Below are 1,153,433 nucleotides of genomic sequence, written 5' to 3'. Positions count from 1 at the left end.
AACCACGACATTGAAGATATATTTTTTAAAGTCTTACGTACCATTAAAAAAATTACAGCTCTGAAAATTTAACTATGTGAAAATTATCTGAATATATGAACTTCAAAGTCCTGACTGATGACTGACTGAATTATATTATTATATCAACGTACCTACAGCCTAAACTGCCGGTCCTATAGACATGAAATTTGGAGGGTGTGCTCTTTGTAAAGAGCAGGCATCCACTAAGAAAGGATTTTTCAAAATTCAACAACTAAGTGGGTTAAATGGGGATTTGAAATTTATGTAATCCACGCGGACGAAGTCGCGAGTATAATCTAGTATTACATATTTTTCGTTTGAATCTTGATTATCGATAATAAGTTGTCTCTATCAATTGATACACCGTTTAAGCCTAGTTGAATACCATTAAAATCATTATGGAAGTTAAACTCAATACATCTTCAAAGGCACTTCTTCATATCGGAGCATCAATAACACTTGACTACCGGCTTAATTGATAATGAAACCTGACTTGACCTAAATAAGCAGCAGAAAAAGAGCTAACGCAGACGATTGATTTTTATCTGAAGGTAGACACATAGTGTTGTCATATATTTGTCGTAGCTATATTTCATGAAGACATGCACATTTTTGTCTGCCCTCTAATAATTTCAAGTTTCAAGACGCAGCGGCTTGAGCTGGACGTTGATATTATGTCAGTCAGTCTATTTTTTGGGTTCCGTACCTCAAAAGGAAAAACGGAACCCTTATAGGATCACTTTGTTTTCTGTCTGTCTGTCAAGATACCTACAGGGTAGGTACTTCCCGTTGACCTAGAATCATGAAATTTGGCAGGTAGGTAGATCTTAAAGCTGACATTTGGGGAAAAATTTGAAAACCGCGAATTTAGGGTTAGATCACACAAAAAAAATTAAATTGTGGTCATGAACTAATAATTAGTATTTTCAACTTTCGAAGTGAGTGACTATATCAAGTGGGGTATCATAATATTATGAAAGGTCTTCACCTGTACATTCTAAAACAGATTTTTATTTATTTTTATGCATCATAGTTTTATAATTATCGTGCAAAATGTCGAAAAAATACGACTGTAGTACGGAACCCTCATTGCGCGAGCCTGACTCGCACTTGGCTGGTTTTTATATATGACTGAATACAGTCATGATAATGCAGACGAAACAGAATCTAAGATATTATCATACTTTCTATTCTTTTTTTTAGAGTTCCGTACCTCACAAGGTAAAAGGAACCCTAAGGATCACTTTGTTGTCTGTCAAGAAACATATAGGGTACTTCCCGTTGACCTAGAATCATGAAATTTGGCAAGTAGGTATGTAGGTCTTATACCACACAGAAGATTTTTATTCATTTTTATGCATAATAGTTTTTCATTTATCGTGCAAAATGTCGAAAAAATACGACTATAGTAGTACGGATCCGTCGGTGTGCGAGTTTGATTGGCACTTGGCAGGGTTTTTACAGTAGTTGAGAGTTAGTCATAAAACACAGACATGGATTTACTTACATGTATGTCACTGGTCATACAAGAACCTTGTACGATCATTATTATGTGAGATACTTGAGTTATAGTATCTCAGATAATAATGATCGCACCTACTGTACTTTTAGAGAACTGATTCCTAACACAGAGCTCATGGGGCAATCGCGTTTTACCGTACCGTACCCGTAAGCGCAATGTGGTACAGCCTCCAGACCTTGAAAAGGTGGTGGGAAGTGGGTGGATGAGGAAGGCCGAGTATATGATAGCGCGCTCTCTAAAAGCCGACAGTGGGCGCAGACAGCAGCAGCAACAGCTTACTATTAGTCTTCAGCTGAATTTGGTCGCATCGATGATTTCGGTTGTCTGCGACAGACATAAGATCTTATCTCCGATATCTTAATTTAAGTAAGTAAATACTCGTTCCTAATGAAGAGGCACTAAACGAGGTCCAAGTGACAGCACAGTTTCATTTGCTCCAAGATAATTGTGTTTGTTCGTGTAACCGAATTTACCTGAGAGAGAAACGGCGGATGAAAACTTGACAAACTTGGCCTGTTTGAGATAATTGAATGGTAGTATAAATATGTTCTACCAAGGACTGTCTAATAGGGGTCAAACGTACTTGGAAGGTGACTAAAGCTTCAACGGATATAATAGAGGGACGAGACATTATTACCTACGCAAACATGGTGAACTATACTCCTCCATCAGAGAGTATCAGTAGAATTTTAGCAACAACTTCTTAATATGAGCATAGGCACTATATTGCTTTCTTCTGTATAAGTTTTTGCTCAGAAACGTCTCTATGTGTTGCTCGTGCTCTGTGTTAAGGTCCTTAGAAATTGATACATGCTGTTTTGTTATGCCAAATACTTACCTACTTGTTTGAGCTTTGGTATTACTCGTGTATTACTTGACTTGAATAAGTATAATGTATAATGGGGAGTGCTCTGAGGAGCTTTTTGACCCCACCCTCTTTTTTCTACAACTGCACCGCGCGCCACCGTAAGGAATTTCACCCTCACCATCTGGGTGTCTGGTGCACTTCGACCGTCCGCTGCGCCAGATCCTTCTTTCCACGCACGTGCAAACTGTGGAACCAACTCCCATCGGCGGTGTTCCCACTAGATTATAACATGGGGTTATTCAAGGGGCGGACCAACAAATTCCTAAAAGGCCGGCAACGCATCGGCGGCTCTTCTGGTGCTGCAAATGTTCATGGGCGGCGGTAATCACTTAACATCAGGTGACACTCCTGCTCGTTTGCTCGCTATATCTATTAAAAAAAAAAAGTAAGTAAAAACTCATTACTACACACAAACAGTACATACATAACATAAAATATTACGGTACCTAATTACAAATTAAGGTGTAAAGGCGGGCCGCCTTTACACCTTGATAGGGCCTATCACTTGGTGATCTTTTCCTGACAACCTATTAGTTCAGTATGGTCTTCAGTTTTGCAAGTAAGTACTCAAGCAACGCGAACGCCATATCCAACGGAATCGTTCAACGTGACTCAACTATTATAATACTAGCTGATGCCCGCGACTTCGTCTGCGTGGAATTAGGTTTTTTAAAAATCCCATGGGAACTCTTTTATTTTCCGGGATAAAAAGTAGCCTATGTCACTCTGCAGGTCTTTATCTATACCCATAAAAAATTACGTCAATCCGTTGCACCGTTGCGACGTGATTGAAGGACAAACCAATAAACCAACAAACAAACACACTTTCGCATTTATAATAAGGGTACTGATTATGAAAGAGTATGAATGCGCCATTTAGACAAGATGCAAGAATAATATTTATCTGTACATAATATTACTCATCTTTTCTCCTTTGTTAGTAGCATTAAATATTTATTAGTGAAATATGCTACCTTATTTAAATTTACTGTGTAATATATTTTAAGCAAGACTATTTAAAAGTCAAAGGCTTGCTAACCTCTAAAAAGAATTTTATATAACAAAATAATTTCCTGAACTACCCAGTCCACAACAATTTTCGAGATGAAAACTTATTTTATGAGTTTTTATAACGCTATTAGTCTCGTCAGCCGAGCTCAAAAGCAAGCACAAACTTCTTTGATTAGAACATTTTAAAGTTAAATTAAACAAAAAATGGAAACTGAAACAAACCATTAAAGAAAGATTAAAACCTTCAGAGAATTCATCAAAGCTTTAAAAGTTGGTTCCTGCTTAACCGTTGCAACTATGAGTAGGAGAGGAAACTTTGAACTCAGAAACTTTAGAGAACCCGTGCGGACTAACGAAAAAAGCGGCTTAATTGAAACTGTAAACTTTTTAATCGCTCTTCAGGTGTTATGCTGCCCGAGAAATGGGTGAAAACTGATTAAAATATAATAAGGTGGCAACCTTCCTCAAAACTTACCTGCCTCAAAAAGCTTTGGTAGTAAATGTGTAATGGTTTTTCTGGTGTTAATTTTACGTACTGCTTTTATTCTGAGATATACTTACCTATATTTATTTCGTTTGTCGAATCTGCCTAATTGGATTTCCCCATTGTGAAAAAACCAAACAACACTCTATTTACCTATCTAGAGAGACTAGCTTATGCTCACTACTTCGTCCGCGTGGACTACACAAAGTTCAAACCCCTGTTTCACCCCCTTAGGAGTTAAATTTTCAAAAAAACCTTTCTTAGCGGATGCCTACGTCATAACAGATATCTGTATGGCAAATTTCAGGCCGATCCAACCAGTAGTTTGAGCTGTACGTTGATAGATCAGTCAGTCAGTCAGTCACCTTTTCCTTTTATATATTAAGATAATAATATACCTACTATAGGTTTGTATACCAATAAAAACGTACACCTAGTTCATTAAACATATTAATTGCCTTAGCGGGATAAAATATTAGGAAAAATTCCGCAGATTTTAGTAATAAAATAAAGAAAATGATTTATAAGAAAGTGAGCTAAACATTCCAAGTATTTTGCTACCCCGAATAATGACAATCCTTCGTAAGGAATGCAAGATATTGGAAAACTGTAGCTAAGCCTTTTTAATAAGGGGTCTAAGCTTCATTCTGACAATCTGATATTTACGTTTGGTAGTCCATACCAATGGATTATATTAAATTTTTGTTCATGCCAACGGTCTGGTAAATTTTCATCATTTCATGTAGATATTATACAAGAGTTGATTTTTTCTATAATGAGGATAGTTCACTTTAATTTTATTGGACATATATGCTGGATAGTCTAATGAATAATGCTTTAAGTCACAGTACAATTTTTTGAGACAGTAAAATTATTGAAACAGCTAATAACATGCCTAATATCTGCTATACGAGTAAATTACAAGCATTAGGTATTTTGAATACAATGCAAATGAAAAGTTTTGTTCGAAAGAAAATTACTTTACGATGTTATTCTTTTAATGGCCTCTGCACGGCCCTTGGGTACAGTTCAAAAGGAAAACATTCCTATTGTAGCTATGGGACATATTAAATTTTCTGAAGCGACAAAGTTCGCGAGCAACATAAGTATGATCTTTTCAAAGCTACTGAATATTCATTTCATTCTTAGAACATAATTTTGAACCTAGATTGTATATACTACTGAGACTGATTTCTTTTGCTTAGATAAGTACATAATGTAATTAATTATCTTTGTCCATTCATTAATCAAAATATCACACGATGGTAAAGGTGGTACGTTTTCAAGTTAAAAAAGTATTTTTTTGCTAGAGATATCTCAATTTGATCACAAGATTTCTCGTCCACCTTACTAAATGATAGAACGCTCATGTCACGTAGGTATATACATATTATACGTGTATACATCTGACTTCACGTTCACACGGACTACGGAGTCTTCCAGGAACCTTTTTTTTTTTTTTTTTAATAGATATAGCGAGCAAACGAGCAGGCGGCCTAACCTGCTAAATACTGATTTAGTATGGACAGACCAACGTCGTGGTTTGTCATCTGACATCTCCACACTTTAACAGAAAAGTGTTACTTCGGTTTCAGTTATGTAAAATTGAAAACATACACTCATGGCTCTGAGTTCCTAAAATATTCGCCTATTTTATATCCAGTACTGAAAACTACATTTCCCGCTATTCTAATTTACTTTCTTGTGTAGAACTCTCATAGCTGCTTATTAAAAGTTGGAGCGCCATTTGCCATTTGAACTATTTTCATCTTGACATAATTCAAACGGGAAAGTTTAGTTGCTGGAGTCAATTTGTAGCTTTTATTAATGTTGGGGTTTGAGTTTAAAATACCATATTGCAGTTTTAGAACTAGGTAAGAGCTTGAGTAGTATGTTAATATTTTTTTTAAAGAATATTAGCCATATTAAATGACTAATATTCCTCTTTCCTCTCCAACTAAGCGTCAGACTTGTGCTAGGAGTAGGTACGACAATAGTGCAACGGGCGGGGTTTGAACCGTCGACCTTTCGGTTTTCAGCCCACTCCTTTACCGGTTGAGCTATTGAAGCTCTATTCTATATATTAATACAGCAGCTTCTTTTCTACGTCGTAATTATTGTTGCTGAGAGTCGCAATCATAATCATGAAGGATGTTCTTGAGATGCAGCAAGTTTACGGATTCTTCCGTATGGGACAGGTTAAATGGATTTCGACTATTTCATAAACGATTATAGTCATCATCATCATCAACCGATAGACGTCCACTGCTGGACATAGGTCTCTTGTGGGGACTTCCACACGCCACGGTCTTGCGCTGCCTGAATCCAGCGCGTCCCTGCGACTCGTCTGATGTCGTCCGTCCACCTACTGAGGGGTCTTCCAACGCTGCGTCTTCCGGTGCGAGGTCATAGTGTGTGACAGTTTTGTGTAAACTGATACTTAACAAAAAACGTTGTCTTATGGGATGGTATGGACTGGTTTATTTTCTCCTTGCCGAGTATAATTAAATATTTTAGAGATATTAATAACCGGGACCCATCGGTCCCAATAACCCTCAGGAATGAGTGGATATAGATGGAAGCCTGAGCTAAAAGCTGTTGAAAAGTAACTATCGCTTAGGCGATAGAAGCCAGTATGTGCCCAGTCGTATATAGTAAATATAGCCATGTAGGTAATAACCACATTTGGAACATCTGTCGCTGAGTTCAATACTAGCGCTGACAAAACCATCTCCCGCTTGCAGTTAAACTGTGAAATTAGTGCATAAATCCAGAATAGAACAGAATATTAAACTGAGATTTGTAGTTATCTAATTTATAGTCTATAGGTATAAGTTTTCATGTTTTAACTTATGCGTATAAATCATTTTGAATTAAAAGTTAGGCGAACAGGAATCAAAAAATATTTATTAGTGAAACTCTGAAAGATTAGTATGGAAATCAAAAATGATTAATAATTCTTTCACCAGTAGAAAGCTGTTTCTAAACTGGTGAAAGAATTTTAAAAATTGATTCAGTATTTCCAGAGATTACTTCGTACCAACAATTTTACAAACTTTACCTCTTCATAATATTAATATAGAAGATAACATTTCATAAACGAGAGTCTTAGTTAGTAAATAATTTATTTGCTCAAAATACTGTCACGAATCAGTTAAATATTAACATCTTTATAAACTCGAATCTGAGTTAGTAAATAATTAATTTGTTTCGATTGAATAATGCTATGCTCAAAATATTATCAGGAATCAATTTAATATTAACAGAGAATCATTTCGAAATAGCAAATACTGTGACCAAACTGTACTACTACCGTATTTTGGATCCCGGAGGTGTCACAAAGTGGACATCCGCTGTCCACGATTCAGTTGCGAACGAGAATAGATGCGATTTCGTGTTTATTTCGGAAAGAGCCTTTAAATTATTTCACGTTGTTGAGTTGTATTTTCGGGGCTTCGTATATTTCACATAAAATCAGCCTATTCATTTTAAATTTGTATTAATTTATCGACCTATCTGGTCAAAAACGTAGTAATGACCGCTGTGGTTTTATAATGGTCCCGGGTTGAATTTTCGTTTGCCATTCGTTTCGTAACTCGAGGCTGCTCAAATGGAGTAGCCTCATGTAAAGCAACATTAACTTGAGGAAAACAGGCTGCTCAAATGGATCAGTCTGCTTAACCACTGGGTTAAGACTGCTTAAATCCCACAAAATGTCATGGCCAGGTCACGTGGCATTTCTCAGGTTGAGGCATGTAGAGACAGCGTATATCCCTAAGCTGGTTGTTTTCAGTTAATATGTACAGACCCGACAGGAAATATTGTATATCGACCTTTAGAACGAGATAGCGGTTTTGTAGGGCGTTGTCTCTGTCGTTGACACCGACAAAACGTCACATAGGTATGAGTGACAGAGACAACGCTTTACAAAGCCCAAATCTCATTCTAATTCGAGCCTCAATAGCTCAACCGGTATAGGAGTTGACTGAAAACCGAAAGGTCGACGGTTCAAATCCCGCCCGTTGCACTATTGTCGTACCTACTCCTAGCACAAGCCTGACGCTTAATTGGAGAGGAAAGGAGAATATTAGTCATTTAATATGGCTAATATTCTTTTAAAAAAAAAAAAGGTCGATGTACAATATTTCTTGCCGGCTACTGTAACTTATGGAATTTACATAGATGCACAACTTACACAACTAAAATTCTAAATTAATAAAGAGTTTTTTCAATCCTCTTAAGAGGAGACAACAAAACGTCTTGTACTTAGATGAAAGTGCTTGCAGTGCTTACTTTGAATTTTCCACATACATTTTCAAAAGCAGGCAATATGGTCCGGTAAACATTCCGTTACACGATGCAGTTTACTGTGCAATATCCTGTGCAGTCGCCGGTTACGGATGTTGCGTTCGTCGCTTTGAACCAACAACTTTCCACTGCCGCAGTCTGACAGTAAGCGATAATAGTAAAGTATTATTCGTACTCAAAAAATACAGACTTTGTCAAACTAGTCATCTGAAATTATATTTAAAACCCCTTTTTTACCACTTCAGGGGTTGTATTTTCAAGAATCTTTTCTTAGCGGATGTCTACGTTATATCTGCATGCCAAACAGCCTGATCCGTCCAGTAGTTTGAGCTATACGTTGATACTCGTAGATCGATCAGTCAGTCAGCTTTTTTATATCACTACCCATATTATAAATGCGAAAGTGTGTTCGTTTGTTCGTTTATTGGTTTGTTGGTTTGTCGTTCAATCACGCCGCAACTGAGCAACAGATTGACTTGATTTTTTGCATGAATATAGCCCAGGACATGGAGAGTGACATAGGTTACTTTTTATCGCGGAAAATTGAAGAGTTCCCATGGGATTTTTGAAAATCTAAATCCGGGCATCAGCTAGTAATATATAGATTTTTTAGTTCTATCTTCATTGTACCATTATCATGCACAGAAATTATAGCAACCACTAGCATCACAACGTGCTGTCGACAACCATCTTTATCAGTGATGCGTGGTTACTATATAACTACCTATGTGCGGACTGCAGTACTGCTCTGACCAACATATTTACGAGGAGGTCGGATAATAATGCCTTGTTTAACTTTTTACCATACCTCGAACTATATTTTACTGTTCTTTTGTAAAGCGTTGGCTATCACCTAACTTTTATTCCAGTAAGTAGGTATTCATAATATTTAATGTTAATGTTACAAAGCAAAATTATATGACAGCCTGTAAGTAACAAAACTAATATACATAGAAAAAGTTAACCTGGAAAATGGGAGTTTTATAAAAAATCAATATTTTTGTATAGATACATTGGATGAGCCCGGGCCTAAAAGTCCCGTGGGAACTATGTATTTTAGTTTTTACCTATGTCCATTTCTTGGGGTGCAAGCTATCAGTCTACGTGAAAAAGTAACAGACAGACATATAGATATTTTCGCATTCGTAACATTAGTATCGATTAGGTAGGTAGGTAGGTATTTATCCTTCAAAAGCCTTAAATGGGAAAAACTAAGAAAATAACGTTCCATTTTAAATTTGATGACCAAAATTTTCTTATTACATTGTAAAGTGTAAACAATTATCTCATTTTCCAATTCACCCTTTGAATTACAAAGTGTCGGCCGGCGTGACGTCACGTGCATCTGATTGGGGCGCCATTAATCATGGGGACAGACGTGTCAACCTGTCAGCCCCTGCCCCTGGATACTATTAGTAACGTAAGGAATTACAATGTAAAGGGTCATAGAGGTACCGGTATAAACTTACTAGAGGTGGTTAATGTTCCACAAAACAGCCTCAATCTGATTGAACAAGACGACCAGTCATCCTTTTTTTTTATTCATGCAGTGTATTGTCAATAATGTCACTATCTTTACCATTAATTATGGCGCAGTTCTTGTAGTATTGCTAAGGTGCATTCGCAAATCACACATTTGCAAAAGAGAGCGCATTGAGTGGCAAGCCGTGATGTGAGCTACCTGTTGACTCATTCCTCTCCGTTTTTGACTTGCAATTGCGCAAGGGCAAGAGTGACATGTCGATTACAATACCGGACTACAAGAGTAAAAAATAATATACGTACCTAATTTAAAATATTTGTATGTGGGGGCGATTATTCTGCGCTTGATGAATAAGATCTGCATCTCTACGATTTATAGCTCAATGTAAAGGGTCATTGTCGGGAGAGGTGACTTTACTTTTTCGCTACGTATTCTTGTCTCCATATTGTGGATGTGACCTAGTTACGGCAAGGTCCAGCACATATAAAATGGGCATCAGGCTTCGTACGTTAAGTACTGTTAGACGGATAAAAACTAGTTGATTGTATTATCTATGGCGTGCTCTGCGAAGTAGCGAATCTATGGAAAACGTCACTCTAAAATGGCGCGTAAATGAGGTGTTTGCTCTTGTGTGGATGTAAATAATAATTACTATGTGAACAGTGAATAAAAGCCTTCTAAAGTATATCAAAGTGGTTTTTCATTTTAATAGTACAAAGGTTAAGTAGGTATATTCTCAACTACCGATTGTTATTTCATGAAGACGAATTTTTAGTTGTTGATAGTAGAGACTTGAAATCAAATTTCGTTGCATAAAGCAAATTAAACTCGTTTTTAGACCTAGTGACCTAGTATCGACCCAAAAACTGTTATATAAAGTGTGCTCGTGTGTACGTAGGGTTAAAATCTTAGGCAGACAATTTAACTTGAAAGTTACCTGAAAACATAATAGCTTAGGGATTTTCAATGGTTGCATGAATTTTCCAACTAAAGGAACATGACATCCGTTTGACCCACAAAATGACCTGACCGATTCCACTGTAAAAGGAAATCTATGACCAATATTTTCCGAATGAATACTCGCAATCGCCAACGGAAAATTCTGACTCAAGTTTATTTTAAAGGAATGTCCTTCGATATTTAAAAGTCCAGGTTATACCTATAAAAATAAAGTTACTGTAGAAAAAGCGACGAAGTTGTTTGATCTGCACCAATCCGTTTTTTTTCAACAGTATCACAGCTGTGTAGCAGTCACAGGTTACACCTATTTTCAATTCATGCAGTTCAGCTATAAGCCAGTTTTCTTCTTCGTGGATGAAATAGAATACATTCTCCAGAAGGATAAATTATCAGGTTAAGGTTATGCTACACCCTAGCGTTACATATTTTGAGAACACATCATTATTAGCCGGATGCTGTAACCCTAAGTAACAGTAGCTGTGTATCGGCTTTCTTGTTATGATCGTTATAAATGCTTTTTGGCACGGGGCGGGGCAAACACGGTGTTAAAAAGAACCGAAGGTGATAATCATATTTAAAAAAGTCATTTCGCGCAGTAGTAGGCGTTCCGGTACGATACTGCTATACCCCTTCCAGGTTAGCCCGCTTCCTTCTTAGACTGCGTCATCACTTACCACCAGGTGAGATTGCAGTCAAGGGCTAACTTATATTTGAATAAAATAAAGAAAGGGTCTCATTGCGGACAAGCGCTAGTTTATAAATTTTAAAAAAGGCATGTTGGCTTCTATAACCTGTCTGTCATTGAGTCTAGTCAAGTCAAGTCAAATGATTTATTCAAAATAGGTAATAAATTACTCTTATTGATTGTCTGGTATAGTGTTAGATTTGTAAGATAATATAGTGGTGATAATTATAACGCAAACTTAAAACTAAAGCTACGAATTGATGTGCAACCAGATTAACATTTAATGAGATTATACTATGATGTCTTCCTTAAAGATGATCTTTGAATCATGAAAGGGTTCACTGAACGAACGCTCAAAGTTAAAGGTTAAATAAGTATATACGAATACTAAAATCGTATTAAAACAGCCGAACGAACAAATTAATTTAGGATTGAAGCAAGTCACGAAAGCGTGCAATAAGTCAATGTTTAATGTTATTTAGTGATGCCATTTATCAGAACATAAATATTCATTTAATAATTTTATTTCTTTATGGAAAATATTACCTATATCCTACCTAGTCATGCGAAATGTTTTTGATTATGAGACTTATTTTAGTATGTTACTTACTTGTTATTCTAGTACTTAAGGTGTGAAGAAACTAAAAACTAATATTCTGAACTCTATTTGTTAATATTTTGATCTGGATTTAAAGCTTTTAAGAAACTGCAAAATTTCATCTGAATTGGTTAAGCGGAAGGGCTGTGAAAAGATAAAAGACAGACAGACTTTTGCATTTGTAATATAAGTATGGATTGAATAATTATAATCATCATAGTACATTAAATAAAATATGGAGTCGATGTCAAAACACGTGTACAGTACAAGAAAGTATAAAAAGGACAAAGCTGAGTAGCTGATATCGGATAAAAGTTCGAAACAATAACAATAACCATTAATATAATTCCAATTAAAGTACGAACGAATCGCAAAAATGAAGAAAGCAAGGGAAAATTGATGCGATACAAATGTTTAACTAGATGGGGCGCTTTCTTGTAACAATTTATGTTCCAACGAACATCGGTGTTGGCACTCCTCTGTATCGTAATCCGCTTTAGTCCGTTTCTACGAACATAGATATTATGCAGATAGAACAGTCTATAGGTATTACAGCTACTGTAATGTAAATGTACTATGTGATAATAATTTCGAGTTATAGCGCAAGTCTAATTTTAGGGTTCCGTATATCCAGACGTGGACACTGACAGTTGGCCTCGTCCACAAACTAAAAGTCGCTCAGCGTGCTATGGAGCGAGCTATGTTGGGTATCACTCTCAGGGATAAAATCCGGAACGAGGAAATTCGCAGAAGAACAAAAGCGACCGACATAGCTCAAAGGATTAGCGCGCTGAAGTGGCAATGGGCAGGCCATGTCTGTCGCAGAACCGATGGCCGATGGGGCAGACGTGTTCTGGAGTGGAGACCGCGTACCGGTAAGCGCAGTGTAGGACGACCCCCCGCCCGCTGGACCGATGACCTGAAGAAGGTGGTGGGGAGCGGTTGGATGAGGAAGGCGGAGGACCGTGTTTGGTGGCGCGCTCTTGGAAAGGCCTATGTCCAGCAGTGGACTCAAACAGGCTGATGGATGGATGGATGGTATATCCAGAGAAAAACGAACCCTTATAGGATCACTTGGGTGTCTATCTGTCAAGACCCGTCAAGGAAATGAAAGCCTATAGGTTACTTCCCGTTGACCTAAAACCGTGATTTGTGGTAATATCACCAAAAAAAATAAGCAAGTGTTATTTTTTACAGAACCCTTCGAGTGCTAGACCGACTCGCACTTGACCGGTTGTTATAATCGAACTGTGTCTAAAGCGAATTACGATTGACAGGAGTGCGGACTGCAGATACTGTAGTTCGTTAGAGCTCGACTCGAGCATATTGATACTATGAACTGCCCCATCTAGTGAGACATTTATACCGGTGGAAAAATGATGAACAAGTCAATTACACGTGATGTCTATCCCTTGGCATTGGGGGATAATTGATTTGCAGACGCTGACGGGACTTTTTTGTAACTGAACGAAGAGAACAGTTAATTTAGTGATTAATGCGAGAACTTCTTTCGATCATGATTTGCGAGCTATTATTGGGCATGCCATTTTATTTACAGACTTTGAGAAGCTTTTTGATCACCGTTGAGACTTTTTTAATAGAAATAAAAATAATTGGTCAAACGTGTGTCAGTCAGAACATGTATATTGTATACCTAAAGCAGGATTCTGCAGCTAAATTAAAGCTAAAGCTCAAAAATTTCGTAAACGGTAACTTTTCTATCCTCATAATGTTTTTGAACTACGTATTCAACAAAATATCATAAGTCGAGGGGGTAAACAATTTTTTTTCGGCTTTTCATGTTCAGACCATGTTTTTTTTTTAAACTTAAATAGGTGGTACTATGTCTGTATATAGGTAACAAACGGGTTTCTATAGTTCTTCAAAGTTTCTATTTTAAGTTCTAATAGCTCTGCTGATGGTTTTTTGTATCATCTTGCGCTTCTTGCTATTGTTACGGATTTTTTAAGGAAAATAGTGCATTGAAATGGGGAAATGACTGGAAGATTTTGCATCAGTTACTGTAGCTAATGAGCCTGACATCCGAAATCACTCTTTGAAGTAAGGACATAAAAATGTATGGAGTCGTTATAGTTATTTTATTATATTTCTACGTTATACCAGTTCCAGGTTTTACTTACTAATAGCTATAGGCTCTACGTCCCAAACCCTGTATTATTTCGATTTAGCTTATGTAAAAAAAACTTTACTCTTCTACGCAATTGTGATGTGACTAGTCAGTCAATCAGTGACGCAATTGTTCTCAAGTCAAAGTAAGTTTTAGTTTTAGATAACACTAGCTTATGCCCGCGACTTCGTCCGCGTGGACTACACAAATTTCAAACCTCTATTTCGACCCCTTAGGGGTTGAATTTTCAAAAATCCTTTCTTAGCGGATGCCTACGTCATAATAGCTATCTGCATACCAAATTTCAGCCCGATCCATCCAGTAGTTTGAGCTGTGCGTTGATAGATCAGTCAGTCAGTCAGTCAGTCAGTCAGTCAGTCACCTTTTCCTTTTATATATTTAGAAGATTTTACTCTAGAGTTGAAATAAAATATCCGACAGAATCCAACGACTCCATACCTCTCTCCCTGAGGGGCCGTTAGAATTAACACAACAGTTTGATAAACGATTGATCCGATGACTTGAAAAAATAACGCCCCAAACGACTATCCCACTATGATAGCGCATTTTGTCTATACGAATGAGAACATCAATGACCGTAGGTACCATGTTTTGATTGCAAAAATGGTTTTCTTAAAGTTTAATTTTCGATTATTCTTGATGGAATATTTTATTCTTGACGTTTCTGCTTTTAGAACTGACGAGTAGAGATATTTTTTTTGCGGATGGAAGGATGCTCGTGTGTACGCGCCCTTATATTTGCATACTAGCCACTAGTGAGCAAAATAATCCGGCAGTCGGCACCCACAGCTGGCCACGTCTCTTTACAGTAAGGAGGCTTAGACCGCGTCGCGTCGTCGTGGCTAATTAGGTACCTACATAGTCTCTATCAAAGCTTTACGACTCAATAACACTAATTAACCTAAATTAATTATTAGGCACATATATATATATATAATTATACTCTGTTTAAAATGTTAACATTTATCATCACAAATTGACGCTATTATTTGAAATTCAAACGATGTCAAAGCAGTAAGTAGGATTTATAAAATAATGTAGAGAATAACCTACTTGAAACAAATTGCATACATACATACATGCATAATAATCATCATTGGTGCTTAGGTACTACTGAGCACCAATCTGTTTTCAGGATCAGAAGGGTTTGACATAGCCTACCTGACCAAGTGTGGACTGGCAGACATAATAATATTACTTCAAAATATCTAGCCTTGAGCACATTATAAAGGAAACCTTCAGCTTTCTAGGTCCAAGGTTTTGGGCTGGGCGTTGATGACTGTGTCAGAAGTCACTGACCTTTTTTTTCTATATAAATAATTGTAAACCGTATATATATATATATATATATACATAGTTGGCGACAGTTCGAGATGACAATCGGGGTATGAGGCGAGGGGACGCCGCGCATACTCGCACGTCACCCGCGCTCCACCGCACCGGGTTAACGCGGTGGCTGTGAGGGTGTGCCGGGCGTCCCCACCCCGATTGCCATCTCGACCTGTCGCGTACTATAGTCTAGACTTGCCTACATGCACAGTAATGCACTAGCGATTACAGCCCCCAGCATCTATCAAATTACGGGATGTCGCGGCCGCGACACCATCTAAATCAATCCTCTTTCGGGAGCATCGGAGGCGGGAAATAAATCACAAGTGAACCCATTCATCAAAATTCATTGATATTTATAGTCCTTAACACTCACCTTTGTGCTACATTAATTTATTAGTTCGGACTATTGTTAAAAATAAGAGGCGATAGCCTAGTGGTTAAGACGTCCGCCTTCTTTTTGGAAGGTCGGGAGTTCGATCCTGGGCCTTTTACTTTTCGGAGTTATGTGTGTTTAGATAAATACGGTGAAGGAAAAAATCGTGAGAAAACCTGCATGCCTCAGAGTTCTCCATAATATTATCAAAGGTGTCTGAAGTCTGCCAATCCGCACTGAGCCAGCATGACAGACTGTGGTCTTCAACTCTTCTCATTCTGAGAGGAGACGCGTACGGCGTACGCAGTAGTGGGCTGATAATATTGTGTTGTTTATGATGATGATGATGATGATGATGATGATGATGATGATGATGATGATTGTTACCGAAACAATTCATGAATGTTGTTTTGCAAGGATTTTCTCCTGGAAAAAATATAAATAAAGTCTATTATTATATTCAGTAGGTACCCTTAGTATTGGTAAGACTTCACATCTCATCAACGTTGATGGTAATTGAGCAACGAAACATTTTAGCGTTCAACTAAATGGATCTTAGGACCCTTATTTTAAAGCTGAAGTCCGTCCATAAATATTTTCCAGTTAGCGATCCGAGTGGAAATCTTTGCAAGGGATTGAAAAAATCAGTCAAGTCCGAGTCGAAATCGCACACGTAAGGTTCCGTTCCATCGTACAAGAAGTAGGTAACACTTTCTAATTGTTTAATTGATTTAAATTTTTACCGCGGCCATTCTGATTATATTTTGTTGTTACAGCGGTAATAGAAGTACATATAATATTTTGCAACTCTACTTACAGACTCAGGCGGATGCACAGCGGAGGCTTAGTAATAGGGCCCCGTTGTTGGCACCCTTCAGTTACGAGACCCTAAAAATGATTTTTTGGGTCCATTTTGCAATGACGTTATAATATGATTCGATTCTCGAAATCTATTAATGTTGGTGAGATATAAGAACTCATACTAGACATATATACTGACCTTCAAACTTTTCGTCTAGTGAGGTGCTACAAGCAATATTTTTTCAATTGATTTATAATCCCCGTATTTTACTACCCGTGAATTTTATTTGCGTCCGAAGTCTTTGTTAATTTGATTAATATTATTTCAACACGAAGAGCCAATAAACATGAGGTATTTGCTTAATTAAAATTACGAAAATTGAACAGTTTCGTTTTAGCTTTATTTTATTTTGCAAGGAATTTTACCAAAGTAGGCCGTACATAGTATTAATTATTTGTATATTACATACATTACAGGCATGCATTCAACATGCACATTACGCAATAAATCTCTACATAACATAATCGTATTATATAAAACAAAGTCGTTTCCCGCCGTCTGTCCCTATGTACGGTTTGATCTTTTAAACTATGTAACGGATTAAGCAAAATGTTTTGGATTTAATATTGTTTTGTGTTAATTAAATAATAATTAATTGTGCAAGATGTCAGAAATCAAGCCGATTGTGAGCTGTCCCATTCTTTTGAACTATAACAAAATAACCACACTGACCACAGACACAACTTATAGTAGATACCTATCTTTATTGTACCCGTGCAAAGCCGGGGCGGGATCGCTAGTTTTTATTAATTCTGTAAAAATATAACGACATACCTAGGTTACCTAGGTACCTACTACCTACCTACTAATCCTACTAAAAGACGAGTCATTCCAAACTAAAAATTTTGCAAGCTGCAATCATATTGCTGTAATTCGTCCTGGCTTAGGTACCTACAACTTAATGTCATAGTAATTTAAACGACTTCATAAAAAATGATTTTTGTTTGAAATGGAAATAACTCTTCCTTAGGTAATAATTTAGAATTTAGTTTAACGACTGAATGTCTAAAATGAGTAGGTAGGTAGGTATAGGTACTATCTTTTATAAAAAAAAATGTAATGGCTCATACTTTGTTGTTCTTTATTATTTTATCGATCAGTGTATAGTATACACGACAGGTCGAGATGGCCATCGGAAATGGAACGCCATGCACACCCGCACTGCCTTATAGGCCCCGATTGGGATCTCGACCTGTCGCGAACTTAATTAAATTATTTATTTTGGTTAAACAATGCAAAATTTATCCCATAGGGCTGGCAATACTTAACACAATTTGTCAATATCGAGACGAAGGAAGAGGTGCAAACGACGAACATCGTTAGTGCAAAGACGATGTTCATTGGATTAATTAGTTCTTCGGGGAAGCACTCCGACACAGTATAGTGAGATACAATAGTCCAACACCTTTAGCTGGAGATTGACTTGTAACATTTTGGTGTATCGAGTTTTTGTAACTCAAACCAAAGACTAACTGGTATAGATAGTTCAATCCCCACTCTTTGTCCCAATCGGTTAGAATGCAAATGTGCTGTGTACTGAGAGTGTGAGTTCTATCGTGAGTCGTAACGCACTGATCAGTGATGTGGGCACACGTGCAAGAAGATAAATTAAGTTTAGATCACTCCCCGCAACCGTGGCTAACCGCGCACGAAAAATAGTGGGGCGCGTCTTCGTGGATTGAACTATCTATAACTATACTTTGTAATGCGAGCACTGCGGCACTCGAGTAGATATCTGTGATCGCTGGTTCCACTCGGCTGCCGGTTTTTTCGCAAATTCCTTTTAAGTGCTACATTACAAGTCACGTGACCGCGAGAGCAAATCTCGAGAGAATCTCGCAAGAGCTCGAATAATACATTACAAACACACGCTCAAATGGTACATTACAAACAAACGTTACAAGTCAATCTCCAGCTTTTGATCACGTGGTAAATCTTCCGGTATTACTATACAGATCCCGGGTCACTTGTTACCGGTTACCGCGCGATTGCTTTGTCTAAACGGCTTCGTTGAACCTCTGGAAGGTACATATTATACTATCCTTACTCTGTGACTCTTACATACTTTCTTAGTAACACTACCAAGTTTAGAAGCTTATCGTTCAGGACGCCCGAGTTTTTGTCTGTATTTAAGTTTGTCGAGTTGCGAAGGCTTAATCTTTATAACTAGGTTAAAAAAGGTGAAGTAAGTAAGGTCATAGTAAACAAAATTTATCGTAATTCGGATTAGGAGTTAGGAGTAGGACCTCTTGTTAAGATGATCGCAAACGGGCAAAAAAGTCTCCAAAGTGGAAAGTGGCGCAGCCAATATATCAATACTGAAAATACTGAGTTATTTCAGCAGCATCGACCGTTTCGTAAAATCGCGAGAGTAGAAGATTACCAGCTATTGTTATCCCTTTTAATTAATTAGTTGTTAAACCTTAGAGTTAAATTGGCACTCTTAGTCAAATCGTATAATTATGGAAGGTCCCGAAAATGCACTACATTACCATAAAAAAAAGCTTTGCCATTATTCGATTGAAAAAAGGGATCACAATGCAATGAGAAACCCTCAGCAATGAGAAATAAGATACATAGAGAAATAGATAATATTGTGAACACTGACTTCTGCTAAAGTCAATAGCATTAGCTATAGAAAAATGCGCTGCATTCACTTTTGTGATTTTTCCGGTCATAGTATAGCTCTAGAACCGGAAAAATCACAGCGCTTTCTGCGATTCGTCTCTTAGTATGCGATCATGACCACAAATCATCGATGTCAGTAAGTAGGTACATATTGTGTGCCTACTGATAAACTATTTTCAATGAACAGCTTTTTATTTTCGCTGAAAGCCCTAATGAAATGAAAAGAAAAGAAAAAGTGTCTATATCAAAACGATGAACCTTAAAATATAATAACCTGTAATCTAAGAAAAAATTATAATCGTAACCAATGCTAATAATGTATGGCAAATTGCGATTATAATGAAGGGCAGACAAAAATCAAATTGCTTCAGCTTAGCCGGTAGCAATTTAGTAGCAGTTAGCAGTAATTAAAGGGACTTTTGTTTTTACACTGTCATAAATGTGTAGCTTTGTCGCAATGTGTTAAGCATTTTGCACGCCATGAGGAGTCCGCCCTTTGTCGGCTTATTTTGGCAACAAAGAATAAAATATGCGAAGCAGATGGTACTTTTAGGTATTTTGTTACAGTTTATTTTACCATTTATAAGCAATGCATAATATATAAACTGCGTTCAAAAATAGTACCTACACTTATTTAAACCAAAAATAAAAATTATAATTCCTGCTTTGATTTTAACAGGTCTTTCACAGTTTAACTCTGCATTCATCTGATTGTAAAAAAAGACGTAAAGGTGCTTTTTTAAAACGAAATTGCCGAACGTTCAACCGACACACGATGGTCAGAAGAGACATAATATACAACATTACAACATAGACATTTAACCGAGAATCACTTTTACAGTATCCATACTAAGTATAAAATATAAGTATATATAAAATATAAATGCGAAAGTAAGTCTGTCTATCAGACACACTATCTGATTTGACGAAATTTTGCACGAGCTTTCTTTGAGATGGAGATAAACGGAATATCGGAGATTACGCAGGATTTAAATAAATTTAAATCTAAGTCACGGGTATCATCTAGTTATTTATGAATGAGATAAATGTATGAAATAGGAATACGCTAAAAATAGCCCTACCCTACCCTAAAAAGAATTAGGTGCATCAATAGTACATAAATGCTCTGAATGTTTTTAATCTTTGCCAAACAAAAAGAAGCTGAAACATGCGCATCAGTCATTTGAGTGACACGGTTGCGTGCGACCGCAAAAATACATTCCTTCAGCCTTGAGCCCTGAGCTTATCTGCAGAAAAACTATGAAAGGCAACCGACGCGATGGTCTGATTAACGCTAACAAAAGGCAATGACGCGAGTGAACAAAACACTTATTGGCTGATTAGTGACTAGCTACATTAGCCCCTTTATGTCCTGACACTTTGATGTATTAATCAGTTTCTGCTGCAAAATGATTGGGTAGGAAACTTTGCTGCCAATTTCAATTCATTAGACTAAGGTTTTACGGACTGTTAGAAGAGAATGCCAGAAATTGGCAATTAGCTCTTGACTGCGATTTCACTGACTGGTAAGTGATGCAGTTTAAGATAGGTAGCTGGTACGAACCGCTAAGGTATGGAATGCTCTTCAAAACAAGAGTGAATAGGCATATTCTAGGCAAGCGCGCTCCAACCTAGACCTCATCATTGCTTTTCTAAGCATGATTGTCGTCAAGCTCAAGCCTATCTTGCAACTTAAAAAAAAGCTGTAGGCTTACCTGTTAGGGATTCGCCTGTCTTGCAAAAAAACAATATGCATTGGAACCGCTTGAGCTAACGTCTTTCTTTAAGGTGACGCAGTACGCTCGACCGAACCTGTTTGCTTTTCACTTGATATTGTATGAGAAAGGTGAGAGGCACGATGATTTTCACCGAAATCAAGGGTTTAGGAAAAGTATTTTTGAGAAAAAACTACTGAGTTTGTGTTTGCAAATTATAGTTATTTCAACTAATGAATAAATAAACTATGTTTGATGTTAAATTTCTTTAGAATTTTCATACCCCCTAATCTTATTTATTTACGCCCAAAGACATAAATTTAGTGTTAAAATAGGAATCTTTTGAGGCTCGTAACTTTAAAATCAATATTTTTTTCAATGTTTCATATATCAATAAACCTAGGTAATGACGAGATTAATCGATATAATACTTAGTTTTGGCGTACAGTGGGGCCGATTCTCTAGTACACAATCTCTAAACTAAACTAAATTAATAGGTCTAAATCTAGTGCTCTCCTTTTTCGCAAGCAACATTATGAAAGGGATAGCAATAGATTTAGACGTGCCATTTTGGTTTAGTTTAGAGATTGTGTACAACGGAATTAGCCACACTATCAAATGTAGTAATTACCCTCCTACGTTTGTATGAAGAAAGCACCGTCCTGAGCCCCCTTAAAGGTCACTTTCTAACCCTTGGCCCACGTTAGGATTTTAAAAATTTATTACGCTTTAAAATATAACCTTAACTATGGTTTTATTACAATATAGGGAATCTTCCATTACCATTAAATATTTTTACCATAATATAAATACCGAGGCCTTGGTATCTGTAGAATATCATAATGGCGAAAGTAATTCATCGGTACATTGTATTCAGTTTGTTATTGTTTGTATAAGATGACATCCGTAAAGTGCAGCAATTAATTTTAAACATGTTTCATTAAAATAAACATCATGAAACCATATTGAAATAACGCCCAGGGCACAATGTTACAATGTAGCCATAAAAACACACTAAAAGTCCTTTTTGTCACCATAACACCATATGGCCGGCGCTGTACAGTGAAGGCTATAAAACAACAGTTAGGGACTGATCCTAGATTACGACACAAATTCTCTCTATAAAAATATTATCTTTAGCATATTTTTACTCGAATGCGGGGCAGGAAAAGTTACTCGAAGTATTTTAATTTTTAATATTCCCAAAAGCTTGCATTTTGAGAGGGCCCTTAGAAAATTTGAATACAATTTAAGGTTAGGTAACTATTTATAAAGATTCTTTAAGACGAGCCAAAATCATAAGCACACCACCGCGATAAAAATATTGCCGATCAAAAAGTCTTGCAAGAACGCCTACTGTAAGCGTAGGTAAGTAATTAGATTCGTATATATTTTGTATAATAATTTATTTGCATTAGCGTTCAATGGTTGCGAACGGCCAATACTGATCACATCGTGGCTTCAACGGAACCACTTTTGACCGACCATACCGTGATCATTCGTAGTAATTGGGGTTGAGCCCACTTGTGGCTAAGGTATGGTTGATGGTGTGGTCCGTCTAAATAGTCACTACTAAAAGAAAACAAATTTTATAACTGAAATTTGGTTTTGGCAAATATTTTTATTAGGAACCAATTTCACAGAAAATTAACAATCACGGTGGTAAATAATTTTCGGAAAAGCAGAACACTTTCAAAGACATTTAAGTGCTTTTATTTCAAAAGGATTGCGACAGCAAAAAGAGATGAAATCGAGAGAAATGTCGAAAAATTTAAATCCAAAGAGTTGATCAAATACCTACCTATATTGCCCTGAGCGGTTTCATCTTTTCAATTTTATTGGACCTCTGGAGCCCTAATCGGAATATTGTGTCCGAAGTTTAAGATTCTTATCAAAACATTCAAAGTTTCCCTCCCAATTAGGGAAATTTATAATTTCCTACGTATAATTATTTTTTGATTGAAAAAGAAATTTAATTTTTTACGCAGATATTTAGATTATTTAAATTTCTAAATGCAAGATAACCTGGAAGGGGTATGACAGTTTATTATACATACATATATACCTACCCCTACTCGATATCTACGTAGCATTGGCGTACCCCAGCAAACCAGGGAAGTGATCAAAAAATTATAATAGGTATTAGTTGCGACAGGTCGAGATCGCAATCGGGGACGGAACGCCCCGCACATCCGCACGTCCACTGGGCTAACCCAGTGCGGGAGAGCGCGGGTGACGTGCGGGTGTGCGCGGCGATCCCCCGCCTCATACACCGATTGCCATCAGGTTCTCATATTATCTGATTCAACCACATAGAGAATCTCTAAACATTCGCGGTAGGATTGTAAAGTATCCTAACATAAGTCGAAATCTCTCTATTCCTGCACATATTTAGGGAATGTTTAATCTATTTACTCCCGTTATGCAAACCTTGAAGGCACAAACCTAATTACGTCTGTAATAAATATTCACTAGCGATAAACTCTGAGAATAATTTACGATAACGTAAACGTTTAATTCCACCGCGGATTCCGAATTCTGTAACCATAGATCTTTCTGACGTCTCGGTATCTGTTTTGGCGTGTCGATGTGATATTGTGATTCACCATTTTGCTATCGAAAGATCGATAAAAATAACATTAATTACCTTTCGGTGAAATACAGGGTGAGAATTTATCTTCTAAATATATAAAACGAAAAGGTGACTGACTGACTGACTGATCTATCAACGCACAGCTCAAACTATTTGACGGATCAGGCTGAAATTTGACATGCAGATAGCTATTATGACGTAGAAATCCGCTAAGAAAGGATTTTTGAAAATTTCAACCCTAAGGGGGTAAAATAGGGGTTCGAAATTTGTGTAGTCCACGCGGACGAAGTCGCAAGCATAAGCTAGATAGGTATATATAAAATTCAAAGTCCTGACTGACTGACTAACTGACTTATATACCTATCAACGCACGGCCTAAGCCACTGGTCCTAGAGACATGAAATTTGGAGGGTGTGTTCTTTGTAGTAGGTATCCACTAAGAAAGAATTATTGAAATTCAACCCCTAAGTAGGTTAAATGGAAAATGGAAATTTGTATGAAAGTCCGTCATTTTTAAAGTTAAATATATGAAAATTGGTATTTAAGCTTTCGGTTAAAAATAAAAAAAGGAATTGTTTCACGATTTCCGAAAATTCTACTCCCACGGGGGCTAAATAGGGGATGACAGTGTGTATGAAAGTCCGTAATTTTTTAAACTATTTCCATGAAAATTGGTATATTGGTTGTCGGTCACAAATGAAGAAATATGTGTTTCAGGATTTTTGGAAATTCAACTCCCACTTCGATTTTCTAAATTCCACCCGAGCGAAGGAGGGGCGGGTCAGCTAGTATGTGTAGGTAATTATGGGTATGTATGGTTTGACGACTAACTGACATAATATAAAGGCATAGCTCAAATCACTGGGTGTAGAAAGTTAGAAACGTGAGATTTTGCATATAGGTCCTACAACGTAGGCCCTGGTGTTTACCGTAGACCCCTACTAAGATTTTAGGATATTGCAATAGGATATTTAAAAAAACAAACCACGCAGAAGCACACTAAAGTGGTGCCCAACACTGGTACACGCAGCTTTTCAACTCCGCACCTAGCAGGCAATAATTCACTACCACATAATTACAACACAGTTAATATCATACCTAACAGCTAACAAAAGTTAACAGCTGGTCTCATGGTTATGTGCACGCATAGTACTTACAGAATCAATACGGCAAACTTACATCGCGTTTATAAACAACAAAGTTGGGTAAACCACTTCATTTCTAGCCTACTATGCCGTAATACCGAAGGAAATGATCCAAGACCATCGCGTTCCACAAACCCCAGAGGTGCTGCGGCTACGTGTACGGAGTGGAAACCATAGAATTCCAACTAAGGTAGGAGAAATGGCAACGGTACGTAACAGTAGGTATTAATACTGGGAAAGTGTCGCCTAATTGGGTATTTGATTCAAATTTTTTTATTACTTTAATTTACTTATTATACTTTAATATAAAAAAGAGATGCACACACTCTAAATAATTTAGTTTAGAGAAAGACAATAGATTGAGCGCCATTATCACTTCTATACCTATTTTAAGTTCAGCGGTGGGAATATAGTGGAAAGTTTGATCAAACTTGGATAATCAGTTGTACGTATAATTAAGCGAGTCGTGTAGAGGCAACCGCGGATGTTACGGTTACGTTGCTGGTAACTAGTGAGGGAGTTGCTAGTACCTACTCGTAATATGGCACGGGGTTGCGTAGTACGTACGAGCAAATTATATTCGCGTATAGTTCTATTACTACCGTGTGGTGGTAGCAGGGCCGTCTTTAGCCGGGGGTTCAAGGGGTGCGGTGCACCCGGGCGCAGAATCCTAGGGGGCGCAAGATGACCTAAACTTACTACACTGAGACCACGCGAGCGGAGCCGTGGGCACAGCCAGTGGTTAATAGGGTGACAAGCCGGGCAAAATGCCACGGGACCAAGAGCCCCATAGCCCTCGAGAGCTCGGGGATGCAGGCTATTTTTCGCACCCCGGCGCCAAATATGCTTAAGCCGGCCCTGGGTGGTAGTGATTTCATGCCAGCATATCAAAAATGCTTTAGGTTCTTTAGTCTTTGCTTCGGCGTTCCCGTGACCCAGTCACCAGACGACGCGCAGGAGTGCCGCTGGGTTTTAGTGGGTATTCCGGTCGCCACTCGGCCGGCGAGTCCCACATACCTTCCCTCCAGTTGGTTGCCTGGCTGGTTAGCTGGCTGGCTTCCAGGAGGGGGGATGCGTAAACGCATTTTGCAGCGTTAAAAAAAAGGTTCCTTAGTTTAAATACTCTTTTTATCCTTAAAAATTTTTGTAAGGAACCTCTATTATGTATTAAAAAAATAAGAGAAAGCAGGACTTTAAGTAAGCTACAGAATAATATAGGTACTAATCTCTGAAAAGTGCCTAACGATCTAAGTATATACTTAATCACCTATTATTGCAATCGCTTGGCCCAGATTTTTTGATAATATTATTATAGTAGCTGTACTTATAATAATCAGCAGGGAGAGTAGGTAAATACGAGTAGGTACCTACTAGAAATATGTAGGAGTACATTTTTTCTAATTAAATAGTAAACATGCAAGTTTTGCTGTATCCATTAACGCGTAGGTACTATCAAAACTCGCTCCAACAACTCGCACCAGAATAAATTTAAATTCAAACACAAACGTAATTCCGAATTCTAAACTTATTCAACTTCTCCGCGGGATACGTGGGAACTTCAAAACACGTCTTTGATATTAAATACAAGTTAAATAAAGACGATTCCACCAAGTATTGTTACCTCACGTGGATCTTATTTGAGAAACAAGTATAATTTTCAACGAGTTCCGAGCGAATTCTTCAGGAAATTAATTTAATAAATTAGTTGCGAAACAACAGTATAAAAGTTTTGCTTTACAACTGAAGCGAAAGAATTCAAGACATTTATTAGCGTAAACTTTTCTTTTCTATCTTCACTGTAATTTTCGAGATCTTATCGACACGCTGTTCCTGTTTGGTATTGTTTATAAAAAAAAGCTTAAAATAACGTAACGAATGATGTTAATTAAATTTTTTATATTGTGTCTGAAAAATGACGCTCGAAGAACGGAATACCAATGTAGGATGTAGGTGCCCAATCATGTAAAGTAGCCGGCAGGAAATATCATTGTACATTGTACATCGACTATAAGAAAGATGTTCCGGCTTCGTAGAGCGTCTCTGTCCCTCATACGTATGTACAGTCCGTTTCCTTTTCCCCTGACGTTATATTTGGCACCATTGCAAATCACACAATAATGAACCCTAAGTTCTAAGGAATAAAGCAAACAAAGCAATGGTGCCAACTTGACGGCAGGGGAAAAGTTATAGTGAACCTTAGTGAACGTTTTGTCGGTCTCAACGTCATACGGCATTGCAACTCCAATCCTCGTAAATGTAGTAAATGAATGAAATGAAAGGTTTGATCACAGGAGCCGCAAAATTAGTAGTTTCTCATTAGATAAATACAGTCCGCGACAGGTCGAGATGGCAATCGGGGTGTAAGGCGGGGGCGCACCCCACGCACCCATGCGTTCGTGCATTGTCCATCCAATTGAGTTGAAACTTCGGACAGTTGTTGTTGGCACTTGCGTCAAAATTTCCAGTTTCCAAAATTCACATTACCTATACCATATTATAGTACGCAACAAGTCGAGATGGCAATCGGGATAAGAGGCAGGGGGACGCCCACACACCCGCACGTCATTCACGGGTACTGTGCGGGTATGCAGGGCGTCCCCACTCCCATTGTCATCTCGACCTGTCGCGTACTGTACGTAATAAGCTGAAAATACCTAATCTTTTGGAACTTCAAACTGTCTCCGTCGATAGCGCTAGCTCTTATCCCGTACATTACAAATGTGTTTTAGATTACATGCCGCTCTTGTCAAACGATAACAGGCCCGGACCACACATTTATCGAGTCCACCGCTAATTAAATCCCTTTATAACTCCAGGGCGGCGAGGTTTAAAGTTTAGAACACACATGTGAAAAAAACTGCAGCGTCTGATCTCGTACCCCCGCAAAAGATCTATTCCCCATTAAATGTATAGGTAGCTAAGTTAGAAGTACGTGGCAGAAAGTAATGTACTCGTACATCGACATTTAGCAGAGATAGCAGATTTGTAGAGCGTTGTCCCTGTCATTGAGAACGACAAAACGTCACGTAGGTATGAGTGACAGAGACAAAACGCTCTACAAAGCCGAAATGTCATTCTAAAGGCCAATGTACCTTACTTCCTGCCGTGTACTGCATGTCTTGGTAAACGTTGTGGTAAACGGTGATTGGTTTATGTAATTTAATAATTAAATATCTACAAACACTTTCTTACTATTATAGCAGATAAAATCACTGTTTTTTTACATGGAGGTACATTGTTTACAACAATGTACCTCCTTGTAAAACAACAGTGATTTGTTTTAAGGTGTCTTTGTGTTATTAACGTATCGGTACGATGCTGCGTGAAATCTAGAAACTTAGCAGGAGTATGGGTTTAATGAAACTGCCATACTCCCTCTAAGTGAGCCCCCTTCCATCTTAGACAGAGATAGAGATACAGATAGCAGTCAAGAGATATCTTGTATCGGAATAAAAAATAATCTAAAATGACTTTGAGCTGCGTTTTTCATTCAGACTGAAACTAAGCTTTAATCGGTAACCGCGAGATAAAGATTAATGCGCTTGCGTCAAATAATTTACGATTCTGATACTGGAACGGAGCGGACCGTTTTGGGTTTGTTTGCGATATGCATTTATTGGTAAGTTATACTTTGTTGCTTGATAATTTGCATGTTGGTTTTATTTATGCAAGGGTTTATTTAATAAACTATATATATCATGCATGCGACATTGTCCGAGATCTAGGGCCTTTAAAAATCCCGTGGCAACTCTTTGATTTTTTGGGATAAAAGCAGCACATTTCTGACTCCAGTTTAAAAACCCATATTCAGAATGTGTCCATATTTTTACAACCCATTATATGTCCGTCTCTGGAATGCAAGCTATTGGCATACCACATTTCCCCAAAATCGGTTTAACGGATAGGCCGTGAAAAGGTAACATACAAACAGACACACTTTCGCATTTATAGTATTAGTATGGATGTATACATGTGAGTCCACACTAGCTAAGCTATATCAGTTTTAGGTATTTTTTTTTTTTTTTTTTAATAGATATAGCGAGCAAGCGAGCAGGCGGGTCACCTGATGTTAAGTGATTACCGCCGCCCATGAACATTTGCAGCACCAGAGGAGCCGCCGATGCGTTGCCGGCCTTTTAGGAATTTGTTGGTATACTGAAGTATACTGAAACCCTTTCCCAAGATTATCAGTTAATTTACCATCTCTCATCCCCCACTTACAGACGTACTCAGAGTCGCTAATCGTTAATTAAGATTGAGTTAAAACCAGACAGATTTATGTGAGAGATATAGCTCTGCCTCGTTTTAACTAAATTTAATTAGCGATTAAGTGACTCTGAGTACGGCTGTTAATCTCTTGCACAACCAACCACAAACCGCAAGGGAAAAGTTTTCATCCGTCCAACAAACACAAGTTTAAAAATCCGAATCGGCGAAGTTGTCCCTGATTAGTCCCCGTTTGTTTTGTCTCAGATCAAACAAGTTCACGAGTAAGACGGCGCCTATACAAACACGCTATCTAATGTGTTTACCCCTAAATCCAAACAAAAGTTGCAAGAACCGTTATACGCTGATATACTGTTCTGTAAGGTAACACACGCGACACGACAAGACAAGACGTCCTCTCTGACATAGTGGTGGGTAATTTGATCTTAAAAGGTACCTATAGGTTCGTTAGGGCAGGGGCAATTTTAGAATTCATAATTTCTACATTATCGTGGTCGTGGTCAGGTCTATTCTGATAGGTGAATTTGGTCCATGCTAGAATACAAAACACATGCACGAGAATAAAAATAAAGTTTCGACGAGTCACTTTTACTGTAAAACTGAGCTCCTACAAATTTTCTTCTAATCCACACCTCTAAAAATCTTTTTATTGGTCGCTACCAGATCACTATATTCATATTAATATGATGATCGGTTTTTTAGACAATCCCACGAATAAGGGAGATTCACTTATCTGTGGACAATCCTCTCGGATAGTTGCGGCACTAAAAGTCTTGACACAAAATGTCTTTAGTGTACTCTTGGACTTATATGCAGATATATATTATGTAATGTTGTCTGTCTTACATTAGTATATTGTGTTCATAGACCCACCGTTAGTTGTTTGTGGATCATTGAGATGTTTATCTTATTTAATTTGAATATCAAGAAAAGATTATTTTTATCACCACTGAACCAAATGATAGAATTTCTTGAAATATCAGTTAGTTGTTTTGCATTCCGATCATTAAATTATCAGTAGCTATAATTTTTTATAGCTACTGATAAGTTAATACGCTACTGTATAATCAAAATATTTTGTAATGTCAATAGAGGTCACGGAGAATTTCTGAGAAGTAACGGAAACCTTTGCCGATTTTGCAATGTTTGAATTTGAGAACCTGCTAAATGTTGCTTATAATACTTACTGTATTTTTCTTTTTCACAACGGAAAATGCGATTTTATCTATTTATAAAATTGTATTTGAAATAACATGTTTCTTTAAAATCATTAGACTGATTCCAATGCAAATAGAAAAGGTTTGAATGAATGTTTTAAGGAGAAAGGCAACAAGTACTTATATTATTGTCGTAGATTTTTATTTAAAGTTTCATCATGAGATGACACAGACGTTTATACTTGCTTACTACTCGGTTTGAGATGACAATGAAAAAATTCAATAATAAAGGATTCCTACAATCTAGGATAAAGGATCAAATAAACAAACATACCTATTCAATTGAGATCAACCTATAGTACGCGACAGGTCGAGATGGCAATCGGGGTGGGGACACCCCGCTTACCCGCACAGCCGCCGTGTTAACCCAGTGCGGGATAGCGCGGGTGACGTGCGGGTGTGACGTGCACCTTATACCTCGCTTGCATGCCATCTCCACTTGTCGCGACATAATATTACGTACGTTCACGTACAACATACGTAGTGTCCCTTTTTAGCGTTAAAAAATCCAACTTGATAAAAGTTTCTTTCAAAAATACTTAAACAATACAATATAATATAACTATAGTATTTTACGTGAACATTAAACTAGTATCAGTATACCTAATGTTAGAATAAATACTGATAAGTTATATGTGAACCGGGTGCTTAGGTACCTACATCAGAATCTCCTAAATCCCTGGCTCTAAAATTTTACATATAGACGCTTAACTCTGGCAAAGTAGGGCGGGATTTAGTAACACAAATTTGTTTAAAGCAGTTACGGGACAACGAAGTAACGTAACGTTACGTTAACGTAAGTAACTTTACTTGGAGTCTTACTATAGGTACAGGCGCGTTTGGAACCCTCGTAGCTTTATTAATTCATTTACTAGCTTATGGTCGTGACTTCGTCCGCGTGGACTACACAAATTTCAAACCCCTATTTCACCCCCTTAGGGGTTGAATTTTCAAACATACTTTCTTAGCGGATGCCTACGTCATAATAGCTATCTGCTGGCCAAATTTCAGCCCAATCCGTTCAGTAGTTTCAGCTGTGCGTAGATAGATCAGTCAATGAGTCAGTCACCTTTTCCTTTTATATATTTAGACTAGCTGATGCCCGCGACTTCGTACGCGTGGATTTAGGTTTTTAAAAATCCCGTGGGCACTCTTTAATTTTCCGGGATAAAAAGTAGCCTATGTCACTCTCCAGGTCTTAAACTATACCAATGCAAAAAATCACGTCAATACGTTGCTCTGTTGCGACGTGATTGAAAGACAAACCAACAAAAAAACACACTTTCTCATTTATAATATGGGTATTTATTTATTTAAACATCTTTATTGCTTAGTAACAACAAATCACAAGGTTCAATGTTAAAGGAAAACATCTTGAGGAATCCTACATGCCTGACAGTTCTCTATAGTTTTCTTAAAAGTACCTATGTGACGTCTGCCAATTCGCATTTGGCCAGGGTGGTATACTATGACCTTTCTCATTCGAAGGAAAGAGACTCGCATGCAGACGAAGTAGCATCATTTAGTACCTTATTCTATTACTTAAGGTACCTAAATTAATGTGCTGACGTTAACATCTTTAAATTATTCTATTCTGTTCTTGTCAATTAAAAAGAACCTTTTTTACTTTAGAGTTTGGCCATAAAAAGGCCGGATCGCGCCTCCCCCAGCAGTCCTTACAAAGAAGTTTGATCAAGTGGGAAGAAACGGAAAGTTTATACATCCCGCAGGAACTGGAATAAATATTCATGAAGCTTTAACTCGAGGAAACTTATTTCCATGTCACTCTGTCTACGATCTGTTGTCTTTTAAGCGTCTATTAGACGATAGATTCTGTATCAGTCATTCCGACAATCGTGAATGATGAATTGATGGAGCAGAAGTGACCGAGATATTCTCGCCAACATTATAGTCATTGTATTAGACGGTAGGTTATTATTCGTCAGTTGCCGCCACAGCAGAATTGAAAGCCCAGTGCTTAAAACGCCGGCCTCCTAGTCTGGAATTCGATCTCTGGCACGTACCTCTAACTTTTCGGAGCTAAGTGCGTTTTGCACACTTTTTACTACTAGGGATATTTGGCTTTAGAGAGTTGCCCTCTATCCTTGGAACCCAACAATATCCATATCTGTGATGGTTACCTTTATTGTGACCCGCCGGTCTATATGCTTGGGTCGAATTTTTTTTCGTCGAAGTCATTGTCATCATCCCGATCCATTGCAGGCCTGCTACTGACCACAGATCTCTTCTCTGAATAAGAAGGATGTAGGCCATAGTCCAGTTAAACTTTGTGATGTAATAACGACATTGTTAGGAGTTAGATGCTTTTGATCTGTGCGGTAATCAGGTACGTAAGTCGGCTAATACCTCCTAAAGCCGTCCGCCCGACTTTTTTAATTAACAACGAATGTTTTTCCGCTTATTTTCGCCGAGCACGTTTTTCCCTAAGGTAATAATATTTTCTATTTGCTAACGTCTTTTTCATTGTTTCAGTTACGTAAATACAGTACGCGGCAGAAAGTAATGTACATCGACCTTTAGAAGGAGATAGCAGATTGTAGAGCATTGTCTCTGTTGTTGAGAGTGACAGTGGCAACGCTCTACAAATCCAAAATGTTATTCCAAAGGCCGATGTATATTACTTTCTGCCGCGTATAATTAATGTAGACATACGAATGAAAGAGTACGTAGTACCTACAGGTACCTATTCAGTTCACACGTACCTCTAGGAATAGGTACAAGTATGCTGGACCTGCGATTGCCGACCTGAATTTGAAACAACATGACATAATGAAAGATCGGATTTGGTATCGGCAAGACTACGAAACGACTCCGACAAGAATACAACACGACTAAGACACGACTTTGACAAGACTACGATAAGACAACGACAAGACTATGACACGACTAACACTAAATTGAGATATAACTACGGCACGACTGCGACAAGATTACGACACGACTAAGACGACTGCATGGAAAACTGGGGTGACTATTTCAGTCCGTGCTAGTCGCAAAAAGTCCATAGGGATTATTTTGTTTCCACGAAGAAATTAAAAAGCATTCAAGTGATGTGTTTGGAAATTACAGAAGATGTGGAACGTATCAGAATTCGGAACTCAAAATTCTAGTCCATCTAACATTGATCGATACTTATCACGAACTAGCTGATGCCCGCGACTTCGTACGCGTGGATTTAGGTTTTTAAAAATCCCATGGGAACGTATCAATTTTCCGGGTTATATCCCGGGGAAGTGTCCTTCCCCGGGATTTAAGCTAACTCTGTACCAAATTTCATCAAAATCGGTTGAACGGTTGGGCCGTGAAAAGCTAACAGACAGACAGACAGACAGACAGACAGACAGCAGTGGCGTGCACAGGGTTTGAAGCCAGGGTAGGCACTAGTTAAGTAAGAGCCTGTTTACTGGCAGGTCATTATGAAAAATATGCATTGAGCTATTCAACTGGGGTAAGCAGTGCATTTATGCCTCTATGACCTGCACGCCACTGACAGACAGACACACTTTCGCATTTATAATATCAGTATGGATTAGTCACGGAATAAAACTCCGAAACCGTTATAAAATATACGCAAGTGGAACAAACCCGGCGGCTTTTCAGTCTTTCACATCATTAGCACCGACCACACGCTTGCGGCGATGCCAGGAAACTCCACTTCAAACTGCGATAAAACACATTTTCTGGGATATTTTCTCACACAACTTTTTAATGCTGTGCCGACGTAAAGGAGTCTTAGTGAGATACGCTCTTTAATGGTTTACTAGAGTGGTCATGGCCTTTCTCGTCTCGAGGCTTTGAGTTAGTGTCTACTAAAAACCTTTAGGAGTATGAAAGGTGATACTTACCTGAAAAGTCGATCCTTGGTAAAATCCTGGATAATACCTACTACTTAGGTTATTGTGCTATATATAACTTGCTGATAAAGTGAACACTTTCATACTATTTTACGGAAATAGTTGGGTAAGAGAATAAACTTCTATAGTCTTCTAAGCTTTATTCTTATACTTCAAAAACTAACTCTAAAGTATTTCATTAAATAATATGTACAGTTTGTTTTTAACTTACAAGTGCATCACATTTTAAAGTGTATTATTTTCATAAAGTTTACTTTTATTTACCAAGCATACCTAATGATTTAACTTTATGTAAAATCCTATGGTTTCTAAACTTATAGATATACGCACCCGAATACGTAATCATCAGTAATATCACCTGTCTTCGTTTTAGCTAGCGTTCTGGTTACACTCTGTATATAATATGTATAGATTTATTTTATTTTAATGTAGGTACATGTAGGTACATTTTACAGTTTCAACAAAAAAATATAAACTCTAAACGTCTGAACGAGGGCGAAGCTAAAAGAAAAGGAACGCGCTGTAATTGCCTTCATGACCCCAAGAAGACTTAGTGGCGTAATGAGCACCGGAAAGATCTTTTAAAATCCCACTTCCGACGTTCCACGTCCCTTTAGTGTCTTACCATTTTAATACGCTTTTTGCGGAATTTCATTTCGTTCAAATCTTCAGCTATAATAGTGGCACAATGGGATATTGGCACTTTGAATTGGACGCCTTCCTTAGGTTATACAATCTGCCAGATTTTTTGCTGGATATATTTTTATATGAGCTTTTTCCAAGTATATTTGGTATTCTAAAAATTCCACAGAAATCGTTTGTTTCCCTGTATAAAGCGTATCCTATGTGAAGTACGCTAGGAGCTGCTAGACACAAGCAGCATGAGATCGCATTAATCTGTACCTAAGGATCCCTTGCAAGAAACCCATGTCCAGCAGTGGACGTCTAACGTCTAACGTCTAGTGACGTTGGAGAATGGACCATGTATAATCAAGATACAGAACTGACTTTATTTCATTGCTCTCTATGAAAATATAAATTAAAAATGTCTAAAATAGAATATATAATAGAATAAACAATTGTATAACACACTGTTAGTTATGATCATACTTCACAGAAGGCAGCATGCTGAAAATGTTAGTGTTTAATATTTTATCATAACGGACACTTTGCAAATGTTAACAAAACACAACACCGCTTGGAAGCGTATGCAACTGTTTCCTGGACAACTAAACTGAAAATTTATCTTCTCAATATAGTTTAGGTACCTCGCGCGGGGAGCGAGAAATATGCACTTTTCAAAGTCAACCGACATAAACTGGCCCTCTTAAACAAACCAGATACTAAAGTTCCTCTGTTGAACGGCTAAAGCGGTAAAGTTTCGAAATTGCGGTCTGGATGATGGTAAGTAGGTATGTACTCCTATTTACAATACAGCAACAATGCAGCTTAATAAGTACTGATGTAAAACTGCGTTTGATTAACTAGCTTATTAATTAAGTATTCTTTGTTTCAGGCTAGGGTACAATATAAACATTGTTACACATCTTCCCTATTACATCAAACCGTGGAATATTTTTGTGGAATACTAGCTTTTTCCCGCGACTTGGTCCACATGATATAATAATAGCATTTAGTACTCGGGAATAATGCAGCTATGAGTGAAAAAAAATCAGAATCAGATCATTGGTTTCGGAGATTACCTACTACCAATTGCAATTTGCATCCAAAGTTACAAACTTTATCTCATTATAATATTAATGTAGACATAACACTTTGGCTGAAAGGACGGTTGTTCTGTATTCTCAGGACGGGGTACTTTTTATACTTTGTTCATAGAACTAAATCATGTGCCTATGACGTCTCAGTGCACGTCAAGGCACAAAACTATTGTCCATTGCCTATCTATAGCAATCCCTAGCCTCTCTAGGACTAACGTTATCTTTTTACTGTATTTTTCATAGGGAAAATGCAATTACGCATCCGAGCATATGGAACTCAGTGGCACTGCCAGGATACCCACTAAAAACCCAATGGCACAGTTCACGTCATGAATGAGGCATCTCAGGATCCCAGGTTTCGGGTGCAACTGAGATGTCCCGATGTTGAACCGGCACAAGTACCCACCTATTTTCTATGGTGGGAGAAGGTAAACATCACAGATTACCATGCGATTAACTTTAAATGCATATACTTAGTCTGAAGTTGCAATCACAGACCTCTTTCTTGTAAAAAAAAACTTGACCCAATTGAAATCTCAAGGGGCAAAAGCTTTGTGTTCGAGAAATTTTCATTTCTAAAATATTTTACCTTCAGTATATTCCACTGCATTTAAATCTTTTAACGCTCACTTACCACTTCATATAGCAAGAGACCTCTTACTTAGAGATTTCCTTTTAGAGTAACTTCAAAGGTTTTTCTTAAACGTATTGAGTTAAAAGAAAAGGTGGAGAGAGCTAAGAAGTGGTTTTCGCTGTCATTACAGTTCATTTCGTTGGGAAGCTTTTATAGAAGTTGTTTAAGGTTTTCCTTCTCAACTATCATTATCTTGGATTCATCTCGAAAATACTTTTTAAGAGTGAAGTACCTGATAGCGGAGCTGCTCTTGTGTGAAAACTTTCGTTTTATGGAAAGTTATTAAGGAAGACTGCACTAGTTATCTGTGAAAACTTTGAGCAGTGCTAATAAAAGTTCTTTTTACTTTCTTAGATCTTAATTGATTTTTGTTATTTTTGAAACTCTTCTTTTTTTAGCGACGATATAGTATCTTAAAGCTTAAGGAATAGTTCGTACTGGAGTGGCAAATAATGGACATGTTATACGCATATACAGCTTTTATAAACTTTAGACGTGGCAGTAGTGTGTAATAATTAATGCCATACATGGTCTGTGGAGAATACTCGTGTCTTCGAAATCTAAGTCACTCGCAATTTATATACAACCTGTACCTACCTTATAGAAACAGACGCGTGTACATAAACATTACGCCAAGACAAAGGTAAACGGGCACTGAAGTTTGGAAACCATACCCACGGCGGACACAAACGAAATTAACAGTATTCAAATACGGCTCTGATCTACACTGACAAAGATCGCGTTTTTTGGGTCATGGGATTCACGAAAAAATTTAAAAACTTACCATGAAAGAATAACTACTGATTCATTCTTTTTTCAATATTATTTTAACAACTTATTTTCCCCATTGATTTTGAATCAAATCTTTGATTAATTTTGGTTCATGTCGGCAACTTTTCATAAAGGCGGGTCCAAAACGCCCGATTATTTACCTTTCTCGTGTGACGTTAATCCCAAGTCCCACTCGTCTGTCACCTTTGTCTTTTGACATTCGACAGTGTTTCAAGGTGATTTCAAGTCCCAGTCATACGTCATACTATATCAATGTATGTCTTTATGTTTACAAAATATAGGTCCTATTGGACAGAAGTGACTGGAAAATTATCATGTCTTGCTTTTATTCCACTTTGTGTACTATGTCCCACTTTGACACTTGGTTGTGGAGATAATGTCGCCCTCTGAAACTATGACAGCGCGCGGGACTTGGTTTAAAGGACCAAGACAGGGTGCTGGCGTCTAGTAGTCCACTAATAAAATGTTGACAAAAAAAATAAGCTTATATAAATACAATGTCATAAAGCATACACTGCAAAGTTCCGCATGAACTAGTAATTTACTTTCGGTGCCATAACATTGGTTCATATAATATACCCAATGTTGGCACAAGTGACAAGACTAAGAATCGGCTTACATAAGTTTATAGTCACACTGGAGACTATTTTGTTAAACAACATTTTGTCTTATCGCATTCCTTAATAAAATTTCACTAATTACAAGAGCTAGGGTATTTTTTTAAACTGAAAAAGAGAGTAGTATAATTGCTCTATCTTATATCAGATTTATCGTAAAAAATAACTTTGAGCACTAATAAAAAGCTTAGTGAGTTGCATAAATCACTATGAATACCCGCATAAAAAAATTAGTCCACTTGTGTAACTTGTGATTGTGTAACTTTTTACTCAAACGGTCAAAGTTTGACTGTAATTGTTAAGGAACTTTAAGCACCTGTCACGTTACCGGACCTAAAATGTCGCTCATTGAAGCATCATCCAAAACTGCGCAATCAAAGGGACTACGAAGCGGGAACGTCAGCCACGCGGCGGTCACCTCCCACGATATTAATGGTGAATGCACACCTACGCGACCTACACGTATAGATTCGCGCCTTATGCGCGCACCCGGCGATCATGACGCGCAGGCGCAGGTGTGGTCGTGCATACACAAAACATATTGGCCAAATTGTCCTGCCGTATGTAACTGACGTTGATTGGTTGCACTGCTATGACTTTTTATAAAATAATGAGGAAGGTATTGCGACTTTTTGTCAATCAACAAAAAGTCTACTGTGATCGTCGTACAGTAATAAGGTCATGCCTGCCTTTGGGCTGGCTTCCAACGTCTTGTATTCGGGAGCACAGGCCTAATTTATATCATCCATCGTAACATAGTTGCAATGATATAGCGACCGACGTACCGCGTGCGCTAAATTGTTCAGAGTATATTATGTAATAGGCTCCAGCTCATTCGAGGCCTACGTAAGCTTCTTGTAGGAAACTATTAGTAGTACCTACCTACAACATAAGTATACTAGAGCTATAATTTTCCAGTCAATTGAATCCTGTCTAATGAGCATAACAGGCCAAATGGATTGTAAGGATCAGCGACTATGAAGTTTGGATCACGGTGGCTTTGGCAGATAAGAGGTAATAAAGGTTTGGCAGATAAAAGGTAAAAGGAGATGTAGACCTTACAATGCACAATTGCAGAGTCAGTTGTAAGGTCTATATCTCCTGAGGATGCTCCGGTATCGGGGCGAAACGTGCGTCAAATGTGTTTTGGGATTTGTGTGGTGCTGCGTATTGCTTGCTTAGTGGCCGGCTTTTCTTGCATGTTCAGCTGTGGGAGGGCGGTCGGTGCATATCACAATGTTGCTTGTTGCACACACCTTGACCGCTAAGTAACTCGCTTGCTGCCAGTGACAAAAGTCGCAAGGCATCGGGCGCGAACCCAGAAAACGTAGGTTCGAATCCTGCCGGTTCCGCAAATTTTTGATATGTATTTAAAATTATTTAAAAATTATTTGTATTTGTAGGTATTTCTATTTCTACATCTTATAATAGTAGCAATAAAAAATCCAACTCGGTTGGGCAGCGTTCAGGAAGCTTTGAGATGTCTTCTTGTCCAAAATTCCTCAGTGCTTGAAGACCAAAGTCTTCGAACAGTGCGTGTTGCCAGTGATGACACATGGATCCGAGACATGGTCACTAACTATGGGCCTCATAAGAAAGCTCAGAGTCACTCAGCGGGCGATGGAGAGAGCTATGCTTGGAGTTTCTCTATGTGATCAAATCAGAAATGAGGAGATCCGTAGGAGAACTAGAGTAACCGACATAGCTCAACGGGTTGCGAAGCTGAAGTGGCAATGGGCAGGGCAAATAGTTCGTACAACCGATAGACGTTGGGGTTCCAAGGTGCTGAAATGCCGACCTCGCACCGGAAGACGCAGCGTTGGAAGACCCCCCAGTAGGTGGACGGACGGCATCAGACGAGTCGCAGGCAGCCGCTGGATCCAGGCGGCGCAAGACCGTGGCGTGTGGAAGTCCCTACAAGAGACCTATGTCCAGCAGTGGACGTCTATTGGTTGATGATGATGATGATGATGATGATAAATAACAAATTGACTATTTCCAAATCGTAAAATCTACAACTGCAATAGATTCCGTACATTAAAAGTTTGATACTCGGAATCCGAGACAGCGACAGGTGTATTTAACGAGCACTCACAAGATTTACAGCGGGAAGATTCGCCATTAATCTCGTTTAGACAGACGTGAATAGAAGTGGCAAAACAAACATTGTGTTATCAAAACAATTCATTGTTTCTTTAATGTAATGTACCAACACTACAGTTTGTATCTCGCCTTGTAAATTCTACAAACTGGTAAGTAAATAGCATGGGTATACCATGCTACTTGCTATCTGCTACTGCATGTCTATTTGTTAACTAAGCTATTATACTCATAAAAAAAAGCTGTGATAGCCTAGTGGTTAGGACGTCTGCCTTCTAATTGGAGGTCGGGGGTTCGATCCCGGGCACGCACCTCTAACTTTTCGGAGTTATGTGCGTTTTAAGTAATTAAATTACTTGTTTTAACGGTGAAGGAAAACATCGTGCGTGCATGCCTGAGAATTCTCCATAATGTTCTCAAAGGTGTGTGAAGTCTACCAATCCGCACATGGATCCGCACTCTGAGAGGAGACCCGTGTTCTGTAGTGAGCCGAAGATGGGTAGATCATGATGATTACACTGATCATACATACTATCATGTAGTAGGTAGAACCTACTATTATTTCTATTCAATTTCAATTTGTCTACTGAAATTCGACCGAGAAAATTCATTTCATACCTACTTACCATTTCATACTTACTTAAGTAAATCTTAAATACAAAGGTCAAATGTTTGCATTCATTTTACACCCGGTCTAACCGTAAAAGTGTAAACTATCCCTTATGTCTGCGATAAAATGTGTTTTTGCGAAATGATTACGAAATCCATATTTCAGCATTATGTCACCAAGTCTTAACTTATCAGTATTTCATATAGCTGACAAAAAGAACTCTTTGCTTTTGTTCCTCGGCTTTTTAAGTGCGTACCTCATTAACACTTCTTCAAAGTTTTTAATGGCGATAAATTGGGAATTCACGTAGGTTTTTTTGTTGTTTTTTCTCACTGAGTTATTCATGCCGTAACACGTTTAACAACTTGCGATGTATGAGTGACATTATGGAATCAGCACATCAGAACACCCGAGAAGAGTGGAATAAGTTTCCTCCATAATTGAATTTCCGAAATCGGCAGACTTACTGGGATGTTCCTGTGAAATCTTTTATTGTATGTGATTTTATCGGCAAAAAGTTAGCGCGTAACCAAGCAGAGAATGTTTGTCCGAACTATTTACTAAAAGCGTTTGTTAACACGAACTCGGATCGTCAGTGATGCGAGCAAAAAGCGCTTAACACCATTCCGTCGGCCGCTTTTGATATAAAAACTACGTAGTTCTCTACCAATGTTCTTAGGACTCCACCTAAGAAGACTTTTACAGCTTGGAGGCTTTCAATACGATTTTTGTTACAAATAAAAATTGAGTTTTTTCAGAGATCGTATCATTTATGGCAAATTTTTCTATACCTATCTACAGTCTACACGACTGAACTGGATAGGTATAACATATAAGTACCTACGCTGGAAGACATGTGCCATACAAAATTGCAGATTACCGAGCGTAATTTGATAATTTGTGACAAATGGTTGATACTATGTTGACAGATGTCTCATCCCTAATATTTAGATCCGAGATCACATGACACTCACTGCGGCTATTAGGGCCAAAATATGGAAAATCAATTTGCTTCAAATACGGATTATAAATTGGAGGTCAAGCGTGTGTTAATAGAGGTCAGTGGTTTACACATTCGTCATCGGTTTCATGGTAGATGATAGAATAGTCTACTGCTGGACAGGAACAAGGATTGTAGTAGGGACTATTGCTCTTTAAGATCTTATGCCAGCGGCACCTTGCGGTTCATTTTGATATTATGTCGTTCATATTTTTGGGTCTTTAAATTACAATACGATTTATAGATACGATTTTGTGAGCTGACATGACAATTATTAACCTAGGCCTTATAGTATGCTTTTATTGATCGTTTACAGTGGCACTACTATAAATTTAAAACTAGTAATCCAAACTAAAAAAAATACTGAAAAAGATATCGCATCGTTAACGTTGCGTCAACTGTTTTCAAGTTTAGGTTCAAGGAGCGATCTATTTTAAAGTCGTTCAAAATAATATAAAACTGTCCTAAGGGAATCTCTTTAAATTTTTGCGCCTGAGACTCTGTCGTTAGCGGTAGGAAAAAACTTCTCCAACAAATAAGAAGAATTTTAATAAAATGCGTCGAAGCGAATCGAAACAATCACACTTCGATTTTCATTGTTAGGGTGACAGGGCGACAATCGTCCCTCGAACAATGGCTACTCTTTCTATATTATGTGCGTACGTTCCGTAAAAGTAAAACTGTAAAATTCAATAATAAAAAGCACATAAAATAAGTGTAAGATTTTTAAATAATGTAATTTCAGTATCTCAGCTGAGTAAGAGTATGTGTATTCTATTGAATAGTTTATAAACTGTTAATATATGTCAATTTAAAGTTTATGTCAATTTTTTTTTTTTAAATAAAATGATATAGGAAAAACAAGAATTAAAAAATAATTTACGCAAGAAGTTAGAACTGCCGGGAACTTTATGAAACCTTACCAAACGGCAAATTAAAATATGAATATCGCATGTAAAATTACGAAGGTAAAAGCCCAGAGAGATGACAATACTAGAGAGTGTTATGCCGCTCAAAATAGTTCCAAGTTGATTGTGGTACCTATACAAGATACCCGTGATTTTTGTCACTTTGTATTATTGTTGCTTTAGCTTTTTTACTCAGTTTGTCAATAGTATCGCATAATTTCACTCCTGTCATAATTTATTATAACACAACTTTTACGGTAAAATAACAAGAGTAAGGGCAAGTTGCATATTAGGTGGTTTAAGTTATTTTAGAGTCACCATTTAACTTGACTGTGACTGTACAAGTCAGTATTCATTACACCATGATTAAGGTCAAAGTATAAAAAATTGGTCTGAACGTTAAGATATTCTAACTTGTGCAACCTATTTAACTTTTTTTGACGTTCAAATTTTAATCGTAATAACATTTTAACCACACAAATGCAACTGGGCTTTGAATAGATAGGTACACATAAAAAATGATAATACCTATAATTATGTTTACTTTTGTATTATATTTATGTATGTTAAATTTATTAGTTCAAAGCTTACATTTTGTTATCTTTTTTGACGCCTGACTTATGTTTGCTCCTCTAGTAAGTACATAGTAATAAAACAATTTTGTATAAAAAACCAAATTACCTAGTCCATAGAGTACTTAATGGCTAGTAGTTACTCTTGGAAAAGTGAATATTAAAGGGTATAAAATTATTCAAAGTTTCATAAAACATTAAAATGTATTGGAGTTTTAAAAGTAAGCGGCTAATTAAAAAATGAAACTAGAACACCCAAGTGAGTACTATTCTTACATAGACTAGTTAATTAATGTGCTCCAAAGTGTAAAGTAGTCGTGAAAAAGTAGCTCAAGTTTTTGATAAAAAGTTTATTAGCGGTGGCTTTACAGTACAAAATAATGAGCACATTATTTACACCAAAAATATAAAAGTTTTTTTTTTTATAAGTCCCAAGAAACCTTCCATGGCAAATATTATGAACTACTTAGATCCGTTAGAATGTTAGATATATTTCTACATTCTATATCATTAAATTTGAATGGTTAATATTCAAATGAAAACCAAACTACGTTTGTATGGAGAGCGCTGGAGAGTGCGCTAGGGATACTTCTCAATTCTATATTATTAAAGATTAAGAGTAAAAAGCAAATCACAGATAAATGTGGATTACGACTTTGTTTTAAACTATTTAAAGAAGACTAACAATATCATATTTCTATTTCGCTGTATTACATCCTCTGTTTCATGTTAAATCAGTTTACCTTTGATATAAAATCTGGAAATTGAGGGCAAGAAAATAAATCACAAATGAGATTCGTGTTTTATCTAGCAGAAAGCATGTCAAAGACGCAGTCTCTAATAAAATTTTAATAGTATGGTTGACGGGGTATATCAGAGAGATGACATATTTCTAGAGGAGGAAACCTGAAATATCAGGTGTCAGGCGTAAAAAGTACCCTAGCTTTTAAAAATAAAAAAGTTATTGTTTATTTTTTAATGTTTTCAGTACTTAGTTAAAAACATGTATTACCATTTACATTTCATTTACTGATCCGCCCCGGCATGACTACACTCTGTTTGTATTTTTGAAATTACTTTCTTAGTGGGGAGATATAGGTAATAATAGTAATTATAATTTAGAAAATTTACTATTGAGCTGTACCATTGTAATATGCAGATTTTTGTTACATTAAGACTCACGAGTTGAGTAACATAATAATGATGGTGAAATTTCTAACTGATGAATAATTATTTGCCTTGTTCTTTTTACTGCACTATTCAGGTAAGTACATACCATTTTGCAGAACAGTAGGTACGGTACGCTCTGGTGGTATAACATAACATCTCTCTGGCGTATATGGGAAAGTATACAAGTAACTACTAACAAGAAAATTCCATAGTCGCATGTTATTTTCTCCGACGTTCTCATAAAACCAAGCAATCTTATCTCTTTCAATGACTTTTGAATAAAATATGCTGTGAATGGAGTATCCAAAACCGTTTCGAATTTCCCTTTCTATCTTGTAAATCTTGTAGAAATATACTTCCCAGATTGAACTAAAATATTGTTCCGGTCGTAAATGAGTAAATCCATAGGTACTACTATTATAAATGCGAAAGTTTGACGGTCTGTCTGTTTGTTACCTTTTAACGGCTTAATATTACCGATATGGATGAAATTTGGTGCAATGGCAACTTTTTATCCCAGAAAATCAAAGAGTTCCCACGGGAATTTTCAGAACCTTATTCAACGCATAACGCATAGGTCACAAGTAGGTACTTATATATAGATATTTATCTAGGTCATATATATCATAAGGTCTAATTTTTGTTGTCATAATTACTCTTTTTGCATCTTATATTTTGCCCAGAGCTTTTTTCAGATTTAATTGAAAATAACCGAAACCTGATGTGTTTCCGATATACAGAAGGATATTAAAGTAACATTCTAAAATCATAGTAAGGTGCAATCGGTGAAGGAAAACATCGTGAGGAAACCTGCATGCCAGAGAGTTCTCCATAATGTTCTCAAAGGTGTGTGAAGTCTGCCAATCTGCACTTGGCCAGCGTGGTAGACTATGGCCAAAACCCTTCTCACTCTGAGAGGAGAATGTACTCAGTAGTGAGCCGGCGATGGGTTGATCATGATGATGATGATGATGATGATGATAGTGCAGTCATCATAATTATGATCAACCCATCGTCGGCTCACTACTGAGTACGTTCTCCTCTCATAATGTATACTATAGCGTAGTGCGCAAAACAAGTACATAGTCTAATCTGCATGTTGCAACATGGTAATAGACTAAGATAATTCTTATAAAACAGTTCTCATTAATAATTTATGTGATCAAACAAAGTTTTCTTGAAACGCGCAATGTTTTATTACACAAGGTCCATTTTCCAACAAAATTTTTTTTTTCTTTTTTCCCAGCAACAAAGCGCAAAGCTCATACAACAATAGTCAAATGGGCACGGATTGAACTTGGGGCCCGTTTTCACAGAACACTTTTAATCAACGAAAAAGAGGTCTCTTGATATTGTTAGAATTTCCCCTTTGATCCGTTTTTACTTTGATAGAAGTGTATTTTTTTTTCGATACATTTATAAGTAAACTATGGATAGTGGGTAAGTATCTATACAGCTATACAGAAAATTCAGTAAATTAAATTAAGGCTATTTTACACCGGAACAAGAACATGCGACAATGCGGCATGCTATAAAATGGAAACACTAGTTTTGCGGCCATAAGCAGCACGCGGCAGTTCATTTTATGCCGATCCAACATCGTGTTGTAGAAAATATGGAATATTACCACAAAATATTTATTAGTATCTTCCAGGAAATAACGGTACGATATTCCGCTGACGATTCTTATATCTATACTACATTATTTTGGCCTTGCGGAATGCCGCAATGTCGCACTGTGTTCCTCTAGCATAAATGAACCTTCAGGCTTTGGTTTAGGATTCTTTCAAAGAACTCAAACTAATGGTTATATTAGAATTGCTTTCGAAAGGGGAATAAAGCTTGACGTCCAAAAAAAAAAGGTGGTCATGTCAAAATATTTTTCCTAAGTCAACGTATGTTTAATCAATAGTCTCTCTTTATTTTGCTTGATATAAAGTATATTGCCACGAATATTAATTATTAGTACCTTCCAGAAAATAACGATACGATTGTCTACCGACGATTCTTACTACATCTTCTATATATAAAAATGAATCGCTAAATGTGTTGCTGATCTCAAATCTCGAGAACAGCTGAACCGATTTCGCTAATTCTTTTTTTTATAATATTCCTTGAAGTACGAGGATGGTTCTTACGGAGAGAAAAATTAAAAAATTAATCGAATGTTAGGCACTGTTGCGGTGCTTTAGCGTACCTAAATGAAGCTTCTCCCTTTTGTATCTCTCAAAGGGCTCAAATAAATGCCCACATTGGTATTGCTTTTGAAAGAGGAATAAAGCCTCACGCCCACTTAAGGCGCGCCAAATTAAGCCAAAACGCGTCGATGTAATTTGGCACGCCTTAGGTGATCATATCAACCTCAATACCTAGTGAAAGTAAAAATATTTTTTCGAAGTTAACGTCTGTTTAATCAATAGTCTATTAATTTTGCTTATCATACTTTAAAAACAGTGTATAGAAATAATTGTTTTTTCTTTGTTTAGCCATTATGGCTTCGATTCTCAGCAAGACTTATAGCAAGATTATTTTTTATAGCCAGTATGTATTTTGTTTACACCTAATACATAAATTCAAATTTAAAACTATATAAGTTGGCAGTGATTGATCTCGGTCTGGCCTTATCTCTGTAATTTTTCTACATTTTATTAGACCTCAGAGGTAGGAGGACCCCTCGAGCGGAAACCAAGAATTCGACAAATGATATCAACCAAAATCTCTGAACTTTATGTCAGTAATATATTACAAACGGCGCTGACAGATGGAACTGCTATAACATTATGGTAGAATTCTTGAATTGCTTTAATTACATGCGATACTGATCGGTATTTTTTATCACGATCCGTACATTTTTGGATTGGGAATAAAAATTTCTAAACTAAAATTAGTCATCATTAAAAAAATCAAGATTCTTAACATTGATATTCTAGTTACCGACTGTTTATGCTGTGAAAGCACATTTTTACTATCACTTAAGTGAAAATATTGATAACGGTCTTTAATATCAGAGTTAGAGACCTGGAAAAACCTAATTTGAACTTTACAATTACTTATTTTTGTTTCTGTTCTCTCAAATTAGATTATTCCAGGTCTGTCATACTAATTTCAAAGCTGCCATACCAATTTCTTAAATATGCCGCGTTTTTCCAGTCCCTTCGTATTCGTTAGCCAGACTCTAAGCTTTAAGGGTGTCTGGCAGGGGATTGCTACGACACTAAGGGTGAAATCTATAGAACGCACTCTGACTTTACTTAGACTTAAGACAGAGTTAAAACGTGACAGATGTATATCTCCCACATAAATCTGTCTCGTTTTAACTCAAACTTAAGTCTGAGCAAAGTCAAAGTGCGCTCTATAAATATCAGCATAAGTGTCTGGCAGTGCATGACGTGATTTCTAATAGGTACTTTCAGAAGAAATATAAAAAATTAGACCTTATACTTTGACGTAAGATTTCTTACACCTTTATTACCTGTTATCACCCAAAGCCACTATGACCCAAAATTCATAGTGGCTGATCGTTCCTCCCTGTGTTGGGGACAACACGCAGATAAACTTTCAGCTTTTATAAAATAACGAAGGTCTGGCACACGCCTCTCTAGTTCATTAATTCCTTAATATTAAATTTTTAGGTATTTAGACCTAAAATTATTTAAGCAAGTAGATGAAAGCTCTAATCGGCAGTATACAAGAACAATAAATCGGATACGCGCACCTTGGCCGTTGGTGGTCACCGTACTCTACCGGAAGTTTTGAGTACTGAAACATTTGTACGCCAAAAGCTATTTCAGTATAGGCAAAAAGGTACAGCGTTCAATTTTTCACTACCGTAGTCGAATGGGCCAGTAAACGGTTATTTATCGCAAGGGTTACGCTCGCTCGTTAGTGCCATTTTTTTATTCCAATGCAGTTCAAAGCACGTGCCGCCACGTCCTTTTGAAGAATTTACCATATATAGCTTTGATACTAGAAATCGCAACACGATATGTTTTTTTTAAATAGCAATTGCTCGCGAGTCGCGACCTCACTATGTACCTTTTTAACCATTGAAAACAGTCCATGCAAGCATTGACGCCTACCTATAGTGCGCGACAGGTCGAAATGTCAATCGGGAGGGACACACACACAGTCATAGACACAGCCCCGGTGCGGGTGAGCGCGGGTGACGTCTAACGTGCAGGTGTGCGGGACGGCCCCCTGCCTCATACCCCGATTGCCATCTCAGCCTGTCGCGTACTATATCTATCTCTATTTTTACGGAGTAATGTGTGTTTTAAGTAAATAAATACCACTTACTTTAACGATAAAGGAAACTATCGTGAGGAAACCTGCATGCTGGAGAAATCTCCATTATCTTCTCAAAGGTGTGTGATATCTGCCAGCACTTGGTTAGCGTAGTGGACTATGGCCTAAATCCTTCTCATTCTGAGAGGAGACTCGTGTTCAGTAGTGAGCCGGCGATGGTTTATGATGATGGTGACATAATAATCATTGAATCTAACAAGATAAGAAAAAGAAAAAATCAACTTGGTTGTGACGCGAGACGAATGAATGAATGTAGAAAAATTCACCATCTGCTTCGCTCTGTTGTAATAATATGTAATCAGCACTAGAGTAAAAAAATTCTCACTTTAAAACAAATACTTACAACATTTAGCCAAGTGACTGTTCCAGCTTTTCATCTAGCACCAGCCATTTTGGTGTTGATAAGTCAGTCATATAAATATATAGAAGGAAAAGGTGACTGACTGACTAACTGACTGACTGACTGACTGACTGATCTATCAAAGCACAGATCAAACTACTGGAGGGATAACTGGGAGGGAAAGGATTTTTAAAAATTCCACCCTTAAGGGGGTGAATTAATAGGGGTTTGAAATTTGAGTAGTCCACGCGGACGATGTCGCGAACATAAGCTAGTTTACTTATATAGATCATTTATGGTAGAACAAAATAATACTAGGCTACGTAGGCAAGCCATCCATAAATTGTATATCCCAACGTTTATAAGAAGCCAATTTTCTCCAAAGAACCGTACAATGTTGGAGTAATTCAAGATAAGCCTTCACGAGACGTTACTCCTATCTTTGTAATATTCTCCTTCCACCCAACGCTTTATAGATGGCCTCAGTCTTCACACAAAACAAGTAACATGTTTGGCCCTTGGCTAAATGGTATAGGGCCTAGTACTCACATGCAAACTGTGGCTGCGGTCTAGCTAACCGCTTAACTTCATGCATCCTGTAGAGTAGAACGTGAAAGTCTCATAAAAACAGGAAAAGGTTTAAAGAATATGGGGTAAGTCCGGGGTCTAAACCATTTGAAAAACTGCCCTAGACACTGAACTTATTTTAAAATGCTGTGCTGTAAGATATGCTAGATACAGGCGACTGTAGTAACGAAGTAACTACCACTTCATTGTATAATTAACTAGCTTATGCTCGCGACTTCGTTCGCGTGGACTACACAAATTTCAAACCCCTATTTCACCCCCTTAGGGATTGAATTTTCAAAAATCCTTTCTTAGCGGATGCCTACGTCATAATAGCTACCTGCATGCCAAATTTCAGCCCGTTCCGTCCAGTAGTTTCCGTCCAGCGTTGATAGATCAGTCAGTCAGTCAGTCAGTCAGTCAGTCAGTCAGTCAGTCAGTCAGTCAGTCAGTCAGTCACCATTTCCTTTTACATATTTAGATTAATGCACCTTACTCAAAACCCTTCTCACTCTGAGAGGAGACCTGTGCTCTGTAGTGAGCCGGCGATGGGTTGATCATGATGATGATGATTGCATATATTGCACTAAGTATATTTGTTCTTGTTCTCATCTTTACTGTATATACCAGGGTGTCTTTCACATGGCGTGTTTTTTGGCGAGAACAAATTTAGATGACGCTCGTTCATTCACGCACCATGTATCGTCACCCTCACAGCCCGCATATGAGCACCAGACTCAAAGAAACACGATTGCGAATTTGAAATCCCTTCTGGCCCACTCAGGCACCTCTGAGGCTTTGATGGCAAGCGTTAAGCATTAAACACACAATTTGCTACGTTTTGAAAGAAATGCCGTGAGCCGCGAGGCATTTCAAATAACATGCCAGCTCGCTACCCACTCATTGCTTGTTCAATCACGCAGCGTGTAACGTCACCTTCACAGACCACATATGAGTACCAGGCTGAAAGAAACACGATTGCGAATTTGAAATCCCTTCTGGCCCACTCAGGCACCTCTGAAGCTTTGATGGCAAGCGTTAAGCATTAAACACACAATTTGCTACGTTTTGAAAGAAATGCCGTGAGCCGCGAGGCATTTCAAACTAGCATGCCAGCTCGCTACCCACTCATTGCTTGTTCAATCACGCAGCGTGTAACGTCACCTTCACAGACCACATATGAGTACCAGGCTCAAAGAAGCACGATTGCGAATTTGAAATCCCTTCTGGTTCACTCAGGCACCTCTGAGGCTTTGATGGCAAGCGTTAAGCATTAAACACACAATTTGCTACGTGTTGAAAGAAACGCCGTGAGCCGCGAGGCATTTCAAACTAGCGTGCCTGCTCGCTACACCACTCATTATCGTGTTAACTTTTACTCCATAGGTACCTACGCTGCACCACTGTTATTATATTCAGGTAAAGCCACAAGAATTGCCTCTTCTTTGATAATAATTACGTGATTATGTTATATATTTTAAATTGATATTATGCATTCGGTATTTTAAGGAATCGAAATATTAGAATGCAAATTGGTCATTCGAGCTATGTGCTTTCGATATAGTACACAATGACTTAATGTCACACGTGGCTAGCATTGGCCGGCTTCCCACTTTTGTGATTTTTCATACAAACATCAAAGCATGTTTCCGTAATGCGGGAACAGCGTATGGACACAATACGCATTGACCGGTACTTGATGAATTGACTAGTACTGTCTCTTCCTTTCTGATTTGATCACGTATCTCAACTGAAGAGAACTATGCTTGGAGTAGGTACTAATCATTCCTCTCTAATTGAGCTTTCTCTCTCAGAGCTTTCTTAAAGGCCTACCTAGTCAACATAACTAGACTCGAGTTCATGTGTTTTAATTTAAGGCTAATTAAATAAAAGGAAGAATTGCCGCATATTTTTTTAACCTTTTCTTACATTATAAAATTTATATTCAACCACTTCTAAATATTAACCCAATACATTTAAATTTTCACAAAGTAATAAAACTGTTCATTTTTATGGTGGAATTCGTTCGTTTTACGTATATTTTAAAAGAGTAGAGACCCCGGTATTTATAAGACGAACCATATATTAGAGAGTTGCTACGGAAGCCCGTTTTCGCATAGCAAACGCAGGCTACTAGTTCATTAAAAAGATATATACGGTCATTACGAAGACATTCGGAATATTAAGGTAATACCGCCTTTATTGTATTTTATTGAAGTAATTTGTTTATCAAGTGCATGGTGAACATTGTGAACTGTGCGAATACTGGAACTGCTAGAGTTGTGTTTCCTTTATTGCTTCATTAAAATGATAAAGAAAATTCATTTAAATACTATAAAACTGATATGTCTGCGGTTCAGTTACAAGCCTTTTTTTTAAAATAGATATAGCGAGCAGGCGGGTCACCTGATGTTAAGTGATTACCGCCGCCCATGAACATTTGCAGCACCAAAGGAACCGCCGATGCGTTGCCGGCCTTTTAGGAATTTATAATAGGAAGCCTGGCCAAGACCTTCTCAAGCTTTAGTAATTTTTTTTTTGCTATAGTCTGAATTTGAACTCAGAACCAGATTAAATATTAGACCACAGCGCACGCCACTGCGCCAGGAAGGTTCTCAAAGTTTTACAACTATGAACTTAAAAGGTCAAAGGGGTAACATTACTTTTGGCAAAACGCCATTTACAAAGAGATTTGGGCATCCAGCCAGGTAATGTAAGGCAGACCTTTTGATGTAGGTAAGCATTATTCGTAAAAATCCTAGCTCCGTGGCACGGCTTTGTTGGTAAGTTGTTCGCTTTTGCATTTATATAAACCGTTCTTAACTTCAATAGAAAATTCTAAAATAGTGGACAAATGTAGCAAGATTTATTGTAGCAGATTTTTTTAGCATCATTTGGATTTATGTCACTACTATCCATACTAATACTAATCTGTATATATAAAATTCTAAGTCCTGACTGACTGACTTATATATCATTGCACAGCCTGAACCACTGGTCCTAGAGACATGAAATTTGGAGGGTATATTCTTTGTAAAGAGTAGGTATCTACTAAGAAAGATTTTGCGAAATTCCACACCTTAGCGGGTTAGATGGGAGTTGGAAGTTTAAATGAAAGTTCTGTTTTTGAAATTAGATATATGAAAATAACGATTTAGATTATTAATTTTAAATAATAAAAACCTAAAGGGTGGTAAATTGGGGATGAAATTTTGTCTAGAAAAGTTTTAATTATTGTTAACTTGAAATTTGGAAGATAGGTTTTATGCGGAAAAATCTGTCCCAACAGGATTTTTAAAAACCTAAATCCACTCGGACGAAAGTGCTGGATAGGAATATCCAATTTTTACCTAAGTAGTATGACACAAGGTACATATTAATTTAATTAGAGTTAGAAAAGGATAATAATTATTTACTTATAGCATGGTAAGATATTGTAGCTGATTAGAGAAATAAAAAAAACTGTATTATAACTGTGTTCATTATAAAATGTTTATTAAGTACTTTGTTATTAGCATGACACAACATTATAAGCTCGAAACTGTAGTTTTAAAATTCATAACATCGCACAGAATCGCAGTAAAAAAACTAAAGGGTATAATATTATTTGCATATAAAAGAGTTCAGCTGCGGTAATACTTCTCTCGTAAAATATCTAAAACATTTTCTCTTTGGTCTAGACAAGCTTGTAATATCCGGGAAATTCTTTAACTACGAAGAATAGCGTGTAAGAGAACGCTGCCACTTGAGCTTTCATACCAAGTTTCTATTATATAGTTAGATTTAAAAAAAAGGTTTCTGAAATTTAAAATGTAAATGTAAGCAAGATTTAAATGTAAAATGTAGTAAATGTTTTATTTTGTTTTAATGTACTTATTATTTAAAAACATTTCCATCTTAACCTAATAGGTTTTTCATAAGTCTTTTGTTTTTGCTTCTATTTTTCAAAAATGCTGGTATAGGCATTTATTATAAAAGAACTCTCTGGAACTAGCCTAGTGCCAAATTCCATACAAACTTACTTTTAACAAAATAACGATCCTGGTGTCTACCCTGATATTTCTCGTTTGGTGTTTCAAGATACCGCAGTGACGCGACCTGGGTGCAACCACCTTGATGCCCTAGTGAGATATTGGCCTTAGATTTCAAATACCATTGCAAAAAATAAAAGAATAAGTACTTATGCTAAAGTAAATATAAAAAAACTTTATAATTTAAAATTGTAAAGGAATACAACATTAAATTTGTAGTTCATCGTAAACAGAGACAAGGCTATCATAATTACACAAGTCACTATCACAGAGCGTCCACCAGTAATTGTACAAAGGTTTGGCCACACAGCCACGCCAAATGTAGCCTTCACTTCTGATAGCTTTTACGCCACAAATTTCATTTTCTGAACACACTTGAATGGGAAGCGTTCCACTAAAATAGAAGAAATATCAGACAAGTAAAAATTTCCGGTTTTAAATGGCACTACCCACAAAGTATCAAAAATTTTTTTGGTACACGTAATTTTGTGGGGCCGGCTTATTACGAAACGCAGAAAATTGCCTCAGGTAGAAGGTCTTATGGACTAGTTGTGACAGCCCATATTATCAATCACTGTTGACCCTGGTCAGTAACTGGATGGTTGTCCCGAATTTGACCGTTTCCTTCGTGCCTGGCTTTCAACATTCACATCATTCACCTCCGCATTATTATCCCAAGAAAACTTCTATCATTATGTTATTATGATAATGGAAAGGAGTCACTACCGTAAGAAATGAGGAATACGATGCAGAGAGAGATTGTACTATTCCTACAAAAAAACAGTTTGTTCGAGACTCTAAAGAAAGTTATACTTACACGTTACCCTCCAAGCAATTAGCATTATCAAGCATGTCACCAGTTTCAGTGGATACATTGACTTCACATCTCAAGCAAGACATTTCTTTCAACACTGATCGCCTGAGTCGTCTCGTTCTAGAGAGTTCTATTACGTTTTCAACCCAGTCTCTTTTCGTAGAGAATAAATAAGGCATTTCAGAAATTGAAATGTAGTTGCAAAGATTACAGGAGCAGACGTATGCGGATAAGTTGTGATTAACGTTGAAGCATCCACGATCGACGATACCAAAGGGAGTATGCTGGGAGTAACATAAATCTTCTTCACGTTCACATAAATTAGATGGGATCCTAATAAATACAAGAGTTTATCAGTCATAATATTTAATTAATACTGAAGTTGGTGGTTCAGGGTTTTGGATTATTTACTTAGTGTTACCAAATTTGGTATAATCTCTGAAAATGTTTTTCTTCACAGGACTACAATGTAACAATTTAGTTTTTTTTTCATAGAATACCCTCCTTTATAAAGGCGAAAGTAAGTCTGCCTGTTTGTTACCTTATCAAGCCTAAGCCGCTCAACCGATTACAACAAAATTATGCGAGGACATAACTTGCATCCACAGGATTTTAAAATATTTAAATCCGTGCAATTAAAGTCGTGAAAATTAATTCTCTGCTTCAACTTGTTTGTACCTATATTTTCGAAAATTACTAAACGATTTTATTTTAATTTTGACCCCTTTTATTAGAATTATACTAGAATCAATAGAATAATTAAACTTACAGTTTATTCTTCGGATCATAGCATTCCATTACGGCAACATTATTACAAAAGATACAGGAACGACGAATTGAACTCTGATCTTTGTCAGGCATTGAATTAAAAAAGTTCAAGGAATCAATTGATTCAGATGCTTGATTTTGTTGTTCTGCTTGCTCTGATTTTTGAAGAATTATTAAATCTTTGGATAAATTTAATAGTTCTGCTTTTTCAATTATATCTCTACACTTTTTAGAAGGTGATATTGTAGAATTTGTGATAAAAGTTAAGTGAGTTTTAAATAGGTTAGTTGTATTGGTTATATTTTCGTTGAGTGTTTTTTCATTAATTACCACCCCAAAACTAAAATCTTTCTCACCAGTTTCTGTATCAAAATTATTTTCATCTATTGCTAAATTAAATTTGTCTTCTTCTTTATTTGATGAATGTGTAGCAATCGTTTTTCTAAGAACTAAAGTAGTCTCATCGCTATTAATAGTGGGTTTTAGGTGCATGGTTGTCTCTTCTAAATCACCAAATAGTTTTCCAACATTCTTTACAAGAAATGAGACAAGATTATCAGTCACATCATCAGTTTTTGTAAGCAATGGTTTTTCAGTTGATATCTCTTCTACTTGCTTTCTAAAATTTGGTAACGTATTTGTACTTTCAATTAAATTTTCTTCATTACTAGCACATATTAATTGAGTGAGAATTATTACAAAGTATAGAATTATTTTAAACATTGTAAATCGGATATTACGAGCATTTTTGTCATGTATCCTCTGTAAGCCACTCGTGACATTGACAAAATATTGAATGAAAATCAAACTAAAATTTTACAGGTTGCTTTTTATCAAAAAAGTTCTTTATATTTGTTAAATAAAAATTTTTTGTAATATTATATACCAAAAGAACAGAATAGTTGTAGAAATCTTGATCTTGATAAACCCATTGGACCGTAAAGCTGGAGATAAAGGTTTTAAAGTTAATTGTTCAATCCAAGGCGTCTTTGGATTTTCGAATGCATTAGAATTGCATAAAGTTTTATTGCAAAATTGATAAAAGCTGTTGTTCGCAGGTCTATCTGTGCATCCTCTTGATACAAAAGACACATCACCGTCAATATTTACATAACATAGTTGATTTTGTCCACAAACCATATAATCAGCACTACAATAATATTAATAGCAAAGTATTTTCAAATGTTTTTAAATTATTTTGATTTACGTTAGTAAATAATAATATGAGTATCATACTTACTTTTTACCAAATTTACAAGATCTATCTGCAGCTACATTAGTTCCTTTTGTCTCACATACTTTACATATAAGATCTATGCCTTCCAGGGGCTTTTTTAAACGTTGATTATCAAATTCCCAATCTTTTACCCTAGCATATTCATAATATGAGTGGTCTTCAGAAGGTTTGTCATTACATAGTGGACATTTGCATACGAATGTTCTGTTTAGTCGGCTTTTAGTTATACAACCACGTCTAATAAATTGTGGACGAAGTTCCAAGTAACATTCTTGACCATACGTACATATTTCTGTGCTAGTTCTTAAACACAAATAAATTTTAAAATATGTAATATAATATAATTGCTCCTTTTAGGACTAAACAATTTAGATTTCGATGAAGTAAGGCATTGGCTGCAATCTCACCTGGTGGTAAGTAAATTAGATGAAAGCAAGCTAGCTTGGAAGGAGTATGACAGTTTTTATTCAAACCCTAATTATTGATTTCTATACTGAATCTTAATTAAAAATAAATCGCCTGGCAGCCGATGCCGCCTACCAAATCTGACCATAGCTTATGTAGAAATAATGAATTTCCATCCAGCTGGAAATTGAATTCAAGACCTAAATATAAGACCACAGTGCTCGCTAATGCACTAGGGAGGTCTTCTTGTTATTATTTGTTCTTTATCTGTATTATTAATATTTTTCTGTGTTCCTTACAGGTATAATTTATGTCAGCACTCAGCAACTTAAAGGCAATAAAATGTATGATTTTTGATTTGATTTAAAAGAAAATAAGGCTAAAAGATTATCTTACGAGACTCCACGGTAACAATTTGCGTCTTTTACGCTGACTCCATCACCAAAACAATGGAGACATACTAAGCCGTCTATTTCTGAGGTCCTATTTGCAGTATTACGTATCTGTCTCTGAAAAAAACTTCGCCTCTTTGTTTCTGCAGGTACATGAGTACCTAATTTTTCCCGAGACTTAAAATTGAGTTTCGTGAGGCTGCTGAGGTTTCCAAGTTCACTGTTAAGAATTTTTTCAGCAGGCATTGTAATCACAGTAGTAATTACGGCCTCAGGAGTTTCCACAGAATTATTTTGGAGCCGGGATTTTGCTGCAATTTGCCTGTGTTTGTCATTATAAGCTGAGTCGACTTTACAGTGGGCTGTAATGCTGTAGGCAAATGAGAATAGTAAAAGAAAATTGAAGGTATTAGAGGAATATAATAATTTTGTATGTTTCATGATGGTTTTATGTTCCAAAATTTTGGTGTCTGTGTCCTAGAAGCTTGTGTACATGCGTCAGAATCAGAATTAGATTTACATTACGTTTACAGCAAAAAGTATGTAAATAATGTAAAATGAGCCACTGACCTCTACTAATACAAGCACACTGGTTCTGCGATTGGCGACCTTTTTTGAAGCAACTCGATTTTCGCCATTTTGGTGCTGGTAACAGCCGTGAAGTGAGTGTGATGTGAACATACTTGAAGGGAAATGTTACTGATGACAATTCTGTCAACAATTGTCAACACGAGGACCATTTCGACATAAAGTATCAATTACTTTAATTCCCTATATGCTTGATGTGGCGCGGGCGCTTCGAATCGGCACAAACAATAACTGTCATTTTGCGTGGACACTTCTTCCAGCGTACTTGTAGAGGTAAATTTCAGTGAGCACTAAGGTAAGCTGATTGGATTAAATGGGATGTTTAAAAAAAATCTAGCTTTGATGAAAAATTAGATTTCTGGATATAAAACACTGATAATCTCCCTAAAGTATACCTATCGGGCCACAGGAAAAGGATTTTTTGAGTAAAACAAAAGTTTACATTGAAACTTTTTGCATAACGAGAATTCTGCAGGATATCAGTTTTAGTTAGAAAAAATAGCAAACCGTCTAGACTAAGCTGATAAAGTACATGGCTTCATTTGTATTTACAGAAACAAGTGTTGCCAAAATGTCCCAATGTAGATTATTCACTGAATTTTAATGTATGCAAAGTTATATTATGACATCTAAGTGTAAAAATTCTAAGAAAAATGTTATTTTTACTAATAAGTCTTTCGTGGTAATCCGCTTTTTTTTAAAGTCTCCATTTTCGTGGCGCAAAAAATTTAAATCCTCTTTTACGCTCGAGGTTTTCGGTACTAAGCCTTTTGTAATGAAGTACCCACTTACTTCCGTCTTTGGTTTTGCCTTGTATAGAGACTAACTTTTGCCTTTAGCTTCGCCCACATGAAGTTCAGGTCACACTGTATGGTTGTGGGACCAGGAAGTATTAATAAAATCTGAAGCAGTATAAATTTTTAGTATCACTTTGAACTGCAAAGACCATCTTAACTTCAGTATATTTTTGCGCAGGATACGTCCACAAACAAACAAAGAGACAATTACCTAAATTAATTAATTTCCTGGCACCATCGAGTCTAGGCGTTCAGGAAGCTCCGAGGTGTCTTCTTGTTCAAAATTGCTCAGTGCTTGAAGACCAAAGTCTTCGAACAGTGCATGTTGCTAGTGATGACATGTGGATTCAAGACATGGTCGCTAACTATGGGGTCGTAAGAAAGTTCAGAGTCACTCAGCGGGCGATGGAGAGAGAGAGAGAGAGTTATGCTTGGAGTTTCTTTGTGTGATCAAATCAGAAAGAATATAGAACTAGAGTAAGTGATACAGCTCAACGGGTTGCGAAGCTGAAGTGACAATCAGCATGGCACATAGTTCGGAAAACCATTAGACGTTGGGGTCCCAAGATGCTGGAATGGCGACCTCGCACCGGAAACCACAGTGTTGGCAGTCCCCCACTAGGTGGACGGACGACATCAGACGAGTCGCAGGGAGCTGCTAGATTCAGGCGGCGCAAGACCGTGGTATGTGGAAGAGACCTATGTCAAGCAGTGGACGTCTATCGGTTGATGATGATCGAGTGTAAGTGCTTAAAAAAAATTACGGAACGGTTCACTGCAATTAATAGTCTCATCTGGTGACAAAGAGTTGGCTTATTTTCATCCTAGCTGTCTAGCGCGGAAATGCAGCCGGTATTCTTGGCACCATGCCACGCGGACGTGATTGGTACAGTTATTACATAAGGCTAGCTTTAAGTATTATTGTAATACTAGCTGATGCCTGCGACTTCGTACGCGTGAATTTAGGTTTTTAGGATATGGGAAGTGATTTTAAACTAAAAAAATTACCTAGATATAGTTGAGATAAAAACGCTTTAAATAAAAGGAAACGCAATAAGAATAAAAGGATGAAACTAAACGATCACTGAACTTGCAGAAGCTTTAGTCATGCATCAAACATTAGAGCATTATTGGCTAAATATTATTGTGGCCGGACAAAAGTCTTCGTGTGAGTCATGTCAGGAAATTTCCAATTCGGTGATCAGTGAATCCCGTTCAAATGGAGATAGCCACTGTGGGCAGCACCGATAGGGTTACTCTTTAAGAATTCCCTCCAATGACGCCATAGAGCTAGGAACAATTTGCGATTTTATTAAATTACTTTTTAAAAAAAACCGCGCACCGAGGGTATTTTTTCGACATTTTGCATGATAAATCAAAAACTATAATGCATAATGCATCTGTTTGTCAGTTTGTTACCTTTTCACGGTCTATTCGCTTAACTGATTTTGACGAAATTTGGTTCAGACATAGCTTGCATCCCGAAGACAGACATACCTAGGCTATACTTTTATACCCAGAAAATCAAAGAGTTTTCACGGGATGGTCAATAACTTAGATTCTAACTCTAGATTCTTATTCATGGTAGATTCTAGGTTTCAATAAAATATTGTCGTAAATAAATATTTTTCTTTGATTTCAACTTTTTTATTTAATTTTACGGCATTATTATAAATATAATAAGTAAATATTATTTGTGTTTATGAGTGCAACAAACAATTTTTTTCTTCTAATTTATTCATATCAGTACCTACCAGATAAGTTATAGTTCTAGTAATTACATTTTATTTGGTACAAATAAAAAAATATCAGTTTGAATTAGCACAAAAGTTTGAAACAACACCATCAATATACCTATTCGTAGGTATAATGAACTGTAAACACATATAATATTGTATACATATCACTAGAGAGCAAGGGGACGAAAATTACCTCTCACTAGAGAGCAACAGCATGAAAGTTTCGCAAATACTGAACTAAGCAATTATTATATCGAAGAAGTTTCGAATGCACAATCTCAGTCCAATTTTCCAAACCAATTCACCTAAATTATTCCAGTCACAGTAATAATCAAATTGAACTACAAGTGGGCAAAGTCACAGCAGTACTAATTTGAGAACTTCAATATTTAGAACCTAATAATATAAGCAATGCCCTTGTAATGACTTTCTGTATCGTATACTTACAAGCTTTTTTCTTCAACGTCGCTCGCTTATTTTTTTTAATATCAGTACCCTTATTATAAATGCGAAGGTGTGCTTGTTTGTTGGTTTGTTGGTTTGTTGGTTTGTTGGTTTGTTGGTTTGTCCTTCAATCACGTCGCAACGGAGCAACGGATTGACGTGATTTTTTGCGTGGCTATATTAATTGAAGACCTGGAAAGTGACATAGGCTACTGTTTTTTTTTTTTTTTTTTTAAAGAATATTAGCCATGTTAAATGACTAATATTCCCCTTTCCTCTCCAACTAAGCGTCAAGCTTGTGCTAGGAGTAGGTACGACAATAGTGCAACGGGCGGGGTTTGAACCGACGACCTTTCGGTTTTCAGTCCACTCCTTAACCCGTTGAGCTATTGAGGCTCTGATTATCTCTGTTGATCCCGGAAAATTAAAGAGTTCCCACGGGATTTTTAAAAACCTAAATCCACGCGGACGAAGTCGCGGGCATCCTCTAGTTTTCAATAAATAAAAAATTCAATACCCTATCTAGATATTCTTTGCTCTGTATTATGATTTTTTTACCGGGCCGTGTAACACAATAGCCTATGGTCAGCCTCTACACTCCATTGCTTCTTAACCCGCTCCACTTGTTTCTCATGCTCTGAGCGTACCTACCCATCAACTCACAGCATACAATGTGCATACTGCATACAAAACTACATAAATATACCTAATATACATGTCCATCTATAATAATATAATTTGTTACGTGTTTGTTACTGTTAAATAATATTATAAGACAAACATTGGGCGAATAATAAGGTTTAAATTAAATTAAAGTGAGAGTCCAATTAAAAACTACCACACCCTTTAAATTCATGTTTGTTTTGACGTCCACCTGTTGAGAAATTCTATGGATTCTATGGAAAGTCTAAGGTGCTGAAATGGCGACCTCACACCGGAAAAGCGTTGGCCAATCCGCTCCTAGGTGAATAGACGACATCAAAAGGGAGTCGCTGAATCCAGATGTCGCGACACGACAAGACTGCGACATGATGAAAGTCCCTGCAAGAGAAATTACCCTTAAAAGTTAACTTGCTTCCAGCGTAGAATGCACCATCACTTTCCACCAAGCATAATCGCAATCAAGGGCTAATTTGTCATCGATATAAAAAAAATCGTAAGCACTTAAGAAAAACATTCAATCGCTGATGTAGCGTACTAGTTACCTACGATCATTTTCTCAAAAATATCAAATTTTCCAGATACGCGAGGTAAACAGAATTCTAACGGGCTAATGAAGAAGAATTCCCTACAGTTTAAGCGGAGGCCACGACCACGCAAGCCGAGTGCGCTCGCTAATTGTGTTTCTGATTGCGCCCCTTCAATTAACCATATTATCGACGCCATTTTAACAATTGCCAATAAGTTAAGCGTTGTATGTGTATGAAGACCAATTCACTACTATTATCATATACTTATATTTAGAACTGATATAGCTTCGCTGGTAGCGCAGCAACAGTCATCACCTCTTCGTATCAGAATAATTATATTCGAAGCAAATCGAGATTTAGGAAAGAAAATGCATAGTATAATTATGCAAATGCATTATCTAAGCATTTTATTTACCAATAGCTGATGTCCAGGACTTCTCGTCCACGTGGATTTAGGTTTTTAAAAATTTTGCGGGAACTTTTAAATTTTCCGGGATAAATACGACATGATTGAAAGGCAGAGGCAATCTAACAAACCTATAGGCTAAGAAACTAACAAATAGATATTACACATTTTCGCTTTAATAATAATATGGGTAGGTTATAATCATAGTTTTTTTCGAACTAAGTAAACTGTATAAATGCTTGCACTGGAAACATTAAGCATCATAAGTGAGACTTACCTACGTTAGTTGACGATGATGCAAATTAAAGGTGCTAGTCAAATATACACCAATGTAGGTATGTTGAAACTCAAAACCCCTCTCATTCTGAGAAGGGCAAAGAATTTGCAAGTACTACTACGTAGGAGAAAGGTTACTCAGTAGTGAACCAGTGACAGGTTGTCATGATGATGAATAAACTAATAAATTTTATAGTGAGTAAGAATAAATGGGAATAAAACAAAAAGTTGGATAAATTGACATCTGTTGCGAGTTCGATTGACACTTCCACACGAGTAATCGGTTTAAGAGACTATTATTTGAGTTCGGCGCATTTCGGATTAATTAATGAATGAAAAGGGGTCAGCGTGGTTACTCATTTCATATAAATTGGATTGCTATGTAATCAATCAGCTCACTTCCGGTGACTTGTTTGCCCCGGCGTCCGTTCTATTGATAGAAATTTGCAAGTTCTCTTCTTGAGCCAATCTGAAATGTTTCAAAGTTGCGGGGTTTAATTTGATTAAAATACAGTATAAACTTTGAGATCTAATAGGTGAGGTCCCGCATTATTCTCAAATATTTGCACACTATTATTTCCAAACTGGTGATATGATTAATTGATGTGAGCCGTGATAGCCCAGTGGTTAGCCCGTCCGCCTCCTATTTGATAGAAATTTGCAAGTTCTCTTCTTCAGCCAATCTAAAATGTTTAAAGTTGCTGGCTTTAATTTGATATAAATAGTGTAAAGTTTGAGGTCTAATAGATCCCGCATTATTCTCAAATGTTTGCACATTATTATTTCCGACCCAGTAATATGAGCCACGATAGCCTGGAAGTCGTCCGTCTCCTGTTCAGGAGTTCACGGATTGAATTCCGGACAGGCGCCTTTAAAGGTGACTGAAAATATTTTGAAAAATCGTTAAAGCAAGTGATAATTGCTTAAAACGCATATAACTTTGCCAAACTAACAAACTACTCCACCTGGAATTATAACAGGCCATAGCCCACTAAACAAACACCATTTCGTTAAGGTGTCACCGACAGTCCTCTGTACAGAGCCTGCATGGAGGTCGGTGAAACACCGACGCATGTGCTCCTAGAGTGCATGGGCGTGACAGAACAAAGCAAACGCCATTTGGGTTCCCCAACCTCACTCCATGAAGCCCTCAGCTATACCTGGGTGTTCTACTCGGCTTCTGGAGTGGCCTTGGATGACTGGAGTGAAGACTTCGGTGGGGAGGGGCAATGCATGCACAACAGACGGACACGTTTAAGTATGGAAACCAGCTCAGAGTGAAGAAAGAAAGAAAGAAAAAAGAGTTAGAGAGTATGCCCGTGATCAAACCCTAGAACCCCCGACTTAGAGGTTAACGCGTTACGCGATGTCTTAACCACTAAACTGTCAGCGCTTATATGTACCTACACATAAGTAAAGTATATTTATAAAACAACAGCTCTTTCAGCATGAAAAATTGATATTTTCAATTTTTCACGTACGCTGTAAGGTAGATGTGAATCGCATCGCCTTTTCTATTACCTGAAAGCCATCTACGCCTTATCACCTCTTTGTATTCCCAACTGGCCTCACGCTCACAGTATGCATGCAGCTATACGGCCAGACGCACACTATAGACTTTTAATAAAAATATAGTAGCTTACTTTTTATTGGTATTTTAGTAATAACTAACATTTAGTGTTAAAATGATAATAGATAGCAGCGCCTGCTCTGCAGGCCTCCTGGTTGCCGCTGTCGGGGCTCCGCGCGCTTATAGACGCTATTGTGTAGTGTTTTAGTGTTTTTATTTTTACGTGTTTCGAAGTATGAACCCCAGTGCTTCTCAAGGTGAATACCTAGAATGCCCCCACTGTAGCGATGGCAGGCAGTTTAAGGGTCGCAAAGGCCTTAATATTCACATCGCACGTTGTCACGGACCGCCTACACGGCCTCTTACTTGCCCAAATTTGATGTGCGATCAAACCCAATCAGGAAGCGATAACCAGGTACCATTTGAAATTTTATTATCCAAATACAGTCAAAATATTCCATTAATAAAACGCATTCCGCGAGGAGCTAGGATATCGTTAGCTAGATCCTTATCACATACAATACAAAATGTGCTATCAAATTCACTTTTAGATTGGCAAAACCTCTTTTTTTTGCATATAGACATTTCTATGTTAATAAGTCAGAAATCGGGTCGCTATGTACAAAATTAAAAAAAAATAGTTTGGCTGATCGCGTTTTTTCCAATCCCTGACTGCTCATTTCGAACACAAAATTACAATTTGAAGAAAATTGTGGAAAACAAGGTTATGGATGGGGATCTTAAAAACGCCGCCCGCATTTTGTTTTCTAGTGATACACTGGCTCCATTCAATGATATAACGCTGGAAGCCTTACGTGACAAGCATCCCTTACCAAATACCGATTCTGTGCTGCCAGATCCACCTTCTAACACTTCTTATTTACAGATAAAGGATGAAGAAACTTACGCTGCGATAATGTCGTTTTCTAGTGGCTCTGCTGGTGGCATGGACGGCATAACGCCACAACATCTTAAGGATCTTGTGGGAGTTACTGCTGGGGACGCCGGCAAGGCGCTACTGAGCGACATTACCAGACTATGTAATTTCATGTTATCTGGCGAGGTAAATTCATCCTTTCTACCATTCCTTTATGGCGCGAGGCTTTGTGCTTTCAATAAGAAAGATGGTGGCATCCGTCCCATCGCTGTTGGCTGTACTTTTCGCCGTTTGGCGTCAAAATTAGCGTGTAGTCACATAGTCTCTACCCTAAAGGATAAATTCCAACCTATTCAAGTTGGATTCGGCAGTAAAGGAGGTTGTGAAGCAGCAGTTCATTCGGCTCGTACTTTCTTAACGAATGGCGAGGTTGAGGTACTGCTGAAAGTAGATGTAAAGAATGCTTTTAATTCTTTGGACAGGGCAACTTTGCTGACAGAAGTCTCAACGCAACTTCCTGAAATTTACCCATATGTTTGGCAATGTTACAGCTCTGCTTCTAAATTATTCTTTGGAGATAGCGATATTAAGTCTTCTGTAGGCGTTCAGCAGGGGGATCCTTTAGGTCCGGCCCTGTTCAGCTTAGGGATCCATAACCATATCTCAAATTTAACATCTAAATTTAACATATGGTATCTTGATGATGGAACCATTGGGGGCAACGTGAATGACGTTCTAAAAGATCTTAATCATATTAAGCAACAGTTTGGGAAAATTGGTTTAGAACTTAATTTTTCGAAATGCGAATTGTTTTTTACAGAAAAACTGTCGCAAGAAAGAATTCTATTGGCCTCTGAATTATTCAATGAAATTTCACCTAATATTAAAATACTTGATAAACGTTCACTTTGCCTTCTCGGTGCTCCTCTTTATAATGAATCCATACAACCACTCTTGGATCAAAAAGTCAGAACATTTTCGGCTAATACCGACAAATTGGGCACTTTAAATTCTCACATTGCATTTTCGATCCTAAAATATTGCCTTTTTGTACCTAAATTAATTTACATTCTCCGCGCGAGCCCAATTTGGAAATTTCATGGACTACTCGATAACATGGATGCCACCCTTAAAAGTACACTAGAACAAATTCTAAATTTAACTTTTGATGAGCACTCCTGGAACCAAGCAACTTTACCGGTCAAGTACGGTGGCATCGGCGTGAGGAAAATTTCCAGTGTAGCTCTTCCGGCTTTTCTGTCCTCTGTGCATAGTATAAAAGAGCTTAGCTCTCAAATTCTCAAATCCAATTCATCATTGACCTATGCCACAGAGGCCCTAGAGAGTTGGAAGGTCAGATGTCCCAATGTCGACATCCCGAAGGAACGTACTACACAAAAACTTTGGGATTTGCCATTGGTTCAACTGACACATACGAATTTGGTTCAAAATCTTACAAGTGACAGAGATCGTGCCAGGCTTCTAGCATTATCCGAAAAGGAATCTGGGTATTGGCTGCATGCCTTGCCATCAAAAAATCTCGGCACACTTTTAGATAACGAAAGTTTTCGTGTGGCTCTAGGTCTCAGATTGGGAACACCACTGTGCCATCAGCACAGATGTCCGTGTGGAAAAGAGGTTGATAAATTTGGAATCCACGGACTCTCTTGCCAAAGGAGCTCCGGTAGGCTGTTTAGGCATGGCTCTCTTAACGATACAATTAAAAGAGCTCTTGCCACCATAATATTCCTGCGCTCATTGAGCCGGCAGGGATTAGTCGGGATGATGGCAAGAGACCTGATGGATTGACGCTGGTTCCCTGGGAACGGGGACGGGCGCTAATGTGGGACGCAACTTGCGTTGACACATTGGCCCCGTGTCATATCAGGAAGACAGCATCAAGACCGGGAGCCGCAGCAGAAACAGCTGAAAACGGCAAGCGGCGCAAGTATGCCTCTCTTATAGAGAGTTACATTTTTGTGCCGTTTGCCGTGGAGACCCTGGGGCCATGGAGTCTTAGTGCTAAAAATTTTTTACGAGACATTTCACCGCGATTAATAGCCTCAACTGGTGACAGAAGGGCTGGCTCATTTTTTGCGCAGCGGATCAGCCTGGCTGTCCAGCGCGGAAATGCAGCCAGTATTCTTGGCACCATTCCACGCGGTCATGATTTATATAGTAATTAGATAAGGCTAGCTTTAAGTTTTATTGTATTAAAAAAAAAGAGTATAAAAAAAAAAAAAAAAAAAAAAAAAAAAAAAAAAAAATAGTGGTGATGATTTTTAAGCGAACTTATTACTAAAGCTACGAGGGTTCCAAACGCGCCCAGGTCACAACAAACTCAGCCTAGGTATTCTTTTTACAAAATCACTTACTTTAATCATTAGTACTTTACAAAAACTTATTAGAACTAGCTGTCAAGCAACTCATTCCCAAGCTTTCTTATTATATAAATAATCCTTTAATTCCATTGTGATTAGATTTTTCAATAAGTTTACGTTTTATGAAAACTTTGAACTTTTTGAGAGACATCTCCAATATGTCTTCTGGAAGCTTTAGATAGATAAGATAAGATGAACTACAAAGAATAGCAGCTGTTATCCTGGAACGTCTTTTTATCCAGTGTGCATACCAGCGGTACTTTCATTAAATGCAAGCTTGAATATCGCCGGCTTAACAGAGCATAATTCCGTGTGTTTGCCTTACAATGTTTCCGCCTACTGCATGCAGACGCGATAATCGTAAAAATTGAGTGTTTTACCTGGTGCGTTTGTGGGAGTTCTAGGCACTTCTAGACAGGGATTTCTGCGCTTAATGAGCATAACACTGTATAAAGACGGCTTAACATGAAATAGACGACGAAAATGGCGTAATAACGTCGTGTAAAATAAGAGTCGGCTGCCTTCAACTTATACCTACTTTATTTAAAGTGTGAACATGATACTTATACTTCGCGACAGGTCGAGATGGAAAACGGGGACGTGCGGGTGTGCGGGGCGTCCCCCGCCTCATACCCTGATTACCATCTCGATCTGTCGCGGACTATACTTACATATTACAATTCTTGCTTCTACGAGTATAGAATTGTATAGGTAAGTTAAGCGATTACGTCTTGCATTAAAAAAAAATCTTACTTATTATTACAATTTTACATGCGATTTATTTTGACAAAAGTACGATTTTGGTCCTTAATTTAAAGGGGAACCATATTTTTGATATGACAGTTGACGCATAGAGCTAAAATGGCGAGTGAGTACCTACTTAAAATTAACAAAAATAATTGAAGTTTATATTCATATTCATTTTGTCATAGCATACTTAATCTGTGAAGTTTTCACCATTACATAGATTTTTTAAGAGAGGGTTATTTATACATGAGAAGAGGGGCCCAACTTTGCATTTCAACTGATACCAACTCATTCGAAATCGCCGTCCGCTTATTAACTGTCCCATCAGGAGCGGATACGTAAAACATAAGAACATTTTGCGCCCTTCCGTTCCCGCACTGCGTGTCCCCTTTCCATGTAACGACTTAACTTAGATGCAAGATATTATGCGCTTGCCGCCACACTAAGCGGCAGTGTTACGTTGTGGCGTTTCAACTGATGTTAACTCATTCAAAATCGCTCTCAGCCTATTAATTGTCCCACCAGGAACGGATACGTAAAACATAAGACCATTTTGCGCCCTTCCGTTCCCGCACTGCGTGTCCCCTTTCCATGTAACGACTTAACTTAGATGCAAGATATTATGTGCTTGCCGCCACACTAAGCGGCAGTGTTACACGAAACTTCGTTTGCTTTGTCGTATATATCGGGAAACTGGAAAGTATTTTAATTTTAATGAAAGAGTTTTATTTTGCTGGTGCGAGGAGTGAGATAGGACTGTAACCTATAGTACGCGATAGGTCGAGATCGCAGTCGGGGTGGGAGGCGGGCAGACGTCCCACACACCCGCACGTCACCAGCGCTATCCCGCACCGGATTAGCGCGGGGGCTATGCGAGTGTGCGGGGCGTCCCCACTCCGATTGCTATCTCGATCTGTCGCGTACTATATTATGTTTGCTATGATGGCCTAGTGGTTAGGACGTCTGCCTCCTAATCGGATCCACAATACAAATTAAAAGTTGGTTGGCACTCTGTCACACTCAGTCTGAACTCTGAAGCCTAATGCAGTTTTGTGTAATTTGGAGCTCACGGGCCAATACAATATTAAAACAATACTATTTTAAGCGATGGTAGTAGGGCCCCAGGGATAGCCACGGCACGCTGCGCAGTGTGCCTTACACTCAACTGCGTACTGGTTGCTGAATGCGCAGAAACTCAAAATATAGAACAATTTGAATGAATGATGTTGAGTGTTGTTTGTTTAACTAGAAAGCAAAACAAAAAGAAAATATTAAATTAAAAGAGATAACCGCTTTTGTCTTGTAACTTAATAACAGCTATCTAACTTATATGCAACAGAATTAGAGGCAACAGAGGGAAGGGATTCACAGGCTGTGTTACTGAGGATACGCGAAACGTTAGAACAAGCTTAGCAGACTTCCCGTTTGTGGCTCTAGCTGTTGACGTTCTTTGAGCAAGCATCCTGACAGACACATAGTTCTGACTGATTTGCTGTGCATTTAGTTAGGCAACCTTATTTTATAGATTTTACTATTCACTTGCGGTAAGTCTTCACTGTTGTCTTATAAGTGGGAGGACCCGGGTTCGATTTAATGGTTTCTAAATTGTCTCTGGTCTGCCCCCCGATTTAAGAATAACGTTTTCATCGTTATCGTAATCGTCAACAAATTTTGACTGGCTGTGAAAAAATGTAAACAGCGAATCAACCAATCAAATGGCAGAATTTGTTGACGATTACGATCGATGAATTCGTTTTCTTACACAATCAGGGGGCTGGCCTGGTGAGATTCTTCTGCCATGGCTACCACCCCACTGACAAAGCCATACCGCCACGTGATTTAGCGTTCCTAGGGTTCAAGTTTTTCAATGAAGTTTGAAAAAGACTATTTCAGCCGATTTTTAGATAATCATCGATAATCCAAATACAAATAATAATTTATAAGTAGGTATAGTAAGCGACAGGTCGAGTTGGCAATCGAGGTATGAAGCGGGGGAACGCCGCGCACATCCGCACAGCCGCCGCGCTAATTCCCACCCCGATTGCTATCTCGACCTGACGCGGACTTATCAGTACCCTTATTATAAATGCGAAAGTGTGTTTGTTTGTTGGTTTGTTGGTTTATTGGTTTGTTGGTTTGTTGGTTTGTCCTTCAATCACGTCGCAACGGTGCAATGGATTGACGTGATTTTTTGCATGGGTAAATAAAGACCTGCAGAGTGACATATGCTACTTTTTATCCTGGAAAATAAAAGAGTTCCCATGGGATTTTTAAAAAACCTTATTCCACGCAGACGAAGTCGCGGGCATCATCTAGTAGTTCATATTTAAATTACTAGTGCCACTTGATCCCTTGGATTTAATTCTTTAAAAATCCTGCTCTTGGATTTTCTGGGATAAAAAATAAACTGTTACTCCAGGTCCTCAACTACATAATATATCCATGCAAACATTACGTCTGTTTTGCAGAGTATATATTTTATTAAGATAGAAGTATACCTAATTTTCTGTATATCACAGCAAAATTCTATTGTGTATAATCACAATACAATTTTGTCGTGGTAGGTACTTAATACATAGAAACTGTATATTTCATACTTAGTGTAGAGATAATAGTTTATTATACCTATTGTAAGCTAGTTTTTATATCTAGTGTAGCTATAGTAGCTCGCACCGGAAGACGTAGCGTTGGACTCGCAGGGAGCCGCTGGATTCAGGCGGCGCAAGACCGTGGCGTTTGGAAGTTCCTACAAGAGACCTATGTCCAGCAGTGGACGTCTATCGGTTGATGATGATGATGATGATGTAAGCTAGTTTAATACAAAACATGCCGTCTAATGGCAAGCATATAATTGCATATTAGTTACACCATCACAAAATTGCCGTGAATTTATGGCTGATATCCTGTCACCCGTGGGTTATAAATCGACTATAAATATGGGTTTCGGATTATCCTGTCCATCAAAGGTATCCGCGTCTAATGCCCCAGGCGCGGCAGGTTTTTGTCGTGATTTGCCTTTTAACACTAGAAACCCTTGTCCACTTATTTGTTAGGTTCTACTTATTTGTAAAATTACTCAGTACTCGAAAATGTTTGGTCTTCAAGCCAAATTTTTCGAGCAGAGTGTATTTATTGCCTGTGATAATTATGGACCCAAGACAAGATCGCTATACTTAGTAAGCGACAGGTCGTGATGGCAATCGGGGAGGGAACGCCCCGCACATTCGCACGTCCCCCACACTAACCCGGTGCGGGTGAGCGCGGGTGACGTGCGGGTGAGCGGGCCCCAGCCTCGTACCCCGATTTCCATCTCGACCTGTCGCGTACTATAACAGCTATTGGCCTAGTAAAAAAGCTTATAGGCCTCGTCTGACTGTACGTATTGTGCTTACTGTACCTACTTGCATATTAGCACATCCAGTTTTCAATCATCATTTCTGAACCATATCTACTCTTACATTGTGTACCTAATTGTTAACAATTCTATTCTTCTAACAAGAATCCAGTAGGGTTTCATTTGTTTCCTTATTTATACACCAATGTTTTTTCGCTAGCTGCTTTCCTCACGTACCTACTACAATGAACCATACAAATTATCGCTTGTACTTGCTCCAACTGCTCTTCAAATTATATGTAAGTATCTAAATACATTTAGTTCAACCCCATCAATATAGATTTTATGAGTAGGAAAATAAAGTATGTTTTTGAATAGGGTAATTTGGAGATGTGGCTGTTTTAATAATGATTAGCAGGTCAGTGTTCGTCGAATAACTTGGTAAGACATGATCATGACTGGTGGGCTTATGCTCCACACCTCGTTATGTGTTAACAGCCACATTCGCTCACGACGCGATGCTTATCCGGCAAACTTCAAAACGCCAGCCAGTTATGTCGAAATGTATAATGAGACCTACGTGATAGGGTACCCATTGATTTTGGTGTTATAATCCTGGGAAGCTCTAGCATGATTATAGTGGCAGAAATGGCGAAAGGCTTTTGAAACATGTACCTACCATCTTACCTATGCATATAGATTATAATAAAGAAGATTCATACGTACCTATCACTTATTGAAACTAGAATAGTTGTAGTAATAAAAACTGTTGTAGTAATAATACTAATATACTTAATACACGAGTCACTAAAGTGCAGTTTAGGACGACCTCCAGATTGCTGGACTAATCACCTGAAAAAGATAGTGGGAAGCGAGTGGATGAAGGAACTGTCCGTGGTAAGGATAAGGATAATTCATACGAATATGTAAGGACTTTGTGAAAGCTTAGATTGACCTAATATAAATTTTCAACGTCCACGAAATATTAAAAGAGCATACAGAAACTAAAAAATTTATTTAGAAAATACGATAGTAGAAGTGAAAAAAGACTAATAATTATCAACTAGATACAAACAAAACTAGATCGCTAGAGAGTTTTTTTACACGCGAAGGAAGTTGCAGTCAGAATCGGACACTCGTAAGAAAAAGTATAAATAAAAATAGCTTCCCAGGAGTTCTAATTCAGTCTGATTGTAAATCATTAGGCAAACTTTGTGATATATTTCCGGCCTTGGTTCTATAACCCCGTTTCGAAGTAGGTTACTTTGATGATATTTCGTTCCTTGATTTTGTTTGACGCTTCCATCGACTCAAGTCATAGATGTCGTAGAAAATTTATTAAGTTCACAGACTATATAAACATACGCTCGTTAATCTTTCATTACGACTGATGTAACATTGAAACGTAGAGCAATAAAAGATAATAAATTTGTAAATGTGGAACCAATTAATTAATGATTAATATTATAACTCAAACTTGTTTGTTTTAAATAAGAATAATTGGTACACTTTACATAAATAATGTGTAGTGCACTAACCGGAAGGCTAGGTATTTACGCGACGCTCTTTAAAACATCAATTCACTTTTTGACAGTTGAAACTGATGGTCAAATTAAAATGTAAAATTTAAATTAGAGATAATGGTATTTAACCAGATATTTTCAATTGAAATAGATAGATTTTTTATTCAGTAAACTTTTACAAGTGCTTTTGAATCGTCAAAAGAATCTACCACTTATTCTGAATGACATTTCTACCGACAAGAACTAGCAACAAAACTTCAGCGGTTGCTCTTTTCAAATGTTAAACTTCTGATAGGTTGCAATGCAGACGTTGATGTGTATTTCTTTCTAAAAAATATTAAGTATTCTCTTGTTTCATTCTTTATTTGAGCACACTTGTCGCTTGCCGATATTAATCAGATAGACGTCCACTGCTGGATATAGTTCTCTTATAGGGACTTCCACACTCCACGGTCTTGCGCCACTTGAATCCAACGCGAGGGGGCCCCTGCGACTCGTTATATTATGTCGTCTGTCCACCTAGTGGAAGAGAGAGGTCTACCAACGCTACATTGTCCTGCTTACGAGGTTCTAGCACCTTGGGACCCCAGCGTCTATCAGTTTTTTGAACTATGTGCCACTTCAGCTTCGCAACCGCTAAGTTATATCGGTTGCTCTGGTTACATCACGGTCTCCTTATTTCTAATTTGATCATGTAGAGTAGAGAGACTCCAAGCGTAACTCTTCATCATCCACTAATAACTCTGAGCTTCCTTATGAGGCCATATCAATTAATATTCTATTCACAATAATGTCATATCCACACTACTTTAATTTCGCGCCATTAGATTGACATATGATCGGCGTGTTCACAAAACATCGTTCCTCGCTAGCTTTTAACCTCATTTACATGTTTGCTATTCCCAATGTTGATACAGTACAACGTGCTGACATTGATGCCATGTTATTGAATTGAAGCGGATATTGGTATTAAATCCGTTTGGTACAAAGCAACCGTTTACATAATTATTAGAACACCTTGTATTTACGTCAGAAGGGAATCGTTGGGAGATTGGGTTGTTGGAAGACTATATTCTGATTTCTGATCTGCCTTGAATAAGAATGACGAGAACTTATTGTTCTGAAGTTGGTTAAAATTACGTTTCAGATTTACGTCGTCGTCGTCTACCGATAGTCTACTGCTGAATATAGGTCTCTTATTAGAGTCGGAATCCAGTGGCTTCCTGCAACTGGTTTGATGTCTTCTGTTCACTAAACGCTGCGTTTTCAGGTATGAGATTGCTATTCTTGGACCTAGCACCTCGTGTCCAAAGAAGTTTTCACTTCAATATGTAGTAGTACCTAACTGCCTAATAGTAGCTGTAGGTAAATACCACTCACAAGTCAAAAACCTTCATGCATTACTTCCAAGTTAACATAATAATAAAGATCGATATGTTGTACGGTGTTGCGCGGCTAAGAAACTTTTTATATGAAAAAAAATCTCATAAAAACCAACGATGTAGGCTCAGAGGATATCAATCTTCAATACATTACACCCTAACTACCTACGAAGTGGATGATAAACGGCCCTTTATGCTGAGACGGGTAATTTTACTGTTCTATAAATGAAGATAAGATTGCAGACTGGAACACCATTTACTCCGTCGACGCCTGTACCGACACTTACTTTTATGCCTTTTTGCATTGCAACTTAACGTAAGATTACTTACACTTGCGATTTTTCCAAAACTTTTTGTTTTTGCTGTCAGTTTTACCAGTCTCTGCTATTACTAATAGATTTCCTATTGTCTAATCTAGTGCAATGAATATAAACTCTTCGACTTTTTCAGACGTTTTGTTCTTGATGTCAGTTTTACCACAGTAGGTATATGCTGTTCAGCATTGCCTATCGTCTAATTTAATGCAATGTTTGCCTGACGAATATATGAAAGTTTAGTCTTTCTTTCTGCTCCATTAGTCATTCATCTATAAGGAAACTAACTCACGCACAACCTACCGTCTGAACTCTAAATGACTAAAATATGTTAACCATTCAGGTCTGATATTCTAACGACATCATACAAAAACTTCATGTTGCTGTCATGAAAAATTCGAACAGAGGACTTCCTTTATGGCGACACTAAAAAAATATTTTAATATTTATACGACAATAGACAAGACAAATAAAATGACACAACTTGTCTGGTCGGATTACGTTACGTTGGTCGTCACTTTGTATTTAGGTTCATATTTTCTCAATATAAAATGAGGTATCAAAACTTTTTGACGTGCGACAAGTCGCTAGTGTAAGCTTATGCTTAAAATGCAGTAACGCATTTTATTCGCCAATCTCTGTACTGATATTCAACTGTATGGTAATGATATTTTAAGCGTTTTTAAAATGCTATTGCAACACTGTTGTGAGAATTTACACTCAGAATTTTAAGGCACGTGACTTTTTACTGTTACATTAAAATTTAATGTTTGCCTGGATAACTTAATTTATTAGTGGGTAGGTATTAATGGGTGACGTAATTATTAGGACCTAACTAATAAACTTATACTTATACTATAATAAATATCACTTGCTTTAACGGTGAAGGGAATTATCGTGAGGAAACCTACATGCCTGAGAGTTCTCCATAATGTTTTCAAAGGTGTGTAAAGTCTACCAATCCGCACATGGCCAGCGTGGAAGACTATGGCCAAAACCTTTCTCACTCTGAGAAGTGTGTTCCCGTGTGAACCCGTGTTCTGTAGTGAGCTGGCGATGGGTTGATCATGATGATGATACAATAGTTCGCAAATGAAAATGTGTTAAAATCGTAAACAAAATGCCTTAATTAATTTGTAGGTCAAAAATAACAAAAATGATACAATATACAGAAGTTACAATCTCTTCAGTGGGATTAGCGTATGTTGATGAGACGTTGAGGTCAGAAACAGTTATATGGCGTACGTGGAACATATGAAATGTCTGTTTGCATAAATCAACTCGGCACCGAGTTTAAGAAATGGTATCATTCATAAACTGACGGCGTTTTTAAGCGAAGCATTGTCGTGTATAAACCGATTCGGCTTTAATTAAAAATTACAATCACTTTTTAAGTTCAACCCATTTTCAGCTTATACGGCATCGTTCCTAACAAGTAAGATATTAAAAAGGTTTACTTGTCATTGATCAATAATAAAAAAAGGTATTTAGCATTTAACCATGATGTCATTTAACTGCCCGGGCGCTCCTAGCCTTACCAATTATTTGGAGACTATATTTTACTAATGTAACCAGAATGCTGGGAAAAACGAAGACAAGTGATAGAACTGATGTACCTACCTATCAGTAGGTATGATAGCCTAAAAAACCGCGAAAAAATAAATAAAAAAAACCTATTATTTTGTAAAAGTTTACGATATACTTATTGCAAATAAAACTGACTGATGCCAGAGGTCAACGAACGTTACGTTCTTAGGTCACTCGGAGTCAATGCTGCGTTGTAACCGGGGCATTGACCCAAGTTTTGCACGCTATACATTGTGGGTTTGAAAAATACCAAATCACTAAAACAACAAAATGAGGCAAATGGTTATTGGTATTGGATTGTGTTTAGGTAGTATAACAATAACGCTAAGTTTTTGCTAGCGTTCTGGTTACACCCTGTATGTATATTAATGAATCTCGCTTCCCATAACTTGGGACAAACAGCTATTTTGCCTCTGGAGCTTGTTATCTATCGTCTTGCGGGGTCCCTCGGCCTTCATTACAATTTTCGTCTAATATTACGTACAGATAATAAACAACCTTCAATGGCCTATGTGGGTTGTCTTTTTAATGAGGACTTCAAAGCAGCGTTATTTCATCGGTTTCGTGTTGCCAATTTGGAGGGAAAACCATCGACTTAAATTATGGGACAGGAACTTAGATTATTTTGATATTAATTTGTTTTTTTGCTTACGATGATACGGGGAATTAGTTGGGTCCACACAAAGTGCGGCAGTCTCAGAAGGCTTTGTTTGGTATGAATGGCACGACATTGTGACCGGTGCAAAAGTCACACGTCTAAGCAGAGACTAAATTCATATAAAGCTGCCGCTCGAATAGTGGACCTTGCTAGTATTGGATAGGTTAACTAGGTACCTATATCATTTTGGTAGTATCAGTGAAAAACCAGTTACTATCTAAGTTATTACCTGAATGCACCAGAACGAAGTAAATTTTTTCATCTTTTTATATTGCATGTTTTTCTGCTATAAAAAGCACCTACGGTATTATAGATACAAGAGGATTTGATGTGTCGTGAGCGCGAGTGTTTCATGACATGACGTCACGCGGTTAGCTGTAAACATAATCCAATTTTAATATGGTCACCTTCAAGTCCAGAGTGAATAGGCATTTTCTAGACAAGCGCGCTCCATAAGGCTGCAACATCACTTGCCAGCAAGTCTGTTTGTAGCCAAGCGCTAGTCTATCATCAAAAACAAATTCACTCCGTGAAGAAAATTTAACCTTTGTATAAATTCTATGACATATTCAAAGTAATTAAAATAAACTGTTGCAGCTCCATATTAAATTCCCCTTACCGTAGAGTGTACAAAACAAAATAATACGAGTTAGTACACAGCAAACACATTATCAGCTACCCAAGTCCAAAGTTTTGAGCTTTCACTTAATATGTTCGAGGAGGAAGTTTGCTAGATTGAAGCGAGGCGAGTTGATGATCACACAACCGTACAATACCTACATTGTACCATGATGTTTATGTGAATACACATTATGTAGCTAGTCTGTTCACTAAATTTCTACAACAAGTCTATTTTAATAGGTTTGCACTTGATTACTTTTTCTTCTAAAAGTGCAAGTATCTATCTATTAGTGTCCTGGTGTGGCGATCACCAAACGAAGCATGCCTGCATGAAATATGTTTTTCATTATTTTTTAAATAGATAGTTTCTAACTTAGTTGTTAGTCTGAAAGGCGCTATAAGTTGTTGTGTGTTGATGTTTTGTATGAGATTTTAATGAAAATAACTATCTAATATACCCACCCACTGCATAGAAAATTTTATATCAAATTGGCTTTATTAATTTTACAGATAAAATTCTTAAAAATTTAAGCCATTGATAATAACATTCATTCAATCATTGCGACTAAATAATCAGTGTAAGTAAACTTTAATTAACAAAGGTAGCGCAAATAAAATAGACCATAAAATCGGCTATTGTATCTAACCTAAGAACTTTTAAATTAAAAATACAGCATTTAACTGAAATTAGTTTTTTTTTGTGTTTAAGGTGTCGCGAGGTGTTTCGATTTTTTTGATGGTAAGTAAGTATATTTCGTCGTATCCATTCTAAGGTGATTGTATGTATTGATGCGATTAACACGATACGGCAAAGGGCGAACGCCGGCAAGATCTGAAACATCACACAACCTGCTGTGAGGAGACTGACACCAGTGCATCAATTGTAACCCTATTTCAGAAAGCGACCGCTTAGAAACCTAGTTCTAAGTGTAGATCTAGAATCTAGTTGGGAACACAAAATAATTCATTCTTAATTTTTAAGCAGGGAATTAAAATGATATCATTATTTTGTAAAAGATATTTTTTTACCAGGCAATTTTTGCTAAGCTGGTAGGTATAACTATTTTTAAGTTCGACATTTCTAGCCTTCATTTAAGTGTCTGGGATTAGAGACTATAGAATAATAGTGTTTTTCATTGTCCTTAAAACTGTAAATACCTAGAATGAAACTTTTGCTGAATTAAAATTTTATAGTGATTTATTAAATTCCTGTTAATTTATGATTTTGAAAAGAATTACCTAAGTGTGCAGTGGTTAAAAACCCTGCAACATAAGCATATTGATTTATTATTTGATTACAAAGAAAACTCAATATACCTAACCTTTTGGATATTGGATAAAATCATCTTAAATCTCAAACCAATTACCTGGCCATAATAAACAACAATAATATGAAAAGCGTTAAAAGCATTAAAGGGCCCAGCCGACTATTTTTATTACGACTACCAGACGAATATGACCAATATGACAGTAGAATTAATGCACGCCATGATTTTAGATAATGATACGAACCGAACCTTAATAGCTTTAATAATATAACATCACATAAAACTTTGGAATTTGACGATCAAGTATAAAGTAGGTAAACCTATCTGGTAGTTATATTTGAATCTATATTTGTAATTAATGAAATCAGTTTCCATTTGGAATCTCGTTTGGATATTGTTTGGATGGTTCGGCGGCTTTGAGTTTGCTTTAAATGTATTTCAAAGTTGATTTGATAATCTCTACGGGAATTGAATGACTGTAGGAGCCTAAAGCAATTGTGATTATTGTGCACGCACTTTCGGAAATATGTGACGTTGCTTATCCCATTGAAGTATTTATATTTCGATGGTTTATCTTAAACTAGCGGCCCAGCCTGGATTCGAACCTGTAGGTAGCTTATTACATTTTTTGTAGATAAAATATAGCTCAGGTTACTCAAGAATACTTTAGCTTTCTACTAGTGAAAGAATTTTCAAAATCGGTTTAGTAGTTCCAGAGATTATCCCCTACAAACAAACTTACAAACTTTACCTCTTTATAATATTAGTATCGATTATAATGACACGTTTGAAACTGAACTACTTATCGCATTGGACGTTATTAGTTACAAAAAACACAGAAAATCATTATTATTTAGGAACGCCTAATCGTGGTTGAGCGGATAATATTTTCAATAAAATAAATACATCAAAGTGAACTATGCTAATTTAGAACCAAGAAACAAAGATTTAAAGCCTCGAAGAGCTCAATCATTACGGAAATAAACAAATTAGACAGATTTTAGCTGTAATACCATTGTAGTAATGATTATGATAATTATCGCAGTTAAGCTGAGTTTACACATGCGAACTATTCAACCGTGTATACAAGCCTCATCAAGTTAATTGCGTATTCAAGTGGCGTCTGTTATAATTGGACAATGATAAACTAATAGCATCCTTTGAATTATCGATTTACCTGAATTAATTAGTACATACTAGTGATTACTGGTTCTACAAGTCAAGTGTTCGGCTGATTTTCCACTAAGGATGTGCGAGGTTACCTCGCCTTATATATTATTAGCTAACAAATAAAATATATGCACTAGCTGATACCCGTGACTTTCTTCTCCGGAAACGGAATCCTAAAATATTCCCATCAATGTAAGTCTACTTAAACTATATTTTTGTTCGACCGTAGAGACCCATGGAGTCTTAGTGCCAAAAAAAATTATGAGACATTTCACCGCGATTAATAATCTCATGTGAAGCGCTGGCTCATTTTTGCGCAACGGATCTGCCTGGCTGCCCAGCGCAGAAATGCAGCCAGTATTTTTGGCACCATTATCTCTGTCGCGGGTATGATTTGTATAGTAATTAGATAAGGCTAGCTTAAGGTTTTATTGTAATACTGCTGTTACTAAGTACTTTACGACAGATTTACTTTGACATTGTTTAAAGGCAGTGCCTGTTTTATTGCAGTTTCTACTGGCTATAACCCATTAAATTTTCATAGTAGGCTCATGTTGCAAGTTGGTAGTAGTATTTTATACCCCTACTGTTTAAATTGGCTGTATGATTTACTATTCTTTGGTTTAATTTTATAAACCTCTGGCGGAAAAAGAGGGGTGTTGTATACGTCGGGGGATCACCAAGTAAATAAAATAAATTGTGAGTTAGTACCTACGCTCTCGTCAAACCACTGAAGGACATAGGTGATAGGCCTCGTAAGATTTTTAGCTAGTATTGAATATGCAACGTAGAAGCCAATAAGAAGTTTGGGTTTGATAACACCAGCAAGCCCGCTTCCATATCACATCATCACTTACAGGTAAGATTGCAGTTAGGTACATGGCTAAGTTGTATCTGAAAAAAAATATATTATGGTGAGAATTTTTTAATAATTTAACAAACCATTTAAACGTCGAAATTTTGTACGAAGTAATTTATTTGTAGAGTCGTATAATTAAATAAATGGATTTCATAATGTCATATCAAACACTTTAAGACATACCTTGCGTCATACTAAGGAAATTACTCATACGTCCCGACTAATACACATCTCGTCCAACCATTCATGCGTATCATGATTCGGTTTTCTAATAAAATGCACATCAATACTTGCGCATGACACGCGTTCAGGTTTAAAATGGGTACCCACTTTCAATTTACCTGCCTCTACATCTGGAAATAAACTCTATGTCATTGAATTTAAGATTGATAATTAGATGGATTAATATTTCCCTATAAATCAGGAGGCATTTTGTCAACTGCTCACAGAAGCAAATACTGTAGGCTTCGAGATGGTATCTCGACCACCGGTAAAATTTAGTGTAAGTCGGCTGGAAACGTAAGACGTCAACTGTTAACTAAAAAGACAGTGTTCATCATGCCACTCATTTTGTAAAACATTTAATAATTGATCAAACTCGATCAAATCAGGATCAAAATCGATAGGTAGTTATGTATGAGTAAGTTACTTTTATTGTTTTTTTAAACCCATTACTAAGGCACAAGGCACATCAGCAGGGCCGAATCGCAGCACCTTTTTAGGGTTCTTTACGTTCGACGAATAAACGGAATCCTTATATTATAGGATCTCTCGTGTATCTGTCTGTCTGTCCGTCTGTCACAGCCAATTTGCTCAGAATCTGGTGTCTGGTGGTCACTTTTGGTAGGAAAATAGAAAATTTAAAAAAGGCATGCAAGCTCTACCAGACATACCTATCAAATAACAAAAGGGCAAATTGTGAGAGTATGTTTGTGAAAGATATATAAGAAAATAGATGATTTTAATGACCATTTCCCCCTCCCTCCTTATTTCCGAAACTACTGAGCCGAAAATTTCAAATTAAATAAAAGTACAGACAATTAGTAGTCCTTTACTTATAGATTATGGAAAAACATATTAAGATGTCTATGATCTTAAAATAACATATTGTAATTCTCGCAATATTGTACTACAAACTTAGATATTCATCGGAGGGAACCCACTTCACGCTAGTTCAACTCGCACTTCTGTGGTTTTTGATAATTCAAACCTGTTCGCATAACGGCGGCAGAGCACGGCAAGATTTGCATTGAATTTACGTGATTTTTGACACCTTAATATTATTAATAACATTTTTTTTAAAAAGAATATTAGCCATGTTAAATGACTAATATTCCCCTTTCCTCTCCAACTAAGCGTCAGGCTTGTGCTAGGAGTAGGTACGACAATAGTGCAACGGGCGGGGTTTGAACCGTCGACCTTTCGGTTTTCAGTCCACTCCTTTACCGGTTGAGCTATTGAGGCTTCAAAACATGTAGTCATGTAGATTGTAACAATATGCTATTATTATAATTTGGGTTTCTACTTTATCAGAATCCAAACAATCAGGTATTTCAATATAAAAAATGGAAATTTAACTCAAATGAATAATGATCAAATAAAAATTCTACAATTAAATAAAAATAAACAAAGATAAAAGATTAAAAAGATTTATTTTTGAATATAGGTATCCTTAAATTTAATTTTACTACACGAGTAAGTATCCTCGGCCCTAAATTCGATCTTGATAAGCCACTAATTAAAGAATCAGTCGATCTCTTCGAAGTAACGTTGATTCTGAGAAGGCGATACGTCGAATTGTAATCGAGAACTCGATTGCGCAAGTAAATGAATCGATTCGGATTACCTTTTTTATAATTAGCTTCCTCAAAATAATGGATGCGTTTTCGTCGGAATTCTTTTATGAAGTCTTTGTTCGATTCCACACTATTGTGTTACATGCCATCAATATCGTTCACTATATAGTTCACTATATTTAGGGAACTTCTAACAAAACGTCGAGGCGTCGACGTCACTGGCGGTCGTCAAATGTTAGTACATTATTGACGCTAGGTAGCCCTAAGGTAGCCCTATTTTTCTTTGATTTCACGTCACCATTGCCATATTATGATTTTGACGACCTCCCTGGCGCAGTGGTTAGCGCTGTGGTATTATTAGTGGGAGGTCCCGGGTTCGATTCCTGGCAGGGATTTGGAATTTTATAATTTCTGAATTTCTGGTCTGGTCTGGGGGGAGGCCTCAGCCGTGGCTAGTTACCACCCTACCGGCAAAAGCCGTGCCGCCAAGCGATTTAGCGTTCCGGTACGATGCCGTGTAGAAACCAAAGGTGTATGGGTTTAATAAAAACTGCCATACTCCTTCCAGGTTAGCCCGCTCCCACCTTAGACTGCATCGTCACTTACCATCAGGTGAGATTGCAGTCAAGGGCTAACTTGTATCTGAATAAAAAAAAATAAAAAAAAATTGATATTTGGCATACCTATCGTAGATTCAGGATCAGAGTTCATCTGCCATAATGTCCTTAAATCTCACGAAACTATAGTGATTAGTGGTAGTAAAATATTTTCCATTAGGTCTTTTCAGTGTATGGTTTTAATTTCCACGCTTTTAACGTTCCGTCGACCGCCCCAAGCTGTCGCCTGACGCCATTATTAAGCGCTTTTCAAGAACAGGTGTTGATAATAACGGCAACGGGGTGAGTTTAATTAATGAACTAGTTTCTTATACATACACCTAAATGTTGCGATAGTGCTGTATACAGCGTGTCCTTTTTATTATAAATAAATTATATCAATTTCATCATCAATAATAATTTATTATTAACAGTACGTAGCGTCTAATGCTGATAGGCGTAGAGCGTACCGCCAATGTTCCCATGCTGCACAGTGCACGTATATATCGGTACACGATCTTCTTCGGATCATCATCATTTATTATCAACCCATCGCTGGCTCACTACAGAGCACGGGTCTCCTCTCAGATTGAGAAGGGTTTTGGCCATAGTCTACCACGCTGGCCAGGTGCGGACTCCACATACCTTTGAGAACATTATGGAGAACTCTCAGGCAAGCAGGCTCACGATGTTTTCGAAAAGTTAGAGGTGCATGCCCGGGATCGAACCCCAACCTCCGATTAGAAGATCGATGCCGAATTTAGGCGCAGCCTCAGCCCGTTTTGTAAAGGGCTGAAATAAGTAATCCAGGCAGGCCAAGACACCTGTGAGGACGCACCCGGGCATGGAGGCTCGGCCTCGAGGCCCGAACCCCGACAGACTTTAGTTTGTCGAGAGGACAGCAAACAGGATCTTCACTAAAGCACAATCAGTCCAATATATCTCTTTTGCGACTTTTAGCTTCGCCGATATAAGGTAAAAAGTAGTGAGAAAGTGTTGTTACACTGGTTCTGTTTGTGCTGAACGCATCTATCTCAGTTTTTTGATGGTATATTAGTTCATATATTATTATGATGGCATATTATGTCACAATATATATATATATATATATTGTGACATATATATATATATATATACATACATATATATATATATATATATATATATGTCGGAGAACAGGAGGATGGCCGATAATTATTATTCATCTTTAGCCGACATCAGAAGGTAGTAATTAATAAGTAGGTACTTTAATCCATGTTCTTTACAAATAGTTCTCAGTAACGTATCGCACATGGAAACCATCAACGTAACACAACCAGATCACCCTAACCTAACCCTACCTATGGTCGCCTCCAACCACCCCTCACAGCGACCCCTCACCTCACTCTAAACTAGCTAACCTAAGCTAAACACTACATCGTGTGATTAGGGCGCAATTGCTATTGCAACCTCTCAATCAAGTCACGACCTACTCCGTTATCTAATCATCTCAAGGTAATCAATCACAACTTCATGAACGCTCTTAAAAGGATCATTGCATCGACTCTCTTACGATCTAAACCAGATCTTATAATTGACTTCTCATTACTAATTCAGAATATCGCAATAGCTCTACCTTCTCCACTCTGTGCACATCTGCATACAGAACACCATAGCATCGTGCGCCACACGCGCCACGACTACTATCCACCCAAATAAGCGATCACATCAGAAACCAGGTAGAATGTAAGCTATTCGATCTCATGGGCAACTCATTGTCTAATCCATTTCAACATTACACGAGAGTCATCAATGATTCTTTACCAACCGGGTTATACGATTCTAAAGCGGGTACCTACTATCAAAGTTAACTTCAAGTTACTATCACACTAAACTATCACTTCAAACTAATCATTATCTCAACTGCCGGTATATCTCCAATTACACTCTAAATCACTAGCGTCTGCAGAAATAACCTTAACGGATGTCATTATAATAACCTATCCACTGAGCTAAACGTTAACTCACGAATTACTCTAATATTCACCAATCATTGATATTCCATATTCGTCAAACAACTACGCGAACATTATTAATAGTGCTTTGCAGACAAAGTCACCGGATGGCACTAGATGTTACGATTTAACACAATGTACATTAGCATCGAACAATTACTGTTCTAACTATATCACAATCACCGAATTAAATATCACGATTAAGAAACTACCTACCTATCTCAAAGAATAATAATTAGCTAAGCTATAATCTGATACTTAATTAATTTAACGCGAGAGAAAATTGTGAACCACAACAAATGCGTGCGTGTCAAAGTCCAACTCTGACAACTAAAATAAAGATGGCTACCTTCCGTAGAGTAAAGCTCATACGTTTCTTTTCACGGTGTCTACAGACAGTAAGAACTCTTTCAATATCGACCCTCCAATACGGCCATTCTGACATGCGACCGTCCTCGGGCGCTAGTATGTATCAAGCACAAACATTTTATAAACGTCAGAACATCCGCTCGTTCATCCTGACAATCAGCACAAGCACACAAACCACATATTCTAAAGCATGCATATCACAACCATTACAAATAAAACAAGCATGACACAACCAAAGCATAGCCCAACTTTATCCATAGTAGCAACTTCTAAAACACACTGCACCATTTGCCATAATAGACTCACCGCTCATAATTATGTCTCATAAAACCCGAACTCCAGCAGTACCCCGCTACTGATCCTATCACCTGTTTCAAATACCCACCACACTATACACCAAGCTAACTCCCCTCAGCTGAAACGGCCACGCCGCCGTCCATCCATTATCGGAACAGCCACCTCGCCGTTTATCATCTAAATGGCCACCTCGCCTTTTAGACAACTCCCTTTTTTTCAAAACAGCCACCTCGCCGTTTATCATCTAAATGGCCACCTCGCCTTTTAGATAACCCCCTTTTTTTTCAAAACAGCCACCTCGCCGTTTATCATCTAAATGGCCACCTCGCCTTTTAGACAACCCCCTTTTTTTTTTCAAAACAGCCACCTCGCCGTTAATCATCTAAATGGCCACCTCGCCGTTTAGACAACCCATTTTTATAAATCAAATATTCTTTAACGTCGCAATAGCACTTTTCCAAAAGCAATTCACTAAGCTCTTCCTTATACACATCCAAACTCATCCTTTTGAGGTCAATTGGCAGCTTATTGTTCATTTTTTTTTTTTTTACGGCCATAGCGCAAACGCTTTTAATGCATGTACCACTGTGACATTCTGAAATGCATAGCTCGTGCGTGCATCCAACCGACCCACTCATCCTTACCTCATAATCTCGTTGGAAATATTTTTGACATCTCCTAATAAATACGCCCATATCCTCTATGCTCATACATCACAGTGGAAGGAGTCCACGCATACACAAATTCGTCCAATTCAGCACACACACCTAATGTGCACCCTCAAATTAGAGTTCTTGTCGCAAATTATTCCCAAAAACTTTAAATCATCAACCCTCTCCATCGTCGCATGATCATGAACTGCATCATTTTAGTTTTATTTAAGCGCACTTCCAAGTCATTATTACTAATTCAATTAATTATCCTCCAAAGCGCCGTTCAATTCCCATTCCTACGTTCCTTCAACATTATTCTATCATCTGCAAACAATACACAACGAACAATGGTCGCTATCGTAATGTCACCAATACAAGTTACAAAAAGAAAACAAATATTCCGGCGAATTTAAAAACCTCCTTCGTTTTTGAAGTCAGTTCAAACGGAAGGATTCTAATACACCACACATACCATACACTCTGAGGTACCCCCCGCTTATCACATTCCAGTGGAGATTCGTACACCCTTTGGTATTATTTTTCATTCTAGCAATCCCAGCGCACATTTTCAGTCCATTCAAATACGACTCTATCCATTCATAAGCTCTTCTTGCAACACCATATCCATCTAATTTATCCAATAATATTTTATGATTCACAAAGTCAAAAGCCTTAGTCACATCCAGAAAAATAATAGCAATAGGCACCCTGTCATTCAGGCTATCATTATCTATTCCACTTAAACAGAAACAATCCTCGACAGTGGAGCTGTCATTGTAAAAACCAAATCGTTCATCCACGAGCACACCATTGGCATTGAATTTTTTTTTGAGACGTTTCACCATTACCTTTCCAATCATTCCCGCTAATATTGGCACCAATGTTATAGGACGGTGCCACATCAATCGCCTTTTTTTTTGAACACGGGCTACAGGAATGGTAACTATAGAAATTTTTAAGTTGCTAGGGAAAACCCCTTATTCAAACGACTGATTCACTATGTCTGCAAATACACTGCATAGGCGAATAGCGCACTCCTCTACAGAGCCAGTCCTCATCTCATCTTAGCCCAGCTTCAGTGTCACTCCGTGACTCTATTATACCAAAAATCCCTTCAGTCAACCATACCGTTTTATTATTACAATTATCCATTTTCACCTTCTTAGAGGGTAAACACAGCGCATAGAAAAGTTATACAACATCATGAAAGGAATCAAATGCCTCGCCGACGCTTTCCGAATATTCGAAAATGTAAGGGACAAGATAAATTTCATGAATAAAATTATTTCGTATTATCCCCGTTGTAGTCCCTCCCACATTAAGACCATGCAGACCTATATCGCACTTTTTTTTCAACCCTTACTGCCAATGCCCAAGTAGCATCATGATCTGAGAGTGCTAGATAGTCAATCTCAGCAGCTGAAAACATCAGACCACTAGCTATTAAATTAGATGACTACCGTGCTGGGACATCACACTCCCAATGCTATAACCATTTAGTAAGGAAACCAAGTAGTTTGGAACCCTCGTAGCCTTAGCTCCAAGCTTACGCAATTCACCATCACCACCATACCACATAACTCCTACAACTGACAGTCAAAATTGTAAATTAACTAAACTTAACTATTTTGAATAAATGATTCGAGTTTGAGTTTAACTCCATTAAATCACGGCCACTTTCACCACTCCTTAGCGCATCTCTACACAAAATAATCCTTTTTTCTTTCTCTTTTTATTCAAAACACACAAAAGTAAATCAAGCTTTTCAAGAAAGACCACGTATGGGTATTAAAATTGAAAACATGTCTTGCACAAATAAATAAAAAAAAAAATCTTGTAACTTTTTTTTTTTTTTAAACAAAGCTAGTGTTGCAATGATTTTCGAAAATGTGGGCATAAATCGTGTATCCCACTTCTGATGTCGGAGAACAGGAGGATGGCCGATAATTATTATTCATCTTTAGCCGACATCAGAAGGTAGTAATTAATAAGTAGGTACTTTAATCCATGTTCTTTACAAATAGTTCTCAGTAACGTATCGCACATGGAAACCATCAACGTAACACAACCAGATCACCCTAACCTAACCCTACCTATGGTCGCCTCCAACCACCCCTCACAGCGACCCCTCACCTCACTCTAAACTAGCTAACCTAAGCTAAACACTACATCGTGTGATTAGGGCGCAATTGCTATTGCAACCTCTCAATCAAGTCACGACCTACTCCGTTATCTAATCATCTCAAGGTAATCAATCACAACTTCATGAACGCTCTTAAAAGGATCATTGCATCGACTCTCTTACGATCTAAACCAGATCTTATAATTGACTTCTCATTACTAATTCAGAATATCGCAATAGCTCTACCTTCTCCACTCTGTGCACATCTGCATACAGAACACCATAGCATCGTGCGCCACACGCGCCACGACTACTATCCACCCAAATAAGCGATCACATCAGAAACCAGGTAGAATGTAAGCTATTCGATCTCATGGGCAACTCATTGTCTAATCCATTTCAACATTACACGAGAGTCATCAATGATTCTTTACCAACCGGGTTATACGATTCTAAAGCGGGTACCTACTATCAAAGTTAACTTCAAGTTACTATCACACTAAACTATCACTTCAAACTAATCATTATCTCAACTGCCGGTATATCTCCAATTACACTCTAAATCACTAGCGTCTGCAGAAATAACCTTAACGGATGTCATTATAATAACCTATCCACTGAGCTAAACGTTAACTCACGAATTACTCTAATATTCACCAATCATTGATATTCCATATTCGTCAAACAACTACGCGAACATTATTAATAGTGCTTTGCAGACAAAGTCACCGGATGGCACTAGATGTTACGATTTAACACAATGTACATTAGCATCGAACAATTACTGTTCTAACTATATCACAATCACCGAATTAAATATCACGATTAAGAAACTACCTACCTATCTCAAAGAATAATAATTAGCTAAGCTATAATCTGATACTTAATTAATTTAACGCGAGAGAAAATTGTGAACCACAACAAATGCGTGCGTGTCAAAGTCCAACTCTGACAACTAAAATAAAGATGGCTACCTTCCGTAGAGTAAAGCTCATACGTTTCTTTTCACGGTGTCTACAGACAGTAAGAACTCTTTCAATATCGACCCTCCAATATATATATATATATATTTTAATATTACAATAAAACTTAAAGCAAGCCTTATCTAATTACTATATAAATCATGACCGCGTGGAATGGTGCCAAGAATACTGGCTGCATTTCCGCGCTGGACAGCCAGGCTGATCCGTTGCGCAAAAAATGAGCCAGCCCTTCTGCTGTCACAATAAGTATTTACTAATGTTCATTTCTATAGTTACATATGATTTTTAAAATAAATTTTATTTTGCAATAAATTGAACATGCTGTATATTGCTGTCTGGGAACCGTCAAAGCGTAGGAGTAAATTTCATATTAGATATTATAGTATAAAGCTTTTCTGCAAACTATGAGAAATCATTTTCGTAATAACGCTTGCAAATAGAAAACTTTTCGAAATGACATTTTACATACCTGTATTCTACATTTTGAACTGCATTTTAGATCTCTTTATAAAACTAGCTGCCTTACAACTAACCTTACGACTCATAACGAGTGAAATGGCAGATTTACATGAGTTTCCAAGAAACGTAATCTGTCGCCTGAATAAGAGCAAGTCACTAGTAATCTTGCACGTAGTGAGTTAGCACCTCGCTTCGTAAATAGGGCCTCCTAACAAGCAAGTACGGTGATCAACACTTCGACTTTAACATTTATACACACATACCAAAAACGCCTGTAAAACAATGACCGAAAGATCAAAATAGGATGCAGGTGATGTGTTTAAATTTGGCAATGTTACTATTAGCGAGTTATTGGCTGTCCATAATGATCAGTCTGTGCAATATCAAGATGTATTTAATTGGGTTTAGCCATAGTATTTGCAGGTGTCCCGCACGAAATATAGATTACTAGATGATGCCCGTAACTTCGTCCGCGTGGATTTAAGTTTTAAAAATCCCGTGGGAACTCTTTAATTTTCCGGGATGAGAAGGAGCCTATGTCCTTTCCCGGGATGCAAGCTATCTCTGTACCAAATTTCGTCAAAATCGGTTGAATGGATAGTCCGTTAAAGGCTAGCAGACAGACAGACAGACAGACACACTTTCGCATTTATAATATTAGTATGGATTTGTGGTTTGTGTAAAATTGTATGAATGTAAAACGAAACTGGATCTATCTGACAATTTTTTTCAAGAGCGCATACCTACATTGGAATAGTGTTAACCTACAAATTAGGTATCGTCGACTTTATAATCTTAATTAATTTGTGTTCGTTTTAAAATATAATAGGTACATTTTATTTTCCACGAATATCAGCCATTTCATTCTCAATTCTTCAAATTTAAATAATTGAATGCCAATTAACTTTGCCGTTCGAATATCTATCGCGCAAAGTCCGTCCATGGAATTTTTAAGGGGAATAAATACTAAAGAAATAAATACCTATCTGAATTTCTGGAATCGTATTAATACCTATCATATTAATTTATCACTTGTTTTGATTTGCTTATAGCCAGCAGACTGAAGACCGGGGTATAAGTCCCGCAAATTGCTATTGCGCTGGAACCATGTCTCATTAACATCGAACGTCATTTTGATGTCATTTGACGTATATATGACGTAAAAATATACCATCAGCTCGAAACTTCAGTCTAGTGCTGACGTCACTTTAATGGCGGCCACGCGCATTATGAATTTGCGGGACTTATACTTAAATTGAGATCTATTATAGCGACATAGAGCGTAGGTGCTTTGACTTTTGCTCAGACTTAGGCTGAGATCTATAACGCGTTCTTAGGGTGAGATCTATAGAGCGCACTCTGACTTAACTTAGTCTTAAGACAGAGTTAAAACGAGACAGACATCTCTCACACGTCTGTCTTGCTTTAACTCAATATTAAGTCTGAGCTAAGTCAAAGTGCGCTCTATAGATCTCAGCCTAAGATTATTTCGACTAACCACGGGAGTATAGCTGGGGGTATCTATTTTAATTAAATTATTATAATGGAAAACACTCACTATAGATTTAACATATTAATGCTTGCCTAATTAGAAATAATGTCTCTTATAAATATTGTCTAATTTTTGTTTTGTCTATAACTAGCTGATGCCCGCGACTTTGTACGCTTGGATTTAGGTTTTTCAAAATCCTATAGGAACACTTTGATTTTCCGGGATAAAAGTAGCCTATATCACTCTGCATGTCTTAAACTATACCCATACAAAAAATCACGTCAATCCGTAGCTCCATTGCGACATGATTGAAGGACAAACCAACAAAACAACAAACCAACAAACCAACAAACAAACACACTTTCGCATTTATAACATGGGTACTGGGTAGTGATATAATATGGGTAGTGATAATATGTGTAGTGATTAAAAGCTAAATATCGGTTGTTAATCCCACCCAAGGCTATTCTAGAGTAACAAAATCTAGGTTGAATCCTAAGCACTAGTTAAATCGCCGCCAAAGATCACGCGACCTGGGAGGCTGGCCCCTAAGCGGTACCGTTCAGCTATTCTTTATAGCACCATTACAGCACTATTAGGGCTATATCGTCTATTCTGTACAGATTTGAGGGCGTCATGTATAATAGATGAGTTTGCAGATCCTCGACGATACCAAATACGGCTATCGTTAACATTAATCAGTCAATTGAGTTTAGTTTAAGGGATTTGTTGCGTGTTAAATATTTATGTAGCTGATAGTTGTTTTTTACCACCACCATCCTACTGATTGATAATGATGATTGATGATCTTCACCACCATCTTCAATCGATGGGCGTCCACGCTGGATATAGATTTCTTGTGAGACTTTCAGACCCCACAGTCTTGCGCCGAGCTGCCTGAATCCAGCAGCTCGCTTTGCGTCGCGATGCCTACGTCATAATAGTTATCTGTATGCTGATCCGAAATTTCAGCTTTGATAGACCTGTCAGTCAGTCTGTCAGTCTGTAAGTCAGTCAGTGTATTATATAGATTACATTTTTTACATATTCGTGTCCCTTTGAGTTGGCTATGTAAAATAGTCTAACACTCCGCACTCAAAGTCGCTAATCGTTACTTAAGATTGAGTTAAAACGAGACAGATTTATGTGAGAGATATAGCTCTGACTCGTTTTAACTAAACTTAAGTAATGATTAAGTGACTCTGAGTGCGGCTGTTAAACTCAATGGTCTACAAAACAAAATGAAATCACCTAAGTATCTACTCGTAGAGGTAAAGTTAAATATAAGAAATATAAAACATACAGAAGCGACATGCACAGACAGTCACTGCTTGCCGAGGACTAGAGACGTGATCCTATTGAAGAATGTAAATAAAATCGATTACATTCAGCAATCCCTCAATAGTTTTAAAGGCAAATAAAACATTACACAGATTTTTAGCAACTGTCTGTATCAAAGAAGTCGTGTCCTGCGGATTCAAAAGTAAAAATGGTCGCATAATATTACCTTATAGGTACGCCTTAAAGACCCCTTGTCAGTTGAGAACGAACTTAAATCAATTGCTTTTGCACCTGTGAGTACGTCGATTATGCAAATCGATACCTTTTAACTAAATACCGCGGCTTCAGTGTTGGTTTTTGCCACTGAATGTCCGATTTGCATAAAAAATCGATTCACATGTCGATACCATCTTCGTGCTTAAGATGTGAAGTAAACGTTGATTTATTTTGTCTCGAATTTAATGTCGTTATCTCGAATAAATTTTTTCAAACTAATGAAGAAGCAGGTAAATTTTAGAAAGATGTTAATTAAATATTGTAGAAATACGTAATTAATTTATTGGTAAATTTCTCTCTAATTCACTAAAATTAGGGAGCTTAATTTTTACAGATGTTTTCAAAATCAAATTAACTAACCAAAATAAAACTCTAACATTAAATAAATACGATTTCCATATCGTAGTAGATAATATGTAATAGTAACGAGATGTAATAGTTGAAATCAAAGATAGAGTATAAAACTATAAACCTATCGGATTTATCTCGTAAAGGATAAAGTATTCTAAACCAGAAGCGCTTAGATATTTCGATAGTACTTTTAATATTCTTATCTGAGATCCTAACAAAACATTCGACCTTCCATTATACGAAGCTTTATAAGACAAAAATATCTACTAACTACGAAAACCGCAGTATTTCGTTTTGTCGGAATTTATTCGCATTAGCCTTACTTGAATTTAAGACAGTCACATAAAATAGAGACAATTTGTAGTAAAATAAACGACGCTTAGCTTCAATTGAATAGAAGAAAGCCTAGGTTACCTGCGAGTCTTTAGCTGTATCTGTCCAATTTAGCGAAAGGATGCCTCCTGTTACTTGATTTAAAGGTATCCCATTTAAATGGTTAAGAACAGATTTGTAGACGTTTTTTTTTCAGTGCGCTTTGAAGCTTATTTACGTTAATTTATAGCTGTATCTTTACCTACTTTCAGACAAGAGTCATTTTTGGTACTAGCTTAGCCCGCGACTTCATCCGCGTGGGCTACACAAGTTTCAAACCCCAATTAGTAAAGAAAGATTTTGGAAAATTGTTTTAAAAATTATTATTAAAAGCAAGTATCTAGTTGTACCAACTATTCAGAAATATATTCCGTTCATATAATTATAATATATTTAAAGAATATTAGCCAAGTTAATCATGCTGACTAATATTCCCCTTTTCCCTCCAACTAAGCGTAAAGCTTGTGCTAGGAGTAGGTACGACAATAGTGCAAGGGGTGGGGTTTGAACCGGCGACCTTTCGGTTTGCAGTCCGCTCCTTTAACCGTTGAGTTATAGAGGCTCTCCAGAGCTCAACGGATCGATAGCTCTCGATAGCTCTCGATAGATCGAGGATATTAGTAGGATAACAGTTGATGGCAGTACGAATTTGTCATCAATTCTCTGGAAAAGACAATCTTGACACTAAAACACGGTGGATCTTTTGTACAGGTTTTACGTAGGCCCATTCCGCCATTGTCCAGGACATGTAGACGCATCCTAATGGCCTTTTTGAATGCAAATTACGTTTAGTGCGTATTTTATGGTGCAATTAATCCCAGAACTACAAACTAATTGCTTGAAGGCGGAATAAATGGATAGTTGGATTTACGATTTATTTGCAGTGACAAAAAGAAATTACAGTTTTGTGTTTTTAATACAAGTTTTAACTATTATGACGAGTAGATAGGTATACCTAGTTTTGTATGAGCCAACTATAATAAACTATCCAATAATTTGCCTGAGCACTAGATGTACTAAATTTTGTCAAAAATGAATAAATGGATGACTACCTAAGGAAGGCTAACATGTCTATGTTGTATATTTAAAAGGGTACCTACCAGGATGGTCTAAATCGAAAATGTGAGAGTAAAAACGTAAGTATTTTATTATATTATTGTGATAATACTCTGCTTATTGTAAACAAGTAGTATGGTCACATAAGTATATAATATTATGTGGTATGGTTTCGAGTTAGGAATTTATATTATGTATTTCCATTTCGTACAACGTATTATACTTACTTTGAATACTTACCGATGTATGACTCGTATGTAATGCTAGCTAAGCTTGAAGCAAATAAGCCCATATTAGTTTCTCGCTTGATTCCAGATTCTATTTAGATTTGGCTCGTACATAAAATTTAAACAAAAGGGATTAGTTTCAATCGCTTCCTAGGCTTTTGTACTCTGTGAAATTTATTATTGGGTAACTTCGGAGTAAGTTAATTGCCAGTATTTATTTTAAAGACTTTTACTTAATTGATACTATGTAAGTATTGCTTTTTATATATAACACAATATTGAATTTAATGTTACGTTTTTTGAGTAATGTCTATATTATTTACTCAACCAATTAGTTACGTAATATTACCTCTTTGGCATTTTGGTTAACAATGGCAACGTTTGAAATAGAAATCTCACTAGATTTAATTTGTATTCACCGTAAAATAGGCTTAAAAACATTATTTTCGACCCAAATGGTTATAATTTCTGAGCAAAAAAAACGAATTGCTTGAAGATAATTCTAATCACATTTAGATACTTGCATTGCATAACATTAATCACAATTAAACAAACAAATTGAAACAGTTGTGTATTTTAAAATCTACCCTTCTAATAAATCCTTGCTATCAATGTGGAATAAATAACGAGTAAATACGAGCAATCCATCAATCAAAGTGTGGATACCTACTTAAAATCACATTAACTACTGTCTTAAAATATTTATGAAATATGTATTTTAGAGATCCGTTTAGATTACATCATCAAATAGATATTATGACAATTCATTAAATTAATAAAGTCAGCTAATCTAAATTAGAATTTAATGAAAATATTTTAGAGAAACTAGGCGTAGTAGACTAATATGTCATTTTTATATGATTTATAACCTTTTAGGGCTGATTTTTCAATCGTCAAAATAACTTCATCTGAGCAATAAATTTGACGTTTTGAGAGATTTCCAATACAAAAACTTTCAAAATCTCAAGTTGATTCCTCAGATAAGATAAGTACTATCTTGATAGATTACCTATATCTGTAAATACCGTAAATTAGTGTGCTTGACTCTTTTTTTTTTATTTACTTTTAACCAACATCAATGCTTTTAACGATTATTTGGCGGCTCCCTTTTTCTGTGATTGCTACTGATTAATTTTATTATAATAAATAGATCAATTTCACAAACTTTTACAATTTCCGTAATAATTTAAAAAACTGAGTATGTTAATTTCTGACGTCGTTTATTATACGGAACCCTGTTACAAGCGTCATCTTAACTCTGCCAACAGGTGCTTTCATTTTCTATACCCGTTCACATTCCCCATAATTATCATTACCGAATCAAGCTACTAACCCACATCGGTATTAAACTGTCATGAAAACATTTAGTTATCATTTGTTACTGTTTACTTATCCCCTATTCCTCATTAAGATAAGGTTGTATCTGAATTTAATTCGCTCTTAATTAGAACCTTGTCTAAATTGAATTGATATCAGACAATTAATAAGAAATGTCGAAATCTGGGGCGGATGTTACTTGACGTGGGCCTGACATAGCGACGCCATAATAATATGTAGTTTGAGAGCTCGTTATCGTACAAAAACGGCATAGGTTATGCTTCGTTGACGGCCCCTGGCGCAAGGCAACGCCTATTTACTATACATATATTATAACTATTGTAGGTTTAGATTCACGCTTAGATGGCGATCAACTTAATCTAAGTTTATCTTGTAAGTTTTTTTAAAATCAACAACTTAAGCTCTAGTAGTACGCAACAGGTCGAGATGACAATCGGGGTATGAGGCGGGGAGACGCCCCGCACACCCGCACGTTACCCGCGCTATCCCGCAACGGGTTACGTTTATCTCTAAAATTTAGTTGTGCTCAGAATCAGTACCAATATTAGGTATCCAAAACTAACTAATTTGTTTTTATCAACTCAAGGAAACCAAAACGAATCCACAATCTAATCTAAAGTAATCTAAAGTAAAGCTGATAATAAAGGAATAGTCAAGACTTTAGAACTTAAATGTTATTTTCAAAGTTTCCTTTGCGGCCTGCCTAATGATGAGTCCTGGACTCAAGGTAGAGAAAATTATTCTCGTTAAGCCGTTCTAAAGGCTGAAACACACAAAATGCGATATCGCGACGCAACCGCAACTTCATAGCATGGTATTATTTGGACTGAAGGGGGAATCACTTGTTGCTAAGAATTCTAAGAAAGGATCGAAGGACTGCAATGGCGGCAGTGCAAGTATGTTTGAGTGGAATAAACAAAAGTAATGGCAGCCGATAGGCTTATTATTAGTGTGAAAGTTTGCGTGACTCTGAGCTGGCTTGTTTAAGTGCTTCGTGGTGGTGTCCAGCGACAACCCATCCGCCCTTTTTTATTTCGTTCATGATGGCATCTCACTCATTATGCACGTAATACACAGAACAAACACTAAGCTCAAGCAGTTAACTGCAGTTGATTTCTCAACTGCTAGAAAGCAGTCGACCGTTAGAAGAAGTCGCTTCTGCTCGAGCTATCTCGCTCGTTGTCGTTATCAACGCAGTCGTAGTTACAAGCATTTAGTCATGACTGTTTCAAGCTGTTCGTGTATAGCTGCTCAAAAGTGTATTAGAGCATTCGTAGACGAGTCGTATAGCTAATACACGTAATCGTTAAACTATTAGCGAAATACAATTACGCTACGACACGTCTGCGAATTCTCTAAGACGTTTTCGTCGCGCCGATATTTTGTTCCAGCCCTAAGCCGTTCATCTAAAAGCAGGTAACTTTTAATTCTCCTAACGAAATTGTCATATTTTCCTTTGAGCACGCCTAATGAAATAAGCGTAAGACGAGGGCCGCGAGCGACGCTGGAATTTTTATAAGCTTTTTACATTCAGTGAAGTTACTTAAGCAATTTTCTAGTGAAATTTGTTTACAATACGACGCGCACGCCTTTGGAGACATCCTAATTATTAACAGAGAGATGTCATAGTATTACTAGAGTTTGCAATGAACTACAAAAAGGTGTCTTCAAGATTGGCTTAAAAAAACCAGTCGTGTCAATCAGTAAATTGACCTACCACGTACACTAAATAAAAATAATTTGCAGTCATTATCTTCATTATCAACCCATCGCCGCCCCACTAGCATAGATCTCCTCTCGGAATCAGAATGATTTCGCTTATAGACTACCACGCTGGTCAAGTGCTGGTTTGAATGTTACATCAGGAGACTTAAACGGCTGTACACCTATCGTTGGTTCTTTACTTATATCACGGTTTCGTTCTTAGTTCGCAGTAAGAACGTCCTATGTGCTCAGTAGTGAGCCAGCGATGGATTGATTATGTATGACGTTTGGACCTCTAGTAATGACATCTCTCTGAATATTAAGACTAATTCAATAACTGCGGATGTCTTTGTAGTAGCTTCGCGCCTAAACAATAGAAAGTCTTTTACGACTGCTTTCGACGACGGCTGGTAATTAACAAGTCTCGGATTTATTACGAAAGGAATTAGCTTTCAACGTTTCATATCATAATCTGAAAGCGTTTTATCGTCCTGGGAATGTTGATATAGAAAACCAAAGATAGCACAGTCCCTCACATTGGCCACGTACCTCTGGAAGTCGCTGGTATTAAATTGCTAGGCTGATTATTATTTGCTATGAAAACCCACAACCGGCATAACATGTGAGAAAAACAACTAATACATATTATATCCTTAAGAGAAATTTATTCGTAGCGTGTTACTTCATTCATTCATTCATAACTCATTTGGCTATTAGTAAGCAATCAAACTCAATGAAATTTGGTAGTCACGTTCTTGTTTATTTGTGATTTTGCAGATTTCTGTAAAAAGTTTGCACGCGGTTACCTAAATATTAATTATTTACCTAAATACAAATCTTCGAGCCCTTGTAATATTGGAACTACGATTTGAAAGCTTATATAATATCTACGCATACATTCCTAAATACAAACTTTAGTTGGAGAGGAAATAGGCATAATGTAAACTGTATTTTAATATTCATTTTAAAATGCCTATTAATTGAAAAAAAATTAAATTTTTCACTTATAATTCTATTATATTGTATAAAACCGGTACATACCACGATTAATTAAGTGATATTTAACTGCCGATGTATGTACCCAATTTATCGCTAAACCACGAAATAAGCTTAAAATTCAATGTTGTTAGTTTATAAGTAATTGTTATTTAGCTTTTAATTAGATAAATGTGTTACGTGTAGATACCTAATGTTAACGGCTTCGGTATACGGAAAAACTCAAGCTTCGAGTTTATGATTAATTGAATACCTGAATTTGTGTAACCTGTAAATATTTTTTCTTAAATAAATATATTTTTTATTTTTATTATTATTATAATTATTAGTTTCACTTATAACTTAACACTAAAAATAGCCACATAATTGGTATTTCTTAATTGATGTATATCAATGGCTAAAATAGAAGTATTCGATGGAGGTAATTAATTACACGTAACACGGTTTAACGACAATTTTGTAGAACCTCCTGAGCGCCTTGTAATAAAGAGGAGAATTAACTAAGTAATTGATTTCCATTTTACTTTTGTGTTTGCCTGTCTGAGAAGTTCTTAAAACGAAACTCGGCGAGCAGTGGATTCCTTCAATTACGAGAAGATTGGCGTTCGCGCGCAAGTTGATTAAGATGAAAAATTAGTGATATAATTTTCTCTTAATTGTTTTGTTTATTTATATGAAACTAGATGATGTCCGCGACTTCACCCGTGTGGATTTAGGGTTTTAAAAAATCTCTTTAATTTTTCGGGATAAAAAGTAGCCTATGTCACTTTCCAGGTCTTTATCCATGCAAAAAATCACGTCAATTCATTGCACCGTTGCGACGTGATTGAAGGACAAACCAACAAACCAATAAACTAACAAACAAACACACTTTCACATTTATAATAGGGGTAGTCATGTCCCGTAGAAACAAAGAAGGGCTTAGCCATTGTTGATCTCATCATGTTGTCTCTAAAGTGTTTTACTTTTAGTAGCTCTATCAGCTCTATTTACATAAATGTAAAGCTACGAGCCGCTGGGTTTATTTCATTTATAAACGGCAAAACGTTAAACAAATAACTGCGGACTTTATTTAAGGTAACGCCAAACGTCCCCTGACAATAATATTATGTCAAAACTGTATAGACAGCACCAGATACTCATAATTATTTTATAGTCAGTACAAAATGACTCCTCACGTGCCATTTTAATTTTATTGGTCGGTCCACTCACAACTGTCATGTCAAAAGTACGGTTCCACCTTTCAAATAAGGACTAAAATCGTAAAAATCTGCTAAATAATAATGTATAAGAAGTATGTACCTACAGCAGCGGCAAATGCATAGTCTGTTCTTTATAATTAAATTCATTGGTACTGTGGCACCTTGCTGGTAATATTGAGAAATACCTAATAGATGTTATGTTGGTTATTATTTTTACTATTGGTAATAATTCATGTCGTCCTAACCACTAGGCTTAGAATAATTCATCTGAGCCACTAGGCTATCACAAACCTAGTGGTTAGGACGTCCGCCTCCTAATCGGAGGTCGGGGGTTCGATCCCCGGCACGCACCTCTAACTTTTCGGAGTTCGGTATGGTCGTTTTAAGTAAAAAACACCGTGAGTAAATCTGCATGCCTGAGAGTTCTCAAAGGTGTGAAGTCTACCAATCCGCACATGGCCAGCGTGGTAGACTATGGCTAAAACCCTTCTCACTCTGAGAGGAGACCCGTGCTCTGTAGTGAGCTGGCGATGGGTTGATCATGATGATGATGAATAATTCATGTAGGTATCAATATTTAAAGCTGAGTGTATTTTGTTCCACTGTGCACACAGTACCCGGTAGGTAATTGTGTCGGTGACAAAACGGTGTACCCAAAAACTCAAGCGAACGAGCTGGCAATAAAAGTCACATACCCCCAGCTTATTACCGCCATAACAATTTAAGGAAGCCGAAAGGCTGGTGCCGAATTTCGACCAAAAGTTTCATTCGCGTTCCCGTCTTTCGAATTGTTTTATAAACAATGTTTACAACAGGAACTTTATGGTCCACTTGTTTTATCTCGGCTCCACACTGCGACACTATTGCCGTTTCGTTTGAACAATTTGTGCTATAAAAGTTATTATGATGAACAAAGATTTCGCTTTTGTTCACAAAGGTTTTGTCCTTCTCTTAAATTATTGTATATGGATACTTTTGCTCTCGGTTACCTTTAACTAACGTTTACGTTTACGTTTACGTTTACGTTTACGTTTAACTTTTGGCCTCATTTTCTCAGAAACAATATTTTTTTATACAAAATGCTTTATGACATCTGAATGTAATATTTAAAAGTGAAACTTGGCTATGACTCAAAGCGTCCTTTGTGAATAAAAGATGTCTGTCATTGTGCTTTGATGTCAACATGAAAACTATCGTTCTTTTTAATAGTATATCTTTGAATGAAGTTGCAAAATATCTGCGCTCTGCCTTAGTTCTGTTATTTGCATTATTGTATCTTCATACACAAGATATAATCCATATGTACTAATATTAAAAATGCGAAAGTGTATCTGTCTGTCTGCAAACTTTTTACGGCTCAATAGATTTTTCGATTTTGATGAAATTTGGTACAAAGTTCCCGGAAAAATAAAGAATTCCTGCGGAATTTTTAAAAACGTAAATCCACGCGGACGAAGTCGCGGGCGTCATCTAGTACATATTAGAGTCCACAATCAGATGTAAAATTTTACTCTATATTCTAACTAGACACGAAATCTAGGGCTCAGGACTCTACTTAAAAGTACCCTTTACTAATAAAAGTTCAGCAATAAATTTAAAAAAATATGCTTGTGCCATGAAATCAACTTGAAAAGAAAGATTTCAAAATAAATACTATCAAAAACTTATAAACGTGGAGGTAATACCAGGAGAGCAGAAGTCGGAAGAGCGCTTCGTGACTGACTTTTGGCCTGAATAATTTACATGGTGTGCCTGGAGGCGCCATAGCATACTATGCTCATGTCTAAAATCGCATACATTGCGACGACTTTGACTAGCACTTGTTATTTTCCACTGGTAAGTGCATACCGTACCGAATTTGTATCACGAATTACTAAGGCATCACAGTTCACTTGCTTGGACTTAGTATTAGGTACAGGAAGCTTTGAGAATTCTCTACTAGAAATCGTATATCTACTCGTGCATGTATTTTATATGCCAAAGGTATATCGTCATGACTTCAAGTGACCAAATCCTTTTGAAATATACGAAATAAATTTTTATAGTTGTTATTTTTTATTAGAAAGATGTGGTTTAAAACCACACATTTTAAAACTACCTACCTACATTTGTTCATAATAGTTACACATACCTACCTAGAATATTAGACTAAGTATTAACTACAGAGGAATGTGCAGTGCTCAGACAAGCCGCCAAGCGCTTACGAGCACGAAGAAACCAATATTGTAAGTGTTTTTTTCTTTTAGTGTGGAAATAAAATAAATAAAACTAGTTGTGCTAGCAGAGTAGTTAAAATGTTGGTGTCCTATTTGGAGAGTCCGAGATTTGATCCCGGGCATGCACCATGCTTATTAAAGTTGTGTGCGTTTTATAGCACTAACTTTAACGGTGAAGAAAAATATCATGAAAAAACCTGCTTATCCATAATGTTCCCTGGGAGTCTGTCAATCCACACTTGGCTAGCGTGGTAGACTATGGCCGAACCCTTCACACGCTGAGAGGAAACCCATAATGATGTGATATAATATTATAAGTAACATTTACAACCACATTATTAATTTGATACAAGTGGATAAAACTACAATTGATATCGAAAGAGTTTAGTGGTTGGTCATGTTATTAATGTGACTTTTAATAAACTCGGACGAAAAAATTGGACTGTATAATTAGAACTAAATTGAGGATCAATAATTTCAAAACATTTTACTTCGTTGGCCCTTCTCAATTTTCGAATTACTGTTATTTCTGACGTTAGGCCCATCTAAGAACCTTGTTAGTACAGTAATCCGCCCAATAAATTATAAATGCGACCTTCTATAGCTTATTAACTGTTATTTTAAATGTGAAAATTGTTATTTTGTAACGTTCGCGGAACAGCTGCTGTAGCAAAGTGGAGGTATTTCGTGTTCCCAAATTATATGATCCCGCCTTGTTAACTTTAGATGGCGTCGGCCGGAAAGCTTCTTGTACGAAGGAAGGCCCGAAAATTTTAAATTTAAAGAGGCCTTTGAGTTTATTTTTATGGACGTAATATTATGAGGCCGGTTTTTGTGCTGAATTTCTTTTACAGAGTATGCTTTTGTATACTTGCACTGGTAGGCATATGTTTTTTGTAAGTACATAACTAGACTACGACTTCTACTTGGGTTTAGATTTAGACTGATTTTTCAAAATAAACAGAGTAGTCTTTAGTTATTCCTATGTCCTTCTTTGCAATACAAGCTATGTCTATGCCTCGTAAATATCTTTAAACGGATGGGTCGCGAAAGGTAAAAGGATAGACAGACACACTTTCACATTAGTTTGAATTACATACCTAGTTACTGCAATATTGGAATCGATTCTCCTGATTTCTAAACAGTAGGTAGGTACCTACCTACTGAATTGATGGTAAGGTTTAATTGTGAATGAATAAACTCACCACTGTGTTTATAGTTGATTCGCTTCTTGGTACCATGTTATGTAAAAATCATGTTATGTACAAGAGTTCTAGGGTTAAATACATACCTTTGTTTGTTTTTGTTATGTAAGGACCGTGGAAGGTGCTATAACAATATATAATGAGTTATGACAATATACAATACACAAAAAAATTACAAATTATGTAAATATCATGAAGATAGCAGCCCTAATAAGCGAGACTACAAAAACCTTGATACTTGGCTTGATACAGTTCGTGGCTGCCCTTGTAAATTAGGGGCCGTTGAGCGTAAAGTGGGGGCCAATTAAGGAATTTATAGCCAGGATACGTTATAAAACAATAAATCCTACAATGCCTTTCCACAGCATGCCCTATTAATTACCCGTTTTAGAAATAATCATGGCCGACGCAATCACGAACCTTTATTGATCGGAGAAAATCAGTTAAATATTTAATACGGATAGTTTGGTGTTATAAAAGGTTTGTTGTTGTATTGTGTAGAACTTTTTGCTTAAAAAAAGTGTTTTTACATGTATCTAGATGATTTTATGTTTATTCAAAACTTAATGATACCCGTGACTTTGTTTGTGTGGGATTTGGTTTTTAAAAATCCCAATCGAATTCTTTGTTTTTCCGGGACAAAAGTAGCGTATATCTGTGTCCTTGAAGTGCAACCAAATTTCGTCAAACTCATAATCAGGTTAAACAGATGGGCCGTGAAAAACTAGCAAAAAGACAGACACTCTTTCGCATTTATAATATTAGGTAGGTAGGTACATAGTATTAACTATTTTCTTGATTACCTAAGTATTTTTTGTCAACTAGGTAGGTATCTACCTACTTTATTTTGTAACGTCTGCATTTATTTTTTTGCCTCAGTTATAAGACGTTCATTTTCATATTTTGAAGTTTTAATAAAATAATCATATTTTTATGATGTTATCTACTTCGCTAATAATACCGTTACTATACCACATCTTTCAATGATAAAAAGTAGACAGATACTATTATAGGGTACGCATAAATCTCTTTAATTTATATCCAAAAGCATAATAAGAGGAAAATGTATTCAAAGCACTATAAGGTGGTGTCCATTCGCCTTGCGACATTATTTATAGCTTAGACTTCTACAGCGTCAAAACTTGGTCGAACCACTATAAAAGTAAATAAAACTCATGAAATAACTATAAATCCGTAACAGTGAAAGGCGATACAGAGTAAGTAAAGGCGTTATTTGGGTGAGGTATGGCTGTATTTAAACGTTTATTACATGTACTATATGGAACGATCGCGCTAAATCTTTTCTCATAAGCGCCCTCAGTGATTTGTGGTAACAGTAAGTTATAAGAAAATTCCTTAGGAAACTATCCTTTTTAAATTGGCTTAGAATATGTAGTCGTATAAAATGGGTTTTAATGCGGATAATGCCAAGTATAGTCCGTACTAAATGACTTCTCACCCGCCAATTTAACTCTATGGGGCTACTACTAGTCACATCAAAAGTACGGTTCACCTTTACGGTGGCTCCAACGGCCATTACCTCTACGACAGGCATGACCTGCCTTCTTTTATCCCGGAAAATAAAAGAGTTCCCATGGGCTTTTGAAAACCTACATCCACGCGGACGAAGTAGTAAAGACTAAAATCATACTTATCACATGAAATAACTGGACCCATAAAGTTAAAATGACGCCTGAAAAGTTTAATTTTACGCGTTATACTTATTCCGCGACTGTATTCAAACTACATCATAACAATATTTTACTTATTAAATAAGATAATATAAGTATTTTAATTTAAAATCAAGCTGAATAGTAGCTTACGTATAACAAATTACTACAAAAACAAAAGAAAAATCTGGGTAAATTTAAGAAAAATTAAAATTACTAAAAGGAGCACCCAAAAATAATATGAGTACTTACATGCAATTACAAAACCAATGAAATTCGACGGCGACAAGTCGTATGAAAACAAAATTATCGGGAATTTTATCGATAAGAGAGCGGACCGATTTCAATAATTACTTAACACTTCCTGACGGTGGAAATCACACCTTTAAGGCTCGAATTAAAAGTCTCGTTTCTTACGATGTGGCTTTGTTGAGTGACTAACAGCCGCTAACAAGACGTCATTATAAGGACGTTCGAATTTATCTGCGTGATATCGATAAAATTAATTCTACTCCTAATAATATCATAAATGTAAAAGTGTGGATGTTTGGATGTTTGTTACTCAATCACGCAAAAACTACAGGACAAATTTGGATGAAATTTGTAATGGAGATTTTTTTTGATTTTTAAATAAATTGAAGTATCTACTTAAAAAAAATTCAAATTTTTAAATTTAACTATTAATATTAGTTTAGTTTTTAGATCTATTGGCACTCTAAGCACTATTAAGATCAGCGTGTCGGTCATGGAAAAAGGCCCTGAAGATTTAACACATCCCCAAAACCGCCCAAGTCGGCTAAAGAAGTTTTCACATCAAAAACAAGTTAGATAAAGCATACCTAGTACCTATCGTAAGAATAAAATGGACCACACATCGTACAAACGTTTCCATTCTCAAAGAACTGAAAATAAATCAAAGGATTTCGTCACTAGTACAATTGGGAATTCTCAAGGTTTTTGGGCATATTACGAGGAAGAGTGGTGCCATCGAACACCTCGTGGTACAGAAGGTTGAGTAGAGGGCACACGTCCACGTGGGCGTTCCTCAACTAGGTGGAAGGACTTATTCCGATCCGCAACAAACACGCCTGTCTCCGTGTGTGCACATAATGCCACCAATAGAAGTCGCTGGAGGGAGATCGTATTAGCAGCAGTAAAAAATACATAGCCACGACCACTCTGTCCAGAGTGAACTATTGAGAAGAAAAAAAAGCATAGTATCGATAAACTCGCATCACTATGGTGTTTGGGCAGGTGGCGAAACGGACAAAGGCGGTATCATTATGTTGTCTTGTTACCGCTCGCGCATCGGCCGAAGCGCGATAATTCAAAGCGTAATTACTGTGAATACTAATACGATATTGCCTTGCAGGTTCCCATCACTAATTTTGAGTTATTCCTTACTTTATAACTTACAATTTTCCTCGAGGATAATTTTAGTTAATGGTTTCATTACTCGAGATATTAATGAAGTAAAGTTTTCATAAATCATGTGATATTATGGTCTAGTATCTAGAGGCAGCTACAATAGGTTGGTCTCAGTGTTGGCCATGGAAGCGATGGCTTAAGTGGAACGATAATATAATTCGCATTCATTTATTATCATCACCCCGCCGGTCCCGCTCCCGCTTCCGCTCCCGCTTCCGCTCCCGCTTCCGCTCCCGCTTCCGCTCCCGCTTCCGCTCCCGCTCCCGCTGCCGCTCCCACCACCGCTCCCGCTGACGCATCCGCAACTGCTCTTGCCGCCGCTCCCGCCGCTGCTCTCGCCATCGTTTCCGCTTCGTCCTCACCGTCGCGTCGTCGAGACCGCGGTCTAGAGATAACCACTGCAACTTCAGTTAGCCTCAAATCGGGAGCCACTTAGTCTGAGTCCACTTAAAGACTGAAAGTGATTAGGTACTCGTATATCAACTTACTTGTAGCATCTTATTTCAGTTTTTTCTACTGCTTACACAGTCTTTATGAGAAAACCAGCTAAACTAAGTAGGTACTATTTTGACGGTCACCTTGAAACCAGCACAGTCCCTTTCTCCTATGAAAGTGCAGGCTGTTTCCCAGCAATGAGAGATTACCAGTCTGTTGCCACGTGTACAGAAACGACCGTGAACCACAGCAATTACCGCTAATTGATCTCAATTACATTGTACGTTAAGACTTGTTACAAAAAAGTCTAATTAATGACCTGGAGGATTCCTCCAATCAGATGAACTCATCAAAAGAACTTTAGACGCTAACAACATTAGTTGATAATTACCTGCCCCAGTCTTGGGCGTACTCAAATTCATCATTTGTGTTTAAGATGCTATTTAATAAAGTTCTGGTCAGACACTACGCGTGACGGTAACGGCAGAGTGACCTAGACTGAGGAAACTCTCGGTCTGATTCTGAATCGATGATAATATGTCGGTGACGTGAAATTTAAGGAAAATAGGCGATTCATAGGCTATTTAGCGTAAAATCGATCGTACAATCTTTTGTTATGTTATGTTACAAAGTCCCGAACTATGGCATCGGTGCGTCGCAACAGCAGCACAGTTACGACAGTTGTTGACGTCAAATGTTACCTACATTTGACGCTAGATAGGCTAGGTAGGAACGCTAGGTAGGAACGCTAGGCAGGAAACGACTAGGTTTCATTTGATTTCCCCTTATTTCACGTCACCCATAGCCTAATAGGTATATGTCATAATCAAACCGAGAGTTTAGTGCCTCACTCTAGTTCACTCTGACACAGAACGAAAAAGATATGTATTATTCTAGGTCCATGATGATTATAACTAATCAGTTGTCATTGCCATGTCCATGTCAATTTCAGCAATATTAAATTAAAAAAGCTTGCAGAAATTAACTTGCTATGTGTTGTTTGTGTAGGTAATCAAAGTGCAAGTGATTACCAAACCTAGCTTCTGCTTGTTTTATTGCTACTAGACAGTGCAACATTCGTTTCTACCATCAATATACAAAATTCTAGATAGTCAGTCTCCAATCGGAATGAACTCATCAAAAGAACATTGAACATTAGCCACATTAGTCGAGTCGGATGATAATTACCTGCCCCGGTCATGGGCGTACTCATATCGATCATTTGTGTTTAAGATGTTATTTTGAATGTTGATATACACAACAATAGATAGACAGATAAATGTGAATTAAAAAAATCTTTGAACGCCTCTGCCAATTGTGGTTATAAGGGTACTCTAGATAGTCTATAGTCCCAGTCCAAGTCCAGCTCTTCATCAACTTATTAGGGCATTAGCTTAAAATTTAAATTAATGGCCCACCTATAAGTAAAACCCGTAAGTTGTGCAAAATCAATATTTATAGGTATTATTGAACAAAAAAATTATTTATTACATACTTTGAAACCATCCTACCGATCTGCCCTAAACCAGTTTTATTAGAGAGGCAATAATGCGAAGATGATTGTAGACCAATCAAAAAAACAAATTGTGTTTCTTTTTTTAGCGTAGTAGCACACGTCGGGTATCCGTTAGTCTCTAAATAAACGTTTTCTTTCTTTCTTTCTTGAAAACATGAGGTTTATATAATATTAGCTTATGCTCGCGACTCCGTCCACGTGGACTAACCCCTATTTTTCAAAAACCCTTTCTTAGTAGATGTCTACGGCATAATAGTATCCAGTAGTTTGAGCTGTGCGTTGATAGATCAGTCAGTCAGCTTTTCCTTTTATAAAATATAGATGTATAGAAGCTGAGCCATGAATATGCTTGACTGTATAGTAGGAGACCTCCTACTGTTCAGTGTGATTGCAGTCAAGTATGCTTATGTCACTTTTACATACTAGATCATTTTCAAAATAAGTAACCGTAATTGTATATCTTAGGTTTTTATATTTATGTCAATGGTCGTGAACTGTTAATTTGAGAGATATTTTATCCAATGTTCGTGAGATTTCTTTTATAGCAGTTCATTTGTACAGCATACTCTGGGCGTCCATAGAAGTTGTTTCACGGCGCATGAATAAAATTGTTACAGCTTTGATAAATGGGTGAAGATTTAAAAAGAAAATCGAGCTAAGGAATGCTTATAGCTTATTCTGTAATATAGGTAGGTAAATTATATTACTATGCTTTATGCTAATGTCGAATAAATTCAGTTATTGGATATATTATGATTACATACTAAAGTTATAAATTGCTACATAAGATTCCTTTCAGACATGAAAATATTATATTTGAGTAAAAAATGAAGAACATAAATAATAATCAATATCATATATACAAACTTACGTAAATATTTATTAACTGAACTGAGACTTTGCTCTCGAATTTGTTTACGTGGATTTGGGTATGAAAATTCCTTTGGAAGCTTTTATTTTTTGAGGACAAAAAGTACCAAATGTCTATCTCCGTGCAATTTAGATTCGTGGCAAAGTTTATTTTTTAATCAAATTTAAAAAAAATTAGTTAAAAAGTTTTAATTTTTTTCACGACTTTTAGGCGTAAAGGAAACAAAGAACAGAAAGGATACAGTTTTCGCATTTGTATTTATATTAGGTAAGGGAGAAACTGACTGTTCAGTCTAGAAACTCGAAATTTAGCATGTAGGTAGGTACCTAGATTTCCTCTAACCCCTATAGGTACTTAATAAGAAGATAATATGACAAATTCTACTCAAGCAATGCCGGGAAATACATGTCCGACCGATTTAACCGATTTAGACGAAATATATATAGCTTGCATCTCCCAAGGACTTACATTGGCTTTTTTATACCGGAAAGTCAAAAAGTTTCTACGAAATTTTCCACGCAGGTAAAGCCGCGGGCAATATTAGTATTATAATATTACTTGATTGACCTGCCAAAGCTGTTAGCAATATCGCATAAGGATTAATTTTAAAAAGTAGGATTCCAAAATTCTACCGTGCCTGACTAAGCAAATCTGGGCAAAGGGCCAAGACCGGCCAGCTCGCTAGCCAATCGGTATGCCAAATTCGTCTTTTATTACTCTCAAGGATTACTTCGAAGTGGACTCGAATGCCCAGAAATCATTTTAATTTGACAGTCGCTATGTTTTATTATGAAACTCATATTAAAGTTTTCATAATGTACCTACCTAATAGTAAGCGACAGGTCGACATTACAATCGGGGAGGGAACGCCCCGCACATCCGCACAGACCGCGCCAACCCGATGCGGGCGAGCGCGGGTGAAGTGCGGGTGTGCGGGGCGTCCCCCAGCCTCATACAACAGTCTGCAAGTCTCTAGTCATCATCATCATCATGATCAACCCATCGCCGGCTCACTACAGAGTCTACAGAGCATGGGTCTCCTCTCAGAATGAGAAGGGCTTCGGCTTTAGTCTACCACGTTGGCCAAGTGGGGAAGTCTCTAGTAGGTACCTACTGAAAAAGAAGCACTCGAGTGTGCTCTACTAAATGCATCGTGGTTGAATTGACATCAATTTAGAACTAACTTGAGACTTAACTTAATCTTTGTATTTGTATCTTAATAACTTAATTTAAATCGTGCAGTATACCTCCATTAGCATAGGCGTATGTGAAAGTGCAATTAAGGAGGCGCCGTAGCTTGTTAGAATTATTATGGTGCAAGTAGGTACTCGTAATATCGTTCTGAGAAATAATATTATATAATAATTTATGTTAAACTTAATAATGTTTGATATTAATTATTAAATCAGACTAATGTTTTCTTTATTTTATTACTAAGTATAATACCGGCAACTTTATAGGCAAGAATTTACTTATGTTTTTAAAAATCATGATATAAAAGGATACAAAGTAGCTTTGGTTTCGGATTGCAAGCTATCTCTGTACCAAATCCACGTGGATTTGTTTTTAAAATTCCGTGGGAACTCTGATTTTCCGGGATAAAAAATATCTTTCGTCTCCAGGATGCATGGTATCCTACCCTACCTACCCCAGTAAATTCGTATTAAAACATTGTCTAAAAATTCGTCAAAGTAAAAATATCGTGATTCGTGAATAGGTATCTACTAAATACATACCTATTCAGTTCAATTAATATCCCTACCTACCAAATAAATATGAATAAATTTTCGGTTAATTATAGCGAAATCAATTTGAATAATCGGAATTCAAATTTCTCGCTTGATAAGAAATTTTATTCGGCTAAGGCAATAAATAAGCTTCTATACTGGCAAAAATAATTATATTAGAATAAACGAATTCGAATTAATTAAAAAAAGTCTATAGTTGACTTTAATGATGTAATAAAATAATAAATTGAACGAATAACGACTATAGTTGAGTCAGTGTTTTGATTTTGGAATAAGTAAGGTCCGTCCGACCGGAGTGAATAGGAGCTGAGACTTTTTGGTAACAACTGAAACTCAGCTTTATTGTCTTTGATATACGGTTGATGTTGGCATTAGGCAATTTTAGTCGCTACGTACTGACAGACGGACGGACAGCGGAGACTTAGTAATAGGACACGGAACCCTAAAAATGCTCTTATTTTTACAATAATGTTATTTTTTATTATCTGCAGGTTTAAAGGTGTAAGCAAATAATATATTATTATGTGATACTGTAATAAAAATTACATTAACATTTCAGCGTCGTATTATTTCAATTGCAGAAAGCGTTGAAATGTCTTTCAGCGTAAATGTTTGCGACTGAGAGAGCCACTTTTAAAAAAGTACGATAAAATGCAGGTCCTTTACTTTTGCTAGGACGTTACTGCATAGGAAAGAATAAGATGGACTTGACCTTTATTTCTACTAAGACAAATAATATTAAGTATATTGGATACTATCCTATTGTGGTGAACATGCAACAGAATGAATTTAAAAAAATTTTGTTCAATTCCATTTTTTTCTTAATATGCTTACGTTATTTACCTACTTACCAAAAAAAAGGAACTTGCTGCTTATAGATTCTCTAAGATGATATTCCATCAAAGCTTGGAATTCAAGTGATCGGTAAATATTTTGTTCTATATTATGTGGTGTTTATCTACAATAAACAAATAATTAATCACGTCCTCTTACTCGCAAAATTCTATTATATCTTATAGTTCTTATTATAGGTACAGTAACTAGGCGATACCCGCGATTATGTCCGCTTGGATATAGGTTTTTAAACCTCCATGGGAACTCTTTGATTTTCCGATAAAAAAGCCTGTGTCACTCTCTAGGTGTTTAACCATATCTATGCAAAAAATCACGTCTATCTGTTGGACCATTGCAGTGTGATTAAAGAATAAAGTAACAAAAAACACACTTCCAAATTTATAACATAACTAGCTTATGCTCGCGACTTCGTCTACGTGGACTACAAACCCCTATTTCACCCCCTTAGAGTTTGAATTTTCAAAAATTCTTTATTATCGGATGCCTATGTTATACTCGTAATAGCTGTCTGCGTGCCAAATTTTACCCCGATCTGTCCAGTAGTTTGAGCTGTGCGTTGATAGATCAGTCAGTCAGTCAGAAAGTCAGTCACTCACCTTTTCCTTTTATATATTTTAGACTAATGAATAAACAAGTCACAAGTTTTGTACAGTTCTAGCAAGTTAGTTCAGTCAGTTAGAAGTTGCATCATTCTATCACAAGAACGATTCCACATGTCCCATTTTCTTTTAGTCTGCATCATAATTATCAAGATCGTAATTAAACGCAAATCTATCATAAACTTTAAAAAAAATTGAATACTTATTATCCATACATTTCCAACATGTAGCAAGTACTAGACGCATAAATAACACGTCGGTCGTTGCACGTCGCATCTCGTGCACGTGAAACTCATAACATTCATAAAATGATTACGTGAGAAGAGCCGGTGCAGGATCTTAGTTGGCTACACTTGCGGTTTTCCAACTAGCGACACTGTGTCTTAATTTGCCTGTTCAGGATACGTGCTTATAACACGGTAGATTATTGTGCATTTAACTAATTTTTAGATCTTTAATGATAATAATAAAATTATATGTAGATAACTAGCTGATCCCGGCGAACTTCGTACCGCCCAACAGTCGATTCTTTAAAAAAAATTTAATACTTACAATTTTTTTAATTTTTCTCTCCGTAAGAACGAACCATCCTTGTACTTCAAGGAATATTATAAAAAAAGAATTAGCGAAATCGGGTCAGCTGTTCTCGAGATTTGCGATCATCAACACATTTAGCGATTCATTTTTATATATAGAGATTATCAATCATGGTTGGTGGAAGTTGGAACCAAAAAATAACAGCAAAATTTATTACCATTTTAATTTAAAGTCAATTTGCCGCTAATTAGTTTATTTTCACCCCGATTTCCTGATGTAAATGAACCTAATCGTTGGAAACAATAGGTAGGTATAGTCCGCGACAAGTCGAAATGGCAATCGGGGTATGAGGCGGGGGGACGGACGCCCCGCACACCGGGTTAGCGCTGGAGCTGTGCGGGTGGTCGGGGCGTTCCCTCACCGGTTGCCATGTCGACCTGTCGCACTATGGCTGAATGCCAAAACGTCTCACATCGCTGGTAAGATAATTTAGTCGTAGATCAGAGAGGATAGCTAGCCAGTGATCTTGGAACCAAGCTTGAGTTTGCAACAACTAAGTCATTTCAAAAAATCACCTCCATGCGGTAAGTAGGTACCTAGATAAGTATAAGCAGTTCTTCCTACTCGGATTTAAACAAGTTTAATTACTTACTTGTAAATGTAATTTTTGCCAAAAAATGCGCAATACTGAACAATATCAGCTGCAAATCGATAATTTGAATTCTATATTCTAGATGTATTTAGTATTCAAATTTGACATTTTCTTTAAGTAGGTAGATAGTTACATACTGATTTTGCCAAGAACAGAATCCAAATATATTAGCCAAGCGTATTAATTGACCGTTGACCGAAAGTTCGTGAAAAATACCCATTAAGTAATTAAATTAAAATGTATCCGAACGGAACCGTCACTGATAATAGCACCTATCTACGATAAGCAAAGGGTAATTACAAAAGAGTTATGTCGTGCCTTTGTTTCCGTTTGATATGTAAATACAAACAAATTCCATTCATTAAGTGGCAATTTATTTTTGACTTCCATTTTATCTTTTCTGGCCCGCCGTTTTGTGGTAAAAACTATTGTGAATTACAACATTAAGGTGAATTATCACACACCGTTTATGTGAACGAAAGCACACACACAGTCAACTGTAAGACTGAAGCCATACGATGTGTTTTCCACCCAATACTCAAATCCACAGCGATGCGGCGCCGCAACGCATCGTATGGGCGAGGTCACAACACTGCAGTGCGACATCGCATCGCAAAAACGATGCCGCATCGCAATGCAATACGTTGACGCAACGCAAAAATTTCATCGCTTACAGCATCGTACGAGAAAACTGAAAACTCTGACCATCAATTTCTAGTGAGCCATGAACCGCACTACACAATATATTATCCTACTTCTACTTGCGTTAAGACGCAAAAAGAAGAACACACGCAGCACAGAATGGCACACAGAGAGGTGTGGACACCGACTGAACGGGAATACGTCGTCGCATTGCAAGTTTTTACGGTGCGGAACCTCATCGGAAATTTGCACAGTCCATTGTACGACGTCGTAGATTTTTACGACCCGACGTCGCATCACAGTGTTGTGGTCTCAGCCTATAACCTCAGTCTATTACCTAACATGCCAGCGAATGTCCAGCTTGTCATTAAGATTCCTTCACCATTATTCTAGGATTGAAAAGACGATGAATGGTGAACAGAAGCTTTTAAAAAAAATGTATGGTTCTTTTTGACGATCATCAATGTAAACTAGCAGTTGCAACTAATATCAAAGTCTAATTCTAATTAATCATCTGAGAAAGCACTCAGTTGTAAACAATGAAAAAAAAAATTAATAATGATTTGTAACTTTAATTAGAATGCCTGCCCGTGTTGTTGTCACTTTCCACGTGATTTTTCAAAAATTCTGCGGTAATTGTTTGAATTTTCGGAAGAAAAGTAGCCTATGTGCTAATTCAAAGTATAAGAGAAGAAACGCTTCAATAATTGAGACGAGAAAGAGTAACAAACGTCCAAACGTTCATATTAATTACCTATTAAGATTGTGTCTAAAAATTTAATACAATATGTGGCTACCTTGCAATAATTCGACTATGTATATATATTATTACTATTATAAATTATAATAAAACTAGCTTATGCTCGCGACTTCGTCCGCGTGGACTCCACAAATTTCAAACCCTTATTTCAACCCCTTAGGGGTTGAATTTTCAAAAACTCTTTCTTAGCGGATGCCTACGTCATAATAGCTATCTGCATGCCAAATCTCAGCCTGATCCGTCCAATAGTTTGAGCTGTGCGTTGATAGATCAGTCAGTCAGTCAGTCAGTCAGTCACCATTTCCTTTTATATATTTAGATTTATTTATTCAAGGTTAATGTCACGTAGAGCACGCAAACAATGCACCTTAAGCTGCACTAATATTATATTTTTATCAAATGTGACTCAACTGTAATGATGTGGTAATGTTCATTTTATGATAATAACGTAATGAAATGGTCTTGTTTGATAATAATATTATAGGGAACGCTAATTAGCTGAATTGGAGGTGAATCACTGGCTGGTAAAGTTAATATCAGATTATTATTTGATTAACATTATACGGATTAAGGAATTATAGTTGTAATAAAAAGCAAATGTCTGTTTTGGTTTGGTTATACATAATTCACACGTTTTTGTTGTGGCTTTATAACAGCATGTTTAATTATGTGGTCAAATAATAGTTATGTAAGTAAGTAAGCTATAGTAGCCTAGTGGTTAGGACGTCCGCCTTCCAATCGGAGGTCGGGGGTTCGATCCCGGGCACGCACCTCTAACTTTCCGGAGTTATGTGCGTTTTTAAGTAATTAAAATATCACTTGCTTTAACGGTGAAGGAAAACATCGTGAGGAAACCTGCATGCCTGAGAGTTCTCCATAATGTTCTCAAAGGTGGGTGAAGTCTACCAATCCACATGGCCAGCGTGGTAGACTATGGCCAAAACCGTTCTCACTCTGAGAGGAGACCCGTGGTCTGTAGTGAGCCGGCGATGGGTTGATCATGATGATGAAGTAAGCAATAATGTCAAATGACATCCTAGACACAGGTTATCTAGTTAAGAGTCAGATCCACCACCCATGCAAATGGCCAAGTTGTAAAGAGTTTTCTGGTTTAGTTATTAAGTTTAGTTTTAAAATATTTGTGCGGGTTTGTCACTTTATGTTCATGTATACTAAAAACTAATCCATGCTAATATTATAAATGCGAAAGTGTGCCTGTCTGTCTGTCTCTCTGTCTGCTAGCTTTTCACGGCTCAACCGTTCAACCGATTTTGACAAAATTTGGTACAGGGATAGCTTGCATCCCGGGGAAGGACATAGGCTACTTTGTATCCCGGAAAATTGAAGAGTTCCCACAGGATTTTTGAAAACCTAAATCCACGCAACGAAGTCGCGGGTATCATCTAGTATTTAATATTTTAATTTAAGTACTTACTCATACTAATTTATGAATTGTTGCATATTGTTGCACATTACTATATCTATCTATATTATAAGGGCTCCGTACCCGAAGGGCGCCAACCGGACCTAATTACCAAGCCTCCGCGGTCCGCCCGTCTGTCTGTCAACGGGCTGTATCTCATGAACCCTAGCAATAGGTAGAAAGTTGAAACTCGGAGTGTGTATTTCTACCACCGCTTTAATAACAATCCATAATAAAATCATTAATGCGAAAGTGTATTTGTCTATCTGCCTGTCTGCTAGCCTTTCAGCCATCCGTTTAACTGATTTTGACAAAACTTGGTAGGTGCAGATATAGCTTGCATCCCGGGGAAGGACATAGGCTACTTTTTAACCCGGAAAATCAAAGAGTTCCCACGGGATTTTTAAAAACCTAAATCCACGCGGATGAAGTTGCGGGCATCACCTAGTTAATAATAAAAAAAAATTTTACAAAAAAAATAAAAACCGACTTCGTTACATAAACACTAAAAATTGAAAAATAATTTAATTTATTACCGAATATATTATGTATACAAGAGTTAATATAGTTCCATAATAATACTTTTTGGTGCCGGTGCCAATTAGCTTTAGCTGCGCGAATCGTCTAGACTTCATATTTTTATGGGACTCCACAATGGCACCTCATTGGCACCGACCCCAAAAAATATTATTATGGAACTATATTAACTCTTGTATACATAATATATTCGGTAATAAATTAAATTATTTTTCAATTTTTAGTGTTTATGTAACGAAGTCGGTTTTTATTTTTTTTGTAAAAATTTTTTATTTCACAATTTTTAGTGGCCCCATGGAATTATGCTATGCCTGGTTAAAAATCTACTGTTTACTAAGCTATTACACTGATCGCGAGCAATTTACTCTTATCCGTTGAGGAGTTCCAGTATCTATCTTCGAAGATGTTCATCAGATCTTCACCAAATTGAAATGGGACCAACTTTGAAGTATACCCTTTCAAACAAAAAAAGAATTTTCAAAATCGGTCCAGGCGTTTTTGAGTAATCGGGGAACATACATAAAAAAAAAAAAAAAAAAAAAAAAAAAAAAAAAAAAAAAAAAAAAAAAAGATTCCGACGAATTGAGAACCTCCTCCTTTTTTTGAAGTCGGTTAAAAATTAAAATGGATGCTAGGCATATACATCGCAAACATGGCATACGCTACAATAGTTAAAATGTAAGTAGGTATACTAATTTCCTTATTAATTACTTTTTTTTATAAAATAATAGCAAAAGATAGAGATTCTTTACATTAACAAAAACGAAACCTTTCTTGCGTAAACGATTGTCAAAAACCATGAAAATAGGAATCAATCAAAACCATAGTAAAATTACGCGGGAATTAACCAAAAGACATTATTACATGCACATGCAAATGCAAAAAGTACGGTATACCTATGTATAGTTTTTTATAAGGGCTAAATACTTTGTACAAACCCGGCGGGCTTCGAGGCACTTCTTTGTTTTAACCCTCACGCCGCTGCATCTACTTCACTAAGCAACAAAAAAAATTAAAGAATATAAAACGGGAATAAAAAAGCAAATTAAAGCCGAGGCAGACGTCCCGGCCATTCAAGCGGGTATAAAAGTATTTAATTAAACTGTTGTTATTGATGGGGTTGCCACTAGATGGCGCTTAATCAACAGCTCGCTCGTTTCGGCTTTTCGTAAGAGCTAATTATAACAGCCTGAGAATGCTTTATGCTCTTCAAAAGTTCAAACGTAATGAGGATATTTTATTGAGCACGTCTTGATTGTCATAACTATGAAACTAGACGTATTTATAATTTTCTAGAATTATTGCTGTAATCTGTAGAGACTAAAAATATTATTAATTCAATTAGTTTTAAGGTTTATTGTAGTATTCATTGTAGTGATATAGTGTCAAAAAAAAGTTTTCTTTCTTTCTTTCAAATAGGGGCCCAGTTAAATGCCAATTTTCTGTGGAGATTAAAAAACAGGGACTCTGTTTTGCTAACCTGTAAATGAATATGTTTACATAAAGAATATGTGTACAAATTTTCAAAAATGTTTAATGAAAATTTACGAAGTTATAAATTTGTTTGAGTCGTTGTCCTTGAAAAACATGGTCACCCCAAGCAAGCGGCTGTGAGTGAACGAAAGGGCGTGGATCGTGCGCGCTCCCGCTTGCGCGATTCGAATCAGCTGACATGCAGGCATTCAACTAGGTGTTCAAACTTGCAGGATTTAAAATTATTTTTTGGTCATAATATAACCCGTAGTAAATATGATTGCAATCGATTCTGTTACTGATTCTAAATAAACTGCTTTCAGGTTTATACGTTATCTCTTAAAAGCACTGTGTTACTACGGTACTGTACGAAAGGTCAACTTCAGAGCAAAAGAACAAAATATTTTCTGCAACTGTCTCGACTAGAATATATCACAATTTTCAGTACCATTTCTAACAAACAAACCGAAAAAGACGGATTCTCATTGCGAATTCCATAAAATGTTAGCAAAGGAGACAGTAGATGTCGCCGATTTGCCGAAAAGGCACCGTTTACGAGAGCCGGGGCTACGTTCCGCAAACTGTAGTTGCACAAGAATGTAATTGAAATGTCAGCATTAATTTGTAACTTTGCTTAAGACAGCGCCTTAAGCCGAGCGTTAGTAAGAATGCGCTTTCATTAATTTAAATTATTTCGCGGGCAATAATTTGTTGCAGATTCTATTAACACCTTTCGGACGCTAAGTAATAAATTAAGTTTAATGTACTAGAAATATGGACTAAGTAATTGCACGGTTTTGAAGCGCGGGGCTTAAATGATAAAGAAATTCAATTTTACTAGATGACACTTGCGACTTCGTCGTTTTTTAATCCTGCGGGATCTCTTTGATTTTCCAGGATAAAAAGTAGTATATGTGCTAAGTTAGGTTTTAGGCATCTTCTTTCCAAATTTCAGCCAAATGTGTCCAGTAGTTTTTGCGTGGAAGAGTCACAAACACACTCACACACACACACAAACTTTTGCCTTGATAATATTAAGTGAATTCAGTTAATTTATTTAAAGGCGTCACTTTTAGATAATATCTACTAATCAAAAACTTTCCTTATCAATCTTCTTAAATGGGTTAATATTTGAATGAAATAAATATATGGAACATCATTTTTATTTGCGGCAAAGCGTATTTCAGGTGTTGTTATAATTTCCACAAACTTTTCAATCATTTCCATACTAAATAATTTTACACTATTTTAGTTACAAGCAACAGCGAAATTTCAAAAAGCCTATACGGGAATATTTCATATCGAAATCCAGAACATAAAATTCATTTATTAAACTTTTTGTATTGGTGTGAGGACAGCCTGGTATTAATGGACTCACACTCATGCAATCGTAAATGGATTCAATTTATTTGAAACAGAAATAAATGAGATACCAATAGGAATGCTCTGTACGAATTGTACTGTGAGTTTAAATTGGGCACTTCGTTATATTTTTGTAAAACGTTGTTTTATAGATGTCAAATTAATTTTGTTCTATGTTAGCTTTTTTTTTTTTGACAAATAAAGCAAATAACATACAGCTACGCGTGTGATTTTTCATACGCGAAACTACCACCAACATTAATTAAAAGTACCTATGCAATTTTTGTTTGAATACGGAGAACTATACTCTATCCATGGAAAGAAGTTATTATAGCGCTCTTTCTTTTACGTAATCTCATACAAATGACAGAGCCAAAAATCTCAGTGGACGTTAACCATTTTGAGTCACCAAAAAATCACAAACGAATCTATGTTTATGAATTGGATTTTGAAAATTTTTTGGAAACATTTTCGAATAAAATCTTGAATATTCTTTGAAAACATTTTTTGTATAAGTCCCGCACATTGCTAATGGGCATGGCCGCCATTTTGGTGCCGTCAGCACTAGACTGAAGTTTCGAGCTGATGGTATATTTTTATTTCAGCTGCCGTCGAAATGACGTCATTTCGATGTTAATGAAACATGGTTCCAGCGCAATAGCAATTTGCGGGACCTATACTTAAGTACTTAGTTGATGGATAATTTGTGTTTGGTAATAAAAACCATGATTGCAAATTGATACAATTGTGATGCATAAAGACCTTTGATGAAGGATGGATTTACAAACAAGTACTCGTAGAGTATAATGTGCAAAAAACTGTAACAATATAGGAAAAGTAGCATAAAGCTTGCACTGATGTCGGTTGCATACGTCGGTCATGCGTACCCACCTAGCTATACTTTATACCTAATAAGTATGTACAGGCAATGCTGTCAGCGTCAAGCATGAACGTAGAGAATACAGACACAATATTGGGTCCAATAAACCAGAATTGCTAACAGCACCAATATCCCGAACCAATTCGTAAAGCGCACACAGTTTTTACTAACCGTGATTTACAATTTGTTCTAACACTAGGGAAAATAACCAAAAAACTCGGTGTCTGACATTTAAAGCTTACTGAAATAAATTGGAAACGACAAACGAATAATACATCTGGTTTAATTGTACTTTTTTTGGAATACAGAACATAGAAAATAAAAAATGTTGTGAAGTATAGTTTTACATGGACGTATTTTCTAAAATCGTTTCAACCCACAATCAAGTTAAAATTGAGATATTATGAAAAAATTATTATAGCTGAGCGATTATGGTAAAATGACATGTCTTCAACGCTTTGATTTCTAGTTTATGTTATTATGCTCGCCTGATTTGAAACATAGGTACATACACGTGTAGAAAAAAGTAATTTTATACTTTGTAGTGTTTTAATAAAAATATCTTGATTATATCCTGGCTATTTCTTCTATACTCAAACTCGACCAGAAAACGCTTACTCCCCGGTCTCGTGCAGTAATGTACTCACTATTTTACGATGTGACGTCATTTTACCTTAATTACCCAGCTGTAATTTAGTAATTTGTAGCCTTGCACCAGAACAGGGAGGTATGACTACAATATTCTAAAAATCCTTGGAATAGACCTATAGACGCCTAAGAGCCGAACACCCCCGATCGCAAAGCTTAGGCAGTTTTTTTTATTTTTTTATTCAGATACAAGTTAGCCCTTGACTGCAATCTCACCTGGTGGTAAGTGATGATGCAGTCTAAGATGATAGCGGGCTAACCTGGAAGGGGTATGGCAGTTTTTATTAAACCCATACCCCTTTGGTTTCTACACGGCATCGTACCGGAACGCTAAATCGCTTGGCGGCACGGCTTTGCCGGTAGGGTGGTAACTAGCCACGGCCGAAGCCTCCCACCAGACCAGACCAGAAATTTAGAAATTATAAAATTCCAAACCCATGCCAGGAATCGAACCCGGGATCTCCCACTATTAAGACCACAGCGCTCACCACTGCGCCAGGGAGGTCGTCAAAGTTGCTTAGCATAAAAGTAGGCCTACGCCCGTTCGGTACCTTCATTCCACACATTGTCTTAATTACATTACTTTGGGGTCCACCAATCACAACAAGGCATTCTTTCCTGTCCCCCGCCAACATTTTACGATTTTGCTTTCATGCAAAACGTATGCGAACTCTTGAGGTTGAATTTTCTATAATGCGATGAGTCATAAAAAGTGATATCAACATTCTGGTCACAAACATTAGGTTACTATTATGTGTAAGTGTATCATGGTAACAATTTAGAAAGGCTCCATTAGCGGATATACAATAGCGCTCATACCTAATAACAGTTCAAAATAACATGCAAATGTTGTGTTTCCCAACACGTATCAGTTTCCTTATTTTACTTACTCTATCACTAGGGTTGGTAAATTTATAATTTTTATAGTGTTTTACTTGCACTTCAAAAAAAATTCTAAGTAATTTTAAATACTCGTATATATCAAAAATTGCTGACCGGGAGGAATTGAACCCGCATCTCCTGGGATCACGCCTTCGCGTTCGCTTGCTGCCTGTGACGAAATTTGTGATATGTATGTTCACTTAGTACTGAAGCGACTGCTAATACCATCTAGTAGCGACACTTTTACTTAATTAAACCGTGGCATGTTTTATCTAAGATTCATAGTCCATAGAAGATGCATAGTCCATAAGTACCTTCATCAAAAATATAGTCAGAATCCGTTTATTTGGTAAACATAATTTTGGATGTAATAATTATTAATATTACTTCAGAATACATGTTATAGATAAAAAATAAACTACTGATAAGTAGAACTAACTAACACAGACTGTATTTTTAATCGACCCTAAATTACTAAGCAAAACATTATGCACTCGTTATGGTACATATTTGATGAAAATTTTGGCAGCCCTACCTATCCCCCACATAAGCTGTTACAGCAAATTAAACCTTATTGACAATGAAAACCTTAATGACTAATAAAGTTTTCTTTAATGGCGGTTTCAAAATGAGATTAAAGTCGTTAGAAAATAATAACTGTTGGTACTTGCTCTCGCGTCGAAATGATTGCCATAATAAACACAAATCATAATATGCCGAATGTGCGGCTCTTTAGGTTATAGAAAAATACAAAGGAAATTAACCATAACCATCTTAAGATTAAAGTTTAAAATAGATTGATGTAAAAACTATTGAACTACATAAGGAATTTGGTACAAACCTGTCGATAATAGTGCTGACCTTTTGCTCTTTTGTATTGTTGAAATTTCACATCTAAGTGTTTAATACCATCTGAGTCGTGTATCAAATAATACGGATGACTTTGACCATGGGAATGAGGTGCTGATCAGTGATCACGTTTTAAATGCATTCTGGAATAGAGAAAAGGAAAAGAAGATAGCTATGACTATAACTTATTTCCTACTAACTAATGCCCGCGACTTCGTACGCGTGGATTTAGGTTTTAAAAAACCCGTGGGAACTCTTTGATTTTCCAGAATAAAAGTAGCCTCTGTCACTCTCAAGCAAAAATTCATGTCAATCTGTTGCTCCGTTGCGACGTGATTGAAGGACAAACCAACAAACCAATAAACCAACAAACAAACACACTTTTGCATTCATAATATGGGTAGTAATTTACGTATGTAAGAACTTTTATTTTCAATTTTTTTTTAAAGTTTTATTAGAAAATGCACTGCAATAAAATTTATAGAATAAAAATAATGTTAATAAATATAAAAACCAGCCAAGTGCGACTCAGGCTCGCACACTGAGGGTTCCGTACTATAGTCGTATTTTTTCGACATTTTGCACGTTAATTCAAAAACTATGATGCATAAAAATAAATAAAAATCTGTTTTCGAATGCACAGGTAAAGCCCTTTCATATGATACCCCACTTGATATAGTTATCTTACTTCGAATATTGAAAATACTAATTATTAGTTCATGACCACAATTTTTTTTTGTGTGATCTAACCCTAAATTGTTTTCAGATGTTTCCCCTAAAGCCAGCTATAAGACCCACCTACCTGCCAAATTTCATGATTCTAGGTCAACGGGAAGTACCCTGTAGGTTTTTTGACAGACAGACAGACAGACGGACAGACAGACAACAAAGTGATCCTATAAGGATTCAGTTGTTCCTTTTGAGGTACGGAACCCTAAAAATAATGTCTGTGATATGAAATATTCCAAATAGCAGTAGGTGAGTTTAATATGGGATGTAATTTTAGGGTGGCAAGTCAAAATCGTACAATTTATACAGTGGTTATAATAATAAAGGAGGTATAAAATAAATGTTGTCAACCTAGTGTGAAACCTAGCTTAGCACTCAGTAGCCCCATAATAAATAACACTAATAGGCCTAGGTTAGATAACCGGCGTAAAGCTTAGTGCACACGTGTACACACTATAGGCGGTGTTACCATAGCGACTATAATTTATTGTCACTAGCACTTGCATTGAAACCGCGCTACAATTTAAGACCTATGCAATAAGGGAGCCAGCATTGTCTGCCAACGTCTCGTGTTACTACCACGGTTTATGCAAGCCTTAATCTAGCTAGTTCCAAGCCTTTAAAATATGTGTATCTACTTATTTCGTTATGAAAATATGTTGGATGACTGCGCGCTTATTTTTAGGGTTCTGTACCAAATATACATACATAAAATGAAAAGGTGACTGACTGACTGATCTATCAACGCACAGCTCAAACTACTGGACGGATTGGGCTGAAATGTGGCATGCAGATAGCTATTACGTAGGAAAGGATTTTTGAAAATTCAACCCCTAAGGGGGTGAAATAGGGGTTCGAAATTTATGCAGTTCACGCGGACAAAGTCGCGAGCATAAGCTAGTAATATATAGGTACGGTGATAGCTTAAGCTAGATAGTTTAAGAAGACGTGAGGTTTGATTTCGAGCAAGCACCTCTAACTCTTCAGCGTTAAATGTGCGTTTTAAGAAATTAAACACTACTTGCTTTATCGGTGAAGTAAATCCTCGTGAGGAAACCTGCATGCCTGAGAGTTCTACATAATGTTCTCAAATGTGTGTCTGCCAATCTGCATTTGGCCAGCGTGGTGGTTTACACCTTTCTCATTCTGAGAGGAGACCCGAAAATAACGACTGTGATTTATGAACCGGATAAAATACTTCGATAATTAATATACTTCGCAAAGTAAAAAGTTAGTTACACCTGAAAAAAATAATAAGGGATACCTTCTTACGATTTCAGCGATATCTTAAATTAAGATATTTTCATTATCTCTTAATTTAAGATTTATTTTAATTTTGCATTTCAAATTGAGAGGGTTTTGTGTTACAAGTTCACGATACCTTGATTAAAATCTGTTTTGATCTGTGCTGAATTCTCGGAGAATCTATTAAATAGGCACTTTATTCATTAAGTGAATAATAATGGCAGATCTAATTGAGAATAAGGTCAAATACAAAATTGACATAAAAGAAAAGACCCTTTAATGTCCTGAATTCATTTTGATAGAAAGTTAAAAATTCACAATAAACATTGGCTTTTGTAAAAAGTGGTGATAGCGTAGTGGTTATGAAGTCGTCCTCCTATTTGGAGGGCCGGGGGTTCGATTCCAGACATGCAACTGTAACTTTTAGAACTTAGAAGTTATGTGTGCTTAAGAGATTAAAAATCTAAGTGAAGGTAAACATCGTGAGGAAACCTGCATGCCTTAGAGTTGCTCCATATAGTTCTCAAAAGTGTGTGAAGTCTGCCAATCCAGTCGTAATTAAAATAAAGTCGGTTAAGAATTAAAAAAACACCACTGCTCTGCCAACAAACAAACTAAAATTAAAAATAAAACATATTTGAAAATGGTGTCAAACAGCCGCCATTTGAATTTGTTTCAAAAAAAAAAATAACCATTGTCACTCAGGATGATATTATAAGAATTCTAACAATACCCCATATCTTTTCAGGGTTTTCAGAAGTTATTGTGAAGTAAAATAACTCACATACCTGCATACATGAACCTTGAAAACATTTCATTTCTATTTTCGGGCATTCGTGTAAAAAATGTAAAGATATTGAGAATTTTCCTGTACAGAGACGATTATTCATTTTTCGAAGCAATAAAAAAAACTATTCGTTGACGTTGAGAGACAAAAGTTGCCGACACTATTGTTTGCTCATGTTATTTATGAGCGTTTTATTGTTCGAAACACAGGCTCATTTATATATGACACGGAACTACTGCCAGTTTAGTGTCAGTCTTGTAATTTTTCCACGGCTCCGGAAATTATGATTGAATCACGCGAATAAGCGTCGCCGTACCTATTCCATAAGTTAGTTAATCTTTTGATAGGATAGGACAATACTTACGTACAACTAAATCTATAAAACGAAAAGGTAACTGATTGACTGAGTGACTGACTGATTGACTGACTGACTGATGACTGATCTTTCAACGCACAGCTCAAACTACTGGACGGATCGGGCTGTTTGGCATGCAGATAGCTATTATGACGTAGACATCCGCTAAGAAAGGATTTGTGAAAATTCAAGCCCTAAGTCAGATTAATATTCATCTATTTAATTGTTAAGAATGCCAATTCGCACTAGGCTAGCGTGGTGAACTATGGCTTAAACCCTTCTCATTCTAAGATATTGATTGTTAAGTTATTAAGTAATTATCTAAATAGTGTTTTAATCCCTTCTTAAATCTTAATATTTTACTTCACATGTTGCATATTAACATATTCACATGTATGTTGCGCGGCTTTAAATCATTCAAAGATTGAAGAACCACTGAGTTTGATGAAATCGCACAGCCAAGCGAACCGTGTAGGGATGCCGCCGTAAAAAACTCATAAAACTTAAAGGAGAATCAAGGGGTTGAAGGCTTCAAGAAGTAAAAAGTTTCCTTATTTAAAATATATCCTGAATTTTGCCTTGCAATATTGATGTGTTTTATACGTGCTTTATGTAGAATCTAGATGAAATCGATTTTAGATGTGACTACCTAAACAATTTGTAAAGTTATGGTATCAAATTTGTGAATCGATGTAACGACTAAACTTGATTTAATTATGTAAATTTTTAAAAAAATTACGACGCATTCCGAATACTCATGGGATTGCCGAGGTATTGCAGTGCTTCTACTATGTTTGCCGAAGCGGGGGTGCCCGACTTCTATTGTATTGTAAGAACTCGCGTAGCATCCTTTTGGGAAAGACTTCGGAGCTCTAACAATGCAATACTCAAGGTCGTTTGTGAAGGGATGCCCAGCCCTATTTTTAGTTATTGGCTATCTGTACACCAGGATAAGAACAAAAAGTAATACCTGTGACCTGTGACATCTGAAATGAGTTTTTTAACCATTTCAGTTAGTCGTAAGGTATGTGTATGTTTTATAGTGTTAATTTTATTTTATTGTAATTTGTAAATGTGTATATGGGTTGTTTTATGCCTGAAAATAAAAAACTATTATTATTATTAAATTTAATATCCAAATCAATACAATATAATAATATCAATAAAATAATAAATCTTGTGGGCTAAATTATTAGGAAACCATCCTTTTCCAATATGCTGTGATAGCCTTAGTGGTTAGGGCGTCCGCCTTCTAATCGGAGGTCGGGGGTTCGATCCCAGGCGCGTACCTCTAACTTTTCGGGGCTATGTGCGTTTTAAGTAATTAAATATCACTTGCGTTAACGGTGAAGGAAAACACCGTGAGGAAACCTGCCTGCCTGAGAGTTTTCCATAATATTCTCATAGGTGTGTGAAATCTACCAAACCGCAAATGGCCAGCGGCTAAAATCCCTCTCACTCTGAGAGGAGACCCGTGCTCTGTAGTGAGCCGGCGGCGATGGGTTGATCATGATGATCATGATCCTTTTCTACATGGTTTAAGTTCTATAATATACAGCAGTAAACAACAAGCCCTTTTTATGGCAAACAGTTGAGTGCAGTAGGAGAGTTTTTGTTTCTTTACCAGAAATCGGGACAATTACAGGCAATCGAGCCAAACGATTAATTAATTAAGGCAATAAAAGATATTCCTACGACTGGTCCAATTAAGAATGTCGGCATCAGCATAGTTAGCATAGCATGTGATACCTACAGTGTGCATGTCGCGTCGTCATGGCCTGCTTTGTTAATAAATGTGCAGTTTATTTTTAAATTTGAAAGGGACGTGCATGTGTGTGGAATTTTCAAAACTACGTTAAAATAGATATACCTATGACTTTTATAAGGACGATATTATTAAACCAGAGGTAGTTATAGAATAGGTACACCTACTCTGATTAAAGCATATTATCAATAACTACACCTAATATTCTTATGGTCACCTAACGACTATTCGACTTTTTAAAGTTCTATTAATTAAGTTTGATGTGTGATAGGTACGTATGTACAACGTAAAGCACTGCTGAGTACTGTACCTACTATAGAAATAATTGCAAAAATACGTCTATAAAATTGTCGTATAAATCGTAGCGAAAAATACGCTTGCCAAAAAAAAAACACTTAGGTAGGTACTGTTAAAAATAATGTACAAGAATTAATCTTAATATTTATGATCTATAAAACAAAATGCATCAAAGTTCAACGAAGTTGTTGTAAAAGCAATATACGAAACAATCCAACAGAAAAATCAATGAGCGTCAAAATAAACAGCCATTGTACACGATCAGTAATAACCACCTTATTTAGATAAACCCGTTCCTCGCTCGGGGTAAAGCGAAAAACTTTTCCGAGATAGTCATTAGGTACCCTCGTAATACGCGATCGTTGGTTCGAACCGCCCTTCAATCTCACCATAACTCTACAGGCTACACGTAAGAGGATTGCCTCTCCATAAGGATATCGCAACAAATTGACTGTAATTTTCATTGCTATAAAAACTAAAGATACACAGTGCCTACGAAATCCAACTCTACCTAATGGCACGATTACACGTCACGATCGTTAGTCCATATTTGGGTACCCAAATGAATTTACCTGTAGGTCAATTTCGTCGCGCACCAGCTGCTCGATTGCGGTAAAATGACAGCTACAATGTCACGAGCGCAATCGCCTCTGATTGGTGGCGCTCGCTCACTATTGGCTACAATGCATTGTTGTAACAAGAATCGCACAAATTCAGCCAATCTGCACAATTGAGATTTTAATAATGATTGATGCAGAATTTACGAAATCAAAACTTGAGCCGACATAGTGCCCGACACGATTTCTTTACAATGGCAACCACTTGTCCAATGTAAAAACATATCAACATTTATAAGTCCTAATTCCAACTCTTCCCTCCCTAAAATCCTTCGAAATGCCACCGGGTAAATGACAAAAATGTAACTAAGACGTATTATTAAAAGGATTTCTGTTTGAACGTGATTTTGAAGATCAAAATAAGTTTTAGTGCTATCATACCAAACCTATCATTTGTCATACTTTACCAAAAATTCAAACATCATGCATCTTTTAAAATAGACTTCGCATTTTTTGGATTTACGTTTTGAAATGGTTAAATCCGCAGCATACAGGCAGACGTCTGTCGTTTCGTCTTGGTTTTCGTATATCTATGGTATTTCTGTTTTTTTTTCTTCTCACGAGCACAAATCTGAATAGATCTCATGCAAACTTTAGGATTCACTCGCGGTTAGCGCTCACGAGTGAGAGAAAATTGGTTATTTGAATCCATTTCGATATACGTATAATACGTACCATATCTCGCACTTAGCTGTTCCATAACCTTTATGATTTCACGCTGTAATAATAGCAAAATTACTGTTCCATGCATCGAATGTAGGCACCTCATATTTACGTATTTAACGGTCTTAATATACCTAATAGTCATACAGATATTTTAACTAATGCTCAAGTTTAATATCTTGCATCTTTTACCAGTGCATGGTCTCCACTCCAGATAGATCATGCGCTAACGTACATTGGTTCTGCGATAGCGTATTAAATGTAGGTATAATGGGATAAGCATTGCGGATGTTATCTTTCAGAAAGACCGACATACAGCATGTAAACGCGTCTCGTCTTAGGCCTCATCGTCACTTTCCATCAGGTGTGATTGTGGTCAAGCGTTTGCCTATAATGAATAATAAAAAAGTTGATTGTAGAGGCACATTTATATACAGGAATTGCTAAGTTTGTGGACATCCACAGCTTATGATAATATGATGGTGATGATTATTTATATTTAGTATAAACATTTCATAATACTGAGCCTATAATTTAATCAAAAGTAGATATACTTATCCTGTTTCCCGGGAATGAAGTAATGAAGAATGTTTTATGCATGAATCAATCTGCAAACAAGACTGCCCAAAATGGACGTTGCTGATAAATGGAATTGTCTGAGCCGAATCTTTTTTTAACACCACCACAGCTGTGTATGTTTGCAATATACCTTGTTTACACTAGATAAATTGGATAAAATATGCGTACAATAAAAACCGTCATATTTTCATTGTATAGTAACATGATACAGTCATTTTCTAGAGTTTCAATTCCCACCCGTTGTACTAATCTCGTTCCTATTCCTAGCACAAGCTTTAAGCTTAACTGGAGGTGAAAGGGGAATATTTGTCAGAATTAACTTGGCTTATATTCTAAAAAAAAAATTGGGGGTCTACCCACATTACGCATCCTGTGTTTTTTTTTCGCTGGTAATAATGCTATTAGGCATGCCGCCCGAGGGCGGGTATGTGGGACTCACTCATCCTGGTATATTTATGTATTAATCTACAATAATTATTATTTATCTATAGGTACATTTTAGGCGTTGTTTGAACGCTGTTCTATCGACTGTGCTACATTTGCCATCTTCCTGAAAGGATTGTTTAGGTTATAGAAGACAAGCTACTAGCATAAAAGAAAATTATTATCAGAGTTGTACCATAATAATTACTTTTTTTATTCAGATACAAGTTTGCCCTTGACTGCAATCTCACCTGGTGGTAAGTGATGATGCAATCTAAGATGGCTAAACTTAAGACTATCTAAAAGCAAAGTGATGTCTGTTGTGCATATCTTCTTCTTCTTCTTCTTCTATATAGATTATAAAAGGAAAAGGTGATTGACTGGCTGACTGACTGACTGATTGACTGATCTATCAACGCAAAGCTCAAACTACTGGACGGATCGGGTTGAAATTTTGCATGCAGATAGCTATTATGACGTAGACATCCGCTAAGAAAGGATTTTTGAAAATTCAACTCCTAAGGGGGTAAAATTAGGGGTTCGAAATTTGTGTAGTCCACGCGGACGAAGTCGCGGGAATAAGCTAGTTATACTTATAAGACTTTGAATGGTCATTGTTCACATCTCTATATATAAAAATGAATCGCTAAATGTGTTGCTGACCGCAAATCTCGAGAACAGCTGAAACGATTTCGCTAATTCTTTTTTATAATATTCCTTGAAGTATGAGGATAGTTCTTACGGAGAGAAAAATTAAAAAAAAATCCTGATAAAGAATCGACTGTTAGGCGGTACGAAGTTCGCCGGAGCAGCTAGTTAATTTTAATTACAGTTAAAAGTAAACATGTGGTAGGCAAAGAATGACAGGGGCTCAACAGAACAGACATGGCTAGCGGCGACTTGAAATAATGGATGCTATCAAATCTGGACCAGCGTAATTACACCAGAAGAATTAGGAGCATATACGAGTGTAATGAGATCACTAGATGATTCGGTAACGTGGTTGTTATAAAGTAATTACTAGCCCGGAAGAACTCTGAAAGAAGTTCTTTTATTTTGTAGATGGTTATATTGTTTGAGCTCATTTTAAATCCAACTTTATTTTTGTACAATCTCTCTCTTTTGCGTTGAACAAAGGAGAGATAATGGTCACAAAAATCCACACTAATATTATAAATGCAACAGTGTGTCTTGTCTGTCTGCGCCTTATGCTTTCAACCGATTTTGACGAAATTCGGTACAGAGATAGTTTGCATCCCAGGGAAAGACATAGGTTCCTTCTCATCCCGGAAAATCATGGAGTTACCACGGGATTATTAATAATCTAAATCTATGTGTAAAGTATAAATAGAACATAGAAGTTGATCCTATGTTCTAATATACTTCATCGTTAAACCATATATTTGAGATTACAATATATGTGGGTAGGAAAGTGATTCATTTGCTAGTACATATAACTACTATTAATGGATAATACCCTACTAGTAACGTCGATAGATGACATTAATCGCATTGCAGGGAGCTGCTGGGTTCAGTTCAGGTGGCGCAAGATCGTGGATTGTGAAAATCCGTACAAGAGACCTATGTCCAGCAGTGGTTGTCTATCGGTTGATGATGACAACAGTGATTAACCTATTAGAAATCATAATTAATAGTACATAGGTATTAATTATAAAAATCCCATTTTACTCAAAGGCAAACAATATTACGTAAAGTGGGAAGCCAAGTAAAAGATCAAGGTCTTACATAAAATTTTTCAAAATCTATATTTTATTTAAATAAAAACGTCAATAAGTATAATATCACTAGCTTATGCTCGCCACTTTGTCCGCGCGTGCTACACAAATTTCAAACCCCTATTTCACCCCCTTAGGGGTTGAGTTTAAAAAAAAAACTAGCCATCTGAATGCCAAATTTCAGCCCGATCCGTCGAGTAGTTTGAGCTGTGCGTTGACAGACCAGTTAGTCAGTCAGTCAGTCACCTTTTCTTTTTATATATTTAGATTTCAAATCTCATTAATTAAAACAAAAGCAGTAAAATTTAACACGATCGACTTTTTAATTCTGTTTCCGTAAAAATAAAGCTTTGTGTAAGTAGAGCGAGCTTTCTCTAACTATAAGTTAATTTTTTTGACTATCCAGTTTAGTTCTTTCTTATCATTTCATCCCGGATATTAAACCAGTTGGTGCTGTAAAAAAGAAAAACTTTATTATAAAAATTGTTATCTCTTTAACCTAGCTTTTAAGAGCTCGTTTTTAGGGTTCCGTACCTCAAAAAGAAAAAAAGGAAACCTTATAGGATCACTTCGTTGTCTGTCTGTCTATCTGTCCGTCTGTCGTGTCTGTCAAGAAAATCCATAGGGTAATTTCCGTTGACCTAGAGTCATGAAATTTTGCGGTAATGTAATCCTAATTCCTAATATATAAAATCCAAAGAGTTTCATCAGAAAGGCAATAATGCGAAGGTGGTATTAGACCATTAATATAATGCATTAGTCACAATCTTTTTTAGCGTAGTAGCACACGCTGGGCAGCCGCTAGTAACTATTAGGATATAAATATTTATTCAAGTGTTAGGTAATCTTAATAAGGGATTCTATTAAATAAACTTTAATCTAAATTAAAAGTTCTTAAAAATATTAAATTAAAACATACAAACTTAAATAAACCTTACCAACTTAAAAATTACAATTAAAATTGGTACCTATCTAAGTTGATTTACACAAACGCGCGAAAGGGTGGTCCAAACATTACATAAAACGCGCGAGTTGCAACATAAACCGCGTATGAACACTCGTAATGTAACCCGAGCTGGAGCTAATCAAAGACGCAAAGCGGAATTTATTGTGTGCACTGTTCCTTGCAAGTTTATTGTACACTCATATTATCCAATCCAATCCAATCCATCAGCCTGTTTGCGTCCACTGCTGGACATAGGCCTTTCCAAGAGCGCGCCAAATTGGCACTGCTCATTAGAAGTAGTGCCCATACTGACCACGCTGGGCAGGCGGGTTGGTCAGCGCAGGGCTGTAGGCTATTTCGCACTAGTGACGCTGCTGCCCGTCTCTGGTCTGTATTATTTAAAGCCAAGCCATATGGAATGGTTATCCCGCCATTCTTCGGTCGTCATATCCTCGTCCGCTGATTCGCAGGGGGCACCACGTGCAGGTGAGGTTGACATTTGGGGTGCTTAGATGTTAGCGCACCCCCTTACCCCCCATATTATGACTCATATTATGACGGTAGCAAATTACTCAGCCCCCATATAAACTCTCTTACCCGTTACTCTTTTTGTACTTACAATAAATTGGCTGGATTTCACATTGTACATTACAAATACGTATGGTGCATTCATTTTGAGATCTCACTCGCCATTTTAGTTCTATGTGTCAATGTCGTGCCAAAAGTACAATTTAGTCCTTATTTTAAGGTGACGCAGGACGCTCGATCGAAATTGGCAGCGCACGTGGGTAACATGTTTGCTTTTCACTTGACATTGTATGAGAAAGGTGAGAGGCACGATGATTTTCACCGAAATCAAGCGCGCGAAAAGGGTTTAGGAAAGGTATTTTTGAGAAAAAACTACTGATTTTATGTTTGCAAAGTAAAGTTATTTCAACCAATGAATAAATAAACTATGTCTAATGATATTTTTTTTTAGAATTTTCATATTCCTAATCTTATTTATTTACGCCCAAAGTTGACATAAATTTAGTGTTAAAATAGGAATCTTTTGAGGCTCGTAACTTTTAAATCAATATTTTTTTCAATGTTTTATATATCAATGAACCTAGATAAAGACGAGGTAAATCGATATAATTCTTAGTTTTGTGCGTACAATATCGAATATTGTTGTATTTTCCCTCCTACGTTTGTATGAAGAAAGCACTGAAGTGAGTCCCCTTAAAGGTGAACCATACTTTTGACATGATAAATGACACACAGTTAAAATGACGAGTAAGTTGGCATTTTGTAAGGACTTATACCTCAGATGATTTACGCAAACGCGCGAAAGGGTGGTCCAAACATTTCATAAAACGCGCGAGTTGCAACATAAACCGCGTATGAACACTCGTAATGTAACCCGAGCTGGAGCTAATCAAAGACGCAAAGCGGAATTTATTGTGTGCACTGTTCCTTGCAAGTTTATTGTACACTCATATGACGGTAGCAATTACTCAGCCCCCATGTAAACTCGCTTACCCTTTACTTCTTTTGTACTTACAATAAATTGGCTAGATTTGAAATTGTACTTTGGACGTTGTATATGTAGATATGTACGAGTACATGATCATTAATTGGTGAATATTATACCGGCTTCAGCACGATCTTCCGTGAAGCCGATAATATGATGGTTTTGGTCTATGGAGAAGAGGTTCAAACGATTTTCCAATCAATTTAATTCAATTTCTTTAAATTCAATTTTAAATTTAAATTCAATTCTTGTTAATCTGGTAGAGAAAGTAAAAAATATTTATTCATATTATTATTATTATTTTTGTAGGCACCTATATATTAAATCATGGAAATAGTAATTATTATAATTTATCGGAATGAATCACGACGCAGATCATACAGGTTTTCCCTATTTAAATAATTGTTTAAAAGTCGGTTGTTATTTTTTTACATTGCAATTTTAACTAAAGTTCAGCTTTATTTTCGCAGAAAACATGAAAATCTCTATCCAGAATTTTTGTAGTTTTATTCTTGTAAAATTAAGGAAAGTAATTGACTAATAATTAATTCATTAGTATGCGTACGTGGACAACAGACTTGTTGGCAACAGACTTGTTGTTGGCGAAAATAGCTTTCGTTAATTGAGTAGCTAAGCACCTGTAAACAAATTTTATTGAGCTTTTAACAAAGATCTATCTCAAAGAGAGAACTCGTACTGGAATACCTACTTGAATTTGAAATATTGAGTGCTTGGTTAATTTTAATTTTTAAGGTAACCTTGGAAATTGGTTTCTCGTTTCATCTTTATTATGGTCAAAATTTAATGTGGCTTTTGAATTATTTTCTTGGTATAGATCGACGAAAAACTTTAATAATTATGCCACATTCGTCTCACTGTTAGACGTCCGTATAATAAATGATCCAAAATATGCCATGATAATTTTGACATTTCTTATTATAAGATTATTATCGATTTGGCAAGCTTCGGTACGTCTATTATTCAAATAACAATTTCTATTTTTCCCACCTCATTCGTAATTAAGTTAATTTGGATTTTAATAGAGTAATTTGGTTTCGTCGTTATGCCTTGTGAGGAATGGAATCGTGAAGATAAGGTTTAAGATTAATAATTTAAAAATCATCATTACATACTTAGTAATAATAATAATATTATAAATGCAAAAGTGTGTTTGTTTGTTGGTTTGTTGATTTCTCACGCTGTAACAGAGCAACGCGTATCGGTGTGATTTTTTGCATGCGTATAGTTAAAGAACTGCAGAGTGACATAGGCTAGCTTTTATCCAGGAAAATCAAAGAGTTCCCACAGGATTCTAAAAACTAAATCCACACAGACGAAGTCGAAGGCGTGCGTCAGCTAGTAATTTCACAAAAATGTTACCGAATTTGTTTTTATATCATCATCAATATCATCATTATCAAGCCATCACCGGCCTATTCGCCCGTTCTCTCAGAATGAAAAGGGTCATAATCCATCACGCTGGCCAAGTGCACATTGGCAGACTTCCAGCAACTTTAAGAATATTGTGTAGAACTGACAGTTATGCAGGTTTACTCCCGATGTTTTCCTTCACCGTTAAAGCAAGTGATATTAATTAATTTCTTAAAATGCACATACCTAACTCCGAAAAGTTAAAGGTGCGTACCCCAGATTGAACCCCTAACCTCCCGAATCGGAGGTGAACTACCACTGTAGTTTTTCAGCCAGTTTTCCTGAGGTATTCATTTATTGGCATATCAAAAGTCATATCATGTGAAATAGTGATTGGATAAAAAATCGTGATAACAACACGAAACAGCCCTCTTAGAAAGGATTCGAGGTCACATCAAAAATTCACGGTGCCTGTCTCAAGGGTTATGATTTGATGAATAACTTATGTAAAAAACTCTCTTCATAACTAGATTTATGCTTAGCATGACAAAATATGCGAGTATTTTTTGTCTAAGAAATTGTCCCTATTATAAATAATATTCTAAGTAATATCTGCCCCTATTATGTAAACTTTGTTAACTAGGTTTTCAGTAAATATTTTAAGTTTGAAGTTTTACTATTATTTATCTATTTATGATGTTCATTTTAATACAGTTTTTTTTATTTTATATTACCAATTTTAAACATGATTTATATTCTTGTAATCGCTGCAACCAAGCCTTACTTTACCATAATAATAGATACATACTACATTGAATAAATAATCTTCTATAATATAAAAATTAATCACTAAATGTGTTGCTCATCGAAAATCTCGAGAACAGCTGAACCAATTTCGCTAATTCTTTTTTTATAATATTCCTTGAATTATGAGGATGGTTCTTCAGAAAGCAAAATTTAAAAAATTTGAATCGACTGTTAGGCGGAACGAAGTTCGCCAGGGCAGCTAGTTTATAATAATGATTTCTCAAAGCACTAATCAAACATCGCGTTTCAATATTCAATCTGTCTGTAATTTGCCGCTATGTTACAACGTTGTTATTTTTCAAAAAAGATCACAAAATTTTTGACTAAGTAACTTATCGACAAATTACAGATAGATTCAATATTGAAGTCAAACAATATAGTGCAATGGATGGGTGGGAATAGTGGAATGCATTAAATCGTTGACCTTTTTGATTTCAGTCCGTTCCTTTTTCTGTAATTATATACCTAATACCCTTATTATATACCTAAGTAGTTTTATTTCACGCGTGTGTGTAGTTTAAGAAACGTTTCAATCATTATGGTAGCGTTTCTTAAGTTGTCTCACTTATTCAAAAGTCCAATCATAACAACACCACGTTGTCCAATTTACTCAACAGATTGCAATATTGTTATTATTTTAGGTCAGTGTACGGGATGCCTTTATTAACTACAACTACAGACGTACCTAATTATGTGTGTAGACATCAGAATGATGCCCAATCTATCAGAACTCCTCAAACTAATGGAGAGGAATGCAAAAAACTATCCCAATTCAAACTTAAAAGTACATTCGTATATAAAAAAGCTGATACAATTCGTCGGTTGTCGGACATTGCTGGATGACACTGCTCTACTGTGATTAATAGTTGCCGCGATTGAAACGGCGGAACCCCCACTGGCAAACGAAATGGGATATTGTGAGCCACCGTACCGAATAGGACCTTTTAATGTCGAACGCCGCGATTGCTACTAATTTATGTATTAACAGTTAGTTCGATTTGAAACATTTCAAAGATGTTGAATAGTTGTGCACAGTACAATTTGATGTCAGTGATGAAATTTTCTCGAGATACCTATTGCAATGAAATAAATAGTTTTGCGAACCAAAACCGTCTGATAAAACCGTTTTATAATAATATGTATTCCGAATCAAATATCATTTCCTTTATCAAATAAAAGTACGTTAGGTATGTCGCGGTAAACGGTAGCGCAATATATTAAAATAATTAATAAGAGAAAGCAAAAAATTTATGTGCGGCCCCCATCACGAAGAACCATCAATAGATAGTACATATATACCTACTTGAACTAAACAACATTTACATAGGTATAACTGGACTTTCCATGAGCCAGGTTAGTGGTTTTAACCAGAAATCAAAGCTGAAAAGTGATTTTATTAGCTGTGTGCTAAATTAATATTAGTTGAGCATTATCCCTAAGATAACATAATGGGCTTATCACAGTTAAAATAATATAACACCTGATGACAATTTTAGTGTTTAACTATAAAATGAGAAAAGGCGGCTTTAAATACAAAGAAGGTGGTGTAATGCAAATTTTACGGTCGCAATTAACAGTAAGTATAAATTATTATCTTCAGTATAAAATAAATGTGCTTCTTTTGTAATCACAATCTTATAACTTGTATGAAGATAAGAATGAAGATTCTGCACTCGGCGAGCGAAGTTTTACGATTTCATGTAAGATTATACTAGAGACTAGACATTTTGTTGTGTCGCCTTCTTGGATGCAGTGGCTGCTGGAATGTTACGAAAGAAATATTTCACAATAAATAAATGAAACAAGGGTAGATGTCACGAAATTTAAGATACCCCCTGGATTATCAGTTATACCAGATAACTTTTTAAACATACCTACATGCCATCTTTAAAATCGGGGCGGTGTTCCCACTAAACTTCCATAATAAGAGGTGCCAATAAATTCCTCAAAATCTCGCAATGCGTTGCTGCAAATGTCATCCTATTATTGACCACCTCCTGAACTTTTTTATTATATAAAAACATTAATAATAATATACAAACTTAAATGATAAAATAAGTTTTTCTATAGAAAATTAAGTCCCTGTCTAACTAACAAGTCGATTGATAAAGGACAACTTTTTGTCGACCGACTTGTTAGTAGTGTGATCTTACGGTTTATTACATCTCTTTAAAGGACGTTCTCTGCCGTATCTTATCAAATAAAAATATTTAATGGCATCTAAAACATCTCGTATCGGCACCATTATATTGTTTATGGTACAGGTGGGCATAAATTAGTTCAGTTAACAGAAACTCGCTCTTTAGGGGTTCTTAACTATCAGGGTTGTCGCCAGTCAAGTTTAATTCACTTATATCAACGTTTGTTGTAGAATGCTCTAGCATTCAAGACTCACATTGTTATCCACTGAAATGCACTTACCTTACATTTTATAGTAAAGGTTAGGTAAACTAATAATTATTTTATTATTTGTTATTAAACTTTCATAATATTTTTTTGGAATCATGGATGTCTGTTGTACAACACAACATTTTGTACATGCATGGAATACTCACAACACGATTAAAAAGAGTGACTTTGGAGTGCTTTGCATACAAAATATGTACGTTAGGTTCTTGAATATTAACTAACCAATCAAACTCAATGTAGGTAGTTTTGTATACATACTCAAGAAACTAATATACAGGGTGTAACCAGAACGCTATTAAAAATAGCGTTATTGTAATACTACCTAAACACAATCCACTAACCATTTGCCTCGTTTTGTACTTTTAGTGATTTAGGATTTTTCAAACCCGCAATGTATAGCTTGCAAAACTCGGGTCAATGCCGCACATAACACGCGGCATTGACTCCGAGTGGCCTACAATAGCAATGTTCGTTGACCTCTAGCGTCAGTCAGATGTTTTATTTGCAATGTATCGTAAACTTTTACAAAATTATAGGATTTTTTTATATTTTTTTCGCGTTTTTATTTGTGGCATCATATCAGTAAACATCAATACTATCACCTGTGTTTGTTTTTCCCAGCGTTCTGGTTACACCCTGTATTATTACCATAATATACTACTAGTATAGTTTCAAAGACAGACAGGCAAAAAAATTTATATACAAGTCTTTGAATCCGTGTACAAAAGATTCAAACTTCGTTCATGTGGCCCTCGGGAGCTTTCGAAGGAGACTCTTCGGAATCTTTTTCTTAGTAAAATAGGATGACTGGAAACCCTATCGTACGTCCTCATCCAGACAAACTGAACCGGTTAATTGGTTTCATTTTTAGTGTTCCGTACCTCAATAGGAAAAAAGGAACCCTTATAAGATTACTTCATTGTCTGTTCGTCGTGTATGTCAAGAAACCTTCGGGTAGGTCCTTCCTGTTGGCCTAGACTCATAAAAGGCAAGTAGTTAGGTCTTATAGCAACGTCACGTCAAAGGAAAATCCGAAAACCGTGAATTTGTGGTTACATCACAAAAAAATGTGTTCACGAAAAATTTATTATAACACAATTAGATGGTGCAATCCGTCATTAACTTGCAGTGTTCTACATAAAAGTATTATGTGGATATACCTTGTACGATGGCGCGGAACCCTTTGTTTGCGAGTCCGACTCGCACTTGACCGGTTTTTTCCTTTATTGTGGCACGGAATGAGTCCAAGAGTCCTTGACTCAACGAGGTGTAACTAAATGGTCAAATTGGTAACGAATCGATGTCCGGCCTATGGCTGCCCGTGGTGGCTACACCTGCCTTATCAACTGAATCTTTAATTAAGTAATTGTTGCTTTTAGGGTTCCGTACATCAAAAGGAAAAAGAAACCTTAATAGGATCACTTATAAACTGTGATAGCCTAGTGGTGAGGACGTCCGTCTCCTCGGAGGTCGAGGTTTCGATCCCGGGCACTCACCTCTAACTTTTCGCAGTTGTGTGCGTTTAAGTAATTAAATATCACTTGCTTTAACGGTGAAGGAAAACATCGTGAGGAAACCTGCATGCCTGAGAGTTTTCCATAATGTTCTCAAAGGTGTGTGAAGTCTGCCGATGTTCACTTGGTCAGCGTGCTATACTATGGCCAAAACCCTTCTCAGTCTGAGAGGAGAACCCTGCTTTGTAGTGAGCCGGCGATGGGTTGCTCATGGTGATGATGATGATAGTATCAATTCGTTATCTGTCTGTCTGTCGTGTCTACCAAATCAAGGAAATTACACCCTGTAGGGTACTTCCTGTTGACCTAGAACTAGAATAGTAAACGACTTCGATTCACGACCAAATAATATTATGTTCACTAAATTTATCAAAGATGGAGCTGTCTGTCATTAACTTGCAGTATTGTACAGCTGTTGGAGCGATTTTTTTTTTAAATATTAGTTTGAGATTTCTTGTACGATGGTACAGAACCCTTCGTGTGCGAATCCGACTCGCACTTAACCGATTTTTATTACACTCTTTAGTGCTTATATCTATTGGAGAACAAAAGGTGCTTCGGTGTTGTAAACAGCATTGTTAGCGGTTGTCTAAACGTGGCCGGAATCATTCCACTGACATCAAGTTCTAAGGTCATAGCTCCGATCAAAATATTTCAACTTTCGTTTCTCACTATACGATGCGTCCGACTAATAGATACGTTTAATAGAAATTTTATTTTAATTACCGCTCACATGGCTTGTACCTGAATAGGGATGTGACTGATGCACGAAACTAATTTGATTTATTGACGACGTAGTTTAATCACGTTGTATTTATTTAAGAGGAATTACGTTTTTTTATAGATCTCGTTGGAATTTCTCAAAACTTTATTACGACTTAGACATCCGCTAAGAAAGCATTTTTAAATATTCGACCCCTAAAGGGATAAAATGGGGTTTTGAAAATCGTGTAGTCCACACAGAAAAGTCGCGGAGCCAATGCTGGGTTTCTTACCGCTTCTCAGAACAATTCGAACCGGCAGTGGGAGTCACAGATACATAATTATTATGGAGCACTAGAGACACTAGTCGTATATGAAAGAAATGAATGAAATTTGAGTTTGGTTTTAAACAGTATGGTTGTTTTCCGTACCGGTTTGTCGGAATTTTTGGTATGGTTGCATCACTATTGATAACCATTTCGGGCGCACCGTTTGGCGCTGCGTGGAGTTATCATATAATCGCCCTTATTGATGGTGTGCCGTCTGAGCATGATTTATAATGGCTTCCGTCTAGGACATCATTCCTCTGCGATGATTTTCAATCACATCCGACGGTTCGTTAGCGCGCGTATCTGAGATCGATGTTATAAGCTTACGATGCCGTAGACCAGGTTTTTGTTGCCTGTTTAATTTAATTAATAGATTTTATAGTATTTTTTTCCAGAATACCCCCTGGTGTTTATAATTCAGGGTCAATTTTTTTTCTGAATCAACCTCGATCTCTAGCCTACGTGCGCTAAAGCGCAGGCACTCGTTCAGGACGTTCGAGCTGCGCTCTAACTGTTTTCCCGGTGTCTGCAGACAGAGCCGGAGCAGAAGTAACTGTCTATACCTACCAGCTAACCTAGTTAAAAATAAATACTACTGAAAAGATTTTTTTTAGATGAAGAATATGAAATTTGGTACAAAGATAGCTTGCATAGAAAAATAGAAACTACTTTTTGTCCCGGAAAATGAAAGAGTTCTTATAAGATTTTTTAAAAACCTAAATCTACACCGAAGAAGTCATGGGTATGATGATAAAATATATGTAGATGTATTTGGTACAGAGATAGCTTTGATGCTGCAGTATACCTACAGGATACTTTGTATTTATTTATTTATTTAAACAACTTTATTGTTAACAAAATTACAGAGAGTAGGTAAGAAAACAGGCTACACTTTCAAAAATCAAAGAGTACACACGTGATATTAATTCAAAAACCGAAGTTTACCTAGTAAAGTTCGGTTTTTTAATTATTATCACGTGTGTACTCTTTGATTTTTGAAAGTGTAGCCTGTTTTCTTACCTACTAAAAAAGAAGATGATATCCACGACTTCGTCTACACGAAGTCGTGGATATCATCTTCTTTTTTAAATACGAATAAATAAATTTAAAAAATAAAAATAAAGAAGTAAGTAAATAGAATTTTAATAATTTGTCTTCTCTATGCCATTATAAGCACACACAAAAACGGTCATCGTATACCGTTGGCAACATCCAACAAGTAGCACAACACATGTAAATAAATTGAGATGAGCGTTCCCGCGGTATCTATCAGTAATTCACGTAACGTTATCAATCAAACGAACTATGATTGATGAAATGTTTTCCTACTCGGTAGCGAGATAGCTTGTCCGCTCAGAGTTAATTAAGACGTACGTCCTTTGCTAGGCTATAGGTGTACAATGTACAGGTTTGCATAAATCATAATATTTACTTTTATACACACCTTCAATATAGTCATGGTGGCCTGGTAGCTAGAAGACTTGGAACCATTAACCAATTTACACACTACGCAGTGTACTTATAGTGGGTGGTGATGTCCTATTATTTAAAACATGATAACTTTGTCTGTGTAGTGTGGCTTTAAACCTGGGGTTGGTCTCGGAAATTTGTCTCTCAATACTAGAACCCGCACTAGATCAGTGAGGACGATTTACCTACCTAATATCTATATTTAACCTAATTTAATTAATCTAAAATTAAAAGAAAGAATACCCGGCTGAGTTTGTTGTGGGCTCTTCTCAGACCTGGGCACGTTTGGAACCCTCCCTCGTAGCTTTAGTTTTAAGTTTACGTAATTAATATCACCACTATAATATCATCCTACAAATCCACTAACTGACCGTCAAAAAAAGTACAATAGTACCTACCTACTTTGAATAAATGATTTTTTTAAATCATGAACCCACAAAGTATGCTTAGCATATTTTTAATGATGCTAGATCGATGAGAGTTGTGACATCTAAAAATTTAGGATATGGATTACGATATTTGTATATCCATATTTAATATTTATATTATACGTTTACGTATGTCTATTTAAAAGACTAAAAAGATCAGAGCTGGAGCTTTAGATAGATAAGTAAGTAGGTATGAACAAATTTTATGGATCTTTTATTTTCTGTACGACAGCAAATATACGCATGTTGGAGATTCCAAGAAAATGGATACCACGTTTTATCGACCTTATCTACGGAGTGAAGTTTAATATCTTGTAAAATAGGAGTATCAGAACCGTTAATTTTATTTGACAATAACAAAGGTATTTGATGTTATCTAGCACTGCAAATTGGCGAAGTTAGAGTGTAAATTATATGATTGTAATCTATGATTCTGTTTTTAATCACATACTTTGAAGACAAAGAAAATAGATCATCTATTTGAAAACTTTTCTCCAAAAAAATAGAAATGTTTTTGCTTTATTCATATAATTTTAAGAAGGTAGTCAATAATCAGTTAATAATAATGATTTATGCAATGCTCTATCGACTACTTCTCTATCGAAAAAAAAAAAACTCTCTTACATTTCTCTCTCTCGATCTCTAGACAAATTTTTAAAGGTTTTCATACTTCTTTAAAAGTTTCTATCAAAACTCTCTCTGGACTATTTCTTACCGACTCCCAAAAAAGAGGTGGTTCTCAATTTGGTTCGTTCTCTAACATCCTAATGATTATGTGTAACACGTTTTTAATCTGCGCGATACCTACACTCATATCATGTGAAAACCAGTTCACTATAAAATTTCTCCTTCACAAAAATCTTCAAACTAAACAAAACATATGAGTAAGATCTCTTTTATGATATTTATTCTCTTGCGAGGTTGTTTATGCAGTTACTTCATCAATGTTAAAACGTAATCAAAAGTACAAAAAGGTTATAAATACTTTATTTCAGTAGTTATACGCTAAAATGTCTATTATATTGCTGTATTTTGTTCACGTCTTATGTGATAATGGTTTCTTTTGTCAGCCTCTTCAAATCTTGCGAAACATGTAAATTGAGTTTTAATTTATGCTTTTGAGAACCGCCATGGTGTGAACCGCTGCCGCTGACTCCATAGAAGCAATAAAACACTGCTTACCGTAACAGATTTTTGGTAACTAATTGTTATGTAATGGTTATGTATTAAAGTCGGTTTTTATTTTTTTGAAAAAAAAATTGTAGTACTCTTTTCAAAAACACTGCACTGGTGAGACTTATTGTGAGAGAAACATGAATCGCCTTTTTTATGTAAAAACGTAACTATATGTAGGTACAGGTATATAAAGTTCATTTAAAATTACTACCTATATAGTACATGTATACTCAAGTTGTCTTGACAACTCTTCGAGTATTCATCCATTTTAACTTTTAAGTATTAGTAGACATAGTTGGTATAGTTTGTATCTACTAGTTGAGACTTTAGATTATTTTATTATATTAAGTATTTTATTGTAAAGCTCAATTTTACAAAGAGAAGTACTTACCTACTCTAAAAATGTTTTTAAATACCTAAAAATAGTAAACTGAAAATGTTATTTAGAATGAATAAAGGTCAATATAATCAAAACAAATTTGAACTAGGCAATCTACGAAGAACTTAAAACGTCTACGAAGTTATAACTTGTACAGCTGAAGTATTATGTTATACAAATGTATACAATGTGGTTCTTAGTAAATAACTAGAAACATTTTATGCTAATTAGGGATTTGATCGTAAAGGTAAACAACGTCAGATTTCGTTGAAGTTATTAAAAGGGCTTACAAATGCTAATTTAAACTTTGTCGGCCTTTGGCTTTCCATTATTTAGGTAGGTATGTGACTAAAATACGAATATCTAACACTTGATGAGCTGGCTAACAAAATTGTACAATGGCGTGAAATTAAATTTTAGAGGAGGAGTAAAATACCGAATGAAAACTGCTTAAACTTTACTGTAATTGTATCAATTTGATCGAAATCAGGACTCTATTTTACTACACGAACTTTGGACTCAATTTTGGCTAGCTTTTTAGGCCTAGTTTAAGGCAATTTTGCTTGAAAACGAGTCCAAGTTTGTATTCAGTGATCGAAATAATGAACTCTGGACTCAGTTTCAGTAGGAACAGTTTTAGGTTGTTTTGCTTGGTAATGAGTTCAAATTTGTATTTAGTGGGCCAAACGATTCCGGATCAAAGAAAAAAAAATCTATCAGAAGTGTAAGCAATAGGCACCGTTTTGTTGGCCAGCTTCTCACTTATGATAAGGTTATTTTTGAAATCTTGACATGTAAAAGTGATGGGCATGGCGCCCACATGAAATAAATATTTTTAAATTTTGATTTTCTCTAACATTTTATAAACTAAAATTAGATGTATAGAACGCGATATATATGTATAGAATGCCATCTTGACCTGTCGCGGATTATAGTAGTCTTCTGGCTCTATCATATTAAGTTCCCACCTATCGTTCATATTTTTAGCACAAAGCGATTCAAAAAATTTAAAAACAGTCTCATAATTGGCACAAAAGATGGCATATCGCAAAAAGGACTAAAATCGAAGCGCTTTATCTTTTTCCAGATTGTTAGTTTTTTATTTTGTCTCGCAGCTTTGCTGTGAGCGGCTTATTTTTTATCTGTTTCATAGTTTCATTCGAAAAATTTGACAAAGACCCATAGAGACGCTTAGTTGTAAAAATATATAGATGGAATATGAATCCCTACCCATGTTACAAATGCGAAAGTGTGTTTGTTTGTTGGTTTGTCCTTCAATTACGTCACAACGGAGCAACAGATCGCCGTGATTGTTTGCATGGGTATAGTTTAAAATCTGGAGAGTGACATAGGCTACTTTTAATCCCGGAAAATCAAAGAGTTCCCACGAGATCTTTAAAAACCTAAATCCACGCGTACGAAGTCGCGGGCATCAGCAAGTGTTTTATAAATTTCCAAGAGCAGGCAATGTCGCACGCCTAATTTCGATATTTAGGTACTTGCTCACATGCTGCGTTGCGTCATCCGTGCGCCACACCGCAGCGCACCGCACTGCATCGCACCACACCGCACCGCACCGTAATGCACCGTACTGCAATGCAACGCATCACAACGCAGCGCACCACAGCGTATAGCAGCGCACCGCACCGTGCCCCACCGCAACTTGCCACATCGTACCGCACCGGACCGTACCGCATTGCACCTCAGTGCAGCGCACCGCATTGCTGCGCACCGCATGGCAGCACAGCGCAGCGCACCACATCGCTCCGAGGCGCTCCGCACCGCAACGCACCGCAATGCACCGCACCGCAGCGCGACGTACCGTATCAGTTCAATAGTACTACTAACTACTACCTACTCAGTGTCGTCGCAAGCCAAACTTTAAAAGTTTAAGGGTGTCTGGCAGTGGTTTGCCACTATATCTACTAAGTGGTTGGCAATGGCAATACATGACATGATTTCTAATACTATTCCAAAGAAAATATAAAAAAACTAGACCTTATAACATTAGCATTATTCGGCGAGGCGAAGTTGCAATTTTTACTGATCCCAAAATTACCCAATGTTCTTAAAGAAGTTTGCACTTCAAAAATTTGCACCTTATATACAGTACGCGGCAGAAAGTAATGTACATCGATCTTTAGAAGGAGATAGCAGATTTGTAGAGCACTGCCTCTGTCGTTGAGACCGACAAAACGTCATATAGGTATGAGTGACAGAGACAACGCTCTACAAAGCCGAAATGTCATTCTAAAGGCCGATGTACATTACATGTACTTAAGGCCGCGTATTGTACTTGCCTTAATTGTAGCCAAATTATACGATGGATTAATAAATGTTTTTTAATAAAATGGTTACTCCATATTTTGTCCTGAAGATTTTTAGTAGACCCTTTTTTAAATTATGAACAACGCCTTGATAGTGATAATGCCTAGCTACCTGAGCGTGGGTGCCTCCAAACATAGCCAGTGAATTATTGCGAGCCAACCCTTGTCACATGGCCATTTTATGAGCGAGATTGGTATAGAACTAAACCTCTAGAGTAAACAAGATGCACAATGTCTGCAGGCTAAGAAAGATTCATTAATTGCTTTGATTGCATTTCAAGGATATTAATTTAGTTCACGCGATCTGTCAAGGTTCATATTTTTTGATTTTATACGCTGTCTAAGTTATATGGAATTCCATATTGGGTGCCGTGTTTACCAAACTGGGGTTTGGGTTATTGTTATGGGAAGAATATTGGTAGCCGTGAATGTCAACACATTAGGTAGGTACATAAAAAAGGTAAGAAGGAAGTGTTTCCATTTCCTAAGCATGTTTCCTTAATCTGTAGGAAGTTTTGATTTTTACGGTAGATTTATGAGCTCTATTCATTGTATTGTATGATTTAATTCGATGAATTATGACATTATCCGATAAAATGTTAGAAACTTTGACTATTTACTTTGGGAATCCATACTACATCCATCATAAATGCGAAGGTATGTCTGTCTATCTCTTCACGGCCCATCCCTAACCAATTTTGATGAAAGGTAGTAAGAACACGGATAGCTTTCACCCCGGGGACGAAAATAAGCTATTTTTTGTCTTGGAATATCAAGAAGTCCCGATGGGATTCTTAAAAATCTAAATCCACGTGGATGAAGTCGCTGGTATCATATTCTAAGTAGGTACATGATATTTGGTACAGACTTGCATCATGGAAACGAACATGGAATACTCTTAATCCCTGAAATCAGAGTTCCCAGAGGATTTTTAAAAACCCAAGTCCACGCGAATGAAGTCGTGGGCATCATCTAGTTTATAATTAAGTCATACTTACCTTACGAATTACGCAGTACGAAGCTTCTGGTTAGAAATATTTGAGTCTGTCAGTTTGTTACAGCCCGCTGTCTTTTTAGGGTTCCGTACCCGTAAGGTGTCAATGGGACTTTCCGCTGTCCGTCTGTCTGTCTGTTAATGGGCTGTATCTCATTAATCGTAATAGGTAGAGAGTAGAAATGTTCACGGTGTGTATTTTTGATGTTGCTATAACAACAAATAATAAAAACTGAAAATTAAAAAATACATAACCTTGTACGCAACCTTTGTGTGTGAGTCTGACTTGCAATTGACTGGTTTTTGTTTTTGTTTTCTAGTAGGTAAAAAGTATGTAGTATTCCTAGGTATACTAAATCCTGTTTAATATTCAATTTTCAATTTTTCAAGATACCTTTATAAAAATTCACATTTTATCCTCCCCCTAAAACATAGGGGACACAAAAACTTGGGGTGAATATTTTACACGTTATGTTTTATGACTATCTATAACTATGTAAATGTATGTGAAGTCTGTCCGTATCTTAAAATCATTTTTGTATAAGGGATCTGTTTTAGTTATAATTTAAGGTTCGTTTTCGATGCCTATGACATGTAAATACAAAATTAAAGTTGAATAATGATAGTAGGTGTTTTGTATGATAATTATATTACTTCTTACTGTATTGTGATATAAGATTGTAAATTACCGTAGATAATGAGATTAGAAAGTAGCATAATTCACAATTAATGAACTAAAATTTACAGTTTTTAAAAGCCTTATGAAACGTATTCATTTTATGAAAACAATTTTAGTAATAATTTTACTCCGTGATAAAATGACATTTATGGTACAGTCAGAACACTCATCATTCAATATCTACATGAGATAAAGTTATCTTTATCTAAGTAAAAGAATTTGAAGCATAGGTATCAACCTTTTGTTACTTCAGGGAACACAAGTGATACGCGCGGTAGCTGTAGTTACATTACGCGGCAGAAAGTAATGTACATCGGCCATTAGAATGACATTTCGGCTTTGTAGAGTGTTGTCTCTGTTACTCGTACCTATATGACGTTTTGTCGGTCTCAACGAGAGAGACAATGCTCTACAAATCTGCTATCTCCTTCTAAAGGTTGATGTACATTACTTTCTGCCGCGTATTGTACACTGCTTTAATGAAAGACGTTAGACGTTAGTCTATGCGATCAGGCACCATCGCACACATACAGATAATCATAGTAGGATACATATTTAAACCGACACCTTTCGATTACTTACTCAACAGTAGTACTTACTCACCCGTAAATATAGTTTTATCTACTATACAGTATCTTTAAACTTTACTCTTTTAGTGTTTCTGTCTCTTTCGTAATGCTAGCGAAAAAAGAAGCACTAGATTTATACTTGTCATTTTAGTTTCGTTCAGAGATTTTGTATAACAGAATTCGCCACAATGTCAACGTTATTTGACAGTATTTTGTGTTCGAGTCGTACCGTGTACGTCTCAATCGAGTCAGACTTTCGTGCGTGACCAAAACTAACCTTAACAAAATTTGGCAGTTCTAGATAAAACATTGAGATAATCTTATACAAATCATCTGCCTCGTTCATCACCTTAACGAATTTATGCTCTGCAAATTCGTAACGTTTCTATGGCCCCGAGCACCAAGAGTTGATTACGATAACTCTAAATAGAATAAGCAAAAAATATTTTAATATTATACGAACATTGTACGTCTCAAAGCGGCTTTTATCTTTGAAAATAGAGAACATCAGTAAATAAACGGATTTTGTTTAAAGCTAAATTTCTAGGAATGAAATGGGATTTGTCTAAATTATTTGAAACGTAATTTATAGGAATCAAAAATCAAAAGGAATCTAATGTAAAGTCTGAAGTACAAAATTAATAACAATACTCAATAAGTATGCAAATATAATATATTTTCATTAAAAATTAAAGAAACAAGATAAAGTTAAACTTAAAGATAGCACTAAAACCGGACTACTACCCGAGAACTATCAATAGATGTGCTTGTTGAATACCCATAGTAAGTAAAATGGTTTTTCTGTCGCTCGGTGTATTTTAGTATTGTACTATATTTATATTTTTGAACTCAGAATTTTCTCCTCTTTCATTTGATATCTCACTCGATACGATAACTAAAAAATTCAGAGACTTCCTACTTTTTTGGATGTAACATCTGTCATATTAATTTTATTCGTATAACTTGTTGCCTATGTCTTCTGGACTATAATAACAAATTGATTGATACCTCAAAATAAGCTCAGTAGTTTGGGCTCTACGGTGGAACACACATAGATACAATTTTTTTTAATGAAATGAAATGAAATGATTTATTTGTTTTAAAAGGTCTTTTTAAAAATTGTGCCTTTTGAAAAACATTCGTACATACATACGTCATATAAACTCATAACCTTTCCTTTTGGCTTTGCCGAAGTGGGGAAAAAAAAGAATGACATTGTGGATTCAACAGGATAATTACATAAATTAATTCTATTAATCTTCAGAACCTGCAAAAATGTTAGCTTATGTAAATAAAAAGCGACACGAATTTTCATGAACTAAATAAAAATAAAAATTCTAAAATTTTAATCACCCCAAAGGGGCTTTGTGATCGAATATTTTGAGTCATTTAAAATTTATGGTCACAAATTGGTCTATTTAGTTTGTTTCGTGCTACGCATTCGCCAATACATAATAGCTATTAGTTCGTAAACATTTTGAAAATTATCGCTAGCAGCTAAAATAAAGTTTTGTCTAAAACGAATATCTACATAATATTATGTAATAGGGATTTTGGTAGGAATAATGTTTAAAACTGAAAAACATCATTATAAATTCTTAACGTGCGCTAGGCTTCACTAGTTAGTATTTACAATCACACATTTTTTAAGTTTCAAGTGTAAATTCTTCAACAGCTGATAGTTAAATATGATGTGTTTTGTGAAACAACAAACTGTAACACGTGTTCTGAAAACATAAATTGAAGCTGTTATTACGTCATCACAGTTTTTGTGTCTTTCTTTAGAATGAATGATGTGTTTCCTAAGACATAAACATGTGTTATGGTAATCAAGCCCCATACCATAATAATATATTATATGTGATTATATGCTATCTAATTTTAATATTAAAATAATATATAACTAAATTTAACGCTGGCATAATAAATTATAACGTATAATGGAAAGAATAGCAATTGGGCAGTAATTTATACGAGTATTATACATTTAACGCTTTTCAAAGCCATTTTTCCAATAACCGTATTGGATATGAAATATATTACTGTTTTTTGTGTTTTTTACTTAGCAGTGTGGTTTGTTACAAATAAATCTTTTTTTTAATATTTACAAGCTGAATCGATAAGATATAAAAATTGAGATGTTCTCTAAAGTTTTACTATATTACTTTTTGTGTATATTTTAATAGGTACCGATTCACATAGTTATATTAAGTGCACTGTGCATCTGAATTTTTCTTCAAACAATCCATCTTATATTACAAATGTGAAAGTGTGTCTGTCTGTGTGCTAGCTTTTCACGGCCCAACAGTCCAACCGATTTTGATGAAATTTGGTACAGAGTTAGCTTACATCCCGGAGAAGGACATAGGCTACTTTTTATCCCGGAGAATTAAAGAGTTCAACATTTAGTTAAGTGAGTTTAATTCAACATTTCATTGACAGAGTTCTTTGAATGAATAATATTATGTCAAAGAAATGTTTGCCTCTCCAGTCTCCAGCACTACCAGTCATCATCATCATCATCAACCGATAGACGTCCACTGCTGGACCTATGTCTCTTGAAAGGACTTCCACACGCCACGGTCTTGAGGCGGCGCAAGACCGTGGCAGTACCAGTGGTAGAAATCAATTCGGAGAATGTGGTAAAGTTATGTTAATTGTTTTTGTGATATTTATGATTTAGATACTTACTCCTTTCATTTTAAAACTAGTTTACCATCTAGTCATTAGATGGTAAGATAGTTAAACTAAAAGCTCAAGATTCTAGAGCGACGAAAACTAAAATTATGAAAAATGCCACTGAGTAAGACTTTGGACTTTTTATATCTTTGAAGCTTGCTAGTCATGACACTGTTTACGCTATTATAGCTAAAAAAACTAAAAAGCAGCAACAAAGTATCTCATTAATCATCCTATTTAACTTTAAAATTAATTCTTTTCCATCAAGAATAACCATCAGCCGGGGTAAAAGAAAAACACCAATGCCGCAAAGACGTCTATCTTTTCATAGTCAACTTAACTAAAAGGATTAAAATGATATCTTCCGTCGTCTGACAACCAGTGTGGTCTGCGAAGCGTGAACAGAACTCTTTTGTTACCTTAAGCTCTTAATACTTTTATACCATAGTTGCTTTTTAATTTCGCCATTCGAATTATAAAAGGGTTGATTTTTAATCTCGTTCTTCGTCAAAGGAGCTCCTTTGTTGCTTCCCCAGATTTACTCACCTGGTGTAAAATTTCTATTTCTACGCATTGTAAGTGAAAGGATTTGAAAGCTTAATTTTTTATCCCGTTAAAATTTTGTCTAAATCCATAAGCGTTTTAGTATTTTCCTAAGTTATGAGTATATCCCATTATTGAGTCGACGTCAGTCAAGCCAGTTTATTCTTTAGTTACTTTTTTTAAGTTTTGGTTGCAATTTTTCCGTATAGAAATTAGCTCATTTCAAAATTTAATACAAGTTAGGTTTTAATTAGGTACATAATCTTCAAAAAATGACTGCAAGAAATAAAATGCATTATTATCTAGCCAGATGTGAAAATAAATGCACGTTTCACACAAAAAATAATTTTTCCTCGGTGTAAAAGTGTAAAAGTGTGGTAAAATTAAGAATTTTACCAAATGTAATAGGTTCATGTCAGTACGTTATTACCTCTAATTAATCCAAAAATTCGTTTCTCTACCTGCAATAAAAATGATTATAAATAGTGACTTAGCAAACTTTGGTGTTATAAAAGTAGGCAAAGATAATAAAATCGGTATGCTCAAATTACAAAACTTTCGTATGGCTTTAAGCATCGTGAGAGCAGAATATTATGCAAAATATTTCCCTTAGAAGGTTTCCCTGCCTTATGATGTAAAATCACATCCGTTTTAAAATTAAATCGGTACTTACCTATAAATAAAACAAACTGTGGAAATTGCTTCGATTAATTATTATTATATTTCAATTTGCAGGTCTAGTTAGTTTCACTTTGCTATAAAAATAAATTCCTACCTAGTCTGTCAATAGGTACCTACCTAGGATGATAATATTACTTTTACAAAGAATGATTATTTTTTCATTTTATGTCCAATATAATTTACTATGTCTGAATTGCAGTAATTAGAAAGCTCTTATAATTATTATAATAGAATACCTATACAATGTAAGATAATAATAAAGATCGTGTTGTTATTTTGGATACCTAAATAATTTCAAGAATTTCAGAAAAGTTCCCTAAGCAGCTGATCGTAGGTACCTACGTTCATTCAAAGTCCGTGGTCGAAATACGCGCAACCGATTTCTTAAAGCTCCGTAAAAAATAATTTATTGTAATAACTCCTCGTGAACATTCGCCACCACTCGGCTCATCTCACCCCGCACCCCACCCCCTCCAGATGAGCGTATATTCTACGCGACTGCAATGCCTCTGCTCTGCTCTACTCACATTTAGTTGACTCTACGCAGCGTCGAGGCACGGGCGCGCCACTCGACGCTTTGCTCGGACGAACGTTACAGTAAAATACGATTATCAATACGCGATCTGAAATGAAGATACCCGATTTCAAACAAAAAAGACTGTGAATTAATTTTATGAATCAAGTTATAAGTTAAATAGCATTCGTTAAAAGTTTTTCTGGACATTTAAAGAAAGTGTGGACAATTGTGACAAATTTTTGTTTACATAATTATTATATAAGGACATAAATGAGATTGTGAATAAAAATACTCTACATCATGTGTGTCGCAATAAATAGGACTATTTGTTGAGCTAATATCGAAATTGGTTCATAAATTGATGGATTCTTTACATCCGGCAAGGGGCCGCAACACGAATGCCGACGGAAAAAACATGACACTGAGCCTCCCGTGCTATGTTTTCCTTCTTCCTTGATATATAATTTCGTTAAATATGGCTCTTCAACATAACTCTACTAGAAACACAATCTTTAACCAGATCATATTTTGGTTTGTCATCGGACTTAATGTTGCCGATCAGAGCTCGTTACCACTGAAATACGAAGCTCCCGATGATTGCCAGTGGTGGCTAAGAGGACCAAATGATGCTCACGAGGTTTCACTCACATGTAAACTTCGCACTATAAACAGTGAATTTGATACTACAAATTTTAGTGTCATTCCATCCGAACACACAACTTCTTTGCGTATAGAGTGCAATGAAGAAATGATGTACAAAAGTTCATTAGACGATCGTAGTTTCGCGCATTTGGTTAAACTACGTGAACTTGTTTTGGATAACTGTAAAATTGGAAGATGGCCGCCTGGAGTTCTATCCGGATTGAGAGACCTCCGAAATTTAACGATCAGAACGAAAAACACCGAGTGGGCCGCTATGAGTTTAGAGATAGCATCGGAAAGCTTTACGGCTGTTCGACAGTTGGAAAAGTTAGACTTGAGTTTTAATAATATTTGGTCGTTCCCTGAAAACTTGTTTTGCCCACTTACTAATTTAGTGTATTTAAATGTGTCCTCGAATAGACTTCAAGATGTTAGTGACCTTGGATTTAGAGAACGAGCTATGCATCAAGCTCTAATCAGTGAACACGACGGGCCTTCTCCATCAGCATCATCTTTGCCACACTCTTCATGTTCCCTGGATATCGAAGTTTTAGATGCTTCCAGTAACCAATTTGTACTGATGCCAGAAAATGGTTTTATGGCTCTCCGAAGACTCAAGGAGCTACACATCCATGATAATGAAATATCTATGGTGGCTGATAAAGGACTGTCAGGATTGAAACAATTACAAATTATAGATCTCTCCAACAATAAAATTGTGGCTCTTCCACAAGATCTATTTAGAGATAGCCGACCAGTTATTAAAGAAATATACTTACAAAATAATTCAATAAGCGTGCTTTCACCGAGTCTTTTTGCAAATTTAGACCAACTGCTAGCTTTGGATTTATCTAATAACCACCTAACGAGTACATGGATCAATGAGAATACATTCACGGGTCTAATAAGAATGGTCCTTCTTAATTTATCCAATAATCGATTGACAAAGCTTGACCCCAGAATATTTAAAGATCTCTATACTCTTCAAATATTAAATGTACAGCATAATCAGTTGGAATCCATTGCAGCTGATACATTCGCACCAATGAACAATTTGCATACGCTGATTTTGTCGTATAATAAAATATCACACATTGACGCATATGCTTTAAATGGTTTATATGTACTATCTCTACTATCTGTAGATAATAACCACCTCGAAGAACTTCATCCCGAAGCATTTCGGAATACTTCCTCTTTGCAAGATTTGAATTTGAATGGAAATCGTTTAAAGAAAGTGCCCATTGCGCTGCGAAATATGCGCTTACTAAGAACACTTGATCTTGGTGAAAACCAGATTACTTCGTTGGAAGAACCAGGCTTTGTTGGGCTACATAATGTATATGGATTACGACTTATTGGCAATAAAATAGAAAATATAAGCAAAGACGTATTTTCCGACCTGCCATCGTTACAAATTTTAAACTTGGCCCGAAATAAATTAAGACACATAGACATGAACGCTTTGGAAACATTATCAAATTTACAAGCCGTAAGATTGGATGCTAACCAGCTCACTGATATTCAGGGCCTCTTTGTAAATATACCCTCTCTGTTGTGGTTAAACGTGTCAGATAACCAAATAGCATGGTTTGATTACGCTGTGATCCCCGCGGGACTTCAATGGCTAGATGTTCACGGCAACAACATCAAAGAATTGAGCAACAACTATCGTTTGGATAAAGAACTTCGTCTACAGACGTTAGACGCAAGTTTCAACAAAATGTTAAAAATAACCACTTTCTCTATACCCAGCAGTATCGAGCTTCTGTTCCTGAATGATAATCAAATTACGCAAGTTGAAGCTCAAACTTTTGTTGGAAAAACCAATTTAACGAGAGTCGATTTGTATGCAAATCAGATAACTAGTATGGATCTCAATGCGCTTCGGTTAACTCCCGTTGATCCAGGCCGGCCGTTACCCGAATTTTATATTGGTGGAAATCCTTTCCAGTGCGACTGTACAATGGAATGGTTACAGCGCATAAACAAACTCGATCATCTAAGACAACACCCTCGAGTAATGGACTTGGAAAGCATATATTGCAAGTTACTCTACAATCGTGAAAGGACTTATATTCCGCTCATTGAAGCGGAATCATCCCAGTTTTTGTGTACATATAAAACGCACTGCTTTACGTTGTGCCATTGTTGTGATTTTGACGCTTGTGATTGTGAAATGACGTGCCCATCGAACTGTACGTGCTATCACGACCAACCGTGGTCGGCGAATATTGTGGACTGTTCTGCTGCTGGTTATTCTGAAATACCCAACACTATTCCTATGGACGCTACTGAACTATATTTAGACGGTAACAATTTTGGTGGTTTAACGAGTCATGCTTTTATTGGACGTAAAAATTTAAAAATATTGTACGCGAATAGCTCAAATATCGATGCATTGTATAATAATACGTTTAGTGGACTAAAACGCTTAACTGTGTTGCACTTAGAAAAGAACAATATCAAGGAGTTGTTAGGTTTCGAATTATCTCCTTTGGAAAATTTGCGTGAATTACATCTGCAAGACAATAAAATACATTATATCGACAATCGAACGTTCATGGAGCTGCGGCATTTAGAAGTACTGCGCTTAGAAGGCAATAACATTTACAGTTTTGCTGTGTGGCAATTCACGATGAATCCATATTTGGTAGAGATAAGCCTCTCTCGCAATCCGTGGTCTTGCGACTGTCAATATATGCACAAATTCCGAAATTGGTTTAGAAATAATGTCGGCAAGGTGGAAGACTCCGATAAAATCACTTGTATATTCGATAATGTTACAAACGCAGTTGGACCCCTAATGGCCGATTTTAACTCAACTATATGTACAAGTCACGTTGGTGGAAGTTCCTCAATAATAGAAAATCAAGTTATCAACGATTATCTTCCATTACTCCTAATATCACTTTTTATATTCGTTGTAAGCTCAGTACTTATCTGTGGTATATTTTACTGGAGACGAGAACTACGAGTTTGGGTTTACTATCATTGCGGATTCAGAATGTGCTATAAAAGCACCGCATTTGACGATGAAGCCGACAAAGATAGGCTATTTGACGCCTACATCAGTTATAGCGTAAAAGACGAGGCATTCGTCGCTCAGATGTTAGCGCCCGGCCTAGAATCAACGGACCCGAGTTTCCGGCTCTGCCTACATTACCGAGACTTTAACGCCTCGGCCTACGTCGCGGATACAATTATAGAGGCCGTAGAATCATCTAAGAGGACCATAATAGTCCTATCTAAAAACTTTATCAACAACGAATGGTGCCGATTTGAATTCAAGACGGCACTCCACGAAGTATTAAAAGAGAGACGAAGAAGACTGATAATAATATTGTTAGGCGACTTGCCGAATAGAGACATCGATCCGGAGTTGAGGTTGTGTTTGAAAGCGAATACGTGTGTCGAGTGGGGTGATAGGCAGTTTTGGCAAAAACTAAGGTTCGCCATGCCGGACTTACGGAAGTGTCAATACCACCGTTCGACAGTGAATATTTACGCGTCAGTGTCGCCGGTGGGTGCCGGGCGGGCGCCGGCGCCGCCCCCTCCGCCTCCGCCCGGCAAGCTGCCGCCCTTGCTGGGCGACGGCCTGGCCGACAGGCTCGGCGTGCCGGCCGGCGTGCACATGCGCGATCAACACCCGCACCGAATGCCGCCGCACGCGCAGCTTTGGGCGTAGCGTATGCTTCAACGCAGGTAATTCTCAATCTGCGACGCTTAAGCGTATTAGTCCAAACACAGTGATAATTATTATGTTAAGTTGTTCCATAATTGTATTTTTTTATAATATGGAACGCCATAAACTTGCATTTACTTATATATGTACATTAGGACGTTAGTTATATAAAAATTAATTTATGGATGCAATTCCTAATTTCTGCGATAGTAATTTATAAATAGATAGGATCTTGATAGGTTGTTGTAAACTATTCAAATACTACCTACATGACAACTTTATTAATTAATCATGAAAATATTATATTATATTTCACCTTAAATTATAATAATGCCAAAGTTATAAACTTATAAACGTGTACAAATTTTAATGCATTTAATAAATCTGTTAATTAAAATTTTATAATAAGAGACTGTATATAATATAATTTGTTTTTGTAAATATTTGTAAATATTGCGAAAGAAAATTCTATCAAAAGAAAACTGAAATATAAACATTTCGAATTTTTATTTGTTTTTGTTTTATTTTTACTTGGCCATTTATCTTAATTTTATTATGTAGGTATTTAATTGAAATACAAACTTATGATAAAGAAAATTAAATATACCATATTATTTATATAAAACGTTAAAAAAACACTGAGAAATATAGTTTAATAGGTCTCAGCAGTTACAAAAATCGGTATAGACTATAGAGGCTATTTCTCTAAAACACACTCCGAATAGATGAGATCATCCTATCAGTATTGGTTCTGTGCTATGATCTTACTCTATGTAGCATAAACTTAATTATTCCATAAGGCCTTTGACACGAAAACGAAACAGTTTTCATGTCAAAGGACTTTGAAACAATTCCAGGCAAATGGCAATCGAAATTGCGTCTATATTCTATCTGCGAATAGTGTTCATAGCAACATCTAGTAGAATATCAAACATGCAATATATACTCGATTAGTTCATTACTGGACTAAGCCATCCAAAGCTCAAGGATGAAAATAAAAATATAATTTATGGTCTTCATCTCACCACGATCTCACCTATTGCACTGTTATGGTAGGTACTAGGTACCTACTTCTAGCACTACCTTAAGTCACTACTCATATTATAAACGCGAAAGAGTGTTGGTTTGTTTGTTTGTCCTTCAATCACGCCACAACGGAGCAACGGCTCGACGTGATTTTTTACGTGGATATAGTTAAAGATCTAGAAAGTACTGCAGTGCTAATTACAAATACGAGAAGATGGAGATATGAAATGTAGTACCTATTAATTATTTATTGTTTCAAGTAGGATTACTTATGCCACTTTGATATTATATGGTATTACTAGCTGATGCCCGCGACTTCGTCCGCGTGGATTTACGTTTTTCAAAATCCCGCGTGAACTCTTTGATTTTCCATGACAAAAAGTAGCCTATGTGTTAATCCAGGGTATAATCGATCTCCATTCCAAATTTCGTCAAAATCCGTTGTGCTATTTTTGCGTAATTGAGTAACAAACATCCAAATATCCAAACATCCAAACATCCAAACACCCAAACATCCACACTTTCACATTTATAATATTATATTATTATAAATTATATTAGGAATATTAGGATATTAGGATTAGGATTTCAACATTCTTCCACTATTTCGGAAAGAAGATTCTACTGATAAGAGCCGAAAAAACTCAGTAGTTGCTGTTCTTATTAAAAAACGAAATATCACAAACATTAGATACACAATTATGTAGGTAGATAAATATAATATGTAGATTGTAGGTATAATACAGAGGTGAGCAATGTAAGTATTAAGTATATTACCTTATAGGATGCTGAATACAATACAGATCGCTGCCATGCAACCTTATCTAACCCTATTTTATGTTAAAAAATTGTCGTTTACGGATTGTGACGTCATTATTCATCTTTCGTACAGTGCAGCGTGACGTTCATGTTAAAAACCGGCCAAGTGCGAGTCAGGCTCGCGCAATGAGGGTTCCGTACTACAGTCGTATTTTTTCGACATTTTGCACGATAATTCAAAAACTATGATGCATAAAAATAAATAAAAATCTGTTTTAGAATGTACAGGTAAAGACCTTTCATATGATACCCTACTTGATATAGTCACTTCGAAAGTTGAAAATACTAATTATTAGTTCATGACCACAATTTAATTTTTTTTGTGTGATCTAACCCTAAATTCACGGTTTTCAGATTTTTCCCCAAATGTCAGCTATAAGATCTACCTACCTTCCAAATTTCATGATTCTAGGTCAACGGGAAGTACCTACCCTGTAGGTTTCTTGACAGACAGACAGACAGACAACAAAGTGTTCCTATAAGGGTTCCGTTTTTCCTTTTGAGGTACGGAACCCTAAAAATAAATAAAAATCTTGATTTTTTTAAAATTATTCTCTTTAATAATAAATTCTAGCCCCATAAACTATCACTTCATTTTATTACTACAGTCCAAGACCCTATTATGGGACTAGAATTATTCATTATTAAAGAGGATAATAAAAAGAAAAACCGCGACTTAACAAGATCGTTATTTAACACAATATGAGTGGAGATATTTTCACATCTAAAATTTTCCATTGTACCTATGCATTTCGCGACTTTGTACAAACTAAAGACTTGTAAAGAAAGTTTACTCGATACAGCAAAGTGGCAATCACGGTGACAAATGTAGTTACTTTAGAGAGACTTACCTACCTACGATCTTTTTAGAGATAGGTTAGCTTAGACTCTTGGAATGGGACTCGAGATACTAATTTTGGCTTAATCAAATAAATTACATGTCTTTTCTTTGCTGATAAAGTAAATTCATTACATTTTATAGGTTCTGTAGTAAAACTAAGAACCCTTATAATATTTTCATCCAGTCCATCTTTCCATCTGTCCGTCTGTATGTGTATCATTGCCATTTAAAAAATAAACTAAGTATAAGGGCTGTAAAATTAAAATTTAGCACTTTTATATAATCCCAACCGCGTTGTTGGGGCATACCTACTTAATAAAATGTTAAAAAAAACAAGTTACTGAACATGCAATATGAAAATCCAAAAAATGTTGGTAGGTATACCTCCTCGAGAAATATTTCGAATTGGTATTTTAAAAATTGGTTGTTTTTTTTAATTATTCTCCCTAATAATGAATTCTAGCCCCATAAACTACCACTATACAAAAAAACCGGCCATGTGCGAGTCAGGCTCGCGCATTGAGGGTTCCGTACTACAGTCGTATTTCTTCGACATTTTGCAAGATAATTCAAAAACTATGATGCATAAAAATAAATAAAAATCTGTTTTAGAATGCACAAGTGAAGACTTTTCATATGATATCCCACTTGATATAGTTACTTACTTCGAAAATTGAAAATACTAATTATTAGTTCATGACCACAATTTTTTTTGTGTGATCTAACCCTAAATTCACGGTTTTCAGATTTTTCCCCAAATGTCAGCTATAAGATCTACCTACCTGCCAAATTTCATGTTTCTAGGTCAACGGGAAGTACCCTGTAGGTTTCTTGACAGACAGACAGACAACAAAGTGATCCTATAAGGGTTCCGTTTTTCCTTTTGAGGTACGGAACCCTAAAAATCACATCATTTTATTACTACAAGACCAAGACTCCAAGACCCTATTAGCCACAGTGTGATTTCAAAAAGGATCATAACATCAGCCAAATACCGTTAGCAGAGAACTGCATACCATTGTTGCTTTGTTGAATTACACGTATTTTGCATTGCACCGTCGCGAATCTTCCTATAGGGACTAACATGGAACTACATAACTTGATTTGCTACTCTCTTTTTATAGATGACAGGTTTGCGATTGACCGCTATCTCACCTGAGCATTGAGTGTAAGTAGGTACAGTACGCGGCAGAAAGTAATGTACATCGACCTTTAGAAGGAGGTAGCAGATTTGTAGAGCATTGTCTCTGTCGTTGAAACCGACAATACGTTGTACTGTAAGTAGGTACTTTTTTGAGTGATAACTTGTTACAATTTAATATTAGCCAGCGACTTCGTCCACGTGGATTTATGTTTTCAAAATCCCATGGGAACTCTTTGATTTTCTAGGTTAAGGAGTAGTCTATGCCCCTTACTTACATCTAAACATTTTTCTTGAAAAACTTTTTCTATTTTTTTTTATCAGCCTGTCTTTATATCCGCCGGTCTGTCTGTTAAAACTAATCTACTAATTAAGTTTATTGAAACTAATTTGTTTTAATAAACAGCTGAACCGATTTTGATAGGACTGACAGGCAGGTAGTAGAGAGGTAGGGCTATACAATGAACTTAGAAAATTAAAGGTTTTATACATATAATGAGATTAATACCCAAACGCAGTTGCGGGCAAACTGAATTACTTGAACCTAGAAAGCTACAGGGGTCACACTTTTAGGTTGGAGGCAGGCAGATTACAATAACTCAACTCAATAACTACATCTCGGAAGGTAGAAACCTACTTTAAGGCAATGAATCTGCTATTATCTCAGTGTGAACAAATCAAAACGAAATCAACATCGGTTATTCCCGACGTCACCCTTATCAAAACGACAGCCGACGGGTCAGCATAGAAATAATGGGAAAACTTGTTTTTACGAGCCCAGCGCGAGTAAGGGACGATGTGTCACGTGATTTTATCTGATAGCTATGTATTTATGCCTCTCGCATGAATAAAGCTAGATATACGGCCGAGATTAGACACAGCTCGCGGTCGATTAAAATTGTTTAGATGTCGTTACCTACTCGTCCTATACTCTATCCGAGGAAAGTAGGTATAGGGCTCTCTATGCTACGTCCTTGAAGCTGTGGTAGCCTAGTGGTTAGGACGTCCGCCTTCCAATCGGAGGTCGGAGGTTCGATCCCGGGCACGCACCTCTAACTTTTCGGAGTTATGTGCGTTTTTAAGTAATTAAAATATCACTTGCTTTAACGGTGAAGGAAAACATCGTGAGGAAACCTGAATGCCTGAGAGTTTTCCATAATGTTCTCAAAGGTGTGTGAAGTCTGCCAATCCGCACTTGGCCAGCGTGGTAGACTATGGCCAAAACCCTTCTCACTCTGAGAGGAGACCCGTGCTCTGTAGTGAGCCGGCGATAAGTTGATCATGATGATGCTACGTCCTTACAAAATATGACGGAGACGAAAATCTCAGTGGGCGTTAACCATTTTGAGTCACCAACCAATAACAAACAAAACTATGTTTTTGAATTGAATTTCGAATGAATTTCGAAAACATTTTCGAATTGAATTTCGAATGGTTTTTTTGAAAATTGACCCATTTGTATGGACCCTGCTATTAACAATTTGTACTAACCTTGTCCTACGATCGTGTATGTTCCCAGTATTTATCAAGGGTGTGCTTGCCTATTATTCTAACTCATATTTTACAAAGACCAATACTACTCGTGTGATATTACGGTACATTTTGACCTCCGGCAACCTGTAAGGCCATCTGCAGACTGCAGCGGAGGTCAAACCAAGTAAGTTACTAAGTTGCAAATTCTAAACACGAATTAAAATACATACCTATATCTATAGTCTATTTATAAAGATGTAAATTTTTTAAGTTTGTTTATAGGAAGTAATCTCTGGAACTATTGAACCGATTTTGTAAATTCTTTCACCAGTAGAAAGCAACATTTTTCCTGAATAACATAGGCTATACTTAATTTTGTTTTTATTAGAGATCCCCACGAAAATTGTAATAAGCGCCCGGTGCAAAGCCAAGGTGGGTCGCTAAAAGTAAGTTAAAAAGAAAAATAAAAATGAATAAAATATAGGTAATAAAAAGGCAAAAAAAATTGTAAGTTTGTATGTTCATGAACAAACAAAATTAACCCTTACCTATTTATTATAAATGCGAAAGTGTGTTCGTTTGTTGGTTTGGTGGTTTGTCCTTCAATCACGTCGCAACGGTGCAACGGGTTGACGTGATTTTTTGCATGGGTATAGAGAAGGATCTGGAGAGTGACATAGGCTACTTTTTATCCCGGAAACTCAAAGAGTTCCCACGGGATTTTTAAAAAACCCAATTCCACGCAGACGCGGGCGTTAGCTAGTATTATTATCTTTCTAAAAGCTTTACCGACTTCAGTCGCTGTTTTCGGCTTTTCAAACTCAAACTCAACTTTATTTAACGTAGGACAACTTGTGACAATAATTATGATACGTCGCATGACTGCCACCGGTTCGGAAAGAAGCTATACTGAGATGAGTCAGTAAGAAACTCGGCAGTTACCTACTTTTATTACACGCAGCCACTTGTATTTATAAAATACATTATCTAAGTAGGTGCAACTAAAAACTTTTTAAAGTCATTTAAGAAAATCATCATCATAACCATCGACAACCCATCACCGGCTCACTACTGAGCTCGTGTCTCCTCTCAGAACGAGAAGGGGTTGGCCATGCATAGTCCACCACGCTGGTTAAGTGCGGATTGACAGACTTCGCACACTTTGAAAGCATTATGGAGAACTCTCAGATATACTCGCGTCAGCTTTTATCATCTTGTTTTTCCTCACCGTCAAAGCAAGTAATATTTACTTGCTTGAAACGATCATAACTGAAAAATTAGACGTGCGTAAACGGGATCGAACCTCGTACCCCACGAATACTAGGCCGACGTCTTAACCACTAGGCTATCAGCGCTATTTCAATCCCCATTTAATAATGGAATGCAACAAAATAATCTAATTTATTAATTAAATTAACTCTAACAATTTCACGAACCATACTTAGTGTAATTTTACTAATGTGTAACTAATAAAATAACATTGTGTGTAAAATTACACACGCAAAGGGATAAAAGCGTTTTATAATTTAAGTTAGTTGTTTGAAAGGGATAACCCAGATAGTATCGGGGATAAAATTTAGTTAAACTTTCGTACGTTTGCGTAGAATTTCCTAAACCGCAAATGTACTTCAAAGTTGTGAAATTTGTAACCAAAAAGGTCAGATGAAGCAGGTTGTATTGTTATGGTGAGTCCAGATTATGTACATAACAAGTTATGTAACACGCCTGTCTTGTATTAGTATGGAAAAAGAAGGAAATTGTAATAGCTTTAAAGCTAATTTATCGAAAAAAAATACTAACCCAAACATGTCTTCACACTCCGACGATTAGTGCTTGATTTATCGTTTTAATCAATACTTATAATAAAACTGTAACAGGTCAAATTCTGTACATTGAAGATATTTTGAAAATTTTTTTTCGAGGGCACTCTATAATCGATACTGAACCCAAAACTGTAATTTTTTTTCATTTTTGTCTGTCTGTCTGTCTATCTGTCTGTCTGTCTGTCTGTCTGTCTGTCTGTCTGTCTGTCTGTCTGTCTGTATCACGGCCGCGCATCACGCTGAAACTACTGAATGGATTCCAATGAAACTTGGTACGATTTGAGGTCATACTATGAGGAAGAATATAGGATACTTTTTATCCCGAAATTCAGCATGGTTCCCGTAGGAGAGGGGATGAAAGTTAAAATGTATACTGAGTTGTAATTCATTAACGCGTAGTCCGATTTCATTCATTCTTTTTTTGTTAGAAAGGGGATATTTTAAAAATTGATCCGTAAATATTTCAAGGTAATCGGTTTTCAACCGACTGTCAAAAAGGAGGTGGTTCTTTTTTCTACATCGATTTTTTCGAGGTTTCTGGACCGATTTGCAATTTTTTTTTTTAAATCAACAAAAAAAGTTTTCGTGGTGGTCACATAAAAAATTCTGGATTCAACTCCTTAATCTTGATGCTGCAGGGTTACTGCCCGCCTGAGTTATCAAGATTCAGGAAGTGTTCATAGTGAATTCATATTGTAGGTACCAAGCAACGACTTTATTCTCAGACTTCAAGTCTCAACTCCTCAACCCTGATGATGTAGGGTACAGCACTCCTAAACTATAATGTTTCAGGAACTGCGGATGATGCAAAATTATTTTAGGTACCAAGCATAGGCTACATCATTGAACTTCGGATCCTAACTCCTCAATCCTGATGCTGCAAAGTACTGAAGTCCTAAATCGTGGGGATTTAAAAAAAAATTAAAAAATTTGAATCGACTGTTAGGCGGAACGAAGTTCGCAGGGTCAGCTAGTTATTTAATATGTACCTACTTACATAAATAATAAGTAAGTAATACTTTAACAGTATAATATTGATAATTATTATAAAAAGCCGGCAAAAAAAATTTAAGATGGCGAGCTAAGGATAAAATGTGATTGCGATCATTAAATAAATTATTGGGTAGGTATCTCTTGATAGACATGCTTAACTAGATAATTTATTTAATTAACAACGGTTAATTATATTGAAACAAAAATACGATACAAAATATGATGCAATAAATTATGATAATTACGGAAAATCCACCCGCCTTTTGTATTAATTAAAATAGGTGTTCCTTTTACACAAGCATAATATTTATGTTTTGCGTTCTAAGATAATGAAAAGAAGTGCTGATGTTTTCCTTAGAAACTAAGCGAGCTTTACTTTCCAAGTTAGCAATATCGAAGAAAATAAAAATGGTTCTTGATTAAGGCATAAAAAAGTTGTAGGTACCTACTTACCTATAGTATTTGCGTTGTGAAAACTACTACGTTTTTCTCATTTATTAAAGTTTTAATTGTTAGATTCCTGTGAAAGCACTTGTAAAAATATTTTATTTACTTTGGCTTTTCCTAAACGTTTTCTCGGATTTTTTCAAGACTTTTTTCAAGACAAGTCTTATTGACTCGATTTTGATTAAATTTGCCAGTTTCAAGTCGGATATGTGTTGATATGCATCTCAGAAACAATTAAACATAAACTTAAAGTTTAATGACAGCTTTTAAAGATTTAATGTAATGTGAATTTTAAAACTGTATTCCAATAGATAGAACCTGTGTTGAGAATGGTGTTCAATAATTCAAAAGATCTTTACATCAAATAAGTAGATAGATACAGGACCTTTAACTCTGAGTCAAAAAATGTAAGCGTACTTGGAGCGTACCTACCTACCTATTGAAATCATGAATTATTCAAAAAAAAAATATGCGCAAGAATGGCGATGAGCTAGTTAATATCTCCTTAAGTAAATTCGAGTTTATTAGTTTACTTACTTAAGTCGGGAGTCCTCACAAAAGAGCCATCTGCTGGAAAATGCCATATGGTACGACAAAGGACTCATGCGCAATTTAATAGCATCCTATTCTCAAAAGCCTCGGATCAAAATGAATACACACATAATATGAAAAAATGCACATTGTCATTCGATAATCCTTTACGTTCCTTACTCCTGTACGAGTAGATGTCACCAAAAGAGATCAGCTTTCGCCTAGGCAACGGTATTGGGTTTGCGTAATTCAATACAACGTTTTATTAAACGTCACACAAAAGCGGACCTTATGGTAAAGTTAATAAGAACCAATTTAATATTCTTTGCGCAAGAATTCCGACCACAGACCGCATAACAAGGACAATTGGGGACAAAAGCGACTCAGATAATGTCCCATCCCTTAATCACATGCACCGTTGCTCTCGAAAAATATTTAGTCGTAATAGAGAATCATTGATACGCGTCTATTTTGTACACAAATCTATTCGGGGCATCGTTTATTTACATATACACTACTGAACAACATTCCGAATTTGATGTTAAAATGTTAAAACTTCGATCTGGAATTAACTTTGAGCCGCGCTACCCAAAATTAAAATAATAAAGCTAGGTTTACATGCTGTATTGTTAGATTTTAATTTTTGTAATAGATTAAGACAGTCAGTCGTGGCATGGCAACCCCCTGCCAAACACCCTTAAATTTTAATATGTCTTGGGTGTCTGGCAGGGGGTTGCCACGATACTAAGTGGCTGGCAATGCATGACGTGATTTCTAATACTATTCCAAAGAACGGACGGATTTTCTTTACCACAGAATATTAGAAAAATTCTTGATCCACTTCACAACAGCCAGCATAGCACAAAAATGTGTGAACGTTGGAAAGGAATGCTGAGTTTGAAATACAACGCTTTTGATGTGAACTCAGCTTAAATATGTGGAGGTACCTACTGGAGAGGTACAGTAGTCCGACGCCTTTGATCTCTTGGTAAATGACGACCAAAACGACTTTGCCATAGGTCCCATAATTACTGGGGCCGTCTTGGGTCGCTCCCTTACCACATGATTGCTCTGTCACATGATGGCTTCGTCGGACCTCTGGCAGGTATTGTGCTACTACTTTCTTTTTATTAGGAAGCGCCTTGAGAGTAGAAAAAAATATTTCGAAGTGCAAGAAGAAAATATCAGATTTTCATAAGGGATGGTATCATATGGGATTTCTTGAGATAATGATGTGGTTAGCTCCCAGATCCTTCCGCACGACTTTCAAGTCTACGCTACAAATTTCAACTATTAGCTTGATGATTATAACATTACCTTACCGTATTGACCTTTTCCTTTTTCTTCGGGAAAGGTAAAGGTCAAAATTAATCTTCGAAGCCTGTTAGCCATTTCGTTATTTACCTACTCGGGTCAACATTTTTTATCAACACTATTATTATTGACAGATTACTCTGAGGCGCTTAAATAGCCAGCGGCATCCACAAGCAAATTAGCAGGTAGGTATAAATTCTAGCTATTTCCAAGCGCCTACTTGATGGAAATGGTCTTGACAGACAAATCTTTTTCCGGACTATCCTGACAAATGTCGGTGCGCATTCCAAACGACCAATGTCGCGATCTAAATTTGAACAAAATGTATAAAGACGTGCTCGGTAGTAATTCAGGATTACAGTCTTAACTTTAATACTTTCGTTAAGTTTTAGTACACCCGGTTCAATTTTAAACCGAAAGGAATTCCAGTAGTGTTGATCATTGGATAACTTAAGCAGAAACTATTTAACACTCGGAACTATTTAACACATGGAACTATTTAACACACGGAACTATGAATGACATAGGGGGAAGAACTGTCTGTTGTCACTAGTTAGGATTTTGCTTGTGAGAAAAATACTTTTGAAATAATTGACAGTATTATACGATAGAACATAGAACGGTGACACAGCCAGTGCTGACCATTTGTCATTTAAATAATTTGAATCTAGTGACACATGATACTCACTAAATAAATTATTTTGACGTAACGTAATGCACTGAACTAGAACTCTGAACTCCAAATTTTAGACCGTTCACTATGGGATCGACGATCGATGCCGGAAGGTCGTAATTATGGCGAGTTCACATTTAGTTTCCGACATTATTGTGATGTCGTTCTACTATCCTCCGATAATAAATCACCCAACTTTTCTACGGTATGCGACGGCTAATAAAGTAAAAATGTTCATAAAATTGTATCGTAAAACTGAACAAAAGTAATAACTTCATCAAGGGGTTATTAAAAACTCCGAACAGTATGTAAGTTACTTTGTATAGGAATTTTATCGACCACAATTTAGCAATTGTTTTTCAGTTTTTGTTAATATTGTGGTAATTTTACTTTTGATTAATTTTACTTTTTTTTTAATTTTAAAGATCTAAAAAATAAATATACATACTAGGTATATCGCGAATGTTAGCATTGGCAGCGAAAGAATCGTGGTCTAAAAAGACTGATGCGATAGCCAGACGGATACAGGTGCAATACCTGCTGATAGCGCTGAAACGTGGACACTGACAGTTGGCCTTGTCCACAAGTTCAATGTCGCTCAGCGGGCTATGGAGCGGGCTATGTTGGGTATCTCTCTGAGGGACAAAATCCGTAACGAGGAAATCCGTAGGAGAACCAGAGTGACCGACATAGCCCAACGAATTAGCCAGCTGAAGTAGCAGTGGGCAAGCCACGTCTGCCGCAGAACCGATGGCCGATGGGGCAGACGTGTTCTCGTGGTGCGCATGTTAGGACATGCGCACCACGAGAAAATTTGTCTACGCATTTACTCGTCTTATTTGTATGAAAAAACACGAGATAATGCGTAGACAAAATTTTCTCGCGGGGCGCATGTTAGGCTAGCTGGAGTGGAGACCGCGTATCAGCAAGCGCAGTGTGGGACGACCTCCAACCCGCTGGACTGACGACCTTAAGAAGATAGCGGGAAGTGGGTGGATGAGGAAGGCGGAGGATCGTGTGTGGTGGCGTGCTCTTGGGAAGGCCTATGTCCAGCAGTGGACGCAAACAGGCTGATTGATTGATTGATTGACCTGCTGATTCCGAAATTTTGATATGTAAGTATTTAATACACTTATCCATAAAATCAGAGCGTGTGTAAGTCTCACGATTAAATCTCAAAATTATTTAATTTAAACTTTAAAGTCTCTCAGCGAGCTGTGGACAGGGCTTGTAACTCTGAAGAGTTATGTGACCGGGATCGCACCCAGGTCCCCTAATAGGAGGCCGAGGTCTTAACCACTAAACTATCATCAGAAACGAATAGTTACAGTTCTTGCAATTCACGAAGACGAGTGAACTTTACTTGTGGTTACGTCGTCGTTTACATGGGCATTGCGTAAGTGTGTCGGACCAATCAGTCGTGAGCAAGCGCTCGCAAACGCACACATTTAGTGTATCTCAATTATACCGATACGACGTAAATACAAGCATGAGCAACTCGTCTTCGTGAAATGCGAAACCAACGATACATACCTAATATAAATTTCAACGACCTTCAAGCACCGGCCATACAAGCCTGCCTCATGAATAGCATATTAGAACCGACGTATCCCGGAGGTTATAGGTATGGCTTAGATAAACCAAAGACAGCAGTTTCCAAGACCGAGTGCCAATAATTGACTATCAAACTTGATATATGGCTTTCTAGAAGGCTTCACGGCGATATGTTTGAATTATAGACGAGGTCCCTTGTGAGAGTTTCAAACCGTTTTGTTAGGCGAAAAACGGTTCATGATTTACCAACTAGATTTAATTTCGATCATTTTTTACGTACTACGTATTTGCCTAATCAAGCATATTATTGATTTTATTTTTAAAGGTCAATAGTCAATTGTTTTTATCGATTATTTAAGAGTAGTCAAGTTTTTATCGATCAGACAAATACGTTAATCCATACTAATCTGTGAAAGTGTATCACATTGTCTGTATGTTTAATAGCTTTTCACTTTTCACGGCCTATCCGTTTAACCGACTTTGACGATATTGGGTAAGTACAGAGACAGACTACAGCGATAGCTTGTATCTTAGGCAAGGACATAGACTACCTTTGTCGCCGGAAAATCAAAGAGCAAACATTGGGATTTTTACTTAAACCTGATCTACTTCTTGGTACAGAGACAGTTTACATCCTGCCTGGAGATGGACATTAAATACTTTTTATCCCAGAAAATCAAAGAGTTCCCTCAGGATTTTTAGACTTAAATCCATGCAGACGATGTCGCGGGCCATCATCTAGTAAGTAATATAATTATTATTTGGTGCCTAGCTGACCAGCCCTGGCTTTGCTCGGGTACACTTTCTGAAAATCCTTACTGTTAAGGTTATAGGTACTTTTGGAAAACATGTACCTACGTTTTAGTAAGTTCCTGTTATTTTATTTTCTGTTGTTTCTGTTACTTTTTTTTGGTGTGTCTGTTGTTTTACTGATTTTTTTAAATATGTGAAAAAAAATTAAAAAAAATCACAAAGATCTTTAATAATAAAAATTTATAGCTAGTTGTAATAATTTCAAGAAAGTCGTTTATTTAATTTAACTTAATTAATCCTTCTTCCCCTCCTACCAATATTAATAACTTCGCATTAGACTTTTCGCCATTATTGCATAATATAACAACAAAAACAACGCGAGGAGCCTTTTTACACTTGTATAACAAAGGCTACGCTCATTAAGTATTAAGGATACAGCCATAATTTACAATGACTTGCCCCGCTTTTAAGCGTGGGGTTATGAAAATTTAATCAAAAATCCCTACCCCTTCGTGAATTGTGAGGGAATCAACTTTACAGCAAAACAAGAATGAGTATAGGTACTTACCTTTACAAAGCTACTACAATCAATTTAAAAAATGAAATAAGAGACTTCTTGAAACAATATAAACGCCCGAAACAATTAAGTTTTAGTAACTTTTTCAAAATATGAATAGGTATCAGTACCCATATTGAAAATGAGAAAGTATGTTCGTTTGTTGGTTTGTCCTTCAATCACGCTGCAACGAAACAACGGATTGACGTAATTTTTATGGAGAGTGGAGACATTCCTAAATGCTAGATAAAAGATTACTTTTTTTTTTAATACAATAAAACTTAAAGCTAGCCTTATCTAATTACTATATAAATCATGACCGCGTGGAATGGTGCCAAGAATACTGGTTGCATTTCCGCGCTGGACAGCCAGGCTGATCCGCTGCGCAAAAAATGAGCCAGCCCTTCTGTCACCAGTTGAGGCTATTAATCGCGGTGAAATGTCTCGTAAAAATTTTTTAGCACTAAGACTCCATGGCCCCAGGGTCTCCACGGCAAACGGCACAAAAATGTAACTCTCTATAAGAGAGGCATACTTGCGCGTTGCATTACTTTTCACCTTGGAAAATCAGAATTCAAACGAGAATTTTAGAAACCTAGATCCACGTGCACGAAGGATATCAGCTATTACAAGTTTCTATGACTGACTAATAAAAAGTTTTTGAATAAAATAGCTTAGTAGTAAGATATCTACAGACGGAAGCATAGACGGATTGGACTAAACATAACAAAGATTCCTTGTTTAGTATATAGAACCCTAAACTCTATAATGATTATGATGAAGTATACGTAGGCGGAGGATCGTGTTTGGTGGCGCGCTCTTGGAAAGGCCTATGTCCAGCAGTGGACGCAAACAAGCTGATGGATTGGATTGGATTGGATACGTAGGTAATATCTACTTTAAAATTAATAAAGTTACGATCAAATCTGTTTCAGCAGATGTTACTGCTATTATTAGTGTTGGAGATTCATTACAATATGGAAAAAATCCATTTCACCGACAAAAGGTCATTAATTTTAGTTTGTCATACACCACTAATTTGTAAAATTTACAGCAACTCACTAATGACACGGCTTCCGGCAATGTATCACCGAAATATTAAATCCTTTTGAGTTTTTTTTTCACTTCGACTGTAAAGACCTAAGTACACGTGACGCAGCAATTTTGCGACTGCATCTCGTTTTCGAAAAACCTGCATCAATCATTATTACAATCACAATTGTTGTGATTGGATGAATTTAATGTACTTATTCTTGTTGCAACAATGCATTGTATCCAATAGTGACCGAGCATCAACCAATCAGAGGTATCGATATAAATGACAAGATATGTTAAAGCGAACAAAATTTTTCACGGTTTAAAAACCAAATAAATCAGCGCCACCTCTTAGATACTAATGAACGACCCGTTTGAAATCCAGACGTCACTGAGGTTGCATAGGTGGATAAGCACCAATGAGTCGGTGCCATTTCGTTTGTTTAATAAATCTGTCCATACGAAGTAATATATAAATCAATGATCAGAGGTGATTGCGATCGTTACATTGTAGCTGTCATTCTACCGCAGTAAACAGCCGACGTCAAACGCGCCGGCGCAAAAGGGCTAGTTTGTATTTAAATTCAAAAAATTTAAAAATCTCTTCAAGCTTTCGGAAAGGGTTTCAATCGCAGAAGATAAAATTATATCTACTTACCTCCCTGTTGGAGTGATGGGCGCTGTGGTCTTATAAGTTAGAGGTTCGATTCCTGGCAGGGTCAGACCTAGTGGGAGATCTGTGTTGTGGCGAATTACAAAGCCGTGCTGCGCGATTTAGCGTTCCGGTATGATGCCGTGTACAAACCGATAAGGGGGTATGGGTTTAATAAAACTGCCATACCTCTGCCAAGTTAGCCCGCTTCCATCTTAGCTTAGACTCCAGCATCACTTACCACCAGGTGAGATCGCAGTCAAAGGCTAACTTGTAGGTACTTATCGAAATAACAATAATCGACTGTGACACAGATGGACGGAGAAAGTCGCACTATAAGGATAATGTTTAACCATTTTGATACGGAACTCTAAAAATATGTGTAAAGTGGCCCTTAGTTGCCTACGACTCTCCTGCGAACATATTTATGTCAGTTAAAAGCAATAATCGTCGAAGGCACTCATCAAAACGGCGTTATATCGTTTATTTTATATTTATAAGACGACGGCGCCCGTGTGGTCGCTTGAATTTTATGAGCTTCATTTTTTTTAAAGCCATAATTAATTAAATTTACTTATTTATAGTAGAGTTAATGAGATCTGGTATATTTAACTGCCCATTTTCTCTCAAAACGCTATTATACTTATTTTATTTTTAAATCTTCCTACCACAGACTTATAAATACGGTGATAGAAATAGTACACGGTATTTTTAATACGGGGATACCGAGTCCCCATATTTTATTAGGTAACTCAAATATGAATAATTCAAATGCCCATAGGTATTGATATCCCCAGTATCTCGCATTTGCCCGCTCTTCTCAAATCGACTCTCAAAACTTATAATTTTGGCAGAGCGGAGGCAACTTACAGCAGTTCATATCTTATTTTCTGTATACTTATTTTTAACTGTATGACTAAGACAATAGAGTTTAATTTGAGTTGTTTCCAAGAAAAGACGCTGCGCCTCGGCTCGCCAATTAACCTGGTTTTTGTGCTGGTCTTATTTAATTAATCGGCATACAGACAAACAAAAGTATTTCGTACCTGCATGACACTTTCTCTAATAAGTAAGTGGCATACCTACTTCCGAAAAAAAAATACAATTGCATTAGTGTCATGGGAATTAGAAAGTGACGCCTTTTATCACAAAACTGAGAAAATAAATACTTAGGTATTTTAATGATTTAGTAAGTTTGTAGGTATTTCTTAAACTTCATCATCATCATCATCATCATTAGCCCATCAATGGCTCACTACAGACCTAAACACTTGTCTCCTATCAGAATGAGAAGACCTTAGCCATTGTCTAACACGCTGGTCAAGTGCGAATTAGCAGACTTTACACACTTTTGAGAACATTATGGAGAACTCTCAGGTGTGCAGGTTTCCTCATATTATGTTTTCCTTCACCGTTAAAGGAAGTGATATTTCAACTGCTTAAAACGCACATAACTCCGAAAAGTTAGAGGTGCGTATCCGGGATCGAACCCTCTGATCCTCCAAATAGGAGACCGAATTATTAACCACTAGGCTATCACCGTTTTTTGAACTTGTTAATACATAATTCACAAAATCAACCCTTGAGCCGCATAAAGGGGTAAAATGGTTACCTAATCAAATTTTCGCCCCCTCATAAAGGTAATGCCTATGGGACAACAACAACGTATTTCATGCGAAAAACCCTAACATTCATTCTCTTCTTACGATCAATGCCTCGGATTTCGTATTACGTGAGTGCCATAATATAAAACGCACTCAAACAATTTTGATCTTAAACATCAAGGCAATAGGAAACAATTTTGCTTAAATCTTGTTGTTGGCAAGGTGATGCTAACGTTGTTCCCCATGCTTTAAGCCTGCATCTTAAACTCTTTAGATAACACTGTGATAATAATTGAATAATCCCTTTTCCTTTCACCACTTTTATGCAGCGTTAACTAAAAATATTTACTGCTTTAACTAAAAAGAAGTCCGTTCAACACCATTGATAATAATATAAAACAACAAAGACCCAAAGTAAAGTTAAATTTTATTTTTTACTGAAAATTCAAAAAAAAAATCTGATCTTCTGGTAAATTCAAAAATTACCGCACTGATCGAAAACGAAAATTGAAAAAAGCCTATAAAATAAAAGACGTGAATTTTAAACGACTATTGGCTGTCCCTTATTTCAGTTCGATAAATAACAAAATAATAATTGCTAATCTTCAATTTTACCATACATTTTGTTTATCTTAGGTTCATACTATATCAATGCAGAACACCTGGTAGTTTAATGTGTCAAGTATATTTCGGCGTGATAATAAATACCTATAGCGTTTCCTCTTACGCCTGGGGTCAAATTTAATTATCATGTAGACGAAGAGTGTGTAGTGTGTACTGTTTCCAAGACATGGTTGATGGTAACCATATTAAGTTCTTGAAGGAGGACAAAAATAGTTCCAGAATTTTTCTAAGACTTGTTTCTCACGGTGCGTGATAGTTCGAGCTGCACGGGCCATTTTTGGGAAGGTTGTTCGTGCTTTCTTGCCAAAAACAAGCTCACTGGGCGCACCACAACCCTCGAGGTTCGAGATATAATCATACTAGGTATATGTGTGTGCCATATCTTCGTGGGATGGCAGCATAATACTAAGCCTTTCGTATGACGAGATAATAAAAGGGTTGAAGTTTGAATAACAGCCCTTTTCCTCTATTTTCGTATTACGTAAACTAAATAAACCACTTTTCCAGTAATCTAACCCGTGGGATGGAAACAGATGACATAACGTTTCATTTCAATAATAATGTCAATTCCAATTCATTCAATCGATGACAGGTTTGCGGTTGACTGCGATCTTAACTTGTGGTATTGATGAGTTATGTGTTTTTACGATGGAAGCATGTTATGCGTGAAGTATGGAATTTTTGTAAATAAACTGTTAAAGTAGTTTCATTAATTTAATAATTAATTAATTATAAATTAAAAATTAATTAGGCTTAATTAACAAAATCCGTAACGAGAAAATGAGTCTGAGAACCAAAGTGACTGGGGCAGACGTTCTGGAGTGGAAACCGCGTATCGGCAAGCGCATTGTGGGACGACTTCCAACCCGCTGGACTGACAACCTAGGTAGCGGGAAGTGGGTGGATGAGGAAGGCAGAGGATCGTGTGTGGTGGCGCGCTCTTGGGAAGGTCCAGCAGTGGACGCAAACAGGCTGATTGAGTAATTAAATTGATTGATTGAGACTTAACAAAAGTAGGTATCGGTTTTTTCTAGTAGATTTTTTAAATATGTAATTTGTTAAATGCACAAATAAAAATACTTATAGGTACTGCTCATGCGGTTTGTTGGCGATATGGTAGGTTATTCTTACATAACCTCATTACTCTTTAGTTTTTTTTCACACTCAGTCATCGGTGTGTAATGTAGGTTTGTTCTAACGTGTTTTAACTATTTTTGAAAAATGGACTTATCCAAAAAACATCGAAACTCATGGGATCTGGTATCAAAAACGCCTACAGTTAAGTATAAATCAGTGATCTATTCGGCTCTGTCAGCTCATATTTTAGGCAGCTTAAACAATAGTTATAATGGTGTCGATGCTCAAAAATAATTATTTGAGATGGTTTCAAATAAATCACTGCACAAAATTAGACTCCACTATTACGAGTGATTTAGATGACGGCTCATTTGTAACAGACAAATAAGAACGTAAATTGGTCGGAATATGAAATGCGTTTAATTAAATGTTTTTGGTCTCGGCATTTTACTTTGTTGGAAATGATATTTGGATCTGTTTTTAAAAATAATAGCATCGTAGCGAATTGCAACTTTCCACGTCAAAATATTAAATTAAACTCTGTAGTTAATTTTTAAAAGTCTGCACAAATAAATTATGAATTCGATTTAGATAACAAAAGTTAATTAATTAAGATACAGTTGAGTTTTATTTTTGGGATGAAATGCATTTATAGACTTTTTCGTATTAGGGACAATCAACTGTAAATAGGGAAGGTCAGAAAGGACAACGATTTTACTATCTACATGGATTGCTGGAAAAACAATTGACATATTTTCTAAGTCTGCAATTTGATATTTTCCTTATTATAAGTAGGTATCTCTGATGTTAAAAGTTAATATCCATACTTAATATTATAAATGCGAAAGTGTCTGTCTGTACGTCTGTCTGTCTGCAAGCCTTATGCGGCCCATCCGTTCAACCTATTTTGACTAAATTTAGTACAACAATAAGCTTGCATCCCGGGGAAGGATATAGGTTACATTTTATTACGGAAAATCAAAGAGTTCCCACGGGATTTTTAGAACCTAAGTCCACGCGGACGAAGTCGCGGGCATCATCTTGTATCATACATAACAGTAAGATAGAACATGTTAGCCTAGAAAATAGTTACTTTTGCTTGTGTCCTATTTTCACTCGAGTGCGGTCTGCTGATTGCTAGCGACAAAAACCTCACTTTGAAGTGAGATTATTTACAGGATCGTTCAACACATTACCGAGTTACTGAGAAAGATAGGCTATTTTCTCTAACCTTCCTCTTTTAGTAGAGCTTGTGAGGAAACTCTCGGTTTTGATCCTATCGACATATTCTGTCAAATATTAGGCTAGGGGTCACGTCGTGAAGTCGAGGATGCTTAGTCGGATCATAGCCTACCTAAGTACCTGTAGTACGCGACAGGTCGAGAAAACAATCGGGGAGGAAACGCCCCGCACACCCGCACACGACCCGCGCTAACCCGGTGCGGGCGAACGTGGATGACTTGCGGGTGTGCGTGGCGTCCCCCCGCCTCATACCCCGATTGCCATCTCAACCAGTCGCGGACTATAGCGACAAATGTATGTTATAAAATATATGTATGTATGTATGTGTAGGTATATATACCTATAACATTTAAAGCCTGTCAGTGTAGGCGAAGCCTCGACGTTTCATTACAAGTTTCCTAACTGTTGTGAACTGTACTTGTAGGCATAATATTATAATACCTACATATATCTGTGTGACCGCGATGATGCAAGCTTTTTACTTTACCTGCATTTACATGACATACGGATCCGAGACATGGTCGCTAACTATGGGCCTCCCCCCCCCCCCCCCCCCTATGTCCTACACCTATGTCCAGCAGTGGACGTCTATCGGTTGATGATGATGACCTGCTCTGCTCCCCTAGATGATAATAAAATAAGCAAGTTCTGGTTACATGCATAAATCAATGTGTGTAGGTCAAAGAAGTTATTTTTAGTAAACAGCTAACTTAATGAAAGGGCTATAAAGGGGGATAAAAGTTCACATTTAATTCAACGCGCTTCCAACGCACAATAAATATAAAAAAGTATCTAACTTCGTTACTTTGTTCCGAAGGCCCACAAAAGAAAGAAACTATTCCACTTCAACTTTTTTATTTAACTGAGCTATGGTAATTAAGAGGAGATGCTATTAGTCCCATCAACGAAGTGACCCCTAAGGCCTAAGCACGCACTGCGACTTAAATCACGTTGCTTGATATCATCTCTATTAATCTATATATATAAAAGGAAAAGTCCTGACTGACTGACTACCAACTGACTGACTGACTGACTGGCTGATATATCAACGCACAGCCTAAACCACTGGTCCTAGATACATGAAATTTGGAGGGTGTGTTCTTTGTAAAGAGTTGGTATCCACTAAGAAAGGATTTTGCGAAATTACACCCCTAAGTGAGTTAAATAGGGGATGAAAGTTTGTATGAAAGTCCTTCATTTTTCAAGTTATTTGCATGAAAATTGGTATTTGGGTTTTCGGTCATAAATGAAGAAAAACGTGTTCCAGGATTTTTGGAAATTCAATACCCGCACCGCCGCGCTTGATTTTCTAAATTCCACCCGAGCGAAGCCGGAGCGGGTCAGCTAGTGCTATGATAAGTAAGAAAAGAATTAGCGTATATAATATACCAACATATTAATAGGAACAATGCTCTACAATTTTTGAGTCAAATAAAGTGCGCGCAAAACAATTAGTTCAACCTGAAGTTCCAACATGCTGGTTTGCGCAGGTCATAATCATAATATTATACTAGCCCGGCTGGCTGATATCTGCTTTTGTAGAATTCGCAACGAACTTACTTAAATACATTATATTTTTCTGTGACCTAAGTAACTGAACATCTGAAAGTTTCTATTTGCGACTGAAAAAAATTTTTAGTATGCTCTTGGCCTAAATGTCCTCAATATTTAAAAGCCTTGAGAGCCTAGTTCCAAGAAAAAGAATTTTAATAGGTCTGTCTAGAATTTTGCCAAAATTGTTCAAGGGCAATGAACTCTATGAGGTTTATATTTTTCAAGCTCCAGCGTATTCGTCACGATTGTGGTCGGTACCATTGATAGTCTAAAAACTAGAGTGATCAGTGATCATTGCTATATTAATTGTCTTTGTCCAAGATACTTAGTTCTCTGTTTTGGCATTTAAACTGTTGCGAGTGATATCTATAAAGGAAAAGCTGACTGACTGAGTCTACTCCATCTACTTATTTGAGTTGTGCGTTGATCTATCAACGCACAACTCAAATAAGTAGATGGCATTTGGCACGACTGAAATTTGGCATGTAGGTAGCTATTATGACGTATGCATCCGCTAAGAAAGGATTTTTGGAAAGTTAACCATAGGGTTAAAACAGGGGTCTGAAATTTGTGTAGTCCACACGGACGAAGTTGCGGGAATAAGCTAGTTCATTATAAATCTACTAGATGATACCCACGACTTCGTCCATATGGATATAGATTTTATAAAAATCCACGGGGACTTTTAAAAGCTTGCTTTGTGTTAATTCAGGGTATAAGCTATCTCCATTCTAAAAATCAAGCAAATCGGTTCAGTCAGTTAGCTAATTTCACCTTCCATGACCCGTCATCGCTCCAGCTTTGTTCTGATTGAATTTCTGAAGATCTTACTGCAAAGTTTCAAATTTCTAGATCGATCGGCTTGCGGTAGCGCAAGCCGACCGATGCATTGATATATCTGCCAATTAGATTTTCGGTACATCATTGTATCTATCTTGGATATATTTCAATTTATTATATCATTGGTCGGCGCCAACATGATGGCCCAGGCCTCGTTAACATTCGTGCTTTTATTGTACAATCGTCTTCAAATTAATACGGCTTTAGTTTTGTGCGTCTATTGTAATAGTTTTAATTAATGATCCAATGTTATGACGGATAAGAAGTCGGAAATAAGAAAATGATTTGACTCACAACTGCCAAGAGTTCGAATTCTTGCCGAAGTAATGGCTATCGATTTATTTTGTCATTATTTTCTGTAACATACTGTTACTGTTTTAATTAATTATTTTAGGGTTTTTAACTCAGCAGGTAATAACTGCAGCTTCATAAAAGTGAGTTACTGTCAAATAACTTCATCAAAAGCAGTGCTGTGAGAAAAAGTTGGCGCATCGTGAGAAACAAAGGGTGACTGCTCAACCAATCGCAGGCTTTCGCGCGGTAGAAATACCCTTGTGTCCCCTTCGGTTCGTCAAAGAGACTAAGGTCTAGTCAAAGCTAAGCAAAGTCAGAGTGCGCTCTATAGATCTCACCCTAAAAATCGATACTGTGCATTTGCTCAAGTTGCCGGTTGCGGCAGCTTTTTTGGTGCAGTTGGAACTGCACTATAGCTGATTTTAAGATATCATGAACTCAAGTGTAGTACTTACTTACGCGAGAGCGGAAACATTGTAAAAAGACGGACCGAATTGGGAACCTCCACCTTTTTTTTGGAAGTTGGTAAAAAAAGTACCTGTACCTAAGTCTATTTTCTCTGACTCTGTTGAAACATTCTATGTTCTAAATCTATCAACGTTGTCGAGTGAACTCGTAATATGGGTAGGTATCGTTGAATTTATTAAGGTCTGGCACTACTAACCTACTCGTACAAAATACAAAGTAGATACAACGGGGGAAACTAAACATCCAAATATTTCACTAACAAGAAACTTCGTAAGCCATAGCAGCATCTAGTTATTTTATATCGCCACTTTGATCCTTTGGGACTTCCAGAGTATAAGGATTAGGAATTTGCTCGGATTTGCTTAAAGGGGAAGATGGGGGAAATCGGAATTGTTTCCTCTACCACACACTGTGTAAAGCCCTCTCATATGAAACGAAATGTTTGCACTCGGAACTCTTAATGAAATTTCGTTTGTACTTACATATTATATCCCTCAGTGATTCTTATATTTTCATGCTAAATTAAAACAGGAAAACAATGTAACGTGTTTTAATAATTATTCTACATTGTTTGTTGAATTTATTAGTACAGGAAGTGTTTTGTTTCTTTTGTACAATTCTTTTCAACTACCCATATTATTATGAATTGAAGCCGATTTTCAGTTTATCTATTTGTATAGGTGCATGTATGCTGATCTATGTGAAATCTGTGATAGCCTAGTGGTTACGACGTCCAACTCCTAATAAGTCGGGGGTTCAATCCCGGGCACGCACCTCTAACTTTTTGGAGTTATGTGCGTTTTAAGTATGTAATTTTACTCTTTAACGGTTAATCACTTGCTTTAACGGTTAAGGAAAACATCGTGAGGAAACCTGCCTGAGAGTTCTCCATAATAATCTCGAAGGTGTGGGAAATCTGCCAATCCGCAATTGGCCAGCATGAAGTTTTACTCACGTTTTCTGGTCAAACCTAATAATAAATAGATTTATTTACGATCAACAAAATCACTGGAAAAGTTACATTTTAAATTCAAACCAGTATAATTTTTACGTGATGCATACCTACCTACGATCATGATCAACTCATTGCCGGCTCACTACTTTCTCCTCTCAGAATGAGAAGGCTTAGGCTATAGTCCACCACACTGGTCAAATGTGGATTGGCAGACTTCACCAACATTTGAGAATATTATGAATATCTCTCAGATAAGCACATTTACTCGCGAAGTTTTCCTTCACCATTAAAGCAAGTGACACCTATCTAATTGCTTAAAACGCACATAACTTCCATAAGCTAGAAATGCGTGACCGGGATCGAATCACCGATTAGGAGGTCGACAGTCAACGTCTTAAGATCCACTGGGCTATCATCGCTATTTAGGTTTCAAATTACATGATTAGAATTTCGAATAACATTTTCCCGTTGTAAATTGTGTTCTCGACCTAAAATCTCGCATTAATTTACGCCATCGTGGTGAAAATCAGATTACATTCTATAGACAACAGGGAGCAACATAAAACTTTTATTGGGACACATACCGAGATGTATCTCTATACTAAAAGCACGGAATTCTAAATGAGGTGATAGAAATGGTAGGTAACTGCAGTCTTTAAAAGCGGGACAGCGCAGCGTGTGACTTTGCCAACCCAGCCTTCATAAAAAAATAAAAGATTGTAATAATATCTCTAGCATCCAAAGCAACGTAAAATAAACCGTAACGAACTAAAAATACTCTGCATTTCAAATGTAGGGACAGTTACCATATTTAAAATGGCTGACTTATAACTAGTAATTTCTTGATTGATCTGTTATATTTTTGTATGGTTCCTTAAAAAAACCATACCGTAATGTACCAACATGATACCAAGCAAATTTTTTTAGTTTAAGTATAAGTGAAACCTGAAACTTACAAGGGTTACGAAATACTTTGCAGATGAAACTTATAGGTGATACATGTTTACAATGACAAGCACAGATGTTTATGCATATTCTGTGCAGCGACAATTTCATGTTCCTTTACCATTTCTATAGTTATTCTGAATTCTGTGACTAAAACCGAACTGTCGGGTTACAGCCGAAACACACTGCTTCTAATCAACTTTGTTTTATTGTATCTTGCTAGGAAGATCAGCCATTACTTGGACTAATGGCATTTATTCGTTGGCCACATTCTTTACACTAGGTTTACATACGACACGAATGTCGTTCGTGTGAACTGGTGTTATGTTTCCAAGCGAGTTATTTGTTTAATACGTTATTAATTTACATATTCATTACAACATTCATTTTCTAATCAACAACATTATAGCTAGAAATACGAGTAGAATTACTCATTATAAAAGTGATTGTAAATTGCAGAGTTGCAAGGCCAACTATAGTGTTGCTAACTTTATGTACAAGACAAGAAATAAAGGGGATTACACAGTATTTTATTTTTTAATGTTTTAAAATATACCCACGTGCCAGTTTCTTAGTTTTTCGCGCAACTTATCAATTTATCGATTTTGCTCACCACATTTAAAACCAATATTAAAATAATGAATGAGGACAAGTAACGTAAAAGTATAGAGCACCACCGACATTTATAATAATATTGTACCTAAGCACCATTTTTGATGAAGATTCAGATTCAGCTTTATTTACTTTAAATGGACTAAGAGCCAGCGCGTGCCAGTCCGTCTGCCAGACGCCTTTATAAGGGTGTCTGGCAGGGGGTTGCCAGACTCCCTCTGCCACCCTTTGCCTTTGGTTTGAAGGCCACCGTGTTTTAAACTTTTTTTTGTTAGCACGGGGGCTGTGCGGGTGGGCAGGATGTTCCCAACCCGATTGCCATTTCAACCTTGCGCCGCAGAATATATAATTGCTATCGCGTATAAACCTACGTTATATTATAGGTTTACCTACGTTGCGTTGTCAAATTAGGTCGTTATGTAAACGTAGCTCAAATTTATGTCTGTAGCGAAATATAGGTAATTTTATTACTTGGAGGGCTCTCAGCTAATGTTTACTGTCATTACGGTAGTGTTTGAATAGTTCGTAAAACTATTTATAAATCGCGATTTGAAAGAGTTCCCACAATTTCTCGAGTGCAACATTTTTATGTCGGTATTCTTTGTGACTCGTCTTCAATGCGCTGTTAAGTTTGTTCCCACTTTTATTATTTAATTTAGATGCTAACTTTGAAAATACCTGAGAATTAAAACTATCTGATTCTGATAGCATCAAAGAAAAATGTTTTTGTAACGGGAAGTTGCAAACGTTTCTTTTTGTTTGACTTTAAACTTGATTTTAAATTTAAATTTTAAATGATAAAAAGGTAACGAATCCATACAAATAGCTTTTCATAGTTTATCCGTTCAACCAATTTTGATTATATGTATTTGGTACAGAGCTAGCTTACATCCCGGGGACGGACATAGGCTACTTTTTGTCCCAGAAAATTAAAGAGTTCCCACGCAATTTCTAAAAAACCTAAATCCACGTAGGTTCAGTCGGGCGGCACCATCTTTTGGTACAGAGATAACTTGCCTCCCGGTTACGAATATAGGCTACTTTATCATGAAAGAATATCAAAGAGTTTCCAAAGATTTTCAAAAAACCTGTATTCATTGCGGACGAAGTCATGGGCATCATCTAGTAGAAACAATTTAATTATTAGAACCAATAAATAAAAAATTTATATTTTTTGGAAAAAGTGGAAAAAGCTAAGAGTATTTTATTAAGGAAAATATGGTTACAAAATAACTCCATTAAATTACGATTTAAAATTAATCAAAACAATTTCTACGAACATAAATTGCTTGTGAAATATTACATTTGCAGATTGTAGGCAGGTACCTACGTAATATTGAACAATAATTATAAAAAATGCAAAAAAGAAACTTTCACTCTTTGGGTCCCGGGCTGAATATTGCGATGGCTTCTGAGAAGGTCTGCGAACAATTTTTCCCAGTTATTTATGACGTTTCTGACAGTAAGCGAAAGGCGAGATTGGACCGATTTGCATACAAGGGATGGAAACAACAGAAAACGAAAGTGCCGAGCACTCATTGTTTAGATTTATGAGAGTCAATTTCGTTTTCAACTTCTCGAAATAAGTTACTCATTTCTTCCTGTTTAGATCAGATGACTCGTAAACAATTCGTTATTATTGTGATATAAGAAATAGCCCTATGTCCAGCTACATATTAACAATAATAATACCTAATATATATTATTATTATTATTATTATTATATAATATAATATAATATAATATAATATAATATAATATAATATAATATAATATAATATAATATAATATAATATAATATAATATAATATAATATAATATAATATAATATAATATAATATAATATAATATAATATAATATAATATAATATAATGTAATATAATATATGTAACTACCCATATTATGAATGCGTAAGTATATCTGCTTTTTGGTTTGCCCTTCAATCACACTGCAATCAGGATTGCAATTTAAAAATAATGCAGAAAGTAAAATATTTTAGCGATCTCCTATGCAAATTACTTATACACAAAGATTTATATTATGCAAAATGGTAATTAATGGATCCCGAGTGTACATTTAATGCATTTTTTTAATTAATTTAGGTACATGGTTTCATTCTTAAACTATACCTTTCTGATAATGTCGTTTGGGGTACAATGATACAGTTACTTAAGCAGTGAAATGTCAATTTGAATTTTTCTATATCAATCTGCCCCACTTCCTTCTACGTAGGTTTAAATGAATACAACAACAGAAAGTTAGACAATCATTATTCCAGAAGTAGGTAGGAGGTCCTCAATTTGGCACGTTTTTTTTTGTTGCTTTACATTCCACGATATTTTCATGACATAATAACAAAAGGTAAATATGAAAATAGCTACTCATTACATGAATTTCCATTGACTACAATTTTCAATGTTTCTGAAAGGATCTATTTGAGTACCTTTTCGATTTTACCCTTGAAGGAAATATAATATAGTATCCAAGGCAACCGACGTCAATTGTCGTTCACTTTTATCGATACAAAGGTTGCTGATCATAAACGAAAGTTTCGTCTCATATTAATATTTATTGCTTTCTATGTATACGAAGGAAACACTTCCCTTACTAAGTTATAAATAGTTTTATGTTGGCCACCCGTTAAATACCATAATATTTGTACAGGGCTGTCACGATTCGTTAAGGTACCGATGGTATAACATAAATATAAAAAAACGAATTTAAATTTTTGTTTTAGTTTGATTGATGCAACTTTACGTAATTGTATTTGGACTTTTTAATGCTTAAAGTAATGATAGGTACTAATTGTTGGTAGAGTTGTGTAGTTTATTAAGTATCACATTCTGATTGTACTTATAAATGGAAACACTGTTTATGGGATACTAAAAATATTTCGGAACACATAGTAACTAAATAAAACCCCTGAAAGTTATTGATAGTCGTTTGTTGAGCTCCTTAAAAATGACTTAGGTACTTACGTAAGCTACAATATAATACCTACTGTAATTTGTAACTATTATTTATGTTAACAATTGTTTCAAAGTCAAAAATTTAATATTGCTTGAAAATTAATTGCTTGGAACGCTGAATAATCGCTGGTAAAGGTCGCTGTCAACCCTATATACAAGAGAGTTTTATGATCCATCGTTTCGATCGTGCTAGGCGCCGATTTTACGTTTTATTATTAGTTGATACAAAGCTTCCATGTACAGCCGTTTAAAATGAATCTGTAATTAGTGATCCGAAGTCGTAAAATTATTTTAATATTTAATAGTAGGTATTTTTGGCTTTAATTGTTTCAGGTTACGACGTTTTTTCATAGCTATGATAAAAATATTAGATGTTATGTATGAAATATTAAAAAACCTGAATATTATGAATCGTAAAGTCTACTAATAAGTGCGACAAGACTGCTACTAAATCAATTTAAAACTTATTTTTATTTTCTAAAGTCTTATTTTACGAGAACATCTTTTTTTAGAATAAAATAAAATTACTGTGTCAGAAACAGAAAGCTAAACATTTTAATAAAACAAAACATGTAAGACATACTCACCCATACCTAGTTTATTCCCGGTTAACATTATGCCAATCAAGTAAACCAACTGGATGTATTGAAGTAACTAACACAGAACTGGTTTGGCCAATGTCTCTAAATTATTCGATGTCGTTACTGGACGTGATGTTACTGGATTCAGGACATCATCACTAACCGATAGATGTCCACTGCTGATCCATAGGTCTTTTGTACTTAGAGACTTACACACGCCACGGTCTTACGCTGCCTGAATCCGCAGCGCCTCCTGCGACTCGTTTGATATCGCCTGCCCACCTACTGTGGGGTCTTCTAACACTGCGCTTTCCGGTGGAGGTCGCCATACTAGCACTTTGGGACCCGAACATCTATCGGTTTTTTTGAAGTATGTGCCCTGCCCATTGCCACTTCAGCTTCGCTTAACTATGCCGCTTACACAACACGCTGAACTATGTTGGTTACTCTGGTTCTCCTACGAACATCTCATCTCTGATTTGATCACGTAAAGAAACTCTAAGCATAGCTCTCTCCATCTCCAAGCATACTCTCTTCATCGCCCGCTGAGTGACTCTGGTCTTTCATGAGGCCTCATAAGAATGCTCGTATACAGTTCACAATACTTCACATTATTCCAGTAGGTAGCAATCCAGCGGTGTATTGGATCATTGGAACGCTGTTGGAATAAGCTGAATCCGCTATTAAGTAGTTAAGGGCCGAATATAGATTACGAAGGATCACCTCAACTAATAACATGGTATTATCAGAAAATCGTTCTCGCATTAAAGAAAAGTTACTGAGTAAATTTTCTCCTAAAATAACTTATCTTTAGGTACAGTTTTACGTGTTTTGCTGCAAAACGTTATCAGTTGGTACCGAAATGGCCTTTAATGTCCTTCTTTATCACCCCGAAGTGTATAAAGTAATTTAGTTTGAATTATGCATGCGGTCACCTATATAAAAGATATATAAAACAATAAAAACTTTTACAATGTGATAATTATTTCAGAGTTTATGAAATTTTGATAAAGCCTCTTATTTCTCAATTTGGTGTAAGTAGCTGTTTATTTTATTTTTAACATAAAAAGTCTATTAGCTTTTTTATTTTGATCTAATTTAAGTGAATAAACAGCATACAAAACAAATCAAAAGAAATAATTTCTATAAAAAGATTTCCTTTTGCTATTTAAAGACTTCCTTCATAAAATATATATATTACTTCCATAATAAAAAAAAAACAGAAAGTATTGTAAATTACAATACTTTCAGAATTTTTTTTATTATGGAAGTACCTAAATACTTTAGAGCTATGGGGCTGAGAGGTACTAGGTCGACAAGATCCTTAAAACTCAGCGGTCAGATGGCACTTGTAAATAACTACAGACGCTATAGCCAACATAGTGAAGAATCTCTATGTATCTACTACCTTTAATATGCAAGCTAAAATTATGCGATATATTTTTGTTAGATGTCATTATAGAGCCCATTGTATGACTGCAATTTTGTGGTCTAAATTTTAAAAAAGCAATTTAAAATTCTGCCTCCAAGGCAAAAGTAAATAGGCATCTTCTAGGCAAGCGCGCTTTTAAAAGATACCTATTTACTTACTCTTAAACCAATAACTTTCAATTTATTTTTAACTCTCGCAAATGCAAGCCTATCTTGTAATAATTTAGAACAGTAAACTAAAAATGTTGTAAACAGTAGTAAAGACTAAAGATAAATTTAAATTCTCAATAAAATGAGTATAATGCCACCACCACACGCGGGTATCGGCACACTCGATCTAAATAAATTACGTTGCGTTCTTCACAAAAATCGTTTAGACAATTTGTTTAAATTACTTTCTTATGCTAATCCGGGCCGTGTTGCGAATATATTCCCTACGAAAAAAGAAGAAATGTTGGTACTTCGAGATCGTGGAACGTTGAAATGATGTATGTTCGAACATAAACCTACAACCAAGTTGGATTTATGCGGCATAACATTGTATAACACTGTTACCCAGAATCAAGATATTAATTTAATTTAATTTGTACCAAAAACATTTACAATAAAGAGAAAATGAATGAATTAATTAATCAATTTTATTCATCCACTAGATGATGCCTAACGATTAGATTTTTAAAAATCCCGTTGGAACTCTTTGATTTTCCAAGATAAAATGCCTGAGTAGTGAATGTTCATCCCTGGGATGCATACTATCTCTGCACTAGATTTCGTCAAAATCGGCTAAATAGATGGGTCGTGAAAATCTAGCAGACAGACAGACGAAACACTTTCGAATTTATAAAATTAAGTAGTATGTATTGAATAGTGATTTGATCGTGTGTGTAAAAATCAGGATTATGTAGGTCAGGTAGGTATCATTACTTACATAACCAATAAATTAAAAACTTATCGCAAGTTCAACAATGGGAACAATAGTTTTCGGTACACTTTTCTTTTCTTAGCTTTTTATATCAACGCATTGTAACCTATCCACGACTCAGCGTCAAGCTGTGCGGTGAGAAATGCGGCGAGTTGAGCGGTGTGTGTGTAACAAAATGTATGAGCGATAGCACCTCGCACGAACAAAAGCGTCGCGAACGATGACAGGCGCAACATGCTTTAATTAAACTTTATTTTCTGCCGCTCGCCGCTACGCTCTAAGTTACCGCTCAAAGTGGGAAGTTATGGGTAGGCCTTCACACAGTATACATCGTAAATAATCGCCTTAGCATAGTAAATAAATAAATGTGTGGTGTTCGTGCGGCATACTATCTGATCTGACTGGACGCAAGCCGGGAAAGCGCAGTTTAAGCGCAGATAGGGTGCACCGTAGGAGGAGCATACGTTTTGCGTTAAAAGATAATGAGTATGGATGAGCTTGCGTCGAGAACATTAATAACTGCCTCGTTTAGCTGTATTATTTTGCATTTTGCGCTTGCGTGGTTTTATTTTATCTATAGGCCTGCGTGAGGCCTTAGATGGGCAAAAAGGTGAAGTGTAAATAAATGGTAGGATAAAATTTCACAGAAGTAAGAAAAATAGTAAAACAGTGATCAATAACGTGTGTATGTGTGTGTGTACCTACGGCTGGTTTTTAAAATATTCATTCGGGATCTTTTAAATTTGAAAGCTATCTACTTTTTAATCTCAGGTAGTGTAAGTGATGATACAGTCCAAGATGGAAGCATACTAACCTGGAAGAGGTATGGCAGTTTTTATTAAACTCATGCCCCTTAATTGGTTTCTACACGGATTCGTACCGGAACGCTAAATCACTTGGCAGCACGGTATTGCCTCACGGCTTTGCCGGTAGGGTGGTATCTAGCCACGGCCGAAGCGTCCCACCAGGCTACTTTGTGTAGAAGAAGTACCTAAGTGAAAAATAATTCGAGAGCTTGTTTAGGCCTGCCAACTATGGGAAGCTAAGTTTATAGAAATAATGTTGATGATAGGTATTATAAGTACAGGCTACTTAAAAAATTGTAAGTACGTACCTATCTACGTAGTCCGATTACTACTTCAATTATATTTTATCTATATTAACAAGATCTGAATCTAGACATTTTGGTTAAATACAACAACAAAATGTAAACTAGTAGGTACAGCTTTTTAAAAATCCATACTTCCATACTAATATTATAAATGCGAAAGTGTGTCTGTCTATCTGTTAGCCTTTTACGGCCCATCCGTTCAACCGATTTTGACGAAATTTTGTACAGAGATAGCTTATATCTCGGGGAAGGACAAAGGATACTTTTTATCCCGGAAAATCTAAGAGTTCCCACGGGATTTTAAAAACCTAATTCCACGCGGACGAAGTCGCAGGCATCCGCTAGTACCAAATATATAAAGAAATTCCATTAAATAAATAAAGTTTTCAAAAAAATAACCGGACATAGCGAACCGCATTTTCCGAAAGAAGACCAAAAATGTTTTATAAAATGGAATCTCACAGCACTTTTCTATTTTGTACACCGCACATCCAAAAAAGTCTGCGCACATTCTGTGTATGGGAACATTATTTTGTTATCGCGACATGCCCGTATAGAGTTAAAACAGGAATGTTAACGCACATAGGAATAACGTTTTAGAATTCGCAATTTATGTACGCCAGGGACGAAGTTTAAACCGAAGATTTATCTCCGCTTACTGTGAAAGATACTGGAGTCAATGGCCCTTTCAAACGTGCCACATTGTGAGGAGGAGATTCGAAGAAAACCCGGATTGGCTGATAAGCTCATAGAGTCGCAAATCTCAAGTGACAGTGAGCGAAATACGTAGTTTGAACACTTGCTAGATGTTGAGGTTCAAAGATGCTTAATGGAGACATCGCACCAGAAAGCGCAGCGTTGGGACACCATCCACTAGTTGGAAGCTGCTGGACACAAGTACAGTAGCCGTCAGGAAATATTGTACTTATATCTCTTTACAATATTTCCTGCAGCTACTATATTGGTTGAGACTGTATTGGTTGGATCATGCGCATGCAAGAAACCATCTAAGCACAATCTACGCAGTGAGTATCAAACTTTGTGGTTGTAATTACGCAACATACAGGCACAGGCAGCTACAGCAAGACCATACAACAGGCAACATTTTTATGGTCTGTGGCCCGTCTAACTAGACTCTTACTGCGAAAGATACCGGTGCTAAGTTGCCAAAGGTCAAACGGAGTTTAGCCGATTATAATGTACTTTGTGATTGAGTTCTGAATGTTTGCCTCTAAACAGAAAGTTGATTTCTTACTCTTTGAAGGTTTTCTTGGAGCCTTTGAAGCCCTTGAAATCCGTATAAAGGAGGATAATACTTTAATTAGTTAATTAATTACTGCGGTAAACTTTGTTATCGCCATTTTGTCAATTACGCGTATGCCATATCCATATTCCATATTAATATTATAAATGCGAAAGTGTGTTTGTTTGTCTGTCTGTCTATCTGCTAGCTTTTCACGGCTCAACCGTTCAACCGATTTTGACGACATTTGGTACATTTATAATATTAGTATGGATTTTTATTCGTCATAGCCGTGAAGCTGGGTGTTTAGTAAAGAAGTGATAGATAATTCCAAATCATCACAGCGTGTTCAAGAACAAGCATACTTTTAAAACAATCCATCAACGTCTCAGATGTGTCATGAAACGTTTTCAATTACAAACAGCGCGCGCTTGTGCCTTCGATCGTGATGCACCGTCTTGTTTTCTATAATGAAAGTATGAGTAGATACTTGCTATATAATAAGTAGGAATATTGATATTTTTTTCATTTGCAAAGGACCATCAGTTAGTAATGAATCTACCAGAGATGATTGTCTCAAAAATATCTTGGCAAGAAACTATATATTAAGTATATTACTATATGATGACCTAGCTATAATATAATATGTACCTAAGCAGATGATGCCCAGGACTTCTTCAGCGTTGATTTTGGTTTTTAAAATCCCGTAGTTCTTTAATTTCCGAATAAAAAGTGGCCTACATCATCTCCAGGTTTTTTTTCACTATAGGTATTCATGAAAAAAATCAAGTCGATCTGTTCATACTTAACGGCGCGATAGAAAGACAAACCAATAAAACACTTGTATTTTATAGTATGGGTGGTGATTTTAATTTATATAACAACTAAACTACATTGCAGTTTGTGTGGTAACAATTAGCAGGGCTTATAGACACTCATTACGGTTGATTGGAAACCAAAGCCAGAATTCCAGTTGCCACTTAGCGTCCAGCATGGATCCGTCGTTAACACAATGGGTCATATCGCGATTGTATCTACAAGCTACTGAACGCTGGCTGGGAATGGCTACTAACAATTCAGGTAGTAGGATATTTCTAGCAATAATGCTTAAGCATTTGAATAAAATGTTATCATATTGATCATCATCACTACTAATAGTACATATTATAGGCGATAGTGTGTGGTTTTGTTGGTTTGTCCTTCTATCACGCCGCATCGGAGCAACGAATTGACCTGATTTTTTGCAGGATATACTAGGCTATCACCGCTATTGAAATTCACACCATTACTAAAGGCACATTTTCGACGACCTCCCTGGCGCAGTGGTGAGCGCTGTGGTCTTAATAGTGGGGGGTCCCGGGTTCGATTCCTGGCAGGGGTTTGGAATTTTATAATTTCTAAATTTCTGGTCTGGTCTGGTGGGAGGCTTCGGCCGTGGCTAGTTACCACCCTACCGGCAAAGCCGTGCCGCCAAGCGATTTAGCGTTCCAGTACGATGCCGTGTAGAAACCAAAGGGGTGTGGGTTTAATAAAAACTGCCATACCCCTTCCAGGTTAGCCCGCTATCATCTTAGACTGCATCATCACTTACCACCAGGTGAGATTGCAGTCAAGGGCTAACTTGTATCTGAATAAAAATAAAAAAAACCTTGATCTGCCCCTTCCATACCATTATACTTTTCTTATAATTTTGTGAATGACATATTTTTGTCAATAATGTTTTAAATTAGTTAAAAAATTATTTAACTGCTCAAGTACAAACAAGACTATTTAAAACTGTCCCACGTGGCTTGCTATCAAATCGGAATTTTAGAGTTTCACTTTTACATATTTTTGTAAATATATTTCTATTTCGATACACGACATACGGGTATTTCGATACTGTTTGTAGAGTTGGCGCTATATTGATTGAATTTGTTGGACGAAAATAAAATAGAAATGGAAAAATTTCGCTTTCACATGTTTTCATTTTTTAATAAATTCTACGTTGAATAATGGAAATTTTAACACTATTTAAGGCACCATGTTGAAATGTTATGCTCTTACAAAAATTTAAAAATACATGTATTTTCATTTAAAATTCAACTTGTTGTTACCAAATTTTTAACCTGATTTGTTTAAGTTAATAAATCTTCTAAATCTATAAATAACTGATCGAGATGGCCATCTGGATCTGAGGCGGGGGGATGCCCCGTACACCCGCACGTCTCCCGTGCTATCCCGCACCGCTTGGCGCGGGGGCTGTGCGGGTGTGCGGGGAAACCCCCCCCCCCCCCCCCCGATTGCTATCTCGACCTGTCGTGTACTATAGGTACTTACATTTTATATATCAAGTATACTTATGATGCTTGCGCTTCATCTAAAAATCCCGAGGGAACTCTTTGATTTTCCGGGATAAAAAGAAGTTTATATCTGTCTTCGGAATGCGGAATACGAGCCATCTCTGTACCGAATAGATGACGCCTGCGACTTCGTCTACATGAATATTTTATGTTTCTGATAAATCCCATAGGAAGATCTTGGTGGATCCCCAGTAAGACCTTCACACGGAGACCTGTTACGCAAACGGAGTCGCAGTTTAAAGCTAGATTAGATGTCCTCCAAACTAATATTATAAATGCGAAAGTGTGTCTGTCTGTCTGTCTATCTGTCTGTCCGTCTGTCCGTCCGTCTATATGTCTGTGTGCTAACTTTTCACGGCCCATCCGTTTAATCGATTTTGACGAAATTTGGTACAGATATAGCTTGCATCCCGGAGAAGGACATAGGCTATTTTTTATCCCGGAAAATCAAAGAGTTCCCGGGGGATTTTAAAAGCCGAAACTCACGCGGACGAAGTCACGGGCATCATCTAGTACTCTATAGTTTTCCTTCTATAAATAGACAACGTTTTCATTAAGGCACTGAATTATTTAGCTTGCAGTTTAATTGTTGACTGTAACTCTCTGAATTACTCGGAACACTGCAATAATAAACTGCTGTGAGTAAAAGTTAAATGGATCGGACATTTCTTAACTAAACTTAATTTCTTCTATTAGCTTTGAAATACGGCTAACAGTATGCTTAGTATGAGATTTTATGTCTCACTAACGTTGATAGTATTCGAGTATCGAATTCGAAACACTTCAGCGTTATAGAAGGTAAACTGGATCCTAAGTCCTAACCTGCCCTGTTTTAAAGCTGAATTTCATCTACACATCTACAGCCAGTGCAGCGCTTCAAGCGAAAACGTTGCAAAATTAAAATCTGTGGTATTGAATTTTTGACTTCAATTCAAGGATTTTACGATGCATTTTACTTTGACGTTATTGTGTTTCGACTCTCAAATACTATCAACGTTGGCGACACGTAAAATCTTATACTAAGCGACAAGATTTAAAAGCTTACAAATGTAGAGCTTAGTCTACACAATTTGACTACATCAAAAATAAATTATTTCTCAGTGTTTATTAAATAAAGGGTCTTCCAAAATACGTAAAATCCACATCCTTTGTTGGTTTTAAGTGTCATAACTAATAACCATTTTAAATTATCGATTAAACTAAAAAAAGCACGTTAAATGATTGTGACGTCACTCACCGGTATTCCATAGAATCTCGCATACTAAGCGCGCGTTCTGACGTTTGATGAAAAGTTACTGATTTGACTAGTTGACAAATACCGTATGTGGCTATATTTGCTGTACAGTACGCGGCAGAAAATAATGTACATCGACCTTTAGAAAGAGATAGCGGTTTGTAGAGAATTGGTTCTGTCGTTGAGACCGAAAAATCGTCACATAGGTACGAGTGACAGAGACAACGCTCTACAAAGCCAAAATCTCATTCTAAAGGTCAATGTACATTATTTTCTGCCGCGTACTGTACAAAATCTAAAGTGACAGTTCTATCCTTTTCCACGGGGAGCATTATAAAAGGGGATAGCAATACATTTAGACTTGCCATTTTAGTTTAGTTTAGTTGTGTACAACAGAATACGCTACAATATATAATTTTAAATACTTAGATAATTGAATCACCTTATATCTGTACTTGTAGTAAGCATTTACTTACCCATAAGATTAGTAAGAACTATAGAGATCGTTGAAATTAGTCAAGGATGCGCCCCGCGCCGCTGCGAATAGTATTTGTTCTAGTATTTTCGTTCCTTGTGCAACTGCCCTAAGAATCCGTACGCTAAAATAGTTTGCGTAGAAAGCTAGCCCGATATAATCTCGGCGTTCGATTGAGCTCGTATGGGGCCAATGGATAACCTGGCTTCCGTTACAACAACGATCTTGATTTCTTTCCTAATGTACCTTACCTCCCACGTGAGCAATGCGTCCAATGCTCGTTCAATACAACGTTTATTTATGAATGTTTCTATTGGTTACATTGTCCAAGATATATTGTACTAGCACGACCCCGGCTTCTCTAAAGTGGATTTTTTGAAAAATATCGCATTGATTTATAATTTATGTATAGCGCCATTTAAATTACCTAGGTACTTTATTTTTCAGATGGTAAAAAATTTAAACAAATAAATAGATTTAAACAAAAAAAAATTACAAAAATCATAGGTATACTGATGTCAATGATCAATATTAACAAGAGCTACGTTAACAACTCAAGAACTAGTTTACATACGCTCAAATTTACTCCAAGGTTCGTGTTTTCATCACGAAGTTTCCGAGTTGCGGCCAACCAATGCTAAAGTTTTCGATTGTCAAGAGGAACTACGGTTAATGGTTACAGTTCTACTCTTCTCTGGCTATAGGACGTCTCTACGAGTAGGTATACTTTTTATTGTGCTATTATAACCTGAAACAACATCATCATCATCATTATCATCAACCCATAGCCGCGCCTGCCCACTGCTGCGTGCAGATCCTCTTTCAGAATGAGAAGGGTATACCACGATAGCCAAGTGCGGATTGGCAGATTACGCACATCTTTGAGCATATTATAAATAAATAAATAAATAAATATGCTTTATTGTTTCATTATTGCTAGATATGAACAATGTTTTTATCTAATATATCTAAACTAAAAACTAACAATAAACAATAGGTTGCAAACTCAGCATAACCGAGCTGCTCACAATGCTCAGCGCTGGTTTACAGTTTGCGCCATAATTTATATTGATTAATAAAAATGCACCGCGCCCGTTGCGTTACCTGTTTATTGATCTATAAAATTAAGTTTAAACTAATTATTATGAAGAACTTTCAGGTAAGTATGCAGGTTTTTTCACGATGTTTTCCTTGACCGTTAAAGTTATGTACTTTAACGGTATCCATACCATTCTTATAAATGCGTGAGTGTGTCTGGCTGTCTGTCTGTCTGCTCACCTTTCACGGCCCATCCGCTCAACCGTTTTTGACGAAATTTGATACAGCGATAGCTTACATCCCCGGGAAGGACATAGGCTACTTTCTATCTCGGAAAATCAAAGAGTTCCCACAGGATTTTCAAAAACCTAAATCCACGCGAACAAAGTCGCGGGCATCATCTAGTATATTATATTGCTTAAACTAGCTACTAAGCTATCACCGCTCTTTTTATGAAACAGTAGGTACGCATCACAAAAAAGATTCAATTCTATGACATAAACGAACTAAATCCTGACCTATATCACCAACACTCAAAAGTTGTCCTTATTCAGTATTTCATTTTAGTTTCCCTGACACACTTTAGGCAGCGTTCCAAAAGCATTATTCTGATAGCATTCAATGAGGATTCATAGAGTTTTTAGGACTTGGTCAAACAAAACGAGCGGTAGCAGCGATGCGCGGCGTCATACCACCAGCAGAATATCTTCCCGCGCGCTTTCATCATCGTCATGATCAACTATCACGAATGATAATATTGCCAACTAGTTATTACTTCGTACCGCCTAACAGTCGATTATTTTTCAGGCAATTTTTTAATTTTTTCTCTCCGTACCATCCGAACCATCCTCGTACTTCAAGGAATGTAACAAAAAAGGAATTAGCGAAACCGGTTCAGCTGTTCTCGAGATTTGCTCTTAGCAACCCATCGTCGGTCCACTACTGAGGACAAGTTTAGAATGAAAAGGGTTTAGAGTTAAGACCATAGCACAGAATATAATATGTGATGTAGTAAACTAATTATGTTAGTATATAGGTATACAAATTCACGGTTTTCGGATACAATTGTGCTATAAGACCTACTTACCTGCCAAATTTCATAATTCTAATTCAACAGAAAGTAACGTTATAGGGTTTTCTTTACAGACACGATAGACAGACACGTCAGACAACGAAATGATACTATAAGGGTTTCTTTTTTTTCCTTTTGAGGTACGGAGCCCTAAAACTTATGCTTGGTCTGCAATCGATTCATTATCTCGCCTGTCGATACCGAAAGGTAGTCTTTTCACAGTTCACACCTATTGAACGGCTACTGGTTATAATTTCTTGCACTTTATTAGCCCTCACTTCTCACACCTATGCGGTTACTCTATTAGAATATGGTAATTGTATTACGATTAAACAGATAGGTACGTATTCTATGCTAATGAGCTAGTTTGTAAATCAATCATGCAAAATAATATTGTAACAGTGGTAGGTCTTAGTAGGGGGAGGTCCCGGGTTCGATTCCCGGCAAGGGTTTGGAATTTTATAATTTCTAAATTTCTGGTCTGGTCTGGTCGGAGGCTTCGGCCGTGTCTAGTTACCACCCTACCGGCAAAACCGTGCGTTTTATTCAATCATGAATGAAAATCTTTTATCAGTCCTTCCCACGGATGCAAGCTATCTCTGTACTATATTGCGTCAAAATCGGTTAAGCAGACGGACCTTTAAAAATATTTTTCCGGGACAAACAGTTATAGCCTATGTCCCGGGAACGCAAACTATCTATATAATTACATTTCGTTAAAATTGGTTAAACGTGCCGCGAATGCCTCGAAAAGCTAGCAGACAGACAGACAGTTATATTTTTGCATTATGATATTTGCGCAACAGATCAGCCTGGCTGTCCAGCGCGGAAATGCAGCCAGTATTCTTGGCACCATTCCACGCGTGCATGATTTGTATTGTAATTAGATAAGGCTATATAGCTTTAAGTTTTATTGTAATATTTTTAATTTAAAAAAAATTTGAATGAATAAATACATATTAATATAGAATAGCTATTTAAAGTGTAAAAGATCTAAAATATTATCATTCACATACAACCACATAACATTCATAAAATTTTATCATAAATCATCATAGTGGAATGTCATTACCAGAAGTGTTGAAAAGATCGTTATAGTAGATAAGATCTCATTTATATTTATGCGAGTAATTTAAGATAGTAACTCTACATTTAAATAACTATTTGAATAGATTTTTTCCTGAATAAATAGTTTAGACTAAGAAAAAGCCATTTTACACCGCGCCGATACGCCTTCCCAAATAAATGAGTGTAATTTTCATACCTTTCAACTCACTTGAGAGGTCGTCGAATATCAAGTACATCCAAAAGTACCTCGTTTACTCGTTTATAGGCTTTCCATATTAACGTTGCCAATGGTTCACTGATCAATGCCAATATTAAGCACGCCATTTGGCAAGAATCGCGGGCGTTCACCGACGCGCAACTAAATATTGGAACTTCTTTTTTCATACAAAAGTATGATGCAGAACCGAAATGGGAAAATAAAATTTTATATGAACGGTAAAAGGGTGGTCGGATTGAATTGAAACGGCTTAGCTTATTTGAGAGTTGTTCGAATTTTGAAATCCCCTTGTTCATTTTTCCTTTAACTTTATAATGCATGGATTTTATGAAGTTTCGGCTTTTTAATAGTGAACGTGTGTGTTTATTTTTTATCCAATCAACACACAGACGTATTTAGTTTCAAATGTGTTTGACATTTTTCTCTGAGCTGTGATGGAAAACATAGATTTTTTAAATATAAATTATTATTCAAAGTAGTTTAAGTAAATTTGGTGTTCAAGATTTACTTAAGTACCTACTTAACAATTTTTCACACTTTTTACACAAGTATTTATTCTGTCGATGCTGTTTTTCCACCTGAAATATATTAGGTACGCATAAAAAAAAGTGTGATGGGATATCAAATCACCGCCACTGCCATAATCCAGTATTCTTAGCACTAATCCACACGGGCATGATTTGTACAGTAATTAGATAAGAGTAGCTTTTTTATTGCTATTTTCAATTAGGTATAAGGCCACGAGTAAACGTTAAAAATACCAGGGGTTACAAACTTACAACACAACCCGTGCAATATCATAATAATAATATATACCAAATACGTAGGTACCTACGCATGATAGGACATATTTAAATTTTTCTCAATTCATCGATGCTGACATGTACTGTAGATAAATGAGCCTACACCGACATTTTGTGACATTAAGCTCCATTGGTTTTCAATGTGCCATACAACCTGCTCTTTTTAAACAGATAAGCAAATGAATTGGAAGACCTTAGCGATACATGTCCTTCAATAGAGTGTTGTGCTAAAGGGATAATGTTCGGGTAGGCTTATACGGGCTTCAAACATAAAAATAGGTATATACAATGTATAAAAATAACCTTTGTATTAGGCTTGAAAATCGTGAAAAATGTGCAAGACTTCGGTGTCGTAAATATTTTACCTATTTAAAACCACCACCACCAAAAATAGGTACGGAAGGTCAATTCACTGGATGGTACTTCCAGTGAATTGACCTTCCGTACCTATTTTTTATCATATTGAATTATTTGTGGTATGATAAAGAATAATATTTAATAACATCAATATAACTTTATTATTTATGAAGGTAAGTATAAGGTATGGTGTTCTATAACAACGAAAAACTATATTAGCCTAGTTTTAAGTTTGATGAAAGGTATCCTTTTGTATCAGAAAAGCACTTTGTCATCATCATCTTCTCTTGTAGGGACTTCTTGTGTGGAGTGGTTCCTTGGAACTCGTCTGATGTATGCCCACCCACTGGAGAGTCTGCCAACGCTGCTCTTTTCGGTGTGAAGTTGCCATTCCAGCACCTTGGGACTCACCCAAAAATAACTTTTTTCTAAATATAGGTATACGTCATAACCAAGTAAAACCTTAGTTCTTATAAGAACATACGCACCAAAAACCACGCAAACGGAAGCTTTTGTGATATGAAAAGCTGCCATAGACATAATTTATGAACGACCCTCTGCACGATCCGCGGTAGGTGGGCAGAATCAGTGTGCTCAGTAGAATTTACATCTCAAAAACATTTAAATTTGAAAGTAAAAATACAATAACGTTTGAATAAAATAGACCAAAAGGTTCTTGATTTAAAGTAAAAAATTCAATACCACTGATTTTAATTATGTAACGTTCCCGCTTGAAGCGTTGGTTATAGATGTATGGGCTAACATGAGCTTTAAAACATCCATGCTAAGATTATTCGATGATTGACCTTTCAACGTTCAACGCTATCGCTTCGGGCGCTGGCTGTTTTATGGACAAACATGAGATTTAAAACAAGGCAGTTAAGGTCCATTTTACTCTACCGCTGAAGTGTTTCGATGCTCGACTTCAACGTTGGTGAGATGTAAAATCTTATACTAAGCCTACGGGACCCCAATTGTTAACATCCCGGAAACGCGACAAAGGAATTACTAAGCAACGGTAAACAATGTCGACAAACACACGTCATCCAATTACGAGTGTCTACAACTAACATAATTAAAATGGATCAACAATCAACATGTTAATTAATCTAGTCTTATTCGCGATCGCTAAGAGATTGTGAAATATATTATTACCTATTAATTATATTTTAGCTATTAACTTCGCAATTGCGATTTGCCAATTGGAATCGTTTTAATATTTTTCGGCTTTTAAGTAATATCCTCGATATTAGATGGGTATAAAGTGTACATATTATTATTTTTACTCGTAAAATTGTATCAAAATTTAAATAATTCATTTCTACTCGTCAAAGTTTGTACTATGTGATAAAATGAATAGGTACCTACGTCAAAATATGAGCTTTTCTTGCAATTGCGCTCATTAATTTGATAATGTAGTCACCAATATAAAAAATCAAAATGATAGATTCTGGACCTTTTTACATAAAATAGCATAAAAATGTAGTTACTGTTAGTAAACATACTATAAAAAGTTTAAAAATCAGAAAAATACAGCTCATCAGAGATGTTTACAAGAATTAAAGCCTATTAATTGATTGTTAATTAAAACTTGTTATTTCATTCCCGATTTACGAATTAAAATTTGCCCCTTAGCAATATCAAAGGAATATGTGAAGTGAAAAATTAATTAAAATTCAAGCTTTTCCAAAGCAAGTCGGCTTTAATTACAGAGTAAAAAGGCATATTCAGTGAACATATAAGATTACATTCGACGTTTTAAAAGTATGTAGGTTCTCCCTCGAGTACGTACTCCGAATACACTCCTCTTAAATATGTTTATAATTAATTTATTGTTCTAATACTTTTTTTAATGAAATAAGAGCACTATCAATGTTTTGCGAAAATATGTTTTTGAAATGATTCTAAGCCTGATTTAGTATCTACTTATATTTAAAGTGACAGTTTTATTCATTGCGTGCTCCAAAATTGTAATTTGCCGGATTTCCGTAAAAATGTGTAGTTTCAAAGTTAAATATTTGAGCCCGTGTAACTTTAAAACTACACATTTTTACAAAAATCTGGAAAACTACAGTCATAGATATTAATTTCTAGAATGTGTCTGCAAAGTTTCATTGACTTTGATTGGTTAATATTTATGAAAGCCAAAGGAAAACTTCTCTTAATAGGCATTTCAAAGGAGCCGACTTTTAACTCAGTCAAGAAAAGGTTTTTCAAACGTTGATTCGAAGTAGATAGAACAAGGTATATTTTTCATATCGCTAAGATATAAATTTTGCTATCTATTAAATGAGCAGAGACTATTAAAATAAAACAACAATGCCGCCTCAGAGAATTCGAAGCGAGTCGCTAGTTTTAAGTAAAACGCTATCTTAATGAGGCTAAAATAAATAAAAAGGAGACATCGCAATTTCTCAGAAAATCAGCCAATTATATCCACAGACCAATAACTTTGCACCCTTGTCTCGAATGCATTCATTTTATCAAAAGAACGGTAATTGCATTGAAATCAAAGATGGCTTCAGATAGAGGGCGGCCATTTTCGCTAATTAAGCCTGGACATGCAACAGGCAACAATTAAGAGGAGCGATTGTTGATAACCGCATAGCTATCAACTCTTCAGTCGAGATGCAACCGAGTTAAGAAGTTTACTTCACACCTTATTAAGGCTAACTTACGCTATCACAGCTTATGCGAAAATCCTTGTTCGCAAAACTCCTTAAGTATTTTAATCAAGTAGATGGTACAGTCGACAAAGAAATTCATATTAAAATATATTATGTTAGATTTTATTGATAACGGCATAGCTATCAACTCTTCTATCTTACGCTATCGCAGCGTATGCGAAAATCCTTGTTCGCAAAACTCATTAAGATAAAGAAATTCAAATTAAAACGTGTCAGGCGAATCAAATTGTTGAAGCATGCCGAAATAAAATTATTAACAAAATATCTGTTTTATCATCATCAATCGATAAACACCCACTGCTAAAATAGATGTCTGGTAGGGATTTCCACAGCCTGCGACTCGTTTGTCATCATTTCATCATGATGAGATGATGACAAAATATGATGAGGATGTCATTTCTGTCGCTACCTGACAGTTTCACTGTACCTGCAATTTTTTCTAGGATATAACATCTAAGTAGTACCTATTAATTTCGTACTTGTCATCATTTATTATTTTTCTGTTGAAGTTAAAAAAAAGAGATTTGAATGCTCAAACCGTATACCGTAATGTGAAAAGTTTCTGAAATATACACATCTGATCCCAACTGTACCCGTCGTTTCTCTCTTGTTAGAATTCATAGTGGTTCAAAAGTCGAACTAAAGTGCAGAATCGATAGATAATGCAAACTTAGAAGGTGCTTCACAGGAACATCGTTTTCAATTTTCATCTACTCTCATGCTACAGTGTTAACCTAGATAAATGGAGTAAAACACTGAATACGGTGCGACAAAGACAGCATGCTTCCATAATGTAGTGTTAGATAAAGTGCGAGAGGGATGAAACGACAGCTCTCTATCGTAAGCCACGCTGCAGCCAATGTCAAACCAATTTTGATCAATTGGAAAATTATGTGCCATATATTCTAATCCTCAGCTACATCTGACTGGGTGCTAGAGTATTCGGATTTGTAAGTGTATGTTATGTTTATGTAAATTGAGTAGGTAGGTACATACATAGATCAACGAACAGTGATCATTCACACAATGTTTCACTCTAGCATTATATCATGCAATTATTTCACGGAAGATTTTATCAATGATTTATGTGGCGGGCTAACTATGTGCTATGGCTCTTGATGATGAGTATCTTAGTGACCATGAAATTCAAAACTAAATTACGTGTGCAAATAATGTATATGAAAGTGGGTTTTTTGGTTCGTTTTGTCCTACAGTCCTCCCGCAACGGAGCAACAACGACCTGACTGATTCTTGCATAGCCAGCATAGCTAATAGCCTAGCTGTCTGGCTGTACAGGTTAACTTTTATTCCGGTAAATCAAAAAATTCCTACGGGATTTTAAAAAATCTTAATCCACAAAATTGCGGGCATCAGCTAGCAAATTATAAAATAGAAATAGAATAATTAATAGGTACCGTATAAAAAACTAATTATTAATGCTTATAAATAGAAACCTACTGTACTACTGTATCTCTTTTAGTTTTTCCTAACAGCTAATCTGATGTCTTTGGCACAACACAGATATTATACTAAGCTAAGTTGTATATATAAACAAGAAAATCTCATTCATTACATCGCACAAACACACGAGCGGAGCACTCAATTAGATCGTACAGCGGGTAATAATAAGAGCTCTCTCTAAGCGGCTCCGTTGATGTACCGCAGACTGGGCTGCCTGCGATAACTTGGAACTTACTACCACCTTTCACAGCGTAAATGCAGTGAAATCTGAGGCAGATTATCCCTAAAGCAAACTAGGCACGTGCCTATAGGGGCGCAAGGTTACATGTAAAGTTCCATTACTTGGCCTACCTAATTATCCCTACTACTAAGTGATATTAGTAAGTAAGTGATACCGGCAACGCATCGGCGGCTCCTCTGGTGCTGCAAATGTTCATGGGCGGCGGTAATCACTTAACATCAGGTGACCCGTCTGCTCGTTTGCTCGCTATATCTATTTAAAAAAAAAAAAAATTGGGGTGACCGAAACCGCCGCTTCTCAAGAAACAACAAAGTGTCATGACGTGTGGTTCTTCACTCGTTCACATAAATAATATGTTGTATACCTCATCACCAACTACCAGCTATGCAATGAGACGATTCCTCGTTCTTTTGAAATTAGTTACAAAAAAATTTAATATGGCTGTTAGAGCCTTCGACATAATATTTTGATCCGCCTCTGAGTGGCATGACGCCCTTGATGTTTACGGATGAGCCAGCTTTACGGCTAGTACGTACATATCCGAATGACTGATCCACGAAGAAATATAATTAGTTTGTCCTGCAAACTTCTGCCGGTCGGTATAATCCCTTCCCCTTCTTGGCCTTGTAACCTCCAAAGATTGCTCTATCAAGACGTTTCCGTTGACCGCCTGTATGAGACGGGGGGCACGTCACCCGCGCTCGCCCGCATCGGGTTTGCGCGAGAGCTGTGCGGGTGTGCGGAGCGTTCAATCCCCAATCGCCATCTCGACCTGTCGCGTACTATACGTATCTCTTTTGCTTTCCTAACTAATCTGATGTCTTTAGCACAACACAGATAGACTGACCTAAGTTGTATATAACATAGCTACGCTAATAGCTATAGCGATACAGCTGTACAGCTATATAGCCTTACAGGTTAGCTTTTATTTCGGTAAATCTAAGAATTCCTACGGGTTTTTTAAAAATCTTAATCCACGAAATTGCGGGCATCAGTTAGCAAATTATAAAATAGAAATAGAATAATAAATGACTACCGTATAAAAAACTAATTATTAATGCTTATAAATAGAAACCTACTGTACTACTGTATCTCTTTTGGTTTTTCCTAACAGCTAATCTGATGTCTTTGGCACAACACAGATAGTCTAAGCTAAGTTGTATATATAAACAAGAGAATCTCATTCATTACATCGCACAAACACGAGCGAAGCACTCAATTAAATCGTAGAGCAGGTAATAATAAGAGCTCTCTCCAAGCAGCTCCGCTGATGTACTGCAAGACTGGGCTGTCTGCGACAACCTCGAACTTAGTACCACAGCGTTAATAAATAAAGTGCGACGAAGTCCTCTCAACATCCCTGTGATCCCGCAGGATTGCTCTGTATAGACGTTTCGTTGACATACTGTATTTTAGGCTGTGACATTGCTAAAGTCTAAGGTAACTGCAATTATTTTGATTTTCAATAGGCACTGAAATTAAAAGTAGCTTAGTTTATTGGAGTTTTTCATTTTTTAACTTAATTTTTCTCTGTCCACTCTTGACAATTTACAATTGACTAAATAAGAATTGGTTCGAGTTGAATTATTATAAGCCATAATCTTGAGTTCCTTATATTTTAAACAAGATGATGCTGGGCAACTTCCGTCTGCGTTGATCTGGGTTTTTAAAAATCCCGTGGGAACTCTTTGATTTTCCAAGATATAAAGTGGCCTAAGTCCTTTCCCAGAATGTAAGCTAACTCTGCACCAAATTTCATAAAATTCAGTTAAACTGTTTAGCCGTGAAAAGTCAGCAGACAGACACACTTTCTCATTTATAACATTAAGTATGGATAAGCAAATTTATTATTTTTCTGAAAGTATGTCCCAAATTCATACTCATCGTTGTTCACTTAATTTGCATCCTAGCAGAGATAGGCTAGGTATTAGTGACGTCAACGTATAAATAGGTATGGATGTGTGCAGCACTTTCAGTGCATACTAAAATACGGATTACGGCAGTGCATTAGGATTTCACATAGTAGGTACTTCCTGGATTAAAAGGTTATAAAGAGCTCGGCAACATTATCGTAAAAGACCTTTATCTATATTACCAAATTGTTTTGTACCTTACTATTTATTAACAATCTAGAAACGAATGTAAAACTTTATACCTTTTATGCCTCGTTGGTCTTGTTGGTCGCCGTGACCTACCTACGTGCTAGAGAGTTCTCCAAAATGTTCTCAGCGGTGTGGGAAGTTTGTAAATGCGTACCTACCTACTTCACTAACAACTATGGCCTAATCCTTTCTATATCTGGGAGGAGACCCGTTCTCATCAGTAGACCGACAATGACGGTTTTGATGACTGCCTCATTGATATCTTATTCAACTGCAGATTATGAGGTCTAAAGTCCCGGGTTGAACCTATAACTCTTTGGGGTTTTCTGCGGAGAACTTCTCAAAAGTAACCTGGAATTACATTATGTGGCTTCAGCTGGAGTACTTTATACAAAAAAAAAATTGAAAAAATATTTTTTAATAGATAAAGTTAAAATAAATTAGGAAGTTGGCAGTATTTGCCTCGGAGGACACGGCCGTTGGTCTTCTGCCTGATCTCTATTGGTCCGATTGTGTCTATCGGCCCGATATAGTATATTCTATCTAACTGTGAGAGTTAAAGCACACGGGTAGATATATTATGTTAAAGACTGAAGAGTACAGCAATGAAATTGTCATTATCACTAGGCAATTTTTTTACAGATTTTATGTTGACTGCGGAATGCATAGATAATCTTAAACTCGATTCTCTAAGATTATTATCTTTAGTAGGGTGGACGACATTTTGGTTAGTGAAAGTAGAAGAAAGGTCTTTGTTTTAAGCTGATGCACATAAGTAAGTATTTAATGTCTGTAGGAAATAATTGTTGATTGTGCATGAGGTATTAATGACGCCTGCTCGGTTCAAATTTATCAACGCTATCGTATTTCTATATCAAAGAGTACTTAATATTGTAGAAAATAGCTTTAATTTTAAGTATTTCCTACGTTGCGTGTGGTATGGTAATAGGATAGTTGACATTGTTTCAGTAAGAAAATACCACAAATACTTACGCTTCAAATTGAGAAGCACCTTCTTGACACTATTGTATGCTCACATAAAAATCAAGGCGTTTAATAGATACCTAGGTACCTACATAACGTTTTATACAAGAAACACGAAACAAAGGGTACGAAATATAAACAAAAATCAGTGTTCAAAAGAAATCTACTCAGTGCCGGTAAAAATAAATTGTTTCCCAGTTGTTTTTATAAGATCTTTATCGCAACGATTTTTCGACCCCGCTCTCTAGGTATTTCAGTAAGGTTTGTGGGTATAACCCTTTTAAGTTCATTCACTTAAAGAGAAGTCGAATAAGAACGAAAAATTAGAATATAACGCGTCCAAAGTAAGAACGGGAACGCCATATTTGCTATATATCTGTCAACTGCAAGGAAAGCATTTTTTGGACATTATTTAATTACTAGCTGACTACTACTGACTTCGGTTTTAGATTTTTCAAAATCCCGTGCGAATTTTTCCGGAATAAAAAGTAGCCTACGTGTTAATCCAGGCTACAATCTATCTCCATTCTAAATTTCAGCCAAATCAGTTCAGTAGTTTTTGCGTGAAAGAGTAACAAACACACACACCCGCACACACATACACATAAACTTTCGCCCGTATAATATTAGTGTGAATATTATATTGCTTAAAACTAACATTATTTAATACTTATATATATATATATATATATATTTCTATAAAAATGCAAAGCACAAGTCAGGGACAATAATTAGCAGAGAAAGATAAATCACGTGAAATGAATCGAGAATAAATACGGGCAAAGTTATTGTAATAAAATTAAAGTTCTCGGCTTCATCTTCAATAACTCCCTGTATTTGAAGTTGAGGGTGAAAAACTTAGTTTTATTATAATCACTAGTAATACAACTTCTAATTTTCTTTCAAATAACAGTTAGTGGTACAACCTCTGATGATGAAGATAATGACTAGGACTCTGGATATAGTTCAGACATCAGTGGAGTTAAAGAACTACATTCGGTTTAAATCATTTTCATTCTAGATTAATTATTTTATAATTCTTTTGTAAATATATATATTTTTTGCTAACTCTAATAGATATAGATACTTCCGACTGTACTCACGTGGTTAGTCGATTTAATATGATAAATTGACAGCTACAACGTCACAATATGGCGGCCACGATTTCCCTTTCTTAGTTTGTACGCGTTATGTAAATGCTATTTAGGTCGGTAATCGCAGTACAAACAATGGTGGAACGAAATGATGTCAAATTCGGGTCGACAAATTACAAGACCCTTTCCAGGCGAGTATTTAAAAACAAAATGTTTTTCGTGGCTTTTCCGCGTCGCTTAAGCGGTTTATTTAGGGGAGTTATTTATGGGCAACTTTTTAATTCAACGTTTTACGTTTTTGTCTTTTTAAGTATTGTTTCGTCGGATTTCAAATGGATAGAAATTTGATGTTTGTATTGTCATCACCATGAGAACTGCTAAAAATGGGTCATTGGATCGCGTAGGTATTCAGTAAATAGGTAAATAATTAATCAACACACAATTTTTATGTCTCTAAGTTATCAATCTAAGCCATCTAGTCAAAAATGGTGGTCATTGTGCCTTTAGATGTGGATCTGGACTTTAGACTTTTACATAAAGTTGTAGATGAATAAAAACAGCGCCTCCTACCTATTCGAATATTAAATTTAAAAAAAGGTGATGCCAGCTTTGTGCGTGTGGATTTAGGTGTTTGAAAACCCCGAACACTCGTCTAACTATTTACTAAATCCATGCAAGAAATCATGACATTCCGTTGCTCCGTTGCAGCGTGATTGAAGAACAAACACACTTTCGCATTAATGATGTGGGTTGTTGTGTCTGTCTGTCTGTTACATTTTCAAGGCCCATCAGCTTAACTGATTTCAATAAAAGGTACATAGACGGATTGCAGATAGAGACGGACATAGACTAGTTTCTATCCCGGAAAATTAAAGAGGTCCTACAAGATTTAAAAAAAACTAAACTTACGTGGTTGAAGTCGCAAGCATTATCTACTTAAATACATAATATTCTTATACTTAACGGTGTTTTTTGTAATTATTTTAGATAGTAGGTAGGTACTTACCTAAATAAATATTATTCGCAATTCTAAGAAAAACAATTAAGACAGCACTCGAAATAATTATTATAAAACTTAAAAATCAACTACCTAACATTTGCAATAGAAAATAGAGTAATAATTACGTTAATTTTTTTTTTTCAAATAAAGAAAACGTTCCCAATTACTTGGCGAAATTCCTAACAAGAGCTTTAAGTAGAGACCTACTTATCTGAAAATAGTTGGTAAGTATTTCTAGAATATACAATGAAACCTTTTAACTTAATTGGAATATAATTACTATAAGTACGCACCTATCTGCCTACATGCGAATTGCTTTTGCGCGAGTACCAATATACAAAATTGAAATAGGTAGATAAAAGTATAGTCCGCGATAGGTTGAGATGGCAATCGGGGTATGAGGCGGGGGGACGCCCCGCACAACCGCACGTTACCCGCGATGAGTTTTGAACCAATCGATTATTTTGATTTCAGTCCGCTATTGAACCTTTGTACTATAAAAACTTAAACAACTAAGCTATTATTATTACACAAATTTTGTACAATAGCGTAAGTTTTATAGGCAATGGAAAATTATTAAGAAAACCCAATTGGAAAGAGCTTATCGTTAAAATACGAGGGTCCGAACCCGTTTTTCAGATATTAATTCGTAACAATCGTAAAACTTATTTTCATGGTGCCCTAAAAAGTTATGATCTGTTTCAAGGGAAAATATACTTTCAGTTGACTTTATCTGGCACCCGTTTTGTGCTCGGAGTTTTGGGTCGGCATAACAATAAAGAAGCTGAAGTATTTTTTTTTAATTTTGTGTAAAATATTGCTGGAGGACTGTTTAATTTTTTTCTTAATCCTTGCCTACTGATCTCAAAGAGGTGGTAGTCACCAGTGGACACGGGTCACAACGTAATGATACCAACATAATATTTTAATCCCCAAGCTCAAATACAAACTATGAAAGACTGGTTGAGAAAGATAAATGAATCAGCGTCTGTTTATGGGTGGAATGAAAAGCAAATCTTTAACACAGTACCTGCCTCATTTGCAGTGGTGTGCACGTGCAGGTCATTTACTTTATAGAGGCATAGCAGCACTGCTTACCCTAGCTAAATAGCTCAATGCATAATATCCATCATAATCTACCAGCGAACAAAATAGTTATTCTTCCCGGTATCAAACTCGGTGCCCGCCACTGTTCCTGGTACACTGGAGTATTGTACCTAACATGCGCAAAAACAAAAACCTCTAGAGATCACCTCCTACTATGGGTGAGCTGAAGCTAATAAAATTAATGATAATATTGAAAACAATATCGTGGTAACGTTTTTATACTAAATTCATAAAATCCAAGTTTTCCTCGACAAGTTCTCAAGGCTAGACGATAGTTGAGATTTTTGCATGATTTTTGGTAAACATCAACTCTTTACTAAGAGACAAAGAAATAGATTTGAGGTGATAATTTTTAAAGTTTATCATAGAATGCCTCTTTTATTATTGTTTACGTAATTATCTATCAAAACTGAACGTTTTACAGCTTTTCTACGAATTCCAATTAATATTAAAGCTAAGTTACGATTAACTATAAAAATCAATTAGGTATCGCATAATACTCATAAAATCTCATTATATTATTACGTCTTCAATCATTAGAGAAGACAAAATTTGATTACCGAAATTCTTGTTACATCCAGAAATGAGCTAATCTATCTAAATCATATAAACAAGACACAGAACATCAACGAATCCCATTCGAATCGCTCGGAGAAATTATCAAAACTTTTTTCCCCATCAAACCACAGTATAGTAACCTTACAGTTTATCAATATTTACAACCTGGCATAGTGACGTCATGCATCGTGCTTGCGTGGGCAACGGTACTAGCAGTGTTACTGGCAATGGTGCTGGTAGATATACTCTTTTGTTTCTGGATAGGCGAAAATGGGCTAGCTGCGGGGAAGCGCATTCCAGCTAGGTGCGCAGATATTTCCAACGAGTTGTACCTACTCGTACTAGCACAGACTAACAGGCGCTTCCTCACGCGACTATTTCCCTTGGAGGTAGGTATTGTTTTTCTCACAATACTTCCAGGGAAGGAGTTGTGGGAAAAAATGTGCCACGCTGGGGACTAAATTCCAAAGCCTGCAGTACGAAACGTGTAAGAAGAGTTTGTTGCCTACTACCTTCATGTTAGTCTAGCCACACCGCCGCAAACGGCAAGTGACGGCGACCTACTCATACCTGAGTACCTAGTTAAGCCAGTCGCAAGTCGCAACACACCTAATTTAATAAGGTAACTTGAAATGTAAATTTTTAACATAAGTTGTCACGAGCTAATAGATACTTTATAATCAAGAATGCTGAATAGTGTTCTGGAATAATTTATGCCGACAGTCTGAACTGTACGATTGCTAAACAGTGACCAAACGATCGCGTGAGGTTTTATAATACGAGTTTGATGACGTCTTTTTACTTTTATACCGTAGTAACACTCATAACAAGTCGACAACGAGCCGAATCGGGACAATAAAGCATCTTCAAGGTTGATGGGATGGGAGTAATGATTATTGCTTACGGTTTGTTGATCCGGCCGCTTCTGGTCGGGTACAACTGTAGTTTGTTTAAACTATTATGAACCTATGGGAATGCATTAGGTATGCAGCGCACTTAACTCCGCCCTTAGCTTTGCTAGAATTTTTATGACCTTCTGTATTGTTCATAGGTTTTAACCAAATCCAACGTCGTAAAGTTCTAATTTCAGCGGTTATTCTGATAACTTAGATTTGTACCAACACAAAAAAACACAAAAGTTAAATAATTAACCAAGTATGTTTTAGATTGGATTATTTGGTAGTTAATTGGTTAAAAGTCTAAAGAAAATCATGCAAGTATCATACCTGTAAAGATAATGTAAAAATTAAAGTAGGTAAACCTATCCATTTTAAAATCTTTATAAGTATTATTTTTGTAATAGCATCATCAATATCAAATTAAAAAATTGGTTAAGGAGTATTATCAGTTTAAAAAACCTTCTCGTGCTTATTGGATGAGCTTCAAATACGGGTTCCGTAGTCGTTATGAAAAATCCATTAACAATTTAAGTTAAAAACTACATACGTAATTATGCTTCATTATTAAAGGAGAGATAAGCAGTGATAGTGGTTACGACGTTCACCTCCTATTCGGGGGGTCGGGGGTTCGATCCCGGGCACACACCTCTAACTTTTCAGAGTTATGCGCGTTTTAAGACATTCACTCGCTTTAACGGTGAAGGAAAACATCGTGAGGAAACCTGCATGCTCTCCATAATGTTCTCAAGTGTGTGTGAAGTGGCGAGAACATAGTCATATACAGCCTTATACTAAGTATTAGATTATCGACTGAAAATTTCATTATTTATTCTTGACAAAATAGGTAGTGAATCACAGATAAAAGATTATATTTTCTAGAAAGAAAATAGACTTCCTTGAGAAGACAAATGTCAGTTTATCTTTATAACCAATATTATTATCGTTACACAAAAAACAGGAAGTTGATGGAGTCTTATTGTCATAACTCGACATAATTTTCTCATACTTTTTTCAGATAAATATGTTTAATAGGGTCTTGGACTGTAGTAATAAAATGATGTGATTTTTTGTATAGTAGCAGTTTATGGTGCTAGAATTAATTATTAAAGAGAATAATTTAAAAAAAGATGATTTTTGTGTATTTTAAAATAATTAATTATTAACGTCACCCTGTACAAAAAGCGATTAATGACGTCACAAGGCATAAACAACACATATTTTTAATTTTTTTTAACATTAAAAATTTTCCTATCGAAGAACGAACTAGACCTAGACCACAATCATGGATAATTAATAGTTCATATAGCGCTTATAGTCAGAAAGCGCTTCTACGGAACCCATAATTAAAAAATTATTTTGACTTGCGTAGTGTTAATTTAAACTGAGTCATGATTGATTGCTCGCGTCGCGTCGTCGCGTCGGTCGTCTGATTTGAGATTTTTGAGACACCTTTGATTTGATGACTCGAAAATTACGTTTTCGCATACTGTAAAAAGACAGCGTGTAAAAAAGCGATGAAGTTCTCTTTTTGCAGTAAAAGCATCAAATCTTCAATTTTTAACTACATTAGCGCTGCATAGAGAGACCCTACTAGGTGGTAGACCTCAAGTCCCTGGTTTCGATGGATACTTACATTCATCACCATCATCATGATCAAACCATCACCATCTCAGAATGATAAGAGCTTAGGCCGTAGTCCACCACACTGGCCAAGCGCAGACTGGTAGATACGAGACTGTCCTGTAATGGAGTTATATCTATTGGTTTAGACAAAGATGACGATTGCATAAACTTAATAATAACTAGCTTATGCTCGCGACTTTGTCCGCGGGGACTACACAAATTTCAAACCCCCATTTCACCCGTTTGAGCTGTGCGTTGACAGATCAGTCAGTCAGTCAGTCACCTTTTTCTTTTATATATTTAGAAGATAAACCCACCAATTTCTGTATTATAACTTACCTACCTATATACCTATAGGAGTGTACCTAATATTCGCGTTGTGTAGAGGCGGCAATGTTAACAGGATAATATTAAAGGTCCGTCCTTTGTAGCCTACCCGGGACGCGAAAAACAAAAGATGAACGGCCCATGTTTATCAGAGGCTGTTTATTTTTTATAACATGGTAGCGGTCTTTCTTAGGAGCTCTTACGTTGAGTACAATTGAGTTTGTATTGGGTGCCTACCTACCTTTAAGAGGATACTTTAAGGAGGCTTATTATTTGTTGCTAAAGAATGTAATTTATGAAGACCTTAATAATTTAACGGGGTATTTTGTTTAATTAATAGGCTATTGTTTTATTGTCTATACAACATAGCTAAAATGTTTCCTCCTTTTTAATCATCTGCACTTACTTTCGTAAATATAAATGATTAGTTTCAGATCAGTAATAAAAATTGGGAAATTAAATAAACCAGAATGGTAATTACCCACCGTCATAGTTTGACACTGGTACTTATTTTATACTAGATGATGCCCGCGAATTCGTCCGCGTGGATTTACGTTTTTAAAAATCCCGTGGGAACTCTTTGATTTTCTACTGAGACTAAGTAGCCCCGGGATGCAAGCTATCGTTGTACCAAATTTCATCAAAATCGGTTGAACGGATGGGCTGTGAAAGGCTAGCAGACAGACAGACAGACGGACAGACAGACAGACAGACACACTCTATAATAATTAGTATGGATTTATAATATTAGTATGGATTCACGCTAATTACATACTTTTTAGTTTTTATATTATCAATCTTATGGAGACATTGACATAGGATAGTCTGTACTGCAAAACTTTTGGCTAGTCTGTAGGTACATAATATAGGTCACAACACTTTCTCTCCCAATACCCTTCTAGTTGTAAGCGTACTTACACGTTTTTCCTCAAACGGGAAGTATGATAAATTACACTATTACCCGCCTGAATGCAAATCTCGAGAATCAGGTCAGCTCTTCTGATATTATTTTTCACGTCACACCACTACTAGTTCTCCAGGGTGATTGATCTCTTATTGTCCCTTGACATTTTTACGATTCGAGGGTGTAATAGAAAATTTTTACTATCGGAATTGTTCAAGTGGCTTGTATTGTGTGGTTAGCATTGTGATATGGCTTTTGCAGATCCGGTCAGAGACGATTAAAACAACTTTTTTGGGCAATATATCATCGAATTGAATGCTCTTAAGAAAAGATTGCTGTGTCAGAATGTTTGAGGATCATCGAGTATGTATAGGTAGATTTTTTGTCTGAAATTTTTGTATTAATCATTGTTCAAATAGTTAGGCATTTGCTTGATATTTTTTAATTTGCTGAAATTAAATTACATAATTTAATGTCATTTTGATTGATGATAAACATAGGTCATATTAACAATGAGTTTAACAAATAGAGGATCTCATACATTAGGATTTAGGCACATAATGCCTTTTTATTGCGTCGTAACAAGAGTCGCTATTTATTCAAAACGCCTTTATGGAGTAAGCCTTCTGTACCTAACTATTAAGTATTCTGTGGTACTTGTAACCAAATTACATTCCATTTTAGGATCAACAGAAAATATAGCAGTGAAAACAATACCAATGAAACTGATCAAATACGCGAAGTTGATATTCAAATAATCGGAATATTTGGGACCGTATTATGCAAATTCAATCAAATGTTTCCACGTTTGGGCCAATTTTATTCATGACTGAATCAAATTTGGCTGTCACGTCATTATTTGTAATTTACATGCTTTAATTTTGAGGGATCGTGCATTTTGACCCTATTCCTCGTGAATATGTAAGGTTTTCAATAAAACGCGTACTTACATATTTTGTTTGTAAAATATTGGTTGATATATATTACGACAGGGTTATTGAACAAACAAAATGGCACCGACTCATTGGTGCTTATGCACCAATGCAACCTCAGTGACGTCTGGAATTCAAACGGGACATTCATTAGTATCTTAAGAGGTGGCGCTGATTTATTTGGTTTCTAAACCGTGAAAAATTTTGTTCGCTTGGCCATATCTTGTCATTAATATCGATGGTTGAGATGCTTTCATTTAAAATAGCACCCTTTTTGTTTGAACATAACCTAATTTTGATTAAAAACTTTTTGTCTTTATGACTATACAATAAACATGGCTTTATTTAAGCTACCCATCCCATTGTGCAAATACTAGGTTATTTTTATTATCAGTTATATAAAACTTGAAAATTATATTATCTACTATACAAGCTTGCAATTTTGTTTTATTTATCTATAAAACAGTAGGTATGCTTTCTCATAAGTACAAAATGAAATACAAAAAAACTTCCATACAAATTATACTTTTTGCGTAAGACTCGAGACCGCATACTTTTATAAAATTCCGTGTAAAGAATTCGATAATGGAGAATATGCCCGGAGGCAAATAAAAACAAAATTGATTTGAGATTGCCTCCCCGGGGCCAAGTAAGATAATAAAGTGACTAATACGGATTAAACTCCTGCATCCTTTGTGACGCTATAAAAACTTTATTTTTAGTAGTTACAGAAGTTAGGATTGAATTATTATTAATAATTTATTTATATCTCTATTCCAAGTTTTCAGAAGTTAAACTTCTAAACATAAATGCAAAATTGTTTTTAATGAATAACTAACACAGATTTTTAATTTAGGTTTTAAAATATTACTTTCATTACAATTTTTTAGTGCGCTCAAACACAATCAGCTCAACACAAATTATTCGCGGATTTTGCCTCGACAGAGCTTTGCAAAAATTGGAGAACACTGCTTCTAGCTGCTGGCGTCTTCTCTAGCATCATCACGGTCTTTGTAAAGATAAACTTTTCAGTCAAGTCTTCCTCGTTTCCTCGAAAATGTTAATCGTATTCCTACTTCTGTTGTACGCACTATCAAAACTGCAATACTTTCAACAGCTTAATTCGGGTGGAAACTGGAAACATACTTTTGAAATATGACACGACCATACGAAACTTCGGAGTCTCTATCAGACTTTGAAGTTATGTTTTCGGATCCTGTGACATTCCTTTATATATAAGTTAGACTAGATAGTCATCAAAAGAAGCACCACAAGATGGGATAAAGACTATAAAGCAGAATGCGCAAACAGATAGTCGTTAACAAAATTCAAGTTGTAACATCAAACACCTTGAATTTGGCAGATAGTATGCAAAGATAAACAAACGACTCATACAGACTGAGATAAATCTCTAAGTAAACGTTAATTAGCAAAACCTGACTGCAGTCTGCACGTATGACAATTGAGATATATATCAGCAACTTAAATAACAAAACTAACAAGTTCCTTAAATCTCACGGTGAACTGCGAAGAGGTTTCATTGTAATAGCATACACTGTTATATCTCATCTAGTCTTAAAATGCAAAGAACTAGCACTTTTTGAGAAGTTTTGAGATAAAATTAAAGGTATAGTATAAGCGTAGTAATTTTACACATTTTTGATGATAACTCACAAACTCAAATATTTTACTATTTTTATTATATTTTACACTCAGGGCTACCTGTCATATTATGATGGTTTAGCCAAGCAAATCATTACGCTTTACAGTAGCGGGGGATTTGACCACTAACTCCTCTACTTCTTTCAAGTTACATTCTATACTAACGTAATTACAAGCTACCTCTACATGGGTAATGTGAGATAATTCTAAACCTAAATTTACTCAATCCCTTCAATTTCAATCATAATAATATTTTCAATACCTATCTTTAGCATAAGGTATAAGTCCGGCAAATTGCTATTGCGGTGGAGCCATGTCTCATTACCGTCTAAATGACGTCATTTGACATTTATTTAAGTAAAAATATACCATCAGCTCGAAACTTCAGTCTAGTATTGACGTCACTAAAATGGCGGCCACGCGCATTAGCAATTTGCGGGACTTATATCTTCAGGCAAGATTTTATAAGCATTTCTGGAACTGTCATTTTTACCAGTTTGCTAGAGAGGATTTCAATAGAAGGTAGAAATATTATTAACACTAGAAAGCTATCAAGTCTCAACTCTCAAACAAATTATCTAGCTGCATACGTCACTCCATACTTGCACGTCTTAGCAATCATGCAGTGCCTAGACTTATCCCCAATTACCGAGTCGTGTTCTGTAAATAAATAAACATTATTGCACGCCGGGCCAACTTTTGCAACTCTCGCGTACGTAGATGGTTACCTAGAAAACAGCAAATGACTTTGCGGGACTCTCGATTTAGCAGATTGATCGAGAAACGAGATTAGGCTAAATTATCTTGTGCTTGTCAACTTTTGCATTTTTCTATCTATTACTTGAATGTCTATTTAGCTTAATCGGTGACTAATTTTCAGTGAATATCTACTGTAAGGTAACATAGAATTATTATTATTATGTAAACAGTCTGGTAGAAAATTACAGAACAGACACATAATACAAATACGAGAGAAGGTTAAATAAGAGTAGGTATTAAAAAGTATAACAATCAAGTTCTGGGTTCAATATTAATGCAGCAAACATAAATATTGATCTTAAAAAAATCGAAGACAAGCATGCTTCGGTAACTCGTAAAGGCATAATGGAATAAAAATCAAAAGAAAGTTATGCCCTCGAGCGTTTAAATATGCAAGGGTAAAATCTTTAATAAACAGAGAACACATTGGCACATTAAGCAAACTCGTCTTATGTCTGACATCAGCAGTATTTTATGTGCAATAGTTAGCACGTGTCTGGTTCATAACTCTAGATCGCTATTGTTTCTTTGTTACCCGACTGTCGGGAGCTATTTGCATTAATCGCCTGCTTTATGATCGTCGTTGACACCAATGAATTTGTCTCGACGTAGCCTTTGTTCTTGTGACTGTAGCAGGCGTTTCTGTCAATTATATTCATCATTGTTTTACATGCCAAGAAATTAGTCTTATCTTATCAAGAAAATGATGTTGAGAATTAGGTACATTCTGTAGAAAATTTTTGCTGAAGCCATTTTAACTGTCCATACCCCATACTACTGAATCTTGGTGGGTTTGAAACACTCTTTCTTTTCAAATTAAGCTTGCACCATTTCACTGTCCAATAAAGTGCAGAGCGTCTGCTAAGTTGAAAATCACCAGACACCTCTTAACACAAAACATCAAAGTCATGGATACTACAGAACATGTACGGCCAACAAATTAATATACAAAAGTAAAGCCCACTAAGCTAAAAATACCAGAATCAAAGGGGCTGGAACGAAGATCATTCTATTTATGTTAATGTCACGGGCGTGAGGAAGCGTTTAAATCCAGTCATTAATTATTGTCATGGTAAGGACTAAATAGATAATACATTCTTTATTTGTAACTCTCTCCGGACAACTTTAAGGGCAGAACGAAAGATATAATAAGGAAACAAGTCGTGGCCACGACGAACAGATTGATGATGGACGTGTGACGAAAAAAGCTGTCCCTAAAATTAAGGATGAATCCTTCGGCCATTTGGCTCCAAATGAGATTAGGAAAACAACGCAACCCTCACGCGTAAAAGAAAGAAGGAACATTAAAAATCAGTTTGTCAACTTCAGTAATTTATGGACTCGTCTTAAAGAGATGAAATATGGCGGTTATTTAGAGATTTTTATGATGCTTTAGATTATTCGTGATGTTGTTTATGCTTCCGTTAAATAAAAATAGATGATCAATATTGTCTAAGCTCATACGAGACAGTGATAGACCATATTTACGACTAAGCTGAGTAGCTTATTAAATTAAGACAACTTTCGTATACCATTTATCAAGCCTTTCAAATGCTGTTTAAACTAGTCATCGATGGTAATTGCGGGAACCAATGTGTGAGTTGCGTTTTCTATCTTAGGTATTATTTGAAGAACATAATATTTGAAAACTATATACAATACAGCACTTGTACAGAAAGTCTAAAGTCTAAACGTTGTTAGTGCAAATGAAATAATAGATGTCGTTTGTCCTAATCATAATGCTATTGGAACTAGTTGCAATGCATAATCTCTAACAGGACTATTTACCTTATAAATCTTATGATTCAGTGAGTTCCTTGATATATCCAGATTCCAGACAAACTTTTTCTTTCTGGTGACCACCTTCGCTAGGAAGAAAAAAATTTATACTCAGAGAACATTATTCGATACTGTGATCACAAATTCAAATTAACTTCTTAATTAAAAAATATATATTGTGCTTAAATAAACTTAAAAATATTGACCATATATTTGAAGACACACAAATACAAGCTCGATGAAAGTTACATCATCGTTACAAATAAAATGACTGATAAAGACCCAGGCAATTAGGTACCTCGCCACAGTCTGAACTCTGAACTAAAAATGTATTGGCTCCATATCTTTCAGTGATTAAGCGCACAAGTTACAAAAAGTCATCAACACTTACCAGCCGACACGGCAAGATTGCAATAAATCTTCCCCTACCAGCCATACAATCACGTACAGTCCCTATAGACAAGTGTTATAATTAAGTTAAATTCTGACATTCTATACAGAATGCTCTAGAAAACGACGAACATGAAAAATAAAACTATTTAATAAAGAAAATTAAACTTTTAATTTCAAACTACAATCTGTAAAATGATAACGATAATGATAATGATATGGCAGTGTTGATTTGTTATTAATTAGATTTTTGTAACTTTTGCCGTTAATATAAATTTTGTGATCTATTTGTGACTAGCTTATGCTCGCGACTTTGTCCGCGTGGACTACACAAATTTCAAACTCCTATTTCCACCCCCTTAGGGGTTGAATTTTCAAAAATCCTTTCTTAGCGGATGCCTACGTCATAATAACTATCTGCATGCCATTCAGCCCGATCCGTCCAGTAGTTTGAGCTGTGCGTTGATAGATCAGTCAGTCAGTCAGTCAGTTAGTCAGTCAGTCAGTTAGTCAGTCAGTCAGTCAGTCACCTTTTCCTTTTATATATTTCGATAAAGGATTGCTTTACCATTTTCAATAAAAATAAATAAAAAAATCAAAACCATATTTTTAGTCAAATTAATTTGATAATAGGTACATTATGTATTTCTTTAGTAAAAAAATTAAAACTGATAATATATGTACACATAGTGAGCTTAGAGCTATTTTAGAAGCTATTTTTCCAGCTCATGTAATAGAACTTCCAAAATTTGATAACAATTATATTCATCATACAACCCTTCCGTATGTATCAGACATCGGACCGTATCCGCGCACAGATGGTGCTCCAGTACGGCCCGTTAGCAAAAGAGAGAAAGAACAAAAACATTACTGAGCTACTAATAATGCAGCTCGTATGTACGGACTCGACCTCGCATCTGTAGTTTTTGTGGACCAGTCCAGAGACTAATTAACTTTAGCTACCACACAATGTGTCGTTAATTGATGCTCCATAGTAATTTGTGAAACTTATGACTTTATGAGAAATCGTTGCCAACGGGATGACGATTCGTCACACGTATATAAACTTAACACATGTTTAGCGTTTGTTATGCTTTTTCTTTTAGGGTTTTCTTGGGTAAATTCTTTAAAAGGTGTAATTTGCTACTTTCCTGGCAACAATTTATGTACATAACTAATTTCAAGATCTAAATTTAAGTAACTAAATTTAAGTAATTAATTTTTAGATGAAGATTTTTGATTTTTATTCCAACGATGCTCTTTCACTATAAGTTGGATGATTTCATTTTGATTTTCATTTACAACGAATCGTTGCAATCGTCCAATAAAATAAAATAAAATAAAAATCTTTTTTATTCAAATAGACTTTTACAAGTACTTTCGAATAGTCGTATGCGTCTATCACTGGTTCGGAATGCCTTTCCTACCGAATGAAGGCACAGAAACTGAATGAATGGCTTAGGTGAGAAAGTCGGAAAGTAATGTATAATGAGGTGTAAACGTGTAAATATGCGACTTTGAAGTTTGAATATTCAAAATGCTCTAATGGTCGTTTCGTTCCTAAGTGGTGCAATGAACCGAACATAGACCGTAGTGCGCTTTGAATAAATTATTTCCTCTCATACTAAGTGGTCAATGCACAATGAGACATAATAGATGACATATGTCTTTGTGTTGAGATGAATGAATCTCTGCTGCTCTATCCAATATTATTATTTCACTAAACCCACACTCACATACTTATGTGACATAAAACATAGCTCCTAATGCCAATGAAATAAAGACTATAACAATCTATACTAAATCTTTATCAGACCTGTCCCCGTTGCTTTGAACTTCAAAGTATCTTCCATCATAATAATCGCACTCGACTCTGATGTCTAAACCAAATTTCTTTGATATTACCAAAGCCATCCATTATTCCCTATACGTTACTTGTTTCGTTTTTGGATTAATAAATTCATCAAAGAGAGTTTCTACTACATTATTTTACTTCATAAAATATTTCTATTATACGTATGTAATTATTTTAGTGATAAATATTAAATAATAACAAGTGAAAACTATGTTGTATAAACATTCTAGATATCTAATCACTGAATTGGTAAAAATGTCATGGCCTTAGATACACATAAGAAACAAACAATAATAAGATCAAAGTTTATCTATCTCAAGTTTAGCAAGAAAAATTGTATTAAAACTACGTTACAGTTATTAACCTTAAAGAATGGGAAACGAAGTAGCTACACACAGTAGACTTATCTTTTTATCTAAAGAAAATAAAATAGTATCTTATCAGCTGTAAGTGTATAAATAATTTGAATTGCGATGCCTATTACAAAAAGTGCAAATTCTATTGACTTTGACCTTTTTCTGACGACCTAAGCTACCACAAATAAAACCTTTATGGAGATACCTACTTTGCACAAACCTCGATGATAAATTGAGCCCTTTTCTTTAGGTATCAACCTTGAACTTTATTTAGATTCACGCAAAACGTTCCTAGCAGTATCAAAACGTAGCCCCGAGCGAACTTCATTCAATATTCCGACCGACGACTTTATAGGACTGAGAACTGAGACTTTATTTTGAAGGTCCTCCCTTTATTTTATTGCAGATGTCATCGAAAACCCGATGATTTATGGCCTGAGATTCCAGAGACAAATGTCTTTGGGGGACCCTTAAACATTTTTTGCGCCTCGTGGTAACTCTGCGTGTATTTAACGCTGATTAAACTGTAAAATTACTGACGCAGCGGCTTTTGACAGATGCGGACCTGAATAATAACATTAGGCATACACGTTGCAAGATTTTGATGGTAGCGGTGTGCGGCAAAGGCCTTTTGTAGAAAGCGAAATCCACTTATAGTATAAAGAATACAATGGAGATCTTTGGCAAATTGTAAAATATACACCTAATTATTTCATTCAAGTGAGGCCAAGCGTAAAGGTTTTTGATCCCGAAGGGTATAGAAGGCGGTACTTGAGGCTTATGAAAACATGTTTCAATGCAATACCCAGTGGCGTTCGTGATATTGTGATAGGTGTCTATAAATTAAGCACGCTATGCGTTCACTTTGTATAATAGGTATATTTAAAAAATAGGTTTTATGAAGAGCCTCTTTATTCCTTAAAAATTAACAGATTTTGAATTTTGTGGATGCAGATAGACTAATGCTGCATAGGTAGGAAATGTTTTTGGGACCAAGAAACGAAATCCGAGGTTTATGAACTAATTTAAGTATAAATAAAAATAAAATGTTTATAGGTAGGTAATGATACTGATTTTGAGCAGAACAAAATTTTAGAGTATTCGCATCCTCTTCTAATAAATGTAATATGAAAAGGACAGATACAGTTTGACAAATTTAATTTAGAGCTTTCAAACCTCATGACTTTAGCTGTCAGTCGCGAGTCTATTGTTTAAATTTGTAGCGTGCACTAAAATTAATTCATGTTCCGTTTTTTTAGGAATATTAAAAAGAATAAAGTGCAGATACTCTAAATTTAGTTTCGAGAAAGATAACAGATAATGATCTGATTATAAATAAAAATATAGTTCAATCTACTAAATTAAAATAATAATAAGTAAATTAAAAATAGCAACTTTTTTATTACGGTGAAAATCTCAATCGCCAAAATAACGAAGGTGGTACAGCAACTCCCAACAAAGAAAAGAATGCAATGTAATCAATTACAAATTTTTATAACACATCCCATTCTTCACAGCCCTAAGTAGTTATTATGAAGTATATTATGAAATATTAGCCGACTATCGGATCGCCGTCGATCAGCGCTTTCATCTTTTTGTATGCGTTTTATTTTTTGGTAGATTTTATAAATTTTTATGAATGGCCTCTCCGCCCCTTCTCACTCGAGAGTCGATTGTTTTGTCAGCGCAACACCTGGACCCAAACAAACGCGTAACGGTTGCTGATGCAAGATGGCGACTTTATGTAATGTATTGTTGTAGTGTATGGAGTAATTATTGAGAGCACTAATGAATCCTACTCCGTTATTGCTATTAATAGAGTGAAATCGCATTGTATTTTATATTCAACTAGCTTATGCTCATGACTTCGTCCGTGTGGACTACACAAATTTCAAACCCCTATTTCACCCCCTTGTAGGGGTTGAATTTTCAATAATCATTTCTTAGCAGATGCCTATGTCATGATAGCTATCTGCATGCAAAATTTCAGCCCGATTCGTCCAGTACGAGTAGTTTGAGTTGTGCGTTGATAGATCAGTCAGTCAGTCACCTTTTCCTTTTATATATTTAGATTCAAAATGTTCATTATTTTGTTGTATATTCATAATTTAGTTAGCTTATATTTTTTTTTAATGATTATGTCATATATGTGCTTCTAGTGCTTCTGTCCATAAAATATTATGAGGTAAGTAGGTATCTTATCATATCAAGTTATGACAGAATCATAAAGCTGCATATTTAACATAAAACATACTAGTGTCGTGTTTGACCAAATCAAAAGAAGCTATCCAATCAAACTTTTTATTTATAATCGTATTCTTCCGATTAAGGAACATTAAAATAAACCGTAAATTAATTCTCAATCTTTATTGTGTTACGTTCATTTAACGTTTCTTCTATAATACCGAATATAATAAGAGTTCGATGGACATCCAAAATTAATAGAAATAGTTGAAGAGCCCATTTACACAAAACCATAACAATTTAATTACCTACACCAATTTTTTTTGTCTTAGGGTCAATTTTTCAATCGCCTCAAAATTTGACATTTTGCTAAATTTTATATACAAAGAAACAGCCAAAATTTGACATTTTGACAGTTTTTTCCTAACTTTCCTAAAGAAGACATTCCTAGATTTGATTGAAAAATCAGTTCCTAGTTGTAATATTATAATTCTTGAGCTTGATAATGTGCCTACAATAAATATAAATCTAATTAATTTTACGTGTAAATATTTCTTCAGAACCGTAGAGGTACCTACGTAGCGATTAACGTAATGGTCAGTGCAATGTAGTAATAAAGTTTAATCATACAACAAAGGACAAGGGGTAATTTTAAACGTATTAGAAGCGTATTTTTTAACGGTGGCCATTTATTAAATTATAACAGTCTCGCTGTATGAGTTGTTAAGATAAAGCACGTAATAATATATTGGAGCAGTAATTTTTGTGTTATACGGGCACGAAATTTAGATTGAGTCGGACATTAAATTCTAACGAGTTTTTTTGACATAAGAAAATACTGTTATTTTCTTACTTGTTGTTACTTATAATATTGGCATTTGCAGTAAAAAAAAAGTTTCAATAACTTTCGTTTTGTGTTCACTTGCTCTTGCATCAAATCCTATGAATAAAACAAAAAAATCGATCTTATTGATAGAGTAATAGGGTGTATAATTATCAAACAAATTAGGTATACATTTCTATTGTAGATGCACCGTGCCTCGTTTTGACCTGAATTATTAATTGTAATCGGGCTGTTTTACATAATTTTGTTATTAGACATGAGTTAAATTATTGGGCTCTGTTTTAGCGGCGTCGTAAATACTCTTGTTATGTTCAGTTAGTATCGGATAATATGTTTTTAATTAATTCTTGGTTCGTTAGAGTCTTTGATGTCAGTAAATTTCTTTTTGGTGATTGCTTCATAAAAAGATAACTGCGTTACTACTGTGTGCTTATACTTACTACATAACTTTACATAATATTTGAAATAATACGTTAGCTAGTGCCCACGATTATTTTCTTATTTATTGTTGTTTTACTAAAATGGCAACTATTAATAATTATTATTGTTATCTACGAGGTAGGTATTGATATAGATAGATAAACGAGGAGTTATGAAACTCCTCTTTTTTTTGGGGATGGATAAGAAGAGGCAATTTTAATTTGGAACAATATTTCAACATGCTACAAGATTGTTCAATAATGTTGATATAAGTAAAGAGTTTGAAATTTCAATCGGATCTTTAAAACACCTAAATGAAGTGACGGGAAAACTAGTTATTATGACAAATCGGAATAAATCGGTATAATGAAACATTTTGAATCAAAATTGATTCAATTAAATTAAAGATACGCGTGATAAACATAAATCAAAAAGAGACGTACATAACTCAGGTGCGTGCTAATGAAGAGCATCTGCTCGTTTATACCTAGCGTTCCAAGTGTCAAATGGTCCAAGATACCAGCATCGCCAGACGTTACTTATTTTCTGAGATACGAAATGTGTGTCATAGAGAAGTGTTAGGCTGAGATCTATAGAGCGCACTTTGACTTTGCTCAGACTTAAGATTGAGTAAAAGCGAGACAGATTTATTTGAGAGATCTCACTCTGTCTCGTTATAACTCTGTCTCAAGTTTAAGCAAAGCACGTAATAATAGCACTAACACTACACAATCCCTCACATTTTGTTTCTCAGAAAATGAGTAAGGTCTGGCAGCACTGGGATCTTGGACCATATCGTCTCAAGTGTCAAGTGATTGTTACTTAAGTCGGATATACAAGTTAACATAATTGGATGAAGATCAATTAGACAGTGCACCTGTTCTTAACTTACGACAACGTTTTGACGGCGCATTTAGCGGAAACAGAAGTTATTTTTTTTATTCCATTGCAAGTTAACCCTAGTCTAAGATGGTAACGGGCTAACTTGGAAGAGGTATGGCAGTTTTTTTGTTACACCCATACCCCTCATTGGTTTCTACACGCCATCGTACCGGAAAACTATACGCTTGGCGGCACAGCTTTGCTGGTGGTGGTAACTAGCCGCGGGCGTAGCTTCCCCCCAGACCAGACTAGAAATTATAAATTCCCAAAATTGCCTCTGCCGGAAATCGAATCAGGGACCTCCCACGGATAAGACCACAGCGCTCAACAATGCACCAATGAGGTCGTTTAGCAGAAATAGAAAGCTATATATGTAGTTACAAAATGATACGGATACAGATGTATGAGAGTAGGTAGGTATAATTAGTAATATTGGCAATCTAACTATCGCGAACAACACTTTGATTAGTTAAGTTGGTATGTTAGTTCTGTTACAATTTGTACAATATTACTACGTAGGTAAATAATATAAGTAGAGTTTTTAGACCGAGATATTGTAGTAAATTTTGAAAAATTATAGTTTGCAGGATGGATTTGTATTTCCTGTGTATAGAAAACTATAGCTGCCAATAGTGAACTTAAAAAAAAAGTAATGTAGAGCGAAAAAAAAATTTCTACTTAAGTTTTAGTTTAGATCTTAATTTTTATATTTACTTAAATATAAAATTTAAGAGGCAAAATGGGACTATTAGGTGGCAGGCGTGTTTTTAAAGTTTATTCTGATTCTTGTATATTTTTTACGACGTACCTATGCTTAATAATAATTATAAGTAAGGTGACACAATTTTTGAATTAAAATGGAACTACCAGGTATATTTTGGCAGTTACATCTAAATTAAAAATTTGCAAATCTACCACGGACCGCAGGTCTAGTTTCAGAACCTTCATAATGACTTTCGGTGTTTATCAAACACGCTCTATCTTACGGACTCTTGGGTTATTAGTTGGGTATTGGTTGTATTATCGAAAATACGTACCACAGTACACCAGTAAATAATATATCCTTGGCCAAACATTTGCTTCCCAACATTTATAGCAGAGTTGCGTAAAGCCTACCCACTTCTCGCCGATAAGGGAGGCTGGTATCGAAATTTACCACAAAATATGGGAAACATTTTATGAAGTGCGCTCTACTGTAATGAGATAGGATACACTCAATTTTGGCCATTGTTAAGGATAAACGGACGTAAAATCCGGTAATATTTATAGCTTCCCCCAGTTTACCGGTTTCCGTAGGTATTATTCTCCGATTCTAGTAGTGTTTTTATATTACGGGGTCCGTCTGTAATATGCCGATAGCGGTTTCGTTTACCGAAAACCCTTTTTTATGTGGGCTGTGATTTTGTTTGTAAATAGGCTTAAAGTGTTTCAACATTATTGGATTTATATTCGTGGCCGCTTATCGTCTTTCTACATAAATATGAATTCGCTATGTTTCGACCAAATATGTATAAAATATTATTATTGGAATTTATCGAAAGCAAAATAACGTAATTAATTTTTGCCAATATCGAGTTCCTATGTTCTGGGTAGAAAAATCATTCTTAACTATTACGTAGTAGATTCATTATTTTGACTGTTAAAAATCTTTTTTTTTTTAATTATTATTTTTGAAATCTGGCATGCAGATAGCTATTATGACGTAGACGTAGTTCCCGCGAGATTTTGAAAAATGTAAATCCACGTGGACGAAGTCGCGGGCATCAGCTAGTATGAATATAAATGGGACTTCAGGGTCGCCAGTTTTACAGAATTTTCATATTCTTTCTTTTAATAAATTACATTTATTGCAGTAAAGTGGTACAAATAAAAATAAATAAATAATATTATGGTATCAACAATTAAAATATATTTAAAGTAATATATTATATTCTACGAACAACGTGGGTACCTATTACTTTATTTCATAATCTGCATGCAAAAACGATGGTGTTGTTCACATCGTCAAACCATGAAATCCAAGGGCAACAGTTTTGTTTGTGTATTTTGTGTTTGCCTATTCTTATGTTTATTTATTGTGTGAGCCTGCCAAGTTGCAGTTTGTTGGCAGGTCTAACTATCTGAATATAAACGACTGCACCAAAATTAAAAAATACAATAATAAGTTCATACACAATTATTTATTCTTCTGTTTCAAAGCTCAAACAAAAATATGTACCTACATACAATTTACCTACCTACAATTTTCCAGCCTAACAATTTCTAAAAACAATTGGTTTTATTTCGTAAAGATATTGAAGGATCATTCATGATTTTTAAACAAAATTAACGACAGTAATTTGGAATCATTGTTACAAAAAACTATGCCTCTTCCCTCGTACTTACGTACCTTTCCATAAACGGGACACAAAAAACAGCTGACAGGATACTAATCTGTTACTAATAATGACACTTCCTTTTTTACTTATTAACACATGTGAAGTTAAGTAGGTAGGTACTTTAACCTCTGTCCCACTAAGCGTCTAATAAATACAAAGTAACGTCATGCATATCCTAATACTGAACCGTTCGGGTAATAAATAAATAAACAAACCTAAACAAACAATGTATAATTTGGCCCAAGTCGGTAACAGGATTGATGACTGACTCTTGAGGTCCTTTTCGAGCACTAACATCTCTAAGAGTCGAAATCTAAGCTCACTGAATTATCATCGCAAGTAAATTCCTACATCACGGACCTCGGTAAACAAGCAATAAGTCGCAGAGAGTTCTAAATTTATTTAATTAAAACCGTTGGAAAATATTCTTGGAACTGCACAAATTAGCTTCAATATCGATAAGGTATTAGTTCGATAACCTCTACAGACTACACCATTCGATACAACTATGAGTACGGGCGAGTATCGGCGACCCTTTCATCTCTAACCAGGGAGTCATTAGATTACCTCAGCATAAAACCGCAGACGCGGTACCTCTTATATTCGTATTTTATAAAATGCCGTCCTCTGGGAGTCAAGGAAAGAGGTCACGAGACTCAATACATGTAAGAGCTGAGTAAAAATGCTGTGTATAATGAAGTTGTATAGTTAAATAGGTTGCATAAACAGTGCAACGTTTTATACTCTTGAGAATAGATGGCCATTTTTAAACTTTTGTTTTTTTTTAAATGTTTTATTAACAGGCTTTTACATTTATGTATGTCAGCCTTATTGTACTCTATCTTATTCTAGAATTCTATTTATATATACAGTTCTAACTTATCCTATTTTAAACTATGTTTCATATTATATTTTGTAGACATAAAGATCGTTGATAGTGTAACACAAAAATATGTAGGTACACCTATGTACAATAATATTATCATTGTGCGAAACGTGTCTCACTTAGTTTTCAGAATTGATTTCTTGAGATGTTACTGTGTAATTTACACACCTATTCTATAGTCCGCGACAGGTCAAGGTAGCGGAGGATGAGGCGGATGGACACTCGCACGTCAACCGCGCTCGCCCGCACTGGGCTAGCGCGGGATGATGTGCGGGTGTGCGGGGCGTTCCCTCTCCAACCTTTCGCGTACTAAAGTTCTATAGTATCTTGTACGTGAGTATTCAGTTATTAAATAAATTCTTCTATCATTCATTATTTGCATAATTTTCATAATATAGGTGTCTCCAGTGTCTCATATTTTGTCATTATTTATCATTATTTTGTGCAACCTTTTCTGAAACATGAAGGATCTTAATATTTTTTATACTCTTTGGCACCGATGATATAACAACGCGCGCGCACGCGATCCACGTGAATTTGTTCCGGACCTCTACAACACCGGTATTTCATACAATAAAAATTGAAAAAACCGAAGAATTCCTGCGACAAATAAACGCATTATAATCGTTCTTTGTGCTTATTAATTCATATTACACGGTCGCTTAGGCCTCTCGATGCAATGACAAAAGATGCTTCTCGAACGACCACAAAAGTCAATGGATCGAAGCGAGCAGAATATAATAAATTACTATGCCTATCTTATAAGATACGTAGGTACTTATACGTGAGGTTTTTGTTCCCTTTTCTTCTCTCTCGACCGCGTTTATTTGTGTACTGGGACAATTTATCTTGCGATACCAGCGAAGCTATGAATGAATAAGGTTACCTTCTGCCTGAATACCTACTCAGTTGTTGCTAAGGCATACATAACTTTTTGTACAGTACGCGGCAGAAAGTAATGTACATCGACCTTTAGAGCGACATTTCGGCTTTATAGGGCGTTGTCTCTGTCACTCATACTTATATGAAGTTTTGTCGGTCTCAACGACAGAGACAATGCTCTACAAATCCGCTGTCTCTTTCTAAAGATAGATGTACTTTACTTTCTGCTTTTTAGCTGTATCAAAAAATACCTATAATATTATGACTAACTTTCTAAAAGTATAAGTAACTCAATAAATAAACTTATTCATAGAACCACTGATCCATTTATATCATTTTCTTATCTCTACGTAGAATTAAATTTAGCTTACCGAGTATTTTATTCGACTTTTATAATATAACGTTAAAAAGTTTCAGAAAAGGTCTGCAGAAAAAATAAAGCTCGCATATCAATCGGTGATAGGATAGGTCCCACTCAAAGTTTCTTCAAAGAAGTCTTACAAAGTAACCTGAAATATTCATACCAAACGATTACTGACAGATGCTATGGTATATAACTACTGAATATTATTACCCGAAATATCTCAAAGTGCCTTCAAGGCGATATCTATCACGGATCAAACTAAGTAGAATTCATCTCACGATTCGCGAATTTCATCTACTTCAATGGAACACATCAAAGTTTCTTTGAGTACCCTCGTCAATTGTCTATTCTGAGCCATATATTATTTCTTTCACCTAGTCATGAAATCTCGATTACTTTACGTAGGAATATTTTATGTACCCTTGAATATTGTATTACATGAAGAAAGTTAACCTGAAAATCTAATTATATTGGATTTTTTGCTATTCGTTGTCGTTGGCTTCTCAAACGAAGATAGTCCATCTACATACCTATTAATACGACAGTTCTATAGTCCGCGACAGGTTGAGATGCCAATCGGGGTAACGTCACCCACGCTCGCAACCACGGGTTACGGGGACTGTGCGGGTGTGCGGGGCGTCCCCCCGCCTCTTACCCCGATAGTCAACTCAATCTGTCACGTACTATACAACCTTAGGTACTGCGCTGTTTATTTCGTTACTAACCCCATTTGCTTTACAAAAGTTTGATTGATAAAAAATGTACTTAGATGATTTATAAAATAAGTAAATATAATAGAAACTCTATTAGCCTAAAAGCTAGACGTTACAGTCCAATCAGTGAATGTTTCCAAAGTCTGTAATCTTTTCATCGCTTCTTTGGCAAGATCTACATTGATTGCTTTACTTCTGATTAAGCTTTAGCCTTGTCGAATTGTGACATTGAATCTATGTCAAAATTTTATTCAAAAGTGTCTTACAACATTTTATTTAACTTGCCGTGTTAGTCAAACCTTGCGCAATTTCAGAACAGTTCCTCCCTACCAATTGGAAACACCATAACTTATGTATCTGTAATATTATGTAACTTGCATATCGCAAACGGCAGATTAAATACCATACAGATTTGGCTGTTTTAGCGGATTATATAGTGAATTATGTTGATCTTGTCCACAAGTTCAAAGTCACTCAGCGTGCTATGGAGCAGGCTATGTTGGGTGTCTCTCTGAGGGACAAAATCCTCAACGATGAAATCCGTCGGAGAACCAAAGTGACTGACATAGCTAGTCAGCTGAAGTGGCAGTGGGCAGGCCGCTGAAGCAGACGAGTTCTGGAGTGGAGACCGCGTATCGGCAAACGCATTGTAAGACGACTGACTAAGAAGGTAGCGGGAAGTGGGTGGATGAGGAAGACAGAGGTTCGTGTGTGGTGGCGCGCTCTTGGGAAGGCCTATGCTCAGCAGTGGACGATTGATTGATTGATTGATAATGAATTAAGGCTTGTGGTTCCTACGTGGTTCTTTGTAATAATAGGTACCAGGTATCCAACCCGCGTGACGACTTTATGAGTTGAAAATATTATGCATAGACAAATATCTTCTGTAACTGCATTGTATACCCACAATGACATACTTAAGTACGCACGTGAACATTTTAAAAACTATGCCTTACTCATAAGCATTGTAATAGGAACAAAACATTTCTGTTCGACGCGACTTGGGCACTGACTATAAGGTGTACTGGTCTGGCTTTGTTTATCCAATTTTCATTCATATTCAAAAGTTATGCGCTCACGTTTGAAAACGACCGTGTACAATGGTTTGAAGGGTACAGACTACAGACATACACACAGCATTATGTTAATGTAACAATTTATTTCTCTACTAACTTTTGCCCACGACTTCATCCGCTTGGAATTAGGTTCTTAAAAATTCCGTGTAGCCTAGATCACTACTTGTATAATAATTCTCTACCTGCGTGTGAAAGTCCCTTTAAATTTTTCCTTTCCTTTTTTAGAATATCCTAAAATCCTGAAATATCCTATTCCTTTGTTTTTAACCCAAACTATAATACTAAGTTTCATGGATATAACCTGAAAGATGACTTTCATACAAATTTTATGCTCTATTTTCCACTCCTTGAAACACGTATCTGAAGGCCAAAATACCAAGTTTCATGAATAGGTTATCTTGTACGACGATAAGGAACCCTTCGTGTGCAAGTCACACGCACTTGACTTTTTTTAATTTTTTTATTTGCAAGGCAGCTGTTTTGAAATTCGCATTATTGGTTTTTATTATATTTTGTTTTTACAGCGGCAAAAGACATACACACTTTGTGAAAATTTCAATAATTACGGTTCATGAGATACAGCGCACTGACAGACAGACTGACAAACGGTCGGACAGACAGCGGAGGCTTAGTAATAGGGCCCCATTGGCACCCTTCGGGTTCGGAAACCTACAAAGCATGTCTAAGTATTTTGATACCATTTCCAGAATCCGTGTTAGTTTATCACTCAGTGACAAGTTCGTTGCGCCAGAAATGACACTCCAACACCATATTTTTGTCGTCGAAACAATAAAAGTGACCTATTTATTGTCAAAGCTGATCTGATAAGCTCAAATTTCAGGTCATTAACACCATTGATATGATGATAACGGATATTTATTCCGTTAGGAAGATATTTTATAGTGGTGTTGTTATTCTTTGATAAAATATATCACGTATGAGGCTAAGCACGTTATTTTTCTTTATAATCTTAACTCGGATCGGACGCCCGTATCTCTTACCCTAGGATGTATGGGATTGGACATTAATCAAAAATTTCGGCTTGAAGATAAGAAGTTACTGGAATTAAGCATTCTTGGCGGTTCTGATACAATGTAATTTATAGAAAAAGAGCTGGTTATCGGAGCCAGATGTTACCTATTATGTGCACATTACACAATTTTCAAACTTCTCTTACAAAAGTTTCTAATTAAAAGAAAAGTTACTATCCGCGCTTGTCTGTGTATTCGCATATTATAATTTTTAAACTATGACTTTAATTATCATAATAATTTACGAGGAAGATCGATATGTACAAAACAATAATTTATTGTAATTTACACAGTCAGCAAGTCAGCCGACTACATATTATTTAAAACGCAACAAGTACCTACTTACTACATAAATTGAATTAATAAAAATAAATAAAATTCACGTGCAAAACTTAAGCAACATGTAGAACATTTCAACGACCCTTTGAATAGTAGCCTAAAACTTTCTTCATTTGGGAATAGTAGATAACCTCAAATCCATTTACTTGTACTAGTCTAGGCTTTCGGATGGTTAGGTAGGTAGGTATATTTTAGGTATATTAGCTCTTTGAAATAACCTGAAAAATAAAAAAATACCTTTTACCTTTAATGATAGTGTAAGCAGATTGGTGTACGAGTATTTTTTTAGTTAACTTCACTTAGATTTGAATTTTTCTCTCTCCCTTTCTATTCTACTTAATATATTTTATCAAGTTTGCGTAAGTGATTATTTTTAGGTATAAGACCACGTTTCTCTGTTTTTTTGTTATTTTTAGTCTGTAGGTACCTATATTGTGTATTCTAATTTGATATTTTTATTACATGCAATAAAGCAATGCAAAATATTTTCTTCTAAGCCGCACAGTAGTAGTATTTGATATCGATGCAATACTATTGGTCTTCTAGTCCAAGCTCTTTGCCTATGCTCGTGTCTAAAAGTGATATATGACGTAACTAGTAGTTACTCATTACCATATACATGACAACTCCATTAACTGGTGGACACATGTAGGGCGTAGGGCAAAGTCATGTATCGTTATTTATGATGTCGATTGCAGGTATTATGGGAATTAGTGTAAGCTTCGTGTCCATATCATCTGTTTTGACTTCAGCAAGCTGAGACTCATCATGGTCAACCCATCACTGGCTCACTACTGAGCACGGGTCTCCTCTCAAATTGAGAAGGAAACTTAGTCTACCCCACGGGCAAGTGTGGATTGGCAGACTTTACGCAACTTTGAGAACTTTATGGAGAACTCTTTGCAAGAATGCATGCAAGTTTCCTCACGATATTTTCCTTCACCGTCAAAACAAGTAATATCTATTTATAATTGATTAAAACGCACGTAGGTACCTAACTCCGAAAATTTAGAAGTGCGTTCCCGGGATTGAACCCCGGATCCCCGATAGAAGGCCAACCTAGCCTTTTTGATACAGCATACAATTTCCACTAGATGGAATAAATGTTAAGATATTGAATTTATATTTCTTTAGAACTCTAGTTATAACCTCATTGAACGTGATAGCAATTAGATTAAAATACTAACACTAAGATAATTAATATTAAAAATAATTCAAAGTCTACTATAAGTCCCGCAAATTGCTAATACGCGTGGCTGACAATTTAGTGACTTCAGCACTAGATTGAAGTTTCGAACTGATGGTATATATTTTTTAATTCGGCTGACGTCAAAATGACGTCATTTCGATTTTAATGAGACATGGTTCCAGTAATTTGTGGGACTTATACTCAATTTACTCAATATTAGAGTCGGTAATTTAATTTCTCTACTTTTTGCCTTAAAGAAATTCCTTTTCGAAAGGGTGGTCTTACCAATTAAATGCTGAATTAGGGTATAGTTTTTCTAAGCTCAAAACAACGCGGGATTTGCTCACAATTACACGCCTAGGCTACTGTTCACGCTTTACCGATACAACAAAGTCATTTCCTTCTTTCAACCTATTGGAAACCATTACTAATTTGTGAATTATAAAATCTGAACTCCTTTACTACATTGTGATATGGTCACATAATATTAATTTAATCCGATTAAAGAGCCGCTCTTTGTGGTTTTTTTTTTTACATCCTTTACTTACCTTATCGATACCCTTTAAGTGTTTTTTAATGAGTAAAGTATCTAGTTTGAATGGTGCGCTTTGAGATGCGGCTAAGATCTTAGAGTATTATATCAAACGATTAAGTTAACTTATGTTAGCTTCTGTCCATACAAGGACAGGTGACTAAACTTCACTTTCAAATAGTAGGTATCTTAACGTAGAAGATATCTAGGTTTATGCTTACAAGGCTTTAAAAGAACTGTTAAAGGCTAACAATCCTATCATCAGTCAAAACGCTAAGCGGACGTATCCCGACGCCGGCTAATTAGGTAGGTAGGTACTAACAATGCAACAACATTGCACTGATGTAATTTTGAATTATACCCTTTATTACCTACATAAACCGTGGAGGATCTCTATTCTCTAGGCCGTATATTATAGCTGGATCGGATCGTAAACGCACGCAGTGCGAAACAGTATATCTCTTGTAAGGTACAAGTTTTTGCCGTTTGTTTTTACGCAATAACCTCGCATAACACGGTATCTTCGCAGCCGGTTTCAAGACCGAGCCACGACTTTACTCATTTATCGTATTATAAATTTAGTGGGAGGAGCTATCGCCCGCGCCACCGACCTTCCCACAACGAGTTGCGTAAACGTTCGCAGGAACAAGACGGCGATACGCGCATCGAACCGTCAAACAAAAAAAAAACGAACAAGCGAGATGGAGTCTACAATTTTCAAGTGCGCTAGGATAGAAAAATAGGGGCCGATTGAAGGCTTCCCCTCATTAATAAGCTATTAGATTACGCCATGTCGACAGGACCGATTGGTAGGCCATAGGGAATCCCAATAAACGCTCTCCCCACTTCCACTTCGATGCCTATACGAGATTCTAAAGAAGCCCTTTTGATCACGCACAAAACAAAACGGGTGCCCGAAAAAGACCCTGCTCTAATTCTCTTTACGATCTCCGATTTCAATTGCTCCTTCAGAAATTTGAATGTAGGGAGGGACAAAGTTTTGTCACGTAGGGTCGCCCGTAAAAGTGTAAGTATACTGAGCACACATAAAATGCGGGCTCGCCTCATAGGTACCCCATTAGCGAGAGTACCCGACAGCCGAGGGCGATATCAAATCGAAAGATCGGACTAACAAAAAGTAAAGAAAAATAGCTGCCATACAACACTGCTAGTTTTACGAGCCGCTCTGTTATTAAACATTATAAATAAATAGTCCGTTTTTTACGGGTTTGATTCAGTCAATAAAGATCTATGGACTGACTCGAAACCCTTTGGTGCACAACACGCACACAAGAAAACACAATGGTTTTTTGTCACCCGTCGAGCGTATACATATTTTCTGGATACCATTTTGTCCCCTTGCTCGTGTTTTTAGTGTTCCGTAACTCAAAAGGAAAAAGGAACCCATATAGGATCACTTTGTTGTCTGTCTGTCAGTCGTGTCTGTCAAGAAAACCTATGGAGTACTTCCCATTGACTTAGAATCATGAAATTTGGTAGATAGGTCTTTTAGCACAAGTAAAGGAGAAAATCCGAAAACCATGAGTTTGTGGTTACATCACAATAAAAATGTGTTTACAAAAAAAAAACATACTAATATTATAAATGCGAAAGTGTGTCTGTCTTTCTGTCTATCTGTCTGTCTGCTAGCTTTTCACGGCTCAACCGTTCAACCGATTTTGATGAAATTTGGTACAGAGATAGCTTGCATCCCGGGCATGGATATGGGCTACTTTTTATCCCGGAAAGTAAAAGAGTTCCCACGGGATTTTTAAAAACCTAAATCCACGCGGACGAATGTGCTCGCGGGCATCAGCTAGTAATTTACTAAAGCACAAATAGCGGCGCAGTCCGTCATTAACTTGCAGCAAATATTCTACATTAGTGGTAGGTAATCTTGTACGATGGTACAGGTCCCTTTTTGTGCGATTGCGACTCGCACTTGGCCGGTTTTTTATTTTGATATGGATCACTTTTTGTGCGGCCATTATTACGAGGTATTGTGCAAAGCTTTATCTCGGATAAGATCTTCGATATGTCACCAAGGTCTCTACTGGATTTTTTTGTTCTTTATTTAAAGGAGTAAGCTTTTTGATGTCGAACAAAGTACGTTGCACGAGTGAAGCTCGAAAAGTTTGTGAGATTTCTAAAATACATTTAAAAATTGGAAATGTCCCAACGAGTGAGTACAACTTTTGTTAGGCATTTTTTTATCAGCTGCAAGGTGGCTTGATTTTATAAAGAGCACCATGAAATAAAATATATGTATGTATTCATTTTGAATTTAAAAGAACCAACCCATACTTTGCTATACCTACACAAAATCACATAATTATCTGTTCATGCCCACATTTTCCTTAAGAAATAGGTACATGCTTAGTACTATAAATGTGAAAATATATCTATCAGTCTGTTTGTCTGTCTGTTAGCTTTTCACGGTTCATCCGTCTAACCGATTTTGACGAAATTTTGTACTTACAGAGATTGTTTGCATTTCGAGGAAGGACATAGGCAAATATTGTCCCGGAAATTCTATGAGTTCCCACGGGATTTTGGAAAACCTAAGCTTGCGCAGACAAAGTCACGGACATCTAGTACTTACGTAATATTTTGATTATGTAAGTGCTTAACTTAACGATAAACAGGGAAAGAGGAAACTATTACTACGTAATTTTCTTTCGAGGGGCACTTCTTTGTTGGTTGAGGCAGCTCCTAAGAAGCATCCAGACAATTTGGATCCGATTACACGTCCGAAGATGGTAGATACTCCTTGATTGTTTGTCGTACCGCCTCTCCACTTGTTTACACACTCGGACAAATGTTTTCCCCTTTAGTGATTTGAGGGGAATCTCGAGTTACTGGTAGCGACATCTTGACAAAGAAATATATCTTTCGAATGTTGAGCATTAGCAAACTCGGCAATCAATCCATTTTGTTGAACTTGCTCTCAAGTTTCTTTACAATCAATTCGTCTTATTGTTCCAAAGATCCTACTCAGCAACTAAGTGCGAACATTTTATACCAACCTATACCTCCTATAGATTTCTCATTTTGACACCAAAACGGTTATTATATTTGGCAGGATGGCTTTACCGGTAGGGTGGATCCAACAGAATCACACCTAAACCATTTAAGAACAGCTCATTTCCTACACTTTCTCATCTGAGTATCTATATTGTTAGTTAGTAGGTACCTATATCTTGCTTTAAAAGAAAATTTTCACTTTTCATCTATTATAAAAAAACTATACCTAAGTTCAACCAAATTTAATTCAAATCCTCATTTCTACAGGTTAGGCAGATGACTCAAAAAAAATCCACCCCATATCTTCTCATTAATATAACCATCATTATTTATGTCTTGAAACGTCTAACAAAATTTTATGTACATTTGGTCCATTAAGATTTATTTAGTAGGTCTTTGTCATAAAACGCGGGTATTTCAATTTTACTCCTCGATAAATTGGTTTTACATTTATTATGGTCATGTCATAACATTCAACTCCTGTTTTGTTTTTTTTTCCGATACCAATATCACACCAAGATTTTATTGAAAAGCCGATGTTATAGGTATAATAAAATTTATATGTCCACAAAGGCTACATAGATAAATAGAGGAACATTCGATCATGAATTTTTAGGTGTAATGAATTTTATGGGCCGATTTTCTGGTTGTAGTGTTTTGATTTATTTTTATACAGGAGACTCACTCTACTTTGGCTACGTTCAATGTTTATATCAATATTATGTCCAATATAACTTGATCTATCAATATTATATACCTTTACAATACGCAAACTGCAAAGTTCAATCTATTTATATATACTAATATTATAAATGATTTGACATATGGTAGGTACAGAGATAGCATCTCAGAGACAGACATACATATGTACAAGTAGGCGAGTAGAAAATCCACGTGGATTGAAGTCGCAGATATCATTTTTTGGCACAGAAATAGCTTGCATCCCGAAAACAGATTTGTCTAGATTACTTTCTATTTCCCAGAAAATCGAAAAGTTTCCATGGGATTTAAAAAAAACTTAAACCCACGCGGGCAGCATCTAGTATATTATAAAGGGTCACACATACAATATAACAACAACAACCTATCAAAGCGCATGGCTGTTACCTAGACTTTATTTCTTTCAAGTTGCAATCAGAAAATTAACGAGGATTAGATTTAGTAAGAAATCTAAAGATACACGCTCGCTTTTAAAGCTCCCGTTGGTATATTTAATTTGTCCCAAAGGATGAATTACAAAAACCTCGTCCGCCTTAATCAAGCGCCCTCCCAATTTAATCTTTATCTTAACAATCTGGGCGTTAAAGTTTATCCAAAACCATTCCTCGAATATCATCGCATCGGTGGCTAAATTTTGGTAACAGCTGCCGATTCTGCCTCTAGATTGCACAAAATTTAATCCTCGTTGCAAAACCATATTGAATTTCTTTTCGCTCGATTTGGTTTTTTCTTTTAATGTCCCAGAATGTCGCCTAAGGTTTACCTTTCTCAAGACTCAAATTACACGGTCGCATCTTTTCACTAGTATCTTTATCCTTCTTACAAATCGGCTTGCTCAATGCAGTATTTTTTTCAATCACTACAGATAAGTAGGTACCATCTATTATGCTATGCATAAGATTAAGGTCATGTATGGACTATGGGCGGATAAAGTCAAGTTTTTGGTGGTTTTAGTTGAAACTAAAAAAAAAAAAATTTTCGTTCGATGGTTTTAAATTTTGTGTCTGCAGATTTAAAAGTAAAATAAAAACTAACTTTTACATTCGTTTTTGCAACACTTTCAAAATTCAACACTTCGTTCAAACAACGTTGTTTCCATTTTCAATATAAAATTTCACCCCGTTATGTTTGCGTTGAACTTCTGACAGTGCAAATACAATCCAAATCAAATGAGCGCCAAATTAAGTTTTCGTTAGCTACCAAAAAACTGGGCAACGCAATGCAGCTGTAGGTAAGACAACTGATGCATCTAAAACCAACATTTGCTTTGCAATATACAATAAAAGACTGTAAATACAGACAGCAATTACTACACCGGTAACATATTTGTTTAGGACTGAGAAATTGAAGTGTTTTCAAGCGTGCCAAGACATTTCGTTCTTAGTATTTCTTCGGCTCCCGTATACGGGTCTCCATTACGTTGTAAGGCGTCATCTAGAAAAGTGAACGAAAAGCGCTCGTATTATATTGTAATATGGTCCAATATGGATTAAGCACGTTTATAACAAAATGGTTATTTGCACTTCGTACGGGTAAGTGCGGGCCCCGTAAGCCCACCATTCGATTGAGTAAATAATATCTACTGGAAGAGACAAGAATGAATCGAACAATCCTTTGGTAGGTATAATGTGTTTGATTTATTAAACGATGCTTGGAAATTCGAGATTTGTATCGCTTAACCGGTTCGAAATTGGCCTGTGATGTATTATTTTTGATATAGAGTGTATCGATTCATTAATGAAAAATTATCAAATGTCATTTGATCAATGAAACGGATAACGCCAAGTCGGTAACTGGATATTATGTCACCGATCGGTGGTATGCATCTAGAAATATTTATAAGGAATTTTATATCTCTATTGTTCTTTATTATCTTTACCAGTCTAAGCGGGTTCAAGCAATGGTTCACAAATAATAGTGATAAGAATCTCCCATAGATATAGTACCTACTATATTCTGGAGTTCTTGAGAATGTGCCGCTAATTCCAATTTTATTTTCCACTAGCTTATGCTCGCGACTCCGTCTGCGTGGACTACATAAATTTCTTGATAAGGGCTTGAATTTTCAAAAATCCTTTCTTAGCGGATGGCTACGTCATAATAGCTATCTGCATGCCAAATTTCAGCCCGATCCTTTCAGTTGTTTGACCTGTGCGTTGATAGATCAGTCAGTCAGTCAGTCAGTCAGTCAGTCAGGACTTTGAATTTTATATATATAGATTATGATTGTGATTGTGGCTTAAGTCAAAATCAAAATCAAAGGCTTTATACAAATTGGGTACCTACCTATTGTATATCTCTGTTTGTCAATTGTTGAATTTGTTTATTCTATTAAGATTTTTTTTGACACTGGCGAAACACTCTGTGCCCAGCTGGCACACCTAAAGGCCAATAATTGGGAATTGAATTGATTGAAGATTTTTTTTGAAAATGGATGCATAAGGACTGATGAAATTAACCAAGTTGGTAACAGTATCCTGACCTTCAAGGTCAACCACGGCATACACCACTGTGTCAGGGAGATCGTCAGGTTCTCGTTCATAGATACAACAATAAGTAATATTATCACAATGTTATTTCTTTTTGATCCATAAAAACATTAAATGACCTGGACGATAATATTCAAAGATTGGTCACTCATCAGTCATCACTCATCACATGTCGTCTCGACGCTAAGTGCCTAAAAATAAACATGAAATTAATTGTCTGTGAATCATCGTCTAAAATAGTAGGTGCATGTCCACTAATGTATCGCGATGACTTATAATCATAGTCTGTCAACATTTTAGTTGCTTTTGATATAATTTACAAAAAAGTGTTGTGTGCTTTTTGATAATTCCATTATTTTTTAAGTAGGTAGGTACTAGGTACATAGATATCATTATTTACTATTTTAACTCTGAAAGTGTGTCTGTTTGTTTGTGTGTTCTTGATCGATTTCAATAAAAGACACTGAGTTAGCTTGGATCCGAAATCAACTTAGGCATAGGCAAAACTTGTTAAATATTAACTTTATAAGCATGTATTATATAAACCCTAACAGACACTGAAATTTTTTCAAGAAATGTTAATAAAATATTTTTGTTCATATCTATGCAAGAAATACAATAAATGTTTTCGCCGAGAAAATTCCACATTCTTCATAAAGCTCATCACATAATGACGCAAGAGCTGAATGACGCGCAAGAGCCGCAAAATTATTTTTCAGTAAGCACTAATATGCAAATGACATCAGTAGCAGCTCCATTAAAGGTCAATTTATTTTGCAAAGTGCACACCCCTACTTACAAAACAAAATACCTACATAATATTTTGTGCCCAGTTGGGGTATGGGTACTTCAGACAATAATTTTATCATAACTAGCTTATGCCCAGGACTTCGTCTGCGTGGACTACACAAATTTCGGACCCCTAGTTTTACCCTTAGGGTTTGAATTTTCAAAAATCCTTTCTTAGCGGATGTCTACGTCATAATAGCTATCTGCATGCCAAATTTCAGCCCGATCCGTCCAGCTGTGTGCAGATGAGCTGTGCATTGATAGATCAGTCAGTCAGTCACTCACCTTTCGTTTTATATATTTATATTCTTTCAACCATGCTCCGTCCCGCCTAATATAAATCATGCCTTATTAAGTGCGTGCGATTCGGTTATCTTATACTGCTAAATCTGAATACTGAAAATTCAAATTAATGACGCCATCATTTTAATTTTCATATAATATACATAGACCTAACTGAAAAATCCGTTGCGTGCGGTTCTTGCGGCTCTTAGCTCTTGCGGCAGTGTGTGAACAACTTTATACATAAGATGTTACAAATGAGAAGCGAAATACATGAAAGAGGGGAAATATTAAAACTTGGTTATTTGATCTCTCTGCGCAATCCTACTGCTAACTTTCTTTAATATTACAATTTCCCAGAAACTTATTTAGTGAGGAACAAGGAAATACATGGAATACTCGCATTTAACATAGACTACAGAGAGTATTTTAGTACATCAATACTTCCTCATAAATGCGAAAGTGTGTATGTTTGTTGGTTTATTGGTTTGTTGTTTTATCCTTCAAGCACGTCGCAACGGAGCAACGGATCAACGTTATTTTGCATACATGGGTATAGTTAAAGACCTGGAAAGTGAAATAGGCTACTTTTTACTTTTTAGGCCCGGAAAATCAAAGAGTTCCCAGGAATTTTAAAAACCTAAATCCACGCGTTTGAAATCGTTTATTTTAGCTTTTATACTAACGTGAATGATTTCGACTATACATGGAGGAGAAACTGGCTTTATTTATTGTTTATTCTTGTCGATTTTCTTTAATTTCTTTGAAAACTTAAACAATAACAAACATTGCTTCTAAGTTGTCTTAGAGTTGCATTTGATCGTTACCTACTCGGTAGGTACACAAATGCAGATTATACTGCAGAAGTTGTTCAACCCTCATTGTACGATCTACGTGAAGCTAATGTGAATTCAAAAGTATTTCTATTACGTATAAAGTTTTCGTGGTTTTCATTTTCGCCTGCGGTGAAATCGGGTTTGTGTCTTTTCATCTCGCAATTCGCATCTGTGTGGAATGGTTCGATCCTACCAACAGGCGAGACAACAGATTGAAGCTACATACTTCCGTTACAGAAATGTCCTAAGCGGCATACAAGTACTACACTTAGCGACAAATAAAATTATACCCTTTCCACATGTTACATAGAGTCTAAATCTATTTGAATCAGAAGCTTATTATAAAATGCAATCTGTGTGATTGTAGCTACAATGATAGTAGGTGTACCAGCTGTTGCGGTTTACGAATTTCGGTGTAACTAAAAGCTCTGCTTGGAGTTAAGGGTTGTCTGGTTAAATATACTAAGTAAATCGTTCATATGTTTAGTATTTTAATGTAAGTACATAGTACATACCTACTTGTTTTATTAGCTCCGACTATGGTAAGGTTGAGTTTAAAATTTAGTTTTACGCAAAGTGACCTCCCTGGCGCGTAAGCGGTAAGCGCTGTGATCTTATTAGTGGAAGGTCCCAGGTACGATTCCTAGCAGGGGTTTGGAATTTTATAATTTTTAAATTTCTGGTCTGGTCTGGTGGGAGACTTAGGCTGTGGCTAGTTACCACCTTACAGGCCAAGCCATGAAGTTTTCATCAACTATTCACACAAGGTATCGAACATACAATGATAAGCTTGTCTCTCTGTGCGTTGTATTCCTCTCTGTACTGAGGGTCGGTGCTGATTCTATTAATCACGTAATGGCATTTATTTAAAGAAACAAAAAACTTTTGTTCGGACTTCGGAATTACCCGTCTATCGCGGTATAGGTATAGAACAGTTTGAATAGAATAGAATATATTTTTATTCAAGTAAACTTTTACAAGAGCTTTTGAATCGTAAATTTGTTTAATTTACCACTGGTTCGGAATGTCATTCCTACCGAGAAGAACCAGCAAGAAACTCGGCGGTTACTCTTTTCAAGTGATCAATTTACAATATTATTATACCATACTTACTATACAAGCATTTGTAGCCCCGTGCATTGCTGGAGAGAGTCAAATCCAAGCTTTTTTATCATTGACTGTCGGACACAGTGAACCCTCTCCAGATTTCCATCCTTAATGGGGATCCGCCCAATGAATAGGATCACAAATGTAATTTGGTGAAACATAAAAAACCTCATGGTCAGAAAAATGAAACAAACAAAATAGCAGTCCATACAAATTCTCGTATATACCACAGTGGGCATCAGTGGCGTGCAGGTCATAGAGGCATAAATGCACTGCTTACCCCAGTTGTAATAGCTCAATGCATATTTTTCATTATGACCTGCCAGTAAACAGGTTTCTACCTAACTAATGCCTACCCTGGCTTCAAACACTGTGCACGCCACTGGTGGGCACAGTAGTGCCTCTATAGAAAATCCTCACCACGCAGAGCTACTGAGTCTGTACTAATGTTACCCTCTTTTAGCTTAATTAACTCTATGTATTTCTTTTACGTCTTTCCCGGATGCGCTGTATGGAAAACAGGTTTAAAAAATACCTGCCAAGTGCGAATCAGACTCGCCCACCGAGGGTTCCGTACTCGGGTATTTTTTTCGACATTTTGTATGATAAATCAAAAACGATTACGCATAAAAATAAATAAAAATCTGTTTTAGAATTCACAATTAGAGTCTTTTCATATATTGAAAATACTAATTATTTGTTCATTAACACAATTTTTTTTTGTGTGATGTAACCACAAATTCACGGTTTTTGGATTTATTTCTTTACTTGTGCTATAAGACCTACCTAGCTATCAAATTTCATGGTTCTAGGTCAACGGGATGTACATACTCTATAGGTTTTCTTGACAGACACAACAGACAGACATGGGACAGACAGACAGAGACAGAAAACGAAGTGATATTATGAGGGTTTATTTTTCCTTTTGAGGTACGGAACCATAAAAATATCTCTCCTCATCTCCCACGTTTCTTTTGAGTGGAAATATTTTTCTTTTCACAGAGCACGTCATTTTTAGCTCCCTTTTTTTCACACAAAGTCGGTTATGTACTACATATCTTATTATTACGGAAATGAGAAAATTGTTATAGCAGTCTTTGAACAATTTATTCTTTGTGCATTCTTGAATAGTTGAAACTCGGCGGTTTTTTTTAAATAAAACTACTAGGTATACTTGAACTTTTAACCGTAAAACATTTATGAGAACATACTTTGTGGTAATGGAAAAACCTTTTTGAGATATTTTTTTTAATCCCAAATGCAATGTCATTCAATTCTCCATCATCTAGTTAGAGACAAATGAACTGAGAAACTGACAATCCCTGCATATTCAAAACTTGAGTGTATATTACTCATCTCTGATCATTATCACCGCAACCCATTTTTCATCGAAATCAACACTATTATAATTATCATTTTTGTTTAAAATAGTAAAAATAGCGATCAGCTTTAACATAAATATAATCGTTCTTACTATTTATACAGTACGGTTAATTTTATTTGACCGTACTAGGTAGGTACTACTGGTACATTATATAATCACAATATAATCAATCAAAGCCTTTTGATCAATCCAAATCCACATTATTTCATTGAGCGAATTACTCCAGTACCGTGCGACCCTTTGTGATTAAACCAACACTATTGTCAACTACAAAACCATATCCAGGTACCCAACCCACCAATTACCGAGTATTGTCCAAAAAAACCGGAGACATTTTTGAACATGTCACTCAAAGTACGATTTCCTGCTTTACAATTTTGAGCCTTATTCCGTTGGGTTAGAGAAAAATAAATGTCATTGTGATGCTCAAAAACCATTGTGCTAGTCCTTTAGATTGTCATATGTCGTCTCCATTGTGATTTTAACTTCAATGCCTCTATTGGTTTTTAGTTCATTTTTTAGTTTCTATACACCTGCCCTGATTCCACATACATTTCATATTTTTATGGGTTATGAACGTATACTTAATGAATATTCCGTATCATATGAAACCTACCACTGTGTTTGTTTAATTTCAAGATTCCCTTGGTATTTAACCAGATGTTCAATATAACATTTACCTCTTTTGCCGCTAAAAACCTTTTAGGTCAGTTTTACATAACGATCTCTAATAATTTACTTCTATGTTAAACTTGCTAACACCAGTAGGGCGATTGTCTAAAACCTGCATCAATCATTATTACAATCTCAATTGTTCTGATTGGTTGAATTTGTGCGATTCTTGTTGCAACAATGCATTGTAGCCAATAGTGAGCGAGCGTTAACCAATCAGAGATGATTGCGACCGTGACATTGTAGCTGTCATTCTCCCGCAATCGCGTAGCAGGAAGGAGTTTAACCAATATTTTTTTTGAAAAAAACCCTTTTTATTCTATTCAGAGAGCGGTAGCGCGCAAAAATGCTCTATTTTTAAATTCTTTCATTTCCCAATTTGATTATTATCATCCACACAAACTGATTCCGCATTTTCTAAATTACATAACACTAAACTACGTGTGGGAATACAAAGTGTAAATATGGTAAATCAAGTTTAGATCAAAGCCTTCTGCCGACAAGCTTTCTACTCCCAAATGATACCTATAACCCCAAAGCTAATATTGTAGTCTGTTTGCACAACCGTTTTCATATCAAGCCCCTATTATAGGCATGGAATATTTATGTACCTAAAACAGATTTTACATCTAATAATAAAGTTCTATTTTCTAGGGTTTCTTTAAGAAAATCATCAAATCCAATCGTCTTCACCGAACTTTAGACAAACTTGTAGCATCTTTAAAAAAATCTTCTAACACGAATTGCTCTATAGAACAACCGCTGTAATATTGATACATACTTCTAAATATATAAAATACCTAGCTTATGCCCGCAACTTCATCCGCGTGGACCAAACATCCATTCGTTAAGCCAAGAGTTTAAGAGTCATTGGCGTGGAGTGGAGTACACATTTCAAGCCCCTTAGGGGTTTAATTTGAAAAAATCCTTTCTTAGCGGATGCCTTAGTCATAATAGCTATGCTATCCGCTATGCTAACTGCATGCCAAATTTCAGTCCGGGTAATTAGGGCTTTAAATAAAAATTATAGAAATTTCAGGTGATTTATAAGTGATTGTTGCCTGGAAAGACTATGCCGACCATCTAATACTATCTACCTACTTAATATTTCGATCCCTTGCTGAAAAAAGGAATCCAAACTACTTATATCCACTTTATATAGCGGGGCTACAAAGATATAATTTTGCGGTCTAATCTACATAAATTAGTTTAGGTAACGTATCATTTATCCGTCTGATGTTCAGTCATATACCGAACCATTAGATATGCTAATCCTGCTTTAATTGTAAAGCCCTCTAGGGTTCTTTCACTTGCTATATAATTGGTTATACCTTTAAGTATAGGAGGATTGTTTTTGGAAACGTGTCTGTTTGTGAATTCGTATGAATAGCGTAAGTACTATTAAAGCGAGAGAATTATTATCAATCGATTGTGCTTGGAAAGCAATCAGTACCCTTATTATAAATGCGAAAGTGTGTTTGTTTGTTGGTTTGTCCTACAATCACATCGCAACGGGTGCAACGGATTGACGTGATTTTTTGCATGGGTATAGATAAAGACTAGGAGAGTGACATAGGCTACTTTTAACCCGGAAAATCAAAGAGTTCCCACGGGATTTTTGAAAAACCTAATTCCACGCGGACGAAGTCGTGTGCATCAGCTAGTGTTAATCTAAATTGATCACTGGAAGGATGACTAAATTAATACAGAGTTCTGAAATCTGAATTTGTCTTTTATCACTCACGAACATCAGATGAACTTTAAACTAAATCTACTCTTAATAAGAATCTGTGTCCCTTATGCATTATTATCCTAAGAAAGCCTTATGGAATTAAGGAAAAGAGGCCACAACTCACAACCTTCAACAGAGATGGTTACGGCAGACAGAGGACACATTAAAACATTGGAGATAAGACTTTAATACAAGTACATAACAGCTCAAAATTTCTATTAGGTAATTTCATCACCATCATCAAGCGATTCACTACCACAAACCGGTCTTCTCTCACGTATTACTTACCTGCCACCTCTCCTTTTATTTTTTTAAGACACATTAGAATAAAGAGAGAACACCTTGAAATCTTTTCTCTGCAATATCGTGCTTGCACTTGAATTATGTCGATTTATATTTTTTTCAAATATAGGAACCTAATATGGGGACGGATCCCAAAACAGGACCCAAATCGAGGAGCGACGAGTTGAGAAATGGACCTACAAATTTCGTATGCTCATTTGAATAGAATAAAGCCCGTCCCTTCCGAATCTTGTTTTATCTTACGTCCTTCTCAATGTCTATGTCGGAAGCCTGATCATTTATAAATGTCGTATTTATTTCTATACACAATGGCCGCTGCCACCTCGGTTCACATGACAGACCCTCACTAATTAAAAAAAGACTGACGAATAAGACCGGCGATTTTTATCGCTCGCCGAATCATATATCCGATGATACCACGTAGGCGTTCTCTATTACACTTCCTTTTCACTCTGTATCGTACAGCAAACAATCTGTCTCCCTCATGCCGTCTACCGTTTACCTTTATTCATTAAATCAGCTCGTAATTGTTTATAATTATAATTCATTTAAATTTGGAAAGAAGCGCTGCCGCATCTACGTTTTGATACTTTAATGGGGCCTGTGAGAACTTGATACTTTATCTCTTTTAATTCAAGCTTTTCTGGCCAGCGTAATGTTGCCATTGATCCTTAAGCATCTCATACAATTTTGAACTTTATTTCAACTACTTTATGGACTATATTACATGGATCTATTTGCACTTAAAAGTACATAAAAAACTTCCGTTGAATGTCGTAAATCGAAATCAAGAAGTTGACGGTGACAGTGTTTTTGTTTGAACCTTACTGGTTTCGTGCCGATAACACTTCACAGTCTTAATTATTGTTATAGCCGTTTTGGAGATTAAACTGGTGATGGCGTGATAATTATCATAATTGTTATTTATTTCGTGGAATCATAGGTCCGCGTGGGACTTTTGATTCCTACCCGCTAGATAATGTGATCCTATCTACGAGCAATAAAGCTGCAATAGTATATTTTATTGCTGCTGCTTAGTTTTTTATACGCATTGCTTAAGTATCCAAGCGTTTGATAAAACATAAACGTTGTATGAAAGATTGTACTTAATAAAAAATGAAACCGGGAATAAATTAGGTAAAACGAAAGCAATTACAAAATGATCAACGTTATATTTTTCATAACATAATCAATACATTAAAGTTTAACATGATAAATCAGTTATTCCAAAATAACAGTGTAGGTACTTATGTCTTTAAAATGAGCCCGTCAAAGTGTTTCATAACTCATACTAAGCGGGAATTTTATTCGATAAATTACCTATAACAACTTGGAGCCCCGGTATCGCCGTCTACATGAATATTTATCGACTAATAACTTATCATGCAGGCTCAGTAGACCAAGGATCACTGTAAAAGGCATATTCAGTGGATAATATACAACCTACTAATAACATGCCAGCTCATTAATATGCATAACGCTAGAATGGTTGTTCGCTATCGGAGGTGGGTAATTTTAGTCAAACTTCAGAACTAATTTAAAATCTCAAGATCGGAATATGGTATTACGTGCTAATTTATACGGTATTCGAGATGTGCGTTAATGTTGTTGCGAGTAATGTTTCCATAATGAAGAGCAAATACGATCTTATAGGTAGTGGTTAGAATATATTACAGGATATTTCATGATCATCCATTTTAGATTAAAGTGTTATTGAACGTTGAAAATGAATCAATTCATTATATTGTTATACATCCATACTAATATTATAAATGCGAAAGTGTGTCTCACTGTCTATCTGTTTATCTGTCTGTCTGCTAGCTTTTCACGGCCCATCCGTTCAACTAATTTTAATAAAATTTTGTACAGAGATGGCTTGCATCCCGGAGAAGGACTTCGTACGCGTGGATTTAAGATTTAAAAATCACGTGGGAACTCTTTGATTTTCCGGGATAAAAAGTAGCCTATGTCACTCTCCAGGTCTTTAACTATGCCCATGCAAAAATCACAACGATCCGTTGCTCCATTGCGACGTGATTGAAGGACAAACCAACAAACCAACAAACAAACACACTTTCGCATTTATAATAAGGGTCCTAATAGTAGGTATATACTGTACACTACATGAAAAAGACCATCGATATTTTTTATTTTAATCCCGAACAAAATCACGCTGTGAACTTGCTAAGAACTGGTCCTGGACGGTCTATATTAACGCTGTGAAACAAACACCGAAAAGCGAACAAATTACTATAATCTGCGAGCACAAATCTTGCGAGCGCAATCCGTAATCTAGAGTCATCGCACACATGATACTTTTACAATGGCATCCACGATTCGCGATTGGATTGCATTTCGGAAGCTCAAAGTCACAGTTCACGACAGCTAGGGAACTTCTTACATCACCATAGCCTAATATTTGACCTATCGTCGATTCAGGTGCGCGATTGCGGTCGAATGACAGCTACAATGTCACGATCACAACAATCTCTGATTGGTTGGTGCTCGCTCACTATTGGCTACAATGTATTGTTGCAACAAGAATCGCACAAATTCAGATCAATTGAGATTGTAATAATGATTGATGCAGGTTTTACGAAATTGACTTACAGGATCAAACTGAAATTCCCTTAGTTTTTTAAATTTGCGATCGTTAGTATCGGAAGCTTTCCAGCGACTGCACGATTCACTTCGCTCATGATGCGAAGTCAGTTAAAGTAGTTCAGCTAGATTGACACTAGAGTATATCTAAGAAAAGCTAGGGCTACTAAATGGTACTCTATATGACCTAGCTGGCTAGGGATTACTATACGGTAAAATTACTGCTACAGTAGCCGGCAAGAAATATTGTACATCGAGCCGAATGAGATTTCGGCTTTGTAGAGCGTTGTCTCTACTCTCTGTCACTCACAGGTATGTGACACACGTTTTGTCGGTCTCAACGAAAGAGACAACGCTCTACAAAACCGCTATCTCTTTCCAAAGGTCGATGTACAATATTTCCTGCCGGGTACTGTACAGTGTGACAACTCTTAGCTAATCCGAGGATACACGACCTATTTTTTAATTTACCGCCACTTTTCACTTCAAACTTTCACTAGCCATACTCTAGCATATTATGTCATTAAGGTACCACGTTCCCACGTTCTAACACAACAAGTCGTCAAGACTTTCCGGTACAATGCCGCGTAGAATGGGATGGATTTAATAAAACTTCCGTACCCTTTCCAGGTTATCCCGCTTCCATCTTATATTCCATCATAACTTAACACCGGGTGAGATGGCAGTCAAGAGTTATCTTGTCAACTATTATAAAAAAACGCGAAGCTTCATCAAAGCAAACGCTTATTTTGATACCAAAAAGTCATCCGTGGTTCAGCATCGATTGATGACAGCAGAAATTAATAATCAATCCCATCTGTAATCTGTCGATAGGTTAGCTACTTAGCAACATTGTTATTTATCAATAATTGTATGTTATTTTTTTACAATTAACAACATCGCTAAAACACATCATCATCATCATCATCGTTAACCGATAGACGTCTACTACTTGACATAGGTCTCTTGTAGGGATTTCCACACGCCACAGTCTTGCGCCGCCTAGTCTGAAGTCCCTGCGACTCGTTTGATGTCTTCTGTCACTCAATTCTTTGCTGTCTCGTAATCTTCGCGGATGCTAAAATTATCGTGTGTGCTTTGACTCCAAACAAGGTTATAATCTTTCGATGCATAATAACGAACACATGCCATATGGCGTCATAACAAACCGAAATCGCCTTCAATCTTATTTGTTCTTCGTCGGAGCTGTTATTAGGTGTCTTGTTAACATTCTCTTTCCTGCTCAGGCTTTAAATTAAAAGGGAATCGGCGCCCAGCTAGCCGTCCGACCGCAACGAACAGTTATTAACAATTCCGGTACAGAAAATATTTTACTTCCACCTTCTTATTAAAACTTGTTTCGGCCTTTCTGTTCTATCTTTACGCATCGCTGCGGTAATAATGTGGATAAGAATTTATACTTGAGTTATTTCTTTGTTGGTTGTTATTTCGGAGTAGATATTATTTTTATTTAAGCACTACCGTACCCACCTATAAATAATGAATGCGAAAGTGCGTTAGTTTGTCAGTTTATTGGTTTGTTTGTTTGTCCTTCTATCATGCCGCAACGGAGCAACGGATCGACGTGATATTTTGCATGGGTATACAGTGACATGGGTTACTTTATAGCTCAGAAAATTAAAGAGTTTCTACAGGATTTTCAGAAACCTAAATCCACACGCGTATGAAGTTGCGGCCATGTAGTTTGATCAAAAACGTGACATAGAGTTTGACCGAAATTCACCCAAGCGTGGTGGCGTGAGGTGCACTGAAAATAGTTTTCAACCTAATAGCTACATAACCAAAGTTAATTATTATTTTAAAAGTCCACGCTGAACAACCAGGATGATTCTATGCACAAAAAATAAACCAGCCTCCTTTAGAGCGGTTTCAGATTAACATTTTTTTGCGCATATTAGCTTTCTGCCGATCCGCGCTTGGCCAGCGTTGTAGACTATGGCCAAACCCTGCTCATTTTGAGAGGAGTACCGTGCTCAGTAGTGAGCCGGCGATGGGCGATACGCGCGTAAAAGCACGCCTTTTGTCACACGTGCATCTTGTAGAGCGTAGACACGCTTAAACCTAAGCTTGTATACGCCCGAGCCAGTTCTTTGTCAGTATCCATAATTGCTACTGATTCCCAGTTCCCACTGGTTCAATTAAACATGCCAAAATGAGTACACTACATACATTCCATTTATTGAAGCGCAAATTGTAGCGTATGCCAAGACGAGTGTTATGTGCGCAGAAAAAAACACTAGTCTGTAGCCGCCCTTAATGGTTCATATTTTCAAAATTAAACAAATTGACCATGTCCACACTGTGGCTAACAACACCAATTTTATTTTTTAGTTCTGTTTAACCCATATTCGTGAAGCATCGTTACCCGAGGCGCGGCGTCGAGGGCGCGCAATTATGTAATTACGTGTTAGGAGATATGTTTTTATCACGTCCACCCTCGTCTATTGGATGATAATTTGTGCCCTTGTTTTGGATGGCAATTTTGCGTCGTTACTTCCATACGTTTTGGACAAAAACGTCTGGGCCATATGTCGTCGTTAGTAGGTATCTACGAACCACGTGAACGTACTTTCTCAAAGTTAGTCTCTATAATAATTTTTACGGTCCATTGTTCCATAATGTTCTCAAAAGTGTATGAATTCTGCACTTGGCCAGCATGGCCACTATGGTCTAAACCTTTTTCATTTTGGTAGTAGACCCGTACTCAGTATTTATTTGGCCGACGTCATACAATGCACTGCGCTTTTCGATGCGGTGCCGCACCGTACCTACAAACTTGCGATGCGACGACGTATTTCCGTTCAGTCGGTGTCCACACCTCTTTGTGTGCCATTCTGTGTTGTGTGTGTTTTTCTTGATGCGTCTTAACGCAAGTAGAAGTAGAATACGTGTAGTGCGGTCCATGGGTTACTAGAAATTGATGGTCAGGGTTTTCTCGTACGATGCCGTAAGCGATGAAATTTTTACGTTGCGTCAACGGATCGCAGTGCTGTGCGGCATCGTATTTGCGATGCGATGTCGCACCGCAGTGTTGTGGCCTTACCTTTACTTTGACACGACCACGATTACAGGATATTATTTTCTTGTAATGTTTGTAGTCATACGTGTGAAATAAGTGCCTATAATTCTACAGGTCAATTGCCGATGGGAAGTATCTTCTACAAATTTCGACGCGTCTTTTTGTTTTAGCCTTGGAGGTAACGAGGTGTGTACAGTCACGCTTCTCCAATTTTAGCCAATAATTTACACGTTTGCCTTTCAACGGTTTCGCACATTGTATTTTGTTTTGGCTGAAGCATGTTCTCGGTAATTTCGTACGCGAGATAATTTCGGCTGTCATATGGCAACTTTTTAATGCAAGATAGGCTTGCGCCTGATGATTATAGTGTCCAATAGAAAACAATGGTGAAGTCTGAATAGGGGACCGTTTACCTATTCACTTCTACTTTATGGGACTCAAGTTATACAGGGTGTAACCAGAACGCTAGCAAAAACTTAGCCTTATTGTTATATTACCTAAACACAATCCAATACTAATAACCATTTCCCTCATTACAAGAGATTTAGTATTTTTGAAATCCACAATGTGCAAAACTCGGGCCAATGGGGCAACGAGTCTACGACGCGGTATTGACTCCGAGTGGCCTACTTACGCAACGTTAGTTGACTTCTAGCATCAGTCAGATATTTTATTTGCAATACGTCTTGAACTTTTACAAAAAATAGGTTATTTGTATATTTTAGGTATTTTATTGTGGTATAATATCAGTAATCATCAGTACTATCACCTGTCTTCGTTTTTGCTAGCGTTCTGGTTCTACCATGTATAGGTGCGTGGCAGGAAGGGCGTTCAACACCGTAGTACGTATCAAAAAAAATTCGGGCAAGTTGATTGAAAACGAACCACATTAGGATACCTTCCACATTCCTCACGCTTCTTGCTGCTCTCTGCTGGAACCGTGTAGGAAGAAAAATGGATTGCGAATAGATGATGGAAGTTTTGCTATATTGTATAAGCATCCAAGCTGTAGCACATTCTTCTGGTTTTACTTATCATCATTATCTCAACACATAGCCAGTCAAGACGTACAGACCTTTTTGGTAAGAAATGGAATGGTCTAACGGTACTAGAATAATTATAAAATGAGTACAAGAATCCTTAAAACTATCATCGCTTTATATAACCAATGTATATAAATAATCTAAAACATTTCGATCGATTAGTTGACCAGTCCGGAGTCTGGCTGGATACTTTTAATAATGAACTTCCTTCTTTAATAAATTTTCAAACAGTAGTTATTAGTTTTTCTCAAATGCCTTCCTTTTCATTAGACATGCCCAACACAGGCGCAATATCGATAATATTGCATCGAGTATTATAAGAAATCTCTTTTATGAGAGATTTCTCATTTCATCTTACTGTGTTTTATTAAAAATCAGGCTTTTGCTCGGGTAAATGGGTATTTATTTAGAACAGAACTTACGAGGCGGTGTGCGAATTTTCATTGTACTTTACCCTTTTTAATCCTTTTAGGAGCAAAATTAAACTCTCTCATTAATATAGGATAGTCAGTCTGAGTATAAAAATAATACATAGTCGGGCTAACGTCGACTAAACACGTGAGTAAAGCCGGGACAGATATTATATATAATACATATTCACTTATTCAGTCATTGCATTTAATAATTAGTTAGTTAGGAGTGCTACTTCAAACATTATTGCTTGCAAGATTGTTTCCTGGATTAATAATAATTTAGTATCAATAATTATGGCTCGTCTATTAGTGACATCAAATATGTTTTTTTAAATGAAAATATTACAATGAAACTTAAAGCTAGTCTTATCTAATTACTATACAAATCATGCCCACGTGGAATGGTGCCAAGAATACTGGCTGCATTTCAGATGTTTTTGATATTTTTCTATATTCCATTTTGTCAAAATTGCTCACAAAAATTTCCTGCAAAAAATACAATGAAATTGTCTAAGGGATTTTTATTCACCTGAGACTTCTGAAAGGCCGGGCAAAATAAAAGAAGACTTCAATATTCATTGGCGAGCACCGCGTAAATTATGCATATTTCCTTTTCCAATATCAGAAACATCGAGTCTTTTGACCGAGAATCCGGTCTAAGGCTGAGGCCACACGTTGCGTTTTCGGTGCATTCCGGCGCCGCACCGGTGTGGATTTGAGTATTCGGTGCCACACGGACACTGCGTTGCCGCTTCGGCAGATGTATGGTGTTTTCTGCAGCACCCCTCCGTGCCTCGTCTCTCTAGCTAGTCTCAAGTCCGTTGTGTACGACGTCTCGTAAAGCATCGTGCAGCATGGTACAGTCATTTCTATGTAGGATGACGCAGCGGTACCGCTCAGGCATCGCATCGCCAACGCAACGCATCGTGTGGCTTCACTCTTACGTAGGTACGAGGAGAGTTTTTATAGCGTCAATTTTTTCATTCTAAAATTACCCTTTTTGTTCCAAGCCAAATCCCAGCAAAATGATGTTATTACGGCCTCCACGAAACCCTTGCAGCGTGAGTTTTGAAAATACTAGAACTGCTGTCTGCTAATTATTTTTTTTTGGTTCCAAAAACTTTAACATTTTAATCTATTAAAGAGGCCAAGTTGTTGTATTGTATCTACTATATTTATATTAATATGAACTTAGAATTTTGTCCTCTTTCATTTGACATTCTGCTTAATACCCATAGCAAAAAAATCAGAGACCTCCACTTTTTAGATATAACATCACAATGATCCCGTTCATACAAAAATTAATCAAGGTCACCAGGACTATAATAACGAATTGAGTGACTCTTAATTCGTCAAAATTGTCTCAGTAGTTTAGGCGAGTTTATGGTTTAAAGACAAAAACACATGCTGAAATCCATCTGAAATCACAACCCTTTTGGCGTTGCTTTAGTCGGGTAAAAACCATATCACCCAATTATTATTTTGTATGAAGTGTGCTATGAGTATACTTACGAATGTAGTTCAACGGGTGAGGTTAGAGTCTATGACTTCTCGGATTTCATTCCGCTCCATAAATTAAAGCTAACCTATTGAGGCTAAATAGCAATTCATTCTCGACAATAACCGAAACACTGATATTATTGTTACTTTTATGTAATATTTAATTATAAATAGCTAATTGGCTATCAGTGCTGGTGCTGAAGCTATGTATTAATTATTATCATTACCATCGTCAACTAGATAGACCCTTTCTATCAGTTTTTCAAACTATGTGCCTATGCACTATAATATGCTTGGAGTTTTTTCTGCGAGGTTAGATCGAAAAATATGAGAAGATCCAGGGGATATAGGGAGAACTAGAGTAATTGACATAGATCAACGGGTCGCACAGCCGAAATGGCAATGGACTATATATCTAATTATCATAAAATTAATTTGTTTAAAATAAAATATTCATAATGCAGATAAACCAACCTATATTCTGACCTACTTACTCAGTCATATCGAATGAAGCAAATATGGCTCAACGAGTAAATAGACTACCCTGCTCGTAATAAATCTTTTTATTTTTAATTCCGTAATAGGTATATCAGCCTAGGTTACATTAATTAACACATGAATGCTTATGGCAACAATGTGAATAGGTATTCTACGTAACAATAATAATAATTATTATGAAGTGAAAAGAACTATTATGACAAAATCTTATATAATATATAAAATTCAAAGTCCTGACTGACTGACTGACTGACTGACTTATATATCAACGCACAAACCTAAAATGCTGGTCCTAGGGATATGAAATTTGCAGGGTGTGTACTTTGTAAAGAGTAGGTATCCACTAAGAAAGGTTGCACCCCTGAGGGCCGGAGCGAAGCCGGGGCGGGTCAGCTAGTTGCAAATATTGTTTGATTCATCATCATCACCATTAAGTATATCAACCGATAGTCGTCCACTGCTGTACATAGGTTTCTTGTAGCGATTTCTACACACCACGGTCCTGCGCCGCCTGAATCCAGCGGATGTCTGCGATTCGTTTGCTTCGGTCCACCTAGTGCTTTCCTCGCGAGAGCCATGGGTTGAAACTAATGATACTTACCTACCAACCTATCGTCGATAGATGCCATAGCTATTAATAATGTGTGTTATTATAATGTCTGGCTGTGTGTGACAAGTTCATGGCTTCCGCTAAACTGATACTCGTTCAATACAAAAATACCATCTTGGAGACGAAGATAAGCTATTTTTTATTCCGGGAGAACAATAAGTCCCTGTACGATATTTAAAAAACCTAAATCCACGTGTAGGTACAAAGTCGCGGCCAAAAAATACTTAGAATGAAATGTAAATATTGATAAATTAAGATAGATTTTCTATAAGACCCTAAATAGTACTAAGCAAAATAAAAGAAACAAACATTTTTCTAAATAAAAGTACACACATTTCATCAAGTCACGGCATGTCCTCTAGAGAATAAACTCTATGAATATTTTTACGTGTACGAATTTTTACCGTGCGAAGTCGCAACTTGCGAAGATTTTTTCTTTTATTTCTCATTTATGTCCGTTGTTCATTATATTTTACTTCAAATAAGTGTGAGATAGTATTTTTCATTTTTAAAAGAAAAGTTGAACTTTTAAGTTTTAACAGAGACAATTTTTACGCACGACCGTGGCAAAATAGAAACGGTATTACATAATGCTTTTAGGGTGGTAATAAGAGATTCTATTTGTATTCTCAGAATCTGTTGAACCGATTTTTATGCGTTTTTACATTATAGTAAGTATTGCGTTTACTTCAAAGTAAATTAGGTTACATAACTACGGTTCAACAGTTTTTCCGATCTGTGATATTTTAACTTAATCACAAAAGTTTTACATATCACAATTTCTTCGGCCGTCTCTAATCAAAACAAGTCGGTAATCTATTATTTCATGATCATAGTTATCAAGTTATCTTTATAAGTCATTTGTGTGGAGTCAACTAGCGTGTCCTTATACTTATTGTTAAAAAATGATTTTTTGATTGAACCCGTTGTGGTTGCAAGAGAACATAATTACATAGAGTTTCATGTTGCTTATAAAAATTCTTGACTATAACGTATAAATAAATAACCTTCTCTAAATAAGCTAAGTTTAACTTGTAGTAAAAAAAAAAACCGGCCAAGTGCGAATCAGACTCGCGCACTGAGGGTTCTACGGAACCCTCAGTGCGGTGTAGGGGAAAGCAGGTAGGATTCGTACACTTTTTACTCTAGGTCATGTAAAAACAAAACTAATAAATATTTCAAAATAATTTCAACGCTGCTGGATTACCTAGTTATCTGGCTTTAATTATAGTGTAGTTCAGTGTTGATGCAAAGTAAGATGACAAAGCTATGATGAATTTCCCAAAAAATGGAAATCGTACGAAAGCACCCCACACGCGAGGTAGCTTCGTACATCGACTAGAGTACATTCGTACATAGTGGGGAGCTTTCGTACACAGGAATTAAAAAGGCTATTTTATATGAAATTAAACATTTATTGATATCAAAATTAACACAGAATCAACCTTAAATATAGTAATAATTAACAATATGGTGTTTACAAACAATTTATTACAATTTAAGTCATTCATTAATCAACATTCTAATTTACCGTTATAGTAACTCGCGTTTCATCTCTTTAGCCTTCTGTTTTCTCTCTTGTTCTCCTTTTTTCATCTTTTTTGCTCTTTCCTTTTCTATCAGTCTATTTTTTTCGGGATTATATGTTATATCCTTAATTTTTATAATACTTTTCCTTTCTTTGTGTCTTTTTAGGTCTTTTTAGGCTAAGGTAAAAGGTTGCATAATTTCTGGCGTCATCATCCCACAGTTGATGTAGATGGTGATGGAGGTGGCAATCTTGATGATAGATCTTGTTGAGTAAGAGCTATTTCTTTGGGAGTTGAATTGGGATAGCGCCTATGTCAAAAATAAACGATTTCTTAGTAATTATTATTAAACAGAGGGTCTTCCAAATTTCGTAAAATCCACGTCCATTGTAAGTTTTAACCATTCAAAACTGATTCTAAAGTTGTTGATTTAAATATAAAGAGTAGGTACGTCAAATGTTTATGACGTCATATCTATGTATATCTTTTATACAAGCTGCCATAGGTACTAAGCCAGCGTTTTGACGTTTGATAAGAAGTTGCTAATTTGACTTATAGCGCAGCTCACGACAGGCATAAAACTTCGAAGAAAGAAAACATCGAGGTTTCACCCACACTGGCAGGCGTCAAATGTCGCCTGTATTTGACGCTTGGTAGGCTATGAAACTACTAGGTATTTTTGATTTAACGACACCCCTAGCCTAATATTTAGCAGATGTCGATTTCAGGATCAAACCGAAAGTTTCTTCACTCTAGTTCTACTCTGCTAGTCTAGGCACCACCACTATTTGTTGCATGTTATCATCTGGGAGTGATTTAGAATTGGAATCCCATAACCCAGTTAGTGCAAAAACGATCTGAACTCACGCGGGGTGCATTCGTAAAGTACGAATCCACCCCACTCCTAACTGCACGAAGGTACCCCAACCAAAAAAATCAAACAATAAATTTAAAATAAAAATAACGGTGAAGGCTATCCCAAAATTAATGTTTACACATGAATCTAAGGCACTTATCCAAAGACTATTATATGTTACTTTAACAATTTGAGCCAAGCTTATTACGAATTAATGTCGTCAAAGATGAGTCGAAAAATTATTTTCGCGGTGTGAAAACACGTTTTGACTTATTCAAAAAAACGGAGTGTTTTACAGCCACTGCACTTAGCTGTGAGCCTATGAATATGAGCGGGCCTCACATATACAAAAACACAAACGCGTCACTATGTTGCATAGTGTAGATATGACTGTTGTACGAATGCTCCCTCTGTACGAATCCTACCTGCTTTCCCCTACTACGGTACAATCGTATTTTATCAACATTTTGCACGATAAATCAAAAACTACTAACTAGATCTCGTTCAAACCAATTTTCGGTGGAAGTTTGCATGGTAATGTACATCATATATTTTTTTAATTTTATCATTCTCTTATTTTAGAAGTTACAGGGGAGGGGACACACATTTTACCACTTTGGAAGTGTCTCTCGCGCAAACTATCCAGTTTACAAAAAAATGATATTAGAAACCTCAATATCATTTCCGAAGACCTATCCATAGATACCCCACACGTATAGGTTTGATGAAAACATTTTTTTTGAGTTTCAGTTCTAAGTATGGGGAACCCCAAAGTTTATTGTTTTTTTTTTTCTATTTTTGTGTAAAAATCTTAATGCGGTTCACAGAATACATCTACTTACCAAGGTTCAACAGTATAGTTTCGGAAAAAAGTGGCTGTGAAATACGGACGGACAGACAGACGGATAGACAGACATGACGAATCTATAAGGGTTCCGTTTTTTGCCATTCGGCTACGGAACCCTAAAAAGACGAAGAAAGAAAGTCTTGGCTTCACTTGTCTCTGTAGGAACACCACCGACACGTGGTGTGATGTGAGGACCGAGTGATGCCAGCGCGGCAGTGCCACTAGCCGTGCTATCAATCTGCGGGTGACGATAAATTGGCGAAGGGCAGTGAGTGTCGCCACAGAATATATAATAGAACTAACGTAGTGTCGCTTCTTTACGTAGTAAACTAGTAATAGGGAGTAATCATCGATATAAACGACAAGATATGCCCAAGCGAACAAAAATTTTCACGGTTTTGGAACCAAATAAATCAGCGCCACTTCTTAGATACTAATGATCGACCCGTTTGAAATCCAGACGTCACTGAGGTTGCATTGGTGCTAAAGTACCAATTAGTCGGTGCCATTTTGTTTGTTCAATGGCCCTGTCCATACGAAGTTATATATACGTCAACGGTAGTAATAGTTAGTATTCTATGCTGCAGGTGTGGGTTGTGCCTAATGTTCGTTTGGAAAGATAAAATGCATGTAATGTCTGCAACGAGAACACTCTGGATTATCATTCCTGGAGACTCTCTAAGCAATTACTCTTCTATAAGCTAACGGTTCGAACGTGCACTGTTAGTATCTGTCGGAGGGCGAACACTTGCGCTTTTCTTAACAAATGACTGCCATAAATTAATAAACTAATACCATCAGCTGTTTATTCCTTTCAAATAAACTATTAAAGATTTCCTTACACGTGCTCATGCATTAAAAATAGTATCGAAGATATCTTTGTCACAATGAAATATATTAATCCTCGTTTTAATAATAATAAAATTATTGGATATTAAAACGATATTAAATTTGAGTAGGTATAATAATAACACACGTGACTTATTATTTTCGAATAAACACAAGGAACCAAAAGCTATCTGTGTGCCGAGTGGGAGTTCCACAAAATTATTCAAATGACTTCACTACTGCGTTAATCGAGCTAACCTCAAACGCATCGAGAATCGCGAGCAAGCGAGTGTGAGTTACCACCGAAGCTAACCAGCCCATACGCGTGTACTCACCGTGAATGGCGTTTATTATTTTTGTTAAGTTGGCGTCGTGATATAAACCAACCAAATTTAGAATGAAATTTCTATGAAGTGATTGTATGGAAGCAGCTGTCTATTAAAATTAAACTGGTTATATCTACTGTCTATGTTTATGTTTTGAAATCATCGTCTTTGTAGGTAAAACCGGTCAAGTGCGAGTCGGACTCGCACACGAAGGCTTTCGCACCATCGTACAAGATATTTTAATAATTTTTTGAGCAAAACTGTAAGTTAATGACAACAGCGTCATCTATATGTGATTTAGAAAACTAATTAGGTATGTTTATGAACACATTTTTAAAATTATTTTAGAGCCTAGAAAAGTAAATTAAAAGTAGTTTTGACTGCACAAGACTTTTTACTGTTCCCCTATAATATTAGTTTAATTAAGTGCCATGGTCACACAAAAGTTAATTGAAAATCATCATCATCATCATCATCAATCCATAGCCGACCCACTACTGAGTACGGTTCTTCTCGCAGAATGCAAATCTGACAAGTACGGGTTTTCCTTCACCGTTAAAGCAAGGGATATAATATTATTATAATTCCTTAAAACGCAAATATAACTCCGAAAAGTAAGAGTTGCATGCGCGGGATTGAACCCCGGACCCACCAACTAGGAGACCATCATCTTCACCCCAAGCTATCACCGCTTAAATGAAAATAAATGTCTTTATTATTAGTTCTCACCCTACTCTCACTGCAAAAATCTATGTGACAACTTATGGATCGCGTTAGCGTCGTGGTTACTCGATTTACTTCGCAAGTTGTCCAAATTTGAAACTCACACTCACCTCATGCTTAAATCGACCAATCACGTGCGCTCACGTTGTCACTTTCGAATGCGAGTCGGTAAACATTAGTCGGTCCCGAGGACGTAAAAAACTTGCATTCACTATTTATGTTTCTCCTACTTGGCACTAGATGGCGCTGTTTCAATTATATACAAATCGTAGTTAACTTTTACGCGATCGAATAGGTAGGAAATCTCCCACTAGGCACACTCTACCCGTAGTATACGATTTTACGTCTCACCAAACGTTGCTAGAATTCGAGAGTCGCAGGTGGTCGCAGGGGAAAGGTGAAGAAACTTCTGTCTCGTAGTAAAATTTTGAATATGTATTTTTCCGTTCAATTCGGAATTTAAAGGTAAATAAATAATAAAAGTTGTACTCATATATTCAGAGTGACCTTCTTTTGATGTTTTGTTTGATGATGAGTTTTTCAATGAGAATTTTAAGCTCAAAGCAGACAAGATGTATCCTATTAATATCCTACTTCCCACTAATCACAACCTATCATAATTACCTGCTATAAACGTGAGTGTTCGTTTGTTGGATTGTTCTTCAATCACGCCGCAACGGAGCAATAGATCGATGTAATTTTTTTATGGACCTGGTTAGGTAAGACCTGGAAACTGACTTATTCGGGAAAATCAAAGAGTTTTAAAACCTAAATCTACGCAGACGAAGTCGCGGCGATAAATTTTATTATGCTTATTTTGTAAATACATAGTACCAGTATGGTACTTAATAGTATAAAAGTACAGGTCTATTTGACTAAGACAATAATTTATTTAACAGCGTTCAACAGTTCAGAAATCACCAAATAACTCCTAGCTGCTAACTAATCCTCCCAATAAATCTTACTGACCGCCTTCGAAAGACATAAAAGTCAAGCTTAATTTACCGCTGCAGATAATGATACAATTGCAAATTACCCAGGATTCAGCATTGGACCGTTGTTTATCTTTAATCACCCTTTTTTTCCCTCTTTCACCCTTTCTGAAGTGGGGATTAGGGGCCTTAATTATAGCCGAACCGCGGGTGAAAACGGGTTTGTAAAATAAAATGTGACACGTTACAACAGGATGTTTGCATAATTAAATTATGTGGACCCACCCGCATGATACCGTATTTACAGTCATCATATCAACGGATTGCGGATCTCCTCTCAGAATAAGAAAGGTTAGGCATAGTTAAGCATAGTCCACGATGCTGGCCAAGTACAGATTGGCAGACTTTACACACCTTTGAGAACATTATGGAGAACACTTAAGCATGAAATTATCCTCACGATGTTTTCCTGCTCCGTTAAAGTGTTTGAAATGCACATAACTCTAAAAAGGCTAACCTTAATGACGTCTTAACCACTAGGCTGTCACTGCTTCTTAGATAAGTTTGGGAAAATATTTTTCAAGCTGTTCAGGTAGTTTTCTCACCCACCTTTAGGTGGACCTGACGTAAAGGGTGGAGGGTCCGATCGGTGGTCGTCGCTAGCTGGGCGCGGTATAAGTGCTTCGGTGTTCTCGTGACCCAGTCATCAGAGCAGCGCAGGAGCGCCGTTGAGTTTAAGTGGGTATTCCGGTGGCTGGCGAGTCTCACATACCTTGCCCGTTCACGGGACGGATACGTAAATGCATTTTCCAACGTTAAAAAAAGTTCCTGACGAAAGCTTTAGTTGAAAAGCAAAATTTACCGCAAAGAATAATTGTAGTAAAATTTTCTCATCGCCTGCGCAAAGTTAAGGTGGTATGTTCCATAATCTTACAGAATTTAAGCGTATTTGCATGTGAAGGTTCGAAGTAAGCCAATATATTCTAGTATAAGCCAATGATATTTGAACCTTGTATTAGTTACAGAGAGGATAAAGTAACCTATAATTCTAAGGGAAATTTTATAAATTTACTTTTTATTGTCTAAAAATAACACTGTTATAGTGCTTATAATATTATGTACATATTATGGTTTTAAAAAGCATGAGATAAAATTGTATTTTTACTGAAATTGTAAAAGTAAAACTAATATATTAGGAAAAGGTAACTGACTGAGTGACTGATTTATCAACGCACGCTCAAACTACTGGACGGATCGGGTTAAAATTTGGCATGCAGATAGCTATTATGACGTAGACATCCGCTAAAAAAGGATTTTTGGAAATTCAATCCCTAAAGAGGTAAAACAGGGGGTGGAAATTTGTGTGGTCCACGCGGACGAAGTCACGGGAATAAGTTAGCTTGCATGCTCGCGTAAAGTGGTGGCCAAATTAAACAATCCAGCCCTTCTGTTACTGCCAGAATTATTTTGCAGTCCTTGGTTCTTCTCTCTAGGAATAAATATTATGTAACTCAATAGTAGGTACCATGATTATTATGTTCATAATAGCTGCTCTACCTTTTACGTAAATCTCTATATAAACGTAGACTCGGGAAACGAAATTATGCGGTGGCACGCGGTTTTCTTTACCCCTTCCAACCCCCGGCCTAACTCATGATTTTGCTTATCTCGGATCGGAAAATTTAAATGCGATTTAGACTCACCCCATCTAGTTCTTGTGTAAACGTGAATTTGTACCCCTTCACCGATATCTTGAGTGGCGAATTGTTTGAGCAAAAGGGATTCTGAACAGGTTTGAGCGAATGCCACTTTGGATTTCCTACATTTTGTTCCTGCTAAGCCTCCGACATTTTCCAAATAAGCTTTTGTTGTAACATAAAGCTTTCGGAGAGCTTGCGCTACATTTCAAACATTCATTTAGGACTGAAATTAATAATTAATATATCTGTAATCCTGTAATTTATTTATTATTTTTTTATTTTATTATATCTGTAATCCATCGATAAGTTGCTTAGAAACGTTGTAATTTGTCAAAAAACCCATGAATTTTTAATTGTCAGTGTAAACTCTCGGTTTTGATCCAGAATCGACGGTATGCCAAATATTAGGCTAAGGGTGACGTGAAATCAAAGAAAAATAGGATATTCATAGGCTACCAAGCGTCAAATGTAGGAACATTTGACGCCTGCCAGTAGGTAATGTCGAAGCCTCGACGTTTTGTTACAAGGTAACTGTCGTGAGCTAAGTACATAACTTATCGACAGATATCCACGCGGACGGAGTCACGGACGTCATCAAGTTTTATTTATCTAATTAGCCAAATGAAATTGGTTTACATTTATAGTTAAGCTAAACCTGTTAAAACCTGGTTTAATCCTAATGCAAATAAGATGATACAAACTTTGAGGTGCTTGTTTAGACTCTATAATTCAAATCTCGAACCATTTCTCCATCTACGTCTAACAACAGAACTATCTAACAACCCATCTCATATTGCATATTATAAACACACTCGCTCACGTAGTTTAATATTCCAAAATAGTTCCATAGGTACGAGTACTTTGTCTAGTTTGCGGCTAAAACAATTAACCGTTAAATGTGTACCTAAATACTTCACTAACATTTGCGGTGTGGGTTATTTCGGAAGTATCAACATTAAAGAGACCCACATGTTTAAACACTTCGACAACAGTAATTGTAGGGGTGTAATAAAATTATAATGAAACCATTGAAATATGCAATCGCTCGGTGGCCATTATTAAATTTTCACCCGTATACCATAAACCACATTTTGGTGAAATACCCTTTGATAACTAGTCTTCATAGAGAGTATATTTTTAGTAGACATGTCATTATGTCATATTTATAATATCACTAGCTGATACCCGCGACTTCATCCGCGTGGAATTAGATTTTTAAAAATCCCGTGGGAACTCTTTAATTTTCCGGGATAAACTATCTACTCTATTAAGAATATTAAAGAACATTAGAATAATAATTAATGTTTAGTATAGATGTAAGCATTTTATAGTTAAAATAATATAAAACAAGTCTGAAGAACAATTTTGAAAGTTTATTATTATTTATCATCAAAGTAATCGTTTATGTAATAGTAGCATTTTTGTACAAGAAATTCCTTAAGTTTGTGCTTCAACATAGTTATACTAAGAGATTTATCTGCGAGTTCTTTTGGTAACTTATTATAGATTTTAGGTAGGAACCGTGATATAATTTATTCTCTTTAGTCTATGCCATGATGCTCATTGCTCAGTGTTCACGTATTCAGTGTGACAGTGAAATCATGCGGTCCGGTGTCTCTTTTGTTGTGGGTATAATTACAATCCACCAACCCCTAATTTATATGCCAGAGGTTGACACGTGTAAAATACATTCTATCTTTGGAAATCGACCCTTATTTGTGTTTGCTGAATTCTCAATGAGTTTCCAATGGGCGGATTAAAGTTAGATTAATATTATTTGCTCTTGAGTGGACACGTTCCTACTTATGTAAAAATAAAGAGGTATCATCATCATCATAATCAACAACAACCTATCGCTAGCTTGCTACTAAGCATTGGTTGACCGGCTAAAGGCGGCTAAAGGCGGATTAGCAGGTTTCATACAACTTGCGGAACATAGTAGAAAACTCTAAGGCATGCATGATGCAGGTCTGCTCACGATGTTTCCCTTTTTCATTAAATTCCGTATTTCAGGAATCTGGTTCACTACATGTATACTACGCGACAGGTCGAAATGGCAGTCGGGGAGGGAATGCCCCGCACACCCGCACAGTTCCCGCGCTAACCCGGTGTGGGCGAGCGTGGGTGACGTGCGAGTGTGCGAGGTGTCCCTCCGCCACATACCCAGATTGCCATCTCGACCTGTTGCGTGCTCTACAGTGTACGTCGATTTGTGGCCAAAGAGAGAAAAAAATCACCCCACTCGAGTGTAACATCGAAACCGTTTCACGTTGCTCCAGCCGACCTGTCGTATTGGTTTCCGACATTTGGGTCGTGTGTATAAACGTCAAAGGACAAAAAAAACAGCCAAGTGCGGGTCAGACTCGCGCACCGAGGGTTCCGTGCTACAGTCGTATTTTTTGATATTTTGAACGACAAATCAAGACATATTACGCATAAAAATAAAATATAAAAATCTGTTTTAGAATATGTGCCCTTTCATATGATACCCCACTAAATATATTTTTACTTTGAATGTTTAAAATTGTAATTATATGTTCATGAACATATTATTTTCGGCTTCGCTCGGGTTAAATTTCTAAAAATACTTTTTAGTCTATGTTATACACAAAATCTACAAAATATTATAAAGTTTCTAGACCTAGTGGTTTGAGCTAGACGGTGATTATGTTGATTGACAGAATCAGGTTCTTCTTTTATAAATACTAGCCTTTACCCTCGACTTTGCCGCGCCGCGCCGGCGCCGGTCTGATAATATAATTTAAAGCCTATACCACTCGGGAACAATATCTATCTATATATCTATCTATCAGTACAAGAATTTTCAGAATCGGTATTTTGCTCTAGGGAACCCTAATAAAAAATCACACAGCAAACCCGCAAACCCATTGGAATCGAAGTATGGCAAATGATACCATTAACCAATAATATGCCGCTGAGATTCACCATAGAGCGCGAAAGGCTAATATGGATTTGTATTAGTGATAGGAAAACTTTACTGACATATTTTATGAAATACATACATAGATATATTATATTTATTTATCAGCGGGCGTGCTTATTGGTTTAGAAATCAGCCTAGTATTGGGGGACGCGGTGTTCGATCCCGTGCAAGCACCTCTAAGTTTTTGAAGTTATCTATGTGTGTTTTAAGTTTTAAGCAATCAGTGAAGGAAATCATCGTTATGAAACCTGCTTGCCTGAGAGTAATAATTTTCTCAAATGTGTGAAAAGTCTGCCGATCTAAAATTGGCTAGCGTAATGAAATATGGACTAAACCCTTCTCATTCTGAGAGGAGAGAAGTGGGCGGGCATTGGTTTGAAATGATGATTATTAGGGACTAGCCTATGCTCGCGACTTCGTTCGCGTGGACTACACAAATTTTAAGCCCCTATTTCACCCTCTTAGGGGTTGAATTTTCAAAAATCCTTTCTTAGCGGATGCAGGGTCATAATAGCATAAATTAAGCCCGATCTGTCCAGTAGTTTGAGCTGTGCGTTGATAGATCAGTCAGTCCGTATACCTTTTCCTCTTACCTATATATTTTGAGATAAACAATTTTTTTTAAGAATATTTCCTCTAAAATCATTTTAACTCCATACGAACCATGCCAATCTTTACCTCCTTCACATTTTTCAAAAAATTCAAAAACGAAACTCGTGCGAAAAACAATCTTTTATCACAAATTGTCAGTTATTTAACTCTTCCTCGACATATCCCCAATATTCTAACACAAAATCACAAAACGCATTATAGAAACATTTGGTAGAGACATAAAATAAAAGCATTAATATGACATGATTAACGCAAAATTATTGTTATGGACGTTATTGAAAATGTGCGTTCGTACATGGATATGCCTTTATTGAGACATTATAATAAATCTTGATATAGGTACTTATTTCGGTTTCTGTGGTATGCATCCCTGTGGAATAAATAGATATCGCGACTCACGAGCACTTTATTTTTATTACTTAAAGTTTTCTGCTGATTACCTATGTACCCAAAAAACTAATGATTTTTATGATCATTTTATGATACCAATGGGGGAAAATATTGTAGTACATATTTTCAAACAAACATCGAAGAATTTGAATTCTGTTAGGTACCTACTCTTATCTGATTAATTTTACAGATCGCTTATTTCAGCAGCTGAACATCTAATTTTTCAAAACAAAACAAGAAAATATAGACTGTATATATACCTTGACGTAAGATTTTGTACACCTTTATTACATACCTGTTATCTCCCAAAGTCACCATGATCCATGGAATAAAACTTTCAGCTTTTATAAAATAACAAAAGTCTGGCAGGCGCTGGCTCTCTATATAGGTAAGCTTTTGACAAAATAGTTTACTCAAAAACAAAAATAATGAAATAATGTTTTTACAGAGAAAGGAAAATTCCCTCAGTAAAAAATATTACTATTAAGTAAAGCTGTTGTTATTTCTCCCACAGTAAACACAGTACAAAATACTCAGCTCAGATTAGCTGACTAAAGGAATAAGATTACTAGCGACGATACAAATCTGTTTACCCGATATAGGGGACGAAATATGAAACAATATTTGCGTCCACATTTCGAAAATAAATAGCCGGTTCTATTATTATTACTAAACTGTAATATTGGTGTAAATAGGGGTCGAAATTAGAGTTCACTTTGTTATAATCTCTACTTTTATGCTGCTTATAAAAGTAAAACTTGTTTGAAAATTGAACATAATCCGCTAATTCAGTGGACAAGGGAGAATATACCTTTACCTCTTAGGGCGTTTGTGCACTCATCCGTATTTGGTTCGTAACCGCGATTCTTCGAAGTGGCCGCCATACAAATACGTACATTCGATTCGATTTTTTTTGACGGATCCGTGAAATCACGGATGAGTGCACAAGCGCCATTACAGTTTGAAATATATTCTCTGTACGTAAGAATTTTGGTAAAACATAGAGCCTGAGCACGGTAATATTAAGAGTTTGGAAGCATTAAGGTCTACAATCAGGAAATATTTTATAACATATTTTATAACATATTTTATAACATATTGTTGATGTAAAAATATTCCAAATTGAAAGTACGTAGGACGTAGGTATCTGTCCGTAAAGAATATAGAGGGTGTAACCAGAACGCTGGCAAAAACGAAGACGAGTGATAGTACTGATGATTACTGATATAATACCACAAATAAAAAACGTGCAAAATATTTTTAAAAATCCTATATTTTGTAAAAGTTCACGATAGTATATTGCATGTCTACCAATCCGCACATGGGCAGCGTGGTAGACTATTGCCAAAAAACTTCTCACTCTGAGAGGAGACCCATGCTCTGTAGTGGGCCGGCGATGGGTTGATCATAATGATGATGATAGTCAGCTAAACCAACTGTTTTAGATATACAAAGTTGAGTGTATAATCTAGAGGCACATTTAAAGCAAGGTACGGTGCTAGTAACAGCTAAGCTTAAGCCGGTTACGTCCCTCCCTATTTTCTGATGGAGATTTATGTCAGGGGATCAAAAGTTTGCAACCCCGCTCGCTATATCAACATTTCGTACAAATAGATCCACTAGCTACTAACTCGCGACTTTACTTTATTTTCTGGGTGACTACAAAATGAATTTTTAAAAACTTGCATCTCCTTTTTGAAACAAACGAACACTCACAGACACATCTCATTGGAAACTCTAATGCTTTCTACGGCCCCAAATAATAACATAATGGTCCTTTTACGGTCAGTATGAAAATTAATAAATAAAGAAGCTGTAATAAGTCCCATTACGGGGACGTAACGTTAGTATATTTTCCTTACCGGTCATAACGCTTCATAACTGCTGGTAATTCATTGTGACATTAAAGATTTAATTTTAACGATACGCCATGTGGTCATGCAGCTTTATGGATCGCAATTTATGGAGGCATCAAGTGTTTTACGTGACTATGAAACGAAAATTACGTTAAAATAAATTTTTAAGATATATTTTCACATACCTACCCTACTTGGTATTTAGCGGATAAGTGTCCTATGACCATGGCCAAAGTCTTTTAATCTCAAATAAAAATGTCGAAAGATTGTCGATGGAAAAGCCGCAAAAAGATTCGTACTAGACTGGAATGGACTGTAATCCAAGCACTATGCTTGGATTGCAGTCTACATTGAATTTGAATGGAAAGCGTCGGTTTTACTATTCCAATAGTTCATAGGTAATTACTTGACTAAGTTATTCACTAGATTCTATGTTCTTAAATCAAAATATTATTAACATCATTCCAGAAGCAATCCAGCACCAGATTAGATAATTGGACTGGAATTCTATTGAAATAATTTAATTGAGCCATAGTTAAAAATCCGCACATGGCCAGCGTGGTAGACCATGGTCAAAACCCTTCTCACTCTGAGAGGAGACCCGTGCTCTGTAGTGAGCCAGCGATGGGTTGATCATGATGATGATGATAGTTAAAAATCCCATATTTTTCTAGCGAAACGGGGAACTCCCTTGTCAACCATGACTATGACTAAAACACCCCTAAGTATTTATTTTTCCTGTATGTATTTATTTATTTAAGCTGGCACTATTTAATGATTGGGGTTGTTTTGGTTCCGAATCAAACTCACCCCCCTTATCTTACCGCATTGACATTATTAGTTGTTTGTGATTTGAGTAATTGGTTTTTGCGAGTCGTACAATATCATTGATAAATTATATCTGTTCTTTGCTCCTCTTTAACAATCTGTCTAGAATTCTAGATAAATATATGACAGTGTGTCAGCCAAGTTCTAAAAAGGACAGAACTATTTGTGTCCTCTTGTAACTTAGAAACTCACAATTGCAATTTTGCATATCTAATAAGGCTCTTTTTGATTTTAGTTTACCTGTGCGCGTGTGAGATTTGATAAAATAAGAAGTTAAGACAGTGGGCTTTAATAGTGATGATAAATTAAATCCAATGATTACTAATGAAAGTTATCATTTATCAATTATTTGTCAGGTAAGGCCAAATAATAAGTAATTAAAAATCAAGCAAAGCATCTGCCGTACTATTTCAAAGTAAGAATCCTAATCATCTAAACAGGCTTCTATAATAATTAGAAGCTAACAACCTAGTGTTTACTTTTATCTCAATGTGTAAAATAAATAGCACAAGAGGGTAGGTGATAAATACAGAAGTAAAACCAACCAAGTCGAATAATAATTGAATTGTATTGTTCAGCATTGATCTATTTATATTAAAATGAATCTACCACCCATTTCGCTAAGGTGTTTAGTCATGGAGAAGAAAGGGCAAAGAAACTCCATAACACACATCTTTTAAAACATTAGAACGTTGAGCAAAGTAGTAGGTACAGATTTGGTACACAGTTACAACAGGTAACCTATAAAAGGCAAATGATTACATTACATTATAATTATAATACAATATAAGAATACTTAACTTCAGTAAGGTCCGCTGTGTTTGCTCTGGGCTGTCGATACAAGACTGTCCCCTCTCTGTCGAGGTAGGGTACTTTTATAACACTGCCATCGCAAACCAGGCGGATGTCGACTATCACATGATCTTAATATTAATCATTATTTATTTTAGGTTTGTTGACAAAAGGTATGTTGACACACCCAATTTACAATAATAAAATCAGTGACATTGATGGTCTACGTATTAATAATTTACAATAATAATAAGCGACTTAAATTGTCAGTTTACACAACATTATTATTTCACATAATAGCTATTGCCAACTGTATGTTGACAATAGCTTAGTATAATGTCACTCTTAGTGCATTGACAGTATTTAATTTACAATGAATAATTAGTTACCAGTATTGACAATTCACATAATATTATTTATCGTATTGTCACATTCCTAAATATTAAATTAAACAACATACAAGAAAAGATACTATTCAAATCATACCCTTTCCGTACATTGACAGTATTTAATTTACAATTTTACAATGAATAATTAGTTACCAGTATTGACAATTCCCATAATATTATTTATCGTATTGTCACATTCCTAAATATTAAATTAAACAACATACAAGAAAAGATACTAATTAAATCATACTCTTTCCGTACATTGATATTGAATCCGGAAACGGAATTACGATTCTGTTTTAAATATCACAACAAACATTTACTTCAGACTCCCAAGTTTATGATTAGATGAATTTTAGCATAATAATTATGTATCCAATTTTATCGTAATATAACACGGCCATACTGACAAGTACTTCGTTCCCGAAGTACATAGGGAAATTAGAAAGAAAAGAAAAAAAATCTAGCTAAGAGCTAAATAAAAAAAATTACTGTAAGCTAAAAAGATCTATAAGCTAAGGAAGATCTATAAGCTAAAATGATCTATAAGCTACAGCTACCTAGTTTAACTGTCCCTAACTGGCTGCGCCCCATAATTTAATGTTTAATTTTTATTTTTTTTGTATAATATGTTTAGTTTTTGTTTTATTTTTATTAGTTTTATAAAGCAAGGGGTCTTGTACTAGACTCTTGCCCAGTAGAGGTCATTACTAGACCTCGCTACTTACTGGCACCGTCCGAACAAGCCGTCTAACATTACCAACCAATATTTTTAAACTTTTTTTTTTTATTGGTACTAGTAATGATTAGTGCCGGCAGCCCTAACTAACTGGCCTAACCGCTGCCCCCCCATAAATGGGTCTTGTACTAGACTCTTGCCCAGTAGAGGTCATTACTACACCTCGCTACTTACTGGCACCGTCCGAACAAGCCGTCTAACATTACTAACCAATATTTTTTAACTCTTTTTTTTTTTTTTTTATTGGTACTAGTAATGATTAGTGCCGGGCAGCCTAACTAACTGGCCTAACCGCTGCCTCCCCATAAATGGGTCTTGTACTAGACTCTTGCCCAGTAGAGGTTATTACTAGACCTCGCTACTTACTGGCACCGTCCGAACAAGCCGTCTAACATTACTAACCAATATTTTTTAACTCTTTTTTTTTTTTTTTTTTTTTTATTGGTACTAGTAATGATTAGTGCCAGGCAGCCTAACTACCTAGCTAACTGTCTGCCGCCCCCATAAATGGGTCTCGTACCAGGACATTACTGAATTATCACCAATAAGATGTATCACACCAATGGTGTAATACCAGCACTGTCAAGTCGAGCCGTCTAACATTACCCGACCAATGAAAAGGGCAATGATTAGTGCCAGGCAGACCTAACTAACCTAACTCCCTTTGTTTTATATGTTTGAATAATAAAAATTGTCCCCTTTGGGAATAATAACATCCGTTTCATACGGGAATAAAAAATTGTCCCCTTTGGGAATAATAACATCCGTTCTGTTACACCCCTTAACTGTACCCAAAAGAGCTGATGACAGACCGACTCTGACTTGACCGCCGGTGGATAAGGTAGCTTTCCCAGTCAGTCCGTGCTAGACCTCTGAAGAGGGTAAACGTCTCTTGACTCTTCCAAATATCCGTGTTCTATTCCTAGTTTATTTTATTTTTCAAGTTTAATTGATTAATTAAAGTGTATTTCTTTTAGTTATTAAATAAATCTTTTTTTAAAAACATTTTCGAAAGAACCCTTATAACATTGGTGGCAGCGTAAAGGGATACAAATTAATATCCCTGGACCCTCTGTGTAAATCAGTGACAAAGTGAACTAATTACTATATCAAAGTGTCAAACGTGAAGTGAAACTATTACAGTGTTAGTAACATATGTGCTACTCTGTGTCCCTCTGTGTCCCTCTGTGTACCTCTGTGCCCTCTGTGTCCTGTCGAGGAATCTACCACTGAGCCATCGGGGCATCCGCAATCCCCGAAATGCAAGCGTCGCTGATCGCCGTTATCGCCGCCCACGTATTAATGTGAGTCGAGCTTGTTATTCAAAGACAATACATTTGAACTCGTCTTATCTCAAACATAAACAAATCCGTCTGGCCTCATATCAAATATGCCTTTCGATGTCAAGAGCCCAGAATCCGCTGAGCAATCTCCGGTCTTACAGAAGATAACAGTGAAACAGTCAAATATCGAGATGGAACTAAATGTGTTATTCAAGTTTGTGAAACCATACGATGGGTGCCGTGAAACTCTCAATTCATTCCTCATAAATTGCGACAATGCTATTTCACTTGCCAGTGATGTACAAAAACCTATTTTGCTTAAGTTCATACTATGTCAGCTAAAAGGGAAGGCGGAAATTGCTTGCTCCATAAAAGATTTCACCTGCTGGTTGCAATTAAAAAATTTCCTTAAGGAACAATTCTGTGAGAGGAAACATTACTCACACCTGCTAGCAGACCTACAGGAGAGCAAGCAAAGCCCGCTCGAGAATGTTAGCCAATTCGCGCTTAAGGTGGAGACTTGCCTGTCACAACTCCTAACGGAGATTTCACTAACTAATGCCGAATCGGTTCAGTTAGCCGGTCGGTCTGCAGCCATGGAGGATCTCGCCCTCCATCATTTCACAATGGGTTTACTCCCTCGCATATCCACGATAGTGAGATGCAGGTCTCCAAGAACCTTGAACGAAGCCATTAATATAGCTGTATCCGAGGAGCGTATTCAACAGACTCTGTATAGGAGGTCCCAGCCCGCTGAAAACAAAGGTAATAAACCTAGAAATTCATTTACGCCCCTTCCAAGGCCGAACTTTGCGCAACGGCCCACTTACTCTCAAACCAATGACATGCCTGCTAAATCCCCGGTAATTTGCCGATACTGCAAAGCCGAAGGTCACATTTTATTGAATTGCAAGAAACGAGAATACAATAATAGCCGTTCTCGCAACTTTCAGGCGCAAGCCCCTGCTCGTAATCCCAACTCATTCTCTAGGCCAGGCCCCAGTCGTGTAAATTTCACGCAAGAAGAGAATATCGAATCTCGTGATGAGGTGGACTCCGGCTCTGAGAACGAGTATTCTCCAAATCATTTAAACGAATAAAGGTCCCGTCTTGGTGCCGTACGGGACACCAAAAATTTAAAATCGATGCCAAACCCTCTGTATCCGTGCCAAAACCATCTGTATCCGTGTCAAAACCCTCCGTGTCTGTGTCACGACCCTCCGTGTCCGTGTCACGACCCTCCGTGTCTGTGTCAAAACCCTCTGTATCCAAATCAGGAACCTCTGTATCCGTGAAGAAAACCTCTGTATCCGACTCGAAACCCTCTGTATCTGTAAATGAAACCTCTGTATCCGAGTCAAGAACCTCTGTATCCGTGAAGAAAACCTCTGTATCCGACTCGAAACCCTCTGTATCTGTGAAAAAAACCTCTGTATCCGAGTCGAAACCCTCTGTATCTGTGAATAAAACCTCTGTATCCGAGTCGAAACCCTCTGTATCTGTGAAAAAAACCTCTGTATCCGAGCCGAAACCCTCTGTATCTGTGAATAAAACCTCTGTATCCGAGTCGAAACTCTCTGTATCTGTGAATAAAACCCCTGTATCCGAGTTAGAACCCTCTGTATCCGTGAAGAAAACTTCCGTATCCGATTCGAAACCCTCCGTGTCCGTGAAGAAATCTTCTGGATCTGTGAACACAACCTCTGCATCCGTGACAAAACCCTCCGTATCCGCCTCGCAAGCGAAAATCCAGTCTGAAGTTCGAAGTGAAGGATTCAGACCTTCCAAATCCGATTCTAAATCCCAGAATTCCAATCCTGTAAAAGATTCAAAGTCAGACGCCGTTAAAGGTAATAAAGTTTTTGAAATTACTGCTAATCCTGCAAAAATATTGCTCCCTCATGTCCTCGTCAAATCCTCTGTTTCAGATATACCTCTTTCATTACTCATTGATTCAGGTTCAGCAATTAGTCTCATTAAATATGACTCCATCCAAACGTATCTCACTCTTATCAGAGAGCCAATTAACCTAAAAGGAATAGATCCTGGTCAAGAGTCAACAAAGACCATGGGCCACTTTAATTTAAAATTACAACTCCTGGACTCCAAACAAAAACCAATCAGCTACAAATTCCATGTCGTAAGAGAAATTGACTTACCTTATGACGGCATAATCGGAACCGATATGCTAAACGCTTTTGGATGTAACATTAATTACACTAAGAACACTCTAAGAATCAATGATGTAAATATAAAATTACTATTCCACGAACCTGTATATAACATCCCTCCAAGATCTGAAATGGTCATCGAATGCTCTGTCTCAAATCCAGAAATAAAAGAAGGTATTATACAAGACCAAAAACTGGTCAAGGATCTCCTGGTAGCCAATTGCCTAGTCAAGGTCAAAAAGAATAATAGAATAAACTTGACTGTAGTTAATACATCAGAATCGTCTATATCCGTAAATTCCAACTTAAATTTTACTCTGAGTCCAGTAGAAGAACTCCAAACATGTCCTGATCAACAACCTCATTTGCATCCCGTTAATAATATCCAATATCAAGATTCTTACCGCCGTACCCAGGAAGTTCTGAACCAACTCAGAACGTCGCATTTAAATTCAGAAGAAGTAAATGCTCTATATAATCTCTGTTCCGAGTACTCCGACATCTTCCACCTTCCAAGTGAGAAGTTAACATACACTAATGCACTAAAGCATTCTATAAAAACCACATCTCAGAATCCAATTCATGCCAAATCCTATCGATTTCCTGAAATCCACAAAGCTGAAGTAAAGAAACAAGTTGACCAAATGCTATCTCAGGGAATAATAGAACCTTCCAACTCTCCATGGTCAGCCCCCATATGGGTGGTCCCTAAAAAGTTAGATTCGTCTGGTCAAAGAAAATGGCGTATTGTCATTGACTATCGTCAACTCAATGACGTGACCATAGGAGATACCTACCCAATACCTCAAATCAATGAAATTCTTGACCAACTTGGTTCCAGTAAATATTTCAGTACTCTAGATCTCGCCTCTGGTTTTCACCAAATCCTTGTAGAAGAAGAAGATAAAGCAAAAACTGCTTTCTCAGTCCCTGAAGGTCACTATCAATTCACTCGTATGCCATTTGGGCTCAAAAACGCCCCTTCCACATTCCAGAGATTAATGAACTCGACTCTATCCGGTCTCCAAGGAACACGATGTTTTGTGTACCTGGATGACATTGTCCTTTACGGTTATGACCTTGATCAAGCCATAAATAACCTACAATGTGTTTTCCAACGTCTAAGAGAATACAACCTTAAGTTGCAACCTGACAAGTGCGAGTTCCTGAGGCGAGAAGTCGCCTACCTTGGCCATATAATTACAGAACAAGGCGTAAAACCTAATCCTGAAAAGATAGAAGCCGTGACCAACTTTCCAAGACCGGAAACCCCGAAACACATAAAATCCTTCCTTGGTCTAGTTTCATACTACCGTAGATTTATTCCAGATTTCTCGAAAATTGCCAAACCACTGACTCATTTACTAAGAAAAGATACTCCCTTTGATTGGCAAAATCAACAACAAGTAGCCTTTGATGAGCTAAAAACTAAACTCACCTCTGCTCCTGTCTTGATTTATCCAGACTTTACAAAGCCATTTATCCTAACATGTGATGCCTCAAATCACGCAATAGGCTCAGTACTCTCCCAAGGTCCCATAGGCAGGGAAAGACCAATTGCCTACGCTTCTAGGACACTAAATAAAAGTGAATGTAATTACAGCACTACGGAGAAGGAACTCCTTGCTATAATATTTGGCTGTAAAACCTTCCGGCCTTATCTATATGGCCGTAAATTCCAGATTGTAACTGACCATCGCCCATTAAAATGGCTTTTTAATCACAAAGATCCATCCAGCAAACTCCAAAGATGGAGACTCAAACTCGAAGAATATGAATATGAGATAGTATACAGAAAAGGTAGACTCAATTCGGCAGCTGATGCCCTGTCTCGATATCCATCTGATTTTCTAAACCCTGTGAATGCAATCAATACTGACGATGCTCGTGGAGAAGATAACTTACCTCCACTAAATATAATTGCTGACCCAATAGAACAGCTGGGTGATGAACAGCTTATTCCGAGTCCATTGAGTGTTGATCTAGGCTCATTATCTCCGATTCCTTTTGAACATATAGATTTCGATCTCCCTGGCACTTCTTCGAATCATGAACCAGAAAGGGATATTGTTAATAACCCTGAAATTGTACTAAACCCGTCTACTTCAAACGACCTGCCCGTTCTAAATCCTTTAGACCTAGATCTCAGCCTTCCAAACTCTCCGTTTAATCCTGAAACCCTACTAAATCCTACTAATCCCAACCGTGGACATTTACCTGTTAATATACCAAATCCTGCTAATACATCCGGTGATTCCTATTCTGATTATCTGAAAGCAATGTCAAATAAAAATTATAAATATAATACCACAATTCACGAATATGCCAATAAATTGCTATCTTCCGATTCCAAAATAATTATTGTTCCTACTTCAATTGACCTAGACGAAACAAATCCAAACGTCGAAGAAATTCTCGCCAACAACAACGACAACAGTGAATTCCTAAATAGGGAAAGATCACTTCATTCATTCATAACTCTGGAGTCAGGCGATAAACACTACTATTTCCTTTTCGCCAAGGTGCACTACTTCGACGATATAACTTATCCTGAGTTATATAAAACTCTACAAAATCTCCGAAATGAATTGCTCTTACAACCTGAGAGTCCTAATGAAATTTCAATATCTGATTTCAAAGACCCTTTCGTAAAATTATCCTATACTAAACTATATAACATCCTGGCCTACCTATTCCATAACACTCACATTACCATCAAAATTTATAGGAATACCCTAATATATCCGACCCCTAGTGAAATCCCCACTATACTTAGGGAAAATCACGATCTACCCATTGCGGGTCATGTGGGTTCTACAAGAATGTTAAACCGAATTAAAGAAAGGTATAGCTGGAAGAACATGAGGTCAGATATAGAGAACTATGTTAGAAAATGTACTCAATGCCAATCCAACAAGGCACTACGCCAGATCAACAGGGCCCCAATGCAAATCACGTCAACATCCACTGCACCCTTCGAAAGAATCAGTCTGGACATTGTGGGTCCACTACCAGAAGCTGGTAGAATCTCCTTGAAGTACATACTCACCTTGCAAGACGATTTGACCAAATTCTCTACAGCTTATCCCATTACTAACATCACTGCAGAAGAATGTCTAGAATGTCTTGTTCATTTCATCTCCCTTTTTGGGTTGCCCAAAATGATCCTAACGGACCAGGGCACTAACTTCACCGCCGAACTCTTTAAAGAAACCTGTAAATTCCTAAAAATCAAACAGATTTGGTCTTCACCTTATCATCCCCAAACTCAAGGCGCTCTTGAGCGGAGCCATTCAACCATTAAGGAATACCTTAAATCCTTCGTAAATGAAAACCAATCAGACTGGCACAAATATATCTATACTGCCATCCTAGCTTACAATACCAATGTCCATTGTACTACCAAGTTCTCTCCACATGAATTATTATTTGGCCAAAAACCCTATTTCCCGAACTCTCTTTTTGAACCCAATCCATCAGGGACCTATCACGAATATATTAAAATGCTTCATCACCGATTAAAACTATCACGTGAAAAAGCCCTGGAATACATCACGAAATCCAAAGAAAGATCCAAGCAGTATTATGACAGACATTCCCGTCCAGTTGAATACAAAGTAGGTGACATGGTTTATGTAAAGAACCACGTACGCCTACGTAAAGCTCTTTCACCAGTATGGAAGGGACCATATAAAGTAATTAAGGTCCACGGTAACCATACACTTTCCGTTTTAATTAACCGGCGTCATGTTAAACAACACTATGACGAAATAAAGTTGGCAACAACTTAATTAGGTTAAGTTCAGTAAATTAAGTTAGTTAAGTTTGTTATATTAAGCCTAGTTTAGTACTTACATATTTTAAATTTAAATTTAAGTAAAATATATACAAAATAGACATATATATATATATATATTTATATTTCCAGTCCAGCGGTATTATGTCAAGGCATAAGACACGATGGCTACATCGAGCAGATTACAAGCAGTCCTGGAATTCATTTCAACCCAATAGGTTCAATTAAATTAGTTAATGATTATTTACATGTAGTTATACCCATAGAGTTAGAATATATAGAACCCCACATTGACAACATCAATAGTGTTCTACATACATCCCAGCATCTTTGCACAAAAAGTAATACATTAACCGGTCTTGAATGTCAGAATATATTCCAACCACTCATTCCCATGCTCGAAGATTTAACACGGGACTACCATTCTTTATCGCATCTGATTTCATCCAGAAGTAAAAGGTCAGCATGGATACCTGGTATCGGTATCATTTTTAAACACATCTTCGGTACCATGGACGAAGATGATGCAATCAAATATGGTAACGCTATACAACAATTAAAAAACAATGATAAAAAATTACTAAATTTAGTTAAAGAAAACATTCTTATCTCCAAGACAGCTATAATTAACTTTAATGAGACCCTAATCGAAATTAACAAGAACGAAAAACGTCTTAATGACGTTGTCGAAAATTTGACGTCACACATTAACAATGTGACTATTATCACGAATTCAATTCTGATCAAGACCACCATGCAAGAAGTGTTTAGTGCGCTCCAAGCAAGTTTATTAAGTTTATCCTATAAACTAGAAGATATTGTAAACTCTATCTTATTCGCAAAAACCAATACATTACATCCGTCCGTTATAACACCGAAGGACCTGTATAATGAATTGGTTGCCAATGTAAAACACCTACCGAAATTCTCGGAATTCCCTGTAAATTTAGAGCTGTATAATATACACATAATAATCAAACTGTCAGAAATAATATCGTGCATTTTAGATAATAAGTTGGTATACACAATTAAGATTCCCCTAGTCCTAATTTCTCCTTTCAACCTGTACAAAGTCATTCCTATCCCTGTAGCACATAACGCTAGGACACCTAACTCATTTGCCCTTATCATACCTTCAGCATCCTACATTGCCATGAGCAGGGACAAATCAGAATATTGTACCTTTAACGATCTAAATAGTAAATGTAAACTTATAGTTAAGAATTCGTATATATGTAATGAAGTTGCTAAATTTAATATTTTGAATGAGCCGATATGTGAAACGGAAATAATCACCAAAGTCATACACTCACTCCCAAACGAATGCAAAATTAATTTTATCTCAGGCACTGTCCATATTTGGCAAGACATTGGAAACAACCAATGGGTTTTTACCCATTCTGAACCAACAAAACTACACATTGACTGCGAAAATGAAAACCTGGATACTATCCTACTTGGCACAGGGATAATAACTCTAAAACCAAGATGCAATGGTTATTGCAAAAACACAAAACTCATTGGTACAACCAACCTTACAATTAAAATAAATAAAATATTTTCAGACTTTAATTTAATTAATGACACTTGCTGCAACCTTACAACATTTAATAAATTGAATCTCACTTCACCCTTAAAACCTCCTTATTCTCAGATCAACTCTGATAATTTTATGAAATTAAATATTAGAGCAAACGACGCTCTAACTCTATTAAAAGAATTAGAATCCCAGACTAACACCGAATCAATACCGACTCATTCTATAATTTCATATGTTTTTATAAGTTTTTGTATAGTATTTGTATTATACTACTTTTGTAACAAGAGATGTTTAACCTTTTACTCAAAATACAGAGTAACCTCTTCCCCTAGCAACACAGACAACCCGGACAGCAACAACGACATCCCTCTTTCTGAACCACGCTTGAGAATTGTTTAAGTTGGTAAACTTCGCCTACAACGCGCAAGTTTACACTTAAGCGGGGGGCTGTTACACCCCTTAACTGTACCCAAAAGAGCTGATGACAGACCGACTCTGACTTGACCGCCGGTGGATAAGGTAGCTTTCCCAGTCAGTCCGTGCTAGACCTCTGAAGAGGGTAAACGTCTCTTGACTCTTCCAAATATCCGTGTTCTATTCCTAGTTTATTTTATTTTTCAAGTTTAATTGATTAATTAAAGTGTATTTCTTTTAGTTATTAAATAAATCTTTTTTTAAAAACATTTTCGAAAGAACCCTTATAACATTTCCATACGGGAATAATAACATTTGTCCCATTCGGGGATAATCATTGGATTTTTTTTTTTTTTTTTTTTTTTTTTGTTGGTTGCTACATTCGGGAGTCTTAACATTTTGTCACATTGTGAGTCTTAACATTTTGTATCCATTGAGCATATTTTTTTTTTTTCTTCCTCTGTTCTGTCATTTAGCATAAATTATTAGTATGTTTTATTACCATTCGGCCATCTTGATAAGTACTTCGTTCCCGAAGTACATAGAAAAATAGAAAAATGCAGCCAGTGAACTTAAATGAACAGCGGCAACAAAAGTACCGACATAACAAAAAAAATAAGATTGCTCCATTCACAAAACGATATTCAATGATTCAATGTCAATGTTACTGTCATAAAAACCAGGATAGCCAGACGTCAGACCGAAATCAGAGTAGAATAGAATATGTTTTCTTTGTTGTTACCAAACAATGTTCCCCAATGTTAATATGTATACGGTTACTACTATTACGGTTAAAGAACTTTATTCTCACTAAGAAATAAATTCACTTACATGAGAAATTTAACAAATAAACAGTAGGTATCTTATCCACACATCCACTGCGATTTTATACAAAATAAAGTGGGTAGAAATAGAATTGGCAAAACACGGATTACTAGAAACGGCTTGGTAGTAGTATAATAGTAATAATATCTGTACCTATGTGTATGTATTACATATGTATTATAGTAAGTATAGGGTTTATAGTATATATAAATGTATACATATATCGCACCGACGACACACTGTCGCAACCCAAAACATGTCAAATTTGAGTGACTGACTAACTGTCGTGATACCCTAACCAATATTGCATCATCTTTAGTTACATCTAAATTCGACGAAGAAGGACGTGACAGTTTACTGTTTAGACCGCATTAATTCAAATTGGAACGATATTGTTGAATCAGGTATGTAAAAGTTCAACTATGAATTCGAGTTAATACAATATAGCTGATTTAAACCTAAATAGATATTTCTAGTGTGTAGGTGTATTTCTAGTTATTACACTATTATCGATTCACAGAAATGAAATTTAAAATAGTATTTTCACTTAAGACACCCTTATTGGTTTAGTAAGTCATTTTAATGTGAGTTAAATTGTGACCAGTGGGGTAGTAATTTTAATGTGAAGCTGGAAACCAAACGTTATTTTTCTGTTGCTTTGACACCAGCATAAACAATTAAACAAAAATATTAAAAGACGAAAGAACTGCTCGACAAAATATGATTCCCAGGACCTATTATGAATCTTACTTGCGAAGTTTGACTGGTTGATTTTAAGTACTTAAATAAAAAATATTGCTGTCATTTTGATGCTAATTATTAGAAACAGACTGATGTAAAACTAGTTTAAGTATACTATTATTATAGAAATACTATTATTTAATTTTGCCTAGCTCCAATTTAGTGACTACGTACAATTACTGTGCAGTAACAACAATAGCTGATTATTTAAGTTAAAAAAAAATATTTTGATTGGCTCTGTTTTTTTTTTGTATTCAAGACAAATTTTGTTTATTGTTTTGGAAGGTTTTTTTTTTGTTGAAAAAGGCAGAAATTGTTGAAATTAAATTATTACTTTTTATAAATAAAAACTGATTATCTGATTGAACTTTCTTGATTATCTGGTTTTATTTATCAATGTCCAAACCTGAATGTGAAAATTATTTTTTTGGAGGGAACTATAAAACTTAAAACTAAATTAAATAATTGTTGTAACTACAAAATTATACTCAAAACCATAAGGAAAAAGTCAAACATTATTTATAGTAACTCAAAAATTTTCAGCAATAACTATACAACTAAAATAATTACTCTTTCTGAAAACTTTTTTTTTTTGAGCAATACAGTCTTAACTCAAAAATTGCGAATTACAGTTACTACCTGTAATTTTGAAATAATTAGTAAATGATAATTGCGTTAATATTATTTATAAACCTTATAAAGTAAGCACTTTATAAAATCTATAACAGGAAGTGAATAATCAGTTTTTCGTCGATTCTGAAAAAGTCATTCTCTGAGTCACGACAGCACTGCATCACTAGTGCGACACGTATATTTAAAAATGTTTATATGTTTGTATTTTATTTTTATTTTTATAGTCATGTATGTGAATTTAGTATGAAAATATATTGTAGTTATATTTATATGTAACTATGTAATGTAGCATATGGTTTTTTTTTGAGGTATTAATTGTAAGTAGGTGTTATATTATTGAAACCATTTATTGAGTAGTATTAAGTCATTTTGTGCATCTGTGATGATTGTGTGTATTGAGTTGCCATAGTAAAATAAACATGTATCATCAGCGTACAACAGTATGTTTCCTTTTAAACCTATTTCATTTATACTATCAATATAGATCAGGAATAACAAAGGCCCTAATATTGATCCCTGAGGAACGCCAAATGTACAAACAGGTTTTGGTTTACTCCTATGATCTCCAGTTTTTTTTTATTACCGCTTGAATAAATATGTTCTTTATTTGATTTGTATGTATATCAAACAAACTCAAAACAGGAATAAATTAATAACACGTTGTAACGTAGGTATTTCCTAAAATAAAATGTAGGACGTATTATTATTTTTAGTAGGATGACCAATAGAAAAAAAAAATAGGTTCCTATTTACTTGATTGGTTTGTCAAAATAATAAGATAAAATAAAATCAGGTTCAACCTAACCTCAAAGTTTATTGCTGATATGTGGGAACAATAAGAATATTTTATTAAATAAGAAAATACTTTTGAAATGAGATATTTCGACAAAAGAAGATTAAAATATAAAACAAACTATATTTAAGGGGAATTATTCTTAAGCGAAGTTATAATAATATTATAGAGTTAAGAATAAAATTAATGTAAGAAATCTCAAAGAATTTGTAGTTATATTATTATTATTATTATTTTGTATGTGGAAACAGTTTGGTAATCTTAATCCTTATTTATTAAAAAAAATGTTAAATGTTATAATAACGTCACTGAGTAGAAAAAAAATACTTGAGTAGGCAATCTGCTTTGCGTTGTTTTAAGAAAAGGAAATTAGTTGAACGACAAAATTGTTCGAATGGATAATCTCTTGTGTTGTTTTAAGAAAAGACAAATAGTTGAATTATTTTAAGAAGCAAAATAAATAAATATAGTTTATGTTTAAGTTTAATTAATCAGAATAAGTTAATTTCTTCAAGTTTTGAGCTGTAAGTACGGTGCGATTTCTTAAAAGCAAACCTTTTTGTTTCGGTATATCATAACGTTCTAAATGATTTCACATCTACATATACTTTATCAAAAACCGTTCGGCCAATCTGACCTCTAACTAGACTTATTCTTATCCAAATAAATTATACCACAACACGTGGTTTATCTAACTAATTAAAATCTTTTATGATTACCCTCACAAAAACTTTTTCATAGAAACAATACCACAAACGTGGTTTTAAGATCACTTTAAAGCAGCACATAATTACACTTCACTTATCTTTCACAATTGGAGCGACGCGACGTTTCGATCAGCGGCGTCACACCAGCACCAAGTGCCGCTGACAACAGCGTTGCCCATCGCTTTGTGATCATCGGGCACCAATACCAAGTGCTGCCGATGACAGGCAGTAGCCTGTTGCTTCGAGGAGAAGCCGCATCCACGATTGCTAAAAGCATTTGAAAAGTATTAGTATTTCGACAAGAAAAGAATTATCGTATCCCACTTCTGATGTGAGATTTGATAAAATAAGAAGTTAAGACAGTGGGCTTTAATAGTGATGATAAATTAAATCCAATGATTACTAATGAAAGTTATCATTTATCAATTATTTGTCAGGTAAGGCCAAATAATAAGTAATTAAAAATCAAGCAAAGCATCTGCCGTACTATTTCAAAGTAAGAATCCTAATCATCTAAACAGGCTTCTATAATAATTAGAAGCTAACAACCTAGTGTTTACTTTTATCTCAATGTGTAAAATAAATAGCACAAGAGGGTAGGTGATAAATACAGAAGTAAAACCAACCAAGTCGAATAATAATTGAATTGTATTGTTCAGCATTGATCTATTTATATTAAAATGAATCTACCACCCATTTCGCTAAGGTGTTTAGTCATGGAGAAGAAAGGGCAAAGAAACTCCATAACACACATCTTTTAAAACATTAGAACGTTGAGCAAAGTAGTAGGTACAGATTTGGTACACAGTTACAACAGGTAACCTATAAAAGGCAAATGATTACATTACATTATAATTATAATACAATATAAGAATACTTAACTTCAGTAAGGTCCGCTGTGTTTGCTCTGGGCTGTCGATACAAGACTGTCCCCTCTCTGTCGAGGTAGGGTACTTTTATAACACTGCCATCGCAAACCAGGCGGATGTCGACTATCACATGATCTTAATATTAATCATTATTTATTTTAGGTTTGTTGACAAAAGGTATGTTGACACACCCAATTTACAATAATAAAATCAGTGACATTGATGGTCTACGTATTAATAATTTACAATAATAATAAGCGACTTAAATTGTCAGTTTACACAACATTATTATTTCACATAATAGCTATTGCCAACTGTATGTTGACAATAGCTTAGTATAATGTCACTCTTAGTGCATTGACAGTATTTAATTTACAATGAATAATTAGTTACCAGTATTGACAATTCACATAATATTATTTATCGTATTGTCACATTCCTAAATATTAAATTAAACAACATACAAGAAAAGATACTATTCAAATCATACCCTTTCCGTACATTGACACTATTTAATTTACAATTTTACAATGAATAATTAGTTACCAGTATTGACAATTCCCATAATATTATTTATCGTATTGTCACATTCCTAAATATTAAATTAAACAACATACAAGAAAAGATACTAATTAAATCATACTCTTTCCGTACATTGATATTGAATCCGGAAACGGAATTACGATTCTGTTTTAAATATCACAACAAACATTTACTTCAGACTCCCAAGTTTATGATTAGATGAATTTTAGCATAATAATTATGTATCCAATTTTATCGTAATATAACACGCGCATTACCGAAAAAGAAACAAAAGTACACAATTAAAGTTAAGCCAAAAAATTAAAGTCAGACTCAATAATTTATTAAACTTTGATCAAATAGATCACCCAAAACCTAAGATTAAGCTTCTCCCCATGTGAGCGTAATCGTGTACATAACTCATAATTATTTTTCTTGTATTAGCTTTGGTTTGATAAAATCACTTTAAAGTAATGAAACAATGGGGCCGATTCTCTTGTACACAATCTCTAAACTAAACTAAATTAACAGGTCTAACTCTAGTGCTATCCTTTTCCGCAAGCAACATTATGAAAGGGATAGCAATAGATTTAGACGTGCCATTTTAGTTTAGTTTAGAGATTGTGTACAACGGAATTAGCCACAATGATTCCAACTCCCTAAATTGATCTAAGATTGTAAATGTGAAAAATGAAACAAAAGAATGAGTCAAACTAATTTGTAAATGTAATTAAAATTGAAAATCAAAACAAACCTCAATTAAATAAAGTTTCCAAATTAGTTTAAACTAACGAAGCTCACATTTCAAACTTGAAAGACTTGGAATTACTTTTACAAAATTAGTTTTTGATGGACAGAGATGTTATTCTTTCAGCTAGTTAGTTGGCCGCCGAAAATAACTGTCGCTGTCAACAGTTTCCAGAAACTTTACACTGCGAAGTTGGTGAGAAGACTGTAACAATTTATTATACGGAAATAGAAAGTATACTGAGCGTGGCCGAGTTTTGAATAACACTTTACGTGTGATTTAAGCATGTCTTATAAGGATCCTTTTGCACATCAAGGAGAATTCTTTCATCACTTTTAAGCGCAAGTCATACACTCAATATATTATTATCACGATACTTGGATTGCTATCCTGGATTGTGATATTATATTTGTATTTGAGTGTATACTTCAGCGTAATGATGCATCCTATTCCTCAATACATCAGAGAACAACTAATATTTCTGTTACATATCTGTAGGTATATGATCTTTAAATCTAACAGTTGAAATCGTTTTTTAGTACAGTTGTTTGCGGAATGATCTGAAAGCTCACCACATTATTATCAGAAGAAAACGTGTCCCATTATGTGATTATTAGAAGTCACAGTCCTCAGCAATGAAAAATATGACGCTGAGAGAAATTGATATATCATTATAGGTACTTATACTCATTTCTATGTTCGTTCCATTTTCTCAATTGTGATCCAAATTTCGTGATAAATAATATTGAGCGTGTAAGTATATATTTTCAAGACTTTGTTGTGAGATGGGGAATGTTTCTCTAAAATATAAAAGGGAAAATACTATCTATATAGACTGGCTATATTTTCTGACAAATTTAATCTTAGTGACATTTCTTTGTGACTGTTAAGATTCCTATTAAATAACTACGTAAAGATGTAACCCGAAAAATTTATATCGTTGTTTTGATATGTTAAGAAATGCCATCTTTTGATGTTTTTTAACAACATCTTGGTTCATTTGAACATTTGAATATTAGTGGGAATATGAAATATCTTCTGAGATTTCACAGTAGCGTAGAAATGACACACGGATGACTATGAAGTCATCCGTGGGCCATTCCCATTTTCTGCGACAACTTTTTTCCAATGGTAAAGAGTGGCTTAACTCTTGTGAATTTTACCGACAAGCATAGAAAAGACTGACAAAAAGGGTGTTGTGTATTTTCCCCGTGTAAAAGGGCCTTTATTAACCTTCATTATTTTTTCCTTATTTGCTATTCCAGGACAGCACGATAACGTATTGTTACGAAGTCCTTTATTATTGTTTACTATGTGAAAGTTTTTTATTAACAGAGGCTTATTACACGGGTTTGGTCGTAAAAGGAAGTTTCCTATTGTGGTTACACACAAGACGTAATATATTATTTCGATACCAAGAACCAGAGTTTTCATGTTTTTCATATACAAGAAAAATGATAACATGTTTGTCCTATTTAGTAGTCCAAATAATACTAGTACGCAACAAGTCGAGATGGCAATCGGAGTGGGGACGCCCCGTACACTCGCACGTCACCCGCGCTATCCCGCGGCGGGCTAGCGCGGGCGCTGTTTGAGTGTGCGGGGCGTCCCCCCGCCTTATACCCCGATTGCTATCTCGACCTGTCGCGTACTATATATGGTACAGTTGTAATATATTTTATTCACAAGATTTTATCCTAATTCCAGTAGTTTGAGTATATTAAAAGTTATACCACTTAATATCGATTGGATATTGAGGTAGGTAGGGATATTACAATATTCAATTGTAACCAGATAATAAAAAATAATATAATTTAACAAGCCAGTAGACAGATAATAGAAACCTGAATTGCTCGTTTAAAAGTCCTATAGCGTCTTACTGCTAACGCATACGGGATGATTTATACCATCACGTGGCGGCCGCGGGCCGTGCATTTACGTATTGGCATACTTCATCCCTAAAGCGTCACTATTCCTTTGCTGGTAAAAAAGTGAGAAAAAATACAAAATAGTGGAAAATTCAAGCATAAACTACGAGCAGAGCCCAATTACTCATTTATTATCACACCCGTTCATAAAGTTCCGAGCGAATGGAAACAGTGAGTTGAAGCGAAGCATAACTCACCAATAGAGCTAGTTATGGCACAATAAATTTATTAGGTCAGTAAACTTGAATTTGTGGTATTACGTGCACTATGACGTAATTGTCTAAGTTTGTAGTGCAGATGAGAATGGACTGGCTCGACCAAATTAATATGAATGTTGTTTCGACGCGGAGTTCCTTGCAAGTTGTGTACTATTTTGTCGAGTAGGATATATTTTGCTGTTTTCAGAAATAAGTTTATATGAATTTGATGCCTGTATTCATGGTGGCTTTTGAAATGATGCTTATTTTACTTTTCGTATTATTTTCTGAAAAATTTTACTAACATTGTCATTTATGCTGCTTCAACATGAAAATTTTAATTAACAAGAATTAATGTCATTTTAATTTATGACACTGTAAAATACTGCTACAGTGTTATAATACATATTAATACATATTACACGTTATAGTACATAACATATTATGCCACTTGTAACTGACCAAAATTGAACGATAACCTATAACGCTTTGAGCACTAAACGTAACTTATTTAGAAACGTTCTAACCGATGGTGAATCAGCACTGGTTGGTTTTTAATGGTTCGTTAAGCCATGTTTAAAAGTTACGTGTGCGTTAAACTATGTTGATGCAACCGGCCTTATGCCTACCATTATTAATGACATCGTAATTAGCAAATGCATACACCTAATTACTAATTAATTAAATGGCATTAATCAATAATCGAGAATTTGATAATTATTAATTTTGTATGCCATGGGATAATGTAAATCGTGACACATGAAATTTTAAAGATTAGATGGTTAACTGTGAGGAGCAAAAAATCGTTTATACCTGTCCAGGTTAAAGAGGTGATTTGCAAAACCTTGGAGATTCAGATATTTGTAATAATCTTATCTCCCTACTACTACTACCTACTACTACTAACCGGCTCGTTGGAAAGCCTGGAGCACCGCAGAGACGTTAGCTCTCTATGCGTGTTCTATCGCCTGTATAATGGGGAGTGCTCTGAAGAGCTTTTTGACCTCATTCCACCCTCTTTTTTCTACAACCGCATCGCGCGCCACCGTAAGGAATTTCACCCTCACCATCTGGGTGTCTGGTGCACTTCGACCGTCCGCTGCGCCAGATCCTTCTTTCCACGCACGTGCAAACTGTGGAACCAACTCCCATCGGCGGTGTTCCCACTAGATTATAACATGGGGTTATTCAAGGGGCGGACCAACAAATTCCTAAAAGGCCGGCAACGCATCGGCGGCTCCTCTGGTGCTGCAAATGTTCATGGGCGGCGGTAATCACTTAACATCAGGTGACCCGCCTGCTCGCTTGCTCGCTATATCTATTAAAAAAAAAAAAAAAAAACTCAAGATTAAATGGATTTCATGATTTTGCAGAATATTTTGAAACGTAGTTAGTTAATGGCTAAAATCCTATTTTGCAAGTAGGTAGGTATACTTATTAAATTCCCTTTTCCATTTAAATTCTATTGTACGATCCTAATTCCTATTTTTTTATTGAAATAAAATAATTATGTAGAGCCATATAGATAGGTACTACAGATAGGTTATTACAAATACATTACAATTCTTATGTTAATATAATATTATGCAGTGATTTGAATTACCTACACTAAAAAGCTAAAAATATTATAATCAAGATTATGCCCGTGACTTTGTCTGCGTAGATTTAGGTTTTCAAAATATAGAAATTTATAAGAAACCTAAATCCACGCGGACGAAGTTACGGGCATCATCTAATCATTAATTTTCCATGCTAATAGCCATCTAATACCGGATCCTTGCGGACTTCCCCTAGAGGTTATCTCTTGCAATATTGTCTCGAGCCCTCCTGAATGCACGCCCTGTCTTCAAAGTACATAATTGTGTTCTGAACTCCCGCCCGGCCGGTAGACTTTGCCCGTATCAGATATAGGTACGATGGTATAGAGAACCTAGGGTTTAACTAAGTCGTATCACTATTGTCGTGTTTTAACTAGCTTTCAGTTATATAGCCGTGATGCGTTATTGGTGGACGTCCGCCTCCTGTTCCGGAGGCCGGGGGTTCGATCCCGGGCACGCACCTCTAACTTTTTGGAGTTGTGTTTGTCTTAAAACCCTTCTCTGTGAGATTACTGTACCAAATGGGGTATCACATGAAAGGGGCTTTACTTGTACATTCTAAAACAGATTTTTCTTTATTTTTAGACATAATAGTTTTTGAATTTTCGTGCGCGAGTTTCGCACTTGGCCGGTTTTTTATTTATATGCATTATAATTTTTTTATTACTGAGTGCTAATGAGGTCGTATAACTATGCACTAACTCAAAAGGTTTAGTCATTTTAAGTCAGGACACTATATTCGATACGTCGAGTAGCAGGATTTAAAAAAATCGATGCAATAAAATTGATATTGTGTTCATTTGACAATTATAAGGAGTTAGGTATACAATAATATAATCATGTTTAATGAGAAAATATACCTATTGGTTTTAGAACTTATGAATTGGAACATAAAAAATAATTCAGATGTGAAAACATCTCTTAGGCATGGTTGCTTCAACAAATTTTAACAGACACGTAACCGTTAAACACGGGTTACCAGAACAAAATGTCAAAGAAAACCATTTTAACGGATGTATGTAACGATAACAGACGATTTCAAACAATCGAGCCTTAGTTTGTTATCATCAACATCAAATGACAATTTTAAACCTAAAGTGGAAATTATTCATCCTAAAGTCTAAACCTGAGCTACCGTTAGTACATAGGTTGTAAAGGTCAGATGAGAATCGCTTTATGCCAAACATGGGCTCATAACAATACGCAGACCCTAGTTAAACTACGTATACATGAAAGGACGAAGATAAATCGACTAAAGGCAGTTCCAATCCAACCATTTTACATTTCACATAACATTTTATAGTATTCGTTAAACCCGTTATAAAAAAGCAAAACCAATTACCCACCTTGTTTACACGCAAACAAACGAGCCAATATCAATAATCGAGTCTCAAACTAGCTAACGTTTACATAGATTAAATCAAAATAATGTCGTTATAGGCAGTCGTTTGCATGAAATAATGCTTTAATTTCAATTCTGTGCACACAAAGTACGTATGTAAACTGGTGGAAGTTTGCCAATAAACTTTAATACACTGCTATAGACCGCGGGGTGCATCAACATCAATGACTTTTGTATTGATTAAATGCTAATTTTATTATCGAATTTTCATTTGCTGTGGTGCTCTTAGAACCTTTTTTTTTGTAGCACATTATTGATGTATAAGTCAACGAAGATAGTAGAATCCACACTTACAATAATTATAAATGCGTAAGTGTGTCGGTCTATCTGTTAGCAGTTCATCGTGGGCATCATCTATTTGATACAGAAATAGATTGCATCAGATCAAAAAGCTCCCACGGAATTTTTTAAATAATTATTTCCACGCGGATAAAGTCGCGGGCATCATCCAGTAGGTAAGCGATAATTTTCTGAGTTTATCTTATTTTGAATTGTGTATATTTGGCATCAATCTTCGTCTTACCTACCTGACTATTCATAAGTGCTTGTAAAAAGTTTACATGAATAAAAAAACATTCTATTCTATTCTATTCTATTCTTAAAAATCTTAATTTTCTTTTTAATATATGAAACACAAAAAGAATGTTTCTACCTGAGTCCGTTATAGACTTGGAATTTGTAAACCATCCAACCGATGTGCCCCAAACTGGTTTGGTTTCATTAGAAAGGCAATAATGCGATGATGGTTTTAGAGTATTTTCATTTTTTCAGCGTCTGGGGTCTGGGTATCCGCTAGTCTTACAACATCAATGGCAGCCACACGCAATATTAACATACTGTATGCCAATAAAACCCGTTCGATTGATTTCGTCCGGCCGTTTGTTGCGGGATCAGTTTGCACATAACAATGTCAACGTGTCGTGTTCTTGATTTAACGGTCGTGTTCGTGTTGGGGAGTAGCGTATTTTGTGTATTATACAAACGCCATCAATGTTTTACAAGTCTATAACACATAGTCTATATACAACGACACAGAGTTTCAAATATTTACGCGTAGCCTATCATCTACATACATAATAATAGGTATATAAAAGGAAAAACTGGCTAAATGACTGACTGACTGATCTATCAACGCGCAGCTCAAACTACTGGACGGATCGAGCTGAAATTTGGCATGAAGATAGCTATTATGACGTCGTCGGCATCTGGTAAGAGAGGATTTTTGAAAATTCAACCCCTAAGGAGGTAAAATAGGGGTTTGAAATTTGTGCAGTCAATGCGGACGAAGTCGCTGGTCCTGAATAGGCGCTTAAATAACTTCAACAAACTTTGAAATAATATTTGGCTAATTTAAATAAAATGTTAGGTAAATATCTACCTGGAAATAGCTTAAAATGTATTTAATAACACTGTAATTGTGAAAATAAACATACCGTGTATAGAACATCGAAAGTAAAACATCGATTCTGACACAAAACAACAGGGAAAGTAGCGAAATTTAGATTTGATGCTGAGTTTCCTGTACGATTCATACCTACCGTAGTAAAATTTACGACCATGTTTACCTTAAGCCGATATAATAGGCACAGAGCTTACTGAAAAGTCAGCCTACGGGATTGTTTAAGATAACACTTGTGTAAGTTTGCTGCACAGATTTTTTCATGCTCGCGACTTCGTCCGCGTGGACTACACAAATTTCAAACCCCTATTTTATCCCCTTAGGGGGTGAGTTTTCAAAAATACTTTCTTAGCAGGTGCCTAGGTTATAATAGCTATCTGCATGCTAAATTTCAGCCCGATCCGTCTAGTAGTTTGAGCTGTGCGTTGATAGATCAGTCAGTCAGTCACCTTTTTCTTTTATATATTTATAGAATACGATAAAGCACATCCTTAATTCGCCATAATTTGCCAAAAGAGACAAATCTATATGGTAATTAATAAGGAAAGCAGGAAAAGCAAGCAAAAGCCAATACACAACATTACACAATCTTCTATAGAACACACTCAACGCACGTTTCCGACATTGGAGCATCCTCAGGGGATGTAGACTCCACAATTCATAGTTGCATAGTGATTCTCTTTGTAATTGTGCATTGTTGAGGTGGCCGCCTTTGGCCAGCTTGGTGAACTATGGCCTAAAGCCTTGTCATTCTGAGAAGAGTCCCGATCTCAGTAGTGGGTTGGTGTAGGATTAAGATGATGATATTTGTGTAGTGATTGTGATAGTTCTAATAAGTTTCAATAATTTTGTAAAGTGGTGATAATAAAAAGAATACCCGGCTGAGTTTGTTGTGGGCTCTTCTCAGACCTGGGCGCGTTTGGAACCCTCGTAGCTTTAGTTTTAAGTTTGCGTAATTATCACCACTATATCTTCGAAATCCGACATCTGACCATCAAAAAGCGTTATTAATTACCTATTTTGAATAAATCCTTTGACTTTGACTTTGACTTTGATGATGACGCAGACATTATGGCTATTATGGCGCTGCGTCAAAAGGCACAAACCGTTGCAGTTGGTATCATAAACGTAGATGAAAAGCGTTTAAAGCGAGACATCGTTTCTGACGTGGACTCTTGGAGTATTAGCTTGTTTATCATATGAAATCGAAGGGGAACAGACTCCCTGGGCCATGCAGGATAATTCTGTTTATAAACCACCGAGCGGTTAAACTTTGACGTGATGTGAAATTTTCTTTGCTCATTATGAGTTAATAACTGTATGCGTCAAAATTTGTTTGTAAATTATGATCATGAATATCGCCAGTTTATTTATTTACTACTGAAAGATAGCTGATACCTGCGACATCAATCATCATAGTTATCATCCATACTTACTAATATTATAAATGCGAAAGTGTGTCTGTCTGTCCGTCTGTCTGTCTGTCTGGGCCTTTCACGGCCCATCCGTTCAACCGATTTTGACGAAATTTGGCACAGCGATAGCTTGCATCCCGGGGAAGGACATAGGCTACTTTTTATCCGGGAATATCAAAGTTCCCCACGGGATTTTCAAAAACTAAATCCACGCGGACGAAGTCGCGAGCATCAGCTAGTAATTTAATAATTTCGTAGGGTCTCTTTGAATTTCCAGGATAAAAATAGCCTATATGACCTCAAGTCTTTATTCACCTTGAAAATTAGCACATTGTGTCATTCTGTTGCTCTGTTATCATAAATGGAAAGACAAATCAACAAACAAACACTTTTGCATAACGGGTAGTCAAAAATCAAAATCAAAATTCAAATAATTTATTCAAATTGGGTATCATTGTACACTTTTTGATTGTCAGATTGTGGAATTTGTAAGATCATAATGTAATGGTGATAATTAATTAGGTAAACTCTAAAGCTACGAGGGTTCCAAACGCACCCAGGTCTGAGAAGAGCCCACAACAAACTACTTACAACTCTATATCATTAGTTTGTAGACCAACCCATTTTAACATTCCACATATTTATTTAAACTTTCCTCTTGTTTCACCGTGTGGATTTATATAAAGTATAAGTATCAAGACACACGGCCAGTGTGTCAAGCCAACTTACAAAAAGTCTACCCAACGTCTCTGTTATAAATGACTCAGTACCTAGTCAATTACATTTTTGTAGGGCCGGAATTCCTCAATTTACCACACCGAATCAAGGACCACGTCGTACCCAGTTATATTCTTATAATCGAAGTTAACGCTCTGATGATGAAGATAAATTCATCCTCAATATCACGGGACTACGTAGATTTTAAACATTGCGTGTAGCCCGCTCCTTAATCTGGGGGCCATTAACGGGCATCATTAATCATAGTTTTAATAACAATTTAACCCCAACTAGATTAATATATCTTCATGTACTCACGTGCTGTGAACGGGCCGAACTTATCAAGCTTTATCATTCAAATTTTATACAAAACCGAGGCCGCAACGAAAGCGTTCTTTTATCGAATCTACGCATCGCATTTATGAATTGCTAGCAACTGTTACAAATGTAAAATTCGGCTTTTGTTGTTTACCCATTGTGTACAATTAAACGTGGCAAGATGTAATAATCTCGAATGTCTCTTTGTGTTTTTCGGGAGACACATGCGGGGTCGTAATAAATAATAAGTCCGCGCTGAACATTTTATGTCCTACAATGAATTGAATCAAATTTAAATGTAGGGTTGTGCACCTATTTAGTTGAGCGTGCACCGATCGGCGAATTCGGGGTGTACCATTATTTATTACAGTATAATATTTTGTAGCGAGCTGCGGGGTTTATTGCGAGCTTTTTACGAATTATATTTTATTAACGGCCAAAACGCATCATTATATCGTATTCATGGGGGTTGGAATTCATTACATTTGTTTATGTTTCTCACGGCCTTGCTTTTATGGTGGAGTATGGAATTTTATTTTGCGATAAATGTAATCTCACTTTTCCGCCTATAATATTATGATTTTATTAATGCTCAAACATGACATATCACGTTACCTACATTTATTCATATTGAGTAGTGTAGTATATTTTCTACAATTTATCTAATCTAAAATTAGAAAATATACATACCTACTCTAATCTAGTCACAGTCTTTGGGAGCTACAAGAAAATTCTATTAGAAACAAGCTGTTCTGGTGTCCATTTCATTTATTACTATGTAATTCTACAACTTTTGATAGATCCATATTACATAATATTGTGCGAAAGTGTGCCTGTCTACCTCCTAGCTTTTTACAGCATATGAATTGAATTGATTTTGGGCGATGCAGAGAATATAGCCTCAAGTATCACGGGGAAGCACATAGGCTACTTTTTATTCTGGAAAATCAAAGAGTTTTCATGAGACTTTGAAAAACCTAAATTCACACGTTCAAAGTCACGAGCATCATATTATATTAAATGATGACTAGCTTATGCTCACGACTTCGTCCGCGTGGACTACACAATTTTCAAATCCCTCTTTCACCCCTTCAGGGCCTGAATTTTCCAAAATCCTTTCTTAGCGGATGCCTACGTCATAATAGCTAGCTGCATGCCAAATTTCAAAAAGTCCAGTAGTTTGAGCTGTGCGTTGACAGATCAGTCAGCCAATCAGTCACCTTTTCCTTTTATATATTTAAATAATAAAAATGTATAAATACAATAAATGCACTCAAGTGAAATAATTAATTTGCGAACGAAGGTACGTACCTATACCTAATCATATTTCGTAACAATAATTTCACACCGTTTCGATCCCAGCTGCCCAATAAAATACATAATTGGCAGGCGAATTATAAATCTAAATACAATTCAAGTGTAAATCACAGCATGGCAATCGATGGAGATTGTTCGTCTCCCGGGGTTAGCCCCAAATTATCGGTTTGGCTCGGGGCGATCTCGCTAAATGTAACTATATTCCTTAATAAGCTCCGTTAACTTTTGTCCAATATAATGGACTAGGAGCCAGTGCAGGCCAGACCTTCATTATTTTGTAAAAGCTAAAAGTTTCGTTCCTAAAAGCGTAGGTATCGCCCCCAAGACCCTTAAAGTTTAAAAGTTAAAGGGTATCTGGCAGGGAGTTGCCACCATACTAAGTGCCTGGCAATGCATGACGCGATTTCTAATACTCTCCGAAGAAAATATAAAAAATTAGACTTTATACTTTGACGTAAGATTTTTTACACTTTTGTTACCTGTTATCTCCCAACGCCACCATAATCCAAACTTCATAGTCGCTGATCGTTCCTCCCTGTGTTGGGGACAACACGCAGGGGAACTTTCAGCTTTTATAAAATTACGAAGGTCTAGCACTCCCTGGCTCTCTCTCTCTCTCTCTCTATAACTATATTCCCTAATAAGCTCCGTTAACCTTTGTCCAATATAATAATTATGCTTTTGAACGTTTTCGCCATATGGTAAGCATGGTGACTATGGTAAGGCATTGACATTTTTATTGTGCCACGCGGTTAAATGGGTCCATACGCCCGCTGGCAGTTTACTGACTTTACTGTTAACGTAATTGCATGGTTGCTAAACTGCGTTTTATTTTTGCTTATATTGTATGGCTATGAGTATGTAGAAACAAAAATAATTTGATGTTTTAATAAAAATAAAAATCCATACTAATAAATCTCGACTCTAGTATCATAAGGTCGGATGTGGATTTTTGCTACTTTTCAGGAGAGCCAAAACAAAAATGCTAGGGAAATCGGGTCATAATTTATAAACTACTAGAGATACAATTTCAATTGTTTTTGTTATATTTAACACTTAACTGTACCTATCATTAACCATTACTAGAAATACTTTATCATTAATAAATAAAATATAAACTCACAATTTCTTCAAAATGGACGATATGCGACTTTATGCTGGTAATATTCGTAACTGTGCTAAAAAATTGTGTACATAAGTTGTAAACCGACTTTATGGCTGCAATTTTTACTATTACAAATTTGAAATAAAAGTCGGATCTATTACTTAATATTTCATAATACTGCTTAACTGATTATACATAAGTAATATTCGGACAAAAGATCACAGTAGTTATCTCACAAAAATCATTTAGGAGTTTTGTGAGATAGCAACAATGTACCTATCTGATTTTTCTGAAACTGATTAGTTAGATCTGAAACATAATAATTGCATTCGCCCGATAGTCTGACCATTGCATCCGTGTAAACCTTGTGACTTCTGAATGAATGAAAATAACATTTACAAATTCACAAATAAAGCCCATTAATTAAAAACAACGGCCAAAAATTGGAAAAAAATATTACAAAGTAATTAGAAACCTACAGTGGGCCAAACATTTTTTGTGGAATTGCATACATGACGGTTACATCAATATAGAAATCTAAAACATGCCAACATAGCCTGATTTTCCTTATAATGATTAGGTACGTAAAGTAAGAATGGAAGTCAGCATGGAACTACTGCAAAAGTTGGTTATATTTTACAGTGGATAATGGTTTCTCATTATGTCGTATATTGGGCGAAAGCGGGGAAGAATTTTAAGTTTATATGTACCTATAACATACTAATGAAATACAAAAAAGTCTTCTTTAAAGTAGTTTTTATAAAATAATATCACCCAGCATTATTGCGTTAGTTGTAGCCAGGTAATATATTCCGAAATCTGAAAATCCCCGCCGTTCTTTTTTTTTTTTGATATAACAAACGGTCCTGATATATTATCACCTTTGTAAAGGGATGTGGTCTTTAAAAATATTTTGTAGTGCCAAATCAAACTTATCAAAAAGTTTTGTTTCCTTCGCATGTTCTTGTCAACTGCGACCAATCTCTTAGTTTAGTAATCTGCATTGTTTTCAGCTGTTCCCTTTTTTTCTATTTGTGCATGGATTACATCTTACTCCACGTAGGTACATGTTACATTTTAGCATAAAGCTTGTGATTTATCACCTTTTAGTGTGGTAATCCTTATAATAATCATAAGTAAGCCATAACGATTATCATGCTCCGATTATGACCGACACAATTATCAGACCACAAAGTCAATTCTTCAACAATTTCGAGAATACTTTGTTTCTTCTCTAGTAGATTAACGAAATAAGACAAGATACTGTTTTATTCCTTCCGCTGCAGCTGATGTGTTCAGACCACATTAAAGTAGCAACACTGCTGGTAGCATCATGAATCGTTTTTAAGGTGCAGAAACTACGCAGGTATAAGGATTTACTGTTAGTCAAATCTGGCATTGCCACTTTTGTAATAAAAAAAATACTTTCTGCTTTCTTGAAAATTCCATTGCTTCTGTTTCGACTGTTCTTTTTAACAGATACTTTTTTGAACTGTTTCTTTCGTGTTTTAGTTAAGTTTTTTATTTTTTTACTTTCACTTTTATTAGTTGTTTAATTAATAAATTAATTTATAATACATTTATATTGAAATTAACATAATCTAAAGCTTCCTATAATTAGGTATGTTTCGTTAGAATCACTATCATCACATATTGTAGGTGCCTTATAATTTCTGCTCTCGATTAATATCAAATTCGGTCGATTATAAGACGGGTAAAGAAGAAGACTCATAAAAAACACCATAAATGCACGGTTTTTGTTTAGTGGGGTATTATTAAAATATATGTTTAGATTTCCATGGTGTGATTTTCGTGGTCCTAAAAGATTTTCTAGTCTACATTTTCAAAATGTCTTCAGCTTTATTCTGGCTCTTTACTTTTTTCCCGCAGTTTAGTCCAAAATTTTGGTGAAATAGGATGGATCTCTTACCTATTAATCACATCAACTTTAATGTAGTCACAAACAAAAAGCTTTATTTCAACTTACTTCCATGAATTTTATTGCAAAATTATTTATATTACAAGGCAAAAAGTCTTAAATGATTCACAGTCCAAATATTAACACAAAAAATTCGAAGCATAACATCTGTTGTGATTTTACCTAACAAAATTATTACATATTTTAGAAGCAGAAGTGTGTAACTGCAGTACCAGCTAGTATTACAAATAAACTTATTTCGTAGCATAATGGTCGAACTCAAAATACATCTATCATTTTTCTCCATTGCTTTGGTGCATACATACGCAAGTCAAAAAATATAATTATGGTTCTCCAAATTTTTAGAATGTGTTAAGATACGACATTATGCATGTATTTATCTTTGCAACGAAAAGAGATAGAAATACTGGTGTCAGCTTGGCAGAAAGAGCCCGAAATGCTCATTACCTTTATGTAAAAAAGTGAGTTTGGTCGGAAGTACACATCCGACCTTATGATACTAGAGTCGAGAAATAATATTATAAATGCGAAAGTGTATCTGGTTGTCAATTAGTCTGTCTGCTAGCTTTTCTCGGCCCGCTCGCTTCAATTTGAAATATTTTCAAATTGAAGCGTATCAATTCAAGGTTTCAATAGTGAGTTTCAATACCTTGATACCCATTAAAATTATTTTAATGCTTGATATTGTTTTTGTTAATTGAGAGCTTGCATCCCGGGGACGGACATAAGCTAGGTATTTTTATACGAAAATCGAAATTTTCCACGAACTCTCACGGTATTTTTAAAGACCCATCCGTTTAACTGATTTGATCCCGGAGACAAACATAATACTTTTATCCCGGAAAATGCATAAGTTCCCACAAGCTTTTTAAAAACTTAAATCCACACGGACCAAGCACTGAAGCACATATAGCGGGCATCTACTAAGGCTATACCGAAATATATCTGTAATACTCAAATGATTATAAACAAAACAAAATAATACCTGTTAGGTACCACCTATTAGAGCTCAGAACATAAATTTTTCTATTAGGTACTTTGATTTACCAACTTAGTAATTTTGAAGAAATAGGAAACATGCAACCGTACCTACCTACTTCAAACACGACGCGACTCAAGCACGTCATTTCCATCCTGAAAAACATTTTTCATTCACACGAAAAGCGAAAATAGGAAACAATAATTTAGTAACACTCAACATGAAAATAAATTGATATTACCCAGCAACAAAAGCTTCGACAAATAAAATGTATAAATCAAAAAACATTAACTGTTAAATTAACGTAGTTTATCTTTATTAATCGCTTCGTATCGTTTCACCACATTCACACATTCGTGCTGTACCTATAGTCCGCCACAGGTCAAGATGGCAATCGGGGTATGAGGCGGGGGGACGCCCCTCACACCCGCACGTCACCCGCGCTCGCCCGCACCCGGTTTGCGCGGGGGCTGTGCAGGTGTACGGGGTGTGCCCTCCCCGATTGTCATCTTGAGCTGTCGCGTACTATACCTACCTATTTACCGGCAGAGTTGCACACTAGCAAATCAATTTGTGTAGGTACTTTTGCACGCAAGTATTACACATCCATACTAATATTACAAATCCAATCGTGTCTTTTCATTTATTTTCCAGCAAGTTTACTTAACGGGTCTATCTCGCAAAGAGTGAAAGCAACATTGGCTGGGTACAAGTGATTGGCTGGGTAGCACATATTATTGTTGCTAAGGATTAGTGAGCGACACAAAGGCACGGTTGCTTCAGATAACCCTTAAACACTGCGTTACAGCACAAAAATGTCAAAGAAAACCATTTTAACGAATGTATGTAACGATAACAAACGATTTGAAACAACCGAGTTAAAGTTTCACTTCTGTCGGGTGTCCTCTCGGCTTTTCGCATCCTAGACACATACACAGAAGACACTTTTTGACCCAAAATAACAAATAATCTATCCTGATTCCTGCGGGGTTTCAAAAATCTTAACCAAAGTAGCAAAGATATAACAACAGGCAAGAACTAGAACTAGATTATATAAATCTGATACTGTCAGTATATTTGTTACTTACTTATTTGAGCCTCAACTATTCAACCGGTTTTCACATTTGGCACAAAATTAAAGACAATCTGGAGAAGGATATAGGATACTTTTTTATCCCAGAAATACAAAGTGTTCTGCGGGATATTCAAAATCTACTTCATGCAGTTAAAGTCGGGGCACAAGCTAGTTTCTGTATAACTATGGGGTGTGGTGTATGTGTGCGTGCTAGTGAGGGCCCACGCAAACGCCCGCTCTCCCTCGCGTTTCATTAAATACATTTCCGCATATCACGCACTATGTCATTTCCTCTGTAGTGATGTGCTTCAAAATAAGAATATCGATGTTTTAAAATTTGGTGAGGAATATTTACTAAATATTTGTAAATATTTAGTAAATTTCACAGAATTATAATGATTTTGAAATTTATATTTACATAAATTCTAAAACACTGTGGCTAACTCCAATGTTCACAAACTCTAAAGTAGACTAAAGTGACACGTCTAAATCAATAGATTTAGACGTGTCACTAACCCTATCATCCTTTCATAATGTTGTTTGCGGAAAATGATAGCACTAGATTTAGACTCGTTAATTTAGTTTAGTTTAGAAATTGTGTACAAGAGAATCAGCCCCATTATGTGTGAATTTAGAATTTGAATCAGTCCATAACCGTGTTATGTGTAGTACTTATAGTTATAGCAAAAATAATACAAAATATAAAAAGTGGCTCAGCTAAATTTAAAAAGAAACTTTCCTAAGAGCAAAATCATCGTAATTGCTTTTTCTTCTACGAGTTTATAGAGTCAAGTTACATTTTAAAACACTTAATTGTAGTTACTTACCTACTTAGTAACTTTACTTAGTAACTACTATTATACTTACCTACTTATTAGTTATTACTTATTAGTATTAAGCGATAGTAAAAGAGTATAAGGTTTTATTTGGCCATCGTGGTACACCATGGTCAAACCCTTCTCATTCTGAGAGGATACCTGTACTCAGAAGTGATTCAGCGATGGGTGACTATGAATCGGTACAAGATAGATATCGATTGGTACACCATGGTCAAACCCTTCTCATTCTGAGAGGAACCTGTACTCAGGAGTGATTCAGCGATGGGTGACTATGAATCGGTACAAGATAGATATCGATATGTCTGAAAAAATATAGGTACACATCACTATTTTGTAACCATGGGAAGCTATTTGCGGATTCAATCAAATCCACAGAATGGTAATATTATCGGCTTAAAAACATTTTGTTTACCGACGAAATAACTCGTTCCCAGTAATAAATCTAGCTTTGATGGATATTAAACGTCGATTACCTACGAGTTAATGGATTTGCAGCGTTGGTACACCAATTTAGGCCAATTTTATTAAAGCAGAGATAATTTATAACAAAACTAGCTTATGCTCGCGACTTCGTCCGCGTGGACTACACAAATTTCAAACCCCTGTTTCACCCCCTTAGGGGTTGAATTTTCAAAAATCCTTTCTTAGCGGATGCCTACGTCATAATAGCTATCTGCATGCCAAATTTCAGCCCGATCCGTCCCGTAGTTTGAGCTGTGCGTTGATAGATCAGTCAGTCAGTCAGTCACCTTTTCTTTTTATATATTTAGATAAATTATCTCTGATAAAGACGTATTATCTTATCATACTTACATTATTGTCTTTATAAACACTTAAACACCTATATATGTATAATTTATTATTTAGTTATATTATAATTTTACGAGTTTTAATAATTAGGTACCTACGCCGATCAATCGATTTATATAGCACAAACTAATACACATACGCCCGCTCATCATTACCCTGCACAAATAAGTACAATCAGGCACGTAAACTCTGTTCACTTGAACTAGAAGCAGTTAAACCTGTTTTAACTTTACTTATTAACTTGATACAGTTCATTGTTATTCAGTTAAAATTAAAGTAATTTTGTTGTGGTTTCCAAACAACTTACTATTAAGTTGTTACCAAGGTGGATGTCTTAACTAAGCAAGTAGGTAATTTCTACAGATAACTTAAATTGAATGTGGAGTAAACAGTAATAGGGTCTCAGTACCGTCTTAGTAAAAAAAATTACGACTTTTTCTTACGCATGAATAATATATTATGATTTTGGCTTGAATCACATCTTATCGAATAGTAAGTTGTGATAGAAGCTATACGTTGTGTGAAAGTATATCATAAATAATATTAATTACTATAATAAGCCTGCGAGGTCACAAGAGAGAGACCGGGGAGATATTATGCAGAAGTAGGCAGAACAATTATTATTACAAAAATATATAGTCGGAAGAATACAGGGTGAAACCTGAACGCTGCAGCTGGCAAAAAAAACAGGTGATAGATGATCACTGGTATGATACCACAAATAAACGCGAAAAATATTTAAAAAAAACTTAATTTTTTAAAATTTCACGATATAGGTACAGGACTGACGCTAGAGGTCAACGAACGTTCCCCACATAGGTCACTCAGAGACAATGCCACATCGTAGGCGAGGCATTGACCCGAGTTGCGGGTGTGAAAAATACTAAATCACTAAAACAACAGTGGTAGATGCATCCGACGATTCGAAAGCACTTGTGAAAGTTTACTTGATTAAAAAAGATTTTTATTTATTTATTAATTTATTTTACAAAATGAGACAAATGGTTATTGATATTGGATTGTAAAATAAGTTTATTAATTGCAAAATTGTATGTATATAGGGTCTTAAAAATATAAAAGTCCAATTACAATCTGCCATCAATGGCGCGCAATTTTACAATAGTGTCAGTTACACATTTAGTTACTATTAACATAGGTACTAAAAAATAAAAAATAAATTTAAAATATGATGTCAGAGAAAACCTAAAATAGTCTTATTTAAGTGCATGTTAATATTAACTTAATAATAAATTACTTACATTGATGAAATTAATTACTTAATCAAATCTCGAAATTAAGCCTTAATATGTCGTACGAAGTCATCCACTGCATAAAAATTGTGTATATTGTATTGTATTGTATTGTAATGTATTTAGGTAGCATAACAATAACGCTAAGTTTTTGCTAGCGTTCTGGTTACACCCTGGTTCGTCGTTGTCGTTCGAGTATGTAATTTAGGTGCTACAAACGTAAAGCAGTCTCGTCTGCAAGCATCAAAGGCATCTTCGCGCTGTATGTATTTACGCTCCACCACACCAGTGGATCACCATTGTACAAGTTACATGTCGTTGCCTTTGTCGCTAAGGTATAGCTAGTTACTAGCTGTTCCAGATATTGTTATTAAAAAAGCAAGGGCTGATCCGACATAAAAATTAATAAGTTCTTTAAAAGTAATCTATAGATGCCTACCTCTATGCTTTCTTTTCAGAAAGCCCCTAGGCTTGCTCTTCAGAAAGCTTGTACTTAATTTAAAAAAAAGCTTTTTGATGATGTTGAGTTTTGTGAAAAGATGTGCAACATTGTGTGGCGATAATAACAAGCATACTTCACAGTTCGCACACACTACATAGACATATTTCAGACTCTCAGATATTTTAGACTTTATCATAAAACTGCATCAAAAAGTCAAATCTCGCATCAAAACAAACTGAGGACATTAGCACGCGACATTGGACTATTGAAGCAATAAATTAATTTTACTTGCTATCCGTACTCGCACATTAAACAGTAACCATAGAGATCAGTTACGCCCAAACAATGATATTATCAACCCTGTATCAGTCTGTGCCACTGACATGGACATATACGAGTACGCTGGAAGAGGTGTGTCATACAAAATTTTCGTGCCGATTTTAAGCGCCCCATCAGATGCGTCTTCGTGGTCTTCGTGTTGACACTATGTTGACAGAGACAACAAACGTCACTTGATTTGACGGTGAAGGAAAACATCGTTAGGAAATCTGCATGCCTGAGAGTTCTTCATAATTAATACTAGCTTATGCTCGCGACTTCGTCCGCGTGGCCTACACAAATTTCAAGCCCCTATTTCACCCCCTTAGGGGTTGAATTTTCAAAAATCCTTTCTTAGCGGATGTCTACGTCATCATAGCTATCTGCATGCCAAATTTCAGCCCGATCGGTCTAGTAGTTTGAGCTGTGCGTTGATAGATCAGTCAGTCAGTCAGTCAGTCAGTCAGTCACCTTTTCGTTTTATATATTCAGATTCTCAAAGGTGGGTGAAGTCTGTCCGGAACTCGGCCATTGTGGCGGATTAGTGCGGATGTGGGGAGCTCTGCAGAGGGCTCGTGATTATGATGACGTTCACTGCTGCTATTAGCGCCAACGTGGTGAAAATCAACTTGTTTTAAATTCAGGTCAGCAATCGCAAGTCCAGCGTACTTATATTAGTAGAGGTCAGTGGTCTGCGCCCATTCTTCCGTATTACGCGAGGGTTGATTGGCCGGCAACGTGGGTTTTACTATGCGTTTATCGTTCAAATTGGTTGTTACACAGATTTCGGGAGTTGTTTAAAGTTTTGTTCCCAGACTATCATTATTGGAGGGAATACTTCCGTACCCTCTATGTGAAAGCGTGATCTATTATTATTTGATGCTTGTTTTACATGTGATGAGGCATTATAAACACGCACGATGTTACCCAGCAAGCATCTACGAGTTAAAATATTATATCATATTATTTAAAGTAGGTCTCTTTAAAGATATTGTATATCACGATGTGTTACACATTTTATAATTGTAGAGATATATTTAAAAAAAACTGGTTTCCAAAAAGACTTTTATCTAATTAATTTGCAGAGTTGGTAAGAAACGGACTTTAAAATTAATGTAATGATAAAACTAAAAGTGCAGATAAAAATTTTTTATCCCATAAAAGCGGCCGAGACCAGTTTTATAGCTATGGCTTTAACATGATACATGTACGTTGAATGATAATTAGAGACCACCGAAGTGGTTTTCGTTTTGTTACAAACTCTTTATTAGCAAAAACGTGTCAAACAACGGAAATCCGGAGTCGTAAGACAAATTAATTTATAAACTATGCGTAGGATGGCTACGACGATTATGAAAATTTGATTTGTGTTTACAACGTGTTGTATTCGAAAAATCACTGTATACTTTGATATACTTTAGAAGCAAATTAAATCCCACAGCTAGTCAAAATCGTATCAAGCTGTCAGTGCTTGGTTTTATAAAATCTACATATGTAATATGTATGCGTACTGCGTAGTTATAATATTTACTCATTTTCTCATTTCTTGCACTGTTTATAACACATGCCCATATTATATTATTCATCTGAGGTAAATAGAATGCCTCTCGCAAGTTTCTTTAAACATATTTATTCAAACCGTGAGAATTCGGGGTATGTCAGCTAGTTAGTTTATAATTTTTACCAGAGAGGCCGACCTCGTCAGGAAATCAACCATATCTTTTCTAATTAACTAGAACTCGAATTAAAATTAAAAACCAACTAATTAAATGAAAGGGCGATGCATGTAAAATATCGAAGGCAATATAGATAAGCGCCGACATCGTAAATTTTATGGACACTTAATGGTTTTATTTATGTACCTTCACCATCCTACATCGAAATCCTACACTCTATGTAGGTAATTATCATTTTGTCATGCACGACCAATTAAATCTTTTACAAAATAATTCGTCTAGTACTATAATAAAATATTTATTATCTTCAAGATATTATATAAGAAATTTTGGAGTAAATTATATTGTATTTACGTCAATTATTGTGATTTAGTTCGTTTTGTAGTAAAGTTAAATAAATCAAATTTAGGCTATCATAGATGGGGTAAGTTAGTGGGGTAAGGTAAGTAATAAATAGATGCGTTAAACGTACATTAAACGTTATGTACTAAAGGATGCCCGCGACTTCATCCGCGTAAGTTTTTAAAAATCCCGTAGGAACTCTTTGATTTTACGATAATTGTCTTAATAGAGTAGAGAATTTTTTTGAGAATAAGAGATTGGGAAACCTCAAAAAATCATTTACCATGAATTTGTAGCTAGCCAAATTTTACCTCTTAAATAACGTCTTTTACGGTGAAATTGTTTTTCTTATTTTCCAAGTAAATTACTTTCTGTGAAGTAATTTGATTTAGGAAAAAATGAATTATTTTTTAAGAAATAAAATACGGTGTTTTTAAAGTTGATCTAGTTTCATGGACTTTCTTAAAAACGTTAATTATAAATCCACGTGCTTATAAATATCTACGGGTAAAAGAAGAGAAAATAATGGTACTGATTCTGAGCACAACCTAATTTTAGAGTATTCGCATCCTTTTCTTACTAATGTAATATGAAAAGGACAGACGCAGTTTGACAGTTTTAAATTTAATTTTTAGTTGGTAAAACCCGTGATTTTAGCCCACTGTTTAAATTTGTAGCGTGCACTAAAATTTAGAGTCTTTAAATAAGCTTTAAATGTAAAGTTCATGTTCTGTCCCTTTTTACCATTGTTAAAAAGAAAAGGATGCAGATACTCTAAATTTAGTTTAGAGAAAGACAACGCAATCGGTGCCATGTGTCTAAAGTATAAAACTAAGTAAACTAGTAAAATTTCAAGTTACAGTTCTTGCGATTCACGAAGGCGAGTGGCTCATGCTTCTGTTTAAGTCGTATGTATAAGTAACGTACACTTAATGTGTGCGTTTGCGAGCGCTTGCTCGCTACTTATTGGTCCGACATGCACGCACACGTACGAAATGCCCGTGTATCCGACGTGACCACAAGTAAAGTCCACTCGCCTTCGTGAATTGCAAGAACTGTAATAAAATGTGACATTGGAATACGTTAATGTGCAAGTAATTCTACTTGCACATGACAAATTACGGAATTTGTCCATCCCATACTATCCTAACGCACAAGGTGCTAGAATGTTGAACTCGCGCTGGAAGGCACAACATTAACCACTACCTCGGAGGACAGATGACATCAAACGTATGGTATAGGGAGCCGCTGGATCTATATGCTGCGCAAAACACGTCCTATGAAAATCCTTGGAAGATATTTTGTTCAGCAATGGAAGTCTATCAGTAGAAGATGACAACGACGACAACGTCTTTAAATAAGCTTTAAATGTAAAGTTCATGTTCTGTCCCTTTTTACCATTGTTAAAAAGAAAAGGATGCAGATACTCTAAATTTAGTTTAGAGAAAGACAACGCAATCGGTGCCATGTGTCTAAAGTATAAAACTAAGTAAACTAGTAAGATTTCAAGTTACAGTTCTTGCGATTCACGAAGGCGAGTGGCTCATGCTTCTGTTTAAGTCGTATGTATAAGTAACGTACACTTAATGTGTGCGTTTGCGAGCGCTTGCTCGCTACTGATTGGTCTGACATGCACGCACACGTACGAAATGCCCGTGTATCCGACGTGACCACAAGTAAAGTCCACTCGCCTTCGTGAATTGCAAGAACTGTAATAAAATGTGACATTGGAATACGTTAATGTGCAAGTAATTCTACTTGCACATGACAAATTACGGAATTTGTCCATCCCATACTATCCTAACGCACAAGGTGCTAGAATGTTGAACTCGCTCTGGAAGGCACAACATTAACCACTACCTCGGAGGACAGATGACATCAAACGTATGGTATAGGGAGCCGCTGGATCTATATGCTGCGCAAAACACGTCCTATGAAAATCCTTAGAAGATATTTTGTTCAGCAATGGAAGTCTATCAGTTGAAGAGGACAACGACGACAACATGATTGTCACGTTAGTTAGCTTGAACAGGTTCCTACTTTGAACCCTCAGTGTTGGCTGACTATGGTTAATGGCCAACTGGCCCGGCTAGAGTCGAATACTCTAGCCGGGCCAGTTGGTGCAGGCAGTGACTTCAAAAGCGAAGACGGATGTTTAGAAAAAAATACTGATATAAAGTTTTCTAATATATGCCTACCATGAGTCATAATCATGGGATGGCTCTATCCCTGGCCGCCTCAATATTTACGGATGAAACAAGTTCCTGTACCGTCAATATTAGGTTTGCCATACAAATGAATACATTCTAACACAAAAGGGCTTCCATTTTGACCGCTGTGTTGTTTGCACAGACAATTCTCGCTGCGCCTGGTAATGCCACCGCAGGAGGCATGCTTACTTTTTACGTTTTATGACCGCCTGGTAGTCTAAGCCTACGATCACACTAACGACCTAGTCGAAAAATCGTACCACTAAGTGACTTATGTTTTATAATCATTCTAAATAAGAACCAAGCATATTTGCATCGACATGTACCGTCCTCTGAATGCACTAAATCGTCAATGTTCTAAAAAATACGGATTGCTTTACCTTCTTTTATGGGTCAATTGGAGTTCTTATGAAAATATCATTAAAACTCTTTGATTTCCACGGATACTATTAAGTAATCTATGTCACTCTCCAGGTCTTTAACTATATCCATGCCATAGAACTATATCCACGATAGTCCGTACATGTCCGAAATGTCACTCGTCATTGTATGTATGTGTCAACTGTCATGTCAAAAGTTCGGTTCACCTTTAAAATAAGGACGAAAATCGTGCTTTTGACATGACATTATCACTAGACTATATAGATCGAGGCTGACTGTTTAGGTGACAAGACAAAATGTTGTGAAACAAAAAGTTCCCCGTGTGATATTCATATACGTCTGATAGTTGCCTGGTGTCTATCCACGTCTAACTAAGTACATCGTTCAGTTATATTACTGACAATCGATTGGTGGGTAAATATGAATTGAGCGTAGGTTGCACTTTATGCTAAGAATACACTTGAATGCATCAGTTTTTGAATGTTTTCTCACAGCACCTATTATTGATTAGGCAAGTGTTTTTTAAACTAGACTAGGCAGCTACTCTAACTGTTGAAGGCAGATTTGTTTTACTAAACGTCACTCCGAAAGGTTAAAGGTGCATGCTGGGAACGAAACCACGATCACCCGACGGCCGTCACCGTTAACTTTTCGGAGTTACTTATATGTGTGTTTTAAGCAATTAATTATTAATATCGCTTGCTTTAACGGTGAAAGCAACATACAGGTTAACACTTTAAAATTGCTTAAAACGCACATTACTCCGACTCCGAAGGTGCGTGCCATCCACAGAGAATTCAACCTCAAGAGTAGGCATATACCTATACAAGGTTTTGCATCAAAACAAAATCGTAAGATGTTGGCAGGGGAAAGGGATGCTTTGTTGTTATTTGTGAACTCAAAAGTCACGTAATCAAGACAATGTGCGGAATGAGGGTACCGAACGGGGGCGTGGGCCGACTTTTATGCTAAGCAACTGCCTAAGCTTTGCGATCGGGGGTGTCCGGCCTTTAGGCGTCTATAGGTAGTGGTCAGTGGTGCCATCGAACCCCGGACCTTAATGGGAGGCCGAAGTCTTAACCACTAGGCTGTTACCGCTCGTAATAGAAAGAAGAGAGAAAGAAAGAAAATGCATTTATTTGTTGTTGGTGTCACTGATAAAAACAAAGTACAAATGTAACATTTTCATCTGTGATACTAATAGTACCCACCTACCTACTCATAAGCATATTATAATACAAAGACACAAGTTCCTGCTAGTGACTAGTCATTCATAATAATCTATACAAGTTAGATATAATATTACTATTATATATCAATAACTAATGTGACGTGATCCTTTCATCTTCAAAGGGAATAATATAACTCAATAATCCCTACCTATAAATGTTCAGAGAGGCGTTAAGATGGCGCTAACTGATCCAGTTTGAAGTTCAAGTATGGCAGATACCATTGAGTTATAGACCATTATAGAGATGTAGACCTTGTGTACTTATATTATCAGGCGTCAAACCGCGGCCCACTTATATCACACTGAATATTATTATACAGGCGACAGCTTGTATGTGTGTTTATTACTCTTTCACACAATAACAACTGGACGGATTTGGCTAAAATTTAGAATAAAGATAGATTATATCCTGGATTAGCACATACGCTACTCCTTATCCCGGAAAATCAAAGAGTTCTCACGGTGGTTTGAAAACACTAAATCTACGCGGATGAAGTCCCTGGCGTCAGCTGTATTAGTCCATACTTAAACATATTATAAATGCGGAAGTGTGTCTGTCTGTCTGTCTGTCAGCAAGCTTTTCACGGCCTAATAATTTAACCGATTTTAATGCAATTTGGTACAAAGGTAGCTTGACAAAGGCAAATTTTTATGCCAGAAAATCAAAGAGTTCTCACGGGATTTAAAAAAAACATAAACTCAGGCGAATGAAGTCGCGGGCATCATCTGGTAATCTGGTAATATATAAAAGACGTAATGGAGTGATTAATTTTCATTTTTTATGTTCATATATTTTTATTAAATTTTTGACTATAGACGCGCAACGCAGACCAAGTAGTTAATAAAAAGGTAACAGATAGAGAGACACTTTTGCATTTCAGTATAATGTTAGTAATCTAGAGATTTATCTTTATACAATACTATAATAGTTTTATCATAATTATGATAAAAATAGCGATATTATTGAAAGGCACAGAGCTGAAGCGCCAATTTAGGTAGGTATGAAAGAATATATTGATTTTGCCTTTTTAAGGTCGCTTTGTGGGACGTCACCGCCTCTAGTAAACGGCACCTCTCTGGCACGTACTACAAATTTGTTTGCATAACCAATGTAGCTGTTTGTCTGTTACACTTTACTTCTAGTTCAAATTGCCAATTAGTTATTGTGAACTAGTTACGGAGTTGTTGTTATGTTAATAATGGTTACGTCTCAATAATAATTCAAGAAAGTACAATATTGGTTTTCTTGTTGTGCATCAAAGATATTTTCTTGCTTGCTCGGGTCTCATCATCTGGATTATAATATTGTACAACTAGCTGATGCCCGCGACTTTTTTCGCGTTTATTTAGGTTTTTAAAATTTCCGTGGGAACTCTTTGATTTTCCGGGATAAAAAGTAGCCTATGTCACTCTCTAGGCCTTTAACTATGCAAAAACCCATGGAAAAAATCACGTCGATCCGTTGATCCGTTGCGACGTGATTGAAAGACAAACCAACAAACTAATAAATTAACAAACATACACACGTTCGCATTTATAATATGGATTAGGATTACCAAATAAATGAGAACCTATTTATACCTACTTACCTATTATTCTTCTATCCTCCGAACGAAGACTGTACCAACTACGCAGAAAATAATAAAACACTAGTGCATAGGTATAGTCCGCGACAGATTGAGATGGCAATCAGGGTATGAGGCGGGGGGAAGCGGACGCTCCGCACACCTGCACGACACCCGCACTCGCCCGCACCGAGTTAGCGCGCAAGGCTGTGCAGGTGTGCGGGGCGTTCCTTTCCCGATTGCTCACTCTCGTAGTCCCATGGCTACGGCGTGGCTACGGCTATAAACTCGGAGGAGAAAAATGCTATAAACTAGTCATTACTAATATCATTAAACCAACGAGGCAGTTAATTATTTCAATTAGCAATGTTATGGCAAGGTTCAGATAGTCAATAGCCGCACTTAGGGGGTACCCTACCTACCAACGCACGGCACGGCAGACTGCATTGTCCGGCAGTGCAGTTTTTTGTTAATTATAAGAAAACAATATTGTCAAAAACTATTGAGCATAAAAATAAATAATAATCTGTTTGAGAATGTATAGATAATGCCCTTTCATATGATATCTCACTTAGTACCTAATCTTACTTTGAAAGTAGAAAATATAACATTAATTATGTACACATTTATTCATGAACCCATTTTAATTTTTTTTGCGATGTTACCTTATATGTGTGCCATAAGACCTAGGTACTTACCTGTCAAATTTCATGATACTAGGTCAACGGTAGGTACTCTATAGGTTTCTTGACAGACAAAACAGACAGACAGACAGACCGACATACAGACAACAAAGTGATCCTATAAGGGTTCTTTTTTTCCTTTTGAGGTACGGAACCTTAAAAATATTTACGCGGATCACATCCTTACCTACCAATATTTTGTTATCAATAATATGATTTCCTGTGAGCTTACATTACTAAGCGAAACCCAGCCTGAGCTTACAAGTCTTTGGAACCCATCCCTAAGTTCCTAATCCTATCCGCCATATTCGATCTCCCGTCTAAAGTATTAAAGACGGTTACACTGAAGTTATTCAATTAATAGCCTGACAACTTGGCAACAATTTTCAACTGAATGTTAATTACACAACTTCTGGAAGCTGAATTACTTAATCCTTAAATTACAGGGCACTGCATAGACATTAACATTTAATTGCTTTCGATAACTTTCCGCGCTGAAATGTATGAGACGTGTATAGCTGAATGTAAGCTGTGAAAGTCTAGTGGTTAGGACGTCCGCCTTCTAATCGGAAGTCAGGGGTTCGATACCGGGCACGCACCTCTAGCTTTTCGGAGTAATGAGTGTTTTAAGTAATTAAATATCACTTGCTTTAATGGTGAAGGAAAACACCGTGAGGAAACCTGCATTCCAGAGAGTTCTCCATAATGTTCTCAAAGGTGTGTGAAGTCTGCCAATCCGCACATGGCTAGCGTGGTAGATTATGGCCAAAACCCTTCTCACTCTGAGAGGAGACCCGTGCTGTGTAGTGAGCCGGCGATGAGTTGATCATGAGGATGAGACGTGTATTACTTATTTACAAGGATTTCCCGTTTTGCTGAAAAAGTAATTAGGTATATTGAACGCTTAAGATCCGATTTCGCCATACTCTGTTGGTTAATTTTACATCCTGTCAATTGGTTTAACAGACTGTTATTGGAAATGAGTGTTCTACCACGCACTGACTAGCGTTTAACTTCCCTAACAAGGCATTATATTAATCACAGGTATAGATGTCCGTAAATTTTTTGAAATGTAGTGTATATGTAACTATAGAAGACGCTAATAACTGACATAATATTTACTTACCTACAGTTCAAACAGACGAAAATTGTAGTAAAGAGCTAACTTCTATCAGAATAAAAAACACTGAAAGTATACAGACAATTAATCGCGAAGGAAAAAGAGCAAAAGAAATAATATTGCACAAGAAACCCTTATTCACGCTCAAGGAAATACCTCAACACGTTCCCAACTTTGAATACACCACTGGTCTGGATTAAAAAGGTTTCCATCGTATGAGCATAATATTATTATTCTCCACGGTCCTTGCGAACTCAGGGCGAGCTATTACTCATCTTTTTCCCGCGTCGTTTTTATTGCTAGACGTGAAAAATACCAGAATTTCATCCGGTCGGTCCAAAGTGGTCGGATTAATTCAGAAGGCACTTATTTCAAATTGGATTTCGACTCGAGTCGCGACTTGGGTGCTGACTGCCGAGTCGCTCTTATTTCCTACTAATAGTGTTGGACTTATTCTCTCTATTTGTCCGCTATCGATGATTCTTGAATGACCACCTGCATTTTTACAGACATAGTATTGCTCGGCTCGGTAAAATCACCCATTTCCTCAACTCAAGCTACGTGCACCCCAGTCAATGGCGGATAAATGCCTGGCTACACTTTTGTACTTAGTAAGCACATTAGATTCGTTTCCTCTTTACGATTAACCAGTACAAGAATTACGGATCATACGTACTCTTTTTTTATTCATCCTTATCATCATTAGCAACCCATCGCCGGCTCAGGTTTCCTCTCAGAATTCGAAGGCGTTGGCCATAGTCTACGAAGCTGGTCAAATGCAGATTGGCTTCACACAGATTTGAGAACATTATGGAGGACTCTAGGCATACAGTATCTTCACGATGTCATCGTTCGCCGTTAAAGTTAAAGCAAGCTTTTAATAGCTTGAACCGCACATAACTCGAAAAGTTGCGTGCGTTTTTTGTGTTGCGAACAGGTGCGTGTCCGGAATCTAACCCCGTATCGTCCGGCAAGGAGACCGTAGTTTTAACCACTACTTCAACAACTAGGCTATCACTGCTTTTCTTTTTCATTCATCATCATGATCAACCCATCGCCGGCTCACTACAGAGCACGGGTCTCCTCTCAGAGTGAGAAGGGTGACGCTGGCCATGTGCGGATTGGTAGACTTTACACACCTTTGAGAACATTATGGAGAACTCTCAGGCATGCAGGTTTCCTTACGATGTTTTCCTTCACCGTTAAAGCAAGTGATATTTAATTACTTAAAACGCACTTAACTCCGAAAAGTTAGAGGTGCGTGCCCGGGAATCGAACCCCCGACCTCCGATTAGAAAGCGGATGTCCTAACCACTAGGCTATCACAGTTTTTCTTTTTCACTACCATCTGATAAATAGATAAGTGGAATGTTCCCGACTCTAATATTTACTGATTCTACGAAACGTAATCTACGAGTAGGTACTACAAAATTATAACAATTATACCAACAAAATAGTTACCGATACCCTTTAAAACTACAAGTTGTTTTCAATTTCTACTAACTACATTTTCCATCCACTCCGAGAAACTCTTAACTATGTCAATATTGTTGACCCCATTGTTAGAGCCTTCTATTACGACTCAAAGCAAAGTTAAATATCCTATGTTTACACAAATGCACGTAGGTGGTATTAAGAGGCACAATGCAATGCTAAGTTACTTACTTATTATTATTTTTTTACCTTCATGCAATATGTTACAACGTGAAGTATTATTAAAAATATGAATGAATTATTGTAAGTATAGTTGAGACTTAAGAAAATTGCTGCTAGTTTTGCCGTGTACTTATTTGTAATAGTTGGACTGTGAACTTTAAGCTTTACTGCTTTTAATGACAGTTCTCGAAGTAGGTAGTAGTTACCTGGCACTGTGGTTATTGTATTGTAGCATGTAGGTCCGTAAATAAAGTAAAGAAACTAGTTAATTTATTATAATGTAAACAATAATATGTACCTATATGTAGTACGGGACAGGTTGAGATGGCAATCGGGGTATAAGGCGGGGGGATATAAAGGGGGAGCGTTCCCTCCCCGATTGCCATCTCGACTTGCCGCGTACTATACCTACGATGTTATTCTATAGGGTAAAATAGAAAACCAAACTTTAGCACTGAAATTCTGTATAACCATGCAAAAATATATAGCATGCTGGGTATGTGTTGCATTGCGACTCGCGTGCCTTCACGCAAATGCCGACAACAACTGTAAGTACAAAATTTCAACTCAATCGGGTATATGACACGCATATCTAAGTAAAGAAGAGACAGACAAATGGAGGGCTAAACAGACAAATACAAAATTTTACCTATAAGTTTAAACACAAATGTTTTCGTATTAATCTTATTTTAGCTACACTATGTAATCCATACTAATATTATAAATGCGAAAGTGTGTCTGTCTGTCTGTCTGTCTGTTTGTTTGTCTGTCTGTCTGCTAGCTTTTCACGGCTCAACCGTTCAACCGATTTTGACGAAATTCGGTACAGAGGTAGCTTGCAATCCGGGGAAAGACATAGGCTACTTTTTATCCCGGAAAATTTAAGAGTTCCCACAGGAACTTTAAAAACCTAAATCCACGCGTACGATAACGCGGGCATCAGCTAGTAATGTAATAAATAAATGCTCCTATAATTGCGATCGTTAGATTATATAGATAGATCGTGACATACTACACAAAACAATGTATCAAAGTTTCTGGTACCTTTATAAGAGAGACATGTTAAACAACAAGTCAAACAGTAACAAACTATAGCAGTTACAAGTTCTTGGTAACTTTAATACATTACAGTGTCACTGCCGAGAAACGCCTTTGTTTTGTCCACAAAACATGTTCCAATTGTAACCGTCTCAATGTTAATGTTCCTGATTACCATTAAAAGCGATGTTACCAAAGCTCAGTTAAGCGCGCTTTATACGCACCGGCCCGGTGAGTAGGAAACATCAGCTTAGAGAGAGGCCACACGATGCGTTACCAGTGTGTTGCTGCGTCGCACCGCTATTGGGTGCTACACGGGCACTGCGTTCCCGCTCCAGCAAAAAGCCTCGTCTCTGTGGTCCCAAGTTCGTTGCGCGTACGGTGCAGCGACGTACGACGTCTAAACGCATCGTGTGGCATGGTACAGCGATTTCTAGATTTCTATGTAAGTAGGATGACAGCGGCCGCACCGTCACGCTACGCATCGTGTAGTTTCATTTTTACAAAGCAGGGCCAATTAGGACGCATAAATTGAGACCCGTGCTCAGACGCTCTAACTAATTTTTCAGTCAACGTTATTTTGTGTGTATATCTGTCATTTAGTTTCTTGGTTAATTTTCAAGAAAACGTCATAATTTGACTTATAATATGTCAATTATAAAAAATGTACTTATACATATTTTTTTTTAAATTCCCGAGTTTAGTACGTATATTTGCATTATTTATTTTGCATATTTTATATCCAAAGTAAAAGTCCTAAATAAAATACTATGTGTAAATCCTGATTTTTTCTAAACCGTTTTCGGTCGCGTACACGTCGTTCAGCCTGACCGGATCGGGGCGTGTGTACACACGACAAGAGATAAATAAAAGCTTAGGTAATATTTGAACAGCGAATATGCTATGATGAACTTTAATTGGATGCGAAACAATGATGTATTATTACGCTCCAAGCCGCCTAGTAACATAAATCTTTCTAGTACTTACCTATCTATTGAGATCCATTAGCAATGCAGAAATCCATACTAATATTATATAAAACTTTAAAATAGCCTTATCTAATTACTATACAAATCATGCCCGCGTGGAATGATGCCAAAAATACTGGCTGCATTTCCGCGCAGGACAGCCAGGCTGATCCGTTGCGCAAAAAATTAGCCTGCCCTTCTGTCACCGATGAGGCTATTAATCGCGGTGAAGGGTCTCTACGGCAAACGGAACAAAAATATAACTCTCGATAAGAGAGGCATACTACTTACGTACGAAAGTGTACATTATTATGCCTGTCTGTTACCTTTTCACGTCCTATCCTTTCTATTAATTTTGACGAAATTTGGTACAGTGATAGCTTGTTTTTCAAGGATCGGAGATAGATTACTTTTACTCCGGAAAATCGAAGACTTTTTACATAATTTTAAAAAATATAAATTCATGTGGACGAATGGAGGTGCATTATCTAGATAATGCACCCCCATTTAGTACTAGTACTAAATAAAATAACTAAATTAGACGAAGCTTATAAAATAATACTGAGCTATTATGGTACAATATTCTATTTCATCTGATAACTTAGGTACCCATATTTACGTTGAATATCTTAGCAATCAAAATAAGACACCTGATCTAGTAGGTCTTATTTTATCCCAAGATTATAGTTAATAACTTAATAACAAGATCATAAATACAACAAGTGGAGACGGCTGCTTAAATTAATTACTTTTAATTATTATAAACTTCATCCAAGGGAACTCGAGATTCAGTACTATCTTACATAATATTATTATTTTGTAAATGTTTCGTAATTTATTTATTATTAATTCAGGTTTATTGCGATGTACACCTTAACATTAGATTTACTAAGATACACAATAAGATTTGCTCCTTTTTCAGACATAGTTTTAAGATTTACTATCATATTCTTCGTTATCATTTCAAAGGCCACATGCATTCACCTCTGAGAACATTAATGGAGAACTCTCAAGTATGCAGGTTATCTCACGATGTTTTCCTCCACCGTTAAAGCAAATAATATTTATTTCATTATATCACTATAGGATCTATAACAAAACTCTTACAATGTACACACAACCTTGTCTATGGTAGAGTTAACAGCTATCCACGACCTCACGACTAACAAGAAGAAAAATTACCCAGACCGTAATTTTATTAAGTGAAAACTTTATTTAGATGTGCTGGGAGTTTTTCCGAAAAAATCACACTCTTTTTTCATAGTTTTAAGTTTTCACTTCTGTCGGCTGTGTCCACTAACTGCCAATAGGTATATTTTTAATTTCAAATGCTCACAATTATATTTTTCTCCTTTCAGTGCATCGTCCGAGCGCACTGCGTACACCTGGCTTCCGGATACCAGGATCGAGTTCAGCTCGCCCTACAGTCGGCGCAAGAGTTCCAACTCTACTGTCTACGAGAGTGACTGATGGTGCGCAGGCTTCGACCAGCTCGAAGAAGCATTACTCTGATCTTTGGACACTTAGTGACTTTGTGAGTGCAGGCTAGAACCCAGAGTCTACTAGCCAGTAAAAAAATTGTGAGTGTAACTCGAACATCGATATTTCACGTTTATTGTCTACTCTTTGTACATAGTTTAGTGCATTTTCTTTACTCGTATCATCTAACTTCAAAATAAGAGTTAAAAACTAGTCTAATATTTTTCTCAATAATTCAACAAATGTTCTTGTTAAGTAAACGTGGTAGTTGTGTCATACGATGCATTTATTAAAAACATAGCAGGTGCTTAGTAAGTACCTACCTACTCATTATTGTTAAGTTATCATCAAAGTTAAACAGGGGAACCTATACAATTAAAACGCCTCTAGAAACGTGACGCATAATATAGTCAAGTCGAATATACTTAAGTACTATAAATATACCAAGTATATTTTCTCTCACAAAAAAAAACATTTTAAACGCCTGAGACGAAGGGATGCATTATTTGAACATCGATCGTAGTGTCCGATCGTGGCGCAAAAGTAGTTATGTTTCGTCTTTTAGGTCTGAATTCTTACCGTTGCCTTACTTTGAGAGGTTCACAGTAGCGTTTTTTTGCACGCATAAAATCGTTTTATCCACGCGCCTTTTTTCAGAGTTCAGACGCATAATGTTATCATCTCGTATGTGCGCGAGCTTTGTTGACTAACCCACTGCCTGATTCGAGATACACGCCAAAATAAGCGTGTGGGCACAAGTTCTATTTATTTTGTTGAAGTGCGAATGGAAAAACGAACGAAAAACACGCAGAAAACCGCTAGTCTGTAACCGCCCTTTATTGCGTTTCTAATCCTACATAATAGTACGCGACATGTCAAGATGGCTACCTGGGTGTGAGGCGGGGAGACGCCTCGCACACCCGGACGTCACCTGCGCTACCCTGAACCGGGTTACCCTGCGCGGGGGCTGTGCGGGTGTGCGGGGTGTCCCCACTCCCATCGCCATCTCGACCTGTTGCGTATCAATAGGTACCTAACCTATATCATCAATCATCATTTTTCTAATTTGTACTTGACTTTTGTTTACACGGCATATAAATTATGCAGTTTGAAAACTTTTACATAACACGATCCCAGTAAATTCTAAAAATATAAGTACCAAATTCATCTTGTCGGTGTTGGAATCTTCAGAACATCTTTTCCCATAAATTCACTAATATTCCCGCATTTACTTCGCCGAGGCGAAGCGTAAAACTTCTTCTTGGTTACCGAAAATGAATATTTATGACGTACAACGAGTAACGCCATTTATGGACAAATTTAGAATGTTTTTAGATGGAGTAGGTACCTTATTCTGACCTTTTTTAATATTATTATAATTCTTTAAAAATTCAATTTTGTTTATATACTTACCTTAACATTTTGTATAATGCGTAAAAAATGAGTTCTCACGCGCCATTATAACTTTATGTGTCAATTAATGTCATGTCAAAAGAACGATTTTAGTCCTTATTTTAAAGGTGAACCGTACTTTTGACATGCCAGTTACCCATAAGTAGAGTTAAAAAATGGCGCGTTATACCTAGTTATTTTGTAAATACATAAGGTACGCCACTCGGCAGGAAAGATTGCATATCGAACTTTAGAAAGAGCTAACGGTTTCGTAGAGCTTTGTCTCTGTCGTTGAAACCGAGAAAATGTCAGGAGTGAGTGACACAGACGACGAAGCAAAAACGAAATACAATTTTTCTTGCCGGGTTGGTACTGCATTTACCAGAATCCATTTATGGTTCCTATACTAAAGTATGAATTATTTAACAATTTTTTGTCATCTTGTATATTTATTAATGTATTAAGTGGTATTAAGTACAAGTGTTATATTCCTACTTCTAAACTAAATGCGAATTTTCATAAAATTGTAACTTAGAAATTAATATTATATTTTTAAGCCAAAGTATTTAGTACCAAAACAGGTACTCTAGAGTATTTCTTATTATTATTATTATCTTGCGCCGCTAAGCATATCATCCATTTAAATTAGAAACCTGAAAGAAAACAATTTACTAATTGGGAAAATTTTCGTTAAAACAGAAAATATTAAAGAGAAAGTTTTGCTTTGGCTCCTAAATAGACATGAAAACCATGTTAGATAACACCGTAGTTTTGTTAGTAATAATATATTTAATTTAACATTCATTATCATCATCGTCAACCAATAGACTTCCACTGCTGGACTTAGGTCACTTGTAGCGATTTCCATAAGCCACGGTCTTGTGCCGCCTGAATCCAGTGGCTCCCTGTAATTGAAATTAATCTTACTTATTAAACTAAATTAAACTTGCTTTATTAATTAAACCTTACTACAAAATACTTTTAAGTATATGTATATTTATAGCTAAGATTGATAAATCTCGCTGTAATCTTTAGTTTAACACCAGTCGTTCAGTCCCTACTAACAAGTCTAAAATCGATTGCAGAAATCTGTTGTAAAAGATCACCCTCATTCCCACAAGCTACTTTCTGACTTTCTTGAGGTGAAGCGCAGGAGTCGCAGGCCTAAGTACAACAGTTTGTATGGATCATAATTATATTGATATAGATCACCAATTTTCTTGTAACTAACAATATTTTGTCTAAGAAATTAATATTATTGCTGTATCTATTGAGAGGCTATTGTAAGAATACAGGTATTCATACTAAGTATTTCTGTAAATTACTCTCGAAGGTAATCGCGTGGTTTTAAATTAAAAATTGTGAATTTTGCTTTTTTGTGATTCCAATATTTGATTCCAATATTTGATGAAATGGTACGGTAGTCTACTTCTTGTGTCGTAATTATTCTTGAAATTTACCTATAATATAATTAACTTAAATGATAAGTGTAATATTATAAATATGTAATTTAAGATTTATTTTTATAATGTAGTTCTCAGGTTTCAAGACACACGATCCCTTATAATATAATTGTACAAAATTCTAATATAATGTAAATATCCTTACTTAATATTTAAGAAAAGCTTTTAAAGATAAATCGTTTATACTAAGGCCTGTTATACGAGTATTTGTCATTGGTGGCAGAGATTTGCTAGTTTGAAATGATATTCTTCTCCGTATGTAAAAGAGCTGGTCAAGTGCGTGTCAAAATTCGCATAAGGCAGGGTTCCGTACCTACTCATGCTAGTTGGCAAAAACTATGACGGTGGGTTATCATTTCGAAAACGACAGTTTTTTAGCAAAAACTGTCAGGGAAACCTCAGACTAATTTTAATAGATACCTTATTATCAAAGAAGTATTACTATTAAGAGTAGAAAGAGTAAACCAAATTTTTCTTTCGGTTCTCAATTTTCATGCTTGAAAAATTTTTTTTTTTTTTAATTTTAAATATGTATCTATGTGCCGATAGCAAGTTTCTGTAACTGTGCTAAGTTTCCAATAAGTACACATTTCTTATTATTTATTTTTAAAATGGCTATGATACAGACAGATAGGTGGACAGACGGCTAGACGGTGAAACTATAAGAGGTGCTTATATTACTACGGAAACCTAAATTTATACTAAAGGAAAATAATACTTATAAGTTGGTACTTCTTTTTAAAAAAAACCGGCCAAGTGCGAGCCAGGCTCGCGCAATGAGGGTTCCGTACTACAGTCTTATTATTTCGACATTTTGCACGATAATTCAAAAACTATGATGCATAAAAATAAATAAATATCTGTTTTAGAATGTACAGGTGAAGACCTTTCATATGATACCCCACTTGATATAGTCACTCACTTCGAAAGTTGAAAATACTAATTATTAGTTCATGACCACATTTTAATTTTTTTTGCGTGATCAAACCCTAAATTCACGGTTTTCAGATTTTTCCCCAAATGTCAGCTATAAGATCTACCTACCTGCCAAATTTCATGATTCTAGGTCAACGGGAAGTACCCTGTAGGTTTCTTGACAGACAGACGGACAGACAGACAGACAGACAGACAGACAGACAGACAGACAACAAAGTGATCCTATAAGGGTTCCGTTTTTCCTTTTGAGGTACGGAACCCTAAAAACCATCCAGCAATCGTTAGTGAGAAGTGTAACATTCCATACTAATTAAACTCTGGAATTGAAATTGTTAGCGACTGTGAAAAGTTTACTATAAGAGTCACCTAAAGTTAGAATATCTGCTTGTTATACATAGTTTTGTAATTTAAAAATATATGTAATTTAAATTATTTTCGTATACTTGTGTAGCTCTATTTATTAACGGACTATACTCTATCCACGGAAAGAAGTTAGGCTCTGGGTTTCTCTCTGTTGCGTAATCCCATACAAATGACAAAGACAAAACTCAGTGGGCGTTAACCATTTTGAACCACCAACTAATCACGAACGAAACTATGTTTTCTGTACGACTCTATTAGAGAAACTATGTTTTCAAAAAACATTCGAAATTCAATTCATAAAAATATAGTTTCGTTTGTGATTGATTGGTGCTCAAAATTGTTAACGCCCACTTAGTTTTTTTGCTTTGTCATTTGTATGGGATTACGTAATAGAGAGAGTCCTATACTAACTTCTTTCCGTGGATAGAGTATAATTCCTATCACCTCTTATAATATTCACTCTGAAAACGGCAAGTGAATATAAAAGGGACGATACCACTTCTAATATTATCCATCTCATAAAGTTTCTAAACTAATAAAACACGACAAATGCTCATTATCTTCGAAGTTATCCATATTATATATAAAATCGTCCACATTTTATAGTTTGTATAATAAATAATAGCATTAAAGTAGGCGTTCATGTATAATTTGAAAGCCAATGAAAAAATAACTTTCTACCTTTTATCATTGTAAAATTATTGAGTCGATATCATAAAGTTTGTCTGTTCAATAGTACGTATACTGTCGTGTTTATATTGTACATCATGTAAATAATGTCGGGGTTATTAATGTATTAACGATTATTATATAAAAAGTTATTTCCACATCTCACATTATCATTTATATTAAATGATTTGGAAAACGCGTTACTCATCAAGTATTTTGTATAATTTTCAATAAAGTCATATTAATAAACGACGAGTTTTTTTTATTTATTCCCTACGGTACCTCAGTTAAGGGCGTTGAGTTCAAACCAATCCATAAGTCCGTATAAAATTATATTGACAACTTCACAATTTTAAAGTTTCCAATCTAACTAGAAAACTTATTTTTTTAATAAGGAAATAGCTGATGCCCACAACAATACGCGTGGATTTAGATTTTTTCAAAGCACGGAACTCTTTGATTTTCCGGGATAAAAAGTAGCCTATGTCACTCTCCAGTGGCCCTACCGCGGTTGTTTGACAGCTACAATGTCACGATCGCAATCATCTCCGATTGGTTAATGCTTGCTCACTATTGGCCACAATGCATTGTTGCAAGAATAATCGCACAAATTCAGCCAATCAGAACAATTGAGATTGTAATAATGATTGGTGCAGGTTTAAGACAATCGCCCTAGGTCTTTAACTATACCCATGCAAAAAATCACGTCCATCCATTACTCTGTTGCGATGTGATTGAAGGACGAACCAACAAACCAATAAACCAACAAACAAACACACTTTCACATTTATAATATGGGTACTGATGTAACAATGAACAAAGAATTCCTAATATACCTCTGAATAAGTAGGAATATTTTGGTTTATGCTATGATAGAGTAAACGCTGCTAATTTCAGTATCTAACTTACGAGTAACAAGTTGTATTTACTTTATAAAACAAGTCTCATTAATCTTTCCCAGTTTAACAAGTTTCGTAAAGGGACGTTTTCCAGCTAAGCAGCACGGTGCCACTTTATTGCGACGTCCCCCGAACTGAGGAGGGCTTTTTGTTGTGTTAAACACAATCTGCCGCGATCCGTCCGTATCACTAATTGGAACACGAAAACTTTTTGTGTGCCGCCATAGAAGGCGCAAGTTTGGAACGAATCGATCTACGTGTCTCGTATTACAGGAGCTTTGATTTGAGCTGATTGGAGGGCTTCATGCAATAACGAGGTTGAGCAAATCGAGTGCAATGGGGTTTGAATACTTTAGTATGGAGCCATTTACTTGTTCGCCATTTCTTTTTTCGAAATAGCGGCCACCCATAAAACTCGTATTAACAAATAGCTGGCATCAATACAAACAACTAATGTATGAGGCAAAATCTTCCAAATGTCAGGCTTCCAAGATAAAAGCTATCAAAGTTGTACTGGCGGCGTCATCAGTACAATAGTCTAGACACCTAAATAACGTTGATAGCTTATATTCCGTAAATGTGATGTCAGGAACTAGGTAGACCAAAATTCTCAAAACTCTTTATTTACCCTAAGTTTTTCCAATTCATTCCATCAGCATGTATGCGTTCATTGCTGGGCATAGGCCTTTCCAAGAGCACACCACCAAACACGGTCCTCCGTCTTCCTCATCCGCCCGCTTCCCGCCACCATCTTCGGGTCATCGGTCCAGCAGTAGTACAAGAAATTACAATCCCTTATTATAATCAAAAAATAATACTTTTCTTAAAAGTTTCTTGGTATCTAGTCATTTTGAAATTCTTGTTATTTTTTTTACAGCAGCAATAGAAATGCATATTATGTGAAAATTTCAACTCCCTACCTACTACCTATTTCGGTTCCCGAGATACAGCCCACTGACAGACAGACGGACGGACGGACAGCGGAGAATAGCGTAAGGAACATTAAAAATAGTATTTGATCGCTATTGCAGAACATTTTCCATTGGTAAACGTCACGGTCACGAAGCGTATTGAAAAGTTGCACCTGAGTTTGAGTTATTCGACTGCAGTCGGAAGTTCGCCGGCGGCATTGATGTTTGACTCGTGTTTGAACAACCGTTTTCCAGGTGTTAATGGTGGAGTGCTATCTAAATAGAGTTTTCAGAAGACTAACAAATTGGAGTTTGCATTTATGTTTGTTGGAGAGAAATGCAACTACTAATTTTAGCACCTTGCTTTTTATTTGACAACTGGGAAGGTAGTGTTTGGCTAAAAATAATATTGTAAACCGAAACGAAATTACATTCGTTTTCAAATTAAATTTTTTCAGCATTAAAAATAATATTTCCAGTGCGAGAAATTTTATAATTTTCTGCGAATAACATTTTAAAAGCGTTAGTAGAAAAGAGATAAAGAGCTAAAATTATTAAATAGAATTTTCAGAGCGGCACAGATTAGCAAATACGAATTTGTTTTCACGTCGAAGGAAAATTTTAGTTGAATTTACGACTGGAATACTTTTTATGCAATTAGAAATATTAAATGGGTTGAAAATTTAAATTGGTTGAATAAATAGTAATAAGTTGGATGAAAAGTTGAAGTTTGTATAAGAAAAAAATCCTATGTTTTAAACTTACTAGCTAATGCCCGCTGTTTTGTCCGCATGCTGCGACTCTTTTATTTTCCTAGATAAAAAAGCCTATGCCACTCTCCACATCCTTAACTAGGTACGAGTAAAAATTACATTAATCAATTGGTCCGTTGCATTGATTGAAGGACAAACTAACAAACACTTTCACATTTTAACATATTTGGGTACTTACAGGTAGTGGGAGTCTACGTTATAGTGAAAATGTAGGTCGGTAAGTATGTATGTATGTATATTCTTTATTGCACCACAAAACACAAATGACAGGTTACAAAATATAAATCTTAAAAAGTAGGTACAAAAACGATCTCTTCGAATAGGTACATACAATAAATTACATACAATATCTCAATTTCTGTACTTCACATACTTACCTTTGAGAACATTACCTACTGAGAACTACTGAGAACTCTCAGACGGTTTTCTCACGATGTTTCCTTCACCTTTAAAGGAACTGTTATTTCATTGCTAAAAAATTCAAATAACTCCGAAAAGGAATCGAACCCTGGACCCCAGAATAGGACGCCTAAGTCTTAAACCACTAGGGTACCATTAAATAGATAGAATTGTTGACTATAAAATACAGGTACCGGTAAGCGCAGTGCGGGGCGACCTCCAGCCCGCTGGACCGATGACCTGAAGAAGGTGGTGGGGTGCAGATGGTTGAGGAAGGCGGAGGACCGTGTTTGGTGGCGCGCTCTTGGAAAGGCCTATGTCCAGCAATGGACGCATACAGGCTGATAGATTGGATTGGATTGGAAAATACAGGTCCAAAAAATAATAAGCTTAGTAAAACATAGGTAAAACACGACTTTATTCAAGCAAAGCTAACATGACGGGAACTTTAAATTCGGGAAGCTCGTTGAATAATCGATAGTTACTTAACATAATCATCCCCAGTTGGGAACTAATTAAAGCACCATGACGTGCCTATTAACTTTACTTCCGTTCTGATAAGAAACCACTTAATAGGCATAGAGTTGTAAGGTGAATAACACACGAACATTTTCTTTTCGTAGTTGGTAGATACCTATAGTCCGCGACAGGACAGGTTGAGATGGCAATCAGGGTATAAGGCGGGACGACAACACCCGCACGTTACCCACGCTGGCCCGCACTGGGTTAGCGCAGGGGCTGTGTGGGTGTGCGCCCGTTCCCTCCCCGATTGGCATCTCGACCTGTCGCGTATTATACTCATCAGTTTCTTGTTTTCTAACCGTGACGTTTCCATGTCAATATAGGTCAATGACCGTACGATACATATTGGGATTCCGAGGCGCTGATGGTGACCTCGCACCGGAAAACGCAGTGTTCGCAGAGTGTCTTGCTTCGGCTCAAACGGTGTGCCTTGCGCCTTATATTATCTTACTCGTGTTATAACTTATAATACCGTGAGAGATTAGTCATTAGGCATAGAGTAAGTACTTTAACAGATAACTACCTAATAATTAAGGATGTACTACTGTAAAATCTGAGTAGCATAAGCACTCACAGATGAATTTAACAGTCGTTAGTCTTCTATTTGATCAATGAGACCTCCTGAGTTACGAACGTTAGAAACCAATTCTCACGCCAAAGTCAATAAGTCCAACATTTTGTAAACAAATCCCAACAATAGACAAGTGGATTTATGTTTCATAAACTGACAGAAATTAACGAATTTCAACTCTATGTGTAACATCAATTTGGTTGATAATTAAAACAAAGTGGAATCGATATTAAAAATTCCTGCTACCGCATCGTATTGACATAGCCTTTGTAAACACTAATAGGAAATTCAAAAATGGGAACCAGTTAGGATGAAACAGTGGATATGCTAATTTCGGTTTAACTTGCACTAAAATTACTGTAAACTACTGTTGCATATCACATCCCAGTCTAGCGATTGGTACTTACCTACCTAGTTAATAGGGGTTTAGACAAAACACACCCTAGTCCCTGAAGCAAATTTTATTTTTGAATTTCTATGGTTTAGATCTATAACAAATACTTTTTAGGGTTCCGTACCTCAAAAGGAAAAACGGAACCCTTATAGGATCACTTTGTTGACTGTCTGTCTGTCTGTCTGTCTGTCTGTCTGTCAAGAAACCTACAGGGTACTTCCCGTTGACCTAGATTTATGAAATTTGGCAGGTAGGTGGGTCTTATAGCTGGCTTTAGGGGAAAAATCTGAAAACCGTGAATTTAGGGTTAGATCACACAAAAAAATTAAATTGTGGTCATGAACTAATAATTAGTATTTTCAATATTCGAAGTAAGATAACTATATCAAGTGGGGTATCATATTATGAAAGGGCTTTACTTGTGCATTCTAAAACAGATTTATATTTATATTTATGCATCATAGTTTTTGAATTATCGTGCAAAATGTCGAAAAAATACGACCCTTGGAACCCTCAGTGTGCGAGCCTGACTCGCACTTGGCCGGTTTTTTTAATCATATATACAAGTTAGCCCTTGACTGCAATCTTACCCGACTAGTAAGTGATGAGGCAGTCTAGATGGCGGGCGGGCTAACCTGGAAGGAGAATGGCAGCGTAGAAATTAATAAGAGGAATGGGTCAGCAAAAATGCCAATGACACACCATGCACTGTCGTAACCATTCCTGCCACCTAAGGCACCTAAGCACCAAAATTGTGATTATCTCCTTGCTATAATCGCAATTGTTAATGATATTATATTTACTGCAACTGTGCATTTTAGACAGTAGTGAAACTTCAAGGCTGAGGCCCCAAGGGTTCGATTATGGTAAAATGATAGACAGTGTAACGATCGTAATTTGATTAGTTGACACTCTCTCGCTATTGGTTAAAATGCATTAATGTTGCATCAAAAATACCTTTTAGCCAATCAAAACAATTGAAATTATTGTGCACAGATTGATGCAGCTTTTCCACAATCGAGCACATGGTTAGCGTTGCTCTCATTTCACATTCACTAGATGAACTCTTAAAAAGTTTGAAAAGCAAACGTGACATCAATGAAATTAATCGATTAGTCATAATCCGTAATCGATACCGAAAAACATCCATAGGGAAATTAAGGCGTAAATATTTAAAACCAACCCAAACGTTTACATTAAAGGTATTTTTGGGACGACTTTATTTATAAACGGATAAAATAACATTAATACTCTTTCCACCGACAGTAAGATACCGCAAATCTTTCTTATGCACTCGGATTACGTCTTATAAAGACGCTAATCCACTTTTTATATCCCGAGAAAATACGCCTACAGATCGTTTGTAGGATATTTTATGAGAATTTAAGTGACTACTGCAGCCCGAGCACAATCAGTGCGACATATCTCTCCCGTGGCTTTTACGACGCCTTGTTGATCAAAAACCACGAAAAAGTTCCAAGAAAGCCCTGATGCTATGACTGTTCTTGCGCTGTTGATTATAACTTATAAGATAGACGGTCGAATGGGCCTCTTTACCGATAATACCATGCAGGTACCTACCTAAGTGAAGCAAATAAATTCCAATTTTACTTACATCGTTAATTTTGTATCTAATAGCATCCGAGTTTTATTGGACAATTTACATAAGTAATTTAAACACTCTATAAACTGAATTGTGCTATTTTTGTGTTTATCGATTTTAGTAGCTCTAAAGCAGATTGTATCTATAAAACGTAAATTAAAATACGATTGGTAGAGACAAATAGAGCGTCAATAAAATTTATTTAATGGGACCAGCAAGATCAATCTAAAGTGAGTATAACACTTTACTTAATGTACGTAGTAGTGTGTGAAGTCTGCCAATCCGCTCTTGGCCAGCGTGGTGGACTATGGCCAAACCTTTCTCAAACTGGCAAAAGGCTTGGCCATCCGTGCTCTGTATTGAGCTGGCTATGTGTTGATCTAAAGGACTGAGGAAGACCTCCTCAGTCTGTATGAATCCCTAAAAGCATCTTATGAATGCAAAGTAAGTCAAACGTAACAATATTACTTAGGTACATTTAGGTATATTAACAAGGTCTAATCCAGACCATGCGTAGTTAACGTTTAGAACGTTTTCAATGAGCAATTAATATACAATACCATCATCGTATACAGAGAAGATATTGTACCACTCGGCTGTATACAATAAACCTTAATCCTTTACCATAAACGGCCGGATTTAGTTCGTTCACTTTACATCCCAACAAATAATGTTAACAAGTCGCTACATGTACAGTCGGTGCGAAAAATAAAATAAAATCATGAGATTGCACAAAACATTCTATCTTGTCGTTTTGCATAAATTCTCTCGACGACATAACCAGTGAAGAAACGTTTAGAAATGGACGATTTAAAAGACAAGGCATTTTGTGATGATTTTAATTTCTTTTTCGAACGTTTTGTCGTATCTATTTCACGTTACCTTCATATTTTTCTATAACACATAAAGCAACCAGCGTTTTGTCAAACGATATATACATATAAGTCGGTGTGTGTCGAATGTAGATGGTGTGATCTTAACATAATAAACACTCGCAAAAACGTGTCGAAGTGCCATTCTGTCGTTTTGAGTTTTATTTTTAACGTGACACAAAAATGTTTAAAGCCATCGAACATCTAGCAAGGACCTTACAGTTTCATGTAAAGCAAAAAGCTCTTCCATTTTCTACATAAGTAAAGTGCATTGAATTAAACTTATTTTTTCGCTCTTGACAAGTTAGCTTTTACGAGAAACCACTATATAGGTATGTCACTTGATGGCAAGTAATAATAGAGAACTGATGCATCAGACTAACTTAGTAGGGGATAAGGGTACGGCAGTTTTAATATTAAACACGTAATTTTACCCCTATTCACAAAAACTGCGAAGACACCGTGAGATATTTTTTCGGCTAAGAGCCGATTTCAGCAACGTACCTAAGTCTTATCCAAGAGTAAATTTGTTACTTGGGCAGGTTTTTAATACAAAAACTGTCATTACGCCCAATTTATTCTTCGGTTAAATCGGCATTTAGTGGTCTTGTACTTTGGCATAAAGCAACGTAACGCAACGTCTAACCGTGTTACTTTTCGCTAGCAAATAACAATAAATAATCACTGCTATAAAACATCATAAATATTAACAAGTCCGCACTAATTACGTATTCAAATGTACTCATTCATTGCCACCTGATACTGATAGCGGCATTGTCGCGTCGCATTCAGAGGCGAAATAATCACGATATAAATCACATCGCATACATATTCGATGCGCAATACGAGACGCCTTGTATATCCTTCTGTAGAATATTGAATTTGTATTGCAAGCGGCTCCGTCTATTGTGTCCCGTGATTACAGCGAAAGATTTATTATTTTGATAACTACTTGTAGTAATAGGTACTTTATAGAGCAGTACCTACTTTAGTAGTTGCGTTTTTACTTTTGAGGTACGGAACCCTAAAAAGAAGGACCAATAACGGAACATTTTGGCAGTTCCTCTGATGCTGCAGATGTTAACGAAAGAAGCAATCATTTAACATGAAACCCGTCAATTTATTTGCTTACTATTTATATTCATAAAAAGAAGTAGAAACATGAAATAAATTCGCAAATAAATAGAACAAAGTTTCAATTAATTCCGTTTATTCTGCAAAGCACTTTTATTGATAAAATTAAAACAGTACCTACATGCAGCTGCTGTGTTTACACGCAATTTGAATTTACCCCGGAGAATACGCATGGATTGAGAAATTTGCATTTTATAATAATATGTTATGCGAATTACAATACAATTAACGTTTCATACAAACGCTACTGGAAAATGTAAGTTATAACAAGTAATTATAAAAGTTTTCAAAAAACCCCGAAAGCGGTTTGCACTGCATCTTTTTCACTCCGCTAATTATTATTATTATGAAACATTTTATGAGCTTTCCATATTTGATTGAATTTTATTTTTCCAGATACGAGTTACCTAACCCTTGACTGCAATCTTACCAGGTGGTAAGTGAAGATGCAGTGTAAAATGGAAGCGGGCTAACCTGGTAGGGGTATGGCAGTTTTTATTAAACCCATACCCCTTTGGTTTCTACACGGCATCGTACGGGAACGCTAAATCGCTTGGCGGCACGGTTTTTCTGGTTGGGTGGTAACTAGCCACGTCAAAGAATCCCACCAGACAAGTGCTTATAAAATGTTTAAAAAAAAACCGGCCACGTGCGAGTCGGATTCGCGCACGAAGGGTTCCGTAGCATTATCTACAAAAACGACAAAAAATCACGTTTGTTGTATGGGAGCCCCCTTAAACATTTATTTTATTCTGTTTTAACCGACTTCAAAAACGGAGAATGTTCTCAATTCATCGAAATCTTTTTTTTAATGTATGTTATCTTTAGTTTCAGGCAGTAAATTATTATTGTATGAAGCATTAGATTATCCTGAAGATATGAAACTGTCAAATAACATGGATAACTTTAACACTCTCCTAAAATATATTTTGTATTCTCAAACGGAATCTATTCACGTCATAGGTCGCTACAAAGTACTATATTTCGTCTTGGGAAATAAATGAAAAGTTATCTTATTCCACGCACGACTGCCAAATTCGTCTTTTATTTCGAGAGAACTTCACAAGCTCCTCAACTTGGCTTATAAATATCGCATCAGTTTCAAATCTGAACCCGTTCAAGGAATAAGAATCAGTGACGATTTTTATTCGCAGACCTCGCATTGCAAGTACGATGTCCGTATTTCGAAATTCGTTTAGGTCAATATAGAAAATTCGAAAAACGATATTGTATTTCAAATTCAGTCAGGTCATAGCTTTAGGACCCTTTAGTGGTGATTATTAACCAATAACCATCTTTACATATAATGTTGAAGGATAGATAGGCTTACTGACTGAAAAACGACAACCTCCCTGGCGCAGTAGTAAGCACTGTGGTCTTATTAGTGGGAGGTCCGGGTTCGATTCCTGGCAGGGGTTTGGAATTAAGCTTGAGCCGAGGCTAGTTACCACCCTACTGGCAAAGCCGTGCCGCCCAGCGATTTAGCGTTCCGTTACAATACCGTATAGAAACCAAAGGGGCATGGGTTTAATAAAAACTGCCATACCCCTTCTAGGTTAGCTCGCTTGCATCTTAGACTGCATCGTCACTTAACTAAGTAAGTTGCAATCAAGGGCCAACTTGTATCTGAAAAAAAAAAACTGTTTAGCCGTTTAGATCTATGGTTTAGAAACTAAACGACTGCCACGCACACTGCTGCACGGCATGAATTTACTTACACGATTATAACAACGTTTTGTGGCAGCGCTCCTAGATAGGTGTAACTCCGTGTAAGTGACTCAAGGAATTCATACTGCGGAGCATCTCGGCAGCAGAATAGTTTCTACGCACGGCTGCACAGTGTGAACTGTGCCTTCATATAGTTCCACGTACAATTTCTTGCGTAGCAGCTACCGTCAGGCGTCGTTTTCATCGTATGTGCCCAAGACTTTACTTCTCTCAAGGCTAATTGGATCTATAAACCAGCTAAACATACGGGTTCTGCTGGTTTACGGACCATTTAGCGATACAACTAGATATACTTAGTAGGTACAATGCCGTATAGAAAAAGTTTAGAAAACGTTCAAATCCCTTATAAGTTAACACATTCCTTCAGCAAGTAAGTAGATGTCTTCAATAGTTCAATACAAAAAAATCATCCAAACCTAGTCAACTCAAGTCACGTCCGAACCAAGTAACACCCACTAGCATTGTATGTAAAAACCGCGTGCATGTTTTAGTCACCTTGTTGTAACCCGATCGCTCTAACATCGATCGGGTTGGGCCGTTTCTGTATCGAATTACATTACATATCGTCTTGAAACGGATTTCGAATAAATGAATTAAATACTAATGTAGTTTCTACCCATATCCTGCAACTGCCCAACCCTAATTGAATAAATAATTCATCTTTCTAGGAAATCATGTGCTACACTCTGGAGAAAGTAATCTTAACTTAAGTAGAAAAGGGTACCTAGTAATTAGGGTATTCCTACTGTAATTTACAAAATAAGTACACTTCAAGATTATTTGCTAGATGAGCAATACCATGCCACACGATGCGTACGACGTCGTGCGGCGCCGCACCCCACGCGCAACGCACTTGGGATCAGAGAGACGAGGCGGGGAAGGGTGGTGCGTTGCAACGCCTTATTGCTGGAGCGGCAACGTAATGCCCGTGTGACACCCAATACTCAAATCCAAATCGGTGCGGCACCGCAATGCACCGGAAACGCATCGTGTGGCCTCAGTCTTAGAATTGGCTTAGCTAAAAACATCGTCGATATTTCCCTCGTAGATCAATGTATACGTGACATTTCAATTTATAAAAGTGCCCTTTTAAGTCAAGTGCCCGTCGAAATAAAATAATTCAACCCACAATAAAATATCGACACAATTTACGGAACAATCATGTCACTGCGAATTTATCGCGACATGAAAAAGGCAGGCCCGATTCCATATAAGTCAAAGTTCAGCTTGTATGCGAATTTACTCGTTTAACCGTTTTGTATATATTTAAATTTACATCTTCACATCATAGACTCTATGCCTACGCTATATTCATATAGTAAAGTTTTAAAAATTGTCGTTTCTGTGGCTATTTCTGTTGAATAAAACCTGTTAATTAAATTGACTTAACTAAGCACTATCCTTTCCGCAGAAAGCATCACGAAAAGGATAGCAATACATTTAGACCTGTAATTTTAATTCAGTTTAGAGATTGTGCACAACACAGTGTCCAGCGTCAAGTCACAAACTTTCCATAAGTTTGTGATTAAACTAAATAAATAGGTCCAAATTCCAAATCTCCTTTTCCGCGCGGAGTTTCATGGAAAGGATAACAATAGGTACATTAATTAAAGTTTAGCTCCTTAAAAAGAATATCTAAGTTTATGTTCAAACCAGTCATTTTATTTTAGAGAATGTGTAAAACAGTCCTAGCATAAATTACAATGTCCTAGGATAAAGCTGACAAGCTTAAAGTAAGCAGGTAAATACTTAAACTTATGTACAAACTATGTGATGTAAGTTGTAAGGGTTTTTTAAGACTCATGCTCGACTTTCATGTCCAATAGAAAGCAATAATAAAGTCTAGGTTGAAACGTGCTTGTCTAGAAGATGCCTATTCATTCTTGCCTTATAAGTGGTAGAAAATGCCGACGCCGAAAGGGCGTTCCACAGCACACCTAAAGGTACCTTAGCGGTTAGTGTAAACGATGAGCAAAAATGTTTCATTCGAGTTGATTGGATGTCAACCACATAAGACTGCTAACGTTCTGTGTTTTTCGCTGTTGTATACAATGAAGGAAAAATCCCAGTCATACTCCAATCAGATAGGTAAGTGTTAAATGTAAAAAAACTTTTTTAAAATTAGATCCAAATAGGACTATCAGGCCATATGTGTTAAATGTGTTAAAAGTATGCTCCTAAAAAAAGCATATTATACAGTCGCAGACTATGTAAACGATTAAAAAGCTTGGATTTGACTCGCTCCAGCAATGCACGGGGCTGCAATGGCTTGTATAGTACGGTATAATAACATTGTAAATTGAAAAATTAAAAAGAGCAACCTCCGAGTTTCTTGCTGGTTCTTCTCGGTAGGAACGGCATTCCGAACCAGTGGTAAATTCAAACTACCTGACTATTCATAAGCACTTGTAAAAAGTTTACATGAATAAAAAAACCATTCTATTCTATTCTATTCTATTCTATTCTATTCTATTCTATTCTATTCTATTCTATTCTATTCTATTCTATTCTATTCTATTCTATTCTATTCTATTCTATTCTATTCTATTCTATTCTATTCTATTCTATTCTATTCTATTCTATTCTATTCTATTCTATTCTATTCTATTCTATTCTATTCTATTCTATTCTATTCTATTCTATTCTATTCTATTCTATTCTATTCTATTCTATTCTATTCTATTCTATTCTATTCTATTCTATTCTATTCTATTCTATTCTATTCTATTCTATTCTATTCTATTCTATTCTATTCTATTCTATTCTATTCTATTCTATTCTATTCTATTCTATTCTATTCTATTCTATTCTATTCTATTCTATTCTATTCTATTCTATTCTATTCTATTCTATTCTATTCTATTCTATTCTATTCTATTCTATTCTATTCTATTCTATTCTATTCTATTCTATTCTATTCTATTCTATTCTATTCTATTCTATTCTATTCTATTCTATTCTATTCTATTCTATTCTATTCTATTCTATTCTATTCTATTCTATTCTATTCTATTCTATTCTATTCTATTCTATTCTATTCTATTCTATTCTATTCTATTCTATTCTATTCTATTCTATTCTATTCTATTCTATTCTATTCTATTCTATTCTATTCTATTCTATTCTATTCTATTCTATTCTATTCTATTCTATTCTATTCTATTCTATTCTATTCTATTCTATTCTATTCTATTCTATTCTATTCTATTCTATTCTATTCTATTCTATTCTATTCTATTCTATTCTATTCTATTCTATTCTATTCTATTCTATTCTATTCTATTCTATTCTATTCTATTCTATTCTATTCTATTCTATTCTATTCTATTCTATTCTATTCTATTCTATTCTATTCTATTCTATTCTATTCTATTCTATTCTATTCTATTCTATTCTATTCTATTCTATTCTATTCTATTCTATTCTATTCTATTCTATTCTATTCTATTCTATTCTATTCTATTCTATTCTATTCTATTCTATTCTATTCTATTCTATTCTATTCTATTCTATTCTATATAATGATATTATTAGGGAGTTCCAGTCCCCCTTTAATTTCCATCATCAAATCATTGTACTTACTTACTTATTTGTTTCAAAGTAGTCGTGAAAACAAGGCAAATTAGTCCAAATTCGATTATATTGTCTTATGCCATCAGAGTTCAATAATGTCCATGTTCCACCTCCATCTACATCTCCATACTATAATAATACGATGATACGATAATAATCATCTATTGTCATCTATATTACGTGTGTCTGGACAACTCAGTCGGATAGTAATTGGAAGTAGCCAAAAAATTAGTGACCAATTACAATGGAATGACAAATCAAAGTAATAAAAAGCAACCGATAAACAGGCAACATGGCATCGGTATTGAAGATGTCTACTTATAGGTATTTCGTTAACTCTCAGTGATTCGTCGTCAATAAACAGCAAGTGTTAAAACAAGTACTTATTTACGGAGAGAGTTTAAAATTTAAATAAGCAGAAAACACGTTGATATACACTAAATCTTTCAACGTCGCGATTCACAGCCGACAAACTCAATCGCACTCAATACAGAGATATTTCACGCTCGACCATTGATTTATATGCAAACGGCTGTTGAACGTGTAACATCCGTGTATTCAGACGTCGTCGGATGTCACCGGCATGGTCGTGAGATAACGTCGGAATGTATAGCAGTGCCTAGAGGCCATATTACTAGATGAGCAAACTTTAACTTCAAACGTCCAAAAAAATGCTCCCACCTTTACTATAACAATGGTACTGATTCTGAGCACAACTAAATTTTAGAGTATTCGCATCCTCTTCTTACTAATGTAACATGTAAAGGACAGATACAGTTTGATAATTTAAAATTAATTTAGAGCTCTCAAACCTCGTGACTTTAGCTGCCAGTCGCAAGCCTATTGTTAAAATTTGTGGCGTGGCGTAAATGTAAAATTGATGTTCCATGATGTGGATACTCTAAATTAAGTTTAGAAAAAGACAACAGAATCAGCGCCAATATCCTCCTGAGCGATATCGGCTACGGCAACTATTCTAGTCTCAACGGTTTCAATCCCCTTTTTTCCCAACTTCATCCACATGGATTTCAATTTTATAAATCCCTCGGGAAGTTATTGATTTTCCGGCATAAAAATACCCTATGCCTCCAAGTTTTTAGCTGTACCATACAAAACATCTCGTTCGTCGTTGAGACGGCAATTCTTCCCGACTTTACGTGCTCACCGAGGTACAGGGATGTAACATCGCCAACTTTCCAAATCTGGGCTGCAGGTACTGAGAATCTCTTAAAAGAAATACGTAATAACTGTTGACCTGGGACTCGTAACCAGAACCTCATGATCCGTTGCCAAGTAATGCCAATACAGAAATCCACTTAATAAATACAAAAAGTAACATAAAACACATCTATCTTCTACTCTCGTTAAGTTACCGTTAAAGTTGGATAAACAACACACGACAATGCGGCATGCTACAAACTTTGCTGGAAAGTTGCACGCTCTAGAAATGATACATCTCTATGGCAGCACCTATATTTCATGAGGCCTATGTGGTTGACCAGTCCAGGTTGATGATAGCGAGCGTGAAAACAAAACTTTTCACAATATTTGTTTTTATATTCGCATTTGATATCCGAAATGACATGGCCATATTTTTCAAAGGCTCGTATCTGTTATCAACTTCTATGCAGAAAAGTTTTGGCGTTACGGCGTTGTTGAATAAACCTTGACGATGTAACATGTGGATGACCACATCAACATCATCATCAACTCCCATGGGTGGGTACTGGGTACTCGATAGGCAGTTTGTATATTTAGCACTATTCACCTCTCAGAATTAGAAGGAACCATAGTCCGCCACGCTGACCCAGTGATTTTCTTTAGTAGATGATATGTACATGATATGCGGAAACCTCGTGCAGGTGAGATAGTGACAAAAGACTAGAAAGACTACGAGTAGGTATGTGTCAAAACTTGCACGTCACGCGTTAATGGATTATTGAATACGCCTCTTCTGAATCCGGCGCGGAATTTTTTGCGGCAAAATGTGTCAAATTGTTCTATATAGTTTCGAAGTGACGCTAATACCTACCAACGCCGACAACCGACAAAATATCGGTCCTAGAAAAAAAGAAAGTAGGTATGTACCTATAGCCGACTGTTGCGAGATAATTTTTTGTCGAAGAGATAGAAAATACTAGGTATGCGTTTTATAAAGCATATCTAACTTGTTCTTGTAGATTTCTACTTACCTATATTTCATAATTCTTATATTTTTATATTTTCTTTAAAAATAAAAACAGTAAGTATTAAGTACATCAAGCAAAAATGTTTCATGTTAAACTTTGATAGCTATAGCACATGAGTAGATCTCAGAAGACCTCAGAGTAGATTATAGTCCGCGACAGGTTGAGATCGCAATCATTGCCATCTCAATCTGTCGCGTACTATAGTTACGCACCTTGAAGACACCTTGCCATCTTTCCGATCTTCTCATTTGTAGTACTTACCTACTTACTCATAGTATGAGTAAAAACGCGATAAAATACACGGTATGACCTGATTTCTGACTCCCTGAGCACATGCATATTGCATAGACCCGAGTTTGCAGTTTGCACCGCTTCTTCATCAGCTTCAAGTCGGCTGCACTTATATAAAAACCTGTCGTCTGCACTAGCCCTAATGCGTGGGTGTGCTTCGTTTAGTCAGTAACGTGATCGATGCCTGAACTAATGTTACGGGCCCGATTGAGGGCGTTTAGCATGCAATCTAACTAGCAAGGCGTGCCTTAAAACGTGCTAGTAGAATAACGGTGTTTGAAATAGAAGGATAGGTATAATTTAACGGTACCTAATAGGCTTGCTTGCTATTTTATATTATGTAAATTCTGGTATTTTTCTATGACACCGAAATAATTTTAATATTCAATTGACCATTCCTATATTCCATTCCATATTATTCCAATATGCTAATATTATATTACAGTTTTTATAAATCTATAATAATATTATATTTGTTTATTTGTTTGCTTGTAATCAACAAAGTACTGAACCGATTTTAATAATTATTTCATAATTACAAAGCTACTTTATACAAAAGTAATAAAGGCTACAAATTGTACATGTACCTACCGTAGAGAAAGTCGCGAGACGTTACATAGGTACGCGTCTAAAGTGAAAACTTAAGACTACCGCCTTTAGATCATTTTCGTTTTCGTAGATAGTGATCTATTCTACTCTCATGCATTTTTAGGGTTCCGTACCTCAAAAGGAAAAGCGGAACCCTTATTGGATCACTTTGTTGTCTGTCTGTCTGTCTGTCTGTCTTTCCATCTGTCTGTCAAGAAACCTACAGGGTACTTCCCGTTGACCTAGAATCATGAAATTTGGCAGGTAGGTAGATCTTATAGCTGACATTTGGGGAAAAATCTGAAAACCGTGAATTTAGGGTTAGATCACACAAAATAATTAAATTGTGGTCATGAACTAATAATTGGTATTTTCAACTTTCGAAGTGAGATAACTATATCAAGTCGGGTATCATGTGAAAGGTCTTCACCTGTACATTCTTAAACAGATTTTTATTTATTTTTATGCATCATAGTTTTTGAATTATCGTGCAAAATGTCGAAAAAATAAGACTGTAGTACGGAACCCTCATTGCGCTAGCCTGACTCGCACTTGGCCGGTTTTTATATCTGTCTTGCCCATTAGCGAGCACGGATTTGCACGCTATATAATGTGAACGTAACATCTATGGTATAATGTACCATTGCATACATTAATCAGAACTTGGAATAAAACTTTTTATACTAACCACAATATGCAAATATACAAGCATATATAGGTATTTATATTATAAACACGCCTTAAAATAAATACAAACTGCCATAATAATATAAAAGATCCTTCTAAAATAGGTATGTACCTACTCTTCTCTGATAAACAAATACTCTGTACCCTGTTCAAAGCACAAGAACATCAAATAGTTAATATTAACATCCCTTTTTGTATGTTTATGTTTTGTTTACTCCACTACGTCCCCTAATAAATTTTAATACGCTCTTTTATATGGGTCTTGAAAATACATCAACAATAACTTGTAATAAAGTTTTCAAACGGTAAGTAAGTTTATTCTGATCATTCTTTCATGATTAAATGGATTATTTGAAGTACTTATGAAGCTTATAAAATAAGTAGATTCTATACCAAACTCCACAAAATACTCCACAAAATAAAATGTCATTCTAGCATTTAGCCATTGTCATCATTAGTAATTTGTCTCCTTCAAGCTACTTGAGACTGGCAAAGTGCATTGTGCTGACATGGCACTGAAAAAAGCCATATATTAAGAGAAGAAGAATGTCATTCTAAAGGCCGATGTACATTAGTTTCTGCCGCGTACTGTACCTACATTATATTTTGCCGCGTATGAAACCTGGTGGAAAACAGGATACTTAGAAGCATTTCATGATATTATGATCTCGCACAAATAAAAATAAAAGGATTTAAAAAGACGAGGTAAAACCTAAATCCACGCGGATGAAGTCACGGGCATCATCTAGTAAACCGTAAGGTAAACTTTAATCTTATCTAACTTTCCATTTTGCAGGGATGTAGGTACTTCAAAGTTCTAAATTTCCCTCAAGATGGAAATTATTTAATGATATACGTACTCTCGGTACGCTACGTGAAATCTCTAAAGTGACTTTCGTCGTCGTTAACTGAAAAGTAACTGGATGACACAATTTTAACTTTAATAAAATATTTTAGTGTAGGTAGGTACATATCTAGTATATTTTTTTACTTACTTACTTTTTACGAGTAACTTTACTTTTACGTCAATCTGAATTAAGTTGTTAGTAAAATTTAACAATGATACAAACTTTTAATTAAGTAAGTTGGTATTATGTTTTTTTTTCCTTGATGTCATCGTCGAGTTTTTTTAATATTTGGTTAAATATTTACCATTAAGTATAACTACGGTGCACTATCCATAGCCTCACTCTCATCACAGTCTTGGCAATCTGAGGCAAATTGGATCAAGCCCAGGACCAACAGCTTTACGTAGTTTACTCTTCAAAGCACGGGGGTGTAGCCCCGCCAGTTTCTCAAATCTAGACTGCTATTGAGCACTCCTTGAGAGAAAAACCAAATTCAAGGGGCGGACCAACAAATTTCTAAAAGGCCGGCAACGCATCGGCGGCTCCTCTGGTGCTGCAAATTTTCATGGGCGGCGGTAATCACTTAACATCAGGTGACCCGCCTGCTCGTTTGCTTGATATATCTATTAAAAAAAAAATGACATCCGGGCCGACCGAATCTCATGATCCGTTACCTTATATGTCCTAATCTAGTGCCTTGACTACAAGGCCCAAATGAAGGTATTTATAAATATAATAGCATTCGCATTAAATACAAAAACGGATTGTAACCAAATTAAGGTTACGCAAAGATCTTGTGGTGAAGAGCAGAATAAAATTACGGTTGGCCGTGATTTGAATTTATTATCCTAAGAGTAATTTTATTTCGGCGGGATCTGGGCTAACGCCGCCATATTGCTAAGACAATATGGCGGATAATAATGATTTAGTCGTATTCAACCTTAAATCTTTGCCTGAGTTTTATCCACAGTCCAAGTAAGTACAATCAGTGTGGCAACGCTTTCTCACGACTTTTACATCGAAGACACGTTGCAAAAGCTGCGGGAGAAATGATAGAATAGAATAGAATATGTTTTTATTCAAGTAGACTTTTTACAAGCGCTTTCGAATAGTCGGGTAATTTTAGTTTACCATTTACCACTGGTTCGGAATGCCGTTCCTACCGAGAAGAACCAGCAAGAAACTCGGCGGTTGCTCTTTCGCGTTCCCGTTCATAGTCCCGTTCATAGTTCCCGGGCTGCTTCTAGCACGTGTAATTGAAAGGTAAAAAAGCTTTTGACATGTATACCTGATAAAGGCTTACTTTCTTTGGTCGATATTTAATCTAAAGCACAATAATTGATAACTATTTCTAAAATGCAAGCCATATTGAAAATCATTTTTATCGCATTCAAAATGCTACAGATTTCTGAAACGAGCTATCGAGAAATAACAAGAACGTATAATATCTTGTAAATATCTGCTGAAAAGAAGACTGATACAGTTTTGAATTTCTACCTAGGATGAGACAAAAAATATATAGAACGGTACAGGATCATCAAATATTCAGAAGTTTGTATGACAAAAGAACAAAGTATAGGATTTGAACCGTCGAACTTCTTCAAGTTCATTTCGCTCCTTGACAACGGTTGAGCTGAATGCTTCAAAGCTTTTTATGAATATAGTTTTTGCCCTCAGCTTCGTCCATGTAATACAATTTTTATACACTGTAGCACTATTTGCAAAATTGGATCATTAGTTCCGGAGATGTAACCTTGCAAACCATCTCCTCCTAATTTTTTTATAGAATACGTACCTACATTATACATAAACATTAGGGCTACCTTCACATTATATAAAACGTTAATACATTGCTACAGATTCGAATGAAACAAAGCGTATCATTCTAACTGTATACGTAGAATTTACATCCACAGGTAATACGGGTCCTTAATAATAAAAAAGCGAGGAAGGGAAAAACTCGGCAGAAAACGGGCACTGTTTATCGAGAAACAAAGCAAGTGAGGCGTGCAATATGCATAATGATTGGTACTAAATTAGGACTACAACAGCCTCTTTATGCTGACTGAAATTGCTTATTGTAAGCCGTTTTGAACTCGTAATATTAAAGGGAAAAGTATTATTGCAGTTCGGTTTGGCCGACGATAAAAGTGTCTAATTCTGTTCCGGAATAACTTTTTTATAGGTGCTTATGTTATTTTTTTTGTCATCCCTATTTCGTTATAGTTTTTAGGAGCTACCCGTAACTTTGGGTTACGTAAACCATAATAGATATTACACTAAAACTTTGGCGAGGTCACTCTAACATTGTATACATATACCAATCTCATACATACTTGTATTATATATGCTACGTTTAACTTTTTTCTATTATGTTTGCTGCATAATAAGTGCGATAACTCTTTTACGCGACTTTTGCAACGCCTTGTTGATGCGAAAACAGTAAGAAACTAGAAAGATGTATCGTACTGATCATGCTGCAGCTTGCAGGCCATACCAAATAACCATAAATACCTTATTTTTTTGTAGCTTCCAGTAGGTAATTAGAATGTTAATAATATATAGGCTAGCGTCTTGTTTGCTTAAATAGGTATAGTTTCTAAGACATGAGGGGCACTGGTCTAGATGCGACAATACATTTCAGTTGATTAAGCAATATGTTGCAGAAGGATATTGACCTTTAGAAAGAGATAGAATTGTCTCTGTCGTTGAGACCGACGAAACGTCACATAATATATGTATGAGTGACAGACACAACGCTCTACGAAGCCGAAATCTCTTTCTAAAGGTCGATGTACAATATTTCCTGCTGGCTTCTGCATGTCATTAATGGAACGGGCTCATGATCAGCAGAGAAAAAGTTCAAAAACACCGTAAAACAGTATGAACTAGGTCTGTGACGTCAATTAGGATACGGCTGGCGGTAAAAATATAACTCCATCGTTTATCACCCACGCATTATTCTGATGAGGTCAAATACTCAGCTGGCTATAATATTTTTAAGGGAGATAAACGACATAATATTATTGATTTGTCAAAACGATCGTGATCAACGAACGTCAGTGATAAAATTAAATTGGCAGTAAATTCCCGCATTTGCAAAAACTTACGATAAAATATCTGTGGCTCAGCGGGGTGTATAAATCAAGACAATAAGTTAGATATAAAATTGATATTTACTGTGAATACATTATTCCGATACAAGCCTATTGATAATTTGATATAGAGGCTAATTTAAGTTAATTGTACATAGTTGGTCAAGTTGGTTAAATAAAAGCAATGATTTATGTTAACTACTTCCATGTTGTTTCGAAAAGTAGATGACCCTGACTCCATCCGCTAATATATTAAGTGACAGACGCGAATCAAAAGTTTTGAAAAAAAAAGGTTAGCCGGAATTAAAATTTTCAAGTTACTTCAACCACGTAGACGATCTCGCTGGCAAATGCTTTTGAAATTATATCGAAAAATACTTATGCATATTAGTATTCTTACATCATCATGATCAACCCATAGCTGGCTCACTAGTCACTACAGAGCACAAATCTCCTCTTAGTATAAGAAGGTTATTCCCTCCTCATAGTATTCTTTACTAATACATATTTTAAGTAAATGTTATCGATCCAAATGTTATTAAATTACTTCTTTAGTTCTTTACGCCCCAACACTCAACCGATTTTCAGGAATTCTCGCAAAGAGACATTGTATTCTGGACAGGGACAAGAACACGCTTCATCCCAAGAAAACAGTACTTACCTATAGTTTCCATTTCACTGGTTTTCTAAAACCTAAATCCACGTAGATAAAGTCGCGGCCTAAGCTAGTGGACCTTACATCGGAATATAGGTATTAATACGGAATACCACAATTAACATAACACAGACACCGTAAAGAACCTAATGTCATTCATCCAACCGTTCACAACATAGTGTGTTTTATGAAAATAAACAGATTGGCCTGCACCGCCACTCTGCTTTGACAAGCGAAGTACAATTTACGAGCATTCACCGGGCGCGATAAAAAACCTTTGTCATATAAGCCAACCCGGTAACACTCTCCCGTTTTACGACCAAATAAATTTCAAACACTATTATGATTCAAATCGGGACCGGACCCACAAAATACAAACACCCTTTTTATCAGCGTTCATTCAAAAGATTCACGAAATATTTTTACAAAAACATGTCCTCTAACATTTGAAAGAACAAAAATTTATATTTCCCCTATTTAATATACTGGACTTTATGTGCAGACACGTTCGGGGCCACCAAATTTGATATATAAATAACAACGACCTTCATTAAATCTTTTTTTAATAAGATTAAGAGCGTTCCTAAGCAGTGAGCTTGAGTGGAGGGCTTTGCATCTCATGTAGGTAAGGGTTGTCAAAATTATAATGCTATAAAACATAGAACGTATTAGATCAAACTTATTTCATCACTGTCATGCCCTCAAAGGTTACTATCCAGTAAACTAGAGATAATCGTATAACAAGAGGTATCCTTCGAGACAGTAGGATGCCCAAGAGTCGCCAGAGCCGTACAACTGCACGCAATGCATTTTCCGCGTGCGTGTGATAGATTCAGCAGCCTCGGACGAATCGAGGAAATACAAATGGTTTCTCTAGAGGTCACGATGAGCTCTCTGTCATCAGTACTATTTTTTTGATACAAATTAACCTTTGACTGCAATCGCACCTGGTGGTAAGTGATGAGGCAGTCTAAGATGGAAGCGGGCTGACCTGGAAGGGGTAAGGCAGTTTTTTATTAAACCTCTTTGGTTTCTACACGGTATCTTACCGGAAGGCTATTCGCTTGGCGGCACGGCTTTGCCGGTAGGGTGGTAACTACGGCGGAAGTCTCCCACCAGAATAGACCCGCTGAAGTCTTCACTCCAGCCATCCAAGCTCGCACCAGAAGCCGAGTAGACCGCCCAGGTTGCCGAGGGGAACCCAGGACCTGCCACTAATAAGAACACATGGTCTTACCACTGCGCCAGGGAGGTAGTCTTTCTGCATTGCGTGCATCTGTTGCAACTCTGTCTTCTGCAGGTTTTGCGCGTTATCTATATAATTGGTTTGTTATGAGTTATGACCAATTAACCACCTTAGCGAAAAGTAGACTATTGTCTAAATACTGAAACATACAGGATGTACCCAGAACTCTAGCAAAAACGAAGGCAGGTGTCAGGTGGTGAAAAAGCCACTGTAAAGTATATAGACCCGTTTTTGGCATACTAAAAGAGAGTAGGTAAGTCAGTGATATGGTAGTTAAGTACATAAAAAGAACAGCGTATGAAATCAAACCATTCGGACTCCAGTCCGCCCTTGACCCAATCAGGAACCAAACCTCAAAGGTAGGTAACCTTTGCTTCAGGAATAACGTCATAACTCATATTAAGTGTAACCAAGTTTCAAATTTCGCTGTCAAAGCTTATTGGTTGTACATCAAGTCACTCTCAAAAGTAAACATCTAAAGGTCGAGCTGAGTGGCGGCCAAGTGTCTAGTCCGTGAACGAGAGCTCTCGACGAATACAGGTGAGGGCTTGGATCAAAGGGCTCCATTGACCCGTTTGTGGCGAGCTAAGAGTTTATGTACTGCTCATGTCAACGGTTTGGGTATTTTAATTCGGAAAATGCCTATAGTACGTGACATATGGAAATGGCCATCGAGGAGGGAACGCCCCGCACTGCCCGCACACAACGCTAATTCCGTGCGAGCGAGCGCGGGTGACGTGTGGGTGTGCGGGCGTCTCCCCGCCTCATACCCTGATTGCCATCTCGACCCGTCGCGGTCATTTTAAAGGTGAACCGTACTTTTGACATGACAATCGACCCATAGAGTTAAAATGGCGCCTGAGGAGTCATTTTGTACGGACTATATAAACCTACCATTATAAGTGCTACGCAAAAAGATTTGATATAAAACTAAACTTTTAGGGCTTGGGCAGATACAACGCGTGACGAATCTTACTCCAATGAGGCTCCTACAAAGAGTTTACACTGCAGAGTGTAAACAAATACTTAGGTACTATACTTAGTCTATTTTGAATCCCAGAGACTAAAATGACAATTAGAAATGTCAAACTTAAGAACAAATCACAGGAACTATCTAATAATTTTTTAATAGTATGTAAAACTCATAAATTGGGAAAGAGTTAATTTTTAAATGAACGATTCAGCACTAACCGGTTACTGGTATCGAGTAAAAATATTGTCAAGGCGAATTGAATCTGAAATCTCGGCGACGCGCGACGTGATATCGGGTAGGGTGGATAAATAGCTTATTAGCCGGCCTTAATATAAACTGTTACAGTTTACTAATAAAAATCATTAAGCAATATTAAAGTAACCTTTTTCCTCCAATTAAACACAATATTTACTTTTTCCATTCATTAAGCGTTGCGCACGAAGGCAGGTGGGGCCGGTTTTCCGAAAGCAAATTCCTTAATAACGATACCCTCACATGCCGAGGCACAGAGTAACACATCAACTTTGGTATGTCCTTCAGCTTTATGCCTGTTGGATAAAAACTATTTTACGGTTGAAACGTGAAATACTCGATGCGCTTTGAAACGAACTTGAACAAGAAAGAATATCGGATTTGTGAGCTATTTTTTAGGGTTCTTTATAAAATTTATACAGTTTCGCCTTGTACGTCCATCCATCCGACTATATAATATATTTCACAGTATGAAATCTCACACCGCAGTCTAAGATCAGGAGAAATACGCAATGTATGTGACATTGCGTACCTATTTCTCCTGATCTTAAAAATTGAAAACGAATAAACATTTCTGCGTGTCTCCACGAGTGAAACCTTTTAACCTTTATTTTGTTTTAACCTCTATAATTATAATATTACCTATTTACTAAGTACTATATAATCCATAAAAGGTTTTGATTTTATTTCATGGTTCATATTTCATTTATTTTTACACCGAATAACTGCTATTTGACCTCTACAACCGATTGTTTACTTAGGTAGGTATACTTAGTAAAAGTTTAGTTTGCAATCATAATATAGGTTATAATAACGTTTGAATATTATTTTAAAATTAAAAAGAAATCAGAGCGTTATTTTTTATAAACATCCTTTCTTATAAAAGTCTACGTTATACAGAAAACTTATATGCAAAATTTTATGTTCCTAGACCCAACCGTATAATCTGTATATTGGTAAATTTCAGTCAGTCATTATACACAAAATATCCTGTAATAATATTTGTCTATCTTTTTCACAATCTGAACTAAAACCCTTCGTTATGGCGGTGTACCGTCAAAGAGCGTCGCCGCATGTCCCGCTCCATCAGGGCTGACACATCGACATCGAATAGCCCTGTCGTGAAAATTAAGCGCCCACAAAAAACATGGCCGCCAACATCCAACGCGCCGATATAATTGGCGCAAAATCAACAGTTAATGGATGACCAACACATTGTTGCGAATGTAATTTATTACCTAGTTTTGGAACTCTATTACTACGGAATCCAAGTTAAGCTTGACTGCGATATCTACAAAATAAAATCTAAATCAATGTGATCTGAAATACCTGTGGAAATTCCACTACTATTTAAAAAAAATGTTAACTCCTAACTGTCAGCAAAATAAGCCATATAATCAAACAAAAAGACTTACTACATAATATTATACCTTCCAACTTTCATCTTTTATCACACCTGCTTACGGGCAAAATAGGAAAAAAATTAATCCTTAATTTAAATTAAACCAAAAAGACTTCTTGCATGAAGGTATCATCAAATGTGCGATTGATGTCATAATGAAGAAGTACAGTAGAAACTCGATTATCCGGCCCTCGGTTATACGGATTCGCGATTATCCGGAAAACCAACCGAAAATTGATCGGCCAAGTGCGAGGTAGACTCGCGCACCGAGGGTTCCATACACGGGTATTTTTTATTTTATTTTTTCCACCACTTTGTACGATAAATCAAAAACTATTATGCATAAAAATAAATAAAAATCTGTTTTAGAATGTACAGGCAAAGCCTTTTCATATGATATCCCACTTGGTATAGTTATTTTACTTTGAAAATTGAAAATACTATTATAGTGAACTATATAATAATATGCACAAAACCCGCTTTTCTTCATACATTCGATTATCCGGATTTTCGATTATCCGAATCCCTTACGACAACAATTAGTCCGGTAAATCGAGTTTCCACTGTACATTTCAAAAAGCTTTTGGACTGCAACAATGGCTATGCAATATTTTTATAGACCCATAGGCCATACACATTTCTATCCTATTCATCTTGACATAGGTATCAGACCAAAATCGCTTATAAGTATTACTAAGACTTCGTCAGTATTTTGATGTATTAAGGCTGAAAATACTACCAGACCCTTTTTTAATCTGTAAGGGGCTTTTACAGATTATCTATATGCCAGCCCTATCGTTACAAATTAAATTAAAATCAAACTATATGTATAGTTAAACCTAAAAATATAACAATTTGAGAGAATCACTAACAAATTCATACACTTTCATGCCTGCCGTACCAGACTTTGTAGGTGACAATCCGGAAAGCTATTAGCTACTATGAGTAACACTTTTATTACTACTACTGAACGTATGAGTATTATATTTCATTATTATCATAATTAAGTCAAATATTTGCATACAAGACAATAGGAGGCAGGAGTGATTTAAAACGTATTTGCTTTACATAATAACTCCCACGTGCTATTCTGTTTGCGCCTGTATCGCCTCTGATATTACTCGTGCCAGATAACATTGGTCTATCTATATCCCTTTTATTCTATGAATAGGATAGACAACTCAAGTCCTGGTCAAACACGACGCGGAACGATAGTATCTCTATAGCGGCTGCCATAATAATTTTTAAGTTGTATTACAATTTACAAGAAACTGTTGTATTGTGTTCACAATACAAACCAGTACCTAGGAAACACTACTGCCATCGCTCTCATGACGTGCTTCTCATAGTTTCTTGTAAAAAAAAGTCTATACAATCTATTGTCAATCTGTTCCGAGTTCTGTGTGACGTCGTTCCGAACTGAGGAGTCACTCGCCACTCCACAATGGGACGCGCTCCATATATAGCTCTTTTTTATTATAAACTACCTGATACCCGTGACTTCATCTGCGTGGATTTAGGTTTTAAAAAATTCCTTGAGAATTCTTTGATGTTTCGGAATAAATATAGCTCATATCACTCTCCAGGTCTTCCACAATACTCTTCAACATACTTCAAATGGGATGATTGAAGGATAAACCAATAATCCAACAAACAAACAAACACACATACGCATATTAAGTAATAATAATATGATTAATGATCTCCAGCCGCTGTTGCCGTCAAACATCGCTGCCGTTCCGCATTTTGTCTGACCAGAGGCTTCGATTTAGTTGAAAATCAGGGACCTACAGTGTTTGGTCGTGTTGACTCCCACGCTCACTCCTTTATTGGTTAGAATTGCTCCTAAACGTTACCAATGAGGCGTTTGTTGGTATATTTACGGTATCCCATAGCCATGACTAGCAAGATGTTCCAATACTATAAAGTATAAGATATACGGGTGATAGAAGCGTCTACAAAACTCGGAAGGACACAAATTAATTTCTCGAAGAATTTTGAATTTAAAAGACTGACATTAACAATTTATGTACCAGTATTTTTAATCGTTAACGATAAAACGAAACTTAAGCTAAAATAAATTAAGTAGGTATCTCTGTAAATGAATGTTATAGTAATTTTCTATTTTTATTTGATTTTACGTCACGATTGTCTAATATTTGACATAATATCGTTGATTCAGGATTAAACCAAAAGTTCCCTCACTTTAGTTCACTCTGATTCAGGTGGTTTTGATTGCGAGTTGCGACAACGCTTTCTATCAGCTTTTCCATGCAAAAAATGTGTCGCATTAATTGTGCTTGTGGTACACACGTAGGTAATAAGCACAAAAGCAAGTAAACAAACAAACTAATACAACAATTTTACAATAAGAGACATTATTAAAAGTATTAGACGCTAACACTAATGTATTATTATGCAAATCTGTGCTTCTAAGGCTGTGTCTGAGATTCGTTCGTCGAGTTACTCTCAGCAGGTGTCGATACGATAACTTGACTCGCCATTAATTTATTTCCCTAACCTAGTGTAATTTATTGTTATTGTATGCTAGAATTTCACAGCAAAAGACATATTTTACAAATTAATATCAATATATTATTAGGAATTTAAATGTTATATTATTTTGGTATAATATTTTCTTTAAAGTGTCATGATCACGCCCGCGTGACCGCAAAGAAAAGTTTGACCCGGGAGTTGATAAAAGTAAAATAAATAAATAAATAAAAATCTTTTTTTTTCGAATAAACTTTTACAAGTACTTTCGAATAGTCGGGTGCATCTACCACTGGTTCTGAATGCCTTTCCTACCGAGAAGAACCAGCAATAAACTCGGCGGTTGCTCTTTTCAAATATTTGATATTGTAGATTATGCCATGTATAAAATAGTATTTGCAGTCTTGTGCGTTGCTGGAACGAGCTGCAGGTCAAATCCACGCTCTTTTATCATTTAGATAATCTTCAATTGTGTAATATGCTTTTTTCAGGAGCATATTTTTAATAGATTTTATAAACTAATATTATTATAAGTATATATTTTTACGAAATAAAAACTGGATTTCTTCATTTGAATGTGAAAAATGTTACATGTTCATATTCCTTAATAATAATAATAATAACTAGCTTATGCTCGCGACTTCGTCCGCGTGGACTACACAAATTTCAAACCCCTATTTCACCCCCATAGGGGTTGAATTTTCCAAAATCCTTTCTTAGCGGACGCCTACGTCATAATAGCTATCTGCATGCCAAATTTCAGCCCGATCCGTCCAGTAGTTTGAGCTGTGCGTTGATAGATCAGTCAGTCAGTCAGTCACCTTTTCCTTTTATATATATAGATTCATGCTGTAGTGATTTCAAGGCTGCAGCACGGTAACTACTTCAATAACAAAAAAAATCGGCATTTATATTCTTAACTAGCTGGACAGCCCCGGCTTCGCTCGGGTGGAGTTGAGAAAATTGAGGGGAGGTTGAATTAATTTTTTCTCTCCGTAAGAACCATTCCCGTACTACAAGGAATATTATAAAAAAAGAATTAGCGAAATCGGTTCAGCTGTTCTCGAGATTTGCGATCAGCAACACATTTAGCGATTCATTTTATATATAGAGATTCTGTGGTTAAAATTTTGAGCAATATACAAAAGGTTTTAGCATTATACATAGGTAGATGTATAAGTATAGTCCGCGGCAGGTTCAGATGGCAATCGGGGTACGAGGGGGTGACGCCTCGCACACCCGCATGTCACCCGCTCCGAGTTAGCACGGGGGCTAAGCGGGGGTGCGGGGCATTCCCTCCCAGCTTATTTTCAACCTGGTGCGTACTATACTTACTTATTTAATTATTTCTGAATTCTGAAGAATTTTCACATGATGCTATTAAAACTTTAATTAAATATAGATAAAGATAGAACACAACGCCTAACTCAAATAATATATTGCGTCGGGTGGAAAATTGGAATTCCAAGCCGCCAGCTAATTTCGGGACTTCTCTCCAGGAAAATTGTTCTTAATAACTCCACAGAGGCGAGGCAAAAAAAATATATCGGTATATACCTAAACCGATTTGAATCATAGTAGGTAATCAGTCACTGCTGTACAGTACGAGCTGTGATAGCCTAGCGGTTAGAACGTCCGCCTTCTAATCGGAGGTCGGGGGTTCGATCCCGGACACGCACCTCTAACTTTTCGGAGTTATGTGCGTTTTTAAGTAATTAAATATCATTTGCTTTAACGGTGAAGGAAAACATCGTGAGGAAACCTGCATGCCTGAGAGTTCTCCATAATGTTCTCAAAGGTGTGTGAAGTCTACCAATCCGCACATGGCCAGCGTGGTAGACTATGGCCAAAACCCTTCTCACTCTGAGAGGAGACCCGTGCTCTGTAGTGAGCCGGCGATGGGTTGATCATGATGATGATGATGATGATGAATCAGTTACTATTTGTATACTGAGTTTATTTTAAATAATTTATTTATCCAAAGAATTAAATGGATGTAAAAATAAAATAAAGGAACTTGGCCATATTGAATAGGTAATAATTTTATGTTTTACCTACATGAAAAGTTATATAGGTACATAAGATAGGATTGCGAAATAACTCTCTTTTACCCCAAAGGCATGACTAGATGGAAATCACAGGGATTAAAAAATATTCGCCTGCGTACCTACAGGAAAAACTGCATTGGACAAAGACAAATGATAAAAGAATTCCCACTCCAAATCGGGATGATATGAAAAAATTAAAAAATCTAAACTATAAATCAAATCTATACTAATATTAAAAATGCGAAAGTGTGTGTATCTGTCTATCTGTCTGCTTTTCACGGCCCATCGGTTCAATTGATTTCGATGAAATTTGGTACAGAGATAGCTTGCATCCCGTGGAAGGACATAAAGCTACTTAGGGATTTTAAAACTCGAAAAAGGACGACGTCGCCGACATCATCTAGTAGGATTATAAATCCCAAAGAGTTTTTTAATTACTTTTATACTTCATATTTGTTAATTAAGCACACGCTTGACCACAATCACACGTGATGGATAGATGATATAAGTAACCTAAGATTGGACGCGTTTACCTCGAAGATGCCTATTCACTTTTGTTTATTTCTCGACACCTAGAATCCATCAAACTAATTATGTAATGTTACAAGGTCATTCGGAAAGCAGGCTCTCATCTAAAAGAGGATTACTTCAACATGGGAGATTTTTTTTTTGTTTTATTACAGGATAGGATTTACGCTTGACGACTACCATGCCTATACAAAGCAATGATGAGGTCTAAGTTGGAGCGCACCTACCCAGAAGATTCCTATTCATATTTGCCTTAAAGTACGAAGTCTTATAGTGTATTAAAGACTAAGTTATAATTAAAGTTTATTTACTTCAATGAGAAAATAATAATAAGTAGGTACACCGAAACATAGTTCGCAAGAAATCCCACATATTCCATTACCGCTAAATACTTTAGTTGTTTGCTCCAATAGTAAATAATTTATAAGGTTTTCCTTATTACCTGACTTAGGTACTGTCGGGACTCGGGCGGGTTTGTTTCTCTTTCTGTTCTTCAAATATATTATTTACTCGTGTTCGCATATAAATTTTAGTGTGGGTAATAAATAGGGTTTACGTAACTATATTATGTTTACGTTTGTATATATGTAGTCCGCGACAGGTCGAGTTGGAAGATCGGGGAGGAAACGCCCCGCACACCCGCACAGCCCGCGTGTTATAACGGTGCGGGCGAGCGCGGGTGACTTGCGAGTGTGCGGAGCGCCTTATACCCCGATTGCCATCTCGAAGATCGTCGAGTGTGGAAAATAGAAATTATTACTAGAGATCTATGACCAGCAATGAAGTCTATAGGGTTCCCTCGGGGAAAAAACGCAAGTCCACGCGAACAAACTCACAAATATCATCTAGTTCGTAATATTGAACCAACTCTTTAAAAATGATTCCAGAAATAACATCAAAACAGGTTTCAACTGAAAGCAATTTAAATTCTTTTCAATGCATCACAGCTTTTATTTCATTCTTTTCTTTTAGAGTTAAGCCTTCTGTTGCAAATTAAACGACAGGCTTGATTAATAAGATCCTTACTATTTAACAAGGGAAGCCCATTGTCTTCATAAAATGGTTCACGCAAAAAAGGAAAATAATAAAATGGAAAGAATTGCCGGATTAAAAACGTCGAGTCATTCATTTTGAGCTTTAATTATTTACTGTTTAAACAAATCGCAATAAAGAGCTACTGAGTGTAGCTCTAGGGAACTGATGAACGGTAAAAGGAAATTCTAAAAAATACCGGAAACCTGATAGCAACGTCAAACAAACTCTAGAATGGTTCTATCCGCTCGTATTGGTAGCGAATTCTTTTTAGAGTCCGGATGCTGCCTTTTTTCAGTAACGGTTTGTTGTTGAAATTAGACCGAATACTATATTACTATGGGAATATTAGAAGAATGGAATTAATATTCATCTCATTTATAACGTTTATTGATTAATCATATTCAATTTATTTGCTTTATACATGTACATTATACATATAATTATAGGTACGTGTGACCATTTTAGGCTATAGCAAAAACATAAATAAATAAAATTCAAAAAGAGTATATCGAAAAAACACCAATTTTTAAAACTTTGAATGACAGGAGTATAAACGTAGACATGATTTATACAATAGTAAGTAGGTAATTATCTTAATTTTGCTTAATGTTTTCTTAGCAATATTGTTAGTAAAAAAATGTACGTGAAAATGATTATGAGACAAAGAATGCAAGCATCCGCAAAATAAAAGTTAGTCACTAAAAACACACTCGAATTTCCCGACAATCATTGTCATGGTACGGAATCCTTACGTATGGATCTCACTCGTACTTGACAATATTTTTACTACGAGTGTAAATAAAATGTAAAGTCAGTTCTGTTTACTTCAGTTCTGTGTCTTATTTGCATAATTATTAGATTCAAATTTGTTTTATATAACAAGTAAGTACTGAGTTCTACATTTTTATTGAAAAAAGTTTTCACACGTACGTACTCGTAGAGAGAGACTCGGATCTAATAGAGAGAAAGAGCCAGCGAGTGCCAGACCTTCGTTCTTTTATAAAAGCTGAAAGTTTATCTGCGTATTGTGTCCAACCGCGCTGGCAGGAATGTTGTGAACGGTGGCAAACCCCTGCCACCGTTCACAGCGTGACTGGGGGTTGCCATGAAACTAAGTGTCTGGTTATGCATGACGTGATTTCTAATACTATTCTGAAGAAAATATAAAAAAATTAAACCTTACACTTTGATGTAAGATTTTTTACACCTGTATTAGCTGTTATCTCCCAAAGCCACCATGGTCCAAACAAACGTTCCTCACAGTGCTTGTTGAGGACAATAGGTACGCATAGAAACTTTCAGCTTTTATAAAATAACGAAGGTATGGCACTTGCCGGCTCTTAGTCCATAACATATTCGTAGCTATTTGAAATTTCAGAGCGAATTTGTAAAGAGGTGAATATAGGTAAAGCTGGTACCACTTTCAGATGGAAATGCCTTTTCAATGGAAGTTGACTCGTTAGTGTGCTGGTATTAACTGCAATATTTTTCCGTTCATTTATAGAGTAGTGCAAGTGCACTTTTGATGATATTAAAGAATTAAACTCAGCTTTATAAACCAGTAATATTTGCTAATAGCGTCTGGTTTTAGCTACAGTATACAGGTTGTAACCAGAACGCTAGCAAAAACGAAGTTAGTGATAGTACTGATGATTACTGATATGATATTACAAAAAAACCTAAAAAAATAATAATAGTACTATATTTTGTAAATGTTCACGATATATTGCAAATAAAACATCTGACTGACGCTACAGATCAACGTACGTTGCGGAAGTAGGCCATTCGCAATAAATGCCCCGTCGTAGGTGGTTCATTGATCCGAGTTTTGCACGCTATACATTGCGGGTTCGAAAAATAATAAATTACTAAAACTACAAAATGATCCAAATGGTTATTGGTATTGGATTGTGCTTAGGTAGTAGAGCAATAACGCTAAGTTTTTGCTAGCGTTCTGGTTACACCCTGTATAAATAACGATTTTCTTTGACCAGCATTTGATGTAACAAAAAGATACCTACTTAAGTACTAGTTTTCTTTACAGAGCCTAAGTCGCCATTTCGTGTAGGTACATGTTATTATATAGCGCAATTCGCAATCAGCGTTTTAAATACATCGGTCAGAACTCCGAATTCATCGGGCTAATGTATACTGTACTAGAGGTATTTTGCTTTCATTCTACTCTTACGTGCGTATACGCCAAACATAGTGCGACATTGCGGCAATCAGTCGCTGTGAATTTTAATTAATGTAGAAAAACTCGGCAGCCTGTCAATTGTCATGCCTTAATATTATTCCAGTTCTAAGCATGATGTTGTTTTGCATAAAATAGAAATCCGTAAGTACTGCAGCATAGTTCCATTAATTGTCGCATGCCGCATTGACGCATATAGTTACTCCGGTGTAAAACAGACAGAAAATAGCCTTGAAATTGAATTTCAAAGCTACACCGCTTGTACCACAAGTCTGAGATGTAATGGCAAATACATCATTAGCCCCTTCTGTATACACCACGCTTTAGGTATGCAATTATGTTTATTGATTCCCCAATCAAAGACACACGTAGGTAGATACTTGTTGAAATTGCACTGTGGTATCCCAGCTAAATGTCGCGCTAGATTAGCTATCAATAATTACACGTCACATTATTGTTATTAATCGTAATTATCGCATGGTATTCCCTCAATACGGACAGCTACTAAAGCATTAATTACTGGGACACCGTCGTCGGTTCAATGGCGGCCAACACAGAGGCCGCGGTACATTGCACACATTCCGATAACCGGCAGTAGATAATCACACAGCTAACAATTAGCGCGTCTGCCCTGTTATCCAGTCGTTGAGCATCACTAATAATAATAATTAATAGACTGTAGGTATACTCGGTGAAATTTTAGTGTTTGTAGAATCGTAGCAAAGTAAATGGTCGTATCCATTTTGAGCATTTATATTGACCCTAGTCTTAAATTAAAAAAAAATTGAATCGAGAAATTATTGTTTGAAAAAATTTCGCTAACCACTAGTAGTACCCCATTCGCGTTGCTCTGTCGACAGTTGAACAGCGCAGTTGTCAAGTGGCGCTCGGATCGCCGCCCACTACTAATGTTTTTCACAGATTCGAGTTTATGTCAAGATAACTTTATTAATCCAAATTTTGGCTAATTTTCCAAAACAAACAAGTGTAATCGATAGTACTGCTTAAGGCAATAAACTCACTTAGCAACGGCTCTAAACACACTAAAATTTCAACTTAACTACACCTATACCTAACATAAATCCAATTAAAATCCGCTTGAAAAAATTATTCCCCACCTGCACCAGAAGGAAGTGGGTAGTGGTAGTGGTAATGTTTTATTTAAGAATAAATTTTTCAAATGCCACTTTAAAAAATTTATTCTACTAACTAAATTACTCAAATTACCAAAAGTAGCTGATCGGGTCGCGAAACTGAAGTGGCACAAGTATAGCTCAACGGGTTGCGAAGCTGAAGTGGCAATGGGCGGGGCACATAGTTCAAAGTACCGATAGACGTTGTGATACCAAGTTGAACACCAAAGAAAATGGCGACCTTGCACCGGAAAGCACAGTGTAGACAAGCCCGTACCTATTAGGTGGACAGATTGCAGGAAGCCGCTGGATTCAGGCGGTACAAGACCGTGACGTGTGAAGTTCCTACAAGAGGCTACATCCAGCAGATCTACCGTTTGATGATGACAACGACCAGAACTCCAGAATACATATCCTTGTATCCACTCTGGAAAAAAAAAATCACCTACCCACTTACAAATAGTTACCTATGTAGGTACAATAACCTGTAACCATTATTAATTTCCTGATATTGGTCTGTTTGTTGAATACAGAGAGAGCCTTTCAGCCTTTGTAAACTGCATCGTACTGACAATGTCCTGGTAATTAAAGCCTTTGTTGCTGGCGTAGAAGATATTACCGTAGTAGCGATCATTTTATACTCCATGACGCACCTTTCCTGACGCGGTGGTAACCGTTATGATCCTGTAAGTGAGAGGGTTCGATTCTTAACAGGGTGAATTTCGGAATTTACAATTTCAAAATCGCCTCAGGTCTGGTCTAGTGGAAGGCACTGGCTGCAGTTACGTACCTCTCTATTGGCAAAACCATGCCGAGCGATTTAGCTTGCCGTGTAAAAACCAATTAGAAATTTGATAAAACTGGCACCTGTAATTCAGTGTCACGCTGTTCAAAAATATGACGAGATTTTGCAGCTTTTATTTTGGATTTATTTGCATAAATTTAAATACTATACACACTTATTAAATCAAGGCTTATACGTCTATGATCAAGGTTATTATACAATTTGTGAATGCCTTAGTGAGCAAGTTGCACGGATGCAAACGGATGAGCTTTCAGTTGCCCACAATATAGTTAGTAAGTTACATAATATGAAATTGATAATACATGAATGAATGAATGAAAGAATATACTTTTACGCAAAATTAGTAGGTACAGAAAAACACATACACAGCAAAACAAAAATATAAACAGGTACAATTTAGCAGCCTTATCGCTACCTAGCGATCTCTTCCAGGCAAAGGTGGTGCAAAGGACATAGCTTTAAAATATTATACATATTGTATATACATATTGTAGCTTTTTATGATTGGGAAAGAGTAACTGCTGAGTTTCTTGCCAGCTTTTCTCAGTAGCATCTGCATTCGGAACCAGTGATATAGTCGCAGACGTAGCATAAGAGACACTAAGTACTTGTCCCACATGAAATAAATTTTGAATTTGAATTTATACAATAATATACCTACTAGCGATCTGACATTATTGTCTGTACCTACATATTCAATTGTAACTTCTGGGGTTTTTCAAATGTGATTTTCTTGTGGTTGTGAAATAAATTCTATTATTATACCATAACTACAATTCTGTGGAAAAGACCCAGCTATAACTGGGTATCACGTAATATGGTACCTAAATAATGGGGTAATAGATTCGTTTAAATAAAATACAAAGCGCCGTGCAGACCGGAAAATTCGGTTATTTAGATTGGATACTGGCATGGCACAAACACGTCGATATGTATATATGTATATGTATGTATATGTATATAAAGACATAGCTACACATTGACCACTTTTGCTGTAAACCGTTCACTGCTGCAAAACTCTTTGTAAGTATACAAACCCAGCAGAATTTTTCGAAAATGTAGGTAATAGTTGTTTCGTTAAAAGCACATTTAAATCGAAATCGCTTTCTCGATGAAAATGCTAAAAAAAAGCGTATGAAGTCGCTTGGATAATGATGAATATTTTTTTATCAATTCCAGCTAGGTATACAAATACCCATTGTATTAATAAAAATATTGAGGTCAGTCAAGGTAAACCAATCAAGAAGAAAATATTCGATGATAAAATATTTTCTTATTTTTCCCAATATCTCATTATTGGTATGCGTATCTAAAACAAAGAAGTAAGCAAGGCTTATCTAAATTCCAGGAACCATCCATTTTTACCGGACGATTAAACAATAGTGGAGCGAAGTATCCTCAAATTAGACAAAGGCGGTATTAATACGGAAGCCATTAAATTGAGATAAGCGCCACAGCAGATTGGGTGGCGCCCTTCGGGGTGGTATTAGCCCGTAAGTCCTGATAAGTAAGAGCTGGGGGTTTGTGGGACGAGATACAGATCAACTATATACACAGACACGGCAATAAGATCAGTGACTATAAATATTGGCTTTTATTGAGGCTGCAATAGAATCATATTTAAAGATTATTTTTTGATTAAGGATTGTGTAAGCTCTTCTGAACGTCAATTTATAAAATTATAAGTTTAAAAATACGATGTAATACTTTACGTTGAAAACTAAATTGAATTGAATCGCCGATAGTTTCAGTAACGGACTTGAAAACTAATAAAATGTCTAAGTATGAAGGATTTAAAAGTTTACTTGGTATAAACGAATTTGATCAATTTTCTAGTTCCATTTTAAAATCATAGTAAAAAAAGCTTATACGCGTACGTCGTCGTCGTCAACCGATAGACGTGCATTACTGGTTGGAGGTCTTTTGTATGAGCTTCCACACGAGATCTTGCACCACGCCGCCTAGATCCTGCGGCTCCCTACCTATTTTCAGTTAATTTAGAGTAATTACTCAGAAATAGTTTTTGTCCTCAGAGAGACGCTCTTAGCATAGGCATTAACTTAGCCAATGCACTGTCTTAGCTACTTTACATAATCAATGCGGTGGGTATCACAGGGTGGTGTCTGTGTCGCTAGTAATTGGAACGCCGGCGGCCGGCCGGTTTGTCGTCCGACAATCAACACGACGTGACGCGAAATCCGATGCGTCCGCTAGATTGCAGTAATCATTACCCCCGGCCAATCATGGGGGTGATTTAAACTACATAATATTGTGCAAGGAAAAATATTCCCAGTATATTGTGGGCGAGCTTTATCGCATACAAATTGTGATTGGTTTTATCTACTAGCAGACAAATTAATTTGATTTCTGAAGGAACCGATGATGATTTCAAACTAGCCTTGTACTGAAAATAATCCGAAATATTACAAAGTACAAAGCAACCCATCATTTATTGTGGGAACTACCAAATTATCATCTCAACTCATCGCCGTACTGGCCAACCACTGAGCAGGGTCTCCTCTCAGAATGAGAAAGGTTTAGGTGATTGTTCTACACGCTGGCTAATTGTAGATCGGCAGATAACTATCAAATGAAACTGAACTCAGAAGAAAACTTTATAATATCAAAGCTTCAAACTTGAATTCGTGCTCTAACCTAGCTGAAGTGCTGGCATTCAGCAGACCAAACAAAATCAACGCGAAAAGCGTGAGAAAACCCACGAAAAAGCGTTGTTGCGCTGATTATGCTTGGACTGCAGGACGTGCTAAGCTATTTGCTTGGAACAAAAATATGTCCGCATTTACCTATTACATCGGTTACACAAAGTACGCCTAAACGCTTTCAAATCCTTTAAAATCCCGTTCCAAAAAACGTGAATTGGTTCATTATTAACCATATTTATTAAGTTTATTAACATAAAATTGATGAATGTTAATTTAATAAACATTTTAAATCATAAAGAATTGAATTAACGCTCCTATGCTAATGAGAATTGGTAATTTGTATTATTTAAATACGTTATGAGTGTCTCACAGGGACGTGGCGCTGCATATGATTACTTTAATGTTAATTTAATGATAATTAATATGTTATTGATAGACTCGATAGATGTTTTAAAATTTTTGATTCCTACCTGTTCGTAAATGTCACTAAAAGAATTGATAATATATTTTAATAGATGGATGTAAAGTCCGTAAAAAATGACTCCTCACCCGCCATCTTAATTCTATGGGTTTACTGTCATGCTAAAATTAGGTACGGTTATATTTCTAACTAAGCTGTGATAGCCTAGTGGTTAGGACGTCCGCTCTCTAATCGGAGGTCGGGGGTTCAATCCTGGGCACGCACCTCTAACTTTTCGGAGTTATGTGCGTTTTAATTAATTAAATATCACTTGCTTTAACGGTGAAGGAAAACATCGTGAGGAAACCTGCAAGCCTGAGAGTTCTCCATAATGTTCTCAAAGGTGTGTGAAGTCTACCAATCCGCACATGGCCAGCGTGGTAGACTATGGCCAAAACCCTTCTCACTCTGAGAGGAGACCCGTGCTCTGTAGTGAGCCGGTGATGGGTTGATCATGATGATGATATTTCTAACTTAGGTATAGAACATGACGTATCACTTGACACGTCGGTCCTAATGGCCATCTGGCTACAAACATGAAGTAGGTTTACTGCTTTACCCAAAATATAATGTCAATTATTTTGGTTTGCTTACAGATTCCCTCGTTGCATATTCATAAAGTAACTGAAAAAAAAACGAAAGTTACTGGTAAGTGCTACTGTTTCTTGCGCCTTATGGATATATTATATCATCCATATACTGCGCACAAATTTACATGTTAAAACATCATAGGTATGTAAATAAACGCTGTATCAACTGAGGCATTTAAAAATTAAGGCTCACACAGCGTTTCGCGTTTCTCTGTTATGAAATTACCCGAGATGATCTCGAGATAAAAGCGAGCGGCTTAGGGGTATAATGATAATATTTTCCATACTTACAACTCAGACTGAAGAAAATTAATAGACAGAGAGAGCCTCAATAGCACAACGGTTCAAGGAGCGAACTGAATTCTGAAAGGTTGCCGGTTCAAATCCCACCCGTTGCCTTATTGTCGTACCTTCTCCTAGCACAAGCTTTACGCTTAGTTGGAGGGGTAAAGGTAATATTAGTCATCAATCATCATGATGAACTTGGCTAATATTTTAGCGTTTAAACTATCGTGAGTGATTTCTAAACTAAACTAACTAACGAAACTAGTTGGGCTAACGTCGACTAAATAAGTGAGTACAGCCGTTGACAGATATTATATATTATATTGGCTAATATTCTTTTTACAAAAAGAAAAAAAAAAGGAGAATTAAATGTACCTGCTCATCAAAGTGAAATCATTTTCTGTCAGTTGCGTGTACTGCATTCATCGCACTGACGGAGTGAACTAGAGTGAGGGAACTCTCGGTTTGATCCTTAGTCGATGATGTCTCAAATATAAAGCCATGGTGGCGTAAAATTAAAGAGGATTCCGTGTTCGGCATCCGCCCCGTGCGGACGTCTGTACATGCGCTCTCCGACTCGAGCCCCCCCGCGCGTGTTCGCCCCTGTGTTTCAAGTGCAAGTGCCCTTGGATCATCAGTGCCATCAGATTGTTCCTGCGTTGTGTATAGTGTAGTGTAGTTCTAGGGTCCAGGTTCCGTGAGTACACTAGTCTAAGCGCAGCATAGGTTCACACCCCCGTCACCCAAGGGCGGGGACTCACATTAGGGCCACACCGTAGGTACCCACCTCCCTGCCTTGGCAGGGAGGACCTCTAGCGCCACCGGGTCCACTATGGGCCCCAACCACCCCGACCAACCCGCTCCTGGGCCCCATCAGGGCCCGGAGTTCCCCCAGACATTTTACAAAGACGTCGACATGAGTGCTCTCATCGCCGACCTCGCGACCCGAGACCCCAACTACCTTAAGAAATTTAAGGTACATGCGAGTCGGACGCCTACGCGCTACGACCGTCCCCCGGCATCTCCTCCCTCGGCCACGGCCATGGAGGACGACACCCCGACCGTGACACCGACCGACACTAAGGAGCCTCACTCCAAAACCCCAGCCGGGCCTTCAGCCCAAAAACCGATCCCGACCAAGGAGCCTCACTCCGAAACGTCCCCAGCCTCCTCTGAAACAGAGGAATTCACGACGGTGCAGACGAAGGCCCAGAAGCGAAAGCTGAAGGCCTCCAAGTCCCACGCAAACCCACCTAAAAAGGTGGGCGTTGCAGCCCCTTCAGGGCCCGGTACTCAACCCACAACCTCCCAGGCAACCCCCGAGGAGGAGTCGGAAGACTCCCCCATGGAGGATTCGCCAAGGGAAAAGGTCCCTCCCCTTTTTATTAGGGAAAAAACTCAGCTGGCAGCGCATCTTGCCACTGTTAGACCAGCGGGGTATCTCGTTCACGAGTGCCCGCTCGACCGCCATTGGAATCAAAGTCCAATGTCCGACTTCAGGCGACCATCGCCTCCTCACCAAGACTCTCCGTCAAGAGAATGTAGGGTTCCACACCTACGCTCTTCCCGACGAACGCGTTCTACGCGTAGTCATTCGCGGCCTTCCGAAGGAGCTCGATACAGAGCTCATCAAGACAGACCTCCTTTCCCAGGAGCTGCCAGTCCTGGAGGTTCACAGGATGTATCATCCTAGAACCAAAGTCCCTTACGAGATGGTGCTCGTAACTTTAGAACTTTCCCCCGCGGGTAAAAAAGTTAATAATATAACCTCAGTGTGTCGCCTTACTGGCCTCAAAATAGAGCCCCCCCGTAACCGCGGCAGGATGGGCCAATGCCATCGCTGCCAGATGTACGGCCATTCCGCAAGGAATTGTTTCGCCCACCCTAGGTGCGTAAAGTGCCTAGGGGACCACGGCACCTCCGACTGCCCCAGGAAGCAACCAACCGAGGAGCCCCCGAGCTGTGTTCTTTGCAGGTCTCAAGGGCATACCGCGAACTATCGCGGATGCCCTAAAGCCCCCAAGGAGCAAAAGCGAAGGGTCAAACCGGCCGGCCGCAAACCTACTGCAGCTCCCCAACCCACCCAAAAATTCGTCCCTGCGCCGGCTCCGGCCACCAACGCATGGGACAAACCCCTTCCCAGGACTAACCCTCCTGCGCCCAAGCCCACCCAGGCACCCCCGGCCAAGCCCGCCCAACCAGCCCCGGCCAAGCCCGCCCAACCAGCCCCGGCCAAGGCTTCCGCGTCTACGCCTAAGCCCCAGCCCCAGCCAGAGCAACCGCTCCATACATCCGCAGCGGCAAACGCTGCGGATAATCTCAAATTAATAGAAACCGTCCTCGCCTCTATTGACATAGTGGAGATGGAAATTTTCGCCCGGACCTTCAGGGAAGATCCCAAAACAGCCATTACCCAACACTTGGGTCTACTCATCTCCATAAACAACCTTAAAAACCTATAATGGATAGTACAACCAAAGGTAGATTAAAACCTCACTCCTTAGTGGTCGCGTTTTACAACGCGAACGGCCTTATCGACCAAATGGACGAAGTCCGCGAGTTTGTATGTGCACATCAAACCGACATTCTCCTAGTGCAAGAGACCTTCTTGAAACCTAGTAGAAGTAATCCCAGAATTGCTAATTTTAATATAGTCAGAAACGACAGGGCCACTGCTAAGGGTGGCACTGCTATATACTACAGAAGGGCTCTTCACTGCACTCCTCTCGATCCTCCACAACTAACCAATATGGAAGCGTCCATATGTCAGGTGAGTATGACTGGCCATCCGTCGGTCATACTAGCATCCGTCTATCTCTCTCCCTCGAAAGATCTGTTAGAAAGTGACATCCGCGCACTTCTCTCATTAGGAGACTCCGTTATCGTGGCCGGAGACCTTAACGCCAAACATCAAAGTTGGAATTGCCGCTCCCCGAACTCACGAGGACGCCAACTCGAAGACTGACGCACCGCCCCGATCTTAACTTCATAGTTATAGCCCCTGACACACCGACTCGTTATCCAATGACCGACAATTCAACAGACAGACCGGACATACTCGATATAGCTCTTCTAAAGAACATCGCCCTTCAGGTGAGTCCTTTGGAGGTGCTGTCCGAGCTAGGTTCAGACCACCGTCCCGTCCTAATGCGGCTAGGACCCCCCGCCCACCGCGGCCCCCCCCGACCAAAACAGTCATTGACTTCAAGAAGCTCTCAGAGCATCTTAAGTCTATAGACTCAGTGCACATCTCTCAAATTCCTGACATTATAGGTAGTCTAGATGAAGCGCATGCAGCCTCACTGCACCTTACTAATCATATCCGCGATGCTCTAAGCGCCTGCTCCCGACAGATGCCGAACGGTTTCACCCGTCGACAGTTGCCGGACGACGCCAGAGAGCTCATCACCATCAAAAACGCTAAACGTAGAGCCCATGACGCATGTCCTAACGCCGACAACCGGAGAGAACTCTGGAGAGCCCAGAGGGAGGTAAAGGCTCGCCTTGCCGAACTCCGCGACGAACAATGGGACAGGAAGCTGAGTGAGCTCAAGCCATCGCATGTAGCCTACTACAGCCTGGCGAGAGCTCTCAAAGCCGACCCTGTCTCGGCCACTCCTCCGCTTTTACGTCCCAATCAACCACCCGCCTTTGAAGATGTCGATAAGGCCGAATGCTTGGCTGATAGCTTAGAAGCCCAATGCTCCCCGAGCACCATCTCTGTAGACAAGTCCCACATAGAACTAGTCGAAAACAAACTAGCATCTATCTTCTCTTCCGCCCCAGATGGCGATCCAATCCTCCCGACGAATAGCGGCGAAGTTCGTCAAATTATTAAAGAATTTCACGCCAAAAAAGCCCCAGGCCCCGACTCTATCAATAATAAAACTCTAAAGTTACTCCCCGACGTATTAATCAACCTCCTGGTTGTCATTTTTAACACCCTCATGGCGGGATGCTCCTTCCCCGACAGGTGGAAAGAAGCTACCGTTATAGGCATCCCCAAGCCAGGGAAACCTAGGAACCTCCCTACTAGCTACCGCCCCATTAGTTTGCTCAACACCCTTGGCAAGGTGTATGAGAAAGTCATCCTTAACCGACTTAGGTCCGTCGTAGAGGAGAAAAACCTCCTCAACGACGAGCAATTTGGCTTTCGAACCAGACACTCATGTGTTCATCAAGTGCACCGCCTCACGGAGCACATCCTTCTCGGTTTCAACCGATTCAAAACGAGAGGCATCCCAACGGGAGCCCTCTTCTTCGATGTAGCCAAAGCCTTCGACAAGGTGTGGCACGCCGGCTTGATCTACAAGCTTTACCATCTAGGCGTGCCCGAAAGACTCGTACGTTTACTACGAGAATTTCTCACCAATCGAACTTTCCGCTACCGTCTGGATGGAACCCTATCCTCCCCAAGACCTCTTCGAGCAGGAGTCCCTCAGGGCTCCCTGCTCTCGCCACTTTTGTACGCGCTGTACACCAGCGACATTCCCAGATCCCCTCATGTTCATATAGCCCAGTTCGCGGATGACACCGCTCTATACAGCTCCGACTTAAACTACCGGAATGTTAAAGCTCGACTCCAAAAGGCAGTCAGTAGCCTAGGCCACTGGTTCCGCCTTTGGAGGATAGAGGTTAACCCGGAGAAAAGCGCAGCAGTGCTCTTTCAAAAGTCCAAAAGGAAATCACAATACAAACTTCGACAGACTGAAATAACTCTTTACGACCGCCCCATTCCCTGGCAAACTAATACCAAGTACTTGGGTGTAACCTTTGATGACAAGATGAGCTTCGCCGCGCACATTCGTAGAGTCCACAAGAACGCAGCGTATGTGCTCTCCCGTCTTTACCCCATGATTTGCGCAAAGAGCAAAATGTCACTTCGACATAAAGTCACGCTATACAAAACGTGCATCCGCCCAATAATGTCTTATGCCTGTGTTGCATTTGCACACCTGCCGCCCTCCTCTCTCAAACCTCTCCAAGTCCTACAGAATAAGTTTATGCGTACGGCCACTGGCTCCCCGTGGTACATGCGCAACGTGGACCTCCACAGAGACCTCCAACTCCCGACAATAGCTCATTACTTTAAACAGCTTTCCAAAAATTATTTTGAGAAAGCCATTAGACACCCCAACCCCCTAATAGTTGAGGCAGCGACTTACACCCCTGACCGAAACGACCCCCCAGATAAAAGACGCCCTAAGCACGTCCTTAACGACCCCGACGATCAAATCATGACCGACAATGCACCCTATCTCGTAGGGCTACACAATTCAACCTCATCACAGCGTCTTCGCCGGCGAAGACGAGGTCCCCGATTTCTAACGTCACCCGGACGTGGGCTCACGCCACGGCCTCGGGGGCGTACGGACTAACCAACAAAACCGACAACTCCACCCATCCCAACGTCATCCTAAGCCGTGGTCCGAGCCTCACAGGAGGCGCCCTTAGGAGGACGTTGCCCCCCGACCTCTCGAATTATTTCTTCGAGCCCTAGGGCTCACCCCCAGGCGGAGCTTCGCGCTCGCCAACCCCCCCGGTGACGCTGTAGCGGCCAATAGGGCCTACGCAGCATAGTCAATCCGAAACAACACAAAAAAAAAAATTAAAGAAAAATAGGGCTACTTTAGGGCTACCTGCGTCAAATGTACTAACATAATATGACGCCTGCCAGTATCGTCGAAGCCTTAACGTGTTGTTAGAAGTTCCCTAACTGTCGTGAACTGTGACACTGAGATAAAAATAAAAATAATAATGCACAAACTAGCACACCTATACATTGAAATCGTATCTAAATCCTTGGAATTCATTACGGGTCACTAATTTTAACACATGAACTCCATGTTACAAATAAGATACGATTGTATAAAGCTTCTTCTGTGAAATCGTTCCTTGTTGAAGTTGGCCTGTTCGAAGTGGATTTAAATTTAAGCACTCCATCTATGTTTGCTACTGTAGTCTTTACCGTGCTTACGGTGGAATTGTGTTGTTTGTAATTAGTTTAAGGAGGAAGTTTGTGCGTCTGGAAGATTCGCTTAGAATTTCAGAGACTTAATATTCTTATCTTTCTGTTTGGAATTAAAGTTACTAAGTAAATAAAATAAAATAGAATTAACATTATTTGAACCAAAAGCAATGAATTATCTAATTTCTTTATCACCTAGGATGTATGTATAAAATCAAAGATCTAGGTAGTAACAAACTTGCCGCGACTGCAATGCAACAGCCCAAGCACAATCAGTGCGACTCAATAGTCTCGTGGATTTCGCAGCGTAAAGCATCATGCAAACTTGCGCGACCAAAGCGACTCAAAACGGGAACGTCAAAGGCGCGACGGTCACCTTCACGATTTTAATGGCGCCATGCACACCTATGTGACTACAACAGTCACGTATAGATTCGGGTAGTGGACGCTCCCGCATCGCGTCTTGCATCCCGCGTTCGTGACGCCCAGGTGTGACCGTAGCATTGATGTTGAAATCCCTTACTTTCTATGTCGCAAGAAAGAAACCCGCAAGAAAGTGTTGTCCCAATGTCTTTAGGCAACTAAAACAGAAACAAAAGCGCGATTACGACACCTTGGCAGGTTGGCAGGTTTTCCTGTACTGCGTCAGTGACCTTAAAGTAAATAAAGACCTAAGTAACATTTGCCAGTAGGTAGGTACCTACTTTTTTGATTTATAAGTAAATGGAAAAATAAATATATTTTGCTACTTATCTGGGTCTCTAATAAATATTGATTGTGCAAAGCCCTGATATTACGCTTCAAAGTCAGGCAGTTTTACTTTCACAATCAGAGATTTGTTATTGACAAAGCTTAATTCCGCACTCGCAAAAAGATCACATTTCGATTCTAAATCAAAAAGACAAAAATAATCCGCACCATTTCCTGAATATCTTGGCCCTTGGGGTGAAAAATTCTGAGAACCAAAACACTGATATAGAAACCCAAAGATTCACAGTTTTACGGTAAGCATTTAATCAATAACTTATCTTAGCCATCAGAGGCCTAGATGGACATAGCAATTCGTCTGAAACTTTCTCAAAATATTATTAGGATAATTACTTTCATCACAGTTTTTTTTAACACAATATGATTATTTTGTGCCGACAAATTATATTATTCCTAGATGATAACGACTTTTTCCGCGTGGATTTAGATTTTTTTAAATCCTTAATTCGTTGTAACTCTTTGATTTTCCGTCATAAAAAGTGTCTTATGTCCGTCTTTGGGATGCAAGCTATCTCTGTACCACATTCAGAAAAACGAATGCAAACGAATGGGCTTTATAGCCCATTCGTTTGCCTTTTTATAAAGGCACTAACATACAAACAGAATATAGATAGACAGACAAGACATTTATAATATTAGTATCAATTTATCGAAAATCCTAAGGCTACTTGCAATATGCTTTTATATAATTTCTAAGTAGACAAAATGTATCTTCAATTTCAGCCATGTTATTGAACGCCGCGTCGATATGTCTTGGTTTCTGTATATCAATGAATCAAAAGCATTGTTTCCAATAATCTCGAAAGGAGGGAAAGTTTTATTGGGCGCAAAGTAGGCTTTATATACCCGGGTCATCAACCGGACATAGGACGGAAGGACGTCTGACGCGCTCCTCTGAATGCAAAGATATTGTGTCCAAATGCGAATCATTTTCAAAGGGGTTCCTTCTATGAGGAGGAAAAGTCCCTTTTCGATTACCGGTGCTGTGAGTCGGACCGCAATTAAAGTGAAATTATTTTTGCTTTTCGCTGTCGCGGTTTCCTTTGTGCTTGATGTTGCTTTGATATCGTTTGATTTGATTTTATTTTGTCTTAATGATGACTGAATACCATCTTATTGTACAGTCGCCATCGTTTCGAAATAATAGACAACTAAGATTATAGGACTCTTGCAAATATTTCCACTAAGTGCGGTATTGTGCTGCTTGTACGAAGCAGCTCTGAGCGACTGGTTCCATCTACCTTATTATACCCCAACGCTGGGATTTTACGGCTTTTCAGTAAGTTACTTGGCTTGACTCCGCAAAGTAGAAAAAAATGAATCGGTCTTAAAAATATTTTTCTGAGCTTACTGTAATCCATACTAACAGCATAAATGCGAAAGTGTGTCTGTCTGACTGTCTGTCTGCTAGCTTTTCACGGCCCAACATTCGACCGTTTTTAATGAAATTTGGTAAAGAGTTAGCTTTCATCCTGGGGAAAGATATAGGTTACTTTTTATTCCAGAATATTAAAGAGTTCCCATGGGATTTTTTAAAAAACCTTTATTCACCGGACGAAGTCGCGGGCATTATCTAGTATTATTATATTTCAGACAGTATGGATAAAAATATAAAAGTTATATGTAATACTTACTAAGCTACTTACCCGAAATATATTTTCACTCAATAAAATTCAAAATAATGTCGTAAAAGAGCTTTCCGGAATCACAAGTTTTAAAAACCAAGTAAAAGGCCAACTTATTGCATTCGATCAGATATCATAAAACGTGCATTTAGAAGTAAAATTTTAGAAGGAAATCAGTTTGTTGGAGTACTTTACTTTACTTCACTTTACTTTTAAAATCATGTATTTGATTAATTAGTATAAAAGGCAGAAATTTTAAATACAAATCGAAACACAAAAAAATCTACAAAATTACAAATTACATTTAGTTGCCATCTCATCAGAATCTACTTGAAATATAGAGTGAAACTCTATATTCTGTTATTCTACAACCAATTCGAAACAGTGTCTATAGAAACTTGAGATTTTGTATGTAGATTTTCTCTATGACGCAAATTCCCATTAAAAGAAAGAATTTTCAGAAATTCCGCCGACCAAGGTGAGTCAGCTATAATATAAGATTTTAAGAGATTTTAAGATAAATTAAGAGCATTTTCATAATCAACTCATCGCCGACTCACTGCTGAGCGTGGATCTCCTATCAAAATGAGAAGAGTTTACACTTGGCTAGCGTGATATAATTATCACGCTAGCCAAGTGTAGCTCAGCGGACTTTACACACCTTTAAGAACATTTTCGAGTACTCTGAGCATGCAGGTTACCTCAAGATATTTTTTTTTCATCGGCAAGTGATATTGAATTGATTAAAACACACATAACTCTAAAAAGAGAAGTGCGTGCCCGGGATCAAACCCGGCCCCCGACTAGCACGACGTCATATCGCAACACAAAATCGTATCGGACGCATTAAACAATACTTTTTCCAAACGTTCCTGGCAGGTCCAGCGCTCAGCGCAGTTTATAGGTTTGTATTCAAACATTACACACCTAAGCAAACACAGTGCTATGCAGCGGACTGTTCGATCTCTTCGTTTATTTTCATTCCACGAACGGATTCAGGATATCCCATAAAAGTGTTAATAGTTCACGGATATTTTTATTACATGGCTGTTGCTTTCTTCTATTTAATAAATGAAGAAAATTCTAAGGTATTAAAGTGACAATTTGACTAGTCTAGATTTAGAAAGAGATAGCAGTTTCGTAGAGCGTTGTCTCTGTCGTTGAGACCGACAAAACATCACACAGATTTAAGTGACAAAGACAACGCTCTACAAAGCCGAATTAATCTCATTGTAAAGGTCAATGTACAATATTTCTTGCCGGCTACAGTATCAAATTTTGTAAAAACGAGTCAATTTGCTAATTCAAAATTTTTATATTAGCTCTGGTCTGGCCTGATAGAAAATATGTGTCGAGGCTAGTTACTACTATTCCGAACAATTCATGCTAATAAGCGATTAGCGTTGCGGTATGATGCCGAATAGAAACCGATTAGGGGTAGGTTAGAAAACTGCTACTTCGATAATACACCGCGTCAATTACAGTCACAGTGAAATACTAAATTTTCATCAAACAAAACATCTTTACGGAAACACCGATGGATGGATAAAGAATAACGTTTTGGCTCATTTTGACCACGATGGTTTGCTGAAACGTAGGGGTCACCACAGATAGACATTCGTGATCAGATATTGAATTTCTGCTCAGATGTTAAAATTTCTAATTACAACAAGAATCCTATTTTATACTAGCTTATGCTCGCGACTTCGTCCGCGTGGACTACACAAATTTCCAACCCCTATTTCACCCTCTTATGGATTGAATTTTCATAAATCCTTTCTTAGCTGATGCCTACGTCATAATAGATATCTGCACTGCATGCCAAATTTCAGCGAAATCCGTACCGTAGTTTGAGCTGTGCGTTGAAAGATCAGTCAGTCAGTTTTTCCTTTTATATATTTAGATTATTATCTACCTTTCTTCTTATATAAATAATAAGGTGACGGCTTAGTACAGCAAGAGGAAGAAAAGAAAATCACTTGATTTATTCCACTATTACACTAAGAGATGGCTGCTGAATATATTCCGTGCTTAAGTCCACTTGACTTCCGACTTGACTGTTTTGAATTCCACGTCTAAGTTACTTTTCGGTCTCCGAGGACTGGTAACATTTTGCGCAAACTGCAATAGAGCCAGTGTGCAATTTAAAACCTTGACTCAGCAGCAAAAGACTTACATTCAATTTATACAAAATAGAGTGTGCTTTTTACTATACTAATTCTTGGCCGCTCGCATTTTTATACAATCTCCCGATCCGCTTGAATAAATCCAACCTTAAGTTTTATTTCATAGAGTATTCTTTTGAGTGAACACAATTTTTCTGTGATAGGTTTCTTTCGTCCCTCAAAGGTGATCCCCTGGGGCTTGATCCCGAACTCCTCATTTATCATGCTCGTCACGCATTGACCATCCCTTGTGTACTGCATCACATATAGGAAATCTCACATAGAAGATCACATCACACCTACTCATATCTACACTTTTATTAAGTCCTGGTAGTTCATATTTTTCTTTTCCCTTTGTGTTTATATTATTTATAAGGAAAATACCGTAGAAGGTTTACGTGCTGCCATTACATAAATATAATGTTGTACTTGTAAACATCTATTTTAACTTTGTTTATTATGCGGTCGGTAATAATAGAAAAACAGGAAAAACTATTTTTATTTTAGTTATGTACTTACTTGTTGGTATTTTTATGTTATTTTCTTCTGTACTCATACTTAAGATAGCAGTTGTTTATTTTTTACCTTTGAACAACATGCGTATTGCATTAGCAATTGCCGAAAAAGCAATCAAAGGTTGTCAATAACTCTTGAAACAGAAGTTACGTATAATGCATATATTTAAAGTTCTCACGCGGCATTTTAACTGTTTGTGTAAACTATAATGTCAAAAGTACGAATTGAGTCCTTATTATAAAGGTGAATCGTACTTTTGACGTGAAAATTGCCACATAGAGCTAAAATGGCGCGTGAGTTCTCATTTTGTACGGACTATAAATAAAATTATAATTTTAATTAATGTGTAGGCTTGACTTAAGAGCCACGTTCCATAAAGTAACTTCAACATAATCTCTCGTCCGCATTTCGCCGGAATGTGCTTCAAACTTTATAATTCTAAGCTCGCAAGTTTGAAATTATCTAATGATATACACGACTAGGCTACGTGAAATCTCAAGTCTCTTCCGAGTTAGTAGAAGTAGAATGTACTCGGCAGACACGTACTGAGTGAAGATATTACCTACCCTCTGACGGCACGCTTGAGATTTTGCGATAATTTTTGCTAAACTTAACCACAATCATGAAATAAAAGTTTCTTGTATTTACAGCGGCAATGTACCAAGTACAAAATATACAAGAATAATAAGTAGGTACAGTGCGACAAGGCTATCTTGGCGCGTGGCGAAAATCGGAACTAACGTTGCCGTCAAGTGTCCCCTTTGTTCTTGTTTGAATATTCTAAGCCTTTGTTCTCCAACAGCGCCCCCTGTCAATGTCATTCAAGTGTCAAGACAGCCTTGTCGCACTGTAACAAGTATTGGGGTTGACTCTTATTTTGTAATAGAGGATCATCGCGACTTCGCGATTTCGATGTTTAAAATTCCGTTTTTCCTGGATAAAAAGTAGTATGTCTTTAATTTTTATAATATCCTCTACCCTAAGGTTGCCTGGAAGAGATCGCTATTTTAGCGATAAGGCCGCCTATTGTACATGCTATCTTTGTTATATGTCTATTGTTTTGGTTTTGGTGTACAATAAAGCATATTTTACTTTACTTTACTTTACTTAATGTCAGTTTCCAGGATGCAAATTGCAGCAAATAATTGCCACCTCGGTACATTTTATTTATGGGCCGATATTTCAGTATCAAATATAAATTTTCAATTTACTTAATCATAACTAATTATGGAAGGTTCATTCTAGCCTTTGGTAAATGTTGTATTTTTAACAAGTTTCGTCAAATGGTTTAGCGGAGGGGCTATGGAAAAGTAACAGACAGACATACAGCCAGACTCACTTTTCAATTCAAGGATAATATTAATATGGATTTTTATTTTTGATTACTTAAAGAACTGCTAGTGATATGGGGACAATATTTTCTTAGTCTAATATGTATGTTTTGAACGAGTGTAAGAAGAGTTTGCGAATTACTAGGTAGGTACCTAGGTAGTGAGTTAGTAAGTTGACTATTATAAACCTACCTAAGTAACTATTTTAGTTGAGGTACCATCGACACAACTTATTAAGGAAGAGCAAGAAGGAAATCACAAGGGAATTTTGTTTTAACAGTGTCTTAGAGCTATAACCAAATTAATCAAAGATGCTAAAGAATTGACTATCGGTATCAAATTTAATTCAATAAAATTATAAAGCCATGAAAGCGCCCCCGGGTTTATGGTAGACCTTCAGAAATTGTAATGAATTTTATATAAGGTGTTTGCCTTAATTGGCACTGGGGTAACTGGCAAATGCGCCGAAATTCGTTGATGTGCCAAAATTCTTTCTAATTGTCTGTACACTCGATTGAGATATTTTTAAAATCTTGTAGGAATCCTTTGTTTTCCCCAGTTTAAAAGTATTAATATGTCATGAGATGTAAGTTGGGAGCTATCATGGAGCTATTATCCCAAACAAAACTCTCATGTTGGCACGTTTCGTCGCGGTGCCGGGGCGAAACGTGCGTCGAGTGTGTTTTGGGATTTGTGTGGTGCTGCGTGGTAGTGCAGGTGATGCGTATTGCTTGCCTGGTGGCTGCTTTTTTCTGCATGTTTATCAGTGGGAGGGCGGGCTTTGCATGTCGCATGCTGCATGTTGCACCATACAGATTGGACCTGTTTCAGCGGATTATAGCAAATTAAGCTTTTGGTTCATTGTATAGCTTGTATCTAAATAAAAAAAAAGTTCGCACATTTTAGTTCACTCTGCCATTAGTATTATATTTGTCTTAACTTAGTAAGCCTTAAGAACGTTACAAGACAGACGAAGTTTTCATATAAGATTTGGTCTCCGTCTTTAATGCTTGCCATCATCAATATTTACATTGGCTACTCGACGGTGTGTGCGTCCGGAAGTGCAGTCCGCCTCGACTGTATAATGCCGGCGATGCAAACATGCAAACATGCAAACACGTATATTGTGTTTACGCGACTTATTATTGAAAATATTATGCACATGTAAGTATTTCCTGATGAGTGTTACGGTACAACGTGTACCGTACAACTTGTTGTATACAATTTACCAAAAGCTTAATTTGCTATAATCCGCTGAAACCGATGAAATCTGTATTGTGCAACATGCAGCATGCGACATGCACCGCCCGCTCTCCCACTGTTAAACATGCAGGAAAACCCAGCCACTAAGCAAACGTGCGTCGAGTGTGTTTTGGGTGCTGCGAAATCACTTAAACTTAATATAAGAACTATCAAAGAAGCTTTTTAAATAATCCTTCTTACAAGAGAACTGTGTCCAGCTGTGGCCGTTTATCGGTTCACGACGAAAACGACGATATTACAATGTTGATGTGCTGGGAGTTTTAAAAGGCATAACATGGATAAAATCCCAAAATCTCAAGTTGCTAAAGTTTGTTTGTGTGAGACGCAGGTAAAGGCAGTGTCAATACTTCAAAGTAACGACTTTGTTTCAAAGAGACGATGAGTTGACAAATTATTTTATAGCCAAACGAATTCGAGTGCAAATGAAGTCTATTCTTTGTCAATTTATCGTATTTAATTAAAATGGGACAGGATTTATTTGGACGTAAAACAGTGGAGCACGCGACTGGAAATTGTGAAGAAATATTTACTTAACTCAGAACAAAATAATTGTTACCTTGGTGCCGTGTTTTCGAATTAACCTGCGAAATACAAACTACAGTTTTTTATACTTGAGTTATTTATGTAGGTATTCATCGCAAATCGCAATACTTATAAGTATGTACGATCACTAATACTTATATAATACTGACTAACAGTTTGCACTCAGGGGTTCCTACCTTTCAACCTCTTACTATACAAAAATCAAGATAGGCAAACCTCCTACAACTGTATTATAAAAAGTGAAAATAAATTCCTACCCGAGTGTGTGACACATACCTACCTATAGTCCGTAACAGGTTGAGATTGCAATCGGGGTATGAGGCGGGGGGACGCCCCGTACACCCGCACGTCACCGGCGCTCGCTCGCACCGGGTAAGCGCGGGGGCTGTGCGGGTGTGCGGGGCGTTCCCTCCCCGAATGCCATTTCAATCTGTCGCTATACGTGTAGCGACATAGACTACGTAGATATCGGCGCGGAGTTTACGCACCTTTTAGCACCTTCAAGCGTGCTTAAAAAAAATGGCGGCCTGTTACCAAGGTTGTGAAAACAGGATATCTATTTTCACGTAGCTTTGCATTAAAATTTCGCTCAAACGCCTGAAATAAATCATGCCTTATCACACCTTAGTAATTACGTGCTTGATTGCGGAATTATTATTCGGGAATTTATTGCCACCTCGGTACATTTTATTTATGGGCCGATATTTCAGTATCAAATATAAATTTTCAATTTACTTAATCATAACTAATTATGGAAGGTTCATTAGGCGCCTTTGGCAAATGTTGACGTTTCGTGTTTTGGGGGAGACAAAATTAACGACAAATTTTCATTTATAGCTTCCCAATTGAAAATCTGTTTATTCAAAACGTGAAAATTTTAGGTGAATTCTGTACTGTTAAAATATAATTTTGTGATTAGTAAATAATAATTAACGCAATAACATTTCGTCAGATTATATTCTAGAAGATAAAATGAAAAATGTTGTGCAATAATAATAATGTTAAATTAAACTTAATGTTTAATTGTTTGGATTCGTTTATAATAAAGTGATATTCGGTAATAAAAAAAATTACAAAAAAATAATATTAATAAAACAATAATAACAATTTCAAATTTTTCCATACATGCGTTCCGTACCTACCTATTTTGATAGTAGTATCGACAAAAATAATGGAGAAAGGCCCGTTAATCCATTGGTGTAGGAACCTTGGTTATATCTAGAGTTAAATAAACTAGATAGTTTTAACTAGATGATACCCGCGACTTCGTCCGCGTGGAATTAGGTTTTTGAAAATCCTGTGGGAACTCTTCAATTTTTCGGGATAAAAAGTAGCCTATGTCCTTCCCCGGGATACAAACTATCTCTGTACCAAATTTCGTTAAAATCGGTGGAATGGTTGAGCCGTGAAAAGCTAGCAGACAGACAGACACACAGACAGACAGATACACATTCGCATTAATAATATTAGTATGGATATATCAAAAATAATTTCATGAAATAAAATTACAGCTGATATTCATAAATGGTATGCACACAACACCGCATTAAAAATCACTCAAAGAAACAAAAATACAATTATACACGGTCGAATTTACTTTAAAAAACCTTTTAGTGGTAGGAATACTACTTTAAAGTCTAATCCCACTTTTCTTCGTAATCCCCGACCTAATGTTGGTTTAAGCTAACAACTATCAACAAAAGTAGGGTAGGTTTAAATAAGGCTTAGACTACACGAACTCCAGTTTATATTTATAGAGTTTAGAACAAATTCGCGTTGTCAGTTTCTTAGAACAAATTCGCGTTGTCAGTTTCTTTAGACTTTTTACGCGTTTCCTCCAATTCTTTAGGAGTAGCGCCGGAAATCAGATTTTTTATGTCAACTGGTGAAACACTGTTGTCTTCTTCGGTTTCAGACACGTATGTACATTCCTGTTTTTTTATTAAGTTGATCGAACAAATTCGCGTTGTCAGTTTCTTTGGACTTTTTACGCGTTTCCTCCAATTCTTTAGGAGTAGCGCCGGAAATCAGATTGTCAATATCAACTGGTGAAAGACTGTTAAGTCTTCTTCGTTTTCAAACATGTAAGTTCCTGTTTTTTTATTAAGTTGAACGAACAAATCCGCGTTATCAGTCTTTTCGGACTTTGGGTTGCGTAAATGTTGCGCTGCTGCCATTTTACGCCTTTCACGAACCTGAAAAAATCATAACATAGTATATAATAAAAGGCTAGATAAATAAATTTATAATTAGAGTTCGTGTTTTAGAGCCTCGACGGTTAAAAGTGCTGACTGAAACCCGAAAGGTCGCCGGTTTGAAACCCCACCCGTTGCACTAAAAAAAAAACGAACTCAAACCCGGGAAACCGCAGTTTAAATAGAATGATTGAAATTCTTCTCATATTTTTGACGTTGGTTAATTGACAAAACATGATTGTTAGTCAGTAAATTAGATAGGCGCCCCGTGGTTGTTGGTTCGTAATACTTATCATGATGCTCAATGAGTCAAAAGCTTACTCTAAGATCTTTATGTAAAATTATAGAGAACATCTTTGAGATACTTATAACATTGATTTTGAACTGCATTAAGGCTGCCTTTCCACTAAGGAAGTGCGAGAATGAAAAGGAACGTGTGCTACGCACCAATACGACCGCTTTTCGATTGATTTTCTGCATAACTTGAGTGCTACCTCCTACTCTCTATTATAAGTTGTACGCATCATTCTCGCACGGTTGTGACGGTCTTTGTAGCAAAGCACCGATATCCGAACCGAACCGGATTGAAACCCACGCGTGTAGTCCAAGCTTAAAATAGGGAAGTTCTGCACTGTGAGCAGTGGGTAGCATACACGGACAATATTTTATACATACTTGTATTATATGGGTGTACGCGTATTTGCTATGCCCGCATGCAATCTAAACAACTGAATTTTCCGGTCTGCAAGGCACTTTGATTTATTTAAACGGTTCACGTATATATCCACCTACTCAACTGACAACTACCTATAGATATGTAGAATGCAGGCTTTGTTTAAGCTGAGCCTCAGATTAGTCAGGAGCATAATTATTAATTTTGTACTAATTATTGATTGTTTGCGGGTTTGAATATAGCTAAGAGAGACTGTAATAACATAATATTACGTAATGTAGGATACTATAGTTGCCGATATAATTAATAGTCATCCATTGTGGGATATAAAGTCTTGTATGGGTTACCAAGAATACGTTTTTTTGCCACTGATATCTTGAGATCATTCATCCACCTCAACACCAAACACCTCAAGGATCTTCCAACGCTGCGTTTTTCAGACTTGAGTCGCCATTCCAGCCAATTGGTTGCCAACGTTTCAGGTATCATTTCTTTGAACTATGTAATGTGAACTGCCCATTGCCACTGCAGCTTCACGACTCGTGGAGCTCTGTCTCTCTCTCTCTCTCTAGGGATCTGCTTTGATTTCCTCTTCATTTCTAATTTGATCAATCATGTAGGGATCAAACCCCGGACCTCCCTACTGAGAAACCGACGTCTTAGCCACTAGGCTATCACCGCTTTATTTAGCACATAGTCTTATGTACTTATTTAATTGGTAGGTACTTATACCTATAGTTGACATGGCAATCGAGGTACGAAACGAGGGGGACATTAGCATGGGGGCTGTGCGGGTGTGCGGGGCGTTACCTCCCCGATTGCCATCTCGACCTGTTACGTACTATACTCTCTGTCTATCCCACGGAAGTATTTACGTTAATATCGGCTGGAGTGATTATATTGATTGGAATGTTTTTTGTGCGCCGCGCTGTCGGTATGCTGATTGAACTGGCCACAGTCTGAGCCCTTGCAATTAGTGCTTTGTCGGACGTTTGTTGGTATCCATATACGATTTAATATACCTACTGCGTGTAGGAAGAAAGAGTTTATTATAATAAAGGCTTTATTGAAAGTAACGGACTAGGCTTTTGCCATTTTATAGATTCAATTCTGTATTATTTCTTCTGTAGCACACAGCTCTAAAATACTTTGCATCAACCCAATTTTCTTCTGTGTTCAAATATCAACATGATAATCTATATCTATATTTCTATACTAATATTATAAAGAGGTAATGTTTGTAAGTTTGTTTGTAGGGGGTAATCTCTGGAACTACTAAACCGATTTTGAAAATTATTTTACCTGTAGAAAGCTACATTATCCCTGAGTGATATAGGTTTTTTTTTTCAAAAAAAATAGAGATCCCTACGAAAGTTGCAATAATGTGATCGTCTCATCTGTGAGCTTGCGTGGAGTGAGCTGTGTAAATAATTAAAGTTACACGAAAACAATGTTCAGTGGAAATATCCCTCAGACCTATGACAAAGCCTGACACCTCATTGAACAAGTTCTTCCTTAGGTTAGTTGTTGAGCGGATTTTTACCCAACCGTTTCATTATTTACCATATTCTTCAAAACGGGTAAGTACTATATAAGGAGAAGTAAATAAGTGTGAAATTAAAAGCGCCGGTCAAGGCATCTCATGGGAAATTTGACCGGAAAGGTTGGCGTACAAACGACAGAGACAACCTCTTTGTTTGAGGTTAAACATTTGCGAGCGTCGCACCAGGAAAAGAGAAAATAATAATTTTTAGATAGGTACAGTTCTTGCAATTATTCACGAAGGCGAGTGGCTCATGCTTGTGTTTAAGTCGTATCGGTATAAGTAAGGTACACTGAATGTGTGCGTTTGCGAGCGCTTGTTCGCTACTGATTGGTCTGACATGCACGCACACTTACGCCCCTTTCACACGGCAGTTCAGTTTTTTGCAGGATCCCGTTTTCTGCAGGATCCCGGTTGATGGCGAATGTGTTTGTATGATAGCGTTCACAAGATCATCCCGCATGCGGGATGCTAGCGAGCATATAAACACATTCGCCATCAACCGGGATCCTGCAGAAAACGGGATCCTGCAAATAACTGGACGCCGTGTGAAAGGGCTGTTACGCAATGCCCGCGTATCCGACGTAACCACAAGTAAAGTCCACTCGCCTTCATGAATTGCAAGAACTGTAGCAATAGTGACAAAATTTAAAACAAAAATTTCATTCAGTTAAATGTTACCCTCTGGCTCTGGTATGAGAATACCATAACCACGTATAATATTGCAGAAAAAAGATCCCTTGGATGTACAATATCCATAAGAAATAAATAATTCCATCACACCTTAAAAATTGCAGTTGATGAAGGGAAATTGCGTTTAAAAGACGAGCCGCCGCGGCAAAAACCGCAGCTAGGTAGTAACCATGTAGGCGATTACCCGCCGGTTAAAGTAATAACTGCACTTCGATTGTTTTTGTTTGCATTGGTAGGTATACTGCTCGGTAATTGCCTTTAAATCTATATGTTACGCTTTATGGTTGCGTTCTGCATTCATTCATGCACTCCAGAGACTAGAGTATGTCTTAATTACAATAGCGTATTTGTTTAAGAGAATTCTTGTTACTTTTTCAGCACAAATACAAAAAAAAATCCTCTAAAGTTTCCACTTTATATTCGTAATTGTCTTATAACTACCAACTTAGGTCGAAAGTAATAGAAAATTAACAATCATCAGTATATCCATAATGTCTCGATAAGTTACTTAACGATATTGTTAGGTAATTTTTTGACAAATGACAATAATACAGAGCGTCTAATGTATCGACAGATTAGATTACAGATAGGATTGATTATTAATTTCGATCGCTAGCCATCAAATGCCGGAACGGTTTTGTTTTCAAGTCTCTAGTAGGCATTGATTTATAAAACCTTCTAATCAAGATTTTCAGTTGATGCGAAAAGTAATGAGCGAGTTATTCAGTGCTTATTCCAACAAAATATGCATAAATATTTACCATGCGATTTCAATGTATGTATAGACTGGAAGGTTTAAAATCGCTGTGGGGCCAGACCTACGCCAGCACATTGCCTGTTATTTTTAACAACACAAGCAATTAAAATAAATACTGAGCAAACAACGGAACAACATGGACGTTTTATTAAATTTAATAAGCAAACGGGAGCAAGCATACATGCAGATATGGAACCCCTGCTGTTGTACTTTTATTTATGCATAAGCGTGGCCGCAAACACTCCGGTCACGTTAACCGGTTGATCAGCAATTAATGTTCCAATCCTCTGTGATATCCTAATCTATTGGACGTCAAATAAAACAGTTTTCATATGAAAAGGTGGCTTTTATGATAAAAATACGAATACAATTTAAATGTCTTGATGAGGAATCAAGGTACAGTACTTTTCCGGTACCTACACAATTATTATTGATATGTATCATTTTTTAATTGATAAACCATTTTTCTTTACAGGTAATCGTGTCGTGGAACCATCGTGGAACAGACAATGCGACAATCTAAGCTAACAAAAGCCAGAATCACACTCATAAGAGAGTTTTTTTATTGGTGATGTGTTGAAATGTAGGTATATATGGTGTTAATGAAGTGTATTTTATTTCGTTTCATTTCATTCCATTTCACAAAATATCCGGTATATACCTTCCGGTAAATAGTGGTCCGAGCATTTACGAAGCAAGTAAGGTACAAAAAATAGATAAGTAGGTAATAATAATTATTCTAGTCGATGAATAAAATAAAATCCCTTTATCCAAGTAGGTATAATTGTTTTAACTGTCAAATGTATGATTACTAATTTATCCTTTTCCACAGTACCTACCATAAAACAGATTCAGTCAATAGAACCAGTGTCCCAGCATTCTGAACCGGACCGGAGTGTTTACGAGGAAGCTAAAACATCGATAGCACTGTATTAATTTAAAATTAATGAAACAATAACACGCCCGTGTTGTAAGTGGGCAATTAAAGTCGGTAAAAAGAGATGCGAGCCCATTGTGATTCACATACATGTATTATCGCAAATCTTGGTTGAGGCAAAGGTTTGAACAATGTACTGAATAATTGAATCTGCTTTTCCTGCAAGCGATTTAGATTTTTAACTTGCAAGGAATTGAGTCTTATATTGTGTAAGAGCGTTTTTCTTCCACCATGGCTAATGAACATCGACCCTACAGTACTTACGCTTAGTAACAGTTAAGTCTTAAATTGATTCTGTTATTTAATACCCAAACGTTTCGAAAGATAAATATCTGTTTTCACTTTGAAAATAAGAGTAATTAAGCTCACAGATATGTTAGTACCTAATATACTATACTTTTTGCAATTTACATTTTGTTCTGACATTACATTATGTTATTTACTTACTGCTAACTTTTAAACTATTATACTAACTTATGCTCGTGACTTCGTTCGCGTGGACTACACAAATTTCAACCCCCTATTTTGTCCAAGCATTTCCACAGGACACTGTTTTTTGCTTTTGTGTACTTTTTGCAGCTCACAGTTACTTACCTACTCTTGAGATCGTCAGTCTACCCAGTCAGATCTACTCAGTGGTGGCTGACTTTGTAAGTATGGAGTCGTTCGGGTGGAATTACTAAAAGTCATATTTTATACTCGTAGAATCTGAGAGAGCATCGTTGTTATATTTTACATCAGCAGCATCTCTTAATTATATAATGTTAGCACTAAATTAAACTATAAACACGTTATTACGATCTTTATAATGATTGCTAAGACAAAAGCATTTAGAAAAATAAAGCACAAGAAAAGAGGACACAAAATGGGGTGCAGTAATTCTGAAAGGACGATGCCGCAAAGAAAGTACTTGACCATTAATTAAAGAGCATCGCGATTACTGCTGTAAGAATACAGAGAACAGAAATAACGCAGAGTATCATTTACACTAAATATTTTTTTTACTATTATTTCTCAATTTACCAAATATTTACCAAATATAAGTGATAGTGTATAAAGTGTAAGTGCTGAAAGAACACGTGAACAAAGTGTATTTCAAATCAAGAAAGAATGCGTCAATGGACAATTTCTTAGTAGGTATATAAGATAATTTATAAGTTTAGGTTAAAATAAAATTACTTATTAGTTATAAATTAGGCTAGATCGTAATACAATTGTGAATTGAGTACCTAATTGGTAAGGTCATAAGTACCTACATAGACATCATTGAATATTCCGAATGTCCAAACATTGAAAAATTCAACAGTTAAGGCCCTACATTTGAATTTTGTCATGATTTTATCAGAATTATTTATTCGCCGCGGAATCCTGTAATTAACTACTTAAATTTTATAACGATGATGATGCAAGACCGCGGCATGTGGAAGTCCCTACAAGAGACAATAAAGTCTATTGTTATCCTACGTAGGTATGGTTCTACTTAATAATGTTTGTCGTGATATTTAGTAAAACACCTTGATTTCTAGTTTTCTATTCTAAATCTATAACAACGGTTAAAAATATTTTGGAGATTTCATAGAATATGTAAAACAATATTCAAAAAAGTTTTGTTTTTTAAGAAACTTAATCTTCAGGGATCTTCTATCTAAAGGACTTTCAGAGATGCGTTTACATAAAAAAAGTTAAATCCATGTCTGAGAGCATAGATTAGTTGGAATCCATTTTACATGCGGGTTACTTTTATTTTAAGATTTATCTAAAAATAATATATTATTTGGATCTCCATAACTTATTGGACAGATTAAAAACTATTTTTATGCTACACGTTTAGAAGATTATGGCATTTACTTTATTCACTTTTAAGTCTCATAATATTTTAATCGCATAATATATTTTTAGAACCAACAGCCGTTATCATATTTAGATTTTTGAATAACAAATGCCATAAACGTTGTCACAAAAAAGCGGGGTGCTAGCCAATTTTATCCTCAGGGATTCTCGTGAACGCATTTTTATAGCGGTTCTATGCAGCAATATTTTAGGAACGGCTCTCTGAAATCCATGTCCGAGAGGACAGATTTGACATAGGTACCTATCTCGCTTGAAAATTTTAATTTAGAACTAAAATCTTAAGGACACGCACGTTCTCAGATCACCACACGATACGACAAAAACACGTTAACGGCTCTGACTCTGAGCATCATAAAAAATGATATTTCTACAAACTGTTTTCTTTTGTCGCCATGGCCACTGTTATTATGATGTTTTTGCAGTGACAATAATATAGTCACTATAAGAAACGGGTATGAAATTTCTGACAACGCACTGCACGACATACACTTGTGCTACACGACTGACGTGTCGTTGTTGGAATCGTCACGTCTCGTTGAAAAACGCACGATTAACGAGTTTGTCGAGTTGTTCAGTTCTACGTTGCGCATTGTAATCTTAAATTAAATCAGGGTGGTTCGTAAACCGTAAAAAACACAAAACTGTAAAGAAAATGGTAAAATAAAACAAGTACATATAATTATTTAATATTTTCACTTTTCATTAATGAATCAATACAATACTTATTATATAAAATTGTCTCTCTGTTATCTTTTTATATTCCATCCAGTTCACCGATTTTGAAAAAAATTAGTACACAGAGAGATAGCTTGGTATCGCGGAGAACGCCGAAAGTCTACTTATTTTTTATCCCGGAAAACCAAAGAGTTTTTGACCCACAGGGATTTTAAAATCTTAAATACACGGAGACGAAGTCGCGGGCCATCTAGTAAGTAGGTAAATACTACTAAAAGTTATTAAGTCATAGTACAGACATCTGATGTAGATATAGGTAATATAATAATTATATAATAATAAAAATATAATCATAGTTAAAATAATATTTTTATTTAATAGCTGGTGTAAAAAAAACCGGCGCGCAAGCCAATTTTTATCCCTGGGGATTGTCGCGGACGCATTTTATAGCTGCTCTATGCAGTTACATTTCACAGACGGCTTTTTTAAGCCATGTCTGATAGGACAGATTTGACTGAAGTCGTTTGGGGGATTTTATCCAGAATGCGAGCTTTAAAAAACGTAAAAATATATTTAAGTTGTCGTTTACAATTTCATATGAATAATAAAAACCTTTAAGTTTTATTAAGGGAAGTCAAAGTGATAACGAAATGAACACCACAACAAACTACGGAACCCTAAAAACAACCTAAAAAGAAATGATTGGATGGAGGAATATGTACAGAAAATTTGAAATCTCGCATTGGAAGAAAGAAGTAAAGAATGAAATTAATGATGAACATCGTAGAGGAGGCCAGGACCAACAAAGGGTTGTAGTGCCGAAATAAACAAACAAACAAACAAACTAACAAAACAACCAATACTTAAAACTTTTAAGAAGTTACTTAACAAAGTAGGTATTTTTGTATAATAATATGAATTGCGTGACGATAGTAATTTAGTTCTTTTTTTTAAAGTAAAAAGTCAATAATATTATCTACGTACTTAGTAATAGTTTGAATTAGTAACCTAGTTTTTTGTTTTGAGCTCATAAATTTAGTTACTCAAGTACCTACAGTAAGTGGTCAAGCCATAATTTCTTAATTTTTCTTACGTATATTTTTGAAGACGCATCTCTATGCGTTTCCCAGTTCTAACAGTACACTGATCAGATATTAATGGTCTGGTCAATAGTATGATGTAATTATTATAAATGTTGTAAGATGCAAGATAAAATGTTATTATTCCCCGCGCAAGGAACTTATTGGTCTGCCTTTTAATTGCGAAGTAGGTAGATGTATTATTATGTTTTTGTTTGAGCATAGTGGCTTGCAAAAACTTGAGTAAGTAGTTATTTTTTTAAATAAAATTTAAATTTAAAATTAAATTATTTGATTTTTTGGAACCTTTGGAAATTTTGAGCTGAATTCGTTTATTTTAATTCGATTTCAAATCTCCTCTCAGAATGAGAAAGGTTCAGGCGATAGTCCACCACGCTGGCCAGTAGCCGTGTACCAGTAGATTGTTATATTCCAAACACTTTTGAAAACTTCAAATCAAATCAAACTTCAAGGTTGATCCCTTGCCAGCTAAAAATGTACAGCAGCATGGTTCTATGCCCAGTGACTTTAAAAGTATCGAAGGATCTACTCTACTGTACACACCCGATTGTATAGCCAACGTGGTTAGAAAAATGAAGAGAGGTAAAGCTCCAGGTTTTGACGGGCTGAGCATAGAACACATCTTATTTGCAGGTTTCGATATTTTTCGTATTTTGGCGGAATTATTTACTTTTTGTGTAAATACTGGATATTTGCCGAAAAATCTTATGAGAACGTTGGTGGTTCCAATCCCTAAAAATAAAACTGGTGACCTTTCCAGCCTTAAAAACTATCGGCCGATTTCTTTAGGGACCGTTATAGGTAAAATTCTGGAAAGGCTACTACATCCAAGTATAAAAGGTAACGTAAAGGTTGACGACACGCAGTTTGGTTTTCGTTCTGGACTCTCAACAGATTCTGCAGTTTTCAGTCTTAAATCAACAGTTAACTACTACACTAACAGAGGTACGTCGGTTTATGCTTGCTTCTTAGACCTAAGCCGCGCCTTCGACCTAGTTAACTACCAGCGACTTTGGCAAAAACTAACAACATCGAATGTACCCAGTAAGACTGTAGACCTGTTGAGATACTGGTACGAAAATCAGACAAACTTTGTTAAATGGGGCGACGCCATCTCTAATGACTATATATTAGAGTGTGGCGTACGTCAAGGTGGGCTGACCTCTCCGGACCTCTTTAGCTTATACGTAAACGATCTGATTGAGGAACTTAGAAGTACAAGGATTGGTTGTCATATAGGTACAACTTGCCTGAATAATTTAAGCTACGCTGACGACATGGTACTTCTAAGTCCCTCAATCAGGGGACTTAGAAGATTATTGGCCATCTGCGAGCATTATGCAAGGGATCACGGCCTGAAGTATAATGTTAAAAAGACGCAGATGATGTTATTCCGCTCAGGTAGAGGTCCGGAGAGGATTCCGAAGGTTTTTTTAGATGGTGTACCTATTGAAAGGGTGGATCAGTTCAGGTACTTGGGGCATATCCTAACTGAGGACTTGCGTGATAACCGCGATATAGAACGCGAAAGGAGGGCTCTGGCTGTTCGGTGTAATATGCTCGCACGTCGGTTTGCACGGTGCAGTCCTGAGGCGAAGCTGACGCTGTTTAGAGCATATTGTCAATGCTTCTACACGTGTCAGCTTTGGTTCAACGCCACGAAAAGTGCACGTAGCAGCATCAGAGTGCAGTATAATAACGCATACCGCATTCTGATGAAACTGCCTAAATACTGCAGTGCGTCGGGCATGTTTGCTGACGCCAGAGTGCCCGATTATTTCGCGGTTGTTAGATCTCGTGTTGCGGCATTTTGGTCCCGCATCCGCGATTCTCAAAACGAGGTCCTCAGGGTATGCTCTGAGTGCCCTGAGAATCCCATACTGAAGTACTGGCTTGCCGTACATCGTGACAATAACCGTAAATAAAGTACGAACCTCCTATTTGGGGGCAATCTTTAATTTTAATTTAATTTAAATTTTATTATTGTATACTTTATTATTTTCATTTTATTATTATTATTTTTAACAATTGTACATTTGTATTTGTATTTACTTTTATGTATGTCCAAATGGGTTCAAGTTGCCTAAATAAATGACTATTTTATTATTATTATTATTATTAAAACATTATAGAGAATCATTAGTATGAAAGTAAAATACCTCGATGTTTTCATTCACCGTTAAAGCGAGTGTTATTTATTTGCTTAAAACGCACATAACTCGAAAAGCGTGCGACCTAATCCTGGACCCCCGAATACGAGGTTTTGACCACTAGGCCTATCCAGAAGTTTATACTTAGGCGAGTCAATTCTACCTAAGAAGTCGTTAAGATTATAAGCAGCTAGCCTTTCGGTTGCAAATTAGTTGATTCTGTATTTGAATAAAATAGTATGCCTTCAAGAGTTTACAGCAAGTGATTTATGATCATTTATGCTATAACCACAGTACAGTACCGAGCTTCGGTATTTGTGAATTATGTATATCCCTAAGACCTGTTGAAGTACGCCAAGAAGTTGTTTGCAAATGATTTATAAGCATCGGTTTCACTGAATTGTAAATAATTAAACGACTCGGACTGCGTACCTATTTAGCTATGCAGCTTTGATTTTCTTAACTTTCTACGAATAAGACCTCCCTCGGTTCTTACTTAGGCAGAGATTAGATAATAGTTTCTTGGTAAGTAGAGTTCGTTCAGTAAATAAATAATCTTCGTGAATTTGCTCAGGACTGACACAGTACCCTAGAGGTTAATAAATTTACACCGAGTTACTAATTTTTTTTACCTCTGTTATTAACAAATTTCATTGTTTTTTAATAATAAACAATGTTCCGTATGTTGCAAAACGCTGCAAATTTAATACACGTTACAAAACGGTAAGAACAACCTAATTCCAAATTTGCAGCGTGTTACTATTTTTTTTACCCTTGTTAATAACAAATTTCATTGTTTTTTAATAATAAACAATGTTCCGTATGTTGCAAAACGCTGCAAATTTAATAAACGTTACAAAACGGTAAGAACAACCTTATTATAAATTTGCAGCGTGTTACTAATTTTTTTGGCAGTGTTATTAACAAAAAACCCGTTTCACCCCTTTTCAACCCTTTCCGTACACCCCAGAACGCTGCAAAATCACACGATAAGTTATTTCACCATCTTTAAAAACCCCCTACAATTTCATCAAGTTACTAATTACTTTCGGGTTTTGGCTTTAATGACTGGCCTAAGATCACATACCCATAGATTGCGCTGTTATCATTAACTTCTAGTGTTGCACATAAAAATGTCAAAATATATTGAACGATGGTACGATGGAACCCTTCGTGTGCGAGTCCGACTCGCACTTATGCGGTTTTTACACCTACATAACATTTATAGCTCTATGTACATCGTTATCCATTCGATTTGTGCATTGCCCCAAGGTATGATGAGCCAGCACTCTCTGTATTAATTGCTGTTATACAAAATGGTCGCTGTCAATCAATATGTTTGACGTTGAAGACTTATTAGCGGAATTATAAGTAAAATGTAATTAACTCTTCACGTTTTAAGTTGGATCCGTCATCCGACACTTTAGGAGCAGTGAGCACCGTAAGTACTTAATAAAAAGTATGCATCAATTTATAGTCAGAACTTTCGAGATGCGCATTTTTATTGATCGTTCTAGAGAATTTCGAAAATGTAGGGAGATGAATAGGTACAATCAAAATAATAAATTGTTACAGGTACGCGGCAGAAAGTAATGTACATCGGCCTTTAGAATGACATTTCGGCTTTGTAGAGCGTTGTCTCTGTCACTCATACCTGTATGACGTTTTGTCGGTCTCAACGACAGAGACAATGCTCTACAAATCCGCTATCTCCTTCTAAAGGTCGATGTACATTATTTTCTGTACTTACTTACCAAATATCATCATGATCCTGATCAACCCATCGCCAGCCTACTACTGACCAATTGTATCCTCTCAGAATAATAAGAGTTTAGGCCATAGTCTGCCACACTGGGCCACTACGGATATGCAGACATAAGTTTCATCAGCTGGTCATCTGATAAAATCGGCTGTTTTAAAAGTCGGCGAATTCCACCATAAAACGCACATTAACTCCGAAAAGTTAAAGGTGCGTGACCGGGATCGAACCCGCGACCGCCCGAACAGAAGGCCGACGTCTCTTACCGCTTACACTAATTAAATATACCCTAAGCTTAAAAAAAATTCATTTCCTTTAAGAACAAAACGTTCCTTCCCAACGGATTCCTGCATAGGTATACTTGCTTCCAGTAGAAGCTACCAGTTAAAATAACACAAAGAGCTTACAAGGTCCACGATGCCTTAAGGGAATATTCGTGATTCTGCTCGTAATAAGGCGCGTACAACTCTGTTATTATACTGTCACACCGAACTGGTTGGAATAAAGAATAAGCCATTAACTAGTGATACACCTACTTTGACGCGGCGCAGACGATAATTACGGTGTGTTTTTATTGGACTGACACACTGATAAATCAACAATGTGGCAAATGTGTAATTGTTGACGGTTGACGACCTCTCTGACACAGTGGTAAGCGCTGCCTGTCCCAAATTTGCTTTCTGGTAAGAACAATAATTATTTTGAAACAAGCTTATCCCCGCGATTTCATCCGCGTAGACTATACAAATTTCAAACCTCTATTTTACATCCTCAGGGGTTGAATTTTTAAAAATCTTTTCTTGACGGATGTCTGCGTCATAATGCCAAATTTCAGTAGTTTGTGCTGTGTGTTGATAGATCAGTCAGTCAGTCAGCTTTTCTTTTTATATTTATAGATTAATAATTTGCGGGTTTTTCTCTGCTCTGTCTGTCTGTCTGATATCATCGTACCAAGGCAATAATGTACAGCCAAGCGTTTAGCGTTCCGGTACGAAGCGTAGAAACCGATTAGGTGTTTTACCTCTTCAAATTTTTTACTTCCATCTTAAACTGCAACGTCACCTACTTACCTCCGTTACAGATGAGATCGCAGTCAAGAGCTAGCTTGTTATCAGTTCCATACTAATATTTAAAACTAGCTGATGCCCGCGGCTTTGCCTGCGTGCATTTAGAAAAGTAGCCTATCCGTAGTAGCCCGTCTCCAGGATGCAATGTACCTATCTCTGTACCAAATTTCGTGGGATCACCACGATTTAGGAATACAATTTCTTACAGCATCAGGGTTGAGGAGTTGGATGCTTGCGTCCTCACCCCGATTGCCATCTCGACTTGTCGCGTACTATGTATAACTTTCCAATACAGTGCAGTGCTCAGACAAGCCGCCAAGCGCTTACGAGCACGAAGAAATCAATATTGTGTTTTTTCTGTTTGTGTGGAAAAAAAAAAAAAAAAAAAAATACGACACGCCTGCAGCACACTGCTGCAGTTTCTAAACGTTGACATTTCACTTTAAATCACCGGATATTATTCCTCCTGCATTGCTTCAGAGTCCCCGACCTGCAACGAACGTATTAAAGACTTGGACAGTCACATCGCGTGGCCACAGCGACACCCGATGGCTACTACGAAACGACAGTATATATTTTGTACCTAGCTGATGCCCACGACTTCGTCCGCGTGGATTTAGGTTTTAAAAATCCCGTGGGAACTCTTTGATTTCCGGGTTAAAAAGTAGCCTAAATGCCACTTTCCAGCTCTTCTATATCCATGCAAAAAATCACGTCAATCCGTTGCTCCATTGCGACGTGATTGAAGGACAAACCAACAAACAAACACAATTTCGCATTTTTATAATATGGGTAGTGAATAGTGATGATATAATATGGGTAATGATACAAGCATTAGTGTATTATGTACCTATAGTACGTGACAGGTCAAGATGGCAATTGAGGAGGGAACGCCCCGCACAGCCCCCGCACTAATCCGGCGCGGGCGAGTGCGTTTGACGTGCGGGTGTGCGGGGCGTTGGGTTGGCTGGAAGAGATCACTTTAGTGATAAGGTCGCCCTTTGTTTTTTAAGTGTATCCTGTATTCTTACACTCTGTAAATCTATTAACAATAAAGTTGTTTTAAATTAAATTAAATTAAAGAATTTAGTTTATTTTACACTGACACTATAGTGTTTCGAGATTCAAAATCTATCAACGTTGTCGAAATATGTAATAATGAAATATCATACTAGCCTACTGAGCTAGATGGCAATTTTGTGGCTAAGCACAATACTTTGCTAGGCCGTACTTACATCAGTCCTTATATTACAATCTCCATCGCCCGTCACTGCGGTCACGCGTCGTTTTCCCAAGCCTTAAGACCGTATGCGGTTCACTGGCAATAAATTATACAATTGGTGGAAATTTCGACTGGATACATTAGGGAATTGTGGTTGTTTAAATTTGGTAACAATTGATCCAGCGTCTGCGAAGTTTGGAACTAAACACGTAACTTGTGGCCTGCCGACGTACTAATATTGTGCCAAGACCACTTTGATAACTTCGCCTATATTAACCTACAGCTAAGTATCGTAGATATACCTACAATATTAATTGTTAAGCATATAACAGGGCGTTATGATAAGTTTGGATCGTGAGGTTTGAGTTTCTCAGTTTACTGAGTGGAACTTTGACTGACGATGATGAACTTACATTTAAAATTGATGACTTTCTTAAAGCAATCGGCTTTACCTTCAAATCTAAATCTATAAAAGGAAAATCTGACGGATTGACTAACTGACTGACTGATCTATCGACACACAGATTAAACAGTAGTCCAGTGGGACGGATCAGGCTGAAATTTGGCATGCAAATATAGCTATTATGATGTAGACATCCGCTAAGAAAGGATTTTTAAAAACCGGCCAAGTGCGAGTCAGACACGCGGACGAAGTTCCGTACCATCAGTACCCTTAATATAAATGCGAAAGTGTGTTTGTTTGTAAACCTCCTTCAATCACGTCGCAACGGAGCAACGGATCGACGTGATTTTTTGCATGGGTATAGTTAAGGACCTGGAGAGTGACATAGGCTACATTTTATCCCGGAAAAATCAAACAGTTCCCCGGATATCAAAAACTGAAATCCACGCGAACGAAGTCGCGGGTATCAGCTAGTTATCTATAAAAACTGCAAGAAAATCACGTTTGTTGTATAGGAGCCCCTGTTTTTAGTACCTATTTGTTGTTAAGGCGGCAACAGAAATACATCATCTGTGAAGAAAGCTATTATTATTGTCACTGCTTTTACTTGATTAAAATAATTGAGCCATTAAAGCCTAATTTACAAATTGATCTGCTATTCAGGTGAGCGAAGACTGGGGTAAAAAGTAGTTTAATGTAAAAAATAGCCATATAGTTTCCCACCTCTATACAAGTAAGTATATGGATAGATTCTTGAATTCGCATGGCTGGTGATTGGTTGTCATGCGAGTACAATCCTTACTGCGACCTACTTTCAGCGGAGCCCTGTACACTGTACTGTGTTTTCTTGAACCGTTCAGTTTGTTGGGCATATGCAAAGCTTTTTTAATAAGAATACGAGCGCGGTTTATATCTTCCCTTCGTCTCGGGGAAAATGTCAGCAATCTGTGGCAAAATCCTACTTTATTGTTATTGTACCGCATTTATTTCGAGGCTAAACCGGAAAAGATATAAACCTGGGAATCGGTTGAAAATAAATAAAGTCGCTGGTTGGTCGGGAGTCGGGACGCACGGGGTCTTATGTACGGGTGGATTGCTGAGATAACAATTATTGGTCTGTTAGTAAGGCGGAAAATCGCCCAATAAACTGGAGTCGACTGTTGATAATGAAAACCGCTAAGTAGGTACCTACCGCGACAGGTTGAGATGCCAATCGGGTACACGGCGGGAGACGCCCCGCACACCCGCACGTCACCGGCGCTATCCCGCACCGGATTAGCGTGGGGGCTGTGCGAGTGTACTGCGTTCCCTCCCCGACTGCCATCTGGATCTGTCGCGTCGCGTGCGACAGTGGACATCTGTCAGTTGAAATGACGACGAGCGATTAACTATTAACAGCGATTAATTATTAACAGCAAGTAACTCGGCATGTGTCAATATGTCATAGGCACGGGATGTTCGCGCTCCCGATCGGCCCGTGATATCACTGGGGGCCATGCCTGAAAATCAGCGCTGCAGTCGACCGGCTGCAGCAATAAGCTGAGGCAGCGCCCCGTTCGGCCAAGATAGACAGTAAGCTAGTTTTAAGAAGTGGGTGCCTGGGTCTTGGGGAACCAGGGAGCACGGACACTGGTCGGCTCCTTGGTTCCCCAGGGACTACGGCACCCTACCTGTTTCTACCTATTTGTAAATTTGGCTGAATAAAAGGTTTTTATTATTATTATTATTATTATTACATATTAGAAATTTAGCTACCAAATTAAATTGTAGGAATTCAAACTTCTTTGCAACTTAGCGTCTAATTAAATAAAGGATCAAAGTGCTCGAGAAATCTTGGGCCCGACTTTGGATCTTTCATGTTCTTAATCCAATTTTGTTTTTTTTTCCTTTAATGAAAACACGGGCAAGTCAAGTTGAAAATCACTAAAGTAAAGGCAGAGTTCAAAGCTGCAGATTTGGCGCCATTTCGAAATCTTACTCTAAAGGCGTAATTGAATTTCAGACTCCGATTGGATTTTTTTTAATAATAATCAGCCTTAAGATTTATAAACAATGCATAATGAATACCAACGCATTCTTGCTGCACTACAAAGAATACGTAGACCTGTAAATAATGTAGGTACCCAATAGTTTTCAAATATGTATAAATATATTATGACTATATTTCCATTGTTATCTCTACCTGTAGAAATTGAACGTTATTCAAGTATAAAAGGGGTTGACGAACTCTGAAGGTACATAATTATTATATTTCAATCGGAAGTGAGTAAGTATAACAAAAAAAATTTAAGTAATAGCTTGGGCACTTTGACTTTTCGAACAAATGTAGATAACATGGCATGGATGCCAATAAAATAACGTGGCATCAATACATATTATGTCGCAGAGAAAAGAAAATTTCTGAAAAGAAACCCAAAAAAATGCTAAATTATTAGGTAAACATGTAAGTAGGTATATTAAATACTTTTTTTATTTACCAAAATATCTAAAAGAAAGAGTCATTACAAGTCCAATCTATCCAACTAAATCAATTACAGTACCTATAGTCCGCGACAGGTCGAGATGGCAATCGGGGCACGAGGCGGCGCGGCGTGATGCCTCGGACACCCGCACGCACGTCACCAACGCTCACCCGCACCGTGTTAGTGCGAGGGCTGTGCGGGTATGCGGGGCATTCTCTACCCGATTGCCATTTCAACCTGTCGCGTACTTATACCTACATGCAAAAATTGACTTCACTTGAACAAATTCCTTCGCGAAGCTCTGGCGCTGACGATTTACGAAAAATTAAATTGTACTAAAAAGCACCTCACATTTTATTCATCGCTCGCCTTCCTCTCAGACGTGAACGAGTGCCGATGCTCACTGCAAGATTTCCCCTAACATAAGAGGACTGCTGATGTACTTATCGTGTTGTACTAGAAGTGCCAGCGAGTTGAACATTTTAATGATGTGATATTTTAAATGCCACGTACCACGAACAGAACGACCAAAGCATAGGTTACCACATACCTTCCCATTGAAGACGAATTCGAAGACATATTGGCCATGCCAGTATGGATATTTAATAATACTAAGTACTATAAAAAATATCGCACTAATAATACAATACTGTCGTAACTCAAAAAATGACTTTTTTCAGAATCGACGAAAAACTGATTATTCACTTCCTGTTATAGATAATAAAAAAGTAAATACTTTATAAGGTTTATAAATAAAATTAACGCAAATATCTTTTACCAATTATTTTAAAAATTACAAGTAGCAACTGTAATTCGCAATTTTTGAGTTAAGACTGTATTTCTGAAAAAAGAGTTTTCAGAAAGAATAATTATTTTTAGTTGTATAGTTATTGTTGAAAATTTTTGAGTTACTACAAATAATAGGTGACTTTTTCCGTATGGTTTTGAGTAAAATTTTGTAGTTACAACAATTTTTAAATTTAGTTTTAAGTTTTATAGTTCCCTCCAACATAATAATTTTCACATTTAGGTTTGGAAATTGATAAATAAAACCAGATAATCAAGAAAAATCAATCAGATAATCTGTTTTTATTTATAAAAAGTAATAATCAAAATGTTATTTCACCAATTTGTGCCCATTTCAACATAAAATAACAAAATATACCTTCCAAAACAATAAACAAAATTTGTCTTGAATACAAAAAAACAGAGCCAATCAAAATATTTATTGTTTTACTTAAATAATCAGCTATTATTGTAACTGCACTGAAATTGTACGTAGTCACTAAATTGGAGCTAGGCAAAACAAATAAAAGTATACTTAATACATCAGTCTGTTACTAATAATTAGCATCAAAATGGCAGTAATATTTTTTATTTAAGTACTTAAAATAATTAACCAGTCAAATCTCGAAAGTATGATTCCTGGGAATTATATTTTTGTCGAGCAGTTCTTTCGTGTCTTTTTTATATTTTGATTCAATTGTTTATGCTGGTGTCAAAGCAACAGAAAATAATAACGTTTGGTTTCCAGCTCGTCATGTACTACGTACTAAAACATTTTAGTAATTTCCATCTTCGTAAGAAGTCTTATAGAAAAAAGTACTTGGATGTTCCTTTTCAATGCAAAGCATCTTTGTACCTACTTTTTAAGATCTTTTTTTGTAACCTGTTATTTGTGTTTTTGTAGTGCAATAAAAAATATACATACAAACATCTTAATGTCGTGCCATTATACTTGGTTTCTATCCGTGTTCACATTAAAATTACTACCCCACTGTTGTTGTAGTGATTTAAGGTCAAAAAATTTATCATAAGTCATTTCACTGACTCTATAGGGTTGTCCTGTCTTTTAAGCGGTCTGAATTAAGGTATAATATTAGTGGGAGATAGATTGATCCAGATGAAAGGAAGCACTTTACTTGCTTTTCTGTCACCCTCGTTTTGAGAGTGACCACGAATCAGAAATTTATAAGTTATACTTTAACATTCATTTTTTGTACTGCGTAAGTGTAAGGAGATACTTATTATTTTGCTGGCCGCGGAAATTATCAAAATAAAATATGAAATCCAGTTCTTAATCAGGATTAGCCTGTGTATTTTTTTCTATATGCAACTTCCATTTTAGTCCCAATTCTTCCAATTTTCAGAATAGGTTAATCGTTTTCCTTCTTCTGGTGATTGGTTGACGTTGTTTTTATCACCATATCAACAAGCAATCGCCCACAATGCATACTGATTCTACAAGAAAAACAAATATTAATTGAGTAAAACACCTTAAATATTGTATGTCACCTACAATGTAGTAACTCAAAATTATTAAAAAAAAACGGTAAATGACAATATTCTCATTTTTAAATTTATATGTTCGAATACGTCATTTTAAATGCTGTAATTAACAAATAAGTATTTGTTTAAATATTAATAAATTATCACAAGAAATAAGCTAGTTAAAATGTTTCAGCAAAACAGTATTAAGTCTAAAATTACTTACTAAACCAACAAGGAAGTCGTAAGTGAAAATACTATTTTAAATTTCATTTCTGTGAATCGATAATAGTGTAATAACTAGAAATACACCTATAAACTAGAAATATCTATTTAGGTTTAAATCAGCTATAATGTATTAACTCGAATTAATAGTTGAACTTTTACATACCTGATTCAACAATATCGTTCCAATTAGAATTAATGCGGTCTAAACCGTAAAGTGTCACGTCCTTTTTCGTCGAATTTAGATGTAACTAAAGATGATGCAATATTGGTTAGGGTATCACGATAGTTGGTCAATCATGAACACTGACTCACGGCGCCATATCTTATTTGTTTCTTACACTATTCTAACGACGGTATTATTGGCGTGTAGGGAATTGAATTTTACGTTTGAATATGGTCTTATCTCAAATTTGACATATTTTGAGTTACGACAGTATTGTATCATCAGTGCGATATATATTTATAGGTAGTCTAAAATAAAAGCATAAGACGTAAAATTGGTGTCTTTTAAAATAATGTACGTGAATTCAAAACTAACTAGCTGATGCCCGCAACTCCTTCCGCGTAGATTTGGGTTTGTAAAAATTCCGTGGGAACCCGTTCCTTTTTCTAACTGACTCAGTAGACTAGTTTCTAACTCACCATGATTTAGGAATGCAATTCCTTACAGCATCAGGGTTGAGGAGCCGGGTCCTCGAGTTCAACGATACATTATTTAGATATTTAATAGGTAAGTACCTACCTACCTCCAATATAAATTTATAACCGATAGTTTTAAATCCCATTATTTTTAATAGTCAGATCCCCTGCAGCATCAGGATTGAGGAGTTGGAATCCAATCGATAAAAAAATACGCAAATCGGTTCAGAAATCTCGGAGATTTCGGTGTAGGTAGTAGATAGGTAGATAAAAAACACAAACAGCACTTTTTTGAAAGTCAGTTAAAAAGTAGCCTAAAGTAGCCTTGAGTCCGGATATTAATCCGTATCAAGACTCAAGAACCGCAACGCGTGCGCGAACTGAGTACAGTACTCAGAAAAAGGACCCCGGATGTGTTTGAAAGTCAGTCGGGCTAACGTCGCTCGATGAAATAATAGAGTAAAGCCATTTTACCATACATGTATAATGGAAATCACTCACGATAGTTTAAACTCTAAACGCTAAATATCATAGCTAATCAAAAAAAAAAAAGGCTTTTCCAGTAATAAAATTATGTTGTGTCCGAAGCTGATTTAAAGCCCTCGGGTAGCTTGAAAGATTTTCATATTCAATTACAAATAGACAAGTGCGTCTCGAGTGGCGCCTTTGACATCTTCACGGTTTGAGAGAATATTAAGTCTCTCTAAACGCCCTTATCAAATGGCCGGAGACAAATTAGCAAACGGAAACCTAATGAATAAATCTTATGCCGTTTGAATCTTGAGAGCCGCTAGTTTGCTTGATCATATTTTAGGGTTGAGTACCTACTTTACCCTACCGTAAAGTCGTAGCAAAACGCTAGGCTCAAGAAGCACAATTGGAGTGTAAAAACTAAAAACCCCTTAAAGAGATTGACTTATAATATACCTATCCAGCAGTAAGTATTTATCAGTTAGGATGACCACATGTCTACCTATTCTTTAGAATCTTTTTCATAAAGCTGCCTTTGTAAAGATTTTTAGCGAGGGATGTATCTAAAACTCACCACCAACAGCTAACCAACCATCTTTGTTCTGGTAGAAAAAAAAACCGGGCAAGTGCGAGTCAGACTAGCGCACCGAGGGTCTGTACTACAGTCGTATTTTTTCGACATTTTGCACGATAAATTAAAAACCGGGTCATCTGTGATGGAAAGGCAGCCATACATACGATACACCGTCCAAGGTCATACTCTAGATAAGATTACGGTAAAGTAAAATTACTAACACTCTTTAGTTTTTTTATCATCGTTACAAATATGTACCTTTTTTTTGTAACGCTGGGAAATGCGTTTACGCATCCCTCCCTCCTGGACGCCAGCCAGCTAACCAGCCAGCCAACCAACTGGAGGGAAGGTATGTGGGACTCGCCGGCCGAGAGGCGACCGGAATACCCACTAAAACCCAACGGCATTCCTGCACGTCGCCTGGCGACTGGGTCACGGGAACGCCGAAGCAAACCACCGCGACCCAGTCAGTGACGTCCACCGAAGCGGACCCTCCACCTCCTCCACGCACGTCCGAGGTGCACCAACTATGTGCACCTCACCTCCCCCGGAGACGCAACGGGCGACAACGCAACCGTGCACGTCGCCCGAGTCTCAACCTCCGCCTCGTCCACTGTGCCCTCTGCTAGTCAGAGGGACACGCGGAGAAACCTCCCCCTGCCAGGTCATTAGCCATGGCCAACAATATCCCCGAAGAGAGATTATTAGCCATGTTACCGGGGTGCACCGGCCCGAATACTGCTCTTCCCCTCGGATGCCCGATGCATCCAAAAGGGACCAGCAGCACCCAGGCACACTGGGAGGTTACCTGGCTGGCACCTGTACCTTTATGTAACTAATATTATCCTGTAGGAACCCATACTCAGGTAGGTAACTACCCCGTAAATAATCATTAAGTCAATATTATTGATAATACATTATTATCTAAAAACTTTTATCTATAGGTGAAATCAATAGAGCAGACCTTTATCGTTACTGTAATAAATATTTCATGCCAATAGCTTCGCAGGACTTGCTTCAAAGATCAAACGAAATATATGCAAAGGGGAGCATGAAGCATCTCCACAACAACGTCACCTATGTGCATATACCGAGATATAGAGGGGATATAACGCATTATATGCAAGCTTTGTGTTCCTATAGCAATGTTGTACGTAATTAGCTTAAGCGTTTTAACTAGGGAGGGATAAATGAAATTTTAAAATTTTCCTAATGAATGTTTAGATTGGATATACAAATTTCATAGCTTTGTATTTGAATTTAGATTGAGTATGGGGTCCCTAAATAGGCCTTTCATTCACCTCTTTTGTGACATGTGTCCAAATAAAGGAACTTTTCATCCCCTATACGACGAGGTACGTTATTACGCGTAGTATTGCTTCCATAATGTAAGCAGTACGAGATCAAAAGGGATTAGTATTAAATGCAGAAATATCCTATTCCTGTGTCATCCTATATGGCAGCTAGTAATCAACCAAACTGGAATGAAACTGTGACAGCCTAGTGGTTAGGACGTCCGCCTTCTAATCGGAGGTCGGGGGTTCGATCCCGGGCACGCAGCTCTAACTTTTCGGAGTTATGTGCGTTTTAATTAATTAAATATCACTTGTTTTACCGGTGAAGGAAAACATCGTTTGGAAACCTGCATGCCTGAGAGTTCTCCATAATGTTCTCAAAGTTGTGTCAAGTCTACCAATCCGCACATGGCCAGCGTGGTAGACTATGGCCAAAACCCTTCTCAGTCTGAGAGCAGAACCGTGCTCTGTAGTGAGCCGGCGATGGGTTGATCATGATGATGATGAATCAATCAAACAATTTTTTAAAGAATTTCGTATCTAAGTAGTAAAATTAAAAATATTTTCATTTCATCGATACACTTATTTCATTGTAATTCATTACCTACGTACTATTACTGAACGTACGTACTAGTACGTAATATTACTGAATAATAATAATTATTGTCGTGCGTCGTTGGGAGTCCTCCTTACCTACCTGACAGAAATCTCTTAATCCATTTTTGTTGCCCATTCAAAGTGATTCAAAGGATTACGCTAACAATTTCATAATAGCCTTTTTCGACCTGTCAACTAACTGTCAAATTATCAAACGGATGCATTGGAAGAAAGAACAGCTGAATGTTAAATTGAGAAATCGCGTGTAAAGGGGTAAAAGGGTTCAGTTTGCGGTGTTGTTTCTTTTTTTGTCAATCCGTTTGTAAATGTGTGAATTTTAAATTTAAAATCGTCTGGCTCAAAACAATTTCAAAGAATCACAATGCTGTCATTTTATTGTATTTTTGGGCTGCATTGAAAGGGTTGACACATTTTTGTTGCATTTCGGCGACAACGAAAAAGCGACAATTTTGTTTAATTTTAAAGTTGGTAGGTAGGTACTATTATTATTATCATCATGATGATCAAATCATAGCCGGCTCACTACAGAGCACGGATCTCCTCTCAGAGTGAGAAGGGTTTTGGCCATAGTCTACCACGCTGGCTATGTGCGTATTGGTAGACTTAATATTATAACGTGTGAATTTGGTAGTGGCTAGTTTTTTTTCAAATTCGAATCACATACCTACTTACCTAATAATTTTATAACACTGTCGGCTACTGTTAAATTTTACTCTCAATTAATAAAATTAAACTAGGTAGGTAACCTAGTAGGTACCTACAGTTAACAGCACGATCCCATTGCTCTATTTTTGTAGCAAAACAGCCATAATAATGGAAGCTATGAATGGAAGGGATCTTTTATATACACTAAGATAATTTTGAAGTATTTTCTATTCAAGTATTCCAATACTACAGCAAAACTTTGTAACTAATAAATTGCTTCAAATATTTTGTAAGGCGCGCCATGAGGCCTGAGTTAGGCACAGCGATTACGCACTGCACATCCGTCATTCATCCGAGTTCTATCCGTCATCCGTGAGAATACCAGCGATTATCTACGAATAATATGTCAATTGTCATAACTTCATAAGCTACCATACAAACTACAAAACAAAACGGAACGTATTTTCACGAACTCGGATCGAATGTAGAGTATAATCTGAAGATAATTACCCAAATTGACCCTATGCACATCTTCTTTTCATCAGATTTTTACCTTAGGCATCTTTCGGGACGGTCGAGTGGGGAATGGGGATTGCACGTCCAAAATTCCAAATGGATCATATTCGGAGGATTTCAAAGCTGATGCATTTCATAGACAAGCTTGAGAGTCCAGGATCTTTTTAAGGTTTAAAAACTAGGGACCCTTGTATAGTTCGTCTGTTTGTGTGTCACAACCATTTTAAAACTAAATTATAAGGTTTAAATTTTATAGATGTTTTGACTTCTGACACGCACTCTTGACCACTTTTCTATTAAAGACGTTGTGGCTGTTAAACTTAACTCAGGCGATAAGTATACCGATTGATGTAATCTATGCTTAGGTACTTTTTACTCTAATTGCAATTTTACTAAGTAGGTATTCCGAAATATTTCCGAGTATATACCACTCGAGCTCTTTTCAGTATGGAAATATAACTAAAATTTGGAGCGCTAAAGGCTCTCATCTGTGAATAGTTTATGCGGAGCAAAATCCGCGCCATCGTGTGATGCATTAACTTACGTCACTGGGATTAACGAGCTTGTGTAGGAATTCCGGGATTTTGATGGTATTTAATATAGGTACTTGGTTGTAAAATATAATTTTATAAAGTTAGCCACTACCCACTGCTTTGCATTTTGCGTGCATGGATTAAAAGAAATAATAATTATCCTTATGACAGCTCAATTTTGAAAACAGGTTACTTGAGTTGAGATTTGAAACTATCTATGTAGGTACTTAAAATCTAAATCTATATATATAAAAGGAAAAGGTGACTGACTGACTGACTGACTGACTGACTGACTGACTGACTGACTGACTGACTGATCTATCAACGCACAGCTCAAACTACTGGACGGATCTGGCTGAAATTTGGCATGCAGATAGCTATTATGACGTAGGCATCCGCTAAGAAAGGATTTTTGAAAATTCAACTCCTAAGGGGGTGAAATAGGGGTTTGAAATTTTGTAGTCCACGCGGACGAAGTCGCGAGCATAAGCTATTAATATATAAATGGAAAAGGTGACTGACTGACTGACTGACTGATCTATCAACGCACAGCTCAAACTACTGGATGGATCGGGCTGAAATTTGGCATGCAAATAGTTCTTATGATATTGTATAGGCATCCGCTAAGAAAGGATTTTGAAAATTCTGCTCCTAAGGGGGTGAAATAGAGGTTTGAAATTTGTATAGTCCACGCGGACGAGCATAGACTAGTAGTAGATAAACACAATTAATGATTCCAATAATCTAATAATATAAGGTGCTAAGCTAATTTAATTAAACAGGATTGAATTAAACACAAAAAACTATAGGACCAAAAGGCGCTTTTCTTTCTAATGTTATGAATAGTTCTATCGCGTAGGTATCTACTTACTATGAGGAGATTAAAAACAAATCGCTCATGTTTTGAATGGATAAACTGTCCATGAAAATAATAAGAGATGGATTACTGCGGTTCAGCCGGGCTCTTCACTCTCCGTCGGATAATACCTAACCACATTGGAGATTCATCAGTTATATATATACAACACATGTATTTTTGTTAGGAAAACTATAAATAAAACAATCCACACAAATATCACATTTACAAAAATTAAAACTAAAACTCGTCGAGCCAGTTACCTTATCCTACCCAAAACTAGAACAAATTATGGCAGAAAAACCCTTACCTATGAAGGAGCTAAACTTTATAACCAAATACCTGCACACATAAAAAATGTACACTCATTCAATGCATTTAAAACTGAATTAGCTGCTCACATTATGAGTAATGCGAATCACTTCGACAAATGCATTGAATGAGTACCTAAATGGCGAATATTTGTAAACTTTATTCTTAGAATTAAGTTCTCATGTAAGTGACTTTGTCTTTATGAGAATAAACGTCTTTAAACCTAAACCTAGATTTTTACTACAACGCCGCTTAAAAGCGAACACTCCAGTCTCCAGCACTTAATGAAATATAAGAAAAACTTTGAGAGATGGAAAGGGGAATAAAGTATTATAAGTAGGCTTGAATTATAAATAATGCGGAATAAACAACCTACTAAAAATTCACTTTTATAGGTAGGTACTTTATAAGCAACTGGCTAATATTCTTTATAAAAAAAAAAACTCCAGTAAGTTTACGATATGGAGCAATTTAGTGATATTATGATTGATTAAAGTTCATTTATGTATATTCAAGTAAAGATTTAGGTACTTCAATCAACAACTCACATAACGATGGGCAGACATCTAGGTATATATTGATAAGCCACAGATGGGCTAGAAGGACAGAGTTTACTGCGACGGCAAAGCTGTAGGGAATATCTCTACAGCTTTGCCGTCTCAGTAAACTGGCAGCATATTGGAAATTGCAGGACATAAGTAAGTGGTTACAAGACATAGATAATAATAATTGAAGAAAGGAGCCGGTCCAGAGCAACAATTGTCAATCTACGAGTATAAAGAAGCTTTATACACAATAAACGGTTGAAAAAGAGATATTTTTCATGGCTGGATTCGCCTAAATCCAAATTATACTTAAGTTTGTTTACAATACCTTTCTCCATGCCAATCATTATCACTCTCCATAATAACCCTCTGTCACATTGTATCCGGTGAAATGGCGTATGATCAGCTAGGTCAAATGTCAAGGCAATATAAAACCGGAGCAATAGTTTCCATTGCAGTTATTATCTTATTTAACGAACCTTACATTAATGATATATATTAAATTGAATACAAGAACTCCTATTCATTTGAAATTTGCCATCCAAACTAGTTTCATGTGTGATAAGAAAGATACATATTTTAAGAAATCAGTGACTCTTACTATGTCACTATTCTCGGTTATTGTGTTTGTGATTATAATCCTATTAAACTCCATAAAATCTGAAGTCCAAGATGAAAGACCAGTGAACGTAACGTCTTCAATGCAAAACATTAAGGACTTCATGACGAAAATGATCAAAGACCAAAGTACTAAAATTCAAACCCTGCTGAGAAAGATACAATACAATGCTCAAACGGTATTGACAAAAATAAGGAATATGAATCAAAATCCGAAATTGCCCAATATAGGTGATCAAAGAATTGAAGTGAAAAGAACTATTGATGATGAAGACAACCAAATAGAGTCCCCAATTCCAGAAGATAATAGAATGAACGATATTTCAACTGAATCTTCAAGTGCAAGAAGCTTTGGTACAAACCATTATGTTAGCTCAGGATACGGGACTAGTGGCAATGCTAATTATGGCGTTTCTACGTACCATCACCATTCTATAGGCTTCGATCCTATAAACATTGTAGTATCTATGTCACTGTTATCCTTTTTATTACAAGCTCTACAAGGATTCTTAACCAGAACAAGACTGCCCACATCTATTATCGAAGCAAGACGAGCACAGTCCAGGTCTTTTGAAAACTGGGATAACAATCTCGAGGATAAGAAGCGCGGTGTTGCGAAGAAGGATTATTATTTAACAAAAAAGTTATATAAAAAGATTCTTCACTAATATAATTTAAATGTACCTATAGCTAGATATATGTATCAAAATGAATTGAATGATAATTTATTAGTAAACCTATATTTTCTGATTAAATTAATGTAGGTACCTATCTAATGAAAGGATGCTGCTTCGCGTTTGTTCTCTTTACTCAATTTCTTTATAGCTATTATACTTAGTTAAGATTGTGTGATGTGAATTAAAAAATTAAGTACCTAGGGTAGGTACCTATATTTATAAGTTGTTTATTGTACCGGTAGTTTCAGCTGTTTTGTCACTATAAACGCATTAAAAACAATCAAAATAATATAGGTACTTACTCGTGTTATTTTAGAAAATACTAGCTTATGCCCTCGACTTCGTCCGCGTGGACTACACAAATTTTGAATTTTCAAAAATCCTTTCTTAGCGGATACCTACGTCATAATAGCTATCTGCATATCGAATTTCAGCCCGATCCGTCCAGTAGTTTGAGTTGTGCGTTGATAGATCAGTCAGTCAGTCAGTCAGTCACCTTTTCCTTTTATATATTTAGATTAGGTATGGCATAGTCATTTAAACTGATGAATCACAGTAAGTGCCTTACCAATCTAGATAATATTTTCATCTAGATAGATTAAGCTCCACGCCCGCGCCAGTCGGTTATAAGACCACAACAATAATAAAAAGTAGTAATTCCATCCGCCCCAATTGCCGTCTACTTTCTGTAATTGCAGTTCGTGTCGCATGACATAATTTTCATTTCGTTTAACGTTTTTACGAGTCATAAAACGAAATTAATACACAAAGTAAATTGCTCCTAAAATGGTACCGGGTTTTCTTGCTGCGTGGGTGTTTTGTCACTTATAGTAAGGGAGCCCAAGTGGGGACTTGTTGGGTTGTGAAGACTAGGCGCTAAAAAGAAAAAAGGTTATCTGATCTAGGTAGGTAGATATATGCCCTTTCACTGGTGAGGAGAGCGTGAACAGGTGGTCAAAAATGTAAAAATAGGTGTACCTATAACTATAAGCAAATCAAAGATAGGTACCTACCTACTTTATCTTTAAAAAGCTTATACACCTAGGCATAGAAGATATAATAGACCTAGGTAGCAATCTAGGTAGGTACATTATTTTCTAGGTAAGTAGGTAGGTAGGTACCTACCTATTTTAAAATAAAAAATAAAGCGTACTCTACTAGAATTAAATTAATGTATTTGGTGTTATTTTTGATAAGTAATATTTTTGATATTGTAATAAGTAATTAAAAATAGAATACATAGAATATAAATAATAAATGAATAAAATAAATTGTTTGGCAGCGCAACCTAGTGTTGTAAGGTTGAATTTTTTAGCGCATTACACTAAAACCCCACCATCTATTGAGCGGTTTTCGAACTATCTCATAAAATATTTTTGTAACCTTCTAATAAATTAAAGCAAACTAAACATTTATTTATTACTTTATATACAGAATAAAAAAGGTAGACCGTACTTAAACTTTGACGTTTTTAATGTTTTCGTCTCCTTGCGCAAGAGTGAGTCTAAATGGCGACATCTATGCCGCAGATATTGAACTTGTTGACGGAGACCGTAAGACGCAACGTAGTGCTGAGCTCTGTTTATAGAGGTCTCTAGTAACAATAATGGTTAAAAATAATTGAAACTGATTAAATATAAGAACTAAGAAGGAGGATGACGTGTATTGTGTAATTCCATTTTTCTTGCACGCCTTCATTTATTTCTAGCTAGCAGTTAAAGTACAATTTCTAGGCTCTAGCAATTCTATTTTTACTAGAACTGTTCGAGATTTTGTGAAAGTAATATAGGTAGGTACCTACCTATACTTACCTACTACCTACCTATAATCCATGTAGAATTTTTACCAAGAATGGTTTAGCAGTTTGAAGAAACTGATTAAAAGAAACAAGCAGGAAGGGCAAGGTAACTACTAAGTAGGCAGATAGATACCTGTCACCTGTCTATTTTCTGCTATGCATATTTAGACGATTGCATTTTTGTTAGGTTTACCTACTATATAAATATGTAAAAGGAAAAGGTGACTGACTAACTGATCTATCAACGCGCAGCTACTACTAGACGGATCGAGCTGAAATTTGGCATGCAGATAACTATTAGGCACCTATAACGTAGGCATCCGCTAAAGGATTTTTGGAAATTCAAACCCTAAGGGGGTGAAATAATGATTTGAAATTTGTGTAGTCCACGCGGACAAAGTCGCGAGCACAAGCTAGTCATGGAATAAGCCTCATAATAATGTACAGAGCTTATTTTCCCATTATTGCCACAACTTTGAAACGGACAATTAATTTACATCCTAACCTACACAAAATAACAATGGGAAAAATTTACATTTCAACTCGTACATAATTCAGTAGCTATCAGAAGGTGTTTTAGCTGTTAAAAATACAATACAATTATTATTCACCTAATTAGAGAAACATCTTCCAAAAAGGTTGTTTCAAACCACCAGCTAATTTGAACAAAGTCCTATGCAAACAAAGTTTTTATCTTGATGCATAATTACTGGAAGGGCGGAAGGGCCGTTGTAGTATTAAATGGAAAGTGGGAACTTGACATAAATGGCCGGAGCTCCTGATATCTGGACTCCTGGTTTGTTCTTCGTCCTCCGTCACGTCGTCGCGTTCCTGACGGCGACGACTGACGACTGCCAGAAGTGCCAGATGCATATTCGCAGACGAGCAGTTTTTACAGTAGCCGGCAAGAAATATTGTACATCGACCTTTAGATCGGGATTTCGGCTTCGTAGAGCGTTGTCTCTGTCATTCTACCTGTGACCTTTTGTCGGTCTCAAGTCTCAACGACAGAGACAATGCTCGACGAAACCTCTCTCTCTTTTTAAAGGCTATTCAGAAAGATACAATGTAGCCCTTGACTGCAATCTCACCTGGTGGTAAGTGATGAAGCGGGCTAACCTAGAAGGGGTATGGCAGTTCTATTAAACCCATACATCTTTGGTTTCTACACAGCATCGTAACGGAACGCTTAATAGCTTGGCGGTACGGCTTTACCGGTAGGGTGGTAACTAGCCACGGCCGAAGCCTTCCACCTGACCAGACCAGAAATTCAGAAATTATAAAATTCCAAACCCCTGATAACCAAACTAATACGACTACAGCTCTTCCCACTGCGTCAGGGAGGTCGTCGATGCACAACATCTACTGCCGGCTACTCATCTACTACTACACATTTCATCATCAACCCCTCGCCGGCCCACTACTGAACTCGGGTCTACTCTCAGAATGAGAAGGAATTGGTCATAGTCTACCACGCTGGCCAAGTATGGATTAGCTTACTACAGTTATCAGATGAAACTGTAAGCTAAGCGCTAAGCGCAGACTAGTATCCTATCAGACGTAAATGTAGCTAAGCGTAAATCGACCTACACTATTTGAAAACTGAATAACGTACAGTTTTTATACATAAATCGAAAGCTTCTCTCGGTTTAATACCTAACTAGTTAGGTCACCTAGAGCTGATAAAAAATCCTAAACCAATATAAAAAGGAGCCGTTTCATTGAAACCCGTTCAAGTGATCACAGTCGGTTAACAATAAGAAAAAATTCTACGTATAAAATACTTCATTAAGGTGACGCAGGACGCAAGACCGAAATTGCCAGCGCACGTGGGTAACATGTTTGCTTTTCACTTGACATTGTATGAGAAAGTTGAGAGGCACGATGATTTTCACCGAAATCAAGCGCGCGAAAAGGGTTTAGGAAAAGTATTTTTGAGAAAAAAACTGCTGAATTTATGTTTGCAAAGTAAAGTTATTTCAACTAATGAATAAATAAACTACGTCTAATGATAAATTGTTTTAGAATTTTCATATCCCTAATCTTATTTATTTACGCCCAAAGTTGTCATTAATTTAGTGTTAAAATAGGAATCTTTTGAGCCTCGTAACTTTTAAATCAATATTTTTTTCAATGTTTTATGTATCAATAAACCTAGATAATGACGAGATAAATCGATATAATTCTTAGTTTTGTTCGTACAATATCGAATATTGTTGTAATTTCCCTCCTACGTTTGTATGAAGAAAGCACTGAACTGAGTCCCCTTAAGCCAAGTTCTATCGTGTTAATCAATGGGCGTGGACTAGTAGAATTATCCTAAAGACGTAAAAGATCATTGAATACATTTTAAAGTCAACCTTGTATTTTCCAAATTAAAGCATAATTTCCATTCAGTAGAGGCTGTATAAATGTTGTTTAGTTTATAATATTTAATAGAAACTAGTATTACAAACTAGAGACTCCAAACGACTATAGATTTATCGGTAGGGTAGTCGGACCAATAGATGTACGATAAAGCGGGATTCAACTTATTATAATGTTTCCCAGCTCTCATATTATGAACTGAATTCTTAATGTTTTACTTATAGGATAGGTAAGTAATTGATTGATTATTAATTTTTACTTTTCTCTAAATTGCAGCAAACGCCTAAAATGGCAAAAATTATGAAAAAGTCCCTCGCGCCCTGATTGTGTCCGATATACCTGTTTGTGCTAATTCTGAACGATCTTCTACAGACCAATAAATGAACACACTATTTCTAAAAAACCTGACTGAAAAGAACATAATGTTTTGGTTGATTTTCTAATTAAGATCCCTAATTCTTATAATTAAATAAAAACTGAGATTTGTTTATCTATTGGGTGCCGGTAATCTACTGGTCCGGGCACCCTACATCCTTATACAATTAATTTGGAATTAAGTCGTTGGAATATTTAGAAGTTCAATTGCTCAACAATTACTTATCTAACAATCTATAGGTATCTAAATGTTTTTGATCTATTCTGTGTATGTCGATGATTCTGTGCTATAGTCTGACAATTTATCTAGTTGTTTGTTTTAGTTGTTAGCAAGTTGTTTCTCTATCTAAACCATGAACATTATCTTTGTGTAAGAAACTAGTACCGGCTATCTCCTTCTAAAGGTCGATTAACGCATAAATTACTTTTTGCATACCTATAACAGCTTTTTAGTAATGGGACGCTGTTGTAACATTATCGTGCGGTTGCAGGAAACTGTATGAAAGCGTTCACAGTTAACACAGCGGAGTGAACTGTGCTGCAGCCTTTGAGCTTCGTAGTTCGTAGTGCAGATAAGTTCATTGTTTCACAAAACGTTGCTGCTGCGCTTTGTGACTCTCCAAGCCTTGAATTGACACTTCAATATGAAAATGAAAGGAATATAACCAATTATTTATTTGCATTATCATATTGGCGCCATTAGTGCGTGAAAAAGTTATTAAAAAATCCCACGCAAAAATAAAACATGTCGCCGTAAACATTTTAAAAATTGACACTTTATTGAACTACTTTCATCAGATAAGGTCGCAGCAATTTACGTCGGTCGTATTCAATTTGCCGGCAGCGCAGTTGTTGAAAAATAATTATAAATGCAATTAAAAAGGCCACATAAATCCTTCAATACCACGCCCATAGCGTAAACAGTGCCTACCTACTATGAACATTAAATATATTGTTTTTGTTGTAAGTACCTACCTACCTACTTAATTGTATTTTGGTGCTTCTGAATTTAGTTACCTACCTACATAAAATAATAATAATTTTTTAGTATTTATAGTACGCGACAAGTCGAGATGCCAATCGGGGTGGGGACGCACCGCACACCGATACAGCCCGCTAACCCAGTGCGGCATAGCGTGCGTGGCGTCCCCTCGCCTCAGCCTCATACCCCGATTTCCATCTCATCCTCTCGCTTAGGTACTTATACAGCTAAAATTTAATATGCTGGGTTTAAAATAGTTTAGCTAGGTACTCAGGCACATTTTTTGTAATTAATTTTTTTTAAAAGTCCTAGCGAATCATCGATGTAGGTTGTAGGTTTTGCAGCGAGTGAAAAGGGAAAAAATCATAGATCTTAGATACTCTTAATCTTACATGCTAAGTAGTATTACTATGCCTACCTACCTACTTATTTAAGGAAATTAAATCTCATTTATTTATGAAAAGATGCACGTTTTTACCATTCCTTTTTAATACAGGTGCTTATTGCCTATTAGAAGCAGGTGTGTTTGTTTATCATTAAATTGCCCAATTTATAATTTCGTAAGGAATTGAAACCCCTATTTTATTAGCGCCCGGCTTTATTTTAAGCGTCCGGGGGCAGCAATATATTTAATGACTTTTATACTTTTAGCTGAATAGGAGGCCGACGTATTAGCCTAGCGGTGGGTTCGATTCCGGGCACCTCTAATTTGTCGGAGCTATGTGCGTTTTAAGATCGTCAAAGGTGTGTGGAGTCTGCCAATCTGCACTTGGCCAGCGTGGTGGACCATGACTAAACCATTTTCATTCTGAGAGGAGACTGGTGCTTAGTAGCGTGCATGGGTTCATCATCAGCTTTGTAGACACAGTAATGCTTTTCTAACGTGTTTAAAAAAATATAGAATGAAACACAAGCTTACCTACTACGCTTTGAAAATATTTATTAACAGGAATAAAACACCTTTACTCAGGAATTAATTTATTGCTTTCTAAGTAGGTACAAAATGATTGCTTACTTGTTAACAACTCAAATCCAAGTAATTACGCACTTATGAACTTAAAATTATACAAAACACAATAAAGTGACAAAATTATAATTTTGCTATGGGGGGTCATCTTATTTTATTACCTTCATCCAAGAAATAAAGCTTGCTGTTTAAAAGGCCTCTTGTATTTCATTGTTCTAGTTTTACATAATATTATCATTATTTTCTTATACATCGTTCGTTAAAGTAAGAACCTAACAATAGGTAGGTAAGTGTATATTAAGACGTAGGTACCTACCTAACTGAAATAACGGCTAGGTACATCTAAAAGCGGCTAACCCTAAAATCGCCAATAATATTGGAATTTAGAGACAGCAATGTTCCCAAACAAGTATAAGTAAGTACTTAACTACGTAAGAACCAAACTGAAACCCTTTTGTCTTATATAACATGTTTTTAGAAATATCAGCTTTTCCAAACTTCCACGTTTTTTGACGTTACCTAACTCAAAAGCTATTTTTTGGGGTTAGCCGCTTGTTAGCAAAAAAACGGCAAGCTAAGACCTAGTTAGTAGTTCGCTACATTGCTTATGGTTGAAACAAAAAAAGTACGTCGGCAAAACCCAATTTTTAATTAAAACCTTTTGCTCAGGTTGATATAAACACTATTAGATCAACCCCACGACCCTCGACCCTTCAACTTTACTTACTGTCTGGTGCACGAAAAGGCAAAAGTACAAACCCTTCGCAAACATTAATTAAAAGTAAAACACCGTTGGAAACTAGCAAAGAACTTGAAATTTTACCGCCCTTAATTACGACTATCTTGCTTTTAACTTCAAATGTAATTGTTTACTCCTTCTAATGAAAGAAAATTATAATTTCACACAAAATAATAATAATATTAAGTTTTATTGCAATTAAAAATTTACTTTACACGTTATGTAGGTAGAAAAAATACAAATCGTAAACGATTTTACATCATAAGCACATAAAAAAGTATTTTTCTCAGCACGAAAAATTAATGACTATAGATAAATTATAAACACACACACACACAGCAGGATCTGGCAATGATTATTCAAACCTACTGGCTCACATGCGTACAAAGTTTGTTGAGCAACTATTAAAAAAAATGTAGAAGAAATAATTTTGTGGTATACAATAAAAGTACATAGGTATATTCATTCATTCAATAAACTAACGAACTTATAGGAAACTCAAAACATTGCTTAATTTTATAAGAATTCAGTTTTATTTCAAAAATTTTCTAAGTTAGAACTAATAATTTAAAAAGTGACTAAATAAACCTATCTCTTTTTAAATCTCATATTTTTAGTTTTAGTTCACAATCACTACTTTCATTTTCAATGTTAGAATTTTGCTTTTACTCCATCCAATGTCCCATTGAATAAGACACAACTAGGGTCGCGAAACAAATTAAAATTATTAAACCAAATGCCCACTGGAAAGTTTTCTTGCTGTTGCAGTTGCTGTTATTGTCTTGTTGATGTCAATTTTTGCAAGTTTTTAGTATCCAAAATTAGCAGAAGTTGACTTATACAAGAAATTGCAGAAGTCACTGGCCAAGTGGCCAGTGGACATTTGGCCTTTTAATAGCTATTCATTATGGTCACAATAAACTGGATTTCCTCATGTTACGCCTTAGTTATCTTCAAGTATCTCCCGTCCTTGTCCTCAGATCATGCGTGGTTGGCAGCAGCGGCGGTGGCCGCCGCGACGCTGGCGCTGGTGATGGGCGGCTGAGGCATCAGCAGGTCCGCGAGCCGCCCAGCCTCGCGAAGACCTGAGAGGAACGCTCCATGGACCGTCGCCGGGTAGTTGCGCATTGTATGTTCCCCTATATAAGAAAGAGCGGTCTGGTTATCCCCGATTTCTAACGTCACCCGGACGTGGGCTCACGCCACGGCCTCGGGGGCGTACGGACTAACCAGTAGACCAACAACTCCACCCATCCCAACGTCATCCTAAGCCGAGGTCCGAGCCTCACAGGAGGTGCCCTTAGGAGGACGTTGCCCCCCGACCTCTCGAATTATTTCTTCGAGCCCTAGGGCTCACCCCCAGGCGGAGCTTCGCGCTCGCCAACCCCCCCGGTGACGCTGTAGCGGCCAGTAGGGCCTACGCAGCATATTCAATCCGAAACAACACGGTTATTTGCTTTAGGGACTTATCGTATTAATTATTCATAAAAAAATCACTACCCATCCATACTAATAGTAAAAATGCGAAAGTATGTCTGTCTGTCTGTCTGCTAGTTCACGTTCAACCGATTATGACGAAATTTCGTACAGGGATAGCTTGCATACCGGGGTAAGGGCATGTGCTACTCTTTTTCCCGGAAAATAATTGAGTTGCCACGGGATTTTAATAACCTAAATCCACGCGAACGAAGTCGCGGGCATCAGCTTTAAAGCTTTAGTATTAAAAACCTATTTAAAGTAAGATTTGGAGTAAGAAAAAGCATATTACACAATCGATGATTTTGTGAATGATTAAAGTGACTTAGCGCAATATTTTACAAAGTTGCTTTATGCTACTTACTACCCTACCTATATTTTGAAACAGTTTTGTTGGTACCTAATAAAAAGTATATTTCATCTAATTTTAATTTTTGAACAAATCTACACCCAAAAAAGTGTTCAAGTTTTTTCAAATACAAACATTATTCTGATCACAGATGAGGGAATGCCGTTATCTGTGAGTCTAACACTACTCATATTATTATTGTTATTTTATTTCTTTACATCCTATAGTTTAAATAAACAAACCAGCAAAAAACAATCGAGTTTCTCCAGAAGAGTTAGGTATGGGTGCCGCTAGAAGATCGTAGTCAGTGCCTGAAGACCCTACTGCTACGAAGCTGTAAGACCCACGAGCAAACGGGTCTGCGCGCCATCTAAAAAAATTAATTAAGTACGTAATTAAACAATAATTGACACTTTAATACCGGCTTCCCACGGTGCGTGATATTGCGCACGGACGTGGACCAACTCGCACCGAACGGGCGCACCAATGGAAGTACGCAGACACGTACGTTGTCGTCGTCGCCCGAGCCTTGTGTGCGCGGTCCGTGAATGTCCGTGGCCGTCATCCGTGCGTGATGATCCGCAGAATCACGCACCGTGGGAAGTAAACATAAGACACAGTGTAATTAGACTGCCTCATTGGTCAATATAATCAAACATTAGTCTTATGGCTGGTTTATTTGGCTGCAGATCATGAAGTTCCAGGTCGGGTCAAAAGTTTACAGGTTTTTTCTGTCAAGAAATTCTCAATAGCAGTCTGGAGATGGGATGTTGGCGTTGTTCTACACTTATGCCTCAGAAAGCACGTAAACCGTTGGTCTTGTAGTTAGTTACCTATTCTCACTTGGGTTGTATCGGATTTCAGTCCCATCGGACTATGAGAGTGAAGGAATAGAGAGTGCATCTATATTTGCACACCCAAAATATAATTTGCGTAGTAAGTAGGCCACTTCTCCGTTTAGATTGGCAGCCCTGGCCTAAAATCGCAATACATGTACTTGTCACATTCTAAATATCTATTATACGAAATGGGTATGACGAAGGAAGTAATGATACTAAGGAAACATATTCAAAGAAAATTTACGAAAATGTTAGGCACTTTTATTTTTCCTTAGTAAATACACTCAAGATCGTTTATACATTTTCCTTGATACTTGAAACGGTCTGACGTACACAGGATATTTACTTAAATTGTACTTAAGACCTTGCGAACGAACGACCACATTATACGAATCCCGTAGGAGCTATAACGAGAGATAAGATACATACAAGTAACATCTTATACGCCCCAAGGAGACATAAGAAAATACATACAACTCAGCTCAACAATTCAACGGTGAGCCTTTTCAATAATGCAAAAGTACCTAAACAATATACCGCAAACATTTTAATAACCCAAATAACGACGCAATGTCATATTCAACGACAAAACAATACAAATAGAGGGCATTGTATGCATAAATGAAACGTTTCGTGAGCAAATTTTGTTATCGGTACCTAATGGGCGGTTTCGCATTAGACGGCAACGGCACGACAATACCGCCCTGGCGACGGTGCTGCAGTGCAGTGGCGAGAGCTTAGAGATATAGAAATATTGGAGCGTTTTTACACTGAACGGGACACGAATGACAGAGCGACAGCACGGTTTTACTATCGCATACATTCAACATATCATCTAGTATCACTGACTATGCAGGGCTTGCATGGAGGTAGATAACACTGACACACAGACGTGGTAGATCAACGTGCGTGTTACTTGCGATCCTCAGCCTCGCTCCGGGAATCCCTCGGCAACCTATGTCGTCTATTTGGCTTCTGGAGCGAGCTCAGATAGCTGGAGTTACGACTCCGGCGCGGAGGCGTACTGCATGCACAATGGGTGAAAACGGTTAAGCGGGGAGCCGTGCCGTTTCTAGTCAACGTGATCAGGCCCATTGAATTTGTAATACTATACAGGACGTAACCGGGCTGTCAATTTGTGCGCACAAAGGCGCCCAGGATTTAGAAAGTCAGATTCTTTTCAGACACTTAAGGCAAAGGACCAAAGGGCGATGAACACACAATTGTGGCAACGCAAATTTACATCGGTCTAGTTTATGTCGAGCAGACAACAAACCAGCTTTGCGGCCTGCATACAAAGTGCGTCGTGTCGTAAACACTACGTTGAAAGGCAAGTCTACTGTCTACGTCAAGGAATAATGGAATTTGTTAACGTGACAAGTGCTCTACCTGGGAACCGACCAGTTCAGAAACGAGATTGATATTTTAGATCGGCAAAAGTACCAACCCTACCAGCTCGTAGTAGTATGTGACATTACTTTTTGCTTTAGCGTCATGACAGATCAAGGTAACTTACCTCGTGACCACACATTCTTTAGGTTGAGGAACGGCCGCGTGGCCGAAGATGCTCTTCAGCACGGCGATGCATCGTCCCACGATGACGTCGTCCGTCACATTCTCCATCACGGCAGCCGCTTCACCAGCCACCAGCGCTAGAAGAACTGGCGCGCTATACAAGTTCCAAAAGAGGAACAGCTCACCTAAAATAATTTAATTTGGTATTATTAAAAACATCGTTTATTTTCTTCCACTGTTGGACATAAAATACTACCTTAACCAATATGTAGAATTCTAAAAATAGATCATTTAGACCAACCATGTCAAACCCAAAGTCACTGGTATGCCAAATGCATGAAGACCGTAAACCACAGCCGTAGACAGCGACAGGTTGAAATGGCAATCGGGACATGAGGCGGGGGGACGCCCCGCACACTCGTACGTCAGCCACGCTCGCCCGCACCGGCTAAGCGCAGGGGCTGTTCGGGTGTGCGTGGCATTCCCTGCCCGATTGGCATCTCGACCTGTTTCGTGGCTGGGCCACTACTGAATATCTCAACGAAAATAAGTACAAGTAGGGACAAGCATATTTCATTAAATTTCCAATAAAAAAGACATTACAAAAAGTACAAAAATTTACCAGATATTTTGACATCTTTTCTACCTATTTGTGGCGTGAATTTATGATTCAGTCCGCAGGAAAATACTGAGTGGGGCGCACGCAGCTCGCGGGCCGCGTGTTTGACATGGCTGATTTAGACAGACACAGACTTAGACAAAGACAAAAATAATTAGAAAAGTGGCAAGTTTAGATTTAAACAAATCGTTTCAGAGAACAAACTTGAAAGAAAAAATATAACTAATGAAACCTAGATGAAACTTGAGAAAATCTAAGTTTTATAAAACAACATAGACTTTAGAAGACTGCAATTTGAGATGCAGTTTTTTAATCAAACTTTAGTTTGAGTTTTCAGAGAACAAACATAGAACTTTCAAAAATATTTCCCACTAATGAAATCTGGGAAAAGATAAATCTGAAAAGTCAAGATACTTAGACTTAGAAAAGCTGCGATATCAGATTTAGCGTCCAAACAAACCTATCTATTCCTTATTTGCATCAGTATGCACAAGTTATTCCCTGTATCGTGCAATTAAGTAGATATTTGTACACAATTAAGAAAGATAAGTGTGACGCTGTTCCAATAGGGTGTTTAATCTAGAGTAGATAACTTGACAACTTTATGGTTGCGCGTCTTAACCTAATAAGGTCATAATGAGCACCACGACGCTATACTAAATGACTCTGAAGATCCACGGCCGATATTTAAGAAGAAACCTCTTGTAGGTGTTCCCACGTAACTTTGGAACGATGTACATTGATACAATATCAGATAACTTTTGGGCCGAAAATACTAAATTGGGCATGTAAAGAACGGACACATTGTTCCGGCATTCCCAGCGAAGACGTGGGGAATTAATGAAGTTAGTAGAGTACACAACAAAGAACTAAGGAGGTGTACTAAAGCATAACGTAAAAAATAGCTTGTCTTGACTCGTTCCCGTGATTTATTGCCCAAGGCTCCCCTTAGGGTTGCTCAGTGGCGTTAAATTATTCAGGTTTTAATTCGTTATCGCGTCGGCCACCGCTGTTTCTACATTTTACACTATTTACACCGGGAAATAATTTACGAGTATCATCCCTGGGGAGTGCGCCGCGGTTAATTTGCGGGATTTTGAGAGCGCTAATATTGATATACTACGCGTGTTCTCGCTTAAATAATAAGCTAATGCCGAGATTATTGTCGACGCGAAATATAGGTCAAGGCGAAGAGAAATAATGCTATAAATATTTTGTTCTGATCAGACTTGAGATTAATTTTGTCTAGACGTAATTATTTATTATGCAGGTCCTTCGTAGACCTATTACGTACCTACATTATCTATTATTTGGTAGCCGTTTAGCCTTAAGCCTGTTTACTCAAATATTTGTAACAAAATCCAATTACTCAAAGAGACCGTACGTTGAAGCATAAAATATACAGTCTAGGACAAAAGATACAAAAGCAAAAAAAAAAAACATGTCAACGTGGTTCGTATTTGCACCCAATCGAAAAATTCATCAAAACTACAACATCCAATATGCAAATCAAATCAAGGGTCGTGTATTTGTTTTATTAAAAATATACATACATATATGCATTTTAATTTCACAGAGCTAACATACCTCTGCTGGCAGTGGTCGTGCCAACATGTCCGAAGAGATTGGCGCTCGGGTCCCAAAAGGTTCTCTCGAAGCACAACACAACCTTATTTAAGTTTCCATATCCAAGACGTTTAATGGCTGCTACCTTAAACAGGAAAAGGATAATTAGGCTTATAGTTACTGGATTTACGAGATGATGAATAAGTTACTTATGTTTAAAAGTTTAACGGGTATTAGAAGGAGTGGTGCGGAGTATTACATAGAAGTCGTTGATTCAAAACAGTCTATTTATCTGTATTGTATTCCTCATTGCTGAGGGACATGACTCTTTTCCATTATTCACATAATGGAAGTGGTTTTCTTGACATAATAATGCGGTGAGCTTCCAAATCTTTCCGCAAATGACTCAAGTAAAATTTCCATTCTTACATTAGGGATCACGGCTTGATGTGTTCACAGAGGAACAGGGCAGATTTCAGACTTCCAAAATCGGTCACCCCTCCGACTTGTTGCGTCGGTCAACATTGCTTACTTAGCACAATCAATCCATATGCACTTCACAACTAAGACCCACATTCCTCAAGTGAGAGTAAAATCAGCTTGAATAAAAATTTACAAAAGAACTTAAATAAAAACTTTGCAACTGCATCTTATACCTATTGTTTCGTCGCATCGCAGTCTTGTGCCCCAGAGTCTACCTTTCAATCTAAATAAATATTCAGAATCTGCACTTTAGCGATCTGGTACCTACCTACAGTTCTTGCAATTCACGAAGGCGAGTGGCTCATGCTTGTGTTTAAGTCGTATCGGTGTAAGGTACAATAATTAATGTGTGCGTTTACTTGCGACTGATTGGTCCGACATGCACACATACTAATGCAACGTGTATCTGACGTAACCACAAGTAAAGTTCACTCGCATTCGTGAATTGAAAGAACTCTACCATAGTGAAACATAGCTTAATTAGCTAAAGTCTAGACGGGATCCATTATTTCGTGTTTATAGGTATACTCACTTTCCAATCAGGCAGTGGAGGATCGAACTTAACGAAGTTCTGCTGATTCTGCCCGTTGTTCGCTACAGCCACCTTCAGTACTCCCAGGGGTAAAGTGCAAAGAATCACGTCGCCTGGAAACAAGTCTAGTGTGAGTCGAGCCTCGTTATACATAGGAATAGAAGCAATCGCAGAGAAGCAATACAAATAAATAACGTTAAAATGTCTTTTTATTTTTATTCAGATGCAAATTAGCCCTTGACAGCAATCTCACCTGATGGTAAGTGATAATGCCGTCTAAGATGGAAGCTTTAAGACAGTTTTTATTAAACCCATACCCCTTTGATTTGTACATTGCATCGTACCGGAACGCTAAATCGCTGGCGGTGTGGCTTTGCCGGTAGGTATAACTAACTTGTCTCCTACCAGACAAACTTCTCTACTGTCTCTGATTTCGGAACCTTTAGCTAAGCTTGAAGGTGATTTACAAAATATCAAAATCCAAGCACCCATTTAATATTTCTGTCTGTCTGTCACTGCTAGGATGTACTTTTAAAAGTTTAACTTTTGACTAAGCGTTATTGGCATTCCAGTCGATTGTCTGCGCTTAAGTTGGTGCACAAGCCCTTTTGTCTTACTGCCGTACGCAGTCTCTAATCGTTACTTAATATTGAGTTAAAACGAGACAGATTTATGTGAGAGATATAGATAGCTCTGTCTCGTTTTAATTAAACTTAAGTAACGATTAAGCGACTCTAAGTATGGCTGTCAGTCCTATAAACTATTACACAAATGTTAAAAATACACGTTTTAACACTAAATACGCTTTCGAAGACATTTCTTTATTCGGCCGCATAACATAATATAAGTACAAATAAAATGACGCGAATGAAACTCAAAAACAGCTTATCTCTAATAGAAAGATTTCTTCCAGGAGCCCTAGATTATGGGAAAAAATATTAAATTATGTTGTTTGCTAACTGCAGTTACAGAGTGTTCATTGTTGCCCTTTATTGCCATTAAATGCGTGAAACCAGCAGTAATAACACTGGGTGTGTTTTTATTATAAATACTGATTACCTATTCGGAGTAAGGTATAGAAACTTTTGTAATTCCATTTATTTGTAAACTTTCGCCCGAGACAATTGTACTTGTTGAGAAAAGCACTTCAACAATTTCCGCTTATAACATTATAAATTATAAGTTACGGAGCTCCTCGCTCTCCGTACAATTTGTAGTAATAATTGGAATTGCTTTTGGAACTATTAATGTAATGAAAGTGCAGTCTTTTATGTACTGGTACGATTTTATCTACTAGTATAACAGTACAGTCCATAATTGATTATTGCGCTCGCCGACGTGAGTGCAGATATTTTTGTGAGGGTAGTAGCTACCATGTAGCTATTGTAAAGATCTGTTCACACACATTTTTATTTTTCTTCATCAACCGAACGATTCTTTCAACATCATGATCGACGCTTTATCTATGTAGGTACATGGGACGATTCTTTCCATTTTATCTCGTAATTTATAAAATTCGTTAATTTTCTAACCACACTATCTGTATGCTTGTCGCGATATATGTGTTCCTTTGTTCATTCGATCCCGATCTACTCGTTCGTCTTTGGTTTGAACCAATAGCGGCAGCTCATTTTCGTTCGTGAGCATACGATTATTATCGGGCATCGTCGGAAGAAGCGAGAGGAGAAGAGTTGGCAATCGACCATCGACGCCATTAAAACCGGGCTACAATTTCGTTAAAATCAAACGGACAACTAATTCTATCTCTTTAGTTAATACTAGTCGGCACCGCGGTGACCAAGAGTTGAAGTGCTCAGTGCAGTGTTATCAAGTGCAACGGCCGAATTACTCAGCCATCTGTCGCCGTCAACGCCTTGCCAGCAAGCCACCTGGAAATACGCCATACAAGCTTTATCCTCCATCCCTGATAACTAATACGTAAGTAACCGTTGTTGTGTTCTAGCCAAATTACAAGAACGAGCGAACCTTTAGGTCTTATAACGACGGAATTACCGATTTCCAAACTAGGATTCCGAACACAGATGTGACGTCAAGGGATCCCAAAACCAAGGTTGGATTCGTGTCGCCACACTATCCATATTTGGAACGTACATAAGAGTCTATACATTCAATTTCTCCTTTATTTTAATACACTAAACAATACAACACAGCTACTTGCTAATAGAGCCTCAACAGCTCAACCGGTAAAGGAGTGGACTGAAAACCGAAAGGTCGACGGTTCAAACCCCGCCCGTTGCACTAATTGTCGTACTTACTCCTAGCACAAGCCTGACGCTTAGTTGGAGAGGAAAGGGGAATATTAGTCATTTAACATGGCTAATATTGTTTTAAAAAAAACTCTTTGGCCGCCTACAAAACCAGTGCTACGTAAACAGTTTCGTAGCAAAAATATTTTGTCTAACTACGAAACCAGTTACGTTTTGCCAAAAAATGCAACGTGCAGCCATGGCAACATACCGCTTGGAGAGGCGATTGGCGCTAAGTTGTGTAGTAAAGGCATGAATCTTCTACTTACAGAGTTATTACGTCATCGATGCAAGTAAGTAGCGATCATGATTTAAAAAAAAATATTCATTTTGTAAACAGATAGGTTACATGCTATCGAAATTAAAATCAAATAAATTTCAACTTATTTCCATTCTTCCAGATGCAATGAATTATTTAATTTGGATAAAAATATCGAACAGCTTGATGTGGAAGGTGCCTTATGGGTAACTAACGAATCTATAGGAGCGGCCGTCAAATGAAAAGGCCGCGGGCTAAGAGCAATCACCGTGAAAGCTCTGACCTTAACTAATAAACCCGCTACAACTTTTATATTCTGAATATAGCGTTCTTTCTAGCGATTGCCGAAATGTTCCTGCTCGTATATATATGCATATATTGAGAAGCGAAAATCGGATACGAGTATAGGCATTCATAGTAAGAAGCCTATGTCATTTTAAAAAAAGTGACCGTTGATCGAGATAAAGATCTTTGATGTGACGTTACAAAATAATGTTACTATATTATACGTTACATTAACCAAGTTCAGGTGTACATTCCAAAAGATTCCATATTCAAGTACCTAGTAACTAAATAACCAAACCAAAGTAACCAAGTATTCCTGTTTAAAATAATTACACAATGAACATTAGGTATGATAACAAAACCAACTATCAGACGAATGTCAGTTAAAATTTTAAGAAACATGCTATAACATTCGCATGGATGGCTGAAAACATATCGCTATAAAGAGTTTCGTAAGCAAACATTTTTAGTAATTTTCTCAAAGTGGAAATAACCATGAGAGGTTGTACAAGGCCGATGTTAGAATAGCGTTAGAATTTTTTTCTCATAACGTAGACTGATGAGCGGCACCGCCTCCTATCGCCTAACTGCCTCTTCCACAATAGACTCCGCCTGTATGCAAATGCCTTGCTCGGGGCGAGGACCGAGGGGCAAACCGCCGGGTCAACAGAGGCCGACCGTATTTTTGCGCCTCGTCAAAGTAAAATTAACGCGTTAGAATTGCAAATCACTCAACGACAAAGAAATGACAAGGAGTCGCCAACGGCGTTGTGGATTTTACTCATAACACCCATTATGGCGGCTGCTTCTTTGTTTAGGTAGGTATCTATCTATTAAGCTTTCTACAATATTTTTCATTTTACGACAGAATAAGATTTCTAAAATATGGATCAAGAGCCAGCGCGTGCCAGACCTTTGTTATTTTATAAATTAGTTAATAATTAAAAATTAGTCTTTATGCTTTAACGTAAGATTTTTTTACACCTTTAATACCTGCTATCTCCCAAAGTCACCATGATACAAACTTCATAGTCGCTGATCGTTCCTCCATGTGTTGGAGACAATACGTAGAGAAATTTTCAGCTTTTATAAAATAACGAAGGTCGCCACGCGCTGGCGCTCTCTCTCTCTCTCTCTAATAGGGATGTAAGGTTCGACTAAAATATATTCGGATTATTATTCTAGTTTCTCGGCAATGTAAAATTGAATCGTTATTTTTACGAAACAGTCTACGACAAAAAGCGGCAGAAAAATATAACCAATATAAAATTTTACCGTGTCTCCCTCGTTATTTATGTATTTGAGATAAGGGGAACCCGAAAGTTAAAAAGTGAAACCCTATCCATGCTTTGAAAACATCTGAAAGACATTCGGCTGCTCTGGTTCTGTTTTATTTCAGAGATTGTATATCTTTCTCGTAAAACAATAGGTAGGTACTAACTTATTCCCATGGTTTCATTCGACGTTTTAAATTTTCAAATCTTTCCTAGGTCTACCGGTTTGAGCAGCGGCGCGTTGTCTGTCAGTCAGTTACTGTGCTATGTTATCTGTAGATACATAATAATATGTAGAAGCATTTTACGCACGATGAATTGGATTTTCCGACATTTCTAAGGTCTAGTTCAAACACAGGAAAACGGGTCCCTTAGATCTTGTTTACATTAGCTTCCTTTATTCATGTCCTCGGGGATCATTATGGGTTTCATACAGTCTGTGGCCTTTTAATCAATTAACACGATTTCGACCAAAATAAACAGCTTATGTAAAAGAATATTGAAAATATTTTTAACTGAAATCTGATGTATTATAGTATAAATTCAAAACGGAATTCTTAAACAAAGTGAGAATAAAAACGTGGAGAAATCGTCAGTGAGCATATTACAGATTACCTTCATACATAAATGTCATCAATGCATAATTTACTAGTATAGAATAAGTATTATGAGGTATTAATTTATGAGTGTAAGTATTTTATATCATGATTTAGTGCTATGAATTAATTTGCCATCTCCAAGCGCGAGTTTAATCGAAAATGTAATAAGTATTGTACCTACAGGAAATAAGCCATTTAATTTTAATTTTTTACGGCTCTTAAAGAATTTAAAAAAATGCAATACTTGCTTTGAAAATTAGATCTCGGTTACAGTTTTTCGTAAATAGTTTTCACAAATTTTCTATTTGCTAAATTGTTTCTTACTAAACTAACCAAGTAATCAATAGTAAGTAAATTAGCAGCCTTTCAATGGTACTATTGGATAGAGGGCTCATCTTTTATAGGTAAGAGAGTCCATCACGCTACTTTAGGGAGACTTGGCGGGCTAAACCGGCTAGAGGTCTTCGGCATACCTTTAAAAGTTTGCGATTGATTAGTAGCTCGAGGATTCACTGCTTTAACCGTAACTCCTGGTCCTTCATAAGATATCTCAGTGACAGATGTACCGAGCCTTATGTCCAGTCCTTCTGATAGAGCCACTGGTACGCAGGAATACCCATTGCGAACTGAAACAAAGAAAAACAAATTAAAGCTAAAGAGGACTTGAAAGAAGTTACATTGAAAAGGTAGTCGATTCTATGAGAAATTTTATCTTTTGTATCGATTATCGATTGTAATACCACGACAAAATCATTTCCCTTCGGGAAAACAACCACTAAAATTTCAGCGTGTATATGATCCCTCTAGTAGATTTTTTATTTAAAGATTAGCGCTTTGCTGCGGTCAGATCTGCTAGCAACTGATGATGCAACCTCAGATGGAGTTCGTTTGCCTAGAAGATGCCTATTAACTCTTGACTTAAATATACCCATATTAAAACTGGAGGGCAAACTGATGCTGGAAGGGCGTTCCATAGCGGTTCGAATTAGAAATGCAGACCTTAACGACGCGACGCCTTGCGGTACGATAGTAGAAAGGAACCAGGTCAAAAGTTCTTGGGCACACTCACCGAAATATAATTTTAATTATTATGGGAATCATTAATGGCTGAGTTTAACATGACATCTCTTCGAAATAGGCGCGAAATACTTGACTTGTGCTTTCTACATAAAATATTACGATATAAAGTTAAATGTAGTAACCTTCTCCATTGAATATCCTTATCTGTTCCACATAGACACTCCCGTAGTTTTATATCCCCAAAAATCTTTCATATACCTTTCACCAAATCTCATCTAGGAAATCAAGCCCCAATTATGCGTATATGTCCATAATTTAACGAAATATCAAAAAAGATACCTGGCATCCACATATTTCAGCTACTGCATTCAAAAAAAACTCTTATCATTTTACGGTGGGTTCATCTCCTAAGTAACTTAGTTATTTGTTTAGTTAAGTAGTTAGTTAAGTTCTTTTTATTTCACACACACATTACACATTTTATAGATACATTAATCAGCCTGTGTTTGTTTATAAGTGTCGTAGTTTGTGTTAAATTAATGTATTGTGTGTGTTCCTAATAAATAAATAAATAAATAAATAAAATTAATTTTAAATCCTTAAAGTTTATATATAGAAACAGGTATAGAGCTTTAGAACGAACGTTTGGTGGCAGCAGGCAGCAGCGCTCAACAACAATGCAGTTTTCAATTACGTTGATAGCGTCACGGCGCGGGCTCCCTATTGAGCTTTAATAACTTAAGTGGATTCCTTTTCTAGTGCACTGTAGAAGTTCACGGGACTTTGAAAAATAAGGTTACTAAGCATATGTATATAGTTTTAAAATCCATACTAATATTATAAATGCGAAAGTGTGTCTGTCTGTCTGTCTGTCTATCTGCTAGCTTTTCACGGCCCAACCGTTCAGCCAATTTTGATGAAATTTGGTTTAATCAGACTTAGCTTATATCCCGGGGAAGGACATAGGCTACATTTTATCCCGGAAAATTAAAGAGTTCCCACGGGATTTATAAAAAACCTAATTCCACGCGTGCGAAGTCGCGGGCATCAGCTAATTTAAAATAAATCATTTTATAATGGCTATTTTCAAAATATCAGAAAAAAAAAATTATCACTGTAGAGAATTGTTGGATGTGTCATTGGAAAAAGAATGCTAGTCAACTCTTTCATGAACTTTGTCAAGATTGCGTACATTATGAAATAATGTATGTTTATACAATTTGAAGATACCCACAAAAGTGAGACATTAATTTGCTTGTGTTAAAGTTCAAAACTTTCATGTTAAAACTAAGTACACAGTGAAATAAATAAGTGACATTGATAAAAAGTTTCAAAGCATAACAGAATAAGAGTATCATGTACATATCCGACAAACATATTATTTATATTCAAGATAAGTAAAAAAATGTATGAATAAAATAACAATTGACAATGGAATATAAAGTTACACCCACTTGGTACACCCGAGGCAGCGTGTTTGTGTATGTGTGGGTGAAACATTAGTCAAAATAATGATATACTTTTCACCTCAGCATAAATAAGTATTAGCTTAGAAGATAAGTACACCTAGGGGTCGTGGGATCAAATTCTGCTTAAATTCTTTTACGGTAGAGGAAGGTTTTGTTCAAAAATTTGAATGTTGTATTTCAATGATCATTATGAAGACTGAATTACCTACTTACAATTCCCATTTAGAGCCTTAAACATCATGAAAAAAAGCACGAATTTGAAGAAAGTTACAGTTCTAGTAGGTAGGTACATTACAATTTGGGCATATTTTTTATGATTAACTTTGGTTCATACGATCACGTGCCCTACGTATTAAATAGCTAAGAAGTAGCTTCCTTATTGTAGCAATAATTTTAAGATACTTAGTCTTTTTGCTCTTGCTAGAATAAAACAATATTGTAGATTTAGTGACTTCACGACGTGGATTTTTAATTGGAAAGACAGACAGACACACATTTCTAATATTAGTATAGTATTTTTTGCGCAACAGATCAATCAGCCTAGCTAGGCTGATTGATCAGCTGATGACAGCTGTCCAGGGCGGAAATGCAGCCAGTATTCTTGGCACCATTCCACGCAGGCATGATTTCCACGCAGGTATAGTTATTACTATTAGATAAGGCTAGCTTTAAGTTCTATTGTAATGTTTTCAATTAAAAAGTACGGATTAAAAATATTGTTTCTCATTTCTTTTTTTACTCTTTTGGAGTACCTAAGTATAAGTTTTGCTCACGGGTGGGAGGGTAAGCAAACTTTGTGCAACGTTTTGGATTCACAAGGGTGCACTCCAACTGCAAGCCAGCGGAATACTAGTACAATTTAACTGAATTACCTTGGCTTGTCGTCGCAACTGGCCATTGGGGCAAACTGACCGAAACTAGACTACGATTAGTGTTTAGATAGGTATTTACTTTAAATTAGTTGGAGTAATGTTGGAGAGCTTTCTAGTATACCCGTACTGTAGCCAGTACAAAGTTGCCTTTTTTATTGTTTTTATAGTAAAGCTGCTTTAGCTAAAAACGTTCACTGGTTTAGCCTAGCTACGTAACCTGTACTAAGTTTTAATAATCTCTTCTGAGCCTGCTCAAATGTAGTTTGTTAATAAAAACTGCAATACCCTTTTCAGGTTAGCGCGCTTCCACCTTAGATTGCATCATCACTTACCACCAGGTGACATTGCACGATCTTAATAAAATAATAAAAAAGAATAGGCTTCTTTTTGTCCTAAAGGTTAGTTCCTACAGGATTTTTATAAAACCTAAATCCACGCGGACGAAGTAGCGTGCATCATCTAGTATTAAACTTCGTGTGATGGGGTGCGCTCAGATGCTCTTACAGGAAACTCCCTTTAATACTATAACACATAACACATATTAATTTATGTATACACACACATATAACATATGTTTTAATATTAAAACATGTCACATTGAATCACGCAGCGTTAACGCGTAGTCTACACGGTGTGGTCACGTTGGGCTGCTATCACGTTTTGTGTATTTTAGGCTTAAATATGAAGCATTTTAGAAGCATCAAATCTGCATGACATTATTGCAGCCATTTCTCACGAACACACACAATCCTAATGAATGGCAGCCCTAAGTGCCATAAAAGGCGACCGCGAGTACGACACAGACAAACGGTTGGGAATATTGCACAATTTCCCGTGTGCTCTCAGCCTAATGTGAATTTACTGCACCGACTTTATATTTTTATTTTTTTACTAAATTGTTAAGTTAAATAATTATACAGGTAATTAACTGACCCATCACGACTTCTGTCAGATATCTGAAACTTTTTCGGGTCTACGACGTAAAAGAAATAGCTACGAGTATTACATATTGTAAAATCACAATTTTCTAAGACTCGACAATTTGATCTGTAGGCACGTCAATGTCAGTCAGTCAGTTACCCTTTTAGTATGTATTATTTACAGTTGACTTTAAAACCTAATAGGTATTATAATTGTTATGGTATTCCATCACACTCTACGAAGCGCGAGTTTGAGGCGAAATATTCTGAAAATTGTTACAAGCCTGCTGCGAATTTGTTTGATATACAGTTCAGTCTGGAAATGTCTTTCTAATAAACATATTTTATTTAAAGCTATGCTATGCAATATGACTAAAATAACTGTTTTAATAGGTGGTTTTGTGGTGGAGTTCGGCTCAGGTTTCCTAGGATAATGGCCGCTATGTGACGGCGCGGCTAGAGAGCATTTTAACACCAATGTAAGATATACAACCGACAGATTTTGCTGTCAGTTTTACCAGTCATTGCTATCACTGATAGGTACATAGCCCACCGACCGAACAGTTGTTTTAGACTAACGATTAAGTATTTATCTGGATTATTCTCTTAAATGATGGAATCAACGTATGTAAAACCTATCTTCTTATCGTCTTGCAGGTCTTACGGTATCAAAAAAAGTTTTCAAGGATTTTACGTAAAACATTTTTTTTAAAGACCTCGTTTGAATAAAAATATGTATTCAACGCTGTATAGAGACCGCTATGTGACGGCATCACCAGCCTATAAAAAGTTACTTTGATAAAACGTCGTTTCTAGTTATTTATAAATCCACGCCAACCCACCCCGAGCATGCTCTGCACGTTAGCATAGTTCATGCACCCACGGAACTTCTCATTGTCGGGTAGTTTTAGAACCGCTTTAGCAATTTCGGCTTTGTGGCGTTGTATGGAATTTTTGCTTTATGATCTAACCCCGCGATATTGCCACGCTTTTGAATTTACCAGAACAACGTGGGAGTTCCGATCAGATACTTCATGTTCCCTTTCAAATTTCTCTCAAACTGAATAATTTTATAAGTAGTTTTCAGATTATATTTTTGAACTTACTATGCTTCTATAAATAGGTACTTCCTTTATTTTAATTATAGTATAATTCAGTTTAATTTATGATGACTTCAGTATCAAAACGTTTTATAATTATTATGTATTGTAAAATATTATTTAGTAACAAACAAACGTCTCATCTTGCAAACCCCTCTGCTACTCGTAGGTACAAGCTTTTTGTTTTGGAGATGAATCGCAAATATTCTTTAAAAAAACCGATTCATAGTATCGCAAGTTTGAGTATTACTAATATTATCCATGTTGTACGATTCTTTAAATATTGCGTTAAACAGTTTTAAAGTTTTCAACGACGACAAAAAGAACTTTATCTATTTCGTTCGTCCATTCCATGTTCATTCGTTTTTGAACCGTTTCCGTTCAAAAGCAACTATCATCGTCCAATCACCGAAAAAATAAAGCTAAAACACCAGCGCGCGTACAAAAATATTTTATACAGTCAAAAATAAATTCAGCAGCAAAATTTTAATCCAAGATAGGCCGCTACCTGTGTAGATAAGTGTTGTTTATGCTACGCGGTACAGCAGAATTTACGATCGCCGAATTTAATTCAGGAATCGCCCATTAGCACGACGCGCGGAAAAAATACGCACAATTCGTTTGCTTGAACAGCATTAAATTAAGCTTAATTTGAATAATTTTGCGTTGCGATGCGTAATCGCCGTAATTAAAGGTGCGTCTGTAAACGGCATTATACAAATTAAATCTTTAATGGGTGCAATTGGTAGGGATTAAAAAATTAAGAGTACTTCATCCGCCCTGCAGTAATACAGAATTCTTTACATTACTCTCCGAAATGCTTCAGTGAAGTCTTAATTAAAGTGAAAGCCTGGTCGCGCAATGCTCGTCATCTATCATCCACATTCTTCTAGCTGCCGAATCATGAATTTTATAGGCAGCTGACAGGTTGCGAACGTCGCGCGAATTTCGCTAAACGTCAAATTAGTTACGGGTAGGTTTAGGTATTAGGTAGAATTGCAAAGTGCCTTCTCCATAAACGTGACACTGGCACACCTAAAAGCCAATAATTGGGAATCAAATTGAACATAATTGCAAAGGAGGAGATGAGTAGGTTTTTAGTCTATAGGCCGTTGGGCAACATCTCCAATGGAGTCGGGCATGCCTAAGGTATACATGAGGATTTTCCTGCTTCCCGAATGAAAAAAAGGTACAGAATCAGCGGCTCCAGGTATTTTTTAAGATACCTATGTAATTTTTTGAATAATTTTTTACACCTGAACTAACTTAACCGTTATCGTGTTGTACGGTACCGTTAATCTATATCGTATTCTTAAACATTTCGTTACACTTGCTACACTGGCTTTTGCACGGTTGTCAACAGCTGTTTGAGTTTTCACGCCATTCATGGTTGGCGGTGATTTTTCGCCGCATTAATTTATTTTCACCCGACAGCGCGAATAATTTTCAAATACATATCAAAGAATACGGAACCAGCAGGATTCGAAACTTGCGTCTTTCTGGGGATCGTGCCCAGAGCGCCTTTGGCCGCTAGGTCACAGTTCACTTAATTCGCGGACAAGTAGCTTAGGTAAAATACTATGATACATTTTTTATTGTGCGTGAGTGTTTATTAGTTTTTAAATGCATGTATGAGTTTGCTCATTTCAGACGTTATAGGAATTTAATATAGGAATACATGGCCTGATTTTAACGATTCATCGATTTGCTTTAACCTCGTGAATGACACTGAAGATATTGTAGTCGAAATTAAGTTTTTTGCACTTTATCTTGTTGAATAAACAAAAAAAATATTCATCATCATTACGTGCTTGAATACTACAATTAATTTGATGTATTACGGATCGTAAGCACCAATTAATATATCGGAAACATTAGAACAAACACAGCTCGGATGCTAATGACTAATGAGCCAAATGAACTGCATGCGTTAACACACAAATTAATGCAAATAAATTGATTTGACTAAAAGCAAATATGTCCAACTAAATATACTTAATTTCACTGAACAAACTTACTAACTGAAACAACAAACGACGCGTGAACCTAGCTACGAATTACGATGAGATATTTCATATTATTACCAATGTCGGGATCTGACACACTTGAATTTTTGTTCTAGGAAACTTTCCCAGCAAAAATATGTTAGTATCGACTAGCTGATAGTATGTTCTGTTCTCATTGATCGACTCGGCACCGATACCACTATGGCAAAGGTGTAAGTAATAACCTCGATGGTACCGAAAGAAGAGAAGTCTCCTCAGCCTGTTTTTGTAAAGTCCAGAATGAAGCGAATTTACAAGGCCGAACAGAGTGATATAATAGAAACGTTGTTTTTACTATATAGGTATGCTTGCACTTGACTTCAATTACATCAGAAATTAGGAGATGGTGCAAAGCAGCCTAAGGTGGAGCGCGCCTGCCTAGAAGGTACCAATTCATCCTACTTTTAAAGGTACCAATATTAAAGCTAGCGGGACTATTTTTTACTAAAGATTTACTTTCAATATATTTCAACATAACTATTTCCAGCGTCAGTTAAACGCTAGTGTGTCCCGACACTGAATTAATAAGCAAAACAATTGAATTCCACTCAGCGTCCATTCGTCTGCTAATTATTCAAACAGTCAGTAATTTACTGTTTAAATATTAAAATTTCAATCATCCATTTTTCGACCGGCAGATTTTTCATGTCATCCCAATGCGAGTGTCAATTGATCAATGATTCTCTCGGTAATCAATGACTTTCATTATTAAAGCGTTTTCACTTTGAAGCAGTTAATCTTTTGTTACCAGATAATCTACGACAAGGTATAGCTCAACAGCAAGTTAGAAGAATTTTGAAATGTGGAGTTGATCTACTCAGTAAGAGTACAGTTGTATTTGTACATTGCACGGTACAGGTGATGTGGTATATTTTTTGATTGACTTCTTATTTTTCGCGACTTCATGTGCAATTTAGGTTTTTTTGAAGATTTTGGAATTCTTCGAAATTCTTTCTTCGTGATAGTCTATGTTATAAAAAGAATCAACAAAGAAAGTATCAAGTTTTTACACTCAGTGGTTTGAGCTATACGTTCGCGTTGGTGTGTTAGTCAGTCAGTTTCTCCTTATAGAAGAAAACAGAAATATCATAAACCTTTGTATAAAATATATTAATCTACAAAATAAAATAGAAGTAACCAAAACAATTGGACAAAAGATTGAACGAAATCAAAGTAAAAATAAATACAACTTTTAAAAGAAAAGAAAATAGAAATAATGGTAAATTTTTGGATAAAATTAAATAAATCTGCTACACAAATAGTCCTAAAGAATAAAATAGAAGTAGTCAAAATAAATTAAACAAAAGATTGAAAGCAATGAGAGAAAAAATAAATGCAACTATGTAGAAGACAATGTTATTGTCGTACCGTATCGAGACTGGAAGATCTCGCGTTTAATCTAATTAATAAAACACGAGATACTATTAAGGGATTAGCTCTTCAATTACAAGGAGTAGTAGAGCTAAATGTATAAAAAGAAAAGTCCTGACTCATTGAATGACTCATCGACGCTGAGCCCAAGCCCTCGGACCTAGAAAGCGGGAATTTTGTAAATAAACAAATAAATACTTGTTTATTTGGGACCATAGCGCAAACACAGTAGGTACACTATACAGACCACAACAAAAATATACAGATAAAAAATCACAAATACTAAGCCCATAAAGAACGCATTTCAACCAAGAAAACCAGCGCCATTATGTAGCTCTAATAGATAGTGTACGACTATACGTATATAACAGAAGAGAGAATATAAACAAGGCAGCCTGATACACGTGCAAATTTTATAATATCATAAAAATGGCCACCAACAGAAGCCGATGTCAACAATTATTAATCCGTTCGAGTTCAATAACGAAGGAACAAGCGGAAAGAGAGAGAGAGAAGTCTTAAGATATTGAGACGACAATACATTTATGTTTCACAAACAAAATTAGGTCTAAGATTTTATTGTTATAGTTTATTATCAGCTCTATCAAGTGACACAACATTGAAATACCGGAAAAATGTAGCCGTTAACTTTTTACTTTACACCACATTCACGTTTTAATAGATTCCGGCATTGTCCATTTGAATTTATGGTGACATGTTTAGAAAGGTTAGTGATATACAAATAAAATATTTACGTATTTAAAACGACTCTTCAATAAACCAACACACATAATAAAAATTACTTGTATATTTTAATGTTTACTATACTTTATATGGCTACAATATATTATTTAATAAATTAAACGAAGTGTTAACTACCCGTCAATAAATTTTAATCTTCATAAGTTGCTTGAAAATGGCGAGTAGAATCACTGTCATAATGGGTTATTGGTAAAGCTCGCCCGGGGACAGCAATAAAAATGCTATTAAACACGTGCATTTATTAAGCTTTTATGGAGTTCATTATAATGAATTAACACTTAGAGTTACTAGACTTGAATACTTAAATAATAATTAGTCTTTAATTCCCTATTAATCCATACTTACTAATATTATAAATGCGAAAGTGTGTCTGTTTGTCCGTCTGTCAGCTAGCCTTTCAGGGCCTTGCTGTTCAACCGATTTCGACGAAATTTGGTACAGCGATAGCTTGCATCCCAAGGAAGGACATAAGCTACTTTTCATCCCGGAAAATCAAAGAGTTCCCACAGGATTTTTAAAAACCTAAATCCACGCGGACGAAGTCGCAGGTATCGTCTAGTTTCTCTATAACAGGAAAAACTGATTGAACGGCATTTATCAACGTGTGACTTAAACTGCTGGGTCTAGAAGCTTAAAATTTTTCATATAGGGTCTCTCTGTTGTAATATAGACTCCTATCAAGACTGGGTTTTGAGACATTTTAACGGAGTTTTTAAAAAGTACGACTCATCAATTTTAGAATTGCCAACGGACATCTATTTTCGCACTTAGATCCATTTTAGGTACTTGCACCATTTTCTATTTCATTATGAGAATAAAGCTCAGTAGGTATCCACCTAATCGGTAGGCCAATCCGATTATTGACAGGTGACGTGATTAGTTTTTCATAACATCAATAAATAATAATTATCTGACTGGATCTTCTAAACTCATATCCGCTCATCTCTGCTTTGCTGGATACCGGCCCTTAAGTATTTTAGGTGTGTAAGTTAGGCATTTTAGGTCCTTGCAACATTTGAAATTTGAAAAAAAACCACTTTTATTTCATTATGATGATTAGATAATAAATTAGTAGATGAAAATCTTAGAACTTTATAGACGTATACATTATACAACCACATAAACTAAGAGATAACATACTCTTTAGTAAAGGAATCTTTAACTACATACCTAAATAATTATAGGTTTAAACAACAATTAATTAATTCTTATAAATTAGGCACTTACGATTTAAAATGCCACCATCAAATAACGATTTACCCCGACGATAACAACATACTCTGCATAGATCTAATTAGTGTGCGCGTTAAGCTAATCGAGTGGTACTTGACGAGGGTCGGGAGGTCGCTGCGTGCAGCGGAGGAGGGCATAAGTTGGCCCATTACCGTAAGAGCACACTAGGGACTTTTTGTTCCTAAACTTTCTGTTCTGCCACCAGCCCCGACGACTCGATGGAGGCTTAAAAACTAGTAAGTACTATACAACAGGCAGTGATACTCGATAATAAATGCGCCCTTTTCTTTCTATAGGTGCTATAGTTTCTATAGCACCTCTGTAGTTCAGAGGTACAGGAGGACCTTGTACCTGCGCAGCGGGTGACTTATGCATTTATCTAATTAGTGTGAGCGTTAAACTAATTGACTGGTGTTTGATGGGAGTTAGGAGGGCGCTGTGTACAAGGAAGGCCCAAGTTGGGCCATTACGGTAGCGGCACACTAGAGACTTTTTATTCCAAAACATTTTATACAACCGCCTTCCAGTTCCTATACACACATGCTTAAAAGTAAAACGCTGTTATGATATCATCGTTGATAAGCGTAACTTCACACAAATTACCCTAGTTTTATTGATACGGCTAAAATACCATTTGTAGCGGAGATTTAAATAAATGTTTCGTTTTGGGAAAAAGAGACCGACCCTTAACCTTGACTACGAACGTACGGAAACTTGAGCAATCCACTTTAGTTTTTTTTGTGGGCCTAATATTTTAACCGCCTGTAATGAAAGTGACACGTGTATGCAGGGGCGTGCAGGTCATAGAGGCATAAATGCACTGCTTACCCCAGTTGTAATAGCTCAATGCATATTTTTCATTTCGACCTGCCAATAAACAGGTTCCTAGCTAACTAGTGCCTACCCTGGCTTCAAACCCTGTGCACGCCACTGCGTGTATGCCTTCATGTTTTCCATACAAAATGTTAGCAGCTCTGTGTAGAGCGAAATGAAGCTAGTGTAATTATACGGTTATTCGGACAGACGCGCTCGGACGCCTTTTAGCCCTTTGACGTCGAAACGCCCCATTAACGAGGATGGTTGATTTCGTCAGCTAATTGCTGGGCCTCAAAGAAAACAAGATTAGAAAAATAATTTTTGAGGCGCAGCTTCTTATGTAGGTACACGCTCGCTTGGACCAGTATAATGAAAAAAAATCGTTTGCCTTGAGCCTGTTAGATGTCGTGGGATATACCCGATAGAAGTGAAGCATTGTCTCGCTCGCTTATTTGTCCTTATAAGTGAGCGAGAAAGAGTACAGCTTCGCTTCTGTCGAGTGTGTGAGATTAGAAGTTATCACCATAGAGTTCGACTTAAAATTCCGATACCTGATAATATAATTTTTAAGTCACCTAGTGCATACTTGTGCAATAATATTAAGTAAAATTATAAATTAAATTAGAAACTAACTTAATTATTATCTCAACATAAACATAATTGACAAAAAACACGAAATAATATATTGAACATCACACAAACTGAAACAGAAAAAAAAATGGAATTGGGCTCCGATATCCAACCACGTCGAATTTAATTACTATCAAGCAAGATTGCGATTTTTCAAATATTCAAACGAAGAAACCGAACAAGGCGAAGGCTCCGAATCAGTCAGAACTCAGAATCAAGTCAGCCGAATTGCCGAATTAAACCTTTGAGTACTATCAATGGCGACTCAACCCGCCTGCAGACGCGCACATTGCGTGCTAAATACGCGAAGAATAATTTCTGCCATATTATGAGGTCCTGCTGTGTAAAGGTAGGGGCTTATTGGTACAATTGAATTCTGTGCATAAACGCAACGTACAAACGCAGAAGAGAATATCACTGAAATAAAGTGTGCCGGGTTGTTTGGTGCGCACAAATGCACTACGTAATTTCAATCGTGATACTATTGCTGGCGGCATATTTCGCACGCAGCGTGTAAGTATACTTCACATTAATATACACACCAAGGATGCCTTTTCTACAACATAATCACTACATAGGAAAGTATCCGACATACATTGATATACATAATATATCCGCATTAGTAGATAGTAGTAGAAATTTCTGACGGACTCATCAAAAACCAGCCCAAATCCTTACACGTAGAAAGCTGAAATTTTTCACAGAAGTTGTCTTTATAATGCACTTATGGAATAAGGCCAGATTTTTCAAAATCACCACGGGAGCATAGCCGCAGGCGGTTGCTAGATATTTGTACTAACATACACCCTGCATGATGGCTGAATCGGTTGGCGAGATAGATAATATGGTCATACGGCCGATCCAGGCTTTTTGGTCGCCTCGTCGATCTCCGAATAAAACTGTTGATTACGTAGGCACCGCCCGAAGTTACGCTCCGTCAATCGGAATTTTATTTACTCGGTCGTTCGAAAAACAAATATGATGGCTTTTAATTTATGAGCACGTCCGTAGAGCTCTGATCAACCGATGGTGCAGCGTATAATAAAATCGTAACGAGGTGTCTGTTCGTTAAAAGTTGTTAAAACAAAGTGATTCATGATTTTATGGGCGATTCAAAAACCAAGATGTAGATGACTTTTGCGCAATATTTTATTTGACTTTTAATGTGGCAGTGTCTTTGTGAATAACTTCCGTTATACCTGATCTAAATCTTGTGCACCACCAGGTGAGATTGCAGTCAAGGGCTAACATTTGTATTGGAATAAAAAAGCGCTTAACAACTCTTATTATAATCAATCAATCACCTCAACTATTGCCGTTCCACTACTGAGCAAAAAAAAGCCTTGGGTTTAGGCCATAGTCTAGTACGCTGGCTAAGTGTGGATTGAGAGACTCTGAACTGTAGTAGATTAAGCATTCCTAAAATATGACGCGATACCTACATGGTGTTGTATAAACAAACGAATAGTTAGTCTTGTACTGACTGACTCATCAACGGCCAGCCCAAATCTTTACACCTAAGCCGATAAATAAAGCCGATATGCACAGAGGTACCTTTTATAATCCTACATATAAACAAGGAATTAGGCTGGATTTTTCCATATTCCCACAGAATCGAAGCCGCGGGCGGTCGCTAGTTAAAAATATAGAGTAACAAAACAGTCATTACTTCAACTCTCGTTAAGTTTCCGTTGAAATCATAAAGATGTCATCTCACAACTGTATAACATAGGCATAGCCACGAGTATATCAACTAGTTCAGTCATGGCTAACAGACGACTCGTTCAAATTCGTGATACGTATTTTATTTGATCTTTTTACACGAGCTCGTTTGCGCCGTGACGACGGTGTACGGGCTAATGGAGATATCGCATCTGTCATATCAAGAATATATCGTTTGACAGTTTTATTGCGATTGCACGCGATGCCGAGATAAAAGACACGACTTAGGCTCTTTACGCACTGCATACGATCCAAATCTGAGAAAACTTGGATCGAATCCGAATGTCGGAGTTTAAAATACCGACACTGCATCTGTTTTTACGGATGTTGCCACACACCACCGTTCGAATCGTCGGCTCGGATTCGGATTGGTCACAGTGCGCAATCGTTCAAACAAATATGTTGTAATTTTGTAAATTCCGTCCGTGAACTATGCTCCGCATCGGAAATAGTTCGGAAAACGAAATAGGGATCTAGCTTGCCTCACACCTCATAAAAATTGTACTTTTTTATTCTATTACACATTAACTCTTAACTGCAATCTCACCTAATAAGTAAGTGATGATGCATTTTAAGATCTAAGTAAGCGGGCTAAATTAAAAGAGGTCTGCCGTTTGGCAGTTAAACCCATAACCCTCATCGGTTTCTACACGGCATCACACCGGAAGGCTAAATCGCTTAAAAAAAACATATTTATATCACTCGAAAAGAAAAGAAATTGCGTAACAGGCTGAAAAACCAGGCCAGATCAGGGACAGTTAAAAAATTATACCTAAATTCCCAAATTGTCCCTGCCGGGAATCTACGGCTCCTTCAGGTACCTACAGAATTCTCGGACTCGGGTCGAATACAGTGTGTAAAGAGCCTTAGGGTGAGAATCGGGCTGGCTCGACAACTGGGTGTCCGCGACTTGTTTTCCCGCAAGCATTTTCAACTCAATAAGACAGATTAATCAGGTTCACACTTTCATTGCGCTTAACCATGATCTTAACCGTTTTCGTTATAAGCTTTGCAGCTTGACCTTAACTGATAGTAAGTGATGATGCAGCTACGACTGAAAGCAAACACGTTATTTTGTTGTGGTATGTCACAATGCAATTGGGGCGTGCCTCTATTGTGCACGTCTTTCATTGAAGTTGACATATTACAAGTGCACTGGAAGAGGTGACCCTACAAAATGACAATTATTTTTAGGCCGATTTGAAGCGCCCTACCGAGCGTACCGGGATTCAAAATTGACACTTTGTGTGAAATGATCTTCGTATAGACAGAATAATGATGTCATCGCTAACGTTTAGTTTTGAGTACGCTTACTGCTGCTATCAGCGCCGAAATTGCGAAAATCAAATTGTTTCAAAATAGGGTCGGCAATCGCAAGTCCAGCGTACCTACTTTTATTAGTAGAGGTCAATGAGGTCTTTATATTTTAAAATGTATGACTCCGATCACCTTCTGTAGCGTCAGGGTACACGACAACAAACTATTTAATGTTGGTGGTTGGTTAACCTGAGTGCGGTTTATCTACCAAATGCGGGAAAAAGTTGGAGGAGACTTACCAACACTTGCAACGGGAAAAATGGCATGCACATGAGAAGGCCCTACCACACGAGTAGATATTATAGACCAGAGGGGAAGCTTCACACTAGCTCACGCACACCACGACATGCCACGGACGCTCCATGCGCCCAGTTTGGCAGCAAACGGAGCGTCCGTGACACGTCGTGGTGTGCGTGAGCTGCGCTAGAGTGAGTGAACCTACAGCCAGCCGCTAGTATGAAGCTTCCCCTCTGGTCTATATATCTACTCGTGTGGCCCTACGTCCAGCAATTATAAAGTAGAAGTAGGTGCGGGATAGCGCAGGCGCTGTGTGGGTGTGCGGGGCGTCCTCACCCCGATTTCTATGTCAACCTATCGCAAATCATACCTACTTCTACTTAATCATTGCTGGACTTAGGCCTTCTTATGTGCATGTCCTTTTCCCCCGGTGTTAGTGAGTCTCCTCCAAGACTCACCTCATACTTGATTGCCATCTCAACTCGAACTATACCTAAATCATTATTATCATTTGTAGCTAGATGTAAGTCGATCCAAAGAATCGAACTTAACTCGATGTGATAAATCATAATTTATGTTATATTTATATCATTTTGATAGCTTTACATTAAATAAAGACTACCTATACATAGTATTTAATTATTTTTTGGTCACGATCAATCAAATAAAATAGCGAGTATGCAAATTAAACATATCAATTTATCCAAATTTGGTACAGCTTGTATTGACAATGGCAGATAAAGTGAGAACTACTTACGTGTTTAATGACATTTATAGCTCTAGGTGTATTAAAATGCTGTGATTAAAAGGGAAGTTGGTTGGCATTATAATATGTAGACCGAGGCGATCGTTCTATAACTTGGGACAAGTCTTACCGCTACAAGTGTTTCTGCTGGACAGTTTGATCAAATGATCAGTTGGAATAATGCGAAAATATATATCGGTGTATGCCTGAATTTTATAAACAGTAATATTAAACCCACTTTTCTATGTATTGCATCGTAGCGATACATTGTTTATGTTCTGCATAAAGGGGTTTTTGTATATCTAAAGCATGCGATGACGCCTCCAGCAGCCTTTTAGCATGACGCCAAGATGATAATTTCCTGCGGAACTTGACCACACTCATCTGTTAGATTTGCCTTTACGACGACGTACTCACGTACTTCATGCTCCAAATCTGAGTTACATATTAGGCAATGCTAAAATATCTATGTTTATTACTAGCTTTTTCCCGCGACTTTGTCCGCATAATACAAAATTGCCTTATAGCACTCGAGGACAATGTAGCTATCTACCAGTGAAATAATTTTCAGAATAAGATCATTAGTTCCGGAGTGACAATTGGGTGCGCCCTCTAAAACTAAGTTTATTGTGATCCACTAGATGATGCCCGTGACTTCGTCCGCGTGGATTTAGGTTTTTTAAAATTCCCATGGGAACTCTTTGATTTTCCGGAATAAAAAGTAGCCTGTCACTCTCCAGGTCTTTATCTATACCCATGCAAAAATCAGTCAATCCGTTGTGACGTGATTGAAGGACACACTAACAAACCAACAAACATACACACTTTCGCATTTATAATAAGGGTACTGATGACGCGCGTGGAGCTTGATCATGCTAAGGGTACAGACGGGCTGAGTCGCCATATTGGTACTTAAATGCGCTATATTATAAACCCAGCCTTACTTTGTAGACTTAATTATGGCTTCAGGCTCGAACTCCGTTACAATGTGAGTAAATTGGACACTGCGAGTTTTTAATCTGGCAATAAATAAACCCGTAACTGGATCACGGCTGATTAAAATCAAACCAGATAGGCGAGCGCTTTTTAAGGCGAATCATAATAAACAGTTGTGTAGCTTCACAAATAAGTACTGTATTACAAACATCGATTAAGTGTAGGTCTAAAATTGATTTTTTGATTAAATCTTGATGTAAATATACTTTAGAAGATAAGCAATTAAAATGTAATACGGTAGCGGTAAGCCTTTGGTTTGTAAAGAGGTAAACTTTAATATCGCCTAGTAAAAATATTTTTCTTTGCTCAATTTTAAAGTAATTCATTCTTATCTTAGATGCAACATTCACCTACGAAGTCGAGTGCTATGCAGCCAACGCGTTTACAATTTTAAACTCACTTTTATATACTCTTAAATACGATTAAAATTGTAAATACCAGCTGTACTTACGTGTTTTTTTTTAAACCACGAGCTTTTGGTCGCTATTTTTTTCAAATAGCGACCAAACGAGCAGCCGAGTCACCTGATGTTAAGTGACAATCGCCGCCCATGAACGTTTGTAGCATCAGAGGATCTGCCAATGTGTTTTGCTGGCTTTTCAAGAACTTGACGAATTACTTAGTCAAAGTATATAAATGCTACTTTAATGGTTTTAAAGAAGTAAAAAACACGAAAGCGATAACGGTTGCTGACGTTATGTCATTTTGAATGAAACTGAGTTCTGAGTTCGAGAGCAACTCAGTTGCTATCGAAAAATGCTGCACTCGGCATCACGCTTATGCCTTTATATGGCTGTGCGCTGCGCCTTAGAAATAACAGAGAAATTGCTAGTTTACCAGTTCAAAGATATCCTTGAAAAACAGTCTTTTATGATTCGAAAGAGTAACCGAGGTATGCTAGAGGTGAGCTAGAGGGTGAAAATCAAATTTTTATCTTTCGACTCTCACTTTTCACGTTCTTAGTTTCAGCAGCTCGCATCTAGTTTTTTTTAAATAGCTATGACATGACACACAGGCGGACAGACAGATAGATGAAATTATAATGCTTCTTTGTTTTATAACGGCACCCTAAAAAATCTACAGCTGAAATCGATAGTTCTGAAGAAGTCATAAAGTTCATTGTCTCGTTAATTGTGTATCGAGACGAAGGAGCAATTGCTGGTGATATTTCAAAATGTCCAGAGGCTTTGGCGGCAGTGCGAATAGTAATAAAACCTAGTCGTAACCCGAGATACCTGTAAGACCTAGCCTCACACTTACTACCATTTTTTTTTTAAATTTATAGAGTAGCACCTGCCTGCAATCAGACCGGTTGGCAAGTGATGATGCAACCTAAGATGAAGCTTGCTTGCCTAGAAGATACCCAAGTATTCACTCTTGACTTGAAGGTACCTACTTATATTAAAATTAGCGGGGAAACTGATGCCGGAAGGACGTTCCATATCCTAGCGATTCGAATTAACAATAGGGAGACAAATTACCTCGTACGTATCCGTGAATAAGGACACATATTATTGTATTGTAACTAACATATAATATGTGAGTTGTGAACACATAGTTCAAAAAGATACAACCAAATCTGACAATTCAAAATTTTGTAGGAGTATAGTCCGCGACAGATGAAGATAGCAATCGGGGTATGAGGCGGGGGGACGCCCCCGCACACTCGCACGTCACCCGCGCTCGCCCACACCAGGTTAGCGCAGGGGCTGTGCGGGTGTGCGGGGCATTCCCTCCCCGGTTGGCATTTAAACCGGTGAATGGGTGACGTCCTGGTGTCCATGTCGACCTGTCGCGAACTACATGTATGTAAATCCCGGCAGACATCCGTTTTTGGCCAATATGCAATCGCACGCCTCGGTTCAGGTTGGGCTACTTGTTCTGCGCGCACTAGTCGCCAGTGTGTGTCCGCTCTAAAGGAGTGGAGCCGCATGCAATCGCTACTAAGCAAAAACTCGAAGAAATTCCGCTCGGATGCCCGCGTAGCATTCTTTGATGTGCGCCAAATGTAAAGCGATTTAAAATGTTGAAAAAGTTTCTTAGATTGTATTACATAAAATAATAATATTTTAAAGGCACTTCTAGCTACTTGCTTTTTCTAAGTTTTATGCTTGTTTTAGTTAAAACATATTTCAATTCTCTTCTTTTAAAAGGTCTTATTTATTTTGACTCCTCATGTGGAAATTGGAGTTAGAAAGTAAAATAGACTTTGAGTAAAATAATTTATCCAAGCAATATTAATAATCCATACTAATATTATAAATGCGAAAGTGTGTCTGTCTGTCTGTCTGTCTGTCCGTCTGTCTGTCTGCTAGCTTTTCACGGCCCAGCCGTTTAACCGATTTTGATGAAAATTGGTATAGAGATAGCTTGCATCCCGGGGAAGGACATAGGCTACTTTTGATCCCGGAAAATTTAAGAGTTCCCACGGAATTTTAAAAACCTAAACCCACGCGGACGAAGTCGCGGGCATCTTCTAGTATTATAATAAAATAAGTATAAAATATCGATGTTGAACGCAGGATATCTTTTTTTCAATCAAATATCTTATACAGATGGTTGGATGGATCAAAAATATAAACTTTTATACAATCACTGTACCTACATAATTATAGCATACTCAAAATAATTTTTGTTTGGCAAGTTTATTATTAACTGTAGGTGCAAGAAAAATGCAACTATCTCTGTGCTTTACGTCCAGATAGATTCTGCTGATGAACTGTGAAAAGGTAACACACAGATAGGCAGACAGATAGATATAGAGGAATGGACTGAAACAGAAATGTACCCCATAATATAAATATTCATGAAATCGTAAAGCGTTTGTACCAACCCTAACAATCGAGACCTAGTTGCCCTTCCCGGTAGCACTCACTTATTCCCCCCTAGCGTAATTCGTTCGCAATCGCCACTAAGTAGCCATTTATAAGATCACTCATCTCGCCCCGCGGCTACATCACACACCAATGAACTTATTCAACGTGACACAGCTTAAAAGATATCAGATAATATAACGAACACACATCTTGATGGCATTTATCGTATATAGTGCCCGCGTCCGTATTTAATTGGTTAGCTACTCGCAACTGAGTATAGAATGAAATATCTTTTAGCATTGTACCTATGCTTACAGATTACAGTTTTCTTTTAAAACTGATTCATATTCCACAAAAAACTTTTAGTCATCATGTTTGCAGGTCTTAAAGTGACTGGAATATTGTATTGACAAAAATTAATATTTTGACGTTTTGTTACTGAGCCCTAAGTGTAAATGTTTCAGTTAACGTTAACTCTGCGTCGATTTAAAAATTTAACAAAATCACTTTAAAACAAAATAAAAAAACTTTCTTTCTCTTCCATGCAAAATGCATGCATATTTTTGCATTTTGCGTGCTTAAAAGTGGAAGGATTTAGTTTAAATTATTAAAATATTAATAGGTATCGCGATAGAATATGTTGCACAAGCAAATTGTCAACAAACTATCAAATAGTTTCCTTGCTCAAGCTTCTTCGCTTCCCGCATGGTAATCAAGTTTCCACACAACACTCCACCTGTACAGGAAACCTCTTAGCTTAGCGCTTTAGCTAATTAGTTTACCGCCAAGTGGGTAAACCTATTAAATATACAACATATACGATGCAGTGATAATTGATATGTGATTACAGATTCCGCCATGTACTGATGGATGCTAATTACAAATATTGATACAAGCGTGTTTGCTGAGTGAACTGATTAATAAGCAATCGTGTTTTGAGCATGTCTTGTCTTATGTAAAGTTTAAATAAACGACATGAGACTTCCTTATCTGTAATTTTTTATATTAATAAATATTATTTATACAAAAAAGTCTTGACTGACTTACCAAGCGCCCAGCCCACATCCTTGGACAGAGCTTCCATTTATAATGCAGATAAGGAATAAGGCTGGATGTTTCAAAAATCTCACAAGAAGAAAGCCTCGGGAGTACGCTAGTCTTAAATATAAAAATATATAAAAATTGTCTGTTCGTTTCCTGTCTGTTGGTCTATTTGTTTGTTCGCGCAATGTACATCCAAAAGCTGAGTTGACCAGGTATTATAGCTGTTTATGCTATAAATCTTTATTGCATTTCTAACCTTTATATACTTGACTGAGATACTTATCTAATCCTTATCTGACATTTTAATTTTAAATTATGATATACCTACAATAATTTCATACCTAATCAAAAAGAAAACAAACCTAGAAAATCGAACCTATTAGATACTAATTCTTAACGCGCTGACATTAAAATCGCTACTCATTTATCCCGATGAGTAGCATCTAGTGGATGAAACTTCTCTAGAATTTACCGCTCCCGTGCTCCTGACTCAGAAAAGTAGAACGCAGAGGTCTTAAAGATGCCGAAATCAGATCTCAGCTCGGACGACTCCATCGAGTGACAGACGTCAGGACAAAAAGGGTTCGCCTTGTAAATCAGCACGTCCGCGTCAGTGGAACGTCGGCCCGACTGCAGGCAAATCAGATACAGGTACCAGGGCAATAAAGTCGTGACGATTAAGGGCTGCTACAAACGAAATATCTGTACCTACTAAATATTGAAAATCCGTAAGAGAGTCTATTATTTCGACACCTCCCACGTAAGTTGTTGTATCCCCAAAACCGCAACTTTTCAGTAGAGCGTTTTAAAGATACAAATTGAAATTAAAGCTTCATTTTTCAATATTTTTTTGTGAAATTCGGTATATGGTTATAATTTACAGTACTTTTAACTATTCTGAAAAATACTTTATAAAAATACTTCAAATTTCTGAGATTTTGTTCATACAACATTTTACGTGGTGTTTTATCTTTGGAAAATGTTGTATGTGATACTTACAACAACTTACAGGGGAAAACAAGGACTGTGTGTCATTGTATGTGTTAATTACAACGGTGTACGTTGCTTAAATTATAAAAATAGTATTGTATGTGTGATACTATTCATCATTTTCAACAAATAGAAGTCTTCTGCTGGACATAGGTTTCTTGTAGGGACTTTCAGTCACCACGCTCTTGCGTCTCCTGAATCCAGCGGCTCCCTGAGACTCATTCGATGTCATTTGTATACATAGTGTGGGTCTGCCAACGCTGCGCTTTCTGGTGTGAGGTTCAAGTACTTTAGGACCCCAACGTCTATGAGTCCTTTGAATTATGTGCCCCGGCCATTGCCACTTCAGCTTCCCAAACCGTTCATGTCAGGTACTCTGGCTTTTGGACAAATATCCTCATTCCAGATTTGATCACGTAGAGAAACTTCAAGTATAGCTGTCTCCATCACCCACTTAGTGACTCTGAACTTTCTTATGTGTCACATCTCAAATCCATAATATTATGTCATCACTGGCAACATGCGCTGTTCGAAGACTTTAGTTTCCGTACGCTGCCTAGCTGAATCGGACTCGGTGGCTGATCTGTTTCTCGAAATTGGACTTACCTAACTTGGTTGTGTGTCCCAGTTTTACACACTCTTCTATATTTTTGAGCAAAGAGCTCTCAAAGACTACTGGGTGGGCCGAAACATAGGTATTAGACATGCTTTTCGTCTTAGTCATGTTCATTTTCAGGCCCACCTGATATGAAACTTTAATAAGGTCACTGTGCAGTATATCCGGTTTCCCAGTCTCTGCGATAACAACTATGTCATCGAAAAATCGAAGGTGAGTAGCTATTGATGTTAATGTCAAGTTCATTCCAATCCAGAAGCTTAAAGACGTGTTCTAAAGTAGCAGTAAAGAGCTTCGGAGAGTTGCGTCTCCCGTTAAGTGTTACTCTCTGTCACTGCAATTGGATTGGCCTCCTCGTCTGGCCCTGTATGTGGACTGACATGGTGGTGTTTTCGTACAGGTACCTACTTCAGCATTTGTATGTACCGGTAGTCAATCCGGAATCTCAATAGCGACCTTAATACAGCCCAAATTTCCACTGAATCGAAAGCTTTCTCAAAGTTCACAAACGCTTAGCAAAGTGGCCGATTATAGTCTTCAGTTATATGTATGTATAAAATGTTGCAGCTTCTGAATGTGATCTATGGTGCTTAAGCTATTTGAGAATCAAGCTTGTTCAGGATGCTGAAAGTCGTCGAACCTATAAGACTGACTTACGATAACAACAGCTTGTAGACATGTCTCTAAAGCGAAATGAGTCTATGTTTCTTCTTGAGTAATGTTTAACTTTGTAATTACAGTATGCAATAAACCAAATTAACTTGAATATAAGATTCACTATTAATTTGCACACCAGAAGGTACCTAGTAGAATGTGTAAGGTGACTCAATTAATACAAAAACTGCTTCTGTATGCAAATTCCAGTGAATAAACTATTATTTATTAAGGTGTTATCGCCTTTTTTGAAGAACAGGACCGTTACACTACAAACAAATCATCTTTTAAAATTTTGAAAATAAAATAATAAGAACCACTACGCTCCTGTGCCATGCTCTTATATTTTGCCAATATTTTTAAGCTCCTGCTCCCCTCTATGATATCTTTCTTCTTCTGAGTCGTTCACTCTTGACAGAGTGGTCGTGGCTATGAATTTTTCACTGATGCTCGTGCGATCTCCCTCCAGCGACTTCTGTTGGTGGCATTATGTGCACACGTGGAGACAGGCGTGTTGGTTGCGGAGTGGATTAAGTCTGTTCACCTAGTTGGGGAACGCCCACGTGGCCGTGTGCCCTCCACCTGACCTTATACCACGAGGTGTTCTATGGTACCACTCTTCCTCGTAATGTGCCCAAAGAACTTGGTATGGTATCTTTAATCCGGCGTTAAAGTTCCGAAGTTGCGTGTTTGTGTATCAGAGATCTACCGGTAGGCAAATGCATCTGCTCTAGATTGTAGTCACATTTGTTGTCTTTTTTCCATGAGCTTGAGAGTATGGTCATAGAAATTATTTATTATTTTCGGACCCTACAGTCCCTACCAACCTATTATTGGTAAGGTAGGCTCTGAAATAATACAATATTGTGTTGATTTTTGGTTACTTACATGATATCCTAGTGGTATTATAAGCGAGTACTTATTTCACTATCTATCATAGGTTTACATCGTCATCAATCGAAACTTTAGCTTTGTTTTATTGGCGTACAATGTTGTATGTAAGAAAAAAATAATGTCATAGCAACGTAAAATATAGCATGTGATCATACAATAAAATTTTGAGTAACAAATGCCGATTTAAAATGTTGTATGTATTACTTAACACAAAAATCAATATAATTCTGCAACGTAAACGGTTGTATGTCATTATACAACACAGTTTTTTGTATCCTCAACGACGTAAATTGTTGTAAGTAATCTATACAATAGTTTAGCTTGGCATCACTATTAACTTAGTAAAATATGATAATAGAATAAAAAAATGCGTAGACAACCGAGATATATCGGAGACTTGACTCACAAACCTGGTGTTTGAAGTCCGGCGTGATCTGTTGTATGTGTTACATACAAGGCGCAAATGCGTGACCTCGTCCTACGTAAAACGTTGTAAAGGTCGATGTGATGTTTAACGTCGTCGTCGTTTGTAAAATACAACATTATACGTCTCATAAGTACCTTAAAAAATAGCATTTTTGGCATTTTTTAAATTTGAATGTGTAAAATAGATAAAAATAGGCTTTGTTATGTAAAAAACGCAAAATGCCAATTTTGTGGCTTACAACAACTTACGTGGGAGGTGTCGATTTAGTTTATTTATTTAGGTAAGTACCTACTAGATCATGCTCGCAACGTCGTCCGCGTGGATTTAGGTTTCCTTAAAAATCCCGTAGGAAATCTGATTTTTCAGGATAAAAAGTAGCCTATGTCATAACTTACACTACAGGTTTCTAGTTATATCTATATGCATAAACTTAAATCGATCCGTTGCTCCGTTGCGGCGTAATTGAAGAACAAACATACACACTTTCGCATTTGTAATATTCGTCTTATTTATGCCTTACTTCGTCAACAGATTTCTGCGAAAAGCACAGGTATAGAAACATATATCTATAGGATACTTCTCATGAGTACTGGAAAAAGAAATAGTTTCTACGAAATTAAAAAAAAAAAAAAATTTCAAACCTTCAGGGGAAAGCATCTCGAACAGATTTCGAAAAGAAAAAGGGAAAATATAGGTGTTGGCAGCGCTATTTATTTAGTTTTTTTTTTTAATATTGATGTTACCCTGCAAAAAGAATCACTAGTGTGTACAATAGTTAAAATTCGCAGATCCTGATAAAAAATAAAGAACAAGCTAGGATTAAGAACATAATTAACGTATAGACCGCGACAGGTCAAGATGGCCATCGGGATATGAAGCGGGTGGATGCCCCGCACACCCACACGACACCCCCGCTGCCATCTCGACCTGTCGCCGAATATACAGATTTCGGTAAGCATAGCTGCAAGCAATCCGAAAGAGCAAATAACAATTCGTATTAATTAACACGCACCAAGGGTTCCACAGTAATTACTATCATCAGATGTTAATGATAATATCCATGACCCACGAAATATAGCTCTGAATGCGAAGACATTATCGTTACTGTCGATTTACCCCAACAGATAATAACTTGGATCAAATAGCCCACGGTGTTAATATGAAGATCCATATTTGCTGAAGACAAAATATGAATAACAGCTTATCCATATAGTTCGCGACAGGTCGAGATGGCAATCGGGGAGGGACCGCAAAACATTTTACACTAAATAGCTGGCGATAGCTAATTCCATCAAAGTGGGAGATTATTGCAGATCCGTTAGTAGGTACCCTGAGATGTCTAAGATACACATATCATTAGGTACCTATAGCTACCGATATTACCTAATCTAAATATTAAAATCTTCTCCTTTAAAATGAGTAAGCGAAACCTCCGCACCGCTGCGTTTAATTTGTCTTTTGACGTGATACCTGTCAGCGAGTTTATGCAGGAGATGCTGGGATGGGCTAAAATTATAATATTATACGATTCTCGGTATTGCTAAACAGATTATTGGAGTAGTTTTGTTTTTTGTAAGCATTGGATTCCGTTGAGCTAATATTTAACTACCAATCTATTTAGGATTTAAATGCCAACACCAAACAAAAAGTTTTTACCTCATATAAGAATAGCGTTAAATAACATTCAAGGCCAATGGTCTTCTAAGTAGAAATGTGTATACTGTATAACACCAGCTTATGTAATAAAGATTTGTTTATAAAGTCTCAATAACTGGTTAAATTTAAATTGAATTAGTTGAAGTTAAATCTTCAGAAAAATCAATACAAAAATCAATTATAAATGCGAAAGTGTGCTTAATTTTCGTGTCTATCTGTCATCTTTTCACGCCCTATCTGCTTAACTAATTATGACGTTTAGTAAGTATAAGCTTGCATAAATAGGCTACTTGTATCCCGGAAAACCAGATAGTTTCCGCGGAAGTTTACAAACCTAAGTCCAGGCCGATGAAATTGCGGTCGTAATATTTTAAAAGTACGTGTGTCTTACTTTTCCCAGTCAATCCATTTAACAGATTTTGAGGAACTCTGTACAAAAATAGCATGTATCCTGGAGACAGGAGATAAGGCTAGAAAATCTGAGATTTCCCGTATGATTTTTAGTAAATCCAAGCGGATTAAGTCGTGGGCATCATATAGTATTGATATAATTTTAAGAACACCTTTATAGCCAGTGCTAAAATAAGTAATTACTTATAATTTATAGGGGTAAAAGTGACAGAGTTTATTTGAGAGATCAAATTCGGCCAGGCCTCAGAGTGTAAATGAAGATTACACGTTTTCCCCGAATAACTATAACCGACCGAGACAATCACCTCAGGCGGAAGGTTGCTATATAACATTTATTGACCATAAATCCGGAATGATAAACGTATTATACTGCTTTTCTCATTAAAACTCCGATTTTGTATAAGAAACCTTTACGCCTCTCTGAATATTTACGGAGCGCTCTAAAAAGCGTTCCAGTGTCCATAATTTGTTCTTCGTTTATGCAAGACGATGAGATCATTATCAACAATCGTTCATTAAACGTTTAAATTTATAACAATCTATTTATTGATGTCTAAACAAACGAATCTTTTAATCAAAATCTTTTTGGATAAATACCTACGACAAGTAAAAATTCTTACGCAACGAACGGACGCCGACAAATTATCTATTTATTATATCATAGCAGCCACAGATAAATTCTTAACAATTGTTAAGTACAATATTATAATTAATGTGAAGTGTGTTAGTTTGTTTGTAATTTTTTGCATGGATGTAGTTCAAGACCTTGAGAGTGACACAGGCTATTCTTATTATCCTGGGAAATCAAAGAATTCCTACGGGATAAAAAAAAATTAAATCCATGCCGGACGAAGTCGTCGGCATTATTTAGTTTCATCAACCAACGTATTTTTAATTTTTATTAACAGGCTTTTATTTATCAACCAACGTTATTCGTAGTATTTAATTAGGTTCTAAGGTCAAGTCTAAGCTTAGCGTTAAACGTTATGCAGTGTCATAATAAAGTACACGTCTTTTAGACCCCTTTCTCTATACGGTAACTCACCCTACTTCAGTAAAGTTTTAGTCTCTATAAGATTTCGTACAATGGCCTAGGAGTAAATCATGATCTAACTCCAGATTCTGTGTTCAGGCTCTAGATTCTGTGCCCACAATTCCACACTCACTATACAACCAACATGGGAACAAAAGGCAGCTAGCTCTGTTTAGAAGAAAATACACTGTCAACCCGCATGTATCATAACTAGGCCAAGAAGGAAATTGCCATGTAACCCATTATTATTTCGTGTAGTTCGGGCCGAATGTAGGGCATTTTCGTGTAAATCTGCCAGCTAAGCCTGCGGAAGTGTCGCCTTTATAAGTCGTAAATCAGAGAGCTTATCGGTTTACGTGGCCGTCGCGCTCCGTCCGCGAAATATGCAACCGGGGACCGTATTCGCAAAGCGAGAGACAATACATGGCACATGCTTATCGCATATTTCGCATGCGAAACGCAATTGTATTGATGTAAACACAGCGATTTGCATCTTGCATCGCAGATTGTTTCAGTTGTGACTTCTTTATTTGCGTACGGCCGTTGTACTGCGGAGTTACTTCTGGTTTCTTAATTATTTCGTGTGGTTTTTTATGTTTTGTAAATAGCTGCAGAATGTTTTCTTTCACTACGAGTTTTTTTTTATTATTTGGATAATAATTTAAGAACTTTGCTAAATTAAGAGTTACAGGTAGAGAGGTAGTTATATTTCTATATTCTATGTTTGCTTAGCCCCTTTCATTCACCTTTTCATCTAGGTTTTGGCATCAGCCTTCTTTCTAAACACAAATGCATAGCACAAAAATATAAATTTTTCTCAAACAAAAATTTATAATTTACATTCGAGGTAGGGTCTTTAGAAATAAATAAAGTGAGTATTTAAGTAGTATTTAAAAAAAACAATTATCTAAAATAAACAAAAGAAATAAAAACAAACAGTTAAGTAAATCATTGTTGGAAATTGAAACTAATAAAAGACCAATAAACTTTTACACAAAGATTGATACTTATAAAGTTTTATTCAAGGTTTATAGCATCATTCGAATACGTATTTGTGAATATTTATAGCTTGCATAATAACCTCCGAGAGTTATGCCCCGGTGGGACCAGTACGACAAATTGTTGGACTGTTGGGAATCTGTATGCGTCACCATTTTACATTCTTTTTGATCGCTTCCTATCTTGCTGCAAGCGTGCATTCACATACAATGTGGATAAATCTTTTTTGAGCTTCACTATCGAATCTTAATGGTAGTTAATATAAAACCATATAGAATTATTACGAAGCTATTCATCATTTACCAATATTTATGTCAAAACTAGATGACTGGAATTTTTGAAAATCGGTGAGGGGTTAAATTTCCTAAAATTCTAACACACTTCTTCATTTTGACCGAAAGTCCAAATACCTAACAATTTTCATGGACATAACTTGAAAATTAACTGACATTTATACGAACTTTCACCCCGTTATTAGCGCCTGTAGGGTTGGAATTTCCAAAATCGTGAAATACGTATTTCTACATTTTTAACCGACCCACCTAACTTCCAACTCACTTAAGATTAGAATTTCCAGAAAATTTTCTTAGTGGGTGTCTACGTTATGGATCTAGGAACCCAATGTCAATCGTAGCTGTTTAGGCTGTGCGTTGATATCTGTCAGTCAGTCAGTTAGTCAGGGCAAGTTTTTGTATACTAGTAGAAATTAATAATAATTAATAAATATTACTCTCAAAATAGATAGTTTTAGCTGGAGTACCGTAAATTCAGCCAACAACAACATGCGATGATAGCAATGCCATGATGACAAATTCGGTGTTACATCGGATGGTCAAACTGCGCAAATATAGACTCGCACGCAAACACCAGGATGTATTCATCTGTAAAATCGTAGAATCGCAATCAAATGTACCGGCCAATATGGTGTGGCGAGGGTTCACTGGCGGCCATTAGTCAAACAATATCGCGCAGTTATCCGCACTGATCGAACACTCGATAGCCCCAAGAGTCATGTAGCGAAATCTATCACGCTGCAAATATCTGAGCGGGAAGAGATTTCGAGAATTTATATTAGGATTTGTTTCATCGCGAAACGGGAATGGATTTCAGCTTCGCAGCTATTAAATCTGATTTGTATATACTTTTTATATTCAACTAGCTTATGCTCGCGACTTCGTCCGCGTGGATTACAGAAATTTCGTACCCCTATGTTACCCCCTTCGGGGTTGAATTTTCAAAAATCCTTTTTAGCGGATGCCAACGTTATAATAGTTATCTGCATGGCAAATTTCAGTCCGATCCGTCCAGTAGTTTGAGTTGTGCGTTGATAGGTCAGTCAATCAGTTAGTCACCTTTTCCTTTTCTATATTTAGATGACAAGACAGCACTTGACTGCGAAAACCTGAAGAACAATTCACGCCAGGTAGGAAACTAGTAACAAAACGTTGAGGCTTCGAAGTCACTGGCACGCGTCAAATGTTCCTACAGTTGACACTAGGTAGTCTATGAATCGCCTATTTTTCTTTGATTTCACGTCACCCATAGCCTAATATTTGACATATCGTCGGTTCAGGGTCAAACCGAGAGTTCCCTCACTCTAGTAGTCGCAAACCCCTGAAGATTAGTAACGACGCATTTTGATGTGTAGTGGCGTGCAGGTTAGAGACAGAAAAGGGCATGCTCACCTTAGATTGTAATTTCTCACTACTTATTAGGGTTCCGTACCCCTAAACGTAAAAGGAATCCTTATAGGATCACTTCGTTGTGTGTCTTTCTGACTGTCCATCTGTCCGCCCGTCTGTCGTGTCTGTCACGAAAACCTATAGGGTACTTCCCGTTGACAAAACATGAAATTTGGCAGGTAGAGGTCTTCATAGCACAAGTAAAGGAATAAATCTGAAAACTGCGGATTTGTGGTTACATCACACAAAAAAAATTAAAATGTGTTAATGAACAAATAATTAGTATTTTTAATTTTCAAAGTAAGAACTATACCAAGTGGGGTATCATAATATGAAAGATTACCTGTAGGTATATTATTCTAAAACAGATTTTTATTTATTTTTATGCATAATTGTTTTTGATTTATCGTGCAAAATGTCGGAAAAAATACCCGAGTACGGAACCATCGGTGCGCGAGTCTGACTCGCACTTGGCCGGTTTTTCTCATTATAACGCCCGTAACCAGGTTCCTATCATACATATACCAACTCTGGCTTCACTGTGACCTTTAAAATAGATTAATACAATCGAGTAGCCCGTAGTGAGGCTATGAAACTCTTAAGTACCACCATTCATATTTGAGGAAGGTTAATCGATAGCAATATCAAGCAGTCAATGAAGCGGACTGTATACCGTCAACCGCTTGATGGACAGATGTCGGAGCTCCATTAGATATGCTATAATCTCGGCGCCCGGTCATGCGCTCTGTTTTGTATGCAAATGTATGTCACTGTTTTATATGCAATCGACATCGACACGTCATGCTCTTGGTATCTGACCCTCGGCCGATTGTTTTGATATAGTAGTTCACGAAATACTAGAAATTGTTTCTGCTCATTGAACTAAATTAGTACGTATAGAAATGTTATTTCCAACGAAAATCGTGTGTCGAAACGAATGAAGCTGTCAAAATTTGTAAGTATGACAATTTGTAAGAAAAACAAGTAGCACAACCACAATTAGCTTCCAATACTAACTTTCATTGCGCAAATAAGCTGCATCAAAATTGTTTCATCCATTCAAAAAGTATGATATCGAAGGTTTATAGAGAAAAATATTTTTTTGGCTAGTGATTTACAGCATTATTACGATACATCAAACAGAAACGTACAAATTACAGCGAAAGGACTTCAAAAGTTACACTTAAAATAAATCGACTCAATAACTTAGCGGGTATTGCACCAATGGGATTCATCAGTGCTCCTGAGACCACTAGAACTCTAAAAGATTCCAAATTGATATCTTCAGGGGCACAAAAGCGACGTTGAGTGAATAATAATGCTCCGATTGTTACAAAATGGCGTGTCGTAAATGCATCGCAGGGAGTTATTGGCTTAGAACTGCCCTCATATTCGACAATACAAGTTCAAAGAATTTTAGAATAAAGAAAATTGATATCAGGAACTACGAGATTCTGAACCCTTTTATCGGTAATCTTATATCAATAAAATTAAAAGGAATCAAAGATTTAAATGGAAAGTATCAAGTTTTTATCAGTTTATTAAGTAAACCACAAATAAAATCCCAAGAACAATTAGTTCATTGAGTTATATTTACTGTAAAAGGTTGCATTTTGTAAAAAGTGACTGCTAAGTTTCTTGCCTTCTTTTCTCAAATTCAGACCACAAAACCAGTGGTAGAGTAAAGACTCTACCAGACGTCACAAGGCCATAAGTTATTTGGCCTCATGAAAATATTTTAAAACTTAATTTGATAATAGAAGTGCCTTCATTTAGATATCGTTCTTATTCCCTGCGCATGTTCTTTTATATAAAAAACGTATAAAATGTTCAATAGAACAACTTTATCAACGCAATAACAATATACATCGAGCAAACAATATTTTATTATTTAAAGCGGGTACGCAACTTGAATTCATATCACTAGAAAATTCAAGTATCACTTTGCAGCTGTAAATCGCAATTACACTTTCGTAAATACCGTGAAGGCAGTATTTCGTACTTTAGTTTGCAATTGCATATATTTTTAAGCTTACGAATGCTTTAATCCCGATCCAATACAAACTTTTTACAACTGGAAAACTATTATTTCATATTTACGCAATCGTTTTACTCTAGTTCAGCAGAATAATTTTCTGTAATAGCCACATAAACGTCGCACGGAACGGCGACGTATTGAGAGAAATATAATAAGCTTAGACGCAATTCAGTTTCATTTCTTAGCGAAGGTGATTATTGAGCTCGGGCCAGCAGCCATACAATTTCTGCAGTTCAGTAAATAAAGTGTTTAATCGCCTATACTTCACAATCTGCTCTTGACGTAACTGCAGCAATAAAAGGCCTTTTCAAAAGTGGTGGACCCAATTTTCATGACTCTATAAATGTCCGAGCATGAAAATTTAAACAAGTGTCATCGTAAAATATAGTAGGAACCTCGCTGAGTATGCCGGTTTCGATCACGTATTGAGTGCTGGAGTATGTAAAATGTCCACTTTATTAGGGTACTAGCTTTTATTCGCTGTTCTGGTCGTATAAAATAACTAAAAAACGGGAGCAAAAATATTAAAAAGTGGAGCAACTTCTCTTTGAGCTTTCAAATCTTGTGATCCAAAGAAAGGAAATGGAACCTACGTGCCGAAAAAGAAGACAACCATTCCATTAGTCAGACGACATCACCAAGCTTGCGAAAACTTGGAGGAGGCTCGCCCAACACCGGGAAGAATGGAATATAGATACAATATGAGGAGGTCTATGTCTAACAATGGATAACTAAGGGCTAACAAAGAAGAACATTATTTAAACTGAAGAACATGAAAACCATAAAATGAATAAAAATTCCAGTGTAAATCCAACAGAACCCTCAAACAAATGATCACTGTTTGTCTCGGGCCCATCGTTCATTCAGTTTCATAATGTCAACGTAACGCAGACACGAAACGAGTGTGAGTGGAAAAATCGCACAATTTTCCGGATGCCGTTAAACCTAATACGGCCTGCGGAGGCAGCTGTCCATTAATCTCTGTCAACCGCGATGAGCTCGAACTGCTCGATATAAAGCACCAATCAAACTAGAGCTCCGGTACATCAAGCAATGTTCTTATTAAATTCTTGTGAACATAGAAAATGTGGTTCTTTATTGTCTGGTGTCAAATCCAAAGGACTCCGTTCTTTGAACGTTCAGCATCAAATTTATCAAACGGTTACCAGCCTCTTTGGTTTTGAAGGCACTTAAACGTGTATCTAAAGATAAAAACTGATGAACATCATTAGCTCAACTATGATAATTCTGAAAAACCTAAAATACACAGCTCTAATGAAATAGTTTATTATTTAAATTATGCCTTTTCAAATGAAAACGTACTTGGAAACACCGACATTTTAATTTGATAGTATACCAACCAGTCCCATTCCCAATCCAATACGGCTCGGGAACGCAATGTAAGCGAGCACGTTTCCATGCAAATAAGCGCATTTAGACGAATTGCCTACAATGGTCATTTACACGTTTCAATTCGCACTGAATTGCGTTGCTTTAAACAGCCAAATGGTACAAAACGAAACCTATATGCTGTGTACTAGTATAAAGTAGGATATAGACTGTGAACTGGCAACATATTGTCCTATATCAAATTTTTATCTTGTATTATTTTGTGATTCACAGTGTCATAGTTCAAAGTCAAATTCAAATAATTTATTCAAAGTAGGTAGTAAACGGCAGATCGAGATGACAATCAGGGTATGAGGCGGGGGACGCCCCGCACACCCGCACATCACCCATTCCCCACCCCGCTTGCCATCTCGACTTGTACACTTTTTGATTGTCAATTGTTGGATTTGTAAGATAATGCAATAGTGACAACTAATTACGTAAACTTAAAACTAAAGCTACGAGGGTTCCAAACGCACCCAGTTCTGAGAAGAACCCACAACAAACTCGGTTTACTTACTGTTCAAAATGGTTGTCTAGCTTGGAACAAAAATATGAAAGTGTACTAGCGAGGCTTCATGTACACTGGCAAATATAGTACGCGACAGGTCGAGATGGCAATCGGGGAGGAAAAGCACCGCACACCCGCACAGCCCCCGTGCTGACCCGGTGCGGGCGAGCGCGGGTGTGCGGGGCGTGCCCCAGCCTCATACCCCGATTGCAATCTCAACCTGTTGCGTACTGAGTATACTTATACAATCACTATTTAGCTCAACGAAAAAAAATTTTCCTTCTCCTGTTTCGTTAAAATTGAGACGGTTGCCAGTTCACAGTCGGTATTAGGTAGAGTGCTTATGTCAGGAAAAACTAAAACAAAAACTACGTAGGAATAAAATGCCGAGTTCGCCACGTCAGCGATTGCCCATAAAGTAATCAGAGCTCAGGGCTGAAGTTGGACGTAGACAAGTCGTAACGTCGAATGGGACGATGGGTGATTTTTAATGTATGAGCCGTAGGATCCAGCACAGATGCTCACTCCCATAGGCATTAAGTTATTAGCTAGACGCTTAGTTCCGATACAAGCTCCGCCGCAGCGCGACTGGTTCGTTTTAGTCTTCAATTTGAATTCAATGGACGGAATTAGAGCTCCAACAAGCAGCGCGCTGAGCGAACTAGCTCGATAAAATGCCTACTTTATGTATTGAGGGATTTTGTTAAATGTTCAGTTAGTATTCGTTTATCTAGTGTTTTATAATGCCACCGATATTCATCGAAAATGGAACCTAAAATAAGTTACCTAGGTCCAAAAAATTACGTTTGTTGTTTTTTTTGTAATCCGCATTATTGGTGAAGTATCTATTACCGTTGCATAAGGCAACGTTTGCGGTTATTGTATTAAAAGGTATTTTTGAATTTCTTGAAATATTCCATTAGGTATAATAATGTTTTAGAAAAGACTAGCTTTAGCCCGCGACTTCGTCCGCTTGACCTACACGACGAACTGATTTTTTTGCATTTTCTTTGAATTATCGCGAAAATTCTACTTGTTATTTATTTTTTGGCTTTTAGTTTTAGCACTGAGATATAAGAGATAATGAAGCTATCTTTTATAAAAGATATTTCAGAATCGGACCATTACTACAAAGTTACAAAAAAATTATCTCTGTAATACATATTATTGTGTAGAGTAGGTGTTACTAGGTCCGATAATAGGTGATAATTTAAACACGTCCGCTCGGTGGATAGCCCTCTTTATTACTACTTCTTACATCTAATACATACACCCACTACAATTGATTAATCTCTCAAATATACTTTTCTATCCCTGTTACTAAGTCTAATGATTGGTGCGTAGTTACCAACTCACATACTATGTCTTTATGAAAACGGGGGCAAAATAAAACATTCATTATTACAATGTATCAAAGCGAACACTTGAAACGTTATCGCAATTAGTATTTAAGGTGGTGTGAGGCAGTAAATATTAATTTAATCGGTAGTAGGTCACGTCTCATGTAGCGGCGGGCGACGCACGTAAATCTGCAACTGATTAGGTTAATTGAAGTCATTAATCGGGATCGATCGACAAGCGTATCGTGTTTAATTAACTAACGAACGGACATGCTATCTTATTTTATTCGTATGCATATCTGATAGTGTAATTTACCCTTATCGTTTTCCAGATTTTTTTTATTTGTTTTAGAAAACAGACTTAGCCACCTTACCAATTAACATGACTATAGCTACAACTTATTAGTAAAAAGAAATTAATACATTAAATTCATGTGTGTTTCATAGTGTGGTTCATACATGTAGGTGTGAACCACACTTTGCCGCTGCCAGCGCTCGCGCATCAAGTTCGTATTTGCGCTCGTCCCACACAACTGCTTCCTGCGCAAAGGGGCATCCACACCTGCGAGTTAAGCGCCTCATGAGTCGCTCGGTGTGGAGTGTGGAAGTGTTTGATCGAGTTGAGCGGCTCGTTCCAATCCGCCTAAATCCGCGCCGCTTGGGGGTGGCTATGATCTTATCTAGGCTCGCTTGGTAATCTAGAGCCGCGCATTTGACAATATGTATTCTCATTTTTTTATTGCAAGATAGGCTTGCGCTTGATGCCAAGCATGCTTAATAAAAAGTAGCGATGAGGTCTAGTTGGAGCGCGCTTGTCTAGAAGATGCCTCTTCACTTTTGCCTTGAAGGTATTATTGACTAGTTAATAGTATTGAATATGTCATTTTGCGAGACTCAGGATGAGCAAATTATGAGTCACTCAGCTCACAGGAGTGGAGGCTCCTTAATATGCTCTGTTTACCGTATCGCTCACCGAAACCGGGGAGTGGCTTGATTGAGTTGAGGCACAGGTACACTCCGGCAAGTATAAGGGCAGTCAGACCAGCAAGAATATGTCTGTAGTTTGTGGAGTTTGAACTCGCCTGCCCTCAGATCGCTTGACTGCATTAACACGAACGAATTGGAGATGAACGCTGCATGCTCCACCCAGCTCGTTCTCCAGCCCATTCTCGACTACAGCGAGTACGGCCTTACTCTAAAAGTCGGGGGTAAACTTGTTTCCTTGTCTGATATGAGCCCATTCTCGACTACAGCGAGTACGGCCTTACTCTGAAAGTCGGGGGTAAACTTGTTTCCTTGTCTGATATGAGCCCATTCTCGACTACAGCGAGTACGGCCTTACTCTGAAAGTCGGGGGTAAACTTGTTTCCTTGTCTGATATGAGCCCATTCTCGACTACAGCGAGTACGGCCTTACTCTGAAAGTCGGGGGTAAACTTGTTTCCTTGTCTGATATGAGCCCATTCTCGACTACAGCGGGTACGGCCTTACTCTGAAAGTCGGGGGTAAACTTGTTTCCTTGTCTGATATGAGCCTATTCTCGACTACAGCGGGTACGGCCTTACTCTGAAAGTCGGGGGTAAACTTGTTTCCTTGTCTGATATGAGCCCATTCTCGACTACAGCGGGTACGGCCTTACTCTGAAAGTCGGGGGTAAACTTGTTTCCTTGTCTGATATGATGATATCTATATGTAGTCTCTTGCTCTGTATCATAGCATCTATACATAGTTTGAACTTACTCGATGTATTTCTTAAAGTAGGTAAACAAGAAAGTGTAGAAGTCGATAAAATGCGCCCTAGGGTCGCTCAAATACCACTTTGGTCCACATGTTACAATATTTACCGTAGGTACACTAACCCTTTCGGGACTAAATGTATTAAGGATATATTTTACTTTCCGTATAAGTAAACCGAATGACGTACACATTCTGATGGATAAATAATGGCTTGTGATTTTAATGAAAAGCTCGTTGCTCCTTGAATGATGATAACATACACTCGAAGACATATTTATAGCGTCATTAATTGCCTCTTTAGGTGATAAGAGAGCTGGCTCATTTTTTGCATAAAGAATAACTTGGGCAATTAAGCACGGAAACATTTATAGTAATAGTGTTGTATAAAATTATCGATGACAGCAAGATATTACGTAGGATAAAAATCATAGGAACATAAAACTACACACTATTACTTTCATAATATTATCTTGGAAAGGTATTTTGCAAACAAAAAACCACTATTCATTTGCCAAATGTGCCAAATCTTTATGCAAATAAAGATATAATTTATTTTATTTATTTGAAATATTAGGTACCTACATTACAATGACTAGTCCGGTGCATTAAGTCTATTCAACAATCTTAATACCATGACTAATGTGACCAAAATGACTTACTTACATTCTAACGTCTGTCAGTTACATACAAAAATAATAGAATAAAAAGAATACTCGGCTGAGTTTGTTGTGGGCTCTTCTCAGACCTGGGCGCGTTTGGAACCCTCGTAGCTTTAGGTACGTATTAATTATCACCACTATGTATATCATCTTACAAATTAACAATTTTAACCATCAGTAAGCGTAAAATTTTACCTATTCTGAATAAATAATTTGAATTTGAGTTTGAGTTTAATGTTGTGTTCCCCTCGCACATAATATTACTTTGATATCTGCTATCGAAACGTCAAAAACGTAATCCTCTCCTTGGCTCTACATTAACTATGACTATTTACACATGAGATACTATTTTGCGATGAGACTTGCACAATTTCCGGGCCAAATATTTATTTATTTAATAATAAGGAACACTAACAATATACATATTCTACATATACCACATAATATACCTACTAACTATAACATACATACACTGATATGTATTCCGAAGAAAGGCAATCATTCGGACCCCTCAAATTATCGACCTATCGCGATTACCTCCCTCCTGTCCAAAGTCATGGAGCAAATCATAAACGCCCAGCTGCTGGGATATCTTGAGGAGCACCAGCTAATCAGTGATCGTCAATACGGTTTTCGCCACGGCCGATCAGCTGGTGATCTTCTTATTTATCTCACGCACCGCTGGGCGGAAGCCATTGACAGCAAGGGAGAGGCTCTGGCGGTCAGTCTTGATATTGCAAAAGCCTTTGATAGGGTTTGGCATGGGGCACTTCTATCGAAACTACCATCTTACGGACTACCAGTGAAGCTGTGTAATTGGGTCGCCAGTTTCCTTGACGGTCGCAGCATCAAGGTCGCTGTCGACGGTTTTTGCTCGGAACTCAAACCCATCAATGCTGGCGTCCCTCAGGGCTCGGTGCTATCGCCCACACTGTTCATCCTGCATATCAATGACATGTTGCATCACAACAACATCCATTGCTATGCGGATGACAGTACGGGTGATGCCCTGTACAAAGGACATACACAGCTTTCTCGCGCAGTGCTGGAGGAGTGTAGAGCCAAACTTGTGTCTGACATAGAAACCTGCCTAGGTAAAGTGTCAGAATGGGGCGCACAAAACCTAGTGCAATTTAACCCAACTAAAACACAGGTTTGCGCGTTTTCTGCCAAGAAGTCCCCTTTTACACTGCCTCTTCTCTTTCAGAGCACTCCCCTCACACCTTCCAACAGCATTGGGATCCTTGGAGTCCACATTTCGAGCGAGGTTCAATTCCGCGATCATTTGGAAAGCAAGGCCAAATTAGCCTCCAAAAAGCTTGGGGTGCTCAACAGAGCAAAGCGGTTCTTCGCGCCCGAGCATAGGCTCCTACTCTATAAGGCGCAAGTCCGCCCTCACATGGAGTACTGCTCCCACCTTTGGGCTGGAGCACCCCAGTACCAACTCCTTCCATTTGATCGGATCCAAAGGCGGGCTGTTCGACTTGTGGACGATCCCAAACTAACCGGCTCGTTGGAAAGCCTGGAGCACCGCAGAGACGTTAGCTCTCTATGCGTGTTCTATCGCCTGTATAATGGGGAGTGCTCTGAAGAGCTTTTTGACCTCATTCCACCCTCTTTTTTCTACAACCGCACCGCGCGCCACCGTAAGGAATTTCACCCTCACCATCTGGGTGTCTGGTGCACTTCGACCGTCCGCTGCGCCAGATCCTTCTTTCCACGCACGTGCAAACTGTGGAACCAACTCCCATCGGCGGTGTTCCCACTAGATTATAACATGGGGTTATTCAAGGGGCGGACCAACAAATTCCTAAAAGGCCGGCAACGCATCGGCGGCTCCTCTGGCGCTGCAAATGTTCATGGGCGGCGGTAATCACTTAACATCAGGTGACCCGCCTGCTCGCTTGCTCGCTATATCTATTTAAAAAAAAATAAAAAAAAAAAATATCGATGACAAGTGAACACAACATTTGCGATTTTTGCGCCAAGTTAACTTAATATGAAGGTGTATAGCAAAAACAATAAAACTATATAAACACAAGTATTAAATTAATTTATCAAAACATAATTAAGTTACTTTAAATTATCTTAAATAAACGTCTATACTACAATAGAGTAGACCAACCAATAATTAATGAATACCATCCTGCGACCTAATTGATACCTCGTCCAGAAATACTTTAGCAAAACCGACAATTTCGCAGCCTATCCTCACACACAACATCATCGGCGTTATCATGCATGTACAATAGAGCAAACAACAGTTTGCGGTGACGCAGCGCTTGTTTATCATTCAACTCGACGCGCAGAATCTGTTAAGGGTAGCGACACACACAAAGCGCAAAGACAGCGTGTCCAACGCAGCTTCCAGAAGTATAGTACGCGACAGGTCAAAATGGCATTCGGGGAGGGAACGCCCCGCACACCCGCACAGCTTCCACACTACCCCGGTGCGGGCGAGTGCGGGTGACGTGCGGGTGTGCGGGGCGTCCCCCCACCGCATACCCCGATGGCCATCTTAATCTGCCACGGACAATACTTACTTCTTCTTTCTTTGTTAGGTCCTGATCAGGCTTCTGCAGTTAGACGTTTTAGTCAGTTGTTCATAAAATACTTATAACAATGAACGGCATGAAAGTCATCAAACTGCAGTGCATACGTAGAATCCACGCTGCAGCAATGGCGTGTTGTCGACGTTAGACTCTGCAGTCTGCTGTATAGCAGTGTTTCTAAGTCAGTATTCAAAATAGATGTTCATACATTAGTTCTTTCAAACCCGTTCGCATCATTATATTAAAAAATCATTTTTGATACATGAAATGCAAATCGATCTGAAAGGTATGATTTCACCCTAAATCGAACACACATCTAAAACACTAAAAATGTTCTACCTATGTCTGTTATAGACTTTGAAACCTTCCAACCTATGTGCCCCACACCGGTTTCAATAATGCGAAGATGGTTTTGGACCAATAAAAAAATGCATTAGGCTATATTTTTTTGCATACTAGCTATAGCTGTAACTACATACTAGCTTCCGCCAGATATCCCCTAGTATATTATACGCGGGCATTCAGCGTGACGACCTGCATTGCAGCTTTGCGGCCGCGCGTCGCTGATGTTGCGCTTTGTTTGGGGCCGGGTCTTTATCGCCCAACTCGACTCTTAATCCTAAACAAATATCGGGACGAGTCGACCCGCGTCCGAATAAATTCTCTCCCACCGTGGCAGGGTCGTGGAAATCCCTTAGATATAATAAGGAACTGAAGAAACAAACATATTACGAGAGGCATACTTTACTAAGGTTATAAGTACAAGACAAAGCAACAAAAAAAGGTTATTTGCATTCATTAAAACACATTTTATCATTTAAATAACAGTAAAGAACGGCAACTAAATGTTTAAGATTAAAATTTTGTACCTACCTAAAAGCAGATTATCCCGTCGCCTCCACCACTTGAGAGTTTTAGCTAAAACCCCAAGCAATAGAAGTGCCGGAGCACATTGTGTCATGTGTGGCACAACCTGAAAAAAGTCCCAGCTCAGCATAACGCTGATGGCCTTACAGAAACATACCAGATGCATATTTCCAGCGCTAATTTCAGCTCCAACCCTAATTCAGGTCTAATGAGGCCGTGTAATTAGTGAGTTGTTTACTAAACTGTGATTTTTCCTTCCAGTTACAAGGAAAATTAATATTACAACTTTTTACTATCGCTACAAAACCTGCAAGCGAATTATTTCATTTCACAAATGATAACTATACGGTGATTAAAATCCACTTACCTAGTATGCCACGCCTAGTTGGGAAAGTCTCTTGCTGCGTAACTAACCCATAATGGCAGGAAACGATAGCGTGAAACTGTGGCAATATGCCCCAATGGTTAGAATGAAAGCAGCTGATTACTTGTAGGTGCGCTTTTAGTCCATTGTTGGAGCTTATTAGTCACAGTGCATCCCCTTGTTAGTTGTTACCGCATTCCAAATGGATACTAGATGCATTTTACTATCTGTTAACGCAACTTACGGAAAATTAATTTTATCTATTACTGAGAGTACTGTACTACTACTGTTTCTGTTTTAAGTTATTTTAAACTTTTTTACTACGTGGACATCTAAATATATTAAAGGAAAAGGTGACTGACTGATCTATCAACGCACAGCTCAAACTACTGGACCGATCGGTCTAAAATTTGGCATGCAGATATAATATTATGACATAGGCATCCACTAGGATTTTTTTGAAATGATTTTAGAAAATTGAAGGGCGTGAAATAGAGGTTTAAAATTTGTGTAGTCCACGCGGACAAAGTCGCGAACATAAGCTAGTTTTTATATATTTATGACAAAACGATAGCCATTAACTCAGTTCGGATAAAAATTCAAAGGCCACAATGTTTTCGCCCAATGACTTGCAAATTTTAATCTAATGTTTATCAAAACATAGCGTATATCTCGAAGTAGGTAGATATGGATCCACATTACCCGTGCGAAGTCTGGGCGAGTGAGCTGTTTGTTATAGAACTAATCAAGGAAAAAAGTTTTTTATATAATCAAATAACAATCTACAGATTTACGTAATAATAAAGTAGTGAAATAAAAAAAACAACAACAATCGCGAGTCAGGGATTTTCTGGATGGTTGTTTATAATTAGGAAGAGAAATGCACGACCACGCGTCTTGAGCGATAATCAACCCTCGGCTCAAGTCTAAAGCGGATCGTGGTAAAAATTACTTTTATTTATTCGTGACAAGTTTGCTATTGACGTTACTAAAATAATTTTCATAAATGTTATTCGGAATGTAGGCCAGGCTACTTTTTAACCGACTTCAAAAAAAGGAGGAGGTTCTCAATTCGTCGGAATCTTTTTTTTTTTTTTTTTTTTTTTATTTTTTATGTATGTTCCCCGATTACTCGAAAACGCCTGGACCGATTTTGAAAATTCTTTTTTTGTTTGAAAGGGTATACTTCAAAGTTGGTCCCATTTCAATTTGGTGAAGATCTGATGAACATCTTCGAAGATAGATACTGGAACTCCTCAACGGATAAGAGTAAATTGCTCGCGATCAGTGTAATAGCTTAGTAAACAATAGATTTTTAACCAGTCATAGCATAATTCCATGGAGCCACTAAAAATTGTGAAATAAAAATTTTTTACAAAAAAAATAAAAACCGACTTCGTTACACAAACACTAAAAATTGAAAAATAATTTAATTTATTACCGAATATATTATGTATACAAGAGTTAATATAGTTCCATAATAATATTTTTTGGGGTCGGTGCCAATGAGGTGCCATTGTGGAGTCCCATAAAAATATGAAGTCTAGACGATTCGCGCAGCTAAAGCTAATTGGCACCGGCACCAAAAAGTATTAATATGGAACTATATTAACTCTTGTATACATAATATATTCGGTAATAAATTAAATTATTTTTCAATTTTTAGTGTTTGTGTAACGAAGTCGGTTTTTATTTTTTTTGTAAAAATTTTTTGTGATTCGCGTTAACCCAAAGATATTATTGTAAAGATTCGACTTGTTACATAAGTCACGGTTGCCAAATTAGTGACGAAGTCAACCAAAAAATAGATTTAAATCGTAACCAGTAACGCACTCATCCGATTTGAGTCCGTGAAAATACGTTGCTTTTTTGTTTTGTATGGTAGCTTATGACATATGTCGTAGATATTTTTTATATCCGTATTTTCACGGATTCGGATCGGATAAGTGCGTAATCACTGTTAGTATATAAATTGGTTTGCTCGTAAATCGCGTATGTCTTGTCAGCTAATAAATTATACACAGCACGCCGCTATCACATCGCGCACTCGCTAACTTCCGTGCGACAAGTAAAGTGAGGATGTGATCACGAGACAGATACGGGATTATGTTAAGTCATAAGTAGTAAAAAAACCCGTAAAAGCTATTGGAGCCAGTAAATATTCAAAATTGGATTACTCGTAAATCGCTCATATTTTGTACCACAGCTAATTATACACAGCGCTATCACATCGCGCACTCGCTAATTTCCGCGGACCGCTCGCCTTTCGTCCGACAACTTCTAGACTGAGGACGTGATCACGAGACAGATACGGGGTGATTTATTTTCAATCCGCCCCTTGAAATTCCATCCGATTTATGAAAATTATGTTTCGCGTATCGCTTCATTATATCAACTTAAACAGGTATGTAGCGGAAAATGATTTTGGTGGATTGATTTATTTAATACTAGATGATGCCCGTGACTTCGTACGCGTGGATTTAAGTTTTCCAAAATTCCGCAGGTACTCTTTGATTTTCCGGGATAAAAAGTAAGCCTATGTCACTCTCCTTAACTATACCCATGCAAAAAATCACGTCGATTGAGAATTGCTCCGTTGCGTCGTGATTGAAGGATAAGCCAACAAACCTACAAACCAACAAAGTCTAACCAACAAATCTATATATGGATAATTAAAAGAATACAAATAAAAGCACGAGACACTAAAGGAACTAAAGGTAAACTCGAGCGTCTTTAGTTAAACCAAAGGCATTAGAAAAATAAACTGACAAGGCACTAGACGCTCTACTAAGACGTGTCAAAGAGACCGCGCCCGTCGTCGTCGCACGTAGAACAGTTGGCGTCATGGTACTTTGCAAACCAAACAGATCCACGGTGAAAGGTATTATAAGTTTGTTAATGTAAGACCGGGGTGGATTGTTTTGTGTCCCTTTAATGGACCGGCGGAATGAATAATAACTAATAGCTTGGCGATGTCGATAAAAATACTGGAATCTCTACCAACAATTCCATTTTAATCTCAACTGTTGTTACAGTCTGAATATTGCAATGTCTTCAGTTTTATCAACAAAAGACTATTGATTTCAAGAATTGTTAGTGTCGCAGACTGCAGTTTTGTGTAATTTATAGACAAGGAAGTCATCTGATAAATTAGTGTAGACATTCTTCTATCCAACAATTTTGATAATAAATAATTTTCACTAATAAATTAGTCATCTGGCTTCCGTTTTCCCCGCTGATATTTTTTTTTAATATCCTTATTTATTTTTACAGGGTTTTATTTTATACAATACATGTATGACAGTTCTATCATGATTAATAAGAGACTAGCCTAAATTAATTAAATCTAATTTCATAAAATAGTAAAAATTCTTCGTGGTAGGTACCTAAATAAAAGTAATTTAAATATTTTACATATTAGCTTATGTATTTTTAACTTTATATTCCCCACTAGCTATAATATTGATACCTTCAAAAGTAGAGTAAATAGGCACCTTCTGTACAGACGCGCTCGGCTTTAGGCTGCATCATCACCCACTATTTGGTGTGATCGCAGCTAAGCGCAAGCCCATATAATATTATAGTTAAAATAAGAGCTTAAGTAATAACTTTCGGAAAGTTTCGCCAGGAATTACCTCTAAAAATATCAAAACTAACTGACACAAACGTATAATAATCAAACCTCAGCAGCCGAAAAGTTTTTCAACACAACAAGACCCCTTCCATTTTCTTTTCCGAGTTAATAGCAAACGAGGAAAAATAGCGATAGCGGGATACGAGTTGATAATCCTGGCAGACGTCGCAGGATATCCGGAGGCCGGCGCGACGGCCCGTACCGGTTATTCCGGTCGATTGCAATTGAGCAATCGGGATCGGGATGGTATAAAGAATCGATATAAACGTTGGGGTTCCACGGTGCTTAAAGAGCGCCCTCGCAACGGAAAGTGCAATTTTGGGAAACCTGCGCGAGGTGCACAGATGATCGCATGGGAATTGCTAGAAGCCAATGCACACAAGTAGAACAATATCATGTTCTGTGGCAACCTGCAAGAAACCTATATCCAGCAGTGGACATCTATTGGTTGAGAGGAAAACAAATGCGAATCACATCTTTGACACCTCTTTTATAAAAGGCCAGTCGTCTAAACAGCTACGGAAACTTTGGTATACTTATAAAGTTTTATTTAAATCTTTCTTTAGTTTATTTCATTAGGTATTAGTTTGTAACAAGTATTATGTACAGAAAAATTATAACAAATAAAATCATTACCATACTTTTAATGCAGTCAGCTAGGCTGGCAGTGGCAAATTATAAAACTTTTTTGAATGGCCCTGGGCATCCTCTTTTGTGAAAATAATGTGTCGAATTTCCCAATCCGTTTCGAAATCGATTGCAATATAAATAAAAGAGTATCAGTAATTCGATTAATCGAAAACCGTTACTGATTAAATGTAGAGCCGTATTGATAAATATTAATACCTGTTCGATTTTTAGAGTTCCGCAGTCAAATAAGGAACCCTTATAGTTTCATCCAGTCCATCTGTCCGTTTGTCTGTGTATTATAGGCACTTTAAAAATAAACTTTAAGAGCGTTGAAGTTGAAATAAAGCGCGGTTATAAAAACCTGCTATCGCTACACAGACCGAGTAATATCTCTGTGAATATTAGAAGACCTATTTGAAAATCATTATGAGGTTCCTAAAACAGTTTTTTGGAAATAATCTTTACGATAATAAATATAATGACCGCTAAAGTTTTGAGCAACTAGCATAGCTAACGGAATCTTATCTATGCGAATTTTGACTTCTGATAGGCACTTAATCAGTTTTTTATTAATTTCGGTCAAGTTTCGGTCACGGCTAGATGTGTTTGTATGTGTTTACATTACATCTGATTTTTATCACAATTTAAAAAACATTTCGCTCATAAAGTAATACAATAGTTTATAATAAATGTTTAGCTGGATTAGATAGACAGTCTTACAAGAACTTTTTAATATGCAGGAGTCCTACCATTATGACTTCTGCAATTGATGTTGAAATTCCAGTCTAAAAGTCAACGGGTTACAGCTCTATACACCTGTCAGACATCTAACAATTTCCATCTTAGCATCAGTCGAGATCGTAGACAATAGCGGTCCAGTCATTGATAAAGTGAGGTCGAAGTTGGCAACCGATTACGACTGTCGAATTACAATTGTACCGTGTATAAGATGTCGATGCTCCTGATTCCTGTTGTGTGTAACTGGATGTCCCGGATTTGATTCCTAGCAGAGTTAATTTATGGAGCCGTGATAGCCTAGTGGTTAAGACGTCGGTCTCTTATTCGGGGATCGCGGGTTCAACTCTAGGTACGCACTTCTAACTTTTGAAGCTATGTGCGTTTTAAGCAATCGCTTGTTTAACGGTGAAGGAAAACATCGTAAGGAAATCGTTGAGAGTTCTCCACAATGTTCTCAAAGATGTGTGAAAATTGTCAATTCGCAATTGGCAGCGTAGTGGCCAAAACCTTCTCATACTATGAAGAGACCCGTGCTCAGTAGTTAACCGGCGATGGGTCGATGATAATGGTGTTAATTTCTAAACTGACTCAGGCTTGGTCTGAAGGAAACATTCAATAGAGAAACGGCTATTTAGTAGGTATTTACCATCTTCCGGGAAAGTAACACTGTTTAGCATTTCAGGACGACGCGACGCCTTTTAAAAACCGATTACTTACTTTATTATTGTGTTAATAAAAATGTCTTTTTCTTTCAGGTTAGTGGACTTTTGGAAATTGCCTATATTGTAACCAACCTTTAGGTTTAGTGCAAATTTTGAAGTTAATGTCATTTAGTGTTCAGATGTATCATGATGTTTTTCCGAAAGTTAATTTAGATCAGGGCTAGTTAAGTGCCAACTTATCATCTACCAAAAAAATAAGTTTAAAGTTTGCAAACGATTCCGACTGTTTCGATTGTCGATTCACAATCGCGCCGCGGGATAAGATGCCTATATTCCCGATCCCGGGTAGATTGTCCTCGCTGATTTGCCGGGACAATGGACGCCAGAGATCTCCACGTTCATCCCGCACGCCAGTTGACATCTTTTGTATCGAAGCTGAAGTTATTTCTTTTAAAATTGAGGAAAACAAGTTTGCTCTACAGAGAAATCTTTTATCTCTTCAGATATGGCTAGTCATTGTTGGGAATGAAGAGATTAGAAATAGAGAGATTATCTTTTAATACAGGAGGATGTATTTGTTGCCTTCCAGATTATAGATCTGATTTCACACAAGTGGATTTCTTAAAAATATATTGCATGGTTTTGTGTTCTAGTAAACGTAATGTTAAATTACAAACAAGTATATTGGTTTTGGACTGGTTTTACTTATTACTTTCCAACTTATTCCTTTATATCCTGGAATCTATTTGGCAGGTTTTGTTTATTATAATTATTATAGCTCTCCCTACTTTATATCTGCTGATTACTGCAGAACGGGAGAAATTTGCAAAACGTGAGTTTATTATACCTTGACTAGACATTTGGGAATCTTCATGATTTGGACGTAACTTATCTGGGTGGGTGCTAGTAATATAAATCTAACATATGGACTCAGATGTAGCAAATGAACCCAGATGTGGTCCTAACAAAATTACCATACCACCATTTCTCGTTATACCTGAGGCATGTATAAAACATGTTATTTGTTAAGGCTCAAATATTGATATACCTTCAAAACCAAGATATTCAGTTAGTACCGCATTTTAAAAAGTATTATTATATTATATATATTTACTTTAATATTATATTCGAAACTTTATGAAATGTTTAAGAAAAAGGGAATACTCTAATTAATGGGGATAGGCACTTTAACTTAAAGCAATTTCTCAGGAACACTATCTTAATTTTACACCAGTGCACAAAGAATATAAGAGTCTAAACATATTCACGTAGTGACAGTGTCTCAGCTTGCAGCCAAATAAAAGACCCTCGCACGTCGTTCGCCCGCCGCCGTCTCGTGACGACCGGCAAAAACTATTGCATCTCACGCATCTCCAGCTCGCGACGAATGGCCCTTGTTTACTATTCAGAAAATTTCCCCTTTTTCACTGCGGCGCGGTACGACGCCCTGGGACTCGACAAAAACAAGTTTAGACTACTTTAGTGGTCTTTAAAAGTGAAAAGGGGATACCGATAGATAAATAAATACGGTTAATGCATCACACGTATGTATGTATTACTAGATAATGCCCGCGACTTCGTCCGTGTGGATTTATGTTTTTAATTATCCGGGATAAAAAGCATGCATTCTACATAATGTTATATTTCAGAGAGTGTGCACAAAAAAGTTCATCATGATCAAACCCATTACCGGCCCACTACTGAGCACGGGTCCCGTCTCAGAGTGAGAAGGGTGTAGACCATAGTCTGCAATCGGATTGGCAGACTTCACACATCATTGAGACCACGGAGAACTCTTAGGCATGTAGGTTTCCTCACGATGTTTCCTTCACCGTTAAAGCAAGAGATATTTAATTGTTTAAAACGCACATAATTCCGAAAAGTTAGAGGTGCGTACCCGGGATCGCACCCCCGACATCATTTTGAAGATTTTCATCTAATGGGGGGTCTGTTAACGCTGTACTTTCCGATGCGAGCTTTCGGTTTTTCAACCTATTGTGTCCCACCTATATATCGATTACTCTGGTTCTCCTGCGGATCCCCTAGTTTCTAATTTGGTGAGCCCTACAATATAATGAAATATATTGTAGGGTGTTGGTAATACGTGATGTACAACAAATCAAAATTATGAAATCAACAAGCCATATATTTTGGCATCGCTGAGGTCTGGTCATGGTCAGGCTAACAGATCAAATTTTATTTTTTATACTTACTAAAAATCAAAAATATTATTCATATTTTGTTTTAGTTTCGGACAGGATGAGTGTATAAAACGTGTTGGGATTTGCAAACAATGGGTTGTTGGCCGCCGTGCTCCCGCGTACCCAAAATACCAAATATTTATGGCGTCAAATTAAACACGGATCCAATCTTATAATCCGACTGGCTTTGGATCTGTATCACAAGCTAGTAGCCGGCAAGAAATATTGTACATCGACCTTTAGAATCAGATTTCGGCTTTGAAGAGCGTTGTCTCTGTCACTCATACCTTTGTCGATACGATTATACGATTATACTCATACGATTTGTCGGTCTCAACGACAGAGACAGCGCTCTACGAAACCGCTATCTCTTTCTAAAGGTCGATGTACAATATTTTCTGCCGCGTACTGTAAGTAGTTTCATTTTTAGGGTTTCGTACCCAGTAGGGTTAGTGCCAACGTGGATCCTATTATGAAAACTCCGCTGTCCGTCCGTCTGCCTGTCTGTCAGCGGGCTGTACCTCGTCGACCATAATAGGTAGAGAGTTGTTGAAATTTTTACAGAATGTCCTGTTGCCGATATTACAACTAAATATTTTTTTTAAAATGGCCATCATGAAAATTTGATCCCAGCTTAAGGCCGGCCGGTAGTGGTGGGTAGTAATAGATATAGGTCCTTATTATTATAATATTTTCTCTCTAAATCACTACCACCTATTCAAAATATTTTAATGCACCTATTCAAAATATGTTATTGTACAAAAGATCTTGCACAATACAAATCTAGGAAGTGGTCACAATAAATATTCATAACGATACAGAAATATCGTAAAGTTTAATTGTACTTACATCAAGTGACGCAGTGTCGTTTAATGTAAAGAACCGTAGTATAAGTAGCTATACTATATTTAAACACTAAGTTCCCTATTGTAGTATGAACAATAATTTGCAAACGAAGCTCTTAAGCACCTTAAGACGCGCCGGGGATCAAATACCGTTGGTTGAGCATTACGCTTTCACATGTAATCCTTTCCCTCCAGTTGGATTACCATCGTTGGCCTACCTTAAGCGCCTTCAGTTCATCTGACGTCGCATTTGTAGGCTTTATACACCCAATGTAAGGGGCCTAGTACACATTAGCCAAACCCGCTCGGCCAACTCACGTGTACTGTTGGATGGTGCCAAAGCTGCACCAATCATTTCTACAATCTCGTCGTTATTGACGAAATTTATGATTTTTCTGCTACAGCATTGTATTTCAGCCAATAGTTAAAGAGTTGGTATTGAAAGAGCCAACCAATTTATGATTACGTCAAAAATAAATTATTTCTTAGGAACTACTAAATAAAGGGTCTTCCAAAATTCGTAAGATCCACGTCTGCTATTAGTTTTAAGTTTGCTAACTATTTTAAATTAAAGATTTAACTAAAAAAGTAACGTCAAATTACGTCAAACATTTATGACGACACATCTATGTTTTTCATATAAGCTAAGCAAGCGTTTTGACGTTTGATAAAAAGTCGCTGATTTGACTAGTAGGTTCCTAGTCATCATCCCTATTCAAGGTGATTAAGATCATCATACTGTAGCTTCCAAACTACGACAATAGGCCCCCAGGACCACTTGGCGTATGGCTAGCGCTGACCCAGCTTGCCGACATTAATGGTTGTCATACGAATAACAAATAATCTTCACGCAATTCGTTTATTTACACATTGGCCGATACTTGCCGAACACATCGGCTTAATGTGTACTGAAACCTAGATTTACGAGTAAATTACTGAGGTAAATTAAGCTTCTATCGTAACAGGAATATTATTCTATTTCCAATATCATCTATTATGAGAACGGGAGTAATTTGGCAACCGCAAGTTTGATGCACACAGCTTTGTTTAGTAATAATATGTGAGGAGAGCATTTGGGGCCGATTGCATCCAATATATTTTAATAAAGGCCTAACCTTTAAACACAGTGCTAACAAACCGTTAGTAAAAGAAAGTGTTGTTTCACCATCAACGGTTAGGGCTAATATTCGTTAAAAAGTTACGTTTACGTTAACCAGTGCTCGAAGCACTGCTATTGCTAAATTTTGGTTGGATGTGTCCCCATAAATAGCATTATTTTACAATTCACAGTGTCATTAGTATGAGTAACTACTTATATAAGCATAAGTAAAACAGCGTCGGCCCGCCTGGAGTCACCATTGCACTTTGTAGTAGCCTAGTAAAATATACACATTGAGAGAAAAACTATGTTGCTCCGACGCAATACATAAAAAAGAGAAACAAAATAAAAACACATTAAACATTTACATAAATAGATATATTTTCGCATATTCGAATCGATCACTTTGCCAGTCCCGTTCCACAGAACGATCCCAACAGCCTAAGTTCCAAATAAATAAGCTTTGACCTATAAAATCAATGACAATTTGCTAAAAGGCAGCAATTACTAAATGACCTCGGCAGTTGTACAATGTACATAGGTAAATAATTCGGATGGTCAACAATTAGGTTAATTAAACAGAGAGCGTTGTCCCACTTCTATTGTGAAATAAATGCAAAGGACATTACAGGCCGGAATTACAATTAATTATAGCATTTATGCGCCTTTAATTAAAATATTGAAATTCAGTGCGAGCGCTACTACATGGTCTCGTATATTTAGAGCGAAAGCAGACACGATACTTTTAGCATCGGCGATCAGCGATTTTGCGACTACATCGATAGGTATATTGTGTTTTTGAGACCAACTACAAACGATCGCTGTACTTATCCAACTCGCGCATTTTAGCGATTGTAAGTAATGTAAAATTAAAAGTATGGAATGGCTGTTCCGAATAAAAATATTGTCCTATGAAGCTATCAAAATAGTTGGATATCAAGTTGTAAGCTACGAATAACGAATTGCAGTCCGCAAAATGGTTTGTTCGGAATGATATATCTATTACTACATAGAAATCATTATTTCGCGATTTAGTTACTTGTTTCATTTTTTATTTTTTTTATTCATTATAGGTGTACGCTTGACCACAATCACACCTGATGGGAAGTGATGATGTGGCCTAAGATGGGACGCGTTTACCTAGAAGATGCCTATTCACTCTTGTTTTAAAGATACCCGGGTTGTAATTTGAACTTATTATCGAAATCAGTGAGGCTCTGTAAATCTAGAGGTCTTTCAAAGTGTGGAGTAAAACGCGCAGTAGTAGAGTGAACTAAAGTGAGGGAACTTTCGATTTGATCCTGAATCCGCGATATATTAAATATTAGGCTATGGATGATGTGAAAACAAAGAAAAATAGGCGATTCATAGGCTACCTAGCGTCAAATATAGGAACATTTGACGCCTACCAGTGACGCCGAGCCTCGACGTTTTGTTACAAGTTTCTTAACTGTCGTGAACTGGGCAGTAACTGCAACGCTTCTAAGTTCCAATACCGTCCATTAAAGCTGACTTCAAAGTTCGAACGTAGCTTCAAGTTTCGAAAAGGTGATCAAATCACCGACATTAATAGTATCGTGTGTGCGCTGGCCCTAATTGCATCATTTTTGCGCTGCACGTGAGCTACGGCGAGCGCTCATTATTTCACAAAACGATACATTTTTAATGAACTTCAACTACGAGCGCGAAGACTGCTAGATTATTTATTTCTATTACCGGTTTTAATATTCTTTCCATGAACACCCTTTGTTAATGTATTAATTAAAAAGTATTACTCTGATGACTTTTTTGTGGGCTTCTTTTCAGATTTGCACGTTTGGAACCCTCGTAGCTTTAGTTGTATGTCTATGTAATTAATTATCACCCTTACATCATCTTAGAAATACAATATTTTGAATAAAGGCATTGAGTTTGATTTAATGCCGTGATGACGTTCCATTTGACGTCATCATCATCATCAACCCATCGCTAGCTCACTACTGAGCATAGGTCTCCTCTCAGAATAAGAAGCTTTGACCATAATCTACTACGCCGGCCAAATGCGGATTGGCAGACTTCACACAACATTTTGAATATGGAGGCATACACGTTTGGATGCCTCCAGTATAATTACAAGTACAAGTGAAACGATTCCCTTATTAAAAAAATGATTTGAAGATACAAGAGGTGGGAAAAGCGGCAGCCGGAAAAGCATTCCGTATCTATAAAAGAAAAAGTTATCTGAAGCTTACTATTTCTTATCTCTTTTAAAGAAAGTATCTAACTTGTATGTGTAATTTGTTAAGCTGCACTAGGTCGCTATATCAACGCTCCAGACTCCGATCTAATCCCGGCCACGATCAAGTGCTCATTAACGAGATTTATAGATGAAACATAGACTGCGACGACGCTGTGCTACGTCTTATTTACGATGGTCAGATTTGAAAGATAGCCTGTGCCTTATGGGGAAAAAATGACAATATCTTTATAAGGGTGCCAAATTTTGTCCGGTATTATAACACCTTAAAACTACATACCTTGATCTAGAATTGTCTAATGGGACTTGGGTTAATATCTGATATCTATACTTAGTACGCTACAGGTCGAGATGGCAATCGGGGAGGAAACGCTCCGCACACCCGCACAGCCCCCGCGCTAACCAGGTGCGGGCGAGCGCGGGTGACGTGCGGATCTGCGGGGCGTCACCTGCCTCATAGCCCGATTCATCTCAATTCTCGACCTGTCGCGGACTATATAATATGACTTGACTTGCACTTTGGCTTTTGCTCAGACTTAAAGTTAAATTAAGACTACATATAGGCGTAAAAGCTACATTAAAAAGTCCAGTTTGAGTAACATCAATTTTATACGTACTTCTGGTAAATTATCTACATTAGGTATAATTTCACACATGTACGTTGCCTAACAAATTACAGCTTACAGTATCAAACGAATTTGATGCAGATAGTAAAAATAAATTATTCAAATTTTACATTGTACTCCAACAACGAAAACTACTGCTAAGTAATGATAATAACTTAGATTCATTACTGCAGCGGCGTGTACGATAAGAGAAACAATGTATCGATATTGCGAGTTCCCGAACGGTAAGGAACCATTATAAGTAACAAAAGCGAAGAAGAATAATCTGTACTGCACGTGAGATTTAGAAACGGGCTCCATACAGCATAGCATATCGGCGAGTTCGTGCGAACCGGGCGAAGCGGCGGTATCGACTCGCCTGTAATCCGATAATAATGAATAGAAAATAGTAAGACCATGCTCCAGTTGAGAGTTCCTCGAACAACTGGGGGCACGAGAGTTTTATCGCGAGGCATAATTTGGCCTTGGCGTCACGCGCTGTCCGCTCGAATTTATCGTACAACTCGATAGTTCCCTCGGGTACTGTGAAGAAATTCACAATAACCCGAGACTCGGGCGTAATCAGGAATCTATGAGCGTGCTGTAAAAATGCCGCAGTAGCGAATAATTCAAACGAGCTGCAGTACCTACCTACGTAGGTATAGTACCCGAGCGAGAGGTTGAGATGGCAATCGGGGTATAAGGCGGGGGACGCCCCGCACACCCGCACATCACCCGCGGTCGCCCGCATGGGATTAGCGCGGGGGCTGTGCGGGTGTGCGGATCGTTGCCTCCCCGTTTGCCATCTCAATCTGTCGCCTACTATATGTAAGGAATGTGTCCCTAATTTATAGATATTCCACAACGCTATGCTCTTCGAATGTTGAAAATCCGCTACCTACATTTTCATAACGTCGACGTGATAATAAATTTTAGAGTGTAATAAACCTATAAACTTGAACAAATTACATAATATTATACCTAAAGTCTACCTTCTAAAATTTATAATTAACGTGCAAATATTATTACATAGTATTGAATTTGTGCAACGAATATACTGACTGCAATTAAAATTAACTACAAAATTAATGCAGACGTTTTCTACTACTTTATACTTTAAACCAGAAATCTTTTTGAATAATTGTATTAAATCAATAAGAAATGTAACTAACAATTCTGTGTACCTAAACATAATTTTGGTGGCGGATCATTCATAGAAGGAAAAAACATCAAAGAAAAACTTTGGGAACTAATTCTTTGATCCGAATGTGTGGAAGTACTATATTATGTACCACCACTCCACCACCACTCTCCGCGGTTAAATGTGACATGAAGTATTTCGAAGAATACAACTTTTACACCCCGATCACGTATTTTAGTTTGAAATTCGAAAACGTAAATTCAGCGTCTGAATATAAAAATTCAAGGGGCGATGTGTGCAAGTGAAGGGGTGACTGCGGATACCGGATGTAGGGTTTGGGCATAGCAATAGCGTATTTATAATACGTAATTACTACTACTATGTATTAACATTTAGCAAGTAGAATAATTTTACAAATCATCATCAACTCATCGCTGGTTCACTACTGAGCATGAGTCTTCTTTCAGAATGAGAGGGGTTTGAGCCTTAAATATGAAAATAGGATGTTTGTTACTCCATGATAGCGTTATCTTGAATGAACCGATTTGGCTGAAATTTGGAATGGAGATAGATAGCTTATTCCGCTAATTAACACATGCTATTTTTCGATAGTTCTCGTGGGACTATCCACGCGATCGAAGTCACGAGCATCATCTAGTAGATTTATTTTTAAAAAATGCATTATTTATATTTTTCAATGATCTAAAGTTAGAGTCCTGGACACATTCGGTTCTCCGTTCTTCGTATAAGCAATTTAGGAAGTGACCGATGATTGAAACTATCAAAGTGTTGTCTACCGAAAAGGTAAAACTGAACTTTTCCGCTCCCAAAACGCCAAGTCCTTATCCAACCACGTCGCCACTCGCTGTCAGCTACCCGCCGATTTACTGAAAATTGACGTTTCACACACCGACAAAGATCTCGACTCTATCGATAACACTCTATCTATTTTTATTCGACTGGCAGAATTTGGTTTGCCTTGTTATACTCACTTCATTAGCGCCGCATTACAAAAATTTCATGGAACTTTTTCGTGATCTTAATAGAAAAACTGGTTTTCTAAAATAACTAGCATAAACCAAACGCTTCCATTACATATTTATCATCGTCATCATGATCAACCCAACGCCGACCCAGTACAGATCTCTTCTCAGCATGAGAAAGGCCATAGTTCGCCACGCTGGCCAAGTGTGGACTGGCAGACTTGACCTGCCTTTGAGAACATTATGGAGGACTCTCAGGCAAGCATGTTTCACTGACGATGTTTTCCTTCACCGTTAAAACAAGTAACGCCATGTGCGTTACTCTGTAAAGTTAGAGAAGCGTGCCCGGGATCGAAGCACCGACCTCCCGATTAGGAGGCGGACGTCTATCACGGTTCTCACTCTATTACATTAGAAAGAAATAAAAACTATAATATATTTTAGACGGGACTAAATTTCATCAGACCATTATACAAAGTTGCTTCTATATCAATAAGCCGAGCTTTAATATTCATCTTTATTTAATGCCTTCTCCAGAAAAAATGTTGATGACCCGCTCGCCGGGGACTTTTAATCGGACCATAAAACTCTTTACCGATACCAATTGATTTTTATAATCCAACGGAAACAAGCGTACCCTCGACGGCCTTACGACCAATCGATTCCCTATATTAGGCTTCCGTTAGAAAACAAGCCGGGCCCGGAGAATCTTTTGTTCCATTGTAGCCCGCCCTTTGTTCTACGGTCGCGGATAAATTATTTTCCTTCGATCGTTCTTAGCTCCAATCTCGTTCCATTTCGCCCGTATTAGTTCCAGTGAATGCGTAACAATTACTGCTTTTATATCTCGGATGACGCGAAAATCATCCTGTCTGTCCTACAATTTCACGCCTCAATTCTATTGGGATATGAAGGTCGCGAGAAATTATTTATCTGAACAACAGTGGCTTTATCTATTGTACTAACGAGACTATTCCACTAAACAATCAAACTACTTATTTTATACGATTTAGATTTGGCGGACGTTGACACAAACTATTCATATTTCATCATCATCATAATCATCGTCAACCAATAGATATCACTTGTAAGGACTTCCACACGCGAAAGCCTTGCGCAGCTTCATAGCGGTTCTTTGTGACTCGTCTTTCCACCGGCGGAGGATCTTCCAACGCTGCGCTTGCCGGTCCAAGGTCGCCATTCTGGCACCTTGGACCGGCAAGCGCAGCGATGGATTTCGATTTTTCGAAGTATGTGCCCTGTCCATTGCCACTTCAGCTTCGCAAATTGAAGAAGAAGAAGAAGAACATTAACAGTTAGGTTATCCCGGTTATTAATTGCAACCCGATAAGCTATGGACTTGTGAATTACTTTGTTTCTCCTACATACTTACCTCATTTCTGATTTGATTACATAGAGGAAATGGAAAGAGCTATGCTTGGAGTTTCTCTACAAATCAAATCAAGAATGAGGAGATCCGTAGGAGAACTAGAGTAACTGACATAGCTCAACGGGTTGTGAAGCTGAAGTGGCAATGGGCAGGGCACATATTATGTAGTTTGGAAAACCGATAGACGTAAGGGTCCCAAGCTGCTGGAATGGCGACCTCGCACCCGAATGGCACAGCGTTGGAAGACCCGACAGCGTTAGAGAAAAAAAAATCATTGATTTATTTGCTTCTTTTTCCGACATAATAGAAGTTTGCTACCCTTAGTTTGCTTGTATTTAATATAGTAGGAAGTAATAAACTAATTTTCTCTTTATATTATGATAAGCTCGTTCTTACTTTGTAAACACTTACAATGTAAAAAAGTGAATCAAGCGGTAGATAGAATAAACGAAAATGTTCCTTACATTATGAAAAACTCACAGTAAATTACGCATAAAATGTAAAAGTTAATTATATTGCCTGAACATTAACCGAGATATTCCATTTAAAGGTTTATTACTTTTTTTAAACACATGATATAATTCTTTATGCGTGCTCAGAGGTCGGATGAAAAATTTTAAAGGATACTTTCATTAGCGTATATCATAAAATATACATAAATATGAGTGATTAAGGTAGACAACGTAGCGGGGGGTGGCGTGAGCAATGTCAAAAGGAATTACTTTTTTACGACGAGAAGCAAACACTAATAAGAGATATGCCTGAGTATTATCGCTTATGGCCTTTTCAGACGTGGAATATTGTCGTCGCTTTTATGTCAGAGCTCCGCAAAATTCTAAATATTACCTATGGGTCTCAGGAATATCACGAAGGACTGCTTTACGGTAAAAATACATCCACCCCACGTCAATTTAAACATACCTATTGAGCTAAATTCGCTTATCGTAGTCAATGCATATTGCATACCTACCTATAAAAAGAAAAGTCCTGACTCTCCCACTCAACGCTTAGCCCAAACCTTGGAATTAGAGAACTGAAAATTTACACAGTTTTTTTAATTATAGACTCCATGTCTATAATTAAAAAAACTGTGTAAAATTTCAATTTCATAAGACTAGACTTTTCGAAATTTCTACATAAAACCCTAAAAAGCAGCTACATCCTCCTCCAATTATAATATGGGTACCTTCAAGTCAAGAGCGAATAGGCATCTTCTAAGCAAGCGCGCCCCATCTTAGGCTGCATCATCACTTGCTACCAGGTCTGATTGCAGCCAAGCGCTAGTCTATAAATAAATAAAAAAAACATTGGGAACATAATAACTCACCAACTTTATGAATACGAGGGAACAGTTTAGATACCACCATCGACTTCTGTCAAAGACAATAAAGACATATTTCAAGCCGTCCTACGAACTCAATCTTAGCATAATTACCACGATAAAAGGTGCCGGACACGACACGATCAATCGACGCCACTGCGCGCGATAACGCGCCCGCCGCCCGTCCGTGATTGATGTCATCACCCGCTTATGAGAAATAGAAAAACTTTATGGTGTCAGAGCTAGTGTCAAATAATAAGAAATAATATACTGACTGATATAGTATGTAGGTATTTTTCCAATTGCTAATTTTTAAGGTTCCGTACCTGAAGGGACCCTATTACTAAGCATCCGCCGTCCGTCCGTATGTCCGTTTGTCTAGTAGAGAGTTTAAATTTTCACAGAGTGTGTATTTCTATTGCCCCTATACCTAATAACAAAATAACCACCATCCAAATAAAAATACAGTTGACCGTTTTTTATTTATAGCAAAAGGCAGGCGTTTGTGCCAGATTTGGTAGGTGTTTGATAGTTGAAACAACACCGTATCTTTTTTAACTTAAGTTTTAACAAGCAAAAGTCACTGGCTCTCTGCCTGTTATAAGTTCAACTAGAAAAACATTAACAGAACCACCGCTAATGGAAAACGTTATCCATCAACCCGAAAATTAAGACGTAAAACTAAACTAACCACTAACTGGTCCGTAATCTTTATCTAAATTACGACACCATTTTTTATGGAAACAATTACGTCGTGACTAAGGTACGTTACTAAGGTTGCCAAGTTCACATGTGGATTTAAGAATGCTTTCAATATAATATTTCTTTATTGCAATAATTCACAAGCATTAAAATTTCAAAAAGAACAAGAATGGCAGAATGCTTTTTAGGACTTATGGCGATATGCAATGTATTTGCAGAAATTTCGAATTTCGATTGACACTGTTCAACTCTAATAACCGTTTTAGTTTGGTTAATTATCGATATCATCCACTGACAATCGATTACCCGGCTAGACTTGTACGTACCTACATATAGGTACATCCCTCTGGCTGTCGCACTCACAGCCAGAATGTTCCTTAAGACACTGCCAGAGTGAACTAGAGTGAGGGAATTCTCGACGATATGTTAAATTGAATAGAATATAATAGAATAGAATAATGTTTATTCGAGGTATATAGGTGGTACATGGTGTAGGCAATATCGTCCTGTACAGCAGTGCAACACCTCGAACAGGTAGGCCACTCAGCTTGTGTTGAGACTTCTGCTCCAATGGCTGGTTTTGTAAATAACATTTAGAACAAACTACGAAAACAGTAACTTAGCGATCTCTTACGTATGTACGTTTCAGTATTCTGCTGGTAAATAACAAATACTTCCTATTTCATTAATTACGTAATAAGGTATATTAACATCAGGGTATTCCTTATTGGATGACTGTATACTTTTCAGTGGAAGTGGCAACCTTGTTCGACCGTAAAGTGACGTGCGCCGAGAGGGGAGTTCAAAGTGAAACGAAAGCTCCCATCCAGAGAAGCGTTACTCGGAATAATTAGCGCGACACCCCGATACCAGGGGCTCCTTGACGCTACAATGGCTGTTGAGTTGGAGTGTTCTACTGCGGGATCGGGAAGTACATTTAAGTTGAAAACTGTTCAAGCTTTTAATAGAGGCTTCTTCGATTCTAGCATTTTCATATAATCACTAAGAGCGCTTACATTAACCAATCGAAATCCGAGAACTAGTAGGTAACTTGTATCAAGAACCGATATTGATATCAGATCACAAGATAATAAGTATTAAGTATACCTAGTCCGTGCAAAATGAGAACTCACTCAATTTTAATTCTATGTGTCAACTGTCATGTCAAAAGTACGGTTCACCCTTTAAAATAAGAACTGAAATATTACTTTTGACATGACAAGTGACACATAAAGTTAAAAAGGCGCGTGAGAAGTCATTTTGTACGCATAATAATGTGCATGTATGAATATTAAAAAATACGTAACTACCTTGTAAAATGATTTCAGTTTTCATATGTTTTCTTATGAATAAGTACAGTTAAAATAATATTCAGAAAACGAAATCTAGGAGTAATAATAGTGATTAAATCTTAATTTTCAGAGTTAGATGCGTTTCAAGCATTTAAAAATCAATAGTTTGATGTTGAAGGAAAATATCGTGAAGAATCCTGCTGGTCGGAGAGTTATCTATATTGTTCTCAAATATTTGTGAAGTCTGCCAATCCGCACTTGTCCGGTGCGGTGGGTTACTCTTGTGGCCCCTGTCTATCCCATTCTTAAAGGTGACCGGTTCACAGTAGTGGGTCAGCGAATGAAGATGAAACTAAATCAACTTGATTGAATACACATAGTCTTGAAACTTTTAACTTGTGAGGAAACGTACAACTACTTATTATAACTGCCAAGTAATAGCGGCTTTACAAAAATAAGAAATTGCTATTAGGGACACGTACTGGCTTACGCAAGTCCATTTATTTTATGATACAATGACAAAATAATTTGTCCATTGTCCAATCAATTGAATTGAGACAAAGGTTAGTAACTATCTGGTCAAATGTAGGGGACCATTACAAATCACGGAGGCGAGTTATTAGAAAGCTTATTTTAGTGGTAGTGACAGGTATGTGGTCAGAGATCATTTTACACTCGGACGATTTTCAATTTTCTGCGAGCGATGCTTGTTTGGGCGTTTAACTGGGACAGTTTCAGTAGCTATAAATAAACGAGAACGTACATTTTTGTTGCTTTGTCTTTTTTTTATCGAATGTAACGCGGTTAGCGCAGAGTTTAGTTTCTTCATTTCTTGATCCAGCAGGTGTTTTTGTAAATCATTTCTTAGTAGTGGAATACGCCAACATAGGCTTCATAAAATGTATCAAAAATCTGTAAACGTTTTAGCTTTGTGATTATAACGGTTTTGTAACAAACTCGTGACCGCCCACGGCATCGTTGGCAAAAATATAAATCCTCTTATTCCCTATCCTGTTGGAATGTTAAAAAATTTGGACTTAAACCTTGTCTACATTATAAAGGGTCCTCAAAATTTCGTTTCATAATATATTTAGATATCAGAAAGTATTCAAAAAATTCAACAACTTAATTTGTCAGAATCGGAAACGCGTATACCCATAACTATAGCAACCAGTTTTCTTTATTTTTAGGCTCCTAAGATAAGCGGATTTAAAATAAAATTGCATTACCTACTTCTGATATTACCAACATTTGCGAACCGATTCAGCAAAAAGCCCCTGTTTATTCCACACAACTGAAAGGAATTAAAAACTTTTCGAGCATTTTTAAAAGTAAAATGTCGTTAAAAAAGTTTTAGGGCTTAAAACATTTCGCGTTATAGCATTCTTGATGTTGAGGCAAATTGCATTTGACCCGTGAGGCAATCCGAGAGCTTTCTCAAGGTGCCTCGTTACGATCCCCTGATTTAACTGTCTTGACACTTGCAATATTTTTGTTCTTTTGCCCCGCAGCTTTTGTGTGCAAATTTTATTTAACGAAATTAGTCGTTCGGTCGGATAATGTAATCGGAGTTGAATCACCGTTGTTTCGTTCCTTGCCAAAAATAAAACTGTTTTAATTTATTTAATTGATTGTGTCAAGTATTTTTTTTAAATAAATCCTTTTATAATTTGTTTTATATAGGTAGGTACTTAGTTTTTTAATTAGATAACAAATTAGCTCAGCGATCTTTTCTAGTTCTAATTGATGATGCGCGGCGGTCTAACGGCCGAAATTAATAATAATAATCAAATTAATCAATCCTATCTGAAATCTGTCGATAGGCGTTACTAGCAAAGTTGTTATCAAAAAATTTAAGGTGTTTGTCGCTATAAGTAACTTATCCTTACCTCATTGTTAACAATGAGGTAAAACGTCTGTAATCGTGTTTCTTTTAACTAATTGATTAGTTGTAAAATCACAGAAAGTTTAAAAATAAGCATAGAACTTATATTGTGTTCGACTAAGTACTTATGTAAAATAATGTAAGTGTAAAAAGTGTAAGCTACTAGAAAAAATATAATTGTATTTTTTATATTTTTCAGTCAATAAGGCTTATTTATTTAACTTATCCTTAGATTACGGATATATTGATTTATAAATTTCGGCCGTAACATAAAAGCGGGCTAACCAACCTACGGTAGGTCGTTTTTTTAGCACATTAAATGGAACACGAATTTTCAATATAATAGAGTATGTCGGCATTTTAAAAATAATAGCGCTATATTTTTACAAACAAAAACTCTTTCCCAACAATTCTATTATGCGCGAAGGAAATCATTTGCGACCGTTTGCGTACAATAATTGCATTTAGGAGCACACTATCACACACACCACACGGGACTAAGGCGTAAAGAATACGCCCGTATAAAGAAGTGCAGAGCAATTTTCACGTCAGTATGCACTTTGTCATTATGCATCAGGATCGTGACGCCTCGAGACAACTCGCAATTATTATGTATGTAAAAGAAATTCTTTCTGACGCTGGAACAACTGAATGCGTACAATAGTCTTGCTGCTAGAAAAGTTCCATAAAAAACAGCTCAAGTGCGTGTCGGACTCGCACACGCAGGATTCCGTATACCGTCGTACGGGAAATAGCACTTTTTTTTTTGTGATGTAACCACATATTTACGCTAAGCCAAATGATTCAACGTCAACGTCAATAGGTTTTGGTTCCCTTAATTCCCTTTGGTCTTGACAGACGCGACATACAGTCAACGAAGTGATCCTATAGGGTTCCTTTTTTTCTCTAGAGACGGAACAATAATTAAAGGGATACAAATAAATTTGTATAGTTATACTAAGCGAGGCTAGGTGAACTTAAAGAAGTAAAAAAAGTCCGCCATGAAAATATAATATCAAAAGAAATGGTCACTTCTCAAGTAACGTTCAAACGATACCCCATCACAGAAAGCTTTTAATTCGAACCCCTATTCCACAGCTGACCTAATTCCCAAAGTTATTATAACAAACCGGCGTCGGTACTGCAAAGTTAAGTATCCTCACGATGCGGCAGCGCGAATAACCGATACTTCTCCGTAATTGTAGATCGCAACCAACCTGCACTCTGTTTAAATAAAACAGCTCGCATCTTTTTCCATAACATTTTTACCTCTTACAACACAAGTTTTGCACCATAATGGCGAATGTGGTTGTTATTTTGCATCGTTATGGTTATTTTCTGTACTTGTTCGAAAATAATAATATAGTTGTTTCGCTCCTTTATGGCATGTCTTGTTTGTTGTTTGGTGTAGTTTAGTTCGTCGTTATAGTTATTTATTGTACTTACCTACATTTCTAGCAAATATTTGAAATATTCTAGGAAATAGTTATCAACGCTTTACTCAGCTACATAAATAAATAAATAAATTATTCCTTTATTCAGCCAAAAAAACAAATAAAATAATATAAAAAATACAAACGGAGCCAACCAAAGTTTATGCTCCCTGGTTCCTCGAGGCCCACTTGGCCCAGGTACCACTTCTTAAAACTAGCTTAATATCTATTTTGGCTGAAAAGAGCGCCGCTGCTTCAGCTTGATGCGGCAATCAGTCCACTGCAGTACTACTGCATGATTACTATAGTATAACTTTAACAAAAGAACAGATATTTCAATAATTTTATGTGACGGAAAAGTTTAATTGACGCTAACGAGTTAAACAATAAATTAAATTAAAAACCATTCAAGAGATGTGCTATCAAAGTTCCCACAAAACACTTAAATATACAAAAATCCTACTCCACAGCCGGCCTAGTTCCCGAAGTTCACATTATTATAACGAGGCGGCGCGTCGGCACTGCAAAGCAAAGTGTGCCCACGGCCGCGCGAATAACCGATACTTTGCCGTAATGGCCGATCGAGGCATGCGATAACAAGCCGTCGTCGATAGCTGAACCCGTATTTTATTTATATATCAACTCGACTCTTTTTCAATAACGCTTTTCCCCCTCTTGTAGCAGAAATTTGCTCTTTTGTGGTGGTTTGTGGTTGCTCTTTTCTGTCATAATTCGGTGACGTTATAATAATTATTTTCTTTTTGGTTTCAGAGACAATTTTTATTATTATTCAGTTCGAAGTTTGTGGTTCCATGTATAGGCGTATATGCGAGGCGTATAGGCGTAAGTACGAGCTGTATATGCCTTTGACCTAATTTAGAACTAGATAATGCCCGTGACTTCGTCTGCGTGGATTTAGATTCTCAAAAATCCCGAGGTAGCTGTTTGATTTTCCGGAATGAAATGTAGCACATGTCCGTGTCCAGTATCTAGGATGCAAGCTATCTCTGTGGCTTTTGTTAAGATTGATTCTGCGGTTGAGCCGAGAAAAGGTAACAGAGTTACTTTCGTATTTATAATATACTAGCGACCCGCCCCGGCGTCGCACGGGTAGCTCATTACCATTTTCGTAGGGATCTCTAATTCAAAAAATATATAGCCTATGTCACTCAGGAATAATTAAGTTTGCTACTGGTGACAGAATTTTTAAAATTGGTTCAGTAGTTCCAGAGATTTCTTCCTACAAACAAACTTACAAACTTTACCTCTTTATAATATTAGTATATACTCATATTAATGCGTGATGAGTGGATGAGGAAGGGTGACCGGGAGTGGTGGCGCTCTTTAGGGAAGGCCTATGTCCAAAAGTCGACGTGCATAGGCTGATGAAGATGATGATGATGATGATGATGATGATGATGAATATTAAAAGTGCAAATAGGTACCTACCTACAACATACCTCAATGAAAATGAAATATTTTTTTGGAACCTTTAATTTTTCAAAGAATAAAATCATCACAATATTTAATCTTTTTTTAAACCCACGGTTGTTAATTGCAATTAAAAATCCGGATATTTCAATATAGAAGTTTCAAGCGTCTTTATTTATTTGTGCGTATGCAATCACAACCGCAAGGCGGCGCGGCGAGCGCCTCGGGCGGCGTTCATTAAGGAGCCAGCGGTGCCATTGTTAACGTTTTTAGGGTTCCGTATCCAAAGGTTGTGCAACGGGACCCTATTACTAAGTTTCCGCTGTCCATCCGTCCGCCCGTCTATCTGTCTGTCAGCGGGCTGTATCTTGTGAACTGTAAGACCGTAGGCAGAGAGTCGAAATATTCACAGAATGTGTATTTTATTGCCGCTATAACAACAAATAATAAAAATTTCAAAATGACTGCCATTAAAATTTAAAAGAAAATCAAAGTGTTATTTCTTGTACGACTGTACGGTTCCTTTGCGTGCGATTCCGACTCGGACTTGGCCGGTTTTTAATTCATGTGTCCAATGCACGCGCCTTTCCCTCTGCGCGGAGACTGTTGGGAAATCTCGCTGGAAAATTAACGCCACGGTTTTTTAGTAGTTTTTTTACTCTTTACTCGTTTGCGCGGCGCTTCCATTTTATTTATTTCACGCTCCGATCGCCGCGCGGCGTTTAGTTAGCGCTTTTATTTTTGTTTCGGTTATAATGCGCCCATTCGATGGTTTTGTTTCATGTCGAAATGTTTAACGGTAAAACATTTTCGAGCTTTTGCTGAGCGTAACGTTGATGAAAGGTCATATAAAGTTTAAATAATTACGTGAAATTGGCGGCTAAATGAAATTCGCGTAACTGGATTAACTACACACATTTCATGTAAAGTTTTGCTGAATCATAGTCGCAATTCATAAAATGCTTGACAAAAACTTCGTGAGAAGGTTACTGAAGAAAAAACAAACCCAACTTATATCCGTTTGTTTATAATGATGAACAGTAAACCGAATAAAAAGTTAATTGTTTTGATTGCCGGCACACAAACAGGCGCGTCCGCCGTCCGTCTGTTGCAAGTTATCGCCGTAGAAAAGCGTCCGATCTTAATTAGTTTTCAGGTCTTTGAAGGCGCCTAGCGTGATATAATCTCTACTTGTTACAATTTGTTTTCCTTTGGCACAAAAACATGGCGTCCTTTTGTTTTACTGGTTTTTATTTGGATGCTTCCCGGTGATGTATGGTGATTGGCTCCCCTGTCCCGCCTCGTATCTTGCTTATCATCACAATAATTCTCCCGCCGTTTGTTCCGAAACAATATTTGAATAGTCGAACTCCAAGTCGACGGCGCGAGTGTTTGATTTGTTTATTGATTATGTTTTGTTTAAAATAAATGAGAACAAGACGCCTCTGGCGAATTAAATTTAGTTTATTAGTTTATCGACTTGTAAGGTGGGATGTTTATCTGTATTATTTTTTTGTCGGTCCGTATTCAATATGATGAGAGATATTCTATTGTTGGAATGTCTAGATAACACCTTAGCGTGTAATGCTAATAGTGTTATGATGAATCGCCATTATTCTTGATACAAGTCAGCAGGCAGCAGACATCTTTTCGTTTGTTCAAGCGTCCAATTTAATATTTATTGCTTATACTAATTGTTTTGTGCGTCCGGATGATTATTCCCGCCCGTTTATCTTGCTTGATTGTCGAACTTTATTTTTACGAGTGTAATTCCAAAAGTATGGGTTATTATTGTAATTATACACCCGACGAGTTTGGTGACTGTTGGACTATAATTTGTTTCATGCTGCAGTAATAATTTTTTGGCAAAATAAAAAAATAACGGCAAAAGGCAATCACTACGTCAAAAATTAGCTTAAAATGTTTTTTGTGCAAATGTTCAACATATCAACACCGGGAGATTCAATTGACAAAAACTAGTTATAGAGAGAGGTTTATTATTAAATAAAGACAGAGAGAGAGAAAGTATAAAACAAAGTCGCAATACCCGATTGTCTACGTATTCGCTTGTAACTTCTAGACTTCTTAGGTCAACCTCATTTAGGACATTTCACTAGGAAGCTTCACGTTTATTGCATAACAAATCTAGATCAACAGAATAGACCACCCGTGCGTAGCCGTTGTGACTTGTGAGTCGGCTATTTTATTCAAGTGGTGATATCACTATTAAAATAAATTAGTTAAACTTATCAGATGTTTATATGTTAACACAAAAAAAGCCTAACAAAACTGTTTTGAGGTTAATATTTGGATTTGTTATTTACTGATTTGGCTTTGATTTAAGAAAAATAAATGCTCATAGAGTCGTATTGAAAATCAGGTCTGAATTAAGATAATTGGGCTCACCAAAATTGTTCACTCTCCACAATTTTATATAAAACATCATATGTTATATAAAATGTCACTTATTCGTCGCAAAAGCACAAAGCTGCAAATTATACCTACCCAGTACCCACACAATGCTATTGTTGCTCGAAATGCGAAAAAGCGAAAATTGTACAATAAGTTTCCATTATGATTAGAAACGACACGAGCACTTTGTGAATGGCACGTGTGGTACCTATAATGGAAACCTAAATGATTTCGTAAATAACGCAAAAAATGTAATGCTGTTGAATTTAAAGTTTCAAAATTCGGTCAAAATAAGAATTTATTGTGAAATATCAAAGCTCTATAATAGCTATATCAATAATTCATACTAATATTATAAATTCAAAAGTGTGTCTGTCTGTCTGCTAGCTTTTCACGGCCCAACTCAAACTGGCTAGCCTTGCTTTGATGGTGAATCCCAATTAGCACTCAGTTACGCAGCTTGTTATGAGCTTACACTGATGCATAGAAAACAACCAGCTGAGCTCTCAGTTGCCCACAAGATGATTTAAAAACCGGTCAAGTGCGAGTCGCACTCGCACTCGAAGGATTCCGTGCCATTGTACGAGATTATGCACTTTTTTTTTTTAAATTAACATGGGGGAGCCCTTCTGAAAATTTTATTATTTGCTGTTATAGCGCCAATAGAAATACACATTCTGTGAAAACTTCATCGTTATACCTATTACGGTTCGTGAGATACAGGCCGCTGACAGACAGAAAGACAGACGGACGGACGGACATCAGAGGCGTAGTAATAGGATCCCGCTGGCACCCTTCTGGTAGGAACCTTAAAAAGAGCAACTGCTGAGTTTCTTGCGGAATCGTCTCAATAGAATCTGCTTTATACATATAAGCAAGCGGTAGTGATAGACTTAGCATAAGAGACACTGATTTTCCTACATAAAATAAATAAAATTTTGATTGTATCTTCTAAAATTATATGCTTATAGTTGTAATACAAAAAAAACAGACAGTAGTCCAATTTCACCGAATTAAATATTTGTTGAAAGCAACACACCTCTATGTTAGTATAGGGATTTAAAAATAAATTGCAATGTCGTTCCAGCTAAGAGTTAATAACATTTATTTCACTCGACATGGAGCCTTAATAATCGCATAAACCGCGATAATGCTGAAGTTTTATCTGCGGGAACATTATTTATATATATTTAGTCAGATGCTGGCGCAGCAATCGGAATGAACGAGACGTGCAACCCTAGTGCGAAGTGAGCCCGTGGGCGACTTGGGGAAAACCTAAGGTGGTCGCACACTTAACGCTTTGTTAACATTTCAGAGTCTCAATAGCTCAACCGGTAAAGGAGTGGACTGAAAACCGAAAGGTCGCCGGTTCAAACCCCGCCCGTTGCACTATTGTCGTACCTACTCCTAGCACAAGCCTGACGCTTAGTTGGAGAGGAAAGGGGAATATTAGTCATTTAACATGGTTAATATTCTTAATAAAATAAAATAAAAAAAAATCAACTTACTACGAAGTGGTCGAAGCAACTAAAAACTAGGATATTATTATATGCTAAATAATGGGAACGTACCACGGTTAAAACGATGATTTTGAAACATTGGTATTTCGATCCAGTTCCATAGTATAGCAGCATAGCATTCCATTCCATAGCAGACCCGTGCAACTGGCTCGAAAACGTTATTTAAATTATAGTACGTCTTTAAGCTACAAAATAAGCTTAAAATCATACGTTATAATATAGTTACCCAAATTAAAATAGATTAGATCTAGTATTTTTTCAAGCATAGGTACTAATTACCTATTAAACATGAAACGACATCAAATTCAAAATCCGCCATTTTTTTAAAGAATGACATAATATGAACTACATAAGAAGTTGCGTGTCCGTGGCTTAACTAGAACACTGTTGGTTACAGTTTCAATATACGATGTCGGATGCGACGAAATTTTGGCACAGCGATGTGACATCGCACAGCATGTATTGTGAAAAGACCTTTAAGTTGCAACATGGACCTGTAATAAAAGCAAGTTATTTTTCCGTTTCCGAATGGTCGAGTGGGCGAAGAACCTTATGATTCCAGTGCCAGCAGATAATTTAATTGGGTTAGTGACATTTTATCAATTTGCTGATTAAATTAATTGAACGTTCACAAACGATGCACTTTTAGGATGCAACATTAAGCTTTGGCGGCGAGGTCTTTCACCAATTTCGGTGACCAAGTCTGATATGATCGGGGAAATGCCACTCTGTTTTCGCATACCAACGATTTAGATACAAATTTGTCACGCAAGTATCTCAACGACATCTTTCATTCCGTTCGTCGTTACTTTTGATACACTTTTAATTTATTTTTTATGCGAGATAAAATTGTTGCATTTCAACTACAGAGCTACAGTCCACTTAAAGAAAATTTAATTTAACTACAGTAGGTACTGCTGTGATAGCTTAGGACGTCCGCCTTCTAAGCAGAGGTCGGGGTTCGATCCCGGGCACGCACCTCTAACTTTTCGGAGCTATGTGCGTTTCAAGGAAAATATCGTGAAGAAACCTGCATGCATGAGAGTTAAGTCTTGTGGCTTGATTAAGGTAATTGGTAAAGATGACTTGGCCAGCGTAGTGGACTATGGCCAAACCCTTCTCATACTCATAGAAGACCCGTAGACCCGTGCTCTGTAGTGAGCCGGCGATGACAATGATAGTACACTCAGAGAAAATAACCATTTATGCTCGCATAATGTAGATTTCACCTAGAATCAAATAAAAAAGTAGAGCCCATTTATTCACTATAGATATATGGTAGATACCTAGATAAATGCTATTTTGAAAGTAAACTCATCCATTTGTGAAACCAACGAAACCCATTACAGTGTAAGTATCGTATAAACCCGAAGTATGATAATTATGCTATTTGATTGTACAGCGAAGTACACTTTAGCTGTTGAACGCTCGCCCCCAAAATACCTCGGAATTAGTTTTATAGTTCAACTCATACGGCTGGGATATTAAGTTAGTTTATATTTTCGATTAGAGTGAGCTTTAAACTAGTAAAACTTTAAATAGATACCTTTATATAGGACAGTTAATAAACTGGATTCTTCTATATTTAAAACTAGCTTATGCTCGCGACTTCGTCCGCGTGGACTACGCAAACTTCAAAACCCTATTTCACCCCCTTAGGGGTTGAATTTTCAAAAATCCTTTCTTAGCGGATGCCTACGTCATAATAGCTATCTGCATGCCAAATTTCAGCCCGATCCGTCCAGTAGCTTGAGCTGTGCGTTGATAGATCAGTCAGTCAGTCAGTCAGTCAGTCACCTTTTCCTTTTATATATTTAGATTGTCTTTTCACTCGCTGTTTTCACATTCACACAATTTGATATTTCGTCAAGCAAGTACGAGTACCAGAACGACATCTTTAATTCCGTTCGTCGTTACCTTTATTTTTCTGCGAGTTAAAAATATTGCTGCATTTCTCTTTGACTACGTTCCACTTGATTTTCAATTTACTATTCAATGTAGTATTTCAGAGCTTTGATTTACACTCATGCGCAATTTATTTTAATCTACTTTATCACGTGAGTTTCTAATATCGATGGTACTAAGGTTGATCACAACTGGAGGAAAAGTAATTCTTCGAATTTACACCTACAAGAAAATATTAATACCTAATGCAAGAAATTGTAAAACGTAAAAGAAATAAGAAAAATTAATTTACGAGATTTCCGAAAAAAGGCCGCCAGCAATCGTTAAGGAAAAAAATGGAATAAAAATAATTATTATTATCAGTGGTAATATTATCATGAAAATGTGACGTTTTTCTTTTAACATTATTTAATCTTATTCTTGTAGGTACCTACTGGGTAGCTTATATAAATAAAAGAAATTGTATTACAAAACTTACTTGACTATCGTTTTTGAGTTGCTTCACGATCAAAGAGCAGAACGAGTAGACGCATTCTCTAGATAATGACAAAAGAATATCAACCAAATTACTCCTAACGGTACGTCCATGTCATATGAGTAGGTAAAATAATACCGTGAAAGTGAGTAGCGGACGCGCAATCCAAGGGTTCCATGTTACTTACAAAATATTAGAAGAAAACGTATATATAGAACTAGCTTATGCTCGCGACTTCGTCCGCGTGGACTGCACAAGTTTCTAAGCCCTATTTCACCTCTTTTTTATTTTTATTTTTTTATTTTTGTTTATTTGAAAGTAATCAACAGCGTAAATACATAATTATTATTTAAATTTAAATCTAGGTATAACAGAAGGCCAAAAGAGATTACTTAAAATTATAATTAAACTATTTTAACAGAATAGAGTTAGAATAAATGTAGGTATATACAATAATAAAATAAAATTACAACAGTGTGTGTATGATTGTATGTGTGTGTATGCGTATGTGAGTGTGTGCTTATGAGTATGTGTGAGCGTGTGTGCATGTGTGTGTGTGTGTAAATGGGAGTGTATGATTGCATGCATATTTAGATGTTAGCTACTTTTTTTTTTGTTTTACGATGATAGTTTCTTAATTCCTTTTTAAATTTATTGTTTGATAGGTAAAATAAGTCAAACTCAGCGAACTGATTGTTATAAGTACGTACCAAGCGTGGAATTATAGAATTTCGCGCATAATTTGAGTTAGATTTGGGAACATTTAGAAGGCGCGTGTGACGCGTTCTTAAAGGTTGAGCATTAAATGAAAAGGCTGAGAGTAAGCTAGGACAATCGATTGAGCCGGTTAAAATTGCTTGCAGTAACAACATATCACATTGTTCCCTTCTATCTTCTTTAGTGGTTGAATTTTCAGAAACCTTTCTTAGCGGATGCCTATGTCATAATAGCTATCGGCATGCCAAAATTCAGCCCGATCCGTCCAGTAGTTTGAGCTGTGCGTTGATAGATCAGTCAGTCAGTGAGTCGGTCACCTTTTCCTTTTATATATTTAGATTAAATTATTTTTTTAATAGGCATACGCAGGTCATCAAATCCTTTTTTTGCAATAAACTTCTCTTAAAAGCATCTAGATATTTGTGATAAAAACCTAAGCAAAGTAGTAGAAATAGCGGTAGTTTGTTTTAGCAACATTTTGAACTAAGGCCTTATTTATTAGTCTACATGACTTGTGGCCTTTGACTGTAGGTATATGAAAAAATCAAAGCTAATAGCCATTGAAGCTTCTAAAAAGGAAACATCTGTTTTCTTTTTAGAAGCTTCCGGAGGGACACGGTATCAGAATGACATTGAAATTAACGTATTTACTGTACGGAACCCTAAAGAGAAAAAATTCAATATACATAGGCCGAGGAACGATTAGTGTCACTATGATTACCCGTTATGTTATTTATACGGAATACATCGTGTAATTTAACCGCCATCTATATGTAATAATCTCCAGTAGTTTAAATTGGTCAGCCAAAAAGTACATAAGCAGTGCTAGTCTGCGAGATATTGATATTGACTTTCTAAACCTATTAGTGATTTATTTTCCTGGTATACCTACCTAAGTGGCCGTTATTTGTTATTGTAAAACAATTTTTGCCATAAGTGTGTATGAAACAGACTTTTCCCCATAGTGCTTTTTGGAAACTTATACTTTTATCTTCGTTTTAGAAAGTTATTTTGTAGTATGTAGCCCACGGCACCTGAAGCACCTCCGACACCGGAGCATGAAACCAAGGAGAGATGTAGACCTTACAATGCACAATTGCAAAGTGCGGAGCGAAACGTGCGTCGAGTGTGTTTTGGGATTTGTGTGGTGCTGCGTGGTGGTGGTGCGTATTGCTTGCCTAGTGGCTGCTTTTCCCTGCATGGTTAGCAGTGGGAGGGCGGGCGGTACATTTCGCATGCTGCATGTTGCATCATACAGAGTCGACCTATTTCATTGTATATCATGGACTAACGCAAAGTAACGCCTGCTTCTATACAGCATACTGTTAAATATAGCGCCACATTGTTTTTATTTTCTGACATTCTAGAGCATGTATTTTAATATTCATACAAACAATGCTTGTCATTTGAGCGCAAAGATTTACGGATTCCTGAGAAAGCTAGGACACAGGTCGTAAATAATGTCGCTTTTGGAACAAAATATAAGTTGGCACAAAAAGTGATACAAAGGCGAAGCATTCGATACCTTTTCGTAGAAGAGGAGGAAAGAATTCAAATTTAAAAGGCCGCGAAAAATTCTACAATCCAAAAAAGAAGCACAAAGGACACGGATGGCGGACGATCCGGCCATGTTAACAACGAAATTGAGAATAACACGAGGTTAAGCAAGGAAAACCTTTTATCGGTTCTTTCTACAACATTATTTATTTTCTTATTTTATAAGTATTTTAAGTGTAAGTAGAATATTTTAAGTGTGTACCTTTATTATCTCTTGATGTAAATACCAATGGAAATAAGTACCTTGCTTTTGCTCCTAACAATACTTACATTTTAAAGATTTTGCGTTCGCATTTTCCAACTTAATAAAGTCATAACTTGTTAAAATTTGACCCATGCGAAAACTTTCGAACAGAAAAATGAAGATGAAGTAATAAAATAAGTGCAATACATAAAATTGAAAACTACAAACAAGCAAATAAGATTTAATAGCAATAAACTGGGGCATAGAGTTTTAATTAATGACTACAAACAGTCCAGCGGCCATAATAGAAATGAATGCCAAACTTTATGGAACTCCATTAAAGCTACGTCTAAACTTCCCATTCGGGAGCGATCGAGCGAGCGCGGTGAACGCAGAATTGTATATTTTATTCATCCTTATACACGCCGAGCCGCGATTGCCATCCGATAAAACTACTCTAAGCAAAAATAAGCAGAACGAATAAGTGTACCTGTCACGCTGGCCTTGTTTTTATTTCCAAAATTTGTATAATATATTCTGAACGGTGTCGCGCCAGAATCGGATTTGGTTGCATAAAAAATATGGAACACAAAACAATAGACATGATCAAAATTGACTTCGGTTACTTTTTAAGAACTTTCAAAATAAAGTTTGTACCTAATTCTTTACGACACACTGAAGGATGGCTTGCAATTAGCGGGTTTTCTAAGAATCGTCTTTTTCAAAATTCTTTAAATTTGAAGACGCGCTTCGATTCTTCGAACGTGAATCGGTGATACGTGTCAGTCATTCCATTTATGTTCAGATTTCGTGAAACACCGCAACTATCTTTTGAAGAAATATTTGACACTGCGGCATTGGAGTTGTTTTCTCACATGTTTTCGTTTTTTTACTTTAGCATGAGAACCAAATTTAGTTTATTTCTGACTATACAGCGGGTCCTTTTTAGCAATAATTTTCTGTACAACTTTTTATTTTTATCAACTGTGTACTAGTTTGAAAAACAGATTAAATCAACATGGCGACGGGGCTGGTAGCTTTAGTAGCTTAAATGATTTCAGTTCCTAACACAACGCTATCAGATAAACGCATCGAGCAAGATTCGTACAGCGATTACTTAATAGCTCGCTAATCCATTAAGAGTTTTGCGATAGGAAATAAAAAGTGTTCACTCTATCGTGCGCGTTGTCGTCGCGAGGAGCGCTGGTGTGTTCGCCATCACAACAGCACAATTAAAATGCCAACAAGTCCGACTGCCAGCCAATCCAATTACAGCGAACAAGGATTCCAAAGAGTCATTGGGAGCGGGCGTTTTGCACAGTAGCGCAGATACGTGGGGGTAGACATGCAAGGATATGGGAATAGAAACACATTTGGTTTCGATATGTGAGAGAAAAATGAACGCAGAGAAATATTTTAAGCAATTAAGTACAGAGTGCAGATGACCGAGTATAATAGTGTTATTATTATTTTAGAGCTTTTTCATTTCAAATATTTGATAATGAAATTCATATTATTGTCTTATACGTAAGTCATAAGTACATTATAATATTGAATACGACAATGTAGAAATGTATAAAATGTAGAATTTAGATATTAATATAATTTGAATATTCAGTATTCTTAGATTTAATCTCACATTCATAAGAATGTGTGAGATTAAATCTAAGAATAATGAATATTCAAATGCGATTTGAAGCTAAAACGTCTTTTCATCTGGTAATGGAAGCTCGATCTAGTGCTTTCATTGTATTGTTAAATAGACTTCAGGTTAGATTTTGGGCTTTTACTTATGCTGTTATAAGTCCTTTGAAATTACCGAAGCTTTACACTTCGAAGGTTTTTATAATCTATAAGTACATCTATATGTATAAAAAGAAAAGCTGACTGACTGACTGACTGATCTTTCAACGCACAGCTTAAACTACTGGACCGATCGGGTTGGAGTTTGGCATGTGGTATTATGACGTAGGGCAGTAGGGGGTAAAATAGGGGTTTGACATTTGTGTAGTCCTCGGGTACTAAGTCGCGGGTATAAGCTAGTTACAAAATATAAAGGGGAAAATTGACTACCATATCAATACAACTCAAACCGTTCAGTCTGGAAAGTTGGGATTCAGCAAGTAAGTTATATTTTTAACGAGATGCCCACTAAGATAGGATTTTGAAAAATTCCCACGGGAATATTAAAAATCCTCTAAGTCCCGAGCATCAGCTAGTAATAACTAATGTATTGTATAACTAATGTATGTAATTCAACTTTTTTCAATAATACTTAACACGGGTACTATCTTGTTTGTTGACGCGTCCTGTTTTAATTAATACTGTTTGTTTCGGTATCGAATAGAGACTCTAGCGTTTTATAGACATTACATTATTTGTAGACCGTATAGCAAAACGAAAAGCAAGTAGATCGGTCCAGGATGCCAGACGACTCAAAGCAGACGTTTACTTGAACTGATCGAAAAGAAACAATGTTAAACTACAAAACAAACTGCCGGAAGCACTTTGTACGAAAAACGACCAATATGACTCTTACAGGAAAGTTACAAAGCTCCATTGCGTTATTTGAACTATTCTATCTATCTATAGCAGTGATATAGCCTAGTGGTTAAGACGTCCGCCTTCTAATCGGACGTTGAGGGTTCGATCCCGGGAACGCACCTCTAAAATTTCGGAGTTATGGGCATTTTAATTAATTAAATATCACGGTGAAGGAAAACATCGTAAGGAAACCTGCATGCCTGAGAGTTCTCCAAAATGGGCTCATAGGTGTGTGAAGTCTGCCAATCCACACTTGGCCAGCGTGGTAGACTGTAGCCAAAATCCTTCTCACTCTGATAGGAGATCCGTGCTCTGTAGTGAGCCGGCGATGGGTTGATCATGATGATGATGATGATCTATACTATGAGTGCTATTTTGAAGGTAAGTACAATACAGCAATTAATGTTGATACTTAGGACAAGTATCCATTCCTGTTTATAAAAGAGAAAAAACGCACAATAAATATTATTGTGCGTATCTTGAGAGAGAAAATGGCCCACAGTTAGTCGTTTTCTCGCGGTCAAACCACTGCCTTATTTTGGGGAATTTTATGGTGCCACAATACACTGAAAAGATCACACGCTCCAAATGTCAAATTTATATCATCAGCTGTCCGTTTTCCGTCAATCAGTCAAATCAAAACCGCAGAAGGGGATTTGATATTTTGATGTTTTTCATAACTGAACTGCGTCTAAAACAATGGCATGTGTTTCCTGTGTTATCAAAACAGTTCAGACAGGCAAGTCTGAGCAAAAAAGAATATCAAGTGCGCGTATGACTAGCACCACGTATGGTTCCGTACCATAAAATGTTCACTTGAACAGGATCCTTCATGTATACCTACGTGTTTCAGAGACAAAATTTTATATTGCTGGTGCTTTTAAATAGCATACGGACACACGGAATATGAATACAATTAGTTTCGGATTTATTTCAGGGAAGTACCTACTTACCCGATAGATTTATATCTATTAGGTAATTGATCTGTCTAAGAGTATGACAAATGCTACGAAAGGACGTATGTTTCTATTGCTTTAAAGTTTTAAACAACTATATTTACAGCAGTATGAGGCTTCAGACCTTAGTATTCTTGACATCTTAAGAATATTTCCGTCTATTCGTGTGAAGAGGCACATTCTTTAGAAACGTCTAAAATGGCGATGTCACAAAGACACACGAACACAAAGATAAATGTTCCGTTTAGGTACGGAACCCTGAAAACGAACTTTCTGTTGAACAAGCGGCCAACAAGCCGAACTAATCTCGAAATCTGAACACTTCTAAAGGTCCAAACTTTGCTTTGTGAGGATAAAGAGTGCACTCTCTCATTGTAGAACTTTTATATCCGATTTACGTGTTTCCTCTCCGGTCACCGACTTAAGTGAAACATACGTCTTCCGATCCAATCCTGGGCAATTTTATTTTAAACTGAGAGAGCTCTAAAGGGGAACATTTTCTATTTATTCTTTCATTCAGAGAGGGTTCCAAGCAAAACTATTTAAACCGCTTTGAGATGAACTAGGTATGTATACTTTATTGCACCACAAAACACAAATAACAGATTTTAAAAGAAAACTTAAGAAAAAACTAAAGAAAGAAGAGATCCGCTTCCTTTTTTAAGGCTTTGGTTCTAGAAGAGTTGTTAATTTGTTCAAGCATTTTGAATAAAAACAGGCTGACATTTCTTTGCTTGTCTAAAGTTTTATCAGTTTCAATGCATGAATTTACCCAACCTCAACCTAGCACCGGTCCACCACACTGGCCAAGTTCAGATTGTCAGATTTGCAGACAGATTTTTAGGCAAGCAGATTTCCTCACGATGTTTTGCTTCATTAAAACAACTGATATTTGATTGCTTAAAACGCACATAGCTCCGAAAAATTAAAGGCGCGTAACCGGAATCAAATCCCAAACCTCTTGAATAGGAAGCCGACATCTTAACCACTAGGCTACAACCACTTTTGTTAAGGTAAAAGGTAGATTAAATTATACTACCTACCTGTCGGTACCTACATGCAAGACTGGCAATTTTGTATGATTAGATATAAAATATCATCATCATCTGCTCATCTGGTGCTGCAAATGTTCATGGGCGGCGGTAATCACTTAACATCAGGTGACCCGCCTGCTCGTTTGCTCGCTATATCTATTAAAAAAAAAATTTGGATAAACATTAAGATTTCAAATTGAAACCAAACGAAAACACATTATTTCCCCACATGCGAAACATTACGTATTTCACAAGATACAAATAGGAACGCCCTTTTATAATAAATGTCAGATGTTAAATTAAATAGCAACGTTTTGCTATCGTAATGACATTAAACATGATCATTTGTCGTTTCTTGTAGGTAACGAGTATCTAAAGTACACTTATCGGCACAATTAACTTGAAAGATCCAACTCAATATATTGTTAATACCACATAAAGGATTACCGACACTAACCGGTTGGACAGCATATTAGGACTAATAAATGTAGGCGTTATCGGGGTGAAGTATTTTCTTTTGAGATATTTAAATCGGGACTCGTTTGGACCCTATTTATTTAGAGCGTATCTTATCAGTTTTATTGGTCGACACAAGGTGCCAAGCTTTGATAGACTGTTAATGGTCCCCAATGCTAGATCAGATATGACAGTGCTACCGATTTTTCGTAAACACACAGTTAAGAGCTTTTTATCTCGAAATCATTAGGTATATCAAATGAAAGTATACGACACGTGATTTCTGAAACTAAAATTAATTTCAAAGATAAAGCTTTGAACTTAAAGAATCACTTAGCGTTCTTGTTATATATTATAAAATACTAGATGACGCCCGCGACTTTGTCTGCGTGGATTTAGTTGTTTATAAATCGCGTGAGAACTTTTCCAAGATAAAAATGAGGCAGCCTATGTCCTCCCCGGGATGTAAGCTAACTCTATACCAAATTTCATCGAAATCGGTTAAACTGTTGCGCCGTGAAAATCTAACAAACATACAGACAGACACACTTTCGCATTTATAATATTAAATAATATGGATATGATATGGATGTGGATTATTTATTTAATATGGATTATGGTTTATCTTACGTTATCGAATTAAAAAAAGCGCGCGCAAAAAGATCAAATAAAGAAGCCGAGGCGCAAAACGTCGCGTCCAGCCTCCAAACGCCGTTTATAAATCTCATGCACACAATATATCAGTCAGATTAAAATGGAATTTCGCGAAAAATACGAGACAACCACAGCTTCAGAGGCGTTACTTAAAATGTATTTGCGCATTGTTAGTTCTTCGTGTGGCAGGCCAGCACATAACATAAATACTGTGCGCAGTGGGCACGCTCCCGAACGAAATCGCCGATAGTGATGAGTACGTGATTTCAAAACGAAGATATAAGATGCTCTTCATTTTTTTGAGCCAGAATGATATCCCACAGTTTTTGAGTGTAAGGTTACGTGATGTCATACATATTTAAATAGTGGATAGTTTGAAACGTGTGGAAAAAAATGATTAAACGATATGAACCAAACGCTTCTTTACAGGGTTTTTTCTCTTGTTTTGCGCATTATTAAAAGTTTCAAATCGCACAATATTTGTGACTAGATTATGCCTGCGACTACGTTCTCGTGGATTCAGGTTTTTTTAAAAATTCCTTTGGAACTATTTAATTTTCCGGGATAAAAAGTAGCCTTGTAAAAATGTCCTTTCCCGGGATGTAAGCTATCTCTGTACCAAATTTTATAAAAATCGGTGAAACTGTTAGCAGATAGGGGATATCACGCGTAGGTATGTCAATATCACGTAGATTGTAGAGGATAATATGAACTGTGTCTTTTCAGATATGGTCAACACTAGGTCCACCAATGAATAAATCGTGGAGTATATCTCTTCAGGCGGACGCTGGCGGTAGGCCCCCGGCAGCGAAGCGCAGTAAATTGCACCGAAAAAAGAGCGGACTTGTATGGCGTATCGAGAACCTAAGTTACGATCGGCTGCGACACGGCCCACTAAGTGGTCTATCGTGTTTTGAAAAATCAAAAACGAGGTCTGTCGCACGAGAAACAGAGGACCCGATAGATCAGGCTAACCCATTAATCAGGATTAAAAGAGGTGAGACTGAAAGAGGCACCAAAAATTCTAAAGCTTAGCTCAAATTTAGGTCGGTAACATATTTTTTAATAACGATGCAAACGTCGACGATTAGCAAGCAGATCTTGAATAAGAACTTGAATTTTAGACACAGTACATTTAGAAAAAGATTTTCTTAGAACACTTATGTACCTGAAACAAAAAAAAACATATTAAAAAAAACAGTCACAAGCAAAACACACATAATGTACCAAAGGTTGCCCATACAATATGATTATTATTGCTCATCAACCCCCGCACAGATTTCGTTTTAACTAAACCGAAGTTCGTTAATCCGGCGAGGTTACATACAAAGGAGACTGCGGTGAGCCTGAAAATTAAGTTGGTTCGCTCTATTGCCTCGGAATTAAGCCACCGTTCTGCATAGATACGCATACATATATTATTCGCGCTGTTTCGAGCCTTTTGAACTTTGATAACTATATTCCATCATATGAAAGTTGAAACTCGCTACATGAAAAGTAATTAAAAAGTACCTATATTAAAATAGTTTTCTGAATATAACATCATTGGTTTCTTTAAGTTTTGTAAAATACAAAACATAAAAAAACCAAAGATGTTAAAATTTATATTCAGAAACATAATAATATGTTTTAATTTCACATACAGATTTAAAGAATCAAAAAAACCATCCAAGTGCGAGTGACAGTCACTTATCAAGGGTTCCGTACTTCGAAGGTTCTGCATAACGTATAAAAAACCCGTCGATTGTGAGTCGGACTCACAATAGACGGGTTTTTTATACGTTCACACAGGTTTTCGTACCGTCGGCGTCGTACAAGATATAACACTATGTAACTATTTTTTTTTAATGTAGATAGACTACTGCAATTTTGTAATTTTTATTAGCTATTTTTTGCTATACCGGCAATAGAAATACACACTTTGTGAAAATTTCAACGTTCACGAGATACAGCCCGCTGATAGACAAACAGACTGACGGACAACAAGGACTTAGTAATTATTTTATTAATCAGATACAGCCCTTGACTGCAATCTCACATAGTGGTAAATAATAAAGGGATATGGCAGTTCTTATTAAACCCTTTGGTTTCTTCACGGCACTGTACCGGAACGCTTAATCGCTTAGCGGCACAGCTTTGCCAGCAGGGTGGTAACTAGCCACGGCCGAAGCCTACCAACAGACAACATAATAAGGTCCGGTTGATACCCTTCTGGCACGGAACCCTATAGATACTGAAATAATTTGATATGTGCATCATAAGCGGATCACAAGCTAATCATATTCATATCAATGGTTGCACGCTCCGACCGCGGCCGATACCCGGCTCAATCGTAAATTCGCAAATCGTCGGCACAGGGCCCCCGGCGTATCGTGACCTGACTGAGTCTCACTCGATATTATTTACGATTTTTATTATGGGGTAAAAATGCGCGAATCCTTAGCGTGAGACCACACCAGGAATATCACTACTTAGTATTTCGTCCTTAATATAAGTCCTTTGCATTGATATCAATATTGTTTGGGTTAGATATACTGGCTTGGGGATATTACCGGTTAAACCCTAATTTTCAGACAGGTGCGATTTTTGTGACGCCGAGTGTATTACAAATGCAAAAGTGTGTTTGTTTATTTGATTGTTTGTCTTTTAATCTCGTCGCAACGGAGCAACGAATTTACGTGATTTTTGCATGGGTATACTCGCAGTTTAAAATATCTGCAGAGTGACATATCTCGGAAAAACATAGAGTTCCAACGCCATTTTTAAAAACCTAAAACCGCTCGAACAAAGTGGCAGGCATCAGCTAGTAATCAATGAATGTAAAAAACACTTTTTAAAGTAATTTTTTTATGTATTTACCTACTAAAGAATCGAAAAACAAAATAATATGTAGATCCAAACACGAACATTCTGCCATATGCCATTAGCAGTTCACCTTCCACCACTATCATCATTAGAAACTATCAATAGTACCTACCATAAATATCTATTGTCATTCAAACCACACGGTACAAGTAAACAGTAGTTTTTTCTCCAAAAACTGTCTAACAGCCATACTCAGAGTCGCAAATCGTTACTTAAGATTGAGTTAAAACGAGACAGATTTATGTGAGAGATATATTAGCTCTGTCTCGTTTTAACTAAACTTAAGTAAACTCGCTTAAGCGACTCTGAGTACGGCTGTAAGAAACCACATAATAGTTTTAAAATACCTATTTGACGAGGTACCCTTTAAAACAAAATATTTTTTTCGACTAAAGCTACACATGTTCAAGAATTTTTTTTTTCAAAGTCTTTTGTCTCCGTGTAGCAGTAATAGGTTTTTAAACTTAACTGCACTAAATTTAAATTGGATCTCATTTAGCTCTTATGATTTATTTAATATTTTTAAAATTACTGTGACACACATACAGACGAACCGGACGAAAGTGGAAGAGTTCCTTGTTCTCTGCGGAACCCTAAAAAAGTACTTAAACAAAATGTCTCTAGTGTGATCTTAAGCTTATTTTGACGTAAAAATGCGCGAATTCTTCCGACGTAGGCACGCCCCGGTCGCGTGGATCCACGCGTCGATAGCTAGTTCGTGAGCTCCGTGATACAGCGTATAAATCTGCCCACAAATACCGATACAACCCGTTAACATTATTTTTAAAAGGAATATTGTGTAAAAAATCTTGTAAGTACTTGTATACTCCGAAAAGGCTATCTTAAGTCTTCACGACGTGTATTGCGCTTTCCTTACAAGTAAATTATGAATCATCTTATAAGATATTCGTACGTTTCGCTTTACCTATACGTAGATAAAGCCTCGAGTTGGAAAAGATAATTTTAAGAGTAAAGGAAATCTAAATATTGAGTTTTTACTAAGTAGAAAACTTTCACTAGCAAACCTTAAAGCATTAATTTATAATTAAAAAAATAAAAGAATATGCTTCTTTCGTTATAATATGTTTTTTTTCGAAAACTGTTCCAGGATCTAGAATTCCAAACAAAATAGCTGATGCTATTCATTAAAAATCTAATAAACGGAACTAACAAACGAAAAGCTAGCTAGTATAACAAGATCTTTCAGCATACATAAGTGTAGAACGCAAAAAGGCAAAGAGCTTGCTCTACGACGACGTCTACAGTCGGATGTCTCATTATATTCGCAGAAAATAACAAAGTATGTCTGACTTTCAAGTTTCAACTCCAATATTTTCCAAAATTGTTTTATAATATAAAAATATCTTTCAGAAAACGTTAAAGAGAAGACGTTCATACTTTCATACGACTTTTTAAATTTATATGCACTTATTTCAACAACAACTGGAGAGCTCTAGGAATGGGAGCGTCGAGTTTAATTTCTACTATTTTGTTGAAATTGTTCAAACGGTTTAATATTTGCGACTTGTAGAGCTTCGCAAATATTCTATTGCTACCGAAATTAGTTAAACTATTTATTACAATGGAACAGTTTGTGACTTCGGTTTACAGATAATATTTTATTTAAAACTAGATGATGTCGCTACTTCGTTTGCGTGGATTTAGGTTTTCCAAAAATCCCGTGAGAACTACTTAATTTATACCTACCTGCTAAAACGTAGCCTATGTCCTTTTAATCCATAGAAATATTATATATGCGAAAGTGTGTTTGTCTGTCTGTCTGTTTGCTGGCTTTTCACGGCCCAGCAGTTTAACTGATTTTGATGAAATTCGGTACAGAGTTAGCTTACATCCTTGGGAAAGGACATAGGCTACTTTTTATCCCAGAAAATTAAAGAGTTCCCACGGGATATTTAAAAAATCCAAATCCACGCGGACAAAGTCGCGGACATCATTTAGTGAATTATAAACCTAGACAAACAGGTAGACTGCCAGATACAACAATTTAAAATTTAAACTAATAGTTTAAATTATTATTAAACTAATAGTTTAAATTTGATGAGTGTTTGGTTTTTGAAATGCTGAGTAAACATAAACATGCTCAATAATAATAAAATATGAGCCCGACAATTCAATTTTATAATATATTCTTAGGTCACGCCACCTCTCTTAATGAGCTTAGCTATAAAAGCTGAGCGCGCGCGAGCACTGGGCTCATTTCGCTGCTGATTTTTGTGCTGTAATCAACGTGGTCTGGTTTGAATTATGTTTTTCTTTATTTCCGACTTTTACTTTTTGTGTCTTACGTGTTAAATTTTGTTCCAATCATTAAAAGTTTGATAATTGTAAAAGTATTTGGTTTTGTGTTAATAAATTGTGTGTTTTTAATTGAATTTTACTTCCGTACCTAAATTCAGAACTGGGATTCCTATTCAATAGCCCACTATAGTTAAAATCTAGTCACTGACAATCAGTTTGCTTAAATTGGAACAAAATTCTAACCTTTAAATTTTTGTTGTTGTTCTTGTACGATGTCGGATCGCGGGTATCGTAACCGCGATCGTAGCCGTGATGTGCCGTGATCAACATCGAAGTTCTCGAAGCAGACCACGTGGATGTGAAACAGCAGGGCCTAGATGTAGGTCGCGAGATCACGCACTTAGTCGTGTTTTTATCCAAACGTTGCACTCAATAATGAATCAATACTCCGCGATCGAGAAAAACGTGTCGAGACTTGTCGAAAATAGTTTAACCTCGGTAGTAACTAAAAGCGAGTGTAATATTAATCGTCTCGGTAACACTGTGACCGTTCAAACAGAATGCAACACTCCCGTTTCTGCACCTTGTTCCGAACAAGATGAAGTTACTGCAATTAAATCTTTAGAATCAAGTACCTATACCTTTGGCTTTATGGCTAAGCACGTATTGGCCACGTGAACGAATCTAGTTCAAGTGTTCTTGTCCAAATTGAATTTTTGTCTAAAAGTTTTCACGTCTACCCTACGTGTTTTTGTGAATTAACAATGCCATCGTCTAAATCTGCTAATCGATTTAAGTATAAAAGTAATCCACGTAAATTGAATAATGAACAAAGGCGTGCTAAGTCGGTGTCGTACAATTACTGGAACGTAGTGGAATTAACCAGGTGAGATCCAACCATGTCTTTATTTTTGGTCTCGATTTTTAAAGATGTTGATGCATGGTGTAAAAAAGTTGATCATGTTCGTAACTTCAACCGATGGCATAGCCGTGTGGTAGTTTCGTAAAGTGGAACTTGTACAAAGGTTTTTGTTATGATCAGTCTTAGATCAATTTTAAAACGGAATTTATTCCGCTGTGTCCACGAGAGGTCGATATTGAGATTAAGAACATTTATGTCGGTCCATTAGTCACTTCATGAAGTATCTCACCAAAAATACCCGCAATTTAAATTTGCAGTTTAAGACTAGAAAGCGTAGTCTTAGTCATAGTACTTTCCAATCACGCTGTTTTCTGTGTGAAAATTAGGATCACAAAGTGTACCTAAACTTCGGTTTTGATGCAGTTCAGTGTTATTTTTGTAAAAAGAGTAACCGTAATGTAGGTAGATGAGTTTTTGCTCAACAATTATTTTTGCCACGAGAAAAAAAAAAATTGAGCTTCCCGACATAAGATTAGAAATCAATCTTCATGTGGTGTTAGATCGTTGTATGAATAGGTAGACCTGTCGTAATAAGGACAGATGTACTAAACCAACTGGGAAATAGTTATATTCGAACATGATTCGAACATAGTGCTCACATTTATCTTTCTTTTCTCGAATGTTCCGACGCAATGCTGCACGCTTGGCTGCGGGCTTTGGAACTCTGCACGAGCGTGACGGTGCGCTGGCGTTGCTGCGCCGTGCCGCGCCGTTGCTGCGCATTTCTGCGCTCTTGGCGAGCAAGACGGCGCGCTGGCGTTGCTGCGCCGTGCTGCGCCGCTGCCGCGCCTTTCTGCGCTCTGCACGAGCGTGACGGTGCGCTGGCGTTGCTGCGCCGTGCTGCGCCGCTGCCGCGCCTTTCTGCGCTCTGCACGAGCGTGACGGTGCGCTGGCGTTGCTGCGCCGTGCCGCGCCGTTGCCGCGCATTTCTGCGCTCTTGGCGAGCGAGACGGCGCGCTGGCGTTGCTGCGTCGTGCTGCGCCGCTGCCGCACCTTTCTACGCTCTGCACGAGCGTGACGCTACGCTGGCGTTGCTGCGCCGTGCTGCGCCGCTGCCGCGCCTTTCTGCGCTCTGCACGAGCGTGACGGTGCGCTGGCGTTGCTGCACCGTGCCGCGCCGTTGCTGCGCATTTCTGCGCTCTTGGCGAGCGAGACGGCGCGCTGGCGTTGCTGCGCCGCTGCCGCGCCTTTCTGCGCTCTGCACGAGCGTGACGGTGCGCTGGCGTTGCTGCACCGTGTCGCGCAGCTGCCGCGCCTCTCTGCGCACTGCACGAGCGTGACGGCGCGCTGGTGATACTGCGCTGCGTGCGCCGCTGCGGGCTATGGTGCCTCTTGCGAGCATGGCGGCTCACTGGTATTTTGGAATGATACCGCGCGTGCCGTGGGGCTTGCATAAGCGCTGCCCTTGTACGAGCTGATTGGTGAGAATGTTCTTTTTAAAGTTAGTGTCCATGATTTCGATAGGTATGTGTAATGTGTTAATGTGTAGTAAATCACGTTACCTACGCATACCGTCTTGGACTTAAGGGTGTTTCGTATAATATGCGAGTCAGTGACGCACTGTAGTGCGTTCGTAAATTATGTAACGTGGGTAGATTCAACTCTTTTAGAAAATCTGATAATTCCCGTTACCGATTGTTTCCGATTTTGCCATTTTGATTAGATTCATTTGTTAGGGTCAGGCGGGGCCGAGTCTTAAAGACAAGGCCATTACCTAAAGTCCTTACCCCTTGAGTACATTAAACAAATCTGGCAATCTAAGATCTAGCTGGGTACTTTAGGCGCTACGTTGAGGAGTATGCTATCCAGACAGCCTGCCTTGCACGTCTGTCGGAAAAAGAAGTTCCTTTTGATTGAGGCCAGAGCAGGAAAAGGTACCTCAGAACATCACTCGGCGACTCACCACTGAGTCCAAGGTAGCAAGGTATCTTGACAGATTTGCCAAACAGAGGTGCACACTGACTTCAGCAGCATCGGCTATGGCCCGGCGCTGAGGTGGATCCACAACGACGGCAAGAAGCGTGTGGTCGCCTGTTTTAGCAAGGTTTTGCAGTGAGTAGGTAGTACTCCTACGTGCTGGAAGCGACTTCCGCCACCATTTGGTTTGTCTTCAGTTTAAGGGTGTGACCAACTACAACGCTTTCACAGCCACCGAGCGCTGCTGCTTCTGCGCGTTACCCGTAAGTGGATTTATTTCCATGACTTCATCTTCACCTTTGAGTACTAAAAGCGCACGATGATGTGTTATGGCGACTATCTTAGCTGCAACCCTTTAAGTCAACGGCATCACCAAGCCGATCAACTGGGTTTAGATGGTGCAGGTCGCAGATAAGGACACGCTCGTCGAGTATCTGTAAGTGGGACAGCTAGACTCTCATCGGTATGTGTACTAAAGTGTTACGCTCTATTACCGCTACTCACCAGTAGGAGCGGAAGCGTGGTTTTCGTGATACCGTCTTAGTCTGCTGCAAGTCTTTGTCGAAAAGACTCTGGACCTGACCCTGAAGTACCTCTAGTTTCTTGGGCTACGTGAGTTCGTAGTCAAGCATGTGGTTCACTGCCTGGTTTGTATATCAAACAAGCAGGTCTCCAGAGTTCCTCACCAGCACACAACAATGTGGTTGCAGAAACTGCACGGCTTGATCGACCGGCATGGCGTGAAATGTGACGCTCCAGGGCAAGTAAGCTGCTGAGGTAAAATCAGTCCCGGCAGGATGCCTATGCTAACCAGAATCGTCGTCCGCCTCGCGTGTTGAAGGCTGGAGGCATGGTGTTGGTGATCAAGTATTCCCAGTCAACGGGGAAGTTTGACTCTGGCATGTGAGGCCCACACAAGGTCCTGAATCGGCTGCTACGAGCTGGAGCTGCTGAGTGGGTCGTATGGCAAGACCGCTCAGGTGGCGGCGGAGGGCATGGTGCCCTGGCAAGGAGAGTGGTGCCCGGATGCGTGTGGTACTTTCTTCGAATGTGAGTTCAGCTTGTTGACTACTTTGTGGTGGTGAAGATGAAAGTCGTGATTTTGTTAATCATAGCCCCAAAACTCTCACCCTCCTTACTAAAAAGGCCTTGCTTGCTCCCTTACGTACTTATCTACTGACGGACTGATCCACGACATCTATTTTTGTGCTATGACTAAACAAATCACGGTAATGCTTTACTCCTCAAGGGAAGTTCAACGGTGGCTGGTTGAGATGCACTTTCATAGACTGTTGCCCGAGTCTGGTGGTCTGATGAAGTTCATCTCAAGTTCCTGCTCCATAGACCGTTGCCCGAGTCTGGTGGTCTGAGACCGTTGCCCGAGTCTGGTGGTCTGATGAAGGTCATCTCAAGTTCCTGCTCCATAGACCGTTGCCCGAGTCTGGCGGTCTGAGACCGTTCCCCGAGTCTGGCGGTCTGAAGATGACGAGAAGAAGCGCGCGCTAGGTTTGAGACGTCTCATAGGTTGTTAGGTGTCACCTCCTCTGGGTGATAGGGACACCCCATAAAACTAAATGATTTATCTACATGTCTAGCTAATACTAAGTCGCATTTCGAATTGCTTACCCATTGTGTTACCATTTATAGCTATGGAGTTGTGCTATATCGAAGCTAATTTCAGGTGATGACTATGAAGTAGTTGGCCCAGGTGCTGGTCCCCCTTCCGCACCTGAGTCTGCCCCGGCACCTTACGCGGTAGAGGCAGAGGCATCGCTCCATTCGGCGAGCTCCTCACCGGTCTCCCCTCGCGCACCGCACGCCGACAGCGTTGCGGCACCAGCTGCAAGTCTCCGCAGAGAAGATCTCACGACCTTTTCTGGCTATTTTGGCGGGCGAGGACGCCGCATAGTCAGGAGAGGCCGTCTTAGGTCACGCCACCTCTCTTAATGAGCTTAGCTATAAAAGCTGAGCGCGCGCGAGCACTGGGCTCATTTCGCTGCTGATTTTTGTGCTGTAATCAACGTGGTCTGGTTTGAATTATGTTTTTCTTTATTTCCGACTTTTACTTTTTGTGTCTTACGTGTTAAATTTTGTTCCAATCATTAAAAGTTTGATAATTGTAAAAGTATTTGGTTTTGTGTTAATAAATTGTGTGTTTTTAATTGAATTTTACTTCCGTACCTAAATATATATATTATCTTTTGATAAATCTGTTCTGTTTATATAAAGTGCTGGACTTCTGAGCAATGGCCGAGCATCTTTATTCGTTTTCAGCAGTAACAACGTTCGTTTAGAATTTAATTTAGCAAACGAACAAAGCTTTTACCTTGTCGCAATTCATCGCGGCAAACATTCGCGCCCAGCCGCGTTGCATTTTCATTGTTTCATTCACAAGACCTTTTATTGTACTGTTTCTGTTAGAAAATACTTAAAAGATTTCAATTACGTATTAAAGACAATACCACAGTGACAATAAGAGTATTTCATAAATTTAACCCCAAATAATCCTTAATAGAAGCTGTGATAACCTAGTGTCCGCCTCTTTTACGTGAGGTTGGGGGTTCAATCCCGGGCACGCTCCTCTAACTTAAGTTATGTGCGTTTTAAGAAATTAAATATCACTTGCTTTAACGGTGAAGAAAAACATCGTGAGGAAACCTGCGTACCTAAGAGTTCTCCATAATGTTCTCAAAGGTGTGTGAAGTCTGCCAATCCACGCATGGACCTTCTCATTCTGAGGGGAGATCCGTGCTCAGTAGTGAGCCGGCGCGCGGTGAGTTGATTACGATGATGATGAATTCTTAATAGTATTTATGAGTGAGTTTTTGTATGGGGAGCCCTAATTATGGTCTACTAAATATTTTGGCGGCAAATATAAAATTAATTTTCTACGATATCTTCATCTACAACAATGAAATTTTGACTTTATTTTGATATGATTAATTTTGGTTTTATCTAATGTAATTTAAATTTAATTTATTGTAAAGTCTATAAAATCCGTAAGAAATATAATCAAGTTATTATTTAAATAATATTTGTGTTGTGAATAAAAACTTCGTTTAATCCTAGCTTCACATTAGTATTGCATGCATATAGCATTAGCCTTACATTTCTGTATCATTTAAATATCAGATATATATCAAATACAGCCAAAGAGTCCTACAAGAACCTCCACCTAACATACCCAGGCTTAAGGAAATTATTTCAAGGACGTCTCAATTCTATATCAAGTGTTGCCGCAAAATCAGAGAATTCCAACTCTCTTCCCTGGATTAACTAAAAATTGTATCCACAAACTGTAATTTGACACTTCTTGAGCTTAGAATATTCTGCGAATGGAAATGATGGAAGGCGTAACGATGCTCTGAATAGAAAACGTAGCTTGTTTACAATAGCTGCGGGTAGTTCGTGAGCCACTCTGTATTTAGATGGGAAACGTGTTGATACCGCGTTCGGCCGCGGTCATACATTTCACCAATATTCAAAGGCCTGCCATTCCCTTCCGACTTGTCGGAAAATCGAAAGCGACCGGAGTATTGTAAAGAAAAACAATGGGTCTTGTTATCCTGGTCTCTTAGCCGCCGAAGTTGTGTTATGGAGCTATAAAACAAAGTGCGTTTTATACGGGCTTTGATGTTTGGCTTCGAGCTTTTAGCTGCGATTGACTCCCATGGGACTGGCATCAACTACTATCGACGTATCTCTAGTGCTTTTAACTTATGGACCACTACTACTCCATTACTTTCCCTACTGAATTTTGCCGGTACGGAACGGACGTTTAATAGCAAAGCGCAATAGCAAAGTAAACTAGAGTAAGCGAACTCCTGAATCAACGATATTAGGCTATGTTGACGTAAAATCAAAGAAAAATAGTGCCACTTTCTATTTGAATCAAAATGTACTTATCATTATTTGACGCCTGCCATTGACGCCGAAGCCTCGAAGTTCCCTAACTGTCATGAACTGTTGCAATATCCTCGTGAGGTTGCTGTAAGTAAACCCCAGCTAATTGATTAAATTTATTTAAAATTATTAAATAACATTAATTAATTAAATAACAAAGACTAACAAAATGTAATACCCAAAAAAGAACTCTGACACAAATCGGAGGATTTCCGATGATTTTAATTTAAAAAAAACCCCGGCTAATTAGGTACGGAAATTATAGATCAAGAACTTACCTATTCGCAGTGCTAATTTAATTCTATTAGGCTTGCACCTGCATAAAGTAATTTATTAGAGAAGCCGGTAAACACGGGCGGCCAGCGACTGTGTAAGTGTTAAGTGATTCGTAAACAATAATGTTGTGTTGTAGCGCGGCGCCGGTGGATTTTACACGGTTTAGCGATACGCAATATAGACCGGTAATTGGATAATAGTGCACGGGTCGGTCAGTCCAACCGAGTCTATAGCATGGCTATTTATAATTTGTGAACCACATATATTTCGACTACACGTTGCACAGTGGTAAAAAGAAATAGATCTAAAAATAAAAATATAGCCTTCTCCATAAACGTGACACTGGCGAAACACTCTGTGCCCAGCTGGCACACCTAAAAGCCAATAATTGGGAATTGAATTGAATTGAATAAAAATATAACTCCAGATTCACTGACTGACTCGTCAACGCCCAGCCCAAGCCCTTGAACCTGGAAAACTGAAATTACGCACAGAGGTTCCCTTTACAATGTAGACAAGGAATTTTAGAAATTTCCACGAGATAGGGAATAAAGAGAGTTTATATCTCATTCGACGAGCAAAGCCGCGAACGGTTGCTAGTTTCTTAATAATCTTATAAATAGGTAGTAATGATAAGTGTGCTAATTGTAAACTGTTCAACAGAATTTTCATGTTTATTAGTGTTTTTCATAAGTATTTCAATTTCATTCTGAAATGAAAGGCTATTTAAGTTCAACTAAGAATTACAAGGCTTCTTTGTCACGATATTCAAGCCGAGTCCAAGTAATCTTTTACGTGGGATTACTGATTATTATCACCTAGATGACTGCAGCTTACAAGCCGGGAACAACGAGCTCATGTAAATACTCTATCCGAGGTACTCTGGTACTAAAAGTTCTATATAATAAAATAACAATATATTACGTTGAATTATTAGCCTGTTCACATTTGCAATTGGTATTTCGATAGCGATCTTATACAAGATCGTGACATTCGCGGACACGCGTAATATATTGATCCATAATACCGTCGGACGCACGTCCCGGAGTCATTAAAAGGTACAATCGCGAAAATTATCCGTCGCCTGGGGAGCGGCTGATCGTAAATCCCTACGTTTTACTGTGCAAAGTCTTAAATCTGGACATAAAATTGTCGCGGGCGAGATGAGAATGTTCCCTTTAATTAGATTCGACCGCTTTGTCATTCTGCCCACTCATCTTAAGATAAGTGTACTTACTCTATAAAAATACGAGTAGGTATTAGCAGTTTTTAGAGTAGAATCGAAGACGACGAGAGACAACTAGGTATATACACGATCTTGTAGACTAGACCATAAAATAACTTTAACTTAGAATCTAATCTTGTATCGGTATCGTCTAAAGTAGCATATTATTGACTGTGAACTGGCAACATGTCCTATCTGAAATTTTTGACGATTTCACTTTACACTATTTTATAAATACTCCACAGTGTCACAGTTCAAGACATTCTAGTTTGAAGAATTTGGGAAAACACGTACACTAGTGAGCCTTCATCTACAACAGGCAAGCGTATACAATTACTATGTAGCTGAATGAAGGAAATGTTGTTAAAATAAAGATCGTACCGGTTGCTTGTTCACAGTCGATATAACCATATTATTATGAAGTTTAAAAAAATAAAAGCTTGGTATGAATCTTTTCAAAACTTAAGGTAAGTAAAATGAGATGCAAATGATAACTACCGAGAATATCAGACACTTACACTGAATAATAAAATAAATATCTAAGTAAGTAGGTATATAAAAAGATCCCGTTATCCGATTTAAACTAAATTACGAAGCACGTCAAGTTATATTTATCAATGAAACGGAATCGTATTATCTCTGAGGTGCGATGGAAACAATGAGACCCGCTCGACGCGTCCATAACTAACGCAGCCGTTACAATGGAGGGGTTGAGATATGGGACTGAACCTCGTGCAGCGGTTGCACTTTTGTAACTATAGTTTTCTTTATAGTTTAAACGGTGGTAACAGTCTTATGAAGCTGGGGTTCTACTAAGTTCGCGCGTCTTCTCGTTTCTGATTCGAACCGCTAGAGTATGCAACGCCCTTCCGGTATCGGACCTTCAAGTAAAGAGTGAATAGGCATCTTCTAGGTAAGCACGCTCCATTTTAGGATGCATCATCACTTGCCAGCAGGTTTGATTGCAGCCAAGTGCTGCAAATGCAATAAAGTTGATAGATGCATAATTCGGATTCGGAACTAAGTTTTGCCATAATAAAACAAATTATATTTTTAAAAAAACACAATTGCTTCGCAATATTTGATTTTTTTCAAAAAAAATTATCGCCCGTGTTACTCAGGATGATGAAAGGATTCTAACGATACCCATACATATAAATCTGTTCAGGCATTTAGAAGTAATGGTAGAATAAAGAAACTCACATACATATCCATACAAGAGCCCTGAAAAGATTACTCTCTTTTTATGGGCAGTCGTGTAATTTAGAAAGCTCTTTCAAGACTCCTCTTAATCATTAGGTTTAAGATGGGATCATGAACTTATCATCATAAAAAAACAGATTCCAATAAAACAAAGAAAAACAACAGAAAAGAAATAAGTAGGTATTGTGTTTAGTCCCCAGGATTTACCTTAAATTTTATCTTGAAAGTCGATCGGTAACAGGTAGGAGGCATGTGATTGCCGCCTCGTAAATCTAGCCAGCCCGGGGCTTGAATCTGCCAGGGTTCACTAAGGTGCGAAGTTACTCGTCGATTGTACGGGCGCACTGGTTAAATGATTACCTTAGGTGGCAAGTTTTATATCAGCTGATATTGATATACGTTAGACAAGTAAAGGTGATATTACAGAAAAACTTGATAGATTTTAGTTGCCCTGAAGTTAAGTTTGTCGATAAAATGATAATACAAAATTTGTCCTACATTATGTGGGAGAAAGAAAAATTAGTACCTATTTCTGGCACACGGCTCCCTAGTTTTTAGCACAGAATACTATTTATATTATTATCTAAATAGGTATATGTACAAAAAAGTCCTGAATGACCGACTCATCTACGTCGACCTCAAATACATGGACCTCGAAAGCTGAAATTTTGCTCAGAGGTTCCCTTTATAATGTAGACCTAGACAAGGAATATCTAATGCTGGATTTTAGAAATTCCCAAGAGCGAAGCCACGAGTGGTCACTAATTTTCGTCTATAAAGCATTCGGAATTACAGGACATCGGACAGTTCTGCATATTCGCAGTAAAATTCAACAAAAATTAGAATATTTAAATGGAACCTAACGGAAGTCCTTACAATGTATCCAGATTCCATCGTATACATTTATGATCAATAAAATTCCGTACACAATAAGGTATTATTTACTTGGAATCACACTTTCTTCGGGGATAATGGTGAAGTAATAGCAAATTATTGAGTTCTTGGTCGTTTAGATCAAAGGATTGTTGCTCCGCCTGTGTTTACGACGGGGGCTATGCGGGGCAGATTTATAGAGGCTCGTGTCACCTGCCAGTTGCAACACTAGCTGCTTCGTGAGCTAACGAGAAGAAGACGAGGGAGTTTGGGATTTATCACGCTACAGTAGAGCTTATAATTGGAGTTTGAGTGTCGAGTGCGAAGTGGACAAGCGGAGACAACCGATACGACGGCCACCGTGACAGCGGTATTGTTTCAGCGATACAACACCACAGCTAATTTATTTCGATAGCACAGTCTTGTTCATGAGCTGCCTGACCTATGTTGAAGCCGGAGACTTCAGTTTCAATTCTGCGTAGCGTTAGTTATTAGTCATGGACCGTGCACGCCGAAGTTACGACGTGTCATATACAAAACTGACTTCTGGCATAGATGGATTTAGTATCTTCATCAATGTCATAAGCCGCTGTAAAGGTATTGATTTCAACAAAACTTAGTGCCTATTACGTTATAATACTCACAAATTATTACCTAACTGTGTAGGTAGGTATGGTTTTTTTTTAATTTTTATACTCAGTGCCTCTACTCGTAAAGTTTACAATTATATTGGCCATATAAGTAAAGACAAGCATAATCGAAAACTAACATAAACATATATTTTACAACTTTATACTGCTCAGAAGTCTAATCACATCAATAAATAATTAATTAATTTATAAAACCCTTCGCAATTCTTCAGTAGATTTATTCCCGAAAGTTCTCAACCCGCTAATGTTGAGGTTTTAATGAAACTGTTCAAACTTTATTTCTCAAGACAGTAAAAGTCGACACCCAGAAATTTTCAATCCTTTTATGGATGATAGCAAGAAAGTCCACTGTATGTTAAATTGTGTACCACAATTTCCGGTAACACGATCTATAAAAGCTTCATACGACTGTATATCAGAATGGCTGTCGGAATTTGGTAATTTAACGCTTATTCGCGTAAACCCATTCTATACGGCATATGGACACAGAATTACGTTGCGAATCTCTCTGCAATCCAATGTAAAATAAATTAAGTCCGTGTAAACAAAATAACTGAGAACAGATTAGATTTGCGGGTGCGAGATACCGCCTGAAATCAAATTTTGTTTACACGAAAAACATGTCCGTTCAAAGTGAGGATCATTTTATCAGTGCGGGAGTCGCACGGAGAGACATCAAAAGATGTATAATATGACGCGTATGGAGTGCTCTTTACGTGTTGTGAATAACACGGCGCGATGTATGTAAACAAATTTACCAACTTTTGATTAGATCAAGAGTATACGCGACCGAAATAAAAGGCTTTTCCCGCTTGGCACTATGGCTGGCTCATTTTTGTCACATCCGCGGAGCGTCGCCGGGCCCGCTCGTGTGATTTAGTGGTGATCTCTCAAAGATTGGAATAGAGATCTAAGACACATACGTGGCATTACAACATGGCATCGCTATAAAACAAAGTAAAGATTTGGTTATTATTTTAGACAAAGGCATTTTAGTGACAAAAATTTAACAGGTATGATTACGTCGCCATGCTTGCTTGTTTATAGGGCTATGTTGCGTCCATGCAATAGGGATGATGCCTACTAGTCAAATCAGCGACTTTTTATTCAACGTCAAAACGCTTGCTTAGTAAGGTAGCTTGTACGAAATACACAGATGTGACGTCATAAATGTTTGACATATTTTTACGTACTTTTATAGTTAAATCGATAATTTAAAATGGTTAGCAAATTAAGCAAACTTATAACTAACAGCGAACGTGGAATTTACGAATTATGGAACACCCTCTATTAAACTACTACTGCGTCTGTGCACGAGCTCGGTCTAAGAGAAATCAGGTTTAAATTCCTTAACTCATAATAAGAGTATCATTCTCTTATATTAATATAAGCAGACTAACTGATGTGTAATTAGTAGGCATGCCCTGAATTCAAAAAAGTAAATAAGAACAAGTAGGTGATATTAAACGTAATTTTATGTAACTTCGATAGAAATAGAACGAGCAAAACTATGAAATTAACCAACATACACTTGTACATGAATGAAAACTAAATAAAAACTGTATTAAAAAGTTTATATTATGTCAGTAGCCAGTTGTATACTTAGTTCAAATGCGAATACGCGGTTACATTTCAGATTTGGTACATTAAACTTAGTACGAATGTTGCTAAATTGGACGCGTTGGTTAGTTTGTTCTTTGCCAAGTTTTTTCCTGTTCAGGCTTCGAGGACCGGGGAAATGGCCGTAGACTAGGTAATTGTGTTAAAACTTTCATCGGGAAGTGTGAAATTTTCTGAATGCGGCCTGGCCATGCTATCTACAAGTTTAATTTGTTTCAGGATTGCCTGGAAAATAAAGTGAAATAAATAATAATCATGTATAATCTGTAGACTTTCCTATTTTTATATTTTTTTCCCTGATCGTAGTTCATCTGTACCTACTCCTGCATTTATTTAAGAGGCAAGCATACCTACTTAAACAACCTCACCACCTGTGTTTACAGGTTAGTATTTCTATGACATTAATCTTATGCGTAGAGTTCTCTTTTACGTTAACAAAAAGGCGGAGACATTTAATAATGAACTTTTTCAACAAACGAAGAAAAATAACCGAGAATCAAACCCGGTATATGTTGTCTAAACTTTACGATACATCACTAGGTCAGAGACTAGAAAGTGCTTCTTACCACCTTTAGTATTATTATATTATATTCTGTGCCTATAGTACGCAACAGGTCCAAATGGCAATCGGGGCGGGGACGCCCCACACTCCCGCACAGTCCGCGCGCTAACCCGGTGCGGAATAGTAATTTTAATTGGTGTACAAATATGTTTATTTTCATTCATCTATTTAACATGTTACATCATGTACAGTACGCAGCTGAAAATAATGTACCTACATCGACCTTTAGAAAGAGATAGTGGTTTTGTACAGCATTGTCTCTGACGTTGACACCGACAAAACGTCACATGAGAGACAGAGACAACGCTCTACAAAGCCGAAATCTCATTCGATGTTCATTATTTTCTGCCACGTACTGTAAAACCTAATTGCTTTACTCTTTAAAATTATTATGATTGCCTTATTTAAAAATTCGACATACAGCAGATGAAACACAGGAAGTATACGAGCCAATATTGACAGCCCGTGTTGGTTTACGTTGGTCGCAACGTGTAAATAAACAGGCGGCTCAGTCGATTTAAAACCTTACTTATATCATTAAAGCTGCTCTTCCATCTTGGATGTGCTATGCTACTTTGCTAAGGATGTATGTGATACCTCAATCATTTTATTGCTCCACATAGCTTAGCATTAGCATTGGTGGGAACGGGTTCAACGAAGCTATGTTTTTTACCCGACCAAAGGCCAAAACTTTTTAGCCAAAAGGAAGGGTTATGATTTTAGCAGCCTATGTATGTATGCACCGAGTAGATAACACGGATAAACGTCTGTGTATGTATGTATGAATATATGTATGTATGTGTGTATATATTATGTTTCTAACCATTTTATGTGTTCCGCTGTAGCGGCTAAACTACTGGACCGATTTTAATGATGAGAGCTATCGATGTGAGCTACGGAAGCGCGAGTGGTCTACGCCGCGCGTCCCGTGTTTTTCCTGCCCTCGATGCATCTACCTTGCAACGGACGATGCCGCATCTTCATAGCACATTTTACCCGCTCCGCTACACCGCTTAGCATTAGTGAAAACAGACACATATTCGTTTCATAGCTTAGCTTTGACCTTCTCACAGAATAGCTGCATAGCACATCTCTAGTGAAAAAGCAGCCTTACATTATGAATTATTGATGAAGTATTAACTGCGGCGGCTTATTACCAGGCGTTATGGAAACGGGCGAACATACATTATCGCTGCATATTTACGACTTGGTAAGATGATTTGATGGTGTAAGATTATCTGTTGATATCGATACGGCGAGCGTTAATATCATAAGCAATAATGATTATACATTATGTGATTAAGAATAGGGATTTATAGGTATAAACAGAACCTAATTCACTTTTTCATAAGCATACGTTATTAGTATTGGTAACAAGTTTGGTATGCGGTTGATCGAATTTAATGGTCGAAGTAAAATTTATATAATACCTTACTAGATGATGACCACGACTTCCACGTGGCTTTAGGATTTTAAAAATCCCGTAGGAACTCTTTGATTTTCCGGGATAAAGACCTGCCTATGTCAATTTCCGGTACGCAAGCTACCTCTGTATTAATTTCTATATGAATCGGTTAAACGGATGGGCTTTTAAGAATCCCATGGGAACTCTTTGATCTGGGATAAAAGTAGCCTATGCAGTCTCCGGGATGTACGCTAACTCGATACCAAATTTCAACAAAATCGATTGAATTGTTGAGTCGTAAAAAGCTAGCAGACATACAGACAGGCAGACAGACACACTTTTGCATGTAATATTAGTATGGATTATATGTGAAAATTTTGTCATCATGTCGGTCGTTTATTTTGCGAGAGCATTATTTTGTTGTTGAGTTTGAGTTCATACTACAATACAATACTAACACAAAAATACCAACTACAAAATAAAAGGTGATCGTGAATTTCAACTTCTTCTAGAGTCATTGATATCCCACAATATATTCGCCTAGCAAAATATTTCGATTGTATTAGTGTTCGCGTTTCAAAGACGAACAAAAATTCCAATGAGATTACATTCCCTTTTAACCCTGAACTTGAAATAACAGGATGGTTAGGTTTATGAACCTTAAATCCACACTAATTATATTAATGCTAAAGTTCTATCTATCTGTCTGTCCTATTTTAACGTTTGGTACGGAGATTGTAGCTTGCATGCCGGGGACGGACACACACAGTACAACACACAACAAAAAGTAAGGTTTTTCACCCATCTCAACCGAGAAATCCACCGCCATTACATAGCTCTAATAGATAGTGTACATGTATAACAAAGGCGCCGATCTTCTCAGCTGAATTGCACAATGCCTGACCAATATGCACAAGTTGAACGATTTAAAAAGTTCTCAAAATAACATAACTCGAACCAAACATACGCTACCGTGTTCGAACACTCGGCGTGACACGTCCGCCGCGCCGCGCCGGCGCAAACGGAAGATCTTATTACCAAAATATATGGAAATTATACTCGGTGGATGCAACCCTTAATGGTGCCGTCTCACGATATGTAAGAGTAGATAGGTACGAGCCGTGCTTCCCCTTAATTCCTCGACTCATGAAAAATAGTGACTTCAGTAGTAGTAGACTATATTCAAAACCCTTTTCACTCTGATAGGATACCCGTGCTCTGTAGTGAGCCGGCGATGGCTTGATCATGATGATGATGATGATATTTTTTAACATTAAATTACTGAATATCCAATTTGTAAAGTCAAATTAAACGTTTGTTTCTTCTACGAAATGATGCCAGAATTCACGGCTTCTAGCTCGATTTGTTGTATTACGGTTCTATCGAACGCTGTTCGATATCTTCAAAGTGATAAAATGAGTGAAGTATCTTTAGGTTGGGAAACGAGCTGCTACCAAGCCCTAGTCTCGCACTCAGACATTTTTCTCAATCCTAGTCAGTATGTAATTTGAAACGCGCTTTGTGCTATCCAGGACGATGAGAATGCAACTTTACTCTTAGTTAAAGTTTTTGTTCCACTGGACTCATTTACATCTCATTATTGGTGCATTTCAGTGGATAACTTGTCGAATTTCAATCGCAGTTACCGCCGCCTCAAGGCGTTGCGGGTTGAATATGAATCGATTTCACACGACGTCAGCTCTCCAAATGATAATTTGTTATGCGTTTACGATTTTAAACTTGAAATATAACCCTACACTGTTTTAATACGAAACGCTTATAATGTTAAGACTGTTTACGTATGCATACAAATGTTTTCCCTAATAGACATTTTGTATGGTAAGTTAATGTTGAATTTAATCCTCACAAGAATTAAACTGAAGAGATATTTTCATGCGGCGAATTAAAATTTTTAACTTCTTACACATTAGGTTTTTGTACAATCCTTCTCAATAGCATTATGAAGAAATACTTATCGATCAACATCATATTATTATATACTCAGCCCACAAGTATTAACTGTTGGATATAGTATAGGCTTCTTCCCAATGTGTAGCTCCAGCGTCTAAGATGACTACAACATTAGGTGGTCAAGCAGATACATTATGAAAGTGTCTATCTTCAACTGAATCCATACTAATGTTACAAATGCGAAAGTAACTTTATTTATATGTCTGTATGTTTTTTTTCACAGCTTAGCCACTGAACCGACTTGACGTTTAGCAGAGATATCTTGCATCCTGGGGATAGAGATAGGATACTTTTTATCCCAGAAAATCAAAGAAGTTTTTGAAAATCTCTCGAGGTTTTGGACGAAGTCAGCGAAGCGGCATCAGCTAGTAGGTATGTAATAAATAAGGCAACGGATCGAAAACGTTAGACAAAGAACATTATAACGTATTTAATTATTATTTAATACTACCATCTATATGAATCAATATCTAAGACTGATTACGAAAAAATTTCTTCAAGCTTCTAAAAAACTGGTTCTGGTTTTAATCATAATGTTTAAAAAAAATTACTAACACATGCCTGTAGGTATACTCATATGATGTTAACCATAAAGACCATTTTCGTATGGCATTTTTGCCGCTATTTTTGAATCCGATGATAAAGTTATTGAACGTGGTAATAAGATAAACGGCGTGTTGGTAGAACGTAAATCACGGTGCATTACGCGTCCGACGACAGACCGGAGGCGAGTATCGCATTTCACTCGATTAATTGCAGAGGAATAACTACTAGTGAGATGCGTCTGCGCATACCGATGTATTATGTTATCTTTACTGATATACAGACAACTACATTGAGATTTTAGATAGAGTTATTATATGATAGTATCTCAGTGGTTTTCGCAATTTACTCGTAGTAAGTACTCGTAAGAGCTGTGGTAATTTAGTGATTTAAGACGCCCGCGCTCGCCTCCTACTCGAGAGGTCGGGGGTTCGATCCTGGGAACACACTTCTAATTTTTCGGAGCGTTTCAAGCAATTAAAATATAATCACTTTATCGGTGAAGGAAAACATTGAACAACAAATCTGCATGCCTGAGAGTTATCTACAATGTTCTCAAAAGTGTGTGAAGTATGCCAATCCGCAATTGGCCAGCATGATAGACTATGGCCAAAGTCTTTTCATTCTGAGAGGAGACCCATTGCTCAGTGACGGTGATAGATTGATGATGATATGATGATTGTATCAGTGCTCTTCGCAATTGACTTTGAAGTAAAAAAGACGTGTATCATAGTCACCAAAGATAATAATCTGCGTACAGACATTTTTTCAGCCATATAATTTAATATTTTTTGGGCTTTATGGGCATACCACCCAGGTGAATGTTTATGAGTGGACTTTATTACCTAAATTCAAATAAACATTAACCTTTTTTACGATTTATGTACGAGTAGGTACATTGCGTTTTATTTGCGAGTCAGATTTGATTTGGTGAAAACTCTACCAAGCAATGATTACCAGGAATATGCGAAAGAATGCGAGGAACTGGAATTTTAGTACTAGACGGGTGTAAACGGGCTACCTGCCCTGCATTTTTAAAAAATTGTATTTGAAGCGTTGCCAATTAGCCACCTTTAAGCTGTCTTGAGATTGCATCGTACCAATTTAGTGTATTAAACAATCAATAAATGAATAAGTTGCAATTGTAGTCCTCCTGAAATTACTTTGTGGTAGAATTAAATCAAGGGAGCGTGCCCTCAAGAATACGTCGATGTTCTGAAATGTATTTTTATTAATCCCGCCCGCGTGTTGAAACTAGTGAAAGGGTCATGAATATTCTGTACTGAGTACAATGAATTACATTGTGCAAACTAAGTGTCCTAGGATAAAATAAATATTTTTTGACAGGCTATAGTCGTTAGCAAGTTTTAGAGAAAATGCAATTTTTATAGCCCGTATAGCTAGCACTTTTGAGCCAATCTTGCACGTCATAATCTGGATGTGTAGCGAGCACGTTCGACTCGCAACAAATCATCGCACGGGACCGCGCCCTGTCGCTCACTGCCAAAATTAATTTCCCGTAAAATCGCTTAAGCGATCTATCTCTTACCGAGAAAAATAAAAATTGGTAGGTTGAACTCGATAATATTTTTGCAAGGTTTTTGCAACTTGATATCGCGTAACTTAATTTGAAATCTCATTTAATACCGACCGCATGTTTTCCACTCGTATAATTACACTCAATTCCACTCGTATTAAGTATGTGATATCTAATCTTAACAAAAAAAAATAGCATTTTAAGTAATGTTTAAATGCGTTTGTCTTTCCAAAGTGCTTTGTTTTTTTTCAAATACAGAGGCGCAGAAAAGTTCACCGTTCAGGCTAATCTAATAATAGTAATTAATGATTTTCCATGGCTCAGTAGCCGCTTGTCGCTTGTCATTTGTTGTCACTCATCAGTCCAGCACGTTGGAGGTCGTCCCACGCTGCGCTTGCTGATACTCAAAATGAGAGGTAATCAAAATGTGTTTATTAACTACCTATTAAGTATGAGAATTAATTATTAGTTTTTACTTGGCTCAAGTTGTAGGTACAGCAATATAAATAAACAAATTACGCTCTCAAGGCGACTGAGTATACCAACACCAACAGTAGTTAGTGGAACAAAAACTAGTTAAGCCATTTATGCATTCAGTATAACTTTGACCGGGTGTTATTATCGAAATGGCACTTAGCAAAAACCATTTTGCTCAGATAAGGCTATAACCACATGGCATGCTGTGTTCCATTTATGGAGAGTTTATAATGGGTAAAACATCACATATTTTTACTCAAATATAGTTTTGTATTTTTTCTTAATTATAATTATAATGTATTTTGTATATTTATACCTTCATAATAATAATAAATAAATAAATAAGCTTTTTATTAACTGGAAAAATATAAATAGGTACACAGAATCTAATTTTTCTAGTAGCTAGGTACTCACACTTTTCATACTTTACTTAGTTGAAACAAAATTTATGTTCTATGCTTATTTCCTTATTTTTAAACTTTCAGTGATTTTACAACTAATCAAGATAAAGGATACACGATTTATAGACGTTTTACCTCATAATATAATATGTATAATATCTGTCTGTATAGTTGACGTTAGCCCGACTAGTTTCGAACCCATCCGAGGTCCTTTTTCAAGGGAGTCAGTTGCAAGGGAGTCATTTATTCCTTCCTGTGAGTTTCGTCAACGTCATCCGTGCCACCGGTGGACGTCCACTGTTGGACATATTATGTCTCTTGCATTCACTATTTATCAGTGCCCTTTCATATTTCATTCCAGTCCAGTGATCCATTAATTCCATCCCAGCATTAGTCAACCCAAAAGGCTGTATTCCAATGCTACATTAGATCGCTTGACTGATGTCAAGTTGCTGTTCTTTATTTCAATAGAAATCAGGCATTGTATTAGAAAGATGCTGGAAATGCGAGTGCGTTATTAAAGTAACTACGGTCTAAGAAGCACATGTATAGGTTTTTACTTGGTGTATTTAATTGGTGATTACTGATTGATTTACATTCGTAATGATTGTTACATTTTTCATTCATAGAACTAACTGAATATGCAAGTGTTCCCACGACATCAATTCAGCGAGCAGGTGAAATAAAGTAATAAACAAAACGTCAAAGCTCCCATGAAAATACGGACCTACTAGATTAAGAGCTGATTGGAAATATTGAAAAGGTACTTGAGCTAATTTTGCTATAGAAATAATTTGTCTCAACCTCTAAATGCTTAATGAAGCTCAGTCAGTCAGTAACGGAGAGGGCCATGCTCGAAGTATCTACGGATAAATCGGAAAAAAGAACCATAGAAAAATCGATATAGCTGAACCAAATGCATTGCTGATAATGTGCGGGCACATAACTCGGATGACTAATAAACCCAAGGTGTGCTAGTATGACGATCTTTCATCGGACACGTATCGTTCTTAAATCTTTCAATAAGTTAACAGGCAAGTCCTAGAAACCGTTGGCCACAGCCGACGACTACATCATCGGAAGACTATTATAATAGGCAGATGATTCTACTGCTGCTCAATTGCGGTAAAATGACAGCTACAATGTCACGATCGCAATCATCTCCGATTGGTTGATGCTTGCTTACTGTAGGCTACAACAAGAATACCTACCTTAAAATCAGCCAATCAGAACAATTGCGATTGTAATAGTGATAGATGCAGGTTTTACGAAATCGACCTACTGAAGTTTTTATCAAGAACCTCCTCAAAATCTTCCACCAACTCTCTTGCTACAATGTCAAAGTCAAGGTAGATATAAAAACATCGGGATCGCAGTCTCACGCGCCCGTTGTGATCTATAATTATTCTTGGCAGTAAAAGTGGTTGTCAGCACCGGTTGATACCACAAATATGGAAAACATCCTCGTACACTTTATAGCTCGGCCAAGGCTTGGGCAAACAAAACGTGTGATGCATCGCGTCGCGAACGTGTGGCGAAGAAAAGTGTTTAACGCAGCTTCAAGAAATTGTATGTATAGTAACTGTAAATAAAGCCGTTCAGAGTGGTTTTGCATCTAATCAGCGTTGACAGAATTCGAGCTTCTAAACACAATAACGTCAGAGTAAAATGAACCTAAAAGTCCTTAAATTAAAATCAAAAATTCAGTACCGTGAGTAAATTTTGATTTAGTTTCCGCTTGATGTTTTGACACTGGAATTCTACCAATGTTGGTGTGATGTAAAATCTTATATTAAGATCAGGTAATTGGGCGTCGAATTTCGCAATGTATAGACATAGGTACACGCTTTCACTTTGAGTGGCATTATGCCATGCCGCTGCTATCACTCGTCGCTGTGTCTGTCCAAACCTTTATATGTTCGTCAGTTCACGAATGATACAGAATGGACGCAAAAACTATGCGATCAGCTATTCTTAGCGGGCTAAGCACACCTATTATGTCCATGCTAGAACAATTACTGGTTGAGGTGAATAAACAGATAAATTCAAGGATCAAAATGAAAGTATTAGTAACAAGCTTTTATTTTGGTCAGCTGCTATTCATTCAAATACCAGCATGTATAAGTTTTTCCTACGATCAAATGAATCAACATCATCTGCTGATATGATTTGACAAAGATAATTTTCTATACTAGAAATACTTTTTGTTATACTCTACGATCTTCCTTATCTACGAGTAGAAATGCTTTCCTTTTTCGTTTTCTATAGAGTGTTATCGTCGTCTACTCATAGACGTCCATTGCTGGTCAAACGTCTCTGGTAAAGACTTCCACTCAACGCGATCTTTCGCCGCCTGGATCCAGCAGCTCCCTACGACGCATACTTGACGTCGTCTGGCCATCTAATCGGTAGGTTCCTACAAACTGCTATAGTATGGTCTTTTGAATCGTCTCGTCTTTCCTATTTTTATTTTAGTGTCTATTGCACTTTATCGAATCTGTATCGAGCAGAAGCCGGCAGTAAATTCTCAGTTTTTATAGGTATTCTATAAAAACTGAGGGACGATACGCACAAAATATTGCTATATTATGTTTTATATGGTGTAACGTAAGATGTATTATTTACTTGTTAAAATTCATTGCATGGCTTCCGTTGTATTGAGCTTACTAAAGAAAGCGCGTAAACAAAAAACAAGAAAGGGTTTCTTTGGTGCGAAAATAAAATTCCAGGTTGAATGATACATCTTGTAAGTCGGCTTTTATTAAAGGAAAAGAATTTCTCTGCTGACGAATTGTTATTGAAACATTATTCCCAATCGAAATGGCGCTATTTTTATAATAAATAAATAACAATAAATCATTTTTAAGGCTTCTAAAACAATGAAAAAAGGTAGGTTGGCTCATTTAGCTAGTTCGTCCAAATAAAGAACAAAAAAGACAGCTGATACTTACTATCAGTCTTTTTATAGGTAGGTCAAAATATAGGAAGGTTAGTAGGCTAAGAACAAACCTGATAAATCCAGCGACATATGTAATACTACCTATGACTACCTATAGCCAAAACCCTTCTCATTCTGAGAGGAGATCCGTGCTCAGCACTAAATAAGTCAGCTAGTAGGTAAATAATTATAGGAAAGCAAAAAAAAAATAATGTCCTCATAAAGAAAACATTGTACGTGAGGAGATACAGTAATAGACCGGATGTTTTCCATATTAAGTTTATCTTTATAAATCGTTATAATCATCCAATTAGGTAAAGTGAGCCTTTTTAATTGTTGGACCGTTATTACTATGAAATTATTACTTCAAATACGGAATCATAACTAGCCCATAATGAACCTGCAACGGATAGACTTCGCTGCGGAAATGTCAACGGTACTAAGTATTATGAAATACCTAAGCTGCTCTTTCATAGTCAGCATCATAATATGTAGCGCTCCATATGAGCAGAAAATTTATGTACACCTTACAACTTATTAGTTTTTCAACTGCTTGAACTGAGGATATTTTTATTCTATACTAGTTGATGCCCGCGACTTCGTACGCGTGGATTTAGGTTTTTAAAAATCCCGTGGGAACGCTTTAATTTCCCGGGATAAAGATTAAAGAGTAGCCTATGTCACTCTCCAGGTCTTTAACTATACCCATGTAAAAAATTACGTCGATCCGTTTCTCCGTTGCGACGTGATTGAAGGACAAACCAACAAACAAACACACTTTCGCATTTATAATAAGGGTACTGATGCCAAGTTATCTTTTGACTGATGCACGATGATGAAGGAAAACGCACTAGCTGCTAAGAAGTACACCTATACAATTATTTGTGTTTACCACAAATAAGTTTCTATGCGGTTTACTTTTTACCGGAACGCTAAATCGCTCGGTGTTGAAGCTTTCCCAGTAAGGCAGTAGGTATATATGTCGCCTCGTCCTTCTTCAGACCAAACCTGACACAATTATTAATATAACCCAATGGGGAATAAAACCGGAATCTTCGTCTTCTGAGACACATTGTTTCGCCAGAGAGGCTGACAAGATAACTTTCCTCTTTGGAACACTCTTCCCTAAATCCATACTTAATATTATAAATGCGAAAGTGTGTCTGTCTGTCTGTCTGTCCGCTGTAGCTTTACACGTCCCATCCGTTCAACCGATTTTGATGAAATTTGGTACAGAGATAGCTTGCATCCCGGGGAAGGACACAGGCTCCTCTTTATCCTGGAAAACCAAAGAGTTCCCACGGGATTTTCAAAAACTGAAAACCACGCGGACGAAGTCGCGGGCATCATCTAGTTATTTATATTCGTAAGATATCATAGACTCTTCAACTACGTGAAGCCATGTAACATACATTCCTGAGTTGTCAAACATTGTCATAACTGCGCAGGACATTTGCGGCATGAGATTGTAATGGCGGCGTTTCCGGCTTGGGACATGTCTCTTGGAAGATTATTATCTATTCAATATTTGCAAAAGCTACATGACATTGAGTAAATGAATTAGCCAAGCGCAAATATGAAGTGGAGACAAAGGTTTCTCCAAAACCTCAAGTCAAATATTCTCAGCCTACAACTAGCTGTAAACGGTTATTTCATTCCAATGGAATACCTAATTTTCTCTGTTTTCCCGTGGGATATTTTTTTAGCAATAAAAAGTAGCCTAAGAAGTAATAGTCAGACGGAAGAAAAGCTATACCGTGTTCAGCAGTTGAATCTTTAAAAAATTGCAGAAAGAGAAATAGATAGGAACATGATAGTGATAATCTTCATCATCAATCGACGGACGTCCATCTGCTAGACATAGGTCTATTGTAGTAACTTCAATATTATGCAATAATACGCTTTCAGGATAGTATAATACTTAGCTGTTAGTATTCTATAGGTGTACGGCAGCTACCTAAGATTTACTACAAAGTAAGACTTTTGTCTGTAGAAATGATGATAAGACTTTCTACGACGAAAATGGATTTCTAATTTTGCAGCGCTGACATATTACAACTATTATTATTTCATAGAAAGCTTTTGCGTGTAACTGCAGACCTGTGGAGTTTGTTAAACTTAACCGAACAGAACTAACTTCCAAACTTTTGATATTAAACCCTCAAACCTAACTGTTATGAAAACAGTCTGTTCTCTGCTTGTTTTGGGTGAAGTTTGGCTTTTGCATGGAATATGAAAATGAATAAACAGTTATAGATTTCCATATAAGCACTGCACACACGCTACACATCAGTTCGACCGCGGGCGATGTCAATGAATGATATAGTTTGGCTACATGATTTGACCGACGATACACACGGCAGATTTACAGTGCGACCAGAAATTTATAGCGATGTTCGATCTAGATGTAATTTAATGTTGTTGGCGCACATAAATCAAGCTCATCCAATATCTACCCGTGCTGCTATCCGTGCTTGAGACTTGTAAACTTGGTAATATACGAACATTATCGTGTCCGACGTGTGCTTGCCTAGTTTTAATTGGATTTGATTTCGAGATAAAGCGGGCTTTATGTTACAATTTGCATTAATGTTGAATTAATCAGTTGATCACTTGTAATTTATTACCTATCTGTCAGCAGCATATTTGGTCGTAAACTAGCTGCCCCGCTGCGGTTTCACTTAAATGGAATTTTTGAAAATCTATTTATGGTGGCGTTCTCCATTATCAAGAAAACTTTAAATGTAATACTAAATACATGCAGAATCTCAAGTTTCTAGACACCGCAGTTTGAGTTTGAGCTATGCGGTGATACGTTTGTCACTAAGAACTTAAGTATAACTACATAAATTAACTATGAAGCCTAAAAGTCAAATTCAAAGAGTAGCAATAAAATCGCCGTATCGTAGAATAGAATATAAATATTTTTATTCACTTAAACGTTTACAAGTACTTTTGAATGGTCAAATGCATCTAGCTATGTACTAACTGCAACTTTGTCAAATAGGTGGTAAACTCCGATCGGGTATCTAGGTAATATTATAGAAAGTAGGTACAGGTACCTATATCAAAAAAATAGAGTTTAGTGTGGACGATCGCAATAACCCAATAACCTGACAGTTTAGTGGTTTAAAAGCATTATTAATTAATACCATAAATTCAGTCAATTACTTATAACTTTCATCATGAAAGGGCAGATTTAATTTAGTATTAATAACATTAATTTAAATTGTAAATAGTTATTTACCATTTGTTTGAAACCGGCCTAATAATGAGATGTAAAATTAATTTTTTTCAACTTTCTTAGCGGCAGATATAGCACGCTACAAATCGGTGACCGTTAAAAATAAATTATAAATAACGAGCGGGCAATAACGAGCTGTTCGCAGGTCGCGATGCAGGCAGATAAATCACGGCCGACTGTCCGCCTTTGTAATAGTGTGAGTAATAGGAATGGGAGATCTGATGGGCTGTCTATACTCCATGGTAGGACCATTGACCCGAGTAGCGTCTAGGAGTCAATAGAAGAGGAAAGAAGATTTAACGCAAATTAGTATAGGTGCATTACTATTGTGTGAGAGTGAATGGCGGTAACCTGGCAAAGAAAATTAATTATAGGTACATTATACACTTAAGTATCGTGCAGCTTCGTATCCATATGATCAGCCTCAGCTCAGGCTAAGCAGTTACGACTTAAAGCAAACTAAAACGCGGTATCCTACTTCACTTTTTGTTCACTGAATCTACGGAACAAATCTCCGTCATCATTACCTCATACCTAGGTTAAGCACACTATACAGTGAATTCACAGCTAGGAATATTACCATTGATATGTTCAATAATCCCATGGATATGTGCTATCCCGCACACCCGCACAGCCACTGCGCTAGCCCGGTGCGAAATATCACGGGTAACGTGCAGATGTGCGGGGCGTCCCCCCGCCTCATACCCCGATTGCAATCTCGACTTGTCGCTAACTATACAAGGGTGGCTATTTTGACTTTGACTTTAGTTCACATTGATATCGCTCCAACATTATCACAAAACAAATAAACCAGCACCTGTCTTTATTCAGTAAACTTAAGTGTTTGTACCAACATAACCTCGTTATTGCAAACAGGATAAGCAAATTAAGCAGTCAAACATACTGCCAAAGGTGCTAACAACGTCGAGTGGCTTTCGACACCTAGCAATTATCACCAGTCCGATATCTACATTTTAACCTTTTAATAAACGGTTACTTCCGATTGAGATTTATTAAACGCAATAACAAAGTGTGCCTACAAACGATTATCTACCTACTATGTCATTATTAAATCTAGCATGAGTATTTATTAGGTCGATGCCTACCATTATGAATTTATGATAACAAATCATGACAATATAAGATTCGGTAGAGCCGCGCAAGAGGCGCATGCAATGTATTTTTCAATTTCAAAATTGAGTGACTTTAGCAGCAAGACTCAGCTACATCAGGCGCACACCAAAAATTCTGATGAAGCGTTGACCTGGTCTTTGCTCACGCATTTTAGCGGCGCCCCAGATATCTACTGATGTAGAAATCATTCTCATTTTCATTACTAAAAATGCTTCTGTTGCAGCTTTGGTAACTTTTGCGCCTTCTCCAGATCTTACGGCGCGCGGTAGAATATTCGGTACACTAACCATTCAAACTAGTTTGATTCCTATTTTGTAGACTACCAAACCTCTCTCTGTCTGTATTTCGTGAAATTTTCATAAAAATATGTAGTTGCAAAATCACACGGGCGCAAAGATTTGATGTAGCCCATGTAACTTTGAAACCACATTAACCAGACACTAATTTGTACAACGTGTCTACATAATTTTATTGCGTTTGATTAGTTAAGATTCCAATAGGAATCATGCTCCGTTTATGAAGAGCGCTTCAATTACACTTCACTTGATAGGTATTACACATTAGGTATTACATATGTAATTTATTTAATTTTAAACATAAGTATGTAGCACCTACTTAATTATCGTTTGACAGAATCTTCGAAACCAATAAACTGTCGAAGCAAAACCCACCAAGTACGAAGCCTGGAGTCGAAATTAAAAATCACACGGCTCACTTGCAGCCGGCGATAATGATCCGAAATATCAAGACTCGGCGAATTTCCCTTCGAATTAAGCCTTAAGGCCCAGGACCTACGACCGAACACTAAAAAGGCTTTTAAAGGAAATTGGCCGTTATTTTTCCATGGGGAGTAAATTTTTTTCCTCGCCGTTCTTAAATTGGTAGGCGGGGTCTACATAACGGCACAAAAAATTGGGTCGTAAGCAGCACGCTAAATATGCGATTGGTTTACATTAAGAAGAAGTAATTCAAATCAGCTTTGTAAAATTAAATAAGACAAAACTGCACCTTACTCTTTATTTATCACTAGCTGATGCCCACGACGTCTTTCGCGTGGATTTAGGTTTTTAAAAGTCCCGTGGGAACCCTTTGTAATTTGGGGATAAAAGGGTCTTTTATCTATACCAATGCAAACAGCTCGTCGATCTATTACTCCGTTGCGATGTGATTGAAGAAACACACAAACCAACACACTTTCGCATTTATAATATAGGTATTGATTCAAAATTTATAGATATCCTTTGATGTATGAAGTCTAGTTTGACCTTTAACAGTGATGCCTAAATATTTTTAAATGTTATTTAGTTAGAGTCAAATTAGTTTTAAGAGAACGTTAAAAACAATCACGTCTATAAGACAGCAATAATAAACAAGCACCAAACTGAATAACAAAGAACGAGCAGTATATTTACGCGAAGGTGCGATCTTCAACATTTTATTTTAACAGCAGGTGCCGACATAGACTAAGACAGTTCCAATCATCGAGTTAACCTCATCGGGAACTTGATACTTTAATGGCCGGTTTCGCGCTTACTGCGAACGTAAATAAAAAATAGCAGCTATATTTAATTATTCCACCGAACAACTACAAGCTTGTTCGTCAACATACCGGTTGCTTTCAATATGCCAACACTACCAATTGACACGAGTTGCATAAAGCTGAATTTATTCTAAAATCACATAGGTACCTTTATATAGGACTCAATTCTAAAAACTTAGTTATGGTTAGATTATGATGTGAGAGGTTTTGGCCTCGAACAAATAAAATCCTTTCAACGAAGGTGTATCGACTAGCGTTTCTACTCTTTCAGGTTAGAGTTAATTTATCTTAGACCGAGTCCGTGCACGCCTGAAAGAACTGTGACATTGTATGTACTTGTGCTATTTTGTGCTAGATAGTGCTGCACCCGTACCCATCCAAGCAATGGTGCAAATATTTTGTCAAATTCATAGCTGCGGCAGAGCACGTTATAATTTTAACCTGAACAGCAATATTACTAGTTTTAATTTTCAAGCAAAACCTGATAAACTACTTGGTTATTAACAAGTAAGCAAGCAATGAAGATGCTAGAACTAAAGAGCTGTTCACACTAAAGTCACAGAATATGTAATAGTACTTAAGTGTCAACAAATTGCTACGTTTGCGCCCAACCTAAATTACAGCTCAGACCGGTGCTAAGGTACATGTGCTTGATTCATATGATATTGCCTACTGGAATATAATTGTAGGACATATAATTGCCACTGACGTTAGCTTGCAAAAAACACGCAGTGTATAATTTATTATTAAAACGTTCCAATATTTTATTCATCACAAATTATGTTTATTAAAGCTGGACGTGGTGGGCGAATTTATTTACTGACAGTTTCGTGACATTTCTAATTGGCAGATACGTATTATTTATTTTAGCACTGAGAATAATTTAACGTGATAATTATGGAAATCCCGGCAAACTACATTCTCTACCCAACTTAATAATTATTATTAAGAAGTAGGTATCCACTTGAATTACAGATTAGAATAACTAATGACGTGGCGTTAGATTCACATTAACTCACAGTTTGTTATAGAATAATCGTGGATATATACATTAATATTGGATGTGTCATCTTATTCTACTTTATCTTTACAGCAACTGATCTTTAAGTTGCCGGAAGTTACTGTCGCTCGCTACGGTACTTAAAAATTACACTACATGACGTGATGTCATTTAAAGTTTAATGACGACAGTTCTATACAAACATGTCTCGAAAACCTGTTGAATTACAAGATCACACACTTTTACACCTCACAAACGCAGCAGGCATTTAGGAGATAACCAATAAATCATATTTAAATTACATTTCCATCTATCACATTCATTAAGAACATTTATTAGATTTACGATATCTTGATTAATACTAAAATATGAACTCCAATGTTTCCATGTAGTTAGGAATTCTCGTGAGAAATGTAGTCGCCTTCGTAGGGTTTCATCAAAGGGCCAATTTTGAAACTCCCAAAAGTTTGTGAATTGAAAGTCCAAAGACGTTTTGGTCGGGGAAAATTTCGGTCCCCTAATACTTATGCAAACGACGGACATCGTCGCGGTTTGTATAATCTGCCTCATTAATAAAACCAAGAAAGACTTCCGAAGGTAAATAATTGGCGCAACAGGTGTGAAATAAATCTTGTACGAACGAGGCCGTGATTAAGAAGACCGTATATCAATTGTTGAAGGGCGCACCACCACACGTGATTCTATCACTAGGGATTACAAAATTGTTCTGTGCTGTTTGTATATTGTAGCTGGCTTTTAGTGTCTAGAAGTCAGATTGATGGGAGTCAGGTTGATTATCATCATCATCATCATCATCGTACGTCAATCAACAGACGTCCACTGCTTGACATAGGTTTCTTGTAGGGACTTTCTCACACGACGGTCTTGCGTTGTTTTAAAGAATTATTTAAGTTAAAAAAGGATTGCATCGATTTTGATATGGTGATAGCAAGTAGTCTAAGATTGCAATGATAAAGAGCTTCTTAGTATCAAAAGATACCTGAATTGAGCCAAAGTGCTATTCTACTTAAAATGTTTCATGACTTATATAGAAAAACCAAATTTTCTAGTTACACCATTCTACACTACCACAGTCAAATGTATTGCTATCCCTTTCATAATGCTCCCTATGGCAAAGGATAGCTCTGGATTAATTAGACCTGTCCATTTAATTTAGAGATTGTGTACAAAAGAATTAGCCACAGCACAATATACCTAGTTCTTTCAAAGCTTAGCAATGAGTAAATGGAAGTGCCGTGCAATTTATTGATGTACTGTAGAATTAAATTCGGTTGTTGTATCTATCTCATGCAGTTGTGACACACTAGTGGTTAGGACGTCCTAATCGGACGTCGGGGGTTCGATCTCGGTCACGCACCTCTAACTTTTTGGAGTTATGTACGTTTTACTTGGCCAGCGTGGACAACTGTGGCCAAATCCTTCTCACTCTGAGAGGAGACCCGTGCTCTGTAGTGAGCCATGGCAAAGATAATATTATCTATCTCACAATTTGAACCTGTGTCCTTGCGTAAGCTTGGCCAGTGCTTTGTCACTTACATACGAGAGTACACCTTGAGTAAAATTATACAGGCATAGCCGCAGACCAAAAACTAGTTTGTGGTGATGTTATTAAATGGAGCTCAAGTACTACAAGAGCCAAACGCTGAAGAGGCTCACACGCTAACCTTTGCGTGATCGTCTAAATATTTCATTCCACTGTTGTGAAGTATGTAATAAATCAGTGACAAGTTATGAAACAATATTGTAAAATGAATGTAACTTAGCCGAATTATGTATTAAAATCTTTGACACTCTTTAAAAAGGCACTCTTGACAATTTCCAGGTAAAGAAGAAATTAACCGACAGTAATTTAGAAAGGAAAGTATCCTTAACTGTCATTACCGAAATTGACCTCGAAACTTTTGATTACCATACAACTATATAAAATATAATCATACGACTGTACTTCAGAGATTTTTTTTCTCGTAGAGTACTTTCACCACAATGTTTTCTTATGCAAAATATAGACAAAAAGTTTTGATACAAAATTAGACGCGCCGCCCAAAAATTTACATTATTTTTCACAATACAAACAACAAACACAAAAGAGAAAAGGCAAAATCATCTCAAAAGAATCAACATAATTTCCATTCTCAACAGCGGGGAGGCCAGCGCTCCTCTGACACGCCAATTAAATACCAATTGGTTGTTAGTTACAAATAAATTTATTTCACGCCTTTGCTTTTATCTTGTATCGCCTGAATTGTTCTCTCTTTAACAATCGCGACTCGACGTACGTTTGCACTCCAGAGGTTCGAGAGTCAAGAATGTAAAGAATTCTTAGAGCCTGTACTCTTAGCTCGTCGTAGCGGCTGGTGCGTGTTTTGATTAAACAAATCTCTTGAGATTGTAAATGTGTACCTTTTCATCGATAAGTTACTCTCTAGCTTCGTAGTTAAGCTGTTCTCAATGGAGCTTTCCTTCGCAGATTCAATCAATGCTCATTTGGGTTAACTTAGGAAATGACGTGTTCTTTTTACAAGGTGTACAAGGTTGTGTAGGATAGGTAATGTAGGATAATAATAATAATCAATTTATTTTTTCAGAGATTAAAAGTTGTTTTACGCCGTAGCAACAGCATGCATACGGCAAGCTACAACTACAAATATTATTATACTACTTAATGTAAACGTGGCATTCTATTTTATGCCAATACAATATACCTATAGCACTGCAGAATTGAAATATGACGATATGTCTAGTCTAAGATTTTTACTACATTTCAAATTATTGGAGTATGCTGCCTTTTGGCATGCGTCAATATCGCACTGTATTGCTCTGGCATAAAACAGCCTTTACTGAGTATCATAAGATAAGATTTCAGTCACGCGCAAAGCTGATTATAAAGCCGATTCGCAAGAAATAATTTTCTTTTTTTCTACAAAACATTGCGGTCTAGCTTCAATCCTACGCGCTAAATCAAACAGTACCCAATTTCCCTTTCTCTGAGAGCAAAAATAAAATACAAAATTGCCCCCAATGTGGCTAGACTGTGGGGAAATTTACATAGTAATTCGAAAATAGAGAATGAGCTCTTGCAAATAGATTCCAAAGGGGCCAGTTGTTAACACGTTGGCGCGGCGCTCAATCAAGAGCAAAATAAAGCGAAATGAAATGGATTTCAAAATACCTGTGCGCCCATTGATCCGTTTACAGCCCCCGCCGCATATTTAAGTCCGCGGATATCTGCGTAGATCTCGCAAAAAGCTGAGCTGAGATGCACATGCTTCGCCCCGGTAATGATTGGCCGCCATATCGAACCGAGGAATCCCTTGTAAAAATTACCGCCGTATAATATGTACCTGCGTATTTTCGGCAAGATTTCTGATTCGTTTCTTATCATCTCATTTTAATCTTACGCTTGTTATGATGCTTACTTTGGGAGGTTCTCTGCGAGTGAAGTGATTGAGTCGCTTGCTGATTCCGCTGAGATTTCTTTATTTCATCCTCTTTGAATATATACGGTTTAAATGCCTATATAATACGGGATCATATTACGAACCGCATGTTCTGTAGTGAAACGCAATTAGATATGCGTGTTTGATTACAGATTACGACTCATAGAAAGTATTATTTACTTTCCACTATCAACAATAAAGCAGTATCGCAATCTAATAGTTAATAAGCTTCGCGAAGGAAACCTGGTTTAACCGCCAGTTGTAATTGAAAACCGCTGGGTATTTTATTCGAATCACAGTGAGTTTATCTCAGCTATTTATACGCCAGCCTACACAAGTTTCAATAAGGATGCAGGAAAAGTTAAGATAATTTTACGAGCTCGTATTGTAAGATGAAAGTCAAAAGTCTCTATAGAGTAGTTACATAATATACTACGACTATAGAAACAAAGTTCATCGAGATGAAAATAATGAAAAGTGTTTACTTAGTAATCACACTAATATTATAAAGGCGAAAGTTTGTGTGTATGTATGTATGCGTGTAAAAGCAATAGTCAGAAAAGCAGGTTAAATTTAACTAATTTTAAAAGTTATTAAAATGTTCCCTCATATAAAGCTTGCACGTGAATATAGATCACAACGCGTAGAGGCTTATTGAGAGATTTAATCTTTATAATAACCTAACTGCAATATTAACTTGATTAGGGCACAATTGCTATTGTAACCACTTAATCAAAATATCGACCTAAACACAAAAGTATTTAATAGTCGTTGAGTCTCGAGTCGGAACGAGACTGGCTTAAAAACCTTCAAACACTGGTATTTATACAAATCGATTCAAGATGGCTCCCCGCCACAGATCGCGTGACATCGGATGAGTCAAATATTGTCCAATTCATTAAACTAACTTCAATAAGCTAACAGTCGGCCTTTCCTGATCCTCTTCACGTCTCGTGAAATAACCGACTACCCGTTGCGTGACCCCTTCATGTTCACAACAACTAAACTGTTTTGTTGCGTGACCCCGTAATGTTCACAACAACTAAAACAGAGGGTGTTCGCCCATTATCAATCAAAACATGAAAACATTCCTTGAACTGCCCGCTGTCAGTTTTAATCACACAACAATAAATATAAACGTTTGACCTCTCATTCGATGTACACAAAATCTGCATCATCTACTGTACTAAATTACTTGATTATAAAGCGATTCTACCACTGGTTCGGATTGCCTCGGCCTAGCGAGAAGAACCAGCAAGAAACTCGGTGGCGTCTAACTGTTCAAATTTAATAAGAAAATTGCGGGTACTTTATAAAAAAATATCTGCGGGTATATTTTTAATTTTAGTTACTTTAAATTACTCGCGTTTTCAAAAATATAACTGTGTAGATGGCAAAGCAAAATCAAGGCAACGTAAGTTAGATCCCACTTCTGAACTAAAAGCAATAGTCAGAAAAGCAGGTTAAATTTAACTAATTTTAAAAGTTATTAAAATGTTCCCTCATATAAAGCTTGCACGTGAATATAGATCACAACGCGTAGAGGCTTATTGAGAGATTTAATCTTTATAATAACCTAACTGCAATATTAACTTGATTAGGGCACAATTGCTATTGTAACCACTTAATCAAAATATCGACCTAAACACAAAAGTATTTAATAGTCGTTGAGTCTCGAGTCGGAACGAGACTGGCTTAAAAACCTTCAAACACTGGTATTTATACAAATCGATTCAAGATGGCTCCCCGCCACAGATCGCGTGACATCGGATGAGTCAAATATTGTCCAATTCATTAAACTAACTTCAATAAGCTAACACGTGTGTGTATGTTTATTACTCTTTCACGCAAAAACAATTTGATGGATTTGGTTGAAATTTGGAATAGAGATAGATTATACCCTGGATCATCTAGTCTACTTTTTATCTGCGACAATTAAAAAGTTCCCACGGGATTTTCAAAAAACCTATATCCACGCGAACGAAGCCGTGAGAATCAGCTAGTATATTAAATAAGAGACCCACTCAGTTTTGGTTAAAATGAACCTTAAACTTAAATATTCAACCGTAAAATTTAATCAGTCATACTTATCTACTTCTTTTCTATAACATTTATGCGAACAAAATTGATTTTCCACAAATATTTAATTAATTTTTGCTAAGCTCTACATTGTACTACAATAACACGGAGCGCCGAAACTAGAAATAGCTATCGCTTCCATGTGATCAAGGTTATATTACTTGGGAGCCTTAAAACATTTAACCAGACGTTTAGGTATGTTTATAGAGTGTGAAATGCACGAGGTACAGATTATTCCCTCTTTTTACAGTTTATTAAATGAAATATACCTATGTACTTGGTAGAGATATTAAAATAAATTAAATAAGACTGTCCGTTTACAGCATTGAATTATTTTATACTGATTCCTCGAAGGATACAGAATTTCATTCTCAGTTGTCAAGCAGGAATAGGTAAATCGAGAAACAGACCAATAGCAAAATTGTTACTTTGATGAGACGTTTGTTTTCCACACGTTAATTCTAATTATATTGCATTAAATGTTTTATATAGAAACGTTCACGCTCAGCTAATATGACACGACTCTTATATGATCGGGATAATTCGCGAGATACTAAGTAGGTACAGTCAAGTAATGCAAACGGTTCTGCGAACTACCGTCCTAACGGTAATGCGGCGATCGTTCCGGATGGCCTGGAGATTAAACTAAAGTTTTATGGGAAAACTAGTTTTTTGTATGCCTCTTTTGTAATAATTGGCCTATTTTGTTACATGTTAGTGCGACTTTATGGTTTAATACATTTTTATGAAACTTCCGAGTTTGGTACAGCTAATGATAACCCTACAAAGAGTTTTCGACAATCGCTTTCACGTAGAAATCTTGTTAGGCGCGGATCCTGAAAGTGGCAAGTGTCAGAGACGTGGCGCATCATGCACTACTCCACCCATATTATAAATGCGAAAGTGTGTTTGTTCATAATTCATAATATTAATTTATTTATTCATTGCTGCTTGTTGGTTTATTGGTTTGTTTGTTTGTTTGTTGGTTTGTCTTTCAATCACGCCGCAACGGAGCAACGAATCTGTGAGATTTTTTGCATTGATATGGATAAAATGACCTGGAGAGTAACATAAGCTATTTTTGTCTCAGAAAATCAAAGAGTTCCTATGGGATTTTAAAAACTTAAATTCACGCAGACGAAGTCTGATGAATGATTTTGCTCGAGACTATTTACCGCCAAGAGGTTTAGTAATTCGATACGGTGAGCGTAGAAACCGGATCAGTAGTACGAGCCTTCATAAAACTGCCACCAGACCTATCATCGCCATAAAAGGATAGCGCGTTTCCATCCTAGGCTGAAGTCATGAGTCATCATCCCTTTCTGTGCGCCTTCATTGCTGAGGGTCGTGACCCCTTTCATCTATACTAATATTATAGAGGCAAAGTTTGTAAGTTTGTTTGCAGAAAATAATCTCTGGAACTACACAATCGATTTTAAAATTCTTTCACCAGTAGAAAGCTACATTATTCCTGAGTAGCATAGGCTATAGCTAAACTATAGTTTATTTTCAAAAAAATTAGAGATGAAATGAATCCCTATGAAAATTGTAATAAGCTAAGCTACCCGTGCGAAGCCGAGGCGGGTAACTAGTTTATCATATAATGGTAAGAGTTATTTTGTGGTGGGTTTCCAGATTCGCATACAACTCGACTAATAGAATGAGATTTTGACTCTTAGGTTTTTACGGGTGTACAGGGCATTCGCTCCCCGATTGCCATCTCGACCTATCACGTACTATACAGCTTTCGAATTTTTTACCGATATAGCAAATTATGTCACGTAAAACTACACGTTCGTATACAAAGTACGTGTTAAATAAGGCAAAAATTACTAAAAAACTCCACCATTTTGATACTAATCTCACAGTTACGAGGAGTTTGAAGTACCTACCGCGAGAGCCATTCAGTGGCAACTTACCGCTCAAATCCGACGACACGAGACCGAGTTCCCACTATACCGGACTGTCTACTTGCCGTGCTGTCTAAACAAACTGAATTTTCATCGAAACTTCAGTGCGAGAAACTTTAATGAATTGTGTCTGGCAGGAGGTTGCCATGCATGACGTGATTTCTAATATTATTCGTGCCTCGTAGCTTTAGTTTTAAGTTTGCGTTATAATTATCACCACTATATTATCTTACAAATCTAACACTATACCAGACAATCAATAAGAGTAATTTATTACCTATTTTGAATAAATCATTTGACTTTGACTTATTCCGAAGAAAATATAAAAAATTGCACTTTATAATTTGACGTAAGATTTTTCACAAATTTTTTACCTACCTGTTATCTCCCAATGCTACCACGATCCAAACTTCATAGTCGCTGATCGTTCTTCCCTGTGTCGGGGACAATACGCAGAGAAACTTTCAGCTTTTATAAAATAACGAAGTTCTGAGCCCTCGCGGACTCTCTTTCTCTATATATATGCAATACCAATACCATCGATAACTAATGATCATGCTACTTTTCCTGAAGTGATATAAAGATACTTCCCGAATATATTTCACAACCAGCTTTTTTTAGTGAAAACATATTATGTGGTCCGGAGGCAATGTTTCGTCAAAAGAAACGGCTCGGAATAAGGGATCATAATGGGAACTCACCCAGCGTCAGTAACGTCTGACTCAAGTATGTGACTACGAGTCGTGGGAAAGACTCGTGTGTGTACGTACGTCCCGTGACCCCTCAACGGTACAGGCGATTGCGCAAACTGCTTGATTGGTTATTGCGTCTAAACAAGCCGATAAAACCTTCCGATTGGAACAAAGGAACTAATACCTAAAACACTTAAACCAGATGCTTATCTTCTAAATATATAATACGAAAAGGTGACTGACTGACTGACTGATCTATCAACGCACAGGTGACGTAGACATCCGTTCAGCAATTTTGAAAATTTGAATCCCTAAGGGGGTAAAATAGGGGTTCGAAATTTGTGTAGTCCACGCGGACGAAGTCGCGGGCATGCGCTAGTTTAACTACAAGCATGATTCTGGTATCAGAAAACGTTTGATATAATAATAAAATTATACCTGGTTTAAAATTGGGAACATAAAGAACACATCAAAAACTTAAAAATTGAATACGTTAACAAAAACCTTAAAAGGCTTTCAATACACAAAGACATAATTCAGTCGTTAGTTATTTACAAGCAGGGGAAAAAATAAAAAATCGCCCAACGTGGGGCTCGAACCCACGACCCTGAGATTAAGAGTCTCATGCTCTACCGACTGAGCTAGCCGGGCTTGGAATTTCTCTACTCCCAATTGATTCCCAAACATATTCTAATGTGACGGTACTACATATTAATAAACCAAGTTCAGCCAAGTATAGTACGCAACAGGTTGAGATGGCAATCGGGGAGGTAACGCCTAAAACAGCCCCCGGCTAACCCACTGCGGGCGAGGGCAGGTGACGTGCGGCCGTGCGGGGCGTCTCCCGCCTCATACCCCGATTGCCCTCTCAACCTGTCGCAGGCTATACTTACATACTTTAAGTTACTAAACTTGTACGTCATGTAGTTTTTTCAATCTGCTAGTTAATATTTGAACAAATTGGTGTCTAGAACAAAACTATGGGAGGTATCTGAATCATGTCTTTTGGAATAACAGCGGCCATTTTCGTTACAACCACGAAGAGAAGTCGAACGAGGGGGCGGTGCGCAAACACTCGCGGGCAGTGTAATTTGCTCGTTAGGTCACTTCGGCGCTATTTTGTGATACATTACCGTAGGCAAGTTTGTATTTTACATTTTACCTTGTATAGTTATGATGCATGATCACTAGGCACCTTTTATTTATAGCATTTTGGCTTTTGAAAAGTAGCGCATGGAGTTTGATTCAAAAGATTTTTTTAACTTTCTAATAAGATTTTAAAAAATCATACCCAAATTATTTTCTTTCTTCAAGCTTTTCGTTTTTCAACTTAGAATATATGCCACTTTAATCAATGGTAATGGCTAGTGCTTATTATACCCCTCACTGCATGTAGTAGGTCACACTGTGGCATGTAACTGCTAATCCTCCATGCCTTTTTCGTAAGATGTCCCTTCGTAAACAGTTAAGAAATACCATCTTGGCTATGAATTCACTTGCCTTTTGGCTAGAAAATGCATAGCCAAGATTGTTTCGTTAGGTACATCTGAATACATCAGCATTTTTCAACTGCGATAGAAAAGCGATAAAAGCTAAACACGACAAATATTCCGCTTTCCCTTCCAACTAAGTTTTAAAGGTTAGTTCAAATATGCGTAAAATATGCGGAATCAACCGAGCATCAAGAATGGTGCCCATGTCAAAAATTATTTTTTCTTCGTAATTATTAAATAGAGGTTCTTCAAAAATACATCAAATCCATGTCCTCTCTTTTTCAAGTTTAACATATAGATTAAACTAAAAAGCACGTCAAATTTATGACGTCACACTCCACTTATTCTTACACGGTCCCATACTCTGACATTACAAAAAGCCACCAAACAAGAAAAGAAGAATAAGGTCCCTCACTAAGATCGTGTTTTGATGTTCTCTGTCACTCATACCTATATGACGTTTTGTCGGTCTCAAGGACAGAGACAATGCTCTACAAATTCGCTATCTCCTTCTAAAGGTCGATGTACATTACTTTCTGCCGCGTACTGTACGTATTTTGACTGCTGTACTGTGACTGTGCCTAGGCTAAAATATTGTCTGCTAAAACCACATAAATCATAATTACATGCTAAGAGCCAGGTACCTATTTCTCAAGCAAACTTGTGTCCCTAGTGCATTAAACCAGTCCGTTAGATCCCGATAATTGCAGCTAACCCACGGGCACGCCGCGCCGCGCGGGCGAAACTGGGTGAAAACCTAGCTGTTGCTACAGCTGCTATTATTGTTTCAACAACTCGCCAACGCCGGAAGCTCTATGGAAATGGACTTGCATCTAGAATCTAGATATCCTAATTTCGATTCTAAACTTTAGGCTATGATTACAGCTGAGTTTGCTTTAGACTAAGAAGATACCTTCAGTCTTTAGGGACTTTCAGTCATTGTACATAGATCTTGGTTGTTGGTAGTACCTACTATATTGGAAGATATTGATTACCTACATCTATTATCAATATACCTAATATATATAACTAATGCTCGCGATTTCGTCCGCGTGGACTACACAAATTTCAAACCCCTATTTCACCCTCTTAGAGTTTGAATTTTCAAAAATCCGTTCTTAGCGGCTACCTACGTCATGTTAGCCACATGCCAAATTTCAGCCCAATCCGTCCAGTAGTTTGAGCTGTGCATTGATATATCAGTCAGTCAGTCAGTCCCTCACCTTTTCCTTTTACATATCTATATATATAAAATTCAAAGTCCTGACTGACTGACATATAATATCAACGCACAGCCTAAACCGCTGGGCAAAATGTCGAAAAAATACGACTGCAGTACGGAACCCTCGGTAATCGAGTCTGACTTGCACTTGGCCAGTTTTTTAATGATTTCGATTCCTTTGCGCCTCAGAGCTTTAGGTAGTAATGCACGCGGTCCGTGGTAGATACAGGGATAGCCAAGGACAGCCAAGCTGATTAGTATTCCATTAAGACTCCGTGTAGAATCCAATAAGAACCTACTTATAGTTCTCCCAAGTTAGAAGCATTATCTTTATACTGTGACTTTGCTGCCAGTAGCATGAAATACCAAGAATAACTGGCAAATTAATTCCATAGTTAGCTTAGAGGGAATAAATTCATAATTCATGCTACGGTTATTAGTATGGGATACAATAATAAGCATGTTCAAGTAATCCAATAATCCTCCTACAATACCTGTCAGATCTATACCATGTTATTTAGCGTATTGCCTCCTACCGATTTATGTAATCTCTACTTGCTCCCGTTATGCTATATTCAGACGCAGCTAAACAAATAAAGGGAAACACGAGAATTTATTTAAGCGTTCATTGCATGTTTTTCGAGAATTTTATCTCACATAACACATTGTTCCCATGCAATGGAACACAAACAGGACTTTGTTTTCTTTGAATACACCATTCAGTTACTTTGAAACGTCCTGTGTACATCACACGATGTCGTTGTAATGCTTTGTAGTTTCTTTAGGACACGGAAAATTATTGCGATATCCGATTTGAATGGAGTGAGCCAAGAACGAACGAGTCTATCTTATTGGACTTTAAGTTGACAACTTAAGCAGTAGAGTTGTAATGGACCGTACCACAAATCACTTGTTGCTTGTATTTTTCACGTGTTGAGATGGAAAATGTGGGTGTATTGTTATAATATTATTCTAGCATTTATATTCAAATCGTGGCTTTTGATACCATATTACTAGATCTCTAACAAAATTTAAGTATAGCAAGGCAGTTTATTCTTTTTAATAGATTGCGTGAGTATGTATAGTCCGCAACAGATTGAGATGGCAATCGGGTATGAGGCGGGAGGACGCTCCGCACACCCGCACGTCATCTGCCCGCACCGGTTTAGCGCGGGGGCTATGCGGGTGTGCAGGGCATTCCCTCCCCGATTGCCATCTCGACCTGTCGCGTACTATTGGTACCTTATAATACATTCATAAATTGTTAATTGCAAATAAATATTTCTAAAAAAATATTTTTAATTCTATGAAACAGAGATTCATCCAATTGCAGCTTGCAATTGAACCTAAGGTAGTCGAATTATAATGTAAAACAATATTATTGTTGTTATCAATAATATTTGGGCTAAAAAATGTTAGACTGTTCACGTCTTATCCGTTACGTGATAGCGTAGCGCGGTGCGGAGAGCGGCAGAAAAAATGTTTATACAAGCATGCCACTGCTAGAGTCGTTTGCGCTTCTCTCTCTCTCAGAGTCTAGACTCTAGAGAGACCGTTGGCGGCTTACAGACTTGACCTACTACGCTCGTACATATATTTCCCGCCAGCCGCCCCGCTTGCCGCTCCACTCAATCACCGCTTAAAGTCGTGGGAAGGCGGTAAGGCCAGAACATAATGTCATCCTCAAAGAAAGTTTTAAAGTCAGATAATTCAAAATGTATGATCTTTATAAATTGCAATTTCTTCGGTATAATGTCTTTCGTATACCTGTTACAAAGTAAAACAATGTCAGCGCATCTCGTACATCAGATTACCGCCCGAGACATTCCACAGATAAGTAACTATCAGCGAACGATTCATCAAGATGTGTGCAAAAGTTTAAAACATTTAAATGGTCCCGGGGCAGGAACAATGGCGGCCGATTGAGAGATTCTTGATAACTGAACAACTGACTACCGAAGAACGCTTGGTTCTTCCCATTTATGCAGAAGATAATGGAGAGATGACTGCAACCACAATCTTATCGTAAAACTGTCTCGTTCTTGCTTTACTTGCAAAATAGTGGACAATCTATTGTAGAAAAGTGCAAGTCTAAATAGGGTCACAAGAAGAAGTTTTTTTCAAGTAGGTTGGTAAAGTTAGGGCATATAACTTTCTTTACGTTGCATACCTATTAGTTTTTTGATGATAATATCACTGATCGTATGATACGAATACTAGGAACGCATCAGCAGTCAGCACGTTGTGTGCTAAGCAGAATTGAGATATCTAGTCACGCAATCCTTGTACATAGAAAACACCGCATCATATTATTAAAACAAAAATTCGACGGATGTCTACGAAAAATATTACTCATGAGTCATGACTAATCTTATTCCCTTACATTTTCTTATTAGAATTTTTAAAAATCATAATATGTTCAGTAGGTATTCGTCCTCACATTCCTGGTCGAATTTATTTAGTAAGAACCTAGTTCCTAAACCTTTGTCTAAGAAAAAATAATTCATTTTGATGACCAAACCTGCTGCGCTTTGACCAAACTAGTGAGCTGCAAACGGCTTTTACCTAAATTGATAAAGTTGAGCATGACTGCAGAACCCGTATTGAAGTGTGTGTCCGACATGCACTTGGACAGTTTCTATAATGATATCACTGCCATGGTCCTATCGTTCGATCTCATCGTCATGATATGCAGCGGTCTGCAGATTCGCGGATATTATGCATCTTCATGGCAGGCATTTCATATAAATCGCAACGCAACATACAATGTCATGTGTCGACGATATTACTGATATTGATAACAAGACGCGACGTGTAATTTATTGAGGATAAATTGGTTTCTTTTTATAAAAATAAAAACAAACAACGAGCGATTTCAAATATGATTCCAGAGGCGCAAAATGATATTGATGACAGCAATTAATGATGGCAAATGATATTCTCATACATTAGCACTTAATCATACAATGAGGCAAAGAGATTAAAAAATCCTCTTCCCAATCATAATTAGTATCGTGTTATAAATGCAAATTATCTTTATAAAAATTCTAACCAGATGACAGGGCTTAACATCTTTATGAATTGCCTTATCTCTTGCTTACAGTATTAATAATAGTTACTTGGCACGAAGGCGTCCAGCAAAAAAAAAGTAGATATAAAGAGACACGCAAGATCGGCCGACGCAATAAGTAATGGGCTTGGCGCGGCGCGGCCATCGATTGCTTGCGTTATCTCAATAAAGAGCAACAGGCTGCGCTCATTAACACTTTGACACGGCGCAATCATAAATTGTGGAACCCCGCCGCGACCCGCACGCCTACCCTGCGCTGCACCCCTGGTACCTGGCCCTTTGCCCGCATTCTACTTTTTGCCATTTCCATTGTTTTTGGGAGACGCCCCATAAACCGTGACGGGGCGATCTTCTGATACCAACGCAGGTGTCGCTTTTCACACGTTTCAAACTTAATTAAAACGTTTTTGTTCAAAAGTAGGTACCTACCTACATTTGAAACGTATATTTGTGCGAGCGATAAAAATCGCAGCTGCGCGAAATTACCTTTCAAACGCGTCAATTTGTTATCTAATATGATTTTTTATTCCCGGGACCACAATCCGTCGTATCCATTTCAATGGACTCGTGACATTGAGAGCAGATAATAAAATTTTTGTAGGGTGTACCTACAAGGAAATTAAATTACGCCGAATGCGATAAAGGACAGGGTCATTCATCAATAAAGATATTTCATTTGTTAGTAACAGGTAAGAAAATAAAATGACCATGTGTAATTCCAAACGACGAAATCAACAGCAGTAACTGTCCAAAGCTATCGCCAAGTACATAAAATATCGTATCCAAAGTTACAAACATGGGAAGTCATTAAACCAACTGGCATGGCACTTAGGAAACTCCTATAGCCGTCTGGCCAAGCATAAAGATCAATATCTGGATGGCTCGTTGCCAAATCTTTTTAATATCGTCCCAGACGCAACTGAAGAGTGGTTACGAGCGATAACAACAAAACTATTACGTGAGCAGTTCGCTCGCGAATTGGTCAGAAGCCTGACGATATCTATCGGCCGCTAGTTAAATCTTATTGTCAGGCACAATGGGGAATAATGGTCCGTGCAGACTTCCCTTTGGAGCACTATTGACTCGGCTTATCCATGGTGTCTGAGTTACGAGAGACCTCTTGGCAGCCCCGAGTAACTTTTAATGAGTGCAGCTTTCGTCCTCTTTCAAAGGACTTCCGGCAATAGTTTGTGAAAATTAAGTAGACGCAAAATTTGAGCAAAGAGTTGCCGCTTGCTTAAGCTACGTACCTACTTATCTCATTATTAATATCATGCTGATCGACTGTGAAGCTATTTTGTAACTTGAAAGTATTCTTAATTAAAGGGAGGTTTGCTTTCCTGTTCATTAGCATGGTTGTAAAAAATAAATCTGTGAAGTGGTTTTTAAAAATACTTTTTTACCGATACTATTAAAAACGACATCGGTTCGCTAAACCGAATGGCTCAATAAAAAGACGCGTGAATCAAGGCGTTAACTTTCACACCGCGTCGCTCCCGCGCTTCGGGCGACGACACGAACACATATTATCATAAAGCAAACAATGATGTAAAAAATCAACAAACATAGGCTTTAATGATTTGGTAGTTCTCGGGATGAATGCCAACGACAAGAGGGAGGAAATAGCAATAAAAATAGGTTTTATTGGGCGCTATTAAGGAACGAAATAAAACCCTCGTGGTGCAACGAAAAGAATAATTAAAACCCGTATGGTGTTTCAATGGCAACGTGCCGGTCGAAAGAGACCAGACTAACTAAATGATACCTAGAGGTCAATCGAGGCTACACTCAAAAGAGTGGATCGTTTATCTGGTGGGAGGTTTCGGGCGTGGCTAGTTACCGCCCTACCGGCAAAGCCATCATCATCATCATCATCATCATCATAATAATCATCAACCGATAGACGTCCACTGCTGGAGATAGCTCTCTTGTAGGGACTTCCACATGCCACGGTCTTGCGCCGCCAGCATCCAGCGTCTTCCTGCGACTCGTCTGATGTCGTCCGTCCTTCTAGTGGGAGTAGTGGGGAGTCTTTCAACGCTGCGCCTTCTGGTGCGAGGTCGCTATTCCAGCACATTGGGAACCCAACGGCAAAGCCGTGTCGCCAAGAATTTTAGGGTTAGGGTAGCCAAAGACAAGGAAAGCAGAATAATTTAATGAAGAGCATGGAAATTTATACTGCAGCCATGTTTTACATAGGAATAACTGGACTTGATTGTCATCATCATAACCTACATCAATTGCCGTAACAATGTAGGTAAAAATTAAAACCCAAATTATGTAAAACATTCGAAAACCTAAACAAAAGGTGTGATATTTTACACCGAGTGTAAAATTTGTGTGGTCTTGCCAACTGTTGTTTCCGTTAAAAAATTTCGTATTCTGCGAAAAAAATTAACCACGTGTTGAAATTGTTTAAGACGAAATAATTCTGGGAAAATTTAGTTACTTACAATTACGTAACTGTGTGGGATTATCTAATTTAGAATTGAGATGTTGTTATAACTATGTCAGCACCAATTAGTAAAAGTACCAATACATTTTACTAGCTGACGTCCGCGACTTTGTACGCGTGGATTTAGGTTTTTGAAAATCCCGTGGGAACTCTTTGATTTTCCGGGAAAACTATACCTATGCAAAAAATCTCGTCAATCCGTTGCTCCGTTGCAACGTGATTGAAGGATAAACCAACAAACAAACACATTTTCGCATTTAGCGAGTTTCGAGAGATTTGTTTTATAAAAATCCCGTTCGAATTTCATAAAATCCTTCTTTAGTGCACCACTTGATACCTACCTACTACAAGAGTTCACCAGTTCAGGCTATGCGTTACCTATCAATCACGGTGCTGTTTTAAAGTTGTATAATATGTATAAAAGCCGTGTTTACGGAATCCTTCGAGTGCGGTAGTCTTGAGTCAGTCAATTACGAGTCGGAACTCGTACTTGACTGGTTTTATTAATCTGGATAGTTTAACTTAAAGGATCAGCGATCCCATGTGAGCCAAAAACCAATGGCTTTAGTCTCTTGAGAACTTTGTGTGGATAATGTGTGGAAAGTACTCATGATCAATACACTCCTCGGTACAATTACACTGTCGCTGCGGCGGGGGCTGCAAGGGACATCCCTCTAACCGCCTTGTTCATCATGTCTCGCCGGAAACCTCCCAACTTGCTCCAGCAGCCTACTCTACTTTACCGCAAATGTCATTTCATACCTACCTATAGCACAGAGTAAGGATATGATATAACATACATAGGTTCGACGAAGCCGTCTAGTCAGAGTGCGGTAAATGCAGGACGAAGCAGCGAGGCGAACTGGCCTTCATAATAGTTAGGGTCCTATGTTAAAGGGGCCCGGTCGTCGTGGTTGTCTTTTGCCCACAGAGAATTCAACCTCAAGAGTATGCATCATATACATTTTGCATGAAAACAAAATCGTAAAATGTTGGCGAGGGACAGGGGAGAATGCTTTGTTGAGATTTGTGAATGGTGTGATGGTTGAATGAATCTATATATATAAAAGGAAAAGGTGACTGACTGACTGACTGACTGACTGACTGACTGACTGACTGACTGACTGACTGATCTATCAACGCACAGCTCAAACTACTGGACGGATCGCGCTGAAATTCTGCATGCAGATAGCTATTATGACGTAGGCGTCCGCTAAGAAAGGATTTTTCAAAATTCAACCCCTAAAGGGGTAAAATAGGGATTTGAAGTTTGTATGAAAGTCTGTCAGTTTTGAAGTTAGAAGTTTGAAGTTTTGTAGTTAATATTTTTGCAATTAGCAGTATGACATATTTTATTAAGCTCATATGTTAAAATCTCATAGTTAAAGATCAACCCTAAGGGTGTAAAATAGGGGTTTAAAATTTGTTAAGGTACTCCACGCGGACGAATTCGCGGGCATAAGCTAGTTTATCGTATATATTATATTATCTTAATTATAAAATTGCTAAAACTAAACTGAGATGGTTAGTAAATAATAACATTTTCATTTTTCTTTTCTATTCCTTTATCTTCACCGTGAATATATACCCGAAAATAACATTCATAGAACCTATGGCCTATGGGGCTCAATGGGAATTATTCCCACCTAATTCCAATTTTTAAACGCACTTAGTAAACAAGAAGCAACGTAACGTCGTTTTAAGCGATCTTGTATTTGTTTATTTTGAAACAGGAAAGAAATTTTAAAAGAATAATAATACGATGGGGTTATTCAAAGCACATTTGGCGCTATAGCATCAGCATAGAAATGGGTGCTGATAGTCGCTCACGGCTACCGTGCGACGTGGTATATTCATAAAAACATCACGGATAGCGTTCTGTGAGGTAACATGTGTTTTTGATGAACTTTGAATATATTTTATTAGACAAGCATAACGATTATTGTAATAATTTATACTGTAGGTACCTTAACAGTTTATTAATATTCCTGTACGTTCTAGCTTTAGAGCTATAGGTATACCAGAGTCAACCAGGACATAAAAAACTGGACAAAAAATATTGAAGCTTATATTTACAAAGCGTTTCCCGATAAGTTTCTTTTACTTATTCAAAGCTAGTAGGTGTTTTAGGTAGTCTTAAATTATCAAAATGTGTTTGTGACAAGCACACAGCACAATATTTGATGACAGCAAAGATTGGATTAGTAATTTATTCAAAGCGAGATAAGTATAAAATATCGTCGCCTATACCTAATCCAAAATTTACGACGCAAGTTTAAAAAACACGATAAAACTGTTAAAAAGTTTCGAAGGCAGGAAGCTAACAAAAACTAACAAACATTTCCGCTACCCAATAGAGACGTAACTGCCATCTCGTAATGTAGAGAAAGAATACAACAATTTATCCACACTAAAGAATTCCAAAGGCGATGAATATTTCATTGTGACTTTTATAGAAGCGCCGAAATGTTATTAAACAAACAATTCGCCCATTTGACGCTTCTTCGAACAGGAGTCCGAATAATTGATTCTTTCCGGGGGCGTGGTGATGGCGATGTCCATTGTGGAAGCTAGGGACGTCGGTTGACAAATAATATTCGTATTCGAAAAGGCTCTCTGGGAAATTCCGTCTCATTTCCGCCGCTAAACGAAACCTCGCACGCCGACAATGGCCGGGACGTGACTCCAAATTAAAAAGAAATTGGATGTCGTGAAGTTATGACAATATGTCAACAACATTATGTCCGGTTATATTCATGAAAAATATATTAACGCTAGAGTCGCTAGACGATTTTCTCACAAAAAGGAAATCGCTTAAATATTAAGACTAAACCCATATTATAAATGCAAAAGCATGTCTGTCTATATGATTCGTTTTCACGGCTTATCCACTAAACCGATTTTAAGAAAACTGATAGGTACAGAGATAGCCTATGTTCAACCATGGTTGGACATAGGCTTCTTTTTGTCCCAAAAAATCAGAGTTACCTACAGGCGTTTCAAAAACCGTAAATTTAAATGGATCAAGACGCGGACAACACGTATATTAAAAAACCTAAATCCAAGCGAACGAAGTCACGGGAATCATCTGGTGTGAAATAAGTATCAATGCGCTTTTGTCATTTATACAGGGATACAGGGATACACAGGGTAGTGTTCTGGGCCCAACCTTATTTATGATATATATCAATGAACTATGCAATTTGAAGATACCAAATGGGAATGTTATCTCGTACGCAGATGACACTGCCATTGTATTCACCGGTAATTCTTGGGAAGATGTTCATAATCATACCGAACAAGGGCTCATGAAAATTGCTAAGTGGCTTAACTTGAATCTCTTAACCCTAAATACAGAAAAAACAAATTATATGTGTTTTACCATATGTGAACGTTCCCAACCAGTCTCTAATTTTAAAATAAAGATCCATACATGTGCACAATTGGACGATAATGTAGACTGTAACTGTCCGGTTTTAAAAAAAGTTTCCACTATCAAATACCTTGGTGTGATGCTAGATTATCGTATGACGTGGTACTCACATATAGATTTAGTCTCAAATAGAATAAGGAAATTAATATGGATTTTTAAAAACCTTAGACATATAGCTTCCAAAAATATTTTGACCACTGTATATCTAACTCTTGTACAATCCATTATATCTTACTGCATAACTGTCTGGGGCGGAGCAGCCAAAACAAAGCTTCTTGAGCTAGAGAGAGCCCAACGCTCTCTTTTAAAAGTTATGCTCTTTAAACCCTATATGTTTTCTACTACTCAGCTCTATTCTGACTCGGGCTTACTTACGGTCAGAAAGCTATACGTTTTAAGCATAGTCTTAAGGAAGCACAAATCTTTACCTTTTTCACCTTCCAATAAAAGAAATAGATTTATTGTAGCAAAAACATCTCGAACCAGAACTGCTTTTGCTCGGCATCAATATTCCATACAATCAAGTTATCTATATAACGTGATTAACAGGAAGCTTAAAACATATCCACTAAAATTCAATGCTTGCAAAGAAATTTTGAAAAAGTATCTGTTATCACTAAACTATGATGAAGTGGAATCGCTTTTGATACGTACCATATAACAACTATTGTAGTACTTACTAGGTTTATTTGACTATTTTGTTTAATACTTACATAATATAAGCATAGACCACGCGCGCACACACACACACACACGCACACACACACGCACACGCGCACACACACACACACAAACACACACATACATATATCTATCCATACACTTACTAACTCACACACGTTTGCTTGATATCGCTGATGAAAATATTGTTAAGGAAGAGCGGTGTCTTCTGACACAGGAGTAGTTCGCCTACTCCTAAAAGAAGGCTCCAACCTCCTACAGCTACTGTAAACTCAAGTTATTTGAAATAAATTATTTATTTATTTATTTATACGTACGACAAGAAAATTATACATCAAAACTACTTTAGTGACAGTCTACTAACTTAATAATGGCTGGGACTGACACATCATAACGATAAATGAGCATAGCAACTTAAGAAGAGGGATTTCTTTCCTTTTATTGAGTGAGCGTAATGAGTAACATTAAAGGGCTATTTCTAAATCGTTGCGGATCGCTCGCTTAACTAATAACATTCGCCGAAGAAATTTCTTATCCCATCATTATAAAATATTTAGCGATACATCTAATTTTGTAAATAACACAGGTTAATTTTAATAGAACGTCCGTAATAGCTAGGCACCCGGTCGCAGTACGCCCCTAAGTTTGAGGTAATGACCGGTTCTCAGAGCCCCGCACGAGATTAATACATCTGAGGGATTCAAATAATAACAAAAGCGACGACAAAAAACTAAAACGGCTGATAAATGTTCTATCCTACCTGGTCCCTATGCTTAATGCGGCTAAGAACGGCCCGTCCGATCGAACTGTAGAATAGATAACAACCTCCCCAAATATAATAAATCTAACCGATAAAGTTTAACTCAAACAAAGGCGCTCGACTAATTGTTTTTCGAAACCTATCATTAGAGCAAACTTCGCTAGCGGGTTGCATGTAGCTAATGTATGCTCAAGTTAAACAAAGTTGTTAGTTGAGAAAATTAATTAACTATGAAAAGCTCGAGTGTGCAAGTATAACCTAGACGGTTAGTTTGTACCTACTGCTAAAATTAATTAGGTTTAACCGTCCAGAAAATACAGGTGTTACTACATAGTGCTAATTGAACTAATGTTAGGTAGGCATTAAGGATATTTTCCGTGACTAGTTTTATAGGAACACGAAATTCTTGCACAAATATTAAATTAGATACCCATACTAAGAAAATATTTTTTTAAGCATTTGTGCTTTAAGTTAGCAGGTTTTAAAGTTTTTAAAATAGGTAGATATTTTGGCAACCCAACTGGCTTTACTATGGGCCTAATTATTCACAGAAAAGTGGCCGGTAGATTCCAGTACAATATTATAGTTTACGTATCAACGCACATAACCGCTCCAACTAACCGTTTTATAATGTAGGGTTTACTTTGTCGGTAGAGTTATGCAAAGTTTATTGTGGACGGAAGGTTCGGTACGACACAACCATAATAGATGGACACCCAAAGCGAATAGATTGACGGTTAGAAAAAAAATTAAACAATTTGAAACTGGGAACAATTACTGCCCAGCAATAAAATAATGGACCGGCTATATTGCCACAAAGGCCCTGTTTAATGTCGCATAGAAGCTTAAATGTCGGCAGCACTTTCGTTTCTATACAAAGGAGGGATTAGGTTTTGAAACAGAAGTTATCTTTTCACTTCTGTTTTCTCGAAAGTAAAAGGTAATAGTTACTACCTATATTTAGAGACAAGCAATAAATATAATTGCAACTATTACGTCTTGTCATTTGTTCTTGTGTAATAAAAGTGAAATTTTTGTTTTGCTCTGTCTCTCGTAAATTGTCAGGTAGGTAATTGCCCAAATTAGGCTAAGAAAAAACTGCTAAAAAACAAACGTAGCTATTTCGTATTTAATATTGTTTTTCATGTGTTGTTGTCGCAAGAAATGTCGGCAGCACTTTCATTTCTAGACAATGGAGTTAATTTAGAAACGGAGCAATTCTTTTACTTTCTTATTTAGAAAATAGAATTTCAGAAAAGACTAAAAGTTCATTTAGATTTTAATTAGTAATTCAGCCAGTCTAGGGACAATCAATCTAACGGTAATTACTTGCCAAATGACATTTCGTTACCAAAATATTATGATATATATATATGATGGATATAAAATTTTGTGAGGAAATCACCGTAGGTATCTGCGCGGACAAGAAGAAGAACAATTCCTCGCGCGTTTTTCTGCTCTCAGGCTTCCGCTAGATTTGTCTCTATCCTAAGTAGATTATTTATATATCTAATTTATTCAAGCGTATCACATAATATGTAGGTAGATTCTCTACATTTTATATTATTCGCTCTTATTGTAAACAACTGCATGGCTGTTATAAATTCTCCACCATTTAACTATGAAAAGGAACGCAGTGGTCTTCCATGAATCATTGCAGACAACTTACAAGATATAATCAGTAATAGTATGTAAAAGGAAACCCATACGGGAGATCCTATAAGGCAGAACAAATTGCAATATTTTTAAGCATACACACACCGTATAAGGTATGATGAACTGATATAAATGGTAACTTTCATTTCTTATTATAATCAGTTAGTTGGCAGTATGATACGGTTACAAAAGTTACGGTTATTATATTACAAATTATGTACCTACCTATTGTTATTCATAATTATTTGTAAAAAAACAATTGAGGAGCCGCCGAACAAAACGATGTAATTGCATCAAATCAGGGGGCACGGTAGTGCCCCCGCCAAGACGAGCCAAACTAAAGGACGGGGTAAAATTTTACAGGATACGCAAAAAACTCAATGACGGCTATTGAATTTACTTTAATTGTTCCGTTTTGATCAAAATAACGAACTTTGGCCTCATAGTTTAAGACCATTTTGCTTAAATTTATTTCTTAAAAGGTTTGTATTTCTTCAGAACATACCTATTCATGTTCTAATAGTCTCATCTTAAGGGTCTTATTAGAATAATTTATTAAACTACAGCAGGCCGATTGCCGTAAACTGACATGTGACATCGCAATAGAAATATCCTTAAGAATCGTGATCGTTACAGTTGATAAATTTGCTATCGCGGACGACTAATGCACTATATCGCAATTGGTCATTATCGACATTTTGATGACGTATTGGTAGCACGGACCTATTTATAACCCGACTAAATCGAATATCTATGGTAATCACTTGGTAATCTAGCAATTTACATGGACATAACAGTCTCCTAAATTTGGCTACGTTACTTATTACAAATAAGTAGTTAGTCTGTGGTACCTAACTATTTAGAACCCCAGACCACAGAGTACAATTTTTTGTTGTTTTTCCTTAGTTTACCCGTTTGTTTTTTGTGATTAATTCTGCAACTTTGCTTGCTCCTCGGACTCCGGAGACTTAGTTTTTCTCACTGAACTTATACGCAAATGCCTGGGCACTGATTTGCCTAAGTATTGGGACCCTTATTGACGGACTGTGGCTGCTTCGAGAAGTTGTTGTGTGACGATGTGTGGTAGAAGTTAGAACTCGTAAGTTAACAAACGTTATCATTCAATACAAGTAAAGGCTCTCATGCGGGTTTCCTCACGATCTTCCTTTTCCTTCACAGCTAAGCAAGTGATATATAGTTGTTACAATGGTATTAAACTCCGAAAAGTTAGAGGAGTTTTAACAGCGTTTCATAAAGTACCTATTATACAAATTGAGTCCATTGCTACTGGTGGTTATGACTTCATAGTAAGTACCTCCACACTACAAGTGCTTTCTCGAGTATGTTTCCTTATGTATCTAGAGCTGCCTAAAACGTTGCTCTTCATATGAAAGTTTGGATGTTTCTTACTCCTTCGCACCACAAATATTTAAAGAAACAATTTGGATTAGCTAAATTAGTAATAAAGATACCATATACACTGATTCTAAAGTCTTCGCAGACAACGTCATACCTAAACAGAAGCTGGTAGTGCCTAGTGGTATAGATTAAGCAACACAGTCAGTGGTCACTTACTCAGTTATCATAATTTTTTTTCAGGCAAAGGTGATACAGTGCTGCATTCATTTCTTCATCCTGACAAAGATATGGATTGGGATATGTTGTGAACTCGAGCTCTTGGACCCCGTGCAGAGACAAATAAAATAATGAACGGTGCCAGATTAGATTTATAAGAAGCAGATGGTGATATAATTAAGATGTCAGAATCTAATCTACTTTAATAAAAGAAAACATAAAAAATCATCAAACTGTTGTTTTATTTGCCTAAATAATTTAAATTCCAAAGTAATTTCCAAAGCTAAATCAATTAAATCAGAAAATGATTTGACTTTTGGACATTACTTTGGGGAATAATTTTAGAAGTCCCCCGAAGAGCCTAGTGGTTAGGATGTCCACCTCTGAATAATTGAAGGTTGGGGGTTCAATTTTAGGTACGCATCTCTAAGAGTTATGTGCGTTTTAAACAATTAATTATACTTAACTTGATTTAGCGGTGAAGGAAACATCATGAGGAAATCTGCATGCCTGAGAGTTCTCCATATTGTTCTCAAAGGAGTCAAAGGTATACTATTATGTTCAGCCTGTCGCTGGCTCACTATAGAGTACGGTTCTCTTGAGTGTGAGAAGAGTTTTGGCCATAGTCTACCATGCTGGCCAAATGCGGATTGGTAGACTTCACACACCTTTGATAACATTTTGGAGAACTCTCAGGCATGCAGGTTTCCACACGATGTTTTCCATCACCGTTAAAGCAATGATATTTAATTATTTACTTAAAATGTAAAAAGTACTCTGTGATTCTCATTTCTCAGTGTTAGTATACCTCTATATTTAATGTACTCTGTGCATCAAACCCACTAATGAAAGAGTCATCACATATTCTTTTAAAAGTACTTATGAGACTTATATTAATCTAAAAATGCTTTTATACTATTATACTAGCTTCTAAAATTAATAATTGATTTCTAATCTAGCAGAAGAACTACTATAGCATTTTTTAATCCCTTTCATAACTTTATTTTAATTAATATGAGTAGTAAAACGATTTGCGGATATCTTATGTCACTGATAAAAACACCTCTCGAGTTGTTTCAATGAAAACCTCATTTGACGTAACATTTGTCGAGGTTCTTATATGACATCAAACTTCAAAACGCGTCCGCAATAGCATTTTTCATACAATAAATTTTATCGATAGTGTAAATGAACTGTCAAAACATTTTTTTGTCCACATCTATCCTTTGTGGACTGTCTCACCGAACCGTGATAGGAAAACCATATTTTGACATTGATGCTGTCATTAAATGATAGATGCAGTCGATTCGCAATCGGCCTGCAGCTAATCAACATTAATTTAATATAGTGTGAAGTGTCCGTCAACTAGCTTACCTAGAACAATACAAAGCTTACTCAAATGGCACAAAAGCCTTTGTGACCCGCCAAATGTTTGCTCACCTCCAATTCAAACAAAAGACATTTGCACGTGCGGACAGGCTCTTTGCTGATTTATAGCTGTATGCTTAGTATAAGATTTTACGTCTCACCAAACGTTGCTAGAATTCGAGAGTCGAAACACAATACCTTCAAAGTAAAATGGACCTAAAGGACCTTGCATTGAAGTCAAAAATTCAATGCCACTGATTTTAATTTCGCAACGTTTTCGCGTGGAGCGCTGGCTGTAGATGTGTAGACAAACTTGAATTTTAAAACAAGGCAGTTAAGATCCAGTTTACTATAAATCGGAAGATTTTCGACACTCGAATACTATCAACGTTGGTGAGACAGAAAATCTCGTACTAAGCGTACTGTTATTCAAGTCTCTACACTTCTTACTTCATTTTCTGGTATTTTACCAAGATCTACTACGATTCCGCCTAGACTTGACCCGTTATACAAAGTCGCCCAATCTTCGCATTCCTCAAAAAAACAAAATACGTTTTGACTTTACCACTCCATTAGAAATTACAACATTACAATACAACATACAACTTCATAGTTTTAGTAGTAGACCAGATTTGCTATTTTCTATACCTACTCATTAAGCTTTTACTGGTTTTCCCTACTTCATCTGACCAATATCATTAAACGGAAAGACTGAATCACCTAAAGGAAAGGAAACTTCAAATTTTTCTACGGAAATTCACGCGTTCAGTCATGTATAAAAACTAAGAACGCTACGAACTAATTTCATAATTCTTATTGTTACTACTGCAAACTGGGGACGCTTTTTTAACAAAATGTAAGAAAAAATTCCGCCTAAAAAGTTGTAAGAAAATTAAGATGGATGACATATTAGCTCCGGGTGTGGAGTCGACAAAAAATGCCACACGTGACAAAAGCAATATGACACTAATGTCTAAGTTTTTTAGTTAGAAGGCAAGTTTTAGGGACTACCCTGTGATCTAGCGATTATAGGGATGTGGATTGAATTCACTTTACACGCTGTATTTTCAACTTTCGAAGTGAGTGACTATATCAAGTGGGGTATCATATGAAAGGTCTTCACCTGTACATTCTAAACAGATTTTTATTTATTTTTATGCATCATAGTTTTTGAATTATCGTGCAAAAAGTCGTAAAAATACGACTGTAGTACGGAACCCTCATTGCGCGAGCCTGACTCGCACTTGGCCGGTTTTTTTTGTACTTAAAACTATTGTTTCATCCAATTTTAAAAGAATTCACATTACTCCAAAACAAAATTTGGAAACAAACAAAAGTGGCGGAGAGTGAAAGGAAAGGACCCCAGGTTTTTGTAAAGACAATAGAAAACTGATACGTTTGTTGTTAAACAAAATATTCTCAATGGCACTTTTTTATCTTAGCAAAGGATCTGGCAATAACGTCATACGTATTTATTACCAAGCTTTGATTGTCGGTACAATTAGGTGCAACATGAGTCATATACCTAACTAATACTTAGAAGTTAGAACCGATATCTTACAACACAAGACTGATTGGTGATCGTGATACAATTTTTTACCTTCTACCAATATCATCCGATTGACCGCAACGCATTTGTTATCTTAGGAACTTCAAATAAGCGCCAAAATATTACGAGTCGAAACCGCAAAACTATTTTAATGGTGCCATTAAAAAGTGATAGTTACAAATCGTTTCGTGTCCGTCGATTTGTTCGTAACAAGTGATCAACGTTCAAATATTTTTGGGACAGGAAACGTCTGACAATTACAAAATACATAATATTACTATTTAAATCACTTACATTACTAGACCCACTTTTTATTATCGTTTAAACAAATAGTGATTGTAATAATTATAATGGTTCATGCATAGATCTATTATTATAATACTACTTATTTGGTTTCATGAGTATCAGTATGTTTATGTTTAGTCATGTGGTAAATAATGAAAATGCACCTACTGTAAGTGTTTAGATATCTATTATTATCGCTATACAAATTATAGGGATAATAAATATTCGGTTAGGATTAGGTACTATAGAAACTAAATAACACCAGTTCGTATAGATATTAATATATTGTCGATTCCCAAGCTTACATTGTTAGTGCTGCTTGTGCATTGAACATTACCTAAGTAATTTAACAAATATACACCAAAAATTCACTTAAAGCTACTTGTAATTATACACCAGCTTTACTCACGTTTTTAGTCGACGTTAGCCCGACTAAAAACTTAAAAGAAGAACTGACTGAAAATATAATATGAATGTAAACTTGAGATTTTCTATGTAGATTTTCTCTATATATGTAACCCCCATTAATAAAGGTTTTGAGAAATTCTACATTTTACGTAGGCGAAGCCGCTTGCATAAGCTTGTATGGATATAATTAAATATAGGCATAACAAAATGAATTCATCTTGCAATATCCTTTCACATAGAATTCAAGGTGACATAACACAGGATGTCTGTATTTTATATGAGCATAAAATTACCTTTGAAATTTTTGCAACATAATGCTTATGACATCAAATTCGTGGGTAATAAAACCGAGTAACGTTGATGACGTAATCAAGTTGACATTCAAAGTGTGAGGTCCAGGGGAGCGATTCATTACAATTTGTTACCAAAACACTGTGACGTGAAACAACCACCTAACCGCCTGCGTTCCGTCATTAATTATTACGGGAGCCACTTCAATACACCCCCCACGTTTTGTGGCAAAAAAATAGGCGCCTAGTGTAATGCGTCATGCGGGAAGATTTTGACTTTCCTTGAATTTATATAACTGCGCAATCCATTTCATCTATTTTGACTATAATCTGGCTCTCTATCTCTTTTGCTAAATCCAGGATCCATACTAATATTATAAATGCGAAAGTGTGTCTGTCTGTCCGTCTGTCTGTTTGCTAGCTTTTCACGGCACAGCAAGTTTGATGAAATTTGGTTACACAGTTAGCTTACATCCCAGGGAAGGACAAGGATAACTTTTTATCCCTGAAAATCAAAAGGTTCCCATAGGATTGTTAAAAACCCTAAATCCACGCGGACGAAGTCGCGGGCATCATATAGTCGATAGTAAAATCTATCGTATAATATGTAGCCTAGCAATCTACGAAAGTAAAAAGCCGAATCGGTAACACCGTGTTTTGGTGGCACAAGTTTTGCATCGGCCAAAGTCTGTCCTAACAAAACAATGTCGGCATACAGAACGAGCTTTTTCGGCCGCGACTATTAGAACGAATTGGCGTACGTGCTCGGGAATGATTCTCTTTGGCTCCTCTTTATTACCTTTAGTTTCGCACATTCTTTTATTGCTTTCGCACAACACGCTCGCACCGACTACTGTTGGAATGCCAAATTTTTGCTGCAATAACATAAACAAACCATATCCACGGAATTCTTTTGAGGTGACACAATCTAGTGCTCCTAACTACATGTTGGAAAAAGAAGTGCGAATTTAAAAAGTGAAGGAAGTACTTAGGTACCCTGTATCTTAACACAAGTATCCGATTACATCACTGAATCATTAACAGTCTTATACACCTTTTTACCGTATAAATAGTTCTGTCTGTCTCTAAGCTTCTCTAGACTAAATTAAATCACATATCTATTTGGATTAAAAGAAAATCATTGACTCACTCACTGACTGACTCATCAACGACCAGCCCAAATCTTTGACATAGAAAGCTGAAATTTTGCAAAGCTTTAGACAAAAAGGAGGCGGAATTTTTGAAAATTCGTCCGGGAGCCGCCGCCACGGTAGCTAGTCTGTAATAGTTTCGAAAAAAATTATAAATACAAATCAGCAATTTTAAAAGAAATCCTGACATAACATAATTTAATTCTGATACACTCTACCAACATTATTTAAGTTCTCAACATAAATATATATCTAATAGTCGTTTTTTAAATATTTCTTTCTTAAAACAACATAATGATATGCATATAACATGACTCTTAATGACGCTAATCATAATCACGACGTCAAGAGAATGTTAAAAATTTTAATATTCAAAAATCTTATCTTTGCTTTCCTGTTTATGTCATAATCGTTATCTTTTAGAATGCAAAGGAAAGATAAGACATGAAGACAGCAACCCAAAATAAAGCAAATGCACTTAAGATTTTTCTGCATAACAAACAAAGTTTCTCTATGTATAAAAATGAATCGCTAAATGTGTTGCTGATCGCAAATTTCGAGAACAGCTGAACCGATTTCGCAAATTCTTTTTTTATAATATTCCTTGAAGTAGGTACGGGGTTGCTTCTTACGGAGAGAAAAATATTAAAAAAAAAAACCTGAAAAAGAATCGACTGTTAGGCGGCATACGAAGTTCGCCGGGGCAGCTAGTTAGACTAAATTCTTAATCCAAAAAGGGGATAGTCAATGTTTACTTTATAAAGGTTATACGTAGGAATTATTTTACTGGCACTAAAATGGCACAATATTTTACAACCGTAGCGCAAATATTAATATTAATACAAGCATCAACAACAAAAAGCCGGCTAAAACAGCGGTGGCAGCTTGAGCACCCAAATCAAATCCGCTTTAATAAAACGTGGGCTCGGACAACTAATCTTATAGGCTACTAACTGTGATATATTATGGTACTTTACCAAGCAAGTAAAAGCAGTAGTCTAACATCTATATACGTAATATTTAGAAACTACAGACATTAAAAAATAAATGGAATAGAGAGCAAAAAAATGATTGTTCAATAAATGATCCCGAAAAAACTTGAAAGCCTATTACAGATAACTGATATAACGATATACAACCAATGACTTATATGTATACTACATATACTGTATACATATAAGTCATTGTATACAACCCTAAAATTATAACATGGATGTAAGAGACCTTAAAAAATAAACGTTTTTCTTTCTTCTTCTTAGACCTGTTAATTTTTTCCTCATCATTCTCGATTATCTTCTAAATATATAAAAGTACACAAGGTGACTGACTGGCTAACTGATTGATTTACAACGCACAGCTCAAACTATTGGACGGATTGAGCTGAGGCATGTAGGTAGCTGTAAGACGTAGACAACCGCTAAGAAAGGATTTTTGAACATGCAACCCCTAAGGGTAAGATAGGGGTTTGAAATTTGTGTAGTCCACGCGGACGAAATTGCGGGCATAAAAGAGTTAACTTTATATGAATGAAAGGGATAAAAACTCAGTGGTTTTTAATTTGGCCCGCTATTACCAAAAATGAACGCGATCAGATTGTAAAATAGCGTGAAATAAAACTGGTCACGTTTGAATCCCCTAGAATGCCCCCTTAAGTTTGGAAACGATTCACCTGTTGTAAGAGCATCACAAGCTTTTGTTCTCATACAATGGATTCCAAATTGCAACCGGAATTTCTCATATTGGTGCATTGGACATATACTTACAGGTAAGATTTTGGGTCAATTACGAATGGTAGTAGAGTTAAAGAAATACAAAATGAAAGTGCATTGCTTACAGATCATTTTTATATTAATTTTATAATTAATAAGCTATTATGTAATTACAAAAATTAAAAGCTGTCAAATTAATACACTGATTTATATTACAACCATACAACCATCGAAATATAACGTGCGCTTACAACTTTAGGTAACACTAACAACTTTTGTTCTTCACACCCAATTCATACCTATTGACACTTTTACATCATTACATGATAAGTATTAAAAGTGTCAATATGAATTATGACTTTGCGATGACTTAGGCTTGGACCCGCGTTTTTTTTTTTCTCAAAATTCAAATACAGTTAAAAAAATATATACATCGCAATAAATGTAAAATGATATCACAACATAAAATTTACGTTAAAATAATTTGATACTTGGCATGTAGGCTGCAAATGTGTTAAAATTAACAGCCAATAAAACCAAAACATATCTGATCGTAAAATTGTACTACAATAGTATTTAATGACAGTAGTCAACTCCCAGCTCCACAATAAAACCGCACGATACGTGACATTTCGCCAAAGCTGTATTTTCCATATTTTAATATTTAATTAATGTGAATCTGATTCAAGGCGATAAAAGTGATTCGATTCAATTTCACGTGCATAATTATTATTAGATTTGACATAATATAATATGACGAAATATTTCGTTCTAACTTCTACTTTTAAAGCCGGCGACTTCCGTCGCTTAATATTATATTAATTGAATTCTCGATCAAACGAAAACGAAATAATGTTCCTTTCCTGTTATAGGTACCTCACTCGTACCTACCAAGCATTCCATGGAAAGCTGTATCACAATGACGATTTACTATAAATAGTCATAATTATCTAGTAACTTTCATGATAATATTATGAAATAGGTCTTCTCTATTACACGGCATTTGAATAAAATATGCACCCATTTATATTTTATGTGTGTACTTACGTATCTCCCGTCAATTTATTATATTTGAATCAGACTGCACGAGCTCTGCGGAATTTAATATGGGATAGAGGAAATCATATAAACTAAGCAGAACGTATCCAACTGTCGTCAAACAACGACCGCCCGGCCGCAGTGGAGTCGTCACTATGCATCAGATAAAACATAACAGTACTTAAATCAATAACATCCATCATAAAAGAAGTGACGTTTGCACCAACAAAAACCATTTATGGCCTTACATTCAATCTGTACCATTAGCCCGCAAAAACGTATGTGTAACGTGAGGCAAGCTCCCGGAAAAAATGAAGCAAGCTTCTCCAGGATTGTTCTATGTTCTGCTTTTATAAATTATACATTTTATGGGCACAACAATCGCTGATCTGTAATTATAATAAGGCCCGCGAGTCACGTTCGATGGACAGCGCTACGTTTGCTTGAGGAATAAACAGTAGGGTTCGTGATAAGGACATTTGCACACCTACGAAATTTTCCTTACCTTTTCACTTTTAGCTTTCTTTTCAAATATGCCCATTCTAAAACTGGAATTAAAAAAAACATAGTTTTTAAAATTAGAATTTACGATACCTTTTTAGTAGACGTTAAAACAAATGTTTAGTCATTTTAATATTTTGTTGAAAATTAATTTGCATATTTATGTTTTTAAACGACACATCGCCCACACGTTATTATTATCATCGCACAAAACCATATTATAGAAGGATAAGATTAAAAACTTTTTAGGTAACAATCATAACAGCACGAATTATAGTACCAAAACCCATAAAAGAATCACTTATTGTAATAATGGGTAGTAAAAACGGAAATTACCAAGATCTCTACAATAAGTCAAAGGCTAAAACTCGATTTAGCTTGATGAGCTTTTACGATAGCCCTTATGTGCGCTACCTATCTTAAATATAGAATCAGCCGACAGTTATAAATACTATTTAAAGTTCTTAGAAAGTTCCAGCATTTATTAGATCTTACATTACTGTTCATTCTAGAAGTCAAAAGAAATAGGCTAAAATCGCACTCATGATATCTTTTAACAACGCTAAAAAGCTAGTTTTAAGATAAGTAGAACTTATGTATTTTTAAAATAAGGTTTGGGCAGACAAAAAGCGCGTTGGTATAAAGAATATTAGACTGAACGCACATATTAATTTGTAAAACAAGGAACTGTATAAAGCACAATATGACACTGCCGAGTGCAATCGAAGCAGTGATGGCCTAGTGGTTAAGACATCGGCCTACCATTCAGATGGTATGAGGTTCAATCTCGGGCACACACCTATAACTTTTCAGAGTTATGTGCGTTTTAAGCAATTAAATATCATAAGGTGAAAGAAACATAGCGAGGAAACATGTATGTCTACCTACTTCAGAGTCTGGCACTTGGCCAGCGTGTTAGAATAAGGTCTAAGCCCTTCTCATTCTGAGACGACACTCGTGCTTAATCTGGCGATGGATTGAGATGATGAGCGCCACAATAACATTATCGCCGCGAGGTTTGTCTGCCCACGTCTTAAAGATCAATTCAAGCATACGAATAATGTAGGTAAGTACGTAACGATAAAAACAAGCAATCATCCAAATATCCAAATCAGCACTGCATGATATGACATACAGAAATAATAGGATACATTTCAAAGTAGGTATATTTAGCAACGGTTACAAAATAGTAATCAACAGAAATAACTATCTTGATTTTTTGTAGCAAGCTTTCGAAGGTAATTTGACGGTCGTTCCAATTTCATAGCATGGGTTTTTGTTATTTGAAAAAGCTTATTTGCTAACATGACCTAACCCAACGGCGGTTATTATGTTATGTTTGTATGCGGCTATGCGCCGGCGCACAAAAACCGCGTCGAATCGGCCACAACTTCACAACACTGACGGCCGCACTCTTTCTGAACATAAATGATCTCAAAACAATACTTAACCATATTTATTTTACGCTCATAATATCTAGCCTCCCTCCGTCAATAAACGAACAGCGGTTAAATTAAGTCTCGTATAGTAGAAGTATAAATAGAACTTTACAGACTTTTTAGTCTAAACGGTGAACATTTTACTAATTTACCATATCTAAACAAGAATACCTATAATATTTTAGATAATATGTATCATCATCATCATCATCATCATCATCATCATCATCATCATCATCATCATCATCATCATCATCAACCGACAGACGTCCACTGCTGGACATAGGTCTCTTGTATGGATTTCCAACGCCACAGTCTTGCGTTGCCTGAATCCAGTGCCTCCCTGCGACTCATCTGATGACGTCCGTCCACCTAGTGGGGATCTTCCAACGCTGCGTCTTCCGGTACGAGGTCGCCATTCCAGCACCTTGACCCCAACGTCTATCGGTTTTACGAACTATGTGAACACTTCAGCTTTTCAAACCGTTGAGCTATGTCGGTTACTCTAGTTCTCCTAGGGATCTCCTCATGTCTGATTTGATCACGTAGAGAAACTCAAAGCATAGCTCTCTCCATCGCCCGCTGAGTGACTGTGAGCTTTCTTATGAGGCCCATAGTTAGCGACCATGTCTCGATAATATGTATGTATGTGTGTATATATTTTTTAAGAATCTTCATTTAATTTATAATGTACCTAAATCAAAAAGATAAGTTAGTCAAAATACACGAATAAATGTGTATAACACTTACACTGCATGTTAAACCAGTTTATAGTTGAGAATACATGTAACAAAGGTTCAATAAACCTCGTAAACCGTATATCACAATTTCGTAACCACTTTTATAATCTGGCCTTTTGATGACAATCAGTTATGTGGAGGATATCACATGAAATGTGATCAGAGTTAAATGCCTATTTAACTTTAATCATCGTCAGTAATTTAACTAATAACGTAGTAGTAAAGTATGAGTAAAGCGTATAGATAGTGGCAACAGATTTTCAATTTAAACTTAAATGTAGTTTTGACTTATCAAAACTTTGATTACGTGTCATTATAGAAAGAGAGCCGGCGCGTGTCAGACCTTCGTTATTATACATAAGCTGATTTTTTTTCTACGTATTGTCCCCAATACTGGGAGGAACGTTTGTTTGGATCATGGTAGCTTTGGGAGATAACAGGCAATAAAGGCGTAAAGAATCTTACCTATGTCAATGTGTAAAGTCAAATTTTCTTCTGAATAGTATTAGAAATCACGCCATGCATTGCCAGACACTTAGTGTCATGGCAACCCCCTGGCAGACACCCTTAAACTTTTAAACTTTATACTTCCATGTAAGATTTTTTTACACCTTTATTACCTGCTATCTCCCAAAGCTATCATGATCCAACCAAAATTTCCTCCCAGTGATGGAGAAAATACGCAGATAAACTTTCAGCTTTTATAAAATAACGAAGTTCTGGCACGCGCTGGCTCTTAGTCCGTTAGCGGTATAAAATCAATTTAAGTTTTTATACTGAGTGTTGAAGTTTATGTCAGATATAAATAATCCATTAAAGCCGGTCCCGATGATCGGGTCGTAATCACAAGCGCCAAGAGTCGAATGAAAACTCTTTTATTTGTGTTCATAATCACAATTTCACGCGTACTTGTTGAGAGAACAAACACGTTAAACTGTTAGTCACGGTGGCCGTTTTTGTGTACACTGTACGTTCACACGTGCATTTAAAGACCTGCACGAAAACGAAGAGATCGTACACTTTTATAATTAAAACATTTAGGGAAAAAACGAACGAGACAACTTCGTGGTCACAAAGAGGTTACGCACTGGATATACACTGACATACTCTTCCTTTTTCTCTCTACCTCAACTATTTTCAATTACCTTAGCCTTAGTTTAAAGGGTGCATCAGGTGGTGCCTTGATAGGTACCTGGTGCACTTCGACCATTCATTGACAGATCTTTTGTTTGCCTTTTTGTTTGCTCTCTATTTGTATATTTAAAAAAATGTTCTATGCATCAAAACTACCAAGGCCTTCTAAGATCGTATCATCACATTAGCTTTACTGGTTCTAATAAGTACTATATGTTGAGGTCATATTATTATGTGACCTGAAAACGCTTGGTGGCTTTCTAATGTATACGTGTATACGATTATACCTACCTTTATTTTGCCACCAGTAGGCAGTAATAAAACTAGCAACAGTGCGCACAGGTTGTTTCACCCGTTGACCAAACCTAACCGACCCTCCACTTTTAGTAAGTATAGGCAATGTCCCCACAACTGCTCTGGCTCAGTACCCTGCCCTAAATTAAACAGGCATTAAGTTCTACATGAAAATGACTGAAATTATATCCCTATGACAACGGGAGCGTAGCGTTATCTGGAATGCGTGCAAGACCACGCAGTCCTGAGCAAACGCCCCGTGAACTCATAAAACCGAGCCACGGTAAAGGACGCCTATAAATTCTATATTTTATGATCGAGAGCATAATGTATTTAATTCTATGAGCGACCGTTGTTTCTTTTTGATCGTATAAACAACATTTTTAATAAAAGTTTAAAAGTCTCTAATCGATATAATTTATTAAATATTAAATTAGTAGCGGTAATGAGCGGCAATAAAATGCGGCGTTACTGTAAATAAAATTCGACTTTAATATTAAATATGAATTATTACGAGGCTAATTAAGAGAAAAGCATTCACGTTTATACAAGAATAGCAATAAATAAAAATACTTCCACTAAAATAAATCATAATATGTAATTAATTTACGTATAAATTTCCATGCGCAAATATTTATAAGATAAATATTTATTTCATGCTTAAATAAATGCGAAATACGCTGCATTAAAAATACCATACTGGCGAGGTCCGTGAGTTTATAAATATACAAAACTAGCTGATCCCCGCGGCTTCGCCCGCGTAGATTTAGGTTTTTAAAGATCCCGTATAGCCTATGTCACTCAGGAATAATGTAGCTTTCTACTGGTGAAAGAATTTTTAAAATCGGTTCAGTAGTTCTAAAGATTACCCCCTACAAACAAACTTAACGACATTACCTCTTTATATAATATTATAATATTAGTGTAGACAACGGGCCGTGCAGCAGAAATCGTAATATTTTAATTTCGCCATAACTTCAAAACCAAACGTCCAATTTTAATCATTCAAAGACCAAATATTATCTCCATAAACTGTTCTTAGTGATGAAATCATTTATTTTGATAAGGATTAATAGCATGAGTAAAATAAACGCGTTTAAATGTAGTCCAAAAAAAATTCAAGATTTTTAAATAAAAAAATGGTTGCTGTGCCTCACTCGACATAGATGGGTATAGTGTGTCGCGGACTTTTTTGTAGATATTTATAAGATCTACAATTAATTAGAACATTTTATGGTTCTATCTTTTATAGTTTAGGCAGCGTACGCAAAATAAGTAACTTTTCTGGTTGATTTTTTACACCTTGTGTCCGAAAAACCCAAATATCTTACGGAACCCTATTTTTTTCCAAAATAAAATATAGCCTATGTTACTCGTGGATAATATAGCTTTCGAATGGTGAAAGAATTTTTAAAATCGGTCCAGTAGTTTTTGAGCCTATTCAGTACAAACAAACAAACAAACAAACAAAGTTTTCCTCTTTATAATATTAGTGTAGACAATGGCCAAGTGCGAGTCAGACTCGCGCACCGAGGACTCCGTACTCAGGTATTTTTTTCGACATTTGCACAATAAATCAAAAACTATTATGCATATAAAGTTCTTTCATATGATACCCCACTTGGTATAGTTATCTTACTTTGTAAATTTAAAATACTTACTTATTAGGTATTTGTTCATGAACACATTTTAATTTTTTTTCCTTCACTTGTGCTATAAGAACTATACCTAGAAGAAGAAGTACCCTATAAGTTTTCTTGACTAACACGACGGACAGACAAACAGACAGACAGGGAACAAAGTGAATCCTATCAGGATTCCTTTTATTCCTTTTGGGGTACGGAACCCTACAAAAAAAGTTATTGAACATGTAACTCCGTCCACTATCGAACCGAGTCGGCTTTTCAAGCTCGTGGTTTTATGCTTTTTGTATAAAGGGTCGACTATAACAGTAAGGGCCGGTTGTTTCAAACCATTGGTCTTCGTAAGATACGTTCGTTAAAATTTAACAGACGTAGACGAATTTTAACATCTGTTAATTTAAGAGCGTTGCTTCATTATACAAAAAACTGTTCGTCATTGTTATTCTGGTTACGAAACTAGCCCTAAAAATTTACTTACTTTTCCGTATCCTTTTTTATTTCATTTTATATTAAATTATATAGTTATTGATATTGCAACTTCGCATTTTAAACACTTTTTCTTTTTTAAAAATTCTCTTTCATCTTCAAAAAAACTGCCATTAAAAGCATTGAATTCAATTGATTCCATTATAAATTGTAAATAAAATATTCCGTTTGTAAGAAGTATGAAGTTACGAACTGATTTGACGATCACCAATGGCGCCAGCACTGGTTAACGTAAACGTAACTTTTTAACGAACGTTAGCGCTAATAGATGCTGAATCAACGCTTTTTCTTTTCTTACGTTCGTTAGCGCCATATTTAAAGGTTACGTGTCCGTCAAAATTTGTTGAAACAACCGGCCCTAAAACTGTAAGCGTGAATAAATGAAACGCAAAGGACATAAATCGGTCACACTGTAACCTCAATACTAAAAAAAATATAAGATGGAACAACATTTTTATGCGTTTATATTCCGAGTATTATTGTGTGCGGAAGCTTTAGTACCGAGTTCAGTCTGTACTCAACATGAATAGTCTTGATAGTTCAAACATATTATAAACTAGCTGATGCCCGCGATTTCGTCCGCGTGGATTTACGTTTTTCAAAATCCCGCGGGAACTCTTTGATTTTCCGGGATAAAAAGTAGCCTATGTCTTAATCCAGGGTATAATGTATCTCCATTCCAAAATTCAGCCAAATCCATCCAGTAGTTTTTGCGTGAAGGAGTAACAAACATACACACACACACATACAAACTTTCGCCTTTATAATATTAGTGTAAAGTGTGATGCGAAAATGTGCTTGCTTGTTGGTTTGTCGTTTAATCACGCTGCAACGGAGCATAAAATCAACATGTTTTTTTTTTGTTTTACGGGATTTTTAAAAACCTAAATCCACGCTGATGAAGTCTTGAGCAACAGCTAGTAACTGAATATTTTGATACCTAGTTGATAAACGAATTACGAGTTTAATATAAAACTCCTTTATTTTCTTGGTAGGTACTTTTATTTTAACGACTCACGAGCTTTTAGAGTTAGCGAATAGTGAGTTCTACATTTATTTTCTAATGGCGAAATGCATAATATAATTAATAACTATGTAAAAGAAAAAAGTATCAAGGCTCGTTGTCATTACACGTGTTCTATACACGGTAGACACATAACAGTAGATGCAACAAAGCACACAAAGGCAAGCTATGGAGGCATTAGGGCAGTCGGCCCACCGGACCGATTTCACACACAATTGCTCTACCTACACGCTATCGGCCTTCATATCGGGCAGAAAGGCAAACATTTAAAAAATCATCACCAATAACACTCGATACAAAAAAAAGTCATGTCCGACTACAATAAATCGTATAGAGCACAATAGTAAGTTTTACAAAAGTAAACATAGTGCGCGCCGAGTTTTGAGAATAAGCATTCGACGGCTCTATGAAAACACTTTTTGCCTCCTCGATGTCTTTGGATGCGTTGATATTTTGGTACTTGGCCGATCACAATCTGAATTTCTCAGATTTGTAAGGATGATACGGTAGGTTTTCGAATTAGACGTCAGATAGGCCCCACATGTAGTTACAAATAATCTATGATTAATCATAGGTACGTTATTTTAAGTTAGTCCATATCAATATTATGTCGAAACCGAAAGTGTGTCTGTCTATTTGCTACCTTTTCACGGCCCATCTGTTAAACAGATTATGACGGGTACAGAGATAGGTCACATCGCGGGGATGGAAAATAGACATAGGCTACTTTTTCTACTGGAAGCAAAGAGTTCCCACGGGATTTTATAACACCTAAATCCACACGAATGAAGTCGCGGGCATTATCTAGTTAAAATATTTTTTTACAAATCATGAAATATTGATTTTGGCTGGATTAGCTGGCTTACTAGCTGAACTCTTTGATTTTCCGGGATAAAAAGAAGCTGTTACTCTACATACTTTCAACTATCTCTATGCCAAAAATTAAGTCGATTGGTTGCTTAGGGCGTGAAGGAAGGACAAGCAAACAAACATACAAACAAACACGCTTTCGGATATATAACATTAGTATATATAATTGAAATGTGAATACTCTCACGATGTGTAAAATCTACACATAAATAATTCCATTACATTGCATACATCATCATTTCCAATTACATAGATTTAATCGTGACCTTGCTTACAAGAAAAAATCGTATAATAAATGGATCATAGCATAAAATGATCCTTGTTAGCTCAGGATTCAAAGTCAACATTTACAAAGATCGATGGCAGATATCATATTTCTATAGAAATGATGCGTTATGCAACTTTAAGTTTACTTAGGATCTGCAGAAATGTGTGCCGGCGTTAATTCCTTTGCAAACAATTTCTCGTGCTACTAAAATATTTCAGTGTGTAATCAGTAAATCTTACTCATCTTGCAGTAAAAAATTTGAGTAAGGTATTCTTACTTCATGGATTATACATAATATAGTGTGTTAGGTACTACCGGCTAAAAGTACCTACTTAATAAAATTAATCAGTTGATAAATAATACTTAGCAACGTTGATAATAAATGATTGCTAATATCGATCATCATCATCATGATCAACCCATCGCCGGCTCACTACAAAGCACGGATCTCCTCTCACAGTGAGAAGGGTTTTGGCCATAGTCTACCACGCTGGCCAAATGTGGATTGCTAATATCGATAGTTTACAATTATTATTAATTTCAGTTGTACAGCTCTTCATAGACATTACCACAGATCTTATCATAACAGAAAACATCCAAAAAAGTTAACTGAGTGCGAAATCTACAATAAGAGTAAGTAAAAGCTGCAAAAAATATCGTCATCTCCAAACGCCTCCAATGGATAGGTACGAGTACTTTATAATAAATCAATACAACAAAAAATATTTAGCGGACTACGTCGTAGCAATACAAAGCCAACCAATCAATTGATAAGTTTTCATTTAATATAGAGTCTAGACTGTGAATTCATAGTATATTTTAAAATACCTAAACTATTTTTATTTTACAAAGTGTTTTGATGAAAAATACTTCAATTTTCAATTATTTCGATTCAAAATACAAATACTCCATGTACCCACGTATGTTTTTAGCTCGAGTAATTAAAATAATCTTCAAACAAGACAAAAACCACGATGGGCGTCCTTGAACATTAGTGAAGTTGAGGCCATTTTGCGGGACATTGCACTCTCTAGTGATATGATATCTCTCCGATGGCAATACTACATTTGGTATGTTTTAATCGTGGCTGATATTGGTGATTATTCACATATTTAAAGCTTTTTTAGCACATGTGTAATAATATAAAAACTTAATAGGCAAATAAAATTTTAAATTCATTTGAAGCGCAGATAATAAAATCAAATTAAATGTTATGGTTTGATGATGTAATTTTATGTAAATTAAGACAAAATTCGTGTATTGCTAGCTTATTCCCAAGACTTCATTCGCGTGGATAACACAAGTTTCAAACCCCTATTTTACCCCTTTAGGAGTTTAATTTTCTAAAATTCTTTCTTTATCGATGTCTTCGTTATAATGGCTATCTGCATGCCAAATTTCAGCCCGATCCGTCTAGTAGTTTGAGCTGTGCGTTGATAGATCTGTCAGTCAGTCAGTCAGTCAGTTTTCTTTTTATATATACCTAGTAGTATATATTTAGACTGGTCTTCACTTTGAAATAGAAAACAAATCTTGACTGGATCAAATAACAAACAAAAACCTTGCCTTCAGACGTCGACGGTGAGTGAAGTTTATCAAGCTTTTTATTGCCAAAAATGCAAAAACGTTTGAGCAGCCATCTCAATTCCATCCGAAATAGCTTAGACAAAATAAGAATTGCAAAAACACAACAATAAAATCTTCAATCATGATCTCCGAGACACCTGCAATCATAATAAATCAATATGCAAAAAAGCTTTACTTTTCAAATCGCAATCTAACATTTTAGATGAAATCATCACGCTGACAGAGAGATAAACCGTTTTCAATGGTTAAACACTTGATGTTTTCCTTACTACCACATCGTATATCTATACTCGCGGATCGTAAACAAATTTCCTTTTACGACAAAAAATCGGAATTGTAAATAGATCGTTTCCGATTTATTTATCATCGGAAGAAAAGCGGTAATTTTCTTAACCGAAATATTTGAGTAAGTAATGTGCTGAAATCCTTTCAGTTAAGTATGTTATCTATTTACATTGCACCACCTAAGTACGTTGTATGTTTTTTACGCCTTTGATTTCCTGGTCCTGGAAGAGATAAGTAGGTATGCATCGATAAAACCGCCAAATTCAATAAGTACATCTTACTTACACCAATCTTGGTCTATAAAGGTTTGGCTATACATTTTTTTGTTTTCTGGTGTACATACTCAATTCTCTTACTAAAAGCTGAATTTTTAAAAATTCCTGGCAAGCTCCTTTATACACTAGCGTTTCAGTTCATATGGAAGACTAGCTTCCTCTCGCGACTTCATTGTGATGAATTTAGATTTTTAATCCAATCCCTTTTTATTGGTATTCTACGGTCTATAGAGAGAACGTGTAGTATGCGACAGGTCGAGATGGCAATCGGGGGGACGTCCCGCACATCCACACGTCACCCGCGCTCGCCCACACCGTGTAAGCGCGCGCGGCTTTGTGCCCCGACTGCCATCTCAACCTGTCGCGTACTATAGCTATTTGGTGACCCAGATAGATCGTACCCACAGTTGTCTAGGCGTGTCTACAGGACCGACCGGTGACAGGTGCCGTCGGTAACGTGCTTCCAGCCGAAACACCGACACAACGTGGACAGCTCTAAAATCCCTCATTGAACTACGATGTAAATATTTTACTTCCAAAACTGACTGAAAATCGTTTGATATGAATTCAATGCAACTGTGCAAAATATATAAAAAGGAAAAGCCGACTGACTGACCGACGGATCGGCTGAAATTTGCCATGCAGATAACTATTATTATGTAGACATCCGCTATGAAAGGATTTTTGAACATTCGCTTCTTAAAAACACGTACATAAAATATTAGAGACATTATTTTTTAAGAAGAGTCTACTAAGAAGGATTACTTACGTTAAGGTGCTTAACCACATCTACAAAACATTTTCACATTAAATATGTTACCCGAAAATTTAAAAAACATCCCAATTTTAGCTACACAATTTAGAAAAAGAGATAACCACATCACTGAGAAAAAGCACAAAAATCCTCATTTTCAAGATAAAAAGGTTGTACCGTTGCATTCACTTCAATACATCTTTGTTATCGCTGGCGTCTCATCTCACTTAATCTTTTCTTTGCTAATATTAAATCCTTTGAAAGATATAGTGTTTGTTCATACAAACAATGCCAAACAAAGCCAATAATGACATTGGTTCAGCTGTGAGTTGAGATGCTGTTTTAAGACGCGAAGATCATATCGATATTATGGAAAAACGTAATCCACAGGTGAAAGAAAAAAATTAAGTCTCAGACCGTATTAGAAGTTGAATAGGTGCTAACGTTCTGTAAATTAATCGTACCTATTATTGAGATGAACAATGATATGTCTATGTCTACTATTCGTGAATTAAGTAGGTTTTGAGTGAGTTAAACATTTAACTACGCATTTTTTCAGTTTAACTAACGAAACCTAAATCCAAAATATCGACGGTCGCAAAGAACAAACGGTCAACTACAATTTTGGTGAAATTATGAAAGAACACAATAGCTTTGATATTTTAAAAATATCGCAGTTTTGTATTATAAACGCTCTCGTGAAAAATCACGTTTTTGTTGACAAACGTTTGTCCTTTGCGACCGTAGATATCAGACTTATACATTTGAAAAACTGTAGATATATATAAAATTCAAAATCCTGACTGACTGGCTTATAAAATCAATGCACAGCCTAAACTGCTGGTCCTAGAGACATGAAATTTAGATGTTTAGATGGTGTGTTCTTTGTAAAGAATATATGTATGTATATTGTATATTGTATATCCACTAAGAAAGGATTTTTCGAAATTCCACCTCTAAGTGGTTTAAATAGGGCATGAAAGTTTATATGAAAGTCCTTAATTTTAAAGTTATTTCCACGAAAATTGGTGTATTTCGGTTACAAATGAAGAAATACAAATTCTTTGGTAAGTCTACCCCCACACCGATTTTTTTAAAATCCCACCCGAGCGAAGCCGTGGCGGGTCTGCCAGTATTTTAGGGGAAATTTCTGCGGCGACGTTATTTAAGTTACGATTTGACGACCATAATAATTATTGTAAAGTATAACCATTAAAATTCATGGTCATATTAACAGTTCATAGAACTTTGACATCTATAACGATTTTCGCTAACTCTGTTTCGTTTCAGAGAGCATTCTCAAAGTCATTAGATTCAATAGATCACAGGCAACGTAATAATTAGCGCGCCGGATGGGCCGACATCTCGTAACTCATATCAGGTTGTCGACAGCTACAATAAAAATCTTAAACTATTTTTAGCGTTTAGAGATCCTCTTTTTGAATTCATACTATTATTATATTTTTGTGTTCTGAAAAAGAAGGGTTCGTGCGTTTAAAATAAATATTTATAAATAACTAGTTGACCCGCCCGGCTTCGTACATGGAGCCTACATACATATTCTATACTGTTACTAAGTGTGAAAAGGGAAAATGTACATATACGTACTGTTATAGTATTATGGTTACAAGTCTACTTTTTACAAAGCTACTAAACTGATCGCCATTTATTTGCTGTTACCCGTAGAGGAGTTCCCCATCTCCGAAACTATTCATCTGATCATTGCTGAAACATGTGATCTAACTGTCAGTACAACAAAGTCAGATAATGTCAGGTCACGTGTTTTAAGTATGATTCTGCTATAACTTCAAAAATTTAGGTAAGCAATAGGTATAGGTAAGAGTAATTTATTTAGGAATCCCCATAGTGCGCTCCAGAAAGAAAAATATTTGAGCTGGAGTGAGCTAAGAATCAATTTGCATTTTTAATTTATTTCAGGGATTACTCTCACCCAGAGCAATAAAATAAACCGTCTAGACTGAAGCCGTCAAAAACTTTGCAGATTTTCTTAGATTGGCCTTGCTTTAGCTTTAAATTATTTCCAATTCTTCGACGATTTCATCAATTTCCAATCTGAAATCTTACAAAGCGTAACTGTGTTATGAATTTAAAATCCATAAAACGTAAGTAAATATGTATTATTTCTTAAATCAGATTTGAGACGTTTTTATTAAAGTTGAACTTTCACAGGTCACTAATCGTCAAACACGACTTCGCTATCCGAGGGCTATTCATAATAAACAAGCGTTGAAATGTCTCGAAAAGATGTGATCAATTTATAAGCTAACATTACTACTTATTAAAATATTAACAGGTAATTTATATATCTTGCCAGTCGGATGTCATCGATATTATTATTTGTATTCAGATGTGAATTTTCGTACAGTCAGCACCAAAATTAACGAAAAAAATGTTGTTCATATCAAATCAAGAAATCCCACCTACCTTTATACCTATGGGCCTTACCAAAAAATTTGTAATGTTGTTCAAAATTGTAGTTTTTTTAAATTTATTTTCAACATACTCTACATAATTATTTAAAAAGATATACCTAATATCGGTTCTATATTTTCGTTATATCCGTATTGAGATTCTTTATATTCTTGACCTTACCTGCGTAAAATTCCGGTAAGAATATTGAATTCTGAAAGACCGATATTGTTAAATTCATCACTCCTAATTCTGACTTGTATGTTATAAAAACAGTTTAGCACAAACTACTGGACGGATCGGGCTGAAATGCACGCAGATACCTATTATGACGTAGACATCCGCTAAGAAAGGATTTTTAAAAATTCAATACCTAAAGAGGCAAAATAGGAGTTTCAAATTTCTGTAGTCCACGTGGACGAAGTCACGGGCACAAGCTAGTTATATTTAAAAATCTTATGAGGTTGACGGTACTATAACACAATCGGCTGCGTGAGGTGTTATAGTACCAAGTACATATTATGGAGAGTTAAAACGTTCCGGTAGTCGGCAAAACTGCGTCTATTAATCACGTAGTTGACGCCTATGGGGCGGAGTCTCGGCTTATTAATTCGTGAGGAATTATTAAATCGACGCCGCAGCACAATGGCCTAGCGATTACAGAGAATAATTTGTCTTACAATCGAAACATAAGAAATGATCAAGTCGTTGATCCCTTGTACTGATATGATGCTGTCTTTATTGATATACTAATCTAAGACATTACTATTTATTTTAAAAAATATTAAAAAAAGTGTCGAAATTGAAAATTAAAGTTGGTTCCTCATAGAAGAAAGAGGCACGAGCGCGCACGTGCGGATCGTGAAATGTTAGCTATGCAATGTGCAATTAGCATTTAGCGTGATACGTATTTAGCATTTAGCAGGTTTGGGGTATAAAACTATGCATTTTTTATTTTCTGTATGATATATATTAATAGTTAATATGCCAGCAATATGGCACTAATACAATAAATTAGCTCATGCCCGCGATTTCGTCCGCAACCTATGTTTTAAAATCTCGTGGGAACTGTATGATTTCCGGGCTAAAAAGTAGCTTTATGTCACTCTCTAGGTATTTTACTATATTCATGCAAAAAATCACGCCGAACCGTTGCTTTGTTGCGGCGTGATTGAAAGAGATAAACAACAAACAACAAAGTAGTGATAATGTAATATAACAAACCAATAAAACAAAGATTTTTCGTGAAATTTACAAAATAAACAGGGAAACGTAATCTGAGGAAGTGCTTATCTTTGGTTGTCTACCTGTATCAATGGCTGTATTCCGTACAATTCCATATCCATCAACAGCATCTCGAGGCATATCATCATTCATCAATTATATTGACAACGGTATGAACGATTGTTTTGACAAATAAAAGACGAGTAATATTGTGGGGCTATTTAAAAGCATATCACTATTCACTAGTGTAGGATGGATGTGTCGATAATGGTAGACGCTAGAGGCAACCAAAAAATTCTTTAAAAATAAAAAAAATCTTTTGTCGATAAAAAAAACGCGAGAAAGCGTTGTCGAATTGATAGTTGTGCTTGGACTGCTGAAGGCAGTCTATAATAAAGCTTGTTTATCTGAAAGGAATATACGGCAGTTCATTAGCGCATAGTCTTATCGCTTTCTACACGGCCTTGTCTGTCTGTCTGCTAAGACCCATCAAGGGAATCAAAACCTTTAGGGTAGAACCTATTTCCCGTTGACCGACAGTCATGAAACTTGGCAGGTTACAGCACAAATAAAGGGAAACAAATCTAAAAACCGTAAATGAATGGTTACACCACAAATAAGGTTATTTGTACGATGGTACTTAACCCTTCGTGTCTGACTCGCACTTGACCGGTTTTAAAACCAAGACTTAATCCAATAAGCGCTATCGAGTGAGTCATGAAAACTTAATAAATATTGTAAAATGGATGTATAAAGTCAATAGAATCCATATTGTAAAATGGATTCAATTTACATATATCATTAGGTTTATTAATGATTTTCCGAGTGCAAGAGCTAATTGCTTAGATAGTTTAGCTGCAGTGCTGCACTTGCTACTGCATCGGACTGTTAATTATAACAGGTCGTAAAGTGGTTTTGCAACTTAGCTATTTATTGGTGAATAACTAAACTTAATTGTGTACTCGGCTGTATTGCTCTGAATAAGGCAAGCTGGAATCATTGTAATGTGCCAACTGCTTGAGGAAATAAAATGACGCAGATCATATTAATTAAAATGAAGACTGGACGTACACCGGCTTATGACTTGTATCTACCTTTGTCGTCTAGCCATCTAGTGTCTCTCTTACAACCATAGCACAGTTCACAACAGTAAGGGAACATTTAACAAAACGTCGAGGCTTCGACGTCAATGGCAGGCGTCAAATATTAGTAAATTACGTTAGTACTTCACTTTTGATAGAACATAGTAGCCTTTTATTACGAAAATTCAATTGGTTTTAAATCCTAGCCCCTTTTATCATTTACTACTTAAAATAAACTTTACACACATAAAATCACCCCTTTTAAAGTTAGTTCAGTAAAATATCAATTTTATAATATAATACGAATGTGTCCTGTTGCATTTGATTTTGCAAAGTTTAAGTAACTAAGTATGTGCACATCTGATATCTTTATTTCCATAGTTGTAATATGACATCGTTAAAATCATTCACCTTCAAATGTTTGAAGTTACTCTATTTGTCAAAACTAAACAAATATATATAACTTGTTTGGCAACTTTGAAGCAACAGCAAGTCAAATGTACATACATAGAAGGTCAAGAGCAAAAATAAGTGTAAAGTTTAGTTAAGTATTTGGTAACATAACATTGAAAATAAAACTTCTAATATCTATTACTTATCCAATTTACTACAAAACTTGATGTTTCGCCGAAAACAGTGGTGGCTCGACGTCCCTAAAAGGATTTCACTATGCAACCAAGACTCCAGAAGTCATTTCTATTCGTTTAAAACAGGATCGATCGCTACTGATCTCTTGCTAGGTATATTGACTTCAAGAGCATGCTGGTCTTCACTTTATCATCGCAATGACTAGAACGACTGACTGAACGTTTAAGTAATTGTCTGTCTGACCTTCAAGGGTTCCTTCAGCATGTCCAGATTCCAGTCTAATGATAGTCAGTAAATATTTGATGATTGAGTTTCTATTCATCATCATTATCATGATCAACCCATCACCGATCCACTACTGAGCACTGGTCTTCTCTAAGAATAAGAAGGGTTTAGGACTTAGGTCATAGTCTGCCACGATTGGCAGACTTCACACACGTTTGAGAACATTATGGAGAACTCTCCGAAGCTTCAGCTTTTCTCACGATGTTTTCCTTCACCAACAACACGTGATATTCAATTGCTTAAACGCACATAACTCCAAAAAGTTGGAGGTGCGCGCCCGGGATTGAAACCCCTACCTCCCAAATAAAAGGCTGTCGTCTAAGCCAGTAGGCCATCACCACTTTTTATTATTGTTTACTATTATTTAAATTGTGTAGGGGTGTACGCTGGTGTTCCACGCATTTTCAAGTTGTGGCCACTTGACGGGTCGCGATCTCACCGACAGCGTTGATGGAGTATTATTTTAGGCATGTGACTGTGATGGATTCGATCGAATCTCTCATCGGACAACCTGCGTTACAGAGCTCATGGATAGGTACTTGCAGCTCGAAAATACCTCAGTGATGATGATATAGTGCTGTTAAAACTGAGCTGTTGTTATAAATTACAATTTTATCCACCGCACTCAGAGTCGCTAATCGTTACTTAAGATTGAGTTAAAACGAGACAGATTTATGTGAGAGATATAGCTCTATCTCGTTTAACGCAATCTTAAGTAACGATTAAGTGACTCTGAGTACGGCTGTAACAGTTAAACCAGTATCGACCAGCTTTAAAACAAGTGATTCAGGACTTAGCAAATGAGTATTTATTTTACAGAGCCAATACTGTCTAGACTATTTTAAGTACTTTGCTAATGTCTTCGATAAGCAGAACAATAATCGTTTCATGACACCAATTTAAAGAACCCCTAAGAGAACCCTAACATAAATAACAGATTTCAATTATCATACAGTTACTCATTTTATAATATACCAATACAATATAGAATCTACTTTATATAGACTTCCCACTTCCCTATACAGTCAAGCTAGTTACAAGAAGTATTTTGAAAAGATACATGATGTAGGCTATATTGAAACAGCTGTCTACAAAACAAAATCTAATTCTCGTGAGACCATCGTAAGTTTTCTATAACAAAATTACAAAATAATTAAATGGGAATACAATATGAAGACGAGATGTTTTCTAGAGAAACAACGTTCCATATGGATCAAAAGCAATGAAGCCCGCGCCGTCTCTCGGGTATAAATTATTTATGTAAATTTTTTCGACCGCTCAAAATTGTATTTCAGTATCGACGTGATTAATGTAGACGGATTTTTCACTTAGCTTCTTCCTAACGAAACGATCAAACAAATGACGCTGCGATCGGTAAGCACTCAGACGAATGTCTGCTGGGAATTCATTAGAATTTCTTCGGGAAAAGAATGGCCGTGATTTCACAATATTGTCTCTCTGACAAATAGGATGTCATCGCAAAAAGAAGAAATTTTCTTTTTGCTTAATAAAGGAGCTCGAAGCGATTGAACGCAATCACAAATCCTATAAAAGACTTTTCGGTCACGTAATAAGGAATGATAAGTTATCCAGGCTTAGGCAAAAAAGAACAATGCGTTCGAATTCCTAAGGCTGAGAGTCTTTGTAAATTAAGTATATTATAATGAAAAATATGGTCGGATCGTGATTCGAGACCTGTACTCAAGTGATATTTCCGACAGGGGCCGAGGGGCGCATGCGTTAAATGAAATCAAAAGGATTAAGAGCATCTGCCCGCTTGTTATTCAAATCGATTGGGAGCTCGTTTATCATTTTAAATAAGCTACTGCTAGATAAATGCGGGGTGTGGTTTGTGTGCAACAAAGGAAGCGGCATTCGGTAGCTCAATTAAAAAACCAGTTATATTATGAAATGAATAAATGGGAACCGAGTCTGAGGTATGCTGCTTTGAAATAGCTGACAAATTAGCTTTATTGAAGGTTCACTGACAATGTGAGCAAAATGTTACCACGTTGAACTGTCAGTATTGGGAGGTACCTATACAGTACCTATACAAAATATTATTTGAAAAAAAAAGAGTCAAGACTATGAAACAACAGTACTCGTAGGTACTCAAACTTAAAGGAGAAGTTAATTATTACCGTATAAAGTAAAATTACCCTATAAATTATGTAGGTAGATATAGCAAAGCCTCCACTCATTATAAAATACTCCGGAGCTTATTTTGCTACGAGACTCCGATGCGGTTTGGCAACGAAGCTACATTAGACTTTAGAGGAAGCCAATTAGGCACTGAAGCAACCAAGATATAATTTGACGTTATTAAAATGACCAAAAATCTAAAACTTGTGAACATTTTCAAAATTTTTGTCTAAGCATTTTAGTCTAAATAAAATAACTTTAATACAACGTTGTCAACTATCGTAAAAAATACCGCCACTTTTACAGAATTCAATATAGAAATCATACTAGAAAAGAAATTAAACAAAAATAGAAATGAATTAACCGAAGAGGTTCGCTAAATGAAAACAAGAACTCACAATCTACATAATTTGCTTTTCTAAGTGCTGCTTAGAGAAATAAATTAATATTGAATGCGAACAAATAAATCACGAAGCGCGGGAAAACACGACGTGTTTCCCCGATGCAAACAATTAACAAGTCGAAGCAAATTACTTGAGTATTGAGGAGATGTTTACAAATTTAAGGACGATTGTACCGTTGCAATCATTCTAGGAATATATATATATATATATATTATAATATAGGTATAAAGATGCATTGTGCTTAATAAGAATAAATTAAACTGAACATTTCAAATCTACTACATCATTAAGCTTTTGAAACGCTACACCATTGAAAATATATTTCTGTAAAATATGTCTTCTATATTATATGTAGAGACCTGACTTTAACTTTTTAGTTATTTTATCAAATTCTTATTATTATTAGTGGCTGGACTCAGCTCTATTGTTTTTTCAATGTAGGCACCATCCCAGAGAGTGTTTGCAATTAAAACAAATTTAGTCCTACAACTAAGAAAAAAATAATATTTTTCTTAGTAGAAGATTCTTTAATAAAATCGATCAACCCGTTTGTTTAGTTAAGGATAAAACTCACATACACACACACATAAATCCGAAAAATATTACTCTCGTTCTGTAGCCGGATAAAGCGTAAATTATAACTTTAATTTATAACTATTCTTGTTTTTGTTTTACAGTAAGCCGTTTTCATAATAAGCATGATTACGCAACCTACCTTATGCGTGATCTGACACGCACTTCGTTAGTTATTTTATCAACGCATACAATCATGTGGACAAAACATAATTATTTGAACATTGTGAAGGTGTTTAGAAAATTGGAGACAATTGTCCTGCCAAGTAAAATCTCTGATAATGTATTTGGAGAAGGGGATAAAATAAATCTCAGTTAATTGGGACACGGACGCCTGCGCAGGCTGCGGCTCTCGACAGCATAATGTGCGTGTGCTTTTGTTGGCATCGCATTCTTCTTGGCCGAGATGAATGTAACAAATTAACTGAGCTAATATAACGATGAGAACTTTGATCGCGCTTACAGAGTCAAACTAATAATTATGTCAGCTCAGCTGACAACTGTTAATAAAAATTAAGTGTGATGTTTTGTTGATTAATTGTTTATTATTATTTAACAAAATGGAATTGTTTGGTTTAGTAATGAAAAAAAGCTAATGCTCGCGACTTCATTGTGGATTTAGATTTCTTGAAATCCCGTGGGAGCTCTTTATTTTACGGGATTAAAAGTAGCCTACGTCACTGCCCAGGTTTTTAACTATATGCATACGAAAAATCACGTCGATTCATTGTTTCGTTGTAGCGTGATTAAAAGACAAATCAACAAACAAATCACTTTCACATTTATATGGGTGTACTGACGAAATGCATATTTTTTTGTTATTTTAGGTCACATTTTATTGAAGATACTAAAAATAGCAAGCACTATAACATAATATGTATTCCAATTTTATGTTAGTCGAGCTGACTTTTCATTATGAAATCATTTTGCATCATATTATTAAGATACTATATTGAAAAACATGACTGAAAATATTCTTAGCAAGACTTTATGTACAAATAAAGTAGAAATATCAGGCACACTAAGCGAGGCTCGCTGTAAGCCTACATTCTTTATTGCCTGAATCTTCCGTTGAATATAAAAATTTCGCTGTAGTCATACTGAGCATGTGTTTGACTTCTAGAGACACGTTTTATGCCCGAATTATAATTTTATTACTCTAGTACATAATATTATAACATTTGCCTTTTTACCTGACTACGGAGAAGCCAAAAATGAAGGATTATGATTGTGACTGCGTGGGTTATGTTAGGTACTGTGGGTTTTCTTATTCAGTTATATTCATAAAGGTAACCCCTATTGTGCAATGTAATCGAAATGGATCTCCATATGGTCTGCAAGCATAAATATAAAACAAATTATTTATTGGTAACAGTCCCAGAATGTGACTAGTAGGTACACAGAAGGGTTGAGAAATCGATCGTCTGATAAGGTCTTAACGCTACGCTGTACAAATAGTTCAGCTTGGGACCGTCGAACCAAAAAAAAGACATCGTTGTAGCTTGTAACACACAGACAGTCTGGGGCATTGTTAAATGTTTTATTGTTAGTGAAAGCTGGTATCGTTTGATTAATCTATTTTTCATTTAAATTAGACATCAAATAGGTTACAGGTGTAATTATTGTTACGCTCGTTTCATAATGTAAACAATAGGAGAATGCTGCTGCGTACTGACATAAGACAATTACGTGGAACTCAATAACCGTCCGTATCTCTGATCTTTTTACATATTCAGAGTTTGGACAAGTAAATCCATCATCTAACTAAGTTGGTTTTATTCTTATGCACCTTGTTAACGTTGGCCATCGCGCTCGGTAAAAGCCCTCGGCGAAAGTAAATCTAAGTACAGGGTATTTTTCACCGGCTGCTGTTAGGTGCTCAATGCTCATACACATCGAATCATTTTAGCGTAATTCATAAAAAGCGTCTAAACATTGGCCAACACTCGCCACACGCGTTGGGCCAACATGAATTTACTGAGAATTTCCTCACAATCTAGTCCACTTTAATATAACTTTCCACTATTCTAGGTAACTTAACACAAGCAAATTGTGGAGCAACTTTCATCTCCGGTGTTCTTTAAAGAAACTACGATATGCAAGAGGCGCATAAAAAGCCGGCGATACATTGGAAGTTTCTCTGTATAAAGATACAGTATTTAACCGATTTACTCAATGTTAGTTATCAGTGATTTTAAAGGTCCCTGGAGTGTGCGAAAGACACGCTGGCGGAAAAAATAGCTGTCCATAGCAGTTATGGCTGGCGGCAAATCGCTCGGCAAACATTAGGTAAGCGCGCGTGAAATTGTCTATGTGAGCCCGTGCTTTTACTGCATACATTATATTAAAGTATTTTATTACTGTGCTGCTCTATTATGGGCTATAATAGTAAGTGACTTAGATATTAAGTTCAATTAAATATAACACTCTTCCTAGATTATTGTGGTATTCCAACAGGATCTTCTAGCAATAAGGCGCTGAAATGATGCTATTTACGGTACATCACACTTTTTTGATTTTATTTTACTCATACTTAATATTATAAATGCAAAAGTATCTGCGAGCAATAAGTCTGCTGGCTTTTCATGACCCATTCGTTTAATCGTTTTTACGCATCGATATATTTGGTATATAGCTTGCATCTTGGTAAAGGACATAGACATACCTACCTACTATTTGTCTCGGAAAATCAAACCGTTCCAACGGAACTTTTAAAAAACCTAATCTTACACACACGATGTTGCGGTCATCACATAGTTTTTAATAAAACTACGACTCCGACAAATGTGAATAAAATGTTTTCTGGAAAAAAAACGTCATCTGTGGTTAAATAGAATTCACCATTAAAGCAACAGGTGAACTTTTCAAAACTTCTTTTATCGACATAATTTTAAAATAACGCCTAAACGAGATACCCTAAAAAACTAACAATAACATAAGTGTATAATTTCTATACCTGCATTTCACGGGTTATAAAAACCTTTAGCCAGCAGGGGTGAGTGGGAATCATTCTGTTTTTATTCAATAACCGTACCGCTGCGCTGCGAAGAACGATTCGTATTACTTATACCCTTTTGTTATTTTTAAATTGACTGGAACCGTATGCGATTGATCGCGAAGAAAAACTTAGAAGTGGTTTAAAAAGGTAGGTATGTTATTTTAGGGTTAAATATTCAAAAAGCCAATGATCATAAAAATGTCCTCGTAGAAAATGATAAAAAGCTTCTACCTTCAGTCCATTTACAATTTGAATCAAGAGTATCTCGACTTCTATAGCTGACTGATTTAGATTAAAAAGTGCATGCCGTATTAAGCCTTATAGCTGGACCGATAAAGAAAGCTTCATATTAATTGGTCCAGCAAAAAATCATTACATGAACAAACAATTAAAATATATGGAGTAGAGGATCATACCAAAGATATATTTTTACATCACACACAAAATACTAACGATTAAGACAGTGAAAAATGAAAATTTGACCGAGTCTTCATTACGTAATCAAAAACGATTTAATATGAATCACTCAGGCACGATGATGATTCTAATACAAACAGCACTTTAAATGCCACAATTTTAACCGATGTTAAATATGGGAAGACGGTTCAAATAAATAATACACAGCAATTACTCGCTGTTGAATCAGAAAGCGTAATTACATCAAATAGTCTAGGTTTATTAGTTGTCCTATTCATAATGCACCCTGGAGTAAAGGATAACACTAGATTTAGACCTGTTGATTCAAGACCGAAATGAGTAACAATGTTGAGTAACTTATCGACAGATCACAGATAGAAATCTGTGCTCTGTCGATAAGTTGCTCAACATTGTTATTAGTCCAAAAAGACCATACAATTTTTGACAAAATATAATAACATTGCTAATTAACTTACTAATACAGGCAAAATTGATTAAGTGTTAATTTTGGACGTTAGTTTAGAAATTGTGCACAGAAGATTTAGTCACCTCACAACCTTAGTCGGGATCTAGTGAGGTCCATAGTTAGATGATGTAAAAATATCAGGATGCACTTGTCACAATTTTTTTATTTGATTAATTTTTTGAAGTGATGGTTTACATACCAACTGTTTTTATAACATAGCTATTTAAATCAAAGAACCTATTAGGGTTCCTTGATAATTTGTAAAAACTGTGCCCATTTCAAGGCATCATTGGTAAAAAACGGCGGCAATACAAAAGGGGAATACGGCAAGGCAAATACCGATCACTTGTGCAAAATTGAGATTTCTATACAACCCTTTGTCGCAGCGATTCGATTATAGTAAAAGGCACGATCACACACGAACGCCGGCGGAAGTATCGCGTTTACAAGACGCACCGCCTGCTCTGCGCATCGAGATACGTTAAATTCGAATTCAATCTGTCGCGATCGAGTTTAAGCTGGCGATAATCTGCTGGTAAAAGACAATGACTATAAAGTGACAAATCTATGGCGTGATAAATCCTGGGACTTGATATTCTCTATATGGGCGTATGACAGGGATTCACGCGTAATAACGGAAGTATCAAATTTATAAGTTCACCGCCTATTATATAGGCGGTGTAAGCAAGGACCACCTATCCTATGAGACTTTTCTGCTGACAATAGATGGCTCCTACAAAGAGCACCGAACTGTAGTAGAATGGTGGCCAACAGACAAGGCACTCGTAACTGGACGTTAGTTTCGGATCCTTTACTCTGTTACAGAATCTTTTGATTTAAAAAAATAACATGAAAAGTATAAGCACACAAAAACAACTGAGTAATGATTTTTACCTATCATATTGGTAGTTACAATTAATTTAGGTACCTACAAAATATAACCACAAAAACATAATATTAATATTCTACAGTAAAAATCTTTCAAGACGTTATAAAAAACTAGTAGCTTCATCCGCGTGGACTTAGGTCCTTAAAATTCCGTTCAAATAATTTTATCGATGGATTTAGATTTAGTGGGCGTGGTGCTTACGTGGTGGCTACGTGCAAATTCTCAAGTTCTCTAATGGGGGTGAAATTTCCAAAAATCCTGAAATACTTTTGTCTTCAGTTTTAACCAAAAACTCAATTACTATATACCTAACTAGCAAAATTAAGGATTTTCAGGGACCTTTTAACCGCATTAGGGAGAACATTTCCAAAAATCTCTTTTTGCGATTGCCTTTGGAATAAAAGGAGCCTACTATTAAAATCTAGAGCTTCAAGCCCTAGCAATTTAGGCTGTCTATCGACAGCTTATTCTGTAAGTCATTCAGGACAAGTCTTTTTATATGTATAAAAGAAGAAGATATAGGTAAAGATAGATTGATTCGACTGGCATCTTTGTTGTATGCGGAGAAATAAAGCCGGGTTTATTAACAAGGCGACTTTACGACCACATGACAGCGCGAGCCAATTTAGATACAAGTAATTAAATCTTTAAATGAGTGTACAACAAGAATGTGTTTCTGAACATTGACGCTGCACGCAACAAGCGATAAGGTCACATTTCATGAATAAGACAACGAAGTTTAAGAGAATTTGGCGAAGAGACGAAGCGTAATAATGCTTCTTTTCAAAAAAAAATTATAAGCATACTGAATTTTACAACTTAATTACTAATAATGCACTATATTATATATGTATGTGTGGAAAAAATATATATTTTTTTACATTAAACCAATTCGCAGGGTACTTCGGAAATTCGGAATAGCTAAATATATAAAAGGAAAAGGTGACTGACTAACTGATCTATTAACGCACAGTTCAAACTACTGGACAAATTGGGCTGGAATTTGGCTATTATGAAGTCGGTAGACATACGCTTATAAAGTATTTTTGAAAATTCAACCCATAAAGGGGTAAAAATACGGGTTTGAAATTTATGTACGCGAACGAAATGGCGAGTTGCGACCATACGCTAGTTTAAGATAATACTACGCGTTACTTAGCTTTGAATCTACCCCAATCTGCCTTGTGCTTAGAAAAAAGCCGAACGCAATCTTCCTTAAACTGACACTTTCTAATAATCTCCAAAATCCAAACAAATATAGGTAAGATCTCAAACAAAAGCGACCTGTCTTAATTTCCTCAATACTCTGTTTAATCTTCGGAGCAAGGTACATAATTTCGTCTTCAGTTGGTATTGTATCTTTGAAATAAATTTCTCATCAAAGTCGCGCCGCTTTATGATCTTTGTCTACACAGAAGATACCCAGAGGCGTTGGGATTAATACATTCGCTTTTAATATATGTACTGTTTAGTATTGAAAATTCAAAACAGTCATCGAACCCATACAATTATAGCGTACATAACGTTAATTTAATATATATAAAAGGAAAAGCCTACTGCCTGACTGACTGACTGATATATCAACGCTCAACTCAAACTGCTGGACGGATCAAGCTGAAATTTGGCATGCAGATAGCAATTGCTATTATGATGTAGGTATCTGCTAAGAAAGGATTTTTAAAAATTCAATCCCTAAGGGAGTAAAATAAGGGTTTGAAATGTATGTAGTCCACGCGGACGAAGTCGCGAGAATAAGCTAGTTAACTATAATGTTGATCGGCTAACTGTTAAGTAGGGTTAAAAAATAAGCAGTAGCAGAATTTTTTGGTCCCCAGAAAAAATCCGAAAACCGTGGGTTTGTGGTAACATCACAAAAAAGTTAAAATGTGTTCACGAAAAAATTACTTTAAAAAACACATATATAGATAGCGCAGTTACAATTAACTTGCAATGTTGCACATACAAGTTTTAAAATAATATCTTGTACGATGGTACGGAACCCTTCGTGTGCGGATCCGAATCGCACTTGACCGGTTTTTTAAAACATATCCACGCGGGCATCGGGTAAACTCGTGGGCAAAATCTAGCAATTACTATTGTATAATACTTACTTATAAAATAAATCTCATGTAGGTAACTCTACCAACTACTCCACTGTTGCTTATCTTCTCAGTGGAGCGCTAAACTCCACCTTTAGTTACGACATCCAAAAGCAACCCGCAACACTTATTTACGAGGAGTTTTCGCGGCGGGAGATTCCCCGCCTAATTTCTTGGCGCGACGCACTCTTGCGCGATTTATTTTAAATGAGACCCTTTGTCGCGCCCCCGCTGGGCTATCATCAATTATTCGCGCGGGCCTAGAATAAACTGATTAAGATAAAACAATTCGTGACCCGGAATAATTATAATCATGCGTATATTGATAATAATCTGTACTATGTACCTACTACCAGTGTGGTAGACTATGCCCTAAAGGCCCTGAGCTCTAGGCTCTTCTTATAAGAGAACACTCGTGCTCAGTAGTGGGCCAGCAATGGGTTGAGATGACGATAATAATGATTAATAATAATTTATTTTTACGATAACCTACATTTACCTACTTAAATCAGTATATTCTACAGTGTTAAAATAAATATTAATGTCCTATGGACTAATAAAATGAACATTTAAGATAAAAGAACGGATAATATAGATAGATCTATCTAGATTTTATATTTTAATTTTCGATAATGTTGAAAATTATAATACTTAATTTAGATTTAAATGGTCGTTTAAAACATCAAATCATTTTCAAAGCTCGGAAGATAATTCCTCGTCCATAGTAATTAAAATTAAAAGCACTAATTTTTCCCGCGGTGTTCGTGTCACGTCAAGTCAGACAGAATTCATTATTGGAATGTCATGCGGAATAGCCCGCTCAGTTCAATATCCGCGTTCAGTAATTACCAGGCGAGGATCTCTCGGCACAATCGGAGGGAACACTGTCAAACTTAATCGATTCCCGTCAAATCCCGCGTCCCGAGGTACAGTTTTAACAGCCTAAGCTGATCCATCACCGTTAACGACCCACAACTTCCTCATACGAAAACTTTTCACTCCCATACGTGACAACAACAATATTGGAATGTGGGAGGTAGTAATTTCGCACGCTGCGCGTAGGTGGAGCGATTTGTTGCCGCTAATCTTATGGTGTATTAATTTCCTTGGCTATTCCTCTTTCTAGCATGTTATATGGACGAAGTAATAGGCGGGTTCAGACAGATGGTGCAGATAGTGATGTATTGGATTACAATTATCATATCAACTCTAAGATCGGGACGGCTTTATAGAGTCGATAAAACGGGCAGCTGACCCTTTTGAAAATAAAACGACACCTTTTAATGAGACGAGTCAGGTCAGAATGTGAGAATCGAATAGACGGGTAGCTTGATATCGCGATTGGAGATCTTAAGGTTATTTTATATTATCGTTTTTATTTTGTAATAAGCCTACAGAGGAAATCTAATTATGTTAAAGATCTGTATAGCAAGAAGTTGATAGAGATTTTTATTATGTTAAATTGTGTACAAAATGTATCGTAAATAAAAGAAAGTTTTAGACGTTAAAAGTTGTCATTAAGTATTTAAACTATTTTGTAAACATGCATGACTAAATAACCTACCGGTATGTTGTCTTCGAGAGTTTGAACTGTTAAGCCAAGCAATAACATTTAAGTGACGAAGTAAAAGCATGTGGAGTGGGGACGTCATACGTATTGGACAAATACAATAAATCAGGATACACATAGGCAAATGTTCGTAAGTGCCACATTTGCGACACATACTTACCTACCTATTGATCGAAAGTGAAAATATCAAAATAATTCTTTGTATGTATGCCAGAACCTTCAAATACAACCAACCTCTGCAGATCAGTTAAGCGATATCGGCCATCAGATAAGTTAACAGAGATTTCAACACTTGTATAAGACTTAAGTACTGTCAAACATAAGCACCAGATAGCAAAAAAATATGAATTTTGCTAACACGTTTAAATATTACCCTATCCCCATCTATGCCAAATATATTTTTGTAGATATTAAGCACAGAGTAGGTACTTATTAGTATCAAGCCGAGTTCACTTGGTCAGGTGACCCGAGTGATTGGACCCTTTGACGTCTCTTCTGAAAGTCTTCTCATGAGAGAGAGAAAGAGAGATATAAAAGAAAAGAGTTTTCTCAATATAAAGAAGCGCTTGTTTAATTTGAGACTGCGGTACGTCGCTATTTATTTAAGTAAAGTATTTGCAAATTAAGCCTTCTGCGCCGGGATTGATCCTAACGTGGTATTCGATCTGCTGTCTCGACTATTCAGTCGCTCGGGTGTAGGGAGGCGTAAAATAGGAGACTTGACCCCACCACCAAGACGCAGAGGTGTCAAAACTCTTGGCGAGCAATTGACACGCGGTCGGCCACGCGTGAGAATGTTTGAACAAATACCCCTCACAGTTTATTCTAGCACCGGCAATGAATCATTTCGTTAACGGTCAACTTAACACTTAGAAAATATCCAATACCGTTCAACGTCCATTAACCTCCGAGATGATTTACATATTACAAACCTAACAAGATTCAAGAAGTAACACAATCACAAATGGAATCAAAAAAATTAACTATCATATTTTTCACGCAAACCATAAATAACTTGTTTTGATATTGATATTTTATACAGCTCACCTAATACAGTTGTCATACGATATCTATCAATTATGAGGAAATATTGTATTTCATATTAGATTTGTTTATAAGTTAAGACATTAGGCTTTTTATGAATTGTTAATAAGCTTGAGTTTGACGGCAATGGTATCCACCTGTACCTACCTAAATAACGATGCAACCTACTTAAAGGCGGTTACATACGATCACTTTTCCCTGACAGTTTTAACTGACACTTCAAAGTGACAGTTTCCGTGCTATGGTCCGAACAAAATGACTCCTCAAGCGCCATTTTATCTCTATTGGTCAACTGTCATGTCAAAAGTACGGTTCACCTTGAAAATAATCACTAAAATCGTACTTTTGACATGAAATTTGACACATAAAGTTAAAATGGCGCGTGAGGAGTTAAATTTTACGCGTTATACACTCCAGTTTTTCTTGTCAGTTTTAACTGTTCATTCAAAACTGTCGAAGTTACTTAAGGTAAACGTAAAACTATTCATTAATTACGAAATATAAAATTTATTTTGATTCCTTAATTTTCCATACTTACTCGTATTAACAATGAAAATGACGGTAGTATAAAAATAATAACGTGTTAATCCGGAACCATAAAGGATCGAATGTCCACGTTGTCGATGACTCATAAACTGATAGTACCCCACACGGAGTCCGGTGCATGCACCCATAAATATTACATGCCATCTACTACATTTACACCTTCTTTTCTAATGTTTAGATTTGACACATGACGCTGTTTGGAAAAGTTAAGGTACACATTCCTAGCGCACTCAAGATTTCAGGAATCGCAAGTAATAGAAATAATGATAAAATAAAGATATTTGATAACTACAACGTGATAAATGAGCCCAAATAACTTTCAAACAGTAAAAGTATAATACATATGCGTCATGTTGTAGAGCTATGTGCAACGCACACCGGCATAGCCATGGAGCGCGTGTCAAACTAAAATTTATTTACTTCGGCACAACGAAGTTTGTTGTTTTGTTATAAATATGGCAATTTTAATCGCATGTGCATAAAGTTGAGTTTAAGTTTTTATCAAAATAATAAATCTGCAATGACTCCACTCCACATACATATAGTACGCAACAGGTCAAGATAGCAATCGGGGTAGAGACGCCCCGCACATTCGCACAGCCACCGCGTTGCGGTGGTAATAACAGTTAAGAGCAAAGCAAACGACACTAGAATGTCTTTACCGCATAGCGCTTAAACTCATAGTTCTGTGTTGTTACAAGTTTTGCATACAGCACGAATAGCTACAATATGGCGCATCAAACATGCTGCCTACAGTAGTCACGCGCCTTATCGCCACTAAACTTCTTTTTTCTAGATTCTACAACTGTTTCTAGAATTCCTTTAGTCTTATGCTGATTCCACACTAGAAGCACGCCACCATGCAAAATATGTAAAATCTGCTTCTTTCTGGACTCCCCAAAATCATCAACGCCAGCGTAGCAGGCCGAGACCACAATGTCAATGGCGTGATGAATTAGATATGGTCCGCGACAGGTTGAGATGCCAATCGGGCTACGAGGCGGGGCCGGGGGGACGCTCGTGCTCACCCGCATGAGTGGGTTAGCGCAGGAGCTGTGCGGGTGTGCGGGGCATACCCATCTCGACCTGTCGCGTACTGTTAGGTCACATGATTAGAGTGGTTTAGGTGGCCCAAACAGGTATAGAAATATAAAGTTCTGGCGAAATCGGAGGGAAGCATTTGCCCAGTTGTGGGATCAGTACAGGCTAACTTAGATTAGATTATGCTGATCGCACACGCCACAGTACGGCAATAAACTGGCGTGTTTCCACTTGAGACCGTCATTAGCAATAAAATAACAATAGGATTACATTCGACATGCCACGTAAACAATAGGGGTAATAAACCGAACACTCATAGATCCCATTCATTTTTAAAGGAGCCGGTTCAACCTCATAGTATTGGTACTTTTGAATTCACCCGCCACGACTTAATCCTATTATTTGTTATTTGTTAATGACGGTCTCAAGTGGAAACGCGCCAGTTTATTTTGAATGCACTATACAAACTTTCTGAATAGTGAACTGCGTTCGGCGCGTGCGACGATTATGGCGTGGCCTTCTGCAATCTGTGATCAGCGTGTCAGGACACGACCAAAACGTACCTTAAAGTTTTGACGTGTCTGTCCGGTGTCGTTAAAATTACGTAATTATTCAAAATAACGAGCGTACGGTAAACATTTTGGGATTTATGATGGTGGTAAATAACGGATCGAGAGTGAGATGTAAAGTTATTCATCCGGGCTTCACGCGGACTCACTGTTCTTGGTCAAGATCAAAGATAATTATTTTTGAATTTTACATTTAATGCATAAAAATAGACGAAGGAATGTAAAAAAAAAAGAATATTAGCCATACTTATCATGACTAATACTCCCCTTTCCCCTCCAACTAAGTGTAAAACTTGTGCTAGGAGTAGATATGACAATAGCCCAACGGGTGGTGTTTGAACCGCTGACCTTTTGGATTTCAGTCAGCTCCTTTAACCGTTGAGCTATTGATGCTTTCTTACTCCTTATTGAGGCATTACTCCTTTAGTCCTTATTGAGGCTATAAAATCCATATTATCCAGGAAAGTTCCTAGTAGGTACTGCGGAAGGCATGAGAAGCGATCGAAATTAGCCATCACCCGAATTTCAATCTTGACAATAGATGGATGCTGCCTTCAGTGTGTAAACCGTTTTTTACCGCTAGACCATGCTATCATCCTTGGAACAGGACACCCTAAGCTCCACATGCCTGGGCTATGGTGACGATGCCAGCGACGTAGATCTGCAAAAAATCGTCGGGAGATGTACTGGAGCAAGTTTCTTCCCCAACCTCAGCTCACAGCGTATCTTGCATGCCACAGTCCGCTCGACTCGCAGTCCCCTGGGCTCCGCGCCGCGTCGCGAACAGAGGCCCATTGAAAAAGAAACTTGGAAGGTTTCAAAACTAGTCAGGCTACAGTCATCCATCCCCAGTTACCGACTTGGATCAACGTTACTTAACAATCGTAATCGATTGATTATGCGTTGTCACAACGGCTAGGCTACACGTCACACAAAATATACTTTGTCATGCATAATTTATGAAGTGGATCATGAAGCTTTTGTAAATAAAAAATGACACGCGTCACACATTGATAGTGCGACTCCAGCTTAATATTGATTCGTTAAACAGGCAATTAAGATGTCATCGACGTATTGAGATTTATAAGATGTAATTATACGCGTCTAATCTGAACATGAATATTGAACATCTCGAACTAACTAACTTCACACAATTTCACGCCGAATCGGGTAATAACGGTCCGGGGTCAATAAAAAAAGCTCCACCGAAAAAAGTCTTATCGAAGTTCTAAAATTGCTAATGATCACTTTATGGCATAGATAGCCATTAAAGATAGAAGTATATTCTCAAGTTCTACAGCGTTATAAACTTTACTTTCTTCTTAAGATTATTCCGTAATCTGTGTTTAAAGATATACTACCCATATTATAAATGTGTGTGTTGCTCTGTTGATCTGTCCTTCAATCACGTCACAACGAAGCAACCAACGGATCAGCGTGATTGTGTTTTCATGAGGAACCGGGGAAGACATAGGCTAATTTTTATTTCGGAACATCAAAGAGTTCCCGCGGAATTCGTAAATCCTAAATCCACACGAATAAAGTCGCGGGCATCAGCTAGTTTGAAGTACTAGTTTAAGAATCGTCGTTTCGTTTCAATTGATATAGGTACGTCCACTACTGGGCTTGGCTGGCTGGCAGTGGCATGCACAGGTTTGAAGCCAGGGTAGGCATTAGTTAGCTAGGAACCTGTTTATTGGCAGGTCATAATGGGAAAAATGGTTTGAGCGATTACAACTGGGGTAAGCAGTGCATTTATGCCTCTATGACCTGCACGCCCCTGCTGGCTGGTCACATGGATTTCTACCAACTTTCTTACTATTTATCATACCATTTTTGCCATTTCAGTGTCATCAACCAACTCGCTAGATCGTTCATTTACCTAGTGGGTGGCTTATCAGTCATAACTGCATAAGTGCAAAACCTAGAATTTTTAATTACATTGATAGAAACCTTTGGAAGAAATATGTACATAGTTGCAATCATTTAATTTCCTAAACAACTTTTGCTCCATACGAGAACAGTTTACGAGGAAGAGAAATAATTTTAAAATTGTAACAATAAAATAAAGAGAAACATATTATTGTAGCGGACATAAAACTGTGTCAATCTTGCCACCTAAATGGGAACATGACATTACTAGACACTGGAAAAAGTTGGCTTAAATCTAGCAAGCGAGCTTCAAAAATTTAACACTCTCTGAACATAACAATGACATATCGCTAAGTGTCCTCTTGCGTTTGGACGACAAATATTTGTAGAAATGTCAGGCAAACACCACTTTAGGTATGTCAAAATAAATATGATGGGAACCAAAAATCAATAACCACACGCGTAAGTTAAATGTTGCATTAGTTTGTAATATAGCATCTGAGTTACTATAAAATTTAGTTTAATTAGAAACCTTAAATTGGTTAGTTAAAATAAGCCATTAGATCAAAACTAAATTGTCGTTCTCAAACTACCAATAAAGTAGAAAACAGCAATAGCCTACACGAAAAGTGGTAATAAAAAGTAAATTCCCTATCATGTTATCCTGTATAACGTCGTATTTAAGTTGAAAGCAAAATAAAAGTTGTCTACGTAAACATAGATAAACAGCGCAAGTTATTTCCGTCAGCGCGGCTAGATGTTCCGTTTACAACAAAAACGTATTCACCGATATCTTTCACCACGCTCGCTCCCCGGGGATGCACGCAATAACGCTCAATTTTAGAGAAAACAACTATAACTCAAAGCATTGCACTCTGTCGTTTGTGTTCCTTTCTTCCGGGCAATTTCTATTACCATATAGACGCGCTACTTTTCAATTCTTTTCCATTAAACTTGGTGCATCGTCGTGCGTTCCGCCGCCGACTTCGTCTCACTCGCTATTCTAAAAATACATTTATAAAACGCTCTTTGCTCGACCGCGGCGTTCCCCTGCGACTGACATTCTATTGCGAATTTCAAAGTAGGAAAAGTACCCCCCGGTCAATGAAGCTTCCGTGCGGGCTGCGGAAGTCGCGATTCATCCTTTGCTAACTTGCAGTTTGGAATCAAAATAGTAATTGTATTCTATTATCTAGAGATTTCCATTGTTTCAACAGATATGTATTTACTTTCGACAAAAGCTTTGATTTTTCTGTTGAAACAGAACAGCGTCACTGTTCATATACAAATTCTTTCTATGCCAAAAGCTCTAGCAGTGCTTAAGCCCCAGGACCTCCCAATTTGTCATAACACCAAAAGTTCATAACCAAAACATCACCTAACAATAATCGCTTTTATTGTACTTTACAAAACCATTCCGGCATTCTCCCGGACAAAGACATCTCTATCGGTAGCCCAAAGAATTATTTGTCGTGTTTAACAAATAAGATGGATTTTATATCACAATAGAGCGAGCCGTCTCCTAAACTCAATTCAATACAGAACTGAGAAAAATCTATTTATCAAACAAGAGATGGGTTCCCGAGATAGAGTATACTATTATTACCCCTTTGAGCCTGTTCCCGCGGGTGAATCTTTACAAGATAGCGTGCGTATGCATTTTTGTAAATAACATTCAACAGCAGATGCCTATCGAGAGCAAAGATGTCATTAAGAAAGGGGTTTTTATTTGCCTATCTCGAATTTTTCATCGGGCAGCTGGGTAAATAGGTCAATTCACAGTAAACGATAAAGATGATTATCTAGAATTCTAGACCACCCTAATGCTCTTAGTGCCAGTGGTATCGAAAGGCAAGTAAAAAGGTTTTTTTTAATTCTTTACAATCATCAATGTGTATAAACTGTACAGTATAAAATCTGTGTATAAAAACAAATTTCATAGGAGTTTTACCACAAATATGATAAAACAGACAACAGTTGGGCAGAAGTTTGATGTTTACATGTGCAAATTGACAATATCATACTGGTACCTACATAGTTTATGTAGAAACTGAGTTCTAAAAGATGCGTGCACACACATAAATTTTTTCTACAAATATGTGCATGAATGTAGAAATTTTAATTAAAACTTCTACAATTTTTTGAAATTTAAATTAAACTTACAGCAATACTACTATCCTTTTAAGTAATTATTGCGGATACTGTTGCAATTAATAAATTAAAAATATACGTTATTTTATTCGAGTTATGATATTCAGATCTTTTATATTATTACCTGATTGAGAGCATTAATTAATAAAGGGAATTTTAAATAAAACAACTAGGCATGATAATTAGTATAAGAGTTTGAGCAATGTTCGACTAGGTACGACTAAAATGGTAGTGGTCGGTCTACGACTACATACCTAATACCTAAAAACACTCGTCTCGTGCGCAGTAGAGTACTTGCGGGCCCAGCAAGCTTTCCAGTTTCGATTTCCTTTTCGGTCAGATTAACACATGTCCTAAAAGTAGCTACGGCTCGTATCTGATGCAATAAGTACCTAGTATTTGGCTATTAAATTAATTATACCCTACGGTGTCGACCAAATAAATGTGTTACCGTGTCCATTCCTATTCCCTATCCTGCCTGTCACTTCGGTTAGTTATCAAAGTTAGTATTACAGCTTAGGAATTTAACTGTTGTATTGGCCTGCAAATCCCTAAATAGCCAAAAAATCATATTCCCTTTAGCTGTGCTAACTATTTTTACTAATACATTTTTACTAATACAATAAGATAGTACCTACTCAAGCGCAAAGGCTTCAAACATTATAAAAAAATATCCTGTCCCCCACCATATAGTCCGAGCACGAATCAAGGCTCACGATCGTATCCCGTGATCAAACTTACGGATCAACAATAATGTATTACCATAAAAGATTTACCGTATGACGACTCTTTTACTCAATGTGGAATATGAATTCGTACACGGAGTTGCATACATTGTCATAACATTTGTACTTGTGCTGCTCGACATGTGAACGAATCCGCTTTGTTTCGAAAAATATTACGTTGCCTTGCTACCCGTTTTTTATCCGTGAATATATTTCAATATCTGGCAACAACCGTTTTCTTGTACACAATAAGTATCGCAGTCTTCTCCAATAATCTGTACTTGAATTACAAATACGGCTACATTGCCTTATATAAACAAGTTAAGTTTTCCAGGTTAACTTAATTTATAATTCAGACGTATTAATTACTTTTCTAACAGATACGGCAATTTGCAATACGATACCAATACATTTAAATTAACCGCTATTAATCAGGTAGGTATTAAAAAATGAATAAAAAAGGTTCCCGTATTGGCTTAAATAAATTTTACATCTTTCAAAATGGCTACCGTATGATTAATAAACGATTAATTTCATAAAGACGAGCGATGATCGTAGAGGACATAAGCTTGCGAGCAGAGGCACGCATCATTTGCCGACTGTCCGGCGGCATTAACCCTCGCACGCTGACATGGGTATCAGGGACCGGGGACCGTATGTAACTGCAAACTAACGGGTTCTGAACAGCGATCTACTTTAGTATTTACTTTGCATATTTCAAACAGGATATTTTTGCCTTAATCTTTCTCTTATTGGACACAAAGTTGTTACAGAAAATCAAGAATCAGTTTGGCTCTGATAACTATATATCGCTACAGGTCGAGATTGCAGTCGTGGTATGAGGCCTCGCACTCCCGCACATCACCCACGCTCGCCCGCATCGGGTTAGCGCGGGGGCTGTGCGGGTGTGCGGGGCGTTCCCTCCCCGATTGCCATTTCAACCTGTCGCGTACTATACATTTTTTTTTTATTCAGATACAAGTTAGCCCTTGACTGCAATCGCACCTGGTGGTAAGTGATGATGGAGTCTAAGATGATAGCGGGCTAACCTGGAAGGGGTATGGCAGTTTTTATTAAACCCATACCCCTTTGGTTTCTACACGGCATCGTACCGGAACGCTCAATCGCTTGGCGGCACGGCTTCGCCGGTAGGGTGGTAACTAGCCACGGCCGAAGCCTCCCACCAGACCAGACCAGAAATTTAGAAATTATAAAATTCCAAACCCCTGCCAAGAATCGAACCCGGGACCTCCCACTATTAAGACCACAGCGCTCACCACTGCGCCAGGGAGGTCGTCATACATATGATATGTAAGTCTTTGTTACAGATTACTCGTATTTTATAGACTAAATACCATTTGATAACATAATAGAATAGCATTAGGATCTGATAATATTAGAGAAAAACTAACGTTGCCCTCAAAACATAATAGTGACTATTAGAATTAATGATCTATCTAATGCAGCCAAAAAAGATAAAGTTATTCAAGAGACGCCAATTTGTAATCACATACGTACGGTCCTCGATACCCATGTCTAAAAGAGTGAGTTGATATCAAAGGACAGCTGGCAAATCATGCGTATGTTAACTTACATGACATCAATAGTGTTGTCATCTATAATTATCACGCACCCCCGTATTATAATCTCTAATTAATCAAGATCATATTTTATAAATATTAAGATATTTTTCAGGTTTTATTTACACCTGTTTATTAATACAGGTCAATTTATTTAATATGATTAAATATATCAAGTTAAGAATTTTAAAGTGCTATCTCATTTCGTAATAATTTTAATGAGAAACTCTTTATGATTAATATTGTCTAGAATTTTTCTTATCGGTGAGTAACTAAAACTTATCACACTATCATAAACTCTGCGTAAACTGATTCATGTTAAAATAAACTGGCGTCCTGGACTCCCGGGGCGCATAAATATCTTGGAAATACGTCGAACATTTAATTTTCTTTTTATATTCAAGGACATATTGTATTAGATAAAGGATGGGCTGTAATAGTGTCGCGTCATCCACGTTAGTAATGCATCTCATGGCGGGGCGTCACCCTTTAGCGTGAAACCGACGCATTTTATTGTGAACCGGTGTCCTAAGGAAAAAATTACAGATAAATAAATTTAAAAGACGCCCAGGCTCGGCCGCTCTCCGAAATATTTATTCAAATAAGTCGCCATCAACCCGACCGTAAAAGCACGCGGAGGGTTGAAGGGCCAGCACTTTTATTAATATTAAACGAACGCTTCAGTTGACACAAATTGACGATAAGCAAATGGAGTAAGTCATAATTTTTTTTGTATTTCTCAGAATATTATTCGCGAGGGATGAGACGGCTAGACGCTGTAAGTTTTGACGATGCTGCATAGGTACCATTGACCATTGAATGAAAATTACAGCAGTTAAATTGATTTTCAAAAAGTTTCCGACCTCACGTTTACTAAACTAAAAAAAAAAAACAGTGAAATAAAAATCAAGGCGTAAACGCGAGGTCTATTTAAACGTGCATATTATTGAAATTACCATGCTATTAGAAATCGGTAAAAATCATGAATAAAGAGCAAACTCACAAAGATTTGCAGTAACTGTAAATCGATCTGTGTGAGAAACAATCGGCCGCTCGGCTCAGTGTCGGCTGCGTGCGTTTCGCCAATATTTTATTATCATGCTATGGAACAATAGATAATGGCGGCTATTTATACCCCGGTCAGTCGAAATGAGGTCGTGGTAACGCCCGTTTCACTATGTTATAATGAATAGTTTAAGAAGAACTAACTGAAAATGAATCAAACGTCGATTTGAAAGGTTAGTCCAATACATTTTTGCTCTTTCTTGTCTTTATCCTAATTGCAAGCGACAGATATACAGCTTGTATATATAGTTTATCCAATTTTTTATTCTTCATAACGATACCTCAGTTCCAAAGTAGTAACAATTGAGAAGCGGGTTCTCGTAAAACATTCAGAAGTTTTTCCAGTTTTTCTTTAATTGTTCAGTTCGGAACTGAAAGTTTTTCTTTCTAGTTAAAGTTGCAGAATTTTTTAATAATCCTTACACTTATTTTGAAATATTGATTAAATCTACTTATGTTACACTTACTGATATTGAGACCGACACTATGGAACCGAGGAATTTTATTGGATAGTAGGTAGGTACAACTATACGGTGTAATAAAATTATGATATCATTTTAGCGCGATTAAGGATTAAAGCGAGAAGATAAGGGTCTATGATCGACACTGTAATCTGAATTAACTCTAACAAAGACAATGAAGAGATCTATTGCCGAGATATGCAAAGTGAGCAGACACTTCTCACCTAATTTAATGGAAACCGAGTGTAACTTCTGTCGTTGGTAGAGACGTAACTAATAAAAAGTTGGTCTACCGAGCTTCCTTACGCGAATAACTAATGTTCGTAATTTGTCATGGAAGCAAGTGAGGCAAGTGATGCAAGTGAGTAATACGTTACCCAATGACTCATCGAGCTAGGAATGCCTCAAAATGTCTTTTGTATTGACTGCTTCATAAAAGGAGTGGAACAATAGGAACGCCAATTAAAACGTCAACCGACATAGCGCTCGTGCAGACTACAGAAATGTACAATTTCGTGCCATTACTTTTGTATTTAGTGCCTTAAGTATATCTCATTTTCTATAGTCTCAGAGCTCACGAGAAGTCTTGATTGTAGGTACATCATTACGAGCACTATAAAATTTACGGGATGCAATATATATTTTAGTCACCACATCACATGCAATTTAACTTTTACGAGTACTTTACCTTCGAAATTGCTTTGGCAAATGCAATCAAAAGACCCAAGTTCCTACATGGGTATCAAACATTTACACTTTTTGTGAAATTAACTTTTAATTCACCAGCATTCATGATATAATATTATTTTGACGTAAACGGTACTATGATGAATGCTCTACATTACAAACCAATTTTGACGTCGTCTCTTGAACTATAAGTGTGAAGAATTACATAACAAATCAAAATGTAGTGAAACTGTCATAAATAATATGATATAAACCGTTGCTTATTCTCAAAAGTGCGAGGTGTTTCACCTCAGCATCTCAATGGCGATGTCACAGCGTAGCGATCATACAGTTCAGAAAAACATATTTCACAAATGACAACCAATCAGCCGTCACCATGTTGTTTTATTTGAACATACACATAACATTGAAGCCTGATCTGAGCCTCGGAAATACACTTGTTGCGTGAAAACTACGTATTGAATTTTGATGTATAGTGCAATAAAAACAGCGCCCCTAGTGAGCGACTTGAAAAATTATGTCGCTTTCAAATTAGCTGCATGAAGCTGTGCTACTCTAATATAGGGGTACTGAAATGCACCCATATTTTCCATACATATTAATAGCGATCACCCACGACTTCGCTTTCGTAGGAATTTGGAAAAATTCACTCTTGTTCCTTGTCAACATTATAATGGGAACCTCTATGCAAAATTTTAGTGTTCTAGGTCTAAAGGCTTGGGTCGGACGTTGATAAGTCAATCGGTGAGTGAGTCAGGACTCAGGAATTTTCTTTTTATTTAAATATGTTTATTATTTAGAGTATTATTTGGTGACCAGTTATATTTACTTTACCTAAGCATACCGGCCTACTATATATTAAACTATACGCGTTGGATCCATGTGTTTAAGTTGTGTTCGCGCTGGGTCAACACAACTTAAACTTTAGCCAGCTGGCTCTGTACCCGTTGACCTAACCTATTTTTGTTACCATGCTAACTTAATTTTGGCCCAACGTACACAAGAACCTACACTTGTTTCTGAACTGTACACTAATTGTCAATCTGTGTAGAATGAAAGTGCGCGGGCGTCGCGGCGTCCCGCTGCGCGCTGTGTGCTGGGTTCTGCAGTTTAATTTATCGCAAACAATCGCATTACCATATCACTAACGTAATGCGGTCGAATCCGCGTATCTTCCTTAAATGGTTTTTCAACTCCTTTGTTGTCCGAAATTTATGAATGCTTTAAACGCTTCGGGTGTCATCTTCGCAGTGAAAGATTATTTGTGATGCCGTGGTAAACATGATTTGTGAACATAATATGAGAACATTACGAGTTTGTACCTACCTAAATATTACCTCACTACATAGTTGAAACTGTAATGTGAACTAGTTGAACTCTTTTTCACCAAAGCTTTTGAAATCTACGATATTTTACTCTGAGCTTAGTGAGTTTCATAAACATCCTCCACTTCCACTACACATCCTGGCAAGGCGCTAGTGGAAAGGTAGGCTATTGTTACTAGCACCCAACTGCATAATAAATTAATAACCTATCTCAAGTTACCCTTAACGGCCCACTTTTCATAAATATCAAAAGGCCGTACCTATCATTTTAATGTATTATTCAAATGATGCGCCAACAAAAGAATCCAACACTCAGGTCGGGTTTCAAAGCGTGTCGTACAGTAACAATGCAGGGCTTGCACTATGGGAGCTATCGTACCGCATGAATATAGCTAATTGATGATATTGAACTAGTTTTTACCCTTTTACTACTTGCTAGGGGTGTATGAAATGATTTTAAGCACGCCCCTATTTCTAGGATTTGATTATGCTATTCAAATATATTTTTTAGGGTTCCGTAACTTGGCTGTAAAATGGCATGACTGCAAGAACCTTAGGATGCATACGAGCCTCAAGAACAAGCACAAATTAAAGCTAAAAATATGTAAGCGAAGCTCAACCGCAATATATAAAAGCATCCAAAATATTGCACTGGTACATTCACATTTTTTTTTTAAATTACAATTATTATTAAAAATAAAATCTGTAGCTTTAAAATTCATCAGATCAATTATATTGGAAAAAATAAATACACAACTTAGATTATTGTATCGTTGGAAGTCCGTTCCAGTAATAGCAATTTTAGACACCAAATACACAAACCCAAATGTTCATACAGTTGGGGATTAACCATTTTTGTGTGGAAGCTATTGTTATCCACGAAACTGGCTACGAACGACATGAATAACATTACATAACACTGAATGGAATAAAGATCGAAGCTGACTCTACATTCTGAGCGCTGTACAAAAAGTATGACCGCAATCGTTCACCATGGGTTCAATACACAAAATCATTTATTTTATCTAGGTTTACTAAAAATCATAACCCTTCCTTTTAGCTTTGCCGTAGTCGGGTAAAAAAGAGGCCATGACAGGTTCACTAAATAGAATCTACTAAAATGAGTAAAACCATCCCATTAACCGATTTTGACGTTTGGTACAGAGATAGCTTGCATACTGGCTACTCTTCATCCCGGAAAATCAAAAAGTTCTCACGAGATTTTTAAATACCTAATTTCACAAGAATGAAGTGGTGTGCATCATCTATTTGTTACAGAGATGCATCCCATATAGTTATGGATATAGGTTACCTTTTATCCCGAAAAATATAAGAGTTTTTTGAAACATAAATCCACGCGGACGAAGTATCGGTCATTACCTACATTAATAATTACAATATATCATTATCGTTATTCTTTATCGTGGGCAGCTAAAAGCAGAGCAGAATGCTTCCAGATACTTTGTCATTAAGAAATTAATTGATAGCAATTGTAATATACCTAATTACCAAGAACTTTGTTTCAACGCTATCTTTTTTACGCAGCGGCGGATTTTCTTCATAATCATAATATACATGTACGTCTCGCCAAAACATTCAGTTTCTATCTTAGCACACTTTGTAGCGAAGTAAGGCTGATTGACACGTGATCCGAGTGCCGTGAATTTTGGCCACCATTCAATGTACCTACCTACTCGCACACTTTTTGTGGAGATATTGCTCTATTATGAACTCCACAATGGCCCGCAGCAACGCAGAAAATATTTAATAAAGTCCTATTACAACTTTAGTTCCGGCTGTCTTTTAAATTTCATGTTTTAAACTGTGTTCTCCGAGAAAACTATTTAATAAAGGTAACATACAGAAATAAAGTGCAACGCAGGCTACGGAAAAATCATATCGCAAAAAAAATACTCCGTACTTAGAGCCGTGATACGCAAGAATGTGTAGTAAGGCTAAGGGATGCAGGTGAAAACCGTGAACTTAGATGAGCTTAACTATTAAAATAAAACAATCCCTTTGGTGGGTTTCATATAGGTACCTATAACTAACTAGTCGGGCTAACGTCGACTAAACACATGAGTATAGCCGGGTGAGAGATATTCTATATAATGGAAATTACTCACGATAGTTTAAACGCTAAAAAGGTATGCTAAAGGTAGGTAAAAACGTAGAGTTATACTACGCAACGGGGCCCGTACCTAGTGTAAAGGCAACCTTGTCAACGTAGTAAAACTAACAGCGATGATGCAATATTCCGAGACACAGGATCCCTTTGGTGGAGACAAGCGTTTTACGCAACGAACGAATTGTAAAAACGCGGTAGCCGAGCCTAAAACCGTAAAGGGCCACCATGTAAATTATTCCGCTGGCCGACTTGAATTATCTGGCCGACTCGCAATAAAACACCGACACTGGAAATTTTATCAGGGAAAGAACACGTTGCCATATTTCATTAGGCCAACGGTCTGTTTGTGTAGGTACACTGTATCGTAAAAGTTTTATATTAATCTTTCATGGTGTGTGCATTATTGTCTCCTATGTACTACGCCTGATATTTATAGTGGAAGAAGAGCCAGTCAAACTTGTTTGCGAACTTTTTATGGGCGATGAATTAGTGGTCGTTAATAGCCACGGCAAGCTTAAGAACGATTTTTAACATCCAAATCACAGGCCATTTCGCTGAACACAGAATAAAGAAACTTTGGTTAGGTACCTATAAGACGTCTTCTATTAGGATTTCTATGATGTCTTCTTATATTTGTAAACCTTATAGTTCACGACAGGTTGAGACGGCAATCGAGGTATGAGGCGGGGGGACACCCGGCACACACGCAGGTCACCCGCGCTCGCCCGCACCGGGTTAACGCGGGGGCTGTGGGGGTGTGCGGGGCGTTCCCTCTCTGATTGCCATTTCAACCTGACGCGTAATACCTATCTATGACATAAAGCTTCTTTCAACGTTTTATTAAAAAATGCCATTTGCGCCCGACCAGTGTCCATGAACATTTATTGGTAATTTATGGATTTTTGAACCTGTAAATGTAATAAATAAGAGAAAAGAAGAATTTAATCAAGAAGCAAACCAAATGGTATGCCAATAACATCCCGAACGACTCATTGACGGCAGACCGAACAAATTGGAAGAATTGTGTGCGAATACAACAAAGGTTGCAATTGAAATTTCTAAGATGCCTGTTACATTTTTCTTAGTGGGAGCACGTACCGCTCGACGGGGGATGGGTCGAACCTCTATACGAAATTCTACACAATAACGTTCTTCCGTTTATAATTGTGCCGCAAATGTTGTACGAGCCCCTACGTGACGCACAGTCGGAATGCCCGATAACGCGGGATAGCAACGTTGTGCAAGGAATTCCTATTTTATACCGTAATCATATGTATCTGTGCGAGTCTCTACCTTGTTTGAAACTTGCGGGTAAAAGCCGATAAGTGCGACTGAATTCATTCGATACGCAAATCGAGCATAATTTTTATTATCTGCGTTTTATCGAGACTTAGTAATGCAATGTAGCAGTAATTAACAGCAGTCGTGTGTTCTGAACTTTATCATATGCACTTTAAAGCAAATAACATATCTGGGAATGAAAATGATTACATTTACTTTTTATCATCGGCTAAATGAAATACGGTTAACTTGGTAGCGTAGCTATTTAATTAGCTTGTTCTAGAAAGGACTGTTTTTAAAAAGTAACTAGTAACTGATTGTATGAATCAACTCATGAGGCAACTCATTATCATTAGCATAACCTAGAGCTTTTATCACAAAATAGAGCCGGAAACAGTCGCAAACGATGACTAGTAAAAAAAATAGTGAAACAAATTTTTATCGCATGTAACTATTTGATGTCTCGCAGGGAATGACTCGTTCAATCAATCATGTACCATTAGTCAGCACGAACGATCGATTCATACAATAGACAATACGAATAATACTTACTGACAACTCTTCAAGCAAAATTGCTAGACTCCGTTACGAAGTACAATATTGACACGTTTTTTGTAGAGTTCTGAAGATTAAGCCACTAAGAGTATAATTTGATTAAAGATTAATTTGATAAGAAAATTAAAACTCTTATTAGGGCTGTAGCACACATGATAATTTTAGCGTCGGCGGTTAGCGATTTTCCGAATGTATCTATTCTACTAGCGATCGATAGCAGTTACGAAAAGGCGCATTTTTCGACTGCTTCTAAGGTGTATCGCATATTGGTGGTTTGTCTTTTGATCGTGTCATTAAAATGACAGATGCCATGGTCTCACTAAATCGCTGCGGTTGAAGTTTGAGTGCATGCGAAGTGCAGTCGCTGTATAGCTTCTGATACTAATGAACGTATTGGCAGTACTGCATATTTAAATTTTGATCACTCATTGGGACCGATTCTCTTGTACACAATTTATAAACAAAACTAAATTAATAAGTCTAAATCTATGTGCTATCCTTTTCCGCATAGCAATAGATTTAGTTGTGTCGTTTTAGTTTAGTTTAGTTTAGAGATTGTGTACAAGAGAATCGGTCCCAATGAGTGATCAAAATCTACTGTTGATCCTGAAAGTATCGTGTGTGCTTTGGGCCTTAATTTAAACGATATGGCCACAAATTGTAGGTAGAGGCGCAGATGCGTACGATTGTTCGCGAGTAACAAAGTGAGCGAGTGGGCCCACGACAGTTTCTAATTGTACCGCGACAATGCGTAATCTAACCGGTCCCATTGGCAGCCACGTTGCACCTCCTAGTGGAACATTGGATGGGATGGAGTCGAATGGTGAAAATATTGGCACAATTTCAGCTCGTATTATTAGAACAGCACACTTTTTTTTTGTAAAGTTGTAAAGTTTGTGTTTAAATAATTTAATATTTCATACGTGCTTTTATACAAAACGGCTACATGATCTACAACAGGGCTTTTGGTCAAAAAATTAATTCACAAAAGCATCAATAGCTCAACGGCAAATACCCATTACGCACGGTCGATAGTTGCCCGGCATTTCAGTCGACGGGCAACTCAAGAATAGCTGTAACTTATATGGAAGTTACTGAGTCTACGCACGGAGTTGCAGCGACTCCGTGGGTAGACACGGCGACTTCCATACAAATCACAGATTCTGTCGCCGTCAACCGAATTGCCGGGCAACTAGTCGACCATGCGTAATGGGTCTTAACCGTTGAGCTATTGAGGATTTTGTGAATTTATTTTAAGACTAAAAGCCCTGTTGATAATCATGTAGCCGTTTTGTATAAAAGCATGTATGAAATATTAAATTATAATTAAACATTAAATAACACAGTCGGCTCCATTTATCACTAGTACAAGTGGCACCCCATAGCTCGCCAGGTGTCGGGACGCTCGACTAACTCCGTGCGCCAAATTGCCCGTGTTCTGATCACCGGCGCTATTGCAATTCGTTAATCGAGATCGCTTACAATTCATATTTGTTAATACCAACTTTGTATAGTCTGCGACAGATCGAAATGACAATCGGGGTATGAGGCGGGGGACACCCCACACACATGCACGTCACCCGCGCTCTTTTTAACTAGCGACCACCCGTGGTTTCTTTCCCGTGGGAATTTTGAAACATCCAGCTTTATTTCAGCTTTATCTACATTATAAAGGCAACCTTTATGCAAAGTTTTAACTTTCTAGGTCCAAGAGTATGGGCTGGGCTTGGATGAGTCAGTCAGTGAGTCAGGACTTTTCTTTTTACATATTAAACAACGTTGGTATTAACATAAATAAATAAATATATATATTTTTTACAATTAAACTTTTACATGTAGGTACTTTCGAATAGTCAAATATATATCTACCACTCATATAGGTATAATACGCGACAGGTTGAGTTGAAAATCAGGTAGGGAACGCCCCGCACACCCGCACGTCACCTGCGCTCACCCGCACCTCGTTAACGCGGGGGCTGTGCGGGTATGCGGGGCGTTCTCTCCACGATTAGCTTCTCGACCTGTCGCGTACTATACGTAGTATTATTTTAGATGGTATTATTTTTGAAACCGATTCCGAGAGTAATGAATCATAATAGCCCACACGATGCACTACTAAGGTCTCTGCTCACGTGTAAAATCTCCCCAATTGACACGCTACACAAGTACCCCGATGAAGTTTGTAAATCGCTAACAAAACACACTTAATGGAATTACGCATTAAAGCTGCAGCGATTATGCCTTTAATATAAAATGTTGTTCTACAAACTGCTTCAATCATAGACCGACGCGATTATTCTAATGAATGGGTTCCTTGCCGCAAAAGCTAATTCTGTAGAAAAAATTGGTTAAATAATAATCAATTTAAATACTTTTCCGTATATTGCGTCGTAGCAACACGTTATTTTTTTTAGTGAGCAGTGTCCATGTGGGTCGATGACAAGATCTCTGGCTAAATCGGTACATAATATATCAGAAGCTCGCGATGACGATTCCAGGCGGGTTGAATCTCCAGATTAGTACTCAAAGGCTTCAAGCACCTATCAAGTAACTACGCAATAACTCATTAAAGTTAATAATATTTGTTTTTGCTAATACATTACCCATTAGAACTTCTCTTATATTATTATTTATAACATTAGGGTAGGTACCTGTAACAAAAAGAACATTAATTAGTTAAAGTAAGAGTCGAGTAGCGTCAAAATCTTTAACCAGTAATTTTAATTGTTACTTCTACATAGGCTTACGAGCAGGATGTTAATTAGAAAATTACGTGGGAATTTATTAATAGGTCGACGGTGTACCCGATTAGATAACAAACTAGTTCATTAGCCGTTTGGGTTGGAAGTTCTGTAGTATTGAAACATCGACGTTATAACATTTATTTTAGAGCTCAAATAGATTCTTCGGGTTTTACAGGCATAGACTAAGAGTTGAACGAAAGATGTTCATTGAAAACTTGAAAATAAATGTTACCATGATGAAGTCGATAAATAACGATTTTCTGGATTTTCTCAATGATTGATGTATGAATGAAACAATTTACAATTCTCGGCCTCATCCTTAAAAAAGAGATATCAACCATACGATCTTGTGTCATTGATGAATCATACAAACAACGTTTTCATCACAAATTTTTGTTGAATAAATCCATTGATTGAAGTGAATATTATACATTTTCACGTCTACAAGATAGATCTTGTGACAGTTAACGATACCTAGGGGTAAATGAATTGTAAATTAATTCTTTTCAATTCATCGTCCACGTTTTATTAAAGGGAAAATTAAAATTATTCTAGTTAGCTTGATCGAGTGGTCGTGGTCGCTTCGTTTGCAGATACAGTAGATACATATAGACCATATTAGGCCATTTATAATTTTCAAATTTCTAGCGCATTGTCTTCCTTCATGAATTCAGAGAAGTGGAAATTAGTAACCTGTTAGCAATATAATACTTAATGTAACTAATTATTAATGGTGAAATTCATAAAGACTTGTGGCCTTATTGCGACAGCGCCTATCAATGGATTGCTATTGTTAAGCAACGTTGACCCAAGTCAGCGACTGGTGACCGACTTTGGACTTTTGTCATGAATTTGGCCTTTTCATTTCCTGCGTGTCTCAAAAGCCCGTTAAGTTTTTAACAGGTCACCCGGTTATTAACAGCTGTAAAAAGAAAACCTAAAATTTCGTTTTCTTAGTCGAGTTGTGTGCAAAAGGATCTGGGAAGCGGGAACCCATAGCATTATTATCCCAAGAAAACTCATACCATTATGTGTTTAAAGGAAATGGATCACGACTGAGAAATACGACGCTAATTTAATTTATCTAATATATCCTCAGAAAATGCACAGTCGTCTCTGGTAGTACGAAGGAAGTCTAGTTCGTAAAGGAGTGATGAAGCAGTAGCGAACAATACGGCGAGCCTCGTTCGGGGGCGGGATTGACGCGTGGTTGAGGAATGATCAGCGGCGTGGAAATGACGACTTAATGGATTATACGTGTCCGCCGCCGTCGAGATAAGTGTCGCTCGGGTATCGGCCCTGTCGCCGGAGATTAGGTACCGAAATTACAAAAATTAATAACATAATGGAAATCAACCAGGGAATCGTTTTACGCGCGATGAACCATCGTGATAACGAAAATATAAAAGATAAATTATTACGCGCCAGTTGTTCGATAATTTTATATGTTGAATTATTTATTAATGTAACTCAAATGGTTTTATTTGAATAATGTGACTAAATCTTCACTTCGTTTGATAGTTCCCTTAATTATATGGAAGAATTATTTGTTATTTAGAGCAGACGAGTAAATCTCGCTCTATCTCCACTCTCTCAAATTCACTTTCGATAAACAGAGACAGAGCTGGCTGTTTCTCAAAGAGAATTTCACAGAGTGGAGATAAAGCGAGCATTCACTCGCTTGGTCTAAATCCACCTTCACACGTCATGTGCTCAGATCTTGTCCAAACTTTCTAGTAATATAGCTAGGATTATTATTATTTCACTCTCTTCTTTCGTGAAGGGTGTGACAATAATCCAAACAAAGGGACTTCCAACTTTTCTTCTTTTAGAAGTTCAGTCCGTCTCATTACCGTTGAGCTACTGAAAGTACAAAACGTATTTTTTATTAAAGCCTAAGAAGTGGATACCTATTTATCCTACCCGCGTAGTATTGCTAGGCACTAGGCGCTAAGGAAGTCATTTCTCATTAGAGGACACGGCCTAAGAATTTACCTGGAGGATGTCTTAATCAATCAATGTTAAGTTAATCTTTAATCGAATGAATATCATCAATATAACCCTATTACGTAAAAGAACGTTAAAAGTAAAACCGACATACCTCTGTGCAGATAACTTCAAAGTTCAATAAGATAATAATAATATTTGGTAATCTTTTCAATTGGACTGTATTTTCCTAGCTAGTCTGTTCTAACAATCAATTTAGATGTACGTAACGCAGTTGTGTATGTAATTTTCTGCATTCAACAAAACAATAACTCATTATAGCAGTAAAGCAGAGGTCTTGAATCATGAAGGCAGGCGACTGACCCACATCAGAACCTACGCACTATCATCTCGACTAGGGTAACCACTACCCAGATCGCCAGATGTCTGTCGCGGAATATTTTCTCTCGATAAATAAAATCATTCCCCTACACGTAGGTACAAGGGTAAACCACACCTACCTATTCAAAATAAAACTTCTCAAAATAAAACTTGAATTTAATTTAACAATAGCTTATGCCCGCAACTTCGTCCGCGTGGACAACACAAATTCCAAACCCTTATTTTACCCCCATACGGGTTGTATTTTCAAAAATCTTAGCGGATTTCTACGTCATATTCGCTATCTGCGTGCCAAATTTCAGCCCGATCCGTCCAGTAGTTTGAGCTGTGCGTTGATAGATCAGTCAGTCAGTCACCTTTTCGTTTTATACATTTAGATTAAGATGTAATTTAGGGCTACCGTTTATAAAAAAGGCTCCACTCCACTTGCCAGAGAGTCAAGATTTTTTGATAACAACTTAACTTCAAATTTTAATGCCGGTAAAGCTTGAAATTTGAAATTGGTGTAATAGAAACAAAACAAGAAGGACACCGCTGTGCGAAAGTAAATAAAGGTTAGTTTTAATTGCTATCAAAGAAGACGCCGTGCCTCGAATCCAGCTCACTCTGCCGGTGTGTTGTGCCCTAAAAGTCGAGAGAACTGGTAGAGTCAAACTGGCAAACTACATTATCGGTCAATTGTGACTCGATTTTCAGTATGGCAAAAGTTCAATAGAAATTGAACCTATGTAAGCAGCTTATTCCAAAAATACATAAAAATAAGAAATTAGTCACAATATCCCTAACGAATGCAACAAAAACTGATTGCTGTTATGGTATATTCTAATCAAAGTTTTGAAACTTCGTTATATGTAAGGAAAATGACCGGGACAATCCTGGATTTCCTGAACAGTTGGCAACCTTAGCCCCGACAGTTGCGTGACGACTTGGAGCATCGTAAATTGAATACGGACACTTCGTTATAACGAGCGATGGATAACAACCATCTAACATACGTTAAACAGCCAACAATAACCCACGATTTACCGGCAATCTTTTCTTTTATAACATACACGCTACGCCTCTCCACTTACGACAAAAAGTCAAACGATCGCCCGCTGATCTTTTGTGGTACCAAGACGCGGGACAAACGACCCGTAGGACCCCATGTGATATATTGATTCAATATCATAGCGAAGGGCGAGATTCCCATTACAAAACCATTTGCGCTGTTGTGTAAAGGAAAGGTGCAAATCATATGGTCAAGGTTCCATCTATTATTAGATAGCATTTTCGCTTATGACATGTCACAGAACCATTTACTGCTACTTATACAGAGCTATTTACTGATACTTATATATATATATATATATATATATATATATATATATATATATATGTATACACGGACAAACTAGGTATACCTACTTGGGTATTAGCTTGCTTATTTCTATTAAGTACGAAGTACCTAGGTATCTATCTACTTTTATAGCAATTGACTCATATTCATATTATAGAATACTAGATGATGCCCGCGACTTCGTCCGCGTGGATTCAGGTTTTTAAAAAATCCCGTGAGAACTTTTTAATTTTCCGGGATAAAAAGTAGCCTATGTCCTTCCCCGGGATGTAAGCTAACTCTGCACCAAATTTCATCAAAATCGGTTAAACGGTTGGGCCGTGAAAAGCTAGCAGACAGACAGACAGACACTTTCGCATTTATAATATTAGTATGGATTACAAATGCGAAAGAGTGTCTGTCTGTCTGTTGTATGTCCAAGGCCAATCCGCTTAACCAATTTTGACGTGTACAGAGATAGCTTGCTTACGATAGGTACTTACCTACTTTTTTACTAGTATAAAATCCAAAAGTTCCCATGGGATTTTTAAAACCCTAATTCTACGGTTGCAGGTTGAAATGGCAATCGGGGAGGGAATGCCCCGCATACCTCATACCCCGATTACCATCTCCTGTGGCGGACTATACCTATTTCCTCTAGTTTTGTTAATAAATAAAACGGTTTTTTTTAATTTATTAGTAGGTACAGTTAGCGAATTTGTGGCGAATTCGAACGAAGTCTAAAATCACCAGATAAGTCGTTAATCGACATAACTTTTGATTTGTAATATAATACCATCTACTCAGTTAGTTACCGTATACAATTACCGTATAGGTAATTTTAGCAATTTGGAAAAAGCAAACATGTCAGCTGTCAATAAGCTTGTTTTATGTCGTATTATTACATCAGCTGCAAGCAACCGCAAACAATTGCATTTGGCATTATTCTTCCAATCCAGGTAAAGGAAATTATGTCCGAGAAGGCCCGAGGCACGCCGTTTGGTCAGCTTCTTGATTTTTTTTTACTCAGCCCTAAGGCCTAATGTAATATTATCTGCATCAGGATAACAAAGGATACAAATAAAACATTCTTCGAGATTAGACAAGTATCCTAACACTGTAAGAAATACCCTCGAACAAAAGGCAAATAAATAGGTACTTAATAGATACCTACATATAGCATTATACCTAGATATAACATTAGATTATAGGTAGGTAGGTAGGTATTTATTTAACCAGCTAACTTTTTCCCATGACTTCGTCCGCGTGGATTTGGGTATTCTAAAACTCTTTAAGAGTACGTTAGGACATAATAATTCAAAATTCAGGAACCTTTTTGCGTATGACCACAGTTCACGACAGGGGAACTTGTAACAAAATGTCGAGGCTTCAACGTCACTGGCAGGCGTCAAATATTGCTACAGTTGACGCTATGAAACACCTATTTTGAAATACAACAAAATAAAACCTCTGGATCTACTGCATATTATGATGCTTATGAGTCAAGACTTTAGTAAAATATGTACTGTACCTACTAGTACGTAGCTACCAGCTACCTAATGAAAAAGTTTGGAAAATGTTAAATGTTTTTTGTTTAAAATTTAAATTGCCTGAATTACCATGACCTTTTCATCGATTAGACGACTACATTTTAAGATACATAACTCATAATATTACTAACTGATGAGATTAATCGTTCAAAATCCGTTTAAATTTAAACTCCCACCACAATTTGTTTAATAAAATGCTTTCTACAAAATGAACGTCTTCCCAAAACACATAATGTTTAGATGTTTAATTTGATTACGGGTTACACGTGGAATAGCGAGAAATTATATCAAAATCGTTTAACTTAAATAAAGGGCGATTAGGGCCTGCATTCTCAGAAACTGCAATTTAGTTTAAGCAATTTGCAGTAGGAGTAGCATGTAGGAATCGTTTTAATAAAAGAGTAACTTTTCTAAATTACTTGGACTCTAAGGTATACCTTTTATAATCCGCACTCCCAGTCCGCTAGTGCGCCGGCTATGGGTTGATCATGATGATGATGAAGTTATGTAAGTAGGTACTTTAATTACTTACATTTATTTAAAAACTAGTTTTTCTTTTTTATTGAATTAAATTAAAATAAAATTTAATTTAATTTGATTCAGATTGTAAATACATACATAAATACCTACCTACCTATGTATCCTAATCAGACGTAAGTAGGTAGTGTATGTATACCAAAAAGGCACCAAGGTAAGTATAATCATTTCTAAAGATCTAAATACAACTATGTCGGTAGGTACCTAGGTATATCGATAAGAAATATTGGTAGCTATATGAATCCACTACATAAGCACCTACACGTACCTATGTTATCACTTCAGTAATGGTACAGTTTAAATAGTAAATATATAATAGTAAATATATAGTTGTAAATTTTAATTATGGACTAGAACTGGTCTGAAATAAAAGATTATTTATTTATTTATTATTTAAAAAAAGACTTGAATTTACCTACCTATCTACCTACCTGTTCTAACACTAAGTATACCAGTGTATTTGTTGAAATTGGTCTAAAAACAGTACATAATAAAATATAATCGGCACTTAAACCTTAAAAATGCACAGTCATGGCAATTAGTTTATTGCTGAAAATTAAAATAATGAGGCAAAATAACTTTTCATTTCATTAAGTATGATGAGTAAACAGTATGGCAGCATTCTTTAAACGTTCGCAATACAATTCTATTAGCGCGGCGCTCACAAGCGGCGACCTCAGCAATGCGCCAGCGCACTACCTGGGCAGCTGTCGAACTCCCCACCAAGCTCTGCGAGCTTACCCCGCAACCACTCGCCTGTCTCACTCGCACTCATTCTACTAAAAGCACGCCCGAGCCGTACAAAAAGCGGTTTTCTTACCTAGTGTTGTGTGTAACATATCAATGTGTGCATTCGGTGTATTTTTCTGACAAGCTCCTTCGTGAAGTGAGTAGAGCGAAAGGTAAAGCATCACACGAGGCGGATAGAACGTTTTAGCCCCGGGCGTCGATTTACCTGTTGGAACGCGTGAACCGGCACGGCCTTGTGCGCGAGCGCAGCGCAGGTTTTACTCGGAGTCAGTTCCACCCCAGACCTCGGCGCGGACGTGCGCGTCACGTTCCTCGTTATCGAGCGACGAGCACGATCTTGTCCAATTAGTACTTACGCGGAATAAGAAGTTGAGTGGCCGGTTAAACGTGTGCGCTCTTTCGCCTCGTTGAGATTATAAACGTAATGCGATTATGTGCAATTTAAGTGTTAAAAATTATAAACAAAACTATGCATAAGTTAAAGTGAAGTTCAGTGAAAGGAAAACAATGTGTCTGATGTGGTTTACGAGCGCTGTATTGGCGCTTAGCGCTGTTTTGCCCGCTTGGAGCGCTTCTTTGTCGGCAACGACAGGGGCGCGTTATCAAGCGCCTGATGAATGCCGCTGGACTACTGACGACGAAGACTCCGGTGTTGCATTACAATGCCGATTAAGAACCATAAATAGCGAATTAGAAAACACTAACTTCAGTGCCATCCAACCACATCTCACTGTGCGACTGCGCCTTGAATGCAGCGATGCCCTTTTCTTTCAAAGCTCTCTCTCACCCGGGAGCTTTCGACAGCTAATAGAGTTGCGGGAACTAACAATTGAATACTGCAAAATAGGAAATCTTTCTGATGGGGCTTTCACCGGTCTCCGTGAACTTAGGAATCTGACTATAAGAACTCACAATACCGACTGGTCTACAATGTCACTAGAAATTACACCTACCGCATTTTCGAGAGATGTACAGAACCTGGAACGATTAGACCTCAGTGAAAATAATATGTTGACGTTTCCTGAGGGCGCGCTTTGCTCATTACGGAACCTGGAATATTTGAACGTAACTGGTAACAGAATGAGAGATATCAGTCATTTTCAATTTTCAACAGCACACCGACATCCAACAGAGAAATGTGGGGATAACTTATTAGTCCTAGACTTGTCGCGGAATGTTATCGATACCCTGCCACCGGGCCTCCTCTCAGGCTTAAGAAGACTGCAGAAATTGTACTTGCAAGGAAATGGTCTCAATTCTGTGGCAGATAGAGCTCTTGAAGGACTTATTTCGTTAACTACTATTAGATTTTCTGACAATCAGCTGACTAGCTTGCCACCTGAACTATTTAGTGATACGAAGGAATTAAAAGAAATTTACTTAAATAACAATACAATTACAGTACTAGCGCCTGGATTATTTAGCGATCTGTTTCAACTACTAGTTTTGGATTTGTCTTACAACGAATTAACCTCAGATTGGATAAATACTTCCACATTTTCTGGATTAAAACGCCTAGTATTTCTAGACTTTTCTCATAACAGAGTGTCAAAAATGGAAATTGCACTATTTAGAGATTTACATAACCTACAAATACTGAAAATGCAAGATAATTTTATTGAGCACATTTCAGAAAACGTTTTTAGCTCGCTTAGCAATTTACATACGTTAATATTATCAAATAATAGACTCACAAACGTTGAAAGTTTTTCATTCATTGGCTTGCCGGTTTTATCTGTCTTATCCATTGACAGCAACCGCATTTCAAAAATACACCCGCATGCCTTGCGCAACTGCACTTCTTTACAAGATTTACACATAAATGGAAATCGATTAGACGAAGTTCCTATAGCCTTGAAAGAAATACCTCAATTGAAAACCCTAGATCTCGGAGAAAATTTAATAGTAAGCATCGAAAATGCTTCTTTTATGACAATGCAACAGATGTACGGATTGCGACTAACTGAAAACAATATTGGAAACATCAGCAAGGGCGTATTTGACAAAATGACATCACTGAAAATTTTAAACCTCTCTAGAAATAAAATTCACAAAATAGAAGCCGGCGCTTTTGATGGAAATATTAACTTACAAGCAATAAGACTAGATGGAAATTACTTGACCGACATTGGCGGACTTTTCGCCAAGTTACCTAATTTGGTATGGTTGAACATTTCCGATAATCGCCTAGAATGGTTCGATTACGCTATGATTCCAACTGGATTGCAGTGGCTGGACATTCACGCTAACAGAATTGCTGAACTTGGGAATTACTTTGAAATTGAATCTCAGCTATCGCTTAGTACTTTCGACGCCAGTTCTAATAGGTTAACGGAGATTACTGGAAGTGCAATACCTAACTCTGTGGAGATGCTGTATTTGAATGACAATTTAATATCCAAAGTTCAGTCCTACACGTTCTTTAAGAAACCCAATTTAACTAGAGTGGATTTGTACGGAAACAAAATAACAAGTTTGGACCCGAACTCTTTAAGAATATCTGCTGTTCCGCAAGATAAATCAGTACCAGAGTTTTTTATTGGAGGAAATCCATTAGAATGCGACTGTACAATGGAGTGGTTACAAAAAATAAATACTGGAAATAGAGCTCGGACTCAACCTAAGTTAATGGACTTGGACAGCATTTACTGTAAATTGCTCTACAACCGTGGTAATGCATACGTACCATTAGTAGAAGCTGCTCCACACCAGTTTTTATGTAAATACGATTTCCATTGCTTTGCACTCTGTCACTGTTGTGATTTTGACGCATGTGACTGTGAAATGACATGCCCAAACAATTGCACTTGTTATCATGATCAGTCGTGGTCTGCCAACGTTGTGGAATGTTCTAATGCTGGATATATTAATTCATTACCTGAAAGAATACCAATGGAGGCCACGCAGCTGTATTTGGATGGCAATGATATAAAAGTTTTACCAAGTCACGCATTTATCGGCAGAAAAAGATTGAAAATACTGTATCTAAATTCATCACACATAGAGAACATTCACAATAGGACATTTAATGGATTAAAAGAATTAGAAGTTCTACACCTAGACTACAATAGCTTGACAGTGGTTGAAGGGCAAGAATTTGACGGCCTAGATAATTTACGTGAATTATACATAAACAATAATAAAATCAAAACAATAGGAAAAGAAATGTTCAATCATATGTCACGGCTGAAAATACTACACCTTCATCATAACAGATTAGTAACGTTAACAGTGTGGCAAATCAATCCTGCAATTACTTCAATCACACTATCTGAAAACCCTTGGTCATGTGATTGTGAATATACGGAGATGTTTCGGGAATGGACTAAACGCGTAAGCTCCATAACCGATTTATCAAGCATACGATGTGTATATTCAAAAACTAACAGCTCAGAAATAGCAATGTACAATGCAAGCATATTCAATGACACAAACTCCGGCTTCCAAATCAGTGATGAAAATGGTACGATATGCACTGGATTACCAAGCATAAACAACAGTATAAATGGCAATTTGACAGCTACAAAAACCATTATGACTAATGAAGAAGTACAAGATTACATTCCGTTGCTTTGTGTAGCTCTAGGAGCAGTCCTACTAGTGTTAGTTGTGATTACGATTGTTTTTAAATATAGACAACCAATGAGAGTGTGGTTCCATTCCAAATTCGGTGTGCGGCTGTTCTATAAAGCAAGTGATATAGACCGTGACGATCGTGAAAAGCTATACGACGCTTTTGTGAGTTATAGTTCCAAAGACGAAGCCTGGGTGACTGAGAAACTAGCGCCAGTATTAGAACGCGGAGATCCTCCTTATAAACTGTACTTGCACTATCGTGACTTCCCAGTGGGTGGTTATGTGGCCGACAATATAATACAAGCAGTAGAATCGTCGCGTCGCACTATAATGGTGCTCAGTGAAAACTTCATAAAATCCGAATGGTGTCGTTTTGAATTTAAATCAGCCCATCATCAAGTGTTAAGAGATAGACGAAAAAGACTCATAGTAGTGATACTAGGTGAAGTGCCCCAAAAGGACCTAGATCCTGATATAAGACTGTACTTAAAGACTAATACGCATTTTAATTGGGGTGACAAATTGTTCTGGGAGAAACTACGATTCGCGTTACCCGATGTTCCTGATAAACAGAGGTGTCGGGGCATGCCGAGCCCGGGAGCCGGCGCCGTGCCAATGCATCGACATCATCACCCAAGAAACCATTTGGGTGCGTTACCACCGCCGCCGGTGCACGGCGCCCATCCCGTGCTGCCCCCACACCCCTCCCATACCCAACATCAGATGCCAACACGAGGCTCGCCTCGTAATCTCTCCGTCCATGTGTAGTTTAAAACGAACTGAGACTGAAGTGTCGTGGACTGACGTGCAGTGACTATAAGTGTTAATGTGATGCCTAGTCGGTTATCGTATGTATTGTAAATATACCTTTTAATAATAGTCATAGAATAAGATTGTAAATAGCTTGATTACCGATTACAAAAAGCATTTGTCGTTTTAAGTTAGCGTCAATCACAAACGTGGTCAATGTATGATTAATGATTTGTCTTTGTACAAAACTTGTATTAGGCCTAATAAGGCTGTGCTTGCTGGACAAAACTAGCCGACTAATACGATACTTAAATAGTAGTTAAAAATGGCGCTGTTGCCGCAATCTGTGATAAATTAGTTATAGATAGTTATTTTTCGTATCATTAATGTATATTTTGTAATTTAGTCATGACGAAAGTTATTTATTGTAAAAATTCAAAAATGGACTGTGTCAAAAAGTGATAAAGAGAATAAAATACGATTTTAAATGAAACTTAGTTTTTTTCATAGTTTTATATTTATTGAGCCAAGTGAAATAAAATAATACTACAATTTTACAAGGACAAACATCCTGAATAATTTCACATTGTACAATACAGACTAATTAATTTTACATTTTTGGCAAACAATAAATATGTATTAGCAAATCAAATTTTACATTTCTAAATAACAATAAATTATTATATCAATAAAATTACAAAAATAACTAAATAAGTCTTTAGCATAACTATTAATACAATCACATGTCAAAATTCTACTTACATGTGTGTCTAGTAGGAGCATGAAATGCAAAAGTTTCTGTTTTCAAAAATCCTTTTTTAGTGTTCACCTACCTTAGGTAAATACTAAGAAAGAATTTTTGAAAATTTATCACCTAATGGTCGATGCACATTAGCAGCGAATAGAATCGAAATCCTAAAATATTACATAGCATATTAACGTTTATCTCCAACACGTAATTTGTAAAAGTGATTTACATGATGGATGGAGACAAAACTAAATATGCTAAAAAAATGCTATGTAAAATTTTACAAATTTGAGTTTTAATGTAGTACGTAAATAACGTAATATACGGGTACATATAACGATAACGGGTACATATAACGATTAACTTGATGTTTTTACTTGTCGATATTAATCGTGGTATGTTCCCGTTATCTACATTAAAATATGTCAAACCACGAAATAAGTTTAAAATCATTAGTTTACAATTTCGCTTCGATTCGCTATGTCAATGGGATTCGATCTAACGGGATTCAATAGGTAACGATGAAAATATACATCGGGCATACGACAGATATACATAATATATACATAAATAAAAATGAAACATATCCTATTTACTTTAATTACTTTAATTAAAAAAATTACACTCATTAAATCATAAAATTCATAACAAGGTGCCAAATTGTGAAATAAATCTTAAACTTAAACGTGAAATTTTACCCAAATATAGAATAGATAATGATGTTAACGTAAAGTACATTTTAAATTTTGTCTAAAACAAAATAAATAAAATTAAAATAAAACAATTTTTTGAATGGCTATACTTACCTTAAATTATGCTAAAATTAAAACCTAATATTACTACACCTGAATAGTAAATACGAGACTTAAATACTTAAAAATACTACACTTACTTAATAGGGTATTTTACATCAAGCGAAAAAAACCCTTAAAAATGTATAAACAAGATATTATTAGCAATACCTAAGCAATCGAATAAAGTTAATTTCAGTCTATTATTAAATTAAATATTAATGAATTTTATGATTTATTTTAAAAATTTCACTTGTTTATCTGTTTCTTCTGTTTTTTACTAACATAAAAACAACATCTTAATCTTAGCAAATACATTTAATACCAACTCAACATTACCTTAGATGACTGGCTGTTATATCATAAAATAATTACCTACTGTGTAAACTACATATATTTCCTATCAAAAATAATATTTCTTAATGGTTCTTCTTAAGTTAATCTGTTTATCATTTCCAGTTAATCCATATGCACCCTAACAGAAATTTTACAGTTAAGAATATTAATGTATACTAAGAACAAAGAAACTGAGAATAAAAAAATTACAAAGCATTATTAAAACCTAGCTAAAAGCTATAAAATTCTACTTAAAACTCAATTTCTATACTAAATTTTCATGCGGTAATAAAATTTCTAGCAAAATAATAGTAGAGCCGACATGCCATTGAAGTAAGTCGAGTTATTTAACCGAGCTTCCATAGGCGAGCATATTGCATATCAGGTTTTTATGTGAGGAAACGGGCGTCGACCGCGAGCCTTCAATCTCAGTTAACGAGACTTCGCCCCGCAGCCCTAAGTAGGTGTGAAACAACTGGAGACGGGAACAAAAGCGTTTGGTACCTTCTATGTTACATCGAGATTGCATTTATGGGATTCGCGCAACAATGTAGTCGGATATGGTGAGCGCAAGGTTATCAAGGTAAGCTGTGGAATTTGTTAGAATAATGTAGAGAATGAGATTAGCAAGTAGATAAGCAAGAGTCAAAATATGAACACATAGGTATATTTGTCTAGAAGTTTTAGTGTAAATTTTTACAAAAAAAATATAAAAGGAACCTATTCAAAAAAACATTTAGTTATTAGATAACACCCGCGATTTCGTCCAAGTGGTTTAAAGATTTTTAAATATAATATAGTGGGAGATGTTTGATTTTCCGGTATGAAAAGTAGCCTATGTCCATCCCCATGATGCAAGCTATCTCTGTAACAAAGGGCTTTGAATATTTTGGCCTACATAGTCCGCCATTTTACTTTTTTCCAAAATAGCTTTTGAAGACAAAAGAAAATGGCGAACATATTATAAGTAGGTCAGGCCAGGTAGTACAGTACAAAGTAATGTACATTTAGAACAAGATAGCAAATTTGTTGCCCCTGTCATTGAGACCGACAAAACGTCATATAGGTATGAGTGACAGAGACAGCGCTCTATAAAGCCGAAATGTCTTTCTAAAGGCCGATGTACATTACTTTCTGCCGCGTACTGTACTAAAATATTCAAACCCCTTTCGTCAAATCCATCGATGTCAGTAGAGCTCGGAGTTGTGCATTCCACTGTCAAAACTGTCAAACATAAATAATAATAATATGTCCCGTCACCATAATGGACAGTACCTACTTTGAAATTGGTCGGTTTTGACAGTAAAACTTAGACCTCTAAGTCTAAACTCAGTAATCTGGAATAGGGTCTTGGACTGTAGTAATAAAATGATGTAATTTTTTGTATAGCGGTAGTTTATGGGGCTAGAAAAATAATTTAAAAAACCATGATTTTCATTTATTTTAGCATGAACGTCACGCTGTACGGAAGGTGAATAATGACGTCACAATCCGTGAACGACAATTTTTTTCAATTTTTAAACATAAAATAGTAATTTAAGTAATTAATTAGAGTAAGTATACTTTCTGCGGGAAAATATTTTTTATGTTAAATAATTTAAAATTATTTGTCGTTTACGCGTTGTGACGCTTTTGTTTCAGCATGACGTTTATATAGTTTTTTTTAAATATATCAAAAAAATGATTTTTTTAACTATTTTCTTTAATAATGAATTCTAGCCCCATTAACTGCCGCTATAAAAAAACACGTCATTTTATTACTACAGTAGTAAGACCCTATTCTGGTTTTGGAATCGACGCCAATCTTTAATTTAAATCTGTATACTGATTGATAAAAAACCCTTTCAGGAAGAAATACCTAATAAGTAAAAGCTTTAACACTCACAGTCACACACATTCTTATATTATGTTTTTTTTAATGTATAAAACGGGTACATACCACGATGAATCTTTGTTTTTATTTGTCGATATTTTGTCGGTATGTACCCGTTTTATACATTAAAATATGTCGTTAAACCACGAAATAAGCTTAAAATCATTTTTTTATTTATTTTATAAAATAGAGTGCGTACTGCGTATATACCTGTATGTTAAAGTTTTTAGTTAATAGTTAAATAATAATAAAATTTTCAAACAAAATATAAATAAAAGGGCTTAATGTTTCAGAAGCTCTTGAAACATTTATTTTTTTAACACTGTGACTTTTTGATAACTGCATTATTCTCTCGCCAAAAAGTGACATGGAAAGTGGGTCACTTATTTTTGACATTGACATTTACTGCATTATCAGAACCCAAAAAAATCTGTCACAAAATATCTAAGATGCTTTTTGGTTTTAATAGACGTTATATGCACACACTTTATATTTATTTATATATTTGCTCTATGTGTCAACTGTCAAATTAAAAGTACAAAATTGTACTTTTGACATGCCAGTGTCAACCTAGAGCAAAAATGGCAAGAGCGTTATCAAAATGTATGAGTACATGTATGTGTACAGTAATCAGAAGTCTCAAGATTATCACGTTACTTCGACAAAAAAGCATCCTGCAAACGTATTCTGGCATTTAATTTTTCTTTATAGATAAAACATATTTTACTACACTAGGTGCTCAAAACATAGGCCATCAATAGTCTAATCTTCCTAATCTATCATGTATATCTGTTAACAATTGACAGATAACTCATACAAACATAGCGTGTAAAGGAAATTAATTACGCAGATAATGAAATAGGTAGTTAGAGTGATCCAAGCATATTTTACAAATTATTAATTATACTATAAGTAATTATTAATTATACCTACATAAGTATCTATTACATTTTAATAATGTCTTGAGATATAGAATTGCCTGTGATTTACGAATAGAAAAAATTGCAAGTACTGCTAATACATGCTGTTTACTCATTTTCATTAATTAATCGGTCAGTAAATAGGTACAAACATGGGACAAAATGCAAGAAAATCTACTGTTTTGAACAGTTTTGTGTTCCTGCTTATTAAAATATTGGGGCCTTCTACGCAAGCGCGCTTTATTTTAGTGTAGTTTTCACTAACCAGAACTAAAAAACAAAAGTTTTTTGGTAAAATCTGAATAACGTGTAGGTGTTACTTAAACCGATCATACAATGTGAACTTAAAGATACAAGTAGTAACGCACTCTTCGCGACCCGGTCGCCTCGACTCATAAATTCAGCTAGAGAACACCGAGGTGAAAAAATAAACGCGACGCGGCGCTGTGTACAACATTAATCAGAGCTCTGAGAAGGCGTAGAGAATTTATTTTACGATTGTTACAGCACCGATGAAACGTTAAAAATGCTGTCGGGTTTATATTGAAACATTCGAGGCATTGTTCGAGCCGATCGCTCAGATAACGCACCGCGGTTCCGACTCCTCTCCCACCGTCTTGTTGATTTTCCAACCTAAACCGACGAATGCCCGTAACTAGTTTCTTTTTTATTAGTACTGGTTTAGTGTGGAACGGAACGCGACTCCATATCGATGCTACGATTAAACTCTCGAGATATCATAATCACCGGTCTGTGCGTTTATCGAACATATAATCGGAGAGCGGCAATAAATTTGTCTCATTTTAATATCCTAGAGCGTTTAATGTGCGGCCCCGATGTTTGGACTCGAGATCTCGTTAGAAGCGGAGTAAAAAACTGGGCAGTACCCGCGCCACTCGCGCTCGCGCCCGCGCCATATCGAAGAGTTCAACGCTGCCGCATGTCACACCTCTGTCTACAGAACAGTCATAATATCTTTAATCATTATTTTCGTTGTATACTTAAAAGAGAGAATAGTAAAAGTATTCAATGACACTAAACACTTTTCTATACTTAATATTTTTAGGGTTTTTTTGTACAGCAAAAAAATTTGGTACAGCAATAGCAAGCAACTCGGAGTAGGATATAAGCAGTTTTTATCCCATAAAACCAAAGAGTTTCCACGGGATAAAAAATGTAAATATCCAAGCCGACGAAATCGTCGACATCTTTTATAGTATTATTAGAAATGCGAAAATGTGTTTGTTCTTCAATCACGCCGCAACTGAGCAACGGGTCTAAATTTTGCGGACCGAAAATTGGTTTGAACGAGATCTAGTAAGTAGTTTTTCATTTATCGAGCAAAATGTCGATAAAATATGATTGTAGTACGGAACCCTCGTTGCGCGAGCCTGACTCGCACCGGCCGGTTTTTTTTATATGAGCTAAAGACTAGGAGAGTAGCATAGGCTACTTTTTATCCTGGAACACCAAAGAGTTTCAAGAGAAAATCAAGCCTAAATCCACGCAAATGAATCGCAGGCATCATCTACTTAATATTATTATGGAAATGAGAACAAACACAATGAGCGATAATAAATACCGCGCGTAAATAGTGTCGGCATCTCTAATAAGATGTTGAGTGATTACATAACTCTTGTGAACTAGAGACTAATTAACACCGTGCCTTGATGAGAAAGATGCCTGAAGATAACAGCTAAAATGATTATAGTCTCGAAAGCTCGTTATGTAAAAAAAATTAACAATAGCGATGACTTATTATTTAAGTAAGCGTCACTTTTTGTGGCTATTATTACAAGCGAGTTATAAAATAATTTGATGTATTTATTTTATTTTGAAAAGGGTTACACGGATAGGGTTTCTACTTTTTTGTTGTACCACCTAAACTTATTTTTCAGGGTTCTTAGAGATAGTTATGTACCTATAATCTATATACATTTTTTTTTTAATTATAAATCCCCCAAGTCTTCCTCTTCCTAGCATTTTGTCCCGGCGTATGCCAGAATCCGCTTTCCTCCTAAATCGCTTGCACTTAGCATGATCTATAGTACCTTCAATTCGAAGACCGTTGGCTCATGCATCTACTTGTACTATAAGTCTGCCGTTTTTGCGGCCGACTAACTTCGGGACCACTAGCCAGCAACGGGTAAGTTACGGCACCTGTGCCCACGTTTGGAGGCTAGCGCGGTATGTGACCGAAACAGAGCTACCGCGGATGTGCTCGTTACGGATTCTCTCCGGACGAGTTACGCCTAACATCCACCTAAGCATCTTTATTTCGTTGGTGTGCAGATCGCGAGAATTTTTCGTGTCAGCGCTGGTCAGGCTTCATAAAGCATGCCATAGAGTGGAGCCCTAATTTATATGAGATAATATTCGATCCTACGAGGCTATCTACTGTTCCCAGACTGTTCCTAATTACATGCAGCACTTTTTGAGATTATCATTGTGAAATTGGTTTGACAAGGAAGTCTGACTTTAAAATAAGTAGGTATGTAAGAATGAAGACAATGAAAATAATAAAACAAAATTATTTGTTTCACTAAGACAAACACATTATACGAGTAAATTGACTACATTGTTTACCTCAGCTCGATACGGTTACTTTATTATGATTTCACTCTTACTTAAGATTGTGTGCTCAAAACAAATATTTATTCCGGTGCTACCGTGTCGTGTGGTCCCTTGTTCCTGGACCTCATACATGGAATTTAAGTGACACCTCGTAATATAGCGGGTGCAATGTTTGGCTAAATATTCTGCTTCCGTTTGGTGAAAGAGATTTTTGTGTCAGTTTTATTACACCTCTATTTTTATTGACATTCACGTTTGTTCAAGAAGTACAGACATAGATTAAAAATTATTTTACCTCACCTCACTTTATATCTACAGTGTTGACTCATTACCTCCCAGCCAAAACCCTTGGACCTAGATACAGTGCGACAAGACTCTCTTGGCACTTGGATGACATTGACAGGGGGGCGCTGTTGGAAAACAAAGGCTTAGAATATTCAAACAAGAACAAAGGGGACACTTGACGACAACTTAAGTTCCGATTATCGCGACGCGCCACTATAGCCTTGTCGCACTGTAGCTGAAATTTTGCACAGAGGTTCCCTTTATAAAGACGACAAGGACTAAGGCCTGATTTTTGAAGAGGATTGATATTTTTGCCAAAGCCGCAGGCGGCGCTAGTCAATGATAAATGCGAAAATGTCCGGCCCATACGTTTAATCGATTTTGACGGGTAAAAAAATAGCTCGCATCCTGAAAAATTAATAGAGTTTTCCGGTGACTTATTACAATGTATTTTTTAATCTACATAGCTTGTTCGAGCGTATCAAAGTACGAGAAAGATTATTATTATTCCATCCAGTTACGAACAACGATTACGTTCAAATTATAGTCTAGCCATTATGAAACCAAACAATATCACGTGGGTGACTCATCACGCTAACGATCCCGATTGGACGAAACAATTTCGAGTCAAATTATACGCTGTTACAACGACTACCTTAATTAAGTTGCCTGCACGAGATTAATTCGATTATCAGATTCTTATTTCAATTATATTAACAGGGCGTTATTATTTCGACGGAGCTATTTGTTGCTACGTTGTTTGGCCGATATCAATCTCTCCGGCTCTATGTGGGAATACAAATGCTATCAATATTTACCGTTGAAAGTTATCTTATTAAATTTATCAACGGTGTTGGAATTAGAAAAATTCTTGTACAACTGAATTCCTGTAGGTGTATAGGTATATTTGTAAGTTCATTGTCAGCACGATTTAAAAATACGACTTGCCACTTTTTCTTAACATATTTGCAACTCCAACTTCCAATAGGTAAAAACCGTTTGATTGAACAGAATAAAAAATACACTATGTCCTTCTTCGGAAGACAAACTATCTTTGTACCGGTGAAAATCGGTTGAACCATAGTTTTATTATGGGTTGAACGGATGGGCCGCGAAAAGCTAGCAGACAAGCAGACACACTTTCGCGTTTATAATATTAGTTTGAAATATTATTTAAAAACTATAAGGTCAACTATAGAACAAAGTCAATAGATATTTTCTCTATAAAAAAGAATTTATTTATTTATTTTTATTGACACTTTATTGCACACAACACAAAGTAAACACTGAAAAAACACAATACAGGATCTTATTCTAATAGATGTAGCATGCAAAGGCAGCCTTATCGCTAAAGCGATCTCTTCCAGGCAACCTTTGACGAAAGGAATCACGAAAGCACGGGTTGGTGCGGCAGCCGAAAATGGCCCTAGGTATTATTATAAATTAGACTACATACACAGTACATTCTAATAATACACAAATATATATACCTATATACATATCTCTATAATATACTACATAATTCTGTTTACATAGATAAATAATAGTTCTTCAAAGAATGAAAAATACATAACAATAAATTTTCCCCGTACGTAAACCAAATTATTTTAATAGGTAAGATTGAATAGCCTAATCATTATTTTTGACGTGCCTACATAAACATTTACTATCGGTAATACGTAATAACACTCCTATTAAGTATCGCTACAAATTGACGAAAGAACAAATTAATTCATCCTAAATGTAACAAGCCAAATAGGACCGTTACGTTGAGTGAGGCGCTCGATATTCTGTGATGGTTACAAGTATTTAATGGCGAGATAAAATCTTTACAAAGGCGATTCGGAACATTCCCGTTTTGGTACTTACGTTCTCGCAGACACCTATGCTCCAATCTAGCAGATCAATAACCAGTGTATATGAACTTTCGAAGTGTAAGCTGTGCTCGAGTATAGAACTTAAGGCAGGAGGTGTGGTCGGTCATATTATAGTGGCGTAAATCTAACATTTTGACCCCGTGTGTTGGTACCTAACCCAAACTCTGCGTCGTCAATGCCTTGAGACTATGCAAATAATAACTAGGTACCGAAACTTAATTGTTCTGTATCTTCTGTACATATTACGTTGTTAGGCATAATATCGTGATATTTTTAATATCTAACAAGTAGGTTTCATGTAGTAAAATGTTTATTTTATTAAAATAAATCTATAATCACGACCAATTCCTTCGTAGTAAAATGTTCTATATATCAAAGTTAAAATCAAAGCCTTATTCAAATTAGGTACTATTGTACACGTTTTGATTGTCAATTGTTGAATTTATTTAATTGACGTAATGGCGATAATTACTTGAATATGTAAACTTAAAAACTAAAGCTGTGAGGGTTCCAAACGCGCCCTGTCAGCTTAAATCCTTAAATTTTTATCAAAAAAAAAACTGCTCGCGAAACTAGCGCAGACAACTTCAGCTAAATTCTAGACATACTTCGTTTTTATTAATAAAGTCATTTTGCTGTATTCTAGAACTTTTTACTACATGTTTTTGAATAAATTAGTAAATCATTAAAGGTATTAATTGTTGTCATTAGGTGAATTTAAATAATACGAATCTTAACTTCCTAAATAAAATCAACAAAAATAATCACAGCGCGTCTTAAATTTCACATTAAACTTTTCATCGTTTTTAGAACACAGGTTTTACGTTAAGCTGGTAGCTCGGACTATAGCATTCGTTTTATGCAGAAAAAACAAGAACAGAAGAGATTTGAAATGCAATCAAATCGTCTCAAGATGGCGTGGCTGCCGTCACACCCAGCGAAAGCAACCGAGCCCGCTTTGTTTGACACACGAATTATCCGTCAGCTTTTGCTCATTAATGGTGGGTTTTATTTGCTCTTATTTAATTTAGCATTTATTCAATCTGCCCCTGGCACGATACGCATTGTGCGCTGTGTTCTCTCTCACCTTTTGTGTGGGGTGCGCATTCAGCGAGGTGTCGGGATGTGTTCACGACTCGCGGCTCAGTTTACGCGTTTAACTCCGGTACCTTTCATCGCGCACAAAACGTAATTGAATCCCACAGAATCCTACGCACTCCGTAAGATTTAATAGGGCATTTAAACACTCGCATTGGCCATTGTGCATCGGTTTGGAGCGCAATTATTCATCGCGGACCGCAGCGCTAGCTTTCCGCGGGGCACCGTGTGTTAGACAAAGTGTGCCGTAACCGCCGTGTGCGGTTCCACATTTATTAACATAAACTAAATGCCGTACAAATATGCGGATATGCGAATTCACGCGAAATATTAATTTGCAGCCATTGGTTAAACGCAATTTCGCAGAGTCGGGTTAATGAATTTCAATTTTAAATTTGTTTATCTCTACTTACTCTCTATTTACTACCATTTTTAAATACGTATTCTGATTAAAATTACAATCTTAAAATCATTACTTAACTACTTAGGAATATCAAATGTTGCCTTAATTGTATCCTACAAACATCTTACCATCACATTATTCAAACAAATAAGTAAATTATTTGATTTCAATTCTATCACTTTGAATTATTCTATGTTTCAAATACCAATAAGCTACAATTAGAAGCTTAAAGGTTCCTTACGTCTAAAGTCTAAATGGTACATATGCAAAACTGTTAGGTACTACGATCATAATAATATTTTATCTTCAATATGCGTATACATAATTACAACAGCATGTACCGAGACGCTCGACATGAAGCCGCGTACAAATTCCTAACGAGCGTCATACCCCGGAGGCATAATCCTTTACGTTACCACTTTACCGTGGTATTAAATTTAACTAGAAGTCCGTAACTGATGTAAGAACAAATTAGACTCAATATGCAAGTTGGAACCTATCATGGCCTACCATCTTGGAGCATCTTGGACATTCATGACGTACGACGCAGATGAGATTATTTAAGCTACATGCACACAGTAACAAATAGATACCTTTTTAAATATTTATATAAACTAGCGCTTGGCTGGAATCAGACCTGGTGGCAAGTGATGATACAACCAAAGATGGAGCGCGCTTGCCTAGAAGATGCCTATTCACTCTTGACTTGAAGGCACCCATATTAAAATTGAAGGAGAAAACTGATACTGGAAGGGCGTTCCATATCCTAGCGGTTCGAATTAGAAATGAGGAGGCAAATCGCTTCGTATTAGGTAACTGTTTGAAAACATTTGCGCTTACGAATATTGATACATCAATGAGGCCGGAAAATTTACAAAATCGATTAGTCCTATTTTGTCGCACTACATTTATAAATTGAGGAGCTGGCGAACAACACAGCGAACAACACTGTATTTACACGAAATTAAATACAGGAAGAGCAAAACATTTAATGAAAACTGTAATTGTACCGCATTGGGTCAGTACCTACCAACTCTACCAACTACCGGACAGCTAAGTTAGAAAATATATTAAACTAGCTTATTCCCGCGATTTTGTCCGCGTGGACTACACAAACTTCAAAACCCTATTTCACCCCCTTAGGGGTTGAATTTTCAAAAAAAATTCTTAGCGGATGCCTACGTCATAATAGCTATCTGCGTGCCAAATTTCAGCCCGATCCGTCCAGTAGTTTGAGCTGTGCGTTGATAGATCAGTCAGTCAGTCAGTTAGTCAGTCAGTCACCTTTTTCTTTTATATATTTAGATGACATGAAATATTTACTTCAAGTGGGACAACCTTTGCCACTTATGAATTCCACTAGCCAAGTCTCTACTACCGGTTCAGAAAGTAGATTCTACTGAGAAAAGCCGGCAAGAAACTCAATAGTTCCTCTTTTTAAAAAGCAAAATGTTACAATATGTACACATAAAATACCTTAGCAATGGAACTATTACACTGCCGTGTGGGCTGCTGGATACAAAGCTTACTGTTTCCATGCAACTTTGTCATTAAGAAAATCGTCAATTGTATAATAACCACGACTTAACAAAAAATGTTGTGTTGAAACATTTTCAGAATCATGTTCTAGGTTTATTTAAAACTCCCAGAAATAGATCTTATTTATGACTAAGCCCTCCACTGCGCTAAAGAGGTAGTCAATTGCGATATAATATGAGTACCTAGTCTGCAAGTTGCAACTTTCCATCCATTTTAACGGGAAGCAGTTTTAGTTTATACCTATTGTATGTACTCTAATAGATACTCCGTTTTTACACTGCCATCTCGGCCATTACTTTGTGAGAGGCTAGAGGAGTCATGTCAAAGAATCATGGCGCTATATAAGTGGGCACGTCAGGTGGTCGTAAAATTGAAAATGGCTCGTAAATTCGAGGTATTGAGAGGAATCGCAAATTGCAGTCAGCACGCGGGCGTGCATTCGCTTTCTTGATCATGACTCTCATACTGAGTAAGCTCTCAAAATCGTCTAAAATCTTGAATACCTTAAGTACCTATATTTAATGAAACATTCCTAAAAGTAATACAAGGTTTTAATGTGCAACTATTAATAAAGTTCATTGTTTTCGTTACATATCTGCAAAGTTGAAGCCAATACTCAAGCTTATTTCAAACTACGGGATATAAATTATATTATAGTCTGGTAAATATTGCGGTTCTCAACATTCATACCAGTTTTCACTCTAAAAATTAGAGTAAAAACTGGTACGCATTATTGGACTATAATATTATTTTTACTTCTTATGCTCGTAAAGTTCTATTTTATGCTGCCTGTAAGCGAATTAAAACTGCTTTTTATGCTCTTGTGCACAAAGTGTGTAAAGGTAAAAAACAATCTGTTTGAATGACATATGGATGACACAAAAAAAATTAGATATGTAATTTCTATAGTCCAGTAACATTTTGCACTTATGATGAGGTTGTACAGATTTTTCGACCTATATGTGCCTATATACAACCTCATTACAAAATTGCTCAAAGTTCACTTTAGACCTACATATAATATTATTATTGTTTCATTTCCGCGCAATCGAAGTGAAAAGTAGAGTGATAACTGGGTGATAAAACGCATTTTATACCCTTGTTGTACAATCTACTATTATATCCCATAGTGTGAAATAAGCTTTGCACACTTTTATCACAGCCTAAAGAGAGATATTTTAAGCCTGTGGTAAAAGTCTGAAGTTTACTTCATATAGTCAGTCGACGAGACGTCGAGAATAAATATTAACTTCCACTATTTTATCAGACGTTCGAAATATTAAAAAAAACCTCTAAAAAGTCATGTAATTACATTGTACATTTGTCTCTTTAAATGTTGGTTTGAAATGTAATATACACCGTTAAAAAACTGGTAGAGCCAATAGTGGGCGGTATATAAATTAAACCGTAAGAGATTAATATATGGCAATAGAATACTCATATCCTACTGTTTCTACTACTTCGCTCGTAAATCAAAACATGAAAGACGTACAGCACGTCAACCATAAAAACGCTATATCGTCCATCGATCAGTTCATACACGCACCCAACAATAGTGTACCATTGTGGCGTGCTATCTAATCGTAATGAATATAAATTTAGAGATGACATTTACGATCGAGACTCGAGGTTTGGTATACAGTACAGAACCTATCCTATATAAACACGTTAGATTTTTTTTATTCACGTATTCTCACTGCAACAATAAAATACATCGATGTATCGCTCACATCAAACTGTAACATAGTCTGCGTTTTTTCAAATTTATTGTTTGTTTTATCAACCGTTATTGATAGAGTTTATTTAGAATCGGTAACAGTATCCAACAAAACCTTTTGTTTTGTGTATTTGCTTTTTTAAAACTAGCACATATTGTTTTAAACTACCTAGCTATAAAATTATTTTGAAAAATATAATTATTCCTCACAGTTAATCTAGCCAAGAATAGGCAAATAATTCTCCGGAAAATATTACTTTAATGCTTAGCAAATGCACCTCTAAGTTAGATAAAATATCATTGGTGAAATGAAATATTTCATTTCATTCGTTTTGTTTCCTAATTTATCTTCATTTTAATTAAATTCAATGTTATTTATTAGACAAGCGCTACAAAAATATTTGTCAAGTTTGAATCGCTCTCGCGAGATGAATGTTCCGTATTTTTTCTTTTAGTTTTGAATTTCAAATGGAAAACGCTAATTTCCAGCACACTATTATTATTCACAACTCACAAGTCACAGTTAAAAATTGCGCAACTTATAATTTAAAGAAATGCATAAATAAGATTAAAGGACCTCTATTATTCATTCTCTACCAAAGTTTACAGTAACAACTGACCCCCAAAAAGTCAACTGAACATATACATATTTTAAATCTTTAAAAATCCATGTTTATTTAAAGTTTTAGTGTCATAAAATGTTGGAAAAAAAAAAAAAAAACGACACGACATCGCCGGACCGAAATGCATATTTTTCTCATCAGAATTCTTTACACGAATTTATGTATTTCTAATTAATAAAACACTTATCTAAAGTGAAGATCAATGTAAATATCTCATCTCGAAAGACAATTACATTACAAATCACGTAGCCAGTAAATAACCGAGCGCTTCCGAACGAACAGGTTTCAGAAATAAGTCTTATCTACACTATTAAAACTAATGTCTCCGTTTTAGGCACCTAGTCTTAATGAATCCCTTCAATACGCAAGAGATAAAAAATCCATCGTAACCAGCTGGTAATTATAAATTAAAATTAGTTCACCAACATAGTACGTCTATTACCATGTACTCACCAAAAATACCCAAAATTGAGAAAACAAGGCTGCCGGTACAATACATAACTCCGGAGGGTGTAAAGCCGAGGCGGAGCTTTTTTAAATACTAACTTAGGCGCGAGGCACACCCGCAGAGCTAAGACACGGCGTATTAGCCCGACGGGCGGCACGCAAGGCACGATCAAGCGCGGTAAAGCCTAAGCGCGCACATAAAGTTTACTAAAAAGCTTACTAGGTTTTTCTGTGAATAAGTAAATTTTGAGTAGCAGCTAGGAGCTAGGGGTTGAAATGCCAGCGCGGTGTTATAATATTACAAAGGTGACCAAATGTTATTCTTATTTGTTATCAGCGAATCAAAGAATACAAAAAGCTGTCGCTCTGAGTTAACCGTTAACATCTGATAGTTGTTTAATCTATCGTAATGTGTATAGCTTTCTTGACGGGTTGCAAAGGTCAGATTGCAATCGCTCTATGTAAAAACTGGTAAGTGGTCTGATATAGGTTATGCTGATTAGCCGCATAAAATAATACGTCATGACCTAAGATAAAAGTAAATTGTAACAGTGATAATTAAGTGAGCCTATAATTCAGCAATTAATCTTATGCGTTTTAGATTAATAATGGATTTTATTTGTAAGAAGTTAACACTTCTATTGACTAAGTAGGTATAGTGTTATTTACTATAAATTTATAAATCGTGTAAGGTCGACGATCTTTGTCAGCCCTAGCACAGACTGCGGTCTATTATGGCTGCAAATTGCAAACACCAGTCTCAGTTTTTATCTAGTTCTTTGGTCTAAAAGTCCGAGGTGTAAAATGTTCACTTTTCAGTAAGTCTATAATATAAATCAAAAAAATATGAATTACAACACGCGACGCAAAAGAAGGGATGTTATTAGTATGACCGTTTTGTGTGTCTGTGTGATAACTAATAACCACAACGGATGGGCTGATTTGAATGCGGTTTTTCTAAAATACGAAAGCGTGTTTAATCGAGATATTTCTCAATTATATTTGAAAAAATCTATTCAGCCGTTTGAAGATTATCAGTTTTTCGAAGCCAGGTCGGATCTTAATCATACAATTGATATTTTTATTACTTCCCCTTGTCTAATCCACTCCTTTGGTAGACTAACGATAATATGATAACCGATCGGTCTGATGATGAAACCAAGACAGTATACAGCGTGTCATGTTAGGGCTCGTTAATTTGATTGTAATGAGTATTGGCTTGCAGACAGTAATCACCAAAACCTGATGGAGCAGAAAGAGCGGCAGAAAGTAATGTACATCGGCCTTTAGAATGATATTTCGGCTTTGTAGATCGTTGTCTCTGTCACTCATACCTAAATGACGTTTTGTCGGTCTCAACGACAGAGACAACGCTCTGCAAATCTGCTATCTCCTTCTAAAGGATGATGTACATTACTTACTGTAACAGGTTATCCGGTTTATCAATTAATTTGGACCCACAAACATTGGGGTAGTGCCACACATGACACAGCTTATTCCGGCGCTTCTTCTGCTTGAGGCTTGAGCCAGAAAGGCTTTAATCCTCAAGTGGAAAATTCGCCGGGATAACCAACCCTTAGGTTTAAAGTGAATTGGCACAATTTAGAAAATAGACGATTTATCTTTCTTTTCACATATTTTAGTCCTGGGTCGGCGGTGGTTTTAATTTTAATTTTACAATAACTGTACGTCATGAAATTGCATACCTGTGTCACAGAGTAGGTAAGGAGGTAGTTAGTATATTCATGTGTGGTACCAAAGTTTGTATTCGCGTGCTGCTACAACCACGGTTTCAAACAACAATAAAATAAGTCCCGACCCGTCGTGACTACGACCCGTGCAATTGAGTTGAAATATCGACAAATAAAAACAAAAAATTAATCGTGGTATGTACCCGTTATATACTACTATTTAGGTTTGGAATACTCTTCCACGATATATGTTTCCTACCAATTACAACCCGGGTATCTTTAAAACAAGAGTGAATAGCCATCTCCCAGGTAAACACATCCCATCTTAGGCCGCATCATCACTTTCCATCAGGTGTGATTGTGGTCAAGCGTTTGCATATAATGAATAAATAAAAACATTAAAATATGTCGTTAAACCACGAAATAAGCTTAAAACCATTAACAACAAAAATACGCACGTATAGTACGCATTGTACTCGTACATCTGGGTGTAAAGAGAATTCATTATCCTGATTTCGAGGTATCAACCGCAAATTTAAACTGTCCAAACGGACGTAACGTAGTCGGGAGGCGTAATTTGCGGGGCCATTTCTGTGTGTTAAAAATAATTTTATTTAAATACACAAATAATTGCCTCCTCACTATTTACGGCGTTGGGCGAGCGAGAATTATTTATCACAATGACATCGTCCGGTATATAATTTGCCATGTAAGCAGGAGCGCCGCCATTACGCGCTTCGGCAATTCATTCGAAATAATGAGCGCGGCGGCTACCAGCCATTCTTTCACAATAGAAACTTTACCACGAATCCACACTTAGTGATATTGCCGCATTTGAGCAGCAGTCAAGTAAAGTCAAACTGTCTATACTACAACGAGCCAACCGTTCACTATTATAGCTTGACCCCTGCTGTCATTTTGGCACCATTGCTTTGTTTGCTTTATTCCTTAGAATTTAGGGTGTATTTCCAACTTTTAAGGAATAGGTACATGGTAGATATATCGTTTTTACCATAGCCAGAAAAATAATATGTGCCCAGTAAAACCGACTGTGTTTTTGTGGCACTGAACGTAACGGAAATAATGCCATGTACATTCTATAAGATTAATAAAATAAAACAAATAAATACCAAAAGTGAACTCATTCATTTAGCAGCTGTCCCGTCCTAAACTTTCAAGTACTTTAGCATCATACGGATATATTTTAAAACTGATATTCTATATGCCCCCGTTTACAAAGTTATATAAACCTATATGTACCATTACATAATATGATTTTTATTTATAACAAAAAGAAGTTGATCTGGTTTTTGCCCATTCCTAAAGATCAATAAACTTTACTGGTTCTAATTTATATTGATTACGACAAGGTCATCGGAATCGATCGACTTATTAATTGATCCGAAAAGACTACCAATCACTTATATGTTTTAGCTAAGTTTATTTTTATAGCTCATAAATAATACTTAATTTAATCAAGATCATCGATCGATGCTAGAGCATGGCGTCATTATGAATGAAACCAAATTAAATCCATACTAATATTATGAATACGAAAGTAATCTGTCTGTTTGTTACCTTTTCAAGCCTTAAAAACTAGGCTGAACTGATTTTTTCAAAATTCGGCAAGGAGATAGAGATAGCTTGCACCCGGGTGATGGACACATGACACATTTTATCCAGGAAAAACATAGTTTCCACGAGATATTTAAAAAGTCTAAATTCACGCCGACGAAATCGCGGGTATCAACAGCTAGTTCTGCATAAATCATGGCTTAATGGACAAGCAACATCGTAATTGGTTTGATTTGAAGAAATATACAGTTGATAGAGGCTTGTAGCAAACTAATTAGGTATGAATCACAAAAAATGTTACGAAATTAATACAGAATGTACCTGGTACCTACAGAATTAGAAACCATTGACAGGCTCTCTGCTTCAACAGTACAACTTAAGAACCAACAAGAGTTGTTGAAACAATATAGGAAATTACCTATTCTAAGTAAAGATTTCCGTTGATACAACTCATAAGAAAATTATAAGTGCTAAAACTAGATACCTCATTTCGATCAGACCGCAATGCCATAAAATTCATGATATTACTTCCATAAAATTAAACATCATACAAAATTCAATTTAGCTACCATACGATACAATATACATAATAGATTGCGTAACTTGACTAAACTAATTGAGTATTTAATCGAGAATTTAACAATAACCTAAATAAGCTCGCTCTTGAGATAACTAGTTAAAATATTTGACCCTGACGGGAGCAAAAGAGCGATAAATTAACGCTAAGTAATATTATTTGCATGCAAATGGCCTTACATTGTAGATAAGAAATGATTTGGGCTGAGTTATTCAACGCTATCATTTAATTTAATTGGAAATGCTTTTGCAGGTGGTTTATTCATTAAAATTTATCTGTAACTTGATAAACTACGAGAGTGAAAGTCTTCATTAAACTCTAAACATGTAAATTTTCTTCTATGTAACGAACACCTAACACGAATATAACTAAGCACAATCTACATAGCCGAATACATAAAAGATACGACCACCATATCTGTCTAATTTTATACCGTTGAGTTGTGCTTTTAATGCTCTAACATTTAACCGTTCTTCTAAAGCAGACCCAAAGGATGGGCATTTTCGACCTCCCTCGGTCAAAAAAGAAATTACTATATTGGCACCATTGAGCCAATCTAGGAACAAATAAGGTAGACACTTTGACGTATGTCTTTCCATTACGTCAGCACGGCGTAAATACATCACGGCGAGTCTTAATCAAGACACGACGAACGAGATGAATGCGTGGACGAGGGGAGATACGCGGACAGAATTAGGAACAACGGCTAAAGATTTAGATGAGAGGGAAAAATTAGCTGCTACATTGCGTTGCGTTATCTATCAACAAAAAGTCCATTCTTCTCACAACATTATGTTCTTGTTGGCTTACTTTATTTGGCAGCAATGATAAATAATTCCCTAGAATTATATGCATCAATTTGGGGACAATTGTTAGATAGTTGTTTTGCAATTTTTGGGCGGAAAGATCTTATGTACCCGCCTAGCGATGGGAAGTCCCGTCATACAGATGTAAGAAATTATCAAACCTAAAACTGTTTTCCAACTCTGGTTCAGTAAAGTTTTGTATTGCTATTACTTTTTGTAAAATTTATTACAGTGTTGACAAGAAAAGGACAGATAGAACATTTAACTTGAACACATTTGAAAGGTTGGTGCGAGTCGACCAAAGATTTTGTGGAGAAAGTAATTAAGAAAAAAATACAAATTACACAAATATGACGCCTAAATTATGCCTATCAACGTAGAGACAGACAGGAGACTTTTTATGATTATACGAAATAAAAAGTAATCTATGCCACTCTCCAGGTCTTTAATCATATCCAAACAAAAAATCACGTTGATTCGTTGCCACGTTGCGGCGTGACTGAAGGACAAACAAACCTACTAGTAGGGAGTGATACTCAACCAGGAATTGAAGGCTTGCATAAAGAAAAGTATATATTTTTTCAAAAGTTTTCATTGTAAAGTAAAACAAGCTACAAGATAATTGCTACCGCAGGTTTTCAAGTCGTAATTGATTTATCGCGTTTCCCATTTTACAAAAATTTAAACTTTTCTAATAGCTGGGCCGGTCGAGACTCGAGACCCGCGGCGGGCGGAAGGGTTAATTAAAACGAATGGACGGTCATCCGCGAACAGAGTGTCGAAGTTTAGCGGATCACCAATTCCAATGCTTTAATATTATTACAAACTCCGGGCCACGTTTTGGACTAAGAGACAGTGAGTGCCAGACCTTCATTATTTTATAAAATCTGAAAGTTTCTCGGCGTATTGTCCCCAACACAGGGAGGAAGGATCAGCGACTATGAAGTTTGGATCATGGTGGCTTTGGAAGATAACCGGTAAAAAAGGTTAAAAAAATCTTACGTCATAGTATAAAGTGGATTTTTTTACATTTTCTTCGGAATAGTAGAATTAGAAATCACGTCATGCCTTGCCAAACACTTATTAACGTAGCAACCTCCTGCCAGACGCCTTTAAAGCTTAAAAGTTTAAGGGTTTCTTGCAGGGCGTTGCCACGATACCATGTGTTGGAGACGAAACGCAGATAAACTTTCAGCTATTATAAAATAACGAAGGTCTGGCACACGCTGGCTCTCTCTCTATTTCTTTAATTAAAATTAACGACGCGAAACTCTGACAGTCAAACGAATTATTAGTACAGAAGGAAAGTTTTAATTAGTTCTTCTCCTTCTTTAGTACGTTTGTTAGAAGTATCTTTTATTTAACATTCCTCACATTTTATAGGTACTATCATCGAGCACAATAATCGTAAATGTGCCTACATATAATAAACCGCCAATAACAATTTGCTTTCGTTCCACACGAGAAATTATCTCAATCTAAATTTAATACTGTTCAAATTCCTTATTATCAATGCCTATCAAAACGTAGATACAGAATGTCAAATTACTCGAGATTTACTCTCTTTTGATGAACCGACGATTCATAAATTGGTCTTCTTTTACAATAATGGTAATAACTATACAAATTATAAATTTCACGGGGTAGCCCGTAGCAAATCTAATTTTGTATATTTTTACCAAATAAAATAGTAGGTACTCTATATTCGATACCTGATCATAGAAACAAAAAATACTAGCTCTAGCAGTAGTCATTAATTGTTAAGTTTCTTGTTCACACATAATAAAGTGTCTTCTATAATAAAGATGCCATAACAAACTATATTATGTCACTAATCGTCGATGATAACATTTCTAAAGTGCCTAATTAAAACTGTCAATGTACAAGCAACGGTACAAATAGCAGGTACCATATTCACACCTCGTGAAGCCCCAGGGTGCTCGGACCGGTTGCCGAGCCAGCCAACCAGCAGAGGCGTTGGAAAGATGCCTTTTAATTTTGGCCTCTGCTTCGGCGCCTACGCTCATCGGCGTAAACAAATCGTGAGATGAGATCAATGAATATTAAACAACCTCCAAAACAATTTCGAGCAACATCGTCGAGATAAAATAAATAATTTCCCAAATAAACACGAGAAAAGAAACCCTGATTGCTTCATAAATTGTCAAAAGGTTACCCCGGTACCGATGAGTTTTGCAGGTCGTTTTAACTCGGAAATATATGAATAACGCTCAGCAAATTGGTCGATAAATAAAAGAGTATCTTAAATTATGTCCGCCAAATATAAATTACCTTTTCGAAACTAATTGAGATAAATGCATCACCGCATGTGAATTAAATGAAGCAGGAATAAAATCGACCATTGCTCTGATATAAAGGTTATTAACAAAGTTATTAAATAATCTAAAGAGGATATCATTCGTAAGCATTAACCGCTACAATTTTGTTTCATAAGCATTTATTTATCTGGGTCTCAGTAGTCAGTTGTGTCACTATCTCATTATAGACGGGAAAATAGCCAATACCGATAGTTATAAGAAAACCATTTAGGCAAAAGTTTTGCTGATCCGCCTTATGGGTAGGTAGTATTGCCTCCAATATTGTTTTTCGCCATAGTAACTTATTATTTACAAAGGTCTTCTTCCTATTAGTACTTGGATATTGAAAAAGTAAACTAACAAAAAAAAGTCACAGGTTTTTTACAAGTTTAACGCATTCCATTTTGACAGCATAACTTTTTTATCGTCAAGTGTGAGCTTTTGAAATTGTAGTTATTTTTCAATGATACACGGAAATTACTAAATAGAGAAAATCACGCGTATAGATTCAATATTCCGTTATAATCAATAACGAAACAAAGCATACTTCCTTTCCTCAAACTAATAACTACAGTAGGGTACCACATACGTGTAGCGTGTATGTGGTTCGTAGGTACAAGAGTGATCTCCCAGCCGCTGGGCACGTATGAGCGAGCACGGTACCGTTAACAAAACGAACATCGAACTTGACAAATTGCTTACGCTCCTAATGTCCAGACACCTCGACATTGGATGACGATATCTCTAACATCTCCTGGCCAGATTCGGAGATAACTCGATCGGCTCAAAAGACACGGTGCGTAGTGTTGGAACAAATTAACTGTGAAACTTTCTAAATTGTTTTTTGAGGATGCCGGTTTTTCTATTAAGCCTCGAACTTTTGTTCTAATGATATAATATGTAGTATGTTCCAATAAGTTTGTCGTGTTTTAGCAGAGCAGGAATAAAAAATTTGTGAAGAAGGTTGCATACGTTTAAGTCGCTTTTGATTTTACGGTATGATATAATCCGTTTATCAATAGGTACATATGTAATATAAAAAGTCCCGACTCACGACTCATAAATGCTCAGCCCAAACTTTTGAACTTAGAAAGCTGAAATTTTGCACAAAGGTTGGCTTTATAAATCAGGCCGAATTTTTCAAAATCCCCACTAGATAGGAAATAAAGAGGATACATGTTCGCCGAGCTAAGCCACGAGGCAGTCGCTAGTAATTAAATATTTTAATGCGAGTGCAATGCCAGTATACTCCCTGACCAAAATTTGGTTGCAATTGTGAATTGTAAGGAATACATCTCCTGAGGATGCTCCGGTGTCAGGGCGAAACGTGCGTCGAGTGTATTCTGGGATTTGTGTGGTGCTGCGTGGTGGTGGTGCGTATTGCTTGCTTGGTGGTTTTCCTGCATGCTTAGCAGTGGGAGGGCCGGGCGGTGCATATAGCATGCTTTACATACCTACAGATTTGTCTGTTTCAGCAGATTATTGCTACCCATAATATAATAAAGACAAAAGTGTGTTTGTTTGTTGGTTTGTCTTTCAATCACGTCACAACGGAGCAACGGATAGACGTGATTTTTTGCATGGTTATAGTTAAAGACCTGGAGAGTGACATAGGCTACTTTTTGTCCCGAAAAATCAAAGAGTTCCCACGGGAATTACAAAACCCTAAATCCACGCGAACGAAGTCGCGGGCATCAACTAATAGCAAATAAAGCTTTTGGTTTCTTGTGTATCATGGACTCCGCAAGTAACGCATGCGTCTATACAAACCTTAACCCTGTTTTACCAAACAACAAGGTATAAAAAAGTTTCAAAAAATAATTTCACAATGTGTAATCCAGGCCGCTCTCTTCAGAAAACGATATCAGATCGATGTCACCAAACGTCAAATGCCCATGCGTGGACATCAAGTATCGGTTCAAACCGTCTTGTCTATCGCACATCAATACGAGAAGCATAATCAATATGTTAATATCACAGATAAGAAATTCAGATTCCTAAACATATAAACCATACAGACGCCGACATGGTCAAGAGTAGCTAGCATTGGTTGATACGATCGTAAATAAGGTCGGGTCCCATTCAAAATGGTGAATGTCTGATGAGTTTTTATCAATTTTAAGTTTTTATTATGCAAATAATACTATTTAAAACCCCAGTTTAAATATAATATATCCAATTGGGGAAAACCGTTAACACTTAAACGGTTTTACAGATTGTGTTCAAAAAATATCAATTAGACACGATCACTTTTATACAACTCGAATTATTTTATCAATCCATACTAATATTATAATTGAGAAAGTGTGTATGTCTGTCTGCTGGCCTTTCACGGCCCATTCGTTCAAATATTGACAAAATTTGGTACAGAGATAGCTTGCATACCGGGGAAGGACATAGGCTACTTTTATCCCGGAAAACCAAAGAGTTCCCACGGGAGTTTACAAAACCTAAATCCACGCGGACGAAGTCGCGAATATCATCTAGTATAGTTATAAAATCGAATCTTAAAAAGTTAATGTAGTGTAACATCAACTGAGGGGCGATGATAGCCTAGCGATTAAGAGCCTCCTAGTGATTAAGGTGGGGGTTCGATCCCGCACCTCTTTGGAATTATTCTCAACTTTTTGGAATCATGTACGTTTTACGCAATAGGCTAGTTGACACTTTTTTTAAGTAGGTCTTAAATGGTTAATATTTGTCCTATTAGATCAAAAAAATTAACACTATATTTTTTTGCGCCCTAAAAACCGTAAAACTTTAATTTAAAAATATATTTTTCTTAGACAGGTGAAAACACTGTCGGCCATGTTTGGCCGATAGATTATCTGTGATCTGACGTCATGCATTTGTAAACAACAGCATAACATTAAAGTTGATATATAAGTTAGTCAGGACTTGAAATTTTATATATATGGATACTACGTTAGTCCCCGCGTGACATAGGGATGACATTTCTTTGTTTACATATTTAATGACGTCACATCATGGCTGACAGCGTTTTCTGCGTTTCAAATAAAAATAAAAACTGTATTTTTTTAAATTGGATTTATATATCCATCCTGCGTTTTTAATAATTGTTATTGATATATTTCGTTGTCTTAAGCAAAATACTATAATAAATAATCATTTATTGGACGAAATTAGATATGAGTCAAGTAGCCTATTAAATATCGAAAAACACCGTGAGGAAACCTGCATACCTGTGAGTTCTCCATAATGTATTCAAAGGTGTGTGAAGTCTGCCAATCCGCACTTGGTCAGCGTAGTGAATTATGGTCAAACCTTTCTCATTCTGAGAGGAGACTCGTGTAACAGTGTGCCGGCGAAGAGTTGACGATAACGATTATGATGATGATTAATACACCATACTTCATACTATTGCTTTTACAAGCTTATGCGCGCGACTTCGCCTGCGTGGACTACACAAATTTCAAACTCCTATTTTACTCCCTTTGAGGCTGAATTTTCAAAAATCCTTTCTTAGCAGATGTCTACGTCAAATTAGCTATCTACATGCCGAATTTAAGCCCGACCTGTTCCTTAGTTTGAGCTGTGCGTTGATAGATCAGTCAGTCAGTCAGCTTTTCGTTTTATATACCTACTAGCTTATGCTCGCGACTTCGTCTGCGTGGACTACACAAATTTCAACTCCCTATTTCACCCCCTTATGGGTTGAATTTTCAAAAATCCTTTCTTAGCGGAAGCCTACGTCATACCTAATAGCTATCTGCATACCAAACTTCCGCCCGATTCGTCCAGTACTTTAAGCTGTACGTTGATAGATAAGTCAGTCAGACAGTCAGTCACCTTTTCCTAATATATAGATACATATTTAGATTTAAAAGATAACTAATGAAAAATTCAGTAGGTATTATATGCAAAAGCTTCGACCATCAATCGGTTCGACAGAGAGCTATTAATGCCATCTACGATTGTTTGCGGTAAAAGTTATTTCTATAAAGGAAACAATAATTAAAAAGTCAACAACAGCGCCGTAAAATCGTGATTGGCTCCAAGTGAAATCTCGTTACGGCGATCGTAAAAGTCGACAATAATTAGGCGGGCACAACCGCAAGCACCGATATGAGCTGATTACGAAAGAAATACAGTCGTACCGCGTTGATTTATTGCGCACAGCCTTCGGTTTCATCGCCTCGCTTCACCTCGCCTCGACTCTACTTACAAACAAGAAAAAGTTGAAAACTAAACTCGACTACGATCGTCTAAATAGACGCTAAAATCTATACTAATATTATAAAGAGGTAAAGTAAGTTTGTTTGTAGAGGGGTAATCTCTGGGACTACTTAACCAATTTTGAAAATTCTTTCACCAGTAGATAGCTGCATTATTCCGTCGCTAGAGTATTATAGTGAAATTGTTTTCTGTCGCTTGGTAAATTTTAATGCTGTAGTATATTTATGTTCATGAACTCAAAATGTTCTCCTCTTTCATTTGACACACCACTCGATACGATAGCAAAAAAAAAATTAAGACCCCCACTTTTTGGGTGCGACATCCGTAATATTGATCTTGTTCATTTAAAATGTATTTGTTCATTGTATATCATGTTGTATAGAAGCAGGCGTTACTTTGCGGAAGTCCACGATATACAATGAACCAAAAGCTTAATTCGCTATAATCCGCTTAAACAGGTCGAATCTGTATGGTGCAACATGCAGCATGCGAAATGCACCGCCCGTCCTCCCTAATCATGCAGGAAGAAGCAGCCACCAGGCAAGCAATACGCACCACCACCACGCAGCACCACACAAATCCCAAACACACTCGACGCAAACTCGCTCGTTGTCGGGGCGAAACGTGTAAGGAATCCAAGGTGCTGGAATGGCGACCTCGCACCGGCAGGCGCAGCGTAGGGGGTCTCCCCACTAGGTGGACGGACGACATCACGAGTCGCAGGGAGACGCTGGATTCAGGCGGCGCAAGACCGTGGCGTGTGGACTGTGGAAGTCCCTACAAGAGACCTATGTCCAGCAGTGGCCGTTTATCGGTTGATGATGTGATAAAGGTGAATCGTACTTTTGACGTGACAATTGACACATAGATCTAAAATGGCGAGTGAGTTCTTATTTTGTACGGACTATAGGTACTTATTTTGGGTCAAACTCACATAATGTACCGAAATAAATAATCGTTAATTTACTTTTGTAAACGAAACCTTGTTATAATGTTATATTATTATAATAATGGTTAGCGATCAGATCTCAGATAATTCAATGTAATCCATAGGCTACAAGTAATTAACTCTGACCGCTACATACACGAGGTGAATACGATACTGGCCCACAAATTATCGTTAATTGCGTGGCCGATATATTAACACACATTATAATTATTATGAGTACATAAATATTTTATCACTAGGATAATATATTATTATTCTACAACAAAATACATAAAGCCAAAACAAATGGTTTAAAAATTTCTTTATGCTTTGAAAATTTTGACCTAACTACATATCCGCCATTTTTTCCAAAATAGCGGCCACCTATTAAACCTGTATAAATTAATAGCTGGCACAATACAAACAAGTATTGTTTGATACAAAATGTATTTACCTACTAACCTAACTAACTCCCGCACAAATAGATATAATGTAAATAAGTGAACACTTAACAGGCATATGTACAAACTAGAAATAAGTAGCTAAGTAAAAATGTAAAAGCTGTTTGTGTTCCAAATAAAATAAAATAAAAACCTTTCAAAGTGTCACGTTTCCGAGCTATAAGCTATCAAAGTTGTACTGGTGGAGTCATCAGTGCAACAGTCTGTCCACCAGTACAACTGTGATAGGCTGTGTAGGTAACCCAGGCTCCATAATAAAATATTCAAACCCCTTTTCAATTTATTTTCTTTCTACCTAATAAGATATAATGTTTCGTACCAAACGTAGCAAATTCATTTTCATTCAAAATGTATGTGTAGAACATGGTTTAACGCGGTCCAGTTAACATTACTCATAAAAGATAAGCTCAATTCGTTCAAGACGATAATTACTTCACATGGAGTTTTCCGGAATAATTTATTAGTCACGCGAAACTCATACATAAATGAAAGAATATGTTTTTTTTAATTATATGCAAGATAGCTTTGCATTCGTAAGGGTATCAGACAAACACCCTTTCACAGTCATAACATTAATTATGGAAGATCTACCTAATCTTTTGATAAAGAGTGGAGATACCATTAGGTACTTATAGTGCTTAAGACGTCTGCCTCTTATTCGGGTGGTCAGGGCTTTGATCCCGGCACGAAAATTTTCGAAGTTATGTTCGTTTTGAACAATAAAACACCACTTGCTTGAAGGAAAATATCATTAGGAAATCTGCATGTCTGAGAGTTCTCCATAATGTTCTCAAAGGTGTATCAAGTCTGTCAATCTGCACTAGGTCAGCGTGATGAACTATGATAGCCAAACCCTTTTCATTGTGAAAGGAGACCCGTTCTCAGTAGTGAGCCTGCATGAGTTGATGATGATAAAAAAGTAAGTTACTTAGCGATGTTGTTAGTTGTCAATCACTATGCACACTGTCCTTACAGGGATTCCTAGCCTAATGCGACATTATTTAAATTATCTATCTATAATTTGTACTCGTCAATTTACCCACTGACTATAATAATCCTAACCTAAAAATAAAATTACAATAGCGTCTTCTAAAAAGGGCTATTATTTATTTTATAAAAAAAAAGTTACTGAATAAAACCACGACACAGCACTCGTTACTTAAGAAAATATTACCACCCTAGACGACTTGATGGACGAAAAATGCAAATGTGCAAATATAGTTTGAACTAAATTGCCTGTTACAAACAATAAATGCTGCTCCAGGAATAAAATGTTGGAATTATTACCAGCATATACATGCCCCGGCCCTTTAATTTGACACATATTATTACTTTTATGGCTACTGAAGGAGGAAACGACAGTAACTTTAAGTGGAGTCATATATCAAACGCCACTTACCAACCCACGATGACATTCTTTAGGAGCACAGTAGTATTCCATTAGATATATCAATTTAAATTAATAATACAATATTGTTAACCAAAAGAAAGCTATCCACAGACCATTAAACATATCAGTAATATACGTGCTATAGAAATGTTTTAAAATAAGTAGTTTATGTACCAAGATTGTGTATTTGAATCACGAAAAGCTGCAATAGAAGGGTTCAATAACTTACAAGCGCATACATTTGTACTAATACGTCAATATCAATTAGTTATTATCTGATTTCAAAAGATAAATTGGATCACCCTTAAATCAAACTCTTTTGCAGTGAGTGATAGCGGAAACTGAACTTTAAGGTTCCTTTTGGGGATAGACAAAGTGAACAAGTACAAAAAAATTGAAAACAGCCAAGTGCGAGTCAGGCTCGCGCAATGAGGGTTCCGTACTACAGTCGTATTTTTTCGACATTTTGCACGATAATTCAAAAACTATGATGCATAAAAATAAATAAAAATCTGTTTTAGAATGTACAGGTGAAGACCTTTCATATGATACCCCACTTGATATAGTCACTCACTTCAAAAGTTGAAAATACTAATTATTAGTTCATGACCACAATTTATTTATTTTTGTGTGATCTAACCCTAAATTCACGGTTTTCAGATTTTTCCCCAAATGTCAGCTATAAGATCTACCTACCTGCCAAATTTCATGATTCTAGGTCAACGGGAAGTACCCTGTAGGTTTCTTGACAGACAGACGAACAGACAGACAGACAGACAGACAGGCAGACAGACGGACAACAAAGTGATCCTATAAGGGTTCCGTTTTTCCTTTTGAGGTACGGAACCCTAAAAACAAAGTTTTTAAATTGGTCAAGTCTGTGTTCCCTAGTGACTGGTAAAACAAGGCACCCTATTACTTATTGCGTTACGGTGACATGTAAAAGCTAATAACTTTACGCGACTGGGCGATTGTAACGTCAATCTCCTGAGGACGCTCGGCTGAAAATCGAAGGGTAAAACTGATGCTAGTCCAAATGACGAAATACCATCCCAGATTAAAATTGAAAAAAAACGTAAAAGGTATATCGAATAAGTGGTCCATTTGGCGATAAACTTTTTACAGAATTTGAAAATCCCACGTCTTTTGGCGATAACTCAAAAACTATTTTATGTAGTTAACAGCATTTTAGATATTGGACGACAGTCAACCGGAATAAATAAATCTAAATATATAAAAGGAGAAGCTGACTGTATGAGTGACTGATCTATCAACGCAGAGCTTAAACTACTGGACCGATCGGGCTGAAATTTGTCATGTAGATAGCTATTATGATGTATGCATCCGCTAAGAAAGGATTTTTGAAAATTCAACCCGTAAAGGGCTAAATTAGGGGGTTGAAATTTGTGTAGTCCACGCGGAAGAAGTCGCGGGCATAAGCTAGTATTCCGACAAAGTTGCAAAAGTTTTAGACGTTGGAAATCACATGAATGGAAAGTTCTCGTTGACCAATGCATGTAGCCACTTTATCAAGGAAGCAAGTCGACGTGAAGATAGATGCGCCGGGAGCCAGGTTAATCGAGTCAGCGGTATCTGGACGATGTCATTAAACCTTCATCACACGCTCATCCGCTATACTAACTGGACTAGGGAGTAACACACGACAAAATTACCCCTTTTAAGTTTAGACTTTCATTTGACGTAATCACAGATTACCAATTGAACTACGATAACTACAATAGGGTCTTGGACTGTAATAATAAAATGAAGTGATATTTTGTATAGCGGTAGTTTATGGGGCTAGAATTCATTATTAAAGAGAATAATTTAAAAAAAATCATGATTTTTATTTATTTTTAACATGAACGTAATGCTATACGAAAGGTGAATGATAACGTCACAATCCGTCCAAGACCCTATTGCAGGAGGTATGTGACGAACATGTGACCTGGTTGTGACAACGCACAATTAGTGTGAGCCAAGCATTTCTCTGGCCTAAGAGCGAACATTAATTCATTGTTTTCGGTTACTATTACAACCCAAAAAAATTATGGTTGTAATCTCATAATACAGAATTCTGTATTCTGAGGTTGTAATTCATGGAAAGGGGTCACAACCCACAGCAATAAGAGAGAGAGGGAGAAATATAACTCTTCTTAGTAGATAAATGTCCAGTCCTCTAAAGTTTAAACTGTAAGTCTCTACTCTATTTCTGCAAGATAGGTCTTGAGAGATTAGGACGCAGTCAAAGAACTGATGTCGTTTAATCACCTCTTTTTAATGATAATAATTGCAGTAGGTGACTTTTAATGATTATACAAACAATAACAGCACACCACAGACTTCAAAGTATGGTGTCGTTGTCGTCGATGAAACGCTTTGTTTCACTTATCTTTAGATATGTAATTATATAGTTGTGAAGTTTGTACATAATAGGAATAGGTATTATTCCTTATCCCAATCTTTCATATACTTGCTTACTTTTCGAAAGCTCCGTATGCAGCTTCCGTATGTATTGAAAATTATAACCTCTCTTTTGGGCGCTTCTTCGATGCGTATTAAAAAGCGCTTGATTGAAACGGTATGGCGTTTATCACCGGGCGTACGAATCTTTGCAACACTGATGCAATGAGCAGATCCATACAAGTCATTCTGACGGCTTTTTAACGCGTGCTAAAAAGCACTCGTGCGAGGTCTACAGTTTTCTTCACTTACGGAAGGTCTAAGCAGGGGTACGGCGATTCCTTATATCCGACTGCACCAGAAGGAGGGTAATGTTTTAGGGTATATGTATGTATGTTTGATTGTACGTATGTATCAAAAAATATGCTTGTGCTTGGTGTGACTTACCCCAAGCGATAGATTAGTTTTAATATAATATGTGGTGCAGTTCGGTTTGTCTCAGTCATAAGAATGACACTAGATAAGTGACGTCACAGAATAAACTAAGTACATGGCGGACGCTAACCACCAAAAACCAATATTTTTGGGACAATTTGTAGCCTAAGCTGATTAATCGATTTTAATAAATGAGGTGTCGTTAGATTTGTCTTGATTGTGCAATCAGCACCAGTGTCGACGGAGAAGATAAAAATTGATTATTAAAATTAAATAACCTTCGAAACAAAAACCCCTAAAAATATATAAATAATCCCAACGCACTTGTTAAATTTAATTTAAATTATTTTAATACTCGAAGACAGCGTGCGAATGTTTAATGGTATTTCTTCCCATTGGTGCTCGGATTTCGAAAAATTGAGGGACAAATTGTGAATTAAAATTCCACCCTCGGAATGCCAGTAGCCACTGAACTGTGTCGACAGCGGCCGTTGAACGCAATCTTATTTGACAATTTTGGATTATCTTAAACGCTAAGAGCGGACTATTTAACAAGATTTAAAAAAAACACGAAATCTTTCCTGTTTTTCATTTGATATTGTGAAAATAGATCCTCCAACCGGAATTACAATTGGGGATTATTTAAGGGGCGCATAAATAAACACCTAAAGAGCCGGTAACGCATAAATTGGCTGTTCGTCTGGTGTTACAAATGTTAACGGGGACATTACATAAGGTGGCCAGGACTTGTTTGCCCAATATTCACATCAAAAAAGTTTTATTTCTGCCAGCATTGTAATATTATAGCAGCATTGCTTGAAATCGACCGAGCATTAACGTCAGTTAGTAAGAATCAACCGACTTTATACTTACATGTAAGAACCCCTGCATCAAATAAATAAGTCCATAAAAAGGCTATAATTAAGAATTAAAGTTCAGCTTTACACGAAATTGTCGCGAGGGACTCGCGAAACACTCCTGATTTATAGCCCTCGAGTAATATTTCCAGTTAAATTGTGAAGTTACCGCACTGGCAGCAGAATTATCGGTAAGGGATCCGAGCAAACCGCTTTTAAATTATTGTTTAAAACATGGTGTGCGTGTGACTTCATACGGCCGATGAAACATTGCCTATATCTTATTATAAGCTCTTTATCGGTTGTAACTCTATTGAATTATTCCTTGCCAAGGATTCTAATATGGACTACATAATACTTGGTAATTCTTATGTATGTAATTCTGTGTTGTTTCACTTAATCGTAAATAGGTACATGATTGACTGCTTAATTGCCTGAAAATAAAAATAAAACATTAGTGTTTATCTATTAACCTTATTTTTAGTGATAAATCCAAGTGTATAAATAAAAAACAGGAAGGTATGTATAAATTATAAGTAAAGGTATTTTTACAGTTCCTACTTAAATGGAATCTTCCTGAATAAAATCTGGAAAGTAAATGAACTGTAGGTACGAAAAAAAACTGTAACAAATGTATCCAATGAACCAATCATCAAAAGCAGTTTGGCAACGCAGCAGCAGCACGCAGCAACGCAAGCAGTTAGATCACTCAAGAAAACAATTTATTTTATGACGATATTATGATAATAATTTGACGGAATTTAGTTGGAAAATCTTCAATTAATCCAGTTATGCGCAACCTCAACCAACAGCGGCTAGGAAAGAAAAAACTTCGCCCTATCAGTGATCAAATCACAAATGAGGAGATCTGTAGGAGAACTAGAGTAACCGACACAGCTGAACAGATTGCGAAGCTATAGTGGCAATGGGCAGGGCACATAGTTCGGAAAACCGATAGATGTTGGGGTCTCAAAGTTCTGGAATGGTTGGAATGGCAACGGAAGGCGCAGCGTTGGAAGACCCTTCACTAGGTAGGTCACTGCCGGACGACATCAGACGAGTCGCATGGAGTCGCTGCATTCAGGCGGTGCAAAACCGTGGCATTTGGAACTCCCTACAAGTGATCTATGTCCAGCAGTAGACGTCTATTAGTTGAGGGTGATGATAATATATCAGTAGACATAGACTTGCTACCTGGAGGTCGCAGTTAAAGTGAAGAGCTCGTCAAGTTTACGGCGCAAAAACCGCTGGTGTAGTGGCGGCAGGTGAAACGAGTTGCAGTTTTTGTTGTGAGCCCGTCAAAGCGCGGTGTCGCGCGGCGCGTCGCCGACTCCAATGCGGCTCTTTCTAATTGGACGTCTACCTGTTGCCTCGCTTTATTGTTTTTAGGGTTCCGTCCCTCAAAATACAAAAAGGAACCCTTATAGTATCACTTTGTTGTCTGACTGCCTGTCCGCCTGACTGTCTGTCTGTCAAGAAAACCTATATATGGGATACCTCCCGTTGACCTTAATCAAGTTCAGGTAGGTACGTCTCATAGCACAAGTAAGGGAAAAATAGATATGGTCAGGTGAACAAAATTTTTCACGGTTTTGAAACCAAAAAAATCAGCGCCACCTGTTAGATACTAATGAACGACCCGTTTGAAATCCAGACGTCACTGAGGTAGCATTGGTGCTAAGCACCACTGAGTCTGTGCCATTTTGTTTGTTCAATAGCTCTGTCCATACGAAGAAATATATAAGTCAATGCCGAAAACCATGAATTTGTGGTAATATCACAAAAAAAATGTGTTCACGAAAAAACTAATCACATATTGATGGCGCAGTTTTTTTTTTTTCCATTTTTTCACCTAAATAGTTACGTATACCTTCTATGATGGTACAGAACCCTTTGTGTGCGAGCCCGACTCGCACTTGACCGGTTTTTTCAGCTTCCAGACGTATACACTCGGTGATGAGCACTTTACGTGAAGAGCGTACGTAATATCCCTCTAGGCAATCTGTCTTCACCTTTGTGCTTTGCCATTTTGATGGGCTTTACAAAACGTTTTGCCTTGAATTTAAGCCATGCAAATAGTAGTGGAATCTCGTCAAGATTTACTTCAAGCAAATCTTTATGTTACGCCCATTTGAAAAAATCCGGCTTGTTTAAATCATGTTACAAATATAAACGCTCATATAATGCGATTCGAGTCATGTTTTTATACCCACTGCAATAATTCATAATATTGTGTTTAATTTACAACCATTTTCTTTTTCACTGCGTCTTGTAATAAGATATGACTTCAAGAAACCGTACCGTTTAATATATTTTATGTGGAGCAGGTTCTATCACTTGACACTTTGCAACAATGTTGAATTTGCACTTAAAACGAGGCGTTTCTTCCTTTTCGAAACTGTTTGGTTCAAAATAATGTGGTGTCTTGGAAATAACATCAAACGTTATATCCAACGGAACGGTCTCGCGATGATCGGGTATTTCGGTACGATCTGTGGTCGTTAGCTACTGGTGCGTGAAGATAGGACGCGCGATCAAATGATCGAGTTCTACCTTCAAGAGCTTTGAATGAATGACTGTGACCTTTACCGCTCTAGACTTAAAGCGTTATTTAGAACTACCGTCTTCATTATCTATGGTATGTGAAAAAATTCAGATTCCAACTCGACGTCACAAAATGTTTGCCAAAGCAATTTAAAAATGATAGTTACATTACGAGACCATCATTAAAGCTTTTTTACGTCTAGTGATCAATCTCAGTAGAAATTCGATCCCGACTTTACGCACCAATGTGCGTTAAACACGTTACTTCCAACCGCAAATAACACCTACTTATCTTTTTAGATCTACTTTCAATCGCTCTACTTACTTTTGACTTTTTATGATATTTAAAAGATGTTGCCAGAAAAAAATTGCCTAATTCATTGGAAAGATATAATATGTAGAGTCGATTTCATCGATCCCACGGCGATTATTATCTATTCATTAGACACTTTTGGGTGAGTTCAGTTGTCATCGGAGCCTCGTATTTTGCTCAGGGTGGCCCCGGGGAGGCTTTTGGTAGGTAAGAATTCCACATGGCTCGACTCTTTCATGAGGTCTGATATCTCTCCTAATAGACTATAGGCAGAAAGAAAGACTATGATCGTAAACCTGTTTTTTAATTTTAATATTATACCTATTAATTTAATTTTCACCAAAATAATCTTGCACCAATCGCCAAAACTTCAGCTCTCTAAGTTCTATCTAACGGTGTGAGCTGAGCATTGATGAGTTAGTGAGTCAATATTATATTTTAATATATTTAGATCAATCTATTTTTAAATAAGTGAGAAGCTCATTTCACATTGACGGGGTCAAAATAGACATTCAAGGTTACAATAACTCGCATAGGGCTAAAAATTCGTACGAGTGTTGGGAACATCAATATAAATCGATGGGAATTTCACGATTCATTTATATATTGGTGTTCCCAACATTCGTAATAATTTTTAGCCATATGCAAATTATTGTAACCTTGAATGACTATTTTGACCGGACCGGATTTAGACTTTAATATAATTTATATCCCATAGTGTGAAATAAGCTTTACAAAAGCATACAAGCAGGTTCTTTGAAAGTCGAAATTTTACGATGTTCCTTTATTTTCGGTATTCATCTAATCGTTGAGTTGGTGATGCGTGACTGCTGGCCCAAAGACGCGGGATCAAGTGCAGCAGGACGCAACGCCGCGGTCCGATGCGTACGCCGATTCTCCACGCGCTTCTGCCGTGCGACCAGCCACTGCCGGAAACGGAGTGACAACACAACAAAAAGGCATTCATTCATGATTTTTTTTCCACCGCCACCTGACTCTGCCGAGAGGCTCCCGATATCTATTATACAAGGCTCATTGGAAGAGAGCAATCACTACCTACTAATATTATAAATGCGAAAGTGTCTTTGTTCGTTGGTTTGCCCGTCAATCCATTGTTCACGTCACAACGCGGCAACGGATTAACGTGTATTTTGCATGGGTATATTTAAAAACCTGGAGAATGACATAATCTACTTTTTATCCCGGAAAGCCAAAGAGTTCCCAGAAAACTTAAATAAAGTCACAAGCTTCGGCTAGTAATGTCATAATGATCACGTTTGTGCTTATTAGCGATACAAGACCAATGTGGCGCGGAAATATTGCAAACATAAATTATGTCTACTTCTTTAGTAATAAGCTTCTTTAGTGAAATTTCACCTCCGATAATCCCGCAGAATACTGTAACCTATGGAAATTGAGTGCATGCGCCTTCACACAATGTCCATAATATGTCACAGAATTCTACGGGAAAAATCGCCCGGTGAAAAGCAGTGAAGATTTACCCGCCTCATACTCAATGGCATGTTTGCAACCACATAATCGAGAGCTTATTTTCTCTAACAACGTAAAATAAATGGAATCTATACCTGCAGATCTGTAGAGATCACGAACACTTCGGTTGACAGCTATCTCGTTCGGTCCCCAGATATCGCCAAGTTTGTGGGAAAATCTTCAATAAGAAAGCGCAGGACTGTATAGAATAACGTGCACAGAACGAAGCATGTCAGTTGGCTGTACAGTTCGAAAAGAAATACCTACTCGACACGAATGTCTCGAAATAAAACAATCTTATTGTTATTAGATTCAGATACAGATAAAAATACCGAGAACAAGATAACATATTGAGATGTAGGCTGACTAAAACAAAACATCGTAGCATGATGTATGCGGTGCGGAGATACGCGATCTCAGAGTCATGGAAGGAAAGTGGGACAACTTATCGCTTAGAACAATTTTGTAGCGCTCGCTTGAAACGTGCGGCTATTTGATAAGTTTTCTCAGTAAGGTACGCAGACCAATACTACCTACTAAGGTTGCGGTTTGTAACATTATGGTTGACAAAGCTGTACTAATGTAAAAATGAATCATCCAATTTTGGGCAGGTTAATTCAGTCTATCAAGCTGCATGCGTCCACTTCGAGGCATATGCATTTTCAAGTCAATCCATCGTCTACTTTTCGATTTAGCGGACACAACATACAGAAGGTGAATATTTATAAATTTAAAAGAGTTTAGATCAAAACACACCAGGCTTTAACACAGAAAAACAATCTGAACAAGTGTAATTACCTACATACACATTTGGTCAAGGAATTCCTTGCCTGGGTTTCCTAATACATGTCATCGGAATCTTGTCTGTGCCACGTTACAGGTTGGCAACCTGTAACGTGATTGTAGCCGGGCGATAATCGGCGGGTGGCCGTATCGCCCGCAGTAGTGGCCACCTACCATCCCTAGATGTGTCTTGATTTGTGCGCGAGCGCCACGATCGATCCTCATCGCCAATTTATTGCCTTTTCTAGACTATAACAGGACTGGCGGTGAATTAGAACGGTCGGCCGACTTACCGCAGAGTCCGTTGGTGAGAGAGCAATTGAACTTAAACTATTTTCTTGGATCGAATAGCGCATTTTCTTGCGGTCATATAATTTGGTCAGGATAAGTAGAATCGTTTTATTATGTCGTTGACCATATGAAGAGCTGGCGAACAAAACCGGACTAGTCCTCTGTTAACTGAAATCCGAAACTTCGGGCCGTTCAAACCCCACCCGTTGCATACCTTGTCGTACCTTCTCCTAGTACAAAGTTTACGCTAAGGGGAAAGGGAAAAGTAAGTCAAGATAAACATGGCTTATATTCATAAAAAAAAAACACATTTTTTTTAAATCGTAGTGTTTTGATCTAGTAACGTCGATACCCGTTATTAATTTCAATGAAAACGGGTTCAAAGTGGGGTAAAAATAACCTCTAAAAGAGCGCTTTGAAGTAAATTCTGATTAGACCAATACCTGTCCTGTAAAATCCCAGGATAACCCTTTACTTTCTGTCAGGATAAACAGTATTCTAAGCCCATCTCTAGGATGAAAATTAAGCTGAGTAAACGTCAACATCGTGTGTGTGATCGTCACAACAGTGATTGAACCGTGAAATGGTAAAAAGACAGATAAAGAGACACATGTGCATTTATAGATTTGTATGAATTAGTTTACATAGACAATACGTTTCGTGTATTATATCTTAATAATTACATCATTGGTTAGCAAAAATATGAAACAATCAGTGTAGAAAAACACAAAGAAATTCGATTAAGCCATCGACACAGGAAATCGGAATGTAATAAGCTTGAACAGGTAATCACACGATCCGATAAAGGTACGACTATAAAAGTGGCATTAAAAAGTAATTAATGTACTAAGGGTTCATTTAATGCAAAGCTATAACTGCCGCAGTGGCATACTTGGACTCGGTAAACAATTATACGAGTGTTTTGTACGCTCAGCTACTGTAACATGACGTACAATGAGAATTTATGGAGTATTTAGAACCTATTAGATTTAGGTATGATTTTTTTTTGAATAATATTCCCTTTTCCTCTTAGATTTCCGGCTTTGTTTGTAATGGATTAAGCTTAGGCATATTGATTAAAATGTAACATAATGGGATATTGGTGATCAGTTTTATTCGTCAAGCTCAAAATAGATTACAAAACCTATCAGAAGAATAAACCCAATTTGTTGTTTAATTTAAACGCGAGAATACAGTTTTCAGTTCAATATGTGTCGTTCAATAACCCGAAGTGATACACACAAAATTACCCGACATATACACCCAATGCATGTAACAAACGCGATTGAAAATCGTAAATATGCGGAGCGCACGTGTCACAGCATGCTCGTATATAAACTACACCGCCCGGATCCAATTTCGGTGAAATTTAATGTAAATGCATGAATTTTCCCCGTGCCACTCGTACAATCAGTGTCGAGGGCTGACATTTGCATATGCGTCGCTGAAATTTCAGAATAGCTATTTCGTGAAGCTTAACCGAGTTCCAAACTTGGCGGGAGCACGGGTAAAGGAAACGTTGCGGCGGGATGTGCCTCGCTCTGACGTAACGAGGCCAAGTCGTTCAGCGTGTGCCGCGATATTGAACACGCCATGCATTCTTGTGCTCGTAAGCCACCGCAAAAAAGCATCCACCACGCCCTTCAAGTAGCTATTAGTCTTGTTATCTCAGCATATGTTAAGAGACGCATTAAGGCGCGCGCCACGCTTCTGCTGCTACTCGAAGCAGATTTGCCATAAAAACACAACAGCTGGTGAACTGGAGCCAGTGGATGGAAAATCAGATCGCGAGACGATGTCACACTCGGATGACCAGCACATGTCAATAACAACTGCCGAGACGGGTAAAGCCATACCTATACTCTGGCGATGCTATTAATAAACGCAAAATAAAAAGTAGACATCACATTTGTTCACATTCCCTAGAGGAGCTACTACGTACTGGCTATCTAAAATATTTTTTGGAACTTTTTTTGTCATCTTCTATATACATAAAACAAACTAGCGGACTAACATATCACCGTACAGCTAGAACCGCTGGTTCAAGAAACTTGAAATTATGGAATTAGGTTGATAAGGTTTTTCAGAAATTCCACTCAAGCGAAGCTGAGCCGGTTCAACTAGTCACCGATAGCAAATCATAATTAAATTTTCTATAGAGCTATAATAGTTTTCTGTAACGTATAGTGTCTACGTCAAGATAATATACTCAGAAATATATTAAGACAATATACCAGAATAACTCCTAAAATGGAAGAAGAAAACAAAAGGTTACACGAGTATTATGCAGTACAAAATTTAATTTTCACTAGAAATACAAGTCCTAGTATTTTAATTGCCTCAGCTCAAATCCAATATTTGTTAGCTGCTACTTTACAAATTACTTTACGCCTACTGCACAGCCAATCAAAGATCAATTCCATTTGATCCGTCTGAGCAGCTTACTATCGCTTGTTAACGACCTGCCTACTCTGCCTAGGCCAGGGATGGCGAACATTTGCATGCCAATTATAATTTTTACCCGTATCTTAAATAACTCTAAATTAAATTTAGCTCTAACAAGAAAACTTCTTGTTAGAGTTAAATATACACAACGAGCTTTAGAAAGAGATAATTAGCAGCTTCGGCTTCATAGAGCGTCGTCTCTGTCGTTCAGACTGACATGTCAGCTGTACCGTAGAAAAGCTTGACATTGTTATTTAGACTACAGTCTAAAACTAATACAGAAGTTAGATGCTCAAGATATAATAGTAGATGTCAACCAGCTTAAATGTTTAAGAGAAACATAAAAACAAAATCAAATCCATGGTAGTCTACATTCATGATCATGATCAACCCATCACCGGCTCACTACTTAGAACGGGTCTCCTCCCAGAATTAGAAGGGTTTGGCCATGGTCTACCATGCTGGCCAAGTGCGCATTGGTAGACTTCACACACCTTTGAGACCATTATGGAGAACTTTCAGGCATGCAGGTTTCCTCACAATGTTTTCCTTCACCGTTAAAGCAATTGATATTTAATGGATAAAATGCACGTAACTCCGAAAATTTAGAGGTGCGTGCCCGGGATCGAACCCCGATCTTCGAATAGGAGGCGGACGATAGATAACCACTAGGGTATCACTGCTTCAAAGTCAAAGTCAAATAATTTATTCAAAATAGGTAATAAATTACACATTTCGATGGTCGGTTGTTAGATTTGTAAGATATATGTAGTAGTGGTTACGCGAACTTAAAACTAATGCTACGAGGGTTCCAAACGTGCCCAAGTCTGAGAAGAGTCCACAACAAACTCACACAACTTCTCTACATTAAACTGTAATAATAATTAAAAATAAATAATCAACCATGCCGAAGTTTCCCTATCCCTGATCTAGACAGTGTGCGAATAAAGACACGCCCGGCTGATTGGTGCGATCAAAAACCTGTTTCGAGAAAGCAATCACGTCTGTTTATGTCTTTTAGAGGAAGGATAACGAGTCCGCATACGAACTACACGACGAAGCTTACGTAACGGATCGTTTAATGAAACCACTTTGAAATTTACATTGGAGTAACAACGTTTGAAGAGTACCTAATTGCTACGATGATATGTATCGCTTCCTAGAAATCGTAGACTAGTGGTGGCGAATGCATTATGCCTAGGATTGATCTTGAATATATCATTACGGAACAAATTAAATAAAACAAAAATTTAACGGCACTCTTTAACAGCATTTACTACTTTGATTATTATTTATTTAACTTTACATACAGAAATAGAAAATGTTTTTTATTTAAAACTTTAAAAAATGCTCACTAATAAGTTAAATGAATCTTTCATTGGCACTGGTTAGAAATGCCGGATAAACTTGTAGATAAGGTATTATAAATATAAATTACAAAAAACTTCATTTAGACTGTTCTGTAACTGCAGAACTTCTGTTAGCAAACCTGAAAGCAAATTAAGAAGTCGTGGCACAGTATGTTGTGATAGGTATGGGCCAAACAACTGGTCTCAGCAAATAGAGGCTAAAAGCTGATGATAGAACAGAATGGAACGAATCACTTCATCATCATTATCATCATCAACCAATAGACGTCCACTCCTGGACATAGGTCTCTTGTAGGCAACAACTTGTATCGAATCACTTGGCCAGGTCAAAATCTACTCGAGGCTGGTGCAAATACCATGGATGTTACGGTGGTAACTAAAATTACCGTTAAAACATGGATAAGAGCTGTCATCGTGACATTGTATTACCTATTTGTTAATGTTTTACATATTTAAATAAAGGGCCTATAATTAATACTAGCTGAAGCCCGCGACTTTGTCCACGTAGTAAATCTACGGCTTCTAAAAAGTCCGTTGCAACTCTTTGTTTCTCCAGCATAAAAAGAAGGCTATGTCACTCTCCAGGTCTTTAATTAAAACCATGCAAAAATCTCGCCGATCTGCTGCTTCGTTACTACGTAATTGAAGGACAAACAAACACACTTTCACATTTATAATATAGGTAGTGATTTTAAGCAGTGAGGCAGTAAAATAAAAAGAAATGTCTTAAAATGAGCACGTCAAAGAGAAAATAATATACTGTGTATAAGGAACGAGTGTGAATTGTGAATGGTACTCATGCCCGAGATAAAACTCACACGTACGAATCGTAAAGTATATAGTAACAACCTACGTGTTTCTAGTATTAAGGGGAGCTAATTATTATTAAAATTTAGATAAAGTAGTAACGAAAGACGTTAGCCAGTTTATACCTAGGATTTCTTTATTTCCGTAAACAAATGTTGAGGCAAGATTATTTATCTACTTCCTGTAACTATGTGTAAGTTTTTCTTATAAATGAACTTTGAGACCTATCATCATCATCGTCAACTGAAAGACATAAATAGACGTAGTATTGGACTTCCATACGCGCCACAACTTGGGCCGCCCGCGCCGCCTGAATCCAGCGGTCGTCGGTTTGATGTTGTCTATTCACCTAGTGGAGGGTCTACCAACCCTGCGCTCATCAAGATCGTCATTCTAGCGCTTTGGGACTACAACGTCTATCGGCTTTTCAAACTACCAAGGCAAATTACTTACCACTTCAGCGTTGCAACCCGTTGAGCTATGACGCTTACTGTGGTTCTCCCACAGATCTCCTCTTAAAAGATTTGACCACGTATAGAAACTCCAAACATAGCTGAGCTGAGCTGCGCTGCTCTGCTACGGTGGTGACATCTGCCGAGATCTATACAATTTCTTAATTTGTACTCGTAGTTCTTACGCGAATATGACCCACCCCTACGGTTTTAAAAGCAATGATAAAATTAATACCCAAATTAAAATTCTCCAATATTCCATCATTCATTTCAGCAATTAAAAACGCCCACAGACTGAGCGAGAAACGAAAAATTTGCCTCGAAAATAATTTAAATACAGATTTCAAATTACAATTAGGCTACTTACTTTTAAATATAGATAATTCTGATAACTGTTATGTCAAAAGCACGGTTCACCTTTAAAATAAACTAAAACTTAGGGACTAAAATCGTACTTTTGATATTGCCGTTGACATATAAGTTAAAATGGCAAGTGAGAACTTAAAATTTATGCATTATACTGATATTATAATCTATAGCTAATGCCCACGACTTTGTTCGCACGGATTTAGTTTATTAGAAATCCTGAGAGAACTCTTTGATTTTCCAGGTTAAAAAGTAGCCTATGTTACTCACCAGGCCTTAAAGTAGGTAAAGCCATGCATACAATTACGTCGCGCGTCGATCCGTTGCCCCATTGCGATGTGGTTGAACAACAAACCAATAAACAAACAAACAAACACACTTTCGCATTTATAATATGGGTAGTGATAGGAAAGTGTATTTATCTATCTGGCTGTCTGTCTTTTACCTTATCATGGCCCATCTGCTGAACTAATTTGAATGTTTGCTACACATAGCTTTTGATATCGGAAACGAGCATAGGCTACTTTATATTATGAAAATCTAATTAACAGGTGATTTTTAAAACCTGAATCCACGCAGAACGCAGATAAAATCTAGGGTAGGTTTTATATATATGCCTACCTATTATAAACTCAATTTATGCTAGTCATCCGTTCCCAGTAACGTAGCGGCAAATAAGGCTTTGAAAGAAAATTAAAGTAAAATACAGAACTTTTAGATAATTACCTTTGACCGAAGAGAAGAACTAATTAACTCTTTGTTGCAATTTAACTTCTGATTTACCATGACCAAGATAAAATACAAGGCATATTACAGCTTATCCTGTGTGCCCGTGTTATCGTGGAAAATGTCGAAGAAATACAACTGTACTACGGAACCCTCGGTGCGCGAGCCTGACTCGCACTTAGCTGGTTTTTAATGATGTAAGCACAAATTCACGGTTTTCGGATTGGTTCCTTAACTTGTGCCATAAGACCCACCTACCTGCCATTTTATGATTTTAAGTCAACGGGAAGTACCCTAAAGGTTTTCTTGACAGACACGACAGACGGACAGACAGACAGACATCAAAGTGATCCTATAAGGGTTCCTTTTTTCCTTTCGAGGTACGGAACCCATAAAACCGGTCGATACAGTAAGCACGATACTTCCGAACACATAATGCATCGAACTCAAATAAACGAAACAAACCTTAATGGACGCATTTAAACAACAATTACCGGTTATCAAAGAGCAATTAAAGAGACGACGCGCGCGAACCCGAAGCACACCGGCGCATGCTCGATTTACTTTTGACTTCGATTAATCGTTCTTTTTGTTCCAAACCAATCTCGCTCATTTGCATAAGAATGTAACAGGAATATTAGTCGGGCGGCATGTTCGATTTTCTCCTAACTGTGGCATTTCTAATCACCATTAGCAGTCTGCATACCACCCTAGGATATAATGTAACCGGAGCGAGCTAGCATAAAAATAGACTGCATTCTAGTTTTTCTAATTATCCACATACTTTTGCCACGCTATGGAGCCGTAAAGACTTACCTACCTACCTACGCAAGTTTTTTACATAATAAAAGATTACACTTTATACGAGTAGGTTAAAGGAAACTTTGTCTTTTTTTTATTTATTCAGATAAGTACAAATTAGCCCTTGACTGCAATCTCACCTGGTGGTGAGTGACGATGCAGTCTAAGATGGAAGCGGGCTAACCTGGAAGGGGTATGGCAGTTTTTAATAAACCCATGCCCCTTTGGGTTTTACATGGCATCGTACCGGAACGCTAAATTGCTTGGCAGCAAAATTTTTGCCGGTAGGGTGGTAAGTGGCCACGTCCGAAGCTTCCCACCAGACCAGAAATTTAGAAATTATAAAATTCCAAATCCCTGTCAGGAATCAACCCGGGACCTCCCACTAATAACACCACAGCGCTTGCCACTGCGCCTGGGAGGTCGTCTTTTGCGATTCTGGTTTATATTTCGCATTATGTAACAAAACGGAGGAAAGCCTACAGGTAGATTCAAACTCTAGTCAGTATTCAAAGTCTATATCATCAGAATTAGGCATCAAATTTTACTGATATGAGCTACGATGTCAGAACAATCTTATTTACTATACCTTGCTACATTTGTTATTTGAATAAAACACCTACGATTACTTTTCTTCGTAGAGTGCAGAAACCCTTAATCAATGAATAGGAGGATTTCTATAGAAATCCTCACCTACTTCACATGTTGAGCCTTTAAATAAACAGTGCTCGAGATGTGTATTTATATTTAAACGAGGCATTGACGTGCTGACAAGGTTGATGAGTCATGACGCATGTTACGTAGCTCAGCAAGCATACAGTTAGGTATACAAAGAATCTATCAACACAGAGCAACAACGGTTGGGGCTCTTACAGTGGAACGGACGCGGCCGTGAAACATGTCCCACATGCTCATACACATGCACAATATACAAGACCTACTCGAACATATTTCGATATTATTACAAAAAAAAAAATAGTGCCATAATAACGGCACTTAAATATTATGTTCTTCAGATAAAAGACAGTATCTCACCTGATGATAGTTACCCATAGAAGGGATTTTTACTTAACCCACATATCTTACTCAATCGGTTTTAACGCAGTTACCGCGTTCGAAACCTCTCAACAGAAATGATCGCCCACAACCAAAGTCTACTTAGTCCACTGTCGGTGAGTGAACTGCGTATCGTCTGTCCAGGCTGCGTTTGCGCAACCGTACCATGGCGCGAATGTTGCATTTCTCGGACATCAAACTTGAACTTTTGCGAACGGTCAAGCGCAATGATCCAATGAATGACGTTACGTAATACGGCATGCCACGTTACTTTGATATGCTTTATTTTTTATTTAACAGACAGATAAAGGTTATGTTAAGATCATTTTTTTAAATATTTTTTAATATAGCCAGCAGGCGAGTCATATACATACCTATCTACTGATGCTTATGAATTTTTGCCGCACCAGAGGAACTACGAAGTTTGGATCATTGTTGCTTTGGGAGATAGCAGGTAGGTAATAAAGGTGTAAAAAATCTTACCTCAAAGTATAGTCTATTTTTTTTCGGAATCTATATATATAAAAGGAAAAGGTGACTGACTGACTGACTGACTGAATGACTGACTGACTGACTGATCTATCAACGCACAGCTCAAACTACTGGACGGATCGGGCTGAAATTTGGCATGCAGATAGGTATTATGACGTAGGTATCCGCTAAGAAAGGATTTTTGAAAATTCAACTCCTAAGGGGGTGAAATAGGGTTTTGAAATTTTGTAGTCCACGCGGACGAAGTCGCGAGCATAAGCTAGTAGTATTACATAATCACGTCATGCATTGCCAGACAGTTTTTACATCTTTATTACCTTAACTCCCAAAGCCACCATGATCCAAACTTAATATTCGCTGATCGTTCCTCCCTGTGTTGGGGACAATACGCAGAAAAACCTTCAGCTTTTATAAAATAACTAAGGTCTGGCACTCGCTGGCTTTAAGTCCAAAAGAAACGTTCCTAAAAAATGAAAGTATAAACGTAAAAAAGTAAAAATTGACAACGGAATGAATAGACTAAAAATTTCCTTTTTCCTAGATAACTATTCTGACATTTTATTTCTCATAAACGTTGCGTTCACTTACCCGTGGACTACCATAAGCCCAAGTAACCGGCGACCTGACAAAAACATGTCGTTTCGCCACTGTGCCGACGTTATAAGGCAAAAAGTTAATTAGACCCGTTGCTATCCACTATGAGAATGCGTACACATAACACAAATCTCGTTTTATGGGCGTGGAAGGACATAAAATTGATCCGCCTGAGATGTGACGGACTATGTTACTCTATCTTCCGAATAGTCTTTTTTACCCTTTCTATAATAGCCTCTCGTGCAAAGAACACGAGGGTTTCTACTGTTCTTTACATATTACTTAATTAACTACGTACCTCTAATTTTATGAAACAACACGGTAACTCAACCATTATAATATTTGAAAACCTCCTTGGCCCAGTGGTGAGCGCTGTGGTTTTAAAAACGGGAGGTCCCGGGTTTAAAGGGAGAAATTAGGAATTTATTGTTTCTAAATACATAATTGATTGATCCGGTGAGAGGCTCCAACCGTGGCTATAGTTAGCCTACCAGCAAAGCCGTGTGACCAAACGGTTTAGCATTCCGGTATGATGCCGTGTGGAAACTGATATGAGATATGGGTTTCATAAAACTGCTATATATCACTTCCAAGGTAGCCCGTTTCCATTTAGACTGCATCATCGCTTTACCTACCACCAGTTGAGATCGCAGTCGAAGGCTAGCTGCTTGTAATCGAAAAAAAAGCAATTACACTTTTATTATACTTTGATTTACTTATTTTCACTTTTCTCTTCACCAAAGTTAATTAACCGACTTCAAAAAAAGGAGGAGGTTCTCAATTCATCGGAATCTTTTTTTTTTTTTTTAAAAACAAAACACCAATACACGTCATTAGACATTGATACAACCACCTCTTCAATGGTCAAACAGTCAAACAAATAGATGAATTAAATTATTAGGAGTAGGTATACACTCATTAATGAATGTGGTAGATGTGTTTACATTTCTATTATATCAATCGTAATTAACAAATATATCATAATTAGCGATATCGACCATTACACAATCCCAATCAATTTGAGCATAATCACACTTGAATACCGTTCGGCAGGCATCAATTAAGAATCATCATTTCAATTAATTTCATAGTGACTGTGTATACTCGGATACACAATTCGATTAATATATTTGACAGATCTTGCTGTCAAAATAAAAACATTATTGACGTGATTATATTTACTGAACACGATCAAAATCTTCGGTACCAACAGACTTTGATTACTACCTTTACTCTTGGCCAACTAATCCCCCATTGTAATACATGGACAAAAAAATCAAATTAGGCTTAGGTATAGGGTTAGGGTTAGGTTTTAAGGATGCGAGTTTCAAATAAATTATTTTATACCTATAACAATGGTATTAACTTTCACATTTTTAAATTTTTAAAAATTCCATGTTATCAACAAGGGATATCAACTGTCAATTTATTTTAATCAAATTATGAATCAGGATATAATAGTGTACAGCAAACGGCAGGTGGCCGTACAGCTATGAGTGGGCTATGGGAAAAGATTTTAAATAAATAAATAAATAATATTGCACCTATTTCGATGGCTTTAAATAAATATTTTCAAAGTTCAGTAGTCTTCAGGTATATTACGATTTTAATATCTCAAGTAGGTACCTACTAACAATCAACTGTCAATTTATTTCATCAAATCATGTATCAGGTTATACTAGTGTACGACAAACGGCAGGTGGCGCTGCGGCTGTGGTACGGCTACGAGTGGGCTATGGGAAGAGCGGCCGTGCGCATCCGAACCGTACCGAGACTAATCGCTGCTAATTGTGACGATGGAGCGTCCTTATTGATGAACGCCGAAATAAATCGTGTGTAACCTGCTTTATGCTTCGCTCACTTTTCATTATGAACTACGAAAGAAATATAGTTCGTTTTAACTTTCATTAAATAAATATAAACTACTAGATGATGTCCGCGACTTCGTCCGCGTAAGTTTCGTTAGTTAAAAATCCCTCATTGATTTTCCGAGATAAAAAGTTATGCCTAGTCATCGTCGGGATGCAATCTATCGCTCTACCAAGTGGCACTTCATTTAGCCATGGTTATCATCAAGCGACTTAGCGTTCCGGCACAATACCGCGGTAGAAACCGATGAGGAATGGATTTAACTCAGACTAAGAATCAAGGAGACTTGGCATTAAAATAATAATACCTTGTTAGAGCAAGCTAGGTGTATAGAAAACTCTGAAGAGTGATAAAGACAAAAACACAGTTTTTTGTCGTTAGCTTTTTTGTTGTTGGGCACGTTGTCGTTTGTGCCCAACAAACCTCTGTGTTAGTTATTTTCTTGCGAATATTACGAGTTTTTATTTAGTTTTCTGTTTTAAATTTAGTATAGAAGGTGTGTAGAAGCCATTTATGGTGCATTCCGTGCATTGCTGTGTATAAATTATGAAACATAACCTTCCATACGTAAGTATGATTTCTTTTGTTGTTTTGTCCCTTTCGGGTATACGCGTCTGACAAGTCTCCTTGATTCTAAGTCTGAGGGATTTAAAGTCTAGCGTAAAATCGTAGTCAAGAGCTAACTTGTCATAGCCAAATGTTAGATTATCAAAGATTATGTTATTTGTTCACAGACTAAAGCTTATTTCATACGATGGGATATAAATTATATTATAGTCCGATCAATTAGTGTTCCCAACATTCGTATCAATTTTTAGCTATAAAAATTAGCTGTGTATTTCTGGGAACACAAATATTGACCGGACTATAATATACCTAATTTATATCCCGTAGTGTGAAATAAGCTTTAAGTAATAATATAATCAGCGTGAAGATGCGATGGAAAACAATCTCGGGAGAACGGTTACAGGAAATGTCACGTTATTAGGAATTCGAGAAGGCGAATAACTCTTTTATTTTAAAACTAGCTGCCCCGGCAAACTTCGTACCGCCCTAACAGTCAATTCTTTTTCAGGATTTTTTTCAATTTTTTCTCTCCGTAAGAACCATCTCCGTACTTCAAGGAATATAAGAAAAAAAAATTAGCGAAATCGGTTCAGCTATTCTCGAGATTTGCGATCAGCAACACATTCAGCGATTCATTTTTATATATAGAGATAAATATAAATATTAAGGCACTCTTTACCACTGACAAACATAAATCGTAATTAGGATTCAAAACAAAAGCGAAAAAAAAAATGTTGACACGTTTATCGAACGAGATCAAGGCTAAATAACGGCTAACGAGTTCGCTCTGATCGACGTCTTTATAAAACTTGCTTTTGAATATTCAGTGTGATGCCAACTGCATATAACTTAGGGCCATAGCCGACACGATGATTTTAGCATCAGCGATCGGTGTTTTTATAATAGATGCTTTTCGGAAGCTCGATGAAGCGTTTGAACATCTTATATATACCTCTATAAATTACTATGCCATCATCCGATTGCGGTGAAATATTTTGTACAGCTGTTGTTAGGACTTGCGAGAAGATTTTGACACAGTACCATACAATACGTGGCGCACCAGTCGCAATACAATGCATACCGATCAATAGCTGGTCAACCCTGTTTGCTAGCAATCAATTATAAAAAACCGAGAACCGAGGGTTCTGTACCACAGTCGTATTTTTTAAAAATAAAAATATGTTTTAGAATGTACAGGTAAACCCTTTTATACTCACACAAAAACCATGTTGATCCACTGTTCCGTCGCGACGTCATCGAAGGACAAATCAATAAACCAACAAACAAACAAACTTTCACATTTATAATACAGGTAGTGATATACTGTAATTACATGTTTGCTGTATATGCATAGGTGTCATTTTGCCACTAGTTAGGTTCTTAAGAGAACGTAGAGCAAGTATTTGTAAGTGTTCTGCATATTATTTAAAATTATTTCTTCGACTTTAGTTCGCAAATACGATAATTAGGTTACTTAAAACAAAATTGGTACCTACTTATAATTCATGCCTTTCATTCCTTAACGACTTAATTGGCTAAAATAATACAAAGGCGGTTGGAATTTTCTTTGCAAAGGGAACTTAATTTCAAACGAAATGGAAAATCTTTTATAAAGTCTCAAGAGCCTATATAGCCTCAGGGAATAGTTTTAACAAGCATTAATAAATTGTGCGGTGAAATTCTACCAATTTCATACCTAAATTGATTATCTTAAGCTCTTTTAGTAACGTAAAAATGGCAAAACCTACATATATAATTGAAAACAAGAAATAAGCAAATTAGAGGAGAAAAAAAGGGCTAGAAAATTGAGATTTCGTACGTACGTTTTTAAGAAATGATTTTCAGAAATTTCACAAGAAAGCTGCGGCGGGTCATTGTCATCATCATCATGATCAACCCATCGCCAGCCCTATACTGAGCACAGGTGTCCTCTCTGAAACAGAAGAGTTTAAGCCATAGTCCGCCACGCTGACCAAGTGCGGATTGACAGACTTCACAAACCTTTGAGGACATTGTGGAAAACTCTCAGCTATTTCTTCACAATTTATTCGCCGTTAAAGTAAATGATATTTAATTGCTTAAAAATCACATATCTCCTAAAACTTAGAGCTGGGTGCCTGGGATCAAACCCCGATCTACCATATAGGAGGAGTACGTCTTAACAACTAAACTATCATGGTTCTACTACTAGGTTATCACAGATCTACCACTAGGCTATCACGGCAATCAACTGAATTTCTACGCAGTTTGTGATCAATAAATATTGATCGCACATTAAACTTTGTAATCAAAGGTGATGGGAAGCCGAGTACGGTGCGCAGGCGCCGCTCGTACACACATCTTTCGGCGCGCCTATTAAATCCGTAAGATCAATGGGCTTTCGACTCGTGGGCGGGACGCTTCATTAACTATTATAACATAAAAGCAGCCCGAACTGATTAGTTCCCTGAACGTCTAACCCATATTATAAACGGTATTTATTCTGACATTTTTATAGTACGCTTACCTTTCCATTGTTGCGTATTATTTTTATAGGTCGTAACAATACAAACAAAGAACACCTACGTACTGATTCCTAACATAGGAAATACAATACCGACACGATCTATAAAATATAAAGTGTACGACTTTGACTCGTTTATCAGTGCAGCGGTCGCAAGATGAGTAATACACAGGCTCGCGGGGTACGAGAGTTGTTGGTACAATGGTCAGAATTACCCAGTAGCGGCAAGTTATCTGATTATAAATATTATTGTCCATTCTTTTAGGTGCGACGGTCATTAATCGAACGGTCGATAGCGCGTATCGTATCGCCTTACGGGCGTCGGGCGGCGGGAGTTGGGCCCGCAGCATTGTTGCGCGCCGCTTGCTCCTATGTATCATGACGCGGGCGACTCGAAATTGTTCCCGTGCGTACAAAGCGCTGGGCGACATTAACGCCGACAGCTATATCTAGTGACAGAACACCGGTAACTATTAGCAACGTATTACTTTAAACTACCTATGCGAAGATACGCGATATTACTTGCTTGCTTTAGCGGTAAAGTAAAACGTCGCGAGAATCCTGCATGCCCGAGAGTTCTCCATAATGTTCCCAACGGTGTGTGAAGTCTGACAATCCCCACATGGCCAGCGTGGCGGACTATGGCTTAAGCCCTTCTCATTCTGAGAGGAGACTTGTGCTCAATAGTGGGCCGGCGATGAATTGAACATGATGATGATGCGAAGACGTGATGTTTTACCAAATATTTAAGTTACCCTTTTTAGAGAATCATTCATTAACTAGGTAGGAATATATACCGAGTGAGTGGGACTGTTGTGTTATGAAGAGAAAAGGGTTGGGCGTAATGCCATAGATTTATTAAATTTAATTCAATGTTGGATCAGGAAATTGGAGATTTGGGATGTAAGTGTTTCCGGCTAGATATTAGCTAAGTATCTCGAAAAGAACTGGGCATAAAATAGATTTTAAAAATGTATTTTATAAAATTTCTTCAAGTTGACAACTTTGCTAGTATATTATAAGATAAGGTAAAACAATGGCAATCTGAATAGCATGTAACTTCCTAATCATAATACTAATCACCTCCGTACGTCACGCATATTAGAGGCACGATTTTATCAAGTTCAAATGATTTGCATATAAATGACTTTCGTCGATGCGTAAATCTACGTGTTGCTCGTAGGGTATAGAGATTAATGTGGTGGGTGTCTCCGGCGGGCAGTGACAGACAAGTTAAGCTGACATCCGTCAACGCGGTCGGTAATCGCCGAATCAGAGATCGATGCTAAGCCCGGCTTATTGGTCTTCAACGGATTCGGATCGGACAAACTCGTTCCGAGTTCATCGGTCGCCCCGCTCGCTTGACTATTCACATGCTTATCTTTTCTAAATCTGACAGCATTCCGTTCATTAGACTTTCATATAGGTACGTCCATACGAGCCTACGCTACGCATATAAGGTGGTAAAAGAATCCATACTAATATTATAAATGCGGAAGTGTGTCTGTCTGCTAGCTTTTCACGACCCAACCGATTTTGATGAAGTTTGGTACAGAATTACAGTTACCTTACATCCCGAGAAAGGACAAAGACTACTTCTTATCCCGAAGAATCAAAGAGTTCCCTGATGTTGACTGATAACCTCCGCCCATGTATATTTGCAGTACCAGAGGAATCGCCAATACGTTGCCGACTTTTCAAGAATTGATTGAAAGACGAATGATGCCGGTGGTCTCCAGCTTAAGGGAGCCAATAACCCAATAGAAATAGGTATTATACCATTAGGAGGGTGGGAAGGGGGAACTGGCTCTCCAGCTCGCAGCCGGAACACACCGAATGCTTTGCGGCTAATTATGACTGGAGTGTGGTCGATAGCCAGGCGGATTCGAGATACGAGTAGAATCCTACCACGAAGCAGACATGTCACCTTCGAGATTATGCCGTGCGGTATTTAACACAGCGACCTATATTATGTTGGACTAGGAGTGTCAGAGCCTCGTTAGCAAATCAGCAGGGTGCACCACGGGCAAGTGAGGTTGACTTTGGTTAAGATGGAATTTGGACCACTTGCACCCCAAAACTTGCACAGCAACACACTTGCACGCTTGTCTGACTATTCACACGCTTATCTTTTCTAAATCTGACAGCATTCTGTTCATTAGACTTTTATATAGGTTCATACGAGCCTACGAATATAAGGTGGTAAAAGAATTACAAAAGTATAAAGACTCTTTAGTTCATTCCTTCGTCTCATGTATCATAAATACAAAATTACAAAGTCAAACTAGGTGCAGTCCAGAAATATGCAGGGCTCGTTTCTAACGATGTGTCAAAATGGCAATGCCTAGATATGCCCAGTCTTCAACGTTCAAGAAAATTGTTCAAACCATAAATTGTTTGTGAAGGCTAACAATTTAAACAGAATTATTTACCTTGAATTATTATTATAAATACTGCAAATCCATTCAATCCATTATTAATCCATACTAATATTATAAATGCGAAAGTGTGTCTGTCTGTCTGTCTGCTAGCTTTTCACGGCTCAACCGTTCAACCGATTTTGACGAAATTTGGTACAGATTATAGCTTGCATCCCGGGGAAGGACATAGGCTACTTTTTATCCCGGAAAAACAAAGAGTTCCCAAGGGATTTTTAAAAACTAAATCCACGCGGACGAAGTCGCTGGCATTCTCTAGTATTATATAAATTGATGGATCCAAAAGAAAGTTCAAAGAAAGAATCGTTGGAAACCAAACTATTTATACGTAACATTCCTCCTCATTTTACATCGCAGTAAGAAACAGTGGTACATCAATTGCCCATTGTGATCAACCCATCGCCGGCTCACTACTCTTGTCAGAATGAGAAGGGTTTTGGCCATAGTCTACCACGCTGGCCAAGTGCTGATTGACAGACTTCACACACCTTTGAGAACATTATGGAGAACTCTCAGACATGCAGGTTTCCTCACGATGTTTTTTCTCACCGTTAAAACAAGTGATCTTCACTCTGGGCTGGTTTCCGCACACAACAAATGTTTCCGTCTGTTGTGCGTGAAGACAAGTGATATTGAATTGCTTAAAATGCACATAACTCCGAAAAGTTAATGGTCGAACCGAATTAGGCGGCGGGCGTCTAAACCACTAGGCTATCACAGCTTTTTACTTCAATTGCCCAATTACTAACTACTGCTATAACTCTCCGACCTAACTGCCACTAAGAAAAAATCCAGCAGCCGCCTGACAAGAACTAGATTCCGAGGGCTATCATTTCGCCACTTATGGTGCGTTCAATCGCGCGAACCTGCACATAATTTAAAAACCGGCCAAGTGCGAGTCGGACTCGCGCACTGAAGGTTCAGTACTTTGACAGAATACGTGCAATTATTTTGTTGCTGAAATTATCTCCAACTGAAAAATAAGTTTGTAATCGAAAATTTTAATCTGATTATTTACTTACAAATTTATGGTTTTAGAATTTTTCCCTTGACTTGTGTAATAAGCCATTACTTCTTGTCAAACTTCATGATTCCTTATATTACCTTACCTTTTGATTGCGTTGATTTAGAAGTTACATTTTTCACTGCTCCAAGGGATTGTACTTAACTCATTTCAACTTGATGTCTCCAGAAAGACAAACAACGAACTGATTCTATAAACTTTTGCCTTTTGAGGTAAGGAACCCTAAAAACTGCTCAAGTGCGAGTTTTTTGTTATAGCGGCAATAGAAAATTTGCCTATCACGATTCATGAGAAACATCCCGCCAACAGACAGGCGCACAAACAGACGGACAAGTGGAGGCTTAGTAATAGTCTCGTGGTCACCCTTCGAGTACGATACCCTAAAAACGAGCTCAAGTCGGTAGCACAATGTAGAGGAGGCTAATTTTGTTTGTAATAGGGTTACGGGCGGGGACGTAGGGAGGGAGGGCGAACGAGGGACGTATTTATTCTATTTGCTGAACGTGCCTCGGCGCCGACCGCAGCCGCTGTTTGACGATGCAAATTTATCGCCGCGTTAAATAAAATGCGCACGGATCTCATTGATTCACAGATGCTGATCATTACAAGGCGACGCGGGAACCCGTCTACAACTAGGTACCTACTACAATACATCGGGCGCCACTGCTTGTTAATTCAACAAATTATTATGAGTTCCCGCAATCGCAGCTGTTTATTTGCACTTCGCTGGTTGTATTTGTAGGAGTGGATTGATGCAAATCATTTTCCAGTATATTATGGCGTAAGAGTCACTGCTCTATGCAGAAATTCCGTTCATAGAAATTGTGCCATTACCATTACCACCAATATCCATATCCATACTAATATTATAAATGCGAAAGTGTGTCTGTCTGTCTGTCTGCTAGCTTTTCACGGCTCTACCGTTCAACCGATTTTGACGAAATTTGGTACAGAGGTAGCTTGCAACCCGGGGAAGGACATATGCTACTATTTATCCCGGAAAATTTAAGAGTTTCCACAGGATTTTTAAAAACCTAAATCCACGCGTACGAAGTCGCGGGCATCAGCTAGTTATAAATATGAATGTGATTGTTTATTGGTTTGTCCTCTCTATCAGGCCGTAACGGAGCAAAAGATTGCCGTTATTTTTTGTATAGACATAATTAAAGACGTGCAGGGATATATTATATAGGCTACTTATTATCTCGGAAGTGGTATAAATTTAAAATTGAGTTTAGGTACATAATAATACGGTCTGGTAGGAAGCTTGTTACCCTACCGGTAATATCGTGCCTTTCAGCCTTTTAGCGTTCCGATATAAGGCTGGCAGTAAGTAACCAATTAGGAGTATGGGCCCAAAAACTGACATATCTCCTCCAGGTAAGCCTGCTTCCATCATAAAATGCATCATAGCTTACGAGCAGCTGAGATCGTAGTATAACTCCCGCAAATTGCTAATGCGCGTGGCCGCCATTTTAGTGACGTCAGCACTAGACTGAAGTTTCGGGCTGATGGTATATTATTATTTCGGCTGAGGTCAAAATGACGTCATTTCGATGTTATCGAGACATGATTCCAGCGCAATTTTCGGGACTTATAAAGTTCAAACTTGTCACCACACAAACAAAAATGGGATGTCTTTGCTAAAAACCAAAACTCACTTGCTTCCAAACAAGAAAAGTCACCAACTTATCTCAGTACGTACTTACTTGGCAGAATAACTTGTATATTTTGTATGCAAACGAGTACATATTGATCGGTAGGGTGTATCAGCCGAAGTCGGAACGTGTACTGTAAATGCAACACTGGTTTACATCGGCACTCGAATCCACAGTACGACTACAAACGAGGGATGCATGTACACAATCGCACAAGTGTGAATATTCCCTTTTGGAAATTGTTTTATTAAGGCTTCTACATACATAGGAATGTATTGGTAAATCAAACTTGAAATATCTAGTTGTTAGGATCGTGATAAACTAACAGTGGATTACGAAAGGGCACATGGTCCATGAAGAACTCTCAGAAAGTTCTCAAAGGTGTGTGAACTGTGAAGTCTGCCAATCCGCACTTCACTAGCGTGGCGGACGATGCCCAAACTCTTCTTATGCTGAGAGGAGACGTGTGCTGAGTAGTGAGCCGGCGATGAGTATATGATGATAATGGCATAATCCACAGAGCTACAAAGGAATGGATAACGAAATGACATGATTATGGCTCTTTTTAGTTCATAAAGTTCTCTATTCATTATTGCGTACCTACTTGGAATCCATTACATAAAATGTTTACGTTTGCTCAAGAGTCATGAAAGTCTATTAGAATGATTGCAGTGAACATTTGGAAAGTGGTTTAGGAACTCCTCGGTCAATAAATTATTGGCAGTGTTCAAGTGTTAAAAAGTTTAAATATAGCCCTCGGTCGAGTTGTTCAAGGAGCGACCGTGTTTCCCGCGCAACTCCATACAAATTGATGGTTTCACCTCGTTCGATGCAAAACAATCTTAGCGTCCAACTCGCTCATTGCATGCCAGACAACGCGGTAATCATTGTTTTCGAAACAAAAAGAAGACGACACAGCCCAGTATCGACACCTGCAAGGAAAAACATCATAACTAACTTTTTAGTGATTTTGAGTAACAATCATACTCATAGTGAACAAAAAATGCTCTATGTTTGAGCTCACCCCTGTATCTAAATTAAATCTCTTTGCGATTTTAGCCAGTGTAAAAAGATTGTAAGTCAGCATCCATTGAAGATAATGAAATGGTAAGTATATTTAGTTACACATCCTTTCCTAAGGCGGCCATCAATAGGCTAGTTGACACTTTTTTTAAGTTGGTCTTAAATGGTTAATATTTGTCCTATTAGATCAAAAAAATTAACACTATATTTTTTTGCGCCCTAAAAACCGTAAAACTTTAATTTAAAAATATATTTTTCTTAGACAGCTGAAAACACTGTCGGCCATGTTTGACCGATAGATTATCTGTGCTCTGACGTCATGCATTTGTAAACAACAGCGTAACCTCCCAAAGTTTAATAAACATGACTTCTATACTAGTTTACATGAAAAATATAGTAAATATCGTTATTGTATCATCCGAGAATGTAAAAACGCATCGATAAAGACCACAGGAAAGTTGTGGATTAGAGTGCCCAGTGAAATAAATATACGTAACACGCGAAGACTTGCTTAAAGGGATCCTATATGACTAACGACTTCAACCCAAATTTATTTTTGCAAAGATCACTTTGTTGTAAGTCTTACTTAATAACTTATTCAATTTATAAAGAGAAAACGATATTTTTTTACGTTTACTATGAGTTTTTAGAAATATATAAAAACTAGCTTATGCTCGTGACTTCGCCCGCGTGGACTTCATAAATTTCAAACCCCCATTAACCCACTCAGGGGTGGAATTTCAAAAAATCTTTTCCTAGTGGATACCTTCTCTTTACCTACAAAGAACACACCCACTAAATTTCATGTATCTTGGACCAGCTGTTTAGATGTTTAGGCTGTGCGTTGATATATAAGTTAGTCAGGACTTTAAATTTTATATATATGGATACTACGTTAGTCCCCGCGTGACATAGAGATGACATTTCTTTGTTTACATATTTAATGACGTCACATCATGGCTGACAGCGTTTTCTGCGTTTCAAATAAAAATAAAAACTGTATTTTTTTAAATTGGATTTATATATCCATCCTGCGTTTTTAATAATTGTTATTGATATATTTCGTTGTCTTAAGCAAAATACTATAATAAATAATCATTTATTGGATGAAATTAGATATGAGTCAAGTAGCCTATTATATTACGTACTTAACTAAAATGGTAATGTAAGATACCGCCTTGTCCTCGGCAAGTATCTTTTCGTATTATCGATGTACTTTCGTATTGAGAGAATTTTCATCGTAGCTCAGGCAACTTACAATTTTTTTACTGAATAAAGGAAATATTAATACACAATATTGAATTGTATGTCTAATTACAATGCCATTTTGTTGTATTCAAAAAATTGTAACTCACAAAAAAGTACTCAGAATAAAATATATAAACTATATGAAAGTGTAGATTTTACCTTGCTGATAAACATTTTAAAGGTTGGATGGCGCTATAAGGCTTAGAAATTAATAAAAAAAAATTAAATCTTTGACGCGCTCTCCTGTAAAGTGATGAAAAATGAGATACATAGTTTTTCCTAGTAGGTGTCGATATGGACGTGAGAGAGAACCGAGCGCCGCCGCGGTGTTCCGATAAGTTTATGATAAATAGCTTTCGAGTTTTACTTGCCCCTTACTCATTGTACTCTTTTTAACATTTCTGTCTGCATAATCTATGCTTGATCGACTAAGAATAAATCATAAAATGCACCGATTTTATACGGAGAGTTCTACATTTTTGACAAGAAACGCAAGGCTTGAAGCGATGCAATTATTTTTAACAGTGTACTTAAGAGAAGGTTCTCGGATCGATTCGTGTAGGTCCTCTTGAGTTTTTATTTGTCCATCGATTGTTCCGAAACGTTAGCCGAATAATTTTGATGCCTGGATCGAGAACAACTTTAGAATGATATCGTACTAGTTTTTATTCTCGTACAAAGTTGATAGAAAGGAGCAATGGGACCATTAAAATTATGACAGTGCATTTGTGGATATTGATTTTATTACACTGCTTCTCGTCTGTTTAGAAGTCGTTTGTATTGACTGTAGGCTTTATTATACGGGTCCAATGATATAATATATGTGTAAAAAAGAAGTAGAGTCTGCGACAAGTTGCGATGGCTATCGAGGTATGAGGCTCGCCCGCACCGGGTTAGCGTGGGGGCTGTGCGGGTGTGCGGGGCGTTTCCTCCTCGATTGCCATCACGACCTGACGCGTACTATAGATGTGTGCCATACGTGTTTAAATTTTAAACTGAAGATTTAAAGCTATGACACTTGGATCACATTTATAGAGCGCTATCGTTTCTACTCTCGTGTGTTTTGTATCTTCTGTCTTACTCTGTGCATGAACTTTATGCACCATGCAATGAACGTAACATGTCCATGGTAGGTATAATGTCACTGAAAGGGTCATTCCCGTAGTTTACCACACAAGTGTTAATGCAACGGAGACTTCTGACCCGTATTTTATACGCACGCTAACAACGTCCGCTTTATAAAGCCTCTATCAGAACGAGAGAGCCTACACAAAGGGTATCTCATATTCGGCAGCAAAGACAAAAGCGGTAATTACAACAGTTAACGGTTATACTCGTAACTACACGGGCTTACCATAATGCGTGGGATAGTCACCGCTCCTACTCTGCCCTATACAGAACCTGACAGAAGTTTTACATATCTACAAGGTACATTTTATTGAAGGTTACCGTTATTCTACTAATACGATGGTATAGGTAGTTATATCAGAGGGTACGGTAGTGCCCCCGCCAAGACGAGCCAAACTATAGGACGGGGCACTACGTACCTTATCTCGATCGAATCTACTTAATATAATTAGATTTAGAAATAATACCTAATGTGTGTTATGTAGAAGTTTTTTTAACTCATATGTAGAGTTTGCATTGCTTCTACCAGAGGTTTTTACTCTATCTAACTCTGAGCACATGTGTTTTGAAAAAAAAATGTAATAGCTCTATGAGATTATAACGAATATCAAAAATTCTAAAATATTTTTATAGCAAAATATAATGTAGCAAAGCATGAAAAATGCCAACGCTTTTATTCACATTCTTAAAGATTATCATAATAATATCTCACGCATTTTTTTTTGTATCCACTGAAACCTTTTTCGTTAGCCTTCGCCGCAAAAGTCCGTTCTTAACGTGCCTTACTTGCCAATCTTAATTGCTGTATTGAATAACACTGCTTTATGTGGACTTATCAACGAATTTTTAATTCAGAAATTGACCAGACTTTTGAAAGAAACACGTTGTTTAAAAGATGCACCTACAAATTTAATTTAAACTAGCTGAATATTTTTTTAATATTGATTTTTGTTTATTTTTAACATACGGTAGGTGAAATTTTTTAACATAAAAATAGAGTATTTTTTTCGGAAAATATTTTGTGTTAAATAAATATTTTCAATTTATAGGGCCAACGGGACCCTATTACTAAGTCTCCGCTGTCCGTCCGTCCGTCCGTCTGTCAAGCGGGCTGTATGTCATGAACGGTAATAGCAACTATTATATTATTCTGTGGTAATAGGTAGAGAGTTGAAACATTTCACAGAATGTGTATTTTACTACTACTACTATTACCTACCGCTATAACAACAAATAATAAAAATCTAAAATAATGTTTAGAAATAATGAAAAGGGCCAATGTAGACTTTTCAAATAAAAATTAGAAAGGGATAGTGTCAGCAGTGGGATTCGCGTGAGCGCGCCCGCCGGGATTCCTTCTCACTCATTTAAAGGATCAACTTACGTGGCATTCCGCGCAGCCAGTGGCGAAGTTTTTATTAACCGCCGCGCGGTCTAATCGATCTCCCCTACAAGCCTTTGTTTATTTGCCATCTCTATACAAATACTTTTCTTCGATAGAAGATTCGACTTCAAAAAGGCTTTATCAGTTTTCAGCATCAGTTTTCCCCTCCAATTTAAATGATGGTACCTTTAAGTTAAGAGTGAATAGGCATCTTCTAGGCATGCGCTTTGGCAATGCTGATTGCAGCCAAATGCTAGTCTATATTTTTTTATAAGTTACAATGCTTTCCACTGAAAGCGCTCAAAACTACGATAAAAAGCAAATAATTAAAGGGGCGGATAAAAAAATTCTTAAGTAAACGGCACTCATTCTATTTTCTAGTTGTATTTATTAAAACTACAACAAGCTTAGACATCTTATATCCACACTTACCTATACCCAGTGAAGAGATTCATGAGTTTCCAAATTTCTGATTCTACTTCAGAGTTCATCAAGGTATCAGAATTTGTACGTACCTGTGAAAGACAAACATTTCAAGATCTAAAATTTTTTTTATTAAAATGAATAAATAATTAAGTAAATTGTAAAACAACGAAACAATTTCAGCTCCGCGGCTCAAAGAAAATCTAATTAAGTACGCACGAAGTAGCGACTACAATACGCCGCGCTTAATGTAAAGTTAACCAGATGATAATTTGCTATCGCGCAAATAAGCATCTGGCCGGCTACGCAGTTACGCAAGACAAGCAAACTGCTGGTTCAGCGTGTTGTAAGTAACCACTTCATAATTACGGCCGTAGATCATAATCCTGATACTCGGTTAGCGCGGCTTAAGGTGCCACTACGAGTTATGGCTACGCGTAGCTAATTTTTCTACGAAACGATACCTAAATATATAGTCGGAATAGGCAACGACGTAACCTGTCTCGAGGTATTAAAATAACAGAATATTTTTTAAAATAAATATTTACAAGTGTTTCTGCAGGCATATTAATATTCTAAATCGAATCTTTGAAATGAGCAACCGCCGTGTTTCTTGCCGATTCTACTCCGTATGTAAAGATGATTTAAAAGTACCTTCTTGTAAAAGTTTATTTGAAATATCTTTCTATTTCTATTTCTGAATAGGTAGTCAAATGAATGTACCATACCTACCATTGCTGGTTCAAAATTCCTTTACTACCGAAAAGAACCGCAAAGAAACTCTGCGGTTGCTACAACAGTTATTGATACGCCTGCAGTATTCTAACTTCTACTATAAGCCTCTAACCACTCTAACTAAAAAAAGTAGCCGCAATATTTTAATAAAGGTTTTAAAAGCTCTACGAAAAAGCCAAATAAATGAAATTTTTCAACCTGCAGGCTGGATTAGAAGCTGCTTTGTTCAATTACGGGCTTGACAATATACAAACGTGCATCAAAATCACGAGCACGTAATAAACTCATTTTATCCAAATCCATATCCATACTTCCATACTAATATTATGAATCCGAAAGTCTGTCTGTCTGTCTTCTAGCTTTTCACGGCCCATAAGTTTAACCGATTTTGATGAAATCAGGTCAGAGACAGCTTACATCCTTGGGAAGGACATAGACTGCTTTTTATTCAGAAAATCAAAGGATTTCCACGGGATTTTTAAAAAACCAAAACCCACGCGTACGATGTTGCGGGCATCATCTAGTCATCTATAAAACTTTATCTAGCAGCCCCTTAAGACAGGCTTTGTGCACTCGTAGGCCGTGAGGCGCACGACCGCTGTCGAAAGTGAATTGCGACCGATATGCCACCCCAAAGAGCGAATGCCCGCGTGGCTAATGTTCTGCATACCTAGTCGCCCGTTATGAAAGCATAGGTGTAGTACGCGACAGGTCGAGATGGCAATAGGGGTGGAAACGACCCGCACAGCCCCTTCGCTATCCCGGTGCGGGCGAGCGCGGGTGACGTGCAGGTGTGCGGGGCGTCCCTCCGCCTCATTCCCCGATTGCCATATCGACCTGTCGCGTACTATACGTGACCTTTATTGTCGAATAAATGCAAAACAGACGAAGACTTCGACATGCTATCAAGACACATGAATAATTTTATACTAACCTTTTGTAAAATCTAAACGCGATGGCACCGTGAAAAGTCATCAATTTAGAGACTATCTGAATTAATATTTATTGAATTTTCTTAGATTTCAATCAACACAGCATTTGAGTGTATATCAGATAGTCTAATTTAAATTATTTTTATTAGAATTAAATAGTATTTTATATCATTTGGCACATCAAACCTAAATGAAATAAATTTATTTCATTCTAAAAAAGGACTATCAAAAAATTACTTGTGAATTCCAAAGAATATAATACAAAACGTATTGTAGCTAGTTCGTGATCACTCCAATATCCGTGAATATCTAGGTCCGGGTCAATCACAATATTTACATTATCAATTATATGTCATCGGCATAGCGCAGCGATGTTTTCACTCGAGTTGGTACGGGTATGCCACGGTATTTGTCACCACAGAGTTCTAAGTATTCCAAAATTATAGAAATAGCATCTGCCGTCTTAAAGTCGGCGGCAGGTGGGAGTGGGTGCGTTCTACAGAGCGGGCAGCGTGCAGAACTTTTAATATTTACAAGAAATTGAAAAGAAGACGCGCGGACGTGCCCTAATCGAGAGCGAGATGGAAAGTATGACATTGCGCCCGCCACGCTGCCCGCCCCGCAAGACGCACCCGCTCGCGCCTGGGCCGTCCGCTAATACCTACCGGGAAAGCGCCGATTTTTAGTAACCCACTCAAAGTGGAAATGATTCGAAAGCACAAATCTCTAGCATCCAAAGCAACATAAATTAACTGTAACGCTATGTGAATATCATGTCTGTTTTTATAATAACACATCCTGAGGTTTCAGAAGACATAATAATATGCGCAGCGCGCGGCAAGCTGATAGTCCGTTACCACTTCTACATCTATTCTGTATTCTGTTTAAAGTTACCTTTCGAAAGCGTTGACTCGTAAACAAATCCACCTCTGAACTTAATAACAATGTGAGGCGTGCGAAATAGAAGATGTGCTAAGACCTGCAATAATTCTTGCGGGACGTATTGGACGTTCACGGAAACTTGATCTTGATGTAACTTGCACTGTAAAGCTTAGGGCATAAAGAACAAAAGTCGGTTGTTTGAAGTATTCCACACATGTTTCGTTTAAACCTGCTCGAGGGCAAGCTTGCCCTTGACTGTGGTCTCACCTTGTGCCTTATCGTAGGTGACTAAATATAGTCTAAGGTGAAAGAGGCTTAACCAAGAAATACTTGTAGTAAAGCAGTTTTCTCAGATCCATACCTACTAGGCAAAATAATATTAGATATTTTGGTGGTACGTTTATGCTTGAGGTGCTAGTGTGTATCATCATCATCATCATAAATGACCCATTGCCGGCATACTACTGAGTCTCCTCTCAGAACGAGAAGGGTTTAAGCCATAGTCCACTACGCTGGCTAACTGCAGATTATCAGACTTCACACACCTTTGAAAACGTCATGGAGAACTCTTAGGCATGCAGCTTTTTGCACGAAGTTTTCTTTCACCGTTAAAGCAATTTAATTAAATTTTTAAATTAGTTCTAAAATGTATAACTCTGAATAGTTAGAAGTGCGCGCCCGGGATCGTGTCCACGACCTCCCGAATAGGAAGCAGGTCTTAACCACTAGGTTGTCACCGTATGCCGCTAGTGTACACAAAGCTTTATTTTAGCACCTCAGCATTTGGGCAACAAAGAAAAACATTCGTGGACGTACGGCGATTGCCCGTTCCGATAATGCCTTTAGAGACTTTATTGTAACAATTTTGACCCAAATCTCATTGTTTAACTTACATGGCAGTGAAATATTATGAGAATGAATCTTAAATAAAAAACCGATTAAGAACGAGTCGAACTTTTGAAATAAGGGTTCCGCATTTTATTTAGGTGATATTAGGCATAGCAAGATTTTGTTAAGAAATGAAATTCCTTGTATCTGAAATGTAAGATTATATTATCCTTAACGCTGTTGATTACAAATAAATGAATAAAATAAAAAATAAAATAAAATAAACCGCTAAATTTGATAACTGTACCTACCTAGGTAACTTACTAAGAGTAAAATTCTCACTTGGTATAAAAATATTTTAATACTTACTAGCTTATACTCGCGACTTCGTCCACGTGGACTACACAAATTTCAAACCCCTGTTTTACCCCTTATAAAGGTTGAATTTTTAATTTTTTTTTTTTAATCCTTTCTTAGCGGACGTCTACGTCATACTTAATAGCTATCGGCCTGCCAAATTTCAGCCCGATTTGTCCAGTAGTTTGAGTTGTGAGTTGATAGATCAGTCAGTCAGTCAGTCAGCTTTTCCTTTCATGCATCAACTTAATAATAATAATTGAGTGATCGTGCGGACGGCTATTTCTTTTTAAGCCACTGAGCCCTAAACAATTTTACATTTTTGGGGCCTTATAAGTTAATACATGTAACGGTAGTTTTAAATTGCGATCTCATTTTTATTTTTCTATAGGACAAGGTCAGCAAGTGTAGGTTCTCGTACAATGACAACGGACAAATAGCCGCCGTTATCTGATATGGAACTCGTGACTCAACAAGGATTTCTATTTCAGTTTAACTAGTAGATATACTGACGTGTAAAAGGCCTTGAATAGTTAGAGTCTACCTATATAGGATGTACCTATCCAGGAGTGACTGTTCTTTTGATTTCTTATCTCTTACTAGCTTATGTACGCGACTTCGTCCGCGTGGACTTAACAAATTTCAAACCGCCATTTCACCCTCTTAGAGGTTGAAATTACCTACGTCATAACAGCTATCGCCTATCTGCATGCCAAATTTTAGCCCGATTCGTCCAGTAGTTTGAGCCGTACGTTGACAGATCAGTCAGTCACCTTTTCCTTTTATATTTAGATTTTAGGAAATTTTATCTTAGCACATGAATATATTTGCCTCTTCGTACCTTCTTTAGTACAGACTAAAGGCCAATGTACATTACTTTCTGCCGCGTACTGTACCTACTGCATAATAACAAAACTATAACAATTTTCTACCTCCCTAAAACCTTTTCAAATTCAAAATAAACAATGTAATATTATTCCATAATTACGATGCAACAATTTTACGACGACCAAAAAAAAAATTTAAAATGGAGAATGAATAAACTGTTCCAACTGCGGCATATTTTCAAAAACTTACCTACCTACCTACTACCTAGTAAATAAACAACGTAGATTCGAATAATTCGATAATTTACCAGTCAACATTCAGACGGTTTAAAAAGCTAAAAAAGGACGAACTCAAGAAATTCGGCAGCAGAGATCGTATCTCGACACGCTATCCATCAGCAGGCTAGTCACGCGACCAGGATCAGTAATTATTTCTCACTAACAGAGACAATTTGACGTTAATTGTGAACTTTTGCTGGTGATAGGCCATTTGGGAGAGCTGTAAACGTACCACCCACGCACTCAACTCACTGACACGCACAATTTTCAATCAACTAGCAAACAAAATATACAAAGAATCATTTCACTATAGATATTTTCAGCATTATTTCCTACACGAAGCCCAGGATGAGTACTTTAGAAGCAAGAAGGAATAGGCATCTTGTAGGCAAACGCGTTCCAAACTAACTTTAATAATCCTAAACTAAATAATTTTAAATACAGGCAGGATTCGAACCCGCGTCTTCTGGGATCGTGACCGACGCTCTGACCACTAAGCTACGGTTCGCTTGTTGCGGTTGGTTGTTTGTTGGTTGTTTTATAATCCCTCCTATGGTATAAGCCCCACAAATTGCTAATGCGCGTGGCCGCCATTTTAGTGACACTTTAGTAAGCACTAGAATGAAGTTCCGAGCTGATGGTATATTTTTATTTCAGCTGACGTCAAAATGACGCCATTTCGTTGTTAATGAGACATGTTTCCAGCGCAATAGCAATTTGCGGGACTTATATTTTGGTTGTTGTCAAACACAACCCAATTATAAATAAATAGATTAGTCGTCTGGCGGGCAAAAGGCTTAGATTCTCACTGGTGTCAGGAAAATACGGTTAAATCATTAAAGAATTCATGGTCAAACTTAGACCTATTAAATAGCATAATAAATTCCAGTATGAAGCTTCCGGCAATCTTATGCACATTAAGGCCTCTTATCTGCCAACCGAACCAAAAGCCAGCCAAATAAAGAATGGCTAACGATTAATACAAAAGAATAGAAGCTATACATAACAACTTAAGGCATTAAGTGGGAATTGAGCACTCATTAAGAGAAAGAATACCACATTACGTAACTATTTCATTTTGCTCTTGACTCTATACAAATCATCAAAGCCACCAACTTGTTTTTGTTAAGAACGTATTTTGTTGTCTAATCTGTAATTAAATCTCTTACTTACTATCGCTGCACTATCACTAAGGACCACAACACACACGATACTTTTAGTATCAGCTATCGGGGACTTAATAGCTTTTCGGATGATGATCGAGGTTGCAATTTGATCTCATATCCGCATAGATTCCGGAAAATACCTATTTCCAGTTATTGCACGTTTTATTTAAAACACATTGTAACGTCAGTCACAGTAATTTAGAGAGGCTCTAGAATGTGATGTTGACACCTACAACCATACCTACCCTATCTGCGAAAAGAAGTCCATATAGCACTCTATGTTACGTTATCCCATAAAAGTCATAGAAGCAAAAATCTCAGTAGGCGCTAAGCATTTTGAGCCACCAACCCTAAGTTTTTTAATTAAATCGGAAAGTTTTTTAAAAACATTTTCGAATAGTTTTGAAAACATGTTTGTGATTGGTTGGTGGCTCAGAATGGTTAACGTGAGATGTTTGCCTCTATCTATCTTTATGTATTGGATTATGTTACAGAGAAAGCGCTATACTAACTTATTTTCGCGGATAGGGTACATCAAACGCAACCAAGTCGCCAAAAATAATGCAATATTTATCGCTGATCGGTGCTACTAAATTATCGTGTGCGGTTTGGCTTTAAACGAGACGAGCAAACTTACTACTTGTAAGCTATTAGACTTTACAATATAACAGTAGGGTCATTAGTTACAAAATAATAAATGCGCAATGCCCTTCAAGTATTGAAACCATTTTATTGAAACTGACAAACGATTACAGTAGGACAATCATTTCTCTGGATATTAATATTAATATGTAAGCTGGATATACTAGACATACGGCTCTTTATCTTCCAATCAACTATAATAAATATCATAGCAATTATGTACAATTTTTGTTCCACATCTCAGAACTGAAATTAATAAATGTCAACTGCTAATAAATATCGAACAAATAACATGTCGCAGCAGTTAAAGTATTGTTATTGACTGATCAAATATTGGAAATACTAAAAAAGGAATATCTCAATGAGTTGCGAAACTGAAGTGGCACAAAACTCGAAAAACTGACCTCCAGCGAATCGCTGAACACTAGCGGTACAAACATGTCCTATGACCTTATTCCTTGCAGGATACCTACAGCTATTGGTTGAAACCAAGAGATACCGAAATGAACTAAAATGTATTTATTTCATATTTGTTTCATGTAGGAGTAAAACTAGTGTTACTTATAATATTCAAGAGCAAGATTCTTACACCGCCGCCGGGCCGGTACGGAAAGCAGATTCTACTGAGAAGTGCCGGCAAGAATCTCAACAGCTACTCTTTTGAAAAGACAAAATTTTACAATATGTAGAATAAATAAGTATATAAGTAATGAACCTACTACACTATCTTATGAGCTGCTTAATAAAAGCCGATTGTTTCCATGTAACTTTCATGATCAACCCATCGCCGGCTCACTACTACCTACGGGTCTTAATTTTATCAATTTGAATTTAGCAAGTTTTGATCAAGTTTAACGACCAGCTAATAATTATAAGAAAAACAATAACCCATCGCTAAATTAGGCATTCAAATTACTTAACACCTTGTTGATACCTACTTTAATAAAGAAATGCGATCATTAACAACAGGTGCACAGTTACATTCACGCGCACCTCGTTATTGAAACTGACAAGTGGTCACAGCAGCATTAGCGATGGCTCCGCTTGAAACGAATAAATTAAGATAAAAGAAACGGAACGATCCTCCACTTCAATTACAACCCACATGATGAAGATGATCGCACATCTTTCTGCAAAGCACGCAGCGCATAAAATGAATATCCCGCGCATATATTATTTCGTCAGCACCTGATCCTTTTCTGCATCGTATCCTTGCTGAGGGTTGTGACCTCTTTCCCTTAATCAAATTATAGTAGAAATTTTCTCGGAAATCTTCACAGATCCTTTTTCATACAACTTAACTAACAGAAAGAGATTTCAAGGCTCCAAGCCTTGACGAGCAGGCTAAGCCGCCAGTTTTGGCTGCGGTCAAATTCGGATCTACAAAGCCAATCCAGTTACCATCTTGGGTTAACGTTGCTAAGCAGTCGCAATCGATTGGTATGCGCTGTTATAACTAGGCCAAACGCCCCTAAATTTGGTAAAGAAAGAATGGGTATGTCGCCGTTTCCGCGAATATGTTACTGTCATCAGAATCCAATATCGATTGCATGCCCACGGAATTTGACTAACTAGCTATTTTCGCGATATAATATGTACGTATGTATAGCACACCACAGCCCCGCGCTAACCGAATGCGGGCAAGCGCGGGTGACGTGCGGGTATGCGAAGCGTACCCCCGCCTCAAACCCGGATTGCCATCTCGACCTGTCGCACACTATACATTATACGGTGTGATTTACGATAAGGTGTGCAATGATGCATAAAGCAGAGGCTTTATCCAAAACTCGTTCCGTACGGCGCGTACGACACAGACAAATGCGCGTTTACTTTATTTATAATACGATTCACGGGATTGGTTTTATCATAGCACGGATTAAATGCTGGCTTTGTTGTTAGTGCGTCAAACGTAAAGTAGATTAATAGGAAGAGGTGTTTATAGAGTATGATTTTTGTGCTTGATTATTTTCAACGCTTCTCAACACTTAACAGATATTATATAAAGATCTATTTTTTAAGCATTCATTAAGCTAATAAAACTGTATCGTTATTGTAACAATAATATATGCTTAATGAAGGCAGTCGTAAAATAAAGTAGAATTGAGTCAACCAACCACTTTTTAAAACATGGTGGCAGCGGTGGGAAAAGTGATCAAATAATAAAACTTCATTGATTTTTTTTCAACTTTTATGTTCTATAGTAGGTAGCATACACGTTGGTCCAGCGTATTAAGGTATGATTCCGAACCACGCTGCACGCAGCAGTGCTGCCACAACAGTGCTGTCACCAGCTGTCACAGTACTGTCGCGGCACTACTGGTCCCCATACAATCTCTATAAGCTTATATGACATTACATTCCGAGCTAGGCAGCAATGTCGCGGCAGCAATGTAGCGGAACATTGCTGCCTCGATTTTTCCCCTTACAAGTAGTACCGTGTGCTGTAAGGGTAAAAATCTGCCTACCTACCGACCAAATTTCATGATTGTAGGCCAACGGGAAGTACCCTATAGGTTTCTTGACAGACACGACAGATAGACAGACAACGAAGTGATCCTATAAGGGTTCCTTTTTTCCTTTTGATGTACGGAACCACAAAAAATAAAAATTGTATGCGAGGCTGTAGAAACGAATGAAGTAATAACAGGAATTTATAGTCGGTTACTCGTTATCTGGACTAGAAGGGTGACCTTCAACTGTACGCAGCCTGAATACAGAGTAGTGTAATAACAAGAGACACTGGAGGTAAAAGTCGGACGTTTTCGTATGCAAAAAGCGTTAAGTAGCCGACGCGGTTGTACGGGTCGAACATTAACAGTAGAGTAGGAGACGGCTGTCATTTTTTGGAACCAAATTTTACGTGGAATCCAATCCAATCCAATCTATCAGCCTGTTTGCGTCCACTGCTGGACATAGGCCTTTCCAAGAGCGCGCTACCAAACACGGTCCTCCGCCTTCCTCATCCAGCTGCTCCCCACCACCTTCTTCAGGTCATCGGTCGGGAGCGGGATGGAGATCGTCCCCAGACTGCGCTTATCGGTACGCGGTCTCCACTCCAGAACACGTCTGCCCCATCGGCCATCGGTTCTGCGACAGACATGACCGGCCCATTGCCGCTTCAGCTTACATGGAAACCTCATAAAATTGGCTCTGAAGCAGTTTAAGGTAGACTTTCCCTGGATCGCAGCCGAAGCGAATGACGCGACAATAGAAGTACAAAAATGCCGCACGGGTCAGACGCCGGAGGTTCAGAAACGGCGGTAATTTCATCGCCTAAGCAATCACTTCTTTTAGCTTGAGTTTCCATCGAGACACTTGGAGATGGCTTGAGTTGAAGCATTTGACTTTTGAGCATTGTATAGCTGCCGACACAGATAATTCTCTATGGCTGAGAAATGCTAGACGTTTAGGCGATAGTAGCCAATGTGCGCTCAGCCCTAATAAAAAGCTACAATAAGATGTGTATATTAACCATATACGAAAGATGTGGCATGGGCACGAACTATTCTTGATAGATTTTGGACGTGACGTTGCCGACATCTTCTAAGCTATCTATCACCATTGATTGTTCTATGCAGAAGACATAAACTTGTGTTCACGCTACGTCGCGTCTCTGCCAATCACTACTGTTCTATAAATCGTGCATTGAGTTCTTTAGAAATGTTACGACTGTCTCTAAGTGTACAAGCGTCGGGGGTTAAAATAGAAATGGGATATTTGAGTAGGGTTCTTTCGCGAACGCAATTGTACTCGGACGTGTCTTGTTAGCGAATGCGCTATGCAAATCTCGGTCGCGATGTTAGCCAAATCGCTATTGTTAGTGACAGGTCGATGGCGGGTTCACCGTTTCAGTGATTTTCGTTTTTCGCATTCCAAGTGGGCCATTTATTAATGGTTTCTGAGTCGCGATTTACGAATTGAGAAAAGAGATCAATTTTTGTCATCATTATACTAAGCCCTTAATGTAAGTTTTCAGAAAAAAGTGGCATTCTCGTAAATCTTTAATTTTCTATGAAATTTGGAAAGTTGTTCCAATGAAATCTTTAATTTTGCTCTTTTTGCTTTGAAATCTTCGACTCAATGCTATGAATAGTTGGATTAGTCGAGTACCTACTTTAATTTTATTTTCGTTAAGTAGGTACAACATTTTTTCGCTAGTAAGTTCTAATAACAACGGCTAAAATTCAAGAATGTTTTATTTAAAAAAAATTGTGATTCTGTGACTGACTGTGTGTGACTGTGAAATTACTTCATCTAGTTAGAGAAGTGATAATAGCACTGAAAATCAGTATTTTTCAGTTTTATAATGGATACAAATGGCTATAGTACTAAACCATTATAAAAGACTGCAAGGTATCAACAGTTATACACCTATTCAAACTTTAACAACCTATAACGTAGCGCAGTACCTACTTGTTAGTCTCTATGACTTGTCGATATTTTATAAATGTGAATTACGCGAAAGGTTCTAACATTCAAATGATTTCGTGAAGTAATCGTAAACAACGGTTATTAGAATTTACATATAGATCCAATAGAATGCGTTTCGCAGGAATTGTCAACTGCATATACAATCACCTAAAACTATTATTGACACTGTAAACTAAAAAATTATATTCGATAGAATCAAAACACATTAAATAATAACTGTCTCAATACAAGTTAATAAAATTTAGCAATCAAATTAATAAACACTTCTAAGTAAAAAACTGTAAATCACAATCAAACCAAAATCATTTATTTGCACAATTACAGGTAAGTATAGAGATTATTACAATGATTTTCTAAGAATCTACAATCCACCATAGATGGGCATTCAAGATCAAATGAGAGCAATGGGGAGATCCGTAGAAGAGAAAAGAAGAGCTGATCAACCAATTATTGGAAAGCTGAAAAGGCAAATACTTTTAGCTCGGGGGAACGATGGTTGATATACGAAGGTTTCGAAATGACAATCGAAAAACCTAGCGTTGGTAAACTTTTGCTGAAGGGGATTTTGAACTTTTCCCCATAATGATCTCAAAGGTGTGTGAAGTCTACCAATCCGAACATGGCCAGCGTGGTAGACTATGGCCAAAACCCTTCTCACTCTGAGAGGAGGCCCGTGCTCTGTAGTGAGCCGGCGATGGGTTGATCATGATAATGATGATACAGGACACCAATGCCACTTATGATAAGTCAAGACTCTACCACCTTTGCACCTTTTGGGAGACCCCTTTTCCATTAATTCAAATACCGATAGCAGAGGACAATGGTCAGCAGTGGACGTCCATGAGTTGAGACAACGACGAGACATCAAAACAAATGAATGATAGGTATTCTAAATATCCAATAGTTTAGCAATTATAATTACACAACACCCTGTCAATAAATCTGTTCATTATGCGACTGGCGTGCGCCTCACCATCGACGTCTGCTTCGCAACACGACGCGCCGCGACGGCATGTTCGCACTGACTTCCTATAAGGGACTAAGTCTTTCACGACCATAAAACGTTCAGTGAATAAATACATCTTCAAGCCTTTTTCCTTTAAAGAAGTATTCTATGTGACCACATACGATAATAAAGGGATTTAGCAACAGATCATCACCTAATTTGAGAGATGCGCTATCGTCTCGTTTCTCTTCCCTTTTAGCAACAAATATGATTACATTCTGCTTCTGTACGTATTTGACAGAAGATTCGCCAATATAATGGACTATAATAATTAAACCGTACCTTATCTGAATATTCGATTCCCGGAACTAGTTTCGAAATCGAATATTCAGTGAAGACACGGTTAGGTTAGGTTGAAACTTCTTGGAACTAAACTTCGGTCTAGTTTCATATTAAGTTACTAAGTACCAACCGCGACGCGCGAGTCCCTGTGAAAAAGGGCCCCGGATGGGTTCGAAACTAGTCGGACTAACGTCGACTAAACACGTGACTAAAGCCAGTGTGTGATATGTGTATAAGTAATTGAGCGTTTAAACTACCGTGAGTGATTTCCATTATAAATAATATCTGTCCCGGCTGTACTCACGTGTACAACGGCCTCTACGGGCAGCGGCACGCGCGGCCCACAGTCACAACCGCGGCGCGTGCGCGAACTGACTCCCTTGAAAAAGGACCCCGGATGGGTTCGAAACTAGTCGGGCTAACGTCGTCTAAACACGTGAGTATAGCAGGGACACATATTATTATTTATAAGTAATTAATTTACAAGTATTTCCTCCAATTGAAAACAAATTATATTTCACTTAACATTCTTCAGTCATGGTGCAGCCTGTGCAGGACTATAATCTCAGTCGAGCCTTAAAATCGTAATGACGGCTCTTATTTGTAAGACTAAAACAGTAGTCAGTGCAACCGTCCGTGTCATAAATTTCGCAATTAATTTTAATTTTATTGCAGAAGCCATTGCTTTCACGTCGACTTACGGCGAGATTTGCCAGGCAAAGCCACCGCCACCATCTGCCTTATCATTAACCGTCCACAATCCTTCGCCCGCGTCTCGCAATGCGCTATAATTGTTTGCGAAGAAAAGAATCCGACTGAAAGGGTCATTCCAGCATACAAAACAGCCCCCCAGTCAAAAGCCATCATTGTAATAGTTCTTCTCGCTTGGCACACGGTTTAAAGGTAACCTATTTTTGCAATGCAACGTAATGAGAACTCAGCTTTGCAAAAAGCTAACGGCTAGGCTAATAGGGTAAAGAAATTACGTCGCGTAAAGAAAATATTATTTTGAAAGACCACCCCAAAAATAATACGTTCAGAGGAGCTCTTACAAAAGATTTCAGGCACAACGTTGTTGCCTTACTCTTTAATCAAAACTTAACGTGAAATAGCAACGAGTTTAATGCAACTTTATACTAACTAGGGCTACGTGGTCCAAAGAAAATTATGGCCGACGCGAATTAACATAAAATTAAAATGTATGTACAAAGAAGAAAGGGTGTTAGTTATATTTAAATTTATTATTGCGTTATTTTAATTTCATTTGTTGTAATTAGTTTCTAACTCTAAGATAATTTGCACAGGTACGTAGAGTCGGCTTTAAAACAGAATATAATTTCACTTCAATTAAAGCGAGTGTTTACATTTTAAAACAAGACTTAAGGTGTTCTATGTATAGAAGACGGTAATTAATTTCACATAATAATAAAACGCCTTCAATTTTATTTTGTGAACAAAATATGTTAATTGTGAGGACGGAGGTCGCGGACACAGTGACCTTTGGCTTCACTATAAACGTTGACAGTATTGGCTGCAAATGGCATTTCCGAACGTGACTCTCTTTGTGCCATTAACTCAACTTACTGTAAAATACCACCTCGATATAACGACGAAATTCACCTCAATTAAGAGACGAAACGGTTTACTTCTATAATACTTTCGAAAATCATCAAGTTAAATAAAATGGATATTGAAAATAAATTTTCCGCAATCAATTAACGCAAATTTACAATTGCGTATTTCCATTAAATTATTCGTTCAACGATTACCAACAATTAATTAAAATACGAAAACCTTAATTTAACATGACATTATTTCGGTTGCGTGAAATAAAAGATAACGTCATATTTAACGTCGTATAATAATTAACTGAACTCTAGTGTAGTCAATCAGTACCTATTCAAATAGAATGTAAAACACTTTGCCGCATAAAATTAGGCAAATTCATTTGTATTAAGCACAAATTAGATGTTAAAAACAACATGTAGATACTGGCAATATTAACTTTAAAACCGCAGCCATAAGATCGAAATTACTTCAATCGTGCTTAGCTGTAATATTATGTATCCTCTAAGAATGTCGTGAATTAAGCATGAATCTCGAATTCAGTTGCTCTTTAAATTGCAAAAACTTGTGCAGAACTGCACCGACGTAGAAGTGCATATATTGAGTGCATCTGAACAAAAAGGTACAATCTCGTGGAGATAGGATAACAAGATAACAAGCGTGGAGCGGCAGACTTAGACAGATAAAAACATGGGGAAACTACGCGCGGACGTGCACCTTATTTACTTAAACGGAGCCCGCATTAAGTGCCTCCGCCGACTTCACATAGTTTGCTGTGGCACGCCATAAATGCATTCCATTTTAATTGCTTTCCTTGGAATATATTAAAAGTAAATTCAAATTTATTCCATCACAAACGCTTCTCGGCTCCTCTTTTGAGTTGAACGAATTACTTTTATAAAACTGTTCCTTTGCAGAAATGGAAATGACTTAAGACAAACAAGAATGTGAGAATGTAAGCATTGTAACAAATTAAAGAAAAATATCGTACAGGGTTCTATGTTTTATGTAAATATCGCTGGTCTTAGTTGTCTATTCCACGTGGTTGTTCGAACGCCCCCGTGCCACCTCCGTTTGTCTATAACTCTTGGCCACGGCGTTGCTGTTCTCTACCCACTCTCTGTGACAAGTCCGAACGGCAACGAGTGAGAAACTACTTGGGAATTATTCATGTTACACTTCTGGATCATGCCTGAAATACGGTATTGGCTTACTAGGATAAACTTCTAGTTTCAGGTGCCGAGGAATTTATATTTTACTCTGTCACTGACCTAAGCTCATTTTTCTGCGTCTTCATAGTATATAATTAAATTGGCTTTATCTTAGATTCTGCAGTATTTTTTTAAGAGGTAGGTCCTATGCTATAGCTATATTATGCAATTAGTACAAAAACATTTATTTACAAAGCAATATTTATTTCACCCCTAAATAAATAACAACTGAGTTAATAAGAAGCGACAAATCACCCATAGTTAAAAAAGTTGATTATTTCGAACACTTAGCTCTTATAACTTGAACCAACATTGTTGCTTACCCACAAGATCTGTAATCAGATGTAGCGTGGGAACTGACGCATAAAGTAGAGAAATACGCGATGCCTCATTTCGGCATATAAAGCGTCAAAAGTAGATAAGTACTTATAATCTTGAGAATATGCAAATCAAGTAGGATATATTATTAAACTCAAATAAAGTCAAAATGACTTTCTGATTGCAAGAGTCAATATTGACCGAATCGTGCTAGCTCGTAAATAGAAAAACACTCAAGTATATTATATGACGCTAAAAAAACACTCTAACAAATGCACGTCAAATGCAAGAGGCTTAGAATAATAGAATCAACGGAGTGTAGTAATCAAGTTCTAAAACGTAGGTGAGAACGGGTGGCTATGTTACGAACGAAATCCGCAGAGACAGCTTTGTCAGAAATGCCCGGACAAAACGAACTGAGCGTTGCAGAATTTTGAAATGCGTTCGTTTCGAAGTAGACACGCTTTAGATGCGTATTCCCAGTTGAATTTACATAATATATGATACATTCTTACAAGACAAATTACGTCGCTGCTCATGCACAATCCGCGAAGCGTTTTTTTTTGACAATCTGAAAATAAGGTCAGTTTTTCGCCTGCAAAACGTATTTTTAACGTGTTAGGGTCAAGAGATTACATTTTTAGCTGTGTAATTTTAACCCAATATTAATAATGATTTTTTATAGGTAAAACTAAATATGCACAAAGTTCGAAAGTTTCAAGTAACATAGCGTATTACTTTTAATGATTTTAATGGAATATAAGCAATTAGGGTCGGCGATGGGATCGGTGGCGCTGACAAGGTGCAAACGAGAGGGACCGGATACGTCGGCAGAATAAAACAATGACGATGAATTACCATAGAGCAGCAGCGGAACGGGGGGATTAAGTAAAATGCGATCCAACAAGATGCACTGAATTTAAAACAGGCTTTTCAAGACAGATCCCTCAAGTCGCCAAAATTCAGACACCGTGATTTTTACGTCCGATAAATCAAGTCTTTTTTTTATTTTCTTGCGAATATATGAATCACACGCTATCCATATCTATATTAATATTATAAATGCGAAAATGTATCTTTTTGTTTGTGTCTGCATCCTCTTTACGGCCCAACCGACTAACCGAATTTGACGAATTTTTCTAGGTACAAAAATAGCTTACGTCCCACGGACGGACATATAGTGTATTAACTTTATCTATACCTGAAAATCAAGTGAACTAAATCGCCGGCATGATCTGCTTGGTACAGAGACAGTTTTTTATCGCAGGCAGAAATATAGAGTACCTACTTTTTACTCCGGATAATCACCGAGACAACTAATTGTCTAATTTGTCGCATCTTAATACGATTGAACGATATTTGTACATGACTAAATGTTAATAATATCCATTAGGTATAAGTTGATGACGATGATGATGATTAAATAAAATCCAACAAAAGCGTTAAAACGGATTACTGTGTAAAGGCGCCAACTACATTCAACTCTGCTGACTCAGCAGCGATGCACTCCTGCGCAACGCTATTACGGAAACTTATCATTACGCCGCGCCCGTACCATCGTCGCTCACTTCGCATACTTTATGAAGTTTATTCGTTTTCAAATGGGTCCCTTTGTACCGCTAGTTATGGATAAAATTGAATCTAATAGTTCAATTTAAAAAAATTAAAATCAAACTAACCTTCGCACTTTTAAAGACTCGAACACATATGGCCGTGTCGCACCGCATAATGTGATTGGCACAATTTTTCAATGTGATGCACTGCAGCCCGCCACGGCGGCCGAGTCTTAAGGGTAACTTACGGCTTTTCTTAGAAGACAAAAATTTCAATTTAAACAGCTAAGTGGTAAGTTTGGCAAAGTTGGTTTAATAGTTCCTGAATAAACATGCAGCTAAACTCTCATAGAAGCGAACTAGAAATTACAAAAAGCAGTTTTAGGGTTCCGTACCCAAAGGGTAAAATGGGACCCTATTACTACTATGGACCTTGCTGTCCGTCCATCTGTCTCTCCGTCTGTCACCAGGCTGTACCTCATAAACTGTGACAGTTAGACAGTTGAAATTTTCACGTATTTTTGTTGAAATTTCATGTATTTCTGTTGCCGATATAAATAGTAAAAAACAGAATAAAATAAATATTGAGGTAAAATATTGGGCTCCCATACAATATAGGTTTTTATAGATAACTAGATGATGCCCGCGTGGATTTAGATTTTTGAAAATCCCGTGGGAACTCTTTGATTTTCGGAATAAGAAATAGCCTATGTCCTTCCCTCCCCTGGATGTACCAAATTTCAACTAAATCGGTTAAACTGTTGGGCCGTGAAAAGCTAGCAGACAGACATACAGAAGACAGACAGACAAACAGACAGACAGACTGACACACTTTCGCATTTATAATATTAGTATGGAAGTATGGATGGTAGGTACGGAACCCTTCGTGCGCGAATCCGACTCGCACTTGGTTGGGTTTTTTTTAATCGCACCGACAAGGAGTAACATTTTTAAATTCTTTTTAAAACTAGTATCAACACAAACCAGTCAAGTCATCCTTATTTCGATCAATTAACGCCAGCAATTTGTACGTACAAAAAATAACCGTGACTAGATGTCGATACCTTCTTGTTAACTACTGACTTTCAACAAAGGTAGCAATAATAATACACAGAAAAAACCTTTTTAATAGCTACCGAGTGCGTGGAAATGTTTTAAGCTCCCTTCTTTAAAAAGTATATAATTATAGTTTTTAGAGTTTCACACCAAAGGGGATTTTAAAAATTGTTTTAAATTGGATCCTTAAGGTAGACTGCGAAGTAACGAATGACATTCTTCATAATTATTTATCTTATATTTATTTTTTGAATCACAAACGTTTAAGGATTAAATAATTTAACTATTCAATCATTTTAAAATAAGGTACGTACTACAACAGATGACATGAAAATAACAGTTTCACAGTCCCCTTAAAAATAAAATTTGGATAAAATACAACTTAATATTTAGATAGAAGTTCCTCTCGAAAACTTTGAGGAGCACTTGTCATTTGTCAATACACTATAGACTATAGTAAATACCTATCTAAAATGGTCCAAGTCATTTTTAAGTTAAAAATATACTTATATATAAACCAACCTTAGACACATTTCTATACAGATAATAAAATCAGTGGTTTATGAATAAAATTGAAAACAAATATAAGAACTCCAATAAATCAATACTAATAATTACAAATGCGAATTCACGGCCCATTTGTTAAACCAACTTACATTAATTGGCATACTATGCTACTTTATCCCGGAAATAAAAGAGTTCCCATGAGATATTCAAAAAGCCCGCGGGAATCAAATGATTCCCGCGGATTTCTAGATGCTAATCTATCTACCTATCTAATATTACTATCTATTAATCCCGCAGATTACTAGATAGTAATGATCTAGTAAGCCTTTAAACTGACCTCTATAATTTTAGAATATATTATAGCAAAGAAAACACAAATGGCCAACGCAATACTTAAATAGCTCCCCATATAGCTTTAATAAATAAAGAAATTCAATTTTCTCCAATTGCTCATACTCAAGAATTGATTATATCTAGTCGGCGCAAGCACACATTCGCCACGCCACTTCATGACATTCAATTAAACTGGAATCGCTGCGAGCTTCGACTCGACAGTCGACAGCGTCAATACAGCATTGGTCACAGTTACCACATTTCGCGATAATCGCTTTGTTGCAAAACGACCGACAAAAACTAAGCTTATTAATTGTACTTAAGGACGAGATATTTAGGCAATTTTTAAGATATATATCTAGGTTAAATTATTTTACTCGCAAAGGACAAAAGGCACAACTCAAGGACCTTATAGTCCTCAGAACGGCCTTCAAAAATATGTTTTTAAGTTCTTTATGATGATATACGCAGTTTAAAACTACTTCTAAAAGTGTATTATTTTGATAGTTGTTTTAGAACTGAATCAGAACACCCATAAAATAACCCCTAAAAATCCCTGTCATAACACCCGATAATCCCCGAAATATGTCATACCATACAATAACATATATTGTATCAGTCTAACGTCAAGTATACAAGATAATTAGATATATGAATCACATGAGATTAGGCTATATATTTTCACTCTTCCGATCGTACGAATTTCTCATCGTAACTTTCAATAATAATTGCAAAGTGAAGACGTCTATCATTATTGCTTTCGACAATAATGATAGCCGTCAACATACCGTATGCAACTATTGTGCTGTCACCGAATTAACAGACAGTACCAAAATAATCCGCTAGCTATTGTGATGCGCATGAATATTAAATAAATAGGTATAACCCAAAAATTTTATGTTTCAAAATATTTAAAAATACTTTCAATAAAGAAATATAAATCCGACCAATTTCTAAAATTACAAATGCCTAGATGATGCCCGCGACTTCATCTGCGTGGATTGATGTTTCAAAAATCCAGTAAAAACAAATAGTAACAAATAATATAAGCGATATCCATGGAAAAAGTCACGCTCAGCCGTTTGCTCCATTGCGCCGTGATTGGAGGACATACCAACAAACTAATACACTAACAAGTAGTGATTGTAGAGTGGTCGGATTAATGTCTTGATTAAAAATACACACAATAATTAAAAATGCTATTTTTAAAGTTCGATAATTTACTTTCATATAAAAAATAGTGTTAGCGCGGTTACGCACTCATCCGATTTGAGTGCGTGAAAATACGTTCCTTTTTGTTTTGTATGGTAGCTTGATAAATGTATTTAAAGGGTAAATTAAAAAATAAGAATTAATTACCGCAATTAATCCTGTAAAAGCGAGAAAGTTGAGTTACAACACTTCGGTATAGATTATGTATAATTCGCGACAGGTCGAGATCGCAATCGGGGTATGAGGCGGGGCAACGCCGCGCTCACCCGCACGTCACCCGCGCTCGCCCGTACCGGGTTAGCGCGGGGGCTGTGCGGGTATGCAGGGCGTCTCCACCCCGATTGCAATCTCGACCTGTCGCGTACTTTACGATGCCATTAATCGCATTTACGAGCAAAATGGTGTCGACATTATAATACATCCATTTTTCATATCCAACACAGAGGTTTAATTCGTACAATCAATTCACGCGCATTAATTAGTGAGTAATAAATTGGTTAGGCTCTATTCAAATAATAGTATTACTAGGTATATTGAGGTTAACTGTTGTTGAATAGTAATTGTAATATTTGCTAGCGAAGCCAGATATCTAAGAATTTGCAATATTCAAAAAATCTATATGCAAGGTAATCTCTATATAATAAAAGGAAAAGCTGATTGACTGATTGATCTATCAACGCACAGCTCAAACTACTGGACAAATCGCGCTGGGCTTGCAGATAGCTATTATGACGAAGACATCCTCTACGAAAGGATTTTTAAAATTGTAACCCCTGAGGACTAAAATAGGGGTTTAAAGGTGTAGTCCAAGCGAATGAAGTCGCGGGAATAAGCTAGAAAACTTATATCTACAGCACAGGATTTTAAAGATCGATGCAAAGTTTTAAATGGGTTTGTACCTACGGGTTTGCTGCATACTTATACATCAATCATTCTAAAATGAAATTTGTAGTATAAATACAAAAATTAGTACCTACTCGCTTGAATACTATTTTTTGCCATTATAATATTATTACTACTAATAATAGAATACTTCTGGCAAACAGAGGCGGGAAACTGAATTCAGTCCAATCTCGTCTTCAGTCATCGGGTTTCATCTCATTTTCCGCTTCGAATAATTGTCTTCTCACTAACTTTGTCAATTGTCTGCATAACTACAGCAGTCCACACAAGAGTCCACATCTATAGTCCGCGACAGGTGGAAATGGCAATCGGGGAGGGAACGCCCCGCACACCCGGACAACCCCCGCGCTAATCCAGTGCGAGCGAGCGCGGGTGACGTGCGTGCGGGGCGTCCTCCTGCCTCATACCCCGATTGCCATCTCCACCTGTCGCGTACTTCTAGATTGATACTTATTAGTATTAACCATTGTCTATGTTACATGTGCATTGATTCTGACAAATTCGCACCACACGACCACACACAACACCACTTGTTATCTTTTTCTTAGAAGTGGATGATTCCAATAGTTTTTGCATCTTCTTATTCATAAGTAAGGCAAAATTGGAAAAAGTTGCCGGCTATCAAATTCTGTACCATGATGAGTGTGCGAAGCGGACATGAAGAGAACAAGCTGCAACTGTCGTATGGCTACGGAATCGTCACTCGTGTAAAAACGTACGAACGTCACATCGTGTGTTGTGTATCGCTCAAATCGTACCGTGCGGTGGCTCGTGCAAAATAGTCCTATGAATTAATCAAACTGAAATGACACTTTGTAGCTAGGACGCGCTCTCCTACGTTATCGCAAATTGAACTGCGATTCAATCTCCAGATTGGCCCGCGGGTAACATCTCATTTGTCGCCGCGCACCGCTTCCGATTGTCTCCACGCCAACTTCGTCTATTGTCTGAGGTATCACCGCATATTCATGTTGAATTCCCAATGCATCTAGGTACTCAATAAGACAGAAGGAACAATGATATTAAGATTGGCTGGCGTCTTGGTGGATGCAATGTGATTTGCTTAAGACGTTAGAAATAAATATATAGGTACAACAGTCGCTCGTCATATATATAAGGAGCATGCATACAACAAAATCATTTATTTACACGCTTTCATAAACTTGACTATGTGTGGGATAATTTTAATAAAATTCTCACCTACTTGTAGACGTCCGAATTATTTGAAATTTTGCACACATATACATATCTACACATAGAACCGATAAATAGCGTTTCTCTATCATAGGCGTTCATCAAGCGACTTATGCGGTTTTAGCGGTATATGACCTGGAATAACGGGAAGTAAAGAACATAAAGGTCCACCAGATAAAGTAGACGTATATTAACTACATCGAAATACGTCCAAATAAAAAGAAGGTTATGTCAGTAGGTACCTACTGACATAACCATCAGTGTCATTGGTCTCGTTAAAGACACAAAAATCAAATTGCAGATTACATATCTCCTTCTGTTAGCGACATGATCTTATATTCAAATATGCTATTTTATATCTTAAAGATAAAATCAAATACTCGAACACGTATAAGTATTATTAATAGCAACCCATAAATGCCACTAGATTGTGTGGGCACCAACGCAAATTATAATACAGAACCGCTATGCTATCAAGTAACAAGCACATTATTTTGATGTGCATTGAACGACAGACAAGTGAAATTCATAAGGCCCTGAATGGGCACGCATGAATATAAAATAACAATTGGAAAGCGAACAGTATGAATAACCTGAATAGTAATAAAGCATAATGCTTTTTGCGGAGGCGGCAAGAATTAAATTTCGTTACAAGCAACCGAGTGTTGCTTTTGCACTGCGGGGAAATTAAGTCTTCCGTTTCACAAAGCCAAAACTTTAATTTGAAAGCTTTCACATTAAAATTAAATACCAGCGAATGCCAGCAACGTTATCTGCTTGGAAAAGATATTCATCCTCACAAGTTTCCTTAGGTGTTCATTATTAGAGTCTAATGGACGCCTAACGAAACTTCTGATGAATAGACGATAAGTTCTGCATCAGCCAATTCCGCCGTTGATGGAGTAGATGTTCTCTCTCTCTCATCTGTGTTCCTTTGATGTTGGTTTCTCTGTTCCATGGTTGTTGTAGCTTTACATCTTATTACGGACTAATAATAGCCTTCCGTGGTGTTATTAAAATAGTATCAGCTCGGAAACATAATGTGACATCGTTACTGACACGAAACATAAGTGTTTAGGTATATCCACATTGCAGAAGAATGGATAAAAAGTACAAAAGCATTGAAAAAATAAAACAGATGTACGGCGACTGCATTACTGGAGGGGAAGGCGTATAGTGGGGTACTATTTAATTATCCTGTGGCGGAAGCGCGAGGCGGGGTCGCTTTGACCCCACCCGCGGTCAAAATGGCCGCCAATGTTACAATTACACTCCTTTATCAATCTGCGGAAGTCAGCACTTTAAATATTTAAAGAACGAAATTACCATAATTGCCCTCTGGACCCCATTGTGTATTTACCGTGTAAATGCAACGGAGCAATCAACAGTGCTTCATTTTGGAAGCGCTCCTTTATATTCCGAAGGACGTACTTAAGATTCACATTGTATCTCTACCAATATAATCTCGGCAAAACCACATAGCTACGAGAGTAGGTACCTACATATTTACAAGAATAAAGCTACCAACTCATTTTGTTAAACACGTAATAAAAGAGGCCATATCGTGTAGGCAGGTAGGTATATCCACTGAGATGAAAATATTATAATCTCGGAACTCTACGACCTTATACATAAAATACTGATCTTTCATAGCCTTATCTGTTCGAGTAATTCGAAAAAAATGTTTGCAACTTTAACTCTTCGTCCATTTTAATTCATTCAATTTAGGTATTTTGAGAACAAATCAAACTAAGCTTTATTTACTTTGACAAAATGACATAATAATATGTTAGACAGACATTTATTCATTTGGAAGATGGTCGAGGTCGATTTACAGATGAATGCGTCACATTCCTTATCTTAATGAAAATGTCGCTTATTTCGAGTATATGTTAATTTACAAAATAGGTAGTTGAAGAAAATATGCCATCGCGAGATAGCCGTGAATAAAATCGCAAGCTAACAGGATCTCACTGTAGGTTATAAAATTAAACAGACAAAAATATACCTACATATCAGAAAAAGTTAAAATTATTTATTGGTTATTTATCAAAAGTTGTATGCATTTTTTTGACAAATAACAATGTTGCTAAGTAAGTTATTGACAGATTACAGATAGATATTATTCGACCGGTAGAAACGGGAAAATGTAAACCAGATTTCAAATAAATAATTTTAACAATACAGTCGTTACGTCGATACTTGAAAATCTGCTATACTTGCGATGAATAAATAGCAGCTTACTTATAATCTTAATAAGAATGTCGCATGATTCACACCGATATATTATTTATTCAGTGTTATTTATAGGCGATCACAGACGCTATGACGCTAAGTAACTTAGCGTGGATAATCGCGAGCTAACGCGATCCAGTCTGATACCGGCTCTACTACTCCAGTCTCTCATAGAGTGAGACATCAAATTAGTCTCCTGCGATTATATCTTGATACTGCATCATTAATTTTATATACAAGTTGGTTTTATGACTAGAGAAACGCTATCTAAAGACGATATACGAGGTATTCGTAAATACTAACACGAAGTTAATGTCACTAAAATGATAATTGATTAAAAAGATTAATTTAAAATAACGAAAACTTGTTTGATATGACTACTAATATTACTTAATCTAAATTATATAAAGTAGCAAATGAGTTCAGTATTTAATTGATTTCTTTGTTTGGTTTGCACAAAAAACTATCAGCTCAGCTCGTTGAAGTCTTTTGTTGCGCTGTCAAACTATCCTCTGAGACTTTAACGCGACCTAGGGTTAGTAAAACATTTAAATCTCACCGAATTCGATTGTCGAAACACTTTAGCGTAAAGTCAATGAATCTTAACAATCCGCGACAGGTCCAAATAGCAATCGGGGTATGCGGTGGAGGGACGCCCCGCACACCCGCACGTCACCCGCGCTTGCCCGCACAGGGTTAGCGTGGGGGCTGTGCGGATTTGCGGGGCGTTCCCTCTCCGATTTCCATCCTGTCGCGTACTATAGGCACCTTGTTTTACTAACTGACTTCCCAAAAGGAGGTGGTTCTCGATTCAGCCCGTTTTTTTAAAAGCTCAAGTTTGCTTTTACATCTACAGCCAGAGCGCCAAGCGGAAAGTTTGCGACAGAAAATCACTGGTACCTACCTAAGTACGGAATTTTCGACTTTAATAAAGAGATTTAGACCCATTTTGCTCTTCCGTCATTGTGTTTCAACGTTCGAGTTCGATTAATTCGATCGACGTTAGAGAGATATAAAATCTCATACTATACCCCAACTGATACACACTGAGGTCACGATGATGACGACTACATGTTGGCGGCCACCGATAGTCCAGCCGAGGCATAGACGTGGATACCAATTAGAAGGAAAAAAAAATATTCGAAAGTGGAGTCACAGCGCTGATCTCTCTCGCAATTTGAAAAGAGATTTTGAAAAGTGTACCTAACTATTGAGTTTCTTTTCCAGCCAGCTTTTCTCAGTAGAATTCGCTTAAAACCGATGGTAGTCTTGACATAATACCCACATGTTGGCCTACATAAAATAAATATTGTTGAATTGAGTTTTCTGAATTTCTTGTGACTTGTAACTGACGACTTGACCTCGAAGTTTGCGTCAATTCCATTTTTAAAAATCTAGTCCACAACTTCTGGCAGCTAGTGGTCGTACTCACTGGCATGGTGGAGTGCGGGGTGATTCGCTAACTCAGTGTTCAACTATGAATGATGGCCACTGAGCCATTTCACATTAAATTTTAATGCATTGAAGATTTTCTTCGAAAGTTTTTCATATCACTCACTAAAGCAGCAATGTAGAGCCTACCAATGTCAAATGAGTTCGGTAACTTTCATTCATCGTTGAACACTGAGTTAGTGAACCAGCATGCTGATGTGCAGCAGTCCTTAAAAGCAAGCTACCTGGCTTGCTTTTAACTGCGAACATTTTCTTATTCTTTCAAAATTACTTTAAAACCAAACGCCTCGTATCAATCTTAATTAATTCAAGGACTGGAGACAGGGAATAAATAAATTGCTATATTAAACTGTGCATGAGATATTTAATTATTGTTGATTCTGATCAATGTATAAGTACGCAGTTGCGTGACACGGACTGAGGAGTTAATCTTAAAAAAGTCCACTTGGGTGTACGAATGCATTAAAAAGGCTTGTATGTGTATGTTGTTTTTATTTTTTATCCCAATCAAGCCTAAGGGCACTATGTTAAAAAGTTGTGATACTTCAATTACCGTAACGGAATACGGCAGTTTGACCACGGTATGATTTCTTAATGGGATTTTACTTAAAAGCTAAATGGCTTGATGGTACGTGCTGATCAAGTCCAATTTAATACAATGTATAAAAGATTGATTTCAATACATATGTATATTTATGTATACAAAGTGTAGATTAAGATAAACGAATAAATTTACTAGCTAAACCGTTGTCGATTCCTCTGCTAACAATCTATCTCTATATATAAAAATAAATCGCTGAATGTGTTGCTGATCGCAAATCTCGAGAATAGCTGAACCGATTTCGCTAATTCTTTTTTCATAATATTCCATGAAGTACGAGGATGGTTCTTACGGAGAGAAAAATTTAAAAAAATTCCTGAAAAAGAATCGACCGTTAGGCGGTACGAAGTTCGCCGGGGCAGCTAGTAAGTAAGTCATAGTTTTGAGTATTGCGTTCCGCTGTCAAAAGTGACCAATACGAATGCCACAAACAATTGCTTGTTTAACCGTTGCGGTCAACTACTTGTGTGTACAAATCTACAAGATAGCCCAATGTTTAGTGCATGCGAACTCAGAACTCCAGACAGTTGGATGTTTGAACAACTGCTAAGTTAATGAGCATTTCGAAAACCAGAGCTGTAATGTAAAAAAAAAATTATAGTCAATGTGGAATGTGGGTAAAAACATAAAACTATGAAAAAAATTACGAGCTGTACCCACTTGACATCATAAATTAAAATCTTAATTAATAGGTTGGAACTTGTATTAAGGTAGAAATTTCAAAAGCTTATAAAATCAGTGTATCGGTGTAGCGACTTTTTCCCCATCCTAAAACCGCCCAACGCGCCTTAAAAAGTTTTCCCTACAAAAATGTTTAAAAATATAAAATACTTATAATAATACTAATAGTAATTCATTAACACTTCGTTATACCTAATATATATATATATAATAAGAAAGTCAATTCTTTCGAGGAGTCCATTCACAAAATGAGGAATATAATGCGCGGGCGCGGACGGGCCGGCGATTAAGCGAGCGCGTGGTGTAATGAAGCGAGATAAATCAGCGGAGTCACACGCATCCATCCGCGCTGCGCCGGCACCCGGCGTCTCAGCCAACCGCTTGTCATTGCAGCTTTGATGACTTCACATTAAGTGCTGACTACAGTCTACAGTTAAGGTTAAGCAGATCAGTCAACTTATAATTTAAAACTACAACACACAAGATAAACATATTCACAACGAATTTCTTGACAGATAAGTTCCTGCCATCTAATGATCAATGATCTTTGCAAGACAAATATCTGTAGAATTCTCTTCTCCGAAGTCATTTATCACTCTTTACTAATGGAATTACAAATGCAGAACTTTTCGGCTCTTCGGAACTCATCATAGAGCCACAGCTAGATATAGTTGACATGTGTATTGTCAAATCAAACCGTGGTATTTTCTAAAACCGACAGTTGCAAGGAGCACGCGGCGCTCGCCGCGAATGATAATTTACAAACTAACGTTACAAGTCAGTCTTTGGTTTGTTTTACAAAAACTCGATACATTACACCAAAATGTTACAAGTTAGTCTCCAGCTGTATCAAAAATGCTATTTACAGATTTTGTTCACATTCACATAATTTTGCTTACTATTCCACATATTTTCTGCATTATAGAAGCAAGTTTTAAGTTGTTAAATTGGAAACCGAACTAATTTGGTAACTGACATGTTTGCCGCTTTGAGACAATGGCCTAATTCATATGGGTGAATGTCCGGGGTCTATTATGTCCCCAGACTAACTAGTTGGGCATTGGAAGGCGGACGCTTGTGAACTATTGTCTCGAAACACATTTGAGCGACTCGGCTAAACCAGATTTACATACATCACGAAGTAGGGTCGATACGAAACTTTGCATCGTTGTTCTTGGATACGGGTATGCAAGTTATGTATATATTTGCATACTCATTTCTATCCGTACCCACGTATATATATTTATATAAAATGAGAAACTACCTACATATCAAAATAGTATTCAAACTCTACACTCAGAGTCTAGGAACTTTAAATTATGCAAGTAGCTTTCCTCGATAACGTAGAGCCACACTAAGAAAGATTTTTTAGAAATTCCTCCCGAGCGAAGACGGGACAGGTAAGTTACTCTACTTATATAAAAAGACTAGCAGATTCCCGCGATTTCGGACGCCTGGGTTTAGGTTTTAAAAATCGAGTAAGAACTCTTTCATTCCACTACAGGTTCACTCCAGCCCCCCAATAGGCTAGTTGACACTTTTTTTAAGTTGGTCTTAAATGGTTAATATTTGTCCTATTAGATCAAAAAAATTAACACTATATTTTTTTGCGCCCTAAAAACCGTAAAACTTTAATTTAAAAATATATTTTTCTTAGACAGCTGAAAACACTGTCGGCCATGTTTGACCGATAGATTATCTGTGCTCTGACGTCATGCATTTGTAAACAACAGCATAACCTCCCAAAGTTTAATAAACATGACTTATATACTAGTTTACATGAAAAATATAGTAAATATCCTTATTGTATCATCCGAGAATGTAAAAACGCATCGATAAAGACCACAGGAAAGTTGTGGATTAGAGTGCCCAGTGAAATAAATATACGTAACACGCGAAGACTTGCTTAAAGGGATCCTATATGACTAACGACTTCAACCCAAATTTCTTTTTGCAAAGATCACTTTGTTGTAAGTCTTACTTAATAACTTATTCAATTTATAAAGAGAAAACGATATTTTTTTACGTTTACTATGAGTTTTTAGAAATATATAAAAACTAGCTTATGCTCGTGACTTCGCCCGCGTGGACTTCATAAATTTCAAACCCCCATTAACCCACTCAGGGGTGGAATTTCAAAAAATCTTTTCCTAGTGGATACCTTCTCTTTACCTACAAAGAACACACCCACTAAATTTCATGTATCTAGGACCAGCTGTTTAGATGTTTAGGCTGTGCGTTGATATATAAGTTAGTCAGGACTTTAAATTTTATATATATGGATACTACGTTAGTCCCCGCGTGACATAGAGATGACATTTCTTTGTTTACATATTTAATGACGTCACATCATGGCTGACACCGTTTTCTGCGTTTCAAATAAAAATAAAAACTGTATTTTTTTAAATTGGATTTATATATCCATCCTGTGTTTTTAATAATTGTTATTGATATATTTCGTTGTCTTAAGCAAAATACTATAATAAATAATCATTTATTGGATGAAATTAGATATGAGTCAAGTAGCCTATTGTGTAAGAATAACCATTTCATGGCTATCGCAATCGTCAAGTTCGGCCCTTTGATTGGCTGTGAAAAAATGTAAACAGCGAATCAACCAATCAAATGGCAGAATTTCTTGACGATTGCGATAGCCATGAAATGGTTATTCTTACACAATTGGGGGGCTGGTCTTTAAATATACCCGTGCAAAAATTCACGTCGATCCGTTGCGACGTGATTGAACAAACCAACAAACAAACAAACAAACTTTCGCATTTATAATATGGGTACTGATAAACTAATGACTGACTGTCAATATACCTAATACTACTGGGTCTAGAAACGAGAGAACCCCCAATAAGAAAGAATTTTCAGAACTTCCACAAACGTAGTCGGGGCAGGTGCTGACCCACCCTGGCTCGGTCTTATAGATATAAAATTATAGATATAATAACGGCGAGGTACTTATTGTAGATATAGAAACAAAAAGCAACGATAGAGGATGTTTTTAAAAATAATATCAACGGCTCACTACAGAGCACGGGTCTCTTCTCAGTAAGAGAAAGGGTTGGCCACCACGCTGGCCAAGTGCGGATTGGCAGGCTAAACTAACTTTAAAAATATACAGTATACAATATCCCTTAATTATTGTCATTTCGTGTAATTACCATCTAACTGTCGATAAAAATCTGACGGCAACAAATTTAAAAACGCAATTCAAGATTAAGCCCAACACGGCCCTCCTACGTTTTTAAGTAGAAACAATAAATTCATCGACACTAATTGGTGGTTTTCTCCCATTTATCAGCTCATTACATCACAGTAGCGCGAATAAAATAAAATATGTGTGCAGAGCAGTCCGTGCGCCTCGGGCAGATCATTCGCATGCGATAAGCGTCGGTCAGGCACATCGTAAATTCAAAGAGCAGGCTCTGCCAAACTGCGGACCTGATTATGCGCCTTAATCACTAGTGTGTATTGTGCCCACTCGCTCCTCCACTCCTCGTCCTTGCCTTTCCACAACAGACGCTTGTAGACTTCCTTTCCGTAATCCTAGTATTTTGCAATTTGATACGTATGTACTAAGAAGTAAAATGTCTCCTATTTTACTCAAACTCAATTCATTTGATCCAAGGATTTTGTTTATATCAAAAAGCATAATCTACAATGTTACAATATTAATATTCATGAAAAAATTAATGCATTAGAACTAGCAGTAAAAAACGGGTTAGGTTCTACATTCCAAAAAGAAAATTTTGGAGAGCATTTTCATGACAGAACTAAGCAAAGAAAGAGTTATTTTCATGAGATGAAAATCGTCCTTGGATTTATGTACGAGTACTTTAAAGAAAAATTCAGACGGAAATGAAGATTTATATCCACACGGATTTACCACACAGATTTCGAATCGCATTTGCTGCTACAGAACTACAAATCCGAATTTATCCGGCTGGTTGCACTTTGAAGAACACTGCGTTGCATGCAAATGAATGAACAGCATTTAATCGTTAAATGGAGACTGTATTTGTGTATCAGATTGAACGTTTATTTTTTACTTATAATAAACGGTATTTATAACTACTTAAATTTAAATCACGCTTCCTTTGTCTCTATCAGTTCTGTTCGGTCTAGTATTTTGCTTTACGAAAGAGTCAGGTAGGTGCACAAAACATTGAACCCAGCGTTGAACTTTCGTATCGTAAATGTTGTTTTGTAAATTAATCGATATTAACCGATTTCCGCAGTGTTTTCAAAGCCGATACGCGTGCCAGCAGAAGCATTTGCAAAACAAACAGCAGCCCACAATCCCATTATAACATTCTACCCCGTAAGAAAATAAAAGGTCTCAAATTTACATAGCACGAATGAACCCGGGTCGCTGTAGAAATCTGCAAAGTTCATTACGTCTCTTTTCATCATGATATTTCTTCTAGCGATAGTATCTAAGAAGGAAAGGGAACGAGAACCAACGTGACAAGTTGCGCGAGCAAGTAAATGTCAACCCGAACCGAATTCAATTTCATTTTCAACATCGGTTTATGCGCGTGAGTTACAATGCTCGTGCACATTGTTTCCCTTGTGATCGTAACTTGGCACAAATATTGAAATCGATAAGTCTCAAGCACCAGGCGACATTAATACTTTTACAGTAAACATTAATTACCATAAAATTAGAAAAGAACCAGCTTTTGAATGACTACATAATTTGAACAGTAGCTCAGACTTGTAGATTCTTTAAGTGGAGTGGTAAAGTCGCGGTAAGAATAAAATGGATCCTACGAAGAGTAAACATTGCAAAGATTATTTGAGCGTTTACAGAACCAGTTTACATAAGATACCGCGGCAATTAGTAGTTAGGCCTGTGAGCGACAGCGTGGCTAACCCGATTATATGCAGCCTTATTGCGACGCCGCACGCCGTCGACCAACAATACCGAACGGATTCCTATGTCATGACGGACAACAGAACAAACCAGATCGACTTACTGCTAAGTAACACCCTTTTTAATGGTATTGCCTTGGTGGCAGTAGGTTGGTAAGTAAAGACAGATGCCATACCAACTGCTTTTCAAATAGTAATTGGATGTTTCAAACTGTTGAATATCAAAGGCTAAATGAAGCAGATCCTGGTCTAACTGCTCGGCGATGTGTGTCTAATTGACAAGGCTACTGTTTGAATGGAGGTGTGTTTTATGTTAATATTTATCTGCAAGTACATTTAGAATACACGAATGGACGACATCAATCGAGTCGCAGGGGCTAGGAAGCCGCTGGATTCAGGCGGCACAAGACCGTGGTGTGAGAAGTTCCTACAAGAGACCAATGTCCAGCAGTGGACATCTATCGGTTGACGGTGATGAATTTTGGAATATCTGTACAAATTAAACTTTTGCTAGTTTGAGTGCGTGCCACACCGCACAGGTTCGGTACGGTACGGACCAGTCTGGTCAAGTTCAGTAATCAATACGAAGAAGTCAAATAAAATAAGCAGACGTTTTCTCACTTTATTCCCTGACGACGGACCCCAACTTCATACTCCGATTCCCATCTTGACCTGACTATAGGTATGTTGTGCGAAATCGCCTTTAACCAACTAAGGTCTCGAACAAACCCCAATCCGGTTTCTCATTCCCAACGGAATATTATTTATCATTGGTATTAACACGCTAGGTAAATCAGATTTAAACGTTTAACAGAGACAGAGCTCAAATAGATTGCTGCGAAGCTGCGATTTATTGCCGAATATGATCCAATAAAGATATGCATGAAAGCAGCCATCATGATGTAGAACAAAAGTTATTACATAACAATGCATTTGAAACGAGAATTGCAATTTCGCGTTGCTATTCTAAGCCATGACGTCGCCGTTTAGTATCTGGACTGACACTGAAAAATTACAACCTCTTTAGCCGGCAGCGACCGCGACCGACGGTATGATCGCTAGATAGTTTCTAATGTATCGCTGTCAATCGTGTATTTTGACGTACGGAATCACTTCGCACCATCTGAGTGTCGGTGCAGCTTCTTTCCATCGCCAAGTTCGCTTAGTCACTATCCGTACCCTTACATATAAATGCGAAAGTGTGTTTGTTTGTTGGTTTGTTGGTTTGTCCTTCAATAACATCGCAACGGTGCAACGGATTGACTTGATTTTTTGCATGGGTATAGATAAAGACCTGGAGAGTGACATAGGCTACTTTTTATCCCGGAAAATCAAAGAGTTCCCACGGAATTTTTAAAAGAACCTAATTCCACGCGGACGAAGTCGCGGGCATCAGCTAGTCTATAATAAAAGCGTCCCCCGGACATCACCTTTGCCATGTAAATTGCTTTTTGTGCATCAATTCATCTATTACGTTCGTTTAGGTTTGCTAGTTATAATTTTAGATTTAAACCTCACCATTGTAAATTTTGATCACGGAACTTCAGCGAAATAAAATAAATCGCTACGTCAATTGATAGATAATACTTGCATGCAGTTTAACGAATCTCAGATCTGGTGCACTCGCTGAAGGATATTCAAGTAAAAGCAGTGAATAGATACATAAAACACTCTATTTGCGAGCTCAGTCAGACCGCCCTACATGCAAATCGAGTCACGGCACGACCTAAATTACTCAGTTTCATCTGTCTTGGAATGACTCAGTAACTGTGCTCAGTAGAAACAAATAAATAATGAGCCAATTATGTCCATCACAATGACACCAGCGCAATCATATCGCAATTTACGCTAAGTACCCTTAATATTCGGGAAAACTATTATAAATAGATTTGTAAACAAGAAAAAAAATTTTGCGTGTTCGTATCATTTTACCTATAACCATATAGAATTACGCGAATCTTGAAATTATTTCAAAACTTCTGTGAAGCACTCTTACCTACTTGCATCACTTTTGGGCTGGAAACTATCTTGTTCAAAGGTCAAAACAGTTTAGTGACACATTAATACTTAATGGCGCACTCTAAAATATATCTAACGACATATTAGAGTTTTACGTACAGTCCAGATTAAATCTTTTAAATTGCGCCTTGCGGCTAGATATGACCTCGACAAGGCACTTAAGATTACAAAACAATTACTTACGGGCAGACAATGTCCCCATGTAACCGCTCAATATTTGCCATGGTTCTTACTATTCTTGAGACGTCGATGCCAATTGGCTTAAATTAAGTACTTTTATTTATTAAATATCACCATAACAGGTTTCTCAAGTTCATCCTTCACTTTTCTTCTAAATAAATAGAAAGGCCATCAGTATGAACTTCTTGGTTCTTTAATGATATTAGAAAGAAGAAAGAAAGAAAGCATGTGTGTTTTGTATTTTGTCTTACTCATCACTCAGCACGAATTATTTATAGGTATGAATAGGTAGATACGGCATATAATATTATGAACGTAACCATATTTATCTTTGGTTGGCAATTAAAAAAAAATTACGAAGCTATGTGCTATTTGTGTGCAAAGCTTCTTTTTTAAAGTATATAAAGGGAATATCAGATAAAAGTAAATCAGTACTCTTATTATAAATGCGAAAGTGTGTTTCTTTGTTGGTTTGTTGGTATGTTGGTTTGTTGGTTTGTTCTTCAATCACGTGATTTTTTGCATGGTCTCAGTGGCGTGCAGGTCATAGAGGCATAAATGCACTGCGTACCCCAGTTGTAATAGCTCAATGCATATTTTGCACTATGACCTGCCTGTAAACAGGTTCCTACCTAACTAATGCCTACCCTGACTTAAAAGTCTGTGCACGCCACTGGGTATAGATAAAGACCTGGAGAGTGACATAGGCTACTTTTTATCCCGTGAAATCAAAAAGTTCCCACGGGATATTTAAAAAGCTTAAATGCACACGTACGAAGTCGCTGGCATCAGCTAGTTAATCATAAATTGGGTTAAAAAATGCCAACAAAACCCTTCAAGAAATGTAAAGTGGGGAAAGTATTCCTTATTTGATATAGGCTGTTCGCTTATGAGCACTTTCTATTAAGATTGAACGAGATTACAACAGCCATTGTCTACTCTGACCTTTACCGCAGAAAATAAAGTTAGGTAGGCGAGGGTCAAGTTACGCTGGTGCATTAATATTAAATTGCCCGCATTAGGGTTGAGCGTGCTCTATTTGTCACCGCTCTAGTTTCGCCGACACCATGGGAAGTCGTTACTATGTCGCGTTGTATGACATCAAATAGCCTTAATCACTCCGCTTTACAGTACAGCGGCTAACGGCATCTTATGGGAACATGAATGCAAGAATCACAACGTAATGGCTACTTATTGCAATTCATAACTCAAGTCAAGCCTTTTCTTTTCAACCGCGATTGCCACGGATTTTAATTTTTCACAACCGTGTTTTATGAAATAATAATATCCTACGTCCTTCTTCAGGTAACGTTCAAGCTTTGGCAAAATTTTAATGAAATTGGTTGAGTATACGAGATCTTAAGAAGTATCAAACAAACGGACATGTAAAATAATTATAACCAGCGAGGAAATGATCAGGCAGCTAGTCGTTATGTGATATATTAACATCTGCAGCACAAAAATAACTATTGCATTTTCAAAGAATTAGTTTACTAGATTAGTCGTATACCTAAATAAGAAAAGATTCCACTAACTAGGTACACTAAGGTGCGCGTGCGCAAATCAATTTGCTTGCGATCTCGATATACCGGAGATATCCAATAGCCAATCTGTTGCATGCAACCGTCCAGCCGTACCGCTAATAGTTAGTTGCCTTTACTGAAGCAATTTGTGTCAAATGACTTTACTGAATTAGGTATAGAAATAAAATATGTTCGTTTATTTAACGTTGTCATGCTTTTTGTTATTAAAATTGAACAAATAATTCTGTTGCTGAAACTGACCCTTTCAGATTTGAAAGGGATAGTTTTGAATAGGTGGATCAGTTTTGTTCTATAGGGTGTTCTACCTGGAGCACGGAGTTCTGTTCTGAGGAGAAGCAGAACTTAAGAAACACGCACCGGGATGATTTCTGTGGATCAGGTCATTGTGAAACGTGACTGTTTCCTCGTACTTCTCAGTCACACTAGACGAGTATGTAACACCATTTGCCGATTTGCGTTATTTATCGGTGACAAAATATTCCTGCAGTCATACTGAAAAACATTACCTACTTGAAGCCTGCTTGCAAGAAATTAGGATACATATTTTGGACAGGCGACTTTAATCATGCAGAACACTACTTGGATGGGCTAAAATGATGAGAAACCTAGACGGCTTTTGCAGTCCAAAATCTCTAGGTATCTGTAAACTTCTAGCAAAGTTTATATAACTTAAACTAACTAATCTACATATATCAAAACGTTTTATCAAGTAGAGTAGTAGTTAATCTATGCAATACGGGTGACTTTCAAATATTGCGTGAACAGTATAATTTGGCGTGGTAGGTATCTCGATCTTTATTGTTGTCCACAAACCGTTCAATTAATAATAATTCTTGACAAAGGCAATAAATCTGCAATAAGTAAATGCTAATAAAGTTTAATGTGATAAGCCAATAAAGTAAAATAATTTAATACCTACTTACCTGGGTACCTACTCAATATCTTGATAAATTTTGCCTAGGTATTCAGATATTAGTGCGCTCCAAATAAACTTAGTTTGTTAAAAATTATTTAGGAACGTTAGTTTTGGATACCAACCAATCAAACTCAATGCATTGTAGATACATTCTAGGAACTATTTATGCCTTTAGAAAGAGATAGCGGTTTTGTAGAGCATTATTACGTTCGATAATGCTCAAGAAAACCGCTATCTCTTTCTAAAGGTCGATGTACATTATTTTCTACCGCGTACTGTAAGTAGATATGGCTATAACGGCCTACTCAGCCGATTTTTCATACAAGTAATATTATGTTTTTTGTACCTTTAAATATTAGTTTAAAATATCTGACGAATCACAAAATTAGACACTGTTTTTGAAGGTGAAGAAATCTGAAGATGCGAAGTCATCGTGAATATTGCAGGTTAAATACCAAGACGACGCAATGAGAGTGATGTTTCTTTTCATGTATAATCTGCTAAGGGCTGAAATACAAAATTATCTCTCAAACATATGAAGTTTGTACGCCGGCAATCAATCATGGCGGCTGAAGGGGCACGGAAAGCCGGCAGTGTGTAAACCGACGGAAGGAACTCTTAAGAAAGCTACGAATAATACAACACGAATCAATCATAGATTCTGTGACGATCGATCATCAATTTCCAATGAAGAAAACTCGTGTTATTATAATCCACCGATGAATGATTCGCTGACACTTAACCGTATTGATTTAATTATTATGTTTACAAAAATATTGAAAAAAATACAGATATATAATATAGAATAATAGTTTTTACTAATTGATAACAGGAATTCCTAGAAGTTTGGTAAATGTGCGTACAAACTTACATCTTCATCATACGAAACCTTCTCCACGCGAGTTCAACTCGCACTTGACTGGTCAAACATTCCAGTTAATTTGTTTATTTGAACATGTATTATTCAAAAACCTTTATAATGCGAATAACTTGAGAAGAAAGCTTAAATAAACAGTAGCGAATCTTGTAAAAGAGTGATGCTTTCAAATTACTTATGTATCATTTAGTAGAGTCAGTGGTCTGTTCAAAAGAATTGCCGACGCAGAAGAGAAAACTTTTATTATAATTCGTGTGGATGAAGGCGATTTCACATGCGATTGGACCGAGAGTTGGCATGTCCCTAGCAATCGCCGGTATTGATCTCACTTCCTCGAAGAGCAACCGCTACTATTCCAAACCAGTCAAACGCACGACAAGTGCACAAAGGGCGTCGGAACACGGCATTGTAACGTGGATCTAAGTAGCTTCTTTCTTATGCAGTCGCTGAATTTAAAATTAGCTTGAGACTTTAGCGAAGAAACAAGAAACAAGGAACGTAAATACTTTAGGTTTGTTTTAGTGATTATGCAACACCGAAGAGACTTTAAATAAATCTTCACAAAAAATTGTATTAATATCAAAGCTGCTGAAAACTTGTACTGTACAGGTTTGAGTCCATCTTCCTGATTTATAATAATGTAATTTAGTCGACGATCTCAAGCTGAATACTTAAAAACTTATTGCAACGGTACAACAGAAGTATCTACTCGATCGTTAGGTATTTCAAATTGCATCTTTCTTCATCTTTCATTGCAACTTTCTTCTTTTGCAATAAAATCTAAGAAGCACACGAACAAGTCTATCTTTGAATCCCCAACAATACCTGAACATTGTGTCCAATCAATATACATACCTTGCATTATCAGTGACAGACAATAAAATTTTATGGTGCAGGAATATTAATCTTGTATTATGGAAGCTACGTTCTTTTTGATACGGATCAGGACAAGGCAAAGCAGTTGCGGAGAACTACTAGATCTAGTGTTTTGCTTTTAATTTGTTTATATTATATATTTTCAAATGAAAAAAAGGTTTATTAACTTCGCTATAAGATATGAGTACGTGTCTTTCGGTTTAATTTGTGTTATCTTATGTCTTAATAAGTGGCATCGCTAAATTTCCGCAGGAACTGAGGGATGACACCTATTTGAATAAACGTGGAAACATAGCATGAATACGCAACTAAACCGTCAGATTTATTTCCGAGAAGCCTTCTGTTGTACCTGTATAACAAGTAGGTGGTGGGTATAGTGGTTTATTTATATTTGTATTTGTATTTGTATTTATTTATTTATTAAAGAAGAATATTTGCAGGTTACAACAAGTTTGTGTTAAATATCATAAATAAATGCAGGTACCTATTATAAAATAATGTATACAGTTGTAGGTAGGTTCTAAATATTGATTTGACAGTGTGATTTTATCTGTATTTTGTGAATATAGGAATGAATTAGTGTGAATGTAGGTACGGGAACGAAGGTTTACTACATTCACACCGTACATTTCAGTAATAGTTAGTCTTACGACACACCGATTTATTCCTATACCAACATCCAAAGTGGTAACAGTGATTAATAAAACTATGAGAAATTCATCGTTATTCTTTCTGAAGATAGAATCCTACCTCAATATTCAAGAATCTCCTCGGCAATCTATTATCAGAAGTGGTACGAAGCAATCTAAATGCTCACAATAATTCGGCAAACAAAGACGAAGACACGAAGAAACGACGAGTGACTCATCCTATAGTGAACCGCTGCTGCTACATCAGAATAATTATTATTGAGCGACGTTGTATCTGCGACCGGACGAGTTGAAACTTGTACTGAAGGAAGGCGAAATAATGGAACGATCAAGAAGTTCTGCGACCTGACGAGTTGAAATTTGTACTGAAGGCGAAAGAAGAGATATAGTACGGTCAAGAGGTTCTGCGACTGGACGAGATATACCCTAACTACCTTCGGTAAAGGCGAAGGATGGCGCGGCGGGCGCTGAACCGGAACCGGCACCGGCACCGCCGCGCCGCGCGTCGCAACCGTTCTGCGCCGCCGCAACCGCGCTGCGCCGCCGCGATTGTGCGGGCACCAGGCTGCCTTCCTGGAGCGACCGCCGTTTGAGCTGGCGAGGGTCCGAGCATCAAGTAGGTACAGGTATCGCACGAAGATACATCAGGTCGGTAATAAAACATTTTTTTTTGGGTAAATTATAGGGACTGCGCAATTATTGCAATCTTTTATAAAGCCTGGTTAAATCATTAATGTAAATGTAGGTAAATAATTAATAATTATGCAATTGACTTGGGATATCAAAGAAAAACGACAGCCCATGAAGCTCATTATTATTGCATACTGGTAGGAAACTTGTAGCTATAATACAAAAGAAAAAGAGGGTATCAGGATTCAGGATACATATTACATACGTAATTACCAAGAATGGCAGGTAGGCACCTACTTTAACGTTAAAAGTCCGATATCAATATTTTCGTAATCGAAAACTTTTAATTGATTTTGTTTCATCTTATTTCGCAATGATATTAGCTATTATGAGTAGGTAGGTACAAGCTAAGAAAGGAAAGTCGGTTCGCCATATTGTGTCGTTGTAGCAAACAATATGATCATATTAGGAAGGGTTAAAAAAAAAAGTACTTAGTTACCAACATATAAATATTTACACGAGAATTATAATTGATCTCAAATGAAAATGAACACGAATTTGGCTTAATTTTCGGGATTGCAATTTGTTTGCTATCTACTTACTCATGGATAGATGCAAAGTCAAGGTCAAAGTGTTTGTGTTTACTTAGTGTAATTAATTTAGGCGTGAAGACTAATAGGTACTCGTGCTTTAAGTTTTTATATAACCTTAAATAATGTCAGTTCTTATACAATATTAAATGATAATTTAATAAGAACGAGAAAAAAAAAATGTTTTGTTTGCAAAATAGGTACCTACTTATTCCTTGCTAATCACGAAACTATGTTGTTAATCGATGCTTTGGGTGCATTTCACCCACTTATTATTTACTTACGCCATTCGTCCGTAGTTTTTTGGTCTATAGTCACCATTTAACCCAATGTTGGTATGTAATTTAACCTGTAATATAACCATAAACCAAAACAGAAATAAAATAATCTTTATTATTTTTAGTAAGAATTTGTTGTAAGTAGTGAATTTTCTGCTAGTGACATTGTCGATGAGTTACTTTTAGACACGAATTTTGTAAGAATAAAATCGATAAAAGAATGGCTTGAAGAAAAGAAATGAATAGTTATAGTTTAGCGCAAATGCGTAGGTATTCCTCTGATTTAAAAAGGAATCTTATGCATTACAACAATTAACCATAAATAGATAATTATTGAGGGATTAATTGACCCTGCTCAGTAGTGGGCTGGTAATGGGGTGATCATGATGGTGATGATGAGTTAATTGATGAAGAAGTTTAAATAAATAAATAAAAATGCGAATAACCTCGGAATATTACAAACAAGCTGTAGTCAATTATCGGGTTTAGTATTTAATTAATCTGGGCAGCGCCTCTTTGCACATTACTAATCGTCTAAGTCGTCAAGAAAAAAAAAAGTTTGCCCTCTATAGGAGGCGTGGCTGACGTGGTCATTCCGATTTAAACTACATACTTACTTACTCGTACCTTCTCTTTATGCATTGATTGGGTTGAAGCAAATATTACCGCATACTTAATTGACTATCCGCATGTGCACGTATCCTATATTTCAATTCCATAATGGTAACATTTTACAGAACTACCTGATTTAATTATTACATCAACTCTGATAAGTCATTTAATAGTTTGTCATGCAATTAAATGCCTGTAATACCTACTCTTCAATATTGATGTAGGTAGTTTTAATAGCGGAAATGTTAGATCATACCTATGTCAGATAAAGGCTTATAGGTTATTAGTGAAGTGATTTACTTAATTAAAATGAAATGTAAATAGCCAAGAGTATTGTATATAGAAGGGTGTACTATCAGAACAGTAGTAGTAAAGTATTGAAGTAGAAAAAAAACGCGGTTTGTGAACATTGAATATGGCTGGAATTAAAGATTATGATGAGGGTCAAACTCGAACAAACTTTTATATTAGGTATACTTACGAGTAATTATTAAAAGAAACCAGTTGCAATTAAATATCAAGATTAGTGTCGTTTCTTGGATACCGACACTAACTTTTGGGTTTGAAATTTCCACTAAATGGGGGCAGGTTACTTGAAACAATTTATTGAGAACTTTTCTGCAATAGCTAGGCTATTGTCTGGTGCTCGGTTACGGTAAAATGACAGCTATTGGTGACTATCACAATCACCTCTGATCGACTGATACTCGCACACTATTGGCTACAATGCATTGTTGCAACAAGAATGACATAAATTCAGCCAATCACAACAATTGCGATTGTAATAGTGATTGATACAGGTTTTCGGACGATTCTACAAACAACAAGAGGGTGGCATTATTTAAATATTAAAAGAAAAGAAAAAAAAATCCAACGCTGATTTTTGTACAATATTATCCGGGGGTTTTCATAATGGATTTTCCAAAATTAGTCTCCTAATTCATATTTGAAACAAATTCCATAATTTAAAATAGAATAGTCATTACAAATGAAAAATGGCTTGAAAACTCTTGATGTGGTCTGGTTGCTTGATTAAAAGTCGATTTAGAATTATTAACGAACTCATCTTTTGATCAATAAAAATAATGTCTGATTTCAACGTCTACTGCTGATCCCAACATTTGACACATCTGTTCTGTGCCCGAAGGCTCTCAATACATGAAATAGTCAATATAAATAGAATTTAGTTCTAAAAAAAAAAACGGTTATACCGAAATGAGATCTCTATAAAAGTTTAAAGACTGAAAGAGAAACTTTTGCCGAATAACACAACGGATTCTCTTAGAGAAACTAGCATTTTAGATAAATTATTAGTACGATATCTCTAGTATTTATGGCTCTAATATTGCTAAGGCCCAATTTCACCAAGGGTGGCTTTGTCCGAGAATAACTATGTCAAGAATAAAATTAACCGCTACATTTGCTGTTGGATGACTTATAGTGCGTTTCACCAATGTCCTACCTATCTTAAATGAGTATATGAAATAGAGTTTTGTTAGCTGTCCATAGCATGATTGAAATGATACGAAATGAAATGATTTATTTTGCCAAAATATGTGAGTAGCAAAGTAAATGATGGTACATTTTGCCATTTATGTATGGCGTGCAAAATATGTGGCTAGACTTAGTGCTTACCTACAAAAAAAAAATGGAATGACCAGAACGATTGAATAAGTCAAATAATTAGTAAATATCAAAAACTGAGATTATACATTATACATCAGTTTGAAGTATGAATAGGTATTTGTCAATGTCGATTGACATTGATCGTCTTATAACTTGTCTTACGTTACCATGGTGACGTTATATGTCATTTTGATTTTATCGAATAAATAAGCCCGATATCCCTTAAAATTCGCCGGTTTTTGACATTTTCATTATTCTTAGGTATTTAGTGAGATGAAAAAGTGGTTGTTGGAGAGTAACTTACGACTTTATCCTGGGTATAAATAAAATTGATTTCATGATGAGGAAATGGGCTACTTCTGAGCAGAGTAGAATATTCAAACAATTGGCATGTTGATCATGGATCACAATCTTGAGTAATCACAGTGATTCTTAGATGATGAGACAGGCTCGATGAAAGATTGAACTGATTTTTAAGCTTATTCACACTATGATTATTTTGATGTAAGTAAGATTATGATACTAGGTATATTATGATGTTTAGATATTTTTGTGTAATAGTATTTGATGTTATATATGATTAAACGATTACTTTGATTTCAATACTACAAATATGATCCTATATTATTATTATGATGTTTTACTATTTTGTGTAATATTACTTGACGAATGATCAAGCAATTACTTTGATTTTAGTAATACGATTATGATACTATCAAATTATGAAGTTTAGATATTGTTGTGTAATAGTATTTGATGAGTGGATAAACAATTACTTTGATTTTAGTAATACGATTATGATACTATAAAATTTTGATGTTTAGATATTGTTGTGTAATAGTATTTGATGAGTGGATAAACAATTACTTTGATTTCAGTACTACGATTATGATACTTTGTTATGATGTTTTGATATTTAAATGTAGTGATATTTGAAGTTATATGATTGAATGATTATCTACTTTGATTTCAGTTGTACAATTATGATACTTATTATGATGTTTTGATATTTTTGTGTCTTGTTTTTAATGAATGGTATTTGATCTGATACTCATGATAAAACGTGTGATGCTATTATTGTTTTTGATGGGTTAACAATCGTTACATCTGGGAGTCGTACACGGTCGTGAAGTCTTGTAGCACGATGAGCTCTTGACTTGACGGCGAGGGGTCCGGTGCAGATGGGTAGTGGAGTCGCGTTACATCTGGAAGTCGTACACGGCCGTAAAGTCTGGTAGCACGATGAGCTCTTGACTGGACGGTGAGGGGTCCGGTGCAGATGGGTAGTGAAGTCGTTACATCTGGAAGTCGTACACGGCCGTGAAGTCTGGTAGCACGATGAGCTCTTGACTGGACGGTGAGGGGTCCGGTGCAGATGGGTAGTAGAGTCGTTACATCTGGAAGTCGTACACGGCCGTGAAGTCTGGTAGCACGATGAGTTCTTGACTTGACGGTGAGGGGTCCGGTGCAGATGCGATTAATTGGATTGGAAAGCGAGGGTGGCCCAAATTGGGTGAAGTCCTCGATGCAATCCAGATTATTTTTCAGAAGCTGTACACGAATTTACTTTAATTTAATTTATTTATTTTTGAGGAAACAAACAGTTCTAGTTAAATGGATAGTTAGTACATAAGATTATAAAACACTTAAACCTAAATATTCCAATGAAAAATTAATACTTATTACAAAATTATGTCTACTGCTAGGATGTATTTGGATTATAATTTCATGAAATGAGGAGTAAAAGCAATTAATATAAATAATATTTAATTACATAATTATGATTTACTTAAAAATTATAATGTACATATTGCTGGAATTTTGTGATATTGTTAGGTATAGGTAATACTATGAAAATAGGTAAAAACTGTTATGTATAATAAGTTTGAGGACAAACTTAATGTAGTTAGAATGGCCGAATGTTAAATATCATAAATAAATGTAGGTACCTATTATAAAATAATGTATACAGTTGTAGGTAGGTTCTAAATATTGATTTGACAGTGTGATTTTATCTGTATTTTGTGAATATAGGAATGAATTAGTGTGAATGTAGGTACGGGAACGAAGGTTTACTACATTCACACCGTACATTTCAGTAATAGTTAGTCTTACGACACACCGATTTATTCCTATACCAACATCCAAAGTGGTAACAGTGATTAATAAAACTATGAGAAATTCATCGTTATTCTTTCTGAAGATAGAATCCTACCTCAATATTCAAGAATCTCCTCGGCAATCTATTATTTGGTGCATTCATAAACTTTAAATAAGTTTTTCCGTACACCAGTGCCGTCGACAGTCGATAGGTACCTACACGTAACATTAATTTATTGTTATACTTAATACTTAACAGCTAACTAACAATTACTTAATATAAACTAACAACATTAAGCTAAATGTGGGTTATTTTAAACTTACTATACATTAAAAAATTATTTTAAACTTAATATACATAATAGGTAAAAAACACAATCATTTATATAATGTAGGTAGGTAAGAAAACGTTCATTATTAAATATCACAGCGGAGTAGTAACATACCACGAGCGTAAGACGCTCACTCACACTACTTCGTGTATTATATTTTAACTTCTGGTACAGGGTGATTACTTTATTAATTTAAGTTCAATGTATCTTATAATTATTTTGCTGATGTGTGATTGATTTTGGTGAATGTTATTGGCCAGTTATAGGGTTAGTGTAGCTTATTTCAAGTGAAATGTGTAGATGTAGTTAATGTACACTAACTACGTAGGTGTAGTAGTGTACTCAGACATACACCATCGACATAACTAAGTCGATAGTACATGACTAAATTGTTAAGTTCGTTATGAGTAAGTAGTTAGTGTTAATTGTAAATAGAATTTACAATTAACACACATATAATATACACATAAGAATTGCTGTTCAACGTAGGGGATTACTAAAACGATAATCAGATTAAAAATTTCCGGATCCATCTGATATTTTTTCCAATAAATACAACTAAGTACAGGAAAATATAAATTCTCTTTCGCTCATTGCATTTTAAATCAAGCTCTTACTCAAAAAGGGACACAGCAAGCTCAACAACTAGCCCCACTAATCCAGCCGAGTTGTCTAATTTATCCGGTATTTAGCAGTAAACGTGAGATCCATATCACAGCAGGCTGAAGCGCGCATCGGATCTAGGGTTCCCAGACAAAATTATTGTTCACAGGATATTTCCACAGCAATTTTTTTCAACCTAGACTAGCGCTTGGCTGCAATTAGACCTGCTGGCAAGTGAGATACAGCCTAAGATGGAGCGCGCATGCTTAGAAGATGCCTATTCGCTCTTGACTTGAAGTATAAATATTAAGTAGTAGGTAGGTAAATAAGCAATAATGCACTATAATAATTATAAATTATCATTTAAAAAAAATCATTAAAAACAATTTGTTAATTAAGTACTTTATTGAAGTAAATAAACCCTAAATAAGCTAGATAATAATATAATACGATATGTAACAAGGTGCGGAGGAAAGCGACGACACTCGTAACAAGCTTTCTTAGTACGAGTGTGTCTAAGCACTCCTTTGGCAGGATCACTTGTTAAACTAGTATAATACTATTGGAATAATTTGTAAGGAGTAAAAATTGTAAAAGTACATTTATTTTTGTGAACTAAATAAATAAATTTAAAATTGAAATTGAAGGTATCTATATTAAAAGTAGAGGGGAAAACTGATGCCGGAAGGGCGAATTTCCAAAATGTGAGAAGTGTAAACGGTTGAGTATTCGGATGAGTAAAATATCTACAGAGTACAAAATGCGTTGTTCTAAAGCATTACCTAACTAAAACAATTTTTTTATACCTTATTGCACACAACACAAAGTAAAAATATTAAAAAACATACAAGGATCAACAACAACAACAAGGAGAAACAATATTATGGAGACATAGATAAAATAGCAGAAGAGAGACAGAGCAACAACCAAAAAGGCTGTCAGTAGCCACATCGTTTATACCTAATTTAAAATTATTAGAATAACGTAACAGTCCGGAAAATTCTAAAGATCTGGTAACCTTAATCGGATACCGGCAGGCGGGCTAGATATGTCCGCACGAAACTGTAAACAATTATTAATTACACTACAGATCTGGTTGGATAGTTAGATAAAAATAATATAAAAATCATAGAACTTGATTCGTATTTTAAAAGTACACAAATACTTTATTAATGGTGATTGTTATAAGTAAAGCTAAATGTTACAATGCACGTAAAATCAAATACAAAATTTTAAATGATCAGGTTAGGTATTAGGTAGTAAACCTAACCCTATCTAAGATTAGTTACACATAAAATTAATGAATAAAATCATATTCAACAAAAGAGAACGATGAACGCATTTAATATGCTCAAGCTTACCATAAGAAGCAAGGATATAATCGTGGCTATCGGAGAGTACCACGGCACAGCGAGAACATTTAAATTATCGGCGAGTTAGATCCGCGATCCATAATCACAGCGTTCATTTGTAACCAGCTAACAGTACAAGAAAATATCTCCATCAGATAGTGCGGACTGAGGCTCAATATTATTCAGAACTGAGAAAAACAATCGTGCCTCGTTAAACTCCATTACTGGATTCCCGATAACTCGAATGGAAGGGCCTGCTTATCTTGCCTAAGGTTGAATTTTATTATATCGTTAATTCGTTTAGAACCTTCACCAAATTAAAGACTTAAAACAGTACAAGCGTGGCTATGTTGACTGCAAATTTATTTCTTAGATTAACTGATGGCCGCAACACGCGTGGATTTAAGTTTTTAAAAATCCCGTAGGAACTCTTTAATTTTCCGGGATAAAAAGTAGCCTAACTCACTCTCCAAATGGATCTCCAACAACCATGCAAAACATCACGTCGATCCGTTGTTCTGTTGTGACGTGATTGAAGGACAAAACAACAAACAAAGACACTGTACAGTTATAATAATATGGTAATGAATAATGATAATAGCTTTCCACGTCTATTTTTTGTATTATTGAGAATATTTTGGGATTATTGCAATATGTCAAAACAATTGACGGAAGTTAAATCGACCGATCAATCAAGTTGATAGGTATTTCATCAAATTAAAGCACTAATCGCAAAATAAAAACACAACATGGTTCCCACGTTACAGACAATGACAAAGTGCGAGGCAATAACAAACAAGTCACCTATAGCTAATTACAAAACATCGCTAAAAAGACCTTTACCGTCAATGTATCAATCCGAAGGGATAGGTCGCAGTCGAAGCTATCTGGCCATGCTAATGAGGCCGGCCGGTAAAAGGGACAATTGGTTGCCTTTTCTTTAAGACGTTTTAAGGCTCTATTTCAAGAGAACTAAGACGTTGATTAATCGCTACCCAACTTTGTAAGAATTGTGCAACTGTGCTGCGAATTCAATTGAAAATTTAAATTGGACGCCGGCGGTAAGAAAACGTGGCCTCCAAATAAATCACGTCTGTCTAATGAAGCGATGTGTACAAATGGGAGAAATTAGACGCTCGGTTCAACGCTTACATGAGTTTCCTGGTAATAAACACTGAACAAACAGACGGGTCGTGTCGTGAACGTCACTGTTGCGCAAGGCAATTAGATCGACATTTGGCGGTTGACAGCGCCAAGGGTTACGTACAGAGCTCTGTGTTGCTTAACATCCAGTCAATGCTTATACTTGTAAACTGGAGCTTGATGAATTATAATAACGTATTACTGCACCTTCAGTTCGTTACAACAACGTTTACTGAATAAACATTTATGCTAAACGCATTTAATAAAATATTCGCACAAAAGAATCACATAGGGAAAAGTGACATACAACTCTTCTGCTCGATGATACTAAATGCTCAACAGACCCTACAGTAAAGATGTCTGCACATGAATACATTTCTATGAATAAAATACGCATTAAAAAATTGTTACAAAATGCAGTTTCAATAAATCTATTGCCACCGCTATCGTACCAAGTGTACAAATACGAAATTGATTGCTTCGTGTGGCGAGTGACATTTCAGTATCCGCACGGACGTGTGCGGGTGAGGCGCGGGGCGCGCGGGGCCCCTTCACGCTGACATTTGAATAGGTCTGTCCCGGCGTGTACTGGCACCCAACGACGGGCAACGAGAGGCGACAATGTTCCCGGGCAACAAACAACCTTCGCATTGAAAAGAAAATTTACTTTATTCAAAGCTTGACAATAAATTCGTTATTTTTAGAGTGTCCTGCTTGATGCACGGCCAGTGTAGCGTAGTCAAAGCAACGAGTCCCTCTTAAGGTGCTGCATTTAATAAATATTATTTTTATAATTGTCTTGCTACCTTTCATTAAAAATTGTATTTAACTACACGAAAAACAATCATACCTATATTTTTTTGTCAAATAGATTTAATTGACATGCGTATTTATTAATACCTCCATGCTTCTTTTCAATAAACAGTAGGTACATAATTATTTATTGCACTTACTGTCATAAAGTCACAATAAAACAATTATAATAATATTTAGTCCCAAACTCCGAGTCTTCATAGTACATATCCCTAACTAGTGAGTAATCCAAACATGATTTAGAGCCATTATTATTTCTTTTCCGAGTTCCGTATTAAATTAAAACCCTATAAATAGTCCAGTATGTCTGTACGTCACAGCCATTTTATGCAAAAACTTTTAAATCTATAAAGTTAAAATTAGGTACCGTTACAGAAACTTTTTTCAGTTTGAATAAGTACACCAATATTTTTCCACATTTATTTTCCCAACAATACGCGTGTATAAATTGAATAATTTGGAAGCAATCGCGGTTCAGCATCACACTGCGCACGTACTCGTACTAGACCACAGCCCATATACCATATTTCAAACAATAAATGCGTTATAACGTTTCTGCATTAGATTATCCGCGAGCGATTCGTGTTCTGAAATAATGTTATAGCCATGCGTCGACCGAACTACACGCATCTAAAATCGCTGAAATACTATGGCCCTGCTGCATGTTATCGACGTGAATTAGAATTTTAGATGAATCTTAAGCTTTGAAACTTTATGAAATTGTATTTGAGTATGCTAAATTTTATGCAGCATATCTACTGCATGCCATTAAGAGTTCTCTCCTCGATATCACGTGATCGTACGTGAGAGCATAATATTACTATTTCAATCAACAAAAATACAATTGGAAGAGCGAGAAACGCGATGTTTTAACCGCGAGCAAAGCGAGTAAGAAGTTTAACTTTAACATTTATAGACTATATAATACATTTATTATAGTTGTTTAAAAAAGTGAGTAGCGCAGAATACCATATAAATGAATATAAAGCAAACATTTTTACTTATCGATTCGACTCGTAAGTTACTATCCCAAAAATAACAAGGTAAGTAAACTCAAACTTCGATAATATTTTATGTACATGAAATCCGCAGAATCCAAAGGTGCGATGTTTATTTTTTATCTGTCAATTTTTTAAAAGCGTGAATAGTGCCGGTTTCTCCTACATGTATAAGACAACTTTTTGTTTCCAAAAATTTCTTTTGACTACGGGCCAAATGACACTAACCTATATTCAGTTTATTTTTTTATTCCTAAAACCCAAAATTACAATAATAATTGATAGTGGTGATATCACTGACTTCTACTAATACAAGTACGCTGGACCTGCGATTGCCTAGCTGTTTTTGAAGTAACTTGATTTTCGCCATTTTGGAGCAGTGCATAGCAGCAGTGAGCATCATGTGCGCGTATTCAGAACAAAAATGTTACTGATGAGACATCTGTCAACATAGAGTCAACACGAAGACCGTTAGACACAAAGTCTATCTCAATTTCGTTGGGGCGCTTTAAATCGATACAGAAAATAACTGCCATTTTGTATGGCACACCTTCTCCAGCGTACTTGTGTATGTCCATTTTAGTGGGTGATTTTAATAACGACAGCTGCTTTATGATTAGAAGTAGGTACTTATGCTCGTTGCCGTTTACCGTATGCCACATGCCCGTAGCACGCGGCTGATAAAAAATCCTAAAAGGAATTTCAAAAAATGATAGTGCGCATACAATATGGCCCGAAAACGATATACACACATGTGCCGTAATAAACGAAGTCTGATACATTTATTTTAATTAAGCTACAAGAATTTCAACGGTTTTTGCGATTATTACATATTCCACTGAAATTAATTTTGAATAGTTTTTAAGCCTGCTATTCAAAAATTGTAATTATGAAAGGTATTTTAGGGTTCCGTATCTCCACTTCGTTGTCTGTCTGTCAAGACCTTTTTTCTCAGGAATGCATGGAGGTATCAAGTTGAAATTAGCTGTAGAAATAACCCTTGGAGCTGTGAAAAAATCAAACTTCGAAGTCAACTCAATCAATCAAAAGACACGGCCGTTTTGTAGTAGGTATATTACATTAAAATTTGCTATTATACTTTAACTTATATTTGTAGTTCGAGATAATTTAAGCAACAATATAATTACATGTAGGATGCATGTAATTATTTAAGTACGGATAGGTAAACTATCCAAGGTACGGAACCCTCAGTGTGCGAGTCTTAGGCTGAAATCTATAGAGCGCACTTTGACTTTGCTTAGACTTAAGACTGAGTTAAAACGAGACAGAGCTCTCACATAAATCGGTCTCATTTTAACTCAATCTTAAGTCTGAGCAAAATCAAAGTGCGCTCTATAGATCTCAGCCTTACTCGCACTTGATCGGTTTTTTTTTTCAGAGCGTGAGAGAGGTGAAGCTGCGAGAAGCTGCTTGTAATTAATAGGTAGGTATATTGTTCCAGTTCAGAAGAGGTGTTGACAATAAATATGCAAATGCTCGTTGAATTCTCTACCGGGCTGAACTCTGAAGGCCAGGAGGTCCCCTTCACCACCTGTACCGCTAATTGCCGCGCCCCCTCCATACAAACAATTAACAGTTACTCTCCTCACAATAGGCTCGTACATTATTTCTTGTATACGATTATAAAGTTCCTGCTTGCGATTCAAGCTTAGCTAAAACAATCGAATTGACAACAATGGAACAGGCAACTTAAAGAGATGAAAGTCTTCTGGTGGATTTGGCACCGTTTTTGAATAATTTTAGCCCTACGCGTCTTTTTTTTTGTTTATTCGTTATCCTTTTACTGCAATCTTACCCTGGTGGTAAATGATGATGCAGTTTAAGATGGTAACGGGCTAACCTGGAAGTTTCATTAAACCCATACCTTTGGTTTCTACACGGCATCGTACCGGAACGCTAAATCGCTTGGCGACACGGCTTCGCCAGTTGGGCGGTAACTATCCACGGCTGAAGCCTCCCACCAGACCAGACCAGAGAAAATTTAGAAATTATAAAATATCAAATTTCTCCTGCCGGGCATCGCACCTGAAACTGAAAAAGCAGACGCGTCTGTTTGAAAGCTCTAATCTCAAAAATTGCTGAACGAATTTTACTCGATATCTCACTAATAAAATAGTGTCTTGGTAGTGATAGATTCCTAACTACATTGTAGTTGATGAAGAAAAGCCATGAAAAGCTGGTTATAAACGTATCAGAAATATTAGTAATTCCGTCCAGTAGTTTGAGCTGTGCGTTGATAGATCAGTCAGTCAGTCAATCAGTCAGTCAGTCACGTTCCGCACGTTTTCTAAGGATATAAGAAGGTAGAAAATCTGTAATGGTTTACTAGTTAGGTAGACATAGTAGTAAACTCGGATTAAAGGGCCCAACCAATATTTACTTTCCATAATAGCAAGCATGTGTTATTCATCAGCCGGCAATCGTGGTATTGTCACGCATTAATAGCTATTACTGAGGCACGAGCCACTTGACAGAGCTGAATATTAAATTACTATTTGTATATATAGATAAACAGCTTAATTGCAATGTCGTTTGTTTAGTTTATGTCGAAATGGAAGGCAAAGTATCGCTTCATGACTTCTGAAAAGCTTGGTATAGTAGTTGTACAATAAATTAAATGATAAATCGGTTTGATCCTGAATCGACAATAATATTATGTAAAATATTAGGCTATGGGTGACGTGAAATCAAAGAAAAATAAGCTAACCTAACGTCAAATGTAGGAATATTTTGTTTTGTTACTAGGAACTGTGCCTCCAGTATGAAGTTAAGCCTGTCTGAAGTCTGGAGGCCAGGAATTCCCCTTCACCACCTTTTTTGTCTTGTCTTTCACAGCAGCTTCTTTTCTTTCATTTTGATGAAATTTGATACAGATATAGCTTGCTTTCTGGTGACGAATATAGACTAGGTACTTTTTCGAAAAATCCAGGTCTCACAGGTTTTTAAAAAAACCTAATTTCGTATGGACGAAGTCGCGCAAATAGTTTTATTATATTTGAGAATAAAAGCACGTCATTAGTAGGTAGGTATCTAGGTGCGAGTACTAAATAGTGAACTAGTAAAGGCCATTGTGCCGTGCGCAGACCGCTTAGCAATGCAGGCAACAATTTCTCCGTCGACGGGTTTTGAGTTACAGCACATCGCACTGATGCTTTATTATCAAGTCCATCTCTTCCGCCCTCGTTGCAGCGATCCTGTGTCACTGTATAACGGCGGTACATCCACGCTATTAATCTTACCATTGTATTAGCTGAGGCCGTGTCACAACACATACCAGCACTGATAACAGTAATGGAAATACTCATTGATGCTATCAATAACTTCAATTACAGTTACCGGACACCTTGTATCGCTTATCTGTGCCGGGTACACATGTATCGGACAAGTGGCAGTGGCGAGTAATCGAATACCTAGATTAAGTTAGTGAATAAAATATTTTCATTGAGCATTTCCTGTTGTTTAGAGAGAATACCCCGGTTAGGAATATGCGTAATCAATCTATCGTATCGGTTAGTGAGGCAACGTGGAGTCATGACAGTAATCGGACAAAATAGGTCATGTCTTCCGTTCTTTGGCAATCATGTGATATTGTGTCCTGGTAATGGGAACTGCTGACTAATTTATTATTATTTTGTTCTCCATAGAATCTATTGTATTTTAGAATAGTATTTATAATTTATGTGTATCATCTTGACATAATTTCTAATCGATAAACGATATGTAGTAACTCCATTTCAATGTGAATAAACACTATTCGGTTAACAAGTCGCGTGCACGCGTCTTCCATCATTGAGTATGAGCATGGAGCAGCAGTCAAAAAACGCCTAACTTATAAAATCACAAATATGTAAGCTTGGAAATGCTATTTTTATGAAAAGGAGATATGCGTCATACTATAAATACACTTATTTATTATTATTTAGTGATATTATTGACCTTTCCGTCAATATTATTTGTAGGTAAATCTTTGAGCCCGTGTAATTTTGAAATTATAAATTTTTACAGAAATCTGGAACACCACAGACACAGAATATTAATTTTAGAACGTGTCTACAAAATTTCATTGAGTTAGATTAGTTTGTATTCAAAAGAGTTAGTAGCATGCTACGAATAAACTACTCTTACACTGGAGTTCATGGTCAAGATTCTTCTTCTTGGGACCATCCTGACGACATGTACATTCAACCTTAATACATTGCATAAAGGTTGAGTATGACACATGTCATCTGAATGGTCCCCTAAAGAAGCTCCTATCTTGACTATGAATTCTAGAGTTATTGATAGAAGGCACGACTGGTGGGATGTTACACCTATCACGATAAATCATTGGAGTCAATCAACCAATTACAGCAAGGACATTGCTGCTCTACTAATATGACAACTCTGCCACCCGTGATATTCTAGGCGGTGCGCACTGCTCACCTACCCTCTCACCAATTATGATAACCATCACTCAAGGCAAGCGGAACGAAAGAAGGCAGGTACCGGTTAAAACGTAAAATTACACTTCAATTTTTACTCGACCGCGAGCACACAATAAAAAACAAATATTCTCATGGCGCGAGTATCGACGAAACGTGACCGGCCTTCGTCAAAATAGTCGGCCGTTGTCTTATTGGGCGGCACTTTACATCGCACGGACCAAGTGCTAAAGTGTAAAAGGCTGCAGTGAAATTTATAAGCTCGACGTCACGATTATTGAATAATGACTTTACAAATTAGCGTCTGCCCGCTTTAAATTATAATCTAATGTGTACTCGTAAATTTGGAGTAATAATGCGGATAATTTATCGCTTACAGCCCTCATTACGGTTCCGCGGACGCGATCCTTTATCACAGGTAGAGAAAATTTAAGACTTAGCGTATTCGAATAAGCAATGGTGGTAAGATATAAGCAGATATTGAGTTTGCTAAACTGGTGTCATCAAATACTCTCGGTTTTTGAAAAACGAGATATAATAATGTACCTTCTTTGCTTTTGCTTTTTATACAAAAAGCATGTTTGTCAATGGCGCTAATTCTGTTGTACTCTAACCTAAACCTAAACTAAATTTTAGATTCTTTAATTTTAGGATTTCTATTTCTAAACTGCATTCGCTTTTTTGCTTCAACTAAATTTAAACATCCTAAATGGCCGTCTAAAATGACGTTTGAATTGAATAGTAAGTGTTGCTATTTAAGATAACAAGAACTGCACTAAATTTGTGTTTGATTTTCCCCTTTAATCTTAAAACTATTTTTTGCGAAAAATATCGAACGATGTTACTTGAACTACAAAAATAATAACTTTACTTGATTTATTTAGGTCGAATCACAATAAAAGTGTCGAAAATTGAAGTTTTGTTCATTTTATCGTGTGAAGTAGGCTTAAGTCTTTGATCAAAAGTGCTAGAACCCAGAGCCGTAAAACTAGTTAAAAAAACAGATCGATTATTTTTGTTGCAAATATAATTTCTAACCTAATTTCTTTGTGTTTTGTGGTTAAAGAATCTTAGTTTTTGTTACAAAACTTTGTGAAAATAGTGGTTATGTGCATAAAATAGATAAAAGCAAAGAATTTTGCTTGGAATCTTACCTACCTACCTTACCTTGAAATCACCGAGGTACCTAATTGTCAAACTCTTGCTAGGAAATCAATGCAAACAGATGAAAAGCAATCATCCTAAATAACTGACTGCCACAGAGTACATTGAATATACAGGTAAAGGAATATACAGCGAGGAAGTTCTGAAACTTGGCGGTATACTTACAAATCTGGCGTGCAAGGACGTGGAACGAGGTATCCATGAATTCTGCTATGAATTCAACAAACTAAGGCGGTAATGTGATTTAAGGCATGAAAGTACCTACAAGATCAAGATTGAATGTATATACCTACGTGTATAATAATAATAATAACAGGTAACAGCTGGTATCATCATAATGATCAACTCATTGCCAGCTCACCTCTCAAAATGTAGTTTGGCCATAGTCCACCACTCTGTCCAAGTGCAGATTGACAGACTTCACACACCTTTGAGAACACTATGGAGAACTCTCAGGCATGTAGGTTTCCTCACAATGTTTTCCTTCACGGTTAAAGAAAGTGATACTTAATTGCTTATTAAACAGCTAGTACATATTATAATATAGCAAAAAATGGAAGTGTAGCATACCTATATAAAAATAATAATTACAGGCAACAGTTAGTATCATCACACGATCAACTCATTGCCGGCTGACTACTGAGCAGGGGACTCCTCTCAAAACGGGAAGAGTTTGGCCATTGTCCACCACTCTGGCCGAGTGCACATTGACAGATTTCACACACCTTTGAGAACACTATGGAGAACTCTCAGGCATTTAGGTTTCCTCACAATGGTTTGGTTCACCGTTAAAGAAAGTGATGCTTAATTGCATAGTAAACAGCTAGTATGCATAGCAAAAAATTGAAGTGTAGGATACATTACACCTTTCAACACATCATCATAACAAACTTTCAACGTTGATAATTTTTATTTCAGCCCATTTCATGAAACCAAGTATATGGAGTCTGCGAGTTAAAAAGATGTTCCGTCACTCATCTACCAAAAATGAACAGTTGTTTCCTAAACTTAATTTTTATTTAAATGTTATTGAAATAAATATTAATTATGTACAGTACAGAATGAAACATATGTATATATTTTATTATTTTATTTAATAAAAGTAATTGTTAATTAAGTATCTGATTGAAGTTTTCTTGCTTTTGTTAGGAAATTCTTGCCTTCATCATACTGAGCAGCTGTAGTATGACTTAGTTGTACTAGTACTACCTGAAAAATGAAATTTATAATCTATAGGTATAAATAGTTCAAAATTAGTTTTCAGTCCCTATTTATATCAATTTCAATGCAGTCTTCACCATAACAATTATAAAATCATTTTTTGAGGTTTGCATATTCTTTGGCTAAAATCTATAGAGTACTTATACTTTGAATTAGCTCAGACTAGACATAGTTAAAACATAATACTTTAAGCACAGATATGTATAGAGAGCATACTTTGACTTTGCTCTGACGTAAGTTTCAGTTAAAACGAGACAGATTTATGCCAATGATATAACTCTGTCTCTTTTATCAGTATCTTAAGTCTATGCAAAGTCAGAGATCTATAGATTTCAAACTAAATAAAGGTTGAGTCTATAGATTTCTGTATTAATTTGTAAAATTATAGGAATGCGTAGAAAACTTTAGTCCGTTTTCAATAAAATAGATCTAGAAAAGATAAAAGAAATCAAATTATTTTTTGACGTTATTTCTCTTCTAACTATGGGTTCCATACCTCAAAAGGAACCATTATAGGATCACTTTAGGTACTAGAAGTACCCTATATACTTCTTGTGACCTAAAGGCAGGTAGCTAGGTCAGTACATCATCATCATCATCATCATTATCAATCCATCGCCGGGTCACTACTACTGAGCACGGGTCACCTCTCCGAATAAGGTGTTTTGGCCATAATCTACCACACTGACCAAGTGCGGATTGGCAGACTTCACACATTTTTGAGGATGTTATGGAGAAGTCCTAGCTTTTCTCTCTCTCTTCTGTACATATTATGTAAATGTAAAAATATAAACTGACTGACTGACATCAGCATATAAGCTGCTGACTCCTGAGTCTAGTAATTTATTAAGCTGCTGAGTTTAAAAACTTGAGAATTTGCATGTAAGGAACGTTTACTTTAAGTACCTATATAGACCACTACGACATAATTTTCAGATACTTACATAGGTACTTATTCCACCCGAACAAAGCTGGGGCAGGTACAACTCAGGCAGGTCAGCTAGTTAACCTGAAATGTGATACCCATATGGGTATGGGTATACCTATATAGGTATACGCATATGGGTATGGGTATACCTATATAGGTAAACTCAACAAGATCCTATCATGATATGTTTAGGAATTACAAGATGTATCTACTAGGTACTTCTCAACTAAAACTTATCAGATGATTAAAGTGAACCCAGGCTATGTCAGTTAGTTGTAGTTATCTATACTGTACTGTAGCTAGTATAAGTACCTACTTATGCATGTAATAGGTAGTCTTTCAAGCAGGTATCTACTGAGTTGAAAATAAAGAAGTAACTGGGTACTACTCAAGTACTTAGTTCAATACTAGGGGTATGTAAGTATAAGACATAACTAAATGTAAAATCTGTTAATTTAGCCTATAAATAAACCTTTAGGTGAACTCATTAAGATTTTAGAACTTAAACTTTATTATAAGTACCTACTCTACCACCACACTTATTCTGCTTTATTTTTGATATGTTTAGCAATAAGTAGTAGGTAGTAGGAATTAATCTCATTGATAATGATAACAAGGCATCAAGTTTTACCTTGGCATACCTAATTGGCAAAGATTTATGTTCACACTAATATTTAGGTAGCTACCTATGCAAGTTTTTGTCTCTGGGTATGTTCCTTTATGCATCTAACCTAGTTGGGCACAGAGATTTTTCACAAGGACACATACTAGTGAAGGATATACTTATAGGCTACTTTTATTAGGTAGGTAGGTAAGCTAAGTACCTACAGAAAAGTATCCTAGTCCCACAGGATTTTCGAACAGCTGCCACTTGCTAGTTAAGAAATAAGGAGACTTAAGGATCTTAGGTTTGCCTTGCTGAAGCCGCCAGGATGTCTGTGGAGGTGTCTGATACTCTTAGACAACAAAGTAGATAACCAACCTAATTATTTTTTGTGAATTAACGACGAGCCAGAGAAACCACGTATATTTCCATTTTATAAAGTTTAAATTAAATTAAAACACTTAAAAGATACTTTTTTTTATCTTAAATATAACAATTCTAAACTCAAATAAAAATATTTCTTTCAAAACACGTCCATTTTGCCATTTAAGCAGACTCTTTAAATTTAGTGGGCACCTCGCGAGGTCCACTCTAATTTTAGAAAATTTTAGGTTGACGTTTCTTAATTTAGGCATTTAGTTCGTGCAACAGAATAACTTTTGCTCTTTAAAATCTAAATTGAATAGTTTAGTGCTGTCAAATTCAATTTTAGGTTAGACCTGTCATTTAAGTGGGTTTTCAGAATAACACACCTTTCTAAGTCTAATATTAGACATTTTAAAATTAGAAAACCGCCTAGAGAATCGGCCCCAATGTCAACTTTAAAATACCTTAATGTAGAGCGGAGCGAGACCAATAATTAACCTATGACCTAAATGTTTGAACTAGTGTAAAATTTAAAAATACCTACTGAATAAATAGTCATAATTGATAAGTATTCTTTCCTTTCCCTAGTCTAAAGTACCTGAAAATTTTATGAAAGCTAACGATGGTTTGCGCATCTCCATGGACACCTTATTTATTGAAAGGGCATATTTATTCGGAAACCCTCAGGACCGGACGAAGTCGCGCACATCTTGTTATTACATATTTAAGTTGCTTCTTATTTATACGATGGTTCGTTAGTTTAGATCGCCGTGGGGAAGGGCCATTTGTACGTGGTCGTCGATGTGTTTTTACAAGATCGGCATGTTACCATGTTACGGCAAATCCAACAAACAACCGGGCGTCATCTATCAAAAACGTTAACGAGCCCAGATGCCGCGGCAATTTACAATCACTGCGCATCAATAATACAGAATGATGTTGATGAAATATCGAGAGCCTGTATCTAATTTAACTCTTGAAATAGCGTCAAAACAGTGTCTCTGTAATGCATTCAGATCGATGTTATAACGTAGTTTACGACCACATTAACAGGCACACCAATAATAATAGACTATTTTAATCATCACTACCCATATCACTATACCCATCATATTATAAATGCGAAAGTGTGTTATTTTGTTGTTTTGTTGGTTTTTCCTTCAAACACATCAGAACGGAGCAACGGATCGACGTGGTTTTTTGCATGGTTATAGTTAAAAACCTTCAGAGTGACATACTTAGGCTACTTTTTATCCCGGGAAATGAAAAAGTTCCCACAGATTTTTAAAAACTTAAATTCACGCGGACAAAGTCGCGGGCATCAGCTAGTCCGTTATAAATAAGAATCAAGACCCATATCATAATATCACTACTGTCTACCCATATTATAAATGCGAAAGTGTATATGTTTGTTGGTGTGTCATCCCGCAACAGAGCAACAGATCGACTTGATTTGCATGGATATAACTAAAGACCTACAGAGGTTACTTTTTATCGCGAAAAACTAAATAATTCCAATGGGATTTTTATAAACCTAAATCCACGCGGACGAGGTCGCGGACATCAGCTAGTAAGTATATCAACTAGTCCATTATATGCAAATACATTACTTTAGGGTTCATAATTGAAACAGGATACGAAACCAAAAACTAATAATAAGCTTTAAATACGGCTTCAAGTTCTTGAACTGAATGAATAACTAACACCTGACATAAATATCGATGTTACTAATTTTATAAAGTTAATTCAGCCAAATTATCTCGATATTGAATACACCATATGCTGTGGTCATTGTTATACCTGAATACGACTTTCGGTTCTGTGAAGGGAGCTTTAATTGTTTGGGTCTGCCCATATAGAAACCGTTAACTTTCTATGATACGTTTTTTACTGTATCGCGTTTTGGTGAACACTTTTTTGGCATTAACAAGCACATTTTTTTTAGTTTTTTGATTCAGAAAAAATTAATAACTCTAACATTCGTCAGAAGGCGTATGAATAGTTGGTAAAATTGAATTGAATCGATAATAATTCTACATTTCTATGGGCGTGTCAACTTTTTAAATTACTTTGTATGCAAAAAAGTTGTCTATCTATTCAAAACAGCATTTGATCAGTAGTAGTTTATTGTAAGAGTACGTTGCTCCAATTTTACAATGTAGCTAAAGCAATATCTCGAACAAAACAAAACAGATCTTCTACTTTTCTTGTCACTTCCCACTCAATCAGGGGGCACGGCAGTGCCCCCGCCAAGACGAGCCAAACTAAAGGACGGGGTTCATTTTTATTGAAATAGATAGTGATATTATTTCCATTCCATCCGTACATACCGATTTTTGTTTGGTCTCCGCGCCGTATCCGCAACAGGCTCTATTTTCTCGAAATTAGTTAGGGAATCTGCAGTTTCTTGCCCGCTCTTCCCCGCAGAATTTGCTTTCCAAACTGGTGGTAGGATCTTGAGAGATCATAACTGGCGCAAATTGTCATTAGTTAAGGAAATAATTAGGTACCTATAGTGAGAGAACTATCAGGTCTAAAACGAATTGATTAACAGCTTTTCCCTTTAGCTGTAAAACACAGAGGTTCCGTTTAAAATAAATTAATAGGGCCGGATTTTTCGAAAAAGAGAATAAAAACAATTTACAATTTCGCCACGTGAAACCACGAGAGGTCGCTACTTTGTACTGTGCTACTTTGTTTTATAAATCTATCTGCACTAGCTGATCCCCACAACGGCGTTCGCAAATTCAGATTTATAACAATCCCTTGGGAACTCTTTGATTTACCGGAGTAAAAAGCAGCCTATGTCACTCTCCAGGTGTAAACACACAAAAACTAAACACTAATAATACAACAAACTATAATACATGCAAAAAATCACGTCGACCTTTTGCTCCCCTGCGGCGTGATTGAAGGACAAACCAATAAACTAACAAACAAACACACTTTTGCATTTTATAATGAAGTAGTGATGGGTAGTGATTTTTTAAAGCCATATCGCACATTACATCTTCGCTTGGGGTTGAGTAACTACAAAGACAAACAGCCTACGAGAAACGTTGTCGATGAATGATAAAAAACAAGCGACAGCGCCTATAGCGTTGTTCAACATATCAACAAGATGCGGCATCCGAAGTTAGCGCGTCCACTACTTCAAACACTCGCGGGTGGTCCCAGCAGGAGTCCCTCTCTCTTACGATGTACATAACTCAGCGATTCGCACAAATATGCCTCCTGCGACTATCGGACGGGGCATCCCATACCTTATCCGCAACGAGGAAGCACTAAAACAAATCTTAGTATTCTTAGTCAATTTTATCTCAGAATAACTAATTATTCAAATCTCAAAATAACTCAGAATAAAATATTACGGCTCCGTGTAAAATAAATTTTACTAAGCATAAAGCTTCATAATGATGATGATTATTTTGAAGTAGGCACTCAATATTTACAGTTCTTATAGTGATATCTGAGAAAGTACTTAGATAATAATATTAATATTTTATTAAATAATAACATAATTTATCACCTCAGATTCTATGATAAATTATAAATTAGGTAGGTAGGTACCTACCTAATTTACTACCTACTAGGTGATGCCCGCGATATCTTCAGAGTGGATTTGAGTTATTTTTAAATAATTTGAGAACTTTTTTGGTTTTCCGGGATAAAAAGCAGCTCAAGTCCGTCAACGGCATGCAAGCAAGCCATCTCTGCATTTTCTCAAATGTTTTGAACGGATGGGCCCCTAAAGATCCCGTGAAAACTCTTTGATTTTCCCGATTAAAAGTAACCTATTTCCGTCTCCGAAATGCAAATTATCTCTGTACCAATTTTGGATAAAATCGGTTAAACTGATTGGCCGTTAAAAAGCAACAGACTGACATACAGATAGACAACATTTACGTTGCTAATTTATTTATAACTAGCATATTCCCGCGACTTATTTTCTTCTTCTTTTCTTTTAAGGGTTGAACTTTCAAAAATCCTTTTTTTAGCGGATATCTACGTCATAATATAGGTAGCTATGCGTGCCTTTCAGCCCGATCCGTCCAGTGGTTGAGCTGTGCGTTGATAGATCAGTCAGCTTTTTCTTTTATATTTATTTAGATTGTTATAATTCAAACACTCACAACCCCCCCACACAATTTTACTTACAAACAATTTTCTAATGTCATAAATTAATGCTATGCCTAACAGGAAATAATAATTTTAACTGTATGGGCCGGTAAAGTGGCGAAGGTAATAGGATAACTAAAAAGATTGCGTGACGGTGAATAAAATGAGCTTGCGGTCGGTTTCAATTTGCGAGCACATCGCTCGTTAGAGCCCACTAAGAAGTTAACATAAAAAGGGCGAGAGACTAATTTGTTGAATAATATTTAACCCTCGACTGCCAGAAAGCGCTTAGGATGAGTAAGTGGTTACTTTAAGTGCCATTTAGTAGTGGTGTTGTACATAAATTACTTTATGTTCATATTTCAACCCTTTTGTGTTTTTTTCCTTAATTATATTTATTTTAAAAGCATCAGGCAGTACATTTACTCCCATTGCCTTCTAAGTGAGATGTATCAAATTTATTTAGTGACCAAATTCGTGTCCTAGATGTCTCATTATAGAAAGCGATATTTTTACTTAGAGCGATTTCTACGAATATTTATGTCTCAAGGTGGTAAGGTAAGGCCCGTATTTTGGTAATGATTCGTAGGAGCATCACTATGAATTATGATGCTGTCATCGGATAAGTTATTAGTGATAGTAACTGCAGTCTACGTTTTACACTGGAAGCATTGAGCATGTTTATTTCATAGTTAATTTAATAAAAATCTCACTATCTAACCAAACTCATTTGATGTATTTATCTAAAGCCTTAAACACACACAACGCGTCGGCACGGATATAACGCCGGAGGTGTTATACAAGGAACATGTATTGTATACAAGAGCCGCACTCTTGCAATCCCGTTGTTCAATCTACACACATTTACTTGTCCTAAAAATAGTACCTACCTACATCTTAACCACTAGCCCATCGCCACTTTTTTACTTTTTATTTAAATATAGTATCCGGATTCTGGGGTTCTTGGACATGCACCACTAACTTTTCGAAGTTATGTGAGTTTTAAGCAATTACCTAAATATCATTTGCTTTAACGGTGAAGGAAAACATCGTGAGGAAAGTTGCATGCTATAAGTTCTCCATAATGTTTCCTCAAAGGGGTGTGTCAAACCTGCTAATCCGCACTAGGTGAGTGTGGCCGGATTTGGTCAAAGCCTTCTAATTTGATAAGAGACTTGTTTTCAGTACCTAGTCGACCGACAATGGGTTGAGATGATGATGAGTCATCAACATCTCAACCCATCTATATCACACTACTATTTACGAATGCATTTTGCGCAGTTGACGCCGCGCGTCGCTGTTGTCGCGCTTTCTGTGTGTATAAGCCTTAAGTTAGCTTCACCGTTCGCCGGCAGCTTTGAAGTTAATATGTAATCAACAGGCGCGCAAACTTGTCTCATTTCAAATACGCAGCAACTTCGAATTAATCCTCTTTTGATCAATATCAACTTGCCTCCGAGACACATGTGTACGTTTATGTATTAAACATTGACACGAAGTTATTTTACAATTATTATGATTGTAATTGCTTTTTCCCACTAGTTTTTGCACTTGGTTTCACTCACGTAGGGTTTGTAGATGTCCATATTAGGTAAGATATAAAAGTCCTGACTCACTCATCAACGCCCAGTCCAAACCCATGGACCTAGAAAGCTGTTTTGAACAGAAGTTCCCTTTTTTGAAATTTCTACGTGAGTGAAGCCGCCAGCTATCGTTAGTTAGATATATAATAAGGCCTCTGAACCTATAATCTCTACAAATACTAGCTCCAGTTTTAATAGTGCGTGAATAGAAATAGTGAATAGTTCGTGATAGCCTATTAAGTTCTAAAGTAGGTTCTGCGAGACATTAAGAACGATAATAGGTAGGTACAGTTTGAAGAATAGATACTTCTTTTACAAGACAACAGACAGACATTATTTTAGAAGTTTAATATCGGCACGAAGGAAAATATTGACTTTGATCTTAACTTCAACACCGAAAGGGCAAGTATACGCTATAATATTACAAACAATATAATTTGATCGTGAAATAGCCTCGTGGGATCTGAAAACATTGAGTAGGTACCTAACTATACTTAATGTCATAGAGTACCAAATTAAGTAGGTATTTTACTATTAGGAAGGCAGGTCGATATTAAATTGTTCATAGAGTTTTATAGAGAAGCAGCGCGTATATTTTAAGACGATGAATTTGTTTCGCTAACGAGATTGCATGGACATCAAGGGTTTATTGAGTTCCATTAGAAGTCTGTGCAATACTGCACAAATAAGCCGCGCCCTACCGCAGTGTCATGTGGCGTACCTAACAGAAGTGCAATACTTTAGATAATCAAGAATACACCAAGAATCAGACCAAAGCTCTTTTTACCTGACTTCAACTGAAGCGTGTAAGTTCATCTCTTTGATTCCCCCACGTACCTACGTTTGTTTCGCTACAGAAATGAGATACGTACCTACATTGTAGCTAAAGAGCTTTACAAAGCAGTAAAGGTCTCGTACAAGGAGAGCTTGCGCCACATGGCACAATATAGACCACCCAGCCTGGCTGTTTAGCGGTCAAACACAGTACCCATAGACACATGTCTACAAGCTACATCCGTATTCAATATCCATACTAATAATATTTTAATGCAAAATATGTATATCTGCATGTCCTGCTATGTTTTTTAACGACGGCGCCAATGTTATACCAGATTTTGATGGGCACAGAGATCTTACTTCCCGCCTGCCTCTTTATATCGTCAGTCCATCGTGCTGGAGGGCGCCCCACACTACGCTTGCTTAAACGCGATCTCCACTCAAGGATTTTGCGGCTCCAACGGCCATCTCCTCCACGCCAGCCCTGCCCACGGCCACTTCAGCTTGCTAATAGTTTGGGCTATGTCAGTGACCCTGGTTCTCCTGCGGATCTCCTCATTTCGGATCTTATCCGTCAGGGAAACTTCTAACATAGATAGCCCTCTCCATAGCTCGCTGAGCGACTTTGAATTTGTGAACAAGGCCGTTTGTTAGTGTCCACGTTTCATCACTTATTATTGTTTAATGTTTGCAAAAAAACATATATTATATAACATAGGTAAGTATCTTGTGACTCAATTCAGTCCACTTACTAGATTGGCTGAACGGTAGGAGGTTGATTTAGTTCCATTAGTAGTCTGTAGTACACAAACACACCGCGCCAGACCACGGCGTCACGTGGCTAAACAGGCGAGCTTGCGACTAATTAAACATAGCCAACTGAAGTGCTTTAGGCATATGTAGGACTTCTAGTAATAGTAGCAATCACCTAATGCTATTATGTAACCTACTCGTAACTCTAGAAAATAGATTATTGTCCTGCAACTTTAAAATCGCGCAGCTGGGGCTCGATTGCGGTAGAATGAACGATCGCATTCACCTCTTATTGGTTGACGCTCGCTCACTATTGGCTACAATGCATTGTTGCAACAAGAATCGCACAAATTCAGCCAATCACAACAATTGAGATTGTAATAATGATTGATGCAGGTTTTACGAAATTGACCTACAGCATGTCTGAGAGTTCTCTATAATGTTCTGAAAGGTGTATGAGACTTCATACCAAACAATACTTTAGTTAACACAATTATTATTAATAATGGTATTTTAGTAACAGCAAAAGAAGATTATTTTACGTTTCTTATCGCACCTTTTTACCCCCTATAAATGAAGCAAATATGGAATGTTGTACTTGTCGAAACAACACATTGCATTCACAGTCCATAATTTTCTTACCGAAGTAATACCTTGTTAATGTTTTAGCAGATGTGTCGGCTCGATCGCATGCAAGAAGATCTATATAATTGTTAAATTTGCATCTATAATAATGGCTGACAAGTAAGATTGCGATTAACCAGTTCGCGCCACAACTAGTTGATTAGGTTCGATCGTCGACTCAAACTTAAGAGATTTCAATACATCGATAAGATTGCGAAAGAAATATCGATAAAATACCCACTACTACCCATAACTTATTATCACTACCCATACTATCAACGCGAAAGTGTGTTTGTTTGTCGATTTGTCCTGCATTAAGTCGCAACGGATCGACGTGATTGTCGAATGGGTAGGTACTCGGTATATAGTTAAAAAAGACCTGGAAGAGTGACATAGGCTACTTTTGACCCCCGAAAATCAAGGATTTCCCACGAGATTTCATAAATTACGAAGTTTCTAATAGATACATATTATACTCGTATAGGTATACCTACTCGAAATTCAATTTCATCAATTGGTTCTGGTCGTTTAGCTATGCGACATAAATAAAGAAATTAAAGTTGAATTGCAATAGCACGACGCTATGCTTTTATTAGTCGTAAACGTAGATATACCTATAGTCCGCGACAGATCGAGATGGCAATCGGGGTATGAGGCGGGGGGGCCCCGCACACGCGCACCGGATTAGCGCGGGGGCTGTGCGGGGCGTCTCCACCCCGATTTCCATCTCGAACTGTCGCATACAAGTATCGCATGTAAGTTCAAAGAAAAAAATTATAGACACTACTTTTACATACAATATACGAATTTATGCAGTTAACACGATACCTACTGAATGATTGCTTTTAAAAGTTACATAAGTAGTCAAGGAGGCAACTACCTACCTAACTGCGAAATTTCATGATTCTAGGTTAACGGGAAGTACCATATAGGTTTTACAAAGTGATCCTATAAGGGTTCCTTTTTCCTTTTGGGGTACGGAACCCTAAAAATCTAATAATCAAAAAAACCTTCAGGAATTTTACCCAAAAGCTAATTTAAAATAGAGTATCGAGTGTTTTATCGACATCGAACACGCTAGCACTAATAGGGCCGACCGTTGGGGACGGGCGCACTAATTACTGTTATTAGAAGACTTGCTAGACCCATGGGAGAGATGCCAGCAATCGGAGGGCTACCGCATTACCACATTCGTTGATGTAATGTAATGTGTATAGAAATAACATAATGTTAAAATATAACACCTACTCATGCAAAGGTGCGACGTGAAACATAAGGGTTGAAGTAAGAGTACATTGAAGGAAAAGCTGACTGCTTGACTGACTGATCTATCAACTGACAGCTCGAACCACTAGACTAAAAGTATGCGCTAAGAAAGGATTTATGAAAATTCAACCTCTACGGTGGTAAAACAGGGGTTTGGCAAATTTGTGTAGTCGACGCGGACAAAGTTGCGGGCATAAGCTATATAATAAATAGTATATATTATATAGATATATTTATATAAAGATATATGAGATAGTATATGATATAATACATATATTTAATATATTATTTAGAATGCACCTTAAATGAATTTAATCGCGCGATGTTCTGACTAAACAACACCATTAACCTTTACTGAAAATATGAAACAAGCGCCGGGAGACAAAATTGCACGTGTAGCAGATGTGTTTAATTACTGAGCTGACAAAATCTCGGAAACAGTTGAGTTCATTACGGACACAATGAGAGCGGCTTCGGCCGACGATAAACTAAATAAAATATCAACACGTTGCTACTAACCCCCCCTGTAAAGCTACGCACAAACTTAATTCAGAAAAATGCCATGTAAGGTGAATGTATTATTGTAAATGAACAGCATGTTTCTACAATCTGCTGAACAGCTATTAACTTAAAGGCCTTGACTTTTGATATAACCTCAGTTTCCTGATCCCTGACTCTATTATCTGTAACGGGAAAACTGTAGGTAGGTACTATTATTTACGTACAAAAAATAAAAATAGAATTCCTTTTAAATCTTTTTTATTTTATTTTAATATTCTTTTGAAGATTATAAAAATATCAGTTTTTTCTTAGTTTCTGAAAAAGTATTTTGAGCTGAACAGTTTTAATCTAGGAGTGTGGCATTATCTCTGAAGTCTGAAACCATATTATGTCTAAGTTCTAAAGAAAGTGAGGGCCCACGTTATATAATGCAAAATCTCAAGTTTACAGACCCAGCTGTTTGCTTATTATTATATATCAATGAGTCAGTTTATCTTTTTATATGTATGAATAATGAATACGACTTACGGATATTAGTAGCTTAGTTTGTAAACTACAGCTGTAAGGAATTACGTAATATACGGTGGATAAATACGAGTAGATCTGTTATTCGCAAGTTCATCATTGCTGCTAAGACGCTCGACTGTACGAAGCTTATATAGCTTAGAGACGTGGGTTTGTTTAAAAACGGCGAAATATTTTATAAAAATATGAGCCCTGTGTAGAAATTAATTGGCGCGTTAGACCTTTTTTACTGCGTTCGCAGGCCCAGCGTTATATTAGCTTAACAAGATCCCAGAGCTACAAAGGTTAAAAAGCGTAACACATGGCGACGTTAATTTACAAATTAAAGAAAAATTATTGCACAAGTACGCTGTGTACATAAGTTATGAGGTTTCTGACAGATGGACAAAACATAAACTAAAATATATTTTTTAACTAAATACCATGTTATGGCGGGCAGTCAAAAGAAATATGTCATTAGGTACTTCTTATATTATGTACCTTTTTATTCTGAGACTTCCTCCTATAGGAGCCTACGTGTTATCTAAAGTACCTATCTCTATAAAAATGAGTATAAAGATAGCTGTATAGGACGTGGCATAAGATGAAGTGTGGCAATGCTACATCCACTAACCCCTATCTAACAGTTCTATTTGAGTTTGTATTGTAAACAACTACCTAGAATGTATTATCATGTACTACATATAGGATAGGAAGAAAATAGTAACATTACACTATTAGAAAATTTCAAATAACTCGCTAGATTCACATAGTGATCAATAAGTTGCTAGAGAATTCTTGATCTACTTCGCACGCACAATGAATAAAAAATAAGAAATCAACGCAACCGCACTTATCCAAAGCAATTTTCTTTCATAGCCAATATTTTAGCGGCTTCGCGGGGCTCCAATGGTTCGGCTCGCTCTTGGATTTTTGTTTAGTTTGCAATTTTGCACCCGAGCAGGCGTATATCACGTTTTTCACAACCTGAACGCAACCAAAACGGCGTAATAAATCTAAAAGTCCATTTTCATATAAAAGAAAACCGATTAAGGAGCTTTTCCGATAGCGATCGCTTGAATGAAGCTATATATTTTCATGATCGAGAGAATCGAAGATCACGGACGGCTGACGGGAGGCGCGTGAGGAAATTGAAAAGGAAAATGTTTCTTTAATAGTATTGTCCTTGATGGAAGGATCATTTACTTGTTTCCTCTTCCAATTTCCGAATCTATGCGGGCAGAGTTGACACCAGGGTAGCGCGCGCGCCGCGTCGGTCAACTTAATAAATTAGAACCGATTACCAAAACTACCGATGGGCAAGATTTCTTGGAAATCTATAGACATTCTAATGTAAATATGTATAGCTTATATCAACATGGGGTTATTTTTATCTCGGAAAAATCAAAGAGTTCCCACGGGATTTCAAAAAAATTACCCACGCAGGTATCAACTAGTTTGAAATAAGTAGGTACTGAAATTATGTATGTATGTGAAACTAGCTTATCCCCACGAATTCCTTCGCGTGGTCTACACAACTTTCAAGCCTCTATTTTGCCCCCTTAGGGTGTAATATATGTAAGTTGCAAACGCATCAAATTAAAAGAAAGGTGATGCAAAATTATGTAGGTTAGATTGAGAAATATTATTAAAACAATAGCATGTAAGATTTCGTTATAATTACTGTTAGTCTATAAGTTTGGTTGATCATAAGACATCACTCAATAAACACGTCTGCACCACCGCCGTCTCCATCAATTTGTTTAAAATTAAGATACATTTCAAGGGGTTGAATTTTCACAACTCTTTTCTTAGCAGATGTCTAGGAGCTATCTGCATGCCCCAGCCGTCAGTCATTTATATATTCACATATTTAAGCCCAATCCGACCAGTAGTTTGAGCTGTGCCTTGATAGTCAGCTTTTCCTTTTATATATTTAGATTCGTAGGTACAATTCAGTACCTATAGAATTGAGTTAACATAAAATATACATATAATCAAATAAAAATGAGTTCAAAATGCAAGACAATAATTATTTTGTCTGTCACTCAAAAGATTACCAACCGTGCCGACCTTTATCTTCGCAGCCAGCAAGATAACAAAACAAATTAATATGTTCAAAAGGTTGAACTGGAAATATAAAGACGTCATATATTTCCCAAGGATATAAAGAAATTACCGGACATAACAGGGACGCCTTCACAACATGACAATGAAACCAAGTCACGCACCACTCTTTCATATAATTTATCCACATTTTTATGAAACAAAATGAAAATAATCTTATATTTTGTTTTTATTATATCCGTTAACTTTGATAGAAGTAGTAGTACCTAAAAGACGTTTATAATGTCCGTAATGATACAAAATTTTAATTATGTGAAACCGACGAAACAAAATGAGTATACATTAGACATGTGTCCGCTATAGCTTAACTTAACTGAAAACCGCTGCCGTGCCTATAGCGTACCGTAGCGTTATTGTCGTAGCTAGCAACGGTTTTCAGTTATCATCTATAACCACCTGACAACGCAACACTTCCAACTGGCAACTGACAATGCATTGTTTGGTTTTTTGGTAACTAGAAACGCAATAATTATGCCTTCTCTTTCTTTCTTTCACTGAAAGCTGAGAAGGAGCGGTTATTGGCTACCGGCTTAGTAACTAAGAACTTGGTAAACCAAAGCCGACCTTATTTCTATTACGCTAAGGCTTAACTGTACAAGTACTTGTCCATTACACTTTGATCTGTCAATCTAAATACAGTTAGCCTTAGAGTAATAGAGATAAGGTCCTCTTTGGTTTATCAATCTTCATGAAATGTTTTTGGTTAACTGGACTGTGGCAAACTATTCGTGCAGGCGTCTACTATAGTTTGACCTATGTCAATGATCAAATTAAACTTTACTACTATGAACTTAAGGTTGTGATTACTTCACGATATTCATGAAAGTAAAATTGGTTTTATTTTAGTGAATATGCGCGCGCTAGCTATACAGACGGTATTGATACGGCAGCTAGCTTAGTTACTACTACGGAAACCGCTGCGCGTTGCGCATATTAAATTAGTTGAAACACAACTCTGATACTGATATTCGGCAACGGTTAACAATATCGGTATTGAAACTAAGTAACTGTTGATTAACCGTTGCCGTAAATAGCCAATAACGCCCATCTTTAGTATACATTAAGTAAGTACCTACCTAAATCTGCAATTAACACATATAACACATATCTATGAATAATATGCTTGATAATAGGGCACTCAAAAAATGACTAGTCAATGTCAATATTAAAAAAGCAATCAAAAGAATGGCGAATCCGAATTATTTTAAACTGTCAGATACGTAAAGTTTTTCAGTCCGATTGCGTAACTGTACAAAATTGGCTCAAACATTCTTAAGTCCGCGCGCCATATTAAATTCCCGAATTTAATTAATTCCGTTGCAAATTAAAAAATATTACAAAATATCTTGCAAGCGTATCTTGCATTAAAAAGCACCCGTTGTTTATCCATACTTCCATACTAAGTATAGTATGGAAGTATGGATAGTATACTAGTAATTAGTAAATTACTAACATACTAATACTAAGATGCTAATACTAATTACTAATTTACTAATATACTAATACTAATATACTAATTTATTACTAATATTTTACTAATTATTAATATTACTAATTAATAATCTAAATATATAAAAGGAAAAGGTGACTGACTGATCTATCAACGCACAGCTCAAACTACTGGACGGAGAGGGCTGAAATTTGGCATGCAGATAGCTATTAGGTATGACATAGGCATCCGCTAAAAACGGATTGTTGAAAATTCAACCCGTAAGGGGGTGAAATAGGGGTTTGAAATTTATGTAGTCCACGCGGACGAAGACGCGAGCATAAGCTAGTTACTAATTACTAATAATATTATAAATGCTAAAGTGTGTTTGTCCGGCTGTCTGTCTGCTAGCTTTTCACGGCTTATCCGTTTAACCGATTTCGATGAAATTTGGTACAGAGATAGCTTACATCCCGGGAAAAGGCCATAAGCTTCCTTATGAAAATGAAAATCAAAGAGTTTCCACGGGATTTAAAAAAAACTGAATCCATGCGGACCAAGTCGCGGGCATCAGCTGGTAAACTATAACCATAGCAGAAAGTAAATTAACTTTTAGGCTTTTAGAGGGTTTCACATCAAACATACGTGTAGAAAAGACGTGAAATAAATAGCTGGCATTGTTTCAAAAAGTAGGGAAATTGCCGGGGCGAGTTCCCGGGCACGCCTTTTATCTGTTACGTCTATCAGCTTCACGTCTGCCTGTTTATACAGATAAGGGAAAGTACATAAAAACAAAATTTATGGAAGCAGCGATGGGGGATTAAAAAAATATTTTTATTCGCTATAATATACACGATAAGAGATTGGGATTTTTAGAAATATCGTTTTTATTGTGTCCAGTGATCTATTTTCTAATTTTTTGCCTTTATAGTTATATTCCTCAATGCTGAGGGTCGTAACCTTTCCATTAATCTCTAATTGTAGGAGTTATCTTGGGATAGTGCGCCGAGTTCCCAGATCCTTCCGCATCATTTCTTAGGTTTTACAATCAGATACGCGCCCTTAAATGTAGCAAATTGGTAGTAAATAGTAAAAAAATATAAAGCGTAATGAACATGGATACATATATAGATATTTTCCTTTTAGTAACCGTATAATAAACGGCATTATGTAAATCTTGCGCGATAAAACCGCCGTCAATACAAATAACCGATCTGCTTACCTACAAGCCACAAGCTGCGATCAGTAGCTTGATTAAGGATAAAACTTAAAGCAATGGTACACAACTTGTGCGTAGTCTTTCGTTTGGTACTTTGGTATTCATTTTTACCCACGACCAAAGACATGACGATGAAACGGAGACCGTTTGGCGTTAGAGGATGTGTTTATAATTTTGTGCGTTTTTTTTGTTACCATTTTCCTGAAAACTACTGGACCGATTTTAATGCGTATTAAGTACGAATAAGTACCGCAAATTGCTAATGCGCGTGGCCGTCATGTTAATGACGTCAGCACCTGATGGTAGGTATATTTTATTTCGGCTGACGTCAAAATGACGTCTTTTGGATGTTAATGAGACATAATTCCAGCGCAATAGCAATTTGCCGGACTTATATCACTTCTGGGCAAGTTCTTCTAGACACAAGGATAATTGTAGTTTAGTGTAACAAAACAAACTTTTTGAAGATTGTATTTTAAGCATGTTGCCCTTGTTAATGTCTTGATTGTCGTGCAGTTCTGGGAAATAAAATGATATTTTTGTCGCTATTCTGTCATCATAATCTAATTCTGTAGGAACCTAAGTTTCGCATGATCACTGCACTTTCCCAACGAGCCTACCAGACGTACGAAAGTAAAAAGTAACTAGAGCGGGAGCGTGACACAAACCAGCCAAGATAAGGGGGAAACGAGCAGCGAATCGCCCCCGAGCGGACGATATCTGCTTGCCTGGAGTTATTAAATATTAAAATAAACCAGCATTCCGACACGAGTCCTCCGATACGCAAGATTAAGACAAACAATGAATCCATACTAATATGCAAAGTTACTTAGTTTGTCTGTCTGTTAGTTACCTCTTCACGACTCAACCGCTGAACCCATCTTGACGAAAGGTACAGATAGATATAGTAGCTTGCGTCGCGTGTGACGGATATAAGATACTTTTTACTAGAAGAACGGGAATTCCGAAACCCAAATCCATGTGGAAGGAGTTGCATCAGTTAGTCTACATCTGCTGCGCTAATTGTTATGATTCAGCGGCTCAATTGCGGTAGGATGACAGCTACAAATCTACAATGTCACGATCGCAATCACTTCAAAATGGATAACGCTCGCCCACTATTGGTTACAATGCATGGTTGCAACAAGAATAGCATAAATTCAGCCAATCACAATAATTGCCATTGTAATGATGATTGATGCAGGTTTTTCGGAATCAACTTACAGGACTAGTAAGCCTATACTCACAGTAGATCGTCGTTTATCTTAACTACGGTTGTATACAAATGATTGTTAGGCATTCTTCAACAGACCTAAATTAAGAATTTTTGTAAGCGTTATTTCCATTATTAGCATTGTCTGGAGAATACTTTTAGTATAAACCGCCTTTACGCACTTTATTGTTTTATTTGTTTTGTTTTTATATAGTGTTGTTAAAATAATATGTTTTGTGTGGCAAATGGCAATAAAGAATACGAAAGAATAAATAGGAAATTTACCCATCTATTATATATGTGCTATGTATTGCAAATTATTCTGTTTAATAGGCTGCCCGTACTGTTGTAAATAACTTTGATTCATACTTACAATAGTAAAAAAGACAAGGAAATTCATATTATTATTATAATATGAAGGTATGGGTTTTTATGTGTAAATTGGTACTTAAATGAAATTATACAGTTCGATTATCTGACTAGATCGGATTTTCGAACAACCCCCTCATTCCCCAATCAGTTCCCATAATCAACGCTCTACTCTACTGCATCACCTACCTACTGAATACTATCTAAAAATTAAATCAAGTCTACGAAACTAATTCACTTTTAGTACAAAATAAGGCAGGTACCTAGTGTTAAGCTTATACTCAATACGTGCTATTAGTCAGTAACTAAAAGAACTTTTTCTTGAAATTCTTTTATTATTATTTTTAAGCCTGTTATTATAATGATAATACATCTACAAGCCCAAATATTCTAAGCTATTAAAGCTATTACCCAGGGCGACTTTTGCAGCGATACAGTAGCTTTACAGCCGTAAAAAGGTCACGACACAGTAGCGATTCATCGCTGGCCCGTATATAAATGCAATTGCGACTACTTACTAAATGTATTGATACATCCGAGCGTACAGCTGCGCGATTGAGGTAGAATAAGCGCGACTGTATTGCTACAAAAAGTCAACGTCAGCGATGGCCGTAAGAAACTGAAAGGGCAGGCACGTATTCCTGTGCAACGTATTAGAATGCCATAAATCGCATAACTCAAGGGATTTCTTCATCTCGGCACGAAAATGTATCGGTCGCATCTGTTGCTCAAGCGCGGCGCCTCCCACTTACCTGAAACAATACATCATTACAATATCACTACGCGAAGTGTTAAAGATCATATGCAATTATGATACAATTTAAATATGTTAACACGATCTAAGATTGCGTAACATGTAACGCATTAGAACACGTGGGTCTATACTAGGGTTATTAAAAATATTCTACAAACACCAGATCAGATAATTCTTGATTTGTGTATTCTTGATTTCATATCCACATAGGTATATGATATGCCAATAATTATATTATGGATTTGATCAAATTCCTAAGAAAGTTGATTTATCCACGACACATGGATACAACTCAATACGGTAATTTTCCTAACTGAAAATTATTTAATCTTTCTCTAAGGATCAAATTCTTGTTATAATATTGATATTCTGCACCATACATATATAATGCAACCCAATAGCTCACAGTAGGTACCTAGCCTAGGTTTTACGACTTAGGTACTAGTTTTACTCCATCTTTTTGCTAATCGAACCCGTTACCAGTCTATAGAAGGTAAATAAGAGCACTCACTTATGTCGAGGTCGAAACTAACAAGACGCTAAGTTCCAATATTAATTAAATCATTCGCCGTCGCGGCTCTATCGGCAGCATCTATCGGAAAGCCCATTAACTTCAACTACTGTTATTATTAACTTAGGCCGGGATTCCGCGGAAACTTCTAGATTGCCTCCGTGATGGCACATTACGCCTGTTGATTTAGAGTAAAAGCAGGAAACAATAAAAACCATTAGAGCCTTTATACGGTGATATAGAATATCTACGGTACGGTAAATACGGGATCCTATGAAGCTGAGCTCCGAAGCGAGTATAAGGTGGATCGCAAATGGAAAGAGTTTAAAGTTCCATGTTAGAAAGAGAATTAAAACAAAATCCTTATTAGTAGGTATAGTACGCGACAGGTCCAGATGGCAATCGGGAAGGGAACGATCCGCACTCCCACACAGCCCCCGCGCTTAACCGGTGCGGGAGAGCGCGGGTGTGCGGGGCGTTCCCCCGCCTCATACCCCGATTGCGATCTCGACCTGTCGCGGACTATACCTACATTTTCCTTATCAGTTCCTTATTAGTAACAGAAAACTTTTGTAGTTCTATGATACCCACGACTTCATCCGCATGGATTTAGATTTTTTAATCCCGTGGGAATTCTTTGATTTTCCGGGATAAAAAGTAACGTATGTTTCGTCCCCGAGATGCAATGCAAGCTGTGTCAACCAAAGGTGTGGTGTGTACCAAATGCCATCGGTAAAAAGGAAAAGGAAAGCAGACACAATTTCGCATTTATAATATTAGTATGGGTCATCGCGAGCGTGTTCAAGAACCCTTAGCAGCCACAATTTCTTGCCGGGCCGTGTATGAGATGGCGGCGGTCGGGCCGATAGCGCGCGCACCGCTCTGATAAAGTTTTATTTAAGAGCATTAGTATTCGCAGGAGCTTATCAGGACGTAGGCGAGGGTCGCGCACGCACTCCTGTGAGGATACCCCTGGACTTTCAGAAATGGGATTGTATAGATGTACCTCTAGTTAAGAGTACTTATTTTATGTAGTACTAGATTTAAAAATGACTGAACGGATCTGGAAGAAAGGCAAAAAATTTATATTTGTTGCCTTTACCGAAGCGACTCGCCTCCTTGTTTCTAATTCGAAATTCGAACCGCTATAGGGTTCCATATGATCCACTCTCAATATGGGTACCTTCTAGTCAAGAGTGAATAGGAATTTTCTAGGCAAGCGCGTTGCATCTTAGGCTGCATACTCACTTGCTCGCAGGTATGATTGCATCCAAGCGTATCGGATCGTATCGGTATAAGTAAGGTACACTAAATGTGTGCGTTTGCGAACGCTTGCTCGCGACTGATTGGTCCGACATGCACGCACACTTCCGCAATGCCCATGTATACGACGTAACCACAAGTAAAGTTCACTCGCCTTCGTGAATTTCAAGATTGAAAACCAACGCAGTACGCTAACGAATTCACCAAACTATATCACAAAAAGCGAGAGTATGTTTGTTTGTTGGTTTGTTCTTTAGTTATATCGCAACGAAGCAACTGATTTTTGCTATGGATTATCTAAAGACTTGGAGAGTGGCTTAGGCCACTCTTTATCCCGCAAAAACAAACGGTTCCTGCGGGATGAAATGCAATAGCTCAAACGGAGACAAAGAATTCCCACGGGATTTTTAAAAAACCCAAAATCCACGTGAACGATGTCGTGGGCATCATCTAGTTATTAATGCTGTGCAATTAATACTATGTTAAATGTGGCATGTTTGTAATAATTTAAGGTAAATAATCACACATATTTAACATTAATAAGCATATTTATAAGCGACATTTCAACGGCTTGTTAAATTTTTTTATGACTATAGTCTTGAGTTTGGAGCACGGCGCGGCAGCTGGTGTCAGTGTTATTAGCTCTGTGAAAACCATGTCATGAGGAAAGCGATGTCAAACGCAGCTTTACAAATTATCAAATTTAGTTGGAATGAATCATTTTTAAGTGTCTGTATTTAGCTTACTTTAATTATTTTAAACGCAGGGGTCCTAAGGTGCTGGAACAGTGTCTACGAACCGGAAAATGCAGCGCTCGGAGACCCCAACTACTATTAAGAACTAGTTACATTAAGAAATAAGAATTAGGTAGGCATATTAATAGGAAGTAAACAAGAAGCTACGCGAAAGTTATTATATGCTGCTTTTTCAAAAGCAATAGGCATGAAAAGCAATAGGCAAGTATTGCCTGTTAAATTAAAAAGTTAAATTGGCTTCCACCCCTCTATTGATAATGTACCTACTATTTGGCTTGGTGTATTTACTTAATAATATATCATTTAGGTTGAGAAAGATGAAATATCAAGAAAAATCCAGCAAGATACTACAAGGTTGCCGTTTCCATAATTTAATGTTTATAAACTAGGATCTACTGAGAAAAAAACAAGTATCGTCTAGACGCCAGACGTAGATCGTTGAAAATCTTGTACGTCCTAAATATCAGCTGACACGAATCGGCATTAAAGGGATAATCTATTCGTGATACACGGCGTATTTAACGAAGGAGCTCGTTGGCTATCGCCCTTTGGATCTGCCGTCGTGTGCAGGCGATGTCGGGCTAATGTTGTTTAATTAACTCGTATTCATTATCGGGCGCGTGCTACCACAGGTGCCTGGATGCCTGGGACCACCGACGCTACTTGCCAACACTTTTTCTACCTCTTCTGCGTTCTAGCACGTTCCCCGAATCATCCAGAGTTTGATATCCTAAGCCCGTTTTTGAAAGGCAAACAGTTGTCACACGGAGGTAGTGCTACCTGACCTACGTAACCATATCGCGTAGATAAACAAGTACTTAGTTAATTTATGAAGTTAAGAATTACTATCATCATATCAATTATTAAATCAAATGTAAACGGAAAGAACAACGCAATACCCAAATTAGAACCTTTAAACTTTAAAGTTCTAGCTTTGTCAAGGGACTGAAATCAACGTAGCAAGGGCAGTCCATTGAAATAACCAATCAGTCAAAAACCCTCATGTTTAAAACTTTATTATTATGAGTCTTTTTTTTATTTTGAACAAAATCTAGATGTAACAGTTCAACCGTTACAGTTTCTCATAATTTTTAACAAACTTTTTAACAAAAGCCTTCGTTATCTAAATATTATTTAGATTCTATGATAATATTGTTGCTCCTGAGCAAAAAAATCTTTCAAAAGTAAAACACCCTCTACCATGTACCTACACAAAAATCACAACCTCTTCTTATTTCTATACTCTATCTACAATTCATAATTATGACTTCAACAAAATAATATAGATACCCAGTGCATTTGACACGCTGAATGTTGACTAGCTAAAAATAAATAATTAAAATGAGCGTAACAAATTTTCAGCTTCAGTTTTACAATTATTATATACGTGTAACATACATGATGTATTTCAATAATTATATTAATTTACAGGTGTTACCTACTCACATTTTAAGCATAGATAAACCTTTGTGCAAACAGTTACTAACTTAGCAAGTACGTCCTATATAGAAGACGACTACCATAGAACTTACACACATCACATGATTAACTTTATACGAGTACCTTGGCTGAAGATAAGTTTTAACTTACATATTAATCCAAGCGTCAAGGCAGCCTCGCGTCGTCGTCGGATCGCAGTGAGTGAAATATAAGAGCTATTAATATTCGGCGGGTGCTATGAAGAGATAGCTGGGAGTCAAGTCAGGTGACCGAAATGCATTATTTCTCATGAATCTGAAAACTGATTTTCTAACATACTCAGACACACACTAGGAAAATGTTTCGTGATAATTTAAAACGAGTAAGGTAAAAAACCGTATGGAGCTAAACAAAGTCTTCGAGAACCATGTTGAAGAATTACAGGCGAAATAGAAAAACAGAAAACAAACACTCAAGTAAACGGAACCAAATCCACTGTGCACTAATTCTAAAATTCTGCCATTCTGCCAAAACTCGCGGACGAAGTCACGGGCATCATCCAGTGAACAATAAAATTACAAGAGATACGAGCATTCTAGATCCTAGGCGCAAGTTTATGCAAATGTCAAACAAATAAATTTTCATTATGATCCAATCCGTGCAGAAATCGGAATACCTACAATAACTATTAACTAAGTTATTTCGTTACAACGTATCGCGTACCAATTTAAATGTTACATTTGATAGCCTGTTTATTATCGGGAAGGATAATATATTTACTAACATTAAAATGTCGCTGCTATTAAGATGTAAGTTGAAGGTAGCAGCTTTATATAATACCTATTGGCATTAAGTATGTAGAACCAAAACTCGCAGAATATCCTCTGCATTCAAAGAATTAAATGTTATGAGGTCAAACTTTAGTACCCAATAGTTTAATACCATATTGTTTAACATTAAGCATGACTTAGCATGAAAGCTGTGATTAGGACATCCGCCTCCTAATCGGAGGTCAGGGGTTCGATCCCGGGCACGAACCTCTAACTTTTCGGAGTTATGTGCGTTTTAAGTAATTAAATATCACTAGGGAAAACATCGTAAGGAAACCTGCATGCCTGAGAGTTCTCCATAATGTTCTCAAAGGTGTGTGAAGTATACCAATCCACACATGGCCAGCGTGGTAGACTATGGCTAAAACCCTACTCACTGTGAGAGGAGACCCGTGGTCTGTAGTGAGCCGGCGATGGGTTGATCATGATGATCATGAAGCATGATTGCTCTGTGAGTCGGTTGAAAAAACTAGATATATTAAAATATTTTCAAGCTATTAAACTCGCAACACTCAAAAACTCTATTAAAATTCAATCGACCTTATAATATGCATTTAAGGTAATCGACAATCCTTGTTAAATTATGCAAACACGGTATTAAATCAGTCGTAAATGGCAAATAGGAAGACATAAAAATATGTGCGTTGACAATAATAGCACGAATGACGAGCGCCGCGCCGCGTTGAGCTGGTCCCTTATCTCTAGTAGCGAGATAAAAATCTCGGATGTACGAGTAGTTTCGAAAGAAAATTTACAAGTTTGTCCGCTAATAACCGTATACATGTCAACGTGATCTCCGTCCGAGAGGCCGGCGCCACTTACGACTTCAATAGAAATCCGATTTATGATCGTACCCTCAGCAGAAGGGTAAGGCGTTTTACAACTCAATTTGAAGCACGGCATACTTTTGTTTTTATCACACGCCCGTTTCTGATACCAATAAAAGACAGTTAGTTAATGGAGATACGGTGTGATAAAAATGGGAATTTATTTTGCCATATTGTGTAATAGGATATTTTCAAATAAGAGCCTACAACGGTATTCGGTAACACATAAAATGTTTATTTTGCTAAAAAAGACAAAATCCAGACAAATTGTAAACTCACGCCTTTTAAATATTATTTCATACAATCATACACAATAATAATAATTATTGTAAACTCATGTTTTTGAAATTTCCATAGGTACAAATATTATAAATACGAAAGTTTGTCTGTCTGTCTGCTAGCTTTTTTTAGAAGAACGGGCTACTTTTTGTCCTGGAAAATCAAAGAGTTCCCACGAACTTTTTTAAAACCTAAATCCACGCCCATGAAGTCGCAGGCATTATTTATTTGGTACAGAGATCAGATAGCTTACATCCCGGAGGCGTATATACCTACGCTACTTTTTATCCCGGAAAATCAAAAAGTTCCTACGGGATTATAGAAAGCGAAACTTGTGCGGAAGAAGTCGCGAGCGGCATCTATAGTACGCGACAGGTCGAGATGGCAATCAGGGAGGGAACGCCCCGGGGAAAGCGCATGTGACGTGCGGGTATCCCCCCCCCCCCTCATACCCCAATTACCATCTCAATTCTAAACCTGTCGCGGACTATAGGTATTTCATAAATCATACACGAAAGTTCATCGGATTTTAAGACAAAAGAAAACACGCAAACGAAAGCAAACGCCACTTAATCTGAGTACCTACGAGTAAAACAATAGAAAAACCAAAATAGAGCCTTACCATAGAGTTATTAAAAAGCAATAAGCTGCAAGCAAAAGAAAGTTGTGCCATATTATGAGATAATAATTGATTATGTAATAAGCCTTTCGTAAAACGGCAACGTCTCAATCGCGTGATCGTTTTTTACATCGAAAGCCTCTATTGAATTTGTTGATGGGTTACCATTACCAGAGAGCGTCAATCACTTGCACAAGAGGGAAAGTTACGAACAGAACACTACGACAGTTACGGGTAGGGCATTATGATTAACCTAATACAATATTATGCAGTATAGATACTATATATATACTATATATATACTATATTTAGTAAGAAACGGTTATTGTACTTAAGAGAAGAAAAACGTCAGTAAGTAGGCAAAAATTTATTCGAATACACAATAACATCCGTTTTTAATATTCATTCTATCTTTAATATGTCGCTAAGTAACCAAGCAATGTTGTTATTTGTAAAAAAATGCCATAACATTATTGACAATAACGTTGCAAAGTAACTCATCTACAGATTACAGATAGATTGAATATTAATTATTGAAATCGGAAATAAGTTTTTAGTACACTGTTTTAAGTTTAGTAAAACTAAGTTAGTTTTAAGATGATTTCAGTGATTAATTCCTTAATCATAAAACTAGTTCAGAATTAATTCAACTGCAGAAGTAAACTGACAATAAACTAATACTTACTTACTCGTTAACGATTACTTTGTTTTCGTAACTGGTATAAAATATGCAGAAACCAAACAATTTATCGTCTAACCTCCTAACAACTTCATTATACTTGATAGAATCCGAGGTTCAATTGATAGATGCTAACAAATAGACAACGCAAGCGATATAGATCAAAATCTCGGTAGGCATAATGTCGCAGGTTTAATATTCATTGTGAGATCGTGATGCGTAGGCCGACCACACTCCTGGGCGCGGCCGGGATGCGCATTAGAGACAATGCGATTTGCATAGCTGGGCGTTTCTAACTGTCAACCAGGACATTCACATTAACTAATCCGATTCTCTCTCTGTTATATTTTTTGTCGCTCCTTTAATGAGATAATCAAATAAGTAGACAATCAAATGGTGCGATTGTTGTACACGTAATTGCCCCGCGAGAACAATGACAGAATGGGGTGGATGGAATATTGAACAGATCTAATGTTTCCTTTTGACGTCTGATACAATAATTTAAGTAAAAGGTCAAAGGCAAGTATTGAAGTTGTAAGTACCTATAGAATTTTGTTGTAAATCAATATTAAAGTCTATACTATTATTATTATAAAAGCAAAAGTATGTCTGTCTGTATGCTAGCTTTTCACAAAGCATCCGTTTTACCGATTTTGATGAAAGGTACGGAAATACTCGTAACTTGCTTCCCGGAGATGGATTTAGGCTCTTAAATCTCGGTAAACTAAAGAGTACCCACGGGATTTGTAAAAACCTAAATCGACGACGACGATTGAAAAATGAAGTCACAGAAATCATCTAGTTTTCAAATCAAACCACTATCGAATATTTTACCATGCCACCTTCAAATACTTCATTAAAAAAACCTTGGCCAAGCACAATATTCACATCTGAATAAGACCAGAAAGACAGTCTTCATTTCGTCTTACAAAGCACTTATTCCGAAAATAGTTTCGAGAGTATAAGACACATTGTACATTCGTGAAGCGTACAACGCCGCGAGCCACTGAGCGTCTTGCAATAATGCGCTTACAGCACTCAGTGGTTGAGCGCCCTTATAATACCATTCTTTGAAGGTACATAGCGACTTCGGTTAAGTCGAAACCCGTGTTGCTTGTGAAAGACTTATTACAGTGACGTTTTCTTATTCTTTTACCAACACCCGACTTTATGAAAACCCTTTCAGACTTCCAGTTTATTCTGAATTCAGAAAAAAGAAGTGCTTCTTTAGTACGTTTTAAAACATTTCATGTTGTTGTTTTGAAAGTATTATATACCGGCTACGAATTATATGAGTAAAATGAAGAGAAAGAGATGTGACTTCTACATTATCTTCAATAAGTAAAGCTCAAGGAGACCAAGCTTTCTAATAGGACGGCGCATGACACGCCAGCCTGACATCCATACTAATATTATAAATACGAACGTGACACTGTCTGCCCGTCTGTCTGCTAGCTTTTCAGGACCCATCCATTTCACCGATTTTGACGAAAGGTACAGAGGCTATTTTTGTTCCGGAAAATTAAAGAGTCTCACGGGATTTTAAAAACCTAAAGATAACCAGGTAAAGTCGTGGGCGTCACCTATTTGCTACAGAGATAGCTTGCATTCTGGATACGGATATAAGGTACCTACCTACTTTAAATTGCGGAAAAACAAAGAATTCCTTTTATTTAAAAAAGGGGTTTTCGAAAATCGAAATATACGCAGACGGAGTTAGGTTGAAAGTAATTGAAAGTCCCCTGCCTTGTCCGGCAATGGCTTTGATATTTTGGTTTCCTAGATACTACATACCTTATTAGTGTAGTTATTAATTTATAGAGAGTGAACATAAAGTAAAAGTTAATCTCTTTATTAGAGGGTTGACATCGGTAAATCACTGCCCAGTGCGGATACTTTAGCAATTAAGAGAGAACTATAAACGGCGGTATCTTTCCTACGAACTAATGAGCGGAGTCGGGCAGGGACGACCGGCCGCATACAGACACTTATCGCCCTGATAAACAAGTACAAATGGGTTACACGTTCTATATAACCCCCGTCGTACCTGTATTTCTTCCTTAATGTCTTAAGCAATCCTGTACTACTTTTATCAGCGGGGCAAAGGATTCTCTTCCTACCTCATTTTGTAAATGTGGTGCCAATTAGATAGAAACACATTCCGAGGTTGGATTTCAGCAAAAATAATTTACAATAAGTTCTTTGTTTCTGCAGAACCACAGATCTGGGAGATTAATTAATTATTATTTTTATCATTGAAATGAAAATTTCTTTAGGCGCGTAAGGCGATTTGGGGATGTGTAAAAACTTCAAGGTCGCGTCACCGACATGGTAATGTTAATACCTATATAATATATGTATATGACGTGTTGCGGGTATGATGTGCGTCTATCGACAGTCCCAACTGACTGCGAATTTTTTAATGAACTTAAGTTGTTTTAACGTTTTACACAAAGCTAATATTATCACGTTTGACGATGGAGAATATTACGTAAAAAAATCAAAACTAATAGATGTACACATAGCTACGTATATCTATACAAACAATAGTGCATATTGTAGGAAGGAATCCAATTAAGACACCTCAAAAGTCTGCAAGATTTGCCCTCCAAAATGTTTATGAAAATCTCCGTCGAGAAGGCGATTTGTAGGACAGCGGCCACAACACGTAGAGCGGGGACAATAAACGAATCTTAACATGTCCGGGTATTGTCCGACCCGCCTTTATTGCTACATATTTTAGTGAGGCAACTGGTACGAAGTACGAACCGAGCGTTGGTTGACTGGAAACACCAATTAGCTTTTATAACTGTAGGTAAATAAAATTTATATTTTCAGAGTTGATTTATAACGTAAAAATACTGTGATTTCAATTTAATCAGGTTTGAAGTGTCTCATTAATTCAGAAATAACTGCACAGAATATTTTAAAATGCGCACATTCTGATAACGATTACAGAAATCGCATTTAAGAGTTGCGTGATTTAAAAAATCTTAGCAAAAACAGAGCACATTTTATTTGGTTATATTTTTTGGGGTTCCGAAACCATAACGAGAAGCGAACCTTCTGTTTCACTGGTGACTCTTGTTGTTCTTATTGTTTTAAAAAAAAAACTCAATGGAGTATGTATAAGTCAATGTTGAAAATGAAAGTAAAACATTGCAGCTTGTTTTCTTTCTTCTTTTCTTTCTTTTTTCTTTAAAATAGTGCGTGGGAGATGCAACTACTGTGCTAGTTATTCTTTAGTGACAAAGTTTCGTGGAGGCAACCAGCTGAGTTTTCCGGCTGAGTTACCCACAAGATGCTGTAGTGGTATTGGTACATATAGTAACTTTTATGATTTTAAAAAAGTGCAACTGCTGCGGTTTTTGCCGGCTCTTCTCTGTAGAACCTGCATTCCGAACCGGTAGTAGACCATAGGACGCAACATAAGAGAGAGAAAAATATTACAAACGTAACAATAATACGAATGACGTTCAAAAAAGTATTGATTTGTCTAAATTTCAAATGATGAAACAATCTGGTATGTGACATCTAGCCTCTGCATACCTTTATTTATTTGCAGATGATATTCGTACGAAATACTGTAATCATTACCTACCTGATTTTCGTAATGTCATTTAATTAATACAAAACATAAAGCGGGATAATTCGCATATCAACGGTGGTCAGCGCAAGTTGCATTTATATTAGCGAGTTTTAATTTGTCCAACGACGCCATAAAGAGCGCATTATTGTAATCAAAACCGAAATAATTAGCCGAAATCTTAAGCACGAATATTTAAACCCAGTTTTTTTATTTAAATTAGATGGCAGATTTAAACGTGTAATTTTATTTTAAAAATCCAAAGATTATCCATCTTTATATCCAAATAATATACTATATCTACCTTATAATAAGATTTTTTATAGCACTAATCGTAAGAAGTGTTAGCATTCAAAATAACGGTACTAATTCAAGTTTGCAATAAATCAGAAACATTGATTAAAAATCCGAACAGGGTGCTAAAAAACGTAAGTTATCAATCATTAATCATTAATTAATGTTATCAACGTGTTTTTATTACCAAAGTTGGTAGTTGCTACATGGTTCAGAATTTTAACATGCTTAATCATCGATCAACAAGATCTGTAAACACTAATCTGCATAATTAACGGTCTTAACAGTTAACTTGGGGTACTTTCGTGTACTTGACCTTTGTTTAGGTCAATAAAGCATTTCGAATTGTCAGCCACGTCCAAAGTTGCCTATTCAGTATTCTGTTAGCTTGATCCTACTCGTAAAATAGGTACAATTTCGTAGTAGGTAAATGGTACAGCGATGAGAGAGATACTATTCATATTGAGCACACGCTACCGACACAGGGTAAGGATAGGATATTTATTACATACCGAGGTTCGAAGAAGCCGTCTAGACAGAGCAATCGTGCGGTTAAGTGCAGGACGAAAGAGCGACCGCCCGTTCTGCCAGATCCTTCTTTCCACACACATGTGAACCGTGGAATCAACTCCCTTCGGCGGTGTTTCCACTAGATTACAACATGGGTTTATTCAAGGGGCGGACCAACAAATTCCTGAAAGGCCGGCAACGCATTGGCGGTTGTTCTGGGACTGCAAATGTTCATGGGCGGTGGTAATCACTTAACATCAGGTGACCCGCCTGCTAGTTTGCTCGCTATTTTTATTTAAAAAATACATATTGACGCATTTCCAGAAAAGTAGGTACAAATATCGATACGCTAACGTATGCAACGTCATTCACTGTAGGCTTCTAAAAGGGAGCACTTAGCCATAACATAATTCCGGTAAAAGGTTCGCCGGTTACGCTGTCGAATTTCTTCTTAATGTTTATTTAAGCAAAAAATTCGACCATCAACTCGATTGGTGGTTAATGAAATGTGCACGATTTATAATATAAATACTTTCATACTAATCCATACTAATATTATAAATCCGAAAATGTGTCTGTCTGCCTGCTAGTTCTTCACGGCCTACATTTTGACGTAAGGTACAGAGATAGCTTGCATCTCGGGGAAGGACATCGTCTACTTTTGGTCACGGAAAATCAAAGAGTATACTCACGGGCAGACAAACTCTTTTTCGGATTAACCGACGAGCCTTTTACCGTGATTACGTTGTGGCTAAGTGCTCTCTTTTAGAAGCCTACAGTGAATGACGTTGCATACGTTAGTGTATCGATATTTGTACCTACTTTTCTGGAAATGCGTCAATATGTATTTTTTAAATAAAAATAGCGAGCAAACTAGCAGGCGGGTCACCTGATGTTAAGTGATTACCACCGCCCATGAACATTTGCAGTCCCAGAACAACCGCCAATGCGTTGCCGGCCTTTCAGAAGTTTGTTGGTCCGCCCCTTGAATAAACCCATGTTGTAATCTAGTGGAAACACCGCCGAAGGGAGTTGATTCCACGGTTCACATGTGTGGGGAAAAAAGGATCTGGCAGAACGGGCGGTCTAAGTGTACCAGGCATCCAGGTGGTGAGGGTGAAATTGTTTGCGGTGACGTGCGGTGCGGTTATAGAAAAAGGAGGATGGAATGAGATCAAAAAATTCTTCAGAGCACTCCCAATTATAAAGGCGATAGAACACGCAAAGAGATCTTACGTCTCTGCGGTACAAGTAGGAGCAAATGTTTTAATTTGTCCAATAATATTCAACATCGAGCACTACGCGGAATTGGTAAACTTTCAAGGTATTTCTTCATCAAAGGAAACTGTAACGTATCTACAAGTATAGTGGCTATGTTGTATGAGTATATGTAGAAAGGGAACGAGATTAAAACTTTGCCACTTGAAAGTGCAGTGGCCGCATGGCTGGAGTGAAATTTACTCGGAACAAAAGTTAATATAAGCGAAATTTGTACTTTCGCAAGCGGTTTGCGGGCTGACCCAAGTTGAAACTTCCCTGTGAACCAACTTGGGAATTCAACGAGGACAGTTGGGCACCTGTGTTTTAAGACATGAATCTCTACTATATTTTGGACCTATTTAACAGTTTTGACGGTAGAAAGATAAAGCAATTGCTTATTTTAAACATTTTACTCCTTTTAAGACTTCCGCCTCCTATTCGGGGATTCAATCCCGGGCACGCACCTCTAACTTTTCGGAGTTATGTACGTTTTAAGCAATTAAAATGATTTGCTTTAACGGTGAAGGAAAAGATCATCAGGAAACCGCATGCGTGAGAGTTCTCGGTTATGTTCTCAAAGGTGCGTGAAGTCTGCCAATCCGCACTTGGCCAGCGTGGCGGACTATGGCCTAAACTCTTCTCATTCTGAGAGGACACCTGTCCTCAGTAGTGGGCTGGCGATGGGTTGTTCATGACTAACATGTTTGGTACAACCAGAGTTTATTGGAAATGGAGAAGCTAGCCGTGTATCTAAAGACCACGGAACCTTGAAAAGTAAACGTAAATTAAATCTGGTTTTGATATATAGAGTTATGTTGGTCGTAAAATACATTAACCTGTAGTTAGGTACATCAGATAATTTGCAGTGTGTGGGGGTTAAAAATTCTGAATTTAATTAAAGTTCCGCCGCTAGCAGTTTTTTCGCTTCCTTATCAGATATTCGTACAGACATGCACCAAATGTAATTACATTGCGCGAGCTTTAAACCGGACCGCCAAATAAACGCATTACTCATCTGTCAACTGACTAAATGCTTCTTTAATTAATTTTACAACTGTTCCCTCATTTAAGTGGAATTCTTTGCCAAAATTCAATCGTCGCGTTTGTCCAGCTACATAGAGATTAAGTCATGCATTGGGTATTTCTTTTTACGACATTTTGTAAAAAAAATCTTTGATTAATTAGAACCTAAAGACGCAAGGCTTACACAAATGCTTTTCAAAAGCTTTTTATTAGTTTGATTTGTTCGTATGTTGTCATTAAATCGAAATTGGTACCAAATTTTTCGGATACTTCCAATAGTCTAAGCTATTGCAGACACATGTGCTTTGGATGACAATAGATGGTTATGGAACCATTGAGCGACGAGCGTCTCTAGAGGTAGAAGCTGGACATTGGTACTCTCCATTGGTGCTAGTCTAAAGAAACATATCTTTATCTAAATAATTATGTACCTGCGGAGGTAAGCGAGACCACCTGAAGAATTAAAAAGTTTAAATTTAGTGTTGCAAATTTTTAATACCTTATGCACTAAGAAATTAATATTCACTCTACAGTATGCCACATAAACAGCAACAAAGCTGTGGCTGCAAATGAGGTCGGAGATAGCTTGGAAGTTAGTGAGCATAAATTAAAACAAGTGTTTCTATAAAAAGTTGATAAATGGGCGTCCACAGGCGGCGTGACAAAAAAGGGAGCTGGCGTCAAGCGGAGCGCTAACGTGTTTCATTTTGCACTCTGAGCAACATCTGGCCGTTTTCAGCATGAGCAAATTGTGAAGCTATCAGTTTAAATCTGCGAATAAATTTGATTTTACTGACATTTTATATTAAATTAGTAGGTACCTATCCTTTTAAAAAATCTGCTAAAATATCAAGGTACCAGAGAAAAACAAAGCCTCTGTGAGCATAAAATAAGTGAAAGTTGCAAACAGTGCTCGTAAATGCGAAGCCTTTAAAGTAAAAGTAGGGATTCCGATCCCGAAATGCAGCAAAGTAAATCCTCGTGTTTTTACAACAGAATTCACGAGAGTAAAAGGTTCTGTGGATTTTCGACTTTGCATAATAAACACCATGTTTAACACTAGTAGATACGTATGTAACACTGCTATTCATTGCTGCTTATAATTACGATGAACAAGGGATGAAAAAATAATAGTTATTGAAGATATTAGATATATTATATGTATTAGGTACGATAGTAGATTATCAAATAAAGATAGAGATCTTCTTGCAAGAAACCAAAATACAACGAGTTATACCACAATCAAAACTTAAACATACAATATCACGTGCAAAACTCCTGTGAGAATGAACTTGAAACATCAGAAATTGAACTGAAATTGCTTTGAGACAGACCACACTTGCCACCTACATTGAAATTCCAATTTATTGCCACATGTTGCAGACTGCTGTGTAAGATGTTCACGGAATGTAATACAGGTCGCAACAGCGTTTATAAAACCGCAATACGCCACGATTAGAGTCCGAAGTAGGAATACTAAGCCTCTGAAATGTGCAATAAAACTATGCAGCAGAAGTCGAGTCTGCACCGCATGACTACACAGAATCGTGGATATTAATTTCTATATATGTACCTTTAAGCAACAACTGCACGTGTATCTACATGTTTTAATGTTACCAATTAAATTAATTATTAGTTTAAATATAGGCTAGTTATAGTGAGAGAGCCAGCGCGTGCCAGACCTTCGTTATTTTATGTAAAAAAGTCACGTCAAAGTATGAAGTCAACTTTTTTCTTCTTCGGAATACTATTAGAAATCACGTCATACATTGCCAGATACTTAGTATCGTAAACTTTAAACTTTAAGGGCGTCTGGCAACTCTGGCAGGGGGTTACAACGACACTAAGCGTCTGGCAATGCATGACGCGATTTCCAATAAAACGCAGAAAAACTTTTCGCTTTCATAAAATAACGAAAGTCTGGCACGCGCTGGCTCTTAGTCCATTAGTAAAGTTAACATTTACATATTGTCAAAATTAGGTTTCACGCAAGCATAGCAACGCTATACGGGCTGTATCTATACACCAAAAGTTAAGTAATCCAGAAACGCTCCCTTTAATTGGTTTACCGCAGACCTCTATTAACGAAATAAGATGGGAAATCAGAGTATTAGCATAACAGTGAATTCAATTAGGGTTCACAAAGAGGATTACAACTTTAACAATGAAGGAAAAGTTAGCGGAGGCCCAATAAACTACAACGGAATAATCAAAATTTGAACGAGTGCGATTATTAAGTTAAAATTAAATTCGTGCTCGGTTCGCATCCCCATTATGGAAGCTTTAAATTAAATAATGGAAAAGGTATTATTGTAATGCAAATAAATGTAGTTTCGTTTGCCGCAAAAATTAATTAAACATTATAAATATAATATTTTAGCAGTATGAGCCATTTGTAAAGCTATCACATCTTACAGGTAGGGTTGTAAAGCAAAATAAAGAAGTCTATTTCTAATAAGCTAGTGCAAGGTACATGCAATTTCCTCAACGCCTGTCAATTACGAGTAGAACCACGAAGCTTTACCAAAGAAACTCTGCACCGCAAATTCGCCGTCTTCACAAGCATTGCACCCGATTTATCGCGATGGACTAGTTACTTTTAAGTCTTTCCCTTCACTAACAACAGTTTCCGAAGGTATCGTGAGACATCCAAATAATTTATCAGCTCGCTTCGTAGATATCCCGGAAAGGCAATGCCTACACCGTGTTGACATCTTGAGGATTATAGTCACTGAATTTAGAAAGTTAGTTGTTTTTATTGCAAGGTATAAAATTAGTAAGTATATTTATTTATTTTTAATTTTTTATCTGTACCAGAAAGTTGACCCCTAAAAAGAAAGAAAAAGTGGACAGGAAAGCACTTATCTCTGTAAGAGATCTCTACCAGTGACCTTTGGCAGTGCGAGAGGTTGTAAAGTGAGTAAAATAGGTACAACAAAGAAATTAACTATTCATGAAAAATATCTAAAAATATCTAGAAAAAACATCTATACTGATATTCAATTTATTCTAATTCATACCTACTGTACTAATATTATGAAAATGAAAGTCCGTCTGACTTTTGGTTTGAAACTTTTTCACGGCGCGACCGCTAAACCGATCTTGATTTAAGGCATAGAGGCCTAGCTTGAATCTGGGGGACAGAAATAGGCTATGACACGTTATTCACTACTAGGCAATACTGAAATATTTTCAATAGCTCTAATAAAATCAGTCTTGAATACATTAAGCTTATTACAGTTAGAGGATAACAAATATGGGTTCCAACACTAATCCAACACTTAAGTAACGGTTCCGTTCGTATCGTAACTGAATTTGCCAGATATGGTCCGCCACTGCATTTTCAGTTGCCACATTGCTTTCGGCGAATGCGAACTACATGTAGCGCGATAAGCATTTAGGTCGCATAAGATGTGACGTCAGTGAACTATAGCATAACTTCTGAAAGCCATGAGAACAATGCGTATTCCTTGCGTAAGTCTACGATCACAGGGGAACAATGGCGTATTAATAGAGCCATTCGTCGTCTCATCGCTTATTCATCCACGCCCTCGACGCCTTCGTAAGCAACCGTCGCGATTCATGTCCTCGTGTTTTAACCAACCCGTCATCTTAAAATTACCAACCATAATAATTTGAGCACAATTGCGATCCAGTTTATAACGCTATTAGGTTTCTACGTCCTACACACTTTGACGAGAAGGAGAAGGCCTATAAGGCTGGTTATAAAACAATAACAAGACTAATTCGGATCGTATAGGTACATTAGATAGGTACAGGGCGCGACGATATTTTCAATCAATTCTATACTAATATTATAAAGAGGTAAAGTTTGTAAGTTTGTTTGTAGGAAGTAATCTCTGGAACTACTGAACCGATTTTAAAAATTCTTTCACCAGTAGAAAGCTACATTATTTATTAGTGACATATGTTATTTTAAAAAAAATTGAAATCCTTGCGAAAATTGTAATAAGCTACCCGTGGGCCGTGCGAAGCCGGGGCGGGTTGCTAGTACTGAATAACCGCCAAAGGAATACCGAAGATCTGCCGTCTGGAAAGTGGCTAACTGCAAAAAGTTATTGACAGTTATCGCCAAAAACATGGGACTTTAGTAAAAATGTTTCTAAAAAAGTTTGCTACAGAGGATCAAACAAAAAACTACGCAACAAATCTTCGTTCTACGTAGCATTCTTCTTTTATAGAAACCAGTTTTTGAAAATTCCATGTTTTTTGGCGATAGGTAGCGCAAAAACTACTTTTTGCAGTTAGCCAGTTTTTAGAAAAAGTACAGCAGGGATGTGTCAGAACTGAAAATACCTTACTTGCAGTTTAAAAATTTATGCAATATATATTATTTTTAATTTGTAAGGTGATAAAATAAGTATTTTAATAATTAAGTATACTGCAGAATCTCAGCTTAATAATTTTATTGAAACTAGTAGGCACAAAGCTTCAAAATTATTATTAAACTAAAGGCATAGCGTTCGGATATTTTATTCATAGAACGCGTGATAAATGAGGAAAGACTCAGCTGTATCTCATACATTATTGTGCCTCTCGGTGAGGGTTACCAAATAAATTGTATTTACCGGATTCATTATTATTTATTCGCTGAACATAATGTTAGTTTTGACGCTCAGACGGCATAGCTGCTCATACAAATAATACTAATGATAGTGTTTACTATTGCAAAAATATTCTACAAATTTTGTACGGTTTTCATAGAATTTATATTAACTTCTGCTAGATAGATTTTAAGTAAGTACTAAAGACGTATATTTAGCAACGTTTTTTTTATTATTCATTATAGGTATACGCTTGACCACAATCACACCTGATGGGAAGTGATGATGTGGGCTAAGATGGGACGCGTTTACCTAGAAGATTATTCTATTAGCCTATTCACTCTTGTTTTAAAGATACCCGGGTTGTAAACGTGCATCTAATCTAAAATCTTTTTGTTGTTTACTTTGCTTAGAACTTTCAATACTCAGTGATTTTAAAAATCCGTTTGAAAGCGATGAAATTAGCGTCCTCTTCTAATAGGTACGCACTGCTATGTTTTTTAATTGCAAATTATAATTGCGCTCAACGACCAAGTTAACAACAACGTTAACGTAAATTAATGTATTTCCTGCATCCATCTTCAAGATTAAAAACGCATCTGAAAGCCATCAGTATGCCACAAATTACATGAGATTTTAGTCACAACACAAGCCCATGAACTGATTATCGATTTCAAGAATAAGACAGAAATGTTTTGTTCAGACCTTTTGTTCGTAAACTTGCCACCACTGTCCTTTATAAAATAGACTAATTTCAAAACGATATTATGGCGACCCTGGCACACGTACGGTCTTATCACAAACTTGTTACCGCCGCGAGCCTGCCTATAAAACTATCATTTGACCGACCGCCACCTCGAGGACTTGTTTCAGATGCAGTTTCTCATCGGTAAATAGTAATGAAGTAAATTATTTATATTAAATGCAACTTTATTATGCAGGACGATATAGGTAACTATGTACGTTAAAATGTCTAAGGAGGTGTAAATTAAATCTTCTATGATCTAAGATTTGTTGCACTTGGTAGTGGACAATTTATAGCTGTATGTCAATTATTACTTTCATGTTTTAAACCATCTTCACTCATTAAACTGGTTGATGCAACTTTACTAATCGTTTAACATGCTAACATGCATTGCTTACATGATATATTTAAAGAATTTAGTATTACTTAAAGCATTAATTTTTGACTGGCTTTCAAAGTCACAACAGTCACATAAGTAAACTATTATGACTGTTTAATTTAAAAATACTTTAAATGCCAATTCTTTGAATGGTACCGAAATTATTAAATGTCAATAGTAGAACAAATATTTACTATTTAAAAAATAATAAGTCACATACACTCTTTATTAAATGTTTAGAGACGATAACTAGCTATTCAATAAACGTTCATGACTATACAGTAGTTTGAATACAGATAAATAATGTACCCCGCTGTAATAAAATTATATGCAGCCGTCACTACTGTTCTTATATAGGGAAAGCAATCTGAATTCAATCGTAAAGTTAATCCTGTTCCGGACATAATGTGCGGACACGATCATGCAACCAAATAAGCCTTTCATGCATAAACTACTGCTCTAACAAAATACGATATCCCGGTAAATATAATAATTTTACGACAAGTCACGATAGCGGCTTCATGGAATGGTTAACAATCGTTCAATTTGTAGGGTCCGTGGCTCGAGGCTCTACAATGGCTCTGCACGCGACTTACTGCCCGAGTCGACATTCTCATACGTAGGATAACGCGCAACAATCAAGATGTCATTTTTCAACTACCCACGCCGCGGACACCGGAGCGAGCGAACGGTGAGAAATATGGCCGACAACGCACGCACCGGCCCACAAAGGAGGCGTCCCGTGAGCGTCGCGACTCGCGATACATATCACCTGGCTAAATACTCGCTACAGATTCACTCCGAGCCTTCTATGCTTTATGGGTAACCGACGGATGTACGGGAATGAGATACATTTTAACAATAGCAGTTAAGTCTGCCTAATTTGGAATTAAATTTTAACAAGAAGAACTCTTTCAGAATTTAACTTGTAAAGAGTATCGAAGCGAGGCTCCCTAATTAGGAGATATACATGTGTGTAAAGTAGCTAAAACATTATCCAAGTTTTCTGCAACGGTCATTATGACAATTCACAGAAGTCAGTTGGTAATTTATCGACGCGGTGGAAGATGGAAACTGGCCGCGGCGTGCAATAATAGTAATTATTGACACGAACCATCGCTCGAAGCACCCGGCGAACATTGCAAGAGATCACAAGTAAGCACTAACTCGAAAATTCCACATTCATAACGGAGCAAGCCCTTGGGGCGGAACAGCAGCTCCAAACTCGTTTTGGAATCGAAATAGCTATTCATTGCGAAATTATATGTGGATAATGGGTCTGATAACTTTAAGATGCATAACGGCAATTTTGTATTGATATCCGTATCATGTAAGCAGTAAGATAGCTACTTCACACACTAAGATTCATTTGAATTTGAAATTGATTGTAATTAGGTTGATTTTATTAAACAAGTTGTATAAACTTGAAAGGCTAACGAAAAATCATTAACACCTTTATTCGAAGGTTAAATTATTACGCAAATCCAGACCTTAATTTCTCAAAGTTTCGCCATTTAAACAAAGCCATCTCCAACATAGAAAAGCCATTGTGATATTTCTGGTAAACTTCCATTTGCTAATATTGTCCTCAAGTCATGATAAATCCAAAGTCCAAACCACAAAATATGCATTAAGAGCGCCATCGTATATGGCAAGGAAACGCTCATGTGGTAACAAATGGGATAGAAGCGGGACGACCTTTTAAGGACAACTATTTCTATTCGGAAGAGACTTTTGTATGTGATACAATGGCGCATCTATAGCAGCACGCTGCTGGAAAATGTTCGCAAAACGCTAACAAGAGAGTGCCGCTAATTGAAATTATTGCTTCAAGATACTTGTATCACTTCCTAAACATGGGCATTCTCGTGAAACGTATCTAATGTTGCAGATGTTGACACTAGCAGTTCAGCTACACTCATTTCCTGTTTTTTGAAAAATATTGAGCTTTATGTACAGTCAAAGACCAAAACTTGTTTAGCACCTTAATCAAATTCACTTGCACTGCACGGCACGGTTGTGCGCACATCTGAGTGTTTGTGTGACGTGTTTACAGAAAAATGTCATAAGTGCGACTGATTTTTAAATTTTTAAAATCAATGGTTTTGCGGAGTTGCTACTGGAATTCTGAGGCCGACCGTACGTCCAGATGAGACATTCCCATGTACGAATACATGGGAATGTGAAACGTATCTAACATTCAAAATGTTGACACTAGGAGACACTAGATCAGCTACAATCATTACCTGCTTTTTTTTAAAAATATATCGAGCTTTACGTACGTCCAGACAAACAATTGAGGTATTGTTAGATTTAAATTTATTGTGTTGTAGTTCTGCGCAACATTATATGCCGCAGGCAAATGCATGTATCCTACTATATTATGTGTTGAATTCATTTTCTTAACTGTTGTCGTGTCGAATGACTCCGATTAGAGCTAAACCTCGTTCGATGACTCGTTTATTTTGCCAGTCGATCGATCAAGCGATGTCGACACAGATTGGTCCATGATTTATGAACGTAATGTGGCAACCTTTAACCCACTTAGTTAAAGAGGTTTACAAATATCCTTCTCTACTTAACCATGTCTTAACTAAAATGCTTACTACGCTTTGACATAAAGTATATTATCACAATATTGAAGTTATGTATAATATCATCCCATATTTCTAATAAAATAGGAACTTTGTTTGTCCATAAAGTGAAAGGGAATTGCTCTATAATTAATCCGAGCGAAAGTATGTCTGTCTGTTTGTCTGCTAGCTTTTCACGTCCTATCCGTTCAACCGATCTTGAAATTTGGTAAGTACAGGGATCCGGGAACGGAGAAATCCGTCATAAGTGTATGATATGATATATCCCTCCCTGGCGCAGTGGTAAGCGGTGTGGTCTTATTAGTGGGAGGTCCCGGGTTTGATTCTCGGCAGGGGTTTGGAATTTTATGATTTCAAAATCTATGGTCTGGTCTGGTGGGAGGCTTCGGCCGTGGCTTCTTTGCATCCTACCGGCAAAGCCGTGCCGTGCCGCCAAGCAATTTAGCGTTCCGGTGCGATGCCGTATAGAAACCAAAGAGGTCTCCAGGTGAGATTGCAGTCAAGGGCTAACTTGTATCTGAATAATAAAAAATAAATAAACCAGAATCCAGATGTCAATTATTCGTGAAGACAAGAAAATTTGTTTACTTTCAGTAAGAACATAATATGTGCTACACTTTCTTCATGTAGAAAATCTGTTTCTATATCTATATCAAAATTTGAAGTAGGTACTATCAAGTATCTTTAGGAGAGGTAACCAAATAAAAATAAATTCGGCAAAAACTGAATGAATCGTGGATATTGAATCTTTTTGATCCAAATTACAACAGTTTTAGGAATCGCCCGAGATAAAAAGGTGAAAACGTAACAAAAACACCAATTTAGTGCGGGTTAAACGAAGCTATTGAGGATGGCGTAAAACTTTGTTTCTTATCACGACACTTCGAACAATGAGGCTGTATTATTTGTTAGCAAATAGGAGATTATTTCGTTTTTCTTAAATCAAGGCTATTTTTTATTTATTTATTTAGTTTTCTAATTCTTGATGCAACCCGATATGTAAATATGGCTGTGCTAAGAATAGACGTGTATCTTTTCTTTTTCTTAAATTTTAACGCCCTCCGCATGCTCAAATAAGTTTAATAGCTATTTCTAGATGTAATTGTATAACGTATAGGTATAGACCGCGACAGGTCCAGATGGCAATCGGGGAGAGAACGCTCCGCACACCCACACAGCCCCCGCGTTAACCCGTTACGGGCGAGCGAGGCTGGCGTGCGGGTGTGCGGGGCGTCCCCCCGCCTCATACCGCGACTGCCATCTCGATCTGTCGCGTACTATACATAAATTGTGGTGTTCATAAAAGTTATCTTGTATAGCCTGCCGGTAAGGCAGGGCACGAGACTTTTGCATTTTGAATTTATTCAATCCCTTTTTTTAAATAAAAGCTTTTTTCGACTGTCCAAAAAAAGGAGTGTAGTTTTTTCAGGAATTATGTATGTATGTATGTGAGTTTCTTTATTCCACCATAACTTCTGAATGCCTGAATAGATTTGGATGTAAAGGGTATCGCTAAAATCCAACCTTACATCATTCGAAGGGACACTGGCTATAATTTCTTTGAAACAAAATCAATATGAGCAGTCTTACATTATTGTTCACATTATTGGTATTAGATACAGTGAGCTTATTTTACGTCGGAACTAAAATCTATAATCATAGTCTAACTAAAGAGAATAAACCAGAGTTTCAGTACTTACTTTATAGTTGTGTCCACTCCTTGTTACTTTATAGTCAAACCACTTCGGTATTTGTCTCTTAAGCCCAGGTGCCCTTTTGCCGGTCAATGTTACTTACGAGCATCAATCGTGGAAACTCATGCCTGAAAAAGCAACCTTCCTGGATACGACGGTTAATGAATAAAGGCAGAACAAACAAACAAACCTGTCAAATGGTTGCCAGTGAATTCGAAGTCGTCGTCTTGGTCCCAGTGCTTGAGCGATAGATTGCCGAGGGGCGTAGCATTCGCGAACTCCAAGTTGGCAAAATGCCAGTCCAGTATTTGACGATCTCGGACCGAGAGGTACACCGAACTGAAAAGTTACAGAAATGTACATTTCTGAACATTATGATCGTACGTGTGATCGTACATATTGAGCAGTATTTTTTATAATTTATAGGCTAGCGCTTTCTTATGCGCTAGCCTACAAATTATAAGAATCATAAGAAAGCTCAGAGGCACTCAGCGGGCGATGGAAAGAACTATGCTTGGAGTTTCTCTAAATGATCAAAACAGAAATGAGAAGATCCGTAGGAGAACTAGAGCAACCGTCATAACTCAACGGGTTGCGAAGCTGAAGTGGCAATGGGCAGCGCACATAGTTCGTAAATCCGATAGACGTTGGGGTCCCAAGGTGCTGGAATGGCGACTTCATACCGGAAGACGCAGTGTTGGAAGCTTTGTTCGTCATGTTACTGTTAATATGGATTTGGATAACGTCTTACCTGGGCGGATTGGTCTCGATCTGCGTCAACTTGTCCTCTATAGTATTGTTCTGATTCACAAGAGTCTCGTACTCGTTACAAAGCTGCGTCATTTCCCTGTTGAGGCGGCGTATGTTGAACTCTTGCAGCACGTTTGCGTCTCCCGTCGCACCCTTTTCTCTCTCAGCAAGCAACGCTTCTTTCTCAGCTTTCATTGAATGTAGCAGCTCTTTTATATCTGACATTCTACAATAACAAGACAACGTTCAGAAACTAAATCTCGACCACTATACTTTTATAATTTACTTGTAACTGTCTATTGAGGTCTATTAGCCAGCTTACTCAACTGGGCATTAAAGGTTAGTCACAGGTAAAATAAAAAAATATCTAGTGAGGTTTTCTGTCAAGAAATTCTCCATCGGAGGTCAAAAGCTCGAGGTGTTACACTTTAGGAAAACACGTGAAATCGTTAATCATGCACCTTAAATGACTCTCTTCGGTCGTATAGGGTTGCCAGCCCATCAGACTATGAGATAAGGGAATAGAGACATGCCTCTGTTTGCAAACACACTTGTAAAGTACACGGCACGATATTATACATCGACCTTTACAGAGAGATAGCGGATTCGTAGAGCGTTGTCTCTGTCGTTGAGACCGACAAAACGTCACATAGGTATGAGTGACAGAGACCACGCTCTACAAAGCCGAAATCTCATTCTAAAGGCCAATTTCCAATAAGTATTTCTTGCCGGCTACTGTACACTATTGCCTCACTGCGTGGTTGGACTGCTGATGCCCAAAGTTCAGTCTGACAAACATTTAGAATGTATACTGGAACTTTAACGGAAGTCGTGATCGTAAAAATCGCGCCTCTGAAGTTGAAGACGATTCATCCTATCTGAACTTACAGAACTTGAATGTGCTTGACACAAAAGCAAAAACTCATGGACAGGAAGGATTTGCAATCTGTTTTTATTAACTCTCTACCGTTATAGATAATCCACGAAGACGCGCCCCACTATTTTTCGTGCGGGGAAACCACGGGTGCGGGGAGTGATTTTTATCTAATTTATCTTCTTGTGCGTGTGCCCACATCAGTGCGATCAGTGCGTTACGACTTACGATACGAACTCACACTAACAGTACATAGCTCATTTGCATTGTAGCCGATTGAGAAAAAGAGTGGGGCGGGTCATCGTGGATTAAACTATCACCTTTATTATTAAATTAGTTATACTCACTTGTTTATGTTATTCTTCTGTCTTTCTTGTAATGTTATGACTGCTTTTAAGTGCTGAATCTAAGAGAAAATACTATAATTTAAAGTCTGATTTCTTTAATACCGTTGGAAAAAGCAACTATTCAAACTAAGATCGAAAATCGATAAAATTTTACTGTTGTCTGAATGAAACTAGATAATCAAAGATCAATAGGAACTCTAGAGCAATAAGTAGGGGAATAATCAGAGTAATACGTTTGTATGGAGAAACGCGCGTAAACGTTGACGCTATGTAAAGACAAAATCAGTTAAGAGTCCTTATTAAAGTCAATAAAATTCAATATGTTGTACCTGTTTATGCTTAACGTTCTTTTGCTGTAACTTGATGACCCACTCCAGAGCTTGCCCGAGAGAGACGGGGGTGTCGTTGTAGTAGTTGAAGTCCACTTGGTGCGACAGATAAGACGTAGCGTCCAGCAAGCGGTTGAACTCGCGCTCCACCTGCGACATGGGAATTATTGCTCTAATAATGTTAAGCTGATATGTCTCTAAAGCTCAGAGTCACTCAGCGTGCGATAGAGTGAGCTTGGAGTTTCTCTACGTGATCAAATCAAGAATGAAGAGATCCGTTGGAGAACCAGTGTAATCGACATAACGGCTTGCAAAGCTAAAGTGGTAATAGACAGGACAGATAGTTCGAAAAAATGTTAGACGTTGAAGTGCTAAAATGGCGTTCCGCACCGGAAAGCGCAGCGTTGGAAGACGCCACACTACTATTCGACGATACATTCTACTCTGAAACCTCATGAACATGAAAAGAGAGATAGTTTTTATCTCACTTTTCAACGCTTCAAGTATGTAACCCACCAATGAATATGTTTTTCAAAATTATTAAGGTTCCGAATCTCGAAAGGAAATACGAACCCTTATAGTAAAAATTTAATTACAGTAGGTACTTTTTGTTAGAGTTACAATTTGAAAATATCGTTAAGAGTGTCACTTACCATTTCATCTTTATGTTTTGGCACTTGATTTCCCGTAGCTTCATATAGAGGACACTTCTGCTTTATTTTATGTAATTCCATATTCATCTGTACAGATAACGTAGTCACTGGATTGCCACCCAAGCCTGTTACTACCATAGCACCTAAAACAACAATGCATGAAGTACACACATAATCATCATCATCATGATCAACCCAGCGCGGTCGCGGCTCACTACAGAGCACGCGTCTCCGCTGTCCAAGTGCAGATTGGCAGACTTCACACAACTTTGAGAATATTATGGAGAATGCTCAGGCATGCAAGTTTCCTCGCGATATTTTCCTTCACCATTAAAACAAGTGATATATTGTAATTACTTAAAATGCACATAACTCCGAAGAGTTAGAGGTGCGTGCCCAGGATGGAACCCCCAACCTCCAATTAGGAGGCAAACGTCCTAACCACTAGGCTATCACAGCTTCACAGCACACACATAATAGAAGCATATTATCTATCACTAGGCTATCACCATTTTTAGTAGTAACACCTCAGAATAAATACCTGTAGAAGTAGCCTTATTGTATCTCTTACTGTCAGAGCGAGATAGCTAAATGCATTTAAGCTCTTATTAGCCACTTTTTTTGTTTGTCAAGATGTATTTTGTATGTAAGATCTTGACAAACACTGTGAAGTGGGATTATGTTGACTCAACTATTTTAAAGAAATAATTGAATTGTTTTGAAAATTCAATTCAATTTTTCTTTTTGAAGTTATTGTGCAATACACTAGGCTGCAATAGCCGAAGCGAACGTAAAATAGAAGGAATAAAATTTCACAAGTAAGTAGGAGCGAGCGAGAGGGACTATCTGTGGGTAAAACATTTGGTTGGTTGGTTACCTAAATCAGCAACATAGGGCCCTTTCCTGTATGTGACTACTCTGCCGCCAACCCTGTCTCTGCCTTCCAGTATAACAACCTCACAACCAAAAGAGAGCAGTTGCCTTGCCGCTGCCAGCCCTGATACTCCTGAAAACCAAAAAAAAATTAAGATTTCTGTACACGCAAAGTATTCATGTTCAAAAAAGTAATAAACTCTGACTGCAGTTTGCACTGCATCTTTTACAGCCTGCACATTTAAGTGCATGAAATCCACCATTCCTTTTTTTAAAGAATTGTATGTACCCAGTGACACTAGGACACTAGTGACAGAGGGAAGAAAGCTATGTCACTAGAAGAATGTTAAATATGAATGTGGAAGGAAAAAGGAGGAGAGGACGACCAAAGAAAAGGTGGATGGATAGCGCGAAAGAGGATTTGTGTGTAAAAGTGGATAATATGACACATGACAGAAGTGAGTGGAAGAAGAAGACATGTTGTGCCGACCCCACGTAGCATGGGATAAGGTAAGGAAGATGTACCCAGTGACACTTGCGCCATCAAAACGAATCTAATGACGAATCATATTTTATAAAAACCGGTTGAGCTGTTGAGTAGCTACGACACGACACGGACATAGGAACGGACATACATACACGTCAAATAACAACCCTCCTTATTAGCTTCGCCGCAGTCAGGTAATAATAGGACCAACAAATTTTATTGATAATTTTCCTTTAAAACGTGACTATTATTATTTCTTTCCTGAGAATTAATTTGAATCCAAAGATCAGAAATCACTTTACAATGATACAGTACCGAAAACAATAAATAATCAGAAATACTAACCTGCACCAATAATAATGACTTTAGGCCTCTGTTTTCCTTTAGCTGGGTTGGGTATAGGAGTAATTCTCTCATATATGCCATAGTTGATAAAACCATGTCTTTCTAGAAAAGCGTGAATCCTCATCACTAAAGCAGGGTCACCATTGTATGGGGGCTGTAAAGATGAAATATTATAAATGTACATAATTACTTTATTTCAGTATTGTTTTATTAAAACTAGATGATAACAGTGACTTCACCGGCGTGGATTTCGGTTTTTACAAAAATCCCATGACAATTTCCATGAAAAAAGTAGTATATACCCATGTCCAGGATGCTAGCTATCTCTGTACCAAATAGATGATAACTGCAATTGGTCCACGTGAATTTAGATTTTTTTAAATCCCAAGTGAACTCTTTGATTTTTCAGGTTAAAAAGGCTGTCTATGTTCCATCACCCACATGAAGAAACTTTGTGGAAATCAATTTAATGGATGGGCTGTGAAAAGCTAGCAGGCAGACAGACACATCTTACTCACTTCCACTTTCACATTTATAATATAGTAAAGTATGGATGATAAAATTCTATAAATATTTGTACATATTTTCTGAAAAACATTCCAACCCACATTCAAGTCAATATTGAGATATTGAGAATTTGAGATGTTATGGACAAACTGATTACTACGATATTTCTTTTGTGAGGCGAGATGTAATTTTCCTGTAATTGGCCATCTGGTAAATCAGTTGGTACATATAGCAATTTGGACTTTTTTAAATTTATAGACATACACTTAGCTGCAATATAACCTGCAGGCAAATGATGAAGCGTAGCTTAAGACATGCTTGTCTATTGGAAGATGCCTATTCACTCTTGACTTCACTGTTGTAACTATCTATGTTACAAGTGAAAACTTGGACTTAGTTGTGGGTTATTACCTACATGCTCTATTCTCTTACCTCCATTTTCTGTAATGCTGCTTCATGAATAAGTTGTTTTTTCGGATCTTCAAACCAAAGTTTCAAGATTCGGTTTCTTATTTGCACAAATGCATGGCTGGAGGCACCTTGGAGGTCAGAGAAACATTCCGCTTCTAGTGAAGACATTTTATCAAACGGCAGTCTGGACTGAAATGCAGCTCCTTCCAAACTGTAAAGTAATAAAACAAATGTGGAAGCTGTCTGATAATGTTCAAAAAGACAATAATTTTAAATTTCTTTTCTATAAAATATAATATATTGTATATAATTGTATATTAAGTCATCAAGGACCTGTATAGCCCCAAAGAAGAAGAAAAGAAGAAAAAATATTAAGTCATGGTAACTTTAATACAATGAACCAAAAACTTAATTTGCTATAATCCACTGAACCAGGTCGAATCTGTATGGTGCAACATGCAGCATGCAACATGCACCACCTGCCCTCCCACTGCTAAACATGTAGTACAATCAACGCTCAGTTGCTCAACGCTTGTTCTCAATAGGTGGCAACTTGTGCAACCTATTGAGAACAAGAGTCACATTGCAACGCATGCTAAACGTTTATTTCATAATTTATAAAATCTAAAGATGATCATGTTATGTATGAAGTGCATGTTACCAATATTCACCGTGAGTTAATATAGACAAGCACAAAGTAGAAGTTTAAACGCTAAAAAAGCATAAAGTAATTCTTATTGTACCTATTTAGCATTTCTTTATAGTTAATTTCTTCAATATCTTCACTTTTACTTTCTTCAATGATTATAGGTTTATCTTCCTTTTTGGAGTCGGTAGTTCGACTGGACGAAGACTCCCGACGACCAGCCACTAAAGTGGGGCTAGGAGTAATCTTGCTCTTCTCAGACTGGTCAGATTCCGAATCATCTTGTTTTAATTTTTCTTCTAATTCGCGGCTTTCAACCTTAGATCAATAAACATAACCTTAAAATCAAAACAACTTAATAGTTTACTAACAAGTAATTCGTTTATTAAAAATCATACCTTAGTTCGCTTTCGACGACTCATTATTACTTTATAATAAAAAATTAAAGCTTTAATTAATTTAGTTTAATAATAAAAAAGTGACAAACACAAAAACAAAAACACCAAATAACCATAGACAATAGAGAGTACTCGGTAGTCTGTGACCTTTACTATAATATAGTAGTCTGTGGCCTGTGCTATGCATGCAATAGACTCTTTTTAAACTGGTTTTACGGCTCTGGGTGTAATATACAGCACCAGCTCTCTAGTAATATAGTAGATAATCTATGGCACCAGCAATGAATACTGACCATTTTCATATTACTACCCACAACTGGTGTATTTCAACGATCTTCAAACTGGTTTGCAAATTTGATAATTCGTAACTATATATTATTTCATTATCAGTCTTGCTTTCTAAATGTTGTCCTACTATCTCTTTTCATTGTTTAAATGGTTTCAAAGAGAGGAGTAGCCAGGTTTTGGAAAGCCATGCAAACATCTGAAAAAGTAATAACATAAAATGCATTAGTCTATACTTACTTATTGTACTTAATTAGTTGATAGCTGATACCTATAATATAAAAATAACTTAGTCAATAAGTTCAAAACAATGTTGTAAGTACACTTAATTACAAAACAAAAAAATTACAGAATTAGTAGTTAATAATCCATAGCAATATGATAAATGCAAAAGTGTGTCAACCTGTCTGTATGCTAGCTTTTTACAGTAAATTTGTGTAACCGTTTATGATGAAAGTTAGTACAGAGATAACTTGCATCCAGGTAAGGACATAGGCTTCTTTTGTCACGGAAAACTCAAACAGTTCCCATGGGATTCCCAAAAACCCTAAATCCACGTAGACAAAGTGGTGGTCATCATCTGTTTGGTACAGAGATAGCTTGCATCAGACGGTTGTAACTTGTAGGCCACATTTATCCCGGAAAATTGGACTTCTCACGGGATTTCTAAAATAGTTTTTTCGAGTGGACGAAATCGCAGGAACTATATACCTAGTATCATGATAAAATACCTAATGTGCTAATGGTGCCTTAATGGTGAATAGAGTTTGACTCATTGAAGTAATTTTGAGTTAGATTACGAGTAAGCTGATTTTATACTTACCGAATTAGTCACATCCAGACACACATCGAGATCTCCGTGGCATTTTTCTGCACAAATATATTCACAGAAAAATCATTTCACAAAGCAAAAACAAGTCCGTAATCCGTAGCCGTGGTCAATCGTTCAGGCATGAATCGAGTCACTAAATCAATCCTTAGAATATAGTTATCGAGGTGGTGAAAGGAAATACAGACTACAGAGTCCTGTTATTAAAGCAGGGTCAGATAAATTTAACAGAAATATAAATATTTACTACAGCACACGAAAACATGAAAACTTGGTTATAATTTATTAATGTCATTAAAATTACACCAATGTGCCCGCCATCTATTGACGTCTTTTGTAAACTGTTCTCTATTTGTTTAGCCGTGCTCGCGCTTAGATGGCACCACAAGCGATTTTCAATTTGCGATTTTTTAATGTTCTAGAGTTGCACCCCTATGATACTGACCCTCAGAATAAGCTACAAGCATTAAGCTCTTATTAGAAAAAACGTGACAAAATGATTATGTTTTGTCCTTATCACCGTGGCCACTTTTTTTTGTTTGCCAAAATGTATTTGTACGTGAGTATTTTGGCAAACAACGTGAAGTGTAAAAGGAATGACATTTCACAAGTAAAAAAATCTTCTTGAGCGAGAGGGACTGAGGGGGCCACGCTAGTTGCAAATCTGGATATATATGTGCACTGACCAGTGACCACAAACTATAGACAATACAGAGCAAAATACAGAGTACCTACAACTGACGACAAGGGCTCAGAGGCTCAGACTAAGAATCAAGGAGACTTGGCATTAAAATAATAATACCTTGTTAGAGCAAGCTAGGTGTATACAAAAGCTCTGAAGAGTGATAGAGACATAAACATAGTTTTTGTCTTTTTCATAGTTTAGCTTTTTTTTTGTTGGACACGTTGTAGTTTGTGCCCAACAAACCTCTGTGATAGTAATTTATTGCGAATATTACGAGTTCTTTGGTATTTAGTTTTCTGTTATAAAATTAGTAACTATTAAAGATGTGTAGAAACCATTTATGGTGCATTGCTATGTAAAAGTTGTAGCGAACGCAAATCATGAAACCTTTCATACGTAAGTATTATTTCTTTTGTTGTTTGGTCCCTTTCGGGTATACGCCTCTGACAAGTCTCCTTGATTCTTAGTCTGAGGACAAGGGACAAGGCTCCTTAATGACATTGACAGGGGGGCGTAGTTGTAGAAAAAGGTTGCCAGCATTATAAAATCGTCCCGATTTTACAGAATATCTTGAAAATGACAATGTCGAAAATTGAGTAAATTTTGTCTAATTTTAACTGAATGAGTAAAGCCATCCCTGTTTCCAGATCGAGAAAGTAATGTATCTGCAACTTATAACTATATTTAACACTATGCAAATATAGTTCAATATGAAAGGTTGCAAAGTTCATGGCCTATCAATGGTTTCTCGTGTGGAAACAGCACCGGCTTTCCCAATTTCTCATTTAGTTAAAATTAAATGATAAGTTTTACTTGCTACGAGTGTTTGCTGGTTCGTGTTTCCATTAGGTAACTAGTTTGTTGTAGTTTGTACCTAGGTACTTGCACAGATTAAGTTAAAAATCAAACTAATAAAATCATAATAAAATATGTTTTGTTGGTCAAGGCTCTTTATTGAATAAGAAAAAAATATTTTTACAGCTCAGTCAATATGTTCGCCTTTTTTCATAAACTTCACACAAATAGGTAGGTAGTTAGTTACCTAATTACTTAAATAATTATAAATTCTTTCTAAATTGGTTTTGAAGAAGTTCGTCATCTGCGTAACCAGCTATTTCTTGAGGAATTATTGAATTTTCTTCAATAATGCCACACGGCCGACACATACATTCTAATGGTGCTTTTGTGGATACCTGCAAAAACAGAAAAAAATTAATGAGTCCTTACCTTACCTTACTAAAATATTCAATAAAACGAATTCTACTGTCTATGAAAGATATTAAATTTTCAGGTCCTTTCTATGAGATTTTAGTTTTACATAATATATTTTTTCACTAACTAAAATCCTATGTTATAAAACCTACTATACGGGGGTAAAAACTTAGTAGTTAGTTAGGTAGGTACCTTTTGTTTTATTTAAGAATGTAGCCGATCTTTGGGTTGTTTGTAAACTGAAAATTTCATCTATGGATGTACCTAGACTTACCTCATACTTTCATCTAAATTAGGCGTTAATGGAATATAATCATCATCGTCATCGTCATTCGTCATTGTCATCCTGTGAGAATTCACTGTTGGGAATAGACCTTCCTTAATGAGCGCTGCCACACCTAGTCCTAAACCTTTCTCATCCAGCCATTTCAACTTTCTTATTATTAGGAAAAATTATAGGCACTTAAGTAAGTAGTTACCTACCTTTCGAAATCTCTTTTCTTCACTTTTGGCCTTGGGACAAAAGAGAACCACAGTAGCTTCGCGCTCTCCTGATTCCTGGCAACAGTTGCATGAACGTTCCATTTGCCAAATTTTACTTCCAGAGACCTGAAACAAAAAACTTTTTTAAAGTACCTACTACTAAATAACTACCTACCTATAACGATATAAAAATAAAAAGATTCTGTAGTAAAACAAAGAAACCGTACAGTTTCGTAACTCTTTATCTATACCTTATTGGTGCCTTTCTAGGATAAACACTGCTTGGTGCCTCTATGAAGTGCACTCAACTATATGACTGTAAAGACGTGTAGTATAGATAAGTTTCAAAATTCATGTACCCTATCCACAATACACCAGCAGTAGCACAAGTGACATTTATTTGTCCAGATTTGATGCATCGACTGCGCCAATTATAATTACTTATTATTATAGGAGGTGATTGTTATGGGTAGTGGGGCCATACTCTGTGTCTGGTAACTTAGGTACTTAGGTAGGTACTTTAATATTTACAAAATAACTAAGCTTTAACTGGACCTACCTACTTAATATAGAGTAGTAGACGGGACAAAGATGTATGTGAATCATCACATACATCTTAGATTCGGGTCGATGATAGGTATTATTCGATATTCCAGGGGGAATTCGGAACCTGGGAATAGATGAATCCATAATACATAGCATATTATACTTAATGGACATATCTGTTTGATTTACCTGTACATAACTGCTGCACTTTCCGATACAAGCATAGGATGGGATCGGCTTAGGTACACAGCCTGGATGCTGCAGAACGTGTATCACTGGGGTCATCTGGCATTCTTGCCCTATAAACAATATTGGGTTTCATTACATGTTTGATTTTGTAATGTAGGGTGTTTACATTTTAAACAAGAACTGATTTTAATATCTGAGTTTCCTTTGTGATTAACAAAAAATTTAAACAAGTATAAAAAGTTTTAATGCGTATGAGAATAGCATTATCTACCTGGTGGCAGCTGTATTTCTTGCCCATTAACAGGATTATCCTGAACATGGCATGCGGAGAGGTACACCAAACCCATACATAGAAAATTTAAACTGAACATTTTAAAAAACCTTCTGGTGTCCGGACAAGAGATGCAAGTTGTGTGAAGCATTTGTTGGAAAAGCTCCGTTTATAAAGGATTGAAATACTTTTTCATATATAAATAATATTATAACTAGTTTAATGTGTTACATTGAAATCATTTTAGCAAACGTAGGTCTCCTGATGAAATACAAGGAGTTCAAGCAGTGCCGACACGACGCACTTAATGGATTTTGCATCGGTCATTTTCAGTTAACTGGTTTTCGGTCGTTTTAGAATGCAATTATTACTTTGGCATGCTCTTCCAAATTTTCCCATTTCAATAAGTTCAAAAAATAAAATCCGAGTCATGACTGTTCTTATAAACTGCATCAAAGGCGGACAGGTAGGTAGTAGGTACCTACGTCCTACATATCTGCCATACCTACTTAATACCTACTTTTTATAAATATGAAAGTGTACCTATCTGTCTATCTATATGTTATCTTTTAGTGGCTGGCGCATCCGTTCAACCGATTTTGACTTTTGGTACAGAGATCGCTTGCATCCCGGGAAGGGATATTTTTTTCCGGGAAAATCAAGAATTTGCGCGAGTTTTTTTTAAAACTTAAATCCCATTAAAACAGCAAGTACAAAAATCCAAGTTTGTGCTCTCAGCCCAGTTCTTCTACCGCAAATATTGTTGGGATAAGTAAGTATAGCGTAAAACTACACGAGTAGGTACCTATAGATATACGACTATCTAAAACCAAGTCAGTTAATTTATTTTGTCCTACCTATGGGAACATTCATCCAACATAAATCATCATTACCTAATTAGGTAGGTAGGTACTTAGTATACTAACAACATTTTATAATGACCAAATTTATTTATTTCACTAGCGAATGCCCGCGGTTTTCAAAAGTCGTAGGAACTCTTTGATTTTCCGCGATAAAAGAATCCTGTGTCACTCTCCAGTTTTGAACTAAATTATCCATGCTAAAAAACAAGCTGAAGTGGCAGTGGGCAGGTCATGCCTGTCGTAGAGGCGATGGCCGACGGTTGGAGCCGGAAAGTCCTTGAGCGGAGACCGCGTATAAGCAAGCGTAGTGTAGTAGGGGCGTCCCACCCTCCAGCACGATGGACCGACGATATAAAGAGGCTGAAGCGGCTGGATGAGGAAGGTTGAGGATCGGGGGGCACTCTTTTGGGAAGGCCTATATCCAACAGTGGACGTCCACTGCAGGCTGGATGATGATGATGATGCAAAAAAAATCACGGCGATCCGTTGCACCCGTCTCACCTCCCTATCCGCCTTTTCCACTCCCTCGCTGGCGAATAAGTTTAGAATAGAATAGAATAGAATTTTCGAAGGAGTGCGTGGGATTTTCGTGAACGGAGTTCAATCATGATTGTAGACTGTAGTCGTGGTTTTGTACAATGGTAAATGGTAAAAACTCATAGCTTGGGAGTGCAGCCCCCCAATTGTGTAAGAATAACCATTTCATGGCTATCGCAATCGTCAAGAAATTCTGCCATTTGATTGGTTGATTCGCTGTTTACATTTTTTCACAGCCAATCAAAGGGCAGAATTCTTGACGATTGCGATAGCCATGAAATGGTTATTCTTACACAATTGGGGGGCAGATCCAGTATTGAAGATTGCAGCATCAGTATTGAAGAGTTGGAACTTGGAGTCCAATAATGGTAATTATCTACTTTTGGCATCTACAATATATTATTTCACAATCAACAGTGGCTTGAGGAGTGCAATACGCTGCATCATCAGAGCTAAAGAGTTAAGACAATATGGAGTTGACTCACGAAGTCGTTGATTGGTACCTACCTAAGCCAGAGATAATTTATTCTAAGCGTACCTTTAATATCAATTCAGCATTAACGATTCCTAAATCAGCAGATTCAAATCCACAGTGTGTTGTGTACAAAGTGCAGTAGTTACCCATCATCATCATGATGATGGTTGAGAAGTTGGGACTTGGTGTAGGTATAATCATGTATAGTACACGACGGGTTGAGATGGCAATCGGGGTGGGGATGCCCGCATACTCGCACAACCCCCGCGCTAACCCGATGCGGGATAAGCGCGTGTGACCTGGGGGTGTGCGTGGCGTCCCCCCACCTCATACCCTGAATGCGATCTCGACTTGTCGCGTACTATGCCTAGTCGTTGCTTGGTAGTATACCTACCTATTAATTCTAATTTTGACCTACTTATTACAACTCATTTTAACTTTCATCCCCTCTCCTAAGGAAATCATGCTGAATTTCGGGATGAAAAGTATCCTATGTCCTTCCTCGTAGTAAGTATGAACTCAAATCATACCAAGTTTCATTGGAATTCATTCAGTAGTTTTGGTGTGATGTGCGGTCGTGATACAGACAGACAAAAATAGAAAAACTGGCTAAGTGTGAGTCAGACTCACGCTCCGAGGGTTCCGTACTCGAGTATTTTGCACGATAAATCAAGAACAGTAACTATTATATATGCATAAAATAAATAAAAATCTGTTTTAGAATGTGCAGGTAAAGCCCTTTCATTTCATGTGATAGCCCACTTGTCCTAGTTATCTTACTTTGAAAATAAAAAATAATTATTATTTTTTTGTGATGTAACCACAAATTCACGGTTATCGGATTTATTCATTTACTTGTGCTATAAGACCTCCTTATCTACCAAACATGATTCTAGATCAACGGCAAAGTACCCTATAGGTTTTCTTGACAGACACGACGGACAGACGGACAACGAAGTGATCCTATAATGGTTCCTTTTTTCCTTTTGGTGTACAGAACCCTAAAAATTACAGTTTTGGGTTCAGAGTCGATTACAGGGTGCCCTCGAAAAAAAATATCAAAATATCTTCAATGTACAGAATTGAACTTGTTATAAGTCTTGCAAATTGCTATTGCGCTGGAACCATGTCTCATTAACATCGAAATGACGTCATTTGACATATATTTAAGTAAAAATATACCATCAGCTCGAAACTTCAGTCTGACTTCTCTAAAATGGCGGCCATGCGCATTAGCAATTTGCGGGACTTATACAGTTTTATTATAAGTATAATATAGATAAGTGAATGAAGTCGGAAGATTACTCCCAAGAAATATATTTTGATTAGCAATCAATCTAAGGATTTTTTTAAAATTTATAAACTAGCGCTAGTTTGGCTGAACTCAAACTTGAGTGGTGATGATGCTGCGCTGCAGAAGATGGAGTACGCTTACCTAGAAAACACCTATTCTTTATTTTCTCATAACTTCACCTACCTATCTATTGTTAGCTTACTATTCATAGGTGATTAGGTAGGTATATTTAGTAAAAAACAAATAAAATATCCGATGGTTCATTTTCAAAATTTTATTTAATTTTCCGCTTAATTTTATAAAAAATTCTAAAAACCTTGACCAATAACATTTATTTAACAGTATTAAATATGTATCTCTATATTTACAATACTAGCTGATCCCCGCGGCTTCGCCCGCGTAGATTTAGGTTTTTAAAGATCCCGTATAGCCTATGTCACTCAGGAATAATGTAGCTTTCTACTGGTGAAAGAATTTTTAAAATCGGTTCAGTAGTTCTAAAGATTACCCCCTACAAACAAACTTAACGACATTACCTCTTTATATAATATAGCTGATCCCCGCGGCTTCGCCCGCGTAGATTTAGGTTTTTAAAGATCCCGTATAGCCTATGTCACTCAGGAATAATGTAGCTTTCTACTGGTGAAAGAATTTTTAAAATCGGTTCATTAGTTCTAAAGATTACCCCCTACAAACAAACTTAACGACATTACCTCTCTATATAATATTTTATAGTTTAGGCAGCGTACGCAAAATAAGTAACTTTTCTGGTTGATTTTTTACACCTTGTGTCCGAAAAACCCAAATATCTTACGGAACCCTATTTTTTTCCAAAATAAAATATAGCCTATGTTACTCGTGGATAATGTAGCTTTCGAATGGTGAAAGAATTTTTAAAATCGGTCCAGTAGTTTTTGAGCCTATTCAGTACAAACAAACAAACAAACAAACAAACAAACAAACAAACAAACAAACAAAGTTTTCCTCTTTATAATATTAGTGTAGATAATATTAGTGTAGATTACAATGCTCAACAAACTAGGATATTTATTACGTATGTCATTTGGGTGTACATCGTCATCATTACTGTGGACTATGTTACTATCGGCTGTAATCTCCGCATTTATAGCATCGGCATTCGGCAGGTTCCCTTAAACGGATCTCCATAACAGCTCGGTCTTCGTCTTCAAGTCTTAAACCATCGGAATCATAGCAGTGGAATAACGTGACCAGACGCTCTCTCAAATAATTTTCTTTGCAGCAAAAACATTCCTGTAGAAGAAAAAAGGGATTAACTAAGTAACTCGTAAGTAACTTGTAATGAAAAAATAATTGAAGGCAGAAATTTTTCATCAGTGCCAAGTTAACTACTAGCAGGTCACCATAGTTAATCAGAATTTTAGTGTTAAGAATTTAGTAGGTAAGTACGTATGTGCTCTTATATAGGTACTGAATTTAGCTGCCGTACCGTAAGCAGGTCGTTGTTGTGAATGAAGTCAACTCTTATTTTGATAAGCAATCAATCTAAGGATTTTTTATATTACTTATTTATAAACTAGCGCTTGGTTGAACTCAAACTTGAGTGGTGATGATGCTGCGCTGCAGAAGATGGAGTACGCTTACCTAGAAAACACCTATTCTTTATTTTCTCATAACTTCACCTACCTATCTATTGTTAGCTCACTATTCATAGGTGATTAGGTAGGTATATTTAGTAAAAAACAAATAAAATATCCGATGGTTCATTTTCAAAATTTTATTTAATTTTCCGCTTAATTTTATAAAAAATTCTAAAAACCTTGACCAATAACATTTATTTAACAGTATTAAATATGTATCTCTATATTTACAATATTACAATGCTCAACAAACTAGGATATTTATTACGTATGTCATTTGGGTGTACATCGTCATCATTACTGTGGACTATGTTACTATCGGCTGTAATCTCCGCATTTATAGCATCGGCATTCGGCAGGTTCCCTTAAACGGATCTCCATAACAGCTCGGTCTTCGTCTTCAAGTCTTAAACCATCGGAATCATAGCAGTGGAATAACGTGACCAGACGCTCTCTCAAATAATTTTCTTTGCAGCAAAAACATTCCTGTAGAAGAAAAAAGGGATTAACTAAGTAACTCGTAAGTAACTTGTAATGAAAAAATAATTGAAGGCAGAAATTTTTCATCAGTGCCAAGTTAACTACTAGCAGGTCACCATAGTTAATCAGAATTTTAGTGTTAAGAATTTAGTAGGTACGTATGTGCTCTTATATAGGTACTGAATTTAGCTGCCGTACCGTAAGCAGGTCGTTGTTGTGAATGAAGTCAACTCTTATTTTGATAAGCAATCAATCTAAGGATTTTTTATATTACTTATTTATAAACTAGCGCTTGGTTGAACTCAAACTTGCGGGCAAGTGGTGATACTGCCTAAGATGGAACACGCTTACCTAGAAGACACCTATGACCTATCCACTCTTTATTTGAATACTAGATGATGCCCGCGACTTCGTCCGCGTGGATTTAGGTTTTTAAAAATCCTGTGGGAACTTTTCAATTTTCCGGGATAAAAAGTAGCCATGTCCTAAGCTATCTCTGAATTTTCCAAATCGGCCCAGGCGTCCTCGAGTAATCGGGGAACATACACATAAAATGTAAATAATAAAAATAAAAATATGATTCCGACGAATTGAGAACCTCCTCCTTTTTGAAGTCGGTTAAAAGGATTGGCTTTTCTCTGCCATGTAGCCCCTGCTACAGACTTAATGTCATCTGCCCATCTGAGATGTTGCCGTCCCCTTTTACGTTTACCATCCCTTGGGTACCAATCTGTTATATCATCGGTCCACTTTGGTGTTTTGCTTCTTACCATGTGACCGGCCCATCTCCATTTTTGTTCTCTTATTTTCCTTTTTACATCATAAATTTTTGTTTTGGCTCTAATGGTGACTAGTCTCTGCCTATCACTCCTCCTAGTATGCAAAATACTTCTTTCTATTCCGTGTTGGCATGTTTCCAGTTTTTCCATGTTTCTTTTTGTCAGAGCCCACGTTTGGCATCCGTAGATCATGCACGGCAAGATACAAGTATTGTGTAATTTGCTCTTGGCTGCCATTGGTATATCTCTGTTTTTCATTATGTCCCAGCCCCTGTAGCAGGGGCTACATGGCAGAGAAAAGCCAGAGATAGAACAATTTGGAAGGGAATGGAGGAGGCCTATGTCAGAAGACACTGAGGCGTTAAAACGGCTACCGAAGACGCAACTTGCTATTTATATACTTACTAGATTAATAATATGTAATTGTTTAAAATAACAAATTGTAAATTGTGAACCCTCAGAATAATAAAGGCTTATTTATTTATTTATTTATTTATTAAAAGGATTGGACTCGTGATATTATAATGTTGTAAGTTGTAACCTACCTTCAGAAAGCCCGTCGGTGTAACGACCGATGGTTGAATCTGACTGTTGCATATTCCTTCACATTTGTTAACAGTTACTTCTCCGCTACACGATCTTACTAAGCTTCCCATATCATCATATTCCTCTGAAAGAGAAATAATTATATTTAGGTATTTATAAATAATGAAAGCCTATACCTATTAATTCTTTTAAAAGAGTCAATAATATAAAATCGCGAACAGACTGTCGATACTTTGCCCTTGCCGACATGCATTAGGAATTTGCGCTGTTTATCAATCGTTGATGTTAGTTGTAACTTGTAATTAACCAAAACTTTAACAGGAGTTATATTACCTACTTTACTAAGTTTGTTCGTTTATATAGTCATCACAGTTTACTTATAAGGAATCCGATGTAAGTTTATAAAAGTTCTATCATTAAGTATATTATAAATACTATCTGTCCCGGATTAAGTATATTAATAACTAGAAACTTTCAAAGAAATTTAATGTATTAATTTTATACCTTTAGTTACATGAATTTCGGTTGGATAAGTTTCACAATTTTCATCAGAATGACATCCAATTGCAGCTAGTGATAATATGAATAGAAAACATAAACTGTTGGTAAATAACGTCATTTTTTATAATTAACTATTTCGTTCCCTAATTCTATGTAACTACGATACAGTGCTAATAAGACTGCGATATGTGATCACATTCCTCCCTTTTATATCAAACGTTGACTAAGTAGGTACCTAAGTATAGGGTTCCATATTATACTTATAATTGTGATAATAACGCCGTTCGTGTAAATCAGCGGGAGAGCTGGGATTAAGTAAGATGCCTTGTTTTACTAAGACTAATAGGCATAAGTTAATAGAAAGACTGTTCTTTTAAAGAAAAGTTTTGACATCTACAGCAAGATCAAATCGCTCAAGTCAAGCTATAAAATCTTGTATAAAATGGTCTCACTTTTAAAAAATAATAATCAATATTTTTTGCCGTACTTACCATATTTTATAATCAAAATATGTAGGTATAGATAAGTACTTAAAACTAAAACATACAAGACTTTCATAATATTAAATACATTATGGCTAATATGAAGCGGACAGTAGGTAAGCCGGGAGGGGGGCGGGACAAACGTTATCAAGGGCAAATATCATGAACCACCTAACAGAGTCCTAAACCTATTTTTGCTAAACCGTTAACAATTTATAGGTAACTTTATGATAGCGTAACCATGTCAATAATTCCAGCAAGAAACGTAGAGTATTGGTTTTGCAGATTAGCTTGACTGATCGAGTGGTCGTAAAAACTTTTAATAATTTAACATATCTATTACATTATTATAGGGTCTACGCCTCTCTCACGCCTCTACGGTCTACCTTATAGTTTATATTGGGCCGCAATTACACCTGTAACTCTTACTGACGTAAGTACCTAGTAGAGCCGTGATAGCCTAGTGGTTAGGACGTCCGCCTCCTATTCGGGAGGTCGGGGGTTCAATCCTAGGCACGCACCTTTAACTTTTCGGAGTTGTGTGCGTTTTAAGAAATTAAATATCACTCGCTTTAATGGTGAAGGAAAACATCGTGCGGGAATCCGCATGCCTGAGAGTTTTACATAATGCTATCAAAGGCGTGTGAAGTCTGCCAATCCGCAATTGGCCAGCATAGTGGACTAACTATGACCAAAACCTTCTCATACTGAGAGGAGACCCGTGCTCTGTAGTGAGCCGGCAATGGGATGATTATGAAGATGATGATGATGAAGTACCTTATGTAATTAATTGACAACTGTTGGCAGCAAATTTACTAAGATAAATGTAAGTACCTACAAAGAGTATTTACATTACTAAATTGCCTGATTGTCGCAAGCTACTACAAAAACTTACTGGTGTATCCGCTGCCATTGTAGTAATTGAAGCGAATACCTACCTACCTAATCGCATTCCTACTTCGACTTACAAATTAGAGGCTAGAACCAGAAGTTAATCCAGTGGTGACGTGTCCGATCTCTGGCTCTCGCTCAGCAGTGATAGAGCTCTAAGGAAAGAAGAGACTGGAAAAGGGCGGCAAATTCAAAAAATATCAGTCTGCGTGGAATTAGGTTTTCAAAAATCCCATGGGAACTCTTTTATTTTCCAGGATAAAAAGTAGCCTATGTCACTTTATCTATACCCATGCAAAAAATCACGTCAATCCGTTGCACCGTTGCGACGTGATTGAAGGACAGACCAACAAACCAATAAACCAACAAACAAACACACTTTCGCATTTATTATAAGGGCACTGATTATTTTTATTTCTCTTCTATCTAATTAAAATAATATACTGATATGTTTTATCTGGCTAGAACCCAGAGCCGTAAAATCAGTTAAAAAAACAATAGTACGTCAATTTTTATGTCAAATCACAAATGCCTATTGTCAATTGTGATTGTCAAAAGTGGTTTCTCGTGTTTGCGTTGCCGAATCAATATCTTAATTTTTAATTTTATACAAATTAACTCTTATATAGGTACTCTAACTACGGTGTTTAAACATGATAATCGACGAGAATTTATTGCTCTTCTTGATATTGATATTTTCTTGGGCGGAATATTTGTGGGAATTATATCTTTCCCTACGGCAGGTACAGTGCTACTTACTTATAAATCCCAATGTAATTCCTATGACTTTATGAATGCTTACTTCTTAAGTTAAATAAGGATCCTAGTATAACAAGTCCGAAAATGAAAAACAAGCCCCGCTTACCTTTTTTTGGTATTTTGGTGGCCTACTGGCTTGAACCACGTTGAAACTCAAAACTGCAATCTGTTCTTATCTACGCTAGTTATGTGGCAGGGTATTACATTTACCTTTCTCCAAAAAAGCTTTTATTAATAAATTTTATATTATTTATTTTCAGTTAAAGATATACAAGACTAACCAGACCATCCCTGAAGATTTGAAAGATATGCTGAATGAAGAGTCTTTCAAAAAAGCACGACTATATGGTACAGACAAGTCTCAATTTAAAATAGTTAAAGAATTTTACAGCATATCACTTACATCTATAATCCTGTATAATAGATGGATATCTGTTGCATGGCAAAAATCTGAAAACATTGCAGCTGTTTTAAACATTAACGCAGACCAAGAAATCATCATAAGTTGCATATTTATGACATTTGTCACATTATTCAATTTTGTTGTTAATATGCCTTTTACTATCTATGGAACATTTGTCCTTGAAGAGAAACACGGATTTAACAAACAAACTGTTGGATTCTTCATAAAGGATCAAATAAAGTCACTAGTTCTTAGCCTAGTAATAACATTACCTATTGTCTCTGTTGCAATATGTATCATTTTGCTTGGTGGCAACATGTTTGTCGTTTGGCTGTGGCTCTTTACTACTGTAGCTACATTGATACTTTTGACTATTTACCCATCCGTTATTGCACCATTGTTTGATAAATTCCAGCCTCTATCAGACGGATCACTCAGGAAAGGCATAGAAAATTTAGCATCAAGACTCAATTTCCCACTATCCCAAGTTTACATTGTCGAAGGATCTAAACGATCCGCACATAGCAATGCATATTTCAGTGGATTGTTTGGTGCTAAGAGAATAGTGTTGTTCGATACTCTGCTACAGAAACATGATGAAGTAAAAAATGTTACCACAGGTTGTAATGAAAATGAAATCTTGGGGGTCTTGGCTCATGAATTGGGTCATTGGAAATGCAGTCATATTTACAAATCTATTGCTCTCACTGAAGTAAACCTGCTACTTTTATTCTCTGCATTTGGCTTTCTTTTCAAGAATTCTTTACTTTACACCACTCTGGGTTTCCCACCAGGGCAGGAACCTGTTATTATTGGTTTAATAGTGGTATTACAGCTGATTCTTGCGCCATATAATTCTCTGTTATCATTCTTTGCTACAGCTTTGTCCAGGAAATTTGAGTTTGAGGCTGACAACTTTGCAGTTTCCCTAAACTATCCTATGGAACTGAGGTCTGCCCTTATTAAGCTAGGGAAAGATAATTTGGATTATCCTATTTATGATAAGCTCTATTCAGCCTGGTATCATTCTCATCCAACTTTGTTGCACAGAATAGAAAATATAAAATCCCAAACCACTGGTGCAAAAATTGATTAACTTAAAATAAACCTAAAAATGCATTTATTTTTAAAAAGTACAATAACTTTGTAGTGACTACTACGAAGTGCATTTAATGCATTAAAATTATGTATAATCTGATTACAAGGATTATATCTCATACTTTATTGTAACTATGCAAATCCTATCTTACAAATCTAATCATTGTGGAAGATCATAGATATTTATAAAATAATTTATAGATGAAAAACTTAATTCAGTGTAAAACAAAAGGCAACTTAAGATATGTTGAGTCACAAATAGATATCTTTATTAATATTTTTGTAGTCAGGTTATTTATTTATGTATTTACAATTTTCTCATTGTATTGATAGTTTGTGATTTGCACAAATATGTCATAGATCATAATATAAAAACTAATAACTTACAACCTTTATTATAAAAAGTAGGTTAACTTAAAAATGGTATTAATACCAATAAGTACCTATATTTTTAAAGGCATTTAAAAGAAAATATTTTATACCAAATGAATTTTTATTTTTTTAGTTACCTAGCAATATGCTGACTTTATCACATAAGTTTGTTACCCAATATCATAAGTATAACATTAATGTAAAAGCAATGGTTGTCAATCACTTGTATAAGAATAAAACTTCTGCATCATGATGTCTCCAATTCTTTCGTTGCTAGTTTCATGTCTCGTTCCAGATTTCCTATAAAAATATAAAGACTCTTAAAAAGTCATAATGACAATAAAATCATAAAAACCTACACAGAAAGACCTACCTACTTTTTTATTCCTTTACATGTTAGCCTTTGACTGCGATCACAAATGGTGGTGAGTGATGATGCAGTCTAAGATGGAAGCGGGCTAACTAAGGGAGGTATAGCAGTTTTTATCATCTATTATCATCATCATGAGCAACCCATCGCCGGCTCACTACAGAGCACGGGTCTTCTGTCAGTGCGAGAAGGGTTTTGGCCATAGTCTACAACGCTGGCCAAGTGCAGATTGGCAGACCTTTGAGAACATTATGGAGAACTTTCAGGTATGCAGATTCCTCAAGATGTTTTCCTTCTGGCCAGAATCCTCTGACTCCTCGCCCTGCACACTATGAGTTGGGACCCGCGCGCCGACGTGCGAGAGTTGCCGCTTGAGCTCGCACATTTTCATTATAACATTTTGAAAACCGTATAGCAAAGTAAATAAGCTGATTTTTACTTGATAAAATAAAGTCTGCCTCTGCTGCACTCTATACTCCGTCTGTGAACATTGCGCTTTATCTAAGTAGGGTCTAAGTATAGTACGCGACAGGTCGAGATGACGATCGGGGAGGGAACGCCCCGCGCTAACCCGGTGCGGGCGAGTGCGGGATGGCCCCCCGCCTCGTACCATTGCCATCTCAACCTGTCGCGGACTGTAGGTAGGTTTTGCACGTAAATTAAATGAACACCTTTTATTGAACTGTTCCGCTTCTGCTATAGTATCTGGCAGTGGTTGACCTTTAGTTTCAGGTAGCGGCCCTAGGAGCGCTAACTGTCCGAATGACATAATAGCCAGCAGGGCTAGCGGCAGGTCGGGCATCGTCTCATCCAAGCTCACGACGGCAGGGGCCATCATGGCGGCGATGCGAGCAAACGTGGTCACGCCAGCCACTCCGGAGTTACGGCCTATAGTCGGAAAAAGCTCACCGGAAAATAAATACAGAGCTGGTACAGTGCCCTGTTGGTTAATAGAAAATGCATGGTAATTTTCTACGATATACTGCAGGTAGGTAGGTGTAGATATAAAAGTATGTTAAGTAGTTAGGTACGTCTTGTTTTTAGAAATATACCTAAAATACGCGAATATGAGACAAATCACTACCCATATCACTAAGTACTCATAATATTATAAATGCGAAAGTGTAGTTGTTTGTTGGTTTGTCCTTCAATTACATCACAACGGAGTAAGGATTTTTTGCATGGGTATAGTTAAAGACCTGGAGTTCTGACCTGGACTTTGATTTCTACTCTGAAATAAGTATAATCCGCGACAAGTTGAGATGGCAAGCGAGGTATGGTCATCCGCGCCCGCCCGCACCGGATATGCGGGGCGTTCTCTCCCCGATTGCCATTTCTTCGACCTGTTGCGTACTATAGCTGGATAGTAATCCTTACCGATAATCCTGCAAAACCCAATCCGGCGAACAGAAGCCTTGGCCAGTCATTAGCAAACACATTCTTCGGTATAAAGAAAATAAATACAAAACAGAAAGCCGTTATTATTTGAAATATCCACACGGTTGTCTTCCGTCCAACTCTAGTCACAATAAACAGACTAACTAACCCGCCCGAAACTGAGACAATGCCACTTATTGCGACTGTTAGGAAAATGTTCCCGCCGATATAACCGAGGTATTGGGAAAATGAGAAGAAAGCTAATCCAGTACAGAACCTGAAATTATTACGCTTTGGTCAGTCTGAAGCAAATATAGCCGCGGCTGAACCCTCCCAGGCTAAAACTATACTACTTAATTTAGAAACAAAGATAAGTATAGGTACCTATTATAAAACTCCAGATAGACAACTAGCGCGATGTTTACGCACCTTTGGGTAAAACGACAAGTATGAGCATGCTTCAAAATATGGCGGTACGTTCAGTAAAAGTCGTATAGAAATTATAAATTACCAGATTGACCCAGCCGAGGTTCGAACCCAGGACCTCCCAGTATGAATGAGGGAAACGATGCTCACCATTGCGAGAAAAAGTTCGTCTGCGGACTGTAGACTTTAGGGTAAATTAGGCTAAATAATTTTAATTTAGATTAAAATGGGAGAGTTACCAATTTATCGATAAAAGCAATGTTTTCAGCCTCATACTTTCAGATTTCATAAAAGCCATAAATCCTGGATCATTTCGTATTTGTTTTTTACATTTCTGCAATGAATCTTTGTTATCTTCAAAGTATTTTTCCCTGTTATTTTGCCGTGCAGCCTTATGTAGTATTTCTAGAAAAATAATGGAAAGTTTGCATGACTCTAAACTACAGCACTTGGCGAAAGGCAATCATGTCTTCCAAATCTTATTTTATGATTGTTGGTACAGGTACCTATAGTCTGCGACAGGGCGAGATGGAAATCAGGGTATGAGACGGGAGACGCCCCGCACGTCTCCCGCGCTCGCCCGCAAAGGGTAAGCGCGGGGGCTGTGCGGGGCGTTACCACCCCGATTGACATCTTGACCTATCACGTACTATAATAAGTAGGTCTACAGATGAAAACATGACGGAGTAGGGCATAGGACACCTATTATGACCTATGACTGTGGAGCTTGCGTTAGAAGGTCTACCTACGTAGGTCTGCACACCTACGTATACCTACCTACCTTCCTTCTGTTTATCCTGTGAACTATAGTTAATTTTACCATGCTCATAATGCACTGTGGTTTAAGTTTTGATGATCGACCCATGTCGAAACTGATATTATGGAAGGAGCCTCGTGTGGACAATGCGCTTCGAGCACGACTACAGCACGACAGACCAGTGAGCTAATTGTTAACTATTGAGTTATTGAATACTAGATGATGTCCGTGACTTCGTCCGCGTGGATTTAGGTTTATTAAAAATCCCATGGAAACTCATTAATTTTACGGGATGTAAAGCTAACTCTGTACCAAATTTCATCAAAATCGGTGGAACTGTAGGGCCGTGGAAAGCCAGCAGACAGACAGACACAGTTTCGCATTTATAATATTAGTATGGACTTAAATGGTTTGGTTATTTCGCTCGCCATCTCACAACCACTCACTCTCGGCGGTGTTCCCACTAGATTACAACGTGGGGTTATTCAAGGGGCGAACCAAAAAAATTCTGAAAGGCCGGCAACGCATCGGCAGTTCCTCTGGTGCTGCAAATGTTCATGGGCGGCGGTAATCACTTAACATCAGGTGACACAACTGCGCGTTTACTCGCTATTTGTATTTTACCCCGCCACGGTACTATACCCTGCAGGTACCTTAAAAACCTACTTTAGCACATATTATTACTTAGGTAAACAGAAAAACAGAAAATCTATATGCGCAGAAAATCTCGTGTTAAAGCTAACTGGTCAAGGTGGTTAGCTATAAGAGTAGGAAATAAGTAGATAATACTCAATTACCTAAAGCCTTCTCATTTTGTGCCGTAGCAATCAGCCATTTTGGTGACTCTGGTATGAGTACCCAGTAGAACATGTACAATGATGACAACGTGGCCAAAGCGAACTCTAGCTTCCTCCAATCCCTCAGCCAGTAAGCTAGGGCTGCCATTACAGTGTTCCCGAGTCCAAAAGGCAATTGGTACAAGATGGGTATTATTGTACGCCACTTACCTCCCACAACCTTTGAAACATTGAAAAGAACACGTGAAAGACATCTTATCGTGGTGGCCTATATACTCACTTAGCCGGCAAAAACCTCATCAAAATTGATCCTATAGTTTTTGAGAAAATAATGGTAACGGATAGCAAACAATACAAACATAATCATGACAACGTTAATCTCAAACGCATTGATTCTTCTTCAATGAATACATCATCATATCTCCTCATCCTTATCCTCATATCTAATAGTTCTAATATACTTACCTAATGTGTGCTCTCACTAGCGACTAAGCTATATTATTTGATAATCTTAGTAGGTATAGATACGAAAATGGGGGTAGAATGGAATTTGCTCCTGTACATTCTTTAAAAATGAGAGAGGCGATTTATAAATACTTCCATCTTCCATACACGCTAATATTATAAAACAGAAAGTGTGTTTGTCTGTTAACTTTTCACTGACCTCATTCTGTTTGACCGATTTTGACGAAATTTTGGCACAGAGATAGCTTGCACCTCGGGGAAGGACATAAATTACATTTTATCCCGAAAAATCAAAAAGTTCCCACGAGATTTTAAAACCCGAAATGTAGTTAAATCTAATTAATTATTATTGGTAAAGAGTCTACTCTGTAGTCTGTACCAATAATTTGTTAAGTAGGTAGGGGCTGGTTGCGAGTACTGAGTACCTAGCTATAAAACACCTCAATATTGAAGATAGTAAATAAGAAATAATAGAAACAGTTTTGTTTACCTCCATACTAATGACGAACGATATAATACCAATACCACCAGAGGCTATAGCTAACATGAACCAGCAGACCAGGAATATGCCGTAAGACGGCAATACGCTGGTGATGTAACTCATGATGCACTGCATCGTTATGCCGATCATAAGTGGAGTCTTTCTTCCATATCTATCCGCTATTATCCCAAATATTACACTACCGAGGAGTACACCCCACATCATAATGCATTGAGTAAGCTAAAAAATATATTGATACGTATTGCTAAAGTGTCATGACGTGATGTTCTTCACTCGATCACGTAAATAGTATAATCAACAACTACCAGCTATGCAATGAGACGATTCCTCGTTCTATACTTTACGAAGTTAGTAAAAAAATAAGGCTGTTAGAGGGGCGCCTATGAGATGCTTGCCTAGGGCGCTCTCGATATTTAATCCGCCTCTGCCTGCCCTTCACCGAGAAGTACCGAGTACCTAGGTAGTATTATGATTGTGTTGAGCTTGACACTATTAGGCGCCATCTCCAGTCTCCATAGACGAGAGAATTGCGACGAGACTAGCGCCCCAATTCTAGACAAACTATAGGCGCGACAGTATCGCCCTGTGGATATTAGGCCCTGGGCGGGTTGTATCGAATTTCGTCACTCGGCGAGACTCTCGCCGCGATTCTCTCGCCTGTGTAGATGGCGCCTAGACAGTGACACATTTTTACGATCTAACTACTTAAGTATATAGTAAAACCACACGAGTGGAAGTGAAACTGTGTCAGAACGTAGGCCGCGCTCAATTTGTATGTGTTTTCGTACGAAATTCGGTGGTAGGCAGACGTACGAAAAGGCACGAACGATCGATCCTTCGACTATGGGAGCGCTCTGCACTGCATGCGAGTTAGTTGTGGTACGGTTACGATGCGATAACGCATGCAAAGCGAGCGGGGCCTTGAAAACCAAAGAGTAAAGAAATCGTCAACGCACATGTATGTACCAATGCTTAGAGCATACAAGGTTCCAATCAGATCTAATAGTACGACTGAATACAGTGGTATCGTACACAAACTTCGGACAAGCCACCAGTGGAATCAACGCTCTGTCCATATCCGGCACGATAAGTATTATGTCCGGGTCGAAGATCAGGCATGGATGCTCTTCAATTTTCTAAAAAAAATATTATTAATAAGGTGTATTTCCACTAACTGTGGGCCATAAAGTCGTATTATCGGCCACGCAGATGGCACTTCTCTACCGAGATTGGCAGCCTTGGCCGAAATTTCGGTCGGAAAGAGGATAATTATTTTATTCATAAATACGTGACACGCTAAGAGCGGATTGGCAGAAAAGTGTGGTGTGTGAAACATTAGAAAACATTATAGAGATCAGAGGCTGGCTTCCAGGAGGGGGGGGGGGGATTGCGTAAACGCATTTCCCAGCGTTAAAAAAAGGCACTAGTAAAAGCGTAAAAAACATAAGAAGATAGTCAAAAGTAGGTAGTGCTTACAGGAGCACACATATATCGCCACTCTTCCTCCGTATACTTGTTAAATGATTTTGGTTTCGCGCACCAGAACTCCTGAGGTGGGGCCATGAAAATTATATTTAACTGGTACCAAGCTAGTGGCAACTTCAACAGTGCCATGAAAAAACTTATCCAGAACTGCCAGTTCCCAAAGTCTCCAACGATTTTAAAAGTTACATCGTCGGCATTGTAGTCGCCTGTGTTGCTACTTTTGAAACCTGGAAATATGATTTTTTTTTATTAATCGCTGCATAAATATAGAATTTATTAGGTACGTTTTAATATAAGTAGGTAACTGAATTATTTTACCTTTATTGGGGTCTAAGGGTGAGGGATCAATCTTACTATACGCAGGTAAAGAATGTGAATCTGAATCATTGTTTGAAATATTCATTTCATAAGAGCAACAGCTAATAATTTAATATTATTTTTAGTCTATTTTTAGATAACATATATATGCGATTAACTAATGAAACAGTTGCGATAGGAAATCGCTAGGTACCTATTTACACATGCTAAAAATACAAGAAAAAAACCTTCGGAAAAACATTTAATTTAAATCAACAGAGTAGTTAGTAATAAATTATTGAATTTAAAAGTTTTTTTTCTCGCGCCCTTAGTAATTGGCAAAAAGGAATTGATAAATCACGTCATATAAATCATAAATCTGTGGATAAAACGTAGTCATTATATTCTTATTATACTCTTTGGTTGCTCTTCTTTGGTCTTCTTTGGTTGCTTGTTTGGGTTGTCTTGTGGCTATAGATTATTAATAAATCACTTTACTATTATATTATATTCTAAGTCTTCGCACTGTGCCCTCTTATTGTACTCGTCTATGATCTAGTAATATAGTAGATAATCTATGTCTATGATTAGGCTGTAAAAGCTAGAGTCCAGAGCTTGAAAGTCAGTTGAAAAAGGCTATGATTTTTATTACCTGTAGCTCTTTCTTCGTCTATGAATGGTCTATAATCATTCTATAATATTGTAATCTATGATTTTCAGTAGTCTATGGTCTATTTAATGAGTAGGGTGATGAGTAGAGAATTGCGGTGATTACGATCGACTTTAATTTTTATTTTAAACTTACAACTTTTATAAATATTGTTAAATATTTCTGCTGAATGTGTATAATTTGAAGCTAGGAACTATGCCTCTGGCCAATGCGACGGATCCATGGCGAATGCAGAGTGGAGATGTCACAGTATGTTATTATTTTTTTATATTTGTTAGCGTAGTTTGTACACATTTTCCTTTTAGATTACTCATTTACTAATTGCTTTTGTATAAATTGATGACGTACAATATTTAGTGCATTTGAATTCAATGTAAAACACAAAATTAGTGGTTTGTTGTTACGCCCATGTAACATCTCATATTTTGTACTCAAATAATAATGAGATAGTAAACATTCATGTGCTCAAGAAGATCTACTACAACTTTACTAAATTTGATGATAGAGATCGTTAAATGGTCTTGTGATACAGTGTGTAATCAATCAAAATATATCAAGGTTAGTTTGAACCAAACCATCCAAACATATGGCTTTAGTAAATTATCATCCATCATCTTATATCATAGAAAATTCTATGTCCCTAAACCTGTTAAAATTATGATTCAGCCTATTAAATTTTTACTGTATTCATGAATTCCTTTATAATGTTATTTTATACAGTTGAATATAATAACAATACTTAATAATAATAATCTTCATAAAAAACATGTAGTTTACAACAACAAAAGTATTAGTGTGAGGCCCTACCTCCTGAGGTAGTGAAAACTTGTGTTTCAGGAGGCAGTGTCTTCCCATAATCATAACATCATTAAACAATAAACAACTACATACTTATAAATTAAAAACAACTAAGTACTTATAATTGATTAATATAATCGTGTCAATGGCTGGTCTAATATTATCGCTGTAGACTTAATATAATTATAATCAAAATTTCCAGCGTGGCATTACATCACAGACCACAAACAGTCTTCCAATGGTTGTTGAAAATGCAGCCGAGTCACGGCAGACATCAACAACAGAGAGTCTCGAGTCCAATGCATCCATAAATGATCAAAACTATGAACAGGAAGTTGAGCTACAGGATGTGGTCAAAGAAGGCCATGAGAAAGCAGATCCCTCTCAGTTTGAATTACTCAAAGTCCTTGGTGAAGGTTCCTTTGGCAAAGTTTTCCTAGTACGTAAAGTCAGTGGTCCAGATACTGGTACTCTTTATGCTATGAAGGTAAAATCATTGTTGTTATTTATTTGTTTTTCTTATTTCTGTACATAAACTTAATACTTGTTACAAACTAATAATTAAATTAAGTGGATAAAGATGAAGTTTATCTCTGTAATAGAAATTTCTTCCACCTTCTCTTGAAAGAGAAATTATAAAGGTTTTTTTTTTTAAATTCCATTACAAATCAGTCCTTGATTGCAATCCCATCTGGTGGTAAGTGATGATGCAGTTTAAGATGACAGCGGGCTAACTTGAAAGAGATATGTCATATTATGGCAGTTTTATTTAGATTAAGATTGAGTTAAAATGAGACGGATTTATGTGAGAGATATAGCTCTGTCTCGTTTTAACTAAACTTAAGTAACGATTAAGTGACTCTGAGTACGGCTGTAAGATGTTTTAGGTAACTGATTTGTAAAATTCTAAACTTTAATAAGTATATTTGTTTTAAAATTTGATTAAAGCAAATTTTCATTGTTTTATTTTTTACAGGTGTTAAAAAAAGCAACACTTAAAGTTAGAGATAGAGAACGCACAAAAATGGAAAGAAACATTTTAGTTGAAATGGGGCATCCGTTCATTGTTAAATTACACTATGCATTTCAAACTGCAGGCAAATTGTATTTAATATTAGATTTCTTGCGTGGAGGTGATCTATTTTCACGATTAAGCAAAGAGGTAAGTTAAAACTAATATTATATCTATTTGTTTGTTCCTTAGTGCGCCACATCAGCCACCAATTGTGAACGAGCGTTACGCAATTTACTGGTTTCCATACATACTCAACTTTTTGTTCACACTAAACTGACGATACGCTATTATGCTATACATAGTCGCTGACTCTCGGTGGCCGACTATTTATTATACTATCCCAATATGCGATTCAGGTACACAAACTGGGTATGTAGCTACAGTGTATTGTCAGCACAGTGTGAAGCAAAACGCAGTCTCACTTACACTCACAGTTGGGGGCTGACATTGCGTTAGGACTTACGTGTTCGCTCACTTAGTTGTTTGAAGTGTTAAAAATTTAAAATTTTAGGTGATGTTCACAGAGGAAGATGTTAAGTTTTACTTAGCTGAGCTAGCGTTAGCATTAGAACATGTGCATAAGTTGGGAATTATATACAGGGATCTCAAGCCAGAGAATATATTATTAGATGCGGATGGGCACATTGCCCTGACTGACTTTGGTCTATCCAAATTGCCCCCTAGTGATAAAGCCTACAGTTTCTGTGGCACTGTGGAGTATATGGCACCTGAGGTTGTTAATAGGAAAGGACATACAATGGCTGCTGATTGGTGGTCATTTGGGGTTCTTATGGTAAGAATTCTTATTTTTTATAAATCTATATATTATGTTTAAACAAGGAAAAGCTGACTGACTGACTGATCTATCAATGCACAGCTCAAACTACTGGACAGATTGGGCTGAAATGTGGCATGTAGATAGCTATTAAGTATGAAGTAGATATAGCTTATAATATCCGCTAAGAAACGATTTTCAAACATACAACCCCTAAAGGGGTAAAATAGGGGTTTGAAGTTTGTGTAGTCCATGCGTACGAAATCGCGGGAATAAGCTAGTCTTAATAAACTTTTAAATCTTAGGTTAAATCATTCAAAAGAAATCCCAAAAATATAAATTGGATAAAGGATCTTAAAATATTATGTTCTTGTTATATGTTATTAATAATAATAAAGCTCTTTATTTCCATCCTAATATACTGTTATATAATATTAAGGTTTAACAGTGGATACATAACAGGAAAAATTATGTACAAATTAAAGCATAGTTTCAAGTTTTTTTGTAAACTAGATGATGCCCGCGACTTTGTCCACGTGGATATAGGTTTTTAAAAACCCAGTGGGAACTTTTTTCCAAAATGAAAAGTAGCGTGTTAATTCAGGCATAAGCTATCTCCATCCCAAATTTCAGCCAAATCGGTTTTTTTTAATATTTCTAGGAATGATGCAATCATTCATTTTTATGGACTAGGTATAATCATATTTTTAAGAGTGTCAAATTGGTTATTTTTATAATTCTTTATTTTACGTTTCCCTTACAGTTTGAGATGTTGACTGGAAACCTTCCCTTCCATGGCTCAACAAGGCATGAAACAATGACACAAATACTTAAGGCTAAACTTGGTATGCCATCTAATTTAAGCGAGGAAGCACAATCACTACTTCGGGTGCTGTTTAAGAGAAATCCACATAACAGGTACACATTCAAATAAGATTCTAAAACTTAACTCTACTAAATTTAGAAGTACCAAATGAAAAACAGTTAATTTTTTCATGAATATAATACTAAATCACTTAGCATGGCTTCGCCTGTGCTGTATAGGTATTTTAAAAATTCCATACGAACTCTTTGATAAAATGTAGCCTGTACCCATCACCGGGATGCAAGCTATCTCTTTACAAACTGTCGTCAAAATTGGTTAACCGCATGAACCCTGAAAAGCTTGCAGACAGAAAGACACACTTTCGCATTTATAACATTAGTATGGATTTTCGTAACGTCAATTAGACATTTTATGTGACATCAAAGTTTATATTTTTGTCACATGTAATATTATTCTTATTGCTTATTCTTGTCTGTCGTTCCCACTTAGAGTATTTAAACTAATAGAGAGAAAATATCTACGGTTTTATCGTGTAGTTTTTGGCACAGAAAATGGCGGCGCTTGTTCATAGTATCAGCTAATCAGCTGTCATAACAAACGATTAGGTTATTTATTTACAAGAAAAACAAGTACTTACGCTGGCACAGCAAATGGCGGATTGTGCCGAAACCCTGTTTTTATAGTTATGTTGAAATGTAGTGCTGTCTCTTACACACTTAAGAAAATTTCGATAAGCTTGAGCTAGTTTCCGATCCGCTATTTTCTATAGGACATTAGGGCAACTCTTTATATCCCTATGCGTTCCCAGTGTCACATAATATTTTTGTTTTTAATGTAAGCCATGTTGGATTTGTCATGAGGTCATAGTCTAAAGACGTCAAAGACGCTAGACGTACATAACATTATAGAAACAGATTGTTCCTAGAATTATAACTCTTGTGTAGTCTGGTATTAAAGTCGTAAATAGCATTGCATTTTTTCCGATATGTAAATTTTCCTACAGATTGGGAGCTGGACCCAATGGCATTGAAGATATAAAGGATCATGAGTTCTTTGCAAACATAGATTGGGATGCATTATTAAAAAAAGAGGTATGGATTGGAATATCAGTTTCTATTTAAAAACACCCCTACTCTATTCGCGGAAAGAATTGTGTAGGCATCAGTGGCGAGGGGTGAAAATCTGAAAAAGGGAAGCCGGAGCAACAAAACAAAGTTTTGACGAAGATATTTGATATTTTTTTAACCTAAAAAAATATCAGCTCCACACCACCGTCACCGATTCACCATATTTTGTAAAAGCACTGGTATTTTCAAAATCTTTGTGACTTTGAAAAAAGCCTTTTTATGGTGCTGTGAGACACATCTGTGCTTGCTTGCTTTATTAAATACAGACTGAACCCAAACCAAATCAAAAACTAAGTATACCTAACCATTTTAGTCTTTAGTTTCAGTCAAATTAAAAGATAATAATCAAAGAGATTCCAACACAATCGCTAACACAAAAACAACAGTCATTTGTATTCGAAAGGAATATGCCTGTTCTTTTTTACGAAATGAGCTAAAATCTAAACATCTACTTATGTGAATTTAATGCCATTTCTTATGTTGAATTACCAAACTGAAACTAAATCAATATTAACTTACACTTATTAGAATTATTAATCACTAACCCCAATTTATTATACTATCAAAATAACATAATCACAAACTTTAAAATCAAGCGCGCATGATGCTTCACCTTCACGTAAACAAAATATGTATCAAAGCGCCCTACAAAATACAAAATAGTAGTATGTACCTGTTGAAACAGTACTGTGAATACAATTTTTAATTTGGAGGTGTAATACAATAACCCGGCATGCAGCGGCTTATTCGTGTCAAATTTGTCTGACCTGTCAGAGCTACAAATTCGTATTTGCTACCGGGCCAAATTAAATTGGTGGTTCTCGTCCGTAAAGCAAGACAGACGTTGTTCGCTTCCTAGGGAAATGAAAGAGATAGAATGCTAAGAAACCGCTAAGGCATAACCCTATGTTTACCGGGTTGTTTGCGAGTTTACTCTACTATTATATTAGCTTGTTTATAACTATGACTTGATGCATAGCATAGATTTTATTTGATGTTATTATAAATTTTTAGGCAAATAAATTTCGTACACAGTACGTAGCATGCATTTGGGCTTTGGCCTATATTTATGTCACTAAGTACTAGTAGTACTTAAGTACTTACGCTATATGCCAATTCTGAAAGGGAAGCCTATGGGAATCGTGTTATATGGACATTTCGCCACTGGTAGGCATAGCGCTCTCTCTCTGTCACATAATCCCATACAAATGATAGAGACAGAATTCCCAGTGGGCGCTAACTATTTTGAAGCACCAACCAATCACAAACGAAACTATTTGAATTACGAATGTTTTTTGAAAACGTGTTTGTTATTTTTTTTATTTTTTAAAAGAATATTAGCCATGTTAAATGACTAATATTCCCCTTTCCTCTCCAAGGTTAAGGCCTACTGAGATTTTTGTCTCTATCATTTATATGGGATTAACAGAGAGAGTGCTATACTAATTTATTTGCGCGGATAGAGTACAGCTTTCAAGTAAGTTTGAAGGGTTTTAACGCGCTGATTATAACTGCAGGTGGTGCCGCCGTTCAGGCCGGCGGTGTCGCGCGCGGACGACGCGTTCTACTTCGACTCGGAGTTCACGTGCCGCACGCCGCGCGACTCGCCCGGCGTGCCCGCCTCCGCTAATGCACACGAACTATTTAGGTACGTTTTGGCACGAATGAAAATCTTAATAAAAAAAATTCTATCCTTTTCCGCAGGGAACATTATGAAAGGAGTAGTAATATATTTAGACCTGTTATTTTAGTTTGGCGATTGTGTAGAACATAATCAGCCACACTATTGTCTTTGCGCATTGTTTACGTACCCAAGCCGTATATTTTATAGTTTAAAGCAAATTTTTAATTGAATTATATTTTTCAGGGGATTCAGTTTCGTAGCGCCGTGTCTACTAAATGACGACAATAACAAAACAGTGACAAATCAGAATCAGAACCACGTAGCTCCAACCAAAACCTCCACCGAAGAATTCTGGTCAGGATTCGTAAATAGAAACAATTTCTTCGACGAATACAGGTAGGTTTTTCTAAAAAAAGGTCCTCCGTGTCTAACTTTGCTTTTAAAATATATTATACGTAGGTATTCACCAGATCTTTACTGCCTTTACTTTTTATAGATTAACTTTTTCTTTAAAAACTAATAGACTTTGAGATATAGATGATTATAAGACCTTATAGTCTATGTTTTTGACCCTTTCCCGTCTAAATTTCGAATGTTTTTTGAAAACATATATTTTGTGATTAGTTGGTGTATCAAAATGGTTAACGTGTACTGAGATTTTTTGCTCTGTCATTTATATGGTATTACTACGTGACAGAGAGCTATATTCTTTCCGTGGATAGATGTAAGGATAAGGAATGTATATTTTACTTACTGGAATGCTTGATTTCAGATTAATGGGTGAATTAGGCACAGGATCGTTTTCCGTAGTCCGGCTGTGTGAGCACAAGACATCGCGCACGCAGTACGCCGTTAAGATCATGGACAAGCTGCAATACGATCCAAGGGAAGAAATCGAAATTCTTTTAAGGTAGGTATTTTTTACTGTTAAACACCCATCTCGTATTTTATTTCCTAAATAAAAATGGGGACATTCAAATATTAAAACTGAATATAATTTTTTATTTATTTATTGATAAACAAAAAAAATCTAATGTGTTATCAGATACAGCCAACATCCTCACATAATAACCCTCCGTGGAGTTTACGAGGAAGGAGGTCGGATACTAGCAGTGACGGAGCTGTGTCGAGGCGGTGAACTATTGGAGTACATCACGCAGCGGCGCTACTTGTCTGAACGAGAGGCCGCGCCCATACTGCGCAATGTACTGCACGCCGTGCATTATCTGCATCGCCACACCGTTGTCCACAGGTATACCTATGTGACCATAATATACTAGCACTATTGGAACTATTGGAGTACATCTTGGTACTTAGTTATGTTTTCATTATTTACAGCGACTTAGCCCCAAAGAAAAAACCTTCCAGTTTCCGTCTTCGTGTCTTATGTGTCAGTAAAATTAGAAGTCATCGAAATCGATCATAATGTGTCATCGGTGATAATAATCGAAATCGAATAAAAAATCTTTGACAGCAATTAAACTATTTTTCTCAAACTCCCTATCAATAAGGACTTGAGTGAAAAAAGTATTTCTGTCTATCTAACAATAAATGTCATTGTTCAGGGACATAAAGCCGTCGAACATCCTATTCGCGACGGCGGACAGGCGCGCGGCCGACGTGAGGCTGGTGGACTTCGGGCTCGCGAAGCAGTTGCGCGCGGAGAACGGTCTCCTCATGACGCCGTGTTACACTGCCAACTTCGTAGCGCCTGAGGTGCTCAAGCGAGCGGGATACGACGCCGCCTGCGATATCTGGAGCTTAGGTATCGGTTTACACAACATTGAGAATGACCAAGCAACACTGAGCTATGCTGCGCTGTGCTGTGCTATGCTCTATCGCTCCTCTTAGATTATAATGAAGATGCAAACAAACCCTGCTGCGCTGCGCTTTGTACTGCTGTGCTGTGTTTAAAACTGCAAGAATCGCGATACGCGCTTGCTCGCTCGTCGACTCATTGCCCATCTCGCTTAGTCTTCCGTATATCTCGCTTGCACTTGTGTATGCATGTCGCGTTGTTGCAGTCGCACAGTTCAGCAGCTTAATATGTTTGTTGAAAAAACAGCACTAAAATTCAGTTTATCTGTGCACTGCACTGCGCAGCATAGCTCAATGTTGATTGGTCATTTTTGAGCTGCCTTTTTAGTGGGCAACGGAGCGACGACGGCGGAACCGCGACACAAGTTGTTTTTTTTTATATAGACTAATGCTTGGCTGCAATCAGACCTGCTGGCAAAAGATGATGCAGCCTAAGATGGAGCGCGCTTGCTTAGAAGATGCCTATTCAGACTTGACTTGACTTTTGACACTACCCATATTAAAATGGGACGGCGAATTTCATATCCTAGGGTTTAAATTAGAAACGAGTTAAAAAAAATAACAACTTAGCAACAAATTAGCTCCGGTACAACACATACCTGCAGAGTGGAGACGAGCCACAGCTTATTTTTTTACAAACAGCTTAAATTCAGCTATATCTGTTGTCATTTGAAAATGGTATAAAGAAAAAACATGGTAGAGAAACTGGGAGGAGAAAAAACCATGAGTCATAATAACCCTTTTTATTGCGTATTTTCTTTTAGGTGTGTTGGCGTATATCATGCTCTCTGGCAGAACGCCTTTTGCGTCCACAGGGGATGACACGCCTGAAGCTATTTTAGCAAGGATCGAGTCTGGAAAGGTAGGTGAATCAAACAGTATTCAATTTTTAGATTGTGTTTAAATTGCGCGTGATATTTAAGTTAATTTATAGAGGGATGTGCAATGATCAGATAAGAAATCAAGCAATCAAACAAAGAAGTTAATTTTTTAAATTAATTGTAAGTTATTTGGTTTATTTTCATAACATAATCATTAGGTACTTGGCAGTAATTTTTTAAGAGATTTATATTTTTGTAAACAAGAGTTCGATCCAATAGTAAAGAATTTTGAGATGACTCTAGATGAGACTTAAAGTAGCTGCGTGGTAAATATCGATCTTGCCCGCAATTCGAGTACGGACACACTGAACTGCACGCGTATTGCGGTGCAGTTGATGGTTAGTTACGAAGCAGTTGTCTCAACTGCATTCTAACTACAATCTTGCAGTCTGCTTTGCAGTCTTGATTAGACCTGAGTAAAGCTACAGTCGCCTCTCTCGCATCGCGGAGTTACCTCACGAACCGTTTCACCTTACTTTTGCAACCTTATAAAGTTATTATAAATTCACCAAAAGGTGGAGACATCGAGCGGCGCGTGGCGGAACGTATCAGCCGAAGCGCGCGCGTGCGTACGGCGCATGCTGCAGCTGGAGCCGGCGATGAGGCCGCGCGCGCACGAGCTGCTGCGCGAGCCGTGGATCAGCCGCGACGACCCCGAGCCCGTCGCCGCGCCGCGCGCGCCCCCGCCCGACGACGAGCCTCCCCAGCAGGACCTGAGGCGGGCGGTGGACCTCACATTCCAGGTAACAAGTTATTCCAGCTGCCATATAAACCCAGGTTGTATTGAGATATGCTCAACACGATCACAAGAATGCACGAATACAGCGCATGCTCTAACTCGTGTCCGCGATGCGGCCGCGCTCCCCCGCCCGATTATAATTTATTTATTTATTTTATTTTTATTATTCATGTACCAAAAATTGTAGTTACAAAGTAATAATAAATTAAGTTACATCGGAAATGCTTATCTCTAAACAGAGATTTCTTCCAGCTTCCCATTCAAGGTTGTGAGTGAGGCGTATCAAGAAGTGGAATAGGTCTACGGTACTAGAATCTAATAAACTACATAAATATCTTATAATAAATACCCAAATCAACTTATATACAATAATAATACTTATCATACATAATTATATACATAATATATGAAAAATATAAATACATATAATATATAAAATACTCTATATTAATGATAAGTAATACTGCTTCACTCTGTATTTGAATGAGTGTACTGAGTGGCAGTTCTCTCTGACATTTTCAGGAAGTGAGTTCCAAAGTTGGGTAGCTAGTACGGTGAAAGATTTGTTATAGAAGACTGTGTTACAACGGGGAGTGACGAGAGGATTTTTTGAGACACACGACCGCATAGGTCTAGTAGGAGGGCGGGATAGTTGAAATCGCTCCACTATAATCTCCCTAGCAGAACCTGCGAGAGTGGTAGACCTCATATTCCAGGTAACCGAGTTATTGCAGCTGCCATATAAACCGAGTATGAAGCGTGGACCAGTTGCAATGTTCCGCTTCGAAGGAACCCGCCCGCCTCATCAGGATTCCAGAATCATACTCCAAGTAACTTAACTTTTATTTAGCGAAACTTGACTGACAACAAAATATAGCTCGACGACTCGATTGACTTCAACGGGCTGAGCTGCAAAATACTTGAATTGTCGCGGGGATACCTCTTGTGGATATGGAGCTAAAGTAATTATTGGAGATTCATGAGGAAGTCGAGTTGGGTTGTGTTCGAGCTGTTTTACAGGATTTAATAAAGTTCTCTACCAACTCATGTTTTAGTAAAATTCGCGCTTACCTGATGCAATCCCATTATCCATGCTTTCATAGAATAGAATAGAATATAATCGAATATATTTTTATTCAAGTACACTTTTAAAAGTGATTTTGAATCGTCAACTAGTTTAATTAAGAACCAGCAAGAAACTCATACTATACTATTTACACTTCCAAATACATATTTAACACTACAAATGCGAAAGTGAGCGTCTGTTAACTTTGTCACAGCCTACCGTTGAACCGGTCCTGACAGGGTATATTCTTTTCCCAGGCCATGACTTCTGCACCAATGACACCTCACATACTGGGCCCGGTCACACAGTCGACTCTTGCGCAGCGCCGCATCAAACCGCAACGCCGGTTCCCGCCTACACAAGTATAAAGATAGGTATACCAATAAATTGCAGCGACTCTCCTTTCTCTTTACACTTGGCAGTTGATTGCTGAACATTTACATCAAACAGTGTAGGGTTTCAAGTTATTAATAAACGAGACACAAGAGTAAATACGCCAATTTTGCCTAAGTATGGAGAAGTCGAGACATATGCCCGTCTTAATTGCCAGCTGATTTACCCCAACGCACATCGGGCTGAGTTGCTAACTCAGTGTTCAACACTAAATGATAGCCACCGAGTTCATTTGACATTTATTTTTAAGCCATTAAAGGTTTCCTACGAACAAATTTTTTACTATCACTCAGTGAAGCAGCAATGTAGAACCAACTAATGTCCAATGAGCTCGGTTACTGTCATTCACTGTTGAACAATGAGGTCGCGAATCACCGCGCAGGTCATTTGACCAACGTAACAGCATCTTCACACTACCGTTTCTCCAGCGTAGACGTTCGACGAACATATAACGGACAACGCGACGCACGCGCTATATTAACTCGTGAACGCTGCGATAGTGCGTAGTCGCTAACACATCGTCATTTGCAATCGCGAACTATTTGAAATGATTTTTATTAAAATACTAGCTGCCCCGGCGAACTTCGTACCGCCTAACAGTCGATTCTTTTTCAGGATTTTTAAAAAAAACTCTCCATAAGAACTATCCTCGTACTTCAAGGAATACTATAAAAAAAGAGTAAGCGAAATCGGTTCAGCTGTTCTTGAGATTTGCGATCAGCAACACATTCAGCGATTCATTTTTATATATAGAGATATTCAATTAAAAATGTAATTTCTAACGTGACACACGCGCCGCGTGCTTGGTGGAGAAATCAGCTGCGCAGTGCATACACCATAAGTTCGACGAAAGGCTACGCTGGAGAAATGCTAGTGTGTAGGGGCTCTAACTTGTCATTTTGCATGGACTTTCAATCGCCATGATTTGACAACTCCATACTAATTTAAAAAATTAACAAGACTCCAGTGTCATGTTTATTAACATAAAAACTTCATTTATTATTTTAGTTTACAGTGATTTATGTTATTTAAGAAGTCAAATATTGTATATATATGGTCTAAAGTACAGTCAGTGTGCAGAAATTGTGTGTTTTATACAAGATGGATTATTGAGGGATGATGCTAATTTACAAAAATTATAAAAATATATGAAAACTCAAACAAATTATTTGTATTATCTTGCGATGAAATCACGTAATACATCAAAATATATCAAAGTACAAACTGCACAGAGATCTCAAAAAAATATTTATTAAAAATATTGTATTTTGCTACTCTTACAACAAAACAACGACGATAAGTAATAATTTGCTTCATAATAAAGATAATAAATAATATAAAAAAATATTAAGTACAATAAATATTATGATGGCTGACTGTACCCAATTGTTACAATATGTTCTTTATAATAAAACGGTACAGTGTCTTAAGTGTAAGTTTTCAAGTAAAAACGTTACTGTCAAGCTGGGCGGCAGCACTAAAGGTGTATTTACACATTCGTAAAAGAAGGCGTCACGAGTGGCGACCTTCCTGTTCACACATTTGTCTGCACAATCGCGCAGTGGCGAAAATATGCGCGACAGAGGCGAATGTGTAAATACAGGTTAACGCTTATTTCACGTTATTTGACTTGAAATGTTACACTTTAGTCCTGAAATTGGAACGCGTATACGAAATTGATGTTTTTTTGACGAACGTATATTTCCGATCGTTTCTCGCTAGAAGTGAAAATACCATAATTTTTCGTCTAATTTATCAAACATCGCGCATCATCAAACTAGTGTTGCGACAAGTCAACTATTATTTTCAATCATGTATGATTGATATTCAAGCCTATCGTAATCGCGCATACGAATTGACTTATCGCATCTCTAAATCAAACTGAGATTAGATAAAGTACCTATATAAAAACATTATGAAATTAAAATATCATTAATTTTATCATTTACTAACTGATGCATTTATTTTATACATACTTACTCAATGCACCAACTATCTAGTTGGGGCATTGAATTCAATCGTATTGCAATTAATTCGTATAAGTTTTCTAACACATTCCATGATTTTCATTTACAGAAATTTAGTTAGACATTTATAGAAAAATATATTTACTGAAATAAAAAATTATGAGTATATAAATATAGGCCAAGTTGTCTTCCTAAAATATTTAAATTTTAAGAAAGATACTATATATTTTTTAAGCCACTTGTTGCTTACCCACCTCTTTTAGTCTATCTGTGCCATTTTAAAACTCTGAGTCCCACTGAAACATTTTTAATCGTGCAATAACTTTACCTCTCTTGCTTAAACTATCTATGAATATTATATTATATTTATATAGTATAATGGCCATTTTTATACAGTATTACTATTATTGACTTGATGTCATAACTTCTACTATACTACTACCTAAACTCTATTAACAAATTATAATTTATATTTTTGTAAGAAACTAATTATTATTCTTTAGTTTAAGATAGATGTGTAAGTTTAAAAAAAAGATTTACGAGAATTATATATTTATATCATATTAGATAGTTTGTTTGTGCTCTATATTTCCTTCAGTCTAATGTAATCAAGTATTTTGTCACAAATCAAAATGGCCTAACATGCTCATCATATTACAATGATTAAATATGTTGCGTGTTTCACTACAGAAAACATGAGTGGATGATTATATAATATTTTCAAACATACTTAATAAATGCAATCCCCAAATGTAAATGATTTAAAAAAATCATTAGTTTTCAATGATAATTTAAAAAAAAACATAGATAAGTAAACAATGGGACGATCTTCGAACTAAATCTTCGAACGAATCTTTGAACTAAACTAAATTAACAGGTCTAAATCTAGTGCTATCCTTTTTGCAAGCAACATTATGAAAGGGATAGCAATAGATTTAGACGTGCCTTTTTAGTTTAAAGATTGTGTACAACGGAATTAGCCACTATATTATAGTAATTTTATACGCTCATTTATTACCGAACTTTCATCACATCCACACGTGTTTTCGATTTATTCTACCATGTAATTTTATATAAGTTGTATTTTATATTAGGTTGTAAGTAAACAATGTCTATTTTGTTGTATGCTTTAATTAGTGGTAGTTATCAGATATTGAATGGTCAAAACCGTAAATTTTTTCAAACCTCAGGTTAACTTCAATTAAAGACCTTAAGGTAATATACTCGTAATTATGATATGACAATCTTGTCACATCTTTTCATGTTCTACGTTTCTTTTCATTGTCTTAATTCTTTAAGGAATTTAATGTATCTTAAACGTGATGGTTTTCTATATATAACATAATAATAATATGCAATGGCCTAATTCTGTTGTACACAATCTCTAAACTAAACTAAATTGACAGGTCTAAATCTAATGCTAGCCTGCTGGAAACATTATGAATAGGATAGCAATATATATTTAGACCTGTCATTTAAGTTTAGTTTAGCGATTGTGTTTTACAGAATTAACCACTATGTAGGTATATTTTATATTACATAGCGATGTTTATTGGGAATCAAAATATACATTTATTTGTGTAAGTGAGCCAAAGTTTAAATTAATTTGTGTTACAGAAATGCAAAATTTTGAAATTGATAAATGTATGGCTTATATTTTTCAATGTCCCACACAAATATGCGCGAACATATTTATATAACTTTATCTAGTTATATTATTTATGTTTAATCAGCGTACATTTACTTAACCAAAGATTTTATATATATTTTAGTCACGAATATCGATGAAAGTTTGACCCTAATGACATTTTTTATGTGTAAGAAATTGTTGTTGATAATATTGTTAAGCGAAGAGTAAAGCCTCAGTCGGACTGAACTAAACCGAAGTCTGGTCGAACTTGAAACATTGGCAATCGTACTTATACGATTTTATTAATATCACCCATCTTTGTAATAAGGTTCTGTCATTATACGCTCAGACATAAAAACTGTAGAGATTATTCAAATTGAGATTATTAAAATACCTATCCTAACCAATATTTTACTTTTTAGGGTTCCGTACCTCAAAAGGAAAAACGGAACCTTTATAGGATCACTTCGTTTTCTGTCTGTCTGTCTGTCTGTCGTGTCTGTCAAGAAAATCTATAGGGTACTTCCCGTTGACCTAGAATCATGAAATTTAGTAGGTTAGGTAGGTCTTATAGAACAAGTAAAGGAATAAATCCGAAAACCGAGACTTAAAAAATGAGATAAGAGAATAAAAAATGTGTGTAATGAACAAATATTCAGTATTTTCAACTTTTAAAGTAAGATTACTATATCAATTGTGGTAGGTATCATATAAAAAACCTCTTCATTCTAAAACAAATTTTTATTTATTTTTATGCATAATACTTTTTGATTTATCGTGAAAAAAATCGAAAAATACGACTGTAGTATGGAACCGTCGGTGCGCGAGTCTAACTCGCACTTGTCCGGTTTTTTATCTGTAATTTTATATTTTCTTGAAGTATGGGTAGGATTAGTTAGTAAATGGGCATATTCTCTTGTACACAATCTCTAAACTAAACTAAATTAACAGGTCTAAATCTAGTGCTATCCTTTTCCGCAAGCAACATTATGAAAGGGATAGCAATAGATTTAGACGTGTCATTTTAGTTTAGTTTAGAGATTGTGTACAAGAGAATCAGCCCCAATGTACTGGTAAAATTAAATTGGAACAACTAAAACTTGATTATATCTCAAAGATATTTATTTATTTTGACAGAACCTTAAAAAAATCTTATAACTTTTAGTTTAAAAGATAGCATAGTATTTGAAATGTAAAATTATTTTTTTAAATTACCCATTAATTCGTTAGATAAGTAATATGTCATAGTAATGGTATGAAATGTGTAATTAAGATTGCGACGCACACATTATTTATAATCACTCCTATTGTTCAAGAATTGTTAATTTTATTATTTTTTGCATAATATTCTGTTTAAGTAGGTAGTCTGTTTTTTAGAAGGTGAAATAAAGGTACAATATTAGGGATTTCTTGGGATTAAAACATACTATCAGGGCGTGCAAAGGCTAAACCGGGACGGGCATTGTTTAGGTAGGTCCTTTTTACTGGCAAGTCATAGTAAAAAATAAGCATTGAGCTATTTTAACAAGGGAAAGCAGTGCTTTCATGTCTCTATGACCTGCACGCCACTGCATACAATTGAGTACAATTATTACTAGTACGTATCGAATACAAAGGTATGTTTATTTATTTTAATTCGGATATATCTATACTAATTAATATAAAATTGGAAAAACGGAAAGATTAAAACGTGACAGAAAACGAGATGGCACTGTACGAAATATTTCGAACTTTGTTTTTTTCCTCAAATGAAAATAGTGAACAAACAAGCAGGCGGGGTCATCTGATTATATTTGCTTCATTAAAAATCTTTTCGGAAAATCAGAGTTTATACGGGATTTTTAAAAACCTAAATCTACGCGGACGAAGTTCCTCCAAGTAATATTATTTATTTATATATAACTAACAATTACTTTTTATGTTATACTGTAGGTACCTTTACTTCAGTTACAAATAATCTGTACCTAATATAAATTGTTGGTGCATAATAAAAATAGCATCCTAGAGATAATTACTATAGATGTTAAATTACAAGCAACTAACGGAATTGAATATTGAAAATAGACGCTTAATCAAAATAGGTACATTAACGATACTGTAAAATAAAATAGATCTATATTCTATATCTAGAAATAATGTTGGTACATATCTGGTGATAAGCCTGTCATTGTATTATCATATCATGATTATATTCACTATTTTCATATTTAAAATTAATTATTATTGCAGTAAGTAATATATTTCATTCATTATTATTTGTAGTAGGTATAGAATGAGAATTATACTTATTTTATGCGACATTCACATTTTCAATAGGCTGGTTTTATTAGCGTATATACTTAATATAATTGATTTAAATTTTATTGGTCTATGACACACTTTCTGTTATAATATTATGTATGACTATACAATATAAGTACATACAATACATAAACCTATAGCATTTAATTCAAATGTTGTAATTTATAAGTATGCCAATTGCAGTATGCTCATACAATGGGCATTCTTTTTGTAGACACACGAACATAAGGAGCTCTTAAATGCAACTAAAGAATAAAGATAGTCCACGTCTTAGGATTAACAGAATACGGTGTGCTGGTGTAGAATTACTTTCTGTCAAATAAAAATAAATAAGCAATTTCGACAAACCGTTCACAAGTAGCAGAATAATAGGGTCTCTACCCACTGCACAAAACACCGTGCCATAAACTGCATATTAAGTGGTTATAAAAATATTGTAATGTACTAGATGTTACCGGGCAAGGAGCGATACGGTTTAAAACAAATTAAGATCTTTCATATTTAATTTATTGTACAAAGCATATTTTTGCATAACATTATGGGTGTACAGATAATATAGAATGAACATGGCATGGTTTTATGTGGTGGGTGAAAGCTTTAGATGTTCTTATTGTTGCCTCGATAAATAATTGCACCATACAAAATAAAAATGTTCAAATTTTCACTATAACTGTAATTGGAACAAGTAGTTCTCCAGGATGTGGTTATTGTATTAGTAGTGAACAATAATATACGTCCATGTAACATGTTGGATGATGCTGCCTGCACACTTGTTAAATATAATTACATATAGATATTTTCCTACTAGTTAACCTACACAAATGTAGTTTTTTTCTATGACACTGTTTAATCAAATTGTTATTCACAAATGAAAATAATTTTATACACAAAGTGACAAGTAACAGGACCACAGAATATAATTCATGAATGGCTATAAGCTAGGATCTTTGTGGTGTTAATGTTAACGTTATTTTATCACATCTGTCTATTTTTCTATCTTTTAAATATAAATAAACTTAACAGTAATTTGTTAAAGTAGGCTCACATATATAATGATTACAAATGTAATATATTGTTGATATTGCTTAAAACTGTTGTTTTATTTATTTAAGTCTGATTCTGTATAAACTGCTTACGGTATTTATGGTTAATAATCGTAGAACAGAACTTCTAAGAACTTGCTAATTGCTGTGTTACTATTGCAAAATACCTTATCGGTCTGGTGGGAGGCTTCGGCCGTGGCTAGTTACCACCCTACAGGCGAAGTCATGCCGCCAAGCGATTTAGTCCGGCTGTAGTCTCCAACTCCAATGCAAAATTCTTAACAGATTAAAAATAAAGTATGGTCTATGGAAAAGGTAGATGAAAAACTAAAGTATGTAATCAATAAATAATATTTTATTGTGAAAAATCTAAACATGTAGGTAGTTAAAAAAAACATACTGGCTTAAAATTATTTCACATTCACCCCTTTAAGAGTGGGTGCTTTAATGGGGCCTTTGCCAGGCACTACTAGAGGACTTCCTTTATAACATGCTACACCATCATCATTGGTTATAAGGTCTGGGGCACAGGTTTCAAATATTTTCTTCTTTGGGTTGAGCAGAGGCTCCGGCTCCCGAGGGTACCCTTCACATGAGACTAGGTCCCCAGGGACAGCTCCATTAGGTGGAATCAGTACTTCAACCTTCTCAGGTGAACTAGCACACATGACCATCGCTTCAGAGGTGACACCACGCATCTAAAATAAATAAGACTTTAGTATATCTACATTTATTTATTTACTTTTACATAAGTTATAAAAACAATACAATGAGGCCAAAAATATTATCACACCAATATTATAAAGGCGAAAGTTTGTGTGTGGGTAGCAGATCTTTGTTACTCTTTCATGCAAAACTGCTGGACAGATTTGGCTGATATTTGGAATGGTGATATACACACTCTTCACTCCTGTGGCTATGCCCCATGGGTGTATCTACTGCACCCTCTGCTCAGTGCCCCTAATATAACACCCCCTTGGTGCCAGGTCAATTAGCCATGGCTAACAATATCCCATAAAGAGAAGCTCTTCTGCTGGAATAGACCCGCAACTCTCAGGCACACAGGGTCGGTTACCTGGCTGGTACCCCAGCTAGCTTATACCCTGACTGAACACATAACTTTTATGCTGGAAAATCAGAGTTCCCACTGAATTAAAAATCTATATCCACACAGGCGAAGTCACTCACACACACAGGTATCATCTAGTTTCTTAAAGCCAGTTCTGGCAAGGTTTTAATAAAGGTGAAAGCATATTGAACAACATAAATAAGAATTTGAGTACAAAAAGGGAAAGATTTTTTTAAAGAAATGAGCATATTTACCTTTACAGGTTTCAAGTTACATAGAACCATAACCATCCTCTCCTTCATCTCATCAATGGGGACATGGTTCACAAGACCTGATACTACTGTCCGAGGGTTGTCTTCCCCACAATCAATCTTTTCCACATACAGGGTATCTGCATCTGGATGTTTGCCGATGTCAACAACTTTACCAATCCGCAGGTCTAACTTCCGAACATCAACAAGGTCAGTAGTTGCAGGTGTAATTGCTTTCTCTTTAGTTTTCTTTGTATCTTTTTCTTTTTTCTCTTTTTTGACAACATGCACCTGACTTTCATTTACCTCTTGCTCTGATTTAGATATATTTACATTATTGGTTACAGGAACTGTTTTTCCAGGCAGTGAATATTGCTTCTTACCATTCAGCGTTTCAAGTCTTATCAACTCAATCTTTGCTTCTTCAACTTTTTTCAACAGAAATTCATTTGCTTGTGTTAGTTCTTTGATTTTCTCTTCTACTTTAAACCTTTTCACTTGTTCTAGCTTAAATAATGAAAAAAATTAAGTAAATTTTATAAACCTGGTACTTAAACATGTATTACTAGCTTATGCTTGCGACTTCGTTCGCGTGGACCACAAAATTCAAACCCTAAGGGGGTAAAATAGAGGTTAGAATTTTCAAAAATCCTTTCCTAGCGGATGATGTAAAATTTCAGCCCGATCCATCCGGTAGCTTCAGCTGTGCGTTAATAGACCAGTCAGTCAGCTTTTCCTTGTGTATATAATGGATATGAAAAAGAGTAGGTACCTACTGTACTGCGCCTGTAGTTTATGCTAAACTTAATAAGAGAAAACTAACCTTACTTTTAAGCTCTGATAAACGTTTTTCAGCCTTTTCGGCATTATTTACTAATTTTAAAGTAACATTCCGAGACATTTTTCTTCCTTCCTTTCCTTTTCTTTAAATTTAATAAACAAGGACAGTAAAAAAATAATTAGTTAATAAAATTAGGATCTAATAAATAAACACTTTATAACCAACATGGTACAATTTTCGAATTTTCGTGTTTCAGCGTAGATAGAGTAATAAAGCTAGATACAGGAACGTTTGCTTTCTCATTCACACTAAAAAGAGAGCACAGATAAAGTTACTAATGTGATAAACTTAGACGCAGCTAACCTATTTTTTGTCCCTTACCGTGTAACCGATTTTTTTCAAGAATACATACAAGGAATGCAACTTTAGTTGCGAAACAAACTGAGAATTCCTGGCGTCAATGCATTTCTCATTAGTTATTTACTTGTTTTCACATAAAAAACGTTTAATACAAATATTGTTGATCGGTTAATACAAATATTGACTACTAAACAATGGTAAAGCATGTTTGTCGTTTTGTGACCTGTTTGAACGTAGATAGAGTAATAAAGGTAGATACAGGAACGTTTGCTTTATCATTCACACTAAAAAGAGAGCACAGATAAAGTTACTAATGTGATAAATAGAGACGCAGCTAACCTATTTTTTGTCCCTTATCGTGTAACTGATTTTTTTCAAGAATACATACAAGGAATGCAACTTTAGTTGCAAAACAATCCATGAGAATTCGTGGCGTAATTGTATTTCTCATTAGTTATTTACTAGTTTTCACATAAAAAACGTTTAATACATAAATTGTTGATCGGTTAATACAAATATTAACTACTAAACAATGGTAATACCTAATTATTGTCGTGTTATTCATCGTTACGTCGTGCTATCGCTATGTCATACGCGGTTACACAGTACTTCAATCTACTTTAATTACTCTATCTACGTGTTTGAATGGTACCTATTTGCACCGTGCTCTTGTGTTTGATGACCTCTGACCTTAACCATAGAGAACAGCTACACCTTACCAAAAGCAAAATATCTAAAAACGTAGTGATTATATACTCTTTGATTATAATATACTCTTTTGCTCTTTGATATCCAACATGGCTGAAAGAAGATAGAATGGCGTCATAAATACTCTCTGACGTTGTTTATATTGTGTTAAAAAATAATTGTCGTAGAATATTTACGATTCTAATTAGCAGTGAGTTTTAAATACGATGTAATAATTGATATGTATGTAAATGGACTACTCAAGATAATGTTCTAGGATCTTCGCAACGAAACAATGTCAAACAATACTGTCGGCTCGTCAGGCCATGCTCCCGGCAAAATACGTGGACCTGGAAGACCCCCAAAACGTACTTGCACTTGGTGTGCTGAAAGTAAGACTCCATTAAAGTATGTTTTGCCAACAGAAAATGGGAAAAAAGAATTTTGTTCTGAAACATGTTTGTCCGAATTTCGACAGGCATACAGTAAAGGCGCCTGCCTTCATTGTGATAATGTTATTCGCGGGAATGCTCCTCCAAGTAGCAAAAACTTTTGTTCAACGTATTGTTTGAATAAGTATCAGAAAAAGAATGAAAAAAGAACGACATCTCCCCAATCTGGGAATGGAGCAAATGGTTCTGAAAATCACCCTAACAACAACTCCACAGGTTCTTTTTATGAAATTTATCAGTCCTTCGATTGGAGCGACTACATGAAGGAGACGAACAGTGTTGCAGCACCTCAGGAGTGTTTCAAACAGGCCCCAACACCTCCAGTGAATGATTTCAAAGTAAATATGAAATTGGAAGCTTTAGATCCCAGGAATCTTACATCCACCTGCATAGCTACAGTTGTTGGTGTTTTGGGGCCGAGACTAAGGTTGAGGTTGGATGGTAGTGATAATAAAAATGATTTTTGGAGGCTTGTTGATGCTGGAGACATACATACTATTGGCTACTGTGAGAAGAATGACGGAATGTTGCAGCCGCCACTGGGCTTCCGTATGAATGCTAGCAGCTGGCCTATGTTTTTGCTGAAGACATTGAATGGGGCTGAAATGGCTCCATCAAAAGTATTTCAACCTGAACCACCTACACCTAAATCTAATATGTTTGTTGTCGGCCAAAAATTGGAGGCTGTTGATAAGAAGAACCCGCAATTGATATGCTGTGCCACTGTGGGCGCAGTGAAGAATGATCAGATACATGTGACCTTTGATGGCTGGAGAGGTGCATTTGACTATTGGTGTAGATATGATTCGAGGGATATATTCCCAGTGGGATGGTGTGCCAGAGCGGGACATCCTTTGCAACCACCTGGACAAAAGAGTGCTACTGCTCCATCTCGGTAAGTAAATAAATAACCATCGTAGAATTATTGCATTCGCATTTATGATACAATAATTATTATAGTAAAAGATGCTCTATGTATTTAGTCGCTGGACCAAAACTTTATATTCCAAGGCTTTCTAGCTGCTTCAAATTACGAAGTATCAAATTGGCGAACAACAGGCTATGATTTAAAGGCACCTCAAATTAAATATTATTCCTTTTTTAAGTAAGTATAACAATATGAAAAAATCCATAAGTATATTATTATTTTAGCGTTTAAACTACCGTGAGTGATTTCCATTATAAATACTATCTGTCCCGGCTTACTCACACACACACACTCACACTACACACGTAACTAAGCTCACTCGACTACACACGTGAGTAAGCCGGGACAGATAGTATTTATATTATTATTCTCATTCAATCAGTATTCAGTAATACAGACACACTCCTCTCCTCTACCTATTATGCTAAATCTTTTACTGTTACTGCTAAAAATCTACAACTGCTACTAAATTGTCTATTCCTCTCTTATTTACTGTTGTATTTTCATTATTGTGTATAAATATATATATTATATATATGTGTATTTACTTTATTTAATTAGTACACCCCTCTGCTTTCTTTAATTTTTATTATATCCTCTACTTTAAGGTTGCCTGAAAGAGATCTCTATTTTAGCGATAAGACAGCATATTGTCTAACTAGCAAACATCTTTGTTATATTTTTATTGTTTTGGTTTTTGTGTACAATAAAGACTATTTTACTTTACTTTGCACCCTTTTTTGTACTGTGTGCATATAATATCATCTGAGCGTAGGCTAACTAAGGCAGATTGTCCTTATAAATTTTTCTATAACTCCAGGTTTAAACGACCTAGTGGTATTCCAAATCCTGCTTTACCTGAAGGAGGATCAACTGGTACTGGCAACACCAGTGGTTCTAGTACAGTGACACTGGCAGCAAATGTGGTGTTGCGTATTCGTAGCAGCTGTTCTGGAGGCAGTCCTGTGTTGCCCTCTTCTGTGACAGGCGTCGGGGCTTCTGGTGTGGTTGAAAATCTTGTCAAGGAGCTATTCGGCACTCATTTGGACCCACAAAAGTTGTCCAGAGCTATACTTAGTGCTTCGAGTAATTATACAAATAGTACTTGTGTACAGGTAAGACTTTCTTAATCATCAGCAGTACTCTACTTAGATCACAATCTAGCCTATGAGTGAAGCTAATAAGTAATATTATATTAACCTAAACTAATAAACATCATCATCATGTGCCTTCTTCTAAACGAAGTTTGGAGGTCATCATGCGAAAAGCTTCTATTAAAAGCTGCCTCTTTTAACTTTGGGTAACTAAGCCCTATTAATAATTGGTCCATTGATTTATCAGCTGTACATTGAATGTTGTTTTAGCTCCATAAATATAGATTAGGCTGATAGCTACCAGGTCTATAAGATAGGACCTGTGTAGTAATCAGTGAACTATGAAAACTTTTAAATTCATAGTAGGCTATTTGATCTTGCAATATTAAGATTATTACAATAATGATTTGAAAATGTATATTTACTTTCAGGTCTCGTCTGGAACGAAGAATTTTACAGTAAAAGTACCATTAGATTTATCAACAGAGGAATTAAAGAATTGGTTAAAACTAGTATGCAGTGGCGTTGGGTGTTGTGTTGGGATGATAGAGATTGACACGGGGGAGGCTGCTGGTCGGCCCTGCACTCTGTGTGGAGAGTCTACTTCCAACAGTGTTACATCCGCCTTTGCTGTTAAAAGGCCTAAAAGTGTAAGTTTCATATACCTAGGACTTCCCAAAGTCAAAATCAAATAATTTATTCAATGTACACTTTTTGACTGTATTATTTTTTTTTTTTTTTTTTTTATTAAAGAATATTAGCCATGTTAAATGACTAATATTCCCCTTTCCTCTCCAACTAATCGTCAAGCTTGTGCTAGGAGTAGGTACGACAATAGTACAACAGGTGGGATTTGAACCGGCGACCTTTCGGTTTTCAGTCTGCTCCTTTAACCGTTGAGCTATCGAGGCTCTAATAGCCTAACATAGTCTTTACAATGCAATAAGAGAGATGGCACCATGTACCAATAAGTTAATCAGAACCATGATTGTTTGCAGGAGTCGCCGCTGGGCAGCAGCGCGGAGGCAGGTGGCAAGCTGGCGCGTGTGTCGCCCGAGAGGCCCGAGCCCGCCACCTCCACCACCGGCGCGCCGCCGCCGCCCGCGCCCGCCGCCGCGCCCGCCGACTGGTCAGTCGAGGACGTCATCGGCTTCATCGCCGCCGCCGACCCCGTGTTGGCGGCGCACGCTGATCTCTTCAGGAAACATGTGAGTACTGCCAAGTTCTGCATCATCACTAATCAGATAACTATTAACCAGATAAATTAAATTGTAAAGCTGGTGTTATTCTCGATTTGGTTACGTATGGCCGACCATCAAGCAATGCACCCTGCTAACTACTACTGTAATAATGTCAAAAGTAATATAATACCTACCTATTTTATTTCATCTTTTTTCTTACTTAATATTTTTCACGTTGAATTAAGTTTGAGCAATAGATGATATTTAAGGCGCAAAACTAACATTTTCACAAGTTTTTTTTAAGAATCTATAGGGGGTTTTCCTATATAGGGTGGAAGTATAGTACGCGACAAGTCGAAATGGCAAGCAGGGTGGGAGCGACCCACACGGCCCCTCCACTGCGGACGAGCGCGTGTGACGTGCGCGTGTGGGGGCGTGCCCCGCCTCATACCCCGATTGCCAACTCTACCTGTTGCGGACTATACACATGAAAAACCGGCCAAGTGCGTGGCGGGCCACGCGCAGTGTAGGGTTCCGTTGTCACAATCCTCGAAAAACAGATGTAACTCCTTAACCTGTGAACCCTACTTAGCCATGATAGTTTTCTATTTTCTATTCCATTTATGGGGTAGACGAGGAAAAAAAGTTCATCCTCACTTTATATGTAGGGGAGCTACTCTAAAAAAATATCAAAATTTTATTTCACCACTTTGTCTGCGTGATTACCCATGCCAAATAACAGATTTCTAGCACTAATAGTCTCTGAGGTTAACCGAGGACGGACGGACGGACAGACAGACGGACGGACATGGCGAAACTATATATAAGAGTTCCTTGTTTACTACACAACCCTAAAAAGTGAATTTCTTTCTAGGATTAATTCTTCCACCACTTTGAATCTTAAAAAAATTATATCATTTTCGTAATCAGCATCCTGAGTAACCTTGAAAATGGCCTGAATCAGAGTTTTTAAAAGAATTTAAAACTGGCTCACGATCTTCGATCCTAGGTGATGACAGTTTAGTCGCCAATTTAATTATTATTTACACAGTTTATTTATCTTTTTACAGGAAATAGATGGAAAAGCACTGTTATTGCTGAATTCCGATATGATGATGAAGTACATGGGTTTGAAACTTGGACCTGCACTGAAAATCTGCAATTTGGTATCAAAGATAAAGAATCGTCGACATTATAGCACCTAGTTCTAGTAGCGCTCACGTTAAAGTTTTGAAACTATAAGTTTCTATTTTTATAGTGTTTAGAATTTGCTTCAAGTATTTCTAGAGCATTTCATAATAATTTATCTTTACCTTTGGAAAATACAAGATTACAAAATTTGAATCTCTGATAAAGATGTGTAATTTGTGAAATTGGTCTCAAGGAACTACAAAAAGTCGTTACATTTGACGGAAATCAAAAAGATCATTTCAAAATATTACTGTTTCAAAATATTAAATTTTACAATATCTTGTAAGATAAATTAATAGTAGTCATGTAAATAAGTATTTTCATTGAGTGGACATGCATTTAATGTAGTTTATACTCTTTGAGCTGCAGCTTATACATAATATTATGTATTATTACTATAGTTTGTTATACATTTTGCTTATTTGTATTGTATAATATATTATTTAAGAATTGGCTAGTCGTATGAATAATTGAAAATTTGATTCAATCGGACAAGGAACAACTATAAATTATCTTCAGAACAATCGAAGATTAATTTATTTGTTTTATATAGGATAATATGGTTTAATAATAATGGTGATTATTTTTTTTGGGACGATCTGTTAATTATGTCACACGTAATGGGGATGGCGATATTTTATAGTGTCACGAGGTCGTAAAACTTAAACGTACATTACATACACTAAATGTGACATGTCAAAAATGAGTGGGAGTCACATAAATACTCAGATTAACGAACTGGTCCCACCTCCGACGAAGAAGCGATTACTATGCTTTCAACTATTTTCTCGCTCAACAAACTTATGATTGATATGTATGTTTTCGTGTCAATAAAAGAGATAAACATGCTTTTAGGAGTAATAGTTGATCGCTGACAAACTTATGATTGACATGTATGTTTCCGTGTCAATAAAAGAGATAATAAACATGCTTTTAGGAGTAATAGTTGATCGCTGACAAACTTATGATTGACATGTATGTTTCCGTGTCAATAAAAGAGATAATAAACATGCTTTTAGGAGTAATAGTTGATCGCTGACAAACTTATGATTGACATGTATGTTTCCGTGTCAATAAAAGAGATAAACATGCTTTTAGGAGTAATAGTTGATCGCTGATTGTACACACTGTCGGTGTGAACAACGTATGTGTTTGTCGCAGTGACAAGAGAAAAAAGTAGCTCAGCTCTTGACACTTGGCGGCCAAAATACTCGCACAGTATGCGCAGGAATTGAATGTATGTCTCGGCAACCGGGACTAGTAATCGCCCGTCAAACTCGCGCACTCGCTCATAGCCCAGCGCTATGCCAACTACACACTCGCATCTGGTTGCTCGCCAACTCTAGTTTTTGGCTCAACTTATTTCTCGCTAATCGTCGGCGGTCGGACAAGTGCCTTACGAAAGAAAGGCACGAATACGAGATTTTGTCACTAGTGCAGGGTCACCAGTCAAAGTATCTTGGTTTGTGAGATACAATTAACGGATTGTGTTTCTTTTTATTAAATCAATTCCACAAGTAAATTGATTAATTATTATTATTGTGTTGGCATTTGTATTAATCAATATAAAATTTTATACTGTGTACAGAAATTCTATTGTAGATTAGGGTCTAGTGCCTTTCAATAATATTTAGGTGTACTTAAAATACCAGTCCCATAAGAGTCACACTATCTAACCTCATGATGATAAATAACTTAAAATGATATATTTAAATAGAACTTCATATACCTAAAAGTTTAGTTTAATAAATATATAATAAAGAGAATCAACAATTAATCAGTTTCAATGTACTTTAAGCCGTGTATACATTAAGCGACAATTGCCCTGAGACAATTGTCGGCGAACATCGTACGACATCGTCAATACATCGTCCGACATCCGTGACGTTTGTCGTCCATGAAATTTATCTCATCGCTATCTCACTTTGACTAACACATGAGACGTGTCCGATCTCTCGCTCTCGCTCAGCAGTAGAAGTGGGATAGTTATAAGTAGGTATTTTTTAACAGGTATTAAGAGGATCTAGTTGTAAATTTTCATACAAAAAGCTACAACGGTTTTCTCCGTAAATGTAGTCCAATTTTCAGAAAATTTCAATTTTGAAAATACCTACTCACGTCGCGTTTTGTCACTAGACTCTAGTCTAGCGCTCTAACCCTTTTATCTATACACTCGTGATTTACGCACATATGCATTCGAGCGACAATGCGTGATGTCGTACGACTTGTCAAGCAACAAAATGTCACGGGACATTTGTCCCCTCCTGTATATACGGCTTTATTGTTTTGGTGTTTTGATTTAAGCGGGAAGTGATTATGAATTTTGCCCTTTGTATTATTTTTAGGATCGTTTTAACGACGTGCGACTAAGATAAGCTACACAGACGCGATACACGTCTCTTATTTGTATCAAGCCTTGTTTGATATATATATATATATTTATATACAAAATGACTCCTCACGCGCTATTTTAACTCTATGGGTTAACTGTCATGTCAAAAGTACGCTTTACCTTTAAAAAATTTAAAATGGCGCGTGAGGAGTTAAATTTTACGCGTTATAAGTTGGTTTTATCTTGTTTATGATAACCGACATTATATTTATTTACAATCCATAGCTCATAACCACCTTTACTTTAATTTGTGCAGGTAAAGGTCCGTAAAAATATTGAGATCTGTGTTTTATCTCGGTCGAATGGAGTCAAAACACTACTTTAGTGATGTTCCTTTTTCATTCTATGTTTATATAATTTGCCATTTGAAGGGTTATTATAATGTTTAAACATATTATAATGTGATATTTCACTGTTATCTGTTACTAGTGATAAACGATTAAAAATATAATAAAATTATGTTGCATTATAATAAAGTAGCTAAGTGATAAATTAAGTTTATACATGACATAACTACTAAGGCGTAGAACATTATCAACTTTTAACATCGGCGAGTTGCCTAATATTTAAATATTGTTGCTGTAAATATAAATTAATATAATATTTTTGCGATTTGAATATAATTGATTAAAAATAGTTCCGTTTATTTTATTTTAATATAATTTTAATATCTAAAGGCGAAATAAAGTCATCACTCTTCAGCTATTAGGTATACTATATAGCTCATTATATTTGCAATTTCATTTATAAATAAAAATGCTGTATTGGTATAAGTTTAATTTGTTTTTTCAGGTTGTAGTAGTGAACTTGGTTTCTGTTTTTTTTATTTCATATTTTTGTTTCATATTATTAATATATTATATGTACCTATTTCTAAAAACAAAATATCGTGAAATGTATGTAGCAATAAACATGTGGTACGTATCTCATGTATAATGCATAAAGGGGAATGCCGACATTTGGCCCAAAAGTGCCCAGCATATTTTTATCGTGAAAAAAATGATATAAAATTCGTTAATTTTTTTTAAGTTTAAACACTTATGTAAGATAAATGTATTCAAAACCATTTAGCAAGTGACAAAACCTTACTGTACGATGCGTTTGTCAAATTGTGTGATTTGTGTTTGTAAATCGATTCTATGGAAAATATTTTTCAGACCAGACCAGAAATTTAGAAATTATAAAATTACAAATCCCCGCCAAGAATCGAACCTAGGACCTCCCGCTAATAAGACCACAGCACTTACCACTGCGCCAGGGAGGTCGTCAAAAATAGAAATAATTTGTAACATTGAAACGCTCTCATTTTTTGAATCCATTATTATTATTATTATTTATTTATTATTTAATTAATCCATATTTTAACAAATTAATTGCTGTATTATGTACTGTTAATTCACTATAGTTTCATGGGTGGGCACTTAAGGGCCAAATTCACTATGGCCACCTGGCATTCCCCTTTTGAAAACGCACTTGCCATAAAGTACCATTGCTCTATCTACGGGTTCACCGACAAATTAAGGACTAAAATCGTACTTTTGACATGACAGTTGACACATAGAGCTAATATGGCGAGTGCGTTCTCAGAACGAATGCACTTTATTACCTATTATTCGATGTTTCAGAGTACACGTTGATACAATTGTATGGGTCTGTATATAGTGAATAGATAGATAACCATAGTGGAAGTGTTATCACATTACAAAGCTATTATTTTATTACGGTAGAATTTTGCATAATTTTATGTACATAGCTGATAAATTGAAAACAGATGTGTATAAATGATAAAATAAAGTTCGAATATAATAGACAATTTTCTTTTATTTACACACCTATGTATAATGCGCACACTATGGGTCGAGATGGCAATCGGGGTATGAGACGGGGGGAAGCTCCGTACACCCGTACTTCACCCGCGCTATCCCGCACCGGGTTGGTGCGAGGGCTGTGCGCAGCGTCCCCACCCCGATCGCCATCTCGACCTGTCGCGTACTATTTTAGACGCGGGGCCATAAAGTTAGGATGTATGTAAGCGGGACATACACAAGAGGCGACGATTGCGACCGACGGGCCTGATTAATATTAAACAGAGGTGCATTGCCCGCGTGCTGCGCCGACTAAAAATATTTTATTAAAGAATATCTTTCGTCCCGCCACCACTACACATTTTGTGCGACGCGTCCTCCCTTCGCCCGCGATCGGCGCCTCTTGTATATTATGTCGAGTTAGTATATCCGATAAAATACATAAAAAATAAAATAAAAAAAGATTCCGACGAATTGAGAACCTCCTCCTTTTTTTGAAGTCGGTTAAAAACATCCTGTACCTATATTGTGGTCTCATTGAGCGATCCCAAAAAAACATTGTGGTCCGATCCAAAAAAACATCCTGTAGATTGTGGTCAGAGTCTCTTAATAGTTATAACTATTCACACTTGATCCCTACATTAGTAACAATAAATATTGCACAGCCACGTCTTATCTGTCGTACTTTTCACTGTGGTCGTGGTTTTCACTGTCGTACATTCTACTACTTATCTCTAGTAATATGTATGCCTACCTACCCTAGTTTCTTTTTATAAGTAAGTACATAGAGAAAGTTGCATCATGTAAAGGTCGATATGGCAATCAGGGTATGAGGCGGCGGGACGCCCCGCACATCCGCACGGCACCCGCGCTATCCCGCACCGGGTTAGTGCTGGGGCTGTGCGGGGCGCCCCCATCCCGATTGCTATGTCGACTTTTCGCGTACTTGTAGCACTTAGTATTCGATACTACGGAGCGCAACGGCAGCAGCGCGGCTCCCTAGGTAGTAGGTACGCTCGCTCCCTTGTACAATCCATCCATCCTAATTATAAACGCGAAAGTGTGCCTGTCTGTCTGTCCGTCTGTCTGTCTGTCTGTCTGCAAGACTTTCACGGTTCATCCATTCAACCGATTTTTACGAAATTTGGTACAGCGATAGCTTGCATCCAGGGGAAGGGCATAGGCTACTTTTTATCCAAGAAAATCAAAGAGTTTCCACGGGATTCTTAAAAACCTAATTTCACGCGGACGAAGTCGCGGGCATCATCTAGTAGTCAATATTTTGGAACTAAGTAGGTACCTACTCCGCCTCACGCGTTGATCTTGCTTATCAATCTGGTTTTGACAGTAGGTATTTAGTCGAGATGACGAGTGACGAGAGAACATTTTATTTTACCATTTCACTAATTATGAAAATGTACCTATAAAATTTGTTTCATTTTATATTTTGGTATCAATAAAATATTATAGCAACGTCCCATAACGTACCGCTACATCACGAGAGCGGTTGTAGTTTGGAAGCGTGTGCGCAGTACCTATCATAACGCGAAAGACCAGTCTGTTACCGCAAGCCACTGGGAGCACATTCTCCATGTCCCAATGAGAAGTGCAACCATCAGTCGTGTGTATAACCAGTGCTTCTAGTGATAAGTGACAGACTCATCATGGAACTACAAAATCACAAGGAGGAAAATGGTGAGAATAGCACTTTTTTTGCGGTGAAAGTATATGTGCTTTGACTCTCATGGCCTCGATATTGCGAATATTGTGTCTTTGAACCTTGACAATATAAAACAGATAAGTAGTATGTACAGGTACAACTAAAGGAAATAAACAACATTCCTACAGTCAAAAATTGTGCACTATTCCGCAAGGAAATAAGTTAAACGTCGTCGCGTAAAAATAAGTAATTTTAGTTAAGTAGGTAGGTACCTACCTAACTACTTCAAGTTGAATAAACAGTAAGTAATAAATTAGTGCCAAAAGATAAAATGTGCAGATAATATAGTCTAGTGTACCTACCTAAATGCGATTTAAATATTGTAACATTATGCAAAACATAAAGGGGGTTACCGCGTTGTAGGACTGCGCGATCTTTTAGCTTTCTCAGGACCAAACAACTTAAGAAAAGGTAGGTAGGACAGGTAGGTAGGTAGGTACAGTAACAGTATTTTGAGACGAATTACTCGAGTTGGTTCAATGTAAGGTAAATAAAATAAAATCAATATACCTACTTAATCAGATAAAATGATTCGTACTACTAAAATATTAGAATATTATAAACGCGAATGTGTCTGTTTGTCTGCCTGCTAGCTTTGTACCTACGGCCAATCAGTTTATCTAAGCGATTTTGACGGTATAGGCACAGAGATAGCTTGCATCCCGGGGACGATTTAGGTACCTACCTAGGTCACGCTTTTTATCCTGGGAAATCAATGAGATGCCAATGCATTTTAAAAACCTCAATAAGTAGCTACACGCGGACAAAGTCTGGGGCATCATTCCGGTTTCACTTTAAAGAAATACTTATCAAGTTTTACTTAAGAAGTTGTCAAAAATCAGAACTAAGTACCTAGGTACCTACTAGGTACGTAAGTAGGCTTACCTATTTAACTGAATTTAAACGTAGGTACCTAGTCGAATTGAAGCGACTAAAATCGAAGTTACCTACCTGCCAACATATTAATGTTAGCAGGTAGGTAACTTAAAATAAACATTGAATGAAATATGGTATAGAACAGAATGGCTATGAAAAATCGTGTTCTATGAAATTGTCTTACATAATAATAATGTGACAACTGGCCAAAGTTATAAGGAAAAGCGAGGGTCCGCAAACATTTTGTTTGGAGTGGCCAATCCAGTTCGTTATAGGTAGGTAGCATAGCATATGAATAAAATAAATAAATTGGCATTATTGTCCCTTATATTATATCTTAATAAATGTCTTCTTAAGTAGGTACCTACTTGGATTATGTTTTATCTATGTTTACCCCAGCGGTATTGCCTTGACCGTTAAGCTTGATTGCAGTTTGCATTTCATTGCATATTTCACGAGATTATTTAATGGAGTAGGTATTTACTACCTATTTGGTTGCAAGGCTTGTACTTGAGCGTGATAGTATCCGTGACGTGGCTGGATACTACCTACTTACTAGGTATTTACAACCTTATAGGTAGGTACCTACCTAGAAAATTTACCTACTTACAAAATATTCGGGTATTCCTGCATTTAAGGTGCTTAAGTACCAATATTTTAAATAACACCTGAAACGATAAACTCATCATTGGCTTTGGAAAGCAAATTGTAACTAAGTAGGTAGGTGTTACTCGTACTCGTAATTATTTCGGATTTTATCAAGCGATCATCTGATTGAATTCGTTCTCTTACAGGGGTTACAACAACAGACTCAGCACCAACACAAGACCTTATCCAGAAGGCGACAGGTTCCTTTGGCAAATATCAATTATGCCTTTGTTTATTGATATTTCTAACCAAATTCCCAGTGGCATTTCATCAGATGGCCATTATATTTCTGTCCCCAAAAGTGGAGTATACTTGTAAGAACAGCAATCTCACGTGTCCATGTCCTGAACCGGAATATGACACCTCAATATTTACGAATACAATAAGCATGGAATGGGATTTAATATGCGACAGAAAATGGCTGACCAGTTTTACACAAACATTGTTCCAATTGGGAACTTTGGTGGGCAGTGTAAGCTTCGGAATGGCTTCCGATAGGTAAGGTAATAACGGAAAACTACTTCATTATTCAATAAATTAGTGTGTCCTATTTGCAGATAGCGTACTTACGATATTTAGCTTAGTTGTTTCCTCCTACTTATTGTATTTCCAACCAACATGAGATTTTTGCAATGAGATTACTATCGATAAATAATAATATAATAATATGGTAGAAGTATCAAATAGGTATTAAAGTTTACATAATTATATACACCACACCCGAATATGATAGTACACCAAACAACAAAACAAACATTGATTTTTTACCTTAGAATCTAAATTTTAATTTAATTTTATATTTGACCTCTGTAATAATATGGGTTCAATTTGCCTGAAATAAATAACATTATTATTATTATTATTATAAGTATAGTATATTATCATCATAAGTAATTAATAGTGGAGGAAGGAAGCATGGTACGTGGGGAGATGTCTACCTACCTTGAATTAGGTATCTACTTATAATAATCACTCAATTGGAGCAAGGAAATTCCTTGACTCGAGGAGAAGGCGTATGATAACCTTTGCTGCGTTTCCTGCTTTTAATTGGGAACACTAAGAAAATATTTATTATTCCGTTACAAGTTAGCCCTTGACTGCGATCTCACTTGGTGATAAGAGATGATACTGTATGGCAGGTTCATTAAACCTATAATACCCCTGATCGGCTTCTACACGGCATTGGAACGCTAAATCGCATCATGAAAATATACTTAGTAAATAGAAATCGTTAGAAAAAAACCTTTATTTGTTGTAGATTTGGAAGAAAAAAGCCTTTATTAGTGGCAGTAGTAATACAAGTTTCTATGGGAATAACTGCTGCCTATATTCCTGAGTTTTGGACATTTACTTTCATCCGCTTCTTGGTTGGGATGTCGGTTGGCGGAACAATGGTTACGGGATTCGTAATCATCATGGAGTTCGTAGGCACAAAATATCGGGATATTATCTCTGCACTGTACCAGACACCTTTCAATTTGGGCCACATGTTGCTACCAGTCTTTGGATACTTCTTCAGGGATTATACGAAGTTTCAATTCGCAATTTCATTGCCAACAATAATCTTACTGTCTTACTTCTTTTTGGTGCCTGAGACAGCGCGGTGGTTGATAGCAGTAAAGAGAACCGATGAGGCAATTGTTGTGTTGGAACGAGTAGCTAAATTGTAAGTAGGTAGATTTATTTTTATTTTAAGTCACTATAATAATATGATGCCAGCTTTGATAGCCTAGTGGTTAGGACGTCCGTTAATTAAATATCACTTGATTTAACGGTGAAGGAAAACATCGTGAGGAAACCTACATGCCTGAGAGTTCTCCATAATGATCTCAAAGGTGTGTGAAGTCTACCAATCCGCATATGGCCAGCGTGGTAGACTATGGCCAAAACCCTTCTCACTCTGAGAGGAGACCCGCACTCTGTAGTGAGCCGGTGATGGGTTGATCATGATGATGATGATGCTGATAATAATATGAGCCTTAGCTGTTGTTTATGACTTGAGTACCGCCAAAGTAGATTCATTTTTGTGGTGATTCAATGATGAGACATGTTAATGATGTTTTTATTTTTGACCACAAAAAAAAGGTTTTTGACTTGGCATAATTTTAAATATTATTTACAGAAATAATCGTCCAACAGAAAATATCCGAAGGGATGTGGAGCTATATCAAGAATCCGTGGAGAAGAGTCAACTTAAAAAAGGCAGTATACTGGATCTATTTAGAACTCCCAATCTAAGGAAAAATATTGCTGCGATGTCATTTAATTGGTTAACGTGCAGTTATTGCTTTTACGGTGTATCTCAATACGTAGGACAATTAAGTGGAAACGTGTTCGTAAATGTTGCAGCCAGTGCCAGTGTTACGTTACTTGGCACTCTTGTGTCCATTCCTTTAATGAAATTGATAGGCAGGAAAACAATTTTAATAATATTTAACTTTATATGTGCCTTGTGTTTGTTTATATTGGCTGTTGTTCCAGAAGGGAATATAGCAGCAGTTATATTGGCAAGTATAGGTACAGTAGCTAGTTTTATTAATTTTGTGGTAGTTTATTTATATTGCACCGAATTATTCCCGACAGTAGTCCGTAATGCGGCTATAGGATTCTCGTCGATGATGGCCCGAGTGGGTTCCATGTTGGCACCTTTTGTTATAGGAATGAAGGACGTTGCGGAATGGATGCCCCCAGTGGCTTTTGCACTATTCCCACTTGCAGCCGCATTTATTACATTTGTTCTTCCTGAAACGAAAGGGTGTGAACTAATGACTACGATAGAGGAAGGAGAGCAATTTGGTAAAAAGAAAAAAATGAGTGATAATAAAGACTAAAGTAATAATAATATTTGTTGCAAATGCAACATTAGGTAGGTAGACAACTTTGTAAATATAAGGTTTAATTTAGCAATTACCAATTGGGTTTCATTTACTAATCAATCCTAATCACTAACTTTCGCTTAGTATTCATATTCAATTTATATAAAAGGCACGTCTCTTTAGATAGGAACCTAAATTAACTATCTATTATTATCAATGCGTGGTGAGAATTTTAAAATGTGAATTTTGTTTATGTGGAAGGCATAGGTACAGACAGTTTTTTTTTTAATATATTAATTATTAACATAGGTACTAGCTAATTGATCCAATTTAAGGATGTGGTTAATTATAATAATAATTGATGTTGCACACACAATACGGCTATGTTACGTTATCAATTCACAGTTCACACAGTTTAGTATGATGATTGGCTACTTCCGTTTTTTGGAAACTTCGTCACATTTAGTTCGTAACCATGAGTTGTAAGTGAACCTAACACGATTCTATTGTAGGTACATATATTATGCGAACTATTTACTATGTCGTCATCACTCATAAACTACCTAAAAGAATTTCGGACAATGTAGAGAAACAATTTATGATTGGAAAATATAAACTCGGTGTTTTGGTGTTCGGAGTTAATTTTTTCATTATCTCTTATGACATTATGATCTTTCACAATATTTACTCGATGATTATATTTTTAGGTACCTATGTATGTTCTTATTACGATACCTCTCTGTACAAATTATACTTTAAATAAGTATATAAAATATTACGTATGTTTTAATTTTTTAGCGTTAGGTAGGTAGGCAAGTAAATAAGAATCTACTTAAGTTAAAGTGAATAAGTTTTTCCACCTTTTCCAATTGCATCTAGGTACCTCTAATATTCTTGTAGTAGTTCTGTGTAGGTAGGTGCCTAACAATTTCTGAACTAAAGGAATGCTTTAAATATTGAACTAAAATAAGGCGTGGTTTATATTAGAGATGGAGAGTGGTACACACTGTAGAGTGTAGACGTGGCGCAGATGTAGAACAGATGCATTTCCCCCTAACTGTGTCCCCTACAAACCAAATATGGCAATCTTAACTAAGATTTTTATTTCGTTGTGCGTCTTTAATGACCTGGGCAGAGCTCGGGAAAATGGGATACAAAGATATTAAGTATGCATCGATATTACGATGGTATCAAAACAAGTATTTCTTTATCCACGTTCTTCCAGAATATACCTACCAATCTCATTTTATCTCATCACGCTTATCGATCTGTTAGATAGTAATTGTCTCAATTCATTGCGATTAAAGAGATACGCCTATCCTTTAAAGATGTGAAAGAATAGGTACTTAGGTAGATAAAGTACCTACCTACGTCAAATTCTTTTCATGGATTTTTATGTTGCCAAGATATTCCGCAGCCTTTTACTTCCGTTAACTCTACTTTTAAGAAGGCACTTTTAGATTATGCTTAGGTACTTTAGAATTTATTTGAATGAGGACTGAGCACTGACCATTTAAATTTCAGCGTTAATTTATTTTTGTGAAATAAATAAATATTTTACAGATTATTGACCTCAAATGGCTCAAGCACAAAGGTATAATGACCGATGGGGACGGGTCGGCAATATGTAAAAACCGGTCAAGTGCGTGGCGGGCCACGCGCAGTGTAGGGCTCCGTAGAACCAAAACTTAGCCATGATAGTTTTCCTTTAAAATTGATTATATATACTACTGCTGTGAATTTTTTCACGTTCCTATATTTATACTACCATTTGGCGAGAAAAAAAATCATCCCCAATTCACATAGTAGACCTACCCTAAAACAATATTTATCACAATTTTATTTCACCACTTTGTCGGCGTGATTAATATTTATACCCAATGCCAAATTACAGATTTCTAGCACTAATATATATATATAATAATAATAAAATCTCTGAGATTAACCGAGGACGGACGGACAGACGGACGGACATGGCGAAACTATAAGGGTTTCTTGTTTACTACGGAACCCTAAAAATGTGCAGAAACGGATTCCAGAATTTATTGTACTACTTCATTATCTTACTGCAAATCTTGAATGCATAATATTATCTTTGTGAATTTAATGTCTTCCGTTGGGAAAATATGTTATACTGTTTAAGTAAATGAGGTACAGTTATGTAGATACTTAATAATAGTTACCTATGTAGATACTAAAATATAAAACATTTTTACTTACTAGAGACTCAATGTTGTGGTTAAAATTGATGACGTTTCCTACCTCATCAGAAATCGTAGTTTTTAATATATCCTCGAAAATCTAAATATAGTTATTGAATTTATTATTATGGAATCAGAAAAGCAACTCTCGTGTTTTTTACTCAGGGAATGGAAAGGAAGTACCAATTTAACAGTTTATTTCTCTACCTAATTAGGTATCTTACACTAGGCCATCGTGATTAGGTTCAATTATATGACGTCGGAAAAACTCAGAAATAATCTAAAGTTATTTATTTTATCTCGCTACGATCATATAATTATTATTTACCTAGAAATATGGTTCAAATACACATAAATGATCTCATTGGAAACTTTGGAAGATACCATTTTTGGCTTTGTGCTTTGATATTTTTCGGTAAATTCGGAACAGGGTTGCATCAGATGGCTATCATCATCCTAGCTCCTCCTGCAGTTTACACTTGCCCAAACAGTAATTCTACGTGTTGTGAAAATCCCGTTTATGATACAACTACGTTCAGTCGGACTATTGTAACTGAATGGAATTTAATATGTGATAAGTCGTGGCTCAAGGATTTCACACAAACTGTTTTTCAATTTGGTGTTCTTATTGGAAGTTTAATATTCGGAATAGCCTCTGATAGGTAACGCACGTATTAATAATATTCAGAAATATATTTGTATTGTCTTTAATATTACATGAATTAAGTAAGTACAATAAATTTATAGAATACCTAATATGGAATAAGGTGTTTCCAGATATGGAAGAAAAAAGGTATTGCTAGTATCAGCGGTATTACAAATGTTTACTGGAGTAGTTGCAGCTTTTATGCCAGATTTCTGGAGTTTTACCATCATTCGATTCATTTTGGGACTTGCTGTTGGAGGTGTTATGGTAGCCGGCTTCGTTTTAATCATGGAATACGTTGGAACAATTTACAGAGACGTAATATCAAATCTATTTCACGTCCCGTTTACTCTTGGACACATGGCATTGGCGCTTTTTGGATATTTCATAAGAGATTACGTAATTTTTCAATTTAGCATATCTGTTGCGAATTTGTTTATGCTGATTTATATATGTTTCTTGCCCGAGTCGCCAAGATGGTTATTGGCTAAGAACAAAACTTCTAAAGCGATAACAATAATGGAGCGTATTGCGGAAATGTTAGTACCTATTACCCATTTGCTATCTCTGCTTGTGTAACTTAGGTAGATATATTATCCTTCTAGCACGAATTAAAAATAAATTTTGCAATAATTAGCTATCATGTTTTGAAAAATAACTAAGTAATATTAATTTTACTCTGCTATTTATTTAATTAGTCTAGGAAAAATCAAAAATATTTAAATATATTTTGGACCCGCATTGCTAATTCAAATGTTTTATTCATTTTACAGAAATTATCTTCCCAAAAACGAAGTTCGGCAACAAGTTGAAACATATCAATTGCAGTCTATAAGAATGAGACAAAAGAAAGGAAATGCTTTAGACTTATTTCGTACCCCTAATTTAAGGAGTAATATTTTGGTAATGTCCTTCATTTGGTTCGTGTCGAGCTATTGCTACTATGGAGTATCCCACTACATCAGTCACTTGACGGGCGATATATTTGTCAACGTAGTAGCCAGTAGTGGTGTCTGTTTATTCGGCTGTTTCTTAGCTATACCGCTTGTTAAATTTATAGGACGAAGGATATTGGTAATCATCTTTAATATCTCCAGTAGCATTTGCCTCGTAGTAATCGCCTTTATTCCTGAAGGTATAGGATCTGTTATCATGGGTTGCGTCGGTGTCTTGTTTAGCTTTATGTCCTTCATTGTAGTATACTTGTATTGTACGGAAATGTTTCCAACTGTTGTTCGGAACTCAGCAATTGGAATATCCTCAATGATGGCACGATTTGGTTCTATGGTAGCACCATTTGTAGCTGGTCTGAGACCGCACGGAAAATGGTGTGCTCCAATAACATTTGGAGTATTTCCGATTATTGCTGCGATTTTGTGCATTCTTCTGCCCGAGACGAAAGATATTGAATTACCGATGACTATAGAAGAAGGCGAAGCAATGGGAAGAAACAGCATTCAGCAAAGACATGCAAGTGCAATGATAGACGACAATGGGGAACAATTAGCAAGTATAAGGGAAACAGAAAAATAAATTCGCGAATCTTATGTAAATTGCTATTTAAATACTAAATGGGGTCTTCAAGTTTGATACATAATTAATTAATAATAATGTTGAAATAAAATGCGGAATCACAGTCGGGTGTTTAATATTCAAGAACGCTAAGTAGATAGACGATCCCGTAGTATGTAAACATATCAAATAGGCATAGATATATTTATCAGTATGTATAGAATATATGTAGATACCTGACTTGTTCAGACTAAGTCAGGTTTGATGTTCATAAAAACACAAAACAAAAGTAAGTATCTATTAAACAAGTACCTTCAGTTTTTAGGGTTCCGTACCTCAAAAGGAAAAACGGAACCCTTATAGGATCACTTTGTTGTCTGTCTGTCTGTCCGTCTGTCTGTCAAGAAACCTACAGGGTACTTATCCCGTTGACCTAGAATCATAAAATTTAGGCTGGTAGGTAGATCTTATAGCTGTCATTTGGGGAAAAATCTGAAAACCGTGAATAGGGTTAGATCACACAAAAAAAATTTAATTGTGGTCATGAACTAATAATTAGTATTTTCAACTTTCGAAGTGAGTGACTATATCAAGTGGGGTATCATATGAAAGGTCTTCACCTGTACATTCTAAAACAGATTTTTATTTATTTTTATGCATCAAAGTTTTTTAATTATCGTGCAAAATGTCGAAATAATACGACTGTAGTACGGAACCCTCATTGCGCGAGCCTGACTCGCACTTGGCCGGTTTTTATTTATTTATAGTACATAAATTATTTATTTATCAGACTTAGGTATGTGGTGCAAAATACCATTGTAGACGTGCATTTCATGTTTAAAACTATGGTTTGATGCATTTTAATGTAAACTAGATGATATCTGAGATTTATAAGCCCCGACTAGTATTTTACAATATTATAACACAGCATTTGTTATGTAAAGTGAACTTATGTTATGTATTTTATTATAAGGGTTCTAATCTAAAGGAATTTCTAAGGCTTCATTTTAACCCCTCGTCAGTGTATGTTGGCCATCATGGCGTCAGGTTTGCTGGTTTGTGCTGCCTGGTATTATACGATCATAGCTGGTAAGACAAACTGTTTTAAATGACTATAAGTGTCTCTTTTATCTAAAAGTAGAACTATTTCATTATTGATTACTAGCATTCGTTGGTTTTAATGCAAATCTATCAAGCAATACATAATTTAGCTATAGGTACATAAGGCAGTTATTTCAAAATCGCAGGCAGGAACTTCAATTTCATTTATTTGTTTCAATGAAGATGTAGGTACGAGTAGCTAAGCTGAATCAAATAAATCTGTTGGATAAGAATTGTTGAATTTTTAAGAGTTGTTGTTTCTATCTATTGAGTAAAATATCAAAATTCCAGGTTTTTATATACTCTACTGCCCTGTCATGTATCTGATGTTTCTCAAACACATATTGTACAGAAAACTTGTTGATGTGCTATTTGCATTATGGGAGCTGTATCCAGTGGTAAATTATCTATTGCTATTATTATGATTGTTACATTTGCTTTATGATTAGAAATTTACTAGAAAAATATTTCTCTAGGCCCTGTTTCAATGGTGTTACAAGGCGGAACTACATCATTATGGCGATTATGTCGATCCAAATGAAACTACTATCATCGTGATGAATCATCGTACAAGAGTGGATTGGAATTATGTTTGGATCGCTTTGTACCACGCAACACAAAAGCCTTATAAAAATATTGAGTGCATCTGTAAAGGGAAATTTATTGACAAACCGCCAGATGTTAAATCCGATATTCTTGATGTCATGGCCAGAGGAAAATCAAAGATTAAATTTGTTTTGAAAGACGAAATCAAGACCATTCCTGGAATGGGTAAGTTGAACATTGGACAACTTGACACTAATTTACGTAATATCGAAATAGATAGGTAGGCAAACAGCATTAAACTTTGTTACGCTAATTTTAAGGAAGGAAGGAGAACTACCTATTATCTCAATAAAATATGTTCTATTGACGCTAACGATCACTATTTTAATAAGTACAACATAACAACCTGTAGTAAAATACCTAAGTAAGAGACGCGTAAGTATAGTTGCTGTTGCAACATTTGTCGTGGCACTTAGCAACGATTTGCTGATTCCAAGAAAACCTAGAGTTTTGCGATGTCCAATTGAATATCATTCACGTATTTTCAGACGTATCCTGGACGTTCAAATCCTCACGATTTTAAAATCTCGCTGATAATTTCTGATACCTACCTCTCGAGTCTCGAGGTACATTTTAATTTACGTATCTACACATTCGTATTAATGAGGTTAAAAAACTGCTAATTTCAATCAATTCTTCCACATTTCCTTCGTGTCCTATAAAACCTTTCTTTAAATTTTTGACCATGCTTCCCGACGCCTACGATAAAAAATATATTGAAAAAAGAGCAACTGCTGAGGTTCTTACCGGCTTCTCAGAAGAATCCGCTTCCAAACCGTTATAGTAGAGTCTAGATATTTATGATAAGTGGCACAAGCTAGCCTAAGTACATGAAATAAATATATAATATATATTATAATTAATATAATTTTTTTAAAGGTTGGATTATGCAATTAAACTACTTTCTCTACGTAAAAAGGAATTGGCAGGAAGACCAAGTGAACATGTCACAGTTCGTGGATTACTACAAAAGGTTGCGATACCATCCGCGCGTGGTGCTGTTTCCCGAAGGCACTGACTTGAGCGACGACAATAAACGGAAAAGTCAGAAGTATGCGCTTTCGAAAAAACTGCCGGTTGGTAGCAATTAGTGATTTTATTATTTAGTCTTTGACGATAGAAAACCTCAAACAATGCAAAGAAACGTGCACGGTGTGAATGTGTTTATAAATACTCAGTGTATGCACCACTACATTTGTAAATCTAGCCTTACAAATTGTGCACGCATACGCGCGCGTCATGTCCTATCGTGACCTGTTTCCGCCCCGCATCAAGATTAGAGATTAGAGCTAAAATAATATAGTTTGTAGTAATAAAGTAAAAATTAAATAACTTTAAAATGTCATTTCGCTTAAAAATAGCACAATGATCGATCACAAAACTGAATATTACGGTTATGCAGTTTTATACTTAATTATTAAGTTTTTACTGAAAAATATTACCTACTATACTTAATCAGTAAGTACCCTTATTATAAATGCGAAAGTGTGTTTGTTGGTTTGTCTTTCAATCACGTCGCTACGGTGCAACGGATTGACGTGATTTTTGCATGGGTATAGATAAAGACCTGGAGAGTGACATAGGCTACTTTTTATTCCGGAAAATCAAAGAGTTCCCACGGGACTTTTAAAAACCTAATTCCACGCGGACGAATTCGCGGGCATCAGCTAGTACTTACATAATAGGTGCAATTCATCAGACCTCTGAACAGGTAGTGCATTCCGTCGTTTCTGAATATACTTACCTACCTACATATAATAATAAATAATAATAAAAAGCTTTATTAGCTTTATTAGTAAGGGATAAACCCTTACTAATTAATTTTACATTTTTTATCTATAGTTTAAACTAGATATTCTTATTTTTATTTTTCCCAACTTACTTAATATTTACACTAAACAATTTAAATAATCTAATCTCTACAATAAAAGTTTTATATTGCACTTTTTTTACTTAAGTTCTATGTAAGGGCCGCCAGTGGCGGTAAAAGCCTCCTCCATTTTACTCCATGTACACCTATCTCTGGCCAGCGTACTCCAAATCTTCACCGCAACTTTCGCGAGGTCGTCTTCCCATCTTTTTAATGGTCTTCCGGGTCTTCGCTTCCAATACCTACTTACTTAATTTAATTTTTAATAAAAATATCTGTATCAAATTCGCGTAGGTATTGATGTGTGCAATGTCGTAATAATAATCAGGGTGCAGCCCACTACCTTCTATGTATATAATATAAAAAATAATTACAATGGGTCCGTGCCAGCAGTGTTGTGTGTAAGTATCTAGGCATAGTTAAGTAGGTAGGTACCTATGTAATGGTAGGTCATAATTAAAACCGGTCAAGTACGAGTCGGACTCGCACACGAAGATCTTGTACAATTGAAGAGTTATGCATTGGCACCATTGAACAAGATGTTTTAAAACTTGTATGTGCAAAATTGCTAGTTAACGATAACAGGCGCCATCTAATATGTGGTTTAGTAAAGGAAAAAAGTAACCCTTATAGGACCACTTTGTCTGTCGTGTCGTGTCTGTCAAGAAGACCTATAGGGTACCTACTTCGTGTTGACCCAGAATCATGAAATTTGGCAGGTCTTTTACTTGTGTTATGAGACCTACCTACTTGCCTTTCATGATTCGAGGTCAACGGAAAGTACCTACCTACCCTATAGGTTTTCTTGACAGACATGACAGACAGACGGACAGACAGACAGACAACAAAGTGATGGCTATAAGGGTTCCTTTTTCTTTTGAGGTAGGTACGGAAGCCTAAAATTGAACATTGAGTTGTTTCAAGTAGGGGTTAAGCAGTGCTTTTATGCTTCTACCACACTGGAGCCCAGTAGGTACAGGGACGTGAACATCAGTACCCTTATTATAATTGCGAAAGTGTGTTTGTTGGTTTGTCCTTCAATCACGTCGCAACGGTGCAACGGATTGACGTGATTTTTTGCATGGGTATAGATACCTGGAGCGTGACATAGGCTACTTATTATACCGGAAAATCAAAGAGTTCCAATGGGATTTCTATAAAACCTAATTCCAAGTAGACGAAGTCGCGGGCATCAGCTAGTAAAATAATATAGTAATTTGTCTAACTTGTAGAATTACGAATACGTACTGCATCCGCGGACAACTGGCTGGGCGGTGCTCTGCTCACGCATGAGGAGCTCGGGCTTGGCGTCAGTGTACGATGTCACCGTCGCTTACGACACACCAGCTCAGACTGAACTGGACCTATTGAGGGGGATAATGCCTAAACATGTGCACTTCCATTTTAAACGGTAAGTTCCTTCACCATCATCAACCGACCTCCACCTACTGAGAACTTAGTGTGCTAACTACCTACCTAAAGGCTATAGTTAATAATAGGTATTTATAACTATATGCACCTTTATCCACCTATCTAGATATACGATTTCTACGTAACAATCACAATTAAAAGTTGTTCTCCTTCAACACAAAGTTCGAGTCTCGAGCTGAATTATTGCAATTTAAAAGTTAAATCAGATAAACATTCTAAAATTACTTACCTATACCTAGATGGTTCTAGGCTAGGTCGATAGTATCTACTATTGACCTACCTGGTCGATAGTAGATACTATCGACAACCCGCGAACGTGCGAACAGCCTCCGCGGGTGACGTGCTCTGAGTGACGTGCAGGTGTGAAGGGCGGCCCCCTGCCTCATACCCCGATTGCCATCTCGACCTGTCGCGTACTATAGTAATTGTAGGTAATACTGACATTTTAATTTACTATCCGGAAGTAAATTCTGGCATATATCTAATTATAACAAATTGTTTTCTATGCCTTGGTTGAATATAATATTTAAGCTTATTTGCCTGTCATGCCTTCATTATATCTTACAACCATGGAATAATAGAAATTGTTCGATCTTTTACAATAAATTTAAATATTCCACACTTGTTAAATTATTATTTCAGGTACCCTATCGAGGATCTCCCTTGCGAAGAGGACGAATTAAGAATTTGGCTTCAAGATCGGTGGAAAGAGAAAAATATTAGCCTGGAAAGATTTCACAGAGACGGTAGGTAATTTTATATCAGTCTAAAATAATGTTCATGTCACGGAGGAGAGAAATGTTCATGTTATGCATTGCGCTAAACGTGCAACATAAAAATACTTATCTAAGTAATTATTAAGTATACTTACTCATGGCTAAGAATAAGCCACGATTAGAATTATTAAGTACCTACCTAGAAGACTAAAATATTGCCTGAGGAGCAATTAACTTTATTTGTATACCTTTATGTATCTACGCTTTAAACGCTACCTACCTACTTAACCTAATTAAAATCACAAGGTAATTCTTTAGAAGCGTCGTTAAATAAAATCATTTTTAAGTTTTAATTTAATTTATTGTATCAAACTAGGTAGGTACCTCCTACCTATTTTACAATATTTAAAATACTTTTAAATATTGTAAAATAGGTATTTTAAATACAAAATTCAGTCTGTCTACTTATTTCTTTGCCACAGGTACCTACTAGGTACTTTTTATCATATTACTATGTTATTTAATCAAAGTCTATCTAAGAAGTAATAGGTACCTACCTATTTACTTTACCTATTCCCTATATACCTACTTACTTATTTGCTTTCAGGTACATTCATAGATTTCGTGTCGAAGAATCCTCCGAAAAAGAATGAATCCAAATCGCTCCTAATTGCAAAGTTAGCGTTCGTTTTCTGGACGGCTATTGATATTTTATTTCTTTACTGTATTTTATTCAGCGTGATATTCAAGTTTTGGGTTATCTACCACACTTTGCTATTCATTTTTGTGACAAAATATTTCGGTGGCTTTCATAATATTCAATACAGAATCCTGGATAAAGTTAACATTTATGAAAAGTTCTTTTGAATTAATCCAAAACCATTACCTAATATCTAATGTAGAGAAGAACGTTGTCATTGGAAGCCAATTGAAGTACTTAGACGTACAAAATAACACTAAATACGAGTAAGTTAGATATTAGTTATAACGAATAAGTTAATTAGTTATTAGTTATGTCAAAGTTTTCTTTTCATCCTCACTTACCCACCAAGTCGTAGTCATTTGGTGGTCTATGGGAGAGAGATGTCCCATATAATATTATGAGTTTCTCTGAAGAATTATAATATTTGAAATCCGCTGGAGAACCAAAGTCAATCAAGCAAGATCAGCAAGTTGAAGTGGTATTGGGCAAGCCATGCTTGTCGTAGGAGCGATGATCGCTGGAGCCAAATAGTTCTAGAGTGGAGACTGCGAACAAATAAGCGTAAGTAGGTTGAGCTTTCCAGTAATATGGAACGACAGTAAAAAGGTGGTGGAAATTGGCTGGATGAACTTGACTGACAAGGCTGACGAGAGGGTGTGGTAGCGCTCCTTGGGAAATGCTCTCTCTTAGCAATGGCCGTCGCGTCCGCAGGATGAAAGTATGTAGATAATGATGAGAAGTTAGGTAGGTATTAAGTATGTCACCGACTTCACGTGAAAGTTGTACAAGTACCTACACCTTTCACGTGAAGTTGGTTTACCTATAAAACGTTTTGAATATTTCAGCACAACTTTGAAAAAGGTTGGTCAATGCATGTAATTAGTAAGTATTAGGTATTTGATGTAGGTAAGTACTTACCTACGTCATGGCCTAAACTAAAATGTTATTTTTGGTTGGATCAGGATATTTCATTAAAATTGTCTGTTAATAATATTTATCTTTTTTTATGTATGTACTTAGGTATTTCACGGCGTAAATAGATAACTTAGCGTTATTATTGCTACAGCGATTATAAATTTTATTATCGCAATCACCAAATAGCAATAATGTGTTGCAACTTGTAAGTAATAATGCTAAATAAAATAGTTCAATACAAAAGGGTAAGTTTTATTTCTTCTAGCTGTCGTTATATTTTGAGGTACCTGCTACCTTCCTATAAAATTAATGATACTTTTCTGCGTCTAGAAGATTAGAATACCTACTTGTACCTAGTAGTCGCGTCCTAGGTAGGTACCTTAGTATGTACTTACTGCAAGTATTCTAATCTCTTCAGACCATTGATACAGCCTCCGTATAATTATTGTAATGTAAGTTTAATAATCAATTAATTTAGGCGCACTGCAGTGCTTAGCTCAAGTTTGTCTGTAAATCTAAGTTCTATTAACAGTAGGTATGTGACAAGCACCTAGTACGTACACATACACACCACATACCTACATATATATTTTATTATATTAATTATACAGTTAATTATGATTGAAGATCATATTCTTAGTTTAAAAATAAAAATGAAATCGTATTTATAAAATCAAGAATTAATAAGTAAGTATCCTACCTATAAGTACTTTAAACGAGCAATTCTTGTATATAATTGGTATCCCCGTAGTGGCAAATTTTTTGGATGTTGTATTTAGATATTTTTTTTACTTAGTTTATCTAGATGTCATACGTGTCATCGTTATCACTAATCAAATCGAAAGAGGCGGAATGAAGCTTGGTTGCGGTTAATTATTATGAATAATTTGCGAAAACATATTTAGTAAGTATATACCTACAATTTATTTAAAATTATCGTTAAGTTTGATTAAAATACTTCACAAAATGATTAACAAATAAAATTACTAGAAACTAAACACAAAGATAACCTACTTGTATGTACCTAAACCTTCCTACCTCCTGATTTTTCTGTTTGTTCAATCGTATTAAGAAGTACAGAATCTTTCGTCTCTGGTAAGAAATAACATAAAGATGCGGCAATAAACGCTAAAACACTAAATATAATAATAGAAACCCACTCTATTCCTATATTGACTACAAATGGCGCTGTGAAGCTTCCGAATCTTGCGAATACGGAAGCAAAACCCATTGCTGAATTTCTTACTATGGTTGGGAAAATTTCAGAGGTAAATAGATAAATTTGTATAAAGGCTGTATAAGCGCCCAGTTGTCCGATAATAGCAAACACTAATTCAACAGAATCCATATATTTTGGTATAAATATGAATACTAACAATGATAAGCTGGCCACAACAAAACTTGTAACGACCCCTATCTTTCTTCTTAAGTACAAGGAAGCAAATATAACGAGGACCAACCCAGGCACGAGGCTCGTAGCTGAAAGCATGACATTAAGATAAAGATTGCCTTGCAATTTGCCTATATACTGATTAATACCGAAAAAGGTAAATGCACAGCACATCCACACGAAAGCCGTCAGCAATGTATAAGTTCTGATTTTTGCAGTCTTGAACAAGTCCAAGTAAGATCCAAATTGTTCTTCATTATTACTGTTGGCCTCTTCTTGAATCTTTTCTACAACAGCTCTTATATTTTCAGTTGATAGGTTATTCCTGAAATTTTTTTTTTTTGATTTATGTAATTTTTATATGATCTACCTACCTACTATTTGTCACTACAAAAATTAAATAAAGTATGTATAAGTACTTACTTTTTGGCTATATAAGTCAATACTTCTATGGCTTTTTCTTTTTTTCCTGTTGTTATCAACCATCTCGGCGATTCTGGTATAAGGAAGTAGTAAAAAAGAACAAATGACCAGGGAAGTGACGTGGCCAGTTGAAGGTGTCTCCAGTCTCGTAGAAAGTAAGCAATAACAGGGAGAGTAAAGTAGGATCCAAGGTATGATATCTCATTTAGTGCTGTTAAATATGGTCTAAAGGATTTTCCACTGAGTTCAACTACATATACGTAGCAGCAGAGCATTGATCCTCCTACAGCCGTACCGATTAAGAAACGGAATACCCCGAACATCCAAAACTCTGGTACTGCAGCTGACAAACCAACGAATAATACTTCGCAAAAGATTGCAAGCACACAGGCAAGTTTACGACCATATCTGCAAAAGAAAAGAAAACAATTATCTTTCACACTGTGTTGTTTCATTTAGTGCGACCATTTTTCACGAGCGATACGATTTTTGGCTAAATGCTAATTTAAGTATTTTGTAACTGAAATATTTTCCTTAAAACAGGTAGGTAGGTACTTGAATGGCTTAGTTTAAGTATGTAAATTGAAAGTGAAGACTACATTATGCAATTTTTATAGAAATAATTTCCTTCCCTTTAATATACCTACTCAAAATATAAATATTTTTTACAAAATTTTGGTCAATCTATACTAATATTATTAAGAGGAAAGATTTCCTTGTTTGTTTGTAATCGATAAACTGGAATTATACTGAACCGATTTTAAAAATCCACCATTCTTTCCCTACAAAGCTACGTTATTCTAAAGTAAGTATAGTAACATTTGTTTAATAAATTATACATATCTTTCACAAGAGTGAAGCCGGACGGTTCTAAATAAATAATCAATTTAAAACAGTAAATAATTTAATGTTTGTGCTTAGGATAGATAAGTGAGATTAGTCTTAGATCTAAGGTTGAGATCTATAGAGCGCACTCTGACTTTGCTCAAACTTAAGACAGTGTTAAAACGCGACAGCATTATATAGCTGGCATAAATCTGTCTAGTTTTAGCTGAAACTTAAGTCTGAGCAAAGTCAAAGTACGCTCTATGGATCTCAACCTTAGTATTCAGATGTAACTACCTGTCAGATAAATACCCGTAGAATATGCTGCCTGCAAGGATCCCAACATGTAACATTGATTGAGCCAAACTCGCTAGTTGACGTTTTTCACATATCAGATCCCAGTTAGTAGTCACTGAATTAACTATGTAAGTCTGATCATATCGGGGATTTTTACAGGGGCAATAATTGCTAATATTATATGCTTCTTCATCCATACACACAAATTCAGCATTTGGCAGGATAAAAACGACGTTAATCAGTTGATATTCAGTTGGAAATCGCCCTAAGGCCAGTAAAAATAAAATCCACGTCTGATATCTTCCAAACCGACCAATAACAGTTTCTATAGCATCTCCAGCTGACATATTTCACCTTAAAATGATTACATACACCAATCAAAATTAACGAAATTTTATAGATAAGTAGGCACTTATACGTTTAGGAACTATTATTATCTGTGTCTATAGTTTTCCAGATTTTTGTTGAAATATTCAGTTTCAAAGTTACACGGGCTCAAGAATTTACATAGAAATCTTTAAAATCTTTAAACTTTAGAACGTGAGTAGGTAGGTACAAAGTTATATCGAGTGAGAAAATGTATGAAGCAAGTGACCGAGAAACCATCGTCGTCATAACACCACATTTATTTGAAATATTATACTGAAATTATGATTACTTACAGAATTAATTAAAATTATTCAAAATATCAACAGCTACTGAACTGAAAATACCCGTGCGTATGCGCGTGTGCGTACCTAGTGGTCTACAAATGTCTGTAACTAGCTGATAAGATACAAAAATAAAATACTTAGTTACCTATACATTAAGATTTTATTTAAGAGTTTTGTTTGGCAACCTTACTGATACGAGTATGAAATCGAAGACAGTAAAACGATAAGAATGTTATTATACTGAATGTTGAAACCATTAATAGGTACTTAATCGTCTATTTATTAACCCATACACTCATCATAAAAATGCAACTAGTTATTTCTGTACATTCAAATATGTTTAAAAAGGAAAAGGTCACTGACTAACTGACTGATCTATCAACTCACAGCTCAAACTACTGGACGGAGATAGATATTTATTATGACGTAGATTAAGAAAGGATTTTTGAAAATTCAACCTCTAAAAAATTTAAAATAATTAAAATAGGATAAAAATCAAACCCCCTAGTATCTGTAGTCCACGAGGACGAAGTGGCGGGCATAAACTAGAAAAAGTTTTCAATCGGAGCAAGCATTACCTACTATTGCCGTAGTACAAAACGGTAGGAATTTCTTTAAACTTTTGTCCGTCTGATTGTACGCGCTTCAGTCTGAAACAACTGAACAGATGTGGACGAAACTGGACAATTACTGGCTAACACCTACTTTGAGTTAACTTGTTAAATATAATACAGGATATTGTTATTCCGAATAACAAGAGGGTTCGTTCAGGATAGGGAATGAAATCTTATGTCTTATTTCTAACAATTCAAATCAATTTTCAAATTACCCTAACATTAGGTACCTAGGTACTTACATTAAAATTTTAATTCCACGATGAATTTTACTTTAACACGTATTACCTGTTTTGTAATCGCTGTTAATGTTTCTATCAATTTTATCATTTCAGTAAAACTTTATTAGGTAGGTAGTTAGGTACTTACTTTTAGTTTTAAACAAGTATAATATTTCTATTACCTAGTGACTTGTGTAGGTACTTACTTTGTAGAGTATACGTACCTAATGTTACATAGGAAATTTCTATATTATTACAAAACAAAGTAGCTACCAAGTATGCACAAGAAACGTTTCTATCACATATTATTAGTTATGTGCGATTATAAAATTGTATGCCTATTAAATACAAGCTTATAAAATGAACTCTCAGATAAACTTTATAGTGTACCGATACGCAAGCACACTTTATAGAATTAGTGTATAGACGATATTATAGTCGACGCATTTTAAACTGAGTCGTCGAGTTATCTGTCTGTTTCGCTCGCACTTACAGGTCGTAGGTAAGTGCGAGCGAAACAGACAGATAACTCGACGACTCAGTTTAAAATGCGTCGACTATAGTGTGTAGACTATAGGTATACGTAGGTACTTGGCAGGAAATATTGTACATCGACGTTTGGAACGAGATAACGGTTTCGTAGAGCGTTGTCTTTGTCGTTGAGACCTACAAAACGTCACATAGGTACGAGTGACAGAGACAACGCTCTACGAAGCCGAAATACATTTCTAAAGGTCGATGTACAATATTTTCTGCCAGCTACTGTACAGGTTTAGTCTAGTCCACTAATAGTAAGTAGATATAAATAACTATAGGGTTATTTCTTTACTGGAATGTTGTTATACTTAGTACCTATGTGGTCTATGCTTTCTGTAATTTGGGTAGATGTATGGACGAAAAGTTGTTTTGTTCTTAAATAAGTAGGCAGAAAGAAATACAGTTTATCGTGAGAGACTAGGAATCTGTTTCTGAAAAAATAATATGTACGTTTGGGGTTAAAATTTCGTGCCATTATTGCCGTACTTCCTTGCCAAATATAGGTAGGTAAGTATAATCGTAGGTCAAAATTTAGGGAGGTTGATGAAGCCTTTTTAAAGTGATATTTTTTGAATTCTCTGTTTGTTCAATTGTATTTGGTAGTACAACATCCTTTGTTTCCGGTAAGAAGTAAAATAAGGACGCCGCTATTAAAGCTAACGAGCTGAATATCATTATAGATATCCATTCAACTCCAATATTAACAACGAATGGTGCAATTAACCCTCCAAACCTAGCAAACACCGAAGCAAAACCCATTGCTGAGTTTCTGATTACAGTTGGATATATTTCAGTAGAGTATAGAAAAATCTGGCAAAAGGCTGTATAAGCGCCTATTTGTCCAATTATAGCAAATGCTAACTCTACAGATTTCATACTGGCTGGTATAAATATTAGTATAAGTAAAGATACTCCAGCCAAGACAAAACTTGTTACGATCGTTACTCTCCTTTTAAGATATAGACAAGCTACTACGATCACAAAAAGGCCAGGTACAAGACTTGCTGCTGAAAGCATAACATTTAGGTAAAGGTTTCCTTGCAGCCGACCTATATACTGATTTACACCAAAAAAAGTATGTGCACAGCACAACCATACGTAGGCTAATACTAAGGTGTATAATCTCATTTTTGGGGTTTTAAACAAATTTAAATAAGATCCATGTCCTTTTCCACTACAAATAACCGTTTCTTCATGAATTTTTTCTACAACGTCTCTTATATTGTCAGTTGGACGACCATTTCTGTAAACAAAATATTAAATATTATGTACAAATGTCGAAAAGTCCGCTCAAATTGAAATATCACTGCGGCTCATTTTTACTTTGCGTACCTGCGTGCTATACGTGTTAAAGTTTCAATAGCTTCTTCCGTTTTACCTCTAGTGATCAACCACCTAGGCGACTCAGGTATTAGGTAATAGTAAAACACTACAAATACCCATGGTAACGATGTTGCCATTTGTAATTGTCTCCAGTCTCGTAGAAAATATGCTATTATTGGTAGTGTGAAATAAGCAATGAGATAGGATACTTCACTAAGGGATGTAATGAATGGCCTAAAGGACTTTCCACTGAACTCTACAAGAATCACGAAACAACAGAGCATGGTTCCTCCAACGGCTGTGCCAATGAAAAACCGGAGCACAATGAAAATCCATAATTTTGATGCTGCAGCGGATAGAGCTACAAATAGAACTTCCGAGAAAAGTGCCAGTATACAAGCGATTCGACGGCCGTACCTAGAAGCAAAATTGTTTGTCGATACATATTTATGTTATTAATCATAAGCTTAAAAGTAAGTATTTAAATATAGTTACCTGTCCGAAATATAACCATAGAACAAACTGCCCCCTAAAATCCCAATTTGTAGCATAGATTGCGCTAAACTTGCCAAATGGTTATTTTGGCATATAAGATTCCATGTCATCGTCACAGAATTTACAATAGAACTTTGGTCGTACATTGGATTGTCACAAGGGCAATGGTTGGTTAAATTGTAAGCTTGTTCATCCATACAGACGTAATCAACACTTGGCACAAGAAACACAACATTACTGAGTTGATAATCTGTGGGAGCTCGACCGACTGCAATTAAAAACCAGATCCATGTTTGATATCTCCCGAAGCGGCCTATAATAATTTCTATGTCATCGTCAGCTGACATCTCTTACCTGAAATGTTTACATAAGAATTAGGATAAAGACTTAGTTTTATTTAACCCATAGAGGAGAGTTAGAAGCCCACTTCACAACTGGTGCTACAATCACCTAGCTAAGTGATTATAATATTATTATGTAAAACAATGCTCTTTATGAGGCTGAGATTGTAGTTGGTACCTACCATCGATGGTACCTACGGCTCAAAGGTCTTTTTTCAAATTCTGACTTCAATATATCACGTAAAAGACATCGGCAACATAATCAAAAAACCGACCAAGTGTGAGTCGGACTCGCGCACCAAGGTTTCCGTACAACAGAAAAAGTAAAATGGCATGAACCGTAAGACTAACTTTGTTTGTGGAGGTTTATTGTTAATAAATAATAATTTTATGTGTACTAGTTTTAAGGAGTCTTTGTCTTGTACAATATTTTGAATAAATAAAATATATATTATTATATTATTATATTATTATATTATTATACACAAAATAAACGAACTTCGAACATAATTATTTCAGATTTTTCGAGTGGCAAACTTCGGAAGGAATCATAATATAATGAGCCAATTATGAGGTAATTATTTCGATATTACAGACAGACACTTCAATTTTATTTATTAGTATTACAGACAGACACTTTAATATTATTTATTAGTATAGAATATAGATATAGATTCCAGCATAGCATATAGTGTTTTATGATCAGGGCTAATTGAACTAAGTTAGCAGGTACCTATAATGGATTAGTAGATATGTAATAGGTATTATTATGAATATTGATCAACACTTACGTTTGATGGACCAAGAATAGGCGTTTTCTCTTTCCTTTCTTTAATATACTTAGTTGTAATAAATTATTTTATTTTCTTCATTTCTTGACTTTTGAATTCATTTGTTTGTTCGTTTTTGTTCACCCACTTTACTATTCACTAGATACGTCAATTTGAATACATATGTACTACTACGTAGCCTGTTTCCAAAATGCTGTTACCTGCCTCGCAATGCCCCGCACCGCTAGGGCTGCTGAAATTTTTAGTTAATTTAATTTTTAAGAAAAAGCAAAGTAATGTTTTATGAAGATAGTACAAAAAAGACAAAAGTACGTTTGTTTACTCTTAATCTAATTATACTCATTTTTTCTAGTAAGTTATCTATTTTATTTAAGTGCAGGCTATTAGAAGTAATTAACTAATTCACAGTCAACAAATTGAATCCCGTGTTTTAAATTGACTTTTTGGATTTCTCATAATTCCAACAAAATCACAATGTTTAAAATTATGTCTTCCAGACAGACCTATTGTCAGGAATACCAGATTTTTTTTAATGACGTTCTGTAGGGATTTGGCTTCTAATGATTGCAACATAATGTTGTTTGTGTCTCTTTGAGGCTACTTTTGTTAGTTAACTCCCTTCTTTTAGTAAGTGAAAGATTTATTTGTTCAAAAAAAGGTCGATTCGTCCAACTGAAACACGACAGAAATATACTTTTGCGTAAGTAATATATTTTTTCAACACTGAAGAATAGTAGGTACGCAGAATCGAAATGTAGTCCAATATTGTATAGATAATATTATTATATCTAGTACCGTTGGCAACCCTACGCGTCGCAGGCCAGGCTGGTACGGTTACCACGCAAAACGTGTGTTATCTATGCGCAAAACTGCCGCGTACCGCGACGTACGCTCGTACTCGTATTTTATAGTGTTCGCCCCGAATTTTCAATTATTGATAATTACTTAATTTTATATCAGAAAACAAACCTTATAGTTTTTATTTGAAATAAAATTTATTTATTTCAAATAGAGAATGCCTGCGACTACGTCTGCGTGGATTTAGGTTTTTTTAAAAATCCCTTGGGAACTCTTTGTTTTTCCGGGATTAAAAGTGGCTCTCTGCCAAACTCTGTACCAAACTTCATCAAAACCGCTTAAACTGTTGGGCCGTGAAAAGCTAGCAGACAGACAGACACACTTTCGCGTTTATAATATTAAGTAGTACGAATGCGGAGACGACATCATGAACAACTTATAAGTTAAGACTCTTCGGAATGAAAATTCTACTGAGAAGAGCCAGCAAGAAACTCCATTCTTGTTCAGTCTTTGTTTAAAAAACAAAATATTACAATATGTAATCAAATATGCAATACATAAGCCATGTAACTATTTCACTACCTGCTGCTGGAGCAAAGCCGACTGTTACCATGCGACCTTGGCGTTTAGATAAATTATTTAAATGTTGATCTATTTTAATATTCTTATTGAAGTTGGTGACAGAGGCCTTGAAACGTTGCTTGCAAACATTGTTTATTGCATGCTGATATTCTCGAAAGAGTTGAATAGCAAATACCTATACCTATTACCTATACATACTTACTCATCGTCAATTATTTTACAGCTTTACATCAATACAAACACATCGTTATGTTAAGAATTCAATATTAAAATAATCTTTTTTGTCAACTGTACCTACATACTAAAATGATGTTTTTGCTTTGGTAGCTGTCAGAGCGGAATCAAACGGGTTGTAGACCGTAGGTAGGTATATTGGCGTAAAACCGCGGGGAAATCACATGAGTAGAAGCCACAGATATCAGAAACATGGCCAAAACCATCTTATGAACCCAGGAACCGTTTAAAAAGCTGAGTGGTCAGTTAAAATAATGAGATTAAAAAATATAGGTACTTCGTTAGTAGGTACTTACTTCTTACCCTACACGCAATACTTAATTATTGTATAAGTAGTACCTACTTATTAAATACTTATTTACCTAATTTAAATTACTTACCGAAAATAATTCAACACAAAATCTATTCGATTTTACGACGAGACCCACGATAGCTGACGAGATATTTATCACTCAGCAATAAACTATTTTGTTCATAAATTAATTATCCATTAGGTAATTATCTCAGTCCTAAACTACCTTTACCAATAATGCGATATAGAAGATAATGTGTTTTGTGACACATATTTTGATTATAGGTACCTAATACGTAGGATAGGAACATACCTAGTAAAGTAAATAATTTAAACTTACTAGATGATGCCCGTGACTTCAAGTGCGTGGATTTTGGGTTTTAAAGAATCCCGTGGGAAGTTTTTTATATAACGGGATAAAAACAAACACACTTTCATATTTATAGTATTAGTAGCGTAATATCAAAGCAAAGGATCTTGTGATACAAAATAATATTGTTATAGGTAGGTACTTAGGGTACGTCAAAGTAGTTTTTTCTCCAAAAACTGTCTAAGAAATCTTATACGGAATGATTTTACACCAGGTGGTAAACCAAATATGTTTTTACGCACGATTTTTAGAATTAGAAGGTGCCCTGAAAATAAATTACATTTTTTCAAAATTTAAATATGCTTCGATGTAACGGCAATAAGTTTCAATAACGATAGGTACCTACTAAACAAACTAACAGGTTTTATAGTTTATTTTTTAGAATGGCTGTGCAGTGAGTGAGTGACACACAGACAGACGTACAAACGGACAGACTGACACAGACTAACGGACTGGACGATACTATAAAGGATTCTGTATTACAACGGAACCCTAATAACCATCTTAGACTGCATCATCACTTACTACCAGGTGAGATTGCAGTCAAGGGCTAACTTGTATCTGAATAAAAAAAAAAAAACCTTCCTCGGAAAATGTTCCGAATGATGATGAAACGGCTACGGCTTATTCCGTATCTTTAGCACCCTTAAAAAGCCATCCTAGGGTGTAATAGGTAGGTTAGTGCTATATTCAGAAACGGTCGTGTTCCTCTATACATCTTAGGTACCTAACGGAATTAGTCTTGGGTAGGTTGAAGGGTTGAAGGACACACGTTTCCGAGTATAATAGGTAGGTACGCCGTAGGGCTGTTTTATGGGCAGCGTCTAGGCAAGCGCCCGCTACGAGCCCGCTGCTACACATATCTATTGCTGCGCAATAGTTCCGAAATTAAAAATCCGGTATTTGACAACTAGTCAAATCAGTGACTTTTTATCAAACGCTTAGTATGCGAGATTCTATAAAATACTGGAATGTGACATCACATCATAAATAACTTACTTTTTTTAGTTTAATCGATGAGTAAAAATGGTTATTAAGTATACTTAAAACTAGCAAAGGACGTGGATTTTACTTATTTTGGAAGATCCTCTATTTAATAATCACTGAGAAATAATTTACTTAGTTTTGGGTTGGCTCCTTCTAAAGGTCTACTTTCGGGCACGTGCTGTACCAGCAGGAGTCGTAACAGTCGTAACTCGTGAGCACTAAGTACTAAATAAAAAAAATTATTATGTTATCCCAATTTATAGGTAGGTAGTATAATTATAATATTAGTAGCTCAGTAGGTTGATATCGTAAAACCTGCATCAATCATTATTACTAGGTATCACAATCGTTGTGATTGGCTAAATTTATGGTATTATAGTTGCAATAATACAATGAAGCCAATGGTGAGCGAGCATCAACCAATCATGATTGCTATCGTGACATTGTAGCTGTCATTCTACCGCAATCGAGCGCGCTGGTATTTACTTAGGTCATAAAATAATGCCTAGACCACTGCACAAGGTTGAAAAAGTGAAATAAAAGAGGAATTAAAATATATTAAAGTAAATAAATATTTTATTAATAAACGTTCATTAAAAGCTAAATTATCACAGTCTATCAAATAGACCTTATAACTCATCATGGCATTATAAATAAATGAGTTACTTATTTCATAACAACTAACAATTACAAATATTTGGAAAAGATAGACTTTTTCAATGGGTATTTTTTTTCAGGTTCCGTACCAACCCAAAGAGTGCCAAGGCTATTACTAAGCCTCCGCTGTCCGTCCGTCTCTCTGTCTGTCTCAATGGACAGTATCTCATTGAGAGAGTTGAAATTTTCATAGAATTTGTATTTCTATGGTCGTTATAACAAAAAATAATAAAGATTTCAAAATGGCTGCCGTGAAAATAAAAAATAAATTAAGAATATTATTTCTGTTACGACGCGATGGTACGGAACCCTTTGTGTGCGAGTTCGACTCGCACTTGATCAATTTTTTACCAAAAGGTTAGAACACATCGAAAAACTCTATCTATCTTTCAAAGGCTTAGAATAACAACTTCAAAGGGAAATGATGAGGCATGTATTAGTAGATATTTGATCGTGATTGTTTAAAAAATATAAATTCTGAAAAACAGTAACTCCTTACATCAGCTGGAACTTGTCTACTTAGCATACTTTTATGTCATATTATATTCATACTTCGTCATGAATTGTGCAGTTAATTTTATTTGAAGGATTCGATCGAGTAATAAGCAAAACTCAGGGTAAAATATTCTTATTTATCTACGAAACAACATTCACCAACAACAGATTTTTTCGTCCATATTATTTACATAATGATATGTAAAATTATTTTGCACAAACACGTCTTAAAACTACTGTATTGTAGTAATACATGTTTTATTGTTGTAATGTATAGTAGTACTTAGTTGTAAATACTTCGGTTTGTTGTAATAACATATTGTCAAAATGTTTCACGCCTCTCCTTCCTCTAGTGTGTCGGGCAGTTTCTTTCCGCGTGTATCCGGCAGCAGAACACAAAGACAGGAGCCAATCAGTGGTATGATTCCGAAAGCGAGTGGTGGTAACCAAGCGCTTGTATGAGCCAACGTAGCAACAAAAGGCGCTACCATAGATCCGATTCTAGCCATCGTTGAAGAGAGTCCTACGCCAGAATTTCTCACAACAGTTGGGAACAATTCTCCAGCGTACAAGTATACGGTGGCGAAAGATATGCTCATTCCCCATAACCCAATGCAGCCGAGAGTCAAGTGGCTTGCGGTAGAGGTTGGAACAACTATAATAAGTAGACAGCTGAGGCCGGTGATGCAGTTGGAACTTATAAGAGTTATCTTCCTGCCCAAAATTCGATTGGCGTATATCGAAATTAGCGTGCCTGGTACCTGTAAATAAGAAGATTTGAATTAAGTTTATTGCCAACATAGGAACAGTAACCAAACCAAATAATTTTGAATGCCAAATATTATTATTTGATTTTAGTCAAAATATCAAATAGAAACAAATGAAAATATAATAGAAATATGTAATTTCAATTTAATAGCCTCGATAGCTCAACGGTTATAGGAGCGGACTGAAAACCGAAACGTCGCCGGTTCAAATCCCACCCGTTGCACTATTGTCGTACCTACTCCTAGCACAAGCTTTACGCTTAATTGGAGGGGTAAGGGGAATATTAGTCAGCAATTTGGCTAATATTCTTTATAAAAAAAAAAATGCAAGTCACACTCACCAAAATAGCTGCTGAAATTGCAACATTTGTAAAGATGTTTCCAGAGACATGTCCGATGTATTGCGAAACTCCGAAAAAGCAGAAGCCACAAACGAACCAATTGTAGCAAATTGCAAGAGTTCGCGTGCGCAGGCGTGGAGTCCGGAATAGTGCAAGCAGGGATGCTCGTTCTTCATCACTGGTGACTTCAACCACCATCTTCTGCACTGATGATTCTAAATTCTCGGTTGGTCGACCATTCCTGTAAAAAAGGACAGTTAATTATTTTTTAATATTATCTTTATATTTAGCTTATTACAGAAATTTTAATGAAATGATTGCGAAAACCATTTGATTAGCATATACAGTACGCGGCAGAAAGTAATGTACATCGACCTGAAGAATGGAATTTCGGCTTGTCGTGCCATGACGTTTTGTCGCTCTCAACGACAGAGACACTGCTCTACCAATCTGCTATCTCCTTCTAAAAGTCAATGTACATTACTTACAGTACCTAGGTGATTTGCCTGACTTTCCGATACAAAATAAAATATAAGAGGAACACTTTACCTTTTCGCTGCAGTTTTTATAATTTTCAAGGCGTCGTCAATTCTTCCAGCAGTTAATAGCCATCTTGGTGATTCCGGTAGTAAATAATAGTAACTCAGAAACAATATAGATGGTAGTGAAATTGCTAGCTGAAACATGTTCCAGTCTCGTAAGTAGTAGCCAAAGAGTGGTAATGTAAGATGTCCTAAATTGAAAGGAATTTGATAAATTATTCCAACAGTGTCTCTATATCTTGTGCCAATAAGTTCCATAGTAAGGACGAAGCTAGTGACCATAGTGCCTCCTGTAGCTATGGCTAATAAGAACCGGAGCGATGTGAACATGTACCAGTTAACAGAGTAAGCGGTCGTCACTCCTGCTATAAGTTGAAGAAATACTGCTGCTAAGAATGGCAGTCTTCGTCCGTATCTGTAAATAAACATATAACTTAAATTAATATATTTATTGCAGTAATTTCTTTCAATCCATTAAAATGAATCAGTATAAAATTGTTCTTTGGAATCTTTAATGTTATCGAATTTATAAGATCAACATTAATTACTACGTTATCGCGTAAAATGTAAACAAAATATACACGCAATTTTAATGTATCGGAAAGAACCATATTCAATTATTATTATAGTAAGTACTTATATTATGCACTTTAATTATCTTGTGTAGCAAGTTTGTTAAAATTACTTTTTATACCAAGTCACTTTCTATTCTATTTATAAATCTCTTTCTTTGTTACATTTTATATATTGGTTATATTATGCAGTCTTCTACTGAGACGATGTCCTATTAAGTGGCATTAGCTAAAGTACCCTCATCCGGATCCCCTCTGTGATTTTGACTTAAAAGGCCATCCAGGATGTGCCAATTCAGTTATGATGCGCTGCATCAAGCAATGACTTCTCTCTTTATAAGTGAATTGATATTTTACAAACCTGTCGGAAAGATGACCGAAGACCATATTCCCGACGAGAATCCCAAGCATGAAAATAGTCTGAGTTAGATTTTTGAGCCAGTGTCTGTCGCAAACAAGGTTCCACTGCGAAATAATAGTTTCGCCAAAAACGCTGTGGTCATATCTGTATTCAGTGCAATTAGATAGACATTTGGAATCGAAAGTTTCATTTCCGGAACAAGTAAATTTCATCGGAGGCGCAAGAAAGATAATGCTCATTTGGTGCCAGGCAACTGGAAATTTCACGAGGAACACCACAAAACATATCCATATTTGCCATTTCCCGATTTCTCCTATAGCCTTGGTGAGCGGGTCGACTATTTTTGGAGTTCCGGTAGTTTTAATTTCTGTCTCCAACACTGGAATAAAAAAACAAATATTAAGTAATTAAACCAGAGTAGACTTTAAAACAGCAGTTATTTTGCAAGTCGATGATTTTCATCGTGTCACTTCCTATATCAAAGTCATGATTTGGTGAATGTAGGTGGTATCTAATTATTAATTTCACGAAATTAAATTTTACATGAGCAACAAAGAAAAGTGAATTAAAGCTGTTGAAACTTTACTGACAATTACAGTAAAGTTTCAACAGCTTTAATTCACTTTTCTTCACTTCACTACCGTTTTGACCGAAATCATGAACTTCGGCTCAATTTCCAAAACGGTCGACCTTTCTCTATAGATAATACACAGAAATATGTATAGGAAGATTAGGTAGATAAACGTCCATATTCTCAGTCATGTATAGGAAATGAGATCCATTGCATTTCCTACGTTCATTTTCAGTATTTTTTTAATGATACATCTTATACTAGTAATTCCTTACACGCACTTTTCTTTTATTCTATTGTCAGATTTTTGTTTGCATGTGCCTGTATGACGTCACAATTTAACATACAACAATGGACTAGAATCATGTTTGCCAGAGCTTGCAACTTCTTACGACAGATCGTGTGGTATGTAATCATATAAATCTAACGATAGTGTTATTTTTTTCTAATTAACATTTGATAGTATTATTCGAGCATGAACCTAAAAAAATCTAATATCAATAATAATCAGTTTGCCTTTATTGAACTGGTTTTGTTTTAACTATTTTAAGGGTTCCGTACCAAAATAATCCGTAAGGAAAAAGGAACCCGTATCGTAAGCCTGTCTGCCTCTCCGTTGTATTTTTGAAGTTAACAATCGAATTTCAGTAAAAATAAAACGAAATCTATCACACTTTTTAAAAAATCAGCAAATGTACGAGTGAGTGAAGGTACTCACTCGAACTTTTGCTGCTTGCATTTACCGCAACTTACATATTTTGCCGTCTCAAGTAAAAGGGATTTTAGTACAATATATTTCTTTCTGAGCTATGACGGAACCCTTGATGGGGACTCGCACTTTGTCAGTTTTTTTATTAACTAAGGCGTACCGTACTACGTAACTAAGTACCTATCTTGACATTTCCGTAAAACAGAGTATCAAAACTGTAAAAATCATAAAAATTCGTATTATAATTTAATTTTTTACCGTCCTTTTTAACGTTCTTTCATCCCAAAAAGCTTTTGATCCATTATACATAGTATACTAGATGATGCCTACGCGCCACTTCATCCACGTGGATTTACGTTTTTCAAAATCCCGCGGGGAATCTTTGATTAACCGGGATAAAAAGTAGCCTATGTGTTAATCCAGGGTATCTCCATTCCAAATTTCAGCGAAATCCGTCCAGTAGCCTTTGCGTGATTGAGTAACAAACATCCAAATTCCAAACATCCAAAAATTGGTATAATTTGCTTTTCAGGAAAATCATATTGTGACTTTTCAGAAATTTAACTGGTGAATTTGGGATCATCATAGATCGGTACTTTTTTTCCACTCTATATAGCTAAATACCCTATTAATTGGATATATGTTAGGTAGGTACATACTTCATTTTTCAAATAATGGGAATGAACTCCCAAAGAGTATACTCAAGTGATTTTGTAGTGGTGAGTGGTGATAATAAAAAAGAATACCCGGCTAAATTTATTGTGGGCTCTTCTAAGACCTGGGCGCGTTTGGAATCCTCGTAGCTTTAGTTTTAAGTTTACGGACTTAATTAATTATCACTACTGCATCATTGTATTGCAAATTCAGCTTTTGACATTCAGAAAGTGTACCTACCCAATTTGAATAAAGATTTGACTCTGACTTTGACTACATAAAATATTTATCTCACCTAATTTGTGTTCGGCGGTAAATTCTGGCTCGTCATTCAAATCTTCGGTACCAGCCATTGTGGAGTCGAAACAAATGTAGTATTCACAAATCACGTAGTTCACGTAGTTACGAGTAAACGAGTAGTTCACGTAGTTATCTAACTTATGACTTTCTATACAAATGTATTTAAGTACATATTTCTCACAAGCCCCGTCCGTATAGCGCAAAGAGAAGGCGTTGTTCCAACAGTCAGCCAGCGACTGGTTGTCTGGTTAGAATGATTGTAGTCGACCACAACACTTCAGGATGATAGTAAAGCTCAGTAGGTAGGTAGCTATTGCCTTTTAGTGACTGGGTCAATGGGATGTTACATATGCAATCCATTGTAGTTGCATAATTTCCTTGTTGAACTTAAAATTCTTTAATATAAGTACGTACCTACCTACCTATTATATTCCAAGCTTTTGTGTGTGGTCAGAAGATATAAGTATCCATGTATATGTGTAGAAATGAGGAGGTATGATTATATATTTAAATAGTAGTAGGTACGTACCTATCTCCTCATCTCATGAACCACTTTGCAAAAAAACGGGTGTTTTTATATTTTAGTTGGCAATAATTTACTACCACAGATTTTTTAATGTGTAAAATGTGTTGAGCTGTGATAGCCTAGTGGTTAAGACATCCGCCTCCTAATCGGAGGTCGGGAGTTCGATCCCGAGCATGCAACTCTAACTTTTCAGAGCTAAGACTTAAATTACTTTAAACGCACTTAGCTGCTAAGTGCGTTTTAAGTAATTTAATATCACTGGCTTATCGGTGAAGGAAAACATCGTAAAGAAACCTGCATGCCTGAGAGTTCTCCATAATCTTCTCAAAGGTGTGTGAAGTCTGCCAATCCGCACTTGGCCAGCGTGGTAGACTATGGCCAAAACACTTCTCATTTGAGAGGTGACTCATGCTCTGTATGAAGCGAGCCGGTCATGGGATGACCATGATGAAAATGTGTTATTGAATAACTTGATAGAAAGGACCTGGATTTGATATCAAGAAACAGGTTCTCTTCAAAGGAGCCAAGGGTTTGGGATAAAACGATCCACTGAGCAACGCGGGACGGCTGCTTTTTAGTGTGTCAGGCGTTAAGGAACCTTAAGAAGAGTCCAACTTTTTATATTTTCTTCAGAATAGTATATTTAGAAATCACGTCATGCATTACCAAACACTTAGTATGGTGGTGGCAACTGGCAACCCCCTGCCAGACCCCTTTAAAGTTTAATAAATTATTAACGCTTAAGGGTGCCTGGCGGGGGTTCCCATGATACCAAGTGTCTGGCAATGCATGACGTGATTTCAAGAAGTACTCCAAAGAAAAAAAAACTTTAAATACTTTGACGTAAGATTTTTTACACCTTTATCTCCCAAAGCCCCCATGATCCAAACAAACGTTCCTCCCAGTGTTGGGGACGATACGCGGAGAAACTTTAGCTTTTATAAAATAAGGAAGGTCTGGCACGCGCTGGCTCTCTCTCTCTAAAAGTACCTACCCTATAGGTTTTGATTCCCTCGAGGGATCTTGACAGGTACGACAGACAGGCTGACAAAAAAGTGATCACACAAGGGCTTCTTTGTTTCTCTCTGGAGATACGGAAAACCGATACGAGATACCCTAAAAAGTAGAAAAGTTGCAAGCAACCATACATTCTTAGGTTGCTGTAGTTATGAAGTCGTAAGTAATTATAATTTGCAGTTGATTACGGCAAGAGTTAACCAGGAGATAGCCTATCAATTTGCATCAGTATGGTCAAATAATGATCTAGTAATTAACAAAACTAGGTACACTGTGATAGTAGTAGGTAGTGTTGTGTTACTACCTACTACGCTGTGTATGATTAGTGATTACACAAAATACTTGTAACTCACTATCAAAGTCAAAGTCAAATGATTTATTCAAAATAGGTAATTAATAACGCTTTTTGATGGTCAGATGTTGGATTTCTAAGATATAGTGGTGATAATTACGCAAACTTAAAGCTAAAGCTACGAGGGTTCCAAACGCGCCCAGGTCTGAGAAGAACCCACAACAAACTCAGCCGGGTATTCTTTTTATTATCACCACTTTACAAAATTATTGAAACTTATTAGAACTATCACAATCCGTTAAGCAACTCATTCCCCAGTCCCTATGGAACTGGTACTTAGTACCTACTTGGCAGGTAGGTATATTCGCCAGTGCGTAAATTAAAAAAAACTGGCCAAGTGCGAGTCAGACTCGCGCACCGAGGGTTCCGTACTACAATCCCATTTTTTTTCGGCATTTTGCACGATAAATCAAAAACTATTATGCGTAACAATAAATAAAAATGTTTTAGAATCTACAGGCAAAGCCTCATGTCATATTGTGACACCCAACTTGGTATAGTAATCTTACTTTGAAAGTTGAAAATACTAATTAATTGTTCATGAACACATTTTAATTTTTTTTTGTGATGCAACCACTTTACGGTTTTCAGATTTTTTCCCTTTACTTGTGCTATAAGACCTACCTACCTGCCAAATTTCATGATTCTAGGTCAACGGTAGTACCCTATAGGTTTTCTTGACAGACACGACAGACAGACGGACAGGCAGATAGATAAGTAGTATAAGACAGTATAAGGGTTCCTTTTTTTCCTTTGAGGTACCTACTACCTATGGAACCCTAAAAAACATGAAAATCTAGTAGAGTACTATTATGTTATTCTGTGCTTGCGAGTATTTTGAAATGTGTTGTAGGTATGCGACAGGTCGAGATGGCAATCGGGGAGGTAGCACCGTGCACACTCCTGCCCAGCCCATGCGCTAGCTCGTTGCGGGCGAGCGTCGGTGACGTGCGGGTGTGCGGGGCGTACCCCCGCCTCATACCCCGACCATCTCAACCTGTCGCGTACCTACTAGACCTAGGATTAATCGGTGAGATGCAATTACATTTAAGTAAGTAGGTATACTTATGTCATTTGTTTTACGTGATATTACTATGATTACCTATTTATTTGTGACCTTAGACCTATTACATAAGAATTAGTTTTCGCCTAGTGTCTTGTAACAACCTATGTCATTACTCATTAGAATAATGTCAATGCAAAGGTCATGTTTATATTTTGGTTTATCAGATGTATGACGATTCGCTCGAGATTTTACAGTATAAACAGTAGGTAAATAGACTAATACTTATCATGATGTCGGACCATGACTACGCTAAACATTAAAAAAAAATCGGGCCCAATTGAGAACCACCTCCTTTTTGGAAGTCGTTTAAAAATAATAACTGAATAACAACACAGTTTTTCTGGTTTTTCCCCTCGCTTCGGCAGTCATGCAAATTGCAATTGAGATCTTTCAAAAGATAAAAAATGTTGTTACCTAAGTACCTAAGTACTTATATACTTCAGCAATGAGGAATACTTTATAATCGTATTCCTCATTGCTGAGGGTCGCGACTCCTTTCCATTTAACGCGTAATGACAGGAGTTCTCTTGGGATAATAATGCGATGGGTTCCCAGATCCTTCTGCATACAACTCGCTAAGAGAAGGAGATTTCGTTTCTTAGGTTTTACGGTTATTATCAGGTGTTAGTGGTAACAACCGGTACCGATGGCTTAACGTGCTCGCCGAGGAAACGAAAAAGCCCAATTTGGACCTCCAAAGTCGGTCACCCATGAAGTTACCGACATGGGTAAACGCTGCGATTGATGTTATACGTTGTCACTTGTCACAACTAGGGTACACGTCCCTCCCCTCCCCTAGGTAATTACCTACAGGCTACTATGCGTAATGGCTTCTTTATCTGAATAATATTATTGAATAATAATAATTGTTGAGCTGTTTTTAAGGAAATAAACGTTGCTCTTTGGTCTCAAGATTATGAACGCTTTTCACAGAACGATGTTATCTGACCTCTGAACGGTAGACATACGACAACTGTATCCTGTATAATACATATTTACTGACATTAAAGGACATCGATATTATTTCATGTCATGTTTGATTCATGATGTCTGCAATGACCAAACAATAGACTGGTCATACCATTGACTTATACCTATATTACTTCGTATGGACAGAGCTATTGAACAAACAAAATGGCACCGACTCTGTGGTGCTTTAGCACCAATGCAACCTGTGACGTCTGGATTTCAAACGGGTCGTTCATTAGTATCTAAGAGGTGGCGCTGATTTATTTGGTTCCAAAACCGTGAAAAATTTTGTTCGCTTCACCATAATATCTTGTTATTTATATCGATGGGTCATACCTATATTTAAGAATTTCCGCATTTTGTTCATTATTCTATCAAGGACCCATCAACTTTTAAGGACCTTAATGATTTATCAAGAAGCGTTGTCGTCAAATAATACGTCTCAAATAATAATTAATTTAAAGAATTAGGGAAATATCTTCACCTGTAGTTTTGGACTTCGATGTTATTATTTTTTGTAACATTGCTTATGAGGTTTGCTGGGCGTAGATTGATAATTAATAATTATTTACTCTGTGATTGTATATTTTGTAGCTAACTTTCTTATTATAATAATTATTTTATAACATTTATAAATGTACTATTTCAGTAGATAGAACATCTTAAGTAGATATCAGATACCTTCTTAGTAGGTAGCTCCTATAAGCTATCTCTATTTCGGTTTTAAGACGCTATTCTCCGATTGATTCTGATAGCTTTGAAATTTTTACTGCAATCATTAGGAAGTTATTGAAAGATATATTTAATGTAAATTAGGTAGGTAGGTATACTTACCTAACTGACCTACCTAGACTGAATCATTAGGTCAGCAGATAACCCTAATTAATAATTTTGGATAAATGCCTATTTAAGTGATTTTATCAGTTACGACAACAACTTATTATGTGCTAATAATTATTAGGTGTCATATTTACGTAGGTACCTACTTATTTAGTAAATTCTTGTAAAGTAACTTGTGAAAATATTTACACTCAGGTGTGAAATTCGCAAATCTTCACCCTCTGGTATGAAATATTTCCTAGGAAATTATTAGACTAGACCGTACAAAATTTATAAGTAGGTACCTATGTAGTTTATTTTATTTTTATTCCATGACAAAGTAAGCTTTTGGCTGTGACCTCAGAGCACCCTTAGCATGAGCAGATCTCGTGCGCTGTCATAGTGTGAATTATTGTGAACCACTTGAACCATCTTTGATCATATTTTGTGGTGTGAACGTGGTGTGAACTGTGAACTGTGAGATGGTTACAATGTAGGTATATTACCTATCTCCCCACCCAAGTCACAGTGACTATTTTTAAACTTGAAGACTGAACTTAAAGTTTGGATCTTACTTCAAACTTATCTTCGAGACAATATTGCCGAGCATTTGACGGTAAATTTTCTTGATAACAAGTACCTAGTAGGTAGGTCTAATATTATTCTGTATAACATTGTTTGCAATAAATCATCCTCATTAGGTACCCTTGGACTGACTTAATTGGCTTGACTTGACGATAGAGTCAAGAGAGAGTCATGGCCTGGTCAAGTGTGTTTTGAAACAGGTTCTATTTCCGGCTTTTTACTTCCGGTTGCCACCTTCCATGATGACATAGCCACACTATTATAAATTTATAACCACAGTTTATAACCATGGTTGTAGGTACACTGTTTGTTTGCATCTAAAGAGTTGCATGTCGTAAGTATTACCTATGTTTTAGGTTATATTTAATTTGTTATATAAGTAGGTTGAAAGGTTTTGATACTGTTTGCCAGCAAAGTTGGTCCTATTATGAAACTGTTTTGAGGACTCCGTGGTTACGTCTCCTACTTTGGAGTGATCTATTATATTCAGTAGTGCGGCAAACATGAGTTGTACTTAGTTTGTAAGATGTAGGTATAGTTGCTGGTCCCAAGGTGCTGGAATGGCGACCTCGCACCGGAAGACGCAGCGTGGGAAGACCCCCCACTAGGTGGTCGGACGACATCAGACGAGTCGCAGGGAGCCGCTGGATCCAGGCGGCGCAAGACCGTGGCGTGTGGAAGTCCCTACAAGAGACCTATGTCCAGCAGTGGACGTCTATTGGTTGATGATGATGAGGTATAGTTGTCTAATGGTTAATAATTTGGCAGATAAGTAGTTTGTAGAGAGACAATGTGTTGGGTACCGGTATGGTCTGAAATAGGTACTGTTAATAGGGATCTTTGTGCTCTCTCTAGGTGAATGAGTTAAGTCTTACATGCACCACCCCAATGGTATCAAAAGTATGTGGAAATCCACACTGGGCCAGTGTGGCAGACAATATTATGCCCTAAATCCTTCCCATTCTAAGAGAGGAGACCCGTGCTCAGTAGTGGGCTGGCGATGGGTTATCATGATGATGATGATGATGAATTAAAAATGTATAAATTAGTAGTCAAAAGAGATTAGAGTCATTTGAGCCTTATCTAGATGTGTCCGGATGTTCGTTACGATTTTCAATGTTGCATCAATGGAAATTGGAAATGAGTATAATATTATAATAATTGAGTAATGGTGATGGAGAAATAAGCTAATCTTCTAACCAGTAAAACTTGCTTCGTTTACCTACATTGCGAGTATTACGAGTGTATATATTTTCAAGACACCTAGAAATGAGATTCTCCGGTAACTGTTATTAATTGCAATTTTACCACACAGCACACTTGTCGTTCGGCCATCAACACAATAGGCTACTTGACTCATATCTAATTTCGTCCAATAAATGATTATTTATTATAGTATTTTGCTTAAGACAACGAAATATATCAATAACAAATATTAAAAACGCAGGATGGATAAATAAATCCAATTTAAAAAAATACAGTTTTTATTTTTATTTGAAACTCAGAAAACGCTGTTAGCCATGATGTGACGTCATTAAATATGTAAACAAACAAATGTCATCCCTATTGACTAACGTAGTATCCATCTACATAAAATTTCAAGTCCTCCTGACTAACTTATATATCAACGCACAGCCTAAACATCTAAACAGCTGGTTTTAGATAGGTACATGAAATTTGGTGGGTGTGTTCTTTGTAGGTAAAGAGAAGGTATCCACTAGGAAAGGATTTTTTGAAATTCCACCCCTGAGTGGGTTAAATGGGGGTTTGAAATTTATGAAGTCCACGCGGGCGGAGTCACGAGCATAAGCTAGTTTTTATATATTTCTAAAAACTCATAGTAAACGTAAAAAATTATCGTTTTCTCTTTATAAATTGAATAAGTTATTAAGTAAGACTTACAACAAAGTGATCTTTGCAAAAATAAATTTGGGTTGCAGTCGTTAGTGATATAGGATCCCTTTAAGCAAGTCTTCGCGTGTTACGTATATTTATTTCACTGGGCACTCTAATCCACAACTTTCCTGTGGTCTTTATCGATGCGTTTTTACATTCTCGGATGATACAATAACGATAATTGCTATATTTTTCATGTTAACTAGTATAGTATAGAAGTCATGTTTATTAAACTTTGGGAAGTTATGGTGTTGTTTACAAATGCATGACGTCAGAGCACAGATAATCTATCGACCAAACATGGCCGACAGTGTTTTCACCTGTCTAAGAAAAATATATTTTTAAATTAAAGTTTTACGGTTTTTAGGGCGCAAAAAAATATAGTGTTAATTTTTTTGATCTAATAGGACAAATATTAACCATTTAAGACCTACTTAAAAAAAGTGTCAACTAGCCTATTAAGGTTGAAGCAATTTTGGTTACGAAGAAATTACTGCAAGATTTGCCATGATTTTTAAGATAATTTAGTGATTTTTAAAAGTTTGTGGTGACGAAGTGGTGGTAGATAAAAGTATCTACCTATTTATACTTCTTAAATAAACATATAATTATGTATAGTATATCACGGCATTTCCAAGCAAAGTGCATTTGAATGAATGCATCGAAAATGGTTTTTTAACCAAAGTCTCTTTTATCGATTAGGTATACCAATTGTCCAGGCTATAATAAATAAACAGTCAACGTCCCATATTCAGAAAAAAAGGAAAACCATAACATTATAGGTGACAGCTTCCGTAAATTATACCTACCACCAAAATCGCTTCAAAGTAAATTAGCGCGTGCCATTTATCATTCTTGTCATCAAAATATACAACACAAACGTTTTAAATACCTAGCTACATACGCGTGGATATTTTGTTATAAGTATTTTCGAAATTAATTACATATGTACCTAGATTGTAGGTAATTCGTAATTACATACAAGTAATAAAGCTGTGATAGCCTAGTGGTTAGGACGTCCGCCTTCTAATCGGAGGTCGGGGGTTCGATACCGGGCACGCACCTCTAACTTTGCGGAGTTATGTGCGTTTTAAGTAATTAAATATCACTTGCTTTAACGGTGAAAGAAAACATCGTGAGGAAACCTGCATGCCTGCGAGTTCTCCATAATGTTCTCAAAGGTGTGTGAAGTCTACCAATCCGCACATGGCCAACGTGGTAGACTATGGCCAAACCTCACTCACTCTGAGAGGAGACCCGTACTCTGCAGTGAGTCGGCGATGGGTTGATCATGATCATGATGAATAAAACTGCTTTCCGAACTAGGTAGATGGTAGAATCTTAAGACTTAACGTTAACCACAGGTTGACTTATCTATACATGAAAGGACATACAGCTAGGCTACTTTTGTTCCGGAAAATCAAAGAGCTCCCACGGGATTTTTAGTATCTCGAGAGAAAAAAGGAACCATTATAGGATCACTTCCTTGTCTGCCTGTCGCGTCTGTCAAGACCCGTCAAGAGAATCACAACCTATATGGTACGGTCTACTTCCCGTCGACCTAGAATCATGAATATGGCAGGTATATCTTATAGCAAAAGTAAGGCTCCGCGCAAATGGGCCACCGAACACAGCCTTTGGTGGCTGGCGACAAGCTGTTTACATAATTTTCATACGTGTTGTATGTCGTGCGAGCCCGACTCGCCCTTGACCGGTTTTTATAAACTAAATCCACACGAAGTTTGGGGCATTTCGTTCTCTTCTGACCGTAGTCTTGTTGAAGTTTCCATTTGGTAAAAAGATTTTATTGCATGAGATAATACCTAGTAGATACAGGCAGGTACTTCGCTAATTGCTTTCACTGATATTAACAATATTCAGGGCAAATGTCACTAGTATTTTGGGTTATTTACCCTTTTGTTCAAGTTATTTATAAATTGGATCATTAAAATAGATGATGACTGATGATGAAATAATGTTACTTATTACTCGTTGCATGATACTATGATAACCTTATCCTAAAGGTTACGAAATTCATATTTTAAAACGCATTCGCATTTCGCTTTGTAGTTCATAACTGACGGATAAGCAAAAGAACTAAAGTAGATTACATACGAGTAGTACTATACAACCTTTGAAATAGGTACCCATGCGATAGAAAGTAGGACTAAAGATTCATTTTCGAAAAAAGAGGATTACGTGCTTCTTCATACAAACGTAGGTATTACTTACGCCTATTTTTCTATTCTTTGTTGTTCTAGAATCTAGACCTATAACTAAGCTATATATCGATTTATCTCTCCATTATCTATGCCCTAAAACAATTTCAGTATCGTCGATTTGAAATTTGCACTTTTCGTTTTTGATTAAAAAATCGTATATCTCTAGAAAAATTCATTCAGCCGGCCTTTCTCGGGGTGAGGTGCGGTTAGACTTTAGAGGGAAAGGGTGATACATAGATACCTAACATTTTTTCCGTCATCTATGGAAATAGCACTATTTTAGGGTCTAACCGCCAACGAGTTGTCGCTTCGATGAAGCAGGCTCTTGTCTAAAGTATAATTAATCATCAAGCCCTATTATTTTTTGGAATTCCACAAAAATTTAGCACTTGAGACTTCCCTTACTGTCTAATTTCCTTCGGCATAATAGGTACCAGAATATTAAAAAATAAATGCCAAAGCCTCGGTGCTCGCAACATACAACAGTCAAAATAGAAATACCTAGAAAAAAAATATAGAATAATTATCCCTATATAGACCCTGTTGGAAATCGTACCCGTATCTCCCACTTAACCCTCCCTCTCTCACATCGCACATCGTAAAATATTTCATTACGTTTAAAACTTTTTACGTTTTTTGTGGAAATGTTATCGTTTAATGGTTGAACCATTATCAAGAGACACCATACATCCTTGAACTGGATTGGTTTTGAGTCAATTGTCACTGCAATTAAATGGCAATTATTATTTAAGTACCTAGGTACTTAAGTGTTGCAAGTAAAATGTTGCAAGTGTGGCAGCGTCGTGCATAAATAAAAGGACTGCTCACATATTTTCACTATATATTTACAATATATATTATATGGGACGTATTTACAACATGTGGCGTATTTACATTTGGAACTATGGTGGAAAACGAGCCTTGAAGCTTAATGCTCGACAGTGAATCTGGCCCCCGGAGTTCACCGAGGGCAGCAGGATTTTCGAATCGTTCCGAATTCAAATGGTGTTCTAAGTGGCAGGTAGCTGCAAAGTGCAATGTTTTCTTTGCATCTGCCAGCCTGAAGAGGCCGCACGCCTCTCCACAAGTATACCTACCTACCTACTTGATACTAAGGTATTTAAGTACCTACCTAAGTAATTAGCGATAAAATATATCTCAATATCGATCGCGAAGGATTATTGACATTCAGTTCAATGCATGCGGAAGCTGATGTGGAACAACTTCCGTAAAATAAACGGCAATTTTTTAAAGCAAAAGTAGACAATATAGGTACTTACAGGATGCAACCAGAACGCTGGCAAAAATGAACACAAGTGATGATTACTGACATGATACCACAAAAAACACGCGAAAAAATTTATAAAAAAATCCTATAATTTTGTAAAAGTTTACAATATATTGCAAATAAAACATCTGACTGACGCTAGAGGTCGACGAACGTTGTGAAAGTAGGCCACTCGGAGTCAATGCTGCGTCGTAGGTGGGGCATTGACCCGAGTTTTGCACGCTATTAGTTATAGCTACGCTATAGTTTTGAACACTATACATTGCGGGTTTGAACAATTCTAAATCACTAAAAGTTCAAAACGAGGTAAATGGTCATTGGTATTGGATTGTGTTTAGGTAGTATAACAATAACGCTAAGTTCTGCTAGCGTTCTGGTTACACCCTGTAGGTATTTCTTACATACGTGATACCTAGATACCTTCACGTTGTCCCTATTTAAGACGGAGATTTATGGTTAATCTAACTTTGCTAAAAGTTTTTCACAAGATTCGGTTAAAATTGAGCAGTATTTTTGCCATTAGTTGGTACATATTATTAAGAATGGATTGTATTATTATGTTATCATTCAAAATTTTGCGTGATGATAAATCAAAAACTATTATGCATAAAAATAAATCCGAAAAGAGTTTCTGTACGTGATCAAATCAGAAATGAGGAGATTCGTAGGAGAACTAGAGTAGGTAACCCACATAGCTCAACAGGTTGCGAAGCTGAAGTGGCAATGGGCAGGGCACATAAGTAGTTCGTAAAACCGATAGACGTTGGGGTCCCAAGGTGCTGGAATGGCGACCTCGCACCGGAAGACGGAGTGTTGGAACACCTCCCACTAGGACGACAACAGACGAGTCGCAGGTAGCCGCTGGATTCAGGCGGCGCAACCAATTCATCATCATCATCAACCGACGTCTATCGGTTGATGATGATGATGAAGTAATTGTTTATATTTTAAAAATTGAGTAAGTATACTTACTTTTGTGTGATCCCCTAGGGTAATTTGCGTAGCACAAAATATAATTTTCACACAAAACGGCGAGATAAATTATTAAACGTGTGCCGCAGCGTTCGATGCTGCGCTCCAACACGTATTGGACGTTTTGCCTGCAAACGACGTTTATACTAATTTATATACGTCGCCAGCTACTGTCAGGCACCGGCAAACCTCTGTGACGAAACTGAGGAAAACCTATCCAAAGCTCGCCTGCACATTCAACCGTCCGTGAAGCTCAAAACACCACGCAATCATCAAACTTATGTGCGTAAATATAGAGCTCCTTTTTCAATACTTTGCACAATATCAAGTGAATTAAACTTGCGATTATATCTAATTATAATAATGTAGTTAGATTTTTAATGTATATTAATTAAATGAGTGTGGTGCCGGTAGATTTTTCTTTACGTCGCGCGTCGTGCGTCGATGGATTTTCCTTAAGCTTTCGTACTAAAATAAAATAAGTAATTAATTTACTCGTGCAAGTTTTTATGATCTATACTCTGTCCTATATTTTTTTTATTTTGGTCTTTCGCGCTTACTAAGTACCTATAGAGTATAACGAGGTTTAAATTAGTAGAACATAAACTATTACCTATAATACCTAGCCTAGGTATATAGATAAGTATAATATTATGTTTCTACTTATTTCTTATGTACCTACTTACCTGTTTAATGTCAATTTAGGTTTTTTACTACTTATTTTGACGGGTACTGGATAGGCTATTTGAATTATACCTAAGCGCCTGGGTGTAACAGGTATATTGATCAGTTGGCTTAATACCTATGAGACCAAGGCGCTTATAGGTACCACAAGTCTTTTAGCGTACATACCTAGGGACCTAAGTTAAAAGAATCGAAATGAAGTGATATCGAGGATGTATCGAGGTTTTACAAATAACGTCAGAGTGTCGTGATCTTGGTTATTTGTAATTAAGTCGTAAGGTTTCATACAATTCGATGAAGACCGATGGCAACCGATGGTACAGTGGAACCCAAACGGGGTTTCTTGTTTTACTAACTAATTAAGTAATAAGTAGTTATCTGTATCACAAAGAGCCAAAGTGATATTTTGTTCCTCGAGGGCGTTATTTTGAATTCAGAGCGTAGTGAGGAATTCAAAATAACGCCCTTATCATTATTTCAAGGACACAATTTGATTTTTAGGGTTCCGTACATCAAAAGGAACCCTTATAGGAACTTCGTTGTCTGTAAAATATGATGTTTTAAAGTGCTAATTTTTATTAGTCAAGTGGTAGTATATAGGAACGTGAAAAAATTCACAGCAGTAGTACCTATATAAAATCAATTTATAGAGCCTCAATAGCTCAACGCCACTCAACGGGTAACGGAGTGGGCTGAAAACCGAAAGGTCGACGGTTCAAACCCAGCTCATTGCACTATTATTGTCGTACCTATACTCCTAGCACAAGCTTGACGCTTAGTTGGAGGGGATATGGGAATATTAGTCATTTAACATGGCTAATATTCATTAAAAAATATTAAAGGAAAACTTTCATGGCTAAGTAGGGTTCACAGGTTAAGGAGTATGACTACGGAACCCTACACTGCGCGTGGCCCGCCACGCACTTGGCCGGTTTTTCCTTTTTAGGTACGGAACTCTAAAAACAAAACACGAAAGAAAACAAAAGGACGCGCGGCGCACCTCGTGCCACAATTATGTCAAAGTAACGAAATAAGCGGTGATAGCAGCCAAGTATTTAGGACATCTGCCTCCTAATCGGAGGTTGGAGGTTCGATCCTGGGCACGCCACCTCTAACTTTTCGGAGTTATGTGCGTTTTAAGTAAGTAATTATTAAATATCACTTTCTTTAACGGTGAAGGAAAACATCATGAGGAAACGTGCACGCCTGAGGGTTCTCCATAATATTCTCGAAGGTGTGTGGAGAGTTGGAGACTGCCAATCCGCACTTGGCCAGCGCGTGGTAAAGTATGGCAAAACCCTTCTCACTCTGAGAGGCGACCCGTGCTCTGTAGTGAGACGGTGATGGGTTGATCATCATGATGATGATGGCCTATGAGTAAGTACTAAATTCTATACGATGGAAATTCTATAGTACCTAGGTACCTTCCGGCCTGAATTTAAGTTAATTTAGTAATGTAATTGAATCTAATTGAATAGAACCTTGGCTATACTATTTTCCTCATGTGTCAATTCTATGGCATAGTGATATAGATACGTATAAAATATGCACATATGTAGGTACATATATTATCCATATTATATGTATGTATATGTATTATCCATATGTATGTATTATATGTACATAGGTATATTATCCATCAACTCGTAGACCGCTGTGATTTTGTTCTGGCACCTATCTACCTATGTAGATCATCTAAGTAAGTATCTCAATGACTAATGAGATTCTCATTAGTCATTACTATGTTGATTTAATTAAGTAGATATCTAGTAAGATACCTACAATGTTAAAACTGTTCAAGAATGTGCTAGTGGAAACCCCTGAGTTTCATTAACAAATTAAAATGTAGGTAACTACCATAATCAGTACCCTTATTATCCTGTCCAGTCCTGCAATCACGTCGCAACGGAGCAACGGATTGACGTGATTTTTGGATGGGTATAGCCAAAGACCTGGAGAGTGACATAGGCTACTTTTTATCACGGAAAATCAAAGAGTTCCCACGGAATTTTTAAAAACTTAATTCCAAGCGGACGAAGTCGCGGGCATCAGCTAGTGTATTATAAATTACTAGCTTATGCACGCGACTTCGGCCGCGTGGACTACATAAATTTCAAACCCCTATTTTACCCCATTAGGCTGTCAGTCAGCTGTTCCTTTTTAGCCGACTTTCAAAAAGGAGGTTCTCATTTCGGCTGGTTTTTTTTAAATATATACCTACATATGAAGTCGGACGAGCATAATAAAAGAAACTATAGAAATTCAAAGTGTGAAGCTCGCCCGACTTCAACATACATACACGTGTAGAAACAAGTTATATTTTTTTAAACAAAAATATTTTTTTAAATTTTTTAATACAGATAATAATAGTTATTAATTTTTTACTTTTGTAGGTAGGCAGGTACTTATTTCATTTTGATGTGGATGTTTCAGTGTGCCACTCCTACCTATATTTATTCATTTTCATTTAAAGGACTTTTAAGTAGGTGTGTCAATGCTATGCCAAAGAACTAGGGAAACAGTAAAAAAAGACGAATTATTTTGCATCAATATAATTTATTGCAAATATAAGATTTTATCTGATATTCGACAAAATTATCTTATAAACCCCTTTGCCTAATTGGTCACATTATTTACGACACAAATAAATTCCTAACCATAATTTGATAGGTACTTATGTCAAATTTTAAGTCAGTAGGTACAATTTTTTCAATATGTGCATTAAAATTTGAAAACAATGTGAATTTTTATAAATACCTACATAAATAGTTGAATTATCTACCTATTAGTACGTATAGTCCGCGAAAGGTTGAGATGGCAATCGGGGTATGAGGCGGGGGGACGCACCGGGTTAGCTCGAGGCTGTGCGGGTGTGCGGGGCGTTCCTGCCCGAAAGTCGCCTCGACCTGTCGCGTACTAAGTACTTACCTGGCAGGAAATATTGTACATAGACCTTTAGAAAGAGATAGTTTGAGAGAGATAGGTTGTGCAGGACGCGAGCGCCCTGCACAACCTCACATGCCCCGCACTAACTCGGTGCGGGCGAGCGCGGGTGACGTGCGGGAGTGCTGGGCCAATTACCATCTCGACCTTTTCCTGCCGGCTACTGTAGGTATATCTGTGCTATTAGTCAAAAATTATTTTAACACAGTTTTGGTCTTATTTAAATTAATACTAGTAAGGATCATGTATGGCAAGCTTCTAGAGTGGACTGTAGACATTTGTATAAAAATGCAGGAAAAAACACTGATTAATTTTTCATTCACGCAAAATCAGACTTACCTACAGGGATCTAGGATCAGTGAGTTTCATAATATACCTACAAAGTAATGTATCCAAAATACATATAAAACCTTGATGATATTGAGATTTGAGAACAATCACTTGACTTGGTATCACTTGATACATATATGATCAAAGTATTTGATAATTTACACTTTCTGCTTCCACGGTAGATTTCAATATAAATGAATAGAATAAAATATATATATTTTCATTCATATAAACATTTGGAAGTGCTTTTGAATCGTCAAAATAATTTACCACTAATTAAAAAATGAATCTTAATCTGAAAAATAATATCTTATAAAAATAATCTGATTTCACGCGAATAATGAGTTCATAAGTAAAGAAAATAATACGAATACATAATTTATTAATAACACCTATCTACTTATCTACTTAATCCCTAAAATTCTACTAAGTCTCACACACTCAAAAATCACATAAGCAAACACCTTCCGAACACAAAACACTTGTTTCATTTAACCTTAAAAATCGTGCTGCAAATCGAGCGATTGATCTATGTATATTATTATTGCTACATGGAGATGTTAATCGTACGTGCAGAAAAATACCTTACAACTTAATAACACATTTAAAGAAAATTCGATTATCAATTGTACCGATATATCCTATAATCAAGATCAAGACACATCGCCGCAGGGTCGAAATGTGTTGTGTGACCTATTTCATGCTTCGTCTCTTTGCTGCATCTTTCTTTCCTTGGACTTGTAACGTAGTAAGTGCCAGTTGATAATTTTTTTTTATAGTGCCAGGTTGAGGTGCCATACTAGAAAAACTATTTAGCTTCTAAGAAAAAAAAACATTTTTTTAAATAATACCAATTTGGCTTCATACTAGCTTTTCTACTTTATTTATTATTACTTTTGACCAAAATTTTAGGGTCCTGACTGTTTTTTGAGAATCGAATTTGAAACCTGTTCAGTGTTCACGTTTCATCGTCAATTGAATTACGTCTGAATTAAAATCCGGTTTTGGAAATTTCGACATCTAGGTATAGAGCTTTTATATAATATTAATAATTTTATAATCTAATCACTTACTTAAATATCACTTATTCAAACAAGTTTACAAACGTGCATTAGTAATACATAATTTTCGCTCGCCAAATTTTGTGCGACTCAATGAACACTACCAGCTTTAAAAACACCAGTGCTGACAACCAGTAATAATACTTTTTTGGTAAAAATTTAACGGAAAAAGTTACTAAGATAAAATAATCTAAAAATTTTAATTATTCATAAGATTATATAAATAATACTTTTATAAGAAACTGATGCACAAATGAAAATGCCCAGCTTACAATATGTTTCAATCACATTTAAATGTCCTAAACAATTGTATTAATAAATAATTAAAAGAGAATTTTTATAAAACTTAATATAAAATAATATTATCATAACTAGGTAATATTTTCTAAAGAAATCAATAATACTAAATGCTTCGATAAATAATTACACTAGATAGTAGTCACATCACAATGGACCGACGTGATTTTTTGCATGAGCATATTTGAAGACCACGAGAGTGACATATTTTTATCCCGGAAAATCAAAGAGTTTCCACAGTATTTAAGTACACAAGTAATTATTGAATAATGTTAAAGTATAAGACTTAAATGAAAAATATATACTCGTAAATCGTGGATACGAGGATATTACTTTACTAGACACTTATTCACGTCCATCTTGTACAGTTATTTATCGAAGGTTGATTTACATACCAATAATATCTATTATGAACGGCAGAGCTAACACTATACCTAACTTTTCGCGAAAAGTATATTATAAAAATATTTTTTAATGTTATAATTTCAATGAGAATTGTATGTAAAATGTAAATAGTGCCCTATTCAAATGATTTCAATCTTAGGTATAGCTTTATTGTATACCTATATTACGCGACAGGTCGAGATGGTAATCGAGGAGTCAACGCCCCGCACACCCGCACAGCGCCGCGCTAATCCGGTACGGGCGAGCGCGAGTGACGTGCGTGTGTGAGGCGTGCCCGCGCCACATATCCCGATTGCCATCTCGACCTGTCGCGTAATATAGCGCGTATATATAGCTGATCTTCAAATCGGTACCTTACACAATAATATTGGCACCCATTTTATTACAAACTAAGGCTCAAGACACATTGCGGCAGACGAAGTGAAGTGAAGTCTTTTCTGAACTGTAAAGCAATATAAAAAAAAGTATCTCAACTACATAATATAAAAACTTGTGTTACAAAATATAAAAAAACGAGATGTGGACGTAAATTTTTTGTCTGCTTAATTACATAGTTAGAGATAATTATTTAGGAAAGAAGCGTCGCGTCCTTTAACCAGCCCGCGATGTGCCTTGAGCATAACAGTTTGGCTATAGTTATGGCCATACCTGTTATTTGTTATTCAATGTCAAGATCAATTTAGCTACCATACTCTACATTTAACACTATATTTAATTTATTTCTAAATAAAGTCATAAGAATATGCCTAGGGATCAATCTATCTAATACAAAAATATCTTATATAATCAGATTTTTGCGACTTTAACAAAATATTTAGGTGTTACTGAACTGTTCAAATATCACTGTAGTGAAAAATCTGGAGATTACACAGTACGTCACAAATTATAGACTAGCAACACAAATGATAATATCAAGGTAGGTAGTTGTAAAAAACCGTCACGTGAGAAACACACGTGTCCGAATAAGTTCTTGTTTTTGCCGTCGAATAAGAACACGCAAATATGCATATTAGAGGTAATTATCCTGTATTTACGAGTTGTAATATCAAAATTCATAATTGATGACAAAAAACGTCATTATCATCATTGTATCGAAAACCGATTATTTTGTTTTAAGATCAATTTCATTGACTAAACTAAATCATTAGCGCATTTATTTATTTAAAAAATAGTGATTATTCGACAATTCGACAAATATAGCTTCTTGTACTTTTTGACAATGTACCGTTTAAAATTATATCATGAAAAAAGCGTACGAATGTGACCGTTTTACGACTGAACATAGCAACCGTTTTTTTAAAATTTATATAATTAGAAAAAATCGGCTGCTATAGTTCGCACATCATTATATAGTGTCTCTGATTTCAGAATGAAATAATAAATCGGCCCTAATTTTTCTAACCTAAAACTACTCTCACACATTTTTTCAAGTCTTTAAAAGGCTTGTAAATATTATATTTAATTCAAAAACTTTCAAACATCTTATTTTAATCCTTTTGGTAAACTAGTTCCAAGTTAGCTACCCATGAATTGGTATTCGAGATCACAATCATAAAGATCTGCACAATTGATGACAATGCTGTTTATTTGGTTGTGCAAAAATCTAAAGTTTAGGATTCCTCCATGATAACCCGAAATATATTTTTGCAAAATCATAATATATAAAAGGAAAAGTAAAGGACGGATTGGGCTGAAATTTGGCATGCAGATAGCTATTATGACGTAGGCATCCGCTAAGAAAAGAAGGGATTTTTGAAAATTCAACCCCTAAGGGCGTAAAATAGGGGTTTGAAGTTTTTATAGTACACGCGGACGAAGTCGCGGGCATAAGCTAGTGTGAATATACAAGGTAACAAGTTTTTATATCTGCACCAAACAACTTTATTAATAGTGTGTGAATAAAATGGCTACTAATGGACTGAACGAAACTATAATGCTGCCTTGTTTTACTACGGAACCAGAAAAAGGATACCACTGCTTCTATAAACCACTGAATTTAAACAACCGAATAAGCAGCATGATCCAAAAACAAACGATATATTTTTTTAGCATCTAACTCTAAAGAAAATGTAATTTTAATAATTCCTATGCCAATTTAATTTTAACTCATTTAAATTTATTAGAATTGACAGGTGCGTTTCGACAAAAGACACTATTAGCAGATATTGTGACTAATTCTGTTGTGCACAATCTATAAACTAAATTGACAGGTAGATCTGGCTAGATTTAGAAATCTAGTGTCATCCTTTTTCGCAGGGTGCATTATGAAATGGATAGCAATATAGACCTGTGATTTTACTTTAGTTTAGAAATCATGTTAAACAAAATTAACCACATTATGTTAAGCTCGCTTTACATTCGCAAAAGCAATCTCTGCGCGTATCCGGACAAATAAATATGTCTCTCTAAAGTCTACACTCGCATAGTTTCAAACCTTTTCGCACTATCTTTGTCGCAGACTAAAACTAAACTAAAACTAAAACTGGCATCGGACGGGGATCGTCGCTAAGACGGAAACAAATTATAGAACGCGGCTGACGGACTAATAAACATCTGGATAATACATAGTACACTGAACTGAGCAAACTGCCGGTCGTAAGTTGCGGACGTAACCTTGAGCGCTCGGACGTCCGACAGGTATCTCGCAAGTCGCGTTCCATATGATTGTGCACACCAATCAGACGCGGTTTCCGGACGCATCCCATTGTTTCACGCTAAAGTCGCGGCGCAAGTGAAGAGCGAGCAGTAGACCACGGACACACATGTAAGTTTTAGTCAAGTAAGTAGCTTACATGATGAACTTACGACAGATTTATTCGTGTAAACAGTCTTATAAGTATATCCATAACGCGGAATGAAGTTAATATATCGCTCTCTCTGTTACACACCCATACAAATGATAGAGCCAAACAGAGAGCGTTATATTAACTTCATTCCACGGATATGAGCAAATTTGTTGTCAATTAATTACGTAAGCTACTTAGGTGAGTAAAACTTACAGGTGTAATCGCGGCCTATAATTAAGCTGCTTTAAATATTATATTACGTTGTATCCTGTTCAACCAACGCAGCCTGTGACAAAGAGATTTGTTGCGACATTGGTAACGGAGAAACGAGCATCATCTTTATACAGGGTGCTAGTAAATATATCAATACAGCCGCGGCGATTATTGATATGGCACAGAGTGTCCATTGGGCGGCTTTGATGGACACCGCGACGTCCGGCACGGGTTTGGTCAGTTGGCAAAGGGATAAGAGGGAAGTGGAAACGTTGTGTGGACCGGTGACTTTCGCGTTAGGACCGCAGTCGGACGGATACCAGCCTATCCAACCGGCGGATCTATTGAACAGTACCTTCGGATAGAAACAAAGTATTTTAATAGACATCATTCAGTCAAGGGCGAGCCCGCACTGAAAATTTTGACTGCGCGATTTTTCTCGCAAAATTCTGTCATATATTTGCACGAATGGCTTCATACAAATCTTTGTCACACAATTCTGCGGAATGAAATCACGCGGTGAAAATTCGCATTGCGGGCTTACTTTTGGCCTTTTCGTTTCCTCCGTGCTTCGGAGAGCACATTAAGCCGTCGCGCGTCGGTCCCGGTCATTATCACTAACATCTGAAAATAACTGTAAATGAACCTAAGAGTCCAAATCTCATTCTCTTAGTCGAGTTGTACGTGGAAGGATCTGGGAACTCACCGCATTATTATCTCAAGAGACGTCCTACCATTATAGCATTAATGGAAAGTGGTCACGACTCTCAGTAATGAGGAATACGACTATAAAAGAAGTTGAAGGGGTATTTACCTGCAATCCTTCCATCGCGGTGTATCCCAGTACAGTCTCTTTGCCTCCCGCTTCCAAACCCAGCTTGTAGCAAAACTCCGAAACACTTCCACCTTCCCCGCTGTTGTTTCTTGCTGTTACCACTCGCATGAAGTTCTGGAAGATAATTAAAGAAATGATTAAGTACTGCAAATAAGAGTTTTAAAATATATAAAACATAATTTACGGTGTTATATAATACAGGATGTAACCAGAACGCTAGCAAAAACGAAGACAGGTGATAGTACTGACGATTACTGATATGATACTTACCACAAAAAAAACGCGAAAATAAAATTAAAAAAAATTTCAAAAATAAATAAAAACCGACTTCAATAACCACAAACACTAAAAAGTAAAAAATAATTTAATTTATTACTCAATATATTATGTATACAAGAGTTATTGCAGTTCTATAGTAACATTTTTTGGAGCCGGTGCCAATTGTCCGCACGAACCGTCATTGTTTTGTGACTCCACATTGGCACCTCATTGGCACCGACTCCAAAAAATGTTATGCTCGCACTTACATACGACCTGTAAGTGCGAGCGAAACAGACAGATAACTCGACGCCTCAGTTTAAAATGCGTCGACTAAAGGCTATAACGACTTCTAGGAACAACTATAGTACACGCAAAACAAGTAGTGCTTACCTGTGGTGGTATCTGGAGGGTAAAGTATTGATTATCCGCATCAGCGCTCAGGAGGTCGATCGCTATTGGAGGCAGCGACCACTCCTGAGGCTCCGGCCAGCATGCGGCCTGAAAATTTGTTATACATTATAGTTTCTCTGTTTGTTATCTATGAGTTCGGGCATCAGTCATCAGATTGAGTTGAGAATTTGTATAGTTGTTATTGGAACTTGCGCGAAGGTTTCTGACATAGTGCCACCAACTTACAATAGACTGACTGACTGACTAACTGATCTATCAACGTACAGCTCAAACTACTTAACTTTTATTTATTTATTAATCATAAAATCTCATAGTTAAAGATCAACCTTAAGGGTGTAAAATAGGGGTTTAAAATTTCTGTAGTCCACGCGGACGAAGTCGCGGGCATAAGCTAGTTATTTTATATAAGTAGAATATTAGCCATATTTAAATAAATAATTTATTAACTAAGGTAACAAAGACCCATATTTTGTTAGTATAGACCGTTTCGGCCGCGTACGAAACCAGTGTTCGTAACCAGTTACACAGTTACATACAAAGAATATTTTGTCTTACTACGAAATCAGTTACGTATGAAGACTTTTTATTTCTTTGTTCGATACCAGTATCGTAATCGCCTAGAAATTATGTTACCTACTAAGTTTAAAATTATATTCCCCTTTTGCCCTCAAAATAAGTATGAAGTTTATGCTAGGAATATAATCAATAAGTATGGACATAAGTGCAATGTTCTGATTTTCAGAGGTCTCTTTTTAACAGCTGAGGCAATGAAGAAGAAAGAATAATCGAATAAATCACATTGCAAGCCGATGCGACGTAACTCGTATTTTCTAAAACGCTGCAAAGTTAACTAAAATATCTCTTTTATTTAAGTAATACAAAGTAATTCAAAATTAATAAAAAAAAATTGAAAAAATTATTACCTCACCATGGTACCAGAATTCATCTAAAATCAACATGTTTGATGTTTGAGCAGCATTTCTGAGTTCATTAACAACCTGAAAAATAATAATATAATTCATGTTTATACACCACCTGCCTTAATTTACCAATTTAATAATTTCAAGTTACACTATAATAAAAGTACACATCGTCATGAATACTGGTTTTACAATATATAATGCTAGAGGATGCCCGCGACTTCATCCGCGTGGAAAGTTTTTCTGATTCCTGCAATAATTTTTGTATTGACTAGATTAAAATACATACCTCTCTAAACAAAATATCAGGCAACCTAATATTTGTGGTGCCGCTGTCAACAATGCTCTTTTCTTCATTAAGCTTCACACAATTTTCTTGATCCACATCGAGATTATCGCCAGAATCCTTTGTAACATTACGGTCAATGTTCATTGATGCGTTTCTTTTGGAAATAACTCTGATCGATAGAACACCAACCTCATACCACCGTTTACGAAGTATTGGGGTACGGAATGCAACATTGTGATTTGTTGATATTGTATCGTCATCTAAAACATTGTATGTATGTATTAAATTATTTCCTTATTATTTACTAGACGATACCCACGACTTCGTCCGCATGGATTTAAATTTTTAAAAATCCCATAACTCTTTGAATGTCACAGCATAAAAAGTAATCTATGTCAGTTTCCAGGATATAAGCCATCTCTGTACCAAATTTCGTCAAAATCGGTTAAACAGATAGTCTGTGAAAAGGTGACTGACTAATAGGCATGCTTTCAAATTTATAATAGTGGTTCCATACCACTATTATAAATTTATTCAATTATTTCAATCAAGTTATGCTCAAAACACATTGTGGGAGATTTAGAGATATACTTGTATCTCTTCTAAAACGATATGAAGTAAATTAAACTTTCTCTAACGAAACGCGAATGAGTGTGCAATGTAAAATATGTTTCGCCCCATTTTACGACTTGTGAGCATTTGCATGATTACTATTTGAATTTCATTTTGCTGTTTCTTAGTTTTTCTAGGGCATATTCGTATTGACAATTCAACAATAAATTACTAGAGCATTCATCATCATTATCATCAACCGATTTCGAATTATGTGCCCTGCCCATTGCCACTTCAGCGTCGCAATCTGTTGAGCTATGTCACTTACTCTAGTTCTCCTACGGATTTCCTCATTTCTGATTTGATCATAAGAAAGCTCAGAGTCACTCAGCGGGCGATGGACTCACGATGGAGAGAGCTATGTTTAGAGTTTCTCTACTAGAGCATTATCTAGCCATCAATCACCAATCAATAATCTAGCTCAAATTTTTCTCTATTACAATTTAAAATTAAAGATAATAATTACCAAGCATCTCAAATTTTCCATAATGTGTAGCATTTGTAGAGCTCTTGACTCCACATAATTTGAGTTGGAAGGACATGGCTTTGTTTAAAGCCTTTTCCACAGAATCAAGCCAAGAGCCTACAACTACATTTTCACCCCACGCTCCAACAGGCAAGTATGCTAAACCCAGGAGTCCCTGAAACATACGATTAAGGACTATTGTACGAATGCTGCATGTACCTAAAAAATATTTTTGAAGTATGCTTCTTTGTGTGACTTGAATGTAACTCAGATCTTTTTCAGATAGAAGTATCAGCTATCTAAACTAAATTCACAGGTAAATTCTAAATATTGTATTGATATCATGTTTCACAGGGACCATTATTATTAGTTGCAAAAATAAAATGATTATACTAACATAGTTTTTAAGCATTGTCTATCTAACAAAATAAACTAACATAGTTTTTTACGCATTGTCTATACTAACAAAATATGGGCCTCTATTGCCTTAATAAAGAATTTATTTATTATTATTATTAGATACAATTATTATGTTATTAAAAAACACTGTATACATGCTGTATACAACAAAGAGTTTATGATATCTTTCAATGTCAAAGTTTAACTGTATATTTCTTATAAAACTTTGCATACCTGCCAACCTGAGCCATTCATGAAAAACTTATGACTCTTTGTTATAAGTGCAATGTCACATCTTACTTCAGGAACTGTTGCCAAAGAAGGAAACTTAACAAAATCTGACACCAAATGTCCAACCCAGGTTCCTTGGGAATATTTTGCCTGCACCTAAAATACGCATCTTTTTTAAGTCTGTTAAAAAGCTAAGAACTATGCATATTTAAACTTTTGCTGATGAATAAGATTTCACCACACTCAATCAACAATGTAAAATCTACAGTGACTTTACAGAAGGGCAGTAAAAATTATCACAAAAGTGTTATCCTACAGATTAGGATTATGAAATAAATGTGATACTTAATTCTAATTTTAAATGTCATAATCTGAATAAAATATATATGTACCTAGGTATATTTATATATAAAATAAAATTACGGAAATCTGACATGAGCAGAGAGAGATCAGGCACAGGACCTTTACAAGCTCAAGAATAATACTGTACTATAGTCTACTAGATGATGCCTGCAACTTTGATTTAAGTTTTTAAATTCCTGTGGGAACTCTTTGATTTTCCGGGATCAAAGGTAGCCTATATTCTTCCCCGGGATGCAAGCTATCTCTGTACCAAATTTCATTGAAATTGGTTAAACAGATGGGCTGTGAAAAGCTAGCAGACAGACAGACAGACACACTTTCACATTTATAATATTACTAGCTGATGCCCGCGACTTCATCCGCGTGGAATTAGTTTAAAAATCTCGTGAGAACTCTTTGATTTTCCAGGATAAAAAGTAGCCTATGTCACTCAGGTCTTTATCTATACCCATGCAAAAAATCACGTCAATCCGTTGCACCGTTGCGACGTGATTGAAGGACAAACCAACACACCAACAAACCAATAAACCAACAAACAAACACACTTCGCATTTATAATAAAGGTACTAAAGTATGGAAGTATGGATTAATTCAATAACACCAACCTCTTTTTCGCTGTTGTAAATACTTGTAGAGTTTTCAGAACGGAAGTATTTATTACTATCTTTCCTTGCATAAGAAGCAATTGCCAATGTTGTGCTTCCAGTATCCACTAATACGCTAAGCTGTAAAATAAGATAATTTTGATATACCTACAGTACATACTATCCTGCTTTATTTAGTACCTAGGTATTTAGTTTTTTAATAAAATAAGTGGGTATTTTTTTATTTCAGGAATATAGAGCTCTTATTTTATGACAAAATTTTTTCTTTACTAAGCTCGCAACTACTAAATTAAAGTCCAAAAATATTGCTAAAGTAAGAAGTAAGCATTGAGGTTACTGACCGAATACCTAAGTATTGAAATTACAAAATGTACCTTTTGTTGTGGATGGCCAACATCAATTTCGAGGGCATAAGCCTGTCCTGCTTCTCCATATAGGTTAAATTCTTCACAAGATGTTGTCGATATAATAACAAGCAGAAAAAAATAACCCAAACTTGTTACAAGCATTATGGGCTCTGAGAACATACCTATATTGAGATAACGTGAAATTGATTTGTTGAAGTAAATAATTAATATGTTGTTACATTGAATCGAAGTTCCTAACACATAAAACTTTTCATTTTAATGATTTTTGTGGCTTCCATTGACTGCAAAATGCAAATTGCAACTCTTGATGTGCAGTGTGCAGTGTGCACAGAGTACTTTTTACCACCTTACTTACATTATGGAAATAGAGTACTAATACTATATCGCGAGCACAGAGTACTTTTTACATTGGCAGTGTGCAACACATACTCTTTGTGCAACACACCGACCTGAAATGTGCAACACTACAGATTACTGTAGGGCGATTGTCTAAAACCTGCATCAATGATTATTACAGTCTCAATTGTTCTGATTGGCTGAATATGTGCGATTCTTGTTGCAACAATGCATTGTGGCCAATAGTGAGCGAGCATTTACCAATCAGAGATGATTGCGATCGTGACATTGTAGCTGTCAAACAACCGCGGTAGGGCCACTGGTCTATGGTTTTGTCACAGACCATACATAATATTTTTGTTCCGTAGATAGAGTAATAAAGGTAGATACAGGAACGTTTGCTTTCTCATTCACACTAAAAAGAGAGCACAGATTAAGTTACTAATGTGATAAACAGAGATGCAGCTAACCTATTTTTTGTCCCTTATCGTGTAACTGGTTTTTTTCAAGAATACATACAACTGACATACATACAAGGCATGCAACTTTAGTTGCGAAACAAACTTTGAGAATTCGTGGCGTAATTGTATTTCTCATGAGTTATTAACTTGTTTTCACATAAGAAAAATTGCTGGCAGCCTTTGTTCTACAACTATACAACTATATGCCCCCTATCAATGTCATTCAAGTGCCAAAAGAGTCTTGTCGACGTCGTACATAAGCTCTGAGGTTTTTTATGCCATTATTTTAACTGAGTTACAATGTTACCCGTGACGACTGTATGTAAGGTAAGGCATGACCTATGGGCATGACTATGGTTTTGGCCTGAGGTTTTGGCGCGTATTTCAAATTTTTCATTAATGTCAATGTCAATTTGCACCGACCAGAAATAAAAGGGTCAATTTGCTCTTGCTCCATTGTTGATCTTCTGACTGAACTTTTGTTATTTTGATTAGTGATAATTTCTTTGATAACTAGATAATAATGAGTCTTTGGGTTGATAAACATCGGCCTAGAGATTTAATGAAGTTAGATTATCACAAAGACCAAGCCATAAGGTTAAAAAGTCTCGTGCAGCAAAGTGATTTTCCTCACCTCCTTGTTTACGGTCCTTCAGGCGCCGGTAAGAAAACACGGATTATGTGCTTGCTTAGAGAACTGTATGGCTCCGGTGCGGAACGTTTGAGACAAGAAACAATGCATTTTACTACACCCTCCAATAAGAAAATAGAAATCATGACCGTAAGTAGCAACTATCACATTGAGGTTAATCCAACCGATGTCGGCATACACGACCGTGTTGTTATTATGGATCTAGTAAAGAATGTGGCTCAGACACATCAAATCGACTCTTCTGGTCAACGTGAATTTAAAGTTGTTATACTGAACGAGGTCGACGACTTGACGAAGGACGCCCAGCATGCTTTACGTCGTACTATGGAGAAATATGTGACTACATGTCGTTTGATTCTTATAGCCAACTCTATATCTCGCGTCATTCCCGCGATCAGGTCCCGGTGCTTAACAATAAGAGTCCCAGCGCCTACGGAAGCTGAAATCACCAATGTGTTACATGCAGTGTGTAAGAAAGAAGGTTTAAATTTACCCACAGAACTAGGTATGCGTATTGCAAAATGCGCTGACAGAAATTTGCGTCGCGCTTTATTGATGTGTGAGGCATGCAAGGCACAGCAATATCCTTTCACGCCTGATCAGAAGATCCCAGAGCCCGATTGGCAAACTTTTATAAGGAGTACAGCAGCTTTAATTCTATCAGAACAGTCTCCTAAAAAACTTGGTGAAGTGCGACTAAAACTATATGAACTAATAATACATGGAGTTCCACCCGATATGATTTTTGCTGGACTGTTAAAAGAGCTAGTGCAGAATTGTGATATGATGATGAAATGTGAAGTGGCTAGCTATGCAGCCCAGTATGAACACAGAATGAGGCTCGGAAACAAACCCATATTTCATATTGAAGCTTTTGTTGCAAAATTCATGGCTATATATAAAAAGTTTGTTGAAGAATCTTTAATGTGAAAAATTTTCATTTCAATATTGAATTTTCAGAGACAATTTGAAACTTGTCAAAATTTTAGTAATAAGCAGTGATATTAATTAAAATTATCTTTATACTTAGATTGGTTTTTTTCTTGACAGTATAGAACCTATTAAATATTAATAGATTCAATAAAACAATTTTATAACCTGTAATACTATTTAATTACTAATGTTATTATTACTATTGTCTGCATATAAATAATAGTTCTTAGCTGGAACCTTACTAGCAAACAGTCTAAAGTTATCTACAACAGAATGCATTAAAGCTATTGTTATTTCGTTAGACAAGTGTTCGAGTACTGTAGGTCTCGCCTGCAGAACCTGTTCAATCATTGGTGCATCCTCTTGCGCAGCTGAAAATAAAAGAAATTTTCCGTAAATAATGCAAAATAGCAAAAAATGCAGAAGTGCTTATTTTTCTAAAATAGTTGCAACACTTTGACAGAGTAAAGTGGGCTCTGGAACTGAAGCATAGGGACTTATTGATAAAAATGGCTGTATTTATTTTGGTATAGAAGCAGTGCTCTTTTATTTTTCTCCATCCATGTTTTGTTTTTAAATTATTTCAACCATATGTCAAAGTTAATGAAGTAGAGTTGTATGGCACAAAAACACATGCTTCCAGTCCAAAGGTGTGTATTGCACATAGGTCTCAGAGCACATCTGCAAACTGGAGGTGTGGTGGTTTTGTTAATACCATCATCATCAACCTCAACCAATAGACGTTTACTGGACTAAGTTTTTTCTAGGGACTTCCATACTTTGATACCAACTGAAACTTTTTATTTTAGCACCCGGTTGAAATTGACTAGAAAATACAATCACGCCCCCTTAGAGCCTCCTTTGTTTTTTTTTGCAAATTGCGCGCGGTGACTACACGGCAGGACGGGACGCAGACGTATGTACGATTCGCATTTTGTATTACCTACTATAAGTATAGGAACTGCACGCGACGTCGGTAAGGATCGGTGTGACCGTTTTCCTACGGAATACGGATTCTTGTACAATACAACTTGGATGACCACCCTAGGGCAGTGTTTAGGGTTTGTAAGTGTTCCCGGGTTTGATTCGTTGTAGTATTGGACACGTTACTATCGCGCCACGCTACTGATGCTTTTTTATATAGACTAGCGCTTGGCTGCAATTGAACCTGGTGGCAAGTGATGATGCAGCCTAAGATAAAGCGCGCTTGCTTAGAAGACTTGCCTCTTGACTTGAAGTTATTAAGTTATTAAAACTGGATGGGAAAACTGGTGGGTGGGTGGGTGGAAGGGTGTTCCATATCCTAGAGGTTCGAATTGAAATGAGGAGGCAAATCGCTTTGTACGTATCCGTGGAATTTTGATTAAGTACGTACGGGTGCAGACCTTGGCGATGCCTTGCCAAGCGTACCGCAATATATGTTGTGTGACAGTGCGGTGCCGTGTATAAACAACTGGCCTCACAGTCTAAAATGATTTGTTTTATCTTATACTGGCATATTAGTTCTGTACCTAATATGCCAGTATAAGACGCAGCAGAAAATAATGTACATCGACCTTTAGAATCAGATATCGGCTTTGTAGAGTGTTGTCTTTGTCACTCGTTCTCTATGTGACGTTTTGTGAGTCTCAACGACAGAGACAATACTCTACAAAACCACTATCTCATTTTAAAGGTCGATGTAATTATTTACTGCCGCGTACTGTATGTAATTTCTTACTTGGCTGTACAAAGAAAAATGGCGTCCGCGAGTTCCTTACAGCTACCCTCTCAGGGCCAACAAAGATGTAATCTTTGTTGTCGAAGCCTCGCTGTCCTGCCCACGTGTAAGTTACATTACTTTCCACGTCCTCTGAAACAGAAAGAACAATTAGGTCATCATCATTCATCATCATCATCAACCCATCGCTGCATCGGGCCACTAATGACCGTGAGTCTCTCAGAATGTGAAGGGTTTAGGCACTGAGTTCTGATAACAATTTTTATGATCTATCTCTATGGATTTAGGCCATAGTCCACCACGCTGGTCAAGTACGGATGGGCAGACTTCATACAGAACATTATGAAGAAATTTCTGAATGCGGGTTTCCTTATGATGTTTTTCTACACTACCTAACATTAATCTGTATAATCAGGCTACGTATTATCATTGATTACTATCAGATATTATTATGTTGTTTGCATAAAGTATGAAAACTGTAGGTAATAAAGAAATTGCTAATCTTACGCATACCGCCTCACTACCTCATCTCGCTGCACGCGGGGCAATAAGACTTCTATTGTTGTGAAGCAAACAACAAAAGACGTGTCATTGCCCCGTGTGTAGCGCGATATTGCGACCACTATAGTCGTTTTCTTAGCACATGTATTCAAATTACGTGCTAAAATAATTGTGTACCTATACCAATGACTTCTAATACATAGAAGTCATTGGTACCCATAGTCCGCGATAGGTTGAGATGGCAATCGGGGTATGAAGCGGGGGACGCCGCGCACACCCGCACGGTACCCGCGCTCGCCCGCACCGGGTTAGCGAGGGGGCTTTGCGGGTGTGCGGAGCGTTCTCTCCCCGATTGCTATTTCGACCTGTCGCGTACTATACCCTTACCTAACAGAGTCACAGAGTTAATAATAATTATGTGTGCAAACATAAAATACCTAAATAGTTGCCTACACAATATAACCCTGATACTATTTTTGGGTGTGGAAGTAAATGTATGAGCTAGGTAAGTTGCTAGGTCAAGTCGTTTGACTAAAATATTATAATAAACCAGCTTTTGATTATGACTAATTCTAGCATCGGTATATGAAGATGTTAAGTTAATGTAAGGATTAAGTTGTTACTGAATTTTAGTAAAACTAGCTACCCTACTTTGTGTATTAGGTAGTACCTACCTACGCGACAGGTTGAAATGGCAATCGGGGAGGGCACACCCGCACAGCCCCCGCGCTAACCCGATGCGGGCGAGCGCGGGTGACGTGGGGGTGTGTAGGGCGTCCCCCGCCTCATATACGCCGGACCTATGTCCAGCAGTGGACATCTATCGGTTGCTGATGGTGATGATGATGAAGAAACTTCCCCTGCCAGGAATCGAACCCAGGACGTGCATCTAATAAGTCCACAGGGCTCACCACTGCGCCAGGGAGGTAGTCAGTCAGTATAATGTAATCGTACACGAGTATGCGCGCATTCAGTTTGAGTTGCGCGTCGCTAACGTCGCGCTTTGCCTAACCTAAACGGTTTCTATTTCAGCTAAATAGGTGTACCTCTTCCATCTAATCCTTGATTCAACAGCCAAGCGAAAGTTTTATCATGATGGACTAGAATCTAGATTTTATAAAGGTAAAAACTAAAGTTAGCATTTCACTAAGAACCGCACAGCCATAACGAGCGATAATAATATTTCTAACAGACAGACAGACAGGTCGAGATGGCAATCGGGTAGAGAACGCCCCGCACAACCCCTGCGCTAACCCGGTGCGGGTGAGCGCAGGTGACGTGTGGGTGTGCGGGGCGTCCCCCTGCCTCATACCCCGATTGCCATTTCGATAGGTACCTCTTGTGGTAGGTAATGTAAATAATAGTGCAACTCGTTGAATCTCTTCAAAATAACATTCTACACAGGACAGGTAGGTTGCTACTACCTACCTACTTTAATATTTATTGTCAAATCGTCATTTCCGACTCTGATGGAATTCCACACATCAAGTTATTCTGAAACAACTTTCAAGATGAAACATTTTAAAAGTAGTTGGTATTCACGCGAGTGATTATTATCTGCATGGCCTTACACAAAAAAACATCCCATAAGGAAATTGGACGACTTGCTCCACAGTACAATGACAGGTAAAACTAGTTCAATTAAAGGTGGATTCCAATTTTTTTAAGGTAGGACGTTGGGCCTGGGGGATTTACGTAGCTCGCCGTAGAAGATAGGCACTTACCTAGATACCTAAATTATACTCTATACTAGCTACCATTAAGCCTAACTTATAATTAAAGGTATATTAAGCTTATTTCCTTAGATACTTTGTAAGACCAGCTGAACGAAAAATTCACACACGATTTTCAGGTAATATATATATATAGCTATACCTACCTACCTACAAGTAAGCCTTCAACCTAAAGTAGAGAAGATTTGTTCATTCTTTAGTGCCTATTTTACCTAAAGATAAAATATAGTGCCTAGGTAATAATATTATCATTCCATCTAATTATGTTGAGTTTCTCCATTTTACCTATCCTAGGTTTGAGAGAGCCTGGTTAATATCACGAACATCCACTAAATTCCTTAACTTTGAGTGTAAAATTATGATAATCTGTGTTGTTTCTTAAGGAACCAGCGGATCAGTGGACATTAAATTGTAATCCCTCTGTACTAAAACTGGATAGCCAAGCCCTAGGTTTATAATTTAATTCAAAACCTTTGTTGAAGTAGCCTACTGGGAATACGTGACTACCTTAGTTGTTGTTTGGATAGGTTAACAATATTATAACATGACGTTGATATTTTATCAAAATTTAGATATGTACTTATTTGGGTACTATGTTCCTGAAGGTAGGTACTACTTTAAGCAGACCACAAAATTCTTAGGTCTAAATTTTCATACGCTGATGATAGTCGCGCGTACGAATTTTTAAAATTGACGCTGTCTGTGATATAGGTATATCAGAGACATATTTTGTACTTATATACGCATCGACTGATAATAAATAACGCAGGAGAAGTTTTGTCCCAATATTTTTTATAGTTCCTCAAAATATACTCCTAATCCGCATACCGAATTAGCTGACAAAATTAATATGATTCAAGATAGATTTCCAAAACCTTTAGGCTTTGAAATTTGGGAGGTTCGATTAGATTAATAACTTACGTATATCCATTGTAATATGCGCGAAGAAAGGATCAATTCTTGCTGCCGTCATCATAGTAATTTCTCCAGTGACGTGCAGGTTGTTTATGAAGCGGACGCCATTCTTTCCGTTCGGTAAGTTAAATCTTGAAAATGAGAAAATTCATGATTAGTTGACCTGTCTGACAAAGGACAAGGCTCGAATAACCAGCCCACATAACGCTTCTGTGAAAAACACCTGTTCCAACTAATCTTACAGAAAATATTCATATAATTTTAAATATACATATTAGGCAGCCCTAATGGTTTCCAACCTCTACAAGTAGATTTGATAATTTCTCAAACGCACTTATCACAAAATATTACTTATGCTAATCTCAATGCAGGAGTTTACGTAAATGTTCGTTCTAAATTAACTCGCTGTGTGAATTAGGTACCTATTTTGATGACTCATTGTAAAGCAAGCCAAATCAGGGAGAACCTAACAGGAAATTCTTATGTTTAGAGATAAAGTTGCGTGTAGACGTATTATAAACTTGAGTAGATAATTTAACTTTTAATGTAATTATACTTGCAGAACTTTAAAGTTGAAATGATAGATTTAGTTTTGAAATACAATTTTCTTAAAGAATTGAAAGCCTTGAAAGCTACCAGTTTCTGTAAATTTAAATTTGTATAAATAAAGTGTAAATTTGGATAACTTACCTAAACTTTTTTAGTTGGTAAGTATAATAATTAGCCTAGGTGATTTTTTTAAAAGCTCATTACAAATAGGTACCTGGTATCTTAAAAACATACTATATAGGTACCTATAAACTGAATAAGCCCGTGCTCGGGCGAGTGAGAATTTTATTTAAGTTTTTGATCCTTAAACAAATCTTTTACGCTTGCGTTTACGTGTAATTTGGCAAACTGAGCACTCAAATGGTCGTCTAGGGACATTGTTCATTTTCCCATGCATATCTAAAAGCTAATTCGTCAGTCTACATGCTACTGCTGTAGATAATTTAGTTATTTACCTACCTAAAAGTTATGAACTATGTAAAAACTTTGTATAAATAGCGTAGAGCGAACATGTTAAACTTACTTCCTTTCTGCTAGTTTCGTCCATTTTGCACCGGTGACATTGATGCGCCTCATTAAAAATGACAGTTGCTCTTCTGGAAGAGCGACCGTTAGGCTGTTAAGTATCATAGGATCCACGGGCTGCATCCCCATGTATCCCGAGTTCATGAGGAAGAAAAAAGTCCGTAGGCCCCGTCGAAGACATTCGAGATCGTCGGCTTGGCAAGCTGGGAATGGCAAGGGCGGGCTTGTAGCTGGTTGAAAAAAATTGTACTGTATGAGTATAATTTTTGTACCTAAGTAATTATTATATTTCTTTTACGGTTTTCAAAGTCAAAGTCAAAGTCAAATGATTTATTCAAAATTAGCTGATGCCCGCGACTTCGTCCGTGTGGAATTATGTTTTTAAAAATCCCGTGGGAAATCTTTGACTTTACACACACTCACATTAGTTTAGGCTTAATGTTTAGGCCTATACCTACTTAAATGTGGCGATAGCTGCGAAGAGATCATTGGGCTTAACGGTATGGATCAGGTCAATGACTAGTTGTTGCTAAATATAATGGAAAGCGTTTAACTCATGATGAATTTTGACGACCTCCCTGGCACAGTGGTCACGTCGTCCCAGGTTCGATTTTCGACAGGGGCAGAGGGCAGGGGCAATTTGGGAATTTATAATTTCTAAATTGTCTCTGTTTGGTATGGTGACTGGCTCACCAAGTCCAAGTATTGACATGTGGATTGTTGACACAACGATTCATTACTGTACTGATAGTCGTATCGTGGTCGTATCAGTACTATCAGTCCATAGTCTTATTGCGAATACTTTCGACCAACATCTTAAGAAACAAGGGCAAGATAGAGAAGGCAGTGGTTCTTGAGACGGCACGCATTGTGAGGAGGCTCCTCATCTCTGGAGCCCTGACCACTGGCAGCTTGGGTCCTACCCCGCTGCTAATGGGACCCATTGTATCATATTTTTTATTAATGTTTTTTTATGTTGCTGTTACATTGTTTTTCTGTTGTTTCTGGTAATTTATTCTGGTTTGTTATTTTATTTTTTGTTTGTTTTTGTTATTTTATTGTTTGTTGTCTCTATTATTCTATTTTTCGTTATTTCTGTTATTTTTGTAAACTTTTGTCTCAATATATAAAAGGAAAAGGTGACTGACTGACTGACTGATCTGTCAACGCACAGCTCAAACTACTGGACGGATTGGGCTGAAATTTTGCATGCAGATAGCTATTATGAACTATAACATTATTCAACGGTATAGGGTAAAAAAGAGGGGTTTGAAATTTGTATAGTCCACGCGGTCGAAGTCGCGGGCATAAGCTGGTTAAAAATATGATAGCAATGAGATATGTAAATAAATTAAGAGAAAATATGTACTTAAATACGCATGCAAGATTCAGTGCAAAATAACAAAAGCTTAGCTATCAAAATTCAAAACTCAAAAGATAAATAAAGCGGCAAAGATGTCTTTCACATCATTTTGCATTGCTGCGCTGCGCCGAACCTACATTCCTACAGTAGCTTTATCTTTTATAATATCGTCAGCTGGTGTGATATAAATTAATATTATGACTTCTGTCCCTAATTTAATTACATGTTAATATCACGGAGAGCCCATAAAATGTTTTACATTTAAGCTAATTTACATAAATATGCATTAAATTTCATTAGTGATAAATGGCTAAACATATTTGATTTTCCTGTCGATGATTAGGCTTAGGTACTTCTGACTGTATAATGTAGATATGGTAATATACCTACCTCAATTAAAAGGTTCAATTACTTTATACCTCACTTAATTTATATATTTAGATTCGACATTTGACCGTAACCACAGAATTATATAATATGGACTAAGGTATAAGTAGGTATACGTATAGTACGCGACAGGAACGCCCCGCACACCCATACAGCCTCCGCGCTTCGGTGCGGGATAGCACAGGTGACGTGCGGGTGTGGGGCGTCTTCCCCGCCTTATACCCCGATTGCCATCTCGACTGTCTCGTACTATTGTGCGATAGATATGATCATAAAGGTCAATGTACTCGTACTTCAATAAAAAAAATTATATGGGGAAAAAATATATCTATAGAGATTATTTGCAGAGATACGATAAGTATAAAATGTAATTGCCGTTTTTTACTGCTACGATGATCAAATGTTTTTGTAGGTATCTATATAGTATTAGGTACCTATATAGTAGTGTATCTAGGAAAAAGTTTGTTGTTAATAATGAGATACGCACCTACTAGGTAGAATGGCCATCGCGTCTTTATAACTTACTCTACACTGTTTAAATAACCTAGGTATAAAATGCTTGTAGTGTTGATAAATAAGTAGTAGAATATTTTTTACGAGTAGAAACGTATTTTAGCACCACGAATCATGATTGTAGTTAAACGGTATACATGGTCAAAGTTAGTGAAAGAGGTTTCAAACAAGATTTCATAACCAAATTCTTCATTTCTTAATCTAAGATTATGAAGATTGACTTATTTTGAAATGAGCGTTCTAACTTTTAAATGATGCTCTATGGCCATAACCTTTCATTTTATGCAGACGGTCGTTGTTGGTACGCAATAAATTAGTGCACTCATCGGGGTACCTTCACATTTAACTGGACTAAAAATGTTAGGAGACTAAGATTTTTCCAATTATTTAACACCATATCCGTTCCATAGACCTTTTGTCTATGATCCGGTCATACAGCACGGGTACGAGATGTAGCATGAATCCATCTCCAACATCCACATGAATAATGATAGAAAGCTACTTCAGTACAGTAGGTAGGTATATAGTAGGTATATCGTGTAACTTGCCCTAGAATGATTGATACGATAAATTGCATGATCGCCATTGCGATCTTTTACTTACCCCAAATCCCATTCAGAAAAAATGATAAAAGCACGTTTCCTAGCTGTTTTATTGAATAAATAACTCGAACCGTCCCAGCTTCGTTTAGGGGGATTTTTGGATTTTTTACTTTACGATATTGAGAAAACCTACATGCCAAATCTTAAATGACCAGGTTCAGCGGTTTAGCTGTTACGTTGATATCTCATACAGTCCCTTTATCTTTTATAGTAGATATGTATACTTAGATCACAAAGTACAGATTTGAATTTAGGTAAATGAATGAATTTTATGCTACAGTCACTACATAAAGTTCGGCTAAGTATTGTCGACCTGAACTGAACATTTGTGTTTAGACCCTAAGAATGGCAGAGTTAATGATAACATTTTTGCTGTTACTTTCAACTTTAAAGATTTGGTTGGTCGAGGGCCATACTTATTTTATATCCTCCTTTAACGGTGAAGGAAAACATTCTGATGAAACCTGCATTGTGGTCACTCTGAGAGGAGACCAGCTGTACTCTGTACTGTGGTGAGCCGGATATGGGTATGATCATGATGATGATGATGATGAAGTACCAGTACTACAATATTTAGTTGAATTAAGCACGAAGCTATAGCATTTAGTGAGAGACAATAATATTCGATGTGTTTGGTTCGAATCAATACTGTAAAGATATCTGTTTGCGAATTACAATGATATAAGTTACAATATGAACATGTATGTGTATTTTTGTACTGAAATTAGGTAGGTAAGTACACGGTACTGAAAACTTCATAGGTACATAGTTCTTTGGCGAATTTTCATAACGATTGCGGTTCAAAGATCACATTGGTCTACAGTAGGTATACCCTGATATAAATATGATTTATGTACTTTATTACTTCATCAACAATTTATGTATACAATATTAAATAATTAATGATTTTATACGTTACTAGTGTCAACTAAGGTATTGGATTGCATATATAATTACATTTACATTTTGAAACTCGGGTTTGCTTTGAAAAAGTCCACATAATATTAAGAGTACCTTGGTAGTCACCAAATAGTGTAAAGTATTCTTAAATTCTACAATTATTTTTCTAACTATGAAAAAAGTTAATAATCCAGAAAGAGTAAAAACAGGCAGGTTACAATTAAATTAATTAAACGCACACAAAATACATTATGTACAATATTCTCATAAACTTACGCGGACTACGCCTTATTAACTAAAAAGTTTGAAATATTTTCTAAAATCAGAAAAATTAATAGGTCTGTGTGAAATAATTCCCTTTGAACAATAAATATAATTAAAAATAGAATAAATTAGCTAATAATTATTATAGGTGTAGGGTGTAGTTAATTTCAGCATGGTTTTACTTAAATTAAAATGGTGAGTTAAAATATTTTTTTTAAAATTACTTAGTATTGGTATCACAATCGCACCGTTTTTTATGAAGTTGATATGAAATTGTTTTATATATAGGTACATATATAAAATAATAACAAAGTAATATTAATAAGAATTTTATTAAACATGAATAAAAAATTATGAAATTCTATATTTTTAAACCAAAAAAGAAGATTATTTCATACGTGTAAGAATTTTTTTGTGTTATACTAATATCGATATTAAATTACATAATAAATTGTCCCATTAAATATTAATAAAACAAAAGCGCTAAAATTTAAAGTATTACGTTTTTTGACACATAATTATAAAAAAGGAGAAAAAGACTTACTCGTGTCAATATTTCCAAAATTAACATATTGACCGACACAAAACTGTGCGTAATAAATCACACAAAACACACACACAAAAAGTCGTATGCAATTGAGTAACATCTTGCCGATACTAATAAGAACCAAGAAAAAAGACCGGTTGTTCGCACCACTTTTATACACACTGACCTTTTATTTTTGTTAAAAAAGAAAGACTTAACAGAACTATGGGCACGGGGTTCCGTACAACGTTGTAACCACCGTGGTTGTGACTATGTTAAAAACAAAATGGGACCTATCACTACCCATATTATAAATACAAAAGTTTTTGTTTGTTGGTAGGTATGTCCAAGGTCCTTCAGTAACATCGCAACGAAGCAATGGATCGACGTGATATTTCGTATGGATAATATATCTATTATCTATATATATATTATACGTCTATAGACGTGGAGAGTAAATACTTAGTCCATTGGCTACTTTTTATTTCAGAAAATTCCAATGAGATTTCTAAAAACCTAAATCCACGCGGACGAAGTCGCGGTCTGCTAACTTAAGCTCCTAATAGTATGTTTGTATGTACCTACATTTATAAATGTTCCACTGTAGCGTTAAGGCAGATTTTGCCAATGGGCTGGTGTGGTCTTCGTCTTAGCGTTCTGTGTCATAGTGACGTCATGACAAATCCACAGTGGTAAAAAATGGTAAAATATGCCATGAAAAAATAAGAATTCAGGTAAATGTATCGTACTTGGTATCAGATGAAACGGCTCTCAATAACTTGAATCCTCTCCACTCCATCTGCGTTGGCCCTTACAAATTCTACGACTAGATGACAAATGTACGTACTTAATATGATTGACCTTACAACAGTATGCCAATACTAAAATTTTCTAATCTAAATTATTCTTCACTAGCTGATGCCCGCGACTTCATCCGCGTGGAATTAGGTTTTTAAAATCTCGTGGGAACTCTTTGATTTTCCGGGATAAAAGTAGCCTTTGTCATTCTCCAGGTCTTTATCTATGCCCATGCAAAAAATCACGTCAATCCGTTGCACCGTTGCGACGTGATTGAAAGACAAACCAACAAACAAACACACTTTTGGATTTATAATAATGGTACCTACTGATTATTATTAATCTAGGAACATAAGTAAGGAACGCTGAAAACCGGTCCTTGTAATGAGCCTATTGCTTGTAATTCAGGTATGGGCGTGTTTCACTATTCCCTAATACCAGTTGTAAAAATAATCAAAGTAACGGAAGTTACAAAATGAACTGCTACATTTTTCCTATTTTTCATCGTTTCATTACAAGTCATAATTGATGATGTTAGTTTAGATACGAGTCTTTTATTTGTTTTGGTTTGGTATAATTTTCTTAACTACATTGTCGCATCTAGATTTATTCTTCGGAAGCCAAGGTCAGGGCTGAAGATTCAGAAATAAGGACTCCTTTTATTTCAGGCAAGTAGTAATTAAGATACAGCCCGCTGACGGACGGATAGACGGACGGACGGATGGATGGACAAACGGATGGACAGTAGAGTCTTAGTAATCGGGTCCCGGGTAAAAAGGTCAGGACGGATTGAAATCTGATATGTTCAACGGTTCACCCGTTGCATTACTGTTATCCCTTAATTCTGATTAATGCTTTCCTTAAAACTTTTCATTTGGACTGAATAACATGGTTCGAATTGCTAAAAAAAAAGATGAAACGCTTACATTAAATCAGTCCTCCGTAAACTAAAATGTGGAATAATCATTATCATTAAAATAATAGTACATAGTAGGTACTTAATTAACTTTGTAATTTCTTGCTGGCTACTTCTCGGTAGGTAGGTACAATCAACTTTCAAAATCGTTGCAATACTTACCTACTATATGGTATATATATACGTTGTAATCTACAAAGGGGCAAGTTCGTAATTTGTTTCAAAAGAGCAGCTTTTAATGCGGGACAATTAGGTATTTTTGTAGAGCAATCAGCATGGGTTTTTTATTAATGATGAAAGTACGTAGGTATATATTACAGTAATAATTGCGATTTGAGATTCATTCGATAGGTAGTTGTCATAATGTTGGACGCTTACGTGACAATTTGTGTTTATTACTAACAGACCACTGACTGTTTCGTTCGGCTGTACCTATTTGGATCAGGAATAGCTTGCATACTGGAGATCGCGGTTCGTCCGCGATGCGAGCTTCATCTAGTAAGAAATAAAGGATAGGTCTGTACAAATTTTTGAGATTTATCAAGAAAATAGTAGGTACCCAATTGTGTTGCAATGGTACAGTCATCGCTAAATTTGTTAATTTTATAATATATAAAGAATATGGATGTAACAAACCATTAGTTATACGATGGCATCTAAATTATCTTCACCACCTACGTATACTTAATATGCCAAGGGCACAGGCAAATGGATGCCATTCTACGAGTTTGTCTTTGATGTAATTAAAATGTGTCACTGAAATTAATTTCCCATAAAGAAAAATAAAGCCGAGAAAAATGCGGCAATCGGTTATTATGTCGTTTCCTAGAAGAACAGTCGTTACCTACTCCTAGTCTTAATCTCCCTTTATTCTATTTAAATAAAGCGGGAAACAATAAAGAAAATTCTGATAGAAAACCGGAGGTCTGCGAAGTTGCAATGCAAACGAACGGTTATTTCATTTCACAAAAATCAAATAAAAGAAGAAACTATAAGAGTTCCTTGTTTCACTACGGAATCTAAAAATTAGCGTTGAACTCTCTCGTGACATTCTTTGCACGTGTTTTCTTGTAGGCAACGAATACCTTGGTACCTACTTTGGTAGTTCCGACTTACGATATTATAATGGCGCTGTTCTTGTAACCTCCTAACCCAGGAGTCTAGTTTGTTACCCCTGCGGTATAGCACTCATCCGACTTTACACACTAATCCGATCTCTGATCGAAATCTTTTTTAGCTATTCAGTTGACATTTTAGACGTATCTACGTAATATGTCCGATTTGAATCCGAGGCACATCCGAGATATTTTGACGGATGTCGGAGAGAGCTCGGATGACGGAAGTCGGAGCTACCATACAAATAGTTCTATGACTATCTAGTTCGGAACGTATTTTCACGGATTCGGATCGGATGCAGTGCGTAATCGCCCGTACCATCAAAGCCAATTTTAAACGATAACCTGCTCTAGAATCAATTTGTTGTAAAGATGGGCGTTATTGGCTATTTCTGGCAACGGTTATCCAACAGTTATTTAGTTTCAATACCGATATTGATAACCGTTGCCGAATATCGGTATCAGAGGTGCGCAACGCGCAGCGGTTTCCGTTGTAGTAACTAAGCTAGCTGCCGTATCAATACCGTCTGTATAGCTAGCGCGCGCATATTCACTAAAATAAAACCAATTTTACTTTCATAAATATCGTGAAGTAATCACAACCTTAAGTTCATAGCAGCAAAGTTTAATTATAACAATCATTGACATAGGTCAAACTATAGTGGAAGCCTGCAGGAATAGTTTGCCACAGTCCAGTTAACCAAAAACATTTCACGAAGATTGATAAACCAAAGAGGACCTTATCTCTATTACTCTAAGGCTAACTGTATTAAGATTGATAGATCGAAGTGTAATGGACAAGTACTTGTACAGTTAAGCCTTAGCGTAATAGAGATAAGGTCGGCTTTGGTTTATCAAGTTCTTAGTTACTAAGCCGGTAGCCAATAACCGCTCCTTCTAAGCTTTCAGTGAAAGAAAGAAAGAGAAGGCATAATTATTGCGTTTCTAGTTACCAAAAAACCAAACAATGCATTGTCAGTTGCCAGTTGTGTGTGTTGCCAGTACGCTATAGGCTCGGCAGCGGTTTTCAGTTAAGTTAAGCTATAGCGGACACATGTCTAATTTGTTGTATTCCTAATTCTGCGCTCTACCTGATTAGTTATAAGAGTAAAGCGCAGAGTTAAGAATATATACCTTTTTTGCTGTGAGGTAGAGATTATAATATGACTGTCCCTAGTGAGTTAGTTTTAAACAGGTAGGCATCACTGTCGATAAAAGGGTCATAACCTTACGGAGGTATTCACTGATATAAATAATATCATCAGGGTAGATTGCACTCAAGCGCAAATCTGCCGCCAATAAAAAATCATAATAAAAATGTAGTTGATGGGTGTGATCCGACATCAGTTAGGCTTAGGGCTCAGGTGATTGATGCGACATTCAGATTTAAATATCCGCAACAGATAGATAACTTTTTAGGTTTCCGTACCTCTAAAGGACAAAAGGAACCCTTATAGGATACGTATGTATGTCCGTCGTGTCTGTCAAGAAAACCTATAGGGTACTTCCAGTTGACCTAGAATCATGAAATTTGGTAGGTAGGTTGGTCTTATGACACACATAAAGGAATAAATCCGAAAACCGTGAATTTGTGGTTACATCACAAAAAATTAAAATAAAATGTGTTCATGAACAAATAATAATTAGTATTTTCAATTTTCGAAGTAAGATAACTATACTGTGTGGGGTATCATATTAAAGTGCTTTACCTGTTCATTCTACAACAGATTATTATTTATTTTTATGCATAATAGTTTTTGATTTATCGTGAAAAATGTCGAAAAAATATGACTGTAGTACGGAACCCTCGGTACGCGAGGGGGTATGGCAGTTGCAGTAAACCCATACCCCTTATCGGTTTCTACGCGGCATCGTACTGGAACGCTAAATCGCTTGGCGGCACGTCTTTGCACTACAGTCCAGCGATGATTCCAATAAAACTTTATTACTAAAACGATTTAAGTAAATTAATTATTATTATAAACGCCATAAATTATTCATACCGTCATAGACACTGATACCAAGTGTTATAATAACTCACTCATGCATATAGTAGTCGATGCAAACACGCCCGTATTAGGCCTGTTTTTGTGCTCCCATTTTCTTTCTGCGAAATATCATTTTCATAACTTGATATTTCAATAACGAGCAAGGTTAGCTCTAGGAAATTATTGCGATAAGGAAAAAATATCCGCTCCAAATTAGAATTTGGGAGTTATAAGGGTTGTGAAAGCTTTGAGGAACGGCACCTGAATTGCTTCACGAGTGTTCCTATAGAAAAATAAAGTAATACTTGGTAAGTAATTCCTGAGATTTTATGAAAGTTTCAGTTGACGTTGAAGTCTTTCAACTAAACTAAACTAAACTAAACTTCAAAGATAGGCAGGCACATTAGGTATGGATACCTATGGTTTCTAACTATCCATAATACTTTATATTATAAAATAGCTGTTGCCCGTGACTTCGTCCGCATCCCGCGGTATTTTCTAACAATCGTGTATTTTCCTAACAAATGTGGATTTTCTAACATTTTTGTTTCATACAAACCTTGCCTTGACAATAATTATAAACATAACAAAAAAGAAATAAGCAATTTGGTGCAGTCTTTCGCAAGTTATATGCGTACGTTGCATCCCAGGGAAGGAAGGCTACTTTTTGTTCCAGAAAACAAAGAGTTCCAACGGGATTCTTCAAAAACCTAAATACATACTTAAAAGTCGATAAGGTCGTGGGTATCATCTATTTGGTACAGAGATATCTTACTTCCTGGAGACGAGATAAGCTAATTTTATCCCAGAAAATCAAAGTTCACATGGGATAAAAAAAACTAAATCCACGCGGACGAAGTCGACAGCGTCATCTATTTTGCATCAGATCAACACTTTAATTAATTACCCAATCTTTGATTCCAAACGAAATCATACACTATTAGCACGTCTTAATAATATGATTTGATAGATCAATTTTGATGATGAAGATGGGAAATAATTTGAACGTGACTGGAGGCCTTGATATTTCGTTCAAATGAGTCTTTCACTAAAACTATTCTTATTGTTGGAATCGAACAAACTGCAACGTTATCTGATTAAACGATATCATCATGATCATCATCATCACGCTCAACCCATAGCTGGCTCACTACAGAGCACGGGTTTCCTCTCAATATGAGAAGTGTTTTGGCCATAGTCTACCACGCTGGCCAAGTGCGGATTGGCAGACTTCACACACCTTTGAGAACATTATGGAGAACTCTCAGGCATGCAGGTTTCCTCACGATGTTTTCCTTCACCGTAAGTGAGTGATATTTAATTTCTTAAAAAGCACATAACTCCGAAAAGTTATGGGTGCGTGCCTGGGATCGAACCCCCAAGCTCCCCATAGGAGGCGGACATTGTAACCACTAGGCTATCACGGCTCTCAATCTGTACGATATCAATTGGCTGGAATAGGTATTTCCTACCTATAGGTTGCTATCCTGTAGGTTGCTGTCCTATAGGTTGCTGTCGTTGCTACTCTAACGCGTCGCGGCAGGACTACACTGAAACACGCAATGCGCGACGATTGTTTGTTTCAGCCTTGAATCTAATATCCCAACGGTAATGCTGCAGCAGCAGCTTCGCAGTGGGCCATGTTTTTATAATATACCTACGAGTAGTTCCTTTTATCAAAGTTCTAGGAGCTGCTACTGTTCCACTGCAACAGAAGTTTCTTGGTCCTGTCGTGCTGTTGCCGCGTCGCAACAAGGTGGTGGTTTTATTGACATTTTCTGAGAGTGATATGCTGCCGGGACACCAGTGGAAACTGGGTCTCAAATACTAATTGTGACCGATCATCGTCTTGATGTCGGTAGACGTCTCCTCTATAATACCTACCTACATATATTTAAGTAACCATAATGAAGTCAAGAGCACATTTAACTTGTGTTTCAACTCGGGACGTATATGTATTGTCATCATTCATCAAGTGAGACCGGGCGAGGTCAAGCACAAGCCTATCACCATAAGTATTGAGAAGCGGTCGCCCGCGCCGCCGCCGCCGGCGGATTTTTGTTATGCAATCCTTTGCACTGCGACCTGTCTAAAATGTGCGCGAGCTTTTGCCCTTCAAAATAAATCACAGTAAGTATAGAAAGATTACGAAAAAAAACCTCGCATCTTATATTATTTCTTGCGCAAAATCTAAAGGCGATTTTATTATAAATTAATAAAAATCAATTGGCTTTAAGTGATTCCTAATAATATTTAGAAGCAGATTTTGCCAATTAAGTATATTGCCCCAATCTGTTTCTAAACTTAGGAATTAGGTTTTTTTTTGTTTAAACTTTAGATCCAATCGTATCTTCCAAGCGAGAGCGCAGTGTACTTTTGGCTACTTCATCGTTCACCTACACCTACAGTCATCATAATACACAGACAACTAAGTTTGTGATAATAATATAAGGTCAAGCACAATGGCCATACCTAGAAATATTCCTCTTTATTATGAAGCATGAAGATTAAAAGGTAACCGTGCTGTACCTAAGAGTCGTTGAGAGTTGAGTTCCGATGCATATGTGTACCTATATGTAGAGTTAAGTAAATAGGTGCAGGGTATAAGTTTAAGAATGTGAAATTATTGTGTGTCGTTCAGAATAAAATAAATAAAGTTACGACGGTTTCCTAGCTTGTTTATTGCCACACAAAACAAATTCTCAGTGACAGTCAACCCTTTTTTCAAAGAATAATTTTTGGAAGAAGATTTTTGAAATTTTAAGTAATAATAATAGAAGAATTAATTATAATCAATGAATAAACTACATTCTTGTCATTCATTACTTATCAATCTACTACACCCTACTACAGCAGTTTTAGTATAAGTTAGGGAACCCTAAAGAAACTTAACACTTGATTTCGTAACATTATTTTATTCTGAATGCTCTAAAATTATAAGATTAGCTTTTAGCACAAGCCTCGTAATTTCATTAAATCAGGGGTCAAATTATATAGACTTGCATTAGCTCCGTAATCGCTCATAAGTTATTCACGTGGTGGATGCCGCTGCCAAAAATGAATTTCATGAAATACTCTGTAAGATTAACGTTATTAGTTTGGTGGAGAGTAATAACCATATTTCGTGGACATAATAAATAACGAACCTGACACAAAAACCGGCTATTCGATATCTCGACAGATTAATTACCGCCGTTTTCAGTAGGTATAGGTATCGTGACTTATTTTTCGTGCGGTTGAAAAATAATATATGCCCGATAACAATGTGACGTGACAAGATTGAATGGAAGAGATCACGGTTGTAAAAGTGTCACTTAAGTAATCAGTACAAGTTAAGTTATTATTAAGATTAATTCGGTTTCCAATACGACAAAATGTTCACCGATATGCAGTACCTTTATAGGTTTATAAATCTGTAGCTTCCTAAAATCGTACCTACTTATAATAACCTAAAGCACAGCCTAAAGTAAGCCATAAGTAGGTATAACTGCATGCTAGGCCGGAACTGGGCTTGACTCGATTAAGTTTATTAAATTCTTAGATTAATTATTTAGCTTCACTTTCTTTTGACATATTTTGCTATCGTCAATCACTTCGCCGGATGTTTTTAATTGGTAAAACAAATGTTAAAAAAAAAAATTAATGCTTATATTTAATTTCTTGTTTTTTTTTGTATTTTGTAACTCCTTGTATGTCCGATAGTTATCTAATCCATACTGATATTAAAAATGCCAAAGTCGGTGTCTGTTACGTTTCATAGCCCGAAATTCGGCGAAAATTTTGACGAAATTCGGTACAGAGATAGCTTGCATCCCGGATATATTATGTAGTTAGATACAATTAGTACAGTATTAGTAGTATAACAAATTAAACACTTACTGTACCTACTCCTTAATCTTTGGGCCAAATCAATATTGATGAATTTCCTGATAGATAAATCTAATACAGATTACTAAATATTAGATTTATACATAAAACGTAAAAGATTTCGATAGAGACATGTCTGAAAATTTTGTTACGGGAATTCAAGTAAGTACCTAAACCAACCTAAGAGTTGGTGTTGCGTAGGGTACCTACAGAAAAGCTTTCTATAAAACTGCAAATTCAGTGTAAGTACACTTTTTGCGGATATTTAAGTAGATGAATAACGATCTTATCCAATTCGAATAGTAGTGTAGGCACATCTTGCCGGCAATGTTACATTTTGTTAATTCAAAGCTCCTACCTAAGATATCAGGTAGGTATCCCACAGAATAGCTAACGTATGTTACCTGATAGGTACAGAAACAGCTAATTCAAGAATGTAAATTTAAGTTAGACTCCCAACAGGATACTCCAAAAAACAATTTTGTTCAGTGAAATACATATTTGAGTGCCGGTCTCAAATAAAAACTCTTTTGAACCATTTTCGCACAATAACGACCCTTATTTGCATGCATTACCACCCACATTCCTCTACACAACTGTTTACCTAAAATTTTAACCGTATGCATAATTTTTTTATTCAAATTCAACAAGGAGGGGACCAAAACAATTTATATTATTTGTTCCGGCTGTGTCAGGATTTTGTATTTTAAATAAAGAAACTACCTTTTTAGCAGAATGTAAAATAATGGCTGAAAGGTAGTAATTTTGGAGGTTGTATTTGCATATTATATTTTGATCACAAACCTGTGAATTTATCCGCTTGTTCTATGCGCGTGTTATAAAGTTGTAAATGCATTGAATGTCCATTTCCATTGAAAATCCATTTCAGTACATAACCATAATACGATGTGAGTAGGTAGTGATGACTACAAAATTCTAAGGCAGAATAAAATAATAATACATAATAGCTAATATTGTCAGCTGTACTTAGTGTTATTTAATTGGACTTCAATTATTACGTTTATTGTAATATTATTAATATTATATGTTAGCTTTAAGTTTTATTGTAATATTTTCATTTAAAAAAAAAATTACGTATAAACTATTATTTTTTCCTAAGTTTTAAAATTATCATTTTAGTTATTTTTGTTACGTAAACGCAAAAACTTCAAGTATTAAACTCCTTCCAAGAATGCACTTTTTGGCATAACTTTTGCAGCCGCTCGAATATTATGGACAACAGTCACGTAGGCTTTCTCTACCATCTTGCAGAAAACTGATTTATGCAAGTCTTTTCTCTTGAAGTTTTCTTTCTTTTCCTTCAGTATCTCATCTGTAAACACATAAATCCATATTAAATTTCTCTACTAGTAGGTATGAAACAAAGTCGCTTTCCTCCGTTTGTCCCTCTGTACCCTTACCCTCTAAGAAATAAACCTGGAATAGCGGTGGAATAGTTATACTCTGTTTTGTCTTTTGCCTTCAAATGTCAAATTACTGATGACAGAGAAAGACAAAACAGAGTATAACTATTCCACCGCTATTCCAGGTTTATTTGTTAGAGGGTTAGATTTTAAACTACGCAACGGATTTTATTGCGGTTTTTAATTTCCATCCATCCATAAATTCAAGTGCAATGTACCTGGTAGTTCAATATTGTTTCGTGTTATTTATTTAATTTAATGAAACTTTTGATGAACTATGATGATAATTATTATCGTTCAAGATGTCGGAAGAAATCAAGACGACTTTGAAAAAAGAACCACACTAACGTCTGACACCACATTGCTAGTTATTCTCATGCTAACCCAGGGCGAGTCGCTAGTCTTCTCTATAATATAAAAATGAATCACTAAATGTGTTGCTCATCGCAAATCTCGAAAACAACTGAACCGATTTCGCTAATTCTTTTTTTATAATATTTCTTGAAGTACGAGGATGGTTCTTACAGGGGAAAAAATTTAAAAAAAAATTATCGACTGTTAGGCGGAACGAAGTTCGCCAGGGCAGCTAGCTAGGAAAGTATTTTCCCTATATGGCATTGAAGTATAGAGCTCATAGGTATTTGGTGTAAAATAAAATTTAAAGGTTGAAGAGAAACACATTCAACAAGTCAGTGCACAAGTACCTACAAAAGACTAGAAAGTTGAACATACTGGCTCTATTCCAGCCAGGAAGGCCCTCTTTAGAACTTTAACTATCAAAGGCAAGAAGCATTTGAAGAATTTGAATTTCCAACAGCCCTGACAATTTAGTTTTATCTTGGGTAGAATAGTATAGTAATTCTTCGTATGTAAAATTAGTATACAGGCTGTAACCAGAACCAAAATGATAGCAAAAACTTAGCGTTAATGTTATACTACCCTAACACAATCCAATAAAAATAACCATTTGCCTCATTTTGTAATTTTAGTGATTTAGTATTTTTCAAATCTGCAATATATAGCGTGCAAAACTCGGGTCAATGCCCCCTACGATGCGGCATTGACTCCAAGTGGCCTACTTACGCAATGTTTGTTGACCTCTAGCGTCAGTCAGGTTTTTTATTTGCAACATATCGCAAACTTTAAAAAAATATAGGTTTTTCAAAAGGTAAGTTTTTCTATGATATCATACCAGTAATCATCAGTACCTGTCTTCGTTTTTTTCTAGCGTTCACACCCTGAGTTACACCCTTTATGTATCTACTTTTTTAAAATAATAATTACCTTGATCTATTGCTTGCCTGAGCTCTGGTCCAAGTGTAACTTCTGGCTCGTTTACAGTTTGACATGAAATTGTTTCGGGTCCAACTTCATAATGTTCTACTCCTTTGTCATCGGTCCTGAAACTATAGCCATAACTGGACGTTCCCAATGCAGCTAAAACCAGAAATAATAATAATTATAATATGTAACTAACAAAAGTATCTTAAAAACCGGCGAAGTGCGAGTCAGACTCGCGCACCGAGGGTTCCGTACTACAGTCGTATTTTTTCATCATTTTGTATGATAAATCAAAAACTATTATGCACAAAAGTAAATAAAAATCTGTTATTGAATATACAGGTAAAGCCCCTTCATATGATAAAGTTTGAACACCTTACTTTGAAAATTGAAAATATTAACTATATTATGTTCATGAACATATTTTAATTTTTTTTGTGATGTAACCACTAATTCACGGTTTTCGGATTTTTCTCCTTACATGTGCTAAATGACCTACCTACCTGCCAAAGGTCAACGGGAAGTACCCTATAGGTTTCTTGAAAGACAGACAACGAAGTGATCCTCAAAGTAAGGGTTCCATTTTTCTTTTGAGGTACGGAACTCTAAAGTGAGTCCGAAAATGTATGATATCGTGAGATTATCTGTTAAGTAATCTAAAAATACACAACTGGATAAGTATTATTTTGACGGCGAGAAATATTAACATTACCTAAGCAGACTTGTTTCGTTGACAAGTAATAAACAACAATGATCAAAATAATTCAAAATCCTCGCACCAGACATAAGACTAATCGCATACATCGGGATTGGACACCGAGGCTGAGCTGTGGTTCTTACTCGAATATTGTAGTTATATTTATTATTGTTTATATTAAATATGCTAAAAAGGGAGGGCGCTAATGTGGGACGCAGCTTCCGTTGACACTTTGGTCCCGTGTCATATCAGGGAGACAGCATCAAGACCGGGAGCCGCAGCAGAAATAGCTGAAAACGGCAAGCGCCGCAAGTAATGCCTCTCTTATCGAGAGTTACATTTTCGATCCGTTTGCCGTGGAGACCCTGGGGCCATATAGTCTTAGTGCTAAAATATTTTTACGAGACATTTCACCGCGATTATTAATCGCGGCGCCTCATACGGTGACAGAAGGAATGGCTAATTTTTGCGCAACGGATCAGCCTGTCCGTTTAGCGCGGAAATGCAGCCAGTTCTATACTAGAGAGATTTCTTTCAGCAGGCCTAAAATGTGGGAAGTAATAATGCTAAATAGGTACCGAGATTTATACACATACACAATACGCTATACATAATAAAATTAATCAATACAAAATAAAGTAGGTATGCGGAGCGAGACATATAATTAATCTATGAGGTATACCTACAAAATAAATAAAATATGTAACATAAATAATATCGATATACCAAAAACTAATGATTTTATTCTTGAATCGAAAGGAAGTACCTACTGCTTTAGTCTAGTTTTAAATGTGTTGAGAGAAGGATTGCCGAACAGAATTCTCTGAAAGAGAATTCCATAGCCGCACAGCAAAGACTGCAAATTATTTTGCGAAGGATATGGAGGATGGATTGAAAAGCTTCAGAGCCTTCAGTGCAACAAAGGATCGCATTGGTCTGTCTCAAAGAAGAGCAACCTGAGAACGCTTCTGCAAGTAGAAAGGGGATGAAGACTTAATGGTCTTAAAGAACAATGCATTTATATAATTCAGTGTTCTTTTTCTTTGATGATATTGTTTAAACGTACCGCGGCGGCGAAAGCAAATAGAGCCACTTCTGATGTCGTCAGACGTCGGACGTTCGTATTTTACGAATACATTCGATATAATTCTCCACATACCTGTTGTGCCACTATTGAGCCTACCTAATTAGTAGTGGATTATGTAATTTGTTTTGTTATTTTATTTTATTAAAACTGATTTTATCGTCGCTCGTGATAAACGCATTTGATAAACTTTTAATTTTTAATTAATGTGTCATAATTGTTGGCTAACGTGAACTAAATAAATCACTACTTACTTCCTTTAAGCGTATAAGTGCCTGAGAATGATTTCTGCATTTTTCCTAGTTCTACTGTGACATCTCCGACTATATTCAGATCTGCTCTTGTCTGCAACACTACTGATTTTGCATTTGTGTCCATCCTGTTCAAAATTAAATGTATGATGGAAATGAAGTTTACAAGGGAAGAACATGCAATGTCACAAAGATAATGAACTGTTAATTATAGCTAAATTAATCTTTTGATACTTGAAAAAAGTAAGTACCTACATGAAAGCTTGAGATTAAAAAATGCATATTTATTTATAAATAAAATATATTTGTTTTAATTGTGTGGTACAAAAAAAATCATTTCTTGCTTATCAGAAAACTCAGGAACAAAATATGCATGCTTGCCGCTTGCTAATGCTTATTTACCTACCTTCTGTACGACTGCCATTTTTGCACTGTACGACTTTAACTTTGCAAAATGTGCTTTGGCGTTTCGTACTACCATATTATCTAAATATATAAAAAGTGACTGGCTGACTGATCTACACACAGTTCAAACTACTGATTGGATCGGGCTGAAATTTGGCATGCAGAAAGCTATTATGACGTAGACATCCGCTAAGAAAGGATTTTTAAAATTCAATTAAATGGGTAAAACAGGGGTTTATAGTTTGTGTAGTCCACGCGGACGAAGACGCGGGCATAAGCTAGTTTGTACGATACAATGGTATCACCAGTTCAAAATAATTAAAATGTGACATTGCATATTTTTCAAATAATTTTTGCCCTTCAAATATTATCTACTTCACGTACATCACTTCTGATTTTATGCAAAAGTGAGTTTATGTGTACACACGTAAGTGTAACATAGTGATAATAAATTTAACACTAAATCTATTATTTTCAGATTCCTTTTAAAATGGAACTAGTGAAAACCACCAATAGTTCCATCATATGGAACTTAACGGTAGGTACAGACTAGTGGCAACGAATGAGCTTGACAAGCCTGCATGCGAACTGGAAAAAAAGGTATGTTTTGTTGATTTTGTTGCCTCGTGTGACTTGTTCATTCAAGTATGTTCAATTCAAATAATATATTAGCGTCGATTGGTGATTTATTACCTATAATGATTCGCGCATTGATGTTTATTGATTTCTACCAAGCATTCAATAATGATCGAATAAGTTTTATCATTGCCTGTTTTCAGCATTATACATTGAGCACAGCTTTATAATTATTGTATATTTAGATTGGTATAGATAATATAATCATTGAGTCTACCATCATACCCAGTAATTAAAATTATAAAACCGGCCAAGTGCATGGCGGGCCACGCGCAGTGTAGGGTTCCGTAGTCACAATCCTCGAAAAACAGATATAACTCCTTAACCTGTGTGTGCACCCTACTTAGGAACTTGGACTACGGAACCCTAAAAAGGTGCTAGAATGGTGACCTCGAACCGGGAAGCGCAGCTTTGGAAGACTAGGTGGACAGACGACACCAAATGAGTCGTAGGGAGCTGCTGGTTTCGCGGCGGAAGGCCGTTGTAGCATGTGGAAGTCTCTACGAGAGACCGAAGTCCAGCAGTGAATGTCTATCGGTTGATAATGATGATGATGATGAATCATTAAGTAGGCACGTTAGATAAAATAAGAAATGTACGACTTACGAGTAGTAGGTACGCTACAGGTCGAGATGGCAACCGGGGTGGGGACGTCACGTACACCCGCACGTCACCCGCGCCAACACGGTGCGGGATAGTGCGAATGACGTGCGGGTATGTGGGGCGGCCCCACCCCGATTGCCATCTAGACCTGTCGCGTACTATAGGTACGATATAATTTTTATAATTGATATTAAACTCTTTATAACCGTACATAACGAGTTTTAATTTTAATGTACCTAAAGCTAATTTTTAGGTAGATTGTGTAATAAAGTACACAATTATTTTTACGATTAGCAGTAGGTAGGTAACTGGTTCAGTTAAGTAATTTTGTTTTCTTCGCTTAGGACCTCCTTTCCGAACGACCTTGGATGCAGTTGAATGAGATTTATATCTAGCAGATAAAAATCTTAGTTTAGCAGTTTCTTATATCTAGTCTTACCTAAATTTATTCATCAAATTATCCTTTTGCTTACAATTAGAAACTTACTTCATATCCGAAAACTGCTGATTCTTCAATCCCGTTATGTTGAGGTTCTTGTAGTGTAATACGGTTTTTAAATCATCGCTAATTACGATTTCTAAGCAATTAATGATCAGAGGGTCAATAGCTTTTATGTCATATTCTGGTATGCCGTGGGACGTCTTCTCTAGAAATTGCTGTGTTGTTTTACTCAGGCATGCTGTATCGTCAACTTTGCATGGTGTGAGCAACGAACCTGAAAGATAATTTATTTCAATTAAGTATAATATAATACTATGTCTTAGGTAACTTCTTATTAAATGATGCTTAGGAAGCATTCATTCTTATTATTAGCTTATTCCCATTAGGTACACTAGCTTATTCCCACTACTTCATCCGCGTGGACTGCACAAATTCAAACCCCTATTTTACCCCCTGAATGCTAAATTTCAGCCCGATCAATAGTTTGAGCTGTGCGTTGATAGATCAGTCAGTCAGTCAGTCAATCAATCAGTCAGCTTTTCGTTTTATATTATTATCCATTATCATATTATTCTTACCAAGAAATATTTTTCAATAACTCTAGGCACCTAACAAGTAATAACATACAAAAATGTTTTTATAATGAAATATTTGTTTGTGTTTTGTGTAAAACAACATAATGGCAAACAATAAGTAATTGATAATTGAGATTATTGTATGTGATCAACATTATTTAACGTGCCATTAGTTAATTAAAGCATTCCTAACTATTTTACCTTGTAAGTTAAATACCTACTTCAATGACATTTATTATTTTTATTTGTTTGATTCGCTGGCATCGTAAATGAATTTATGAGAATAATAATGTCGTATTATGTCTCCTCATTAGCTTTTTTTTAGGTAGGTTCCGTTCCGTACCTCAAAAAGAAAAAGGAAGCCATGATCACTTCGTTGCCTGTCTGTCTGTCTGTCAAGATCCTTTAGGTCTAGGATATATAGGATAGATTGATTGAGTGGAAGATCAGATGACTTGTATTTATCATTTTCAATACTTACCTACTTAAAATTTAAATAGGTATTTATTTATATAAATTAATATGAAATTGTCTAGTACCTATTAGAAATTCACAAACTAGGTACCTAGTACCTAAACTGCCTATTAATATTAATTTTATCAAATAAAAATATTTTCGATTGAGATTTTTAATGGACTATTTGGTGATACTACGAATTAGAATAAATTGTAGAACATCATAATATTTGGATGAAACCTACTATTTATTTCTTAGGATTGTAGCGGGAGATGTTGGATTTTGTTTTTTCATAATATTAAAGGCGCGCCGACTAAATTTATAGTCCCATAAATCTACAATATCCTATATTTAAATACCTTATCATCATATGGAGCTTTGTTTTTTGCAAACGATTGTGAAACGATCCATAACTTTTTTTATATTTATAGTCATATTTTCTTCCTGTCAGCTTCTCCCTTTAGTATATTCAATAAATAATAAACTATAAAAGAAATATGTACTCGCCTTCATCAGAAAAAACACAAGTAGAATATAAAAGTAATAAAACTGCACTCAAATACACCATATTGCAGCAAATCAAACAGTCTTCTGAGACATCTAAGACCAAACTAAAATGACAACTCCCCGTTCACGACAAGTTTATATACGGGAAGATTATTCCAGTGCAAATCAGTACTAACCATCAGTAGGTACTCATAATAAATGTGAAAGTGTGTTTGTTTGTTGGTTTGTCCTTCAATCACGTCGCAACGGAGCAACAGATCGACGTGATTTTTTGCATGCAAAGAGCCTATGTCCTTCCTCGGGATCCAAGCTATCTCTGTACCAAATTTTGTCAAAATCGGTCTAACGGTTGAGCCGTGAAAAGCTAGCAGACAGACAGACAGACGGACAGACAGACAGACACACTTTCGCATTTATAATATTAGTATGGATGTGAAAGTGTGTTTGTTTGTTGGTTTGCTGGTTTGTCCTTCAATCACGTTGCAACAGAGCAACGGATCGACGTGATTTTTTGCATGGGTATATTCAAAGACCTGGAGGGTGACATAGGCTACTTTTCATCCCGGGAAATCAAAGAGCTCCCACGGGATTAAAAAATATATATCTAAATCAACGCGTACGCAGTCGCGGGCATCAGCTAGTATCGTTATAAAATACGTTATTATAAATGCGAAAGTGTGTTTGTTTGTTGGTTTGTTAGTTTATTGGTTTCTTGGTTTGTCTTTCAATCACGTCAACAGATCGTCGCTGATTTTTTGCATATGTATAGTTAAAGACCTGGAGAGTGACATAGGCTACCTTTTATTCCGGGAAATCAATGAGTTCCCACGGGATTTTTAAAAACCTAAATCCACACTCGTACAAAGTCGCGGGCATCAGCTAGTATCGTTATAAAGAAAATTACTCTGATACACGGGTCAGAAATCATCAGTGAATCACACGCTCGACGAAACTTGGTAAATAAGAGGAGGCATAAACATTTGAAAGCGATTTTATTGATTGCCTACATATTGGTAGCTATGGAAATTGATAACAAACACAAAAACAACATCAGTAATAATATGTAAATAAATGCATACAATGTTCTTATTAGAAGAGCATGATAATATGAAATTGAGCCGTAATATTATAACCCAAATAACCCTGATAAAGATGTGGTCTTGTCTGTAATTGAAGATACTTACCTACCTACCTATTATTGAACTATTTTAAACTGTACTTAATAGCAATGTGTGAACAATTTGGCCATCATAAAGCTAATGACTAGGAATAGCTAGGAATTTTCTTCGGCAGAGAGAATTACCCATTTGCACATTCTAGTATTTGAAATGTAGGTAGGTACCTAAAACCATTTTTTGTACATCATAAATCTAATGACACAAAAATGGTTAAAATGCTTCAGACATAGATAGACTAGGAAGCCATAAACTCATAGCATTTTTGGTAACGATGCGGATATTATGGGTGGTGATGGGTTCACAGAACCACATCACTGGTTCACAGGATAAAGGGCATCTCTCTGTTGCCAAATATTTTCACTCTGCCTGAGAGGTTGCGTTATCTACTTATGGCACCTGAAAAACGACTTATCATGACCAACATGCCATGAAATAGCACGATATGGATATGGCTGATGGTAAAATAAAATGTACGTGCCTATTTAGCTTTATATGCAAATTTAAATGTAAAAACTGACAAAAAATTCGGCTGCGTTGTGGAGTGATGTCAGTCCATAAAATAAAATAATAACAATAAAAATAAAATAAAAACGATAGGAAAGGTGATGACTAAGGAAGTGAACTAACTTTACACATGAAAATTAAGTATGTAAAAATTGCTAAAAAATTGAGTAGGTAGAGCTATCTATGGATTGGAGTATTTACCAGTCCAAAATATGCTTATAATATACTAGCTTATGCTCGCGACTTCATCCGCGTGGAGTACCCAAATTTCAAACCCCTGTTTCCCTCCCTTATTGGTTGAATTTTTAAAAATCCTTTCTTAGCGGATGCCTATTTCATAATAGCTATCTGCCTTTTTTAACGCTGGGAAATGCGTTTACGCATCCCCCCCTCCTGAAAGCCAGCCAGCTAACCAGCCAGACAACCAACTGGAGGGAAGGTATGTGGGACTCACCGGCCGAGAAGCGACCGGAATACCCACTAAAACCCAGCGACACTCCTGCGCGTCGCCTGGCGACTGGGTCACGGGAACACCGAAGCAAACAACCGCGACCCAGCCAGCGACGTCCGCCGTGGCGGACCCTCCACCGGGGACCCACTCACGAGGTCCCCCGCCGCATCATAAGAAAGCTTAGAGTCACTCAGTGGTGGAGAGAGCTATGCTTAGAGTTTCCGGAAGACGCAGCGTTGGAAGACCGGACGACGAGTCGCAGGGAGCTGCTGGATTCAGGCGGCGCATACCGTGGTGTGTGGAAGTCCCTCCAAGAGACCTATGTCCAGCAGTGGATGTCTATCGGTTGATGATGATGATGATGATGATGATGATGATGATGATATTATTATGGAACCCAAAAAACAAATTGAATAGATATGGCTGTTGATAGTGTAAAATGTAAGTCCTAGTTGTGTATCTACCTATGAATACATGTAAATAGTGTAAAGGCTGATGAAAATATTCGGTTGCGTTTCGGACTTCGGAGCTATGCTTATCAAAGAAGATGCGAAAGTAAAAAGTCAAGGTAAGTGGCTATAAGTAATGACATAAAAGGTAAGTGCTAGTTAACTGCTTAAATTTTCGGTTGCGTTATGGAGATCCAAATAATATGCCATAATGAAAATAATAAAGGAATTCTGGCTAGTGCTCTTTAAATTTAAAATTGTAGAGTTATTTAACTGCAACTATCTACAGGCTGGCTTAAAAAATTGCAAGGGGAAGTCATCAAAAAATTAAATAATTAAGACAATTGAATGATTCCGTCGCTATCAGAGGCCGCTATTGAAGATAGCTTTTGACATCACTTGTTATGATAATGTTCTTCAAAACAGAGCATTTATAAAGCAATTGCATTTTGAATTTTTTTTAAGTATTTTGTTTTATAAATACGTAGGTATCTATAAGTAATAAATATTTAGTTTTGACAGATATTCATATTAATTCTACGTCAAATGTAAGTACTGGTTTATGGGTAATAGAGGTATAGTACGCGACAGGTCGGGATGGCAAATGGGATAGGGACGCCCCGCACACCCGCACAGCCCGGCGCTAACCCAGTGCGGAGCGTCCCTCAGGCTCATACCCCGGTTGCCATCTCGACCATTCGGGTACTATAGGTACTAGGTAGGTATACTTTGATCGTCATCAATTGTGACTTTGGCAGTAATATACCGGATGGGTATCGATCATAATGACTACCAAAAAGGTTAATAATGATAATATTATCATTGACCTGTATAAATTATGTCAATTTGTGATTCTGGGTCAATCTAATCTCAACATACCCATTCTTATATTATATAACACGTAGCATAATTAATATTATTTATTTGCAACCTTAAATACTCTTCCGAGATCAGTGTTTCCTGCCGATTATAATCCAGGTATCTTTAAAACAAAGGGTGGATACGCACCTTTTAAGCAAACGCGTCCCATCTTAGGCCACATCATCACTTCCTATCAGGTATGATCGTGGTCAAGCGTGCGCCTATAGTACTTAGATTTAAAAAAAAACTTTAAATAGTTATTATCATAACATAAAGCCTAGGCTATGTTCAAAATGTCCGGGTTATCATTTTGCAGCATATTTTTTTAAATTACTGACGTACGTCAATTTGCACAATTTATTGTTAACTAGATGATGCCCTCAACTTCGTCTGCGTGGATTTGAGCTGTTTTTAAAAATCCCGTGGGAGCTCTTTGATTTTCCAGGATAACAAGTAGTAGAATGCCCTTCCCTGGGATGTAAGCGAACTCTGCTCATCAAAATTGTGATTCGTGTGTATGGGTTCCATACCTACTAAAGTACCCGTTTACTTTTAACAATCAGATTAACTGCCTTGTGTAAGTGTTTAAGTGTCCTTGTGCAAGTGGGCCTCAGTAAAGATGTTTTCGAGAATTGATGTATTTATCAGCATCTATAGCTTACCTTGCGAGGGTGTCACCTGAATATTTATGAGGATGCCTTCAAACGTCGCTATACGGTGCGATAACGTTTCACTTAGGCTATGAATAGAAGACGGGCTTTTATAGGGTGTAAAACTATTAAAGTGATCTATTTGAAAGATTGTACATTATGATATAAAATACTGTTAAAAAGCTGGTAAACTTTGGTGGTCTAGTTAGTTTATGTTCGGCGGCCGGCATAGCTCAACGGGTTGCGAAGCTGAAGTGGCAATGGACAGGGCAGTTTAGAAAACCGATCGACGTTGGGGTCTCAAGGTGCTGAAATGGCGACCTCGCACCGGAAGGCGCAGCGTTGCGACAAACTAGGTGGTCAGACAACATCAAGTCGCAGGGAACCGCTGGATTCAAGCAGCAGAAGACCGTGGTGTGTGGAAGCCCCTATATCCTCAGTCTCCCAGGAGATCTATATCGAGCAGTGGACGTCTATCGGTTGATAATGATGATGATGAAGAATATGCAATGGACCTGGTGATAAGATATCTTTGTTCTATTAAAATAATATTATTATTGAAATACTAAGCCATTTGGGCGTGCTCTGCATAAGCTATGGTGTTTGTCCAAGCCGTAGAATATTATTAAGGAGAGTATAGGCCACGGGGTAGGTACTTACCTATCTAACATTATTTTATTAGTAAACGTGACCATGCATTTATTATCTGGATCAGCAGATTAAAGCAGAAACGTTTCAACAACGTGGTGAGCCATGACCAGTTTATATAGTATCCAAAAATTTCAATAAATATGTAAGTAATTATGCATTCATTATTAATTATTTATTTAATTATTCATTAATTATAAATAATTATTAATATTTCCCCAAAGTAACATTCCTTTAACTACTTAGTAACTTTAATAAGAACAAATTGGTATAATAATAACATAATGCAGTTAGGGTTCAATTAATAAAACTTCGTCTGATGACTTATCAATATGCTCGGATCGGAATTTCTTTTAGGGATAAAGTCCCAAACATTCAAAGTCAAAGTCAAAGTCAAATGATTTATTCAAAATAGGTAATAATTTACGCTTATTGATGGTCTGGTATGGTGTTAGATTTGTAAGATATAGTGGTGATAATTATAACGCAAACTTAAAACTAAAGCTACGAGGTCGAAAACAATAACTGTGACCGAAACAGTGACTCGCCAAAGAACTAAAGTAACTGATGTAGCTGTCAAGACTATGAGTTGGTCATTTGGTCGGAGGACCAACGGTCACTGGAGCCGTAAGGTTCTTGAGTGGAGGCCGAGTATTGGCAAACGAAGTATAGAGCGCCCCCTAAGTAGAGCGATGACATTCGGCAAGTAGCTGGCATCTATTGGATGTGAAGGGCCGAGGATACTGCAACGTTGGCGCTGCTTAAAAGAGGCCTATATCCAACAGTGGATGCCTATGGCTGTTGTTGATGATGATGATGGCGATGATGGATTGGTTTAGAATTTTAGACGACAAATCTCAACTTTAAGAATTGTAAATTTACATTTAAAATAAGGACAGGAAAAAAGGAATATTGAAATGGGAAATATGAACCTACTTTGCGAACACAACCAAAGTATTTGTTAACCTTCTCAGGCGTATAATAGGAAATTACAAAATAGTAGTTATCATACAAATCGTGTTGATTACTATACCTACTCATTTACCCACCCAACCTAGGAATGTAGTTTCAACATAGATTACACGAAAACTTCGTCAACTATTATTAGTTTTAATTAGAGTGAACCAAATTGGCTAAACAATTAAATTGGTTGGAAAAACAAATATGTATGATGTATGTATACTTATAATAAATCTACCAAATTTCTACTCTTAAGTACACATTTTACGTAGTTTTATTGCTGCAGTTTGAGAAAGAAGTCTAGCTGTAATAGTCTAGTGGTTAGGCCATCCGCCTTCCTAATCGGAGTTATGTGCGTTTTAAATAATTAAATATCACTTGCTTTGACGGTGAAGGAAAACATCCTGAGGAAACCTGCATGCCTGAGAGTTCTCTATAATATTCTCAAAGGTGTGTGAATTTTATGTGTGACTATGGCCAAAACCCTTCTGACTCTGAGAGGACCCGTGCTCTGTAGTGAGCTGGCGATAGGTTGATTATGATGATGATGAGAAAGAAGTTCTTAAACCGCAGTTTACTGTCAACCGCAATTGTCGTGTGGTATAAGGTATAAGCATCTACTTGCCTACAATTTTGAAACAAAAAAAATAGTATATTCAAACGCAACTAATTAGTCACAAAACAAATAATATGTATTTTCAACTTTCTAAGTAAGATTAATTTACATACTATACTTGGTATGATATAGGTAAAAAGGCTTTACCTGTAGGTACATTCCAAAACATATTTTTATTTATTTTTATGCAAAATAGTTTTTGATTTATCGTGCAAAATGTCGAAAAATTACGACTGTAGTATGAATCCCTCGGTGCGCGAGTCTGACTCGCACTTAGCCGATTTTTTTTTAAATTATTACTACTACTTGTTTGCACCTGCTTGTTTTTTTACAATCTCGTCGATGTGCCGTGCAATTGCTCTTAAAATTCTAAATATATTTTCTCAACAATAATGATGCTCTAGTAAAATTCTAAATCATTTGTAATTAAATTGTTATTATAGCAGAACATTGCGAGAAGTTATAGTAAATTGTTTATACCTAGTTGAAATTACCATGAACCGCGTGCATCTGTTACAATTTGTTGACCCATTTCAGTTTAGTGCCAATAATCGTCACTGAAACATTCACAGCTTATTGAAATGTTTAACAACCATAAACTTGCTTTAACTTTGAATATTTTTCGAAGGGCTGCGGAGTTGCAAAACAAACTGTTTGCACTTTAGTACCCATTATAGATTTGATTGCACGAAATCTTACTACTTTTTAGCTTTGATATAGTAATTACGTACTAATATAGTCAGTAATAGCGGAACATATCTATAATTCGGGTACGACGCACTACATACGTTTCGACAAGGTTTCCGTATTGTCTCGAGAAAAGTTACTAGTAGATACCGCGGAAGATACGAGAAGCGATCGAAATTAGTAACCACCCGAATTTCAAACCGCTTTTTGACGCTAAGACAATGGCATCAGTCGTGGGACAGGACACTATCAGCTCCGCTTTGCCTGGATTACAGCGACGGCTCCAGCGATGAAGATCATCAGACAGTGAATATCAATCGTGTTGTTAAGCAACTTTGACCCAAGTTGGTGACTAGATGGGTAACCTATTGGGGATTCTGAATTTGGCGTTTAGCTTTCGCTAATTTAGTTCCACCTATTAGTTCCGTACTCGTATAACTAATATCGTCAACCTGAGTCCAAAAGGATACTGACTGGAGTCGTAGATTCGAGTGAAAGGAGCGTGTATGGCAGCACAGCTCATAAATTCCTGAAGCAAGAAATTCATTATTGGAAGGGAATGCAACATAAAGAAAGATGGTTCTTACTAAGGACCTAATCTGAAACGTAGGTACATTCAAAAATGTTTTCTTAATGAACATTAACGAAAAATGGTTATTAAATTTTATTTGCGGCATCTTGGCGAGTTTATAATTTTATCAGGACTGCCAGAAAATAATGGTTATCCAAACGGAATCACCAATTAGAAATATTTAAGTAGAAGTCACCCTTCCATTCCAAGAGCTGAGATACGAAATGGAGATTTTCCAATTTGCAAGGCTCATTCTTTCAAATTGTTATGACCTGGAGTAACAAATATTAAATTGTCGCGTTGAACACATTTTCTTTTACGAATGTCGTTATTAATAAAATTATTTGAAAACAGCCTTGCTCTGTAGTCTGTTCGCGTTTCATTTTGCCTTCATGAAAATTAGGGACCAACCTTAATAATAATGTTTTGAAATAATTTTAGGATTTAGGAGCTTACCTAAAGTATTCTGTTGTAGGTAATGTTATCGAAATGAAAAAATAAAATAAAACAAGTAACTAAATAACATGAAACTTATTAGCTAAGTACATGATTTTTCCATAGGTAATATTATTACCTAATATCGATTCATAATTATTATTATTTATTTTTCTTATTTAGATTTTCGTCGAAAAGGTTTCCTCTTAGGCCTTTCCCATGTGATTTATCTCTTTTTTTCTATTTTTTTATTCCTATCTTCTTAATTACTTATTCTTTGCTGCTGTCTGTACCTATATATCATTGGGTCAACGCGATTTCGGTCTTTTCTCTTGTCTTTAGAACCTGACCTGCTCTTCAATATTGAACACTGCTCAGTGCTCTGTCCACTTCCATTTCAGATTTAAAGCGTCTTTTAAAGCGTCAGTTAATTTTGTGTTTCATCTTATATCTTCACTTTTTACTTTCAGTACCTATCTTACGTAATCATTTTTCCAGTCCTTCTGGTAAGTTACTATTAATAAACGTACCTACCTAATATATTATTGATTCATAATAATGACAAAACCGACAGAATGTTTAGCTCTTGATTTTGTAGTAGGTAAAGACAAAAAATCCGTCAAAAGAGAAGTCCATTTAAAACCAAATTTTAGTGATATTATGCACGTGTAAAATTAAAAATCAATAGTTAAATTAAGCAATACATGCAAGCGGCGTTCGTTGATCGCTCATTCGAAAATAATTGGTGGTGAATATCGGGTAAAAGTAAATTTTATGTGAGTCACGATCATTTCGGGTTTTATATTTATTTCAACCACATTTTGTCGGATGGAGTGGGTCAGTGTTATCTATTAATATCGTTGATTTATACATTTGTAGGTAAGCTGGCTAGTTTAATTGTTTAGGTGCGTTTCAACTGACATGGAGCTGGGTGGAGTAGAGCGGAGCGGACCGTGAATTGGTCAAACACAGTGCTCGAAATCTCCACTCCGCATCAGTGCAAACTGTGTAAGTAGAGCGTCGGTTAAATGGATGGATAGGTCGTGAAAAGATAGCATTTATATTATTAGATGGATTAATAAAAGTGGTAAGATAAGCAGCTGTGTGAAATTTAGATGTCGTTCTTGCGTTAGTGCTAACACTGCAATTTGAGGTTGGAATACTAATAAGTGGTCTCCCCAGCTGCCTTCATTCACCGCAGAACATGTACCGAGTCACGAATTAACACATCTCATTAAAGCTAAGTGCTTGTTAGCGTGTGAAGTCGTGCCTCTCACTCTAAAGTCTAAGGCGCCATCTCCATGGACGAGAGAATCGCGGCGATAGCACACGAGTAGATATCCCCACAGAGGGGAAGCTTCCTATACTGTTCAAAATTTTATACCTATTCTTATAGGGTTGTCACCTGTTGCAAGTGAAAAATTAAAAGAAAAAAATACTAAATATAAGCCCACACAAATTGCTAATGACATGACAGACAAACAGACTGACAGACAGACATACAGACAGACAGACAGACAGACAGATAGACAGACAGACAGACAGACAGACAAGAGCACAAGTCACACATTTTCTATCGATTGTGTTGGTTTTGTTTACACATTATTTTACTGATTATTAATTATTATAGTGGTTTTGTAAATTAATTTATTGTGTACTAAGTGATTAATAAACAAATTCTAATTCTAATTTTGACAAATCTGAGTTATGAATATTTAATATAACCTAGGTATTATGCGAATATGAAGAAGCGTTTTAGGATTCCTGCACGTAACTACTGAAAACAGCCCTAGTCTGATATTTAATTGCAGATAATATACTCATCATTAAATTTAATGATAATTGATAATAATTATTCCACAGAAAAAGTGACGCAGTATTTTGTAAGTTGGTACTCTGTCTTACCTCCTGAAAATTTTACGATAGTGGTACAAAAGTCCTTTTCAAAGTCTAACCGATTCAATTTAATTTCAGGCTCAACCAATTTATTATCATTATATACCTACAAGAGATGCCATATTATACTTGGGCAGCTTGTCAAATACACGTTCATGGCAGGCTAGGTACCGCGTAATTACGCCTGTAAGCTGTGGGCTTCTGTAGGCTAGACGGGCTCTCTGCCGCAACATCATACAGTATACATCTATCCTGTTAGATAGTTTGCGGAAGTGCAATAATTATCCTCTTATATGAGGACAGCTCACACACAACCTAAAGGACATGTGAGCAGCATACAGACTTTGATCGATGAACTAAAGGCAAGAAGAAAGTAAATCTGCGCTGAATGTGTTTAATAACGAAAATAATAAGATTATTATGCAAATTGGATAATTTATCATTTGCCGATAAGGTGTCGGCATGCACCTACTCGTGTGCCGATACGGCAAAGATGTGTAAAAGCTGTCATACGTTTGTCTTATAATTTCATATATTTGGCGGGCTGGCTCATTTTTTGCGCAACGGATCAGCCTGGCTGTCCAGTGCGGAAATGCACTGGTGCCAGTGGGTGTAGGCCATAAGCCAGTGGAAATACCGAGTGTTGCCTTCAAATTCACTTGGTCACGTAGCCACACGAGTAATAAATATAGACTTACCTACGGTGGCGTGGCTCGCCCCTTCTACGGCTAGCGTAAGTCTTAGGTATATGAGAGAGAGTGAGAGAGAGAGAGAGAGACAGATAAGAGTATACGTGATAAAAAGAGAGGAGTTTGTTAAATAGGTCATGGTGATGTGCAAGCTGAATTTCACTTTATTGCATCGTTACAAGAGTCGCTATTGAGTGAGCCTCTGTTCCTTACTACTAAGAATTTCTGTTTGGGCTGTACCTAATGTAGGTACATAATTATATCTACTCATATTAATAAAGAAGGCTTCTTGGATTTCGATTAGGCCAGTGTTTCGTTTTATTACACGTATACTACTAATTAATTACTTATTAGTTAACAACAATATCGAATTATGTTCAGTTGTTCATTTTACAAATTAATATAGTGTAATAGGGTATTATAGGGCTCAAGTGTTGAAGGCAAATATTGTTAAAGATCTACATAGATGATCGAGCACGCCTTTGGTGGGTCTTACTCAAGTTAACTTGATTAAACAGTCCCGCAAGGTAGAAAATTAATTACTTTACTCGTAATATACTAAGGTATAGTGATTCAGTTGTTAAGCATTTGGTTTTGATTTAGAGAATAAATAAGGAAGATTTTACAAGTTGTTCTAGGCTATGCGTACGAGGGGTGCCAGCTAGGTAACCTCCCCGTGTGCCTGAGTGTTGCGAGTCCCTTTCGGGTACATCCGAAAGGAAGAGCAGCGTATGGGCCGGTCGCGGTGTGGTGTACCTCGGTAACATGGTTAACAATTTCTTCTCATGAGATATTGTTAGCCAGGGCTAATTGACCTGGCAGGACGAGAGTATTCACCCATGGAGAGGGCGAGTGTGATTGGCATGCCTCTAATGGTGTTTGAGGGCACGTAGTGTCCCAGTGGTTTTCCCGGATTTCAAACTATGCATATTGCATTCGTACCAAATAGTAGGTGATGAATGCAGCTTACGGTAGAGCCTAACTATAAGATACCTATTCACTCTTCTTTTGAAGTTAAGTTAAGATTGAAGTTAAGTTTTTTGAAGTTTTTTTTGAAGGAAGGAATAGGTATCGTAGCTGGCGGGGAAATCGGGAGCCAGTAGGGCATTCTGTATCTAAGGAGTAGCTATAAGTACCTACCTATTAGTAATATAAACTCCACACGCAATATTACCCTACCGATTCTGAAAATATTTGTTCCATGAAAGTAAAAAAAAAAAAAACTTTCATTATGCTCAGGTTAATTTGAATATTTTACTCATAAATCGCACCCATCGAAGGTATGTACAACAGCTTTATGTCGAAATATTCTGGAATATTTTAGGTTTTATTAAATTTTGAAGTTTCTCGATATTAATTTAATTCATCTAAATTATTTATCGAATTCTTCTATAGACCCTTTGAGCTGGCTTCTAATTAAACGACTAATCGATTCATGTAAATTTTTAAAATTTAATTAAAATTTTACAATTAGGTGGTACCTACTTCTTACTCTGAGAGGAGACCCGTATAGTGAGCCGGCTATGGGTTGATCATGATAATGATGATGATAGTACAGTCTCGAACCTTAACTGATATAGTGAGTATAGGCTATAGCAAACCTGACAAATTTGATTAGGGCGCAAAATTAATTCACCCCAGGGATAGCCCTATCTAATTTCCCAGAACCCTCAAGTGTGTCTGTTGTCTATTGAGTTAACATAGGAACACGAGTAGGCATAATTTATTGTAATTAGTGTCGCTTCTCTACATTTGTAGTATTCCTCTAATTCTTTACCAGTAATATGATGTTATTAATCAAATCACGTAATAAAACAAGGTTAGAAAGTTGTATGGGTAATTATTAATTAAGTGTCAAAAGACCATATTTTAGCCGATTCTATGCCACGAGACGCATGTTGATTGTCCTAAATTAAATAAAATGCTAAGAAATAAAACATTAAGGTAAAGGTAAGCGATGAATAGTGATGATGCATTCTAAGATTTCAAATCGATAAAATACTTTTCAGGCTCGATAAAAGATTTTATAAGGATAAAAATACCATAACATACCACAACATAATCATACTTAAAATCCGAATACTAAGTAGTAAGGGTCTATGTTTTAACTTATAATCTCTGAAATTGTTTATTCGTTGACCAGATTCCATTTTTCCGTTTTCGTTTTTTCCCCTTATACTCCCCTTAATATTCTTTCTCCTCCAGTCGAGTTTTTTGTTTTTCTTATGTAAATTCTATCTGTGAAAACTTATTATGTTAGGTATCTATTTACTTTTTCAATTAGCAGTAAATTTTCCTTGTAAAATGTAATGTAATAAAATAAATGTCAGTCAGCTAGCGTCTGTGTAGAAACATAAAGCGAATATGTTCGTCTGTTCCTTTTCAGGGCTTAACCGCTAAACCGATCCTAGCATTCACGGATTTTTTTAGACGAAATAAGACTTACTTTTTATCCCGGAAATAAAGATATTTCCACGGGATTTTTCAAACACTTAAATCCACGTAGATGAAGTCGCGAGTATTCACAAGTTAGAAATTAGAATTGAATTTACTAGAATTCTGTGAATGTATGAATAAACCAATACATTGCAGCTGTTATTAATTACTATTAATATATTACATTTAGAACTCATTGCAATTGTATGCTAGTGTTATTGCATACGGCGCGCTCAACGCAATTAACGTCTCTTGTTAGGGTTGCGCATCGCATCGCTCACATAATTTATCTGAATCTAAAAATATAAAAGGAAAAGGTGACTGACTGACTGACTGACTGATCTATCAACGTACAGCCCAAACTACTGGGCGGATCGTGCTGAAATTTGGCATGCAGATAGCTATTATGACGTAGGCATCCGCTAGGAAAGGATTTTTGAAAATTCAACCCCTAAGGGGGTGGAATAATTTGTTTGAAATTTATGTAGTCCACGTGGACGAAGTCGCGAGCATAAGCTTGTAATGTATAGAAGGGAAAGCTGTTTGAAGCTTAAATTACTCGACGGATCGGGCTGAGCACGTAGATAGCTATTACAACGTAGACATCCGCTAAAAAAGGATTTTTGAATATTCAACCCCAGGGGATAAGTATAGGTATCAAGGGTGCGTAACCACTGAAGTGGAGTGGTATAGAACTGACCAGTGACGTATTTTTTGATAAACTTGATTATTGAATCATGACTCAACAAAATTATCACGTTGTCACATAACGTCATCTATTATTAACCTGATTGGTCTTTTGAAGCTACCTCCGCCCCGGTCCGCATTATTGAATGGAAACACACCCTGTCTTTTCAGCAATGTTGAACTTAATAAATCATTGTGATAACCCTTCTTTGAGCTAGCCGTACTGGGCAGCAGTTTGGTAATCTTACATTGTTGACTTTAGACTGTTCGATATTAGTTTCAGAATGTCCGGTAATATAATTGTTGAAGGGCAAAATTGAAAACAATTTCAATCTAACTTGTCACTCTAGCTCAAAGTAATATCGTAACTTTGAAAACTATTTTCTTTATACGTTAGACAAAGTCATAAAAAGAGGATCGAGTTATTGGAGAAATGTTAACGCGTTGAGCTTACAAGCAGTACCAATCTATTTATTACATAACTAAGTTTATTGCCTGTGACCAGTTTCATGATTTAAATTAGAAATTAAAATGTTCAATCCTTCCTCAGATTGTGTTATCCGTCAGTAATATAGCAATCAATAAATAAATAATTAAGGATGATTTATGCTAACACGTGGCCGGGCACGAGTCGTGGATGAGGCACGGATTCAAAACATCAGATCACGTGTTGGCATAAATCATCCCTTAATCTAAGAGGTGAATATAATAATAAGACTGCAAAAAACTAAAAAGGGAAAAATAATAGTAGGCACCTCATATTTCTGGTGCGCTTCCGAGGCGGATTGGTAAGTTACCAGGCTAGCGATGGGACCCGCCTGCCAGTTCGTGGCGGGTCAAACCTGGCGGGATCGCGGTAGCAATAGTGATACCCGCGCAACCGCTAGGCTGTCGAGGGAGGAACACAGGTTTTAGTGGGTGCAAGCCCCACATAATCCCTCTGTTTCCCCTGACGGAGAGGTATGCGTCAGGCATTTCCTGTGTATAAAAAAAGGTATAATATAGGTACTAAATGTTTAACGATCTATTTCGAAAAATGTAATATTCTCATTTCTCTTGCAATATAGATTTTTCCCAGCAGTTCCCAGGACTAGAGATTAACTTTTGTCGATAACCAATTGGAGAGTGCAAATTATTTTGCTCTGATTCGACTTATCTTACTATAGTTATTGATGAGTGACTTAATTAGTTAGTTAATTAATGTTTATTACAGTGTTTTGTTTTAATTTCACGGGGAAATGATTTTAGTAGAGATAATCTCTAGGTACCTCCTACATAATAATATAATATCTAATACAAAGACGAAAGTGCGTGTCAATTGAGTCTTTAGTTTCCTTACTATGTATTTTACAATATGCTGTCCCTGACCTCTCAATTCTGTATTCTCTCTGCTCTCACGACCCGGCGAAAAAGCGATTTAGTAAAGAGAATCTCATGCAAGAGTCGGTTACTAAGTACATTTAATTTTTTCGCTCTGTTGCCTCTAGCTAGTAGCTAGTCTTTTCTGCATTAAATGAGACAGCCCTCGCAGTTTTTCTAAGCTTACTTCCATTAATAATGCCCGCCAGAATGACATCGTATAGGTATGTGGATTTAGATTTTGAAATCCCATAAGAACTCTTTGAGTTTTTGGGATACTAAAAAGTCGGCACTCTCCAGGTCTTTAACTACCTACCTATACCTACTTACCCATGCAGAAAATCACACCTATATGTTGTTCCGTACGTAATTGAAGGACTAACCAAGTAACAAACACACTTTCGCATAGTTATAATGTATGCATTTGTGCATTGTTCATGCAATTGATTTGAAGCTTTGTACACTTGTAGTTTGGACTTGCGTGAAGGTTTCTGACATATTTTACATATTTAGTAGGTAGGTACTAACTATTTATGTACATGCCGGCTATTAGCTAGTAACACCGAGGAGAAATCCAATGGATAGTCTCTGGCTAGTAACCTATACCTACATATACCTACATTGATAAATTATGATGAAACCGCTTTGAAATCTATTAACAAGTTTCAAAGTTATAAGGTAGGTATAAGTATACATAGCTATAGGTAGTTTGCAACTTTGCTTTGTATACTATGTATAGTTCGCGACAGGTCGAGATAGCAATCGGGCTGGAGACGCCCCGCACACCCGCCAGCCCCCGTGCTAATGCAGTGCAGTATCCCGCGAGTGACGTGCGGGTGTGCGGTGCGTTCTCCCGCCTCATAACCCGATTACCATCTCAACTTGTCGCGTAGATTATTAACTCCAATGAAAATCGTAGGTTGGAAATCGGGATGTTTTTCTTCTATTTTCCTTTTCATAGTTATTTTTATCGACAGACAACTTAATTTCTCGGAACACTATGTCGTTTTGGCCATTACGGGATAGGAGCCACCGTAAAAATAGTTTTGTGGAGTTGGTATTTTGTTTCGACGCCAAATTGTTTTGAGTTTCGCTGCTATTCGGCATCACGGCCACGTACGAACAATAGCGTTAGCGCGTGAGCCTTACGGATGGCTGTAAGCGTGTTACTAACATTTGAGACGTGTTCAATTTTACAAGGAAATAAAACGTATGACTGAAGGTAGGCAAGGTAATAAACATGTCAAATGAAATGACGGAATTGTTGTACTTGAAGATTCTAGCATAAGCAGGTACGCGAAACTAGATAATATAAGGTAGGTATACTTAGATAGACTATCGCCACAGTTCATGAAAGGGAACTTGTAACAAAACATTGAAGCTTCGAAACTTGCATGCCTGAGAGTTCTCCTTAATGTTTTTAAAGGAATGTGAAATCTGCCAATCCGCACTTGACCAGTGTGGTGGACTATGGATTAAACCCGCCTTCTAAGAGGAGAGCCGAGCGCAGTAGTGGGCCTGCGATGGATTGATAATTAATATCTGTACAGTTTTAGGTCTTACGTATTGCGTATGTACATACGTAGGTATGCGTTACAAAGAAAATTGATTTAGCAACGGAATAAAATTAATATAAAAAACAGGTAAGCACCTACTTACTTAAGTCTTGGGATTTTCTTGAGAATAAATTCGATGTAGTTATCAGCCTCTAGCCGGCTCCCTGACCCGCATATTTAAACGGAAGCCTTTAAGCGTTCAGTTCTCGATACCGTCTAGCTTGGATTCTCTTTAATGGGAGTCGATATGGTACCCAGATATTTTTTATGTGAACGATTTATTTGCACAAGATTTCACCCCAGGTAAATCCTTTATTTTTTCAGCGGTAGGTTTTCCCCACAGGTCAAGTGTGTATAGTCCGCAACAGGTTGAGATGGCAATCGGGGTATGAGGCAGGGGGACGCCCTGCACACCCGCACGTCACCTGCGCTCGCCCGCCCTCACCGGGTCAGCGCTCTTTAGGAAAGGTATATGTCCAATAGTGGACGTCCAGAGGCTCATGATGATGATGATGAATTAGATTTATTTATTTATTTATATCTTCTGCTGTTTCATCAGCCCTACAATGCCCTGAAAAAGTTTTACCTATATTTGAACAAAATCATAGTTTCCATTGGGGTCATGATATGTGTTTAAAGAAGTTTGGTTTAATAAATTCCGTCTAAATTATTCTCTTCATGAACATTAAAGTTTCGTGCAATTTTCTTTTACGTATACAGAAGATCAACATTGTAATATTCTGAAGGAAGGAGTTCTTGGAGGAAACTGTAAACTATTGCAACAAAATCCTAATAAAACAACGTGTACAGTTTTTACAACTTGGCACGTTTAAAGCAGCACAGACATATTGTGTTTTACTCATGGTACAAAGTATACTTAAGTACTACTTACAAAGTTTTGCTCGTCCACCGCTGAAGGTATCATAGAGGAATTAGCAGTAACTCCTGTCTTGTATCTCTTGTATCCACAGGTTTGTACAACTTATACCTTGATGTTGTCTATCCTATACAAGTATACAGGGTGTAACCAGAACGCTAGTGAAAACTTAGCGTTATTGTTATACTACCTAAAATAACCATTTACCACAATAACCATTTGCCTCATTTTTTACTTTTAGTGATTTAGTATTTTTCATACCCGCAATGTATAGCGTGCAAAACTCGGGTCAATGCCCAGCCTACAATGCGGCATTGACTCTTTCGTAACGTTCAATGACCTCTAGCGTCAGCCAGATGTTTTATTTGCAATATATCGTAAACTTTTACAAAATCATAGAACTTTTAATTTTTTTTTTCGCGTTTTTTTCGTGGTATCGTAATATCAGTAATCATCAGTAGGAACTATCACCTGTCTTCGTTTTTGCCAGCGCGTTCTGGTTACACCGTGTATGTATAGATAATTGGTAAGGCAGAAGAGTTTAATAGTCAAATTGTTTGACTTTTTATATTGTAGGTACATTTTATACACGGAGTAGAACGTAATTTTATAGCTAGCTATAAGTTGCTGTCCAATTCTTTTTTAAATTAATTTTTCAGTGAGTCCCTACAGGACTTATTCAATATTTTTGCACTGAAATCCTGTTCATTATTTCGATGTCACTATAAAAGGGTTTTTCAATCGGAAACTTTTAATATTCCCGTTAACTGATAAGTCTTTGTTATTATCCGTTGGATAAACGCTTTGCGCCGATTTAATTTCATTATACCTTGTTCTAACTTTGTTAGCGAAAATAATTGGAAGGTTTTTAATAAGTATAATAAATTTAATATAATGCAGATTTCTTGAAATAACGAACTCATTATTATACCTACTTAACTCCTGTGCAATAAAATGATGAAATATTTTTTAACCTTGACGTCATGGTTGCTTTATCAGAGCCCTGATTGTAGATAGGTGTACCTAAGTTTTTATTAAAGCGTGACACCGAAGTAACTTAACTTTGCCAATATTGTATGAAGATGTTCCCTTTTATTTAGAAGATGATTCCCGCGACTTCGTCCGCGTGGATATAGGTTTTTATAAATCCCGTGGGATCTTTTTGATTTACGGAATAAAAAGTAGCCTATGTCCTTCACCGGGATACAAGCTATCTCTGTACCAAATTTCATTAAAATCGGTTGGTCGTGAAAAGCTAGCAGACAGACAGACAGACACACTTTCGCATTTATAATATTAGTGTGAATAACATCCATGGTTTTCCCACATTGATGTAGGAGGAACATATTTTGCCGTTCATACTAAAATGACAAACTAGGCACTTGTCTCACCGCCGGCGAGGAACCGACTAGCTCACGACTAAAATCTCGCTCAGGTGACGTAGAATCGATGTATGATTCCGTGTCAATGAAAGAGATAAAAATAGTTTATCGCAGACTATGCACACGACGCGAACTTTCTCTCCATTACTTTGCCGCAGCGACAAGAGAAATCAGAGAAATAAAAAACTCGCTAAATGACGCTTTTTTGGCAGTCAAAATACTCGCGTAGTATGCGCAGGAGTCGAGTGTATGTCGCGCTCGTATCCCAGCTACCAGCGCAAATAATCGCCTATCACATTCGCACACTTGCTTATATAGCTCAGCGACAAAACTATCTCAATGACTCACTCGCTTCTTGTTGCTCGCCAACTCGTCTCTGGTTTTTAGCGTAACTTGTTTCTCAATTTTCGCTAATCGCGGGCGGTCGGACAAGTGCCCGTAGAGCAAAGGCCTGAATTACTTACGAAGCGAAAACTTGTGCTATTTATTGAGGTTAAAATAGTTCGTTCCGACACGCACCTCCGTGAAAATTGTGGAACCAAGTCGCTTTGGCGGTGTTTCAACCTGACATTCATAGTTGTTCAAGGAGCGGAAATTCCCTAAAAGCCAGCAACGCAATGACCCTCTGATGCTATAAAATGGTCACGAGGGGCTTATCGCACTTCACACTAGTATTATAAAGGCGATAGTTTAGTATGTGTGTTGTAAATTGTATGTTTGTTACTCTTTCACGCAAAAACTACTGGACGTATTTGCCTGTTATTTGAAAAGAAGATAGAATATACCCTAGATTAACACATACGCTACTTTTTATCCTAGTCAATCAAAGAGTTCCTGCGGGATTTTGTATAACGTAAATCCACGCGGATGAAGTAGCTACGCTACGGATAAGTATATGAAGACGCTAGGCTTCAGCTAGTAGGTACTTTATATTATGGTTATATCCGAGCAGGTAGGCTTGCAGTTCATATAAAAACACTTTTTAGAAGCAACAAGCGGTGATAGACTAGTAATTAGACGTCAGCCTCCTAGTTGGAGGATCCGGGTACGATCTCGTGCACGCACCTCTAACTTTTCAGAATAATGTGTATTTTAAGCAATTAAATATCACTTGCTTTAACAGCGCAGGAAAAAATTGTGAATGTCTGAGAGTTCTCCATATTATACTTAAAGGAAGATATATTCATGTGAAGTATGCCAATCCGCACTTGGTCAGCGTGCTAGACTTTGGCTCAATTCTTCTCATTCTGAGAGGAGACCCTTGCTCAGTGGTGGGTCAGCGGTTGATGAGTATCGGCAATGTCAAATCAGGCACTATTATTTAAATTTTCTATGACCAGTAGTTATGCTTGAAAAAAAAGGCTAAGGCTATAAATATGTAAATTTAATAAAAGATGCTTCCTCCCCGTTTAATAACACGATAGTAGCGTGGATCAAAAGCTTTCAAAAGCGACGACCTCTCTTGAATGAATTTTCTGCTGCTGGATATAAAGAAATATTGGGTTATATTATACATTTTATGATAAAATACGGGGTTTATCCACGCTTACAGTATCACTACCTATATTATAAACTAGCCCATGCCGGCGACTTCGTCCACGTGGATTTAGGTTTATAAAAATCCCATGGGAACTTTTTTATTTTCCGTGATTAGCCCATGCCACTCTCTAGATCTTTAACTATGTATATATTCATGCAAAAATCACGACTATCCGTTGCTTCGTTACGACGTGATTGAAGGACAAACAATCATACCTTCACATAGATAATATGGGTATTGGGTAGTGATCCAAAAGTGTACAGAGTGACATGACGTTTTCACCTCTACGCCCAGGGCTTAACGAAAACTCAAACTATGAAGTAGAGATAGCAGTCCCGTTTTATGAGCCACTAAGAAATTCAGTCCTTGAAAGGGTGAGGCATTAAATTTTGTACCTGTAGGACATTTTAGGTCTGATTATACACTTATTACTCATCTTAAACTAAGTACGTACAAAACTTAGCTTTACAGTGTGCTGTGTTATAGAATCAACATTTACAGAACTTGAAAACCGCATAGTTGTAGATATTTTTTGAATCGCTTAAAATCTTTTGAAGAGATTGTTTTGGTAGCTGAATGAGTTTTTATGTAAGTAGATGGTTTCTATGGTCATAGAATTTACGCCGTAGCATTTACTTTGGGCAAAAAGGTGCTGGAATTACGACCTCGCAAAATGTGGTCTCAGAGAGTCGCTAGATTCAGGCGACACAAGACCGTGGGTTGTGGAAGTCCCTACAAGAGACCTATGTCCAGCAGTGGACGTCTATCGGTTGTTGATGATGATGATGATTCACTTTTGCCTGTAAGTACGTGAATATCATTCAGAGGATCTTGACTCTTATCAGGGGTTGAAAAATGGGATAGTTAATGGAAATAGCCGAGCCGTAGCGATTGATGGCAATATAACATGTGCCTACTTGTGGAGAACAAGGCTTTGAAACAATAAATTACTATCACGAAGAGTTCATTGATTGCGCATATTATGCTGAATCACTTTATTAATTACACTGAGTTTGAAGGGTTACATTGTGTGTACGAAAGTTTATGCGTTGTCAGGAAGTAATAGTCGTCATTGATTTCACTTGGCAAAGTTTCAAATGGAAGTCTCGATAGCTAGCGCAGTTTGAAATTTCATACGGACCATTCAGAAGTCTGAGCGCGAGTGAAATGTATCCTATTATTCCTTTTCAACCATATAACCTTTGGTTTTAACAGAGAAAGGTATAAAATTATAATGGAGTGATATAAGTATACTGTAACAGTAATAAGAGTTTCGGTCTCCTACATAAATAACAAACAACTATTTTTGGATATAGCCAGATAAAATATTTTACTGTAGTTTATCAGTAGAATTAAGACTGTAAGGAGTCCAATCCCATTACAGCAGAAGCCTATTTATCGTTGTTACCGTTTCAGCTTCAGATAATCTTAATGACTCGTACTTAGATTTGACTAAACTAGCGGCACGCTATGATGGCCGGTTTGACGTTTGTCCGCTCATGAAGTTCCGTATTAATTGATAACGACTTTGAAGGAAATAATTGTATTACTTTATTGACGATAGTGATGTGCAGAGATTCATAAATTTTATCGAATGTAGTTTTAGGTTTAGGACTCAAAATTTATTTATTAAATTGATTTCTTAAATGTATACAAGTGTAGAAAAATCAGTTTGCACCATTTAAGGGGTGAATGTACTTGTGAATATGAACAATTTTCACTATGTGGACAAACCTCTGAAATCGCAAAAAAATATCAATAAATTTTTAAAAATGGAATCTAATACGATCGTCACATAGGATCGCTGGCTAGCACAACTACTACCTCCGGCAAACTCGCGTCAATGCTCAATGCAAAACAAAGCAGTTTCGAATTGACGTTGCTTCGAAAAGTATAAACTGTCAGTGCAATGCGATTGTGATATAGTTTTGACCTGGCTTTGGATTTCAAATATTGATACTGCATTACTGTTGACCCTTGCTCGTTAATTTGGACTCTGTTCAAGCCCTTTGTTGTGGATTTCGTCGATATGACCGAACGTACGCAGAGAACTGTTCTAAATAGTCAGACACGTGAGTTCCTAATACGCCTTCGTAACTATTTCGATCGTGAAGCTCAAAATGGAGGGCCAATTTTACCTATAACGTCAGTGGTTGAACGCGTAGCTGATGCGCTTAATATTGGACAACGAACTGTTAGACGGATAACTAAAAAAAATATGGCGAGACTGGCACAGAAGAAAATAAACTTCACACACCAAAAAAGAGAAAACGAGCAAAACCAGTCGTAGGCATCGATAGCTTTGATGCCGATGCTATCCGAAGACATGTTTACGGCTACTATTTACAGAAGGAGTATCCAACAAGAAAAAAGTTGGTGCATTCACTGAAGGAAGCTGGATTATTCTTCGGTGGGGAAAGTTCTTTAACGAAGATTTTGAAGACCATTGGATTTCGATACAAAAAATGTAACAAACGCAAAATATTGATGGAAAGATTTGATATAGCGATGGCAAGGTATACTTTTTTACGGCAAGTGAAAGAAATCAAAAATTGGCAAAATGTTGTGTTCTTGGATGAAACATGGCTTAATGCTAACCATACTGTAGGCCGTTCTTGGAACGATGACACAGCAGCATCTACTTCCAAAGTTCCTGTAGGAAAAGGATCGCGACTTATAATTTGTCACGCCGGAACCATCAACGGGTTTGTCGAAGGTTCTCTCATGGCTTTTGCGTCAAAAACCACTGGAGACTATCATGAAGACATGAATGGAGAAAAGTTTACTGAATGGTTTACCTCAATGTTGTGTAGCCTCCCTGAACCATCTATTATAATTATGGACAACGCCCCATACCACTCGATGCAAATTGACAAGCCACCTGCCCAATCCCAAAAGAAAGCTGATATCGTCGCATGGCTTCGTAAAAATGGCGTAGATGCAAACATGAATATGTTAAAAGCGGAATTAGTACGTCTTTTAAAAGAAAACAAACCAACCAAGATCCGATACGTCATTGACGAAATAGCATTAGAACATGGGCACAGAGTTATACGGTTACCGCCTTACCATTGTGAGTATAATGCGATTGAGTTGGTGTGGGCTCAAATTAAGGGATATGCTGCAAGACACAATACAGAACCCCCATTTACCACAAAAAAAATGCTAAAATTATTAGAAGAAGCTTGTGAACATGTGACTAAAGGAGACTGGGAAAAGGTTGTGAATAGAACTGTTAAATTAATAAGGGAAGATTATGAAAGAGATGTGAAAATAGATAATATTATAGAAAACGAACATATAATTATTAATGTATGTGATGATAGCAGTGACGACAGTGAAAATAGTAGTATGGACGAATCTGATTAATTATGGCCTTTTGTGGCACCTTTTTCGGTATCTTTTGTATTCATATGTTTCTTGTGTGCATATAAAGTATGTATATTCATTTTCGTTCAAATATTCAGTTCGTTCAAATAAATTAAATAAACATATACATTTTTGTTTTATTAAACCTATTTAATCAGGTACAAAAACAAAACTTAATTGTTTTTTGTTCGAGAATAAATTGACATTCCACATCACTATTGTAATGTGTCAAACCGGCCATCATAGCGTGCCGCTAGTATAGTAGTTCGAGTCAGATGATCTAATGACTAGTATACATATCACGGCGCGTTGCTTTGGGGATATATTATGACGTTAAAAAAATTTAATTGGAATAAACATAAACAATTTGGTTATTTCAATAATAACCAACCATAGACCTATAATACTTTACCAAACGGGTTTTTCTCAACAATTTCATATTATTATTACAGTACGTGGCCAAAAGTGATGAACATCGATGCTTAGAAGGAGACAGCAAATCTCTCAAAGCACTGTCTCGGTCGTTGAAACCGACAAAGCGTCATATGGGTGACAGAGACAACGCTCTACAAAAATGAAATGTCATTCTAAAAGCTGATGTTCATCACTTTCGGCCACCTTATGATATACCTACCTAGTTATATAATATTTATTTCTGTCATTACTTGCATCATTAGTTTTGCTTAATTAATGGCGTGATTATGGGGAATTAGGTGCTAATTTTAGTTCTATACTATGATTATACTATATTGCAGTTTCATTAATGTGACATTGGTGCTAATGCTGACCACAACTTAGCGTATTCGCATCCTTTTCTTACTGATGTAATACGACAAGGACAGAAGCACAGTTTGACAGGTTTAAATTTAATTTATGTCAGACTTCGGACTTTGACTGCACCAAAATTTAAATACACTAAATTTTAGTGCACTCTACACAATATGCTCAAGGTTGGTACCTAAACTTTGATAGTGTGACAGTTCTGCACTAAATTAGATTTGTCTGTCGTTCTTTTATTACATTGGTAAGAATAGATGCTCTATAATTTAGTTGCGCTCAGAGTCAGTAGGTGCCATTGATTGTGTAAGTACAACATAATTAGCCTCATTACCTATGTTTGAATCTCTCGTGTGAATGTAAACGGCCGAAAATCGGTTATTCGGTGTTTATTTCCAAGAGACTGCATAGGTAAATGGGAATTTTGAAACTTTCCGATTCACCGAACTTTTATAATAACATGGCAACACTGAACTGGATTTCATTTCGGATAACTAGAACCATAACGTGAATTAATTAAAAGATAAGGATATATATTGTACCTAATTTTTGGTAGGACGTTTCAGTATATTTGTTTCATAATCACAATTTATCAGTGTGGTTTTGTATAATACGATTTGTGAAAATAATTCAGTATTACCTTTTTTCACTATAGACTATACGATATTCTTTTAACGAACTTACAGAACATTCTCACTTGTCGGCTGTCGGGCCCGGATTTCAATCGGATGTTCCAGTGGAAGAACATTTTGACACAAAATCGGTTTCAGACAAGTGTAAATAGCTTCATATAGGTAAAATAATCTGCCACTGGAACATCCGATAAAAATCCGGGCCCGACAGACTACAAGTGGGAACCAGCTCTTACCTACTTGATATTCAACTTATTTTAGTCTGCCAATCCGCACTGGACCAGTGCAGCGTGGGCCAGTAATTCCAGAGACTTCCTACAAAGTAGGTACAAACAAACTTACAAACTTTACCTCTTTATAATATTATATTAGTACAAATTATGATCGCGCACGAAGGGTTCCGTGCCATCCATACTAATATTATAAATGCGAAAGTGTGTCTGTCTATCTGTCTGTCTGTCTGTCCGTCTGTCTGTCTGCTAGCTTTTCACGGCCCATCCGTTCAACCGATTTGATGAAATTTGGTACAGAGATAACTCCCGGGGAATGACATATGCTACTTTTTATTTTGGAAAATCAAAGAGTTCCTACGGGATTTTTAAAACCTAAATCCACGCGGACGAAGTCGCGGGTATTATCTAGTTATCTATAAAAACAAGCAAAAAATCCCGTTTGTTGTATGGGAGTCCCCTTAAATGTTTACTTTATTCTGTTGTTTAGTATTTGTTGTTATAGCGGCAACAGAAATACATTATCTGTGAAAATTTCAACTGCCTAACTATCACAGTTCATGAGATACAACTGGTGAGAGACGGACAGACAGACGAACGGACAACGGAATCTTAGTAATAGGGGCCCGTTTTACTCTTTGGGTACGGAACCTTAAAAATTAGGTAGTAAGTAGACGTATTTATTATTGTAACAGTCTATACCAAACGAAACTGCTCCAAAGCTTCTCAAATATTTCACGAAAGACTAATGAGGTTGTTTGTATGTAGGGTACTTGTACATATTGAAGTACCGCTGTTGCTTAGAGCTTTTGAGTGAGGCATTTCCGAAGAAAAACAAAATATACCTGAGTTACCTACTTACAACTTCTAAAGATAGGGTCCAATTTGATAAGCATGCCAGCCTTATGGCACCTAAATTAAATAATCAAGGGATTACTAAATATTTTTAATATGTATTTCAATGAAAAGTTGTTTTTCTTCCGAGGACAATGTGCACATGAGTAGATATGTGACATTAGTATGACAATTTAGTATTTAAACTAGATGATGCCCGCGACTTCATCCGCGAGGATTTAGGTTTTTAAAATCCCGTGGGAACTCTTTGATTTTCCGGGATAAAAGTTGCCTATGTCCTTCCCCGGGATGCAAGCTATCTCTGTACCTTCCAAATTTCGTCAAAATCGGTTAAGGCCTAAGGGATGAGTCGTGAAAAGTTAGCAGACAGACAGACATACTTTCGCTTTAATACAATTTTAAGTAAGTATGGAAGCATGGATATGGATCATTGAATGAAAAGTTCCTATCTATCTAGTAGTATGAGTAGTATCTACTAAGCTATTAGCTTATAGTTATATGCTTACTGTAAACATTGGAGACTCAGTAACAGACTAGAATATGTATGCGATGTTCCGGACCACGGTAACTGTAATGCCTAACCACTGGAACCACAATGTTCGTTTCCAACTAACTTCAGCAAATTCGACAAGAGTATCTTACGTACACTACCTACTTATGTCATCGCTACCCATCCATACTAATACTTAATATTATAAATACGAAAGTGTGTCTGTCTATCTTTCTTTCTGTCTGTCTATCTGTCTGCTAGCTTTTCACGATCCACCTGTTTAACCGATTTTGACGAAATTTGGTACAGAGATAGCTTGCATCCCGGGGAAGAACATAGGCTACTTTTTATTCCGGAAAATCAAAGAGTTAGGTTACAAACACACCTTGGTGAGGGAAGAAGCCCACAACAAACTCCGTCATGAGTAATATTTTTGTTATCACCTGCAATAATTTCTTATTATAAATTTCCATTTATGTATAAAAATTGCTGATACTCAGAAGTTTTACGAGAGATTTCCCTTGTTTCATGGTAATGTAATTTGTAGACGAATTTCCCGGACGTACTCTTTTGTAATGAATGAATGCAGTGGCAGTTAAGTAAAATACTCAATGAGCCCTTTGTTTTCATCTTTAATTTTAACAGGTTTTGTTGAAAAGAATTTTCTTCTTTTTTGTATTTTTTCTTGGAATTGCGAAAAAATGTCTTTATTGGACTTTACGATCGACATGATGGTGCAAATATAAGAATGGTTGTTCTACATTACGATAGTAAATTTAACAAACAATTTTTCTGGAGGTGTTTTTCGTCTGCTTTCAAAGACATTAATTAATACCTTTGTGATTAAACTATCTTGTTCTATCACTTTTAGAAAAAAATAATGTTGTCCTACGCCTACTATTATCTGTTCACAAACACAAATTGTATTGCGTTAGAACAGAAAAGCAAGAGTAGAATAATAAATTCTTTCATTAATGTTAATATTGAACAAAATCTTTAGGTACTCGAGCGTTACTGTCGCTTTACCTTCATAATAATTTATCCCGAGTGCGTCTGCAGAAATTAAAGGACATTTGGTGTTGTCATCCCAATTAAGGCTTCATCCATCACTGCGATATGGACCAACTCATTTTATTTGTACAGATTATCCATGAGGCAGCGTTAATTCGATTCCAATTGCCGAATAATCTTCGGGTCATTTAGCATGATACGTAGATACGATGGGATTATTGATTGTACACTGGGGAGCTGAGCTAACAGATAAGTAATTAGAAAGACATCCTTTTGTAAGAATGGAAAACTTACAGGTTTCAGGCATTCTCATTTTAAGATACCGAAATATCCAGGTTCAAAAATTATTGTCTTTGTTAACTTTAAGCTTATCGTTAAACTTGGGCACCAAAAAAACAAAGTGAGTCGCATAAGGCGGTATTCGCACCTCCATGGTCTTAAAAGATTAAAAAAATATACAAAACTGACTTGACAAAGAGACTGGCGCATCTAGTACACGCCTTATGTTGTCATTTATATAAAAGTCCGGTCCATACCTACTGCATAAAATATATTTTAGCTGTTAGGTTAGCTGTGATCTCATAATATGTGTAATGTACACATAATCTCATTAAGAGTTCCAGGATAAATTATAATATTATGTGCAACGCCATATATTACAAGATTTACGGTGGTTACGCACTCATCCAATCCGAGTCCGTGAAAATACGTTCCGAAGTTGTCATAGAACTATTTCTATGGTAGCTTATGACATAATATGACGTAGATATTTTTTATATCCGTATTTTCACGGATTCGGATCGGATAGGTACGCACAATCTTGTGTGTTTTTTGTTTGTTAACTTGAAAAGTTTTACTCTTGACTAGAAAGCAAGTATTAAGAAAGGACTCTACCAGAACGATCAGTAACACTGTCAGCTAGAAAATCGTACTGGCTTGTAGTAGCTAATAGCTAGCTAATAGACATACAATAGAATACATGTGATGTAAGTAGCCTGTTCGGTGCTTAACGAGTTTCAATTTGTAAAACTGCCAACACCCCAGACAGTGCGGTTGCGTCCAGCGTGGATAAATTACACGAATTAAAACCCTGATCTGATATAAATTGCACATTCATTCGTTTCGCGAAATGAAAACTGAATCTGCGGCTAATTGATGCTAAAAGAATTGCGAACCAAGGCGATTTGAAATCTAGAGCTAGTATATGTATTTTACTACTAGAATTTGCGAATTATTCCAACCTAGACGTACCTGATTATACTAGGTACAGACAATCTTAAATGTTTTCACTACCGTTGTTTTCGTTTATATCTATGATACGAATTTTATATTAACCGCGACCGGTTTTACTTAATTGTATATCATAATACATATTATACTCATGTATTTATATATTATAATACTACAAATTAATGCATAATATACTTTTACCTTTTCGAATTGTGTTATACTGCTGGCCCTACTGGCCCTTACAGCGTCACCGGTGGGATGGGCGCCAGAAGTTTGGGTTTGAGCCCTAGGGCTGGACGACATCGAAGGGTAACGTCGTCCTAAGGGCGCCTCCTGTAAGACTCGGACCTTGGCTTAGGGTGACGTGATGACTGAGATGATTAATCCGTACGCCCCTGAAACGTGGTAAGGGCCCACGGCCGGGTGACGTAAGAAATCGGGGGCCTCGTCTTCGCCGCCGAAGACGCTGTGTTGTGGTTGAGGTTGGTGAGTTACCTAATCCTAAATGCAGAGGAGTATTGTCGGTCGTTATTTGGTCGTCTTGGACATCGAGACGGAGAGCGTATAATTACTGAGACGCTTGGTTCGGAAATAAGGCTTTCTTCCTTCATTTCATCTCATAAGAATTAATAGATTATATTTTCGTTTGAGGTACGGAACACTACAAAGCAGTATCTCTTCCAGTATGTTCTACATTCGTATGTAATAATTGAATTGGGTCACAATAGCTTCCCATTTAGCGTGATTATTGATCAAACATACGAGTCTGGTTGAGTGTTAATCAGTGACGTCACAAAACCCCGCTCGAGTCCGAGGTTTATTCATGATATTCTGTCGCCTGTGATGGATGCGCTACGCGGTCTACACACTCTACGCCTCTAACAACAAGTGACATCACGCCATAATGCACTCTTGCATACATAGTATAATACTTCTAAGCGCAGTATGTTGAAAGTTACAGTCGATGTAAAAAATTTAAACCCGAGCCGCAGGCGAGTGGTGGATTAACTTTGCGGTAAATTTTTTGTCACCCGAGTGTGGTAATAGTTTACTTTACAGTTTTGAAATAAGAGACACTTTACGAGCAAATGTATTGAAAAATCCTTTGAAATTGTGCTTCGCAGATTTAACCCCCGGAGGATGGTCCGGTGCGTAAAGTGTGTCTTGGAGGATCATCAATGTTGTATTGTGCAGTAATAGCTCATATTGCTTGGTCGCAATGCAATGATTAACGAAGGGACATGATATATTTCTAAGTCCCTATAATGCATTTAGTGCCTGTAGAGCTTCCATTCGAAATGCTTTATTGCGAATTTATTTTATTTTATTTTACAGGAAAACTTAGAGCTAAGGAAAAAGTAAATAGATAAGAAACGAAAAAAATTGCAGCTAATAACAAGTTTTCACAGATAGAATTTACATTAGGAAAACTAAGAACTCGACTGGGGGAGAGAGAATAGAGGGAAAAATAAATAACAATATTAAGGGGAAAAAACAAAAATAAAAACGGAAAAACGGAATCTGGTCAACCAAGGAATTCGTTGGCCAGAGTTCTACGAATTTTTTTATTTTTTATTTTACATATTTTTCAGTGATGCAAAATAGGTCCAAATTTTATCCATTTTTGCAAACTTTATTAAATGATGAGGCAGATCTAAGCATAAACGAGTTTTTACGGAACTTGGTATGCGTATGTGGTAATATAAGGCAGATTGAGTCCTTCCCAATCTTCAAATTAAGTACCTAGGTACTTAATTAAACTACTTTAAAAAACCTCTACAGATATATAAGTACGCGAAAATTCGAAATGGCAATCGGGGAGGGAACGTCCCGCACACCCATACAGCCTCCGGGCTAACCCGATGCGGGCGAACGCGGGTGACATATGGAAACACGGGCCGTCCCCCCGCCTCATACCCCGATTGCCATCTCAACCTGTCGTGCATTATACCTACTTAGTTGTTTTTAAAACGGCACTTGTTTTTATGTCTTTCTCTCCGAAGGCTGTCCAACCTTTAAGAAAATTACTTTCCTTTCTTGGAACCAAATTATGCATTAAGTCTGTTCCTAATGACATTTTTAGGACTCTCCTCGAATAAGATATAATTCAGCCTAATAGCTAGGACGTAAAACTGTTATCTGCAGCTAGATAAAGTTTATTTTTTACATTTCTAAAACAATTGTTTAAATTGTAGGATTTTATGACAAGAATCGAATGTCATCATCATCAACCCATCACCGGGTCACTACTGAGGACTGTTCTCCTCTGAGAATGAGAAAGATTTAGCCATAGTCTACCACGCTGGCCAAGTGCGGATTGGTAGACTTCACATACCTATGAAAACATTATGGAGAACTCTAAGACTCTCTAAGACTCTAAGAACTCTAAGAGGTTTCCTCACGAAATTTATTTGCTTAAAACGTACATTAATCTGAAATGTCCGGTATTGAACCCCAGACCCCGTAGACCCCAGACCAGAGCGACGTCTTTACCAGTAGGCTATCACCGCTTATCGAATTAAAACTAGTAAGTTAAATTAAATCTGCATGTTTGGAGTGACATCAAAGTGATATGGGTTCGTATTGCAGATTATATTGAAAGTAACCCTTCAAAAAGTTATTAGATTTTTCATTTGACTCAGCAAGCTTTTCGCGGAATCAATCTATTACCACACGAGTAGATATTATAGATACTCGTGTGCTATTACTACCTATAATATAAATGCAAATGTGTTTTTTTTGTTGGTTTGTCCTTCAATCACGTCGTAACGGATCGACCAGATTTTTTGCATGAGTATAGTTTAGGACCTGGAGAGTGACATATTATTAGGTATGCTACTTTTTATCCCGAAAAATCAAAGAGTTCCAACAGGGTTTTTTAAAAACCTAAATCCACGCGAACGACGTCGCGGGCATCAGCTAGTTTTTCTCATTTAGGTTTTCGTTATTTAAGTAAACCGATTCAAATAAGAGATTACAGTTTATTTCGAAAAGCAATTATTGCAGTAGTTGTAAATGTCCTACAACAGTGCTTTGTCACTTGAAGTGCAGTCGTCTTTATATCAGCTAAGTCTTTGTGCATCCCAGATGCAGTTCAAATAACGCTCGAGCCCGTATCTCCCACAAAGCCAGTTTGTATTTAGGACAATTAAATTCTAAGCGTTATGCCGTTCTGAAAAGCTTTATAAACTCTGAAAAAGTATTCTCATCCCTGTCCATTACTAAGCCAACTCAAACAATATAACGTAGTAACAATTGGCTTTTTAAAATGATTCCATTTGTGGACTAAGAGCCAGCGTGTGCCAGACCTTCGTTATTTTATAAAAGCTAAGTTTCATCCTGGGAAAGAATATAGGATATTTTTATCCCGGAAAATCAAACAGTTCCCATGGGATTTTTAAAAATCTAAATCCACCGAAGTCGTAGGCTTCATCTAATAAAGACTAATGCCTATACAGTAAGAAAATATTGGTAATATAATATATAACCGTGGTATGAAACTATTCTATAAACCCCGGGAGGAATATCATTTTAAAATCTATGTAGCCTTATCAGAATCTACTCGTATCATTGATATACCTAGTAGCTATTTCACAGATGATTACAAGTCTTGACCAATAAGGCGATACATAGGTTTCCGTTATAACGCGTACCCGAGGGAATTTTATCTCGGAATCTCGGGATCCAATCGTTTCAATCCGTTTACTTGTTGCAATCAGGCCCTCCCTCCTGAAATACGAAGATCTGATATCAGTATGGAATTATTACGGTCACATTTTTTGCAATCTAGGGATAGGATAGTACCTATCCACGATTGGAATATTTCAATCTGCAATTGATTTATCACAATATAATTGGATAGAAACAACCGTTCAATCAATTTTGATGAATTTTGGTACCATTTTAGCTAACATCCCGGGAACAGACATAGTCACAACGTGTCAAAGAGTTGTCACGGGATTTTTAAAAACCCTTAATCCACGTGGACGAAGTTGTAGGTATCATCTATTTGGTAAGTACAGAGATAACTTGCATTCCGAATATGAGCTACTTTTTATCCCGGAAAATAAAAGAGTTGCCACCGGGTTTTTTTATATATCCACGCGGAGAAAGTAGCATTCACATTATTTAGCTTATTATTGACCAACGATCATGGTACAACGAATAGCAAAGCAAGCGATATGCGTCGCCCGCCCTCCCACTGCTAAATATTCATTAAATTACTTAGAACTTATTAAAATACGAATCCTCCGCTAATAAATAAAATTGAAATAAAATTATGGATTTCATCCACAAAATTTCCCTTCAAAGTGTCAGAATTTTAATTAAAGAGCTAGGTCATTAGATTTTAGAATAAATTAATAGGTACCTACTACATATTAAAATTATTATTAGAGATATTTTCGAGCGCATGGAAATCTATTTGACGGAAAATTATGGAAATGTTTATTATGTATGTTTACGAAGAAATTATTATTATAGAGAGAGAGCCAGCGCGTGCCAGACCTTCGTTATTTTATAAGAGCTGAAAGTTTCTCTGCGTATTGTCCCCAACACTGGCAGGAACGTTTGTTTGGATCATGGTGGCTTTGACAGATGATAAAGGTGAAAAATAAAGGTAAAGGATAAACAGGTGATAAAGGTGTAAAAATCTTACGTCAAAGTATAAAGTCTATTTTTTTATATTTTGTTCAGAATAGTCTAGAATAGTAGATATAAGAAACCACGTCATGCATTGCCAGATACTTAGTTTATTCCAATTCCTTGCCATTAAAGCAAAAGGCATTCAAAATATGCTCGCATATACATGTCCTGTAATTATATTTGCTTAGCTTTGTGTACAATCACAATTAATTTAAGTTTCTTACCATTAGCAAGGCAGCAGCGGAATAAATCCCCACAATATTATACACAAACTGTCTTGTAAACCTAATTATTTTAGTTGTTAGGTGTGTTTTGTGTTAATGTTGCAGATTGTAGTAAGTAACAACACTCAAACGTAATCCAAGGTGCTGGAATGGCAACCTCGCACCGGAAGACGCAGCGTTGGAGGACCCCCACTACGTGGACGGACGACATCAATCGACATCAGACGTGTCGTAGGGAGCGATAGGGAACGTGGCGTGTGGAAGCCTCTACAAAAGACCTATGCTCAGCAGTGCACGTCTATCGGTTGATGATGATGACGATGACTCAAATGTAAGTACAGAAAACGTGTAATCTTACAACAATATAGTACGAGTTCAAGTTTTCGACACTATCAGTTTACTCTCGCATTGAAAAAATAAACAAACGGGTCAAGTGCGAGTCAGACTCGCATACAAAGGGTTCTCTACAAGCGTACACGATATTATACGTATCTAACACTATGTATTTTAAATTTTGTTTTATTTTGCATGGCGGCCTTTTACATTTTTTTATTATTTGTTATTATAGCGGCAATAGAAACAAATACACACTGTGAAAATTTCAGCTCTCTATCTATTACAGTTCATGAGAAACAATCCGCTGACCGACAGACGGATGGGCAGACGGACAGACAGATGGACGGACAGCGGAGGTTTAATAATAGCCTTCAGGTACGGAACGATAAAAAGTATAATAATACTCGTGGCTTGCATTGAATAAGTATACCATGAAAAAGCACATGAATAAACCACAATAAATCATTCAGAAGGATGCAAAGTTAAATATGCACGGATACCCCTAACATATTTACTTAAATAGTTTTAAATAATATTTTACAGAGCAAAAGCTGAAGTTCCATGCCGTAAACTCGATAGAGGAATTGGCTTCTAAGTTAAGAAAACTTTAAGGGAAGTTTTGAAAACATCTTGTAAGTCCTATTAGATGAAAAAGAAGTTCTGTAGAAGTGATAATAAACTTGATAATAGAGTATAGCTCTTAAAATATACTTATATACCTACTCATATTCATTTTTGAAAAGGACAGTGCCCTTTTATAGAAAAAACACATCGTCGATTAAAATAATTTGTAAAGGTACTATAGATGAGTCCCAAATATTATGCATTTAGTTTTTCCGAAATACGCATTCAGTTTTACATTAAGATTCGTGTTACGTAAGCGGTAAGAGAAACTAATATTTACTCAAAATTTGGTCTATATTTTAAAATATTTTCTTTTGGTCATAGAAAAAGAGTTGTTTATCAGCAATTTTTTTTAAATAAGTATGTTCACCCAAGTTAATTGTGTATTCCGCCTATGAACGTTTCCCTGCATTAAATTAAGCGATTTGAGTTTTAACTCTTCATGTGTTGTGATTGTGTTGATTTATTTTTCATTTAGTCAATACTAAGTGAGATTCTCTTCATATGTATATATTCGTAATAAAATGTGTACTAAAATATATGTACATATTATATATATGATACGAATCTTTAATTACCGTCTTTATGGTTGGAATATTTCAACTGAAACTTAAAATGAAATTAAAGTACCTACGAGGTCAAATTAGGTTTATTTGTACTTGGTCCAGTTGACCTGTGTGTTTTAGTACAGTTGCTAGTAAATACTGAAAGACAAGCAACGCTACAACGAATAGGTAGGACCTACAGTGACGACTGTTCCAACTAAAATACAGAATTTGGCACTGCAGTTAACAATAAAGCAGGTGGGTTGGCGCCAACCGGAATTTTTGAATAGTTACATTTTATATGAAACTGGTCACACAGAATATACATGATTTATCTAAGCCCTCTGAATATACAGAGCCGTATTCAATAATGAGCACGGGTCTCTTCTCAGAATGAGAAGGGTTTGGGCACAGTCTACCACGCTGGCCAAGTGCGGATTGGCATACTTTACATACCTTTGAAAACATTATCACTTGCCACCAGGTCTGATTGCAGCCTAGCGCTAGTCTATAAATTTAAAAAAAACCGGCCAAGTGCGAATCAGACCCGCGCACTGAGGGTTCCGTAGTACAATCGTATTTTATCAACATTTTGCACGATAAATCAAAAACTACTTACTAGATCTCGTTCAAACCAATTTTCGGTGGAAGTTTGCATGGTAATGTACATCATATTTTTTTTTAGTTTTATCATTCTCTTATTTTAGAAGTTATAGGGGGGGGGGGGACACATTTTACCACTTTGGAAGTGTCTCTCGCGTAAACTATTCAGTTTAGAAAAAAATGATATTAGAAACCTCAATATCATTTTTGAAGACCTATCTATCACACGTATGGGTTTGATGAAATTTTTTGAGTTTCAGTTCTAATAAGTGGCAAGTGAGGAGGTGAGGTGTGGCCAAATTTATTACCACAGGAATGTCAATACCGGTGTTCCAGTTTGATAGCCTGACATTTTTGGGACCCGATTTTATTAAGTGACCCTCGTCAAAATTGGAGCAATAACGGTTCAGATGTGAGACACCGACCTAATTGATACTATCCAATATAGTATCTGTGTATTTAGTGCGCTGGGGTTTATTAGCATCAGGAAAACTACGGTTCGCCTCTTCAAGATGTATTGAGATCACTTATCACCCATTATAATTATTGGAATCCCTTTGCTGATAGATTGTAATTGCTTCTTGCAGAAAGTTGTAGTCACAAGATTGTAACGTTGTGCTTGTGGGACTTACTCAATGATATTTTAAAATAATTGCAATCATGATGATGAAATTATGTTTATGCACTCTTTATTTATTTTAATGTCCTACAAACTACAGTAATCGGCAGAAAGTAATGTACATCGACCTTTAGATTAGAAGGAGATAGCGGATTTGTAGAGCACTGTCTCTGTCGTTGAAACCGACAAAATGTCACATAGGTATGAGTGACATAGACAACGCCCTACACAGCCGAAATGTCATTCTAAAGGCCAATGTACATTACTTTCTGCCGCGTTCAGTACAAGGGTTAGTTATATTATTAAACCTAAAAGACAAGAACATTAAAGCTGCAATGTTTGCAGTGGATTGTTGTACCTACTTACTCTTCTTATTGTTTTATAGAGAAAACAAGACGTACTTAGAAGGTAATACCTTAATACACCTTACCTTCACTTTGTGTGCCTAAATGATGTTTTTAGTGTAGTAGCAATCTTAGCACGTACGAGTGATTCTCCACAATACATTTCGCCACTTCATTTAGTTGGTACGACGCGTTTTGCTCCCATGATTAATGATGCTTTGGTTATGACAATAATCCACATAATGATTCTCCGGTGTAATTTCATCTAACTGCTAGGTACATTACTGAAGATCAAACAAAGCAATTAGATCAATTAAATTTAATGTAAAGCTTGAAGTAAATTAAATAGTTCCAAAACAGACAGATATCTTAGCTATAGCTTGCATCATAGACATAGGATACCTTTAGGCTGCTGTTCCTCTAGGGATGTGCTATGCAGCTGTGCTGTGAGGACGTCAACGCTAAGCTATGAAACTATGTGACCTTTTCCACTAATGCTTAGTGGTGTAGCGGAGCGGGTAAGATTAATGCTATGAAGATGCGCTGCCGCGCCGCGAGGTAGCTGTGCGAGCTAGATACGCGACACGAGTCGAGTAATGCATCGACGACGGGACGTAGGGAAAGTGCGGGGCTACACCACTCGCGCATCCGTGTAGCTCCCATCTATTGCGTAGCTCCCTTCAATAGCTCCCATCCGTAGCACTCATTCATAGCACGCATACCTCCATATTAAAAACATAGCTTCGTTTAATCTGTTTCCACCACAAAATGTTTGCGGTGGTATGCGGACCAATGAAAATGATTGGTGAGTATCAAACACATCCATAGCAACATAGCATAGCACATCTCTGGTGGGAAAGCAGCATTAAGCTCAGAATATCAGTGTACCTATGAGGTTTAAAAAAATGCTAAATCTTCGCGAAGTCAAAAAATATTATGATTTCAAAAACTTTGCATGTAGAAAAGAATACAAAGATACAATAATTATATTATATAGGATACACAGAAAACAAATATTTATTTTCTTGCTGCTAATAGAAAAGTGGCAAATGTTTTGAAAGGCAAAATAAGAAAATAAAAGGGAACATGTTATAGGAGCGCTAAATCGAAGCTTTCGTATGCAAGACACGTTAATCTTTCTCGAAGTGAATTTGTTCGATCTCCTCACATCCGCCTCGAGGGGATAAATCAGTTTCGATCACTTGTACCATGTCATGGAAGGAATAAATAATATGTAAAAAAATTAGGTTAGTAAGTATCTTTCAACCCAGTTATTGGCGTCGATTCGGGTGTTTTTTTGTAAACTAAAAGAGTATCTGCTCTTTTTTCAACAACTAGCTTATGCTTGCGACTTCGTCCAAGTGGACTACACAAACACCAAACCCCTATTTCCCTTATTGTATTCTTTCTAAGCGGATGCCTACGTCATAATAGCTATCTGCATGCCAAATTTCAGCCCTATCCGTCCAGTAGTTTGAGCTGTGCGTTGATAGATCAGTCAGTCAGTCAGTTAGTCAGTCACCTTTTCCTGTTATATATTAAGATAAACAGGAAATAATAATAATATTGAATTAACAATTCAAAAAAAAATGCCTCATGCCACCAACATGGCAATCGGGGCATAACGGGGTGTTAATCTAAATCTCTCACGGGTAAAAGCTACTTTTCTGTTACTGCTATAATATTTTCCATCTAGACTGCATCATCACTTACCACCAGGTGAGATTGCAGTTAAGGGCAATCTTGTATCTGAAATTAAAAATAAATATTTTAAAGGCAATTAATTAGAATCAATTTATTCAAACTTGATTTAACGGTACAAAAATAAAACGGCAACAGCTACAACCGCAGTCTACAACGATAATAGCACGTCCGAGTGACATTCGATGCAGCAATTCCATGCAGCGACGTGTTGTTGCAGTTGAAACTCTGCCAAGTGTATTCAATAAACACTATTAGTTACCAGTCAGATACTTACATGAAACTCAATAAAATTGGAAATCAACTCACCCAATATAACGAAACCTCCTCTATTTACCTATTTAAAAAACAATGCAGGTATAAGAACATGCTAAGTTTGGTGAAATTATTAAAATAATTGGCATGACGGCAATGGCAGATAGGCAGACCTCTGTGGTCTAACTATCCGCACTTGGCCAGCGTGGTAGACCCATGTACAGTATTGAGCCGATGATGGGTTGATGATGATGATGAATAGCAGATGCGTGTGACTTCGTCATAAAAAAAAATATTAATAGCTTAGGTCTTAGATCTTAAAATCTTAGGTCTTTTAAAAATCCTGTCGAAATTTTTGGATCTTTTGGAACGTCCGTCTCTATGATGCAAGCAATCTCTGCCAGTGTCTACCAAAAAATTACTTCAGCCATTGAGCCATGAAAATATAACAAACGAAAACTTCCGTATTTGTAATATATTCGTTTGGATTGAATCCAGGTACCTACTGCATTTAAGATTTCAAGGTTTATAAGTTTGAGAAAGGATGGAGAAAGGAATCCGAAAAACATGCTCGATAGGCAAGAAAATTCTACGTACCTAGGTGTGGATGCAATGTTGAACATTCTCTAGGGTAAAGGTTTTTAAGGCTGTACTTACTTGGCATTTAGGCTCTGTACCTATTTAAAATTAGAAAAAAGTTAAACAGTGAAAGAAATTATCCTTTTTTAGTAAGTAGTTAGCAGTTATTGCAAATAAATAAAATGAAATGGACATCGGTGAAGCAAACTTCATACAAATCTTGATGCCCAAAATCGTTAAAAAATCAAATAGTGTTATGAATGAATATGTGTGGACAATTTGCATGATAAGAGACCGATGTTCAACAACTATTTGTGAGGGGTAGGTATTTGATAAAGGTTTACCAAAGCTGCCTATCAAAATACCTTTCGCTGGTCATGAATGTCAGCCAATTTAGTGAATATTTTACCTTTATGGAAGATACGATCCTATAGAATTCTTGACAGGTCTAAAATTTGTGGCTTAGTGATATCCTTTTCACAACGCTCCTTGTGGTAAGTGACGACTTTAAATAATACTAACTGATGCCCGCGACTTCGTCCGCGTGGATTTACATTTTTCAAAATCCCGCGGGAACCCTTTGATTTTCCGGGATAAAAAGTAGCCTATGTGTTAATCCAGAGTATAATCTATCTCCATTCTTTTCATCCAAATCCGTTCAGCCGTTTTTGCGTGATAGAGTAACAAACATCCAAACATCCACACTTTCACATTTATAATATTATTAGGATATACATAGTAGGATTATTAGATCTGTTTAATTATTACTATTATCAATATGAAATACAGTGCTGCGTTTGTGTCCATCGAATTTAATAGCCTGCATATTTCCACTGCTGGACATAATGCTGGATATTTAAGTAAAAATATATCATCAGCTCGAAACTTCAGTCTAGTGCTGACGTCACTAAAAGAGCGGCCACGCGCATTAGCAATTTGCGGATCTTATAGACAGACCCTGATCAGAGGCAAAATATATTCAAAGTGCTTGTCGGGAATCGTGGCCGGGACTTACGTAGGTAGTATAGGTCCACAGCGACCACCACTGTGCTAGTAGGGAGGTCTTCAGTAGGCATCTAAGTCGCTTTGACTCGCTCCAGCAATGCACGGGGCTGCAATTGCTTGTACGGTATAATAATATTAGAAATTGATCACTTGAAAAGAGCAACCGCCGAGTTTCTTGCTGGTTCTTCTCAGTAGGAACGGCATTCCGAACCAGTGGTAAATTAAACTAGTTGACAATTCAAAAGCACTTGTAAAAGTTTATTTGAATAAAAATATATTCTATTCTATTCTATTCTAACATTTTTTTCGGTGTGCGATTTTGGGATTTTCAAATAAACACAATGAAGCCCCAAATAGGGAAGTGTGAGTATAATTTTGATATAATAAATAACAATTTCGGGAGTATTATATTATAATAGATAATTTGGGTCCGCGACAGTGTGACGAGGGTCCAAATCGTCTTCGCAAACGTAGGTTTCAAAGGGACCCGTAGCCCTATTTAATAGGTATACGATAGACGATATTTATTTATTTGCTAGAATCCGTCCGCGGCTTTGTTCCCGTGGGAATTACGAAATATCTGGCCTTATTGTAAAGGGACGCTCTGTGCAAATTTTTAGCTTTCTATGTTCGAGGGTTTGGATTGGGCGTTGATGAGTCAGTGAGTGAGACAGGACTTTTATTTTAATTTTAGTATATACTCAGATGAACAGCTAATCGCAATCAGTGCAATAGATAGTAAACACCAAACACCTCCATTTAAACCGGTACCTATATCAGAGATAATTTTTTGTTGGTTTATTGCAGGTTTATTGGTTTATGTCGCATCGAAATAACATATAGATTATGTAAGTGTGATTTTCTCCATAGGTACAATTGAATACCTAGGAAGTGCCATACGCTACTTTTTATTCCAGAAAATTAAAGAACTCTCACGGCATTTTAAAACAAATTCCAATTTCCACGCGGACGAAGTCGCGGGCATCAGCTAGTATCCTTATAAAGGAAAGATAATTTAAAAAAGCAGGCCAGGTACAAGAAAAGGTAATATAAGACTTTTGTACGAGTTTCCTTGTAGTTATATAGAATACAGTCTGATAATATTCCGGAGCATTGCGTTTCTGCAATTACTTTTGATACAAAAACCGGCCAAGTGCGAGTCAGACTCGCGCACGAAGGGTTTCGTACCATTACCTATAAAAACACGTTTCAATCACGAATCACGTTTGTTGTATGGGAGCCCCCTTAAATACTTATTTAATTCAATTTTTTAGCATTTGTTATTATAGCGGCAACAGAAATGCATCGTCTGTGAAAATTTCAACTGTCTAACGGTTTACGAGATACAGTCTGGTGACAGACGGACAGACAGACGGACGGACAGCGGAGTCTTAGTAATAAGGTCCCGTTTTACCCTTTGGGTAAGGAACCATAAAAATGAGCTCTGATATTTCCATTTCCATGACCGACTTGCTTTCGCGATTAACCTACATTACGTTTGAATTGTATTTCCACTGGTTTCTTTCGATCACATAGAAAAACATATTCTTTATAAATATTTCAAGAAACCTGAAACTCTGGGAGTCTGGGAAATTTTAGCTGTCTATCAGTGAAAGACATTTCAGACTCGGATCAATAGTTCCGAAGTTTCCAAACAATCCAATCCAATCCATCAGCCTGTTTGCGTCCACTGCTAGACATAGGCCTTTCCAAGAGCGGGCCACCAAACACAGTCCACCGCCTTCCTCATCCATTCTCTCCCTACCACCGTCAGTCGTCATTAGGTCATCGGTCCAGCGGGCTGGAGGTCGTCACACACTGTGCTTACCGGTACGCGGTCTCCACTCCAGCACACGTCTGCCCCATCAGCTGTCGGTACTGCGACAGACGTGACCTGCTCATTGCCACTGCAGCTTGCTAATCCTTTTGAGCTATGTTTGTTCCAAACAAACTACTATACCTATAGGTAGGTCTAGTCTAGTCTAAAGAGACTACAAGAATAATTAAGCTTCAACTGCTGTAGCTATATATGAAGTTATTTGCCAGTGCCCAATAACATTTGATGGCCCCCAAATAAGGCATTATTTAAATAAATGCGTCTAGCGCTGGAGTTGTTATTCTAAGGCTGTAATGGTATGAAAAGTTTTTTGGTCGTTAAAGGTTCATGACCGAAAAACTTTTATGCATATTTTCCATGCTCAAAATTTAGGATTTATAATCTGTAACTTTTTCTTTTAACCATTGCATTTTTAACCAATCTTCAACATATTTTTGAATGTATATTTGTACCTATTTATTGTTTCATTGATAGAATCCATTAATCTTAATTAAAATTAAAATTAAAATTGATACTCGATAGGTGTAATAGCAAAATTTGTGCAGTGAAAACATTGAATACAGGTAAAAATAATGTTATACTTAGGTGGGAATTAATTGAAACAGAAAAACATAATTATCGATTGAAAAATAATATTCATCCACACCGTTACGCAAAATACGTTAAAAAAAACAAGCCACCATCTTGAAAAAAATTGATAATCTTTGTTTCTTCAAGGTGACACTTGGAGTTATTATAAAAGTGGAACATAAAATTCCCTTCAAATCTAGGCTTCGGCAATTTTGTATGCAATTAACTATCCTTGAAATAGATGGACCGCGAAGAATGGGAAGCGCTTAGCTGTATAGATAATATGATGATGTATGATATTTATGTAATCGTTTTGAGAAGGGTCGACGGAAAGGTGTTAAATTTAATATAATATTTAAGGTTTAGCTTTATATAAGTTGCAACATAGTCGTATCACTAAGTTATCATGAGTAATGACAGCTATTACCTATTATGTTGAACCAATGATTGTCAGCAATTTCCAAATTCAATCAAGACGATATTGCGAGAAACGATACATATGCCCGCCCTCGCCTTATCGCCATTATAATTATCTGTACCAACAAATAGATAAATCACTTAATTGTGACACGGAAATAGAATTGTGACCTGAAACCTACACACGGTTTAAGGTCACAGGTTTTTTTCGTGACGTTTTGTAAGTATAGTAATACGAGACAGGGTTCAAAAGGACCAAAAAGTTCAGGGGAAATGAAGCGTGTCGCTCCACAATTTATCACCGCCGAGATTGTTCAATAAATCTGCCGGTGTGCTACATTACGCCGCAAAATGCAACATTATGTGTGTGGTTTGATATGATTCAGGGTAATTATATGCCTTGTACTGTCGGATATTACAAATGACTGATATATTAATTGCAATACACGCAATTATTTTAATGACCAGTTATTTTTTCAGTTTATTATTTGTGGATTTCTCGCGTTTTAATAATATTATTATACTAGATGATGCCCGCGTTTTCGTTCGCGTGGATTTAGGTTTTTATACCAAAATGAATTCATCAAACTCGGTTGAACGGTTGGGCCATGAAAAGCAAGCAGACAGACAGACACCCTTTCGTATTTATAATATTAGTATGGATTATGTGTATTACTAGGTGGATTTGTATACCGCATGAATTTAGGAATTTCAAAAATCATGTAGGTCGTCTTTATATTTTCTGGGATAAAATTAGCATACCTAACTATGTCCGCCTCTGGGGTGCAACCTATCCAAACTACTGACTTGTCTAAATTAACCTAAATGTTGTACTCAATCAAAGGAAATTAAAAATTTATCAAAACATTTTGCTGGCACACTTGATTCTTCAGATCATTTAATATGTAAATCGTAGGGCTTATTGCGCAACGCACGCGTAAGTAACCATTATCGCTTCCAAAATTAAAAAAAGAAACATTAGGGATTATGAGTATGTTTCGATTGGCTCGTTTATTGCGCTCAAAAATTAAATTAAAGAGATCACTTTCTCATGATGGAAAGTACTGATATAGATACAAGCCTTGCGATTAAAATATATCCAGATATAGTAAAAATCCAGCTTTGATGGGCACACAATACTCCATTTACAACCTCTCTACTCCCATTACAACCTCTCGTACTGCCAAGGGTCACTGGTAGAGATCTCTCAAAGAGATAAGTGCTTTCCTGTCCACTTTTACTCTCTTTTTCTCTTTATTGTAAATGTTTTTGGTACAAATAAAATATAAAATAAATGAATAAAATAAAATAGAGAGGTAATTTTGAGTACAGTACAGTTCTACACCTTGGAAAAAGAGATAAGCATGACTTAAGGGGCTTGCTCACGTCAACTCGCTATCACACGGTCGCGATAATATCAAAAATACGAAGACTAGTTAGGTAGTCACAGCAGTGTGTGTGTTCGAAACAAATCGTCCATGCAAAATATTCTGCTCTCCCAAAGCACCCGATAGTTCTTTATAAATACGTCCGTTATTTTTTTCATGATCTTCGATTTGCGATTACATCGCGCAATAAACCTCCCAGTTACGCATAGTCTTCAACCCTAAAACCGCGATTAATAAGCCAAACTAATTAACTAGAGTGAAACTCCGGCATCTAAGTAAACTTGTGTTAATTCCTCAGCCCAATTCCTTAACTAATTCTCTCATTGGATCACGGCGTCAGGCTTTAATCCTTCACGTCACGTATAATATGCCATTTTACGTGATCAACGTGTCACAGGTTAATTTTCAGCTATCCTATTTTGGTTGACATTGGACATAGGTACTTCTCTCTACTGTAGGTTCCAGTGTCATGTCGTGTAAGTAGTGTCAGAGTGGTAGTGTCATGTCTGATTGTCCTGATCATCGTCACGACACGAGTAATCTTATGGAAGGTAGGTATAAGTACTAGACGATGTCCGCGCCGCGGCTTCTCAGTCGTATCCGCTTTCTGTGTCAGTCACCGTTGTCAGTGGTAGAGTTACAACAGACAGACGACATTTTTAAACAGCTTGTCTGTAAAGAAGGGATATCATATGATGTGTATGTTTGTTACTCTTTCATGCAAAAACTACTGGACGGATTTGGCTAAAATTTGGAATGGAAATAGATTATACCGTGAATTAACACATAGACTACTTTTTATCCCAAAAAATCAAAGAGTTCTCACGGAAAAAATATCTATCTAAGCTTATATAGGTAAAATTATATCCTCTTTTTGATGATTGCCTAAGTATATTACTGATTAAAAAAGCCGGCAGTAAGTTGGGAGTTTCTGTAATTTCCATTGCAGCTAAAAAATAGGCTTAAACCATTCCATATTCATGACTTCACGTAGGTACTCGCTTTTCCGATTAACCTACATTGCTCTTTACGCAATCTGATGGGTTGGCGGCTTCCCGCTCCGCGCATTATACAATATGCAGAACATTGCCCGCAGCCAGCTGAATAGATCTCATGCTTTAAGGCCTGGAAAAAAACGGCGGCCGCGAGGTGTGCTGTCAGATGTGGTAGTCATGGCATGGATGACAAAACCTCAGAAAACAGGATTCAACTGTGCGGTTCGCGCTGATGCCTGTTATGCCCGCAAATACTCGTTTCCGAAGCCGTAAAACGAAATTCGGTTCTACTTAGTGCCCATTCCCTCATACAAATATACTACGGCTACTTTAAATCGCCAATTCTTATTTTTAGATTCGAATCGGATACAGTGCGTAAACGCCTTACATTGCGAATACTTCTATCGTCATGCGTTGTGTTTTTCCTAACCCTTATCCTGCTTAAGATTCCGTGCTCAAGCAATTACGTTCAAAATTATTTCAATAGAACTTGCTGCCGCTTCCATCGCCATCATTTTATTGGAAATATTGCTTTTATTATAACTGCCGTAAAATTTATTACGACTATCTACCTAGTTGCTTATGTCAATACTACTTCAATAGAGCCTCAATAGCTCAACAGGTAAAGGAGTGGACTGAAAACCGAAAGGTCGACGGTTCAAACCCCGCCCGTTGCACTATTGTCGTACCTACTCCTAGCACAAGCTTTACGCTTAGTTGGAGGGGAAAGGGGAGTATTAGTCATTTAAGATGGCTAATATTCTTTAAAAAAAAAAAGCCTTATATATACTTACTATTCAAGAACCTCAATAGCTTGACGGTTAAAGGTGCGGAGTTGCACAATTGTCGTACCTACTCCTAGCACAAGCTTCACGCTTAATTGGAGGGGAAATGGGAATGTTAGTCAAGGGCCATGGCTAATATAAGTGCAAAACCCCTACATAAAGTTTGAACAACCTTTTGTAGAACTCTGAAGCTAAGAAACGGCCGCACACACATCCCTCGCTATGCATCCTTGGAGAAACGCAGAATCGGTTCGGCACATATTTTTCATCATTATCATCATCATCAATCCATCGCCGGCCCATTATTGAGCACGAGTTTCCTCTAGGAGCTTGCAATTTTTTAAATTTAGGTAAAAATTGTCTTTCAATAGACATAGTGCGAAACAGTCGCTATTATGTTTGAATTTTTACAAAGTATCTTTTTTGCACTTTTTTGACTATAATTGTAGAATTAGCAAGCTTATAGAATTAGCTGCTTCTATCTTTTTATATTTACTATGATTATTATCATCATCATCTCAATCCTTTGCCGGCCTACTACTGAGCATGGGCCTCCTCTCAGAATACTTAAATAAAAGGGCTTAGGCACCACGCTGATCAAGTGGATATTGCCGAACTTCCCACACCTTTGAAAACATTTTGGCATGACAGTTTCCTTACGATATTTTCCTTCACTGTTGAAGCAAGTGATCACAATAACTTTGAAAAATTAGAGGAGAGTGAAATGAGAATGAAGTGCATTTTTTAACAAATGCACTTCGTTTTACAATTGTGTCGGGAATCCTTATGTACTTAAGTTTAATAAGTTTGTGTCTCAGGGCCCCCACTCTTCCTCTTCCGTCTCAAACATAGACATATTATTAACAAACTACATCTGAGAGTGTCCGGAATTTGTAAGCAGTGGTCAAAGGTATTTTAAACGCAATGAAATGCTCAAACGCTTTTCTGTAGTACCTTTTATTAATAAGTTACAAGTACATCAACCGCGGTACGGCTGTTAATAAGAGCTTCAGAGGCGAGGCTATTGTTTTATTCATAGTGAGCATCAGGGCCGGTCTTAACAAAATATTATTCTACACCGCTCTCTGGCTTTGTGGTGGAGTTCAGCGGTGAAATGGATTACCTTCTAATACCCGCGCTAACCCTAGTTTAAAATAACTTCCTCTACAATGGTAAAAATAATAAAAACCACTGTTTTTCTTTCGTAAAAAATATTCGCTAAACATTATATAGGTACATAGTCATTTGTGGGAATGAGTGTAATATTTTATAATAAAATTCCACAAACAATTTTAGACTTGCCTTTACACAAGTCTAAAAAATCTATTAATGTATGCTCTTAAAAAAAGCACAGGTATTATACAGTCGAAGACTATGTATCTAAATGATAACAAAGCTTGGGTTTGACTCGCTCCAGCAATGCAAGGGGCTGCAATTGCTTGTACAGTATGGCATAATAATATTGTAAATTGATCTCTTGAAAAGAGCAACCGCCGAGTTTCTTGCTGGTTCTTCTCGGTAGGAACGGCATTCCGAACCAGTGGTAAATTAAACTAGTTGACGATTCAAAAGCACTTATAATATATTCAATTCTATTATATATCCTCTTACACTTCTAAAACAATCGGCTATGGAAATAAGGTAACCAGCGGACGTTCTAATATTGAAAAAAAAAACTAAAGTTATAGGTTATATTTTATTTTTATCTGTTACAAAAATAAAAAACTATTATACTATAATAAATTTGCAAAGAGTTAAACATAGGTATTCCACGTAAGACCTTATTTTTTTAATAATTTTTTATATTGAGATATTTTGAATAATCTAAAATAATATATTACATACAAAGTATCGGTTTCCTATTATTATAAAAAATGCTCTTATCTAGGCCTAATAGTTTACAAGTAGAAAGTATTTTTTTAATTAAAAGTAGGCACAATTGGGTATTTGCCTATGTCAAAAATAAATTATTTTTCAGTGATTATTAAATAGAATTACCTGAGAACTAAAAAAACACCTCAAACGATTGTGACATCACATTTCAGTATTTCATAGAAGCTCGCATACTAAGCTTACGTTCTGACGTTTGATAAAAAGTTACTGATTGGACTAGTTGTCAAATTCCGTATTGATCCGTCTTAGTAATAGGTAAGTACTATTAGTATAAACACAGGGTAGGTTAATTAATACAGAAAATGTACTGTAATTTGAGCGCAAAGAAATACCAATCACTCGCTCAGCGCTCTAAGTTGCGAGACAATAATCTTTAGCCTTTAGGGATTTCAGAAAATTGGCTTGGTCTGGCTTTGCAGAAAATATTGTATTCAATTTAAAAAATGATCAAGGGAATAACGAAAGAGTGTTTACTTAATTATTATAAAAATAATAGAGCGTTATTAGCCATACCTTTTAAACATAGTTTTTTACTTGTATGGATATGCTTACAGGCTGCCAAAACAGGCTCAGAATATTACACCTAGTGTAGGACACGTATCTATTCAAAGATAACATTAACATTGCATACATCCATTGTGTGGCAGTGTGTTGCCGGGGGGTATGAATTTAAATATCACTTGCTTTAGAACGGTGTAGGAAAACATCGCGAGGAAACCTGCATGCCTGCATAGTGTTCTCAAAGATATGTGAAGTTTGCCAATCCGCACTTGAGTAGCGTGGTGGACTGTGGCCAGATCTTTCTCATTCTGAAAAGAAACCCGTGCAGCGTAGTGAGCCGGAGATGGGTTGTTGATGATGATGCTGAACACAGGCACTTCGACTACGATAATAGATATAGATAAATCAGTACCCTTATTTTAAATGCGAAAGTGTGTTTGTTTGTTGGTTTATTGGTTTGTTGGTTTGTTGGTTGGCAACAGAGCAACCGATTGACGTGATTTTTCGCACAGGTATAGTTAAAGACCTGGCGAGTGATATAGGTTACTTTTTATCCCGGAAAATCAAAGAGTTCCCACGGAATTTTTTAAAAACTAAATCCACGCGGACGAAGTTGCGGTCATCAGCTAGTATTACAATATTATCGTGCATTGAATTGCTGGTCTTGAACCATATGTGTCCAGTGGCGTCAAGCAAATCACTTAAGATTGACAGCCCATCTAGTAGAAGGTCTCTCAGTGCTGCGTGGCTGTGTTTTTCTGTTCGCCATTCGAACACCTTGGGATCCCAACCCCATTCCGCTACTTCGCGACTTTAAGCTATCTCGGTTAGGTACCTTGTTCAATTCAAGGATCTCTTCATTATGGAATTGATCACGTAGAGAGATACTTAAAGCATAGCACTCTTTGATCGTCCTGTCTTAGTGATAGATACTGTCAATGCAAACAGTGCGTAATGACTAGCATCACTGCACTGTTCGAAGACATTTTATCTTCAGGACGTGGAGATGTACTTATATGAATATCAAATCATTTAAATAAATAAAGCATAGGGTTTATACTTTAAATATTTTCATGGAATACACGCACCTCATAAGTATCAAGTTAAATATTAAAATCGTTGGTTCAAACTATGTATTTACTAACAAGAAACTTTAATGAAATATTTTCTCTGTAAAAGTTGTTATGCTATAATGCAGACAGCTATTTGATTTACTCACGTAGATTATGTTAGTCATATTAACTTAATGTGCGATGCCACGTAGAAACCAATTAGTATTTAATAAAATTTCCACAACCTTTCGTAGCCCGCATTCGTCGACCTCTACCATCGAATGGCATCAGTCAAGAAAAGGTCACATTGCAATGACTGAACTAAACTAAGACTACATACTAAAAAAAGTCGGTTGTAGCATTTGGATAAATCTGAACTTTTTTATCACCACAAAAGTTAAAGCAGGCGGTAAGTCTTTTACAAAAAAGGCAAACTTTAAAAATTAAAACATTTTACTTTAGCGCAAGTGCAGATTTTGCTAAAGTCCGCGCCCAAAAAGCGCTAATTTACATTTTAAAGTTACCGGACTTAAAATACGGATGCCATTTTTTCCATGTGATTTCGTTCCCAGTGATTTAATTTTTCTACTGATTTAAGTAGTTACCTACTTTAAATTCCTATTGGGGTTTTGATGAAAACTTTCACAATAACCTAAGTACTAAAAACTTTTTAAATCAATGAATTACACGAATAAATGAAAAAGTATGATTATTGTATTTTATAAAATATATATTATTATAAATCCATAAACGGTATGGTACTGAAGACGCAACTGAATAAATACATCGAAAATGTCTATAAACTTATTTCTTTGGTATTTAAATATTTAACACAATAATATTTATCTTTGTACTACATTTCAATATGTCCTAAGTAGTCTAGTCTGGAGCATTATAAATTTAGTAATGCTTGAATCTGGCGAAATTTATCCATCTCCAAGTACTTTTGCTCAGTCATCTAACTTAATAAAAACTGCTAACAATGTTACAGAAAATTAGTGAAATAAAATTGGTGATCTGCTTTGGTTTTCGAATTCTCTTTAATTTAATCTACTTAGATTTTCTAAAAAAGGAGGAATATTTCTTATGATAAGAAAATTCAAAATATCTTAAGCATCGTATCCATTTGAGCATAGTGAATTATATTGACTACGACTAAAGTTTGGTATTTTTCACTCGTATCACGATTTTAGTTTCATTTCATTGTTATTTAGGGATAAAAACGAAATGGAACGTACAAAGTGTGTCTCTCTTATGGTCTTCTGTCTTTCACTTTTTCACGGACCATCCGTTTAAACGAATTTGACGACAGAGATAGCTTCCATCCATCCCGGAGAAGGACGTAGTAATAACTAATAACATTAGACTACTTTAGAAAAAAGAATTTGTAACAATTATACAGAGATCGTTAGCCGTTAGCTTACCCGCCTATTAGGTTAGCGACTATTGATTTAGATATGGTTTAGATACTGTCACTTCAAACACTCCGTAATAACTATCATCATGCACTGTTCGAAGAATTTGATCTTCAGGACATGGAGATGTCATGTCCTTACACGCAATATTTTTTATAAACTTAATCTAATCCGTATATTAAAATCTTAAACCAAGAAATGTTATGTAAATTCATGTATTTTTTGCATTAAGTCAAATACTTCACAGATAACATTCAAATGATCCCTAACCCCTGCCTTTTTATACGGGATATATCTTTTCAGAGGCAGCAGTGTGTTAAGGAAGATATATGACGCATACAGGACCTTAATACTCGGAAAGGTAAGGCGTTCACCTGAGATTAAAGACCTTACGTTTTTGCTTGATTTTAAAGGATAAATTTTGCTTTTGTTTTATATTTCTAAAGCTGGTTAATTGCTCATGTTTGTATTCTAAAGGGATTTATTTACATGTACTCGTATATGTACAATTTTAAGTAAGTAAGTTCTCAATTAGCCATCATTAGCCACCAAACTCAATCATCAACATCAATCATTTGATGGCTAATGTCTTTTACTGTAGCCCCGTGGCGGAATCGTGTCCTATTTTCCTGTAACCCTGTATACTTATATATTAAAGAAAAACAAAAAATTTAGAGGTAGGCTTATTTATTTATTCAAGTTCTCAATAGAGATAGAAATCGTTTTTAGTAATTTATTTTATGGATTAAAATATTATAGAATAATGTGAACTCGCCATCATCAGCTTTTATAGGATGGCTGGTGAATTTGTCAATATCATTGTACCTAAGTGTTTGTGAACATTAAAAAAATGATAAGTGCTAATCACGGAGTACAAATACTTCGTGGTGCTGTGTTTAACTAGTTTTTATTTAGGTAGATATAACCGATTTTACTGACTGACTGACTGCTATCTGATATAGCTGAGATAGCTATTATGACGTAGACTTTCGCTAAGAAAGGATTTTGAAAGTTCAATCCTTTAGAGGGTAAAATATAGGGGTTGAAATTTGTGTAGTCCACGCGGAGGAAGTCGCGAGCGTAAGCTAATAAAATATTTCCCACAGGCCACTAAGCAAAGCTATTGAACATTTTTTAGCTTACTTAAATAGATTTAAACAGAGTTTTGGTAACTCGAATTAAAATCTAAAAAATTAATTCAAATTTTCGACTGTGATCCTACATTAACACTTACTTTAAAGGATTTTTTTATTTTTTTTAATCTACTTTATTATGTGACACATAACTTGGACTATTCATGTGGATGTGTTTTTTTAATAACAAAACGTTTGTACGAGTAGATTCACTCGAATGTCAAGTCTATCAGCGAACGCCTTCTGCAAGATTAATTTAGGTTTTTGGAGTAGATAGGCAGGAAAACAGTGATTGCACGTTTTTATCCTCAGTTCACTCCGTCCTTCATTTGTCAGTGTCTACTTATCCGGATGAATTTAAGAAAAATCGAGTACTGCACAGTGTAAGCTCCTATTGTGCTTTAAAAAATGCAATACTTTCTTAGATGACGAAAATAATATTATGTAAGTACCTACTCTTTTTATTTATTTGTACGTATAACATATTATCTATATATAGGTATATCTACTTTTTCGATCACAAAGTAATTTGCGACAGTTTGATTAAGTAGATCTTTTTATTGATATTAGACGATCGTCAATAGAGATATTTATTGCAAATGAATTCAGTGGGGCGAGCAAATAACATCTTCCATTAAATATATTATTGTAGCTAATTTATTTTGCTTGAATTCAGAGATTAGCTTTTTCTAGTGCTTTTTACTGAAAATACTTTTACTTATACCTACATAAATACATAATATATTTTTTATATTATAAAATTGATTGACCGACTGACTGACTGAGTGACTGACTGACCGACCGACTGACTGACTGACTGACTAACTGATCTATCAACGCACAGCTCAAACTACTGGACGAATCGGGCTGAAATTTGGCATGCAGATAGCTAATATGAGTTATGACGTAGGCATCCGCTAAGAAAGGATTTTTGAAAATTTAACTCCTAAGGGGGTGAAATAGGGGTTTGTTTGTGTAGTCCACGCGGACGACATCGAGAAAAAAATTAGAGTATACAGTAAACACGCAATTACTGGCAAACCGGCATGCATTTTTAAAAGTGTGCAAGAGCGGGATTAACAGTTAACTTAAAGCTAAAAATACGAATATGAAAAAACCACTGTAATTTAAAAAAAAAAAATACTAAATATATATAACAAGAAACATTACGAAGAAGCCTACGTATTAATACGTTATGCATACATATAATCTAGAATATCACTCACAATAGATTAAACGCTAAAACTCAATAAAGTGTTATCTATAAATACGTACCTACATGGGTTAAAGTTTAAACAACAACTCTGTCCTATCTAATTAATATATGGTTATTAATATAGAAACTGCGGTTGTCCGTTAATAGCATAAGTTAATGGTCATTTTATCTAGTTACGAACAATGGATAGTTTGTCGTTGCGGGTATTGAAAATTATTATTTTAAACATATTTTAAACGTCAGTTAGGTCCTGGTATAACAATATCAATATAATAATACCACCTATGTCAGTTGATGGTACTAGGTCTACCTACTATACGAACTTTCTTGCAAGTGTCATAAATAACATACAAAGTTTTAACTCAATCGGACGAAGGATGTGCGAATGCCCTATAAGAACACACAAACATTATTTTTAAGGTTCCGTACCTCAAAAAGAAAAATTTAAATTATAATATAGAAGTCAGCTACAACATTTATAGAACACAATGACGCAACTACAGTAGGAATGTAAAGATCGTTGAATGCTCAGATTATTATTGGATGCAACAAAGAAGACTAGGTGGAAAAACTTTTGATAGGCAGCATTCATGCAGACTCAGAATAAGAAAATAAAATACAAGAAGAGATAGGTAGGTACCTAGTTTGGCTGCTGTCGTGGCGCCTCCTGTTTATGCTTAGTTAGACTCGGCTTGCCGCCCGGGTTTGAGGGTTGAAACCAGAGACGTCACGAAGGCTAGTTTGCGAATGTTTGATTATGCACTCACCCTTGCTCGATGCGCAGTCTGCTTGCGCGTGCGACACCAGGTCAATGCGCCGTCTCCGCGGCACTGAGGCGACGGGCGAGGAAGCGGCCTTCCTCCCCGTCGCATCGGACAGAATCCATTGCCTCGCACTCTGTAATACGTATATGGGACGGGCAGATTTCGCCTAGACGAAATCTGCCGGGGCTACTGTCTTCCTCGCCGCTAAGCGGGGAAGACCAGTGCTGACTAGCGCTAAATTAAAGGAGGAACGGTTCCATCATTAGCCCAGCCATTAGGATTATAATTGGGTCCCATTGACCTACCGCGTTTCGGTCAGGTAACTGGCTATTCGTGCCGGCTCAAAGTGCCACACCTTTGCTTGCTACTTACGCCGAGAGTTAGCCGGGGTCGTCACTGACGTCGAGAGCTAGCTGGTCTCGTCATCTGTATCGAGAGTTAGCGGTTCGACGCTAAGGCCTGCCACCCGAGGGCCCCTACGACTCTCGATACTGACGGATTACTTTCTCCCAGCCAAGTCCTGCCAACAAGGGTCCCAATGGCTCCCGACGCTGACGATTTACTATTCCGACTAAGGCCTGCCAATAAAGGGCCCTTACGACTCTCGACGTTGGCTACATGGAAACGTTCCTTATGCACATAATTAATAGCAATCAAATATAGTTACTTATAGTTAGCCACTTACGAGTAATAATACAGGATGCGAGGCACCGAACTGATGACGGTGGGCGTGCTGTGAGGCGAGGCTGCCGTGCTCGGATCCAGTCAGTTAACAAAATGGTGGGCGCCGTGGTTCGAGGCTTCGACCACAGACAGTCGGCGTCGCGTTTCAAGTGTAGACCATTAGACCCACAGAGTAAAGTCACAGACAACTTACCATAGTATTTTAAGCGTCCGGCTCTGGATTCCTCTCCTTCTAATCTCGTTTTGCTCGTTATTGTAATTAGATATTATAATTGGATGATTTAATTTTACGATGATTACTATTTATATTTTGTACAATTAAATATTTCGCGACGTTCGTCGCGACACTCCCCAACAACGGAAGTTACAATAAGACGATAAGATTCTGCGTCCATTCCTTAATCTTCTCGAGGGCCCTGACAGCCGCTTCTCTCTTGGGTCTTGGCTCCTCGGAAGAAAGGTCTACTTCGTTTTCGTTAGTAATCTCCTCTGGCAGAAGTTGATCCTCTAACATCGTCTCATTATGGTCTTGTATGGTGTGATCATTTTCCTTTTCAGGTGCATCGATTTCACCACTACGTATCTCACTGGTTTCTCCAGTGGTTTCTTCGTGCACTTCTCTTGTTATGCGTTCGGAAGGTATATAGTTGTAACTTGGTCTAGGTTTGTCAGCTAGAGCGTGAGCTTCTTGTTCGTCCATTTCCAGTGGATATAAGTGTGAAATGGATCTAATATATTCGCTATTATCTACTTTTACTTTCGCTGTTCTGCTAAATCCATCCTTCCCCTTCATAAGTTTTGTTATTTTCCCAACTCGCCAGCTTTCCCGATTGGGATGTTCCCCCTTTATCTGGACTATTTGTCCTTCTTGAGGTTCTAATTTCGAAGTGACTCTTGGATCCCTATGTGAATGCTGGTATCTTTCTCGAAGGCTGAGAAGGTAACGATTAGAAAACATTTCTCTAAATTCTTCTTGGATTTTGAGAGCTCTTTTCCAACCTTTAACTAGTTCCCTTTTTGTAACGGTTCCTTCTGCTAAAGGTTCCTTCTGGGTAGTCTCTACTGTTATACATTTTCCTACAGCCGAGAAATCAGCTGGTTTCAATATATGATCCAGCTCGGCATCTATATGGGTTAGTGGACGTGTGTTTACCACGGCTTCAATTTCCTTCGTTACTGTAGATAGTTCGCGATCCTTAAGACAGTGTTTTTATAATGTTCTTGTTCCTTTTCGTTTATTCTATATTACAGAAATAGTTTCATTAATTTCAACTTCCTCATCTTCACTATCATTCGGAAGAGCCTCCCGAAACAAAAAGGGATCACTATTCGTTGCCCTTTGTGGCAATGTATCAGATGCTTGTAACAAATATTGAGATCCAGCTAACCATTTCACTTTATCTTCACAAGCGCTGTAAGGTTTTGTTGCTACATCTGCTGAATTTAGCTCTGAGGGAACATATCTTATGATCAATTCTTTGTTTCATTTAATTTCTTGGATTCTCCTTGCTACGAATGGTGGTAAAAGTTTAGAAGACTTGCACCATCCGATTACAATTTGGCTATCGGTCCAAAGAAATTGATGTGTTACTTTTGCAGGAAGAAAGTTCCGAATAAATTTTATAAGACGACTTCCAATCAATACTCCGAGTAATTCTAATCGAGGAATTTTCAAATTATCCTGATCCTTTATAGGTACAAGTCTAGATTTTCCAATGACGAAACTGATCTTGTTCTCATTCACTATATATACAGTAGCTGCATAAGCTTTGAGAGACGCGTCGGTAAAGCAATGCAATTGAACATCGTTATTTTGAGCATTCGCCATATAACATCTGGGTATTGATATTTCTTTAATCTTGTCTAGTTGTTCACGTATTGTCGACCACTCTTCCTTCATCTGTTTTGAAAAGGTGGTGTCCCATTTAATTTTGGTTTTCCAAAGCTCTTGCAGAAATAATTTAGCAGGTAGAATATGTGGTGCAACAAATCCGCAAGGGTCGTAGATTGAAGCGATCACTCTCAATACTTCCCGTTTATTGTTCGCATTAGAGTCGATCTTGTATCTCAATTGAAGTAGATCTTCCTTTAAATCCCAATCAAGTCCTAATATCTTAACACGGATTTCCTTTGACGAGTCTGGGATTTGTTCCGTAAATTCGTAAGAATTAGAACTCCACTCCCTTAAGTTCATAGACATTTGTTTAAATGCTTCTCTGGAGTCGTTATACAATTCTAAAGCTTCCGCAACGGATGAACTACCAGTGACTAGGTTATCTACATATATATCGTTGGCTAGGTCTCTAACCTTCGGTTTGTCATCGTTTGACAGATGGAGCTTTATCGTGGCATTCAACAGAAACGGACTGCTGATAATTCCGAATGGCACGCGACAGAATCTCATGTAAATAATGTTATCTTCGGTTGGTGGTTTGTTAAGATCTTTGATCCACAAGAATCGAGTCACATCTCGGTCTCTCTCATGAAGTGCAATTTGTAAAAAAGCCTTTTCTACGTCAGCTGATAATGCGATTTGATGATATCTAAATTTTACCAATAATCCAGTCAAATCTTCTAACATCATTGGGCCACAATATAAGCATTCGTTCAGACTGTTGCTATCCTTTGTTTTAGCTGAAGCGTCGTATACAATTCTAATAGGTTTCTCCTTCTGGCGAACACAATGATGCGGCAAATAATGAACAGGGTGTTTTTCCTGGTTGGTGTGTTTCGATACTAATTCTATTACGCCTTTGCTAATTTGTTCCTTTAAGATGTTATCATATTCCAATAATGTGTTTGAATCGAGGCGCTTTAGTAATGAAACTAATCGACCGAATGATAGCCCGAAATTGGTTGATAGAGATGGAGGATATTCTGTCCATGGCCAAGATACGGTATACCTATTATCGATAACTTCGGTACTTTCATTGAAGGTTTTAACTGCTTCTTCATCGGCACTGATCTTAGGTGAGTCGGTAATTCCTATTGATTCTAGATCCCATAATGATTTTATGTCAACGTTGTTTAAAGGTAAATCTGGTTTATTCAGTTTCGTTTCTCCGCAAGACAGAAAGTAAGTAATTACAGATAATTCGTCTACTGGTTTTAAATTTGTCTCACCAGATAGTATCCACCCAAGTTTAGAATTTACCAGGTATAAGTTTTCTCTAATTTTAAGCTTTCCGGTTTTCATAACATTATGGTAATAATCGTTTCCAATCAGGATGTCAATCCTAGATGATAATGATCCGTCATCGGCTAGAACAGTCTTATTTTCCCAATGTCCTAATTCCGTATCGGGATATGGTACGCATTGCGATATGTAAGGAACGACGTTAGCGTAAAGTAATAGTGTTTCATTGGTTCTGGTTAAGAGTTTAATTTTTACTATGGGACTATCTATGATTTGAGGTGTTTTCGACCCAAAGGTAAATATAGAAAGTCTGCTTTCTTCTTCAATTGGAAGATTTAATTGTTTCGCGACTTCTCGTGTTATATATGTGCGCTGACTTCCTGAGTCTAATAGAATACGGCATTTTGTCTCCACGTGTCCTTCCTTTTCAGATTTCGCGTTCACAACTGCTGTTTGAAGTATAGTAGTACCTTTGGCGTTTAGCTGCATTAGAGTGTTAGTCGGTTCTATCTCCTTCGATAAAGTTCTAGGACAAAGTGCCCGATTATGTGATCCAATCTCGTTGCAGTGTGCGCATTTTGGTTTTCTCACACATGTCTTTACGGTGTGTCCTATGCGAAGACATGCGTAGCATCGGTTAATTAATTTATTTTTCCTTTCTCGTAACGTTGTAAAGGCTTTGCATTGATCGTTAAAATGGTTCTCCTGACAGAAGATGCAGTGAAGTTTTCTTTTCTTTTCGTGTTGCCTTTCTTGGTTTCCTACTGGCTCTTCCCATTTTCTTTTGAATTGTTTCCTAAAACTTCTCTGACGACCTTGAAATAGTCCCCGATTTTTATCTTGTTTCTTTGTGGACATTTCTTTACTTGTTGGCCTTTTGGATTTTAATTTCATATTATTGTCGCCGGATGCATTCGCGTGTAGAGATTGGGTAGTGTAATTGTCTTCAGATTTTCCTTGGATAACTCTCTCTGCGTCTTCCCTAGCCGTGATAATGACTTCGAGGCATTTCCTTATCTCCTCGATGGACTCGGTGTTTATTTTCATTTTCATTTCGTAAATGATTTCTTGCGGGAATTTTTCCATGATTAGGAAACGTAGATGGTTGTGGTTTATGTCCTCGCCCAGCGATTTAAGCACCCTAAGGTGTCGTTCTATCTCGTTTAGTGTTTGTCTCACCTCTGTGACATTCATTGCGGTGGAAGCCTTGACACGATACAGTGCTGAGTAGTGTGCGTCAATTATGTGGTTTTCCTTTCCATATCGATTTTTTAATGTCACTAGTGCTATACTGTAATTCTTGTTTGTTGTCTCTAAGCCTTCCACGATCTTCTTCGCTTCACCTTTCAATGAAGCTTTTAAATACAATAGCTTGTCGACATCGGTTAAGTTTCGTTTGTCAATATTTGAGCTGAATTGATCCCAAAATGTTGACCATTGCAGGATATCGCCGTCGAATTCCGGTAAACTCAGTTTCGGTAGCCGGCTGTTTAGATTCGGATTCGTATCCCTGTTGACTTGATTTTCTCGTTCAATTACTTTAATCTTTTCTTTAATTTTGACTTTAAGTTCACACAATATATCTTCGGCTTCTAATTGTACTGTAGATATCTCGGATATGTCATCAGGCGCAGGATCGTTGCTTAATCGAAAGTAGTTGGTCAATTCGGAGCTCAATCTATTTAACAAAGTTTGTAATTTCGAAGAAATAATTTCTGCTTCTTGTATAATCGTTGGAGATTGAGTGGTTGGATCATCAAGAGTTTCTATTATTTGAGATGCGTTGGTTGATAAATTTTGTAATTTTGTTTTCATTGAGTGCAATATCGCCAAGAGACTTTGATCCATCTTGTCGGTATGTTCGAAATATTAGTAGATAAAAGTTTCCTTTAAACGGGTTAGTTGTTTAAGGTTTTTTTTTTTTTAGAATTTTAGTTGATGTCTTCGTTGTGACCGGGAACTTCGTGGCTCGTCTCTCTATAAATGAAATAGCACCGCTTAGGAGAAAAGCGAGAGAAAAAGAAAGGAAGCGGATTGGCCAAAACAAAAAATTTTCTTTAATCTAACCAATTTTATTTATCTGTGTCAGTATCGTAGATCTATTTTTCAAATGATCGTTCATCTTTCATTTATTTCACTTTAAAGTTCATTTAAAACTTCTATTTAGTTGTTGTGTTACATCAATGTCCTATGGTTTGAATATTCATGGTGACCCTTGTTCTATAAATCTCATATATTCATCAAATAATTTATCAAATAAATTTCAACGACTAGTTATAACGAAATAATTTTGTACCGTTGTTGTTGTAGAATGAAATTAATTAGTATCGCGGATAAAGTAAGTAACCGACTTTATCATAAATCAATTTCATAGTCCGGCCCTGTCGTCATAGTGTGACAACGACCTTATCAATAATTGTCAGTCATCTGCCCACAGATGTGTACACAATTCCACTAACATGCTAGAAGGGTTATGCCTACCCTTGCAACAAGATATAGAATGTAGTAAAATAGAGTAGCATTGTACCTCTATTCAATAAACTTCTACAAATATTCTTAAATCTCTGTACATTCTCCTGGCTTTTATTTCATGCCTAAGGTTCGTATTGCTAAACCGGGTCTCAATTTTAGTATTTAATCATCTCAGTTACTAGGTATGCGTGGGCACACACACTGTGTGACCATTCAGTATAAGCATTCAATGATTGACCCCTTCGTATCAAAATTGTATGATCATAGCAATCTCAAGTCGGGTAGGTATGTGTGTAACTATTTAACCGTTCTAGCAAGTCCAGTGTGAATGCACCGGCAAAGGTCAGTGTACTATCGCAGGTGACTGCTCTAGGTACCTATCGTCTATTGTTAATGTCCATATCACTTCACTGTTTCATTCATAAAATTTGTGAAAAAAAACAATTCCTTGCGCACCGAGACGAAGGGTTTTTTCACATTTATAACTGTTATACAAGAAACGATAACCTTTAGAATTGGTTTTCTTTCTTACTAGGTGCGGAACCCTAAACACTTTTGAAATTGACTCATCTTTAAGTCTCAGTTGAATATGATATTACAATAATCTTAATTTGTCAGAAAGTTCATGCGAGCTCAAACTTTTATTTTAATTGATTTAGTCCCACATGGATCAACATAATTATAATAATTATTCCACTAAACTGCAGTAACAGTGTCACTTTATTGTGAATATAATAATTCAGAACATTGGTAATACCGTCGCATCTTTACAATTAGACTTTAACAGAGAATGAGGTTATTCTTAATTTTCGGTTTCCTTTATTCTATTATAGGACTATACGCACAGCATCCTCCTTTATTCTTCACATTAGGTAGGTACCTATCCTTTATTAAATTAAACATTGAACATTTGTCACTATTCACTACAATGTATTGTAGGTATTTATATTAAAACTGTCTAAGAAAACGTTAAAATCATCAGTGAAATGCAACATAACTTTGCTTATTTAAAGTAGGTATTAGAGTTTAAAGTGTTAGTTATAAGTAGAATTATTCATCACCTGTAGGTAGGTATCAAAACTCAATAGTAGGAAAAATAATTTTCATGTGTAGGTAGGTAGGTCATTCACGCTTAAGAATAATCATATTCAGAACAAATCACATAGCTACGAGAAAACAAGACATGAAAATAACCTATTAAGGTCTAATGGTCTTTGCCGCTCTATACGTGTCGAGACTTGTCGAGACATGTCTGATTTAGGTCAGTGCATAACAACATTCACAACTTATTTGACAACCCTCTTTCTTTTAGCATTTTTTGCTGAAAGCTCATTTACTGATTTATCAGATCCTCAGCATCTCCACCATGTCGTGGCGCCTCCTGTTTATGCTTAGTTAGACTCGGCTTGCCGCCCGGGTTTGAGGGTTGAAACCAGAGACGTCACGAAGGCTAGTTTGCGAATGTTTGATTATGCACTCACCCTTGCTCGATGCGCAGTCTGCTTGCGCGTGCGACACCAGGTCAATGCGCCGTCTCCGCGGCACTGAGGCGACGGGCGAGGAAGCGGCCTTCCTCCCCGTCGCATCGGACAGAATCCATTGCCTCGCACTCTGTAATACGTATATGGGACGGGCAGATTTCGCCTAGACGAAATCTGCCGGGGCTACTGTCTTCCTCGCCGCTAAGCGGGGAAGACCAGTGCTGACTAGCGCTAAATTAAAGGAGGAACGGTTCCATCATTAGCCCAGCCATTAGGATTATAATTGGGTCCCATTGACCTACCGCGTTTCGGTCAGGTAACTGGCTATTCGTGCCGGCTCAAAGTGCCACACCTTTGCTTGCTACTTACGCCGAGAGTTAGCCGGGGTCGTCACTGACGTCGAGAGCTAGCTGGTCTCGTCATCTGTATCGAGAGTTAGCGGTTCGACGCTAAGGCCTGCCACCCGAGGGCCCCTACGACTCTCGATACTGACGGATTACTTTCTCCCAGCCAAGTCCTGCCAACAAGGGTCCCAATGGCTCCCGACGCTGACGATTTACTATTCCGACTAAGGCCTGCCAATAAAGGGCCCTTACGACTCTCGACGTTGGCTACATGGAAACGTTCCTTATGCACATAATTAATAGCAATCAAATATAGTTACTTATAGTTAGCCACTTACGAGTAATAATACAGGATGCGAGGCACCGAACTGATGACGGTGGGCGTGCTGTGAGGCGAGGCTGCCGTGCTCGGATCCAGTCAGTTAACAAAATGGTGGGCGCCGTGGTTCGAGGCTTCGACCACAGACAGTCGGCGTCGCGTTTCAAGTGTAGACCATTAGACCCACAGAGTAAAGTCACAGACAACTTACCATAGTATTTTAAGCGTCCGGCTCTGGATTCCTCTCCTTCTAATCTCGTTTTGCTCGTTATTGTAATTAGATATTATAATTGGATGATTTAATTTTACGATGATTACTATTTATATTTTGTACAATTAAATATTTCGCGACGTTCGTCGCGACAGCTGCTGGTGCGCAGCGAACAAACTTTTTAAGATGCTTCCTTAAAAACTTATTCGTTTAATACTTGTTTGTTTATATACGAGTACATCGCGCGCTCACAGCGAGTTTTATTTTTGTGCCTGTAAATTATGCATATTATTTACCTACGACATAATAAATAAATATTTTCGTTGAAATAAATCTTAATTTTGTGAAAACTAATAGTAAATCCATTAGTTATTAGTTCTAGGATGTCCTTTAAAACAGATTATCATGAACAAAATCTGATGTGTATCGATTTATCATTCCACAATAGAGGTTAACACAGAAATCCATTATGGGAAACCTATATAATGAATACAAAGGACTCGTTTATGGCTTTACCTTAGAGGCTTACAGGGAAAGAGCGTAATATTACTTGATTTCTACAATCGGTTTTTAACCATAATTGTAAAATTGGCTTTTATGGTATCGCCGATTGTGTCGGCCTCGTCATGATATACTTTTGTATAGAAATCCCGTTGGATTTGGGAAATCTTCTATTTTCCGAGATAAAAAATAGCCGATATCCGTGTCCAGGATGAAATTTAGTTCAGAGTGTTTGCATGCCAGAGACAAACATATAGGCTACTTTTTATTTCGGAAAATCAAAGAGTTCCCACGGGATTTTTAAAAAAACCTAATTCCACGCGGACGAAGTCGCGGGTATAAGCTAGATTTTAGATGTTTGTTGATCCGAATAAATAAAAAATAAATAAAAATAGATTTTAATATTGGTATGGATCTAATCGATTCATCTCTTGTTCTATTATGTACCAAAGTTCAAAATTATAGTCGGGTAAATAATTATTTGACCAATCAATGCAACCAGTTTAGAAGCCACAACGGCCACAGCAATAATTACTATGATTGATAGGTTGCTGACAACTAAATGTCGGGCTTATGCCTATCTGACGCCATAAGCTCCTATAATTTATGGCTCCACATCTTATTTCGCAACGACAATAAGTATAACAAATTGCTCATAAAAAGAGCTGTAACTTGTAATAATTAGATACACCAATCTATGTGTATAACAGCAACTCTCAAAGCTTTTATAGAGGGATGTACCTATACTGTTTACTCAAAGAAATACTTTTTGATGACCTACCTGGCGCAAGGGTGAGTGCTGTGGTTTTATAATATGAGCGGAGGTCTAGGATATAAGGCTTGACCACAATCACACTGATGGAAAGTAATGAAGTAGCCTAAGATGGACTTCGATTCTAGGCAGGGGCAATTTGGGAATTTATAATTTCAAAATTGTCTCTTATTTGGTCTAGTGGGAGGCTTAGGCCGTGGTTATTACCACTTTACCGCCGTGCTGTAATGCAATTTAGCGTTCCGATGTCGCGTACTATATCGATGAGGGTTTACGGGTGTACGGGTTTATTCAAACTTTTATACCCCTTCCAAGTTAGCCTGCTTCCATCTTAGACTGCGTCACAACTTACCCTGGTGAAATGGTAGGCAAGGGCTAACTTATTTCGGATTAAAAAAACAACTGGTAACTCAATATTAATCTATTTGGCATCCAGATAGCTAATTATTATGTCGCCTTCATCCACTAAGAGCGGATTTTTGAAAATTCAACCCCTAAGAGCGTTTGTGCACTCATCCGTATTCGGTTCGTATCCGTGATCGAAGTGTCCGTCATACAAATACGTACATTCGATTCGTATTTTTTTACGGATTTGTAAAATCACGGATGAGTGCACAAACGTCTGCCAATCCGCCCTTGGCCAGCGTGGTAGACTATGGCCAAACCCCTTTCTCAGTCTTAGAGGAGACATGTGCTCTGTAGTGAGCCGGCGATGGGTTAATCATGATGATGATGATGACAAGCACTATAGAAGGTTTATTAGTACGAGCGAAAATGTAATTCAAACTAAGGCTTGAATACAAATTGTAATTAAAAGCGACTAAGCAGACTAAATAGCACTGCATCTGTGAATTTGACGAGATTAATTAATTATTATTAGTCGTTTGACTTATAATATTATGTACCTATTCTATGACGAAAGATAAATCCATATCCATACTAATATTATAAATGCGAAAGTGTGTCTGTCTGTCTGTCTGTCTGCTAGCTTTTCACGGCTCAACCTTTTAACCGATTTTGACGAAATTTAGTACAGAGATAGCTTGCATCCCGGGGAAGGACATTGGCTACTTTTTATCCCGGAAAAATGAAGAGTTTCCACAAGATTTTAAAATACCTAAATTCACGCGGACGAAGTCGCGGGCATCATCTAGTATTATATATTTTCAAACAATTTTAAATCATACGAAACGTTGCAGTGTTGATGCGATGTGACAATAAGAATATACATAGTACCTATTATCTTCTCTACATCTCTACATAGTATAAAATAAAGTCGCTTCCCACTGTCTGTATGTATGTATGTATGTATGAACGCGTAGATCTTTTAAACTACGCAACGGATTATGCGGTTTTCACCAATAGATAGAGTGATTCAAGAGGAAGGTTTATAGGTAGGTATAGTTTAATATTGGTTTGTGTTTATTTGTTGAAATATGACGATATTTGAACAAAATATCCATCGAAAATTAACAAATATTACGCGCAACAAAACGAGACGGAAGCGGCGGTGGTCGCATATATAATATTAGTATGGAAGTAAGTGACACCACATTAGTATCTGCATTGCACCCATGCGACGCCGGGGCGGGTCGCTAGTCATTAATATGTACAAGTAAGCTTCTAAATAATTAAAGATGGCAGAATACTTACCAAATGAGCGCTAACATTTAAAGGACACAAATTGTGAAAATACGAAGCGAATGCTCTCTTGACATTGTAGCAGAGACAACTCATAGACAAGTGACCAATTGTCAATGTCGTACGTAGGTGTCACCTGTCATGTGTCAACGTCAATTGATAGACTTAGACTTGTAAGATTTGGCCAGAGCCGTGCACACTAAGCTCATTGTATTAATATTAATTACTAAGTTAATCCGAGTGGAAATATTAAAATAAACACAAATTACATGAAGAAACATTATTTTATTTAATACAACATTACATGGCGCAGCCGTTTTCGAACAAAACATCAGATTAAAACGGATTGTAAGTTTGGACTGAACATCAAGACAATGGCCGACGGGGCAACGACCACGATGCAAGGCGACATGTGTGGTGTCGAATTTAAGATGCCGCGAGGAATAGATCTGGAAGATTTGGATACGTGCTGGCAGCAGTGGCAAAAATTCAAGGATTCGTTTAAGATATTTATGCTGGCGGCGGGTTTTGAGAAGTTGTCTGAACCAAGAAAAGCAGCATTATTATTAAATTGCATTGGATCTTCAGCCCTGGAACTATACCTCAACGTATTAAAAAAAGAAGATAAACCGAAATTAGAGGAAGTTATCAAGTTATTCGACGAATATTTCAAGCCGAAAAGTAATGAAGTAATGGCAAGTTACAATTTTAATAGAAGAGTACAACAAGACGGAGAAAATTTTGACACATTTTACTCAGACTTAAGAAAACTGGCAGACAGCTGTAACTTTGGTCAACAAAAGGACAGGATGTTACGGGACAGACTCGTCATCGGCGTGAAACAGACACGAGTGCAACAAAAATTATTAGAAATTAAGGACCTCACACTGGACAAGGCACTGGACATATGTCGATCAGCGGAGCTGTCCAGTCAGCAACTTATGGTGCTACACAGCTCGGAGGTGAATGCGGTGGCAGCAGCAAGCACAACCCGGCAGCTGACTACCCCGGCGAGCAACAATAGCAAAGCTAAGTATAGTAGGCCCCATAATAATATTAATAATAAGAAAAATTGTCAAAATAATTATAAAAATAACTTGAATAAAAACAATTATCAGTGTAAAAAGTGTAATAAGGTACATGGTCCTAGGCAGTGTCCAGCCTTTGGAAAAACTTGTTTAAAATGTGGAAAATTAAATCATTTTAGTGTAGGATGTATGTCTAAGAATCAAAAGCTGGATAATATTAATAACATTCATGATTTATGACTAGTATACTCAATAGATTTTACTAAAAATGAATGGAATACGTTGTTGCAAGTTGAAAATAAGAGGGTCTGTTTTAAGTGTGACACGGGGGCCCAAATAAATGTTTTGAGTTTGCGGGACCTTAAAAAAATTGTCGATGATGAGACAAAAATAAAAATGTCTGAGACAAAAACCTTAATAGAAGTCTTTGGTGGAGGAAAATTATTTCCTATAGGAAAGGTCACATTAAAAGTATATTCTAATAATAATATTAATAACAAGGAGTGGTTCAACACTGAGTTTTTAATTATTAATGAACCGGTTAGACCGATCCTAGGGCTAAGCTCTTTGGTAAAGCTTAGGCTCTTAAATACTAATAATAATATTAATACACTTACAAGTTGCACTAATACTAATATGAAAATGAGTAAAGACTCAATTGTTAATATGAATAACGAACTATTTCAGGGAGTCGGGGAGTTTAAGAGCTCACTGCAGCTACGCATTCAACCTGGCGTGGAGCCTGTGGTGCGACCCCCACGGCGAGTGCCTAACGCACTGAAGGATCGCCTTGCGGACAAGTTGGAAGCTCTGGTGAAGCACAAAGTCATCGCGAAGGTCGATCACCCTAAAAGTTTTGTAAGCAACTTGGTTATTATAGAAAAGAAAGATGGTTCGCTTAGAATTTGTTTAGATCCTAAAGATCTTAATAAAGTATTAATAAGAGAACATCATTTGATTCCCACCATTGATGAAATTATAACTAAACTTTGTAATAAAAAGTATTTTTCAGTGCTAGATTTATCCGATGGTTTTTATAATATTAAACTTTCAGAAGATTCGAATGATTTATGTACATTTAATAGTCCATTTGGTTGTTATAAGTTCCTAAGAATGCCATTTGGTTTATCAGTAGCACCGGAAATTTTCCAAAAATATAGTGAAACAGCCTTTGGAGATATTCCAGGCGTGATAGTGTACTGTGACGATTTGTTAATATGTGGTGAAACTGAACAAGAGCATGATGCAATATTAAAAAAGGTTTTTGAACGGGCTAGAGAACATAATGTTCGCTTTAATAAGAATAAATTTCAATATAAATTAAAAGAGGTGAAGTATTTTGGCCATATTTTTTCTGAGAAAGGTATGCAAATAGACCCAGAGCGGGTAAGTGCAATTATTAATATGAAAAGTCCCAATAATAAAAAAGAGTTACAGATTTTCCTTGGCATGGTCAATTATTTAAGAAAATTTATACCTAACTTGGCTGATATTGCATCAACGCTTCAGTTATTATTAAAGAAAGATGTTGAGTGGTTATGGACGGAAGTTCATGAAAATGTTTATAATAATATTAAAATTAAATTAAGCCAAGCGCCCATTTTACAGAATTTTAACAGTAAATTGCCTATAACGATTCAGTGTGACGCATCAAAGAGTGGTCTTGGATGCTGTTTACTTCAAAATGGTAAACCAGTTTGCTTTGCTTCAAGAAGTTTAACACCTGCAGAATGTAATTTTTCCCAAATTGAAAAAGAGTTGTTAAGTATAGTATGGGCAACTAAGAAATTTCATTATTATATCTATGGTCATAAGATTACCGTAGTTAATGATCATAAACCATTAGAAAGTTTATTAAAAAAGCATTTACATGAGGTACCGTCTCCTAGACTACAGAGATTAAAGTTAAAGTTGTTAAAATATAATTTTGAATTTAAATATTTACAAGGTAAACAAATGTACATAGCAGATTTGTTATCAAGGTCGTATCAGGAGTGTAATGATACAGACGATTCTTATATGTATGAAGTCATACACTGTATAGGGTTAGCACAGAAATTAGAATGCACAGAAGAACAAAAATTAGTATTAATCTCAGAAAGTTCTAAAGATGAAGAGTTATTAAAAATAATTGAATTTATACAGAATGGTTGGCCGGACAAAATTTCTCATATTCCAGATGTAATAAGAAGTTATCATAAATTAAGAGCTGAACTTAGTGTGGACGATAATTTAGTCTTCTATAATGATAGGTTAATAGTACCGAAGAGTTTAAGATTGAATGTCATTAAAACTTTACATGAAGGGCATGTAGGTATGTCAAAAATGAAGCAGACAGCTAGAAGGTTATATTACTGGCCTTATATGGACTCTCACATTGAAGAGTGTGTTAAGAAATGCTTTCCTTGTCAAACGCATCATAATAGTAATGTTAAAGAGCCGTTATTATCACATCAAGTTCCCAACCTTCCATTTTTAAAATTAGGTATAGATATCATGGACTTTAGAAGGAAAAGTTATTTAGTAGTATATGACTATTATTCTAAATGGTTAGAGATAAAATACATATCCAGTAAAACTGCTACAAGTGTAATTAATACATTAAAAGATATTTTTAGTACTCATGGAATACCTGCAGAAATAATATCTGACCATGTTCCATTTGATTCGAGGGAATGTAAAGAGTTTGCACATAATTGGGGATTTAAATTTACTTATACTAGTCCAAGATATGCCCAAGCGAATGGTATGGCTGAACGAGGGGTACAAATTGCGAAGAAAATGCTAACAAAATGCCACGAAGATAGAACTGATGTAAGGCTAGCATTATTACAATATCGGGCTTCTCCCGTTTCTGGTACAAATTTTTCCCCCAGTCAGCTACTAATGAATAGAAATTTAAAAACTAAGTTGATTGTTAGCTCACAATACCTAACACCTAAGTTAAATCAGAAGGTAACTCAACAGTTTAATGATGTACAAACTAGAAATATAAAAAATTATAATAAGACAAGTCGATTTAAAAGTAGGTTTACTGTAGGGCAAAAAGTTTGGTTCAAAAAAGAGCCAAGTAAGAATATTTGGTCAGAAGGCGAAATTGTTAGATATAATGGATATAGAGCATATGTAATAATAGACAAAAATAATGTACAATATAGTAGAACCTCGTTTCATATTCGACCGGCGGCGTAGACTTTGTGTTTCAATCAGACAGGCTGTCCATCGCTGGTTGAATGGGTAGTTTAAGAGTCAATAATTGTAGTAAATTTAAGAAGTGTGGCACAATAATATTATAAAATTAATTAAGTAATAATTTATGTAAATTGTAAAATTAAAAGGGGATGATATAGTTATGTAAAATTAAAAGGGGATGATATATGTAAGTAATTTTTCAAAATTGTAACTGGATGATTATGTAGATATTTTTTTTTTTAAATAAAAGGGGATGATGTAGCAGAGACAACTCATAGACAAGTGACCAATTGTCAATGTCGTACGTAGGTGTCACCTGTCATGTGTCAACGTCAATTGATAGACTTAGACTTGTAAGATTTGGCCAGAGCCGTGCACACTAAGCTCATTGTATTAATATTAATTACTAAGTTAATCCGAGTGGAAATATTAAAATAAACACAAATTACATGAAGAAACATTATTTTATTTAATACAACATTACAGACATCGAACTGTCCTTAGGTAGAGTATATATTAAATTCCAATAAAGAATTACTTATTCTCAACTCTAGGGAGTTGGTGGCGTAGCACTTTCAATATTATTTGATTAGTTTCTTGACGAAAAACTTATCAAAACCTATAAATCTCAACGAAAAAATTGTCGATGAGATTCTTAAGAGTTTGTAACTTGTCATTTTTGGAAAAAATATAAGTAAGAAAATTTTAAAAATTAAATTAAGGCTGTCCTTCGATTATGTGGGTAATTTCCAAATTGTAAACTATAAATGCTCCCGGCTGTACTCACGTGCTTAGTCGACGAAAGCCCAACTACTACAGTACACGACAGGTCGAGATGGCAATCTGAATGAGCGGCCACTTAGACCGGTAAGACCGCAAACCGGCTTCCTATGCAGAGACGGCCATCCCTAGGATATAATGCGGGGGGACGCCCCTCACACCTGCACGTCACCCCCGCTATCTCGCACCGGGATAGCACAGCGGCTGTGCGAGTGTGCGGGGCGTTCCACCCCAATTGTCATCTCGACCTGTTGGTACGCATATAGTTTCAAACTCATTCGGGGTCCGTTTTCACTCCCAAAAGCGTCGCGGTTGAGTCGTTTCAAAATTGTTGTTGCGAGCATTTTCATTCTGCGAGATTTCTAATGATTTCATATTAGGAATCCGAATTATTAAAGAAAATATCGAATTTGTAATATATTGAAGAATAATAATCGTGATTTAATTAGTGTATTATAAGTCTTGCATCATCTAATCCCAATGTAAAGGACCAGTAAAAAATTTACAATAAAAAATCTCTATAATGATTTGCTCGTGCATAGTGTTTAGTCTTTTTTGAGAAGATTTAAATAATAATACAAAAATCATTTGCCAGACGTAAAATCTTAAAAATTATGATAAACCAAAAAGTCATGAATAGCAAATACTTAGTGATACTATAAATTAGTGATACATAAAAGTCTGGCGACGTGATTTATTGTAGAGTTTTTATCAAATGGAAAACCTTTGAGAACATTATGGAGAACTTTCAAGCATGCAGGTTTCTTCACGACGTTTTTCCTTCACCGTTAAAGCAAGTGATTTTAATTAGGTACTTAAAACGCACATAACTCCGAAAAGTTAAAGGTGCGTGCCCGGGATCGAACCCCGGACCACCGATTAAAAGGCGGACGTCCCCACTAGGCTAGATAGTAGCTAGTTTATTTTTTTAATCAAAGCTTCACTGATTTCAATTTCTGACACGCGAACTAATGATTTGTTTCTGCTATCAGCTATCTAGGGTTGCCAGGTCGGCAAATCTAATAGCCGGACAGACCAGCTGGACCGGCTGGACATTTGGGTAGAAAGGGCGGACACCCTACATTATTGAGGATTTTGTGTCTTAGTATTAATAGGTACGATAAAAAAATTGTATGTAAAAATCAGAATCAAGCTTTTTTATTATTGTCATAAATCTTGTTGTCGGGCGGCACTGCCTCCTGCGGGAGCGACCGACGGTCGACTCGCCTGCGCTCGGCCACGCTCGTTTGCGAAATGTAAAAAGCCTAACAAAAGCCGGACAAGCCGGACCTACCTATGTCCGGCTTTATCCGGACGCCTGGCAACCCTATCCCCATCTATATTAAATGTTTTGAAATGTAGATAGACTGAGACGTGGCTCGGATGACAAAGCACCCATCCACGCTACGAAGTACGAGTAAGTATATTAATGACTCTCCATGCAACAAAAATAATATATTAGCTTACTAGCTTATGCCCACGACTTCGTCCACGTGGACTACACAAATTTCAAACCGCTATTTTACCCTCTTAGGGATTGAATTTTCGAAAATCCTTTCTTAGCGGATGTCTTCGTCTTAATAGCTATCTGCATGCCAAATATCAGACCGATCCGTTCAGTCGTTTGAGGTGTGCGTTGATAGATCAGTCAGTCAACTTTTTCTTTTATATATATTTGGATTACTATCGGAATACACGCTGTATTTTTAAGAAATCAATGCACGTAGTTTTTATAATGCAGATGAAGGGGAATCTGAACCTAGTAAGGTCGCTGCATAACTTTTCATTTACATATACATTCATGAGAAATCAATGCACGTAGTTTTTCTAATGCAGATGACTGGAAATTTAAATCTAGTAAGGTCGTTGTACAACATATTCTCATTTACATAATATCATCTATATAGTACGCGACAGGTCGAGATGGCAATCGGTGTATGCGGTGGGGGGACACCCCCCTAGAATGGTAGCCCCACACTGGAAAGCGCAGCGTTGGTAGACACTCCACTAAGTGGACAGACGACATCAAACGAGTCGCAGGGATTCGCTGGATTCAGGCGGCGCGGCGGCGCAAGACTGTGGCCTGTGGAATTCTCTACAGGAGACCTATGTCCAGTTGTGGAAGTCTATTGGTTGATAATGATGATGATTATGAGACCAACGAGCAACGCAATACCAATGAATGAACGTCTTAAAAAAATAGATGAAAAAAGTTCCTCCCAAAGCGTTAGGTGTGTTCGTGACACTGCGGTCGTGCAAAATGGCATTCCACTGCTGACGTGGCAAGATTAATGCTTCACGCCGCCAGATCCGAGGACGGAATTAGTTATGGCAGCTTTAGAGTGAGGCATTAGAACAAGTTCACCTAGATCCCCGGTTAACTGTCTAGTTGATTATTCCGCTTCAAGCGATTATTAGAGTGGAACACGAGTTTGCATCTTTTCTAAATTTATAAAACGTGACTTCCGTTTTAAATTAACTGGAGAGCACTCGAGCGAATTTTAAGTTCGAGTGTAGGTAAGTATTTATCCATGGCATTTGTTTGTTCGTTGATTTTATAACAGGAATCAAGGTCCCATGGTAGGATTTTCCATTGATACGTCCTATTATTTTTTTTCTTTATTAGCCACTAGCTTGTGCTCGCGACTTCGTCCGCGTGGACTACAAAATTTCAAACCCCTATTTAACCCCCTTAGGAGTTGAATTTTCAAAAATCCTTTCTTAGCGGATGCCTACGTCATAATAGCTATCTGCATGCAAAATTTCAGCCCGATCCGTCCAGTAGTTTGAGCTGTGCGTTGATAGATCAGTCAGTCAGTCAGTCAGTCAGTCAGTCAGTCAGTCAGTCACCTTCTCCTTTTATATATATAGATTACTTACCCATTTTTGAACATAGACCTCATCAAGTGCTCGCCATTATTCTAGGTGCTAGGCGAGCCTCCTCCAACTTTTTCCCGAAGAGGTTTCTTGACAGCCCGACAGACAGACAGACAGACAACAAAGTGATCCTATAGGGGTTCCGTTTTTCCTTTTGAGGTACGGAACCCTAAAAAATATTTTACGAGACGTTTCACCGCGATTAATAGCCTCATCTAGTGACAGAAGGGCTAGCTCATTTTTTGCGCAACGGATCAGCCTGGCTGTCTAGCGCGGAAATGCAGCCACTATTCTTGGCACCACTCCACGCAGGCATGATTTGTATAGTAATTAGATGAGGCTAGCTTTAAGTTTTATAGTAATATTTTCATTAAAAAAAAGCAGTTCTAGCTAGACAGACAAATACAAGTTCACATAATAATTTATTAGTTAGGATTTTTGTACAAAAAGTCTTATGTAGTGAGCCTAGTTAGTGATTGTTTGAATGCTTTGTGTTCAGAAAAAAATATTCTGAAAAGAGGCATACAAAAAGCTTCAGTCAACGTTGTATAAAAAAGTTGTGTGTTTTTTTATTCAACGTTGGCCCTTTTATATGGAAATGGGTAACAAATGTAAATTCATATTGTTCAAATATAGTACGAAGGCTGAACAATCGGCTGCCTAGTTAGCTTGCTTCAACGATCTCTATGCTAACTTGCAATATATGGACGAGTAAGCAAATGTTAGATATTACGAAAAGCGATTGAGGTGCATGCAGGTCGAGAGACGCAATAAACAAAACTTTGTGAATGATAATGTAAAAAGCTTTTCAATACAATACCTACCTACTTTTTTTTTGTAAAGTGGTTATTTCGCAACTACATAGTTAGTAGTTAAGTACATAACTACAGAGATTAGGCGACGTTTACGTTTACTATGCCCGTGTGTTGTGGACATAATTATTATTATACGTATTAATTTCTCATTGGAGACTGCTTTGGTTTAAGTGTTTTTATATATATACTATCTATCTCTATATATATACTATCTATTTCTGATTGTAACTGTTTGTCTTGGAACTCTTTTATTATCCGGGATAAAAAGTAGCCTATGTGTTAATCCAGGATATAATCTATCTCCATTCCAAATTTTAGCCAAATCCGTCCAGTAGTTTTTGCGTGAAGGAGTAACAAGCATACACACACACACACACACACACACACACACACACACACACACACACACACACATACAAACTTTCGCCTTTATAATATTATAGTCGGGATATTTCTATTTCTTTTTCCTGTAGGAATCAAACTTGAGACCTCCCATTTAAAAGACCACAGCGTTCACCACTGCGCCAGAAAAGTCATAAACAAGGACAACGTTTTACATTTTAATTGTTAAGCAAAGAACAGTTTTGTTTTTCCTTTTCTCTGAAAATTAAAAAATAATATTTGGGATGCGATTGTGGACTTGACGTTGGAAAAATGGCGACGCGGCGACGACGGTTGGCCGAGCGGTAAGGCCGTCATACCGAGGAAACTCCTAACTTTGCATAATGAAAACCGTATTATGCACTTATTTTAATTTTAAAAATTGTAAACTGAGCTTGCGGTTCACTCTTAGGTATAAGTCGCGGCAGATCGAGATGGCAACCGGGGTGGGGGCGTCCCGCACATCCGCACATCCCCCGCGCTAACCCGGTGCGGGCAAGCGCGGGTGAAGTGCGGGTGTGCACCCCCCCGCCTCTACCTGTCGCGTACTTATACCTACTCGTTTTATTTTGGCATCCAGTTTGCGATAAAATAAGTAGACACTGCAAGTGCACTGGCCTTGTGACGTCGCTTCATATACTTACATTTATAATAGACTAGCTGAATTCCAAAGACTTCATTTTTTTATTCCGAAACAAGTTAGCCCTTGACTGCAATCTCAGTCTAAGATGGAAGCGGCTTAACCTGGAAGAGCTATGGCAGTTTTTAGTAAACCCATATATACCTCTTAGGTTTCTACACAGCATCGTATCCGAACGCTAAATAGCTTGGTGGCACGGCTTTGTCGGTAGGGTGGTAACTAGCCACAGCCGAAGCCTCCCACCAGACCAGACCAGAGAAAATGTAGAAATTATAAAATTTCAAATTTTCCCTGCCGGGCATCGAACCTGGGGCCTCCCACTAATAAGACCACAGCGCTCACCACTGCGGTAGGGACGTCATCGACATCATCCGCGTGTATTTAGGGTTTTCATGGATCGCGTTGGAATTTTTTAGTCTTTGGGGTTCATTTACGTTATTATGAAGATCATGAAGAACTTCTGTGCTGTGAGCACAGATTAGAGAATGGCTGTAAGTTATTGCCATGATCATCACCATTACCCTATCGCAGATTGGCAGACTTCACACACCTTTGAGAACATTATGAAGAACCCAAAGAGCCTTTATTAGCCTCAATAGCTCAACAGGTAAAGGAGTGGACTGAAAAACCAAAAGGTCGACCGTTCAAACCCCGCCCGTTGCACTATTGTCGTACCTGCTCGTAGCACTTCTTTATTTAAAAAAAAACGACGGAACGAATAATTTTAAACAAGGTCGCTAGAAGTTTTTAAAATTACGAGTTAGTGTTTACTTTACCCCGGCAAAATGTCCTTTATATGTTTTGGGGTCATTGTGAACTGTTAATGATGTGCTAATGAATCAGATAGAGCCAGGATACTACTAACAGAACACTAAGTTGGCATTTGAGCGACTTCATCCCAAAAATACGAATTTTAATAACTGACATTTGAAGGAATTTCCAATATTATAATTTACAGGCTAAAAGAAGTAGTCACGAATCTCTCCCATTATCTGAATCGTAAATCAACTGGAATGAAATGAAAGGACGATAATTTGAATATCTAAGCTGTTTTCAATGAAAATTGCCGCCTTCTGCGAATAGTGATATAAGGACACTTTTTCAACTGAATTTAAAAATAAGAGAAAATTAATTTGACCCGTAGGTACGTATTTAGGTATGCGTGTAGCACTTCTTACGAGGGCCTCTAACAACTTGCAAGAGTTGCTTAAAAATTCCCTGAGCAGTTTCGAATAATGTCCGAACAAACAAATAGACAAAAAATTAAAATGCATGTATCATCAACATCATCATCACCATCCATTCGCCGGCTCCCTACTGAGCACGGGTCTCCTCTCAGAATGGTTTGGCCATAGTCTATACGCCGCTGGCCAAGTGCAGATTGGCAGACTTCACACACCCTTGAAAACATTTTACATTAAGGAGGCAGGCATCACTATGGTTTTCTTCACCGTTAGACCAAGTGATATTTAATTACTTAAAACTAAAACGGACATAACTCCGAAAAGTTAGAGGTAAGTGCCAGATCAAACCCTGGACCCCCGATTAGGAGGCTGACGGCTTAACCACTAGGCTATCACCGCTTATATGGATGTATGGGTTTTCATTATTTTGTTACTAACCATATGAGCTTTATAGGAAGCAGTTATACCTACTTAGCTTAGACTAATTAGTTTTTCATCTCACGCGCTCGGAAACAATCCTTTTGCCCTTTGAAATCTGAGTGGAAATTGGTAATTTTGCTCTCTAGGGCGCAAAGTACGAGTTGAAATTTGAACGTGACGAACTGTCATCTATGGTTGCGTACCTAAGTACTTACTTTTTTCTTTCTATTAAAAATAATAGGTACGTGATAATGAAACGTTCAGAAACGCGGTTCGTCCTTACTGTCTTTACTATTTATTATTATTTAATTAAATTAAACATAATACCTACCTACTCCGTTTCAGCTTTATTGAGTAAACAATATAATGAAGTTTGTTGAATTAGGTACGAAAATTAATTTTTTATTCGTATTCGTATTAATATAGAATCTTCTTGAATTAGAACCTCTTGAACTGAAGCGTTATATTTAAAGCTTAATGATAAAGCTTATCCCATTTTGCCGGTGTATTACGCAGCTCTGTAAATAAAAGGCGACCTTTTAGAATATTAGTGACACGAACGGTCGTGCGAAACGACATTATGCTGTCGTCGCCAAGATTAATACCTCAAGACGCCAGATTCTGCGATAAAAGCGTATTACGGGGACATTTGGAAGAAGAATTAGGACTCATTAACGTTGGAGCTTCAGAAGTATTGGGGTTCATCAAACGATACCTACTTAGGTATGTACAGTGAAACCTGGTTAAGTGGGACTTGCAATGAGGTCCAGGTACTTTTTCATTAAATTAGCTCTGTTAATGGGACTTTTGGAACCTGGTTAAATGAGATTTGAATTCTAAGACTTTTTCGGTGTTTACCTTACCTATTAAAGCTACCTACTTACCTAACTACAGTTTCCTTTAAAAATTAAAGTAATTTTACATTATATACCTACTATGTAACATGTGTAATTGTAACATTTTGTTTTTAAAAGAGCAACTGCTGAGTTTCTTGTCGGCTTTTCGCAGTAGAATTTGCTTTCCGAATCAGTGCTAGAGTCTTGACGTAGTTGTCGTATATGGAATAAATAAATTAATCTCATTTCAATTCGTTTCATTGTCCTATCCGTTTTTTTAAAATTCCTAATAGACTAGCGTTTGGCTGCAATCAGACCTGGTGGCAGGTGATGATTCAGCCCAAGATGGAACGCGCTTGCCTAGAAGATGCCTATTCACTCTTGTCTTGAAATAACAAAAATTGTTATTAGATTTGAAAATTTTATGTCTCTCAAAATATTCAAACAATTTAAATTTCAAATGTTCGAAATAAGCCGTAATTCTTGATAAGCACCTCCGGACGTCCGGTTTTCAAAACTAGAAACAAATCCGGGCAAAGCCGGACAGATGACAACGCTGAGCAAAATAAATTTTGTTTATATTGCGAGGAAAATTTGAAAATCTGCTTATATTTTGAGTGGCACTCAAACAGCCGCACTTTGGAATTATGATTTTCAGAGGAAACATTCGTAAAATAATAAATAGTAAATAGTCATCATCAAGCTAAGCTAAGCTGTGATAGCCTAGTGGTTAGTCCGCCGCCTTCTAGTCGGAGGTCGGGGGTTTGAGCCCGGGCACGCACCTCTAACTTTTCGCAGTTATGTGCGTTTTAAGTAATTAAATATCACTTGCTTTCCCACCCCCGTTGCTATCTCGACCTGTGACGTACTATACCTACTTCAAATTGTCTATTTATTACGTTGCATACTTGCATTTTAATTTAGATACATTCTGGGTACATTAAATTTAATTCCGATACTTTTAGAGTTCAGCTACTGTATATTGACTTCGTAAAAAAGTAGCCCAATTAAATGTTTTTCAATATGTTATATGTACAAGTATTTTGTTAGTGTTGGTGTGGGGTCTTCTCCGTTGTTCTTCTCTCAGACGGGAGTGCCTTAAGGTATGCTTCTTAATAATATCATTCAAATCTAATAAAACTCGAATTATTAATTTCAGTGTAGGTAGACGCATTAATATTATCTTTCAGGAAGAATTTCCGCTTCAATAAAAAGCGACACTGACTAACGACAGACAGAATTCAGCGGTAGATAGACGTGTCCGATCACAAGTTCCCAATCTATCTAATAAATCTACTTCGAAAAGCACGAATTAATCTTCCTGAAGGCGTTAGCTTTCAGAAAGTATACAGTAAGTGAGTAGGTATAGACTACCTACTATAGGTAGGTAGGTATATATAAATAAAAGTTAGTAAGATTAAGCATGAACAAAGTATTGGTATTGGTATTGGCTCCGCAGAGATTGGAAGCCGCGCCGTGACCAAAATTCGGTCAGGAAAGCATGCGTTTGTTATGCTCGCATTAAATCCAAAGCGACACAACGCGTCTTTTTCCACAAATTATAAATTCTGATCTTTATTTGCATGACTGTAACGTTTATAATTGAGGAACGAATTCAACAAAATGAAAACTGGTGCATATCAATGTGCATTTGCACCTCATTTTCATTTTGTTTTACACTATTATATTATATTCTGTGGCTTTCCTATGTTACTTATAATAGAGTGTGAACTGTGAAGGTCCCTCAATTTTGGTACTGCAGTAATGTACTAAGCCTATTAATGTGATACCTTCTTGTACGCGACATGTTGAAATGGCAATCAGGGAGGAAACGCCCCGCACACACCCCGATTGTCATCTCAACCTGTCGTAGATTATAGGAACATTGTACTTACTACATAATTATTATAAGGTACCTAGGTATTTTATATTTCAAAATAGGCTTATAATATAAACTGTTGCGGAATGGTGCCTAAATAATGCGGATTAATAATACCTAATTATGAACTCATGTCCAATACAATAATCTGGTGATCATTCTAATACATAAACTATTACAAACATTTAATAACATACACAAATAATTTAATCCCTTAATTTGCGGACTGTTTATGAAAGTTTGAATTATAATGGGTTAATAATGAAATATTTGGATTGTTGTAGGGTTATAAATCGTATCATAAAATATACGTGATAGTACTAAATTTGTGCCCCCGATTCAACCCTGCGCAATTTGTTCGTAGTTATCTGCAGTATTATTCTACGAACGATGTATATTGTATAACCAGAAGATAATGTACATCGACCTTTAGGCAGAGATAGCGGGTTTGTAGAGCATTTGCCTCTGTCGTTGAGACCGACAAAACGTCAAATAGGTATTAGTGACAGCGACAACGCTCTATAAAGCCGAACTCTGATTCTAAAATGACATTTCAGCTCTGTAGAGCGTTGTCTTTGTCACTCATACCTATATTATGACGTTTTGTGGGTCTCAACGACACAGACAACGCTCTACAAATCTGCTATCTCCTCTAAAGGTCGATGTACAATACTTTCTGCCGCGTTCTGCACGGTATAAGTTCACACCATAGATTAATTATTGGGTTCACACCTACACCCACAAATGGGGAGACGTGGTGTCGATGTTCGGTTTCTTTTTTATCAACTTATAAATTCAGTTTTTTACTTTCATATATAGTTAAAACTAGCTGACCCTGCGAACTTCGTTCCGCCTAACAGTCGATTCAAGTTTTTTAATTAAATTTCATATATAGTTAAAATTGATGGGGCTCACTCTAGCGGCTCTCGCAACCGCCCGAGGAGCCAGCCAGTTCTCGTCCATCCTCAAGCCACCACTTGGCACTCCGCAAATTCACTCGTCGTCACTTGGCGCGCTCAGTCTGACCCTAAGGGAGTTTGTGCACTCATCCGTGAAATCACGGATTCCGTTAAAATACGAATCGAATGAGTAAGTTTTTGTATGACGGCCACTTCGAAGAATCACGGATACGAACCGAATACGGATAAGTGCACAAACGCCCTAAGGCTGATAACAGTAAACTATTACTAGAACCGTAGGTAACTAATAACTAAGATCCGCCCTTTTCTACTATGCCTATACCTAATCCATCCATACTTCCTAACAATACGATTACAAACAAAAGTTGTATCTCGGTTATTTACCTTTTCAAGGCTCAACCGCAGCTGGAGGGGGAGATGTTTCTCTGAGTTTGATATCCCGGAAAATCAAAGATTTTTTAAAAAGGATATATAAAAAAACCTAAATCTACGCAGGCAAAGTGCACTGTATCAGCTACTCGTAGTGTTTGCTGAAGTATCTAAGAATGTCTATTGGTCATTGACTATAGTCAATTCTTAGCTACTTCAAATCGTAGATACGTTTTTTATTATTATTCAGATACAAGTGAGCCCTTGACTGCAATCTCACCAGGTGGTAAGTGATGATGCAGTCTAAGATGGAAGCGGGCTATCCTGGAAGGGGTATGGCAGTTTTTTATTAAACCCATGCCCCTTCTGGTTTCTACACGTACCGAAACGCTAAATCGCTTGCCCTGCCGGCTTTGCCGGTATTTATGCCGATATTTGTTTTACTATCATAATAACCCTAATAACAGGAAAGAGATGATATGAGTATGAAACATCAAATCACCCGGGGCGGATTTCGAATAAGCAAATTACTTCCATATATCTAAGTAGATAGGTATTATTTGCTCTTTCAGGTTTCACAATTCTAAGCATGAATTACGAATGTCACGCAGGTTATTCCCGCTTTGTCTTTGCAGGCAATTTTCCTTATCCGACACTTGAGGCAAGACAAATTGTTATTCAAATTCCAAATAATTCTTTGTTTTGAACAATTCAGTGCGTTGTGTAAGTATCTCTATATATAAGAACTAGCTGATCCCCGCGGCTTCGCCTGCGTAGATTTAGGTTTTTAAAGATCCCGTATAGCCTATGTCACTCAGGAATAATGTAGCTTTCTACTGGTGAAAGAATTTTTAAAATCGGTTCAGTAGTTCTAAAGATTACCCCCTACAAACAAACTTAACGACATTACCTCTTTATATAATACAACGGGCCGTGCAGCAGAAATCGTAATATTTTAATTTCGCCATAACTTCAAAACCAAACGTCCAATTTTAATCATTCAAAGACCAAATATTATCTCCATAAACTGTTCTTAGTGATGAAATCATTTATTTTGATAAGGATTAATAGCATGAGTAAAATAAACGCGTTTAAATGTAGTCCAAAAAAAATTCAAGATTTTTAAATAAAAAAATGGTTGCTGTGCCTCACTCGACATAGATGGGTATAGTGTGTCGCGGACTTTTTTGTAGATATATATAAGATCTACAATTAATTAGAACATTTTTTGGTTCTATCTTTTATAGTTTAGGCAGCGTACGCAAAATAAGTAACTTTTCTGGTTGATTTTTTACACCTTGTGTCCGAAAAACCCAAATATCTTACGGAACCCTATTTTTTTCCAAAATAAAATATAGCCTATGTTACTCGTGGATAATGTAGCTTTCGAATGGTGAAAGAATTTTTAAAATCGGTCCAGTAGTTTTTGAGCCTATTCAGTACAAACAAACAAACAAACAAACAAAGTTTTCCTCTTTATAATATTAGTGTAGAAGTGTAGATAGTGTAGATGAATCGCTGAATGTGTTGCTAAGCGCAAATCTCGAGAACAGCTATAGCGATTTCGCTAATTCGTTTTATAATATTCCTTGATGGTTCTTACGGAAGAAAAATTTAAAAAATTGCCTGAAAATGTCTAAAAACAACACTTTTCTACATTCCCATACAAAAGACTCGTAATAATACTCAAAAGTCAATTTGAACTTTAATACCATACCATAAAGTTTAAGTGTTAGTGGCCCCTCTACTAACACTTCCGGGAAGGCAAAACAAATGAGTGACGTGTTAAGCGGTACGAAGTTCGCCAGGTCAGCTAGCTAGTGTGTGATAAATTAATGTGGTAAATAAAAACTACCTGACTATTCATAAGCACTTTTAAAAAGTTTACATGAATAAAAAACATTCTATTCTATTCTATAAATGTTACGAGTCTGAATATTACCTATGACGTTTCTTCAACTCCGGGTAAGTTTGGTCAGTTGTTCATGAACAAACCTCCTGCATACTACGCTGGAGCACTCTATCCAAGCTTACTCCGGAAGGCAAAAGAGGGTGCTCGCTTTCCAGCGCTTTTAATACAAACGTAGTCATAGTTCACTACCTGTACATGTCAAATGAATGCCTACGGCTGCCAAAGGACGGCTGAGGAAAGTAACACTAATAATAAAGGCAATGTTATAGGAGTGAAGGTTCTGTCTTTACCATCTTCAGCGTAGTGGGTTTACACGCTAGTGAATCTGCAGCCTCGTCACCTGATCATCATTCAAGATAGGAAGAACATTCTGAACTGAATCATTTTAAAACAACACCAAAGTCCAAAATACATTTTTAGAGTTCCGTACCTCAAAAGGAAAAACGGAACCCTTATAGGATCACTTTGTTGTCTGTCTGTCTGTCTGTCAGAAACCTATAGGGTACTTCCCGTTGACCTAGAATCTTGAAATTTGGCAGGTAGGTAGATCTTATAGCTGACATTTGGGGAACAATCTGAAAACCGTGCATTTAGGGTTAGATCACACAAAAAAAAATTAATTGTGGTCATGAACTAATAATTAGTATTTTCAACTTTCGAAGTGAGTGACTATATCAAGTGGGGTATCATATGAAAGGTCTTTTGTCTTCACCTGTACATTCTAAAACAGATTTTTATTTATTTTTATGCATCATAGTTTTTGAATTATCGTGCAAAATGTCGAAAAAATACGACTGTAGTACGGAACCCTCATTGCGCGAGCCTGACTCGCACTTGGCCAGTTTTTTTATATTCATTTTCAAAAGAGCTTGTAAAAGTAAGTAGGTATATCTGAATAAGAAATGTTTTAGATTTGAGTTAGTAAAGAACCGTGTCTTTAAATACTTTTTCAAAGCAGCTTTCCGGAAATACTTGTTAAAATACTTTCGTCATAAATTATCATTTTGTCTCATCCAGAAATCCATTAAACTTTTCAGCACCGTGCTGAAATAACTGCGGACCCAAATGTATGCGAATTGAATTCGGAAATGTTTCTCTGGGACGTTTTTAAAAAAAATTAACAACTAAATGGTGTTTTACGCTTCCAAGCAATCGCTGAGCAAATACTCCGCACTTTTCCATGGAAGTTCAGAATAGAAAATTTTGACAACCAAATCCTTTAAACTCGAAACATTAATTCATGTACTTAGGCCTTTCCTTTCGGTCGTAGGTAAGTGCAGCGAAACAGACAGATAACTCGACGACTCAGTTTAAAATGCGTCGACTATAAACACGTATAACTCAGTACCTTTAAGGAAAGAGTGCACAGGCATCTTGAGAAAGCTGAAACCTCATCATTTCTTTTCTTAAGACATGTATCAAGCGCAAGCCTATCCTGTAATAAAGAAAAAAAACCAACGTTTAGACTCTATCACTGGTTAAAGTTTTAAAGCAATGTAAAGTTTTCTTTAAAAGCTTTGTTTTACTTTAAAACGCAGACCCTACTCATTCTGCCTACATGAAACGGAGCAGTTGTTCTTTTCAAAAAAACAAAAAGTTTGCAACAATAATATTGCAAACTTATTGTGTTCTGCATGTTCTTCAAAGCAAAATAAACCTTCCCACTAACCTATTTAATCTTGTTACATTTAGGTACAGTACGCGGCAGAAAATATTGTACATTGACCTTTGGAAAAAAGGATTGCGGTTATGTAGATCGTTGTCTCTGTCGTTGAGACCGACAAAATGTCACATAAGTATGAGTGACAACAACGCTCTACAAAGCAGAAATCTCATTCTAAAGGTCAATGTATATAATCTTTCTTGCCAGCTACTGTTATGTAACGCACCGTATACATTTCCTTAAATGTAATCGGTTTACGTATTAACCAAGTGTTAACCTTACAATTTAGCAAAACAAGTGAATATCAGCCTTGTGCTCGTTCCGGGGCGACCACAAATGCAATTTATGAACGCACCGGGTGCCTTACAAAACTGGGGCCAGATTTATGAGCGGACAGCTTTAACGTTCCGAGTTTCCGTAACTATTAAAATCTGGCTCAGCGCAAGCATACCGTTTCGTTAAAATCACACCTATTGTATACAAGAAAATTTTATTATACGTGAATATACTTCTCAACTGTGCACACTTTTTTATATCGATCAAATGAGTATGCGTGAAGACTGAAGAGTGGTAGTGGGAATCTCGAATTATGACGCTTGCTACGCAGGCGTAGTCAGGCCGCAACGCAAGACGTGCCTGCTTACTACGTCCACACAGTCTAGTCGCCGCGAAAACTGATACCTGACGCGGCAGAAGATGGCTCAATAGCCAGAAGGAATAGGAGTTTAATAATTCTAGGAAGAAGATTTGAGCAATTCATTGATTCTAATTGCCTAGATATTAAATCCAAGAATTTTATCAGCTTACAGAGTGTTAACGCTCATGTATAGTACGCGACAAGTCGAGATGGCAGTCGGGGAGGGAACAGCCCGCACACCCGCACAGCCCCCGCGCTTATCATGTGTGGACGAGTGCGGGTGACGTGCGGGCGTGTGGTGCGTCCCCCCGCCTCATACCCCGATTGCCATCTCAACCTGTCGCGGACTTAACACTAAGTTTCCATGAATTACCACAGAATGGGTTTCCAAGCAACGTGACATGATGACGTAATTATAGCCCTTCAATTTGGCTACGGGATATGGGATTTAAGAATATACTTGGGTGAGCTCAGGAGCCTTAGTATAAGATTGTACATGATAAATTCTCACCGACCGACGCGTTGATAGAATTCGAGCGTCGACAACTTTTAGTGTCAAAGTAATATGCACACACACTTTAATATTTAGGTAAAGGTCACCTTAATCGTCTTGCTTTAAATATTTTTAGGTTCGTTCATACATCTACAGCGAGCGCATCTAATGGAAACGTTGCCAAATTAAATTAAATGATACTGAATTTTTGACTGTAAATCAAGGTTTTCAGTTCAATTTTACTTTGACGCGTTGACGCTATTGTTTTTTGACGCTTGAATTGTATTAAACTTTGGCTAAGGTGTAAAATCTCATACTAACCTAACCACACATAATACCTGTGATGAAATGTAGAAATCACACAATGTTATATTGTTCGTGTAGGCCCACCACCGTTTTTTTTTTCAAATTAAATTAAAGTGACATTTGCTACAATCATATTATTTCCAACGCAAATGAAAATATTTTGATGTTAAAATGAAATATAAAAGAGAAAGATAACGTATGATATTAAATACTAGCTGATGCCCGCGACTTTGTTTGCGTGGATTTAGGTTTTAAAATTTCCATAAAAAAACGTAGCCTGTATCCAGGTGCTTAACTAATATTGAAATAAATAGTTACAGTTAATATAAAGAGTCACGTCGCTTTGTTGTTCCATTGCAGCGTGATTGAAGGACAAACAAACAAACACACACATTTTCGTATTTATAATATGGGTAGGGTAGTGATGCAGTACCCAAGCATTTTGAAAGTAAATTAGATCTAGTCTAGTAGTTTGCGACTTCGTCAAAGGTTTTTAATTTTATTTTATTTTCCTGGGAATATTTTCGAGTACTAGGTATCTCGTAGCATTTTTCATTTTCAAATGAAAAATAAAAGAGACAGTTAGGGAATGTGTACCGAAACATTTTAAAAATAATATTTAGAAATACCAGTAGTCCGCGATTTCAAGTCAAAGTCAAAGTCAAGTCAAAATAGGTAATAAATTACCCTTTTTGATGGTCAGATGTTGGATTTGTAAGATAATATAGTTCATTCAGATACAGTTTCGTCATTGAAGATTGAAGTTTTTTAATACTTTTTTTTTCCTGAACATATTCATGTTTTCTCGTACTATTTTTAGTTTTCCGAGATAAAATATATGCTACGTTCGTGGTACTTATAAGCTTTATCTCCCTAGATCTATTTGTTGAAATCGGTTGATTATTACACCCAACAAAGAAACAAATAATGTTATTCATAGAAAATAATCTTTATTTCTTTATTTCTTCATTACTTTTTGAGGCCTCAATTGACGTGGATTATAAAACCCAAAGTGTGTCTGTAAACATCACATCTTCTCTATAATATAAAAATGAATCACTAAATGTGTTCTCCATAAAGTTCTCAAAGGTGTGTGAAGTCTATCAATTCGCACATGGGCCAGCGTGGTAGACTATGGCCGAAACCGTTCTCGCTCTAAGAGGAGACCCGTGCTCGGTAGTGAGCCGGTGATGGGTGATCATGATGATGATGATGAATGATGATGGCAGTTTTAATTAAACCGTACTCCGTAGTGGTATTTACACGTTATCGGAACGCTAAATCGCTTATCGCGACATCGTGGCCTGTAGAATGGTTACAAATCGGACCAGAGAAAATTAAGTATAGATTCCCAAATGGTCCGTGACAAGAACCTAACCAAGACTCTCCTACTTTTAAAACCACAATGTTTATCACTGTGCCAGGCCAACATAAATTATTCTTAGTTGTATCTTTGTACGGCGGCAGACATTCGAACTGTGACCTTTAACAATAATTTAATAATATCAACATAACGCTTGGCGACTCTCGGCCATGAAATCTCAGGTTCATCGATCGACGCGGGCGGCTTGAAACGTAATAAGATTTCGAGTATCCTCTTCAATATGGCCGCAATCGAAATCTGACGAAAACGATACAATGAAATATTTTTGTAAGAGTGCTTTTGGGTGTTCATTTAATTCCCTGCCTAACATTGTAATTTTATTTATTTTTATTTAGAAATTTTTACTGCACACGTAATATAAGACAGCAAAACAGAAGAAGCTATAAAGAGAAGTGCAATGGCGGTCTTATTGCTAAAACAATTTCTCAAAGTCAACTTGTGGTAAATGGAGTTAAGTAGTTGATTTAAAAAAAAGCGCATTTTAGCAACGTTTACACAAGACAGCTACTATAACTATAAATAAAGTTCAGTCTGGTAGAGATGAAATTGTAGGGCTTATGGGTTTGAACAGATTTGATACGGGCATGTTTGTGAATATACTGGCCCGTCCTGCATCTAAGGATGCCATAAGTCTGTTTGAATCCGTGAGTCTTATTTCTTGAAGACTGTATACCTTGCTTTTCCTTTTATTAATTTTCTTTAATTTTCCTTTTATGTTATTGTTTATTTTATTAGGTTAAGACTTTTGTTTTTATTTTATGTACTTAGATTATAATAGGACTGACATGTACATAGGTATGCCCTTAGAAACATAAGCAATAAATAACATTATGTACCGCGGACAAAGTCGCGGGCAAAAGCTTGATTCTATAAAGAAATTTGTCTGTACAAGTAAAGCCACAAAGTGTATTATATTAAAAATAAAATCAGATATGAAAAAATAAAATATACATACCTACACAAATATAATATGGGACAGGATGAAAGTTTTCCAAACTTAAAAATTCACGCCAAATGCGGAAGGAAGTGGTGCGCGCGATAATTTTTTTTCTCTAATGATTTCCGCAGCGAACCTGCGGTTATAAATGTTCCGGCATCTGGGACTCTATCTCAATTCATTGAAAGTTCATTTAAGAGTAACTATCCGTCGAGTATGATTTCGAAATAAATTGGGATTTTTTGAATGAAGCGAACATTTTCTAAACTTATGTTTAGTCACAGCACAGGTCACAGTGTGCCTATACGACTTAGGCATGATTTATTTTAGACGACATCGCATTGTCTATCTGTTCCATGTTCTGGAACGAGGCCGTGTAGGAGAAAAAATGATTTTTAAATTTTAAACAGCACGAGTAGGTAAACGTTAAGTATTTTGATTTAAATCATAGCTTAAGTTAATTTCCTTTAGCTTGTGCTCTCCTTATTTACGCTTCCCGCTTATAAGCGGATGAAAGGGGATTATTAGTTAAGCTTAAAAGTTATGTATAATCTACCTCGCTTGCCTTTGTCAACCTTGTTGTTACCTTGAAAATAATATTATGAACATGTTAATATTGTCAATTTTTGCAGCGGCGGAAAAAACTAGTGATTATGATGCGAAATGTAAGGTAGGTATATGTTCCAATTCTATGACAAATATGTGGCTTAAATAATATAATCATTCGCAAAATACGATTAGGTACCTACATAAAATCAATTTTCTGTACCTACTTAGGTACCTATTAGGTAAAATATTTAGGTATTAAAGTTACTAGGTTAGATTTGAAAACATTGCATGCTGAGTTTTATTAAGACTAAGGGTGCGTTTCCACTGACGTGGAGTTGGGCGAAGTGGAGCGGAGCGGACCGTTAATTGGCCAATCAGTAATCACAGTGCTCGATATTGCCACTCTGCATTCACGGTCCGCTCCGCTCCACTCCACCTAGCTCCACGTTAATGGAAACGGACCGTGAGACTGCTCCTGATAATACATAAAAATATTGTTAAATTTTTTTGGCTATAAAACTATTGTTAGACGGATAAGAACTAGGTGATTGTATTATCTGTGGTGTGCTCTGCGGATTAGCGGATCTATGGGAAACGTCACTCTGAAATGGCGCGTAAAAAGTGGTGTTTGTTCTTGTGTTGATATAAATAATAATTACTATGTGAACAGTGAATAAAAGCCTACTAAAGTATATCAAAGTGGTTTTCATTCTAATACTATAATGTAAGTAGGTAGGTATACCTACTAAGGAAGATCTTAAATAACATACATTTCATAGAAGAGAGAAATATTTTTATATGAGAGCGATTGAAAATAAAGAAAGAACATTTCATAAAAATCGTCCCAACATTCAACACAAAGAACGACACAGTAGTAAATAGCAATGTTTCATACGAATTCTGATCACTTGCTTCCTTTTAATCTTTTCCTTTTCACTTTAACGCCTCTGTTTCCATACAATGCCAATTGGTTTTTTTTTCACGTACGTTCTTAATTTTAGGCGAGCTTCAAATAGTGTGTGAATTTTTCGAATGAACTTTGTACAGTAGCCGGCACAAAATATTGTAGTATCGACCTTTAGAAAGAGATAGCGGTTTCGTTGAGACCGACAAAACGTCAGATAGGTATGAGTGACAGGGACAACACTCTACGAATCTGATACCTTTTTCTAAAGATCGATGTAGAATATTTTCTGCCGGCTACTGTACCAGTTTGCAGGGCTGCGACAAAAAGTGTTGTTTTTGCATAGAAAAGCAGCGCGAAGCGGCTCGATTACGGTGAAAATATGTGTAATGATCACTATCACCTCTGTTAGGCCGATACTCGCTCACTATTGGCTACAATGCAATGTTGTTGGATATTATCACACGCAGTTAACGCGAGTTTCACGAACGCTCTTCGACAGCGCTGCAAATTGCATTGCGAATGTATGCCAAGTTACGCAGGCTGCCTTTGCGTAGGCTTATTAAGCATTTTAGATGCTTCTGACGCGCGTTCTGTGCTGATGCCATTCGATTGCACGAGAAAATCTCGCTGTGTGTAAGACACTTATTTAATAGGCTTGATCATTTACTCACATGAATTCGACATTACTTTTTATCTTTTTCATTCTGAGATAAACTTTTTAAAAATAAATTAATGAAGCTCTTTAGTCAGGTAAAATAATTATCTATTTAGGTATTTGTTTAAATATTTATAGTAAACAACTTTTAATATAACTTTAGGGCGGCTATGAAATTTCGTGACGTAAATCGTACGGCGCATGCGTAATAAAGTCTTCAACACTTTTGAACCAGTTTGTTCCGAGATTCGCCGGAAAGCACTCCTGGATAACTCCAGATATGTGATCCCGGGATCGGTATGCCAGGATAGCCGCGAAATTTAAATATCGAAGTCGTGAAAAGTGAAACTGAAACGATTAAAGTTTTTTATTAATAAAAACTTATGACTGACACTAATAAACTTTTGTGAATATTAAAGTTTTTATTAAATATAGGATTGTATATGAATATCGTGAAACATTTCTGTGTTTTAATATTTTAAGAATTTAATAATAATACTTTTACTTAATAATATTGTGAAATAAGAAGTTGCTGTAATTGAAGAGCAATCTTATCAGATTTCTTTTAGGTTGTTACTAGGTAAGTGCAATATAATATTACTTACTAATTATGTTTGTTATTATTTATATTATTATTAATAATCCTTATTGCATTACCTCGAATATAAAATATGACTTTGATGAGCACAAGCGGTTCAATTGGCATAAATATAAATCCTCTTCATTCTCTATCCCACAGGAATTTCAGAAAAATCTGGCCTTATTCCTTGTCCACATTAAAAGAAAACCTCAGTGTAGTTTTCGTCGTCCAAGGGTTTGGGGATTGATGAGTCAGTCAGTAAACTAGTCAGAAGTAGGACTTTCCTTTTTATAGGTATTTATTTATATCTTTGTACCTATGTATTTTTTGGTGTTTATTGTTACTAAAGACGGATTTTATTTTATTTTGGTATTTTTTTAGGGCTCCGTACCCGAAGGGGGCCAACGAAACCTTATTACTAAGCGTCCGCTCTCCTTTCATCCGTCGGTCTGTCAGCGGGCTGTACCTCATGAACCGGAATAGGTAGACAGTTGAAACTTTCACAGAAGTATTTCTATATTGTCATTATTACAACAAATAATAAAAATTTCAAAACGGCCGCCACAAAAATTATAAATTACTAGATGATGCCCGCGACTTCATCCGCGAGAATTGAGGTTTTTAAAAGTCCCGTGGGAACTCTTTGATTTTCCGGGATAAAAAGTAGCCTATGTCCTTCCCCGGGATGCAAGCTATCGCTGTACCACATTTCGTCAAAATCTGTTAAACGGATGGACCGTGAAAGGCTAGCAGACAGACACACTTTCGCATTTATAATATTAGCATAGATTTCTTGTACGATGGTACGATACCTTTCGTGTGCGAATCCAACTCGCACTTGGCTGATTTTTTTTTATATCAGCGCCGTACGACTAGCATTTAGGAAATAAAATAAAGTGGACGTTGAAGTTTTCCAAAAGGGTAGTGTTTATTTAGGTCATTAATATACTGGTTCTGTTAAAATATCTAGGCCTTAAGCAAACGTGAATCTTTTTAGGACCTAAATCAATAACGAAAGCTGATCTTTCAAGATCTGATATTATTATATTTCTTTCTATCTGAGGTACTTGTTAAATTAAGTTTTGCGCCTATGTTTTTATCCCAAGTTATTTGATAATAGAATATTGTGTGAGCGTTTGTATAATTAAGTAAATAGGTACGTACCTACTGTCTAAAATATATTTTTTTGTGTTAATTAGGACTTTTATCGACGACGACAGGGTCTTCTTCGGTTAGCCGAAGGCCAAGCGGGGGTGCGGGCCTCGAGGCAGTTTTGTGTTAATTAGGTACATAAAATGCTATTTTGGCACAAAGTCTTAAATTATTTATAAAAGAATCATGTCAAACCATATCACTGTCAGGACTTAATGCTTGAAAACGTTAGTTCAGCGAGCCATGCAATGTCAGCTATGTGTACCGTACCTCAGAGGTTTACCTGCACAGTAAACTACAAATATATCTATGATATGTGATACCTATTAGTCCGCGACAGGTTGAGATAGCAATCGGGCCATGAGGCGGAGGGACGGCCCGCACAACCGCAAGTCACCCACGCTCGCCCGCATCGGGTTTGCGTGGAGGCTGTGCGGGCGTGCGGGGCGTACCCTCTCCGATTATCATTTCAAGTTGTCGCGTACTATATTATGTAATCATACGACGCATAAAATGCGTGCTTCGTGATGAGTAAGGCAGAAGATGCAAATGCACGAGAGCAGAAGAGATAGCGCTCTACAAATGATACCCCAATGCAGTATGTAGTTTTAAATCTTCACTGAGTATAGACGTGCATGTAGGTACTTTATCATTCTTGCACAATATCATCGGTTGTAGGTCGTACGTACAAACAAACATCAAAACCCGCCGCGCAGTTTGTTGACTTTACTGGTAGATAGATCTGATGGGAAGTTACAGTTTTGCAATACGGTTATATGTCAAAAATAAATTATTTCTCAGTGATTATTAATTGGAGGGTCTTTTAAAATACGTAATATCCACGTCCTTTATTAGTCTTAAGCGTAATAATCGTTTAAAATTATCGATTTAACTAAAAAAGCACGTCAAATCATTGTGACGGCACATGCCAGTATTTCATAGAAGTTCTCATCGCATACTAAGCGTGTGTTTGATAAAAAGCAAAAGACACTGATTTGACTAGTTGTCAAATACCGGATTATAATATGACTGGCTCTACGTCCTAGAAGAAATGCGTAGAGGCTGCTAGAGTAAGTAATAATTTACCCCGGCTTCGCAAGGGGAAGGCTTACCTTTTCTATTTATATAAATGACGTGCTATACCTACCTATACAAATCTTCTTCGTTAAAATAATGATTTTAGTTTTTAATTATGATAAAACCGAATTGAAATTTACAGTTTAGAGCTATAAACAATTCATGTACTTATGCGGATTGTGACAGTAAGCAAGACTGAGAAAAATCGACTTGTTTTTTGTCAAGTAGAAAACTTTTATATTCACAACTTTTTGGGGCCTCTATTTTTGATTGAAAGGTCAAATTTGGCAGAAAGTTGAGTTTAGCCTCGAGCGAATGTCGGTCAACTAGGTATTACCCCTTTGTTAGTAGTTAGGAAACTGGTAGAAAAAGTTGATAGAGGCTTTAATGCTTCATAACACACATACAATCATAAGCAAGTAGGTACCATTTTCCAAAAAAAAAATCAGACATGTAGGTAAAATACAAGCTATAAATATAACTTTAGGTATAGAAAATAAAACTCTTATGTACTTATTTCTATCTGAGTCGTGGTTTCAAAATAGGTTCCATAATCTCGACTAAGAAGAGTAAGTAGTAAGTAAAATTTATACATTTACGTTTTACAATTTTGTTATTAATACACCTCGTAAACCTATTACGATTTAGGTATGTATAACAACCGAGAACTGTGATGGCTTGAACCAAGCTTCGTATCTGAGGGACGAAGGAGTTGAAAAGTTCATAATATTTGGACCTTCAAATCGGTCACCCATCTAGTTACCGCTTTGGGTCATCATACCTTTCGCAGGGCAATCAACTAATACCTATGCGCTGTCACAACTAGGCCACACGAGGGCGTAACATGTACATTGTACGAACTGAACCAATTCATACGAGATTAGGTGGGATAAATACCTACTTTTTATACTGTAAAAATAAAGAATATCTAAGTACCTAACTACAGAGTTTCAAAAATACCTTTAACGCAGGTGCAATCGCGGGAAAGTTAGTGCTAAATGAAGATAAGCAAAAAGACATCATCATCGTCATATTAATCCAGGTCCGGCCCACTACAGTCCACCACGATGTAGATGGCCAAGTGCGGATTGGCAGACTTCACACACCTTTGAAAACATTATGAAGAGTTCTCAGGCATACAGGTTTTTTCACGATGTTTTTCTTTATCGCTAAAAAAGTGATATTTAATTGCTGAAAATACACAATAACGCTGAAAACACCTGGGACTCCCTAATAGAAGGTTGACGTCTTAACCACTAAGCTATCACCGGTTCTAAAATACAGTAATTGTAATATTGCATTATTCAAAACTAAACAAGTTTGTTTTTAAGCAGAACCGTCGATTTTACCCCACTCTGCTTATTGACTTAGGTCATATTGCTTGATGAATCCAATCTTTTTGTGTATCCATGCAACCGGGTCACGTTGTTCTCAAACACACATTTCTAAAATAAATTGGATATAGCTTGCATTTGATTCCGACAGATTCCCAAAGGTACCGTGATTGCTAAACATACTTTCCTGCTCTGGAAAATCAGGAGAGTTTCCCTTGCACTATTGAAATTCAAGGCGATGTTTATTTAACTTGCTCAACAGGTATGGTTTTCTTTTCCCATGACGGAATATTAAAATATTCATCTATATGCTAATGATAATTTATTTTATATCGTGGTTTAACGAGATAAAATTAACCGTTTAATAAACGATATTTTACCGGGAACAACGATATATATTATGTATAATAATTATACATATCGATGTACCGATAATTATATGGATATAATTGTATCAGATAATTATATGGACATGAGTAGAGATCTCTTATAGTTCTTTATAGTTCTTCTTATATAAGTCTTTCAGTTATTTAAGTTAACTTATTGTCCATACTTTGCCTTAGATCAATAAATCGTGTACTTGCACACTCGCTCAATACGATCGAAACTACTACTGCTCGCCCGGCGACAATACTATCGAAACTACACACTCGCTTCCCGCTGATCGCCAACTCGTTTATAGTTTCCAGTTCTACTCGTTTCTTGTTCATCGTTGGCGGTCGGACCACTGCCTAAAGCGGGCATCCGGTAGTCTAAATATATAAAAGGAATATGTGACTGACTGACTGATCTATCAACGCATAGCTCAAACTACTGGACGGATCGGGCTGAAATTTGCCATGCCGATAGCTATTATGACGTAGGCATCCGTTAAGAAAGGATTTTTGAAAATTCATCCCCTGAGGGGGTGAAATAGGGTTTGAAGTTTGTATAGTCCACGCGGACGAAGTCGCGAGCATAAGCTAGTTCAGAAATAAATGCCAAAATTGCCTCTGCCACTCTAGACCTCACACTAAGATCACAACGCTCACCATTACGTCTCTATCGGTCGTCCAATTTTTTTCAGTCTGTACCCGTAGTATTAGATTTTACGTCTCACCAAACGTTGCTATAATTCGAGAATCGAAACAAAATAACATCAAAGTAAAATGGACCTAAAGAGCCTTGAATTGAAGTTAAAAATTCAATGCTACCGATTTTCATTTCGCAACGTTTTCGCTTGGAGCGCTGGCTGTAGATGTGTAGACAAACTTGAGCTTTAAAACAAGGCATTTAAGATTCAGTTTACTATAACGCCGAAGTGTTTCGACTCTCGAAGAGACTAATCTTATACTACGGGTACTGATAATTATCGTAATCTCATTTGGAAATAAAGTATTTTTGTTTATTTATCCCTAATCCTATTACAACAGACATAATGATATTAGATTATGAAGACTTACATGTGCGTATGTTTATACCTTAATCTTTTTAATTCTTGTCCTAATCCGTAGACCAATGTGGTGTCCTATGATCCACCATTAGTACTTCAAAGCTTCTATTATTATTGTAAGAACCCTCGGATCTTTATTCTTAAGTAAATAGAAATCATTGGAAATAGCTCTTCTCAGTAAAATCTCCTTTCCGAACCGGGTGGTAGAATTTTGACATACCATAAGTGGCATATGCTACCCTACATGAAATAAATTAATTAATTTTATTTCATCATTATCTATAAGACGTATATTATAATAAATATATAAAGGAAAGCTGACTGATTGACTGACTGACTGATCTATCAACGGTCAGCTCAAACTACTGAACGGATCTAATTGCTATTATGACTTTTTTGAAAATTCAACCTCTAAGTGGTCAAAATAGGAGGATACAATTTGTGGACACGCGGATGAAGTCGCGGGAATAAGCTAGTAATGCATAATATCTGTCTGTCAAGTTTTCATAGTGGGCACAGAGATCATCCTGGAAATGATATGGTATTTTTATCCCAAAAATTAAACAATTTTCACGGAGTTTCAAAAACCTTAACCCACGTGGACGAAGTCACAGACCTTAGCTAGCTATCTATACAACTTATAGGTACTCTCATTTAAAATATTACAATAAATCTTAAAGCTAGCATTATCTATCCAATTAAACTAAAAAACATGCCCACGTGGAATGGTGCCAAGAATACTGGCTGCATTTCCGTGCTGGACAGCCAGGCTGATCCGTTGCGCAAAACATTAGCCAGCCCTTCTGTCGCCAGATAGGTACTCTTACAATAATAGGTAGGTAGGTATATACATATATCTAAGTATTACACTCCACAGCTCCACATCCAACTTAGTCTCTTATTCACTAAGTTTCATCCAGCTAAGTTTAATGTAGTAGCAAAATTAAACGAAGCCTTTCAAATGATCAGTTGCACGTGTGCTGCGGTTTAATATCCAGATATTAGCAGAGTCGAGCTCTCAAGTGAGGTTCAGATTTCTAGATGACGATTAAATTAGTTAATCTTTACGTCTTGGCAGTTCCTTTATAATGTCAGTATTAACAGAGTGAACTACTTATATAAATCCATACTAATATTATAAAAGCGAAAGTGTGTCTGTCTGTCTGTTAGCTTTTCGTGGCCCAACAGTTTAACCGATTTTGATGAAATTTAGTACAGAGGTTTTGGTACAGAGTTAGCTTACATCCCGGGAAAGGACATAGGCTACTTTTTATCCCGGAAAATTAAAGAGTTCTCACGGGTTTAAACAAAAAGCTTAAATCCACGCGGACGAATTCGCGGGCATCATCTAGTTAAGTATAATAGTATTACTACGTATTATAAACCAGATGATGCCCGCGACTTCGTCCGCGTAGATTTAGGTTTTTAAAAATTCTGTGGGAACTCTTCAATTTTCCGGGATAAAAAGTAACCTATGTCCTTCCCTGGGATGCAAGCTATCTCTGTACCAAATTTCGTCAAAATCGGTTGAACGGTTGAGCCGTGAAAAGCTAGCAGACAGACAGACAGACACACTTTCGCATTTATAAAATTATTAGTATATTAGTATGGACTAGCTTATGCTCGCGACTTCGTCCGCGTGGACTACAAAATTTCAAACCCCTATTTCACCCCCTTAGGAGTTGAATTTTCAAAAATCCTTTCTTAGCGGATGCCTACGTCATAATAGCTATCTGCATGCCGAACTTCAGCCCGATCCGTCCAGTAGTTTGAGCTGTGCGTTGATAGATCAGTCAGTCAGTCAGTCAGTCAGTCAGTCAGTCAGTCAGTCAGTCAGTCACCTTTTCCTTTTATATATATAGATTAAAATATCTATATCGAGTTTTTGTGTCTGTATGCGGTAATCTCAAAACTACTGTATGAGTTTTAATATGGTATTCAAAACATCACTTACTTTAACGGTGAATCTTGAGAAAACCTGCATGCCTGAGATTTCTCCATAATGTTATCAAAGGTGTGTGAAGTCTGTCAAGTGTGGCCAGCTTGTGGACTATGGTCTAAACTGTTCTCATTCTTAGAGGAGACCCGTGCACAGTAATGGACCGGTAATGGGTTGATAATGTCGATTCACCAATAGATTGACGGATTCTGAGATTTAAGTGTATAATTTACTAGCTTTTACCCGCGATTTCGTATGCGTGATAGGTATAATAATTTACGGTCTATAGCTTCCGGGCCAATGTATCTATCAGCGAAAGAATTTTCAGAGTCGAATCATTATAATACCCTTAATACAAACTCACAAACTAACAAATTTTACCTCTTTATAATAGTAAACATAAAGAAACCTTTAATGTAAATTGTTACCAAATTATGTTAATAGTTGTCGAATAAGTTGGCGTAAATCGCTTTACTTGAGAGCTTTACGCCAATAAAGCTCAAGTAGAGCTGCTTAAGCCGTTGCTTGGGTATATAAAAAAACAATATAGTGTAGAAATATTCCTATTAAATATCTGCATCCATTGAAATTTATTAAATAAAAGTATCTACTTCCTCGTATATTCCCATGCAGAAATTATTTATTAATCCATTACTCACAGATGGAAAGGGTATATTGCTTTTCCGCGTGTTTTCATCAAAAGAGCAATTATAGGATAAAAAGTTTAAATTTATCGTATGAAATTTCAAACACGAACGAATTGATTTTCTTGCAATTTTTATCGCGTTTGCCTTATTTCAGAGAAGGCTTGGATTTTCGTTCATTCTTCCAACATGGCTGATACCCAAAGTCGATGTACTTCTTTATCACAACGTTCGTATCTTTACGTACTATATAACTTAGCCCGCCCTCATTTTATAATTTAATCTGTCAATCCGCACTTGTCCAGCGTGGTGGACTATGGCCAAACCCTTCTCTGATACTGAGCCGGCTCACTATTGACCCGTGTTCAGTAGTGAGCCGGCGATAGGTTAATCATGATGATGATGATGATGATAAATTTAGACCGTACTGCCCCAATGCTGAGCAAAGGCCTTCCTCTGACTTTTCATGTTTTTATAGTTTTTAGTTTTTATATAGCGGTTAACCACGATTATACGCAGCACAGATTAGAGAAGTACAGTACTTCTTTTATCTATGATACGCAGCCCATCGCAGACCTTGATCCATGTACGCTGCATTCTTTTAGTGCAGCGTAGTCTTTCGTAGTCGTAACAGAGTGCGTTCGTTCGTACCAAAAACCCCGTCGCCCTCTTCAACTGATAAAATGTCCACAGCTGGACATATTATGTTCCTTCTAGAGACTTCTACATACCGCACTCGTGCGCCGACGCTTGGATCCAGCGACTCCCTGCGACTCGTTTGATACCATCTGTCGGCTTAGTGGAGAGTCTGCCAACGCTGCGCTTTCTGATGCAAGATCGCCATTTCAGCACTTTGGGACCCCAACATAAACGTATACAATAATAGTTCAATAGTATTTATTTCTACGTTGCGTGTATTCGACTGACCAACAAAAGTTGGCGAAAATGAAACACAGGAATTTGCTAACTCTGCAGCAGACGTGACACAAAAAACGCACCAACAAAATCGAACTAAATTTGACCTACTCTTGCCGACTCCCTGAAATTTTTGACGGAGAGAATGAAAAAAATTAATACTTAAGTAGGTATAACGACAGTGTCGACAAAACGACGAAAAATCGGATACCGCAGCAGATACTCAACGGGCAGCAAAGCTTATTACTACTTGGAAAATAAATGAAAGCATATTAAGGGTTCCAGTAGGATTATTAAGAAATTCAAATCAAAATAGACGAAATCCTGTAAAGCCTAGCGAAACCCTAGCAAATGCAAACTCGTGATAGAGCTTTTTGATACTTATGTGATAAGAATCAAAAAGCTCTACCACGGGTTTATAGAGGCTCTATGACGGGGTTATAAGAAGGGTTCTTTCAAAGGGTGTGGCCAGTGGTAATAGACCCATCGGTTTTCCATGGAAACGTCTTATTTGGGCTTTGTACCTATGTCTCTTTCTATAAAGGTCTTATCGGCTCTCGTAATGCAACGTAACATGATTTTCTTCTTATGAAGGAAAATGTGTGCTACTGTGTTAAGATCTTTAGTCCGGATGTGTGTCTATCTGTTACATTTTTAGGGCTAGGCAACGAATCGACTACGGCGGAATTTAGCACAGAGATCACTTAATTTATTCTGGTATACGAACGACTATGCAGAAAATTCCGGCATTCCACATGGGTAAAGTTGAAATTTTTTATCCATACTAATATTATAAATGCGAAAGTGTGTCTGTCTGTCTGTCTGTCTGTCTGCTAGCTTTTCACGGCTCAACCGTTCGACCGATTTTGACGAAATTTGGTACAGAGGTAGCTTGCAACCCGGGGAAGGACATAGGCTACTTTTTATCCCGGAAAATTTAAGAGTCCCCACATGATTTTAAAAAACCTAAATCCACGCGTACGAAGTCGCGGGCATCAGCTAGTTTTTATATATTTTACTTATTTGAACAATAAAAATTCACATACAAAATTGGCTATTATAATGGTACCTACACAGAAGTATTCTTATCTAACTATACGAGATCAAAAATATAATACCTAGTGTCTAAAGAATGCTTCATATTCTAAGCGCGTATCTCCGACATCGTTGAAGAAAAGTTTTGCAGGTTTATTTTGTTTCTCACTTTGCTATGTCTGAAATCTGAATATACAATAATAATGTCCATGTTCTTTGTACAGATATTTTCTTTGCGTTCGAAAAGTATTAGGTATGGAAATAATAATGAATTAATAAAATCGTGTCACATAAAATTTAATGTTTGTTTTATACCTATTGTTGGGGATAGTATGTACAATTGTACATCGACCTTTAGAAAGAGATATCGGTTTCGTAGAGCGTTGTCTCTGTCGTTGAGACCGACAAAACGTCAGACAGGTATGAGTGACAGAGACAACGCTCTATAAAGCCGAAATTTCAATCTAAAAGTTGATATACAATATTTCTTGCCAGCTACTGTATTATGCTATTTATTTACAAAGCTATACCTATTCATTAAACCTGGATTGTGTATCACCATTTCCCGCGGTCAACCTCTATAAATCAAAATTCGATGATCTGCGATTCCGATACTGCGGCGAACACAAAAATTTGCATTGCTAACAAATTGGCCAGTATAAGGGTGCCTGTTCACTGAAGTGGGCCAGAGCTGAGATTTGTTAAGCGAACCAATCATATTATTGTGGTGAATTTATGAAAAACTTTGAGGAGGTGGAATTTTCAAAAATCCTAAAAAAGCTTTTTTTTCAGGATTTTTGAAAATTACTGAATACATATTGTGACGGATTCGACCACATGGACTGGCATGGACGAGGACAGTAGGGTCAACGTTGGCGTGACTGAGGCTGAGGCCACACGATGCGATAGATTTGTGTATTGGATCATGGATGCTACACGGGCACTGCGTTGCCGTTCCGGCAAAAAGTATAGCCTTGTAACCATGTAACGGACCACCCCTCCCCGCCTCGCCTCTCTGGTCTCAAATGCGTTTCGTGTGCGGTGTGGCGCTACACGACGGTCGTAACGCATCGTGTGGCATGGTACAGCGATTTCTATGTAGGATGACGCGGCGGCCGCCGCTTCACCAACGCAACGCTTCACTCTGACGGCTCTTGCTTCCCCAGACAACCTTGCGGCCGTGTGCGATCACATTATTGGTACAGTTACCTATCCATGGCGTTAATCAAAATCTCCCTTTCTTATCATATATCCTTCAAATTAGGTTAATTCATCATTATTGACAAGCAGGTAATCAAGTTCTATTAAAAGATATTTGTAAACAAAATAATTGAACCAGTATAAGGAAGAGGTAATATTTAATATACCCTACAATTTACTTTCCTTTTATTCAGTGACCTTTACGCTTCAATTGATTTATTCGCCACTATTATTATAATTAAGTACCTACGTAAATTTTGATTTTTTTCTATCTCTATGATAAATACATAATCTATAATATATTGATAAGATTTGTGAGTTTTGAGTTTGTATAAAGTTGTAATCTCCGGACCTAATGATAACTTTTTTTTTACTGATAGCTGCATTATCCCCGGCATTATAGGCTATCAATTATATTCAGTGTAGGACGACCCCCAGCCCGCTGGACTGATGACCTGAAGAAGGTAGTGGGGAGCGGGTGGATGAGGAAGGCGGACGACCGTGTTTGGTGGCGCGCTCTTGGAAAGGCCTATGTCCAGCAGTGGACGCAAACAGGCTGATGGATTGGATTGGATTGGAATTATATTCATCCGTACGAAGTCACGAGCAAAAGCTTGTACTCATAATGTATTAGGACCACCTTTATATTTTGTAAGTCACAGAGGCTAACAAAATACATAATATAACAAACATTTATCTTTACATAACAAATTACCTATAGCTTAAACTGCTGCATAGGTGTAGAAACTTGAGATTATGCATGTAAGTTTTCTCTGACCCCGGGCTAAGAAAGGATTTTCAGAAATTTTACCTGTATGAAGCCGAGGCGGGTCAGCTAGTAAATCAATATGGGGATTTTCCATTGCTTTCAGTCTTCATAACGTGTTAAAATCTCGATGCAGTTTCGAGTTAAAGAGGTCACTTGTCGACCTCTTTACGTCAAATAGTGCATCGCACTAATGGCACGCTAACAGTGTCAAGTCTCACTTTGACCGTAACGAACTGTGAACTGTATCCAGTTTTCTTTCTTTCTGAATTCACACTATAACCTTATAACCACAAAATAGAAAAGTGTTTGTGCTATAACACAGTGTGAGGCACATGCTTGTTTGCTTGGGGGATGTATAAAATCCACACTTCCATACTAATATTATAAATGCGAAAGTGTGTCTGCCTGTCTATCTACTAGCTTTTCACGGCCCATCCGTTCAATCGATTTTGACAAAATTTGGTACAGAGGTGCTTGCATCCCGATTCCCGGGGGAGAACATAGGTTAATTTTTAATGCGGAAAATCAAAGAGTTCCCACGGGATTTTTATAAAACCTAAATCCACGCGGACGAAGTCGCGGGCATCATCTAGTATTGCAATAATAGGTATGGGTTTATTAAATACAACTTAAAATAATAGACGTTAAAGTAAATACCTACATAATTTAAATTTAGTACGATAATAATATTATGAAGAACCCTTTTCTAATATTATTATGAAGGTTTCGGGTCAAGGTTGTATAATCAACAGTTATTAACAATGAAAATAATATTATTGTACAATATACCATAGACCTATAATACCACAATATACATTAATATTGCTTACATTTTGATTCGAATGTTAAGAAGTACTACTCGTGCGCAATAAGTTGAGGGGGGCGGTGACGCCACAGACGCGTGGTTGTACTGTAGACAAAAATCGGAGCGCGTCGTCGTTGCGTGACGTGTAAGCAAGTACGAGACTAAGATGTTAAAAAAATGGCGTGATCTACAGTACAACACGGCTTAAGGGGAAGTTACAGGGCAAGCGGGCAGAGGGTTGCATTCCAGGCGAGTCTCAACTTATCGCGCACGAGTAGTACCTACCTATACACTTACATACAGGAGCAAGCAATTATAGTGTTCAAGCTTGCAAGGGTGACTTCAGTGCGTACTTTGTCTCATAGTTATCATACATAACGTCGACCACAAATGAAAAAAATCTATTTATTTAAATTGTAATCATTTTAATTTTAAAGAAAACCAACAAAATATAAGGACTCCTTAAAATATAGGCAGAAAAATAACGAAATCTTAAATCTTCTTAAAGATACATAGATGAAAACTTGAGTAAGTAGCAAACTTTGTTTCAAATAGACGTGATTGGCTAAGTTTAGGTACTTTTTACTACTTAATATTATATTAAGTAACTTGCTGTAGTCCAAGTCTCTAGTAAGATGAGAGTCAAATTGGAGAACTCACAGGAATGGAATCCGGGTCCACTATTTTGTAAGTCCACTAAGTTGTTAATTACATTCAGTCACCTTTTGAAATATTACGCGATTGAGTATTATTCAAAGCGCTTCCAAACAACATTCATTAAATTTTGCAGCACCTAATAAATTATTCATCAATAGAGCTGAGTAATTGCACTCACTAGATAGAGTGGAATCTAATATGAAAAATTTGTGCAGCAGCTATTTGGTATTTGAAAAAGTTGAGTTATAAAGAAATGCTTTTATTCTATTCATACTTTCAATCTGTTTGCCAATAAATTACGTAATTAAAACGACTGCTCTAAAAAAGCAGTGTATAATATTTTCAAGGTTTACGAATACTGTATGTATGTGAGTCTCTTTATTTCGCCATAGTTTAAAGGTAGGTAGATGTCTGAACAGATTTGGATGGATGGAGTATCGTTAGAATTCTTACATCATCTTAAAAAACAGTATGGCGGCTGTATGGTGCCATTTTCTAATGTTGTTATTTAGTTTTTAGTTCTTTTTTGGCAACACAGCCATATACTATTCATCTTGTTAAAGATTCCTTTAAAATCTATAATTGCCACTTATATTCCAACTTAATTATCTGTATGCCAAAGGCCATAAAAGTATCCGCAGAATATAATTGTGTTTATGCTCACGTCCCCACTACTCGCCACATCTTTGTGTAAACTGTAATGTATTTTCGTAAGATATGTAATAATATTTTGTTTACTATTTTTACCTATATGTATTATAAGCCATATTTGATGATCTTTAGTGATTTATTATGACATAACCTTATATCTCCATAAGTTCGGCTGAACTTTTACTAATATGGGATTGAGGGTGTAAGGCAATTTATCTTGCCACGTCAGCAATGTAACGCTATTTCGCACACCCGTTGTTCCTCGAAACAAATAATGCTTAGAACAAAACACATTTTGTAACTTTTTATAGCGTTGCGCTTTAAAAGTACGAAAATATTCGTTTAAAAGGTATTGTGAAAATCCTAAGTACTCGAACAAAGTTTGCACATTGTCTTAATGAATGTTTTTTCATCTGTTTTATACGTATGTAATTCATTTGTTGTAATAAACAGCCAAAATATTAATGATTTTAAGCTCATTTCGTGGTTTAACTACATATTTTAATGTAGATAATGGGTACATACCACAATTAATTTAATGATTTTATTTAGACTAGATTGGAATATCGACAAACAAAATCATCAAATTAATTGTGGTATGTACCCGTTATCTACATTAAAATATGCGAAAATATTGTTTTACTACCGGGATCCCCGGATACCGGTATTAAAAAACGGTATTAATACCAATATTAATAAAATTCGGTATTCTAATTCATAGACAATGTATTAAAAGGTATTATTGCAGATCTTATATGCAAGTAAATTCAGCATAAATAAATTACGAACCATTTCTAACACGGGTCAAACCTACACCCGGCTCAATCACTTACATTTTATTAATGGTAGACACTTTCTTTGATGGATTCAAAGGGAAGGAAAAGATAAAGGATTCTTGTTGTTTACACTAGCAAATAGCTACTCTAATATTAAAAATCCTGTGTGTAGAAAAAACTTCGTAGAACCGCTGCGAAACTCTAGGGGAGTGATAAAATATTTGTTTGGATGAAATAAGGTTAAGTAATAGAAAAAGGAAAAATAATTTCCGTTATTGTTTGGAAAACAAGTTAGTTGTCTACTTGAAGTGGTCTATAGTTAAAGTGTCAAAAATAAATTAATGTAAGAGGCTTATTGTTGAGCTTGTGATAGGTTAGGTTAGAGGCTAGGTTAAAATATCCGCGTCAGCCTCGTACTCGTGACATCCGAGGCTAGATCCCGTACGTAAGTATCTCTAATTTATGGAGTTGTAGGTACGTTTAAATGCGATTAAGCAATATAACTTTCGGGCATATTTCGGGCGCAAACATCGTGAGGAATCGTGAATGTCTGATTTTTTTTATTTTTTATTTATTTTTAGATATAGCGAGCAAACGAGCAGGCGGGTCACCTGATGTTAAGTGATTACCGCCGCCCATGAACATTTGCAGCACCAGAGGAGCCGCCGATGCGTTGCCGGCCAAAAAAAGAAATATTTCTCCATAGTAGGTATTCTCAAAGATGAGTTAAGTCTGCCAATATTCACTTATCAAACCGACGCAACACGGGCAGTCATCCGCGTATCAAATTTCACGATGTGCGCGTAAACCCGATTTGGAAGCTAAATGTATGAAATGTTTGGCAATTTTAACATCAGTCAAGGACTTTTGATATTTTTACTCAATCTCTATCCAAACCTACGTTGAAAGGGTAGAGAGCGTATGGCAGCAAGAGTGAACAGGCACCTTCTAAGCAAGCGCGCTTCAACTGTGATCTCATAATAGCATGATTGTCGCCACGCGTAAGCTTATCCTGCAATAAAAAAAGTAATACTGCCGTAGTAATCGAGATGGCAAAAGGCAGCATCGAGAAATTTGTACTAATACAATATATTGTTTTGTGAAAAAACTATAAGTATGTACACTGAATTGTCATGTTGCATAGAAGTATAAAACTGATTTTTGAACAAAAAAATATATCCGACTCACTTGTTCTCTTGATTAACACGGCATTAAGTATATTCACAATGCTAGAAGGTCAACTATTCATAATTCTTTCTCTTTGCTAATTAATTTGCTTTTGAAATAAACATACAATTTATGTAGTAAAGTTAGCTCGCAGTTTCTTTATCTCCATATTAATGTCACTTGTACCAAAGCCTTTCAATTATAATAAAAGAACATAAGCTTGGATAAAACAGTATGACGTATTTCAAACCCATTTTACCCACATACTATGTATACTGACTTATATTATTGATATGAGAGATCAAGTGGCTTTCTTCCCAAGGAAGTCCTCGTTTATATGTCTCTATAATCCTCCTATTACTTGAGGAAATTGGGCGTATCTGTGCCGCGTGACAATGCGATGCAGAGCTTTTGTTGTTCTTTGTGTTAGATAAATATTATTTAGGTTTGCAGATTTTTCGATATTTCGACCCAGGTCACGACGGGAGTAACTGTGGTGGTGTATCGTCAAGTACACCACCACAGTTACTCCCGTATCCTATCCGTAAGCTATCACGGCAGATCTACCCGCCTCCTGGGATTTTTGAAGACATTTCTTAGATCGTTCTAAAAATAGAGTTAATTTAATTAGTATCATACGACGTTCTCCTGTAGGCCAAACAAGGTTTCAATATAGTTTTTGTATCGACAGGTTTGAATAATTCATTGTATTCACTCCTAACATATTTTTTACTAGCTGATGCCTGCGACTTCATGCCACGTTGGTTATAGGTTTTTAAAATTCGATTTCCGGTATAAAATAGCCTATGTCACTCTCCAGGTCTTATTTAAATTTATTTAATAATTTAATTTTTTTAGATGCCGAATTCATGAAATATATATTCAATTTCATAATGTTCAAAAAAACTTTATCAACATTTTTTCTACTTTATGTGACTTTACGCATAATGTGGCTAGGTTATTATAGACTGTGGTGTAGTCTACGGTTGAATTCGTTCAAAATAACCTTTAGCTTCACGAACAAATTTTCCTTAACAAATTATATTATCGGATTGAGGGATTCAGGCATTTATTTCGCTACGTTGGCAAGGATGTGCCATTTCATACACTCAGACCATCCACATATTATACATAAATAATGGTGGGGAAGAAATTGTGACTTATTTCTATTTAGAGAAATACAATACTTTCAAATATTAATAGTTCAATTGATATAATTTGAAACGCAAAGTACAGACTGCATAATGACTTAACACCAGGTGGGATTGCAGTCAAGCTAACTTGTACCTATCTGCAAAAAAATTACATAATTAAGTTTGTCTTGAAATTTTAAATCTCTTTTTAGAAAATAAAATTAGAAGTTCTTTATGAATATTGTTTAGTTGTCTTCCAAATACCATCAATGCATCAGGTATTATATTAGGCTGAAATTTAGCATGCAGATAGCTATAGCCTATTATGACGTAGGCATCCGCTAAGAAAGGATTTTTGAAAGTAGGTACAGGCCCTAAGGGGTTGAAATAGGGGTTTGAAATTTGTGTAGTCCACGCGGATGAAGTCGCGAACATAAACCTAGTTTAGATAATAATGGAAGCCTTTGGTTATTCATCAAGTTAATGTGAGTAAGTTACGCTGTAAGAACACGTCAATAACATCAGTTGTTACCTCCTAGCGTGGTGTTTATCCCGCAAATGCGTATTTGACCTAGATTCTACCCTCAAGAGATATTGCTCAGGTGATAACCTACTTAATACCTCATGCTTAGAGACCTTAGATATCTAAAAGTCATTTCAGCACTTAAGTAGCTTATTAAAATCCTTATAATATCGATGTTATAAGTTAGTAAAGTAGGAGATTGCCTCCTAAATCCAAACTTACCAACTTTACCTCTAGTGTAGATATGGACCGCTAAGGCATGAGACGCCCTTTCTGTATCTGTCTTGTGTCAAACGTATATCTTTAGCAGCTTGAAGGCAAGAGTGAATACACAATTTCTAGGAAAGCGCGCTCAAACTTAGAACTCATGATTGATTTCTATCGGGTATTGTCGTCAAGTGCAAGAGTTGCAGTAAATATTAGGTATCTACCATATATATTGCCAGCGGTGATAGCCTACTTATAGTTGTTACGCCTTCTAGTCAGAGGGGTATGGGGTTCGATCCCGGGGCCCGGGCACGATCCGCTAACTTTTCAGTGTTCTGTGCGTTTTAAGCAATTAAGTATCAGTTGCTTTATCTATGGCCAACCACTTTTATTTCTGAGAGGAGACCCATGCTCACTAGTGAGCCAGTGATGGATTGATGATACTCATACATGTTAAAAAATTGCATTCTATTTTTTATTCAGTTAAAAGTTAGCCCTTGACTGTAATCTCACCTGATGGTAACATGTTGATGCCGTCTAAGATGGAAGCGGGCTAACCTGGAAGGGGTATGACAGTTTGTATTAAAGCCATACCCCTTTGGATTCTACACGGCATCGTACCGGAACGCTAAATTGCTTTGCGCGGCACGTCTTTGCCGGCAGGGTGGTAACTAGCCACGGCCAAGGCCTCCAACCAGACCAGACCAGAAACTTAGGAATTATAAAAATTCCAAACCCCTGCCGGGAATTGAACCCGGGTCCTCCCGGGTCCCAACTGCGCCAGGGAGGTCGTCAAATTCTTTAGCAAAACAATTTCTTAACCTAAAAATTCACACTTCACATAAAAACTCCTTAATTATTGTGACCTAAATTACATTTTGTACGCGAAGAGGTAAAATGTAGAATATAATGTTCTTCTTTCACTATATAAGAAATATATAATATCTTACCGTACTTACCTATTTATTCTGCAAAGAAAAAGTAAGGTCGTTTTATAAAAATACTTACCAGTTTTCTTAAAGTAAGTAGCTTATCAACATTATCTAAAGTATTGTGGTAAGTTTAAAGCTATTCATATTAAAAATAATTGGTATTAGCTTTCAAGGTTTTCGAACATTTTTATATTCTTCTGAAAGTAAGTATAGTTTACTTAACAACGTTGTGAACAGATAAATTTTTGGCAGGCTTTCATTCCACGCAACAATGTTATTTAATTATTTAATGTGCTGTAAAACTTTGGAACTGTTTTGTAACAATTTTCAAGTTCTGAACGGATCTTAAGTAGGTAGGAGCGTATAAAATTATAAATATTAATAAAACGAAGCTTGGCAACGAGAACCTTAATAATGTACTAATAGGTATTATTTTCATTTAGAAGATACTAACATTTTTAATGAGGTCTTTACTAAAGTGATATGCAAATAAGGATACTTAACATGAAATTTTTTGAGCTTCGTTGAGAGTCTTATAATAATTTTTATGGCAAAATTTTCATAAATAGCCTGTGAACTCAACACATAAACATATTAAATAAATAAGAAAATATTCACTTTTAATCAAAATACCTACTGTATTATGTATTACTTTATTGGCACTATTCTATGGGGGTATGAAATGCATAGGAATAAAATTAGATTAGGTATGCACTGGTAACATTTTCAAAAAAAAACAACAATTGATATTGCTTACGAAGTTATTATACAAAAATATTTTGTTTGTCTTTTTTAGTAGGAATGAATTCGGTGATTTCCACTTTTAAGAAAACATGCCTAGAGATTCACAAAAGGACGTATGGTAATCGGGGTATGAAGCACGGGGACGCCCCGCACACCCGTACATCACCCGCGCTATCCCGCACCGGGTTAGCGCGGGGGCTGGGCGTGTGTGCGGGGCCTCCCCTTCCACACCCCGATTGCCATCTCGACCTATCACATAGGTACTTATACTTGTTTTATGAAGATTAAAATAATCATCCAATTATGTACCTACCTATGATTGTATACTATGTAGTAACCTTATACCGATTATGGAGGCTGGCGACTAACCTTGTTATGTTATATTATGAGAAAATTATTTCTAGATGAAAAAGTTTCAGTAATTAGTTACCCGAGTTAATCTTTGAGGTACGAGAAAATTATCAGAGCCTATGATTAATATGTTGGCGTATAATCAAAGACACCTGTTTAATTTTGATTTTTGTCTAGTAAATCATCATCATCATCATCAACAACATCATGACTAACCCATTACCGGCCCACTACTGAACACGGGTCTCCTCTCAGAGTGAGAAGGGTTGTGTCTAATAAATAATTATTTATAACTAGAGGATGCCCACGACCTTGTCCGCGTGGATTTAGGTTTTTAAAAATCCGGTGGAAACTTTTTGATTTCCCGGGATAAAAAGTACTGGGAGCCAGGTCAGAACTGTAGGGTGTGTGTGGCGAAATTTCTAAGCCCATCTTCTGCAGGGCAGCCATCGCAACACGGCTCTTGTGAACAGGCGCCTTGCCGTGCAGAAGGAGGAAATCTTTCGTCAATTTTCCTCTTTTTAGGGTTCCGTACCTCAAAAGAAAAACCTAATCCTTATAGGATCACTTTGTTGTCTGTCTGTATGTCGGTCTGTCAAGAAACCTACAGGGTACGTCCCGTTGACCTAGAATCATGAAATTTGACAAGTAGGTAGGTCTTATAACAGACATTCGAGGAAAAATCTGAAAACCGTGAATTTGTGATTATGTCACACAAAAAAAATTAAATTGTGGTCATGAACTAATAATTAGTATTTTCCATTTTTGAAGTAAGATAACTATATGAAGTATATATAACTATACCCCATATCATATGAAAGGTCTTCACCTGTGCATTCTAAAACAGATTTTTATTTATTTTTATGCATCATAGTTTTTGAATTATCGTGCATAATGTCGAAAAAATACGACTATAGTACGGAACCCTCGTTGCGCGAGCCTGACTCGCACTTGGCTGGTTTTTTATCTCTCTTGGAAGGCTTCCTTTAATTGCTCTAGGATTGAAACGTAGTAATCTCTGGTTATGGAGATACCTTTATCTCTAATCGATCAACAGGTCTTCTGAGTGCCCAAACTTTTAAAAGCTTCTTCCCAGCATCAGGCTGGGCTTACGAAGATCTTTCAAAAGGCTGAAATAGGCAATAAATTATTTACGAAGTGATCTAGGTGTGTTTTTTTTGCAAAAATAAAGTATACAGTATTTTTGTATTTTAAAAATCTAATTCCTCGTCGGCGAAACCGCAGGCAAAGGCTTGTCTTACATTAAAATTTGTTTCAAGTGGTTTAAAAAAAATCTAATTTAAAACATGAATTTAAAAAACAAAACTTGACTAAGTATTCATGGTAATATCTACCCTACCTTTGTAAGTATTCTGTAATGAAGACTTAAGGAAATGGAATTTCAAAGAGGCAAAGTTGACTCAGTTTCATAAAGTTACGTTCCGCATTTTACTCAAATCTCTCAATAACTAGGTAAGTACAGGTTTCACCTTACAAGATAATGGTCGCTAGTTAATGCCCACGACTTCACTCGCGTTGATATACTTAGGTTTTTAAAAATTCCATTGGATTTTCATAAAATCCTTTGTTAGTGGATCTACAGTACAGCGGCCTATAGAAAGACATTTCGGCTTTGTAGAGCGTTGTCTCTGTCACTCATACCTATATCACGTTTTGTGGGTCTCAATGATAGAGATAGTGCTATAATGTAGATGTACATTACTTTCGGCCGCGCACTGTACATTATTGAGAACCCCTTGCAAAATCACATGTTTCTAGCAGTTTGTTTTTTGTTTTTGTTTTTTGAATTGTATGTACGTATGTTCAAATGTCAGTTAGGTATAATAATATGTGTGTGATTTTTATCTAAATGTTCAAATATATAAAAGGGAAATCTGGCTGTCTGATTGACCGTCTGATCTATCAAGGCACAGCTTAAACTAGGTACTGGACGGACCGGGCTGAAACTTGGCATGCAGATAGCTATTATAAAGAAGACATTCCCTAAGAAAGGATTTTTGAAATTCAACCCCTAAGTGGGTAAAATAGGCTTAAAATTTGTGTAGTTCATGCGGGCATAAGCTATTCATTTTACTTATTTTTTTGGGCCGTTGTAACCATCTAAAAAAAACTGCAAAATTTGGTCGAAAAATCACAGAGAGATTGCTGTAAGTACTTATGTAATATAGGAAAAATTACACACTGAATTTAAAAACTTCTCCTTTTTAAAGGTCGGTAACTTTATCCGGATTCATGCAGATACAAAATGTACGTCAGTTTCAATTACCTATTATGTAAATGTTAATGTGTTCTGTACATCGATGGTTCGATTGCATTGAATTGGTTTATTCTATGGACATAATAATTTCTAGGAACAGTTGAAATGCGCGTATTTGTTTACAGCGAATAATGAATTTTCGCATGGTGTTTATAACTCTAATAAAAACTACATATCCATGAAAACAGCAGTGATAGCCTCCTAATCGTAAGGTAATCCTAAGTAGGTTAAGACGGCGACCTCCTATTCGGGGACCCACGGTTCGATAGGCAGGTTGAGGCAGCGTTTCCAAATGTTGGATAGAAGCAGGCGTTACTTTGCGTAGGTCCATGATACACAAGGAACAATCATTATTTGCCATATTTCATTGTGCATAGAAAAATATATAACATTTAATATTCTTTATTAAAAAAAGTTATATTCCAAGTTCCTTTTCTAAGTTTATAAGTTCAAATTCCGAAGACGCTGTGGTTTAGCTCTTAGGTCCTATTTACCATATATTTGAGTAGATATAAGATAGGGTATATAAACCACGTTACGAACTTCCACTTTTTACTAAGCAATTGCTCAAGACTTCTTACGGGCTCTGGGGCCATTATAAGAACAACGAAAGCTCGTTATAAAATAGTGCTATTTGAAAATCACTATAGAGTTTTTTAAAGAATTGGAAATTCAAAGAGCCACAGTCGTTTCCATTGCAAAACTTTCTTACCTGTTGGAAGAGCGGTGAAGTCGAAAGTTTTGACTTCTTTATTCAGTCATATATTTATGTATAGGTACTGGTTTGTGGGAAATTTACCTATAAGGGTAAAACTTGCGACGAAATTTTGAAGCATAAAAGAACTTAAAAAGTTTCAAACAAGTAGGTATAGATGCAATGCTTTAAACTTTAATAAATTGTTTATGTTTAAGGGTATCTGGCAGGGGGTTGCCACGTTACTATGTCGGGCAATGCATGACGTGATTTCTAATACAATTCCGGAGAAATTATAAAAATTACACTTTATAATTTTACGTAAATTGTACACCTTTATCACCTGTTATCTCCCAAAGCCACCATGATCCAAACTTCATAGTCGCTGATCGTTCCTCTCTTTGTTGGGGGCAATACGTAGACAAACATTCAGCTTGTATAAAATAACGAAGGTATGGAGCTTGCGGGCTCTCTCTATATAATGGATGTCACTTACGATACTTTAAACGCGAAGACCTTGAAGGTTTCTTAAAAAAACATGCATTGAGGCATTCACAATTATTTTTATAAACTAAAAAACTCCTATACATATTCATCATATTATTTTCACGATGTCAAGGAAATCTAGTCACTGGTCATTTCCAGCATAAAAACTATCTTTCATTTTTGTATGTTTAAAGTTCAAGCCTTACTTTGAGGTGAATAAACCACTTGTGCAGTCAGGTCTTTAGATGCCGAGACCGCTTGTTATTTGCTCAAGAACACCTATGCGGGTCCCATTGAGAGTACACATTGTAAAACAAAAAAGGGAAATAGTAAATAGAAGAACTGTTAACTTTTACTGCTCTTATTTTCCGTCCTTCGCTATTTGGTCACCTATGCGGGCGCCTGTTCCAATTACGTATAGCTAATAGTTCGAGAATTGATGAGTTTTTGTCGGTTGATTTGACTGCATAATATTTTCGCTTTTTTCCTTAGATACACCAACTCTACCCTAAGGTTGCCTGGAAGAAATCGCTAATTTAGCGATAAGGCCGCCTATTGTGCATGCTATCTTTGATGTATTTCTATTGTTTTGTTTTTGGTGTACAAAAAAGTATATTTTACTTAATTAATTACTTTACCAACTTAAATAATGGTAATTATTATGTGGTAGGTACACTGAAAAAAAAAACCGGCCAAGTGCGAGTCATGCTCGCGCACCGAGGGTTCCGTACCGTCATATTTTTTCGACATTTCGCACGATAATTCAAAAACTATCATGCATAATAATAAATAAAAATCTGTTTTAGAATGCACAGGTGCGAAGCCCTTTCATATGATCTCCCAATTGATATAGTTATTTTACTTCGAAAATTGAAAATAAGTACTAATTATTAGTTCATGACCACAATTTTATTTTTTTGTGTGAATTAACCACAAACTCACGGTTTTCAGATTTTTCCCCATATGTCTGCTATAAGACCTACCTACCTGCCAAATTTCATGATTTTAGGTCAACGGGAAGTACCCTGTAGGTTTCTTGACAGACCGACAGACAAACAGACAGACAAACAAAGTGATTCTATAAGGGTTCCGTTTTTCCTTTTAAGGTACGGAACCCTAAAAAGATTAAAAAAATCTAGTATTAAAATATTTGTAAATGTGCGGACAGCAAATGCTCCGTATAGTAATTAAGTACAAGAATTGTTGGAATTGCAAAACCAATTCTTACAAATACATACTAAACTTTTTTAAATTTTAATTCATAATATTAACTTTCTGTCTACATCTATCTATCTATGATTTAACTGTCATCCAAAAAGGAGGAAGTTTTCAATTCAGCACGTATCATTTTATATTTTCTAAACACTTAAAAAATATTAATTAAATGAGTATGTTTCAAATAAAGAAGAGAAATTATCGTCAGGTAAAATTTTCTCTCGGGTACTAACGGGCATGTCTGTAATATTAGGTAATCAGAGCAAAGCATTACGGTAGACTGAAGGATAATTTGCACGACGTCTCTACGTGATATGCATATTCGAATACCATCGTTATATACGATTTAGTAGAAACTTGAACATTATAATATTAATATTGTAATTATATTCAGTTGAGGTAACTGTAACTCCGTTATTATAATGTGTCGCTATTCTAAATCTGCGTGAAATGCGTGTGTATTGGTACGTAGTAGGTATAGTAGGTACAGTAGCCAGCAAGAAATATTGTACATCGACTTTTAGAATGAGATTCGAATGAGATCGGCTTTGTAGAGCGTTGTCTCAGTCACTAATACATATGTGACGTTTTGTTGGTTTCAACGACAGGAACAATGCTCTACGAAACCGCTATCTTTTCTCTTTATTATAATTATTATGAAAACTTTAAAATTTTGTTTTTATATTTCACATACGAAAATATATCTGAATCGCCCTTTAATTATCATTATTTAAGTTGATGTATAGGAAAGAAGCGAAAATAGTATGCAGTCAACCAACCGACAAAAACTCTCAACAATTCAAACTATAAGCTTTACGTAATTGGAACAGGGGTACCTGTTGGTGCATAGGTGCATAGGTGACCAAATAGCAAAAGACGGAAAAATAGGACCAGTAAAAATTAACTCTTCTATTTACTATTTCCCTTGTTTGTTTTGCAATGTGTACTCTCAATGGGACCCGCATAGGTGTTCTTGAGCAAATAACAAGCGGTCTCGGCATCTAACGACCCGACTGCACAAGTGGTTTATTCACCTCAAAGTAATGTTTGAACTTAAAACATACGAAAATGAAAGATGCCGGATATGACCAGTAGCTCTTTCTAAATGTCGATGTACAGTATTTCCTGCCAAGTACTGTATTCTGTCTTAAACTTATATACAGTAGCATGGATCTAGCGTATTTTATTTACGATGGTAAATGGAATATGCGTCCGAGAATTTAATGACACGCATATTTAGTGCAACACGTCGACCACCTATAAATCACTACAGTTCAACGGTCAGATTAACGTGAAAAAAAGCAAGAAAATATATTTATCCATAAATGCTGTCACTTACTAAATACATACTTATACAGATATAATTATTTATGTTTCGTCCGTGACACCACCCAGAATGCTGAACGAGCGCTTAAACAAGTCAGTGTAACGGCCTATATCATAATAAATGCGCACGGGCGTACGAAGCAGGGCGTTGATTTTCAGATCAAAAGCGCTCACCCATGCGCAACTACTATGAAACATTTCAGAAAACACCTAGTCGCGCGTCGAGTTGGTTCGACTCTGCCGAAATATTAATTATGCATCGAAACTTGGTGTACATAATGAATTAAATAATATCATATACTTACTTATGCGATAAATAATAATATAAAATATTATCTGTTTAAGTGTCCATACTTTGACCCAGTTAGTGGATCATTTTAATCCTCGAAATACATTTAAAATTATAAAAATATTTAATTAATTTAATTAAATGAACAAGTATGTCTAGCTAGTCTAGTATAAGCCTTATAACTAGTTGGAGGGTAAAAATATATTTATGTTATTTTATATATTTAGTTTGCTATTTTTATATATTTGGTTGATGCTACTATCGAAATAAAACTTAAAGCTAGCCTTATCTAATTACTATATAAATCATGACCGCGTGTGGAATGGTGCCAAGAATACTGGCTGCATTTCCGCGCTGGACAGCCAGGCTGATCCGTTGCGCAAAAAATGAGCCAGCCCTTCTGTCACCAGATGAGGCTATTAATCGCGGTGAAATGTCTCGTTAAATTTTTTTAGCACTAAGACTCCATGGCCCCAGGGTCTCCACGGCAAACGGCACAAAAATGTAACTCTCTATAAGAGAGGCATACTTGCGCCGCTTGCCGTTTTCAGCTGTTTCTGCTGCGGCTCCCGGTCTTGATGCTGTCTTCCTGATATGACACGGGGCCAATGTGTCAACGCAAGTTGCGTCCCACATTAGCGCCCGTCCCGGTTCCCAGGGAACCAGCGTCAATCCATCAGGTCTCTTGCCATCATCCCGACTAATCCCTGCCGGCTCAATGAGCGCAGGAATATTTATGGTGGCAAGAGCTCTTTTAATTGTATCGTTAAGAGAGCCATGCCTAAACAGCCTACCAGAGCTCCTTTGGCAAGAGAGTCCGTGGATTCCAAATTTATCAACCTCTTTTCCACACGGACATCTGTGCTGATGGCACAGTGGTGTTCCCAATCTGAGACCTAGAGCCACACGAAAACTTTCGTTATCTAAAAGTGTGCCGAGATTTTTTGATGGCAAGGCATGCAGCCAATACCCAGATTCCTTTTCGGATAATGCTAGAAGCCTGGCACGATCTCTGTCACTTGTAAGATTTTGAACCAAAATATCGAATTTGTGAAATTGGAAAAAAAAATCTGAATCTGAATCTACATATATAAAAGGAAAAGGTGACTGACTGACTGACTGACTGACTGACTGACTGATCTATCAACGCCCAGCTCAAACTACTGAACGGATCGTGCTCAAATTTGACATGCAGATAGCTATTATGACGTCGGCATCCGTTAAGGAAGGATTTTTGAAAATTCAATCCTTAAGGGGGTGAAATAGGGGTTTGAAATTTGTGTAGTCCATGCGGTTGAAGCTGAGCATAAGCTAGTAGATAAATAAATGTTTAAGAGAGGTACTTAAAGAAAGATGGAAGTGTGGATTTGGCTTACCGTATGATTGTACGAAGGCGCAAAGAGAAAGCTGAGTGAGGTTGGGTCACTTCCGGCACGTACGGACGTGGGAAGTGATGTCAACGTTTTTTTCTATACCATGTCATTCTATTTTTTTTGCCCATTTGGATACTAGGCGCAGCTCTTATACGTGAGGACCAGGATAAAATCAACTAAGTATAATATAATAATATTTTTTGGTGGAGTTATATCTTGGTTTTATGATTATATAGGGTATGTATATAATCATAAAACCAAGATATAACTGGCTGATGCCCTGACTTCTTCTGCGTGGATTTAGGTTTATAAAAACCCATGGGAACTTTGATATTCTGAGATAAAAACTTATGTGTATTTCCGAGATTATTATACGATACCTACCTCAATTCCTAATTTTAGCCAAATCCGTCTTGTAGTTTTTGTGTGAAAGAGTAATAATATAGGTATATACACTCCAACTTTCGCCTTTATAATATTAATGTAATCAGATGTTAGTGATAATCTTTAATTAGTAATAGAGATCAAAGGCTTATCGTGATTTCAAAAGCACGGGGAAAATGTTAATGCCAAATTTGGTTACCGATCCATTTACTGCGGGGCGATTCGCTAGCTCAGTGTTCAACGATGAATGATAGCCACCGAGCTCATTCGGCATACTTTTAAATCTATTGAAGGTTTTCTACGAAAAATCATGTTAATATCACTCAGCCAAGCAGCAATGTAGAACGAACCAATGTCAAATGAGCTCTAAATGCTGGTCAACGTTGCTCACCACCTTCGCAATTATAGCCCAGACTACACTCATCTATGTAAGGGCTGCTAGTGCTTAACTGACAGCCAGGTCTTTATTAGGCCACACACGTGTGGCCTAGATACGAACTAGTTCAGGTGTGATGTACTAGAAAATACTAGACTAAAATATTCAGTATTTTTTATTCCTGTGCTACTATTCCACGCGTTGTTTTCTTGCAATGAAAAATCGTGTGAGTTCAGGACGTGTAGGAAATAGGCAAAATGTCAGTTGATTTTTTAGTCAACGTACATTGTACGTCGACCGTCCAAACTTGATGAATTGAAAACAAAAATAGCACTCTAGGCCGTTCTTTGTAATATTAGTTTAGGTTAAAATTTTAGAAACAGTACCTTGCTGAAAGTTTCATGTTGCAATAGTTCGCGACAGGTCGAGATGGTAATCGGGGTATGAGGCGAGAGGACGCCCCGCACACCCGCACGTCACCCGCGCTCGCCCGCACCGGGCACATGCGTGGCTGTGCAGATGTGTGGGACGTTCTCTCCCCGATAGCCATGTCGATCGGTCTTGTCCTATTAGATACCTACTGCTTGACTTTTTTAGAATGCAAGTTTCTTGCCAGCTGTAGGTACCTAAAGTAAAAGAAATAATTTGCGAAGAAAAATATTTTTATTTTATTCTTTAAGCTTTTTCGTGATGAATTCATAAACACCCAAAAGAAATCAAAAACCCTTTCAATTCACGACAGGGCTTATAAAAAATGGAACTATTTCAATACAAAGTTCAAGTCACTATGAAAGTGATGTAAAAAGGGAGTGCCTTAATGATCCCTTTGACGTCACATTATTTCAACCGTAATAAACGTTGGCACGTCAAAAAGAATACAAAACACTATGGAGGAATATAGCCTTAGAATAATTTCTTTCAACATTAGAGCATAGTTCCTTCTTTTATATAAATGTAAAAGGAAAAGCTGACTGACTGACTGAGCGACTGATCTATTAACGCACAGCTCAAACTACTGGACGGATTGGGCTGAAATTTGGCATGCAGATTGCTTTTATGAAGACATCCGCTAAGAAATATTTTTTTAAAATTAATAAACTAAGAGGGCAAAATAGGGCTTTGAAATTTGGGTAGTCCAGGCGGACGAAGTCACGAGCATAAGCTTAGTCACCTATAAAGGTCAAACCATAAACAAAAGACCCTTTTAGCAGTTTAGAGTCTATGGCATGACACTATGCTATTAACAGTCACAGGTTACTTACTGGTTATAAAGTGAAAAGGAGTGTCCTACTTATACTGAATGGGCACAAAAGGGGCACACGACAAAAGTCTTTGTGTATACAGGGAATGGCATAGGATATAGATTTCTTAGGAGGAAACTGAAGAATATCTACGCTCCACGGCTAGGTGCCACGTATGTCGAGAGTCCAGACCTGTTTAATGTCTTCTGTCTTTCTTTTGGGGGTCTACCAATAATATAATTTTCCGGCTCGAGGTCGTTGGGCCTCTAACGTTCCTCCGAGCTATGTTCCTCGCCCATCGCCGCTTCAGCTTACTTAACAAGCTGTCTGTAATAATATACGTGAAGATACTGATCAGTCACTCAAACTGACAAATCGAAATTTAATGAAAATAGGCAAATCAAAAAAAGGTCAAAGAAATTGTTCATAATTTCTGTACGAGTCAGGCATTTCAAGTTATTCTGTTTGTTCTAATAGGAACAGTGAAAAAATAAGAAATAAGTAAAAAACAATTCTCATTTAAATTGCAGCTTTTCAACGTGTGCTCTGCAATTCAAAGTGAAAAAAGCTGAGTCTAATTAAAACAGGTTTTGATTGCTCTGAAGAAAGCAAAAGAACGCAAGAAAACTCTTTTAATAAAAAGTTCAGAGATATAATATTATAAGATATTTTATTTAAAACTGTAATTGGCACTAAGCTTTTATTTAGGTATCGGAAATTCAATACGCACTAAAACAAAAAAGATTAAATTAACATTTTGTTTACGTCAGATATCGCTTTTTCTCCGAGATAAAATTTTAGATCCTACATCATTCCGAGTAAAATCAAAAACTGATATATGATTATTATAAGTTAAAGTTCTAGTACGCGATAGGTCGAGATGGCAATCGGGGTATGAGCGGGAGAACGCCTCGCACACCCGCTCGTTACCCGTGCTATCCCGCACCGGGTTAGTGCGGGGGCTGAGCGAGAGTGCGGGGCGTCCCCACCCCGATTGCCACCTCGACCTGTCGCGCACTGTACAAATATGATGACGCTCGCCTTGTGAGTATGTACTATGGCGGGTAGCAGAACGAAATGAGAGGGTGCTGGGTGAATAATATGTACAGTACGCGGCAGAAAGTAATGTACATCAGCCTTTAGAATGACATTTCGGCTTTGTAGAGCGTCGTCCTGTCACACATACCTACGATGTCGGTCTCAACGACAGAGATAATTTTCTACAAATCTGCTATCTCCTTCTAAAGGTCGATGTACGTTTCTTTCTGCCACGTACTGTAACTATAAATGCACGACAAAGACGATTCAGTACGAGTAGGCAAGTAATTGAAAAAGTAATAATTGTAAATCGATGGAAAACCTGTCGCAAGGATTGAAAGACAAAAGTTAAGCTAAATAAAACTGTTTATCAGATTACCCTAATACAAAAAGTCCTCGTAAAATATTAGCATAGAAATGGCGCTTGCGAAATGCTTGTATCGTGTTTATGTTATACTTGTAAGATAAATAATGCATATGGCGTTGGAAATCACAACGACTGTAATAAATGTTTTACGACCTGCTTACCGGTTCACGTACAATGTGTAATGTTAGTGTGTGAAGAAACATCCTTGCCTTCCTACTAAAACGCTAATGTACCTACTTAGATATTAAGAGAAAGTTAAGCGATGTATTTTTTTTAAATAAAAGGAATTTGGTTTTATCGTTTACTTATATTTATATAATTAAACATTTGTTGTTGTTAGATCAATATTACATTCCTACCCATCCTACGTTCCCGAGGAGCGTAGGTATCACTATTATAATTATTATAATTATAATTAATATGACTTTATTAACACATTTTATTGAAATGTAGGTTACCTACTATATTTTGTCGATACGAGGCACTGTAAGTAAATATTGTATTTACGTATTTTTTATTTTACTAGGAAAACTTACAGCTAATTGGAAAGGGTAAACAAAGAACAGATAAAAAAAGGTAATAACAAATTTTCACATAAGAAAAACAAAAACTCGACTGTAAAGTAAAAAACAATAAGGGGAAAAAACAAAAACGAAAACAGAAAAACGGAATCTGTTTTAACGAATCACTTAACTAAAATTGTTTTTTTTGAGTAAGTAATTTGTTTATATATCTAAATAATATTCTGTTTATGCATTTTTAGAGAAATAAAAAGATTATTCAAATTATAATATTGCGCTTTGTAATCATATTAAAATAAACCGTGCCAAGAGTCTGAAAATACTCGTTGATTCTTTTTCAAGATATCTTTTAATTCCAAGAAGAAATATTGTACTGAGTAGGCATAGGTATTTTTTCAAAGATCGAGTATTATAACTCCCACAACTTCCTTTGTACTTAATTAATTAAATAGTTTAAAAAATGGTATTTTTACTCAATCAACTTAATTAAAGAACACTAAATTCTATAATTTACGGTATATGATAGCGAAATATGAAGATTAGACATCTAATATTTTATTTAGCGTATTATTATTCTTAGTAAGTATTTTTATACCTTACTACCTACTTGTAATAAACTCTTCATAACTGTAGGTTTTCAAACTATAGAGATAATAATGTTTTATGCCTGACGTGTAGGAACCCATATTATACGATTCTAAATGGCTTCCAAAACTTAAATTCATAGTACTGAATTTGAATTGAAGCATTCTGAAAGCACTTACGGAAAGTTTTCAACAATTGCAGCTCTAAGACTTAAAGTATCACTTGGGCTTGCACCGAATTGTTCTTTGTAAAATATTGCTCTGATTTTAAAACCTATTGGAAAATAATGTGTTTGGCTAGTGTTAATCATAGAAAATCGAATCTGTAGTAGTGAGTTGCCTGTTTCTAATAGCAGCAGTTATTGTAAAGATCCCAAAGGAGATCTCAACAATACCTAAAAACATTCTGTATAAGTTCAAGCACATACAATAAAATCTACCCAAGAGGGATCAATGTGCTACCATTGACGTTACTTTTTTAACGTACTTACTTCATATAATATAACGAAATGTTCTGGTAATTCTAACGTTAAAACTTTAGTAATGGTAAACGTCTTTGCTACTGAATACTACTAAAATATTGTACGCTACAACTCGCTACGAGTTGGTCTACGTACATTAAAATGCGTTCTACGACAGTCGTAGCGCGTATCTATTATAACGTATCTAGTATGTCTCTTCTATGTAGTGGTGATAGCCCAGTGGTTATGACGTCAGCTTCCCATTCGGGAAGTTGGAGGTTCGATTCCGGGTACGCATCTCTAATTTTTTGGAGGTATGTGCGTTTTAAACAATTCAAAATCACTTGTTCTAATGGTGAAGGAAAACATCGTGAAGAAACCCGCATGATTAAGAGTTCTCTATAATGTTCTCAAAGGTGATTGAAGCCTGCAAATCGGCACTTGGTGAGCGTGGTAGACTATGGCGACACCCTTCTCATTTTGAAAAGCGAGAGGAGACCCGTGGGTTGATCATCATGATGGTTTCCTTTAAACGACTAATACCTAACGTTCCGGAAACAATTATTGTAAATGGGCTTTCTAATCAAAACAATAGTGACCCTTTACTCTCTAAAGACGTGAAATTACACAGCCACTTAATGTAATAGGAACATCAATTACGTTTAATTAAACCGGTGAGACACACTTCGAAATTACGACTTGATAGGATTATTGTTATACTGGTAGGGTTTAGCCGTTAGAGGGAGTTCGAGCGATTTAATTATCCTGCTTTGATTATAAACCTTATAGAAACTGTAAAAGGCTTCCTATATTTTTCTCCCGTAACTGTTATCTATATTCGGGCCTAATTTATGTATTTACGCAACTAGCATTTGCCTTGACCGCGTGGAATTAGGTTTTTATGTCTCTTTATGATTGAAGAGTGAACCAAAAAATCAATTAACTTATAAACCAACAAACAAAATAATATACTTTCGCGCTTATGATATAAGTAGTGATAACCTTTACAATCCTTTAAAATACTTTGTATTCACTAGCAAAACGCTGCATCAACCTGGGCTATATATGCCGCGTCATGGAGCAAATTACGCTGAGCAATGGCTGAGCCATATTTTGTTAGTTTTCTTTGCGCTCAAAGGAGACCAGGAGCCGTTTGTTTATCTTGAGTTTCATACCAATTTGTGCGATTTTTGTTTATTTTAAGTCGAGGCTGCTTTGCCTGAATTTTTATATGTTTTTTTAAAGAAAAGAAAAAAGGAAAACTTGCCTTTAACTGCAAGCTCGCATGACAATGCAGTCTGATGAAAACGATACCTGCAAGGGGTATGCATTTTATTAAATTCATACGACTTTAGTCTTTACACAGCATCATACCGGAACACTAAATTATTAGACTTTGCCGGTAGCGGATTAAGTCCCGCAAATTGCTATTGCGCTGGAAACATGTCTCATTAACATCAAAATGACGTTAATGAGACATTTCGACGTCAACCGAAATAAAAATATACCATCAGCTCGAAACTTCAGTCTAGTGCTGACGTCACTAGAATAGCGACCACGCGCATTAGCAATTTGGGGGACTTAAAACTACCACTTAACCAGACTAAAGACAATAATTTTAGAAATTATCAATTGCCAAACTTCCCCTACCGGAAATCGAACCCGGACCTCCCACTCATAACGTACCTATATGTACTTACGAGTACCTCAGTATACGAGTAGGTATGTACAATGTACATAGTAAACTTAGATACATGATCATGCGTAGGCACTGGGGTGTCATTGATAAAATTAAGTCACGTCCTAGGAAATTCGCATGGGCGTGCCTTATTCTTACACGCTCCGTTGTCTGTTAGCTGAATAAAGACATTTTGATCCCCTTTACGGCGCTAATTTAAAGGAGCTTATACACCTAGAAATAAAATATATTGAAATATGAAATAAAGAAACGAGAAATTGTTGTTGTTTAGTGTATCAACTTAGGGACATCGCCCACGGCGACTTTTTGTAGAGATACAGCCGCGCATATCTTGAATGCGATTCTGAATTGTGACAGCACGACAGTGAATCATTGGCAAAGGTACGTGGTAGGCTCAGTTTGAGATGGCAAATGGGGGTGGGGACGCCCCATACACCCGCACAGGCTCCGCGCTAATCTGGTGCGGGATAGCGCGGGTGACTTCCAGGTGAGCGGGGTGTTCCCCCGCCTCACACCCTGATTGCTATCTCGATCTGTCGCGTACTATACTGGGACCAGCGACGCATCGCCAGTAGGTACTTTATCACAACCTTGTTCCGGCCGTACTACTATCTACCATGTCGCTGCAAAAAGTCGCGGTAGGTGATCTCCCTTATACATAGAAAAACATTATTAGTTATTTTCATATTGCAGACATTAATTGATTTGACTACCTATCTATCATTGGTTTAGGCTTATCATAATATAGGCTATCAACTAATAGACTAAAAAACATGCGAGTTTTAAATAAAATATCGCGTCGAATAAAATTAGTACTCAAAAATTTCTAATTCATTAGCTTTGAATGAGTTTGGAAAAATTGCACTTAACTACGTTAAGTGAAAGCCTTTCATCGAAAATATTAATTAAAATATTTTAACTCAATAAATTTTACCATTGAATTGAAAATATATGGGTTGAATATTTTCATTTTGACTAAAACCTTCAATTTTACTAACTATTTAGAAATATTTTATGCATTTGAAGGTAGGTAGGTATCTAAAGCTTTATTTCAGGGGGCTCCCATACGATATGGTGAAGTTTAAAGTGGAGATTGAATTCGACGCTGTATGTCAAAACGTCTACATATTAGAAACTGAAACTTGTGTATAATTTTAATTATATCCTGCACTTGAACAACAAATACTAAAATTAGACAAATATTATAAAAATAGGAATTTATTACGTTTTTAATGGGCATACATAATTTCACAATAAATAATATTAAAGCGAACTTCTTGCATTATTGTTCTCAGCATTTTAACAGCCGTGAGGTCCGTGAGGTCTTAGTTCGAGGCGAACCAATTGTACTTTATCGTTTAAAATAAGTGCGTCCAAGTTACATACGATTGGACATAATTTCCAGCAGTAAAATTGCAGAGATCCCCTTTATCGTTTATCACCAACACGATGACAATAAAAACATACCGCTATAAATTCGTCTCTTCGACCAACACAACACACTCATACTTAATCAACCCTTGCGAAAATAAGGCGGCATTTTCACGGCTTCTTTCGGAGCATTTGGGATCCGGTAGTTATGTAATAAAATAAAAATAGAATCGCGTTCAATCTTTTGTACTGGAAGCGTTGTTCAGTACAATGTTCTGTTTACGCAACTAGGGTTGTATATTTCTGCTAGTATAATGTTACCTCATTTTAAACTAGCAGAAATTGTTTAAAAAAATTACTGGACCATTTAGATCTTTTTACTTTTTTTAAGTTAATAATTGGTTACAACTTTTCAGTAAATCATTTTCAATAATATTCATTAAAGTGAGGTGATTAAGTTGTTTTTGGCTCATCGTGTTCCTCAACTTATTTTTAACAAGTTTTAATCTTATGAAAACGTACATTGGATTGAAAAAATACTTAATTACACATAATATTATACTTAATACACAGTAGTTTGTAGTACAATTGCTGACCTTAAATACTATGCTATACTTAAGTAGGTACTCCTTTTCGAGTCGCTCCCTCATTACCTACTGAAGATCTGAACTCTGAAGAGCGAGGCTCCTTTCCTATAATACTTTTTTGTAATGTTCTTTTAACGCAGCCGGTACTCCAAAGTGTGATTTAACCACAAGAGGTAGATGCCAGAGTCAAACGCATTCTTCACCTAGTCCGTCCAGTCCAGCGTCTCAGCCTACGTCCCCGTGGCTTCCTTTCTTAGATCTTCTCTGTGAGCATTAGCTTTTCTTTGCTGATCGCGTCTCTCCTGGCACTGTAAAGTATGAGAACAATTTTATTTATATTTGTACACGTATGTTGAATTCGTGGATGGTTGTTTCCGCTCGACTTACTCACTGGGTCACTAGGCACTAACATAACTTACTTGTATAAGTCCCGCAAAATGCTATTGCGCAGGAACCATGTCTCATTAACATCGAAATGACGTCATTTTAACGTATATTGAAGTAAAAATATACCATCAGCTCGAAACTTCAGTCTAGTTTCTCATGTCACTAAAATGGCGGCCACACGCATTAGCAATTTGCGGGACTTATACAGTTGTACACAGTACCTACAAATAAAAAAAAATGTTTTGTAGTAGCATTTGAGGTATTTTAGAAAAAAAAATCTTGTACTTTAACGAAGTTACAAAAAAGAGTACATTATCTAAGTACAACAAACTTGTAACATTTTCAAGATGTAGGTATGCTAAGTTTAAAGTATATTTTCGGGATGTTTGAACACGTGGAACACGTAAATGTACCGAACGCTCATATCCCAAATGGAGTTTAGCAATTCCTCGCGATCGCAAGTAGGATTCACGCTTTGTAGAATTTAAAAGTTTTCCTTAGTGCTGAGAAAACTACAAATTTTATTTTATTGCAGTAAAAGGGGAGTAAGATTATTTTGTTTTGCAGTAAACTTGCGCTTGTAAATTGCGCTTGTCTATATTTAAAAATTTTATGAAATAATATAGGTATTTTTTCAGTAGGCAAGTAAGTATAAGTGGCTGACGAATAAGTATTAATAAATAAAACTTTTTAATTGCTTTTAAATCTTGTAAAATAATTTGGATACCTATGAATATGCTTCATTTAGTAGATAGGACAGTAAATTCTATAGAAGGAAGACGTAAACCGAATCTTTTATGGCTAGAGACATGAGTATGCATTAAATGTTAACGACCGGACCACAGTTCTACCCAAATGGCTTGATACGTACTCTTTAAAATGGACCTGTTTATATTTTATTAGCTCTATTCATTTCCAATAATGTTCTGGCAGATCAGAAGAGAACACAGTTGTCACCACCCCTCCTCTTCCCGCGTGTGTCGCACGAGGCGTGAACATACAGTGCGACAAGGCTCTTTTGGTACTTGAATGACATTGACAGAGGGGCGCTGTTGGAGAACAAAGGCTTAGACTATTCAAACAAGAATAAAGGGGACACTTGACGGCAACGTTAATTCCGATTTTCGACTATGCGCAAACTCTCCCGTTGGGAGAGGCATTTAGTCCAGCACTGAAGTGTTATAGGCTATTGATGATGATGATGATTTATTTCCAATAACAGCGAATTAGAACAACGAGGTGATCTGTATTATGGTCGTGGTCATCCTTTCATTGGAGATGCTTTATTACATTTTCACTCCCATATGTCAACAATTTATATAATGACAAAGCAAACACTTTACTTGCCCACGAGTATTAAACGGCTTCAGAAAATTGCTTTGTTGTTTGATTTGCGATTTTCTTTTATGTCTATTTTCGAGGCTATTCAGTAGAGTATTGAACAAAGCCTTTAAGCTTTTTACATACATCGGCTTCCTTTAATTTCTGCTTATGTCTAGCATCAAACAGCCGTCGGTGTTTACAATCTACACTAATATTATAAAGAGGAAAACTTTGTTTGTTTGTTTGTACTTAATAGGCTCAAAAACTACTGAACCGATTTTAAAAATTCTTTCACCATTCGAAAGCTACATTATCCACGAGTAACATAGGCTATATTTTATTTTGGAAAAAAATAGGGTTCCGTAAGATATTTGGGTTTTTCGGACACAAGGTGTAAAAAATCAACCAGAAAAGTTACTTATTTTGCGTACGCTGCCTAAACTATAAAAGATAGAACCATAAAATGTTCGAATTAATTGTAGATCTTATAAATATCTACAAAAAAGTCCGCGACACACTATACCCATCTATGTCGAGTGAGGCACAGCAACCATTTTTTTATTTAAAAATCTTGATTTTTTTTTGGACTACATTTAAACGCGTTTATTTTACTCATGCTATTAATCCTTATCAAAATAAATGATTTCATCACTAAGAACAGTTTATGGAGATAATATTTGGTCTTTGAATGATTAAAATTGGACGTTTGGTTTTGAAGTTATGGCGAAATTAAAATATTACGATTTCTGCTGCACGGCCCGTTGTATATTATATAAAGAGGTAATGTCGTTAAGTTTGTTTGTAGGGGGTAATCTTTAGAACTACTGAACCGATTTTAAAAATTCTTTCACCAGTAGAAAGCTACATTATTCCTGAGTGACATAGGCTATACGGGATCTTTAAAAACCTAAATATACGCGAGCGAAGCCGCGGGGATCAGCTAGTAAAATTAATAAATTGATGACTGACTGACTGACTGACTGGTCTATCAACGCACAGCTCAAACTACTGGACGGGTCGGGCTGAAATTTGGCATGCAGATAGCTATTATGACGTAGGCATCCGCTAAGAAAAGATTTTTGAAAATTCAACCCCTAAGGGGGTGAAATAGGGGTTTGGAATTTGTATAGTCTACGCGGGGAAAGTTGCGAGCATAAGCTTTTTATAATAATAATTAAAAAATCACAGATACAGTCCAGGATTCAAGCTATTTCTGTATCAAGTCGATAATGCCCACAACTTTGTCCATGTGGAATATTTTTAAAATTCCCGTGAAAACTCCTTGATTTTCTGATACCAATAATAGCCTATGTCCTTCCTCGGGATGCAAGTTATCTTTGTATTTTGTCAAAATCGGTTAAATGAATGGGCGTGAAAAGCTAGCAGACAAACAGATAGACACTTTTTGCATTTATAATATTAGTATAGATAGTTATTACTTATTAGTAATGCCCGGCATGAATAAGTGCCCGTGACAGGCCTGTCTCATGGATGTGGATGGGACATGACAGTAAGTGATAAAATCCATACCCAATATATCAGCGAAAGATAAATTTTTCAATCCGGCATTGTTCAATAGTAAAATACTAATTTATGGTAGCGCTGGTTTTTGCAGCTGTCGAGTTTTGATTGATTTACTGATCGATTAAAGAGACCACGCGAATAGTCGTTTATGGAGATTGGACAAATAACGAATAAAATTAAAATGTTATCTTTCTGTGTACATAGGAATATCTACTAAAAATCTGTTTGTCTGTCTTTTTGCATTGTCTGCCTAGGCGTTCGCGCATTGTTCATCTGATTGAATTGAAGTTTTGCACAGTTATTGTTGCGGGTGCGGGCATAAAAATTAATGATATAGATGCCCCTATTACTTGGTAGGTTACTACATAATTAATGATCTTTAAAGGGTAACGCGTCCTTTCGATTAGAGCTGATCCCTTTTAAGATGTTTGGCTTTATAAGACACAAAGATTTTCATTTGTGTGATGGAAGGGAACACGCCTTATAATATGAACTGACTCATTTGGGATACATTAACGGAATTAAATTAAGATAGAAATTATATTTTACGTGACTTTCTTAAACAAACTATTCTGTTCAATGGTTTCCAATGAAAAGCTCAAGATGTGAGCCTTACCTATCACTACTTAACTACTTACACATATTATAAATGCGAAAGTGTGTTTGTTTTTTGGTTCGTACTTCAATCACGTCGCAACAAAGCAACGGATTACCTGATTTTTTTTCACGGGCATAGGTAAAGACCTGGAGAGTGATACAGGCTACTTTTAATGCCGACACATCAAATAGTTTGTACAGGGTTTCTAAAAACCTAAAACCACATCCACGAAGTCGCGGTTATCATTCAGCTAGCTGACAATAAAGTGCGCCAAAGATATTGAAAAATGCAAAGTACGACGCCAACTGCTTACTGCACTTACTGAATATGAAGTATTAGAGGCTATTGAGTATTGAAACATTCATAAAAATTGGGTGTTAAGTTATTTTACTTGAAAACTTCCAATAACAGCATCGATATAGAAACTAGCACTGAATAATCATTTCTTGATATTAACCTTATCCTCTCCATATATTCAGCTTCCACTAATATTAGGCTCTGATATTACAGTTTTATGTTTTGTTACTGTTTTTCCTTATTCTATTTATTTATTTGTAAGTAATCTCCTTTGCATATTTTCCCCAAAATCTTCCTATTCCTTTCATCTTCTTTTATTGGGATAATATCTTAAAGCCATAACAGTACCTACATTATATTAAGACTTATTGAGTGAGACCATGGAGCAGTTAACTTCAAGAGCAATTGGCATCAAAAAGCATCCTGCTTAATGATTACTAAGACGTGAGCTTGGAATTAATATTTTTAACATTTTATTATTTTGCTAATTTTCATTGACGAAAGAATGGGTATAGGTACCTACGTCATAGTATAATGATAACGGTACAATCTAGACTCTATATCGATGATAGTCATACTATAGACAGGAAGAGTAAAAGCGTTAATGAGATCTATAGAGCGTTCTTTATCAACGCACGAGATGTTTGTTAAAATCTGTCTCGTTTTAACTCTATCCAATTTCAGATGGGCAAAGCGTACGTTGTATTTTAAAAAGTAAAGAAAAATTCGTCTGGCGTTCGGCAGTTCGACAAAATGTCTATGTGTGAAACATACGCGTAGCGACACGGACGAAAGAGATATTGGCGCGGAGTTTACGCACATTTTGACATCAACCACTGTGCCTCAAAAAGTGAAGGCCTGTTACCAGGAACAAGCTCTATTCTATCTTAAATCTGGGCAAAGTCAAAGTTCTGTAGATCTCAGTCTAAATGACAGAAAACATGGCTGGATTTTTACGAGACACGGTGTAATACTTACTTACAATTATAGCTTTCTGATAGGAATACTTTAATAACTATTTCGAAAGAGACGTAATTTCCATTGGGACATCACGGGTTAAATTATACGTAATGGATATCCCAATTACTTTATGGGCACCTTTGTAATTAATGGTTTTAGGGGACAAAGGATTACGTGCCTTTTGATTAGAAATTATTCTGCTTAGAACTGTATAAAGGCCAATGCACACACGACACTGTAGCAGCGTAAAACACTACTCACGTTTAAATTATGTATTTACAAGATATTTACATTGCCTGTATATACATTGATGATTGGCTCGCAAGCTTTTTATATACATAATACAATGATGGAAGTTGGGAATGGAATAACTGGTTGACGTTACGATTGTATGGAAGGAAATGAGCTCTCTTGATGTGTGTTGTGTTGGAGAAGAACAGCCGGATTTTTGAATGTGTTTGAATATTGTTCGGAGTGGCAGCTGCGAAGTTTTCTTATTAGCTGCCAGTCAGCCAAATGTCATCGGCGAAATGATGGTGAGGTTGCACGCCTGTACAATAATTTTAACATAGTTTTTGGGGACTGCACGTTTTACTCAGTAGTCAGTACAAATTCGAACATCGTCATCAACCCATCACCCACCCACTACTGAGCACGAGTTTCTCCTCAGAAAAATTTAGGCCATAGTCTACCACGCTGGTCAAGTGCGGATGGGCAGACTTCGCACATTTATTTGAGAATATTATGGCCTTTCAGGCACGCAGGTTTTCTCACGACGTTTCCCTTCACCGTTAAAGTTAGTAATATTGATTAATTGTTGAAAACGATGAACTTTTAGTAATACGTGCCCGGAATTAAAGCCCGGACCTCCCGAATAGGAGGCAAACCTTTTAACCACACAACTACAATATTTCCAAACATCAGCAGAAATTAAGTAAGCTATCATACTACTGTTAACAAAGCCGCCAAAAATCGGCGCATTATTTTATAAAAAGCATTCAGTAAAACGTGTGATCGCGATGTTGCAACAGATTAGGTACAGTTAATCGATGTAATGATCACCGATGCAAAAAATATCGTGTGTGCTTTGGCCTTTATAAAAGAAAGCTGATCCCTTTTAAAGATATTTAGCTTAATGGTTTCTTTTTAAAGGTAATCTATTTTTAGATGATAAGACGTCTCGTCAAGTTAAAAAGTCGGTCAAATGCGAGTTGAACTCGCACACGAAGGGTTCCGTACCACTGTACCTAGGCTTTAATGCAATTGTTATATCTTTAGATTGGGGGGGGGGGGGGGGGGTCATCCGCGCTCGCCCGCACCGGGTTAGCGCGGGGGCTGTCCAATGTGTCGGTATCTAGATTTTTTAACCCGTTTAACTGAACTGATTTATAAACAAGTAGGTACCTAGTACATTACCCCGAACTTTCGTTCTCTCTCTCTCTCTCAAAACAACTCAACATATAAAAACACTAGATGGATGCCCGCGACTACGTCCGCGTGGTTTTAGGTTTTTAAAAATCCCGTGGCAATTCTTTGATTTTCCAGGATTAAAAGTAGTCGTCCTTCCCCGGGATGCAAGCTATATCTGTAGGACCAAAGATCGTCAAAATTGGTGGGCCGTGAAAGGCTAGCAGACAGACAGACAGACAGACAGACAGATACACTTACGCATTTATAACATTAGTATGGATGATCACGACATATTTTTTACGAAAGTAATCAATCATCATCAGCACTAGGTATCTTCTAGGCAAGTGCTCTCCATCTTAGGCTGCATCATCACGACGCGACGTGCCAAAATAGGCCAGCTGTTCTATAAAATAACTGAAAAAATGTCGTAGTTTGAAATCCGCTTGATGTAAATAGGGCTTTATGGATTCATGCTATGCGCAGCGCGTTCTGCCTTTCTTTTAGAATGTCCTGCAATATTTACATCTACAAATGCAGCGCCACCCGATGTCATTACTGGTCAAAGCTAGGAGAATACATTTCCCAGCTCTGTTGAAATAACGATCCCATCCGTTTATCGACGCCGCTCAATTAGGATGCGCCAACGTAGGTAGGTATAATATGTAGAGAAAATGTGCGTTCAATAAAATCATATTCAGGTTTTTACAAATATACAGGTCGAATACCAAAGGTTTCAATATAATATTATGTATGCGTAGAGAAAATGTAGAGCCTGGAATTAAATCATAATCTGCAGCTTTTTAAAAATGTACAGGTTAAATACCGCTAAGTATACGTAGGCAATTATTTTCTCTATTTAAAAGTTCAGTTGATCAAACTCTGCTTATGACGGAAGAGAATCCGACGCTATATTACTCTTTATTTTATGTGATTTTTTATTTATTTACTACATTTACTACATTCTATATTTATTACTCGTAATTAGGGAATAAATGTAACAAGATCATAATATCCTGTACTATCTATCGGTTAGATCATCATCATCATCTTCAACCGATTTACATACATTTCCGTCCACTGCTGGACATAGTTCTCTTGTAGGGACTTCCACACGCCACGGTTTTGCGCTGCCTGAATTCAGCGGCTCCCTGCGACTTGTCTGAGGCCGTCCGTCCACCTAGTGGGGGTCTTCCAACGCTGCGCCTTCCAGTGCCAGGTCGCCATTCCAAAACCTTGAGACCTCAACGGTTAGATGATCAAAGCCAATAATCCAGGCATCTCTTTAGTAAATAAATAAATAATGTTTTCTTAGAAGAATACTGCGATTACAGAAGCACATTATATAAATACACATACCTACTTGCGACGATAATTTTTTCAAGAAATATTTTCTAAAGTGAACATTCCTACTCGTAGTCATGTCATGCTAGAGTGCAGAATAACCTCCATTTTCCATTCATAGGAACACGTCAGTGTTCAAGACTTGTTTCTGTCAAGATCTTTTAAATAAGAAAATAAGTCTGCCGCAGGAGTATTTTTCTTTATAATATAAGTTAGACTAGAGTTTGCCACTGGCATTGGCCGGGCCAAGTCGTATCTCGGGAACTTCTTAACTATTTTTGATTAAATTTTCCGCAATATGATAGTTCCTATCGGTTGGATCAACGTTTTCACCGTAATATTATGACAAAAGATCCGATCATTCAAAAATCTTCCAACTATAAATGTGATAAATGTGTCGGTCTGTCTATTTGTCTGCTACATTTTCACGACCTACCTATTTAACCAATTTTGACGAAAGACGGACAGACGGACACACAGACAATTAAAAGACACCGAAAGTTCATTTTGAGGTACGTCACCCTAAAAAGTTAAGTATTACAATTTATTTTATTTTATTTTTACTTAAAGATTTAATAGCGATTTTTAATATTTTATTTTAATGTGGATAGAAAAAAAACTTAGTAGGTATATTCTACTTGAGTTTCAACTATTTCCTACTAATAATATAATATTATGCTCTTGATCACTACAACTTCTCTAGCAGGTCTTCATGTCCGTAATGTAAGCGTGGGTAATGAGAGGTATAAAAAGTAACGACAGTCAAACAATCACGCGATATTACTTTGCAGCAATGCTATTACCGCGTAACCACTTACCTGGATAACTTTGGTGATTCCCTTTTACCGTCTCCCTAATACGTGTAATGAAATTCACATGACTTTATTCCGCAATGAATTTGTTTACGACATATTTAACGTTATTTTATGTTTCTCGCTAATTTTAGAATCATAACATTCGGCTTTTTACAAATACAATACGCAGGTGTAGGTATATGGGTACCTGATTCGTTAATTCTTTACAAATTATTTTTTCCAGCGGGATTATTAAAAAAGCCATATCCTCGCAGGCATATCTAGTTTATAGGTATCAATATTATAAAGAGTTAAAGGTCGTAAGTTTGTTTGTAGGAAGTAATCTCTGGAACTACTGAACTGATTTTGAAAATTCTATCCCGGTAGAAAGCTACATTATTCTTGAGTGACATAATATATATATATATATATATATATAGGGATCTCTAATTTTTTCTAAATGAAATATATATATATATATATTTCATGAAAATTGTAATAAGCTACCCGTGCGAAGGTAGTTTGAAATAATTTAATTAGTACCTAAGCTTTAGATATTACGAATAAGAACTAGTAATAGGTACCTAAAGCAGATTTCTAGTTTGCAACTGCACGCTACGAATAATTCGCTTGTATAATTACATCTTACCTATCTGACGCATAGCACACAAATTATGCCCCCACAATCACGTGTTGCCTTGAAGATAACCGTTCCCACCTAAATTGTATCTCTCAGTACAGCTCCACAGTGCAACCGGAAATTAGATCTCGGAAATTTCTGGGGTCGTAAACATTTGCAAGTGTCGAAATACGGATCCTTGCCTTAGAAAAAAGCTTTTGTGCCAAAATATATTCTCCGTGTCGAAGTATTTTAGCATCTTACTTTATTATAGTCTTAGGAAAGCTGATTTAAAAATGGTAATGTGTCAATTTTTTACTCAAATAGCAGTAATAAGAAATGTTAATTTTTGGTAGAATTCAAATGTAATTGTATTGGATATCTATTTAAATCAAAATTTATAGACCTAATATTGATTTTTAATTAAATTGGATAGCTATATCGAGCAGGGCATTGTAACATTTTAAATCTCTAGAGAAATATAACGAATTTTATTTTTACCATTTAGTGCTTTTAAATCGTCAGGTGAATCTACCACAGGCTCGGAATTCCCTTCTTACCGAGAAGAACCAGCACTTCACTTATTTTTCAGAAAAAAAGTAGTTTCATATTCTCCTGCTCAATATACTTATATTTAGATATCAGTACCCTTATTATAAATGCAAAAGTGTGTTTGTTTGTTGGTTTGTCCTTCAATCACGTCGCAACGGTGCTACGGATTGACGTGATTTTTTACATGGGTAAGTATAAATAATGACCTAGAGAGTGGCATAGGCTACTTTTTGTCCCGGAAAATCGAAGAGTTCCCACGGGATTCTTTAAACCTAATTTTACGCGGACGAAGTCGCGGGAAGCTAGTAGTCGTAGCTAGTCGCTAGTATAAATATATTTTATCTGACAACAAAGTTAGCGAAAAAGGGAATTCTTCGTAAAGAAATTACGGAACTCCATTTGGGATAACAGTACATATTGAGAACATTTGTGTGTTCAAATCTCTTTCCAAATAAGCTGAGGAAAGGTGTAACAAAATTAGATTTCGCTTTGAGTTTCTGCAAATGTGTAATCTTTGTGGATTTCCCTCTCTTATATAAACAGAAGTTTTTTTTTGGTTTTAAAAATCTATGTTTGTTAAACTACTTAATTGTTACCTGTTACTTTGAAATATCAACAAATAACATGTCTACTATGTTCACACTATAGTGCGCGTATAAAAAATAGTTATATCTAAGCAAGAGAACTGCGAACTGCACAAAAACTTTAGGCATATATACAAGCCTAGTCTATGACCTGCGCAAACCGTCGTGTTAAAAAGTCGGATTTGAGCACTTGTTTAATTGTAAAAATAGAATTAATAATTTAAAACACGACTGCTCTGTCGCATTGATTTGTTTTCAAAAAATTATAGCCAGTGTCACTCAGGATGATGTAAAGATTCTAAGATACCTCGTACAGGCTTCGTTCAGGCATTTAATAAAAGTAATGGTTGAACAAAAAGCTCACATAGGTACATACATAGTACATACCTACAAGAACCCTGATAAACTCCAACACTCCTTTTTTTAGGCAGTCGTGTAAGAGTAAGAGATTTTCTTGCAATATTTTATGTGCAATACAGAATGACTTTCGTTCTTTTTTAATACCATTATAGTCCAAACTTCTCAGTGTGCTTGCAGTTTATAAAAAGAGAAGCTGTATACGTAAGTAGGTCACAGGCTAATTAATAGTGGAAGTAGCCAGCTGAATAATTATAGCTGCTTGGGATCGCTAGCTTCTCAAATTAAATAAAATGCAAGAATTAATTATTTAATAAGGTTAAATTTTTAACACGCTCTTTTTTTAAAATAGTACCTGATAAAAGTTTTCTATCATTGGTGTAGAGAGTCTTCATAGACACGATTTTTCAATCGCCAAATTAATAATTTTTAATTAAGTAAGGATTTTTTTTGTTTTTACAGTTTTTGTATTGAATATGTGGCGATTAAAAAAAATCATTACTGGTACTAATATACCTATCATGAGCAAGCATTTTCATACCTACTGCAAAAAAAACTATATTTTTATCCCGATTCTGTAACACATGGCATATTATGTTTTTTTTGTAAAACGGACTGGGAATAAAATGAGTGCTGGAAAAAATGGAAGTTTCATACAAATTGGGCGAGTCACGGGATATAGCGTGGATTTTTTCACGTGAAAAAAAAAACGAGATTTCGTAGTGGGGACTTAAGTTCAATATTAAGGATGGTCATAATAAGCATAGGAGTCGTCAGAATATTGACTATAACTGTAGCATAAAGCCTCATTCGCCGAACCAAAGTACAAATCTCCAATTAGATATAATAATGCTTAACTCAAAAACACGCTTTCTTTTACTTACAAAATTACGTTGGTTTGGCCAAATGGGTCCAACAAAGATGGCAGTACACAACTGTGAATAATATCATGATTCAAACTAAAATATAGAACTATCCTTAAAGTGTAGTAAAACACTATGAAAAAATTGTAAAAACTAGATGATGCCCGCTATTTTGTCCGTGTGGATTTAAATTTTTAAAAACTCCATGAGAACTGATTTTAAAGAGTAAATAGCAGTCCGTCTCCACGATTAAAGGTATCTCTGTACAAGTAGATGAAACCTGTAACTTCTTCCATGTGGATTTTAGGTTTTTTAAAAATTCCGTGTGAACTCATTTTCTGGAACCAAAAGTAGTATGTATTCAAGCTATTTCTGTACCAATTTTCATCAAAATCAGTTAAACAGATGGGCCTGATGACAAATGGGATGATAGATGGGATGGATGAGTTTGTTGTGGGCTCGTCTCAGACCTGGGCGCGTTTGGAACCCTCATAGCTTTAGTTTTTAAGTTCGCGTAAAAATTATCACCACTATATTATCATCTTTCAAATTCAACAACAGACTTTCAAAAAGTGTGGTACATATTTTGAATAAACTATTTGAATGATTTGATTTGGCCGTGAAAAGCTAGCAGACAAACAGACACTTACACCTTTATAATATTCAATATAGATATCATAATGAAGTTTTTAATTCCAAATTAATTAACATACATTTAGAGAATGCCATAATTATGTCATAGATTAACATTATTTTAATCTACGTTGAGATCATTACCATTTTATATATTCTCATAGCAGGTCTGTCTCTATAAAATGGGATGCGCTATCTTATCTCCGCGAATGTAGGCTTACACCAGTTCTGTTAATGTGTTTCCACATTTTACGAGTACTATCCTTAATCCTTTACCATGTTGGTATTAACATTCTGTTTTGTTTGTTGTGTTATGTTGATATGAGTGAATCAACCCTATATGTAATTTGTCGCTAAATTATTTAGGAACGTTTTTATTGTTATTTTTTAAGTTTGTTGGCGAGCTGGCGCTCCTAATAAATAATTAATTCTAACTCATCCTAAATATTTCCAACATTAAACTTAAGCCAGACTTAAGCTATTCTAATTTCCTAAATTTAAGCTAGACGTAGTTTTTAGTATGTCTAGCTTAAAGTAAAAAAACCCGGCCAAGTGCGTGGCAGGCCACGTACAGTGTAGGGTTCCGTAGTTACAATCCTCGAAAAACAAATATAACTCCTTAACCTGTGAACCCTACTTAGCCATGATAGTTTTCCTTTAAAATTGATTATATATACTATTGCTGTGAATTTTTTCACGTTCCTATAATATACTACCAATTTGAGCTAGTGGTCAATTTTTTTTGTGACCATTATTTTTGCAAATAAAGATTATTTATTATTATTATTTTCATTAATTACCTTGTACTAAATACATGTAGGTATAGATACTCGGTATGATAAATGTGGAATTTATTGTACTACCCCTATATCTGTAGCTAAAACTCTTAATTTTATTACATAGTGCAAGAGTCAATAAGATGAAAAGCTAATATCAGATTTTTTGATACAGAAGCAAGTCATATTGTGAAAAAAGTAGAAGCGATAAAACAAAAATCTCCCAACAGAAATTCCCAAAGTAAACACTGAGGCAATTTTCGGCTCGCCCCATGTTCGAACGAAATAATGAGATCTTTTCCTTGTCACGATGTGATTGAAATACTGTCACACAAGCTTAGAGCGGAGATTGAAATAGTTATCGGCCAAAGATACGCAATATGTCAGCCTTTTCTTCATTATATAGGTACTATTACTTCAAAATTGTACTTATACTTTTATAACAAATCAATCAGTATCATACATACTATTATCTCAAGCTTTTGACACGTGATTGGCGTCGTATCAAATAGTTTTACATTTACTTGCATGAGACCACGAGAAAACTAGGCAGTAGGGACTAGGGACCATATTTTTCTAACCGAAATTCTTAATTTTAAATGTAATTGATTTCTCGGCAACGGCAATTTGGATGAAATTTTGTATTTTGATAATATTTTACTTTCCAAGTTTATGTAAACACGCGTAATGCCTTCGTTCGCAGGAATCAAAGCGAAAGATGCTGAGCGGAGCTCGATCGTGCGAATTTATTAATATCTATACTAAATAATAACAAAATGAGGAACTTCCTGACTACCACCAAGGTTGAACGTATAGTGCAAACCGTCGAGTCTAAAGGCCTGATATTTTGAATACAAGTAAGTTCTCTCTATATAGTATTACGTAGACCTCCACTGGAAAAGACTTAAAATTTCCAATGGTATTTCTAAAAAAAAACTTAATCCACGTGAACGAATGTACGTCGTGAGAAAAACCGTAATTTAATATTTTTTTTGTTCACGTAATTTTGATTTTAAAAGTTATTAGGAAAGAATAATTTACGAGTGTTTGTATTATCTCCAGAAAGCTAGTTAAACTAACAAGTTTTAAGAGTTTCACTGGCGCGGTCAACGTTAACAAGCGAAAATTTCCCTAATTGAATGTTATCCGAGCAGTACAAGTGGGGTGACGAATAAATTGGACTCTCAAACTGTGTTAAACTAATTTATTACTTGAACCATCAATAGAATAAGAAGGAAATTTCATTTAGACTAAACGATGTCTAACCAAAAAAAGCGGAACACTTGTTTATTACATAATTTTAGATCTTAAATCAAACTTATTATAAAACTACAAATAAGCGAATTTCATACAGCTATATTTTAAAAAGTGAACACAAATCGTAGGCGTGTATATGTGACACGCATGCGCGTAGCGGTGCAGACATATTTACTAGCGCGGTGTTTACTGTATAGGTACGCTTCGCACTTCGCATCTTTGCATAAAACGACACCTACGAGCAATACGAGCATGTTTCAAAATATGACTGCTTTTGACTTGTTTGTTTGAGTAGTTAGTTGGATTGTTTTTTGATTTTAAACACGTTTTAAACGTTTGTTTAAAACAATGCCAACCCTGGTTTAGTGTATGGCTTTTTATTTCTACTATCTCTTATCAGTCTATTTTATACTACACTAGCTGTTGCCCGCGTTAAAAATCCCGTAGGAACTCTTTGATTTTCCGGGATAAAAAGTAGCATATGTCACTCTCCAGGTCTTTATCTATACCCATGCAAGAAATCACGTCAATCCGTTGCGACGTGATTGAAGGACAAACCAAAAAACAGACAAACCAACAAACAAACACACTTTCGCATTTCTAATAAGGGTACTGATTATGACGTCAATTTGGTATGGAGATACTTTTATTGAATACATTTTTATAAAATATACAGCTGTCTCTTGGTGTATAAATAAATTCTACCTCAGCATTTACTGATGTTGATTTAGTGCACTCGTCTGTAATTTTCTAAATGGATGCATTTACATAAAGTTTCATGACGGATTTCTACAGCGATTTGAAACACAATGCAATCGAGTCTGCATCTATTCGTAGTTACACTATATTGTTGTGAGTTGGCAATATTTCTACGGCTTTTCTGAATTTGTATTTGTACCATGTTTTTCTTACCATTTCTTTACCATGTATTTTGGAAAAAATCCAAGTAGATATGCACTTATACCTACTTGAAATTCAACGAGATAAATAAAACTATAAATTGAATGGAGCGATTTTTTATTTTGGAAATGGACTTTTTCCCATAGATAAAAACCAGACAATTGCGAGATGAACTCGCATGGAGAGGGTTCCGTAAGATGAATATAATTATGTATAAGTTTGTACGCACAATAATAAGAGATTTAAGTAGGTATTTTCTGTATTTTTTTTACTACTTTTCCTACTTCCGAAGTTGTACTTGTTCTACTTCGAAACCAGGGTAAATCAGCTAGTCCTTACAAAACATTTTACTAACAAGAGATTGTTACAAGCATGAACAATAAAGGAAGCTTTATAAAGCTTAAGTTTATGTAAAATTTCTATGAATAAATTACTCACTTTAACTATCTTAACATTGAAGAAGATTGCGGGAAGCTTGTATTCATTACTATTAAACTTAAAATTTACAGAAAAGTGTTCTGTTTTACATTAAGACAAGAAGGTTAAGTAATCGTTCAATCTGCCAATGATCGTCTATGTACAGACAAGAACATTTTTTTTCCTGCCCGCACCTGCGACTCGTGAGCTGCATAGTTTGCAGGTGTACATGTGGATCAAGTAGGTGGTGGCGTGGAACAGAACCTTCAACTTTATCCACGTATAGTAAGAGACAGGTCGAGATAGCAGATGTTCGGGAGAGCGCGGGCGACGTGCGAGTCTGCGGAGCGTCCCCCTGCCTTATACCCCGATTGCCATCTCAACCTGTCACGTACTATACACATCTGCGAGCTTAGCGGCTCATGAGTTGCTCAGCTCGCGGGTGTGGAGTGTGCACCCTCCATAATACAAACAGCTGATGTACCTTGCTCGACTGCAGATGCAGACACTTGCAGGTGTCAATCCTCCTTTAGAAAATACATGCTTATAACCATTATAGCCCTGTGTAGTTTCCATCGACTTGGACTAACTAGCGGAACTTGAAATTAAATTTCGCGCGACCTACTTTGAATAGTTACATTAGTCAATTTGTGAAAACTAAACTAATAAGTAATTCGCCGCTGCATCAGCATCAGTGAGAGAACAACCGTATCGCAATTTGAGAATCAGTTATATCACTATAGTCGATGCATTTTAAACTGAGTCGTCGAGTTATCTGTCTATTTCGCTTGCACTTACCTACGACCTGTAAGTGCGAACGAAACAGACAGATAACTCGACGACTCAGTTTAAAATGCGTCGACTATACCCATCATGTACAGACCTACTGTATGTGTTGTGTAAGTATCATAAATGCGAAAGTGTGTTTCTTTGTTGGTTTATTGGTTTGTCCTTCAATCACGTCGCAACGGATTGACGTGATTTTTTGCATGGGTATAGTTAAAGATCTGGAGAGTGAGTTATAGAGTTAAACTTTGACGATTTAAGATTTGAGATTTTACCTGTTCCCAGTTTTCTGCCAAAATCACAATGATCCAAACTTCATAGTCAATAATAATCGTTCCTACCTGTGTTGGGGACATGCGCATAGAAACTTTCAGCTTTAATAAAATAACGAAAGTCTGGCCCTCACGGGCTCTTAGTACATGTACTTTTTGTTTCAAAACTTAGAATACGGAAATTTTCCCAATAAACATAAATCAATCACATTATCCCAAAAAGTTAAATTTGCCTAACTTATTTTTGGGTATATCAGGTAAAACTGCACGGCATAAGGTTTTCCTAGCAGACTTTATATCGTCATACGAGATTGATTCTTATGAGTGTACAGTGTAGACTGAAAATAAACGGCAATACCCATTCTCGGTAGTGGACCGGTGATGGGTTGATGATGATGATGTGTCCAAGGTAGAATAAGAATAATAACGGTATACGGTATGAATGATACTATGATTCCTCCTTATTGCGCCTCGATATAGTAACATTAAGCTGTGGTAGCCTAGTGGTTAGGACGTCCGCCTTCCAATCGGTCGGGAGTTCGATCCCGGGCAAGCACCTCTAACTTTTCATAGTTATATGCGTTTTTAAGTAATTAAAATATCACTTGCTTTAACGGTGAAGGAAAACATCGTGACGAAACCTGCATGCCTGAGAGTTCTGCATAATGTTCTCAAAGGTGTGTGAAGTCTGCCAATCCGGAATTACCTAGCGTGGTAGACTATGGCCAAAACCCTTCTCACTCTGAGAGGAGACCTGTGCTCTGTAGTGAGCCGGTGATGGGTTGATCATGATAATGATGATGATGATGATGATGATAGTAACATTGGATTCTTAGAACTTTAAGTCCTTTTATAGCCTGAAATACGACATAATATTTCAAGTAGAGATGCGGTAGGTTGTTAGCACTCGATGGCCTCATTGGTTTTATTGGGTTCCTACGCACGTTAGGATAAAATCGCCATTAAGCTAAAGTTTCTGAAACTAGTTTACTTATACAAGAAAGGGAAAACTGAACTAGGTCAGTTATGATAAGCATCCTAAGAAATAAAAACTCTAATAAAAACTTAATAGTGTTTCGTTGATAAGTTATAGCTGTATAACAATAGCGTGTTTCGGAATAGTTTTATAATGGAGTCGAAAGGTGACTTACCATAACCTAGCACGACTTATTATACGTACCTAACTACCCACCTTACTTTATGGTATTAGAAATAATAATTATGTATCGTACCTATAGATAAAAGAAAGATACTTCATTATTACAGTATTACGTTACATACATAATGGAATAACATATCTATTGAATACTATCAGACTTAGAGAATAACCACTAACAAAATAACAAGTAATTATGGTTGAGATATCAACACTGGGGAGAATTATTAGTTCCAAGATTTATTAGTTAGTAATCACAACATACGTAGCTCTCCCCTATCCCGTGTTTCCCGTATTATTGGCCTGAGTGAACACATCATTCCCCTTATCACCCCATCTAAAAGTTAACTGCAAATGTTATGTAGTATGATAAAATAGTAGGTACAACATCATCATTATCAACCGATAGACGTCCACTGCTGGACATAGGTCTCTTGTAGGGACTTCGTCTTGTAGGGATAATTTTATTTATTATACGAGCTAACGCCCAGCATGCTTGCAATGCCTCTTTGTTTGAACTACTCTTGGACCACATATTATGATGTAGGTACTTTGATACTAGGTACCTAGCTAGGTAGGTACTACGTCAGAAACCTCATCGCAAATTCACAAAACAAAGTTACAAATTTTTAACACCATCGGATAAACGGTACCTATAGAAAATCACACGGAACAAACAAGGCAATATTATTTTTTGTACAAAACTAGCTGACCCACCCCGTTTTACTCGAGTGGAATTTTCAATAATCAGATGATGTAGATTATTAAAAAAAAATGCTGAAACTCGTATTTCTTCATCATTAACGGTTAGCCCAAATGTCAATTTCATGAAAATTACGGACTTTCATTCAGACTTTCATCCCCTATTTCAACTCCTTAGGAGTGAAATTTCCAAAAAATATTTCTTCCTTGCCTACATCATAAAAAACCTAGTGTCAAAATTTTAAATTCCATTTTGTATTAGAGTTAACACCGAGCGATGTTCATAATAAATAGTCTACTTGGCTTAATGATTACCTATCTCTATGATAGTCTAGGTATAGGTAGGTATGTGGTGAACATAACGCCGGCAATGCTCACGTATGAAATTTATAGGAAAAGCCCGACTAGTTTCAAACCCTTCCGGGGCTCTTGATCATGAGCTCGTTACGTGACGGCGTAGCAATGTGAACTCGCGATAAATGTATAAGTACGCGACGGGTCGAGATGGCAATCAGGGTGGTGACGCCCCTCACACCCGAAAAGTCCCCGCGCTAACCCAGTGCGAGATAGCGCGGGTGACGTGTGGGTGTGCGGGGCGTTCCCCCGCCTCATACCTTCGATTGCCATCTCGACCTGTCACGTACTATTCGCCGTGAAGATACACATTCTACAGTTCTTTAGCTAAAAAGCGGCAAACGTTAGTTTTTGAATTATCGCCAAGAAACATGTAAAGGAAAAACTAATGTTTTTGAAAAAATTACAGCACTGCCTAGAAGTCTTAAGAGCATAACGTTTTCAGACTCACGTGTATGTGAGTTCTTTCCACCATAACTTATAAATGTCTGAATAGATTTGAATATATGGGGGATATTGGTAGTATCCTTACCTTACATCATCCCGAGTGACACTGGATTTAATGTTTTTTATACTTTTTATTACGTTTTTCGACAGGACAGTCGTATTTCTTTTTCTTTTTTTAATTACTATTATTTACGCAGGACCTAACTATTAAAACCCTTAGTTCTAGATATTGTATCATATTTATTTATTGAACAACAGTTTTTGAAAAGGAGTAGTTCGTCTGGCAGTCTATCCATTGCTGTATTCCAGTAATTTTATTGTTTGTCTGTTTAATCGCGCAAAACCTAAAAAATGCAGAATCTATTCTGACGCGACTTGAAAGAATCATGCAAGAGGTGACCAAGACTACTTTTTGTCCAGAAAAAACAACTTCTGTGAGGTTTCGTTCAAACAACTGAAGCCATAAAAAATAACAAACAATCAAGTATTTCAATGAACCCCATATCACTTTAACTGTATCAAAAGAAAATCAAATGAAAAATAATTTACTGTTTCGTGAGTAAAAGATATGTAATTTCCTTGTTTTGAATAACAAAGCGCTGGTAAATTATGCCTAGTCTTTGAGTAAATTGTTAAGAATTACCTTAGCCTTGTAATAGTATTTGCGCTTCGAGGTTTTCCTCATTAAGGTTATAAGGTAATATGTAATATTCTTTTTGATTTTTTTCACGGAATTATTGTTATGTTTTTACAAACCATCCGTGTAATCGCTTTTGTCGAAATTTGGCACAAAGATGGAATTTTAAAAATTCTAAATTCACGTGGACGAAGACACGAGTAGGTATCATCTAGTAATAAATATTATAATGTACTGCGTGTTACAATTATTGATTACCTACCTACTCGAAGATTGAAGCACAATCAATGCAATAACGCTTTCTTGTGTGCTTTGCAACTATAAAGCATTGCAAAAAACCGCGAGAAAACTTTATCAAACTAGTTGTACTTACTTCAGTTGCAATTAGCATTCAAGTTTAGCTATCCAACTCTGGATTACTTCTGGAGTATTGCAATCAGTGTTTTGTTTTCAGTCTAGCTATGAAATCCAGTATAATATCGCTACTAGAATAAAGTGTCTGAACTCCAAAGTTTGAATTCCAATCCAGAGGTGTAAAAGTCTTACAGACCTGTACCTATGGTACAGCTGAATTGTAATAAAATTATTTGAACTGATTAAATTACTAGTGATGCCCGCTTTTAATAATAAGCTGTTATAGCCTAGTGGTTACGACGTCCGCCTTCTAATCGGAGGTCGGGGGTTCGATACCGGGCACACACCTCTAACTTTCGGAATTATGTGCGTTTTAATTAAATAAATATCACTTGCTTTAACGGTGAAGGAAAACATCGCGAGGAAACCTGCATGCTTGAGAGTTCTCCATAATGTTCTCAAAGATGTGTGAAGTCTACCGATCCGCACATGGCCAGCGTGGTAGACTATGGGCAAAACCCTTCTCACTCTGAGAGGAGACCCGTGCTCTGTAGTGAGCCGGCGATGGGTTGATCATGATGATGATGATGATGCCCGCAACTTCGTCGACGTTCTATAAGCCTATAATAATTATTTGATTTTCCTGAATGAAAAGTATCCTGTGTTAGTTAGTCTTCAACCAAATATTAAGACCATTGTGAGTGACAGACAGACAGACTCGCTAAAAAGTTTCAGGACGTGCTCTGTAATTTCAAAGCGAAGAAATTAGAAGGAGAGCGGTGACTTAGATTAAAATAACTTTGATATTAACAAAAGTTTAATAAGAACTGACAAAAGTATAACATTTCTAAATGAAATAATATTATTGAAAGTAATTTCATTTAGAAGTTGCGCGTTATCTGCTAATTAAGGTTTGTTTGGAAAATTGTATAATTAGAAATGTATTTAATAATTAATTAGAAAATAACTTTATGAAACGTTCAATCAGACAAAGTATTTCTTACTTTGTTACTGTCCTCTTATGGACTAACTAGGTGATGCCCGCGACTTCGTCCGCGTGGATTTAGGTTTTTGAATCCCGTGGGAACTCTTTAGTTGTCCGGGATAAAAAGTATAAAGTAAAAGCCTAGATGTCCATCCCCGGGATATAAGCTAACTCTGTACCAAATTTCATCTAAATCGGTTGAACGGTTGAGCCGTGAAAAGTTAGCAGACAGACAGACAGACAGATAGACAGACAGACACACTTTCGCATTTATAATATTAGTAAGGAAGTAAGGATTAGTAAGGATAAGAGCCGGCGCGTGCCAGACCTTCGTTATTTAATAAAAGCTGAAAGTTTCGCTGCGTATTGTCCCCAATACTGAGAGGAACGTTTGTTTGGATCATGGTGGCTTTGGGAGATAACAGGTAATAAACGTGTAAAAAAATCTTACGTCAAATTAGTGTAAAGTCTAATTTTTTAATATTTTCTTCAGAACAGTATTTGAAATCACGTCATGCATTGCCAAACACTTAGTATCAGGGCAACCCCCTGCAAGAGGAGGGCGTCATCCAAAATACGTAAAATTCCACGTACTTTGTTAGTTCTAAGTGTAATAACCATTTTAAATTATCGACTAAATTGAAAAAGCACGTCAAATCATTGTGACGTCACATGCCAGTATTTCATAGAAGCTCGCATACTAAGCGCGTGTTTTGACATTTGATAAAAAGATACTGGTTTGACTAGTAGTCAAACACCGGATTGAAATAGCTAACAAGGTATAACTTTTTAACAATAAAAATGTTTCTCAAATTGAATTTAGGCGTTCTTTTTTCAATAGCATTGTGAATAAACAGAACAAACCGCCAACAATGAAATATTAAACGTATCCCACACAATGTGTTCGGGGAGTGAGAAAAATATTTTGGTAACTGAGCGCGTGGTTAACTGATTTAATGTCAAATGAATCTTCACCAAAAGCAACACAAATAAAAAGAAATTACATTTTTGGTAAGTACAAATTTATAAAGCCTGTCGCACTGAATCTTAAAATATTGGTCGAATTTTTACGATGGCTTTCCATGTGTCCCTATTACGAGTCCATTATCATAATTCCGTGTCCCCATTGTTTTCCCCTCAGGTGCGTTGACAAAACAAACGGGAATCGCTTCTGATAGAGCCTCAAGTAAAGAATCAGATAGATTAAAGTTTTTCGACTTACTGAATATTTGTTTGAGGGAGATACGGGAGTTTTTCAGGGTTCCGTACCTCAAAAGGCAAAAGGAAGCCTTTGGACTACTTTGTTAGCTGTCTGTCTGTCTGTCAAGACCTTTTTAATCAGGAACGCGTGGAAGTATCTAGGTCTACGGCCACTATACAAAAAATCACATCATTTTATTACTACAGTCCAAGACTCTATTTAAGCAAAAAACCAATTAGGTACTTACTTACACGTAATTTCCAAGCTACGGAATCCTCAGTGCGCTCATTCGACTCGAACTTGGCTGATTTTATTTCTTCGAGATGAAAATAACAGATAGTTACACGTAGGTTGAGGAGGATATAAAAGTGCTTGATAAATTGCTTATGAGAAAGTTTTCATACGGAAAAATGACGTGGATAGCTTAGTTAATTTATTCTCGCTCGATGTATGCGCAACTTGCCAAAACATTTGCGGGCTAAGCTAACTTTGTTATAACAATATTGTATAAAACTGAAGGTTAAATGAGCAAGAAATTCCTTTACGGTTGTATGGAATGTACATCACTATTTGATTACTTACTGTTCTATGCAGAGTGGGCATGACTTGACCCTAGCTAATTGTAATTCTACGCTCTCACCGGCTTTGTGGTGTAGATATCCCAGACCACAGAGGTGAAATGGATTGTGTGTTACCGTTTGACTTGGAGATTGGTTCTATATACGAAGCATTACAAAATCATCTTCAGGTTTCAGGTATATATCTATTATAATTCAGGTAAATATGACCAAGATTATTAATTTAAACTTATAACAAACATTACAAACTTATGTTTACTTTGTGGAAGTCCATCATACACGAGAAATAACAAAGTTTATTTTGCATAGCTAGGTCCACCCGCGGCATCGCTCGGCGGAAATATAAATTCTCCTTGTTCCTTATCCAGTAGGTAGGTAGAATTTTTGAAAAAGTTGGATTTATTTCTTGTCTACATTTTAAAAGGAACCTTTGTACAAAATTTCAGCTTTCCAAGTCCAAGAGTTTGGACAAAGCGTTAATGAGTCAGTCGGTAAGTCAATACTTTTCTTTTTATATATTTTACTACAATCCGCTAAAACCAAAAAAATCTATACAGGGCATTCCTGATAATATCAATAGAGCACTAAATATTATTACCTAGGAAAAGCATTTATAAGTCTATGTGTTCTTTGCAACGTGAATTTTCGAGTCGAGTGACTCCTGAAAATGCTTGTGCGTGGAAGTGAAACGTTCGTGGAGTGTATTTTGGGAAATCCATGTGCTATTTTGTGGTGATGATGATATTGCCACAGAATACTTAATATTGCTTGCTTTTTCTGTAGTATTGGGCATGCATAGACACAAGACATTGCCTGACCTCACACCATACAGATTTATTTGGTTCATTGTGTTTAAAAACTCGTTAAATAAAAACAAATACAATATTATTGAGGTAATTATTTACAAAAGTATGACAATACTTTTGTATTGATGATCATGACAATCATCATCATTCTTCACCATCATCAATATCAGCAACACATCGCCAGCTCATTATCTGAGCACTTACGCCTCTCCTCTTAGAATGAGAGGAGTTTGGCCATAGTGTACCACGCTGACCTAGTATTGATTGGCAGGCTTCATACACATTTGAGAACATTATAGAGCCCTCTCAGACAAGTTTCCTCACGATGTTTTCTTTCACCGTTATTAAAGCAAGTGATATACTTATTATATTAACTGTTTAAAACGCACATAACTCCGAAAAGTTGGAGGTATACTTACCTGGTAGTACCAAGCACTGGACCCCCAAATATAGGAGGATAGCCGCGCTGCGTCTTAACTCTTAACCACCACTACCACCACTACCACTTTTTTAAAAGTATTGTATGATGTCGTAAATAAGAAAGGTTAAACAAGGGTTCCAGAAATAACACAATAACTGATTTCATAATTTGGTGTGAACTATAAATAAATCTACCTAAGTCAAGAAATTATGTTGGAGCAGATAATAAACAAGCTTTGTTATTAATCATAACATCTATATAACATCTCAATCCAATATTATTGCGTCAAGGGACAAAGCTATTCGAGAAATGGAGACACATATTGGTATATTATGCGCTTATCATTCCTCATATTACTTGAGAGGTATCGAGGGATTGGTGATTGGTCAAAATATAAATCAACGGTGTATTTTAACCATAGAGATTTTTAACACAAACTTTATGTATGATGATCGCCAAGTCATTCTACTTATTAAAGAAATAAAGGTATCTTATATTGATACGGTCACTATATAATGTTGTTAGTTAACTAATTAGGTAATTATTTATGACAAATTTGTAGGATGGATATGCTCTCATCAGCTAGGTACTGAATAAAAAATTTTCAAAAATAAAATAAAAACCGACTTCAATAACCACCAACACTAAAAAGTAAAAAATAATTTAATTTATTACCCAATATAATTATTATGTATACAAGAGTTATTGTAGTTCTACAGTAATATTTTTTGGAGCCGGTGCCAATTAGCCGCACGAACCGTCTATCTACTCTTCATAGTGTTTTGCGACTCCACATTGGCACCGACTCCAAAAAATATTACTACAGAACTACAATAACTCTTGTATACATAATATATTGGGTAATAAATAAAATTATTTTTTACTTTTAGGGTTTTAACCCTACTGTTTACAAAGCTATTACACTGATCGCGAGCAATTTACTCTTATTAATTGAGGAGTTCCGTTCTACATCTCCGAAGATATTCATCAGATCTTTACCAAATTAAAATGAGACCACCTCGGAAGTATGTCCTACAAAACAAAAAAAGAATCATCAAAATCGGTTCATAATTGACGGAGTAATCGCGTAACAAACATACAAAATAAAAACATACAGTCGAATTGATAACCTCCTCCTTTTTTTGAAGTCGGTTAATAAATTAACTGACTTTGTTTTACGTTGGATATCAAAACTTTTTGCGGGAGAAGAACTACGTACATTGCGATACTTGGATTTTTGTACATGTTATGTTTTTGATGGGTTCAGTTTCAACAAATTGCAATGTGTGGTAAAGCGTATATAAATTAATTGTCCAAAAACAATGATAATTTGAATAAAATAATAATTATAATTGCTTACTGGTGGCTTGTCGAATTTTATAAGTACTTAATTTACGCCATCGCTTATTTTAAAATGGATGTTCAAATATTAATCAAATATTTATGTTACTATATTCTTTTGCGTCACATACCCATACGCCATTATCATAATAAAATTCTTACTCCCATCCCATTCCCTAAAGTTGACAAAACACACGTAAATTGCCTCCACCTTTGTCAGAGTAAACTTTTATATTATTTGCTTGGGAGTACTTTTACATTTTTTGGAAGAAAGCTGTAAGTAGTATATTTTCCGAATCGCTGGCTACATTATAGTGTTTATTGCTTACTGTTTTCCATATTTGATGATAAACTTGGCACGCATTTCTTTTGAAAATAGCTTTTCTGCTACTACGATATAAATTTCTTCTTTATTTTATTTATTTATCAAACATTAATGTAAAGGGCATTTTTTTACATTCAGTGCCACAAATTACCACTATCAGTTTTACCAGTCACTGCGTTTACTAATATAATTATAATATAATAAAACTATACAAACTAGTATAATGACAAATTGGTAAGGTAGGTACATAACACTTAAGCTAGTGGGTAGGTAAGAAAAAGGTAACAACGTGACAGCATTGGCGACCGGCGAATTTTCAAAAATCCTTTGTCATAATAGCTATTTGAATGCTAAATTTCAGCCTGATCCATCTAATAGTTTAAGTTAATTAAATAAAATAAAAATAAAAATCTTTTTTATTCAAATAAACTTTTACAAGTACTTTCGAATAGTCGGATGCATCTACCACTGGTTCGGAATGCCTTTCCTACCGAGAAGAACCAGCAAGAAACTAGGCGGTTGCTCTTTTCAAATATTTGATAGAGGTACAAGATTATGCCATGTATAAAAAAATATTTGCAGTCCTATGCGTTGCTGGAACGAGCTGCAGGTCAAATCCACACTCTTTTATCATTTAGATAATCTTCAATTGTGTAATGTGCTTTTTTCAGGAGCATATTTTTAATAGATAGATCAGATCAGTCAGTCAGTCAGCTTTTCCTTTTATATAATATATATATTTACCTATGGATATCTTTTCAGGTGCTCCGAGCAGTGATCAGCAAAAGCACCAAGAAAAGATCCATTTCATTTTCTGGTGGTGCGGAGGGAACGTCAGCACCGATGAAGCTTGTCAACCATGAGTGCTTGGTGCTGCATCGTGATCATGATGGGCACGATCAACACTGGGGTTCTTTCACCAGCGCCGATGAACGCTGAAGTCAAGGAAATCTACGGTTAGTACTACATTGAACCTTATCGTTTGCGTTAAGGAACATAACTCGTGGTTGCTTTTTTACATATGTATCTTCAAACGTCTGTTCTTGGCCGTCTAGACACTTACTTAAATTTTAGTCGTTAAATCTTTATAGAGACGTGTAAATCATTTGTGGCAACAGCTGACGCTGACCTGTACGCTTAATTTTAGGACTCATTGACGGCTGTCATGTAAGTATTTACTGCGCTGGTGACTTGCCAGAACCCAAAAAATATAAGCATATTGAGTAGGTATGAGTAGGTAGGTACAACAGAATTTACCACAATATGTTAAATCTAAAAAGAATGTTCACCTGTTATAAACTAAGCATCAGGAGTCGGAATTCAAGTTGTTTGTCAGACTAAAATGGCTTAACTCGAGTGGAAGCGACAAGCGGATTTCCGAGAAACACTTCGATGCACTTTGATTCAATGCAAGTACTTAAGGAATTGTGGGTTCGAGGTTAGGATTATCAAAAGTTTTCGTTTCACCGTCTGTACTTATTTTTGTCTGCATTTTTGCGGGTTGTTGTATTGTTTTTACTTGCTTACTTGAGATAGATGCTTGTAATATTTTACTTTTTAGTAACTACGCTGTACGAAACCCTTGACCCTGTACGATATTAAAGTTTTCCTCTTAATTGTGGTTTGAAACTTGAAAATCGCTACTTTTCATTTTACTGGTTATTTACTACCTGCAAACATTCTGACTCCGATTTTATTATCAAATAATAAAATCGGAGTCAGAGTGTAAACTGAATTCAGATTTTGATTTCATCGCAATATATAATTTTTATATAGCTATACTTTCTTTAAACGGTGAAAAAAAGTCTTAATCAAAGTCCAAATGATATCAATGCACTTTTTATTTCATTTAGAGTATTTCTTGAGGAAAGTATTCATCTTTTTAGGATCAGAGTACATAATAATAAAACCGGCCAAGTGCGTGGCGGGCCACGCGCAGTGTAGGGTTCCGTAGTCACAATCCTCGAAAAACAGATATTACTCCTTAACCTGTGAACTTTATATAGCCCTGATAGTTTTATTTGACTCTAATAAAAATTAGCACTTTAAAACATCATTTTACAAACGAATCTAGAAATCGCAAAATGATGTTCCCACACCCACAGTATTTTTAAAAGACGTAGAAGTAGACGTACTTAGTAGACGTTCTAGTAATACTATAATTTGTTTGGCTCTATCAAGATTCCACACTATCCAGCTAGATATTCTTTAAGTGATTTCAGAATTCTGAATTCGACGCATATTTTTAGGGTTCCGTATTTTTTGACGATGCTACTCCATATCTGCGTCAAATATAAACCGATTTCGAGAAGAATATGTAAATTTTTAGGGTTTCGTACCTCAAAAGGAAAAACGGAACCCTTATAGTATCACTTTGTCTGCCTGTCTGTCTGTATGTCTGTCCGTAAACCTACAGGGTAGGTACTTTCCGTTGACCTAGAATCATGAAATTTGACAGGTAGGTAGGTCTTAGAGCAGAAGTTCGGGGAAAAATCTGAAAACCGTGAATTTGTGGTTCCATCACACAAAAAAAAATCAAATTGTGGTCATGAACTAATAAATAGTATTTTCAATTTTCGAAGTAAGATAACTATATTAAGTGGGGTATCATATGAAAGGTCTTCACCTGTGCAATTTAAAACAGATTTTTATTTAGTTTTATGCATCATAGTTTTTAATTATCGTACAAAATGTCGAAAAAATACGACTATAGTACGGAACACTCGTTGCGCGAGCCTGACTCGCACTTGGCCGCATGTTAAAATTCTATACCCTTTTTCCTGCTTTCGATATCTAGAAAGACGATATCAATAGTGTAAATCAGCTACCATTCATATCTCAGCCCGACCTTATACCGCTGAATTATTGAAGCCATATATTGGGGACAGTCTGTTTTGGGGCCATTTTCATGTGAATTATTATGTGTGAGATTGGAAAGGTCAAAGCCGAAACGCATTCAAATCGGTGTTTGATTCCGGTTAAATAACGAACTAGAATGAACTAGGTTTGGAGGGGTTTGGATGTCCATCGAATACAAATGTCCCTATTTTCAACATTTGCTACGCAGTTGTTACACCCAATTTACATGATATTTGGCAAGTGTGTTTTCAGTACCTAACAATATCAATATTTCCATTTCTCGCTGGAAACGAAATATAATTCTCAAGAACTCCCGTATGATATTTTAATGTTATCTAAATATTGGGAAGTTTTCAAAGAATAGCGTGGAAAACTTTGACATCGTTTCTGTTTTATGTAATGAGCAAAAGTATTATAATTCAGAATAAATTTTGAAAACAACGCGCGTTCAAACAACCTATAAGTAACACATCAACAACTCATAAATAAAATATTTATAATAATTTATGGTAAATAATGGTTTACGAATAATAAATAATTTGTTTCATGTTTGCTTCAAAACAATTTAACACAGCACAAAATACGTTTGGTTTTGTTTTGTACAATCGCTGTGATAAATCGTTGTTGTGGAACCGTATGTTTTCCTATCTATAAAAACATTTTGAAATCTATGGGCAGAGTTCAGGGGACTGGTATATTATTTACTGGCGGTTGCTAGCGATTTCACCCGCGTTGAATTTTTGTTTACCCGTGGGACTAGGTTCCCCGCAGTTCAAAAACTATAAAACCTTTCAACCTCCTTTACCTACACGTAGATTTTGATAACTATATACTTACATTCTTATGCAGATGCCTACACTTTAAGACTAACCTATCTGGTTTTTGGTTCTAGTTCTTGAAATTTCGAGATCGGACAACGAGTGAGAAGTGGTGTTTCGCTCTTATATTATGTTTATACTAGCTGATTTTCGTGACTCTGTCTGTCTGATTCCGTTGGGATTCAGAAAAATACTTTAACTCTTTTATCAATAGGTATAGATAAGCTGTGATAGCCTAGTGGTTAGGACGTCCGCCTTCTAATTAGAGGTCGGGGGTTCGATCCCGGGCATGCACCTCTACCTTTTCGGAGTTATGTGAGTTTTAATTAATTAAATATCACTTGCTTTACCGGTGAAGCAAAACATCGTGAGGAAACCTGCATGCCTGAGAGTTCTCCATAATGTTCTCATAGGTGTGTGAAGTTTATCAATCCGCACATGGCCAGCGTGGTAGACTATGGCCAAAACCCTTCTCAGTCTGAGAGGAGACCCGTACTCTGTAGTAAGCTGGCAATGGGTTGATCATGATGATGATGATAGATACTTATAGAAGATTTGATAGGATTTTGAAGCTATAATATTTTATCTACTAATGTAATAAAATCGTACCGTCGCTCGTCCCAAGTTTCAACTCTCTACTCTAGTAGCAAACTGCTTTTAAGTACATAATTAGTCTACCACCTTATTGATAAACTTACTCGTAACACTGTATTTTCACCTACAACTAATCAAGAATGTAGTCCGAAAACTGATTAAATACGCTTGTTTTTGATATAAATAAGACGCATAGGCAATCACAAGATTGTTGTATAAATAAATTAAGACTTTCCAAGAACCATCGTGTTTTGATTTCGGTTGGATAACGAATTGGATTACGATGGCCGATGAATACAAACGTGTTCATTAAATAATCGTACCTACTTGATACTCCGTCCAATCCAACTTGATTACGCAATTTACTTCTCTACAAGTCCACGTACTTATTTTTTGGTTGGATATTCTTATAAGTAACTAAACTAAAGAATTTCTATTCTATAAGAGGTGAAACGTACTGACTGACATATCAATATATAGCTCGATTCTTTAGGTGCTATATTATTAACGCATCTGCTTTAACAATGGAGCATCCGTTGCATGATATTTGCGGTAATAATGGAGCGTTGAGCATGGTTTTTTAAAAGTGTAAAAAACCATGCTCAACGCACGCTAAAGTATAAAATGGTTCTTGATGATTAGTCAAAGAGCTTCTTATAACTAATACCTAGGTGGACGCGGTCTAGAAAAAAAAAAACCGGCCAAGTGCGAGTCAGGCTCGCACACTGAGGGTTCCGTACTACAGTTGTATTTCTTCGACATTATGCACGATAATTCAAAAACTATGATGCATAAAAATAAATATAAATCTGTTTTAGAATGCACAAGTAAAGGCCCTTTCATATGATACCCCACTTGATATAGCTATCTTTCTCGAATATTGAAAATACTAATTATTAGTTCATGACCACAATTTAATTTGTTTTGTGTGATCTAACCCTTAATTCACGGTTTTCATTTTTCCCCTAAAGCCAGCTATAAGACCCACCTACCTGCAAAATTTCATGATGATGATTTCATGTCAACGGGAAGTACCGACAGACCGACATACAACAAAGTGATCCTATAAGGGTCGCGTTTTTCCTTTTGAGGTACGGAACCCTAAAAATACTGTAGATACAGATATCTACAGAATTTTTTGTTTCTAGACCGCGTCGCCGCACGGAATGAAAGGTTAAAAAACACATTCTCCTTTAAAAGGGATGTGTTTTTTACCCTTCCGTCCCACATGACATTGGCAAAGTGCATTGTGCTGGTATGGCTCTACTAAAAACCATTATGCCAAATAAGAAAAAGTGTACTTTCCCTTGCATAAATAAAGTTCAATTTACTTTAAATCAATATAGAAAAGATGCGTCATATTACTACGCTTCGGCTCTGCCACAATATACATTGAGTTTTCCACAGTTACTTGGTAGGTACATAGTTTTTCAAAATACTTGACTTGGAAAATTTCTTAAGCGTATGCCAGTTTTTGAAGTATGATAAAAATAGACTACTAATCAGTACCTACCCTTATTAGTTATTATAAATGCGAAAGTGTGTTTGTTTGTTGGGTTTTTGGTCTGTCCTTCAATCACGTCGCAACGGTGAAACGGGTTGACGTGATTTTTTTCATGGATATAAATAAAGACATGGAGAGTGAAATAGGCTACTTTTTATCCCGGAAAATCAAAAAGTTCCCACGGAATTTTTAAAAATCTAATTCCACGCGGACGAAGTCACGGGCATCAGGTAGTAATTAATAATAATTAACACTCTTGTTTTTATTTAATTTCACGGGAATCATCTAGTAAAATAATAATGTTCTCCTCTTTGAATTTCAGCCCTAATGGCCAATCTCAGCAGAAACTATCCAACTACGTAGGATACTTTAATATGTTACACAAGTGCTTATTATAATTTACAGCTTGCGACAGTTTTCAAAATTTGGTTTTCCGCAATAAAAAGTAGCCCATATTGTCACTCTCCAGGTCTTTAACTATAGGTACCTATGCAAAAACTCGCGTCCATCCGTTGCTCCATTGTGACGTGATTAAAGGGCAAACCAACAAACAAACTCATTTTCGCATTTATGATACTTAACGCCGATAGTACCCACTTCAGCTATATTTACAGCGTCGTTAAATACATCATAGTCCTAGTACTAATATGTAAAACGTTTCATTTTGTTTCAGATCGCCTGTACTGGTATACACAAGCACAGGAAACGTTACAAAAACGACTTCAGTACGCATCAGAGAAAAATCCTGTTGCAAAGTAAGATTTATTTTAGAATTCATTATAGGCAAACGCTTGATCACAATCACACCTGATGGAAAGCGATGATCTGGCCTAAGATGGGACGCGTTTACCTAGAAGATGCCTATTCACTCTTGTTTTAAAGATACCTGGGTTGTAACTGTTATAGGAAACACATATCGTGGAAGAGTATTCCAAACCTAAAAAATAAGTGCAATACAAATCAAATTTATGCAGCATATCTAGACAGCATTGAGATTTAACACCTTATGAACCTACACATTATGCAAATAAAGAATTGTTATCATCATCATCATCATCATCAACCGATAGACGTCCACTGTTGGACATAGATCTCTTGTAAGGACTTCCACACACCACGGTCTTGCGCTGCCTGAATCCAGCGGCTCCCTGTGACTCGTCTGATGTCGTCCGTCTGGCGTCTACCTATAGTGGGAGATCTTCCAACACTGTGTATTCCGGTGCGAGGTCGCCATTCCAGCACCTTGGGACCCCAACGCCTATCGGTTTTACGAACTATATGTGCCCTGCCCATTTCCACTTCAGCTTCGCAACCCGTTGAGCTATGTCGGTTACTCAGTACGGTACGGTAGGATCTCTTCATTTCTGATTTGATTACGTAGAGAAACTCCAAACATAGCTATCACCATCGCCCGCTGAGTGACTCAAGAATTGTATTGTGTTGTATTGTATAAGTTTCACTACTTCTATCTCACAACGGCATTGTAACCACCGAGTTTCTTGGTCGTTCTTCTTGGTAGAAAGGACATTTCGCACCAGTGGTCACTTCACGATTCGAAAACACTTGTGAAATCCGATTCGAATAAAAAACTTTATTTTTATTTTTGTGCTTAAATAGACACAAAGGGGTAAATAGAAGAGATTGGACCATCTATGTCCTTTACTATGTTAATCCCGATCGTTCTGTTCCTACTTAATGCCGATCGTAGCGATTTGATCTTTGATTCACTCAATTCTACATAGAGAATAATTTATTACTCCAGAAAAGTCGTCTACTGTGCCTTACTTCCGAAATGGAACTTTAGTCACTCCAGTTTACATAATATTTTGTCCGTTTCCTTTTATTTCTATATCTCTTTATATTGTATACTAGCTGATGCCAGCGACTTCGTCCGCGTGGATGTAGGTTTTTGAAAATCCTGTGGGAACTCTTTAATTTTCCAGGATAAAAAGTAGCCTATGTCACTCTCCTGGTCTTTGAATATACCCATGCAAAAATCACGTCTATCCATTGCTCCGTTGCGACGTGATTGAAGGACAAACCCAAAAACCGACAAATCAACAAACCAACAAACAAACACACTTTCGCATTATTTTATAATAAGGGTTATTTTATAATCTAGTAGACGGGGAGAAAACGCCCCGCACACCCACACGTGCGGGTGTGCAGGCGTCCCCCCGCCTCATGCCCCGATTGGCATCTCAACCTGTCGCATATATACATTTCTTTCTTCTTTTAAATACAATACATTTAAAATCTAGAGTTGTTAAATTATCATATTTACAAAAGGTAGATCGTGATAATTTACAAAGTCGAGTGTAAATTACTTTTTGATTTAGTGGAGCAATAATATTAGGCTAAAAGTAATTCAGCCCGGGTAGGTACCCAAATTATTTGTAAATTTTATACTTTCCAACAACCAAGATTTTATCTTAATGTCTAATTTAATTTTCATGTAGGTTAAATGGGTTTCGTGTGGTTTCAGCTCAATTACAGTTATAAAAGGGGTTAATGTTGATAATTTGGCTAAACCCATCAAGCCATTTAAGCAAGTCAACCAAAAAATCTAATTTAAAACCGTGTTATAGAGCACACGTTATCTTGAGTATTGTTGAGCTTGGTATAGAGGTATAGAGGTGTATCCTGAACAACACTTGTATTGAGCCAATGTGTCTTTACAATAAAAAGTATGGCGTAAAAACTCAATTAATCGACTTCAGTTGTATGGCAAGGAACGACGCAAACACTATAAAAAAGCTCATGTTCAAAAACATATCAATAGAAAGAAGCCACATGGATTAACTAAAACCTTTTAAACCGACCAAGTGAAATAAGCTCTTGGTTCTACCATCTATAAGTCTTATCAGATGAAGTTAACAGGAAAATATGAAAACATCGTTAAGTAGGTCATATCTAATAGCTACCACAATCCTCCGTAATGAAGCAAGGACTAGGAACTTAGAAGGTTACAGCAACGATAATATACAGGACCTTTAGTTGACATCTTTATTTACCGGACGGCAATATGAAAGGGAAGCAATATTTCGTTCCTGTCCTACATGTCCGGAATCACACATCCGGTAGATAAATTATTATGTCAAGAAGCAGAAAAGTTCTCGTAATCTATTTTATTTTTCTCTTGACAGGGAAAGTGACCCTAAAAAAGTTTATAAAAGTAGTTAAGCCGGAACACAGATGCCTAATAGTTGGACACCCCCGATTGCCAAGCTTAGGCAGCTGCTTAGCATAAAAGTCGGCATACGCCCGTTCGGTACCCTCATTCCGCACATTGTCTTGATTGCGTGACTTTTAAGTCCACCAACCACCACAAAGCATTCTCCCCTGTCCCCCGCCAAAATTTTACTATTTTGTTTTCATGCAAAACCGTAAACCGTACTCTTGAGGTTGAATTAACACCTTACTAATGTACCTACCTACAATCAGCAAATAAATGATTTGTATTTGAATTATCTGTGACTGGGAGTCACGAATCTAAAATCCTCGTGTTAATAGAGATTTCTCTTCCATATGCAAGAACTCCGATAAAACACACGATGTTCCTCATGTTTTATTTATCAAGAGAACCATCGTATATCTATGTCACGAACTCGCGACGCCCATTGTAATGAATCACAAATGTGAGATACCTAGTCGCTATATTCGTAATTTGGGACGTCTCAACCCTTAAGTGTGTTGCGTAGACTTAACTGTTCCCATAAGGTTTGAAAAGAAACAATTTACTAAAAGAACAATGTTCGGAGTAGGTATGTATTTGTTTTATCTTTAAACAAAGGGCTGCTTATTACTCTAATCAATTTGGAAGACATATCTTTGTGCTTTTCGGCGGTGAAGCTGCGAAACTGCGAACTAGGTACGTATGTGGATGTTTTATAGGGTTCCTTAGCTCTTAATAGAAAAACGGAAGCCATGTCTGTCTTCTGTTTATCCATCCGTGTGTAAAGGCCTTCAGTTGTGTTTAGGATTTTTAAATCGTTTAAGTTTTTTACCGACTTCTCGATTATATTCTCTCGTGGCGCTCTAGAAACTAAACGTGTGGAAATATTTTAATACCTTACACGAATTTATATCACTAAAAATATCAAAGTAATGAATTAGCATTCTAGTCGCTATCCAATTTTTGAAAAGAGCAACCAGATTTTTTGCTGATTCTTGTCGCTAGTAAGGGGCAATTTGTAAAAGTTTAATACTTTTATATTCTAATCTAACTTTTCTATTCTAATTCCATCTACGCGCACAAAACGCTTTGCGTCATCATTTCTCATACGCATGCGCTTCCAATTATAATCCGGGTATCTTTAAAACAAGAGTGAATTGGCACCTTATAGGAAAACGCGTCTCATCTTAGGACACATTATCACTTCCCATTAAGTGTGAGCGTGGTCATGCGTTCGCCTATAAAGAATTTAAAAAAAACATTTGGTTTAATATCAAAAACACTAGAAATTACGTAGTCGGATTTTATAATTTTTTAAATAGTACTAATTATTCCATTATCAAAGGCTGAGCTAGCTAGTGATATTTTTAATTTAAAATTAAGTGGCGGCTTTGTTCAACTTTGCATATTATTTGTCTTAGGAACGTGATACTAGTGGTGGGCGACGGTATGAGCCTGACGACAGCAACAGCAGCGAGGATACTGCGTGGTCAACGTCGAGGACAGTCCGGGGAAGATACGGATCTAGTGTGGGATACGTTTCCCGCTGTTGCTCTGGCGAAGGTATTTATTTATTCAGATACAAGTTAGCCCTTGTCGGTCGGGTCTCCTCTCAGAATAAGAAGGGTTTGGCTTTAGTTTAGCACGCTGCGCTGGCAAAGTGCCGATTGGCAGACTTCACACACATTTAAGAACATTATGGAGAACTCTCAGGCATGCAGGTTTCCTCACGATGTTTTCCTTTTCCGTTAAAGTAAGTGATACTTAATTGCTTAAAACGACAAAACTATGTGTCTGGGATCGAACCACGTACACTAGGAATAGGTATAACACAGTTTTTTAATAGTGGTGACTAATCACACCATAAACTTTTAAGATGTAATTTTGTCCACTGGCAGACAAACAAATGCAAAATTATAATGTCTGCTTGTACCTACGGTAATCGTGAGGAAGCTTGCATGCCAGTGAGTTCTTCATAATGTTTTCAAAAACGCTTAATTGGAGGGGAAGGGGAATATTCTTGATTTAAAAAGAAAAACATTATGAAAGCTGCCAATTATCATTTGATAAGCGTGGTATTAGTAGTATTAATAGTATTCTAATTCTGAAAGAAGACTCGTGGTCAGTAGTGAGTCAGCGATAACTTGAGATGATGATAATAATGAGGCGGTTTGCCTGTAAACGTTTTGCTGGTAAAGATTGTGTGACTGAGTAATGATACTTTATGCGTAATGATGCGTACTTTAGTTCGATTTATTATGTCTAAAACTTTTTGCAGGCTTTCGTCGTTATATTTGGTTTTGAGATTGCGATCTACCCCAAACACTGTCCAAACATTAAGTAGGAAGGTATAGTCTGAGACAGTTCGAGATGGCAATCCGGGAGGGAACGCCACGCCCACCCGCACAGTCCACGCGCTAACCTCATATCCCGATTGCCATCTTGATCTGTCGCGTACTATATGTCTTTAGTCTTATTGTATTACGAAATAGGGTCCGACGCAACGAGGGTGTATAAGATCAGGGCAGACTTATACATACAGGCGCCAACTTAATTAAAACTAAGTTAATACACAATGTTGCTTTAAGAGATGATGAAGACCGGAGGGGAAGGAATATGAAGTAGGTATTTGTTATTCTCGAGCACATATTATAATAATATGTGCTCGATATTATATTATTTATAATAATATAATATACCTAGGGCCATTTTCGGCTGCCGCACCAACCCGTGCTTTCGTGATTCCTTTCGTCAAAGGTTGCCTGGAAGAGATCGCTTTAGCGATAAGGCCGCCTTTGCATGCTACAGCTATTAGATTAAGATCCTGTATTGTGTTTTTTCAATGTTTACTTTGTGTTGTGTGCAATAAAGTGTAAAATAAAATAAAATAAATAAATATTATTTTGTTAGGTATGCACAGTATAGTATACATACACTGGTAGAATACTTATATATTTTTATTGGATTTCCGAGCCGAATGGCGGAATAAAAAAACTAACACCGATGTTGAATCAACATGAGTGATGTTATTCTGGTAACTTTGTTATCAAGATTTGTCCAATTTTGTGAATAAAGGTAAAAAATAAATCTAAAAATATTGGTAACAATATTGCTGGTGACATTTAAATCAATTAGATAAAAGCAGCGTTACTTGCGGAAGTTCATGATAGATATGGAAAAACGAGCTACCGGCTTACGCATTCTATAGACAACTATATGAATGACTGTTAGTTTATGTCGTGGCTAGATCGAATAAGTCCCGCAAAAAGCTAATGCGCGGGGCCGCCATTGTAGTGGCGTCAGCACTAGACTGAAGTTTCGAGCTGACGGTATAATTTTTATTTCGGCTGTCGTCAAAATGACTTCATTACAATGTTGATGAGACATGGTTCCAGGCTCCAGCGCTATAGCAATTTGCGGGGCTTATAGAATTGATTACTAGCATAAACTTAACTTATGCCTGCGACTTCGTCTGCGTGAACTACACAAATTTCAAACTTCTTTTTTACTCCCTTAGGGGTTGTATTTTTAAAAATCCTTTCTTAGCGGATGTCTTCATTATAATAGCTATTTGCATGCCAAATTTCAGCCCGATCCGTCTAGTAGTTTATGCTGTGTGTTGATAGATTAGTCAGTCAATTAGTCAGTCAGTCAGTCAGTCAGTCGGTCAGTCAGCTGATTTCCTTTTTGAACTTCAATTTTATTCACTCGAACGGTTTTTTTAAAGATAACCTAACTTTTTACCACATTAGGTGAAAAACCCTTTATAGTCTATCTATGCAATTTGTGTATAATTAACAATTTTAAAATTAATTATAATCGGTAATGTGAATTGACACATTACATAATTGTAAATATGCCCTTCTTCTGGGGAAATACCTCTTTGGTCCACTGGCGGTGGAGACGTTGGGTTGCTGGGGTGAGGAAGCGAAGGGTTTCGTGTGTGACATCGGCCGTCGTCTAAGGGAAAGAGGTTACGATCCGCGCTCTGGGCACACGAGTTACTCGTGTGCTCTGGGGCCTACCTGGTCCAAAGGTTGTCTATCGCGATTCAGCGTGGCAATAGTGCCAGCTTAATAGGCACCTTTGGCCCAGGGACAACCAGGGGCGGACTTTTTGACAACGTTTAATTTTAAGTTGGTTGTTTATTTAAGTTTGTATGTTTTATTTTAATATTTTCAAGTACTTTTAATTTAGATTTAAGTTTATTTAATAGAATTGTATGTTATTATTATTTTAATAAAAATTATTGTGAGTAATTTAAGAAGCCGTGAAATGTAACTTGGTTAACTATTATTATTATTATTTATTTATTATTTAATTAGAACGGCCATAAAGCCAATTACACTAATTAAAATACGAGTACAAACTAACATAAACATACTTACAAAAATTAACAACTTTTTTTTTTTTTTAATACAATAAAACTTAAAGCTAGCCTTATCTAATTACTATATAAATCATGACCGCGTGGAATGGTGCCAAGAATACTGGCTGCATTTCCGCGCTGGACAGCCAGGCAGGCATTAACAACTTAAAATTATAAATTTTAAAAAGCAAAATTATAAATTTTCACAAAAGTGCAAGATCTGACCCATGAGGTCAGCCCATTTGTCAGCAAATATGTCACAGCGAGGGGACTCCTTCAGCAGTGCGTTGAGCGCAGCCAAAGTACGCGGTATGGGTGACCTGGAACGCGCTACCGTGCGACTAAACGGACTTACGAAAAATTTGGAGCGGTGGCGGAGATAGCTGTAATTAGAGGGTGCATAAACGCAGCAGAGCTTGTTGTGTAGTTCAGAGCAGTCAATCACACCCCTAAGAATCTTGCAAATTGTACCAATTTGGTCGCAGTCTCTTCGGGTTTTGAGCGAGTGGAAACCCAAGTGCCCTTGGAGAAATTTTGTGGGATACATAAACTAAACTATAAAAACCTTAATTAAATTTCAGCTCTGTTCGCTTAAAATAACCATCACAGTTATCACTGTAGAACGGTGTATGCTTATGGAATATTTAAGGAGTGTGCGCCTCATAATGGCCTTTGTGGAAATTATGGGAATGAAAGTTATATTTCGTATATTTTATTGTGCTATTAAAATAATGCTAGCTGTGTGAAATAGTGCTCATAAAATATGTTATTTAGAAAATTAAAAATAAGATCTTAAAACGTGCATATAAAACTATCTTAATATTATTATTAAAAACAAATGAGTAAATAATGCTTTTTATGACTAAGTAAAATTTATTTTGGACTTAGATTCTACTAGGAAAATGTTTTCTACTAGGTTGTAGAAAGATAGATCGATCGATGGATGGATGCATATATGGATGGATAGATAGATCAATGGATGAATGTATAGATGGATGGATAGATAGATAGATAGATCGATGAATGAATGTATAGATGGATGGATAGATAGATAGATAGATGAATGGATGGATGGGTAGATGGATTTATTAGTTGAAAGTTTGGACTAGTAAAGTTTTATTAGTTATAGCCTATGTCACTCAGGAATAATGTAGCTTTCTACGGGTGAAAGAATTCGGTTCAGTAGTTCCAGAGATTACCCCCTACAAACAAACTTAACGACATTACCTCTTTATAATATTAGTATAGATTACTATTCGTTTTTTGAACTTACTACTAACCTGGGTGGGTTATTGGTAAGTTCATCCATAAATATCTAAGTATATCTATTTTTGTTGGCAGACCTACAACATCGATGCTCAAACAGGAGAGTCGTCAGCTTGCGCCACTGCACTTCTATGCGGAGTGAAAGCACGATACGAGACGTTAGGACTGGACGCTGGTGGTCGTTTCAACAGCTGTTCCTCAGCCATTAACTCCAAAGTCACCTCACTGATTGATTGGGCACACGACGCTGGTAAGTGATACAAAGATTCATGAGAGACGTAACTTTTATAGCCATTTGGTTTTATTACGCGGGATGAGGGTGCTATATATGAGCTTGCACTCTGCAAAGCCGATATTTTGAATCTTTTTGAAGTTTAAATAGAGACTTAACGATAAAATTGGAATCGCATATTTCTTTATAGCCATATTCCTCATTTCTGAAGGACCCTTTCCATGAGGGATAATGGTAGGAGTTCTCTCGGGATAATAATGCACTGGGTTCCCAGATACTAATTCTGCATAGAACTCGACTAAGAGGAAGACAATATTTCGATTCTTACATTTTTCACTATGGGTAATTCCGAATAAAAATTTAGCGTACACAATTTTCTTACAACTTTCAGTCCAGGATCATACTGAATTTGACAGCATTATACAACACGATTTTTGTTTGAAATAACTTATTTTTCAGCAGTGATAGCCTAGTGATAAAACTTCGACTAAGCCGCTCTAATGATGAAGGAAAATAAGATAGTGGGGGAACCGCATGCCTGAGCGTTCTCCATAATGTTCTCAAATGTATGCGAAGTACAATGATGCAATCTACACTTGGTCAGCGTGGTGAGCCAGACTCTTCTCATTCTGAGAGGGGATCCATGCTCAGTAGTGAGCTGGGAATTGGTTGATGATGAGGATGATGATACTGCAGGTATAACGCATAACTGAGTATAGTCCACGACAGGTTGAGATGGCAATCGGGGAGGGAACGTCCCTCATACGCACACAGCCCCCGCGCCAACTCGGTGCGGGTGACATGTGGGTGTGCGAGGCATCCACAGACGCGAGAGCTCAGTGATTCGTCAACTTGTGGCAACCGTCACCCCTCCCGCACCACTCCACTACCGCAGGAGCCTCCTCAGTAATGCTCTATACAGTAGTCGGCAAGAAATATTTTACATCGGATTTTAGAATGAGATTTCGACTTTGTAGAACATTTTCTCTGTCACTCATACCTATGTGACGTTTTTCGGTCTCAACGACAGAGACAACGCTCTACAAAACCGCTATCTCTTTCTAAAGGTCGATGTACAATATTTTCTGCCGCGTACCTACTGTACTCATAGGTTAATGTAAGTAGCTTGAAAGAATATATCTGTACAGGAAAATCAAGCGGCATTGTGACGACGGCGCGTATCACACATGCGACGCCGGCAGCGTTATACGCACATGCTCCCTCGCGGTACTGGGAGGACGACAGCCGGGTACCGCCGACTGTGAGGCGGGACTGTAAGGACATCGCTTTGCAACTCGTCGAGAATGAACCTGGAAGAAGTATAAACGTAAGAAAAATAAAACTGTGTAACTTATGACCAACTCTATGTCTGCCGCCCAGCTGGGAATGGATGCGTCCTGCGGAGCGGCCATACTCTCCATGCCTCTCGGCACCCGCTCTCGATTAGAGCACGTCGGACCGACTGACTAACTGGCTGACTGATCTGGATCTGGCTGAAATTTGGCATGTAGATAGCTAGTATGACGTAGGCATCCACTAAGAAAGGATTTTTGAAAAGTCAACCCCTAAGGGGGTGAAATAGGGGTTTGAAATTTGTGTAGTCGCGAGTATAAGCTAGTAATGCTGGCCGCCCCGCATAACGCACCCGCTCCCAACTCGGCCTCAGATTTAGTCACCAAATAATAATATTATAAGTACTTCTTTTTATTTAACGAAAACTAAGTAGTTGCCTGCAATTACATTATAAATATTATGTAAAAAAGAAGCAGATACGTTACATACGTATCTAAAGTGGAGAATTAAAACTATAACACTTGGGTCACAGTTTTAGATTGCTACCTGTTCCACAGTATCTACTCGTGTGCCTGTACCCGTAGTATAAGATTTTACGTCTCACCAAACGTTGCTAGAATTCGAGAATTGAACATCGAGAATAACATCAAAGTCAAATGGACCTAAAGAGCCTTGAATTGAAGTCAAAAATTCAATGCCACTGATTTTAATCTCGCAACGTTTCCGCTTGGAGTGCTGGCTGTAGATGTGTTGACAAACTTGAGCTTTAAAACAAGGCATTTAGGATCCAGTTTACTATAACGCAGAAGTGTTTCGACTCTCGAATTCTAGCAACGTTTGGTGTGACGTAAAATCTTATACTACGGGTACTGTTCTACTCTCGTATGTTCTTTACTCATTACCGAGCACGAATTCTAAACGCCACGTAGTATCTACATTACCTAAGTGTTACATTTGTAACTTTAAAAAATCGACAACAATCGGCAAGAACTTTACAACACCAGACCCACTAGATTACAGCATACCTAGGGTTATTACTTATTAGAGGGGTGGACAACAAATTCCTGAAAGGCCGGCAACACATTGGCGGTTCACATGTAGAGGAGCTACCCTAAAAAAATATTCATCACAATTTTATCTCACCACTTTGTCGGCGTGATTAATATTTGTACCCATGCCAAATTACAGATTTCTAGCACTAAAAGTCTCTGAGATTAACCGAGAACGGACGGACGGACGGACGGACAGACGGACGGACGAGGCGAAACTATGTTACTACGGAACCCTAAAAACGACAATTTTACCTACATCAAGTAGGTACCTACTACCAAAATCGACTTTTCGATGTTCCCTTTCAGTACCATATACAATAAAATGTTATAATGTTTCTATGAAGGTGACCTAAACACGATTTACAATATAGTTTCTTATTCACCACTTCACCTGTACATCTAAAAGGGCACCCCACTTTGTGTTGATCGACGTGGGGCACGATAATTATTTTTCCGATAACCTTTTTTGCCCGCTACAGATGGAAAAGGGGATTGGGGAAAAAAATTATGAAAAATCAACTCCTTTGTTCGACATTGTGACTGAAATGGAATATATAAAGTTGTTAAATTGTTTTAGAATAATGAAAGAGCTTCATTAGATACTTAATCATTATATTAATTCATGATGTTTATTCAGCAGTAGGACAAAACCTCTGGTTTTCAGGTTTTGTTGAACCAATCTAGCACCATTTACCTAGCTGATTTAGTATCTACTGACTGACTGACTAATCAGGAAATCTCAGAATATCTATAAATCCTACAAACTTGAAATTTGGAAGGTAGGTTTTTTCTAGGACGTAGGTGTCAGCTAACAAACGGTTTTGAAAAATCCCCCCCCCCCCCCCAAGGGTGTGAAAGGGGGGGTCGAAGGTTGTATGAAAGTCCTATGTTTTTGGAGTTAGAGACGTGAAAATTGACATTTAGGTTACTAGCTTTAAATAATAAAAATCTGTATAATTCAATTTGGGAAATTCCCCCCTTAAGGGTAGTAAAAAGGGGGGAAAAGTTTTTATAGAAAAGTTTTAACTAATGTTATTTTTACTTGAAATTTGGAAGGTAGGTTCTTTCTAGGCGGTAGGTATCAGATAAGGAAGGATCTAACTAAATTCCCCCCCTTAGAGAGTAAAATGGGGGTGGAAGGGTTATATCAAAATCCTATGTTTTTTAAGTTAGAGATATGAAAATTGGCATTTAGGTAGTTATTCTGGGTTCCGTTTCTTAAAATGAGACTGAGTGAGTAGGTAAATGAGACCTTTTGCAGCGGGAAAATTTCAGATCTCATGAGAAACTAGAAATTTTACGCGGATGATGTCGCGGGCATCTGCTAGTATAAATACATAAAAGGAAAAGGTGACTGACTGACTGATCTATCTACGCACAGCTCAAACTACTTACTATACGGATCAGGATGAAATTTGGCATGCAGATAGCTACTATTATGACGTAGACATCAGCAAAAAAATGTATTAAGATACCCGTGCGAAGCCACTAGGGCTATAATAGAAATATTTTCCACTTCGCAATTGAAGGTGGTATTGTTGTTTGTATGGCGTTATAACATAGGGTACTCCTCGCCCACTTCAACTTCGTTCTTACATTCATCACAATGAATGCTTGGTTAATTTTAAACATTGAATCGCTAAGGTAATTAACCTTGTGAAAAACCGACTCGGCACTAAGTCCCGCTTAACACTTAAAGAGGTAATTAAGCGAGGTACTTGGTTTTTTCGTTTTACCTATTAAAAACGATTCAACATTTTTTTTGTATTCGACGATGAACCTTTCTGAATTATGCCTTGTTACTTACTAAAGATGGCATTTGGTAAACCGAAAATTTTTCTTCACAGTCTTGTCGCAGGTAATTTTTCATGAAAAGTGATTTTAGAATTTTCGCACTTACATTTTCAAGTTTGCTACTTAGATTAATTTAACAAGAAATTACGATCATGATCAATGTCGCTGATATTTCACATGTAACGAAAAATTAATTTTCGCACTTATGATTCTAAGTGTGAAATGTTGCTTTTGCTTTTAATTTAGCGAACGTTTGTTTGTTACATTACTTTCTAACATACAGCGATGCGAGTGTTCTCGCTCGCGTGCTCTTAGCTCGGATCGATGATCGTTCGCGCGCGACATTTAAACAATAAAGCATTAAATGTAATAATTTTCATCCTTTGTGAGATTTTCTCGTACTATTCTAAGCAAGTATTACAAATTATGAAAAGTCTTTTCACGTGATTTTTTACATGCTACCTAGGAAATGGTTCACATCTACTTTTTGCTATATAACAGAGGTTAATTTTGTGTGGGCAGGTCATAATGGGTGGTGGGCGACGACACTTCCTTCCAACCGTAACTCCAGATCCGGAGCATCCGAATCGAGAAGGTAGAAGACTCGATGGCAGAAACTTAGCAGAAGACTGGGCAAGAGAAAAGAAGAGGAGGAGGTTACGGGCGCAGTACATTCATTCAAGAGAACAGCTCGCCAAGCTAGATCCAAGAACAGTAGATTATTTATTAGGTTAGTGATTTTATTCTTTCACGTTTCTTTCATAAGGGATGATTCATGCTACGCCGTGCATGGGCCCGGCACGGCTGCTCTGCTTGTCACAGCTGGTAATGGGCTGATTACACCTACCGAGTAGTGAAGCGACAAGCGAAGAGACAGTGCTGTGGTGGCCGTTTATACGTATTTCGAAATTGCGCCGAGCACTCGTAAGTGTTTATACCAACCGAGTACTCGGCCGAGGATACTGACTCGCCACTGTACTCGTTAGGTGTAATCGTACCATAATTGTCAAAGGAGGGTTATGTACCTACACTTCAAGGAAAATTACTGAAATTAATTAAAACCGTCCGGTCATGAACCCAAAATAGTGTAGAATGAATAATTATTCATCCTTAGATTAATTATTCTAATTCATCTAAGCAAACATCTTACTATATTTACATTAATTTTAACGGCCCGTGCGCAGTCTTAGATGAATCCAGCATAATTTATGTGAGGTAATAAATAGCACTGTGTTGTGCATAGTATGGTACCTACAATAAAAGGTGGATAGCTTTTTGGATTTTCCCAATCCTAATTTTTTTTTGACTGAACTGCAAATTAAAAATCTGTACCGTAAATTACCTATCACGTTCATAAATTAAAGTGTCAGTGCGATAATTTTGTTATTAGTGAAAATTGAAATAAAACAGAAATGTTAATTAAGGTTCTCGCTGACAAGTATATTACCAAAATGTGTGACCGGCAAAATAGCACTAACCTAACTGAAGTACAAGAAAATTCGTGTTTTTACTTCCTTGGTGTATTAACTCATTTTGACACCCTCCCTGACACAGAGGTGAGCGCTGTGGTGTTATAAAATAGGAGACCCCGGGTTCGATTCTTGGCAGGGCCAAATTATTTAATGTTTAAATGCGTTTGCGTTTAAGTAGTAACATATTGTCCCACAAAAATTGGAGTAGGTACAGGTACATTTTTTGAATATTTTTATTTTGCAGAATATTGTTGAGAAAATAATGTAGACTGCGAAATAAAATATTCTCTAAGAAAATAACGAGGAAAAGAAACAAAAGAAGAATTTTCAAAGATAAATTAACAGAGCTTAAGTTTCTTTAAAACGTTAGAGATCTTTGTTTTACATTGTGGAGATAGTGAAAACGCTTTTCCTACTATTCAGAATAAGTTCTCAAACAATAATTGAGCGGTGAAATATTCATTTTAAACAAAAGACAAAGAGTTTTGAGATTGTTCATTTCGTCGTCTACGTGACTAAAAATACATCCAAGTTTCTGTATGAAAATACTTATTAAAAGTCTAAATCTAAAAAAAATATTACTTTCATGAACTCTAGAAGTAACGCAAGGACATTGAACTGACCTAGTTTTTTTTAATAAGATCGTGAAAAGATTTTATTAAGTTCCTCTTTTTCCTTGTTACTCTTAAATGAACGTGCAGATTTTTCAGTCCGTCTAATTACAATAAGGAGCTTTAGATAATATTATAAAGGATCAAATATGTTGAACGAGGTGATGCTCGCGACTTTATCTGCGTGGGTTTAGGCGTTTTTGAATACCTGGGAACTATTAATTTTCTGGGACTTCTTCCTGCGTCGCTCCCTCAATTTTTAGGATCGTGGCTCCACTTGAATGTAATTTCTGCTACAATGTTTTCCATTTCTCCCTGTTTCTTGGCGCGTGGATTGCATCGCAGATAGGTGTCTCAACCACTTCTTTTATTTGGTCTGACCAACGTCTTGGGCTACGTCTGCGGGGTCTCTTAATCCTTTAATCTACCCAGCCTCTTTCTAGGACTAAAGTTATACAGCTAGTCAGCTAGTATATTCGTCTTGAGGACGCTAGCCATACCTAGATGATACCAACAACTTCATCCACGTGGATTTAGGTTTTTAAAAATCCATGGTGACTCTTTGATTTTCCGGGACAAAAATAGCCGTCTGTTCCAAATTTCTTCAAAATTGCCTAAAAAAAATGCACCGTGAAAAGATAGCAGACATACAGATAGACAGACAGATATATAGGTAGTTAGACAGACACGCTTTCGAATTTATAGGTAATATTAGTATGTACCTACATATATGGATTGTATGTAGTTCCTAATTAAAATTTAACGTATATCTATAACCACAGCTAGATTGCTTCTAGCAAATAATCATACCAATTAGAATTGAGTAGATATAATATGCACGCGTAAATTAGTCATTATATGCATAATACCATTCAAAGGTTTGCATGTGCACAATCACTAATATAGGTAATAGGTAAGTGCGAAAGTGTGCCTGTCTGTCTATTACCATTTACCAATTGTATATTGGACTGTAGTAATAAAAATGACGTGATTTTTTGTATAGCGGTAGTTTATGGGGCTAGAATTCATTATTAAAGAGAATAATAATTAAAAGTCATCATTTTTGGTCATTTTAAAATAATTAATTATCAACGTCACGCTGTACGAAAAGCGATTAATGACGTCACATGGCGTAAACGAAAAATATTTTAAAATTAAAAATATTTTCCTGCTGAAATTACTCTATTTTTATGTAAAAAAATGAAAAAAATTGTCGTTTACGGATTGTGACGTCATTATTCACATTCCGTAAATGATGTTCATGGTAAAAATAAATAAAAGTCATGATTTTTTTAAATTAATATCTTTAATAATGAATTCTAGCCCTATAAACTACCGCTATACAAAAATCACTTCATTTAATTACTACAGTCCAAGACCCTATTCACGGCCCTTCTGTATAACCGATTTCGACGAAAATTGAGCGATCTATGTCCAGCAGTGGAAGTCTGTCGGTTGATAATGATGATGTTTTAAATATCTTGCATATCAAGGAGGAATAAGAATTGCAATCAAACGGCATTTAGTACCTACTTGTAAATGTAAAGATAAAATGTTTTATTGAGGTGTAAAACTTTATCGCTCAATTTCTCGTTTTAATGTTTCATACCTACTGTTATTTAACTTATTGTGAGCATGTATTTTCATATTTATATAATGTTTTTATCAAATAACAATGCATGTCTGATTTTAATATTATTTGTTTATTTTCCTACAAGTATGTTTAATATCGAACATGTACTAGTTAATGAGATTTTACTTTTTATAAGCTATATGCGTGGATCATAATTATTATTATAAAAGAGACAAGAGCGGAGATGTGACTCGTATACTATAGGTATACCACCGAGAGAGCCAGCGCGTGTCAGACCTTTGATATTTTTTAAACTTTTAAACTTTAAGGGCGTCTGACAGGGGTTTGCCACGACACTAAGCGTCTGGCAATGCATGACGTGATTTCTTATACTTTAAAGAAAATATTAAAAAAGTTAGATTTTATACTTTGCGGTATGATTTTTTCCCATCACCGGCTCACTACAGAGCGCCAAACTACCAAAAATCCTTCTCAGTCTCCTCTCAGACTGAGAAGGATTTTTGGCCATGATTTTTTACCTCTTTATTACCTGTTATCACTCAAAGCCACCATGATTCAAACTTCATAGTCGCTGATCGTTCCTCCCTGTGTTGGGGACAATACGCAGAGAAACTTTTAGGTTTTATTAAATAACGAAGGTCTGGCACACGCTGGCCGTTCATTATTCTTCAATGGTAAAAATTCATGAGTCTGCATATCCGTTAATACAATCCTGTATAAACATTTGCATCAGACTTAATTTAGCTGTGTTTACATTACAACCACAGCGGCTTTGCTGTATAATCCTCTTAAACCTTTTAAATTCCAGATTACTCTGCGACTTTCTTCATGAAATAATGAATTTGGATTTAAAAGTTAATATATTTTAACAGTGCTTAATTTTCTAGCCATAAATATTACCTTGCATATTATTATGTTACTAGATTATGCCCACGTCTACGTCCGCGTGGATTTAGGTTTTTTAAAAACACTTCGGGACGTCTCTGCTTTTCCGAGATAAAAGACCAGGCAAGAGGCAAATTAGAAATTTCAAAATCCCAAATTACCGCTGCTGGCAATCGAACCCAGGGCCTCCTACTTATAAGACCACAGCGCTTATCAGCATGCCAGAATTTAGAAGATATTAGTTAGCTTTTTTTTACAGGTTTATTTGAATACTCTCACATGGAGTTCAATGCAGAACGGGGAGCTGGGTTGGACGCAGAAGAAGGCACAGCTGCTAGTACATCTGTCAAAGCAGATGATCCGTCGCTTGCAGATATGACACGCACTGCTCTTGCGATATTAACCAAAAACGATAAAGGATTCTTTCTGCTGATTGAAGGTATGTTTCTTATACAAACTGGTAAGGTATTAAATGCCTTTCCGACGTCTGTGTTGCTTACTATATAGGTAGGTACCTATTATTGATAACTAGCTGATGCCCGCGACTACGTTTTTCAAAATCCCATGAGAACTCTTTGATTTTCCGGGATAAAAAGTAGCTTAAGTATGTTTTAATCCAGAGTATAATCTATCTCCATTCCATATTTCAGCCAAATCCAGCCTGTAGTTTTTGCGTGATTAAGTAACAAACATCCAAACATCCACACTTTCACACTTATAATATGAGGTATAACATGAAACTCCATTCGGTAACTGGATGAGTGACCAACTTTACTTGCCCGATCTCGAATTGGGCCATCACATTTTCCCACAAGACTCGCAAGTTCACTCGTCCGGACTCATATCAGTTACATCTGGTAATAATCGTTAAGTTTAATTAAGAGAAATATCTCACGCCTCCAATAGGCTACTTGACACTTTTTTAAAGTTGGTCTTAAATGGTTAATATTTGTGCTATTATATCAAAAAAATTAACACTATATTTTTTTGCGCCCTAAAAACTGTAAAACTTTCATTTAAAAATATATTTTTCTTAGACAGGTGAAAACACTGTCGGCCATGTTTGGCCGATAGATTATCTGTGCTCTGACGTCATGCATTTGTAAACAACAGCATAACCTCCCAAAGTTTAATAAACATGACTTCTATACTAGTGTACATGAAAAATATAGTAATTTTCGTTATTTTATCATCCGAGAATGTAAAAAACGCATCGATAAAGACCACAGGAAAGTTGTGGATTAGAGTGCCCAGTGAAATAAATATACGTAACACGCGAAGACTTGCTTAAAGGGATCCTATATGACTAACGACTTCAACCCAAATTTATTTTTGCAAAGATCACTTTGTTGTAATAACTTATTCAATTTATAAAGAGAAAACGATATTTTTTTACGTTTACTATGAGTTTTTAGAAATATATAAAAACTAGCTTATGCTCGTGACTTCGCCCGCGTGGACTTCATAAATTTCAAACCTCCATTTAACACACTCAGGGGTGGAATTTCAAAAAATTCTTTCCTAGTGGATACCTTCTCTTTACCTAGAAAGAACACACCCACCAAATTTCATGTATCTAGGACCAGCTGTTTAGATTTTTAGGCTGTGCGTTGATATATAAGTTAGTCAGGACTCTAAATTTTATATATATACGTTAGTCCCCGCGTGACATAGGGATGACATTTCTTTGTTTACATATTTAATGATGTCACAACATGGCTGACAGCGTTTTCTGCGTTTCAAATAAAAATAAAAACTGTATTTTTTAAAATTGGATTTATATATCCATCCTGCGTTTTTAATAATTGTTATTGATATATTTCGTTGTCTTAAGCAAAATACTATAATAAATAATGATTTATTGGACGAAATTAGATATGAGTCAAGTAGCCCATTATAAGATTTACGACGCAGAGAGAGAAAAGAATCGCAAATGTTTCTCCCGCTACGAAAGTGTGCGGTCTTAAAATCTCATCCGAGTTGGGAAGAGTAGATGAGTAGTGACTGTTTAAAGAAGAAAATTGTACAAAATTTTTGAACGATTAATCTTCTCGACTCAGGAGATTCATTGTTCAAATATTTACTAACTTGCTTGATAGAAGTTTTAATTTTTTTATTCTTTTAGGTGGAAGAATAGACCACGCCCATCATTACAATAATCCATACAGAGCGCTCGACGAGACATTGGAGCTCGAGACGGCTTTGTTAGCAGCATTAGAGAAAGTGAACCCCGCAGAAACTCTTATAGTAGTTACAGCCGATCATGGTCATGTGATGACGTTTGGCGGTCAAGCTACTCCGAGAGGACATCCGATATTAGGTATGTTTAAGCCGATTTTTCAACGTATCTTTTCTCTTATACGCATAATTAAGTAATATAATTTGGATGTAGTATTTACTTATTCGGTAAATACAAAAAATATACCTGTTGTGTGATGACAAATTAGCAATGTTTTTAATAAAATTAATCACGATATCAATTTAGTGATAACACAGTTCACGACATTTAGGGAACTTATTTCACGTCACCCATAGCATATTTGACATAATATACTTATCGTCGATTCCGGATCGAACCGAGAGTCCTCTCACTGTAGTTCACTATGGTGATAGGTTGCTCTTTGCTTCTAAAATAATGTCTCCATGGTCTTCGTATACTATAGAATGTAAATAATAAATCTGTAGGTTAATAGTTAACTAAAATTAATTTTAGTGTGGGTGTTGGTGGTACACATTCTAAAGAAATGTTTATTACAAGTATTCTAAATTTCATACATGTATGGGCATTTGGCTAAACTAGAGCAATCTAACGAGTAATTCAGTGAATTTAAAAAAAATTGCTTCTAACATTTTTTACGAGCTGAGCAATTTTAGTTGTTCGGCCGCCGCGCCGGCCCTCATCTTTTCAAAAGAATTTAATTTTGGGCGAACGTTTTACTTGACCGTGCTGGAATGATCTACCAAATGTTCGTATCGATAGGTATTTGGCTCTATCTCTCGTTGTACAGTTGGACCAAATTTTAAAACGGAGAATGCTCATTTTTTGGTAAAAAAAATATTGAACAAATTTATCAATATTTTTATAATATAGGTACTAAATTAGCGTTATTATTTTCTTGAAACTTAGACAAATATAATATCTTTAAGGTGCTGATACAGTGGTGTCAGATATTGATGGTCTACGGTACACAACCCTATTGTACGGCACGGGGCCTGGTCATTCAGAACCTCGGGCGTTGCCTTTAAATGGGACATCAACCATCCCTGCTGACGCGGTCCATGCTGCGGCTGTGCCACGGCAGTGGGCTACGCACGGTGGTGAAGATGTGCCTATTTACGCTTTGGGTAAGGTTAGCTGTTTGTTGTTTGTTAGATGTTAGGTGTGGATGGACACAACGCGATGACGATGACAACGTGACCGCATGGCACGAAACGACACGGCGTAAAACTGAAAACGTCTACAATTTGTAATACGAGAAAGCGTGTAAAACACAGCAAAGCTAGTCGGAAACGCTCGCTCGCCAAGAATGAACGCCGCCATTTTACTAAACTTTGGCTGCTTTTGAAACATTGCAGTAGCACATCACTGCCTTTGCACGTTTTATCTGTTATCTGTCTATCCTTTATTGTTGGCCGCTCAACTTTTTTCTAAAACTGTATACAATATGTTTATAATTTATTCGTATAGCAAATAAACTATTTATTTTGTATGCTGTTTTGTAACTATTTTGCAATGGGTAATTATAATTATTACTTGAGGATAATTTATTATTACTTTGTAACTACAATTTTGGTACATGAAAAATAAAAATAAAAAATAAATAAAAATAAATAATCTCTTACCTTATTTAACATTTCGTACCTTATTTCTCTGTAGGTACCTACTAAAGAGGTTATGTTTGCTATATTGTATCAAGCTCTTATTAAAGTAACGTTTTAATTTCAAAAGAAAAAATAATTTAGGTAGAAAAAAAATAAAGAAAAATTAGATAGGCGGGTTCTTTTAAAAATAAAATAATTAATTTTGATATGATTTTATCAAAGAACATATTTTAAATTTATTATTAAAGAGAAAATTAATAATTAATATTGTAAGACAAGACTTTATTTAATTACAACATTTTAATTAGTAGCGCCTAGGGCTGAAATAACTCAAATAGTTGGAACTTTCACATTATAATTTTATTATTCAAGCAATTATTTAGAACGGAAATTATAATAGGTGCCATTTTTTCATCCACAACGGAGCAAAAACTGTATAACATACATATTGTCCAAGAAGATGTATGTACCTATGTAAATTTTTCAATTTTTTCGAAAGGCTTCTTACTAGACTACCAAAGCAGATTCTTAGATAAATACTTAATGATAATAATGACATGAGACTGCACTTGCAATGTTGGTTTAAAAAAATGTATTCAGTGTACATATACCTACATACATAATAATTTAAACCTCTTTAAGAATCGTTGAAATTTATCGCGCATAATAATCTTAATAATTAATTTGTCAATGCAAGGATGTGCCTGCACAGTCTTATTTATGAAGATTTAATATTTTTACCAAGGGGTAAAAATATTGAAAATGAAATGCTGAAACGGGAAACTAAGGACTGCGTACAAAGAAGTTTCACGTTAATAATTTTTTATCCGTTTTCCGTAGGTCCAATGGCAACAATATTATTTGCGGGTGTAGTCGAACAAAGTTACATTCCGCACGCCATCGCTTATGCAGCGTGTCTCGCTCATCACGCTCGACGGTGTCAAGAGAGTACCTTTAATTTTACAAAACCTCAGGTGAGATGGCCATATTTTTAATAACTCCAAAAGATAATAAATCCCTTCCTTTAAATCTTGGCTGGTTTTGACCTACAAAAGCCAACGTCCAAAAATGTCTCGAAAATCTCGAATTATCTAAGTATTTTTTCTATTAGGCCATAAGACAAAGGGCATTAAACGCTAAGTTTCTTAGATTCACAAATCAAAATGTTTTATATATTTTTCATATTCTTATGTAGTGTTCCCCTTGTGATAGGTCAATTTAGACTGCCACCAGTTTGTAAGGCATATTCTACTGCCTTCCAAACTAAAGAGCCAGTAAGAATTACAGCAGTTATTCTACGTTAGCTCTTCCGAAAGCTACATTTTACAATAATTTTGTTACAAATATTTATTTTTTTAGGCAAGAACAAAAAAGCAACTTCCTCCATGGAAATTACTCATTAGAAACTCACAAAGTGCATTTTGTTTTTCTCAAGGTCAAAATACCAAATTGCGCCCCACCCGAAGTCAGCAGCGTGTCGGCGGCAGAGGAGACAAGAAATGAAGGCTCGAGTGGACGACGCGTCGTCGTCGCATCGAGCGTCATGTCCGACGAGCGAGTGCCACGGTCATCCGCTTCGCTTATCGCTCCGCTTATGATCTCTTTCTACCTTAAAATGTTTACGCTATTCTTTGTCGGGTACTTGAGTGTTGTTAAGATTTCTATTGAATCTATGTGATGTTGTACTCTGTAACATACGTTCACCTAAAATAAATAATCTTTTTGTACAGGGATCGTTTGTAGATATTAAAGCACTAAATCATTGTAAATATAATACATATTTATGATAAATGTAAATAAATAATTGTAATTCACTGATATTGTTTTATTAATATCATAAGAACCAAGAAAACTTGTGACAAAGCTAGGATGGGTGGCTGGGCAAGAAACTTTAGTGTGAAAAATTCCCATACTTTTTCTGCCTCTATTAACTCGTAAATATTTAACGTATCAAAACGTGATGGATTGGATGACATTGGGAAAACATTAGGTAGTTATTATTCAAGGAAAAGCGTAGCGTTATTATGTTTGTATGTTTGTATGTTTTATCTACAATATAAAAATGAATCACTAAATGTGTTGCTCATCGCAAATCTCGAGAACAGCTGAGCCGATTTCGCTAATTATTTTTTTCATAATATTTCTAGAAGTACGAGGATGGTTTTTACGGAGAGAAAAATTTAAAAAATTTGAATCGACTGCTAGGCGGAACGAAGTTCGCCAGGGCAGCTAGTGTTAGATATATTTTGAGAATAACGTTTAGTTAGACGAAGATAAATAGTGGTAATAACGGTGTCTGAGACAGGATGAGATTGATGTAGGGTTATCCTCTCTTTTATACTGTTAGGTACCCTTTACGTTCATATTTATGTTTTTACTGTGAAACAGTTTATAACAGTGTCATGTCTTCCATCTCTATATAATATATTAAAGGAAAAGGTGACTGACTGACTGACTGATCTATCAACGCACAGCTCAAACTACTGGACGGATCGGGCTGAAATTTGGCATGCAGATAGCTATTATGACGTAGGCATCCGCTAAGGAAGGATTTTTGAAAATTCAACTCCTAAGGGGGTGAAATAGGGTTTTGAAATTTTGTAGTCCACGCGGACGAAGTCGCGAGCATAAGCTAGTGTTTTATAAATAACTAATAGCTGACTTACCCCGGCTTCGCACCCCTAGGTTACCTATATGTAGGGTATATAGGTAAGTATATTATCTTAGTCTACAGACTATACTGTACATTGACATTCACTGAGAAGTTACAAGTTTTTTTTTAAAATTCAGATACAAGCCCTTGACAGCAATCTCACCTGGTGGTAAGCGATGATGAACAAACGCAGATTGCGACTTTGTTTTGTTGTTGTTGTGAATCCGATATCGATACAGAATCCCGTAACTATTCGCATACATTCCCAATACCCATTCGAATTGGTTCCTATCCGATTTGAAATCGATCCGCCATCTTGGAGCGGCTGACTTCACTTTACGACCTTTCCTGATTTCACCATTTAAGATACCTTTCTACCAAAGGACAATAAAATCGTTTTATTGTAATTTGGTAGAGATAACTTATATCAAAAAGAAAAATGTCTACCTACCGCGTGTCACGTAATATATATTATAGTACGCGACAGAGAGAGATGGCAGATAGATATTATGACGTAGGCATCCGCTAAGAAAGGATTTTTGAAAATTCAATACCTAAGGGGGTGGAATAGGGGTTTGAAATTTGTGTAGTTAAATCTTGTTTTTAATATAAAAAACAGTCAAGTGCGAGTCGGACTCGCACACAAAGGGTTCCGTTCCATCAAGGGGTACAAGATGCACAAAATTTTCGTTAGGATGTCCCATATTATTACCTACTCTTTAAAGAAAAGGTACGTAAAGACCATCGATATAGCTTATTTGATGGTAAAGACGTATTGCTAAGTAATAGCTGAAATACTGAAAGCTTCATCTTTTTAAACGTACAATGCATTCTATTCAAACGACGAATTGATGCATATGTGAACTCTGCATCATTTATCTCTACGGAAAATTCGGATTCGGAAAATCTTCTAGCGCTATTCTGCCTGCCAAGAGATTCTCAATCCTTATTCATTGTACGTAGTTAAGTATTTCTAAAAAGAATGCGCTTACATACAATATATGTATCTAACATTGCGCCCAGGCTATTTAAACATGTACTTAGGTATCGTGATTTAAAAAAAGTGTTGGCAGTGTGTGTGAACACCTCATGTTAATATTCCAGTATTACAATATTCCAATGTTACAAAATATGGGTGTGTTACAGCGATCGAGATGAGCATAATATAAACTAAGAGAGAAAGTCACTCCTACTCTCATTTTGATCGCATAAATACTACGTACGACAAAACTTTTATCTAATATTTTATGTTAGGTACAAGTAAAGAAATGGGCGCACGTTCAGAATTTGTAAGTATGTAGTTTCGGCTAAGATTCGGTTTATGATATTACCAAATGACACTGGTGAAATCCAAAATATATATTTAGGTTTCTGTCTATTAGACGTGTCTGAGTTAAACTTGCATGAAGAGAGTTTAAAAAATGAGCCAGCCCGTCTGTCACCAGAAAATCGGCTAATCCTTGAGTCCCTCTTAATAAGCCTTTTTATTTGATGCATCACACGGTATATTTTGCAAAACTTTTTACAATTTCTAATTTGCCCCCAAATATGACCGCCATATCCAAAATTCATTTATTTATTTTAGACGTTATAGAAATTCAGATTACACATCTGAATTTCGAACTTAATCTGTTTAGGCGATCCGGAACAAATTGGCTGTGACAAACGGACAGACACACGAGTGATCCTATAAGGGTTCCGTGTTTTCATTCATTCTTCACCCTGAATAGCGAAATATTGTTTCTGGACCGATTTGCAAAAAAATATTTTTAATCAACAGAAGATGTTTTCGTGGTGGTTCCATAAAATTTCTGGATCCAACTCCTCAATCCTGATGATGCAGGGTTACTGCCCACCTAAGTTATCAAGATTCAGTAAGTGTTCATAGTGAATTAATGTTGTAGGTACTAAGCAAAGACTTCATGCTTGTACTCCAAGTCCCAACTCTTCAACCCTGATGAGGTAGGTTACAGCACTCCTAAACTATAGTGATTCAGGAACTGCGGATGATGCAATATTATTTTTGGTGTCAAGCATAGACTACACCATTGAACTTTGGATCCCAACTCCTCAATCCTGATGCTGCAAGGTACTGCACTCCTAAGCCGTGGGGATTCGGGAATTTCTGATGATGAATCGATATTTTAGGCATCAAGCAACGACTTCATGATTATACTCCAAGTCCAAACTCCTCAAACCTGATGATGTATGGTACAACACTCCTAAACTAAAGAGATTCAGGAACTGTTCCTGGTGATACAATATTGTAAATACCGAGCATAGACTTTGTTATTGAATTCCAAGGCCCAACTCTTCAATCCTGATGCTGTAAGGTGCAAGGAACTCCTAAGCTATGTGGATTTCGAAAGTTTTGCTGGTGAATTCGTATTTTAGGTAAAAAGCAATGACTACTAATACTAAAAAGCTTAAAATAAAAAAAATACACAACTTCTTCCAAAACCACTACAAAGTAAAAAATAACTTTTGTTTCTACACGTGTATGTATGTTGAAGTCGGGCGAGCATAATAAAATAAACTAGAAATCAAGGCCTGAAGCTCGCAACAAAAGTTAATTTTTACTTTGTAGTGGTTTTGGAAGTCGGTTTTTTTTATATTTTTTTTTATTAAAAGGTAAGTAAGTAAAATTATTATTTTACCTACTAAGTAAAAACCCTGAAATTACAATGTTAAAATGTTAGAGATCTTCGGAAAAAACATTCCTATACTATACAGGCTTTTAAGGATTAAATGGAGCACCAGCTACATTTAATCTTTAAAAGCCGGAAAAGCAACTTCTTTGAAATTATGTCAGGTAGATAAATATTATTAAAGAAAAGTACGTAGTCACACTCGCTTTTAGAGAATTAATTTTTGAAGACGGTTTTAGTAAAAGGCAAGGAAAGCAAAAATTTTAATTTACTTAAATAATTAGGTCGGAAACCTGAAGATGAAAAGAAAAATATTTTTAGTTAGAATTATTGTGGTTAGTTAACAAGTTCAATGCCCCGCAGTTACTAGTAATCTTCCTTCCACTTGCTAATATCAACATCATCATCAAATCATTGTTGGTGCACTATTGAGTACAGATCGCCTCTCAGAATGAGAAGGTTTTAGGCCATCATCTACTACTTTTTGATTGACGACCTCCCTGGCGCAGTGGTAAGCACTGTGGTCTTACTAGTGGGAGATCCCGGGTTTGAATTCTGGCAGGGGTTTGGAATTTTATAATTTATAAATTTCAGGACTGGTTGGGAGGCTTTGGCCGTGGCTAGTTACCGTGCCGTGCCGTTGTCAAAGCCGTGTCGCCAAGCGATTTTGCGTTCCAGTACGATGCCGTGTAGAAACCAAAGGGGCATATAGGTTTAATAAAAACTGCCATACCCCGTCCCCGTTAGCCCGCTTCCATCTTAGACTGCATCATCACTTACCACCAGGTGAGATTGCAATCAAGGGCTAACTTGTATCTTAATTTTTAAAAAACACTGGTCAAGTGCGGATTGGCAGCTTTTTCATTAATTAGATAAATATAAACAAATACAATATTATGATTTATGAAGAACTCTTAGAGATGCCGGTTTCCGCATGATATTTTCCTTCACCGCTCAAACAAGTGATATTTAATTGCTTAAAAATGTCAGAGATATGTATGTACCCGGTAGCGAATCCAGAATTCCCCGGATAGGAGGCGGGCGTCTCAATGTCTTTATGTCTTTATGAATTTTTACATATTTCACTCCCTTTCATTTTCAAAAATCCTTTCTTAACGGATGCCTACGTCATAATAGCCTATCTGCATGCCAAGTTTCAGCCCGATCCGTCCAGTCGTATGAGCTGTGCCTTGATAGATCAGTCAGTCAGTCAGTCATTCAGTCAGTCAGTTTTTCCTTTTATATATAGAGTAGCTTATACCAGCGACTTTATCCGCGTGGGCTATACAAATTCTAAACCCCTGTTTTACCCCTCTAGGGATTGAATTGTCAAAAATGTTTTCTTAGTGGATGTCTACCTCATAATAACTAAGTATCTATAAGTCAAATATTTTCAGCCTGATCCCTCCAGTAGTTTGAGCTATGCGTTGATAGATAAGTCAGCCAGTTAGTCAATCAGCTTTTCCTTTTATAGTATATTGATTTAGTATCTACCAAGAAATTATACGATGTGTTTCTGCAATTGCAATCAACGAGTAGAAATCAGCAGAATGTGGGTAAAGAAATTTGTAGTATTTTTCAAAAATCTCTATACAGGAAATAATGTCACGAAAAAAATAGCATCAAAGTATTAAGTAACAGTGAGCGTCCTCGGTAAAATGAGGTTATTTCCTATAATAGGGAAAATAGACGAGAAAAAGCGTCTGCCGATGGTTTTTATACAAATATTTTAAACACGAGAGATGAAACGCGAAAAATCTCACTATGATCATACCGTAAGCTCAGGATAATAACAGTTTTCATAAAAATAAACGTACAAAATCTCAATATCGATATATAAGTTAACACCACTGAAACTGTGTAGGTACTTTTGGAAATGACGTCGTTATATCGCAAGTGAAGAATTTCGAATTTTACGGGCTAGTTTGAATAAGAAAACAAAGTACAAAATAGCCAACAATTTCGGTGTATTTATTTTGCGGTTGCTCGCATGTTTATACTTTAATACGAAAGCAGGCGTGGGTTTACACTATACTACAATTCGGTAGCTTTAACCTCGTTGCTAGACAGGTATTTACAATAGTTTTTTTGGCAGTTTTGCACTTTTTCAAAATACTTCTATCTTATTTCGAACACGACCACCACACCGCTAAGCAAACCAATTTGTTTCTTTTTCTTTCTTGTATTAAAGAGTTTATTCCATTGAACTGAATTAGTAAGTAGTACCTACCTATAGAATGGTTATTTTAAACTAAATCGTGTTCTATAAATCTATCTAAATTAGTATGATGTAAATGCAAAAATCCGAAAACCAAAAACCATGATTATTTATGATAGGTTTCTTGTACGATGGTATGGAACCCTTCATCCAACTCGCACTTGGCTGGTTTTTTATTCGAGTAGCTACGTACGGAATTTCTATCTACTTGTATCACATCTATATAGTATCGTTTAAGTATCATAGTTAGTTTCTTTTACGATGACGTCTTTGAAACTACCCTTCGAGAAACCTCGACCCTTATCTTTCTGTTTCGGCTGTATCTTCATAAAGATAGCGGTTAGTTGATGAAGATTAATAGATGGAACTTGGAACTGTGATTTATGTCACCAGAAGACGGTTTATGAGCGGTTAACTTGTCCTTCAATACTTAGATAAGTACTTGTTTATTGTCTATCAACATTCCAAAAGTTGGATCAAGGACGAAAAACTGTCTGTCTATTGCTGAAATATCTATTTTTAGTTCAACGAAATCCTTAGTATTATTATTTTACTAACTTATGCTCGCGACTTCATCCGCGTGGACTACACAAATTTCAAACCCCTATTTAACCCCCTTAGGGGTTGAATTTTTAAAAACTCTTTCTTAGAAGATGCCTGCATCATAATAGCTATCTGCATGCCAAATTTCAGCCCGATCCGTACAGTAAATTGAATTGTGCGTTGATAGATCAGTCAGTCACCTTTTCTTTTTATATATTTAGATTTTATTGGGAAAACAAACAGCTAAACTACTAACCTACGTATTTCAAGGCACACTAAATAAATGATAAATTGAGCAACATTAATTTAACCATGTATAGTGCATAATATAAGTATTAAGTATACGTCACGTCGCATAAATCACTGTACCCGCTATTTATCTCAGTCAACAAACTCCTAATCTTCTAAGGATAGTCTTTACAAAAATATAAGGCTTAGGTTCAAAGGAACAACCGCTGACGACTTAAAAGGAAGGTAGGTACCAAGTACCTACTTGTCTAAGATTACGCGGCTTGGTTCCATCAACTCAATGGTTTGACAGAATGAGCCAAAGAAAGGAAATCCAAAAAAGTGTAAGTTTAACTTGATATTGCTACCCGGTTATATTTCATAGAGTTTTATGTTTAGAGTAACAGAAAGAATAAATAGCTACTTATTACGGTTCATGAGATACAGCCTGCTGACAGACGGACGGATGGACGGACAGCGGAGGCTTTGTAATAGGGTTCCGTTGACACCCTTTGGGTACGGAACCATAAAAACGAATATACCTACGCATCACTCCATTTACGTAGACTGTACGTCTGCGCTTATATGCCTGGAGTTTATTTTAAGCTGCAGGCCCTGGTTTAAGCTGCTTATACCAGACGGTATCATAATAATATTGTCTCCTTGCCTACTTAGGATAAAGTAAAAACACTGACAGAGACATTGTCGCATGCTATAATAGAGAAAGGTCGCAGATTAAGGATAGTAAACTGTGGAAATGCCTCATTTGCAAATGTGTTCTAAGAATAACGTTGTTCCAAGAATTACGGGCCACTTTACAACTATAAAACAAAGTTTAAGGAATGTTTATGATAGCAACGAGAGTTACACAGATAAAATGTGGGCTATCAAGTAGATTGCTGTTATTTCACAGCCCTATTTCACGTAAACACTTTAATCCAATTTGTGACATTTACCTACAAAGTTACGTTGATCTCACATAACCTATTTTGTGAGGCTGGAATAATGGTATTATTGTTTTTATTCTATTCCACTAACATAGTCTTAACTGTGAACTCACTTATGTAAATGACAAATCAGATAAAGATGGATGTGGTCTTATTGGGAAGAATAGCTTAGCTACACTCATGCTCTTTATCAATTTCCACATGGTATTCCGACCGCGCAAGACGCTTGAATGTACCTACGTCTTAGCAGGAAAAATGATAGATGACGAAGCCTCCTTACCAGGCAAATAATATTTTAACCAATTTTGTGAATTAGAAGAACTAATTATTCGTTAATTGTTAAGACAAACAATCACGGAAGAGCATACAACTTTTAAGCGAAACAGTTTTATTTTGCCTGCTTACTATTCATAGTAGGTATAATAATAGTTATAATCGATAGATCCTCCGCTCTCAATTGGTTATACTGCCGATTGAGTCGAGTTGTTAAAAGATTATGTACCTACCTACAACCAAATTGGTAGCATTGTTTATTTTTCCATTCTTTAAATAGGCGAAACTCTACGATTGATGTGAGCGAAACGCTTCTTTGCAGATTTGTGCGCTATAAATTGCTGCATACGTGAAGTGAGCCTCATATATCTACTCTGAAAATCCATTCGCTCTCGAAATAAACTCACATCCTTTATCTTGCTTAGATTCAATTTCTAAAACAAACAAACGAGTACGAGAAGTTGATTCGCCCGAATGTGGATAAAATTACTAAGTACCTACAATCTTACGCTGCCTTCCTTTATGAGAAGTGTGAAAATGATTTTAGTAAATACTAGCTTATGCTCGCGACTTCGTCCGCGTGGACTACAAAATTTCAAAACCCTATTTCACCCCCTTAGGAGTTGAATTTTCAAAAATCCTTTCTTAGCGGATGCCTACGTCATAATAGCTATCTGCATGCCAAATTTCAGCCCGATCCGTCCAGTAGTTTGAGCTGTACGTTGATAGATCAGTCAGTCAGTCAGTCACCTTTTCCTTTTATATATATAGAGATTACATGATGCCCGTGACTTCGTCCGCATGGATTTAGGTTTTCAAAAATCCCGTGGGAACTCTTTGGTTTTTCGGGATAAAAAGTAGCCTATGTTCTTCCCCGGGATGCAAGCTATCTCTGTACCAAAGGAGATCGCCCGTGAACGCGAATCGCTCTTTTGTGGCGCCGCCGTGTCAAAACTCAAATTAATTTTTAAAAAATGTGTTATTTTTTTACGATTTTGTTTTATTACGACTTTTCTTTCACTACATTATTGAAAATATCCACAATTACAGTTACAATTGTAAACATCAATTTATTTTGAAGAAGTATTAATTAAATATAACCTCCATATCAGCAAAATAAAAAATAAGATTAAATGGAAATCGTTTGCAGAATATAAAAAGGTAATTATTTGTCTACAAAATAAAATTCAAACCATGGTGACATAACAATAATTATATTGGGGGGGGGGGGGGGGGGGGGGCAAAGCTCCTATGTCGATAATATTTCCCCCGATTAAATTGTTGAACTGAACACTTGAACAGAGTTACAGCTAACGGTATAATCTGGAATTTTCATTAAAAATAGTTTTACTGCAAAAAGGTGTTCCCGCTTCATTGCGAATGAAAAGTTTACTGTAGCGAAACGGACTCGTACAAATACGTTTTCACTGGCTCAGTTCACTTTGTTGACTTTTTATTGGAGTCTGGTGAAAGTAGCTCGACAAATTAATCCGGGTTAAATTATCTAAATAATTTAATGTATATAACGGGTACATACCACAATTAATTTTTGTTTTTATTTGTCGATATTTGACCCAACTGCACGGCAACGACATCGAAAGTTAATAGTGACGTTGTAAGTGTATTTTGCCGGACAGCTCGTGAAGTTCCAGCGAGAAAAACAAGAAAGAGGGTAGTTCGCTACTGCTCTTGACAGCTCGAACTTCATCTCTCGCAGCACCGCAGTCATGTCGTGACCACGACCCGTGCAAATGGGTTGAAATATCGACAAATAAAAACAAAAATTAATCGTGGTATTCACCCGTTACATACATTAAAATATGTCGTTAAACCACGAAATAAGCTTAAAATCATTATCTAAATAATGTTTTCTTATTAATAAATTCTCAAAATTTATTCCTTCTGTAATAAGGACATGTGTCTCTCTGTCTGTTACGTTTTCAAGGCTCAACCATTGAACTTATGTTACTTAAAAGTTTGCTGCGTACGACCAAACTATAAATTAACTTAAATCCTTGGTCTTACATAGTATTCTTTTTTAGAAAAAATATTCTTGAAAATCCTCATGTTTTTGGCGATAACTTGAACACTATTTTCTTGCAGTTGACTAGATATAGGATTGCAGCACATACTCAACGTATCTATACCTACCTACTTTTGTCTGCTTTATCACGTGTACCTATCTTTTATTCTTGAGTCCATCAAAAATCGGATGGAGTTGGGGACATTTGATTATAATAACGGCTACATTATTATGTCCTTGTGATTTATATAGAATCTAATAATAATAATCTTTGTTCTAATTTCATGTAACAATTACACCCCATTTTTAGTTCCAACATGAGCTAATTTCACCCAGCAAATTAATCATGGTTTAGTTAACATTCTTTGTATCTCTCCTTTTAGAAAATCGCGTATGTCATATGCCAAAAGGGATAGCATTACAATGTTTAACTAAACGCGGGGTTAAATGCTGGGTGAAATTGGGTCTCAGGATGACAATGTACGAATAGTTAGTAATACACTTGTTAGAGTCCCTGCACACTAGCGTTTCCCCAGCGCGTTAGTCGATCATACTTAGTATGCGCAGCGTAGACGCCGGCTTTATGTAACAACTCAAACTATTTAAAATAACTTCTTATACATCTACAATGTAGCACAAAAGAGTCATTTTCTTCACTTGGCCGCAAATTCCGCTATTTTCCACGTATAATATTTTCATTTTTGTAATAATTTTCTTTTTAACAATAAATTTTCCTGGTCGGAATCAGTTTTAATAACAATATCAAAACGATGCTTCATCACGTTGTATTCTGCGTGATGCGAACTCAGCGATCAGCGGTTACGCAGCGTAGCGTTGCGTAGTCGCGGTGTCATATTACGTTCTACGAACGCCTACGCTAGAGACACGCTACTGAGAAGGGATCACTACGGGTGTAACAATGTCCCGTGCTACATAATATCTGAAATAAGTTTCTGCTGGCTAAATACTAGACAATGTAACAAATAAGAGCATTTATTACATAACTCGTAGGTTTAAATTAATATGCATAAAATTGCATGTCCACATTTATTTGGTCACAAGCCGCTACAGGCATATTTTCACATTTTATCAGCGAAAAAATGATTTAACCACTTCTTTTGCTCTATGAAATGCGCGAAAACCGGAATGTGGTGTTTGCAAAAATATTATGAGAGTATTATTTCATAAAATACCTACTTAGTTTATTTATAACACAGGCCGGTAATTATTTCCGTGCGGATTTTAACTTTAATTAAAATTGGTAAATGTAATGTTACAAGTATTTTACTTTGTAGGTCAGTATTTATTTAATATTTTAATTTCAGAATTCTTATTCAAAAAATTAAGTAAGTAAAAAGTAACCAGCTAGATGATTTTATTAATGTTTAATTTGTATAAAACATTGTGAATTTTGCAGGGAGTTTCACATATTTTTTACGTTCCACTCATTTTTAATCAAATTTTTTTGTTGTTCCATGTTATAAAATTTTAAATTTAAATATACTTATGTAAGGTGCCCATGAAGGAAAAATAACTCGAAGACGATTTCACAAGTTTATTTGTCGATTTTCATTACAGAACTACCTGCCTATTCGGCCACACGGCTTTTTATATCGTTTATCATGAATGAACTCAGACATTAATCGAAATGACGTGAAGTTACCTTCGTTCATTCCTTAAGATTCGTTTTCAACGTATCTTAATTAAAGTCATTATTATGTTAACAAACAAATATATGTAATACTACTTTGATAAATAATTGTAGTAATTTTAACGATTAGCAAACTTAGTAAGTAAGTTACTTTAAATAGATATGCAATTTAGGGATGTCTATTGTCAACAACATTTGATTGAATGAATCACATAAGGTTTAGGTTGCAATATTCTACATTCAATCAAATGTTTCCTTCATATTATATTTAATGCGCTCTATTAATTATGGCCATAGTATTTAACTCTACAAATTTTAATATTTATAACATGATTTCTAACACTTATATAATATCATTTAAAAGTTATTGCATTTATGCTTCATCATAAAGTTCAATCCACAAAATCCATAAAAAATGGTCGACTAAAACTTATTATGTGTTTCAAGCTATATCAATATACAAGTCTACTTTTTTGTTATTAATGGCTGCTAGATTCTGATCTCTCTTCTATTCATGTGGGAATTTATTGGACTGCCGTATTTAAACGCGCCTTTGTCATGAAAATACTTGTGTATCAGTAGATATCTGTCACGCTGGATATTTATGTATTTCAGGTGCTACCATTTCCATACCAAAATACAAAGGTATCGTAACATTCAACCTATTTTCAGTAAGTACCTAAGCCAGCGCAATAAAAACCTGCTCGAACTGACCACAGGATGTATTATTTATAATCCTATTTTCATAGTTTTTTTTAAAATTTACTACTCAACTCTTAAACTTATTGAAAAGACTCCTTTTCAAAAGAAATTTAAATACTTATTAACTAAATCTTGCAGTATTATTTCAGTCCATATTATTTACCTACACCAATACTACGAGCTAAAATCAGGAAACGGGGAATTAACAGTAATTATTATTCATTATTATCTTCTCTGCTGCTCTGCACGCTGGCTAATTAAAACCCTACCATTTTACTTAATATGCTATCTTGTATAGACCTAAATTATACATAACTAGCTTCTGCCCGCGGCATCGCCCGCGTGGCCTACAGGAAAAAATTGACATTATTTTTTTCAGAAACAAATATTTATAACATCAGGACGCGCACCCTGCACCAGCACCGAATAACACATATAACCTTCCAACCCCCATTTCATCACTTTGGGGGGAGGGAGTGATTTTCTCATAGTCGATTCTTAGCTGACACCCTAACCTCAAGAAAAAACCTACTTTCCCAAGTTAATAATATCAATAATTAAAACTGTCCCATAAAAACTTTCATCCCCTATTTTACCACCCTTATGGGTGAATTTTTCAAAAATCCTGAAACACGTATTTCTTCATTTGTGGCCGAAACTCCAAATATCAATTTTCATGCAAATAACTTGAAAAATGACGGACTTTCATACAAACTTCCATCCCCCATTTAACCCACTTAGAGGTGGAATTTCGAAAAATCCTTTCTTAGTGGATACTTACACTTTACAAAGAAAAGACCCTCCAAATTTCATGTCTTTAGGACCAGCGGTTTAGGCTGTGCGTTGATATATATGTCAGTCAGTCAGTCAGGACTTTGAATTTTATATATATAGACTAGCTTCTGCTCGCGGCTTCGCTCGCGTGGCCTACAGGAAACAAATGGCATTTTTTTATTTAGAAACAAACATTATACCATCAGGACGCGCACCCTGCACCAGCACTGAATAACACATATAACCTTCCAACCCCCATTTCATCCCTTTAGGGGGGCATTTTCTCATAGTCGTTTCTTAGCTGACATCTAACCTCAAGAAAAAACCTACTTTCCAAATTTCAAGTAATTAATATCAATAATTAAAACTGTCCCATAAAAACTTTCATCCCCTATTTTACCACCCTTATGGGCCAATTTTCCAAAAAATCCTGAAACACGTATTTCTTCATTTGTGACAGAAAACCCAAATACCAATTTTCATGCAAATAACTTGAAAAATGACGAGCTTTCATACAAACATCCATACCCCATTTAACCCACTTAGGGGTGGAATTTCGAAAAATCCTTTCTTAGTGGATACTGACACTTTACAAAGAAAAGACCCTCCAAAAATCATGTCTTTAGGACCAGCGGTTTAGGCTGTGCGTTGATATATATGTCAGTCAGTTAATTTATCTCAAATTGTGAACTTATATTTTGTTACTCATTGTTTTAAAATTGGCTGTATCCTCAGCTATTAGTAATAGGGAATTTGGCAAGCAAAATACACAGCAGATATCGGCATGGTGCGGTTGAGCTAAGCGGCACGTGGTAATAAGAGCTTCGAGCTTCTACGCAGTATTTGTATTATAATGGGATTTATACAGGGTTACAGGAAAATAGGACACGATCTTGTTAGGGGGTTATAGTACAGGACATTAGCTATCAAACGACCCCTAAAGTGCTTATGCGAAAGTGTATCGTTTTCGAGTTATTCATTTTTTTATTTTTTTTTAGGTAAAGGGGTGTTTGCTACTTTAAAAATTAGTAAAAAAAAGAAACAATGTATTTCATCAGATTTTTTTTTATTTCTTGCTAGTGCATATCCTTGTTAATAATAAACAGTAGTAAAACAAGAAAAATCTTCAAGCATTTTAAAATTACAGCCCAAAAACTGTTAAAGTTTTCGATTTTTAAATTTAATACTTTGAATAACTTGCAAATTTTCTGTAAAAATTACTATAGCACTTATCCTGCGGATTATTTTAAAAACATCTACGTTTCGTTGGCTATCCATTGGTACAAAAAGATTACAAAAAAAACCATAAAATCAAGAAAAAATTACACAACAAAGAGACCAGGTAGAAAATTTTAACAAATGCTATTGCCAAAGAATTAAATCAGAATCAATGTAAAAACGAGTTTAATGCAAAATCGTTAAACATTATTTTTCAATGGGGTCAAAAGGTAAAATAAAATCAGTCAAGTGCGAGTTGGGCTCGCACACGAAGGGTTCCGTACCATCGTACAAGAAATAACACTTTTTAATTTTTTTTAATTTTCATGGCGGCCATTTTGTAATTTTTAGTATTGAAAACCGAAAGGTCGACGGTTCAAACCCCGCCCGTTGCACTATTGTCGTGGACTTCTACCGGCTGACGGTGATAATGAATGTACTACTTGACATCGATTGAAAAAATGAACATTTGAAAATTAAACTGTTTTTATTGGTAGGTATAGGTACCAAACCATCAAAATAAAAGAAAAAAAATGTTGATAAAATTGAGAAGATATATCTAAATTTTATTGTAAGCTCATAAACATTTTACAACCTGTACTTATATTAATAAAAATAAAGATTATCTTAACAATAAAGCAGGGCTAATTTGCTATTTCATTAATAAGTTATTAGCGAATATATCAATCATAATAAATTACCACGCGATGCTGTAACATGGTTTCTAATGGAAAAGCTATGTTTGGATATGAAATCTATTAGGTGTTATTTGTGATATAAGTGCTAATAACATATTTATGTTATGCTTTACTAAACCATTATTACCTGTGATTATCACATTGGCAAAACAATTAATATAATTATCCCTAGCATTATTATTTCGAATAAAATACTTAAACCCCTAGGTACTTTATCTTCAACTAGCTTATTCCCCCGACTTTGTCCGCGTGGTTAAGTTTTAAAAAATTCTTTCTCAGCAGATGCCTACGACATCTATCTATCTATAGCTATCTGCATGTCAAATTTCAGCCCAAACCGTCTAGTAGTTTGAGCTGTGCTTTAATAGATCAGTCAGTCAGTTAGTCACCTTTTCCTTTTATATATTTAGATTAATTATTGTCAGAAGATTTGTAAAAGTTTAACGTGTAATTGACTCTCATACCAAAAAAGTTTTAAGTGCCTTAAATACGAATACTTATATCGTGCAAAAAATAAGAATAATACATATAGGAACGTGGTTTATTAGGTCCAACTTGAAAATGAATTTTCAAGAATTTTTTGGAAGGCAGTACTTAAATGAAATCTTCAGAAGTGATCGGCTACAAAATTGAATCTTATATGCTGTGAAAGATTTTAATATATTATATATTTTAGTTTACGAAGCCGACTTTTCAAAGTTAATTTATGTTTGACATAAATTTTATTTCGCGGCCGAATTGGTTATCACAAACGTAATCGAAGAAGATAAACATGGGATATTCCATTTTGATCACTTTAATGGCAAAGTTGAATCCAATTTATGTAGGAAATATTATATCTCCTGTTTTCAGGAGAATCGTCTTTTAATATAGTAACAGTGGGTTTATTTATATACTAACTATATGATGCTCGCGACGGAATTTATTTTCTAGGATAAAAGTTGCCTATATCCGTCATTCTGAGACGCAAGTCTCAAGAAATAGCTTGCGTCCAGAGACATAAGTTTAAGACCAAATACCTAGGGGAATCATCAAATTTCAGCCAGATCTGTCCTGTAGTTTTAGCTGTGCGTTGATAGATCAGTCAGTCAGGCACCTTTTCCTTTTATATTAATATTAAAAAAATAAAACTAGAAGATTATGTCCGAATAGCCTTAGGTTTAACAAGGAAAGCAGTAAAACAGATTACAACTCTCTCATATATTTTATAGCCAAAGCCTATATAAGTCCTGTTTTATTTCAGACCAATTTTATTGGACATACTGCGGAATTATCGGATTTTACCAAAATCATTTTATGGGGATTAGTGCGCTGATACTTATTTTGAATTCATTGAAAAAATCCATAATCTTTCTATTTCTCAAACTAAAGTATTTTCTGCATTCTAGTTTTGTTAAGTAATCTCATACAATTTTTGTTAAGTAATTAATTATTCGATTCAATATTAATTGAAATAGGATGGGCAAAAGTAAACATGCTAGACTACAATGGGCTGGTGAATTTTAGACATAATTATAATATTTATAATTTTGTTATACCTTTATAGTTTCATCCATAAACATAACATATTATACAAGTACACAAATAATATACCTACCACACCTATTAATATTAAGATATTCACATTAAAAATGGTCCACAGCATTAAAATGTTATATCGCGTTATTTGCCTACAACATAATATTATTAATTCTAATTTCAGTTATATACCTGAAACCACTCTCTTCCAAAATCATTTATATGCCTACAGAATAATAACTTTAATGATAATAATAATTTTAAAATTACCTATGTAATAACCTAGTAACCATAGACCTATAAACTAAGTCAAAGTTAGATATTCTAAAAGCAAAATAATAAAATAATGTTAAACTGTTACATAGGGCTGTTATTTATTAAAGCAAAATCTAATTTAAAATATTATTAAGTAAAAAAGCAATCACCTATGATGAAACAACTGTGTGAATTATCAGCAAAGTCAATTTGATACAATGCCCAATATAAACACTAATTTCACAGAACAATAGGTTATAATAGTGATACTCGTGGGAAAACGTATTGAATTAGTTCCTACAACAATGGTATATAACATACCCATAACACTGTATCGCCAAACATTTCAGTGATTCCCTAGGAAAGCTTGGTAGGTATTGATTAGAATAAGAGAAACTTCGGTCTAATGATCTTTTCGGCTAATGTTTATTTTTGTAAGCCACAACTTCCTTACTTTCATAAAACCAGACACATACCTATACTTGTCTTCCTTGTCATAAAAAAATATAAAGCCGATTATTTCTGTATGTACTATAATACTAACAGAGACTACACTAAATAGCTTTCTTTTTTTCTCTTCAACTTTGTGCTACGAATACACATAGAAATATACACATACGCATGTAAACACACATACACAT

At 36.7% G+C, this 1,153,433-nt stretch overlaps 21 protein-coding genes and 1 non-coding gene across 34 annotated transcripts; 10 read left to right on the top strand and 12 right to left on the bottom strand.

The window, feature by feature from the left end:
• Positions 1-53,630: 53,630 nt before the first annotated feature.
• LOC117986695 (uncharacterized) lies at positions 53,631-57,779 on the bottom strand. The gene is made up of 5 exons (XM_069501990.1): positions 57,622-57,779; positions 55,362-55,624; positions 55,007-55,184; positions 54,241-54,570; positions 53,631-53,817 (listed from the first exon to the last, which is right to left on the bottom strand). The coding sequence occupies exons 1-5, from the start codon at positions 57,777-57,779 to the stop codon at positions 53,631-53,633; spliced, it is 1,116 nt and encodes a 371-aa protein (XP_069358091.1).
• A 97,008-nt stretch (positions 57,780-154,787) lies between these two features.
• Positions 154,788-328,351, top strand: Toll-6 (Toll-like receptor 6). Its single transcript, XM_034973086.2, has 2 exons — positions 154,788-159,098; positions 325,881-328,351. Exon 1 carries the CDS (start codon positions 155,227-155,229, stop codon positions 159,079-159,081), a length of 3,855 nt encoding a protein of 1,284 aa, XP_034828977.1. The 5' UTR covers positions 154,788-155,226; the 3' UTR covers positions 159,082-159,098; positions 325,881-328,351.
• A 68,192-nt stretch (positions 328,352-396,543) lies between these two features.
• On the top strand, positions 396,544-397,191 carry LOC138403050 (uncharacterized). The gene has a single exon (XM_069502005.1). It carries the CDS (start codon positions 396,544-396,546, stop codon positions 397,189-397,191), a length of 648 nt encoding a protein of 215 aa, XP_069358106.1.
• A 24,400-nt stretch (positions 397,192-421,591) lies between these two features.
• Su(var)3-3 (lysine-specific histone demethylase Su(var)3-3) lies at positions 421,592-810,218 on the bottom strand. The gene is made up of 16 exons (XM_034973182.2): positions 810,080-810,218; positions 809,779-809,999; positions 809,057-809,246; positions 808,118-808,271; positions 807,290-807,418; positions 806,413-806,555; positions 805,760-805,909; positions 805,431-805,489; positions 804,211-804,435; positions 803,650-803,798; positions 434,889-435,041; positions 429,732-429,844; positions 428,738-428,861; positions 426,533-426,716; positions 424,420-424,547; positions 421,592-423,491 (listed from the first exon to the last, which is right to left on the bottom strand). The coding sequence occupies exons 1-16, from the start codon at positions 810,101-810,103 to the stop codon at positions 423,334-423,336; spliced, it is 2,304 nt and encodes a 767-aa protein (XP_034829073.1). The 5' UTR covers positions 810,104-810,218; the 3' UTR covers positions 421,592-423,333.
• On the bottom strand, positions 558,173-558,245 carry TRNAK-CUU (transfer RNA lysine (anticodon CUU)). Its single transcript has one exon. It is a non-coding gene; the product is annotated as a tRNA-Lys (tRNA).
• Positions 636,753-641,280, top strand: Tollo (Toll-like receptor Tollo). Its single transcript, XM_034973180.2, has one exon. The coding sequence runs from the start codon at positions 636,969-636,971 to the stop codon at positions 640,803-640,805; it is 3,837 nt and encodes a 1,278-aa protein (XP_034829071.1). The 5' UTR covers positions 636,753-636,968; the 3' UTR covers positions 640,806-641,280.
• Positions 802,846-924,438, bottom strand: LOC117986288 (beta-secretase 1-like). 2 transcript variants are annotated; one of them, XR_011237297.1, is made up of 10 exons: positions 924,119-924,438; positions 923,745-923,864; positions 922,780-922,932; positions 922,147-922,321; positions 921,069-921,328; positions 920,783-920,857; positions 919,839-919,946; positions 919,167-919,301; positions 913,408-918,707; positions 802,846-803,032 (listed from the first exon to the last, which is right to left on the bottom strand). XR_011237297.1 is itself a non-coding variant. In XM_034973117.2 (9 exons), exons 1-9 carry the CDS (start codon positions 924,269-924,271, stop codon positions 918,396-918,398), a joined length of 1,491 nt encoding a protein of 496 aa, XP_034829008.1. In that variant the 5' UTR covers positions 924,272-924,438; the 3' UTR covers positions 912,852-918,395. The 2 variants fall into 2 exon arrangements, 1 of the variants encoding a protein (XP_034829008.1); XM_034973117.2 differs by lacking the exon at positions 802,846-803,032 and having other exon boundaries at positions 912,852-918,707.
• Positions 812,867-821,836, bottom strand: LOC117986357 (bursicon-like). 2 transcript variants are annotated; one of them, XM_069501784.1, is made up of 6 exons: positions 821,677-821,836; positions 821,172-821,296; positions 819,691-819,853; positions 814,309-814,412; positions 813,574-813,699; positions 812,867-813,071 (listed from the first exon to the last, which is right to left on the bottom strand). In XM_069501784.1, exons 1-6 carry the CDS (start codon positions 821,789-821,791, stop codon positions 812,937-812,939), a joined length of 768 nt encoding a protein of 255 aa, XP_069357885.1. In that variant the 5' UTR covers positions 821,792-821,836; the 3' UTR covers positions 812,867-812,936. The 2 variants fall into 2 exon arrangements, with proteins under 2 accessions (XP_069357885.1, XP_034829087.1); XM_034973196.2 differs by lacking the exons at positions 819,691-819,853; positions 821,172-821,296; positions 821,677-821,836 and adding an exon at positions 814,580-814,704 and having other exon boundaries at positions 814,309-814,418.
• On the top strand, positions 823,589-825,935 carry LOC117986355 (CAAX prenyl protease 1 homolog). Its single transcript, XM_034973194.2, has 2 exons — positions 823,589-823,789; positions 824,066-825,935. The coding sequence occupies exons 1-2, from the start codon at positions 823,700-823,702 to the stop codon at positions 825,302-825,304; spliced, it is 1,329 nt and encodes a 442-aa protein (XP_034829085.1). The 5' UTR covers positions 823,589-823,699; the 3' UTR covers positions 825,305-825,935.
• On the bottom strand, positions 825,875-935,773 carry LOC117986694 (organic cation transporter protein-like). Its single transcript, XM_069501755.1, has 9 exons — positions 935,767-935,773; positions 831,849-832,084; positions 831,329-831,508; positions 830,361-830,591; positions 829,406-829,625; positions 828,091-828,256; positions 827,426-827,702; positions 826,720-826,988; positions 825,875-825,978 (listed from the first exon to the last, which is right to left on the bottom strand). Exons 2-9 carry the CDS (start codon positions 831,984-831,986, stop codon positions 825,894-825,896), a joined length of 1,566 nt encoding a protein of 521 aa, XP_069357856.1. The 5' UTR covers positions 831,987-832,084; positions 935,767-935,773; the 3' UTR covers positions 825,875-825,893.
• Positions 832,907-850,875, top strand: S6kII (Ribosomal protein S6 kinase II). Its single transcript, XM_034973181.2, has 14 exons — positions 832,907-833,073; positions 833,825-834,109; positions 834,599-834,784; positions 835,149-835,430; positions 836,176-836,330; positions 837,242-837,329; positions 838,883-839,013; positions 839,233-839,385; positions 839,762-839,899; positions 840,035-840,241; positions 840,555-840,754; positions 841,572-841,669; positions 842,204-842,431; positions 843,751-850,875. The coding sequence occupies exons 1-14, from the start codon at positions 833,020-833,022 to the stop codon at positions 843,859-843,861; spliced, it is 2,316 nt and encodes a 771-aa protein (XP_034829072.1). The 5' UTR covers positions 832,907-833,019; the 3' UTR covers positions 843,862-850,875.
• On the bottom strand, positions 851,163-853,171 carry AIMP1 (aaRS-interacting multifunctional protein 1). Its single transcript, XM_034973198.2, has 3 exons — positions 852,971-853,171; positions 852,151-852,654; positions 851,163-851,525 (listed from the first exon to the last, which is right to left on the bottom strand). The coding sequence occupies exons 1-3, from the start codon at positions 853,046-853,048 to the stop codon at positions 851,238-851,240; spliced, it is 870 nt and encodes a 289-aa protein (XP_034829089.1). The 5' UTR covers positions 853,049-853,171; the 3' UTR covers positions 851,163-851,237.
• Positions 854,066-861,847, top strand: Scm (Polycomb protein Scm). 3 transcript variants are annotated; one of them, XM_034973185.2, is made up of 6 exons: positions 854,068-854,186; positions 854,253-855,322; positions 856,176-856,470; positions 856,881-857,099; positions 857,448-857,657; positions 858,701-861,847. In XM_034973185.2, the coding sequence occupies exons 2-6, from the start codon at positions 854,271-854,273 to the stop codon at positions 858,833-858,835; spliced, it is 1,911 nt and encodes a 636-aa protein (XP_034829076.1). In that variant the 5' UTR covers positions 854,068-854,186; positions 854,253-854,270; the 3' UTR covers positions 858,836-861,847. The 3 variants fall into 3 exon arrangements, with proteins under 3 accessions (XP_069357779.1, XP_034829075.1, XP_034829076.1); XM_069501678.1 differs by having other exon boundaries at positions 854,066-855,322; positions 857,451-857,657; XM_034973184.2 differs by having other exon boundaries at positions 854,067-855,322.
• On the top strand, positions 864,537-869,172 carry LOC117986352 (organic cation transporter-like protein). The gene is made up of 4 exons (XM_034973189.2): positions 864,537-864,713; positions 866,409-866,760; positions 867,521-867,928; positions 868,385-869,172. The coding sequence occupies exons 1-4, from the start codon at positions 864,683-864,685 to the stop codon at positions 869,091-869,093; spliced, it is 1,500 nt and encodes a 499-aa protein (XP_034829080.1). The 5' UTR covers positions 864,537-864,682; the 3' UTR covers positions 869,094-869,172.
• LOC117986356 (lysocardiolipin acyltransferase 1-like) lies at positions 869,290-881,022 on the top strand. 7 transcript variants are annotated; one of them, XM_034973195.2, is made up of 8 exons: positions 873,497-874,526; positions 874,830-874,936; positions 875,015-875,309; positions 876,024-876,220; positions 878,247-878,425; positions 879,088-879,191; positions 879,769-880,144; positions 880,241-881,022. In XM_034973195.2, the coding sequence occupies exons 1-7, from the start codon at positions 874,463-874,465 to the stop codon at positions 880,026-880,028; spliced, it is 1,206 nt and encodes a 401-aa protein (XP_034829086.1). In that variant the 5' UTR covers positions 873,497-874,462; the 3' UTR covers positions 880,029-880,144; positions 880,241-881,022. The 7 variants fall into 7 exon arrangements, with proteins under 7 accessions (XP_069357862.1, XP_069357861.1, XP_069357860.1 ...); XM_069501763.1 differs by lacking the exon at positions 873,497-874,526 and adding an exon at positions 874,541-874,723; XM_069501762.1 differs by lacking the exon at positions 873,497-874,526 and adding an exon at positions 874,541-874,727.
• LOC117986354 (organic cation transporter protein-like) lies at positions 881,473-884,586 on the bottom strand. Of its 2 annotated transcripts, none has more exons than XM_069501766.1 (4): positions 884,513-884,586; positions 883,715-884,068; positions 882,593-883,000; positions 881,473-882,494 (listed from the first exon to the last, which is right to left on the bottom strand). In XM_069501766.1, the coding sequence occupies exons 2-4, from the start codon at positions 884,059-884,061 to the stop codon at positions 881,804-881,806; spliced, it is 1,446 nt and encodes a 481-aa protein (XP_069357867.1). In that variant the 5' UTR covers positions 884,062-884,068; positions 884,513-884,586; the 3' UTR covers positions 881,473-881,803. The 2 variants fall into 2 exon arrangements, with proteins under 2 accessions (XP_069357867.1, XP_034829084.1); XM_034973193.2 differs by lacking the exon at positions 884,513-884,586 and adding an exon at positions 884,377-884,486.
• LOC117986360 (organic cation transporter protein-like) lies at positions 886,201-888,187 on the bottom strand. The gene is made up of 4 exons (XM_069501765.1): positions 888,081-888,187; positions 887,558-887,911; positions 887,072-887,479; positions 886,201-886,982 (listed from the first exon to the last, which is right to left on the bottom strand). The coding sequence occupies exons 2-4, from the start codon at positions 887,902-887,904 to the stop codon at positions 886,271-886,273; spliced, it is 1,467 nt and encodes a 488-aa protein (XP_069357866.1). The 5' UTR covers positions 887,905-887,911; positions 888,081-888,187; the 3' UTR covers positions 886,201-886,270.
• LOC117986350 (organic cation transporter protein-like) lies at positions 892,501-909,807 on the bottom strand. Of its 2 annotated transcripts, none has more exons than XM_034973187.2 (5): positions 909,634-909,807; positions 895,688-896,066; positions 894,762-895,169; positions 894,213-894,453; positions 892,501-893,865 (listed from the first exon to the last, which is right to left on the bottom strand). In XM_034973187.2, coding segments are annotated over exons 1-5 (1,458 nt in total). In that variant the 5' UTR covers positions 909,635-909,807; the 3' UTR covers positions 892,501-893,436. The 2 variants fall into 2 exon arrangements, with proteins under 2 accessions (XP_034829078.1, XP_034829077.1); XM_034973186.2 differs by lacking the exon at positions 909,634-909,807 and adding an exon at positions 897,917-898,127.
• Positions 925,344-926,590, top strand: RfC38 (replication factor C subunit RfC38). Its single transcript, XM_034973118.2, has one exon. It carries the CDS (start codon positions 925,433-925,435, stop codon positions 926,489-926,491), a length of 1,059 nt encoding a protein of 352 aa, XP_034829009.1. The 5' UTR covers positions 925,344-925,432; the 3' UTR covers positions 926,492-926,590.
• On the bottom strand, positions 926,672-937,216 carry LOC117986290 (uncharacterized). The gene is made up of 5 exons (XM_034973119.2): positions 937,011-937,216; positions 932,436-932,667; positions 931,370-931,494; positions 928,215-928,346; positions 926,672-926,865 (listed from the first exon to the last, which is right to left on the bottom strand). Exons 1-5 carry the CDS (start codon positions 937,111-937,113, stop codon positions 926,672-926,674), a joined length of 786 nt encoding a protein of 261 aa, XP_034829010.1. The 5' UTR covers positions 937,114-937,216.
• A 9,429-nt stretch (positions 937,217-946,645) lies between these two features.
• Positions 946,646-954,178, bottom strand: LOC117986312 (juvenile hormone-binding protein-like). Its single transcript, XM_034973143.2, has 5 exons — positions 954,038-954,178; positions 952,545-952,773; positions 950,417-950,541; positions 948,385-948,537; positions 946,646-947,009 (listed from the first exon to the last, which is right to left on the bottom strand). Exons 1-5 carry the CDS (start codon positions 954,096-954,098, stop codon positions 946,852-946,854), a joined length of 726 nt encoding a protein of 241 aa, XP_034829034.1. The 5' UTR covers positions 954,099-954,178; the 3' UTR covers positions 946,646-946,851.
• A 90,907-nt stretch (positions 954,179-1,045,085) lies between these two features.
• LOC117986455 (alkaline phosphatase-like) lies at positions 1,045,086-1,136,257 on the top strand. The gene is made up of 12 exons (XM_034973287.2): positions 1,045,086-1,045,413; positions 1,107,866-1,108,059; positions 1,113,552-1,113,633; positions 1,117,475-1,117,616; positions 1,121,764-1,121,938; positions 1,123,069-1,123,247; positions 1,126,582-1,126,789; positions 1,130,881-1,131,060; positions 1,132,747-1,132,941; positions 1,133,769-1,133,966; positions 1,135,284-1,135,417; positions 1,135,879-1,136,257. The coding sequence occupies exons 2-12, from the start codon at positions 1,107,963-1,107,965 to the stop codon at positions 1,136,119-1,136,121; spliced, it is 1,833 nt and encodes a 610-aa protein (XP_034829178.1). The 5' UTR covers positions 1,045,086-1,045,413; positions 1,107,866-1,107,962; the 3' UTR covers positions 1,136,122-1,136,257.
• The last annotated feature ends 17,176 nt before the right edge of the window (positions 1,136,258-1,153,433 follow it).

Source organism: Maniola hyperantus, chromosome 11, assembly GCF_902806685.2.
Source record: "Maniola hyperantus chromosome 11, iAphHyp1.2, whole genome shotgun sequence".
NCBI lineage: Eukaryota > Metazoa > Arthropoda > Insecta > Lepidoptera > Nymphalidae > Maniola > Maniola hyperantus.
Note: the sequence above shows the minus strand (reverse complement) of the source record. Positions and strands in the feature narration are given on the sequence as shown.

Coding starts and splice junctions, on each gene's coding strand:
- LOC117986695 (XM_069501990.1), bottom strand. CDS start 57,779: ATGGTCCTCGTGTTGACAATTGTTGACAGAATTGTCATCAGTAACATT. Junction 55,625..57,621: donor ATCGCAGAACCAGTGTGCTT/GTATTAGTAGAG, acceptor ACCAAATTTTAG/AAAGCAAGTAGAAGAGATAT. Junction 54,571..55,006: donor TATGATCCGAAGAATAAACT/GTAAGTTTAATT, acceptor TGTATTTATTAG/GATCCCATCTAATTTATGTG.
- Toll-6 (XM_034973086.2), top strand. CDS start 155,227: ATGGCTCTTCAACATAACTCTACTAGAAACACAATCTTTAACCAGATC.
- LOC138403050 (XM_069502005.1), top strand. CDS start 396,544: ATGGTACTTCTAAGTCCCTCAATCAGGGGACTTAGAAGATTATTGGCC.
- Tollo (XM_034973180.2), top strand. CDS start 636,969: ATGTGTCTGATGTGGTTTACGAGCGCTGTATTGGCGCTTAGCGCTGTT.
- LOC117986357 (XM_069501784.1), bottom strand. CDS start 821,791: ATGACGTTATTTACCAACAGTTTATGTTTTCTATTCATATTATCACTA. Junction 819,854..821,171: donor CACCGACGGGCTTTCTGAAG/GTAGGTTACAAC, acceptor TTTCTTCTACAG/GAATGTTTTTGCTGCAAAGA. Junction 814,413..819,690: donor CTATAAATGCGGAGATTACA/GCCGATAGTAAC, acceptor TTATAGGGCAAG/AATGCCAGATGACCCCAGTG.
- LOC117986355 (XM_034973194.2), top strand. CDS start 823,700: ATGATAATCGACGAGAATTTATTGCTCTTCTTGATATTGATATTTTCT. Junction 823,790..824,065: donor TATATCTTTCCCTACGGCAG/GTACAGTGCTAC, acceptor ATTTATTTTCAG/TTAAAGATATACAAGACTAA.
- LOC117986694 (XM_069501755.1), bottom strand. CDS start 831,986: ATGGCACTGTTGAAGTTGCCACTAGCTTGGTACCAGTTAAATATAATT. Junction 831,509..831,848: donor GGCGATATATGTGTGCTCCT/GTAAGCACTACC, acceptor TATTTTTTTTAG/AAAATTGAAGAGCATCCATG. Junction 829,626..830,360: donor CGTTCGTCATTAGTATGGAG/GTAAACAAAACT, acceptor AATGTTTCAAAG/GTTGTGGGAGGTAAGTGGCG.
- S6kII (XM_034973181.2), top strand. CDS start 833,020: ATGCCTCTGGCCAATGCGACGGATCCATGGCGAATGCAGAGTGGAGAT. Junction 839,014..839,232: donor AATGCACACGAACTATTTAG/GTACGTTTTGGC, acceptor TATATTTTTCAG/GGGATTCAGTTTCGTAGCGC. Junction 841,670..842,203: donor CAAGGATCGAGTCTGGAAAG/GTAGGTGAATCA, acceptor ATTCACCAAAAG/GTGGAGACATCGAGCGGCGC.
- AIMP1 (XM_034973198.2), bottom strand. CDS start 853,048: ATGTCTCGGAATGTTACTTTAAAATTAGTAAATAATGCCGAAAAGGCT. Junction 852,655..852,970: donor TATCAGAGCTTAAAAGTAAG/GTTAGTTTTCTC, acceptor TCATTATTTAAG/CTAGAACAAGTGAAAAGGTT. Junction 851,526..852,150: donor GTAACTTGAAACCTGTAAAG/GTAAATATGCTC, acceptor TATTTATTTTAG/ATGCGTGGTGTCACCTCTGA.
- Scm (XM_034973184.2), top strand. CDS start 854,271: ATGTCAAACAATACTGTCGGCTCGTCAGGCCATGCTCCCGGCAAAATA. Junction 856,471..856,880: donor CAAATAGTACTTGTGTACAG/GTAAGACTTTCT, acceptor ATTTACTTTCAG/GTCTCGTCTGGAACGAAGAA. Junction 857,100..857,447: donor CTGTTAAAAGGCCTAAAAGT/GTAAGTTTCATA, acceptor GATTGTTTGCAG/GAGTCGCCGCTGGGCAGCAG.
- LOC117986352 (XM_034973189.2), top strand. CDS start 864,683: ATGGAACTACAAAATCACAAGGAGGAAAATG. Junction 866,761..867,520: donor TTCGGAATGGCTTCCGATAG/GTAAGGTAATAA, acceptor TATTTGTTGTAG/ATTTGGAAGAAAAAAGCCTT. Junction 867,929..868,384: donor TTGGAACGAGTAGCTAAATT/GTAAGTAGGTAG, acceptor TATTATTTACAG/AAATAATCGTCCAACAGAAA.
- LOC117986356 (XM_069501760.1), top strand. CDS start 871,616: ATGGTTCAAATACACATAAATGATCTCATTGGAAACTTTGGAAGATAC. Junction 871,942..872,056: donor TTCGGAATAGCCTCTGATAG/GTAACGCACGTA, acceptor AGGTGTTTCCAG/ATATGGAAGAAAAAAGGTAT. Junction 872,465..872,698: donor ATGGAGCGTATTGCGGAAAT/GTTAGTACCTAT, acceptor TTCATTTTACAG/AAATTATCTTCCCAAAAACG.
- LOC117986354 (XM_069501766.1), bottom strand. CDS start 884,061: ATGTCAGCTGGAGATGCTATAGAAACTGTTATTGGTCGGTTTGGAAGA. Junction 883,001..883,714: donor TACGGGTATTTATCTGACAG/GTAGTTACATCT, acceptor TTTCTTTTGCAG/ATATGGTCGTAAACTTGCCT. Junction 882,495..882,592: donor TTGACTTATATAGCCAAAAA/GTAAGTACTTAT, acceptor AAAAAATTTCAG/GAATAACCTATCAACTGAAA.
- LOC117986360 (XM_069501765.1), bottom strand. CDS start 887,904: ATGTCAGCTGACGATGACATAGAAATTATTATAGGCCGCTTCGGGAGA. Junction 887,480..887,557: donor TATGGTTATATTTCGGACAG/GTAACTATATTT, acceptor TTTTGCTTCTAG/GTACGGCCGTCGAATCGCTT. Junction 886,983..887,071: donor TTAACACGTATAGCACGCAG/GTACGCAAAGTA, acceptor TTTTGTTTACAG/AAATGGTCGTCCAACTGACA.
- LOC117986350 (XM_034973186.2), bottom strand. CDS start 897,974: ATGGCTGGTACCGAAGATTTGAATGACGAGCCAGAATTTACCGCCGAA. Junction 894,454..894,761: donor ATAAAAACTGCAGCGAAAAG/GTAAAGTGTTCC, acceptor CCTTTTTTACAG/GAATGGTCGACCAACCGAGA. Junction 893,866..894,212: donor CAATTTCAGCAGCTATTTTG/GTGAGTGTGACT, acceptor TCTTATTTACAG/GTACCAGGCACGCTAATTTC.
- LOC117986288 (XM_034973117.2), bottom strand. CDS start 924,271: ATGTTCTCAGAGCCCATAATGCTTGTAACAAGTTTGGGTTATTTTTTT. Junction 919,947..920,782: donor AATTCTGGTACCATGGTGAG/GTAATAATTTTT, acceptor ACAAATTTTCAG/GCCGCATGCTGGCCGGAGCC. Junction 918,708..919,166: donor CCGCGATGGAAGGATTGCAG/GTAAATACCCCT, acceptor TTCTATCCGAAG/GTACTGTTCAATAGATCCGC.
- RfC38 (XM_034973118.2), top strand. CDS start 925,433: ATGAGTCTTTGGGTTGATAAACATCGGCCTAGAGATTTAATGAAGTTA.
- LOC117986290 (XM_034973119.2), bottom strand. CDS start 937,113: ATGTTACTCAATTGCATACGACTTTTTGTGTGTGTGTTTTGTGTGATT. Junction 932,668..937,010: donor TTTTGGAAATATTGACACGA/GTAAGTCTTTTT, acceptor TTTTTCAACCAG/CTACAAGCCCGCCCTTGCCA. Junction 928,347..931,369: donor GCATATTACAATGGATATAC/GTAAGTTATTAA, acceptor TTTCTGTTTCAG/AGGACGTGGAAAGTAATGTA.
- LOC117986312 (XM_034973143.2), bottom strand. CDS start 954,098: ATGGTGTATTTGAGTGCAGTTTTATTACTTTTATATTCTACTTGTGTT. Junction 950,542..952,544: donor CAGCAGTTTTCGGATATGAA/GTAAGTTTCTAA, acceptor AATTTTGAACAG/GATGGACACAAATGCAAAAT. Junction 947,010..948,384: donor CAGGCAAGCAATAGATCAAG/GTAATTATTATT, acceptor ATGTGTTTACAG/ATGAGATACTGAAGGAAAAG.
- LOC117986455 (XM_034973287.2), top strand. CDS start 1,107,963: ATGAGTGCTTGGTGCTGCATCGTGATCATGATGGGCACGATCAACACT. Junction 1,121,939..1,123,068: donor TGATTGGGCACACGACGCTG/GTAAGTGATACA, acceptor ATATCTGTACAG/GAAAATCAAGCGGCATTGTG. Junction 1,123,248..1,126,581: donor AACCTGGAAGAAGTATAAAC/GTAAGAAAAATA, acceptor TTGTGTGGGCAG/GTCATAATGGGTGGTGGGCG.